General features: G+C 41.8%; 3 protein-coding genes and 1 long non-coding RNA gene across 9 annotated transcripts; 2 read left to right on the top strand and 2 right to left on the bottom strand.

Moving 5' to 3' along the window:
• The first annotated feature begins 252,837 nt into the window (after positions 1-252,837).
• LOC149525560 (uncharacterized) lies at positions 252,838-254,306 on the top strand. Its single transcript, XM_089778942.1, has 2 exons — positions 252,838-253,346; positions 253,715-254,306. Exons 1-2 carry the CDS (start codon positions 252,959-252,961, stop codon positions 254,260-254,262), a joined length of 936 nt encoding a protein of 311 aa, XP_089635068.1. The 5' UTR covers positions 252,838-252,958; the 3' UTR covers positions 254,263-254,306.
• A 250,472-nt stretch (positions 254,307-504,778) lies between these two features.
• Positions 504,779-1,012,483, bottom strand: GRM8 (glutamate metabotropic receptor 8). Of its 3 annotated transcripts, none has more exons than XM_014573390.4 (12): positions 1,011,370-1,012,483; positions 1,010,769-1,010,873; positions 1,002,554-1,003,397; positions 924,618-924,834; positions 783,176-783,311; positions 782,558-782,712; positions 781,915-782,052; positions 700,555-700,755; positions 610,878-611,014; positions 579,197-580,132; positions 521,187-521,488; positions 504,779-505,344 (listed from the first exon to the last, which is right to left on the bottom strand). In XM_014573390.4, the coding sequence occupies exons 3-11, from the start codon at positions 1,003,061-1,003,063 to the stop codon at positions 521,192-521,194; spliced, it is 2,727 nt and encodes a 908-aa protein (XP_014428876.1). In that variant the 5' UTR covers positions 1,003,064-1,003,397; positions 1,010,769-1,010,873; positions 1,011,370-1,012,483; the 3' UTR covers positions 504,779-505,344; positions 521,187-521,191. The 3 variants fall into 3 exon arrangements, with proteins under 3 accessions (XP_014428876.1, XP_075784474.1, XP_014428874.1); XM_075928359.2 differs by having other exon boundaries at positions 521,242-521,488; positions 1,011,370-1,012,482; XM_014573388.4 differs by lacking the exon at positions 1,010,769-1,010,873.
• On the top strand, positions 872,292-885,567 carry LOC142829262 (uncharacterized). Its single transcript, XR_012903700.2, has 3 exons — positions 872,292-872,428; positions 872,763-872,923; positions 885,056-885,567. It is a non-coding gene; the product is annotated as an uncharacterized LOC142829262 (long non-coding RNA).
• Positions 1,012,484-1,094,466: 81,983 nt separating the features above from the next.
• On the bottom strand, positions 1,094,467-1,135,219 carry ZNF800 (zinc finger protein 800). Of its 4 annotated transcripts, XM_075928341.2 has the most exons (6): positions 1,134,496-1,135,218; positions 1,132,924-1,133,034; positions 1,129,793-1,129,888; positions 1,115,058-1,115,201; positions 1,097,747-1,099,430; positions 1,094,477-1,096,529 (listed from the first exon to the last, which is right to left on the bottom strand). In XM_075928341.2, coding segments are annotated over exons 2-6 (1,986 nt in total). In that variant the 5' UTR covers positions 1,132,985-1,133,034; positions 1,134,496-1,135,218; the 3' UTR covers positions 1,094,477-1,096,528. The 4 variants fall into 4 exon arrangements, with proteins under 4 accessions (XP_075784463.1, XP_075784446.1, XP_075784450.1 ...); XM_075928331.2 differs by having other exon boundaries at positions 1,094,469-1,099,430; positions 1,134,496-1,135,219; XM_075928335.2 differs by having other exon boundaries at positions 1,094,469-1,099,430; positions 1,132,924-1,133,031; positions 1,134,496-1,135,219.
• Positions 1,135,220-1,153,433: the final 18,214 nt, after the last annotated feature.

Here is a 1,153,433-nt window from a genome sequence, read left to right as displayed (position 1 = left end):
AGCAATGGAGTGGGAGAAAGCAAATAGTGAAAAATGTTAGAAGTTTATAAAAATAACAACCTTAAGTGGAAATTGAGAAAAGTTGAAAAGATGCTATAATTTGTCGCATTGAATTCCACCAGAATGAAGACTGATCTTTTCCCCCACTGCATTTGAGCTGGAAAAAAAAGGATTTTTAAAAGATGAAATTTTTATGCTAGCTCTATAATAGATTTTCCTTGATCCTAGAATGGGACACGTATTTATTCTTGAGTTTACTTTATACTATATTAGCATACATTTCTTTTTCTACCAAACAGGCACACTACAGTTGAAATAATCCCATTATGAGACTGTGACCACCCCCACCCACAAAAAATAGGGTAGTATAATGAATTAACAGAGAGCATGCTTTTAGAGAAAGACTGTAATTCATTTATAATTTATACCTTGATTTTCCTTTGTGACTGGTTTTATTGTGGGATAATAGTCACTTCAGTAGGCATTATTCAACTGCTATTCATGCATGGAGAAACTAAATGATCTAAAACACTGAAGGTGTTTCAATTTTTTTCCTAATTTCATTTTTACGAGGGATTTTATTTTGCTTTTCCAAGCACAAAAAACAAGAGAAAGAAGCAATTTAAATCAGTAAAGTATTTTGAAATAGTTTCTTCAAATTTGATTTTATTTAATGGTTACAAAAACAGACAATTCTGTAAGTCCATTTGGCTGTTAGCAGTGTCTGCCAGGTACTTCTATCAACATCTTTTCATTCTCCCATTGTTTTTTCCCCTTGTCAATGATCACTCATTTCAGCCACATATCTAGATATCCCTTGCTGTGAATCTGCTTTGAGTTGTATTATTAGAGGATAATGAGGCTAACACTGAAACAGTACAAGCGTTTAAGAGGAAGAAGAAGAGGGGAGCTATAGAGTTGCTCCATCTCCGCCTTGCCACAGGTGGAGTGATTTTTTTTCTCTACCAAGGCTATGAAAGGAAATAGTTCCTACGTAGATAATTTTATTGCTCTCAGCTCTTTTGAGTAGAAAGAGAATTCTTCTTGCTCTGTCCAATCCCCATGCAAGGCTTTACAGCAGTATGTAGGAAAACACCTGACTGCTCCTTCTAAAAGATATGGTGTGTGTGCACTATTCTATAAATCCTGCATTTTAGAATTAAACCTTTCTGAATTAAGTAAATAAGATACATTGTGCTAACCAAATAAAACTGTGTACAATAAACAGGAAGATGACTAGGTTGTATGAATAATTAAACCTGGTAAACAGCCTGCTTAGGATCTATTTAGGTCAATACTGTATACGACGCAATGACGTTATTCTCCAAAGAAACAGCCGTCTCAGGGACAAACCTGTTATAGAAAGAGATTTCTTCACACCAAAATTTCCTCTTCTTTGGCACTTTGCATCTCTGCTTCTGCTTTTGTCTCTGTTGCTTGTTTATGTAGTGATTAGCAATGTACGTGCACAGCTAACTCCGATAGCATCCCTTGAGGTTGTTTGCTTAAATTAAACACCCATTTGTGCTTAATTTAGATAAAATCAATTGTTTTGTAAAAGCCAGTTGGCCAGTTCATCCTCAGTGTAACTGCTGAAAGCAACACAGGTACACAAGGGATGAGTTGTCTCACAAACCTAAACTTTACTTCTTTACAGCAGCTAATAAGGATGTCTCATACGCCAGTCTTCCTTTTGTCTGTTTTATGTAGAGCATTGTATGAAGATATAACTGATAGAAGCAATAAACAACTTATAAACTAGTCTGCATTTTGTCTTTCTATTGCAATATAAATTTTGGCTTTTTCCATGGCTAAGGTTTGGAAACAGATTTACATCCCGGAGGCACATTGAGATCTTTCACTTTATTCCAGTGGGGGAGGGGAACAGGGCTTCCTTTTTCATATTCACTTCTCTAGCTACAACTCTGAAAGCGTGCAAGGAATACAAACACATGAGCAATGCTATTGTTTTAGGGGGGTTAACTTCCTCTTGTTCGGCCCCTGAACAACATGACAATATCAGAAAAAAATCAAGGGGTGCGAATATGAACTGCTAAATACAGTAATAATGGTAATAGCACAAATAAAAGAAATTCTGATTATGGTATATGTGTGAACGATGCTGGTTAGGGGTGCCAGTGACATATTAGTACTACTATGAATCTAGACATTTCAGCTGAATAGCAGAGTACAGAAAACTTAACTGGAAAATCATTAAACTATTCACGTGGTTACTATATTTTTATTTGTTAGCTGTTTAGGATCAATAACAATATTGAGATGTTAATCTGTTGTATATATAATTCCCTTTTATGTCCTACAAGGCCAGTTCTTTGAAGTCCTAGACCATTTCATTAGCACAAGTGATTATTTTCCCATGCATGTTTCTGCGTTTCACCTGTAATTCTTGTAAAAGACAACAGCAAAAACGAAGTAAAATAGAACTAAAGCTTTTATTTTCAATATCCATTTTCTATTCTCTCTGTTCTGCTCCCTGTTATTTAGGTGACTGCACAAGAGGATGCTGACAAATTATTTACATTAAAGCCATGCCAGCACCAAACTCTGCCTCTTTGTGTTCTGGCTAAATATATGCTAAGCGGCTTGTACCCTTCCTGCCATCTTTGTATATTTTTTATGCCTCTTTGGCTGCTTGATTTATCTCCACACCCAGAGGTCTCCTTTATAAGAATTCCCATTGAATGAAGTGATACTTATTCATATGAGCAGAGCTGATAAACTGCAGGCCTCACCATTGCTGAACACAGTATTGTGCTGATTATTCCTCTACAGATGTCATTTTCTATTAGTACACAAAATAGGTTTAGAAACACATTTTCCCGTTAGGAAACCAGAGCAGAAAGGCTGAGATCCAACAATTGGCTCTTCAGATGATGGTAAATCACTCTGAACAGTACCTACAACACTTGACCTACCTCTATCTAGAAAGTCTCTCCATCTGTAATTGAGATTCTCAACCCTGCCAGGGAGACTCATGCATTACATTTTGGTCTGTGTCATGAGACATTCACTGCACATCCCACACTCTCCTCTTCCTGTGACCTGATGCTGGGGAGAATTTCATGGAAAAACCATATAAAAGTTGGACCTTGCTAGTCCAGCACCCTCAGGACCTGACTGGTCCCAGACAAGGGGATTTGCCAGACCAGGGGAGATCCCTCCCCCTGGGCCCATGCTCAAGTGCTGCCCCATCCACACACTCCTCCACTGCCTGCCCCACTGCTGCCTGGCCAGCTGTCACTCCCTGGACTAGAGCTCTCCAGCTCCCACTGGCCCAGCAGCTGCTGGAGATGAAGCTGTGCAGCTGTGGCTGGAGCTTCCTGGCTGCCACCAGGGTCAGAGCTGCATGGTCACTACCAGCCCCCTACTACTGCCTAGTTGCTGGGGCCAGATCTCCCCGCTGTGGTGCTCCCCACCCCTATGAGGCTCCTGGGTGGGTCCCCGCCCCGCTCCCCTTGCTACTGCTCTGCAGCCAGATCTCCCTATACCTGAACTTGGTGGTCCAGGAACATCTGTGGTCCTGCCAGATCATGGATATTGCTGGACCAGAGAGTCCCGCTTAAGGGAGTTATATTATACAATTTGTATGGCATCTCCCATAAAGGAAAACATCACAAACCACAGCTGATTAGAATCCTATAAAAAAGCAAAGAAGTTGTTTCAGCAATACCCCCAATCCTGCTCCTTCCCCATCTCTGAAAAGACATCTGTCCTTCAGGCTACCAAGCCAGTTTTTACATAGAATTTAAATCTGTGCTGGCTGGTTTGGGTCTTTAGTCCATAAAATGGAAGGTTCGTGTAAAATTGTGAACTCTGGAACACAGACTAATAATCTGCACACATTATCTCTTCTGCCTGAGAAGCTAAAATAAAACTAAATGTTTATCTGTGTCTAGTTCTTTCTTTAATTGAATAGGAGAAAATAATATCAATAGTGTATTTAAAAATTGTGTCAAGAATATGCTTAATGTTCAGTGGAGTCCTGGTCTATGACAAATGTAGCTAGACATTATAGTTATGATAATATCTTTGTACGATGTGCACAATACATCCATATTCTTCCTGAGATGTATGTATCAAAACTGGATTGACATCAGCGGTACTTCCATGGCCAAAAATGTCTTGGCTAAAATAAACAAAGGACATATTTTGCAGTTTTAAACTGGCTAGAGAAATCATGTTTTTAATATGGGTTCCAAAATGAGATGAGGTCTGAGAGAATTTGAAAGTATAATTCAGAGTCAGTTTCTGGGCCTTTACTGTGTCAGCCCCAAACCCCTAGCAAAATGGTTTGGACTACCTGGAAATTTTCCTTATCTAAGGGAAATAGTTGGGTATGTAAAGCTAATGTTGTGGGAGAAGAGTGTCTTGGGGGAAAAGGTATGCTGGTATAGCTTCATGGGCCTGCAAGCAGTGAGAAATAAGTTAAACTGCTGTAGGATTCCAGACTAGCGTCCAGTTAGCTTTAAAATGTGGGTCTATTTTACCTTTGCCTCCTCTTCTTATCATAGTTTGAATACAACTACTTAACAGGTAATAACAAATACTGCTTATTGCGAAACAAGAATTCTTAGATTGAAAAGCACATTCCAACTGTAGAATTAAAGTTACCAAACATAAACATTATTTTGAAAGATAGGATCAATATTACAATCCAATACATAAGAATTTTAAAGATGTGTCTATAAAATATAGCATAATATGTATGATCTTTTAATGATGTTTAAATATGATTATCAATTAAAACTGCAATTAATAATGATTATTTTAATCATGATTTCTTTAGTTAATTGTATGAGTTAATTGAAATTAATTATATTGTTCAATAATACAATACCTGTATAAATTTGATAAATGTTGCGGATATTTTTCTACATTTTTAAACGTATTGATTTCATAATCACAATACATAATACAAAGCCCACTGTATATTGTTTTATTACAAATATTTGTGTTGTAAAATGGTAAACAAAGAATTATTTTGGCAAGTCACCTCATACAAGTAATGTAGTGCAATCTCTTTATTGTGAAAGTACAATTTATACATTTAGATCTTTTCATTGCATAACTGCGCTCAAACAAAAACAAAGCTATATAAAAATTTAGAGACTACAAGTCCATTCAGTCCAATTTCTTGTTCAGCCAACAGCTTAGAGAAACAGTTTATTTGTAGCATTTATTTGTAGTAGATAATGTTGCCAGCTTCTTGTTCACAATGTCACTTGAAATAAAGAACAGGTGTTCACATGACACTGCTGTAATCAGCGTTGCAAGATGTTTATATGACAGATGCACTAAAGTCATATGTCCCTTCATGCTTCAATCACCATTTTATCTGATAACAGGTTTTGCTTGATAATGATTCAAAGCGGTATGGATAAATACATGTTGATTGTCATCATCTGAGTCAGATGTCATCAGAGGACAGTTGATTTTCTGCATTGGTGGTTCAGGTTGTGTAGTTTTCTCACAGGATCCATCCTTTTATTAAGATTTCTGAAAGCATGCTTCTAATCTCACCCCTTCTAGATTTTGGAAGGTATTTCATATTCTGAAAGCTTGGGTCAAGTGCTATAGCTATTTTCTCATATTGTTTTATCTTTGTGTTTTGTTATATCTGCAGTGAAAGTGTTCTTAAAACAAACAATATGCCTGGTCATCATTTGAGATTGCTATAACATGAAAAATGTCAGAATGTGCATAAAACAAAGCAGAAGACATACAATTCTCTTCCAAGGAGTTCAATCACAAATTTAATTAATGCATTATTATTTAGGAAGTGTCATCAGCATGGAAGCATGCCCTCTGGAATGATAGTTGAAGCATGGAATATTTAGCATATCTGGAACATGAATACCTTGCAATACCAGCTACAAAAGTGTCTCACTTTCAGATGACATTGTAAACAAACGGGCAACATTTGTTTACATTTGCAGGTGATAAGCCTATTTGTCTGAACAACTAGCTGAACAAGACAAAGAACTAAGTGGACTTGTAGGCTATAAAGTCTTACATTGTTTTATTTTGAATTATGTTACTTTATGTACATTTGTAAGTTCATTTTTCATGATAAAGGGATTGCACTACAGTACTTGTATTAGGTTTATTGAAAAATATTATTTCTTTTGTTTCCTTTTTTAAATGCAAATATTTTAAAATAAAATAATATGAAGTGAGCACTGTACATTTTGTCATTTGTGTTGTAATTCAAATCAATGTTTAAAATTCAGAAAATATCAAAAATATGTAAATAAATAGCATTCTGTTATTGAATAATGGTGCTATTAATCACAATTAATTTTAAGCACACAATTTTTTTAATAACTCAACAGCCCTGCTTATTAATTTACATTTTAAAAAGACTTTTCCTCTCTGGGATAATACACTATTTCTCTTTCATGTCTCATGTTTAGGACTATCATGATTGTCTATTTTCAGTATACTGCTTATTCTGAATCAGTGCTTCTCATAAACAATCAGCTTGGCTTAAGTTTTGTGTAATTTTAGATGAACACAGTATTGGATAAATAATCAGTGACCAAATTTACAAAAAAGGTAAAGCAGTGTGTTGACAGGGTAGACCATACAAAGTAGTTCGTTGTTGTTTACTAAGTGCCAATGTTATTAAGGCTGGGGTTGGCACCCTAGGTTCCCTCTAAGCTGCATGGCAGCATAGCCCTGCATCTGCTTAATCAGCTCCACCAGGCCAAGCAGCTCCATGCATGGAGACCTAAGCCTTTGGCTGCATAGGGTTAATTAAGCAGCTGCAAGGCTGTGCTGCCATGCATCTTAGGGGGAATGCTATTGGCAACCTTCAGCGTACAGCCCGTCAGGGTAATCGGACAGCGGGCCATGAGACATTTTGTTTATCTAGACCATCCATGGACCCAGCCCGTCGCAGCTCACATTGGCTGAAGTTCAGCATTCCCGGCCAATAGGAGCTGCAAGAAGCAGCAATCCACATGTCTGTGCAGCCCGTGCCACTTCTCACAGCTCCTGTTGGCCAGGAATGGCAAACTACAGTCACTGGAAGCTGTGGAGGGCCCTGCCTGTGGACTGTAAATGAAAACAAAATGTCTCATAGCCTGCCAGTGATGGGTCATATGCTGAAAGTTGCCAAACCATGAATTTAAGGAAAAGTAATTGTAAGGTAGGAAAAAACTTCCTGATAATAATCAAGGTTTCAGTATTTTCAGGGGTGCTGGAATTAGAGGTGCTGGGGTGAGGTAGCACTCTCCGGGATTGAAGTGGTTGCCATTATACACAGGGCTTATAGTTTTGTTCTATGGCTTTCAGAAATCCCGCTATACAAATCGTTTCAATACCACTGGATATCTTAAGGATTTTATTTCTGCCTCTAATTTACCTTTCAGTTATGTTCCCTTCAAATTCTTCCTCTGTAATCTCAGAGCAGTGGGTGGCTGATAGATCCCAACCTACTAATCAACTCTTAGAAATTCTCTGCATGTCAGAAAAAATATATATTTACTGGCATCATTATGAGAGTTCTGTGATTACAACAATTCTGGATAAGGTTTTAATGAAAATAACTTCATTTAGGCAACATTTCATTCCTATGGTAAACATATCCTTTGGCTACATTTTAATACTGACAGCGTTACCACTGGGGAAATGTAAAAACACAGTGTGAAGATAAGTGAATGCTGTACAAAAATTGCCACCACAAGCATCCTGTCAATCTTAACTTGACAAGCCAGACATATTGATCGGCTAGTACTCTGTAGAAGATTAAGCAGACTCAGGACACAGAGCAGGTGCTGGTGGCACACTTCTTCTCAGAAATTATTCACCAAACTAAAATGACTATTGCTCGAGAATGTGAGATTCACTCGCAGTGACTGTAAAATATAAATTGCCTCCAAGTCACCAGCAAAAGTACAATAAAGATGCATTCAGCCTAAACTATTCTAGGGTAAATTGCTGTAATTTGCAATTGTATTTACAGGCACTGTTGCTATTGCAGGTAAATTAATGTTTTGTGCTGTGTGGCTATTAGAACATGTACATTAAGCTTTATGACTATGGTCATGCCTTTTATGTGAAGTCATAATATTCAAGTCTGACTTCTCACCAAGCCTTTTTCTACATGAGAAAAAGCAATTCATAGGTTGTTCCTCAAGTTTTGTTTACATTTTATTCAATATTCTAGGAAATCCATTTTGATTTAAGAAGATTTAAACAATCTAGAAATGTAAGGCTGGGCTTTCTGTTCGTGTTGGAATGCTTTGATTTTATTGTTGCTGCTAATACCTTAGGGCTGCGTCTAGATTGGCATGATTTTCTGGAAATGCTTTTAACGGGAAAGTTTTCTGTTAAAAGCATTTTCGGAAAAGAGCATCTAGATTGGCATGGACGCTTTTCCACAAAAGCACTTTTTGCGGAAAAGCGTCCGTGCCAATCTAGATGCGCTTTTCGGCAAAAAAATCCCCGATTGCCATTTTCATGATCGGGGCTTTTTTGCGGAAAACAAATCTGAGCTGTCTACACTGGGCACTTTGTGCAAAAGGGACTTTTGCCGGAACGGGAGCAGCGTAGTATTTCCACAAGAAGCACTAATTTCTTACAGTAGAAAGTTAGTGCTTTTGCGGAAATTCAAGTGGCCAGTGTAGACAGCTGGCAAGTTTTTCCGGAAAAGTGGCTGATTTTCCAGAAAAAATGGCCAGTCTAGACACAGCCTAGATGTGGACCTTTGCCGATAAAAGGTTTGAATGGCATTTACTTTACATATGTGTTTCCGAAGGATGTAAAAAAAAAAAACCCTGTTGAACAGTTTGGCAAGAATTCAAGTGCTCTACTGGTAAAACTTCTCCTTATTTCAATTCACTGACGGGTATGTGTAGACTGCGTGATTGAACTTGCTGCTTGAATCCATTGGGAGAAAGGAAAGATGTTTTGGGGGATTTGCATATTAATCTCTAGTTAAGTAATCCTAAATTACTCTTGATACATGCTGATTAAAATCAAATCCAGTATCCATTAATATGTCCTCAGCCAGGGGTTTGAGTCTGATCTCATTCACGGAGATAGACATTCACAGTGGAAGAGCTGTAGCTTCTCCCCCTCCAAGAATAGCCATTATATTCAATGCTTTCCCTTGGGGTGTGTCTAGACTACATGCCTCCGTCGACGGAGGCATGTAGATTAGCCAGATCGGAAGAGGGAAATGAAGCCACAATTAAAATAATCGCGGCTTCATTTAAATTTAAATGGCTGCCCCGATCTGCCGATCAGCTGTTTGTCGGCAGATCGGGGCAGTCTGGACGCGATGCGCCGACAAAGAAGCCTTTCTTGATCGACACAGGTAAACCTGGTTTCACGAGGCATACCTGTGTCGATCAAGAAAGGCTTCTTTGTCAGCGCATCGCGTCCAGACTGCCCCGATCTGCCGACAAACAGCTGATCGGCAGATCGGGGCAGCCATTTAAATTTAAATGAAGCCGCGATTATTTTAATCGCGGCTTCATTTCCCTCTTCCGATCTGGCTAATCTACATGCCTCCGTCGAAGGAGGCATGTAGTCTAGACACACCCTTGGTGTTTTAGCTCTTAAAGAATTTCTTTTTTTTTTCGCCCATCAGTCATGCAACAACAGGGACTCAGCATGGTTAATAATCCCTCTTAAAAGAATTAGCCTGCTTTTTACACTATACACATGACATTCAGTAGGAGATTTGAAGATATTTTTGTCTTGATTTTTGTGTCTGCCAGTTTAGAATGAAGAAAAAAAGGGGAACTTACATGACCACACAAGCCGTTATCTTTTTTTCTCTATGAAATGAACAGTATGTTGCCTTCTTTCAGGTTAGTTTGACCCTGGTCTTAGGGCAACAGAAGCTTTAAATGAACAACTTGATAACCACTACAAATGCCATCTCTTTTCTTATACTCCATCATCCGTAACAGTGTTGAAGCATTTCTGCCACATAGCTCTGTAATTTTGATAGTACTGTTCACTTTTTAAAATACAATGTGTCCAAACAGCCCCTTAACGAAAGAAGAAAATATGACTGAGTTCCTGGGCACCTTTTGGATGACCTTTATAGAAACATTTAAAATTACACAAATTTGTTTCTCCTTCTCTAAAATTTGTAAATTTGGTCCAGAATGAAATTTTTATCAGTAAAAATAGTGAAGGGTCTAACACCTTCAGGAAAATCTGAATGAGACCACACCAGCTGCATTCAAATTTGCCAAATCCATCTACTATATACTTGAGAGATTTTATCCCATCCCCTCCCCCCCACCCCCATTTGTCTATTTGTTCAAGATCTCCTCATAAATGGTAAGAACTAGGACCACAAATTTGGTATGCAGCTTCCTCTTATCATAGCTTAAAGAAAGGTAAGAGTTTGGTTATGCCAGGAAAATGGGATGTGCCTGGAATGGGATTGATTCTCAGAAAAACATAGAAGAGACAGAATCACCAAGCAGGTGAAAGGGGCTGACTGAGAATGCCTCCCCACTCCATGCAGGACTATTGGCCCAGCCCCAAACTCTCACCCTCCAAGTCCACTTTAGGGTGGGGAGAGGGGGCTGAAGCTTAGGGAGTACAGGGCGAAGAGAAATCTGGACCTGCCCCAGCTGAGGACATGTAACCTTTCCCTAGCTGTGTCCACTACAGCTGCAGTGGCCATAGAGAGGTACTTCTCTCCTGGGTCCAAGCTGTGGTGAGAAAGTGCCGAGGTGCTCCACACTCCCTGGAGCATCCTGCCTACTGAACCCCTCATCTTCAGTCCCACCCCGAGCAAGGATTTAAATGAAGCATGTACATTTTCATGTTATTTTCTAAAAATAAAAAAATTAATTGAATTGAGGATCTGAGCAATAACAGGTAAATCTTTTAGTCCTTAGTAAAATTAAGTCTCTTTTGTTGACAGAGGGTAAAGCCAAGAGGTAAAGTATAATCACTTCATGATACTTGTGACATTTACATCAAGATATCATTTTTCAAATATCAAATAACTAGATAGGAAAAGTCACAGAGTCTGGAAGCCTCTCTCTAAGCAACACAAAGTAAAAATACTGGACTTTAGTTTTGGAGTGTCAAGTAGCCATGGATTAGTTTAGGGTGTAAAATTACTAAAGTCATGAATTGGTGCTATTGCTCCACAGCTACATGAAACAAATTATTGAGTTGGAGACTGATGGAGAACACAGACACATTATAAGCTTTGGTTAGTGTAGACAGGTATAACTGAAATAATAGAAAAACAAGAGAGTACTGAAAGTACAGCAAAATGACCCCCTAAATCATGCATATTTACAACTGCAGGCTGATATAAGATAAAGCAATCTCCCAGCGTTGACATACATACAATTTTATAGAGACTGTTACAAGCATAGATGGAAGAAATACTCATTGGAGCACACCACAAGAGGGCTTTTTCATATGCAGGCTTCTACCACTTAGTTATTGCTGGTGTCCCAATTGGGGGTTCGTCTAATCATCTCTCTATACTCCCTTTTCCTCACATCTCTCACAAATGTGGGACTACATTTGATTTAGGTGTGAGCCCCCTTCCCAGGTTTGTCATTCCAGGGCACCATAGCTACAATTTTGATGCTAGCATAAACTATTTGTGCATACTCTTCATAATGGTTTTGATACATAAATGTGTGTTTCCCGTAGTTCCATGTCCCCCAAATCCCCTAGAAATCCATTATGTAAAGGTTCTTTGTGGTATACTTTTTTATCACAAGATGCATATTAGAAAATATTATTACATCTTATAACCCTAGGTTAAGCCTAACTCCTCGACTAATTCAGCTAAGTATCAAAATGTCTAACAGGCCTACTGTACCTGAGCTTAAAAAACAAATAGTCTAGCAGCACCTTAGAGACTAACAAAACATGTAGATGGTATATCATGAGCTTTCATTGGCACAACTCACTTCTTCAAATACCCCTTTGAAGCTCTTATACCTGAACTGACTGCCAGTCCTACATTAATTGTTACACATATTCTTATGTTTCCTTATTTTCATTACAGCTCTAATACCTTTACTATCATAAAGTATTTTAATATGCAAAAACAAATAATACATTAACAGGAGCTTCAAATTCCACATTTGGATGCCACAAAAAGAGTTCAGGGAAATTAAGAGGGTTGTTTAGGTGTCTGGAAATACTGGTTTGAGGATCTTGTCAGAAGATTTTCTGCTAAGGCATTCAGTTTGAATATCCAACTCAGAGTGAAAAAAAAAACTTCCACAGGCAGTGGGATTTCAAGAGCTGTGCAGGACTTAAGTCCTGCAAAGTGGTACCATAACTGGTGTAGATGGCTCATGCACCTGGGTGAATGACAATGACAAAATTCTCATTTATTTCCTCTCTCCTGCTGTTTTCAATGGAGGCTACAGCAAATTAAAGTTTACTGACACACTTTTTTATTTAGTCCACTTAAGTCTTTCTAGAATGTTTCCAATGATTTCATCTTGTTGGTTGACATTTATGAAATTACAGCATATAATTACTTTGGGAAAAACACTCAGTACAATAATGAAACTATGAACACAGTTCTGTTTGCTGTGCCATAAGATTATAGCATTTACTTTCCTTTATCGGACTCAGCCTTTTTAAGAGTCATTTTGTCAATATGATACTTTGGCATTGTCAGTTTCTATTCCACACGATCATCTGCTCAATGTACAAATCAAAACATGTCTTTATAACTCTAAACTGCAGGTTCAATGTCCCTTATGAGCATCAAGCTGTTCCTTTCTTCTTTATATACATCACTGTCAAGAGGAACAAAAAGCTAACTAAAAAAATTTGATTCTATAATGATTATTCTTGGTGATTCAAGATAAAGTATGCAGCAGAGATTACAATCTAATTTCCATAAAGTGTCTATTGTGAAGGAGACTGACAGTGGCAAACTAATGATTTTGACTAGAATGTAGAGCCATCATGACATCAAAATTACAAAAAGAAAGTGATTTGCCATAGATATTGATGTGAAATAGCCAGATGTAAGAAATCAGCAACCAGGGGTTTATTTCCCCCAACTTGCCCTAAGGGTATAAATAAATGAATCTATTATGAAGCCAATATATAGTAAGAAGATACTTTTTTTAGAATCTTCTCTCTCCCTTGATGATCATACTTCTGATTAGCTTTCTCAATTTTCCTCTGGGACTAGGAATAGGTAAGCATCTTCCTCTGAGCATCACACCTCTCCAGTTTGGTGATCAACTAGCCCTAGATATGTTTGCTACCAATGGAGACGGGATTTGAGCCACAAACATACAGGTGAAAACTGGTCTATCCTATTACCAAATCCTCTAAGCAATTTAATTGTCCTATAGAAAAGCCTTTAATTTCATTCCTAATATAGTATTTTAATAAGTAATCCTAATCTTCTGTAAGTAATCACTTTAATTAAAACATTACAGTTGGCTTCTTTCAAACAGTTTTATTCCCCATCATCATTTTTTTCTGTCTTCATATCTCAGCAAAATACCCTCAAGAGAATGCAAATTATTTTATCTGTTGGCAGGAGAAGTGTACGTTCTACCTGAACTTGATGAAACATTTAAATAATAATTCATTATTATGGTTATAGTTAATGACCTAAATCGTGTATATATATATATATAAAATCTTTCCTCACTAGAGCAGAACAAATTATTTCAAGATTTCCATCATAAAACCTATTGTTAGAGTTTGTATCTTTGTTAAAAGTAATGGTTGGGCATTGAAGCTTGATTTTCCTCTATACAGTATTGCAGCAGTTGTTGCCCTATTGCCAAAGATTGAGATAAAATCATTTCTGTACTTCTACTCAAGTTTCCTCAGTGTATTCATCACAGGATCGCATTTACTTTTTAGGCAACAGCATTGTACTGAAAACTGATGGTAAGTTGATTTACTATGATCCCCATTTGAGTCCCTACTTCCTAAAACAGAGTTCCCCAAGTATGGCCTCAACACGTGAATTCTTTTCCAGATTTGGGGGAGGAGGGGGCGGGGAAGGGTTAATAGAAGTTCTTAGTATACAACATTCTGTTTTACATATATAGTTAAAGTATAATTCATATGTGAACAGTTAGTAAAGTTTTCTAGGTTAATGATTTAATAGCATATGAGAAAAAAATAAATGACATGAGATATTTAAACACGAAAAAAATCTGAACTTTTTTAAAGATTGACTCATTAGCAATTTATTCATTAATATTTGAATTTCCAATAGAGTAATTTATTACTAATCAAACAAATAACATGTGTTTTAAGTATTGTGCTAATAATTCAAACGTGAATTTAATCAATTGACTGCATTGGGCCATCCTAACCAACTTATTAAATGTGTAACTGTCATTCATTAACATAATTTTTAAAATGCATGTTATCTGTTGGAGTGGTGCATATTGTTCAATACTGGAATAAAAATGTTCATTCCCAATTAAATGCAATTCTGTCAGGGCTGAATCTGGCCTATAGCTTTATTTATCCTCAAATATCTTAAGAGTTTTTTAAGTGGGTGCACTTAAAGTTCATTCTGCTTTAGAGATTACAAATGTCAGAGTTATGTGTTAAATTTAAAATAAGAAATATTAGTAATCTATCTAGAATTGGAGTTAATTTTAAGTATACCCATTTCATTTTTATGCATTTTTAGTTAACAGTTAAATTATTTTCCTTACATTGCAGTAAAGGAAAAAAAATTTCATACATAAGCCATATACAATGGTGCTAGCAGGAAGGTATCATGATGGTGGTAGCTGTCCTAATGATATTCAGAAATGCATTCTGATACTTTGTTTTGAAGCTAGTCTTCTGGGGTGGTAAGTATCCTTAAGTCTAACTTAATTAAAAATAGAGGCACACAGAATAAGTGCTCAGACCTGAAAGTGTTTGCCTAATATGTATGTGCTGATAAGGATAATACTGTTGATGTAGACAAGTTCTCTTCTGTAAGGGTATGTCTATACTGCCACCCTAATTCGAACTAGGGTGGCTAATGTAGTCATTCAAGCTTGCAAATGAAGCCCGGGATTTAAATATCCCGGGCTTTATTTGCATGTTCCCGGGAGCCACCATTTTTAAATGCCCCACAGTTCCAGCTACCTGCCCTCAGCTACATGCGGCACGGACTAGGTAGTTCGAATTAAAGCTCCTAATTTGAACTACTGTTAAACCTCCTTGCAGGAGGAATAACGGAAGTTCGAATTAGGAGCTTTAATTCGAACTACCTAGTCTGTGTTGCGTGTAGCTGCAGGCAGGTAGTTCGAACTACGGGGAATTTAAAAATGGCGGCACCGGGAACATGCAAATAAAGCCCAGGATATTTAAATCCTGGGCTTCATTTGCAAGTTTGAATGCCTACATTAACCACCCTAGTTCGAACTAGGGTGGCCGTATAGACATACCCTATGGTATTTGACACAACAGTTTGACTAAAAATCTAGAATGATGTATATTATCATGGCAGACAGTAAATGGACTAAACACTGTACAACAGAAAGGTCTCAAAATGGAACTGTGAAGGGAGAAATCATCATGGAATGAGTATGTTTCTAATGGTGTGCCACAGGGATCAGTTCTTAGCTGCACACTAACAATTTAAACAGTGATTTGTAAGAAAACAAAAGCATCACTCAAAGTTTGTAGATAACTAAAATTAGAGGAGTGATAAATAAAGAAAATGACAGGTGACTGATTCAGACTGATCTGGATTGCTTGTTAACTTGTGAAAATAAAAATCATTTTCATATTCACATTTATCTATATTAACCTCTAGAACAAAGAATGTTGGCCATACTTACAGACTAGAGGAGTCTATTCTGGGAAATAGTTACTCAGAAAAAGATTTGGGGGTTGTAGCAGGATTGGACTCAATGCTTCAATGACTCCCACTGGTCATGCTTGGAATTAGCTCAATTGTCCCTGTAGTGCCACCCTGTGGTTGGTGCCTCATTCATTGTTCACTCTTTGCTCTGTTTTCTCCACCACCTTGATCCACAACGCTCTCTAGATCATGTCATCCACCAGTCCTTTCTCTCCTCCTTTTGAGGCTATTGGCAGTCATAGCCCTCTGGCTCACACATGCCTCATCAGCCAACCACAACCCCCAAAGTCTAGCCCCTCACCTCACGGGCAAGTCACAGTCTACTGGTCATACTCCTTTGTGTCAAGGTGCAGTGCAAAGAGGAAATGGGGGTGGGGGGAGACCCAGTCTTGCCCACTACTCTGGGTCCTGACCCGGGAACCCTTTAGCAGCAACCATATCCTGCCCTCCTTCACTCCCCTTGCCTGCCAGTGTTCCCTGGGCAACTTCCCCTTAGACACTGAACCTACTCAATCCTTTAGAGCAGGGCCCCACAGGTACCTGGCTAGAGATTCCCTCTTCCTGCACCCCTGAGCCTGCCTAGCACTGCTTCATCCAAGGGCTATGCTTCACTGGGAACCAGTACTTCATCCTCACTGGTTAAGGCCCAGATGCCTTCTGCTCTGTTGAGCAGTTCCTTATATGTGAGCTGCCCCAGCAAACTGCTTCCTGACTGGCTCCTAACAAGCTTCTCTCTCATTGGCTGAGTTCTGTTCCAGATCTTTCCAGCCTACTTTAACCCCGCTTCTTTCAAAGTCAGACAGTCACCCCCTTACAGAGGTCGTAGATACACTAGGAACTCATGTTATCCTGAGTGACACTGTGTCCAAAAGAGATAATGCCATCCTGGAATGCATAAACAGGGGACTCTAGAGTAGGAATAAAGAGGGTATTTCATCCACATCTAGGATATTGTGGCTAGTTCTGGTGCCCACAATTCAGGAAAGATGCTGATAAATTGGAAATGGCTTGGAGAAGAGCCACAAGAAAGATTAAAGGGTTAGAAAACTTACCACAAAGTGATAGAGCCAAGAAACTAAATCTATTTTCCTTAACAAAGGGAAGCTTAAGAGATACTTAAGGACTCTCAAAGTATCTACATTTGAAAATATTTCATAATGGGATCATCAGTCTAATTGAGGAATGACATGATCCAACAGCTGAAAACTGAAATTATACAAATTTAGAGTTGGAAATAAGGTATACATTTTTGAAAATTATGTTAATTAATCATTGAAACAATTTATCAAGAGTTGTGGTGGATTCTTCATCAATGACAATTTTTAAATCAATATTGGATTTTTTTCTAACAGACATTCTAGGAATTATTTCAGGGAGGTTCTATGACCAGTGCAATACACAAACTGGGGCTAGATTATCACAATAGTCCTTTCTGGCCTTGGAATTTATTCGTCTATAAGCAGACTTACCTGACATTGCCCAGGTCCTTCAAAGCAGGGGGCTGGTGATTTGGGGAGTCCAGGTGCCAGGACAGGATCTTGGGGCTGTGTGGGGAGGGAAGTGCAGGAAGGGGAGGTGTGTGTGAGATTGAGGACTAGACGTAAGGAGGGGCTCAGGGCAGGTGGTCTCATTTGGCATAGGCCTTCTCTCCCTCCAGCCACTCCCCTCCCTCGGGACATTTTTTCCCTCTTCTTTCCCTTCAGTGCTACAGCAAAGGGCCAGGAAAGGGTTTGGGGCAGGGGAGCATCTTACCCAGTGTGCTTGCGGGCAAGATGGCAGAGCCCCAGCCCTGCTGGCCACTCCCTTGGTGGTATGGCTGCCCCCAGTGGATACTCTGTAGGATAGTTCTTCCCACGTATGTCTACACTATTTCGAATTAACTTAATTAATTCAAATTAAGCTAATTCAAAATAACGCATTTATTCACAAAAACTATTTTGAAATAATATTTTGCTATTTCAAAATAGCACGTCCACACTGAGTGGACCCTGAATCGAAGTTAAGGCTGGCCGGAACCAGTGTCGGCAGGGGATCAGGTTAGGACTTAGTGTGTGGGGTTGCTGCCTGAGTCTAACTGAGCTCCGTGCTTAAAAGGACCCTACCCCCACCCTGGACAGACAGTTCTCAGGGTTCCTCGCTTGCTTGTCTACCTTGATCAGGGACAGCAAAGAAGTCCTGTCTTGGAGTGCCCGCACTCGGGACACCACAGCACTCGGCCACATGGAGCCAGAACTGCCTCTGGGCACGTCGGTGCATCTTGTGGGGTCGTTGCCATCAGCCCAACTGCACTTGCTGCAGGCTGCCATCCGGGGGGGAGGCCCTCAGGGGGCTGTCAGGATCCAGGAGGCCCAGAGGGAAAGTGTCCACCCCGAGGAGCCCTAAGTCTCCCCGGTTCTCCCCACCAAAGGCTCGTGCCCCATTCCTCCCTCATGTCCTTCCACTTACTCCTCCCTAGCCCCTCTTCCTGATGTTAAACAAAAGACACGTATGTTCAAAAATAGAAACTAGATTTATTGAACAAAACTGCGGGGGGGATGAACCTCTTGGGAGACTGGGAAAAGGAAGTGGGAGTGGAAAAAAGAGGGTGGGAGAGGGGAGGTGAAAACCTGGGAGGATGGAGCTGGAAGGAGGAAGCAAGGGGAAGAAGTGGGAGGGGAAGTTCAGGGCATAGGGTTGGGGGTCTTGCCGGACCAACTTGACTTTCATGTTAACCTGCTCCTGGGTTTGCATGTGGCCTTTGGTGGCCAGGCTGGCAGCTATCCTGCCATAGATGGCCACGTTCCTCCATCTAGTGTGGAGATCATGGACGTTGGGGACATCCCCCCCAAACCTGAATAAGGTCCATGTTCTCCACTGTGGAAGAAAACATTGTCCTCACTCTGAGTTTGTAAGCAACAAGTAGCCAGAGGCAGTTTTATTCCGAGCTGCAGCAAGGGAAAAACTGGTTCGGACAGGGGGGGAGTCCCCCCCCCCCCCACCGAGGCAGATCTTCGAATACAAGCAATTATGAAGCAGTTTATATACTGTCTATTAAATATAATAACAATAACAATTAGTCTCCTTCCCATTACAAACACCAATGGCTAACAGTTATTTAGTTCCACCCAGATGCTCCTTATCTCAAGGTCCCTACCAGAGTCAGCATTCTATCCTTATCTCCATATGGAGGCAAGAGGCGAAGGCAGCATCTAATTACAGATCTCGTGTTGTCAGGCCACAGACTTAGCCTGACTCTTGCTCTCTTGTTAACAAGACCAAGATGGCTGCACACAAATTCCCTTATTCCCTTTTCCTGCCTCCACTCTATCCTGGACCAGGAAGGCGCCCACCTTCTCCAGCCCCTGTCAGGCTCCTGGGAGCTGGCAGACTGCTCCTGGGGAGCGGTGAAGGGCTGGCTGCCAGTGGCTTGCTGGCTCATGTTTTGGGGCCACTGGGTCAGTGGCCCTGGTGGCCACTGCTGGTTCTGGGCTTGCAGGCTTGGAGCTGGCACAGGCACTGTGGCCAGAGTCTACCCCTTTAATGGCTCCGGTGCTGAGGGAGAGGAGAGTAAGTTTTCCAGAGTGGCCACCAGGGCTCACTGGGAAGAGCTGGAAGACCCCTATTTCAAAATAAGTGTCTACAAAGCACTTAATTCAAAATAGCTATTTTGAATTTGGCATTACTCCTCATAGAATGAGGTTTACCAAATTCAAATTAAGGGCTCCGCTATTTTGAATTAAATTCAAAATAGCGGCTTGCATGTTTAGATGCTATTAAAGTTAATTCGAAATAACGGCTGTTATTTCGAATTAACTTTGCAGTGTAGACATACCCCCCTACAGGCTCTCTGCCCCTGTGGACACTCTCATATCAGAGCCTCCGAAACAGCTGTCCCTCCCCTTGCTTTTATGGAAAATAGCCCTTTCCCCAGGGATTCTGGTTGCAGTGGCACAACCAAACCCTGAACCTGTTTTAAGTTAGGAGAAGAGGAAGGTACATAACAAAATTGGCTCTTACTATTTGAAGGAACAGATATGTACATATATATTTCTAATTATTTTACTGCATAACAATCTACTTTATAACATTTCTGTAACAATTAAAAAGCTCATAAAAATTACAAACAAACAGTATATATTATTCAAAATGTGTGTGAGGCCCAGGTTGTTTTTTGGTTTTTAGCAGTACGAGTCCCATTTAAATCATAGGGAAACAGATAACTAAAACAAAGTGTGGGCATTATAACAATAGCATAGGAAGTCGGTGTCAAAATTGAGGTGCCTTCATTTTGGTCAGACCTACATAAAACTGTTAATTTGACCTGAAGTTTTTCATGAGTAAGAGAAATAGGATTTGACCCCCTATCCTGGTCCATTGTCTCTTTATTTCAGTACATGTTGTCTTGTCAAGATAAAGAGAGGGTTAGTGGCAGTAGAATTAAACGATGATACTCTGAGACAAGCCAAAGATCCCTATTAAATTTAAGGTCAAAATAAACCCAAGATGAATTACAATGTATGTATCAGAATAAAAGGGAATTTAGCAAGTTTAAAATACCATTTCCTAAAACATGACCAAAATGTACTATATTTATGGATCAGGTAATAATGTAGCAACAAAAGGAAAAGAAAATACAGTTTCAATATATTATACATAAATTGATACAGGAGAATATTAATAATGTAGAAAAGGCTATTACATCTTTGTAGCAACAGTTTAGAACCCAGGTTTGTGAGAACCTGGAACAGTTAATTTAAAGTATTAGGTTTAGGTTTGAAACGATTAGATTTGTATTGGTAAATGTCAGTAAAAGTTGCGTTCACTGTATACCCATCAATAATAGAAATTTAGAGATAGGAAAAATGAGAAAAAGGTGTTCGAGAATTTATTAGTTTCACTTTTATTATTGACTTTGTATAGTTAGACTTCTGATGCTGATCATTTATGTTAAGCTTTATAAAGGTTTAACTTTTTGAACCTCAGAATCGACTATAATTAAATAATGATTTCTGATTCTAGGGGGAACCAACAGCTAGGCTGGGTTCCTGGGCAAGGTGTGGAGATTGGCTCTGTGTTCCTAGAAGGGGTAGGGCCTCAGGCAGGATGAGCAGAGCCAGGCATAGCTAGCCCTCAGTGCCAGAGTGTGCTACATTGCCCTCCAGCTCTTAGAGCCGCGTGGATTGTGCCACACTGTGCTCTGGTGGCGATTTCAAGGGCCCAGGGCTCCAGATGCCAATGCTGCTGTACCAGCAGCATTGGCAGACAGAAGCCCAGGCCATTTTGAATTGCAATTGCCCATCAAGGGGCCTGTCTGACACTGCCCATTGTGTGACTCCTTCCAAATAATTTCCTGCAACATTTAAATCAATAAAAATAGAAAAACAATCTTTAAAATAAACATTAACATTAGCTATCACAATTATTTAAAATTAAAAATGAATTCTGCCAACCCTAATTATATTTCAAATACTAACTTTAATTTTCTGCAGGAATCATTATTTGTACCATTCCTAATAGGAAACCGTATCTGAAGAGATTTTTTTTCTGCTTTTGTTTTTATGTTCCAAAATGTACTTTGAACTCCATATTTGTCAATACCTAGGATATTATATTTATTCATTCGGGTTTTTTTATGCAAGCATTTTTCTTTCACTTGGAGTCACTGAGAGTTAAGAGTCTTATCTTGAGAGAAAGTATTATTTCTGCAAATGCTTATTAAACTTTTCAGATTTGCTACCATTTGAATGAATATCCAGAAGATATCTTAATACTGAGGGTGGTCAATAAAAAGGACAAAGTTCATACAGAATATTTGTATTAAAAAAAATTGTAGAACATTTGTCTTTTCTTTGAAAAAAAAAATCAAAACCTGAATATTTTCATTAAAATGTTTACTTTTCAGCCACAAAGTTTTTTTCATATTTTTAATGAAAAGTTACAAATTTTCATGGAAAATTTCTAGACCATTTCAGTGAATTTTTTGTTCAAAACCCCAATACTCCATCAAAATATTTTGAATCAGTTCTACTGAATACTCACGAATAATAAATGGAATGCATACCCGTATCATAGTGAACAGAAGAACCAAATGCTTTTTTTCAGGAAAATAGTCTTGGAATCAGTTTTGGTTTTTATTTAACCAATTGTAGAATTACTAGGAGCAATGTAGCGTACTCACTACACACACAGGCTAATCTAAACTCTAGCCTCAAACAATTTTGAGAGAAATGTCAATTAACAGAATATTACTATGTAATGTAAAAATAGCTCTATTTCCCTGGTTTCTCTCCCCTAACACTGCATTATGAAATGTCAAATAATTTACTATATTGATTATTTTTCTGGAGGCTAAGCCTAAATTCAAGTTGAACCAGTACTTTATTCCAGTAGGTACACAGAAAGTAGCCTACTGCTTTGTATTTACATAGTGGGAAATATTTCTAATCACATTAAAAATTGGAACCTTGAGTCTTATCAAGTCTTTCAAGCTCAATTCTCTGTCTTTTCACCACTAGTACTTGCTCATAAAAATTCTCAGGTGACAAAAAGTAAACCTTCAAGCTGCTTAGTCAGGCAGTATTTGATTGCAAGACCATGTTGCATATTAAAACCTTTCAAGGGAGCATTTAAGAGAAAAGACAATGTGGGGATTTGGAATATCTAATTTTTTTGTTGAAACAATAAATGGAATAAAAAAATCCCTTAATACTGGGATGACACAGTTTTAATCCTCTTCATGATTTCACAGAAAACAGGATTTTGAGAGATAAGGAATCATAATTAAATGTGACTAGAAATCAGAGTTATCTGCATCTGCACACCCTGAAATTCTCAGATTTTAATTAGAAGATAATTAGACACCTCTCTCCTTCTCTAGCATAAGCATGTTCTCTAGACTCATTTGAGCAAACATAAAATCGTCGGTTTATTTTATAGTTGAACAGAGATATAGCTCTTGTACGTTGGCAGCTGAGGAATTTAGTATTCTCTACCCTCATCCAGTCTGTTCTGCATAAAAAGGCAATGTCTGACTTCATTTGTGTATGAAATAAAATGCTACCAATCCCTTGCCACTTTCGTTCGCTGGACAATTGATTCTTGAATCTCTACTTTGGTTACCTGATTTGGTTACTTTGGTGTTCTCTCATTAGTGACAAGCTGACAATTACAATAATAGTTACACGGTTTCAGTCTGAATCCATATTTTGCCCTCCTAAATGTAGAGAGTGTCCCTTGACTACTGTAGATTATTTGCAAGATTTTCATGCCAGTTTAAAACATGCTTTAGTGATTTTTCTTTTCTTCATATTGCAGGTTACCGACCATGGCTATGGAAGAGTATGTCTACACTGCAGAGGGTTTTTTGGAAAAATGGCCGTTTTCCCAAAAAACTTCAGTTACATCCACACTGCAATCATGTTCTTTCAGAAAAAAAAATCAAAAGAACAGAGGGGTTTTTCTGACAGCAGTAAACCTCTTTCTACGAGGAAGAATCCTTTTACAGAAAGAGTTCTTTCAGAAAAAAAGGCATGTGTGGACAGGGAAGAGGGAGTTTTTTCAAAAGAAAAGGAAAGAAGAAAAAGCACAGGTGCCCTGGTGGCCACTCCATCCATACTAATCACAGCTTAAATGCGAGATAGCATTCACACTGAATGGACACTATCTTTAAAATAAAGCAGATCGCTTTTTCAATGCGCTTTTGCAGTGTGAATGCTCTCCTTCAGAAGAAGTTTTTCTGGAAAAATCTCTTCCAGAAAACCTTCTTCCAAAAGAAGGCTGCAGTCTAGACATAGCCAAAAAGCATTACAGAAGGAACAACCAGACAACTTCATATATACACTATTGGGGGGGGATCGACTCACCACCCTGCCTCAGTGATCCACTATCAGTCTTCATCTAGCCCCCCATCTCAGGGTAAACTGCAGTTTGTAAGGGCCATTCATCACCAGCTTAGAGTGTGGACCTCCTACCCCCTACTTACCACGGCTGGCTCTCTACAGCCTTCCTACCCACAGGCCCCACTTCAGGCCCTATAGCCTGAGAGCTTGCTTGGCCTGAGCTCCCCAGGCCCTGCCTTGCTGCCCCAGAACTCCTTGAGCTCCTAGGAGACTCCTGCTTTCCAGCTGCCAGCTCCTTACCTCTTCCCACCTGAGTGGGGAACTGCTCTCCTTTATATAGCCCGGAGCTGGGACCTCATTAGTCAGAACTGCCCCAGCTGTGTCATTGCTTCCAGTCCTTGCTCTGGGCCTGGGTTTTGCACTTAAAGGGCCAGGGCAGGGCACACGTCCTGTCACAACTATGTATGCTACTTTCTTTAATGGTTTATCTGGCGTTTTCAGCGTTTTATCTGTATTAATGCATATTATGAAAATGAAAATCAGCATTAAACTCTCTTTAATGGCTACATTCATATTATGACTATGGGCCTGTGTCTAGACCACATCCCTTTTCCGTAATAGGGATGCAAATTAGACACAGCACAATTGCAAATGAAGCGGGGATTTAAATCTTCCCCGCTTCATTTGCATAAACATGGCTGCCGCTTTTTTCCGGCTAGGGGCTTTGCCGGCAAAAAGCGCCAGTCTAGACGGGGATCTTTCAGAAAATAAAGCCTTTTCCGAAAGATCTCTTATTCCTCTTAAAATCAGGAATAAGGGATCTTTTGGAAAAGGCTTTATTTTCCGAAAGATCCCCGTCTAGACTGGCGCTTTTTGCTGGCAAAGCCCCGAGCCGGAAAAAAGCGGCAGCCATGTTTATGCAAATGAAGCAGGGAAGCTTTAAATCCCTGCTTCATTTGCAATTGTGCTGTGTCTAATTTGCATCCCTTTTACGGAAAAGGGGTGCAATCTAGACACAGCCTGGATGTTTATATGCAGATTGTCTGACAGCAGTTGTGGGGATTTTTTAAAAAAATTATTCATGTAGTGACTGCACAGATAACTACTGTATAGAGACAATTTATTTTGATTACTGAATTTTAATGAAACATAAATGTCACAGGGAGGCACTTACTCCCATTTCATTGTATATTCAGCCTTTTATTTATTTTGTTTGTATATGTTATTTGTATTAATTTAGTGATTTAGAGCCCCATTCATAGGCAAGAACCCCATAGTTTACATACTGTACATACACAAGAAAAAGAGTTTATAATCTATAGTGTAGATGAGGTGAAAGAATCCACACAACTTTTAACTCTATAGAATGTCTTGTACTACTAGGTATTTCGCCTTCATTTTTTTACCTGGATTACATTTCTACAGAAATTTGGTATCACTTCATGTTGATCCAGAGCAAATTAAGCTTAATGGAAAGATTTTCCTATGGATTTCATTGGCTTAAAAATAGACTCTTAATGTCTTTCTGAATTATGCATCAGATACTATTAATCATGAAACAAATAGAAAATATTTGTACAAAGATAAATTAAGTTAACATAATAATTCAACTTAAGGTTTACTAGGACAGTGGTTAAAGGACTCAGTGTCTGGCACTAAAATACATTGTTTGCCACTGCTGCTCTAGCTCAGATCTCATGTAACTAAGGTAATTGTTTAAAGAGTGGAAGTTAAATACTTGTGAAGAAAATAGAAATGAACATAAATTAAGTGTAAAAATATAAGAAGAAAAGCCAAAACAGAGTTTGAAGAACAGCTAGCCAAAATCTCAAAAAGTAATAGCAAAAAGTGTTTTCAGTACATCAGAAGCAGGACAATAAGGTCATGGCGGAGAAACTAAATGAATTCTTTGCTTTGGTCTTCATAGTTTAGGATGTTAGGGAGATTCCCAGAGCTGAGCCATTCTTTTTAGGTGACAAATATGAGGAACTGTCCCAGACTGAAGTGTCATTAGAGGAGGTTTAGGAACAAATTGATAAACTTAACAGTAACAAGTCACCAGGACCAAATGGCATTCACCCAAGAGTTTTGAAAGAACTCAAATGGGAAATTGCGGAACTATTAACTGTGGTTTGTAACCTATCTTTTAAATCAAGATAGCTAACGTGATGCCAATATTTAAAAAGGACTCTCAAGGCAATCCTGGCAATTACAGACTGAAACAAACAACAAATGGTCTGGTAGCACTTTATAGACTAAAAGAACGTATAGATGGTATGAGCTTTCATGGGCACAGCCCACTTCTTCAGATGACCGGAGTTATGAGTTTAGGATGTGCAGACCCAAAATAAATAGGAGAGGGGAAGAGGAGGGGGAAGGGGTAAAAAGGAAGGGGGTAGAAGACAGGGAGCTAGAGGGAATCAGTAAGTATCTGACGACTGAGTATTAAAACGAAGCAGATAAGAATCAAAGCCAATTGATAGTCTCCTTCCTGACATGGGAATCTACATGAAGAGCTGTTTGTACCTTCATCAGCTGTTAAGTTGGTAGTGCCCCAATCAACCTGCATCACGATTGAGTCCATTAGCATGTGAATTGAATTTGCAGATGAACTCTAATTCCAATGTTTCTCTGTGTATCTGGCTAGTAGAACTGGTTTGTGACAAGACACCTACTTGAAGATCTTTTAAACAGTGATTAGGAAGATTAAAGTGTTTCCCAATAGGTTTCTGTATGTTTCCTTTATGTATATCTGATTTGTGTCTATTGATTCTTTCCCTCAGAAACAGTCCAGTTTGTCTAATATATATAGCAGTGGCGCATTGCTGGCATTTGATGGCAATGATCAAATTACTGGATGGGCAGTCAAATGACCTTTTGATTTGGTAGCTTATGTTTTTGGTTCCAGTGATGAATTCGCTAGCATAGATATGTGAGCAGAATTGGCATCGTTTTTGGTTGCAGGGCTGGGTTCCTGGATGCTTATGATGTGGTTGTAGGGCATGGTTATCGGAAAGAATTCGTTTCAGGTTGGGGTGGTCTCTATAAGTGAGAATAGGATTTTCTCCCAAGGCTTCTGAGAGTGAGGGATCATGTTCCAAGATGGGTAGTAGATTATGTATACTGTGCTGTAGGGGTCTGAATTGAGGACTACGGGTAATAACAAGTGGACTTTTGTTATTTTCTCTTTTGGGTCTGTCTTGAAGTAGTTCATGTCTGGGTACTTTTTTGGCTCTGTCAATCTGTTTTTTTACTTCTCCATGTGAATATTTCAGTTTAAGAAATGCTCTGTAAAGATCTTAATCATAGAATCATAGAATACTGGGACTGGAAGGGACCTCGAGAGGTCATCGAGTCCAGTCCCCTGCCCTCATGGCAGGACCAAATACTATCTAGACCATCCCTGATAGTCATTATCTAACCTACTCTTAAATATCTCCACAGATGGAGATTCCACAACTTCCCTGGGCAATTTATTCCAGTGTTTAACCACCCTGAACTTTTTCCTAATGTTCAACCTAAACCTCCCTTGCTGCAGTTTAAGCCCATTGCTTCTTGTTCTATCCCCAGAAGCCAAGATGAATACGTTTTTTCCCTCCTCTTTATAACACCCTTTTAGATATCTGAAAACTGCTATCATGTCCCCCCTCAATCTTCTCTTTTCTAAACTAAACAAACCTAATTCCTTCAGCCTTCTCTCATAGGTCATGTTCTCTAGACCTTTAATAATTCGTGTTACTCTTCTCTGGACCCTCTCCAATTTTTCCACATCTTTCTTTAAATGCGGTGCCCAGAACTGGACACAATACTCCAATTGAGGCCTAACCAGTGCAGAGTAGAGAGGAAGAATGACTTCTCGTGTCTTGCTCACAACACACCTGTTAATGCATCCCAGGATCATGTTTGCTTTCTTTGCAACAGCATCACACTGCTGACTCATATTCAACTTGTGGTCCACTATAAGCCCTAGATCCCTTTCTGCCCTACTTCTTCCCATACAGTCGCTTCCCATTCCGTATGTATGAAACTGATAGTTCCTTCCTAAGTGGAGCACTTTGCATTTGTCTTTATTAAACTTCATCCTATTTACCTCATCTTGTAGGTGATTGTCTCTGTCTGTGGGGTCAGAGCAAATCTGGTGATATCTTAGGGCTTGGCTGTATACAATAGACTGAGAAATGTGTCTGGGATGGAAGCTGGAGGCATGAAGGTAAGTGTAGCAGTCAGTATAGGGTGCTGGAAATTTGTCTATTATTTAACTATCTTGTAGTGTCCATGAAGTGGATTTCTCATGTGGACTGGTCCAGGCTGAGGTTGATGGTGGGGTGGAAGTTGTTGAAATCCTTGTGAAATTCTTCAAGAGTCTCTTTTCCGTGGGTCCATATGATGAAGATGTCATTGATGTAGCATAAGTAAAGTAGGAGTATTAGGGGGCAAGAGCTGAGGAAATGTTGTTCAAGGTCAGCGATAAAGATGTTGGCATAGAGTGGTGCCACCATGTGAGTGCCCATGGCTGTGCCGCTGACTTGGAGATAGAAATTGTCTCCGAATTGGAAGTAGTTGTGGGGGAGGACAAAGTCGCAGGGCTCTATAATCAGGTGTGCAATGTTGTTATCAGGGATGGTGTTCCTGATGGCCTATACCATCTCTGTGTGGAATGTTGGTGTAAGGAGTATCTACCTCCATGGTGGCCAGGATAGTATTTTCAGGAAGATAACTGATGTTTTGAAGTTTCCTCAGGAAGTTAGTGGTGTCGCGGAGGTAGCTGGGAGTGCTGGTAGTATAGGGTCTGAGGAGGGAGTTGATATAGATAGATAATCCTGTGGGCTACGTCTACACTGGCCCCTTTTCCGAAAGGGGCATGCTAATCTTACAGGTCGTAATAGGGAAATCCAAAGGAATTCTTTGAAGTAGGAATAAGAGATCCTCCGGAAAAGGGCTTTTTTCCGGAGGATCGAGGCCAGTGTAGACGCTCTTTTCCGGCTTTTCTAAAAGCCGGAAAAAAGCGGCGGACATTTTTATTTAAATGCCGCGGGGGATATTTAAATCCCCCGCGGATTTCCCTATTATGACCTGTAAGATTAGCATGCCCCTTTCGGAAAAGGGGCCAGTGTAGACGTAGCTGTGGTGAGTGTACCAATAAGTCTAACATCAGTACCGGGCAAATTAGTTGAAACTATAGTAAAGAATAAAATTGTTAGACACATAGATTAACATAATTTGTTGGGGGAAAGTAAACATGGTTTCTGTAAAGACAAATCATGCCTTACTAATATGCTAGAGTTACTTGAGGTGGGTCAACAAATATGTGGACAAGGGGGGGTCCAGAAGATATACATACTTAGATTTCCAGAAAGCCTTTGACAAGGTCCCTCACCAAAGGCACTTAAGTAAAGTTAGTTGTCATGGGATAAGAGAGAAGGTTCTCTCGTGGATTGATAACTGGTCAAAAGACAGGAAACAAAGGGTAAAAATAAATGGTAAGTTTTCCGAATGGAGAGAGGTAACTATCGGTGTCCCCAAAGGATCTGTCCTCGGACCAATCCTATTCAACCTATTTATAAATGATCTGGAGAAAGGGGTAAACTGTGAGGTGGCAAAATCTGTGGATGATACTAAACTGTTCAAGATGGTTAAGACCAGAACATACAGTGAAAAGCTTCCAAAAGATCTCACCAAACTAAGTGATTTGGCTACAAAATGGCAAATGAAATTTAATGTTGATAAATTTAAAGTAATGTACATTGGAAAAAAATAATCCCAACTATCGATACAATATGTGGGGACTAATTTAGCTATAACTACTCAAGAGAGAAATCTTGACGTCATTGTGGATAGTTCTCTGAAAATATCCACTGCCGTGGTAGACAAAAAATTAACAGAATGTTGGGAATCATTTAAAAATGGATAGAGAATAAGACAGAAAATGTTTTATTGCCTTTATATAACACCTTGGTATGCCCACATCTTGAATACTGGTCACAGATGTGGTCGCCTCATCTCAAAAACTTATATTGGCATTGGAAAAGGTTCAGAAAAGGGCAACAAAAATGTTTAGGGGTTTGGAATGGGTCTCATCTGAAGAGACATTAAAAAGACTGGGACTTTTCAGCTTACAAAAGAGGAGACTAAGGGGATATGACAGTGGTATGGAAAAAGTGAATAAAGAAAAATTATTTACTTGTTCTCATAATATAAGAACTAGGGGCCAGCAAATGAAATGAATAGGTAACAGGTTTAAAACAATCAAAAAGAATTTTTTCTTCACACACCACATGGTCAGCCTGTGGAGCTCCTTGCCAGAGGAGAATGTGAAGACCAGGAGTTTAACAGGGTTAAAGAAAGATATAGACAAATTCATGGAGGTTAGATCAGGAATGGTGTCCCTAACCTCTGTCAGAGCCTGGGAATGGGTTATGGGAGATGGATTGCTTGATGATTCTCTGTTCTAATCACTTTCTTTGGTACATCTGACATTAGTCACTGTTGGAAGACAGGATATTGGGCCAGATGGACATTTAGTCTGACCTAGTATGGCCGTTCCTATGTTATGTTCTCCTTGTAAATCTCACAGGGCCAGATCAAAAACTCCTCAGTAGTAGTCTTACTATATTGCCTTTAATGAACTTTAAACCAGGCCCACAGAGAAGACAAGTATAGAATGAACATCAAGCTACAACTACCACAGAACTACTCACTGATGGACGCATTTCCTCAGGCTAGGACTAGACTATGGGAATTTATCAGAAAACACTACGCAAATTGCACTCCACAATTTGTGTAGATTTTTCCGATCGCCTTTGCGGAAGAGGCTTTTCTGCCATTTGGCCCAGTCTAGATGGGGCCAAACGGTGGAAAAGACTCCTCTTTCAGTGGAGCCCTTATGCCTTGTGAAACGAGGTATATAGGGCTCCTCAAAAGAATGCGTTTGCTCTTCCGCCAAAAAAAACGGCTGGATGTGGCGGGCTTTTTTCAGGATACCTAGACATTGCCTCAAAGACATGGTGTCATAAGGAAACTTTTACTAATTCTACCCATACCATTGCTACTTGAAATCTACATGGTTGTAATTTTAAGACCTTACGTAAGCATTATTATTATTTTATAAATGGTAATACTGAAAAATCATTTAAGTGCTAGGATTCTCTCAGAATACATTATTAAGGCTCCTTTATTGACTTCATTTAAATAATATAGGAATTATGTCAATATACAAGCTGATTATTATCTGTTACTACATAACACCAAAAAAGAATGAGAACAAAATAGATCATATGTGATGCTATAACAATTTGTATCTTCACTGTCTAAATGAAATCCTAGCTTATTCATTTTTTTATCTGTACCATGTTCTCACTAGGAGGCACGAGCTGAGATTCCATAGTTAAAGCTGAGCACTGTTTTACACTTACAGCAGGGCTGGAATTTTTTTTTTTGTTATGTATCAATAATGCAGCCCATCCTCCCCACATGTACAGCCCTTATTCTTTGAGTAAAGAATACATCGTCAAGAATTTACAAGCAAATCTAGCAATAGGGTTATCAGTATGTTTATTTCCTATTTTAATATAGTACTGTTTCAAAAAGGAAAATTTTTGACAAAAACAAACACGTGTGTGGTAGTTCCTATTTGGATTAGACTTTTGAGAACTACCTGCACAAATCTTTTCATTTTAGCATCAGAGAAAGAACCCTGAAAATACCCAGGCTTTGGCTCTCTGAATAGAATTCAAAATGTTTAAATAATCTCCTGAAAACAGCATCCGTGTATAAGTTACAATGTGAAAATCAAATGGCAGTTGCTCATATTATTTCAATGTTTGAAGTCCATTTTTTTAAATGATTTGCCTGTCCTGCATATCATTAAAAAAACAAACTATTGCCTGAATATGCAACTGCCCTTACACAAGTTTTACAATTTTAAGCTTAGTCCTGCTAGTCATATTCATTATCAGGGATATTCTCACCTCTGTTATGCTGGGTAAAAAGAAAGGAATGGCAGAACTGGACTTTAAAATCCCCAGGTCTAGCAAGGGGAGAATTCCCCTCCAGCACAGGCACCAGGGAGGCAGTTATTTCCTTTCAAGGACCTCTTGAAAGCCCTCCTGTGCAAGAACTTGGTAAATATTCACATTGCTCGCCAGTGACTCCAACCTACTGTGTCTTCATTGCCATTTTTAGCCAGGTGTAGATAGATTAAAGTTAGTGTGGATTTGTCCTCCCAGTCAACATTTCCAGTTGCAGTTTAGAGATATCCTTTGAAGGTATTTTACTCTGCATGTAGTTCCACTGATGTTATATACAGTGTAAAGTACACATGGGCCCCAAGTGAAAGGCCAGCTGGGGAAGGCAAGCACCAGCCCTGTCCCCTTCTGCACATGGTCCCATCTCTTCCTCCTGAGGCCACACCCACTCCGAGCCTGATCCTTCTGGGCCATGTCTACAGCTGCGGCTGTCATGCTGTGGCCCCGACCCGGATCTCCTTGGCAGATGGGGAGCTGTTCTGCCACTCTGCGGTCCCATCCCTCTGTGGACTGCTTCACAGCAGCCCGATGTCTCCTGGGTGGTTGGGGAAAGCTGGGCTACTGCGCAGCAGCTTTGTCCCACCCTGGCCGCTGTGAGAAGCCAGACTGCCACACTACAGCTCATTGCTCCCAGCTGGCCGGGCTATTGAGCTGGGCTGCCTTCCCCAGTGGCCGGACGGAGCCAGGCTACTACACCGCAGTCCCAACCATCCCCAGTGGCGTCTCCAGCCTTAGGCAGTCGGTTGAGTAGGCAATTTTGGGAAGGCTTTGCCTACATTACCAACTGCCCATGAAAATACAGGTTGCACTTCCCCAAACGGCAATTCTCTGTTCTGGCAACATCTGTGGTCCTACTGGACCATGGATGTTTCTGGATCAGAGAACTCTGGTAGCTTAGTGGCAGGAGAGCAATCCAGGAGAGGCCAGGCTGAAGCAATGGGATGGGAGAAAGGCTGGGGGTGGTGGTAGCCCCCAACAACCTGCAGCAATGGGGTTGGAGCTGGCAACAGCCTCCAGCAGGCTGAGGCACTGGGAGCAGGTGGGGCAGCCCTCCAGCAGTGCAGGAACCAGTAACAGCCTGGCAGTGTGGGGCTGGAGCCAGAGCCCTGAGCAGTCTGTGGAAGCAGGGCCAGAGCCTACAGGTTGCTGCAGGACAGGAGCCCAAACCTTAGCTGCCAGCCGCAGCGGGACTGTGGTTCAGGGCTGGCAGAAGCCCCAGAAACCCACCACAGCATGGGGCCAAAGTCCTGAGCAGTCTACAAAAGCAGAGCCAGAGCCCATGGGCTGTTGCAGGGCTGGGACCAGACCTGAGTCCCTGGCAGCCCCTGGCAGCCCAACCAAGTCTGTGACAGGGAACCTTCTCTGATCGGGCAAATTCCCAGGCTTGGGAATGCTCAGATCCCAAGGGGTATTATTTGCATCTTCCAATCTGGGCGCTATTTTTAAATCCCCTTAGTCCGAACTAACTGCCTGCGGCTACACACGGCAGTCAAACATTAACTACGTCTTTAGTTTGAGTTAACTGTGACACCTCATTCCACAAAGTGTAACAGTTAACTCGAACTAAGGACTTAGTTCGACTTAACATTTGACTGCCGCATGTAGCCGCGGGCAGTTAGTTCGGACTTAGGGGATTTAAAAGTGGCGCCTGGACAGGAAGATACAAATAAAGCCCGGGATATTTAAATCCCGGGCTTCATTTGCAACTTCGAATGCCTATATTAGCATCCTAGTTCGAACTAGGGGGCTAGTGTAGACATACCCAAGGGTGCCAGACCAGGGAGTTCCAACTTGTACTACGTGATGCAACTAAGAGTAGCAGACTCTGATCTTTCAATATCCTCTCCTTAATAGTGAATTCATGAGCATTTAAAGTACAGCACAGTAACAGTAGAGTGGGCCTACAGGGTGAATTGTCTATTTAAGCATGCAATTGCATTTTCAGTGTTATTAGTCACCTAATTATGCATTCAAATTGAATGTATTTGCACATATAAGTGATGATGATTTATTGCAAAACAACATTGACTATGTTTTGTTCTGAATTGTATTCCAAGCAAATTGACCCATATGGTTGATTCCTACAGATTGTGACATTTCATTTGAAAAATGTATTGCTTTTTTTTTTTTTTTTTTAGGGAAATAGGGTGGGAGAGAAAATTCTCACAACATAATACATTCAGTGGTAACAAATTGCATACACAACAAATTAAAATAAAAGAAGGTACTAATCACTGTTTGGCCAAAGCCCCTATACCGACACTGAGGCCAGTACAAAGGTGAAATATAGTACACATTGTGCACTGTCATCCACTGGGGTCTTTACCCACAAACCATAATGATCCTAAGGGATCCAGGGACAAGCTCTCTCCCCTATCAATAGTGCCAAGGAAGCGCTAAGAATGAAAACCCATAGAATTTTCTCACTTCCAAGGGCCATAGGCAGTTTGTTTAAAATACAGTCATTTCTCATTGAGTAGTTTTCTGTGGACCAAATTCTGATACCTTTATTTATGCTCCTTACCCCAGAAGCATTCCAATTGAAGTGAATAGAGTTACTTGTGGAATGAGATAGTACAGAGTGGGAATACATGGTGATTCATACTGAGAAAGTAGGGCAATTGGCTAGTTATCTTAGGTGCCTGTAAATGAATAAAAGAAACCTGAGAAACAAACAGGAAGAATTGCAAATCCTGGCACAGTGTGATTAGAATTATAGAGTTGGTGGGGTAACTCACATGACTGGAGCACTGTCATGGATGGGTATATATTCTTCATGAAGGGCAGGTGGGGGAGAAAAGGTGGAGGAGTTGCACTGTACATGCATTATGATTGCTTTGAGCTTTACTATGAAACTGTAGGTAACCCTGCTGAGGGTCTTTGGGTTAAGATTAGAAGCAAGAGCAAACAAGGATGATGTCATGGTGAGTATCTGCTAGATCGGGGTGGGCAATAATTTTTCCCCGGGGGCCACTTCAAATATTTTTGAAGTAGCCCTAGGCCACCCTGGACGGGATGGGGCCTAAACAGGAAGGGTCATGGCCTAAATGGGAAGGAGTGGGGCTACCCCACCCCCAGACTATGATTGGTCTAGGGGAGGGGGAGTCCCTTTGCCCCCCCTTCCCACTAGGCACCCATGCCCTGGAAGACGCTTGGCATGCTCCCCCACCCCCAGGCAAATCACGGGGTGCGCAGGAAACCTCCTTCTGCCCTGCGAGGAGCATGTGGCATTTTGAAGTGCCGTAGGCTCCTCACAGGGCAGGAGCAGGGTGCCGCCAGGGGACTGACCTGTGGGCGGGGGAGCGTGTGAATCCTCCTCCACTCTCCTCACCCCCGCCTTGTGAGCAGTGCGCGGTGCTTCAAAGTGCCATGTGCTCCTGGCAGGGCTGGAGGTGGCTTCAGGCACTCCCCTACCTCCAGACCAATCAGGGCCTGGGGGGCAGGGGAGCTGTGTGAAGCTTCCTTTGCCCTGCCCTGGCCCTGTGAGTAGCCTGTAGCACTTCAAATATTTTGATTTACAGAAAAAAACTGAAATCTTTTCAGTTGGGGGCACTAAGGAAATGAATTAATTTTCCAGAGAAAGGAAACATTTTTGAGAAAATTTTTTAGGATTCAAAAATCCAATTTTCTCTCAAAAATAAGTTCTTTTATATATATTTCTAACATATTAAAACTTGTACTAAAGCTATGATCTTTTGACACAAAGTTATCAGTTGACCTAGTGAAGAAAAATGCATGTAAATCTCTCTTGCCATTACCGTGATGAGTTAACATTTCTGTAGGAGCTGTCTGGTTGCACTGGAAATTCAATAAATCACTTTGTCCATTGGTTCTTGTACAAATGTTGTTTGAGAATGATGATGGACAAGAGGCAAAAAAATATTTGTCAGAGCCTTCCCAATAGGGACATGTGGGAGCTCTAGCTGCTAGCATTGTTCAGGTTTCAAATATCTATTCATCAAAAACAAGGCACATATTTATATTCTAGTACATCAGAATCTTCCAACTACACCCAAACAGTTTTCAGAAGGGAAAACATCTGTGATGTCCCAGGAGATATACTTTAGATAAGGAAATTCAATATATTATTAATTATTTTAGTTAATCTTTCAGTAAATTGTGGTTTGAATTAAATGTGACTAAAAGAATAATGTTAAGATGACTATACATACGGTGCATGACGCTGCAAAGACTTATGCCTCTATTTAACTTTGTGCAAGGTGAGCATTCCTGATAAAGTCAATAGGACTACTTATCTAATATATTTGAGAGATTTTTGTCTGCTTGTGCATCTGTTGTCTTCTAAATGGTAAGAGCTAGGATCACCAAATTCAGTATGCGGCTGCCTTTTATAACTTAAAGCAAGGTAAGAGTTTGGTGTGCCAGGTCTATTGGATATGCCCAGAATGCAATTGTTTCTCATAACATGGAAAGGGAAGTCAGTTAGCAGGGCCCTTTATACTGTACAATAACCACAGAGGGTGGCAATGCGCCGGAGATGGGGACCGCTATAACCCCATTGAGGTAGCAGGGGGTAAGGGTGGAGAAAGGGACAGTTACCCACTATATCATTGAGAGGGTTTGTCTTTTTCTGAAGCTCTCTGCGTGTCTCTCTGTCCTCCCAGCAGGGAGACATGCACCCTTCCCTGGGCTGTGGTCGCTGCAGCTTCAATGGCCTTGGACAGGTACTTCTCACCTGTCCCCTAGCTACTGCAGCATAGAGGGATGGGATTGTCCTCTCTCTGTCTTGCACAGCTTGAACACTGAACTGCTCAGCCATAGCCCCATTCCAGAGTAATGATTTAATGAAGAAAAACAAAAATTATTTAAGTTAAGGACCTGAGTAATGCTGGGTAAATCTACTAATGCATAAAGTTAAACATATTCTTTGCACAACTAGGATATGGGGTTTAATATTTTGTGGAGTGTTGGAACCATATCCTTAGTTAGGAAGAGTATAAATAAATGAAAATTGTATGGAGAAGGAAAATTTTAACATTAATAAGTAGTTTCTGTGGAGGTTTCTTGACTCCATTCCTACTGTTTTCAAGATATCTTTCTCATTTTATTTTAGGCATGATTGTTTCCAGAAAGGTAATTCTTTCTGTTCCCTGACTGGATAAGAGCAAAAATACTTCCTGCGTGACCAGGATCATATAAACATTTAATTTTCCTAAATGTCAGATACAAGTTTGAAATTTGCCTTCAGTGAACATATTTTTTCCCGATAAATGTGTTCCTTCAATTAATCCTGGAGTGTGAATGTGAAAAGTGTACGGACATAGCCCTAGATTTCATTTAAAATTGAATTCATTCAAATTTGAATAAATATTCGGTTAAAGTGTATGTTTTAGTATTCTAGTGTTAGTCAGAACAAACCAGAACTCATTTTCATTCACTGCTTTGATTTTCCTTCCACCCTTCACAAAAGAGTCAACTTTGTCTTTAGAATATATTTTTTCTTCTTTTACAGTGGGTCTTTCACACTTGTTGAGCTTCTGCCCAAGCCAAGAGAACAAAAAGACAGCTTTGGTCTTCACACATAAAAATGTTGCAAGATTAAAATCCTTTGAAAAACTGAATATATGTAGTAAGTCCATAGTGAACTGTATCTTTAATAGTGAACTTTTCCATTTTAATTAAAGCTGTAATAGGGACTGTGGAAGTGTCTTCATAATTGCCTTATTATAAACATTTTTAATGATGCAGAGTTCACACGGTGAACATATTCCTCGTTCCATATCAATAGAGCAGAGTGAAATGAACCATTATGAACATTACATAGCCTGAGCATGACAAAATGTTTTTAATCTGCAACTCTCAATGTTTTTTTTCCATTTACTTAGTTTAATTCTGCTTGTACATTTGCAATCCTCTAAATTTTTAATTGGCGGGATCCATTCTGCATCCGTTTAACAGAGATTAAGCAGTTCTGCCACTTTGTGGAAATCAATGACGTGCTCTCCCCTTTTTTCACTGCACATTGCTTGCAAAGAATTAGCAAACTATCAATAAGGAAGAGAGTTTCTATAAACATACAGTGCTATAGTATATGTCTCCTAAATAGCTCAACCTGAAAAAGGTATCTAAAAGGCAAACATTAAGGCAGATTGCCATCAAAATAAAGATTAGTGAGAGAGATTTTGTGCATATAGTTACAATACTCATAGTATGTGGGATGTAAGAAGGTGTAGCCCTCACATACTTCCCATTTTTAAAAAACTTTGAATTACTATTCACAGAAATAAGACATTTTAAGTGACTTCTATTTTCCAAGCCTGTTTCAACACTGGATCAACCTATAGGGCTAAGAGTCTGGGCATAAGGCCAATATTCAGATTTCAAATTACACTTCTGCTATAGCCTGGTTCAGGAACATACAACTAATTGTTTTTTTAAAGTAGGAAAATAGCAATTACCGGTAACTAATTTATGACTTTGCACCAAAATCTGACCAAGGATCAACATGTAATTGTTCTGTCTAAAGGGAATACCAGAAACAAGATTGTGACTAAGGTCACAAGATTGTGACAAAAATATTTGTTTCCCAGTACAGTAGATGTAAAATTCTTGCAAGAATTTTTGAATTTTTGGAGTTAATGCCCCCCACACACCCTAATCCCACTTGTAAGAAACCAGTGGCTTCACAGTTATTGCTCTTTGCCATTTCACCTTTGCTTGCAATACCTCACATGCTTTTACTCCCAGTCATGGAAGTGCAAACAAGTTTCATAGTTTGGTCTTTACTTTTGGCTGGGGGGGAAAACATGGTCATTTTCAGCATTTCAGAAAGATATGTGTATGAGTGTGCAGAAACAGGAAATTATAAGGAAATTATTTTTGTAACTATAACTATAAATGATGTTAGATGTGCCTTCTATGGTTAAAAAGATAAAAATATTTACATAAGTGTAAAGTGGTAACCCAAACTAACAAATGCACTTGAAGATAAGTATATAAAATAGAAACAATGTAATGATGAGTAAAAGAATATCATCCTTATCCTTGAAGTAGACATTTCCTGCATGTTAGACTTGTTGACACCCCAATCATCCAAGAATTTATGCATAGAAGCAAAAAAAAAACCCTCTACAAATAATTTTAAAGCAAGATTTACTTAAATAGTTGTGAACCAATTTCACTTTACTTTATCTGTGATAAATTCTGCTAGTTCAGAAGCTTTCATTACCTACAGAATTATATTCTCATTTTGCCGTTGGGGGAATGGTGTTTCTTTGGAATGTTTCCCTCCACAGTTACTCGTCCTCCTCCCAGGGCAATTTAAGCAGTAATCACTCAGCCCTTTTCTACAGCAGGGAGTTATTTTGAAATAACTCCTCTTACTTTGAAATAACAAGCAGATCGTCCACACTACCAAGCCCATTATTTCAAAGTAAGGGCCTGGTTATTTTGAAATAAAAACTCTTGCTTTCCACGAGGAATAACTCTTATTTTGAAATAGTTATTTTGAAATAGCGGTAGTGTGGATGATCCACTGCTGCTATTTTGAAAAAACTTCTTCCTATGGTCCATCTATCCTGCACGGCTGTTTCGGGATACTGGAGGTCTCCCAAAATAGCTACCACGTGTCTACAAAAGCCACTCATTATTTTGAAATATTTTTTTCAAAATTTCACCATCCTTGTCAACCTCGTTGCATGAGGGACAAGGGATCACTCAAAATAGTGTCTTATTTTGAAATTTTGTGCTGTGTAAATGCACCAAATTTCAAAAGAAGTTATTCTGAAACAATTTTGAAATAAGATATGTAATTTTCGTAGTGCAAATTGCACATCTTATTTCGAGTTTAGGATGCTGTGTAGACGCATCCCTAGAGTCATTCAAACTAATTACTCCCCAGTGCTTCCTGGGGCTCTAAGTGAATCCACATGAAGGTAGCCTCCCTTAGATTAATTTTGAGGCTTCATTGTAATGTGGACACACAATTTCAAAATAGTTATTTTGGGAGTTATTATTCTGAAATAAGTTATTCCGAAATAATTTCCTAGTGTAGACATGACCCCAGGCCCTAATATTTCAATTTCCATTCTCCTTTGTGGGCTCGGCTCACAAGGCATCTTTCATCTCCCATGATATGCAATAGTGATGGGCTCTGATGGGATTGCTTCCTTCATCTAGAGCAGAGGCCATGGTGTATCATGGAAAATAAAGCCTGAACATGGAGCCTGATGGTTAGAGAACATGGAGCCTGATGGTTAGAGAACATGGAGCCTGATGGACTAGATGATTCACTCAAATGACAGTTCCCCTAGAGTACTAGGAGATCATTTCTCAATCAAACAATTTGGGATTTTGGTCAAAATAATTGCTGTTTATTTTTTTTCTGTGAAGTCGTATATTAAGGCCCTATATAGAACTGTAACAAAGTGTACCTGGCCCTTTGTGGCCCTCTGTGGGAGGGATTATGGTTCTACCTACATCCAGAGGCCTCTAATATATTCTGGATGTTTTTCCCCCCTCACATTTTAAGAAATATTTCCCATGTTTTCATATCTGTAGAAAACTAATTTATGTTCTCTCTCTCTCTCTCTCTGTCTCTCTCTCTGTATAAAAATTTTGCCATGGCCTTGGTGTTTTTCATGATTCTATAGTAATGTAAATGTGAATGCTCCTAATAGTAATGACACAAAATTTTGAAATGTATTATTTGATGTAGTTATAAATGATAATGAGCATTTACAGCAACTACCCTTTAGTCAAAGCTGGAAATTTAGAATGCTAATGGAAAAAATATACAAACTATAGACCTCAAATAAGTATATTAATATACATATGTGTTTAGAAATGAATGAGAAGAAAATGTTTTAAAGGAAGTCAGGGGAGCCTTATCTGTCTGAGTGGGTTGTGCAAGATTGGACATAAGGGATTTGGGACTATGAAATAAGGAATGTCATATGGACCTAAAATTACTCATGGGTATTAATAAGTAAATACTAGCACATGACTTTGGTGGGTGCATAAAGGCCCAGATGCACTAGAACCTATGTTGGTTTTTTCCATATCTGGAGAAAAAGCACATTTCAAGAGCCCATGAAGAGGTGTTCACCTCTTGTAGAATATGTAATGGCAGGGAGTCAGTGTGATGGAGCTACTGAGTTCTCTTCAATCCAGAACCAACAGCTGTTGGAACAGTATATTGAGACCACTTTAGTTGTGAGGCATAGTTATGTCTGAAGTGTGGACCTATCATTGTTCCAAAGCTTAGGGCAAGGGGTTTCTTCCACCATGGGAATCTCCCCAGTTTCCAGCTCCACTGATATTCAGGCTAGATACTGGGAACAGGATTTAGCCCTTAGGGAAGGACATAACCACATCTTGCTCATGGAGGGCCTCTTTTGCATTCAAGTATAGTAGTTCCACTGTTAAAAGGCGGTAAAAAGGTTGACTATTCAGTAGATAAGCATTATTGTACAGCTTGTAAACTCCTTTGCCATGGTGTGCAAGAGACAGAAATTGATTTAAACTTCTAAATCTGATGTTTGCACATTTTATTTAGATTACAACTATTTGGTCCAGTTTCGAAACAGATCAACTTTTGCAGCTTTTTCCTCCTCAAAGTTCACTAGATATTACTCAAGTGTTATTTGAAATTCAAAAGCTTTGTTCCAATGTAGATCAATTTTAGCTGAGAAAATATGAAATTTTGTATTTTGATATGAAAAGTACCATTTTGCAAAAGACATTTTTAATATACATATGTGTTTAGAAATGAATGAGAAGAAAATGTTTTAAAGGAAGTCAGGGGAGCCTTATCTGTCTGAGTGGGTTGTGCAAGATTGGACATAAGGGATTTGGGACTATGAAATAAGGAATGTCATATGGACCTAAAATTACTCATGGGTATTAATAAGTAAATACTAGCACATGACTTTGGTGGGTGCATAAAGGCCCAGATGCACTAGAACCTATGTTGGTTTTTTCCATATCTGGAGAAAAAGCACATTTCAAGAGCCCATGAAGAGGTGTTCACCTCTTGTAGAATATGTAATGGCAGGGAGTCAGTGTGATGGAGCTACTGAGTTCTCTTCAATCCAGAACCAACAGCTGTTGGAACAGTATATTGAGACCACTTTAGTTGTGAGGCATAGTTATGTCTGAAGTGTGGACCTATCATTGTTCCAAAGCTTAGGGCAAGGGGTTTCTTCCACCATGGGAATCTCCCCAGTTTCCAGCTCCACTGATATTCAGGCTAGATACTGGGAACAGGATTTAGCCCTTAGGGAAGGACATAACCACATCTTGCTCATGGAGGGCCTCTTTTGCATTCAAGTATAGTAGTTCCACTGTTAAAAGGCGGTAAAAAGGTTGACTATTCAGTAGATAAGCATTATTGTACAGCTTGTAAACTCCTTTGCCATGGTGTGCAAGAGACAGAAATTGATTTAAACTTCTAAATCTGATGTTTGCACATTTTATTTAGATTACAACTATTTGGTCCAGTTTCGAAACAGATCAACTTTTGCAGCTTTTTCCTCCTCAAAGTTCACTAGATATTACTCAAGTGTTATTTGAAATTCAAAAGCTTTGTTCCAATGTAGATCAATTTTAGCTGAGAAAATATGAAATTTTGTATTTTGATATGAAAAGTACCATTTTGCAAAAGACATTTGAAAAACAACAATGTGGAGCTGCAAAACAACCCAGAATAAAATAATGAATATTTTCTTCTAAAAAATGGAGGGAAATGGGGAGAAGGAGAGAGAGTTGTTGGAAAAATAATGTGCATATGCCCACTTAACTGAAAAGCAGGAAACCTGGGTTCAGTTCATGGTACTGAGTAAGTCAGTTAGACTCAGCTTCTGCAAACCTAATGTCGGGGCAAATCCCTCTATCAGCCTAGAGGTTTATTTTGGTAAACAGGATCTTCCTGTGTATATGAACTGCAGAATTTAATCTCACAGGGGTACTGTGAGGCTAGGTGAATGTTTGTACAGAGCTTACATATTATATTAATGAGAGCCTTAGAAAAGCGTATAAACAATATGTAAATGAAACGGAAAGATCTGTCATTTTCTATTAATAGCATTGACATCAGCAGAACATCAATGTAAAATGAAAGATTTGGGAGGGAAATCCAAATTGTAAATTATGCCCTAGAATTTCCTTGCTCTGTGGCTCCCCCTCCTCTGCATATGTTGACACATCAGTAGCTGTGCATAGGCTAGCCTACATGACTTAGTTTGGCTGCCAGCATGGGTAACAAAACCATGCAGCAGTGTCTTCACTGCTGTTTAGTGTAGATAGCACAAGAAACCCTGGGTGTGCTCAGCTAACTAGCCGACACTGACTGTGCTGTCATTACTGATACTGTTATCTTTTCTAGTTGGATTTAAGCCAGCAATTATAGCCCAGTTTGCCCTAATAAAGCAGCAATACTTAGCAGTATTGTAACCAAACTGCCTATAGACTGACATGCAGTTTGTGTTGTAATTTCTAACTGGACAGATCTCTCTTCAGGGTCACCTACAGTGTTGCACAAAGGAAGATTTATGTCCATTGCCAATCTCATGAATAATACTCATTCACAGTATGTTCAGACTTGAGCTAGGAGCTGCTACTTTAATGTTGCTGTCAATGATTTCAACACCTCTCAGCTTCTTTTACAACAAAGCACGGTAGGGGAAAAGCTTGTTTGCTAATCATGTTATCCCCAGACACATGATCTTATATTCCCATTCATGGAGTCACTTGTCTGTCCTTCCTCATGATTTGCCCATGCCATTCTGCATTTGATTCACACCCTCTATACAGTTAGAATCGCAAGTGATTTGTATCATAACTTGACTTTCTTTACTTTTCAAAAATTCTTTTTCCAGAATTAAAACAAACTAATTTGAATTGTTATGGTAGTTGTGACTACTCTGGATTATGACTCAGTTTAGTCCAGCTATTGTAAATTGAGGCAAAATATGCTGGATTCTGACCTGAAAAGCAGTTTATTAAATTATTATTATTAGGCAGGAGAATGAGTGCTTGAATGTCTTTGAATTAATGTTGACTATAGCTTTGCCAGGCTCTATCCATACAGAGCACACTCAATTATGTGATAACTCAGTTCAGCTATAACATGTTGAACAACCATTATTAAACTCATTTATTTAAGGTATATAGAGCAGACTTATGTTTTCAGTCTCCAAACAAACTGATCTAAAAAATAATGATCTCTATGTTATATTTTCTCACCCTGACTTTGTTCAAGTCAGAATAAATAAAATTCTTTCACCATGTTTTATTTTTTCAGGTTCACTGAAAATAGAATTCATTTTTGTGAATCTGCCAATTGACTTGTCATAAGAGTTTTTCCTTAAGGAAGCTTCTATCCAGTTCCCATTATCAGTGCTCCCAATATTCCCCTTACTGTCTAAATTTAACATATAGGTTTGTATAAATCCTTGCTTACAAGTAGATACTCTGTTTTTGTGCTTGTTCTGATTTAAAATGAACTTTTAAATGTTACAGTATCATGGAAGGTGTCTGTTTCCTTTCCTGCTTCCATCAAATGGGACAAGGCCCTTCTGAGACAAGGCACATCGGTACACCTGTTAATTTTTTATTTATGTCAATGAAATTTGAAAAATGATAAGAAAAATATTGACACAAATCTCAGGATTTTCTTCCCTCATTTTTTGATCAATTGAAACTGGTCAGATTTTTCAAAAATTCAAATGTTGAGGTTTTAAAGCTTTAAATATATTTAGCATGCATCATCTTAAAAAAAAAACGAGTTGAGCTCATCAGGTCCTGTTAGCCTGTGAACTGATTTCTTTATTGCTGGCTTGCTTAAGTAATTCAAACATTCTCAAAGTCCATATAGTATGCAAGTGGAAGTGTGACACTTTAATGTAAAGATTTTGGGCCCCTAGCTCTGTAGTTTGTCAAAAAGAGCACAGTTACTCTCAAGACATGTATAAGCAGTAAAGCAAATATTATTAATTTAAATAGTCTTTATTTACATATTCTGCATTACCTTTGTTTTTCATAAAGCTTATAGTTTTGAAGCCAGAGCACACTGTGTGGGGCAGTGCCTAGCTACATCATCCAGCGAAAAGCTATGGAGTCACTGTAGTCCTCAGGATTCCATAGCGATACCATGGCATGCCCATTTATGTAGTGCAAGTTATTTTCACCTTGCTTAGCCAGAAAACTGCTTGTCTATGCTTGAGACAAAGCAATGGCTCACCAGTCCATTTCCATTTACATGCCCTGAATGCTCACAGGTGTAAGGGCAGGAATTCAAGAAGATCTAATACAGCAAAAGAAACAGGGTAGGTCTTTTCTTATTCATCTGTGCTGCTGTATTAAACATGAGCACAAAATAACCATAAATTAATTACTACTACCAGCTCCTGGAGCACCCACATTTTCATCACTTTTTCCTTCTTCCTTGACAATTGTTCAGTTTGACTCCTTAAAAAATATTCATATTTTCACTTGACTATTTCTTATACATTTTTCAAGTTGTCTTAATCTGATTGAATTCTCACAATCCTATATATTTGGCATCATCTTCTTATCAAATAGGTTTTGTAATCTTAATTTATTTTTACATTAATTTCATCCACAATGAACTTTTCCTATCCTTGGCATGTTTATGGCTCCTTTCCATTCAGCACTTTTGGAAATAAAGTAATTGTTCCTTGAACTCTTTCACTCCCCACTAAACATACAATAGCGTTATTCAGTATTTTACAAGAAGATGATTATTTGAAATATTTCAATTAGTCACAACCTTAGAAAATTCAACATTATCATAACTCAAGAGCTTTTGAAATTTTTAATGTGAGGCATCAAGTGACAATACTTCCTTTCAATACCTGACGGTCCTAACAATTATTCACTCTTCAACCTTGTCCTTGATTTACAATTCTCATGAAACTCCTATCAAACAATTATTTCATCTGAACCTCATCACCAAAAAAAATCAATGGGATCTCCAAGTAGATGACAGCACTGAACTTTCAAACCCTCAGAAGGCACAAAAATCAATATTTTTCCCTTTTCCCCTCTCCCTTTTTTGTGTTGTCTCATTGAGTACTGAGAAGAGTCTTACTGTACTCACGACAAAATGTTTTGGGTTATCACATTCATACGTTTTACTCCATTTAATCATTTACACATGCTACTTATTAGCTCTTATACATCTCTGTCAGAGATTTTATCCCTTACGTATTATTAGCTGCATTACTGTTTATCACCCAGACCATGGCTTCAATGTTTAATCAGAACTACACTGTTGAAAACAATGGACAAATTCTGTTGAAAAATTGATGGTATGATATGGTCTTTACTTATTAGTGTAAAGCCTATGAATAGGAGTGACACAGGGGAAAGACTGTCTACTCTATTGGTGACAATGGAAAGAGTTGCGATCTGGAGCTTCATTTGCCTACATGTCCTACCCAGTCCTCTACGAAAATTTGGATAATCACCCTGACTGTACAGAAATTTGGATTTTTGGGGTCAATGGTCTCTCAGAGAAATTTAGAGAGAGGAAATGAGTGAAGTGCTCACTTCCAAGTAGAAAAGACTCTGCTAAAGAGTCTTACATGTTCTTATCATGAATAAAGCTCGGGCAGCCATGTTTATAAATTAGGGCTTACGTACAAGAGCTTAGGTCACAGTTCAGGAGTTAAAGCCAGGCAATAAGGCTGGAGGCAGAGTCCAAGAACTGAAGCCAGGGATTGGGATCATAGTCAGGATTCAAGGGAAGCTGTCAATCCAGCCTTCTGAAGTGGTATGTCCTGTGGTGTTTATCATCATTGGTCCTATTTGCTAATGCACATGGACCTATTATGGTTGCCAGATTTCAGTGTGAATGTATCAGCAAATCCAGGTTCTGGTCCCAGGAGAACCTCATATTCACTTCACTGCCTGAGATAATGCAGCCTGATGACTTTGCTTCAAGACCTGTTGCTGATTTATGGAAGAAATTTCGCAGTGGACTGGGTGATCTATGGGGATGCCAAGCTCACCCTGCATCTTTATAACAATGAAAGACTAAACTAGGTTAGGTGGTGGCAGAACTGGACAAGACGCACTCTTAGGTCTGCACATGATCTTTGCTCAAGCCTGGTTTCCTTTATCAGTATATGCATTTCCTTTACTAATGTATGCATTCCTCCCTCTCTTCCTCACCCTCCCCGCAGCATGAGAACCATGCTAACCCTAGCATATTCCTTGCTCCTTTATAATAGTGTTTTATAACCTGTTTCTAACAATTTTCAGAAACAAATTCCCTGTTCATGCTGCTTTGCATCAGCTAAAGAACTGACCCAAGTATGCTTAAACCATATAGCTAGAATGACCTTGGTGCCACAGTAAACAACGTTTACCTAAGGTTTTTTGGGGAAAGATCATATGAGTTTGGGGTATCTTCCATTTATTGCAAATTAAAAAAAACCATGAAATCATCCTTTAAAAATATAAAACAATGAAATTCAAACCTATTAAATATCCAGAAAAACAGTTTTTAATGTCGGGGCAGGGTATGTTCTGTAGTAAAATGAATGACACATCAAGTTTAGGAAAACTGGATCAAGGCTTTTTAGCTATTCTGCCTGTGGAAAGGAGTGAGTATAGACATGCCAGAAGAAAGTCACAATTTAAGTTTAATGTGATTTTTACATTAATTTGTTTAGACATTTTTCAGGGGGCTTAAGCCCTGAGGACATTTTCTGCCAGCACCCTGCTCTATTCATCTCAGTGCTAAACAAAGCTTGTCACAGTAAAGACCTCAGATCTCTAAAGAAGTTGTCTTATATAAAGATCAAAATTTGCTTTATGTTTCTTTTTAAGGTATAGATAATGTTTTTAGCCAGATGATATACCCTTGAAATCTGATTCTTGCTCATCCCCTCCCTTGTTTGTTAAACAGAAACTGCTGAATTGCCACATTGGATGGTAACAAGGGGAGCAGAAGTGATTTCAGAATGCAATTATTCAAGTTTTGCCCAAGCTTTTAATGCTCTTTGTAGAGCATTACAATATTAAGTATACTTGGAATGAAAGTAGAGCAGGTATAGTGTAATGTATTATACACAGAGAGATACAGCAATAATGATTTGAAAGAAGATGATTCTCTAAACCAGGGACAGACAGTAGAGCTGATTTGATATCTACAGACAGTATCACTGTGGTCCCGTGGTCAAAAAATAAGTACCAGTTACACCAAATAACTGGATCATTAATTATTTACTAAGAAGAGTGGCATTCCTTGGGTAGGCTATGAAACCACCAACCTCAGTTTTCATCTCTAAACTACACTGGAACCGTGTCTTTTAACCAATGTATTTTTCTGCCTTTCTACTACCATCTATGCTTCTTTCTGAATTCAAATGAAATAATGGTAATTAAATTAAAAAATCCATAAACTAATAATTAAAATCCTCATATTGTACATCAACCTGTGTCTGATCTGCAACATGCCATCAAAGGAGAAAACAAGGGATGTTAGGGAAAATACCTCTTCCTTCCCACCACCACATCTTCTTAAAAACAGAAAAGATTCTTACTGTAAAATCTTTCATAGAAAATATGACAGCATGGGATTTTCTCACATCATGAACCCTACAATCTTATTATTCAAATCAATCTGTACATATTATTTAATTATCACATTATAAGCTCAGTGACACAGATTTTATCCTGGAAGAGCTTCTATGGGCTTCCTTTTTTATCCCCCATCTCCCAACCCGTTGAACATAATAAGGCATTGGTTTTGTTGTTCTCTGGTTTAACACTCCTGTAAGCAGTTCATATTTCTTTATTGTAAATGCCAAATCATTACATGTTTAAACAAATGTCAAACAGAGATTATTATATTTAAATAGAATGAATTAAGTGGTAATTATTGAAATTTAACAGCATAAACTATAGGCTTCACTGACAACCCTTGTTAAACTAATATACCACTATGTTATTCCTTCATAAAGTTCCAAAATGCAATACGTAAAAGTCTGGCAGAGACTGCCTGGCAGAGGCTACGTGTGTTTGCGTGTTTGTGTGGTAGTGGTGGGATGGTTCTCTTTAGTTCCCCTCTTTCCATGGAAAATGTCATGTGCCACTGGGTAGAACAAATATTCCTATAGAGAACATTGAATATAGCTAGAAGACCTTTTTTTCTTCTGTTGGGTTCTGTATCTGCTCCCTCTACTGGCAGGAAATTTTTGAAGCTTCAGAAATGTCTTAGTCTTACTTTCAATCCTCCTGCTGGTTTCATTTGAGATGCCCCTCCTTTCTGAGGCTATGTCTAGACTACAGTCTTCTTGCACAAGAAGCCTTTTTCAGAAGAGATCTTCCAAAAAAAACTTCTTGTGAAAGAGAGCATCCACACTGCAAAAGTGCATCAAAAAAGCAATGAGCTTTTTTGAAAGATAGTGTCCAGACTGCCTGGACACTTGCATATAAGCAATGGTTGCTATGGACAGAATGGCCACTAAGGCACCGCACCTGTGGTTTTTCCTCTTTCCTCTTCTTCCAAAAAACCTCCCTCATCCCCATCCACACAGCTTTTTGTGAAAAAGCTCTTTCGCAAAAAGGCTTCTTCCTCGTAGAATGAGAATTATCAATTGCGCAAAAAGCCCTCTATTCTTTCAATTTACTGTCGAAAGAACACAACAGCAGTGTGGACATAACTCAAGTTTTGTCAGAAAAACAGCTGTTTTTCCAACAAAACTCTGTAGTCTAGATATAGCTTGAGTCTTCACTGTACCAGTGCAGAAGAAAAGGGAAATGAGCTCATGCAAGGAATGTGTGACTCACATGTGGGAGACTAACCTTTATTTCTAATAGCAAGCCATCTGATATGTATCTTGGAGAAAAATGTCTTTGGGTCAAAGATTGCCCTGTTCTGTCTTTGTAAGGTGCTTACCTTAATAGGATCCTCAGTCCATAACTAGAGACTCTAGCATGTAGAATAGTGATAGAGATGCAGCCGTGTTAGTCTGGTGTAGCTGAAACAAAAGATGTAGCTTTCAATATTGATCTGAGGAAGTGGGTCTGGCCCACGAAAGCTCATCACCTAATAAACCATCTTGTTAGTCTTTAAAGTGCTACATAGTTCTGTCTTTTGTTTTAGAGACTCTAGGTACTATGGTAATAATTATAATAATAATAATAATAATAAACAAATAAGTTCTCTTGCACTGTATAATTCAGGTAACTTCATATGCTCTACTTTTTGCCAATAATTTATTTTAATTCTGTGAGTATGTAAAGAAGGTGTGGCCCATAGGCATGGTGATGAAATATTGGTTTTTATGTTCTAGCTATAGTTGAATGGTATTGGCTCTAAATACAAAAGATTATACTTTTGTCATGTGGAAGGGAGTAGTATCCAACAAGTTCAACAGCTGGAGTTACACTACATGCCAGTCATAAGAGATGCAGGGGGTATTTGACCTCTGTGATTACCAAGGACAAACTTCTATTCTCTCCCACTGCTACTTTTACATTAATCCTTCCCTAACTGTGCTTCATCATACAGCAAGTAATTAACCAGCAATTAAATATTTTGTTGTAGTTCTCATAAAAAATATCTAATGGCAATAGAGAAAAAACACTTAAACACTACACCACTATTTTACTAAATGAATGTCAAACAAAAATGTTTACTTATTCCCACTAACTGCTTGTCTTTGAATCTTTCCATATTAGCAGAAAGGGCCAAAGTTTATCTCCCCTTAAAGAATTATCAAGGGCTGCATGATGAAAAGATCTTATAAAATCAGACCTGAAAACATTCAGAAATTGCACCAAATGGATTTAGATTCTGGAAAACATTGTACAAAAGCACACCGCTTCATCTTTGTTATTTCAAAATCTCAATCATGCCTCATTGAGAAGTGTAGTAAATATACATGGAATAACCACTATCCTGACCAATATTTAGGGAACCAGACCTAAAAGCACAAATCACTTTATTTTGAGCTAAACATCCAAGCTCTGTAACTGCAGCTATGAATGGACCCACATTTTGGAGGGGATCAAGCACAGAAGACACAATACACTCTGACCCCTAGATTAGGAAATCTGAATGCAATATTCCTATTCCTTTGTACCTATGTGTAATAAACTTACACAAGTGCAAACGGGATGAAAATCATTACTATACTAACTTACCAGTGTTTCACACTCGCCATGCACTGAGAACCTGCAGAGCAATGAAGAATCTAGAATTATTTCCAAGGTCATTCTCAATTTCTTAAGTTAATACATGCCCCCACCTTTCTAACTTGAGCTTCTAACTCATCGGTGCCAAACTGATTTCATCAAGCTTCTCATAACAACAACAACAACAATAGTCAGATCTCATATCTCATAAAAGAAAGCTCTGCCCCACAGGTATTTTTTGTTAACCTTCTAAGAAGGTAAATTTTGAGGCTGGAAATGCTTCCTTAGCTTTGCATAGTTCATGCTATGTATAAAGTAAAAAGCTATGAACCTGTGTGTTTGTTATCCAGGCTATGTCTGCACTACACTGTTCTTAGAGAAAAATCTGCGCAAATTGTGAACCGCAATTTGCATAGCTTTTTCTGCTTCTTTTTTCTGAAGAGGCTTTTTCGACATTTGGCCCACTACACTGGCCATCTATTCTCGCCCATCTACATTGACTCATCTACATTGGTTCATCTTCACCAATGTCGGAAAAAAAAACCTTTTTCAAAACATCCCTTCTTCCTCGTAAAATGAAATTTACAGAAGAGCAGAAGTGTTCCCTGTATGTGTCAGAATTTTTCTGGGATACCTCTGGAGTGTAGTGTAAACTCTGTAGTGCAAACATAGACTCAGAAAGGTTGTTTTCAAAGTTCATGTTTCCAATTACTGCATCATTAGATTGTGGTTTTTACTGAAAAGACAAAAAAGAAAATCTCTTATCCCAGAATGCGATAAGCTTGTTTGGTGGAGGTGGGTTTTTTTATTTGATTTTTTTTTACAGAGAAAGAAAAATATTTTTAATCACACAGTCAAATAAAAAAACTAGTGTGATTTCAATGTTTGATCTGAAGTTCAAGCCAACAAACAAGGGAACAAATTCCACATTGTCATGATCTGGTTATAACAACATTGAAGAAGTCTGTATATCTTTCTTAGGGTCACCTAATTAGACCCCTGCTTGTGGAATGGTCAAGTAGAGAGCAATACTGTGGAGAGCAATATCTCTAACCATTATGTGTGGTGTTTCCTTCTGGTAGAGGTGGGCATAACATTTGTAAACTTTGTTGGCTTATTCTAGGTGGTCTTTCAACTCCTCCTAGATGTTCAACTACGTTAAGGCTATGGATACATCAGAGACTTGTGCCTTGAATGGGTGAAACTGAAGATGTACTTTGGTTGGCATAAAAAGGACTCTGGTGGGTTGGTCTTCAGTTGCAGTTGTACTTGAATTTGACAAAAGGAAGGAGAGAAACAGTCATTCTGGAGATAACTCAGGGGTAAGTTAATACTGGCCCATAGGAGAGTTCAAGTTCCCCATGGTTAGCGCATTGCAGGCTGCCACTGCTATATTTACTTGTGTCTCCACAGGTATGAGTGACTGAAGCTCCCATTGGTCATGGATCACCATTGGCTGGGAGCAGCGATCCACAGCCAATGGGAGCTGCAATAGCCTATACCTGCAGAGGGGTAACCCTTGCAAATTGACACCATTTTGTTGCCCACACCTGTGACAACTGATAAAGCAACAGACGTGTTGCTTGTGGTTTTGATTCATTCATTCTATGTGTCCACTGTCTGTGGCTGATAAGCTGAGGGCACATGTAGATTCACATGCAGGAACTTGAACAACTCCTGCCAGAAATGTGAAATGAACTGGATTCCTCAATCAGATATAACGTTGGCCATGGAGTTTGAAGATATGGTTGAAAAACAGTTGAGCATGTTACCTCTCTAATGGTAGGGCACAAAATGGGACATTTTTGTAGGTAAGTTGACAATGACTAGTATGGTTGTGTAGTTTTGGAAACTGAGAAGGCCAGTGATAACATTCAGGAAGATTCATGATCAGGATTGAGATAGCATTGACAGAGAAATCAAAGAGCTCAGGGGTCTGGCATAGGAAATCTGTTCAAGTCCATGCCATTGGAGTAAGGCTCAATGAATGAATGCAGTTTTGGTCACCAGAATTTTCAAGACACCAACCTCAGTATTTTCCATTGGCTGAATTAGCCAACTAGAAGCTAATTATGACGTAGCTGGTGTTGTTGACCGTCTGGAACATAAATGCAATCTTTATACAAAAGGATTCCATTCGTGACAGAGAATTTTGAATCAGGACTTGGGTCTGTGTGAGTCAATATAAGTTTCTCTGAAAATGGATCTAGCCATGGAAGAGTCTTCACAAAAGACAGAATATTGTTGCCATAGCCACTCTGACAAGATGGCAGAGTTTCAAGATTGCTGTATGCTCTTGTATCCTATTGAGTTTATCATTGCTGATATCAGAGAATTCTATGAACTGCCATCTACATACCCAAAATAGATGACAAAGGTGATTTTGGATTTAAAAGGCTATAGCAAAATGTCACTCCTATAGGTTGCTGAGCATGAATTGAAGTCTGCAGGATAATATTGAAGGTGCGATTCGAACTCCATTGAATCACTGACAGAAAGCTTTCAGCAGCTGTTGAAATGCACAACTCTGAGAGACAGCCAGGCTCGATAAAGATAATGATAATGATAAACATAGGAAATGTTTAAGTAAGACCATCTACTTAAAATGTATTTAGATTTTGAGTTGCACAGGGAAAACTAAAATCAGACAAGTTTCTGTTTTGATAGGGTTTTTTTGGGGTAGAGGGGGGTAGACTGGGAGTGTTCAAGTTCTGAAAATCCTGCATGTAGTGGAAAGGTAGATTCATATGAAAGTTTGTTCCATATTTGGATCCCCTTTTGTTATTAATACTTTGTCCGTAGCTTTCACATGCTTCCTTCTGGACTTCTGGGCTTTGTGATCTGTATTGTCCCAGATGATCACAACCGTCTCAACACAGTTTCTCTATGGTATCATCTCCATGGTTTTCTTTAAGAGTATGTACATTTGTAAGATTTTCTTGCTATGGAGAAACTCAAAGCACTAACATACAAAAAGAAACTCTTTTACAGTGCCTTGCCAAACGGGGCACTGTTCATTATGTACATAGAACCCAACACATACGTTCCTTGTCCCTAGATCCCAGAGTATATTATCCTTTGGCCTTTATTGACAATGTTGTCTATTTTCTTTTACTTTATTTTATTGCCATCTCTCTACTAACAAGTGGAGTCAGCTTCAGCTTCTTTGTAAATTGCATTTTCCTCTCTAAAGCTATTGCCATACTTTGAAATAACTCTCCTAGGGTATGTCTACACTACCCCGCTAGTGCGAACTAGCGGGGTAACGTATGCATACCGAACGTGCAAATGAAGCCCGGGATTTGAATTTCCCGGGCTTTATTTGCATAAGCCGGCCGGCGCCATTTTTAAATGCCGGCTTGTTCGAACCCTGTGCCGCGCGGCTACACGTGGCACGGGCTAGATAGTTCGGACTAGCAAGCCATTCTGAACTATCTGTACACCTCGTTCCACGAGGCGTACAGATAGTTCGGAATGGCTTGCTATTCTGAACTATCTAGCCCGTGCCGCGTGTAGCCGCGCGGCACGGGGTTCGAACAAGCCGGCATTTAAAAATGGCGCCGGCCGGCTTATGCAAATAAAGCCTGGGAAATTCAAATCCCGGGCTTCATTTGCACGTTCGGTATGCATACATTACCCCGCTAGTTCGCACTAGCGGGGTAGTGTAGACATACCCCTATAGACTACATGTAGTACTCAGTGTTATAGTCACAGTTTGAAATTTATTATCTTTATTACATCTCCTGTATAAAAAGAATAGAAGAAATGCATTCTCCATGACCCTATAGGTTCCCATATCCAACAGAAATTATGTGGGTCTGCTGTTCAAAAGTAGATGATATTGGGAGCTTATACAAGGATTCTAAATCCTTGCTAAACTGCAGACTTTAGTTCCATTTGAGTTCCCTGAATGTTTCACACAGGATGGGATTGTGGGTGGGTCAAGAAGAGGTTGGGGAAGGAGTAAAGCTTGTGGCACTGCCTTGGTACAGATCTGCTACTCCAGAAGGAGTCAAAGAATTCTCTCTACTGGCATAATTGATTTCAAAGGAATTATGTCAGCAGAGTTGCATTCAGACATGGCTGGCACTAGTGCAGCCTCTGGGCTGGAAAGCAACTACGAAGCCTGCTGAAGAAAGTATTCCTCCCTAGATTCTTCAGAGCCACAACTACCAGGGAGGAGAGAGCTCCAAACCAAATATAAGAGATTGATTTCATTGTGCCAGAAAAACAGTGAAAATTTAATGAAAAGCAAAATAACATAATACAGTATAATTTAGTTAGCTGATAACATCAACATCCTGTTTAAAGTAGGGCTTTTAAATATTATACATTCAATAAATGCAAAACTGGCTGGCTTTATGTATTTGCTGTGAATATGCTTGTTGTTTTTCAATTTTTTTGTGTTCCTGACACATTTTACACTGAGGTGTCCTTGTTTTTTTGAATTTTACCTTCTTTTGCATAATGCCAGTAAGGGTATGTCTACAATACAGAGTTTTATCGGAAAAACTTCTGTGTTTCCGACAAAACCTGAGTTACGTCCACACTGCAGTCGCATTCTTCCAAAAATAAATCAAAAGAACAGAGGGGTTTTTCTGTTGTTGGTAATCCTCTTTCTACAAGGAAGAAGCCATTTTCCAAAAGAGCTTTCGGAAAAAGGCGTGTGTGGATTGGGAAGAGGGAGTTCTTTCGAAAGAAGAGGAAAGAGGAAAAAGTACAGGTGCGCTGGTGGCCACTCCGTCCATAGTAATCTCAGATTAAATGTGAGATAGCGTCCATTCAGTGTGGACGCTATCTTTCCAAAAAGCAGATTGCTTTTTTGATGCGCTTTTTTGTGTGGATGCTCTCTTTGGGAAGAAGTTTTTATGGAAGATCTCTTCCAAAAAATGGTTCTTCTGAAAGAAGCCTGCAGTCTAGACATAGCCAAACTGAGGCAAGAGGATTGCTGCAACCCTTAAAAAACTGTATTGGTTTGCTGGAAGAACAGGAAAAATATTGTTGGGCAAAAAGTTGTTCAAGTAATATAAGGGGAGACCAGATGAAAATATCAAAGTTAAGAGTGACTTTGGTATTATTATTTTTTCCATTGTAAAGGGAACAAAAAAGAACAACTTGCCGTTAGGACAGTCTTTACACAGCATTTTAAGGCTTTTGACAGTTAATGTTAGACTTTTAGGAGCATAGTGTCTCCTCATTGTACTTGTTGCTACCATAGGATTTTAAGGCATGGAATGAGGGGGGAATATTTCTTTCAATGCTATTTAAACAGAGTGGGCCATACTTTCAACTGGTGTAAATCTCCATGGATTTGCACCGTCTGTGTATCAGGCCCATTTTTTAATGTTTCTAATTCCCTTAATTTAAGAAATAGCATGAATCCTTCAAGGATAATTATAAAATACATGCTATTTCTGGGAAAAAATGGAAATATCTTTGAGTATTTCAGTATGTTGACTACACATAATTAGTTTTGTAAAATGCATAGTATTTACCCAAGAGACCAAAACACATCCCTGAATATGTATTTAGAATAGAGGTTTAAGCTGACTATATTCCACATTGGTAGCTCTACTTTGGAGATGGAAGAAGACTCAGGAAATTAAAAGAAACATTATGAAAATCAGTGTAAGGAGAATCTTTATGGAAGGCAAAGAATTGCATGATCTCTAACATTTTAAACATGCATTGAGGAGATTTCCACTATCTTGCAAAGAAGTCAATTGTATTTTCTACCAATTTCTTCCATTCAGATTGTCCTCAAATCATTGTAATGCATAGACAGCTTTCCAAGGGAGCAAAAGTGGAAAAAAGCAATGTCCCTCTGTAGTTGAAGCCACATACAGGAAACAAATACCATTAGCAATATGTGGATATTGCAAAACAATATTGGATTGCATCTAACCAGAGTTCCAGTAATGGCATTAGTGATGGTGTCTTTCCCTCAATGGTATTTTATAATTTTCTGGTAATGTATGTGGGGCCGGATCCTCAGCTGGGGTTAATCATTCCAGTTGCATAAAAAACAAGTGAAGACATGACTTGCTCCTTCTGTAGCTCATTTCCTAGTATATCAACCAAAGAGTGTGAGAAAACAGAATCAAGGTCCCATCCACCCATTTTGAATCGTCATGTGGAATTGGCCTTATGCATCTGTCTAAGGTCAGTTCCATTTGAACAAAGGGCTGTTGGGGAGGCCTTCCGACATCCTGAGATAGAATCCCTTTACTAAGCATCTGCTGTAAGAGGACTCTTTGCAAGATTTAATAGGCATGGTATAACCTTGGTTAGTGAAGAGCTTCAAATAAAGCAGCTGAGCAGTTCTTCACTTATGATTCAGCCAAATCCCATGTGAGGTTCAAACATTTCAATTAACTATTTAAAAAGTAATCTTTCTTTTGCATGAATATAGATGAAATTAGAAACAAAGGTATTGAAACAGTGTGAGAAATTAATGTCATGAGAATTTTTTTTGCCAGAGTCAAAGTAAAAATTATCCAATACTACAATTAGTCAAAAAATCATGAAATGTTTACTTGGAAAGATTTTTACCTGTATATCACTTAACACATTTTTGGCAAACACGTTCTTATTGTTGAGTTATCTAGAAAAAAAGATTAAATGTTTTCTGAAAATATCAGGTTCTTGTTGTTAGGTGTTGTGTGTCTTATTGAAAGAGTTTTATAACTGAATGCAAGTTTAGACATGAGTTTTCATGAGGAAACTCAGAAAAATAAGAAATTTTCATGAGGAAGTTTCATGAGGAAACTTCAGAAAAATAAGAAAGGGAAAGTCCGGTTAAGAAAGGGAAGGTCCAATATTGAAGTAAAAAGCAAGAATCAGCCAAACTTTCAACGGACCATAGATTGACAAGAGGTGGAACAACTTATTTTGTTATATTTGCAAGGAAAGGTGAATGCAACAGGTTATGTTCACTAGGATTATGGAATCCTCCTACTAGATAATTTTGCTGGAACTTTTGCTAGGAAATATTCATTAGGGACACTTACAGTAAACAATGCAGTAGTTTTAGGTTACTTATGGCAGACTTACAAATTCAACCAGTTTTCAAGCCTGGGAGAAAATGCTCTAGTCTAGTTTGAACCTTTTTGAGCTGCCATTTCATACCTAGTACTGGCTGAGTAGAAACAAATGATTGCAGAGAAATAGCATGTGTCCTGGGAGTCTTCAATTTTGGATTGACCTTTTAGTTTACAGATGCCCTGAGCTGGGACACAGTGTTTTGCTTTGTTTTTTTGTTTTTTGTTTTTGTTTTTTTGCATCTGTTGTTATGATGACTGTAATTCTTGTCTATTAAGTTTTTTAGTGTAATAAACATGAGTAGGCACAAAGATTGAAGACTGTCATATCAACTGCATTTACAAACCTACCTTAAATAATAAATGCATCCAAACATCCATACTGCAGTCAGGCTAAGTCAGACCTCTGTGTTACCATATTGTATGAAGACCTAGTACTATGTGGTATACATTTTGACAATTACAACAAAGGAAACATAGTTTCTTGTTAGCTGTCAAGTATGTCTAAATATCCATGTGTGGCATTGCTGCCAATCCTGGATACAACAGCATTACCAGCAAAAGGGTTTCATATTTCTTATTGAAATTCACTGAATTGACAGCAATTGTGCACACATCAGTGACTAAAGCACAGGAGAAAATATAGCAAGAGACTTTTCTTATTAATTCTGTCTGTCTTTGGTATGTAAATATTTTCAGCATTTGAAAATATTGCAGCATCTGAAAATCTCACAGTTTTTAATGTGTTTACCTACACTACAACACTATGATGGGAAGGTGCTATTATATCTATTTTACAGATGGAGAACTGAGTCACAGAAAAACTAAATGACTTACCATAGATCACACAGGAGACTTATGAAAGAGCAGGAAATAGAATTCAGGTTTTCCAAGTTCCAGGCTAATACCCTGATAACTAACCATGGGACATTCTTCCTCAGTAGTTTGTCATACATGGGGGATTCTATTTCCCACATTTAGTTTTCCGTGTATATTCCCACATTTAGTTTTCCATCTCAATATACAGAGGGATGTTTGTTTAAAAATTTTGTGCATGATGATACAAGAAATGTGTGAGCCTCAAGAAATTAAAAATACAGTGTTAGGTATGCACAGTGCATGTAAGTCATTTTGAAAATGTAGATAAAAAGATTTCCAACCTTCAGAACAATATTGCTAACATAATTTACTCCCTTTTGTACTATACATAGAAAAAAAGGACATGGTTATTCCTTCAGACAGTTCATTTAAATGTCACCCATACAGTGAAAAAGACAGATCTTTAAGTTATGCTGAATTGAAAATAAGGATTTGCCATTTATGTTTTCATATTACAAGATAAGTGCTACCTTAATGGCATTCTGAGTCGTTCAGAGGCACATAAAACAGGTCCTTGAACTATACTTTATTTTCCTTACATTTTAGCTACTAAATTATTCCCTCTTCATCTGAATAAGTTTCTGTTGAACTACTAACTACAGAAGTTCATGTTTAACTATGGCAAAGGTTTCTAGCATTGCACCACAATTATATAATGACCTTTAAACTTCATAGTACCTTTGTAAGGTTTAAAACACTAGTGAAAAGAGATCAGTAGCAAGGAAAGCTTCTATTGTTCTGACTCTGTACAGCCATGATTAAAATAATATTTGAGTGGAAAATGGTTGATTTCTAGTTTCTTGATTTCAACATGCTCTAATTCTGTTTCCTTTAAAGCTTCCTTGCAGGAAACAAGTTCTCAATAACACGGGCAATTTGAAATCTTTGTCATTAACAGTTTAGACTAAGAAAACTTGTTCATTTTGAATGTCTGCTTTACATAGTTTTCCCTTCTATTTTATCAAATAGAGGCTTTATGTGTCAGAAAAGAGAATTGCTCAATCTATTCATAGCAAACAATTTATCAAGTGGCTACGTCTAGACTGGCATGATTTTCCACAAATGCTTTTAACAGAAAAGTTTTTCCGTTAAAAGCATTTGTGGAAAAGAGCGTCTAGATTGGCACGGACGCTTTTCCACAAAAGCACTTTTTGTGGAAAAGCGCCCATGCCAATCTAGACGCGGTTTTGCATAAGAAAGCCCCGATCGCCATTTTCGCGATCGGGGCTTTTTTAGCGCAAAACAATACCGCTTTGTCTACACTGACCCTCTTGCGCAAAAGCATTTGCACAAGAGGGCTTTTACCCGAATGGGAGCAGCATAGTATTTCCGCAAGAACACTGACAATCTTCCATGAGATCGTTAGTGTTCTTGCGGAAATTCAAGCGGCCAGTGCAGACAGCTGGCAAGCTTTTGCGGAAAAACTTGCCAGTCTAGATGCAGCCAGTGTGTTTGGTCATTGAGTGTGTTTGTAAGTGTCCATGAAGTGATTGAACACATGCAATAATAAAAATGTTTGTAATTGTTTGTTTCTGTCAGCATGATTAAGCCTGTGGATTTTCATTAACTGTCTATAGAAAGCTCTTCTGCAAAGGTTCAGTGGCAGAGATCCTCATTCCACTGAAGCTAGTGGGAAGTTTTAGCACTGACTTCAAGAAGGCCAAATTTTCACCCAGTATTTGAAATCTGATATTTGATTTGTGTGACTGATCATCTAGGACACATGATGAGATTTCAATTCTGGTTGGATGTCCTAGCATTTTATAAATGATGACAATGTATGAAGACATTGATTTCTGGAGAGCAAGTCTGGGAAGTATTTTCCGGAGATAGTTGGATTAGAGCTGAATGGAACTAGATATTGTTTCATGGAGATCATTCCTGAGTTTTATTTTTTTCCACCATGAAACAAAATTTAGAGAAATTTCCCTCAAATCAAAATTATGAAGGACAAAATAGTCATTTTGGGTGGCTGAAGATGTTTCATTCCAATTTAGACTCTTCATTTAATTTTCATTTTTATATAAAATGAAAAAAAAGTCATTTTAAAATGGAAAAATAAAACATTCTGATTAGACCTTATCAAAATTCTATTTCAGTTATTTTTCTTAAATTAAATTTTGTTTATCAGCTTGTTTCTACTATGTTTTGCTTTTGAAGAACCAGTGTTTTTTGATGGAACTCTTTTCTATCAGAAAATTTCCAACCATTTGTTTGCTAGATTTTTCTGAACATCACCTGATATCTGCTGTTGCCTCACATCTATTGTGGCTTTTGTTGTGTCTTGCCCTCTGTCGTTGCTGTTGCTAAGGGTTGCTCATTCCCACTTTCTGCCTGATGATGGGTCCTCTTTCCTATCAACAACTCTTCAGTATTGCATCAATGGAAAATCATACATCAGCCAAACTACATAGTAGAATGCTTATGTGTACTAGATACCTACAGTGGTTCCACAGAGCAGTTATTGCATAGAACTGATTTTTACTTCCTTTCTTAATACCTGACCATAATGCAAACAACTTGCTCAACAAACAAAGTGCTTTGGAGGTTGACTATGTTCAGTGTCATCAGACAAGAGAACTTTCTGATCTTCTCTGATCATCATCACTATTCATGCTTAGTGATAACTTGTTTTTAAATGACTAGCTTTTATTTTTCTGTTCTCCTTCTGCCTCCTAACACCAAATACATACATAAATCAAATATGCAAAAGACTGCCGGAACAAATATTGCTGGTGTTAGTATAATTGTTCCTAAGCAACTGCATTCATTTTCACAAAAATACTTGAAATCATACAAATAGAAAGCTGCTTCCCAAACATTAGTGGGTTCTCCAAAGAGTAACAGAAAAGTTGTTCAATTGAATCATGGTGTAGATTCAGCGAACCAAATTACCAAAATATTTTTCCACTTATTCACCCAGTATAGTAGTTTCTCCTCCTATAAAATGGTGGTCTCACTGACAGAATTCACTGCCAGTATCATACTGATATATTGGTATATCTCCTGTATGAAAATGCTTACTTATGTCATTAGAGAAAATGAGGTTGTGATAAACTGAGGTGCCTGTGACATGGATCACTGTGCTAATGATCAGTACCTCTAGTCTTGTAGAATTTACTGCTCCTGCAAAAGAGATTTGTAAATGCCAATTACAGTCTCACAAGGTGTCAGTTCAAGCCAGTGTACTGCAAATTCTTTAATGTTAGCTGTTCTGAGATATAAATGAAAATAGTCAATAAGTTGATTTTTTTTCTTACCAAATGAGATTTTAATATAATCTGAGTGAAATAAGATACATACTGCATGATTTGTTAAATGATATCGGCATTCTCCTAATGGAGATTTCACACCGATTAATATGACTGCTATGTAAAATGAGTGCTGGACTGCATTTAGTTCGAAAATACACATACATGTCCATACCACCTTATATTCAGGGATAGCAAAGGGCAATATGAGATTTGAAAGGGAAGATTTTTCCCTTTTCAAAGGTCTAATTAGCATGCTTAGATTCTTTGGCAAAAGAAGGTCATGTTATGACACAAGCCTATTATCAGCCAAGCTACCAGAGACATCTGTGACAGCGAGTTTAGCATCTGTGGCAGCTATTTTAGAAAGTCTACTAATAAAAGACTTCATAAAACATTCTCAAAGAGAGGATCAGTGAACTTGGTTGCTTAATTAATTTTATAGATAAAAAATGTTTTTCTAAGGTCATGCTGTGACATTATTTTCCCTGTTACAATGCATGCAAAATAATGTCATGTCAATGCAGTTACACAGAATAGCTACATTACTAATAAAAGTAGGGATATTATTTCCGTAGTTTCATTTCAGTCCAGCAGCAGTGAGATAAGCATTTTACATAAACAACAGAAGGAAAATATTCCCCAGTTTGCCCAGTACAATGAGACTTGCTGTTTCAAAGGATGGAGATTTGAATTTAAAGATAAAGCTTTAACTATGCAAAACCAACAGAGCCTGGACAGAAGCAGGTTAAGGTTTCATTTTACTCATGCAGACATTGTTGGAAATTTGATTCTTTGTTATGACTATTACTGTTTTGATGTCTTCCTTCTCCATCTTCATTGCACTTGTGATGCCATTTTTGTAATATAGATGACATCTGTGTTACTAATTAAAGAATATTGCCAATGTTATAGTTGTCACAAAGCTCCCAAAGTGAGGAACTATTGTCTTGTTTTTCCACAAATATAAATTATAATCAGGGTATGTTTGAATATTTTCCTTCCAAAGCAAAATAACCACACTAATTGGTAAAAATCCACTACCACATAAAATCTAGTGGGATACATCTAATTTATCCCGTACACAAATCCATTAAGTGTCACAGAGGAATGAAAACAAATAGTCCTTTTCCATTATCATGTTGGCATTGCTCATGAGATTATAGTTTTTTTTAATCAGTGCTTCAGTATGAGCTCTCCTATGCACAATGTTATTGGCCTGTTTTTTTTCCCCCAATGCCTTGCTCCTTGCGTAATAATTGATGCTTATATCAAGTGGCCCAGGTTCCTTACCAACTAGAATTGTTCACATCACTTTAGGGCTAACCCCAATATTTTCAGGGAATTATCAGGTTACATAGAAACAGGGTAGCAACTCTGCTCTCTTGCTCCTGAGACAATACTGTTCTGAGGAACAAAGGGTACGTCTACACTACAGTGCTAATTCGAACTAACTTAGTTCGAATTAGTTAATTCGAACTAAGCTAATTAGAACTAACGCGTCTAGAACTAAAAACTAGTTCGAATTAGCATTTTGCTAATTCGAACTAGCATGTCCACATTAAGTGGACCCTGAACTGGGGTTAAGGATGGCCGGAAGCAGTGCCGGCAGGGCATCAGAGGATGACTTAGAGCGTGGAGATGCTGTCTCAGGCTAGCCGAGGGCTGCGCTTAAAGGGACCCGACCCCCACCCCGGACAGACAGTTCTCAGGGGTGCCTCGCTTGCAAACCAGTCCTGGCTTGGAGTGCCCGGAGTGCCCACACTGGGCACATCACAGCACTCGGCCATCAGACCGGCTGCACTTGCCGCAGGCTGGCATCTGGGGAGAGGGGGCAATTGGGGGGCTGCAGGAAAGCTTCCACCCCCAGAAGCCCGCAGAGTCAGCCCAGTCCTCCCCATCGGGGGCTCATACCCCATTCCTCCCTCAGCTCCTTCCACTTACCCTTCCCTAGCCCCTTTTCTTGATGTACAAAATAAAGGACAATTGTGTTCAAAAATGGAATCTGTCTTTATTGAACAAAACTGGGGGAGACTGGGAAAAGGAGGTGGGAGAGTGGAAGAGAGAGGCTGGGAGAGGGGAGGGCAACTACAATGATCAGGGGTCTGGAACAGGTCCCATATGAAGAGAGGCTAAAGAGACTGGGACTTTTCAGCTTAGAAAAGAGGAGATGGAGGGGGGATAGGATAGAGGTCTCTAAAAGTAGGAGTGGGGTGGAGAGGGTGCATACAGAAAAGTTCTTCATTAGTTCCCATAAAGAAGGACTAGAGGACACCAAAGGAAAGGAATGGGTAGCAGGCTTCAAACTAGTAACAGAAAGTTGTTCTTCACAAAGCAAAGAGTCAACCTGTGGAACTCCTTGCTGCAGGAGGCTGTGAAGGCTACAACTAGAATAGAGTTTAAAGGGACGTGAGATAAAGTCATGGAGGTTGGGTCCATGGAGTGCTATTAGCCAGGGGGTAGGAGTGGTGTCCCTGCTCAAGGTTTGTGGAAGGCTGGAGAGGGATGACACGAGACAAATGGCTTGGTCACTGTCTTCGGTCCATCCCCTCCAGGGTCCCTAGGGTTGGCCACTGTCGGCAGACAGGCTACTGGAGTAGATGGACCTTTGGTCTGACCCAGGACGGCCATTGTAAGCTCAGGGTCGGGGGTCTCAGTGGACCCGCTTGATTTTCATGCACACCTGCTCCCAGGTGGCCAGGCTGGCAGCTCTCCTGCCCTAGACGGCCACTTTCCTGTGCCTAGTGCGGAGATCATGGACGAGGTCCACGATGTCCGCACTAGACCAGGCGGGTGCCCGCCTCTTGCGGTCCCGGGCAAGCTCCCGGGAGCCGCCAGCCTGGTCCCGGGAAGAGGGGGAGGGCTGGAGGGCATCGGGTGGGTGGCTCGATCCGTGCCAGGTACAGGGTCTGCTGTCTGGGTGCTGGCAGGCTTGCACCTGGCACGGGCACTGTAGCCAGCCCGTGCCCCTTTAAGGGGTCCGGGGCCGGAAGGGGGGCAATAGAGTTTCCCTGGTGTTGGCCCGAGTGGCCACCAGGGAAACCTGGGGAGGGCTAGCCTCCCACTAGTTCGAATTAAGGGGCTACACACCCCTTAATTCGAACTACCTAGTTCGAACTAGGCTTAATCCTCGTAAAATGAGGTTTTCCTAGTTCGAACTAAGCGCTCGACACCTGGACACCGTCGTGGCCAGCTTCACTGCTCTTGGCTTCCCGAACTGTGGAGGAGCACTCAATGGGACACACATCCCAATCCATGCACCACCCCATCGAGCAGCCCCATTCATTAATAGGAAGGGCTACTTTTCAATGGTACATCAGGCCGTAGTCGACCACCGGGGACAGTTTACTGACATTTGTGTTGGGTGATCGGGGCGGGCACATGATGCCCGCATCTTCAGGAACTCGTACCTCTACCAGAGACTGCAGGCAGGAACATTTTTCCTGCATCGGGACCTTGCCTTTGGGGACGTGCACATGCTGGTGTGCATTGTGGCTGATGCCATCTACCGCCTGATGCCGTGGCTGATGAAGCCCTACACCGGCCACCTGGATGCGAGCAAGGAGCAGTTTAATGCTCATCTTAGCCGAGCTCACATGCAGGTGGAATGTGCATTCGGACTTTTAAAAGGGAGATTCCGTTGCTTGCTCACATGGCTAGAAATGGGGGAACGCAACATCTCTGAGGTGGTGGCCGCATGTTGCGTTCTCCATAACCCCATGCAGAGAAAAGGGGAGTCCTTCCTCCCAGGGTGGGGTACAGGTGATGATGGTGAGGGGAGGCTATTTGAACAGCCCTGGACAGCTGCCATCTACCAGGCTCACCAGTCTGGCGTTCGCATCCAGGAGGCCCTTAGGGAGTGATTCTCTGAAGAAGCCCACTGAGGGCTTGTCTAGACTACATGGCTCCATAGACGGAGCTATGTAGATTTGTTTACTCTGCAAAGGGAAATGAAGTGGCAATTTAAATAATCGCCACTTCATTTAAATTAAAATGGCTGCCACGCTGTGCCAATCAGCTGTTTGGCGGCACAGTGCTGTAGTCTGGATGGATGCTCCATGGTCGACATCAAAGGTATTTGTCGACCTCCCCAGTAAACCTCATCCCACGAGGCATAACCCCATCTCCCGAGGGTCTCCTCTATGGGGGGTTGGCCCTGGCCCAATACAACCTTCCCTCCATAACCTCACTCTGACCCTCTTTCTAGAAATAATAAACACCAAGTTTTGTTTGAAAAGAATAAATTCTGTTTTATTGTTATCAATATCATTAACTGAAAGCATCTAGAAATGTTGCTAAAGTATAAAATCTTTTGTTCATTGTACATAGTTTTCTCTCAAAGCATAATTTCTGATTCCAAAATAAACATTTTCTTAAATAACGAACATTCTCTGTAACTGGGGTGGTGGGGGTACTTAAAACCTGGAGAGGGAGGGGGCTTAGAACCTGGAGGAGGGAGGGAGTTCAGGTGGGATGGTGCTTCCCTGCTCGCAAACTCCTGCTGCCTCACATGCCGGGACCACCATGGCCTTGGTGTCGGGTGGGGTGACTGACAGAGTGCTGGACAGGAGAGGGGAGGGGCACTTGGGTCTGGGAGGGCTGGAGGAAAGGAGGGCCAGGGGGAGAGGAGAACTGGGGGAGAGGGAGGTGCAAGAGGAAGAGGGGGTGTGATGGGGAAGAGGGGTTTGGTGGGGCAGGGTCATGGCGTGGCAGAGGAGTGGTAACAGGGACAGGAGCAGGCAAAGCACAGAACTCACGGATTGTGGCACAAATGGAAGTGCACTGCTGTACTAGCTCTTACAGCAGGCGATCGTGCCACAGACCCTCTTCCTCCGTCCTCTCTTTCAGGGTCTTGCTGAGATCCTGCAGGGCTGCCACATGCATCTTCAGAACCTCTGTATAAGCACATCAGTGCCTGCAGCTCCCATGTCCCCGAGATGGAGGTAGGGCTGGGGTGCTGCAACCCTCTTGCACAGGTGGTCCGGCTGTGGAAGAAAAGAGGAAGAGACAATCAGTCATGTGTGCAACAGCTGTCCACGAGGGCATGCCCTCGCTGTAAGGGACTGTCCTTCAGACAGGGGACTCAGAGGTTCTGAAAGTAACACCATGTGTGAGCTGGGCATCAGCCTGAGCATCACAGGGGCCCATAAGTGCCAATGGGACCAAATGCCTCCCCCCCACCGCACTGCCAACCCACCCGTGTGTGTTCTGGAAATGGCTCCTGGCACCACGTGGCACACACCTACGTGTCACACTCTACCACTGCACGTGTTTGCACATGCACAGCCAGCTGCATGATGTCCAGGCTGAGCATGACACATTTCCCTTGTGCATCACCCACTGTGCACCCACTTCCCCAACCCTGAGTGTAGCACAACTTCACAGCACTTATCTGCTGGTTCTTCCCTGATGTTCAAAGACACCCGGCTCTAGGTGAGGGTCATGGTGTTGTCATCCTCCTCCTCCTTTAGCAACAGATCTTGCTCTCCAGATTCCCTGGACTGCTCGTGCTCCTGCTCTGGTTCATCTACCACAGGCTCCGATAACCCAGACTGCACAAGACGCAGTGGAGTCTGGGCTTCCCCCCTGCCAATAATGTGTGCCAGCTCCGCGTAGTACAGGCAGTAGTGTGGGGCTGCCCCAGAGCGGGAGCTCTAATCTCGGGCCTTCACATACCCCCGGTGCAACTCTTTAACTTTGGCCTGCACTTGCTCCAGGGTGCAGGGGGGGTGCCCTCTCCTGTCCAGTCTCTGGGCTATGTGGCTATAAATTTCTGCATTCCTGCAGTGCATGTGGAGGGCTTGTAAGGATTCCTCCTTGGACTACAGCTCGAGGAGACTCTTTATTTCTGGCCCAGACCGTGCCGGTGCCTGGCATTTGGAGCCCCTGGGTGGGTCCTCAGAAGGGTCCCTGAAAGGGCCAGAATGGTCTTGGGGCTGGGACATGCCTGGGATCCTGTGGGACAGGAATAGCCATGTGCTGTGGCTGGTTTCCTGCCACTAATGGCTGGCAGGGTGCCTATCCCTTTAAAAGATGGCTGCAGACAGGAACAATAGAGGTCTAGGCATGTCCACCAGGGCTTTTTCCTAGAGGCCTTTTTTTTTTCAACGGAACTGGCTCCCGGCATCCACACACCCCTTTTGTCAACAGATCTCTGTAGACAAAGGTGTTCTTTCTCGTAAAACCAGGTTTACCACTGTCGACAAAACTGCTGCGTTCTGTTGACTTACTGTCGAGAGAACGCAGTGATAGTGTAGACGCAGGTATAGTTTTTTTGACAAAAGCCAACTTTTGTCAAAAAAATCCTGTAGTCTAGACACACCCTAGATTGTGATAATATAATGATGCTTTAACACCAAATTTCTTCAGTATCTCTGGTCCTGCATGATGTGTAGCCTGAATGGACCAACACTCTAGCTGCATGTATGATTCCTAAACCTGTAGAATTTTATATCCACTCTGCATAGGTGTAACTGTCTTCTCAAGAAAAACCTATTTATCAGCTTGGTTTTATAATTTGTGGTCTGATATATTAAGGCTCTTTTGGCTTAGTATAGACTATCACAGTTTATCCAGTATTTTTAGCTACTTACGCCATGTAAGTCATATTTGCCACATCCAAATTCCTCAGTCAGATATCCTTTCATCTCCAAAGTCTGGATTTCAGGCTTCTTGGTGTTCTTTGTATCCTCCCTACTATCTGCTGCTATGTGAAAGCATTCAGACTTTCTCATGCTGTTTTTTCAGTCTAAGACTATGAGATTTCTTTTAAAATTACCCTAAGGCAGAACTGTATTTCTCAGCTAGTTTTATTGATTTTATTGTAAGGCACCTTATGATGCTTACATAATAAAGTGTCATATAAATGATTATTGTATTGTACTATCAAATTAGTGCCAGAGGCTACAGTCCACTTGGTTCTTTTTTCCCCTTTCTTCCTTTGTGTGGCATTAATTCCTAAAATTTTTATTTCTGGCTAAGTAGCAAATACCAGCTTCAGTGTGTGGGTATCTGATAAGTACAGCTGAACATGTGGGACTGCAAATCACAGCCTAGCTTACATCCAGTTGCCCTAGGGTGGGCTGGGAAAAGGAATCCATGAGAGATTGAGAGAATCTGCAGCACAGTGTTAAGAACTGTTTTTATGCTCATTGCTCTGCCAGTTATCGTCTCGCCTTCTGTTTGTGTATTTTTCTTCATTCATCTGTTGGCAGTTTTAGTGAACAGAATACTGATAAGACAATTCTGCTAGACAATACTCAATGAAACCCTCAGCCAGAAGACTTGTGAGCTGATACACAAACAACCTGGCTTACTCAATTACAATTATTCACCAAAATACAGAGGCTGAGGGCTGAAAATAATAATAAAAAATCTTCTACAGGATTTATTATTGCTGTGTATTATGTTGCTTTTTCCACATTGCATATGTCTTGCATCGACTGACACCAACATCAATCAATTCACAGTTTACTTGGGAATTTTAAAGAAATCATGTACCAAGTACTAACTTAGTCATCCACAAAGAGACGCATGCCCCCCTCTTCTAAACACTTTCTTCATGCATCCCCTGTTGTCTCTAATCACTGAAAGGAATAATTTACATTAATATAGTACTTTCCTCTAGAATAATTTCAAAGTGCTTTGCAAACTCCTTGCCATAAAAGGATATACTAAATTAGTGATTAGCAAATATAAACTGAGCCTATAGGGTCCGAAGAGCTCAGGGGAAAGCTTTGGGCATTATTAAAATACTCTCCTTCAGGATAGGCTTTCTCTGAGGAAAGATTTGTCTTGTATGTCTAGATCTGAGACTCTAGGGGCTTCTTTTTTCAGGTGTCATCTAGGAGATTCAGGGAAGTTTAGGACAATTTGTGTAGTGTAGAGAGGGAGGAGCAAATGATGATTGCAAACAAGCCCAACTTATGCTGAAACTGTAGAACTGGAAAAATTTAAATATTCAGTCAGGAAAATCCCTGTACTGAGGGGCTGCTATGAAATACATTTGGCCCAACATGGTCATGACTACACTACAAGAAAAGATATTAGAAATATAACATGGGTGAGGTAATATCTTTTATTGGATCAACTTCTATTGGTGTCAGAGACCAGATAGAGTAGCCCATTAGCACCTCTGCTGTGAGAGGACAAAAAGAACAAGTTAGTGGGTTAGAGGTTGTTTTAATAAGCCATAAATCCAGTGTCACTGTCCAGTCCGTTATTTTTGGTGTTCAGCAGAGTAATGAATGTAAACTCTCAGGCTCATCTTTTGAAGGTGTGCTGGTCTCCTTTGAGAATGAAGACTGATAGGTCAGAGAGCAATTGCTTTGTGAAAAATGTTCAGTCACAGGTGATAGGATATGCTTGTCTTTTATCAATTTCCTGTGCGAGTTCATACAAGAGTGTAATGATTGCCTCTCCAGTTTCACCCACATCGGTGTGACTGGAGCATTTAGTGCACTGGCTGAGGTATACCACATGTTGTGACAGGCCTATGTAGAATTCAGAGTCTTGAACAGTTTGTTGAGAGGGATGTTGATCACTGTAGTTGTCAGACACATAGTATCTTCAGGTTTTGCAAGATCCGGTGCTGCTTTGAATTTGTAATTTCTGATCTGTGGGGAGCTTGCTTCTGACAATGAACGTGGATTGATTGGGGGTTTGTTTGAAAGCTAGAAGTGAGCCCCAAGAAAATATTTCTTTCAGGATGGAGTCCATATCAAGTGTGGCTCAGTTGTTTGATACTCCCTATGGCTTCAAGTGTGGGATATTGCACTACCACTTGCAGTGTGTGTTCAAAAGAGGTTTTATTTCTATATTGAAATAAGTTCTCTTGCAGTAATTGTGTGGCCCATTCCATGATGTGATATGTCTCTGGTGGATTGTGTTTGTTTGGTGAAAACATGTATTAATATGTATATCCTGAACTTTCTCCTTGGATCATATTCTAGGCTGTGTGAGTGCCCAGCTGTAGATAATGGATTTCTTGGTATGTGTGAGGTGATTACTGAATCTAAAAAGGTTGGTGTGGTGATGTTTTATGCATATGTCTGTATACAGGGGTTCCATTGTTGAAGTTCATGTGTCCACGAAATAGCTGCTATTGTGGGAATGTTCCAAAGAGAATGTAATGGATGAGTGGTGGTTGTTAAATTTATTTAAATATATAAGTTGACTCTCCAGAGGATAAAAATATCATAGAATCATAGAATACTAGGACTGGAAGGGACCTTGAGAGGTCATCGAGTCCAGTCCCCTGCCCTCATGGCAGGACCAAATACTATCTAGACCATCCCTGATAAACATTTATCTAACCTACTACTAAATATCTCCACAGATGGAGATTCCATAACTCCCTGGGCAATTTATTTCAGTGTTTAACCACGCTGACAGTTAGGAACTTTTTCCTAACTTCCAACCTAAACCTCCCTTTTTGCAGTTTAAGCCCATTGCTTCTTGTTCTATCCTCAGAGGCCAAGATGAACATGTTTTCTCCCTCCTCCTTGTGACACCCTTTTAGATACCTGAAAACTGCTATCATGCCCCCTCTCAATCTTCTCTTTTCTAAACTAAACAAACCCAATTCTTTCAGCCTTCCTTCATAAGTTATGAGTCTAGACCTTTTATCATTCTTGTTGCTCTTCTCTGGACCCTCTCCAATTTCTCCACATCTTTCTTGAAATGCGGTGCCCAGAACTGGACACAATACTCCAACTGAGGCCTAACCAGTGCAGAGTAGAGCAGAAGAATGACTTCTCATGTCTTGCTCACAGCACATCTGTTAATGCATCCCAGAATCATGTTTGCTTTTTTTGCAACAGTGTCACGCTTTTGACTCATATTTAGCTTGTGGTCCACTATAACCGCTAAATCCCTTTCTACCGTACTCCTTCCTAGACAGTCGCTTCCCATTCTGTACGTGTGAAACTGATTGTTCCTTCCTAAGTGGAGCACTTTGGATTTGTCTTTATTAAACTTCATCCTATTTACCTCAGACCATTTCTCCAATTTGTCCAGATCATTTTGAATTATGACCCTATCCTCCAAAGCAGTTGCAACCCCTCCCAGCTTGGAATCATCTGCAAACTTAATAAGCGTACTTTCAATTCCAATATCTAAATTGTTGATGAAGATATTGAAGAGAGCCAGTCCCAAAACAGACCCATGCAGAACCCCACTTGTTATACCTTTCCAGCAGGACTGAGACCCATTAATAACTACTCTCTCAGGGTATGTCTACACTACAGCGCTAATTCGAACTAACTTAGTTCAAATTAGTTAATTCGAACTAAGCTAATTTGAACTAGCATGTCCACATTAAGTGGACCCTGAACTGGGGTTAAGGATGTCTGGAAACAGTGCCGGCAGGGCATCAGATGAGGACTTAGAGCGTGGAGCTTCTGTCTCAGGCTAGCCGAGGGCTGCGCTTAAAGGGACCCGACCACCACCCGAAACAGACAGTTCTCAGGGGTGCCCCGCTTGCAAAGCAGTCCTGGCTTGCAGTGCCCTGAGTGCCCACACTGGGCACATCAAAGCACTCAGCCATCAGACCGGCTGCACTTGCCACAGGCTGCCATCTGGGGAGAGGGGGCAATTGGGGGGCTGCAGGAGAGCTTCCACCCCCAGAAGCCCGCAGAGCCAGCCCAGTCCTCCCCATCGGGGGCGCGTACCCCATTCCTCCCTCACCTCCTTCCACTTACCCTTCCCTAGCTCCCCTTCCTGATATACAAAATAAAGAAAACATGTGGTCAAAAATAGAATCTCTCTTTATTGAACAAAACTCGGGGAGACTGGGAAAAGAAGGTGGGAGAGGGAAAGAGAGAGGGTAGGAGAGGGGAGGGAAACTAAAATGATCAGAGGTTTGGAACAGGTCCCATATGAAGAGAGGCTAAAGAGACTGGGACTTTTCAGTTTAGAAAAGAGGAGACTGAGGGGGGATAGGATAGAAGTCTATAAAAGCATGAGTGGGGTGGAGAGGTTGCATAAAGAAAAGTTCTTCATTAGTTCCCATAATAGAAAGACTAGAGGACACCAAAGGAGAGGAATGGGTACCAGGCTTCAAACTAGTAACAGAAAGTTGTTCTTCACAAAGCAAAGAGTCAACCTGTGGAACTCCTTGCTGCAGGAGGCTGTGAAGGCTAGAACTAGAACAGAGTTTAAAGAGAAGTGAGATCAAGTCATGGAGGTTGGGTCCATGGAGTGGTATTAGCCATGTGGTAGGAGTGGTGTCTCTGCCCAAAGTTTGTGGAAGGCTGGAGAGGGATGGCACGAGACAAATGGCTTGGTCACTGTCTTCGGTCCATCCCCTCCAGGGTTCCTAGGGTTGACCGCTGTCGGCAGACAGGCTACTGGGCTAGATGGACCTTTGGTCTGACCCAGGACGGCCATTGGAAGCTCAGGGCTCAGGGTCGGGCGTCTCAGTGGACCCCCTTGATTTTCATGCACACCTGCTCCTGGGTGGCCAGGCTGGCAGCTTTCCTGCCCTAGATGTCCACTTTCCTGTGCCTAGTGCGGAGATCGTGGACGAGGTCCACGATGTCCGCACTAGACCAGGCGGGTGCCCGCCTCTTGCAGTCCCAGGCAAGCTCCCAGGAGCCTCCAGCCTGGTCCCGGGAAGAGGGGGAGGGCTGGGGGACATCGGGTGGGTGGCTCTGTGCCATGCCAGGTGCAGGGTCTGCTGTCTGGGTGCTGGCAGGCTTGCACCTGGCACGGGTACCGTAGCCAGCCCGTGCCCCTTTAAGGGGTCCGGGGACGGGAGGGGGGGCAATAGAGTTTCCCTGGTGTTGGCCAGAGTGGCCACCAGGGAAAGCTGGGGAGGACTAGCCTCCCACTAGTTCGAATTAAGGGGCTACACACCCCTTAATTCGAACTAGTAAGTTCGAACTAGGCTTAGTCCTCGTAGAATGAGGTTTACCTAGTTTGAACTAAGCGCTCTGCTAGTTCGAATTAAATTCGAACTAGCGGAGAGCTAGTGTCGCGCCTATCAAAGATAATTTGAACTAACGTCCGTTAGTTCGACTTAACTTTGTAGTGGAGACATACCCTAAGTATAGTTATCCAGCCAGTTATGCACCCACCTAATAGTAGCCCCATCTAAGTAGTATTTGCCTACTTTATTGATAAGAATATCATGTGAGACCATATCAAATGCCTTACTAAAGTCTAGGTATACCACATCCACCGCTTCTCCCTTAGCCACAAGAGTCGTTATCCTATCAAAGAAAGCTATCGGATTGGTTTGACATGATTTGTTCTTCACAAATCCATGTTGGCTGTTCCCTATCACCTTACCACCTTCCAAGAGTTTGCAGATGATTTCCTTAATTACTTGCTTCATTACTTTCTTCCCTGGCACAGAAGTTAAACTAACTGATCTGTAGTATCCTGGGTTGTTCTTATTTCCCTTTTTATAGATGGGCACTATATTTGTCCTTTTCCAGTCTTCTGGAATCTCTCCTGTCTCCCATGATTTTCCAAAGATGATAGCAAGAGGCTCAGATGATAGCAAGGGGCACTCTATCAGCTCCTTGAGTATTCTAGGATGCATTTAGTCAGGCCCTGGTTAGTTGCAGGCATCTAACTTTCCTAAGTGATTTTTAACTTGTTCTTTTTTTATTTTATCTTTTAGACCTACTCCCTTCCCACTAACATTCACTATGTTAGACATTCCTTCATCAGACTTCTCAGTGAAGACCAAATCAAAGAAGTCATTCAGTATCTCTGTCATTTCCAAGTTTCCTGTTACTGTTTCTCCCTCCTCACTGACCAGTGGGCCTACCCTGTCCTTGGTCTTTCTCTTGCTTCTAATGTATTTATAAAAAGTCTTCTTGTTTCCCTTTATTCCTGTAGCTAGTTTGAGCTCATTTTGTGCCTTTGCCTTTCTAATCTTGCCCCTGCATTCCTGTGTTGCTTGCCTATATTCATCCTGTGTAATTTGTCCTACTCTCCATTTTTTATAGGACTCCTCTTTTATTTTTAGAACATGCAAGATCTCATGGTTAAGCCAGAGAGAGAGGACAGGAGAGAGGTCTTTTGTCATATTTTCTATCTTTCCTATGCAGCAAAATAGCTTGCTTTGGGGCCCTTAACAATGTCCCTTTGAAAAACTGCCAACTCTCCTCAGTTGTTTTTCCCCTCAGTCTCGATTCCCATGGGACCTTATCTAGCAGCTCTCTGAGCTTACCAAAATCCACCTTCCTGAAATCCATATTTTGCTGTTCTCCCTTTTATCCTTCCTTAGAATTGTGAACTCTGTGATTTCATGATCACTTTCACCCAAGCTGCCTTCCACTTTCAAATTCTCAACCAGTTCCTCCCTATTTGTTAAAATCTGATCTAGAACAGCTTCCCCCCTGGTAGCTTTTTCAAACTTCTGAAATAAAACGTTGTCTCCAGTGCAGTCCAAGAACTTATTGGATAGTCTGTGCCCCGTTGTGTTGTTTTCCCAACATATGTCTGGATAGTTGAAGTCTCCTATCACTACTAAATCTTGGGCTTTGGGTGATTTTGTTAGTTGTTTAAAAAAAGCCTCATCCACCTCTTCCATCTGGGTAGGTGGCCTGATATATCATCAATATACCTTGAGTATGTCATTGGTTCTACGGTGTATTTTTCTAGAAATTCTTCTTCAAGGTGGTCCATGAAAGGATTCATATATTGGGGAGCTGCCCTAATATTTCAGAAAAAATGTTTATTGATTAATGTAAAATTGTTATGAGTGATGATTAAAAGGATGTGCTTGGACATGTGTTTGCTGTGGCTATCTGGAGGAACTTTAGCATTTGAATAGGTAATGCTGTGTTAGGAAAGAATTGTCAGGGAAGCTGTGTAATGAGAAGCTACAAGAGTACTTAAGAGTATAAGGACACCTGTAGAAAGAACAATGAGTACAATAAATGTGCTTATAATTTGATTCTGATTTCAGAAGTACTACTGACTCCAGTGACACATTAGAATTAATAATACTGGTAAAAGTAGAATGAATTACTTATAGAAACCCATGGTAGATCATCCAATTGAATGCTTCTCTTAAGGGTCCTTATCTATATTTTTACAAACCCTAATTAAGGTTTAGTTCATGTCTTTGTAAAACCTTTGTTCTCTGATAGGAATAATAATGTTTCTATTTATATTTGAAACTTTGAGTTAGGATATAGTTATAAAGGGAGCACTAGCTAAATTGCTGTAAAAACTACCACTGTAATAATGAAATGGTCCAAACATATGCTTAAAGATGAGCTTCTTCCTGGGTGGAATTTCTGGACTCCACCTTGTTGAAACAGACAATAGAACTCTTAGCTAATATTGCCTTTCCATGGGAAGAGATCCGGTAACTTAAAATTTACTCTGGAGTGTTCTGGGATGGAATACAGAGGCTATTTTTCCTTCAATGGTGTCTGAGAACAGCTTCATAGACCTGCAGCCTGCCTCTGTCTTTTCAAAAATGTCCTTGGTCCTGTAAATTGCTTCTGATGAATGGCAATCTAATATAGGGGCTAGCTTGACTATTTCCGTTTCAGTTGGAGAGCATCTTGAAATAACTTAATAACAGCCTATCTCACCGTTTTGTGATAATTCCAGCTTGGTCTTGGCTAGAAACCAGAAAAAAAAGACGGGGGAGTACCTGAATATTTCATAATTTCAATGTCTGATTCTTATTCAGGTCTGTAAGTGGTTTTGGAGAGTTATTTTACTCTAAGGGGTTTAGTTAGGAATCATTTACCCATCTCCTTCTCTGAATACTCATGACAATTTGTTATATTATACAGAGTACCACTTAAACCATTTTGTTTTACTTGCATAAGAATAGCTCTTCTATGTGACTATTAATATTTTCAGTTATTCCATAACCATGCATGACATCCATAACACTATGTCCCTGCTCCTGACTTTATAATCTAAGGATTTATACATGCAAACAGGTTCATGTCAACATACTCTCACTCCAACATGAAGTCTCATTGCATTAAAATACAATGTAATGAGGTTTGATAGCATTCTGTGTATGCTGGGGGAAGCCTGAACTGCGATTGGGAGGACATAAACTAGAGTGATACTCAGATTGAGGCTCGTGAGTAGCAAATGGCTTTTTAGAAAATAAGAATGGCCATACTGGGTCAAACCAGAGGTCCATCTATAGCAGTATCCTGTCTTCTGATAGCAGTCAATGCCATGTGTCCCAGAGGGAGTGAATAGAACAGGTAATCATCAAGTGATCCATCATCTTCTATCACCTATTCCCAGCCCTGATGAACAGGAGCTAGGGACACCATACCTGCCCATCCAGAATAATAGCCATTGAAGCCATTTAATGTAGATTCATATATTAAAATTGTTTTATTTAATTATTAAAAGTCAACTAGGATGCTTTAACTATAAGCTTCCTTATGAAGAACAGTTGAATATATAATACTATAATAAATGAAACAATGAATTCACACTACTGTGGCTTTTAATATAATATAAATCACTAATTTGGTAATAGGTAATATAATATAATAGGTAATATAAATCACTAATTTGGCTCTTGAATCACTCACATCTAAGTATCCCTGGCCTAGAGCAATTGTATATGTCAGGATTCCTTCAGAGCTGGAGGATGATTATCTTCCGTAAAAAGATTGATGGTGACTCCATGGGTCACTAATGAGTAACATGTGGAATCCACAGGTCTTGTCACAACTGGGGCAATGGAAGGGATGGATCTGGATTGTTGAGTCAAAATATGGCAATGGCTTAGTTGAGAGAACATGACATTTTTCAGGTGTTGATTTTCTGTCATTCAAACATGGTCAGCCCCGCAGAATTGGTGATACATGATCATAGCTTCAATGGTGAAAGATTTGGGACAACACACTGATATTGGTTCATCAATCATCCCAATTGATTTGGAAGATCTTGCAGAGGTGATATTGTGGCATCACTCAAGAACAACAGTTGGGCTACGTCTACACTGGCATGATTTTCCAAAAATGCTTTTAACAGAAAAGTTTTCCGTTAAAAGCATTTTCGGAAAAGCACATCTAGATTGGCAGGATGCTTTTCCGCAAAAGCACTTTTTGCAGAAAAGCGTCTGTGGCTAATCTAGACGTGCTTTTCCGCAAAAAAGCCCCGATCGCCATTTTCGCGATCGGGGCTTTTTTTCGGAAAACAGTACTGTGCTGTCTACACTGGCCCTTTTGCGCAAAAGTCTTTCAGAAAAAGACTTTTGCCCGAACGGGAGCAGCATAGTATTTCCGGAAAAGCACTGACGATCTTACATGAGATCGTCAGTGCTTTTCCGGAAATTCAAGCGTCCAGTGTAGACAGCTGGCAAGTTTTTCCTCAAAAGCAGATGATTTTGCGGAAGAACTTGTCAGTCTAGACACAGCCTTGCTGTGTTTTCTGTTTTATCCTTTATCCATTTTGACTGCTGGTGTACATGGAGTGGCTGTTTGTAGAACTTTATGGACCTTTCTATTTTTATATTGTATATCCAAATTTAAAACCAACTCTTTCACTCTGTTGTTTTGCCACATTACTTTTATTTTTGTTTCTCTTTTCAAGTTGGAGTATATATTTGTTTTGAGCCATTATAATGGGTTTTTAAATAGATTTCATGCAATTTTTAGGCATTTCATTCATGATTGTTTCATTTACATTTGTTTGACTAGCAGCCTCATTTCCGCATTAATGGAGTTAGTGGAGCTAATAAAGCCCATACTGATCCCAAGTAGAAAGGAGAGGAGAGACTTCTTTGCTTATAGGTAAATATTGAAATTCTCCAGAGACCTCTTCCACTCACTTCTCCAAGAACTCAGTTCATCTCCAGTTTTGCCAGTCATGTTTCTCTATTTGGCATACAGCAAAGCTGCTCTTATTGATTTCATTCTATGGGTGTACACTACAGGGATTTTTTGAAAAAAGTGGCCTTTTTCAAAAAATCTTTACCTGTGTCTAGACTGCCACCATGTTCTGTTGACAGTAAATCGAAAGAATGCAGCCATTTTGTAGACTGAGGAAAACCTTGTTTTACAAGGAATAACTCCTTTTTTCGAAAGTGCTCTTTCGAAAAAAGGCACTATGTGATGCAAACTGTACTTTTTCAAAAGAGAGCATCCAGAGTACCTGGGTGCTCTCTTTTGAAATTGCGGCTTGCTTTTTCTAAAGTACTGATTGTAGTCTAGACGCTCTTTTTCGAAGCCTCTTTCGAAAAAGGCATGTAGTCTAGACATAGCCCAGGATAGCAGATGGTAGAGAACTTAACCACACATATAAAGCTACAGAACAAATCAATTCTTTTATATACATTTACTTGTAACAGGTTGGGGGATTGACTTGGTTACATACTAGGAACTACTTATACAAAATGCACTAACAATACACTCTCCATGTATGATTTACTTTTTTCCTCATCTTACATTGCAGGCTTATTTTATCCATTGTTCTCTTGTCTATTATAAATATTCTATTGTTTGTCCACCCTTATTTTAGCTAATCTTCAGACTTTCTGTTACCAGGCTACTGATCCATTTACCCCCCTCTTCCTGTCCTCCAAGAACTGAGTCCTCAACCCTATGCAATTACTCATGTCAAGCCTATATTTCACTTTTTTATTTACTATATTAGTATACACTTTATTTGCATTATATTTCTTCGATTTTTGTGCTTTCTTTTTTAAGTTTACTACCTAGTAACATACCCCACATCAATAGTAGTTATAATCATTTGAAAAACTTTTAATACTAGGCTTAAACTACAAATGAGTGGGTGCTAGCCTACTTTCTCCAGTACAGGACATCAAGGTGTAATTCTACATTATATATTCACTTTGCTTTTAATACATTTTCTATAAATTTAACTTTGCTTTTATTATGTTATAGAAAGCTGATACAAAAACGTAAAAATCTTTCTATTTATTACTACATGAAATCAAGGTGTGAAACCAAAAATAAGCCAATTAAAAAAATATTCTCTGGGTCCATACTAAATGTGGTCCTATTCAGCCACCACACAATACTTGTAATCATCAGCACAGGCAGTTTTTACTTTTCTTGTGTCCCAGTTGATTAGTGTTACTGTGTAATTTGAGGACTATTCACCCAAACCAGACCCACATGCCTACAATTGTCTGTAAGATATTAAACTTGCATATGTAAGTGCATTTAGAGTAGCTCCATCATTTCTTTTAACAAATTATTAATTATAAAACAAATTTAGGATGACACCTTTACTATAAGATATCAATTTAAGTTTTATATTATATAATAAAATGTATTCTGTTTTTGCAGATTTTTAGCTATTGCTTTAATGGCTTAGGTTGTCTAAACACTACTCTAGTCCTGGATGTCCTATAAATTCATATTTTTATTTACTAATTTGCAGTTACTTCATTGTTTAAAAAATAATCTTTGCAAAAGCATTGACATACCTGAAAGGTTAACCAAGAAAGTTAAGACTGTTAGGAGATGTGGAGTCTCCATCCCTAGAGGTGTTTAAGTCTGCTTGACAAAGCCCTGGCCGGGTTGATTTAGATGGGATTGGTCCTGCCTAGAGCGGAGGGCTGGACTTGACGACCTTCTGAGGTCTCTTCCAGTTATGATTCTATGATAAGGGGATGGTTGGATGAAATAACATGATCTTGGTAACTAATTGACCATTCATTATAGGGAACTTTCTGGGTGTCTGGCTGGTGAGTCTGCCCACATGCTCAGGGTTTAGCTGATCGCCATATTTGGGGTCAGGAAGGAATTTTCCTCAGGGTAGATTGGCAGAGGCCCTGGAGGTTTTTCGCCTTCCTCTGTAGCATTGGGCACAGATCACAGCTGAAGGACTCTCTGCATGTTGGGGCCTTCAAAGTATTTGAAGGCTTCAATATGAGACATAGGTGAGAGGATTATTCTAAGGGGGGTGGGTGAGATTCTGTGGCCTGCACTGTGCAGGGGGTCAGACTTGATGATCATAATGGTCCCTTCTGACCTTAAAGTCGATGAGTTGTGGTATGAAAGATAGGATGATTTTTTGGTGGAACACTTTAAAGGTTAATTTATCTTACTCATACTTTTTTAATGGGCATTTAAAAAATATATGTTCCCTTAATAAATTGCGAAGTGTTTGTTTATTATGAGAGACTAAAATATTTAAATTTGCTAGTGTTATCTTTGACAGCTAAGGATTTGAATATTGCCACTTTCAGGGCAATTCTTCTCTAGATTTTGGTTTAGCCAAGCGCTAAATGATTCACAGCAGACTAAGAAAGAAAAATGCCTCTGAAACATGGAGTATTTAAATCTGAGTGACTCCTAGTAGCTGAACAAGGTATTGTAATCTTTACCTCAGTCCCCATGTACTCTTTATGTTTTCAACTTTGCTAAGTAAGTCTTCAGTTGCTTAGCTGTCCAGTCAATTTACACAGTCAAAAATAGACCCCCTTCAACAAACTCTGTCTACCTCACTAAGTCCTCAGCCTCAGCTCTGAGCTCTTTAAATCCAGTTCTTCACTTCAGCTTCTAAAAGAGCATTGCCCCCTTTTCAAGGCTTAGGTCACTTTGGCAGTAGTCAGTAAGGGAAGCCACCCACTATGTCAAGTTTTAATAGAGGGACCCTATCAATAGCAGCCACATACTGCTTCACTGAATTAGTTGCTTCTACATTCTCTGGGCATCTTCCCACCTGTTTCCTTTACCTAGCCAATTACCTCGAGACTAAAGTTCTCAGGTCCTCCCACTCCCAGATTTACCAAACACAGCCCTGACAGCATTTTTGGTACCCTTCAACAGTAGTCTAGTCCCATCCAGGAGATAATCTTCTAAGGCCCTGAAGCTCATTTTCTCGGAGTCTGCTGGACTCTGACTGCTTCCATGTGTCCTCTCCAGGCAGACTTGGAGGACCCACCGCCACTCTTTCCTGGAGAGGAGTTTACTCGAAGTGTAGGGTCTCCATCATGGGCATCAAAGGTTCCAGATACACCCCATCACAGGCTTCTACAGGTTCACCAACCACTTCTTGCATTATCTTATTTTTTTATTTAAATGTGGAATTCTTCATGTTTCTGTAACTTCCAACATATTTTATTTTACTGCAGTTTTGATTAAGTGACTGTAATGCCTACATGAACTCACACAGATTGGATCTAAGGAACATGCAAATACAGTCATGTATTTATATATGAGCTACACTGTCACAGTCTATTGCAAACTTGCTTGGAGTGGTAATAAATACTCTTATATTATAGGAAGACTTCTAAAGGAATGGAACACCATAAACCAATTTCCCAGAAATTGTGGGAATGTGATAATAAAACCTTTAAGAGTCATAAGTAGACCTTGAAACACATATGGCAGAAGCTCCTTGGGGAGCTATGGTTTGCTCAGGTGCAGTATTGTTTGAAGGAGCTCTGCTGCCTTCTGAAGCAATAAATATGGCATATTTCTGACAGCTGGATATGTGCATCTCTGTCACACTATCAGAATAAAGCAGCACAGCTGTTAAGGTAGTTGCAAATACAGTATGTCCATATGCTGCTGTATGATGAAAGGATAAGATGCAAATATTTTAAGCTTCCCTATCAAAATGTCAATTATTGTGGGAGTCCTATGAATTAGAAATACAGCCTTGTCCTCTGAGGCAGTGAAACTACCATTCGCAGTCAGACAGGCAGGTAAAAAGGGAATTAAGAAGTATTCTCCACAAAGAAGATGCTTGCCTATTAAAAGAGTGGAGGTCTGTCCTTGCTTGTCAGCCACAATAAACAATATATATTTTAGTGGTTATCTACCCTATTCTGCCTACTATTTTTTTCCAGCTGGTGCTATCAAAAACTACTTCCTTTCACTAAAATTAAGGCCCAGATCCACAAAGGGAAGCTCTGTAATTCTGTGTGCTGCAATGCCTAAGTAATAGATGCCTAGAAAAACTCAGGAACACCGTGATTCACAAAAGCCTGAGTTATATGTCTAGGCTCACTGTACAATGAATGATGAGGAAAAGGTACAACAGAATGAGATCCACAGAAGCCAGAAAGCCTAAACTAGACAATGAGAGATGCCATTAAGAGATGTGTGCCCTAAGCCCTTTCACAGAGTTAGGCACATAGGTCTGGACTGAAGGGATGCACACCTATCTCTGTTAATGATCCACAACCAGCAGTCCCTCTCCAGCAGTCAGGTGTCTTAGGTACCTATGCTGTTTTTTGGGACGACAACCTAGGCACCTGACCTTGCTCTGCATAAGATGGTTGCTGGTGGAGCTCACCTTATAACATTCAGCCCTGTGCTAAATAGGAGTGCTGGCCAGCATTTGGTGATTAAGGGGTTGAACTCAGATGGCTAGCAAGCATTTGGCAGGGGGCCAGAAGAACCAATGGGGATACAGTGCTGAAATTTGAATTATATTTAGATACCTGGTCTTCTTTCTCCTTTGTGGGGATTTCTAAGAAAGTGGGCTAGAGAGAACAGATGCAGGGATCAGAATTACCATGCCTATACGAAATATTCGGCATGAGAGTGAACTGGACCTTGAAGTACAGATCAGGATGTACCATGAGAAGAGGGAAAAGTGGCCCAGGGACATGACCACAATTATAGATTTTGAAACTTGGCAGGTAACTGCTATGTATAGGGTCTCTGGGCCAGGACCCAGAGGAGTGGAAAGGCCCTCCAAGCCCACTGCAAACCACACCTGAGATAGGGGGGCAAAAGTAGAAGCCTGAATCCTGGGTATGGACTGGACATAGACTTGCCCAAAGACAGGCAAGGAAATATTGCCAGACCCCCTTCAGTCACCAACGGGTGCTCGCACAAAGGACTGAACTAGTTACAGGAGGAAAGGCATGGATTCACACAGAGAAGTTTAAACCAAAAAACCAAAATAAAGAAAAGTACCCTGATCATGATACACTTTTAGATACACTTTTCCCTCTACTCATGATCCATGCTGATCTGTACTTCAAGGTCCAGTTCACTCCCATGTCCAATGTTTCTTATAGGCTTAGTAATAATTCTGAACCCTACATTTGTTCTCTCCAGCCCTTTTCTTAGAAACTAGCCAATTAGCCCATCATAAGACAGGATTTTCAGGTCTCTTCTCTCCGTCGGTCTTCTCTTCTGAGCCTCCGGTCTCTCGTTCTGTCTCTCTCTCTCTCTATTCTCCTCCTACTTCCTCCCCCCCCCCCCTCAGCTCTCCTCTGCCTCCAGCCTCTCTCTCTTTCTCTCTCTTTCACTTCTACTCCCCCTCCTGCCTCTCACTCGGGGGACCGTGGAGCAGAAATGGCCGTTTGGGCTCCACACTCCCTGTGCTGCATGAGGGGCGCGGAGCCCTAACGGTCGCTTGCGCCGCTTGCTCCCACATGGCAGCCTGACTGAGCAGCGCAGAAGTCAGCCGAGCGCCATGGCAGGAGGCGAAGGGGGGTGGGGCAATGATGTTCACGGCCAGGGAGTGGGGCCTGAAGCTGCTGTCACGCCGCACATCACCACCCCGCCCCCCTTCGCCTCCCACCGTGGCACACTGCTGACTTCTGCATCGCTCCGACGGGCCGCCGCAGGGGAGCAAGTGGTGCAAGCAGCCGTTTGGGCCCCGCACTCCCCATGTAACATGGGCCTCCCAGAGGGAACAGCCAGCATTTCGGTGTTACAGACTCTCAGACACTGGGCTACTATATATATGATCCCCACAAACAAAGAGCAGACCACGTATCTATATCCCATTCAAATTTCAGCACTCTATCCTCCTGGGTTCTTTTGGCCCCATGCCTACACCCTTAATAACTGAGTTTAACCCCTTAGTCACCAGGTGCTGTCCAGCACTCCTCCTATCCATGATAAGCCCGCTCTTGGAATGTGGAAGATTCAGGTTCAGTTCTCTTGCCTGCCTGAGGGGTGAGAACTGATGTAACTATGGAGTGATAATGGGATATTCTGATATGGAGCTCTCTCAGTCTCTCCTTTTGAACCTGTTCCACTTTGAATAAATCATTGGTTATTGGAGCAGGGCAAGTGAACTCAACATTATATTATATATATATATTATCTTCCCTCTTTCTGCCCTAGGCTCACTATCTTTGTTGCTGGCCAATGATTTTTTAATTATTTATCCAATAATTTCACTAGCATACAAAAAGGGGCAAGAGGCCCTAGCACTGACATTTTGGGAAGTCTTTATGATGCTCCTGCTCAGCCAGTACATTCACTTTCATATTCTTAATCATCTCAATTAACTCATCCCTGTTAGGGGAATGTAAAGGTTTCCGCACAGGGCTATAGTAATTTGCTGTAATGTAATATTTTTGAAAAACTGATCCAAAGCACCTGTGGAGGGGTTTGTGTCTAATCTGTACAGATCGTTATAGTAATTAAAGAACTCTTTATTAATACCTTTAAATGATGTACATAATTTACCAAGTTTCATGGATGATTGACTCTACACACAGAGGCCTTTTGTCCTAGGCAATATGCCAGCAGATTGCCAGCTTTTTTACTAATTCCATGCGTGAGAGAAAATAGGCTGACGTCAGCCTGAATGTAACTTGTTGAATTCATAGCTACAACTGATAAGGGATGGCAACAATCCGTGCTCTGGAATGAGACAAATCAAGCTCTTTTGCCTTTTTCTCAAGAGCTATCTTATTTTTCTACATTCTATCTTTTTAGCAGGCGTAAAACTAATAATTCTGCCCCTCAGAGAGGCCCTCAGTGTCTCCTACAATAATATGCTAGATTCTGAGGGTTCATTTCTGATAGGATAACGAGCCTTGTGGATAAGGGAGAAGCGGTGGATGTCATATACCTAGACTTTAGTAAAGCATTTGATACAGTCTCGCATGATATTCTTATAGATAAACTAGGCAAATATAACTTAGATAGGGCCACGATAAGGTGGGTGCATAATTGGCTGGATAACCGTAGTCAGAGAGTTGTTGTTAACGGTGCTAAATCTGCTGGAAAGGGATAACAAGTGGAGTTCCGCAAGGGTCTGTTTTGGGACCCATACTGTTCAATATCTTCATCAATGATGTAGATATTGGGATAGAGAGTACGCTTATTAAGTTTGCAGATGATACCAAACTGGGTGGGGTTGCGACTTCTTTGGAGGATAGGGACATAATTCAAAATGACCTTAGCAAGTTAGAGAAATGGTCAGAGGTAAACAGGATGAAGTTTAATAAAGAGAAATGCAAAGTGCTCCACTTAGGAAGGAACAATCAGTTCCATACATACAAGATGGGAAGCGACTGTCTAGGAAGGAGCATGGCGGAAAGGGATCTAGGGGTCATAGTGGACCACAAGTTGAATATGAGTCAACAGTGTGATGCTGTTGCAAAAAAAAGCAAATATGATTCTAGGTTGTATCAACAGGTGTGTTGTAAGCAAAACTTGTGAAGTCATTCTGCCGCTCTACTCTGCACCAGTTAGGCCTCAGCGGGAGTACTGTGTCCAGTTCTGGGTGCCACATTTCAAGAAAGATGTGGAGAAATTGGAAAGGGTACAGAGAAGAGTGACAAGAATGATTAAAGGTCTAGAGAACATGACCTATGAAGCCAGGCTTCATGAACTGGGCTTGTTTAGTTTGGAAAAAAGAAGATTAAGGGGGGACATGATAGCGGTTTTCAAATATCTAAAAGGGTGTCACAAGGAGGAAGGAGAAAATTTGTTCCTCTTGGTTTCTGAAGACAAGACAAAGAGTAATGGGCTTAAAGTGCAGCAGGGGAGGTTTAGATTGGACATTAGGAAAAAATTCCTAACTGTGACGGTGGTCAAATATTGGAATAAATTGCCAAGGGAGGTGGTGGAATCTCCACCTCTGGAAATATTTAAGAACAGGTTAGATAGACATCTGTCAGGAATGGTGTAGATGGAGCTTGGTCCTGCCTTGAGGGCGGGGGGCTGGACTCGATGACCTCTCGAGGTCCCTTCCGGTCCTATGATTCTATGATTCTATGATTTATCCACAAGAACAAATCACTTTCTTTTAAAATAAAAACTTGTAATGTGATCTAATGAAAGTGAAGAATTAAATTTGCAACTACATGTCTGTTTCTTATTTGAAACTGTTATTATTCAAAGTGTTATAAGGGTACTCTGATGGGTTGGAATACGCTTCAATGCCCCCAACGGGATCTTGCTGCACCCCTTCCCAGCAAGAGCAGCAGAGAAGAGGTCCTCCAGGCACGATAGGGTAGATATCTCTGTGACAGCCAATCAGGACCCAGAAGATAGGTATAAAAGAAGCTGTGGGGCTAGGGCCTGGCAGTTCCTTTCAGGAGCTCCACCCAGCCAGGTCTATATCCTGGCTGGGAGATCAGCAGCACTATGGACAGCTCCCAGTGCAAGCTAAACTCTATCTGGGTAAGGCGCAAGTCCAGGGGCTGGTGACTAGCCATAAGCCTACTACAAAGAACCAATAGTACTGTGGACAGGGCTAGTCAGACCCTAGCCTCAGGTCCTTGAAGACAACGAGATGACCAGGCAAAGACCAGGGGCACTCACAAAGTGGGTGGAGCCGTTACAAGTATGATCAGAGAAAGCATTTTTATCAATGGAAGAGTCAACTATAAAATTAACCTACTTCCTGAAGATCAAAAAAGGATTTTTAAGGGATTAGCACCAATGTACTGGGGAAAAGTATGCATAGTCCTTACTTGAATGTATCAGCGACCAGATATCACATATTCCTAGGTCTTTTAATACGTTATTGCAAAGTCATTTTTGTTTTGCTTGGTTTTCTGACCCTGAAAATAAGATTGGTCTACAAAAGATCAACCACAGATTTTATATAAAGTTATCAGATGTCTGCAACTTCCAGATCTCTAGAGACTAGGACAGATGATAGGAAATTAATAGGGAAAGTCAGCATTAGCTGCAGCCCTTTGAAACCTGATGCAAATCACAGTCATGGAAGGTGTAATTTTCCTGAGTATGAAGGTCAGGAGGGGAGGAAGTGAGAAGAAAAGACAGGGGCAACAAATAGGAGGTATCTAGACTATAATAACCATATGCATCCATTTCCTCTCTAGCCAGTGGACACTCAAATTCCCCTCTAGTAAGAGGGTGCTTGACCTTTCTCTGCCCCAGACCTCAGCCTCATTCCACCCCTTCCCCAAACCCCACCTCTTCTCCACACCTACCTCACCCCATCCATTCTTTCCTAGAAGCCTTCACCCCACCCCATTTCTTCCCCAATCCTTCCACAAATGTGCCACATTCCTGCTCTTCCCCCTCTCTCCTGGAGCTTACTGAATGCCACAAATCAGCTGTGCAAGGCACTCTGGAAGTGCTGAGAGGGTAGTTGGTCAGAGGGGCTACTGGGAGAGGAAGATAGAAGGGGGGAGCATGGCTGCCAGATTAATTTTTTCCCCTGGTAGTTCCAGAACTACAGAAAACCCATGGAGACAGTGACTGATAATAACAACAACTAATAGCTACATTTGGATGTTAGTTGCATTTAGCAGTCAGGTAAACAAATATTCTTTTATACTTTGAGGGAAGAGGGGGAGTTGTTTTGGATGAGGAGTTCTCTGAGGAGGTTCATTTTCCAGAGTCAAACAAGTCACTTCTCCGGATATTACCTGAAACAACACAGGAAACCATTGTAATGGTTTTTAGCCCCTTTTGCTTTGCCAATGGCTTGGTCATGACAAAAGCTGCCCTCTGCTCTGCAACTTTCCTTGCAAAATCTTGAAAATACATTATTTTATATGGGAATTTGCCTCAGTGAAATTCTTCCCCCCCTCCTTGTTTTGCATAGAATGGGTTCTGTTGTTATAAACATGAAACATCTGATATTCAGGGCACTGTTTTTAGTCACACGGGCAAGCCTGAGGGCCAGAGACCTGTGGGTTCTTTCAATTTTGAATTTAAATTCTTTTTCTATTAAAATTCTGAGAATACATTCCTAATATTTTCCCTACTTTGTTCCCTGATGGTCTCCTGTGGTTCTAGCAGTTTTTGCCTTTCAGAATAGCAAATTTAGCTTTAATTAATTTTCTATCTCTGAGGTGTTTCTCAGTTTGGGAAGCCATTCCCTGCATTTGAACTTATACTGAAGAAATGCGACCTTTAGACTCTCACTCGATAGTAGCTGCAAGAAGGATTCACTAGCCAACGTTGTTTAAAGTCCAGTGATAGTGTCTGAAGCTACTTTTTTGAGCAGTCAACACATTGCACTCTTCTCAGGAATGGCTGTTTGACTGAGGGCAAGGAGAAAGGTCTCTCATCTTCTTCTGGATTTGAACATCAAAGAAGAGATTACCATTGCTGCTGAGTCCCCAGTCAGCATCAGCAAAATTTAGGTGCATGGGTTTGGGTTTGTGGTGGGAAAGAGTGGTACTAGGCAGTGCATGGTAATGCATACTGGTAGATTGTGCTAGAACACTTGGGACTTCATTCTGCTATGTTCTATGACCCTTCACAAGGCCTCAGTACATGCCTACTCTGAATAATAAATATAAATGGATCATTGAGAGCAGGTTTTAAGACGTACACTGCTTTGCAAAGGCTTTCGCTCCCTGAAAACTAATATATTCTTACCTGTTAGCTCCTGAAAAGAGGATTAATTGGCAAAAAGCCACCACTAATGGAGATGTAGAGAAGGTTCTACCTGACTGATCTCTGAGTCATAATAATTCTTGTGTTTGATATTATGGGGACTGGCCTATTAGAGGAAGGAAGGAAGGAAGGAAGGAAGGAAGGAAGGAAGGAAGGAAGGAAGGGTACTACAGGAATAATGGTGAAAGCAGTAACAGCAATAAATGGAATTTCAAATCAGTGAACAGAAGAGGTTAATAACCGAACAGTAAGAGAACACAAATAATCGGTGGCAGGAAGCATGAAGAGAATAGAACAATAGAGAGGGAGAACAGAGAACAATATGGATTAAACAGAATACAGGCTGAAGGAAGAAGACTAGAGGAAAGATTGAATGTGAACCATAGAAGGAAGAGGAGGCCAGATTCGTAAACATGCTGCAAAAATACAACAGTGTCTGTCTGAGATTGTCATAAAAAAATAACAGCATGCAGAGAGCAGAACACCACAGAACAATCTCTCAGAAATAGTGGAAAACTGATAATGACATTCCTAAGAGCATGAAACATACAGGCTGGAGTCTCCCAGAGGAGCTATGGCTTTCTGAGCTGCATAAAATGGAGGAGATTGTAGATTCTGTCATCTCTGAATCCTTGTCTATACTAGCCATGTAAACTCTGTTAGCACTTTTTTTAGAAAAACATGCTTAAACACATGTCTTGCTTCTGCGGTGCTATATGCCATTTTCCCCCCAGGTTGGTTGGATCATAATCTACAGCATGGTTTAGGAAACAGGTTTAAAGCAAGGTTTTGCCCTATTTAGGCTGACCAAGGAAATGATGGTAATCTAACATTTTGAAAACCAGTTTCAGTTTGCTTTCCTAACCAAATGTTGATAACACAGTTGCCCTAATCTGTGCACATAGAACATTGTACTGAAATGTGGCTCCAGCATCTTCATCTGAATAACCTTGTGCACAGAGCTCTCTGAATGAGTGAAAATAGAAAGGTGAGGTCAGTCAGCATGAGCACAAGGTGTGGGACCCTTAGTGAATGGGGGATGTAACCAACGGTATGTCTAGACTACATGCTTCTGCCGACTGAGGTATGTAAATTAGACATACTGACATAGTCAATGAAGCGGGGATTTAAACATACCCCACTTCATTAGAATGAAAATGGCCACCGCATTGTGCTGGCTGTTTGTTGGCACAAAAAGGCAGTCAAGATGGGGATCAGTCGGCAAGGAAAGCCTTTGCTGACTGATCCTTTATGCCTCATGCAACGAGATTCACAGGATCGGTCAGCAAAGGATTTCCTTGCCGACCGATTCCCTTCTTCACTGTCGCTTTGTGCTGACAAACAGCTGAGCCGGCACAATGCAATGGCCATTTTTATTCTAATGAAGTGGGGGATATTTAAATCCCTGCTTCATTGACTATGTCAGTATGTCTAATTTACATGCCCCGGTTGGCAGAGGCATGTAGTCTAGACATACGCCAAGTGACAGATGATGTGGAAAAATCTAAAGTATGCAGGATATACACAAATGCATCCAAGGGTTCTAAGAAAATTAGCTGATGTGATTGCAGAGTCATTGACCATTAGTTTTGAAAACTCATGGCAATCATGGGAGGTCCCAGAAGACTGGAAAAAGGCAAATATAGTGTCTACCTCTAAAAAAGAGAAGGAAAATCCAGGGAATTACAGACTAGCCAGCATCCTCAGAAAAATCATGGAGCGGATCCCCAAGGAATCAATTTTGAAGCACTTGGAAGAGAAGGAAGTGATCAAGAATAGTCAACATGGATTCACCAGGGGCAAGTCATGCATGACCAACCTGATTGCCTTCTATGATGAGGTAACTGGCTCTGTGGATATGGGGGAGGTAATGGACGTGATATATCTTTACTTTAGCATAGATTCTGATATAGTCTCGCACCATATTCTTGACAGCAAGTTAAAGAAGTATAAATTGGATAAATGAATAGTAAGATGGATAAAAAAACTGGCTAGATTGTTGGGTTCAATGGATAGCGATCAACAACTCAATGTTGGGTTGGTGGTGAGTAGTATCAAGCAGAGTGCTCCAAGGGTCAGTTCTGGGGCTGGTTTTGTTCAACATATTTATTAATAACCTGGATGAGGTGATGGATTGCACCCTCTGCAAGTTCACAGATAATACGATGCTAAGAGGATAGGTGGATACGCTGGAGGGTAGGGGTAGGTTTCAGAGTGAACTAGACAAATTGGAGGATTGGGCCAAAATAAAACTGAGGAGGTTCAACTAGGACACGTGCAGAATCCTGCACTTGGATGGAAGAATCCCAAGCACTGCTATAGGCTAGGGAACAACTGGCTAAGCAGTAGTTCTGCAGAAAAAAGAGCTGAGGATTACATCGGATGTGAAGTTGAATATGAGTCAATAGTATGCCCGTCTAGCCAGAAGGCTAATGGCATATTTGTGTACATTAGTAGTAATGCTGCCAGCAAATCTGTGGAAGAGATTATCCCCCTTTATTCAGCATTGGTGAGGCAACATTTGGAGTATGAGTCTAATTCCGGGTCACTCATTACAGAAAGGATGTGGATGCATTGGAAAAAGTCCACCAGAGGTCAACAAAAATGACTGGGGAGCGTTAGCACATGTATTCTGAGGAGAGGCTGCAGGATTTGGGTTTATGTTTTATACAGAAGAGAAGAGTGAGAAGGGATTTGATAGCAGCCTTCAACTACCTAAAGGGGGGGTTCCAAAGAAGATGAAGAGAGGCTGTGTTCAGTAGTGACAGATGACAGAATGAGGAGCAATGGTCTCAAGTTGCAGTAGGGGAGGTCTAGGTTGGATATTAGGAAAAACTATTTCACTAGGAGGGTAGTGAAGCACTAGAATTGGTTACCTATAAAGGTGGTATAATCTCCATCTCTAGAGGTTTTTAAGACTGACCTTGATGAAACCCTGGCTTCAGATGATTTATTTGGGATTGGTCCTGCTTTTAGCAGGGGGCTGAACATGATAATCTCCTCAGATCTCTTCCAAAGCTATGATTTTAAGATGGCCTGGAACTCAGAGAACTACTTTTTGCCCTCTGGCTTCACACTTTATCCGCATCCCTTGTCCCTCTTCCTCCCTATAAAGATACAAATGTAGCTTTAATATGCCAAATACATGTCTTCATATGCTTATTAAAGGCAACAGCTGGACACATTTAGGGTACGTCTACACTGCATCCGTAGTTCGGACTAGGGATGCAAATGGAGATGACTGAAGTAGTTAATGAAGCTGGGATTTAAATATCCCGCGCTTCATTAACATGATCTCGCCGGCGCGCTAGTTCGAATCACAGCTGATTCGAACCAGGAAGTGTGCGCCGGGACGCGTTAGTTCGGACTAAAGCCCTTAGTCCGAACTAACGCATCCCGGCACGCACTTCCTGGTTCGAATCAGCTGTGATTCCAACTAGCGCGCCGGTGAGATCATGTTAATGAAGCGCAGGATATTTAAATCCCTACTTCATTAACTACTTCAGTCATCTCCATTTGCATCCCTAGTCCGAACTACGGATGCAGTGTAGACGTATGCTCACAGAAAAGGAATATTCTAAAGGGAGCTTTCAGCAGTCTTTTGTGAACAACCTGAAATCCAATTAATTTGACATTTTTACACAGCTAATGTGTAGTTATCCAGACAAGAAAAGACAGCACATGCAGGACATCAGAGAGAAATTTAATATTCCAAACAGAGGTCTGCATGTTATTAGTTTCACAAAATAATCTGAAATGTTTGGCATTTCTACTGATTGTTGATGATAAGGAAATAAGGTTAAATGGAGTTTAAGAACTTCATTGTTTGGCTAAAAAGAGTTTGAACAAATACAGATTAATTCATCATTGGTCATGTATTTATAGTATTTCAGTTAATGACTTATTTCCCACTCCCTCCTCTGTATTTTATATTATGCCAAATTGGATCAAGCAATTTATGTCATTCAATATGGTAAAATTGCCATGTCGAATGAGTATTTACAATGAACTCAGGGCACTGAATTGTTTACTTTCAAGTGCAATGGTTATCATCACTTTGATAGCTTTCATAAAGCCCATTAGATAGCTTTGTCATTTTTTTCCTGTGGAACTTACCTCATTTTTATAAGACACAGGGAACAAGCAAGCAACAGACTACATTAATTAGATACTTTACCTCTGTAGACCAGGCAAAGACAAGTGATTTGTGGGGCAAGGCACTTCTTTGAGAAGAGTAGTGATGAGAAAAGAAATGATCCTTCTTGGTATACAGTTGGATTTTGTAGCATGGGGCTTTGTAGTAGTGAGATAAAAGATCTTAGGGTCTGACAAATAATATTCTACAAACAAACAAGGTTGCAATTGAGGAACTACAATACTCTGCAAGCCACATAAACTATGCTTTACTGACATCAAGGAGCATATGGGTTCATTGTTACCATACATTCTGGGTCAAAAGCTTGCAAGACTTTACATAGACCTTGATGGCGTATCTCTATTTGGTTGTTTGGTTGTAACATGGTAACTTTTGAATGTTGCCTCTAAGCAATTCCAACATCTCAGGGAATGTGCTAAGCACCAATAGGCAGAATCATCTTGATTTTCTAAAAACCCTGAAAACTATAAGTGGAAAAGAAATGACATATGGAGCCTCTGGCAACTGGTAAACAGTGCTAGCAGCTTCAAGCATCTGTGAAATTGTCTATAGATCAAAGAGCTAGTTGATAGCAGCCAATAACACATTCCTGCTGAACAATCTCTCTCAAGTTTAGCTTTATCCATCTTCCCAATTCAGTTTTAAAATGTTGACTTGCTGACAGAGAAAGAAAGGAAGATTTAGAAATGGGGGGAGGGATGGAGAGGCATGCTCAGTGATCCTTAGACTTGGAAGGGAGAAGAGGAGACTTGCATAGCAGTACATGGACTCTCACAGAACCCTTGATGGAAGGATGAATGAGGAACACAGGCATGGAGAGGAGAGAGAGAATGGGGAAAAGGAGGCCCTTGACATGTGTAGCATGATCAGCGAATGGGAGTCAGAGAGGCCATGCTCCTTGGAGGGATTGTAACTGATATAACACAAGGTGAACAGGGAATGGGTGGAGTAGAGCTAGCCTGGAATCAACTCAGCCACATAGGCCGAAGAATGAACAATGATTAATAGAATTCTTGTGGATCAACTTAACATTCAACTTTACAACCTATAGCATGAAACATGGAGGAGGTGGTTCAGCTGTAAGTTGTCTTAAGTGCAGCAACTGTATTGGAAGTTTGGCTATAATGCAAGATATTCATAGGACACATCCTATATGTGAACTAAAGCAAAGCTAGCATGCACATGCCTGGGACTTTCCACCCAGACAGCAAAGTCAATACTCATTTATTCAGGACTTTTCACCTAGATAAAATAACTTCCAATGGCATAGGGGCTTCCAAGAATACCCTCAAATTTAGAAGGTACATCATTACTTGGAAAAATGCAAAATAACCAGTTACAACCAGACTGAATAACCATGCAGGACAGAAATAACTAATGTGATAGACAACCACAAAAGGCCCATGGTAATGAATTGACCTATATGATAATATGTTGAGATCAATGATATTCTGAACTACAGGGGGGAAAAAACCCGAAGACTCTTCATCTTTAGTAAGTTGAGGAAATACAAATAAGGAGAAAAGGAAACATCTCCTACTGAATATGTATCAAACATAAAAACAGTGTACTGTACATAGTATAAAATGACATCCTACCTTAAGGGCAGTAGTGGAAGATGGGAGGTACCAGGATGATGGCCACTGGTAATGATGTGAAAGAAGAAGGTGACGAGGAAGATGATGACTAATACCTCAGGTTGTTCTAGAAAGAATGGCGTGAATATGTGGTATGGAAATATAGATGTACATTCCTTACCTATCTCACGAAATTGGGGTGTTTGTGACTGTGCTAAATTTTGCTAAATTAAATAATAAAGATTGTCTAAATTTAGATGTAAACCCTTTGGGGGCAGGAATCATTTATTTTAAATTTCTGATTATGTATACATGGTGGAACAAGACAAATATTTAATAATTATGTTAATATCCTATCTACTATTCTGAGTGATTAGTTGCCTTGGTTTCTATCATGGATTTAAATGGGCACATTGGAAGAAGTTGCATAACTATGACCTTGTTCTAGCCACTCACAGTGTATCTGTAACTTTAGCTTACAAATATATTAATCAGTTATTTACTAGCTATTTATAATCCATAGAATTTATGACAAAATTGGATGTTTTGAACTTGAAATTCTTTACCATAACTATACAGTAGTAATGAACACCAACTTTATTAGCTGTTAATTCATCTTCTTTTATGGTAGAAAATGCCTTAAATACAGATAACAGTGCAATTCCCCTGATGAGTAAATGAACATTTTAAAATTCAATTACAAATGGAGACATGCCCACTTGGCTTTTATAATGTTGTAGCTATAAAACCTACTTTCTCACATGAATTCCTCTGAATATGTTTTGGCAACAATTTTTTTCACTCATATTAATAGTAGCAGACCTCTTCTTTATTACATACTGTCCTACTAATTTTGCAGTTGGGATTAAAGTATTTTAGTAGTTATATAGCCTAATAACACTATGTCTTCTGAAAAAAAGAAAGAAACAGTCTGAGTATTTTACTCATCCCAGAAATTGAACATGAATCAGACTGCTTTGAAAGTGTGAAAATGTTTGGGTGAGGTATTATCTTTTACTGGACCAGCTTCTGTTGGTGAGAGATATAAGTTTCAAGCTTACATCTAGCTCTTGTCTCCATTGTAATTTCATAAATATTCATGATATTTAATCTTGGATTCTCCTTCTGAAGTGCATGCCCATTGCTATGTATTCGTTCCTCTGACAAATGAGACAACTTCAGTTCTCCTTGTGACATTTCTTTGTATATTTCTATAAAGAGCTACCACATATCCTATCAGTTGTTTTTTTGGCCAACTATGAATGTTAATAGACTTAAACTTTCTACTTCAAGTACTTCGTACTACAACTTTGTTTTTGTGCTACTATGTAGTAATTCACTAAATGCTGTGCCTTATTTAAGTTCTAGAATGCAGTGTAGAGTGGAAAAATTGTCTAGTATTTTAAATTTACTCTCATTATAACCAGCCAATTGGTATTTTCCTTTTCTTCAACAGTTAATTGTTGAATTGTATGAATTGTTGACTCATATTCAATTCATTATCCACTTTAACTGCCACATCTTACCACAGTTACCAGTTACTCCTTATATGAACTAATCTATATTTTTAAGGAATAGGAAAACATCATTAAATTTATAAATGTGGCATTATATCAATCCTCACTGAAAAAAATGAGATGGGAAAATGAATTATGGAACTTTGTTATGGTTTATCTCCCAAGGAACAGGAAGGAGGATCACCTCATAGTTCCATGGAAGATAATGGATTCCATCCCATTCTTATAACAATCATTCAAGAGGAATCCTTCATCCACTTCTATGAATGTTGAGGTATCTTCCCAAAGAGCCAATCAGTGTTATTCCCTAGGATATGCCTTGCCTTGGCAGCTTGGATCATTCAAGAATTGTTTTTCACTTGAATCCAACCTTTTGCCCTCTCGACCACTAAGGGTGTGTCTAGACTACAGGGTTTTGTCGACAAAATGGACTTTTGTCGACAAAACTATACCTGCGTCCACACTGCCTTTGAGTTATGTCGACATAACATCGACAAAACTCAGCAGTTTTGTTGACGTATGTAAACCTCATTCTACAAGGAATAACGCCTTTTGTTGACAGAGTTCTGTCGATAGAAGACATTATAGCATCTACACTGTCCTTTGTGTCCACACTGTTATGTCGACAAAGCGGCTTGCTTTGTTGACAGAACTGGATGTAGTCTAGACGCTCTTTGTCGACAGAAGCTTTGTCGACAGTATCTGTCAACAAAAACTTCTGTCGACAAAACCCTGTAGTCTAGACATACCCTAAGACTTGAGCAAGGCTTTATCTACACACTATGCGCTTTGCCACAAGAGGCAATGCAAATGAAGTGCTGATTAGCATTTTGTCACACTTCATTTGAATAATCTATGCCAAGACATTTTTGCACAATGGGTTTTTGCGCAAAACGGACATGTCCACACTTGTGCAAAAACTCCTTGCGCAAAAACAGCTCAGAATAGATTATGAAAATGAAGCGCAATCAGAGCATCATTTGCATTGCCTCTTCCAGCAAAGCGCAAAGTTTAGACATAGCCCAAGAGACCATGGAGTTGGAGTTAATGCTGCAGCAAACCATTCTGTCTCTAAAACATCATTTGCCACTTTTAAGAGTGATCACCTTCTCCTCTCCAGTTCCTGCTGTCTGGAACAGCTGTTCTATATCTCTGCTTCATTGACTATCTATTGAGTTCCACAGTTCAGCTAAGGCCATATCTTTGCTCCCTTGCCTATACTTCATAATTTCTTTTTCCATTGGCAATTCTTTATTATTTATGAATCCAATTCTGCTTTCAGAATTGGGCGCAATTTCAAATTACATGTGAGTCTGAGGGGAAAATTCACTCTAAATCTGTAAATATGTAACGTAACTTTGTGAGACATTTCGGGATATAGTCTGTATGAAATGCAATATATAAAATATTGTGGAATTGTACATCATTCATAGTTATCTTGTTAATTTATGCTTGATGGGTTTTGAATTAAACACTAAAAGGCATTTAACCTCTGCTATTTATCAAATGGTTCTGATTGCTGTAGTATGTCAGCACCCCACCAATATTAATGGCTTTATCCTCACAATATCGTTCCCAGGTAAGGAAATATTATTATCCTCTCATTTTGCAGATTGGTAACTGAAGCATGAGTCTCAGAGGGGTAGCTGTTTTAGTCTGTAAATTTAAAAACAACTTTTGAAAACAACGAGTAATCTTGTGGCACCTTAGAGACTAACAAAATATATATTGTATCATGAGCTTTCATGACACATAAGGAGATTAATTAGAGTCAGATTATGTTACCTCTCCTCATTTTGAAATATAAGATTGACCTGCCCTGTCACAACCAATAGGACTTCTTTCAGACTAAATTACCTATCATTGTCAGTAAGGGAAGATGGAGGAATCTGTGACATACTCAGGAACTGAACCCATGTCTTCGTGGGCTATTCTGGAACCCTAACTACACTATCCTTCCATTGTACATAAGGAATTTAAAACATGACTTGCTATCTTCCACTTAATGGTACACTGATTAGTAGCTTCATTTGCTGCCTCTTAAACTTCTTTTTCCATTGTTCTTTTAAAGAAATATGTGTGTGCATGCACTGTTATGTATATAGAGTAAAAATATTGTATATGTTTTTTTTGTTACAGTGTGTGGAATATTACTGAAATTATATATGAGCAATGTAAATGGAAAATGCTCCTACCATGAGGGTACATTTCCTGCCAAGAGCTAATTTGTTCCAGCTACACACAACCCAAATCAAAGACAGATTTAGAGTAACATAAGGAGGCTTTGAGAAACTCCTCAGAAGTACAGTTATTACTGAGGCTCTCCTAATATCCCACAGGAGAATAATTTTCTGCTACACCCATTATGGGCTTCTGCTTGCCTATCATCACCAAGTCAATAAGCAGTAGTGCTGACTGTTATGAGAGGACTAGTAGGTCTGCCTTCTCACTTCACACTACCCTACCTATTTTCAACTCACTTGCTCCTGAGGGTAGCATCTGGCATGCACCCTCTATTTTCCCCCAGCTACCAGGCATGGATATGTGCTAATGCAGCCACATAAGGTGAGAAAGAAATTCTGACTGTTTCCTGTTCACCTACATAGTTGCACCTGAGCTAGGCACAATCTAACCTTAACTTCTCCAGAAATTGCTTGAATCCTATTGGCATCAGCTTTTCAGCTAACTTCTCATGCATAAAGGTGAGACATATATCCCCATTAGTGTGTAATGCTACATAAAATGTAAATTGTTTGTGATGATTTAAAATAAGATTTGCAGGTGATGAGTCTTATGAGACAAGAGAAGACTCCTAGGATGTAGACAATATGATTATTTACTGACTGTAGGCTCTTAATCTTGCTTTAAAATGAAAGCCCACTATCTTCTGTTGAATGTAAGTTTGCAATCAAAGGGAAAGCAAACGGAAGGATCCTTAATTCAGGAATGCATATAATCACTAATTAGTTTTAATGTGCAAACACAGCACTTTAAATTCACCAAACTAATTAGATGCTTTATGATTCAATAATGTTCCATGTATTTATTAAGCCCATAAACAAGTCTTTTTATTAGAAATTGACGAGTATTGAAATAGCTGCTTTTTTCACAGTACCCCAAAGCTCTGGGTAGATGCCAACTAAGAATGTGATAAATTGGGCCACAAGCATAGTATCCATAAAGTATGCAAGCAAGTACTCTTCATAATTTTGTTTTACTCTCAGGATGCAATACTCACAAATAACTTTGCTTTTGAAATAAATGGAGTCATTTGTTTAAAGTGTGATAGCACAACGATAGCTCTGTATCCAGAAAACACTAATTCTAACATGAATGTGTGTATTAATTTTAGGAATGGCCTTGGAGAAATGTTGTGCAGGCAACAAGGAAGTGGCAGGAAACAAAACCAAGGCAGTTATATTCACTATCACCTGGACCGGGAAGTATTGTTAGAATGATGATGTCTGTCTCTCTTTCCCTCTCTTTCCCACTATGAGCACAAGCCTGGGAAAAGACATCAGACTGGTAGCAGAGTTTGACCCAACCTTTTAAGCAAAATAATAATACTCACAATTAATGGCACTTTATGGACCATAGAAAATCACTAAAGGATTCTCAAAGGAACATAGGCCTGTTGCCACTGGGCATTGCTACACTAACCAAGAAAATTACAATTATTGATAAAGCTTGAGTAAGGATCCTAGGCTCCCTATACAATGAATGAGAAAAGACAGGCACCTCAGAAAGGAATTAACAAAAGCTAGTACACCAGGCAGCTCCTTTCCTAATCTAGCCCTTGGACGATCCTGATGACAGCAGTGTATGCTAAATCCTGCGCCTCTCAGGGAGTGCCACCATCCTTTGCTTGAGATTCTCAGAGACACCCTGGACTATGATCCAAGGCACTGAATAGATGCCCTAGTGGTCAGCCAGTGCATGGGGCTCTCCACCCTTCATGTCTTCTGGCGCATATTTTAGGAGGTCAGTGCACCTTTACCATCCACCTCATGGGCTTTCCTCAAGCAGCTCCTGGAGAAGCGTGTTCTCTGCCCACCTCTTGCCTCTGGACCTCCCCATCGGGACTCTACTTCGTGAGGGCCCTTGGCTGCCCTTTCCTCACTACCCAGCTGGCTGCACAACCTGTAGCCACTCCGTTTCTGACCTGCATGAAGGAAACAACTGTACACTTGTGCTCCATACAATTCATTTCTTCACCCTCATGCCCCACCCCAACCCCAAGAAGAAGAGATATCTCCCACCATTTCTAGAGGGTGATGAACTCCCGGGGGGCCCCTCTGTACGACACCCTGCTCCCACAACCTACTGGGTATGATGGCTCTTTCCTGGAGCCATGAACATAATAGGAGTGTGCTTGGCACAGTTCACCTCCCCTTTTGCAGTGAGTGGGAGACCTATCCCGTGGCTGAGCACTAGAATGTCCAACCAGTCCCTTGTGTCAAGTTGCAGCCCCTTTTCTGGCTACTCCAGCACCTTCTCATCAGATTCTGGATGCACTTTTCCTTGAACATCCTGTTTTATTCACACTCTATCTGTAGCCCCACAAAGTTGTAAGACCTACTCGTCTATCTCCTCTTGGCACTGGCCAAGGTGGCTGTCCACTGAAGTGGGAGAAGGATGCTGGATGGGGAGGTATTCTGTGGCTGTGGGGACTATGTCTGCTTATCCTTGAAGTCATGATTCCAGGTATAGCTCCTCTGGGCCATGTCCACTGGCTCTCTGTATACCTTCAAGGAGCAGTGGGCACTGTCTGGGGTTCTCTACTCACTGGCTCCCTTTTTTTGGCACTCATTCCCAACCCTCTTTTCTCATTTGTTCCTATTTCATTTATTTGAGACCTGAGTCTAATGACTCCTCTCTTTAGTCTGTGAGAGTAGCATTTAGATGTAGGCGGCTTTGAGCCCACCCCTCTCCAGGAATTCAATAAGTGAAAGCAAATCTTCTCTTGGAATTAGGTGTCTACACCATTTTTTTCAAGAAACTGAGAGAGGAGGAGGAAAACCTTGTAATTGCTTAGGGAACTCACTTGGGGTAGGGGAGATCCACTAGTTCGAGTCCCGTCTCCTGAGGAGAAAAAGGGGTTTGAACAGGGTGCTATCACTGCTTTGATCAGTGCCTTAGTCACTGGCCTATACGATATTCCAGTCTGGGAGGTGCACACAGTCTCTCTTGTTGAAGCTGTTGCATTATGAATCAATACTTTAAAAAGACATTAGAGCAGGGTTGTTATGGATCTCTGATATGTATGGTGAGTACTTTAACCACCAGGATGCAAAGTCATTCTCACTGTGGCCCAAAAATCCTAGTTATTTAACACCGTGAAACAGCATCAAGAGGAGAGAGCGAGGGAGCTCTACATCAGAATATCACATAATCCAGTGGTTATGTCACTAACCTGAGAAACAGCAAATTCTGGGAGTATGGGTGGGGACTAGAACAGGGATCTTTCCCCATCCCATATAAAAACCTGGGCAATGGCTAAAAGTCATGACCCAAGCCATTTTTGGTAAACTCACCTATGGGCCCTGATGTGGAAGGCAAGCTGTGAGCCCAATCAGGCCCCACAACTTACCTTCCTTGGTTCATGGATCACTCTGGGGCTTATGTTATCTAGATACTTGGTGCAGTGCAACAGGCACATAGGGATCTTTTACAACAAACACTGAAAGAGTTTAAGCATTTATGGGATTGAGACACAGCTGATCAGGAACTCTGTGACTCTAATGGGGCCCAATTCTGAAAGTCTGTGATGTTCGGCACTTAAATCCATTTGTGAATCTATCCCCTTTGAAAGTGAATTAAAATAAATTGAATAATTTCTGAATGGTAGCGTCCACACAGGGGTTTAACTAATCCACTTCAAATTCACAACTTTAGTTAATTCAAATTACTTTTCCTACTTAAGCAAGCCCTGAGGCTACATCTAGACTGCAAGCCTCTTTCGAAAGAGGATTTTTTGAAAGTATCTTTCGAAAAAGCCTCTTTCAAGAAAGAGTGTCTAGACTACAACCAGTACTTTTGAAAAAGCAAGCTGCTTTTTCGAAAGAGAGCATCCAGGCAGTCTAGATGCTTTCTTTTGAAAAAGCACAGTTTGCATTACATAGCACCTTCTTTCAAAAGATCACTTTTTCTAAAAAAGGCATTATTCCTCATAAAACAAGGTTTTCTGCGATCAAAAAAACTGCCATGGTCTTTCGATTTACTTTCAGCAGCTGCCTAGATGCAGGTAAAGATTTTTCAAAAACAGGCCACTTTTTTCAAAAAATCCCTATAGTCTAGACATACTCTGAGAGTGTGCGCAATTCTTGGATGCCATAATGTCAGCTTAGGATCCCTTTCACCCCACCTTCATAGCAGATGTGCCAAATGGGCAGAGACACTCACACTACTGTGGATGATGTCATTTATCGCCAAGGTAAGATTTTATGAATGCCACGACATCCTGACCTTCTCATGCAACAATGGCCTTGGCATTTACATTTCATAGTTTTTGTCCCACAAATTAAGGGACAATTTGTGACTAGGCCTGAAGTGACCATGTAGAAGACTGGGTGGGATTTCCCCCCCATCCTTAAAGTGTCTGCATAAGGATCAGCTACAACAGCTACACTGAGGGGAAACAACTGACTTGCTGGGCCACTGGGCAAAGTGGTGGGAGGCAGCTTCATACTCCCAGTAGGGGCAGGGCCTCATGCAAAAGGGACAGGCTGGGAGCAGCCAGCCCTTAGCACTACCAAGAGAATGCTCTGCCACACTCCCACATTACCCAACAGTCCTCAGAGCCAGCTAGAGCATGGTGCTCCAGCAGCAATTTAAAGGGCTAGGACTCTGGCTACCGTCACTCCTGCAGTAGCGATGGCAGCAATCCATGTAGGTCTGCAGGAAAAGCATTAGGAGGAGTAGAGAGTCATCTGCCTCCATCCCATCGTACACACACACTCAAACACACACACGCACACACATTGGCAAATAAAGCGCTCATCCTTTCTAGTCAAGTAGTATATTACTTGCACCTTAGCTCTATTGGGTACAATCCTTCCAGGTGCATTTCTGAAGCAGTGCACCACAGTGTAGAGGGCATATATTCACACAGCATGAGCTACCTTTAAATTTTAAATAATAAATAACTAAACAAAATTACAGGATTTTTTTCAGTTCTTGCTAGAAATAATTTTTTAAAGAGAAGTCAGACATTTTACCCAGATCAATATAAACTTATGAGGATTTGGATAAAAGCCAAATCTAGGAGTCCTCACTTAACCCCCACACTGGGCAGATATCTTGCTACTACTGATGCTACCCATTTTCCAGCAGATGCAACTATAGGTTGGACCATCCTGGTCCCAGATGAGGGATTTTTCCAGACCAGGGTAGGCCATATCTGGGCCCCCTGCTACTGGCCCTCCTAGCCCTGAACATAAGAATGGCCATACTGAGTCAGACCAAAGGTCCATCTAGCCCAGTATCCTGTCTGCCAACAGTGGCCAATGCCAGGTGCCCCAGAGGAAGTGAACTGAACAGGTAATGATCAAGAGATCTCTCTCCTGACAAACAGAGGCTAAGGACACCATTCCTTGGACTGGCTACTGGCCTCCCCACCTGCCACTGCCAGTTCCCCCACCTTCCCTTGTAAACCAGGCAGCCCAGATTCCAGTGTGCTGGGCTCCCAGTCTGCCAGGAGGGCTATGGCCCCACAGGGCAACCCAACTAGGGCGCACTGGGCTCCCGATCATGCAGGGCAGCCCAGCTGATGCATGCTGGGTTCCTGGTCCTGCCAGGCAGCACCACTGCTGTGCACTGTTCTACAGCCCTGCTGGTCAGCCCAGCTGGATGGCACAGCTATGAAGAGCCAAGCCAGAGAGTCCTAGTTTACTTTGGTGAAGTATTCCACCTGTACATATATTTACTTGAAATCTAATAGCCGTGATATTCCATCTTTCCGGATATTTCAGTAAGTTAATGGATGTGTGTTAGAAGAGGCATGACTGGTTCAGTTCTGTAAAAAGCACGCTTATCCATTGCTAAATACAATGTATTGATTGCTATATAATTGATTTTTATATAACACTACTGCTACACATGATACTTTTTTCCCAGCAGAGATTCGTTATCTGCTAAAAGCATCCACTGTAATTAGAACTAGCCATTAAAAAATTCCTATACACTGCACACATCTATTTGTAATGTAAAAATTACTAGCTTTATGCCCAGGAGTCCTAGCTTATGAATTATTTGTGAATATGTGTCTGTTCCTCCTTCCACTTATTTAGTGGGTATAGAAATGCATTAATTTCTTATCAGCTGAAATCACAGTCATTTTATTTTCTTTCTTTTTTCTTTTATATTTAAACGTCAGTTTCTCCTGTTAGGTAAGATAATAAAATGGATAGATACTAATCATTCCAAGATATGTTATAAATAGTGAACACTGAGGCTACGTCTAGACTGCATCCCTCTGTCGACAGACGGATGCAAATGAAGCATATCGAAATTGCTAGTGAAGCAGAGATTTAAATATCCTGCACTTCATTAGCATAAACATAGATGCCACCTTTTTTTAAAATGTAGCTTTTTAAAAAAAAAATGGCAGTCTAGACATGGATCTATAATAAATAAACCCTTTTCTGACAGATCCTGTATTCCTCAAAAAACGAGCGTGGGTCTAGACTACACCTCTCTGTTGACAGAGAGATGTAGATTAGGCACATCGAAATTGCTAATGAAGCAGGGATTTAAATATCCTGTGCCTTATTAGCATAAACATGACTGCCGCTTTTTTTCGAAACAGAGCTTTTTTTTTTAAAAAAAAGGTAGTCTAGACATGAATCTGTCGGAAATAAACCCTTTTCCGACAGATCCTGTAAACCTCATTTTTTGAGGAATACAGGATCTGTTGAAAAAGGCTTTATTTTTGACAGATTTGCATCTAGACTGCCATTTTTTTTCAAAAAAGCTCAGTTTCAAAAAAAGCAGTGGCCATGTTTATGCTAATGAGGCACAGGATATTTAAATCCCTGCTTCATTAGCAATTTTGATGTGCTTGATTTGCATCTCTCTGTTGACAGGGATGCAGACTAGACGTAGCCCAAGTGTCATATTATGATGAATGGGATGGCCTTGCCATGGTTCCTTTAGGGCTTCACATTAGAGGGAATCCAGACAGAACTAAATGATATTTATTGCTTAGAGGATCTATCTCTCTCTCATGCTGTCTCTGCCTACTTCGCTTATGCATTGGTATTCTGACTGGCTGGGCTGCTTCAGTTTTATAACTATTGCACATTGTGTGTGTGTGGGGGGGGGTGTTCTTTAGTATTGAAACACAATACTGCATAAAAGCATCCCTCAACTTTGGTGAAGTACTCTCATGCCACAGTTCTTCCTCTTGTTTTTGCTAGCACATTCAGTGTTCAAATAAGCACCCTCCTACTTTCTACTGTGCTCCCTCTCATACTTGGGAGGAGCTGCTCATAAACAGCAAGATAGCTATTACATTCCTCACCTTTGAATCCCTCCTTTAAAATCTCCTTTGCTATGCTGTTTACAAAACATTGACAACCATTAGGCCACTGATGTGCAGACCACTACCCAGGCTGCTGACTTATATTATCTCATTGTTTCCTTGTACTCCCATCTGTATCCACCTCTGGTCTGTCTCGTAATTAGATTGTACATTCTCAGAGGTGGGAGCTGTCACTTTAGTTTGTGTTTGTATGGAACAAATGGGTAGAGGCCTGCAAATCAATGTCTATCCACTTTGTATCTGTGGATGCAAATATGGATTCAGATATCCACAGCTCATTTTTGTGGATATGGATGCAGCTGTGAATACAGATTTTGTATCTAGAATCCTGAAATGTTGCAGCTATCTGCACCTGTGGATGTGGTATCTGCAGATCATTTCTGCAGATAACCACACAGGGCTCTACAAATGGGATCCTGGTAATTTGCCAGGTCTGGAAAGAAAGGGTATTTCAAACATAAGTTCTAAAATAATAAGTTTCATTGACTCAATTCCAATTCAGCTTAAGGAGGCAAATCTCTCATTGAATTAAAGATGAACTAGATCCATCCCATTATGTAGGAAAAACAGCTTCACTTAGTTATTTGTATGATTTTTTCCTCACACCCCTCTTTTCATCAAGCAGGTGTGAGAGGAATACTTAGAATGTTAGTACTTTTCCCTCACTCCCTTAGCGTTTGGGGAACAGGAGGAAAAGCAAGGCGCATCCCAGAGCACACAGCTGCTGCCCTCCCTACCCTCCTGAAACTCTACCCTTGCCTCTTTACAGGCCATTCAATGGGTGGTTTTAATGTATTCGCTTTATATTTTTTTACCATCCTTTGGAGGTTTGTTGGAATAATAGTACAGGTTGAACCTCTCTAGTCCAGAGCCCTCAGGACTGACCTGTTCTGAATGAGAGAATTTCTGGCCCACAAGAGGCCAATATTATCTGGTAGCATTACCAACACACTTCCACTGTTTACTGAGCTGTTAAGGGGCATTTAGGGACAAATTAGAGCTAAATAACAGCACAGAACACTGAGAGCTAGGACTGGTGGCTGTAAATAGACTTTATGGGACTGCGGGAAACTTGGCCACACCCATGAAAAATGGACCTCTGGCTAACTAAAATCATTCTGGATGACGGATGTTTCTGGATGAGAGAGTTCTGTATTAGAGAGGTTCAGCCTGAAGCTGATATAATAAGTAATCCCAATAATGTCTGAAAAATTCTAAAATATTTCTAAAATAAAATTTTCTGTCCTACCAATACCTTATGGAGCGGTGTAAGGGTTTCATTGGCAATTTGTTTAGGACAATCTGTATAAGTTGCTTGAGAGTAATGCAGATATTCCTATCAAATCTCTCTCTAAGTACACCTAGGCTGTGTCTACATTGGTACCCTTTTCTGGAAAAGGGATGCTAATGAGACGAGTCGGAATTGCAAATGCTGCGGGGGATTTAAATATCCCCCGCGGCATTTGCATAAACATGGCTGCCGTTTTTTTCCGGCTCGGGGCTTTGCCGGAGAAAAGTGCCAGTTTAGACGGGATCTTTCAGAAAATAAGGCCTTTTCCGGAAGATCCCTTATTCCTCTTAAAATCAGGAATAAGGGATCTTCCGGAAAAGGCTTTATTTTCTGAAAGATCCAGTCTAGACTGGCACTTTTCTCCGGCAAAGCCCCGAGCAAATGCTGTGGGGGATATTTAAATCCCCCGCGGCATTTGCAATTCCGACTTGTCTCATTAGCATCCCTTTTCTGGAAAAGGGTGCCAATGTAGACACAGCCCTAGACTACAGAGATCCTGGAAAAGCTCTACCACGTCCAAGGAATGCGTCTGATTTTCTGAAAAAAAATTCAGAAAAGCAGATGTGTTTTTTCAGCATCCCCGTAAACCTCATTCTATGAGAAAGAAGGGATGTTCCAAAAGAACCTTTTTTCCCAACATTTGGCCCAGTGTAGATAGGCCAAATGTTGGAAGCCTCCTTTGGAAGAAAAGTGGAAAAAGATACCCAAATTGCGGTTTGTAATTTGCATATCTTTTTCTGACTTTTCTTTGTAGTCTAGGCACAGCCTCTGTAACTCTATGTTATCTAGCTCTTCTTTGCTATAAAATAAACTTGATATTCAGTAAGTATAAAATGCAACTGAGACAAAGAGAACAGTGCATTTAACAAAGTATGAAATGTATTCTCCAAGAAGTACGTAACACACATATATTTCAACCTTTTTTGCCCCTTTGAAATTTTACATGCCTTTCTTTGTTTATGGCCAAATGCAACCAGAAGCATGAGCATACAGGAAAGCAGCCTCTTCTGATACCAACACAATGATGTTCTGCATATGAACTGACAACAGACTCTTAACACAGCAAATGACAGTTTTATTTCCTCTGTGAAGCCTAAGAACAACAGCTCTGTGATTCCCCTGAGTACAACTAACATGGGGAGGAAAAAGATATAAACTCACTCTCAAACCTCCTTTAGGGTACATGAACCACCGGTCTGCCTTCCAGGCACCTAGATGTCTGAGTAACCTTTTCTACATTTTAAACTTTCAGTTGTGAAATCAAAGTAGCACAGCTCTATTTGCCTATTCCATGTCAGAAACTAATAATTCTTCTAGCTTATTCCAGTGAAATTGGTCCTGTGGCTGTTTTGTAGCAATACATTAAACAGGAGAAAAAGAAATTCTCATTCTGTGCCATCAAGTCAGCTCAGTACTATAGAGTGAAACCACATTGTTGCTGAAAGAATGATTGGCAGAAACACAGCCTTAATCTGGACTCCAGCCATTTCAATTTTTTTCACCAGAAACAGTAATAGATTGCCATGAAGGACACTTCTCCCTGACATGCTGGCTATGGATTGGGAACTTAAAATTTGATTTTCTGTTCTTAATTTTTCTTTTATAAATAGCTAAAGAATTCATAGCATTCAGTGAATCTGGTTCTCTATTCCCAGGGGTAAATTTCAGCAGAGATAACAGAATTATAGAAATATTAAGATTACATGATACAGAGCAGACAGATAGCCTCAGAGCTTGGCTATAAGTAATAAGAAACTCACAACCGAGAATCCCAAGAGCATGATAAATATCTTGAATGAAGCATTAGGTATAGGAAGTGAAAGGTATTAATGTCAAGAAAAGAATAAAAGTGATGTAAAAATTTTATATTAACAGTTAAATTATCCAGAGACTCTAACTTACAATGCAGCAGACCACACAAAGTTTTGGAATCTAGTCTGTCATTGTGTTAGACTCAATGACTTTAAGACCAGAAGGGACCATTACAATAATCTAGTCTGACCTCCTGCACATAGCAGGCCACCTGTCCTCACTCACCCACTTCAACTATCAGCATCTTAACCTCTAGCTTAGCTCCTGAAGTCCTCAAATCTTAATTTAAAGATTTTGGGTTACAGAGAATCCTTCATACACTCTAGTTCAAACAAGCAAGTGACCCATGTCCCAAAATATATAGAGAGGTGAACAAAACCCAAAATATTAGCTGATCTAACCTGGAGGAAAAATCCTGCTCAACCCCAAATATGGCAATCAGTTACACCTTGAGCATGAGAGTGAGACCCACCAGCCACACATCTGAGAGAGAATTCTCTTTAGCAATTCCTCCCCACAAAGGGGTTACGTCTAGACTGGCCCCTATTATGAAATAGCCATGCTAATTTCCAACTTTGAAATAGGGAAATCCATGGGGGATTTAAATAAACATGTCCGCTGCTTTTTTTCCGGCTTGGGGAAAAGCCGGAAAAAAGCGTCTAGACTGGCGCAATCCTCCGGAATAAAGCCCTTTTCCGGAGGATCTCTTATTCCTACTTTCAGGTAGTGGGAGACCTCACTGCTCCCTCAGCTGTACAAAGACTGTCCCCCCCAAGACACCTCTTTATATGTATGTACAAACGAGTTACACATCATGCCTGACATTGTCAGGTTACTACCCTCTGATGCTACTTAGGTACCCATCACCCTGTACCTTGTGGTTTGATTATAACATCTCTGTCCATCAGGCTATCATTTTAGACCCTTTCCTGAACCTGGGTGGGTATCTGTGGGGAGTGTGGGTACCAAGATCTTTTGTAATGAGCTAGTGTTACCAACCTTTTGTAATGTACTTTCAACCTATGCACAGTACCAACTACTGTTCTACACCTGGGCCTATTACCAATTAGTGTTTTGCACTCTCAGCCATGTTCGTGCCAGGGTCTGTAAGCAGGGGGCCTGCCTCTTGCTCACAGCTTAGCTTTGCTTTATATTAGCCAAGTTTTGTCTGTTGTTAGCTAAGCCTCAGGCCTCAAACCAGGCCTGTGCTGCATGGAATTTTGTTTTAGGCTCCCATCTTACTACACCCTGGTCTGGAAAATTCTCTCATTGTCCTGACATTGCCAGACCAGGAAGGTATAACCTATATTTCCTCTTTACTCTTCCAAAACTGTAGGAAAGGAAATTTAAAATTATGGCTTCACATTCACCCAATAATTCATGTGACTAGGTACTAGATTGATGGAGTTTAGAAATATTACTCCATGCCACAAGCTTTGTTGCAATACTTCAAGAAAATGGCAGGAGGTAAGATTGGCAACTGCTAATAGCAAATATCTCCAATGGTAGGAGATGGGACGTCATCATTATATGTCGTTTCAGATAGCAAAGCTGAGTGGGAGCCAGAATTTCCATTCCATAGGAAATTTGAACATTTTTTTTAAAAGAGTCTTTTTTATGTGGATCAAAAAACTGAAATATTGAAATTTCCTGTGAAATGAAACATCTGATTTGTTTTAAGGTTGTGACCAACAAACCATTTCATTTTAATATAATAATTTTATTTAATTTTGTTTCACCTTTTGTCATGTGAAAATATTATACAACTCAAAGGTATATAAAAAGGCTTTCTTGGAGTGGGGACATACTATTTCGATTTTGTAAAATAGGGAGTTACTAAGTCAAATATAGTTATTTTGAAATAGTTTCCCAGTGTAGACGTAGCCTAAATGTTTACACCTTGTTCACACATCCCTAAAGCTGTTTTATAATTAAATGTAAAATCTGCCCAGTCTCAAAGCTAAGACTGGGAATCCATTCAAAGGGAGTAGAAGGAAACAAAAAGGGAATACAATAAATCCTTAACATGGCAGATCAGCCTGAGCTAAAGTACAGGTTGAACCTCTGAAAACCAGTACTCTGGTCCAGCAACATCCATGGTCCAGCAGGACCACGAATGCTCCTGGACTAAAGAGTCTGAGAACCTAACGACACAAGGGCCAGCAGCCTGGCTAGGGGCAGCAGGGCCAGAGCCCCATAGAAGTGCTGAGGACAGGCCGGAGAACCCCAGCAGCCTACAGAAGCAAGGAGCTGGAGGAAGAAGAAGCCTGGCAATCTACAGCAGCATGGAGCTGGGGAAATCTATCTGCCTGTGGCAGCATGGGGACAGGGGACTGTGGCAACACAGGGCTGGGGGCTGGAGAACCTCAGATGCCCATGGCAGCCCTGGGCCAGTGGGCCAATGTCAGCAAGGTGGCAGGAGAGGAGGCCAGAGGCAGGGGTCCTGCTGGCTCAGGGCCGGTGGCAGGGGACACTTCCTCTGTATAGTAGGGTGATCAATGTAATTAGTTAGGATTTACTGTTGGGACATCCTGACTAGGGATGTAAGCAACTAATCGACTAGCCAGTAAGCTTCCCCTTCTTGCTACCTCTATCACAAAAAGGCAGCAAGGTGGAGAAAAAGGAGGGAATGCTGGGGGGAAATGGTTTGAAAGCCAGTTCACCCCGAGCTCCATGGGAAGGAAGGAAGGAAGGAAGGAAGGAAGGAAGGAAGGAAGGAAGAAAGAAAGAAAGAAAGAAAGAAAGAAAGAAAGAAAGAAAGAAAGAAAGAAAGAAAGAAAGAAAGAAAGAAAGAAAGAAAGAAAGAAAGAAAGAAAGAAAGAAAGAAAGAAAGAAAGAAAGAAAGAAAGAAAGAAAGAAAGAAAGAAAGAAAGAAAGAAAGAAAGAAAGAAAGAAAGAAATTTAAGGATTCCTTTGCTTCATTGTGGAATGAAAAGGTGCATTCTCCAAATATTACTAAATGCTAGCCAATTGCTGAAAACGGTGACTTCTTAGTGTTGTGCACAGATGGCCACACAGACTATAAAATGAATGTACTGTAAGGATATTGCAGCTGCTCACCTTGATATTTTAGAGGCATCAATGGTTGTTGTACAACAAGGATTATTTTATCTTTCCAGTAAGAGCCACTTGAATCTGAATGTTTGCTACAGAGTTCAAGGAAGAGGGATGGTACCTCATGCTTTCACATATATGTCTATGTCTAGACGGCAAAGAAGAGTCAGAAAAAGATACTGCAATTTGTGTATCTTTTCCCACTTTTCTTTTGGAGGAGGCTTTTCCGAAATTTGCCTGTCATCTTTTGACACATCCCTTCTTCCTCATGTAGTGAGGATTACAGGGATGGCAAAAGAACAAGTCCGCTTTTTTGGAAAATTTTCAGAAAAAGTATACGCATTCCTTGGACACATCATAGCTTTTCTGGGATACCAGAGGCATCCCAGAAAAGTTCTGAAGTGTAGACATAGCACCACTCTCTGCCACTTCACTACACCCTGGCAAGTATAGACAGGACCATGATGTCTGTCTTCTTGGAGTGTTATATTTCCACACAAAGAGTAGTCCCTGAAGGAAAAGGTGATGGTAATTGTAAAAAACCTCTAGTTCACCTTCAGCACATAGCCAGGCAGGTAGCCCACAAGTAGCTGTAATCTATTTTTACCCACATCATTAATTCAGCCCTGCTTGTGCAATTGAACCACAGCCTTTTAGCAGCGAGGGAAGAAATGGGCTAGATTTGTCTTTTTGAGTTTTTGGACTAGATGCATGGAGGCCAAACCCTCACGTTTATGTAGCTACTCATTATTCTCATATTATTTTAAATGAAAAAGGACTTTTCCGACATTTAGAGCTGTGTGCATAGGCCATCCAATCAACATGAGAAATGCAGGAGCCCAGCTGAAACATTATGAATACAGTTCCTCTTTCAAAATCATACTGTGATAAGTACTGAAATGCTCTTGAGACTTCAGGGCCAAGGGAAACCAAGAGGCTTTGCATTTGTTCAGGCCTCTAATGAACCTGCTGGAGCAAGGAAACATGGGGTACATTTATTCTCACAGAATAAGAAGAAAGTATTTCTTTGTATCATGCCACGATCAAAAATACATCACCCAGCTGAGCCTAATCAAACACAGAAGGCATTATGTTCAAGCATTTGTGTGCAGAATAGACACACACTATGAAACAGTGTGAAACAGAATGTCTACCACAGGATTTTCCTTTCCTCAATAGAGTATTAATGTTTAAAGCCCTTTCTTATGGCCTGTTTTATCACATGAGGGTTTTATTAAAGGTTGTTGAGTTGTGTTTCATCTGACTAAAGGTATCTAGTCATGTTTCAGTGATATCAAATGTGTGAGGACTGATTCCCCATCTAGTGAATAAAACACTACACTGGAACCCTAAACACATAAGATCTAGTCCCAAAGTTTGTTAATGACCAGCTATGTGACCTCAGACAAGTTATTTCATCTGTTTCCCCCCTCACATGCTTCTCCTACCTTGTCTATTTAAATTGTGAACTCTTTGACACAGACGATGCCTCCCTGTATTTTTCTGTACAGTTCCTAGTTCAAAGAGGCCCTGGTCTCAGCTGGAGCGTCTAGGCACTACTATAACACAAATACAAATAATAATAGTCACTCTCACAGCACAGCTCTGTTTTTCATTTGGTCCATAGTCAATCTGACTAATTGATGAGGAAACTTCATTGCATTCAGGGAGTATGTGGTTCCTCTGTGAGTCTAAGCAGAGTGAACATACTAAGTAGCTTTAACAGTGGTTGCTGAGCAGCAAGCAAGTGCCTGTGCAAATGCAAGAGAAACACACTGAAGATAATATGGGCATAATAAGGTTAGAAAAATAATGTGAAAATGAAGATAGCAAAAGTTAAAAAAAATAAAAATATGGGGTCTGTAGATGTAACATCAATTATTCAAATTACTGTTTGATCTTTTTTCAAACATCTTCAGTATTTCCCTTGATTCTCAGAGCTGATGGGAGGCTTTACTTATAACTGCACAGGCTCTGGAGTAGACATTTTAACATTTCCTCATTCACTCAGTCTTCCATTTCTAATTCCATGTCCTATTAGCAAGATTGGAGATGAGATGATTAGAAAGGAAACTATGTTCAGAAAAAAAAGTAATAAATCTGCCTACTTTTCTTTAGTTTTAGCCTGCAACTGGTCCTATCCTGAGCTTCTTTGTTGTTTCTGTTACTCAGCATGCAGCTCACAGGAAAACCACTTCACAAAGACTATACTGAGGCTTGGAACCTCTATGTTTCCTGCGAGAGATCCTCTTGTGACTGGGGGCAGTCACAGAAGACCCCTTGAGACTGCTTCTCGATGTGCTGATAAAGCCAATGGCAGTTGCTTCTTTGCTCTCTGGGGATTCTCACCACCCTGTCCTGCTGGGCCAGATCTTCTGGGTCTCCCCCAACCAAGGCACAGAGCTGAGATCAATGTGCTTCCCTCCCTCTCCCCCCGCTAAAGAGCATTGCAGACACTGAATCACTTCAAATTTGAGAAAAATGCAGTTTCAGGCACAACATCCAGGAAACCCCCCCCCCCCCCCAATGGGATCAGAACCACAAATAAATTATTCAGGCAAACCTTTTTTAACAGTGAAAGGGGGATGTACAAACTGGTTGCCTCCAAGGTAATAATTATTTGCACTGGGCTTCATAGTAAATAAAAGTAATTTTCTTAACTATAAACAGTAAGATTTAAGTGGTTGCAAGTGAAAACAGGAAGTATAAAGTAAATTACAAATTTAAAAGAATAGAAAATGGATAGCTAGTTCTAACACCCTAAAACGTCTTACACACTTACCCTAATACTGTTCTTATTTCAGTTAAACCTCCAGGCCATGGAAAAATCTTTTTCTCACTGGGGTCTCTGGCTCCTACTTGGATGTTGCATGCCAAAAGCTTTGCATCCTAAATAGAGTTCGTTTTCGGAAGGAATTTTTTTTTCTGCATTCCAGCCCTCCAGGAAAATTACCTGGTTAGACTCTACCAGTAAGGGTGGTCACACGTCTTCCTAAGACCAACTCCTGTTTAAACTTAAAGGACAAAGGCTGTTTACAGGTGATCACCCAGACATTGAGATGCCCAAGCATTAAATAACTTTGATGGTTTTCATTTGCACATTTAAATCCATAAACCATTCCCTATCCCGTATCTCTAACTTTACACAAGAGTGATGCATACCCCAAAATAAGATATACAGATCTAGTGGATTATGACATTAAGATTGAGAGGTTATATAAGGTATTTTGTCCAAAGCATCTTTGAGTTATGCATATTTATTTCCAAAAGACAATTTCATAAAGCACTGGGGGGAGGGATCTGTCACACCTCTGTAGCACATAGTTAAAGGTAGAATTTTGTCAAATTCAAAACCAGATCCTGAATTTTCCAATTTGGAGAGGTTTGGATTAAATTCAGTGGTGGTCTCTTCTCTTCTCGAAGGCTAATTTTTTATTTTAAAATGGAGGCACAGCTTTTTTTTCCAAAGGAAAAGTTGAAGTACTGTTCCATTGTAAGCTTGACTTTTTTCCTTCTTACCCTTCTGGAGAATTTGAGGAAACTCTAGTATTAGTGTTGTCAAGGAGAAGTAATTCCTCTTCCAAAATTGTAGTGTAATGTACCTTAACTAACATTTCTATCTATTCTGTTCTGCTATGTTTCTGTTCAGGGCCTTGTAAGCTTGGGTTCATGACAGACACCAAGAAGCTGGTATTTATTTTTAATGTCTGAATGTTTCAAATTTCAGTTCATGTTATCTTCTCGTTATGATTATCAGTTGTAAAGACTGTACATGTGGGGATGGGGAGAGTGAAATGAGTGGCTAAAATCCTGAATCTACTTTGCAGCTTATGTCTGCACTGGCCACCTCCTGTAAACCTCCTCAAGAGGAAAAACTGAGGCAAACCATTGCCTGTTCAAATACATTTCCCCCTTCAAGTAGGTTTTGCTGGGGGGAGGGGGAGTCAAAATGTTCTTCCTTAGGGACTGGATCCATTAATCATTAATTCCTATATCTACACAAGGTTTTTCTTCCTCCTCCCTGTCTGGAGAACTCTGTAATCCCTTCACAACCCTGAAACCTCTAAATAATTGTGCAAGTAACTCAGAATTTAGCACAAGAGCTAATGTATCTAATTCCTACATTTTGAAAAAGAGAGTTAAGTATTAGATCACTCAGCTATAATAGTAATATATTCTCATATTTTGTGTTCGGCTTAACGTTTTGATGTATACTTGGACATTATTTACTAATCCCTGAATACAACAATTGAAATAATTGTAGAAAAATCTAGTTTACTTTCCACTACTTTTTTGCAGTTCACCAAGCTTAGAAGAGATCATTTAACTTTTGGAAACAGTCTCCTGGGGCAAGTCCCCGTGAGTTTATACTGCACCTGCCTGGGGCTTTAAAATACGAGATTAAGTGGAAAATGATTTCGTGTTTTTATTTGCATTTTTCTTTTTGAGTCTTTGGGTCCAATGGTGATCTCAATTTTAAGCTTTCTCCCCAGCCAACAGACTAGAAAGTTCATTTTTCTTTAAGAATTAAGGCTGAAATCATCACATATCTACTCGACTTGCAGAGCTGGAGTTTAAGAAAAACAATAATTATCACAAGATACATGACAAAATCATGAGCACTAGCAACACTGCACTTCTATTTAAAGATTAAACAAAAAACAGGACTATGTAGCACTTTAAAGACTAACAAGATGGTTTATTAGGTGAGAAGTGGGTCTGGCCCATGAAAGCGCATCACCTAATAAACCATCTTGTTAGTCTTTAAAGTGTTACATAGACCTGTTTTTGGTTTCAGCTAGACTAGACTAACACGGCTACATCTCTATTTCTATTTAAAGACTAGTTATTTTCCAGAAGACTCTTAAAACACAACAGTACAGTGACTGAGTTGTACTTCCCACAGGAGAATATTTAAAACCAAACACCAACAAAATTCCAGATTTTAAAGTTGAGAAAAAAATTAGACTTTGGTAGTCTCTCAGGGCCACTGAAAAGAAAAAACGGAAAATCAACAGGTACAGGAGTTCTGGTCAGTTTTCCCTCTTGAAAGAAATTTGGAGGGTCAAATCTCTTAGACCTTAATCAAGTAAGTTTCTATTGCATCAGTGACTCCAAGTACAGTGATTATCAAGTGCTCAGTAACAATTCAGACTTAAATACCTGAAGCATCTAATCCTTTGGCTCAGAGACTGTGTTTTCTGGCATATTCCAAACAGTGTTGAGCTTGCAGATGGTGCCCAGTGAATAAAACAAACCAAGTTTATGGATACCGTGGTTGCCATTTTTGCTCTTTGTTCTGGAATTGGCCTGGATACAACTGAAACCTTAAGAATATGAGGAGTAAACATCCAATATCATACGATACTTTCATTCCTTCCTTTTCTCAATCTGTGAACAAAAAAGTGACAGAGAAAACGACAGAACAAAAACAGCATTTTCAGTTAAAATATAAAATTGCACAGCAGCCATTTCTCTACAACTCAGCATGGGGCACAATCTGCCACCAATTGGGGGTCATCTCCTCTCATCTGACTCTCATTCTCTTTCTTTATCCTTCCTGACTTTTGTGCTGCTTTTCATGCTGTCAAACATGGCATCCTTCCCAACAGTCTGGCACTGTTTGCTGGAGTATCTAATATTCTTAGGTTTGCTCCCGTCTATCAGAGTCTCTTTATTCTCTTCCAGCATGCAGCAGAGAGATGGCGAGTCTAATGGACAAAATGCTAGTCCTGAAAGAGCTGGGTTCTCCCCTCCTCTACATGGACTTCCTGCATGATCTTTGGTGGTGCTTTAGGCACATAATTTCAAAGATTTTAGTCAACCAAAGATGCAGCTTGGAATCGAGGGTTGTTTACAAAGCATCCAATCTTCAGCCTTTGGAAATCAGGTCTATGCCTCAGAGTCCCTTCTGCAGAATGGATAACAGTCCTGCTCTACTTCACTGAGGAAGATGTGAGGAAAAATAGGTTACACATTGTGAGGCACTCAAATATTATGGCAGTGAGGCCACATATGTACCATAGGTGGAGCAAAAACCTCCCTGTACCACTGCTATGCCTTTCCTGGGTTTAGACTTATTTTTCACCTATTCTTCATCACATCTCCCCCTTTTCTGAATATAACTGTTGGCTAAGAGAGATCAAGGCCAACGTTTTTCAAACTTGGGTAACAGAGCTGCCAGGGTAAGCTGCTGGCAGGCCTGCAAAACCTTGTGTGTAGCCACAGAGCCTCGCAGCTCCCATTGGCGGGTAACAGCAAACCCTGGCAGCCCAGAAACCCAGATTTCTTCTGAGTCCCGCACACTCTCTTTTCAACATGCCCCCCCCCCATTTCTATTTTTCCAGCCCTTTTTTTTCTTAATCATCATGCTTCTGTTTGTAAACAAAATACTGACTCTGTCCCAGGAGAGTCTCTCTTCTGTACAACTCACATTCCACATTAAAGCAGTACTAGAGTTAAGAGCTCTACCTGAGGACACAACTTCCACATGAAATTCATTAGGAGTCCAGCCCAGCATTCTCCTTCATTGTAACCACTTCCTGCCCTTTATAAGGAATGAGCTCATTCTACCCAGGTCACGGTTGGTTAGCCTCATCCCTAGTTCTTCATGCTTTAGATAGCAGACTCCCTGTTAGAGGGCACAATTCTGAGTACTATCATCCAATCCAGCAAATCATGTGCTTAAATTGAAATATGAGTAGTTCACTTGACATGAAGGCAGATATGTGCTTAAATAATCTACTGGAATAGGCCGTAGCTCAGTCAACACACTGTGACATCAAGTCTTTGGGAAGGATTATCAGTGCCATTTGATTACTCTCACCATCAGTTGTTAGGGGACTGAGTCTTCCAATCTCCAAACAAAAATCTTAACAGACTTACAAATTAAAAAAGCAAATACTTATAAACCAGATATTCACAGCTGAGTGTCTGCTACTTCAGGTTAGTGGGCAAAAATGCTCCAGATACTAGCTGAATTAGTTAGGGGCGTTGAGAGGAAGATCCAGCTGAGAACAATCCACAACATAATTAAGAAACATCAGGGTTTCCTCTGCTGTCCTATTTATTTCTTCATTTGAAAAAAAATCTCTATTGGCTTTAATTAAGCTCACCTTAGGCTCATAAATCTAGCAGCCATGGAGAACCATGCTAAACTGACTACATGATTTTTTTAGACCATTTTACCAGACAAAAAACAAAAGATACATTACAGTATATAGCAGAGAAAGTTGGAGACTAACGATAAGCTCTTTTGTCTTAATGGCTTTAATGGTTTTATTCAAATAACTATTTCTGTGCTAATGGCAGGCATTTTCATTTAGAAACAGATAACTGCAAGACTGGTGCACGTACGTTGTTATTCCTGTTGATATTCATATCAGACATTAAAACAACAAATAGTTAAAATAACTTTCTGTTCACTTTAGGGAATGGCTTCTGTATTCTTTCTCATCTTCTATTACTTAAATGTTTATTTAAAATTTTCGGTATATTTACTAATTATTTCCAGAAGCAATGTAATCTTAATAGGTCATATATGTTATCATGATTTATATGTACTCTGGATCTCATTACATTAGATGTAAAATGAGATTAATAAAAATTAGGTATGTCAGATGTGCTAGAGCTTTATTTGTACTTATGGTTTAAAAATTGGAATGTGTGTCATATGTCCATCTTATATGATCATATTCACTTAGTTTAAGATACATAATTTAGATATTAGATTGCAACCTCAAAAGAGCTGCTTTTTCTATACCCCCACATATAATAAATCAGCTTGTCTTTATTTAAACAGGGATTTGTAATTTTTTTTCTCCAGAAGGCTTTTGCAAAGCATCTCTATTCAACATCCCAACCAGAATTAGAAATACAAATCCATATTGAAGCAAGTGTTAGCTAGACTTTTTCTTGTTGCTGTAAATATATCAATTATACGGAGAAATGATATGAAAACAGTGCAGCATGAAAGAGTCCATACTATAAGTGTGTGAGATTATACAATACACTTTGAAATATTTAGCCATCTCAAAAATGAGGTTAGTTAAACAGAAATTAAAAGGTACAGTGACAGAAGTAAAATCCCTGCAAGCTTCATGGAAACTTTTCAAAGATACCTTAATAGATGCTCAACTTAAATGTATACCCCCAAATTAAAAAAACACAGCAAGAGAACCAAAAAAGTGCCACCATGGCTTAACAACAAAGTAAAAGAAGCAGGGAGAGATAAAAAGGCATTGTTTAAAGTAGAAGTTAAATCCTAGTGAGGATAATACAAAGCAACATAAATTCTGTCAAATTAAGTGTAAAAATATAATAAAAAAAGCCAAAAAAGAGTTTAAAGAACAGCTAGCCAAAAACTCAAGGGCTACGTCTAGATTGCATCCCTTTTTTGTAAAAGGGATGCAAATTAGACGTATCACAATTGTTAATGAAGCGGGGAAGTGTTCTTGCGCAAGAGGCCAGTGTAGACAGGCAGCCAAGACATTTTGCACAAAAGCAGTCTAAATGGAAAAAAGCCTTAGTGGCTGGTTGGACGCTTCGTACCTGCAGGCAGCTCCTGGACTTCCTGGTAACCCAAGCCCCCTTAAAGGCAGTCGCAACCTGCAGAGGCCACGAGATAGAAGCCCTTCTGCCATCTCTACCAGACAGCTCTGCCGCGCGTCTCTCCTCCCTCCCTGAACTGCCACAAGACCATCAGGATGGCCGTTCCAGGGGGGAACAACCCATACGCCCAGCATAGGAGGCCCCAAGGGGCACGAAGCGATGTGCCCCGTCCTGGTCCTCAGGAGAGATAGAGGCCCTTTTGGACCTGTGGGCCAACAAGGAGGCCCTCTATGATACCCGCTCTCGTCGGTACAACATGGACATTTTCCACCACATGGCCCAGGCACTCTCTGACCAGGGTCATCCAGCCCCCTTGAGCAGGTCCAGGCTAAGGTCAAAGGTCTACGCCTGGGCTATGTCCAGGCCAGAGAGGGCCAGGGGGAAGGAGCTAACACCTGCTCTCACTACCAGCGGCTCCACGGCATCCTGAGCAAAGCACTACCCCAGGGACCCTCGGTTCCTGTGGACACCAGCGGGTGCCCCCCCCCCCCATCACCAGGCCCAGCGAGGCTGGGGAGGAAGAACAGCTGCCGAGTGGGTTGGAGGATGAGGAGGACCAGGAGAGCAGCAGGACCCTCCAGGTGGAGGCCATCTCCAGCAGCCCCCACGTCTCCCATGCATCCTCAGAGATCGGGGAAGGATCCACTGGTGAATGTTGAACTTTGCACTCACAAGTGTGGAGGAAAGCCAGGCGCCCGGGGGGGGGGGCGGGGAAGGGGAAGGGAGCATCACTTAGGCATCATGAGCTGCATGCTGTGTATTAGCAGTATGCAGCATGTGCAACCTCGTGCAGCCTGGTGACTGAGTGGCATGTGGCTGCAGCAGGCAGCTCCAGGGCACGCCTGGGACCGTGCTGATCACTCACATCCGGACCAGGGGGGAAGGGTGGATGCCGGCTGGAACCAGCCAGGGCTCAGGGGCTCAGGCCAGAGCCCACACCTCCGCAAGGGTACAGGACACACTGTTCTATGCCTGGCTGCGAGGCACAACCAGCTGCTCCTGGGAAAACCGCAATGTCACAGCCCTGTGAGTGTGGCTCCCACTGAGCCCCTCGCCCACTCCCGGTGCCTTGGCTGGCCCCCCAAGGGAAGTCCCCACTGCGCCCACACATGTCCCTGGGCTATGTGTGTGAGGGCTAGCAGGAGGGGAGGGGGGAAGCGCTCGGGCCGGCCCTAGGGCCACCTGAGTTTTGCTGCAAGGATGGTACACTCCCTGGTCACTGTCCTGGTTCCGTCCAGGAGATATCCCATGTGATGGGGATCTGAGCGCCCAGACCACCTCTGCCAGATGTGCTCCCATGCACTGTGTGGGGAATCATCTCGCTCCCTGTCAAACACCATTGATTAGCCCAAAGCTTCACAGCCTTCACCAGCAGGGAGTTCCACAGGTTAACCCAACACCCGCGCCCTCCCACCCCCCAAGGGGCCAGGACACAGACCAGTGGTTACAATACATGGAGGAGGACCCTACTCCAGGGGCGGTCCTGTATGCAAATATACAACATGGGGAGAGGGGGGAACCAAGTGAGCCCAAGCCACACTACTTTGGTGTCACCTGGGCTTAGGGGTGGAGGGCATGGGGTGCGGGGACGGTGACTGGACTGCCTGACAGACCCATACTTTCCTCTGTTCCCTGCAGCGGGACCAAGCAGAAGTGGGGGACCCTCGAGCCCTGCGGCAGCGGCAGCACCCCCAACAGCCCAAGCACCAAGCCGGCGGGTCCAGCAACGGGACCAACTGCTTCGGCGGCACATGCAGGCCGTTGAACGTGTGGAGGTGGCCATCACCCGGTGGGTGGAGGCGGACCTGGAGTGGCGCCAGCAGGCCTGGGGCCCCTTCTGGCCCAGTGTGTCCGCATGGCAGATGCCATCTCCACCCTCACCGCGCACATTGGCCATGCTGTACATTACGGCATGGCATTGCCCCATCCCTCCCATAGCAATGCCCGTGCCCCCTCCTCCTCCTGCCCACCTCCCCATGCTGCCTTCCCCAACACGGCCTGACCCCCATGTCCGGGTCCACCCACAGAGACAGTCGCAGGGGCCACCCCTCCCAGCAGTAGCTCTCCCCTCCCAGTTCAGAGCCTCCCCCCTCCTACCGTACATCCCCCCCATCCATTGTAAATAAAAAGTTCGAAACGTTGTGTTCCAAAAAAACCTGTTGGTTGTTTATTGGGAGGTAAGGGGAGGGGAGGAGTGAAGGGTTGGGGATGGGAGGGAGATGTCTAGGGAGCAGAGGTAACCGTACTGTGGGGCCTGGGAGAACATCTCCGTTAGGGCCTCCCGGATGTGCACCCCATTACGGTGCGCCTGGCGGATGGCAGCTGTGCGGGGCTGTTGAAAGGCCTGGCCCTCGCCTGCCATCCATGCCGGGAGGAAGGCCTCTCCCTTCCACTCCACAATGTTGTGGAGCACACAGCACGCTGTCACTACCTCGGGGACATTCCGCTACCCCATCTCTAGACGGGTGAGCAAACAGTGAAACTGGGCTTTCAGACGGCCAAAGGTGCACTCGACCTGGTTGCAGGCCCAGTTGAGGCAGTCGTTGAACCCTGCCCAGTTGTGGTCTGTCCGCCCCGTGTAGGTCCGCATTAACCAGGGCAGCAGTGGGTAGGCTGCGTTCCCCACAACATATGTGGGCATGTGCAAGTCCCCGACAGTAAATTCCAGCTGCGGGAAGAAAGCGACCACTTCCAGTCTGCCAAACAGGCCGGGGTTGTGTAGAATGCGGGCGTCGTATGCCCTGCCAGACCAGCCCGTATAAATGTCCAGGAAGTGGCCATGGTGGTCCACGAGGGCCTGGAGTACGATGGAGAAATACCCCTTTCGGTTGATAAAATGGGTCGCTCGATGCTTCAGGGCATGGACAGGGATGTGGGTTGCATCCAGGGCTCCTCTGCAGTTGGGGAACCCCAGGGCAGCGAAGCCGGCCACTGTACCCTCCATGATGCCCTCCACTAATACACACCAGTCCCTCCCCCCCAGCAGGCCTGAGCAAGGGAGAAGGGAGGCACGGCCCAAACCCCTGGGTGACGGGACATTCCCCATCGCCCCAGCCTGGAGTCTTGTCTGCCTTGGTCATGGAGTGCAGCACCCTCCCCCCCCCCCCCGACTTACCTGCATGACGACGGCACCGACGGTCAATCTGCCCATCCTGAACTGGTGTACCACTGATCGGTAGCTGTCTGGGGTGGCTAGCTTCCATATTGCGATGGCAACCCTCTTGTCCACAGGGATGGGTGCCCGCAGCTGAGTGGTGGTTCTCTGGAGCGCAGGGGTGAGCCAGGCACATAGCTCCAGAAATGTTTGCTTTCATATCTGAAAGTTCCGGTGCCATTGTTGGTCATCCCATTGCCCCAGGACCAGCTGGTCCCACCAGTCAGTACTGGTGTCCAGTCTCCACAAGGGCCTTTCCACAGTGGGGTGGAGATGCCACAGGGACCCCACTGCCTCCCTGGTGAGGGGGTCCAGAGTGACCTGTGCCTCGAGGTCCTGGACGAGGAGTGTAGCAGCCTGGAGCAGCAGCTGCAGGTACTCTAAAAAGGCCAGAAGGGGCCAGAGCAGGCATAAGGCCACCCCGGGCTCCATGGCACAAAAAGAGAGCTGAGGTCCAAAAATCAGCTAATGGCACTAAGGCACAAGGCTGTGGTGTCCAACAAGGCAGAGGGCAACCACAAGTAGAACTGCTATGGCTGTCAGTCCCTGCAAGAGGTCCTATAGCATGCAGCAGGAGAGAAACGGCTGTCTGGGGAGATACTTTTAAGCACGTGTCTCAAAGGAGCTCCAGCCCCCGCCCCCGGAAAGGGCTGGTGCCCTTTTGCCCTCTTCAAAATGGTTCCGGGCTCCTGCTTTTGCGCAAGAGCATCCCGCCAAAGTAGACACTCTTTTGCACAAAAGTGCATCATTATTACGATGAGTCCTGGGCCAATATAGACACTTTCTTGCGCAAATACTCTAATGCAAAACTCTTGCGTTAAAGTTTTTTGTGCAAAATCATGCCAATGTAGACGTAGCCTGGAACTATTAACTGTGGTTTGTAACTAATCATTTAAATCAGCTCCTGTACCTAATGACTGGAAGATGGTGTTACATTAGCTATTATTTAATAAGGGCTCCAGAGGTGATCCTAGCAATTACAGACCAGTAAGTCTAACATCAATACTGGGCAAATTAGTTGAAACCATAGTAAAGAATAAGATTGTCGGACAAATAGATTAACATAATTTGTTGGGGGAAAACCAACATAGTTTCTGTAAAGGCCAATCATGCCTTACTAATCTACCAGAGTTCTTTGATGGGCATTATTAAACATGTGGACAGAAACTATAGTATACTTAGATTTCCAGAAAGCCTTTCATAAGTTCCTTGCCAAAGGCTCTTAAGTAAAGTAAGTTGTCATGGGATAAGAGGGAAGGTCGTCTCATGGCTTGATAAGTGGTTAAAAGACAGGAAACAAAGGTTAGGAATAAATGGTCATTTTTCAGATTGGAGAGAAGTAAGCAGCAGTGTCCTCTAAGGGTCTGTTGTGGGATCAGTCCTCGTCAACCTATTTATAAATGATCTGGAGAAAGGGGTAGACAATGAGGTGGAAAAATGTGTAGATGATACTAAACTGCTCCAGGTAATTAAGTCCAAATCAGACTGTGAAGAGCTTCAAAAAGATCTCACCAAACTAAGTTATTGGACAATAAAATGGCAAACAAAATTTAATGTTGAGAAATGTAAAGTAATACACATTGGAAAAAATAATACCAACTATAAATACAATATGATGGGGACTAATTTAACTATAACTATTCAAGAGAGAGATCTTGGAGTCATTGTGGATAGTTCTCTGAAAACATTCACTCAGGCTATGTCTACACTGGCCCCTTTTCCGGAAGGGGCATGTAAATTTCATGAGTCGTAGTAGGGAAATGCGCGGGGGATTTAAATATCCCCCGCGGCATTTAAATAAAAATGTCCGCCGCTTTTTTCCGGCTTTTAAAAAAGCCGGAAAAGAGCGTCTACACTGGCCCCGATCCTCCGGAAAAAGTGCCCTTTTCCGGAGGATCTTATTCCTACTTCAAAGGAATAAGTGAATTTCCTACTTCAAAGTAGGAATAAGATCCTCCGGAAAAGGGCACTTTTTCCGGAGGATCGGGGCCAGTGTAGACGCTCTTTTCCGGCTTTTTTAAAAGCCGGAAAAAAGCAGCGGACATTTTTATTTAAATGCCGCGGGGGATATTTAAATCCCCCGCGCATTTCCCTACTACGACTCATGAAATTTACATGCCCCTTCCGTAAAAGGGGCCAGTGTAGACGAGCCCTCAATGTGCAGTGTAAGTAAAAAAAAAACCCAGAATATTAGGAATCATTTAAAAAAAGGATAGAAAATAAGATAAATTGATTGGGAAAAAAGTGATATTGGCATTGGAAAGGGTTTAGAAAGGGGCAACAAAAATGATTAGGGATTTGGAATGGGTCCCATATGAAGAGAAATTAAAAAGACAGGGACTTTTCAGTTTAGAAAAGAGGAGACTAAGGGGGTATGATAGAGGTCTATAAAATCATGACTGATGTGGAAAAAGTGAATAATTATTCACCTGTTCCCATAATATAAGAACTAGGGGCACTGAATGAAATGAATAGGTAACAGGTTTAAAATAAACAAAAATAAATTTTTCTTCACACAGCACATTGTCAGCCTGTGGAGCTCCTTGCCAGAGGAGGTTGTGAAGCCTAGGAATTTAACAGGGTTCAAGAAAGTTCTAGATAAATTCATGGAGGTTAGGTCCATCAATGGCTATTAACCAGGATGGGTAAGAATGGTGTCCCTAGCCTCTGTCAGAGGCTGGAAATGGGTGATGGGAAAGGGATTGCTTGATGTTTCTCTGTTCTGTTCACTCCCTCTGGGGCATCTGGCTTTGGTCACTGTCAGCAAATATGGAAAAGTTATTTACTTGTTCCCATAACTTAAGAACTAGATATTTCCACATGAAATTAATAGGTAGCATGTTTAAAACAAAAAAAAGGAAGTTTTTCTTTACACAGCTCACAGTCAGCCTGTGGAACTCCTTGGCAGAGGAGGTTGTGAAGACCAGGACTTTAACAGGGATCAAGAAAGAACTAGATAAATTCACGGAGATTAGGACCATCAATGCCTCTTAGTCAGGGTGGGAAGGAGTGGTCTCCCTAGCCTCAGTCAGAGGCCAGGTGTGGGTGATGGGAGAGGGATTGATTGAAGAGTCCCTGTTCTGTTCACTCCCTCTGCGGCATCTGGCATCGGCCACTGTCAGCAGACAGGATACTGGGCTAGATGGACCTTTGGTCTGACCCCAGTGTGGCTGGTCTTATGTTTGTATGTGTGTATATTTATAGCACACACATCCATATGTATATTTCTATAAAAGAAAATAATTTTAGAGAAAAGAGTAGGAGAAATAATTGAAAGAAAAAAAAAAACACCCGGGAAAACAAAACAACAACAGCAAAAATAATCCTGCTGCTTGGTTTTCTTTTTTGTTGGAAAATCTGAACTTTCTGAATATTTTGGCATAATATTTTAAGAAAGAAAGAAATTTTCACAATGTTTTGTGAAACACATTTACCAGCCCTAATGCTGAATAACAGCACTCCACGTAAGGCTACAGTGAAGGCTGCACAGGCATACTACGTGATATTCTACGCTTTTGAGGCATAATGGCATCCTCAGCTCCTGAAGTAGTACAGTTCCTTACAGCCCCTATTAACTTGCTTTTTCTTTATATCAGTTTGGCTTATTTCATGGTACTAAACACTTCCTTTACCACTTTGCAGACTTCAGGAAAAATTCTGTTCTCAGTTACACCACTGTAAACATAAGATAATTTCATGTAAACCAGAAAAGCTACTTCAATAGATGAAAGCACATTTTGATCCAGTCACTTTAGAGAAACAGTGATGATAGAAGTAAGTCTCTTTAAAATTAGTTTTCTGTCTGTTGTGAATTTACTTAATCTATCATGTTAAATACAATCCACTATAAGACATTGCTTTACTGACTATCTTCCCTTGGTTTTTAAGATTGGCAGTGTGCGGTCTACCATTCCTTTTGAATACACTGTGGGTCTGTGGTCTTAAGTTCTAATCTAAATTGTGTGGACCCTTAAGGACTAGTACTGAATCTACTATTTTATCCACTGTATTTATTGCCTCCTGAGGCTGCTATTTAATCACACAGTTTACTTTATATATTTGTGCTATTTATTATGTGTTAATGATACAAATAATAGAAATGCAGTGCTCAGTGGCCTGAGCAGGAACTGTTTTGAATTGTATTGGACATTGAATAAGCATAAAATAAAAGATAGTCCTTTCCCTAAAGTGCTTCCAACTAAGCATTTTAATTATGATCTTTATTTTGAAAATTCAGGCATGCACCTTTGTCTGTATTTAATGAGTTTAGTTAATATAGCACCAGTGGCTGAGGAAGGTTATTTCTGGTTGCGTCAGAAATATTTTGTCTATATATAAGATGAAGACCAAAGGACAGATCCTCAGCTACTATAAAGAAGTATAGCTGCACTGATGTCACCAGTTAAGCATCTGGCCCTGAGCTATTGGTGCTGGGTTAAGACGATAGTCTGCATTCCCTTCTGTCTCTTACTTTCTTAAGGGCAATTATTCCCCATATGTTGAGTTCTTCAGGATAGGTACTTGAGAGTGTCCTTTCATGGTTTTGTTTAAATTCTATTAGCGCCTAAGTAGTCATGCTTTAACCACAGCCATCAGCCAAATTATTAGTCCCAACTCTTGTTACTTCACCACTGACTTGTTCTTATTGTCAACTTATACTGTATATGATACTTATAATTTAAGCCTTCAGTCCAGGTCACCAGTCATGTTCTTTTTTTATAAGTAGATTAAAGGTATGTTCCATGATCTACACTTACTGCCTTTTGGTTTCAGGATGGATTTTAAGATACAAGTTGAACCTCTCTCATCCAGAACTTTCTGGTCCAGAAACATCCATCATCCAGAATGATTTTAGTTAGCAATATAGTCACTTTTCATAAGTGTAGCCAAGTTTCCAGTGGTCCCATGAAGTTTGTTTACAGCCACTAGTCATAGCTCTCAGTGTTCTTTTCTGTTATTTAGCTCTAATTAAATAAGAGCTGGATGAGGCCTTTTTTAAACAATTAACAAAACTATCCAAAGCCCAAGATTTGGTGGTGATGGGGGACTTCAACTATCCAGACATATGTTGGGAAACTAACACAGTGGGGCACAGGCTATCCAATAAGTTTCTGGACTGCATTGGAGATAACTTTCTGTTTCAGAAGGTTGAAAAAGCTACCAGAGGAGAAGCTGTTCTGGATTTGATTTTAACAAATAGGGAGGAACTAGTTGAGAACTTGAAAGTGGAAGACAGTATAGGGGACAGTGATCATGAAATAATAGAGTTCATGATCTTAAGGAAAGGTAGAAGGGAGACCAGCACAATTGAGGTAATGGATTTCAGGAAGGCAGATTTTGATAAGTTCAGAGAACTTGTAGGTAAGGTCCCATGGGAAGCAAGACTGAAGGGAAAAACAACTGAGGAGAGTTGGAAGTATTTCAAAGGGACGTTGTTAAGGGCCCAAAAGCAAACAATTCCGCTGTGTAGGAAAGATAGAAAATATGGCAAAAGACCAGCTTGGCTTAACAAGGAGATCTTGCATGATCTCAAAATAAAAAAGGAGTCCTATAAAAAATGGAAACTAGGACAAATAACAAAGGATGAATATAGGCAAGCAACACGGGAATGCAGGGGCAAGATTAGAAAGGCAAAGGCACAAAATGAGATCAAACTAGCTACAGGCATAAAGGGAAACAAGAAGACCTTTTATAAATACATTAGAAGCAAGAGAAAGACCAAGGACAGGGTAGGCCCACTGCTTAGTGAGGAGGGAGAAGCAGTAACAGGAAACTTGGAAATGGCGGAGATGCTCAATGACTTCTTTGTTTCGGTCTTCGCCGAGAAGTCTGGAGGTGTGCCTAACGTAGTGAATACAAGCAGAGAGAGGGTAAGTTTAGAAGATGGGATACACAAAGAACAAGTTAAAAATCACTTAGGAAAGTTAGATGTCAGCAAGTCACCAGGTCATGATGAAATGCATCCCAGGATACTCAAGGAGCTGATAGAGGAGGTATCTGAGCCTTTAGCTATGATCTTTGAAAAATCATGGAAGACAGGGGAGATTCCAGAAGACTGGAAAAGGGCAAATGTTGTGCCCATCTATAAAAAGGGGAATAAGAACAACCCAGGAAACTACAGACCGGTCAGTTTAACGTCTGTCCCAGGGAAAATAATGGAGCAGGTAATTAAGGAAATCATATGCAAACACTTGGAAGGTAATAAAGTGATAGGGAATAGCCAGCATGGGTTTGTGAAGAACAAGTCATGCCAAACTAATCTGATAGCTTTCTTTGATAGGATAACGAGTCTTGTGGATAAGGGAGAAGCGGTGGATGTCATATACCTAGACTTTAGTAAGGCATTTGATACGGTCTCGCATGATATTCTTATTGATAAACTAGGCAAAATTAACTTAGATAGGGCCATGATAAGGTGGGTGCATAATTGGCTGGATAACCGTAGTCAGAGAGTTGTTGTTAACGGTGCTAAATCCTGCTGGAAAGGCATAACAAGTGGAGTTCCGCAAGGGTCTGTTTTGGGACTGGCTCTCTTCAATATCTTCATCAACAATTTAGATATTGGCATTGAAAGTACGCTTATTAAGTTTGCTGTAAGTGTAGACATAGCTATGGATATACAGAGTGTATGCATTTTTTTTTTGTTCAAATAAATAAAAATGCTTCCATTTTACTTAATTATATCTTAGTCTCACCCTTTGGTGGCTGTCAAGGAAAAAGAGCCTGCTATAACAGTTTATTGGTTGGTCTTCCTGTTTTGTCTATCTCTAACCTGTACTTTATACAGAACATGTTTAGGAATATGGCATCAAATTTGAATATATCATTATTTAGCCTGCTACCTTGATGCCTGTTAAATAGACCATAAAATGCAAACTTTTGCTGCTTGTTTTTAAATTGTTTTATAGAGAGCCTGTTTCTTATTAATCGTGGTCAGTGTACCCAGGTCCAAATGAGGAAGCAATCAGGGTCTCTCCTCTTGGAGTCTTAATATCTAGCATTCGAGGCTCCAAAGCCTTTGATTCCATTAGCTCTAAAGCATTGTTGACTTTCCTGTTGCCCTTAATAGGGGAGGTGGATTTTTGAGTGACTTTGCTCCTTTTTTTTTTGAAATCACCGCAGAAATAGTACTGAACACTTGCTCATCTTCTTGAGATATTTTGTCATATATGAATCTATAAAACTGAAATATCCATTCTGTAGTCCTCTTCTGTATGTATAAGAGGCCATGAAGAGAGTTGGTGAGAAGATATGAGCTATGATATCAAATAAGAACAAGATTTTGTTTAAGACCTTTTCATGTATGTTTGTTTTCTTCATAGAGTACCAGTCCATCCACCAGAGTACTTTCCATAGAAACGTAACCTTTCAGTTTTCACTCAGAAGGTTTATCAGGGCCAGGATAGAATTTCTGGTAAAATGAGAAGTAGCTCATGGATTTGAACCTAGGAGTCCAATCTTTGTGTGATAAGTACTGGGCTATTGGCAGGCGCTTTAACATTTTTTTTTATTGTGGAGTGCTGAGAGACATTGAACCAAACTGTAAACTCTGTATATAATGGAAATCACTTCAAGGCAGCTGCACTATCCCCAGCATATGTAGCCCTACCACCTGTGACTATGAAAGGTGGTGGTTGTTGTGTTGTGTGTGTGTGTGTGTGTGTGCTTATGCAGTTTTAAAGTCTTACTTTTATTCCACAGCAAAATGAAAATAAATGACTATACCTCAATTTTTTTATTTTTGGGGGGTCAGGCCTAATAACAAGGACCTTAGAAGTGCCATAAGAAACTACATGTCATGCAAACTAAAAAAAGAGAGAGAAATGAAATCCATTAAAGAGCATTTCACCTTAGGGGGTACTAAAATTCTCTGCCTGGGAGCTACAATTCTACTTTTTCAAAATCCCACTGGGAACTTCCTCTTGAGGATTTCCTGTCTGTGGATTGATACAGTAAATAACACTGAATTATTGAGTGAACAACACTATCTGCTAAACAAACGGAATTTTAAAGTTTCAGGTACATAGTGGGATAAGCCACGTTATTTCAGCAATAACCCAGACAGTAAACTGTCTACCCTGTTGTATCTCAGGTGTAAATGGGTTGAAATATTCAGCCATGTTGATCTGTATATCCCCAAATTTAGAGTGATTAATAAAATTGGAGTGTGCAAGGAAATTTCCGTATTTCATTGATATACCTTTCTTTCCCCCAGTTTTCTATGAAAATCTGAGCAATAATCCCCTTTTGGGAGCAGTTTTGGGATATTTGTAATGGACTCCAATAACATGGATGCTGGCACAGAACAAATACCTAGCTATAGAATAATGCTAAATTCCTGAGACAGCAGAAGACAAAACCCTGGCAAGTTCCACTCATCTTCCCATCTTTTAATTTTCAATTTCATACATTAAATGAAAAGAGAAAATGCCCATATTCATTTCTTTTCATTGTCCCTTTCTCATTGTGCTTTTGGAAGACGGACTCTCACTTCGAAACAGGTCCATACAGGAATATTTTTTTTCATTCAGTTTTGTCTTTAAAAACATAAAGTGAACACACAACATTTTCTCAAACTCAGAAGCAAAACCCTTCCTAGCAATTTACCTTCTGTCTTCCATGATATACCACTTAATCTGACTCTTCAAGCCACATACATCCTCAGCATCTTTATCTCAAAATTCCAGCAAAAGTCACAGACATAGATATAGGGTCTGACTTTTTTTGAAAGAGCTGAGTTTGACTATCACTTTTGCAAGAGCAACACTGAGCTTCCAAATCTAGTTCTTAGATATTTTGTGTGTCCGCAAAATGCAGACAACCTGTTAAAAATCAGGCCATAATGGACAGAATGAGATGTATTGTGACACTTAAATATACATATATATGTGTATGCCCTTGTTGTGAGACTGCCTGGTTGCTGGTCAGGAATTTAGAGAGAAATTGTAGCAGAGTCATATGAGGGAGTAATTACCTGAGGGATATCCTGCGGGCACAGAGGGAGAAATGACTTGTAAGTGATGTATAATATTACTAAAAAGTACAATACAGCCCCCAAAACCACATTTTGCTTTGGCTAAAGCAGCAAATCTTACATCTGTACTGAACTAAGATACCTTAAACTACAGAGCAGTGTGATCTTGAATTACAGTGGATACTGTAAATAAAACTGAATGTGTAGTAAAATAGGGTAGGTATTTCATTTTTTTAAAAGGAATGAGATAAAGGAAGAACAAGTCACCATTTAAAGTTGAGACATAGGTTATCTTTCTAGCTGCCACAGAAGGATGTGATTGCAGTAGAGTGAGTACTTCTCTACAATACTTTTCTATGAAGACAGTGAATTTCTGGTAGTATAGACTGGTGTGAGCTAGCACACAATGATCCAGTATGACACAGAGGGCAGGTATTCTTTACTGCATATGTGACATTAAATAGAGAGTAAGGATCTAATGTAAATAATTTTGGTAGACATTAAATAATTCTGTTGACAAACAGGTGGTGGCAGAGCAGCAGTCAGGATGTGGAATATTTCCTTTAAAAACAAGGAAATGGATTGACTAAGAGCTTAGAATGGCCATAAACAATGTCTATTCAATGGAGCTATGAAAATCTACAGCAAATGAGGATCTGTCCTTAGACTTCTCTGCTTTATTTCACTGCTCTGGGTAAAACCGCAAAGTGACACAAAAACACCAACATGCTGTCAGGGAGCTCAGGGTGATCTAGTCTTACATTTACAGTTCCAAGTGTGTATAACTAAAGACTGCCTCTGAGCAGTAAGGGCACATAGAAAGAGAAAGAGATCACAACCATAATGAATAAGCATGAGATGATAAAATAGCAGCCTAGCACACAGCAAGAGGTAAGTGATAGACATACATTACCCACATTGCCAGGCCTGGGAAGCAGGGTAACTTGAGCTAATTTGTGTTAGGGGAAAAAATTGAGACAAATACTTCATGGAGGAAAACACAACACAAAGGAATGTCTTGGGTTTTTGCGCAGGGGGAGGGGAAACAGGAGTTTGGGTCTCAATTTGACTTTGCAAATGTATCTCTGTGCTTACAAATGAGGGTTACTTAGACCAAGTAGTACTTGTACCCCCTTTGTATGACACAATAATTTGGATGCATCATTGCTGGTTAAATTGGGACTTGCATGCATTTAATAGCAGACTCCCGCTCTGAAAACATATTAAGAATATCAGAAATTCTTGTGTTAAACTAAAATCCGGGCTGAAATATTTATATCACTGAATGTGGTCTGTCCATTTAAAACCACTGAGCAATTTTCTAAGGATGGAAACATAATTTTCAGGATCACCATATCCAAATGCAATCATTCTGGGAGTTATTAAGAAAAAATATTCAAGAGAATGGTACTGATTTTCAGATATGTTCAGTATTAAGTGATGTGAATGAATTTCATTGGAATTTTGACACACAGCACTTCTAAATATTAAGTACAGGAACACCAACAATGCCATTGTAGTTAATTGGAAGTAAAATTTACCAAGTTTTCTGTCCATTGCCAGCAATAAAAATACCAAGCAAAACCAATAAAAACAACGAGTTCATGTTTGATTAATTTTGGCACTGTAAGAGCTGATTTGGGAAATAATATTTGGGCCTTTTCAAATTAAGGCATGCTGGAGGTTAGCATTCCTTTTATCAGCCAGGATGTAATTTTTGCACGAACAAAGGTTCAATCTGTTAACCAATTTCTTAGTTAATCCTCAAATTCTTCTAAGAGACCATAAAAGAAAATAATCTTCATTGCATGACAGCATTCAAATAAGATCCAGTTATGGATAAGCAGTCTAAATTAAATAAATTCATGTTAATAAAACAGATCCTACCCCTCCCTGAAATAGGAATTTTGACTCTCAAATGGAAAGGGAATGGTACTGAAATGAGATATTGTTAATACTGCTTCACAGCCATGGGGCAATAGGACAACCAGCGAAAGGAAATTTCAAATCCTTTTTAAAGGTAGCACTGTGTCTAAATGGTGCACTGTCTCAATCCTCCATTAAGGGAAGTTTAAATAGTTTTAACATTGCCTTTTTATAAACATGATAAAATGTATGGGTTTTATTTTTCTTGAGAAAATAGGAGGCTGTAGCATGTATGCATAGATTTCTCTCTGTTTTATCTTTGCTAGCTCTGGGAGTCACCAATCTCCATCTACCACTCCTGAAATTCTTACTATTAGGAAATATTAGAGATTATTTCATGCCAACCCTCTGCACTTATTTTTTTAGGGGCATTAGATGAAATGAAGCAACCCAACCAGTCAACTTTATCAAAGTCAAAAAGTCCCTTAATATGGAAAGCAAAGGCAAAGTCATTCATGGTTTAAAGGGCCCCCCCACTTGCATAGTTTCACTAGCTGAATTGCCTGATTAAGCATCACACAGGAAATTAAAATATAACTTGAGAGAAGTTAAGTTATTGGGGCAGATTTTAACTGGTATAAGTTGGTGCAGTCAAATTAAAGGTAATGCAGTTTTGCCAACTTATTCCAGCAGAGCATAGGGTCCATTTTTCAACTGTTCCTATTTGCAGCATGGAGAGTTGGTATGAATGAGAGTGAACAGATATCACATTGCCTTATTTTAGGTTTAGAGAGACCAGATTTTCAAGGTGAAAAAAACCCAGCTAACTTGTTCTGAGCTGGGTCATTAACCTCCTATGTATGATGGTGATATACTTGAGTTGCCTAAAGGCTCTCAATCACCACAGTGCCCAGTGTCTTGGACTCCAAAAACTCATGACAAAGGGCGGTGTTGGGGGTAAGAGAGATTATTACTGGGAGGCTTTATTGGATGTCAGGGTAGTAATTTTATAGTACAACAGAACTGGGACAGATTCCTTGGGTACATGCATGCTTGGCCAACCATCTGGCAATGTCACCAGCCCTGTTGCCTGGACAAACCACTGTTTAAAATTTACACTATGTGGGGTTTTCAATACAGGGACATTCCAAATGACATATGGTCATTTTGCCCATTTGGAACCACTGGTGCTGGAAGTTAGGAGGCATGTGTTCCCATCAGAAGTCAAGCTTGCCGTAGAGGTAGGGGGCTTTGGTTGGCTGCCCATCCCTCTCAAATGAAGGAGAATGTGAATCCCCCCACCCCCTTGCTCATAAGTGCTTCTGGGCAGGTAGATAAGGAGCAGTGAGAGGCGCGTGTAGAAGTTAGGAATAACACCACATTCTGTGCTCCAGCTCTCAGCAGGTGCAGCCCAGGAGAATGGGAAACAATCAGAGCTTCGCTTCACTTTTGCATTTCCTAATTTGGGGCCTACTCCAGGGCCTCACAAAATTGATAGAGTTTTTGTGTTCCCACACTCAAGATGCCCCATCTTTACTCACACAGGAGAACATTAAGCAAAATGCAGGACAATGTAGCACTTTGCTTCAGCTACCCCAGACTAACACGGCTACATTTCTATCACTGGGAGAACATTAACATCTTTAGGACATGTTTACGAATGTCTACATCATTCATATGTATCTCCTGCATGCTGTTGAAACCCCTTTGTGCCACAGCCTAAAGCATCTGCAGCTGGAACCAGAATCTGGCATAGACTACGTCTAAATACAGCACGCTGATCATTGTGGTATCTGCATGCCAGACTGGAGGTGTGGGTAACATAAGACTGGTGACCTTAGATGTGAGGAAGGGAGGATGAAAGCAAGATCTGTGGATCTGTGATTTTGATTTGCATTTTCTGTGTTGTAATATAACAATGTGCCATTGGCAGCATAGTGGATAGAACACCAGTGAACATCATAGTTCCAAAATGTCTTAAGTCTTCCAAAAGGCAAGGACTTGAATGTACAGTAGTATGTTGAAATGTTCTGATGGTTACCCAGAGACTGATCCATTTTTTCCCTGAATCCTGGTTCCTTTCTTTTACGCTCTTCCCCAACCCCCACCTCCCAAAATCGGCATGGTTGCACCTGTGCCTTTCATCCATGAGACATTGTATAATTCCCTTTTTTATTACCTCTAGTAATTGTACTGCCAAATACAAATTTTATGTTGTTCTACATTTCCACGATCTCATGTATTACATTTTCAAACTATATTCAAGCTCCTCCAGCTGAAACCATGTGCCTGACATCACAAAAACAGCTCTGGAGACCTCTCAGCAAAGAGGTACAGTCTTCACCCCGGGGTGTTGAGGTTTTTCATTATTTCTCCTTTCTTGCTATGGCACACAGTAATCACCCGTATGTTGGTTTCCAGCTGGTACCCTGGCACAATCTCCTATCATAAATTTGTTGCTGTAAAAAGCAACAGACTGGCTTAGGGCCGTTGCTAAATGCCAAGAATACAATCCTACCTATTGTAATGGTGTAGGAAAGAAGTTGCAAACAACCAGATTTGTCTGTGAGGAGAATAAATGGGAGCAATGAGGATAGTCATCTAGTACATATAAGCACGGTTGTTGATCAATCCCTTATCATAATAAGGACTTAATACCGGCCAAGTACAATTGGAATGATGGTTTAGGGAAACTCCCACCTTCTTTTTAAAAGAGTCTGTGCATCAGCAACTATGCCAGTCTGGGTTTCCATGAAACTGATTGAATAGAAATGTAATTCAACAGACCCTGAATTTATTTGATCAGATTTCTTTAATCCCTGGATAGAGGCCTAGTGTGGCCAGGTCAAGGTATGACAATCTTAACTTTTAGTTGTTCTATTGTTGTAAGTAGGTGACGTAGAAAACAGTATATTTTGTCTTTCAAACACATTTTTATCCCCAAAATGATATTTTTCAATATGACAAATTATTATTTATTTGCTGCTTATAAAAATATTTCATTTATCTTTACACATACCCTATGCCACTATAAATAAACAAATTCTGTTTGTTCAGGGCAGTCCTATGCATTTTTCTGACATTCAATTTGTTTCAGTGACATGGCATTCAGCTTTATAGAACAATGAATGGTTCATGCAGTTCTCTCCCTATCTGTCCCTCTCTCTTACTTTTTTCCTAACAATAGGTTTTGTACAGTGTGCCAGGCTTAGTAATAGATAATGCTTCATTTTTCAAAAAGTTACAAAAGCTATGAAAAGAGAACAAAAAAAACCTTGCTAAAATTTAAAAAAACCTTATCATCCAAAAAGATAGGACCTAAGTGTTTGCTACAGTATGAGGTGTTCATCTGGGATTGAAGTCATGAAAGCACTAAGCAGCAAAGTTAAAATGGTACAGGAATTACTGGAATCAATGCTGTGCAAAGAAAAGTCCCTTTGCTGGGCATGAATTTTAAACCAGTTTGATTATTTATCTGTTTTTCACCCCTTCCTTTCGAATTCCATTTTATATCCAGCTTTGGTTGGGTTTATTTCCACATTCTTATCTAAAATGTGGTACTTCATCCATGCAATGAAGTTGTGAATTTCAATGAAATGAGGCTGCTAAATGCTAATGAATAAGCGTTTGTATCGCTTCATGAATGTCAAACTTAATAAGTGTTTCATCAGAGTCAAACAAAGTGATCCTGTCTAGGGAACATGGCCTGTAACTTGATGAATTACACACAACCACAACATCAAATATTTTGAGCTTCAGAGAAAGAGAGGCAGGGAGGGGGGTGGAAAGGAAATAACATAAAGGAAAAGTATATATGCTAACAAATAACCCCTAGGTTTACCCTATGCCATTCCTGGGAGACTTTTAATTTATGTAGTCCGGTAAGTCTGTGTGGATGGAGTCAAATGCCCAAATTTGACCCTAATGGCAGAATTTTATTCTATTCTGTTGTTGCACTCATAATTGTTTGATGGGATGCTATTTAATTTTCAAGAAATTGGAAAGGACGTATGCATTTGTGGATATGGGCACCAGACTGAAATGAAAATATAGATCAGTTTCCAGATTCATAGCAATGAAACTTAGGAACCTTTAAGGATCTGCACCTCTGTGCATGAAGCCCCCATCTGTAAAATAGGATTATAGTCCTATTTCCCCCTTCATCTTTGAGATGCCTTGTGTATTCATAAGTCCTCCTGGACAGGACTATATCAGCAGGACCTGATCTAGGTTGGAGCATATGTTCTGTCGATCCGTTTTTGCCTAGGGGTTTTGTGCAAAAATAGGCAGTGTGGACATTTTCTTTTTGCACAAAAAACCCTTTTCCCACCAGATTCTTATGCCCCAAAAAAGGAGGTTCACTGATCTGGCAGGAAAACGGGTTTTTGTGTAAACAGAAAATGTACACACTGCCTGTGTTTGTGCAAAACCCCCTAAGCAAAAACGGACCAGCAGAAAATATGCAAATGAGATAATGCCAAGAAAACTTGTAGTGTAGACGTAGCCTCAGAGTATTCCTTCCATATTCTCACTCCCTCTCTTGAGGATCTGGTGGGAAGAGATGAAAGTCTTGCTCAGTCCCTGGCATGCCAAACAAGTCTGATGGTTTGGATCTGTTTTTACACAGTAGTCTGGCTTATTATAAGGACTTGAGATAGTCATGAATATTCATATGAATGCCCAACCTGTCATGTCCATCTCTAACTTTGTCATCCTAATGTTGTTGGGGAATCCTTTACTAATTTCAGCTATACTAAATTAGCATAGTTTTGTCTATCATACATGTCAGTACATTGCCAAGTTTATGGTTATGCATTTACCAATATTTCCAAATTTAGTATCATTTCTGTGCTCCTGTGGTTACTCAGTATTTGCTTTGTACAGACTCCCTGAGGGATGCCTGGAGAAGACCCCCACTTTGTTGCTTAGATCGTCTGAAAAGATTTGGGCTCACCTTAAGGCAAACCAGAGTTAGAGATCAAAGCAGCTGTGTGCCAGACAACATGCAGTGTGCTCTGAATTTGCTCCAGGCATGATATTTCCTCTTTTGCTGCTTTTCCTTCTTATTCCTGGTGTTGATAGTGTAATATTTCTTCTTTTATCTCGCTTGGCTAATTCCACAATCAAAACTCACACTGATTTATTGACAAGTCATATTTTATTTTGTGGGTTTTTTGTTTTGAATCTTGCAAGACGAGAGAGATTTTGCTGTTTAAAGTTAAGGCACAGATTAAGCCTCCTTTGTATGTTGAAAGATGTTGTGATATTAAAGATACCCAAAGCTGAATTACCATTAACAGTGGTGCCTCAATGACTCACACTTTCAGGTGGCATGGGAGCTCATTTTTAACTACCAATAGGCTGCAGCAGTTCCGAATTTCCCCAGATCTGTGGATAGACTAGTGGACTTTTTCTGAGTCCCATAACTCCTACTGAAGGCTATCATCCATCGCAGAGAGACTAGAAGTTTGCTTCTAGCTGCCACAGTGATAGGTGGGTCCTGACAGGTAAACACCCCTTGATCTGCTAGGAAGAACACTATCTGACAAGAGGGAAGCAATTACCACTCTACAGGTTGCTTCTGGTGAGATGTACCTTTTGTAGGAACAGATCCGGTTCAGTCTTTGGAAATATTCAAAGAGTAATTACTATTTACTTGGTTCATTGATATGGGGAAGGGGGTGGAGAACCATTCTGAGGGAGATACTTCCACACTGATAGCTAAATTTGCGCAAATTTAGAATTCAGCTAGCTAGGGAAATTTAATTGAGCACCTTTGAATTAGAAATTGGAGTTGAGTGGAATGGAGTCAGATGAGACTTTTGATGGGGTTTTGTTTTGGTTTGTGTTGTTTTTTTGAGGGGGGAAGGAGCGGGGAGTTAGCAAAGCTATTCCTGAAAATTTACACTCAGAAGTAACATTTTCACCTCTTATTCCTTTTGGACTATAGATGAACCTTGGGTCAGAGCTCACCTCTACAACATCTAGAATTTTACTTATGAACTGTTTTTCTGAGTTTGGTTCAACAATAGTAGGATATATGGTATATTTATAAATCCATATGGTAAATTTGGTCTCACTTAATATTGTAGTTATTGGTCTCCCCAGTCTCTCTCTCTATATCCATCCCTAAATTAACTCAGACCTCTCTGATTCCAAGTTCTGATGAATGGGGGAGAGAGGGTAACACTGTTTTGGGGATGTTCCAGCCATTTAGTTTGCTAAAATATTAGTAGCTGTTAAATCGTAGGCCTAACCCTAATTACGTTGCCTGTAAGGAAGAGCCAATGACAAGAGTGTGGGCTTTTGAACTGGAAGCAGCAACCCTTCATTTTCTTGTTAAGCCCAAGGAAGAGCTCCTAGAAGGACCTGTAAGAAGCCTCACATAGAAAATCCAGACACAGCCATGCTTAGGGAAGACTAAGTCTTGAAACTGTAGATATGTGAGAAGAACAGAGAATGTTTAATCAGGTTATTTCATGATTTCTGGGTTTGCTGGATTCTCAATGCTGAGTACATTTAAATACCTCCTTATACTGTAACTTACCAAGCTGAATCCCAGAGAAGCAATTCTCTAGGTTTTAAAACTTTGTTCCCCCAGTTCCTCTACAATACCTAGCAACCAAGCTGTGTTTTACCAAACATTTTTTTAAATAAAAATTACCCTTTTAAGAACAAAACTTAAAAAACAAATAATAGACTAGTAACACCTCAAAGACTAACAAAACATGTAGATGGCATCATGAGCTTTCATGGATGCAACCCACTTCTTCAGATGACTGTGCACCCACAAAAGTTCATGATACCATCAACATGTTTTTTTAGTCTTTAAGGTGCTACTAGTCAATTATTTTGTTTTTTAAGTTTTTCCTGTTACAGGAATAATGCAGCTAACATTCTGAAGCCTCATAAGAACATGATTTGATTCCTCTGTCCTAGAAGACAGGAGGATTTGTGTGGATGTGTCTAAGATTACATAGCCAGCTACTAAGAGAAAGTACAGATCCAGTTTCAGCTGATCCTAGCAGTTGGGGTTTCAAGCTCTTTCCAGAGGGAAGGATAAAAGAGCTTGAGGAAATTCGCAATTTCACCTTCCTGGGTTTTCAAGGGGGATTTACATTTGGGTGGTGGCAGTGATACCAATACAAGGTCAGGGGATCTTGTGGAGTTTTAATACAAGCCTTTAGTAGCAAAGTATTTTAAAGTGTTTTGCTGGCCTCTACCTTCTCACTTGAAGTGCCAGAGTGAGGAAACAGCCTTGCCGCAGGTCTCATCTTTTTTACTCAAATACAATATTTACTAGACTATTTCAGGGAGGTATAGCTCAGTGGTTTGAGCCTTGGCCTACTAAACCAGGGTTATGCGTTCAATCCCTGGGGGGCCATTCAAGGATCTGGTGCAAATATGTCAGGGCTGCTACTTGGTCCTGCCAGGGGGCTGCACTTGAGGACCTCTCAAGGTCCCTTCCAGGCCTATGAGATAGGTATATCTCCATATATTGTACTATTTAGTAGGGGCACATGCCAAATAGCTGGTTCTAAGACAACCCTTTGGTCATTAGCAGCAGCTTGTTGAATTTTCCCCAAGGATGAATTTTGTCTTAGATGCTTCTACAGTTGAATGTTCATGTATCATCACACTGCGTGGTCTTGGGCAGTCTGCTTTGCTGTTTTTCAGTATATGAGTTCTGATATTCTGATTTTGGCAGAGTCTTACCTTGAAGCAAATACAAATAAATCAAATTATAAATAAAAAATACCATTGTTCACTTCATGGTTGCTATTTGCCAGCTCCACCTTTGGAGTTCCCACAGAATGTTGTTCACAAGCAAATGTACACATCATTTCAATGCAATAACCACATTAGGTTAAGAGTGTACCTCCAAGATGTGGTAATTCTAGTTTATAATATGTTAAACTGGTCACTCTTTGCCAGTTTGCCAGTAAACTCAAGAGTGAAAATTATCCTTTACTTACAACAGAACATATTGCAGATGTTGAAGGGCATATTATTTACTTACGGACAGTTTTAAGTTCATATGTATGACCACTTTAGCTATCTGACATTCTCATTGAGTAGTCACTGAGTTGATGAACAAACTAGGTTTTGTCCATGACAGTCAGAAATTAAAATTTAAAATAATTCAAGACTCTTCACTACTAGCCATTACCACTCCCTATTCCCTGAGTTCACTAGAGTCTATGTGCTTCAATTTGTTTTTTTTTTTAAACAACCAATACATTTACTTTTAATACCTTATAGAAGCCCAGCAAATTGTATTTTTCATGTAGAAGATATTGTACTGTTTCACTTTAGAGGAAGATAATAGGTGCACTAAAAACCAAAACAAAATATGAATATATATATACATTTGTAATGCAACATTAATTTCTAAATTCCTAGATACTGGCAAATGTGAGCTATACAAAAGCTAAGAGAGAATAAAATAACATATATATATATATAAACACTATGCAGAGCAAGGAATAAAGTTATTGTAAATAGAATATGCAAAATGCTCAATATATTACCACCAAATTTAGTTTTTAGCATACAATTGTCTAAGATTTATTTTTTTAAAAAAGGTTGCCAGTTCAGTTAGCTTTGGATAAACCTTGTGTTTGTTAAAATTGAACTAGAAGCCAGAGATTTCTGGTACTTTCTACTGTGTAGAGGGAATAATATGTCTCATTTTACTTCAACATTTTTGCTTTCAGCTAGGGTCCAGGAAAAGTGAAAGTATGTGAAAATGAACAATAGTATGTATAAAATCTTATCCACATTTTTCTGAACTCCAAAGAAGTTTCAGAAGCAATTCTGAGTTGTAATATTTTGTATCTTGTTTTAATCATGCTGGAAGTACTCAGTTGTTAGATATGTGCTTTTAGTTCTGTATGACAGGCTAACTGCAAAACACATATTCATTATTGCAAAAGAGAAAAGAGTCGTTAGTCCATCTATCCCCTTCAAAAGACCACACAAGATAAAAACAATCCCTGTGTACTAGGGAAAAAACCCAAAGCTAACACCTAGAAAGCTATAAATAAATGTCAAGCATGCATTGATAACAATTTGTTTGCATAATCCCCAGAACCAGATGAATGAGAGCAAATTAGTTTTCAGGGAAACAACAAGACAGTGCTTTCAGGCTCACAGATGACAAATCATATGACAGGCCCATGGGCAATTCCAAGGATGCTACACAGTTTGCTGGGGAGTTGCCAAGGAACCAAATGCTAAAGCTGGAAAGGGTTTTCACAGCTTGACATATGGCCTCTGTGTTGGCCAGCGAGGGCTCCAGAGTGGCCTCAGGTGCTGCCCCTTCTGCAAAAATGGAAGAGGTAAAAAGCCAGAAGAGAGATCAGCCTTTTCATCATTACCTAAAGCTGTTCTTCAAAAATAACTCTCAAGGTGACCTTTGTCATATTAATAGAAATTATATTTTGAAAATTATTACTTTTAGAAAAATTAGCTACTCTACCTCAATATTTGCTCTGTCTATATATTCATTACATTAAAATATGACATTAAAACAAAAGAAATCAGAATTGGAAAAAAGCTAAGGGCAGCTAGTAGATTTTAGATAGTTTACTAATTATACACTAGTGCTTGTGTCAAATATCTATGGTTTAAGGTATTTATAACAAGGTCTGGAATACAAAGAAGTTCTTAGACTCTTTCATAGTTCTATATCTCCACCATTTTTTGTTTTTGTTTTGTTTTCAATTTTAGATCTCTCTCACCATTATAGTGCACTATTGTTCTTTTTTTCACTTACCTGGGAATGAAATATTTACTTTTGCCTTTGAAAATTGTCATCACTGTCACCACATTTGTGGAAATAGGAGTCCTTGGTTTTTTTAATGTAGCAGAGTTAAAGACTTTAGTACTCAGAATGGTTACATAAGCAATCCGGCCTCTCTTTATGTTTTTTGCTGCCTAGGGCAGAATATTTTTTAATGCCCTCTGGTCCTGAAAGGCCAACTTAAAACCAAAACCAACCAAAAACAAGTTGTCACACACACACAACAGATATTGATTTGATGCCTCCAGTCTCCACCCTGATTAACTGACCCCAGGGCCAGCCTTGATGTTTAGCTCTTAAACCAGCACAGCAAGGTGCAGGTAATTTTGCAAAGTCAATTAAGGCTTGATCAAGAGTCCAAGTAACTGCAAAATATAGAGAGAGGAAATTGTAATACTTTGGAGAATCTGTTTGTAAGATTTTTGTATTTTGTGCGAATTTTTGAACTGTCTATAGGTATTTTTACTAAGCTGCAAACTCCATTCTGAAAGGGCAGCCATTTGTCTTCTCTGTAGCTCTTTCACTTCCAGTTGGCACCAACATTCCAATGGGATAGTGGTAAAATGTATCATGATCAGTCCCCTCCAGAGACTGTGAATAATGGGACACCAGGGAAACAGGAAATGCCAGGCAGTTAGACTGAGGCAATACCTCCATATGGACAGAGCAGTCTTTACAGAGTTTATTAAAGTTCCAGTTTCTCAATTTAACCTGCATTCAGCTTCATTGTCAATGCAACAACAAAGAACTAACAATAAAGGGTTGTTAAATCTTGATTGCCCTCTATTCAAGAAGGAAGCCTCTTTCAAAAGGCTGGCTTCTAGAACTGGTTTAGAAGTGCAGAGGTCACCTAGCAGCAAAACTCACTTGTTGAGGCTCACTGTGGGTCTTTTATAAAAGAGCAGCAACTGATCTATTTGCATTTTCTTTGGGTCTTTTTTCTCTTTTGGCCATCTTACAATGATGGACACTGCTGTGGGAGCTTCATGAACCCTGCTTAGTTGAACCCAAATCCTGCCCCCATCCCCTCCACACACACTCCCAAGGGAAGGGTTATGTAAAGGCAGAGGGTTTATTATATTTGCACATAGGTATGTCTTTCTCATGTGATTAAATAAAGAACACATGTTTTAGACTCAGTGCAAACTCAGTATGGTAGATACTTCACAATTACATGTGCCCCCTAAAAGAGCTAAACTGTAATCTAGCCCATTAACACCTTTGGTGGGATTGCAGGAGAGGAAGAGGTTACATTACTGGAGATTTTAGAAATCAGTGCTGGACCTGGGGGCCTAAGATAGGTGGAATGAGAGGTTCCACTTCCATAAAGGGGCGGCAGACTGAGAGTCATGCCCAGAAAATGTGTAAGAGGGAGGAAAGAGTATTGTAGCCTAATGTGACCCAGGGATATTTAAAATACATCAAAACAATGTGGTTGAGCTTAATCAGAGGTCCTGCACATAAAAACCTGAGGAAAAAACCAGTACTGAGGAGAACACTCAAGCTAATGTCTATAACTGGAGAGCTAAACACATGGGTGCCATGTGAGCCCCTAAGCTGCTCTGCCACCACACCCAGACTCTCTCCAGCCTGCCTATGATTAATCACTCATGTGGGAAGGGAAAAGTTGCAGTGTCTCAGCAAATAGGAACTGGGGTGCCAAACACACAGGCACTCCATAAGCCCCTTTCCTGCCCTGCCACCATGCTGGACCTCTACTTACCCACTCGCATGTTCCTATGGCAAGGATACACTGCACTTTTTGGTAAAGTGGGAGTGGGGCAAACACATGGGTGCTGCACAAACCCCTGCCCTGCCACCATGACTGGACCCTCTTCCCATCCCATCCACAAACTCGTGCCCTAGCCTGTCTCACCATGCTTGCCACCAAATAGAGTTCAACTGCTCCCCTAAGAAATCTGAGGTGTACCTGCTGCAAAGTGACTGCCTAAAAGCATAACTGTGGCCCTGTACAGAACATATCCCTACTGTCTTTAGACAGACTTTCATGTTGTTCTATCAGATTAGGCTTTATACTCTATTCTACTGTAGGGCTACAACTAGATTGCATCCCTTTTTCGTAAAAGGGATGCAAATTAGACGTATCGCAATTCCTAATGAAGCGGTGATTTAAATCTCCCCCACTTCATTAGCATAAAAATGGCTGCCGCTTTTTTTTGGCTCGGAGCTTTACCGGAAAAAAGCGCCAGTCTAGACGTGGATCTTTTGGAAAAGGCTTTATTTTCCGAAAGATCTGCGTCTAGACTGGCGCTTTTTTCCGGCAAAGCTCCGAATCGAAAAAAAGAGGCAGCCATTTTTATGCTAATGAAGCAGGGGAGATTTAAATCCCCGCTTCATTAGCAATTGTGATACGTCTAATCTGCATCCCTTTTGTGAAAAAGGGATGCAATCTAGATGTAGCCTAGATGTTCCTATCCAAATTGATTCCCAACTAACCGGTAGTTGTCTGGCGTTGCAAGCTTCCACAGGGTTATTGCCATTTGTTTCTCCACTGTCAGACTGAGTCTCACACTGGTATTCTTGTGCTTCAGGACAGGGGAAAACAACTCACAAAATTCCATTAAAATGGCCTTATGCATACAATAGTTTTGCAGTCACTGCTGATAGTCCCCCGTCTGCATCACAATCCAGTCCCACCAATCTGTGCTAGGTATTTGCAATTCATTCCACTCAAGTGCTTTGCAGAACAGTATTTTCATGGTCTTCTGAGATTCTTCCTCATTCCAGAAGACTTTAGATATGCTCTGGACATACTCCCACATTAGGCACATGAAGATTAACATCAGCATTATAATATGTGATGATGAACAAGATTCACAATGGTGTCCATGTGCATGCCCTTATGCTATCTACACAGACAACCAGCAAGAGAAAAAAGGACACACATGGACACGCTCTTCCCACCCTCTTGGTTCACTTGACTTTGGGGTTTGAGCAAAGTATGAGTTAAAGGTGTAATTCACAACTTCTGAATTTTCTGTCTCATGGCATTGAAAACCTGTAAACACATAAAATTGGAATAATTTAAATGTACAACCATTTAAACAATACTTTTATGATCCTATCAGCTAATATAAGTTATAACTTTGCAACAATACCTGATATCCTGAAAATTTCCTGTAGCCTTGGACATGTTTTGACACGTTTTTTACCTTGTGCTCTGTGTAGGATCTTATTTTAATATATTATATTAAAACTCCATACATGAATATTGATACCAAAAGAAAAGCCAAATGACCTAACAAGAAGATAAGTTATGTGAGACATGTAGTAGCTGTCAAGTCAGAATATATTAAGTGCCTCTTATAAGTGACTACTCTTACTTCCCCTTAAAAATAATGAATATGGTATCAGGTGGTATTTTCACATCTACTTCTCTGAACAGCTAAAGCATGACATGAAAATATAGAGAACTTTTAAATTCTTTCAGATAAAAAAAAGTAACAGAGCTATTGTCAGTTTCTTTAACATCTGTGAAATAGATGACCTTAGAAAATATCTAATCACATTTTTTTCAGCATTGCAAGAAAGGGTTTTTACTCCTCAGTCAGGGCCTCAAACTTAACTACCATTTAATTTCCAGAACGGTTTTTGTTAATTTTTTTTTCATTGTAAAAGTTTGACAAATATTAAGACCTATAGAAGACAGAATGTGAGTTATTCAGCAGAATTCCTAGGAGCTGTAGGTTGGTGGGATGAGGAAGCAAGAACCAGGGCTAGCAAGAAAACAACAATTCCACTTCACAAAAAAAGGTGGTTCTGAATATATTTTGTTCTATGTCAGAATGAAACAGAGAACTTTCAGAACTTTGCACAACACCACATCCAAGGACAGACCCACCCTAGAACAACGAACATCCTGATGATTAGTATCCTTCACCTAGGATGTGAGATGCCTAGGTGTGAGTTCCTCAGGTAACTAATTCAACAGATGGTCTGATGATAGAAACTAGTCTTCATATAATATAGGAAATTGTAATGAATAATTTCATATTTTGCGTACTCAGGTTGGTTTGAATAATCTTTTATTACATATTTTCATCCTTTAAATGTGTTATATGTTATTTACCTACACAAGCACCTAGAATACTGACCAGATACTTTTAAACACATTTTGAAAAAATTAAAAATAAAATGGCATCATTTTGATTCTCCTGAATGTTATAATTAAACTGACAACAAAACTATTCTCCAAGCAGAAAAATTCAAATAATTTTCTCTCTCATGGGTGTTTCCTTTTAAAAATTAAAAAAAAATGTTATAAGGTATTCTCACAGGATGGGGGTGGGCAGTTTACCTTTAGTTTTACTGAGCATTTGGCTTGAATTATACACAAATGCAGATTTTTAAAATGCTACTCAGAATCCAACTGAGAATAATATTGTCTCTGTAAGTACAGGTATAAGTCATAAGTTATAAATTGGGTTACATATATATCTTGGAGATGTAAAATATTTTGTCAAACTTAATGTAATTATAATGTCAACGTTTACTTATATTTATCATACAATGGTTTTAGAGATTCTGCAATTACTCTCTCCTCTAAAAAGAAATACTGTAGAAATGAACCAACATTGAAGTTTCTTAACATCAGTAACTGTATATTCTATTTATGTTATAAAACAAAGCTAAAAATAAGTATTAAAATCAAGAAAGATGATCATTCATTCATACCATATCAACTATTCCCAGATTTTACAGTACTTTGGGAATTTATTTTTTCCAGCCTGTATCTGTGTTTTATTTTGCATTGGAGATAAAAGGTATCAGCAATTATCAATACATGTACATTGCAAAAGTGTTTCTAGTTAAGATGAATTTTGTTCTGATAATAAAGAAATAGCTAATAGTTTTCTTCTTTGCATGATTCTTTGTGAGAATTGGGATTTTAAACTGACCAGAGAAAAGTTGTAAAGGAAAATACAATTAAAGCAATTTTTCATTTGTTGAGATTTCCCACAAAAAATGTTGTAAAACAAGAGCAATGCCGCATATGTGCAAGTGAGCCTGCAGCATGTTGGCATAATCAGAAGATATTAAAGGAGGCAGTTGCAGCTTTGGTTGTTTTTAAAGGTAAGTGAACAGCTCTTGGGAGTAGAAATGTAACAGTATATGAATAAATAGGAGAAGTTGGTTAGCATGTATGTAGTATGTCTTTCTCTCTTTATACACCAATCTTCTGATGACAGTTCCGACTTTTATTTCACAGAATTCTGGGGAATAGTTCATTGCTGATGTAGTGTTTGTAGCTAAGTAACTGAAGAAAGAACTGAAATTTTCCAAAGCATTTTAGTCAGTAGGGGCACGTCTACACTATTTGGAAGATTGACGGTGCCATGATCGATCTTCCAGGATTCAATTTAGCGGGTGTAGCATAGACCTGCTAGATCAAACTTAAAGGTTGCCCCATTGGTGCCAGTACTCCTGTTCCTCACGAGGAGTTAGGGAAGCTTATGAGAGCATTTGCTTGTGTATGTGATATAACCAGAATCAGAAGGAGGGAAATGGGAGATACACCATCACTGAATTGCTCTATGCATGTTTCTACCTGTCAATGGAGTCAATCAACAAGCAGGCCCTATAGCTAGATGAGGCTGCTAAAGAAAGAAAACCAGTAGGGGGATGACATATACTGGGGATACCTGAGACATGGAGGATGGGCAGTGCAATGAAGGGGAGTCAGTAATTCACCAGACCCAGACCATTTTGACCAGATCATGGAGACAACAGAGGAGAGTCTGTATGAACCTAAATGGATTGGAGAGGGGCAGACAGAGCAGGATCAGACCAAAGAGGTGCCTAGAGATAACCCACCAACTTTGTGGTGCTTAACAAGACAGTGCAGACCATCTGTCTGGCTCAATTTGGAACAGAGGGCTGCCTGATGAACCAAGAGTAAAGACGGGGGGAGGGAGGATGTTGGCAAATGCTTTTGTTGGACAACATGCAGCAGGAAGCTCTTGGAAAAAGTGGGTGGCATGTACTATTCAACCAAGAGAGGGTTTTGACTAAAGAAAGGCACAAATTCACCCTTTTAATAAGTGGGGAAGGGTGCGGCCCAAGGTCCAGTGTGCTTCAGGAACTACAAGTTGTGGACTACAAACTGTGGCATGTTGGGAGAACTTCCTGGTTCCTGCCTGAATGTGTCCTTTGCCCCCATCAGGGTCTCAGCAGGGATTGAGCTGGGGGCACATAGGCTGCAAATTGATATAAGAGGTTGCTGAACTGCAATCCTGTTCTATGTTCTTTATAGATAAAAGGCTGTTCCTGGTGGTTTGAGTGGATCTGGTCTGATTGTGATCTGGTCTGAGGTGCACACACACAGACATACCACAAAGAGTGTGCATAGGAGCCTCAGACTTAGTCTCCCAGAGTTGTGTAAAAAGTCACAAGGCTTCCCCTATTTTGAATAATCTTGTATTGGGGTAGTGAATAGGAGGGGCTACCCTTTTAAAAAATAAAATTAGAGAAAGTTTAAATAAAAGTCATTTTGAGCTGGAAAACAATCATTTCATTTTGAAAATGTGAAAATACATTTGTTTTAATTCATACGGTATATAGGTTTTTTTTTATAACGAAACAACTGGGTGAAACTAATTTTTTTATTTATTTAAATATTTTTACCCTGCCTCCCTATTTGAAATATTCAAAGTGTCTTACAAAAATTTTAAATACAGTACAAATATATATAAAAATTTAAAATACAAGACCCCAAAGAGTTTTGTATTTTAAAACCTGGTAAAAACATATTGAGAAAAGGAACGTACACATACAGACTCAAACATTAATAAAAGCATGAGTAAAAAGGGTGGCTTTAGCCTGACACCAAAACAATGCTAGCGTTGGCGCCATGCGAATATCCTGAGGAAGAGAATTCCATAGTCTGGGAGCAAAAGCTGAGAAGGCCCTATTCCACGAAGATGTTAATCTTATCTCCACGAGTAGGGGAATATGACGCAAAGCTTCCGCAGCTGAATTCAATGCCCAGGCAGGTTCATATGGGAGAAAACAATACTTCAGATATCCCGGACCCAACCCATTTCAGGCTTTATAGGTTATAACTAAAACCTTAAATTGTGCCTGGAAACATACCGGAAGACAGTGCAGCTGCCGAAGCACTGGCATAATGTATTCCATATAATGAATATTAGTTAAGACTCGAGCAGCCGAATTCTGGACCATCTGAAGTTTCTGAAGGCACTTTAGAGGCAGCCCCACATAAAGTGCATTACAGTGATCCAGTCTAGATGTGACAAGAGCATGGATCACTGTGGCCACGTCATGCTTGTTCAGGAAGGGTTGCAGCTGGTGGATCAGACAAAGCTGCCCAAAAGCACCTGGCCACCGAAAAAATCTGGTTTTCAAATAATAAAAAAGGGTCCAGGAGGACTCCTAAGCCATGTACCTGTTCTTTCAGAGGGGGAGTAATCCCGTCTAGAACAGGTGCCATGCCACATTCCCGAACAGATGGCCTTCTGATCCACAGGACCTCAGTCTTATTTGGATTCAACTTCAGCTTGTTTGCCTTCATCCAAGCCATCACCGCCTCCAGACACCGGTTTAGATCAGTCACCTGGTTCTGATGTCACAGGGAAATAGAGTTGGGTGTCATCTGCATATTGATGGCACTGTCTTCCAAACTTCTTATGACCTCACCCAGCGGCTTCATGTAGATATTAAACAGCATAGAGGACAAGGTGAAACCTTGAAGGATCCCATAGCACAATTGCCATGGGGTTGAATAAAAGCACCCTAGCTCCACTTTCTGAAAACATCCTGACAGGTAGGACCGGAACCACTGCAAAACAGTGCCTCCAATACCCAACTCCACCAGGCATTCCAGAAGGATACCATGGTTGATGGTATCAAAAGCCACTGAGAGGTCTAAGAGAATCAACTGGGATGTACTCCCCCTGTCTATCTCCCAGCGTAAGTTGTCTACTAGGGTGACCAAGGCAGTTTCGGTTCCAAAATCATGCCTAAAGCCAAACTGAAATGAATCTAAGTAGTCTTTTTCTTCCAAAAAAACTTGGAGTTGCAATGCCACTGCCCGCTCAAGTACCTTGCCCAAGAAAGGAAAATTAGCAATTGGGCAATAGTTATTTAAATCATGCGGGTCCAGGGAAGTTTTCTTAAGTAACTGTTTTATCACTACCTCTTTCAAGGCAGAGGGAACCATACTGGATCTAAAAGACACATTAATAATCTCCTGGACCCAGCCAGTCATCCGTTCCCGGCTAGATTTGATAAGCCATGAAGGGCAGGGGTCAAGTGAGCATGTGGTTGGTCACACTCCTCCAAGCACCTTGTTCACATTCTCAGTCTACAATAGCTGAAACTGATTCAGAGAAAAATGACTGGACAGTATGCTCGACACATTCTGTGCACCACTTAAATAGGAGCCAGAGTCCAAATCACACCGAATGTGGGTGATCTTATCTGCAAAGTGCTTCACAAATAGATCACAGTGGTGGGCCAATACCTCCATTTCATCATGAGTGCCAGACTGTAACAGGCCCCGCACTACTTGAAACAGTTCCGCTGGACGGCATTGTGCGGATGCAATACGAGTGGAAAAATCACTTTTCTTCGCTGTCAGCATTGCCACAAAGTAAGCTTGCAATTCAGCTCTAACCCACAATTGATCGGACTCAGCTCTAGTTCTCCTCCAGTGGCATTCTAGCCATTGCACAGACAACTTTGCCACCATCAACTCCCCAGAAAACCAGGGAGCAAATTTGGCTCAACTAGCCCGAAGAGGACGCTTAGAAGCAATCACGTCAACTGCCAGGGCTACATAATGTTTCATGTATCAACTAGGACATCTACAGGACCATTTGCCATAATGGCTAAACAATCCCTCGGGGACCCCAAGAAGCCCTCCAGATCCATCAGCATCCAAGGGCGGATCATTTTAATTGGTCCCCTACCTCTGTGGAGGGGAAGGTCAGCAGATAGTCTAAACTTGACCAGGTAGCCACAGCCTTTATCCCACGAACTCTATCACCTTTAATCCAAAAGACCAAATCGAGTATATGACCTGCAACATGCATTGAGTCAGCTATTTCTTGCAATAATCCTAGGGTGCTCATGGTATCCATAAAATCTCGAGCCGGACCAGACAGGACAGCCTCGGTGTGGATATTAAAGTCCCCCAAGACCAGAAGCCTTGGGGTCCTCAATGCCATGTCCGAGACCACCTCGGCCAGATTGAGCAGAGTTTCTGCCATACTGCAAGGTGAACGGTACAGAAGCAGCAAACCCAACCTATCCCAGCTACCCAACATCAAGCACAAACTCTTGAATCCAACACTTTGTTGGACCGAGGCCCTAGCCAGTGAGATAGTATCTCAAAAGACAATCACCACTCTGCCTTCCCGACCATTAAGCCGCAGCTAATGCTGTACCGAGAACCCAGCCGGCCACTGAAAAAATCTGGTTTTCACATACCATTGGGAAAGGTCAATGCCTCCCTCCACACCCAGCCAAGTCTCAGTAATACAAGCCAGGGCAGCCCCTTCATCCAAGATTAAATCATGGGTCACAGCTATCTTCTGGGATACTGACCTGGCATTCAGCAGCAGCACCTTCAGGGCTGATGGCCAGGAATTAAAGTTCCCAGAGGGTATGTCTACACTACCCCACTAGTTCGAACTAGCGGGGTAATGTAGGCATACCGCACTTGCAAATGAAGCCCGGGATTTGAATTTCCTGGGCTTCATTTGCATAAGTGGGAGCCGCCATTTTTAAAACCCAGCTGGTTCGAACCGCGTGCAGAGCGGCTACACGGGGCACGAACTAGGTAGTTCGAACTAGGAAGCCTAGTTCGAACTACCGTTACTCCTCATTTCACGAGGAGTAACGGTAGTTCGAACTAGGAAGCCTAGTTCGAACTACCTAGTTCGTGCCCCGTGTAGCCGCGCTGCCCGGGGTTCGAACCAGCGGGGTTTTAAAAATAGCGGCTCCCGCTTATGCAAATGAAGCCCGGGAAATTCAAATCCCGGGCTTCATTTGCAAGTGCGGTATGCCTACATTACCCTCCTAGTTCGAACTAGGAGGGTAGTGTAAACATACCCAGAGTTATTAAGGCTGGGAACAGGACCGGAACAAGTAATAGCACATAACTATCTAAACCTCATTCCCCTTGGCTGGCCAGTCTGGATCTTGCTTCCATATCTTCCCCTACCTGTCACAACTTCTACGATGCCGTCTGAACCCTCTCCCTTAGGCACCCCATCTGTGCCAAAACACATAACAGGAAGAAAAAAAAGAAACAAACACAAACCTTCAATTTGGGCAGGTAAAGGGAACTTCCTCTCACCAAGAACCATCTCCTGCCCTCCCTGCTCTTACCAGGGACTGAATGGCCACCACACAATCAACAGTGTGCTGCTCTCACCAGCACACACAAACACATACTCAGTAATTATAATATCACACAAAACCACTATCACCACAACACACACCCTTGCCCTCAGTCTGCCCCCAAAGGGCCACCCTCTTTGGCTCACCACTTCGGGGTGGCCCGCTGGCAGCGGCCCACCACAAGGTAATGGCTGCAGGCAACACCTGCAGCTGAAAGGTCTGAGTCCTAACAGGGCGCGCCTCTTACTCAGGAGATAGGCATCAACAGCAGGGCTAGATCTTTCTTTCAGGAGAGTGGGGACTGGGAAAAATGTTAGTCCTTGTGCCCAGCCCTCACCCCTCCCTCCACCTTCTGAGGTCTTATGAATTCAGAAAACTTGTGATGTCACTGACTCTGGATTTTTTTTAACTGAAAAAGTTTTGTCACTGTTTTACACAACCATATATACCAAAGGGATACAACCAAAAAAATGAACACATATGAAAAGGACAAATCAAATTTCAGAACAGAAGGAGGATGGGGGTGGGGAAGGGGAGGTAAATGTCTGTGAGCTAATGATATTAGAGGTGATAATTGGGAAAGCTATCTTTGTAATGGGTAAGATAATTAATGTATTTGTTTAGACCGAGCTGTAAAGTGCTGAATTTAAGTATGAATGACAGTTCAGAGGATTCTCTTTCAAGTCTGGTGTGAAAAGGTCTTTGAAGCAGCTGAATTCATACTTAAATTCGACACTTTACACCTTAGTCTAAACAAAGACATTAATTATCTTACCAATTACAAAGATAGCTTCCCCAATTATCACCTCTAATATCATTAGCTCACATTTACCTCCTCCCCCATCCTCCTTCTGTTCTGAAATTTGATTTGTCCTTTTCATATGTGTTCATATTTTTGATTGTATCCTTTGGTATATATGGTTGTGCCAATTTTCTTCCACTATTTGATCGGAGGAAGTGGGCCTGGCCCACGAAAGCTCATCACCTAATAAACAATCTTGTTAGTCTTTAAAGTGCTACATAGTCCTGTTTTTTGTTTCAGCTACACCAGACTAACAGGGCTACATTTCTATCACTATATTTATTCTTGTTGCTTTCCTCAACATTAGCCTGTCAACAATGATCTAGAGCTATAAATTAATATGTAGTATAATAACGAATTGTATTTTTTTATTTCATTTTGCTTTCCCTCCACTGTAATGTATTAGCTTATCCTTCCTGACCTTTCAGTCCCCACAAGGGTTAATAGCTGCAGAGCCAGCTGATGATGTTCCTGTATGGCAGGTGAATGTGTCAGCACAGACAAAAAAGTCCTATTCTACATATCAGAGACTTGGGGGTATTTTGTACGGCTGCTAATATGACTGTTTGCTTGCTTTCCAAATCATAGTGATTATCTGAAAACATAAAATACATTGCTACATAATAAATATATGTTGCAAAACAAACTGTAGAAAAATCAACAAGAAAGGAAGGGAGAAAAATCAGTATGAAAGTTCAGCAGTAATACTAATGTTGCCTAATTGGGCATATTGCTCATTCAGAGTATGTGGTTAACATCATCATACGCTGCGATAGCTCCTGCTCCAGTTGTTGGCAGTTGGGAACTGATTACTGAGCAGAATTACTTTATTTTGTTTCTTATTTGTTAACTCTGTTCTTTCACATATAATACTGTGGTGGATAAGATGCCTTGAACTTCCCCACCCCTGCAGAGCTGTCCAAACACATATGCGGAATACGCAGTTGTGCAGGACACCCAAAAATGTGGGGTCTTAATGTCCACCCACAATGCTTGTTCTGGGGCTCTGCTTCTTCCAGAGAGGATCTAGTGAACTTAAAAGTGAAAAAGGCTACCAGACATATTAACAGCACATTGAACCTGTGAAAGAGCCATTCAAATGGGAATGAAGCCATTTAACAGGCATTTGCCAACCCCCGGTATATACTGTCATTTTCTGAATGTACTGTGTTAGTCTGCAGGGCCTTAATCTAATATATAAAGGAGAATGTTTGTCAGTTTGTGCGCTAATAACTTGGACACTACAAGAGCTACCACAACCAAACTTTGCATGGGATAACCTTTCATCCAGGAGTAGGTTTTAAGGTACTTTTGGACCCAATTGGGCCTGAGCTCAAGCAGTAAAAATTAAAAAGTAACCCGCCGCGCTGCGCTACAAGGGCTGCCCCACCCCCCCTTGGTCCCATGCCCACCATTTGCAGCCCCCAGAGCCATCCAGGACTTGCCCCCCTCCTATCCACAAGGTTACATAAGTGACTCTCTTCCCCCTTGCCCCCGCGCTGGCATGCAGTGCCCCAATCCCCACGCGCACAACAGCTGGGGCGCCCCTCCCGCATGTAACCTCCCCTCAACCTCGGGTTACACCCCTCCCCCCCGGGAATGACGTGGACCTATATTTTAATCCCTATATAAATCAGTGCCACTTTTTTACCATTCAAAAAAAACCAATGGACTACTGTTTTTCAACATTTTGTTCCTCTGGTTTCCCAAGCAACGCCAGGTAACTCCAGCTAGTTTAAAATATGTTTTAAAAATATGTCATTAGTGTGTTGCTAAAGATTATAAAATCACATTTCTAAAAAATATTGGCATCCTCTCTCCCCGGCTACTATTGGGCATAAGGTTACTGCATAGGGTCCCATAAATCCCAAGGATGGACATTCCCTCACTTCAAGGTTTTTCCCTGGATGGCCTTGAGAATGAGAGAGGATTATGAACTAATGTGGAAATGAAGGAAACGTTGATGGGGGAGATAAATGCATTGTTTGATTTGTTCTAGTTGTCTGATATAAAGCAGAGTGTACATTCAATTGGATTTAGAAAGCAAAGGCTAGGATCTCAGGGTTATACAGATACTTCCTGGAATAAATGGAGAGTTTTGCCTGTAGTTTCCCTTTGGGGAATGTTTCATTAGCCTATCCACAGTGGCAAGTGGCAAAGTATATTTAATATCTATATTTAAAAGATCATGGTGTGGTTTTGAGAACTCTTTTGTTCAGTGTCGGGTCTTACCAATGGCCAGGACTTAAGCCCTCTTTCTTTTCGAAAATCCTTTAAAAATAAAACGTTATTGCATGTGTCTATTTTTTTGTAAACATCAGGTCAAAATCTTGTGTGAGCCTGTGCATTGAAGGTGTGACTGCTGAGGTCCTTGCAGAGTTAACCAGGACAGAGAAGTTCTTTTATTCTGTAGTCTCACTTTCTGTCTGTGCTCAGGCAAATGAAACTGCAACACAGAGCATGGGCCACAAAACAGATGGCCGTTCAGTGCAATGGGGCTACACAACTGCCAGGAATCTCTTTGGGGTGCCAAGCACCACAGATGTTCATCCCATGAACATCATTGCTGCCTGCATCACAGATTTAGCAGAGTCACTATGTCAGCTGCTAGCCCAACACTATATTCATGCATTCTTTCTATTGGGGCATCTACACATGAGGAGTGAGATGTATCTATCTCATATTTGAGGGAGGGCAATGATCCTCCCTTACTGTGCAAGCTGCTTCAATTTCTCTCTACCACATTCATCACTAAAATGTCTGCACCCACCAGAAGTGAATTAGACTATTCTTTCTTTCTTTGCCAAATTTCCAAATTGTTTTCTTTTTCAGATCACTCTATTTATTTCACTTGTATCCAGACTTTCTCTCTGTAAATGAATGCTCATATACAAATACCGACCAATTCTCATCTGAAATAATGCAAAAAATAGTTATTTTAAAAAATCCATACTCAAATTTTATCTCTTTACTGACTTTGAGTAAAAACATTAATAAAATCTTATTGTTTTTTCTGAGCACCAGAACCTCAGCCCATGGGTGTTTCCTGGATGGCAGGTATGTCCATATGGTACTATCTTGCTACTGTCTGTGATGAAGGATCGTGCAGAAATGTTATTCTATGTAGTTCAGTACCCTGCTTGATCACATATGGAGAAGACAGACAGGGTGCAGGGGACGGTACAGTGTGTCCGTGTGCCCCATAAAGTAAAACACAACTGGTACAGCTAATGTTTGGCCTATCAGCCTTGATGATATCTATTGAAAGATGATATGTTTCATTTCACATCTATTGTATTAATCCCTCCCTTCCCATAAATTTGGTATTTATTGTCTGTCCTTGAAAGTAACTCGAGCACCTTTCTCGGTCACTCTTAAATTCAAAAGCATTATTGATCTCCTGTAAAAACTCTCTTGAGGATTTGAGGCACAATTATAATATATGAAGCAATGTTCTAGAGGTTGAGATAAATAATGTATCAGCTAGTACACCTTAAATGATTTGTTAGGTTCGTTTTACATATCCTATGGTGTGAGTAGAATTTTGTCTGACTGAACCAAAAAAAAAAAAAAACACCCCATTTAAAAATCATTTTGGATTGACATGAAATGATTTTTCGATCTGTTGTCTCCACAAAACCAAACCTGGCAGAGGAAATTGTTTCAGGTTGAACAAAACATTTTCTCTGAACTGAAACTAAATGTTAAGGGATTTTGATTAAGCAAAGGAAATTTGGAAATGCCACTCACAAACCCGAGGAGACAGTTGTAGTGCTATCCCTTTTATACCTTATACCTGTGTACTTAGTGTTCAATTAAATTGTGGGAGAACAAGGTTCAAGACCCCAATCTCCTGATTGAGAGCAGGCATTTGCACTTAGATCTCCCATGTTGAGACAAAATATGAATAACTATGTTTAATTATTTATACAACATGATTATTGGTTAGGGGACTTGCTAGCAAAATGGGACATCAATGCTCAAATGCCTGTTCTGAATCAAGCAGAGTGAGAGCTTGACCTTGCATTTCCCACATCCAAAATAAGAATTGTAAAGATGCGATATAAGGAGCAGAGAGATTCCTTCTTGGTTTTGTGAACAGCATCTTTTTGTGATCTCTGCCCCCTAAAACTAAATTGGGAGAAGGGTACAAAACTATTCAGAAAATTAGTGTCAAATTGCAAACAATTTTGGTTGATTCGCAACAGAATTTTGGAAAAATAAATTATTAATCTAAAAATTTTCCCCGGCTCTAGGTCTTAGTAGCTTTCAAACCAGATGCTCTAGTAAAGGTGTTATGGACAGCAATGTCACAAGAACAGATGTTCACAAGTCCTTGATTTTGGTTTGCAGGGTTCATGAAAACATTTTCTTTGTTTTCTATTCTTGCGTTATTTGTAGCCCATTGTTCCACTTAGTTCCACTTAGTGAATAGCTCAGTTAAACCATCAAAGCTGCATGTTCACTTGGTTTTTCTTTGCAACTAGGACAAACTACACATCTCCATTGTTCATGGGAGATCTAAGTGAAACCATAAATCAGTACAGGCAGGCTGCATAAAATTAGTCCAAAGCTTGTATTTGTAAATGTCATTTATATTAATGCCTTAGTATACCTTTCAATGAACTTGCAGTAAGGTTTTGACTTTGCAACAGAATGCATACAAGTTTGGGATTAAGATTTCATAATGAACAATTTTTCACAGTTTCTTCACTTGAAGTAATAAATCAAACTTCTCCATATAATTCGTCACTTCTATCTTGCATGGTCCAGTGAGAAATGTGCTGGGACTGTCATTAGGTTGACATATAAGAAAAGGATGGTGCTTCCAGACTGGAGATCAAGGAGGGAACAGCTAGACTCCTGTTCCTTTCAGAGACACTGGTCAGGCCTGACCTACCCTAGAAAATTTGGTCACCATAAGTACACTGCTCAATGGAGTGAAAAATCCACATCCGTGAACAACATAGTTAAGACAGCCCAAGTATCCGTATAGACAGGGCAAGGTTGACAGAACAATTCTTCTGTCAGACTATCTACTACCTCTTGGGGAGATGAATTACCTGTATCAAAGGGAGAATCTTGGTGTACCAATGCAGTGTTTTAAGTACAGACAAACCCTCTGTGGCTGCCGCATGCCTCATTTGCAGACAGTGGAGGAAGGCTCAGCAGCATTGAAACAAAGGATGACTTTCTTTGGCTGATGCATGTGTCACGTTACTGGATTTTAAGGGGAGCAGCCAAGATCACTGCTGCACCCATGGGGAGGTGTTCCCAGGCTGATGATGAGAGTGGGCAGTGTTTGTCTCAGATTCATAGGAAGAATGACTATGTAGCTAAGTATGCAGAGCAGAATGGCTGTGTGGTTACTCTCTCTAGAATGCAGGAGATGGCAGTTAAGCTCCCATCTCTGGACCCTTTGAACACTTGTAATCAGTCAGGAAATTTGATATCTGGTTCCATGTAGAAACAGAGGTTAGAGGTGGAAGAACGAGAGACTGGTGAGTCTACAGCTTATTGTTGTTACCCCGCTGATTGAGGGGAAGGAGAGAATGCCATGGCCATTGTGAGCAAGGGAGACACACCTAGCCAGCCCTTTGTCTCTTCTAAGCCAGGTTTTGAGTCCTCAGGAGAAGAGGGATCGGCAGAACTTGCTTTGGCAAAGGAGACTTGCAGTTTAAACCTGAAGAATCAAAACTACAATGGTGTGAAGGCAAAGATGTGGCATGATTGAAGTACTGTCACTATACCCTGGCTATGGCATTGTTCCTATTACTCATGTTAACTTTTTTAACCAATGTACTATGGTTGCTGAAAATTGTAAAGATATACAATGTGCATGATATTATGGAAATACCACGTAATCTGTTAAGAAATGTACCAAATGACAGACTGTATGTAAAAGGACCTTGTGATGTTGATATTTCATGGTTAATGCCTGTAACTGGTTTTGGAACTTCATACAGGACAAAGAAGATTTCAGCCAGAATGTGCTGTGTGAAAAGGGAAACTGAGGCATGCCACCATTTTATTTTTGTGGCTAAGTGAAAAGATGCCTACACTATGTGGGATGAGAATACATACATCAATGCACTGCTAAGTGGATTTCAGACTGTTGCTCGAGCTGGCCTGGATAAATTCACTATTTTCTTCAGCTCTGGGCAAGATCACCTGACACACATAGGGATCATGCTACAAAAGCAGATCCAATTAGCTATGGTTTTTACCAAGTAAGGACGTGGTTGTTTTTACAACAGACCCTGCAGTGATGAAGCCTATTTTGGGCAAATTTGGTTTTCATACAGTTGTCCAGCTCTGTACTGTTGTTTCTAAAATTGGATTAGAACCTGTAATGACTCAGAGCCAAAACATGGGGAGGCCTATGATGCTCTCAGTGATGTTACTAGCATCACTTCCTGCATCAATTTTGGGGGGGTATCACTTTACTAGATTTTAAGGAGAGCAGCCAAGATCACTGCTGCACCAATGGGGGGCATTTGCCCCAAAAGTGTATACAAGGGGGGCCATGTGAGGTGTCAAACAAAAGCTTACCTTTTACTGATCTGTATATGGATGCTGGAAGCTTCTCTGTCTGTGGTTGAACAATGGGTGAGGAATGCTCGGCCAATGGATATGCTAATGAGCGAGGCTCCAGGGACAATAGATATCTAAATGCCAAAGACACACCTGGGAAATCAAGCTACAGGCCTGGCCGCTGACCATGTGACACTCAAGCTGGGAAGAGACTAAGGAGGCATATAAGTGCCATGTGGCATCCCCTATTTTGGGGTCTTCAGCTTTGCTCCAAATCCTAGATGCAGCCTTGCAGGGAACAACAAGCTGGAAAGAACTGTGGACCCATCCTGACATAGGATGTACAGCAGAAACTTTTAAGATAGCAGTTTATAACATTTGTGCTAAGAGCCTGCATCGAGAATTGGGAGATTCAATTCATGTAGGCTGCGTCTAAATTGGCATGATTTTCCAGAAATGCTTTTAACGGAAAAGTTTTCCGTTAAAAGCATTTTCAGAACAGTGCATCTAGATTGGCACGGACACTTTTCCGCAAAAGCCCTTTTTGCGGAAAAGTGTCCATGCCAATCTAGACGTGCTTTTCTGCAAAAAAGCCCCGATCGCCATTTTTGTGATCGGGGCTTTTTTGCGGAAAACAAATCTGAGCTGTCTACACTGGCACTTTTGCGCAAAAGCTTTGTGCAAAAGGGACTTTTGCCTGAACGGGAGCAGAATAGTATTTCCGCAAGAAGCACTGTTTTCTTACAGTAGGAAGTCAATGCTTTTGCAGAAATTCAAGCGGCCAGTGTAGACAACTGGCAAGTTTTTCCGGAAAAGCGGCTGATTTTCTGGAAAAACTGGCCAGTCTAGACACAGCCATAATGTATTATTCTTTAACAACCTTACTCTCATGCTTTTCTTTCTTTTAATAATAAACCTTTAGATTTTAGATTCTAAAGGATTGGCTCAGCATGATCCTGTGGCTGAGATCCAGAGTGTAAATCGACCTGGGATCTGTGGCTGGTTTCTTGGGACTGGAGAACCCACTCTGGGTAGGTGAGATTGGGTCCTATAATGCCTCACCTGTGTGTTAGGCCCAGGGCTGATTGGGGTATGGATAGAGCTGGCGTATCAGAGGGGTTTTGCTTGTGAGGCATCTGTCTGGCCAGACAGGCAGCTGAGGCGCTCTGTGCGACTGGTTTGTGGCCTGTTTGGGAAGGGCCTCCAGTCTGGGGCTGTACAGAGCCCTGAATTTGAGCAATTTGCCCTGAGCGGACACCCTCAGCTGTGCCCAGATCCGGCCCAGTCTGTCACAGCATGCCCATGTGCAGAACAGGATCCAGGCCCAGCCAACGTTTAATCATGCTAAGCAGGATACACTTGTCACTGAGCTATACAATTGTTGTCTATGGATCTGCTGAGCATGTGTATGCAGTTCATCTCTGACTTATCTTTGCCTGCCTGTGCTGCTGAGGGGTTCCGGCACAAGCCTCTATAAGTATTTTAGTTTATTATTATTTTATCTTGCATTGATTTCCAGTGGCACAGATTCATCTTCTAAATGACTCAAAGATTATCAGCACTCTTTAGTTTTTGATAGCTAGGTATCCATTAAGAAATAAGGGTGTCAAAATTAGAGTTCGCAGACAAACGTTAAAGTGACAGCATAATGTCCGGCAGCTGTAACTTTATAAATGACGGTTTATTATAGAGTATTAAGCCTTCCATAACATCATGTAAATTACTTTAATGTAATAGAAGCTGGTGCTTTTTGCATATCTTGACCATTAAAACAGGAAAGTCTTCAGTTGCCTGGTAATGTATTTTTCCCTTCATTATCTGGCAGGTTTTGTAGCACAATGTATTTGCTGTTGCCTAAGATACCTTTTGCTTTGTAGCCCCATCATTTTTTGTTATTTTTACTTTAAATTCAAAAAATAATGGACGTAAAGATAGATACAGAGCGATGTAACAAGCAAGAGAGCAAATTACACATTAGAAAATCATTTCATTGTACTTAATGGTAATTTCCATCAGCAAAAACTACTGCTTTTGTTATTGCTTAATAGCTTTTTTTCTGGAATGTTCTTATGTACTGAACTCTCATGGCTTCAGTGGTTCATGCTAAGGGACCTTAACTATCAAATTAGGTGGACATAGGAAAAGAATGGACACACTTAATTTCCATTCCATTGAGAGTAGCGGGACTTAAGCATCTGTTTAAAGTGAATCACATGCTTAAATGGTTCAATGAACTGGGGTCTTAGATAGCACAGAAAACGCCTTGTCTGGATATGAATATGCTTTGGATTGGGATATGATTTTGGGTAGATTCAATTAGCTTCGGGCACATCTGCACTGCACGTTTATTTTTGAATAAGCTGTTTTGGAGGAAAAATTCCAAAAAAGCTTATTTCAAAATAGCGTGTCTACACAGCAAATGTCCATCAAAATAGCACTGAGCTATTTTGAAATAGAGTGGCCACACTCACTAGACACTGAATCACAATTAAGGCTACCCAGAAGCACTTCAGGAAGGGCATCAGGACAACAGTCACTTACCAGAGCTGCTGCCTGAGACTATCTGAGGCTCATACTTAAAGGGACACCCCTGTACAGCCATGTCTCAGGCTCTTCTCCTTTGCCTATCTCCTTGAGGGACAGCAAAGCCTTTTCTCTATTGGCTGTGGTTGCCCTTGCAGACACCACAGTACTCCTGACATGGAACCGGACCTGCCTCCAAGCAGTCGATGGCTCCTATTTCACATGCTGCACCTCCAGCTGTAGTTTCTGAGGGCTGCTTTCTTGGCCATACAGAAGGAGGACCCCCAGCTCATTATGAGGCACCTGCTCACCTTTCTCCAGGTGCTGCTCATGCAATTCAACCCCACTCACCCTCTTCTACATGTTGTGCAACGCCGCTGCTAGCAACTGGACACCAGTTCCGAAAAGTGGGACCAGATCATCCTGGAGTAGTGGGATGATTAGCAGAACTCCAGAATTTCCACAGCACAAGGACACCTTTATGGAGCTGTGTGAGTGGCTTTCCCCGGCCCTTAGGCAACAGGACACCCACATGAGACTCACCACCCTCCTCCAGAAGCAGGTTGCCATTGCTATCTGGAAGCTCACCTCGTCAGACAGCTCCAGCTCCATCGGGAACCAGTTTGGTGTGGTGAGATGGACTTTTGTGGCCATGGTCATGCAGGTATGGTGCTCTTGTGCCAAGAAGGTAGTGAACTGGGTTCTCTTAGGAAGTGGGTGTGGTGGTGGAAGTCACCTCCCCTGGAGGTTTTTCAGTCAGGCCTTCACAAAGCCCTGCTGGGGAATGGGGTAAGTGGGGGATTGCCCCTGGTCTGGGGCGGGGAAGGCTGGGCTAGGGTTCTGGCAACCCCATGATTCTCTATGTGTCTTCTTCTATAGGTGCTGAGAGCCATCAACACTATTTTGCTGCACAGGGTCATCAATCTGGGCCACGTGGACCCCATTGTCACTGGCTTCACCATCATGGGCTTCTCCAGCTTCGAGGGGGGGTGTCTATTGACGGCACCCATATCCATAGCTGGGCCCCCAGTCTCTGGCATCTGCATACATCAACTACAAGGGGTACTTTTTTATGTTCCCACAGACATTCGTCAACTACTGTGGCCAGTTCACAGGCATCTACATCAGGTGGTTGGGGAAGGTGCAAGATGCCTGTGTCTTCCAAAACTCCAGCCTCTTCCCAAACTGCACCATCAGGGTCAGGGCTGTGGACATGCCAATGTGACTTGTAGGGGATGCAGCCTACCCTCTGCTCACTTTGACCCCACCAAGGAATGCATTAAAGCCAGTCTAAGCAGGGCCTGCACTGTTGTGGAGGGCACCTTCGGGCACCTGAAGGGGGGGAGGGTTCTGTTGCCTCCTCATTTGGCTAGACCTCGACAAGCAGAACATCCCCCAAGTGGTGGCTGCGTGCTGTTTCCTCCACAACCTTTGTGAACGTAAGGGGGAGATGTTCCTGCCAGGATGGGGGCAGAGGCCAAGCAGCTTGGCAGGGCCTTTGAGCAGCCACACACAGCTGCCATCCAGCAGGTCCATCAGGGGGCTGGGCGCATCCGGAAGTCACCGAGGGACAGTTTCTGCTAGGGCCGGCTCTGAGACACTCCAGTGGACCTCCTCACAAGTGGCCTCTGCAGTGGTCCAGTGTGCCTTTCTTCCCACACCTTCCTTTCCCCTGCTCTCCCTTCCCACCTTTCTCTCCTCAATCCTCCTCCCCTGAAGACACAATAAACCATGCTTTTTGTTTTGAAAGAATAAACTGGTTTTCTTTAATTGGGGGAAAGAACCTTGGAGGGGCAGTCAAGTGGAAAGGGAAGGAGAAGGAGGAGGAGAGGCTCAGGGATGGGGCTGGGACAGGCATCTGACTCTTGTGTGGGGCTCTCAGGAACTATTGGGAGACTAGGGGAGAAGGCAAGGGGCTAGAGCAGGAGCAGGAGCAGGAGCAGGAGCAGGAGCAGGAGCAGGAACAGCCACCAGGCAGTCGAGAACAGCAGTGAAAGCTGTGCTGCGCTGCACACATGGTAAGGCTCTATTGCAGCAGCTCCTGGTAGGTGTTGTGGCACAGCTGCAGGTCCTCCTGCAGTCTTCAGTAATGCCAGTCCAGGGAGTACTGCAGAGCTCACACAGAAGAGATGTGCTCTCTCTGGTCCTCATGGGCTCGCCTGCATCTGTGGGTCACGCAGGGTCAGGAGGAATGCACAGGAGGTGAAGAGCGTGCCCCTCTCACAGCTGGTCCAGCTGTGTAGAAGAAAGAGAAAGTCAGTCATCCTAGGAGACACTCTGCATGAAGCCTAGCCCTCACCTCTGAGCTGAGGCCAAAAGGTCTTGGGTCAGACAAAGGCAATGTGCTTTGAGCAAGGCCATCTGTGGCCTAGACAGCGAGCCCTTTCCTGCAGGGGCACAGATGTCCCAGGGGGAATGTTATTACCCCCACGTCGGAGGGACAAGCAGGCATGTGAAGATGCTAGCCAGACGGTTCTCTCTGTGTGTGTGTGTGTGTGTGTCCATGTCCCCAGCCTCCTTCTAGTGGTGGCTTGTAGTGGGAGGGTGTACCAACTGCTGGTGCCAGGAGTAAGTCAGGACTCTCCAGCCACTCTATGCACAAGAGCACAAGGGTCCTCAGTTGCAGCTTCCTGGGGCTGTGTGCCCCGGACTGGCATTCCACTTGCACCCACGTGCACAGGCTGCTGCGTGGTCCCCAGGCTGTGTGAGGAGTGCACAGCTGCCCTTCACTGCCCACCACCTCCACAATGGCCATCTCCAGCCATGAGTCCATAATGAAGGGGGGAAAGGGACTGACCCACCCCCTAGGATATGGTGGAGCTGGGCACTGCTCTCCCTAGCCTTGGCATAGGCCTGCCTTAGTTCTTTAACTTTCATGCACATGTACTCCTGGGCACACATGTGGTCCTTATTCCCCAGTCTATCAGCCATCTGGCCATAGACATCTGCATTCCTGTGCCTGGTGCGGAGATTCTGGAGGTTTACCTCCCTCGCCCCTCCCCCCATACCTCAGTGAGGTCCAGGATCTCCTCACCAGACCAGGAAGGCGTACTCCTCTTGTTCCCAGACAGGGTCCTGGGAGCTGGCTGCTGGCTCCCTTGCAACTGTGGAGGGCTCAGTGGGAGCAATGGGATCACTCATGGTGGTTGCCAATGCTGTGTAGGCTGCTGCTCTGTGGCTCACGGCTGTCAGGGCCTGCCATGTGCCACAAGCCCTTTTCCCTGTGGCTGCACCTTTAAAGCCGGCAGGGAAAGGGGGTCTATAGCGTTCTGATGAGTATGGACAGAGTGGCCAGCAAGGCACCTTTGGAGGCCTCTTATTTTGAAATAACTCCAATTGCCCTGTCTACATAGGTGTTATTCCTCGTAAAATGAGGGTTACAGAATCTGGAATAAGCAAAACAATTATTTTGATATTATTTCAAAATAATGGGCTTGCTTTGTAGATGCTCAGATAGTTATTTTAGAACAACATTCATTATTCAAAAATAATGCTGCTGTGTAGATGTGCCCTAAGTGAAGTGCTCTTAAATTGCCCTGACTGTAAAGAGTTTATTTTTCAGTTTCATATATGTGTATATGATATATGGTTAAATGAATGTATATAGTTAAATGAAACCTGAGTAAATAATACAATAATTGCAGTGTTGTAACAGTGTTGGTCTCACTGTACAGAGAGTCTAGGTAGGTGATCTTTTATTGGATCAATTTCTATTGAAGGAAGGAACAAAAAGATACTACCTCACTTACCTTGTCTTTCTAAATAATTCATAGCTAATAATGTAATTGGCAAATTTCACCTTGTTTTGTTTTTAATTTGCCCTCAAGCAGATTGTGATATGTACCAAATACTTTCTGCTAATAATTCTTGAGCAGTTCATTGCAAGTTTCAAGTGTTCAAAATTTAGGTGTAGTAGTGTTGAATTGTCCTACAGGTCACATGGTATTATTTGTGTTTTGTTTGGTGAGACATACAACTTCTAGAAATCTCTAAGTTGCTAGTAATAAACTTCAACACTAATTGCTAATGGACCAGGTTCAATGGATTACTGGCCACTTTCCCTGATCTGATGATGGAGAACAGCTGAAAAACTGGTCAGTTATGAAGGATTCACAGCACATTTCTGACTCAAAGGAGATGAAGTACACCAATGTATCTGGCTGTATGGATGGAAACAAACGAATTATTTCATTCAGACTGGGGGAAGTAAGGTGTGATTTTCCAATTGCTTGAATTTACATTGCAATGACACTAATTTTCCCCTAGGCAGGGGAATGTAGTAAATTACCCTTAGTTAATAAATAGTCCCAAAGATTTAACTTTGATTTATTTTATAAATTAAGTTCAGATACTTAATAGAATTTCTTTCAATATATTATAGAGATATAAAAAAATTGAAGAAATCGACATTATGTATCCAATTCATATAACTTTAATATGAACATTAACAGATATTTTTAAAAGGCTCCATCTTCAAGTGACAGTGAAAACATTAGAAGTTTTATCTAATCAAAGGCTGGCCCTTGAGTTAATTTTCAAGAATGAACATTATTTCATTTTGAGTTCCTGATTTCTCTTCAGAATTTCAAATAACTTTATTATATAAAGTCAGTTCTGGGGTATGAAAATCAGATTCTGGTGCCTATCAGGTACTTTTGTATTGTGATTCAAGGTACTTCACGTAGTATGGAGTACTACCTTCCTATTCACCAGTTTCAATGAACTCTGTGCCATTTCTAAGCAAGACATACTGCAGTTTTATTCAGTTTAATTTGCTCTGGCCTGTAATGTTCCCAACATAGATGATACTGTTAGCTTTAATTAACTGATCAGCATATTTTTGTCTTTGTTTACAAAGCAACTGATAATTATACAAATCCAGAGTCTCTGAAAGCAGGAAACTTATTTTGCTGTCTAATATTCAATGTCTACACCAGCTACCTTGCCCAAATATAATCATGGATATTTATCTAAGCTCATGTCATTGCTATTACTACAACAACATGAGATCTACCTATTACAGAACCAATACTATAGGTTTAAAGTTTGTTAGGATATTTCTTATATTGGCAGCTGAAACAAAACAAAATCCTACTAAGAATAGTAATAGAAATGTAGCCGTGTGTAACCCTGTGCCCTGGTGGTCACCCCGAGTTCGGGTGACCCTCGTCCTTTCCTAGCTGATCGGACTCTTGGCCCTCTGGCCGATGGTAGCTCCCGGCCGACCGTGCGGGATGCCGGAGCCCGCACTGGCTCGCAGACGCCGGGAAGGGGGCTCGGGCCCTCCCTCACTCCGAGCCCCGACCCAGGGCCCTAAGACGGGGACGCTAGTCCCTAGTCAGTGGAGGGGGTTACGTTCCCCCCAAACCCTCCACTCGCGGGGACCACGGCCCCGCCCTGGGTCACTTCTTCCCGGCCGGTTGTTCGGCGCGTTCCCCCCCCAGCAAGGGGATAGACTCACCCGGAGTCCCTGTCGCGGGTGAGGCTTCAGCCGCCGCGAGTACCGTGTCTCCTCTCCAGGGTCTCCCAACAGACCCGGTTCCTCCGTCCTGCCTCCAGCACTCCCTTCCCCCGGTCCATGGTCCGGGGCCCTTTGAATGGCCCGCTCCCCTCCGGACGCCGGGGCCGGCGTGGTCCCGTGACTCCAGGCCCCGCCCCTCCCCGCGCTCTCCCCGTCGCCTCCGGTGACGTCATTGCCCGGCGCCGGGGAATGCGGCGGGCCGACGGCCGTCTCGGCCGGGACTCCTATTCCCGGACTCCCCTTCTCAGTGCGGGGCGGCGCGGACCCTGTGCCGGCCCCGTCACATCCCTCCCCCCTTAGGCTCCTGACTACCCCCGCCTCTCCCCCGGTCCCCCTTTCTGGCACCCGCGACAAACAGTCAGCATTCCCGTTTGCACTACCTGACCTATGTTTTACTTCAAAATTGTAGGGTTGCAGGCTCAGGTACCATCTCATTATACGGGGGTTCGTATCCTTCATCCCCTGGATCCATCGGAGTGGGGCGTGGTCCGTTACCAGCGTGAACTCGGAACCTAAAAGGAAATATCGTAAAGAGTCAACGGCCCATTTAAGGGCCAAGGCTTCCTTTTCAATAGTAGCGTAGGCTTTTTCCCGTGGGAACAATTTGCGACTCAGGTACAACACGGGGTGCTCGGCCCCTTGCTCTTCCTGGGCGAGTACTGCTCCCAGTCCAAGGTCCGACGCGTCCGTCTGTAAGATAAATGGCTTATTAAAATCGGGTTGAATTAACACTGGGGCATGCGTGAGCTCATATTTTAGTCTTTCGAATGCGTTGTTGCATTGCTCCGTCCATTTCACATTTTGGGGCTGTTCCTTCCGGGTGAGGTCCGTTAGGGGTGCGGCTACCGTCGCAAAGTTATCTACGAACCGTCGGTAATATCCGGCTAGCCCGAGGAACTGGCGGACCTGTTTCTTTGTGGTGGGGGCCGGGTAATCCCGAACTGCCTGGATTTTGCTCAGCAGGGGTTTAAGCCTGCCCCGCCCCACTGTATATCCTAGGTAAGAGACCTCTCGTTCCCCAAAATGACACTTTTTTGGGTTAGCCGTCAGGTTTGCCCGTCTGAGTGTCTCTAGAACGGCCGCGATGTGTTCGAGGTGTTGCTCCCAGGACCTGCTGAAAATGACAATATCGTCTATGTAGGCGGCGGCGTATTCGTGGTGGTCCCGCAACAGGTGGTCCATTAGTCTCTGGAAGGTAGCGGCCGCTCCCTGTAAGCCGAATGGCATGTTTACGAATTGGTATAGTCCGAAGGGCGTGGCGAACGCCGTCTTCTTCTGCGCTTCGGGGGACAGGGGTATCTGCCAATATCCCTTTGTTAAGTCTATTGTTGACAAGTACTGGGCCTTCCCCACCCGGTTAAGTAATTCGTCTACGCGCGGCATGGGATACGCGTCGAATCGTGATATGGCGTTTACCTTTCGAAAATCTATACAAAATCTAGTGGTCCCATCTGGTTTTGGGACCAACACTATGGGGCTCCGCCACTCACTGCGCGATTCCTGAATCACCCCCCATTCTAGCATCTTCTGCAGTTCTTTCTGCACTGTATCCCACATTTTCCGGGGTACGGGCCGCAAGTGGTCTCGGACTATCTTGCCTGGCTCCGTTGCTATCTCATGGTAGACCTCCTGTGTCTGCCCCGGTCGGCTGGTCAAGGTCTCTTGGAACTGCCGCAGGACCGTCCTCACTTGATCTTGTTGGGTGGGTGACAGACCCTCCCCAGTTTGGGCCTGGCCGACCACTACCTCCGGTTCCCCCCAGGGCCCGAATTCGATATCTAGGGGTTGCGGGTCTATTAGGAGCGCTTCCCGCGGGTTCCACCTTTTTAGTAAATTTATATGATAGACTTGTGTCTCCTTTCGGTTGCTGTTAATCAATACCTCGTAATCTACGGGTCCCACTTGTCGCACTACCTTAAAGGGTCCCTGCCATTTGGCCATTAGCTTGGAGTCTCCCTTAGGGAGCAGGAGGAGGACTAGGTCACCCGGTGTGAACGCCCTTACCTGGGCCCTTCGATTATAGTGGGCCTGCTGTTTCTCTTGGGCTTTCTTCAGGTTCTCCTGGGCCCATTCCGTCAACCGGCGGAGGTTTCCTTTTAACTTGCCCACGTACTGGGCTACTCCCAGGGCCGGTGTTCTCTGTTCTTCCCATCCCTCCTTTATCAGGTCTAGGATCCCTCGGGGTTGCCTCCCGTACAGCAATTCAAATGGCGAGAAGCCTAGCGACGCCTGGGGGACTTCACGTACCGCGAACATCAGAGCGGGTAGTAGTTGGTCCCAGTCCCGCGGATCCTCCTTGACAAATTTTCATAACATCTCTTTCAGGGTACGATTGAATCTTTCCACAAGGCCGTCTGTCTGAGGGTGGTATACCGACGTCCGTAGTTTTCGTACCTGTAAAAGCTTGCATAACTCTGTCATTATTCGGGACGTTAGATTCGTCCCCTGGTCTGTCAATAGCTCCTTTGGTAGGCCTACGCGCGAGAATAGCCTCATTAGCTCTTCAGCTATCGCCCCCGCGGTTGCTCGTCTCAAGGGGACGGCTTCGGGGAATCGCGTGGCGTAGTCTATAATGACGAGTATGTAGATATAGCCCCTGCTGGACTTTTCTAGTGGCCCCACCAGGTCTAGTGCGATACGCTCGAAAGGCGTCCCTACGATGGGTAAAGGTATAAGAGGCGCCGGAGGCACCCTTGTAGGTGACGTCTTTTGGCACTGGGGGCATGAGGCGCAATAATTCTTTATGTCCTGATATACCCCAGGCCAATAGAACCTCTGGAGCACCCGGTGCTGCGTTTTTTCTGTTCCTAGGTGTCCAGCCCAGGTGTGATCGTGGGCAAGCTCTAGCACCCCCTCCCGGTAGGGCTTTGGCACGAGCAACTGGTGCTTCTCCTCCGTCCCCCCTTCTTGTGGAGTGACCCGGAACAAGCGATCCTGATGCACCTCGAACCGGGGACCCTGTCCCCCTCTTCCGGTGTCTCTGGCTTCTCCTACCTGAGCCCACGCGTGTTGCAAGGTCGGGTCCTCTCTCTGGAGTGCGAGGAAATCGCCTTCGTCCAGGTCCAGGTGGGGCATTGGTGTCTCTGTCCCGTTCGTCCCCTCCTCTCCGACGTCTAGGTCGTCTACTTCCTCCCCGTGAGCTGCAAACCTGGGGTTTTTGTCCCTTTCCCCCTTCTGGCTCCGTTGGTCCAACCCCCAATTACTTAGTAGGTACCCCAGTCCGGGCCAGTCCCTGCCTAGCAACGCGGGGTATGCTAGATTGGGGCTCACTGCGACAATACATGAGTCCCTTATCCTCCCATCATCAATTTCCACCCTTGTCGTCGCATAGGGGTGGATATCCCCATGTACACATTTCATGTACACTCTCGGCCCCCGGGGCACTTGGGACCCCAGGATGTTGGCTCAGATTATCGTTTGCCCGCACCCGGAGTCTAGCACCGCCTTCACCCGGCGTCCATTAACCCTTATCTCATGCAACATTTGCCTCCGCCCCTGTTCGCCCTGGGTTACCTTTCGCGTAGGGCCTTGCCCGAAGGTGCAATCCATCATGGGGCAGTCTTTCTTAAAGTGCCCCTCCTGTCCGCACTGGTAGCAGGCTCCTCTGGTTCCTCCTTCGGGTTGTGGGTTCCTCTCCGTCACTCCGGTTGGCCCTCCGGCCTCTGGGGTTCGTCCCTCCGGGTGGTCCCACCGGGGCGCCAGTCCTCGTCCCATGGTTGGGCCTGCCGGTGTTCTGGGGCCGTATGTCTTTGCGCCACTTTTCGCCGGGGCAAGGCCTCCTGAATGTGGTTCTCGTGGCCCGGTGCGGGGGCGCGGTGCTTCTGTTCCTTCGGCGGCAAGGAAGCGTTCCATCAAGGTGATGGCTTCCTCGAGAGTCTCTGGGAGGTGTCGTCTCACCCAACGCTGCCCCTCGGCTGGGAGGATCTTCACATACTGTTCTAAGATCACCGCCTCGGCCACTTGCGTTCCGGACTTATTTTCGGGTTCCAGCCAGCGCATCCCCGCTTCCCGTACCCTCTGAGCCACGGCCCGCGGGCGTTCGCCTGGGCCGTACCGGGCCTCGCGGAACTTTTGCCGGTGGAATTCCGGGGAGATCCCTAGTTGATCTAAGATGGCCTCCTTTACCTTATAGTAGCATAACGCGTCTCTTGCGGACATTCCTCGGTACGCCAGTTGGGCCGCCCCTGACAAGTAGGGAGCTAGGAGCGTTGCCCATTGGTCCTGTGGCCATTTCGCCGCCAACGCCACCCGTTCGAAGGTTACCAGGAAGGCCTCAGGGTCGTCTTCAGGGCCCAACTTCGTCAGCCTGATGGGGAGTTGGCGGCCCCCTACGTCTTCGTCGTTTCCCGCCGGTGTCGCGCCCCCACCGGCCATGCTAGTTGCAGCTTGATGCTCCTGGAGCTTATCCAGGACCTGTTGCAGCGCCTGCGACTGCTGCTGCTGCCACTGCTTCTGGTTATCTATTAGCCAGTCCACTACTTTGTTCAGCTCCATTATCCCTGGGGAAATTAGCTTGTTATAACCAGAGGAAGGACCCTACCCCTGGGAGGACCGACCTGTTTCGCTCCCTTACCTCTAGGCCCCCTTTCCTCTCTTCTTCTCTCTTTTTTTTTTTTTTTTTTTTCGAGTGAGTATATATGTGCCCCCTTAACCGGGGCTCAGGTCAACACCCACATTCTCCACCACCTGTAACCCTGTGCCCTGGTGGTCACCCCGAGTTCGGGTGACCCTCGTCCTTTCCTAGCTGATCGGACTCTTGGCCCTCTGGCCGATGGTAGCTCCCGGCCGACCGTGCGGGATGCCGGAGCCCGCACTGGCTCGCAGACGCCGGGAAGGGGGCTCGGGCCCTCCCTCACTCCGAGCCCCGACCCAGGGCCCTAAGACGGGGACGCTAGTCCCTAGTCAGTGGAGGGGGTTACGTTCCCCCCAAACCCTCCACTCGCGGGGACCACGGCCCCGCCCTGGGTCACTTCTTCCCGGCTGGTTGTTCGGCGCGTTCCCCCCCCAGCAAGGGGATAGACTCACCCGGAGTCCCTGTCGCGGGTGAGGCTTCAGCCGCCGCGAGTACCGTGTCTCCTCTCCAGGGTCTCCCAACAGACCCGGTTCCTCCGTCCTGCCTCCAGCACTCCCTTCCCCCGGTCCATGGTCCGGGGCCCTTTGAATGGCCCGCTCCCCTCCGGACGCCGGGGCCGGCGTGGTCCCGTGACTCCAGGCCCCGCCCCTCCCCGCGCTCTCCCCGTCGCCTCCGGTGACGTCATTGCCCGGCGCCGGGGAACGCGGCGGGCCGACGGCCGTCTCGGCCGGGACTCCTATTCCCGGACTCCCCTTCTCAGTGCGGGGCGGCGCGGACCCTGTGCCGGCCCCGTCACACCGTGTTAGTCTGGTGTAGCTGAAACAAAATACAGGACTATGTAGTACTTTAAAGACTAACAAGATGGCTTATTAGATTATGAGCTTTCGTGGTCCAGACCCACTTCCTCAGATCAAATAGTGGAGGAAAATAATCACAACCATATATTCCAAAGGATACAATTTTTAAAAATGAACACATATGAAAAGGACAAATCACATTTCAGAACAGACGGGGGATGCGGGGGGGGGGGGGGGGAAGGAAGGTAAATGCCTGTGAGTTAATGGTATTAGAGGTGATAATTGGGGAAGCTATCTTTGTAATGGGTAAGGTAGTTGGGGTCTTTGTTCAGCCCCCTGTAGAGAGTGTCGAATTTTAGCATGAATGCCAGTTCAGAGGATTCCCTTTCAAGTGCAGATTTGAATGTATGCTATGTACATTGGACAAACGTCTCAGACACTTCACCAAAGAATCAATGCCCACAAAACAGACATTAGACAGGATCACAAAGAAAAAACAGTTTCTTGCCATTTCAACCAGAAAGAACACTGTCTCAATGACCTAATCACATGTATCCTACTTCAGAAGACATTCAAATCTGCATTTGAAAGGGAATCCTCTGATTTGGCATTCATGCTAAAATTTGACACTCTCCGCAGGGGGCTGAACAAAGACCCCAACTACCTTACCCATTACAAAGATAGCTTCCCCAATTATCACCTCTAATACCATTAACTCACAGACATCTCCCCTTCCCCACCTCTAATATCATTAACTCACAGCATTTACCTTCCTTCCCCCCCCCCCTCGTATCTCCCCTCTGTTCTGAAATGTGATTTGTCCTTTTCATATGTGTTCATTTTTTTTAATTGTATCCTTTGGTATATATGGTTGTGACTATTTTCTTCCACTATTTGATCTGAGGAAGTGGGTCTGGCCCACGAAAGCTCCTCGTCTAATAAACCATCTTGTTAGTCTTTAAAGTGCTACATAGTCCTGTATTTTGTTTCAAAATCCCACTAAGACTGTCATGTCAGCATTTCTTCTGAACAATCAAAAAGGATAGGGGAGAGCTGCATGTGGTCTTTTGTGGTCAACAGATAAAACTGAATTCTACTCTAAAATGTATTGGTGTGATAATAGACTGAAGTTACCACAGCACCAGGAAAATATCCCTGATGAACTATAGAAAATCCAGAACCTGGCTGGAATGACTTAGGAAACCATTATGAAAACTCTATAGACCTCTTCCTTGGTCCTCATCTATTCTACCGCAGAATACTGCTCACTCATCTGGATGCAGAGCTCCCAGTCACCACTTGTTTTTCTCAACTTAACATCATCATGTGGATCATTTTGTGGCATAGTAAAAACAATACTATAACAATGGTTTTCTGCACACGTATGTATCTACACTTACCACATTAATGGGACATTCGAATCCTTTGGGAGTTCCATCATATTTGAGGGAACAAGGATCTTCCAATACTTGGACAGCTAAATAATACGTTGAGATTCTGACTCAAATCTTGGATATATTTTGGCTTGCAGCTCAAAGTGCTAAGACTTAGAATTCTGGCCTAAGGACTGATGGCTACTAATGTTGGTTCAAGAAAGCTAATGTCCCAAATGTAGACCACATCAAAGATCCAACTAAAGACCACAGTAGCTTTTTGCTCCCATGGAAAATAGAATAAACTTCTAATCACATCTGCAGGGTATTGCAGAAATGTTCACTATTTGTGACTGTGGAAACAAACTTCAAACTAAAGAATACATTGACAATTGATGTCCTAAACAATCATATCCTTGTATTATTTCCATTCTGAATCACTTGGAGCTATCAACTGAATCACCAGCCTAGAAGTGGACATCTAACATTGCTGTTTTTAAGCCATGAAAAAGATGGAGAATATGGGCATAGGTAGCAAACTCTAGGCTCCCAAGTGTTAAAATGTTAACCTCAGTATAAGAAGTGAGCACACAAAACCAGCAGCAAAAGAACTTGCGTATCAAAATAAACTGAAATTAGAGCTAGATAAATTGTATATATTTTTCCAGTTTGATACTATCTTCCCCTTGGCGAGGGATAGAAAACTTGTGATATTTTGGGATATTTTGGAAGGCTCTGTGGATTTTTGGGGGCCCAATCATGTGTTACACAGACCACCACCAACTTATGATGAAGTCCTACTGACTTTACTGGGACTTGGAAGTGCTCAGCTTTGAGTCCTGCACTTCACCATGAACTCTGAGAAAAGAAAGGTGACCAGAATGATGTGGATTGAATTCTACTACTCAATACATATACAGAAGAACCCAGAAGATAATGGATGTTGGATTTTTCATAGAAATTTACCACCCTTACTTCATTCAGAATTAATTAAGACTGGGAGGGCTCGTCTACACTGGCCCCTTTTCTGAAAGGGGCATGTTAATTTCACAGGTCGTAATAGGGAAATCCACAGGGGATTTAAATATCCCCCGTGGCATTTAAATAAAAATGTCCGCCGCTTTTTTCCGGCTTTTAGAAAAGCCGGAAAAGAGCGTCTACACTGGCCCCGATCCGGCCCGATGCTCCGGAAAAAAGCCCTTTTCCGGAGGATCTCTTATTCTTACTTCAAAGTAGGAATAAGAGATCCTCCAGAAAAGGGCTTTTTTCCGGAGGATCGGGCCAGATCGGGGCCAGTGTAGACACTCTTTTCCGGCTTTTCTAAAAGCCGGAAAAAAGCGGCGGACATTTTTATTTAAATGCCGCGGGGGATATTTAAATCCCCCGTGGATTTCCCTATTACGACCTGTGAAATTAACATGCCCCTTTCGGAAAAGGGACCAGTGTAGACGTAGCCGGAGAGTTTAAGAGCAGACAAAAGAATTCAGACACATAACAGTTCAATGCATTTTTAGTCTCCTGAGGACTAAAATGCTTTACTTTAACTGAAATCATTGGGATCAACATAGGAGGATTTGAATCTAATACAGAATTTAGGTATTTGTCTGTGATATCCAGGAGGTCTGGCTAGACAATCTAATGCTTCTTTTATACCTTAAACTATAAAACTGTAGGTTGTTAAAATGAACAACATGTAGTTATTTATTAACAGTAAACAGAGCTATTTTTATCTAGAATTTAATTGAGAGCAATTTTAAATTGGTGTCTATTTTTCATATATTGTCTCCCTGACCAACAGAAGTTGGTCCAGTACAAGGTATTATGTCACTCACCTTGTCTTGCTAATTTTCTGGGACTAGCACAGCTTCAAATGCATCACATATATTTCAATGTGTGTTAATACATTAATACAAAATTTTGTATTTTTGATGGGATTGAAAAGCATTTCAGTATAACAGCTTAAGTCATTTTTATGTTTAATCTATCCACGTGTCAGGTGATTTGGGGCTCAGAACACTAATGCTTAAATTACTGGAGAATTAGAAGGAATGATTATTTCATGTGAGACCAGAAACACTTATTCAGGCTGGCTATGCATAATATTTAGTTGTTTAAATGAAAGAGGAGAAAAACAGTTAATGTTCAGCCAATTTCATGAAATGGCAGAGATAGACAGGAGGTGGGCAGTCTGCTGAAATAGCTCATGTTTGCCTAAGAGAGGTTTTGGACAGGTAAAATTGAGCATAATTCAAGATATCTGATGTACATTCTTCTGGTCATTGAAAAACTGACAGATAAATACAATGAATTTAAATGAATTACTCTTGTCAAATCAATCGAGTAGTGTTCTGCTTGTATATACCAGCTGCTATGTCTGTTCATAAAATCTGTAGCTCATGCAACACCAAATTTCCATAACCCAACTTTGAATTAGAAAAGAAAGAACTAGAGCAAAATATCTGATGTACATGGCAGATGTTTCCAAAATCTCCAAAATTCTATAGGTTATGGTATTCCAAACCAATAAAGGGCTCTATTTAGTAAAATAAATAGGCCTATTTAAACAACATCTTAAAGACACAAGCTTAACTTTAGAAAGACAAGGTAGGAGAAAAATATCTTTTAATGACCAACTTCTGTTGGTAAGAAAATCAAGCTTTGAAGCTTACACAGAGCTCCAGCTTGTCTCTATAATATTATGAGACAAACATAGTTACAATACTCCATGTTTAACTTTAAGCATGTTCATAAATACTATTTATTTTGTTGGAGACATAAGCACATTCTTAAATGCTCTGCCAAACTAAGTCCTGAAGATATCTGTTTGGGGGAAAGCATGTGGGAGGAATCCATGCTACGGCTAATGAAAATGCTGACATATCCTTCCTGCAGGAAATTCATTTCTTCGTTTATAAAGTGCATTAGGAAAATCCAAAATGGTATCACTCATTGAGTGGGAAATAGGAATATGAAAACCCCAACCTTTTTATTGGCAAATGAACATGGATGTATTCAGCTACTGTGCTTACAACATAGAGATCTTAGATGATAACAGCATTAAATAGAAATTGAGGATTCATTGATCATGTGAATAATTGTTTAGCTACTCTGCTTTCCCCCAAACAGATATCTTTAAAATAATTGCAATTTGTTTCAAATGTTTATGGATACAGCTGAGTGAAAATCAGAATTAACATCTGGAAAATTCTGATATTTCAGCATCTGTATTCCATTTGGAGCAATTTCACTTCTCCTGACTTTGTGGATGGACTAGTGGAAGATATAAAAAAAAATCCTCTCCTGTCTCCACCAGACCATGACATGGGATTTGTGATAAATCTCCTTTCTATAACACATCAGATGCTGGGAGTGTAACTGCCACCAGAGTCACCTGTTTAATCTGTCACAGCTCATCCATATGCTAAGGTGAAGCGTGAAGGCAGTATACAGAAAGAGGTCACTGATATGTAGAACTCAGTGAATAATTTGCAAATATATCAGACTAATGCATATTCTCCTTTCTCTGTTCACAGAATATCTTCAAGCCTATTGAGTCACCTTTGAATGTTTCCATTGTTTGAAAACTTGTTTGACAAATTTTCTAAATTGTTTGACAGTTTTTTATTTTTATAGAAAAAGTCTGAAGCAATTTTGAGAATTCATTGCTCCAGACTGTACTTTCAAGCTACACTGGTTAGTTGTGATATTGTCTGTCTCCTGGAAATAAGCACATTTGTCATGGCTACTTTTGTGTGTGAATTTTAATATTATATTTCCAAAACTGGTCACGTATGTGACTTTTATAATAGCCTTTCTGGAAACATTTGTGCTAGTAAACTTGAATAAATTCAGATATTCTCAGTAAAAAGTGAATAAAAAGGGAATGTGGATGTGGCAAAAGTTAATTCATTTTAAAATAGATTAATAGCCACAAATGTTTTAAAATATTCAAACTTTTCTATGCATGAGCCATTGAACTGGAAGAGAACAAAAGACAACTGTAGTCCTATATCATACTTACCCATTTACAGAGTGTAGTGAAGAGTATTATCCCTTCAAAATTTCAGGAACTCATTTGCATCTATTGCTGTCATTAGCCAGATCAATTAAATGTGTCTACTGCTCTGATGGAAGCAAATGCAAGCCCAGACTGTAAAGCACAGAAGGAAGGATATATATTCACTTCTGTTTACTACCCATTCTACGTATGTGCACAAAATGTTTCCACTGATTCTACTTCTTTTGTTTACCCTCCTTAATGGCCAAATGCACAACAGAAAAACTCATATGGTAATGTGACCTTTTTACTAGAGCTAGCTGAGAATTTTTCAACAAAGTATTTTTCATCCAAAAATCCCAATTCGTCAAAACTGAAACTTTTTTTAAACCAAATGGCATCAGTTTCAGTACAACTTTCATTGGAAATATTTCTCAGATTCAGAGAATTGTTTGGTCCAAGCTCCCTTTCCTCCGCCCCCCCCCCCCACTACCTATTAGCCCTAGACATTCACTTGGATATGGAAAATACAGGTTCTTGGCCCTCCTATGTAATGAGGCAGAACAGAGGTAAGCCCAAGCTATTGGTTATTCTGGCATGTGTGTAGTGATTAGGGGTGTTTCTAATCTGTGCTCATTTTTTTTCCTTTGTAATTTTCTTGCGGGGAGGGTGAGAAGTGTAGTGGTTTCCAGTTTGCCCCAATGCAGAAAGAGATAAGAAATAAAATAAAAAAATTTCATGAGAGGAGAAAAGAGTTTTCTATCCAGCTCTGCATCTACCATGCTTCTCACCCCATAGCCATAAAATGAACTTGTTCATGCAACTGTGGCTTGTACTTTCTGGTTGACTGACTTTCACAAAATCTGAAAGATAATTTTAAAGAGGGAATTCTTTTTCTGGAGTCAAAAACATGTCAATCTTAGGATTCTGCATGGAAATCAGAATTGTGCCTTTTTAATACTTGCAAAAGGTTTTCAACTGAAACACATATTATGAGATTCTGCCTCTGGTGTTTTTTGAGTTGGTGGTTGAAAAAGATAGTGGTTTGCCATTTGATTGCATGCTTTCTTTTAGTAATAGCAAGTTTGCCTTCTATCTGTGTGTACTTTTCACTATACAAAAAGTCCCTAAATATTACTGTTATTTCAAGCTGTGCAATACTGCGGTATTCTCCACCTTTTAATACTGTAGTTGTTACAATGCAGATGAACAGCAGTCACTGTGTAGAAATATCATTATTCATTCCGTGCAGTTCTTCAGTTGCTGAACAATATGTCCTACGTGCTTTATATGAAAGTTAACACTTTTTGAGTATGATGTATGCTTTGTTAATTTTATTTACAGTTATTTGCCAATGTATTTCAGGTTGCATTAGCAAATTCATTAGGAATGTTGAGATGGCTTTTCCTTTGGTTGATTTGAAAAACTGCCTCTGCTTTCTATGCTACAATTGTGGCTTTAAATATTAAACACTTAAGCCCCTCTCCACTGAAAAATGGATGAGCTCCATACACAAGCTTACTAATAATGTGTTATGTAACAACTGTAATACGACATGAAAGCTTCTTGATTTACTATAGGATGTATGGAAGTATGTACATTGATACCTATTAAAATAACTTTGGTTAAAAGGATGTTGACAATTCTCTCCCCAGCACTGTGTCCTAAATGAAGAGATTGATTGTGCATGGAGGAGGAAGAGATTTATGTTAACCCCTCAGTAAGAGCCTGCTGGCACTGATGCAGCAGTATATGGTTCTGTAATTGGTATCTGAGTCCTATTTCCAATCTACCTTTTCACACCCGAACAGTGTTTCCCTCTTTTTCATGTCAGACAGGATGTTGTGCCACAAATTCAAGATAAACATGGCCAAAACCAAACTTCTGTCTGATCATCTTCCCTATTATGTCTTTTTGACAGTGTACTTGTGATTGCAACTTTGAGTCTTGCATCTCTTTCCTCTTAAACATCCAAGCTGTTATCAGGTCTACCTTATTCTTTGATATTAAAAAAAATCTGTCCCTTTCTGTACCGATGATTAAAATAATTGTCCACATGCTGGTCATATCCTTTCTTGATTATAGATAGCATCCTTCTTTTTCTGGGTTCCGTAAGAGCAGACATACTGTGTTAGGCCAGTGGTCCATCTATCTCAGGCTACATCTAGACTGCATCCGTCTATCGACAGAGGGATGCAAATCAAGCACGTTGGAATTGCTAATGAAGCAGTGATTCAAACCTCAAAAATGAGGTTTACAGGATCTGTTGAAAAAGGGTTTATTTTCGACAGATCTGCGTCTAGACTGCCAGGTTTTTTTCCAAAAAGCTCCGTGTAAAAAAAAAGCAGTGACCATGTTTATGCTAATAAAGTGTACGGGATATTTAAATCCCTTCTTCATTAGCAATTTCGATGTGCCTAATCTACATCTCTCAGTCGACAGAGAGGTGTAGTCTGGACACACTCTCAGTATACCCTGTCTTCTAACAGTGGTCAACTCCAGATACTTCAAAGGAAATTAACAGAGCGATCTGTCTCCTGTTGTCCACTTCCACTTTAGTGCAGTTAGAGGCTAAGGACACCAAGAGCATGGATGTTGCATCCCCAATCACCTTGGTTAATAGTCATTGACATGCCTATCCTCCAGGAATGCATCAAATACTTTTTTAAACCCAGTTAAGCTTTGGCCTTCACAACATCCACCTACAACAAGTTCCACAGGTTCGCTGCATGTTGTGTGAAGAAATACTTCCTTATGTTTGTATTAAATCTGCTGCCTATTCATTTCATTGCGTAACTATGGGTTCTTGTGTTTTGTGAATTGGTAGCAATACTTCCTTATTCACTTTCTCCACACTAGTCACAATTTTATAGAACCCTGTCATATGCCCCATTTAGTCATCTCTTTTCCAGAATTAATTGTCCTAATCTTTTTAATCTCTCTTCATATGGAAACTGTTCCACACTCCTAATCATTTTTTGCCCTTTTCTGCACCTTTTTCAATATTTATATATCTTAATAGAGTAACCAGAACTGCAACCTGTATTCAAGGGTTAGGAATACCATGATTTTATATAGGGGCAGAATGATATTTTCTGTTTTATTTATCCCTTTCCTAATGGCTTCTATCATTCTTTTATTTTTGACTCACATTGCACACTGAACAGTTATTTTTGGAGGACTGTCCAGAATGACTCTAATATCTTTCTTACATTGTAACAGCTAATTTAGATCCATCATTTTGTCTGCATAGTTGGGATTATGGTTTCTAATGTGCATTAGTTTTCATTATTACTACTTAATGTCATCTAACATTTTGTTGCCCAGGCATCCCCTTTCATGAGGTCCCTCTTTAATTCTTCACAGTCTGCTTCGGACTTAACTATTTCAAGTAATTTTGTATTATCTTCAGATTTTGCTACCTCACTGCTTACTCCTTTTTAAGGATGATTTATGAATATATTAATCAGAATTGGTTATTATACAGATTCCCAAAAGATCCATCTCTTTTCCTATCTCTCCATTCTGAAATCTGACCATTTATTATTACCCTTTCTTTTCTGTCTTTTAATCAGTTACTAATGCATAAGTCAGGTGTGTGGATGCTTTTCTCTATCAATGGCCATTGCCCAACAGGAAAAATCAGGCAGGGGCCACACACAGCCCTGTGGTGGGGGTGCAGAGTTCAGGGGCTTTCTCTAGGCTCTGAGGTGGGGCCAGAAACAAAGTGTTCAAGATGCTGGACAGTGGTATTGGCTGAGATAGGTGGCTGAAGTGTGGGAGGAGGTGAGGGTTCAGCCTGGACTCTGGGGTGGGTACTTGGGATGCTTGAGGGGGGTCCAAGTTGTGTTCAAATGGTTTTGAGTGCAGCAGGGAGCTCAGTGCAGGCACAGGGTGTTGGGGTGTGAGAGGGGTTGTGAACTCTGGCTGGGGATGTGGGCTCTTGGGTGGGCTGGGTATGGGTTGGAGATTGGTAAGTGGAAAGAGTTTTGGGGTACAGGCTCCAGGAGGGAATTTGGATTTGGGCTGGGGCTCAGGGTTCGGTGCAGGGTGTGGGGTGCAATTTGGGTACAGGGAGGTTCTGACATGGAACAGGGAGTTGGAGTGCAGAAGGGAGTTCAGGAGGCTCTGGCTGGATGGAACTTACCTCAGATGACTCCCAATTGACAGCACAGTGTGGCTCAGTCAGGCTCTCTGACTATCCAGGCTGGAATCAGTTCTTGGAATCAGCCACCATGTCCAGCTCTTAAGCAGAGGGACACAGGACATGGCCCAGGCCTGCAGGAACCACTCCCACAGCTCACAATAGCCATAGTTCCTGGCCAATGGGAGCTGCAGAGTTTTCCTGATTACCACACCACCTAGAGACTGCACAGATATTCCGGCAAGTTGGAATTAATTGTTCCAGCCCCATCGGGAGATGGAGAGGCTCAGGGCTTCTAACCTGTGCACAGAGACTTTCCTTGGGCCAGATAAAAAGAAGCCCTGTACTGCATCTGACCTATGATCCACTGGTTCCCCACCTTTGCCACATGAACACCTTCCCTCTTTTCCCATGACTGCTTACTTTAAGATGCTTTGGTGAGGACCCTTGTCAAAGTCCAAGTATACTATATCCATTGGACATCTCTTTTCCACATGTTTATTCTCCCTCTCAAAGAAGTCTAATAGATTGGACAGGAAATCATGCAGTGTTGACTCTTTCCCCAACAAATCTTTCTCACCTATGTGTTCAATTGTTCTGTTCTTTATTATAGTTCCAACCAATTTGCCTAGCAGTGAAGTTAGGCTTCCTTCTCTGTAATTGCTAGGAATCATTATTTTAAAAATTAACATCACTTTAGCTGAACTTCAGTCATCTGGTACAAAAGCTGATTTAAATTACAGGTTACATTTCACAGGTAATAGTTCTGCAATTTCATATTTGAGTTCCATAAGAGCTCTGGAATGAAAACCATTTGGTTCTATGCCTTATTACTGTTTAATTTATCAATTTATTCCAAAATCGCTTCCATCAACTTCTCAATCTGGGACAGTGCCTCAAATTTGTCATTTAAAAAGAAGGATTTGTGTATGGGAATATCTCTCTTCTTCTGTGATGAAGACCAATGCAAAGAATTTATACAGATTCTCTTCATATTTATTCAGATTCAAATGACATTGACTTCCTTGAGTGCTCCATTAGCACCTTGACCATCCTGTGGCACTACAGATAATTTGGCAGACTTCCTGCTTTGGATGTTCTTTAAAAAAAATGTTGGTTTTTTTTGCATCTTTTGGAAGTTGATCTTCACCTTTTTTTTGGCTTGCCTAATTATAGGAGCAGACTGTGAAGAGTTACAGAAGGACCTCACGAAAGTGGATGCCTGGGCAACAAAATGTTAGATGACATTATGTGGTAATATCTAAATCAGTAGTTATGATTATGAACCTTGTCTGTTGGTTCTAACTATCCCTTTCCTATCTTCAGAGCACCCTCCCCCCCCCATTGGCTGCCATTTACTCTCAGTATCAAGTTTAAGCTTCTTGTTCATGCGTGCAAAGCTCTGCACAACTTGGTCTACATTGTCCCCAACAGTCCTGCTCATCTTATCTAGGATTCTCATCCTGAAGAATCTGTCCTATAGAGAACAACAGGTTTTTTTGCTACAATCAATTTAGCACTTATGTAGTAAGTAGTCATCCCTGCTTTCCCTTCATTAGTATATATATTTCCACTGACAGGCAACAGTGAGTCTTGCCCCAGGCTGAGATAATGAGAAAGAACATAAGAAATGCATATCATAATAGATATCACATCCATATCAACCTTACATGATATATCTACTTTCACAAAATTAGCAGGGCACACTGGTGTGTGTGTGTGTGTGTGTGTGTGTGTGTGTGTAGATTTTTAAAATATGTCTCTTGATGTTTTTTTTTTACTGCTGGTGATGTCAGTATATTTGTTTCTTAGTGATTTTGCCTCTGGAGAGGCTCTACATAAAAATAAAAATAGTTCTATATATGTTTATTATCTCATTGGATTGTTTTAGCCATTGAAAAATGTGAATTATTTTGTATTCCACAAAAGTCTTCCTAGGTTTACTGCTCTGTGCATGGAGTTGTACGGTGAAAGTCACCTCTGGAATAAGTATACAAAGTCCATGTCCTTTGCAGAGTCAGAGTCTAAAATTCCAGGTAATTGTATCTCATGTAACATAATTACACTATAAGGATTCCAGAATCTAGGTCTATGCAAGTTGCCCATTATCAAGTATGTACTTCAGTTTTATATTCTTATAATAAATATATATATATTATGTACAGCATATGATTGTAAACCTATATTATAGAATTGTACATGATATTCTTGTTCAGAGAATACAAACTGTGTTGAGAAAACATGGCTAATCCATTTTCTCAGAAAAGGAAAATCTGATATTTCAGAAATAATAGAATACGTATTAGAGGAATAAAATATGGAAAAATTATACACATCAGTTTATCTAATGCACTCTGATGAATCTGAAATGAGCCAGATCAAGAAAACAATAAAAGAGTCAGAGAATCATCCAAGAAAACTCTCCTTACCATACAGACTACTTCCTAGTTATCATGCAATCATGAAATAAAACCCTGAATTGTGTGACTGCTGTGTGTTGCTTCATGAATATACACATACAGCACTGATGATCTTTCCACAGAGGATGTGTCATTGAGATCATGCCAAACACTCTCAAAGAAACTTAGGAACCAGTGAATCAGCATCCTATACAACAAATAGAAAAAAAATCAATAAGGGGCTCTCAAAACTAGCAACTCTCATTAAAAAAAAGCTTCCACACAAACTTCCATGTGGCTGGACTTTATAAAAACTAGACAAACCACATACAATGTTCACTTCACTTCCCTAGAGTGAAGTAACAAATAAGGACAATAAACTATCTAAACTTCTACATGCCTCAAGGTACTACAACTCCAGTGCCCTTATCTCACCATTTTGGTTTAAATGCAACCCATCCTCCCTATAGTAATTGCTCCTTTTGCAAAATATTCCCCAGTTCCTAATATAGCTAAAACACTCCTTCCTATGCCATTATCTCATTCATGCACTGAAACCCTGCAGTTCTGCCTGACTATCTGAGAATGCTACCATGGGAGTCCTGAACCTCAGTCTGTTATCTAGCAGCCTAAGATAGCTTCAGAGATCCACAGTCTTTACACCTGCCAATTTATCATGTGGTTGGTTCTCCTGCTAGTTACAAACCCAGCTATTACTATTACCTGCCTCAGAATCCCAGCCAAACACTGGGATTGTAATTTTAACCCTGGAGGTAGGGTTTGTTTGTTTATTTCTTTATTGTCAGAAGCAATTTAATGATAAAAGAATAAGTCTTTAGGGCAGCAATTCTCAAACGGTGTGTCAAGACTCCTAGAGGTCATAACTCTCTTTTAATTTGGTCACCAGGTCTGGAATTGGATTTGATGTGAAACCTGAGTTCTCTCTCCACCTAGGACAATGGGACTTCAGCTGTGGTGACCTTCTCCATCCACCCAGGATGGTGGGGCTCAGGCTCCATTCCTGCCCCCAGTATCGTGGAATAACTGTTAGAGGGGGGGTCATGGTGTATTGATGTTAGAGATGCCCTGCTATAATGGCAACCAAACAGATTCTGAAAGGGTGACAACGAAAATATTTTTCATAGTCATACCTAACAGGACATCTCCATATTCTGAACCATTTAAATCTTGGCATTGATATGTGTGACTCCTGTGCACAATGTTCTCTGTGAAACACAGAACTGCCAGAAGAAAACAGCGGTTATACACCTGAAAAAATACAAATTGTATAGCTGGTGAAAATCAGAGGAATAGATAATTAGAATAACTTTGCATTTAAAAAGTCTAAAACCGTGCCAAGGTCCAGTGTGTCTTCCTAGAGGATAGGCAAGATCAGTTGGTTATGGAGACTTAATTATAAAGAATCAAAGTTTTAGCTGCACATAGTGTTACCAAGTGATTGTGCTGAATCAGCTGCCTCTACATCACTACACCAAGTGACCCAGACTCCTGATCAATACCTAGAAGCACTGGAACGTGTAATTTTAAAACAAGTATTTGTTCTGTGTATACTATTCTCCAACAAAATATGGGCTGTCAAGGTCCAGGCCATCATGGAGCTTCATGAATCAGAATGCCAATTGAGAGCTGAACTCATGGAAGGGAACTGAAAAATAAACAGTCCTGAAGCAAAAACTCACACTAAATTAACTTAACCTAGCAAAATATTAAACAGTTCAGGTGCACAACAGAGAAAAGGAGCTGTTCCTTAGCAGGGTCCCGTGAATAATTGATCCCCTCCTTGTTAGAGCACACACACCGAATGGGAAATATATGGGAAATGGTATGTTACCTTTACTGAAAACACATTTTGGTTGGTCTGATTTAACCACTGAAATACTCTTTAAGAAGAGAAAACAACTCTTTTTTAATTTTTAATAAGCTATATCAAATAACAGAGTTGTAACTCACCAGGCTGTATCTAAGAACTCTGCAGCACCTCAGTTATAAAATAGCCTTATTTACAAGGAAAACATCACCACTGAAAAAAGACACGCTATTCTAGCTACATAATGGGAAGATATTGTTTTATAAAGGAATGTGACTAACAGTTGATTAAAGTTTGCAAAGAAATCAGCCTCTGTTATTCAAAATCGTATTTTCTCTCTCTCTCTCTGTGTCTCTGTTTTGGTCTCTGTCTCTCTCTCACGCACACTCTTGGGGATGTAACACTTCAAGTTTACTACAGTGAAACAAATCAGTTATATGTGGCTTGTCTTCATGATCATTTTATTGCATTCTGCATGCAACATTCTAAATAAATCTCACATTCCCAAGTCTGGTTACATAAAAGTAGTACAACAATATGGTTTTGAATTTGTCAGCCTATCTTAAAGAAGTTGTGAGCTGAAGTATCTATGATGAGAAAATAATTCTTCCAAGTTCAATAAACTCTAAGCATTGAAGATACTAGCTTAATAAAGGAAAATATAATACATTGACAGAATCAAGTGCCTTTTGATGCAAACTTAGAGTATGGGGGAAATATTTGTTGTTGGTGTTTGTTTGTTTTTTTGTATGTGGTGACTAAAATATTCTTGAGGAAAATTAGTAGAGAATCCATAGAAGATATACTAAATAAGGATATTATTGAAGACTGGTTGATGGAAGAAGTCATCATGGGATACAAACCTCACACTAAACAACCCAGGGTTAATGAGCTCAGATGCCATATCTTCCCCTATCACGTCTGTGAAAAATGTTGGAATTGGAGGGAGGAGCTTAAAAGGGATTAACCTGACATACCTGAGGTAAACCAGGGAGGAAAATACACTTCAGTTGTAGATTCTGGAAACAGGACTGGCTTAAAGCAGGAGCTCCTCACATGATTGCTGCCCAATGGCCCTTCCCCATAGGAAGGGACAGTCTGAAGATGACTTACTTGAGAGGGGACCTTTCCTTTCTATTTATTTGTGAACTTGATGTAGGTTCACGTCTTGGGGTACGTCTAGACTACATGCCTCTGTCACCAGAGGCATGTAGATTAGGCTACCAGACATAGTAAAATGAAGTGGCGATTTAAATAATCACCGCTTCATTTAAATTTACATGGCATGTCGGCTCAGCGTGATAGTCTGGACGTGCAGGTGTCGACATCAAAGGTATTTGTCGACCACCCAGGTAAACCTCATCCCAGGAGGCATACCTGGGTGGTCGACAAATACCTTTGATGTCGACACCCGCGCGTCCAGACTATCGCGCTGAGCCGACATAATACCTTCACATTACCATTGTACTAGGTGTACAGCTAGTTCGGGTTAGGAAGCCTAATACGAACTAGCTAGTCCGTGCCGCATATAGCCGCGCGGCACGGGGTCCGACCTAGCCGGCATTTAAAAATGGCGCCGGCCGGCTTTATGGAAATGAAGCCCGGGAAATTCAAATCCTGGGCTTCATTTGCAACTCCGTATGACTACATTACTCCCCCTAGTTCGAACTAGGGGGGTAGTGTAGACATACCCAGGGTTTCTAGGGCCCGAGGAATCTGCACAAGAGGCAACCAATCACAGAAATCCTTATAGGAACAACCAATTAGGGTCAGGCAAGCTCATATAAGAAGAGCTGAAATGCAGAGCAGTTTCAGCCACTACCTGGAGCAGAAATCCTTATAGGAACAGCTCAGTTAGCTGGTTGTCCTCCTGAGTTCATCTCCTCCAGCCACACCTCTCCTTCCTTCTCTCAACGCTTGCCTGAGGGAGAGGTTTTTTATGGTGTGCACATCAGCCTTAATTCATAAAATCATAGAATCATAGGACTGGAAGGGACCTCGAGAGGTCATCGAGTCCAGCCCCCCTCCCTCAAGGCAGGACCAAGCTCCGTCTACACCATCCCTGACAGGTGTCTATCTAACCTGTTCTTAAATATCTCCAGAGAGGGAGATTCCACCACCTCCCTTGGCAATTTATTCCAATATTTGACCACCCTGACATTTAGGAATTTTTTTCCTAATGTCCAATCTAAACCTCCCCTAATTGGCAACAGGTGTCCTAATTAGCCTTCCCCTCAGACTAATGCAGATGGGCTTCAGGTGTCATAGTGGCTGGGCATCATTTTCTGGCAGCCTATTCAGGCAACATACAACCACATATGCAGCTCCCCATATATCTGCCTTCCACAAGGCTTTTGCACCCCCCTGCTCTCAGGCTGCCACACTTACACTAACCAAATAATCTTCACTTTCTATTCCAAATAATTTACAATACTATTGCATGTAGCATTAGAAATCTGTACTGGCAATCAAACAATTATTCTAGGGAAACAAATTATTAAATGAGTTTGGTCTAGTCGCTTGGAAGAAAGTTGCCTGCATTGTCCATTTTATCAAGCTTCATTTAGAAGGTAGTGGCAGTAAAGAGAAAAAAAAGTAACATTGGACCATCACCGTTTGAAGTCATTGAAGAGTAATCCTAGCATCAGAACTGTCAGATCTAATAGAATGTCTTGTTCAGTTGTTTTGGACACTCAAGGCTGTATTGCAGTCTAGCATATTGGCCCACTTGTGCATTTCCATAAAGTTTGCCAGAAAATAATTTTAGGGACATGTTGTACAGGTTTAACAAAACAGATCTCTTTGAACCACAAAACAAGTTCAGTGGTGTTACTCTTATAAATAAGGTTGAGGAATCAGGTCATGTGTTTGTAATAAATGGAATTTTCCAATGGCTAGGTCTGGTAGAATCACAATCATATAAGATTGAATTTAATGGATGTAATTTGCACAAATTCACATGGGTTCACAATGGGCTGTAAAGTGATCAGGATATGAAATTGGGCTGGTGACCATGTGATATGACTCAGCTCTTTCAATTTTTCTAATGAAGACAGGCCCCAATCTTGGAAATGTTTAATTTATGTATAACATTATAGATTTGCTGCCTTGCATAAAGTTACTCATACATGTTAGTTTCTGCAGGACTGATGCCTTGGTTTGTACTCAAAATGTATGTCTAAGATAAAAAAATATTCAGTTCCTTCAAGTAATTTCCTAAAATTTAATACTAGTACTACTCAATATCAAACTAGTCTGATGCAGAAGAAAGGTAACAAGAGCCACAGGCAACCAATCTGGCTGCAGAAGGAGCATTTTAACTAACTAAAAATCAAAAGGGATACAGAAAGTGGAAGGAGGGATACATCACCAAAGTATACATGGGAATAGCATGAGCAAGTAGGGAGAAAAATTAGGAAAGCCAAGACAAGGAATAAGTTACAACAGGCAAGAAATGTTAAAAAGAACAAAAAGGGATTCTACAAATATTTCAGAAAAAAGAAAATAAAAAGATCAGCAATGGTGTCAGTCCAGTGCTCAGTGAAGAAAATGAATTGATAATGGAGGATGACAGAGTGAAAGGCTCAATGGTTACATTGCTTTGATCGTCACACAAAAAGTAACGTGTTAGTGGACTACTATCAAAGTTACCATAGACAATAAAGGGGAAGGGATGCAGATTAGGATAAGTGAATACATTTAATTAATTCAAGTCAGCAGAACCTAATGTCATTGACCCCAATGTGCTGAAACAATTAGCTGAAAATGTCAAAGCAATACATAGACAATAATAGAAAACTCATGGATGACAGGAGAGGTCCTACTACACTCTGCACCTTCAAAGAACAGAAAAAAGGAGACAGGAAATTATAAACAATTTCTAAATTGTTATAAAGCCTGATGTATATACCTGAGATGTTACTAGAGCAATGTATAAAACATTCAGTTTGCAAACACCTGGGAGAAGAAGAGGTATTTACAAGCAGCCAGTCTGGATTTAATAAGAACAAATCATGCCAAACCAGCTTGATTTATTTCTTTGACAAGGTAATTGATTTGGTGGCTAGGGGGACATAATATACATGGACTTTAGTAAGGCTTTTGACACAGTTTTACATGACATTCTCATTAGTAAGCTGGAGAAATACAGGCTTAATAGAATGACCATTAAATGGAAGCATTACTGGCTAACAAACAAAACAAAACCATTAATGGAATTATGTCATATTGAAAGAAGGTTCCAAACAGGATTCCACAGGGATCTTTTCTGGGGCCAGTGATATTTAATGTATTAATTTCTTGAAAGTACAAATAGAGAGCATGCTGATCAAGTTGGCAAATGACACAAAGCTAGGGGGTTGAAAATATGTTGGAGGATAGAACTAAAATTAAAAAGAATCTTGATATATTGGGTAATGTGCCATAGACAACAAAATGAAATCCAACATAGACAGGTGCTACACTTAAGGAATAAAAAACAAATGAACAAATACATAATGGGGAATAGCTGCTGAGGGGGATCTGGGAATTGTGTCGGCTCACAACCTCAGTATGTTGTAAAACGAGCAAATCTGATTTTGTGTTGTATTAACAGAGGCAAATCAAGGCAGGGAATCATACCACTCTTCTCAGTATGGCTTAGGCCTCAACTGCTGTGTCCAGTTTTTGTCACCACTGCATAAAAAGGATGTAGAGACATTGTAAATGTAGAGAAACTAGAAATGATCCAGAGGTGAGCGACAAAGTTGATTAAGGGAATGAAATGCAAGCCCTATGAAGAAAGGCTGCAAGAATTGGATAGCTTTAGTTTGGAAAAAAGAAAATTAAGGAGGGGACATGACAGCAGCCTTCAAAACTTAAAAGGCTTCCATAAGGAAGATGGAAGAAATTTGTTCTCTCTTGCCACAGAGGGCAGGACAAAAGATAATGGGTTTAAACTACAGCATAACAGCTTTAGATTAAATCTCAGGAAAGAAAATCCCAACAGAGAGGACAGTATGATAATGGAACAACTACCTATGGAAATAATGAAATCTCTTTCACTGGAAGTTTTGAAAAGGAGGCTGGATTTGAAAAGGAGGCTGGATCTGTCCTGAATGGTTTAAACACAACAAATCCTGTATCTTGGCAAGGAGTTAGACAAAATGACCCCTGTGGTCCCTTGTGCCCTTATAGTTCTATGATTCCACGATTCAATGTATTATTATGACTTATTTGTACTCAGGCCCATTGCCTAAAAGATCTGATCAGGATAAGAGTGCCACTGTGCAGTATACACCTATGAAAATGCAGTCCGCTCCATAGAGCTTACGTATTAGTTAGATAAGAGACAACAGATGGATGAAATAGACAAAGGAGCAAAATGCAACAGCCAGACAATTGTTGTTTCTGCAGTAACAATGGTCTGCATTGCTATTGAGATCCAAAAAAAAAGGAACATTTGTTCACAAAAAGCTTTGAAAGACAATTTGTAGATTGAAAATGTTCTACAGCACTAAGTCTGGTTCAGGGAGGTAGAATGAACTGGACTCAAGCCTCAATTTGAATGTTCAGAGTAAACCTTCAGCATAACTCCACACATAATTCAGATTTTCACAATGGAGGACTGTGAACCAGAGCTGCTTTCACGAGAGAAACATCTTTCTAAAAAAGACAATTTAAGGATAAGTTCCAGGGATGCCACATTATAATTGTCTGAATCGTTGATTGAATGAATAATCAAATTTTTTCAAAGATGTGGCTCTGGATCAGAGCAGGCAGCCATTCAAATGGGAGATAACAAATCAGGGTCTCTATTGCAGCTGCAACCTTTTGGGTGTTCAGAGTGAACTCTGTTGACCTTAGTGACAGAAATAAATTACATATTTGAAGAATGTGTAGACATACAGTGCTTTATTGACATTTTGATATAGTACTTCATTATCTTGACAAAAATTCTCACAAGCACTGAAAATGGTACAACACACATTAGTCCATGCTTACCATGTATATGAACGAGGGAAAGTCAACAGCACACATTACCAGATCTCTATACAGCTATCAGGTTGCAGTTTCAAGGGATTTCTTCAGTGACCTAACCCCGGGCTATAAAAATGTTGTGTTAGCTCACAGACATGGAAAATCTTGTAAAATTGGCAAAAGATATTTTATTTATATTTTTTATTTGTACTGAGGCATTTCATGCGTTTTCCAATCATCAGTCAAATTGTGTCATGCTAGGCACTGTAGGAACACAGAACGAAAGAATGGTACCTGCCCCATATGGCTTACCTTTATGGTGGGTGGGTGCAGTAAAGCACATCATGAGTGTTAAATTGTAAATTGTAAATTGCTCTAGTGTGTTATATTCAAACCGTCCCATTTAGACTCTGCTGATGCAACCAAAAAGGTACTAAGTTTGCACTAAAGATTAGTTAGTGCCACTAGAGTCCATTCAGAACAGTTTTAGGGTGTTTCTATGCAGAGGGCTAAAGGTAAAATAAGCTACACAACTTGAGCTATGTCAATTGCGTTAAGTCTAAATAGTTTATTTCAGCTTTTGGCGCTGTCTACACAGCAGGAAGTCCATGAAAGAGAACTCTTTCTCTGACTTCCCTTACTCTTCGAAATATGAGGGTTACAGGAGTCAGAATAAGAAGTCCTCCAGCTCAAAATTATTTTGACATTATGTTGAAATAACTGCTTGTAGTGCAGATGCAGCTTATGTATTTTGGAATAATGTCACTTATTCTGAAATAACACTGCTCTGTAGATAAACCCTTAGGCTATGTCTAAACTACATTCCTCTTTCAAAAGAGGAATGTAAATGAGGCCAATCGAAAATTCAAATGAAGCACGGATTTACAAATCTCGTGCTTCATTTGCATAATCACGTGAGAGCGCTTTTTCATAAAAGGGTTTTTCGAAAAAGAAACTGCAGTCTAGACAGGGTTCTTTTGGGGAAAAAAAAACCTTTTTTGAAAGGACCCATACACCTCAATTTTTTCAGATTTGTAAATCCACACTTCATTTGAATTTTCAATCAGCTTCATTTGCATTTCTCCTTTGAAAGAGGAATGCAGTTTAGATGTGCCTTTAGGGTACGTCTAGACTACAAGCCTCTTTCGAAAGAGGCTTCTTCAAAAAGGCTCTTTCATAAAAGCCTTTTTCAAAAGAGATCACCTAGACAGCCACAAGACTTTTGAAAAATCAATCTGATTTTTGAAAAGAGAGAAGCCAGGCAATCCGGACACTCTCTTTTGAAAAAGCCCTGTTTGCGTTCAAGAGCTCCTTTTTTCGAAAGAACTCCTTGCTTTCAAAAAAAAGGTTTTCTTCCTCATAAAAGCAGGTTTACCTCTGTCGAAAAATCCACCACATTCTTTCAATTTAATTTTGAAAGAACGCAATGGCAGTCTAGATGCAGGTGAAGTTTTTTCAAAAAAAGGCCACTTTAAAAAAAAATAAAAACTGTAGTCTAGACATAACCTTAGAGTTCTGTACAAATCACACTGCTCTAATGCATTTGGCTGGCAATGAGTAGACAAGCCTAAAGTGTAGAACTCTTCATGGATAAAAAAATCTTATCTGCATCCACAAAAATAAGTCATGGATATCCACATTTACATCCATGGATCCAAATATCCATGGCTATAAAGTGAATATTCACAGATTCGCAGGGCTCTACCAAAGTGCTTAACCATTTCCCTTTCTTCCCATCACCTGCAAACTCATCCAACAGTTTCCTACTTCTTCTGCTTCAGCTTTATATTGGGCCTCTTCTAACCTGACTTCTGCCTTTCCTACCTCCTTAAAACTGCTCTCATAATGATATTTAATAAATTTCCTCTGGACTCCCATCGACATTCTCTGAGGGTATGTCTACACTACCCTGCTAGTTCGAACTAGCGGGGTAATGTAGGCATACCGCACTTGCAAATGAAGCCCGGGATTTGAATTTCCCGGGCTTCATTTGCATAAACTGGACGCCGCCATTTTTAAATCCCTGCTCGTTCGAACCCCGTGCCGTGCGGCTACACGCGGCACGGACTAGGTAGTTCGGACTAGGCTTCCTAGTCCGAGCTACCGTTACTCCTCACGGGGTTCGCACTAGCCGGCTTTTAAAAATGGCGGCGCCGGCTTTATGCTAATGAAGCCCGGGAAATTCAAATCCCGGGCTTCATTAGCAAGTTCGGTATGCATACATTACCCCCCTAGTTCGAACTAGGGGGGTAGTGTAGACATACCCTAACTGCCTCATTCCCGCACCAGTTTACTACTTGTCTATCATTCTTTTTCTGACAGCTGGTTTCTATGCTGACCCTCCATATAGATTACATTCCCTAAAATTGTACAGAACACTCCTATTCTCTTCTCCTTTAAATTCCTCCTGGAGCACCACTTCTTACATGAGGCCCACAAATAGTCAACCAGCTAAGAAGATTCTGATGAACAGTTGCACGAGCTGAAGAATATTAATGTATTTTAAATGTATATAGAAATTAAACATACTTTTTTGTATTCCTATCTCCCACCTTTATAAGTTGCCTGTCATCTTAGGCCTTGATTCTGAAAATACACACAAATAGCTATCTCAACATACAAGATCTTTAGGCATAAAAAGGGGGCCTCTACTAGCTGAAAGTCCCAGGAGTCACCAATAAGTGCTGATCACAAAACAATTCTATATATTTGAGTAGTCAGTAATTTTGTTAAGCCCTCTGCAGAATTCCTGCATTCTAGCTGCTCAAATGCAAAATGTTCTTCTTTTTGAAGTTCCTTAATTTCTTGCACTCCTAACATATTATTAAGCTGCTTGTTCATTCCCTTTTGGATCACCCCAAATGCTCCAAAAACCACTAAATCTTTGTTCTAACTGTGTGGCAGTTTTCATACTCCATAGTCTTCTCTTCTTGTTCCTCCTTCCATCTGTTGATATGGTGATATCAATTAATATGGTCTTATTTGTCTTGCTTTTTAGATTAACTACATCCAGGCTGTTTGCCTGCACTGTGACAATTGCCAAATCACAAAAAAATCGTAAGTCTGTTCTCTATAGCAGTTTCAATTCATTGATCTCAATACATATGTGGCTGGCCTATGTCTAGTGAGTCTTGCTCATGAGGCTTGGGCTGTGGGACTATAAAACTGCAGTGTAGATATTTGGACTTGGGCTGTAGCCTGGGCTCTGGGAGCTTGATACTCATAGGGTCTCAGAGCTTTTGTCCACACAAGCCCAAATATCTACTCTGCAGTTTTAAAGCTACACGGCCCAGGTCCACTCCACCTGAGTCAGATGAAATAGGCCAGCCACAGGTGCTTAATTGAAGTGTAGACATACCCATTGTCTCATTATTATTTATTATTATGTATTTTCCTATGCATATCTAGTACAATAACATATGAAATTTAGATAAGTAAAGTGAATTATAATCCATAGGAGTAAAAGCTACTCCAAACTGCAAGAATAAGTCTTTACAATTAACTCACTGATCCTTTCAAAGGTCAGAGGATAATTTGGTTTCCTTAACTTATTACATCCTTGGTGTTTCTGCTCAGACTGCAGTTGAGCTATGCTGATTTGCAGCAACTGGGGAGCTAGATCACAAGTCACGAACTGATGCTGATTTCTATGGATATATTAATTATGTGCAAGTATTTGCCAGTATTTATGGCATACAATTTTCAGCCTACGGATTGCTCACATGCTGTTCATCTCCACTCTTGGTTGTTGCATATTTGTGGTATGTAATTACTCACCTATATCATGTGGCATTGTTTCAACTCCCTCCTTAGATGACAGAAACTTTTTTAAAGACAGCAGTGATGAATAGTGATGAATACTTTACTTTTCTTCATGCCTGGATTCCCCTGTACACACATGAATACAATAGGAGCTATTCCCCAAACATCTCTGCCAGCAAAAAACAATTTACATGAATGTTCACAAATAGTAAATAATGAGGGGCAAAAGCATGATTGAACTGAACCACTGCTTTGAATTCAACACTGTCTTTGCAGAATTCCTCTTGGTCAGCTGCTGGGAAGGCATCTCCTTATCAGTCACTGAGCCCAGGGGTGGATGAGAGTGCCGCAGGGCCCAGGGCAGCGCTGTGGGGCCCTGGGCAGTGAAATTTCGCAGGGCCCCCCCTTTGACACAGTGCATGCGCGGGGCCTCGGGAAGCACGGGGCCCAGGGCAGCTGCCCCACTCGCCCTGCCCTAAATCTGTCGCTGACTGAGCCATCCTGAGAGCTCGAGACCCATCCTCAACTTTGCACTCTTTCACGTCTGAAATAATTTTTTTGAGCATAGTGCCTATATTTCAGAGCTGAGGTTGGGAGTATCACGTCACCATATCAGCTCTGTGGGTGGTTGAACAGAGGAGGAAAGCTGCGATCCTACTATCACTTTTTAAATCTCAGTTAGAAAACTGTTCAAGCATTCATGTCTGATATGTGAGCAAGACAGTGCTGATTTTAGAGGATTGGGAGACGGGGCTTGAGGTGAAAGTAATGAGAGGATCTTAGAGCAGAGAGAAGGGGCTGTGAAGGAAAGCTAATGCTGAAAGTGCTGCTGAAGGAGCCAGTCCCAGGAGAGCCAACCAGCCAAGAGCTGTAAGCCTGAGACTTTAGTTATTCATATCCACAAGAAGTAAAATATCCTTTTTCTTTTTTGTTGGAAGAAATGCCTCATTACATAATCAGTAATTTTCCAGGAGAAAACTGTTCCACTGTAAATTACCTTACTGCCCTGAACCCTTTAGGATTTTCCCTTCCCTGCAGCTGATTCTTCTGGTCTAAAATATTTTCAAATAGTGAATTTTATTCCTTTCTAATGGCAATTAAACACATATCCTCATCCTGTTATTACTGACTGCTGCTTTTATGTGCAAGCACAGACACACATTCCTGCTTTAGCAATTTCAGTCATTCACTACTACCATTGCAAAGATCTAAGGCTATGTCTACACTACCAGTTTATTTTGAAATAATGTTATTTCACAATAATAACTCCCAAAATAACTATTTCAAAATAAGCTTATTCCTCTTCAAAAGCAGGAGTTACTGTTTTGAAATAACAAGTCCATTGTTTCAAAATAAAAGTAGAAATAAGAGATCCTCTGTAAAAGGCTTTATTTTCCGGAGAATCACGTCTAGACTGGTGCTTTTCTCCGGCTTATCTCCAAGCCGGAAAAAAGCAGCAGCCATGTTAATGCAAATACCGTGGGGGATATTTAAATCCCCCGCGGATTTGCCTATTCCAAAGTGCTACATTAGCATCCCTTTTCCGGAAGGGATGCTAGTGTAGACACAGTCAGTATGTATATTGTGTCTAACTACAGTTGAACTTCTCTAGTCCAGCACTCTCTGGTCTAGCAACATCTGTGGTCTGGAATGACTTTAGTTAGCCAGATGTCCACTTTTATAGGTGTGACCAAGTTTCTCATGGTCCCATAAAATTTGTTTACACCACCAGTCCTAGCTCTCTGCTGTTATTTAGTGTTAGTAATGCTGCTAGACAATATTGACTGGAAAATTCTCTGGTTCGGAACTGGTTAGGTCCCCAGGGTGCTGGAGTAGAGAGGTTCAACCTGTACTTGTGATCAGGGCTCGACAAATAATGCAATCTACTCACCCGTTGCGAGTAGATTGCAACCCGGAAGAGCCGGGTTCGGGCGATCTGTGCATGCGCAGATCACTGGACAGCACGGCTGGCGGGGCTCACCGCGGTTTGGCGAGCCCTGCTTGTGATTGTTTTTCTAAAAAAATAACGCATAGCTTTTGACTTTAGATACAGTGTAGGGCAAAGAGCAGTAACTAAATTGTACCAACCCAGGAATAGCAACAGGGAGGTTTTGTGATATACAGATGCATATCTGAGTTACAATCCTTCTCTGGATAGGCTGGAAATAATTTATTGGTGCCCTCTAGAACAAATTAGAAAAAAGTTCTGAAAGCTACAAGGAAGATAAAATGGCTGGAATACCCTTAGGTTGCCAAGAAAGTCATTTTGCAGTTGGTTCAGGTATAAAGAATAAAGTCCCTTCCCCACATGAATATGAAGATGACCTTTTATGTGTAGTAAATGGGTTACAGAATTCCATACACAAGTAATCTGTCAGTAGAGGTGCCATTACTTTAATTTCCGTAGATACCTAAGAAAGGGAGAAAAACTTGCTGCATCCTAAAAGGAAATCAGAAATTGAAATCAAAACTAAGTCCTGCTGGTACTCCTAGACCCCATTAAAGTAAAAATGTCTCATGTGTGCACTATACACAAATATTATATTGATGAGGAATTTGTGCTTCTGTTTTTTGTTTTTAGTCAAACACTAGTCATTCATGCAAATAAAATGTTCCTATTCTAGAAAGAACAATCATCTTTTCCATTGACCCAGAAATTACTGAAAAAAGAAGATTATTGAAGAGAAAAATCAACTACATGGAAATTTGAAAAGTAACCTTCAGAGGAAGGCACATTGGACTGATGTGCTTCTTTGAGTATAGATGCTTATCTGTGCTTTGTTATATGTTGTTCAATGACTGAAAATGATTCCTGAGAAGAGGGGCACCTACTTCCCTATTGTACATAGCGCATCGATTTTTAATTACTTCTTGTTTTAGTTACGTGCTCTCCATTCATGTACTAATTTTCTAATCCTGATAGGAAGGCGACAGAACTGAAGTTCTGTTCAGTTAATTGGTAATGGGAGCTCTTGGGTATCTTTGCTTTTCTGAATGCTGAAATCTCCACAAAATGCATTTGGATTCCTATTGTCAATCTTAGACCTTGTCTCTATGATAAAGTTGTATCGATTGCAATCCTCTGGTGTAGACTTGCTTGCTTTGGTTTGAGAGTGAACGGAAGAATATAAGAACATAAGAATGGCCATACTGGGTCAGACCAAAGGTACATCTAGCCCAGTAGACTATCTGCTGACAGTGGCCAGCACCAGGTGCCCCAGAGAGAGTGGACAGAAGACAATGATCAGCAGTTTGTCTCCTGCCATTCTTCTCCAGCCTCTGACAAACAGAGGCCAGGGACACCACTTCTATCCCCTGGCTAATAGCCTTTTATGGACCTAACCTCCATGAAATTATCTAGCTTCTCTTTAAACTCTGTTATAGTCCTAGCCTTCACAGCCTCCTCTGACAAGGAGTTCCACAGTTTGACTACATGCTGTGTGAAGAAGAACTTTCTTTTATTAGTTCTAAACCTGCTACCCATTCTGAAATGTCCATTTGGTGTCCTCTAGTTCTTCTACTATGGGAACTAAAAAATAACTTTTCTTTATCTGCCCTTTCCATACCACTCATGATTTTATAGACCTCTATCATATCCCCCCCTCAGTCTCCTCTTTTCTAAACTAAAAAGTCCCAGTCGCTTTAACCATTGGTGGCCCCCATCAGTTTTGATTAAGATGTTTGATTACCAATGTCAGCTAAATCAATCTGAGAATCTCTTAAGCCAAAATACGAGTGTTCACATGATGGGGATCGAAGCTAGTTAAACCATAAGCTCAACTTCCTCTAGAAGCTAAAGCCAGGCAAACTCAAACTGGAAATAAAAGCACATTTTTTAAAGTGAGGGTGATTAACCATTGGAACAAACTGCCATGGGAAATGATATATTCTCCATTACTCAGTGCCTCCATATCAGTATTGGGTGTCTTCTGGAAGATATGATTTAATCAAACACAAGTTATTGAACTCCATATACAAAAACTAGATAAAATGTAAGGAGCGTGTGTTACAAAGGAGGTCAGATAAATGATCTACTAGTTCATCTTCTGGTTTTCAATTCTGTAAAACTATGGGCAGTGGCTGGAGCTTTTGACTGTATACAAGCCAGAGCACCCTAAATCCAAAGTCAGCCTATTCACTCTTTCCCCCTCTGTGCAGGAGCTACACAGGATGTGACTCAGAAGGTTGTCTCTGAATGACAGTCCCTTGCTACAGCTCTTATTGTAGTGTGCAGCTATACCCTACTCACTATACAGGGTTAAGAGTAAATTGTAATCTAGAAAGCCAAAAATAAAAATATGTCTATACATATGAATTTCAAAATTATAGCTGTGTAAATTCAAACCACGATTATATAGCAAAATAGGACACATTGGAAGAAATGAAGAAAGGATTTACAGTGTCTCTTTTGTTCCCATCTCCATCTCCTCCAACACAATTCCTCTCCCTAGTTAACAGTTATTGTCTGAAGGAGAAATACAGGCAGCTCAGAGATTTCCTAATTTGAAATATTCATGATGGGTCACAACACCTGATATAAAAGGAAACTTCTATGTAGATATTGATGAATGAGCTGTGTCCTTGTCTACCCAGTTCGTGGTCACATCTAGTAAATGAGTGTCTGGTATGGACAATCCAGAAATATCTGAGGCATTAACATATTTGCTCGAATTCATGCCAAGCTTTAAAGTGTTTGCTGACACAGTTCCTCATTATATCTTCAGATGCTCAATACTGTAAAATGAAATAGATATTGATGTTGCATTTTACCCCCACCGAATACCAACAAATAAAAATTCTATAAATTAAAGTAATCACTTACTAGGTAATAAAAAAAAGATAATTGGATAGTGATTTCTTTCATTTTTACAATATCACTAGAAAATGTACCTGTGTTGCTCAAAATAAGTTTTATTTTTCTTCATTTAAATCATTGCTCTGTGGTGGGGCTGGACATGAGGGCTTCAGGATTCAGGCTGCCCTGGGGAGAGAGGACAATCCCAGTCCTCTCTCACCACAACAGGCAGGGGCTAGATGAGAAATGCCTGTCCATGGCTGTTGCAGCAGGCACAGCTGGAGGAAGGATGCATGTCCCCAGCTGGGACACAGACAAGACAGACAGACACACAAAGGCTACATGTACACTGCAATGCTATTTTGGGATACTTGAGTATCCCAAAATAGCTGTCCCGCATCTTCACAGCAAACCCGTTATTTCAGTTTCGCTATTCTGACATTCTATGAGGAGTAAGGGACGTTTTGGAATAGCACTTTATGTTGAAATTTGGCATTGTAAGCAGTGCCAATGACAAAATAAGCTATATAGAAATAGCATTGAAATAAGATACGCTATTTGTGTAGCTCAAATTGCATATCTTATTTTGAGTTACAGTGCAGTGTAGACACACCCAAACAGACAAACTCTGAAATATATAGCTGATAGTTGACCCTTTCTGCCTGACCTCTACTGGCCCAATGGTGTTCCTACTGTCCTGGTCTCCATTTCTAGCCCCTTGCAGCCCCTTCATGTTCATTCTGCAGGATAAGTGTCCCTCCTGCCAGATCCCTCTCTTTTCATTGATAGACTCACATTTTAAAAATATATAGTAAGACAAAAATACTGCAAAACTTTACTTGTGTTTCATAGTCATGATTACTAGGTCCTCAATAAATAAAAATAGTCCTCAATAATTCACTGACACTGCTTCCAAAGTAAGGTACCCAACACTGTAAGTATGGGTATGTCTACACTACCACCCTAGTTCAAACTAGGGTGGTAATGTAGGCAACCGGAGTTGCAAATGAAGCCTGGGATTTGAATTTCCCGGGCTTCATTTGCATCTCACAGGGCGCCACCATCTTTAAATGTCCGCTAGTGAAGGAGTACTAGGAAGGAGTAATGGTAGTTCGGAATAGGAAGCCTAGTCCGAACTACCTAGTCCGTGCCGCGTGTAGCCGCGCAGCACAGAGTCCGCACTAGTGGACATTTAAAAATGGTGGCACCCAGCGAGATGCAAAGAAGCCCGGGAAATTCAAATCCCGGGCTTCATTTGCAACTCCGGTTGCCTACATAGGGTTGTAGACATACCCTAAAGGATTCAGGATCTAGAAGATAAGTAGAACTCAGCAATAAAGAATTTCAGTCACACAAAAAAAGCCAAAATGTTGAATTTTTCTTTTATTACAAATACTCTACTTTTTCTGTTAAATCAGTAGAATATCAAAATAATAACCTAACCTAACAGAACAGAACATTTTATGTTTGTCTGTTTGTCCCTCTCCTCCTAAACAGTGAGTGTTAAGAGTTTCAAATTTGGTAGACAGATTCTTCTTATCATTACTTCAACCTACATAATGTCTTGGTTGTGCCAAAAAAGCAGAATGTGCCTGGAATGGGATTGCTTCTTATAAAACCAAGCAGAAATGAGACAGAATCACCAAAGGAAATACAGTCCTCAAAACTGACATAACTGAACAAATGTTGAAACAAGATGAGCCAAAACATATGATGAATCTGGAATGGAATTGCTTCTCAATAAACTTTACAGAAAAGAGATAAAACAGAGAAAGTTGGAATAGTGCTCTGTTTTGGAATCAATGCTTAAGGTTTGAATATTAGAAGAAAATGTTATTGGAAAACAAATAGATTACAGCCCTTTTTTTTGTTAAATCATAGCAAATAATAAGAGTTTATAGAAGAAAAATACACTTGATGGAATTTCCATTTTAAAAAATTACTAAATATAATTCTATGGAAAATGTTTACCATCCCTTTTTAAAGAAATCTGAAATAAAAATTAACTTCATAAAAGGAACAGCATTTGAATAAAGCATGTACATTTTCCTTTTATTTAAAATTATTAATTGAATTATGGACTCAAGCAGCACCAGGTAAATCAACTAGTACACTATATCACACAACATTAGAAGTGAACTTTTTTTGCCTCACAAGAGAAAAATAGTTTGCTTTTGAAAATGTTGATGAAATTGATACTTTGCGCAAAATGCTTTAATTTTATCAAATCAGAATTTTCTGATGGAAAACTATTCCAGAGGAAGAACGTTCAATACTACCTCTGCTCATAACAAATAATATTCCAGATCCTCACTTAATATACATTGTCATAAATCCATTGATGCAAAAGAAGATACATTGGTATCAATTATTAACATTAATGGAGTTGCCCCAATTTAAATCCACAGAGAATGGCATATGCAGACACTGGGCCATTTAATTCTAAAGCTGAGTCATTGGTGTTCCTCATTCCTGAAAGGTGAAGAGTGCTTACAGAAGTGTCATGAATACCTCAGGTCCCAATCTCATGTTACTTGGCACATTTGCCTGTTGTGTAACTCCACTAAAGTAATGTGGATCTCTGAGTTCAGCAGATCACTTCACTTGAGGACCAATCACATTAGGTGCTGAGCATCCACAAAATTGTTTGGAGAGCTGAAGGCACTCAGAACATCCTGGAGCTAAGCCCTGAGTCAGATGAATACACAATACTAAAATCTTATGTTAAGCCCAGAGTTATAACAGAATTAGATTTATAAAATCTCTAGCTGAATTATTCTACCAAAATACTTTCCTGGGGAAGGCATAAAATCTAATGGACACAGATGCATATATAGGCTGTGCTTTGATCTCATTGTGTATGTCAAATAAAAAGTGCTGGATCTGTTCAGTACTAGGGATGGGAAATTCTACTTTAAATCCAGATGCTTTATGAAATAGTACTGGTGATTTCTTGGACAGTATTCTTTCCTTTGTGTAAATAGTGAAACATTCCAGACTGCTGTTCAGCTGAACATATCATTCTGCTGCATGACCATAAAACTGATACCTTGATCTCTTGTGTTTATTTTAAGTGATGATAACACTGTTCTGAAGAGCCTTCATCCCAATCTCCTGGGTAAAAGACAATCTATCACAATTACTTTATGCCTCAGTCCCTTATGTGTTTCGGATGGAAAATGTAGTATAGATTGCTGATTTCATGTTAGCTCTTGAATCTCTAACTGGGTGCCCTCAAGTTGCAGGATTGGGGTCTGAGGTGAGAAATGTGTCATATCTTGTGTGTTTGCACAGTATCCATCACACTCATGATTCGGGCCTTTGACTAGCATTGAAATATAAAAAATAGAGTGGCAGAACCAACTTATTTTACTCATTTTTTAATCCATATATAGTCCAGTTGTAGAAAATGTAAAAAATTATAGAGTAAAATACTACCCTACATGAATAAGGATGGTAGAATGTGTCGTGAATAAACTAGTAGGCAATCTTTTTTGCATTGTGAAAGCACTGATCTAAAATTATTTTTTATCTTCAAAAGTCAGAGTATCAGCTATCTAATCACATTGAAAGAAAATGTTTTCTGTATATGCTAAATATAGTAATTCTTTATGGGGAAACTTAATTGGTGTTTTTGTATTTGCCAACCATAATCTCAGTCATGCAAAAGGATGTTTTACATTGCTTACTGTTTATTGCTGTCTTTCCTCTGTTATCCATTCACATGCAATTATGTCTTTTTAGTCAACCTTGAAGTAAGTACCTTATATCTTGCACATCCTTATTATTTTATGGTATTTTTCTACAGATGCCTTAATTTCTTCTGTTATTGTTTGTTTATATTCCCACATTTAACTAGCAATTGTCAGATATAAAACTCGGTGGCTATGAATATTACCATGGAAAGTTGAATCTCTATCTTTCTACCTGTCTTTCAGACAAGAACCAAGCACTGTGGCTTTCTAAATGCAGCTATTGATTAAGCAGATCTTGTAAAAGAGGAATTCTATGTTGTTCCAAGGCTAAATAAATAAAATGAAATCCTAATGTTAAACTGGACTTAAAGTTGAAAGTATGCATCCATACCTGAAGGATAAAAACATTATAGAGATATTATAATTCTTCTAAACCCAAGCATTATAAAGCCTGAAAATTCAGAGTTAAGGCTACACTTAAAAGAAATCTATGCTTATTAATATAGGGAAACATGGCTGTAACATTCCCAAACAGCCTCAGCTGTGCACTATAGTGACCCTCTGAAGGGGAAGCCACTTAAGAACTGTAGATTTGTGGGGTTATGTTAGGAAGGAAACCATCAGTGCTCAGTAGAGCAAAGGCTGAATGGGCCAGTTCTCATTTGCATTTTAGTTATGTGACAGTTTGAGACATTTTTATTAAAAGACAGATACATTTTTGAGTTTGGGAACAATAAATCACTTACTGATTTTGCTGAGAAATACAACGACAGTGTCTGTGGTCAGCATCCCTGAGACTGTCAGGCACGATGATGGACAGAGCTTGGAGGGAGAGGAAAAAGATTTGCTGGGGCTGGTTCTCTGGTGATCAGGACTCTGTAAAAGGTCATAGAGATCACAGGTCTATGTCTAAAAATCTAAGCTGAAATTGCTGTAGAATAGTCGATTGTGCAAAGCTGAGGGTAGCTTTGAAGAAAGACACAATACAGAGCAGCAGCAGCAGCTTTGAAATGATGGAGTGGAGCAGCAGTGAATGGAATAGGGTTGAGCCATCTTGGAATGAAATTGCAGAGAGAGAGAGTGACAGCCTTCCCTCTGATATGGGTTTGCTAGAAACAAAACCCAGTTCCAGGTAATCTCACCCATGTGGTTTATCCATTAGACCATGATTACTCACTGGTGACTGATTATACCTCGCTACCCCTAGGGGAGTGACTTTGGAATCTCTCCCTTTCCTGGCCGCTTAAAGTCATAATGGACTCCATGTCAAAACTGCTTCTTGTTTGAGGAATCATCATATAAATTCAACTGCAAACTTCTGAAACAAAAAAAAACATGTGCAGGTTCTGTACTCTTTGGACAGCTGATGATTTATGAGCCTTGACAAGTTAATTTACAGTTCTGCTCTTTGTACATTCAGAATCTGTTCTGTGTCTAACAGGGGCTCCAATTAATTACCACGTGAAATAAAGTGATGGTTGATGTTATTCACAAAATATAGAAGATTGCAAAAAAACAGGTTTGAGAGTATATCACAGGTGAATATTACCAGAACCACTGTAGAGGAAATTTGATAATGATATGTCCCAGCTTGTGATTTATAAAACAAGTAGAAATCCTACTTCTCACATAAGCAAGTAAAAATCTAAAAATGGAGGAAAATTAATACAATAACTTACATTGTTTTACAAAATATATCTTGGAAGTTTGGAAGAGATTTAAAGCCTACCTTAAAGCAAATTATGGACCAGTGTTTTCCTGTGTTTTTGTTCCAATATTAATGTTACATAATAAAAGGTATTACTACACTAACATGTTTACAATTCAAGGGAAATTTATGCCTTTCTAATTATGCATCCCCATTAACATTTTGAAAAGCTTTGAAAAAAAAAGAAAAAATTCTTTCAGCCATTATAGTTCTTGCATATTCTCGCTAGGTTTTATGTGCACTCTTTGAATGGAGACTGGAACTGGTAGAATTTTTCATTGTGAGTATGTTATTCAAGGAATGTAGTCCCTTTTCTGTGTATGAATTGGCCATGAACGTATCACAATTATAACTAATTTGTTTGTTATTGTAAATTGTTTAAGGAATATGTTATGTGAACAAATTTCAGCTACACAATTGATGGGAATCGTTCATGGTAAGTTGATTCAATATACAGAATTCAGAATTCTAGATGTGGGACAGATCACAAGAAATTGGTGCCATTTCCTAAATGGATGTTCTAAGTTTTATAAAATACTTCTACTTCTACCTAAATTGTAATGTGTTTTGTTACTAAAAAAATATTGCACTTCATCACTAAAACAAAAAAAAATCTTCTCTGTTATGAAAATCTTGGCAAGCCCCAATATCTGCTTTTACCAAAATGTATCTGTACATCCTGCAATCAGATCCAAGGGATTCCCCATGGATGTTCTCAATAACTTCAAAAGCTGCTGTTGGATGTGAGGATTTTAGAGAGTCAGGCTGCTTATTTAGGTATAATAGTAATAGAAATGTAGCCGTGTTAGTCTGGTGTAGCAGAAGCAAAATACAGGACTATGTAGCACTTTAAAGACTAACAAGATGGTTTATTAGATGATGAGCTTTTGTGGGCCAGACCCACTTCCTCAGATCAAATAGTGGAAGAAAATAGTCACAACCATATATACCAAAGGACACAATTTTTTAAAAAAAGGAACACATATGAAAAGGACAAATCAAATTTCAGAACAGAAGGGGCTTGCGGGGGTGGGAGGAAGATGAATGTCTGTGGGCTAATGATATTAGAGGTGATAATTGGGGAAGCTATCTTTGTAATCGGTAAGATAACTATATCCTTTGTTTAGACTCAGATGTAAAGTGTCGAATTTTAGCATGAATGACAGTTCAGAGGATTCCCTTTCAAGTGCAGATTTAAAAGGTCTTTGTAATGGGATGCAGGTAGTTAAGTCGTTGAGACAGTGTTCTTTCTGGTTGAAATGGCAAGAAACTGTTTTTTCTTTGTGATCCTGTCTGATATCTGTTTTGTGGGCATTGATCCTTTGGCAAAGTGTCTGAGACGTTTGTCCAATGTACATAGCAGACGGACACTTTCGGCACATGATAGCATAAATTATATTTCTGGATGCGCAGGAATATGTGTTCCTGATCTTATAACTCACTTGGTTAGGTCCAATAACGGTATCAGCAGAGTGAATATGTGGACAAAGCTGGCAACCCATAGTCTCCTATAGACAACCACCTAACCTCACGATGATTCTTACCAACAACCACAGGACGTACCACACTAATACCAACCCTGGTACCTTCCCTTGCAACAAACCTCGTTGCCAGCTTTGTCCACCGTCTTTCGAGAGAGGGATGCAAATGAAGATATTTGAAATTGCACATGAAGCCAGGATTTAAATATCCATTGCTTCATTTGCATAATCGCGTTATGGTGCTATTTCAAAATAACAGACACTGTTAAGACACTGTTATTTTGAGAGAAAACCCTTCTATCAAAATAACTGGTAAACCTCATTGTATAAGGAATAAGGGTTATTTTGAGAGAAGGGTTTTCTCTCAAAATAACCGTGCCTTAATAGGGCCTGTTATTTTGAAATAGCACCATAATGTGATTATGCAAATGAAGCATGGGATATTTAAATCCCAGCTTCATTTGCAATTTCAAATGTCTTCGTTTGCATCCCTCTCTCGAAAGAGCGTCCAAGTGTAGACATAATCTTACTCTAGACTCCCCCAACCCTGAGTAGCTTTTCCAAAAAATGCAGGAAATACATTTTGTACTGTAATTTAAATGAATTTCTCAGTGTTTTGTACAATTATACCTAGCAAGGAATCTGTTTGTCAAAAGAAATTACCATATTCTTTTTTTTTGGTCTGTATTGCTATAGTCATATTTGCTAAAACATATTTTATATACATTACCAAAATCATTGAAACTAGCATGATTTACATTGTGTTATTTTAACAATTCAACACACAGAGTTTTGCAGAATTTAAAAAATATTATGCAAAGAATTTTTATTTTTTGATACAAAATTTTTATTTTTTTTGGTGCAGAACTCATAGAATCATAGAATCATAGAGCTGGATGAGACCTCAGGACGTCATCAGGTCAAGCCCCCTGCCCAAGGCAGGACCAACCCCAACTAAATCAATCCAGACAGGGTTTTGTCAAGCCAAAATGTAAAAACCTCTAGGGATGGAGATTCCACCACCACTCTAGGTAACCCATTCCGGTACTTCACCACAGTCCTACTGAAATAGTTTTTCCTAATATCCAACCTAGACCTCCCCCACTGTAACTTGAGACCATTGCTCCTTGTTCTGCCATTTGTCACTACCAAGCACAACCTCGCTCCATCTTCTCTGGAATCTCCCTTCAGGAAGCTGAAGATTGCTATCAAATCCCCCCTCAATCTTCTCTTCTGCAAACTAAATAAGCCCAAATCCATCAGCCTGTCCTTGTAGGTCATTTGCTACAAGATCCCTAATCATTTTGGTTGTCCTCTACTGAACCCTCTCCAATGCATCCACATCCTTTCTATCATGGGGGGCACAGACCTGGACACAATACTCCAGATGTGGCCTCACCAGATCCAAATAAAGGGGAATAATCACTTCCCTAGATCTGCTGGCAATGCTTCTCCTAATGCAACCTAATATGCCATTAGCCTTCTTGGCTACAAGGGCTCACTGTTGACTCATATCCAGCTTCTCATCCACTGTAATCCCCAGGGCCTTTTCTGCAGGAACTGCTACTTAGCAAGTTGGCCCCCAGCCTGTTACAATGCTTCGGATTCTTCTGTCTTAAGTGCAGGACTCTGCACTTGTCCTTGTTGAACCTCATCAGATTTCTTTTGACCAAATCCTCTGATCTGCCTAGATCACTCTGGACCCTATCTCTACCCTTCAGCGTATCTACCTCTCCCCCAGTTTAGTGTCATCTGTGAACTTGCTGAGGGTGCAATCCATCCCCTCATCCAGGTCATTAATAAAGATGTTTAACAAAACTGGTCCTATCACTGATCCTTGGGGCACTCCACTAGAAACCGACCACCAACCTGACAATGAGCCGTTGATCACTACCCGTTGGGCCCGACATACTAGCCAGCTTTCTATCCATCTTACAGTCCATTTTTCCAATCCATATTCCCTTAACTTGCTAGCAAGAATATTGTGGGAGACTGTATCAAAAGCTTTGTTAAAGTCAAGGTATATCACATCCACTGACTTTCCCATATCCACAGAGCCACTTACCTCATCATAGAAGCTAATCATATTTGTCAGGCATGACTTGCCCTTCATAAATCCAGGTTGACTATTCCTGATCACTTTCCATTCTTCCAAGTGCTTCCTTGAGGAACCCTTTCATGATTTTTCCAGGGACTAAGGTAAGGCTGACTGCTCTGTATTTCCCTGGATTGTCCTTCTTCCCTTTTTAAAAGATGGGCACAACATTTGCCTTTTCCAATCATCCGGGATCTTTCCTGATCTCCATGAGTTTTCAAAGATAATGGCTAAAGGCTCTGCAATTACATTTGCCAACTCCGTCAGTACCCCCCAGGAATAGCAAAGGATCTTAAATGTAGGAACTGTTGTTCTAAAATCTTGACCTCAATTTCTTATTTCCTAATTTCTTATCTCCTAATTATATCTGTGCAAGGAGGAGAGAAGGGTAATCTTCTCCTTATATCTGTTTTGAGTAATGGAAGTGGTGATGGGCATATGGGAAGGAAGGTTGCTGAGGCTAGTGAGTGTTATCTGCAGTGACAGTGGCTCCAGAAAGGATGTATCTGGGCAAGCTCTAACGATGTGTGTGTGAGGAAGATGGTGAGGGGGGTGTCAACATTTTGCAGGTGGGAAGGCAGCAATGTGTAAGCTATGAGTAACAAGAGGCACATTTGGGAGTACTTCTGGTCCAGACATGTTAGTTAGTGGCCCCTTCCATGGAATAGCTTTAGCATCACAAGAGATAAAACTGATTCCTAAATCTGTGGCCTGAAAAATTATGCATGAGTATTTTCACTATACTTAAACTATGGCATATTTCATTTCTGTTTATTCTAGTAGATGTCCCTCAGTTTCTATCTCTGCTAGATCTGCAATGTTTCCATGGGTCAATTTGACACAATGGAATCTTGTTTCATGTGCATTATAATAGTTTTCTTTCTCTAAATTAAACCCCCATAAGATACATTTAAAGCTAATACAGGAGGATTAAATCATTCAGCTGTGTTATACTAAACATTGCCAGATTCAGTTTTTTCTTATTAAAGAATTTTGCTCGTCTAGAGTTGCCAGTGTATGCATAGTATTTTCAATATTCCTTTCAAATATCTAAGTTTTAGTTTTGCCAGGTGCCTACCTATTTTGTGATGTATCAGGCTATTTGCACCCATGCAACATACAACAATTCTCAAGGTTTATGGAGATTCATTTCACATCAAGCTCTTTCTAGGAAGCCTAAAAATCGACATAGGGCACATTAACAATCATTCAGTGCTTTGAATATTTAAACCAGCAGCATTGAAACTTGAAGAGTTGACAGGTTTCAGATGCAACCATGTTAGTCTGTTTCAGTAAAAACAAAAAGCGGTCCAGTGGCACCTTAAAAGCTAACAATCTTATTATGGCATGGGCTTTCGAGAGCTACAACTCACTTAATCAGATACATCTCAATGTAAGCTTATGCCAAAATGCCATTGTTAGTTTTTAATGTGTACCTGGACTCCTTTTTTGTTTTTGAAACAATTGAAGAGAAGATGCAATCAATGAACAAAATCACACAGAGTTACAGAATAATTGTGGCATGTCATCCCAACATGACCCAATCTACATTGATCACAAGAGAGCTCCCCATGCTGCCTGACACAAGTGGCTGTATGTACACATATACGGTGAGTTTAGACTACAGGCTTTTGTCAACAGAGGCTTTGTTGTCAGATACTGTCGACAAAGCTTCTGTCGACAAAGAGCATCTAGACTACATCCAGTTCTGTCGACAAAGCAAGCTGCTTTGTTGACATGAGAGTGTAGACAAAAAGGACAGTGTAGATGCAATAATGCCTTCTGTTGACAGAACTCTGTCAAAAAAAGGTGTTATTTTTCATAGAATGAGGTTTACCACCGTTGACAAAACTGCTTAGTTCTGTCGACGTTATGTTGACAGAACTCAATGGTAGTGTAGACGTAGGTATAGGTTTGTTGATAAAATTCCACGTTTGTTGACAAAACCGTGTAGTCTAGACACACCGTATATGTGTACATACAGCCACATGTGTCAGGTAGCATGGGAAGCTCTCTTGTGATCAATGTTCTCCTCACTTTTTCTAGTAGCGTGCAGTGTGGGATGCATTTGAGTTACACTTTTGGATTCTACATGAGCCATGTACAGGGCATCAAGGAATGCATGTGGCACTTCAGGCAAAAACGAATCACGCTTACTTGCTTGCATTGTTTAATGTTTCCCTAAAACATAAAGGAAATACTTTCCCGCTGTAAGGAAGAAGATTTCCAGGGATTTGGAGTCTGGGAGTCCAGTCCTAATTAAAGCTGTACAGTGTATTAATTTGAGTAGAGCATATTGCTTTAAAGTTAACTGCCATTTTTACATTGTGACATTACTCTCCCATCGTTTTTAATCTGCATATTATTATAATATTTGATACTGGTATTTGATCCCACATTTATATTTTAACTCTCTCAACAGTCACTACTGGGTAATGCCAGCTGTTGAGCCAGCAGCATGAATGCATCTCAGACACAGAGTTTCCTTTTCTAATCTCCCTAGGGACAGCCACCTGCTTTGTCACTGCTGCATCCAGAGAGATACCTGTATCCTCAGAATAAGCCTTCTGTGATTCTGATGCTCAGCATGTGAATTCAAAAGGAAACTTCACAGAAGTATCCTACAGAGTTACTATAACAATGATATTTTTGAGGCCAATGTATGTTGAACACACAAAATAAAAGTCAGATGGAGATTGGAGAAATGAGAATACTTCTGAAGGAACTAGACTTTTCAGTGAGTTCTGATGCATTCTGTTATGTGGGTGAATAAAAATCTGAGATTGGGATCTGAGTGGCCATGCCTAGTGTTTAGAGCAAGACTCAGAAGCCAGGAAGAGAAGCCGAGGGTCAGAGCTGGAGTCAGAGGCATGATACTAGTGCCAAAGGCCAGAGCTGAAGTCAGAAGTCAGGAAAAGGAACTGAGGATAGTAGGCAGGCTAGCAGGAGTGAGGCTAGGGAGAGGCAGACTAAGACTATGTCTAGACACCTCCAGCATCTGGGAAAAAATCTGCTGCGTCCAAGGAATACGTCTGCTTTTTCAGAATAGTTTTTGAAAAAGTGGGCACATTCTTTCAGCATCCCTGTATTCCTCATTTTATGAGGAATACAGGATGTTCTGAAAGAGGAGGGTTTTCCGAAATTTGGCCCCATGAAGATGCAATTCGTGTATCTTTTCCTGAAAAAAACCCTTCAGTCTAAACATAGCCTGAGTCTGCGCCACGAGCAATGGTGGGTAAAAGGCGAGAACAACACAGGAGCAGGACTGGGACCAATGTGGAAGCCAGACGGTGAACAAGGAAGAAACAGAAATAGAAACTACTACAGCCTTGGGCAAATGCTTTGGGCAGTCACTGAACTGCTGCTGCTGCTGCTGCTGCTGCTGCTGCTGGCTGCTGCTGCTGCAGGGATTAAAAAGCTGATCTTCTGACTCTTATGAACAGCCAGATCCTCTAGACAATCAGGCAACCTCCTAGAGGCCAGCTGGTTTTATGAGGCTGTCAAAAGAGTACATCTGCTGTAGGCCCTGATTGCTCACATGAAGTGTTTCTCAAGAGGACTAAAGTGAATATGTCTTTTGGACTAGAATAATACTTCTCTGCTTAAATCTAGTAGGAAGATTTTGGTTCCAGTCTCACTCACTATATTTTGAAGCAAAATGCAGGACAATGTAGCACTTTAAAGACTAACAAGATGGTTTATTAGATGATGAGCTTTCGTGGGCCAGACCTACTTCCTCAGATCAAATAGTGGAAGAAAGTAGTCACAACCATATATACCAAAGGATACAATTAAAAAAATGAACAAATATGAAAAGGACAAATCACATTGCAGAACAGGAGGGGGATGCGGGGGGGGGGGGGAGGAAGGAAGGTAAGTGTCTGTGAATTGATGATATTAGAGGTAGGGAGAGTGGGATGTTTGTGAGTTAATGGTATTAGAGGTGATAATTGGGGAAACTGTCTTGGTAATGGGTGAGATAGTTCAAATGTTTGTTAAGTCCTTGTTGGCAAGTGTCGAATTTTAACATGAATGACAGTTCAGAGGATTCCCTTTCAAGTGCAGATGTAAAAGGTCTTTGTAGCAGAATGCAGGTGGTCAAGTCATTGAGAGAGTGTCCTTTCTGGTTAAAATGGCAAGAATGGTTACGTGTCAATTAGTGAGACTCTATTGTTTTAGAAAATAAGTTTCAAAAAAATTAGATCCATCAATATTGCTTCATCCTGATTGTTCAGTAATAGTCTTCTCTGTTATACCCCTCAATTCTCATTCCTGCCTTCTTCAGTTTCCCTAATTGACTTATAGATCACTTTCTCTCATGACCTCCTGCCTAAGAAACCTTAAGACTTAGCATTTCACGAATAAAGTCCCTGAAATACAGCAAACTCCCCATGAGTTCCTGATATCACAGGACTATTGGTAATTATACTACATTTACTTTAGTCTTACTAAGTTGTCGCTAAATTTTATCAGCCTAGACACAAATTTGTCTTGCTCACAATACCACGTTAGAGACAATAATGGGAGGGAAAATCCTTTCCAAACCATCAGAAATAATTACTTCCAGTAATTATGTAGCTACCCCGTAGACAAACTGCAATAAATTCTTGTAGACTAATTTGACACTAGATGCATCAAGGAGGACCTTGATCCTTAAGATGCTCTTTTACTCAGCTAACTGTCTGACTGCCTTGGAAATTCACCGAGGCTTTAACAAAATTCTTTGAGGTGCCAGTTTATTTCTCTGAAAAAGAAAAGTGGTTACTATACCCACACACTAGCTCCTGTGTCTGTATGAATTAAATGAAAAAAAGAAAACCCTTTGATATTAAAATTTACATTCTACTATTTAACAGATAAACCCATTGAATTAGATCTGTTTACACCAGCTTTGGGTATGGGCCTTAGATTTTACTTTCACAGATTAAACTGTGCAGTTCAAATAGCGAAACTCATTCCATCTAGGCATATTTAGGCACATGACCTCATCTGTATGTAAGATTAGGAGAATCAGTCTTGTGAGTGACCCACACTACCAAAGGAATTGATGGATTCTTGATATCAAAATTGGATGTAATTGTGGAAGAGATACTTCAGTCAACCACTAATTCTTGATCTTGGTACAATATTCAGTATTATAAAGGAGGTTATACTCAGGATCACAGATGGGGATGGGGGAAACTAGTTGCCTCTGATGTTTTGTGTCCTCTGATCATACAAATCGCACAGATTATTGGATACAAAATTCCAACAGATGCAGACAATGATGTATCTTTGATAATCTTTGATAATAAAAATGGTTTTATTAAGTATAAAATAACAGGATTTAAGTGATTGCAAGTGAACACAGACAGATCAAAGTAAGTTACTAAGCAAAAATTAAAAAATGTCAGCTAAGCCTAATACACAAAGAGAAGTTATTGCACATAATATTTTTCACTCTAGTTCTTATTAGGGATATTAGATAGTGGGTAATAGACATATTTATGAGGAAAAATTCCATCAACTGCTGTGAAAATGAGGTGGGAAATTTATGATATCTCTAGCACCCCTAGGTGATGGGATGATGATGACTTGTAATTTGTATTTTAGTAGCACCCATAAACCACAAATAAGATTGGAGCCCCTTTGCATTAGGCATTGTACAAACATAGAGTGCCAGACAGCCTGTACCATGATGAGCTTACATTGTAAATAGACAAGACAGACAAAGGAGTCAGGGCAAATGGAAGTATAGGACAATGAAATGACTTGTGTCATCCAACAGTTATTGTCAGAAGTAGAAATAGAATCCAGGTCTCCTGACTCTCAGTCCAGTGCCTCATTGGTATTTCCTCCAAAATCATAACCTCTGGGATCTCAAGAGCTCATCTGAACTACAAACTGCTCCCTCAGGTTTCTTTGTTTGGACAAGAACTACATGAAGCTGATTAGATTCACATCTAGGGAATAGGTAAAAGTATAATCAAAACCAACATTATTTATGAGCTAATATACACCTTCTATTACACTTCATATCACACACTCTATGATGGATTAATTAATTTTGGGAATCTGTCTCTACCCAGATTATGAGCTTTTCATTCATTCACTACACATATGCTGTCTGTTGGACACCCTCTACATCTCTACTATCTTTTTTCTATTAGCTACATATTTTATATATTTACAAGCTACAAGGCTACTGTGAATTCATGCTTTGTTTACTGGTTCATGTCCTTGGTCACTCTGGCTTCAGACCAGAGGAGCAAGCCAAGGGGAGTGTTATGGAATTGTACATTACAGGGGCATAGACAACAGATTTTTAATCTGGGGTTGTGGAATTTAAAAAGAATATAATAATAGCTGTTGAATACGATTTTTATGTTGTTGAGAGAGAGTCCTTTAATAATTCACAGTTTATTCTCTTCAGATTTGAAGGAGTGCAGAGTTTAGTGCCCATCTTCTCTTCTGTTCCTCAGGGAAATGAAACAACCATAATTAAAATGTTATTTTTTAGTCAAGAATCTGTGCAACTTGTATGATCAGAAGACATTAACATCAGAAGCAACTAGTTTTATTTCTTTTGTATGCTGCCTCTGGAGACAAACAAAATAAAAATCAAGCTGGATTTGACTAACATAAGGGATGTCACAGCTAAAGCCATTTTCTCCTCATCTACTTGACACTTCTATGATTATCTTGAAGTGAGATTAAAAAAATAAAACAATGGTAAGAAAAGTGATCAGAACTGAAATATAAAACAGGTCACATCTGTCTCTCCTAATTTTTACATGCTAAGGTACATCTGTAACTTTACAGAAGAAAACACCACAATGCCAACTTGAGAGTGATAATAAAACTTGCACACATAAGCATCTCTCCCTTTCTTAACTTTCCTGACGCTCTTTGGTCTCCTCGTTTCACTTAAAGAATTTCTTATTCTCTCTCTCTCTCTTTCTTCTTTTTGCTTTGTCTAATGAAGTACAGTGGACTTTGATGAATATTTTGTGTACTGGTTGAAATAATTGAAAACACTTCTAGGGAAAATAAAAGTTGCCATCTGAGAAGGATTCTTCAAGTGATGTGATGTGTTTTTTCTTGGGATATAGCTTATAAACAAGCCTTTACCCTGGATATTGAGTACAAAATACATCATTGTTTTTATGTTGTAATTACCAGAGACAAATCCCTGGATTAGTACATGGACCCAGAGAGTGCCTGTCTGCCAGTGGGGGCAACAGACTTAGTGGGTTCCAGGTCAAGTTGGGGGAGGCTCCAAACTCTCAGGAGGACCAGGGCCTTGAGTGGAAGGGATGGGGCTGGAGACAGCCAGTCCTCAGAATCACCCGGAATGTGCCGTGCCATGGCTCCCTCCCCACATTCTGGCAGCAGCTCCCAGAGCTGCTTGGAGCCCTTTGTATGGTTCTCTGGCAGTGATTTAAACGGCCGGGGCTCTAGCTGCCGCTGCTAGATGTGGGTATAGCCCTGATTGAATTAGCACTTATGTAACACTCCCATCACTGTATCTCTACCATCTGATTCTTTCATTTCAAGCATCTGATGAAGTGGGATACAGGTCCTGAAAGCTTATGCCCTAATAAAATTTTTAGTCTAAAGATGCCACCAGACTCCTTGTGGTTTTTGCCAAAACTAACTAACACGGCAACCTCTCTGAAACCTGTCATCATGCAGAGAAAGGGGAATTTGTTCACAGAATATGTAGATATTTTGACATTTGTCTTCATTCCCATTTTCAAATGGAAGTAAACATTTCAAAATTATTGTCAAAGGGGAATGGAGCAGCTCTTGGGCAATCAATCCTGGAAGAACTGGGTTCTTAATTCAGGGTGCCTGGCAGGCTGCCCTGCAGCCATGGAACATGGAAGTCTCGAAGCCAGAGATGTAAAGAATCCATGGGGCCTGGGAGCTTAAAATTCAGCACACTCAGGGCTTCTAGGCCTTTGAGATAAGTAGAGCCCTACAAATCTTCAGATATACCTTTTATATCCATGGATATCCACATCCACAGATGTGCATGAGAGCATCTACAGATCATTTTTGCAGATGAAGATGCAGATATAAATTTTGTATCCAAGCAGGAATGTAGCTAAGGCAGCACCAGAAACTTGGAAGCCCTAGCTGAGCTGTGAGTTTTGGCTCTTGAACCAAGGAGTTCTAAGATCCTGACTTCTTGGAACTCTGCCCAGCAGGAAGAAGGGGAGCTATGAACCTGCAAGCACTTGCAGATGTTGGAACATTAGAGACTGGGAGCTGCAGCTTATAGGTCTTCTAGGCTCCCTGTCAGGCCACCAGCTGAAGGGGAACTAGGAACCTGAAATCCCTGGCTAAGTGGGGAAACTTGAAGCTCAACTTCCAGGATTACAAGAGTTTCCAGGCTCTTTCATCATCTTGCCTGAAAGCCCAACAGATTATGGGAGAACAATGCGGGTAAGTTGGCAGGAAAAGAGGGAGCTTTCTGACAGACCACTGCCTGTACCCTATCACAACTCCATTGAAATCAAACTGTCTTCTGGAAACAATTCAGATTTGACAAATCAGCAATTCTCCAATGGCAGACTGTTTATCTATCAGAAAATTTCCAACCAGCTCTAGTTTTAACATCCAATCTGAAAAGGAAGGCCTTCAGTAGCATAAGCAGAAATAGAGTCTAGAATGTCTCTAGGAAAGCCAAATTATGTTGGAGAACCAACAGACCAAAATCTGCACAAAAAAATTGAAATATTTCTCTGGGCTTGGAAATTGAAATCTTTCTAATTGTTTAAAATGTTTGGTTTCTTGGATTTTTTTAGTGTTTTGTTCAGGAGTGTGGTTGTTGTATTGAATTCTTATTTCATTGGCAGACATTTTAGATTGGATTTTTTTATTTATTCTTAATAATAATTTTGAGTCAAATGATACAAATGAATTATGGTTCCACTCAGTAATCCAATTATTCACTTACATGCTTAAAATATCGGTACATCTGAACACACAATTCATAATGAAAAAAATCCGATTAAAGTTCTTTAATAAGTTCATCTCTCTGGCTATGTCTAGACTGCAGAGTGTTTCTGCTATGTACAGGGAATGTGTCTGCTTTTTCAGAACAATTTCCAAAAAAGTTAGCACATTCTTTTGGCATCCCTGTATTGCTCATTTTACACCCCTTAATTCGAACTAGCTAGTTCAAACTAGGCTTAATCTTGGTAAAATGAGGATTACCTAGTTCGAACTAAGCGCTCCGCTAATTCGAATTAAGTTCGAACTAGCGGAGCGCTAGTGTAGCGCCTATGAAAGTTAGTTCGAACTAACGTCTGTTAGTTCGAACTACCTCTGTAGTGTAGACATACCCTTAGTCTGTTTAATAATTTAAATTAACATTTCCTTTCTTACTGTTTAATTAAACCATTCTCACTAGCTGCAGCACTAGCAAAATGGTGTGGACATACTTATGTAATTAACAGCGAGTTTCCGTTAGCAACTTGTGGTCCATGGAAAGCTTTTCTTTAAGCCAGATAGACCATGGGCCAAAAAGTTTGAGAACCACCATGTTAGAGGGATGAAAGAGCACTGTGTTACGGGGGAGGTTGAGCTGGCAGACCTGGTGTCAGTGCAGCAGGGCCGGAGGATTGGCACCCCATACCTGTTAGGAGTGGTCCGGGCCCAGCTCCACTGGCTTAAAACCCCACCTGTATTCACCCAGTGCTGGTCTCACCAAGTAGGTAGAGCAAAAGCAGGCAGAGATGGCTGAAGGAGCAGGGACCTATGGCAGCCGTGCTACCCTCCATGATCCCAGAAGGTAATTTCTATAAAACCTTCTTTACTGTATATATTATAGCAAGATCATTTTATGAATCACTGTTTCCACTCAATTTTTTCTTTAACCTCTCTTATGCACAGTCATTGCATGACTAATTTGAACTCCTTTATATTTAAAAATTTGCAGTCCACTTTTCCATAAAGCAACCCCCACAGAAATTCCTGTGTATGGGCCTGTATAGATCTATTTACATCTAGATACAACTACTATACATTCAGCATTATATAATAACTAGTGTTCCTTCTTGAATGAAATAAAGACACTGTGAAGAAGTTCAAAGGACGAGGATTATTCACATTATTTACAGGCATATCAGGTTTAGTTTTGTTTGAATTACCAAAGAACTGTTTCAATATAATTTTAATCAGTTTGAAAGGAAAATATTACTGAAATAATATTAACATAAGACATGCATCTCAAGCTAAAAGGGAAAGAGTTTTCTTTTAGCAAGATGTGTGGATGGAGACAAAACAGTGTCCATTTCAAATAAATAGGTACAAAAGTCCATTTGGAAAATAACATGGATGGGACATTTGTTCTGTTTAATTTCAAACCTTCTTGAACCTCATTGGTTCAACCTCAAGTACTATTGTATTCATCTGAGATAAACTGAGAAAATAAAAGGAACAGAAAAAAATGGAAAAAAATAAATGAATGGAGATGAAATAGCATAGAATGAAAAACAGATATAGGGAGAAATTGTGAAAAAAGACTAGAGATGGGGAAAAACAAGCTAATTTAAAAAATAAATATAGGACACAATGCATCAAGGAGATCCAGTGTTTATTCTGAGGATTGGTATCACCCATATCACATAAGTTTCCCATTAGCTAGAAAAGTGTAAACTTGACTTGGGCTTTATTGACCTTCCCTAGTGAGGTTTTGTACTGATTTTAAAATTGCATTTTTGAGTGAGGAAAAACCTGTTCAATTGAACAAAGGGGCAAAGGATTAGTTTTGTAAATTGTGCAAACCCAGAACAATTTGAGAGTTTTGTGAACAGTCACATTTCACGAAGTTCAGCAACCCGTACACATAATGAGCAGTGCTATCCCTGGTGTAACCAATTTCACTTAACATCATTGAAATTATGTCAATGATTAATTTGATCCTGTTTATTGTTTTGCTGGAAGGCATAATACCTGCCACCAGATAAGTCTTTGATTTAAAGACAATCCAAAACAATGGTTGTGGCAGACTCTAAGGGTGTGTCTACATTGGCATCCCTTTCCAGAAAAGGGATGCTAATGATACACATCGCAATTGCAAATCCGCAGGGGATTTAAATATCCCTCGCGGCATCTGCATTTACATGGCTGCCGCTTTTTTCCGGCTTGGGGATAAGCCAGAGAAAAGCGCCAATCTAGACGTGATTCTCCGGAAAATAGGCCCTTTTCCGGAGGATCTCTTATTCCTACTTGAAAGGAATAATTTTCCGGAGAATTACGACTAGACTGGCGCTTTTCTCCGGTTTATCCCCAAGCCGGAAAAAAGAGGCAGCCATGTAAATGCAAATGCCGCGGGGGATATTTAAATCCCCCGCGGATTTGCAATTGCGATGTGTCTCATTAGCATCCCTTTTCCGGAAAGGGATGCCAATGTAGACACAGCCTAAGATTTCTGAGCAATGAACTTACCTTCTATTGTTTGTTTCCATTGTGTTCAAGGAAACAGGACTTTGTGTACATTTTCTGTAAATGAACAAGGTTACACCAAAGAATATACAGTCCTTGACTCATATAATCAATTACAGCAACATCCCAAAGAAAAACCCTGAGGCAAACCCTCAGGCCAAAGGGGCAGCTACAATAAAATCTAATGCAGTTCCTCTATTAAAGTGACAAGCTGCTTTCTCAGATTCAAGTGTTAGTAGAAAAAGATACAGATTCTGACTGACCCATTAGCCAGTGAGAAAATCAAGTAGAGGATCATGTTCTGCAATTACATGACCACTCACTTATCTCTTTGTACCTTTCTTTCTGCCTTCCTTACTGTTTCTTACTACAGTCAAATTTGCACACTGAGGCTGTGTCTAGACTACAAAGTTCTATCAGAAAAAGATATGCAAATTGCGATTCTCAATTCCACTTTTCGCATATCTTTTTCCACTTTTCTTCCAAAAGAGGCTTTTCTGACAATTGGCTTGTCTACACTGGGCCAAACGTTGGGGGAAAAGCCTCTTTCAGAACATCCCTTCTTCCTCATAGAATAAGGTTTGCATGGATGCTGAAAAAACGCATCTGCTTTTCCTAATGTTTTTTTCAGAAAAGCAGACATGTTCCTTGGACACGGCAAAGGTTTCTGGGATTCCGGAGGGATCCCGGAAACACTCTGCAGTCTCTATGTATCCTGAGCTGGGCTAACTGTTCTTGGATCATACAGGAGGTCATACTAGATGATCACAGTGGTTTCTTCTGGCCTTGTAATCTATTCCACCTCACTGACCCCTTAAGGTTAATGCAGGGGTCTCCAACCTTTTTAAGATGAGATCATTTTTTTTAATTTAAATGCAATCTAGATCTACCTGAAACCCAAACACTCTTGCCCCACTTCCTTCCTGCAACTTCCCCAAGGCTCTGCCCTGCTCACTCCATCCTCCCTCCCCCATCCTCACCCACTTTTATCAGGCTGAGGGCAGAGAGTTGGGGTGTGGGGGAGGGGGATGGAGATGCTGGTCTTGGGCTAAAGGATTTGGAGTATGAGAGGGGTTCTGAGGTGAGCCTGGGTCAGGGAGTTGGGGTGCAGGAGGGGTTCAGGATGCAAGTTCTGGGAGGGAGTTTGGGTGCAGGGGACTCAGGGCTAGGGCAAGGGTTTGGGGTGAAGGAGGGGTTCAGGACTGGGGCCGGGGTTCAAAATGCAGGCTCCAACTGAGCACCGTTTACCACTGGTGGCTTCTGGGTGGTGGTGCAGGGGGCTAAAGCAGGCTTACCCCTACCCTGTCCCTGCACCACTCCCAAAACCAGTCAGCAAACTCTTTCCATCCTTGCCCCCCTGCTCTGTGGAGATGGGGTACAGGATGGGAGGAAGAGCATCCTGACAGCAGCACCCTCCTTCCTTTTCTTCCTGAGCCTTTCACAGCAACCAGGAGATTCCTGAGTGTGAGGGGCACCTCCACGGCTGAGGGCAGGAATAGCACAGCAGTGTGGAAAGAGGCAGATGAAGTGCTACCACTTGATAGCCACCTGGCCAAATCTGTCAGGATCACCTGTCAAAAGTTCCAAGATTTGCCAGTAGATCCCAATCTACTGGTTGGTGATGACTGGATTAATGTTTTCTGGTAAACCATAGCTTCACTTAAGGCAGAAGAGAGGGAGTAAAGGTCTTTGGAAAGCTGGTTGTGAGTTACTGAATCTGAGGATTGACCCCAGTCCTGGTGTTACTCAAAATTGGTGAAGAGTTTTTAAAGAATCTTAAGACAGTGGAAGCTAGGCATAGTGGACATTGCAGTGCCTCCTACATCAACACTTGCCACATGTTGAGAGGCTGCTCCATAACCATAGAACCAACCCACAACACACTTTTACTTGGAGAGAGTTCACTCGTGGCAATACAATTCTTTGCTAGTTAACTGAAATCAAATTGCAACCCCATTTGTATTACTCAGGTGGTACAAAAAGTCAAAACTGTTCAGAGAATCTTTTCCTATATTTCCTTTTCCTCTTTCATGTCTCAGTGCCTTGTTCACTAACCCCACCACAACTGCAGCCCTTTCCTTTCTCTGCTGTACAAAGCAACCTCACTCTCCTGAACCTCCCCTTAATATATTTTTTTTCATTTTGCTTTCACTAGCCACTGACATCAATGGATTTCTTCATGGCCATGGTCATCAATCCATGTTTCTGGCTCTGGTCACCTTTACAAGATTCTCTTGCAAGATTGCAGTGTAAAGCCAGGGTTTAGCAGTCATAGAAACAGAAGTCCTGTGGCTTTCTCTAGTGGTAAAATGGAACAACTGATTTCCTATTTACTGCCTAGCTCTTTGGTTCCCCCTAAAGATAAGTGAGGAGAACTGAGGGTATGTCTACACTGCCTCCCTAGTTCGAACTAGGGTGGCTAATGTAGGCATTCAAAGTTGCAAATGAAGTTCCACGAGGAGTAACGGTAGTTCGAATTAGAGAGCCTAATTCGAACTACCTACTCCGTGCCATGTGTAGCCGCGGGCACGGAGTCTGCACTAACGGGAATTTAAAAATGGCGGCGCCCGACAAGATGAAAATGAAGCCCGGGATATTTAAATCCCGTGCTTCATTTGCAACTTCGAATGCCTACATTAGCCACCCTAGTTCGAACTAGCATGGCAGTGTAGACATACCCTGACGTATTTTGAACTTGCTCCGAGGTGCAGATACAGCAGGAGTTCCATAGAACAACTAAAGATGCATAATCTGAAGTCTCCACATTTCACATGTACAAACTGTTAGAAATTTGATCCGTTTTTGCAATTAAATGGAAAGGGGTATAAATGTGAGACTATATGAGAATTACCCTACAGGGGTAATGGTATTTCCTTATCTGGAACGCAGTAGACATACACTCAGTAGTCAACCAGCCTGAAGTTATAGAGAGGGTATATCTATATCTATATCTATATCTATATCTATATCTATATCTATATCTATATCTATATCACCTTGGAGTTTACTTTGGGGAAACAGATACTTTTTGGAGTCCCAGTTTCCAGAAAAAGGCTTGATTTTGTTTTGTGATTGTCTTCTTACACTAGCTGTAATGTGAGTAGCTCCAGTCAAGTATCCTGAACTATGCTTAGGAGCTGATGGCTAAGAGATTTTTAAAAAGATGCTGGGCTGGATTCAGGTAAGAAAGTGGTTGTCATTTGGAGACTAGAATAAGGAGCAGGAGAAGGGCTGCTCTGTTTTATTGTTTTGTGCTACTTTTAGTCACTTTTTAAGAGTTTAAGTCAAAGAATTTAGATGGCAACTGGGATGGAGAATGAACAGTTCTGTAACTATAACTTAAAATCCCTAGAAGATTATAGTCTTATTTATTTATCTATCCATTCACCAATGCTAGTTCTTATACTGAAACCACAGTATGACCTGAAGAAGAATTCTGTGTGGCACAAAAGCTTATCTTTCTCGCAAGCAGAAGTTGATCCGATAAAAGATATTACCTCACGCACCTGGTCTTTCTCAGACCCTGAGACCAAGATAGCTTCAGCTACATTTTGTACCAGAGTCTCTGATTATCTCTGGGTATGTTTACACTACAGAGTTAGTTCGAACTAACGGACGTTAGTTCGAACTAACTTTGATAGGCGCTACACTGGCGCTCCGCTAGTTCGAACTTAATTCGAACTAGTGGAGCACTTAGTTCGAACTAGGTAAACCTCATTTTACGAGGATTAAGCCTAGTTTGAACTAGCTAGTTCGAATTAAGGGCTGCGTAGCCCCTTAATACGAACTAGTGGGAGGCTAGCCCTCCCCAGGTTTCCCTGGTGGCCACTCTAGCCAACACCAGGGAAACTCTATGCCCTCCTCCCGACACCGGACTCCTTAAAGGGGCACAGGCTGGCTACGGTGCCCGTGCCAGGTGTGAGTCTGCCAGCACCCAGCCAGCAGACCCTGCACCTGGCACAGCTCGAGCGAGCCACCCGATGCCCCCCAGCCCTCCCCCTCTTCCCGGGACCAGGCTGGCGGCTCCCGGGAGCTTACCCGGGACCGCAAGAGGCGGGCACCCACCTGGGCTAGTGCGGACATCGTGGACCTTGTCCACGATCTCCGCACTATGCACAGGAAAGTGGCTGGCTTGGGCAGGAGAGCTTCCAGCCTGGCCACCCAGGAGCAGGTGTGCATGAAAATCAAGGTGGTCCACTGAGACCCCCGACCCTGAGCCCTGAGCTTACAATGGCCGTCCTGGGTCAGACCAAAGGTCCATCTAGCCCAGTAGCCTGTCTGCCGACAGCCACCAACTCTAGGGACCCTGGAGGGGATGGACCGAAGACAGTGACCAAGCCATTTGTCTTGTGCCATCCCTCTCCAGCCTTCCACAAACCTTGGGCAGGGACACCACTCCTACCCCCTGGCTAATGCCACTCCATGGACCCAGCCTCCATGACTTGATCTCACTTCCCTTTAAACTCTGTTCTAGTTGTAGCCTTCACAGCCTCCTGCAGCAAGGAGTTCCACAGGTTGACTATTTGCTTTGTGAAGAAGAACTTTCTGTTTTAGTTTGAAGCCTGCTACCCATTCCTTTCCTTTGGTGTCCTCTAGTCCTTCTTTATGGGAACTAATGAAGAACTTTTCTGTATGCACCCTCTCCACCCAACTCCTGCTTTTAGAGACCTCTATCCTGTCCCCCCTCCGTCTCCTCTTTTCTAAGCTGAGAAGTCCCAGTCTCTTTAGCCTCTCTTCATATGGGACCTGTTCCCAACCTCTGATCATTGTAGTTGCCCTCTCCTCTCCCAGCCTCTCTCTTTCCCTCTCCCACCTCCTTTTCCCAGACTCCCCCAGTTTTGTTCAATAAAGACAGATTCCATTTTTGACCACAATTGTCCTTTATTTTGTACATCAAGAAAAGGGGCTAGGGAAGGGTAAGTGAAAGGAGGTGAGGGAGGAATGGGGTACGAGCCCCTGATGGGGAGGACTGGGCTGGCTCTGCGGGCTTCTGGGGGTGGAAGCTCTCCTGCAGCCCCCCAATTGCCCCATCTTCCCAGATGGCAGCCTGCGGCAAGTGCAGCCGGGCTGATGGCCAAGTGGTGTGATGTGCCCAGTGTGGGCACTCCGGGCACTCCAAGCCAGGACTGGTTTTCAAGCGGGGCACCCCTGATAACTGTCTGTCCGGGGTGGGGTTCGGGTCCCTTTAAGCGCAGCCCTTGGCTAGCCTGAGACAGCATCTCCACACTCTAAGTCCTCCTCTGATGCCCTGCCGGCACTGCTTCCGGCCATCCTTAAGCCCTGTTCAGGGTCCACTTAATGTGGACATGCTAGTTCGAATTAGCAAAACACTAATTCGAACTAGTTTTTAGTTCTAGACGCGTTAGTTCGAATTAGCTTAGTTCGAATTAACTAATTCGAACTAAGTTAGTTCGAACTAACTCTGTAGTGTAGACGTACCCTCTGACTCCTGAGAAGTGTCTTCTCATCTTCCAAGGCCTTGTTCCTGACATAGCCAGGTATTTCTTGTCTTTTGAGAATAAACTTAACACCGTAGCCTTTCTTCATGTTAAAAATTCTTAAACTCACACACTCTCTGCCTGCTGTATGTTTTATTTGCTCTCAGAGCAAAAATATACTTTCTAGAGCTGATTTCAAGTTTGAAAATGTTTGCCTGACTATAATTCCTCTTTTTACAAAAGTGACAATACTGCAACTTACAGCAGAAAGAGAATCTACTGCAGAAGGTTATAAATCCTTAGTTCAGATTAACTGTTACACCTCATTCCACAAGGAGTAACAGTTAATCCGAACTAAGGACTTAATTTGCATTAACTTTAAACTGCCTCGTGTAGCCACGGGCAGTTCGTTCAAACTAACGGGGATTTAAAAATGGTGGCTGGACGGGATCATGCACATAAAGCCCATGATATTTAAATCCCAGGCTTAATTTGCAACTCCAGTTGCCTGATTTGCCTACCTAACTCGAATTAATGAGCTAGTGTAGACATACCCCTATAGATTAAAGATGGAATGGATCTCTTTTGAGGTTTGAAAAACGAAAACAGTAAATTATATTACCTTTATTTAATAATAGTAAGAACTATTTTAGGTGTGAAAGTTAACATCAGTATAATGTCATTTTATTATATATAAAATGCATACCTTTTACTGCAGAAAGAGATCTAGGAGTCATAGTGGACTACAAGCTAAATATGTGTCAACAGTGTAATATTGTTGAAAAAAAAGCAAACATGATTATAGGATGCGTTAACAGAAGTGTTGTGAGCAAGACACGAGAAATCATTTTTCCACTCTACTCTGAGCTAATTAGGCCTCAGTTGGAGTATTATGTCCAGTTCTGGGCACCACATTTCAAAAGAGATGTGGAGAAATTGGAGAAGGTCCAGAGAAGAGCAACAAGAATGATTAAAGGTCTAGAGAACATGATCTATTAAGGAAGACTGAAAGAATTGGGCTTGTTTAGTTTGGAAAGGAGAAGACTGAGAGGGGACATGATCGCGATTTTCAAGTATCTAAAAGGGTGTTACAATGAGGAGGAAGAAAAATTATTTTCCTTGGCCTCTGATTATAGGACAAGAAGCAATGGGCTTAAACTTCAGCAAAGGAGGTTTAGGTTGGACATTAGAAAGAAATCCTAACTGTCAGCGTTGTTAAACACTGGAATAAATTGCCTAGGGAGGTTGTGGAATCTCCATCGCTGGAGACATTTAAGAGCAGGTTGGATAGACATCTATCAGGGATGGTCTAGATGGTGCTTGGTCTTGCCGTAAGGGCAGGGGACTGGACTTGATGACCTCTCAAGATCCCCTCCAGTTCTAGTATTCTATGAATCAAATAGCAATGCTTTTTAAACAGACATGACATTTATGGTTTTTTGTATATAAAGTAAAAGTTTTAAAATTTTATGTCTGTAGCCTTGCCTCTTTCTTTCATCTGGTCAGATATTCCTATCACATTACAAAAAAAATCTTCTTTAAGGTACTTAAGAGGAGAAAGACAGTTGCAAAAATGTGTAATAAATATGCTTCTCACATTATATATAACAAAATAATAAATATCTTCTGTACAATTGTAGAACACAAATCGACTGATTGATTGTTTCTGATTCCCATGCTTATTTTTAACCACAGATCACCCTGTGACCGATATGAAAGTTTCCTGCAATATATCTGGGAGATCTTACTGTGTCAAGTTTATATCTCATTGAGAATCAGGGAGTGTAAGTAATTCCAAAGGAAAGGTGACCACATAGCCCTTCTGATCGGTAGGGCTAATTAGGCAAATTCACTTGGGGTACATCTACACTTGGTCCCTAGTTCAGGTTTGATTCAAACTAACGCATCCCGGAGTGCACTTCCTGGTTCAAATCAGCTGTTGAGAGGACTAACGAGCGGGAGACATTATGGTAATTACGAGCAGGATATTTAAATCCCGCTTCATTAGCAATTTCGGTCGGTTACATTTGCATCCCTAGCTCAAACTAGGGAGCAAGTGTAGACATACCCTTGGGTTCTAGCACCCACAGAGAGGTATCAGGATCTGGAGAGTCTATTATTAATTGGTTTAAATTGGATTCACTGCTGCATTTTGCTTCAAAATTACATTGTAATCAATTAGAGGCAGGAATTGCATCTTCCTGTGTTTTTGTACAGTACCTGACACAATGGAGCATTTATTCTCACTGAGCGTGTGGTACTGCTATACTAATACTAAAAGGGTGAATATCAGACTTCCCACTGACTCTTCTAAACATGTTAGCAAAAACATGGTTTTCCATCAGTCTTGGAACTATTAGCTACCAGATAGTACAATGATAACACTTAGGAAGCCTTTCTGACCTGAACTGCTGGAGTCCTATTTCCTAAATTTAAAATGGGTTTTAATAGTAGCAACAATATTTCTCAAAACAATAAAAGATGTTTCCAGGCATGCACTGTTCTTGTATTTCAGAATGTGTATTGCAATATCAGAAATGTTGATTTCCTGAAGGTACAATCTGCATAGTAGCAATCCCATCTAGATATTGTGCTTCTAGGTATGATGTCAGTCTGAAGCGAATACCCATGTGGGGTTGGGATTTAATTTTGATTTTTGCTAGAGGTTTCCAACCCATAGGCAGCCATAAGAAGACAGTTCTGTGTCATATCAATTACAGCAGAATAAATAAAAGAGACAATTCTTCTGTGAATTTTTCATTTTGTATTCTAGTTATAGTCTGGTGGATATGGAGTTTTGTATGTTGATAAGACATAATCATAGAATCATAGAATAATAGGACTGGAAGGGACCTCGAGAGGTCATCGAGTCCAGCCCCCCGCCCTCAAGGCAGGACCAAGCTCCGTCTACACCATCCCTGACAGATGTCTATCTAACCTGTTCTTAAATATCTCCAGAGAGGGAGATTCCACCACCTCCCTTGGCAATTTATTCCAATATTTGACCACCCAATGTAATGTAATCATTCTTAATGCTTGTCTTCTCTTCTAGCTCTATTTCTATTCTTTCTGCTGCCAGAGTATGCAGAATTCTGAAGTGCTTTGAGATTCTGGTCATTCCAATTCAATGTTAGTACATAGGGGGATTTCAGTCTCCAAACAAATTCCATGTATCATGGCCTGAAGTGTCATATTTCCAAACCTTGTCAAGATTTGTTGCTGAAATACCAATTTAAAGCTGTTCACACACATATCTCTAGTATCTTTTGCCAATTAGTTTTGTGTTAGTAACATTTTACTGTGTTGACCATGGCTTGTTGAAAATTTCTCAATTTTTTATTATGATTAGACAAAGTCAGGTTGTGTCACAGTTCAGGACAATTGCACCTGTTCTCCCAAAGATCCAACAACTTTATCCACTCTAAGCTTCAACCTCCCCTAGACATCATATCTGTTGAGTGGTCTCCCCCCACTTCTGACCAGGCTATTTCAGGCTGAACAGTTCCCTAATTATACTGTGATATCCCAACATGATACTCTACCTAAGCAGACTTGCTTTTGACTTTTTCTTCCAAGACTAATAACAGAATAGTTGACCACCATTATACGATAACATACAGCACTTCTTGTGTAAGTCTGTTTTATTCCTAAATTAAAATAATGACAGAGAAAACATATTAAAATAATTAAAGAACATACTGTACATGCATGCTACCAAGCTTGCAAGAGCCTGTTTAAATCCAGGCTACTTATCAAAAAATCCTTTCTTTGTTGGATAGCCCCTGCCAAACATAGCCTGAACTATCATATGTGAACCTTTCCAGAGGATTTTTTCACAGGGCTGATGACTGGAGGAATTATATTAGCATCCTGCCCTTGCTAGAGGAGCTACATTCAGTTTCACAATAACACATGCAATTTGAATACAATTGATCTCAAACATATTAAACCTAATTTGATAAGTCTTAACTTAATTCAATAATGTTTATCTTAATTCTATAAGCTTTCTCCAGGATATTGCAGGAGATTGTCAGTCTGTCACAGGCCATGACCTTGAATCTGTTCTTTTTCAAAGAGCTTCTGATGTAATATGGCTAATATAAAGTTAATGAATTGTGTGGTTATTGATTTAGGTAATTTTCTATGTGTAGCTCAAGAGGCAGTTGAGAACTTCAGAAAGTTGTGTATGGCTCTAGCTACTGTGAACTTAACTCAAGGGACAAGGATTTAATACTGACTGCTGTACCTAATTAGAATCTTTATTTCATTTATCAGATGTGGACAGAATGCCAATAATGTTGGGGTTTGTCTATACTACACACTTATTTCGAAATAAGCTATTTCAGACTAATAACTTCTGAAATAACTATTTTGAAATAGCACACCCACACTACAAATCCCCATTGAAATAACTCAGAATGATGTGGAAAATGCATGTCCACACTGATTGCAGTTTGAAGCCTTCCAGAAACACTCTGGCAGGGCATCAGGACAGCAGTCACTTCCTGTAGCTGCTGCCTGAGGCTATGTGAGGGTATGTATATACTAGCCCCCTAGTTCGATCTGCAATGAGGTTTACCAGCTAATTCAATTTAGGGCTTTAATTCGGAATCCTATTTCACTGCTGCTTGTAGACGCAGGCAGTTACTTCAGGCTAGTCAATTTCTAAAATGGCGACTATGGGAACATGGTAATGAAGTGCGGGATATTTAAATATCCCGCACTTCATTTGCAATTTTGGTCGCCCTCATTAGCCTCCCTAGATCGAACTAGGGGGCTAGTGTAGCCATACCCTATGGCTCATGCTTAAAGGGGCTACCCTCTACAGCTGTGTGTCAGTCTCCTATCCATTGCCTACCTCCTGGAGGGAGAGCAAACTCTTCTCACTGTGCTCTGGTTGCCCTTACAGACACCATAGCACTTCTTCCATGGAGCCCAGACCTGCTGCAAAGCACTCACCAGCTCTTAGACATCCTGCTGCATCTCTGGGTGTAGTTAATGCAGGCTGCCCATATGGCACTTCATGACCAGGACCAGCAGCTCATTCTGGGGCACCTCCTCACCCCACTACACATGCTTCTCATGCAGCGTAGCCTCTCCCACCTACTCCTGCACACCACCACTTCTGGCGCTAGGACACCAGTTCCAACTGGGGGGACTGGGTCATCATGGAGTGGTGGGACAACAAGGACACCCTCCAGAAACATGTTCCATCACTATTTGGAAGCTCACCATGCCTGACAGCTACCATTTTGTTGGGAGCCAGTTTGGCATGGGGAGATTGATTGTCAGGAGCGTGCAAGTATAACTCTCTTGCTATTGTCCCAGGAGGGTGGTGAAGCATTGGAATGAAATTCCCTAAGAAGGGGGGGGGGTGGACTCTCCCTCCCTGGTAGTTTTGCGGTCCCGCCTTCACGAAGCCCTGCTAGTGATGGGATTGTTGGGGTTTCTCCAGCTGTGGGAAGGGCCTTGGGCTTGGGGACCTCCTGAGAGCTCTGGCGACCCTGTGATTTCATGATTTTATCTTTCTACAGGTGGTGAGGGCCATCAAAGTCATCCTGCTGTGATGGGTTGGCATCATGGGTGACGTGGACCCCATTGTCGCCAGCTTTGCCACAATGGACTTCTCCAACTGCAGAAGAGAAGCCATTGATGGTACCTATATCCCCATCTTCACCAGACCTCCAATTACATCAACCAAAAGGGGTACTTTTCAATGGTGCTGCAGGCCTTCATGGATAATCAAGGCTGCTTCACTGACATTAATGTCAGAGAAGGTGAACGATACCCAAGTCTTTAGGAACTCCAGCCTCTTCCAGAAGAAGCATGCCAGCACTTTTTTCCCTAACCACATCATTATGGTTGGGACGTGGACATGCATCTGTGCATCATGGATGATGCAGCCTACCTCTTGCTCCCCTGGCTAAAGAATTCCTATACAGGACACCTGAACCCCACCAAGGAACGCATCAATGCTAGGAACAGCAAGGCCCACATCATGGTGGAGGGCACCTTCAGTCATTTGAAGGGGAGGTTTCACCTGCCTGGACCTCAGTGAATTGATCATCCCTCAGATCCTTCCGTGACGGCAGGGGACTGGACTCAATGACCTCTCAAGGTCATTCCATGACCATTCCAGTTCTAGTATTCTATGGCAGTTTGCTGTGTCCTGCATTACCTGTGTGAGAACATTAGGAGATGTTCCTGCCAGGCTGAGGGGGCAGAGGCTGAACAGCTCACCAGAGCCTTTGAGCAGCCACTCATGACTGCCATCTGGGAAGCCCATCAAGGGGGCTGTGCACATCTGGGAGTCCCTAAGTCCCCGAGGAGGAGTTACAGACAAGGCTAGCTGTGACACTTTGTCAGCCGATGGTCAGGGCAGTGCGTGTGTGTATGTGTGTTATACACCCAAGTCTTCAACTGCTAGGACATAAGGTCCTGTCACAGTGGGTGGCCTTAGGGGAGGCTGACGGGCACCCCGAGAGGTTTTACTTCCGTGTATTTAGCCTCTAGGACCGAGGTCCCTTTGCAGCGGGCAGCCAACAGGCTGACAGATGCCCCAAAGTTTGCAGGGAGATCTTATTACACCCGTGTCTTTAGCTGCTAGGACCGGAGTCCCTCTGCAGCTGGTAGCCTATGGAAGGTTGACGGATGCTCCTATGGATCTGCCCCCTGGAGGCGACACGATCCAAACGCCCAGCTCTCCCTGCGTCTGCCCCTATGACCGGCTGGAGTTCTTTTAAATTGTGCTTGGTTCTGTTACAGCAACTGAAGGAGTCAGGTTAAAGCTTAAACAGTTATGGGTTTATTAAAGAAGCTTATAAATCATATGGTTACAATGGCTATTGCTCTATTTCTTCACTGCTAGCAAATATAGATCTTAAAAAAATGGTTATAAAGAAAATAAAGATAGAAAATAGAAATAATGGTACCAAGTGACAGCTTAATCTTTAAAGAGCTCTAAGTCTATGTGTACACTTAAGACAAAGGACACATGCAGGTACAATTTTTACCCCCTTCTGTGCCTCTCCACTCCAGCGTATCTGGCAAAGGCCAGTCCTTCAATTCCTAGGAAAGACGAATATGAGGTGGGCGTCCCCGTGGAACCTCGGGAGACCAATCACCTAACCCGACCAGCAGATAGATGGTAGATTAATGCTCAGAGTAAGGGTGTGTCTAAACTACATGGCTCCATCGATGGAGCCATGTAGATTAGGCTGATCGGCAAAGGGAAATGAAGCCGCGATTTAAATAATTGCGGCTTCATTTAAATTTAAATGGCTGCTGCGCTGAGCCGACAAACAGCTAATCAGCTGTTTGTCGGCTCAGCGCGCTAGTCTGGATGCTCCCTCGCTGACCTGAAAGCCCTTTATTGACCTCCCCATTATGCTTCGTAGGATGAGGTTTACCGGGGAAGTCGATAAAGGGCTTTCATGTCGGAGCAGGAGCGTGCAGACTAGCACACTGAGCCGACAAACAGCTGATCAGCTGCTCAGCATGGCAGCCATTTAAATTTAAATGAAGCCGCGATTATTTAAATTGTGGCTTCATTTCCATTTGCCAAACAAACAACTCTACATGGCTCTGTCAATGGAGCCATGTAGTTTAGACATACCCTAAGTGTGCTGCTGGGCCCATCTTTTATACCCATAGGGGTCTGTATCCTCTTTCTTATCTAAGATGCCAAATTGTGTTGGTCCGTCTTTGTGATGCCACTTCTTACAAGGAAGTTTCAAGTAATTTACACTTGTAGGAAAGAAAACTAAATTGTGAGTACTGGACATTCTTTACTGGGCGAGAGATTCCTCCCCCCGGACGAGTGTGTGTGATCGTATCAATATGGCACTTTCAGTCAAGGGCACTCCTCTGCAGCCTCTTAGTCAGAGATTAGCTCGATCACCCTCATATCTCTGCTTATAGTTGTCCAGGGTCACTGTGAGCTAGCATATCCAGGCCTCCTGCCAAGGCTTCAAAGACTATGCTGATTTTACTGCTCTGGGTGTGCCCTGGATGCTCCAGGCATCTCAGAGAGGCAAGCAAGATAGAGGTTACGGGGGGAGGGGGGTTCCTGTCTGGCTACACACTCTGCCCAGGCATCCCCACAAGGGGCCGTTGTATTGCCCCACTGTGCTTTTCTTCCAACACCCCTCCCTTCCCCTGTCCTCCCTTCCCATTCCCCTACCCCCCACTGCAGACCAAATAAACAAGACTTTTTGTTTTAGAACAATCAACTTACTTATTTTAAAAAATTGGGGTAAATATAACTGGGGAGAGACCAGGGAAAGAACCTGGCAGGGGGAAAGAAGGGGGAGAAAGGACAAGGCGAGACTAAGAGATGGGGCTGGGTCTGATGCCTGCATTGGGTGCTCCCACCGTCTCATGTGCGGAGCCCTTAGTGACTATGAGAGAAGCTGGGGGGAGAAGGTTTCTACAGGCATGTTAGCAATGAGAGGGTGATCAGAGAGGGTGTGGTGCCCTTACTGAATGAGGGTATGTCTACACTACAAAGTTAATTCAAATTAACAGCCTTAGTTCAAATTAACTTTAATAGGTGCTACACATGCAAACCGCTAGTTCAAACTTAATTCGAGCTAGCGGAGCGCTTAATTCAAACTAGGTAAACCTCATTCTACGAGGACTAACGCCTTCGAATTAAGTAGTTCGAATTAAGGGCTGTGTAGCCACTTAATTCGAACTAGTGGGAGGCTAACCCTTCCTAGCTTGCCCTGGTGGCCACTCTGGGCACAACCAGGGAAATTCTTCTGCCCCCCTCTCGGTCCCGGAGCCCTTAAAGGGGCACGGTCTGGCTACGGTGCCCGTGCCAGGTGCAAGCCTGCCAGCACCCAGCTAGCAGACCCTGCACCTGGCACGGCACGAGCCAGTCCCTCGCTGCCACCCAGCCCTCCGCCTCTTCCCAGGACTAGGCTGGCAGCTCCCAGAAGCCTGCCCGGGGCCACAAGAGGCGGGCGCCCACCTGGTCTAGTGCAGACATCATGGACGTCATCCAGGTTTGGGGGGAGGCCTCCAACATCCACACGACCTCCGCACTAGGCACAGGAAAGTGGCCGTCTAGGGCAGGATAGCTGCCAGCCTGGCCACCAAAGGCCACATGCAAACCCAGGAGCAGGTTTCCATGAAAATCAAGGTGGTCCAGTGAGACCCCCGACCCTGAGCCCTGAGCTTAGAACATAAGAACATAAGAACGGCCATACTGGGTCAGACCAAAGGTCCATCTAGCCCAGTAGCCTGTCTGCCAACAGCGGCCAACCCTAGGTACCCTGGAGGGGATGGACCAAAGACAATAACCAAGCCATTTGTCTCGTGCCATCCATCTCCAGCCTTCCACAAAGAGAGGCCAGGGACACCATTTCTACCCCCTGGCTAATACCACTCCATGGACCCAACCTCCATGACTTTATCTAACTTCTCTTTAAACTCTAACTGAAGTGTAGGAGCATAAGCTTTCGTGGGCAAAGACCCACTTCGTCAGATGCATGTAGTGGAAATTTCCAGAGGCAGGAATAAATATGCAGGCCAGGATCAGGCTGGAGATGACCAGATGGATCCAATCAAGGAGGATGAGGCCCACTTCTAGCAGCTGATCTGGAGGTGTGAATTCCAAGAGAATAGAAGCTGCTTTTGTAGTTAGCAAGCCATTCACAGTCTTTGTTTAATCCAGAGTTGATTGTGTCAAACTTAAAGATGAACTGTAACTCAGCAGTTTCTCTTTGAAGTCTGGTCCTGAAGTTTTTTTGCTGCAGGATGGCTACATTTAGATCTGCAATTGTGTGTCCAGGAAGATTGAAGTATTCCCCTACAGGTTTTTGTATGTTGCCATTCCTAATATCAGATTTGTGTCCATTGATTCTTTTACGTAGGGACTGTCCTGTTTGGCCGATGTATATAGCAGTGGGGCATTGTTGGCACATTCAGACTAACACGACTACCCCTCTGATACTTTAAACTCTGTTATAGTTCTAGCCTTCACAGCCTCCTGTGGCAAGAAGTTCCACAGGTTGACTATTTGCTTTGTGAAGAAGAACTTTCTTTTATTAGTTTGAAGCCTGCTACCCATTCATTTCATATGCTGTCCTCTAGTCCTTCTATTATGGGAACTAATGAAGAACTTTTCTTTATGTACCACTCATGATTTTATAGACTTCTATCATATCCCCTCTCAGTCTCCTCTTTTCTAAGCTGAAAAGTCCCAGTCTCTTTAGCCTCTCTTCATATGCGACCTGTTCCAAACCCCTGATCATTTTAGTTGCCCTTTTCGGAACCCTTTCCAAGGCCAAAATATCTTTCTTGGGGTGAGGAGATCACATCTGTACACAGTACTGAAGATATGGTGTACCATAGTTTTATACTTCCCCATCTTCTTCTTCCCCTGGCTTCCCCCTTCCAGCTCCCTCCTCCCAGGTTTCCCCCTCCCCTCTCCCACCCTCTCTCTTCCCCTCTCCCACCTCCTTTTCCCAGTTTCCCCAGAGGTTAACCCCCCCACCCCCAGTTTTGTTAAATAAAGAGAGTTTCTATTTTTGAACACACGTATCCTTTATTTTTTACATCAGGAAGGGGGACTAGGGAGGGGTAAGTGGAAGGAGGTGAGGGAGGAATGGGTTACGAGCCCTCGATGGGGAGGACTGGGGTGGCTCTGTGTGCTCCTTGGGGTGGAAGCTTTCCTGCAGCCCTCCAATTGACCCCTCCAGATGGCAGCCTGCGGCAAGTGCAGCCGGGCTTATGGCCGAGTGCTGTCATGTGCCGAGTGTGGGCATTCAAGGCACTCCAAGTCAGGATTGCTTTGCTGTCCCTCATCGAGGTAGACAAGCAAGCGGGAAACCCTGAGAACTGTCTGTCTGGGGTGGGGGTCAGGTCCTTTTAAGCACAGCCCTCGGCTAGCCTGAGACAGCAGCTCCACCCTCTAAGTCCTAACCTGATGCTCTGCCGGCACTGCTTCCGGCCAGCCTTAACTTCTGCTCAGGGTCCACTCAATGTGGACATGCTAGTTCAAATTAGCAAAACACTAATTCAAACTAGTTTTTAAGTCTAGATGCACTAGTTCAAATTAGCTTAGTTCGAATTAACTAATTCGAATTAAGTTAGTTTGAATTAATGCTGTAGTGTAGACATACCCTGAGAGAGGTAACCTAGTGACAGATGATGTAGGAAAAGCTGAAGCACTCAATGCTTTCTTTGCTTCTGTCTTCACGGACAAGGTCAGATCCCAGACAAATGCACTAGATAATGCAGTATGGGAAGGTGGAGGACAGCCCTTGGTGGGGAAAGAACATTAGGAATTATTTAGAAAAGCTAAACATACCCAAATCCATGGGCCCGGATTTAATGCATCCGAGGGTACTGAGAGAGTTGGCAAACGTGTACAGAAAAGGGTACTTCTCCATGGTGTTGCAGGCCCTGGTTGACCACCATGAACTATTCATTGACATTTGTATGGGGTGGTTGGGCTGGGCACATGATGCTTGGATCTTCCAAAATTCCTACCGTTACCACAGGCTGCAGGCTGGAACATTCTTCCCGCAGCAAAACTTTGATTTTGGGGATGTGGATTTGCATTGTGGGTGATGTGACATACCCCTTCATGAACTGGCTCATGAAGACGTACACTGGGCATCTGAATGCAAGCAGGGAACAATTTAACGTGCGCCTTACACAAGCATGCTTGCAGGTAGAATGCGCCTTTGGCTGGCTGATGGGAAGGTTTAGGTGCCTGCTCACTCGCCTCGACATGGGGGAATGCAATATCCCTGAGGTAGTGGCTGTGTCTTGCGTGCGCCACAATCTGGTGAAGAGCAAAGCAGAGGTCTTCCTCCCAGGGTTGGAGACACAGGCTGATGTGGAGGGGAGGTGGTTCGAGCAGCCCCGGACAGCAGCCATCCACCAAGCCCATCAGGTAGGGGTCCACATCCGGGAGGCTGTGCGTGAGAGATTCTCAGCAGGACCCCAATGACTCTCCCCAGGGTCTTCCCAATGGGGCCTATTGGCCTGGGCCCCCTGCCCCAAAACCTTTTCTCCCACAACCCATCCCTGCACCAGTCTCCAGACAGTGAACACACACACACACACACACACACACCTGGTTTAATATAAAAAATGTTATGTGTATTAACAAACTATGTGCAAATAAATAACTTTTTGTAACAAAATAAAACTATGAAAAATGTTTTCAAAAATAAACTTTCTTGTGCAACTAGCAAAGTCTTTTTAAAACTGGGGAGGAGGGGGGATGTAAACCTGGAGTGAGGGAGGGAGGGAGGGAGGGACGGAGGATGGGCGGTTTAGGTCTCAGGGTGTTGCCTGGCCTGCAAAACTCTGCCACCTCCGGTCTGTGGCCCTTAACATCCTCAGGGTCGAGTGGGGCCTGGGACAGTGGTAGGGGGCTGCAGTTGGCTCTGCGCTAGCAGGGGGTGAAGGGTGGCAGGGGCTGAGGGGGAGGACGGGGGGACAGAAGGGGCTGGATCAGGCTGAGCAGGAGGAACTCCAATGGGGACAAGACCTGGGACAGACAGGGACTCTCAGATACTCCCACATATTGCCGTCCACTGCAGGAGGAAATCCTCCAGCAATCGGTTGTGCCACTGAGCCTCTTCCCGCGCCCTTTCAGCCGTGTCTCCTCCATCCTTTTGAGGGCCTCTACGTGCCTCTGCATGAGGTCATTGTAGACCTGCCAGTGCCTGTGGCTTCCGCGCCAGTGCCTGCAGGACCAGGTGGGTGGTGGCACAGGTGTTGCACGGCACTCTGATCCGGCAGGTCCAGCTGTGGAGGAGAAGAGGCTGAAGTGATCAGTTTTATGAATGCACACACTGTCCCTGCTTGTGATCAGTGAGTACGTCCTTAGAACAAGGGATGGGAATGTTCTTACTGCAAGCCCATGTCTGGCCTGGCCCCCAACATACCCTCTGCCCCCTCCTCCACCAGGGCTATACATCCTAGGGAAGTGTGCAGCCACAATGGGTAACACGACGTAGGACAGGGGCCTGGAGTAGCTTGGGTCTCCCAGGGTCCCCACCCATACACTCACCGCCTGCCCGTGGCAGCACTGTCTGCGGGAGCGATAGTTGTGTCGCTTGTGCATACATGCCCAAGTGCTAGGTATGACACTTGCGGTGGTCAGTGTGGTGTCATGCGTGCGCCCTTGTGAGCAGCCTGCTTCCTGCAGTTCCTGGAGAGGGGAGGACAGCCCTTCCTGGGGTCAGACATGTGTGGGGCCCTCCCCGAGCTATGAGCAGCTGCCCATGTGTGCCCTGGGAATGAACATGCTTGCACATGCCCAGAGAGGTGCAAGGTGTCCAGGAAGAGCATGACATGTGCAGAATGCCCTGCATCCCCTGTGCTCTCACCTCCTCCCTTCTGTGTGTGTGACCCTGACTGCACTCACCTGATGTTCCTTCACCAGCATAGGAGGATGCCTGCGAGGCCTCCTGGGTCTCGGGAACTGGCTCCAGGGTCAGGGTAACCACGCTGCGGTTGGGGTCGTCGTCCTCCTCCTTCTCCTCTTTATCCTAAGCTGCTCCTCTGGGTTGTCATCAGCCCCCTTCTGGCTGCACCAGTGTCTGCAATCCAGTCTGGACCAGAACCGGGGAAGAGAGGGATTCCCCACCACCCAGGATTCTGTCCAGATCCTGGAAGTATGCGCAATTGTGTGACACTTCCCCCGAGGTGGAGCTGTGCTCGCGGGCCCTGGCATAGCCCTGCCTGAGTTCTTTAACCTTGTCCTGCACCTGGTCCAAAGTTCTGGGCTGGTGTCCTTTTTTGGCCAGCCCCTTGGCCATGCGGCCGTAAATGTCTGCATTCCTGCGATGGGAATGCAGAGCCTGGAGTGATTCCTCCTCGCCCCATAGTTCTAAAAGGGTCAGGTCTTCTGGCCTGACCAAGTTGGAGCTCGCCTCTTGCTCCTGGAAGGCTCCTGGGATCCTTGGGGGTCTCGAGGGTCTCGGGCTTGTGCCATGATGAATTCTCAGAGATGCAGGGAGAGCTGTATGGTCAGAGGCTTCCTCTGGCTGCCTTCCTGCCACAATGGCTGCCCATGGTGCCTGTGCCTTTAAAACATGGCTATAGACAGGAACAATAGAGGTTTTTCCTGCAGATGGACTGTCCACCAGGACTTTTCCCTGGAGGTCTGTTTTTTCGAAAAAAAAATCTGCGTCCATATAAGCCTTTTTTTGACGGATCTCTGTTGAAAAAGGCCTTATTCCTCATAAAATGAGGTTTACCGCCCTTGACAAAACTGCTGCGTTCTTTTGATTTACTTTCAGAAGAACACGGCGGTACTGTAGACGCGGGTGAAGTTTTTCTGAAAAGAGGAAACTTTTTTTGAAAAAACTGTGGAGTCTAGACACACCCTTAGTGGTAGCTTCTGGTGCGAAGGTGTCGCACCATGGGATCTAGAGGAAGGCAGACTTCTCCAGAAACCCCGTGGGCAGGTGTGAAAGATTATTTTGTGGCAGTCTCATGCAGCTCTCTGCTCTGAACAAGAGCTCCATGTGCACCCACGTACACAGGTTGCTGTGCAATTCCCAGGTTGTGAAGGGTGAGCGAACAGTGTGCAGCCCCTCGCCACCTTCCCCTGCCTTTGTCTAGGGAAAGTAATGAAACTCACATGATGGGCCCTCCCTGGCTTCGTGTGAACCCTTGGCAACATCCTGGAAGAAGGGTACTGGCTTCAGGGACAGGACAACCTCCTGCTTGGCAAGCATCATAACCTTGCTGACCTCAACTTCCTCCTCTTCATTATCCAGATGCCTGACCTCTGAGAAGCTTGGAATGGGCTTCTTCATGCTGATGTCCACAACAAGGTGAGAGGAAGGGACCAACCCCCATTCACAGGATGCGGTGCAGCTGCTCATAAAAGTGACAGTTCTGGGATACTGCTCATGAGTGGAAACTGCATTCCCTGTAGGCCTACCTGAGTTCTTTTATTTTCTTGCACATGTGCTCCTGAGTGTGCATGTGGCCCTCCTGGCCCAGGCTTGTGACCATCCAGCTATAAAAGTCCATGTTCCTGTTCCTGTGCAGAGATCCCGGAGTTTATCCTCCTCTCCCCAGACCTCCATAAGATCCAGTATCTCCACACCAGACTAGGAGGGGGCCCTCTTCTTCTACCCCTGAGCAGGGGCTTGGGAGCTGGATGCTGGCTCACAAGCAGCCCTAAGGGGCTCGATTGGAGCACTGGGGTCAGCCATTGCTGCACAAACTTCTTCTGCAGTGTGGCAGAGGGCTGGCAGGGCCTGCGTTCTGCCACCAGAATTTTCCCTGTGGGAAGGGAAATTATACAGTTTTGAGGGGTGTAGACAGAATAGCCACCAGGACAGCTATGAGAAGCCATGGAGGCCAATTATTTTGAAATAACCACAGCTGCGCCACCCAGACTCACCCTGTCTAGAAATTTCAAAGTAGGTGTTATTCCTCAAATAATTTTGAAATAATGGGCTTGCTGTGTGGCCGCTCACCTTGTTATTCAAAATAGCATGAGCTATTTCAAAATTTCCCTGTAGTGTAGACATGCCCTTGGTCCAGAATGCCCTGGGCTCAGATTATATCTTGGGAAGGACACTTAGGGTGTGTCTAAACTACATGGCTACATCGATGGAGCCATGTAGATTAGGCTGATCGGCAAAGGGAAATGAAGCCGTGATTTAAATAATCACGGCTTCATTTAAATTTACATGGCTGCCGCGCTGAGCCGACAAACAGCTGATCAGCTATTTGTCGGCTCAGCTCGCTAGTCTGGACGCTCCCGTGCCGACCTGAAAGCCCTTTATCGACCTCCCCGTTATGCCTCGTAGGATGAGGTTTACCGGGGAGGTCGATAAAGGGCTTTCATGTCGACAGGGGAGCGTCCAGACTAGCGTGCTGAGCCGACAAACAGCTGATCAGCTGTTTGTCGGCTCAGCGCGGCAGCCATGTAAATTTAAATGAAGCCGCGATTATTTAAATCGTGGCTTCATTTCCCTTTGCCAAACAAACAAATCTACATGGCTCCGTCGACGGAGCCATGTAGTTTAGACGTACCCTTGGAGCAATCTCTTCTTCAGTTTTTCTAAAGTCCTGGTCAGATATCTGAGGATATCTCAGCAGGAAGTTCTTTTTTTTTTTCTTGTGTCAGGCTTCTGCTTGACTGTGTCTACATTGGCACCCCTTTCCGGAAAAAGGATGCTAATGAGACACTTCGGAATTGCAAATTCCACGGGGGATTTAAATATCCCCCATGGAATTTGCATGAACATGGCTGCCGCTTTTTTCCGGCTCGGGGTTTTGCCAGAGAAAAGCGCCAGTCTAGACGGGATCTTGTGGAAAATAAGCCCTTTTCTGGAAGATCCCTTATTCCTACTTGAAAGCAAAACCCCAAGCCAGAAAAAAGCGGTAGCCATGTTCATGCAAATGCTGCGGGGGCTATTTAAATCCCCCGCAGAATTTGCAATTCCGACTGGTCTCATTAGCATCCCTTTTCTGGAAAGGGGTGCCAATGTAGACACAGCCCTTTAGTTTAATGTTGAATTTTGTTTGAACTTTTACAGCTTTCTGAAGCACCTTGTAAATTAAACCTAAGCAAACCATACACTGAACTTTGAAACTTTGAATTATCTTGGAGGTAGGAAAACACAATAGATGCAAGTAAAAAGGACATGTTTAAGACTGAGAAATTTACATTTTTTCTCTCATTTACCTGCATTGTTCCAAGCCTTGTTCAGCTGTGTACAATGTGAATGTAGTCAAGAAATGTCTCTCTAAAAAAGATTTCTGTTTCTCAGGAATGAAGTTTGGTTCAAAATGAAGTCTTTTTAGTTACACTGGCACTGATTTAGCATTTAAACGGGAATTCTAATGCCTGAGACAGCCAGCTGTGGACTGTAGATAAAGTTCAATAGTGCAAAGAATGTCATTACACAGCATTGATGGGCATCCTCTCTGTACCTTTAAGTATTTGGGGATATTTCACATATCCATCATGCAATAGGCCCTGTTTTTTTACAGTATCTATGTCCAGTTTCATTCAGTGATTTCACAGGTCATATGATAAAGATGAAAAAAAAAAGGCTTGGGTATAAAAAAATTGAAGAGCTTCTATAACTTGGTTTTCATTAAAATAAAAAATGACAACCTTTACACTACTCCCATTAATGCAGTCTTTCGTATTTTCTTTTATTCATGTTTAATGAGTCACCCTGAGCTCATTTCAGTTGGATAAACCTCAAGTTTAACATGGAAGTTTTTATTCCATATCCTTCATGTTCACAAAATGCAAGATTTATAGAAGCATTTCTTTAAAAAATGGAAAGCATACTAATTATTTGTATAATTCAGGCCTATATCAGTTTAATGACTCTATCACAAACGTCCAATGCACCTGTACCAGTTATGGCAACTTCCCATGCTAGCCTTGAAAACCTTTATTGAATGAAGTTTACATATCTTTGGAGTCAATTGTACAAACTGCCAAAATATTTATAATTGTGAGCTGGGATTGTAGATAATCTCTCTAGGTGGGGAGATGTGATGTGAACCCTGGAAAGTGTTATAAACTTCAGAGTACCATTCTGAACAAAGTGCCAAACAAGAATGGAATTTAGGGACAGTGTCAAGTGGTTTACTTGGTGGATCTTTAGGAGAAGTTGAGTGAAAACCTTCCACCTCTGTACATTCAAAAACATTGACATTGGAGAAGACCATTGTCTGCTGATCACCTGTTCCTGGAGTCTTGAGATCAAAGGGCTAAGCTTTTTGAAGGGAAGGCAAAGGTCAGATGTAGGTGGACTAGGTTATAAAAAAGACTGCCAGAGGTATGCCAACTATCTTGAAGGAAGGATTATCTAGTGGTTAGACTATAGGCCTGGGACTCAGGGTATCTTGATGCTATTCATTGTTCCGCTGATAATTTGCTGTGGAGCCTAGGAAAGTTACTTCCTTTTTTTGTGTGATTCACTTTCTCCATAAGGAGAATTGGGACAATATTTCCCATATTTCCAGGTTTTCATATAAACATCATTTTATAAGTTAAGCAAGTATGGAATCCCGTAAGCATTTTTTTTAAGATTAGTATGTTACCCAGATTGGTTTACATGATTAACTGACTACTAGTCTCTCCCAAAAACTTTACCAAAGTGCTAATACCAATGGGGCACTGTTACCAAGCAGGAAGCCCCCTCCCAGAGGTCCGTTCTCCCCCCCACTATTGCTCAGCCCTCCCAGGTGACTTCACGTACGCCTCGTGTTAGCGGGGCCACAGAACCGCCGCCTGGACTGCGTCTGCCACTACGTCCCAGACGACTAAGGCCTTTGGGGCCGGTAAATAACCGGGGGGGGGGGGTAAATAGGGGGACTCAGCCTCACCCTCACTCCGACCCAGGGCCCTAAGGACAGGGAATGGGTTCCCAGGTCCGGTTGGTGGGGTTGAGACCCGTAATGCAAGAAACCATGGGCTGATCCAAAAGTCGTGCCCTGGGTCGCTTTCTACCTTCCTCCCCTCCTCACGGTCGCTCTTCCCTGCTCCAGCATGCAACCTCCTTTGGCTGCGGCAGTGCCTCTTTTAAACATCCCACTAGTCCTGTGTCTGATGTGGGGAGGGCCGGGCTGCTGCCTTTAGCCTCTCCCCCTTGCAGCTCTCTAGCGCGTGCACCCGCGCCTGCCTCCCTGCCAGCTGCGGGGCAAGCGCGACAAAGCCGGGGTCGAAGCACCACCCCCGCTCCTTCCCCGACCGCCGGAGCTAGCGCGGCTGGTGAGCAAGGTGCTGGTGTGTGCCCATGTCCTTCCCCAGCAGCCACAAAGCATGTGCAGCAGAGCCAGGGCTGGGGCAGCGCGGCCTCTTCTCCCCAGAATGCTGGGAATGGTGCGGCCATCATGCAAGGCACCCGGGCGTCCCCGTCACAGGCACCAATGGTGTAATCTTGTGCAAAAGTGGCTTAACACTTCACCTTGCTTTACCCTGAGCCTTTTGCATCTATTAAGTGTTAATTCCCTTGTGCTTGGTTACAGTAACCTGAGGACAGCAATACCACCAGCTGCAAATCATCCCAAGGAATCATAAATGCTGCAGGGGATTGAAATTGTAATGAGGCATCTCAGTCATGATCTTTTGCCCTAGCTACATCTTCTTGTCTCCTATGCTGAGCCATGCCTTGTGGGGTATGGGATGACCCTTGCTCTGTGATGATCCTTCACAGACTAGTTAGGTAATTCCAAGATGTGACACAAACTAGCTGTACTGCACCAGAGAATCCTGCAAATTATGTTATTTCCACCAGGCTATACTGATAATATGGAGAAATTCTGTATTTGATAGGTGGAAACCTCTGATGTTAAGGGTTCAGATAGAAAAAAGATTTATACAGAATGTCCTAGTGTGTGCATTAATTATCCCCTTGTTTGCTTCACGGGTCTCTGAATATTTCTTGAGCTTCATCAAACCTCAGTTCTGGCAAAGCCACCAGCTTTGGCATATGTTTTTAGAGATATTTAGGGCAGAACTCATGAGACACCAATCCTAATTACTTTTTTCCAAAAGAAGACTTTGGGGAGCCTTTTTTGGATGCCCCAGCAGCACCTTCTTCAGAGGAAACCTTAGTTTCACAGGGAGAAGAATAGCACAATAAGAAGGGGAGGATTATTGCCCTGGGAAATGTCACATGTTAAAAAACAAAGCCATATTCAAATAATAAAGAGAATTTGAAACAAACTGGTCTTTATTTTGACCTGCTTATTGATGTCGATTTATTCATTTGAAATTGTCCTTGACACCTTGAATAAATGTGTGCTAAATATTTTGGTCCTTCTATGCTATCATTAGAAGACAGCTCTGATTCTCTCTCTCTCTCTCTCTCTCTTCCCTACTCTCCATGGTTGGGCCATTTAACCAACTACAGGACAAGCTGGAAGAATAAAGGATCAGAGGAAAGACATAATTAGGGGTATATGTTTACAAGGAAAGTTTTACAATCTCCATCACTGGAGGCTTTTAAGAACATGTTAGAAAATATTTGTCAGAGATAGTCTATGTGTGCTTGGTTCTGCCTCAGTCCAGCAAGCTGGTGTTGATGACCTGGCAAGGTCCCTTCAAGTCTTACGTTTCTTTGGTCCTGTGATTCTTGTGGTGGTGAAGTGAAGGATATCTCAGTGCCTGTTCCCAGCACTCCTACCTTTATGACTTCCTTTACCCTTTAAGGGTATGTCTACACTAGGAAATTATTTTGAAATAACTTACTGTGAAATAATAACTCCTGAAATAACTATTTTGAAATAGCGTGTTCACACTACAGGAAAGCCTCAAAAGTAGTCTGACACAGGCTCCCTTAATGGGGACACGCTACCTTGACTTAGAGCCTCAGGAAGCAATGGGGAGTAATTCCTTTGAATGACTCTGGGGAGTAGTTATTTTGAAATAGCAGCAGTGAAACATCGAAATAACTAATTTGAAATAAGCTTTATTCCTCGAGGGAAGCAAGAGTTGTTATTTCGAAATAACCAGTCTGTGGAGTGTCTAAGGGGATTGTTTATGAGACTTCTGACTGCATAGGGTGGCAGCTGACGTGCTCTGCATGACTGGTTTGACACCTTATAGGGAAAAACTCTAGTCTTAGGCTATACGTAGCCCTGGTTATAATCAGTTGCCCTGATTTGACCCTTTCAGTGGTGTCCCAGACCACCTGTTATATTACAGGGCTGTGTCTACACTGGCACCCTTTTCTGTAAAAGGGATGCTAATGAGACACTTCGGAATTGCAAATTCCGCAGGGGATTTAAATATCCCCCGCAGCATTTGCATGAACATGGCTGCCACTTTTTTCCAGCTCGCGGTTTTGCCGGAGAAAAGCGCCAGTCTAGACGGGATCTTGTGGAAAATAAGCCCTTTTCCAGAAGATCCCTTATCCTTGAAAGTAGGAATAAGGGATCTTCCGGAAAAGGGCTTATTTTCCACAAGATCCCATCTAGACTGGCACTTTTCTCCGGCAAAACCCCGAGCCGGAAAAAAGCGGCAGCCATGTTCATGCAAATTCCGCGGGGGATATTTAAATCCCCCGTGGAATTTGCAATTCCAAAGTGTCTCATTAGCATCCCTTTTACGGAAAAGGGTGCCAGTGTAGACACAGCCCAGATGTTCTACTTGTGATTTTGAAATAAGGGAAGTAATTTAGAAATATCGCCCCAGTGTAGACCAGGGCTAAAGGGTAACTGAACTGTGGAAAGATGTACATAGATTTTCACCCAAATTTTACAAACTGAAGTCAGGTAAAATTGAATAAAGGCCATTAGATGGCCTTGGAAAAAGGTTAATTGAACATTTCAAAGATTCAAAAATGATTTTATTTGGATTCGAATTTTGGATGGAGATGAGCTCAACCTTCAAATTCCAAATCTGGGTTTGGATTACAAAGATCTAAAGTTCAGAGTGTTCAGATGTGATTTGTCTTGACCCCAACTCTAACTATGTTTATAGATTTGGGGTGTGCTTATTCGATAAGAACTGGCTTCCCTATTCCTAGTGAATATCTCATGTATCTATTTCTCTTTGGCCGTGTCCAGACTCAGGGGTTTTTTCGGGAAAAGTAGCCTTTTCCCGAAAAAACTTCCCCTGCGTCCAGACTCAAGCCGCGTTCTTTCGAAATTATTTCAAAAGAACGCGGCTTTTCTTTCGATGGCGGTAAACCTCGTTTCACGAGGAAGAACGCCTTCCTTCGAAAGTTCCTCTTTCGAAGGAAGGCGTTCTTCAATGTAAAGAGGCCGTCTTCGAAAGAGAGCATCCAGACTCGCAGGGTGCTCTCTTTCGAAAAAGCGGATTTTTCTTCCGAAAGATCCGCGTGCAGTCTAGACGCGATCTTTCGAAAGATGCTCTTTCGAAAGATGCTTTCGAAAGAGCATCTTTCGAAAGAAGCCTGCAGTCTAGACATAGCCTTTCTGAGCACTGTTGAAAAAAGAACAATTAGATGTAACCAAAACAATTTTATAGTATCTTTCAGAAATAGCTGCACTATGGAAAGATACATGCATTTAATAGGTGTGATTCATCATCAAAACAAATACACTTTTTATATTTGTCTGGAAGTAATGAAAAACAATAGCTAAAATGTAAGATTTCATCTTTGATGTGATCAAATCCAAATCATCCTGACAGTAATGAATTTCTTTCTACAGCGCCCACTGTGAAAGCTCACATTAATTATTTAAGCAGTCATTGCAATACCATCACAAGGGCATTGCAGACTTCTCTTTCTGGTATCTTTTTCTGGTACATGTTAGGGAAATGAGTTCATGTTACTGAAATAAGAACGTGCTGGAAGTTCCTTCATTTTTTTTAGGCCGTGTCCACACTCAGGGGTTCTTTCGAAAAAAGTACCCTTTTTTCGAAAGAACTTCCCCTGCGTCCAGACTCAAGCCGCGTTCTTTCGAAATTAAATCGAAAGAACGCGGCTTTTCTTTCGACGGCGGTAAACCTCGTTTCACGAGGAAGAACGCCTTTTTCGAGGGAGATCCATCGAAAGAACGTGAGTCTGGACGGGGGGAGCCCTTTCTTTCGAAAGAATTGGCCTCCAGGAACAAGCCCTGGTGGACAATCTGGGCCATGGGTTGCACGTCTGTGGTTCCTGGCTGCAGCCATTCCTTAAAGGGACAGGCGCACCCTCACAGCCACTTGTTGCAGACAAGGAGCCAGAGCACACGGCGACCTTGCTGCAGCATGTCACAGCCCCAAGAGCGTCCTGGCCCTTCCTCCGAGCCTTCTGGGGACCCAGACAAGGGCTCCAAGCGCCGGGCACCATCCTGGTCCGGCGCAGAGATCAAGAGCCTGCTGGAGCTGTGGGGAGAGGAGGAGGCCTTACAGGCCCTCAAAAGCCGGCGGCGAAATGCCGACATTTATGGCCGCATGGCTGAAGCCCTGGCCCAGAAGGGCCACTACCCCCGCACCCAGGACCAGGTGCGCTCCAAAGTGAAGGAGCTGCGGCAGGGCTACGCCAAAGCCAGGGAGGAGAGCTCCCGGTCTGGGGCAGCCCCCCACTACTGCCCCTACTACCCAGAGCTGGACCAGATCCTGGGTGGCAGTGCAGAAGCACGCACACCACGAAGGTTCGTGCAGTCCGGACTGGCAGACCCGGTGGTGGACGCTCCAGAGCGGGAGCTACAGCACTCTGGAGACGGGGACATGGGCCCAGAGGAGGAGGACACCGAGGAGACGGCAACCCTCACCCTGGAGCCAGTGACCCAGACCTCTGAGGCCTCCCAGGCGTCATCTGGCGCGGGAGAGGAAGCAGCAGGTGAGTACAGTGAGGTTGTGTCACACCCGGGGGGGGGGAGGTAGGTGGGTGGGTGCACAGTGGGTGATGCACAAGGGAAACCTGTCATGCTCAGGCTGATGCCCAGGTCACACACACACACACACACACACACACAGTGTGACCTTCAGAATGTGTGCTTCCCCTGTCTCAAGGGAGAGGGCATGCCCTTTTGGACAGCTGTTGCACACATGACTGATTGTGATAGAAATGTAGCCGTGTCACTCTGATCTGAAGAAGTGGGTCTGGCCCTGGAAAGCTCATCCCCTAATAAACCATCCTGTTAGTATTGTAAGTGCTACAGAGTCCAGTTTATAGGACTGATTGTGTCTTCTTCTTTTCCTCCACAGCCGGACCAGCCGTGGAAGAGGGCCGCAGCACCCCAGCCCCACCTCCATCTCCATCTCCACCTCAGAGACATGGGAGCCGCAGACACAGGCGTGTCTACGCCGACATCCTCCGGCAGCACGTCGAGGCTGTGCAGGAGCAGAATGCCATCCTGCTACGGAGGGCGGAGGCAGAGGAGCGGTGGCGTGATCGGCTCATGAATGAGCTGGTCCTGCAGCGCACGGTGCTGTACGCCACCCTGAGGGAGGTCAGCGGCTTGCCTGCTGCTGTGCCAGGTCCTGCTCCTCCAGCACCCCATGACCCCACCCCACCAAACCCCCCTTCCACAACAGCAGCCCTTTCCCCCCTTGGACCTCCCTCTCCCCCAGCCCCCCCAGCTCCCCAGCCCCTCTCTCCCCCTGGCCCTCCTCTCCCCCAGGCTTCCACGTCCCAAGAGCCCCCCAGCAGCCAGCCAACCGACAGGTACATCACCCGATCCCGTAGCCGGGGAGCACCCCAAACACGAGGCCCAGGCAGGAAAGGGAAATCTGCCAAGCCCCGTTCAACCTGATCCCCTTCCCCCCTCCAGGTTTCCAGTCCCCTTCCCCCCTCCAGGTTTCAATGACCCCCATCACCCCACTTATTAAGCACACACAAAGGGTTAAAGGAACTGTTTGTTTATTGTATATAGTTTGGCAACAACAAAAATGAAAAAAATTTTTGTTCTTTTGCCACATTGTTGGATAATATGTACAAAATTTTAAATAAGTAAAGAGAACATTTTATTTTGAAACACACCCTGGTGTAAGTGATGTGTCCAAACTGGGTCAGGAGATGGGTTGTGGAGGGAAGCTTCTATTGGGGGCCAGGGCCCAGTCCCCAGGCAGAAGCCCCTCAGTGCACTCAGTGGCCTCCACTGGAGAATTGCTCCCGGAGGGCCTCCCGGATGCCAACTGCAGACCGGTGAGCCTGGCGGATGGCAGCTGTCCGGGGCTGGGCAAAGAGCCTCTCCTGGCCATCAGCAGCTCTCCCCCACCCTGGTAGGAAGGCCTCCCCTTTCCTCTCCACGAGGTTATGGAGGACGCAACACGCGGCCACCACCTCGGGGATGTTGGTCTCCCCCATGTCGAGGCGTGTGAGCAAGCACCGGAATCTGCCCTTTAAACGTCCAAACGCACATTCCACCTGGTTGCGAGCCCGGTTAAGGCGAGCATTAAACTGCTCCTTGCTCACATCCAGGTGGCCGGTGTAGGGCTTCATCAGCCACGGCATCAGGGGATAGGCGGCATCGGCCACTATGCACACCGGCATGTGCACATCCCCAACCGCAAACTGGCGATGGGGGAAAAGTGTTCCTGCCTGAAGCCTCCGGTACAGGTACGAGTTTCTGAAGATGCGGGCATCGTGTGCCCGCCCTGACCACCCAACACAAATGTCTGAAAACTGTCCACGATGGTCGACCAGGGCCTGGAGGACCATAGAAAAGTAGCCCTTTCGATTGATGAATTGGGCTGCTCGATGGGGCGGTGCACGGATGGCAATGTGTGTCCCATCGAGCGCTCCTCCGCAATTGGGGAAGCCGAGGGCAGCAAAGCCGGCCATGACGCTGTCCAGATCCGGTAGACAGATGAGCCTGTTGAGCAGCTCCGAATTGATGGCCCTCACCACCTGCAGAACGAGACAGACAACAAAGTGTTAGAAGGGGTGCCTTATGTCTTAGGAGGAGAACCCACCGCCCACCTTCCCTCTCAAACAGCCCGGGAATCCCCTCCTCAGAACCCCCCCCCCCACAATTCAGGGTGAGTGGAGGAGCTCCCTCCCACTCCCACTCCCACTCCACTTGGCCCTTCCTGACAGTCTCCCTTCCCCCCACCCCAAACTGTGACTGTCCCCAGACATTGACTTACCTCCATCAAGACGGCCCCGACAGTAGATCTCCCCACGCCAAATTGGTGTCCCACGGAGCGGTAGCTGTCGGGGGTTGCCAGCTTCCAGAGGGCAATGGCGACCCTCTTTTCCAGGGGGATGGCGGGCCGCAGGTGGGTGTCTTGCCGTTGCAGAGCAGGGGCGAGCCAGGTACAGAGCTCCTGGAAAGTGGTCTTTCTCATGCGGAAGTTCCGTAGCCAGTCTTGGTCATCCCAGATCTCCATCACGAGCCGGTCCCACCATTCAGAGCTGGTGTCAAACCTCCAAACACGCCTGTCCACGAAAAAGTTCGGAGGCAAGGGCAGTGTGGCTGCTGGACGGGGGAACCCCTCGTCCCTCTGGTCTGGGTCCAGCTCGGGAAGGAGCCTCATGATTGTCTCACGAAGATGCAGCAACAGCTGCAGTATGGTGGTGTGGGGCCATCGCCTGCCCAGGGGCAGCTCTGGCTCCATGCCACAAATAAGGGTCTGCAAGCAGAAAAACCTCAAAAGAAAAAAGCTGCTGGGGTGTCCCAGGAAGCTGAGCACTCCAAACAAGCACTGCAATGCCTTGCAAAATTCCTCAAGGGACAGCAAAGGCAGCTGCAGGAGCAGAGCAACGGGTGTTCAGGAGTGTCCCTCTCACCACGCGTCTCTGCAAAGGGCAGGCAGGCAGCACCCGGAAGGAAATGCTGCCCCCATGCCCTGGCAGAAGCAGTTCCGGGTGGCTTTCAATTTCGAAAGAGCGTCCGGCAGTCTGGACGCTCTTTTTCGAAATAGCGGATCGATCTTTCGATCCGCGCATTGTAGTCTAGACGCGCTCTTTCGAAAGAGCCTCTTTCGAAAGATGCTTTCGAAAGAGGCTCTTTCGAAAGAAGCCTGCAGTCTAGACATAGCCTTAGTAAAATAATTTTGTTTTTTCCTTGTATAAGGAAATTGAAATAATAGAATCCCATAGGACAGCACACAACATGTTTATCACACGAAAGACACTCAAAATAGAGAGATCCAGGCTGATCCACGAGGATGTGAGTGCCAGTGCTATTTAGTCTATTCCAAGAGTAGTGAGGGTCTTCTGGATGAGACCTTTAAACACACAGGCTATTTGGATATTGAAGCTCTTATGTCACAGTTTGCATGAGTAGAAAATTACCCCTGTTCATTTGGACAATCTTTCCCATTCCCAGTTATGTTGTGTTCGGCATACTTGATGTCTCCTATCTGCTGTCTTTCACCAGAAAGGTGGTTTCATTTCACTCGTCAATAACTTATACAACTGTGACATATTTTGAAATGCTTTGTGATGAGGTAACACCATCTAATGGTAAAATGACTATGAAATGTACAAAATAGAGATTTTGCTACGCATCTCTTTGCCACCTCCCTTTCCAAGCTTCTCACCATTTCTACAGGTGTTGCTTATACCAGATTTATTAATTATTAGTATTGTTGTTAATAATAATACTTATAATTAATAACCACTTTTTATAAATATCCCTATACACAAAGGTACCAGCCTAACCATATGTCTCAACTAGATCATGGCTAGAGATTCAGTCCATAGATAGTTGTTATCATCAAATTTCTTTGTTCTGGAGACTAATCAGAGGCATTATAAATGTATTGCTCTCAAATGGATTCTCTGACCTTACTAAAGGTAGTTGTCAAGACTTTGGCCAAGGACACATTCTGAAATGATTCTAACTCTGCAGCTAATGAACTAATGGTGGGCTAGCAATCATTGTGTTATTTTGGTGGTAAAAGTTCTGAAATAGGAAAGATTTTCTGTCGTGAAGAGCTGGAAATGATTTACAGTCAACAAAAAATGTCCAAGGACATTGAATGTGATGTTTTTTCTCCGTTTCATCTGTTTCTTTTGGGCAATGCGAGGGGTCGGGATATTTAACTGACTTGCTACACAGAAAACTTAAAAATGAAAGGACCAGGAATAGCCATCAAATCATTTTCAGTGGGAGGAGGATGTGCAGGAGTAGTAAGTCATGTTTCTTTAATGCTTTGAAACCTACCCTGATTTTCAGCTGAAAGTAGTTCACTAAAGCTATGTTTATGGTCTCAGTTTAGGAAACTTTGAATGTCACATTTTCCTTACCCAGAATTTTAAGAAAATTACATCTTATAATTTAGAGCAAAACACTAAAAAATGGAACAAACAAATACAGATATTTGCTTCCTTCTTAGGAAAGATACATCATACCTAGTTTTAGCCCACCTTCAAATCCTACAACCTTAGTGCCTGATTCTGTCCTCACTTACACCACTGTAAATAAGTTGAAGGCCATAAATGAGGTTTATGCCAGCAAGAAATAGTATGACTGAATAAGATTAGACCCAAGCCCCTTCAGTTTGTATTGCTTTATTTTATATGCCTTGCCCTACCCACTGAGCACAGCATGCTGCTGTTTCCAGAGATACTGCAGCAGTAAGAAATTGTCAATGTGTTTATCAAATGACAGCTGTTATTGTCCATTGGTGACCATTACAAGTCATATTTAAAATAGGCAATTACTGAGGTATCACTGGGTATATCAAAGTTATTTCAAAATAACAGCCATTATTTCGAAATAACTTCCCTAGCATCTACACAGCCAAACCGCTATTTTGAAATTAAATTAAAATAGTGAAGCACTTATTTCGAATTTGGTAAACCTCATTCCATGAGGAATAATGCCAAATTTGAAATAGCTAAATCAAAATTAGCTCTGTGTAGATGCTTATTTCGAAATAGGGGTCTCCAGCCCTTCCCAGGGTGCCCTGGTGGCCACTCTGGGCACAAACAGGAAAACTCTTCTGCTCCCTTCCCCCCTCCCCAGCCCCGGAGCCCTTAAAGGGGTAGACTTTGGCTATAGTGCCTGTGCCAGCTGCAAGCCTGCCAGCACAGAAACAGCAGTCTGTGCACCTGGCCCACCATGAGCCAGTAACCCAGTGGCACCCAGCCCTCCACTGCTCGCCAAGAACAGGCAGGAAGCTCCCACAAGCCTGCCAGGGGCCACAAAAGGCGGGCACCTTTCTGGTCTAGTGCGGAGATTGTGGACCTCATTGAGGTTTGGAGGAAGGCCTCCAATGTCCATGATCTCCGCACTAGACACAGGAATGTGGCCGTCTACAGGCGGATGGCTGACAGCCTGGCCACCAAAGGCCACATGCGTACCCAGGAGCAGATGCGCATGAAAATGAAAACATGCCCCCCAGGTAGTCATCGACTCTGGGGCAGAGGGCCCTGTCCATGACACGGAGGAGGAGGAGGAGGATGGCCAGGATCCGCAGAAGCCTGGAGGGAGCGTGCCCCGTACCCAGGACTCCTGAGCTGTCCCAGCAAGCCTGTTGCTGTTGTCATCCGATGCCGGGGAGGCCTCGACATGTAAGTGCCATCACTGTCCCCTTATGTGGGGCGGTAGGGTGGGGGGGAGAGGGAGACCAGGGACCGCACGTGTGGGCCTTGCTGACCATGGAGCACGCAGCAACCTGTGCATGTGCCGTGCCACCTTGGGCATGTGGCCCTGCTGGCTGCCACACAGGGGCCCTGGCCTGTTACCCACATGCATGTATGTATGAAGGCACATGACGTGCTCCTGACCCCGGGGAGGGACACTGCACGATGCCCTCCCTTCACGAGCCCCCTCTACGCAGATATTTCAAAATAATGCTGTAGTGTAGACATACTCCCAGATTTCCCTGTGTCTGATAACTACTGCTAATTGCTAACTTTATAATAGTGACCACTAGACTTCTGGAATAAGTTTATAGCGTATGGTCTCAATATTTCCCTTGAAATTTGTACAGCTATATTGTTTTCTCTAACAGTTGTTTTTTGTTTTCTTGATGTAATACTCAGCTGTTCAGGGAGCCAGAATGGCTTTGCCCTTTAAAGACTGTAGAAGAATATTAATCCTAAGAAAGTCCAAAAGGCAGTAATAGTGCAAAGCCCCAGAGAGTACTCAGTCAGAAATATTTTAAAGGACTGTTTATTCAGATCCCTTTTATCGTGCCCAGTAAAAAAGGAAGGAACTCTGTTCCTTCAGAAACAACATAACACAAAATAAGGAGAGAGAGAGGACAGAGAATTATGACCTACTTCATGGAGGCATTATCCCATGCCAATGTGTATTCCTGGTAAGGCTTGAAAGAATCTCTTAAATGTTTCTGGAATAAGAAAATATCAAACTGGAAAGGCAGGAGGAATAGCCAATAGAACAGATTTTGTTTTTTCTGTTACATATAGACAGACCAAAGTTAAATCGCTCATGAGAGAATGTCCAATCTAATAAACCAACACACTTTTAGAGTGTCTGTGGCTTGCTATGTTTATTACAAATCCCAGAATGCACAGCATATAGACTGAGTACGTGAACTCTACACAGAGGAACTGCTGAATGTTATCTGGACAAATGGAAACACAGAATATGCAGCTGCTTAGGAATGATGATTACAGTTATTAAACATGAGGTTGTTGTACCAGCAACTCAAACATTGATTTCAGTGAAAAATAAGAAAATGAGAAAAATATCTTTAGAGAAGATGTTAATCTGCATGCATATGTATCTTCTTCAGATAGCCACTACTGTAATCCATGAGTATGAATTACCTCTTAGCCTACTACTCTACTTAAAAGTTATAAAATTTTAATCACTCAAGTGCTACTACAAAAAATATGAGTCTCAGTCTGTATGTCTGTCTATATAGTTGAAAGAATTATGTTAAAAGAATATTATTAAAGTTGCAAAATCAAGCACTCAAATGTTATGGAATGCTAGTTTGCTTAATTCTCATTTTTCAATGTGTGGCTCCAGGCCTTATTTACTGCACACTGTTCAAACCCAGTTCTGAACCCATAATTTCCCCATGGGCTTCTGTGATTGTCATCAGTATAATTTGTGTTTTACAAACATTAATTTATTTTTATAATTTATTTGATGCCTTGCAGGAGGCATAAGGGATCTGTTGAAAAAGGCTTTCTTTCTCGACAGATCCCCCTCTAGACTGCCACTTTTTGCTGACAAAGTGCTGAGTTGACAAAACATGGTGGCCATTTTTATGCAAATTAGGTGCGGGATATTTAAATCCCTTCCTCATTTGCAATGTCAACCTGCCGACAGAGGGATGCAGTCTAGACATACCCTGAGAGAGGACATGATAAGAGTTTTCAGGTATATAAAAGGCTGTTATAAGTAGAAGGGAGAACAATTGTTCTCTTTAATCTGTAAGGCTAGGACAAGAAGCAATGGGTTGCATTGCAGCAAGGGCAGTATTGATTGGACAACTTAAACTTCTTTACTATAAGGGTAGTTATGCACTGGTATATTTTTCCTAGGAAGATTGTGAAATCTTTGTAATTAGAGATGTTTAAGAGCAGACTACCCAAACACCTGTCAGGTATAGTCTAGATCAGTGTTTCTCAACGTTTTTTTAATAAAGTACCCCTTTTAAAAAAAATTATAAGTACCCCAGGTACCTACAGTTTTCACACACACACAACAAGTTTTCTATCATTGCAACACATTTGTTTAAACAACTTAATTGTAGCTAGGTGGGTGATTAAATTTTTGGGTGTAAAAAGTACAAAAATAGTAAAGTGCTGTAAAACTTAAAGCAAAAATTTAGTTTTCTCCAAAATTCAGTTGTGTTGATGTACCCTCCCAGACTTCTCGCGAGTACTTGTAAGGATACTCATGCCACTGGTTGAGAAAAACTGGTCTAGTTAGTAATTAGTCTTGCCTTGAGTGCAGAGGACACTACTAGAAGAACTCTCAAGATCTCTTCCAGTCCTACACTTCTATGATTCTTTGGGTGTGTCTACACTTCTATTAACTCGAAATAAGCTACGCAAATTGAGCTACGTCTATTATGTATTTTATTTCAAAATAGCTTATTTTGAAATAGGGAGCACTAATTTTGAAATAGAGCACTGTTCCTCCAACTTCCCTTATTCCTCAAACAATGAAGGTTACAGGAGTCAGAGTAAAAAGTCCTCCAGCTCGATAGTATTTTGACACTATTTCAAAATAACTGCCTCCTGTGTAGATGCGGACTAAGGTATTTCAGAATAGCACTAGTTATTTAGAAATAGTGTTGCAGTGTAGACATACCCTATGAGTGCTCAGCACTACTGAAAACCAGATTTCAGGAACTCACATTCTGTATGCAGAAAATGAGGAGCACACAATGAATCTCTGAAAAGTTTAATTAAATGACTTGTTTACCATCCAGTAATAATTTTGTGGCAGAGATAAGAATAGAATCTAATTCTACAGAGCACCATTAGATTGTTCTAATCACAACACTATCCTATATATTCCTGCAATCTCCTGCTTCATTCACTATATAAATACCACTTTCTGAAACAAATAAGACAACACTCTCCACCACTGCATAACCCTGATTCATCCTCAGAATTGAGGCTGTTATACACACTGAAGGAGGCAGGAGACTTTTGGAAAATACAATGTGATCGTGTAATTAAAGAATGCAACCTTTTAAACGTTCTTTTAATACCATTTTTGTGTGTAATTTTGTAGTTTTTTAGAAAAGCAAACTGTCTTCTCCCCAGAAATTCCAGCTTTTGGCCTCTAATTTACAGGCTCATGAGTCACCAAGGGTATGTCTACACTACCCCACTAGTTCGAACTAGCGGGGTAATGTAGGCATACCGCACTTGCAAATGAAGCCCGGGAAATTCAAATCCCGGGCTTCATTTGCAAGTGCGGTATGCCTACATTACCCTCCTAGTTCAAACTAGGAGGGTAGTGTAGACATACCCCAAGAGTGTTGGAACCTTTAGAGCTATCACAGAGACCTCTGCCACTCATGCTAATGGAGTAAATGCTAATGAAGTAAATGATAGCTGATATCAACAGGAAATGATTCTATAACAAAAGGTTTGCTTTTATGTTGAAAAAAGATTATTAAAATAAATCAATTAATCATTCTATTGCCTGTATTAAATATATTTAAACACACAGTCTTCAGTAAATGCCCTAAAATTAATTAAGCAACACTAAACTAGCACACAATCATATTACATTTTATATAGGATAAAGAGTCGGTAAAGTACATACATAAACATAAGAACATAAAAACATAAGACCAGCCATACTGGGTCAGACCAAAGGACCATCAAGTCCAGTATCCTGTCTTCCAACTTTGGCCAATGCCACATGCCCCAGAGGGAGTAAACAGAACAGGTAATCATCAAGTGATCCCTCTCTTGTCGTCCATTTCCAGCCTCTGACAAATATCAGTTAGGGACACCATTCCTGCCCATCCTGGCTAATAGCCATTGATGGATCTAACTTCCATGAATTTATCTAGTTCTTTTTCGAATCCTGATAAAGTTCTGGTCTTCACAACCTCCTCTGGCAAAGAGTTCCACAAGCCAACTGTGCGCTGTATGAAAAAAAATTCCTTTTGTTTATTTTAAACCTGCAACCTATGAACAGTACACTACTTACAGTCTCTGCTGGCTAGGGCAGACAGCTTCACTACAGGGTTTGGTGATGTATGGCATGTGGTCAGTGGTAGGTACAGAAGGAAGGAGCCTCAATCTGCTTTCCCTCTAGTTTCCTTTGTGCACAGGCAAGGCCGGGCCAGCGTCTCTCTGTCGAGTCCCATCCTGAGACTTGCTGGCAATGGTAAGCATGGATGGGTGATAGGGCCTCCTCCTTTCCCATGTTTTCAGGTTCCTGAGCAGCCCTAGACCTGGTGATTTATCACCAGTCCTGAATGCTGAAGGCCAGAGAAGCCTTGCTCCGTGGCTCTGGAAAAATAAATGCCCTCACACCCTGACATGTTCCGCCTGCTTGGTGCTCCTACCAGGGAGCAGGGGCTGGGGCATTTATCTGTTCCAACCCTGCTCCCCATCATGAGTGCTAAGCGGGCAGAGCCAGTCCTCTCCCTGACAGGAGCACTGGGTATGCAGAGTTGGACAAATGCCCCAACTCCACTCCCTGACAGGAATGCTGGCACCCTAAACATGCTCCAGACTCTGTTTCCTGGTAGGAGCACTGCCTGGGCAGAGCAGATCAAACCTCTGTGTCCTGAAGGCAATTATTAATTGCACTATCTAGCAATACAAGGGTAGCCTGGCACTAACTGAGGATCTGACCCTTTAAGTTTCCTAACAAACATTTCTTGTGAATTTTTAAGAAAATTCTTCCAAATGAAACTCTTTCATAGCACATTTATAAAAGATTGTTTCCTTTTGGCATTATGAAGAACTTCTGTTTCTACCTCTCCAATGTCCCTGATTTCCACAGATTTTAGGCCCATATAGTCATTTTACTTCAAAGTTGCCTTCATTCACACAAAAATTGGTATTCTTGCTGTTGAACATTATTTACATTAGAAATAAAGACTCATGTAAGTGAAGTCTTTACTCCAAAAGAATGAATCCCTCAGCATTTGACTGTTTATATATATATATAGGTTGTGCCTCACATTTGGATCCTGGCAGGCTATTTATTATTTGGCCAATTTCAAAAAGTATTCAGCTTCAGTTTGTGGTGCTCAGTATCACTCAAACAGTTTAGACATGAGGTTGGTACATAACATTAAAATGGATAGACCTTGGAGATCTTATAAATATATATTAAATAGTACTAGTGGATTCTTAGAAAGGATAAAAAACTTTAATGTGACCTGAACAGGAACAATTGAAAAATAGATAGGTAATTGACTGTTACACAATTGTTATACATTTCTCAGGATATATAAAGTACTTAAACTTGTTTTATCAATTTTCATATTATTCCCAGCTCCCATCTTCTTTAAGTCTGTAAATCTAATTATGAAAATGTCAATGATATAATTTATTGCCAGAGATATCTATCTGGGAACAGATTCTGAACCATTGTAATTCCTATTTAATTATCTCCTAGACATTCTTCCCAAGGTAAGGCAAAAGGCTTGTACAACTGCAAAGACAGATCTCTTTATACCAGATATTGTATGCATATTATTATGTAAAGAAATACAAATATATCGCTTGGGCAATGCAAATGTGTCTTTATGAAGTTCTGGATTAATGCTTTATAGACTAATACAGTATTTCTCAAAGTGATCCCATGGGCCCACTTCGGGAAAGCCACTAGTGGGCCCATGCTGCTTTGTTTACCTAAAGGGTCCATAGCCACGGAGCCTCGTAGCTCCAATCGTCTCCAATTCGCCATTTCCAGCCAAGGTATCCATGGGAAGTGGTAGCCCAGGCCAAGCTGTTTCCCCTCAGCCGGCAACAGTGAATAGGAGCGAATGGGAGCTGTGAGGCTCGGTGGCTACGGACCCTTTAGGACGATAAACAAAGTGGCGTGGGCCCATTAGTGATTTTCCCAAAGTGGGCCCATGGAACATTTTGAAAAACACTGGGCTAATATACAACTATTAGATCACTCTACAAGTGAAGCTAATGGAGAAGAGTAGAAGGCCAATGAACATCAATGTTTTACATAAAAGTTGTTTAGCACAAGTGATTCTGTAACCATGATTCCATGGGTAAATTCAGTGTTAAATAACCCTGCAAGTAGCCAAGCCCTACTCACACCTATAGTACTTCTCCAGTGTTAGAAAAAGGGTAATTACTAAGGAGATACTGATCGGCTCATGAATCATTATTGGTTTTTTAAAAATAAATATCAGTTGTTTCTTGTGATAGTTCCTCTGAAATCAGTAGTATGTTATGTTTTCTAAGAATGAGGTGCATCATTTCCTTCTTTATTTTTCCATGTAGTGTGTACTTTAATAAATTAGTAAAAGATGAGTATTACTATGTCATTGATTTAAACACCAAAATATCCTGACATTTGTACTAAAACAACAACAAAGTGGAATTAACCAATGTGTAAGATATAAACTGTACAATTTTTCCACTTTCTTGAGTTTCTTACACATCTAGCTGAAAAGGAAGTAAAGCTGGTTTGACAAAATCTTAGGGGCACCAGATAAAAACATCAGTTGACCTGTCATAAGAACATTTCCTTTGCACAGGAATATGTTCTTTTGAACCTGCTATAAGAAGATTAAGGTGATGGATGATGACACATGGTTTAACTAGTATACAGTTGTTCACCAGACATATGTATAAGGCTGAAAATCACTTGGAACTTTTCAATTCCAATTCCTGTGACTCTGATTCATCTTTCTGAACCTTACCCAAATCATTTGTCAAAGGTAAAACATCAGTATCAGAGGAATATAATTGATTGGTTTAAAAATCTTTCATATCACATAAGAGTAGAGCTGATTGATGACTGCAAAAATTATCTGAGGGTATTCATTTGAATTTTTGAAGATGGTAGCACACATGAGCACACATTCAGTTAACAGGATCACCAAAATGTGTATATGTGACTGCTTGTTCTTATTACTGTCAGTTTATTCTCTTTCTACGTCTTTGTTCATGAACTTCATATAAAAGTAAGCTTCAGATCCTGGCCACTTATTCATTTCTTAATTGTACATACCTGAGTAGTCCTTTTCAAATCAATAGAAATGCTCACATGCTCACATTTATGCAGTTGTACCATTAAGTGTGTGTATAATTGGGATCTTAGATTTCATCCTTTTTTTGCTTGGGACTGTGGTATATATTCTTTCAGTTAAAATATTGTAAATCCAGAGTGTAGCCTATAGGAACAGCAACGTATCCCTTTTAATTGTTGGGACTCCCTTTAGTGGTACTGTTCTGTGTTCCAAAAAGGGACAGAATTCAGCCAGAGCAACAATATCAATGTAGCAAAGCCTTGTATGTTTGTCTATTGTTAGTAAATAATTAGTTGGGACCTATCCATGCTTCTGTGATTTCTTTGTGTTCTTCCTGTTGTGAAAAAAAAGCTAAAACACAACAGAGCATAGCAAGTAATTTTATTGAGTGACAAAAGTGAAAGTAGAATGTAGTCCTATTACTTTGCTTGTTTTGTGAGGTTTCTAGAACATTTCTGCATACTTGAAAAGTAATAAAAATGATTATGGAAAATAAGAAGTATTTTCACTCCTCTTTTGTGTTTGCATTCCAATAATATTTTAGCATATTAATTTACTTAAAAGAATGTGTGTAGTGACTGAATTTTATGAGCATAGTGAATAATATTTGCCAAATATAAATTTTAATTTTGTATATGTAAATGTTTACCTGGGAAATTTGATTGTAAGAGTTAAAGTCATCCAATCAGGTAAAGGAAACATTCTCTGTGACATAGATATCCAATCAAAATAGCTCAGATTTTAATACTCATAGTTGTGTGTGAAAAGCCTACAAATAAAAAATTATTCTCAGAAATTGTTCAGTAAATAATTTTGAAAGTATTAATACATATGATAAAACCATGATCTGTTCTGGCATAAGTCCTAAATAGAAAAAAGAGTGAAATTTGTCTAATAAGTCAGTATTTGTCCCTGCAGGTAATTGGAAAACTTCCCACAAATGTTCAGGTTTTTCTTTTCAATCAAAAACTGATTTTGTATGTAAAAATAATTTGAAATTTGGAAAATGTCATCAAGCCCTACTCTTCATTCAGGTCCATATTATGAAGCATTTTCCCATCTCTAGATGATGTTGCTGGGGCATTAGATGCATAATGCATACATTTTACTGTGGGCTTGCATGCTTTTAATTTAAGAAAGAAAGAAAGAAAGAAAGAAAGAAAGAAAGAAAGAAAGAAAGAAAGAAAGAAAGAAAGAAAGAAAGAAAGAAAGAAAGAAAGAAAGAAAGAAAGAAAGAAAGAAAGGAAAACAATTCTGAAATGATAGGTATGTGAGCTTTGTGTCTCTTCATGGTTGGTAGTATCTCTGCTGAAATGGGGATTTTACTATATATCGTTTATCTGCAGCTGCATTCCTTTGAGGCATGAAATTTGTTCTTTTTAACTTTAAACAGAGAAATATATTTTGGAAATCACATTACATTGTTTGCTTACAGCTTTGGAATATGCTGTCTGTTTTATCCTATGCTTATGGAGGGCAAAAATACACTGAATTTTTGTGCAGTTAAATATCACTACTGAAAGCTCCTTATTTAAAGAAGTAAGTTTTGATGTTTGCACTATAATTGCACCATAAATGAATTTTCTGGCCTGGTGCAAACATAAATTTGAATACTAGTGTCCCCTGCTGGAATATGATGCTACTTTTACTACCTGACCTAATAGATCTTTCGTTTGTTGTGTAAGGATACATTTGAAAATGAATGGTCTGAATATGAAACTTGTTGGTGCTGCAGAGATGTGAATACTACATGTCAAAGACCTCATTCTGTGAGGTGCTGAATAGTCTCAAATTCCACTGGAGTCAGCAGGAGTTGAAGGAGTTTGACATTTCTCAGGAGACACTCAGCAGGACTGAGCAGGATTTTTTCACCCAAAGAAAAGGAATCCTACCAAATACAATTAACACCATCTGGACAGAGCTCATACAAAGCAACCCTTCTGCATGACTTTACAAGCAGCGGAATGAAAACAGGTAGGATAATGCTATCGCTGAGCAGCTTGTACCCCTTGGGGAAGTGGTGGCATATAAATGCCCTGTGCAGATAGTGCTAATTGAGTTGGAGTATCATGCTGCAGAGGAAGAGAGAGAGAGAATATTAAGGCAAAAATAGAAGAGGAGCAAGTAGCATGTAGAAAAAAATAAAAAGCAGAGGAAGTCAACAACCCCCCAAATTGAATAAGCTATCCTGAAGAAACAGAAGAGTTTGACAAAATTGAATGTCTCCTCAGAGAGGAAAAATAAACAATTGATTTAAAAGGCACAGAATATTATAGAAAAATAGTTTGACAGAAAATACAGTTCTTGACACAGATGAAGGGAGAAATGGAAGCAAGAAGGAAAATGAAAGAAGTAAAGCAAAATTGTCATCCTTAAATTAGCAGCCCCACGGTGCAATAGAGACACTTTGACGTGGTTTATTAATATTCTTTTCTCTAAAATATTGTACTAAAATAACTGCAAAGCTGGAAAGAATGGAAAAGATTGCAAAGACTCTCTTTCTGTGTCATGCACACAAGAATTCTTGGTCTGCTACACTTGTAAATGTAAGACTGTAAAATCCACCTTGTTCTTTTTGTTGATACAGGTTGGACCTCCCTGGTCTGGCACTCTCAGAACCAAAGTGGTCCCGAACCAGGTTTGGGAGGAGGTCAATGCTCCCCTGCTGACCACTGACTATTGGCCTACTCCCGGCTGCCAGCGCTGGCTACTGGTGTCTAATGCTGGTCTGGTAAGGCTCCCTGCCACTGGCCCTCCCTGGTATGATGGCTGTGGCTTCCTAGCCCCAGCTGAGGCTCCCAGCTGCAGCTTCCTGGCCACTGTCAGCTCCCTTAACACCAGTCCATCCCAGGGCTTCCCAGCCTCTGTGACACCATCCTGGCCTGAGACTCCCAGCTAGACCCAGGTCCTGGCTGCCAATGCTCTTTCATCCAACAACATCTGTGGACCAAAGAGTCCTCGACTTGAGAGGTTCAACTTGCATTATCAGAAAGAATGCACTCTAGTTATTATCGGGTTATAATGAATCTCTGTTAGATTGGAGAGAAGAGACGATGAATAAAATTGTACTGAGCCACACATTTATTGGTACTGGTAGCCAGTTTGGGAAATTACATTCCAATTAGCTGACTTTTTTTGTGGGGCCTGAGCCTGATCTCCATTACTCAAGTTATACACCATTGATTTCACTAGAGTGAATACTGACTTATACCAAAGTAAGTAAAATCATGAGGATCGTCACAGTCAATGATGTATTTGTGTCTGGTAATGGTACCAACATATGGCTAATTCATATTTTATTAGATGACAAAGTCTTAGGAGTCAAGGTCTCAGATTCCATTTCATGTGGTGTGGAGAGGAGTCAATATGAGTGGCAAAAGGGAGGATGATTTAATAGTGGAGAAAAAAATGCTGCAATTGGAGCAGCTGTCTCATAAAACATCTAAATCTCAACTATGATGCAGAAGATCAGCCTTTCATACTTGGTATGGCATGGCAAAAGAGACTGACCATATGTACAGGGAACAATTGTTCCATGCAGCATATTCCTTCCTCTGGTCAGGAAGGAATATTATTCTAAAATTGTTTGTTGCCACGAGCACCTTATATCTCCTTTCCCAGATAGCAGGAGTCCAAACAATGTCATAGGTACAAGAAGAAAACTGTAGTTAGTGCTCAGAACCAGGGAGGAGGGACCTGAACATGTCAAGATTGCCTGGGAAGGACCTGGAGCTCTGCATTCTGATCTATTATCTGCCTTTTCCCCCAGAGTGAGTAATAAGGAAAAGATAGGTAATTTTGGAAGGTGGGTTCAGTGATCTCCTTCACATGGTTCAGTCCTTAAGCAGAACATATGGTCTAATCAAAGTGCATAGTTTGGATTTGAAGTTTGTCTTCAGCAGTAAAGCTCATCAGACTTCCACATACTGGGAGATGTCTCAGCTTTGTAGACACACAAAGTTTATTTTGATTTGACAGCCTAGTTTGCAAGATTTTGTTTTGCTCTCACCTAGATACACACATGAGGATGAGATGAAAATTACATTTTGGGAACTTCCTAGTTTTCTTTTTCCTCATAGCACATTTCTGATTTTCATCCAGACAAGCCTGGTTTCAGCTTGTGTTTCCAGGCCTGTTTTCAACTTGTCATTGGACAACCCCTGACATTCAACGTTGTTTTATTAATTATTATTTATTATTATTATTATTATTATTATTATTATTATTATTATTTACAGGGGAAGAGGCAGAGCAGAGTCAGGTCTTTGGAGAAAGAGGCAGAGCAGATGCCGTATCTCAAAGGTCTGGGTACCAGCCATAAGAAACATGCCAACCTTATCCAAAACTCCCATGTTTTCGTACAGTCAAGCTCTCCTGGAGTCAAAAAGGTTTAATAATGGAGCAGGGAATTTCACTATCAGGCATGGCTACTCATGGAATGAATCGGATGCAATTAGGCTGGTGAAGCCATGCCCAGCTTCTCTGTTATATTGCAAAATGAAGTGAAAGTCAGGGGAATATGAGGTGGGAGATAAGATCATGTTTTTTAGGGAAGTGGGAAAGTGCCTTCATTTCTTTTGAGATCATGGAAATATTCATGATGTTAGTGAAATAGAGTGACTCATAATATGACATTTGTATTGCAAAACAGTTCTGAACTGCATCTGGGTCATGTCCTGAGTGCCTTAACAATTTACTCAGTCTTTGCTTAGATAATAATGTCAATGTAAATTTGATTTAAAACTGAGAGGGTCCTCAAAGTTTGACCATAACCTTATGCAAAATATTACTCACACTTTTCAGTATTATTACACTACTACTTCTAAGTAAATCTGCCAGTCTCCTTACGACTCAAGTAAATCTGAAGACATTCATTATATGATCAAATTTGCAAATTATAAAGATATGTAAAGTTAATAACGAGCATGTCAGTCGCTCTCATACAATGGTATGTCTATGTGAGCAAACACTGGTTTGATTCCAAAAGGAAAAGCAAGAGAAGTTTAAACATTGAACAGATTTGAAAACCTACCAACTCCAAAAAAGAAAAAGTTGTCCTACCCTATGTTCTCGGGATACTTTAAATAGGAATGTTTAAAGTGAACAAAGTAGCCAAATAAAAAACTAGACATTTGAGAGCTGGAAAAGTGGAGACCAAGAGCTCTGTTGATTGTGACCATACATGATGGAAGGAAAATGTTAAATACAGGTAAAATGATATGGAAACTGCAAAAAAGCCACATGGGGACTAAATCAAATGGGTGTTGGCCATGTGTCCATTGGCAGATGGATTGATCATTGTGGTCCACTGACTTAATCAATCTTATGGAAGGGGTAGAACCAGTGGATTTTCAATGAGTGATCTTCCTCAAATGTGAAAATCACTTTCTACATTAGCTCAAATCTTGGCCCCCAACTTGAGTGCTGTACTGAGTGGAGTTTGGATGTATGTATGAGTTTGACCCAGAATGCTTGCCACAGAAAGACTAGTTGCACATGTTCTTTTGTTTCTTTTTTTTACGTCAGGTAGATTCTTTTGATTATTGGGCTAATTTTTTTTTAAAAATATAATCTTTATGAACACTATTGTTGTTACTTAGGATGTGCTTCATGGTTAATTATAAATCTCTTAAATAAGCCAACAGAAACTACACTTGATCTTAGACAAATTACATATTTCAAAAATGACAAATATCTTCTATAGTGGGGTATCTGGTCAATCTCCACTCCACTGCAGTATTGTTTCTGAAGTGGCTGCTTTCATCTGGATGTTTCACAGATTAAACAGTAATGGCCTGAAGCTAATTCCTTGTCTACAAAGCTTCTGGCTTATAATTTGTGTATTCATAGAGCAGTCTTAGTATTTCTTTGGGGATGATACTTCTCTGTGGAAGATACCTTGTGACAGTTTATGATTACCTTCACTCCCCTCTGATAAAATGTATGCCTCCAGAAAAGAGAACTCTCTCCTCTTTAAAAGCTTGAAATAGTCTTTGTTTCCAGTAAATATTTTGCAATAAGATTTTATTTTATTTTATTTTATTTTATTTTATTTTATTTTATTTGTGAAAGATAGGGTTTTTGCTTATTTGTTTTCTCCCTGCAAATTTGATAAGTAATATTGCACATTGTCGGCTTCTTTAAATGCTAAACACATTCTTCCTAATAGGCAGTTTTATCAGAAACCCTGTATAGTGTAAATAAAAAGATGTATAAGAAGACTCTTCATTATGGCTGTTCAATCTCTTTCTCTTACAAGCATTGTGTACAAAATGCTGAGATCTACTCTCAGAGGAAAGCAAATGGTAATTTATTTCATGCTGGAATATCTTATGTCATTGTAATTAAGATACACACCCATTTCATAGAAGTGGCAGAACCCTCTTTATCAACATATTATCTTAAGGATTTCAGAGGGTCTCTCAAGACAGATGAATGGTGTATTGACAGATGTGAAACTGTATTTCACTGAGATTATACATTCATATTCTGAAAAGGTAGCAAAATCAGGCACATGTATTTCTTAATTCTCTAATAATTTTTTAAAAGTTCATGGAGTTAGTTTCAGGTTTTATTATAATTCTTTCTTGAATTTTTTTCTCACACTCACACTCACACTCACACTCACACACACACACACACACACACCACATGATAGATAGATAGATAGATAGATAGATAGATAGATAGATAGATACTAGCTGGAGTTACCTGGTGTTGCTCGGGAAACCGGAGGAACAAAATGTAGAAAAATAGTAGTCTATTACCTTTTTTCGAATGGTAGAAAAGTTGCACTGATTTCTATAGGGATTAAAATATAGGTCTGCGTCATCGCCAGAGCAGGGATGTGTGACCCAGGGTGGAGGGGAGGTTACACATGGGGAGGGGGTGCCCCAGCTCTCACCCAGGGCTGCAGGTGCTGCAAGGGACAGGGCGGGTGCCTCAGCCATTGTGTGCATGAGGGTCTGGACCAGCGCGGGCAGAGGGAGGAAGAGGATTGCTCATGTAACCTTGCGGGCGGGAGGGAGGGATTCCTGGATGGTACTGGGAGCCGCAGGCGGTGGGCACGGGATCTAGGGTGGGCAGGGCAGTCCCTGCAGCGCAGCGCAGCGCAGCAGGTTACTTTTTTATTTTTACTGCATGAGCTCAGGCCCAATCAGGTCCAAAAGTACTTTAAAACCTTCTCCTGAATGAAAGGTTATCCCATGCAAAGTTTGGTTGCAGTAGCTCTTAGGGTACATCTACACTAGCCCCCTAGTTCGAACTAGGGAGGCTAATGTAGGCATTCGAAATTGCAAATGAAGCCTGGGATTTAACTATCCTTAGCTTTATTTGCATGTTCCCATCCGGTCGCCATTTTGAAATTCCACTAGCCCGAAGTAACTGCCCGCAGCTACATGCAACAGTGAAACGGTAATTCAAACTAAGTCCTTAGTTTGAATTAACTGTTACTCTTCCTGGAAAGACGTGTAACAGTTAATTCAAACTAAGGACTTAGTTCAAATTACCATTTCACTGCCGTGTGTAGCCGAGGGCAGTTACTTCGGGCTAGTGGAATTTCAAAATGGCGATCGGATGGGAACATGCAAATAAAGCCCAGGATATTTAAATCCTGGACTTCATTTGCTATTTTGAATGCCTAAATTAGGCTCCCTAGGTCGAACTAGGGGGTTAGTGTAGACATACCCTTATAGTGTCCAAGTTATTAGCATACAAACTTACAAACATTGATATATATATATATATATATATATATATATATATATATATATATATATGCAAAACAAACATATTTATTTTTGGAAATGTCTTTATGATTTTGAACTATCAATGTGTTAAAGATACATCAGAAGCTAGTTTTTGCTCATTAATAAACCAAAAGGAAAGGGTATTCTTTTGAGGAAGTGAATATGTGTTTAATGCTGAATATGAGTTTGTATCTTTCTGTTCTGATATACATCACTGTGCTCTGGGTCAGCCGTCGTCTTTGCCCACCTGTTTGAGATTGACTTAACTATACTCAGATACATACACTATTGGTGTCAATGTGAATCAGGCCCATTTCAGATCCTGCACTTCCATGGCAGCCAGAACAGACTCCGCCAGCCAGTAGAATAGAGAGGGTTTATTGCTTCTCCAGGGTACAACACAGCATAGACGTGATGTGGCTACAGGAGTCAGGGCCAAGATGCCTCAGACCACTTGGGATGGGGTGCTTAGGCCCCTAAACTCCCAACCCTCAGCTTAGACTGGTTTCCCCCAGCTGAAACTGACCCTTCCCCCAAACACTCACTTCCTTTGTTCAGTCCCTGCCCTCAACCGCTTGGGTCTTTGTCTACGTGGTACCCCCTCTCCCCCGCTGGGGAGTACTTACAGACACAAGTCAATAGGGGTCACCCACAGCCCAAACACAGCAGCCAGTGAATGCCTGTCTAAACAGAGTGTATTGCCTACCCATTACATCGCACCCCTATTCTAAATTTCAAGTCTGGAACAGGCACACAAACACCTATACCAAATAGTGATAGAGATGCAGCCGTGTTAGTCTGGTGTAGCTGAAACAAAAGACAGGACTATGCAGCACTATGAAGACTAACAAGATGGCTTATTAGGTGATAAGCTTTTGTGGGCCAGACCCACTTCCTCAGATCAATATGTGGAAGAAAATTGTCACAACCATATATATTGTATCACTTTGGTATATATGGGTATGTCTACACTACCCTCCTAGTTCGAACTAGGAGGGTAATGTAGGCATACTGCACTTGCAAATGAAGCCCGGGATTTGAATTTCCCGGGCTTCATTTGCATAAACGGGGAGCCGCCATTTTTAAAACCCCGCTGGTTCGAACCCCGTGCAGCGTGGCTACACGGGGCTCGAACTAGGTAGTTTGGACTAGGCTGTACTGGTAGTTTGGAATAGGAAGCCTAGTCCAAACTACCTAGTTCGTGCCCCGTGTAGCCGCGCGGCACAGGGTTCGAACCAGTGGGGTTTAAAAAATGGCGGCTCCCCGCTTATGCAAATGAAGCCTGGGAAATTCAAATCCCGGGCTTCATTTGCAAGTGCGGTATGCCTACATTACCCCGCTAGTTCGAACTAGCGGGGTAGTATAGACATACCCTATGGTTGTGAGCTGTAAGCTATGGGCGGAAAACACTATGTAACATTTAGATTATTGCCTTTATTTTGCCTCATGGTTAGCACCTATCCAGGGGGTCTGGGATCTCCCCTCCGCCCCATCACTTCATCTGCCCATCAGCATCTTATATAATCCATTGTAATCTATTGTCTGGCAGTGTTCACCAAGCCTAACAAGCGAAGTGACACTCCACCAGTGCTGTGTGTAATAAACCCTCCTGCTTGCTTCGTATACGGTGTCCAGATTCTGTTCCAACAGTTTGGAGGCTTTTCTGGGATCCAGACCTGTGAGCTGAATGGGGCCAGAGACTGACATCCAAGAGCAGTGAGTACGTTTACTTTACCACCTCATTAGGCTAGGGATGGATGTCTTTCCCTTCAGACACATCCTGGTTCTGTTCCAAATTTAAGTCAAAGAGAAACCTGGATGTGTGTGAGTCAAGCATAAGGGTCAGGCTTGAAGGGTACCCATAAAAGGGTTGTGTACTGTTTAAGCTAAGGGGTCTGTTATGGAGGGACTGGACAAACCACCAGGGAGCAATTGAGCCATACATTAAGCCCAGGATTGGGTGGGTACGAAAGGCACCAGGCAGTGCAAACCTGTGGTTCCACTTCCTCATTGCACATAACATTTCAAGTCCTGACGGAAGCCCCCTGAGAGGCATATGATGTATACACCTTCGAATAGTACAAGTCCTCTTTAAGGCTGGCATTGTGTGCACTGTAGAAGCTATATACAGAAGGGGGAGATGTACATCCCCAAAAGGCTGACAACTGATCCATGGGAGATGAAAACACAAGATACAAGGGGGAGACGCACATCCTCATTCAGCAGTCAGGGCAATTAGATGCCATGACATCCAAGGGGGAAGACAAAAGTCCACTCACAGAAATATTTTGATTACAAGTTCACAAATGCCAGCAGGCGGTGATTTTGAAGACACAGTACACCGCAGCCAGAGCAAAGGAAAAGTTGGTCAAATGGTAAAATAATCAGAAAGGCAATAAAACAGACAAAGCAGTAATAGTGATGCTGGACATACTCAAAATAAAGGATTAGGACAATACCACCTGAAAGCTGAAAAATGAGGCATTAAAAAATACTAATAAAAATTAAAAAAACAGAAAAGCAACGCAGACATATGGTTTGCTCGTACAAGTAAAGCAGGAAAATGAGAAATTGGAAAAGGTTGTTAAACACCTGGAAAATAATAAATCAATGTCTCCTGTTATTAAACAACAAACTGCAAGCATTTTTACAATGTCTAAAAAGTAGGGACAGAAATAGAAAAAGGTGGCCCTGGCAAATTTAAAAGATAAAATGGGGTCCATTGCATTGCAACCACAATTATATGAGAGGCAAGTCAAATGAGAACTAAAATTGGTGCCTCCGTTCTTCCCTCCCTTTAAGATCCTGTAAGGGTCTTAAAGGCATATAACATTGCTAGTAAAAATATAATAAAAATTGCTAGCAAAAACAAACTGGGCACATTGGTGCAAAGATCCAGAAAGAACCCCTCAAAGAGAAGAAGTGAAATATGTTTTGGAGCAAATATTGCAAAAGTTTAGGCATGGCCCATAGTCTGACAATACTTTAGCTTCTGTTTATATTAGGCAGATCTTGAAAGCAAATTGGCAAAAAAATTACAAACCCTTAATCTCAGTCAAAGATACTGCTACAGTCTGGCTGTTGTGGAAAACCCTGTATTGAGGAATTTAAAAGGATTATTAGCTGACTGCAAAAACGAACATTTGGATTTACCCAAGTAAAGGAATCAGAAGGTATAATGGCTAATTAAAGAGCCCCTCTTTCTTGCTAAATGTAATGGACAAAACCTGTGTCCCTGAAAAGGAGCCACTCAGCAGAAAAACAGGCTCAGGTATAGACAATAAAAAGGAAATAAGTATGTGAAAGGGGGAGGTAAGAGGTTTGGGGCTCTGTGTGTGCATAGTAGAAGAAGAATAAGGAAAACAGTAGTATAGGCATTGGAAAGTTAAATTACTGGAAATGAGGAAAGTTTTCATATGAAGAACAAAGCAAGTGATTAAGGGTATGAGAAGGTGAGATGTTGACTCTGGGGAGTTTGGAAGGAATTAAGCAATTGTTGTAATGTGTTAGAAGGAAACCTGCTATAAAATAGACTCCTTGTTTCTTTGTGACCTCTTTTCTAAGGAATGTGTAAATAATCCAGACAAAGAGACAATCTAATTTAATAGTTGACTATGGACATTTTTGTTAAATTTTCTAAATAGAAAATAAAGGGGTCTATTAAAACTTAAGGGTCAAATTCATAACAGGAACTGCACTGTCAATTTGTAAATCTGTTTGGCAGGTTTCAAATGAATTGGTTTTATTTTGTCTTGGATAATGTCCTCTTACCTAAAATTACAAATTTGCAAGGCGCTTTGCGCCAGACACAAATAGCTAGTGCTACTTGTCTTGGGGCATTTAACCCTTAAGTTGTTTCTAAGAAAACAAATTGTTATTTTACATAAAACACCTCACACACTCCAAAGAGAAGCCATAATGGGTTTGTATTCTCTCTCTGGCTGTGTCTACATTGGGCCACTTATTCCGGAAAATCAGCCGCTTTTCTGGAATAAGCTGTGAGCTGTCTACACTGGCCCTTGAATTTCCGGAAAAGCAAGGATGCTCTACTGTACAAAACCAGCCGCTATTCCGGAAAAACTTGGGCATAAGTCCTTATTCCGGAACACTGTTCCGGAAAAGGGCCAGTGTAGACAGCCCAGTAGTCTTTTCCGGAAAAGCGCGTCTACATTGGCCACAGATGCTTTTCCGGAAAAAGGGCTCTTCCGGAAAAGCAGCCTGCCAATGTAGATGCTCCTTTTCTGGAAAAATTGAAAACGGAATAGTATTCCGTTTTAAGCAGTTCCGGAAATTCATGCCAGTGTAGACACAGCCTCTGTGTTTTAAAAACAGAACTCTGGAATTTCACTGTGTCTCATTTCAAGGCTAAGTCTTTGGATTGTTGATAACTTTGAATCTGAAAGCAAGTCAAATGGTGTGTATGTGAATGCCTAGCTGTTAACGAACAGTTTTAATCTTCTGTAAATAATAGTAAAAGGATAAAAAGGGCCTGTTATTCAAAATTTTCAAGAGGATATAACCCTCACTATAAGTAAATTGTCCAAATAAAAGATATGTCGAAAATGGCGATCGGGGCTTTTTTGCAGAAAAGCGTGTCTAGATTGGCCACTGACGCTTTTCCGCAAAAAGTGCTTTTGCGGAAAAGCATCCTGCCAATCTAGATGCGCTTTTCCATAAATGCTTTTAATGGAAAACTTTTCTATTAAAAGCATTTCCGGAAAATCATGCCAGTGTAGACGTAGCCTTGATGTCTGCTTTAAGTACTTGTTTAACTAGATATAAGGTATTCTGTATGGACGGAAAACACTATGTAACATTTAGATTATTGCCTTCATTTTTGCCTCATGGTTAGCACCTATCCAGGGGGTCTGGGATCTCCCTTCCCCGCCCCCCATCACTTCATCTGCCCATCAGCATCTTATATAATCCATTGTGATCTATTGTCTGGCAGTGTTCACCAAGCCTAACAAGCGAAGTGACACTCCACCAGTGCTGTGTGTAACAAACCCTTCTGCTTGCTACATACATGGTGTCCAGATTCTGTTCCAACAACAGCTGTCCAATAAGAGAAGAGAAACAATAACCTATATCTAGTCACATAATAAAAAATAAATAACAAATAGTTAATACGTGACAATTAATCAAACATCTGTGCTTTGAAAACTTTATCTGTTATTCAATAAATATGAAGAAATTGGAAATATTCTTCAATGATAAATAAATTGGAAAAAAAACACTATTAATTTAGTCTTGACAAATACTATTTAACCACTTCTACCATCAACTTGGCTCACAGTCCAATGTGAAAATGATGATTTTGAGGTATTTAACAAATGCGTTCTGTGGCAAAATACTATTATTTTAATGTTGAATAAAAAATCCTACATTATTTGGCTTTTGCTAGTGTAGAGGAAAATACTTCTCCTCTCCACACACACCATTTCTATTGTAATAATAAAAATTTTCACTCAGATCCCCTATGCGGTTTACTCTGCCATCCTCCCACAACACTATGTCCCCTCCTAATACAAATCTGTCATATTCTTTGTGAAGTGATGTTGAGTAAAAATGTAAATGTTTGATTTTGGATTTTGAGAAGAAAGGATGAAATCATCTACGATTACCATCATCTACTGATCTATCCATGACTCCCAAAATGCCTATGTACACACAAAGGCCTGGATTGACACAAAGGGTACATCTAGACCACAGGCTTTTGTCGACAGATACTGTTGACAAAGCCTCTGTTGACAAAGAGCGTCTAGTTCTGTCGACAAAGCAAGCTGCTTTGTTGACATGAGAGTGTAGACGCAAAGGATAGTATAGATGCAATAAAGCCTTCTGTCGACAGAACTCTGTCGACAAAAGTCATTATTCCTTGTAGAATGAGGTTTACTGCCGTCAACAAAACTGCCGAGTTCTGTCGACGTTATGTCAACAGGACTCAGAGGTAGTGTCGACACAGGTATAGTTTTGTCAACAAAAGCCCACTTTTGTTGACAAAACCCTGTAGTCTAGACACACCCAAAGGTAAGACATTGGTCTATAATTTGAGCTGTACAGAGGCTGGAATATGGTAGTTCTTAAAGTAGAAAGGTTGCTATTGGAACTCAACAGCCATTGTGAATCATGCAAAGTAGCATATTTTCAAAATTTGCGTTTGTTTTCCAATCTTTACTTGTTTCAAGGATTCAACTCTGCATGAGTACAGATTGTGTGATTTGGATCTTAATTTCTCTCTCTGTTTTCTCATCTATAAAATGGGATAACAACATTGCTGATCTCATACCACTGGATAGAAAGCTGGCTAAATTGTCGGGTTCAACAGATAGCGATCAATGGCTCAATGTCTGGTTGGTGGTTGGTATCAAGAGGAGTGTCCCAAGGGAAGATTCTGGAGCTGGTTTTGTACAACATCTTTATTAATGACCTAGATGAGGGGATGGATTTCACTCTCATGAAGTTCACATATGACAGTAAGCTAGGGGGAGAGGTACATAGGTTGGAGGGTAGGGATAGAGTCCAGAATGACCTAGACAAATTGAAGGATTGGGCCAAAAGAAATCTGATGAGGTTCAACAAGGACAAGTGCAGAGACCTGCACTTGGGATGGAAGAATCCAAAGAACAGTTATAGGATGGGGGCCAACTAGCTAGCCAGCAATTTGGCAGAAAAAGACTAAGGGTTACAGTGGATTGGAAACAGGAGATAAGTTAATAGTATGCCCTTGTAGCCAAGAAGGCTAACGGCATATTACAGTACATTAGGAGGAGCACTGCTAGCAGATCTAGAGAAGTGATTATTCCCCTTTATTTTGCACTAATGAGGCCACTCTGGGAGTATTGCATCCAGTTCTGGGGCCCCCATTAGGAAAGGGTACGGACACATTGGAGAAAGTCCAGTGGAGGGTAACAAAAATGATTACTTACGAGGAGCGGCTGAGGGAGAAGAGAAGAGTGAGAGGGGATTTGATAGCAGCCTTTAACTACCTGAAGGAAATTTCCAAATAGGATGGAGAGAGGCTTTTCTCAGCGATGACAGAAGACAGAACAAGGAACAATAGTCCCAGTCTATAGTGGGGGAGGTCTAGGTTGGATATAGCAAGCTATTCGATGTGTCGGAAAGATAGAAAATATGGCAAAAGACCACCTTGGCTTAACCACAAGATCTTGAATGATCTAAAAATAAAAAAGGAGTCATATAAAAAATGGAAAGAAGGACAAATTACAAAGAATGAATATAGGCAAACAGCACAGGAATGCAGGGGCAAGATTAGAAAGGCAAAGGCACAGAATGAGCTCAAACTAGCTACGGGAATAACGGGAAACAAGAAGATGTTTTATAAATACATTAGAAGCAAGAGGAAGACCAAGGACAGGGTAGGCTCACTGGTCAGTGAAGAGGGAGAAACAGTAACAGGAAACTTGGAAATGGCAGAGATGCTCAATGACTTCTTTGTTTCGGTCTTTACCGAGAAGTCTGTAGGAATGCCTAACATAGTGAATGCTAGTGGAAAGGGGCTAATTTTAGAAGGTAAAATAAAAAAAGAACAAGTTAAAAATCACCTAGAAAAGTTAGATGCCTGCAAGTCATCAGGGCCTGATGAAATGCATCCTAGAATACTCAAGGAGCTGATAGAGGAGGTATCTGAGCCTCTAGCTATTATCTTTGGAAAATCATGGGAGACAGGAGAGATTCCAGAGGACTGGAAAAGGGCAAATATAGTGCCCATCTATAAAAAGGGAAATAAGAACAATCCAGGAAACTACAGACCAGTTAATTAAACTTCTGTGCCAGGGAAGATAATAGAGCAAGTAATTAAGGAAATCATCTGTAATCACTTAGAAAGTGGCACAGTGATCGGGAACAGCCAGCATGGATTTGTAAAGAACAAATCATGTCAAACCAATCTGATAGCTTTCTTTAATAGGATAATGAGTCTTGTGGATAAGGGACAAGCAGTGGATGTGGTATACCTAGACTTTGATAAGGTGTTTGATACGGTCTCGCATGATATTCTTATCAATAAACTAGGTAAATACAACTTAGATGGGGCTACTATAAGGTGGGTGCGTAACTGGCTGGATAACCATACTCAGAGAGTAATTATTAATGTTTCACAATCCTGCTGGAAAGGCATAACAAGTGGGGTTCCGCTGGGGTCTGTTTTGGGACCGGCTCTGTTCAATATCTTCATCAACGATTTAGATATTGGTGTAGAAAGTACACTTATTAAATTTGCAGATGACACCAAGCTGGGAGGGATTGCGACTAATCTATAGTATAGGGTCATAATTCAAAATGACCTGGACAAATTGGAGAAATGGTCTGAGATAAATAGGATGAAGTTTCATAAAGACAAATGCAAAGTGCTCCGCTTAGGAAGGAACAATCAGTTTCACACATACAGAATGAGAAGCGACGGTCTGGGAAGGAGTATGGCAGAAAGGGATCTAGGGGTTATAGTGGACCACAAGTTAAATATGTCAGCAGTGTGATACTGTTGCAAAGAAAGCAAACATGATTCTGAGATGTATTAACAGGTGTGTTGGGAGCAAGACACGAGAAGTCATTTTTCCGCTCTACTCTGCCCTGGTTAGGCCTCAATTGGAGTATTGTGTCCAGTTCTGGGCACCGCATTTCAAGAAAGATGTGGAAAAAAGGGTCCATAGAAGAGCAATAAGAATGATTAAAGGTCTGGAGAACATGACCTATGAGGTAAGGCTGAAGGAATTGGGTTTGTTTAGTTTAGAAAAGAGAAGATTGAGGGGGGACATGATAGCCGTTTTCAGATATCTAAAAGGGTGTCATAAGGAAGAGGGAGAAAACTTGTTCATCTTGGCCTCTGAGGATAGAACAAGAATCAATGGGCTTAAACTGCAGCAAGGGAGGTTTAGGTTGGACATCAGGAAAAAGTTCCTAACTGTCAGAGTGGTCAAACACTGGAATAAATTGCCCAGGGAGTTTGTGGAATCCCCATCTGTGGAGATATTTAAGAGTAGGTTCGATAAATGTCTAACAGTGATGGTCTAGACAGTATTTGGTCCTGCCATGGGGGCAGGGGACTGGACTCAATGACCTCTCGAGGTCCCTTCCAGTCCTAGTATTCTATGATTCTATGATATTAGGAAAAAGCTATTTTACTAGGAGGGCGGTGAAGCACTGGAATGGATGTAGTGGAATCTCTATCCCTAGAGGTTTTCAACTTCCAGCTTGACAAAGCCCTGGCTGAGATTATTTAGTTGGGGTTGGTCTTGCTTTGGTAGAGTGTTGGACTCGATGACCTCCTGAGATTTCTTCCAACCCTATGATTTTATGATTCTATGATTTTAGATAGTTAATATTTGTAAAGCACTGACCAATAATATTTAGTGATTGTTCATTCAAACAAAAGCTCACAATAGGTGAAATTTGTGGCAGTTTTCATTGTAGCATATCAAAATGCTGAGCACAGGTATTACAAATAAAAGAATCCAAATCAAAACAAACACAATGCCTCGTCTGTGAAGGGGCCTCATTTTTCAAAAGCTGCTTCAAGTTTTTACTTTATTCTCACGTGTTCTGGGTAGTGAGATATTTATAAGTGAAAATGCAGGACACTTTTAAATAAAACATCATTGCTACCAGTGTTCATCTTTGGATATGAAAAGTAAGGCATTTCTGCTTTAAAAAAGGCAAAATACTGACAGCTGAACCACACAGGAGACATACAGCATGATGTGAAACGGGAAGTCCCTAATGAAAAAAGGATTGATATCCTTTGTGACTTCAGTGCACTGAACTCTTCAGGTATTATTGGGATGTGTCTTATGCTAACTTACTTCAGTCACATTTTGACTGACCTATACACTGTCTGCGCGAGTGAGAGAAATACATGATGGCAGGCTCCACTGTAGCCTAACAGCAGCCAGCAATGCAGTGGAATCTCAATTAGTCAGGTGACAATCAGATGCAACCCCAGAGGAATGAGTTGCTTGATCTGCCATGTGGAGCTTTTTATGCTGGTTTGAAGAGCTTAATAGTGACATTGGTTACATTGATGGACATTGTTTCCTGTGTTTATAGTGACTACTTGGGGTTACTTTTTCTGTCACTAAGTTTTTGTTTCAGAGATGAGATCCACTGAACTAGGAATCTTTAAGTATGGTTTAGTTACAAAGAACTAGAGAAGATGAGCTGGAACTTAGCAACAACAACAAAGAACAGAGACAACAGGCTAATGCTTTAGTAACCTTAAATCTAGAGTTGCAGAGATTTTCGCTTTTTATGTAATAGCAGCTTTTTTACCACTAATGATCTTTGGGATTTTGTGGTAATCCACTCAGTGTTTTCATTTTATATTCTTTTCTCCAGGGCTTTATAACTTAGCCAGAGGTTGTGTCAACACTACAAAGAAAAGTCGGAAAAAGATACGCAAATTGCAAACCGCAATTTGTGTATCTTTTTCAGCTTTTCTTCCAAAAGAGGCTTTTCCAACATTTGGCCCGTCTATACGGGGACAAATATCAGAATAAAACCCTCTTTAATAACATCCCTTCTTCCTCATAGAATACATTTACAGGGATGCCAAAAAACGCATCTGCTTTTCCAAAAATTTTTTTGGAAAAGCAGACGCTTTCTCTGGATGCAGCAGAGCTTTTCCGAGATACCAGAGGTATCCCGGAAAAGTTCTGTAGTCTAGATGTATCCATACAGCTCAATCCTGAACAGAATTCTGGAAATCTTGCCTTGAGTAATCATTAAAATATTTTTACCAACTTTGATTTGAATTAATTTGGTTATATTATATCTGTAAAAAAAAAATCTATGATACCTATGAGTATTGCACTGAGAAAAGGGCTAAAACTATATGTAAATATACGACTTAGAGATTTCAGAGATAGATATTCAAATCCCTAAGCTTCGCAAGAGTCAGATCCATAATAGAAGAGGTATGTTTTCCAGTTCTGGTTAAAATGCAGACAAATTTTTGGATCATAATGTTGGAAATCATGAGAGATTTCACAACATTTTTACCAACATTTTACTAAATTCACATAAAATCATGCGATGAGAACTAATACTGGTCTACAATTTTTTAGAAGTCGTCTGCTTCAGAGATAAAATGTGCTATTTATTATGTATTTTGATGAGCTGAATTCAAATATGACAATTAAAACAACTGATTGGCTACTGATTCCAAGATATTTAATTTTTTTACATTTTATGTCTATGTATATTGTGTAGATAGTAGAGTTTTAATCATAAATTGTAAATCTAGGTCTTTTCATGTGTTTGTTTGCTTTACATGATAATATTTCACCTGTCCTGTTTATGTAACACTTTAAAAATCAGCAAAAGGGTTATATAAATAAAATTTATTATGAAACAAAAGGCAAAAAACTATTATGTACATAGTTTAGTCCTATTCAGTGTCTACTCGGCGCTTCTTGGCTTGTCTCTTGTATTCATTAAATGGAGCCTCTCTTGTCACTGTCCACCAATGGTCTGCAAGCATTGATGGGCTCTATTTGCCCTGATAGCGTTTCTCCATTGTTGCAATGTCCTGGTGAAATCACTCGCCGTACTTGTCGCTCACTGCTCTGCAGTTCAGTGGAAAAAAATCTAGATGAGAGTGCAAAAAATGTATCTTTAGTGACATGTTGCAACCAAGGCTTTTGTATGCCTTGAGGAGGTTTTCCACCAACAACCTGTAACTGTCTGCCTTGTTGTTTCCGAGAAAATTTATTGCCACTAACTGGAAAGCTTTCCATGCCGTCTTTTCCTTGCCACGCAGTGCATGGTCAAATGTATCATCTCGAAGAAGTTCACAAATCTGAGGACCACCAAAGACACTTTCCTTTATCTTAGCTTCACTTAACCTTGGAAATTTTCCACGGAGATACTTGAAAGCTGCTTGTGTTTTGTCCATGGCCTTGACAAAGTTCTTCATCAGACCCAGCTTGATGTGTAAGGGTGGTAACAAAATCTTCCTTGATTCAACAAGTGGTGGATGCTGAACACTTTTCCTCCCAGGCTTCAAAGACTATCGGAGTGGCCAATCTATCTTGATGTAGTGGGAATCTCTTGCACGATTGTCCCATTCGCAGAGAAAACAACAGTACTTTGTGTATCCAGTCTGCAGACCAAGCAAGAGAGCAACAAACTTCAAATCGCCACAGAGCTGCCACTGATGTTGATCATAGTTTATGCACCTCAAAAGTTGTTTCATGTTGTCATGGGCTTCCTTCATATGGACTGCATGACCAACTGGAATTGATAGCAAAACATTGCCATTATGCAGCAAAACATCCATGACTTCTAGGAATAACACGATGCAATTCATATAATGTATGACGCAATACCAGCTTCAGATTGCATCATTCATTGTCTTGCCTAAAAAGCAAGTACTGTCCAAACTCAGTCATAGATTTATTCATAGATCCAGTCAAAGATGTATTTTAGTCATTTCTGGTTTAAATTGAGATCCCTTCCCTTTATAACTCAGGGTATGTCTACATTACAAAGTTAGTTCGAACTAACGGACGTTAGTTCGAACTAACTTTCCTAGGCGCTACACTAGCGCTCCGTTAGTTCGAACTTAATTCGAACTAACGGAGCGCTTAGTTTGAACTAGGTAAACCTCATTTTACGAGGACTAATGCCTAGTTCGAACTAGCTAGTTCGAACTAAGGGCTGTGTAGCCCTTTAGTTCGAACTAGTGGGAGGCTAGCCCTCCCCAGCTTTCCCTGGTGGCCACTCTGGCCAACACCAGGGAAACTCTATGCCTCCCTCCCGGCCCCGGACCCCTTAAAGGGGCACGGGCTGGCTACGGTGCCCGTGCCAGGTGCAAGCCTGCCAGCACCCAGCCAGCAGACACTGCACCTGGCACGGCACAGAGCCACCCACCCGATGCCCCCCAGCCCACCCCCTCTTGCCGGGACCAGGCTGGCGGCTCCCGGGAGCTTGCCCTGGACCGCAAGAGGCGGGCACCTTCCTGGGCTAGTGCGGACATCGTGGACCTCATCCACGATCTCCGCACTAGGCACAGGAAAGTGGCCATCTAGGGCAGGAGAGCTGCCAGCCTGGCCACCCGGGAGCAGGTGTGCATGAAAATCAAGGGGGTCCACTGAGACCCCCGACCCTGAGCCCTGAGCTTACAATGGCCGTCCTGGGTCAGACCAAAGGTCCATCTAGCCCAGTAGCCTGTCTGCCGACAGCGGCCAACACTAGGAACCCTGGAGGGGATGGACCGGAGACAGTGACCAAGCCATTTGTCTCGTGCCATCCCTCTCCAGCCTTCCACAAACTTTGGGCAGGGACACCACTCCTACCCCCTGGCTAAGACCACTCCATGGACCCAACCTCCATGACTTGATCTCACTTCCCTTTAAACTCTGTTCTAGTTCCAGCCTTCACAGCCTCCTGCAGCAAGGAGTTCCGCAGGTTAACTATTTGCTTTGTGAAGAACAACAACTTTCTCTTACTAGTTTCAAGCCTGCTACCCATTCCTTTCCTTTGGTGTCCTCTAGTCCTTCTTTATGGGAACTCAGGAAGAACTTTTCTGAATGCACCCTCTCCACCCAACCCCTGCTTTTAGAGACCTCTATCCTGTCCCCCCTCCGTCTCCTCTTTTCTAAGTTGAACAGTCCCAGTCTCTGTAGCCTTTCTTCATCTGGGACCTGTTCCCAACCCCTGATCATGTTAGTTGCCCTCCCTTCTCCCAGCCTTTCTCTTCCCCTCTCCCACCTCCTTTTCCCAGTCTCCCCCAGTTTTTTTCAATAAAGACAGAGTCAATGTTGGAGGAAACGTTATCTTTATTTTGTACATCAATAAGAAGGGGGCTAGGGAAGGGTAAGTGGAAGGAGGTGAGGGAGGAATGGGGTACGAGCCCCCGATGGGGACGACTGGGCTGGCTCTGCGGGCTTCTGGGGGTGGAAGCTCTCCTGCAGCCCCCCAATTGCCCCCTCTCCCCAGATGGCAGCCTGCGGCAAGTGCAGCCGGGCTGATGGCCGAGTGGTGTGATGTGCCCAGTGTGGGTACTCCGGGCACTCCAAGCCAGAACTTCTTTGCAAGCGGGGCATGCCTTAGAACTGTGTGTCCGGGGTGAGGGTCGGGACCCTTTAAGTGCAGCCCTCTGCTAGCCTGAGACAGCATCTCCATGCTCTAAGTCCTCCTTTTATGCCCTGCCGGCACTGCTTCCAGCCATCCTTAAGCCCTGTTCAGAGTCCACTCAATGTGGACTTGCTAGTTCGAATTGGCAAAACGCTAATTCGAACTAGTTTTTAGTTCTAGACGCATTAGTTTGAATTAGCTTAGTTCGAATTAACTAATTCGAACTAAGTTAGTTCGAACTAGCGCTGTAGTGTAGACGTACCCTCACTTATCTTCCACCATTCACAAGTCAACGGTAGTATATACTGACCCAATAGCATATCTTGAAAACTAGAGCCAATCAACAATGGTAAGCATCATTTTCGTTCTCAGTGACACAGAATTAGTAAAGTTTGATTACATTTATTTCAGAAGCATTTTGGCTGTAATACTGTCCTAAACTAATCCTGTCCTCTTGGAAACTTTAATAGCATGAAACCAATAAAATGTTATTGTGAGTAATGTAAAAGTTCAATGAAATTAGTAACTAAAGACATTTTTTCCAAAGATGTATTTAATTCCACAGGCTAATTTTGTAAAGAATTATATAATCCATTATTCTGATTGCTTAAAACATTATATAAAGCTTATCTTTATTAAATTCTGTAGAACTTTTTGATAAAAAGTAATGCAATATTTGACCCAGATTTCAACTTGAACCCAGCATTAACATAATCAAAATCTAGTTTTAAATGTTTCATCATTGACTCATCAATAATAGTAGTAGTAGTGTTAGTAGTGTTAGTAGTCATAATAATACTCTATTTATAAAGCACTGAACACATTCCCTTTCCCAAGATTCTTGGACATTAGGCCCATCAAATAAAGATTGACATGAATAAGTGGAACTGAACAGATGTTCAGAATTTGAAAGAATGCTCATGAGCAATATTTTACTTCTTTTTGTTTATCTATCCATCTACCAAGCACTAATCCTTGGGGCTATACTCTCTAGCACTGTTTTAAAACTAGTAGACCCTGACAACAACTTCTAAAGGACAGTCTGAACTCACACTAGCATCACTGCAAGATGGACTGGGAGTGCAGGTGCGCTTGAATGTGAAAGGTCACTGAACTCCCCAAAGGGTAATAAATAATAAACTCTCAGCATCACACTATGGTTTAATGAGGGAAGAAAGGAGCTCTGCATTCTGCATATTTGTTGATAATATCAGTCCCCAGAAGAGGAGGTGAATGGGGAAAGACACGTTACACTGTCATTATATTTAGACATTGCATTATAAAAGACATATTACAAATCTGACCGAGAAAGGATAAGAACCAAGTATTATCATCATTGCAAATATACCTGCATATTTGGATCTTGGACTATGCAACAAGCATTAAGTAAACTGATTTTTTTATCTTTGAAAGTGAGGGCCAAGACTCCTTCCCTAGGTATATACAAAAGGATCATATCAATTCTACAGGCAATATTGGCAGAACTATATAATATCTCAGCTTCAAACCATCCAACTTTTTGGTATTAAAATATTATATCCAGAATTATTATTCTACTTAATGATTACAGTATCTTACACTCCCTATAATTATAGATTAATTAAGTGACACACCATTTCACACACTAGTATGTAGTACTGTATTAACAACAAGCTTAGTGAATGTAACTTCTTGGTGCCAAATTAAGATAACAGTGTCTATATTTCATGCCAATCCACTCAAGTGCTAGAAAATATAGCGATGGGTTACTTTTTGTTCCACTAGAGACTTTACCATGTTCAAGGAGGACAACAAGATTACAAATAATAAATTTAACCTTAAAATTACAATGGGAGTCAGTTACATTTGTAATATTTCCCATTTTCATTACACTAATTATCATGACAATAAGCTCATTTTCTGTTTCATAGTCTCATGACAATTTGTCAGAGGACTGCAGTATTAGAATGTCAGTTATACTAAACTTCACTGCTGTGACTGTTTTGAGTATTGAGTGACTTCATTCACTGAGCATTTTCTGTCTTCCTGTTTATTGCAGCGTCTATGGAAGGAGTAAAACTGGCTAGCATTCCGACAAGAGAATACTGAAAAATGTGAAGTACTTGTTCATAAGTCTATTAAATATTATTATTTGTTAATTATATTACAGGACATTACAATTCAGATGTATTATTCTTTTGACAATGATTGTAACAGAGGTGGGAAATCATTTTTTTTGCTAAATCTGATTGAATCTGCTAATATTTTATCTGCCAAAAGCTGACATTTTTTTGTTTCCTGTGAGTTATTTGACAATTATTCATTTTCAATAATCATCCTGCCATAAAGTGCTTGAAATTGTTTTGATGAATATTGTTTTAAAAAACTCTTCAATATCTTCAAATATATTTGAAACTTTTTTTACTTCTGTTACTCCAATTTCTCTTTTTGACCCACTTAATACTATTTTCCTGGCATAATATTGGTGGATTCGTTGAACACTGCTACTACATATGTCCATAGCCGGAGTTATGATTCTGGTCATATAGCTCTTCTAGGCCCCATTTCAGCAAATCACTTAAGTTTGAGCTTAACTCAGCACTTAAGTCTTAATTTCGTTGTTCCGGCGTCAGGCTAAACCCACCCTTTTTTCTCGTGCTTTTATTAATGTTTGAGTATGTATGTGTGTGTTCCTCCTCTCTATATGTTTTTAGCTGATTATGTCCCTCTGAGGTCCCATATTTTAAATTCTCATATTTTAAATTTTTATATATATTTGTATTTTTGTTTGTTTGTTCTTATAACCCACCTTGAATATTTTAAATAGAAAGGCAGGGTAAAAATATTTAAATTAAAAAATTAAAAAATTAAATTAATTTCAGTGGGAATTAACCATTAGAGTTAAATTTGTACTTTACTAAATAATGATGGGATTATTTCTATGCTTACAGTTGAACACATACTTAAAAGATTTAGTAACTCAGGGCCTTCATGCCTCATGAGAGTTACTTACTGGAAAAATTAACAAAGAACTAAGAACTATATTTTTATCATTTTACATCATGCAATCATAGAATTATGGAATTTGGAGGAACAATGAGAGGTCATCACTTGCACTCCTGGTAGAACCAATCACCATCTAGACCATCCCCGTGAGATGTTTGTCTAATTTGCTCTTAAAAATCTCCAGTGATGGAGATTCTACAACCTTCCTGTGCAATTTATTCCAGTGCTTAACCACCCTGATAGTTAGGAAGTTTTTCCTAATATCCAACATAAATTTCCCATGCTGCAATTTGAGCCCATTGCATTTTGTCCTGTCATCAGAAGTCTTGGAAAATCACAATCATAGTTCAGAAGGATAGCTATATTAGTCTGTATCTGAAAAAAAAATGAGGAATCCTGTGATACTTTAAAGACTAGATTTACTTGGTAATAAGCGTATGTAGTTAAAAATCAATTCATCAGATGCATTGGCTCAGGCTGAGAGAGCACACTGAGCCTGTACAGCAAGCCACTAGCCAGCCTCTTTCACCCACCTGCCTCTCCTGCCTGCATGCACAGTGTTGCCAACACCAGCCTGCAGGAAGAGCCCCAGAACCCCAGTTGGAAGCGCACACTGCAGACTGCGCTACATTTGCCTACAGTAGTATGCCATAGCCAGCTGTCACCGGAGCAACTCTGCTGTTTCCTGTTACTTAGAAATTTTCTAATCCATTATTTTACTTTGCCTCTCACACCAAGACTGTTTATTTTTTTCCCGTAGTCTTATAAGAAGGACGTATAAGTACAGGTAAAGTAGCTAACAGTTTTGCAGACTGGCAGATGTGCATTAAATCTGAAATAGTTTTACATTCTAAAAATTGTCCAGCTCCACTGCAGTAGCTCATAAGAATAGCCATACTGAGCCTTTACAACATCCTCAGGCAAGGAGTTCCACAGGTGGACTGTGCATTGTGTGAAGAAATACTTTCTTCTGTTTGTTTTAAACTAGTTGCCTATTAATTTCATTGGATAAATCCTAGATCTTCAGTTATGAAAGGAGTAAATAACACTTTCTTATTTACCTATTACATACCAATCATAATTGTATAGACAGCAAGCATACCTCTGTTTAGTCATCTCTTTTCTAAACTAAAAAGTGCAGTTTTATTAATCACCCTTCACATGTCAGCCATTCAATGCCCATAATCATTTTGGTTGCCCTTTTTTGAAGTTTTTCCAGTTCCAATTTATTTTTTGAGATGGGGTGATCACATCTGCATGAGGAATTCAAGATGTGAGTGTATTATGGATTTCTACAAAGGCAATAGGATATTTCTGACTTATTATCTTTCCATTTCTTAGTGATTCCCAATATTCCGTTTACTTTTTGACTGCTTCTGCATGTGGAATTGATGTTTTTTAGAGAACTACCCACAAGGACTCCAAAATCCAAAACCAGCTTGAACTTTACCAGAGTCCCCTGGATAAATTGTTCACACATTCCAAAAGTTTCTGATCTTTGTACATCAGTGCATATACAGGTTGAACCTCACTAGTCTGACACCTTTGGTACCTGACTGATTCCATACCAGAGAATTTGCCAAACTATAGGAGGTCAATATTGTCTAGCAACATTACTAACACTTCCTCTGCTTACTGGTATCTTAGAAGACATTTAGGGGTAAATTAGAGCTAAATAACAGCACAGAACACTGAGCGCCAGGGCTGGTGGTTGTAAATAAACATTATGGGACTTCAAATAACTTGGCTGCACCCATGATATATGGACATCTGGCTAACTAAAATCATGTAGGCCCATAGATGTTGCTGGATCAGAGAGTGTCAGATTAGAGAGGTTCAACTTGTAGTAGTTTAGTGATAAAATTTGTACCAAAATTAAAAATTTCAATATATGCCATTATTTTTTTTTATTTTATTTTATTTTATTTTATTTTATTTTATTTTATTTTATTTTCAATGTCTATCTTTTTTTTAAATGAGCTCATTGAATGGCTGACTTTATTTATACTTTTCCTCCAAAAGTTCGGTGATACCGGTATATTGATATGATAACTTTTGTGTATGTCCTAGAGCTTACACAAGTTAAAAAGAAACAGCAAAACCTGAGTCAGGAAACATTCATCATTTATTGCTAAGATTCATTTCTGAAAATATCAATCACTTTGTTCTAAAATCCATAGTTTTTAAAACTCATTCCGGAATTGAAAGCCTACATTTTTTATAGTCTGAAAATTTGTATAAAATTGTCTCAGCCAATTTAAAAATATATTTTTCTTTGCAGGTGCCAATCCTTTGCAGACTTTGGAAGAAATATGTCACACAAAGAGCATCAAGTCTAGATTATATATGCAGCAGCTAGAGTGCTAACAATACTCTAACTCGAAAGTTTTATGATTCTTTTAGATGACAGCAGAGAATTAACCTTTATCATGAGCAGTAAAATGAATCTAGACAGGAGATGAACATAATGTGTTCCAAATTATATGGGGGAACTGTGAACACAACACTGCTTGAAATCTCTTAACTGCAGCAAATATTTTACTTTCCTTCCTGTTATGTCACATCACCAGTGCTCCTTGGGTCATCGTGATTTGCCAAATCACTGCCTTCCAGAGCCACTGGATAGCATCCAGAAATTTTACAGCATAGAGGTATTTTAGGAATATAGCATAGAGTGAGTATAATATTGGGTGCCAACTGCACTACCACAATTGTCTGTCTTTCCAAAATAATGACAATTTGTGAGGTGCTACTGATGAAATAATGCTACGCTATTAAAGAGATGTTCAGAAAAATTGGTTTTGGAGTCAAAAAGAGAATTGGTGAGTGATTATTAGTCATGAGAATGGCATTAGAACAGAGGGGGTAATAATTTTGGAAGGGAGGCCACTTCACAAATTTTGGAAGTGACCTCAGGCTGATCTGGAAGGGGCAGGGCATTGGCCGGAAGGGGCATGGCTGAGAACTATCCTGCTGGGAGCTTTGCTTGGCCTGGGATCTCTGTCCTCTGACTTCTGGCCAATGGAAGGGACCAGGAGCAGATGGGAGGGTGCTGAGGGCTAACCTCCTCCCACAGTTGTTTGGGGTGGGGACTTAGGGTTCACATAACATGGCTGGCAGCTCCTGGCCCCACTGCTAACCTGTTGACTGGAAGCTGCCCAGCAGGCACAAGCCCTTTGAATAGAAGCAGTTGAAAGGGCTCATGCAACGCGCTAGGGCAGGGGTCAGAAACTTTTCAGAGGCAGAGTGCCGAGATTTGATTTATTCGCCTCTATGTATGGGTCCAAGTGCCAATCATACTTTTTAAAGTCAATAATAGTCCTACTGACAGCAGCTTCCTCTTTAAATAAATTAAGATACCGCTCTTATCCTTTAGAGCAGGGGTCAGCACCTTTCAGAAGTGGCATATTGAGATTTAACTTATTGACAGATTTGTGTGCTGGGGGAAGGAGTGGGGAGGCAAGGGCAGGCTGGGTACCGGGACCCTATTTTCTGAACCAGCTACAGCTAAGTGAGAACCATCTAATTTAAATTATGAAACAGATTACACATTTTAACTTTCTCATGTTAGTTTATCAAACTTCATTTTAAATGTTATGTCCAACACAAAAGGTTTCAATTTTTTCTTTATTTATGGCAGGGTTGGGGAGCCCTTTCTGGGTCAGGGGTCACTAACCAATAGAAAAATCAGTTGGGGACCACACAAGTGATAAGCAAAAAGACTCGTCCAAAAACCCCCAACACTCACTGATGTGGCCTCAACTGAGATACCTCACTCCTCTGGTGCTCTAGCCTCATGGGGTGAGGGGAAGGGAAGGGAGGGGGGTGAGGCTCAGGGCTTCCCATAGACCAGATTTATTTTTCTGGGGTTCTGGAGTAAGTGGATTTTATGGACCTCCTTAGACTCTGGGATAGGGACAAAAATGAGGGGCACAGTGCACAAGTCAGGGCTGCCAGCAAATAAAAAAGGGATGGGGTACAGGATCTGGGATAGAGGTAGGGTACAGACGGAAGCTGGGAGTAGAGTGTCTGGCCAGCTGGAGGGAGGAGGAACAAGGGAGGGTGCAGTATGTTGCCAGGAGAGAGGGTGCAGGAGCAATGTGGGTGAAGGAGCAGGTGGGGAGTCTGGCCAGGAGAGAGGGTGCAGGAACAAGGGAGGGTGTCAGAGCAAGCAAGGGTTGCTGGGTCCTGTGGGGGGAGGGAAGTGAGGGGATTGGACAGGGGGTCTGGTCATGAGGAAGAATCATACCTGACTTGGTATCCCCTTGAAGCAATGTCTGCAGCCATGCTGTCCCGGCTGCCCCAGAGGGAGGTCCTGCTGCCACGATGACCATGTGATCTGGGGCTGGCCCTGGAGGTGCCTCTGCCATGGCCATACAGTCTGGGGCCAGCTCAAGAGGCTGGAGGTGCCGTTGCCACAGCCATGTGGTCCTGGGCAGGCCCCGGAGGTCCAGCTGCCATGGCCATGCTGTCCAGGGCCGGCCCCAAAGGTCAGAGGTGCCACTGAGGATCCTCATCCCAGTGTTGCTTCCTTCCACCGTAGCCTAACCTGCTGTAGGAAGGAGGGAACGCTCTCCAGAGACTGCGTAAGGGAGGATGGGTGGGGCTGAGCTCCCTGCCCCGTGCTGCTGAAAATCTGCATGCATGCTGTAGGTTGCCAACCCTTGCATTAGGGGCCGGGGCCTGCATCTTCCTCGTGGGCTAGATCAAAGACCTAGGCAGGCTGGATATGGCCCACTGAGAGGCTTTTGCCCACCTCTTCATTAGAAGCAGAAAAAATGAAAGTGCTACTTATTCATCACTCAATTTACTAAAATATAAATGAATAAAATGTTGATCATATTTATTTGAACTACATGCACTGAAAGCTGTAAACTAAATAAAAAAAGTAAATGTGGCAGAATGATTAGACTGTAGTTAAAATAATGAATAATCAAATATGCTAATATTTTTAAGTAAAGAAATAAAGCTATTTGAAGAATACTGTTTAACTATGGGATGATCTATACGGAAAAAAAGATAAGACACAAATGATATAATACAACTCTGAATTTCTTTTTCAGGTACCTACATTCTTTCTTCTAATTCATCTTCAGAATATGATACATAATAGTCAAAAGAAAATGGTAGAAATTCCTTTTAATAGTGGTGCTATTTTTCTGTGTCTTGCTAAAAGAGAGAAATTTTGAATTCTAGATTACCAAAGACAGGTTTGGACAAAGATCGATTAAACAAAAGCATTTTTCTCTTCTTGCAACTGAAGCATTTCTCTACTTCCCACATATCACACAGAAAAGATTCATTTTCATAATGAAACATCTTTTGTAAAATTGACACAATTATTGTGTGCTTATGTAATTTTAGAGTTTTATAATATTATATTAAGATAATTAAAATGTTCCTACAACTCTGCTCTATATTTTCATTTTATTTTACCTAATCCAATAGATTAACTGGCTTGAGGCCAGTTGTCTCAACAGTACTGAGAAAAATCCTATTGTTACTTTAACCAGTAAGGTGTTTTTTTCTCCTCTGAAGTGAGAGAACAATTAATTGCACCACTAATAGCACATTCTAATTTCTGTTCCAGCTGAGCTGCTCTGAAATAACTCATTCCGATCAGGTGTTATGTGCTCATCCTTCTTGAATTGTCAACTAGCATATGGTAGGATATGCATCATAGAAATACCTGAATGTTCTCTGGAAGAGTGCTTTTTATCAGGTAGCAACACAAATGCTTTTAAAGAATCTAAGGAATGTAACTTTCTTGGACCTTGCTTTTCTGGTAATATATTTTTTCACTAGAATTTTAATTCAGGGACTTTCTGTACACAGCTAGCTGTGGCATAAAGATACTGTATCTTAATGTATTGCATTATACTGATTCCAATTGTGACTTACTGTCATTACCAGTGCACACATTTGACTATTAGAGGACTGACCAAAATGACAGATATTACAGGCTGAGACACGAAATATATTGGTAGGCATTGAATGAGGTGTGAGTAGAAACTCAATGTGCAATTATGTTTCTACTTCACTTCTGCATTTATACAAAATTTTGAGACACTTTTTTGTCTTTCTTTGTATATGTTTTATAGGTCAATTTTGCATCAGAGTAATAATAAATACACAAGAATAATGGCTGTTTCTGTCATATTCATGTCTTCTAGGCATCATTAAATGACTTATTTTTATCTCCTGCATATTTAAAAGAAAGATATCAAACCTGTTAATGACTGACACCATGAGTAACTTCTGTTTGGAAAACCAAACCAATTTCTGTCTTCAAATGGAATAAAATGGTTCATCGCGGAATAGCTCCTTATTTTTTAAAGTAAAAATTTAAAAAAACACACCTCACATGAATAATAATCATCCTAATTTATTTATTTGTATTGCAGCAATACCAGTTCATAGATCAGAACTTTATTACATTAGCTGAGCACTAAACAAACTGATAGCAATGAAATAATACATGCTCTCAAACCCTGCCTCATGGGTTTACCGGAGCGGTCGACAAAGGCTTCCTTTGTCGACTGCACTGCGTCTAGACTGCCACGCTGTGCCAGATCAGCTGATCGTCAGCACCGTGCGGCAGCCATTTTTATTTTAATGAACTGGGGATTATTTAACTCCCCACTTCTTTGACTATACTATTTTACATGGCTCCGTCAACAGAGACATGTATTCTAGATGTGGCCTAGGAGATAAGTCCAAATTAAGATAGACACGTTCAGCTACATTAATTGTGTAAATGAAGTTGAAGTATATTAAGTCAAATGTTGGTGTCACCCACCCTGAGGGAAGTCAAAAGGAGCACACTCTCCCTTCAACTTTTCTTACACCTCATAGAAGCAGGACTAACTGCATTGACAGAAGTGCCCTCTCATTTCGAGTTAGTGTGTCTTCACTAGACTCACTAATTCGAACCTGGAAGATTGACTGTGGCTGCTTTGACCTTATAGACAACGTAGACATGGACAAAGAGTGTACTGAAAGGAGAAATTCTAACAGGGCTTGGGATGAACTGGAACACCTAATGCATGTTTTGAAATTCTTCCCTGTATGTTTCTGAGAGTCAGAGACTAATTTCTGGCAGTTGTCCTTTAAGGCATTTCCATAAACAGAAGGGCTTTTGTTCCTGTACAAATTTCTAATCTGATTAAGCCATACTTATCCTCTGTTTTGACCCACTGTTTGAACATATTTTTGCAGGCAAAAGTAAATTTCACTTAGGCTGTGTCCAGACTCAGGGGTTTTTTCGGGAAAAGTAGCCTTTTTTCGAAAAAACTTCCCCTGCATCCAGACTCAAGCCGCGTTCTTTCGAAATTAAATCGAAAGAACGCGGCTTTTCTTTCGATGGCGGTAAACCTCAATTTACGAGGAAGAACGCCTTCTTTCGAAAGTTCCTCTTCCGAAAGAAGGCGTTCTTCAATGTAAATAGGGCTTCTTCGAAAGAGAGCATCCAGACTCACTGGATGCTTTCTTTCGAAAAAGCAAGCCGCTTTTTCGAAAGTTCAACGTGCAGTCTAGACGCTCTCTTTCGAAAGAGGCTCTTTCGAAAGTATCTTTCGAAAGAGCCTCTTTCGAAAGAGGCTTGCAGTCTAGACATAGCCTTAGTTCTGAGGCCTTCCTGAAATTCTTTTAATCAAGAAATTACCTTTGTCTTGCTCTGAAACAATAAAATGTTGCATTACTTACACTCATATTCTTCTCCGGCTGATTCATTGATACATTCAGCCTAATCAATCCCTGCTGTCTCTGCTAACTTCAGTGGAATTATAAAAGGGACAGATTTGGTTTAAGATGTTTTACACTATTATTGTTATGTAAGCAATCATTTGCTCAGGACCACAAATTTGTTATATTCTCCTCAGAAGGGGGAGAAGAAACAGTCCTTACTGCAGGGAGCTTAGAATCTATAGCCATAACACAAAGACAATATGTAGAAAAAGGGAAAGGTGAGAGTAAGCAAAACACACGAGATGATATTAGTTATACTTCTTAGTTCAATGATCTTTTATTTATAGAATATAAATTCTCTCTTAGACCCCTCCTAACCTTCTCATTCTCCTTAAGTAATTACACATGGCTTTCCAACCCACTTCACCTCCCACATGAACATGTCCTATGCCCTTTTGTACTCTCTTAAGGGAGTCTCTCATAGGTCACAAGGTTGTATGCTTCCTGTCTGGCCACCTCCTTTCTCCCTTACTGTCCTTAGAAAGTAAGCAATTTCCCTCCGTGCCATGTGCAGAAGGAAAATTGGAATGTTCCATCTAGAAATAAGAGGTTTTGCAATTTTCTTCTATCAGTCGCCTTAGCGGAGGTGGGACTAAGATCCAGTATTTTCACACTGAGTTTTAACTTGAACTGAGATTTAATGACATCGTAGGTTCAGAGCTGAGGATGGAGCCCTGGGGCAGCATGGGGCCAGAGTCCCCCAGGCCCTGGAGTTGGAGCCCCGCAGCTTCCCCTGGCTGTGCAGGGCCGGGTCTGAGACTGCAATGGGCTGAGGCCGGAACCCTGTGGCTTCCCATGGCTGCAAGGGGCCAGAACTGGAGCCCAGCTTGCAGCTGCTCCCAGCTGCATGTGACCAGGGTGGGGCTGCATGGGGCTGGGGCTGGGGCTGGGGTTAGGGCTGGGGCTGGTGCCAGGGCTGGGGCTGGAGCTGGGGCTGGGGCTGAGGCTGCATGGGACCAGAGCCCCAGCCCTGAGGCTGGTCCCTGCTGCAGGGACTGGAGCCCCAGGGCAGCAGCTAGATCCTGTGCTGCCCAAGAAACTAGCAGTAGCTGGGCAAGCAGTCCAGCCAGGTTGTGGGGGGAGAGCAAGGCAGGGTTGCTTGATGGGGCAGCCTGACAGCAATGGGTGATGTATTTGGGGACCGGCGGCAGGAGACCTCCGCTGGTCTGGCAAATTCTCTAGTTTGGGACTGGTCAGGTCCCAACAATGAAGACCAGGGAGGTCCATCCTGTAGGAATAACTGATTAAAAGCCAAAACATACCAGTGCAACAGCGATGTATCAATCAGTACCCCCACTATAAAAAAGATGTGTCTGCTTGGAGAGGGTCCAGTGGAGGGCACCCAAAATGATTAGGGGAGTTGGGGCACATGACCTATGAGGAGAGGCTGAGGGATTTGGGTTTATTTAGTCTGCAGAAGCAAAGAGTGAGGGGGGATTTGATAGCAGCCTTCAACTTCCTGAAGGGAGGTTCCCAAGAGGATGGAGAGAGGCTGTTCTCAGTAGTGACAGATGGTAGAACAAGGAGCAATGGTCTCAAGTTACCGTGGGGGGGAGGGGGAAATCTAGGTTGGATATTAGGAAAAACTATTTCACTAGGAGGGTGGTGAAGCACTGGAATGGGTTACCTAGGGCGGTGGTAGACTCTCCATCCCTAAAGGTTTTTAAATCTCGGCTTGACAAAGCCCTGTCTGGGATGATTTAGTTAGGGCTGGTTCTGCTTTGGGCAAGGGGTTGGACTTAATGACCTTCTTAGATCTCTTCCAGCCCTGGGATTCTATGACTCTATGATTCTATTATTCAAATTCCCATATCATATAGTAAAAGTCAGATCTTAGTATTGTTTTCACATAGAGAAAATACGGATTCCTGAATGACAATTTGACAAATTGTGCTTCTTCTGTATATATTTTGTAAATCACAAACTATCAGCCCAAAGGAAAAAGGGTCTTTTTATTGAACTTCATTATCCTTAATATATTCAAATTACAATTAATTGTCTTTCTACAACCATCTGTTCTTTTTCTTTTGGATGGATTTTTCCAGGTATCACCCTTCCATTTGATCCATATAATCTGTTGTAGCCTCCAGGGTTTGGACTAAAATTGACAACTGATTACTAATCCAACTTTACTGAATTATTATCCTGATTTAAAGATCTGGTTGTCTTATTGCTACCAAGTGATTACATGATGCCAGGAAAAATTCGAAAAATGTCTGAAGTTAGGTAATTTGAAAGGACATGGAATAGTAGCTATCATTATCTGCATTACGTATGTTACATTTGAGCATTCTCTCTACATTCTCTGTAGCATAATTATTTCTAATGAACATTATGAATGATAAATGAATAATAAAATAAAACAGGTAAGAATATCTTTTCTTTGCACACTGCAGATTAGGTAAAAAGGCTGAGCAAGACGGCTTTCCTGAATATTTCAGTCTAAGAAAGAGAAGCTGTTGTCAGCTCAGAGGGTAGGTCCTGTTAAAGACCTTGGATTGAACATAAAACCCCTTCAGGGACTCCGAGTCCCCTCAAATACTAAAGTGAAGGTTCTCAATTCCCTTGGGAAAAAAACAGCTATCTAACAAATTAGTTTTTTTAAGTTTTTCCTATTACAGAATAACTCGGCTATCCCTCTGAAGCTTCTCCACTCACTGTCTCTTTTTTAATTCCTCCCCTCTTTTTTTTCCTTCTTCCTCTCTCCTGTCCCGCCCCTTCCTCTTTCCCCTATTTATTCTTGGATCTGGACTTCCAACACTCTGGTCATTGGAAGAAATGGGTTGTGCCCACAAAAGTTCATGATACTGTCCACATGTTTTGTTAGTCTTTAAGGTGCTACTAGACTATTGGTTAGTTTTAAAAGTTTTTCCCATTACAGAATAACTTGGCTACCCCTCTGAAGTTTATAAATTAGTTGGTTCTGGAAAAGTGACCTCATCCTTCAAATAGTTGGCCTGGGACCCAGAGGAAGAGCTTACAGTACTACAACTCAGACCCCGTCTTGCTTTGAGTACATAGCTTTGAGCTCCATGTTCCCCTCTACAGAGATAGCTCATCTGGGGAGTGGATATAGACACATTTGCCCTGGACAAATTCAAGCAAATCCAGAACTTGATATCCAAATTCACAAGGAATATTAGACCATCCCTAGCTCAGTATGTCCGCCTCCTAGGCCTTCTCATCTCATACATAGGAATTCTGCCATGGAGAAGATTGCACACCAGATGGTCTTTCAGATGCTGAACTGTTCCAGGGAACAACTGTGTAGTCCAAAAAGCCTAACAGAGAAAATTGTTTTAAGTGATAATTACTTTAGGTAGTAATATTTGTATTAATTTTGTTAATGTGATGTGTTTTGAGTTAGGAAGAAGAAATAGTGTTTGGTTGATTTTATGTATAGTAATAGTAAAATTATTTTATTAACAATTTATTAGCTTTGTTTACCTTTGTAAGAAACCTTTGCTTTGTAAAAAGACTTGTTTTTTTTTAATACTTTCCATTCTTTGATCAACATCAGTAAGGGTTTATTTAGAACAATATTCTTTATGGGATGTACAGAGAATGCTCATTATTGAACAGTGATTGCCAGTCTGTTGCTAGACATGTGCACTTACTGAGGTTCTCAACACAGGCCCGGATCTTGTGTGCCAAGTCCTTGCTCAGTTTTTATTCAAGTATTACTCAGTTTTCACACAGGCAAGCTGGCACTGACTTCAATGAAAGTTGGACTAAAATGGAGTAAATATACAGTAAGAGCCTCAGAATTTGTCCCAGAGAAAATAAACAGCTTTTAAATACAAAGTTTTCCAGAGTTTTTGTGAGACACAACTTTGTAGTGAGGATGGTAGAGAAGTAGAATGTTACAGAGGAAGCACAAGGGCCCATTTTCTAGAAGCCATCCCAGTGCTCCTGACCTGCAAAATCAGGGCATTCTTCCGTGCTCCCTTTCATGATAAACAGAATACTCCACTCCCCATGGATGATCAGCAACTTTGGTCATCATGGGTGGAAGCATGGCCTCACATTCTCCTCACCCTCCCTCACCTACTTTCAGATATCTCACACACCCTGGAAGCAGGCAGGATGCACTCTACATATTTTCCTCAGCCCAAGAGTACAAGTATGACAAGCCATTTTGCAAAGTATGCAAGGCAGGGGAAAGGTTATTTTTACCTGCTCCTTTGTTTACCTACATAAGGGACCAGATGCATTCTGGTCCAAGTTGCATACATGTTTAAGGCTTAATCTAAAATGTGTTATGGTCAATAAGAGTCTTTCTATTAATTTCAGTAGGCATTAGCCCAACCAGCTTATTTTCTAGATAAAGACAGATCTCACCAACTATAAAGCCTTGAAACATGAAGAAGGGTAGGAATATTACCCATTTGTTACTTTCTGCTCTCCTGGAGGCACATTCTTTAGTAACTGCCTGACCAGATGCTCCTAGACTATAACATAACCTTACTTCCATCAAAATACGACACCATTTGGATTAAAACAATTCGTTTTTCTTAATTTTCTTTCTTGTTAACAGACATTTAATTTAATCATTTAGTTCAGACCATCCTTGCCATTTTGGAGAAACTTCTAATTAATTACAGAACAAATACTGAATTTAGATAATGGAATATGCAAAGTGGCTAGACATTAATTATATACAAGTGAAAGATCAAATAATGTGTTTTACAATAATATTGTACTCCTTTGATTTCCAGATGGGAAGAAGCATATTTAATTTGTATTCTTTGAGAGCTGTCATGGGTTACCACCACTTGGTCTCTTAGACATTATCATTTGTTATTATTGCTATTAGATACTAATAAAATGTTGTAATCATATATAACCTTCCATCTCAAAGGGATTTTACTAACATTAACTCCGATGTCACCATGGGTACGGCTAGACTACAAGTTTTTGTTGGAAAATGGTACACAAAATGCGCTCCGCATTTTGCCTTCCTTTTTCCTATTTTTTTGTCGGAAGAGGCTTTTCCAACATTTAGCCCATCTAGACTGGGCCAAGTGTCAGAAAAAAAATCCTTCTTCTGGAAGCCCTTCTTCCTCGTAGAACGAGGAATACAGGGGCTTCTGAAAGAGCGCATTTGCTCTTCTGCAAAAAAAAGTGGAAAAGCAAACACATTCCCTTGATGCAGCAGAGATTTTTTGAATACCTCCAGTATCCTGAACTCCCCCTCCCCCCGCAGTCTATCCATACCCCCTGTGATATAGATACTGTTATACCCATTTTATGGGTGCACACACTAAGGTACAGAAATGGTAAATGATGTCCTCAGTTGAAGTCAGAGCCAGAAATAGAATGTTGGAGAATTCTAGATTCCAGTATTCTAAACCATAGATACCTTTTCTCCTAATACATGACTTTCTCTTTCATTTCCTCTTATTAATTAACCCATTTTCTGCCAATTTGTATAGGCTGTTTATTTCAGCATGAGCTATTCTAGTTTCTAAAATACAATAATCAAAATTAAGGAGTCCCAAAACCAGATACAAATATATCCTGCAAAAAGGAATTATTATAGGATGACACATATTGATATTACATTTAAACTTACACTGGAATATTTATATTTGTTAACTACCAAGTCATGAAAGACATACCCAGCATTGCAGAAAGGCATGCATGACTTTTCAAATGCAAATATTTGCATGGACAAAAACCATTGATTTAAATATGTATATTGCATTTCCCTACACCAAATCCAAAAGCATAGTTTGAGTAAATAAATGTGGATTGTGTGCAACAGTTTCGGACAGGAAATAAAGGTTTGGTTGTAATAGCTGCTGGAGTAAAATATTACATTCACAAGTTTAGAGGATGCTTGTAAAATTTAGCCAAGTAAGTTTTTAGATTTTTTTTCTTTGGTAGCAAAAAGTGTATCAGCAATGGAGATCAGTAATAAAGTGATGCTGCTAGTCACATATTCATGAATATCCCGCATTTGGCAAGAGGATTGTTCTTTATTAATAGGTTCAGTTCATTCTAATTAGGTGACAATATTATAATATGTTATATTAAAAAAACTTATTGATTTCCAAATATAACTTTATTATTTTTGTCATCTATCAATGAATCATGCTAAAATTTCTCATTTCAGCTAATACCACACTTTGTAAAGATTTAAGAAACCTGGGAATTGAACTGAAAAAGGAGGAAAAAGAAATTCTGACACCCAGGCATCACACTTCACTTAAGGAGCAAATACAACAAGCTAGCTGATAGGAAATAAAATGGAAGGGAAATGCTGGGTGAGATGACACAGATGAATCATATGATGCCACCTATACATATTGAGAATTTCCTGTGTATGGCCATATATCAGAATGGATTAGCTGAGTTTGTAGAGCTCATGTTGTATATAAGGCACTGACATATGAGCCAATACACAGAAAAATGAACCTTGCAATCAAAGTTTGAAGCTCCCCTTGGTGCCATGAGATGGTATGCACTTAGCTTTTCTGTATTATTTCCGAAGTGTTTTGGCACAAAATCATTTTTTGGAAGATCACCTGTATCTTCAAATCTGGATTGCGAAGGATAACATTTATTCTTTCAAACTATACTGATCCCCTTGTGCTTCTGTCTATTTCATTTTTTGCTTGAACATGCAGGTCACTAAAGTACATTTTCCTAATCAACCTTGCTTTTATATTGGTAGCTAGGAACCACACACATATTTTATTGTTTGCTCAATTGACTAAACCAGGAGTTATAGCATCAACAACATTTGCTGCTGACTTGAGAGATCCTTGTGAAAGATAGAGTAAGGATGCATTAATCAAATAGGAAATTTGCTGTAATAGTTTCTTCCCCTTGTAGACAACGAGAACATTAATCTCCAGCAAAAACTTAGATTGATTTTCAAGTATGCAAAAAAGGACAATTATAGCTGATAGCTATAGGAGATGCCTAGGTTTAACTGAGGGCAAAACCTCACCCAACAAATTCACACAACATGATTGTTGTATGTAACATCAAGTGCTTGATTAAAGCATAAGCTAACTAAGCTACAGCTTAGGGCCTTGCAGTATGAGAAGCCTCTAAAATAGAAAAAAAACCTGACTCTATTTCAAATTTTATCAAAATTGGTTGATAAATAAAGGAAATATGGAGAAAGGAAGATTCTAGCTGAATATAGACGTTTTTGTTCGAATATGACAAAAATATTCATATAGGGCCACACAAATACCCTTACCCTACACTAACCATTCACTAATGCTCATTATTGACAGTCAGTTAGCCAGGGCTGAGAAAAATACTATAACTGCACTTGTAAAATTAGTGTTTCTATGAGTAAGTCTGCTAGCAGTGACCTAAGCAGCATTTTGTTGGCCAGCTACTGCTGGTAAAATTCTGACCATGCCTTCATAGCTTATTTAAAGAAATGAATAAATGTACTGCCAATAAAATTAGGAAAATGTGAGGTCAGAGATAGCAGTGTCATGGAGCTAGCCTGCCAACCTCATACTTTGATAGCAGAGATGTTATGTATAGCATCCTCCTTGGCTGGTAGTAACTGGAAGGCCACCATCTTTTGTTTATGGTCCAGCACCCTGAGTCATATAGCGCCTTTGCTCGTGTTTTTCTTCATTTTCTAAAGCCTTAAGGCTACGTCTAGACTACAAGCCTCTTTCAAAAGATATTGTCTAGACCAGTGGTTCTCAACCGTTGACCATATGGCTCCCCAGGGGCCATGCCCAACCACTAGGGGGCCACAAGGCAAAATCGGAACATTAGGTAAATTATGTACCTTTTTTTCCAACTGACAGCGGCTATGAGGGGGGCCACAGAGGTAAACGAGGCTCAGAAGGGGGCCATGAGCAAAAAAAGGTTGAAAAACACTGGTTTAGATTACAAGCAGATTTTTCAAAAAAGCAAGCTGCTTTTTTGAAAGTCTAGACGCTCTCTTTCGAAAAAGCACAGTTTGCATTCAATAGCGCCTTTTTTTGAAAGAGGACTTTCGAAAAAAGGCATTATTCCTCATAAAATGAGGTTTACCACGGCAGAAAACACTGCTGCATTCTTTCAATTTACTTTTGAAAGAATGCAGCTGTAGTCTAGATGCAGGTGAAGTTTTTTCGAAGAAAGCCTACTTTTTTCAAAAAAAACCTGTAGTCTAGATACAACCTTCGTGTGTTCTTTCTTCTTTTGATCTGTACAAACTTACAGTTGTGCCTTTTAATGTTCACACTGCATTCTGCTTCATGCTCTATCCATGCTTCACATGATTGATGTTGCAGGTAGGTGATTGTCTTATGGACTTGGGTTCAGTGGATCCTGAGAAGGATAAATTTGTGTTGGCTCCGCTCTGCCAGTTTTAGGAACCTTCACTTTATATTTATAGTTTGACAAAAGAAAAATCCCAACAATTAATTGTTTCTTAGAGAAAATTAAATCATAATAAACTTTTGTAAGTTTATTTTATATACAGTCTGGATAAACTTTTTATTTCCCTAACAAAATTAATCAAACATTTTTTCATTCATTCATACGAAAAGTGATAACTTTCCACATCCAAGCTGTATAGACTCTGTTGTTTTTCAGTGGGACTATAAAGTTTTCATGTTTATATATCCAATGACCTTTCTGTGAAAATAATACATTTTTTTTTAATTATATGGATCCTTTTACACTTGACATAGCTTATGGCTCAGAATGTCATAATCCTGCTCAGGTAAAATACTCTTGGTCAGAGCCCCCTTGGTATGCATTTGTCATCAATGCCATGATAAGGATAAAACAGTGAAGTATGGAGTGGGTGGATGAGAAGTTAGTATAAGAGAGACAGAGGGGAATTGGAGGATCGATCCAGGATGAATGTAAAAAATGCTAATTTCTGAGAACAAATGCAGACAATTTCAATGAAAAGTATGAATTAATGGCTCAAACAATGAAAATATACATTCCAGAATAAACATCATTATTATTAAATATTCAGGCTTTGCTGGTCTACAGGAAACTAGCTATGATTGCTGAAAGTTATATAACTTTATACTGGAAGTGATTTTTTTTCCATCTTCTATTCATCATTTGCTATTCATTATTATCCAGTTTAAAAAGTTCATCTATGTAGCTAGGGAGCAAGAACTTTAGTACAAAAACAAGAACAATATAACAAGGAATGCAGAGTGGCCTATTTGCAAACAGGTCATGAAACAATCCATAGTCTGAAAATTATTCAACCAAACAGTTGACCTGCTACTTACCACTAATGAATGCATTAACACTGAACAGGACTGAACAGGACTGACTCACAAACCACTTATGAGGAAAGAATCAATATTTCTAGATTTGTAATTTCAAAAAATGCATTTTGACCACCTCTAAATTTTTAAAAGTCAGGTGTAACCAGGCTATTAAGATTTTGGCATCAAAATGAATCCAAGATGTGTCACATTGACTTAAGAAGCATTATAGACCCTAGGCAAAGCCCACTTAAGGTCAAAGGGAAGAGTCCTACTGAAATCAAAGAGGCTTTCAGTAAGGCTTTATAGAACTAACACTTAGGCTTGGAAGAATTCAGCTTTTTTTATAATTTTGATAGATAATATCCATTTTCAGATTTGTAAATTTCAACTATTAGTGATGGGAAGATTTTGTCAGTTTTTATGTGTACTCTGAAATCGATGTTTATTGGCATGTGCACAGAAATTTAACCATTTTAAGAGCAATATTAATATTTATAAGCAATAGATAACTGGATATTTGGGAGTTTATGTAATTTTTCAAGATTCATACAACTTTTTTTACTTTATTTTTAGCACTCATTTTTAAGGGTTGACTCATTTAAAAATGTGTTTCCAAGTAAAGTGTTGCCTCTCTGCATATAATGAAGGTTCTCCACTGACATTCATTCACGTAAGACTATCCATTGAATAAATATATAAAATGCTCATATTTTTGCAAAGCTAAATGACATTCAAAATTCAGAACAGTAGATATTTCCAGTAAAAATATTCAGATATTGGCCTGGATCCAGATTTTGAACACTTCAACGTCTGAAGGTATTTGGGTTCAGAGTTTTAGATCAGGCCTATCACTACTATAATATTTTGAGTTCTGTTGTAAATTCTGAGCCTAACAATTTCAAGAACAACGAGAAGTCCTGTGGCGCCGTATAGACTAACAGATTTATTGGAGCATAAGCTTTTGTAGGCAAAGACCCACTTTGTCAGATGCATGTAGTGGAAATTCCAGAGGTACCTGCCTCTGGAATTTCCACTACATGCATCTGACAAAGTGGGTCTTTGCCCATGAAAGCTTATGCTCCAGTAAATCTGTTAGGGTATGTCTACACTACCCTCCTAGTTTGAACTAGGAGGGTAATGTAGGCATACCGCACTTGCAAATGAAGCCCGGGATTTGAATTTCCCGGGCTTCATTTGCATAAGCGGGGAGCCACCATTTTTAAAACCCCGCTGGTTCGAACCCCGTGCAGCGCGGCTACACGGGGCACGAACTAGGTAGTTCGAACTAGGCTTCCTAGTTCGAACTACCGTTACTCCTCATTTCACGAGGAGTAATGGTAGTTCGAACTAGAAAGCCTAGTTCAAACTACCTAGTTCATGCCCCATGTAGCCGTGCTGCACGGGGTTCGAACCAGCGGGGTTTTAAAAATGGCGGCTCCCCGCTTATGCAAATGAAGCCCGGGAAATTCAAATCCCAGGCTTCATTTGCAAGTGCGGTATGCCTACATTACCCTGCTAGTTCGAACTAGCGGGGTAGTGTAGACATACCCTTAGTCTATAAGGTGACACAGGATTTCTCATTGTTCTTGCAGATTCAGACTAACACGGCTACCCCTCTGATACTTAACATTTTCAAGTATGGTGTGAGAGGTGATCCCTTGACATGGCCTTGGACGTGGCTGGGCCAAGCTCCCAGGGTTCCCTCTCTTGGTTTATTCTAGCCATATTGTTGTGGTACCCCCGGCATCGGGCAACCAATGGCCCTGTCGGGGCCCCCTTACCGAATGGGCACAGTGACAACCCTCCACCCTTGCCCCAGCAAGGCTAACACCCAAGGTCCTCAGTCTGGTCCCTCGTATGGCTATTCATCTCACTCTTTCTCTCCAGAGTACCGCTTCCCGTAGCCCGGGTCCCACACCAGCCGGTGTGGGACGGGGTCTCGCATATCATTCCTCTGCAGGGTAAGGGGACCCGGGCCCACCCTCACTCATGGGTCCCAGCCCAGGGTCCTAAGGACAGGGTCAGTGTGGTCCCTGCCTGGCTGGCGGGGGATCCTTCCCTCAACTCGCCAGCCCATGGGCTTTAGCACAGCCTTGCCCTGGGCGTGTCCCACCCCTACTGCTACCCTCTTCCAGCCATATTGGGGTTATGAGTCTGTCCTCGGTGCTCCCCAGACCTGCCCTCCCCCTCCCCCGTCTCCTGTCTTCTCTTCTCTCTGGAGTTCTGGGCCTGCTTTTCATCCCCCCCTCCTCCAAACCCCGCCCCTTGCATAGTGCGGGGCACCATCAGCATGGGCGACCTTGCCTTCTACGTCAGATGGGCCGCCATGCCCTCATTCAACCCCACATCCTCCCAGCTGTGCCGCAACCACTGAGCAGGCAGCACAATGGGTCTGGTGCATATCCTGCTGGGCATACAGGGTTGCGGCGGGTTCTGAGGCCCCCCAGAACACTAGCACCCCGTCACATATGGCTAAACCCATTTTCCCTTCTTTAAATATGACACTAATTTCTTATGTCCCTAAATATTTAAGTCAGGAGATCACACTTCACAATCAGTTTAATTAGACATACATATTTTTAAAAATCTTGAACAAATGTTTGCATTTTATGGTCAGGGCAATAAAAATCCATATTTCCATTTATATTTTACTTTTCACCTCTCCTTAGAAACAATAGTTGTTGTGGGGTGTTTTGCTTTGTTCAGGGGGTTTTTTGAGAGAAAGAGACAGAGAGAGAGAGAGAGAGAGAGAGAGAGAGAGAGAGAGAGAGAGAGAGAGAGAAGGTGGACGATGTAATATATATTATTGGCTCAATTTTGATTGGTTATGGAGAAAAAAATTTGGGCTTACAAGAATTTTTTTAAAACTCATAATAAACAACAAGAAGTCCTGTGGCACCTTACGACTAACGGATTTATTGGAGCATAAACTTTTGTGGGCAAAGACCCATGCATCTGACAAAGTGGGTCTTTGCCCATGAAAGTTTATGCTCTAATAAATCTTAATCTACAGTATAAGGTGCCACAGGACTTCTTGTTGTTTATGCAGATTCAACACGGCTACCCCTCTGATACTTTAAAATTTTTGTGTCCCTAGTATCAAACATTCATAAATGTGATCACAGTATATCATATTATATTTTGATATTTCAGGTTAAAAGATCTTAGGCACAAGCAAGATCTTATTCTCTTTTTGTGAATAAAACCTGATTTTTCTCATTGTGGCATGTGAAGATCCAAAAGGTGCCTTTTGAAAGAATCCCTAAATGCAGACTCTGAGGTTAACAGTAAAAGATATCAGCACAGCAAGATTTAGGAAATCAATTTAAAGGAGTTAAAGGTAACTTCCAATCAGCTGAAACTTCTGTCACAGAAAGCTTGCTTCTTACTTTGCTAATTGTCATGTTAAGTAGATTCAATTAAATCACTCTACTTAGGTAATTCATCTTTATGGAAACTTAAAGTTGTTAGATAAAGTGATGCATAGCTGAGAACAATATGGTTTCATCATTACTGTGTAGACATGGTACTTACCCCATTGCATGGAAAATGTGTGCAAACAGGAAGTTATGTACAATTATTTCAGTTATTTTATGAGGTGATCATGGTACACAGAAAAGTTCACGTCAAAGGGCTGATTCTTTAGCTTCAGCTTAGATATACTTCAGGATAGCACAGATTATCAGCTATGTTTTCATTACTCCTATTCTGGACCTCTTCTAGGGAAAGGTCTGTCCATGAGGTACCTTTATCAGCCTAATAGCAATAGAGATGTAGCCATGTTAGTCTGGTCTTGCTAAAACAAAAGACAGGACCATGCAGCACTTTAAAGACTAACAAGATGGTTTATTAGGTGATGAGCTTTCGTGGGCCAGACCCACTTCCTCAGATCAAATTGTGGAAGAAAATTGGCATCATGCTTAAATTTGACACTTTACAAATGGGCCTTAACAAAGATGCTAACTACCCTATCCATTACAAAGATAGCTTCCCCAATTATCACCCCTAATATCATTATCTCATAGACACTAACCTCCCCCCCAACACCTGCCCTCTGTTCTAAAATCTGATTTGTCAATTTTATGTGTGTTCACTTTTTTTTATTGTATCCCTTTGGTATATATGGTGATGCCTATTTTCTTCCACAATTTGATCTGAGACAGTGGTCTGGCCCACGAAAGCTCATCACCTAATAAACCATCTTATTAGTCTTTAAAATACTGCATAGTCCTGTCTTTTAATCAGCCTAAGAAATTCAAGTTATGGTCATCAGCCCACAGTCTCAAGGGGTTGATCTGGTAGTCAAAGGTCAATAAGGATTGATGCCCAAGTCATTGTGCCCATCTATAAAAAGGGGAATAAGAACAACCCAGGAAACTACAGACTGGTCAGTTTAACGTCTGTGCCAGGGAAGATAATGGAGCAGGTAATTAAGGAAATCATATGCAAACACTTGGAAGGTAATAAAGTGATAGGGAATAGCCAGCATGGGTTTGTGAAGAACAAGTCATGCCAAACTAATCTGATAGCTTTCTTTGATAGGATAACGAGCCTTGTGGATAAGGGAGAAGTGGTGGATGTCATATACCTAGTCTTTAGTAAGGCATTTGATATGGTCTCGCATGATATTCTTATTGATAAACTAGGCAAATATAACTTAGATAGGGCCACGATAAGGTGGGTGCATAATTGGCTGGATAACCGTAGTCAGAGAGTTGTTGTTAATGGTGCTAAATCCTCCTGGAAAGGGATAACAAGTGGAGTTCCGCAAGGGTCTGTTTTGGGACCCATACTGTTCAATATCTTCATCAATGATGTAGATATTGGGATAGAGAGTACGCTTATTAAGTTTGCAGATGATACCAAACTGGGTGGGGTTGCAACTTCTTTGGAGGATGGGGACATAATTCAAAATGACCTTAGCAAGTTAGAGAAATGGTCAGAGGTAAACAGGATGAGGTTTAAGAAAGAGAAATGCAAAGTGCTCCACTTAGGAAGGAACAATCAGTTCCATACATACAAGATGGGAAGTGACTGTCTAGGAGGGAGCATGGTGGAAAGGGATCTAGGGGTCATAGTGGACCACAAGTTGAATATTAGTCAACAGTGTGATGCTGCTGCAAAAAAAGCAAATATGATTCTAGGTTGTATCAACAGGTGTGTTGTAAGCAAAACTCGTGAAGTCATTCTGCCGCTCTACTCTGCACTAGTTAGACCTCAGCTGGAGTACTGTGTCCAGTTCTGGGCGCCACATTTCAAGAAAGATGTGGAGAAATTGGAAAGGGTACAGAGAAGAGCGACAAGAATGATTAAAGGTCTAGAGAACATGACCTATGAAGCCAGGCTTCATGAACTGGGCTTGTTTAGTTTGGAAAAAAGAAGATTAAGGGGGGACATGATAGCGGTTTTCAAATATCTAAAAGGGTGTCACAAGGAGGAAGGAGAAAATGTGTTCCTCTTGGTTTCTGAGGACAGGACAAGGAGTAATGGGCTTAAAGTGCAGCAGGGGAGGTTTAGATTGGACATTAGGAAAAAATTCCTAACTGTCAGGGTGGTCAAATATTGGAATAAATTGCCAAGGGAGGTGGTGGAATCTCCCTCTCTGGAGATATTTAAGAACAGGTTAGATAGACATCTGTCAGGGATGGTGTAGACGGAGCTTGGTCCTGCCTTGAGGGCGGGGGGCTGGACTCGATGATCTCTCGAGGTCCCTTCCAGTCCTATGATTCTATGATTCTATGATTTTCCCCTGGAATGAGCCCTGTGCCAGGGACCACTGAAGGGCCTGAACAGAGGCATTTCTATACCCCTTGGAGATTACCTTTACACAATGGTTAACTGGCATGAAGCATCTAGAATTGGTCTGAAAAATGGGCCCAAAGTGACATACGTTTGTGGTAATGTTCAACTATGTTTTTTGCTTGCTGTAGTGATTGTGATCCTAGAATTCCTTCTGAAATCTCTGACCTAGAATTCTATCATTCATTTGAATAGCAGTCTGCTAGAGAATCACCATTTTAACTGGAACTAGCAGTATGGGTGTGTGTTCTCAAACTGCATTAAAATGTTAGATATGATTACAGTTCTGTTTCACATCATATTCCATCTAGAGCTCTCTGAAATTGGTATTTCTTTTAACTGATACCGCAACTACAACAATAACAACAACAGTAACCGACACCAAAGGGTTTAATTCCAGTCCTGGGGAATGACTAAGTTGTAGCCAAACAACAGTTGAATTTGAGGGTCTCATAGTTCTTAAAATATTTATTTTTTCAGATATGGGGTGAAAATAAAAGGGTAAGAAATATGTGTTTTGAAAATTTCAGCAATTGAAGTATTTTCTGATCCAATGAAAGATATAACCTAGTAAAAAATTGAACAAATAAATCAAAAGAGCCTCTTACATAGAACAAATCTTACAAGCAATTAGAAATACTGCAACAAAATCTCTATCATGTAAAATAATGTTGACTCTAGTTAGCACTGCTGACATGATCTCTGCTTCTACCAGATGTTTCTACAGACAATTCTTGTTTATTTAATTTTAACAGACAATTAATTCCTCATGACTTCTCTCAACAGTTACATACTTTCATGTTTCACCCTAACACATATTTATTTCAGAAATAAAACAGTGCAAGAAAATTAAAAGTAAACCACTTGTTAAACATAGTATTTTAAATAACATAACATGATATTTTAGATTCCTATTAAAATTGCAGTAGCTGTATTTTCATTTGGAATTCTCAAGTAATAAGGTATTTCTTAATGTGGGAATGGATATCACAATGTAACCTATTATGAGAGCATCGAATGTCCTCTTTCAAACTTTTTGCTATTACTTTCCTCTTAAAAGAGCTTTTATATGCCCAATTCTAATCTTGAGAGGCTCAGTCAGCTTCCAAGCATGAAACACACTACAACAGCATTCCACTAGGAATACACTATAATGTAATCAATACTATTGTGAATTATTTTTTAATTATCTTAAATTTTGTACTAGTCCTTATGTAACCCAGAGGCACTGAGACCAAAGACAAGTGAGAGTGAACTCTGCTCTATAGCATTAGCTGAGATCCTGTTTGCTTTTATTTAGCTCATAGCCAAATGGAGCTGTGGAAATGAAAGCAATCTGGTTTCACTTCTTTGTGATCTAGAAGCCAGAGAGTGTAACCATAGCTCTACTGGATTAACTGGATTCTTATCAGTGATGGGAATGGAACTATGATTTCACCCACAGATCTTCCATAGGTGAAAATCCTAGTTCCATTCCCATCACTGATAATAACACTTTCCTTGGCAGATCCATTTCCCAGGACATCTCACGTGTGTCTGATGTAATGTAAGAACTTGGAAAAAGGAGAAAGAGAAAATTGCTTGGCAAGAACCCATCTCTGCATACAAAAATAATAACAGATTGTTCTATATTTGATGAATAACCTGTCACAATTGTTATCAATTCCATTTGTGTTGAATGGATCTCCCATGTGAGAATTTAGAGAACATTAGCTGCAAGCTGGACACATACTTATTGTTAATTATTTATGACTGTTAATTATTTAATATTATTAATTTTTAAATTCTAATTTGATTTTTCAAATTGCTGGAACTGGATGAAAGAAGCGCACTAGTCCATTCCCCTTTGGGAAGTCTGGGTGTCTCTCTTTTCAAACCAAGTTGATGTCATTGCTGATTAGCTTCTTTTATAACCTCACCTTTCAAATCATTCACTCCCATGCACTTTCTATGTAGAAATACCTGACTGATGATATGAGACTACCCAGTGTACCCTTTTAAGTGCTGTTGTTCACCTCCTTGTCTTAAGTCTTTTTTAAGTTCTGCAGCTGCCTCCTCTTTCCTCACTTATTGTGCTGTTCACGACTCCTTTTATGAGCCCTGTAGAGGTACCATTCATTCATTCATTCATTCATTCATTCATTCATAAATTTTGTATTTTCATATATTCTTATCACAATAATTAGATAACAAGATTGATGTCTGGACTGAATGCTATGCCTCACCCTCATAGTCACTATGGTTATTTAAATATGATATTTTATTACTTATGTTCTTTCCCAGTTTGGTTCTGCAGTTCATATTTCCTATTGCTCTGCTGTTTTACATCCATCCTACCTCTGTGTCCTTTTTGTTGGACCACTGCACCATATCTATCTTAGGCTCTGGTCTTTCAAGTTGTGTCATTCAGACAGACTTCCACTGATTTCAATAAGGCTCTGGGCGAGTATGTGTGTCTGCCTTGTGGAACAAATTGCAGGATTTTTAAGTGTGGATAAATTTGCAGACTTCGCTTGAAAGCACTTCAGAGCAAGATGCTCTCTATGTGTCCACAAAAACAATACAGAAAAATACTATTCACAGTGAGTTGCAATTCATATTAGATTGTAGCTGGATCCATCAGGGGAAGACATTTTCTTATTTTTTTTATATCAAGTCATACTAAAATACTTAATATGTGATTTTTAAAGTAGTTGTGGAAAGTGATAACCAGGAGGGTGGAAAAGACATTCAGGCTATATCTACACTCCAGTTATTTTTTGGAAATAGGTACGCAAATTGAGAACCATAATTTGCATACCTTTTTCCAATAATTGTTTTGGAAGAGCCTTTTCCAACATTTGGCCCGTCTACATGAGGCCAAATATGGGGAAAACCTCCTCTTTCAGAAGAGCCCTTATTCTTCATAAAATGAGGAATATAGGGCTTCTGAAAGAGTGAATTCTGTAGTGTAGATATATCCTCAGATATCCTCAGATTCCTCTGGCTCATAATTAGTTGGTGTTTAAATCAGACTAAAAAATAGAACAGATACAGTATCTGTCTGCTATTCTAAGGTAAACTGGATACAGCAACTAACAAGTAAAGAGCAACAAAACAAGAGAAAAGAAAAATGAAAACAAAAATTTATCTGTCTCCCCTAAAATAAGAGCTAGCTACTTTTCTAGTGGCAAATAATTTATTACTTGTATTTTTTCCCCCTGTGCACTAATTACTCAGGAACTTTTCACAAGTTTTATAATCTTGTTTTTGTTGACAATTCTCTTAACGAATGTCTATGAGGCATGGTCATAAACTGCACCAATAAAGGAATCTATGAAAAAGTCTATATGCACAATTTGATCTTCCATCTGTATGCTAAGTTACCAAATTCACACGGTATGGTTTCTTCTTAGAACTTTGTTATGTGAAATAAAATCAGAGTTAAGGATGCCTCAGAAATGTAAGGGTATTTTAAATATTTTCCTGTCCTCTTTGTCTCAACAAAGAGTATATATTTAGCTACATGCCATAGTGGACCACATCCCAGATTTTAAAAGGCCTGCATTTCATGTTGACTGATTGAGACAGAAAAATAGAGGCTATCTTGGCTGACTAGCAGACATTTACTGTTCTACTGTCAAGTAATGCATATATATATCAGAATCAGTTGACAGTACATAACTCAAACATGTGCATTTATTCATGAATGCACAAATTCACACACAAATATCTCTTTAGGCGTAAACAAAATTCCCCAAGCAGTTGTGTGAACAAATATATATATAGATACATACACACACACACTAATGTTTTAGAAAAAAAGTGACTAAAACAGAATGAACATAATCAGATCCAACAATGGCCCAGATTTCACAAATATGGGTGTGAACAATGTATCCAATTATTTGGCAAGCTCAGTTTTTAACCAAAACTGAGATTCAGAGAAGAGAAAGCCAAAGGTAACATTGAGACATTGAGAAGTAGATCTAAACATAAAAAAGAACGAACGAACGAACGAAAGAAAGAAAGAAAGAAAGAAAGAAAGAAAGAAAGAAATGAATGAATAAAAATGAAAAGACTGTCAACATAATTACATTAAATTCTACTCAGCAACATATAAAAGATGAAACTCACAAATGAAAGAAAAGCCAATTAGACACAGCTGTCAAAGTTAATATCATCTCATGAAAATACAAACATTATTCAAAATCCAGGAGAATAGTTTCCAAATTTATCAGCAGACAAATCACGTCTTCATTTTTATACATATTTTTATTAACATCTTCATTTTTCTCAGATTGTGCCAGAAAAATGTAGTACTGTCTTAGCCATAAAACATATTTTCTCCCTTTACAACCATAAATAAAACCATAGCATTTGTTCAGAGGGCAAACACTGCTCTTTTATCTCCTCTTGTGCGCCTATGTTGTCTGTACAGGAAAAGCCAGCACTGACTCTAGTGGAGAAAGGATGCCGGGACTGTGTGGACTGGAGAGGGCAAACTACTTATTCTATTAAGCAACTCAGTCAACAGGATTAAAGCTATTGCTCAAGGAATATTGAAAGACTATGGTGAACATAAAAACATAAGAACGGCCATACTGGGTCAGACCAAAGGTCCATCTAGCCCATTATCCTGTCTACCGACAATGGCCAGCACCAGGTGCCCGAGAGAGGGTGGACCGAAGACAATGATCAAGCGATTTGTCTCCTGCCATCCCTCTCCAGCCTCTGACAAACAGAGGCCAAGGACACCATTTTATCCCCTGGCTAATAGCCTTTTATGGACCTAACCTCCATGAAATTATCTAGCTTCTCTTTAAACTCTATTATAGTCCTAGACTTCACAGCCTTAGGTGCAACCCTAAGGCAATAAAGCTGAGGGTATGTCTACACTACAGTGTTAATTTGAGTTAACTTAATTCGAAATAGTGAATTCGAATTAAGCTAATTCAAAATAACGCATCTGTACACAAAAACTATTTCAAAATAGCATTTTGCTATTTCAAAATAGTGAGTCCACACTGAGTAGACCCTGAACCAAAGTTAAGGCTGGCCAGAACCAGTGCCGGCAGGGGATCAGGTTAGGACTGTGTGGGGCTGCTGCCTGAAGCTAACTGAGCTCCGTACTTAAATGGACCCTACCAGAAGCCTGGAAAGACAGTTCTCAGGGTTCCCTGCTTGCTTGTCTACCTCAAAGCGGTGTTGTCTTGGAGTGCCCCGAGTGCCCGAACTCGGGACACCACAGCACTCGGCCACATGGAGCCAGAGCTGCCCCTGGGCATGCTGGTGTGACTTGTGGGGTTGTTGCCATCAGCCCAGCTGCACTTGCTGCAGGCTGCCATCCAGGAGATCCTGAGGGAAAGCAGCCACCCCGAGGAGCCCGAGGAGCCCTCAGAGCCACCCAAGTCCTCCCCACCGGGAGCTAGTGCCCCATTCCTCCCTCACATCCTTCCACATACTCCTTCCTTGCCCCCCTACCTGATGTCAAATAAAAGACATGTTTTTTCATAAACATGAACTGTCTTTATTTAACAAAACTGGAAAGGGGAATGAAACTCTGGGGAGACTGGGGAAAGGAGGTGGGAGTAGGGAGGAGAGAGGTGGGAGAAGGGAGGGGGAAAACTGGGAGGAGGGAGCTGGAAGGGGGAAGCAAGGGAGAAAAGGGGAGGGGAAGCTCAGAGCTCAAGAGTGAGGGGGGTCTTGTCGGACCACATGTCTCCCAGCACGGCGGGTGCTGGGGCCTCGGCGTCCCTGGGGAGATGGGGAGGAGGATGTGGAGGATGAGGTGGGGGGGGTGTGGAGATTGAGGAGAAAGAGGAGGCGATTAAGGAGGGAGAAGTGGGGGGGCAGGAGTGGGAAGAGGAACAGTAGCTGAGGGCGCAGCAGGCGCTGGGGCAGCACGGAGCAGCACACTCTGCGGCAGGGCCTGCAGGTGTGAGCACATGGCACGGTCCTGGGCAAGCTGCTCCCGGCAGAGCTGCAGGTCCTCCTGCACCCAGCCCTAGATGGTGCAGTGCAGGGCTTGCAGGGCCCCCAGGTCCTGTTCCCGGTACCCGAGCCACGTGCTGTTGTTCCGGAGGAGCCCTCGGGTGTGGGAGCATATCCCAGGTGGGGTGGTGAACCCTGCACGTGCAGCTGGTACGGCTGTGGAGAAAGAAGGGGAGTGGTCAGTTCTCCCTGGGGAGGCAGTGGATGATGCCCAGTGCCCCCGAGAGGTGAGGATGACTATGCCCTGCACCGTCAGAGCTGACGTGCTTGCACAGAGACCATGGTCGAGATGTCTGGCTCTCCATGGGAGTGGGAGCTGCCCCAAGACCACACCCATGCCCCTGTGCTGTGTATAGTGCGGCCAAGGCGGGGGGCAGGGGAAGGAGATGTCTCCTTCCTCTGTGTAGCGGGGGTATGTGAAGGGAGGGCATCCTACTGGGTCCCACCCCGGGATTGGGAGCACATCAGGTCTCTTCACACATGCATATGGCTGTCGGGCCACGGTCCCTGTGTGGCATGCAGCTGAAGCCACTTGCCCAAGGGTGTCATGGCATGTGTCCACACATGCACAGGTGGCTGCATGACTCGAGGGAGGAATGGCCCACGTAAGTGGTCCCTGGTCTCCTTCCCCCACTCTCCTCGGATAGGGAACAGTGATGGCACTTACCTGGTGTGGCTTCCTCTGATGACCCTGCTGACTCCGGTGCTGGGACAGCTTGGGGGTCCCTCTGCCATGGCACCCTCCATGCTGGCCCCTTTGCTGCGCATGGGGTAGGGCCCTTTGGTCCCTGCTTGCTGGCCCCCAGGGTGGCGCGGACTGTCCCACCTCCCAGGATGCAGTTGAGGGCGGGGAAGTAGGGGTAGCTGTCAGGCCCTGCTGCGGCACCACCCCTGGTGGCCCTGGCAAACCCCTGCTGCAATTCTTTAATTTTCAGGTGCACTTGCTCCTGGGTGCACCTGTGGCCTTTCTGGGCCATGGTGGCCTCTATGCGGCCATAGACGGCCGTGTTCCTCCTCCTGGTGCGGAGATCATGGACATTGGGGGCCTGCTGCCAAACCTCTATGAGTTCTATGATCTCCGCACCAGTCCAGGCAGGTGCATGCCATCTATGGCCTCTGGCTGGCTCCTGGGTGCTGGGGGACTGGGCAGGGAACAGCTGGCTGGCACTGGCTGCCTGGCTTATCCTGGGGCCACTGGGTCAAGGGCAGCGACTGCTGGCAGGCCTGGCTCTGGCACGTGCAGTCTGGACAGAGTCTACCCCTTTAAGGGCTCTGAGGCTGGGGGAGAAGAGAGGAGTTTTCCTAGTTTTTCCCAGAGTAGTATAGCCAGACATGAACCCCATCTTGTTTCCACCCCACCCCCCAGAGAGCAAGAGAAAGGCAGTCAGCCTTTGATGCCCTGGGAATGCAGGTGTGGTGCCTGTTCCTGACTCTACCATAAACAGAAACCAGACAGTAAATGGGCTAGCTGACGACTGGGAGGCCTCCCGTTGCCCTGATGGCTAGTATCAGTAATTGACACGCCTGCACTGTCCCAGGAGAGGAATCTTCGCCCATCACATACCAGAGGTGCCCATTGTCTGCATTTTCCAGCTATGAATTATGCTTTGCACCCTTCGTGGGAAACTTGGTGTTCAAAGCCATTTTTCCTAATTGGCCACTTGAGACCAGGAAGAAGCCTACGTGACCCAAGGGGTATAAAGAGGGGTTTAGTAGCCCACCCCCTTTGAGCTCCAATCACCTACACCTGCTGGCAGGTATTGATTGTCTCCCGAGGTCCGTGGGATGCCCAACTTTGCCCTACTTCTTCCCGAGGGATTGAGAGAAAGACACTGGCCACGCCAAGTCTGGAACGCAGGGGTGAGAATTGTACCTGCAACGTGTTTCTTTACGTGTACACTTTAATTGTCACTCTGTTATAAGTTTAGTTACTTTATTATAGTTTCTTAAGGCAAACTGCTTCATTTCTATTGTAAACTGCCTTTGGTAAGGTGATTTAGCTATAAACTTTGGGAATAAGTGGGGTGCCCTCATTCACTTATAAATATATATATACACTAAACCAAGTTTCTTTATTTTATTTCTCTTTCTTTCTCCTATAAATAAGCCAGTGAGTGTCAAGCTTCTGACTTGAACCCGTGCTGCTGTACCCGAACCGAACACACAACAAAAGAACTTCAGCCGGTCAAAAGGGACAGGTATAGGGAGAGCTTGGGTGTTTTGGATTGTATCACTCCCAGGTGGCAGATCCATTGGGGCACCTCTCAGCCTCCCCAGGCTGCCCGCTGTGAAGGGATTTCTGTATCCTAGCAGCTAAAATCTGAGGTGTAATAAGCTCTTTCTATAAACTCGGGGTGTCTGAGAGCCTGTTGGCTGCCCTCTGCGATGGGACCCCGGTCCTAGCAGTAAAGTCACAGATGTTAAACTATTTTTCGGGGCGCCCTTCAGCCTCATAGGCTGCCCACTGAAATGAGACTTTGCGTCTCAGCAGTTGAAGACTTGGGTGTAACACACACGCACACATGGCCATGACCATTTCGGCTGACAAGTGGCCACCAGAGGAAACTGGGAAGGGGTGGAGGCCAGCTAATTCAAATTAAATGTCTACACAGCACTTATTTTGAATTAGCTATTTCGAATTTGGCCTTATTCAAATATGCTCACAATCTCATTTGTTTATCTGACAGAGAGTATGATTCATCCAACCCAGATACTGTCAACCAAGAGTTAAGGATAATTTGCATAAACCTTTTTCAGCTCAATATTTCTTCATAATTGTGCAGATTCTCATCTGAGTAAAAACTGAAAAATTCCACCATTTAAAATAGGTAGGAAATCACATGAAAAATAAATAGTTTTGCAATGAAAGAATTTTGCAGAGTAAAAGTGGAAAGTTGTGCTTACTTTTAAATATGATATTTATAATGATGGGCCTGACTCTATGGCCTTAGACTGGAGAATCAAGTACTTTGTACACACTGATTACCACCAGGAGGATACAGACATTAGAGGTTAGCAGTATTGCTATGAGGTAGATCCCAAAATATTGAGAGTTGCTTAAAAATCACAAGAATTTGAAAAAAACTTATTTGTGTGTGAGATTTATTTCAGTTTTGAACATCTAGGTTTTGCTCAACCCAAACCTTCAAGCTGTTTGCTGCATCCAGAAGGAATAGTAACCTACTTATCTTTTTTTTTTTTTTAATGAAATGGGAGACATACATATGTCACTCCAGGAGGTGGAGCTTTAAGAAAATAATTCAAAATACAGATAAAATGGGAAGAGTTGGCAATGCAGGATTTGTGTAACATATACAAAAGAATAATTTGCTGTATAATCATTTCTACTATAAAAATAATTGAGAGAAGAATTTTCTTAACTACTCAAAAATCAGAATCGGAGCCTCCCAAATAAAACATACGTTGTGAACACTGCAGTGCATTTCTACTGTGACCATCTGGAGTAATCAATTCACTTCATTTAATATGCCTGCAGTCCAATGAAGAGCAGATATTTCACTTCATTTAATCTAAAAAAGATTATTCTTCTTATATTGTAGATTTTGTCATCTTTCTTACATTCCTTGATTTTATTAATTATTATTATAATAATCTTTCTCAACCTGCAAGGCCTAAATGTGGGAAAACACAGCATGATAAAGAACCAAAAAAAAAAAAAGACATCAAAATGCCATTCATATAGGAATCAGAAAGTGTTGTGGGATTCACTCCTTTAGTTTGAATGTCTCTTCCTATAACAACAGCAGAATTTGATCCAATAAAAAGTATTACCTCACCCACCTTGTCTCTTTCTATAATCACAGTTTAATGATTTTTCATTTCTTATGCAAATAATTTTCAGCAATAAGACTTGGGGCATGAGTAGGATCACAAATATGTGTGGGATGTAGTTACCTTGGATCTAAACTGATTAATGTCCCTTGAAAGAAGATACATTTGGGAGGTATGACAATATGCATCTATTAATGTTGCCAAAAGTATGATTAGAGAAAATGTTTTCCAGATCTGAATGTCAAGGGCTAGAAGTTTCATGAACTTGCTTTATTCTTGGTGAACAGAAGAATAAAAACTAATGATTAAATAACATGTAAATGTTGGATCAAAATCATATAATCATATTTATAATTTTAAAAAGCAGCAAGTATATGATTTATGGACACCCTTGTTACACACCTGGGACGGGAAGGCAATATTAAGTCACTTTAGAGTCCTGGCAACACCTGATGGTCATGTCATACCAACATACTTCATTTAGAAAACAAATAAGGTACAGTGATCATCTACAATAGCACTGATTGAGTCATTTCCAAGCAACTAATATTTATATATTGGAGCCATTAGTATGCATATTTATCTACCAAAATGTTGCTTTGGACACTGCATTCCTAAACAGATAGTAGAAATGCAGTAGAAGGATAATGAAGTGAGTTTTTGTTCACTTTAAACCATTTTAATTATTGATCTAAAAACTGAGGAACACAAAACCTACATGGAGTTAGTTAGGATCAGGCCCACTCACAGCAGGGGCAAAAGGGACAGTTGCCCCTTGAGGCAAAGTTTCCTGCTGGGGCCAGGGTCCCTGGTCGTCGTTGCCACTACCACAGGAGAGGTGACGGCCCAATCCTGGGCCCTTTACATTGTCGCCAGGGCGCTGCACCTCAGGGTTGGCTGGGGAGTCTGCAGTGCAGTGTGCTCTAGCTGGTGCTGAGGGCTGGCTTCCCTGTCCCTTCCAGAAGCACAGAGCCAGCCCCTTTCCTCCCAACCTTTCCCAGGGATCTGGCAAATCTGTCGGCTCATCTGTTTGGGGCTATAATTTAAATGTTGATTTCAGAATTTTCTTCTAACTTTCTAAATGTTTCAGTGTTTTACTCACTAAAATACAGATCAGCATACTGACTGTAATTTCTTGTCACTGGAGAGGAATAGAAGAGATGCTGCTGCCACAATCATACATCTTATCATGGTAATGTTGGCTAGAATGCATTCCTCGGACTTATTTTATTATGCATCAAGAGGCCATATGTTATCAGGATGAAAATACTGCAGACTCAGAGGAATTACCAGATTTAACACACAATAGCTCTAACAATTATTCTTGTGACAAGAGCAGCATGAACGTTGAAAGTGCCAAATCCTGTTTGTTTGCCTTAGTTGCATGAGTAGTTTCAATGAAGTTGACAGGAATATTTGTGATATAAGGCAAATGGTATTTGGATCTTTGTACCTGCATCGGATCTTATGTTCAGCTCTTTCCCAGCAACTTTTATGCATAGATATCAAAGTGTTTTATGTGGGAGACCAGTGAGGCACGGAGCATCACTGTGTCTGGCCCAGGATCACACAGCAGGCTAATGACAGATTCAAAAATAGAACTTGCATCCTACTCCAATGCTCTATACACACTATCCTCCATGGATACATGCTCTTAGTCACCGATTACTTTATAAATAATTGCACAGATTGATATTTTAACCATTGTTCAAAGGTTCAAAGTGCTGCTGCTGAAAATTTTGAGAATTTAGAAAATATGCATATGCATTTTATTTGAAAATTCATACTGTGGCAAAAATGAATTGTTTTTTTATTTTTAATTCTATGTACAAGTTCTAAATCCACAATGTTTTATGTCATATTTTCTCAGTTTGATTGGGTAGTGATACTAGGCATAATTGTAATGGATAGAAAGCTGTAAAATAAGGGTGGGTTTTTGGTTTCATGTCGGGAGGATTTTTGTGTGTGTTGTTGAGGTTCTTGGCATATGTTTCATGTCTTGAGAATGAATGTGATCTGTCAATGTTAAATGCAAATCCAAATCACCATGAAACAGAAGAAGCTGTTGAGAATAAAGCAAACAGATAACTGACCAGTAGTTAATGGATGTAAAAGAAAAGGACCACAGAAAAAGAAATAACATTAAGAAAGCCTGCTTGAGCAACTTCATTTGGCAACTTTCTTTCCTTTCACACTAATACTGCAAACAAAGGGGAAATATATTTCATTTTTACGTTATCCCATATGTAAAACTGATTTATTTTCTAGAGTCTTCAGTTAAATTTCTCCCTTTCATCACATTAAAAACTTATTTCCTTCCTGTGTCTATCAACAAATATAGGCTGCTGTGGATTTGCTCTAAAATGTACAGAGAAAGAGCTATTAAGTTTTTTAAATAGTAATTCAAATTGAGAATCTCTTTAGTAAATTTCCATTTATCTATTCCAATCCTTTTTTTTAATTGTTCGAGCTTGTGACCTCATGTGCCTTTCCAAACTTGTTATGAATCTGTTTACAAGGAATTACTTGAAGAAGTACATTATTTAGAAGTGTGTTATAGTTATTCAGAAACAGCCAGTTTTGTTTTAAGTATAGCTATTTGAAAGTAAAATTCCCAGCAGTAGCAGTCATTAAAACTGAAATCCATTTGGTTCTAAAGCTTGCTTTTTCATATGACCTTATAGTTTTTTCACCATAGTAAAGGGAAAAAACAGGTTTTCTTTCTCTCACCATACTGAGCATATAATGTCACCTTATTTATCAAGTCTTCAGTACTTGTGGACATCAAGTTCTGAGGAGAACTGTGTAGCTTGGGTTGCCCTTTGGCTTATTATTTTATGGCTGCTGGAGACTCACAGGAAAGAGAAATAATAAAATCATTCAGTCTAATAATCTGCTAGTATTATAGAACTAGTCTGTTATTGCTGTTCTTTCATGCACAATCTTTTCCATTTCAAATAGCAGTGTGTGTCCTACTCAGAAATGTGTCATGCTCATAATTAAGGGGAGAATATAGATGTATTATCAACTAATTGTAAGGAGTACCTTTCTAAAACTTCTCTTAAAATGTTAGAGACACAAGGTATGAAGTAGTATCTTTTATTGGACTAATGTTTGTTGGGGAAAAAACACAAGGTTTCAATCTTGTCTTCAGATCTGGAAAGATACTCATAGTGTCACTGCTAAATATAAGGTAGACCAGATTGTTTAGCATAAGTGACTCTGACTGACGTCAGTGGAAATTTCCCAATGACTTCAGTGAGAGTTTGTGCACATAATATAGACTTTTCCACTGAGTTCATTCAGGGCCGACCTGAGCTATTCGTGCACCCCAGGTGCACGGCGCCCCCGGACCCCAGGAGCCTGTCACACACGCAGCCCCAACCCCACCCGGTCCAGCAGCTCCATGCGGCACCCCCTACAATGGAGCACCCTGGGTGGTAGCCTGGTCAGCCCATAGCTTGGGCTGGCTCTGGTTCATTAGATAAAGCCCCAGTATTGGCATGGAGATGGCAGATAAAGAAATAGGACACCACACAAATAGTTGTGTGAGACACCGCCAGAAGAGGGTGCTCCAGTGCTGAAACAAACTAATCCCAGGAATGATCTGCAGGAGGTGCAACTCTGATGAATCCTAACCTTTCACACAAGCTTGTTTCATTTTTACGGTAACAGTAATTCCGAGATGGCATTATAAACAATAAAAGAACCTACCCACATACTAATAAGCTTCCCAGAATTTTCCCCAACCCTAACATAGTTTCCAAAACTGTCCTTCAAAACTTTTTTGGGATTTGTTTGTAAACCCAGAGTCATCACAGCATCAGCTCACAACAAGCACAGAGGGCCTCAGTAGGTCCAATCCTTCCTACCTTTCAACAGAGGATTGGAGCTCCTGTTGTCCTGTCCGTTTGCTGGATAAGGAAGAAGGACATGAGCCTGTTTAAAACCAGGATATTTAAAATTTCCTTTCTTTGTCCCTTGATCCTTGAAGAATCCACTTTGACCTAGTATATTTGAACTTTTCCATGGGATGTGAATAAAGGAAGTACATCAGCAAACAGAGAAGGCACATGCAATATCACCATAATAAGTATACAATTGCATTAAGGCAGGGGTGGGAAAAAGCCTCTCAGCGAGCTGGATCCAGCCTGCCTAGGGCTTTGATCCAGCCAGTGAGGCAGTTTCAGGCCTTGTCCCTAGCGCAGGGTTCGGCAATCTACGGCACATGTATCATGTGTGCCAATTTTCAGCAGCATGGGGGAGGGAGTTCATCCCCACCCCTTCTCTCCCACACAGCCACTGGAGAGCACTCCCCCCTCCCTGCAGCAGGCTCATCAGAGGCGCCTCTGACCTCCAGGGCCAGCCCCAGACTGTGTGGCCATGGCAGCAGCGCCTCCAGCCTCTGGGGCCAGCCCCAGATTGCAGGCCATTGTAACGGCGCCTCTGGCCTCCAGGACTAGCCCCAGACCATGGCAGAGGTGCCTCTGGGGCCAGCCCTGAACCTCGTGACTGCCGTTGCAGCTGGGACAGCATGGCTGCAGTCATTGCCACAAGGGGCCACAAATCCAGGTAAGGTCCCCCCTCATGCTCAGACCCCCACACCCCAATTCTCTCACTTCCTTCCCCGCCAAGACCTGGCACCCTTACCTTGTCCGACGGCCTCCCTTGTTCCTGCATTCTCTCTCATGGCCACACGCTGTACTCCCAGCCTGCTTCTGCACCCCATCTCCCTCCCAAATCTTCCACCTCATCCCCAGCGTATTTGCTGGCAGCCCTGTATCATGCACCGAGAATAATTTAAATCTCAGTACTGCACTTCTAAAAGGTGCTGACCCCTGCACTAAAAGGTAAGAGATGCATTTTAATTTATTTATTAATGAAGCTGCTGTCAGTAGGACTATTATTGACTTTAAAAAGTGTCATCAGCACTCAGACCCATATGTACAGGCAAATAAGTCAAATCTCGGCACTCCGCCTCTGAAAGGTTGCTGACCTCTGACCTAGCATGTTGCCTGGGAGCCGGACACACACGAGCCCTTTCAACTGCTTCTATTTAAAGGGCTTGTGCTTGCTTAGCATCTGCATTGCCTGGCAGCCACCTGGTAGGCATAAGCCTTTTCAACAGAAACAATTGAAAGGGCCCGCAGTTCTCGGTCCCACTGGCCCATTGCCTGGGAGCTGCCCGGGAGGCTCGAGCCCTTTCAACTGCTTCTGTTCAAAGGGCTTGTGCCTGCCAGGCAGCTGACAGGCAACAGGTTAGCAGCGGAGGCGAGGAGCTGCCAGCCATGTCATGTAAACTCTAAGCCTCCACTCCAGACAACTGTGGGAGGAGGTTTGCCCCCAGCACCCTCCCCTCTGCTCCAGGTCCTTTCCATTGGCCAGAAGTCAGGGGGCAAGGACCCCAGGCCAAGCAAAGTTCTTGGCGGGGTAGTTATCAGCACCGACCCTTATGGGTCAGACTGCAGTCACTTCCAAAATTTGTGAAGTGGCCCCCCTTTCCAAAATTATTGCCTACCCCCGCATTAAGGTCTAATTTAATCAAGTGAAGTTTACTGTGAGTCTCTAAGGGTACGTCTGCACAGCAGAGTTATTTCAGTATAATGTCAGTTGTTTGTTTTTTGTTATTCCGAAATAACAAAGAGTGTAACTACACTGAAAGCCATTATTTCGAAATAATGCCATGCTGGAGGACTTCTTACTCTGACTTCCGTAACCCTCATTTTATGAGGAGCAAAAAGAGGCAAAAGAAGAGTGTTCTTCCTTCTACTTCCTGCTGTGTAGACAGCGCCAAAAATTGAATGAAGCTATTTTAACTTCTGCTATGCAATTGACGTAGCTAAAGTTGCATAACTTAATTTCAGTTTTGCCCTGCTGTGTAGACATACCCTAAGGTTTATTCAGAGTATTACAATATATTGTTAATCTGTCACAATTGCTTGTTCCTAAAACTTTCCATGCCAGACTTTGCTACAGATTCTAGCATTCTAGCATTCATTCATTCTAAATGTAGTGCTCAAGATTGTAATAAATTACAAGCATCTGTTAATTCATCTCAGTCAATGAAATCTTAGTATTATTTCTAGGCAAGCCTAACTAATTCTTCAAAGAAACTAAAACAAATACACAAAACTAGAGCGGGTCAGAAGTTCTCCAGCTGAACATGTTTCCTTTGAAAAATGCTATTCTTCAGGACAGAAACAAGGCAGCATTAAGATGGAAACCTGCTAGGTTTTCTGTCAGGTTGGCTACTTCTTTAGCTGCTCAGCAGGTGAGCAGCTGAGGAACTTGGGAATGAAGGTTTCCAGGCTTCCCACAGTACTGCTGAGTGGACAGTTGGGGAGCTGGGGATCCTGGGGAATATATTTTCTTTTGGACAACCAAAGCATTCCTAATGGCTTGAACAAGCTATTACAGATTTCAACTTTTGCCAAAAATCAAGTTTTTTGTCTATTTGACCCATTTCAGTATGAAACAAAAACCAAACCAATGTTTCTCATTGAATTTGAATTCCTTTTTCTGGCTAGCTCAAAAAACATCCAGCTACCTATATCATTGGGGATAAATTTCCTCCTGATCCTCTGGGGTGACTCCTTTTCCTTCTATATTTTAGTATATGGGTATGTCTAGACTGCACCCCTCTGCCGGCAGAGGGATGCAGATTAGGCTGGACAAAATTGCTAATGAAGCAGGGATTTAAATATCCTACACTTCATTAGCATAAAAAATGGCTGCTGCTTTTTTCTGGCACAGAGCTTTGTTGGAGAAAAGCGTCAGTCTAGAGGCTGATCTATCGCTAAAGAAAGCCTTTTCTGATAGATCCTGTATACCACATTTTACGAGGCATAAGGGATCTATTGGAAAAGGCTTTCTTTAGCGATAGATCAGCCTCTAAACCCGCTTTTCTCCAACAAAGCTCCATGCCGGAAAAAAGCAGCAGCCATTTTTATGCTAATGAAGCACGAGATATTTAAATCCCTGCTTCATTAGCAAATTTCGCCCAGCCTAATCTGCATTCTTCTGCCGGCAGAGTGGTGCAGACTAGACATACCTTATCTGAAGAAGAAAGAGGGGTCACTCCTGAGGATCAGAAAGAAATGTATCCACATTACATACATACACACACACGGGGGGGGGGCAGAATGGTTCTTCTGTCCCCATTTAACAATTATGCTCATCATCAACAGCCAGAGTAAGGAAGGGAAAGCCTCAGTATTAGAATTGACTGACCTTTGAAACATCTAATTTCCATAGCAGGTTACCACACTCCGAATCTTCTGTCAAGACAAGGATGGGATCAGGGCTTCAAGCAAATCATCTTCTCCATGGCTGGTCCTGCTAAAGTCTCATCCTGGAAAATCTGAGTGTTAGTCTTATTAACAGAGATATATATTACAGTAGCATTAAAATACCCTCTTTTATACTGTCTGTTGGAAAACATATTTTCAATAAGTTTTATGTGCATTTATACCATACTTTTAAAGCTATTCACTAGGCTGCACTTAAATTGGCAACCACTTGAGCATAGCTTTTATTTTAGTAACACCCACTAAGAAACTTCAGGATGAATTTTCCTTTAGTGTTTTTGTCATCCATTTAGCTAACATTGATTTCTTCCCCCCCTGTGTTTCTAATGAAGCAGAAAGTAATACAGTTCCCTTCGGTTTACACTTTTGCCTACACATTAGCAATATCAAAAATACACAAAAAATGTGCAGACCTTTGGGAAGAATGTCAGAGAATGTTAGTGAAGGCCATGCCCAATTATAGATTTTGGTGGCTCATAAAAACATTACATAGTTTTTTTAAAAAGCTATTTCTTAATTACATAAGGAGATCTATCTACCTATCTATCTATCTGAGGGTATGTCTACACTACCCTCCTATTTTGAAGTAGGAGTGTAATGTAGGCATACCTCACTTGCAAATGAAGCCCGGGATTTGAATGGAATGAGGAGTACAGCTAGTTCGGATTAGGAAGCCTAATCCGAACTAGCTACTCCATGCCGCGTGTAGCTGCGCGGCACGGGATTCGAACTAGCCAGGATTTAAAAATGGCGGCTCCTGGTTTATGCAAATGAAGCCCGGGAAATTAAAATCCCGGGCTTCATTTGCAACTGCGGATGACTACATTACCCCCGCTAGTTCGAAATAGGAGGGTAGTGTAGACATACCCTTAGAGAGTCTGTGCATCTGTCTCTCTGTCTGTGAGTCTGTCCATCCATCTTTGAGTCTGTTTCTTCAAGAACTCCTCCTAAATAGTAGGAGTTAGGCCCTCCAAATTTCATATGCAGCTTCCTTTTATCCTAATTAAAACAAGGGCAGGGTTTGGTTATGCTAGGAAAATGGAATATGCTCAGGATTTGACTGATTTCTCATGGAAAGGGAGGGATCTAATAGGAGGGACAGTTATACTCCTCAGTGATGACAGGGGGCAGTAAGTGTAGGGGATAGTAACACTGAAGAGTGACCACAGGGGGAGGGGGCAAGGGCAGCCATACCAGAAAGAGTGTGACCAACTGGATTATTATTTATCTTTAACAGAAATTGAATTGGATTGGTATGCCATCCTTGTAGATGTTGTTTTAAGTTTTATTAAAATTTATTAACATTAACTGCTAGCAGACCAAAATCGTATTATCCTTTTAGATATTGTAACAAAGTTAGCAAACTTTATTGGCACATATTAGGAGCACCTGTGAACTACAAGTCTTAGTGGGATAGGTATTAGTTTCTAATACACACACACACTACATGTTCACACAGTTCCACAGTTACCTATCGGAGGCCTAGACCAAACCAGAAACAAATTAGGCTGTACACAAATGGGTGTGTGAGAGGAAGCTGAGTTCTGTCAGTTGTGATCCAATGCTCTGAGGTTCCTTGGCAGGACGATCCTAAATTCCATAGCAAACCAACCCATTTTTATAATAGTTTGTCCCCATTTACATCTATGGGTTTTGCATAGTCATGTTCTAATCAATTACTTCTTAACAAGCCTTTACCTCTAAATTGTTTTTCTCATCATTCAATCGCCCTTCATCTGCATTTTAGATGATATTTTCAGGGAGTTGCCTCTGTTGGTTTCACAAAGATCAGCTTATCTTGTCCCCAAGGGGGTGCTTGCCTCTTCTCCAGGTGGTCAATCTGCTCTTATCACAGTAGGTGTATGGTCATTACAATCGGTATATTCAAGTAACCTTCTAGCATCTCTTTGCCCCTCGCTCCTCCCTAGTACATCTGGGCCTAGTGATGGCCTTTATGCTTATTTAGCTAGCACATATATTCTTCACTCACTCACCAAAATATTATTACAACAGAACGCAAAGCTTTTTTGTAATATAGAAAAAGGTACGGAAATTACAGCACGTAAAAGCATATAATCATTACATTCTCTTAAAGCATCTAACATGTATTTCACAATATTTATCCTTATCCTAAAACAAAAAGGCAATCATAATCAGTCATGAGGACTATTCTAGTATATTCCTGCCTTTACAACCGTGGTAAGCACCAAAGGTACGTCTAGACTACATGGCTCCATCGGTCAATGGTCATAGTCAATGAAGCGGGGATTTAAAACCTCGTGAATGAGGTTTACAGGAGCAGTCTACAAAGGCTTCCCTTGTCGACCGATCCACGTCTAGACTGCTGCCATATGCCGGATCAGCTGATTGTCGGCACAGGTCGGCGTCCATTTTTATTTTAATGAAGCTGGGATTATTTAAATCCCCGCTTCATTGACTATGTCGGGTAAACTAGTTTACATCGCTCCGTCAACGGAGCCATGTAGTGTAGGTGCACTCCAAGAGCCTGTCCAATGTGTCCTTACTAATGACACTGGGCCATTCCCTTCTGCTAATCAGAATTAGTGGCTGGCAGAGTATAACAAACATAAAATACATTAATACAGTTACTGTTCCTTCTAATCCTAATTATTACATATTCACTACCACTCTGCAGTACGTAAATGATGCTCTTCCCCTCTGCACTCCCTCCTGCACCACACACACACACACTGACACCCTGCCCTGAGTCCCTCCACACACATCTCTCTACACTGAATCCTGCACAGCCCCTACCAAGACCCCACCCACATCCCCATCATTCTGCCCTGACTCCTGAACTCATCCTCACATCTCTCAACCTTGACCTCTGTACTCCCCACACCTGCAGTTCCCTGCTCTGAGCCCCCCGTCTCCCACACACACAAATCCCCAAACCTCTGCCCTGACTCCTGCACCACCCCATATCTCCACCTTCTTCCCTAAGCTTCCATGCCCAGAACCTTCTGCCCAAGCCGCTGCACTCCACCCCCACTCTCAAATTTCTTACAGGTACTGTCATAGAATCATAGAATCACAGAACCATAGAACTGGAAGAGACCTCAGAAGGTCATCAAGTCCAGCCCCCTGCTCTAGGCAGGACCAATTCCAACTAAATCAACCCAGCCAGGGCTTTGTCAAGCCAAGACTTAAACACTTCTAGGGATGGAGACTCCACTACTTCCCTAGGTAACCCATTCCAGTGCTTCACCACCCTCCTAGTGAAATAGTTTTTCCTAATATCCAACCTGGACCTCTTCCACCGCAACTTGAGACCATTGCTCCTTGTTCTGCCATCTGTCACTACTGAGAACAGTCTATCTCCATCCTCTTTGGAACCTCGCTTCAGGAAGTTGAAGGCTGCTATCAAATCCCCCCTCACTCTTCGCTTCTGCAGACTAAACAGACCCAAGTCCCTCAGCCTCTCCTCATAAGTCATATGCTCCAGCCCCCTAATCATTTTGGTTGCCCTCCACTGGACCCTCTCCAATGCGTCCACATCCTTTTTGTAGTGGGGGACCCAGAACTGGACACAATACTCCAGATGTGGCCTCACCAAAGCCGAATAAAGGGCAATAATGACATCTCTGGATCTGCTGGCAATGCTCCGCTTAATGCAACCTAATATGCCATTAGTCTTCTTGGCTACAAGGGCACACTGTTGACTCATATCCAGCTTCTCATCCACTGTAACCCCCAGGTCCCTTTCTGCAGAACTACTACTTAACTGGTTGTTCCCCAGCTTGTAACTATGCTTGGGATTCTTCCATCCCAAGTACAGGACTCTACACTTGTCCTTGCTGAACCTCATCAGATTTCTTGTGGCCCAATCCTCCAATTTGTCTAAGTCATTCTGGACCCTATTTCTGCCCTTAAGCGTATCTACCTCTCCCCCCAGCTTAGTGTCTTCCGCAAACTTGCTGAGGGTGAAATCCATCCCCTCATCCAGGTCATTAATAAGGATATTGAACAAAACCAGTCCTAGAAACGAACCTTGGGGCACTCTACTAGAAACCGACCGCCATCCTGACATCGAGCCGTTGATCACTACCCGCTGGGCCCAGCCTTCTAGCCATCTTTCTATCCATCTTACCGTCCATTTATCCAATCCACATTCCCTTAACTTGCTGGCAAGAATATTGTGGGAGACCGTATCAAAAGCCTTGCTAAAGTCAAGGTATATAACATCCACTGACTTTCCCATGTCCACCGAGCCAGTTACCTTATCATAGAAGCTAATCAGATTGGTCAGGCACAACTTGCCCTTTGTGAATCCATGCTGACTATTCCTGATCACTTTCCTCTCATCCAAGTGCCTCAAAATGGATTCCTTAAGGATCCCTTCCATGATTTTTCCAGGAACCGAGGTAATACTGACTGGACTATAGTTCCCTGGATCATCCTTCTTCCCTTTTTTGAAGATGGGCGCTACATTTGCCTTTTTCCAATCATCCAGGATTTTTCCCGATCTTCACGACTTTTCAAAGATAATAGCCAAAAGCTCCTCAATGACATTTGCCAACTCCCTCAGTACCCTTGGCTGCACTATCATATTAAACACCTCCCCCAACTCCTGTCAGAGCCCCTCCCCCGAGAAGGTTGCAATATTATACTACCCATAAGAAATGTAAGTTACTTTCACCCCTACATCTAGTTTATTTAAATATTATTTAACTTGTCCTTCCCCTATTTTTGCATATGTTCCTCTTCTTTCCTATTAATATTACTTGTGTTAAGTATCTGGTCACAATTAACATTTTTAGTTAAGACTGAAGCAAAGTAGGCATTAAACAACCCCACTTTCTTAATGTCATCTGTTATCAATTCCCCTTCCCTGCCAAGTAGTAAACATACATTTGTCTTTCCCTCCCTCTCCTTTTGCATTTATAGAATTGTTTCTAATTGCCTTTTATGTCCCTTGTTAGGTCTAACCTTTCTGTGCCTTAGCCTTTCTGATTCTATCCCTGTGTGTTTAAGGCACCCATGCCTATATTATACTGTCTTGTATTCTGGAGAGCAGTCACTCCTTTTGTGCTCCCACTCACTACACAGCAAGGTGACAAGGCCATATAGGACCAGATGCACCCTCGGCGAATGGAACTATCTCTCCCATCTCCCTGAATTCTCCCTTTCCCTGAACTATGTGCTACAATTTACATTAGCACAATGTGTGTGTAAAGCTCCACTGACTTAGGATGCAGTGGTTTTAGCCACTTGCCACTTAGTGTAAATAATTATACAAGTTACAAGTCAATAAAAAAAATCTATCCCCTGGGTTGTTTGCGAGGAAGACTATGAGTTATGCTCCATTTACACATGCAAAGTCATTGTAACATGGGATCCAGGCATTTACCTGTTCCCCCTCTAAAAAATTGTTCAATTTTTTAAAACACTAGAATTAGATAGATACTGTCAGCTCATAGCACAAATTTAAAACAGAAGTTGTTTTACTACATGAGATAGTAGATTCAATTAAAATGCTGATAAACAGTACATAGATTTTTTTCTTTTATAATTACACAATAAACAAGTTTCCTGCCCGGGTCTCTTCTAAACACTGTGCATTTTCATGTAACTAACATATTTCTGCTGGGAAAACATATACCATTCCTACAATCTATTAATATCCTCTGGTAAATATTAATCCTTATAGTCCTTTACTTTCTGTATATTTGATTCATTTATATGATGTTGAATTATAAGGCCCAGGACAGTAGTCCTTAATCAATAATTCCTATTCAGAAATTCTATGTATTAGACCAGAGGTGGGGAACTTACAGCCTGGTGGGGGCTGGATCTGGCCCCTGATGCTTGGGCTCCCCTCCCCAGCACTGGGGGACTACAGGATTGGAGCACCAGTGTGAGCTCCCTGCTTTGGGGGACGGGGGTGCAAGAGCTCTGAGCCTCGGGGGCTGGAGTCAGGCAAGCCGGGACCAGATCCAACCCACAGGCTCTATATGATGGGGAAGGAAGGGGCTCCACATGCTGCCACTCCCCCTTCCCTTCCCTTCCTTTCCCTTCCCTTCAGCTGGGGAAACGGCAGTGAAGCATGGAGGCTTTTCCCCTGCTGCTCTAATTGGCTGTAATCACTCCCACTTTGCTCCAGCACCCTCTCTCTTGCCCAGACACCCTACCCTCAGCCTGCTTCTGTACCCCTTTTGTTCCTGCACCTCTGTTCCCATCCAGATCCCAGTCTCAGCCTGCTCCTGCAGTACACTCCCATTCATATCTTGCACCCCCTCTCTGCTTCTGTACCCTACCTCCTGCTTAGCCCTCCTACCCCAACCTTCTCTTGTACCCTACCTCCCTTCTGGACCCAACAACCCCAATCCACTCCTGCACCCTCCCGCTCAGACCCCAAACCCGAAGCCTGCTTCCCAGCAGCTCCCTCCCACATACCGAATCCCTCATTTTTGTTCCCACCCCCGAACCTTGGGGGACCCCACAAAATCTACCCTCTAAGATTTGGTGTGTGAGGGAACTGAGGAGAGTGTCTTCCTGCTTCTTAATCGGGGCCCATGTCACTGAAGGTTTTTTTTTACTTTTTTGCTTCTCGCTTTTATGTGATTTTTCTGTGGGTCAGTGACCTCTGACCCAAAAAAGGTTCCCCACCCCTGTATCAGACTGTAAATAATTATCCTGGGTGCTTCTATGTCCATAGAACTCCAGATAGACTGGAAACAATTTCCTTCACATATACAATGCCCAGATAAAGATATAAAAGCCCGAAAACTGATAAGGAATAATTGTCACAACAGCTAGAGAAGAATAATTAGGAGGAAGAAAGATTCATTCAAATATATCATCCTGTTAGTCCTTTCAGCTGTAAATAGTCATACCTTCATACATACATCAGGCAAACAGAGACTGGATAGAAATAACATTAGAACATGTTTCTTTTGGGAAAGAGGTTTCCTTTGTTTGAAATCCCTATGTAATGACACTGGTGTGAGAAATTAATGGAATGAATCTGCCACATCCCTCCAGATGGAGTCAAGGAGAGACACAGAGTCAACTCATTGTCTGGCAATAGAGAGTGCTCCACTGTTGCTATTTTGAAATAGCTCCTCCCAAGAGCCATTTCAAGTAATTACTCCCCTGTGCCTCCCAGAGCTCTAAATTGAGGTAGCACGTCCACATTAAGGAAGCCTGCCTCAGACTAATTTTGAGGCTTTCCTGTAATGTAGACATGTTATTTCAAACTAAGCTATTTCGGAAAAAAAAATCTAAAATTGCTTATTTTGAAATAAGTGTGCTGTGTAGACATACTGATGATGATCTTTGATTAAATAATTCCATTTGAGCCTGTTATTTGACAGTCTTGAGTCATCATTAACTCAGACATGCAACAAACCTTTAGTCAGGCAAAACCCCACTTCTTTCTTATGATAATGTTTCTCTGTCTTATTATTATTGTTTTTACATTTCACTATGTTTCACAGTAGCAATTGCTACATATGCAACTGACATGTCATATTATGATGTAATATAATAATTGAAATATTCTGCTACTTTTATTTATTTTTTATTAGTAAAATCAGTTGTTACTTGATACTAATTGGAACATCTTGTAATATTTTAATGGTCAAGTTATTTCCTGTTTGTATTGAAATGAAACAGTTTGACATTTTTGCCCAAATTCCAAAATCCAAAACAAAATACTCAAGTATGAAATCTCTATTAACATTTTTCAGCACCAAAATTTTGCAAAATGATTTTGGTTTCACAATACTTTTGTGCGCAAAATTCCCTATGCGAGTTTTTATTTTTTTTATTTCAGTAAAATCAACATTTTCTGTCATAAAAATCAACTAAATTTTGTGACCAGTTGTAGGCAGACTATTAAAATAGTTTCCTTGAACAAATTTCACTTTCTTTTCAACTTTGGCAGTATTTTTCTTCTTTTCAAATAAGAATATTTCTATGGGCCAGAAAAGAAAAATGGTAATGTCTTCATGAAAATTGGAAATAGTTCTAAATGAATTGGATCCCAAATTAGCAATTCATTTAAGTATTTAAATATATTTTCAACATTCCTGCAAAATTATTTTAGTATTTTGTAACCTATTTCAGTAAGATACAAAATATTGTGAGGAAATCTACTACTATAACACAACTCTCTGGTGCACCAAGCAAAATCTTTATTTTATCAGAATGAATTAGAAATATTGTTATTTCAAAAAAAAGTATCAAGTACTTTATTACACAAGAAGTACAAAAATGAATTCTATTCACCTTGGAGTAAACCAAAAATAACGTAATTCAAGTCAAAGGAAGTTAAAATGGTATACTATCAAGTAGATTAGAAGCATACCCCTAAATTACATTTTCAATCCTTCTTGTCCTTCAGCTCCATACTCTAGAGGACATGAATCAAGGACGGGAACTGGGGTCACTAAGCATCTAATAAATTATAAGGAAAAAGAGAGATCAGTGCTAGGAATATAAGTAACTACTCATTTTTATAATCAATTGGTCTGTTCTTTGTCCAGTTAGAAATTGTTCTGTTGGGGCACATAATGAGCAGTTTTAGAATATGGATTCTGTTCTATTTTTTAATTTCCATGAAGTCTACTACATTTGAAGAATGAAATGTTTAGGACTGATTTCAGTGGGATTTTTGCCCAAATAAAAGGCAGGATCTGAGATTTTTCTTTTGATACTTGCGGCTCAAAATAAAATAACATTATCTTATAGTATTCACATGAGTTACAAAATGTTGTTTCTCTTATACCAGCTACCAATGTGAACTTTTTTGACATTGCCTTCCCTTCATTTATATTCTACATACAAGTGTTACCTTGATAGTAAAAAATCCTATATCACTTCTTTGCAAAAGTCAAACATTCAATCACAGAGTACCAGGTCGTATTGAAAAACATTTCTATACAAATTTGAGAGAGAAGAAATAAAAAAAGAAATCTTTCTTTTATCAGAGTTCAAATCAGAAAAGCTCTATTAAGCTTACAAAACGAAGCATCTGACAATATGGACATTCTGATCCAGGATATGAATGAAAATTAAATTAATGCTTGTAATATCTGAAACCAGTTACTGAGAATCATCTTGTAACTTTTAGCTAATGTAAAGAATCAAGATTGTGAGATCTGATATCACCATTTATGCACTGGATGTGGAAAATCTACACTTTAATATTCATGCTTGTTGCATTTCCTTTTGAAAGGGTATAAATGCCTGTGATACTTGTATACTTCCTTGGTTACAATACTGTGAAAGTTGTACTGCGTGTATGTAACCTTTCTGCCAGGTAGTGCCAGCAGCAGCCAGGACTGGGTTCAATATCTAGGGGTCTCTTTTCATCCATCTCACACAGAACCTGCTTGAGCCCCCATCCAGTAGCCTGGGAAATTCACACACCCCTGGGCGCTTCTGAGAGGCAATGCTCCCCCACTTGCAAGCACAGAGTCTAACTGTAGTAAAGAAACTTTTAATGAAAGAGGGAGAGAGGTCACATGGCATTAGCTTAGGAAAATACCATGAACAGAGTTCATAACCCCCCACGAGTAACTGTCTCAGCTCAAATGGATTGAGAATGTCCTTTGTCTCTCAGGCTTACTAGTCCAAAAATGTAAGGATTCTATTCACTTACCCAAACATTCTCTATACCCTACTTCAAACACCCAACTTACAGCTCTGTCACCCTGATGATTCCACTCTTTGAGCCTGAAGCCCTGCCCCCTTTGTGCTGCTCCTGTGGCCCGCTTGCTCCGCCAACCACTTGCTGTACTGGTTGCCTGCCACTGCTCCTACTGGCTGCCCGCTGGTCATTCATGCCAGCCACTGCTCCTACCAGCCACCCACCAGTCGCAATGGGTCTGGCTCCTGGCCAAACCAGTGACTTCAGCTCTCAGGGTATGTCTACACTACCGAGTTAGTTCGAACTAACGGACGTTAGTTCGAACTAACTTTCATAGGCGCTACACTAGTGCTCCGTTAGTTCGAACTTAATTCGAACTAGCGGAGCACTTAGTTCGAACTAGGAAAACCGCTCACACCTGGCAGGCATGAAGCAGGCTGGCTCAAGCCCTTTCCTCCTAACTCAGTTCACTCAACTCTGGAAGGGGAAGGCTTGTTTATCTGAGACCCCTTACAATGATGGTGTCTGTCCTGCAAGCACTGGTGTCATATTTTACAGTGCCTACATTTGGGGATAACATGGTTTGTGACCCCACAACTGCCAAATTAGTTACAATACACCACATTCCATTCTAACAACTGATCCTCCATCAGCCCTGGCTGAATTGGATTTACATAACTACACCCCAGATTCCTTCCCCATTCTGGCATGAGCTGTATTTACATATCAACAGTTAATTATCTTGCAGGTCTAAACAACTTCAGCTAGCTGCATTGCAGCAGTCCTTCGGTCCCTGCTTACACGTATATCAAAAGTCACAGGGCTACAGACAAAACATCTGGTAAATATCTAACCATTAAAGAATTTCCATCTATTAGTGTACAATGGTATCTGAGGTTGTAAGAGGTAATGGTTGGCATTTTTTACCTTTCCATATTTTGCACTGTGTCTTTTTATAATGCTTTTTTCATCTAGTGCTATCTATTTGATGGGAGATTAAAATATATATTCACTTCCTCTCCCATGATGTGAGAAAAGCATATATAATTTCCTTGCTTTCTCTTCCCCCGTTATCTCCTTCACTACAATGTCAGGGAGCTCTCCTAATTTAAGATGGGACAAATGACTAAATCACTTCCCTTATTTGGCATTCTAGATTAATCTCTGACATTGGTTGCATTGAAACACAATTCAAAAGAGGGATAAATTTGTCCCAAGAACTCCTGTAACACTGAATCTCCCTTTAAATTATTAATTTGGTCTCTATCAGGAGATGTGATTCCACATGGGAAGCTCAAATCAGCTTGAATCTGCTATTTCTAACTTGCAAAATGAAGCAATGGCAAGGAGGCTGCTTTGTGGCAACTCATAATCATTATGGGTATGTCTACACTACCCCGCTAGTTCGAACTAGTGGGGGTAATGTAGTCATCCGCAGTTGCAAATGAAGCCCGGGATTTGAATTTCCCGGGCTTCATTTGCATGAAGCCGGCCGGCGCCATTTTTAAATGCCGGCTAGTTCGAACCCCGTGCCGCGCGGCTACACGTGGCATGCAGTAGCTAGTTCGGATTAGGCTTCTAATCCAAACTAACTGTACTCCTCGTTCCACGAGGAGCCTAATCCGAACTAGCTATTCCATGCCGCGTGTAGCTGCGCGGCACGGGGTTCGAACTAGCCGTCATTTAAAATTGGCGCCAGCTGGCTTCATGAAAATGAAGCCCGGGAAATTCAAATCCCGGGCTTCATTTGCAACTGCGGATGACTACATTACCCCCGCTAGTTCGAACTAGCGGGGTAGTGTAGACATACCCTTTGTCACTGGAACCTTGATTTCAAAACTTTGGGAATATACAATGAGATACTGTTTAATAGTGTAGCATATTAGTATCTTACACTAAAACTTATACCTGGAAGAAGAGATGGAAATCATACTGGTATTTAACTATGCCAATAGAACCATCCTATGTTTTGTGGAGTCTCTCTGCCTACCTGTCATGCAAAGGCAAGGATAATGACAAGAATCTCTGTGACCACAAGAACACCAACAAGTCAACCAGAGAAACTTATTTCAATAAGTGGAAGAGCTGGAGATCTCACAAAAGAAGGCACATTAACATTGTGTCTACCACAGCCCAGAAAAGAAGTCAGCAAACAAGAGTCACCATTGTAACAGAGTGTGAAGCACCAGAGCAATTATATTAATACTAGCCAATTAGCCCATCATAAAATGGGATTTTCAGGTCTTTCCTTCATGTCGGTCTTCTCTCCTGAGCCTATGATCTCTCACTCCGTCTCTCTCTTTCCTGCTCCTACTGCCTCCCCCCCCTCAGCTCTCCTCAGCCTCCTGCCTCTCTCTCTGTCTCTCTCTTTCACTTCTCCTCCTCCTCTTGCCTCTCACTCATAGAACCGCGGAGCCCAAACAGCCATTTGGGCTCCACACTCCCCATGCTGCATGGGGAGCACAGAGCCCAAACAGTTGCTTGCACCACTTGCTCCCACGCGGCAGCCTGGCTGAGTGGTGCAGAAGTCAGCCGAGTGCCACAAGGGGAGGCGAAGAGGGGCAGGGTGGTGACGTTCACAGCCAGGGGGCGGGGCCTGGAGCTGCTCTCACGCCACACATCACCACCCCACCCCCCTTCCCTTCCCGCCGTGGTGCTCAGCTGACTTCTGCACTGCTCAGCTGGGCCTCTGTGGGGGAGCAGGAGGAGCAAGCAGAGCAAGCCGTTTGGGCCCTGTACTGCCCGTGCAGCATGGGCTGCTCAGAGGGAACAGCCAGCATTTCAGCAACAGCGCTGCCCAGAGGGAACAGACAGCATTTCAGCATTACAGACTCTCAGACACTAGTCTACTATATAAATATGATACCCAGTACAAAAACTCTCTCTGTATAACAAGGCGGCTTGACATTTGCAGCACTTCTCAGAATGGCTTATACTTCAGGACAATTTTCACAAACTTTCTCCATATTGGTCTAATAAATATAAATGAGGTAAATAAGAGGTGCAGTGTCTAAAATTTTAAAAGCCATATAGAATGAAAATTTGCTAATTTAGCAATAGGAAAAGCTGATATAGCATTGAGAACTGTAATTAAGGATAGATACGGGTATTAGAATGTCTATAGATCAGTATAAAATGCACAGATATTTTGCTTGTGCTTAACATTAATGGTTTCATAGAGAATGGTATTTCACAGATTGGCAGATCTGGGTTAAGTAGATAATGCTGGAATAAATGCATCAGATCTGCTGATGGAACCAATATGTATGAATGTGTGTTTGATTCAGACGTGGGATTAGTAAAAGTCACAACAGCAAATCTACTGGTAACTAAAAATGCCGTATTTCAATTTCTGAAATCTCATTTGCTCCTTATTTCTTTCTAAGAACCGTCAAAAAGGTAGAGCGGTGAGTTGGGATGATTTTCAACGGCTGGGACCTGTTCTATTTTTTTTAATTGAAAATACCCAAACACATTGTTTGGTTTCCCTCTGAAAGCTCTGCAGAAGGATCACCATTCTCCTGATTTGAATAACATTGTGGAGAATGTACAGTCTACATCCTTTCAGCTGCAGAGGATTGGACTGAATTCCCTACACAGTCTATAAGCAAAGCTCCTTGATTAACCTATGTGACATTCCTAATTCTGGCAATCAGATCAAAAAAGCAAGAGAGGAGAATTAAATCCAGGTCTCCCAGACAGCACTGCAGGATATTACCTCTAGGCCACTATACTGACCTTTCCATATTTTCAATCGTTATTTTACCAAGGGAAGTTTTTGGTTCTTTTTGAAGAGTTCTAGGTTTTTCTCCCCCTCTTTTAATTAAGTGCTTACAGCCATAATTAAGACATGTGTTAACACTGATGCCAGTTATTCTACTTGATGTGAGAACTTGATTGCTATCTTGGAAAAACAACCTCAATAGGTGAGTTTTATATTCAGAAAGCTTAGTTAAAATGGGAGAGGCAAAAAGTAAAGTAAAGTAAAACAGCCATTGCAGGAAAAAATATTAATGAAAGAAAAGACTGATTAATTATAATTATAATTACACAAAAAAGAGAATGGTTTCATTTTAGTAATAATCAATGGTTTATTATATTCTGTTTAAAAAGGGAGTTATTTTGTTATTATGGAGAGTTCTTCATCTTTCTGCAAAAGAGTTTGGTTTCCAATAGTTTGGAAAAAGGAATTATTTAAAGGCAGAGAGATAATCATGAGTGCCAAGCAGAAATCTAAGGTGTTGGAGTGAGATTATTTTCTGATGTGACTGATCCAGACAAGACTATCACAAATTCAAGTGGGATAGAGCAGTGACACGTGATATTTTTAAAAAGGAGCCCCGTATGAAACCAATTCATAACCAGTTAAGTCTACCAATGAAAAGAAAAACTTAAAAAACAGACTAACTCGGTTACCCCTCTGAACTTAATGAAAAGAAAGGATGAGCATCAGCCCAAATATGTGGAAAAGGGAGAATTGATTTCAAATTGTCAGATATGTTTAATATGTTAGGACCCAGAACTTTGGTTTTGTCTCATCTTTTATAAAAGAGAAATACACTGTTATTTGTGGTGATTCAGTTTACTTGGATAAAAGAAACTCAAAGTGTCAGGAGCTAGAGAGATGAAGCCTTGTGAAATTAGATTTTGTGAAGCTGATGATTAAACAAATGGAGTGATAATGGAGTAAAGGAAGTGGGAGCTTAGGTTACCAAAAGTGTGATGGGCAACCAGTTTAGTGTCAGAGACTCATAGACTTTAAAGGCAGAAGGGGCCATCACAATCATCTAGTCTGACCTCCTCCCAGAAGGGCAGACAGACTTGCTGGGCCCCTGGGCAAGGCGTAGGAAGGAGCTCTGTACTCCCAGAAGGAGCAGGGTTTAAGGTGGGAGGGGCAAGGCTGGGGCAGGCAGCCCTCAGCGTTGCCTGGAGCGCACCATGCCACACACTCCCCAGGCAGCTCTCAAAACCACCAGGAGTGAGCCCATGGTGCTCCAGCAATGATTTTAAAGGGTCCTGGGCTCCACTTGCAACCATTGCCGCAGTAGCAGCAATGGCAGCTGAGAACCCCAGGACCTTGTGAATCAATGAGCCCTGGGGCAATTGCCCCTTTTGCCCTCCACCCTGTCATCAGGCCTGCCTCCTGCACATCAGTACCATACACACACACTCATGCAATAGACTCCTTAACTTTGGCTGAATTATTGAAGTCCTATGACTTAAAGGCTCCAAGTAATTAGTCAGGTAGTTTAAAGACAAAAACATAAAATCTCTCTGAAAAGCTCATACAGGCACCAAAGCAAACTCCATATAAAGCTATTATCTTAGCTGAAAAACATTTGACTTCACAGTACCATACAATGCATTTAGAATAGTATATAGTCTCTTCAGTCAAATAAACATCAATACAGTCATTAACACTATACTTTATATGAGTTAATTCAAGTCCCAATTGCATTCAGCTCTACAAATTTGAAGTAGATCTGGTTCAATCACACTGGAGTTAATGGAAGTTTTCCCATTGACTTTCAAGGGGCTTTGGATGAGGCCGAAAGAATTTCAGGTCAATGGAAATGCTCACATGGGAGAGAGAAATTTGGAGTAATGTATCCAGGAAGAGAGTCAAGGGATTCCAGGGGAATTTGCTTCTGTGAAAGCAAGAAAATGTGACTTACAAGTATTACTAGAGTAATGAATTCTTCTAGCTGAAGTGGCCTAAATATAAGTATATCATTAACACTGGTGTTGGATTTAGCAATTCAGGGTTCAAAATAGCAAGTCATTGGTGCTCCGTGATACACATAATTAAGACACTTACACAAATAATCTCTTCTTATAAATCTTTCCATGAATTTATATCCCATGTAAAGTTCTGTTTCAGTGGATAAATAACTGCTTTGAAATATTCTGAAGTGAAAAGTGAGTAAAAGACAGTATCCCTTTCTGTTGATTTTTATAAGGGATCGCCATAATCATCTAAACTAACCTCCAGGATAACAAAGGCCATGGCACTTCCCCAAAATAAATCTTAATGCATAGATTTTAGAAAAACACTCAAACATGAATCCACCATGATCCTTGGCAAATTGTTTCCACAGATAATTACTCTCTCTCAAAAATTTTACTCATTTCTATCTACATTTTTCTCAACTTCAACTTCTAGCCACTGGATTCTGTTACACCTTTCTCTGCTAGATGGAAGAGTCCATTGTTTTCTAATCATTCTCATGGCTCTTCTCTGAACCCCCTCTAATTTTTCATCCTCCTTTTACTGTAGGCACCAGAACTGGATACAGTATTCCAGCTGTAATCACACCAGTGCCAAACACAAAGTCATCTAACTTACTCCTACTTGATACTCCTCTTTTTATAAGTCCAAAGATTGCATTAGCTCATGGAGCCACAGCATTGCACTGGGAACATATATGAAGCTGATTATCCACCATGACCTCAAATCTTTTCTAGGACACTGCTTCCCAGCATATAGTCCCCCATCCTGTAAGTATGCCCCTTATTCCTAGATAAATAAATATATATTTACTTTTAGCCATTTTAAAACATATATTGTTGCTTGAAACTCTTGTTTATCAAGTGATTCAGATCACTCTATATCAGTAACTTGTTCTCTTTGTTATTTACCACTATCAGGTTTAAGGACCTGCAGCCAGTCAGCTTACCTACTTGCTTAGCCCCAGAAGGTCTTATATAAGGGTCCCATTTGAGACATCTGATAGGCCAAGCCACTCTATTGGCTGAAGGGATTAGCAGATCTTCTCTGAAGATCAGAAGCAGGATTCTGGTTGCTCAAAGCAGTTTTTCCTGACAGCAATAGCTCCTTGTTTCCAGCTTTGCTTCTGCTTTTGTTCCTGACCTGCTTTCACTTTGCCTCACTCCAGATAACCTAGGTTTGAAACTCAGCACCGATTACTGCTTTCTGATTTGGCACTTACTCCCAGTCATGATGCCTGACTCTAGTTCTTACCCTGGGTTATGACTTCTGGTTCCAGATTCTGTTTGTGACCTTTGGCTCTGAAACCTGACTCCCAACTTCTCCTCCAATCACTAGACATTTCTCCATATCTAACCACTTGGTACAACCATCCATGTCTTGGTCACTAACAACCATTCCCACAATGTTTGTGTCATCTACAATTTTCATTTCTGATTATTTTGTTTTCTTCCAGGTTATTAACACAAATGTTAAATAGACTAGGGCCAAGACCTAATCCCAGTAAGACCTTTCTAGACATGTGCCTATTTGATGATGATTCCCAATTTACAATTACATTTTGAGACCTATCAGTAAAATGGATTTTAATCCATGTAATGCGTATCATCTTGATGTTATGTTCTAGTTTTTTTAATAATCATGTGGTACTAAATAAAATGGCTTTACAGAGCTCTAAGTATATTATATCAATAGTATTACCTTTATCAGTCAAACCTGTAGTCTCATAAACTAAAAACACAGAAAGTTAGTTTGTCAGGATCTATTTTCAATAGACCACTGTTGATTGGTATCAATTCTATTAACTTTCTTTAATTCTTTGTTAATTGGCCATTGCGTTATCTTGCTTGGGATCAATGTCAAACTCACAGGCCTATAATTACCTAGGTTATCCCATATACCTTATCTAAGCAGTGGATCTTTTCTTGAAACTGTGACTTACTTTCTCACCATTCCAGTTCTCCGTGATCTTCAGGACTCAGAAAAAAAATAAAAAGAAACATAGAAAGAAGCAAATATTTAAAAGTTCTCAACTGATGCTGTTTTCATACAAATTTCCATCTTATTGTATTAAACAAAGAATAACAACAGAAAAAGAGAGGTTGTGGTGTTTATATAAGCTTTTTGAGAAGAAACTATTGCCTTAAAAATATTGTTGTCAGCCAAACAACAGAGGAGGTATAAAGACAAATCATATAATTTCAGACAACATGATTTATTGATTTCTGAATAAATGTTAAAAGTGTGAAGCAGAAGAAGAAAGCAAAACAAAAGAAAAAGAGCCCAAGAAATATTCTTTTTCTCTGCATCCATTTAAAAGAATACTTTTTTTATATTCTTATGAAGAACTATTATCTATACGGTTAAATAAATATACTAAATGTACCAGTTGTTAAATCTAACAATGTATTGTTAATTCAGCCTTTTAAAAGAGAAATAAACAATTCTTTCTGGTTAATTGCTTTTTCAGTAATTTTAGCCTCTTCCTTTCTTTTCACAGATACCCAGGAGCAGAACGTAACTTCCTTGCATTTATTCTGTGAATATATTACATATTTTAAATGTTTGCGGGTTGATTATAAAGCTTTGTGGCTTAGCTTAAGTTATAGAACTAAAATGCCTTATCCTAACTGGATAAAAGAGTGTGAAAGCATTTCTGGGGTAGATATTTGCATGTTAACATTTGACAATCAGTTTCCACAAATGTTCATGGTTTTTTTAATCTTGTTTTTGAAAATTAAACATTTTAAGCAGAGCACATCACTTTAATGTGTATTGGATGAAACACAGGGGCTGTGTCTAGACTGTACAGTTTTTCTAGAAAATCAGCCACTTTTCCAGAAAAACTTGCCAGCTGTCTATACTGGCCGCTTGAATTTCCGCAAAAGCACTGACTTCCTACTGTAAGAAATCAGTGCTTTTTGCAGTAATACTATGCTGCTCCCGTTCGGGCAAAAGTCCCTTTTGCGCAAAACTTTTGCTCAAAAGGGCCAGTGTAGACAGCTGAGATTTGTTTTGCGCAAAAAAGCCCCGATCGCGAAAATGGCGATCGGGGCTTTTTTGCAGAAAAGCACATCTAGATTGGCCACGGACGCTTTTCCACAAAAAGTGCTTTTGCGGAAAAGCATCTGTGCCGATCTAGACGCTCTTTTCTGAAAATGCTTTTAACAGAAAACTTTTCCGTTAAAAGCATTTCCAGAAAATCATGCCAGTCTAGACGTAGCCAAAGAGAATGCATGGCAGAACAGGATGTATTAAAAATATCAAATGAATATTTGCAAAAAATACTGTTTTGATGTTCCCCTGTTTATTATTTTAGTACTTATTGTGTTGATAATTCCACACACTGAATGACAATGTTTTTGTCTTGTTATTCAAAGTTACCTGATATGCATCAGGCTATTCTTATTCTACCAAAGCCATTTAAATCAGTTACATGAACCTGATAGTGATATTCTGTGTCTCTTTCACCAGTCCAATACAAAATGAGATTATAGATATTGGTGGGTTTCTAAACACTTTAATCATACATACCTGCCTATTTATATACCTGGCCTTACAGAGGATAAAAGAGTAAGTAGTTTAAAACAGTACCGTATACCTTTAAGTCATCAAATTAAGAAATGCTATTCAATTCAGTGTGTTGAGAGTATATTGAGTGTTTTGGTTTACTTGTGAATAATATGTATAGGTTTTGTTTTGTTTTGATATTATGGCATATCAGTTTCCACTTTTATGTTAAGAAAAGTCAAGCCACGGTAAACAATGTGGAAAAACATGTCCTTCTTAGAAAACATCCCAGTATACTGTAAACCACTGCAAAACATAGTTGTTTAAATTTTCTTGGATGATTTGATTAAAAATACAATTTTTAAAATTTAAATGTGATTTAATAGATGACAGTGTAGACAAAAATCCTATGCAAGGATAAATTATTGAGCTTCATTTTCTATTTAACAACACAGACAGAAATAAAAAAATATGAGGGTGGTAATATGAGATCCCATAAGATATACAAATCTTTAGAGCATTATACCTGCTGAAAAGCATATTTTTTTTTCCTTTTGGAATCTTGTTCTCTTCCATGTATCTCCAATTAAACTTTGTTAAGTTAACCACCTTTAGCAATAACCAAGACCTGTCTTAGTGGCAGAAAAGGCAACACAATTCCTGTAGCCACAGAAGCTTTAGTTAGATAATTGTTGTTAACAGAAAAGGTTAACTACAAGGTTATTATCTAACATTGTGTTTGCCATTATATACTCTTAATATTAAAAAAGATTTCTGCCCAAGGCAATACTTACTGATGATTTAGAATGGCATACAAGAGATTTAAAGATGTTTTTAGAAAGACAGTCAGCACTACTGACTGTGATGGAACATGCTCGCTTCCCACTGATAGGTAACAAACATCCTTCACTCAACCGGTGCCAATTAGATGCCCTTGAAGAACATATACTACCTAGAGAAGGGGACCTTTACATAGTGAAACACAGTACAGAGAGTGGGAGTTTACTCAGGAGGAGAGTCTTCTATGGACTGCCAATGAGTTCCTATAACAAGGGGAACCAAGCTTGAGGAAGTAATTTGGTTTTCCTTTCCCCCACTTGTTTGGGAGCAAACCAACACCACAAGCCTGATGCAGCTGAGGAACACTGCAGCGTTGCTCCCAACCAGCAACCTATGGTGGGACTTGGACAGTGTCACCAGGGACTATAAGGATATGTCTACACTGCAAGCTTCTTTCAGAATAAGCTTTTCTAGAAGATAATTTCCGGAAAAGTTTATTTAGAAATAGAACGTCCACGCACACCCTTTTCTGAAAAAGCTTTTTCAGAAAAAGATTTATTCCTTGTGAAACTAGGTTTCCCACCATCAGAAAAAGCTGGCTGTTATTTTGACTTTCTGTCAAAATAACAGAATGGCAGTGTGGACATTAGTATTGTTTCTCTGGAATAATGATCTTTATTCCAGAAAAATGGTGTGGTGTAGGTGCACCCTAAGTAATTGGACTCAGAAAGGACCCCAAGATTGAGTTGAACTCCACTGAAAATAGAAAGATTTCCTAAGAGAGCCCATAGGGAACCCAGAGGATCAAAGTGACTATGGCCAAGCCAAAGGCTAATTACAGTGATATATATGTAACCACCACCAGGTGGATTTGATCCTAGGACCTCTGGAGCTGAGTAGAGGAGCCTCTATCCTCTGAGCTAAAAGCCAGTTGGCTCCCAGCCCATGCTGTAGAGATCCCTTGATCTTAGCTGTTGCTGTGGTGTAGGTGCCACTGCATTGGTCAGTGAACCACATTTGGGCTATGTCTACACAAATGAGGCTAAGCGTGGAATATTGCCAAGCCTCATTTGCATATCTAATGAGCCGCTATTTTTGTGGAAGAGGCACTTGTGCAAGAAGGAGCTGTCTACACTGCCCCTGCTTGCGCAAGAAAAACCCTCTTGTGCAATGCCGTTATGCCTCAAAATAATCAGCATAACAGCATTGCACAAGAGGGTTTTCCTTGTGCAAGAAGGGGCAGTGTAGACAGCTCCTTCTTGTGCAAGAGCCTCTTCTGCAAAAATAGCAGCTTATTAGATATGCAAATGAGGCTTGGCGATATTCCACGCTTAGCCTCATTTGCTAGCTCTGGCACAAGATTGCACCAGTGTAGACATAGCCTAGGTGTGTGGGTTACATATACACCAGAGCAATAGTTTTCTGTTGTTGTTTCAGTGAGCATTTGAAATATCACTGAAAGACACAGCCCACAGGCTAACATGTGACATAGAAATAGATATGTGCTCTAAATTAAAACAGTGAAAGGGAAAGAGGAATCATTTTATATATTTTATAACCGCACTGTCCTACAGCTCTTTAATAACTAGAAAAGTAATCATTTGTCTCTTTGCCTTGTTAAAACACACTATATAAAGTTAAACAATGCTGAGGTTATTTTAAGAGCCCTTATAAAAATCAATTTTTGAAATCAATCTTCAGTTTAATCCTCATCTGCATGTTAAAGATTGAGATACATCATCTTGTTATGTGACTGGAGGTTGCATATTGTTACCTACTTCTTGCACAGAACTGTGCCTCTCCATCTCTGGCAGCAATAAAATTGAGTAAACAACCATTACTGGTATTTTTATAGGGTCAAATGCAACTACAACCTTGGAAGTAATGTGTTAAGTTATATCTCAGGGATGTTATGTTGCACTCAACTATTTATTATAGCATCAACATTAGGTCCTCATAGAAATGACTGAACACTCCTCAAAATGGTTTTGCTTGCAGTGCTCTCATTTATACCATAGTGGGTATCTGATAAATCATTACATTAATGTTTTAGACTTCAGAGATTCTCACTCTAATTTATGGTTTATGAAGGTAGCACTATAGACTAAAGAAACAATTTTTCACTTGCAGTAGTTCCTTTGATTAAAATACTGTACTGGAAAACACAAGGTGAAAAAAAAGTCCTATCAAACTGCATCCACTCACATACTACATGTATAGTGGGGTTTGTTTGTTTGTTTGTTTGTTTGTTTGTTTGTTTGTTTGTTTGTTTGTTTGGGGGGGGGGCGTTGTAACTGAGAGAAGGCAGGACTTGATAGTGTCAAGAATGTGGTGAATGCCATGATTATGATATTAAATTGTAAGCTATTTCAGGGAAAGGAATATAAGAACAAACAAATAGCCTTACAGGCTCAGATCAATGATCCATCTAGCCGAGTATCCTGTCTTCCGACAGTGATCAAATGCCAGGTGCTTCAGAAAGAACGAACAGAATAGATTCAGTGATTCATCAGCTGTCATCCATCCCAGCTTCTGGCAGTTGGAGGCTAGAGATACTCAGAACATAGGGTTGCATTACTGACCAAGTTGGCTAATACCATTGAATGAGCTGTCCATGAATTCTCTAATTCCTTTTAAACCGTGTTATAGTTATAGGCTTTACGATATCCCCAACAACAATTCCCAAAGCTGAACTATGCAATATCTGAAAAAGTACTTCCTTTTATTTATTTAAACCTGCTGTCTATTAATTTCACTGGCTCTTGTGTTATGTGAAGGAGTAAATAACATTTGCCTATTCACTTTCCCCACACCAGCTATGATTTTATCAACTTCTATCATTTATCTCTTTGGAACTTCTCAACTTGCAAAGGAAGCAACTGCCTTTTTATTCTCTCCTCATATGGAAACTGTTCCATACCCCTTTTTTTCCTTATCTGTACGTTTTCCAATTCTAATATATCTTTTTTGAGATGGAATGACAGAATGGACTAGGAATGACTTTCTGCTCTCTATTTTGTACAACAGCTAACACTATGGGGTCTTAATTCATAATCCTAAAGCTCCTAGATGCTATGGTAATACAAATAAAATGGTCTCTCATTCGTCATCAAACAGAGCATGTTTATAAACATGAGACGCTGTACTGTTAACACAAAATTTGACATTCCTGCGTGTACATGAGCCTTACCTGACAGTACTGCAATCTGCCATTTTGTATATTCAGACACTGTCAGCTGACATAACTACCTAGCTAGGAAAATCCAGGATCTCTAGGAAAATCTTAGCCCTTTGTGAGCTACAGCTACATACTTGTAATTTGATAATCAGCAGGGAAGATGGGATAGAAAGTTATGGAAAAGAGTGAATGAATAGCAACCTGAGTTTTACATTCGCCTGACCAATATTCGCTCTAATCCCATGGTGTCCAACATGCTAGCTACTAGACACATGTGGCTATTTGGTTGGTTGAGTGTGGCTAGTTCTCTGGACACCACAGCTCTAATCTTTTCCATCCATATTTACATTTTTCCATTCATGTGTGGAATATTTTAGGTGCATTAGGGCATGTGTGAATGTTCATCCCCAGTAGAAACAAAACAACTAGCTGTGGGTGCTCTGCTAATAGAGCTGGGTAGCATTTGAATCAATCCTGACCGGCTGCTCAAGCACACAACTTACAGGCAACACTGCCCCTGACATATTGTTATGATAGGAATATTAGAAATGTTTTAAAATAATGAGTAGTTTGCTGAAGTTAGGAGAATCCATGTACTACTTACTATTCACTTTGATTGAAGTTGACTATAAAAAACAAGGTGAAAGTATATGCTTTGGAGCAGTCTGAGGGAGCTCATGTTTGGGCACAGAGCTGACATCTAAATTCTCCATCAGCTGTGTGGAAAGCTTCCACTGGTGATCACTCTAAACCATCTCAGATTGTGGGTAACTACCAGTTGTGCATGTTTGTATGTGTGTGCTTAAAATTTAATAAATAGGAATTTTAGATAAGAGCGTGAGTGTTTGTATCAATCATTTATCAGATGGATGAGTTGTGCCCCCAACTGATCTAATCTTGACAAAGCCTGAAGAGGAACAATTAAGTTACCACTATTTGTGTTCTGAGAAATCTCAGGTAATAATACAACATCATCATCATTCATACTTGTTCATGGTTTGTTTTTACATTAAGCCCACCCTGCTGATATCCCTGCATAGGGTGTCTTGCCATCTAGTCAGTGATTCGCCTTTTGGTCAGACTGACCATCGTTATGTTTCCATTATTTTCTTTGGCATCCTACCATTTATTTTTCTTCAGCAGTGTTTCCACCATTGTAATCACTTGGACTGTAGCTTATCCCAAACTCTGATTTAATAGCTTACTATCCTTCATTTGTCTTAAAAGTATTCCACTTTATATCTGCCATTTTTTGAAGAGCTCTCATTTCTATTGCTTCCAGTCTTCTGATGACACTTTCATTTAATGCAGCTGCTTCCAGAAAATATTGTTAGTACATGGATCTGATAGTTTTTATGTAAGAGCATAAGAACGGCCATACTGAGGAAGACCAAAGGTCCATCTAGCTCAGTATCTGTCTGCTGACTGTAGCCAATGCCAGATGCACCAGAGGGAGGGATCACAACATGGAATCACCACATGAACCCTCTTTTGTCATCCATTTCCAGACAAACAGAGGCTAGGGACACCATTCCTACCCATCCTGGCTAGTAGCCATTCATGGACCTAACCTCCATGAACCTATCTAGCTTTTTTTGAAACCTATTAAAATCCTAGTCTTCACCATGTGCTCTGGCAAGGAGTTCCACAGGTTGACTGTACGCTAAGTGTGCTTTGTTTGTTTTACACCTGCTGCCTATTAATTTCATTTGGTGATCCCTAGTTCTTATATTGTGGGAATAAGTAAATAACTTTAACTTATTCACTTTTTCTACACGAGTCATGATTTTATAGACTTCTATCACATCCCCCTTTGGTCTTTTCTTTTCTAAGTTGAAAAGTCTAAGTCTTTTTAATCTCCCTTCATATGGGACCCATTCCAAATCCCTAATAATTTTTGTTGCCCTTTTCTGAACCTTTTCCAATGCCAATATATCTTTTTTTAGATGAAGCGACCACATCTGTACACAGTATTCAAGATGTGGGCATGCCATGTTTTTTTTTTCACTTTTCTATCAAACATAATGTTTTATCAATCCATAATTTCATCAGCTTCTTTAAAGAATTAGTAGCGAAGGAATATCTACTTTTAACTTTATCCTTGATGGAGCCATGGGCTCTGAACAAGCTCTATGTGGTCATAAAAAATGCTACTTGTTCTATCACTTCACCACTGCTGTATTTCAACTCTATCTATTGACCATTTTCCAAGAAGCAACAACTTCATATTCTTGGCATTTACCGTAAATCTAAGTCAACCATACACATTTTCCATAATAATGAAGACTATCATAATTAATTCAAATGTGTCCACCAATTAGACAATGGCATATGCATTAAGAAGTGTATCTCTTGATCGTCCAGTGCTATAATCTTCAATAGTCTACATTTCTTAACATCCAGATTAAAACATGATGAGAAATTATGGTGATTCCATGACTCCTTGTCTTAGACCAAACTTTGACTTGAATCAAATAACTCTTTGAAGTCACAGAAAACTGCAATAATCTTTAAATACTACTTTCCATTTTTTCTCATCATTTGTCAGAGCTTCAATATCTGACCAGTGCAGCTTTGGCCTGGTATAAAGCCGCAGTGGTCTTCATCTCCTACTTGCTCAAAAATTGGCCTTAATCTGTTAACAGTTGCCTTCATGGTTATTTTTTAAAGTACTGACAATGAGTGTTTACCTCTAACATTATTTGGATCAGCAGGCTCCCCTTTCTTCAGGATTAGTACAACTATAGCCTTTAATTTGTAATCTGCTCCCATACCTTCTTATATATTTTTCTAATCAATGCTTTGAGAGCACAAATTCTGCTGGTTATATTGCCTATTTCTGCTACTATTTGAAAGACTGTACACAGAAACTAGTTTATAAATGGCTCACTGTGAGGTAACCTGGGATTTAACAACATGATGCAATTGTGAAAAAGGCTAGTATCATTCATGGTTAGCATAGCAGAAGTGTGATATGTAAGACACAGGAGGTAATTCTGTATTCATCAGTCCAGTTCCAAGTGTTATACTTTAGGAAAATTGTGGATATACTGGAAAGAATCCAGAGGGCAGTAACAAAAATGATAATAGGTTTAGAAAACCTGATCTACGAGGCAAGATTAAAAAAACAAGGCATGTTTAGTTTTATGAAAAGAAGACAGAGTGGGGACCTGATACCAATCTCCAAATATAATAGAGGTCATTATAAAGAGGATGAAGATGATCAGTTATTCTCCATGTGCACTTAAGGTAGGACAAGAAGGAATTGACAGAATCTGCAGCAAGGGAGATTTAGATTAGATATTAAGCCATACTGTCCAGCTAAAAGGGCAGTCACTCTCTGGAACAGGTATTCAGGGAGGTTATTGAATCTCCACCATCGTACTTACATTTCAGTGTAAACATATACAGCAGTATAAACAAGTCATAATCTGTAAGAAATTTTAGTTTATACTGCAATCTTTAGTACTTTTTATATAGCTTGTTGTAAAACTAGGAAAGTATCTTAAATATGCCGGGCTTCATTTGCATGTTCCCGGGCGGGCACCATTTTTAAATCCCCTTAGTTCAAACTGATTGCCTGCTGCTGCACGCAGCAGTCAGAAGTTAATTCAAACTAAATTCTTAGTTCGGATTAACTTTTACTCCTCCTGCAATGAGGTGTAACAGTTAATCCAAACTAAGGAGTTAGTTCGGATTCACTTCTGACTTCTGCATGTAGCTGTGGGCAGTCAGTTCGAACTAAGGGGATTTAAAAATGGCGCCTGCCCGGGAACAAGCAAATGAAGCCCAGGATATTTAAATCCTGGGCTTTATTTGCAAGTTCGAATGCTACATTAGCCATGCTAGCTCAAACTAGGGGGCTAGTGTAGACATACCCTGAATGAGTTGATGTACCCCTTGGAAGACCTCTGAGTACCGCCAAGAGTACATGTATCCCTGGTTGAGAACCAATGCTTTACATCACTATAGTCCTTATATTATTACACAATATTTGATTCAACCCTTCTTGTTTTTCCAAGACAAGTTATCCTCATCCATTGCACTTCTACAAAGTAGTATCAGTATAAGGAAAATATCATGTAATTATTATTTTAATAATAAAACATGCAGAGAATTACTCCATGCAGCCATTAATTGTGAGTATAAGGTGAAAATATTACTGAAGGGGAGAAAGTAAACAATATTTATTATGGACTCCAACAAATTTCTTCCAGGTCTGAACTTTAGCTTCACTCATTTGAAGTAATTTAAGGTATGATAAGTCTTTTCATAGACTTTAATTGGAACTCAATCAGTTCTTTTAAAATGGAAGATTAGTATCCACCAGTGAAAATAATGTCCCTATTCCTTGGTTAATAATATGGCCCTATTCTTTGATTAATAAACAAAAAAAGATGATGGCTATCGCTAATTGAAAATTTTAAAAAATAATTTCCAAGATGACTGTCAAAGCAAATGATACTTTTTGTTTCCTATCAATTACTTGTGGATTTTTCACAAATATAACATTTTTGTTATTTTATTTTGGTATTGAAAAAACAAGAGAAACTTTGATTTTTTCTTAGGTTCCCATTTTTTTGCCAGTAGGAAAAACTAATTCTCCTCTCCATCTTTCATCTGACCCTAACTCCAACTGAGAGAAGCAGAGAAAGTAAGAAAGTGAAGAGGGTCCCAAAACCTGAAATATAAAAACTAAAATAAAAATGTGGGAGTTGCAACTAAACATTTTTTCGCCTTGCTGAGTATGCATAGTAAGTGTCACTGCCATTTCTTCTTTGTCTCTGTGAGAAATAAAATGTAAACAGATGGGGTTTATCGTTTATTCCCGAAATAATGAAATCCCTGGTCATTCTAGTGTATTCCAGGAAGGAATGTCTGGCAGTGACTATGTTAACCACGGAAATAAAAAGAAAGACATTAAGTGATCTAATGAAACAGAATCCTTCCCTGAGGAGCACAGAAGTGCAAAGAACAAAAAACCTTATAGAAGCTGATGACTGCCTTTTCTTCTCATTGCAGACTCCATCCCGCAAGATAACCAACTGGAAGAGGGAACTTAGCACCTATCAAAAGGTGCTCATTGTCTTGCCTGATCAAGCAAAAGGACAACAATTCATTCAGCACATATACTGCCTGCAGCAGCTAGCATCAGCCAGGAGTTATAAATAGAGAATGTTGCTCTAAGATCAGAGCAATAAGCACAGATTATCTTGAGTCTGGGTCCTGGGGCTTTATAGATGTTTTATTGACAGGACTAAAGACATATCAGGATCAATTTTCTTTTTATGTCAGTTTTAATGACTGCTGTGGAGATGTTCCCTTAGTTACACTAGAGAGAAGAGAATCAGGCCCATTATTTTTTCCATTACAATACAGTTTCTATTATCTTTATATTGTAGAGGATATTACAGAAGCTTGGATAGCTGGTGATTTAGTTGGAAAACAGGAGGGACATGATGATGTCTCTGTTTTGGATTACAAAGAATTCTGGATAACTGAGATTTGGCTAACTGGAATAATTTCTTAGATTATTTTAAAAAATTGTTGAGTCCCATTTCAGCAAGATAATTAAAAATTTGTAAAATTCACCAATTTGACAAAATAAATGTGTAAATTTTTGTGGGACTCAGATTCACGCAACTGCATCACTTCTTGTCACTGGCTCACATAATACGTGTACGGGGAGGTCATTCATGATAAAATTCTCTTCTTTTGCACTCTGCTGGATTTCTTTTTACTGTACTACATTTGAGAAGGTCAAGGATTGAGTTGTGTATGTGATGACTGAGGTAGGTTTGTTATGGAACAAGATAAATTAAGTCATCAAGTTCTTATCCATCTAAGTTACTTTTATATGGTCCAGTCACTAAAGTATCCGAGCACCTTACAATTTTTGGTATGTTTATCCTCACAGCATCCCTCCGAGGCAGAGAAGTGCAATTATCCCTATTTGACAGATGAGGGGCCTAAGGACAGAGGGTTAGATTGACAAAGGAATTTAGGCACAATGATGAGTGTCACCATGCCTACCTTTTAGATACCTAGAAAATCATTGAGATTCACAAAACTCGAGCTGGATCCTGGGATTACAAGGGAGATAGCTACCTCAGATTGGGATTGCTGGGCAGTCCTCATCTAAGCTAGTCAGTGGATGATGCTGAGGAAAGGGATGTATGCTAAGCTTCACTCCTCTCCCCTCCCTCACAGAATTTGACACATATGGTCAGGCTAAAGGGAAGTCCCTCTCTCTACTTGGGATTCTCAGCAGCAAACCTTCTCTTTGTATAAAGCAGCAGCAGCAGCAGCAGCAGCAGCAAGAGGAGGAAATCCCTCATAAGTTTTAGCCCAGTTTTAGTTCACCTGGGATGCGGGAGATCTCCAGTGTTAGGTACCTCTTGTATATGGCTACTACTAACAGGTCAGATTTCTGTGCCAAATATGGACTGGATACAGATCTTGCTTCCCAGAGAGACACATCGATTGTGTTAATGAGAGATCCATTAATGCACTGCTAGGAATGGCTGTTGTGAGCTTAAATGAGAAATATTAAACACTACAGCAACTAGTGGCGGAATGGTACAATTTAGTGTAGTGTGCTATGGCATCTCTCCCTTTAAGGCAGAAATAGTATTGCCTAGGACATTTTTGTTGCAAAACTGAGGCACTGACAGGGCTTGGTGGCATCTGAGCAATGGTTCTCTTAATCCCAGTGAGTCCTGATTCTGGGATTTAGGCACCTAATTTTTTGTTTATGATTCTAGCTCAGAGAGGCTAAGCATTTTGCCCAAGGTCGCACAGGCTGTAAAGAGAAGCAAATAACTAAACCCCAGACTCCAAAATCTAGGCTAGTGCCCCTATCCCATTCCTTTTCTTGGGTTTATATTTATTTTTGTAGTAATCCCAATATGCTTGTTGCATTCCAAATATATAATCAGATAAAGTCCTTGCCTCAAATCACTCCTATTATAAGCTGACAAGATCTATATGAGGGGTGAAGGAAAATGAAGAAACATTAATTGAATAAAAGGTGAAAAAGTAGCATTAAAATCACCCATTGGCTCTCTACCATTTGCAGTCTGCAATTTCTTCTAGGCACCAGGATAGAAACAGGCTTTGAAAAGGGATTTAAAGGAGAGGGCAGTGTCGTTAAATGCTAGTCCAGGGGAAGTATGAAAGCAAGTGCAGAGAGATGGAGTGATACGCAAAGGGGAGAGACAAATGACCATGATTAGTAAGTCAATTATGCGACAACAAGGTAGTGAAATGATTATATGCCAAGATGGCCAGGGCAACTGGAAATGACATTAAAATGGCTACAAAGAACAGATGCCTGGACTAGGAAGCAATCAGTAAAATGGCAGGGAGTCACAGATGGCTTCATTAATTAGAAGAAATTACCTAAACGTCCAGGAACTTGCATTCAGGTAGATAAATTAGAAACAGTCACTTGAACAGCTAGGAAGTCATGGACATTTGGTTAAAATAAAAGCAGCTAATAGAAAGGTTAAGAAATCACAGATGGGAGGATTAATTAATAAAGGAAAAGAAAACAAAATATGTGAATCAGACACGCACAATAATCTGGGCAGGTAATCAGTAGTAAGTGTTAATGCAGACAAGGATCTGGTGACTTTAGGATGAAGGCTGGGTAGCTGAAGTCCAGGGAGAATGGCCCTATTCAGCTACAACAATAATCAATGGGGGTGAGAGCAAATCTCCTGACCCATCTAGATCCCTAATTTGGCTAATGCCACATCAGGAAAGTGTATTAGTTCTTCTACCACTTGTTCAAGGAAATCAGCATAGCAGGTGTGGGCCAATGATGCTCTAATAATATTTGCAGGAAGAAGGAGCAAGACTCGGTGCAGCTAGGTATTAGGAAATCAGGTAAAAAGGCAAAACTCTATTAGCATGCATGAACCTTTTCATCCCAGAACCTACTCTGATCTTCTCTACCTAAAGGTCTAAATGCATATACAGCAGAGAAAAATAGCACTGCTTCATTCTCCAACATATGAATGGCCCAGCACATATTATACCAACTCAGCAGGAGGTGTCATGCCCAGCAGTAGCAGGATCCTTTATTGCCAGATGCATGACTGATTACACTGCTTTGCAGACATTTTCCATAATGGGAGACTTTATACACACAGCCAAATACTCTGCTGGTGTAAATTGGCATAACTCCACTGACATCAGTTGACCAGCTGAATATCTGGCCCTACAAGTGAGAATGATAAACAAAAGGAGAAAGGAAGGAGGTGTGTAAAGGATTACAGGAATGTGGGCCCAGACCCACAAAGGTATTGGTGCTGATAACTTCAACAGTGTAAGTTATGAGCTTCAGTATATTTGTGGATCTGGGCCCTCATTATTCAATAACTCATATGCAAATCTTTGTTGTTTACACAGAATTATTATTTTCAAAACCGTTTTGTTACCATTATTTGTATTGTGATAGCACCTAGGAACCCCATTTATAGGTCAGGACACCATTTCGCTAAGTGCTGTAAAATCACAGATGTGTCCTTCTCCAAAAAGCTTAAAATCTAAGTACAATTAAAGTAATTGTTAGCTTCCTTCACTCCAGCAATATGGAAAAACGGGTTTTCTGGATGGATCTGAATGAGGGGAGGAAGATGGCTTAGCGTACAAATTTTGCTTTGGAGATTCAACCAAGAGTAGGAGTCAACATAGCAGAACGACTGTCAACCTTTCCAGGCTACTGTACCCCTTTCAGGACTCTGCTTTTGTAAGCAGGTACAGATTGAGCTTCTAAAATCTAGGACTCTCTGGTCTGACAACATCCATAGTCTGGCAGGGCCACAGATATTGCTGGACCAGAGAGCCTCGGCTGTCCAGGTTCAGAAGCACAGCGTGGGTTAGCCTGCAAGTGGGGAGTGCGTCCCCACAAAGGCTGGCGTGGTGGGAAACATAGCCCTGGCCAGGGCTGATGGCAAGGCGTGCAGCCCCAGCTGGGGCTGGAAGCAGCGAGACCAGTGGCCAGGAGTGCAGCTCCACTGAGGTTGGCAAAATACGAAGTGCAGCCCCGCCTAGGGCTGGCACAGTGGGAAACACAGCCTTGGTCAGGACTAGTGTGGTGGGGTGCAGTCCCAGCCAGGCCTGGCAGTGTGGAGCACAACCCCAGCTGTGGCTAGAGGCAGCAGGGCTGGCAGCTAGGAGAACAGTCCTGGCTGGGCTTGGAGGCAGAGAGTTCAGCCCAGGCTGGCACTGTAGGGAGTGCAGCCCCGGCTAGGCCTGGAGGCATTGGCGCCAGCCCATGTCTGGGGCTAGCACAGTGAGGGGATACAACCCTGGCCAGGGCTTGCACAGTGAGGGTCTGGAGGCACTGGCAGGCGGCAGGAAATGTGGCCCCAGCTGGGAGCAGAACCTGGGTAGGGAGCCTTGACCTCCCCTTTTCCGGCAAACTCTGTGGTTTAGGACCGCTCAGGTCTCAAGGGCACCGGACAAAGGAGGCTTGACCTGTATTTTTTAACTGAGGTAAAACCTGTGGTACACATTTTACAGTATAATTATAAAATAAATCAATTAGGATATAAATATTGCACTTACAATTCACTGTATAAACAAGTATATACAAGTCATTGTATGAAATTTTAGTTTGTGCTGACTTCACTAGGGTATGTCTACACTACAACGTTAGTTCGAACTAACTTAGTTCGAATTAGTTAATTCGAACTAAGCTAATTCGAACTAACGGATCCAGACTAAAAAACTAGTTCAAATTAGCGTTTTGCTAATTTGAACTAGCATGTCCACCTTAAGTGGACCCTGAACCGGGCTTAAGGATGACCGGAAGCAGTGCCAGCAGGGCATCAGAGAAGAACTTAGAGCGTGGAGATGCTTTCTCATGCTAGCCGAAGGCTGCGCTTAAAGGGTCCCGACCCCCACACCAGACAGACAGTTCTCAGGGGTGCCCCGCTTGCAAAGCAGTCCTGGCTTGGATTGCCCGGACTACCCACACTGGGCACATCACAGCACTCGGCCATCAGACCGGCTGCACTTGCCGCAGGCTGCCATCTGGGGAGAGGGGGTAGTTGGGGGTCTGCAGGAGAGCTTCCACCCCCAGAAGCCCGCAGAGCCAGCCCAGTCCTCCCCATCGGGGGCTCGTGCCCCATTCCTCCTTCACCTACTTCCACTTACCCTTCCCTAGCCCCTCTTCTTGCTGTACAAAATAAAGATAACGTGTCTTCCAAAATGGAATCTGTCTTTACTGAACAAAACTGGGGGAGACTGGGAAAAGGAGGTGGGAGAGGGGAAGAGAGAGGCTGGGAGAGGGGAGGGCAACTAAAATGATCAGAGGTTGGGAACAGGTCCCATATGAAGAGAGGCTAAAGAGACTGGGACTTTTCAGCTTAGAAAAGAAGAGACGGAGGGGGGACAGGATAGAGGTCTCTAAAAGCATGAGTGGGGTGGAGAGGGTGCAATCAGAAAAGTTCTTCATTAGTTCCCATAAAGAAGGACTAGAGGACACCAAAGGAAAGGAATGGGTAGCAGGCTTCAAACTAGTAACAGAAAGTTGTTCTTCACAAAGCAGAGTCAACCTGTGGAACTCCTTGCTGCAGGAGGCTGTGAAGGCTAGAACTAGAACAGAGTTTAAAGGGAAGTGAGATCAAGTCATGGAGGCTGGGTCCATGGAGTGGTATTAGCCAGGGGGTAGGAGTGGTGTCCCTGTCCAAGGTTTGTGGAAGGCTGGAGAAGGATGGAACACGACAAATGGCTTGGTCACTGTCTTCGGTCCATCCCCTCCAGGATCCCTAGGGTTGGCCGCTGTCGGCAGACAGGCTACTGGGCTAGATGGACCTTTGGTCTGACCCAGGACGGCGATTGTAAGCTCAGGGCTCAGGGTCGGGGGTCTCACTGGATCCCCTTGATTCTCTTGCACACCTGCTCCTGGGTGGCCAGGCTGGCAGCTCTCCTGCCCTAGACGGCCACTTTCCTGTGCCTAGTGCAGAGATCATGGACGAGGTCCATGATGTCTGCACTAGCCCAGGCGGGTGCCTGCCTCTTGCAGTCCCGGGCAAGAGGGGGAGGGCTGGGGTGCATCGGGTGGCTGGCTCGATCCGTGCCAGGTGCAGGGTCTGCTGGCTGGATGCTGGCAGGCTTGCACCTGGCACGGGCACCGTAGCCAGTCCGTGCCCCTTTAAGGGGTCCGGGGCCGGGAGGGGGGCAGAAGAGTTTCCCTGGTGTTGGCCAGAGTGGCCACCAGGGAAAGCTGGGGAGGGCTCCCACTAGTTTGAATTAAGGGGCTACACACCCCTTAATTCGAACTAGCTAGTTCGAACTAGGCTTAATCCTCATGGAATGAGGATTACCTAGTTCGAACTAAGCACTCCGTTAGTTCGAATTAAATTCGAACCAACGGAGCGCTAGTGTAGCGCCTATGAAAGTTAGTTCGAACTAATGTCCGTTAGTTCAAACTAACTTTGTAGTGTAGACATACCCCTAGTGAGTTACATGTAGCCTATCGTAAAACTAGGCAAATATCTATATGAGTTGATGTACCCCCCCGGAAGACCATTGCTTATCTTCAGGGGTACAGGTACCCCTGTTTGAGAACATCTGAAATAAAGGAAGGCAAAGAAAAGGAAGTTGAGCAAGAAAATGAAAGGGGTGATGAGGACAGGGTTCCTGGCCAGCCAGCAGTGAAGAACATAAAAGGAGGCAAAGACAGAGAGAAGGTATGCTACAAAATGCAGAAAGTGTGTATTTGTAGAAGGGGAGGGGAAGCAAAGCATGGTGAAGGAAAATGAGTTGTTAATTTCTATAGCAATGCCCCTTTTATGCTACAAAGAAAATTGCAGAATACCAGCAGCCTGAGTCATGCATACCAGATGCAGTATTGTAATCCAAACGCAAAGAACAGTCATTGGGTAAATATTTCTGTTAGGTAACGGAAGTAAAAGTAAATGTCTGAATGGTTCCCAGCAGATGCTAAATTATGTCTGGCCCACTTGAGAAGAACCCAAAATAGCAATGGTATGATGACTGCTAGATTGCAGTGATTGCTAATGTGAATGACTTGCATATTTGCCTCTCCAGTGTTTAATTCTGTACCATCGCACCTTTGATAGAGCAAATAACACTATAGTATAATGATCAATTTAGCAGTTAGGTAACTATAAAGAAGATTAATTATGAGCAATAACTTGCTGCAGCTTGGAAAGTCATAAATACCAATGATGTAAAATATTAGAACTACATATTTAGCTGTGTAATATCTTTAAGAGTGGGCAAGGGCAATGGACTACGGAAATTCATTTTTCATACATAAATTAAATCCATATTTTATGCCTTGTAAAACAGAGGAGGAGACAGAAATTAGTATTCTGTCGTTGCTATGTAAATTGACAATTACAAATTAAATCTTGAGACCATTTTAAAAAAAGATCGAATTCATTTCTATAATTTTCAAATTTTACAATATTATTTAGGGCTGAAGAAGGAATAGAGAAATAAATAATCACAAAGAACACGTTTGGGATTCCTGCCACTTTATAATCAAAATAATTAATAGAACATTTACAATACATTCATCTGATGATATATAAAGGTTTTCTATCTTTACTGGCTTCACTCATTAATTCTCTAAGTAATTATCCTTATTATAATCAAATCTATTTATAACATTCAAATGTTTAGCTCTTAAGGGCACCTGTAGAGTGAAGATGGAGTATTATTAACTTCCATCACAAAGCAAAGATTTGACTATAGAACTTATAAATCCCTTGTAGTAAAGAGCATTAAATGTGAGACAAAGAACCACAAAATCAAAGAAAGTCACTAAGGCTTTTGTATTCATAAAGCATCCATCACAGTAGGTTCCTCATCCCTAATTAGGCACTACAGTAATACTGCTACTAATAATCAGGCTGTTACGATACAGTAGGTAACTTTAATACAGATTGAACCTCCCACATCTGGGATTCTCTGGTCCGGAAACATCCGAGAGCCAGCCAGGAGAATGCAGGGCCTGAGGAGCCCTGGCTGGGCCAACTGTGACTGGGTGGAGGGGGGGTGGCTGCGGGAACCTCAGCCTGGCCTCAGCAGGGCCAGACGGTGAATGGGGAGTCCCCATCCTGTCCAGAGAACCCCTGGTGTCAGCAGGCCAGAAAGCATACTGGCAGACCCTGCCTTGGCTGAGGAGCCCCCTGCAGCCCTGAGGCCAGGCAATGGTCAGAGGAGGCCCCAGGCCAGGAAACCCCAGGGAACGCTGAGCAGGAGCAGGACTGCTGGGTGGCCACAGCTGAGAAACTCCAGGAAACTCCGAGCAGCAGCAGACTGGGCAGATGGGAGGCACTGGAAAGGGGCCAGAAAAGGTCAGGGAACCCCCAGTGTCAATGGGTGCCAGGTACCTGGGGAGCCCTAACCAGGGAAACCAGAAAATCCCTAGTGATAGTGGGGCTGAGGTGTCCGAGTAACCCCAGCCAGAGAACATGTGGCAGCAGCGGGGCCAGGCAGCAGCAGGGAAGCCTTGGTCAGGGAGTCCTGGGAAATCCCCAGCAGCAGTAGGGCTGCCGGAGTCCAAGTGGGGCAGGTGGCAGCTGGGTGGCCCTGACAAGGAACCACCCACAGTGGCATCACAAGCAAGAGGGTGGGAGCCCCAGCCTTGGGAGCCCAGGGTGGGGCAGCCGGCAGGGGAGCATTGGCCTCCCCTGGTCCAGCAAACTCCCTGGTTCAGGATAGCTCAGGTCCTGAGGGTGCCAGACTAGGGAGGTCCAAAGTGCAATAGTAATAGTGGTAGTATGTATTTTTATTATTACTGTATGTAGAAGTCCCAGTCATGACCCGAGATCCCACCATGGTAGGCACTGTACAAATAAAGAACAAGATAGTTCCTGTCTTTAATGGCTCACAATCTAAGGGCTTGTCTTCACTATATGTAAGATGTACTATATGTAAGATGGATGATGCCATGGCCGATCTTCCAGAGTTTGATTTAGTGGATCTAGTAAAGATGGCAGCAGTGGGGAGCCTGGATCCCATCTGGGTACCCCAGGGATCCCTGGCCAGTAACCCATTCCAGCCTCTGGGTAGCCTCAACCAGACCAGCAGCAGCTGGGCCAGTGGCAGAGTAGGGAGCCCCAGCCAAGGGAGCTCCACAGCCAAAGAGGAGCCTGGGAGTGGGCTGGCAGCCATCAGGGGAGAATTGACCTCTCCTGGACTGGTAAACTCCCTGGTTTGGGACCACTCAGGTCCTCGGGGTGCCAGACCAGGAAGGTGCAACATACAGCTGAATTTGTGTTTGTGGCCAAATTACTCAGAGACAAGGTTCAGAGGGAGACAAAAAGGAGACTAAAGACAGAATCTGTGGAGCCCCTAGAGATAACCGGAGAGGGAATGAGGAGGATCCTCTGAAGGGCATGCTGAAGGAACAATAAGGCAAGCAGGAGGAGGTTCAGAAGATAACAGGGTCACAGAAACAGAGGCAGCACCAGATATCAAGAAGAATTGCATGGACAATGCTATGTCTACACTACATTTTTTTTTTTTCAGAAAAAGGTACACAAATTTTTCCAATTGTTTTTTTGGAAGAGGCTTTTCCAAAATTTGGCCTGTCTACACTGAGCCAAATTTCAGAAAAACCTCATCTTTTGGAAGAGCCCTTCTTCCTCGTGAGATGAAGTTTACAGGGCTTCCAAAAGAGCACGTCTGCTCTTCTGCAAAAAATGTCGGAAGACCAGATGCGTTCCCTGGACACGGTGGAGTTTTTCCAGGATACATAGCCCAAAAGTGCTGAACACAACTGAAAGGTGAAGAATGATGAAGCTGCAGTACTGGTTCTAAGATCTTGACAAGATGAGATTATCAGCACCTTCGGTGAAAGTGCCTTCAGTTGCATGAAAGATTCAGAGGAAGATTTGAGAGACTGCAGGATGGAACTGGAAAACAGAATTCCAGAGATTGATAGTAAACACTTTATTTGAGTTTAGAGACTAAAGGGAGAGGGGAGATAGGCCATTATTGAGAGAGACAAGTGAAAGCCAAATGAGAATGAGAAGTTAAAATAATTAAGAGAAAGGATGAAAGTGGACATGACGTAACTCAGGAGATGGGATGGGATTATTGGGACAATTGGAGGGGATAGAGGTCAAATGAAAAAGCTTTGTATCTGACACATATAGGTGTCTATCACAGGCTCCAATTCTGGGGACATTTTCTTTCATGCTAAATGTAAAGCATGCAAGTAGTTCTTACATAGCTTATACTGTAAAACTATTTCATGCGGACTATTTTTCACCTACAGATTTTTAAGTATAACTTCAATTTCTCTGTTAGATGAGAAGCCATCCAAGTGACAGTCAATGTTACGCCATTTGATAATGTTTTCAGGGATAGACTATGCTTTTCTTTTAGGGTATGTCTACACTACAGAGTGCTTTTTAAAAAAAGGCTGTTTTTCCTTTAAAAAATATGTCCACACTGCAATCACATTCTTTCGGAAAAAAATCAAAAGAACAAACGTTTTTTTCCATCATTGGTAATCCTCTTTCTAAGAGGAAGAAGCCTTTTTCCAAAAGATCTCTTTCAGAAAAAGGCGTGTGTGGACAGGGAAGAGGGAGTTCTTTCAAAAGAAGAGGAAAGAGGAAAAAGCACAGGCAGCCACTCCTTCCATAGTAATCACAGTGTAAATGTGAGATAACATCCATTCAGTGTGTACACTATCTTTTGAAAAAGAAAATCACTTTTTCAATGTGCTTTGGCAGTGTGGACACACTCTTTCGGAAAAAGTTTTTTTCTGAAGATCTTTTCTGGAAATGCTTCTTCTGAAAGAAACCTGCCATCTAGACGTAGCCTTAGTTGGCCATGCAGAAGAATGAAACCTCTGCCCCATTAATAAGGGTCTGTGGCTGAGCATGTCCCCTGCCCTCCAGATATTTCTCCTTGTGAGCAAGTACATGGGAAATGGTCACAGAGGAGAAGGCAAAATCTTGGATCTGTTTCCTTTCTCATACCCACTTTCAAAGTGAGAAGAATGCCTCTCATTTTTTACAATATCAGTCATTTATTTTTCAAATGAAGCAGCAGAGGAGCAGAGGAAGAATTTTACCCAGAACAGTGCAATGGCCAGGGTGCCTTCCAAGACTGTTTCTACTATGATTAGTTTTCATACCAGCCTTTGCTCCAGTCTGCCATCTGTTTTATGTTACTACTATAGTTATTCTTTAAAGGATAACATAAGAAGTGAACACAAAATAGTTGTTTGTACTGACAGGATGAAATCCTGGTCTTCCTGAAGTCAATTTCGCTCATAGGATAAAATTATGGAACCTTAAAATTCCACTTGTGCTGCAGTGGATTTCCTGCTTCTGAAGCAAATTCTTTTAAACAATGCTGAGATCGAAAAACAATACAAAACAAAAAAGGGCACTTTTTTTCTGCAAGAAAAGATCAAGGATTGTAAGTGTATATAAAACCCTTTACAAATAAAGCAAATTATAGTCAAGGAGAAACCATTCTGTGACATAAAATATATAACTTTCTTTTTTATCTTTTCTCTTATTTACCTCCTAAAAATAATTTAGATTTTTCTAACTGAATTTTCTGTTTATCTATCTATTGCTTACTTTGGTGCAGATAAAATCATTTATACTGTGGATTTTAATTTCTCTCTTTTTTCATGGATGCTGACTTCTTCTCAAACTCTTTTAGAATGTGGGAGGGTTTTTTGTTTTGTGGGGCTTTTATTGTTGTTTTTTTTTGTCCTGGGTCACACTTTGGAGCTTTTAATCCCATGTTGATTAAAACTCTTACATTTACATATTATGGACATTGCCATCTCAGATCATGATTTATTACTAGTATTAATGTATCTTTGCCTTTCATTTAACTTGAGGATAGGTCTACACATAAAAAACGAACCCACAGCTTGCTCATGTCAGCCAATTCAGGCTTCAGGGCTTGGGCTGGGTGGCTGTTTCACTACTATCTAGACTTCCAGGCCCAGGTTGGTTCCCAAGCTCTAGGACCTTGTGAAGTGGGAAGATTTCTGATTTTGGGCTCTAGCCTAATTTCAGGTATCTACTTTGCAGTGAAACAGCCCCACAGCCAATAGCCCATGAGTCCAAGGTGAATGAAACTGGCCAGCCACAGGTTTATCTTTGCTGTGTAAACCAGAGGCTCTCAACTTTTCTAGACTACCGTACCCCTTTCAGGAGTCTGATTTGTCTTGCTTACCCCTGAGCTCCACCTTCCTTAAAAACAATTAACTTACAAAATCAGACATAAAAATATAAATGTGTCACAACACACTGTTACTGAATAATTGCTTTACTTTCTCACTTTTACCATGTAATTATAAAATGAATAATCTGAAATTTAAATATTATATTTACATTTCAGTTTCTAGTACAGATTGGACGCCCCTGGTCCATCACCTTCAGAACTTGACTGGTCTTGGATGAGGGACTTTGTTGGACTAGGGGAGGCCATTTCTGGACTCCCTGCAGTAGCCCCCCTCTGCTCAGCATGTTAGCCTCCAAGCCAGCTCCTCACCTCCTGCTGGCCCCACTGCCCTGCCAACCCCACTAAACTAATCCACATGGACATGTAGTTTAGATGTACCCTTAGTAAACAGGGAGAAGAGCAGCCCAAAACTCCAGATGGGGAAATGCTCCATACAAGCAGGAGCTCTCTGTTGGCATCTATTGAAGAACAAGGAGAAATGACTGAATGGGCCAGACTTTATTTACATTTCAATTATGTGACAGGGCATATTGGTTACAATACAGTTATGTTTGGAATATGAGGACAATAAAATGCTATTAGCCTCAGTGAGTACTAAAAGGGAAGAGCAAAGGCGAACTGCACCAAATGTTTCTGAGGGGAGAGGTACCCCGGCTATGACTGTGAGAGGTACCCTGGCATTAACCAGGAAAGGGAGCAAGATAGGAGGAGGGAGAGAAGGGGAATCTATCTTCCAGTGCTAAGAACTTTGTTAAAGGTCCTATTACTTCTGGAGTCCTATGTGATTCCTCTTCTAAGATTCAGCACAAAGAAACTTCAACCCAACATATGGCTTTGACACAATTAAGAATGATGAACTGAGATGACTTCTGGGTAGTAGATAGACTTGAGGTTGTGCTGAGACTGGAGATGGCTCTCAGATGGTTTGGTTGGCTTGGGCTGTAGCTATAGAGACCAGTAGCTCTGACGCAGTCCTTCATATCCAACAATGAAAAGCTGTAATCACTTCAGCTGGATAGAGCTGTTGTAACCATGTGTACCCTGCTGGTGGTCACGAGTGAAAGTTTATAAAATGTCACAACCTGTAATAATGTTGAGAAAAGATGAAAAAAGAGCCAGACTGAATTAGTTTAAACAACAAGGCCAAATGAAATAACTCTGGTAAGATTAAGTTAGGTAAAAAATGGAAATATTGGTCTAGAAATCAATGAACCAAAACTAATTTGCCATAAATTAGACCCAGTTCATGAGGGGGAGGGGAATGTTATTTCTTCCAGTGCTCCTTTTCAACAAGAAACTTTGGGGAGGGGAATACCTGGATGTTGCAACATTTGCTTCCTAAAAGAGAGGAAGGAGTGAGCTTCATCCTCTCAATTCCTGGTACTCCAGGCTACAATGTGACAATATTTTGCCTTTGTTGTCTTGACCCTAAGAGAGATGTCTTCCCCTGACCAAAAAGAGGAATAAAAATGACTTCAGTACTGCTACCGGCTCTGCCTAAATCCCAACCACAACCTAGGGTGTGAGACTTTTACACACACACACAGTCTGTATGTTCTTTTCCCCTCCATCTTATTTTTTCTTTGTTATTTTTCTCTCTTCCTCTTCTTTTGCCATCTGCTTAATAAGAGTCTGGCTTAACCATCCTTGACTATATATTTTGTAAAATTGCTTTGAGTCACTGACTAGAAAGAAACATCTCAAAATAAGGCCTTAAATAGCTTGATGCTAGCACCAGTTTGCAGGTCTTGAAGAGACGGGTAAAAAATGTGCTCTGCCTTTGTTTTTCCAGCCATGAGGTTGAAAGAGAAAGTTAACACCAGAGACAGAACTGCTTTTTCTCTTTGCTGTTCTTTTCTCTCTCCTTTGTGTGTATTTACCTTCTTTTGCTTTTAGGAATTAGTATTGGTATTTAATAACAACAGCTCCATACCACAACATCCAGCTTCTCTTTTTTCCAATATGGACAGTTATCATAATCTTTTATACTATATAAAAAACTTTCAAATAGAGAGAAATGGTTGTTGTTTTTTTCTGAAAAACTGTCTCCAGCTTAAGGAAAAGTAAACAAGGGATGTTGTAAAAATGAAAGCTATAATAACATTTTACGTTTCAAATTCCATAACTCTTTTTTCTCTTATTCTGTGTCTTTAATTACAGTTTTCAGAGATTTTTATTATGTGTTTGCCATTTTACTAGGAAGCTTGAGTGTTCTGTACACCAAACCTTGTTTAACGCTGGACAATAATTGGGTCATGTTAACACCTTTGACCCTTCGGGCCTGTGATAGGGCATACGAGGTCCTCCTGGAGGTCTTGCTGACCTATCACATCACATCCCAAGGAAAAGGACAGTGAAGTCAAGTCCTCCAGACCTGCCTGTAAAGGCTACAGGGAAGTAGCCAATTAGAGTTCAGCAGTCTCAGTTAAAAGGAGTTACAGGGCCTCAGTAAATCAGTTCCTGACTAGGACTGGAAGGTTGAAAAAAGAACTGGAATGCTGCGAGACACTCCAGGTAAGTGACCCTATTCACGCAAGGCTCTGAAGCGATCTCTCCCTACTCATCAGAGACAGAACTCTGACTTAAAGGTGAAAGAGATTGTTCCGAGCTCCCCATGGGAACCAGCTCAAACAAAGAACAAACAGAGAACCCAAGAGGGTGATGGGATTGAATGGGAAGCAACCAGAGAATCCAGCAGCAACTACTAAGGGGAAGCAGAACATGGATGCTATTTATAGGGTTCCTGGGTTGGAATCTGGAATTGTATGTGGGTCTGGACTCTCTACCAGCTGCTGAGGAAGTGGCCTAATCATCAAGAAGAGGATACAACTTAGTACTAATAAATCTGTTAAAGTCTAGATTTTAAATGGACCCAGAGTCAGGGTAAAGATCCTAGTAAGGGCAGATCATGTGACAAACTCTTTTTACCCTTGAAGAGCTTCCTTTATGTGTTTTAACTATGTGTGACTTAGCAGGAGACCAAAATGGCACGGGCAACAGTGACAAGAGGCACTGCAGGATTTCACCCAGAAGATATTTCTAAGAGGTCCATGCACTCAATCACAGAGCAATATGTTCTATCTACATTAATACAGAATCTCCAGCACAGCCCAGACAGTATTCCCCTTAGTAGCTGGAGACTGACCTACAAGAATTCTTGGACTTCTTCAGCCCAGGAAAACAAACTGTGAATGGGGAGTTTGGACATAGGAAAGTTGCCAGTACCCATTAGCCAATCAAAGCTGAAGGAGGACTGAGGTTTGGACTGTTGTTAAAGGAGGAGGAGGAAGATTCCTACCTCAAAAATACTGTAAATCAATTATTTGATGAGTTGAACTCCTCTTCTTCCTGTTAAAACAATTTCCTTTGTTTTACACCTCTAGATTCATTGGGGAAATATTGCCTACCAAGGGCACCCAGATTATATTATCTGATTCCCAGGATTCTGAATGTGGGCTTGAGTCAACATTATTTACACTTGCTGAAGTAATGCCTAGAAAATTGAAACCAGCATCTGATGATATTGACGACACCTTGCAGAACTGTTACATATATGCATCCCTCCCTCAGTTGTTTAACCTAAAGGAGAGGTAGTGCAGCTAACTCCCCTCTCAACAATCAACTAGCTCTACAGTCTGATGACATTACCTTTCCCTACCACTTTTCAACTGTATTGTGCCCCCATGAATACATATCCATCAGTTTAGGTTCCATATTGGTGCCCACAGCTGTACAACCAAGAATCAGAAAGTAGCCCCTCTCTTCCAACAAGTGTAAAGTTTGCACTTGACCTTAACCCTGGTATATGGCATTGGGGGCAGGAGAAGGAAATGAGGTGGCATGCAAGCATGCTTGAGTTCTGCTCCTTATTATGCACTAAAAATATAATCTGGCTGCTAATCCAGTTATGTAGCATCTTCAGAAACCTAGGCCTAATTTCTATGCTTTTGATCTTTGCCCTCAAAGGCTCCCCAGCAATTTGTCAGTGAACTAATTCCATATTCATAGCACAAAATGCAATGTTAAGTAATCTTTTAATTTTTATTGAGTTCCAGTTTTTACTGGAATGGGAAAGTACAGGCCTAGGTGCACAGCATGTACCCATGCTCCACTTGTATGGACACTTGGAACAGGCACAGGGGACCACAGGAAGCTCACAGGCATGGATGTTGCCAAAGTATGAATGGATTTTGAGACTAATGAAATTTCGTGGAGTGGGATTTCAGTCATGTGATGACAAAATAAACTACTTAGATAGACTTCACTTCTGTAACGTCAATCCCTTTGATCTCAGTGCAGCTCATTTTGCAACTCCACATCATTCATTTTTAAGTGTTTAAAATCACAGCTGAAACAATGATGAAAAGGGATTCTTAAGAGCTCTTCGGAAGGAACTGCATATAACTTGTAAAGATACTTTATTTAGTATCTTTAGACTTAGTTGCTTGTTTAATTTTAAACAGATTAATTCTCCATTATCTGCCTCACTTTGGGAAATGAGGAGCTGCATCCTGTTTTATGAAGCACCTCCCTGCTGTTCGCTATGGTTTATGAAAAGCACTTACCTTTCTTGCCTTTATTTTAAATATGATATAGAACATTAAAAATAGTATTTTTTAAAATGTTCTCAAAATAAAGAGTGAAAAGCAACAGCAGGGTTTATGGGCTCAATTTTGCTCTTACCTGGACAAAATTTGCATTGAGACTACTGCCCAGGTAAGGAGAATAGGATCAGGGCCTGTATTTGGATGGTACCATGCAATATACACTATTTGTAAGCGCACAATACAGAAAACTGGACTAGAAAATAACTGCGTACAATAGGCTACTGGTAGTAAAGCATAACATTTATAATGTGATATGTAATGTAATTAATGTGCTTTACTCTACACAGTCAAGAAGGGCTATACATTTTGGTGAAGATAATTTGGCATTGTTTGAGCTCTACAAAAAGCCATGCATATCTGCTTTATATCTATGTGTATCTGCATCCACAGATGTTAATGAAGATATCTGCAGCTCATTTTTGCAGATATGGATGTGGATGCAAATACTAATTTTGTATCAATAACCCTGCAAATTTATAAATACTCACTTTATATCCATGGGTATCCACATCTGCAAGTGTCAACATGGATATCCATGGCTCATTTTTGTGGCTATAGATGTGAATGAGGATACAAATTTTGTATCACTCAGGGCTCTAGGCATTATTCTCCTTGGATATAGAATAATTCCTCTTCTAGTTTTCTGATCTGCAGAGAGAAAGTGAGATCTGATTCCTCTGATATGCCTGTCTTGGCCAGCGGCCAATGGTTTTTTACTCTCTCCTACTTCCAAGTCACCTTTGGATACATGATTAACCTTACAGCAAACAAGCTCAGGAGAAGACTTACTCCAGGGCTATGTCTACGCTGCAGGCTTCTTGTGCAAGAACTTTTTGCGGAAGAGATCTTCTGCAAAAAATTCTTGTGCAACAGCACGTCCACACTGCATGTGCTTTTGCACAAGCGATGTGCTTTTGCGCAACACAGCATCCACACTGCCATGAATGCTCTCATGCAAGAAAGCTCTGATGGCCATTAACAGAATGGCCATCAGAACACATGTGCTTTTTCCGACAGGAGTTTCTTGCGCAAGAAACCCCTGTTGTCTGTCCATACATGCCTTTTTCCGCAAGAGCTCTTGGACTAAAAGTCTTATTCCTCGTAGAAAGAGGAATAACTCATGTGCAAAAAGCCCTGTCTTCTGATGAGCTACTGTACTTTTTCTTTCGCAAAAATGCACTTGTAGCATGGATGCTCCGCTAGTTGTTGCACAAAGACTGCAGTGTAGATGTAGCCCAGGTTTCAAATACACAGATTAATTAAACTCTATTTAAATTCATATGGTAATACCTATGGGTGTGCATATAACTACAGAGGGTTTATGAAGAATGAAGCAGTGACATTTCTGAGGGTTATAGACAGAGATATCTGCCATATCCAGCACAGTTATTATTAGGGGTTTGGTGTCATTGAGAATTCTTTTATTTAAAGAAAACTCGACTCACGTCTTTTATACAGATATGTACATCTATACCTCTGTCTCCTAACTGCCTCTCTTCTAAAGCAGTCTGTGCTGTAGTCTGAAAAAAATATTTTTTTTCCCACAGTTTTTATTTGAGGTTCAAGAGTATAATATTTCAGTGTCACGGTCAGTGAGGTAAACGAGAGGGGCTGTGGGAGGATTGGCAGCAATTTGCGGACTGTGGATGACATAACTTTCAGATCAACTTGAGGAATGGAAGAAGATATTCTGCACATCATACAGTGAGAACTGAAGAAACACTTTTATATCCTTGATTTGGAAACATACAAGAAATGACCTTATGAGGACCCTACCTGGACTCCAACTGGGAGGAAAGTGCTTCTTGTATACTTCAAAAGTATCTAGAGAGAATGGGAGTTAATGTATATTTCAAAGGTCTTGCCTTGGTGAAGTTCATGCCACTCTTACTCACTGGAATAATTCCCTTCTGTGAAATCATAACAGGGCAACATCTTCCCTATGTTATTACAGACATGGTTTCTGTCAGCATCAGGAGGAGCAGTTCTGGGATGATAAAAAGTAAGTGAGCTGCTTTGTAGGATTATCTCCCTTGGCATTAACCCGAGAAGAGAGTTGGCCTACGTATTCCCTTCTTACATTATCCTCCCCTCCCAGTTTGCATAGCATCCCATAAGCTACAATATTCGGTATTATGCTCCAATGGATTCACCACAATGTCAAAGCAAGGCAAATATACTTGAAAGACACCTTTAGTCTCAGTAGAAAATATGGGTTTTGAGTCATTTTAGGATTAACTTTTATATACAGAAACTACTTTGTAGCAGATCCTTCCTGATGTTATTAGGATTACTGATTTCCATAGCAGTAAGTTTTTGTTTGTTTGTTGCTTGCCCAGACAAGTTCCAACATATTACTTCAAGAATATTTGCCATTCTGTTGTTTCACTGATTCTAATACTATTATTTTACTTTGCTTTCCTGACTTATAGAACCTTATTAAAGGGAGGGATAATCTAATTAGCCTGAGTGGGACAAGGAGAGGACCAGAGTTGGCTTTGTGGTCAGTTCCTTAGGGAAGTGATGCATTAGTGAGCAGAGGTTTACACCTCAATTCCTTGCTCACTAGCTTGGAATTATACCCTGCTGCTGCCGAGGACATGTGAGCAGCTGTGCTCTGCGCTGAAAGTTAGGTCTGAACCTGGCATCTTCAGTGCACAAACCTGGGCTGCTTGAGCTAGAAAACTAAGCCTATTAGGTTGGCTCTCTAGCAGACTTGTTAACCATTTCTAAGGAAAACAAAGGCTCAGACTCTTTTATAGGGAATAACAGGCACACTTGGGCTATGTATACACTGCAGGTTTTTTTGCAGACGAGGATATGCATATAGCATGCTTATTTGCGTATCTTCTTCTGATTATATTTGTGGAAGAGGATTTGCCACTAAAAAGCCCCATGTAGATGGGGCAATTTGTCGGGGAAAAAAACTCTTTTTCACAAGATCCTGTAAACCTTGATTTTTAAGGAATAAGGGATCTTGTGAAAAAGGTTTCTTCCCCCTCTGCTCTCCCCCCCTCCCCCCCCAACAAATGGCCCTGTTTACACAGGGCTTTTTAGCAGCAAAAACTTTTCCACAAAAAGACTCAGAAGAAGATATGCAAATGAGTGCTCCATTTGCATATCCTCTTCTACAAAAAAAAAAAAAATGCAGTGGTGTACAGAAGGGAGAAGAAGCCCTGGGCAGCTTTAAGTCTCACATTTGTAATCAGAGTTTTAGTTATTCAACTCTCTATGGACTATCATAAAAGTATATGGATAAACACATTTGGAAGTATGTAACTCCATTCTTCTCTGAGTGACAATCACCTTTGCTGTTTTTATTTTGGAATATACTATAAATAATACCTCTCTGCAACCTTTTTATATTAATATTACTATCAGGCAGAAAAAGGAATGGGATGCCAAAGCTACCTTAATGTAAAAGAAATAACAGGAAAATACACTACTAGAAGAATAAGGAAATCCACACAAAATACGTCAGATTTTCATCAGAAAAAAAGAGAAAATTTCTGCAAACACATTTTAAATTTTTTTTTCAATAAATTTACCATTTGTACAAATCTGTATTATATATTAAAAGAATAGAGGAGCTTTGATGGCTACTACTGATTATATTTATTTCTGGGTAAATCAGAAAATCTAGAGACTGTCCAGATTGATACTATTGTAATAGAAATCAACATCTACTCCGATAAAGGGAAATGCAGAGGTATTTAATTGCAGTAAAAAGTATTGCACAGGCTCCATCAATGTGCAATACTGTTTGAAGGAAGCAAGCATGAATTTAGGGCCCAAAACTGATAGGCCCACTGGTGGTATGTCTACATTATGGGATAAGGTTGAATTAAGACACACAACTTCAGCTATATTAATTGAATAGTTGATGTTGAAGTACCTTAACTTGACTTTTGGTGGTGTCCACACTGCAGGACGTCAAAGGGAGAACACTTTCCTTTTGACTTCTTTTACTCCTCTTGGAAGCAGGACTACAGTCATTGATCAGAGTGCCCCTCTCAGTTCAAATTTGCATGTCTTCACTAGACCTGCTAATCTGAATTTTGGAAGATCGACAGTGGCAGCTTCGATCTTCTCTGCAGCATAGACATACCCTGGCTGTGAAACTCATTATTCCCAGTGGGAGTTACTCATGCTGCAAACATGTACTGTCAGCCCCTCTGTCAGAGTTATCTTCCCAGATGTCTAGGATTCCTTAATATTTAGAACAATTTCCGTAAATACGGTATTCACTAAATATTTTTTAATCCCATATCTACTTTATGACTAATTTTAAACTTTGTTGACAACCAGAGCAACTGGTTGAAAATTAAAGTCACAAGATGAAGTAACTTAGCACCAGGAAAAAATTCTAGCAGCTGCGTTTTGCATTGCTTGCTGCTTCTTAATCAACTGTGTTGGAATGCCAATAAATCAAGGAAATCAAGTATTATAATAATTGATTCTGGAGAACTTGAGAAACATAGATCAAAGTTTCTACATTTGGAAAGGGAGGGGGAAGGGGGAACTCAAGAAATATTTCACCATTGCAGTTAAATGGTAAAGCCTGATTCAATCAGAACATCAACATACTTGACTAAGGGTGATGAATGTATATTATTGCTATCAAAGTAGAAAAAGCATGCCGGTTTAAACTGGTGTCGGGGAAAGCAATTTTAATATTTATTGGGCAACCTTCTATGTCCTCATGAAAACTTCATGAAATGGTAAATAGAGGAGCACTCATGAAAAACCTTCAAATAAACAGACATGTTTGTGTCAAATGGTATAAAAAAATAAAAAATGTTATCAATTCACTCAGGGAAAGAATGCAAACATTTTATAGTAACAAATGTAGGCCTTGCTGGAGCCCTAAGTATAACTAACAATGGGGACCAAAGACTGTGAATCGGAGAAGGGATATTGTTGGCAAAATAACACTAGGTATTAGTAACACCCAATAAGCACATTCCTGATGGAAGAGGATGATACAAACACAGATCTCTCATGTAACTACATAAACACATTCTTAAGAGACAGTACATGAAGATTTTAACCCCTTTTTAAGAATATGTATGTGGGGATAACAGGATAATGGATAAAGATGTTTTCTTCATATTAGCAGCTACAATCAAAAGGATACTAACTAGCAACTTCTGGAACATAAATACACAACCTGTTTGTATCAGTTTATAAAAGGAGATGCCCTAGGGGCATCTTTGGCCAGTGGAGGGGACAGGATCCTGATGTCCTGAGTCAAACTGCCATGGGTTTACATGTTCCTTTGGAGTGTTAATACCATGCTTTGTCAACAATCATTCTAATCTAGTTCCTTCACTATTGAATCAAGCCTTTCATCTTTCTTATGAGCAATACCGAGATCTGCTAAATTAAGCCACTGCATTGTCTGCTGATGCAGCTGACATCAGTGCTGCAAGAAAAAGGATGCAAGAGCAACAGTCATCCACAGCTCTTAACAGCAGACCTAACAAAGTTTATGGAGGACATGAGCAAAAAAAACTGGGAGGGGGATAGAAAAGAAACCAGCAAAGTGACACAGATTACATATGATCAGATAAATATAACAAAAAATAAAGTAGTTCTGCTTCTGTCAAGCCATGGTCAGATTCCAAAGGATTCAGCATGACTGACATGTTCAGTAATGTCATGAACAGGAACAACATCCTCAGTCCATGAACTGATTAAAATAAATGATGGAGAAATAAATAATTCACAATATTAATCACAGCTGCCTCTCTCTGTCAAAAGAAATTCCTGCAATGTGTTCATGCCTAGTTTGAGAAGAAGTTTCTTCCCGGCCAGGTGATGCAAAAAGCCAGTCCATTCATTTAGGAAAAAAGGTACCATACTCAATACTACAATGGGTGAGCATCTTCCTTTATGATAGAGTTTCCCATACTCTGTTAATTATGCATTGTATTTGATTGATTGCATCCTTGCCACCAGAAATATTGTGAGGGGATAAAGCAGAGTGACACCAGCTATGAACACAGCTGACCATTTGAGGGGAGGCATAACCTGTAAGGTGAGATGATTGGTGCAAACCATTTTATGAAACTGAGCAAGATATGGCAAGTGAGTAACTAGAAAATACGTAACATGCTGGATTTATTTAGTGCTTTAGAAAAGGGGTTACACTTACAGTAGCTGTATTTAATAACTGCCATTTCAGTAGCAGCATCCCAGAGTCATCTAGTTGTCACTGGAGACACCTTGGGAACAGACTTGCTGTGTGTTCCTGGTATATGCTGCCCTCACACAATTGGATACAGCAGTCCCTTCTCATCTCTTCCTCCTTCCAAATGGTGTTGGAGACATGGAGTGCATGAAATGAGGTGATTCAGCTTCTGCTGATACTCTGTGGACAAATGGCCACACTGTGCAGCACTGGATATTGGACAGAATGAGCCCATGATTGACCATTAAAAGCCTAGAAAACATGACCTATGAGGGAAGACAGAGGGTATGTCTACACTACAGCGCTAATTCAAACTAACTTAGTTCGAATTAGTTAATTCGAACTAAGCTAATTCGAACTAACGCATCCAGACTAAAAACTAGTTTGAATTAGCGTTTTGCTAATTCGAACTAGCATGTCCACACAGAGTGGACCCTGAACCGGGGTTAAGGATGGCCGGAAGCAGTGCCGGCAGCGCATAAGATGAGGACTTAGAGCATGGAGCTGCTGTCTCAGGCTAGCCGAGGGCTGTGCTTAAAGGGACCCGACCCACACCCCGGACAGACAGTTCTCAGGGGTGCCACGCTTGCAAAGCAGTCCTGGCTTGGATTGCCCGGAGTACCCACACTGGGCACATCACAACACTCGGCCATCAGACCGGCTGCACTTGCCGCAGGCTGCCATTTGGGAAGAGGGGGCAATTGGGGGAGCTGCAGGAGAGGTTCCACCCCCAGAAGCCCACAGAGCCAGCCCAGTCCTCCCCATCGGGGGCTCGTACCCCATTCCTCCCTCACCTCCTTCCACTTACCCCTTCCTGATGTACAAAATAAAGGACAATTGTGTTCAAAAATAGAATCTCTCTTTATTGAACAAAACTGGGGGAGACTGGGAAAAGGATGTGGGAGAGGGGAAGAGAGAGGCTGGGAGAGGGGAGGGCAACTACAATGATCAGGGGTTGGGAACAGGTCCCATATGAAGAGAGGCTAAAGAGACTGGGACTTTTCAGCTTAGAAAAGAGGAGATGGAGTGGGGATATGATAGAGGTCTATAAAAGCATGAGTGGGGTGGAGAGGGTGCATACAAAAAGTTCTTCATTAGTTCCCATAATAGAAGGACTAGAGGACACCAAAGGAAAGGAATGGGTAGCAGGCTTCAAACTAATAACAGAAAGTTCTTCTTCACAAAGCAAATAGTCAACCTGTGGAACTCCTTGCTGCAGGAGGCTGTGAAGGCTAGAACTAGAACAGAGTTTAAAGAGAAGTTAGATAAATTCATGGAGGTTGGGTCCATGGATTGGTATTAGCCAGGGGGTAGGAGTGGTGTCCCTGCCCGAAGTTTGTGGAAGGCTGGAGAGGGATAGCAGGAGACAAATGGCTTGTTCACTGTCTTTGGTCCATCCCCTCCAGGGTCCCTAGGGTTGGCCGCTGTCAGCAGACAGGCTACTGGGCTAGACGGACCTTTGGTCTGACCCAGTACGGCCATTGCAAGCTCAGGGCTCAGGGTCGAGGGTCTCAGTGGACCACCTTGATTTTCATGCAAACCTGCTCCTGGGTGGCCAGGCTGGCAGCTCTCCTGCCCTAGACGGCCGCTTTCCTGTGCCTAGTGCGGAGGTCATGGACGAGGTCCATGATGTCTGCACTGGACCAGACGGCTGCCTGCCTCTTGCAGTCCTGGGCAAGCTCCCGGGAGCCATCAGCCTGGTCCCGGGAAGAGGGGGAGGCCTGGGGGGCATCGGGTGGCTGGCTCGAGCCGTGCCAGGTGCAGGGTCTGCTGACTGGGTGCTGATAGGCTTGCACCTGGCACGGGCATCATAGCCAGCCCATGCCCTTTTAAGGGGTCCGGGGCCGGGAGGGGGGCAATAGTGTTTCCCTGGTGTTGGCCAGAGTGGCCACCAGGGAAAGCTGGGGAGGGCTAGCCTCCCACTAGTTCAAATTAAGGGGCTACACAGCCCTTAATTCGAACTAGTAAGTTCGAACTAGGCTTAGTCCTGGTGGAATGATGTTTACCTAGTTCGAACTAAGCGCTCTGCTAGTTCGAATTAAGTTCGAACTAGCGGAGCACTAGTGTAGCGCCTATCAAAGTTAATTCGAACTAACATCCGTTAGTTCAAATTAACTTTGTAGTGTAGACATACCCTGAAAGAATTAGGTTCGTTTAATTTGGAAAAGAGAAGGGCTAAGTGGGAACATGATAGCTGCATTCAAGTACCTAAAAGGGCGTTACAAGGTGGAAAGAGAAAAAGTATTCTTCTTGGCTACGTCTACACTGGCCCCTTTTCCGAAAGGGGCATGCTAATTTCACAGGTCGTAATAGGGAAATCCGCGGGGGATTTAAATATCCCCCTCGGCATTTAAATAAAAATGTCCGCCGCTTTTTTCCGGCTTTTAAAAAAGCCGGAAAAGAACGTCTACACTGGCCCCGATCCTCCAGAAAAAAGCCCTTTTCCAGAGGATCTCTTATTCCTACTCTGCTGGTGCAGAGATCATGGACCTCATAGAGGTTTGGGGGGAGGCCCCCAATGTCCATGATCTCCACACCAGGTGGAGGAACGCAGCCATCTATGGCAGCATAGTGGCAACCATGGCCCAGAAAGGCCACAGGTGCACCCAAGAGCAGGTGCACCTGAAAATTAAAGAGCTGCGGTAGGGGTTCGCCAGGGCCACCAGGGGTGGTGCCGCAGCAGGGGCTGACACCTGCCCCTGCTTCCCCGCTTTCGACCACATTCTGGGGGGTGGGACAGTCCACACCACCCTGGGGGGCAGCGAGCTGGGACCAGAGGGCCCTGACCCAGGCACGGCAGAGGGGCCAGCATGGAGGGTGCCATGGCAGCGGGACCCCCGAGCTGTCCCGGCACCAAAGTCAGCAAGGTCATCAAGGAAGGCCATATCAGGTAAGTACCATCACTGTCCCCTACCAGGGGGAAGAGGTGTTGGGAGGGAGACCAGGGACCACGCGCGTGGACCATGCCTACCACGGAGCACACAGCCACCTGCGCACATGCAGGCACGTGCCGTTCCACCCTTGGGCAGGTGGCTCCAGCTGCGTGCCACACAGGGGCCATGGCCCGATAGCCACATGCATGTGTGAAGAGACCTGACATGCTCCTGACCCCAGTGCGGGACCCCGCAGGACACCCTCCCTTCACATGCCCCCTCTACACAGAGGCAGGGGACATCTTCCCACCTCCCCCCACCTCGGCTGCACTATACATGGCACAGGGACATGGGTGAGGTCTTGGGGCAGCTCCCACTCTCGGGGAGAGCCAGATGTCCTGACCATGGCCTCTGTGCAGGCACATCGGCTCTGACGGTGCAGGGCATGGTCCTCCTCACCCAACAGGAGGCGCTGGGCATCATCCGCTGCATCCCCAGGGAGAACTGACCACTCCCCTACTTTCTCCACAGCCTCACCAGCTGCATGTGCAGGGTGCACCACCCCACCTGGGACATGCTCCCACACCTGAGGGCTCCACAGGACCACTGCAACATAGCAGGGGTACCGAGAGTAGCACCTGGGGGCCCTGTGAGCCCTGCATTGCACCATCCAGGCCTGGGTGCAGGAGGACCTGAAGCTCCGCCAGGAGCAGCTTGCCCAGGACCATGCCATGTGCTCACACCGAGGCCCCCACACCCGCCGTGCTGGAAGACATGTGGCCCAATGAGATCCCCACTCCTGAGTGTGGAACTTCCCCTCCCCCTTCCTCCCCTTGCTTCCCCCTTCCAGTTTCTTCCTCCCTGTTTTCCCCTCCCCTCTCCCACCCTCTCTCTTCTCCTCTCCTGCCTCCTTTCCCTAGTCTCCCCAGAGTTTCATTCCCCCTCCCCAGTTTTGTTAAATAAAGACAGTTCGTGTTTATGAAAAAACTTGTCTTTTATTTGACATCAGGAAGGGGGGCTAGAAAGGGGTAAGTGGGAGGACGAGAGGGAGGAATTGGGCACAAGCCCCTGGTGGGAGGACTGGGGAGGCTCTGAGGGCTCCTCAGGGTGGACACTCTCCTGCAGGGCCTCCTGGATCCTGACAGCCCCTCAATCGACCCCCCCAGATGGCAGCCTACAGCGAGTGCAGCCAGGCTGATGGCAACAACCCCACGAGATGCTCCAGCGTGCCCAGGGGCAGCTCTGGCTCCATGTGGCCAAGTGCTGTGGTGTCCCGAGTGAGGGCACTCAGGGCACTCCAAGACATGACTGCTTTCCTGTCCCTCATCGAGGTAGACAAGCAAGCGGGGAACCCTGAGAACTGTCTGTCCAGGGTGGGGATAGGTTCTCTTTAAGCACACAGCTCAGTTAGCCTCAGGCAGCAGCCCCACACACTAAGTTCTAACCTGATGCCCTGCCGGCACTGGTTCCAGCCAGCCTTAACTTTGGTTCAGGGTCCCTCAGTGTGGACACGCTATTTCGAAATAGCAAAATTCAAAATAGGTTTTGTGTCTAGATGCGTTAATTCAAATTAGCTTAATTCGAATTAACTATTTCAAATTAAGTTAACATGAATTATCTCTACAGTGTAGACACACCCTAATTGTCTGAGTGGCTAGGCACTGGAATAACTTGTCTAGGGAGGTTGTGGAATCTCCATCCCTGGAAATATTTAAGAGCAGTTTGGACAGATATTTATCAGGGATGATCTAGATGGTGCTTGGTCCTGCTGTAAGGGCATGGGACTGGACTTGATGACTTCTCAAGGTCCCTTCTAGGTGGTTTCAGTTCTAGTATTCTATGATTCTATAAACATTTGAGATGATGAACATGGTTAACCCAGGGAGCAAATGAAAAGCCTCTGTAATCTCAAGAAACAGACGTATTGAATTCTGGGTGTTCAGCAGTTTGCCCATTTGTGAAACTCTTCTGGTTTTGACAACCACAGTGTGTTGGGATCACATCGTCTTGGAAACCTGGGATGACAATTAATGAAGTCCTATGGCAGGTAGAAGCAGATCTTCATGGAGTGGTTGCCATAATATGAAGAGTGGTTGCCATAACTGAAGTCCTTGAAATTATTGCTGGACTTCAAAGGATGAAGTTTCTCAACTTCAAGAGGATAGTAAAATACAGAAACAGAAAAGTTACTATTCACCAGTTATCCGAGGCTTAGTGGATCATAGGGATCAGCAGTGCTTTTTTGTGATTGTACTTCCAAGTACACAGTACTGGCACCTCCAATCAGAGCTTACCAGGAAAGAACAGAGAGTACAGCTTACCAGGAAAGAACAGAGAGTACCAGCACCTCTGTAATGAAAATGGCCGTCAGTGGCTGGGTCTTATAGAGTACTGGCACCTTTTTTCTTTTAACAAAGAAAGCACTGATCAGTAAATGAATGTTAGACACACAGGTAAGGTCCATGACACCAGGATGCTCAGGTGGACCAAACTGTACCAGACAGGAAGAAAATATTTAATTCTCCAGAAATTACATGATTCATTATAGTATTTCAGTGCAACATTTATTTTGAAGGACTCTGCATACCCACTCCTACTGTGATGTTTGAAGTTATACCTACTTTTTTGACCTAAGCAAAAGGGAATTCAAATACAGACTGAATTGCTATAGGAGAATGATGGAGTAAGTCTTAACTATATCTTAACTATTTAGTTTTAGGTTCCTTCATTGAGAGCAATGAAACATTATTAAAGTAATTTAAAAAAAAAAGCTTTGTAAAGTTTTGGGGGGCACTTCATGCATTTATTTCCTCACAATGTTTTCTGACATTCTTCTCAGAGTATTTATGAAATGGTATGCATGAGTACTCCCATGATGACTGTATGGGGAAGAGGTGGTATAAAAACAGTATTCAGCTATCTTCAATATTAATTTAGTTTTGTTTTCCTTGTCTGTAGTATCACTTAAATCATTACCAAAGCCATAAAAGTGTTCCGTTAACTTGTATTCTTGTCTCCTGTTTTTTCATGCTGTAATTATTTCACAGCATATCACATTGTCATGAACACTATAAAAATAGCAAATTCATGGGTAGCAGGTAGCAGGATTTTGGAAGGCAAGAAATTGTTTGTATTTTCATGGAGGCTTTAACATTCAGGGAACCCTTGAACTAGATGGAGAATTAGAACGTCACAATTGATGCCCCTCTTCCCATCTCCACTTCACCTTACATAACTAGGGGAGCATGGAATCTGACAGTTCTTTAACAAAATAGTTCAGATGACGGCAGAGATTTTTATACTTTCTACTTAAGAATTATGGCACATAACTGTCTGTGCTAAATAGATTAAATCAGGAATAATATATTAATGATCTAACAATTTCTAATTACAGTTATGTAACCAGCATGCTGTACATTAAACAAAACTCTGGAAAAAAGTATTTTATAGCCCTTTCCTCTTTTAATTATTGTTTAAAATCTTAACCCATTCTCATTTTTACATCTGGATTAAAGTGCTTTGCTTCCATCACATTTCATTGGAAGGCAGCAGATCTATTACAATTTGTATTGAAGGAAGAGTTTAATTGCTCTGCAGGACACTATATGTTGACTCAAGTGACATGATAACTTGCTATAACCTCTTGCAATTCAAAACACACCTAACACCTAACATTGCTTTAACAAACTAGAGGGAATAATTAACAGAAAATAGCAGGCACAGCATTTTGTCACTTGCTAGTACAGTTATATGTGACTATTATACTAACACATTTTTAGTAATAGATTGTCATCAGAAAACACTCAATAAAGAGCCAGATTAAGCTCTAAAGCAAATAGATACAATTTCATTGGCTTCAAGGGAGTTACATAAGGGCTAAATTTGGCCTAATATATGTCAATATGTGTATCTTTGTAATAAATTTGAATTATTTCTCAGTCCTTTTGTTTATCTCATAAAGCTGGCTTCCTGTGATCACCATTTTCACATTCAAAAGCTTTGTCTCATTGTTACCTGGTGTAGGGGTGGATTTAGAATGAAACACACTTTGCCCTAGCACAAGGCCCCCACAACAACATGAGGCCCCCAGGACCAGGCAGAGAGGGCTGTGTGGAGTGCAGGAGAGCAGGGAGAACCACCTGCAGGCTGCAGCCTTAGGAGAGTCAACAGGAGAGGACCAGCTGCACAAACATGGCTGGAATGCTTCAGAGGAGCATGGACAAGATCTTAAACAGTCCATGGACAGCCACACAGCCAGCCAGAGAAAAGCAGCTCTATGAAGTGGGAAACCAATGATTCTCTCTCGGTGCAGGCTGTGCAGCTACCCAGTGCTCCTTTGAAGCTGTCTAGACCATGTTCATGCTTCTGGCTGCCACCTTGTGAGTGGCAGGTGCCCACAGAGTAGGGAGGGCAGCCAGCTGTGGCTGCCTGCGGGGGCGGGAGGGGGGGCACAGAGGGATTGAGAGCCCACAAACTGCATAGCCGGCAGGAAAAAGCCACACTTTGAAAGGGGAAAAACACTGCTTCACTTTTCTATAGTAGTTGATTGTGTAGTTGTGCTGCCTCCTCCTCCTGAGTCCTCCAGCTCCTGTAATATCTTCTTCTCCAGCCCCACCATGGTGGCTTTCTCTACTCCTGCACTGGTCCCCCAGCTATGCCTCTTCCATCTGAGGCCACACCTTCTGGAGGGGGCAGCCCTGCCCCCTCCCCATCCCACACACATACCTTGCCCATGGGTCTGCCTATTCTGTCAGCAGCCCTGTCTGAAACCTTAGTTCCTGTGCCTGTGGCCTGTACCCACATCTGGACCTGCACCTAGGAGAGACAGGGTCTGGTTTTCAACACCCCTTTATTATAAATGTTCCAGTGCTACTGGTGTTAAACCTAACTGGCGAATAGGTGTTCCAGACCATGGCCCACCCAGGCCCACCCATTGTTATACCCCTGCTCTTTCAGATATTTTTAATCTTCCTAAAAATCAAGGTCAGTTTTTAGTAATAATGAAACGATACTGAGAGTCTGGCAGTCAAAAGTGCAAAAAAAAAAAAAAAAAAAGGCTGGCAGAAAGACGAAGCTAAGCAAAAAGACAGTTTGTCATCTTATTTTAAAAATCTTGAAGTATTGAAAAGAGGATATTCATAAAAAAGTATTGGCAAGGCAACATCTCGTTTATCTGATCACTTGCTGAGTTGTGGGGATACCATGAGAGCTGCAAAAATTGAACAAAGTGGACTCTGAAGTAGCAATGGAACAACAACATATTGGTAATTTTGTCAAAAGTAAGGGAAGAAACCTACCCTGAAGACATTGCATTATGGTCAAAATCTATTTAATTGGATATGATAGAACATTTCTTAGTAAATAAACCAGAAAAACACAGATAATATGGAAAATTTGAGAAAAGAGCATGAGGTTGGAGGATAAAGCTAATTTAGAGATCTTAATGAGGATGAAGAAAAATGGGATCACAGAAATGAGAAACTGGTTGATTTATTTCATAAACCACCAAGGCAGTCTATTGTTATGTTTGTAAATTATTACCTGAACATAGTAAAAGAAAACAAACATTTGTCTATGGATACATATTAATACTATGTGTAAGTTTGTTCAAAGATGTAAATTGTCCAGAAGAATTTATTCTGCATTATCAGCTCAGTTTGAGAAGGAGTATTCTTATTGGAAGAAAGTTCTTAGATGTGTTGTGGCCCCGGCAGAACTGCTGTCTTCTTTGGGACTACTTCTAAGTGGACATGACAAGTCATCAATGTTAAATTGAAAAGGTAAGTTTTTAATCTGCTTTGAATATCTTAGTGAATTTGACAATTTCTCACTGAACATTTGAAAAATTATCAGTATTGTGACTCAGAGAAGACCCAACTTCTTAATAGACCAAACCTACAATAAATTCAGTACTATAATGTTGAAGTAAAGGATGCCAAGTACTATTTCATAATAGTCAATTCAACATCAGATGTGTCATGTAGACCAGTTAACATTAATTTTAAGATAGGTGACCGGCAATGGTGAAGTTGGAGAGCGATTTCTTCATTTTGTCCCACTAAAATTCCACTCTTCTGAATGTCTAGAGACAACAGTTTGGAAATCATTGCAAATTTAGATTTTGACATAAAAAATTGTTATAGGCGGAGCTCTGATAATGCCACTGATACGGCAGGAAATATTCAAGTTTATAGGAAAGACTGAACAATGCAGATCTTTCTGTTTTATTCATACCATGTTCAAGCTATTCCTTAAATTTAACCTGCAATATTACAGCCACATCTTGTGAGGGTGCTACACATTTTTTTTTATTTCGTTCAAAACTTACATGCTTTGTTTGGTTTCCACACATCGGTGGAGTATGCTACAATCATGCTTGGAACATGCAAACGGAAAGCATTTGACAGTCAAAAGAATTTGTGATACCAGGTAGTCTACTTGAGCAGATGCTGTTTTGGCTTTGAAAATATATTATGATGTTATAAAGTGAACCTTATTAGATATAGCCACATCAAATTCTGAAAAACCACATGTGAAAACTGAAGCAAAATCCTTAGCAGAAAAGTTTGAAACGTATGATATTGCTGTTTTTACTATTTTGGAACCATTTACTTCAAAGAATGAGTGCTGCCAGTCAGGGCCAGCCTTAGGCCGATTCGCCTGATTCCCCCGAATCGGGCCTCGCGCCTAAAGAGTCCCCACGCTCTGAAGCCGGAAGTGTGTCGTGTGCACTGCGGAGGGGGCGTTGGGCTCGGAGGAGGAGTGCAGCAGCTGCCTGCGCTACAGGAGGTGAGAGTTGAGCGCAGGGTTTCCCTGCTGTCAGTAAATCACGGCCCTGCTGCCAGTAAATCACTGCTAAAAGTTGATACGAATTTATTACATGCTGTACAATTGTTAGCCTCAGTTACAAATTTTGTCATGGAAGATCGAAATGATTATAGATCTGTAAAAGCAGAGGCACTAACGTTAACAGGAAATATAGGTTCCTCTGATATATTTGATAAGAAGTGTAAAAAAAACCCAAGAAGTTATTTTTCAATGAAACTAGAGAAAATTAAATCAATTTAAAAGGGAAAGAGAAGATCATCGATGAGACCATCAATGTTCTTTGTGGCACAGTAATAGTGCAATTGCAGAGTAGAGGCGAATCTCTAAAGAAAACTGTTGATTAATTTTGCATGTTTTTTGACAGAAGTATGGATGAAGATGCTAAAAGTCAATACAGTAAGAAATTAAGTGAATGCTACTGAGAGGACAGAGACCCAAATCTTTTTGAAGATGAAGTGAAACATTTCATTCATTTTATTGAAAATGATGACATCTGTGCTTCAAGATCACTAGTGGATTTGTATAGACTTGTACATGACAGTTTGCAGGCAATCTTTTTCAAATGTAGAAACCATTCTGAAAATATTTTTAACAATACCTGTCACAAATACTCTGGGTAAAGTTCATTTTTAGTATTGAAATGAGTTAAAATTATTTGTGAAATATGATGTCAAGAACATTTGACTAGTTCAGCAATAATGATTATTGAAAGTGCTTCTATACAAAATATTACTTACAATGACTTAACTGATGTAGAGAAAAAATGTAGAAAGAAAGCTATCTGATTTTTTTTCAAATTGAATACGTTTCTTCAGAAGTTAACTTTTATTTTTACATTAATGTGTCATCTATACATTTTATTTTTACACATTTTTCATGTTAGTTTAATGTAAATACAAGCTTTCATCCAGATCAGAATTTCTCAAACTGTGCTCCGAGAACTCCATTCAGGTGGAAAGAGGAAAGGTTATTATGTTGGTTTTTGTATAAAGTGCTCTCATCCAAAGGAATAGTTAGCTTTACAACAGTTTTACAATAACTTTACAATAGTTTGATAATGGTACAAACTATATTGGGAAGATCTTTAAATGGTCCACCGAGACCTTCAGCAATTTTCAAGTCGTCTGTGGGAAAAAAAAGACTACAAAAACAAACAAGGTACCTCACTTTAATTGTATTTACTTCTTATTACTTATAATATAGGAAGAGGAGGAAGAAAAAAGAATTAAAAATGGGAGGGGCAGGTAGAGTAGTTTTTTTTTTCTTGTCTGGGTCCATGAGGGGGAGCGGGGAAATAAAGCTGAGCACAGGGCCCCACTAATTCTAAATCTGCTACTGACCTGGCTATCCCCCTGTCTGTCGGTTGTACCCATCTGTTGTTCTCTTGTCCCAAACTTAGATTGCAACTTCCTTGGATCAAAGACTTGTCTTTTTAAAGTGGTTGTACAGTGACTAGCATAATGAGCTTCGGGTTTATGGTTTGTATCCCTATAATTATTGCAACATACATACATATATAAAATAATAAACAACATAATAAGTGTTATCACCATTATAATTATAGCATTATCAGTTACTTATAAAATAGCATGTATGTATGTATCTATCTGTCTATCATAGTGAAGATTATAAAAGTATGGTTCTTTCTGCAGTTTTGTTCTCATGTGCATTTCATGTAACAGGAAGAATTAGGGATAATTCTAGTATTTTTAGTCAAGTTGGACAGTAATTTACTTCTCATTGGTTTCAAAGAGTACTGGAATCTTAACTTCAGCTCAGAGCCTCAAAGTATTTAAATGCCTTGATTGATTTCAATGGGAATTAGATGCCTACATACATTTGGGGATTTAGTGAATAGCTCTTAAGACTAAAGAAGTCATAGATATATCTGGTGATTGTAGCATAAAGCATAAAGATGATTAGTGGCCATCTAACACTGGATATTTACATAAATGGAAGAAATGGCTGGAAAGAAAGATCAGTGAAGATCAATGAAGCCCACTTTCTAAAACTAACAGAAGATCTATCCCTGCAACAGAAATATTCACCAGGGAACCTTAGATACCTTTCACAAGTCACCTGTTAGATAATGGAAATTATGAACATTAGTTGGATTAGTATCACTGAGTGTGTGCAGTGGAGATTTACTGGCACAGAGTGGAAGCTGTGCATGGAGAATGTGTAAAGAATGCTTTGTAAGGAACCCCGTTATATCAGTACGAATGTTTAGGGCATTGAAGTTAAATATAAAATTATTATTGAAATAAAAAGATACTAGGAGTGAAACCCAAGTCTCCTAGAGTATGTCTACACTGCATTCCTCTTTTGAGGGAAGAATGCAAATGCAGGAGAATTTGAATTTCCCATGCTTCATTTGCATAATCGTGTCTGGCCACTTTTTCAAAACACCCTATTTCGAAAAAAAGAAACGTTGTATAGATGCGGTTATTTCAAAAGAAAACCCTTCTTTTGAAATAACACTTACTCCTTATGGGTACATCTAAACTACAAGCCTCTTTTGAAAAAGAGTGTCTAGACTACAGCCAGTACTTTTGAAAAAGTGAGCCGCTCTGGAACTTTACACCAGTGACTTGAGACAACAATGACTGCTGTAAAGCCTTTGTTTATTTAAAGATTTATCAAATCAAGTCAGTGCAAATGTCAGATACAGTGTATTTATTTAAATAAACCATTTTAATCATGAAACTATTTGTCATCCACATTGTTTAAAAAAACAGGAATAACTAGATGCTGGATGTCTGCCACCTTTTGCCTTCTTTTCCTCTTTTTGATGTGTGTTTCTTAAGATCCTTGTTAGAAACACAACAAATGCAGAGATTACTGCCACTGTTAAATTGGGGCAGAAAATTGCACAAAGTCAAAATTTTCTTTCGAAAGAGAGTGTCTAGACTACAGTCAGTACTTTTAAAAAAGTGAGTCACTTTTTTGAAACAGAGCACCCAGGCAGTCTGGATGCTCTCTTTCAAAAAAGCAGTTTGCATTACATAGTGCCTTTTTTCAAAAGAGCACTTTCGAAAAAAGGCTCTATTCCATCTAAAATAAGATTTTCCATGGTCGAAAAAACTGCAGCATTCTTTTCATTTACTTTCAAAAGAATGTGGCAGCAGTCTAAATGCAGGGGAAATTTTTTTGAAAAAAAGGCACTTTTTTTGAAAAAAACCCTGTAGTCTACATATACCCTATAAAATGAGGTTTAAGGGTTATTTCAAAAGAAGGGTTTTCTTTCAAAATAACCGCATATAGATAGCGTTTCTTTTTTCAAAATAGGGTATTTCAAAAAAGCAGCCAGACATGATTATGCAAACGAAGTATGGGAAATTCAAATCCGTGCTTCATTTGCAATTTCGTTTGCCTGCATTTGCATTCTTCTCTCAAAAGAGAAATGCAGTGTAGACATATCCCAAGACTCTACTCTGTGTTTTTTAACATCTACACATATTTTGCTGTAGAAGGATAGTCGCAAACATAGTCTTTCAAGATCTTCTGACGAAGTGGGTATTGCCAATGAAAGATCATGATACTCTATATATTTTTGTTAGTCTCTAAAGGGCCACAGGACAATTCATTGTTTTTAAAGTTACAGACTTTAAAGTTACATGACTACACCTCTGAGACTTTTAGTCACAAACATTTGACTAATGGAGCTTTCAGTCACTACATACCTAGCTCATATAGAATCACAGAATCATAGAGTTGGAAGAGACTCAGGAAGTCACCGAGTCCTGCTAAAAGCAGGACAAATCCCTACTAAATCATTTCAGCCAGGGCTTTGTCAAGAGATGCCACCACCTCTCTAGATAATCCATTCCAATGCTTCACCACCCTCCTAATGAAATATGTTTTCCTAATATCCAACCTAGACCTCTTCCACTGCAGCTTGAGACCATTGATCCTAGTTCTGTCATCTGTCACTACTGAGAACAGCCTCTCTTCATCCTCTTTGGAATTTCCCTTCAGGTAGTTAAAGGCTGCTATCAAATCCCCCCTCACTTTTCTCTTTTGTAGACTAAATAAGCCCAAATCTCTGAGGGTATGTCATAAGAACATAAGAACATAAGAACGGCCGTACTGGGTCAGACCAAAGGTCCATCTAGCCCAGTATCCTATCTACCGACAGTGGCCAGCATCAGGTGTCCCAGAGAGGGTAGGCCGAAGACAATGATCAAGCGATTTGTCTCCTGCCATCCCTCTCCATCCTCTGACAGACAGAGGCCAAGGACACCACTTTATCCCCTGGCTAATAGCCTTTTATGGACCTAACCTCCATGAAATTATCTAGCTTCTCTTTAAATTCTATTATAGTCTATTATAGTCCTAGCCTTCACAGCCTCCTCTGGCAAGGAGTTCCACAGGTTGACTACACGCTGTGTGAAGAAGAACTTTCTTTTATTAGTTTTAAACCTGCTACCCATTAATTTCATTTGGTGTCCTCTAGTTCTTCTATTTAGGGAACTAATAAATAACTTTTCTTTCTAAACTGAAAAGTCCCAGTTGCTTTAACCTATCCTCATATGGGACCCGTTCCAAACCCCTAATCATTTTAGTTGCCCTTTTCTGAACCCTTTCCAAGGCCAAAATATCTTTTTTGAGGTGAGGAGACCACATCTGTACACAGTATTCAAGATGTGGGTGTACCATAGTTTTATACAGGGGCAGTAAGATATTCTGGGTCTTATTTTCTATTCCTTTCCTAATAATTCCTAGCATCCTATTTGCCTTTTTGACCACCGCTGCACACTGCGTGGAAGGTTTCAGAGAACTGTCCATGATAACTCCAAGATCTCTTTCCTGAATTGTCGTAGCCAAATTAGCCCCCATCATACTGTACGTATAGTTGGGGTTATTTTTCCCGATGTGCATGACTTTACACTTATCCACATTAAATTTCATTTGCCATTTTGTTGCCCAATCACTTAGTTTGGTGAGATCTTCTTGGAGTCCCTCACAGTCTGCTTCTGTCTTGACTATCCTAAACAGTTTGGTATCATCTGCAAACTTTACTACCTCACTGCTTACCCCTTTCTCCAGATCATTTATGAATAAGTTGAAAAGGATTGGTCCCAGTATTGACCCTTGGGGGACACCACTAGTTACCCCTCTCCAATCCAAGTATACTATATCTACTGGATCCCCCTTGTCCACATGTTTGTTAACCCCTTCAAAGAACTCTAACAGATTAGTAAGACAGGACTTCCCTTTATAGAAACCATGTTGACTTTTGTCCAACAAATTATGTTCTTCTTCATGCTTCACAATTTTATTCTTTACTATTGTTTCGACTAATTTGCCCGGTACTGAAGTTCGACTTACCGGTCTGTAATTGCCAGGATCACCTCTACAGCCCTTTTTAAATATTGGTGTAATGTTGGCTACCTTCCAGTCATTAGGTACGGAAGCCAATTTAAAGGATAGGTTACAAACCACGGATAATAGCTCAGCAATTTCCCATTTGAGTTCTTTTAGAACCCTTGGATGAATGCCATCCGGTCCCGGAGATTTGTTAACATTAAGTTTTTCTATTTGTTCCAAAACCTCCTCTAATGACACTTCAATCCGGGACAGTTCCTCAGATTCATCATCCACAAAGGACGGTGCAGATTCAGGAATCTCCCCAACGTCCTTAGCCGTGAAAACTGAAGCAAAGAAATCATTTACTTTCTTTGTAATGGCTTTATCGTCCTTGATTGTGCCTTTTATAGCTCGATCATCTAGGGGACCCACAGGTTTTTTAGCAGGCTTCCTGCTTCTAATGTACTTAAAAAACATTTTGTTATTTCTTTTTGAGTTTTTGGCTAGCTGTTCCTCAAAATCTTTTTTTGCTTTTCTTATTATATTTTTACACTTGATTTGACAGTGTTTATGTTCTTTTCTATTTATCTCACTAGGATTGGACTTCCACTTCTTAAAATATACCTTTTTGTCCCTCAGTGCTTCTTTTACATGGTGGTTAAGCCACGGTGATTCTTTTTTAGGTCTCTTGCTATACTTTTTAATTTGGGGTATACATTTAAGTTGGGCCTCTATTATGGTGTCTTTAAAAAGTTTCCATGCAGCTTTCAGGGATTTGGCTCTAGTCACTGTGCCCTTTAATTTCTGTTTAACTAACCTCCTCATTTTTGTGTAATTCCCCTTTTTGAAATTAAATGCCAGGGTGCTGGACTGCTGAGGTGTTCTTCCCACCACAGGAATGTTGAATGTTATTATATTATGGTCACTATTCCCAAGCAGTCCTCTAATGGTTATATCCTGGACCTGATCCTGCACTCCACTCAGGACTAAATCGAGAATTACCTCTCCCTTTGTGGGTTCCTGCACCAGCTGCTCCAAGAAGCAGTCATTTAAGCCATTGAGAAATTTTATCTCTGCTTCTCTTCCTGAGGTGACATGTATCCAGTCAATATGGGGGTAATTAAAATCCCCATTATTACAGAGTTCTTTATTTTGGTAGCCTCTCTAATCTCCCTTAGCATTTCAATGTCAGTATCGCTGTCCTGGTCAGGTGGTCGGTAATATATCCCTACTGCTAATTTCTTATTATTGGAGCATGGAATTACTATCCATAGCGATTCTATTGAACATGTTGATTCACATAATATTTTTATTTCATTTGCTTCTACATTATCTTTCACATACAGTGCCACTCCACCACCCAGCCGGCCTAGGGAGGCTAATGAGGGTGACCGAAATTGCAAATGAAGTGCAGGATTTAAATATCCTGTGCTTCATTAGCATGTTTCCGGGCGGTCACCATTTTGGAAATTGACTAGCCCAGAATAACTGCCCACCTCGACATGCGGCAGAGAAGGGCGATTCTGAAATAAACCCCTTACTTGGAATTATCAGTTAAACCATGAGGTAAGGGGTTTATTTCAAAGTAAGGAGTTTATTTCGGAATTGCCCTTCTCTGCCGCGTATAGACGTGAGCAGATATTCCGGGCTAGTCAATTTCCAAAATGGCGACCGCCCGGGGACATGCTAATGAAGCATGGGATATTTAAGTCCCATACTTCATTTGCAATTTCGGTCGCCCTCATTAGCCTCCCTACTTTGAATTAGGGGGCTAGTGTAGACATATCTTTAGTCTCTCCTCATAAGTCATGTGCTTCAGTCCCCTAAACATTTTTGTTGCCTTCCACTGGACTTGCTCCAATGTGTCCACATCCGTTTTTGTAACGGGGAGCCCAGAATTGGTTACAGTACTCCAGATGAGGCTTCACCAGTGTCAAATAAAGGGGCACTTACATATAAATAGAGTATCTATCTGTCTGTCTCTATAGGTAATCTGGAAGCCAAGAGATAAAGCTCCCTATGTGCTTATACCTGTCCCCAGAGCTTTTCAGAACTACCAGCACAATTTATTTTGAATAGTTGGTTACAATTTTTATTAGGACAAACTTAAACACAGCTCATAGGCTAGTAGCATCTTAAAGACTAACAAAACATGTAAATGGTATCAGGTGCTACTAGACTATTCATTGTTTTTTAAGTTTTTACTGTTTCAAACTAACTCGGCTACCCCTCTGAAATTGTTATTAGGTATGACTCCTTTATGCCCTTGTAGAACATTGAAAGTCTTTGTAATGTCTCCCCTACAGAGTCACATCCTACTTCAGAAGAGTGTCAGTTCCCATCAGTTGTATTTTTTAACATCAGGAGAACATCAGACTACAAGAAAAGCTACAGTAAATAAGGTTGATTTTATAGTACTCAGTACCATGCCGAGTTAGCTGCAATGACAGCTATGTCACTGCGCCACTGTTGATATGGCTCATGATCTTTCATTCATAGTGCTATTGTCTGTTGGGGAGAATTATTCTGTAGTAAGTAAGAAAGGCACTCCACTTAGAGTAGCATATCCAGTTTGAACTCAGATGCTTAAAAACTAAGCAGAAGAGTGACTTCTAGGAGCCTCTAGTGGAAATAGTGATTGCATAATTTTACAGCTTCCTTCCCCATCTCCCAAGCCATCAACAAATGGCACTTCCTTACATCTAATTTTTGTGAGATATTATTCTGCACCTTCTTTCTTTTAATTGAATAACTTTATGGGTGTTGATTCATTGCTAGACTTTTTACAAAATACTAAAAGTCAAAAGCTGTTGGACAGCCCTTGGACTCCAGAATGGCTGATCAGAGACTGACTTCCCCTCTGAAATGATATTCAATTATAGACTCACTAAAACCAATGTAAATTAGTAAGAGATTTCAGATCTAAAAAATATAATGAAGATTTCAGTTCCATGCTGAATCTGTTCAATTCCTCATCTAAAAAGAATTCAGATTTTCTAATCCTATTCGAGAATAATTATTATTGCTGGTTATGTGGTTATGTCACATTAAGAGAAATAGAACTAGCAGAATCTTGTTTGGGGGATAAGGCAATATGCAGCATTTACTGTGACTGCAGAATTCCTTTTACTGTCCCTAGATACTAAAACTATTCATCACACACAAACACACACACGTATATGCACAATTCTGTGGATGGGATATGACTACCAGACACAGTTGCTCATGCTAGTCCATTGGCCAGGAGATCTAGACATGAGGAAGGGAGCCTCTAGTGGGGTCATGTTAGTGCCCACCAATGCTGAGGAAGATCATAAAATCAAAAGACCCAGTCCTATAATTTTAACACATCTTTTTATGTTTTAGTCCATAGAGCCTGTTCTGTCCCACTGCCCCCAGGGAACTTGATGTTAATAATAGATGGGACTTAGTTCTTCTTTTCTTGATGGGGCTTTGGTTATCTCTTTCTTGGGTAGGTTCTTTTGCAGTGTTCACTCACATTGTTCTTTGACCACGAGGATGGTGCTGGGAGCTGGTCACTGAGACAGGCTAGTGTCAGAGACTGATCCCATTTCAAACACACTCACATTCACACTTTTAAATGAGATTACAGACACAAACCTAACTGTAAAGAGCTTTAAAACAGTATAAAGTTTAAAATGGGGTTTCAGTTGCAATATGGAGTCACCTTAGTTACGATGTATGAACAGTTTAAAAATGTTACAAAAAAAGTTACAACAGATTCTTCAAAGGCTATTCTTAACAGGTTAGTAGCAAATTCATCCAGAACTGCTTAACACTGTTTCATTTATAAAATTCCATTGATTTAAAAAAAATGGTCCATAATTCATGAGGTTATATTGGTAGATATAATTCACTGTAAGGATGATTTTATCCTTCTACCCTGCAACTATGATTCACCAAATTACTGATAATGTGTTAATATGAACTTACCAGTTGCGAATATTAGTCCAGTGCTTTTCTTTCGTTTGTATTTTTGTAACGTGTCAAAATAAATGTTATGTTGATATATGCTGCTGACATAATTATTGCACAATGGCATTCACAATATAATTGAGTGTAGACAAGGATCTAATGACAAAGTTTAGGCAGCACTGTTTCTGAGTGAATCCATAGCTTCAATGATCCAGTCATCTTAGAATAAGGTTATTTAAGCAATTTGTATACCTTTTTAAATTTATCCAATATAGGCTTGTTTTGGGGTACGTCTAAACTACATGCCTCCATCGACAGAGGCATGTAAATTTGTGTATTCGAAAAAGGGAAATGAAGCCGCGATTAAAATAATCACGGCTTCATTTAAATTTACATGGCTGCCGCGCTGAGCCAATAAACAGCTGATCAGCTGTTTGTTGGCTCAGCGCGCTAGTCTGGACGCTCCCCTGCCGACATCAAAGCCCTTTGTCGGCAGCCCCGGTAAACCTCATCCCACGAGGTATAACCGGGCTGCCGGCAAAGGGCTTTGATGTCAGCAGGGGAGCGTCCAGACTAGCGCGCTGAGCCGACAAACAGCTGATTAGCTGTTTGTCGGCTCAGCGCGGCAGCCATGTAAATTTAAATGAAGCCGTGATTATTTAAATCACTGCTTCATTTCCCTTTGCCTATCTGTCTAATCTACATGCCTCCGTCGATGGAGGAATGTAGTCTAGACACAGCCTTGATGTTAAGATGCAGGCCTTCTTCCCCCTTTTGTTGTTGTGACTGTGAACAGGATAGAAACCATGCCCTCCCTTGATATTAGACTATTTCTTATTTTAAAAGTTAGAGGAAATCCAGTTATGCCCCAAATGGCAGGTGAAAGAATAAGTGATGAGATCACGTCCTTGTAATCCTCTGTGACTTAGATCCTATTTCTGTTTGGATAAGGGTTATGTATCTTTAAAGTGATCCTTGGTCAGTTTTGACTACCTCATTTCCATTTCTCGGGGTTGTTGTTTTTTTACTGTTATCCATATTTTACCTATCTTTTACCTTTCCTTATCTCTTCTATATACCCCCAAAACAGTAAGGGGGTACTCAGGCTATGTCTATATTGCCAGATTATTTTGAAATAAGTTATTTTGCAATAATAACAACTGAAATAACTAATTTGAAATAAGCTTATTCCTCTTCACAAGCAGAAGTTATTATTACAAAATAACAATCCCATTATTTTGAAATAACAAGCTTGATGTGTGAACGCTCCACTTTGTTATTTTGAAATAACTCCCCAGTGTAGACATGCCCTTAGAGATATCACTCCTAGACCAGAAACTAACAGCGGTCCAAGCAATGACACTATTTGGGTACCTAATAAAGATATATTTGACTCAAATGCTCTTTCTGGCTAATATCATACATTGGGTTTCCCATAAAACCAAAGTGTGTACATCACTAGATAAAAACAAAAAGAATTATCACCCATCTAAACCCACTGAATGCAGATATTGTTTTCCTACAGGGAACCCACTTTAATTACATGGAGACAGAGGAAAGTTAAGAATGGGAGGATGGAGAAAGGGTTGTTTAAGAATTTCTCTTCTATAGTCAAAATGTCACAACATTGTTTCACAAAAGACTCAATTTGCAAATTCTAGATGTCACTTAAGATGAAGAAGGTAGTTTTTTTCCTCTTGAAGGCTAAGATCTCTCACTCATTGTATACCTTGATTAATATATATGGGCCGAAGAAAGGCAATCCGATTTTTTAAACAAGCTTTTTTCCCAAATTATTTAATATCCCACTAGAATCAATAACTGTAGCAGGAGCTTAGATATTGGACCCTTTTTAATTAAGTCTGGCTGGCTCAAGCAAACACAATCACATGCTAGAAACATATAAAAGATTATATGGAAGAATTAGGCATCAAAGAAGTATGCCAGTACCCTACAATGAAGGATGTTACTTTTTTCCTCTGCTAATTTCCACATATACGCAAATACGTTTCTTCCTGACTTGGTGCTTAATAGTAATGATCAAGTGCATCATAATCTCTGATCAGGCAGCAATAATATTACAATTTTACCCCCCTGAGACTATATGGATGGAGACTAACGTCTTCAAAACAAATTAACACAACAGAGATATCCCAATCCACTCTATGGATGCACTACAGTTTTATTAGAAACACCATCATTTCCTACCCAGCAGATAGAAAGAGGGCTTGCCAAGCTCAGCTCTTGGAATAAACCAAACAACTTAAACCTTTGCATTTAGAATGTATCAACTGCTATTCTCAAGGAAATCTTTAAAAAAAATCAGCATCCATATGAAGTAAATAGATTGACGTCTGCAAATAGATTGACAATTTGCTATTTCTAGACTCAAACAAATATACTGGGAGTCAGGGAAAAAGTAGGGAAAATCCTGACACACAGAATAAAAGTGAGAACTCTAGAGTCTCAAATAGCATCACTCAGAATGAGGGCAGTTATTATGAAACAAAAAGAGATTAATAATCCATTCTTGAAATTCTATCATGCTCTTTATAATAATTCACCACTTAACCTAAAAGAACAGAATAATTTTGTTAACACTCTTAACCTCCCACAAATCTCAGCAGAGCAGTATATCAGGTTAGCCTCACCCTTGCAATCACAGGAAACAAGAATACGAGAGAACTGAGTCTGAAAAATCCCCCTGGTCCTGATGGATTGCCAGTAGAATTTTAATCGAAGTCTCAAATTCTGGCTTCTAAGCTGTTATAATGTATAAAAGTGCCTTACAGAAAGGCATTTACTATGAAGAAAGCTGTAATTACTATACTAATTAAAATGTGTACGGATGTAACAAAGTGTAATAAATATAGAACCATATCCTTAATCAATATGGATATAAAAATACTCTAAAAAATACTGGCTAAGAGACTTAAAAGAGCAAGGAGAGATATGATTTACCCCCACTTAAGAGGGAAAAAATATATGGTTCAGATAGCACACATCAGCAAGTTTGAAAAAAACATAGATTCTTTAAGAAAGAAATGGGAGGCCCTAAGTCAATTATTCTCTACTAACTAAAACAAATTTTAGACAGTGTTCTGAAGACTCCATTGGACCTTGATTCAAGACTAATCCAGCAGAATATGCTATGGAATATGCTATGCTATTGGATCCCTCTCCAACTGTTAAAAGTTGGCGTTGCTAAATTGGACAACTGTTGTCATTGTGGTTCAGCAGATACTAACTCAACCACTATGCTCTGGGAATGCTCCTTCACTGGTATGTTTTGGGTAGAACTTGACTGAAAAAATATTTTTCCTATCACATAAAATTGAGTTACAAACTAAGCTTAGAATTTTATACCTAATGGATGTTATCTGGAAGCTAAAAAAATCTGAAAAACTTTGGCTAACTAAGCAGAACACTAACAACTGCTAAAAGATTAGCAATACAAAAAAACTAAAATCCAGAAAGTGACCAACAACTGGCAACTGGAGCATAGATGGCATAAGCATGAGCATCATGGAAAAACTCTATACTATTACTGAAATACCCAAGAAAAATTCTCTGTTTTACTGGAATCATCTGAATTATCCTGTCAAATGTAAGGGGCTTCCTTTCACTGCCCCCTCTTCTCTGCCCACTTTTTTCCTTCCACAACTCTTTCCCCCCTCCTCTGAACTTTGCATCTTTTCTTTTATGTAAACTTTTTCCTTAACTTGTTGGATTGTATGAACAATTTTTTTGAGTAATAGATAATAGTTTTGTGTGTGTATTTGTGTGTGTTCACATCTGCCTTTATGTGTACGAGACAGTTTGTTCAAGAACTCCTCCTAAACGATAGGATCTAGGAAGCTAGGACCACCAAATGTGGAATTCAGCTTTCTCATATCCTAATTTAAAGCCAGGTCAGGGTTTGATTTTGCCAGGAATATTAGATGTGCCTAGAATGGGATTATTTTCCATGACATGGAAAGGTTGGGGCTGATCAGAGGGGCAGGTATGCTCCTCAATGACCATAAGGGGCAATGACCACAGGGGGTTAATAGTTTGAACTGAACTCTGTGATTGTTTGAGACTGTCAGCTCCATATTCTTGTTTTAAATGCATGGGGGCGGCCTCACCAGAGAGTGGCCAGCGGGAGCTAAAGCTTTCCATATTGCTGCCCACCAGTCCTGGTAGGTGGTCCTCTTGTCCACAGATCCCTCCCTCCCAGCCCTGGCTTTCTCCCTGCATGGAGCCACCTGCCCACCACTGAGGAATCCAGGCAACCCAGACCTGTACCCCTCCATGAGGAGCCATTGAAGGGGGGAGGCAACCCAGCCCCAGCCTCCTGTAGCAAAGAGCTTTGGAGGGGAGGGGGCAGAAAGCCCAGCCCCATCGTCCCCCTCCTCTGAGGAGCTTCTGGGAAGGGACCAGCTGGCCACCCACCTAGGAGGAGCTGCCAGGGCAGCACAATCTAGGCCCCTGGGAGGAACCTTCATTGTAGCAGCACCACCCTCACTGCCACTTGGAAAGGGAGGCTAAAGAGAACTGTGACATGATATTCACAGTGCCACTGATGGCAGCAAGCACAGGGGAAAGTTATACTGCAGAGTGAGCACTGGAGGAAGCCACACCACCAAGAGTGTGGCCAGCGTGGGCTGGGGCTCATCATCTTGACTGCCACCAGAGAGGGTAAGTAGCCCCAAACCCTTTCCCTCTCCTGGCCCTTGGCTGCAGCACTGAAGGTGTGGTGGGAGAAAGCCCTGCCAGACAGGGGGAAAAGGTCCCTGCCAACTCAAGGAGCTGGGGACAGAGAAAAGTTCCCTGCTGGCTTAGGGAGATGGGAGTAGAGAAAAGGCTCCTGCCAGGCAAGGAGGCTATGGGGGAGAAAGAAAGTCCTACGGCACGGAAGCCCCGATCCTGAGCAATTCTTCACCCCCAACCTTCATTCTTGCACCCACCCACATCCCCAGCCTCCTGCCCTGCCCCCGCCCACACATCCCCAGGCCTTGCTCTGACTCCTGCAACCCCTCTCTCCCACATATACAGTGCCAGCCCCCTTCCCAGAAGTACTCAAGCAACACTAGTATATATTAAAAAAATCAATGTTTCAAATATAGCTAAGGTTAGTTAGCAAATGGTTAATATAGTATGAGAAGTTTATGTAGAGTTTGTTATGTCTGTCTGTCTGTCTCTCTCAAATATAATAAAATTATTAGAAAAAAATTGGCAGAGGTAACAAAAAACAAAGGAACAATAAATCCTGAACATAAAAGCCACCAATATTCCTGTATAAAAGTACAGCAAAACCTGTAAAAGTTCAGCAGGATCAGAAAAAATATTATGTAGTTCTCATTCAGTGGCCTACAAATGTATAAGCAGACATGATCTCTGCCCCAAAGAGATCGCAATTAAGTTGAGTCTTGTCTTGTATCATTCTCTCTGCCAACAATAAAGGCACTGATCATAGCAGTAAGTTGCTAAGTCTGACATTCAGATGTTTCCAAATGAAAGCATATGCCCTACTTTTTTGTCCAGATTTAATTTTCAGTTTTATTTTATGCTCTGATTGTCACCCAACAAAAATGAGGTGCTATTTACTAATGAACTTCTCTTTACTATTCCACACACATTTTGTAAAATGTTCCTGGTTTCAGTTAATAAACTTTACACATTTATAAATGGTAATTGCAAATAATAAATAAAGAATAGGATTCATGAAAGAACATCATGTATACAACATGTATTGTATACAACAGATGGCATAAAATGTGTGGGAAAGATGTAAATCTTGTGGAAATAAAAGTATATTGTAAAAATACTTGTGACAGACTGACAGTAGCCTACAATATCCTAGAAAAACCTTATGGAATTAAGATAAACATTATAGAATTATGTTAAATTATACTGTATTTTATATACTACCTTTGGGGCCATTATATTGAATATGCAGTTGTGTATATGTTATTGAAGGATTGTATATAACTTTCACGGGAGTTGGCCAATATTCCTTCTAATTTGTTCCATTCGTGTGTGGAATACATTTTGTTATGTTCACCAAAAAGTGTAGATATGCACATATGCACCAGCACTAGAAATGCATTCTGCTAGCTGTGGGAGGCTGTAGGAGCTTTGCTAACCAGTTGGGTAGAATTTGAATCTCCAATGGACAGCCATCCAAGTGCTCATCTTACAAAGAACATTGGACGTGACTAATATAAAGTGTTAGTAAAATCAGTCGATTTTGGGGGACAATGCATCTAAAATAATTTCCCCAGGAAGTACTAGTGGAGTGGTGAAGAATCCAAATAACCCACTTCATATTCATCATTTGGAAGTTAAGGTTCTGTGGAGAGAAAGCAATTTTCTGCTATTTACCTCCTTTTTTTGAAACACCATATCAAAGACCCTTGCACTGTGTGACTAAACATGTCATAAGTGTGCTTGCTCTGAGCTGAAACTGTGATGAACTTGAAAGCAGAAGGAAATCTCTTGGGTGGGGCTTTACAGGAGTACTCCTGCCAAAACTCAGATTAACTCTACTAAGTTTATTAACATTTATGTAAGGCTCTTTTGTTGTTTTGCTAAGTTTCCTTTGCAATGCTTTTATCTTAAGAATAAAGTAGGCTTGCACAGAAAGTGCTATGTGGTAACTTGTAATGGTGGATGGGTAATTACTCTATTATTAGTCCCAGAGGGTACGCCTACACATCAGGGCTAAAGTCGGAATAAGCAATACAACTTCATCTACGTTCATTATGTAGCTTAAGTTGAAATAGCTTATTGCAGCTTTTGGCGTTGTCTACACCACAGGAAGTTGAAGGAAGAACACTCTTCCTTTGACTTCCCTTACTCCTCATGGAATGAGGGTTACAGGAGTTGGAGTAAGAAGTCATCCAGCTCAACATTATTTCGAAATAAAGGCTCGTAGTGTAAACGTGCTCTTTGTTATTTCGGACTAACGTCAATTATTCCAAAATAACACTGCTGTGTAGACATAGCCTCTGGGACTAACAGCATCTACACAGCAATGTGCATGTCTACACTACAAACCTTTATTTTGAAATAATGCCAAACTTGAGGACTTCTTAAAGCCTGAAAGTGGAATTTGACATACTGTATAAAATACATGTCAAAATGAACAGCACCTATGTGGTTAGGAGCCACAACCACACCCTTGGAGATGGTGCAGAGGCCTACCACCCTATGGGATCTTCAAAAGGAAATGTACCTTATCCACCACAATTCTTTACTAAGATCCAAGGCAGACAGCTACTATGCTAACCGAGGGTGCAGTTTCTAAGCCTGTCTGCTAAGGGCAAGCTTTATTGGATAAGAATGGAGTCATGGTTCTCTGAATGCAAGAATTCCTGTTCGTTTTAATCCTATTCAAGGAGTGAAACTCCTTTGACCCTCTCCTGATCTTATAAATTCAGGCGGGCTTGTCTACAAACTGACTCCAAGGGTATGTCTACACACAATTTTTATTTCAGGAGAAGGATGCAACTAGCGCTGCACATTTGCATACTTCCTCCAGGGTTTCTTTTTGGAAGATGCTCTTTCCGGTATTTACTCTCTGTAAACCTCATTGTAGGAGGAATAAAGGGTCTTTCCAAATATGGGTTTATTTTGAAATTCGGCTGCATGTAGATGCAAGTAAATACCAGGAGAGTGTCTTCGCCCCCCCAAAAAAACCACAGAGGAAGTATGCAAATGCTCATCACTATTTGCATCCTTCTCCCGAAATAAAAATTGTGTGTAGACATAAAAGAGTTCCCAGGCAAGGATCAGTTCACAGCCAAAATCCTCTTCCATGTGGATTGATGGAAATAAAGTTTGCATTGTAAATATGCAAGTAGACTGGATACTTAGTGTAGTGACTATGCTGAAAAATTGATTGGACCATATGTCCTTAATCAGGTTGGGTATTGAGTTTTTAAGTAGCTGCATACTTTTGCAAATGAGCAATGTGTGTATTTTTGTTTCATTTAAAAATCAATGTTATTCACACTTCTATACATTGACCCACATTGAAAACATGATTATCAAAACCAATGTTTGCTTTGGGAAAATTCTATACTTAGAAACCAATATCTTACAAACACAAATTTAATTAGTACTACAGGCAGTCCTCGGGTTACGTACAAGATAGGGACTGTAGGTTTGTTCTTAAGTTGAATCTGTATGTAAGTCGGAACTGGCGTCAGGTGCTGCTGAAACTGATCAGTTTCAACCACGGCTGAATCTGGATGCCAGTTCTGACTTACATACAGATTCAACTTAAGAAACCCAGGAGTCCCCAAGTCAGCTGCTGCTGAAACTGATCAGCGGCTGATTCCAGGAAGCCTGGGGAAGAGCAACTCTGCCTGGGGCTTCCTGTAGTCAGCCGCTGGTCAGTTTCAGTAGCGGCTGACTTGGGGACGCCTGGGGCAGAGCAGCTGGGGTGCTGCCGGGTTGGTCCGGAGCGGCGCTGCAGGACCAACCCGGCAGCCCCCAGCTGCTCTACCCCAGGGGTAGGCAAGAAAAGCCTGGTCTGCTGGGGGGGGGGCACTAGCTGCACCCCCCGCCCCCAGCAGACCAGGGAGATGGGGGTGGCGGGACCGCCCAAGTCCTCCACGGCTTTGCTCCGTCTCCCTGGTCTGCTGACCTGGGAGACGCGAAGCAAAGCCGCAGAGCACGTGAGCAGCGGGACAGTCCAGGCGCACTTGGGCTGTCCCCCTGCGGGCATGCTCCGCGGCTTTGCTCCTGTCCCCCTGGTCTTCTGGGGGGGGGGTCCAGCAAAGCTGCTGGACCCCCCCAGCAGACCAGGAACACCAGAGCAAAGCCACCGCCCGGCAGCTTTGCTGGACCCCCCCAGCAGACCGGGGGACAGGAGCAAAGCTGCCCAGGTGGGGGGGGTCCCGCTGCCTGGGCGGCTTTGCTCCCGGGCAAACGAGCAAAGCCGCCCAGGCGGCGGCTTTGCTTGGGTGTCCCTGGTCTGCTGGGGAGGTCCAGCGGCTTTGCTGGACCCCCCCAGCAGACCAGGGAGACCGGGAGAAGCTTTTCTCGCCCCGGAGGACACAGGTGGCGACCCGCCGCCCGTGAGCTCCGGGGCGAGAAAAGCCCCATTCGTAAGTGTGGATCCGACATAAGTCGGATCCGCATAAGTTGGGGACTGCCTGTATACCTAATTACTGAGATGTACTGCAACCTTAAGTATTATAAAACAATCCCTTTAATACCTACAAAATATATGGAATGTGCGGGCAGACATAGTTGCCTAGATGTTAGAATAAAGGACAGGGAGTTAAGAAATGTTCTCTTCCTCACTTTGCCACAGTGGACAAACAGACAGACAAATAGACAGTTTTTAAAGTGCTACAGGATTACTCATTTTTTTAAAGTTACAGATGAATATTGTTAGATATATGTAACGTAAACATGCAAGTTACATGAAGATCATATCTGACTCTAGACTTCATAGTCAGGTACAATGAATTTGGAGTTGGACCAGCAGCCAGGCAGCAAGTGGTCTTAGTGTTCACTATGTGAACCTGTACAACATCTCAAAGTCTCAGTTCTCCATTTTCAGAATGGGAACACCATTTCTGTACAGTAAGGATTCATTAGTTACCTCTGGCACAGAACTTTGAAGATGAAAAGCTCTAGAAGTTAACATTTAATGTATCATTTTTTAGTGTAAATGAATTTATTTTATGCTAAAAAAGTTTTTATTGAATGCTGTAGATGCACCATTATATCAGGCTCCTGGTTCTCATTATGATTTCCTGTGGCAGGAAGTTCTACAGTTGGTTGCTCCTTACTGATAATATTTTGGTTCCAAGCTCTAAAAAGCTGCCTTCTGAATATTGAGCACTGTTGATCATAATATTCTAGGAAAATTCATGGGGAGAAGTGTCCTTCATATAATTAGGACACCAAAGCCCAGTAAGGCTATGTTTACACAGCAGCATTATTTCAGAATAACTGACATTGTTCTGAAATAACATAGTCCACAAATACACAAGAGCAGTTATTCTGACATAATGTCGAAATAATTCAAGCTGGAGGACTGCTTATTCCAATTCCTGTAACCCTCATTGTACGAGGAGTAAGAGAAGTCAGAAAGAAGAGTGCTCTCTCTTGAAATAACTGCTGTGTAGACAGCACCAAAAATCGAAATAAGCTATTTTGACTTAAGCTATGCAATTAGCGTAGCTCAAGTTGTGTATCTTATTTCAAGTTTAGTCCTGCTGTGTAGACTGACGTTATTCTGAAGTAACATAGTCCGTGTCTATACTACAAGCAGTTATTTCAACATAATGTTGAAGTAATGTTGGGCTGGAGCACTTCCTACTCCAACTCCTGCTATCCTCATTTTACAAGGAGTAAGGGACATCAGAGGAAGAGTGCTCTTTCTCAGCCTTTCTGCTGCGCAGACAGCACCAAAAGCCAAATTAAGCTATTTCGACTTAAACTATGCAATTGACGTAGCTCAGGTTGCTTAGCTTATTTCAGCTTTAGCCCTGGGCTGTGTCTACACTGGCAAGTTATTCCGGAAAATCAGCCGCTTTTCTGGAAAAACTTGCCAGCTGTCTACACTGGCCGCTTGAATTTCCGGAAAAGCACTGACGATCTAATGTAAAATCATCAGTGCTTTTCCGGAAAAACTATGCTGCTCCTGTTCGGGTAAAAGTCTTTTTCCGGGAAACTGTTCCGGAAAAGGGCCAGTGTAGACAGCACAGTAGTGTTTTACGCAAAAAAGCCCCGATTACGAAAATGGAGATCGGGGCTTTTTTGCGGAAAAGCGCGTCTAGATTGGCCACAGATGCTTTTCCGGAAAAAGTGCTTTTCCGGAAAAGCGTCCTGCCAATCTAGACGCGCTTTTCCAAAAATGCTTTTAACGGAAAACTTTTCCGTTAAAAGCATTTCCGGAAAATCCTGCCAGTGTAGACGTAGCCCTGCTGTATAGGCACGGCCAAAGGGATTTGAAGAATTAACTGTATCCATGTCTTTGTGAGTAATAGGTTCAATATTCTTGCCAAATGGAAGTGGACGAAGCCTTTTTCTCTCTATCCTGCCATAGGCCCTACCACCAAAACACTATTTCACAACACAGCTGGGCATTCTCACCTACCCTGTTGTAACCTCCATCTCTTCATGCTTTAGTGTCCACTCTTCAGTATATCTAATATTTTAAAAGGTAAAATAACATTCAACAGTGACTGGTAAGTCATCCCTTAAAACTCTCACATTTGGAATGTCCACATTAATAATAGAATAGATGATGGCAACATCAGCATAATATTTCTATAACACAGCCAAATCACACAGGATTCCTGCATCAGAGTCAAGCCGCATTAGGGAGACTAACTACTAATAAATGTTTTGGAGGGTTATCATTAGTCGATTAATTATTAATTATTAATTATTATTATTATTACATTACTTCACATGGATGACTAAATGCTTATAAAATATCAGGATCTGTACCTTCTCTCCTTTATGCCCTTTATGTCAACATTTCTATGCCATTGATTTCAGTAGGCCACTTTACAGTGCTGCAACTTTCTTGCTCAGGGGTGTGAAAAAATAGCTACCTTGAATACAGCACGTTACAGGCTGTAAAGCACCAGTTAAAAATGTTCCCAGGATCCCTATACTGTCAGCTACTCCCCTCATTTTGGTGATTAAAATTTGTTGCTATGGCCAGACTTTTACTTTAAAGCATTGCCAGGGCAGCTATTTAATGTTCTAAATCTATATTTAGCCTTATATCCATATAAGTAGGAGGAGAATCAGACCTCTGTTTAATGTTAAGTAATCATACTAGCTTGAGCTAGAACTGGGCAAAACTGTCCTGGAAAACCTGGATAATTTGAATGTTCTTCCCCTCCACTCCCTCTGAAGATGGAATATGCGGTTTGTAATACTTTTAGATCTGTTTATAAAATGATAAAATATGCTCTAGTCAGAAATTTTCAAAGTGTTTTATGAAATATGGGAGACACTTAATGATATTGGTGATACCAATATTATAAAACTACAAAGAATTTGACTGGATATGCCATGTAAGGTATCTGTGAAAATGTTTTGATCTGCCAAGTATAATAATCTTGATCATATGTTTATAGCAACTTCGTAATGTGAGTTAGCTCTGTGTATGTGTGCATGTATTTCAGAATTTCGATGTGTTTCTAAGTGACTTACTCAGATAGAATGGCATCCACATTAAGCCTGTTGTTGGACCATTGAACGTTATAAACTATGTAATTAACACATTGAAAGGAGAAATGGGATACACCTTATGAATCAGCTAGACTTGTACAGGCATGCTTAAGGATAGGTCACTACACGTTTTTTTCCATACCCTGTTCTGTGAAGCTTATGTTTTGGACTCAGGAAATACAAGCCATGTGTCAAAAGAAATATAAAGGACAGTCACATCTCCATTTTGTCTTCAATACTGCTAAGAGTCTGATATATGGACTTTGAAGTCTCTATATATGTCTGAGTGGTTTATAATTTAACAACTCTTTTCTTGTTCTTTTTCCTTTATTGAAAAGCTTTTGTTTTACACTGGCCACTTATTCCAGAAAATCAGCCGCTTTTCCAGAATAACTTGCCAGCTGTCTACACTAGCCCCTTTAATTTCCGGAAAAGCACTGATGATCTACTGTAAGAAATCAGCCGCTTTTCCGGAAATACTATGCTGCTCCTGTTCGGGCAAAAGTCCTTTTTCCGGAAAACTGTTCCGGAAAAGGGCCAGTGAAGACAGCACAGTAGTGTTTTCTGCAAAAAAGCCCCGATCGTGAAAATGACGATCGGGGCTTTTTTGCGGAAAAGCGCACCTACATTGACATGGATGCTTTTCCGGAAAAAGTGCTTTTCTGGAAAAGCATCCTGCCAATGTAGACACACTTTTTCCGGAAATACTTATAATGGAAAACTGTTCCATTTTAAGCATTTCCGGAAAATCATGCCCGTGTAGACGTAGCCCAAGTAATTGATTGGCAGCCTGGTATTTTAGGTAAGATCCAAATTAATATTGGACTGGTAACATGGCTGACACTTTGGGATCAGAAAAACATTTTGTAGAGTGAGGAGAGTTTTGAAATAACTTCCCACTGTACAATAGTGATAGAAATGTAGCCGTGTTAGTCTGGGGTAGCTGAAGCAAAATGCAGAACAATGTAGCACTTTAAAGACTAACAAGATGGTTTATTAGATGATGAGCTATCGTGGGCCAGACCCACTTCCTCAGATCAAAAAATCTGATCTGAGGAAGTGGTCTGGCCCATGATAGCTCATCATCTAATAAACCATCTTGTTAGTCTTTAAAGTGCTACATTGTCCTGCATTTTGTTCCCACTGTACTGGACTTATGTGTTGACTGGGAGCCAGAGAACTGGAATGAAATAAAGGGGGCCATGTGATTCTTTTTTTGGGGGGGGAAGGGGACGGGGTTCTTGATAGCCAGTGTGGTTCAGTGTTAACCACCAGTTTTACTTTATACATTTGTGAAATGCAGTATGTGGGTAAATCAATTATTATCTCAAAGCATGCGAAAATGTCTAGAAAATAGGCATGAGTATAATTTGGGGAATTTATAAATGCCTACTGAGATTATTGCAAATTACAAATTATAATTCCATTGAATTGCTGGTCTGCTTTCTCTCCTACATTTTTACTTAAATTTTGGACTGAAATTTTCCAAGGAACAGTGATATAGGGTTAACAATAGAGAACTGTTATACCTTGATAGTCATCCCTTAAATCTCAACCTTAAAAATTTTTCAATGTTAGGCAGAAATGAGTTTGTATTTTAGACAGTACTTAAATATATTTGTTCCAAATTTCTTGAGATAAGAAGCCTTAATTAAAGTTTGTAACATAGAATATCCTCTTAATTGCCATGAATTAAAGCAAATTGTCTAAATTTTTCAAATAATCAGCAAATAGCTGAGCTCCCACAATTGACCTCGGATTATGGTACATTGAGCTTTCTTTTATTCTTATAATTACTATTCTAATTGTCAGAAATAATAGACCACGTTGTGGAAAGTAACTATACCCTCACTACAGTTTAGATAAAAGGACTTTTTTCCCCCAAAGGGTATGTCATCGTGTGATTAGGAGAATGCCTGAAGTGATACTGGAGATTTTTTCAGCCTCACCCTACTGAGTCACCTAACAATTGCCGGCACTGCAAATCAAGTATTAATTTGTCATATTCAGTTTTTGGTTTTGTTTTTTGTTTTGCTTTCTCCCTTATTTGTCATAATTCAAGATGTCTCTGACACAGCAAGCACTGTTTTCAGTAACATAGTACAGCATCTAAAAACACTAGCATACTCCATGTATATTCATTGCATCATAAATAATTTTTTTTAAATCACTATCTAGAGGAAATTGTATTTGTCTGGAGGAAACAGATCTAACAACTGAAGAACAAAAATGGAAATAGTTATATCAAACAGTGAACAAAATGCACAGCTCAGTTCCATCTTTGTCCTCTGTCTGTGAAGTATCATTTCCGAGTGAAATACTTTTGTGTGCAACAGTTATTGTTAACTTATCTAAAATGAAATGAAGATGTATGGCAATGAGTGGTTTTGGATACTTAGTTTGTGGCATGTGCTGTTACGGTATATTATTTTATAACTTTTTATTTGTCTAAATAGAATTGTGATGATTGTGCTCATCATCATAATTTAATACTATTTATCCTGTTTCTTCTTCATAGATCTGAAATTAATCCTTGTTCAATCACTAGAAAAGTGTGATTTTTTTTTACTGAAATGAGACCCTAAATGAAAGTAAGAAAAACAAAACAGATCCACAATGCCTTATTTCTGAGTGCTACTCTGCCAGTATATCCATTATTTTGCTGTTGGATTGTCTTTTCTGGATAAAAATGTGATTGACACTTTATAAATCTACCTTTACCTTCATTGTCCACAGTTACCAATTTTTCTATATGCTATATATTTTAGAGAGTTTGTCTGTTTTTCTGTCTGATTCATCAAGAACTCCTCCTAAACAGTAAGATCGAAGACCACCAAATTAATTATATAACTTCCTCTTAGCAGCATTTAAAGCAACAGAAGGGTTTGATTGTGCTAGGAAAATAGGATGTGCCTGGAATTGAACTGCTTCACATAAAACCAAATGGAAAAGAGACACAATCACCAAAGCAAGTACAATCATCACAACTGACATAACTGAGCAAATGTTGAAAGAGATTGAACCAGTATGAGCCAGAAAAATAGGATTGCTTCTCAACAAACCTTACAGAAAAGAAATAAAACAGAGAAGTTTGGAATAGTGCTCTGTTTTGGCACTACTAGGCAGTACCGGGTAAATCTGCTAGTTCCATATACAGCGGGAAATGAGATGTCTCATTATGTGATTACTACTGGCTATTGCTTACCTTTAAATAGTGGTTTCAATGTGTGAAAGGATAGTGTAGGCTGGTCTTTTGGAATCTCAAATAAACCATCACACTTATTTCTATAACTATATGAACCTTATGGTGAAGGACAATAGCCACATCAAATCTGCCTTTCAGATGATTTAATTTCTTAGCATATCAGTTGTTTGTTATTGGCCATACCACTATCAACCAGAGAATTATAAATTTGAATTTTTTCCTTTACCCCTCAATAATATAATATGTTCAGGATTTAAAATAGCATATGAAATAATCAGGCTCCTTGTTACTTATAAAGCAAGCAGTAGTAAAACTTGCTTTGTGACATGATATTACACATATCCATCACTACCTGTTATATTCTCTGTGTGTGTCTGTTTACTTCAGAAACAAATTCTTCATTTCAAACCAAAAGAATAAAAGATTGTGTTTACAATAGATTCATGAGTTTTTCCCCATCCATTCCTGTCATTGACTCCAACTTTTTTGTTCTATATTTTCAGTAGTTTTAAACATTAGCTGTTATCCTGCTCAATATGCCAAATATCAATCTTGTCACATTTCTTACCACCCAAGAAAATGAATCCAATTATTTTCTCTCTATAATATAGTTTATAATTGGCTTCCCACTACAAAGCAGTTGGAATAGATTCCCCAACACTGAAATAAACTACATTTGCCATGTAGATCATATACTCCTAATCCATATTGTCTCGTTGATGACAAATTGGACAAACAGATAGAAAGTTTCCTGGGTAGCTGATCTTGATCAAAATATAGTGATCTTTAGGTGTGGTATTCACAGTAAACAAAGGTCATTTTAAATATCTGGAGTTATCTGTGTGCTCCCCACAGGTTTTAATATTCCAACTCATATACCTCCTGTGACATTTTCCCTAGAAAAACTCTCATGGAAACATTGGCAATGTTAGTTATTTTGTTTCCTGTAGTGGAATAGCCTGTAAATTTGACAAATCAGGGGCTTAGATCACAGAACACCTGTTCTGCATATCCAAAGGACAACTGTGCTCACATGGGCATTAAAGATTTTCCCCATCTTCCTGGGAGGGATTTATTCATCTACATTTCCATGAATACCCTAAAGTGTTCTTAAAGTGAGATGATATACCCTTAGCAGATGCCCATAAAATGGGACCCAAACAGATCAACTATGTGTGATATTAAACTCACACAAAGGATGATGCCACTTCCTCTTACCATCACAGGATGGGGTTATTTTGCAAACAGTCAATAACTAACACTATTATCAGTATTAACTAATACACATAAAATGCATTCATTTTTTGATATGCAGAATTTGCCTCATAACCTGGAAAGGTTCAAGGTATAAAGTAACTCCCAACACAAAACCTTACAATCATTATTGCTGTGAAAGCACTTATGTTGTTTACCATTTCACAAATATTTTTGACTGATTAAGAAAAATGGTTTGAGGCTGGAGATGGAGGCTTACAATGTTTTTATGGTCATTGTGCTTACTGCAATAACTGTAACACTGACACAGTCTAAGCAAGTCTGTTGCTAGTAATACTACATTGTTTGCTGAGCCCCAGATTACATGAAAATCAGGCACATGGTTTACAGTTAAACTGATTGCATCTTAAACTGAAGAGTGAAAAGACACAAATCAGACTGATCCATCTAGAAAGACCCAGGCTGTAGGCTTTATCATCACAGGAAACTGAACTCAGACTTACACGAAGCTACTCACTGACTCACTAATCTGGACTTTGATATTTTAGTGTTATTACCTATAGGCTAGATGAGGTAACAAGTTCCAGAAGTCCTGCTCCATTCCTGCTATCACTTGTGCACATGTTTAATTTTGAATAGGACTTTGCTGGCAAAGATATAAAGGGAGACCTAAACGTGTGAAGGATGAAGGCCTAAACGTATTAAAGTATTGGCGTTAGTAACAGATGTCCCTCTAACTATGGTTCTAAAGATATCACAAATGAGTGGATATTCATGTGAACTACTCTTCCTGTTTGCTCTTAGTAAAATTAATTCAAGGCTCTCTGTCTGCCTGTTTCGTGATGCAGCTGCTCCCCCAAGAAATCTTAAAGATGACACAAAAACACATTGCAATGATTTGGGAGAAACTGCATGATGGGACCTTGCAGAGTTTTCCACCTTATGCCTGTCCTTCGGGTTTACCTGCTATCAGTGACAGAGTCAGTCCCCTGTGAGCACAAAGCAGCACAGCAAAAGAGTAACCATAGAAAAGAGATCAGCCAGAACCTTCTCAACCTGAACAGCTGGCCCAATACACACATGAAAAAAGCCACAGTGGTTAAATAGATGGGCTATGTCTAGACTGCAAGCCTTTTTCGAAAAAGAGCATCTAAACTACAACCAGTACTTTAAAAAGAGCAAAATGCTTTTTTGAAGAGAGCACCCAGGCAGTCTGGAGGCTCTCTTTCGAAAAAGCACAGTTAGCATTACATAGCGCCTTCTTTTGAAAAAAAGGCATTATTCCTCATAAAATAAGGTTTACTGCGATTGAAAAAACTGCTGCGTTATTTCGATTTACTTTCAAAAGAATGCAGCTGCTATCTAGATGCAGGGCAAGTTTTTTCGAAAAAAGGCTACTTTTTTTGAAAAAACCCTGTAGTCTAGACACACCCATGGTGAAATGCATGCACTGTCTGTGGGCTCATTGCTGGCATGATCTGGCCCAAAATATTTTTTCTGCTGTCCTCTGCTGAAAGTAAGCAACATGTCTTTTTATTCCAGGCACATATTTAGTTATAAGAGAACTGCAGAAGCAGTAGGTGACTGATTATGTGTAGATGAAGAAAGACTAGTTCCATAATATTATTAAAATATATATCTGGGAATAAAAAGGGCAATTTCTTTTCAGCTGAAGTACTCTGAACTGGTTGTTATTTACCACCTAGATTCCAGTACCTAGTCTTTGTTTATGTGAGTACTTAGGAGGTCTGTAATCACAAATACAGCATCTTGGAAAGGGTAATTGGGTTGCTGTTTTGAAGCTTGCAATTATCTTCTGTCAAAAAGAGCCTGGTGTTGATCCATGTTATATTTACTGGTTCACAAATAAAATAATATTTTAAAGTATCAAACAGAACATTTCTTTTGGGGTTAAAGTGAGCACACTCTGGTCTTTTATTATAATCTATGAAATGCATTTGATTTCTGGAGGAGAAAATAACATGTAACTGAATGTTTCAGGAGAAATCAATCAGGAAATAGCACTGATTTTGCATGCTAAGACTTACCAAGACCTGTAGACTTTCCACATGCAGCATTTTCATTGATTTCCAGGACAATATGTGAAATGACTGCAGGATCAGACACTGAAGCTAGAGCCACTGTAGTATTTTACTTCACATTTCTCCTCCGTTCTTGTGGTAGGGAGAACTCCAGTGTTCATCTGTCGCCAATGCTTCTTTCTATGGGTACATTTATACCACAAGCTGAGGTATTTTTGGTTAAAAACAGTACTGTAGCTGCAGAGGCATAGTCTTCAGCATGGGCTGTACCAGCACACCAGGGAAACTGGATGCATACTTGTATTGCTAGCCTGCACTGAAGTCCATGTCACAATGACTATACTGCTATTTTAAGTTGTGATTGCACAAGTAAAACTAGCATGGGTATGCCCCTCTGTACTGCATTCACACTTCAGATTGCAGTGTACACATACCCTAAGTGTGCCCCTCATTAACATTCTGTACTGTCACTGGCACCTGTGAGGCTACACACTCACGAGATGTGGGGTATGCTTTGCCTCCTCAGGTCATTCTGAACTCATGGCCCTTCTCAGGGATGATCTGGATGATTATTCTATCAGCTACTTTTAAAATAGGTGCCTCCTGGGAAACGATGGATAATGAACCCTAACAGTGAAAACTGTAATAGACATGTACATGATTCTCAAATTGCCAAACAACTCCAACGGACTTTATATAAACAATAGAAATTATAAACCTAGAAAATGCAAAGAACAAGTCATACTAAATAAATGTATATGACTAGATTTAAAAAACACTTTTGCACAGCTGTCCATAGAGGATCCATAAACCTATTTATTTTTCTTTGGGGAACAATTAACACAATGGCTGTGTCTAGACTGGCCAGTTTTTTCCAGAAAATCAGCCACTTTTCCAGAAAAACTTGCCAGCTGTCTACACTGGCCGCTTGAATTTCCACAAAAGCACTGACGATCTCATGTAAGATTGTCAGTGTTCTTGCGGAAATACTATGCTGCTTCCGTTTGGGCAAAAGTCCTTTTGCGCAAAACTTTTGCATAAAAGGGCCAGTGTAGACAGCCCAGTGAAAATGGCGATCGGGGCTTTTTTGCGGAAAAGCGTGTCTAGATTGGCACAGACGCTTTTCCGCAAAAAGTGCTTTTGCGGAAAAGTGTCCGTGCCAATCTAGATGCTCTGTTCCGAAAATGCTTTTAACGGAAAACTTTTCCGTTAAAAGCATTTGTGGAAAATCATGCCAGTCTAGACGTAGCCAACCACTCAAAGTCTCCTTGACTCCAACAAGTCAACCCTATAACAAGCTTGTCCCACATCCAGGACCCAGACAGTGGTGCAATTGTAGATGTTGCAGGCACTTTTTTTGGTGTATCTTGCTTGAGGAGTCTGATGATCTATAGAACAGCCTGTGTCTCAGAAGTAGCTTTTTAGCTCTAGGGGATAGTCTGACTCCTCTTCACACTGTGGTAACAAGTTTAGCTATAAGGTTTCTGCTTTTCATTCTGGCTGAGGTAACTGTCTATGATCAGGCTGCAGGCTGAGGCAGCTGAGGCAGCCAGATGAATTGTCCAGAAGGCAGTCACTTGCATTATAGTGGTGTGGTGGATACTGCAGGAACCTACTCAACAGTCCCAACTGAGGACTGGGAAAGTTTACAAAAACAATCACTCTGTGGCTACGTATAGACTACAAACCTCTTTCAAAAGAGAGCATCTAGACTGCAACCATTTTTCGAAAAAGCGAGCCACTTTTTCTAAAGAGAGCACCCTGGCAGTCTGGATGCTCTCTTTTGAAAAAGCCCTGTTTGCATTCAGGAACGTCTTTTTTAGAAAGAGCACTTTCAAAAAAAGGTGTTCTTCCTCTTAAAATGAGGTTTACCGTGGTCGAAAAAACTGCCATGTTCTTTCAATTTAATTTTGAAAGAACTCGGTGGCAGTCTAAACGCAGGGGAAGTTTTTTTCCAAAAAAGACCACTGTTTTTGAAAAAGCCCTGTAGTCTAGACACACCCTGTGCGGGGAACTGGATACTCCCCTGTCTCTCACAAGCTCCTCTCTCCCAGGCTTCTGGTTTGCGGTGTATTAAACCATTTAATTCTTTCAGGCCATCTGGGACTGCTGCCTTAGCTCCCTCCCTTCAGCCTCCTCTCTGGAACGAGGTGTACAGATAGTGCGGAATGGCTTGCTAGTTCGAACTATCTAGCCCGTGCCGCGTGTAGCCGCGCGGCACGGGGTTCAAACAAGCCGGCATTTAAAAATGGCGCCGGCCGGCTTATGCAAATGAAGCCTGGGAAATTCAAATCCCGGGCTTCATTTGCAAGTGCGGTATGCCTACATTACCACCCTAGTTCAAACTAGGGTGGTAGTGTAGACATACCCTCTCTTACTCCCCTTCTAGCTATACAAAATAGACCATAACCTGTCCTAAAGTCAGATACCTAAATGATACCTTATTAACATAGGGAGTTTTTTTTTATTTTTTATAATTAAAAATAAATAAGTTCTTTAAGAGCCCCTTATTAATTACAAATAAAATTCAGTACAATCAAATCAGGAAGTCTTTCATCAGATCTATTGATTTCTATATTTTCAATCCAACACAGTTTTGGTATCACCAATTAGTTGCAATCTCCCTTTGGCTGTTGATGCAGTTATTGAACCAAGCAAACCCAGCACTTGAACATGTTATAGCACATACCTCATAAAACATACGTTGAGCGCACATATCAGGTCTAGATCTCCTTCACCATTAACAGGCTGAGAACTGGTACAATGCACTTAGAATACAACCGACTGTCCTTAATATCTTTAGAGTGTGACTACACTTAAAAATTTACTGAAATGGCTTTTCCAGAATAATCATTTTGGTTTAAATCCCTCTTCCAGAATAGGAATATTCATACAATGGCTTATATCAAGTAACTATAGGAACAGCTATTTCAGTAAATTTTTAGTATAGGCAAGTGCTTAGAGTTACATTATACTAATAATTCCTTATGCTGTTTTCTTTCACTGTAAATGAATCACAAATATAGTGTTCAATAAAATTAGCATATTAGAAGCCTAAAGAAATCCACAAACCTGTTATGAGCATGAATAACTATGTTGTTTTGAGCTCAGGAGGAACTTATGAACATATGAATGCAAATAATTCAATTAACAAACCTTTTAACAAAGTCAGTGAAACAGAAGACTACCATTAATAAAAGACCTGTGCCTGAGACTTTTTTCCAGTCTGAGAGAAAGCTCTGACAGAAATGATTAAGCAGACTTGTTTGTTTACAATAATTATATGGTGAGATATAGTTATGATTTGCAGTGATCAGTCTAAACAATTCTGCACAGCTCAAAACAGAATTAAGGAGGGCGTGAGGGTGGAGGAAAAGTGACTGTTAAAATGGATACGGGTTTTCATGCAGAAATAATATCAAATAAGAATGCATCTTAGCTAATTGAATAGCAAAACAGCTATAACCTGAGATGGAAAAAAATATTAAATTTCAAAGAGTGGAGATTTTACTAGCTGGTAAAAGTGAGTTGCAAGTGCAAACTCCCCTTCCAGTCATTATCTGAATTTCTTAGTTACATAGAGATAGATTAGTAATAGAAATGTAGCCGTGTTAGTCTGGTGAAGCTGAAGCAAAATACAGGACTATGTAGCACTTTAAAGACTAACAAGATGGTTTATTAGATGATGAGCTTTCGTGGGCCAGACCCACTTCCTCAGATGGAAGAAAATAGTCACAACCATATACACCAAAGGATACAATTAAAAAAAATGAACACATATGAAAAGGACAAATCACATTTCAGAAAAGGAGGGGGATGCAGGAGGGGGGGAAGGAAGGAAGGTAAATGTCTGTGAATTAATTATATTAGAGATGGGGAGAGTTAGATGTCTGTGAGGTAATGGTATTAGAGGTGATAATTGGGGAAGCTATCTTGGTAATCGGTAAGATAGTTAGAGTCTTTGTTCATTCCTTCTCGGAGAGTGTCGAATTTTAACATGAATGACAGTTCAGAGGATTCCCTTTCAAGTGCAGATGTAAAAGGTCTTTGTAGCAGAATGCAGGTGGTTAAGTCATTGAGAGAGTGTCCTTTCTGGTTCAAATGGAAAGAAACTGTTTTTTCTTTGTGATCTTGTCTGATATCTGTTTTGTGGGCATTAATCCTTTGGCGAAGTGTCTGAGATGTTTGTCCAATGTACATAGCAGACGGACACTTTCGGCACATGATAGCATAAATTATATTTCTGGATGCGCAGGAATATGTGTTCTTGATCTTATAACTCACTTGGTTAGGTCCAATAATGGTATCAACAGAATGAATATGTGGACATAGCTGGCAACGGGGTTTGTTGCAAGGGAAGGTACCAGGGTTGGTATTAGTGTGGTATGTCCTGTGGTTGTTGGTAAGAATCATCTTGAGGTTAGGTGGTTGTCTATAGGAGACTATGGGTCTGTCTCCAAGAGCCTCTTGGAGTTTTGTATCCTGTTCTAGTATAGGCTGTAGTTTATTGATAATGTGTTGGACAGGTTTAAGTTGGGGGTTGTAGGTGATGACAAGTGGTGTTCTATTGTTGGTTTTCTTCGGTCTGTCTTGAAGTAGATGGTTTCTAGGTATTCGTCTGGCTCTTTCAATTTGCTTTTTTATTTCTCCGGCTTGGTAGAGATCCTGAAGCTTCTGGTCTCTGTCAGTGGGATTAGAGCAGATGCGGTTGTATCGAAGGGCTTGGCTATAGACGATGTGAGTTAGCTAATGATCCATGGTGACATTAACAGGAAAGCAGGCCTTGTGCTGGGGAGAACACAGGGGTTATTATCATGGTAGGGAAAGGGGAAAGACTGCTTGAGCCCTCCCACTTGTTTTCCATTCTAGTGTCAGGTCCAAACTGATCTAAAATTTCTACTGCTGGAGATACATTATATTTTGGTGGCTGACAGAGCACTCTCTAGAAAACACAGTACAGTGTTAAAGATCTCAAAACTTCTAAGAGATTAAGATTATTCTGTTCTACATACATGCTCCGCTTCTTCCTCTTTCACATTACATAGCCAGAGGAAGCATTAAAGGGATGTGTCAAAGGTTTGTTCCTAAAAGTTGCATTGTTATCTCTGATCATATTTTAACAGGTCCATTCCATTTTAAATTCATCTTCAAAGATCTAAATGTAATTTCTTCTCTGTCTCTTGATACTCTTTTTTTTTAACTGTTTACAAAACCTGCTCCATCTTTGGCACTGTCTGGTTGTGTGTCTCCCTCTGGCCTAAGAGGGATCTTTCCTTCTTGTTGGAGAGCTAACTAAACTCAAAAAGCCAACTATGGCATGTTGTGCACAGGACTGTGTGCATTATAGCTTTCCATTACAATGAATATATCCTATCCCTGATTAAAAGGCACTGTCCTTTGATTTTGTAAGCATTTATTTCAAGTAAAGAAGAGAAGTGTTTCTTCTGTCTTCTTCCCCAAATCAAAACAAAATAGATTTACCTGCCAGTAAAGGTTAGCAGTAAACATGCATGTTGAATACATATTCATCGGCGTGCAGTTTAGCAAGAAAACAGTATCTGGCAGAAATTATTTAAAGCCACATCTTTTAGAGGTGATGAGGGTTCACTAAGGTCAATCCATATCTGGGATTGTGACCATAGTGATTAATTTTATCATGCATTGACTAAGCCTACACCTGCCAACACTGTCTTCATATAAGAGACGATGCATTATTCTTTAAAAAGCTATTTGTCAAAATGTTGCATAGCTATAGCAACCATATTAGCAGCCCCAGAAACTGAGTAAGACATGTGGGTGAAATGTCCAACAGATAAGAAAGAGGAATCCTTGCCCTAGCTCTTCACACTCCTAACAAAGCACTCCCTTCAGAAACAAAGCCATAGTCTTTTCCCATTACTCTCAACATAATCCCATATGGATCTGACTTTAGCACAGCAAAACTGATCTATTTTGCTGTCTTCTGATTTTGTGCTGCTCAGTGTCATTTTACACTAAGCTACAATGCTCATCACTGTGTACCTTTACAGTTATCTGGCCATCATCTTTTCCCTGGCAATATATCAGCAATATATTCCACACTATGGTCCTGCATAACTGTCTCTATTTACTATACCTAGTTGCAAATATTTGTTTTGCAAACAGAACCCATACTAGGTTTTATACGACCTTTTATAAAGTAGAACACAGACGCCCCAGCCCCAACAAGCTCCCTTCCCTCAAATAGCTTTTTTTTTTTAACCTTACATACATTTATAATCACTGTGGCAGCCAGATATAAGTTCCTGGTCTTATATCCTTTCCTTTCCTTTTTGTGAGGCAAGAGACACAATGCAGCTTTATAAGGGTATGTCTACACTACAATGTTAATTCGAACTAAGCTAATTCGAACTAACGGATCCAGACTAAAAAACTAGTTCGAATTAGCGTTTTGCTAATTCGAACTAGCATGTCCACACAGAATGGACCCCGAACCAGGCTTAAGGATGGCCGGAAGCAGTGCCGGCAGGGCATCAGAGGAGGACTTAGAGCGTGGAGATGCTGTCTCAGGCTAGCCGAGGGCTGTGCTTAAAGGGTCCCGACCCCCACCCCGGACAGACAGTTGTCAGGGGTGCCCCGCTTGCAAAGCAGTCCTGGCTTGGATTGCCCGGACTACCCACACTGGGCACATCACAGCACTCGGCCATCAGCCCGGCTGCACTTGCCGCAGGCTGCCATCTGGGGAGAGGAGGCAATTGCGGGGCTGCAGGAGAGCTTCCACCCCCAGAAGCCAGCAGAGCCAGCCCAGTCCTCCCCATCGGGGGCTCGTGCCCCATTCCTCCCTCACCTCCTTCCACTTACCCTTCCCTAGCCCCTCTTCTTGATGTACAAAATAAAGATAACGTGTCTTCCAAAATGGAATCTGTCTTTATTGAACAAAACTGGGGGAGACTGGGAAAAGGAGGTGGGAGAGGGGAAGAGAGAGGCTGGGAGAGGGGAGAGCAAATGATAGAGTAGCTAATATGTGGATCAGGTTAATGCCACCATGTTATGGGAGTCATAAAGTTTGCATGCCTTGAGAAATGTATTGCTTGAGGCACAATTGTGCAAGTCCTTTAGTAATCCGAGGTAGAAATATTTAGAAGTATTATTTAAGAACCCCATCCAAATGTTCTATTCATTTGGGAAGGCTCTCCTGAAGTAATTGTGATTTTTAGAGATCTATTATTTGATAGTTTGAAGGGACTGTCCTCTAAAAAATTAGTTAAAAGGGAAGTATGCCTTTGCCAAGGTGATGAAGTCTTATGACCTATATCCTGAAAACCTGGTCACTTTAATGCAACCCATACCAGGGCCAGGGCTGCTGTATTATTGACAAGAACAACTAACATCTGTTATTTAGGGATCTATATGTCTATCTAAGGCATTTGTAAAGCAATCAAACACCTGAGTGATTATAATGAATACAAGATTTTATTTGTTGCTTCACGTTGATTTTAGGCCTTCTAATTCCCTTTCTAGAACAGCAATTAAGACCCAAGAAAACTGAAAGAATTCATTCAAACAGTTGGTCTCCTCTTTCATTTTTATACCCTAAAAAGGTATTTTGCTTGGCTCTTTTTTGCTTCCGCCAGCACTATGAAAAAATGCCAGAGAGATTCCTCTTATCTTTGGCAGTACTGTATGTATAACTTTTCATTCAGTTCTCCCTCTTTATTCCAATTGATGGCTGTTGGTTTAGAAAGTTGAATCATATACAGCTTGTTACTGCCAGTTGATTTTTATGTTGACTTGACATATTCTGTCTCATATACTTTGAAATTCTGCATATTTCTGTTGAACTGTTTGTTGGGGATGAATTTTACTTCTCCAGTGTCCCATTTTTCCTTTGCTCAGGAAAAGAAAAAAAAATGTAATTTCTTTATTTCCTTTTCACCTCACTGAATCCAACTTGTGTAGATCATGATGTTTGGTAACTCTAGGTCTTATTCTTCTAACTCAGTAAATCTTGGCAAGTATTTTTCATCATATGCTGTTATTTTATTTTATTTTATTTTATTTTATTTTATTGAGCAGGCTTCTATAAAGAGTTAGAGTTCAAATATAAAATATATTTGCTATGTGTGTCTGGTCATTTGTTCAGAGAGTGACTTATAGATTCATGGATTTTAAGCATCAAAAATGCTGTGATGTTTATTGAATCTAAGCTACTAAATACTGTAATACAGGCCATTGTATTTTCCACATGGAGCCCAGTCGTGTATGGTTGAACACAGACATATAATTTGGAAAGACATTAAAGCAGTGTCATTAAACGGTGGCATTTAATAAACTGGATTTCTTATTTGTATCAGTTAATGCTCTGAGGTAGGACATATGGTAGTAGAAGTCACAGACAAGTGATTTCAAACATTCATCAATACCATTGCAAGTTACAGGCAGATACGCAGAGTAAATGGCTTAGGAACTAGGGAAGCAGAGTACATCTGACTCTATATACAATTATGTAAATAGGGGCCCAAAATACACATAAAGATGTATTATTACATTATATAAATAGGAAGTTACACTAACATTAGCAGAATTACATATATCAGAAGTATTAACTGTTCAGTTGTTACATTGTGTGTAAGAAGAGCATTCAGTACATTTCCATTGGAAGTAGCACCGTACTATGTACACAGCAGTACATAGATTTGGAGTTGCTGTGCAAATGGTGGACTAGATAACAACCAGAATAGTTTATGTGCATGATGCCATATATAATCTAAAATAATTGGCTAATTAACCTCATGTATGCTTACCCATAAACATTAGAAAGGTCAAATATCAAAGTATAGACATTTTGATGCTTGGTTGGCATTCACTAGCTATTTCTTTTCTATAAACACGTGTATTCAAAAACATACACTCTTTAGAGTACCAGCAGGCTTTAAGAAAGAAAAGAGTGCATATCACAAGTCAAATATCAGACACACTATACTAAAACACAGTAAGAGGAAAAAGACATCTCTTCCTTCTCTACTCTAACCCTGCACCCAAGAGAGAAAAGTGATACCAGCCAGGAGCACACCTAGCCATTTATGACAGAGAAATGGAAGAAGCTGCCTCACAGAGAAGAGATGAGAGTTACATTTCAAAGTTATCATTTGAGAAAGATCCTATAGAGAGGATATTGCAGTCTCCCCTTCAGCCCTCTTAAAGGACCTTGCCTTCGGTTCTATTGATCATATATAATCATACTTATTCTCCTTTAGCTTCTTACCTGATTTCTTTTTCTTCTCCTTTTTTTTTCCCATTAGTGCTTGTTTTTTATAATTTGCCCTATTTCTCTCCTATGAGATTTGTATTCTGTCCTCCATCACAAATGGCTTCACTTGCTCTTCCTTTAGGCAAAGGCCTAAGTATCAGACATCTAACTTTTATATTTTATTTTCAGCATGCATTCAAGGCAGTACATTTGATACATTTCTAAGCTATCAGATGTGTACGCAGCTCAGCTGCATTATCACACTGAGGAAATAACCTCCCTGTCCTCTTCTGATGACCTCTTTTTGTTTCTTGCTACTCCTGCTGATCAAAAATATAATGAAATACACCATGCTGCCATAGCAATAATAGAAAATGCATCTCAAAACTTCAAAATCATCTTGTGTGGCTTACATAAACCTTATGAATCCTCTAGCTAGACAGATTTTCAGAAAGAATGAGACCTGGCATGTGCACTATAATGCAAAGGAGGATCATTTTACAGAATTATGGATCAATATGGGGGTATTTGGGAGCCTAAAGGTACAATTAGGTCAGATTTTTCAAAAACGCCTAGAAGCCTAACTCTCAAAATGATGTAGGCATCTAGGCACATTTTTAATGCCTCTAAGTGCCTATTTGCATCCATGGGCACATAAATATCCTTACATTCTGGCCTTATACCTCTACCGAATTGATGAAGAAAGGAAATGGGAAATGAAGGAAATAATACACACTAGGAAATCTAGGTCTTTCCAATCATAGTATCATGGGATTGGACGGGATCTCAAGAGATCATCCAGTTTAGTCCCCTGCATAAATGAAAGTGTTTATGTATAAAATTATTCAGAACAGGCATATTCATTTATGTTGAGGATTTACATTTATTGGTCACCTTTAAATATTATCAAGGAGAGTGAGACTTAATAGAACAATGGAAATCATTTCTAGGATTCAAATTACTAGCATGGTAATTCCTATTATACATAACTCAATCAGTATATAGCACTAATGTTATATTAATTTTTCTGCAAGAATACTTGTTTTATTATAGAATTGGGGAACTAATTTCATTTTAAAATGTGTAAGGTCCTTATTCAACTATATTATGTTTTATATGGTGGGTGTATATGAAATTTATCAACCAAAAATAGCAGAACTGATCATAAAGGCGCATTTCAAATAAGCACAGAATACAACTTCCTCTTTTTTGTTGTTAATATAAGTTATCATTGAAGCTCATCATTTGCTTCTTCCAGCAAATAGAAAAAGTTAACAACATTTTGATTAAAAAACACAGTTGCCCAGTTTTGACTCTAGATAATCTAGCAGAGGTTTCTTGACCAGAGCAGAGTCACATAGCAATCAATGAGAGATTATCCCGAGTAAGGAACCTAAAATCAACTTAATAGTGACTATTTTTTTATCTTCTGTACCTGGAATACTCCAGTATTCAGGCAAAACTGATCTGCTGATTTCTAATCTGAAGCAGCTGCTATTTGGCTTGGAAGAACTTTCAATGAGAAATATAACTGCAAATTATGCCCACTCAAACATAATAACAAAGCTCTTTTGCTAATGATGATTGTTCCTTCAGTAATTGTATGTATCGTTCCTGTAATTAGAACGGTATTTATTATGTTAATTTCCTACAGTATTTCCATTAATTCTTAATAAATGTGATCAGAGTACTTAATATTTCCAGTACTTGATATAGCTGGAGATGCTGTGATCCATGTTTTAATTAAACTGTTATATGCCACATTTTTTTGGAATACGGTTGTATTTTAATGAAGTGAGCTGTTGCTTGATGTTCAGAAATATTTTAATCCTCAGAACAGTGGCATTTCCAAGATTAAAAAGAAAAATGAAATTTAGACCTTGTATTTAGCAAATCCAATGCAAACATCTGAGTGCCTTTCTGAATCAGGCCTTAAATCTAATATCTTGCACTTGTGTTTGATCTTTGAGTAGCTGAACAGGGGTAGGAGGTTGGAAAATGGCTCTCATTTCTTTCCGGACAAGCCAGAATAAAAAAACATGACCCACCCCTAATTGTATAGTATTTCCTACCGCCTCCTAGTGCTCCATGCTCTGATGCAGATGCTTAGCTGATTCATGGGACTTAGATTTTTGCACAGAATATAACTGCTAGTTAATTATTTTATATCAAGGTCCAAATTTCTTGCTCAAGGTATAGTCAAGGTCCAGACTGCATAGAAAATTAACATAAGAACATAAGAATGGCTGTACTGAGACAGACCAAAGGTCCATTTAGCCCAGTAGCCTGTCTGCTGACAGTGGCCAGCACCAGGTGCCCCAGAGAGGGTGGACCGAAGACAATGATCAAGCGATTTGTCTCCTGCCATCCCTCTCCAGCCTCTGACAAACAGAGGCCAAGGACACCATTTTATCTCCTGGCTAATAGCCTTTTATGGACCTAATCTCCATGAAATTATCTAGCTACTCTTTAAACTCTGTTAGGGTATGTTTACACTAGCTCATTAGTTCAAGCTAGGTAGGATAATTAGGGCAAGCAGAGTTGCAAATGAAGCCCGGGCGCCGCCATTTTAAAATCCCCCTTAGTCTGAACTCCGTGCCCGCGGCTACACGCGGCACAGAGTAGGTAGTTTGAATTAAAGATCCTAATTCGAACTATTGTTACTCCTCTCCACACCACTCATGATTTTATATATCTCTATAATATCCCCCCTTAGTCTCCTCTTTTCTAAACTGAAAAGTCCCAGTCGCTTTAGCCTCTCTTCATATGGGACCCGTTCCAAAGCCCTAATCATTTTAGTTGTCCTTTTCAGAACCCTTTCCAAGGCCAAAATATCTTTTTTGAGGTGAGACCACATCTGTACACAGTATTCAAGATATGGGCGTACCATAGTTTTATACAGGGGCAGTAAGATATTCTGGGTCTTATTTTCTATCCCTTTCTTAATAATTCCTAACATCCTATTTGCCTTTTTGACCACCGCTGCACACTGGGTGGAAGTTTTCAGTGAACTATCCACAATAACTCCAAGATCTCTTTCCTGATTTGTTGTAGCCAAATTAGCCCCCGTCATACTGTACGTATAGTTGGAGTGATTTTTTCCAATGTGCATTACTTTATATTTGTCCACATTAAATTTCATTTGCCATTTTGTTGCCCAATCACTCAGGGTATGTCTACACTACCACCCTAGTTCGAACTAGGTGTGGAACGAGGTGTACCGGTAGTTCGGAATAGGAAGCCTAATCCGAACTACCTAGTTCGTGCCGCGTGTAGCCGCGGACACGGAGTCCGAACTAGCGGACATTTTAAAATGACGGTGCCCGGCAATATGCAAATGAAGCCTGGGAAATTCAAATCTCGGGCTTCATTTGCAACTCCGGTTGCCTACATTAACCACCCTAGTTCAAACTAGGGTGGTAGTGTAGACATACCCTCAGTTTGGTGACATCTTTTTGAAGTTCTTTACAGTCTGCTTCTGTCTTGACTATCTTAAACAGTTTAGCATCATCTGCATAATTAAATTAAACATAACAATAACAACAACAGTAATATAAAGATATTAGAATCTGTTCAAAAGCTATTGGTGCTCCGGATATGGTCCATGGTTCACCTCTTGATTACCTCTGTGCTACAGCATTTTTATAGACTGGAAAATATCTATATTCTAAGGATCAACATACTCCTGTATCCATGGATGGAATTACTCCAGATTTACACCCATGTTTCTGAGAGCAGGATTTATCCCAATGGCTTTGGAAAAGTACTTCCAAATTCTAATCCATTGTAATCACCAGAATTAAAAGTTATATCGGCCTAATTAAGACCTTAATTATACCTATTCATTATCTTCACATGGAGCCCTAAATGATACCTGCGCAACCTGATTAACTTAAATGAAATTGCATGCAACACTGAGTAGTTCAATAATGAAAATATACGAAGTGATTCTGATGTTGATTTCATAAGGAACAGAATCCAGTCCACAGTGCCTAAACAAAGAGAAGCTATGACTAAAGCAAACACACAAAATGTAGACCTTAAGAGTAGAAAAGTGACATTTTTACACAACATCAAACTTAATTACTATGCTTTTGTCTGTGGCTCACCTACAGGGAAATAAAATTTCCCATGTCCAAAATCTATACATTTGTGTTTGTGGGTTTCTTGCTGTGTGCTGAGCTTGTGTTTATCTGTCTGACATTTGCGGGGGGGGGGGGGTCCCTCTTCTCCACACACCCCCAGGGAGCATGTGCTGTGGCTGGCAGATGGAAGCTGTGAGCTTCTAATCAAGGTTGGAAATCTTGAAGCCTCTGCTCATTGGTTGAGCCTTAATCAGGGGAATGAGCTATCAGGTAGTCCAGAGCTTTATAAAAGAGTGAGTCAGCAATCAGGGAGCTTGTGAACAGGGGCTGCTAACAGGGAGTTTGGAGAGGGAGTTAGGAAAGGGAGTGGGAAAGGGGTGAGATACACTCACCATTCTTAAAAATCTTTTCACTACACTCCTCCTCTTCAAGGAGGCATTTAGTAACATCTGAGGAATCTCTCAGAAGGAAGGCAGGTATGGATGGTGATAGTGCATATGAAATCCCTTCTTTCTTCTGGGAGGAAAACAAACATGACCTAAGTGCAAGCTGGTTGCCATTTTAGAAGAAAAAATTAGAGGACCATGCATCAACCCTATGTTTCATCAGAGAGGATGAAGACTTCCTCAATAGAAGGCAGCATTTAATCCTGAAGGCACAGAAGGCTGAAGAGCCTGTGAGGGCAGTGCAGGACAAAGAAGAGAACTGGCAGCATGTAACCTCTAGAAGAAGAAGGCGGCCATCTCAGGTATCCCCCATTCCTGTAGAGATAAGTAATCACTTTCAGGCTCTCTCCCCAGGCACTGCAGTGGAGAATGCTTTGGTAGGGACCTCTCAGGGAAGAAATCAGAAGGAAACACCGTCTACCGGAAGGCATGGGATGCGTAGTCCTAGGAATGGGGGTTTCACAACCATCACCTCCAAATGAAGAAGATGGGTGGTGGTGGTTGGGGACTCCCTCCTAAGAGGGACTGAGTCATCCATCTGCTGTCCAGATTTGCAGTCTCAGGAAGCATGCTGCTTACTAGGAGATCACATTCAGGATGTGACTGAGAGTCTTCCAAAAGCGATTAAACCTTTGGATTGCTACCTCTTCCTGCTACTCCATGTAGGAACTAACGATACAGCCAAGAATGACCTTGAGTGGGTCAGAGCAGATTATGTAGCACTGGGAAGAAGAATCCAGGAATTTGAAGCGCAAGTGGTGTTCTCGTCCATCCTCCCTGTTGAAGGAAAAGGTCCAGTTAGGGATCGTCAAATTGAGGAAGTAAATGTGTGGTTGCACAGGTGGTGTGGGAAACAGGGCTTTGGTTTCTTTGAACATGGGATTCTGTTCTGGGCATGGGGATTGTTAGGAAGACATGGGATCCACCTAACGAAGAGAGGAAAGAACATCTTCACGTTCAGGCTTGCAAACCTAGTGAGGAGAGCTTTAAACTAAGTTTGTTGGGGGATGGTGACCAAAGCCCTGAGGTAAGTGAGGAAGTCAAATACCAGGAAGAAACTCAAGGAGGAATGAGCAACAAGGGAGGACCCCTGATTCGGATGGAGAAGGTAGGGCGATCAACTGGTTACCTACGGTGTTTGTTCACCAATGCGAGAAGCCTGGGAAAAAAACAGGAAGAATTAGAAGCCCTGGCCCAGTGAAAGAACTATGATTTGATTGGAATAACGGAGACTTGGTGGGATGACTTGCATGACTGGAGCACTGTCATGGAAGGGTATAAACTGTTCAGGAAGAACAAGCAGAGGAGAAAAGGAGGAGGAGTTGCATTATATGTTTGAGAGCAGTATGACTGCTCAGAGCTCCAGTATTTAGAGGGAGAAAAGACTGTTGAGAGTCTATGGGTTGAGTTTAGAGGTAGAAGCAACAGGAGTGATGTTGTGGTTGGTGTCTGCTATAGACCGCTGGTTCAGGTGGATGAGGTAGACAAGGCTTTCTTCAGACAACGGAGAGAAGCTTCCAAAGCACAGGCCCTGGTTCTCATGGGGGACTTCAATCACCCTGAAATCTGTTGGGAGATCAATACAGCAGTACACAGATAATCCAGGAAGTTTTTGGAGAATGTTGGAGATAACTTCTTGGTACAAGTGCTGAAGGAACCAAACAGGGGCCACCCGCAGCTTGACCTGCTACTCACAAACAGGGAGGAACTAGTAGGGGAAGTAGAGGTGGGTGACAACCTGGGTAGCTGTGATCATGAGATGATAGATTTCAGGATCCTGACCAACGGAAGAAAGGAGAGTAGAAAAATTCACACACTGGACTTCAGAGGAGCGGACTTTGACTTTCTCAGAGAACTGATGGGCAAGATTCCCTAGTATGCTTACATGAAGGGGAAAGGAGTCCAGGAGAGCTGGCAGTATTTTCAAGAAGCCTTATTAAAGGCACAGGAAGAAACCATTCTGATGCATAGCAAGAAAAGCAAATAAGGTAGGTGACCAGACTGGCTTACCGAGGACATCCTTGGTAAGTTTAAACACAAAAAGGAAGCTTACAAGAAGTGGAAACTTGGACAGATGACTACGGAGGAGTATAAATATATTGCTCAAGAATGCAGGGGACTTATCAGGAAGGCGAAAGCACAATTGGAATTGTAGCTAGCAAGGGATGTAAAAGATAACAATAAGGGTTTCTACAGGCATGTTAGCAATAAGAGGGTGATCAGAGACAGTGTGGAGCCCTTACTGGATGAAGGAGGTAACCTAGTGACAGATGTGGGAAAAGCTGAAGTGCTCAATGCTTTCTTTGCTTCTGTCTTCACAGACAAGGTCAGCTCCCAGACAAATGCAGTAGGCAACACAATATGGGAAGGAGGTGAACAGCCCTTGGTGGGGAAAGAACAAGTTAAGAACTATTTAGAAAAGCTAAACATACACAAATCCATGGGCCCGAATTTAATGCAACTGAGTATACTGAGGGAGTTGGCAAATGTCACTGCAGAGCCTTTGGCCATTATCTTTGAGTTGTGGAGATCGGGAGAGATCCTGGATGATTGGAAAAAGGCAAATGTAGGTCCCATCTTTAAAAAAGGATAGAAGGTTAATCCAGGGAACAACAGACCAATCAGCCTTACCTCAGTCCCCAGAAAAATCATGGAGGGGATTCTCAAAGAATCCATTTTGAAGTACTTGTAAGAGGGGAAAGTGATCAGGAATAGTCAATATAGATTCACCAAGGGGCAAGTCATGCCTGACCAATCTGATTAGCTTCTATGATGAGGTAACTGGCTCTGTGGATATGGGAAAGTCAGTGGATGTGATATACCTTGACTTTAGCAAAGCTTTTGATACGGTCTCCCACAATACTCTTGCCAGTAAGTTGAAGGAATAAGGATTGAATAAATGGATTGTAAGATGGATAGAAAGCTGTCTAGACTGTCAGGCCCAATGGGTTGTGATCAACGGCTCGATGTCAGGTTGGCGACCGGTTTCTAGTGGAGTGCTCAAAGGATCTGTTCTAGGACTAATTTTGTTCAACGTCCTTATTAATGATTAATGGATGAGAGGATGAATTTCACCCTCAGCAAGTTCACAGATGACACTAAGCTAGGGGAAGAGGTAGATACACTGGAGGGCAGGGATAGGGTCCAGAGTGACCTGGACAGATTAGAGGATTGGGCCAAAAGAAATCTGATGAAGTTCAACAAGGACAGGTGTAGAGTCCTGCACTTAGGATGGAAGAATCCCAAGCATTGTTATAGGCTGGGAACAGAATGGCTAAGTAGCAGTTTTGCAGAAAAGGACCTGGACATTACAGTGGATGAGAAGCTGGATATGAGTCAACAGTGTGTCCTTGTTGCCAAGAGGGCTAATGGAATATTAGGTTGCATTAGGAGGAGCATTGCCAGCAGATCCAGAGAAGTGATTATTCCCCTTTATTCCGCTCTGGTGAAGCCACATCTGTAGTATTGCGTCCAGTTCTGGGCCCTCCACAATAACAAGGATGTGGATGCATTGGAGAGAATCCAGCAGAGGGAGACCAAAATGATAAGGGGGCTGAAGCGCATGACCTTTGAGGAGAGGCTGAGGGAACTGGGTTTGTTTAGGCTGCAGAAGAGAAGAGTGAGGGGGGAGTTGATAGTAGCCTTCAATTTCCTGAAAGGAGGTTCCAAAATGGATGGAGAAAGGCTGTTCATAGTAATAATAGATGGCAGAACAAGGAGCAATGGTCTCAAGTTATAGTGGGAGAGGGCTAGGTTAGGGTATGTCTACACTACCACCCTAGTTCGAACTAGGGTGGTAATGTAGGCATACTGCACTTGCAAATGAAGCCCGGGATTTGAATTTCCCGGGCTTCATTTGCATAAGCCAGGCACCGCCATTTTTAAATGTCCACTAGTGCGGACTCGGTGCCGCGCAACTACACGCGGCACGGACTAGGTAGTTCGGACTAGGCTTCCTAGTCCGAAGTACCGTTACTCCTCATTCCACGATGAATGAGGAGTAATGGTAGTTCAGACTAGGAAACCTAGTCCGAACTACCTAGTCCGTGCCGCGTGTAGTCGCGCGGCACGGAGTCTGCACTAGCGGACATTTAAAAATGGCGGCGCCCGGCTTATGCAAATGAAGCCCGGGAAATTCAAATCCCGGGCTTCATTTGCAAGTGCGGTATGCCTACATTACCCCGCTAGTTCGAACTAGGAGGGTAGTGTAGACATACCCTTAGATATTAGCAAAAATGATTCACTAGAAGGTAGGTGAAGCGCTGGAATGGGCCACCTAGGGAAGTGGTGGAATATCCATCATTAGAGGTTTTTAAGTCTCGGCTTGACAAAACCCTGGCTGGGTTGATTTAGTTGGGATTGGTCCTGCCTCAGCAGGGGGCTGGACTTGATGACCTCCTGAGGTTTCTTCCAGCTCTATGATTCTATTCAACAGTGCTTTAGAAATATTTACTTTCATTTTATGTAACTGCAGATAAATTGTACAGTGAAGCCAATGGGAAATGGCCCAATAATTCTACAGTATGTAAGTTCTAGCTCTGAAAGTCAGATGACTGTATTAGCCTCGTGGGAGTTAAGCTAGGGTCTCTATTAAATATCCCAATCTGAGGGTGAGCTTTTGCATCTTGACTGGTTGTCAATTAAAGCTGTATAAAGAAGCTCATGCCTAAAAGTTCTGCACTCTTCCATGGCTGAGGCAGGCTTTTTTCTGGAAAATAGCCAGGGAATGAATAAGATATTTTAAAAAGGGAGGGGGGAGGATAATGGAGGCGGAATAAAAAAAGAAAAGTATCCAGGAGAAATGAAGAAAGTAATGACCCTCCACCCTCTCATCCCTATACCATACTGTCTTTATTTCTTTGCTGCCCACTACTCTCTGGCTGCCTAGTTCTTAAGGCAACGCTACTATCAGCAGCAGTGCAGGAGTAAATGTGTCAATACTGCAGCCTCCCTACAATAGCCTTCTACCCACCCCCAACTTTTGGGGGTCACTATCCCCATGATTATAACACCATAACATTCCAGAATGTGAATTTGGTAAGGTCATAACAATGGAATCATGATTTGTTTCTTTTGACTGTTTAGCGAAGAACTTGTAGAGCTTCCCCTAGCCAGGAGATACAAAATGCACAATCAGGCCAGACCAAGATGAAAAATATCTACTGTGGCAATCAGATATTGCATTAGCCAGTTGATTTAGTATAAGATTATTAGCTGTGGCATGTTGTACATGACATTATCCATAACTCTGCTATGGTGTAATCAATAAACAAAACTACAAAAAATTGTATCATACATATTCTTCAGCAATGGGGGATCCTGTGCTCACTGTATAGTATTAAGTATTTAGTACTTCTACTGAAATCATCACAAGCTTTTTCGTAGGCGTCTGGAAGTGTTGACAAAGCCCATCCATTGTATGCTATTTGTTGCTTGTGTGTAGTTGGCTTTTAAGCACTTCATTTTTCATTTTCAAAACAAAACTACCTGTAAGACCATCATTCAAATTCTGAACTATGAAAAAGCTTAAGAATGTGTTGTGTTCTGTACCTTCTGGCATCAGCACATCCTTCACGTTGTCAACATTTTGTTGCCCTATGAAAAAGACATAACAAGCTTATACTCAAAATTTAAAAAATGCATAAGCAGATATTGATCATAGCTTATAAGACCTGCAGGGACCATTCTGATCATCCAGTCTGATGATTTGTCTTGAAGTAAACTTTATTGACACAAATATTGATTAGATTAGTCTGAAAAAAATAAATGAAAAGCTTTTAATTCTTCTGCCTGCTGACTTGCCTAGCCAACACATGGCTATTTATGGTTGCATTCCTCTCCACATTGTTCAGTGATATGCTGCGGCCAGGCCGCCTCCCTGCAGAGTAGCTAAGCCAGTGAGCTGCACCAGGCAAGGAAAGAAAGAGAAGCAGGAGGGGCCGCTGATTTAATTCTTCTACAAGAGGCAGAGGAACAGCTGGGAGCTGCAGGAAGAGACTACTGCTTTCCAGAGAGGTGGGGAGGGGCTGCTGAGAGGGAGGCATGACTCAAGCTCCTGCAGGTACAGGTCATCTTTGTGACACATGAATAGAGAAGGTCTCAGTTAATATCACCTTTACTTATAATTTCTAATACAGTGCCCCAGTCAGAGTTGTATTAGATGATGTACAAACAGAGTAACAAATGGTTGCTGCCAATTTCCAGTCTAAAAAAGAAGTGCTGGACTAGTTACTAAAAGTCTGAATATAGGGAAGATATTACATATTATAAATATACACAGTTTCAATTAGAGAACAGGAACAACAAAGTGAACCATTGGAGCTCTCAAGAGGCTGGTATTTTGGTAGTTGTAACAAACTGTTGTAGTTTTTACAGTGATCAGCACCATTTATTTCATTGTTGGATTGTTTGGATCAGGCTTACGAGTGTTGGGGAAATGAGATGTTTCCTGCAGAGGCTACCCTAGCTTGTCAAAGACTGCAGGGGCCTGGAGGCCTTTGAGTAAATGGCAACAAGTGAAGCTGACATAAAAGGAGGATTGATGTCTTATTGCATAACATGCTCAGAGGGAACTTGCTGTAACAGGGAAGCTGAGCCAGACTAGATCTGACATTTTTCTAGGAAGGTGCAAACCAGACATGCTGGAGAGAAGGATTTTAGCTAGATTTGCCTAGAGGAAGAAGTCACGTCAGATCTACCTTGATAACAGGAGTCAGATTAGCCCAAGCCAGCTTCTTAGCTGATCTTTTGGAAGAAACTGAAAGGCCTGCCACAGGTCAGCTTTAAGTTATCCAAGCAGATAAATCCCATCTGTGGAGACAGTGGATTATATAGTGCACATTCTATTTGATCTGTCCTTTCTTCCAGGTGTGCCAGGTCCATCCATTGCCAAGCTTGTGTCAGGTAGGAGGAGAGGAGGGCTTGAGCCCTTGATCTCTGGCTCCAGGTACTTTATCCACTGCAGGAGCCACCCCCATTGCTACAATCTGGGCCCCTCCTTATCCTTCCTTAGTTTCAAGGATGCCAAGTCCATGTTGCTTGAGGGCAGGGCTTGAACCCTCAGCTTCTGGTTCCAAAGGCAGCCAATGTGTCCAATGTTTATAATATCTCTGATGAGGTTTACCTAGTGCCAGGAAGTGATTCACAATGTAAGCATACTTTGCTTTTGAAATGTATTTGTGATAGGGTCAGGTCACAGAAGACCCCTTGAGAGGGCTTCCTGGAGTGCTGACAAGGCCACTACCATGCACCTTCCTGCTTTCTGGGGTTTCTCACCATCCAGTCCTGCTGGGCCAGCTCTGCTGGTCTCCTCCAGCCAAGGCCCCAAGCTGAGATCAGCGCCCTCCCAAGAAGCACTACAGTTGCTGAATCTCTTCAAATCCAAGAAGAATGCAGTGTAGGGCCCAGCTTACTGGGATACCGCTCCCCAAATGGGAGCAGAACCCCACAGAAATGATTTAGGTAAGCCCCCTTTATCAATGAAAAGGAGAATGTACACACGGATTACTCCCCCAGGTAATAATTATTTACAATGGGTTTGATAGAAAATAAAAGTGATTTTATTAAGTGCAAGCAATAGGATTTAAGTGGTAATAGGTGAGAAAAGGCAGAGCAAAGTAGGTTACAAACTCAAAATAACAGAAAACACTTAGCTAAATCTAAACTAAAACTTCAGAACAAACTTATTACAGATTTACTACAAACTCACCCTAAAACTGTTTCTTTCCCGGCTAAGCGTTCCAAACCTGAGCAGTCTCCTTTTCCCGGGGGTCTCCGATTCCCTCTCTTGGATGTGCCACACCAGCGAGTCAGAAGAACCCAGACACCTATTTTCAAATTTTGTTTTTAAAGATTCCCTTACAGCATGGGGAGTCACATGGCCAGTCCCTACCAACCACTGCTAGGACTTTAGGACAAAAGGCTATTTGCATATGATTGCCCAGAAAGGGAGGCCTCCAGGGCCGCATTATGACTTTCGTGGGCCCTAGGCACTTTTGCCTTTGTGGGCCCTTCCCACCATAATAATATCAATATTAAAAATTATTTTTGATATAACTTTAAATACTTCAACATTTTATTTTTTTTCTGTTTTATGCAAAAATTAATAGATTTTCGTGGGCCCTAAAAGTTTCATTTTTTTTCTGAAGTGAGAAAAAATTTAAACATTTTCTTCGACCCTAAAAGTTCATTTTTTTTCTTCTGATTTTAAAAGACATTCAAACATTTCCGTGGGCCCCAGGCACTGTGCCTACTGTGCCTAATGGATAAGTTAGCCCTGGAGACCTCCCAGCAATGGAACCACCCTTGATGACTTTCATTTACACATTTAAAACCCATAAAGTATTCCCTACTCCATATGTCTAATTTTACACACAAGAATCATACATTCACCAAAATAAGATAAACAGATCCACCAGATTAAGACATGAAGATTGATAGGTTACATGAAATAATTTGCTCAAAGCACCTTTGAATTATGTACATTTATGTCCATAAGTCCATTTCATAATGCCTGGGCGTAGGGGAGGCAGACCAAACTGCACAGCATTATTTCTACATTGAAATCCATGCAGAAAATATCTTTGTACTCCTTGAAGGGCATCAGGGCAAAGGTCCCTGGAAGATGGTGATTTAGTGATAATTACAGAGTTTTGTCCTCACATTTACCTCATAGGTTTTTGCGAGTACTCTAGCTGCAAAAACTTCAAGCCCAACTGTAACTATTGAGTCACTTTTACTGACCCAACATTTCCCTAATTTGGGATAGTCTAGGATTGAAATCAGTTCTTTTGCTTTGTCCTCTAACTATGAGGGTTCTAAAATGGAGGCTTCCTCAGGAGGATCTTCCTAGCACAATGCCAAAGTGACTGTTAGAATTCACATGCAGCAGAAATCCTCCACAAGGAAAGAACCTGAAATGTTAAGCACCTGTCTCCAGGCTATCAGGTAAATCATAGCCTGATCTATGCACTCTCCTGCCATGTTGTATCATTAGGATCCAATTAGGGTTAATTACCAGGCTCAGCTCTGTCACATGCCAGAGGGGTTGGTCATTTAAGTGGCTAATTTTCTACAAAGATATTACCAAACTAAAATGCTTGGAAATAAAATGTCTTTTTCTCAAGGATTACATTTACTTTAGTACATAAAATGGAAAAAGACTGAAGAAGAGGGGATATTTATGGAGATCATACCAGAAATACTGGCAGACAGCGAGGGTGAAAATATGCATTTCATTCTCTCAAATGAATATGTGCAGTAATTTCTCTTGAATGGAAAGGTACAGCATATTAAACACAAAATAAATATAACAGGTAGATCTATTCAGAGACAGAGACAATTGCATTTCACCCCAAAAACTTTTTAGTTTTGCTATTCCTAATCTGTTCTTGTTCTGTGTTTGTACAGTACTGATGGACTGGTCCTGGCCTATGTCTAGGGTTTTGAGGCACTATAGTAGTAATAGTACAGGAAACAAGGCACTCAGATAGTTTAGTGATGGGCAGTATTGTGTCCAGTGAGTCCAGGGTTTAGCACAGCATCTTCATGAGCCACCATATGTATAGCAAATCTGCACAGAAAAGAGAAATGCGGGAATTAAAGGATGGATGGAAATATTCAGTCGCTGCCTCAGAAGTACTGGAGCTGTCTGTCTTCTAACATAGAAAAGGGGAGAAGAAAGTTATTTGTCTGATAACAGAGCTCTTCTATTCAAAGACCCGGAAAACCAAAAGGCCACCATTTAAGTACTTAAATCAAGTGCTAATGAGGTGTACAGAGCACACCTAAACCAGATACGGAAGCAAAAAGAAAAACTGATGCTAATATAAACAAATCTTTAATACATCTCAAGTAAAGGTTAATAGTAAATGCTTACATAAGAACATAAGAATGGCCGTACTGGGTCAGACCAAAGGACCATCTAGCCCAGTATCCTGTCCGCCGACAGTGGCCAGCACCAGGTGCCCCAGAGAGGGTGGATCGAAGACAATGATCAAGAGATTTGTCTCCTGCCATCCCTCTCCAGCCTCTGACAAACAGAGGCCAAAGACACCATTTTATCCCCTGGCTAATAGCCTTTTATGGACCTAATCTCCATGAAATTATCTAGCTTCTCTTTAAACTCTATTATAGTCCTAGCCTTCACAGCCTCCTCTGGCAAGGAGTTCATAGGTTGACTACATGCTGTGTGAAGAAGAACTTTCTTTTATTAGTTTTAAACCTGCTACCCATTAATTTCATTTGGTGTCCTCTAGTTCTTCTATTTAGGGAACTAATAAATAACTTTTCTTTATCGGCCCTCTCCACACCACTCATGATTTTATATACCTCTATCATATCCCCCCTCAGTCTCCTCTTTTCTAAACTGAAAAGTCCCAGTCGCTTTAACCTCTCCTCGTATGGGACCCGTTCCAAACCCCTAATCATTTTAGTTGCCCTTTTCTGAAACCTTTCCAAGGCCAAAATATCTTTTTTGAGGTGAGGAGACCACATCTATACACAGTATTCAAGGGCGTACCATAGTTTTATACAGGGGCAGTAAGATATTCTGGGTCTTATTTTCTATCCCTTTCCTAATAATTCCTAGCATCCTATTTGCCTTTTTGACCGCCGCTGCACACTACATGGAAGGTTTCAGAGAACTGTCCATGATAACTCCAAGAACTCTTTCCTGAATTGTCGTAGGCAAATTAGCCCCCATCATACTGTACGTATAGTTGGGGTTATTTTTCCCGATGTGCATTACTTTACACTTATCCACATTAAATTTCATTTGCCATTTTGTTGCCAAATCACTGAGTTTGGTGAGATCTTCTTGGAGTCCCTCACAGTCTGCTTCTGTCTTGACTATCCTAAACAGTTTGGTATCATCTGCAAACTTTACTACCTCACTGCTTACCCCTTTCTCCAGATCATTTATGAATAAGTTGAAAAGGATTGGTCCCAGGACTGACCCTTGGGGTACACCACTCTCCAATCTGAAAATTTACCATTTACTCCTACCCTTTGTTTCCTGTCTTTTAACCAGTTCTCAATCCAAGAAAGGACCTTCCCTTTTATCCCATGGCCATGTAACTTACACAAGAGCCTTTGGTGAGGGACCTTGTCAAAGGCTTTCTGAAAATCCAAGTATACTATATCTACTGGATCCCCCTTGTCCGCATGTTTGTTAACCCCTTCAAAGAACTCTAAGGGTATGTCTACACTACAGCGCTAATTCGAACTAACTTAGATTGAATTAGTTAATTCGAACTAAGCTAATTCGAACTAACGCATCTAGAACTAAAAACTAGTTCGAATTAGCGTTTTGCTAATTCGAACTAGCAAGTCCACATTGAGTGGACCCTGAACAGGGCTTAAGGATGGCCGGAAGCAGTGCCAGCAGGGCATCAGAGGAGGACTTAGAGCGTGGAGATGCTGTCTCAGGCTAGCTGAGGGCTGTGCTTAAAGGGTCCCGACCCCCACCCCGGACAGACAGTTGTCAGGGGTGCCCCGCTTGCAAAGCAGTCCTGGCTTGGAGTGCCCTGAGTGCCCACACTGGGCACATCACAGCACTCGGCCATCAGCACGGCTGCACTTGCCGTAGGCTGCCATCTGGGGAGAGGAGGCAACTGGGGGGCTGCAGGAGAGCTTCCACCCCCAGAAGCCCGCAGAGCCAGCCCAGTCCTCCCCATCGGGGGCTCGTGCCCCATTCCTTCCTCACCTCCTTCCACTTACCCTTCCCTAGCCCCTCTTCTTGATGTACAAAATAAAGATAACGTGTCTTCCAAAATGGAATCTGTCTTTATTGAACAAAACTCGGGGAGACTGGGAAAAGGAGATGGGAGAGGGGAAGAGAGAGAGTGGGAGAGGGGAGTGCAACTAAAATGATCAGGGGTTGGGAACAGGTCCCATATGAAGAGAGGCTAAAGAAACTGGGACTTTTCAGCTTAGAAAAGAGGAGACGGAGGGGGGACAGGATAGAGGTCTCTAAAAGCAGGAGTTGGGTGGAGACGGTGCATACAGAAAAGTTCTTCATTAGTTCCCATAAAGAAGGACTAGAGGACACCAAAGGAAAGGAATGGGTAGCAGGCTTCAAACTAGTAACAGAAAGTTGTTCTTCACAAAGTAAAGAGTCAACCTGTGGAACTCCTTGCTGCAGGAGGCTGTGAAGGCTAGAACTGGAACAGAGTTTAAAGGGAAGTGAGATCAAGTCAAGGAGGTTGGGTCCATGGAGTGGTATTAGCCAGGGGGTAGGAGTGGTGTCCCTGCCCAAGGTTTGTGGAAGGCTGGAGAGGGATGGCACGAGACAAATGGTTTGGTCACTGTCTTCGGTCCATCCCCTCCAGGGTCCCTAGGGTTGGCTGCTGTTGGCAGACAGGCTACTGGGCTAGATGGACCTTTGGTCTGACCCAGGACAGCCATTGTAAGCTCAGGGCTCATGGTCGGTGGTCTCAGTGGACCCCCTTGATTCTCTTGCACACCTGCTCCTGGGTGGCTGGCAGCTCTCCTGCCCTAGCCAGCCACTTTCCACGACGTCCGCACTAGCCTAGGTGGGTGCCTGCCTCTTGCGGTCCCGGGCAAGCTCCGGTGAGCCGCCAGCCTGGTCCCGGCAGGAGGGGGAGGGCTGGAGGGCATCGGGTGGGTGGGTCGAGCAGTGCTAGGTGCAGGGTCTGCTGGCTGGGTGCTGGCAGGCTTGCACCTGGCACGGGCACCATAGCCAGCCCGTGCCCCTTTAAGGAGTCCGGGGCCGGGATGGGGGCAGTAGAGTTTCCCTGGTGTTGGCCAGAGTTGCCATCAGGGAAACCTGGGGAGGGCTAGCCTCCCACTAGTTCGAATTAAGGGGCTACACACCCCTTAATTTGAACTAGCTAGTTCGAACTAGGCTTAATCCTCATGGAATGAGGATTACCTAGTTCGAACTAAGCGCTCCGTTAGTTCGAATTAAATTCGAACTAATGGAGCGCTAGTGTAGCGCCTATGAAAGTTAGTTCGAACTAACGTCCGTTAGTTCGAACTAACTTTGTAGTGTAGACATACCCTAATAGATTAGTAAGACAGGATTTCCCTTTACAGAAACCATGTTGACTTTTGTCCAACAAATTATGTTCTACATGCCTCACAATTTTATTCTTCACTATTGTTTTGACTAATTTGCCCGGTACTGAAGTTTGACTTACCGGTCTGTAATTGCCAGGATCGCCTCTAGAGCCCTTTTTAAATATTGGTGTCACGTTGGCTACCTTCCAGTCATTAGGTACGGAAGCTGATTTAAAGGATAGGTTACAAACCACAGATAATAGCTCAGCATTTTCCCATTTGAGTTCTTTTAGAACCCTTGGATGAATGCCATCCGGTCCCGGAGATTTGTTAACATTAAGTTTTTCTATTTGTTCCAAAACCTCCTCTAATGACAGTTCAATCCGGTACAGTTCCTCAGATTCATCACCCACAGAGGACGGTGCGCATTCGGGAATCTCCCCAACATCCTGAGCCGTGAAGACTGAAGCAAAGAAATCATTTAGTTTCTCTGCAATGGCTTTATCGTCCTTGATTGCTCCTTTTATAGCTCGATCATCTACTTTGAACTTTGAGATGGCAAAGTTGCACTGTTATCACAGCAGAGAAAAAACATAGTTATAGCTCTGTAGTTTAACACAATATACTATTTGGAAATACCAGTGTCCCCTCTCCTCTAGGTAAAATTTTTCTGACAGCTTATTGTATGAGAGATCAGCAACATCACCATTCCACTGCTTAACTATAGCATGGCCCAGATAAATTGTAGATGAAGAGAGCGCTTCCATAGACAAGCTAGAGAATGCACACAAATGTGCCACACAGAAACTATGTCTAACTTAGTTTAATAGTAATTGAACTTGCACAGGGTCACTGCTTGGTCCTCTGCTGCTTTCAAACAATATAAATGGCCTGTAGACTGGAACCAAAGGGAGACAAATCAAATTTGCTAATAATGCAAAAGTGAGGGGAACTGAGAGAGCATGGAAATTGCAGAGTCCAATTCAGAAGGGTTTGTAAACAGACTGATGCAGCAAATCATACTAAATGCTGACAAATACCATAATAATGAATACTGGGCTTAAAAATAAAAAGGCAGGTGTAGCAAACAAACCATAATGTGTCCTAAAAAGAAACTCTTGAACATGAGCAGGCATTGGATTGAGCAAAGGAGAGAATGAACAGAAGCAGCCAGAAAAACCTATCTAACAAGGGCAACAAATCATATGCTGTTGATTTTTTCCTATATTATTGTAGACCCTAGTAGTTTCAGTCATGGATTAACAGCCTGCTGAACAAACCCATAATAAAAAAAAGTCCCTGTTCCAAAGAGTTTACAATATAAAAGAAAAGACAACAGATGGATACCGACAAACAGGAGAATATAAGGGAACAAAGGCACAATGTCGTCTAAACAGACAAGGCAGACTCAGAGAGGAAGACAAGCTAGCACACATCATCAGAATGAGCAACGTGAGGGCAGCAGATAGCATGTTAGTTGTGTGATGTTGTTGTGGGATTTGGGGGAGGGGAAGTCTAGGAAGGAATCCACTAAACAGATAGGAAAAGGAAAGGGAAGGAAGGATATGAAGGGGACAGGGCATGGAAGGGGATGATGGGAAATGAATCTGAGGTGAAGAGATTGTAAGGGAGAATGTGGGCTGGCACAAACATTCAATTAGAGATGCTTCCAATTAGAGGGAAGACAAAGTCAGAACATTCTGCAGATTTGACTGGAATGTCCCGAGGTCCAAAGGTCTCCACTTTAACTATTCCTGTTCCTAGTAGCAGGAATTTCTGAGTGGCTGCTCCCTGCTTTTGTTCCCCAAGATTATGGAGTAGAGGGGCAATGGAGGCACTACCTGAGTCCCAGTAGCCACACAATATGGGGGGTTTTCTCTGTATTATCTTGAGTCCAAAGGGTGAGAGATAGGCTACATCTAGACTGCAGGCTTCTTTCGGAAGTAGATTTTTCAGAAAAGCTCTTCCGGAAAAACTTCTTTCAAAAGAGAGTGTCCACACAGCAAAAGCGCAACGAAAAAGCAATCTGCTTTTTCAAAGGATAGCGTCCACATTGACTGGATGCTATCTTACATTTAAGTTGGGATTACTATGGATGGAGTGGCCACTAAAGCACCTGTGCTTTTTCCTGGAGGCCTCCTCTTTCAGAAGAGGGAAGATTCTTCATGAAATTAACAATGGGGATGGTAGCCCTCCGGTTCATTGCCATGGGGAGCAGATAGCCTCTTTGATGTAGATGCTAGTTGGAATTATGTGAGTTGAAGACAAGTTGATTGAAGCATTTTGCCATTATAAAATAGGAAACTGGTATTCAATCTTCCATGGTTAGCTTGTTTGTATATTATGTATGGGGAGGTGGATGGAGGAAGGCAAAAAGACTGATAAAAGCCTTTCATTTGCATTTGAAAATGCATTTTCTTCCACTCATTTCTCTGAACTCTTGTCATTTTAAATTTTCTGAGTGTTGAGTCACTCTGGGATGTGTCACATCAGGTTGCATCAGTCACACCACCTTCCCAAGTACAAAGTGAAGAGTTCAACTGGAGCAGAAAGTTTTGGAAGGTTTAAAAAGCAGCCTTAGGGAGGCAATGGATTTGTCCTTTAAAAATAAGCAGAGGTGTCCCCTGGAAGAGTAGATACTTCCTCTTCAATTTCCCATCGTCCAGGCCAGTTTTCACTTAGTAATTTAGTTGCCTGTATCTCCTATTAGGAAGCCCAAGGATCTACAAAGACCCATAGGTCTTTAACTATTCCTCTTCCTACAATCAGGAGTCACCCATCCAGTCACACTATCAGCCAGGAAATGAAAAAGAAAGGAAAAGCACATGCTAGATTTGGGCTCTCTGTGTAGTAACCAAAGAATGCTATAAGAAGGGACAAATGAGCCTTTTGGGGATGAAAAATATTTTATAAATGAAAGAGCATCTACTGTGCTCAGGTATTATATATAATATAGTGCTCTGCTGAACGAAGTGGAAGCTGCTGTAAAATCTCTCACTGTGAGATATTATTCCCCAGCGAGCACATTCCTACCACATATGCAGCACTCTGGCTTTCCAGATGTCCCTCTCTGTGTTGCAAGTCAACGCTTTCTTGATCTCAGAGAGAAACTGAACCAGCTAAAATGTACATTACAATAGATCTACAAACATGCAGCTATTTTACTCCATTCAAAAGTGCTTTTTCTTGTACATATATAAATGCACACACTCGAAACTATAAGCAGAAAACTCCATCCCACGAATGAGGTGCCTATTTCAGAATATTTCAGAAGACAATATATTGAAATGTGCAAAAATGATAAATATCGAGTCAAGGTCTCAGACAGAGGGGGAGCAGGGATTATCATAGTGCAGATGTGCTAATCCCAGCTCCTCAATGTAATGTAGAGCAGTGGCTTTCAAAGCTGGATCATAGGTAAACTAGTGGGATAAGTCACTAGTGGGCAGTGAGATGTTTTGTTTAGCTAAGCATCCATGGATATGAAGCCTTGCAGCTCCTTTTGGCTACAGTTCACCAAATCCAGCCAAGGAGAGTTGTGGGAAGCTGCAGTCTTGACCACACCACTTCCAGCAGCTCCCTTTGGCTGGAAATAGCAAATTGCAGCTAATGAGAGCTGTGAGGCTCTGTGCCTATGCACACTTAGGGTATGTCTAGACTACATGCCTCTGGCGACAGAGGCATGTAAATTAGACTAACCAACATAGTCAATGAAGCTGGGGATTTAAATATCCCTGGCTTCATTAAAATAAAAATGGCCGCCACGCTGTGCCAGCTCAGCTGATTGTTGGCACAGCGCGCAAATCAAGATGCAGATCGGTTGACAAGGGAAGCCTTTGTCGACCACTCCCTTATGCCTCATGAAACTTCATTGGCTTCATACCCTTAGATAAACAGAGCATCTCACAGCCTGCCAGCAGCTTACTCAGGCAGGCCTACAACCCAACTTTGAAGACCATCTGGTCTATGGTCTCTGTGGCTACGTCTATACTGCAGCGCTATTTTGAAATATCAGAGGTATCCTGAATAGCTATCCTGCATCTTAACAGCGTGTCCGTTATTTTGAAATATAATGGGCTTGCTATTCCACAAGGAGTAAGGGACGTTTCGGAATAGCAGGTTGTTTTGAAATTTGGTACTGTATAGACAAAATAAGCTATTTTGAAATTGACTTGAAATAAGCTACACAATTTGCATAGCTCAAATTGCGTAGCTTATTTCAAGCTACAGGTGCAGTGTAGACACTCCCTTAGGCCAGATGAGAAAGAGTAGAGAATGAATGTACTGCACTCTTGCTTCTCTTACCCACTCTTGCTCTCTACATGACAGTGTAGGGAGAAGTTGCTATAGAAGCTGGCTGTTCTGTTTTATGCTTGCTGGGAACTTCCCCACACTAGCTAGCCAGTGAGTGTCATTGTCTGCTTTTTGCACTGCCTGAATGACAAAAGCAGATGGAACCTAGGAAAAGAATTTGGCTCCATGTCTCAGAAGAAATCCTCTGTGCTTCCTTTTTTTTGCCTGTCCTTTCTAATTAAGACAAGATAAAGTTCACATTTTCTGATGTAGTGAAAGCCAAAATTTTTATCAGTTGACCTATAGCTGGTTCTGCACTTTCCATAACTATTCCTAAAAGCAAATACTGAAGAAGTTATCAACATATCACTTGCATATCAATGGAAATGACTGATTCAGTCTGGTCAATTTCTTTACTGAATTGGTAAACATCATTCTAAATCTTATTGCTATATATAATTTTTAAATCTAACCATTAATTCCCATTTTACTGATATGATGCAATAGGCATTCACAGCCAAAACATTTAAAGTGTTACCCACAGGCCCAATAATTTACCTAACTACTTAAGAGACTGAAAACACTTTGGCTGCTGAATGACAATCCAAGTAGATATAGACCTCAGGTAATAAATATAACTGGTTAAATTCTCTGTCATTATGGTGACTTTAATGGAGTGACTCTGGATTTATATCAGTGTAAATCTGAGCCAATGACTTCTGCTAATTTTGTATATCTTGTACCTTTTGAGTAGGGAAGATCCAGTGCATTAAATCTGTATAAAGTAGCTGGCTTTGAGGCCAAAAACCACACTTGCTGGGTTAATTGGTGGACAGGATTATCAAAGATTTAGGAGACTGTTCTCCTGCTTTTATTTTACTTTGACATAAAGGAAAATCAAACCCTAGTTTTTGGTCATATCTCACTGAGGAGACCTGGATACATTTTTCATGTAGGGTTTTTTTTTTTCCCATAAGGAAAATATTCAATAGAGGATTATAATCTTTTCTATGCACATTTTAAAAAATTCTGTAGGGTTGTATTTATAGGATGGGGAACTCTATCCGGAGAAGCAGTGCTTCTGAAAAATACTTGGGTGTCATGGTGAACAATCATGGTGAAACAACTGAATAAGCTGGCAGTGCAACACTGTAGCCCAATAGAATAATGCAGACTGTGAATGTATAAAAGGGGGAGGGAGATTTTGTTATTTCTGTATTTAACTCTGGTTCAACCTCTACTGGAATCCTGCAATTCAAGGAACTGGTGTCAACAATTCAAGAAGAATGTTGATAAATTGAAGAGGATTTAGAGGAGAGATACAAAAATAGTTAAAAGATTAGAAAATATGCCTTTTAGTGAAAGAATCAAGGAGCTCAATCTGGTTAATCTAAAGAAAAGGTTGAAATGGTGACTTTATCACAATCTGTAAATACCTACATGGGGAACAGAAATTTGATAACAGAAGTCTTTTCAGTCTAGCAGACAATGCAATGAAATCCAATAGCTGGATGTTGAAGGTAAACAAATTCATATTAGAAATAAAGGGCAATTTTTCAACATGAATGGTAATAAATTACCGACATAATTTACCAAGGTTTGTAAAGGATTCTCCATCAGTAGCCATTTTAAAATGAAGATTGGATACTTTTTCAAAAAGAAATGCTCTAGTTAGAAAAGGAATATATTCAGGGTAGTCCTATGGCCTATGTTTTATTTAATGGACATCTTGACTAGATTCCCTTTGTGAAGACATTTTGTAATGCATTTCATTGACATGCAAGACAGTCAGTATTACAGATTATAGTTTTTCTTTCTTTTGAAGTGTACTTGTTGATGGATGATTGTTGGTTTATTGTCATGTTGCTTTTACTTCTAATAATCTGTTAGTTGATTCAAATTGACCTTATCTAACATTTGTCCAGTGAGAGACATTTATGCATTTCTTTTCAAGGGAGAAGTGATTACATTTTTAGAGTTTCATAGAAGCATAGAATCCTATGGCTGGAAGAGACCTCAGGAGTCATCAAGTTCAACCTCCTTCCTGAAGCAAGACCAACCCTAATTAAATCATCTTAGCCAGAACTTTGTCAAGCCAGGACTTATAAACCTCTAGGGATGGAGATTCTACCCTAGGTAACTCATTCCAGTGCTTCACCATCCTCCAAGTGAAATAGTTTCTCCTAATATCCAAGCTAAACCTCCCCACTGTAACTTAAGACCATTGCTACTTGTTCTGCCATCCATCACTACTGAGCACATCCTCACTCCATCTTCTCTAGAATCTCCCTTCAGGAAGTTGAAGACTGCTATCAAATCCCCCCTCACTCTTCTCTTCTGCATACTAAATAAGCCCAAATCCATCAGCCTGTCCTTGTAAGTAATTTGCTCCCAGCTCCCTAATCATTTTGGTTTTCCTGCAGTGGACCCTCTCCAGTATGTCCACATCCTTTCTATCATGGGGGGCACAGAACTGGACGCACTACTCTAGATGTAGCCTCACGAATGCAGAATAGAGGGGAATAATAACTTCTCTAAATCTGCTGAAAGTGCTCCTCCTAATGAACCCCAATATGCTGTTAGCCTTCTTGGCTAGAAGGACACACTGTTGACTCATATCCAGCTTCTCATTCACTGTAATCCCCAGGTCCTTTTCTGCTGAACTGCTACTTAGCCAGTCAGTCCCCAGCCTGTAACAATGCTTGGGATTCTTCCGTCCCAAATGCAGAACCCTGCACTTGTCCTTGTTGAACCTCATCAGATTTCTTTTGGCCCAGTCCTCCAATTGGTCTAGGTCACTATGGCTCCTATCCCTGCCCTCCAATGTATCTACCTCTCCCCAAGCTTAGTGTCATCTGCAAACTTGCTGAGGATGCAATCCATCCCCTCATCCAGGTCATTAATAAAAATGTTGAATGAAACTAGCCCTAGAACCAATCCCTGGGGCACTCCGCTGGAAACTGATTGCCAGCCTCACATGGAGCCTTTGATCACTACCCGCTGGGCCCAACCTTCTAGCCAGCTTTCTATCCATCTTACAGTCCATTTATCCAATCCATATTCCCTTAAGTTGCAGGCAAGAATATTGTGGGATACCATATCAAATGCTTTGCCAATGTCAAGGTATATCACATCCGCCAACTTCTCCATGTTCCCAGAGCCAGTTACCTCACCATAGAAGCTCATCGGATTGGTTAGGCATGACATGCCCTTGGTGAATCCATGTTGACTATTCCTGATCACATTCCTCTCTTCCAAGTGCTTCAAAATGGATTCCTTGAGGATCCCCTCCATGATTTTTCTTAGGACTGAGGTGAGGCTGACCAGTCCATAGTTCCCTTGATTGTCCTTCCTTTTTTTAAATTTGCCCTTTTCCAATTAACTGGGACCTCTCCTGATCTCCACGAGTTATCAGAGATAATGGCCAAAGGCTCTGCAATAACATCTGCCAACTCCCTCAGAACCCTCAGATGAATTAAATCCAGATCCATCGTTTTTGTGTATGTCTAGCTTTTCTAAATAGTTCTTAATCTGTTCTTTCTCCACCAAGTGTGGCCCACATCCTTCCCATACTGGGTTGCCTAGTGCAGTATTCTGGGAACTGACCTTATCTGTGAAGACAGAGGCAAAAAAAGCATTGAGTACTTCAGCCTTTCCCACATCATCTGTCACTAGGTTTCCTCCCTCATCCTGTAAGGGTCCCACACCCTCCCTGATCACCCTCTTATTGCTAACATGCTTGTAGAAACCTTTCTTGTTACCCTTCACATCCCTTGCTAACTGCAATTCCAATTTCACCTCTGCATTCTTGAGCAAGATATTTATACCCCTCCCTTGAATCTGTTCAAGTTTCCACTTCTTGTAAGCTTCCCTTTTGTGTTTAAGATCCTAAGGATTTCACTGCTAAGTCAAGCTAGTCATGTACCACATTTTCTTTTCTTGCTGCTCATCAGGATGGTTTGCTCCTGTGCCTTCAATAAAGCTTCTTTAAAATACAGCCAGCTCTCTTGGACTCCTTTCCCCCTCATTTTAGCATCCCCTCATCCACCTGATCTGGAGATCTATAGCAGACACCAACCAGAATATCATCTCTGTTGTTCCCTCCTCTAAGCTTAATCCAAAGACTCTCAACAGACTTTTCTCCCTGTATATACTGGAGCTCTAAGCAATCATACTGCTCTGTTAGGGTATGTCTACACTAGTCCCCTAGTTTGAACTAGGGAGGCTAATGAGAGTGACCAAAATTGCAAATGAAGCGTGGGATTTAAATATCCCGCGCTTTATTAGCATGTTCCTGGATGGTCACTATTTTGGAAATTGACTAGTCTGGAAGAACTGCCCGCGTCTATATGCGGCAGAGAAGGGCGATTCTGAAATAAACCCCTTACTTCGAATTAACAGTTAAACCTCATGGAATGGAATGAGGTTTAGCTGTTAATTCGAAGTAAGGGGTTTATTTCGGAATTGCCCTTCTCTGCCGCGTGTAGACGTGGACAGTTCTCCCAGGCTAGTCAATTTCCAAAATGATGACCGCCCGTGAGCATGCTAATGAAGCGCGGGATATTTAAATTCCACACTTCATTTGCAATTTCGGTCGCCCTCATTAGCCTCCCTTGTTCGAACTAGGGGGCTAGTGTAGACATGCCCTTACATACAGTTTCCATTCCTTGAATGAGACTTTACATTAAAATTATGCTTGGAATGCCAAAATTTAAGATGTCATGGCATTTTTTGCTAAAGAATACATTGTCTGTTGCCTCCAATAATATGTCCATTCTCAATAACATAAACTTCAAATGTTCAAGGCTTTGCTAGCTACTCTATTAAGCATTAAATGGCCACATCTTCAATTAAAGTCTCTTTGTAACCTATAAGTTCCTAACTTGGGGGCAAATTCTGCAATCCTTACTTACATTGATTAGTCCCATAATCTTTGAATATTCCTGTTTATTTTGCTGTTAGAATCTGGTCTTATATTCCACTTAACTTTAATTTTTATACCCTTTTATATAAAAAGCATCCTAAATTATATTATATTAGACTTCTCAATGCAGTCAATGCTAATGCAGTTGAATGAATACAGATCTGATGCACAACTATTACTTTCTCTCTCTTTTTTTCTTTCCTTTGGTATTTATGACAGTGATCAAAATTATCAATCCTTATACACAGTTTTTTATCCATGGAATTAGATTTACCATAAATTTCTAGTCTATTTTTGCTTATATGGTGTCTGGACTACTATTCTTTATAGTCTTATTATATTCTAAATGACTAACTCTTAAATTTACAATGTAAAATTGGCCTGAATTCCCAGGTGTTCAATTCACCTCTCAGAATGACTTCATTGTCAAGTATTGAATGACAAAGTGTCTGCATGGTAAGAATATAGTACAATCCAACTATGAAGTGTTAGAAAAGGACTGCAAGTATGGGCCCAGACCCCAAAAGCTATTTAGATGTCTAACTTCCATTGGCATGGGAATTTGGTGTCTAGCAAAGTAATCAGGGTCTTCTATCATTTAGTTAGGTGTTTTGAAGTTACAAATTTAAGAGACCAGTCATATCCCTGGGCACACTTATTATTTTTTCTCATTTAGATTCCCAATAGCTTTAATACTTTTAAGTGCCACCTGCTCAAAATATTAGTGTGTGTAAATGCAATTTCTGCTCAGTTAGGGAAGCAATTAACTTTTTGAATAATCACATAACTTTTCATGAATTAAAACATTTGAGGTGCAGGATAGAACTTCCCAATTAAATTTCAGTTGCACAAAGATACAGTGTTATCAATGGCATATGCAAGAAATGTTGAAATAAAACAACTCTTTTACCCACTACTATGGAGGATCCACAGATACATGTTCTCCCACAGACAAAAGAAGTGTGGGAGATCTATATCATAAAAAGAAATACAAATTAGTATTATTAATCAAAGCAACACAATAAAGAGTATACAGTGGACTGTATTAATTTTAGTAAATTTGTTTCAAATACAGACTGAATGCTCAACCAGCTCTCTGATAATGCTATAGAAGAGAGAGAAGAATGAAATAGTAAGAGTGAGGAGAATAGTAATATTGAATAGAGTAACTCAGTACCTGCATAGACTTATCTTATCATTCAAATTGCGTATCTTATCTTGAATCTATTTCAAAATAGCTTATTTTGAAATTTGGAGTATCTACACAATGCCAAATTTTGAAATAAAGCACTATTTCAAGCCATCCCGTATCTCTTGTGCAACAATGTTTACTGGGATGGCAAAATTGCAAGCCCATTATTTAAAAAAATATTTCAAAATAATGGCCAACTTGTGTAGACGTGGGACCTCCTGTATCCTGAAATAGCCATGCAGTGTAGACATACCCATAGACATATAATTCCCATTGATCTGGACATTGGTCCCTGACTGATGGGCAAGAGGGAGGTGCCTCCCTCTGCTCAGACTTCTCAGCTATGATCCCTCTCCTAGAATTAGGTGCCTAAGCCAGGTTATCCCTTTCTCAAGAAAAATCACAGCAAAGACCCTCTCCAATTATTACAATTCATCCTGAGAGGAGGGCACTCATTTGGAAAACTGGAGACCTGCCTGATTTGGAGCAGGAGTTACATGTTTTAGTTTAGCTCTCTAAGCACAGTGAAATTGATTATTCTAATGTGGAGTTTTCCATAGTTGCTCTACTGTGTATGAATAATTAAATATTCATTAAGCCACAGCATATATTAGCGTGGTTGACTGTATAGCACTGTTTCTCAAAGTGGTCCACAAAACCACTTTGAGAAACATGCTAACTGCCCATGCCAATTTGTTTACTTACTGATGCTGCAGCCACGGCTCCTCTTGGCTACAAACAGTGACCTGGAGCCAATGGGAGCCACAAGGCTTTGTGGCTACGGTGCCAGTAAGTAAACAAACTGGAATAGCCAGTTAGCATGTTTCTCAAAGTGGCTTTGCAGACCACTTTGAGAAACACTGATATATAGCTTTGCAGTTGGCTCACTGAGTTTGGATCTGGGAGACTCAGATGGAGGGTCGGAAATGGGAGAGAATGTGGGCTATATTAGCAGAGAAAAAGGAGGGACAAGGCAGAACTGGGAGGCAAGATCAAATCAGTATTTTAGATGCCTATATACAAATGCAAGAAGTATGGGTAATAAGCAGGAAGAACTGGAAGTGCTAATAAATAAATACAACTATGACGTTGGTATCACAGAGACATGGTGGGATAATATACATGGTTGGAATATTAGTATAAAAGGGTACATCTTACTTAGGTAGAATAGGCGGGGAAAAAAGGGAGAAGATGTTGCCTTATATATTAAAAATGTATACACTTCGACTGAGGTGGAGATGGATGTAGGAGACAGATGTGTTGAGAGTCTCTGGGTTAGGCTAAAAGGGGTAAAATATAAGGGTGATGTCATGCTAGGGGTTTACTACAGGCCACCTACCCAGGTGGAAGAAGTGGCTGAGACTTTTTTAAAACAACTAACAAAATCATCCAAATTGCAGGATTTGGTGGTGATGGGGGACTTCAACCCTAAACAGACACAGAATCATAGAATCATAGAATACTAGGACTGGAAGGGACCTCGAGAGGTCATTGAGTCCAGTCCCCTGCCCTCATGGCAGGACCAAATACTGTCCAGACCATCCCTGATAGACATTTATCTAACCTACTCTTAAATATCTCCAGAGGTAGAGAATCCACAACCTCCCTGGGCAATTTATTCCAGTGTTTGACTACCCTGACAGTTAAGGTAACAGAGGGTATGTCTACACTACCCCGCTAGTTCGAACTAGTGGGGTAATGTATGCATACCGCACTTGCTAATGAAGCCCAGGATTTGAATTTCCTGGGCTTCATTAGCATAAGCGGGGAGCCGCCATTTTTAAATCCCCGCTGCTTCGAACCCCGTGCAGCGCGGCTACACGGGGCTCGAACTAGTTAGTTCGGACTAGGTGCCTATTCCGAACTACCGTTACTCCTCGTGAAACGAGGTGTACCGGTAGTTCGGAATAGGCACCCTAGTCCAAACTACCTAGTTCGAGCCCCGTGTAGCTGTGCTGCATGGGGTTCGAAGCAGCGGGGATTTAAAAATGGCGGCTCCCCGCTTATGCTAATGAAGCCCGGGAAATTCAAATCCCGGGCTTCATTAGCAAGTGCGGTATGCATACATTACCCTCCTAGTTCAAACTAGGAGGGTAGTGTAGACATACCCTAACATATGTTGGGAAACAAACACAGTGGGGTACAGACTCTCCAATAAGTTCTTGGACTGCATTGAAGACAACTTTTTATTTCAGAAGGTTGAAAAAGCTACAAGAAAAAGCTGTTCTAAATTTAATTTTAACAAATAGGGAGGAACTCGTTCAGAATTTGAAAGTGGAAGGCAACTTGGGTGAAAGTTATCATGAAATCATGGAGTTCGTGAGTCTAAGGAATGGTAGAAGGGAGAACAGCAAAATAGAGACAATGGCTTTCAGGAAGGCAGATTTTGGTAAGCTCAGAGAGCTGGTAGGTAAGGTCCCATGGGAAGCAAGACTAAGGGGAAAAATAACTGAAGAGAGTTGGCAGTTTTTCAAAGGGACATTATTAAGGGCCCAAAAGCAAGCAGGGAAAGTAAAGTAGGAAAGATAGAAAGTATGGCAAAAGATCGCCTTGGCTTAACAAGGAGATCTTGCATCATCTAAAAATAAAAAAGGAGTCATATAAAAAGTGGAAACTAGGACAAATTACAAACGATGAATATAAGCAAACAATACAGGTATGTAGGGGCAAGATTAGAAAGGCAAAGGCACAAAACGAGCTCAAGCCAGCAAGAGACATAAAGGGAAACAAGAAGACGTTCTATAAACATATTAGAAGCAAGAGGAAGAACAAGGACGGGGTAGGCCCATTGCTCAGAGAAGAGGGAGAAACAGTAACAGGAAACGTGGAAATGGCAGAGATGCTTAATGACTTCTTTGTTTCGGTCTTCACCAAAAAGTCTGATGATGAAGGAATGCCTAACATAGTGAATGCTAGTGGGAAGGGGGAAGGTTTAGAAGATAAAATAAAAAAAAGAATGAGTTAAAAATCACTTAGAAAAGTTAACATCTGCAAGTCACCGGGGCCTGATGAAATGCATCCTAGAACACTCAGGGATCTGATAGAGGAGGTATCTGAGCCTTTAGCTATCATCTTTGAAACATAATGGAAGACAGGAGAGATTCCAGAAAACTGGAAAAGGGCAAATATTGTGCCCATCAATAAAAAGGAAAATAAGAACAACCCAGGAAACTACAGACCAGTCAGTTTAACTTCTGTGCCAGGAAAGATAATGGAGCAAGTAATTAAGAAATCCGTCTGCAAACATCTTGAAGAATATGAGGTGATAAGTAATAACCAGCATGGATTTGTAAAGAACAAATCATGTCAAATCAATCTGATTGCTTTCTTTGATAGGATACTGGGTCTTATGGATAAGGGAGAAGCAGTGGAAGTGGTATACCTAAACTTTAGTAAGGCATTTGGTACGGTCTTGCATGATATTCTTATCAACAAACTAGGCAAATGATACTTAGATGGGGCTACTATAAGGTGGGTGCATAACTGGCTGAATAACCATTCTCAGAGAGTAGTTATTGAAAGTTCTCAATCCTGCTTGAAAGGCATAACAAGTGGAGTTCCGCAGGGGTCTGTTCTGGGACTGGTTCTGTTCAATATCTTCATCAAAGATTTAAATATTAGCATAGAGTGTACGCTTATAGGCTAGGTCTAGATTGCATCCCTTTTTCGTAAAAGGGATGCAAATTAGACGTATCGTAATTGCTAATGAAGTGGGGATTTAAATCTCCCCCGCTTCATTAGCATAAAAATGGCTGCCACTTTTTTCGGCACTGAGCTTTGCCAGAAAAAAGCGCCAGTCTAGATGCGGATCTTTCGGAAAATAAAGCCTTTTCCGAAAGATCCCTTATTTTAAGAGGGATAAGGGATCTTTTGGAAAAGGCTTTATTTTCCAAAGGATCCGCGTCTAAACTGGCGCTTTTTTCCAGCAAAGCTCCGACCCGAAAAAAAGCAGCAGCCATTTTTATGCTAATAAAGCAGGGAAGATTTAAATCCCCGCTTCATTAGGAATTGCGATACGTCTAATTTGCATCCCTTTTCCGAAAAAGGGATGCAATCTAAACGTAGCCATTAAGTTTGCAGATGATACAAAGCTGGAAGGGCTTGCAAGTGCTTTGGAGGATAGGGTCATAATTCAAAATGATCTGGTCAAACTGGAGAAATGGTCTGAGGTAAATAGGATGAAGTTTAATAAGGGCAAATGCAAAGTACTCGACTAGGAAGGAACCATCAGTCATACAGAATGGGAAGCGACTATGTAGAAAGGAAAATGACAGAAAGGGATATAGGGTCATAGTGAACCACAAGCTAAATATGAGTCAACAATGTTATGCTGTTGCAAACAACAACAACAACAAAAAGAAAAAGAAAAACCCCATGATTCTGCGATGCATTCATGAGAAGTCATTCTTCCACTCTATTCTGTGCTGATTAGGCCTCAGTTGGAGTATTGTGTCCAGTTCTGATCACCACATTTTAAGAAACATGTGGAGAAATTGGAGAAGGTCCAGAGAAGAGCAACAAGAATGATTAGACGTCTAGAGAACGTGACCTATGAAGGAAGACTGAAAGAATTGGGATTGTTTAGTTTGGAAAGGAAAAGACCGAGAGGGGACAAGATAGTGGTTTTCAGGTATCTAAAAGGGTATCACAAGGAGGAGGGAGAAAAATTGTTCTCCTTAACCTCTGAGGATAGGACAAGAAGCACTGGGCTTAAACTGCAGCAAGGAAGGTTTAGGTTGGACATTAGGAAAAACTTCCTAACTGTCAGGGTGGTTAAACACTGGAATAAGTTGCCTAGGGAGGTTGTGGAATCTCCATCTCTGGAGAAATTTAAGAGCAGGTTAGACAGACATCTATCAGTGATGGTTTAGACCGTACTGGATCCTGCCATGAGGGCAGGGGACTGATCTCAATGACCTCTTGAGGTCCCTTACAGTTCTAATGTTTCATGATTCTATGAAGTCCTGATCCAATATGCATTTAATTATGTATAAGAAATGGAACATCTTCAACAGGAAAGATGGAAGGAATCCTGTGCCATCAGTTTATGGATATAGTTAGGTTGAAGTCCCTCCTTAAAGTCAGATGGAGTAAGGACTGGAAAATACTTTTCCACATTCCAGCTGAGTGCCTTGACCACTAGGCTACGGGATAGACTGGGATACACAGCAACCAAGCAATTCTTAATCCTCTGCTCCCTTGCTGTGATGTTACCTATTGAATTAGGTCCTGCAGTTGTGATGGGTGGGGGAATAGTGAGAATCCTGTCACAGCTCAGGTATGAGAAAAAGGTTCCAAGCAGCTAATTTGTTGCTGGGTTGCATGAGGAGTTAGGGGCTTTTGTTCAGTGCCTAGTGGTAGAAACTTAGTTATCTACAGGGTTAAACAGCTTAGCAGAGCAATGGTTTTGAGAAGGTCAGTGGCATATAAATGTTGGTTGTAAGCATCCAAATCCTTTTGTGAAACATACCCAAATTACTTGTCCACCTTTAAGAGCTGAGCAATTGTTTCGGATTGAACTGAACTGATTTCAGTTTTGAAACTGTATTTATTGTTATACACATTTTAGTTTGTTATCCAAAGTCTATAAACAGTGTTCTCTTCACCAGCTTGATTGCCCAGCTACATCAGTGATTAAATAAAATAATTGGAAGTAAGGAGCCTCAAATGTAGTTCAAAATCCCAAAGGTCTGATGAAGAGTTATTTGAAGTCAAGGAGTGAAATTAACCTCTTACATACAGATGATGGTCTTAGAGGTTGTCAAAATATGCTTCAGTCACTTAAAAAAATCCATCTGATGTGTATGGGGATATCTAAAGCAAATTACACCAGTTCATCCAATCTCTTATAACACCCAAGGATTCTAGGGACATTACATTCTGAATTTCTAGATGCCAAACTGAACCTTTTGACATTTTCCAATTACAGTACTAATATTTGGTCAATCTTATCATGTCCTTCTATGTTTACCCACAGCCTGAAATATTCCTGTTTTTTTCCCCTGTGGAATAGGGATTAAGTAAATTTGTTACCTAAAAGCAAGATCTTTTAAGAATGTACAAGATTCATCCATCATCGTCTTTGAAGAAACATTTCTAAGAAAACTCTCTGTTCTGTCCCCCATAATTTTTAATGATGGAAGTCTTTTAATAAACACTGTGTTTTGTAACCTAACCCCATTAAAGTCAAAGGCTTCCGTAGGGCCAGGATTTTATGCTATATACTTATGCCTATTCTAGAAAAATGAAAAAACCTTGAAGTTTAGATTGCAATTTGAAAATGAGTTATAATTTCAAAATCATGCATGAAAGATTGATAAGTATTCCTCTATGAATGAACAAAAACTTTCATTCGAATTTCAAAAAATTACAAGTATTCATCCAAGCAGTCCTTTTTGCAGGCATCTGCTCATTTTGTCTTCCAAATGGTTATTTGGGTATGTGAATGTACGTTTGTACTAAATTTGAAAGGGCCATTTAAAAGACTCTTCTGCTGTGTTGGCTATAAAGATCTAGAAAATAAAGTATGTTACTTTTCCCTTTCATATGAGAGTAATGAAAACAAAACAATAAATAACGTTAAAACTATGCTCACCTGAAATGTAAGTGGGTAGTGGCAGCCCAGCCTATGCCGCTTCCTGCAGTTCCCTTTGGCTGCAAACAGTGAACCAGAGCCAATGGGAGCCACAAGACTGTGTGACGGAGCTGGTAAAAAAACACACTGGAGTTGCCAGTTAGCAGGTTTTTCAAAGTAGTTTCATGGATCTTTCATGTATTTTTCCCTTCCCTTTATTACCAGATTTATTTCTAATAGTTCATTATTTTAAGCCATTCCATTACAATACGTTTATTATTGTTGTTATTGTTATTATTATTCTTAGATGAATCACCATTTGCAACCAAATTTGTATTTGTTTTTTTCAAGTCAGACTATTTACACTGTAAGCATAATATCTTCTTCCTCAACAGATCTTTTCTCTGGAGTATTCCAGCTCATATCCATTTACTTTATTTCACTGAAGGAAGTTTTAGTTCTGTTAGCACTAAAGGAGACAATACAACACTGGTAGAGTGAACTGGCTTTTATTTTGATTTCACCTCATCATTAGAATTGACAGCTTTGGGTCAGAGCATCTGTAATCAGGAGAAAACCTATGAAGGGTAGAGGAAACTGTGCAATTTCCTGACTCAGTGAAGAAAGAAGAATCTTTTCCTCTAGGAATGGCCCAAGATGCTGGACCTAACATCCTATACACCCATGTGTCTACATTCACGTCTTAAGAGTCAGCCCATCTACCTGGATGCCAAATACTTCGAAGCTCAATCTATCCCCTACAGCTGTGTTTCTCAATGTTTTTTATAAGTACCCCTTTACAAAAATGATAAGTACCCCCGGTACCTACAGTTTTCAGACACACAATTTTTTTTCTACCATTGCAACACATTTGTTTAAACAATTTAATTGTAGCCAGGCAGGTGATGAAATTTTTGGGTGTAAAAAGTACAAAAATAATGAAGTGCTGTAAAACTTAAAACAAAAATTCAGTTTTCTCCAAATTTCAGTTGTGTTGACATACCCCCCAGACTTCTCTTGAGTACCCCAAGATTACTCATACCACTGGTGAGAAACACTTCCCTACAGTTCCTTTTCAGTACAATTCATTGAATGTCATACTGTAAGAACCTCCCCAGGCAGCCGTTGGCTATTTAAGCACATCATAGAGGAGAAGCCAAAGCAATGATGTCTTAGTCAATATTTATTTAGTCAATGAATCTCCATAGTGTGTGTGCAGGGCTATGGAGGGATTTGATGGAGGAAAGGGCGAAAGACCAGTTCTGGAGAGTACTTGTACTCCAGTCAAACATCTTCTCCCCCTAGTTCTACTCCAAACTTTCATTTTTAACTACCCTGTCATTACCTGTTTTCTCCGTATTTTAGAGGCAAGGTAGTAGTGTGGAGGGCACATATAGTGCTCATTCATCATCCTAAATCTATCCTTCACTGTGGCAGCCTCCACTGTCACACCCACCTGCCCCTTTTATATCTCTTCTGCTGCTTCATACCCAGTCCTCTCCATAATTCCAAAATAGTTATCCCCAGTCATCTAAGGAATGCCTAAAGCAGATCTAGAGAACCGCCATTTCTCGCTTTTCCTGGGTGTGAGTGCACACAGGACTGGCCCGAGCCATTTTGGTGTGCCGCCCCCGGGCGCACGGCGCATGTGCGGGCCTGACCCCAGGGCACGTGGCACATGCTTGAGCCTGCCTCCGGGGCCCACGGCGCATGCGCGGCCTGGCCACGACCACTGGCACGCAGCATGGGGCCCACCCCCGGGGCGCATGGTGCGTGCGCTGCCCAACCCAGCCTGGCCACCTCTGCTGGCTCACAGCCCGGGGCGGGCCACGCCTGGCCATGCAGGGCCCCAGAGCCATGGGCGAAAGGGCACTGCTGGCCGGCGCCGCAGGGATGGGGGGGCCGGTGCTGCAGGAGCTGGCGCGTGGCACATGATGGCAGCTATAAGGGGCGCCGCATGCCCCTTTCAGCTGCCATCAGGCGCCCCCATCAGTTGGTGCCCCGGGCAGCTGCCCAATGTGCCCACCCCTTAGTCCAGCCCGGAGTGCACAAGAACTCTAGGCTACATCTACACTGCAGGCTTCTTGAGTAAGAACTGTTTTGTTCATGGAAGTGTGGATGCTTTCTTGCACAAGAAAGCTCTGATGGCCATTGTGCAAGAAACCCCTATGGTTAAAATGGCCATCAGAGCTTTCTTGTGCAAGAAACCCCTGTTCCCGTCCACACTGCCTTCTTGCACAAGATCTCTTGTGCAAGAGGGCTTATTTCTCATGGGGAGAGGAACAGCTGTTCTTGCGCAAAAATTCTGCAGTGTAGACGTAGCCCTAGTGTATGCTCTTCTCACTCTTGTCTTCATAACATGACTATCACCAGAATGTGGTCACATAGTATCTGAACAAGAATCTCACCAACTCACTGAGGCCTGGGAAGATGGGATGCAGCAACAGATCTGATTTTCCATCTTTCTCCAGTGTGATGAATTATCACCCTGTAGTGCCACATGGAACTGGTGTACATTTGAAATGTAGATACTTAGGCAACACTCATAACTTCAGATATAAAAATGATATATGTACACAAATAAGATAATCATATTTAGCATACTTTCCCATCAACACCTGACAAGACATATTTTGTACAAAATGCATCATAATTATGTCATAATTATACCATAATCATACAGCTGTGAAGAATATAGGGTTCAATGTCAGACCCAAGCTCAGGATTTGTTACAATAAACTCTACTTCACCAGCATCCCTATTCTTTGTTCCATCTTCTTCTCAACACCCTTTTCTGCCTCCCTATTTTGATGCACTGAGTAGGGAAGTAACAAGCAGAAGAAGCATTGAAACTGGAGAAAGGGCGTTTTTAGGGGAAGGAGGATTAGTCTTGACTCCTACTTTGCACCAGTTATGTAGTGATTGGTTCTTCAAGGAGCAATAATGCAACCTGAAAACTGCTCCAACTTGCTCCTGCTGACATTATCCTCAAATTAGTAATAATGCCTGGGGACAGATAATCCCTGCCAATCTCCTTTTCCCCAAGTATGCTCCCAATGCCAAAGATGAGAAGGTGATAATATAGTAACTGATATAATGTCTCTGTGTGCTTTCCACACCTGACAGTTCTACATTGCAGAATTTTGTGCTAGCAGTGTGAAGTATCACAGTGACACCACAGTGTGGAATTTAGGCCACTAAAATCCCATGATTTATTCAAGGGTTTACATTTCCAATACACTGTATGATAAAACTAGCAAATATTGCAACATTACCTAATACACAAAAAATAAAAAATATGTTACCTAATATGCAGTGAAATTGAAATACAGTTCCACATAAAAGTCTAAAGAACTGTATATTCAATATACATCACACAACAAAACAGATCAATCATTCCCATTTATTCTAAAAATACTTGTGAAGTCTAACAAATCATCCCAGTGCAAGACAACAGTGTATTCACAGAGATCTGACATAATGTGTCTTGGAGCTAGGCTCTTTGTGAAATCTTTTAGACTTTTTAATAAAGTGTATAAAATCAACAGCAGATTGAAAAGTAAAACATGGAACCACGTTATGGCAGGGTTGGTTGGATAACAGGAAGTGGTGATGCTGACTGATGATGGATTATAAAACAGCGAGGAACTAGCAGAAGTCAGAGGGCCATTCTCAGATTTTCTAATACTTTAGTTGCTTCTTAAAAGAATATCTTTCTGTAATATACCCTTTGGGATGGTAGATGTGATGAAAGACACTGTAAGCTATAGCTCCTGTCTATTAAGTTTTTTGCTTGAGAAATTTCTAATTTTTGTAATAAGCACCAAAGGTTTAATTCAGCTTGGCATGTAAATTCACATCTATTTTCAGCCCCATGAACACTTTCCCATTTTACTCTAGGGCTTCGTCTACATTGGCAAGATTTTACACAAATACTTTTAATGCAAGAGTTTTTGCATTAAAGTATTTGCACAAGAGAGCGTCTATACTGGCATGTGCCTTTGCACGAGAGATGTGCTTTTGCGCAAAAGCATCCATGCCAGTGTAAATGCTGTCTTGCGCAAGAAAGCTCTGATGGGCATTTTAGCCATCGGGTTTTCTTGCACAAGAAATTAACGTTGCCTGTCTACACTGGCCTCTTGCGCAAGAGGGCTTATCCCTGAGCAGGATGTTATACATTAGAATATCAGTGTTCTTGTGCACTGCAAAAAGCACTGACTTTATATATTAGAATGTCAGTGTTCTTGCGCAAGTACTCGCGGCCAGTGTAGACAGGTGGCAAGATTTTGCGCAAAATCTTGCCAATGTAGACACAGCCTAGATCTTTGTGAGAGGTGTATCGAACCCACCCTGGCCCAATTAGCATTAACCACACCCTGTGGGCTGAAGAGCTCATGCCCCTTGGTAAGCATGCTCCAACAAGAAACAGAGTATAAAAGAGAACGTCTGAGTCTGGACTGACTGAAGAAGAGAGCAGATGTATCAGGAAGTGGATGGAGACTTGGACTGCAGAGGATATCTCCCAGTCAATTCCCAAGTCAGCAGAGAAGAGACCACTGATTCCAGAACACTACTGATGCTGGAAGTAAGGGTAAAAGTCACTGCTGTGAAGATGAGGCCAGCCTCATTGACTCTGGACCCTGCCTTGTGGACTAAGGCAACCACATTGATTCTGGCTACGAGGCCACACCACTATGAGGGCAAGGGATGTGGCATTGATCTAGACATGAGTTCACACATCTGTGAAGGAAAGGGTGGTGGCATTGTCTCTGGCCATGAAGCCACACTTCTTTGAAAAGAAGTCATGACACCTTGGATCCATTAGCTCTGAAGATTGCAGCCTTGGTAAGAAAAATCTAATTTACCAATTAGGCAAGGTGTATAGCTAGGATATTTCATTTTATACATGCAACCATTCTGTTTCCATTTATTATCTGCGCTCTCTAGCTTTTAAACTTAGCCTTTGAAAAAAAACTTATGCTTGATTCACTAGAGATATATTTCAATGCGGTGGTGTTGTAAAGATCCTGAGTTGTACCAATCAAACTGTCCTGGTAATCACTGGCTGTGTCTACACTGGCATCCTTTTCCATAAAAGGGATGCTAATGAGACACTTCCGAATTGCAAATGCCGCAGGGGATTTAAATATCCCCTGCGGCATTTGCATGAACATGGCTGCCGCTTTTTTCCAGCTCGGGGTTTTGCCGGAGAAAAGTGCCAGTCTAGACAGGATCTTGCGGAAAATAAGCCCTTTTCCTTGAAAGTAGGAATAAGGGATCTTCCGGAAAAGGGCTTATTTTCCGCAAGATCCTGTCTAGACTGGCGCTTTTCTCCGGCAAAACCCCGACCCGGGAAAAAGTGGCAGCCATGTTCATGCAAATGCCGCGGGAGATATTTAAATCCCCCATGGAATTTGCAATTCCAAAGTGTCTCATTAGCATCCCTTTTACAGAAAAGGGTGCCAGTGTAGACACAGCCACTATGTTTAATGAGAGGCTTCAGAGGAGATTAGGAACTAGGGTGCACTACGTGTTCACCTGAAAGGCAAAGTGAGGACTGGCATGCTCCTGTGTAGATTGCTTGAGTGGGTGGTTCATAAAGCCTCCACCAGAGCTATTACTTGATTTACACACACATTTTCTGGTGATGCATTAAACTGTAAGGTCCTGCCAACACATGACTCTGAGAATGACAAAACCTGCTGCTGACTGCATTGCTGTGAACATGTTGAAGGGGGGCAGTTGTCTAAGTCTCAGTCAGATGCTGTGCTCTGGAAGGTATCTTTGTAGCTATTGAGCTTTGAAGTGTTGTACTTGTTTCTTTGTGTAAGGGGACTGTTACCCCTTACTAAAACTTTGTGGGAGTTTGTTGGTTTACCAGCTTCAGAAGGGGAAGGGTTCATGAGACTGACAGACCCCAGAGACAATGGAAAGCAGTCAACACTCCAGCTCAGCCTGACTGACAGGTTGTAAGTGGGGATTGTTCTGGCTCTCTCTCTGAGCAAACAGGGAGCTGAAAGAGCAGAGCGAGCTGTGTGCAGGAGAGGTCCTGCAAAGACAGAGATCTGAAAGAGGAGTACAAGAAGAAGTCCTGCAGCGACAGAACCAGACACAGACAGGCCAAGCAGTGCAGACCCTGTGTTGAGCAGCAGACTGGCAGTGCTCAGAAAGCCAAAAGGAACAGAGAAGCAACACAAAGAGCTGGAACTGGCCAAGCAGCACAGCCTGCAGCTGGATGTGGTGAGCTACTGGGACCTGCAAAGTGTGGGGAAAGGCTCTGGACTGGGAGAGGGGTCTGGCCACTTAGAGACTGAGGCTGTGTGGTCACTGCCAGTGCAAGCGTGTCCAGCCTACAGCCCCTTGCAGCACATCCAGGGCTTCTAAGGAAGAGACTGTGAACTGTCCTTACACTCTGCAGACTGCTGTGTTGATGTCCCTGTGCTACAGAGCAGGGCTGTGTGTTCCCATTTAACCATTCTCATTGTTTCTTATTCTATTCTCTTTAATCAGTTGATGTTTAATAAATTGTATTTGCTTTGAACCTTATGAAGTGGTCACTGGGCCAAGAAGGCCTGCAGTGTAAAGAGAGCACCTCGGAGTGGGGACACCCTAACTCCTGCCCCTAGTGACTACAAGGTCAGGGATTAAGCCCCAGGAAACCTGGGCCCAGCCTTGTTGGGGTTTCAAGGGCTCTGCTACTCAGGAGAGTGGAGGGGGAGCCCTCAGGATCAGGGAGCCGTGGGGTAAAGGAAGTGGGAGCGAGGACCCAGATCCTTTCGCTGGTTCATTTCACCGGGGTGTATAGAAGCCAGGAAAGTTCCCCACAAGAGCGGGACCATTCCCCCGCTTACATAATTGGCGTCACGAACAGGATCCCATTCAAAGGGTCCACCCCATTGGTTTATTTGTTGAGTTCTGGTAGCACCAGCCAGGCCTGGTCGAGAGCACTACCATGGCTGGAATTGAAGAACTACAGACCCAGGTTGCTGAACTTCAGCGCAGATTATCAGACCAAAGTGAGGCATTACAGCAAGCTAGAGCTGAGCATAAAGAAGCCTTATCACTGGCCAGGGCAGTTATAGACCAACAGGCAGCAGAAGCTAAGAAACCCCCTACTATTTATGTCCCACGGGAGCGGAAGGTTGCAGAGTTTGGTGGCTTCCCAACTAGGCCAGGAGACATTACGGTAGAGGAGTGGGTGAAGTCTGTGAAGGCAGCTCTGCATGTGCTAAGAATACCTGAAGAAGATCATGTGGATTTCATAGAGGAGCACCTCAAGGGCCAGGCCAAGGCCACAGTAAAGTTTATGGCAATGGCAGACAAGAAAGATGTGAAAAAGGTATTTGAACTCCTCCTAGAAGTGTATGGAGACAAGGTACCTATTGGAACCCGGCTAAAGGAGTTCTTTGAGCGAAAGCAGGAGCCTGGTGAAACTATCCGGGCATATGCCTATGAACTCCAGGAGAGAATGAGCAAAGTGGAGCGGCGAGACCCTCAACGAGTTTCAGATGCAGATATGGCGCTGAAAGAACAGATGGTGTTTGGGCTCCGGGATGACTCCCTCCGCCGTGAAATGAAGAGAAGGTTGAAGGAAGAGCCTGGGAAGAAGTTCCCTGAACTCATGCAGGCTGCCATTATGTGGTCAGAAGAAGAGGAGGCTCCTTTGGAAGAGACCGCCAAGCCTAACTCCCGAACACGGAGTGGGGGCCTAGTCAGTGCAACTACTGGGGAAAAGGCCCTGCCCCAAACACAGTTAACGTTGGAAAGTTTAAGTGAAGCTATCCAAAAACTGGCAGTCCAGCAGGGGGAGATGCTGAAAGTAATGACTGAGGTGGTGAAAGAAAAATCCACCTCCTCCACTACTTGGCCAAAATACCCCAGGACCCCAGGGTCCCGAAGACCCCCACTAAAGGATGAGCTGGGAAGGTACATTTGTTACACTTGTGAAAGACCAGGGCATACTAGTCGAGATTGTCCACTGAAGAGGGGACTGGAATCCCGAGCGTCTGGAATCCAAGAGACACCAAGATCGAGTAGCACATCAGGGGAAGGCCAAGCGGGGACAGAAGGGTTCCTACGGCTGTCCCTCGGAAAAGGGCAGCATGCCAGCAGTAAGGAAAAGGACCCCGATGATGCTAGTGCATTTGATGACTTCTGTGGTCGAGCTTTTGGGGACTGCTTGACAGTGATGGTAAAAGAGGTATCACAAAACCTGGTAGAAGGTGAGGATGCAATAATCTCAGGGTATTCGTGGGAAGAGATTCGCACCCTGCAAAAAGAAGGGGACCTTGGGCCAGTCTTAGAGGCAGTCATGAAGCGGATGAGGCCAGACCGGAGCTTTGGGGACAAATACCCTCAGGCTAAGAAGCTGACCAGACAGTGGGAGCGACTTAGGTTGCACCGTGGAGTGCTGTTCCGTGTAATCTGTCATCCTCGTGATGGCGAAGAAGTGTGGCAGTTAGTGGTGCCAGTGTCACTTCGCCGACAAGTTTATGAAGCCAGGCATGACCATGGAGGGCATTTTGGAGACAGAAGCACTCTTGAGGCGATGAGGAAGAACTATTACTGGCCTACAATGGCTAGTGATGTAACAGCATGGATCCGTCAGTGCAAGCGGTGTGCCCTAGCCAAGGATGTGTTTCCGCCCACTCGGGCCCCTTTGACCTGCACTAACGTGACTGCCCCAATGGAGGTCTTAGCAATGGACTACACTCGGCTAGAGAAATCTTCAGAGGGGTTTGAGAACGTACTGGTTCTCACAGATATGTTTACCCGATTCACTGTTGCAGTTCCAACTAGAAACCAGACAGCGCGGACAACGGCTGAAGCCCTCCTAAAACACTGGTTTATGTATTATGGTTGTCCAGCACGGTTACACTCAGACCAGGGGAGGAATTTCGAGTCAGGGGTGATATCAGCATTGTGTAAACTGTATGGCATAGCCAAAAGCCGAACAACACCCTATCACCCACAAGGAAATGCTCAGTGTGAGAGGTTTAACCGGACAATGCATGACATGCTCAGAACACTCCCACCGGAAAAGAAACGAGCCTGGCAGGAGCATCTCCCTGAGCTGGTGATGGCCTATAATAGTCACATTCATTCGTCGACAGGGTATTCTCCTTTTTATCTCTTGTTTGCTAGAGATCCCAGGTTGCCATTGGATATTCTGGACAGAGAGGGCCCTGAGGAAGATGATGTGACCAATCTGGATGACTGGGTCAAAAGTCACCATGACAGGCTGAAGAGAGCCTGTGAAGTTGCTCTCAGTACGTCTAAACAGGCAGCCCAAAGCAGGAAGAGGACTTATGATCGCAAGTCCAGGGGGGCTCTCATCAGGCCTGGTGATCGTGTACTAGTTCGTAATCATAGACACCGGGGGCGTAATAAAATACAGGACAAATGGGAGTCGAGTCCTCACATTGTAGTTGCTCATAACAATCCTGACCTACCAGTTTACACCATTCGACCTGAACGCGGAGGTCAGGAGAGAACAGTTCATAGAGACCAGCTAAAACATTGCACCTTTAGTTCAGTCAGGAATCCTAGGAGGCGTAGATCAGGACGGCCTGAAGAGACTGAAAGGAGTTGGGGAATGGTTCTAGTCCCACAAACTGAATACCAAAGGGAGCAGAGGGTAGCAACCCCTGACCACAACGAGGATGACCAGATCCCTCAGGCTGAACCAGTATTACCCGAAGACAGAGAAATAGAAAATATGGGTAATGAACCACCTGTTGTAAGAAGGTCCCAGAGAACTAATAAGGGTGTACTGCCTGTTAAACTTAGAGATGATTATGTTATTGGTCCTATGTAATGGCTTAATGAGTGTCCGCATGTCCAGTAGAAATAAGATGTTAAGTATGTGAAATGTTTTTGTTAATTGTTAATGTTTTTATATGGTGTGAATTTTGTGGCTGTGGTAGAATTCTAGCAAGGGGGAATGTAAGGGGACTGTTACCCCTTACTAAAACTTTGTGGGAGTTTGTTGGTTTACCAGCTTCAGAAGGGGAAGGGTTCATGAGACTGACAGACCCCAGAGACAATGGAAAGCAGTCAACACTCCAGCTCAGCCTGACTGACAGGTTGTAAGTGGGGATTGTTCTGGCTCTCTCTCTGAGCAAACAGGGAGCTGAAAGAGCAGAGCGAGCTGTGTGCAGGAGAGGTCCTGCAAAGACAGAGATCTGAAAGAGGAGTACAAGAAGAAGTCCTGCAGCGACAGAACCAGACACAGACAGGCCAAGCAGTGCAGACCCTGTGTTGAGCAGCAGACTGGCAGTGCTCAGAAAGCCAAAAGGAACAGAGAAGCAACACAAAGAGCTGGAACTGGCCAAGCAGCACAGCCTGCAGCTGGATGTGGTGAGCTACTGGGACCTGCAAAGTGTGGGGAAAGGCTCTGGACTGGGAGAGGGGTCTGGCCACTTAGAGACTGAGGCTGTGTGGTCACTGCCAGTGCAAGCGTGTCCAGCCTACAGCCCCTTGCAGCACATCCAGGGCTTCTAAGGAAGAGACTGTGAACTGTCCTTACACTCTGCAGACTGCTGTGTTGATGTCCCTGTGCTACAGAGCAGGGCTGTGTGTTCCCATTTAACCATTCTCATTGTTTCTTATTCTATTCTCTTTAATCAGTTGATGTTTAATAAATTGTATTTGCTTTGAACCTTATGAAGTGGTCACTGGGCCAAGAAGGCCTGCAGTGTAAAGAGAGCACCTCGGAGTGGGGACACCCTAACTCCTGCCCCTAGTGACTACAAGGTCAGGGATTAAGCCCCAGGAAACCTGGGCCCAGCCTTGTTGGGGTTTCAAGGGCTCTGCTACTCAGGAGAGTGGAGGGGGAGCCCTCAGGATCAGGGAGCCGTGGGGTAAAGGAAGTGGGAGCGAGGACCCAGATCCTTTCGCTGGTTCATTTCACCGGGGTGTATAGAAGCCAGGAAAGTTCCCCACAAGAGCGGGACCATTCCCCCGCTTACATTTGTAACTTTCAGCTACCTTGCCTTTTAAATTCTGAACCTTGTAAGATTGTTGAGCTTTGCAACTTTGTAACTCTCATCCACTTTGGTTGTAACTTGCTCTAAGCTGCATTCCACACTGTGATAAGAGTGTGTGAATGGAGCCTGTTTGGGGTAAGGGAAACAGCAAGGCTTAGGGCAGCCAGGAGGTGAATAATTAAAGAGACATGGCTGCCCTAAGCAAACAAAGGATCTGGACTGAGGGAAGTCTGGGCATGCTCCTCAGTGACCAACATGGAGGAAGGACCCCTGCATGAGTGATAGGAGCCACCCAGTTCCAATAAAAAGAGAGATCATGTGGTAGAAGCCCTCTTTTCTGACCAACTCAGGGGCAGGGATCCATGGCTAGAGGCAAACCTCAGGGGTCAATAAGCCTTGGCTTGCTCTGCAACCTTTTGCCTGTGTAAGTGTGTGAGTGCCTGAGGGCATGAATGAATGTGTGTGAATGGTCTAATCTAATTTCTATCACTGGTCTAATTAATGTGTTTGTGTTGGTGAGAGATAGCTCAGTCCCCTTGAGTTTAACCTTGTAGTGGATTGTTAATTCCTCATTTAATAAATCCATGTGAGTGTAACCTGGGGTTCTCTCCAGTGAAATTGGGGATAACATGGGTAACAGGTTGGGGAAGTCAGAAAGCTGCCACCCAGTTTGGCACCAATATGTCTCTTACTCTGAGGATGGAGAATAACATGGTCCTGGACACTCTCAAAGTGTCACAGTCTATCTTTAAAGTTTATTATTATGAGCAGCCTTAGCCAGGGACCACTGTGATAGGTGTTATACAAACACAGAATAAACAATGAACAACTCACTGCCATGGCACCTCCTTCTGGTCTCTTCAGGAATTAGCTCTTCAGCTCTGGAGCGCCTTCTGTGGGCAGGTGTCTCTCCTTCAGTTACCTGTCTTCTGATCTAGTTCAGGCCCTGTGCCCCTGTCTGTCCATGGTGCCCTTTCCTCACGGTACTGCCTGACATCAGTGCTCCCACACTCTAGGGTCCTCCCTTCTTGGGGAACCCCAGCTTCTCTATACCCACCTTGTCTCAGTGACCAGTCATCATCTAGCCCCTGCCCTAAGGGCAAACTGCAGTCTGAAATGGCTCCTCATCATTAGTAAGTGTGAGGACTTGCTGCTTTTTTCTCTCCTGGCAGCCTCCCTGGAATCCTGGTACCCTCAGGCCTTGAAAGCAAGGCCTCAGCCTAGGAATTTGCCTGGCCAGAGCTCCCCAGCTCTGCCTGCCTTTGCCCAATACCAAGTACTCCCTATAGCATCTCTGGTAGCCAGGTCCCTCCTACTCCACAGCTGGAGAAAGAAATCGTCTGTTATTTTCCTCAGTTGCAGGCTCCACAATCTCAGCCCTCTCCCAGGGCTGGGTTGAACCCTTGGTAGGGTCAGTGCAGGGCAGATGCCCTATCACACCCAGACTAAGAAAATTCCAAGGAACATGTCTCTTTTTCAGGCAATCATAGCAGGGTATACTTGAAAACGAGTCCATTCTGTAACATGCTGGGTACTTCCATGAGCTGCTAGGTGCATTCTACTCCCAATGAAGATTTTAGGATGTCTATCACCTTAGCAGATTGCTAGCAGGTTACTGAAGTGAACTCATGAGCAAGAAGCTAGTTTCATCCCTAACTATGGTGCAGTTGCTGCTGGTTCAAAATTTAAGGACATAGTGAAAACTGCTTTGTGGTCTAGTCAGGGCTACTCTGTGAAATAGCCAAACATAATAAAAAACACACATTATAGATATTAGCAAACCATGCCACGCTGGTTCCTGAATTAAAAAAATGAGTATAGCCTAACAGACACTACGCCAGAATATACTGTAACGTTGGACAAAATGGTTAAGATGGCTTTAAATGAAGCACATGGAATTTGTAATGGCATCTATTGCATCAAAGGTTTGGCTATTTAGCCTCCCAGAAATATTAGAGCATGGACATTGTTGAAAACTAAAGGAAAAGTAACCCCAAGCAGATTTCAGGGAGCACTTTTTCATAGAAAAAGATCAGAAATGTGGGCAACAGCCTACCAGGCAATGTTGTTAAAGTAAAACCACTGGAGCTATTCAAAAAAACAATTACATTTCATGGCCTCCTGAGGGGACTAGAACTCTAAAGGAGAAATATGTTCTGAGAAGTTGAAGAGGCTACAAGTCCTAAGCTTCATTCCAATAAAACTTGGACAGTGTTAAGTTGGTGAGAAGATCTGAGATGCATACCAAGTTAATACAAAGGGCATTTTTGACAACAGAGTCATAAGCAACGATAACAGGGTCTATCAATAAATGTCAATGCTAGATGAATTAACCTGGCATGGAAAAATGTGGGTTCCTCTTAACAAACATAAAGGCCTGGTGAGCTTGGTATAGTACTATCTATCCTATTAAGGATCTTAATAAAAATGTGCTAATTCCCTCCCCTCCCCCACTTCCTTAGCCACTTCAATACTGCTTCTGATTGGTGATTGATGGAAGAGACAGTTATTTCTGGAGTGCATGAGGCAAAAACAGTAATTCATCAGTGACAGGATTTTTATTTATGAATAAGGAAAAGCATAATAAAATATACAAAACTACAGCCCTTAAGACCAGTATTTGCCTTCTTGTTTGTTGCATTTTTTTGTTTTTTTAGGCAATGTAGAATGTAAATTTCTCCTTTTATTCACCTGTAAATTGCCAGGTATGCTCGATACCCTGTAAATAAGTAGTGAAGAGTATGGCAGTTTTATAGAGGCAGAAACCACATAAGACACAACATTTTAGTATCATACTTTCCTACAAGGGTCTCTTGAAGAGAAGTTCAATTTCTTGAGATACATTTACATCTCCATCATGAAAGGAACTAACTCTGATTAAGGAACTCCCCTCTAAAATTATCCTATCTTTGGACAGTTGCCAAAATTCTTCAGAATACAGTCACTCCCTTGAAATAACAGCTGTCTTGCACTCCATTAAATTAAACTACCTGAATATAAATTAAATATGGATTCTATGGGGAGCAGGAGGACGGTTTTGTTTGTTTTATAACCCCCCTAATTAAGAGGCACAAAACTGTAAAGTGCATGGAAAGTATTTATAGATACTGAAGTTCTGTCATAATCAGAAATCAAGATTCTTATTAAGCTTTTTCCCAAGCAAGCTTGGATTAGTTTTAGTTACTCCCTGGAATGTGAAATGTAAGAAAATGTGTGTTCTGGGTAGATAAATATGATAAAGGGTAGTATTTTTAAATCACTTAAGGATTTTCATACACATGTATACACATGTGATACTGCTTTAACTATATCAATATAGTTGAAGCAGGGGAAAAAAAGAAAAATATAGCGTGGACGTAGATATATTGGTACCAAGGAGCTTAAACTGTTATAGCTCCTTTATTTTTCCCATAAAGAAAGGGAAACAAGCTATGCAAGTATGAGGTGCCTTTATAGTGGAAACAGTATGGTCTAGTTAATACAACCCTGGTCTGGAACTATTATTAATTATTGTTATTGTGGTTAAAAATCGCATTCCTCCCTAACATAAGTAAAATACAAGTTCAAAATATGTGTGTAGACTGGTCTAGAATGTCAGTTTCACTCAGCAGCTGCCAGGGCCTGCAGCTCTATGCAAACTGCCCCAGGGCTAGAAACCTCAGGGCCTCTTGATGCAGAGCAGAATTTTTTTATCTCAGACCACTGTGAATAGAGCAAAGGAAGAACTTGCATCTGAGTTGTCTATATCTTTGGCTTGTGCCCTATCAGCCCATAGAGTGAGTTAGCTTTTTTCTTCTCATCTGATGTGACTAGAGAGCCCTGGGCCTGGAAAAAAAACTTATTCAAAACCAATACATCTCTGCAAAATGCTTGACCAAAATACCAAATGTTCCAACCAACTCTATATACTGCAAACCTATCACTAGGAAGCATAGCAGCTGTACTTTGGGAGGCACTGGGCCTAACTGCCTCTGATAGCTCATGCTGAGGCAGTGCCACTAATGCACAATTTTATCCAAGGGCCGCATGGAAATACAGGTTTATATACTTTTATAAGCTCCTAAATGCTGAGGATCAAAATATATAGGCTCTGCTTCAGTACTCCTCCGCAAATAGCATGGTCAGAAAGATCAATGATACTATCAAAAGGCATAAACACTGTGGTTTATAATAAAGGCTGCCACATTGATGCAATAGCTGAACGGACAATTTTGTAAATGGCATTATTCCCATAAAACTATATTGCTTCCAATCTAAATACTGACTTTAAATTATGAAATCAAAAGATTTGTAACAACAAAGCCAATAGAAGCCATTTGGGCTTCTAGCGCATATATTTCGTACATACCAACATAATGGGATTTTGTGAAATAAAAACATTGTACGTAATTCAAAAACACTGTAAAATTTCTAATTACTTGGGTAAGTGAACTTGCATTAATATTGACTAAGTAAGGCCTAGACTATGACATGCCTGTACAAGAGAATACAAAATCCCTTTCTGTGAGTGCTACCTGGATCTGGAGTCTGGGCATTCCACTGCAATGTTCAGGGCAATAGCCCGAGATGGTTATTTACCTACACGCTCCTGCTATTGCTCTAAGCTGCAGCTTGCCTGCTGTGTGACTGCCACACATTGCAGGAACTAAGGGTGTGTCTAGACTACATGCCTCCGTTGACGGAGGCATGTAGATTTGCCAGATCGGCAGAGGGAAATGAAGCCGCGATTAAAATAATCGCGGCTTCATTTAAATTTAAATGGCTGACCCGCTCTGCCGATCAGCTGTTTGTCGGCAGATCGGGGCAGTCTGGACGCGACGCGCCGACAAAGAAGCCTTTCTTGATCGGCACAGGTAAACCTGGTTTCACGAGGCATACCTGTGCCGATCAAGAAAGGCTTCTTTGTCGGCGCGTCGCGTTCAGACTGCCCCGATCTGCCGACAAACAGCTGATCGGCAGAGCGGGGCAGCCATTTAAATTTAAATGAAGCAGCGATTATTTTAATCGCGGCTTCATTTCCCTCTGCCGATCTGGCAAATCTACATGCCTCCGTCAACGGAGGCATGTAGTCTAGACACACCCTCAGTGTGGGGAGGTCACTGAATACAGGGGTTAGAGATATGGGAAGGGGAGTTAGAGGAATTACTGAAAATGGGCCATGTGGCTGAGATGGGGCATCTAGGCAATTTCTAGGTATCTGGTGCCCAGTGCTCCCCCTTCAAAGATTGATGTCCTGTGCATTGATTCCCCTACTCCCTGCCCACTCAGCACAGTACCTTGTTCTATTCCCCATACCACCCCACCCCAGTGGTCGGTGCATGTGCGCTTGCCTCTTCCCCAAGCCAGGTCTCCCTGCCTGAGCCAGTGATAACTAAACAGTTGTGAGAGGAAAGCTCTTCCTACCTGCTCTCTGTTGGCTAGACTGATTTCATGTGCCATGGAAGCCATTCCAGTCCCTTCTTGAGACCCTACTCTCACTTCCACTTTTCCTACCCAAGCCCTACTGTGCATGCACTTGGGAATGAAACATAGTCTGGTCCTGCTCTTGCATGCATGAGATATCAGCAGAGAGAAGGGCAGAAAATACTGAAGAAACATATATGCCCTTCCTCTGACATATTTACATTTTGATGTCAATAGCTCCTCCTACCTAATCTCCAATTCCACAACCTCTGGTTCACATGGTTCGTTTTACACTGTTCTGCAGAAAGATAAATAAGCCACATGCTTTAAATAGGCAACAGTTTAATTAAGTAACACATCTGGAAACTATATGGCAGTCAGTCATCCAATACAGCCATCCTTCCTATGTAATCCACATCACCTGGTGTAGAGGCTGCCATCAGCCTCCCACCTGCCCCTAGCACCATTACTGGGACCTCACAACTCTGCCCTTATATGAAAGTCAAGGAGATGGGGAAGAGGAGATTGATCCCTGGATATACCATTAGGTGTCTCATTTCTATTACACAATTTATTTAGATGTCTTCTGCTAATCCAACCTAACATACACAATAGATCCCTGAGATACTAAGAAGAAGGTGAATAAAATCTACAAAGTCCAGTATCATCTGTCAGAGACAGAGTATTTCCTTACAGCTCCAAAAAGTCAACTAACATGATGCTCACAGCAAGCTCACAAAACGTAGCCCTACAGGTTGTATCTCCCTTAACCGGGACTCCCTGGTCTGGCAACATCCATGGTCCAGCAAGGAGCACAGATGTTTCTGGACCACAGAGCCCAGGAACAAGGAGGTCTGGCGGAGGAGCAGACATGCTATAGGGAGCACCTGCAACTCAGCCAGGAGCCCAGTGTTGGGATGGGGGGGGAACAGATAGCACAGGGGGAGTTCTGGTCCCATAGGTGGCCAGAGAGCTCTGGTCCCAGCTGCAGAGCTTCGGCCCCAGCCCCATTCTGGCTCCAGAAGCCAGGAAGCTCCAGCTCCCAGCGCAGTGACACCCAGGGAGCTCTGGTCCCAGCCTCATAGCCAGACAGCTGTAGAGCTCCGTCCCAGCTGCGGAGCTCAGGCTGTGGCACTCTGGTATTGGCAACAGTGGGGCCAGCGGCATCTAGAGAAATCTATCAAATCCCCTCATTCTGAACCAATCAGGTCCCGTGGTGCCGGACCAGCGAGATCCAACCTGTAGTATAAGACTAATGACATGGAGGTGGGAGCTTTTCTCTCAGCACAGAATAGCAGCCCCAAGCATGAGGGGTATAAAATTTAGAAACTTTCCCTTTGGCATGCAATAGCACCCTTTTGTCTAGTCAATCAGCCACAGAGTCCATCCGTTAGCCCACAGGAGACCATGTCCACAAGGATAAAAGGGGGGAATGTGATTATTAAAGGTTCTATTTCCTTTGCTGACCTAGGCAAAACTGTTCAGCCTCTAAGGCTGTTGTAAGGCTTTCCCCCCAACCATGAGTTCTAATTTCTTGTTCCATGTTTCCAGGCATTTTCATAACATTCTTGAAAGAAATCTATTTTGAATGACACAGCTAGTATGATGAAGTTTAATCCATAATGTCTACAGCAGCTCTCACTCTTCAAATCACAAGATGAGAGGACTTAACATTAGTTCCTTCATGTTGATCAGTAACATCACCTGTCTATCCTGCACTGAAAAAGTTAATAAGTTATGGCTAGAACTTGAATTAATAAACTTGTCATTCTTCTTGATTATTTATGAGGTTCAGCAATTTTTTTCTGCAAAATACACAAATCATCAAACACAAAATGTCAATGGCTACATGCAGGCAATTCTTTGTGGGAAATGCTAATTATTTATTTTGAGAGAATGCAGGATATTTTGTTTTATCTTAATATAAGAGACTTTTGGCTTTCTTGTAGTGCAGAAATAGTGCCTTTTTTAGGCTCATCTAATTGTTCAGTAAGTATCTGGCTGACTGTCAGAGTGCTTTGATCTCTTTATATATGTCAGCAAATAGTTATTTACATAGTACATCTAAACAGAAAACAGCAATAGCATAGCAGGCAGGCCTTTCTAAATAGGGTAACTCAGACTTTTATTACAGAAAAAGTTATGTAAAATTTGCAAGTGCAGTGAAGAGCTGAACTGCAGTTTCCCATTTCACGTACGGCAGGTATATTACTTATGTCAAAATCAGCCTTCACAATTGTAGTTTTAAAATTAATTTGGGGTGTAAAACTCACATGTCAATAATAAGAGGTTCATTCTGTGGTGGCTTCTTATGGATAAATTAAGATGATTGGTTGGACACTTATACAGGTTTTATGTTTTATTAATACCAGGATCTATCATAAACTAAGTCACAGACCTCCCCATAGAAGACTCCTATAGACAACCACCTAACCTCAAGATGATTCTTACCAACAACCATAGGACATACCACACTAATACCAACCCTGGTACCTTCCCTTGCAACAAACCCAGTTGCCAGCTTTGTCCACATATTCACTCTGCTGATACCATTATTGGACCCAACCAAGTGAGTTATAAGATCAAGAACACATATTCCTGCGCATCCAGAAATATAATTTATGCTATCATGTGCCTAAAGTGTCCGTCCACTATGTACATTGGACAAACGTCTCAGACACTTTGCCAAAGGATCAATGCCCACAAAACAGATATCAGACAGGATCACAAAGAAAAAACAGTTTCTTGCCATTTCAACCAGAAAGGACATTGAAGCAGGATGCAGGTGATGAAGTCATTGAGACAAAGACCTTTTAAGACTTCACTTCAAAGAGAATCCTCTGAACTGTCATTCATGCTTAAATTCGACACTTTACACGCAAATTTGAATAAAGACGCTAATTATCTTACCCATTACAAAGATAGCTTCCCCAATTATCACCTCTAATATCATTAGCTCACAGACATTTACCTCCCTTCCTTCGCCCCCCCCCCCACCATCTCCCTTCTGTTCTGAAATTTGATTTGTCCTTTTCATATGTGTTCATTTTTTTAATTGTATCCTTTGGTATATATGGTTGTGACAATTTTCTTCCACTATTTGATCTGAGGAAGTGGGTCTGGCCCACGAAAGCTCATCACCTATTAAACCATCTTGTTAGTCTTTAAAGTGTTACACAGTCCTGTTTTTTGTTTTATCATAGTTTTAGTTTTGATTGCAATAATTTAGAAAGAATCTTAATATTTTCTAAGCTATGTATGATTATTTACCCGGTCACCTGAGCTAATGTCATGGGGGAAAGGATAACACCATGAAAAACAGATTTAGGTAAAGAAACTTTAGAAGGTTGAAAATGACTTGGCTTCAGCCTTCTCATTCTCTAACCTTGGAGAATCTTGGTTGGTAACACTAAGGCTACGTCTAGACTGGCAAGATTTAGCGGAAATACTCTAAACACAAGAGTTTTTGCGTTAGACTATTTGAGTAAGAGAGTGTCTATACTGGCATGTGCCTTTGCGCAAAAGATTTGCTTTTGTGCAAAAGCATCCATGCCAGTATAGACGCTCTCTTGCGCAAGAAAGCTCTGATGGCCATTTTAGCCATCGGGCTTTCTTGCGCAAGAAATTGATATTACCTGTCTACACTGGCCTCTCGTGCAAGAACACTTGCGCAAGAGGACTTATCCCTGAGCGGGAGCATCAGAGTATTTGCGCAAGAAGCACTGATTTCATACATTAGAACGTCAGTGTTCTTGCGCAAATACTCGCAGCCAGTGTAGACAGGTGGCAAGATTTTGCGCAAAAGCAGCCGCTTTTGCACTAAGTCTTGCCAATGTAGACGTAGTCTATAAGTCAGTGTAAAGTTAGGTTAGTAAAAGTTAGGTTAGTAAATTCAAGTGCTGGAAAGACTTTGGCACAGCAAAAATTCACAATTGTTCTAACAAACAAACAAATAGCACCAACTGGTCACCAAACAATGTTCAAGACCAATTGTTTAATATGCAGGCTTCTAGGCCTCACTGTTGAGCAGGTGTTGTAGATTCTTTCTCCAATAAATTGAAAAGAGGTTGTGTGGCGGGATAGCCAAAAGGATGGCTGTTACACATATATTACCAGCAAAGGCAATAACTAGAGCTTGACACCATATGTGAAAGCAATAACCCCAGATGGAAATAGTTCCAAAAATAATGTTGCCAAACCATTATGTTAGCTTTTCAGGATAATATCAGACAGTAGCTCAGGAGCATTGGCAGGCATCTTGATATTAAGAGGAAAACCTCCAGGCAATTTAGAGGCCCTAGTAACAAAATATTTCTTAGCATTGCTTTCCTTAAGTGTGGAAATGAGATTAATCCTAAAGAGATGTTTCTGCATATATATTCCCATTTCCTGTTCTTGAATATGGTATTTTAATTAGACTTATTATTAGTGGAGATTTTAGCATGACCTTTAAATGAAATTCAAATACAGTAGCCATACATCAGGAGTAAGAATATAACAGCACTTAGAATGAGAAACAATGCATGATATACATTTTGCATGCAGAACATTCAGAAAACATTCGTTTGTTGTTGTTTTAAATGTGTTATTTGCATCATCTCAGTTATATTTTCTTGGCAAAGCAATAAACATAAGTAATAAATGAATCAAATTAATCTTACTTGCTGAATAAACAAATAGTTTCATTGTTTTCCCCATAATATTTGTGCTGTCATTGCTGAGGCTGTGTTTTTTTTCTCTTTCTGCTTTTACATTCTGCCTGTTTCAAGGAATCACAGTTAATTTTCCTAATTGAAGATATAGGTTTTGAAACACCGTCTTTCTAAACTATCTATAAAACACACTTTCAAGACAGCTGTCCAAAATATTCAGTGCTTTAGGCAATAACTTATAAATTATCATCAGTCTGGCATTTGAAATAATCACATTTTTTGTTAGTTTAGCTTGCAAATGGTACATTTCATAGCTGTCATTCAGAGAAAAATACCCCAAATTCCAGATAAAACTAATCATTCTGTCATTCCATGTTCAGTGTCACAGTGTAGATGATGGTGACAGATGAAAAGTCTCACAAGGATTGATAACCTCTGTATAGGAAAATGATAGCAACTTATTTTGCATTGTCAGATAAGAGCACCAATTGTAGAAATGAAGAAATCAACATAGATGCATCACAAGAAATATCCATCACTTGATTTTTCACTAGTGATGAGTAAACAGGAATGTGGGAGAAATGTACAGAGGCTGTGTCTAGACTGCAGGCTTCTTTTAGAAGAAGCTTTTTTGGAAGAGATCTTCCAAAAGAGAGTGTCTACATAGCAAAAGCGCATAGAAAAAGTGATCTGCTTTTTCAAAAGATAGCATCCACACTGAATGGATGCTATCTCGCATTTAAACTGTCATTATTATGGATGGAGTGGTCACAAGGGCACCTGTGCTTTTTCCTCTTTCCTCTTCTTTTATCCACACATGCCTTCCGAAAGAGCTCTTCCTCATAGAAGGAAGAACATTCTTCCTCATAAAAGAAAGACTGCAGTTACAGTGTGGACATAAGTGAAGTTTTTTTGGAAAAACGGCCATTTTTCTGAAAAAGCTTTGCAGTGTAGATATACCCATACATTTATGTGTTTGTATGTATATAATATGTACTTTATACATACTATATGATTGTATATATTATATACATATAGGCTGTGTCTAGACTGGAAAATCAGCCGCTTTTCCGGAAAAACTTGCCAGCTGTCTATACTGGCTGCTTGAATTTCTGCAAAAGCACTGACTTCCTACTGTAAGAAATCAGTGCTTTTTGCGGAAATACTATGCTGCTCCCATTCAGGCAAAAGTCCATTTTGTGCAAAACTTCTGTGCAAAAGGGCCAGTGTATACAGCTGAGATTTGTTTTCCGCAAAAAAGCCCCGATCGCGAAAATGGCTTTTGCGGGAAAGCATCCATGCCAATCTAGACGCTGTGTTCCGAAAATGCTTTTAACGCAAAACTTTTCAGTTAAAAGCATTTCTGGAAAATAATGCCAGTCTAGACGTAGCCATACAGAAAAAGGTGTAAACAATATGAATCTGAATTCTAACTTCATACTTACCCTTTGGATGAATACATCCTACTGTTTCTTGATATATGGATATCTGAGAGACATATGCCGATGCTGTTAAAGCTGGAAACAAGCTTTTACATTGTACTGTATGGTATACATATCTTAGTGCCCTACACATTGGTGGCATATAGAACTCATTAGGGATGAGAAGAGGCTAAAAATAAATGCGGTAAATATGATGTGCTTAAAGCATGCTAAAGAACAATACCTTAACTGCAAGTGTCCTTGCTTTTAAGAATTTGTGTAAGTATTTCCCTTAAGCCATATCAACTGGTTGTGAATGATAGTTGAGTTCTGTGGCAATATATATATATATATTTCATTGTTGCGGCACCCAAAGTTTGAAAATGCAATTTAGCTCATTATAAGCAGCCCCAGAACTTAATTTCTCTCTCCCTTTTTCCCTCTCTCCTCTTTGCCTGATGGCATGTTTCCTTTAAAAATAAATATATAAAATCTGGGCTAAGGTTCAAAGGCTAACTCAGCAAGTGTTAATACTCATTGAGAATAGCAGAAGGTGCTGAAGCAGACCCAGCTGTCATACAGATTTATTGTATCAGCATTTGGTGAATTCTATTCTTGTTTATTGTTTGATAACAATGTTTGTCTTTCATGTTAACTCCAATCTCTCACAATAAGGCAATTTCTCAATTCTGTGTCCAGGGTTGTTGTGTGATTTTTTTTTTAAGTTCCAGGGCCTAGTCCACTTCCTGGTCCTATTTGGCTAGCAGTTCCAAAAATGTGTTCTCTTCTATACTGCTGATTTCCCACTGGGATCAGAATAGTCTGTATTTCAAAGAGAGATGTTGAGAAGAAACACATAGATGCTAAAAAGATGATGCTGTGATTAAGTAGGTGAGCAATTGATATATTGCCACCAATATTTTGGAACACAAAGTGACCCAATATGCTATCGTATGTATACTTGGGTTTATTTTTCCAATGTGCATTATTTTGAATTTATCAACATTAAATTTCATTTGCCATTTTGTTGCCCAATCACCTAGTTTTGTGATATCTTTTAGAATCTCTTCACAGTCTGCTTTGGTCTTAACTATCTTGAGCAATTTAGTGTCATCTGCAAATTTTGCCAGCTCGCTGTTTACCCCTTTCCCAGATCATTTATAAATATGCTGAATAGGATCGTTCCCAGTACAGATCCTTAGAGGACACCACTAATTACCATAGTAGCATACACACACATGAATCTGTAGTTCCATAGACTACTAGATTCAGGGGTCCCTTGTTCAATTATTATTACAGATTACAGGCAGTCCCCGGTTTACGTACAAGATAGGGACTGTAGGTTTGTTCTTAAGTTGAATTTGTATGTAAGTCGGAACTGGTACATGTTGTAGGGGAAAATCTAGCCAAACATTTCTCCAGAACTCAGTTTTATTCTCCCATACCTCACTTCCCTCAGTCCTTTATTCTCAAGCTGAGGTGTCTGCTGAGAAAAGCCGCTCCGCGTCTCCCTGGTCTGCTGCGGAGGAAGGGGGGGGGGGGCGCTAGCTTCGCGTCTCCCTGGTCTGCTGGGGGGAAGCAGCTAGTGCGGGGTTGCCTCACTCCGTTTGTAAGTAGGGATCCGATGTAAGTTGGATACATGTAACCCGGGGACTGCCTGTAATATGGTAATCTGCCAAAAGTGAAGACCAAGTCTGAAGTCTTCTAGTTGGAGCACACTTTAGACTCCTTGGTAATCTTGGTAGTCAGTCACTTAGGATACATCTACACTAGCCCCCTAATTCGAACTAGGGACGCTAATGTAGGCATTCAAAGTTGCAAATGAAGCCTGGGATTTAAATATCCTGGGCTTTATTTGCATGTTCCTGTCTGGTCGCCATTTTGAAATTCCACTAGCCCGAAGTAACTGCCCGTGGCTACATGCGGCATTGAAACGGCAATTCGAACTCAGTCCTTAGTTCGAATTAACTATTACACCTCCTGGAATGAGGTGTAACAGTTAATTCGAACTAAGGACTTAGTTTGAATTGCCGTTTAACTGCCCCATGTAGCCGTGTGCAGTTACTCCAGGCTAGTGGAATTTCAAAATGGCAACCAGACGGGAGCATGCAAATAAAGCCCAGGCTATTTAAATCCCGAGCTTCATTGCAACTTCGAATGCCTACATTAGCCTCCCTAGTTCGAAGTAGGGGGCGAGTATAGACATACCCTTAAATACTTGGTTGGATGCTCTTGAGCTTGTGTCCAACAGAACTGCTTCACAGAAAGACAGATGCACAAATCTATTAATTATAATTATATTATATTATATTATATTATATTATATTATATTATATTATATTATATTATATTATATTATATTATATTATATTATATCTGTCTGTCTGTTATGAGTGCATTTGTTCAAGAACTCCTCCTAAACAGTAAGAACTAGGACCACCAAATGTGGTATGCAGCTCCCTCTTCTCATAACTTAAAGCAAGTTAAGGGTTTTGTTGTGCCAAGACAATGAGATGAGCCTGGAATTTGATTGTTTCTAATAAAATGGATTCGGTGGGGTCTGGTAGGAGGGACAGTTTTACTGCAGAATGGCCACAAGAGGGGGTAGGGTGCCAGGGGTCAGAGATGGGGACTGGGACAGCTATAAAGCCATTGGCAGGGGTGAGAAAAGGCCAGCCATCTACTAGATATTTTAGAGAGTTTGACTCTGTTTACTTAAAATCATGGCATTTGGTACACATGAACTGTGGCTATAGCACCAGAGTTGAGAATGTTACTGTCTCTCTCCTTTCCTCCCAAATTATGTAATGCCACTAAACATGGGTGAAATCCTGGCCCCTCTGAAGTCATGGAAGACTTGACATTGACTTCAATGGGGACAAGATTTCACTCATTCCAGAACTCTCTGTCTTTAGCTAATATAAATTGGTATTGTTCCACTGAGTCAGTGGAGCTACCCTAATTTAAAACACCTGATGCGAGGTCCTGAGCTCCCAAGACCACATTTCCTAATGTTTTTGCTGCCAATAATTTCACAATGTTCCATACAGTCAGAGTTAGAGCATATTTTGTCACTTTCCCAAAAGTCGCAGTCCCTTTTCTTCTTTGTCTTTGGGGAGGCTGCAAGCATCTTCTCAAAGATCCAGACAACAGCAGTCCTTTAACCTTTTCCAGGGTATTGTGTATGGAAGCTGTAGCTTTAGATTGCAGCACACCTCCAGGAGGTGTTCTTAGATGTGTAACATTGGTGTGTTCCCATAGTAACAGGGCCTAGAAGGAGTATTGCTTCACCTGGTGGTTGTGGCCCAAAGCCCTGATATCTGGTATGTAGGACCGTATCAATTAATAGATTTATGTTGCCTGGGCACAGAGATTTTAGGATGCTGTTTTTATGATGCAGCAAAAACTTTGTAAAGAAAGACACAAAGAGCCTGAAACAATTTCCAAGTGGAATAAATAAAGCCCTGCAGCAGTGTAGGCCCAATCTAAAACTAAAACTGAAGCCGCCACATGCCAGGTCATACATGGATGGGAAAGTGGCAGACTGACTTGGGAAATGAACTGCAGAGATGACATTGGAAAAGAAAGGGTTGCAATCTTAGCATCGGGTTGCAACTTTTGATCTAAGGGTTAAGTGTTGAGGTGAAAGGGTTACAATATGTGACTAAGCTCTGGACAACACTGTAGAATCTGTTCATGCTGCTTGGATACTCCCAGTAACTTTTCTCATTTACTCTCTCAGGGATAATAAGAATGCACCTTCATCCTACTACCCCATCAACCATTAGCATTAATAATCTCCCTCTAATGGTTCTCTTCTCGTCTCCTTTAAATTGTGATAAATTCCAGGTAGTGTATATGGATGAACACTCATGTTCCAGGAAGGTTTGTCTGTCCTTGCTGGAAGTCATTCTGGACCTTTTAAGTTTAACAGGATGCTTAAATCAGGTGGTTTCCAACATTTTGTTCTTTTTTCATTTGGACTTGGTTTGCCACAGCACTGTCACTAGTTCTTTTCTTCTTCTCTTCATGCACCTCTGAGTATGTAACGTTGTTCTACTTCCTCAGAGGTACTTGTCATTTGTGTAACATAAACAAAAGCATACTTTGCCTTCCAGGATGTTGTGGATCCTACCATACATCTCAACCTTGTTTGATTTAGCTTTGGGGGAAATGCCGCTTGCCTTTTTCTTCCTGCTGCCTCACTGTTGAAAACTAAAGTTCCTGGAGCTTACCTCCTGCTGTCACACTGTAATGCCAAGCAAGAAAATTATTCATTGCAGTATGATGGGTGAGGGTATCAACATTCATGGAATGTGTGAGAAATTTTACACTGCAACTTTGTAGGTGACCCTTCTGCACATTTCATCAGACTATTTCTGAAGCCAGCGTAACACACATCTATTGCAGAATTCTTCTTACCATTCTATCTAGCACAAAATTGTGTCTGATTAGATACAGTTTTCTGCTTCCTTTATATTATTAAACAGAAATATTGCCCAGTGACTGTGGTTTTTCACATCAAACACATGCCCTTTGCTTTCACAGCATAAGTAAAGTAATTTAATTCTACTAAAAATATACTTTCCAAAGACCATGATGTAACTCAGACATTTGGGCCAATGAAAAACGTGAAATGGGCCAAAACTGTTCACAACTGCAGCTAATTCACAGTGCATTCCACTTCCTATTCTGAGGAATCATGAAAGTATATAGTGAAGTCATGCGTGAGTCTTGTGGAAGTTCCTTGAGTTTGGCTCCTATGTGAGTATATAAAAAAAGACCCAATTGTAATGGAAAACAGGAAACAATCCTCTCCTTCTTCCCTACCCCAAAAGAGCACTCTCACCATGTAATCTTTGCTTTCCCAGTGAAATAAGTAAATTAGCATTAAGATGAAGCTGGCATTGGAGCAGATGTGGCTGAAGCCAGCAAGGTTATCTCTATACTCCCATTAGACATAAGAGCTAGCTTGTATCAGCTGGTTTGGGCTAAGGGGGTCGGGCGAAGGAACTGTTTAATTGTGGGGTCCCAGAGCGCAGGCTGCAGCCCCAGCTCTGGGACACTTCACTTTACAAGGTCCTAGATCCCAGGCTCCAGCCTGGGCCCAAATACCCACACCACAATTAAACAGAGCTTTAGCCTGAACCCCACAGTCTGGAGTTAGCTGCCACAAGCCAGCCACAAGTGTTTTATTGCAGCCTAGACACCCACTCAAGAGTAGTGATCATGTCCACAATCACTGAATTTTTGGATCTAATTCTGATAGCCTCATCTCAGTGTTAGAGAGTTATAGCTTAGACTGAATTATGTTAAATACTTGTGTAAAAGAGCACAGTGTAAAACAGGTACAAGAGAAATCAAAGTCAAGCCAGCCGAGACTGCTATTCCATCCCAACCTGAAGCACTGCCCAATACTATTTTTAACACCCACTAGGCTGCAGAGACCTATTCGTTTATTTTAAGCTCATAGTATGGTGAGTAGCCTATTTGCAAATGTTTTACCATATTAAGCCATCTTTCTAACTTAATGACTGACGTGATGTTGCAATATGAAGCATCATACAGGTGTATTTTAAAATTAGAGCACAGTAAATGAACACTATAAAACAGACACTTTCTCTTTTATGCATTGTATTATGTCTGCCACTTAGCTATTCTGCTTGCAAGAATGAGGTACATAAACAAGGTAATTGTATTTTAATGCAACATATTTACAAATCTGAGATGTTAGAAATATCATCTATCATTTCTTCCTTTGGTTAGTGCTAAAAATTATCTAGGGTACATTTAGACTGTAGTGATATTTCAGGATACGTCTGGTATCCTGAAATAGTGTTTTCCATGTCTTTACAGCATACCCATTATTTCAAAATGCAATCAAAATAACGGGCATGCTATTCTGACATCCTGGTAAGCCTCGTTCCATGCGGATTAAGGGACTTGTCAGCATAGCAGTGTATTTTGAAATAAGCTCGAAATAAGTTATACAATGTGTGTAGTTCAAATTGTGTAGCTTATTTCAAGCTACAGCGCAGCAGTGTAAATGCACCCCTAGTCTTTGGAAGACAACTGGCGCTATTTATTAAAAACCCCACTCTGCGTACCGGAACTTAGGCATCACTTGAAAAGCAAATTTTTGACACAGTCTAGCTTCTACAGAATATTTAAAGTCTCCCCCTTCTAAAGCCTGCTTCATTTCTGGTTCATTGGCCTGACACATAGCACCATTAGAGTCCATTGTATCTATCCTGCAGTCACAAAACCCCATTCAGGCCCTGTATCTGATTCTCAGTGTCTAATAGTAAAAGTAATGTGTCATGATGAATTAGCTTCTCTGTGCACACATGCATGCACAGTAATTCAGTTTTTAAGCTATGGTCTCTCTCTTTTTCTATGATCAGAATTGAGACTCAAGTCTGTGTGATAAAGAACCCTTATGGATTTTTTTTTTTTTTTGGCTGAAAAAGTTACCGTACCTATTCAGCAATTTATCTTTTACCCATTAAGAACTCAGATGAGGCGGATAAAGTTTTAAACTCGATTGGAATCACTCAAGACTGAAGTGCTTCGATTAAAAAAAGCCCAAGCAAAGCATGGGCAGCCACAGACTGCGAAGAACGTCAAAAAGGTCTCACCAAACTAAGTGACTGGGCAATAAAATGGCAAATGAAATTTAATGTGGATAAATGTAAAGTAATGCACATTGGAAAAAATAACCCCAACTATACATATAATATGATGAGGGCTAATTTAGCCACAACTAATCAGCAAAGAGATCTTGGAGTCATCGTGGATAGTTCTCTGAAGACGTCCATGCAGTGTGCAGCAGCAGTCAAAAATACAAACAGGATGTTAGGCATCATTAAAAAAGGGATAGGGTATGTCTACACTACAGCACTAATTCGAACTAACTTAATTCGAATTAGTTAATTCGAACTAAGCTAATTCAATTAGTGCATCTAGACCTAAAAACTAGTTCAAATTAGCATTTTGCTAATTCGAATTAGCATGTCCACATTGAGTGGACCCTGACCCGAGGTTAAGGATGGCTGGAAGCAGTGCCGGCAGGGCATCAGATTAGGACTTAGAGCATGGAGCTGCTGTCTCAGGCTAGCCGAGGGCTGTGCTTAAAGGGTCCCGACCCCCACCCCGGACAGACAGTTCTCAGGGGTTCCCCGCATGCAAAGCAGTCCTGGCTTGGAGTGCCCTGAGTGCCCATACTCAGCACATCACAGCACTCAGCCATCAGCCCGGCTGCACTTGCCGCAGGCTGCCATCCGGGGGGGGGGGGGTGGTCAATCGGGGGGCTGCAGGAAAGCTTCCACCCCTAGGAGCCTGCAGAGCCACCCCAGTTCTCCCCATCGGAGACTCTATACCCCATTCCTCCCTCACCTCCTTCCACTTACCCCTCCCTAGCCCCCCTTCCTGATGTACAAAATAAAGGACACGTGTGTTCAAAAATAGAAACTCTCTTTATTTAACAAAACTCGGGGAGACTGGGAAAAGGAGGTGGGAGAGGGGAAGAGAGAGGCTGGGAGAGGGGAGGGCAACTACAATGATCAGGGGTTTGGAACAGGTCCCATATGAAGAGAGGCTAAAGAGCCTGGGACTTTTCAGCTTAGAAAAGAGGAGACGGAGGGGGGATATGATAGAGGTCTATAAAAGCATGAGTGGTGTGGAGAGGGTGCATAAATAAAAGTTCTTCATTAGTTCCCATAACAGAAGGACTAGAGGACACCAAATGAAATTAATGGGTAGCAGGCTTCAAACTAATAACAGAAAGTTCTTCTTCACAAAGCAAATAATCAACCTGTGGAACTCCTTGCTTCAGGAGGCTGTGAAGGATAGAACTATAACAGAGTTTAAAGAGAAGTTAGATAAAGTCATGGAGGTTGGGTCCATGGAGTGGTATTAGCCAGGGAGTAGAAATGGTGTCCTTGGCCTCTGTTTGTGGAAGGCTGGAGATGGATGGCACGAGACAAATGGCTTGGTCATTGTTTCGGTCCATCCCCTCCAGGGTCCCTACTGTTGGCCGCTGTCGGCAGACAGGCTACTGGGCTAGATGGACCTTTGGTCTGACTCAGTACGGCCATTCTAAGCTCAGGGCTCAGGGTCGGGGGTCTCACTGGACCACCCTGATTTTCATGCAAACCTGCTCCTGGGTGGCCAGGCTGGCAGCTCTCCTGCCCTAGATGGCCACTTTCCTGTGCCTAGTGTGGACGTCGTGGATAAGGTCCACAATGTCTGCACTAGACCAGGCGGGCGCCCCGCCTCTTGTGGACCCGGGCAGGCTCCCGAGAGCCGCCAGCCTGGTCCCGGGAAGAGGCGGAGGGTTGGGTGGCAGCAGGTGGCTGGTTCGTGCCGTGCCAGGTGCAGGGTCTGCTGGCTGGGTGCTGGCAGGCTTGCACCTGGCACGGGGACCGTAGCCAGCCCGTGCCCCTTTAAGGGCTCCTGGGCCGGGAGGGGGGCAGACGAGTTTCCCTGGTGGTGCCCAGAGCGGCCACCAGGGAAAGCTGGGGAGGGCTAGCCTCCCACTAGTTCGAATTAAGTGGCCACACAACCCTTAATTCGAACTGCTTAATTCGAACTAGTGATAGAAATGTAGCCGTGTTAATCTGGGGTAGTTGAAGCAAAATGCAGGACAATATAGCACTTTAAAGACTAACAAGATGGTTTATTAGATGATGAGCTTTCGTGGGCCAGACCCACTTCTTTGAACTTTCTCACCCATTACCAAGACAGTTTCCCCAATTATCACCTGTAATACCATTAACTCACAAACATCCCACTCTCCCTACCTTTAATATCAGCAATTCACAGACACTTACCTTCCTTCCTCCCCCTTCCCACCCCCCCGCATTCCCCTTCTGTTCTGCAATGTGATTTGTCCTTTTCATATTTGTTCATTTTTTTAAATTCTATCCTTTGGTATATATGGTTGTGACTACTTTCTTCCACTATTTGATCTGAGGAAGTGGGTCTGGCCCACGAAAGCTCATCATCTAATAAACCATCTTGTTAGTCTTTAAAGTGCTATATTGTCCTGCATTTTAATTCGAACTAGGCATTAGTCCTCGTAGAATGAGGTTTACCTAGTTCGAATTAAGCGCTCCGCTAGTTTGAATTAAGTTCCAACTAGCAGTTTGCTAGTGTAGTGCCTATCAAAGTTAGTTAGTTCGAATTAACTTTGTAGTGTAGACATACCCATAGAGCGTAAGACGGAGAATATCTTATTGCCCTTATATAAATCCATGGTACGCCCACGTCTGGAACACTGCATACAGATGTGGTCTCCTCATCTCAAAAAAGATATACTGGCATTAGAAAAGGTTCAGAGAAGGGCAACTAAACTGATTAGGGGTTTGGAATGGGCCCCATATGAGGAGAGATTAAAGAGACTGGGACTTTTCAGCTTGGAAAAGAGGAGACTAAGGGGTGATATGATAGAGGTCTATAAAATCATGAGTGGTGTAGAGAAAGTGAATAAGGAAAAGTTATTTACTTGTTCCCATAATATAAGAACTAGGGGCCACCAAATGAAACTAATGAGCAGCAGGTTTAAAACAAATAAAAGGAAGTTCTTCTTCACACAGCCCATAGTCAATCTGTGGAACTCCTTGCCTGAGGAGGTTGTGAATGCTAGGACTATAACAGGGTTTAAAAGAGAACTAGATAAAATCATGGAGGTTAAGTCCATAAATAGCTATTAGCCAGTATGGGCAAGGAATGGTGTCCCTAGACTCTGTTTGTCAGAGGGTAGAGATGGATGGCAGGAGAGAGATCGCTTGATCATTACCTGTTCGATTCACTCCCTCTGGGACACTTGGCATTGGCCACTGTCGGCAGACAGGGTACTGGGCTGGATGGACCTTTGGTCTGAGCCAGTATGGCCATTCTTATGTTCTTATGTTCACAGACTGCACAGTGCCTTGCTAATGTGCCTGAGCCCAGAGCTGTGGAGCTATCTCTAGTGTAAGAGATGAGTGCAGGGTCTATGCCTACCGCCTTTGGCCTCTCTGCACAGTCAGCCTTCAGTGGGACCAATTAATAACATCTGTGATGGTTTCAAAGGTTAAAATTAAGAATGGAATGTAGATTGACATATAGGCACATGTGAGTCATAAAGCCTGGGCTGGGAGTGAGGTGTTTGCAAGAGTGGGGCCCTCGTTCATCATGGGCACTCCTTACTCATATTTTGGCTGATGTGGCAGGCTTTCTGACCCAGCTCCTCAAAAGCATTTAGGAACCTATCTGCTGCTTTAGGTATCTAAATTCACAAGTTAAGCACTACTGACATTTTCAGAACTGATGCCCAGCTGCTATCTGGCCATGCAGGTGCCTCTGTCCCGTATGTGGCTATGTTTCCATAAGTCAGCATTTACAACACTGTGTAAGTCCTGGGGTGTGTCTAGACTACATGCCTCCTTCGACGGAGGCATGTAGATTAGCCAGATCGGAAGAGAGAAATGAAGCCGCGATTAAAATAATCGCGGCTTCATTTAAATTTAAATGGCTGCCCCGATCTGCCGATCAGCTGTTTGTCGGCAGATCGGGGGAGTCTGGACGCGATGCCCCGACAAAGAAGCCTTTCTTCATCGACACAGGTAAACCTGGTTTCACGAGGCTTACCTGTGTCGATGAAGAAAGGCTTCTTTGTCGGGGCATCGCGTCCAGACTCCCCCGATCTGCCGACAAACAGCTGATCGGCAGATCGGGGCAGCCATTTAAATTTAAATGAAGCCGCGATTATTTTAATCGCGGCTTCATTTCCCTCTTCCGATCTGGCTAATCTACATGCCTCCGTCGAAGGAGGCATGTAGTCTAGACACACCCCTGGTGCTGCCCCATAGCTACCGAACACCTCAGAACCCCAGTACAAATACTGGCGAGCTCAATCAGTGGTGAGGTGGGGAACTGATGGTTCTTCATTAGTGATGTCTCCCTAGTCAATGGCAGCATTCCTCCTTGCACCACCAAGAGAGCACCAATAGTACCCTCGCCCTAGCACTGCAACCATTCACTTGGGCTGGTGCAGAGAAGAGGCCCCAGAGTGTGAAGAAAATCAGTTTGAAAAGCAAGATGGTTCTCAACTCAACAGACAGTGGTGGCTCTTGTCTCATGAGTATTGTAACTTGAGGCACAGGTTTTGCAGCACTACTCGGGTTTGGCCTGGCCACCCTGCCTCATGAGAGGGGTGCAACCAGGCCACAACTAAGCAAGTGGCATTGTGACATGGTATAGGTAATTACAATACCATGTGACCCTGTGCATCATGGCACAGTGCCCGAGCAGGGAACTAGGCCCAGCCCTGGGTGAAGAGATTGACTTGTATACAGTATATGGATGTGTGGCTTTGCTGGGTCAACACAGGGCAGGCTCACTCTCCAACCCCATGTGAAAAGGCACCACACATACTGCACACCAGCCTGCCTCACATTTTCTCCACTACTGTCTCAAACTAGGCAGAGAATATCTAGCTCAGCAATGGAGCTCAACTCTGTCAATATGCACTGAGCGCAACTAAAACCTGATACCTATCACACTCTGCAGCACGACAGCTGGATGCAGGGGGTGAGAGGAGGGGTCCATACAGCATCCACACTGATAGTCAAGGGCACAGTGAAATATAGGGTGTGTGTGAAAGAGGTATCGAATGTAAGCAAGAGAGAGAGAGAGAGTTTCAACATTTAGAACAGGGTTACCTAAGCAGAGTGCCTAACACCAGGAGAAGACTCAAGGATGAGGATTTTGAATGGAAGCAGGTGTCTATTTCTAGCCCATCAGTCTAGCACAGTGGGTCAGCCACTTGGGTGCCTATGTCTCTTGTCCCTCTCCTTTCCCTTCTTGCATTTTTATCACTTTGATCCTGGCTAGTTAGCAGCTTCCTGCTTTGCTTGCTGGCATCCTTTTCTTGGGTGCCCACCACTCCCCATATATTGTATGTATGGTGTCCAAGCTGGGCACCAAGCTTGGAGCTGAAAAATCCACTCAGCAGCAGCTGACTCTGGCTTAGGTATTGAAGTGTTGCAATGGAGCAAGGCTTAAGTACTTTTGAGGACTGGACCTTTGTCTCTGCTCCCCCAAATTGGGTCAGCTAAAAAAGTCCCCCAAGAGGATTTTCAGAGACATTAGCACTTGAAGAACCTAGTGAAAGGATACCGTGCCTCTGAAAATCAGGCCAATCTAAAGTATTAATTTAGCACTCATTAAACACTAATTCACAAGTGTAGGCTTCCTTTTACAATAGGTGCCTCTGACTTTTATTGAGAGGATCCTTTCTGATGAAGCCCAGTCCTAGAGACTATGAACCCTGTACTAGAGACTATGAACTCCCATGAACCCTGGGAAAAAAGTAGGGAATAGTGGTTCTTCCAGGCAGAGAGAGAAATGGTGGGCTGCATTTTGGAGAGAGCAGCCATATTGCTGGTGTGGAGCCTCTTCCAGGCCAGGAGTTGTTGGTTAAAGCTAGAGACTGTTACTGAGAGCTGTTGGGGCTTGGTCCTAGCAGGCTGCTTCAGAGGCTGTTGGTGATTGTCCCTGGAAGGGAAAGACCCTGGCTGTGCCTGTGTCTGGGAATGGTCTATACCACCCTGCATAGAAGGTAACTGCATGTAACTGTGGCTCTTTGGGAAAGTGCTGTCTGGGACAGAGCACAGAAGACAAACTGACTCTGGGTCCAAAGAGAGCCAGAGTGATCTGCCCAGTGAACCAGAGCTGCTGGCATTTGGTGGGGCCTGATCCAGTGGCAGAGGGATTTTGTAGATAACTGCTTAGCCTGGATTGATGAACTATGTTGTCTACACTCCAGTTGCAAACCTTCAAGCACTCCCACGCAAGCAGGTGAATCCAGAGGAGTGCACACTCTGGGGTGAGATAAATGATGGCAGTGTAAATGCCAATTAGATAAGTTTCCTTTATTTCTGTGTACTTTGCTAATTGATTTTATTCACTTTTAGTCTGTTAAACACTGTTCTTCAAGTTGTTAAGTAAAGGTCTGTTAATTCTAATTTAATCAATTAGATGTATATAGTTTATAATTGTTTCAGTATTGGATCCAGATTATTACTGTAATAATTTTATTTCTGGAGGCTCCCAAGGCACACCATTAAGTGTGTACGGGGCCAGCCAGAAGTAGGCATCACCATTGTATAGTCCTTTAGGAGCAAGGGACTGTAGCAAAGGGGTGGATAGAAAATCTCTAACTATACAACGTCACCACTGGGGTTCTCAGGATCTTCTTTTATGTTAAAAACATCAGGCACCCATACCCACATGTGAGTGAGACCTGCTCCTGAGTAACCAAGGGTATGTCTACACTACCCCGCTAGTTCGAACTAGAGGGGTAATGTAGGCATACCGCAATTGCAAATGAAGCCCGGGATTTGAATTTCCCGGGCTTCATTTGCATAAGCGGGGCGCCGCCACTTTTAAATCCCCACTCGTTCGAACCCCGTGCCGCGTGGCTACACGCGCCACAAACTAGGTAGTTCGAACTAGGCTTCCTAGTTCGAACTACCGTTACTCCTCGTGGAATGAGGAGTAACAGTAGTTCGAACTAGGAAGCCTAGTTCGAACTACCTAGTTTATGCCGCGTGTAGCCACGCGGCACAGGGTTCGAACGAGCGGGGATTTTAAAATGGCGGCGCCCCACTTATGCAAATGAAGCCCGGGAAATTCAAGTCCCAGGCTTCATTTGCAATTGCGGGATGCCTACATTACCCCACTAGTTCGAACTAGCGGGGTAGTGTAGACATACCCCAAGAGGGGAAAAAGAGGGTTACATAAGCAAAGGTCTTGTAAACACATATCAGTAATTTATGACCCTTTATTACTCATGTGCTTGAGTAATGGTGGGATCAGCTCTTAAGAATGTGTTTTAGTTTACACAATGTATGGTCATACCAATATTTAATATAGCTCTCTACGTAGACTTCCTAAACACTGGTTTACACAGTATTATTAGGTGAGAAAGCAATGGAGCCTGTTCCAAAGCTATAGAAATCAATGGGGAAGTTTTTATGGACCTGTACACACACACACGCACACAAAATGATAAGCCGAAGAGGAATGGGCAAATGTATCCTAGTATGTATCTTTACATACAGTGTAAAGTTAATTCTTCAAACCATATTATAAGGTATTGGAACATATTTTATGCTAGAATCATTGGCCAACATTCAAATTTTAAATTATTATCACCGTTCATCAAAATGTACTTGGGGAACATGTTCAATGCTTTTCGTTTTTAATCTACATAAAACTTAAATGGAAAAAACAATTATGATGCTTATAAATACAAAGTTTTTCACACCCATTCTTACACTGTACATACCAAGTTTCATCCTGCAGTGTCTTTGTAGGGCTGGTAAATAATACAGTTTATAATAAAAGTTCTGACACAGGTTAAACTACAGCCTTATGAATGGCAAGACTATACAACAAAGAGTAGAATGAGATAGACCAAGAGAAGACGGTTGTTAAAAAGGCAATGTATTTGCTGTGTAAAAAGAACCAGTGATGGTTAATGCCTAGAGAGAGAGACTATAAAAGACAGAAGTGAAATGAAGAAGCTGCATGAGTATTCAAAGACACAATAACCACAGACACTAGGTGGTATTCCCTTATTGTTGTTCATCTTCCCCCAATATCCTGATAAAATGGGACCTGGTAATGTGAAGTGAAAAGTACAGCAAAATCATTTTTCTATAGCTTGTTCCATTCTATTCCTATGTTCCAAAATTGTAGCAATTTTTTCTCCAACCTTGTCATGACATTTCTCTCTTTTTATTTAAACTCTATTTAAGAATAGTGTTTTTACAGTGGTTAAATGGGAAGAAAGAAAGAAATAAGGTGAGAACAAAATAGTTGTTAACCTAACAACTATTGCTATGACAAAAAAACCCACCCTAATTTATTTTGTCTTAAGTCAGTTCACTAGTAATGCTGCTATAGCTATGAGAAAGTTAGGGTACTCTTCTATGGACACTATGTTTCCCTACAAAAATTTCAGTGACTTCATTGTATGTTCTGTATTCTGACACAAGCAGGATCTGGACCTATATCTTTTAGTAATGTATGGTACACTGTGTTTTCGACAGCCATAGTGCTATGAGCCAATGGAGAAGTTCCTTCTTTACTATTGTGGCCTCCAATTCAACAAGGTAAATAAGCACATGCATAACTTCAACTTGACTGAAGTCAATAGGACTACCCACATTCTTAAAGTTAGGCATGTGCCTAAGTAGCCTGTTAGTTTTAGATTTCACTAAGTCCTGCCTCTCCAAGGGCTGGAAGAAGGTGCCTAGTGTTGTTTGGGATTTGTACCCATGAATCCATTCCTGGAATCAGGCATCTAAGCCATTTTTTGCAAGAATGATGCTGATGTTTCTGGTTAATGCAGACGAGCCATTTGAATTTGAGTCTTCTCATTTCAGGAGTGTGCCTGAGCCACTGAGCAAAACATTATAAAAGCCTAACTTCACTTCTCTCATCCAGCCTCCAGAACACATCCCAGCAATTGTCAGTGCATTTAGGCATGTTCTGAGCATGTCTATGACAGCAAGCTGCAAAGCCAGAATAGGCAGGGAGTGGCCAGTTTGTGACTTCTCTGGGGCTGAGGTCCAAGCTGCTGGATAACGTTGTTTTAAGATGGCTGTACATATACTCAGCTGCTAAAATTTAGACTCCTTATGGACTTTCACATTAGAAATTTCAGTGCCTAGGGAATGGAGGTGCCTCCATAGTTAGGCATAAGCTGAGCAGAGGGCTTGTGAAAGTCAGGGGCAAATAAGTGTGGAACTCAGATGCGCAGAGTGGCTGTTAGGAGACCGGGTCCCTTTGAAATTTAGCCTTTCCTATACTTCGGTATTTATTCACTTAGGGTAAGTCTACACAGCACACTTATTTAAAAATAAGCTATTTTTTCTGAAATAGCTTATTTCATGATAAACGTGCTGTGTAGACATACTCTTAGTTCAGTATATTGGGTCATTAACCATTAGAACAATTTACTAAGGGTTCTGGTGGATTTTCTATCAGTGGCAATTTTTAACTCAAGACTGGCTGTTTTTCTAACAGCTATGCTGTAGTTCAAACAGGAATTATTTTCGGGAATTTCTGTGTTATATAGGATGTCCAATTACACAATCACAGAGGTCCCCTTCTAGCCTTGGAATTGAGGAGTATGTCATTTAAATTGTGGGCCAAATTCTGGTCTGAGTTAAAATGTTTAACCCCACTGAAATCAATGGGGTTTACAAAAGTGTAAAGCAACACTTATGTTTCTAAACTGAGAGACACATACAATGCAGAGAATATTTTGCACCTTCACCCTTTGTTTTTAATGCTCTCCTCCACACAAAACATAAGAACGGCCATACTGGGTCAGACCAAAGCTCCATCTAGCCCAGTATCCTGTCTTCAAGCAGTGGCTAAAGCCAAATGCCAGGGGAAGCCAGAGGAAGTGAACAGAACAGGGAATCTTCAGGCAATTCTTCTCCTGTCTCCCATTCCCAGCCCCTGACAAAAGCTAGGGATACTATTCTTACCAATGTTGGCTAATAGCCATTAATGGACCTAACCTCCATGAATCTATCTACTCTTTTTTTGAATCCTGTTAAAATCCTAGTCTTCACCACATGCTCTGGGAAGGAGTTCCACAGGTTGACTGTGCACTGAGCAAAGAAATACTTCTTTTTGTTTGTTTTAAACCTGCTGCCTATTAATTTCATTTGATGACCCCTAGTTCTTATATTGTGAGAATAAGTAAATAACTTTAATTTATTCACTTTTCCACACTAGTCATGATTTTATAGACCTCTATCACATTCCCCCCACCCCCTTAGTCTCCTCTTTTCTAAGCTGAAAAGTCCCAGTCTTTTTAATCTCCCTTCATATGGGACCATGTTTGTTGCCCTTTTCCGAACCTTTTCCAATGACAATATATCTTTCTTTGAGATGAGGCAACCACATCTGTATGCAGTATACATATGCTGGCATACCATGGTTTTATTTAGAGGGAATAAGATGTTTGTTTTATTCTCTTTCCTTTTTTTAATGATTCCTAACATTCTGTTTCCTTTTTTGACTGCCGCTAAACATTGACTAAATGTTTTCAGAGAACTATCCACGATGATTCCAAGATCTCTCTCTCATTTAATAAACTTTTTGCAGAAAAATATTTTTTGTGGACAGCCATAAGATTGGGTTTTTCACATCTCTAATATTAACATGTTTGGGCCCGATTCTGCAAACCCCTCTTCACGAGAGTAATTTGATTGTGAGCAATGGATTGTAGGTTTAGTCATCATAACAACACCTCTTAGTGTTCTCCTTCACAACTGATTAATGGTCTCCTTTTTCAGTTAATTTGAAAATTCACAACTTCAATCAACATTGAATGCACTGAACAACTTCAGGATCGGGGAGGAGGGGGAAGGGTTAGTGACAGACTTCACTGAGACCTGGTCTCCAAGGCACCCAGAAAGGGTGCACCTCCCACAGATAGCCATGGGGCTCTGATGGTGATTTTTAAATGGCCCAGAGACCCAGACTTTTAAATTGCAAAGGTCCAAGGCAACTGTTCCCTTTGCCCCGCACTGTCGGTGGGTCTGAGGATCAGGCCAATTGCTAAGTAAGGGTTGGACCCAGCAAACAGCTGTGCAGATATTTTGAGCAGGTTGAAAGACAGTTCCATTTCATGATGACTTTCAGAGGTTTTTTTTTAAATTCTGCATTTTGCAAACTGGGATTGTGTTGAATGGCTGTGTTCAGCTAGAAAAGGCCAGATTTCTTTCTCGCATCTCCCTGAACTTCATAAACTGTCCCATTGAAACCTTAGTCAAAATTGATATATTTTGGGTTGACACAATAGTATTCTTTCATCAAGAAGTTTCCAAACAGCTCTACTGAATTTCAGAATGTCCATTGGTGCCAATGTCACTACTGATATGCATAATATTAAGTGCATATATGCTTTCAGGGAAGGGATCATCATATCCTTATGGCTCTCAAAGCACAGTCAATAGAAAATTTAATTTATCCCTGGTTTTTTATTTTTTCACTCATAATTATTTTGTAATTCCATGAGTGGTCACTCATAACCATTCCAATTGCACTTTATTGAATTGTACAGCATCAATAACTCTGGTGTCCAAATATTGGGAGAGATCCTTCCTAATAGTTTTTATCAAAGTGCTTTAAAACACAGAATTTCACTGAGGGGATAGTGGACTGAAAGTAATTTGCTGGCTACTCAGGAGATTAAAATGTGGCACTGTAACATTTAGGAGATTCACTTTAAAATACCTTGACCTTCCCTTATTCAGTAATGCAATCCAGGGTTCACTGCAGCCTCCCTGGCAAAGACATGTTACAAAGAGATAGCGCCTATCGGAAAGAAGAACAATGAGCCACCCAAGCTAAATCAGCAGAAAGAACATTTAATAACAAACTGATTGTGAAGACCCATTTAGTTGATGAATGGTAGATATTGTATAGAGTGGAAAAAGTCTTAAAGCACATCATAGACATTGGTGACAGAGCTGAAAGCCTCGAGCAGTCTGCTTTTGAATTGTCTAGAGTGGCTTATTAACATGATAGATCACTACACTGGTTCCAATCTCTCTCTCTCTCTCTCTTCTCTCTGTCTTTGGTATAACAATTTCTAATGGTATGGTATCTACTGAAGAGTTTAATTCTGAAAATTAGAAGACATCAAAATTGTATCCAAGAGGTCATTTCCTTTGATTTTGAAAGGTTTGATAAGTTAGTTCACATATCCTCTTTACTGCTTTCCAAATATTCAACTGCTGCCTTTCTATGTTATTTCTAAGGCAGCCATCAATAAGATGTGTTTGCCAGAAATGACACGCCACCACAGTTGGTGGTAGCATATCAGCAACTTAATAGCATTGCGCAGGATAATTAAAAGATTAAACTTTTATTTCAATTTGCTGGCTCTGATTAGGATAAGAAAGCGGAGTTTTTAGTTATACCATCTTTGCTAAATTGTTTGAGAACCTTGAATGATATTTAAAAGAAAACAGTCGCTGAATCATAAATGGTGAGCACAACATCAGGAGTCGTTCATTTCACAAAATCTTATAAAATGTATTTACTTTGGGAAAAAATCCCATCAGCAATTTTAAAAGAGTCACAATTTTTTAAACAAATAAAATCACCCATCTCGGCGAGTACATCCACACACACACACATACAGGCACCCCCATCAACATGCTTATACATTACACAGCATTCCTCTGACACCATTATTATTTTTTTTATTTATACCCCCCTTACTTCACATTCTAAACAAACAATAGACAATACTGTCAGGACTTAAAATATTATTTTTTCTTCCTTAAAACTACAACGAAACAAGTCTGAACATTTGCAAAACATTCCTTTATTATTAGAAATAAATTATTTTGTATAAAAATTTGCATGCGGCAATCATTGCATTTCTTTTAGCACAACCCAGGACTTCAATTCAGTCAGTCATCACAAGAAACAAACTCATCTTCTTATACAAGTTGAACAATGTGGGACAGGAATGGAATTCTCACAATCACAAAAAAGTACTTACAAGTATAACATCAGACATGGTTTATTTCAACAGCATTTTTTTCACAAGCTAACATTTGTTTTCCTTTTGTGATTTGCTTCCTTTTGTGAGTAAACAGTTCTGAAGTTTGTCCGTCAGTATGAATGGTATAAAACTGAACTTTTCCCTTCCCCACCCCTCCTGGTTTTGGCTTGTGGTTAATCTTTGTCCAGTAAAAGACTGATTATAGATTTGATTGTAGTCTACTGCTCTTTCCAAGACCGAGGTTTTGGTGGTAGTAAATTCATTGTTTATTTTCACAATACTTCAGGTCTTCAGGTGCATTTAATTTCCCTGCTCAGTTTGCATGATTGCTGTAGCTGACATATGTTGTCTTGGTAGAGGAAGCTGCAAAGCAACCACAACAAAAAATTCAAATTTTGGAATCAACATAAAGCACTTTGTGAACCAATGAAATTCATTTATTGTTTACTCAGCTTTCAGCTGTATAATCAACTTCACCAAGGTCCCAACTGAAGAAACAAATTTTTAACTTTAAGCATACTCTTAAGTGTTTTTCTGAGTAGCTTGCTGGAAACAGAACCCAAATAATGTGCTTTGATTCATTTTATCACTGTGTGGTTTACAGGGTAACATGATGGCCAGTGGGTAAGAAAAAGGCACCCACCTCTTTATTCCCTATTTGATAAATTCCATATCTCTTGCTGGCTCGTTGCGTGCATTTTTTCTAAATCTAATATGTGGAAGCTTGGTATTAATGTTTTATTTGGCTAATTTAGAAAACAAAAGAGCAAAATGCTGTAAATTCCTTTTCAAATGTGGGGCTTGAGTCACTCTCCAGTTGCCACTGACTAAGGCCAACTAGGCATCGACTAGGAGGAAGTTACAGGAATACAAGACATCCACAACTCCTGTTACATGAGGGGAAATGGGACAAAGATGGCTGATGCAGCCCTGAAATTGGGCAATGCTGGATGGGGATGGTATGTGACCAGCATGCTCGAGACCCTCCAACATAGAACATCTGTCCTCCAGGAAGTGTCCATATTCTTACTAGAAAGCCCAAGCTGTATGTGAAAGTTCTCCTTCAGTTGTGGTATTTTCTAGGCAGATTAGCAGCATCGACATCACCCCTCTTTCTTAAAAGTGAATTTCCTCTTGAGGCATAAATTCTCCTGCTTGTTTGGAAAGGTGCAATATGTGAAATGAGTCAGCTCCTGGTTTATTGTTAAAGTATAATGGTGACAGTCACTCAACCTAAATACAGGAGTGGGTATTTTTATATAACAGACATGGTTCCTTAGTATTGTTGGAGAGTTTGGGCCCAGTTCTCCATTACGTTGTTCAGACAGAGTGAGCAAGCTGGCTTCAAAAAGCCACAAGCAGCTCCCCGACCCCACCTGCATGGACCCAGCAGAATTTAGAGCAGTAGGGTCTCAATTCTATCTTCTACCACTGTTAGAAGATCTGTGGGCATCAGATTCAGAGTAGGTCAGCTCCACTATACCCATTTCTGTTCCTAGCCTGCCTCTCATATACTCCATTTACACTAGTGGTGGAGATAGCTGGCAACACAAAAATAACTTAGTGCCCTGCAAATTTCTATACACACACCAATTTAAATCATGAGTAATGGCACTGATGTCATGACTCCATAAGACTGCAATTCTGCAAAGACTAAGTAGTCCCCATGAGTAGTCCCACTTTCTTCAGCTGGATGTCTCTCATGCTTAATGTTAAGTCATTCAGGATCAAATCTAAATCTATAACCAGCGTAAAGCTGGTGTGAGATCAGAATCAAGGCTAAAGAAGCATCAGTCAAGCTTTTTCTGTTTTTTTTTAGTACAATCCTTTGCTAGATAGGACAGGATGAGACTCCTCTGATGTTTTTAATGTAGTTGAATTAGGAAAATAATTAGGGCTGTCAAATGACCCATGTTAATGCCTGTGATTAACTCAGGACAGGATTAATGAGTTAAAAAAATTAATGCAGGCATTAATGCTGTGCAGCCTTTTTGAAGTACTGCTCCCCCACTTCAAAGGGGCAGCGCAAGTGGAGCTGGGGATCTGTTGGAGTCCCCAGCTGATCCCCAGCTCCGCATTGCAAAGCCCCTTTGAAGTGCTGCTCTGGCACTTCAAAGAGGCTTTACAACAGGGAAGCCGGGGATCAGTCCCCAGCTGATCCCCGGCTCCTAGTGTGCTACCCCTTTGAAGTGCTGTTTTGGTGCTTTAAAGGTGCACCACATTAGGAGCTGGGATCAGCTGGAGTTCCCAGCTGATCCCTGGCTCCGCTGTTGCAAAGCCCCTTTGACGTGTCAGAGCGGCACTTCAAAGGGGCTTTTCAATGCAGAGCTGGAGATCAGCTGGGGACTCCAACTGATCCCCAGCTCCACTTGCGCTGCTCCTTTAAAGTGTCGCTCTGGCGCCTTACAGGGGCAGTGCTGCATGGAGCCTGGGGCCAGCTGACCCTGGGCTCCATGCAGCACTGCCCTGTTGAAATGCCACCGTGGCATTTCAAAGGGGAGTTGAATGCGATTAATTACACAGTTAATCACTATTAAATTTTTTAATCACTTGACAGCTCTAAAAATAATTCTTGACATGGTCTAAACCTGACCTACGAATCTGACGGTGATGCGGGAGGAACAGAAATACAGAAACACAGAAACACAATCTTTTCTTGCCTATCCCATAGTCCCACTACATCATGCATAGAACTGCATTATTGTGAGATCAGTAGGTAGATATAAATAATGAAATGTGCTATGTAAAGTTCATGTTTGTGTTTAGCTTTCTAGGGAATGTGACTTTAATCCTGCAGATGCAGCTTTGGAAGACACCAGGGAACCAGCCCACTGAAATTCAAATCTGATTTCACTTTCTTTCCATTAGGATCTGGGGATGCATAATCATGAGAACACACACATCAAAGAAACTGTCAAACAGCTCGTTGTTTATCATCACACATACAGGTGCCCCCAGTTTTGGAGTTTGAGAAGTGTGACGTCCGGGAAGGTTTGGATCTGAGAAAATGAATGTGAATTCTCAGTTCAGTGAAAACTGGTAAATTGTGTTGCTTACAAAAATAAGAGACTGGTGTCAGTCCCACTTCACAAGAAAGCTATTCTGAACAGGTGCTGGGCTTGGCTCTCTTAGAACACTGCATGCCCACCGACAAGGATGGAGGTACAGGGGGCAATTGTTCTGGGGCCCAAAGATTCAAAGGGGCCTGGAGCTTCCATCTAATGCTACTGTGGCAGCAGTGGAGGTCAGAGGCCTGGGCCCCTGTGAATTGCTGCTGGAGCTCTGCAGCACAGTTCCCCACTGCTCTGAGGGCTTGGGGGGAGGGCGTACCATAGTTAGAGCGGTGCTAAGGGCTTACTACCCCTTCCAGGGACATGGAACTGCCCTTCCATGCCTTGCCCCAGGGCCTACAATGGCTGTTGGTCCCAGTGGGACTATGCCTAAGATGCAGAGTACTTATTCCCACCAGGGAATAGCCCTGCTCCTGGAGTACCCAGGACTCTTTAAGCAAGTTTAGCTAAATTCATGTTTTTCAGAACTCATGGGATGTGAGACTCCTTTGTGAGTTCTCTCTCACGCTCCCATGGTGCGACTGTTGAGGCAGACTGCTGCCACTCTGCTGTGCATTCTCCCAACTGGGAATACAACAGGGTTGCTGAAACTGGACCAGTTGCTTTAGAACATAAAGGGATTTTTCTCCCAGTAAAAGTATGAGTAAATAAAGCACACATATGCAAATAAGGCAGATTCCTTTTTGTTTGTGTGTGGGAAACTAACTAATGCTGAATTATCTGCCATGCTGAATAAATTGCTTTGATTAATCTAAATGCAGGACAATGTAGCACTTTAAAGACTAACAAGATGGTTTATTAGATGATGAGCTTTCGTGGGCCAGACCCACTTCCTCAGATCAAATAGTGGAAGAAAGTAGTCACAACCATATATACCAAAGGATACAATTAAAAAAAATGAACAAATATGAAAAGGACAAATCACATTGCAGAACAGAAGGGGGATGCGGGGGGGGGGGGCGGGGGGTGGGAAGGGGGAGGAAGGAAGGTAAGTGTCTGTGAATTGCTGATATTAAAGGTAGGGAGAGTGGGATGTTTGTGAGTTAATGGTATTACAGGTGATAATTGGAGAAACTGTCTTGGTCATGGGTGAGAAAGTTCAAATTCTTGTTAAGTCCTTGTTGGCAAGTGTCGAATTTTAACATGAATGACAGTCATTCATGTTAAAATTCGACACTTGCCAACAAGAACTTAACAAGAATTTGAACTTTCTCACCCATTACCAAGACAGTTTCCCCAATTATCACCTGTAATACCATTAACTCACAAACATCCCACTCTCCCTACCTTTAATATCAGCAATTCACAGACACTTACCTTCCTTCCTCCCCCTTCCCCCCCCCCCCCCCGCATCCCCCTTCTGTTCTGCAATGTGATTTGTCCTTTTCATATTTGTTCATTTTTTTAATTGTATCCTTTGGTATATATGGTTGTGACTACTTTCTTCCACTATTTGATCTGAGGAAGTGGGTCTGGCCCACGAAAGCTCATCATCTAATAAACCATCTTGTTAGTCTTTAAAGTGCTACATTGTCCTGCATTTTGCTTCAACTACCCAAGACTAACACGGCTACATTTCTATCACTTGATTAATCTAGTTTGTGATGAGTCAAGGAGTAGAAAGTAAAAATCAATAAGCAGGTGTTTTCCTTACAGTAAGACTTCAAAAATAAAATCAGATTTATTCCAAAGTATTTCCATGAAAGGTTTATGTAGTAGCTCACAGTTTGATAACTTTAATCCCTCAGATAGACTGGAAAAATCAAACCAGCAACATAGTCAGCTTTTCTCCTTTTATTTGATAAATACCGTATATATCTATATAGTTTATGATAATGATCCTGCAGCTCTTGTTTGGGAATTAAGAGTCTCAATAGCTAATTTCTTGGTCTTTAAGACTTTGAATATTTCAGAGTTGTAACATGTACCACACTCAGCAAGCTTATCTGGCAGGGAGGACAGCAAACTTGACTCAGCATGCTCCTGGAATTTGCCTTTTCAAGGTCCATTTACTACTCTGCTCTTGGAATGAGACAATAGAAGTAAACCAAAACAAAAGGATTTAGAGTTGTAGAGAAACATTGTCATGGAATATCCTGTACATATTTAAAGTATGTGACATAGTTGGTTCTTCGATAGGCCTACTTGCACGTTTTTTTCTCTTCACTTCATGAGCTAGACAGCTGTATAATTTGTTTGACAATGTTAAATGAGGCCATCCTCAACCAGAGGGTACGTCTAGACTACCGCATTTTGTCGACAAAGAGCGTCCAGAACTCCGTAGTCTGGACGCAGTGTTACAGGCAATAACACTTTCTGTTGACAGAACTCTGTCGACAGAAGGTGTTTTGCCTCGTAAAATGAGGTATACCAGCGTCGACAAAACCGCGGAGTTCTGTCGACGTTATGTCGATAGAACTCCGTGGTAGTGTAGACGCTGGTATTGTTTTGTCGACAAAAGTCCACTTTTGTCGACAAAACTAGGTAGTCTAGACATACCCTAAGAGAGACTTGTGTTTCAGTGGAGTTGAAATGAAGCTGGGAAGTGGGAATGGAGAGTCTAGGAGGCCTTAGGTGGGAGATTAAAGGACTTCTAGATTCCTAACTTCTACTTCCTGATTTACTGAGGTATGTTTGGAGGAAATCTCCCAATGACACGTATGAATCCCATTGTTCCTTCCATATGAGCCACAGGACCTGCCTAAACACAAAAGCAGAGGAATTATAAATTGTGGGGTGGTATTTGGACCTCATGAGCCAATCTGGTCCTTAGGAGTCGTAGTAAATCAGAGCGCAGAGTCCAATGGTATGTCTTCAATTTGAGCTGGGGGTGTGATTTCCATCCGGAGGAGACATACTAGCTGTGGTGGAGCTAGCATGCTAAAAATATGGTGTAGGAATGGTGACACAAGTGGCAAAGGGGCTAACCATGCCAGGTTTGTACCTGTCTGAGACCCTAGACACATACATGGGCAACTAGCTTGTGATGCTGTGGCTACACTGTAGCGTTAGAGTGCCAGCTCCATCAGTGCTAGTATATGTCTCTTCAGACTGGGAATTTCATCCTCAGCTCAGTGTGGAGACATATCCTTAGAAGCTAGGTGAATAGTTAGTCAGGGTGGCTCGCCTCTCCCACTGCTCCAGTTAAAGTGCAGACATACCCTACACTGAATAGCCATTGTGCTACTTTGGCCTTTCTTTATGGTCATACATTGTAAATATGAAATAATTTTACGGCTTCCACATTATCTTCATTCCAGGCTAATACCACACTGAAGGCAATCATTCCCCACTCTTCATTAAGGGCATAAACCTGCAACGTGCTGGGGTGCATAATACATTTGAGGCAGTGCTCAGGACCTAGCAGAATTTGACCCTCTGATTCCATGTGGCAACCAACTCTCTAAGGGTATGTCTACACTACCCCGCTAGTTCGAACTAGCGGGGTAATGTATGCATACCGCACTTGCTAATGAAGCCTGGGATTTGAATTTCCCGGGCTTCATTAGCATAAGCAGGGAGCCACCATTTTTAAATCCCCGCTGCTTCGAACCCCGTGCAGCGCGGCTACACGGGGCTCGAACTAGGTAGTTCGGACTACGGTGCCTATTCCGAACTACCGGTACACCTCGTTTCACGAGGAGTAACGGTAGTTCGGAATAGGAACCTAGTCCGAACTACCTAGTTCGAGCCCCGTGTAGCCGCGCTGCACGGGGTTCGAAGCAGCGGGGATTTAAAAATGGCGGCTCCCCGCTTATGCTAATGAAGCCCGGGAAATTCAAATACCGGGCTTCATTAGCAAGTGCGGCATGCATACATTACCCTCCTAGTTCGAACTGGGAGGGTAGTGTAGACATACCCTAAGTGCCATTCAAAGTGGAGCTAGTATATCTCAGTGCAGAAACTCTGTATGGCCAGCTCGTGAAATTAGAGCACTGAAAACAGCAAAGCACAGGGTGATGACTAGGGCTCTGGGCTTGTCACAGAGGCTGCAGATTTTGCAACCCCCCTGCGATTTCCGTGACTTCTGCAGCCAGCCACTCGGGTGGCCACTCATCCAGGGCAGTTACTGCCCCACCCGGAGGCCTTTCCCCCATGGATGCTGGAGCATCTCTGGCCCTCAAGTAGGGTTGTTAACCCTCCAGGATTTTCCTGGACCCTCCAGAAACTAAAGATGGCTCTTTAATTAAAGACTGTATCATGTGATGAAACCTTCAGGAATATATCCAACCTAATTTGGCAACCTTGGGTTCTCCAGCAGTTGTCCCCCAGATCTCTCCTCTGTAGATGGTGTCACAAGCCTTCCAGAGCTACTCCCAGCAGCTGGTGCCATGGGTTCCCCCCCTGCAGTACATGGGCTCCCCTTAAGATCCAATCAGGAATATTTATGCTATAAGTCATACATATGTCATGGGCCATGTTTTTCGTTTCTTGCCTGTGATCTATCCATGACTTTCACTAAAAATATCCATGATTAATTTGTAGCCTCAGTGCTTCAGGGCCTTGATCCTGCATGCTTGCCCATGTGTGTCAGTCCCTTGTCTCCTTTGGAATTCCCTGGGTGCAGAGATGTGCCCACATGAAATACCTTGGAGTCACCAACCCATCGATCGTGAACCACTGTAAATCTTGAAGCTCCTGCCAGTCAATCCCAATCCTAGGTAAACTGCCTTTGCGTGGGCCCACAATGGAACCAGGCAGCGGTACTCTCCGCAGCCTGTTCAGGGAAGAGGGGTGAGACAGCTCTGGGCTGCCTGGTAAGCACTGCAGCAATGGCGACTCCCTCCTTCTTGCCCCTCTCCTCCTGGGGCCACACACAGGGGGTGCTTGAGCTCAACCAGCCAGCATTTTCAGGAGCAGCATGGGGCCAGGAAGATGCAGGTTTTCTGAACCCTACAGCACTGGAATGCTAGGTACTTTATATTAATGCTGGAGTGCTGCACAGCTCACTCCAGGCAGGACTGAGGACTGGAGAAGGTGCACACCATGGTATGGACAGTATTGAGGGCAGGCCCCCAGCCCTGCCCCTTCCTCCTGAGGCCTTGCCTCTTCCAGGGTGCAGAGCAGGCCTCTCTGCCCTGCCTTGCCCAGGGTGAGGTTGTCAGCCACACTAGGAGGAATGAGGGATGCTAGCTCTGGAAGAGAGTTTGGGTGCAGGAGAGAGCTGCAGGCTGAGGCAAACTCCCCCCCAGAGCTTGTACTCCTTACTCCTGCTATCCAAAACCCTTCCCCAGCCTGAAGCTCTCACCTGAACCCAAATTCCCTCCTAGAACCTGCACCTCTCACTCTTTTCCTGTACCCAAACCCCTGGACCAGCAAGACAAAAGTGATGGGCAGGGCTTTGGGGAAGAGTTATGGTAGATTCTGGATTGCCCTTAAAAGTGATCTTGGGTGCAAAAAGGTTGGAGACCATTAATGTAAAGTCATCTGTGTGTGAAACAAATTGTAAAACCAACATCTAGGGGTGCACATTTTCCATCCTCTGCGTGGAAATAAGGAACAACAGTATGCTAATACTAGCATGAGTTCAGAGATATGGAAGTGCTTTGTATCAGAAATGTATGACATCTACATTTTTGTTATTCCTCCTGCAATGAGGTTTAACAGGTAGTTCGAACTAGGGCTTTATTTCGAACGCCTGTTTCACTACTGCGTGTAGATGCGGGCAGGTACTTCAGGCTTGTAAATTACAAAAAATGGCACTTGGCCGGGAAGATGCAAATCAAATGCGGGATATTTAAATCCTGGGCTTGATGTGAAATTCCGAATGCCTACATTTGCAGCCCTAGTTCAAATTAGGCTGCAAGTGCAGACATACCCTTAGATTCTGAATGTTTTTAACTCTTTTGAAAGGTAAAATGTAGTCAGACCATTGATATGTGTCCAAATCTTAATGACAACTATAAAGTTGTCTGTGCGGATATATATTTGCTTACAAGATTCGTAGTATAGAGGAATTAATTTACACGTGTGGTTAGCAATGAGAACCACTGTATTATTTGGAAATAAATGTAAAACCTATCTTTTAATTAAAACCATGACAAAGAGGATCAGCAGTGATGGCAACTGAGAGTTACTACTACCAACTGTGGGAGAAGATTCTTATATGAGCCGTGTAGAGGGTTTGGATTGGCACAGTATGTTTAATGCCAGCCCAAAAGAAGCTGAACTAGAAGACTGCTTGTCCTGCCCTGGGTGAGAGTGACATGGAAGCTGCAACAGAAATAGTTTAAACTTCTAGGTCAGGGGTGGGCAATAAAAAAACAGCAGCCAACAAGGTTAGTCCCTGGCAGGCTGCCACCGTTATGTTTACCTGCACCTCCACAGGTATCAGAGGATCACAGCTCTGGTAGCTGCAAATCACTGTTTGTGGCCAATGTGAGTGGTGGGAAGTGTTGCGGACAGGGATGCCACTTCCTGCCACTCACATTGGCCATGAATGGTGGCAATTCATAGTCAACCAGAGATGAGATCCTTTGATACCTGTATCAGAGGGGTAGCCGTGTTAGTCTGAATTTGCAAAAGCGACGAGGAGTCCTGTGGCACCTTATAGACTAACTGAAGTGTAGGAGCATAAGCTTTCGTGGGCAAAGACCCACTTCGTCAGATGCATGTAGTGGAAATTTCCAGAGGCAGGAATAAATATGCAGGCCAGGATCAGGCTGGAGATGACCAGGTGGATCCAATCAAGGAGGATGAGGCCCACTTCTAGCAGCTGATCTGGAGGTGTGAATTCCAAGAGAGCAGAAGCTGTTTTTGTAGTTAGCGAGCCATTCACAGTCTTTGTTTAATCCAGAGTTGATTGTGTCAAACTTAAAGATGAACTGTAGCTCAGCAGTTTCTCTTTGAAGTCTGGTCCTGAAGTTTTTTTGCTGCAGGATGGCTACTTTTAGATCTGCAATTGTGTGTCCAGGAAGATTGAAGTGTTCCCCTACAGGTTTTTGTATGTTGCCATTCCTAATATCAGATCTGTGTCCATTGATTCTTTTACGTAGGGACTGTCCTGTTTGGCCGATGTATATAGCAGTGGGGCATTGTTGGCACATGATGGCATATATTACGTTGGTGGATGTGCAGGAGAATGTACCAGTGACAGTATGGCTGATCTGGTTAGGTCCTGTGATGGTGTTGCTGGTGTATATATGTGGGCAGAGTTGGCACCGAGGTTTGTTGCAAGGATTGGTTCCTGAGTTCGAGTTATTATGGTGCGGTGTGTAGTTGCTGGTGAGAATATGCTTCAGGTTGGCGGGTTGTCTGTGGGCAAGGACCGGCCTACCTCCCAAGGCCTGTGAAAGCGAGGGATCATTGTCCAGGATGGGCTGAAGATCACTAATGATGCGTTGGAGAGGTTTTAGCTGGGGACTGTAGGTGATGGCCAGTGGTGTTCTGTTGGTTTCTTTCTTGGGCTTGTCCCGTAGCAGGAGGCTTCTGGGTACACGTCTGGCTCTGTCAATCTGTCTCCTCACTTCCTCGTGTGGGTATCGCAGTTTACAGAATGCTTGTTGAAGGTCTTGTAGGTGTAGGTCTCTGTCTGAGGGGTTGGAGCATATGCGGTTGTACCTCAGTGCTTGGCTGTAAACAATGGATCGTGTGGTGTGTCCGGGATGGAAACTGGAGGCATGCAGGTAAGTATAGCGGTCGGTAGGTTTTCGGTATAGGGTGGTATTGATATGACCGTCACTTATTTGTATCGTGGTGTCCAGGAAATGGACCTCTCATGTAGATTGGTCCATGCTGAGGTTGATGGTGGGGTGGAAGCTGTTGAAATCATAGTGAAATTCTTCCAGAGTCTCCTTCCCATGGGTCCAGATGATGAAGATGTCATCGATGTAGCGTAGGTAGAGAAAGGGTGTAAGTGGACGAGAGCTGAGGAAGCGTTGTTCCAGGTCAGCCATAAAAAAGTTGGCGTATTGTGGGGCCATGCGGGTGCCCATAGCAGTGCCACTGGTCTGGAGGTATATGTTGTCACCAAATCTGAAATAGTTGTGTGTGAGGATAAATTCACAGAGTTCAGCCACCAGTTGTGCTGTGGCATCAGGAATACTGTTCCTGACAGCTTGTACTCCATCTGCATGTGGGATGTTTGTGTAGAGAGCCTCTACATCCATGGTGGCTAGGATGGTGTTTTCTGGAAGATCACCTATGCATTGTAGTTTTCTCAGGAAATCCGTAGTGTCACGAAGGTAACTGGGAGTGCTGGTGGCGTAGGGTCTGAGCAGAGAGTACACATAGCCAGACAGTCCTTCAGTAAGAGTGCCAATGCCCGAGATGATGGGGCGTCTGGGATTTCCAGGTTTGTGGATCTTGGGTAATAGATAGAACAACCCTGGTCGGGGCTCTAAAGGTGTGTCGATTTGTTCCTGTGTTTGTTTAGGGAGTGTCCTGAGCAGATGGTGCAGTTTCTTAGTATATTCCTTAGTGGGATCTGAGGAAAGTGGCCTGTAGAATTTGGTATTGGAGAGTTGTCTGGCAGCCTCCTTTAGGTAGTCAGGCCAGTTCATGATGACAACAGCACCTCCTTTGTCAGCCTCTTTGATTATAATGTCAGAATTGTTCCGGAGGCTGTGGATGGCATTGCGTTCTGCACGACTGAGGTTACCAGGCAAGCGATGCTGTTTTTCCACAATTTCTGCCTGTGCACGTCGGCGGAAGCATTCTATGTAGAGGTCCAGACTGCCATTTCGGCCCTCAGGAGGAGTCCATGTGGAGTTCTTCTTCTTCTGCTGTTGGTGGGAAGGTATCTGTGTGTCAGTGCACTGTTCAGTGTCGTGTTGGAAGTATTCCTGCACGTGCATTCTCCTGTACATCCACCAACATAATATATGCCATCATGTGCCAACAATGCCCCACTGCTATATACATCGGCCAAACAGTACAGTCCCTACGTAAAAGAATCAATGGACACAAATCTGATATTAGGAATGGCAACATACAAAAGCCTGTAGGGGAACACTTCAATCTTCCTGGACACACAATTGCAGATCTAAAAGTAGCCATCCTGCAGCAAAAAAACTTCAGGACCAGACTTCAAAGAGAAACTGCTGAGCTACAGTTCATCTTTAAGTTTGACACAATCAACTCTGGATTAAACAAAGACTGTGAATGGCTTGCTAACTACAAAAGCAGCTTCTGTTCTCTTGGAATTCACACCTCCAGATCAGCTGCTAGAAGTGGGCCTCATCCTCCTTGATTGGATCCACCTGGTCATCTCCAGCCTGATCCTGGCCTGCATATTTATTCCTGCCTCTGGAAATTTCCACTACATGCATCTGACGAAGTGGGTCTTTGCCCACGAAAGCTTATGCTCCTACACTTCAGTTAGTCTATAAGGTGCCACAGGACTCCTCGTCGCTTTTGCAGATTCAGACTAACACGGCTACCCCTCTGATATATATTTTTGGTCAGTCTCTGAAGTGCTACAGGACCAATGTTGTTTTTTAAGTTTTTTTTTTTTAGTTAGGGTACGTCTACACAGCAGCGTTATTTCAAAATAATTAGAGTTATTTTGAAATAACTTAGTCCACATCTCCACAGCAGGCAGTTATTTCAAAATAATGTGGAAATACTGTCAGGCTGGAGGACTTTTTACTCTGACTCCTGTAACCCACATTGTACCTGGAGTAAGCGAAGTCAGAAGTTGCGTGCTTTATTTTGAAATAAGTACTAGGGTAGATGTTCTCAGTTTCAAAATAATCTATTTCAAAATAAGCTACACAATTGACATAGCTCAATTTGTGTAGCTTATTTTGAGTTAAGCCCTTCTGAGTAGGTGCACCCTTACAGACTAACACGGCTACCCTTCTCAGACTTTCTGACCACACACTGACATTCACTCTGGTCTGCCTGCTCACTCACTATAGGTGACTGATCAGGCACACTTGGTCCCTGCTTTGGACCAGATCTTACAGACCCTGTGAAAAAAACACTTTTCCTTCGACTTCCCTTACTCTTCGTGGAAGCAGGACTCCCAGCATTGACTGGAGCACCCCTTTCACTTTGAATAAGACGTCTTACCTATACCCACTAATTTGAACCCTGGAAGATCAACAGCGGCAGCTTCAATCTTCCTCTATAGTGTAGACATACACTTCCTGTCTTCATTTTTGCAATGTGAGTGACACTCTGCTTTTCTCTAGTTAAGACTTACATGCTGGAATTATCTAATAGCAATTTGAGACTCGGTAACAGGTGTCAGTTCAAAGAGACACTTTTCTGTATTTTGGGGGGTATTACGGCTGATCAAGGGGAAAGGATTTATTTTCATGTGTCTTTCACTATAGCCTCAACAACTTTTTGACAACAATTATTTTGGCAGAAAAAAGGAAAGCTAATACAATCTAACATGTATTGTACATTTTTTGAAAACCTAATAGCCCCATCTTTTAGCCAATCCAGATCAATTACATGAGACTAACTCTCTAGAATTTTGAGATTTTTTTTAAATACTTGCCTATTGAGCATAAAGGCACATAGATCAAAGTCTCAAAGAGATGTACTACTCAGGCACTTGGAAACTATATGTGTATGCTAGTGTTAAATCAGGTTTAGAATACAGTAAACAGATACTTCCCTGTGTGTGTCACACTGCTGGAGAAAGCAGACTTGCTTCCAGTAGCAGCTATTTTCATGAATTATGCATAGTCATAGTTAAAAGAATACCAGACCCAGCATCCCTTAATTAAGTACAGTTGATAAATCTCAGATACACAGGACTTTCTTACCATCTCTCTCTGCACCCCACTGTGGAACTATACTTGACCTTGTTCTCTGATGTTGATCATTTTGCCAACTCAGCAAGGAAATTCTCTTTCTCCCCGCTCCCTTTCTATTTTCTTTTGGAGACTTCTGAGGAAGTGTAAAAGATGTAGGGTTTTTCATATTTACACTCTGACATCTGATCTGCTGGGAATTTCATCATTAATTCTTTGTTCTCTGTTATATGTAGTTGTATGAATCCAAAGGGCAGTGACTACATTTCTCTACTGGATAGTTACGGACTTTTGAATGGCCATAAACTTTACAGGTAAATCACTGATAATTTGTACTCGGTATCCTCCAACAAATGAGTTATTGAATAAATCTAAGATCCTTATATAGCCTTTACACTGTAGCTCACACTGCCAAACTTTGATTATTATTAGGGGAAGTTGCATGTGGAAGGAGTACAAACCTCAGGATTCACAATCCCACCGACACTGGTTTGTTTGAATGCAGCTAAGCAAAATATTATTATTATTCCATTTTCCTTCAACTTCAGGAGTAATAACAATTCATAAAATTCTAGAGAACTCATTTTCAGCATAAATAGGAGACATTTGCCTATAACCATAATAGGAACTACCATTTCACTGAGGGTATGTCTAGACTGCATCCCTCTGTTGGCAGAGGGATGCAGATTAGGTAGGTCGACATTGCAAATGAGGCAGGGATTTAAAAATTCCATGCCTACTTTGCATAATAATGGCCACTGCGTTTTGACGACTCAGCACTTTGTTAGCAAAAAGCGGCAGTGTAGAGGGGGATCTGTCGAGAAAGAAAGCTTTTTTTGACAGATCCTGTAAACCTTCTTGCAGGAGGCATAAGGGATCTGTTGAAAAAGGCTTTCTTTCTTGACAGATCCCCCTCTAGACTGCCGCTTTTTGCTGACAAAGTGCTGAGTCAGCAAAACGGGGTGGCCATTTTTGTGCAAATTAGGCATGGGATATTTAAAACCCTGCCTCGTTTGCAATGTCGACCTACATAATCTGCATCCCTCAGCCGGCCGACAGAGGGATGCAGTCTAGACATACCCTGAGAATCTAACTGCAACATAGAAACTTATGTTCTATTACCATTGTATTTGGAAGAGGGGAATCTTTGGCCTCATTCAAATAAATAAATAAATGTATATTGTTTTTTCAAGGACAATTTTTTAGGTTTTATTACTAGAGTGAAGAAAAAAAGATTTTTCAATTTGCTAGTAATTCCAAAAAATTAAATAAAACAATATTTCAGTTGAACCAACAAATAAAATTTTGGTGAATGAAAAAGTAAAATATTTTGGGGGGGGCTGAATGAAACATTTTGTTTTGATAAAATTTAAATGTTTCACTTCAGTGTTGACCATTTTACATGTTTTTAATTATTTTACAAAACAATTAAAGGAAATGCTCAAATGAAAAGTCATTTCATACTAAAAAACTCCAAAATGTTTTATTTAAAAATGTTAAAATTAAATAGTCTGATTTTTTGGGTATTTTTTGAACTTCCAAAACAATATTGGTAAATCCAATATGAATTTACTAAATGTTTTGGTGTCACTGAATCTGTGATTATCGCTGAAAAAGGCCTACTATAGAAAATAGTCACTCAGCTCTATTTATGTTACACTACTGTCCAGAAGTTATAAACATTTGTCAATTCCAGTGAGATGTGCCAGGATTCAAAGACCTTCCAGATATGGAAAATATTCTCTTCCTACTTCTAGCCTTTTGTAATTCTAAAAATATAGGGTCAAATCTATATGTGCATGAGCACCTAGAATATATATACTTACGTTACATTTTTGCAAACTTAAAAATGGATCCACTACTGTTTGTACAAAATGAGGAACTACAGCAAAAGTTTGGGCAATGGCACCATGTGGTACTTTTATTCCCAAAAGTCTTCATGAGGTAGAGGTAGCCCTTTTAGAGCTATTAAAAAATCATAAGACATGCACAAGATATACAAAAATTTCTAATAGAGAGTAGAAGATTAAGGAAGGAATATTTTCCCTGTAATATAGCTGTATTTAAAAAATAATGTGGAATGCAAAGCCATAATTTTCAAAAGTCTTTTAAACTCTGGCTTTCAGTTAAAATGGTTTTCCTAAATATTGCCCAATAATTGTCAATACATAATGAGATAGCAGAGTAAAACAAAGCAGCAAATTAATGCTAGCTAGACCAGATCATTTTACAAGATATTGGTTTTCCAAAAAGTGTTTATATTTTTAATCACCACTTCTGACCCACAAAAAAGATTTGCATGTAGGCAAACTGTTGTTATTCATGTGCTAAAGGTACTTGAATTCTGACACAACTCTATATCTATTCAGTACAAGCAAAGAAAATAATAATATTTACAATGAAGAATGCATTTTTGCAAACGTACATCTATTAGGAAGTGCTCCCACTCTTGACCATGGGAAAGTCTACAGATGACTTACTGTTGGTGTCAAGACTTTCACACAATTCAGTTTTGACCTCGCCATTTGGTCTGTCATTTCCTTTTTGGATCAGTTTGCTTTGCATTGTGGCAGCTGTCACAACAGCCTTGAAACTCCTCTTCCGCTTTTGAACATTCTGCTCTGGATGAAAAATGATTATATAAACCTTGGGCATGTAGAGCATGCCCAAAGATACTGAAGCACTTAAACTCATGGAAACAGTGAGTGTTGTTGTCTGGATGTACATCTGGGGGAGAAAAAAACAACATAAAATCAATGTTTGTAGACTAATAGAAAATAGGCAAATGCAGTAATTACATACTAACTGAACATGGAAATGGTACCATGTGATCACTTGACTGTTTACATTAGGATGCATGATTCAGATTGTCTTTAATTATAGTCAGGTGTTCTTTTTCTTCCACTAAAGAGTTAGGGATGGAAGTAGCCAATGCTTATTAAGGTCCATTCCCTTAAAAATATACCTCTGTGCCACCTACATTTTCCGATTACAAACATATGTGTTTGTGTAGGGATCATATACAACAAGGCTGACAACAAGGTTAGCTTTGTATCGTCTACTCTAATAAACAGAAGTTTCTAGAATAACATGCCATTCACTGATGCACCAGTGCATGCAATACTGTTCTACTGGCAACATGCTTAACACAAAATCTAATGAGAAACATTTGATTTACTGTTTGACTCCGGTGCCTGGAAGAAAATGAGTTTCTCCACAGTGAAACTTGGCTATCACTTCTTTTAACATTTGTATGTTAGCATTGAATTTTAATCACGCTATTATGTGGCACATGAAAATACTCTGATAAGCTCTAGACTTTGCAAATAGGAAATCGGAATGTAATGTCTCCTAGGAAGCAATGTGAAATAGACTTCTATCCCCTATAGACAAACAGGGAGAATTGTTGTCTCAAAGGGAGTGTTCTATCACTTATTACTGAAAACCAAGCGCTTTTGATCTTTCCCTGCCCACACAGAAGAAAAGGTGATTTGGCTCCATGGCAATAAGCACAAAATGCAAATATTATATTTAAAATAACTCATTAGCAATACTGATTATGGTTTTGTTCAACATTTACTTCTCACGGGAGGATTTTATATTATGATACACGAATTTTGCAGACAGTTCTCCGTGGCTTCCTCCAATTTCTCCTGGCATGGCAATACTTATCATTTTACTGGAAGGGACATTGAGCCCACTCCACAGAACAGAATAAAACCTACTCCCCCCTCCTGACAGAGCTTCACCAACAGTTAACCTCAGTGTGTTTACAGCATAGTGAATATCAGCATGAGATACTGTACTCAGAATCTGTCAATAATGTCAACCCCCAGATCAACCATTTTCATTATAGCCAGTGTCCTCAGTAAATCAGCCCTTAGCAGAAAACTAAAGATATAATAAACTGGCCTAGAATAGCCCAAACAGTAGCACATTTTGAATTTTTTTCGGTTCATGAACAAAGTTTTGCTATTAGCTTCTTTACCCTTGGAGACCACAGAGAGTGCTGTCACTTAAAGAAAGCACCATTAGATGAAAAGTGTAACAGATGCGCTTAAGTGGTGTGAAGTCACACCATGGGGACACTCCAGAAATCATCCATAATTCTATATATAATGTGCCAAATCTCACCCAAAAGCCAACAGTGCCCTGAACAATTTACCACTTGGGCAGAGATCTAGCACTTTTTTAAACCTGACAACACTAAATGCAAAGGTGTCACTCTTCATGGCATTGTCTGCATGAAATTGTCAGCATATTCCATCCAGAGGACTTTACATTTTCTTACTGGAAGTGGTCTGAAGCACTTACTTCATTTAAATAATACATCGCTAGAATAGCCCCAAAAGTAGAAAAATCCAAACCGTGTGCTCACACCAGTACTATGCTGATTTTGATCCATTTATTCTGGACTTACATTGATGTAAAAAAAGTCGAGTTTGGCTCACAGACATCCTTAAGATTTGTCCTGGAAACTACATATGATTAAAGCAATAAAGGTTTCTCCAGTCTTGTATGAAAATCTGTTTGCATGAAATGCACTTTTTACATGCAAATGGTGTCAATGCCTGTTAGCTGCTTTAAATAATGAATATAATGTGAAGAAAAGCATATTGCAGACAACTTTTTTGCCAATAGAACCATTCAGCAGCTAATATTTGTTAGTCCCTTAAGATTCTATTTATTTGGTGCAACTAGCGTGCCCAGTGTTTTACCTACTCAGAGGGAGGCAAGAGATTGAATTCATTGTTGGATAAGTTTCATTCCACTGAGGGCACAATTTAAGTCCAAATCATTATAATTTACATTTTGATTATATAACTACCTTATACTACTTAGACACAACCACGAAATGTAAAAGAGGAAGCTCAGGATGAAATGTCTGTCAGGTAGCCATTTTCTTTCCCGAGTTCCCAAATATATAGTGTAGGTGCTCAGGCTTCACCTTCAAAAAGCTATGCCTGTCATCCTCCCATTCCTCCACAACTTTCAGAGGGAAATGTTTACCTCAGGGCCCCGATTTTCTTTTCTTGAATGCTGGTGAAGGGCCAGATTAAATCTACCCATGTATTATTACTTAAAACTGCAGCTTTAGAAAGCACAGTAAAATATAAAATATGTTAAACTTAATTTTACATTCTGAGATAGTTTGTTGTTGATTCATCCAAAGCTTAACTGAAGTAACTATTATTAAGATTAATTCAAAACTGAGCTTCGTCTATGGATTGAAATCATGCAGTTTGTGGTTCCATGTCATTTGTATGTGTAATTAAATGAAACTTGGCTCCTTTCACTGAGTTTTACTGTAAAGCTCTACATTTATTCCAGCCTAAAACACAAAGGCTGTGTCTAGACTGCATCCCTTTTCCGTAAAAGGGATGCAAATTAGACACATCGCAATTGCAAATGAAGCAGAGATTTAAATCCCCCCCGCTTCATTTGCATAAAAATATCTGCCGCTTTTTCGCGCCTCGGACCTTTGCCGGAAAAAAGCGCCAGTCTAGATGCAGATCTTTCGGAAAATAAAGCCTTTTCTGAAAGATCCCTTATTCCTTATTTTAAGAGGTGCTCTGAACTGCTGGAGTGAGGTCCCCTAGAGAAGGGGTGATGGTGGTGGGGATGGTAGAAGACCCCACCCCGCGAGGTTTTTCAGTTCTGCCTTCACAAAGTCCTGATGGGGGATGGGTCAAGTTGGACTTGCTCTTGGTGTGTGATGGGGAAGGAGGGCGTTGGGCTCGGGGGCTCCCAAGGACCCTGGCAGCCTGTGAATCTTTGCTTGTCTCCTTCTGCAGGTGGTGTGGGCCATCAACACCATTCTGCTGTGCAAAGTCATCCACTTGGGCAAAGTGAACCCCAACATTGACGGATTTGCCGACTTGGGCTTCCCCAACTGATGTGGGGGGCTATTGACAGCACCCATATCCTCATCTGGGCTCCTGACCACAAGGCATCTGAATACATTAACCAGAAGAGATACTTTTTGATGGTCCTGCAGGCCCTCATCAGCGACCTTGGACAGTTCATGGAAATCTACGTCAGGTGGTTAGGGAAGGCATATGATGTACATCTCTCAGAATTCAACCAGAAGCTGCACGCCGGCACCTTTTCCCCAGACCATATCATCAGGGTCAGGGACGTGGATATGCCAAGCTATATGGTAGGCAACGCAACCTACCCTCTGCTTCCCTGGCCCATGAAGCCCTACAGTGGACACTTTGACCCCGCCAAGGAACATTTTGATGCCAGACTCAGCAGGGCCTGGATTGTTGAGGCCACCTTCTCCAGTCCTGCCAATCTATGGAGCACTGCATGGCTTTCAGGGCAGTGATAGCTCCCTCTGCAGGGCCTCATGGGCCCTCCAGCACTGATGGGTCATGCAAGGTTGGGAGGACAGCACGGGAGGTATTGATCACTTCCCTCTCACAGCTGATCCAGCTGTGCAGAACAAAGACAAGGGCAGTCATCACAGGAGATACAGTGTATAAAACCTAGCCCTCATCTCTGAGCTGAAACTGAAAGGTCACGAGTCAGACGAAGGTGATATGCTTCAAGAAAGGCCATCTGTGAAAATCTTTTTCCTGCAGGGACACAGATGTTCTGGGGGGAATCTCACAACCCCCACGTCCCAGGGACAAGCAGGCATGGGAAGGTGCCATACAGACCAGGAGCTTGCAGGTGGGAGGGGAGCCATGGGGTGGCTGGGCTTCCCTCCATGCCGCACACACCAGGTCTAGAAGTAGTGATGACCCACAGGTAAAGGGGGGAGAGTGTTGTGGGGAGGTTGACCTTGCTGCGCTGTCCCAGGAGTGAATGCTACCCTGAGAGTGCGGGCATGTCCATGTGCCGTGTGCGGCACTGCTCTATGTGTGTGTGTTTCTATGTACCCAGCATCCTTCTTGTGGTGAGAGGGTGTCCCACCCTGGTGTTGGTAGAAAGGCAGGCCTCTTCAGACTCCCTGTGAGCCAGAGCACAAGGGTCCTCTTTTGCTTCCTCCTGGTGCTATGTGCCCGTGACTGGTGCTCCATGTGCACCCACGTGCACAGGCTGCGTGATCCCAGTCTGTGAAGGCTGAGTAAGGAGCACACAGCAGCCCCTCACTGCCCGCACATGTATGTCTAGGGAAAGTAATGGCACTCACCTGAGGGGCCTTTCCTGGCTTCGGATGATGCCTAGAAGACATTCTGGGATGGGGGGGTACCAGCTCTAGGGTGCACATGACTTCCTGGCTGGCAGGCATTGAGCTGGTCCTGGCCTTGTCTGGCTCCTCCTCATCCTCAGCAGCTCTGCCCCCTGGGAAGGTGATAATGGACGTCTCCAGCCCTGAGTCCAAATGGTGGGCAGAGGGACTGACCCATCTCCAAGGACACGGTAGAGTGTAATATGTGTGTAATATGGGCAGGCCTGTGATGCATCCCCGGAGCAGGAGTTATGCTCCCTGGCCTTCGCATAGGCCTGCGTAAGTTCTTTAACTTTCATGCGTACCTGCTCCTGGATGCGAATGTGTCCCTTGGCAGCCAGGCTATCGGCCATCCAGCCATAGACAACTACATTCCTGCATCTGCTGTGGAGATCCTGGAGGTTTGCCTCCTCTCCCCAGATCTCAATGAGGTCCAGAATCTCCTCACCAGACCAGGAAGGTGCATGCCTCTTCCATCCCTGGTCAGGTGCACGCCTCTTCCATCTTCCTTGCAGCTGTGGAGGGCTCAGTGGGAGCAATGGGGTCACTCATGGTGGCAGAAAGTCCTGGTTTGGCAGCTGCTGTGTGGCTTAGGGCAGTCAGGGTCTGTCGTGAGCCACACACTATTTGTCCTGAGGCTGCAGCTTTAAGGGCTTCAGGTGAAGGGAAGCTATAGAGTTCTGATGAATGTAGACAGAGTGGCCAGCAGGGCACCTGTGGGATTTCCTGGCGGCCTCTTATTTCAAAATAACTCCATCTGCCCTGTCTCTACATGCTCTATTCCAAAATAGCTATTGGTGTTACTCCTCCTACAATGAGGTCAACATTATTTTGAAATAACGGGCTTGCTGTGTAAGCGCTCACAAAGTTATTTTGGAATAACATCCATTATTCCGAAATAACGCTGCTGTGTAGACGTGCCCTTAGAGAAGGGCCCAAACCAAAATAAAAACACTCCCCAGATTGGGAGAGATGTGGATGCAAACTTCATTAACTGGGCCCATCTTTGCTCATATCAAACATCTCTACAGTACTTCATAACCCAATCAGCCCAATTCTACAAACAGCAAAGAACACATAGACATGAGAAAAGAAGGAAATACAAAAATATGTCTCTGGTACTGCAACCAAAGACCATCAGAAAGCTATTTTATAGCTTCAAAGAAAATGAATAGTGTTTGAACCAGTTCTCATTCCTATTACTATCCTTGGCACAAAAAGAACATTTCCATTGTGCTACTTTCTGTTTGTCTGATAAAGAATGGTGTTGCTGGGGACTGCTGTTGCTGATTTGATTGTACTTGCTTTCTACTGTCACTGCTATCCTTCTCCATTCCCCCCCCCCCCAAAAAAAAAAATCCAAATCCCAAATTTTGGGTCTAATACAGACCCCATTCCATTCAAAGGGCTTTGGATCAGGTCCCTTTGTAAGACTTACCTGCTGCTAAAATTATGTCATTTTACTAATCTAAGCTTCAATCGGGGGGGGGGGGGGAGTATTTTTCTGTCAGTTTGCAAAGATAAGTTTTAATAATGAAGAGTTTATGATGACAATTGTATTTTTGAACCAGACATCAGACATATAAAAACATGAGCACAAAAATTGGTGTGACCATAGGCTATAGAGTATTGTTCTTAATGAAGTACAATCTCTGAAACTTAATTATGGCTACTTAAATGCTGAGATTGTCAAGCAACTTACTGCTAATTATTTTACTAGGGAACATTGAGATGCTGTGATTAATACAACTCTGCTTGACATACCTATCAAATTCTCATGTTCCATTAATAACAAGGCTTCATGTTTTGATTATGGAAATAGCAAATGGGTCTTTAATGACATCATTTGATTATTTGGCTAATGTTAGGAGAAAGATGGTTCTTATACTATCTAAAACTTACTCCATTAACAGAGAAAACTGCCTGGAGCTCTGAGAAGAGGAATCCGTTGAGAACAAGTATGTTGTGCCCAAGATTTGAGCATTGTGATAGCTTACAATTAGTGTCTAGTTGATTTTAAAAAAAGACTTTATGGAGGTGTCCTCTTCTTTGCAGGTCTAACCCTGACAGGCGATGAGCACCAGCTTCCGCTGAAGCCAATGAAAGCTGAGGACGCCAGACAACTTGCTTGATTTGTAAAAGGCATCTCATGATCATTTTACTGCACACCCCCTTGCAGCAATAAGCTCAGCTAGTACCTGCCTGTGGGCTTAAACACTCCGAGCCAGATTCTCTGTTCTTCTGCACCTTGTACCATCATTTACATTAGTGCAAAGCACATGCAAATGACTACACAAGATGAAGGGCAATGGGAAAAAAGACTCGCCATGGAGAGTTCCAGAACTTTCTCTTATGATGGCTTTTCAGCCTTTAGAATTCATTCCGTTGGCACCCTGACAGAGCCCTGGTTTAGTGAGTCACAGAGCATCATACATTTGGTTTAACTTTTGTCTGACTCTTATCTCCTGTTTGATTTTATTCCTGACAAAAGCACATTGGCTTTTTAATCGCTATGCATTGTGGGTAGATTTATCCTTCTTGTGTAAATAAATGGCTGGCTGCTCCAGCAAGAGCTGCTCTAAAAATCAATAAAATAAATGAACAGCATCAAAGACAGTTCAGTTTAATAAGCTGGTAAATACTAAATGATCTCTCCTGTGTATCACACAGATAGCTAACCTTAAGATATGAGTCTGGGGGTTAGGCTGCCACCTCTGGGGTAAATTTAAAAGAACTACACACACACTTATGCCAGGTCTACTCTACCACTTACTGTGGTTTACCTTACATCACTCAGGGGTATAAATAAGCCACCCTCCTGAGAGATGTACCATAAATTAGCATATATATAACCCAGACTTGTGTATAACCCACCCCCATGCATAACCCATGGTTTTTCCTGAATGTGTAAAAAACGTTTTTGATAACCCGCGGATGTGTATAACCCACGGGTTGTATACGCTACTTTAAGGTAATTGCACATACCAGGATAAACTGCGTGATAAACTCACGCCCAGGCTCCATGCAGCCGCAGCCAGGCACAACCAACCCTCCTCCAGGTGGGGGGAACAGAGAGCACAGCACAAGCATGTAAAAATAAACTTGTATACCCCACGGACATGTATACCCTGCTAGCTATCTAAGTGTAATCTCTCTGGCATTTTAGGAACCCATAGGGTAATCTGTATCATAGTATATGGGCAACGGTTGTATCCCAACAGTATTGGACTGTTTGATGTAGATGGCATGAAGGTGACAGATTTTTCCTGTCACCTCCTAATTGCTATTAGGAGAGGATATGCCTGGGAAGAGGACAGACGTTTGGCCTGTTATAACTGTCCATGTTCTATGCCACTAACTCCTAAATGCCATCTACAACTGCCACAGCATCTTCTGCTGGTGCTCCTTTAGGGTACGTCTACACAGCAGCATTATTTCAGAATGACTGAAGTTATTCCAAAATAACAGTGCGCATCTACACTACAATTTTTTATTTTGAAATAATGTCGAGCTGGAGGACTTCTTATTCTAAGTCCTGTAACCCTTATTTCACAAGGCAGAAGGGAAGTTGAAGGAAGAGTGTTCTTCCTTCGACTTCCTGCTGTGTAGTCAGCACCAAAAGCCAAATTAAGCTATTTTGACTTAAGCTACACTATTGACATAGCTGAAGTTTCATAGGTTAATTCAACTTTAGCCCTGCTGTATAGATGTTCTCTTAGTGCCTGAGACTTTTTTCTCCCTTTCTCCTCATTTATCATAGACTGGCTTTATGCCTTAATCCACATCCCTGACTGCTGGGAGTCTCTATGGTTACATCTACACATCAACGCTAACGTTGAATTAAGCTACACAACTTCAGCTACATCAATTGCGTAGCATAAGTCGAAATAGCTTAACTTGGCTTTAGGTACTGTCTACATAGCAGAAAGTCGAAGGAAGAACTCTCTCGTGAAATGAGGGTTACAGAAGTCGGAGCAAGAAGCCTATTATTTTGAAATGTAGACACACACTTTGTTATTTCAAAATAACATGAATTATTTCAAAATAACATGAATTATTTCAAAATAAGCGTGCAGTGTAGACATGAGATATCTGACCACCTCACAGCTGGAAGAATACTCTGCATTCTCTCTCCTACTGCAAACTAGACTTTGATGCAAAAAGAAGGCACACATGTAGCTCGCGGGCACAAAATATAAATCTTTTCATATAGTGAAATCAAGAGCTTCCAACCCCTCATGCAACAACAGAAAATAGACAAGGAAGGGAGAAAAGAACCAAACCAATCTCCACCTCCTCCTCCTTCTAGACTAAGATGAGTACTTCATTCAGCTGAATATGACCTTTTCTTTGAGGCTGTCCTTCATGTTGTGTAGTGCTGCCTACTGCTTGCTCAATTGGATCATAACCTCTAGGAAGACACATTCTGACTGGTAATTCAGAAAGCAATACCATAGCATCAATTTAATAAAAAAGCAGAGATGCAGAAGAAACTGGTCAAGGTTTTATGACCCAAGGTAAAGGTTTTATGACCCAAGAGGCCAGAGATTAAAACCAAGTAGAGAGCAGTTCTCACAAGAGTCAAGTTAATAAAAATATTCCATCTTCTCTGTAGAAATCTCTAAATCTTGGATCTGTAGATTTTTGTTATTTCTATTCATGGCAATGTAAAAGCAAGATCCAGCTTTGCTTAAAAGAAAGCATTACAAAGATATCATGATTTTCATTATTTTGCCCAAAGGTACATGAAAATGGATTTTCAGTACACAAAACCAGAGTCTGTGGATTAGATTTTGCTTTAAATTTCTTTGTGAAATAGAAAATATGGGGAACTATCAATATTTTTATCCATATTAAATATTCTTTGTCAAACCTATCAATTAAAATCAGCCTGTGAGAGAAAACTGAAATCTATCCCACCATGTTATTTTGTTTATTAGCTTGCAATAGTAAACATATATTTGATTCTGTGTATTGCACAGGAGATTGGGGAAAAAAACAATTCTGGACTTTTTATCTATGCATTTCAGTAGCTTTCAGATTTTAAGGGAATGAAAGATCTGAGGATATATTTGAAATTAAATGTGTGTGAATAGTTATAAAGCTCAGGTGATGGTGTCACAAGAGCTGTGGAAGCTGTCGCTTAAAGGGCACCCATATGTACCTGCATTCCCCAAAATAAATGATGCTAATGGTTTCATGGTTCAGATATTTTCCAGTTAAATGTTCTATCTATAAGCATCCCCTTTCTGTGTGAATATTCTTCTTTTCATATTTTATTTATTATTTTAAATAATGAATAACATAAAGGGCTCGAATTTGCAACCCACTACAGTATTGGAAGGCTGTATGTCCAATAATTGTAGATCATAGAAATTATATAGATCATTGATATAGAAAACAACCATTTTTAACAGCTAGCATTTTCCCTCCAAGTGCCTGGAGTTTCTCTACTATGGGGCTCTCAAGGTAGCTAAAACAGGTTCAAAAAGGTTCTTTCCACTTCAGCTTGCCACAAACTCTGGGTATATTTACGCTGTCTTTGGGATGTGTCATTCCCAGTTTGGATAGCTGCAACCCTGTTCAAACTTGCAGACTAAAAACAGCAGTGTGGCCACAGTGGCATGGGCAGCAGCTTGGGTTAGCCCCCTGAGTTCACATCTAGAATCACATTCAGACAGCTAGCCCAAGCCACTCCCTGCACAACTGCAGCCACATTGCTATTTTGGCATTCTCACTAGCTGAAGCAGGGTCTACAAGGTTAGCATTACACCTCCCAGCATCTGTATAGTTGCATCCATGGTGGTCTCCAGAGATAGTTTTGAATGAAGAGGAACCAGAATTTCAGATTAGGAAAACTGTGGTACCAACACACATACGACTCTTAGAACCCAATCAATGAGGGTGTGTCTAAACTACACCCCTCTGCCAACAGAGGGATGTAGATTAGGCACATCACTATTGCAAATTAAGCAGGGATTTAAATATCCCGCATTTCATTTGAATAGAAATGGCCGCCACTTTTTGCCGAAATGGCACTTCGCCGGCAAAAGGTGGCAGTCTAGACGGGGATTGGTCGCCAAGGAAAGCCTTTTACATGTTTACAGGATAGGTCGGAAAAGGCTTTCCTTGTTGGCCAATCCCCATCTAGACTGCTGCTTTTTGCTGGCAAAGTGCCGCGTCAGCAAAAAGCGGCGGCCATTTCTATGCAAATGAAGAAATTTAAATCCCCGCTTCATTTGCAATAGTGATGTGCCTAATCTACATCCCTCTGTCAGCAGAGGACTGTAGTTTAGACACACTATGAGGGACAAGTAAATTCCAGTTCTCTCAGCCCCAAATTTCCAGCCAGGACCACCAGTAGCACTCCTTTTACTGTTCCTCTCTGCCCACTCACAGTCATAGAATCATAGAATACTAGGACTGGAAGGGACCTCAAGAGGTCATCGAGTCCAGTCCCCTACCCTCATGGCAGGACCAAATACTGTCTAGATCATCCCTGATAGACATTTATCTAACCTACTCTTAAATATCTCCAGAGATGGAGATTCCACAACCTCCCTGGGCAATTTATTCCAGTGTTTGACTACCCTGATAGTTAGGATCTTTTTCCTAATGTCAAACATAAACCTCCCTTGCTGCAGCCCATTGCTTCTTGTTCTATCCTCAGAGGCCAAGATGAACAAGTTTTCTCCCTCCTCCTTATGACACCCTTTTAGATACCTGAAAAATTGCCATCTAATTGCCTCTACAAATTCCCTCATTTCATACACTACCACCCATACCTTGCTTCCGCTAGTCAATTTCTGATAACCTGGCCTTCTGGACACCTTTTGAATGCATTAAAGAAAAGGAGGGATGGCAGGCCAGTAGGCTTTCTCTAACCCTGAAAGCAAATAAGGTAGGCCGTGTCTAGACTCAGGGTTTTTTTCGGGAAAAGTAGCCTTTTCCCGAAAAAACTTCCCCTGCGTCCAGACTCAAGCCGCGTTCTTTCGAAATTATTTCGAAAGAACGCGGCTTTTCTTTCGATGGCGGTAAACCTCGTTTCACGAGGAAGAACGCCTTCCTTCGAAAGTTCCTCTTTCGAAGGAAGGCATTCTTCAATGTAAAGAGGCCGTCTTCGAAAGAGAGCATCCAGACTCGCTGGGTGCTCTCTTTCGAAAAAGCGGATTTTTCTTTCGAAAGATCCGCCTGCAGTCTAGACGCGATCTTTCGAAAGATGCTCTTTCGAAAGATGCTTTCCAAAGAGCATCTTTCGAAAGAAGCCTGCAGTCTAGACATAGCCGTAGAGGGAAGTCTGGGCTTCTAAGGGCATGTCTAGACTTCTGTGCTATTTCAGAATACCAGAAATATCCCGAAATAGCAACACCATGTCTTTAAACGCTCCCACTATTTCCCAAAATAGCAGGCATGCTATTCCAGCATCCCTGTAACCCTCATTCCATGAGGGTTAAGGGATTTGTCAGAATAGTGCCTTATTTTGAAATCTGGTGCTGTCTACACAGCTTCAAATTTCAAAATAAGCTCTTTCTACTTAGACTCGAAATAAGCTACACAATTTGCGTAGCACAAATTGCATAGAAGGGTGCTGTCTAGATGCACCATAAGAGGAAGGCTGTGCAGGGAGACAGAGTGGCCAATGTTATGACAATTGGTCCCAACTCAGTAGAAACTCAGCCCAGTTTTCATGAGTTCCTTTCATAATGAAACCCCAGAAAATACATTTCCCCTTTTTTGTTGTTGAAGGAACTCTCACAGACCTCTGGTGATGCAGTCTGCATTTTGACAGGTAACCTATGGTAAAAGAAGCTGAGGAAAAATTAGTGAGATACAAATAGTGTGGTATCATATGTTGTGATGACTGGAAATCTCCAGAAAGAAAGCTAGTTTGCAACAAATATGGTTCACATTTATTTTATTTATAATGGCTTTAATGTTTTAATTAGAAAACAACAAATGTTTGAAGTTAAGCTCTTTAAAGTTTAAATCCCTTGTACAACTATCTTACATTTCCTCTTGGTCCATTCTCCTTAACATTTAAATGCAAACTCACCTCACATTCTCAGAGGAAACTATACACATTGGCTTGTAAAACTCCAGACTCACTTATTACTAAGTGGGAGGTTTGACTTTTCTCCCTTCTCAAGACATAGAATGGATATGACAACATCTCACAGACTACACTCCATGCACCACAACCACTTAAGGTTGTCATTTTTCTAATGGTACAAAAATGAATACTTTTGTTCCACCTCCTTCCCCACCCCTTCCCTAAAGCCCTGCCCTTGCTTCACCCTTTCCTCAAGGCTCTGTCCCCTCACTCCATCCCTCCTGCCCCTTCTTCACTTTCACCATGCTAGGGCAAAGGACAAGGGTTCAGATGGTACTTACATACCTAAAGGTAGCTCCCAGGAAATGGCTCGCAAGTCCCTGTGGCTCTTAGATGGGGAGCAGTGGGACCAGGGAGGCTCCACTCTGCCCATGCCTGCAGACACTGTCCCACAACTCCCATTAGTTTGGTTCCCAGCCAATGGGAACTGTGGAACCAGTGCTGGAGATGGGGACAGGACATAAAGTCTCTCTGCCTCCCATACACCTATGAGCCACAGGAACCTGCACAGAGTTGGGGCAGGTGGGGAGCCTGCCTTAGCCACTCTGTGCTGCCAAGTGCACTTTTAACTGCCTGGTGGGCAGTGCTGACCAGAGCCACCCAGATCCCTTTTTGAAAAGTCATTCCAGTCAAAAACTGGATACTGGCAACCCTATACCACTTCCATCCATTATACCATCATGAGTTTTCTACTCTCCTGTAATTCATTCACCCACAATCCATATTGTGAAGAAGTGGCACTGTACACCCTGGCTCAAGAGCAATATATAAAACGCCCATTCTATACAAAGATCCTGATATTCATAAGCGATATACACTCAAAATATAAATGACACTCAGTGAGAGGTTATGGTTGACCCCCTTCAAACATACTCTTAAATACTTACCACCTCTGAAAACTCAAGCCACTCTGAAACACTAATCATACCATTGCATTATGGATTGAGATCTGCAGGCCCTCAAGGACAGAAGGGTTGGTGGAGGGTTTTTTATACAAAGGAAGAACATATGTGCTAAAAGGAAAGAATGCCTGCCACTGAATAAGGGATATACCATGGCAAGAGAGTGGAGTTCTTTGATAATGAACATTTAAGTTTTATTTTAACATAATTGGATTTTACTTGAATAATCTAGAAAAGAAATATATTTCCAACCTTAATTATTTCAAACAGACGCCTTTTTGTCTGGGAAAAATGTAAAGATGATAGTGCCCCTGCTGCCTTAGCAATGGATAGTGATATGAATTTTTAAACTAACAAACTCTCTTCCATGCACTGGAGGGTTATTCTCTATCTTAAGACTCTGTGAATGTTAGATATTCACAGTGGGTGAACCTGAGGAGAAGACAGCATAAGGCATAGACTGGGAAGTAAGCAGTATATTAAGCTTTGTGCTGGCATCCACACTGGTGTGAATTTAACCTTTCGTATTTCCAATTGTATATATGTGTGTATGTGTAGTGCTTTTATAATCAATACTAGGGACTTTCCAGTACAGGTATATTTAAGTTCACAACTCGTTTTTAGTCTGTTGCCAAATATTTAGAAATGTAGACGCTGTCTTCTGTGCTGTCTCCATCAGATTTATTCTGTCCACCTTGATAGATTCAGCTAAACAGAACATTACATGATTAAAAATCATTTTATATTTGTTCTTTTGGAATTTAACAGCAAAACATCTTTCAGTGAAGATGCTGATCTGTAGTTAATTCAGTTTGCAGGTATCTTCTCTGAATGCAAAATGTAATAGCTGTCCAAAAGCTAAATCAACTTGCAAATGTGGCAGATGGGCAACTATTCAAAATAAATCCATGTACATTGGCACATCTTCAATTATAATCCACTTGAAAATATGGGAGCTGACATTTTGGGACATTCAAAAGAAGCCAGTTGGCGACACCAAAATTGTCACTTTCTTATGCGTCATTGTCTAGTAATGAGAAAAGGAAAAAATGTTTATTTAAAGAGAGATGAAATAAGTGAACAAGTCTATACTGAATTTGATTTAGAATTTTAAAAACAAGCAGTTTACTACCACATAAACTGACCTTTTCATTGACTGGCAAAACCTATGAACTGTGGTATTCTAGTTGAACAGCAAAGAATATGATTTCTTGTCCAATTATGAAACACAAAAAATATTTCTGCCCTGCATGTATTTGCTAACTGACCTAACCAATGCTATTGGAGTTTCATTTCTATGTGTGAAAAATGCAGAAAAGAATTTTTAATCCTGACTGCCGATACATAATGCTGTTAACTATTTTTCACTTCCTAATTTCTGATAACTAACCTGCAATATAACTTGACTGAAGACGTAATGGTGAGTACTACAAACACTATTAAACAACCTCGGAGTCTATAATAATTAGCATGTTAGTAAGCTTGGTTTTAAAATGCTTAATTTATTGTAATGCATGTGGCTCAAGTGACAAAAGTATTAAGTGAAGTACATTTGTTCAGAAGATAATTTTATTTAGCATCTTCAAGCAGGGCATAATTAAGTTACTCTGTCATATAAAATGATTGAAACTTGCATAAGTAACAGCTGGCTACCCCAATGGCTGTACAACTGCAGGGCAGCCTTCGGCAAGAAAATCTGTGCAAACACAAACAATGTACTATGCTAATAGGCACAATGTAATGAGCAAGGAAACAGCTAAAATGGAAAGACAAAAGGAAAAACAAACAAGCAAACAAGTCCCTTTAGACCTCAGTCTGCATTTCAATTGTAATTAGTACATGAAAATCTTACAGAGTACTACCCTTATTTGGAGATGTTAGTAGACTCTATTTCTTATGTCACCTGAAGTTTAGTGACACCTCCTCAGCTGCTGCAAATTGGGGTGGGTTATTGACTTCAATGCAATTAGAAATATGCACCAATTAAGCCTAATAACTATAGGGTAATTAGGATATTTTTTCACAACTCTCGTCTCTGACCTTTTAGAAGAAAAATAAACAAACTATATTTTAAATGGTCATAATTAGACAAAACTATGGCATGATAGATTTATGCCTGAAAATCAAAAATGAATCTTGCAAAAAGTGGAAATGTGGACAATTACTAAGGATATATACAGTAGAATAGCACAAGCAAGTATACACAAAATCAAAAAAGTTAAGATGCAAAATGAGCTACACCTATTAAGGAACAAAAAAGGTAATATGAAGAAATTCTTTAAATACATTAGAAAAAACAAACAAAGAAGAAGTAAAACACAGATCCTCTTCTTAGCAGGGCAGAGGAGCTAATAACTGATGACCTCAAGGGTGAGATATTTAATGCCTAATTTACTTTAGACTTCACTAAATAAGATGACAGTGACCAGATTCTCAACACAATTAATACTGACAAGAAGGATGGAATGCAAACCAAAAGAGGGAAAGTACAGTTAGAGAATATTTAGGTCAGTTAAATATATTCAGGTTGGCAAGGCCTGATGGAAGTATTTAGAATATGTTGTATGTTCATTCTATCTATCTAGCTAGCTAGCTCGTTAGCTATTGGTAAAACTCCCAGCTATTCCCAGTGATTCTCGTGCTACTGGCAGATAGTGTTAGACTCAGAGGCTTGCTGAGGGGTAAAATCCTCTCTGGAGTCCTGATCACCCTTTTCAAAGGCGAGATTGAGATGTTTTGGGGAGGCTTGTGGGGGACCTGGGCCATCCCACTATTCTGGGTTCCAGCTCAGGGACCCTAAGGCATCCATTGTTGGATGGAATCTAATTTATTTACTTGTGGTTTCACCAGCCTCTCCCCACTATATATAAAATCTATTGGCCTCTGTGAACCGCATGGCATACTTGGCAGGATTTGCCATAAGGCCAGCTCGTCTAAAAGTATACAGGACCACCTCTACCTTGCCGCCGAAAGTCATTGCAGAATCTTGTGATGCCATCAGTTTTGGCCACCAGCACTATAGGGCTGGACCATTGACTGTGGGACTCCTCAATGATCCGTACCTTTAGCATCTTTTCCACTTCTGCTTTTATTTCTTCCCTTTTGGCAGCTGTTACTTGGTCAGTAATTATGTGGTGGAATAACTCTACCATTCAACATAAATTTGCCAAGAACACATCCTGGTTCTGGTGGATAATCTCAGTGATCTCCTTCTTCTGGCCTATCTTCTGGAGCTATCTTTACTTGTACTGAGGGTTCATTCACTGGGGCTGAGTCTCCCCCGGACAGAGGTACAAGCCTTCCTCTCTTGCCAGGGTGTTAAAAGGTTGACATGGTATGTCTGTTCTTGTTTTCAGTGTGCAGGCTGCTATACTTTATAATTTACTTCCCCTACAGGGTCAGTTACCACTGGGTCAACTGCTTACTTTGTGATGTGGGCACCAGCACCTTTACTCAATCCAATGCTGGAATTGCCAAACCTTGGCCTGTTGATTGTAGTACACTCGCTGGGCCTATTGGGCCTCCTCCACATGTTTTCTTATGATGGGGTAACTTGGGCTATCTGGGTCTTCATTTCCAATACATGTTCCACTATATTCCTCCCTTCATTTGATTCTTCTTCCCAAATCTCTTTTGCTATGTCTAAGATGTACCAAGGGTTGCATCGATACAGTAATTCAAAGGAAAAAAATCCAGTGAAAGCTTGAGGGACCTCACGAATGGCGAACATAAGGTAGGGTATTAGCACATCCCAATTCTTTCCATCTTTTTCTGCCACCTTTCTGATCATGGCCTTAAAGGTCTTGTTGAACTTTTGACCCGACCATCAGTCTGTGGGTGGTTAATAGAGGTCCATAAGGTCCTTCCTTAACTTGGACATAAATTAACTGTCCTCTGATCAGTGAGGATTTCTTTAGGTAGCCCTACTTAGGCAAAGATTGCTACCACTTCTTCGACAATAGTCTTAGATGCTGTATTTCATGGAGGGATGGCTTTGGGATACCTGGTGACATAGTCCAGCACTACATGTATGTATTGGTGTCCTTGGGCTGTTTTCTCTAATGGCCCCATCAAATCCTTGGCTTTCCATTTGAATGGGAAATCAATGATTGGCAGGTGAACAAATGGGGTTTGGAGATGAGGCTGAGGACTGTGTAATTAACATTTGGAACAGGAGGCACAATACCTCTGGAAATCTTAATGTCCCCCCATCCAGAAAAATTGGCGAAGGATTCTTCTCCACTCATAGAGATGTCCTCCAAACAAGTGAATGTGGGTAAGGTTTAGAATTGCCCTTTGGTATTTTCAGGGTACTAAAACTGGGTGTATCTCCTACTCCTGTAAGTGAATGACCCTGTATATCAGGTCCTTTTTCATTATAAAGTATGGACCACAGCCCTGGATTTTTCCTGCCACAGGTACTCCACCTATCTTGGCCACCTGTTTCCTGACATTCTCATCTCTAGGGTCTTCCACCTGGTCCCATGTAAAAGTTGCTCTCAGGACTTATCAGCCCAAACTCCAAGGGCTCTGCCTGTTCTTTCAGTTGTACCTGAGGTTTGGGTTTGGAGCTTTCTTTGAGACGCTCCAACATCTCAGGGTTTTTTCCATCTGGTAACTCTGGGTTTTCTCCTTCCTGCATCTCAGGGTCCTCTCCTACCAGACCATGTTCATCTGCCTATGTAGGTGGTCCTTTGGGCCTGCATCAGAATTCGGGTACCTAAGGTTTTGGCCACCCTTCTTTGCTTTTTAGTCTTCCTACCTTTCCCAGGGATGGGAAACAGTTCCTGCAATATCTTCACAAATTTAAGGGAAGAACACTTTCTAGGGTGAATCTGTCCTTGTTCAGGGTGCCCCTCTGGTTCTTGCCCTCCTCCTTGTACCCCAGTGTTTTTTCCCTGCACTTCTATTTTTATAGCTATGCTGGGGTAGTAGCCAACAGTCCCGTGGACATGGGCAACCCCCATGCATTTGGCTTGCTTTAACTGGCGGGGCTTCACTAATTTCCCTGAAACCAGGGTGATAGCACTCCCGGAATCTATAAGCACTGTCATTTCACTGGCCTGGTATACTTTAGTGGAGTAACTGTAATCCCCCCACACTAGATTGAGCAGGGTGCATGAGTCACCTGTCTCCAAAATTACATTGCATAGGCTCCTTGAAGTTGGGGCACTGAGCTTCTATGTTGCCTAATTCCCCACACACATAGCACCTGTAGCTGCCCTTCTGGATCCACGGAGCAAGGGATTTCTCCTTGGAGCTAGCTTCTCTAAAATTATTCACATCCCCGTTGTTCTCCACTGGCCTTTGGCTACCCTTTTCCCTATCTAGGGTTTCCTGGGCACTTGGTTGCCTGAACACCCAGGGTCATCATTGGAGGCCTGTCTCGACGGATGCCTTCTCTAGGTAGGCAAGTCAACTTCCTGGCTGTCACTCATTTCTCCACCAATATGATGGTTTCATCACAGGTGGGTGGGTCATGCTGGCCTATTCAAGCGCAAAGGTCTGGCAGCAACTTCCACATGAATTGGTTGATGATCAGTATCTCTAGAACCTTCTCTGAGAAGTTTGCTTTAGGTCGCAGCCATTTTTGTGCAAGAGAATCAGATCAAACAGCTGGGACCTCAGTGGTTTATCCTTTTGGTATTTCTATTCATGAAGCCTCTGGGCCCATACGGCTATTGTCACCCTGGACTGGGCCAGGATCTCTTCTTTTAGCAAGGGAAAATTAGCTGTGTTTTCAGCCGGCAAATCATAGTAGGACTTCTGGGCCTCACCACAGAGAAATGGGATGATTATGCTGGCCTGTTGTTCTTGGGGCCAGGCCTTCCACTGAGCAATTCTCCTGAATATGAAGAGATACGCCTCTACATCATCCTCTGATATCATCTTTAGTAGACAGCCGGTAGCTGGTTGGTCTTCTGCTGTAAGCATGCTGCCTCTTGCAGTGCCAACCCCGGTATCCATGTGGTCTCTTGGGACATGTCTACTTTGAAGGGCTAAAGACGAAATAAGCTATGCAACTTGAGCTATGTCAACTGTGTAGCTTAAGTTGAAATAGCTTATTTTGACTTTTGGCACTGGCTATATAGCAGGAAGTCCAAGAAAGAGCACTCTTAATCTGATTCCCCTTACTCCTTGTAAAATGAGGATTACAGGAGTCGGCGTAAGAAGTCCTCCAGCTTTACATTATTTTGACATAATGTCAAAATAACTGCTTGTTGTGTAGACGCAGACTATGTTATTTCAGAATAATGTCAGTTATTCCAGAATAACGCTGCTGTGAAGATGTATCCTTGTTGGGCTGCTATGGCCTGCACCAGTGCTTCCACTAAATCTTCCATTGTGGTGACAGCCTCTAACCCAATTAAGCTAGAGAATAAAAACCAACACCCTTGTGCACTTCTTGTGTGTGTATGTGTGTGTTTTTGTTTGGGATTTTTTGTTGGTTTTGTTGTTGTTGCTGTTTTGAGGTTTTCTTCCTTCACACTCTTTCTTCTGCTACGCAGTGAAGATTCCACTCTGACACCAGTTGTGTCAAAGCTCCAGCTATTCCCTGTGGGTCTTGTGCTACTAGCGGTTAGTGTTAGCCTCAGAGGCTTATTGTGGACCTCCACATGGCCTCTTCCTTTTGATTAGAGGCATGAGCCACAGCCTACTGAGCCATACTCATCACAGGCTATTTCACAAGTTTGGGATAAAATCCTCTCTGGATCCTGATCTCCCTTCTCAAGGCAGAAGTTGAGCTATTGTGAGGAGGTTGGAGGGGAACCCCAGCCTGCCCATTACTCCAGGTTCCATCCCAGGGACCCTAAGGCAGCGGCAACAGGCAGGGTTACTTCCACTCTCAATCTGACAGTTTTTGCCTAGGCCCGTGGTCCCCAACACGGTGCCTGCCCCCTCCCGCCGAGTGCCATGGCGCCCGCGGGGGCATTTCAATGCACCCGCCAGGTGCTCGGGGCTGGCCTGGCCCCGGGCACATGGCGCACGGGCGCTTGCGGGGGGAGCGCGCTTGCCGGGGGGAGCGCTGGGCATGCGGCACTCGGCGGGAGGGGGCGGGAGGGAGCGCCGGCCCCGGGCACGCGGCGGGGGGGAGTGCCGGCCCCGGGCGCGCGGCACTCGGCGGGGGGGGGGGGAGAGCCAGCCCCAGCCCCGGGCGCGCGGCACTCGGCGGGAGGGGGGAGCGCCGGCCCCGGGCGCGCGGCACTCGGCGGGAGGGGGGGAGCGCCGGCCCTGGGCGCGCAGCACTCGGCGGGGGGGGGAGCGCCGGCCCCGGGCGCACGGCCCTTGGAGGGGGCCCTGCCCCCGGGCACGCAGCTATGGGGTGGCCCTGCCCCCGGGCGTGCGGCTAGGTGGGGCCCCGCCCCCGGGAGCATGGCTCGGGGGGGCCGCCCCCGAGCGTGCAAGTGTCCCCGCCTCCTTGCGCCCGGCAGGCAAACGGCCACGCCCCCTGGCGCCCGACAACCTCAAAAGGTTGGGGACCACTGGCCTAGGCTACTTCCCCAAGCAATTCCTCCTAGTACCTTTTCTTTGATACCTGCTTGTCAGTCTACCACGCCCACACAGCTCCTGGACACAGTACTTCCTGCTTCCTGTGCTTAGCTCTTCTCCTTCCTCCTTCTTTGCCTAAGGGGAGCCCTTTAAACAGTGGACTTAGGCTTTGGCCTTTTTTTACTCAGAGAAGAGAAAGCTGTTTTTACCCAAACTCCAGCATATATTCCCCCCATCAGTGAACAGCAGACGGTTGGTCTGGGTCTGTCACTCTATGTAGAGAGAAATATATCTGCTGTATATTTGAAAGAGTTTGTCTGTCTGTCCATCTGTCTTTTTATTCAAGACCTTCACCTAAATAATAAGATCTAGGACCACAAAATTCAGGATGCAGCTTCCTTTTAACTATACCAAGGTAAGGGTATAGGTGTGCCAGGAAAATGGGGTGTGTCCAGAATGGGGTTGCTTCTCATAAAACCATACAGAAAACAGATGGAATCACTAGGCAGGTGAAAGGGGATGACTGGGCATGCACCCCTCCCCTCCAGGCCTGCCATAGCCCCAAACCTCTTATTGCTCAGACAACCTTTAGGGTACGTCTAGACTACCGCGTTTTGTCGACAGAAGTTTTGTCGACAGATACTGTCGACAAAACTTCCGTCGACAAAGAGGGTCCAGACACATTGAGTTCTGTCGACAAAGCAAGCTGCTTTGTTGACAGAACTCAGTAGTCTGGACGCAATGTTACAGGCAATAACACCTTCTGTCGACAGAGTTCTGTCGACAGAAGGTGTTATGCCTCGTAAAATGAGGTATACCAGCGTCGACAAAACTGCTGAGTTCTGTCGACGTTATGTCGACAGAACTCAGTGGTTGTGTAGACGCTGGTATAGTTTTGTCGACAAAAGTCCACTTTTGTCGACAAAACTAGGTAGTCTAGACACACCCTTAGAGAAGAGGAGAGGGCTGAGACTTCCCCTCACAAACCCATTCACAGAGGAACACAGTTGGCAGCACTCCTCACTCTGGCTGAAAAGAACAGACAAGTAGTCCTCTCTCCCTGGTGAAGACTGCATATTGGACATTTCATCCCTAGCCCCATCATTTTATTTTCAAAAAAAACAAAAATTAATTGAGTTAAGGACCAGAGCAACATTGAATAAATCTTCTAGTATATGTATATATATTTCTCTAAAACAATAATAATGATAGGTATGGGTATGTCTACACTACAGCACTAATTCAAACTAACTTAGTTCGAATTAGTTAATTCGAACTAAGCTAATTTGAATTAGCGCATCTAGACTTAAAAACTAGTTCGAATTAGCGTTTTGCTAATTCGAACTAGCATGTCCACACTGAGTGGACCCCGAACTGAGGTTAAGGCTGGCCGGAAGCAGTGCCGGCAGGGCATCAGATGAGGACTTAGATTGTGGAGCTGCTGTCTCAGGCTAGCCGAGGGCTGTGCTTAAAGGGATCCGACCCCCACCCCGGACAGACAGTTCTCAGGGGTTCCCCGCTTGCAAAGCAGTCCTGGCTTGGAGTGCCCTGAGTGCCCTCACTCGGCACATCACAGCACTCGACCATCAGCCCGGCTGCACTTGCCGCACGCTGCCATCCGTCAATTGGGGGGCTGCAGGAGAGCTTCCACCCCGAGGAGCCCGCAGAGCCACCCCAGTCCTCCCCATCAGGGGCTCGTACCCCATTCCTCCATCACCTCCTTCCACTTACCTCTCCCTAGCTCCCCTTCCTGATGTACAAAATAAAGGACACGTGTTCAAAAATAGAAACTCTCTTTATTCCACAAAACTCGGGGAGACTGGGAAAAGGAGGTGGAAGAGGGGAAGAGAGAGGATGGGAGAGGGGAGGGGGAAAACTGGGAGGAGGGAGCTGGAAAGGGGACGCAAGGGGAAGGAGGGGGTGGGGAAACTCAGGGATCAGGGGTGGGGGTCTCGCCGGGCCAACCGCCTCCCAGCATGGCGAGGGAGGGGGCCTCCCTGGGACTGGGAGCTGCCCCAAGACCGCACCCATGTCCCTGTGCCATGTATAGTGTGGCCGGGGCAGTGGGGGGGAGGGGGAGATATCCCCTGCCTCCGTGTAGCGGGGACATGTGAAGGGAAAGCACCCTGCTGGGTCCCGCCCCGGGGTCGGGAGCATGTCAGGTCTCTTCGCACAAGCATGTGCCTATTGGGCCATGGCCCCTGGGTGTCACGCAGCTGGAGCCACCTGCCCAAGGGTGGCATGGCATGTGCTCGCACGTGCACAGGTGTCTGCATGATCCATGGAAGGCATGGCCCATGTGCGTGATCTCTGGTCTCCCTCCCACTTCCCCCCCCCCCGAACTACTTAATTCAAACTACTTACCCGGTACTGTCTCCCTGGACGACCCTGCCGACTCTGGTGCTGGGACATCCTGCGGTGGCCCCTCCGGTGTGCCCGGGTCAGGGCCCTCCGGTCCCTGCTCACTGTCTCCCGGGCTGGCACGGACCGCCCCGCCCCCCAAGAGTCGGTTAAGGGCAGGGAAGTAGGGGCAGGTGGCAGCCCCTGCTGCGGCGCCGCCCCTGGTGGCCCTGGAGTACGCCTGACACAGCTGCTTGACTTTCAGGCGCACCTGCTCCTGGTGCGCCTGTGTCCCTTTCGGGACATGGTGGCTGCTATGCGGCCGTAGACAGCCGCGTTCCTCCTCCTAGTGCAGAGATCATGGAGATTGGGGGCCTGCCCCCAAACCTCAATGAGGTCCATGACCTCTGCACTAGTCCAGGAGGCCGTGCGCTGTCTACGGCCCCTGGCTGGCTCCTGGGTGCTGGGGGACTGGGCGGGGGACACATCACTGCCACTGGCTGCCTGGCTCATCCTGCGGCCACTGGGTCAGGGGCAGATACTGCTGGCAGGGCTGTTTCTGCAAAGTGCCGTCTGGCCAGAGTCTACCCCTTTAAGGGCCCAGGGCTGGGGGAGAGGAGAGGAGTTTAGTTCGAATTAACTTTGTAGTGTAGACATACCCTATGATGGTAAAGTGAGCAGGTTTTATATGAAGGTCCACCTTTTTTGCTCTGCTACATTGCCTTATAATTTATTGTACCAACATTTCTGTGGCCTCAACTATTAAGAAAAAATTATGTAAAACTCATCTAATTTCACATTAAGCCCCTGCCATACATTTTGCTCTATCAATGACATTAATTTTAACACTAGCAGTTAGAATTTTCCCATTCCAATGGAAATACTGAGATTTAATTATTTTCTCAGCCCAATGGCATGAACAACTAAAATCTCAACTTTTTTGGAAAACCAAAAATCCACTCAAAATGTGAACTAACACATTTCATTTTGATAGTTTCTAAATGTTTCATTTCCATTTAAACTTTTGGATTTATTTGACTATTTTTTATAATATACATTAATTCCCTCGTGGGATGAGGCATAACGGGGCGGTCGACAAAAGGGTTTTCTGGAGACAGGGGAACGTCCAGACTGCCCCGATCTGCCGACAAACAGCTGATCGGCAGAGCGGGGCAGCCATTTAAATTTAAATGAAGCCGCGATTATTTCCCTCTGCCTATCTGGCTAATCTACATGCCTCCGTCGACGGAGGCATGTAGTCTGGACGTACCCTTACTTTCACTGGGGTGGAGCAAGAGGCTGGGGTGTGGAAGGTGATGAGGTTTCTAGGGGTGTGTCTAAACTACGGAGTTTTTTTCGAGAAAAGTGGCCTTTTTTTGAAAAAACTTCACCTGCATCTAGACTATTGTTGCGTTCTTTCCAAATTAAATTGAAAGAACGTGGGTTTTTTCAAAATCGGTAAACCTACTTTTATGAGGAAGAATGCCTTTTTTTTGAGAGAGTTTTTTTTGAAAAAAGGCATTCTTGACCACAAACATGTTTTTTTTGAAAGAGAATGTCCAGATTGCCTAAGTGCTCTCTTTCATAAAAGTGGATCGCTTTATCAAGAGTCTTGTGGTTGTCTAGATGATCTCTTTCAAAAGACGCTTGTAGCCTAGACGTACCCTAGCTGGAGATGTATGCTCCTAAGTGGGACCAAAAATGAGGGATTTGGGGTCCAGGAGGGGGCTCCAGGCTGTGGCAGAGAATTGAGGTGCAGGAAGAGATGAGGGCTTTGGCTAGGAGTACAGGATCTGGGGTGGAGCTAAGGAAGAGAGGTTTGTGGTGTAAGAGGGGGCTCACGGCTGGGCAGCAGGTTGGGATACAGGAAGGAGCATGGGATGCAGGCTCCTGAAGGGGTTCAGGGCAGGGGTGTGGGTGTGAGCTCTATGAGGAACTTAGGTGCAGGAGGGAGCTCAAGCCTGGGGAAGAAGTGTGGGACTCAGGAAGGGTATCAGGGCCCAGGCTTCATCCAGGTGGTGCTTTCCTCAGGCAGATCCCAATCTGTAGCGCAGCAGAGCTAAGGCAGCTGTACTGGATCTGCAGCTCCCAGAATCATCCAGCATATGCAGCTCCTAGGTGAAGGGGCCAAGGGTCCTGCCAGTGCCCATGCCTGCAGGCGCTGCCTCCACATCTCCCATCGTCCCAGGTTCCCAGCCAATGGGAGCTGCATGGAGCTTCCCTAGGCTACATCTAGACTACATGGATCCGTCAATGGAGCCATGTAAAATAGTTTATTCAGCCTAATCAAAGAAGCAGGGATTTAAATAATACCCTCTTCATTAAAATAAAAATGGCCACCACGCTGTGCCAACGATCAGCTGATCCAGAACAGTGCGGCAGTCTACACGTGGCACGGTCGACAAAGAAAGCCTTTGTCGACCACTTCGTTATACCTTGTGAAACGAGGTTTACTGGAGCGGTTGACAAAGGAAACCTTTGTCGACCACACTGTGTCTAGACTGCTGCACTGTGCCAGATCAGTTGATCGTCAGCACAGCATGGTGGCCATTTTTATTTTAATGAAGTGCGGATTATTTAAATCCCCACTTCTTTGACTATGCCGAATAAACTATTTTACATGGCTCCATCGACGGAGCCATGTAGTCTAGACGTAGTCCTAGTTGCCCCTCTACCTAGGGACTATAGACCCAAGCAAACCCCTTGACAGACAAACCTTTTGATTATGATTTTTCAGACTATTCAGAGTGCCTCTATAAATCTGTTGTAATAATTAAATAAGAAGACCCATCACCTCTCAAGGAAACACTGGTTCAGATGTGCTAGCAGGGTAGTGGGTAAATTTCTCCCCCACGCACTAATTTTAAGAAATAATTGACATTTTTCTCCCTATTTATCTGTTTTAAAATTTTAATTAGCACCCTAATTATATTACTGAATATGTAGGGAAATGTTGTGTGCTAACAGTTATATGACGATAACTGTTTACTAAATTATTTTCTATCATTATAGACTATTAACAGTCATCTTTAGAATTATTAGTTATATTTCAAAAGCAGCTAAGTAAAGAATACAAGGGCAATCTTTTCCTTCAATTGCTGAGAAAATCTAACTGCTTTCCTCATTAGTGAATTGCAATCAAGGAGCTGGAATGTAACATGGCCAGACAATGGAGGCAATCTAACCAGTGAGTCAGTTCCTCCAACCAGTCACAAGACTCACCCAAAGACATTTTTCTTAGCTGACAGGCCACAATTCCTAAGTGCAATATTGAGAATGTATAAGAACAATGTCATGACAGAAATGGAATCCCATGTGATGGATTTGCCTATTACTGTAGCCCAGACTTAAACGTGGACTTTCAGGGTTCATGGGTCAGGGCTTGTCTATATGAAGAATAAAGGAACCTCTCCCTGAGTAGAGACCACCATAAGCTTGTTTCAGATTGAAAAGTCTGTGCATATATCAAGGAGGAAGGATAGTGCAGTGATTAGGCTCCTAGCCTAATTCTTTGATTCAATTCTTTGCTCTATTGTGTGACCTTTAAGTAAGTCTCCTAACATCCAGTTTAAATTAGGTGCCTAGTGGGATTTTCAAAAGCACTTAGATGCTTAACTGCATCTTGTGGTGCCTAAATACCTTTACGAATCTGTCCCTGAGTCTGTGGCTTAGTTTACCACCTGTAAAATGGGAATAGTAATAAGCAGCAGAACAGCTCTTGCACAAGAGGGGGGTTTTGTGCAAGAAGGAGCAGTGTAGATGGCTCCTTAGAGACAGAGAAAATAATGAGTCTGTTCTAGCAGCCTTCACTACCAGCCCTCTGGCTTTTAGCTCATGCAGTAAAGGTTCATCTACTAAGCTACAGAAATCCCAAATTCAATTATGCTCAAAGATGACCAGGGTCTGCCTGCATTACGCTTAGTTGATTTCCATTGTGGGTGGGCAGATTGACAGGAATCAAGTGGAGAGGGAGGAGCTTATAAATAGGACAGGGAGTCAGACTGGAATACTCAAAGTGGAGCAGTGGAAGGGGAATCAGAAGGACTTGATGTCAGGATTGTGTTCCAGGGACTTAGACGACAGATTCCCTCTCCCCATGATAGAAGAAAAGCACTAGAATTGCTTCAGGCTGTGGTTGCAGAGATTCAGGGTGAGTTTGTAGGAGTTAGTGGGACCATCATTTGTTTTCCAGATTTTAAGGCTCTTGTGCTATGCAGGGGTTTTGGACACCATTGCACAGAAGCTGAGAATAGTAAATCCTCCCAGAGAAGAGCCCTGGGAAGGCATGTACATGCTCTATTATATTTTGCATTGGAATTTGCAATAATAACGGGTACTGCAAGTTGGAAGGAACTCCCCAAAGTGTTGTCTTTAAAATAATTGTTACTGACAATATTCCCAGTTGTTTCAAATTTATAGCTAAACTCTTTTGTCTCCAGAGGGTGAGACACAGAGAGTGAGTGATTTAGTAAACAGTTTTCTTTAGAGAATTTGGGTAACTCTCCTTCTAACAGAAATTCATTTCTGTCTACTGTAGACAGATAGATATCAAAGTCTTGAACAGACTAAACTTCTATCATTACTTCAGTAGAAAGTAAGCTGAGGTACAAGAAGGGGGAAAAGTATTACATCTGATGATAGTATATTACCCTCTCCCCTCCCCCAACCTATTACACAATGACTGCAGTTATAGTTGTATAGCAGATGCAGTATGGAAAAAATGCTCCTTATACATCCCATTTTTCTCCTTTGTGCACCTGTGCAGAAACTGGCTACAGTCCAGTCTTTATAAAATATGGGTGGAACTGAACATCCATCGTTTAAACCAACAAATTTAAATGCTATTCCTCAAATTCTAGAAAACTCCAGTCATCTGAAGAAGTGGGCTGTGTCCTCAAAAGCTCATGATACCATCTATATGTTTTGTTAGTCTATAATTATAGAATCATAGAAAACTAGGACTGGAAGGGACCTTGAGAGGTCATCGAGTCTAGTCCCCTGCCCTCATGGCAGGATCAAATACTGTCTAGACCATCTCTGATAGACATTTATCTAACCTACTCATAAATATCTCCAGAGATGGAGATTCCACAACCTCCCTGGGCTATTATTCCAGTGTTTGACTACCCTGACAGTTAGGAACTTTTTCCGAATGTCCAACCTTTATTAAACTTCATCCTATTTACCTCAGACCATTTCTCCAATTTGTCCAGGTCATTTTGAATTATGACCCTGTCCTCCAGATTTGTCGCAACCCCTCCCAGTATGGTATCATCTGGAAACTTAATAAGCATACTTTCTATACCAATATCTAAATCGTTGATGAAGATATTGAACAGAGCCAGTCCCAAAACAGACCCCTGCGGAACCCCACTTGTTATGCCTTTCCAGCAGGATTGTGAACCATTAATAACTACTCTCTGAGTACAGTTATCCATCCAGTTATGCACCCACCTTATAGTAGCCCCATCTAAGTTGTATTTACCTAGTTTATTGATAAGAATATCATGAAATACTGTATCAAACTCCTTACTAAAGTCTAGGTTTACCACATCCACTGCTTCTCCCTTATCCACAAGACTCGTTTTCCTATTAAAGAAAGCTATCAGATTGGTTTGACAAGATTTGTTCTTTACAAATCCATGCTGTCTATTACCTATCACCGTGCCACTTTCCAAGTGTTTGCAGACGATTTCCTTAATTACTTGCTGCATTATCTTCCCTGGCACAGAAGTTAAACTAACTGATCTGTAGTTTCCTGGGTTGTTCTTATTTCCCTTTTTATAGATGGGCACTAGATTTGCCCTCTTCCAGTCCTCTGGAATCTCTCCTGTCTCCCATGATTTTCCAAAGATGATAGCTAGAGTCTCAGATACTTCCTCTATCAGATCCTTGAGTATTCTAGGATGCATTTCATCAGGCCCTGGTGACTTGCAGGCATCTAACTTTTCTAGGTGATTTTTAACTTGTTCTTTTTTTATTTTACCTTCTAAAACTACTCCCTTCCCACTAACATTTACTATGTTAGGCATTCCTTCAGACTTCTCAGTGAAGACTGAAACAAAGAAGTCATTGAGCATCTCTGCCATTTCCAAGTTTCCTGTTACTGTTTCTCCCTCCTCACTGACCAGTGGGCCTACCCTCTCCTTGGTCTTCCTCTTGCTTCTAATGTATTTATAAAAAGTCTTCTTGTTTCCCTTTATTCCCATAGCTAGTTTGAGCTCATTCTGTGCCTTTGCCTTTCTAATTTTGCCCCTGCATTCCTCTGCTGTTTGTCTATATTCATCCTTTGTAATTTGTCCTACTTTCATTTTTTTATATGATTCCTTTTTTATTTTTAGATCATGCAAGATCTCCTGGTTAAGCCAAGGCGGTCTTTTGCCATATTTTCTATCTTTTCAACCTATCAGAATAGCTTGCTTTTGGGCTCTTAACTATGTACCTTTGAAAAACTGCCAAGTCTCCTCAGTTGTTTTTTCCCTCAGTCTCAATTCCCATGGGACCTTACCTATCAGCTCTCTGAGCTTACCAAAATCCGCCTTCCTGAAATCCATTGTCTCTATTTTGCTGTTCTCCCTTCTACCCTTCCTTAGAATTGTGAACTCTATGATTTCATGATCACTTTCACCTAAGCTGCCTTCCACTTTCAAATTCTCAGCTAGTTCCTCTCTATTTGTTAGGATCAAATTTAGAACATCTTTCCCCGGTAGCTTTTTCAACCTTCTGAAATAAAAAGTTGTCTCCAATATAGTCCAAGAACTTATTAGATAGTCTGTGCCCCGCTGTGTTATTTTCCCAACATATATCTGGATAGTTGAAGTTCTCCATCACCACCAAATCTTGGGCTTTGGATGATTTTGTTAGTTGTTTAAAAAAAGCCTCATCCACTTCTTCCACCTGGGTAGGTGGCCTGTAGTAGACTCCTAGTATGACACCACCTTTGTTTTTAATCCCTTTTAGCCTAACCCAATAATGTGTTACCAGACCAGTTTTTGTTCTTTAAGTTTATTCTGTACAGACTAACTCGGCTACCCCCCGAATCTTCTAAAATTCCAGTTCTCTCCTACACTGTAGTGACTGTGGGTAAGGTTTTCAATGTTAACCTGGGTAGCCTGTCAGCAACAAACATGTAATTTGGAGCTTGGGCTCCCGCTAATTCACTTTTGTGTTTTTATCGCACTACAGTGTTTACAGTGAAAGGAAAACCCCAGCAAATCACTACAATCAATACTTATGTAACAAAGATAGATTTTAAAATTGTGAACTGTGTTCTCTGGTCATGCTGGGCAGAGACAAAGAAATACATATGTTGAGGAAAACCACTTGCTGTTGGGAGACCTCTTCAATTCCTAAGCAGAGGGAGGAGCGATTTAGCATTAACTTCCCCTCTTGGTTCAGTGTTAATCAAATACTGGAGACAGAGGGAGTGTAGATTTAGAGAGAAGATGGAATTTCCAATTTTATGTGACAAAATGTTATTTGCTAAAAGGCTTAAAGATCAGTGAACAGTAGAAAAATGTATTTCCGACTGTATTCACTTAATCTGACTTTTGATTCAATCCAAAAACCTTTAAACTCTTTTTAATCCACTTTTTTCCCAAACATTTGAGTTTTATTTAAGTATGTTTGTGGCAAAGCATTTAGTCATGTAAATATTAAATATGGGTGCAACTCAGAATCCTATATCACCTTTTTTGGGATGAGGGCTATTTTAAATTGCTGGTATTCTTACAAAAATCAATGCATCATCAACAAGAGTGCTAATAAATAGAAGAGGGAAAAATGCAGACAAAAGAATGAAAATATGAGCAGCAGAAAGGTTCCTTGCCTAGAGACACTTTGTAGAGGGTCCATTTTCAGGACAGTTTGGTCAGAAATGGATCATCACCTGGGGACACTTGTGTCTACCATGACACAGGAGAAGTATATCAACGTACAGTCAGATAGTCACGACAATGTCAAAGAGGAGAATCGTCAGTCTCACTTCTGTTGCTAGTGAGAAATGGGAAGCTGGCAAACAGTAGCACCAATTAAGTTAAGGAGGAAAACTGGATAATGGCATGGCAACGGTAATTAATTGGTGAGAAAGTGACAGGAGAAAATGGAATATAAAGTCTGCTAGACATTTAATCAGGTTTAGATGTTGCTCTTTCTCAGAGAGGAAAGATCTCAGTTATTTTTAAATCTAAAGTTCTAATATATAATCAAATATGCTCTTTCTTGTGCAAAACAGGACAGGAAACAATTGTAGATGTTCTAAATTTTCTTATCCTCTCTTGCTTCTCTCACTCAAAAATGTTCTTTACACTGTTTCTAAGACTCATTTCACTAATGATTTCTTCATTCAATGCTCCTGTTTATATAAATTAAGCCATCCAATCAGGGAAATACAATATCATTCCATATGACTTAGGGTGCATCTACACTGCACTGTTATTCTGGAATAACGGCCGTTATTCCAGAAAAACAATACTAGCATCCACACAGCAATTGCATTATTTCAAAAGAAAATAGAAATAACAGCAGGCTTTTTCGGACATTGGTAAACCTCATTCCATGAGGAATAACGCCTATTCTGAAAAAGCTCTTTCGGAAGAGGGGATGTGTGGATGTTCCACTACTGATATGTCAAAATAGCTCCTCACCAGGGCTATTCTAAATTATTCCTCCCCACTGCCTCCTAGGGCTCTAAATTGAGATAGCGCATTCACATTAGCGCATTCACATAAGCCTGCCTCGGACTAATTTTGAGGCTTCCCTGTAGTGTGGATGTTCTATTTTGAAATAGGCTACTTCAGTGATATCTTCCGGAATAGCTTTTTCCAAAATATGCTTGCAATGTAGATGTACCCTAAGTGCCACTAGACAGGATACCACACAACACCCAGAAGAAGTGTGGGTTACATATGTAGCTTCAAACAGCTCTATCCTCTATCCAGTTTCTTCATAATTCCAGCTCATGCAGTAGAGTCACCCCTCCTGGCTCTAGCAAGTCTGCAGGCAGAACCCAAAACTATGCCTCCTCCCTGCAATGTCCTGTATCTTTTAAGTTTTGAAGAATGCTCCCCATCCCCAGTGCAAAGCTTCATGTTTATGTTAATTTCAGTTCTGCTGCTTGAACAATATAGCTAGCATTACAGCAGAGAGCTGTGTTTCTATCAGCTCCTTCTCCACTGGGTCCAACTATAACACACTTAACTGTTCTGTCCCTTGTTTATACACTGACTACTGCAATGCAAACATGTGGGTTGCATTTGTAGTCACAAAAGATCAAGAGGGTATGTGCCATTGCTGCCATTACCAAAAGGAGTGGCAGGGGGAGACACTAAAGCCATGGAATACCTCACTATCTCCACTGTGTCCAGCACAGATTACCAGTCTTTGCACCCATTTAAGAAGATTCACTTCCTTTGTACATAGAGGTCCTATGAGAGACCTTTATCTAAAATGCTACCCATAGTTCTTACTATGCTATTGCAACTTCATTCTTCCTTCAACATGGTTTAAAAGCATTGCAAAGAAGAAAGAAGCCCTTAAATCTAGATTATTATACTGGCAACCATTTTACATCATTGAAGTACCTGGAAATTCCTCAGTTTCTAATCTTACAACTTGTCTGTTAGATTTAGGCCCTGGCTGAATTCCTATCATGTGCTTCATATTATGAGCCAATCATATGAACGGAAGGGTTCCACTTAAGACACTGTAAATGACCATGACAATTACAGCCCTTAGCCTCGTATTACAAGTCCACTCATAGTTTCTCAATGATAAGAGGGCCTCATCAAAATCATGGTTCTGTCTAAATCCACTGCCATTCAAAAAATAAAATAATACAAAAAACTACCCATCACAAATAAAAGTGCAGCAATCTCCCTTACAATAAACCCCAACCCTTAAACAAAACAAAACTAAAAAAAACCCCAAAACCTCCAAATCCCTTATTATTTCTAAAATCACTTATGAACTTTCTGAAATTGCTGAGTCACAGTTTTCCAAAGTAAGAGATATCATCACTGTCATTGATTACCTGGTGGTAGAAAAATAAAAGTAAACTAGGTTTTGATTAACACTATTTAGCCAAATGATTAAATCAATTTAAAATGAGCAAGAATGGGGAGCATTTATTTTAGCTATGTGCCTTCAAATCTTAAAGTAACCATGGAAGGTTTTATTTATGTTTTAGAAGAACTCTTTAAAGTCTAATCATAGATGACAAAATATTTTAATTTTACACTTCTCGCCTTGCTTCTCAGCCAAAACTTAGGTTACAATACATCTGAAGATTTTTTCCCCCCTAAGAAAAGCGTTCTGTGAATCCTTGCTACATATTCTTTCCTTTGTAGTAAACTAATTTAAATTAATGCAAAGAACAGTAACAAACTGATTTGGGAAAAAAACCCTATTGTGCCAAAATAACACAGCAGACCAGAGTCCTACAAGGAATTTATTATGTCAGTAGATCAAGAAAATGAAAATATAGTGTTTAACAGGAAGTGTGTCCTAATTCTTTTGAGAAAAATTAGAGTTATTCATACTAACATGTCCTTCACATGTAAAATCTACAAAAACCCCAAATCTATGACTAACATAAATGAACAGAATTGGTTTGACATTAGATGTGTTCAAAGAAAGATTGTGTGGTACTGTAATTCTGAGGCCTGGTCCAGTCTAGAAAATTAAAGTCTCAGAGGGGTAGCTGTGTTAGTCTGTAACTTTTAAAACAATGAGCAGTCCTGTGGCACCTTAGGGTATGTCTACACTGCTCCTTAGGGTGCATCTAAACTGCACCGTTATTTCGAGATAACTAATGTTATTTTGAAATAACAATGCAAGCATCTACACAGCCATTCTGTTATTTCAAAATAATGGACATTTTATTCCAAAATCTGTGAATCTCATTCTATGAGGAATAACGCCTATTCCAAACTAGCTATTTTGAAATAAGGCATGTGTAGACACTCCACTGCTGCTAGTTCAAAATAGCCACTCACCAAGGGCCATTCTAAGTTATTCCTCCCCAGTGTCTCCTGGGGCTCTAAATTGAGATAGCACATCTACATTAGGGAAGCCTACCTCAGATTAATTTTGAGGTTTCCCTGCAGTGTGGAATAACTTATTTTGAAATAAGCGTGCAGTGCAGACATACCCTAACAAATATATATATAGTATCATGAGTTTTCATGGTTAAAACTCACTTCATCAGATAATGAGAAAATTAAATCAATTTAACTATGTTGCTCAGGGATATGAGAAATCAACACCTTTGAGCAGATTAGTAAAAGTGACTTAACTACCAGTGCAAACAACAGTAAGTTATCAGAAGAATTCTTCCATCAACCTAGAAACCACTTCTCAAGGAAGTAGATTATCTATGCTCATAGGAAAACCCCTCCCATTGGCAAAGGAAGTACTACAGCAGTGAGATTTCACTTGCTGAAGTGTTCACTTTTTAAACATCACTGAAATGCTTTATATGTGCAGTTACAGCACATTTTTTTTCTATATTTTTTCCTTCCACAACAAAGAACTGTCATGTATTTACTCGTGCATCACAGAGAACTCTCCAGCTGCTGTGCTGACAAAAGCTAATAATTGTGGTTGAAAGTTTCCATATGCTGCAAATACGCAGACAAGAGTCAATGCAAAATCCATATACATGAAACTAGTAAATGTGAAAATATTCTAGGACTGGTCAAAAATGGTATTTTACGAATAACATGTAGATTTTGAGTCCTGTTTTGTGCTTTGAGGAGGTAGTTTCTGGCCAGAGAAGTGGTGTCATTTTTGTGACCCTGTGTCCACATCAAGGGTGAAGACTCACTTTACTATGTGTTGGGCTGTATGGCTGGGAACAGAAAACACATGGAAAAATCTCATTGAAGTTTGGATGGAAATGGGGGAGGATCTGGTGTATTGAGGTTCATTGTCAATGTGGTTATTAAAATCAACCAGAGATGAGTTTTTGGTACTCTCTCACAGTTGAAGATAATTTACTTGCTGGCTTTTCTAGAACACATTTTCTTTGGTAGCCTGTAGACCATGTCTCCAATGTTGGCCTTTTCAATTACTCCTACATTATATATCCTAACTTGCAGGACACTGTCTGATAAGACCTGGGTTGGAGTTGGTATAAGTCCAAAAATCAATAATAATGCAGAAAAGATATTCAGTAAATATATCTAAGCTATATCTGGGGGGAAAGTCTCATAATATGCTGATGGTAATATTCTTTCCATTCCAGTAGTATTGCTGGAGGTTGTTAAACAGAAGCTACTAAAGATAGATATTTTTAAATCAGCAGATCCTGATAACTTGCATTCAAGTGTTTTAAAAGTGCTGGCTGAAGAGCTTGCTGGACCATTAATGTTGCCTTTCAATAAGTCTTGGAGCAACAAAAGGATGAAAGAAAGCTAATATTGTGCCAACTTTTAAAAAAGGCAAATGGGAAGACCAGGGTATTCCTAGGCCTGTCAGCCTAACATCAATGTCAGGAAGAAAATGCAGCAGCTGATACAGGACTCTATTAACAAAGAATTAAGCAGAAAGTAATGTAATTAATGCAAATATCAACCTGGGGTTATGGGAAATAGATCACTTCAGAATCTATTTACATGAAATTACAAGTTTGGTGTGAATATGCTTCACGAAATAATCACTCCATATCTGACTTCTCAAGCTTCACTTTCAAAGGAAACTTGAAGAAAACCTTCAAAAGATGATTGTGGGATCTTAAATTGATAACTTTGTTTGACTTTACTTATGGACTTAACAGAGGTACTGGTTTTATATCTCCTTGCAATGATCTGTAACCCACTAACCCTTCTTTGTCCTATGACCAAAGAAGTGTTAATAGACTACTTCAATTTGTATGGTCCCTTACAATGTATAAACTCCTGTGCATATGTAACCCATACACTTAATGGGTGCGGGACACTGTCCCATGCAGTGGCACTTAGACCACTTATAGAGAGAAAGAATGAGGTACATCTACACTGGGATGATTTAGCCATGAAAGTGCTGTTGACAAGCAAAAAGTTGCCAAAAGTGAAAATCGGTCAAACCGGTTTCTCTGCCTCCCATTTGTCGACATTTCATAGCCACATTGCTAGTACCCTGTTGACAGAGTAAAGCAATGTGGGTAACCATCCCACAGTGCAGTGTTGTGGAAGGGCAGAGCTGATTCCCATGATTCTTGGGGTTCCCTCATAGATCGGTGAGATCTCTGACCTAAGGAATGTCAAAGCAGCACAGCAGCCTCTCCGGCTTTCCCTCTGCAGCAGCAGTCTGCCTTCTGCTGTGCTCCTGAAGGACATAACAGGAACATTCCAATAATTTGTTCTTTGTTTGTTCCCCAAATGGATCAGCTTACTTGGCTGCCAGATACTTCCAGGAGCTTTGAAAGGGGAGAGACGCATGCCTGCAGGACAGCAGAGATCAGTAATCACTGAGCAGAGGTGTCAGGGCAGGCATTGTGGGATACCAGCAGAACCCAGTTCTCTCAACAACACAAATAGCAGAGTCCACACTGTTGACAATAAAAGGAGGGGAAAAGAAAAAAAAAATCTCTGCCAAGACCAGAAGGAGTGATGGGTGAAAGCTCTTGGAGAGAGCTATAGGAAGAGTCTGGAGGTTGGCATGTGGCCTCCCAACAGGTGGCACTTACCACATGCAGATAAGCTGGCAGCTCAGCAGGGCTGAGGCTGGTTCCCTGTCTACTCTGGCCCTGTGCCCTGGGAATGAGAGGCAAGCGGTACATAGCTCCACGCCTGCCCCTCTCTGTTGCACACCCCCCTCAGCAACCATTGGCCACAGTTTTTGATTCAGCTAATAGGAGCTGTGGTTGACAGTGCTTGCAAGAGGGAGCAGAATGCTGAGACTTCTGCACCCTCATCCCCCACTGTCTCTGCCAAACACACATGGGGTTGTGGAGGCCACACTGGCTGCTTCTGGGAATGGGTCAGCATCATGGGGCTAGGGCAGACAGGGAGCTTGCCAATAGCAATCAACTGGGTGATTCTAAGTCCCCAGGACTGACCAATCAATTGTGATCAACTAGTTGGTGACCATCCCTGACAGGTACTTGTCTAACTTACTCATAAATATTTCCAGAGATGGAGATTCTACAACCTCCCTAGGAAATATATTCCAGTGCTTAACCACCCTGACAGGAAGTTTTTCCTAATGTCCAACTTAAACTTCCCTTGCAGCAATTTAAGATCATTGCTTTTTGTCCTATTATCACAGATTAAGGAGATTATTTTCTCTCTCTCCTTCTTGTAATAATCTTGTAAGTACTTGAAAACTGCCTCTAAGTCTTCTCTTTTCCAGACAAAACAAACCAAGTTCTTTCAATCTTCCCTTATAGGTCATGTTTTTTAGACTTTTAATCATTGTTATTGCACTTTGGACTTTTTCCAATTTATCCTCATCTTTCCTGAAATGTGGCACCCAGAAATGGACATAATTCTCCAACTGAGGCCTAGTCAGCATGGAGTAGTGTGGAAGAAGATATTCTCATTTGTTACTTGCAATACTCCTTCTAATATGGTTTCTTCCACTGACAGAAGTTTAGCATTTTCTCATAAAATAACTTGACACATAATAAATGGATTAAAAAACTGGCAAATTGACAGGTCTCACAATATAATTGTAAACTGGAATGTTGAGTGGGGGTGTTTCCAGCTAAACTCCAACATGGATTGGTTCTTGTCCCTATACTATTTAACATTTTTATCAATAAAAAAAACAAAGTAATCACTGGGTAAGTTTACAGACAATACAAACATAGGGGGAATGGTAAATAATGAACAAGATTGGCCACTGATCAATCTGGATTGCTTGATAAGCTGGATGCACTTTTAATACGGCTAAATGTAAATGTATACATCTTGTTACAAAGTTTGTTGGACATACTTTATAGGATGGGGGACTCCATTCTGGGAAGCAGTGACCGAAAAGCATTTGGGGGGGGGGGGGGTCATAATGGATAATCCGAAGAACATGAGCTCTCGGTGTGATGCTGTGGCTAAAAGAGTTAATGCAATCATGGGATGCATAAACAAGAGAATGTTGAGTATGATTAAAAAGTTTAATTTACCTCTATCATTAGCATTGGTCTGACTGCTGCAGGAATATTGTCTCCAGTTCTGGGATCCACAATTTCTGCAGTTCCCATTGGACAAAAACAGTGATCCATGGCCACTGGGAACTGCAAGCAGCCATACCTGCAGATGCACAGGTAAATAAAGCACCGGTGACCAACAAGGAGCTAACTCTGGCAAACTGTATCCCACCCATGGGCTGCTTATTACTCAACACTGGTGTATGTGGAAAATAATTTACAAGTGTTTTGTTGTTTTCTGATGAAACCTCCACCACTTTATTCTGTTTTCTGGGGGACATTCCCAATTTATTAAAAACAAAATTGAAACAGGCTTCATGAACTCAAGTTAAAGGCACTTCAATTTTAAAAGAAAAAAATCACAATGCAAACTGCAGTCCACTTTAGTGGAGGTATAGATATAATCTACCCACACTCAGTTACCTACCATAAATTTTAGGGAGTTTGTGCACTTGTCTGTCTGTCTGTCCATCTGTCACTGAGGGTACGTCTACACTAGCCCCCTAGTTCGAACCAGGGAGGCTAATGAGGATGACCAAAATTGCTAATGAAGCACGGGATTTAAATATTCTGCGCTTGATTAGCATGTTCCCAGCCGGTCGCCATTTTGGAAATTGACTAGCCCGAAGTAGCTGCCCGCGTCTATACGCGGCAGAGATGCTCAATTCCGAGATAAACCCCTTAGTTAGAATTAACAGTTAAACCTCATGGAACAGTAACCATTTACTTTGGGCTAGTCAATTTCCAAAATGGCGACCGGTCGGGAACATGCTAATCAAGCGCGGGATATTTAAATCCTATGCTTCATTAGCAATTTCAGTCACCTTCATTAGCCTCCCTAGTTCAAATTAGGGAGCTAGTGTAGATGTACCCTGAGTCCTTGTGGTCATGAACTCTCCCTAAACAGTAAGAGTTGGAAATTGGTATGCAGTTTCCTCTTATCCGAGCTTAAAGCATGGCAAGGTTTTGGTTGTGCCAGGACAATGGGATGTACATGGAATTTGATTGTTTCTCATAAAATGAAAAGGAGATCTGGTGGGGGGACAGTTATACTGTGGTATGATCACAGGGAAGCAGCAAGGGGCTAGAGATGGGGACCAAGACAACTATAACCCCATTGGTCCAGCAGGGGGCAGGGTGGAGAAAGGGACAGCTATCTACTGTATATTTTGTTTGTTTCTGTATCTGTTTGTCTGTGTGTCTATCTGTCCTCCACCTGCAGCAGCCATGGACAGGTGCTTCTCACCTGGCCCCATTCTGCTGTGCTTAGAGAGGGAGGGGCTTGTCCTCTCTCCCTGGGACAGCCTGAATATTGGATACCTCATCCCAAGAATCACCACAGAACAATAATTTAAATGAAGAAAAACAAAACATATTTAAGTTAAGGATACAAGAAATAGCAGGTAAATCTTCTAGCAATGCTCATAAATTACATTTCAAAGCAAGTCCCAGATTGCTCTGTGAGTTATGTTACAGAACTCAGCGTAATTGTTAGTACCGTATCATTATGTTTCCACTAATGGTCTGAATATATATTCAGTCCAACCAGGTGCTGAGGGCCATGACATTTCATAGAAGTGCTCAGCAGTCAACACCTTGCAGTACAAATTCCTGTATCTGTTCAGTCGAAAGAGAAGAGTGAGAACTATCTTTTTCTTTCTGATGTCTTTACTTCAAAACTAGCAACTAGACAGTTAATTAGTAAACACAGCAGTGCTTTCTGCTCATTTAAAAGGAAAGGAAAGGAAAAAGAGAAAAGAATAGCTCAGAACAGAACTGTACACAGATAGCCTGATCTAAGTGAAGAGGTATTCTGTAAACAGCTGATGCCATTAACAATTATGTCAAATTAGGGAATGTCACTAACAGTGTGAAAGTTAAAAACCTCTATTAGGATGAAAAGTCAGACATTCTGCATTTAGAAGGAATTAAACATTGTGACTTGCATTATTAGATGAAAATAACTTGGTAATTAGAAGAAAGCAAGACACAAACCTGCAGTATTTCTCTTTAAGAAGTACACTGTTGATATGCAAGTAGAATATCACAGCAGGATTATAGATGCAGATTTACTTAGCTCCATGAATACAAATGTATTTAAAACCTTCAGGGACAACCACTATACATGGAGAAACACCTTTCTTGTTATAACCAGTGACACTTAACGAGGGATTTTTGCAGCACCTTATCTTTCACACAGAATAAATGACCAGATCTCTCACATACAGAATAAGTGGAAAAAAACAGATGGAGCACAAGTTTACAAGGTTGCACATCAAAAGGCAGGCACAGAAGCTAAAGAATTGTAAGAAAACTGCCTTGGAGGTAGATCATAGAAGTACCATATTATTATGAAAAGGAAGAGGCCAGAGACATACGAGAAAAAATATTGCAGTATCTGGACCAATTTATTTTTAACAGCTGCTGTTTCTGTTTAGAAGTTATATTAAATATTTTGTTCTTAAAATGTTTAGGAATGTATCGGCATAGGAACTATCAAATTGGATCAGACACATGGTCCATCTAGTCCAGCGTGCTAGCTCTGATTCTTCAGGGAAAGAGGCAAGAAAATTCATCATTCACTAATGGGGTAATTTTCATCTTAATCTGACAATATTTTTTAGAAAAGTGCATCTGTCTGTCTGCCTGTCCATCCATCTGTGAGTCTGTTTATTCCACTCCTCCTAAACAGTAAGAATCGGACCACCAGATTTGGTTTACAGATTCCTCTTACCATAACTTAAAGCAAGGTAAGGGTTTGGTTGTGGGATTTGCCTGGGATGTGATTGTTTCTCATAAAATGGAAAGGGAAGGGGTATGATGGAAGGAGTTATACTGCAGAGTGACCACAGATGGGCAGCAGGGAATCATAAATGGGGACCAGAACAGGTATAACCTTCATTGGACCAGCAGGGAGTAGGGATGGAGAAAGGCACAGATCTCTACTACATATTTCAGACATTTTTGTCTGTGCACCTGTTTGTCTATGTATCTGTTTGTCCCACTGCCAGGGGACATGCACCCCTCTCCTAGCTGTGCCCACTGCAGATGAAGTGGCCATGGACAATCATGCCTCTCCTAGTCCCAAGCTGCTGTGGTGGAAGGTTGCCTTCTCTTCTTGGGGTAGCCTGCACAGTGAACTCCTTAGCCTCCCCGCCACCTCCCCCCCCCCCCAAACAACGATTTAAATGAAGAAAAGGAAAACTTATTTGGTTTAATGGCCCAAGCAACATTGGGTAAATTTTCTACAGGTTGACCCTCTCTAGTCCAGCACTCTCTGCTTTGGCAACATCCGTGTCCATCATGATTTTAGGTAGAAGGATGTCCTCATATTATGGGTGTGGCCAAGTATCCTGTGGTCCCATAAAGTTTGTTTAAAGCCACAGTCCTGGCTCTCTCGCTGTGTCTACATTGGCATCCCTTTGCAGAAAAGGGATGCTAACGAGACATTTCGGATTTGCAAATCCACAGGGGATTTAAATATCCCCCGCGGCATTTGCGTTTACATGGCTGCCGCTTTTTTCCGGTTCGGGGTTTTTGCCGGAGAAAAGCGCCAGTGTAGACGCGATTCTCCAGAAAATAAGCCCTTTTCCGGAGGATCCCTTATTCCTACTTTAGTACTTTCATCAGTTATTCCGAAATAATGCTGCTGTGTAGACATACCTTGGCTGATAAAGCCTTGACTACTTGGCAATAGAGGCATACAATCTGTGTTGCCACAAGGGTGAGGGTAGCCCCAAAATAGATGTTGTTGGATGTCAAGGAATGCAATTAATCTATGCATCGCCTCAGCAGCCTCTGCTATGGTAAGTCTTTTAGGGAGTGAGCAGTGAATTTTGGAGCTGCCTCCATTTAACAGAAACTCTAAAGAAGGTTTAGATCATTCCAAGATGCAAAGTGGAGTAATTTCAGAGAAAATATTCACTCTTCAGCATGTTTCATTTGTCTTAACTCACAAAAAGCTTGTCCTATAATCCCATATATTTTCATACAATCGCCTCTACTACAGAAGTACACCTTGTAATTTTTAGACAGCCTCAGTCAGTTTTGGTCAAGAAAGAGGAGCAGGAGGTGAATGCCCAGCGCGTAACAGAAAGCTGATTTCGTTTTTAACAATAGAGGAACGCTCTCTCTTTGTAATACAAATAATTGTGTCGCGAATGATCCTGCAGCATGGCCACAAGCCTGTTGCAAAGATGATTAGTGAAACATGGTGTGAAATGAATGAGACAAACAGTAGTATCATAATACTTGCTAATGTGTCTCCAGGATGCAAAGGTAGGGATAATTGCAGTGTTGACAGCCCTTCTCTCCCAGGGTGGACCTGTGCTGATCTTATATGTTTGCTACATTTTAGTCATTGGTCACCACTCACTGCTGACTATAGCCAGAGGCTGGTGTCTCTCTTTTAATTCATCTGCAGAATAATATGCATGCAACTGCCCTGGAGAAGAATTATAAGAGAAGAAAAAAGAGTGGCCCTGAATAAAATCCTAGTTAAAATACACACCCATTTGACTGCTGCATTTCCCCCCTTCCACAGAATTGAATGAAATAAAACCTGCTCAAACTGGAAATCAAACACGATCAAATTTACATTATATGGTGATTTGTTTTAAATTACAGCCATGTTTTACAAAGCCAACTGCTTGCTGGTAGCTGAATCTGTAGCATGTGGGGTTGCGGCAAAGTTGTAACCTCTGGCAGTAAATGGTAGGGTTGGGCAAACCTCTTTTGGGGGAAAAGGAACCATAGAAAATCTCAGCCAGATTCTGGGATGTTTCTCATCATCAGTGCCTCTAGAGTTTGCATGCTCATAAGGAGAGTGTGCCCCTTATTCTGTGTCTTCAGGGTATGCTGCATTCATTTAACTCCAACAGAGGCACACTTGAAACTGCAGTACCTCAATGGTGATTAAAGCCCAGTAGAGCTGGCCAATGATTCTTCCTCCCAATCACTCTCTGTGTCATTTTGGGGTTGTTTGTGGCCAAAGAGGCATAAACTGGGGAATCATAAAGACTGGCTTCTTGTGCACTTTCCTTCTTTTGTGCCCTCCTTGCAATATGGGCAATAGTACATGGGCACATTATTAGAGACTATATAGTAATGCATGCATACACTGGGACAGAGTCATGATTGCACACTCAAACCACATCCTTTACAAAGTTGCATTTACCTAAGCTTTTCTTGCACAGACTTTATTCTGTCAAAATGGAAGTTTCCACTGCTACTTATTTTTTGCTATAGAGTGAAATGCAAGCAGGTGCAGAGATTCCCACACGAGGCAACACAGAAGGCCTCTGATGGGGTGTCATGGCAGTAATTACAGCAAACATGCCAGGGGCAAAGTTACAATGATGCAAGGGATGAAACTGCACCTGGGATCATAAGGTTATGGAGGCCTAACCACTATAGGCTGCTCTACCTTAGGCACCAATGGGAGCTGTGGGGGCAGTGCATGCAAATGAGGATAACATTTAGAGCTTCCCGGATCTCCACAGATTGGCATTCGCAGCTCCAGCTCCACAGGGGGTTCCAGTCCACAGCGTGGAGTCTTGCTGCAGGCTAGATTAAATTAAGCGAGGAACTTGAAGTTCCCCATCCCTCTTCAATATGTGCATTTATTGCTAATACTTGAAGTCTCATATTTTCATATGTGCAGATTTTCAATTAGCTAGCATATACTTGGAAAATGTTTGTAGTTCCATCGTGAATATGGGTGCATTACCTTATGACGACATCACACATATCTATGTCATGCATGACAGAACGACCAACTTGAGATCAGGTCTGCAGGGTTCCAAGCACTATTGTGCTAAATTTTAGATATGCTTCAACAATGTATGGATAGAGCCTGCATATCATGTCTTTGCAGGTATGCATTCAATGGATATTCTGATTTTCCAAGAGAGTAAATGGAAATAAAAGTTTAGATTTTGGCATCAGGAAGGGAGCCTCAACTTATTCTTGCATTATTTTCCTGAAACCAATTATATGAGGAAGGTGAATGAGACCTGCACAGCCTGTATCGTGCAGATGGAAATCTCTTGTCCTAATATATCTATAATAGAGAAGAAAGACAGAATTCTAGATACAGTTAAAAGCACTCATTAGAAATTACTGTAAAATTTTACACAACATAATAGGGAATGAGATCATTTCCACAGGTGTTATAGTCTGTCCTATCCAAGTCAACAGCAGCATTGGTGTCCTATATTGAATTCTAAAGGCTACTCCAAATCACCCAGAAAAAGTATCTGTTTTAGTTATCCATTGTATAGTTTTCCATAAGGATGTGCTAAATCTGCAGAAGCCCCGTGGCAAGAAAAATGAGTTCATTGAATTTCACTTGCATCACAGTTTTTAAGTGAAAAATTAGCATTGTAAATGTCTATACTTCTGGCCTTAACAAAGCTGAAACCACTAGCTCCTTCCCATGCCTTCTGTTCCTGTTCTCGTCCCACAAAACCATCTCCCACCCAGGACCTGCCCCATATACACCTTTGACCGCTCATATGGCCAAGCCTGTCATCACTCTTTCTTTTTGCTATCTGAAGGAACTGCACTCCTAGTAACCATCTGCATATTCACCTGAAAATAATCAGCCACTAATAGATAGCTGCAGAAAACTGCATTATTTTATAGAGTAAATTTATGAGTGCTTTGCCCGAGGAAAAAAAAAAAGTGAGAATGGCAAAATTGGGCTTAGAAACACCCTTGCACTATTGAGGTCCTTTAATATTCTATGACAAGTATAAGTATTTTATAGTCTTTTCAGAAGTGACATTATCTTTTTTTAGACTTAGTTTGGCCACCACTTACATTTTTTTTCTTCAAGAACTACTGAGTACAGAATGAATACTCCTGTTCACATGAATAGAAAAACAGGTTGTCTGTTAAAATCTGAAGAAAAAAATGCACTGATTCTCCAAAATTAATTGAAGACTGAAAAGCAAAAGAATTGTGTATAAACTGAAAAATGGGTGAAAAGTAATTTCAACATGAAGGCAACAAAGCATTGACCATAAGACCTCCGTGAAAATATTCTTCACCCAAGTGGATGGCTTTGTTGGAGGAAAAGAACATTGCTTAGCAGGGCCAACAAGCAGGCGGCAGGAGAACCTCGTGGAGAAAGGAGAATACTGGTTGCACTGAAACACATAGCTGCTAACCTGACAGGTTAGATCTAACTTACTTGCATACACACTGTCATTTTGAACAGCATGCTAATGCTAACTGCTGTAAAAATAGGTCTTGGCATTGACTTTCAGGCATTACATGTGTTGGAGAGGCGCCCAGTGTTTCATTCTGCAGCCATAGGGATCTATTCTCTGGTCAATGTGAGTATGCAGCTCCCCTTAACATCCACAGAAAATGTGTGTGAGTGCATCCATGGGTGAAGAGCCCCCAAAGAGCTCACATTAGTATTCAGGTAGCATAATTAATAAGGCAGAAATTATAATTTCCAGTGCATAGATAAATGTCTAATACAATTTTATAAAAAGCTTGTATTCAGTGATGCACAGTAGACAGAAATTATTAATTAGGCTCATAGTTAAACAGTAAGATTAGCATTTTCCATATAGCATTAGTGTATTCTATGTGATGAAATCTACATAAAACTTTGCATTTATTAGCGTTTGTCTTATGTACCGCAGTAGCTGATCTACCCTGGATCTTTGAACATAGCTAATCTCTAGTTACTGCAGCTCTCTTGGAGCATTAAGAATAATATCCCTCCATGCTCTTCATTATTGGTGTTTCCCTCAGACTGGAAGGGAAAAACAACCTGAATTTCCTCCTCTATCTTCCATCATACAGAAGAGGCTCCCAAACCTGCAGATCCTTTTGAACCATGGTGCTCTTGTGAGATGTACCAGTGACACGGGCAACTCACACTGGCATTAGATCCTGTATCATAACATGGAGTCCCTGGCTTCCAACAGCAGCTAGATAGTCAGCTCCATTGGGAGCCATACCAACAGTGGCTTTCCTGACTATGGTGATCTTTTTACTCAGAAGAAAAAGTGTTCAGATTTCAGAGAGGACACCCATACAAGCACTACAAGACGTTTCTTGGCAGCATGTGTGTAAAGGGAAAGCATAGCCCAAAAGAACAGTCATTTCCCAAGACTTGCCTCTTTACACCTCATCCCATCCTGCTGATATGATTTCTCCCAGACCTCTTATGAAAGGGTTGCCATAGGATCTCAGGGAAGGAACAAGAATGATACCATGAAGCTGACTTTTCTACTTTTGTATGTCTCCCCTCTAAACCAGAGGTTTCTGTTGTCCTACATGTGTGAAGTGGGGAGACACAGGGAACCCACTATTTTAAGGATAGGACACATTTAATTTACTAACAGGGATGTTTAGGAGACCAAATCTGCCTGAAGAGTAATTTCTGTTTTATTTCTTCCTTTCTCAGTTATAGCCAGGAGAATGTCGTATACTAGCTGTGAGCAGAATAACCTCAGGATGTTGCAGTATACTTACTGAAAAAACACAAAAGTATAGCAGAATATTCAGCTAATGCTAAAATTCGGTTATATTAGTCTCAAACTCTTGTATTTTTACTTTTATGCTAGATAAACAATGAAAAATACAACAACAAATTCAACCTTTTCATTATTATTTGTACTAGCATAGTGTCATTGGAGTGCAAAATACTCCCACATAATTCAGACAGATCCTTGCAAACAATGAAAGGATGCAAGGGAGTGGTAGAAACACAGAGGGCAATGACCTATGTCAGTGGTAAAATTGTCATTGGCTTCACTGGGATTTCACTCATACTCTATGAACTGTGGAAGACTAAACAAAAGAAGTAGGTCTTGTATAGCTTTGACCATGGAGATGAAGGATGTTAAGTGATCAGTTTCGTGTCAAAAGCTGCAGAGATTCAACAAGATTGTCAATGATGGACATAAATTGAATATGCAATTAGACCACCTTAAGCAACACATCCCACAGTGATCCAGGTGGCAACTGATTTGCAAGTAGGCCTCATCCCTATGGGATTTGCAATGATAGGATGATAGTAATGATAGATGGAAGGAATGGAAATTGCTTTAACTACAGCATAAGACTAGGGATGAAATTATGAGTTGGCGTTGGTTATAAAAGGAGCATTAAGGAGAGAACATTGAGCATAGGCTTCATGAGGGAGAGTAGGGAGGAAGAAGAGCTGGAAGGTAGGCAATGCTTACACTGTGTAAAGTTTTAAAGGTGAGGATTAGGTGTTTGAACAGGATGGGGAAAAATGAGGAAGCCATTAGCTGATATGGTTAGGACAAGAGCAGAGGTAGATTATTTAACAGTGGTATTTTGGATAAACTCTTCAGAAGGTGGACTAGAAACATGAAGGAAGGATATTAGAATAGCTGTGGTGAGAGCAAGCATCAGGGCTATGACACTGTAGAGGAAGAGAGATGAAAAGTTTCCCTAACTGCAAGGACAGTGCAGAGAAAATAGCAATTTAATCTGTAATTAGAAAATCTGGAAACTTTTATGAAGCTGGATGATTTTTGCAGCTAAGTGAACAAGTATCATAACAAGGCACAAAGGTATTTTAGAACATGTAAGTACATTCTATTGAGTTTTATCTGTCCATATTGTACCTTGCATTGCATGTGGAAGATTTCTATTTCTACATCATCTTTTCAGAGTTTCAACTTTAAAGGAAAACATGTGATACAAGCAAGTCCTTCACAGAGACTGTCTAAAAAGTAATTTCAGACTCTGAGATTGATTTTTGTAGCCTATTCATTCGCATGTCTCTCTCTAATAACTTGGTTAGGAGATGCATACCCTTCTTGGTATGAACTCTTCTTTTGCTATGCCTCACACAATTACAGATTGTAGAGAAAGACATTTGCAAAGTGACTTATGTTTCACATGAAGGGACATCTCCTTACATCTTGTTGTTGAACAGCTACTCCTGAGTAGTTCCTCACTTCTAATGCAACCTCAAACTTTATCAGTTCATACTTTTGCAGCTCATTTTATTTCCTGACACAAATTGCCTGTCATAGGGTTGTCTTCAGATGGAGTAACTGTGGTAAGTAGTTCTTGTTATATATTATCTACCACCCTCAAGTAACCTTAATAGAAATTAAGAACATGGAAAAGTACTTGCTGTAAGGCAGATTATCTGGCACACCTGTAAATGCTGTGGGCCATTACTGTATAGTTACACCAAATTTCATTGTTCATAGTTTCATTGTTCAGCTATTTTTAATTTTATTATGGAACATCTTTCAGCTTCAGTTTGTATACTGAAGGAGCTTTCTGCAAACACTGTATTATGTAGCTGGTATATAACTGATTGCATCACTATGTCTGATGGCAACACTTCACCCCATCTATATACTTCAAATATAGTAAGTGAACATTGACTTTGATTACCAGAAAACCAATCATCATTCTATTCTTGTGAATGGGTATTGCAGGTAAACAATTGACCATGTATATAAGCCATTTATGAATCAGAAGCTCATGATCCTAGAATAACATTCCAAATGACTGCCCATACTGAATGTTCAAGTCTAGGGTTTAAAAGATTTCCATGATTAATCCATCTTTTAGCTAGATAACTTTAAATTTCATATTCTTAATTAAGTGAAATTCTGACCTTCTTAGATTAGGTGCTGTGGACATCTCCACCCTCATTTTATCTCTTCATAAAGGGCTCCAAGGAAACTGATAAAATAAGCTTCATTTATCCCAATTACACTTTTTTTGTTTCCTGGGGGGGTTGCCAAATGTGAACTGGAACTACAGCCACTTTCTTAGCTATTTTACAGGCATAGACTCTTTTCTTCTCTAGTAACAGAGAATTGACTATAATAGTGTAATGTGCAGTAGGAAATAGAAAAAAATATATTCAGTGGTAGCAATTTAATAGTAACTATATTCCTGTGAAGAATTTTGTATTTTAAAAGTAAATCTGAACCCCACAGTGTGAGTGTAAATCATTTTTTTTCATTATTTGACTCTCAATATTACCATTTTTGTAATGAGTCTGAGATGTAATTTTAATGCCTAATATCCTCCATAGCAAACTGTAAGCTTTGACTAGACTTGTAAAATCTGGGCTAAAATAGAGCAACACTGATATTCAATGAAACTCCAAGGATATCACTTGTATTTTAATTGGCTTCCTGTTTTAGCTCTTACAGCTTCTTGAACATATAAACGGGGATGAATGGAAATTCTCAATTAATCAAATTGCACAATATTGACAGAATCTAAGTAGGCTAGTTCAGTATTACAAATCCTACATACAATTAGCATTTTTACTAGGAGTGGATAAAAATAGGAAATAAACTGAATCTCCATGCACAATTAAAACAAAAGCTCTCCTTAATGTTTGCACTCTTATCTGTTTTGCATTGTTTTATGTGTGCTTTTCTAGTTGTGACTAAAGTAAAAATACCAAGATGCCACAAGAAAGGCTATTTTTTGTTCTATTTCCAACTCAGCAGGAACTAAGAATTACCAGAAATATCACAAGAAAGGCTGTTGCAGCAAGATTTTCATCCTGATTTCTATGCAATAATTTCTTTTAAGTTTACCAATTACTATTGCTAAAGTCATATTTCCAGGAGAAAAATCTGTTAACAGGATTAAAAGTAGCACAAAAGAAACCTATTCTTAGCAAGACAAAGAATATGAAGGAATACAGGATATATAGGCCAACTCTTAAACCTACCCCTAAAGATGATTGAGTGGAATAGAATCCTTCTTCAAGATAATGAAGTAGTTTTGCATTACACGCTACACAGGTTTCATCAGACAGTGGATGAAGTGCAGCAGCGTGCTTTGGTCCCAACACACTTTCTGTAAGGCACAGCTGGAGGATTTTACAGGAACGCACTGCCCAACAGGGAGCTCTGCTGAAATGAGCTCTGCACTATGTTGCTGAATAAAAACTCATATCTCCACGCATATCCAGGGCTTGCTTTGCACAACAGAACAGCACTGCTTCTACTACCAAGAAGTAGGGCCTGGATTTGCCCATTAATCCATTTTCTTGATATAGACTCTAAGGTGCACCCTTTATCAGGATCATCTTGAGTCATTCTCACTGCACACATTGAGGCCAGGCTTGCAAATGAGCCTGGGTAACCTGCATTTACTGAACAGTGAAAATCAGACACCATCCTCAGATGCAGAGGCAAGGGCCTGTTTGTCATTCCATGACCACTGGAGCACAAAGCGATTGCAAATGTAAAGTGAGGTGTACTGCCTGGGCTATATTACATTTTATGCAAAACAATCAGCGGCTTTATTGGCCATTCTGCTCAGAAGAAAGATAAGGTAAAGAAACACCTGTCTCTGCTAATATGGTTGTGAAGCTAGACACAATGTTATTACAACAGTTAAAGCTTTTACAAACCACTCAAAACTAAGCAGTGACCTAGTTGTCACAATAAAAAAATCCATTCATGTATTTTGCCACAAAATGTTCATCAAGACTTTCAACAGCTTTTGAATCTGTTTCGCACTTTAGCAAAGCAGCCCCCTTATGGTCCTGCTTCTCAGAAACTATCTGGAGGGAGCTGAGAAGCTGATGCCTATGAGAAGATGATGTCATTTGGGGTGAATGCCATACTTTTGATCAACAAAACCCTGAAGAAAGCCACCCCACTCATTCAAAGAGCATAGTGAAAGGAACAATATATACTACAATATATGGGTACATCTAGACTGCACGCCTTTTTCGACAGAGGCTTTGTCAACAGATACTGTCGACAAAGCCTCTGTTGAAAAAGAGCATCTAGACTACAACCAGTACTGTCAACAAAGCAAGCCGCTTTTTCAAAAGAGAGTCTAGCTGCTCTCTTTCAAAAAAGCACAGTTTGCATGCAATAGAGCCTTTTTTCAACACAGTACTATCGAAAAAAGGCATTATTCCTCATAGAATGAGGTTTACCGCCATCGACCAAATTTCCGCATTCTGTCGACTTACTGTCAACAGAACGTGAAGGTAGTGTAGACACAGGTATAGTTCTGTCAACATAATGTTGACAGAACTCAGCAGTTTTGTCGACGCTGGTAAACCTCATTTTACGAGGCATAACACCGTCTTTCGACAGAGTTCTGTCGACAGAAGGTGTTATTGCATGTAGGGTTCCGTCTAGACTACAGGGTTTTGTTGACAAAGCACCTTGCTTTGTCAACAAAACTGAATGTGTCTAGACGCTCTATGTCGACAGAAGTTTTGTCGACAATATCTGTCGACAAAACTTCCGTCGACAAAACCCTGTAGTCTAGACGTACCCTATATGTCTACGTTGCTGCAGAGTTCAGATGAAAAGGATGTGAATAGCAGTGCACACCAAAATTCTGTGCTTTAATTCCCAATGTCAACAATGCAGGTGCAAACTTAAAAGTTCAAGTTCATATTGAGCATTCCTTTTATCTTATTGATGTCTCTTGTGAGTTTAATAGAATCCTTTGCTCTAATGTAACAAGCTGCATAAGAATTCACCTAGCAGGGAATTCGCCTACACTTTTTGGGTAGACTGATCAGTATACAGAGCTTGGGAGCTTCATAACAACATACCATCCCTTGCTCAGTCTTTTGAAGATATCAAATGTCATTATTGATTTGAGTTTATTAGAAAAAGTTTAAAACTGAAGAACTAATTTAACTAGCATATTTTTGGAACAACCAAAAGCTTAAGGACTAATTCTCTTCTCACTTATACTGATGCAAATCAAGAGTAATGCCACTGAAATCAGTTGAGTTCAACTTGAGCAAAAAAAAAGTGACAGTGACAGGAATATCAGTCCCATACTCTGCTAAATCTGCATACCCCAGCACTGTACACAGATGGGTCTACCAAAAAGTATTCATCATCACTAGGTGAATTCTTATATAATTTGTTATGCTGGAGTGAAGAGTTCTATTAAATTCAATACATACATTATCAACAAGATGAACACAATGGTAATATGATGAGTTCTCTTCCTTGTGGTCTGCTTGCTCTCGTTGATGCTATAATATATATACGATTGACAACTTGTGGAGGCACACCTCTGAGTATCATCAGAATGGAAGATGATGATACTCCGAGATGAAAAAAACTCTCAATTCAAAATGGTTCATTAGCGAAGTCTGAGGCATTTCCAGACATTTTGTTTTCTGAATATTGCCTTGAAATCATTTTGAATTCATCATAAGTGAAATAAAAATTAGAAGAAAAAGATTTCATAAACATCTCCAGAAATGTAGAGTGGGCAGATGGAATTTTTCTTGCACCAGAATTCTCAAGCTTTTTCATCATTTGAACCACATTTTAAGAGTCTGCTGGGGTCATCTCTCTGACTGGAAATTGAATGATATCTTTATTACAAGTACAGCAACAGTTTGCATGGACAATTAGCATTATGAAATAATCAGATGTATTTTTATCTTCTTTTAATGTGACTCAGCAGCTGGTAACAAGTAGGAGAGCCATGTCATGTGACCAGCAAGCTCTCTGCACACCACAAGCTATTGTGTCATCAGTCACCTTGACTCTGCGAACAGCAACTTAGGAACTGCAGATTAGCAAGGAAGTAAGAATAATGATATCGAGGAACACTCACATTACATACATATGCCACATTTTTAATTTGATTTTATGCTTTACTTGTTAGAGAAAAGAACAAAGTTGTTGGCACAGTTTGGAAATATGTGGAAATGTTACTGTCTCTTTAAATTACCCCTTTTCAGTTATTTTATTGCTTCTGAAGGGGTGAAGTGGGAGGAAGGGAGAATGACAAGTGTTTTGAGTGGGTCCTTTTTCCTTATCAAAAAGTTCAGCCTCCTTTGTTTTTACAAAATGGAAAACAAGTATTCGTATATTCACTCAAAACAGCACAGTGCTAGGCTAATAAAATAAATTATATCTTTATTATCTGAATGAACATGATTCATCCACCTGTCAAAACTTGTAAAACAAGTAATGAAAGGAAATTAAAGTAGATCTTTTCATCAAATAGAGATGTATTTTAGACAGTCATTTATCCTCTGCTGATTCTTGTGCAGTCTGCCATTGCAACCTAATTTTACCCAGTGGTTCATAAAACATCTGTTTTAACCATACAGCCAATTTCACTTTTTGTTCTGCAGCATTCCAACCATCACAACATTTTAAGAGGTGAGAATATTCCAGAAGATCGCAACATGTCAACACCCTGCCGTACAAATATGAGGTCTAAGGATATGCAGACTTGAATGCTATGTTGTGCAGTTTTGAGCTAGATTCCACTTCAAGCACCCCAGTGACATTTACTCATGTAGTAAGGATATAATATTTTATGTCTTGAGATCAACATTTTCTTATTGTTCCAATATATCTTTGAAATACCTTTCAGTGCTCTTAGTAAATACATCTTTTTTATAAACAGTGACAGAAAACAGCATAATCATGAAGTGAGAACATCATGAAAGATAAAAAAGCCCAACAATACTAAGCAGAGTCGTTGCCCTTTTTTGCTCCTACACTTAGGCCGATGATGTAAACTGCTGATGAATAAAACCTATATATAGTACTCATCTAAATCCTTGAATCCCACTATTAGCAACAGCCTCCAACCGAAATGCTGCAGAAATAATAAGCAGAAGAATGGCTTCCTTAGGCATGTATGTGGGTTTAATGTTCTTCTGATTGAGATTCAAAATAACTAAAGTGTCTGGAAATTTATAAAAACCATCAGTTCATGGGAGGTTCAGAAGAGTTTTTGTGCCTTTGCTTATTTGCTAAATTATGGCATGCATTCTTTAAATATACTTTTTTCGAGTGTGTTTCTAAATCCTCCCAACAATACTTGACAACTACATACTTACAGATAACCAAAAGGTGAGTAGAAAAACATTTAGAATAATGGGGCTATTAAAAACAAACACACCTCAGGCTGGAAGCTGAGCTGGGGTACCTCAGACTAGCCCTATTGACTTCAATGAAGTTAAACTAATTTCCACTAACTGTAGATCTGACCTACTACGTATAATCTTCAGTACCCACATAAGCCTTTTCTTTTCTCAATCTTCAGTATCTCTTACATAAGTTTGAGTCCTGTTAACATCAATGTTTAACTGTTGATTTAATGGATCAGTGTCCAAATTCTTTGTACATTTAAACTCAGCTTCATCCTGACCAAAAATTCACAGAACTCTTACATCATCTAGGATTTCTTCAGGTACCAATATGGTTGAACCAGTCTGACCTGACCAGTCCCAAACAAGAGAATTTGCCAGACCAAGGGAGGACTGCCACTAACCCCCAACATCATGCTGCCAGCAGGCTGCCCCAGCAGGTACCCTGCCTCGCCCTTCCCTACAAACTGGCTGGGCTACTTGCCCAGCTGCTGCCAGCTCCCTGAGAGGCACAGGCTCTGGCTCCTGCCATGGTACTCCAGGGGGCTACTTTGGGGGCTCTGGCCCCATGTTTCTGGAGGCTGCCAGGGGACTCCAGCTCTAGGACTGCCAGATACTTTCACAAAAAATCCTGAACATGCAGGGGGAAAACGTGGTTGAGCAAAACAAAACAAAACAAAACAAAAACAGGAGACAAAACTTGAGTAAAAAAACCCGGGGAACCAGAGTTTTTGAGTAAAAAAAAAAAAAAAAGTCACTACCTTTAAATTCCCATGCTCCTTGCTCCAGCACCAGCACAGTGAGTGCTCAAAGCATACCCCATGGTCTCAATAGCCCTACTCTAGACCCATTTCAGCCTTGGACCCAGACTTGTCTCCATCTTTCATCACTCCAGGTTAAGTAGGATCCTGATTACTCTCTCACCCCAGTCCTAACAGTGCCCCAGAACACTTTCAGAGATATGATGATGATGATTATACAGATGCTGTACAATATCAGCTGCGAATAGGTTTGGGATATAAATACTGCCTTATTCAGTATTTCAAGAATGCAACCTTTGCTCTTATTCAGTTGTTAAAGTTTCCCAATTTATAAATAGATTCCCTTTGAACAAACTGAATCCATATAGCCAAATAATATAAGGGCTCTGAAATCAACTGCAGATACAAGTCCAGGGTGATGAGCATCTCAGAAACTTCATTTAATGTATCACATCTATTCCTTATCAGACACAAATAGGTGTATAAAAACAATTCTAATTACCATAATTCCAATTACCATATTTTATAGTGTATTCGCTTTCTTTAGAATATACATCTTTAGAAGTTCTATATTAATTGAGAAAACTACAAGTAACTTTGCCTGAGTATATTTGGGCACTTATTATATACATGAGCACTAGTCATTATATTTTTGTGCCATTTAGATAAACAATTTAATTGCATGCATTCTTGAGCTATTGTAATGATGTCCATAAGGCTCAGTGTAGAAACATGTTTTTATTTACAACGAAAAGCAGAAGGACTGAAAAAGAATTATTTGAATTGCAAAACTCCTGTATTAGCATTTTAATTTGCTTTTCCCTTCTGAAAGTCATTATATGAAGTACAAGAATAACCTATCAATTTTTTTAAATGTAACAACTAACCAACAAAGTTTAGTGCCAGAACCCAGAAGATATTATTAGGTATGTTCAAATGTCCACTTTGGTAGTTCCCATAAGAAAAAAACAGAGTGGTTATTATTCTCTTCTTTAGAAGTGGAGAGTGTGTCATCTCTTGTGTCAAATAAATGTGAATCTACTGTGTAAATTAAAAGTCATTGAAGAACCACCAGCCAAGTAGTATTTCTTGATAATAGAAAATGCATTTGTTTAGCCACAAGTGCCATTCCTCACTAAACTCAGGATGCCCTGATGGTAAAACATTCTTTTTCAAATAATAAGCATTGCATCTCTAGCCACACGAGTATATAACATCAACATTTAAACTCTTCATACATATGTTTATGAGATAAACATGTTTCCTTGTTCCAATTATAAGTGTCAGAATTCTTCAACTTTACATACTGAACCTACACTGTGTCACTGCCTGAGTGCTTAATTCTCCATAAAATAATAATGGCCTTTCATTCTGAACAAGGCCATGCAAGTCATGGAAGGTCCAAGATTTTGACTTTGAGATAGTCTGACTTATTCAGCTGCAAGCTTGCTTAATGCTTTGTTTGTTTGTTTGTTTGTTTGTTAAGAAAGCTGGTTGAAAGCCACATTGATCTATGAAGTGAAAACGATCATACTAATAAGCTCTGGTCACCCTGAAAATTTTCATGCCTGAATCAGCAGGTGTTTTATTTAGTCACCCAATACCACTTTTTTAATTTTGTAGCCAAGGGGAGTATGCCAGCCAAAAGCATGTAGCTATTTTGCATATATATTGATGGAGATAGACTCTGTAGTCCATTTCCTGAAAAATATTTGGGGTGTTTAAAAATTTTTTTAAAAAAAACCCACTCATTTGGAATGGAAACAGAGGGAAGGTCTGGTGCAGGAATTCATATCCTACATTTCTGCTTTTCAAGATTTCCCAAACTGTCTTGGTGATTGATCTATATTTTATTGATCATTCCTACTGGATTTACCATCTTTCCAAAGGTCTTCTGGAGATAAATCCACATAGTTGACATGTGTCTCTCTCTTCCCATTTGAAGCAAAAGAGACAGAATTAAATGTATGAGAGATTATATATGGTTCTCCCTGACTGATATTACAAAAGGACCTTGTCAACTGGACAAGGAAGAGCTGATCTCTGAACATGTTAGACTGAACCCTTCATCAGAAGAGTGATTTCCTCAAGGAGCCATTAATTAATTAACTGAGCCCTTCTGTAAGGTTTATATAAGATAGATAGTCAATTTACTTGGCATTTTCTCCCCATATTAGATTCGTTCATTCATATGTGTGGCAAGCAGGTAAAGGTAATGATTTTCATTCAACCAAATGTTATTCATTATTTTTGACAAGTGTAAGCAGATCTTCATGGAGTTTTTTAAATATATCCATTTGCAACAGATCAGTGTTAGGCAGCAAACGTTTATAGCAGTTCATATAGCAGATTGGAGCATTATGAAAGGATAATAATACACATTGGGTGAAGCAGTCATTTAAGGAAAAGCTGTGTCCAGAAAATGACCAAATTATTATGTCAGTCATGTCATAATCACCTCCCAGATCTTGTTACACAATCTAGAAAACATACCATTCCCAAGACACATGCCATTACCTTCCAATCCTTAATATTCTAGGAATTTGTGTTCACATTCACAATGAGTAATTTATAAAGCCGGATTAATGTAATATTACAAATATTGTAATTGAAAAAGACAGGTTAATATTTGATTCTTAATTTTATTGTCACTTACCTTCTCTGCAGACTGTGCAGTACCAAAAAAGATTGGAATAAAAGCTAACCAAATTATGCAGGTGGTGTACATAGTAAATCCAATGGGCTTTGCTTCATTGAAGGTCTCTGGAACCCCTCTTGTTTTAATAGCATAGACAGTGCATGTGACCATCAAGAGAATACTGTATCCAAGAGAACAAATGAGAGAAAGATCAGAAATGTCACATTTGAGAACTCCCCTGGCATTTTCTGGATCAAGTGTCCGCTGCTCTCCATAGTCTACTACGATATGTGGTGGATCGACAGCAAACCAGACAAAGACTCCAAGAAGCTGCATGGATATGAGGCTGAAAGTGATCACCAACTGGGAAGCCGGACTAATGAACTTTGGAGCAGTGACAGATTTTTTACCTTGCTCAAATATTCTGTGGATTCTATTTGTTTTTGTGAGCAAGGCAGCGTAACTGAAGCACATGCCAAGTCCTAAAAAGAGCCGTCGAAATGAGCAGACCACTATGTCTGGAGCTGCGATCATTAGAAAAGTGATAGAATAACAGAGAAAAATCCCAGTCAAGAGCACATAGCTGAGTTCACGCCCAGACGCCCTGACGATGGGTGTGTCATTGTAGCGGACAAATGTCACGATGACAAAGGTGGTTGCAATAATTCCAAGAATAGCTATGAACACAGGCACGATGGCCCAGGGAGAATGCCACTCCAGTTTGATTATTGGGATAAGCTGGCAATCTGTGCGGTTGGCATTTGGTCGCTTATTAAATGGGCACAGTTCACAGGTGAGCTCATCCACTTGGTAATGGTACCCTTCACAGCGTTCACAGTGCCAACAGCAAGGCACTCCTTTTACTGTTTTCTTTCTTTCCCCAGGCTTACAGGGCAGGCTGCAAACAGATGCTGGATGAGTATGTTCTCTGTTAGCCCACTGCATGTCTTCTACCTATGGGTATAAAAAATTAATGAGCCTTCCATTTTCCTTCATTTATAATATCCTGATCCTGGCCACAGGTTTGTCATAAATCACAGTGTGCTGACAGTAGAAATACAGTTTACCATAATAAGAAACCTGTTTCTTTCCTATATATTGACTTTATGAAAGTGTTAAATGATTGTGCCCAATAAATCATTCATGCCATGGTCTTGATGAGTGTCATTAGTTTCTATTTACCTCTTTACCGCTGACCAAATTGACATCTGTAAAGAGATTTATTGACTCTGGGCTAGTTTAAAAGCAAAAAGTCGTACATAAATAAGTGTATAAACTAATCACATGCAAGTATAAATATCAGTAGTTTTCAAACATTTAATTAGGAAATGTTGAATATGTGGTTTTGGAATTAATTTCTGGTACAGGAAAAGGACAGATTGAAATCTCCATGCTTCAACTCTGACAGAGTAAAAAGGACAAGGGAAGGCTCCACTTCCGTTTGACATAATGCCATTTCTTCCAAGAAGAACCTATTATTGGTTTATATTTTCATCCTTTTCTGAAAATACATCAGAATATCTTTTTTATTTCATTTCTAATGCATAAAAGGTGAACACACTACAATATGATTATATAATTTAATGAGATGTCACAGCTGCACCTCAGTCCACCAGGTTTTATAGTTTAAAGTACATATACACAGCACAACCTTGTTTCAAAAGGCCCATCAATCCTGAATCTCTACACAATGACATCTAACAAAATAGGAAGTCTCCCCCACAAAAAATATAATAAAGTCTGCCAAGAAAACTCATGGATGTAAGAAGACCCTGGCTTAACTTGTACACCTTGGCCCAGAGTCTACCACCTTTACTAGGTTGAGTAGCACTTTGCTTCACAAGGGGTCCCACTGATTGAAACAGAGCTACTTACAGAGAAATGTTTTACTATAAGGATGGGAGAATCTTGCCCTTTCCTTTGTGCTGCATCCATGCCCCATCCATCTTATATAATTAGACTGTAAGCTCTTAAGTGCAGGGACTGCGTCCTCATACTTGAATGTAAAGTGCCTAGCACAGTTTTGGATTTATAAATCATAAATAAAACAACAATAAAAAACTTTCATGTGACATGAGTGTTTTCACCTTCTACTGGCACAGGACAGAGTAAAGACAGCATGGTGAAAGTGATCATTTTGGTCTCAGCGGTTTTTCCACAAAATTCAGAGAGCAGCATCCCATTAGACTGCCGCTTGACAGCTGAGCACCCAGCTGAGCACCCAGCTTTCCGGTTATACAGCCATGTTGATGTGACAGCAGAACCTCATTTTCCCTCTTCTGTACCATGTAAAACCTTCTGGTTCACTTTATTCTTCACAGCATAAGTGCCCAACTATAGTGATGCATCAAACAAACTCACTCATAACTAAACCACTGGGGCCTAGATCTTGAAAGAGATTTGGGCACTTAATTCCCATTACAATAGATGGGAGTTTAGGTGCCTAAATATCTTTGATGATTGAATCTTTGATGATCTGGGCTTAAGAGCCTGAGACAAAGCTTACTCAAGTCAACAGGAGTATGTCTACACTGCAATAAAATATTTGTGGCTGGCCTGTGTCAGCTAACTCAGGATCATGAGGCTTAGCCTGAAGGACTTTAAAATTGCAGTGTAGACTTTTGGGCTCAGATTACAGCCCAGGTTCTGAGCCCCCATGATTGTGGAGGGTCCCAGAGCCTGGCCTCCAGGCAAAGCATGAACATTTACACCAGTGAAATCCAACCTAGGCTAGTGAGTGGGCTGCATGACTGGCCCTCCTTCATCTCAGTGGGCTGCAAGATTGTCGCAACCAAGATGGTCTCCCAGGATAGGGTAATTCTATTAACTGAGGTTGGGTACCTAGAATTTGTGGGGAGTGCTGTTTGAATCATGGTGGCATCTTGATGGGAAGCAGAGGAAGTGCACGGCTCTCACAGTCAATGTTGTGTGCTACCAGCACACACCTCACTTCACGTGCCTTTTCTTTAAGTATGTGTCACTTTAGTAATATTGGTAGGAGAAAACCTCTGCGGATAAAAAGCAGCATAATTTGGCAACCCTGTGCATGGGCAATGGTAAACACAGTGTCTCCTGAGCCACACATAGAGCCTCATGAGCCTATATCAGCTGACACAAGCCAGCCAATGCAGGCCAGCCACCCTGCAGACATATCACAGTGAGACATATCTTAGGCTGTTATACAGTCCTCCTGATTGTCAAGACCAACAATCATACTATTTAGCTTCGTCTAATGGGAATGAATGAAAAGTGTAGCTATGAATTCTGAGTGCTAACTAAAAGTATGGTATTATTCCTTGTTCAGCTGAGCAAAATAGGTATGGTTTCTTTTAATCTACAACTATGCAGTATTTTACAACATTTCATCCACCTCCTGTCACTATTCTTGAGTGTCCCTCAAAACTTTTACAGTTGGTAAATACTTTAGAATGTCTCACAAGTTACATGATCCAGTGAAAAAAATGGTAATAAATGCCCATCTTGAGAATGTCACTAGTATTGATTCATATTATAGTTTCCATTCCAGCAGATTTGGCACACAAACTATGTTCCACATAATTCATATTATGCCAGTATAATGTTATGAATATTAGAAAAACTCACCATAAGAGCTTCTTTTTTTCTAAAAATATAATGCAATCATTCTAGGCTTTTACACCTAGAATTATCCAAGAGAGAGTGATATTTCAAGGCTCAAAAAATGTATGGAAATATAGGAAATAGTCAATATTTGAGGCGAGGATGGGTTTTATCAACAATCTCACTTTATTTCTCCCCAGATTAGCCATCCTAATCTATTGCACATGCTAAGTGAGTGCAGAACAGCCTAGCTCAGATTTTATTATTGGTAATACTTTAAACCTGACTATTATTTCAAATTTGGCATCTCCTCTGAATTATCAAACCAAAGTCCTTGATAGATTTATGTGCTACTAAGATGTGTCTAAACTTCCCTTAGCAAAAAAAAAAAAAGCATTAGATTTGTAATTTTCCACTCTATTAGGCCTGTTCTACACTAGACCAGGAAGGTCATTTTAAGATACAAAACTCCACCTTAAGCCAAGCCTTGGTGGCATCCACACTGAGGAAAGCCAATGGGAGCAAATGCTCTCGACAGTCTTCCCTTACTCCTTGTAAAAGGAAGAGTACCAGATGCTGGCAACAAATGTCCTCAGCATTCGTTTTAGGGGTTTATACTAGACCCGCTAAATCGAATGCCAGAAGATTGACCTGCAGAGCATCAATCTTCACGTAAGTATAGATATGCCCCTAATGACAATCCACATAATAACCAAAAGCAGCATGTATAATTATTTCCCTAAATTTCAATATTGTTAGTTTTAGAACTAATTTGTCAGGATACAGAGACTGTGGCTTCCTTGCTATTTAAATAGGAATAACCATCATAAAAACCAACTATTTAGGAGATGAGTGACTGATGGAAGTGTAATTTTTTTTTCAGATTTACAGGCCTAAAACTTACTATATCAGCTAAATAGTGTGAAAACACAGAGCAAATGCAATTTTGTAATAACACTAAGTAAATAGTGCCAACCGTTTTTGAATATTACAATTAAAATTGTTCTTTTACCTCTCATAGCAAAACTAAAAAGTAATGCTGTGAGAGCTGGGTTAATACAAGGCACAATACAGCATACAGCAGGCATATTCACATTCCTGTCACCTACATTCTTTTAGCTAGTTAGCAACTAATTTAATTAGTAGAGTTCTCAGAAATTAAAGGAGACAAACTAGTAATGTTATTAATAGGTTATGTAACAGATTTTTGAAGCAGACTTTCAATTATGAATGACAGCGGACCAAATTCTGCCCTTCTTCAGGTAACACAGTGACCCATGACAACATCAGAACCTGAACAGAGAAATAGAAAGAGAGCAAGATTGATCTTATTACCTGGGCTGCCCCACTGACTTTCTTGAGGACAGAAACTGAAGAATAAATTATGGTTTTATAGAGCTTTCATCAGGCCTCTTTTATGGCAAGGCCCAAAAACTGCTTCAAGATATTTAATATTATAATTAATATCTAGGAAAATACTTTGTATTTCAATTTTTAAAAAATATTAGTTCACAGTCTGATATTTACTCAATGATAATCCAATAACAAAAAGATATTTTTAAGGATAATGCTGTAATGATCTGAATAATACTAGCTATAGACAGAGGAAGTCATACATTGGCAGTTTCTCTCTAGGATATAAATGTTGCATTGTGATGGTATTGATTGAACAAACAGGATAATGTTTTCATTTAGACTGAGGTAGGCAACTTCTGGACTTTTGGAAGTTAACGTGAGTTAAAACATGTTCTAATCCTGACTTATTAATGTGACCAAGAATTAAAATGTTACCTACCACTCTTTCTAAGATTTTTGCTTAGTTTTGCAATTATTATTTTTCTGACTAAAGTTTCACCACTGAACCAAAACAACTATGTGATATAATGCAATTTAGTCTAATATTTAGCCTTTTGCATTCTATAAGGCATCTATATCTCCTAAAGTACAAATTAAACTCTGTTATATACCTTGTCCAACCAAGTAATCTTAATCATTACACTCAGAATTAAACTGAAACTGGATTAGCAAACGTGAATTTAATTCATTATGAGCCTAAATATGACAATCATTAGATTTGGCCTGCCAGCCAATTTTTATAGCTCCCAAGACAGGATGAATATATTTACACTCTAAAAATTACAAATATTTAACTATGGATGTGTACACAGGAAACAAGTCAAGGGCAACCAATCCATCAGAATGCAAACAGTTGGAGATAAAAACTGTCAGGAATCTGGATTGCCAATGGCAGTGTCACGTCAATTTCATTACTAACTTTCCCATGTTTGCTGTGAAATGTCAGTCCCTGACCACACTGCCTGATGCTTTCCTGCACATTGAATATTGGTTGTCATTTCTTGGATGCCCAGGTTTAGACTTCTGCCTAAAGCTTGACAAAAATATGAGTCTCTAGCTGCTCTTTACTGCATATCAGTTATAAAATAATTCAGTCCTAAAACAAACAGACTAGATGAAGATTCTGAATAACAAAATTAAATACAATTATCATTAAAAACCATCTTGGAATACTATGAGGGAAGTCATTATCTCCATTTTAAATCTAGAAAAACAGAGGCATGGAGAAGCTAAATAGTAGAATTAGAGAATTACAAAATAATAGAGTTGGAAAAGTCCTATCTCTGCTCAAATCAGGATCAACCCCAACTAAATAATTCAAGTCAGGATTTTGTCAAACCTCTCCTTTAAAACCTCTAAACATGAAGAGCCCACCACTTCCCTAGGTAAGACATTGCAGAGCTTCACCATCCTCTTAGTGAAATAGTTTTTCCTAATATCCAACCTAGCTGTCCCACACTGTAATTTGAGACCATTGTTTCTTGTTCTGTGTCTGCCACCACTGAGAACAGCCTAGCTCCATCCCCTTTGGAGCCCCCTTCAGGTAGTTGAGTCAAATCCCTCCTCACTATTCTCTTATGCAGACTAAATCAGCTCAGTTCCTTCAGCCTCTCCTCATAAGTCATGTGCCCCAAACCCCTAATTATTTTCATTGCCCTCCACTTGCCTCTCTTTGCAATTTGCCAACATTCTTCCTGTAATGAAGGGTGGGGGGGGCGTAGAAAAACTGGACACAATACTGTAGATGTGGCCTCACCAGTGCTGAATACAGGGAAATAAACACTTCCGACAGTCTATTGGCAATGCTCTAACTAATGCAGCCCAATATGCCATTAGCCTTCTCGGCTACAAGAGCACTCTGTTGACTCATATCCAGTTTCTCATCCACTGTATTCCCCAGGTCCTTTTCTGCAGAACTGCCATTTCGCCAGTCGGTGCCCAGCTTGTAGCCGTGTTTGGGATTCTTCCATCCTAAGTATAGGACTCTGCACCTGTCCTTGTTGAACTTCATCAGATTTATTTTGGCCCAATTCTCCAATTTGTGTAGGTCACTCTGGATCTTATCCCGACCCTACAGCATATCTACCTTTCTCAGCAGCTTACTGTTATCTGCAAACTTGCTAATGGTGCAATCCATCCTATCATCCAGATTATTAATGATGTTGAACAAAATGCAGCCCCAGGCCTGACCTCTTGGACACTCCATTTGATACTGGCTGCCAACTAGACATTGGACTATATTATTATAGTTAATACCTGTTGAGCCCAACAATCTAACCAGCTCTCCATCCATCTTATAGTCCATTCTTCCAAACCATACTTATTTAACTTGCTGGCAAGAATTATGTGGGAAACTGTATCAGAAGCTTTACTAAGGTACATCATGTCCACTGCTTTCTCCATATCCTCAGAGCCAATTACCCCATCATAAAAGGCAATTACTTGGTCAGAAATGACTTGCCCTTGATGAATCCATGTTGACTGTTCATGATCACCTTCTTCTCCTACAGTGGTTTCAAAATGGATTCCTTAAGGACCTGCTCCATAATTTTTCCAGGAACTGAAGTGAGGCTGATTGGTCTTAGTTTCCTGGATCTTCCTTCTTCCCCTTTTTAAAGATAATGGCACCACATTTGACTTTTCACATCAACCAGGATCTCCCTCCAGTTGCTATGAGTTTTCAAAGGCAATGGCCAATGACTCTTCAATCTCATCAGCCAATGCTCTCAGCACTCTCAGATCTGGCCCCATGGACTTGTACATCTTCAGCTTTTCTAAACAGATTGTAACCTGTTCTTTCACTACTCAGGGCTGCTCAACTCCTTCTCATTCTGTACTGCCCAGTGCAGCACTTTGGGAACTTGTCTGTGAAGACTAAAGACTAAGGCAAAAAAAAAAAAAAAAAAAAAAAAAAAAAGCATTGAGTACTTCAGCTTTTTCCACATCATCTACTTTTGGATCTACTATTGCCTTCTGTTACTCACACACCTTCTGAGTGTGGTATACAGTCCCATCTAGTGGCATTGAGACCACCTACAGAGCACTGGTCAAATTTATAAGCAGAGCGTCCTCACTACCAAACCCAATATCTCAAAATAATGGAGCACTAATTTCAAATCTGTACTCCTGCTTTACTCAGGAAATAATGCTAATATTGAAATAGTTATTTCAAAATAACATTAGTGTGGATGCTCTGGTGCCACTATTTCAAAATAACTACTCCCCAGAGTAATCTGAACTAATTACACCCCAGTGCTTCCGGGGGCTCCAAGTTGAAGTAGTACGCACACATTAACAGAGCATGCCTCAGACTCATTTTGAGGCTTCCCTGTAGTAGGCAGATGATATTTTAGTTTTGTAAAATCGGGAATTATTAAGTCAATGTAGTCATTCCAAAATAATTTCCTAGTGTACACACACCCAGAAGGAATAATGAGTCTGCCCTATAGCTTTAGCTTTTAGCTCATATGATAGAGGCTCCAGGGGTCACAGATTCAGACATCACAGATTCAGTTCCACCTGAAGATGACCAGGGTCTATCAGTGTTCTTCCCCACTCAGTAAGGGTCCCACTCTTTCTCTAATCGTCTTCTTGTTGCTAACATATCTATAGAAACCCTTCTGTTATTCTTCATATACCTTCTTCATATTCTTACTAGCTGCAACTCCAAGTGTACTTTAGCCTTAGACATTATATCCCTGCATGCTCAAGCACTGGTTTTTTATTCCTCCCTAGTCATCTGTCCAAATTTCCACTTCTTGTAAGCTTCCTTTTTGTGTTTAAGATCACTGAAGTTTTCTCTGTTAAGCTAAGCAGGTCACCCTGCTATATTTTCTATTCCTTCTGCACATTGGGATAGTTTATTCCTCACTCTCAATAAAGCTTATTTAAAATATAAACATGTCTCCTGGACTCCTTCCCCTCTTCCCAAACTAGCTTCCCAGTGCACCCTGCCAATCAGTTCCCTGAGGGACTAAGAGTCTGATTTTCTGAAGTTTGAGGGCCATATCTGCTGCTCTCCTTTTTTCCTTTTGTCAGGATCCTGAACTTAACCATCTCATGTTCACTGCTGCCTGGGTTGCCACCTACTTCTACAACTCCTACCAATTCTTTCCTATTTGTGAGTAGCAGGTCAACAGGAACATGGCCTCTAGTTGGTTCCTTCAGCACTTGAAACAGGAAGTTGTCCCCATTACTCTCCAAAAACTTCCTGGGTTTTCTGCATTGCTCTCCCAGAAGAATTCAAGGAGTTTGAAGTCCCCAATGAGCACCAGGGCCTGTGAAATCCTCCTCTACATATTCCTCCTGATCTAGTGGTCTGTAGCAAATGCCCACAATGACATTGCTCATGTTGCTCTCACCTTTAATCTCAACCCCAAAACTTTCAATGGGCTATTCTCCAATTTTACACCAGAGCTCTGAGCACTCATAGTTCTCTCTTACATACAGTGTGGCTCCTCCACTTTTTAACCCATGCCTATCCTTTATGAACAGTTTATACCCATCCATGGCAGTGCTCTGGTCATGTGAGTTACTCCACTACACTGACTTGCTATTAGAACCAGGATGAGAGACTCCTGTTTACCCACTAACCCACAATTCTTTCTAGGCAAACCACTGAACCACTCTATGGGTACATCTACACTTTGGGCTGACTCAGAAGGTCTGACTGAGATACCATTTTGAAAACAGAGGGTAGCCATGGCAGCACAAGCTGCAGGAGAGGAGAGCTCTCCCTAGTACACTCTCTTTGGGAATGTAAGGCATGTTCTCAGGCTGGCTTGCCCTTTTGTGGGACTGTATTTTTAGCACATTAGCTCAAACCACACTGGCATAGGTATGTCTCCTCAAGTTGGAATTTACACCTCCCGCTCAAAGTGTAGACAGACCCTAATATTTCTCAGTTTCACTAGCTATAAGATGGGGCAATAATATTTACTCTATGTGAAATCTTGACAATATATAGGATTTAAGATGTCCCCAAATACAAGTAAATAGTTCAGTAGGAACTATCTATGAAGACACACACAGGAAATGAACTAATAATTTGTGTTCTAATGGAATTTGCATAGGACTGAGAGTCAATTTGTCTTGTTTTATGATACTAGTTTTGACCCTGACTTCCTTGTGATCTTGAACAATAATGTTACCTCTTTGAACCTCAGTTTCTCAATATGTTCAATGGAAATCCCTACACCTCTAGCCTGGGAGCACTGATGTCAACGTTTGGGACTGGGGCAAGACAGGCGGTCTCAAGTGAGAACCGCTGAGGATGTTCCACATGCCTGCTTTCGTTCCTTACCTCCATTTGCCTTCAGTCTGTGGCGTTATCTTTCTCATCCTTCTCCCTTCTACTGTAGGGAATGGTTTTGGGGAAGAGAGGTCACATATGTCGTCTGGCTCCAGGTTCTGAGACCTGTCCTGCTTGCCACTGCTTTCTTTGGATGGTGGGGATGGGGATGGGTGATTGGCTCCCGTTTGGTGGTGGTGGAGAAGCTTGAAGGAATTGTTACAGTTTTCTGCCCACGTATGGTAACCATTTCATGCTCCCTATTTCAGTTCCACCCTGAATCAACTCAGTGGGTTGCCTGGGCTTAAGTCCTGGCACAGCATTGTATGAAGAGGGAGTGTACAACTATGTTTCACACAGCTTGTGGTTCCCCCCCTTATTTTATTTCTCCTACCTCTGATGTGCAGCAGGGGATAAGGTCAGGACTCTGAATTCCTATCAAGGTCGCTGGGAAGATCTCAGGGTTATGAAGGAGCACCAAACCTCAGGTTCATAATCTACCCAAGATATTGGTGCTCATTGACATCCACATTGAAAGAACCCTCCTGGGTACTTTGGCAAGGTAACCACAGCTAGATAAAGTTTTAAACAAAGTTGTGGCCTCTGAATTTAAATGTATTATGGTGTCTGTGTCTTATTGTGCCCACATCAATAATAACATTTACCAATTGGACTACAAAATATCTGTAAAGTTCTATATCAGAACAAAGTACTATTAAAGTCTGACAGTGACAGAGTAATTCTGGATTATGTGACTCACTCTCATTTACTTAATATATTAGTCCTCAATGCCTCTGGAAACCACCATCAATCTCCTGCTTTTTTCAAAATATTGTTTTTATTTTCAGAACCAAAATGCTTTTCAGTTTTCTCAAACATTCCAACAATAAAAATATTGTGCATGAAATTTTGAAATAAAAATTGATTATTTACAATTCTCCAATTTCACAAACATTTCTTAACTTATAAACAGGAAAATGTACAAATGACAACTAACAAGAATTTGTGACAAATATTTCTATCAATATTATCACAAAAGCAGTTGGGATAGATAAGGAAAGTTGTGGTATCATGCCAGGCTGCCTACAGGATATCAAATTAGAATGATAATTGAGTGTATTCATTTGACATATAGACTCATCAGCTATCTGGCATGTTACCAGAGGATATAAGGGGTAAACTGTATTTGGTTGGTGGCATATGTGTTTCAATTTTTTCAATAGATCTATCAGTTAGAAAAAATAATATTCTTTGCTTTGCCCTAAAATAATGAATGCTTCTGCCAATTGTTTTTTCCTTTGTTGCTGCTTGTTTGTTTTACAGTTACATTTGTGTGGGTGAGAAATTCTCTGTATTCATTCCTCCCACAGCAAATAACTGACTGGAAGTGTGCAATGAATATATTTTCAGTGCACTCCACTTGACACTGTATTTCCATAGTGTTTGAAACCCTTGCTTTGAAATCAGTAAAAAATATAAAAAAACAACTCATTTTGTTAAAAAATAGTCTGTGAAAGATAACTTTCTTCCTAGATATTTCAATGGACTAGGGAAAAAAATACTACATTATTCTTCATCAAAAACGAATGCTCCATTTAGCCCAGTATTCTGTGTTCTGGCCAACGCTGAATGTTTCAGAGTGGATGAACAGAACAGGACAGTTTTATTTGATCCATCCCATCATCTAGTCCCACATTCTGGCAGCTGGAAACTTAGGGAAACTCAGAGCATGTATCCCTAAACCTCTTGACAAATAGCCATTGAGGGACCTATCCTCTATGATCTTATTTAATTTTTTAAACCCAGGCATGCATTTGGCCTTCACAACTTCTACTAGCAGTGAGTTCCACAGGTTCTCTGTGTCAACAAAGTACTTCCTTTTGTTTATTTAAACCTGTTATCTGTTAATTTCATTGGGTGACCCCTTAGTTCTTGTGTTATGTGAAGAAGGTAAATCATATGTCCCTATTTACTCTCTTCATACCATTCACAATCGTTAAGATGTCATTTCCTTAAACTGAAAATGGAATGCTGTGAAAAAGAAGGTCAGTGCTCAGATGCTGGCACAAGCCAGGCCACACAGGGCTGACCTGAGCCATCTTGTGTTTCCATTTGCCTAAGCTGAGCCACCTGGCATTATACTTTACCCAATTTGGCATGGACGTTATACCTCCAATATGACCTATTAGACTAGTATCCACCCCACCCTTCCTCATGTTCATTCGCCTACCCCCAGCTATATCCTTTCTTACTTCATTTTCCTCCCTCTCAGTGTTAAAATCTGGCGTAGAGATTACCTGGGCATCTCTCAACCGTCTCCCCCAAATTCCTAGTTTAAAGCTCTCTTAATCAGTTGAGCCAGCCTCCATCCTAGAAGTCTATTTCCCTCCCTACTTAGGTGAAGTCCATCCCTAGAGAACAGTCCTCTGTCCATAAATGCCTCCCAGTGACCATACATCCCAAAGCCCTCCTTATAGCACCACTGCCTAAGCCATCTATTGATCATCATAATCCTGTCACATAATCCTGTCACTATCTGTGCCGCTGCCTGACTAGAAGGCTACCTTTATAGGACCCCTAATCAGTGAAGCCCCGCCCCCTAATCAGGGCTCAGCTTCTCTCCCAGCACACTGCCCCTACAAACAATACAAATACAAAACCAGTTACAAACTTCTCCTCCAACAGAACTCCCACTCAAACTCCCCTGTTTACAGCTCTGTTTGCTTGGCTCCTGTGCCGCTGCAGCTATCCCTAATAAATGTTGTTCTCCTTCTCTGTCTTTCTTTTCCAATTCTAATATAGCTTTTTTTGAGATGAGGTAACCAGAATCTTTTATGTGTTTATCTTTGCAGCATAATAGAGTGATCCTATTTCATCCATTATAAAAATGGGGAATTGAGGCTAAGTGACTGGCCCAAGGATGCCTGTGGTAGAGAAGGGACTTGAAATTGGGTCTCCTGTATCCTTTGATACTGCCCTAACCATTGCATGTTCTTCTTCTTGTGATCAACAAGGATGTGGATCGGTTTCAGTTTCCCCAAAGGTGTATCAAAGTGATGGGAGAAGGAGTGATAAAAAGGCAGGCAATGGCTTAGAGAAGAAAGCAAAGAAGGAAAGGGGAGTGACCGGAGGAAATCAAACCTGCTATCAAGAACATTGGTGTTGCCAGACATGGGAACAGCTCTAAAGAAGACAAAAAAAAAGTAACTAACTACTAAGGAGAGTGATCAAATAGAAAAGGGTAGCTGCCAGACAAATTAAGGATTAGGGATGTGGTGCCAAGATAGAGAATTTCCAAAAGAGGACCCCAGATGAATAAGGTTTACATTTATTTTATTGTATTGTATTGTATTTTGACCCCCTAAGAATTTGATGATTGCTCTGAAATTTGCTTTTTTCCTGCTTCTTGGTAATCAAAGTTTCCCCCACTGATCTGGCATAAACTGGTAGCAAAAGCCTGCAGAAAAGAAAGAAGGAAAGCACATTATCTAATCCTCTTTGGAACTTCTGGCCTATCTTGGCCAGTTTTGGAGTGAACATTTCCTGAGTTATGGCTTGGACATTTGTAGTCAACCTGATAACTTCACACATTTGAGGGAACTGAGCAGGAGAGAAGAGTGAGGGGGGATTTGATAGCAGCCTTCAACTTCCTGAAAGGAGGTTCCAAAGAGAAAGGAGATAGGCTGTTCTCAGTGATGGCAGATGCAGAACAAAGAGCAATGGTCTCAAGTTGCAGTCAAGGAGGTCTAGTTTGATTATTAGGAAAAACTATTTCATCAAGAGGGTGGTGAAGCACTGACACGGGTTACCTAGGGTGGTGGTGGAATCTCCATCCCCAGAGGTTTTTAACCCCAGGCTTGACAAAGCCCTGGCTGGAATGTTTTAGTTGGGGTTGGTCCTGCTTTGAGCAAGGGGTTAGACTAGATGACCTCCTGAGGTCTCTTTCAATCCTAATCTTCTACGATTCTTGGACTCTATGAGGCAAGCATTTGACAAGGGAGCTTCATAAAACAGACACTGAAACCCCAAATGTCAAGTATTTGCAGATTTAATAATGATGTATGTGGCAGGCTGGTGAGACCTAAGATTGAAGTGCTAAAAATTTCCAGGGCTTGCTGAGATCACATTGCTGGTGATATGCAGCTTTTATAACTCAAAGAAAACCATTATATAAACATTGATTTTAACCAATTTTTACTCTTAAAACATGAACAATTATTTCTCAAAAAATAAACACCAGGAACTAAAAAACACTGTTCTAATCAGAAAGACGTGTGTCCTCTCCGCTACCCTTGCTTTCAGTAACCTCTAGCATTAATCTACTCTATATTTGAGAGCATTTGTCTGTCTAGCCTCCTAAATGGTAAGAGCTAGCACCACCAAATTCAGTATCCAGCCTCCTCTTAACTTAAACCAAGGACAGGGTTTGGTTTTGCCCGGAAAATTGGATGTACCTAGAATGGGATTGCTTCTCATAAAATGGACAGAGAGGGCTCTGCCATATAATTACCACAAAGGGGCAGCAGGAGTTATGGGATGGAAAGTTATATTGTGTAATGACTACAGGGGGTAACAAGGGGCCAGAGATGGGGCACTGGGCAGTTATAACCCCATTGAGGTAGCAAGGGGCAGGGGATGAGAAAGGAATAACTATCTACTATATAGTGATAGAAATGTAGCCGTGTTAGTCTGGGGTCGCTGAAGCAAAATGCAGGACAATGTAGCACTTTAAAGACTAGCAAGATGATTTATTAGCTGATGAGCTTTCGTGGGCCAGACCCACTTCCTCAGATCAAATAGTGAAAGAAAATAGTCACAACCATATATACCAAAGGATACAATTAAAAAAATGGACACATATGAAAAGGACAAATCACATTTCAGAACAGGAGGGGGATGCGGGGGGGGGGGAGGAAGGAAGGTAAGTGTCTGTGAATTGATGATATTAGAGGTGGGGAGAATGGGATGTCTGTGAGCTAATGGTATTAGAGGTGATAATTGGGGAAGCTATCTTGGTAATGGGTAAGATAGTTTGAGCGTTTGTTCATTCCTTCCCGGAGAGTGTCGAATTTTAACATGAATGACAGTTCAGAGGATTCCCTTTCAAGTGCAGATGTGAAAGGTCTTTGTAGCAGAATGCAGGTGGCTAAGTCATTTAGAGAGTGTCCTTTCTGGTTAAAATGGCAAGAAACTGTTTTTTCTTTGTGATCTTGTCTGATATCTGTTTTGTGGGCATTAATCCTTTGGCGAAGTGTCTGAGATGTTTGTCCAATGTACATAGCAGACGGACACTTTCGGCACATGATAGCATAAATTATATTTCTGGATGTGCAGGAATATGTGTTCTTGATCTTACAACTCATTTGGTTAGGTCCAATAATGGTATCAGCAGAATGAATATGTGGACAAAGCTGGCAAATATAGTGGAGCTTCTCATAAACCAAACAGAAAAGAAACAGAATCTCTAAATCAAGTACAGTCCTCAAAATTGACATACCTGTGCAAATGTTGACAGATGGCTCAGGGTGGGGTCAGGGAGGGCAGGTGCTTAGGGTGGCGGCACACAGTGCCACCTCTGTCAGCCAACCCCAGAACATAGCTGCCACAGCAGCTCCATTCTGGACTGCTGGGGGGATGTGCCTACCCCCAAGCTGTAGCAGCTCTGTGCTGGGGCCAGAGGAGCAGGCAACTTCCCTCTACTCCCAGCTGCATCTGTTAAATGCTGGGGCCAGAGGAGAGGGCACCTTTCCCCAGCTATAGCACCCAAACTAGAACTGCCCCAGAGCTGCTGCTACCAGGGGCAGGTGGTCCTTCCATGGCCCCCATGTCGCCAAAGCTGGACCTGACCCAGATGGGGGACATGCACCTCTCCCTCAGGTGTGCTCATTAAAGGCATGGTGGCCATGGAAATGCGCTTCTCATCTGAAGCTACATTGGAGTGACCCTTATCTTATGTTCACAATAAGAAATTATTTTGATCAAAGAAGAAAGCTGGAGTTAAAATAATCTGCACTGGCTGCTTGTTAGCTTCCAGACAGAATTCAAATGGTTGGTTTTAAACTGAATGGCTTGGGACCTGATTATATAAGAGACTGCTTCTTTCCTCATGTGAGAAACAGCTAAGTGAGCAACAGAAAATTTGAATTTACACCCTCTTGGCTTAAAAGTGGGAGCTGGTTGCAGGCCTTTTTCTGGGACTGATCCTCATTTTTGAATTGCATTCCCTTCTTCCACCTGACAGAAGCCAGAGGCCAGATTCATAAACCATCAAGGCAGGCTGCAAGGATCTTTTCCCCCTCAGGATTATGGGGAAAGGGAAAGGTGCAGTGTAGACTGGTGGGATGTCAGAGAAGAAGTTACTGGTATTATTACAGATAATTATAAGTGTGAATTTTTATGGCATTCTAGGATGCATTTTGTGTATGTGTGCGCGTGCGCGTACGCGTGTGTGATTTATACTTTTGTAGTTATAAATTTTAATTGCTATAAAAGCACCTGGAGAATGGCTCTTCACTTTCAAGAGAAATACACAAAATTACTCTCTTCTACTTCAAGTTTTTATTACATGGAGATATCCTACTCAAGTTGCTCTCAAGACACTTTAACCTAGTACATAACATGTTTCCTGTGGAGTATTTTGGAAAAAAATACATTGCCACAAATGAATCATTAAGGCCAACTGCAAGAATAGCAACATCTTTTCTTTCAAGTTTCTGGGCAGGAATGCTGGAATTGTATATGGGGGTGCAAAGAGCTATTGAATCAAACTGTAAATCCTGTATATCATGGTAACCACTTCAAACCAGGGGATGTGAGAGCACCCCGACATCCTTACTTAATTCCAGCATCTATGCTTCTAGGACATTCTTGGAAATTCATATTCAATTGATTTCTTATAATTCATATTAACATTAATGGTAAATTTGTATTGGCATAACTCAGATAACTAATTTTAATTATTCTTTGCATTTCTACAGTACCTTTCATCTAAGGGACTTATGATACTTTTCAAATGTTAGCGAACTAAGTGTTCATCACATTCCCACCATCTATCAAAGTGCCAGATATGGTAGGAGAACTTAAACAAAACTAAGAAAAAGAAAAGAAGAGAAAAAGAAAAGAAAGAAGGAGGGGGAGGGATAGCTCAGTGGTTTGAGATCAGCCTGCTAAACATAGGGTTGTGAGTTCAATCATTTAGGAGGATCTGGGACAAATCCATCAGGGAGGGTGCTTGGTCCTGCTATGAGGGCAGGTGACTGGACTCAATGACCACTCAAGGTCATTGTCTCCCCCCCCCCCCAAAAAAAAAGAACAAAAAGGATGGTGTAGTAGTTGGTTAGTTCAATTGGTGAAGAAACTTAAGTATTAATATGATGTAGCCTTCTCCTTTAAACATCAGAAAATAATCTGGGTCTCTTTTTTATTTAAGTTCTCCTACCATGTCTGGTACTGTGATAGATTTTTTTTTAGAATTTTTTTTATGGAGATATAACTATCTATATCCAGATTATTTTTTGATGTTTAAAGGAGAAGGCTACAGCATATTAATACTTAAGTTTCTTCACCAATTGAACTAACCAGCACTACAACATCCTTTTTGTTCTTTTTTTGGGGGGGAGGGAGAGAGACAATCAAAGGAGGGAATTGGACTGTTTGTTTATATAGTACTTCAGCCTCCCTGCCCTCTCAAAAGGGAACCTGGGGGGTGGGAGGCTGAGGCAGTCCTGGATGAGGGGTTTGAGCCTCCAGCCAGACAGTTTTACCTGCCTAGTGATTCTCTGGTGTGGTTTTATGCATCCACGAATGAACTGGGAAAGGGGGAGCTTCAGCCACCACAACCATACCACCTTTCCTAAAGGGCAACAGCGGCAGTGGGACGATTGGGCTGGAGCAGTCCTGGATTGGGAGAGAGGGTGCCCCTAGCCAGCCCCTTTCAACTGCTTGATGGTTCTGTCTCTTGTCTGTATGGATTTAGGAGAATCAATCCCATTCTGGGCACATCCGATTTTCCTGGCATAACCAAATCCTGTTATGATAATAGAAAGCTGCATACTGAATTTGGTGGTCCTAGCTCTTACATTTAGGAGGAGTTCTTGCACAAACAGAGAGATGGATGGACAGACAAACTCTTTCACATATATAGTAGATGTTTCATCTTGAAGCATTTCACTAAGCTAAATCCAGAGATGTATATATTTATATTACTTTAAAGTGCTATCAACTGTCACTATAATGAAAGTCATATTTCTTTTGTTAACTACATGTCAGTTCCTCATAGTGAAAACTCAGTTCTTCCCACTCTAATTAGCTCTTGATGTGTCAGTTCTACATAGACAAAGAAAATCATCTTGGTCTTTAAACATGGGTCCACGGCTCGGTGAACAAACTGGATTCAAACATCTGAAAGTATGAACTGGCTCTGAACTGCCTGACAAATGTTTGTTGGTATTTAGAGACTTCTAGCAGCAGAGGAAAAGCTTGTTGCCAGGTCTGGGTTGCCACTTAGAATGAAGAGTCAATACATAAATTAAAAATTCTACACTGGGACTTGGTGAGCTGGCAGCACACAAAACAAGCAAGAGAAACAAATTTAAGTGAGAGAAATACTGTTGAGAATATTTACAGAAGAAAAATCTTTTTGCTATGGATAAAACACAAACATGAACAAAAAGCAGAGAAGACACAAAGCATAAAACATTTTGAGCTGCAATAAGAATTAAATAACACAGCTAGGCTAGAGAAACAGTAGTTAAAAGATTACATTCTGATGTCACATTGGAGACCCTCCAGTTAAAAGCTTTTAAGCGCTGACTGCTGGGACACTAGAGACCGTATATATCACAGAGGTTAAAAATGTTGTTTTCAAGGGAGAAAGTAAGAGGGGATTCCTGAAGATTTTCTAGCCACCAGGTTATAGAGTGTTGGAGATACCACAAATAGAGATGCTGGATTCATCATGGTTAGCCAGAGTGAAAGTGCTACTCTGGGTGAAAGAAAGGAAGAAATCAAAGTAAATGAGAAAGACCCCAGATTTCATGGATGGTTTTAGCTCTAATGAGGTGACCTGTAAAATTACATCCCACCAAAAATGAGGTAAAAGGCATCAACATGGATGAATGTCTTGGACAAATCTCAGTTTGGGAAACGGTAAAGTGGGTTTCATATACTGCCCCACATGAAGATGCAAAATCGAATCTGAAGGTAATAAAGGCATGGGACACCATACTCACTTCTAAGTTTGAATGCAGAGATCTTGTGCATCTAGCAAGGGACAGCTCTAAAATGCACATTTGACTATTGAAACCTTCTGAAGTTGTATAAGGTGTATTGCAAATTAGCGACTGTATTGGGAAAAGAACGGAAAAGAGCCTCCATATTGAAGGCATTAATCTTATCTACTGTAACAACCATGTCCAATGGATAGAATCATAGAATAACTAGAACTGGAAGGGATCTCAAGAGGTCATTGAGTCCAGTCCCTTGCCCCCATGGCAGGACCAAAGCACCTTCTAGAACATCCCAATATATGTCTGTCCAACCTGCTCTTAAATATCTCCATTGATGGAGATTCCTTATATCATCTTCCTTACATCCCAACTGAGCTTCAATTTTACTTTCTAATCCTAATCTAGAGAAATTTAGAGAATCGAAGGCCAGAAAAAAACATTGTGACATCTAGTCAGTCTTCCTGTAGGACTCAGGCCATAGAACTGCCTTAAAATAATTTCTAATGCTTTTTAGTAAAACATCCAATCTTGTGTTTAAAAAATTGTCTGTGATGGAGAATCCACCACAATCCTTAATACATTGTTAAATTGCTCTCAACATTAAACATCTCTATCCTAGTTCTAGTCCAAATGAGTCTAGCTTGAAATGCCAGCCACTGGATCATGTTATCCCTTTCTCTGCTAGATCAAGGTACCATTATTAAATATTTGTTCAAAATGAGGATACTTATTGACTGTAATCAGGCCATTCCTTAACCTTGTGCCTGTAAAGTTCAATAGATGGAACTTTTATCACTATAAGATATGTTTTCTAATCCTTTACTCATTCACCTGACTCTTCTCTGAACCACTTTCAGTTTATCAACATCCTTCTTGTATCGTGGACACTAAAACCAGACACTGTATTCCAACTTCTGTCACACTAGTGCCAAATATAGCATAATGTCATTAAAAAAAGATATCAAGTTAATTTGATTGGATATAGTATCCAGAAACTCATGTTGATTTGTATTTATTACATAACTCTTCTTTAGTTCCATATCAGCCATTTCATTATTCTTATCTGGGATCAATGTTAGGCTGATAGACCTATAACTACTCTGATTATCCTATTTACTTTTTTAAAAAATTGACACAAATATAACTTTATTCCAGTCTTTTAGAACTTCCCTAGTGCTCCATAATTTATTGAAAAGCAATGCTAACAGTATAGCCAGCTCTTCCCCATGCCCCTACAGTTAGCTCTTTTAAAACTCTTGGAAGCAAATTACCTGTATCAACTATACCTGCTCTGTGAGATAAACAACCTGTCCAGCGGTCCATCAATGGCTTACCCTGAGAAGCCACGTGTGGCCCATGGATTGTCCACCACCAATCTATAACCTATTAATTAACTACTCTGTTTTTCCCAGTGTTGGGTGTTTTCCAGAAATGTTAAAAGGGATTTCTTTACATATGCTTTAATAAAATTTGCTTTGAGATGTGGATGAACATTGTTATATAAATATATAAACATCAACAATATGTTGTGTCATAAATTAGCTAATTCTATTGTGATGGAATTTAAAAAACCAGGACAGAAAGTGTGACAAAGTAAACAGAAAACAAATACATGAATTAGCAAACAAGCTGCCAACTGATAGTTGTTCTTTTTTATAACGAAATCCCTTTCCAGAATGTTTTCTTCAACAGAATGATTTTTAAATTAGTAGAAATTTTGTAATAGAGTTCATTTAGTTAAAGCAAATGCACAGCCATTAAACTTATATCAATCAACTATTCTGGCTGTTAATAGTAAACATTATACCTCCAGATTTATAGTACAGTTTAAGAGTCAGCAAAAAAAAAAATTAAAAATGAATCCTGGTGACTTTAGTCTATTTTTTGCCCCATGTTCCACACTGCTTCATCAGAAACAATTTGCTACATACATACTGTTAGCAACAAATTCACTGAACTCCTTATTATATGTAAATAGATGTTTTTCTGTGTCAAATATAATAACATTGACAAGTTTCACAGAGCAACTAACTAAGCACCTGACGGCTCTTAGGGTATGTCTACACTAGCTCATTAGTTTGAGCTAGATAGGGTAATTCCCAGGTGCCACCATTTTTAAATCCCCCTTAGTCCAAACTTCATGCCCGCAGCTACACGCAGCACGGAGTAGGTAGTTCGAATTAAAGATCCTAATTCGAACTACCGTTACTCCTCTTGGCTTCATTTGCAACTCCTCTTGCTCTCATTACCCTACCTAGCTCGAACTAATGTGCTAGTGTAGATGTACCCTTAGTTGCTCTTTCTCAAGTGACCTTGAGTGTGAAAGAGGAAATGATTATTTTAAAACTGAACAGTATGATTTAATTTATCATATGTCATAGGGGGTTTTTATGTTTCTTGAAATTATCAGAAGTACATAAAATTAATCTGCTGTTTCTCATCCTATGGCTATTTAAAACATAGTTCTTTCAAAGCATAATAGTACCTATATGTAAGGATCACAAAAATGGCACAATACTTACTGCTGAAGCAAGAGGCTTGTGACAAATTCATAGTCAAGTTTTTCATCACACTTCTCAGTGTTGTACAACCCCATATTTCATTTGAGAAACCTGACTTTCACTGACTCTGACAAGGTGGGGAAAATCTCTATTTGTCTTAGTTCTTGAGCAGAGGCAGTTTTATTGGTAATATGGCAATTTTCTAATGATGAACAAATGGTTATCTAAGTTCAGAGCATTTCTTGTGCATCTCATTTCATTTCCTCATCTCCACAGCATTTCATGGAAGTCTCGACTTCAATTTCATTGAAAAAAAAGGACTATTAATTCTGTCATATAGTAAGCGTTAAAGAAGACATGATGTTATTTTTCTGTATCTTTCTACTCATTGAACCCTGAATCAAATGTCTGTTCAGATGTTCAATAATGTACTGTATGCTTTCTAATCTAGTAGAAGTATGTCTCCAAACCAACTGATGTACTTTCTATATCTGTATTCATTTAGCTCTTTTCTTCAAAGGCAAAATGTTTAAGAACATTGGGATAATCTCCCACGGCTACACATGTTCTACTTTTCCCCTTTCCCTAATTAAGCACTCACAAAAGTGCTGCTTTTTAAAATAACCTCTTTTTGGCCCAACCTGTCTATTTCACAGACTGGCCCACAGACTGCATTCATTGTCTGCTGTTATCGATTGGGCTGTGAAGTCTGGCATCTGTACTTCCTGCAAAGAGGCTCCCTGATGTATTCAGACTCTATTAGTGAGGGAGAACACGAGTCACACTCATCTGTCAATTCTATTGAACACCCAGCTCTATTTTAGTGGAGCCTAGCAACTCTCCTCTAAATCATCTAATGGTCTTTTCCTGCCTAGCTTTGAGTTACCATATATACTAAAGAGAAAGTCAGTGGAACTTTTTTCACAACAGCAGAGAAAATGCACTTGTTTGTTCATCCATTCAGTATTATTCATAAGATATTATTCATGATCAACTTGCCTTCTTGGAAAGCAAGGATGAACTGTCTTGCTATGAGATTATTTGCATGCAAAAGCACTCTTATCAATCACCCTGGTTACCCAAAATCTATTAGGATGATGAGTGCTCCAACTTTTTTAGTTTCTAGAAGGTGCTCCAACTAGGAGTTTTTGTTTTGTTTTGTTTTGTTTTGCCCACTGTTATTCTTTGAGTTTGGATTCTGCAGTTTTTTATACAATCAAATTTATATTAGCCATCGGATGAAAATGGATCATTTGGGTCCTTTAATGAAATGTAATGCACTAGGGTAAGCCCCAAGTCTTGTTTACTAAAGGTAGAGCAAAGATCCCAAGCTTTTTATATCATTTTTGCTTTTCTACTGTTCAATAGGCAGGAAGTCAGTATAGTTTTAATTCTGACTCATAAAAATTGAGGGATCTCAATGCTGATCCTTTCCTACAAGGTTAGGCTTATAATGTGTGAGGCCTCTAGACCCTGGGACAGAGACTCAGCGCTGACAAACCTCCTTTTCTTACACTCTTGCCAAAAGGTTAAGTTCAATGTGCTCTGTAGGATTTCCAGACTTCACTAGTTCCCCAAACCTTGTGCTGAAGGCCAGCATGGTTTTACAATTGTTACCATCTCTGTTAGATCTTCATGTCTAGAAAGGTCTAATTTAATCCTTTCTTAGCTGAAAAACAGTGCTAATGAAGATGTTGCTACAGAATAAAATCCATAAACAAGTCACTTACCATTCTTGTATACAGTCTCTGTTAATCTGAGTGACCAGGTTTCTCCTTAATGCTAAAACAATCATGTAAAACTGATGCTTTTTTATTTCCCCAACTTCTATTCAGTGGAGGAGGAAAGAAGTCTAATGTTAAAAAACAAGTGTTTCATAAATTTGGATCTGATCTTCCTGGCTCAGGACTTGCTCTAGTTACTGCAGCTGAGAGAAGCCGTCAGTAAGCATTTCTAGCTAGCACTCATGTTACAACACATAGTGCTAAGTGACCCAAGTTTTAAAAAGGGATTCATTATTAATCATAAAAGGAAGTACATTTGCCAAATCATAAATGCCAAAGACTGCAAGCTTGTTTTAACAGCTTTCCTCCTGTGGAGATTATATGGCTGAAGGCTCAAATTTGCAAAGTCCACACATTTGTTAGGAAGTATTACATGTGACCTGGTATGCAGAGTACTGTAGCTAAATGAATAAAATATGAGGTTTTCGGTGGAAACAAACTACAGTGCTTTATGTGTGTCTTATTTGTTATGAATATCAGCACTTTTTTGAGGCAAATATTATTTCTTTCAAATTTTGCTCTGAAATACCTTGTCTGCTACTTGCAATAAAGAAATGGAAATCACAAAAAGGCACATAACTTATTGTCTAGGATCATATTTTCTAATATCTCCTTTACACCAGTCCGGTAGTTTAAAGGGATTTTAAAGTGTGTGCAAATGTACACTGCCAGGGTGGTGAAATGTAGCCCTCTTGTGAATGAGAATCAGGCCCTTGGGGAATAGTGATAGAAATGTAGCCGTGTTAGTCTGGTATAGCTGAAACAAAATACAGGACTATGAAGCACTTTAAAGACTAACAAGATGGTTTATTAGCTGATGAGCTTTTGTGGGCCAGACCCACTTCCACAGATCAAATAGTGGAAGAAAATAGTCACAACCATATATACCAAAGGATACAATTAAAAAAAATGAACACATATGAAAAGGACACATCAAATTTCAGAACAGAAGGCTGATGCGGGGGGGGGGGGGGCGCGGAAGGAAGGAAGGTAAATGTCTGTGAGTTAATGATATTAGAGGTGATAATTGGGGAAGCTATCTTTGTAGTGGGTAAGATAGCTAGAGTCTTTGTTGAGACCCCCATGCAGAGTGTCGAATTTTAGCATGAATGACAATTCAGAGGATTCCCTTTCAAGTGCAGATTTAAAAGGCTTCTGAAGCAGGATATAGGTAATTAAGTCGTTGAGACAGTGTCCTTTCTGGTTGAAATGGCAAAAAACAGTTTCTTGCCATTTCAACCAGAAAGGGCACTGTCTCAAAGACTTAATTACCTGCATCCTGCTTCAGAAGCCTTTTAAATCTGCACTTGAAAGGGAATCCTCTGAACTGTCATTCATGCTAAAATTCGACACTGTGTGGGGGTCTCAACAAAGACTCTAGCTATCTTACCCATTACAAAATAGGTTCCCCAATTATCACCTCTAATACCATTAGCTCACAGACATTTACCTTCCCTCCCCGCGTCCTCCTTCTATTCTGAAATTTGATTTGTCCTTTTCATGTGTGTTCATTTTTTTTAATTATATCCTTTGGTATATATGATTGTGACAATTTTCTTCCACTATTTGATCTGAGGAAGTGGGTCTGGCCCACGAAAGCTCATCAGCTAATAAACCATCTTGTTAGTCTTTAAAGTGCTACATAGTCCTGTATTTTGTTTCAGGCCCTTGGGGTTTCTGAAATTCATCTGACAGCATTCAGAATCTGATATCTCTAAGCCAGACAAAATCTGCTCCTGTGTTAAAATGTATATATGGGGACTAAATGTGCTTTAAAATTTTGATTTCTATATTGTGTTTGCCAGCTGCTTTGCTTGAACATTAGCATTGTCAAGTTAAAGAGTTTATTCTTGTTGGTTCAGTGTTGAGCAGTAATAATAAATACCGATTCTGGAAGCCATAGCTGCCGCAGAGGGAAACTGAAAGGTCAGTCCGCCTGAAGGAAAGCACTAACTTTACTGAGATTTAAAGGAAGAAACCCATATCATAGTTAGAAGGAACTCTGAAGCCAGCCAAATCAATTGACAAACAAACCTTTAGGGATTCAGATACAGAGTCTTTATCTAACTAGTTTTAGTATTTTCTTCCCAAAAGAAAAGCCAATATCACACCAATAGAGGACATGTTGACCACAAGACCCCTGAGGAGCTAGTTAAAACTTTTAAAGAACCAAAGTCCCCAGTACACAAATCCTGAAGGTCCAGCTTAAAGTCAGGACCAGACCAGAGACCAGAGAGTGGTCAGACACACTGTAGCATGGGGACTAGCAGCCAAAATCTATAAGAAAAAATATCCTAGACAACCTAGTTCAATACTCCATAACAGAGGAAATATACTAATTGTTAAGTTAACTTAACAGTGGCCACTGATCATTCACAGAGAAAGCCCTTAGAGTATATGCAATACTTCTATGAAGTTTCTGTTAAAAATATATAGTTCAATGAAGTACAACATTTAGGGTATGTCTAGCCTACAGCGTTATTTTGAAATATCTTATTTCAAAATAGTTATTTTGAAATATCTTATTTTGAAATAATGTGTCTAGACACAAAACGCATTTCCAAATAACATTTTGCTATTTCAAAATAGTGCGTCCACACTGAGCGGATGCTGAATTGCATTTAAGGTTGGCCGGAACCGGTTCTGGCAGGTCATCAGGTCAGGAGTTACCTTGTGTGGCTGCTGCCTGAGGCTATCTGAGACCTGTGCTTAAAGAGACCCCCCGGACATCCCGTTCTAAGGTTTCCCTGCTTGCTTGCCTACATCTCTGAAGGACAGCAAAGCATTTTTTTCTCTGCATACTTTGGTTGCCTTCATTCAGAACACAACAGCACTCTGCGGCATGGAGCCGGAGCTACCCCTGGGCACTCTGGTGCTTCTCATGGACGTGTTGCTGCAAGCCTGGCAGCACGTTCTACAGGCAGTAACAGTCTCCCTGGTGTGCCCCACTGGGGGCTTGTGCCTCATTCCTCCCTCCCGTCCTTCCACTTACTGCTCCCTAACCCCCTTCCTGCTGTACACTCAAAGACACATGTGTTCATTACAACTAAGACTCTTTATTGAACAAAACTGGGGTGGGGGGAATGAAACTGAATTGAGACAGAGGAAAGAAGGTAAGAGAGAGGAGGAGGGAAGGTGGGAGAGGGGAGGGGGAAACCTGGGAGGAGGGAGCTAGCAAGGGGAGGAAGGGGGAGAAGAAACTCAGGGCTCAGGGTTGGGGATCTTGCCGGCCCAACTTTCTCCCATCAACATGGGTGCAGGAGTCTCAGAATCCCTGGAGGTGTGGGGAGGATGGGGAGGAAGAAGCAGGAGGCGGAGAAGAAGGGGGAGGAAAAGCGGGAGGTGGGGAGGCAGCAGGGGCTGGAGCAGCAGGAGGCAGCAAGCTCTGCCCCAGGATCGATGACCACTGGGGGGCATGGACCATCCTGCCCCCCAGGATGTGGTCCACAACATCAGAATAGGGGCAGGAGTCTCAGTCTGCCCCTGGTTGGGACCTTCCCCCTGTGGCCCTGGCATACGCCTGCCACAGCTCCTTTATTTTCATGCGAACCTGTTCCTGGGTTCGCATGTGGCCTTTGGTGGCCAGAGTGGCAGCCATCCACCTGTAGACGGCTGCATTCCTCCATTTAGTGTGGAGATCATGGACATTGGAGGCATCCCCCCAAACCTGAATTAGGTCTCTGATCTCCGCACTGGACCAGGAAGGCGCCCGCCTTTTCCAGCCCTTGGCAGGCTCCTGGGAGCGGGCAGAAAGGTCCTGGGGAGCAGTGGAGGACTGGCTGGCACTAGCTGCCTGGATCATGCTGGGGTCACTGGATCAGGTGCAGCCACTGCTGGCTCTGGGCTGGCAGGCTTGGAGCTGGCATAGGCACTGTGGCCAGAGTCTACCCGTTTAAGGGCTCTGGGAAGAGGGCAAGGGAGAGGAGTTTTCTTGGTTGTGCCCAGAGTGGCCACCAGGGCACCCTGGGAAGGGCTGGAGACCTCCTATTTCGAAATAAGCATCTACACAATGCTTATTTCGAAATAGCAATTTCAAAATTGGTGCTATTCCTCGTGGAATGAGGTTTACCAATTTTGAAATAAGCCCTCCGCTATTTCGAGTTAATTTTGAAATAGCGGTTTGGCTGTGTAGATGCTGGTAAAGTTATTTTGAAATAATGGCTGTTATTTCAAAATAACTTTTCTGGGTAGACATATGCTTACTGAATAAAACAGCTTTATGAGAAAATTTACAAAGCAGTTTGAAATGAAAATGTTGGCAGAATAGACCATATGAACTAAACAGGCCTGGTCCTAACCAATTGGCAGCCCCGAGTGACCTCCTGGCTCACACGTAGGGTTGCCTAATGGTTTCAAAAAAAATACTGGACAAACATTTGTCAAGCAAAAAAAAAAAAAGGTTGGGGAGTAACCAGGGAAATCTGGGGGGTGGATTCGTGAGGTTGGGCCAAAATGTGATCGTGGCCCGCCCCTAACAATGGCTCTGTTGGTGGCCCCTTGAAAATGGCGGCCACAGGCGACTGCCTGGCTTGCTCGCCTGCCCCTAATGCCGGTTCTGAACAGAAGTGTAGCATTGTGCATCAAACATTAGAATGACACAGTGGGGACTTGGGTTCCCATTCCTGCCCTGCTGGGTCTGCCTTTGTAAAATGAAGGGTAATAAGGGTATGTCTACACTGCCACCCTAGTTCAAACTAGGGTGGCTAATGTAGGCATTCGAAGTTGCAAATGAAGCCCGGGATTTAAATATCCCGGGCTTCATTTGCATCTTGCCAGGCGCCGCCATTTTTAAATCCCCCTTAGTGCAGACTCCGTGCCCGCGGCTACACGCGGCATGGAGTAGGTAGTTCGAATTAGGCTCTCTAATTCGAACTACCGGTACCCCTCATTCCACGAGGAGTAACGGTAGTTCGAATTAGAGAGCCTAATTCAAACTACCTACTCCGTGCCACGTATAGCCGCAGACACGGAGTCCGCACTAATGGGGATTTAAAATGGCGGCGCCCGGCAAGATGCAAATGAAGCCCGAGATATTTAAATCCCAGGCCTCATTTGCAACTTCGAATGCCTACATTAGCCACCCTAGTTCGAACTAGCGTGGCAATGTAGACATACCCTAATATAGTACTTACCTTCTTTGTACAGTATTTTGAAATCTACTGATGAAAAAAGTTAGGTATTATAGATTATATTTGGTTAATAGTTAACAACTGCAGTCACTTAACAACAGGGCTTCACTAGTGTAGCTTCACTAAAGGGAAAGTATCTGTTCTGGGAGGTAAGAAAGATATTGATATAAAAAGGCCTGTATTTTATGTCAGTGATTTAAAAAGTTGATCTGTTATCTTAGATTGGTATATTGTCTTTGATCTATACTTGATACCTCCTTTGCCATCAATGGAAATTCCACCTGGCATCAAAGACCATAATATGGTTTGCAGTGTGCTGATTACCAGTGCTGGTAATTATCAGTAAAGGTTACCCCGTGCCCAATAAATGTTTTTAGTAAAATAAATATGTTGCATTGTTACAATAGGTAATCAGTAGATAAAATAACACCCACACATGTACTAAGCTTGGTGAATACAGAAAAGGAATACAATTATCAGTCATCACCATCATTGTTAATTAATTTATTTCAATTGTATGAGTGGCTAAGAGCCCAAATAAGGATTAGGAGTCATTGCACCAGATACTGTGCAAACAGATTAAGCAGAAATAGTTCCTGCCCCAGAGAGTTTATAAACTAAAATTCATATAATATGTGGCAGGTGAATAACAAATAGGGGAGGGGAGTAGGAAAGAAAGAGATGGGAGCACAAGATTGTAGCAAAGACAGGTGCTTGTATAACTCAGTTGTAACGCTGTTTTCAGTAGCCTCCGATACTTACCAGCTTAGCCATATATGTCACACCCCTCATAACTATCACATGACAAACAAGGATTATATAAAAAAGAACAAACCATCTACAACAGGACTGAAATACTGAAAAATGAACAAGAGCTTTAGTCATCTTTTTTTTTAAGAAAACAAATGCAGTTACAACTAAATCAAACAGAATGAAGTGCAAATTATGAAAAGCTTAAATATTTAAATATAAATATTTCTCTTCATCAATAAGCTATTTCACATCCTATCAAAATTGTAGCATTTAAGGGAAAATGGAACTTATCCCCAAACTGTAATGAACACAACTTTAGTTTCAAGTTCTTATTCTCATGTTTTCAAGAACTGACTAGTAAATTTCTCCTTATGCTGTTGAGCATTTCTCCTTCACCTCTCCTATTTTTCTTACACTACTCAGCAGACTGATACAAAGAGACACTCTCCCTTTCATACAAGGCTATTGGAAGGAGATAACACAGGCACATAATCCTGTTATCAAAGGCTGCATATTTGTATGCTTCCATTTGAGCCCCCAAAATAAGGCAAAGGCATCTTGCTAAGTAGGAATGGTAGATAAGATGAAGTGATTTTTCAGAGCGGTGGTTGAAAAGGGGAAGCTATTACATGCATCACCATTGGTAGCACTCTGATAATTATTGCAAAGTAATCTCAGAAACAATAATTTGTAAATACTTATAGCTTTGTTTTGGTTATTATGTGCCTCATACTGAAAACAAGATATGTGTAAAGCCCGTCCTTTGAAGTTTGCATGACATCAGCAAACACTGATGGGTAGACCCAGTCATCAGGGTTCACACTTCCTGAAGCCTAGACGTCCTGGGAAGCAGGCCAACCAGCCACTTATTTCCTGAAGATCTGATGGAGCGGGGAAAGACTGTTGGCCTTTTGTTCAGAAGCAGACACCACCAAGTAGGGATGGGCATGAGACTGCCTGGATTAAGCAGGGTGAATGAAGGATATGAAGATATCTGGTATCGATTGGGAGAGTGGATATATTTAGGAGACTAGCATTCTGTGAAGGGGAAGGAGGATCCACAGCAGCTCAAGTCTTTTTTGATGTTCCCTAAAGCTTGGACAGTGGTTTGGATTCATACTAAAACCAGGAACTAATAAAATTGCTAGTGATCCCACAGCCCAAATGAACACTATGTATAACAGTAGTAGAAAAGTATATTTTTATATGGCACCTTAATGCATAAATCCAGGCTATTTATTGTTGTTGGGGTATAATCCAAACTAACAGTATAAAAATATAGCCAGAATGTCATTCCAGGCTCTCCCTTTCTTCTGTTCATAAATTAACAATTTTATCACTCTGGCAGCACTGTAGCCCTGCACTTTACTTTCATGTGGGTGATCTGAGGTCATGAGCGATTATTGGAAAAAATCTGCCTTTTGACTTCAAGAAAGTTGCACCTGTTTGCATAATCACTTGAAGACATGAGTGGTGCACATCCAATTATTTTGGGTAATAGCCTATTTATGAAGAAGAAACTTCCATTACCCCTACCTGGCTAGAGAGAAGATGCTAAAATACAGTATAAAGGAACAGAGGAACACAGGGAATATCTGTGCTAAAAAATGAGATTTCTTTAGTTTCCTTGCTTAGGAAAAAATTGCTGGGGTTATAAAATTATCAAAAATAAGATTTTTTAAACAAAAGCTCAAATGCGCTAACTCAGGGGTAGGCAAATAGTGGCTCATGGGGCAGATCTGGTCTGCCAAGGTTAGCTCCTAGCAGGCCCTCACTTCTGTATTTACCTACTAGTACCAGAGATCTCAGCTCCCCTTGACTGCGGATTGCCATTCCTGGCCAATGGTTGCTGCAGGAAACAGTGTCCTGGTCCAGGCTGCTTCCCACCATTCCCATTGGCTGGGAACAGCAATCCATGGCCAATGGGAGCTGCAATCAGTGGTACCTGTTGTTACCATGCAGGTAACTACAGTGGCAGCAATCCACCCTGGGCTAACCCTGGTGAACCGCCACCAAGTTATTGCCCACCCCTGCTCCAGCTTCTCATTAATGGCAACTATGAAATGAACCTGCTACTTACGTTTAAATGAAGTTGATTTGTCCAGTGACCAATTATTTTGTATTCTGTACTTTTGTTAGTCATTTGATACTGAAAAATATCATAGCGTCCAGGAGCATCACCATTTTCATTGAAAATAACAGGCGTTCCAGCACTCCCTACAAAAAAAGATGAACCACAATTCAAATAAAGTTCCTACAAAAACATTATCATAACTCTAACTTCTTTTTTTTCTTTAACATGTTCTCAAAAAAATGAGACAAGATGATATGATCACATCATGCAAGTTTTCGTGCAATGTTGTCTGCATTATAATAAACCTTAAAAACTTGTAAAGAAAAGGCTGTTGTGCGATGTTATTACTCGCATCACAAAATAAACTATCCATCAGTGCTAGCTAACCTACATAAAGCAAGTCAAACCAAATTACAAATATAAATATTCAGTTAGAGGCTTAACATTGATTAGTAATAGATGGCTACTATAAGAACCAGGAGTGAAATCCAGGCCCTGTTGAAATCAATGGCAAAACTCACACTAACTTCAAAAAGTGTCAAAACTTCACCACAGGACTTGAGTACAGCCTAAAAGTGCAGGAAAGATTCAGGCTTTGTGTCTGGTTAGCTGAGAATTCCCCAGATGTTGGAGAGTTCTCCGATAATGCTGGCATAGCCTGGTCTTGCATCACACACCCCAAGCATATGGGGCATCCTAACAGCAGCAAGGGTTTTGCTTGTGTGCTATTGGACTGTGGCTGCTCTCAGCTAGTGAACAGTCCCTTGGGACCATTGCCAAATGGCATAGGTTAAAGAACCTTAATTAAGTCAACATAGTTAAACCAGGATAAAATGGATATAACTCAACGATGAGTTAAGCCCAGAGTTTCTCAGAAATCACAATTGTCAGGAGTGTTGTACTGAAGGTGTGACAAATTCCAGTCTCCTCTGTTCTGAAAATTCACACATGAGAAGAGTCAAAGTGTTAGGAGGAGAAATCAATACAGGATGCCGCTTGCTATGTATAGTGGCATAGTGGTAAAAGACTTTGAGGCACTGTATCAAATCATGTCTTAGCTAGAATATCTTCAGCAGAGAATGAGGTTGGAGGTCCACATCTGGGAGCTGCCTGCTGATGGACATAGCTGTGTGAAATATCTTCAGTTACTTTTGTGAAAATTTTGCAATATTGCAAAGCTCACACCAGATATCTCTAGACAGTCTGTTCAAAGTATAAACAATTATTATAAGCACCAAATCATTCTGTGATCTTTTGTCAGCAATCACTTAACACTGTATTTTAAAAGTAAGTAAGCTGAGGCTTTCCAAGTTGTATTCACTTATAGTGTAATTAAACTGTAATGTATTATTTTAACCTATCATTTATTCAGATACTTATATACAACATGTCACCATTATAGTTACATAACAGACGATACTATGGTAGAATCCTAAGAATGTGAGAACTGATTTAAATAAACTTAGCAATTAACTGAACCTTCACCTGTCCTCAAACTAAACTTTTTCTGGGGCTCAAATACATGTATGTTTTCTTGCTGTTTATTTCTTATTCACTTTCAAAACCAAAAGTCTCAAAATATTTCAAGAAAGACTGTTCTTGCACTGTTTTCAGCATGCCTGGAAACGGGAAGTACCCAATCTCTATTTATTAAGGTCTCCAGACAATTTTTATATTTCCAAATGGAAAGTATACATAACTGCCGCCAGTCTCCTCCACATGCCAACCTAAAGAGAATGTGGTGACTATGCTGTACCCTCAAAGAAGTGCAACAGATTACAACTTCTTAGCGCAATCACAATGCTTCCCGATACTTCTGCTGGGAGTGTGGCACTGCACTATCCCTTCTGTAGCACTGTAGTTAAATGCCATGATATAGCCCTAAAGAATGATAAAGAAGGGCAAGCAGATGGGCTGAATATATGAATCAGATTGCTGAGCATTGCACATCATCAAGGTAATCCTTTTAAGGTATGTATTTGTCATCCCTTTAATGCATAGTATAAGAATTGTGTGGCCTCCTCACGACCTCATGCCAAGTCCCTCAAAGCTCTACAGGCAAAGTGAGGCTAGAACTCTGAACCCCCTCCCCTCCATTTGACCAAAAGGAGAATCATTCTTAACATGACACATGGCTGGGTAGCTCTGATTCTATTCATTTTGAAGGTAGTTCAATGGAAGGTAGTTCCATTCATTTTGAAGGTATCAGCCAGTTCAACAAAATATAAAGGGAAAGAATGCCATTTGTTAAGGCTAATGTTATATTTTCTTATAATATTATGAAGTAATAATCTAGTTTGAAAAATCCCTCCTACCCTGAATAACTGTCAGCATTATTATAGCAAATAGCTCTTTATGATAAATTAGCATATTAGGTAAACAGTATTAAAATAATGGCCTTCTGACCTCAATTATATGTGAACCCTCCAAAACTGAGATAATCTTAAACAAGCTATCACTGTGAATCAGAAAACAATGGAAGAAAATCCCATAAAATAAGTTATATATATGAGAGAGCGGGGGCAAAGGGAAGCTAATATAATAGAAGGGGCTTAACCCTTTGTGGCAGTTGTTTTACAAGAGATTCCTTTGACATGAAAATGAATGCTAGTGAAGATGTAAAATATCACAGATTAAAAGCATGATAAAGCTGGCTAAACATAATGTCTGACATTATATTCTATAACATGGTCTGTGTTAATATTACTGAATCTTAGAGGAATTAAAGAGTCCTTTAGAGAAATGAATGTTTGTGGCTCTATGTGGAGGAAGCTGAACAACTAGAAAAGCAGATGTTGAGATAGTGTTTGACTCTAATAGACAGGCATTGATTCACCGGTACAGGACCCTAAAATTAGATAGTGATAAACCTTTTAGAAATGAAATGGGCTTTTTGAGGAAGGGAAAATGCTAATGTGTATCAACAGTCCTAGGATTCCTCTTATAGAAATGTTTCATGCTCTGTGTACATGCTAAAATAAATGGCTGTAGTGACAGGCTGAATCAATGCCATGTACTAACAGTTCCAAACTCTCCCATAGCAGATTCAGCACAGTGATTTCCATATTTCATTAAATCAACACCTCCCCATTCTCCTTACACCAAAATATCAAACTATAGCTTTCTTAAAGTAAGTGTTAATACATTAAAGCCTCATTATTGAAATCATGATACTAGAAGTCAATCCACCTGGGTGGATCTTTCTTTCCATTGGAAGTCCCACTGAAAATGAAAATTCATTGTGGGGGTTTGCCCAGATAGATCAGCTTGCAAGACTGAGTCATTCTGATGCATTCAAATATAGACAATGGACAGTCTCCAGAGAAAATCTCAGAATGTAGTATAGCTAAAAATTGTATTAAATTAAGACATATTGGAAGAATGTGGCAGTTTATAAGATCATCAATCATTATAATTAATAATATAATCAGTTTTGAGTACTAAGGAATTTTATAGACTTTCTCTTTTTAATTAACTGTTAAAACAACAGAGAAAAATGTCTGATGTACATTAATTAAAATGTGATGGGAAAGTAGCAAAGGAAATGCTCGTATCTGAACTTACAGTACTTAGAAATCCCAAAAGAGAAGGAAATATCTTTAACATTTAAAAGGAACTATCTGTCACTGATATTCATTTTAAGAAGATAGATAGAAGGTTTAAATGAAATCAACTCAGAGAGAAGAGAGGAGCTGTTAAAACATTTTATACTTTGTACTTAATTAAGGGACAAAAACTCCAAAGAATTATCAGCAATTAAATAGAACTGAGGGAGTCTAATTTGCAAATGTTAGGCTGGCAGACAAAAGAGCAATATGCAGTGTATCCAGTTATGTAAGGTTCAGCGATAAATGCAGCTATTATCTATGCAAACTCCATACAGAAGATAATTTTCAAGCAATGAACAGTATGGTCTCTAAAATAGCAAACAATTATTGTCCTACAGCTATTTAAATCTGCATCTTCAAACAAAGATCTTTCATAACACCACTCTAGAATTACTGATTATGAGCCGAAGACACTGAAAGATTCATCCTTGTCATGAACTAAATTCTGGCTGCTTTTTTATGAGTGCAACAGAGCTGGAGTGGTATTGGGGAAGTGAAAGGGATATGATGTACTGATTCTATGTATTTGTGAGATTATATTGTTACTAAGTGGCTGACTCACAGAGAAGATAAGGGGTCAGGTTCTATAGTTCATACTGTAGAAGACTTTGAGGGGTTTTTTAAGAGGTACTACATGAGTCTAGTCCTGATTCCACACAGGTGAGTGTAATTTATCTGTTGTCTGCTGCCTTCAGCATAGGGATTCATTAGAAGCCTGCTGCCCATTACATTTCTGCACAAGAGACAGCCCAGAATCCCACTCATTCCTTGTACAAATGAGAAATATTAGTGCCATGAGTGGTACCTGACATCCAGAAGGGAGTTGACTAGAGCTACAGCTTTGCTGCCCCATGCATTATCATTTGTGTCAGCACTATGGTTACATCTACACAGCAGAGTTATTTCAGAATAACTAATGTTATTCCAAAATAACAAAGAGCATATCTACACTACAAGCCTTTATTCTAAAATAGTGTCGAGCTGGAAGACTTCTTACTCCAACTCATGGTAACCCTCAATTCACGAGGAGTAAGGGAAGTCGAGGGAAGAGTTTTCTTCCTTCAACTATCTGCTCTGTAGACACTGCCAAAAGCCAAGTTAAGCCATTTGGATTTAAGCTATGCAATTAACATAGCTGAGTTGTGTAGCTTATTCCAACTTTAGCCCTACTGCATAGATGTACCCTGCTGCATAGACATACCCTATTACTGGTAAAAGCCCTTTGCACTCCATGGGCACACAGTGGCTGATCCACATGTGTTTCCTTCTCCCAGCACAGCTTAAGGCATTCTGGCCATTCTCTCCATAACCTGTATGTGTCTAGTGAATGTCTTGTTCCTTTACATCCACTTTGTGAGTTTCACTTTGCTTAAAATAATATGGCTTCTCTTGAAGTGAGAAGCGTATCTAGCTTACAGCTGGACTACTCAGTCACAGATTAAAATGAAAACATACAGAAGAATTCATTAAGAAGTCAACAGTTTACCATCCACATAAATCCTATTCTATTTAAATAGAAAAACAGTGGCAATATCAGCTACCACGACTATTGGAAAATCACATGGGAGCAATAGAAAATATTTAGGTTTTGTGCAGCAATCATATACCTAGAATGCATCAAGCACAAAGTTGCATTTGTGTGAAGGAGTAGACTGGAGTCTATCAAAATGTCAATGGGCAGATAACAATCATTTTTAAACGTAAAAAAATACACAATGCACCTTCAATAATAATTTATATACTTTCCACAATCCTTCTCTGAACAGCGTATGGTCCTGATTTTCTGCTCAGGGAAAATGAGAGATCTTTTGTCTTAAATGTATGTTGGGAACTATGTGAGTGGAAATATGATAGGAAACATCTCTCACAAATATAACAACTTCTTTTGCAGCAGTGTCACCAAAGTAGTAGATGAAGTGCAAGAAAACAGTAACATTATCACTGACTCCATCCTCTCAAAAACCACATGTCCTCCCTTAGTTTTTACTCCTCTTCCATCCTGCCATACTCATTTTACCTGAGCCACATTCTTTTCCCCCCACCCACGTGACATTACCAAACTTCATCTCCATGGTTCTCTCGCATACAAATCCACCCCACTTAACTGGTAAGATATGCTTATTAAATGTACCATAATTACCTTTTTCACTGTTGGCCCTCTATTGTACATGCTATATTGTCATTCCATTAGGACATTGCTGTCATTATTGAGCAGTACAGCAGGTGAATTCCTCCTAGAACATTTGATACTAATCAGGAGATGAACATGCTACCCTGGGGACTTAATTGATAGCTAACCCATTCTAGATCAGGGGTGTCATTGCAAAATAAATAAATAAATGAAAATGAAAAAAAAAGGAGGGGGCATAAGCATGGAACCTTCTAAAGGGTTCTATATGAGATTAAATGAGCAACTCGTGGTTTTATCAAACTTCTTCATCTTCTACTAGTATCTGGAGTGTTTCCTCTTAACTGAGCCCTTGGGGTGGGTTGTCCACAATAAGCTTGCAACGTCATTTCCATTCTACAACTTATTTCTAACATGCACACAGACCTTTAACATTGTAAATAAGGGCTTATTGAGCTGAAAATCTATAGCATGCTTCTTTGGCCAAGGTAGAATTATTCCTACCAGTTTACAGAGATACGGAATATGGTGAGGAGAGGCCTAGATTTGGAAAATTCTTCTCTCTTTTTTCCTCATTCATAATTTCAACATTACAAATGGTGCAGACTTGACGCACACCTATCAGAGAATTCCCTTTGGTCACACACTAGTGCCAACTTCAGACCACTAGAATATGGAAGAAAGATCATTCAGATTATTTTGGGGAACTGGAAAGGTTAGCAAGCAGGAAATCATTGTACAATTACTGGCAAGATGAGATTTCTTCTCCTCATTCCAGAAAGCATGATCACGTGGAGCCAGGAAAATGGCAGTGTGTGTTGTGAGAAAGTACATGAAGGGCTCACTGGGGAGATGTGGAGCACAAGCAGGGAACTGGATCATTGTATCCAGTGGATCATAGCCCAGTACAAGGGGCCCAATAGGCAGTTGACTGGAATGGGAAAGTTGTAGATGAGATGAAATCCACATGGTGTTGCTCATAGATGGAATTCAGAGTCCTGTATAGTATTTCCAGACTCATCAGAGCAGAGTTGTTCTCTGGTGTATCTAACCTACGTGATGAGAAGTAAGCATCTTTGGCGTCTGGAAGATAGTTAAGGTAGCAATAATGGGGGGACATAAGGTATGTCTAGACTACATGCCTCTGCCGGCAGAGGCATGTAAATTAGACATATCGACATAGTCAGCGAAGCAGGGATTTAAATATCTCCCACTTCATTAAAATATGTCCACTTCATTAAAATAATAGCCGCCGGGTTGTGCCAGCTCAGCTGATCGTCAGCACAACATGGCAGTCAAGACGCGGATTGGTCGGCAAGGAAAGCCTTTGCCGACTGATCCTGTAAACCTCATTTCACAAGGCATAAGGGACTGGTCGGCAAAGCCTTTCCTTGCCAACCGATCCGCATCTTGACTGCCGTGTTGTGCCGACGATCAGCTGAGCCGGCACAATGAAGCGGCCATTTTTATTTTAATGTAGCAGGGGATATTTAAATCCTCGCTTCATTGACTATGTCAGTATGTCTAATTTACATGCCTCTGCCGCAGAGGCATGTAGTCTAGACATACCCTATATGTCCCCCTAACATGCCTCATTTCCACTATCTGAGCTTCTACCCAGTCTCTAGTGATATCAAGACTATAGTTCAAGGTCTTCAACCTCCTTGCCAAATGATCCAGTCTGATGAACCAGCTCTTCAGCAAATTTCTACTTTATCTGCCAGACTATGGACAGCTGTTGGTAACTGGGGACTTGACAAAACTTCAGCTGTCAGGTTCCTCCTCTCCCTCACCCCTGAAAACAAAACAAGGAGCATGAGGGAATGAGTCTGAATGGAGGAACTAATAACAAAATTTGTCAGAGCCATTAGATTCTCCTGAGCCATGACCACACCCTCTGAAGTTTGTATACAATATTATTTTATAATTTTGTTAGGACTTACATAGAAGGAAGCATGTATCTGATGGCATATTTACTTTCTCTGTCTTGTCACTCCTCTCAAAAATTGCACTGTCAAGATTAAAAAATAAATTCCTACCCTTCCCCTGCACCTCTCCCACCAAATTATGTTTCAATGATGGTAAGGTTATGGCCATTTTGCCCTTCCTCAATTTTTGTTTAAATCCTAGAAATGTCAGGAAAAAAACAGGAAATACTTAGTTGACTCCCCCTGCACCAATTCTGTGCAAAGTGTTAGAGATTTTTGTTTTTTGAAAATACAACAAATGTGAGAAAAACAGGAAACTGAGATTTTTATTTTTCTCAAACAACACTGACAGCCATAATTCCTCTCTTGCAGGAATGCTACTACAAAATCAGGACAGCACATCAATTAGTCCATTTAACAAACATGTCATTTTTCTGTATGTCCACCACAAGTCCAAATGAGGACTCCTGTTCACATAGTGCAAGCAGATTCCAAATGAGAACAATGTGATACAGTTAATCCATGGACCAACTGCTTCTGATTCAGCAAGTTCACATTTGACACACTGAGCTCTCACTCCTTGTTTCCTGCTGAGCAATCAGCTGTGCAATAATTAACAAACTAACAATACATTAGGGAATCTCCTAATATGATTTTCCAGTAGTTGTTATCGGTCACAAAAGGCTCCATGGTCTAACTATGCAGCAGTGAAGACAGGAGAGATCGGATGCTGTTTAATTTGCTCGGCAACTTCATTCCTAAGGGTCAGGGAGAGACCGGACAATGCGAGTATACCATTGGGGCAATTCCATAATCTTTTTCATATACCTGGAAGGGCTGCTCTCAGCCCTCTCTATACCCATTCTGGTCTCCAGCCAATGTGCTGCTAGGAGCTCATCATATCCTCTTAAATGAGGAGTAAGGGAGCTATAAAGGAAGGAGAACTTGACTCCCTGCCATATCAATCCAAACCCTTTATGTTTCTATTCCTTTAAAGAATACCTCATTCAAATCCTTTACCTACATTTTAGCTGTATCCATTGTACCTGCACAATCCACCACAAGGAGACACCAGTAATTAGCTTGGCTGCCTTACTCTTCCTGTCCTCCACACCTAGCTGTATTCCCAGAGATGTAATAAATCACCTCTTTTATATGGGCCAAAAAATGTGTCCACTCCCAAGTCTGACAAGTTGACCCTGTTCTCTCTGACTAATTCTGGTGCTCTGTACATGATGTCCAGATGAGAAATTACCACACAAATCCTTTGCCAAGGATGAATTTGGCCACCTACCTATTACATGCCTCCTAGCCTTACCGACTTTAGGTGGCTACAAAGCTCTTTGCCACACTCATCGTTGTAACAAGACCAATCAAATATTTTGTACTGCTAGGAAAAGTTCTAGGGTCTGCCCCAAGTCCCTTTGTGTGCTAATCATTAAGTCCACCTCACTAAAGATTCTCAAATCATTCTCCCTATGGTGAACCACAATCGTATCTGGTATAGGATCAGGGGCCACCTTAGTGTACAGAAGGAGAAAGAGCTGGTTTCATAACATGCTCATGTGTCAGAATCTGGAATGGAAGCACAAATGAAAATTAATGCTGATTCCCCAACTGCGGTCTCATGTGCATCCAGCATGCTTTAAAATGTCAATGCCCAATTGACTGAATTGCATTAGTCCCCCCAGAACCTCTTCTGAATGATTGAGAATCACATTCAGGTACTGGAAGCCCCAGCTTGATCAGTCCCCGTCTTAAAAATGTAACAATCTGGTATGTTGTGAGGGATCTCCCTTCATATGTTGTGAATCAAGGGAAGACTATCACACCCTGACCTTATTGACATATATGCCTTCATAGCTTTCAGAGGGCACATCTCTGGTTCATTACCCTCCTGTAGAATAATGAAGTTACTTCTGTCTTTGATCTCAGTGAGGTTAATATAACTGATTGTCTCTCCCAATATCTGGTGTAGGATATGTATCCTCAGTTCCAAAGTCCATCCAGAAGAGATCTGCAGCACCCAGATACTAGTTTGTTGATCCTAAAAGCTCCAGAAAACACTACAGAAATGCCACCCTGAAGTAGGTTATCTGTTGTTCACAACATATGGGCTCTAGAATCCATACCGTATCCCTAAGCATATTGCCTGTGATGGAATGGGTTTCTTCTCTAGAGCTGGTGCTTCTAGATCATCTCTCTGTTAGCAACCTCTGAACTAAAACCCACTAGCAGGATCTGAATAACCTTTCAGCCTCCTGTAAGGTCTGGTAGGCAAGTGGATATGCCTGTCAGGTTGTTAACTGGTTGCATTCCAGCACCCATTCCTCCTTAATGGGCCATGCCTCTGACTCTGAAATTGCACAAAATCATTAAAGCTTCTCTTACAGCTCCACAATGTTTATGGAGCCACCAATTTCTGCAGTACCCTGAGGGTGTGTCTAGACTACATGCCTCCGTCGATGGAGACATGTAGATTAGATAGATCGGCAGAGGGAAATGGAGCCGTGATTTAAATAATCGCGGCTTCATTTAAATTTAAATGGCTGCCCCGCTATGCCGATCAGCTGTTTGTCAGCAGATCAGGGCAGTCTGGAAGCGCCGCTGTCGACAAGGAAGCCTTTGTCGATCGGCGCAGGTATGCCTCGTGAAATCAGGTTTACCTGTGCTGATCGACAAAGGCTTCCATGTCGACAGTGGCGCGTCCACAAACAGCTGATCGGCAGAGCGGGGCAGCCATTTAAATTTAAATTAAGCCGCGATTATTTAAATCGCGGCTTCATTTCCCTCTGCGGATCTGTCTAATCTACGTGCCTCTGTCGACAGAGGCATGTAGTCTAGACACACCCTGAAAGTCATCATTCTCCAAGATTCCACAGTGTTGGTAGCATCTATTCAGGTTTCTTGCTGGCTTCTGTTTCTAGATCCCAATATCTGCAGATCTGAAAAAGAGATATTGCATCTGCTGTTCCTTTATCAAACCAAGGTGCATTTGGAAGAGAAAAGATCTCAAAGCTTAAAGATCTTTGGACAAATGCCCTCAGCAATCTCAGACCCTCAGCAATGCCCAAATCAATCTGCATGGTCTGGAGATCTGGCTATTGTTAACATGGATCACTGCCATGTTATCACATCACAAACACATTCTTTTTCTAATAACCTCTATTACCCAAAGGACCAAAATGGAGAAAAACATCCAGAAATGTTAAATCTTGCACTAACTCTTATTTGTATTCAGGTGAAAGGTCATTTCTGAGCACACTATTCTCTTGATAAAATATCCCCAAACCATTTCTGCTGAAGCCTCTGAGAATCATAGAATACTAGGACTGGAAGGGACCTCGAGAAATCATCGAGTCCAGTCCCCTGCCCTCATGGCAGGACCAAAAACTGTCTAGATCATCCCTGATAGACATTTATCTAACCCACTCTTAAATATCACCAGAGATGGAGATTCCACAACCTACCTGGGCAATTTATTCCAGTGTTTGACTATCCTGACAGTTAGGAACTTTTCCCTAATGTCCAACCTAAACCTCCCTTGCTGCTGTTTAAGCCCATTGCTTCTTGTTCTATCCCCAGAGGCCAAGATGAACAAGTTTTCTCCCTCCTCCTTATGACACCCTTTTAGATATCTGAAAACTTTTCTAAACTAAACAAACCCAATTCCTTCAGTCTTCCCTCATAGGTCATGTTCTCTAGACCTTTAATCATTCTCATTGCTCTTCTCTGGACCATCTCCAATTTCTCCACATCTTTCTTGAAATGTGGTGCCCAGAACTGAACACAATACTCCAATTGAGGCCTAAGCAGTGCAGAGTAGCGCGGAAGAATGACTTCTTGTGTCTTGCTCCCAACCCACCTGTTAATACATCCTAGAATCATGTTTGCTTTCTTTGCAACAACATCACACTGCTGACTCATATTCAACTTGTGGTCCACTATAACCACAAATCACTTTCTGCCATATTCCTTCCCAGACAGTCGCTTTCCATTCTGTATGTATGAAACTGATTGTTCCTTCTTAAGTGGAGCACTTTGCATTTGTCTTTATTAAACTTCAGCCTATTTACCTCAGACCATTTCTCCAATTTGTCCAGGTCATTTTGAATTCTGACCCTATCCTCCAGATTAGTCGCAATTCCTCCCAGCTTGGTATCATCTGCAAACTTAATAAGCGTATTTTCTATACCAATATCTAAATCATTGATGAAGATATTGAACAGAGCCGGTCCCAAAACAGACCCCCGCGGAAGCCCACTTATTATGCCTTTCCAGCAGGATTGTGAACTATTAATAACTACTCTCTGAGTACAGTTATCCAGCCAGTTATGCACCCACCTTGTAGTAGCCCCATCTAAGTTGTTTTTACCTAGTTTATTGATAAGAATAGCATGCGAGACCGTATCAAGCGCCTTACTACACTATAGGTATACCACATCCACTGCTTCTCCCTTATCCACCTCCTCTATCAGCTCCTTGAGTATTCTAGGATGCATTTCATCAGGCCCTGGTGACTTGCAGGAATCTAACTTTTCTAGGTGATTTTTGACATTCTTTTTTTGTTTTACCTTCTAAAACTACCCCCTTCCCACTAGCATTCACTATGTTAGGCATTCCTACAGATTTCTTGGTGAAGACCGAAACAAAGAAGTCATTGAGCATCTCTGCCATTTCCAAGTTTCCTGTTTCTCCCTCCTCACTGACCAGTGGGCCTACCCTCTCCTTGGTCTTCCTCTTGCTTCTAATGTATTTATAAAAAGTCTTCTTATTTCCTTTTATTCCCGTAGCTAGTTTGAGTTCATTCTGTGCCTTTGCCTTTCTAATCTTGCCCCTGCATTCCTGTGCTGTTTGCCTATATTCATCCATTGTTATTTGTCCTACTTTCCATTTTTTATATGACTCCTTTTTTATTTTTAGATCATGCAAGACCTCCTGGTTAAGCCAAGGCGGTCTTTTGCCGTATGTTCTCTCTTTCCGACACATCGGAATAGCTTGCTTTTGGGCCCTTAACAATGTCCCTTTGAAAAACTGCCAACTCTCCTCAGTTGTTTTTTCCGTCAGTCTCAATTCCCATGGGACCTTACCTATCAGCTCTCTGAGCTTACCAAAATCCGCTTTCCTGAAATCTATTGTCTCTGTTTTGCTGTTCTCCCTTCTACCTTTCCTTAGAATTGTGAACTCTATGATTTCATGATCACTTTCACCCAAGCTGCCTTCCACTTTCAAATTTTCAACCAGATCCTCCTTATTTGTTAGGATCAAATCTAGAACAGCTTCCCCCCGGTAGCTGTTTCAACCTTCCGAAATAAAAAGTTGTTTCTAAGGCAGTCCAAGAACTTATTGGATAGTCTGTGCTCTGCAGTGTTATTTTCCGTACATATATCTGGATAGTTGAAGTTCCCCATCACCTTCAAATCTTGGGCTTTGGATGATTTTGTTAGTTGTTTAAAAAAAGCCTCATCCACTTCTTCCACCTGGGTACGTGGCCTGTAGTAGACTCCTAGTATGACATCACCTTTGTTTTTAATCCCTTTTAGCCTAACCCAGAGACTCTGAACACTTCTGTCTCCTATGTCCATCTCCACCTCACTCCAAGTGTGTTCATTTTTAATGATAAGGCAACACCTCCTCCCTTTTTCCCTTTCTATTCTTCCAGAGCAAGCTGTATCCTTCCATACAAACATTCCAATCATGTGTATTATCCCACCACATTTCTGTGATGCCAACAATGTCATAATTGTACTTATTTATTAGCACTTCCAGTTCTTCCTGATCATTTCCCATACTTCTCGCTTTTGTATATAGGCATCTAAGATCCTGATTTGATCTTGCCTCCCAGTTTTGCCCTGACCCTCCTTTCTCTCTGCCATTGTAGCCCACGCTCCCTCCCATTTCCAACCTATCTCCCAGGTCTCCAAGATCTTTAAACCAGTTTCAAGAAGATCTTTAAACCAGTCTCAAGTATCCATTCCTCCCTCCACAATAGACATATCATCAAAATGGCTCAGAGACTGCTCCCATACCTCCAATTTTCCTTCATCCTTCTAGTAACACATCACAAGTTGTCTTGGGGCTACCATCCAATACGTAAAGCTAAGAAAAACAATAATGGATTGAGCTATCAGAGTGTAACTTTCCTGGAGCTCTTGAAAATTATCCTGATGGAGACATGAAATACCCATCAATTTGTCTAGCTTAGTCTCCAGTTTGGAAGGTCTGTTGTTAGGGGTACCAGCAGTTTTTTGTCCAGGCTCAGAAAAGAGTCCGTCAGGCTAGCACATTACTTATACAAATTCACTCTGCCCATAAACAAAAAGTCATCTAAGTAATGGGCTACTTCACAAAATGTAGTACTGTAAAAGTGAACTCCCATCAGGTCAGCCACCACAGCATACTCACACTCGAGCCTTACCAATGGAGCACCTTTTGTGCCCTGTTGCCCCCCCAGCTGTTTATGGGGCAGCAATTCTATCCCACAAATTCACATTCGTACCAGGTATGAATTGTAGGTGCTCGTAAGATACCCCCACACTCACATGAAGGGCTTCAACCTCCTGGTGAGGGATTTGTTCCACTTGACTGATTTCTGTTTCCTAAATCCAAACCCAGGCTGGATTTCCATTATTACCACTTTCAGACCCTACCACCAACACCCATGGAAATTCCAAGCTGCTGCAACAACTAACGGTTAGCTTGAAATAGCCATGTGTTGCCATTACCTTCTGTAAAAGGTGTGTGGACCCCAAACAACTCCAAGGATACCAGATTCCTACCCCCTTCCTCCCCACACCAATTTACCAGTTCTGCTACCATGTTGGTTCAATGACTCCTGCATTGCATGGGCAGAAGAGTAAGTGACCACTTCCCTGCCCCTCCAAGAGGAAAAGGGGGCAACTTCCCCAAACCTCACCAAGGTCACCACTTCACACAACCCTGTTTTTACTGGTCTCCTATGGTTCCAGACCAATGAGTTTAAAACTCCCACTTTTTGCCCCTTTTGCTACAGAATGCCTGCTTCTGCCACTGTGGGCTAGAAGGGTACATGTGGGGCTCTTCCTATGCCCCATCCTTTCTCATTTGTCTATTATGGCTCCAAGATGAATTTGAAATTCCCTTCCTGTCGCCAAATGCCTTGTTTCTACCACTGCCTACTGGAAGAATGGCAGAGAACTGCCAAAAGCTGGGTCTCAATGACAGGGAATAGATCACTCAATACATTGTCGTGTTCTGTTTATTCCCCTGTAGCATCTGACCCTGTCAAAAGACGGGATCCTAGGCTAGGTGCCTTGCTGGTATAATCTAGTGTGGTTATGTTTAGCAAGTCACTCTCTGGCTATTTAGCCTTTAAAGGGACCACATGATTTTCCTACAAGCTAGACAATAGCCTACACACTTAATGTGAGACTTACTCAGTTTACAATATCTGAATGTTTTATCGTCACTATATATCACATTGCTAATGCAATAAAGACAGATGTTCAAGAGTGATGCACGCTAATTTTGTAGTCTCTATATAAGAGTCACAGATCCTGAAGTTATGTGAATTTATTCCAAATTTCTTTTGACACAGTCATCCTGGATATTTTTGCATATATATATAAATACAATTCAGTCATATTTGGTCAAAATCCTAAAGAAAGTGTTCTCATAACAACTGAAGAAACAAGAATACAGGAATAGTATATATTATTATTATCTGAATGTAAGCATATTCACTGCAATGACATTGCACTCATGACCTGCTGGTCACCATAGGTACGTTTCTGCTGATATACATGTTGTTTTAGGTCTATTTGAACCTTCCACTGCATTGGATTATAGAGTAGTGTTGAATTGCCTGGGGAACAGATCAAATATGTTGAAATGGGTAAGGTCACACCTGACAGAATAGTCTGTCAGTCAGTCATACTGGATAGCATCAGGCTGTTTTGGTTCTGCTGCTTTTTCAGAAGATTATGTTATAAATACACAATCACAAGATACAGATAGATATGACACCCTACTTTTGGAGAATGTACTTCTATTAGGAAGTATGGTTTATGTTATTATTATCATGCAGATAGCATCCAGACAAATACTTTCAGGGTATGTCTACACTGCAGAGTTTTTTTCCAGAAAAATGTCTGGTTTTATGAAAAAACTGCCATTTTTCTGGAAAAACTACATTTTCATCCACATTGTTATTGCATTCTTTCAACAGGAAGTTGAAAGAACAGAGGGGTTTTCTTGACAGCGGTAAATATCTTTCTACGAGGAGGAAGCCTTTTACCGAAAAAGCTTTTTTGGAAAAGGCATGTGTGGACACGGAAGAAAGTGTTTCTTTTTTCAAAAGAAGAGGCCGCCAGGAAAAAGCACAGGTGCCCTGGTGGCCACAGTATGACAACTGAAATGCGAGATAGTGCCCAATCAATGTGGATGCTATCTTTCGAAAGAAAAAAGATTTTGCTATGTAGATGCTCTCTTTCGAAAAAAGTTAAAGCTTCTTTCAAAAGACGCTTGCAGTCTAGACGTAGCCTCAGAGTCTAAAAGTAATGGTAACTAAAAGTGTACATTGCTAAGATGGAATGTCTAAGATCTATTAAAATCAATCCTATCTAAACATAAAGTAAGTAGATTAATACAAGTATGAACAGAAGTGTAAACAGAGAAAGATTTTACTGGGTGTTACACTCTTGATCAGGTATTGTTTCAGAGGATCAGTTTGAAACATGGTGAGGATCATAATTTATTACTAATATTTCAGCATTGTATTTGTCCACAGTCAAAATAATTTAAAATGCCACTGTAATACAGGCAGTCCCCGGGTTACGTACAAGATAGGGACTGTAGGTTTGTTCTTAAGTTGAATTTGTATGTAAGTCGGAACTGGTACATATTGTAGGGGAAACTCTAGCCAAACATTTCTCCAGAGCTCAGTTTTATTCTCCCACACCTCACTTCCCTCAGTCCTTTATTCTCAAGCTGAGGTGTCTGCTGAGAAAAGCCGCTCCGCGTCTCCCTGGTCTGCTGGGGGGAAGCAGCTAGTGCGGGGTGCCTCCCCCACTATCGCCTTCAAACTCCAAGTATAAAGAGGTGTCAAATTGCCAGTAGTTTTCTTTTTCCTTTCTTTCCTGTTTTTTTTTAAAGGGATCCATCAAATGTAAAGAGATGATGCAAAGTAATTTATATAGGATCATATTAACTATGTACATGACTTTAATGCAAAAATGAAAGCCCATTTCTCTTGTGTGTTTTCATACAGAGATACTTATGGATGGATTCTGTGATTTTGACAGCATATTAGGTACTGAGGTAAAAGCACAGAGAAAACGCGGTTATTTTATTCATTTATATTTTTTCTAAGTATGTGCTCGCTCGTACAGGAATTACTTGAAGATATGGATGAACCAGCTTTCTGCTAAAAAGCAATTTTACTGGAGGAGGTTTCAGATTTGTTAGCCAACCTTTTGATTATTTGATTTTAATTGTATTTATTTATTTAGTAAGGTTAAACAACAGGGGCTCTCAAACATTTTGTTCCTATTCAGAACAAAACTCCACAATTTCAAAACTCTCCATAAAAAGCATTGAATCATGCCTCTGGGACATTCTGCATGGTGGGCTGCCCCCGAACCTTTATGCAGTCCACCTGACAAGCTGCTGGGAACTTGCCGCGGAGGACGCGGGCGGCGGGACCGCCGAGACACGCCGCGGTCCCACCGCCAGTGTCCTCCGTGGCGAGAAAAGCCTGGTCTGCTGGGGGGGAGGGCGCTAGCTCCGCATCTCCCTGGTCTGCTGGGGGGGGGGGGCGCAGCTAGTGCGCCCCCCCCCCCCCAGCAGACCAGGCTCTTCTTGCCGCAGAGGACGTGGGCGGCGGGACTGCGGCGCGTCTCGGCGGTCCCGCCGCCCGCATCCTCCGCGGCGAGAAAAGCCTGGTCTGCTGGGAGGGGGAGGCGTACTAGCTGTGCCCCCTCCCCAGCAGACCAGGGAGATGCGGAAAGGCTTTTCTCGCCATGGAGGACGCGGGCGGCAGGACCGCCGAGACACACCGCGGTCCCGCCGCCTGCATCCTCCGCAGCGAGAAAAGCTTGGTCTGCTGGGGGGGGGGGGCGTACTAGCTGCGCTCCCCCCCCCCAGCAGACCAGGAAGACGCGGAGCGGCTTTTCTCACCGCGGAGGACGCGGGCGGTGGGACCGCGGTGCATCTCGGTGGTCCCGCCGCCCGTGTCCTCCGCGGCGAGAAAAGCCACTCCGCGTCTCCCTGGTCTGCTGGGGGGGGGGGGGCGCTAGCTCTGCATCTCCCTGGTCTGCTGGGGGGAAGCGCCCCCCACGCCGCCGGAGGTGGCGACAGTGGGGGAGGCACCCCGCACTAGCTGCGTCTTCCCCCCCCCCCCGTTCGTAACTAGGGATCCGACCTAAGTCAGATTGACATAACCCGGGGACTGCCTGTACAGCTTCTCCTTTCCTGGTAAACATAATGCAATATCAAGATTTTGTTATTACAACCCAAGAAGCTGACCTGTAGCTATACAAGGATCCCCCAGTTTGATTACTCTCAGCAATGGGTAAAGGGGATTCTACATGTGCACAACTTTTCTACTGGCTGGCTATCAGTCCACAAACTGAGCATGCAGTTTTTGTTATAACTGTATAACTCTAATTAGAAAGGCTCCAATATACATTCTTCTGCTCTTTTGTTCTGTACCTTTAAGGAAGTAAGCCCCATGCATTGAAAGAACAGATATAGCTCAGATCTTTGCCTCTGCGGCACTCTCTCTTTAGAATAGACCAATTCCTATTATAAAAAGTAAAACCATGCTGGGCACTTACAGGTGCATTGAAAAAGATGCCATAAAATATAAAATATGATCATAAGGGCTGTGTCTACACTGGCATGAATTTCCGGAAATGCTTAAAACAGAATAGTTTTCGTTATAAGTATTTCCGGAAAAGGAGCGTCTACATTGGCAGGCTGCTTTTCCGGAAAAGCCCTTTTTCCGGAAAAGTGTCTGTGGCCAATGTAGACGCGCTTTTCTGGAAAAGAGCCCCAAGCGTCATTTTCGCGATCGGGGCTTTTTTCCAGAAAAGACTACTGGGCTGTCTACACTGGCCCTTTTCCGGAACAGTGTTCCGGAATAAGGACTTATGCCCAAGCAGGAGCAGAATAGTTTTTCCAGAATAGCAGCTGATTTTGTACAGTAGATCATCGTTGCTTTTCTGGAAATTCCAGGGCCAGTGTAGATAGCTCGCAGCTTATTCCGGAAAAGCGGCTGATTTTTCGGAATAAATGGCCCAGTGTAGACACAGTCTAAGTGTTTTTATAGACCAAACAGTACAAATACAACGAGACTGGTCTTTTCCAATATGCAGGGTTCAACACTATTCTCAGATATCTGCTGGCTTCAATCACAAATGCACTGGTTTTTCTAGGGATAGAATTAAGCCCAAATTGCTCAAGATTTATGATTTGTTGATCCCACTGTATATATATTTCATGCAACTTTAGTTAATGCTTTATCACATCAGTATCTGAGAAGACTAATATTGTTAAGGTGACTTTATAAAATGATATTCACAGGGAAACTATGATAAATTACAAAGGATGAATATAAGCAAACAATACAGGTATGTAGTAGCAAGATTAGAAAGGCAAAGGCACAAAACGAGCTCAGACTAGCTACAGATGTAAAGGGAAACAAGAAGACTTTCTATAAATATATTAGAAGCAAGAGGAAGACCAAGGACAGGGTAGGCCCATTTCACAGTGAGGAGGGAGAAACAGTAACAGGAAACTTGGAAATAGCAGAGGTGCTTAACGACTTCTTGGTTTCAGTCTTCACCAAGAAGTCTGATGAAGGAAAGTCTAACATTGCGAATACTAGTGGGAATTGGGTAGGTTTAGAAGATAAAATTAAAAAAGAACAAGTTAAAAATCACTTAGAAAAGTTAAATGAGCTCTGTCCTACAACTCCCTGCAGGATGGGGGCTGAATGCTGTCCCTGTGTTTCTGCTTCCCCTTACTTCCAGTCCCTGCTTTTGTGCTGCCTGACACTTCCCTGCATGATCCTAAACCCTCCTCGCTCATCTGTGCTCCCTTCTCCTCCCCTCCAGATGGTTTCCTGTGCAGATGCAAGTAAAATTTGGATTGCAGGTTGCAGATCAGATGATGAGTTGAACCTGGCAGATGCAGATCCATATTTTTGTATCTGTGCAGGACTCAACTGATTATGATACATGTGTGTAATTATTGTAATTGTCATCGGCATGTTATGAGATTGTGAATGAGAAGGATCCATGAGGCAATTTCTCTCTCTCTTAACATGTGGTCCACAGTATGAAAATGTTTCAGATTTCTCGCTAAAGTTGTAATCCTCAATAATCTTCATAGGGTTCATCTACACTGCAGGGCAAAAGTCGAATTAAACTATGCAACTTGAGCTACATCAATAGAGTAGCTTAATTTGGCTTTTGGCGCTGTCTATACAGCAGGAAGTGGAAGGAAGAATATTATTCCTTTGACTTCCCTTACTCCTTTTGAAATGCAGGGTTACTATAAGTTGGAGTAAGAAGTCCTCCAGCTCACCATTATTTCGAAATAATGGCTTGTAGAGTAGATATACTCTTTGTTATTTCGGAATAACAATAGTTATTCTGAAATGACGCTGCTGTGTAGATGTACCCATACTGGCAAATCCCTATTGACTTCAGTTGAGCTTCACAAGGGTGCAGGAGTCTACCTGAGCAAAGGTCATTGAAGGACTGGAGCCATAATGCAATAAGCAACACTTTGAAACAATGATCTAGTTGCTTTTAAATATCTCTATAGAGAGGTCCAACTTATTATATATGTCTGGAATGATTATTTCCTAATATAGTGACCTAAATCTAAATCAGTGCTTTCAGATGATATAAGAAATCAAAGTCCCGCTCACTCACAATCTCTCATAATTGTTCATAGTAGAGTTAGTAGAGTTGATCCTAATATCCTGTCCCAAATCAGGTTAATCATAATCTGTCCATCTAATCAATTCAGTTTTCATTGGATACTGTATTTTTCCAGGATGAAATGCTGTCCTTGTTGAAACCAATGGAAGTTTTTTCATTGACTTCAATAGGTCAGGATTTCAGCCAAAATCATTAAATGTTTTGTAATACTGCTATGCTAATCTTTGTGTTTCACATCAGAAGTGCCTGTATGAAGGAAATGGTTCTTTATAGAACAAAATCTATAGTTGCAAAGCTTTTTGGGGGTGAAGGTATTGTGTAAAAATTATTAACAGATTTTTTTATTCACCTTTCATGTTTCCTGTTATGATTCCACTGTGAATCTTTTCTGACAACATAAAAGTTACTATATTAAAAAAAACAATAAAATGAATCATAAATAGTTTTTCAAAAATCAATCCAATTTATAAAGCTGAAAGAAATGTTTTATTTTCTTGGAAAACAATGACTTTAATTAAAATGATTTTTTTCAGATTTTCTTCAGAAAATTTTCATCTTTTGAGTTTTCTACGAAAACCATAAAAAATTATTATATTTTGTAACAAAACTTTTATTAAAATACAGGCAAATAATGTATTTAAATGTATCATTAAAGCATCATGATTGAATGATGGTTTGGGAGACTGGTTAGGAAAAACAAAACAGAGCCCTCTCTACCCAGTGTATGTACCTTTCTAGCAACATACAGCAAATAAGCCCCTTTGAAATTTTAAATATGTTTGGATACTTCACTTTTACTTTGTGGCCATAAATAGAAGATACAATTTTAGGAACCTTTTTAAAAAGCCTTTTCGCTCAAGGTTTTCATACCAGTTTTTCAAAACACAGAGGTTTGCAGAAATTCTTGTGGAGCAGCTGCACCTTTAGAAGCTTATTTGAACTAAATATGATATCTAAACTTTTAGAGGTTTATGTATTACTAATTCTAACAGCATTAAGTTGCTTTAGGATATGGTTTTCCCAGCCCATTAATACACCTCAAATGGTTGAAGGCATGAAGCCATGTTTATCAGGTTCATAAATGCCTCCAGGATATGTATTAATGAATCATTATTGTATGCCTGTTATGACTCATTACATTTACTCGCTTTATATTAACAAGGATCTCATATGTACAGTACTTTTGTAAAAGTTCAGAAAAATCAATTTTTAGTATTATCCTAGCATTGTGGAGGTAGAAACAGTACAGGACATATGTGAAATATTTTCAGAAGTGGCTCAAACAAATCATTCTGTTTCACCATATGGCAATTATACATTTACAATTTGCAGTAGTAGCCATTGTAGGGAATTTTAATTGAGAAATACAATTTAAGGAAGGATCTTTAGTACCTTCATTACATGCAGTGGAAATTTAAATGTGAGATATATATTTCAAATGGTCAGCTAATTATAGACATCATTTATTAATATTCCCCCTGTGAATTATACATAGATGTAAACAGTCTCCTACACATATTCATTATTCTGATATCACTAAACTCATATTTAATATTAAATTGGATTGAGAGACCTATGAAAATCTATGCAAGATTTATGTAGATACAAAACAAATGAATCTTAGAAAGTCTGAAGGCGGACAGTACCTACTGCATTCAAAACTGTGGGATTGTTCAAAGGTTATCACACTGATATGATTTGCAAATGAATTCTTGCTGTCTTGATGATATGGAGATATTGCCTCAAGAAGGAGCACACATTGCAAAGATACCTTGGGAATTTATATTTGGATACAGAAAGGAGCATACTGGCATCTTCTGGATTATACTCTCTGTGGCATACAGTTCAATCCAGAGGATATTTATAGGAGTGCTAGCAGCTGGGAGAAGAACAAAGAAGCATGCCTTGGACTTTGTAAAAGAGACCCTTACACTGACAATAGGATGCTGTTCAGTCTGAGGCTTGGTCAAGACTAGACCAGGCAGGTCAACTTAAGGTGTGCAACTTCAGCTATGCAAAATGTGTAACTGGACTTGGTTTATCTTAATCTGAGCCACGGTGGCATCCACACAGCAGAAGGCTAACAGGAGGAGTTGCCGGATGCCGGTGGGGGCTGCCCTCAGCATTCGATTTATGGGTCTATACTAGACACACTAAAGCAAATGCTAGAAGACCGACCTTCGGAGTGTCAATCATCTGGTAAGTATAGACGTGCCCGAAATGAGAAGGGTACAACAAATCATTATGAATTTCCAGGAGAAAACTATTGGTTCTTAAACATAGTCTATATCATGCCTGACCAACACCGCTGCAAATGACACACAGCTCTTCAGAAAGATAAAACATTGAAAGATACAATAAAACTGAATATGCAGAAAATTGTACTGGCATGGCTGTACAAACTATACAAGCTTGAACAGGATGTAACATATACAAAATACATATATGTAGGCTTCAGGAAAAATACTACATCTTCAAAAAAACCCTCATTACAGATACACTAAATGCATAATATAACTATTACTATTAAGACCTATAGGTGATTGGAGTACATTGGTTATTGTGGCAACATCCTGATCTAAGAGTGAGAAAAGTTGTGAAATTTTACCCAAAGCCAGGTAGGGTCATAGAATCATAGAACCATAGAGCTGGAAGAGACCTCAAAAGGTCATCAAGTCCAGCCCCCTGCTCTAGGCAGGACCAATCCCAACTAAATCAACCCGGCCAGGGCTTTGTCAAGCCGAGACTTAAACACCTCTAGGGATGAAGACTCCACTACTTCCCTAGGTAACCCATTCCAGTGCTTCACTACCCTCCTAGTGAAATAGTTTTTCCTAATATACAACCTGGACCTCTCCCACCACAACTTGAGACCATGGCTCCTTGTTCTGCCATCTGTCACTACTGAGAACAGCTTCTCTCCATCCTCTTTGGATGCAGACTAAACAGACCCAAGTCCCTCAGCCTCTCCTCATAAGTCATATGCTCCAGCTCCCTAATCATTTTGGTTGCTCTCTGCTGGACCCTCTCCAATGTGTCCACATCCTTTTTGTAGTGGGGGGGGGGGTGTCAAGAACTGGACACAATACTCCAGCTGTGGCCTCACCAAAGCCAAATAAAGGGGAATAATGACATCTCTGGATCTGCTGGCAATGTTCCTCTTAATGCAACCTAATATGCCATTAGCCTTCTTGGCTACAAGGGCACACTGTTGACTCATATCCAGCTTCTCATCCACTGTAACCACCAGGCCCTTTTTGCAGAACTACTACTTAACTGGTTGGTCCCCAGCTTGTAACTATGGTTGGGATTCTTCCGTCCCAAGTGTAGGACTCTGCATTTGTCCTTGTTGAACCTCATCAGATTTCTTGTGGCCCAATCCTCCAATTTGTCTAAGTCTTTCCGGACCCTATCTCTGCCCTCAAGCGTATCTACCTCTCCCCCTAGCTTAGTGTCATTCGCAAACTTGCTGAGGGTACAATCCATCCCCTCATCCAGGTCATTAATAAAGATATTGAACAAAACCAGTCCTAGAACCAAACCTTGAGTCACTCCACTAGAAACCGACCGCCATCCTGACATCGAGCCGTTGATCACTACCCCCTGGGCCCAGCCTTCTAGCCATCTTTCTATCCATCTTACCGTCCATTTATCTGATCCACATTCCCTTACCTTGCTGGCAAGAATATTGTAGGAGACCATATCAAAAGCCTTGCTAAAGTCAAGCACCTTCTTCTTGTTAACATGCCTGTAGAAACCATCACATCCTGAGCAAGTTGCAATTCCATTTGTGCTTTCGCCTTCCTGATAACCCCCCGGCATTCTCAAACTATACATATAAAACCCTCCCTAGTCATTTGTCCAAGTTTCCACTTTTTGTAAGCTTCCTTTTTGTGCTTAAATTCACCAAGGATTTCCCGGTCTCCTACCATGTTTGCCTCTCTTGCTACGTGTCGGGATGGTTTCTTTCTGTGCCTTCAATAAGGCTTCCTTAAAATACTTCCAGCTGTCCTGGACTCCTTTCCCCTTCATGTTAGCATCCCAGGGGTTTCTGCCCATCAAATCTCTGAGGAAGTCAAAATCTGCTTTTTTGAAGTCCAAGGTGTGTATTTTACTACTCTCTTTTCTTCCTTTAATCAGGATCCTGAAATCTACCATCTCATGATCACTGCTTCCCAGGTTGTCACCCACCTTAGATCCCCTATTAGATCCTCCCTGTTTGTGAGCAGAAGGTCAAGCTGCGCATGGCCCCTGGTCAGATCCTTCAGCACTTGTGTCAAGAAGTTATCCCCAATATTCTCCAAAAACTTCCAGGATTGCCTGTGTACTGCTGTATTGGTTTCCCAACAGATGTCAGGGTGATTAAAGTCCCCCACGAGAACCAGGGCCTGCGATCTGGAAGCTTCTCTCAGTTGTCCAAAGAAGGCCTCGTCTATCTTATCCACCTGATTCGGTGACCTGTAACAGACACCAACCACAACATCACTGCTGTTGTTTGCTCCTTTAAACTTAACCCATAGACTTCCAAAAGGTTTTTCTCCCTCTTTATACTGGAGTTCAGAGCAATCGTAGTGCTCTCTTACATATAGTGCAACTCCTCCTCCTTTTCTCCCTCGCCTGTTCCTCCTGAACAGTCTATACCCTTCCATGACAGAGCTCCAGTCATGCGAGTCATCCCACCAAGTGTACAAACAACTCAGGTAACCAGCTGATTGCCCTATCTTCTCCATTCGAAACAGGGGTCCTCCTTTCTTGCTCGTTCCTTTCTGCATTTCTTCCCGGTATCCGACTTTCTCACTCTCCTTAGGGTTTTGGTCACCGTCCCCCAACGAACCAAGTTTAAAGCCTCTTCACTAGGTTTGCAAGTCTGCCCACGAAGATGCTCCTTCCTCTCTTTGTTAGGTGGATCCCATCTCTTCCTAACAATCCTTGTGCCCGGAACAGAGTCCCATGGTCGAAGAAATCAAAGCCCTTTCTGCAACACCACCTGTGCAACCATGCATTTACGTCCTCAATTCGACGATCCCTGCCCAATCCTTTCCCTTCAACAGGGAGGATGGACGAGAATACCATTTGCACTCTGAATTCTTGGATCTTCATTCCCAGCACTCGTTAGTTCCCACATGGAGAAGCAGGAAGGGATAGCGATCCGAAGGTTTGATCAGTTTTGTAAGCCTCTTAGTCACATCCTTAATGCAAGCTCCCAGTAAGCAGCACACCTCTCGAGATTCCAGGTCCGGATGGCAGAGGGATGGCTCAGTCCCTCCTAGGAGGGAGTCCCTGACCACCACCACCTGTTGTTTTCTTTTGGAGTTGTGGACATGGAACCCCCATCCCTAGGACTACGCATCCCATGCCGTCCAGTAGATGGTGTTCCCTTCCGGTTTCTTCCTTGTGAGGTACCTTCCAAAGCATTCAGCACTGCAAAGCCTGTGGAGAGAGCCTGAAAGCGATTACTTACCTCTATAGCATTGGGGGATTCCCATGCTGGTCTTTTTCCCCTTCTAGAAGTTACTTGCTGCCAGTTCTCTTCCTGGTCACGTACTGCCCTCTCTGGCTCTTCCACCAGCCGTGCTTGAAGGATTAAACGCTGCCTTCTATCGAGGAAGTCTTCATCCTCTCTGATCGAGTGTAGGGTTGACACTTGGGCCTCTAGTCCTGGCTACGTCTACACTGGCACCCTTTTCCAGAAATGCTTAAAACGGTACAGTTTTCCGTTATAAGTATTTCCAGAAAAAGCGCGTCTACATTGGCAGGATGCTTTTCCGGAAAAGCACTTTTCCTGGAAAAGCGTCCATGGCCAATGTAGACGCGCTTTTCCGGAAAAAAGCCCCGCATCGTCATTTTCGCAATTGGGGCATTTTTGCGGAAAAGACTACTGTTCTGTCTACACTGGCCCTTTTCCAGAACAGTTTTTCCGGAAAAGGACTTTTGCCCGAACGGGAGCAGCATAGTTTTTCCGGAAAAACACTGACAATTTTACAGTAGATCGTCATTGCTTTTCCGGAAAAGCAAGCGGCCAGTGTAGACAGCTCGCAGCTTATTCTGGAAAAGCGGCTGCTTTTCCGGAATAAGTGGCCCAGTGTAGACACAGCCACTGGGTCTTGTCATACCTTTGCCTATGAAATTTATGAGCCCTCCATTGCAGAAACATTCCCCTTACAGTCACTTACAGACAATGATTGTGTAACCTCTTAATTTTCTCTTGGATAGAGTACATAGACTGAGTTTCTTAATAAAAAATATATATGGAGATATACCTATCTCATAGAACTAGAAGAGTCCTTGAGAGTCATCGTGTCCAGTTCCCTACCTTCACGGCAGGACCAAGTACCATCCCTGACAGATTTGCCCCAGATTCCTAAATGGCCCCCTCAATGATTGAACTCACAAACCTGAGTTTAAGAAGCCAATGCTCAAACCACTGAGCTATCCTTAAGTCTCTCACAGTAAGGAAAATTTTCCAGACTTCAAATCATTCTTGTTCCTTTTTCCTCAACCCTTTTCAATATGTTAAAATTATTTTGAACAAAACCGGATCCTGTTAGCCTTACCTCAGTCCCTGGAAAAATCATGGAGAGGATCCTCAAGGAATCCATTTTGAAGCACTTGGAAGAAGGGAATGTGATCCGGAATAGTCAACATAGATTTACCAAGGTCAAGTCAGGCCTGACCAATATGATTGGCTTCTATGATAAGGTAACTGGCTCTGTGGACATGGAGAAGTCAGTGGATGTGATATACCTTGACTTTAGCAAAGCTTTTGATACAGTCTCCCACAATATTCCTGCCAGCAAGTTAAGGAAATATGGACTGGATAAATGTACTGTAAGGTTGATAGAAAGCTGGCTAGATTGTCGGGCCCAATGGGTAGTGATCAATGGCTTGATGTCTGGTTGGGAGTCGGTTTCAAGTGGAGTGCCCCAAGGATCGGGTCAACATGTTCATTAATGACCTGGATGAAGTGATGGATTGCACCCACAGCAAGTTTGCGAGTTACACTAAGCTAAGGGGAGAGGTAGAAACATTGGAAGGCAGGGATAGGGTCCAGATTGATCTAGACAGATTAGAGGATTGGTTCAAAGGAAATCTGATGAAGTTCAACAAGGACAAGTGTAGAGTCATGCACTTGGGATGGAAGAATCCCAAGCAGGCTGGGGACTGATTGGCTAGGAAGCAGTTTAGCAGAAAAGGACCTGGGGATTACAGTGAATGAGAAGCTCGATAGGAGTCAACACTGTGCCCTTGTACCAAGAAGGCTAATGGCATATTAGGGTGCATTAGAAGGAGCATTGCCAGCAGATCTAGAGAAGTGATTATTCCCCTTTATTTGGCACTAATGAGGCCACATCTGGAATATTGCATCCAATTCTGGCCCCCCACTACAGAAAGGATGTGGACACATTGGAGAGGGTCCAGTGGAGGGTGACCAAAATGATTAGGAGACTGAAGAACTTGACCTACGAGGAAAGGATGAGGGATTTGGGCTTATTTAGTCTACAGATGAAAAGAGAGGGGGGATTTGATAGCAGCCTTCAACTTTCTGAACGGAATTTCCAAAAAGGATGAAGAGAGACTGTTCGCAGTAGTGATGGATCGTAGAACAAGGAATAATGGTCTCAATTTACAATGGGGGAGGTCTAGGTTGGGTATTAGGAAAAACTATTTCACTAGGAGGGTGGTGAAGCACTGGAATGGGTTACCTAGGGCGGTGGTGAAATCTTCATCCCTAGAGTTTTTTAAGTCTCAGCTTGACAGAGCACTGGATGGTATGATTTAGTTGGGGTTGGTCCTGCTTTGGTGAGGGGCTGGACTCGATGACCACCTGTGGTCTCTTCCAACCCTATGATTCTATGATCCTGTATGCTAGTCATGGGCTCACTAATGCTGCACATAGCAATAGTAACACCTCTCCACTTTCATTCGATAACCCTTTATACTCTGGAAGATCACTTTTGTTCTCTCAGCTACGTCGCACTGGGACTAATGCTTAGTTATCTACCATGACCTCTAAGTCTTTTTTCTGAGTCACTTCTCTCAAGGATGCAATCCCACATCCTGTAATGTATTTTTCCCCAGAAGTGCAGGGGTGGTTAATTTTTTCATTTAGGTCCCCATCATACACAATGCATTTTAGATCAATTCCTTTCCCTTTAAAAATGTTTTCTAAAGCCTTTATATATCATAGTATGGAAAATATCTAATTAAGTTTCCTAATTTACCTGGGCAACTAGTTTCTCTGCATAATACACAATGAACATTTTATATAAAAAAAAGACCCAAGAAGCATCTTGCAAACAGATATTTTTGACAGTGATAATTTTGTTAGCTTTACTTTAAAAGACTAATTATTATTATTATTATTATTACTAGGGTCTACATTACACATATGTAAGTGTAATAGATTTAACTGATATTGATAGAACTAATGTAATATACTTGTTTTCTTCACTTTTACTATAACTTATAATCATCAAGAAACAGATTGGAATGAAATAAAATATTCAGTGCAATAAACAATTTAAATAACTGGATTATTCAACATTTTGTATCACTTAGCCTTCCAATATAGATTCATGTAATGTACTGTATACAGACTATGCATATTACTGGGCTATTTTTATACCAGAGCAAGTTGGGAAGTCAGCTCATTAAAAAGTTTCACAGGTTTCCAAGCCTAGGGCATGTTTAATTACAGCCAATGAAGAATTTTAAAGTGAGAAGAAAATTATAGTAGTAATAAATGGGGGAAAATGTCTACTAATGCATTTGAAAGTTGTCCAAGGGAAGTCAAAAGGATCAGATGTTAATGGTCATTAATTAAAAGGATGGACTATGTTAAAGGTAAGAAAAGGGAAATGGAAACTATTCTGGCTTTAGAATGTGTTATTGGTTTAGGGAACCAGCGGGAAAGAGTAAAAGTGTAAATTGTATTGGCTAAGAAAACTTGTGTATATAAATATCTAGTGCTTAACCCCACTGAAAGAAAGGCCAAAAGTACTACAAGATCTTGTGTGTTTCTTATGATTTACCATTGTGTCCCTTGGGTCTAATCATGATCACTTTTGTATGTAGAAAATAAAACTCGCGAATATGGTGGAAAAACCCAAAAACAAAACATAAGTTAAAACACACAGTTAATTTGAAGTTAGTTTATTCTGTCTATTACCTATTCAGTGTACTATGCTATAGTCTTCTCTGAAAGAGTAGAGTTCTTTAATTCTATTCTCATATTTTCAGAAGATTTAATCAAAAGTGTTTATTTTGAACTGAAATGAAACGCTCTCCTCCCTCATCAGTATGGGCACCTCTAAACTACATTCCCCTTCCAAAAGAGGAATGTAAACGAGCCTAATCGAAAATGCAAATGAAGCACGGATTTACAAATCTTGCACTTCATTTGCATAATTGCATGAGAGCACTTTTTCAAAAAGAAACCGCCACCTAGATGGGGTTCTTTTAAAAAAAAAAACCTTTTTCGAAAGAACCCGTACGCATTTTTCCCCAAAAAAGCGAGTTCATGCGATTATGCAAATGAAGCACGAGATTTGTAAATCCGCACTTCATTTGCATTTTCGATCAGGCTCATTTACATTCCTCTTTCGGAAGAGGAATATAGTTTAGACATAGCCTATGAGAATCTATTTCACCACCTGTGACAGTGTAAGTAGCCAGAGTTATGTGAAAATATTCTAATCCCATTATATCTTAAAATCCCATTATCATGGTTTCTCCAAATTGTTTTATACTTCAGTTTTGCAGTTTCTCCCCAGATATTTACACTGCATTGTACAAAATAAATGGAATTTTTCACAGGTGAAAAAAGAAGTGCACTTTGTTCACAAGGACAGATTATGAGAAGACAAACTTTATTCATGAGAAGACCAATATCAATCACATACATTTAATTCTGCTTCTTCTTCATGTGGCGATAATAGATTTGATAAGGACAAAGAGAAGCCTGTTCAAGTGATGTTAGTGGCACACTTCCATCCATACCCATGTATATTTTATTTTGCATGAGAAGTCCATTGAGTGACTGTCAAAGCAGGACAGCAGTGCTGGTAGGTTAGCAATCATCTATTGTTGCCCATACCAGTGGGCAAGTCGGGTATTTCAATCATCAGCGGTTTCTCTCAACTGTATTGCTTTTATCTTGACTCTTGGTTTGGTAGGTAGCAAGCTTTTTATGCTTTCTGATAATTTTGATTATTTTTGCTAAACTGCATGCATCTGAAGCCTAAACCCAGGCTCACCTTTGAAACAGCCATTGATAATTTATAATCCTTAATCCCTCTTAGTCCAACATTAATTAAAATGTCATGTTGTATTATGATCTTTTTTATGAATTTCATACTATTTTAAACCCTTGTTCCTGAATAAAAATTGCTGATAAATATAAATGCTAGACCTACTTCATGAAAGCCTGGTCTCTGTTTATTAGCATTCCCAGATGTGATTAAAATTTCCTCCCTGAGAAGGCATTAATTTCAACAGCTGTAATCACTTGTTATCAAGGCACAAGATCCTAATTCTTTTAGGATCCAGGCAAAGGTTAGATTTCATATTGCTTTAAAGTAGTCTTTCACCACCCAGTTCCAGCACAATATTGCATATTTGCTTATGTGCTTTAATGGCAAACAGAAACCTCATTCTTTTGAAGCTTCAGAGGGGTAGCCAAGCTGGTCTGTAGACTATAACAGGAAAAACTTAAAAAACAACAAATAGTCTGGTAGCACCTTAAAGACTAATAAAACATGTAGATGGAATCATGAGCTTTTGTGGGCACAACCCTGAAGAAGTGAGGGCATCATTTGAGCTCCCCGCTTCAGGTGCCAAAATGTTGTGGGTCGGCCCTGATAATCTGGTTATTTAAAACGTTTATTGCATTGAATGTTTTATTGCATTCCAATGTGTTTCATGTTGATTATAAGGTACAGGTGCACAAAGCAGTTATATTACATGAGATGTACATGATTAAAGTTTTCTGTTGGGTTTTTTGTATTTCACCCAATCCTGAAAAGTTATAAGAAGACAACAACACTGAGATGGGATAGGGATTTAGGCCATTAGCAAAGAAGCCTCCAAGAGAGGACTACCTTTGCCATAAATTGTTGGGGAGTAATCCAGGACAGTGTTAAGAAATAAAAATGCTACGATTTTTTTCCTTCCTTCCTTGGCTAATCCATTAGAAAGTGTATTCACTTTTATCTATTTTTTTTTCTCTCGTGAGACCATATGTTGAAATTTCTAAGGATGAATGCTACATACTCTTTCTCTTTTGCTTGCTGTGATTAGCACTTGTGATCCTGTATAAATTCCTTTACAAATATAAACCTGATGGGGAATTTCTGATGCAATCTTCAGGTTTGCTCACCTCTTTCTTTTATCCTGGAGGTCTCATTTTCTCCTGCTGTCAGTGAAGATATTTATTTATAATCACAAGGATTTATCTTTTTTTTTCCATTTTGTAGTCCATATGCCACATTAATTGTGATTGTGTTACTAGTACCCAGTAATAGTAACAAAAATAAATTAAGTTAAATAAATTTCAAAGAACAAAATATTAAAGTGTTTTGTAAAGCTGCACTTGTCTTTTCTTCTTTTTGACTTAGTTCAGACATATGAGAGGGCAAATGTACCTCCTAAAGTTTATCAAAATTTTTATTTTCGTGGTCAGCTCTTGCACTCCTCTTATGACCTATTTCATCTCTTTCAGCTCCTTATATGTTATTCTGACTATTGCTTTTATAGTTCACCATCTCTGTTGGTTCCTCTGCTTGGAGCAATATGAATTTCCTGCTGGCTCCAGAACACAATTTTCATTGTCTCTTTAGGCTCTGTCTTCATCACAAGTTTAACTAACATGCTTCTACATGCTTGAGAGGAAAAGCAAGTCTGCCATGCCAATGGCAGTAAGCCCATAAGGGCTTGATAACCAGAGACTGCTGCTTTTTTAGTTTTTATGTTATTCATTATAAGGAGCAATATAAATGTGAGGCCACAGAAGACTATCCAAGAGAAGTAATGGAAAATATGCTTATCCCATACACTTGATCTAATTCTGCCCAGAGACAGAAAGAAAGATGTTTTTCATGCAGCATATCATCTGCGTTGACTAGTGAGAGGAAGCAGACTCTACTGTGGGGGGAGGGAGAAAACCGGTATATAAGCAGTGTTATGACATCATGTGAACAACAATCTTAATACCAGAGCAGATAATATCCAGAGGTTTGCAATGGCAGTTTTGCTTGACACGTGGTGAACATGATTAGATAGATACAAGCAATGTAGAAAAAGAGTGTTGCGTGATTCATGCTTTTTAGACAGATGGGTAGAAGGGAGAACAGCAAAATAGAGACAATGGATTTTGGGAAGGTGGATTTTGGTAAGCTCAGAGAGCTGATAGGTAAGGTCCCATGGGAATCGAGACTGAGAGGAAAAACAACTGAGGAGAGTTGGAAGTTTTTCAAAGGGACATTGTTAAGGGCCCAAAAGAAAGCTATTCCAATGTGTTGGAAAGATAGAACATACGGCAAAAGACCGCCTTGGCTTAACCAGAAGATCTTGCATGATCTAAAAATAAAAAAGGAGACACATAAAAAATGGAAAGTAGGACAAATTGCAAAGGATGAATATAGGAAAACAGCACAGGAATGCAGGGGCAAGATTAGAAAGGCAAAGGCACAGGATGAGCTCAAACTAGCTACGGGAATAAAGGGAAACAAGAAGACGTTTTATAAATACATTAGAAGCAAGAGGAAGACAAGGAGAGGGTAGGCTCACTGGTCAGTGAGGAGGGAGAAACAGTAACAGGAAACTTGGAAATGGCAGAGATGCTCAATGACTTCTTTGTTTCGGTCTTTACTGAGAAGTCTGTAGGAATGCCTAACATAGTGAAGGCTAGTGAAAAGGGGGTAATTTTAGAAGGTAAAATACAAAAATAACAAGTTAAAAACCACCTAGAAAAGTTGGATGCCTGCAAGTCACCAGGGCCTGATGAAATGCATCCTAGAATACTCAAGGAGCTGACAGAGGAGGTATCTGAGCCTCTAGCTATCATCTTTGGAAAATCATGGGAGACAGGAGAGATTCCAGAAGACTGGAAAAGGGCAAATATAGTGCCCATCTATAAAAACGGAAATAAGAACAACCCAGAAAATTATAGACCAGTTAGTTTAACTTCTGTGCCAGGGAAAACATAACACTTTCTTTAATAGGATAATGAGTCTTGTGGATAAGGGAGAAGCAGTGGATGTGGTATACCTAGACTTTAGTAAGGCGTTTGATACGGTCTTGCATGATATTCTTATCAATTAGCTAGGTAAAAACAACTTAGATGGGGCTACTATAAGGTGTGTGCATAACTTGCTGGATAACCGTACTCAGAGAGTAGTTATTAATGGTTCACAAACCTCCTGGAAAGGCATAACAAGTGGGGTTCTGGAGGGGTCAGTTTTGGGACCGGCTCTGGTTCAATATCTTCATCAATGATTTAGATATTGGTATAGAAAGTACGCTTATTAAGCGTACAGATACCACCTAGATAGGAGGAGTTGCGACTAATCTGGAGGATAGGGTCATAATTCAAAATGACCTGGACAAATTGGAAAAATGGTCTGAGATAAATAGGATGAAGTTTAATAAAGACAAATGCAAAGTGCTCCACTTAGGAAGGAATAATCAGTTTCACACATACAGAATGGGAAGCGACGGTCTGGGAAGGTGTACGGCAGAAAGGAATCTAGGGGTATAGTTAAAATATGAGTCAGCAGTGTGATGCTGTTGCAAAGAAAGCAAACATGATTCTGGGATGTATTAACAAGTGTGTTGTGAGCAAGACTCGAGAAGTCATTCTTCCGCTCTACTCTGCGCTGGTTAGGCCTCAATTAGAGTATTGTGTTCAGTTCTGGGCACCGCATTTCAAGAAAGATGTGGAGAAATTGGAGAGGGTTCAGAGAAGAGCAACGAGAATGATTAAAGGCCTAGAGAATATGACCTATGGGGGAAGGCCGAAGGAATTGGGTTTGTTTAGTTTAGAAAAGAGAAGATGGAGGGGGGGACATGATAGCAGTTTTCAGATATCTAAAAGGTGTCATAAGGAGGATGGAGAAAACTTGTTCATCTTGGCCTCTGTGGATAGAACAAGAAGCAATGGGCTTAAACGGCAGCAAGGGAGGTTTAGGTTGGACATTAGAAAAACGTTCCTAACTGTCAGGGTGGTCAAACACTGAAATAAATTGTGGAATCCCCATCTCTGGAGATATTTAAGAATAGGTTAGATAAATGTCTATCAGGGATGGTCTAGACAGTATTTGGTCCTGCCATGAGGGCAGGGGACTGGACTCGATGACCTCTCCAAGTCCCTTCCAATCCTAGTATTCTATGATTCTATATTACACAGAAGTTCTTAGGATTACAGTCACAGTTGCCCATAGCAGGAGGCCATCCTCAAAGCTTGAAAGGGAAAGTGGGTAAAAGTGAATGACTCCAATGTGTGGAGCAAAGGGGGGAATTATATTCATAGGTAAGCAATGGGTGACTTGAACCTGCATGGACAGAGGAAGGGTCCTGCAGTTACAGATGGGCTGGTGGTTGTATGAGATAAGCATGTTCAGGGAAAAAAGAAATTGGATTCCCCAGGATGCACAGGGTGGGTGTGAAAGGAGAGTATTCTTGGGATGGGGATTGCATATGAAACCACAACATGTCATGTTTCAAAAGGGATGTTTAAATCCCTAACTAATTGGCTGCTGTCTACACATATGAATATAAGAACAGAAGAATGGCCATACTGGGTCAGACCAAAGGTCCAGCTAGCCCAGTATCCTGTCTGCCAACAGTGGCCAATGCCAAATGCCCCAGAGGGAGTGAACAGAATCACTGTCATCCATTTTCAGCCTCTGAAAACAGAGGCTATGGACACCATTCCTACCCATCTTGGTTGGAATCGATGGACCTAACTTCCATGAATTTATCTAGTTCTTTCTTGAACTCTGTTAAAGTCCTGGTCATCACAACCTCCTCTGGCAAGGAGTTCCACAGGCCGACTATGTGCTGTGTGAAGAAAAACTTCCTTTTGTTTGTTTTAAACCTGCTACCTATTCATTTCATTTGGTGACCCCTAGTTCTTATGTCATGGGAACAAGTAAATAACTTTTCCTTATCACTTTTTTCCATACCAGTAATGATTTTATAGACCTCTATCATATCTCCCCTTAGTCTCCTCTTTTCTAAGCTGAAAAGTCCCCGTCTTTTTAATCTCTCTCATATTAGGAAAGTTAAATTCTGATTAATCAACTAATTGAGTTGTCGATGGAATTTCTATCGACGACTCAATTAGTCGATCATGGAGGTCTTCGCTTTCCCACTGCTCCTCCCCCTTTGAAATGCATAAGAGTGCCCATGGCTCTTGTATATTTCAAAGTGAGTGAGGCAGTGAGTTCCCTCTGCCTCTCTCCCTCCGGAATGTACAGGAGCTGCCTGTTGCTCTTGTAGATTTCAAAGGGTGAGAGGCAGTGTGAACCCATGCCAGCGGGGAGCAAATCAGTCCCCATTGGCACAGGTTCCCCACTGTGCCTCTTCTTTGAAATGCACAGGAGTCGCAGGTAGCTCTTGTACATTCCAAAGGGAGAGGAGCAGCAATGGGACCAGAGCAAACAGGATTGTTTCAATCCTTGCTCGCACCATTTAAGCCGGCCCCCCAGCACTATCTCATTCTCCCCTCCCTGCTGCCTCTCTCTGATAGAAGCAACAAGGGGCGCGGGAGTGACTAGTTGAGTTCCTACTCAACTACCCGATAAGCATTTGTTTATCGGGTAGTCGACTAGTCGCTTACATCCCTAATTATATGGGACCTGTTGCAAACCCCTAATCATTTTTGTTGCCCTTTTCTGAGCCTTTTCCAATGCCAATGCAATGAATTAGTACACAATCATGATGATTCCTCAAACAAATATTCCGTGTGAATTTTTGCACAAAATCTTAAAACTGTGCCCATGTATTACATTTGCTCAATCCTGCTTTATTCAGCTTGTATTAATGGTTTAAAAGACATAACAATGTATTAAGAAACCAAATCACGATTACCAATGTAAATTTCCCATGTATTAATCTGAAAAACTTTAAGATTTATCAGGATGTCTGGCTTTTAAATCTGAGGCAAGTGGAATAGCCCAAAGTAGACATTAAATTTATCACTGAAAGAAAAAAAAATTAGATAAAAAGACTATTATTTAAAATAGTGGAAGAAAACATAACACTGATCCTAATTTTGATGCCATTTAAAGAATTATTTGTGGGAGGCAGCAGCTTGCAGGAAACAGCTGATGATTTTGGCCTCTTATCCCTTTTGTTTGAAACTCACCATGATACCAAGAAGAGTATATTAAACTTCATATTTGGAGAACATCATAATTTAAAGACAGCAAGAAGTAAATGTTACTCATAAATACTTTGCTGTTTTATTACTGGACCTACCAAATACTGTGAAAAGTGAATCATACGGGAGCTATTTTTTGTCTCGGGAGCAAGAGAATTTTAACTACTCTAAATTCCCCTACTCAGTAGCCAAAATATGATCTTGGGTCATTAAGAGGGCTATTCGTATTAATAAAACTGCATCTAGCTTAGAGTAGGCAATAACAAGGCAGCAATTCACCAGGCTTAGCCCCTGGTGGGTCACCACGACTATATTTACCTGCACGTCCACAGGTACTGGTGATCGTAGCTCCTGTTGGCTGCAGATCACCGTTTCTGGGCAGTGGATGTGGCGGGAAGTGACACGGGCTGCGACACCGTTTCCCAGATCTCCCATTGACTGAGAACAGTGATCCATGGCCAACAGGAACGGCAATTACTGATACCTTCAGCCATGTAGATAAATAAACCATTAGGGGCCCACCAAAAGCTAACCCTGGCAGACTGGATTTGGTCCACAGGCCGGTATTTGCTCTCTCCAGTCTAACTAATAATTTGAATATCCGGTGCAATAGCCAGGTTGCTGCTCTTGAATAAGACTGCTCTTTCCAAATCTAAACTACTGATTACCAGGAAAGCTAATGGCCCAGCTCTGCCTTTGTGTGCTACATATATCTTGTTAAGTTTACACTCATGAAGTGAATAAAGTGGTTTCATTTTTGTCACAGGAAAATACTTGAATTGGAAAGACCTTAGCAGTTTCTTGAATGGTAAAACACATGGTAAAATATAGGAAAGGAATGAACCAGAATGCTGCTTAATTAGGCCTGATTCTATAGCATGTGCACACTATTCCCATTAAAGTCAAATGCAAAAGTACTGCAGGCACAGGCCCCAAAATGCTACCCTAGGTTGAAACCTATACTTTAAAGTGGTGTCACTACATTGACTTCATCAGCATTACTCCTGATTTACAGTGGTCCAAAATCAGAAGCAGGCCCACCTATATTTTCTCTGTCACTTTAAACAAAGCTTACCAATGCTGCAGTCAGCACTGACAGCTGTGCTACAGCTCTGTCCTGGGCAGCTCAGTGCTGGAAGTATGCCTCAATCTTACTAGACCACCAGGCAGCAGGGAACTTGATAGCAGATAAGCAAATATCTATGGAGTGGATGCAGCTTTTCCAATGGCAGCTGCTAAGATAAAAGGCAATCTCATGCCCGAGAAAAAACTGAGGCAAAACATGTTTTTTTCTTTCAGTTTTACCAGAAATGTCTCCCCCTCATCTGGGTATGCTCCTAGGTACCTTAAACTTCAATACCCAGCTGGTGATTTATTTATAACATTTTCTTCATTGCTATCTCAACAATAATTTGTCATAATATCCCCAACTTCATTTCATATACATCATGTGCAATCAATAGCCATTACAAGATTCACATTATCTTTTTTAAATGCTTAGTAAGCACTGCAGTGACATCGCATTGTATATCAGAGAAGGAGAGACCTTACTTTCAATGCAATGAACTAATTAACCATAAGTGTTGACAACACACATGATTTTTGCTTAAGAGCATAATTTTTTCCAACAGGAAGATAGAGGGAAAGGGGAGTAACAGCAGTTGGAAAATCAGAAAAATGCATCTAATTTAATGTGTTTCTAGAGAAGACATAGTCAGAGGAAATACCATTGGCACTGTGGAGATCTAGACTGCATTCCTGGATTTAGTAGAGTTACTCCAGAGTTTAGTAGAGTTACTCCAGATTTATACCAAAGTGAGATTAGAATCAGGTTAGTTGAGACTCTAAAATCAATGTGAAATACATGTGAATTCAGTGTAAAATAGGTCTGAAGAATATATATTTTGATATGAAGCACACACAAGTCTGTTAACAAAATAAACTCAGAGTTAATCTTTCTCTCCTTTCACTCATGTGTCTCTTCCATCCATGACTGGTCTCATGTTTCACTTTGGAAATGCAACAAGACATCCTGTAACACCTTAAAGACTTACAAATGTACTTGGGCATTAGCTTGCATGGGCTGCAACCCACCTCATCACATGCATCTGACTAAGTGGGATTTTGCCCAAGAAAATTTATGCACAAATACATATGGGTATGTCTACACTACAATGTTAGTTTGAACTAACGGACATTAGTTCGAACTAACATTCATAGGCGCTACACTAGCGCTCCGCTAGTTCGAATTTAAATCGAACTAGCGGAGCGCTTAGTTCGAACTAGGAAAACCTCATTTTACGAGGATTAAGCCTAGTTCGAACTTACTAGTTCGAATTAAGGGGTGTGTAGCCCCTTAATTCGAACTAGTGGGAGGCTAGTACTCCCCAGGTTTCCCTGGTGGCCACTCTGGCCAACACCAGGGAAACTCTATGCCTCCCTCCCGGCCCCAGACCCCTTAAAGGGGCACGGGCTGGCTACGGTGCCCGTGCCAGGTGAAAGCCTGCCAGCACCCAGCCAGCAGACCCTGAACCTGGCATGGCACAGAGCCACCCACCCGATGTCCCCCAGCCCACCCCCTCTTCCCGGGACCAGGCTGGCGGCTCCCGGGAGCTTGCCCGGGACCGCAAGAGGCGGGCACCTTCCTGTGCTAGTGCAGACATCGTGGACCTCGTCCATGATCTCCGCACTAGGCACAGGAAAGTGGCTGTCTAGGGCAGGAGAGCTGCCAGCCTGGCCACCCAGGAGCAGGTGTGCATGAAAATCAAGGGGGTCCACTGAGACCCCCGACCCTGAGCCCTGAGCTTACAATGGCCGTCCTGGGTCAGACCAAAGGTCCATCTAGCCCAGTAGCCTGTCTGCCGACAGCGGCCAACCCTAGGGACCCTGGAAGGGATGGACCGAAGACAGTGACCAAGCCATTTGTCTCGTGCCATCCCTCTCCAGCCTTCCACAAACTTTGGGCAGGGACACCACTCCTACCCCCTGGCTAAGACTACTCCATGGACCCAACCTCCATGACTTGATCTCACTTCCCTTTAAACTCTGTTCTAGTTGTAGCCTTCACAGCCTCCTGCAGCAAGGAGTTCCACAGGTTAACTATTTGCTTTGTCAAGAACAACTTTCTCTTACTAGTTTCAAGCTTGCTACCCATTCCTTTCCTTTGGTGTCCTCTAGTCCTTCTTTATGGGAACTCATGAAGAACTTTTCTGTATGCAGCCTCTCCACCCAACCCCAGCTTTTAGAGACCTCTATCCTGTCCCCGCTCCATCTCCTCTTTTCTAAGCTGAACAGTCCCAGTCTCTGTAGCCTCTCTTCATATGGGACCTGTTCCAAACCCCTGATCATGTTAGTTGCCCTCCCCTCTTCCAGCCTTTCTCTTCCCCTCTCCCACCTCCTTTTCCCAGTCTCCCTGTCTCCCCCAGTTTTGTTCAATAAAGACAGAGTCAATGTTGGAAGAAACGTTATCTTTATTTTGTACATCAGGAAGGGGGGCTAGGGAAGGGTAAGTGGAAGGAGGTGAGGGAGGAATGGGGTACGAGCCCCCGATGGGGAGGACTGGGCTGGCTCTGCGGGCTTCTGGGGCTGGAAGCTCTCCTGCAGCCCCCCAATTGTCCCCTCTCCCCAGATGGCAACCTGCGGCAAGTGCAGCCGGTCTGATGGCCGAGTGCTGTGATGTGCCCAGTGTGGGCACTCCGGGCACTCCAAGCCAGGACTGGTTTTCAAGCGGGGCACCCCTGAGAACTGTCTGTCCGGGGTGGGGGTTGGGACCCTTTAAGTGCAGCCCTCAGCTAGCCTTAGACAGCATCTCCACACTCTAAGTCCTCCTCTGATGCCCTGCCGGCACTGCTTCCGGCCATCCTTAACCTCTGTTCAGAGTCCACTCAATGTGGACTTGCTAGTTCGAATTAGCAAAACGCTAATTCGAACTAGTTTTTAGTTCTAGACGCGTTAGTTCGAATTAGCTTAGTTCGAATTAACTAATTCGAACTAAGTTAGTTCGAACTAACTCTGTAGTGTAGACATACCCTATGTTAGTCTTTAAGGTGCAATAGGACTCCTTGTTTTTGCTGAAACAGACCAACATGACTAACCCTCTGAATTTGGAAATACAGCCACCATATACTTCTTAAATCATCCTCCAAAACAGCCTTTCAGTGTATGCACACTGATTTTGTGTAAGTAGATGTGTATGTAAATTTGATAAGAGTGTCACATTTCCCAATCAGCACACACAAACTCTTGTCAATCTAAATCCTCAAGTCTAGACTTTCCTCATGCAAGGAATGGTTGCATTTCTGAGGTTCTAAGAATTAGACGGTACCACTGGAAATATGACCCCATGTGGCTATGCAATTTAAATAAAAAGTTTTAAATGTGCCACCTATGCTGGGCTTTTAATTTTGATCTTCGTGCATCCACTGCAACCACAGAACTTGAATTTGTTCACCTTGTCAATAGTTTGCATGAGTGAATATAAATTGTAAGGGTGCATAGAATGAGGGTGCAAGCAAATTTGAAACACACAACTTCTATGGATATGACTGATATTTTGGATCTAAAAGTCCAAACAAGAAAATAGGAAGAAGAAAGAGTGTGATAAGGTAAAGATTCCAGTATTCAGGATAAAAACATCAGTGGGGCACTTGGACAAGTCTTCCCCCATATTAAAGTAGTGGGAAAGCTTATAAAATAGGAGTAAAAATATTAATTTATTTCCCTTTTTCAGATCACTTTAGACAAATCTTGTCTGGTCAGATTTCTTGCCTGAAAACAAATAATAAAGTTACATCACTCTTATTCTGTCAAATAAATGGCAGACAGGATACAGAAGCCCAGAAAATTGTACCAGAGATTTTATTAAAACCGTATCCCACCCATATTCCTGCACAAAGAAAATGTTCATTCTTTCCTTTAATTTGTTATGCAAGTAAGAGGGATCACATTAGTTTTTTACTACCCAAGTTCAATTAAGCTTGACATGTCTCTAGTAATTCTTATTTCATGAGAATCTGATTTATTGTGACACTCACAGCTAAACTACTCTATTTATTCAGATTGCTTTATTGATATTAGGTTTAAAATAATTTTTAAAGACCCTCTGTACAGCTGTACTATGGCTCAAACTGTTCAAGTAGAATGCTGAACCCACCCAAAATCAGAGAAATGTTTGGGCTCATAAAGTAATTTAAAGCGTGATCCCAATCCCACAAATATTTGGCAGACAAGAGTGAATGCTGTTCCCAGAGCCTATACTCCTTCCCTTCAGGAAATGGCCAGACTCTGGATAGGTGAGTTCCCCAACCTGCTAGCCCTTGCTGAGACTCTGAACACAGATGTTTATTGCCTTAACTGAGACCTGTAGTCTGACACCCTTCTTCAAGTTCCTGGTTTTCATGGGGTTTTGCATGGCTGATCTTCATACCTTGTATCTTCAGGATGACTACTTGGTAAGGGACACTACCTCACCCATGCAAAGCAGAGTTTTCTCAGTAGCAAGAAGAAGCATGGCCTTCATATTCTTAGGACAGCAGAAGAAATGCTGGATGCACCTGGATCTGTACTGAGTTAAACAGAAAGCTAGATATCCCATAGTAAGTACGTGTCACAAACTGGACTGATCCTTTAAAGCAGGGATGGGGAACCTAAAGCCCAGGAGCCAGATGCAGCCCCAGTTTGCCTGGTTTCTGCTGCTGAGGCTCAGGGTTCCCCCAGTATTGGGGAACCCATGCTGGTGAGGGCTTGGGGGTTTTTTTGCTTCTCACTTATCATAGAATCATAGAATCATAGAATAATAGGACTGGAAGGGACCTCGAGAGGTCATCGAGTCCAGCCCCCCGCCCTCAAGGCAGGACCAAGCTCCGTCTACACCATCCCTGACAGATGTCTATCTAACCTGTTCTTAAATATCTCCAGAGAGGGAGATTCCACCACCTCCCTTGGCAATTTATTCCAATATTTGACCACCCTGACAGTTAGGAATTTTTTCCTAATGTCCAATCTAAACCTCCCCTGCTGCACTTTAAGCCCATTACTCCTTGTCCTGTCCTCAGAAACCAAGAGGAACAAATTTTCGCCTTCCTCCTTGTGACACCCTTTTAGATATTTGAAAACCGCTATCATGTCCCCCCTTAATCTTCTTTTTTCCAAACTAAACAAGCCCAGTTCATGAAGCCTGGCTTCATAGGTCATGTTCTCTAAACCTTTAATCATTCTTGTCGCTCTTCTCTGTACCCTTTCCAATTTCTCCACATCTTTCTTGAAATGTGGCGCCCAGAACTGGACACAGTACTCCAGCTGAGGCCTAACTAGTGCAGAATAGAGCGGCAGAATGACTTCACGAGTTTTGCTTACAACACACCTGTTGATACAACCTAGAATCATATTTGCTTTTTTTGCAACAGCATCACACTGTTGACTCATATTCAACTTGTGGTCCACTATGACCCCTAGATCCCTTTCCGCCATGCTCCTTCCTAGACAGTCGCTTCCCATCTTGTATGTATGGAACTGATTGTTCCTTCCTAAGTGGAGCACTCTGCATTTCTCCTTATTAAACCTCATCCTGTTTACCTCTGACCATTTCTCTAACTTGCTAAGGTCATTTTGAATTATGTCCCTATCCTCCAAAGAAGTTGCAACCCCACCCAGTTTGGTATCATCTGCAAACTTAATAAGAGTACTCTCTATCCCAATATCTACATCATTGATGAAGATATTGAATAGTACGGGTCCCAAAACAGACCCTTGAGGAACTCCACTTGTTATCCCTTTCCAGCAGGATTTAGAACCGTTAACAACAACTCTCTGACTACGGTTATCCAGCCAATTATGCACCCACCTTATCGTGGCCCTATCTAAGTTATATTTGCCTAGTTTATCAATAAGAATATCATGCGAGACCGTATCAAATGCCTTACTAAAGTCTAGGTATATGACATCCACCGCTTCTCCCTTATCCACAAGGCTCGTTATCTTTTCAAAGAAAGCTATCAGATTAGTTTGGCATGACTTGTTCTTCACAAACCCATGCTGGCTATTCCCTATCACTTTATTACTTTCCAAGTGTTTGCATACGATTTCCTTAATTACCTGCTCCATTATCTTCCCTGGGACAGACGTTAAACTGACCGGTCTATAATTTCCTGGGTTGTTCTTATTCCCCTTTTTATAGATGGGCACAATATTTGCCCTTTTCCAGTCTTCTGGAATCTCCCCTGTCTGCCATGATTTTTCAAAGATCATAGCTAAAGGCTCAGATACCTCCTCTATCAGCTCCTTGAGTATCCTGGGATGCATTTCATCAGGACCTGGTGACTTGCTGACATCTAACTTTCCTAAGTGATTTTTAACTTGTTCTTTGTGTATCCTATCTTCTAAACTTACCCTCTCTCTGCTTGTATTCACTACGTTAGGCAAACCTCCAGACTTCTCGGTGAAGACCGAAACAAAGAAGTCATTGAGCATCTCCGCCATTTCCAAGTTCCCTGTTACTGCTTCTCCCTCCTCGCTAAGCAGTGGGCCTACCCTGTCCTTGGTCTTCCTCTTGCTTTTAATGTATTTATAAAAGGTCTTCTTGTTTCCCTTTATGCCTGTAGCTAGTTTGATCTCATTTTGTGCCTTTGCCTTTCTAATCTTGCCCCTGCATTCCCGTGTTGCTTGCCTATATTCCTCCTTTGTTAGTTGTCCTAGTTTCCATTTTTTATATGACTCCTTTTTTATTTTGAGATCATGCAAGATCTCCTTGTTAAGCCAAGCTGGTCTTTTGCCATATTTTCTATCTTTCCTACACAGCGGAATTGTTTGCTTTTGGGCCCTTAACAACGTCCCTTTGAAATACTTCCAACTCTCCTCAGTTGTTTTTCCCTTCAGTCTTGCTTCCCATGGGACCTTACCTACAAGTTCTCTGAGCTTATCAAAATCTGCCTTCCTGAAATCCATAACCTCAATTGTGGTGGTCTCCCTTCTACCTTTCCTTAAGATCATGAACTCTATTATTTTGTGATCACTGTCCCCTATACTGTCTTCCACTTTCAAGTTCTCAACTAGTTCCTCCCTATTTGTTAAAACCAAATCCAGAACAGCTTCTCCTCTGGTAGCTTTTTCAACCTTCTGAAACAGAAAGTTGTCTCCAATGCAGTCCAGAAACTTATTGGATAGCCTGTGCCTCGCTGTGTTAGTTTCCCAACATATGTCTGGATAGTTGATGCACAGCCCCTGACTGATTTGTCTGTGGGACAGTGGCCCCATCCCAAAAAAAGGTTCCCCACCCCTGCTTTAAGGGAGCTGGACTTGGCCCCCACCGCAGTGCCTTCAATAATGACTTTGAGGCTGGGGTCAGGTGATCTGGTCCTCTGCTAGAAGACAGGAAAAGTGGCCAAATTAAAGAGCGGAGGAAAGAAAGGCTCTTGCAGGAAACCCAATTACTGGTGGAAAGACCCGGGGAGAAGAATTCCCACATTATCTGGTTTTGGAAGCTCTGGCTGGAGCTCCTTTGTGTATGGGCAGGGGCAAAAGTCTAATCAGAAAGAGGGTATAGATGTGGCAGGGAACCTGACTTATACATCAGATTTGAGTGGGCTGTTCTCTTTTGGAAAATGAATACATTGCAGAAGACTGGGTCTTTGACACTACTGCTGTTGACTACCTCCTTATACTGTACAGGAAATGTAGTCAAAATCTACATCCCCTAAAAAAACCAGCACCATCCTTTGATTTTCCAAGTCATGCCAAGCCACCTTCCAGCCATTAAGAACTTCTGTGTCCTTCAGGAATCCAAGTGGCTTGACTTCCACCCCTCCCCCCAACTTCTTCTTTCCTAGAACCTAAGGCTATATCTACACCACAGCTTTTTGCACAAAACCAGCCATTTTTGCACAAAAATTGGCAGAGCGTCCACCCTACAAGCACCAAAAAAAAAAAAAAAAAAAAACCCAGTAAATTGACAGGACAGAGGGCTTTTGCGGGTGGAGTTATTCCTCTCCCTACAACTCTTGTGCAAAAAGGCATGTGTGGACGCTCTGCAGGGGTTTCTTGCACAAAAAGCATGGGTGCTCTGATGGCCATTCTGTTAATGGCCATCAGAGCTTTCTTGCACAATAGCGACCATGCAGTATGGACGCTGTCTTGCGCAAAAGCACATTACCTTTGTGATGCGCTTTTGAGGTGTGGACGCACTTTTGCACAAGAAGTTTTTGCGGAACATCTCTGAGCCACTAGCTATCATCTTTGGAAAATCATGGGAGACGGGAGAGATTATAGATGGGCAAATATAGTGCCCATCTATAAAAACGGAAATAAGAACAGCCCAGGAAACTACAGACCAGTTAGTTTAAATCTGTGCCAGGGAAGATAATGGAGCAAGTAATTAAGGAAATCATCTGTAAACACTTGGAAAGTGGCAAGATGATAGGGAACAGACAGCATGGATTTGTAAAGAACAAATCATGTCAAACCAATTTGAGTCTTGTGGATAAGGGAGAAGTGGTGGATGTGGTATACCTAGACTTTAGTAAGGCATTTGATATGGTCTCGCATGACATTCTTATCAATAAACTAGGCAAAAACAACTTAGATGGGGCTACTATGAGGTGGGTGCATAACTGGCTGGATAACTGTACTCAGAGAGTAGTTATTAATGATTCACAATCCTGCTGGAAAGGCATAATAAGTGGGGTTCTGCAGGGGTCTGTTCTGGGACCGGCTCTGTTCAATATCTTCATCAACGATTTAGATATTGGTATAGAAATTATGCTCATTAAGTTTGCAGATGATACCAAGCCGGGAGGAATAGCGACTAATCTGGAGGATAGGAATTCAAAATAACCTGGACAAATTGGAAAAATGGTCTGAGATAAATAGGATTAAGTTTAATAAAGACAAATGCAAAGTGTTCCACTTAGGAAGGAACAATCAGTTTCACACATACAGAATGGGAAGCGACTGTCTGGGAAGGAGTACAGCAGAAAGGGATCTAGGGGTTATAGTGGACCACAAGTTAAATATGAGCCAGCAGTGTGATGCTGTTGCAAAGGAAGCAAACATGAATCTGGGATGTATTAACAGGTGTGTTGTGAGCAAGACATGAGAAGTCATTCTTCCGCTCTACTCTGCGCTGGTTAGGCCTCAATTGGAGTATTGTGTTCAGTTCTGGGCACCGCATTTCAAGAAAGATGTGGAGAAATTGGAGAGAGTCCAAAGAAGAGCAACGAGAATGATTAAAGGTCTGGAGAACATTACCTATGAGGGAAGGCTGAAGGAAATGGGTTTGTTTAGTTTAGAAAAGAGAAGATTGAGGGGGGACATGATAGCAGTTTTCAGATATCTAAAAGGGTGTCATAAGGAGGAGGGAGAAAACTTGTTCATCTTGGCCTCTGTGGATAGAACAAGAAGCAATGGGCTTAACTGCAGCAAGGGAGGTTTAGGTTGGACATTAGGAAAAAATTCCTAACTGTCAGGGTGGTCAAACACTGGAATAAATTGCCCAGGGAGGTTGTGGAATCCCCATCTCTGGAGATATTTAAGAGAAGGTAAGATACATGTCTATCAGGGATGGTCTAGACAGTATTTGGTCCTGCCATGAGGGCAGGGGACTAGACTCGATGACCTCTCGAGGTCCCTTCCAGTCCTAGTATTCTATGATTCTATGATTTTTTATTTTCCTTGAAAAATAAAAATCTTCAAGGTCCTATCTACATGCACACTTGGTAAGCTAGGTTTTTGGGATAACAAATACAATAAATCTTGTAAAAACTATACAGCACAAAAAAGGAAAAGCAATAAAGGGGGTTATTAATGGTGATGGCAGCCTAACAGTAAACATGCATCTGTTGGAAAGCACTCCCTACAGAAATCCAATATGTTATTTAAGTAAGTCTGTCTCTACATCTGCAGAATAAAAGCAAAAGTCTCTTACACTGTCCACTAAGAACAATTTGATGCTTCTAGGATATCTGAAATAATTTCTTTGCAATTAAATAAGATCTTTTTGTTTGTTTCTTCTTTGTTTTTAATGCTACCTTCCTACAAAAAACATATTTAAAATGTAACACATGCTGTCAAGACTGAAGTGGTCTTTTAATGATACAGTAAAACACAATATATTAAAAACAATCTGTTGCACTGTATAGAAGGGAAATAGTGCATGATTATATTTTCCACTATATCAGCATTATCAGGATGAAGTCCAAAGCAATGTTTCATATGGATGATTTCACAGACAACTCATTCTTAATTGCTCTTGTAGCAAACTCTCCAAATATTCTGGCGCTATGTACTTAGAGGAAGTGCAGGTCAAGCATAATCTAGACAAATAGAAATGCTATTATGGACACAATCATTACCTCTGTCTAGTCTTTGTGAATTTTGTTAAACTGATGGATGAGTGTCGCTTCACATTTCTCTTTTTCTTCCCCTTCCTCAGACATGTGCATATTCAGAACTTTGTCAACTGCTTTAAAATTCGGCTGTCACAGAGACTGCCAATATTCAACTTGAAGTGTTTTTGACAGGAGGATTGACTTTAATGATTGCAGCCCTGATAGCTATGAACATGACTTGAAAGTTATTTCCTTTTTTTTTCCCATTTCAGCCTTCTTTTTCCACAGCAGCCCCATTACTCCACATAGACTAAATGATATATGAAAAGTATAAGTCATCACCACTAGAGGGCCTTTCACTAATGAACTGTGGACCATTAGGGAAATTTACAAGCCTGGAATAAATACATGCTAGCTTACTTGGTAACGTAATAATATTTTATGTCACTATCAAGCTGCAGTGTTTTTTACCTTACAATTAGATTCCAGAGTAAACAAAGGTGGAGTTAGGAAACATAAGTTTTCCATTTTTTTCTTGCTGGCAACTTCTAGCTGAAGAATTACAGTTAAGAACAGCTGATCTGTGCAGCTAAAATAGAGTGTGCTTCTGTGCATTTGGTTTCATATTTAAGTTAAATAGACTTTGAACATTGAGAGTATTTTAGGCTATTTGTCAATGTATTTTATGTTCTCCTTTGTGGTGGAATGATTTTAACCAACCTTGAGACATGGAGTTTTGATCTTGGTGAATTAACATAAAAGTGTTTTCTCTTGTCTCTACTAACAATTCAAACTGTAGAAAGCATTTTCCATATAAAATGTAATTACCTGTGCAAAAATACATTCCTAAATTAGGCAGCATCGTAAGTGTAAGTCCTTGAAAATAAGTGAGTCATGCTAAGGGTAATTTTTTTCTCTTTAGTCATAACTCTAAGATTCTTGGTGATCTATTTGCACAGGGAGATCATATTGACATCACAAAGGGAGCCTTTGCTCTAAACACCTATTTTCAGACATATTAACAACCACAACTCTGTCTGAAGTCAGAGAGAGCAACAAGAGTTCTGCATACCAGACAATCAGGCCCTTATTATGTTATCGTCATCTCTAAAGATGTCTACCATGCCATTCCCACCATTGCTACTTGTAAGAGCCTTTAAAGAAGTTCAAAAGACAATTTAAGCACAAATCTTAAGCATTTTTCAACTCATTCATCATGTGCATCAATTATTCTGAATTAGATTTAATGAATTAATTTATTACTTGCCACCTATATAATATTTATAAAAATAATCCAAACATTACCCAGAAGAATACGTAAATAAGGTAAATATACCTGAACTGAAGCACTTCGAAACACGCAATTGCAAATAATATATATTCTATGCAAAAACACCTGACATGAACCAATGGACAGATTTTTGAAACAATATTGATAATGCCGCACAATTAGTTTACTAAAACTACCTTGTTTTATTAAAATACATCACTCTATACTACCTATTGATTATATATTGCTAGGTGAACAACAGCTCTAGCAGATTACAGGGTACAGCGAACAAAGCAACCTATTTTTGAAACATTCTCTAAAAGCTACTCAGTCTTTTTACTATGCCCAGTTATCTGCTGATATTTGACAACAAGGTTATTTCCTGACAGTACAAACCATGAAAACTACAAAATGAGTATTTGAATTTTTAATATAAAAATAGACTCTAGTGTAACCATTTGAACCCAGGAGCATATTCAACAGATATTTCGTCTAAAGGATATAACTTATCAGTTAAAAAACTCATTCTCCCTTACAGTCAGGGTCATACATTACAGTTTAATGTTCCGTAATTCTGATCCAATGAAAAAAATCTTGACTATTTTCAGTTTTAAATATTTGGAGACTCACAATGTAATGTGCCTTAAATGGAGATTGATTTGCAATACATGTGCTATTAAAATGTTCCACTTTTCATATCATACCCAGCAGAAGTCTGTCTGACAAGTTTTAAAAATGATCCTGGCTTAGACTTCAATCATAATCACATTGAAAACCCAAATGCTTCAATGTGTGAGGTAAGCCCAGGGGAAATATATTACTCTGCACAAGTACTGGCTTTCCTTTGTGTGAGAATTTAAGGCTAAAATCTGTGCATTTATGGCCTTTCATCGTTATTAAATTAATTCATGTCCCTGCTTTATGCATCCAAATTTTGTAATGGGCTTCAAGTTGCTTTTCCATTAATAATAAATATATTAAAGTACTTGTATTAGAGAAGTACCCAAAGACCCAAGTTAACTTCAGTGGGAATCTGCAGGAGCACATCAGCCTGGTCATGTAATTCTCTTTGAAGGATTGGGACCTGCAAATTCAACACTATCAACATAATGTTGTGAAGGCCAGGACTTTAACAGGGTACCAAAAAAAAAAAAAAAAAAAGCAAGATAAATTCATGGAAGATAGGTCCAATAATGGCTATTAGCCAGGATGGGTAAGAATGGGGTCCCTAGCCTCTGTTTGTCACAAGCTGGGAATGGACAACAGGGATGGGATCACTTGATGATTACTTGCTCTGTTCATCCCGCTGGGAGAACCTAGCATTGGCCCTTATTGGAAGACAAGATGCTGGGCTAAATGGACCTTTGTTGTGACCCAGTATTATTTATATTCTTATGCCTGAATAAGGATCTCAACTTATCTGGTTAGTGCATTACAAAGGCAATTTCTCCCCTCTAAATATTTACATCTACAGACCAAATGATATGAATAACCCACTTCCACTCTGCCTTGATTAGCTTCATTAGCTGCTTCTTCCTTATACTCCTGCTTCTGTAACTTCCACTCCATTTCATCTAATGAAGTGGGTTTTACCTAGGAAACCTTATGCCCTATTAAATCTGTTAGTCTCCTACGTGCTACAGGACTCCTCATTGTTTATGGATCATTACACAGGTATATCTTTTACTGTATGATTCACACTAAAGTAATGCGTGTGAGACACCATGGCAAAACATAGTTTTGTTTGCTAGTCTGTCTATTTAAATATAAATAATTATTTATAATCATTTTAGTGTATTAATAACCTCCATTTATTCCCACTAGTCGGTGTGTGCCTGCATGCACACTTGCAAACTTTAGCTATCGCTGTTGATTCATACAACGTTTGTTATTTAAGTGTTTCACGTGAGTCTTGAGGTGACTGTTTCTAAAACCACCTAGGAAGCCTTAAATATTGCCTGAACTCCTCCACCATGTCCTGTGTCATCAACTTATTAAAATAATAGTAAAAGTCGATTTTTCAGGACTTGCTAACAAGCTCACTACTTGAATGCTAACTTACAGTAGCACTAAGGTCTGGATCCAAAAAATCACTTGAGCACGTGTGTAACATAAAGTAGGTTCGATGGGTCAATGGAATACACACATGATTATACTGTATGCAGGTGTTTAAGAGCTTTGCTGGATCAGGGTCCATGAACTTGGCTTCTCAATCTTCTTTAATATTACCTTTCAGTTCATTTTGCATTACCATTGAACATTAAAGCTATTTACAAATGCTTTCAGACAAATGATTTTACAGAGATAATGGTGCCAGACTCCAGGGTTGCCTAGGAAGTGCTGGGTAGGTAATAATATCAAGTGAGTGTTTTTTCTTTTCTTTTTAATTGAGATTTTAAAAAAATATTACACATGAAATCTTCCCTCCAGTCTCTCCACGGACAAACTATCATCTGGACCAATGAGGTTTTGTTTGGGTAAATCCAGGATTAGGCCTATAAAGTATTTTGCCAAAATATCCAATTTAATATCAACACTTTTTTTTTAACAAAACTCAGTTCCCTCACCATTTAGATTGAAATATAATTATTTTGCAAAGGGAAAAAAGGGGCAGGATTCGGCTATTTTTAACTGAGTAGCACTTTACTTGGCAATTAGTTCTGTTGAAATCACCAAACCCAGGATTATTAATGATGCAAAAGGTTGGACTACTCCGATGCCATGTGAATACAAAATCCACATAACAATTTCCTGTGACATACTGATGTGATTATATTTAAATTATTATTTCTGTACTTTCAATATTTTAAAAGTACTGTCAGCAACACAATAAACTATTCAAACAGCCCAAAATGGGCTGATAAGTATTCTCCTCACATGGATTCCCACCTCCCTTCAGAGTAAGGGGCATATTAGAAGTAGGAAGGGCTTAAGAGGAGGCAATTCAGGACAGGAAAGAGGCAGGGCAGAAGAATGATAAGCTTCAGTGATTCTAGGCTGCTAGAACAGTCCTGAGATGATCGTCCCATGTGATATAAGTAAGAGCAGCAATGTGGCTACTCAAATACATACCAGGGGCCAAGCCCCAGGAGAGGGTAGAAGAAGCCACCTTGCTAAAGCACTTGCTAAAGCTTAAATTAAAGGGTTCAGGATTTGGCCCATTACTTTTCCAGCTGAATCGCTCATGTAGTTTCTATGAGGATGTTATGTAATTACAAATGGCAATTCAATGTGATTTACACAATCACAAATGGGAGAGAAAGTGGCCTATGAAACCCACTCTCTGTGAATGAAGATATTGCCTGCACCATAGAAAAGTTTAAGAACCTTTCCGTTCTCTATTTGAAATCTTAATGCATATCAGTTATTCAAGGTGTAAGAAGTTCCACAGCTATTTAAGGACACTCTTGCATATTCATTCGTGATCTTTGCTCATGTTCTGGAATACTTACAAGTGATGTTTCTGCTTTCAAAACAAGCATAATTAGGATGGGGACTGGATAGCTCAGAGAACTAATACAAAGAAACAAGTCTATTCATCTGTCTAACAATTTCAAGTCTAGATCAGGCTCAAAAATCCTCACCATCTGATGGTAATGAACCAATCCATGTGACATTAGCAGGCAGACTCCGTTCCGGGACATCAGAAATATTTCTACCAAAACTGGAACTAATTGGCATGCCCAATAGCAATTTCAGCAGAAGTCAGTGAATGAATAAAAAGACCCAGCTAACATCTCACTTATGGGATTGAACCTTGAAAGTAAACTTTAGGTCATATAAGCAGAGAGTGAGAAATCTTCACTGCCTCTCCCAATACTGTATCTATTATAAAAATGAATAGAAAAATATATCTTCCTTACCTCTCCTTAATGCACTGCCCCCAAATACCACAAAATACTTTCAGGGATATTAGTACATCATCAGAAGCAATGGTAGAAAGTGGCATCTTTTCAGGAGGTGCTACCTTTCAGAGGCCATGCTTTGGGAATAACGGCACAGTTCAGTACAGTAGGCAGCAGTGCTGGAACTTGGGCTGCTGGGGGTGTATCAGCACCCTTTGTCTTGAAGTGGTGTCCATCATATATATGGGTTTACAGTTTTCTTGAATGGCTTTTAGCATCCACATTATAAAAATTGTTCCAACACCACTGACAGCAGGATAATATTTCAAGTTCAATTGTACCTCTTTGGGGAATATCAAGTGCTGTTGGCTATCCAGTATTACTGTAAGAGCACCTACTCTTGTTTGTACTAAACTGTGCTTTCAGAATTAATTTAGAAATTAATTACAGCCTCCACCAGATATTATTACCGCAACAAAAATCTAAATCTCAGATTACGTTTTGCCACTGCATAACAAGGAATCATTGGCAGCATTTTTTTGTCACAGTTCTAATGTTGGCTCTCATATTAATATGAAATTCATTAAGATGTCTCTAGATAATACCTGTTACAGGCAGTTTGCTAACAGTCAATGCCAGCTCTGCAATTAGGGCTTTTCACAAATCTTGGCAACTGCCCTATGTGACCAAAAGCACGTCATTATTCACACCCTACACACCATTGTAATGATTTCATACAAAATATGCCTTGTGAGGTATCATTTGAAAACTAACAGCTTGCTGGTGAATATTAGCATGGTGAAAGGTATATAAAATTATATGTAAACTTTTTAAATCTGCCTGACAATGTTACTAGCACATGTTCAAAACTACACAGCATTTCCTAGGCAGAAGTTGTTAAACAGGTCTATCCTAAACAGAGATTCTGAGTTTATGTCAATTTACATATAAGTAGTAAAGAGGATACTCAAGAAAGCAAGGGGGAGATTCAGGAGACTATTCAAATTTGCATTTAAGCAAATACAGGTAAGACAAAAGAACATAGAGTCTCTTTCACTACTAGATTACATCTCAACTTCTTTACTGCTTGAATAAGCTTCATTCTGAAGGATAACACGCAGAATCCACTTCAAAGGTTCACTAGAGGAGCAAAGAATCCCAAATTATCTCTCTTTTATCTGAAAAAAACAATGGCACTGGCACATTTGTGCCTCTGGAAAGACTCTAACCAAGGAAAGATCAGTCACCATCTTGCTGAGGGGTAAAAAAGGCCAAGCCTTGAATCAAAAGTTTAGACTTTTAGATGCATGTTTTCACTTTTATTTGCTTGTAACCATTTCCAGGGTTTTTTTTCTTAGACTTGAATTCATTTAAAATCCTGTTTTCTCTTGTTAATAAACTTGTTTCATTTTTTTAATCTAAACCACTTCAGTGCTGTTTTGAAACTGAACTATTTGGTAATTTCAAACACAGTAACTAACTTGTCAATACTGACTCTATACAGAAGCAACAAACCTTACTATCTGAGTGGTGCAGAAGAGGACCACACAATTTTGGAACATAAGTTTGGAGAAAATTTGGAACTGGGACTGTGTTGAGGTCACTTTGCAAATAGTAACCATGGCTGGTAGAAACCAGAATGTGACTGCTGTATTGCTAAGAGGTGCTGGGGTCAACACTGGTGGTCCAGGACAGCAAATATACAAAGACTCTAGGGCTATGTCTACACTGGGAAATTATTTCAAAATAAGTTATTTCAAAATAACTCCCAAAATAAGTATTTTGAAATAGTGCGTCTCCACTACAAAGGCCCCATCGAAATAGCACAGAATTCTATTAAAATAGAGCATCCACACTCATTGCAGCTTGATTCGCATGTAATGCCCCCCACAAACTCCCCAAGGAGGGCATCAGGAGAGCAGTCACTTCCTGTAGCTGCTTCCTAAGGCTAGCTGAGATTCATGCTTAAGGGGTCTCCACCGTACAGTCAAGTCTCATAGTCTGTGTGCTCTGGTTGCCCTTTCGGATGCCACAGTACTCTTATCATGGAGCCAGAGCTGCTGCAAAGCAGTTACCAGCTCTTGGGTCTCCTGCTGCGCCTCATTGTGCAGTTCATGCAGACTGCCCATGTAGCACTGCAGAAGGATGACAACCAGCCCAGAATGACAACCAGCAACCTGCGAGACTTTCCAATGGGTCTCCCCACAAGGGGCCTCTGCATTGCTCCTGTGTGCCTTTTCTCTCCACCCCTCCCTTCCCTGCTCACCTTTCCCCTCCCCTGATGACCAAATAATAAAGCCTTTTTAGTCTGAAAAAACAACTATGTTATTTTTATGTGGGGAATATACAATGGGGAGGGACTGGGGAAAGAATTTGGGGGGATAGAAAGAAGGAAAAAAAGAGGAGGTAAGGAGAGAGGGGCTCAGGAATGGGGCTGGGACTGGCACCTGCCTTCAGCTGCCAGGGAGGTCCAACCACCACCTGTTCATAGGCCCCTGTGACCACTCGTGGGGAATAGCAGGAGAAGCCAGGGGGTAGGTGCTGGGAGTTGTCAGGGCAGGAAGTTGGAGGGCAGGTTGTGAGGAGGTGGTTAGTGGATCACTCCATAACTGCGACCAAGTGCATCATGACTGACGTTAAGGAGGAACATGTAGCCTCATAGAATACTTGGACTGGAAGGGACCCCAGTACTGTCTAGATCATCCCTGATAGATATCTGTCTAACCTGCTCTTAAATATCTCCAGAGATGGAGATTCCACAACCTCCCTAGGCAATTTATTCCAGTGTTTAACCACCCTAACAGTTAGGAACTTTTTCCTAATGTCCAACCTAAATCTTCCTTGCTGCAGTTTAAGCCCATTGCTTCTTGTTCTATCCTCAGAGGCCAGGAAGAACAATTTTTCTCCCTCCTCATTGTGACACCCTTTTAGATACATGAAAACCGCTATCATGTTCCCTCTCAATCTACTCTTTTCCAAACTTAACAATCCCAATTCTTTCAGTCTTTTTTCATAGGTCATGTTCTCTAGACCTTTAATCATCCTTGTTGCTCTTCTCTGGACCTTTTCCAATTTCTCCACATCTTTCTTGAAATGCTGGTGTGACAGCTTGTCCCACATCGTCCTCCTCAGCTCATGGTCAGCCAGGGATTCCTGCCAGTCCTCATCAAAGTTCTGGTTGGAGGAATGGAGGCAGTAAAGGTGTTCCCACACCAGGTCTTCATGGGGTCACCTTCACCTGCAGCCCTTGCAGGGTCAGGAAGATGGCACAGGAAGTGGTGGATGTACCACGCTTGCAGCTGGCCCAGCTTTGAAGAAAAGTGACAAGGGCAGTCATCCCAGGAGACACTGTGCATGAAGCCTAGCCCTAATCTCAGAGCTAACACCAAAAGTCTCTGTTCAGTCAATGGTGATGTGCTTCAAGCACGATTATCTGTTGCCTAGACAGTGGGCACTTTCCTACATGGGCACAGATGTCACAGGGGAGCCTCACTATTCCCACATCCCAAGGACAAGCAGGTATGGAAAAGTGCCATCCAGATCAAGGAGCCTACAGGTGGAGGGTGGGGGAGAATGAGGCACTTGGCTTCCTTCCATATCCCATACACGCCAAATCTGGCAGTGGCAGCATCCCACAGAAAGAAAACTTCTATCTCTGCTCACTGGAGGAGAGAGGGGGAGGATGCTGGGGGCGGGATTTGTGAGCAACAGAGGTCGCTTTCTGGAGAGAGTGTGACTGGGGGTCCCCTCCTCTTCTTCCCCTCAGCAGGTTCCCATGCAGGGGGAATCAGTGTCCTCCACATCACCACGCTTGACTGGGAGCGTATGCTGCCCAACAGTGTGGGCACAAGCGCAGCACTGCTGTGTGTTTCCAAGTCCCCAGCCTCCTTAGTGGTGGCTTGTTGTGGTAAGATGTCCCACCACGGACTCTGGAATAAGGCAGATCTGTGCAGGAACCTTGAGCCACTGTGAGTGGTTCCTGTGTGAGAGCATCATGGAGTGGAGTGCCCTGGACTGCTGCTCCACATGCATAAGCTGCTGTGCAATCCCCAGGCTGAGAAGGTTGAGAGAGGAGCATGCAGCCCCTTGCCACCCGCTACTTTCATGTATATAGGGAAAGTGATAGAATTCACCTGAACTGCCTTCTCCTGGTTCATCCAAGCCCTTGGAGACATCCTGGGAGGAGGGTCCAGCTCCAGGCAGAGGACAACTTCTTTCATGTCAGGTATAGTGTCCAGGCTTGCCCGCTCCTCCTCCTCCTCCACAACCCCACTCTCGTGGAGGTTAATGACAGGCATGTACTGTCTGGAGTTGATGATGTGCAGGGGAAGTGATCAGCCCCTCTCCCAGGATGGCATCCTGTTGTTCATACTAGCAGCAGGTCTGTGGTGCCTCCCTGGCTTCAGTGTAAGCATGCCAGAGCTCCTTAGTTTTCATCCGCATTTAGTCCAAGGTGTGGCTGTGCCCCTTCTTGGCCAAGCTGGTGGCCATGCAGTCATACACTTCAGCATTTCACCTTCTGGTGCAGAGATCCTGGACGTCTCTCTCCTTGCCCCAGACCTTGATGAGATCCAGGATCTCTGCAGCAGTCCAGGCTAGCGCCTCTTTTCCCCCTAGCCAGCATTTCAAAGGTGGCTGTGGAAGTGCTGGCAGCTGTGGTGGATTCAGAAATGGCTCAAAGACAAGCTACTAAGTGGTGCAGGGCTCACATTGTGCCACAAATCCTTTTCCTTCTGCTTGCAGCTTTAAAGTCTACAGGAGAATGGGAGTGTTGGAGTTGTCAGGTGTATGGCCAGAGTGGCCACAAAGGCAGCTATGAGAGGCCGCTGAAGTCTAATTATTTTGCAATAACAGCAGCTGAGCATCCACACTCATGCTATTTCGAAATAACAATTTTGAAATAAGCATTATCCCTCATGACAAGCAGGAGTTATTTCAAATAACAAGCTTGTTATATCAAAATCATTTCAAAATCCCCTCAGAGTACGACATGCATGGTGGCAGGCTTTTTATGAGTGGTCCAGTTTGGGGAGCTATAACAGCAAATCATTTTAGGCACCCAAAGGATGCTTTACAAGGATGGCAATACCATAAGCCCTTACTATCTGGATTGCACCCCACAATGTGACACCCTCAGGAGCAGCCCTAGACTAGCGCCCTAGGCTAAATGCACTATCGGTGCGCAATCAGCACTCCCGCCTCCAAAACCCTCAACAATCGTTTATTTTGGTGCCCTAGGCGACCGCCTAGCTCGCCTGTATTGACGAGTTGCCACTGGACACCCTATTACCAAAAAAAAAAAAAAATCTACAATTTCTGACACACTGAGTTGGATTTAGCAAATGTTCCTTCAATCATTTTATTCTCCACAAAAGCTACCGTGAAGACTGTACATAAATTGCCCTGGCAATAAAGAACCCTCCATATTCTCAAGAATTTTAATATTTCATATTATCCCTCTCTTTACCATACTGTACTATTACTATCTTCCATCCCATCTTTCTTCGACATTCAAGGCATCCATAAAAATGTCCTATCACAATCTCTTTCATTCAAGCTTATTCATATCTTATGACTTATTTCCATAATTATGTCAAAGTCTTTCTCCTCTATATTTGACTCTTTATTTGATAATTACTCAGGACTTCTTTATATTACCATCATATCCAAATTTACTTTACAAACTCTCCTCCTTCTGCTAGAGTACATAGCCTTGGGAATATGTTGATCTAACTCTTCCTCAACTTCCTAACTAGGCCACTGAACTAAGTCATATCAGACGTTTCACGAAAGCAGTAAATTCGTCTCTCTTAAAACCATCTTCCGGTCTTACACACATTTTCAATATAAAGGGAGTTTTACATACTTTTCTCATAATATATTTTATTCTCCATTTAGACTGGATAGACAAGTGCAATTATGATAGAGTGTGACACCACTACAGAACTATGAATTATATAACTAATTTTTTCATCTCACTTCAATAGCCAAAGTTGTCAGGATTTCTCTCTTCCTCAGCAATATGTTGACAACTGTCAAGCTGCTGACAACTAAAAAATTAATGTCTCATGCCTTTGGCTTCTGAAGAGGCTTGAGAATTAAATGAAAAGCATTTCTACTTCCTTCTCATTCTGTTTCTCAGATAATATTCCTAGTATATGAAATTCCTGAATTGCAAATAATCTGACAAGTACTATCTCTAGATTCCATAACCTACCTCCCCTTTTCCTAGCCTTATTTCTCCAGTCTCATCAATATCTACAATTTATTGCTTGACTTATTCCTGTAGCTATTGTATCTTTTTTGCAAAGACCTATTGCACTTACGAGGTTCCCCTCCTCAGATGCTGCTGTACTCTTTGATCTTTTTCAGGTTCTTTTCAAGGGTATAATTTTTAAATTAACCTTTTAAGATTGGTCCTCTCTCACCTCCTCCTTGGTACTTTTCTTATCTCTAACCTTTACAATCTACATCTACCCTGTCAGAGGCTCTAAAAGGAATGTTCACACTACTACAATTTAAAATAACTTTTAACCAAACCTCTATATTTTCATCAGCTTTGATGTCATTGCAGAGTCAGCATCTTATCTCTTATGATATTATATTTCTCAAATATATTTTAGTTAAAATTAACATGTTGTAAGAACGTGTGTATTTTTAGGAAAGTGAGTGAGAAAGGAAACCAGTAGAAAGACACCCTCCTTTTCACTTAAGCTGCAATTTGTAGTCAAATATTTTTCCCATTAAATACTAAACTAACTCCATGTCTAATTAAGTTATACTAGTTATTTCTCTCAATAATTTGATTCTTATATTAACCTAGTCTCTATTCTTGTTGTGACTGTTTATACCATATCTTAAGTCCATGCCCTTTTGTCTTTTATGTAGCAGATAACTCAGGTGTCTTATAATATCAATATTCTGTATTCCCTTCAGTGTGATATGCACCTCAATGACATCCCTGCTTAATCTCCTCCACCCCCCTTCAAGAATAGTTTCTCTAACCTTTATGAATAACTAAGATCCTCATGTCCCCATATCATTCAGGTTGCCCTCTTTTGTGCCTTATTCTTTTTATAATATCCTTTTTATAACAAAATGAACAGTATTGCTCAGAGTACTCCAGATAAGATGTTTCACAATGCTAGAATAAACTAAGCCTTACAGCCTCTATCTTTGTTTATGTATCTGAATATTGTTTGCTCTTTCCTATTCTGTTAAGCATTATGATTAAAGCGTTAGAATTTCAACCAGGATTTACCCCAGATATATCTAGTGTTCAATACCTGCAATATGTCACTTGTTGAGGGCATAATCCCTTCCTCTGCTGTTTGTATCTATCCTTGTTACTTTACACTTCTCTAAGATGAATCATGTAAATCAAGTACCAGCCTCTGACCCTGCTCTATGCAAGTCATGCTCGTTTGCTCACATCCTTTGAGCTCTGCACACATTTTTGTATTATCAAGTTTCATTATCTTGCTATAACTCCTTCCAATTATTAAATATCAGTCTGGCAATTCAGACCAAGGTCTGTGCCCACTTTTATAAAAATACTCCATTGCAAGTCACTAGTAAGTCATGGCCAACTACACAAAATATTTTATATTTTCAAACATATTCTGTAATATTCTAGATGTTATGCATTGTGCCAAAATGATCTCCAAGGGGGCACAGGAAAATAAAGAAGTAATTGTGGCTGTATCTAAAAGCATACATAATTTTTATAGCTTTATGATACAAGAGGAGTAACAAATATATAAAGACAAACAGGAAGAAATTTAAGTGGAAAGTTATATAAATATAAGTGGAAAGTGTTTTTCTGAGCAGCCCTCAGTAATGGACAGTGAACTGCTGCATCACTCTAAGGGTAGCCCTAGAAGGCAATGCACCTCACAGTAACTGTTCCCTCACATGGCCACTACATTAGGCACAATCTACCTTCAAGAATGTTATGATCTCCATTATCACAGTATCTGAGTGCCTCACAGTCTTTAATGTATTGATCCCCACAGTACTCCTGGGACATGGGGCAGACAGTGCTATTATCTTTATTTTACAAATGGGGGACTGAGGCACAGAGAGGCCCAGATCAAATGGCAGAATAGGGACACAAATACAGGCCTCCCAAGTCCTAGTCAAGTGCCTTAACTACTGGACCATCTTTGCTCTTTCTCTGAATATGAATACCATATTCACTGTGAATAGTTTCCCAAACAAACCAGTGAGATTTCTGAATTTTAACCTATGCCAATTAGCAAATAAAAATTAAGCCTATTTTTTAAAAAGTGGCATATGTAGCTATTACACTGGCTATTGACTGATTATGAAGTTTACAGATTACAATTAGGTCTGTAAGAAGACTAGTTGAAAGCTGAATCATCAGTGTACCAACACATTACCATTATGCCAATATAAGTTCACTGGCAGGGAGCTTATGCTGCAGCAAAAAAAGGCAATAACTACACTTACAGATTTTTTTCAATAGGTAAAAAATGTGAGTGTCACAAGATCAGCCAATACAACTGATTACAATTTTTGTCATCGCAAACGATTATTGTGTGTGATAATTTATTTTCTAGCTGTATAATATTTACCATAAAAATGGAGAGTACAAGATATTTAGGGGCTTGTTTTTAAAACCTGAGATGCACAGGCCATGCAGGAAAGCACACATGTACCTGCATGCCTCATCTAAATGTGAAATTACATAATTACATGTGCAAATTGCCATTTAGTCATTTCACCAGCAATTTGCAAATTCAAATACAACTTGCATGCAAAAACAAGTCAGATTTATGTACATTTTCCAAATGGTCATAGTTGTCTCAAGCCTATTCATCAATACATTATAGAGATGCAATACTATTTAGACATTTGTAGTATTTGATTTTCATGAATGTAATTCATATTTATTGGTATATTAAGAAGAGATAAAATGGATATGGAGATTTCATTACAATGACTCTATATACTCTGACCAATATTTTTATTAGATTCGAAACACATAATAATTTCTGACATGGTAATAGAAGCATTTTTAATACTGAAAACTAATGGAATTCATAAGTGTGTTAGTAATGGAAAATCCCATAAACCACAGGCATGAAAGCTCAGGAAAGATAGCTTTTTAGATATTCTCTGCTACCAAACCTAACATCAACAAAATACATTAGAAGCATATATCTGATCATTGCATGCACTCATGGCTATCTCTTTACGTACATTTCTCTGACCCTTACCATGAGATATGAGTGTCAGAAATGAGCAGCTTACATCTCAATTCAAATGTCATTTCTTTTGCAGTCTTTTATTTATGCCCATCTGAAACCATTGTTTCTACTTCTCCTCTGGCACTGGATTTAAACTTTTAATATTTGTGAGCTAATTAGGGATCTATTTAAAAATTATTCAATTAAAGGGGTGCATTAATTTTTCAAAACTGCCAAATTAAACTGATGCAGATAAGTCTTTAGTCTAGCACCAATAAATCTACTTTGTGCTGCTCAAGAGTTGCAAAACAGATTAAAAGGCCATTTTCCTGGTATGGGATTATCCTCCAATACTGTAGAGGCCATCCAATACCACCTCTTGTTGTGCCCCCAAAATATTGGAATCTGGATTATTAACACTTCAAGTCAAGGATTTCCTTTTGCCTACATGTCTGTATAGCACCTTGCATCACCTCTGATTGGTGTCTTTACAGGAATAAACATAAAATCTAATAAGCATAAGCCCATTGACATTCATTGTAGCTGGCTATAGTTGAAATATTACGACTGACCCAAGGACGGGGGAAGACAAAAGGCATACAGTCATCTGTGCCTCAACCCCTCATGTACTGCACCAAGGTGAGCTTGGACAGACCTGAGATCTGAGTGCATGGTGCTTATGGGCACTTGTGATTAATTAATTGAACAGCCTTCGGCACCTAAGCCTGCCTTGAAAAGCTATGAGGTTGTCTTGAGGAGTGTCAAAATATAATTAAAATGAAGTAATGTGACAGTGTGTGACAGTAATCCAGTGACACAGAATCACCCAGAGACCAACTGAACCTCAAAGAAATAACAAGTATCAGAGAGGTAGCCATGTTAGTCTGAATCTGCTGAATCTGCAAAAGCAACGAGGAGTTCTGTGGTACCTTATAAACTAACAGATTTATTGATGCATCTGACGAAGTGGGTCTTTGCCCACGAAAGCTTATGTTCCAATAAATCTGTTAGTCTATAAGGTGCCACAGGACTCCTCATCGCTTTTAAAGAAATAACAGTGAATCTCAGAACTTTAGGGTTAGCTGTGAAGAAAACCAGATAATATAAGAAGCAACCTGGACCCCAATCCAACATCACTGGAACTACATATATTGCCTGAATATTTTGTTGTTGTTGTTGGGTTTTTTTTTCAGTTGCCTCTCTGTTCTCTGAGGGTATGTCTACACTACCCTCCTAGTTCAAACTAGGAGGGTAATGTAGGCATACCGCACTTGCAAATGAAGCCCGGGATTTGAATTTCCCGGGCTTTATTTGCATAAGCGGGGAGCCGCCATTTTTAAAACCCCGCTGGTTCAAACCCCGTGCAGCGCGGCTACACGGGGCACGAACTAGGTTGTTCGAACTAGGCTTCCTAGTTCGAACTACCGTTACTCCTCATTTCACGAGGAGTAACGGTAGTTCGAACTAGGAAGCCTAGTTCGAACTACCTAGTTCGTGCCCCGTGTGGCCGCGCTGCACGGGGTTTGAACCAGCGGGGTTTTAAAAATGGCGGCTCCCTGCTTATGCAAATGAAGCCCGGGAAATTCAAATCCCGGGCTTCATTTGCAAGTGTGGTATGCCTACATTACCCCGCTAGTTCGAACTAGCGGGGTAGTGTAGACATACCCTGATTTCCATCATGATTTGGAGGCTAATAGTCAAAATACCCCAGAAAGGCTCCCCTCACATTATTTTCCATCTAGTTAACAATAAATAAAACTTCCTATCAGTCTTTTCTCATGAGATTTCCTACCTAATTTAGTAGGCTATGGAAAGGAGGGGAAATCCATAAAGTTTGAGTAAGGTTTAGAGATATAGTCAAACTTCTGTTTATCCAAAGTGTCTAGAATCATAGAATAATAGGACTGGAAGGGACCTCAAGAGGTCATCGAGTCCAGCCCCCCGCCCTCAAGGCAGGACCAAGCTCCATCTAATTATTTCCCTCAAAAGTCCTAGTATTGCCATTTTATCAAACACAGAGAGAGAATTTCTACGTAAAGGGTATGGTCGATAATATATGGCAGACTTCCAGGAAAATAAACAGCCACAGGGTAGCAGGAAATGATGCGGGAAATGGCGTAGCATATTTCCCTCCATTGTATTTGTACAGAAACAATACCATACAAAGCCAAGCCAAGATCCTTACTAGACTATCTTTCACTATGATTTTAACAGGACCTAGCACAATGGGGCTCAAATACTGATTGTGGCAAATACATACTACCAGGTCACAAATAACAAATACAGTACCACTAATATGTGATAGAGCAAATCTCTGAACAGTCATATTCTGAAGCCCACAGATTGGTCATGTAATTATTATGCTTCTCTAATCATTTCCAAATCAGTGTACATTGTATTCTTATACTGATTTGTCTAAGCATTAATTCTAAAAGTGAAATTACAAGCAGAGCTAGAAGACTAAAGGCAGGTGAACTGCTAATTATGAGCAATATAAATTATACATTTTCCCCTTATTTGGTTAGCAAATGACCTTGATTGCCTTTAAATTAATTCATTAGCAATATTTGACCAAATAGCTGGAACAAATTACCTTCAGACTATGGTTTATTTACTTTGTCTGTAAATTATTCATAGTGGGTGATATTTTGAGCCAGAAAAGTTAACAAGAACCCTTCTACTGATTTTGCTGCAGGCAAGATTTCACCTGGAGTGTTATTGGTCAAGTAAATTAAATGGTATTATGTCTTTTCCCTGACAGGAGGAACCTTATTAATCAAACAACAAATAACACAGTTTGGATATGATTTTCAGACAAGTAAGCATTCTTGTTAAAACCTGTGACACTCGTAGGACTTGCAAACATTTTTACACACTCTCGGTGGTTGCCAGAATTTGATGCTTTTATTTAAAACAACATTTTTAGTTTAACAAGCTCTAATCGCAACAATGGAAAATATGGATTGACTTCTGTATTAATGTACAGAATTAATCTTTAAAAGCATAATCTCAGAGGAAGTTCTTTCAAAATGACAAAAACTTTCCAATTCCCATTGGTTAGGAATGGTTCTGGAATAATACCAGATTTGGCCAGCACCAGAGAACATCTGTCAAGTACCCTGTATGATATTTGCAGCTTATCTATAACTGTAAGTTTAAAAAGTGTAGACTGAAGATCACAAAATTATGGAATCACAGAATATTAGAACTGGCAGGGACTTCCCTGGAACTCTTGGCAGGACCAAGCACCACCTGAATCATCCCTAACTAACCTGTCTGTCTAATCTGCTCTTAAATATCTCCAATGATGGACATTCCACAACCTTTCTAGGTAATTTATTCCAATACTTAACTACCCTGACAGTTAGAAATTTTTTCCTAATATCCAACCTAATCCTTCCTTGCTACAATCCTTCCTTGCTATGTCCCTTAATAAAAACAAAATAAAGATCAGATTTCCTATTATGTTATTTGTATCTGATAGTACTGAGGAATGCAGGTGCAATTTTTAAAAAAGAAATTACAAATCCTCCAATATTCAAAATAAACTAAATTATTTGGAGAAAGTTACAATGAACAGGTAAAGAATATGAAGAGTGAGTTCCACTTGCAAAATAGAAGTAGTGCAACTGCTTTTTCATATACAGTGCAAAGCAAACATAGCTTCTAAAAATTCACTTTTCAAGTAAGCGTCACAAAATGGACTTACCTAATGACTTCTATTTCTGATTATATATTCACCAGAAAACTGTGAAAATTCTTTCAATCACAGTGCTATCTAATCAAGCTGCATTCCACGCACTGAGGGGTGTTATAATAACTTTGAAACATGATGATTTTTTGTTACTGTGGCATCTAACATTTTATTACTCATTAAAACAAAATAACAGAAGTTGAGGGAATAATCAGCCATCATTATTATAAAAGAACTCTCAAAATGCTCTGGTTTAATTTGTATTTATTTATTTAATGATAAGTTTTAATTTTCTCCTTTAGGTTCAACATCTGATCATCATTTTACCTTGACTGAATTAAATTTTCCTATGGGACAGTGAAAATAGATCCTCAAATCATTTAAATATAGCAATCACTCTTTCTCAAGCTGTAACATGTCCGAAAGTAATTCTACTGTTGTAAAATGTAAATTATATATTTTAAGTAGACTGTAAACCAAAAATATTCCAGGCTTCATTGGGTTTTTTGTTCTTTATTTTCACATATTGAAAATGAAGGGCACATCACTCATTGTTTATAGTGAATATGCATTAATATCCAACCTTAAAGCTAGTCAAATGCACAAATGGCAATTAGTTCACGCTTTTGTCTATGCAAGACAGGTGAAAGATCTTTTTTCACCAGATGTCTGTACATTTACAGTTTTTATGTTTATGTTAACTGAAGGTAGAAAGGAGGGAATGGAATCTTACTGATTCCCACCTCTGTTAGGATTCTACTTTCACAGAATTCTAAATGCCTTGTGTGGACAGTATTGTCTCCAAACATCTTCATAACATATAGTCCCATTTTTTGTGACTTCTCTTCCCTCCTCCCTCCCCCTAATAATGTTAATTAATTGTAATCTTGGATGATGTCACAAAAGTATAAAATCCACAAAGGGACCCATGTGTTGCAGTGCCAAATTTTTAGTTGCTTTGCCACCTCATAGAATCATCAGCTGTGAGTTATACTCTACCCACCCCACCCCAGTCTACCCCACCCAGGCTCCCTTACAATGCATGGGAACAGATGCCTAAAAAAGGGATTATCAGAAGCCAGAAAAATAAGATGAGCTATCCTAGGCTAGTTGGGAAATGCTGCCTATCTCCACTCAGGATTCAGAGGCATAAGCCATCCTCGCTTACAAACAACCCCCTAACCTCAAATAAATTCTTTCCAGTAGCCACACAGCACATCTCCATCATAATCATCCAGGAACCCACCCCTCCAATCAGCCCTGGTGCTAACTCTATCCACACATCTACACAGGCGATTTCATCACTGGACCCAATCACAGCCACCACGTCAGAAGCTCATTTAATGGCACATCCACTAATCTGATCTATGCCATCAAATGCTAGCAAAGCCCCTCCGCCATGTATAATGGTTACATTGGACAATCTCTACAGGAAAGAATTAATGGACACAAATCAGATGTCCGAAATGGCAACACACAAAAACCTGTTGGAGAACGCTTTAACCTGCCTGGGCACTTATTAATGCCGTGTTTCTCAAACTGTGGGTCCTGACTGCCTGGGGGGTCATGAGCAACTTGGAGGGGGATCGCAGTATCACAAAGTTTGAGAACCCCCGCATTAATGGATCTCAAAGTCACTGTATTGTTTCAGGCCAATTCCTCAAGCAAAATAGACAGAGAAGCATTGGAACGTAACTTCATTTACAAGTTTGGAACCCATCACAAAGGTATGATGCCAAGTTATTGGATTTTAAAATGAGCAGAGAGATCACTGTTGCACCCATGGATGGTGTTGGCCCCAAATTCTGTACAAAGTTGGCCATGTGAGCTGTCAAATGAAAGCTTATGCTCTACTGAGTCTATGTATGCTACACATGTACTTGTATGATTTTTGTATGTGAAGTTATGAATATGGGATCAGTTCTTGTATTGTAAATGTTCTCTGTCTGGGAGGGAGCAATGGGCCAGGACTGCCTATTTGAGGAAGGATTGTTCAGTGAATAGCTGTGCTAATTAGCACTGTTCCATGGACAATGGCTCTCAGAGTGGGCAATACACATCCAAGGAATGCATCTGGAAGCCTGCATACCAGCCAATGCATAATGGCTACTTTCATGTGAAACACAGACAGGTCACTTGATCATGTGACCAGCTCCTGTTTTGGAAACAACAGGAATATAAAAATCCCAGGAGGCCGTCTCCATCTTGTCTTCAATCTTGCTCTGATTCCAGATGCTTTCTAGGAACAGAGCGCCAGGAAGGACTGCTGACCCATCCACTACAGAATGTTCATCAGAGACTTTTAAGCTAGCAGTTTGTAACATCTTTGCTAAGAGCCTGCATCAAGAACTAGGTGATTGATGTATGTAATGTATTCTCTTTAACAATCTTACTCTTAACCTTTTATTTCTTTTATTAATAAACTTTTAGATTTTAGATTCTAAAGGACTGGCCCAGCGTGATCTTGTGGGTAAAATCTGAAGTGTAAATTGGCCTGGGACTGTGGCTGGTTCTTCGGGACCAGGAGGATCTATTCAGAATTGGTGAGATTGGGTTTTATAACCTCTAACCTGTGTGTAAGATCTGGGGCTGATTGTAGCACAGGGAAAGTTGGAGTGTGTGAGGGAGTTTTGCTTGTGAGGCTTCCTGCTGGCCAGATTGGCAGCTGCAGTGCTCTGTGTGACTGATTTGTGGCCTATTTGGGAAAGGTCTCCAGTCGAGGGCTGTAAGTAGCCCTGGTTTTGAGCAATATGCCCTGAGCTGACACCCTCAGCAGTCCAGACCGGCCCGGTCCATCATATATGAATAAAGACATTACCTGACTAGCACAATACCTTCAACACCCTAATGAATTAACCAACCAAACAATGGATACTTAAGAACAATTTGCACTTTCTCTATCTACTTCATGTAACAAGAACACTCTAATTCACTATTTTTTCCCTTTATTCTCCCCCGCATCTCCTATTTATTTTGGAACTAGACTTTTAATACTCCATTCATCTGAAGAAGTGGGTTGTACCCACGAAAGCTCATGATACCTTCTACATGTTTTCTTAGTCTTTAAGATGCTGCTAGACTATTCATTGATTTTCCAGTTATAAACTAACTCAGCTATCCCTCTGAAGTTTTTGCCCTGGAATTAGGTGCCAAAGCTAGGTCAGCCAGAGGAAAAGTTGGGCGTCCCATATGCCAAGGTGAGTTCACTGACCAACTGCACTATTGAATATTCTGGAGTGGGTCTCTCTTAATCTCTAGAGGTACGTCTAGACTACATGCCTCTGGCGACAGAGGCATGTAGATTAGGCTACCGGACATAGTAAAATGAAGCGGCGATTTAAATAATCGCCGCTTCATTTAAATTTACATGGCTGCCGCGCTGAGCCGACAAACAGCTGATTAGCTGTTTGTCGGCTCAGCGCGATAGTCTGGACGCTCCCCTGCCGACATCAAAGGTATTTGTCGACCACCCAAGTATGCCTCATCCCAGTCGCCAGAGGCATGTAGTCTAGACGTACCCTGAGATGTTCCACTTGGATAAAAATGACTTTGGAAACAGGTCTCCAACAGCCCAGGTAAGTGATTTTACCATCTTCCTAGTGGATATTCTGGTTCTCCACAGGAGTACACATACTGGAGGGATTATACAGAGCTCTTCTAGGGGATATATCAATTCATCTAGATATTTGCCTAGTTTTACAAGAGACTACATAAAAAGCACCAGTGAAGTCAGAACAAACAAAAATTTCATACAAAGACTTGATTATACTGCTCTATATACTGAACACTGAAATGTGAGTACAATATTTATATTCTAATTAATTTATTTTATAACTATATGGTAAAAATGAGGAAGATAGCAATTTTCCAGTAATAGTGTGCTGTGATACTTCTGTATTTTTATGTCTGATTTTGTATGCAATTAGTGGTTAAGTAAGGCAAAACTTGGGGGAATGTAAAACAAAGCTGATTCCTGAAAGGAGTACAGTAGTCTGGAAAAGTTAAGAGCTAAAAAGTTAAGTGCTTTGAAACACAGTAATGCAGCCAGCTGCCAAAACTCCTGAACTGCACAGCCTCTGGAAATGTAGATGTCTAGGGAACTTATGCATCTAGAGAGTTAGGCAAAAGCTGAGCAGGGGTTTTAAGGCTCTTAGTGGCTCTTAGTGGCACCCAAATATTGGACTGAAGTGCCTAAATGGCACTATTGAGGATATATTTCTAAGGGTTCAGGCCTGTAATCATTGTTCACACTAAGGCAAAAGTGAGCTTTCCCAAAGTCAAGAGTTCAAATCAGGGCCCTTAATTTATTCTTATTTGCATAAACATTTCTACTTTAGATTTGTGGACCAAAGGATGGATCAGTTATGCTCCATCTTAATGAGAATGAAATAGGATATCTTGTTCAAAATTAGATAGTTCAATGCAGCATGACCAGAGTTAGGATGAAACAAATGACCTTGAACTCCAGCATTCTGATGTGGAATACTGATTCCCTTAGGCCACTATGGCCTCCCCAACCTATGGAATGTATCCATATAATCATATTTCTTATCAAGAGCAAGAAACTGAACAGAATTGTGCCCCCACCAGCCAACACAGACTAGGACCTCTTGGAGAAGTAAAATTAGCGGGATGAGACTACACAGCCCATAACCACACTTGCAGCTTCTGAAACGGAGCCTCATGAACAGGGTCATGTATGTGTTTGTGCCCACATAATCCAAAAGGGCCAAGAATGACTGCCTAGATGTCCTGGCCTACACTTGAACTTGCCCTATTAGTCTGCTGATGTTTAGAAAGAGATTATCGATCAAGTTTCACTTGACTAAGCATATATCCAGCTGCACCTCAATGAACTCTGTGGTAGAGTCAGTTCCAGAATGGGATTGTCCAGGTTCACTTAAGGCCCAGTCTCCCAAAAAGGCCTACGAGCATGACCATTTCCTCCTTGGCTTTTGGCAAGCTCATCTAAGCCTCCATCTTGGGGTCAATGACTGTATCCTGCCAGCAACAAGTGCATTGTTACCAAATGCCTATTGGGGAATACCCACAGCAGAGTGGAGAGCACCACACTTAAGGCCAAGTGCTCAAAGAATAACCATTATTTCTGAAATGTCCATTTCTGAATGTGCAGGAGTAATTATGAGTTTTAGAGTTTTACCCATTAGTTTAAAGGCTCTCAAAATTTTGCAACCCAGATAAGTAGAATAGTATCTCTGAGGTTTAGAAAACAGAGTCCTACAAGTCAGCACTATACCACCCGTTTTATTCCTCTGACAATCTTATTTTTTCCAAAAAGTCCAACTATTAGCAAATCAAAGTACCCTTGGTATTGTAACCGTGAAATTGACAATATTGTCACTTAATAGCTGAGCTGTAACTAACAAGGAGAAGTGCCCTTTTAAAATTCACCCAGCTATGCAGGTTTCAATGGCAGAGTTTGAAAGACTTTGGGCTTGCAACTATAACTGCTAATGAAGAAGTCTCTGTATTTCCCACATTTCAAACTAATTTCTTAATTAAACTTTAACATAATTATAAAAGTTAATAACCTTAAGAAATTAGCATAGATCAAGTCACGCTAAAGTGAAACTCACTAGTGCATAATTATCATGAGCATGTGCTACCCGAGAAGGTTTTGGAATTATAACTAAATCCTTGCTTCAAGATGATTTCACTTTTAATCATGTAGTGTAACATAAGGCAGTAATAGAAGATCTTAGTCAGAAATCTTCTCACTGAAATGGAAAGCTTCAAGGACTTGCTTCAGTATATCATTTTTATTTCATATTTAAGATGATCAGGCTTTCCTACATCTATAGGGCTTAATCTTCAGGTCTTGTCAAGCTATGTTCAGTACAGTTCCCAAGCAGGAAACCAAGTTTATAAACCTCCAGTCATGGGGAATGACAAGGAATGCTTTCTCCCGTGAAGTACATTAGGGTATGTCTACACTACTCTCCTCATTTCACGAGTAACGGTAGTTCGAACTAGGAAGCCTAGTTCGAACTACCTAGTTCGTGCCGCGTGTAGCCACGCGGCACGGGGTTCAAACGAGCGGGGATTTAAAAATGGCGGCGCCCCGCTTATGCAAATGAAGCCCGGGAAATTCAAATCCCGGGCTTCATTTGCAATTGCGGTATGCCTACACTACCCCGCTAGTTCGAACTAGCGGGGTAGTGTAGACATACCCTTAGAGTAGATTCAAGGATGTTCTAATTCACCTTCAGTTACAACATCCCCATGTAGCTACTTCAACAAAGAGGACTCCCAGAGCAAAGCAGTACTCTGGCCACACCATTGGAAGTTGCTGTATAGAGGATGGTGGTAGCATCGGGTCAGCGATGCTGATTCTATGCCAGTTAGAACATCTTATACTAGGGGAGTTCTTACCCTAGAAGAATCCTCAAATGGCCCCAGAATCCAGGTTTCAGATACTTTTTTATAGCTAGAGCAGCAAAAATCAGACTTAATGTAAGCCTAGATCCAGCCAATAGACTCTTGGAGATTTTTTTTCAAAAGCCCTTAAGTCACTTAGGAGCTCTTGAAAATGTTATTGTTGCTTCCTGGGTGGTCCAGGATGTTCAGTTAGGGTGTCTTCATTAGGTGTCAGTTGAGATTATACCTGGTAACAAGGTTAGCTGAAATTGGGTGAATAACTGATTTTTCAGTTCACCAGCTGTTCCAAAAATGAAAATAATTCCATTCAATCTGAATTGATTCTAACATTTTTTTTTCAGAATTTTCACTTAATTAAAATAGTTTCAGGTTGAACAAAATGTCACTCTCTCCTGTTGAAGCTATTTCACGTTGAATACATAATTTAATATTCATTGGATCAGGGACTTGAACTTGGGTATCCCACATCAGTCACTTAATCAATAGGCTAAGTAGTCTCACTCCCTTTAAAACCCAATCACCATTTAGGCATTTAAAACAATGTGGAAGAGCCTCAGCAAGAGAGATTCAAGTAGCTCCACTCTAGCTTACCCTATGACCAATGGTTAGGATACTCACCAGGGAGAGGGTGGGTCCAAATCCTGCTTCACAGTGGGTATTCAGAATTGACTCTCCTGCTTCCTAGATAAGTGCCCCAAACATAGGATAAGGAGAGTAAACAACCTCTTCCTCTCCCTTCTCCTTGTCTTGAAAATAGTACCTAACAGTATGTCTATACAACAAAGAATAACACACAGCTGGACCAGGCTTGCTTTTGGGGGTTATTTCATTATTGTGTAGACCAGGGGTGGCCAACCCACGGGTCATGAGCCGCATGAAGCTCTTTGATTAAAAAATTGAGGCTCCTAATAGAACCACTCAGGCCGACCGCTTTGCACAAGGCTGCTCATGGCTGGGCTGCTCTGAGCTGTGTTTCAGTGCATACTCACAGCCCACCGCTCTGCTCACAACCCCTTCCTTTCCTCCGCACATGGCATCCCAGCCAGCACATGCTCATGGCCAGCCCTCTGCACTCAGTGTCTCAGCCAGCACATGCTCACAGCCCCACCCCATGCACATGGCATCCTAGCCAGTGCATTCTCAAGGCCCACCGCTCTGCTTACTCCCTGCCTCTGTGCACATGGCATCCCAGCCAACGTATGCTCAAGGCCGGACACTCAGTGCATGCATTCCAGCACCTGTAGGGAGACATGAGTGGCAGTAGCAAAGGTGGCTCCAGGCCTTAGTTTAGAGTGGGGGAGGGGGAAATTGGATTGGAGTGGGAGAGGCTGATTCTGGGAGAGGGGAGGGGGATTGGATTAGAGCGGGTTGAGTGCCTGGCTCTGGACAAAGGAAGGGGAGGGGAAGGAAGGGAGCATTGGGTTCAATGGGGAGTAGGAGTCAGCTCTAACTGCTCAGAAAGAGCGTGGCTGTCATGGGGAATGAGGAGTACAGTGTGCACTTCCTGAGCATTTGGAGCTGGCGTAGTCCTGGGACTTCCACTCCTCCTCCTCCCTCTCCCCACAGGCAGGCAGCAGGGGAAGGAAGTTGCTGGTGTGCCACAGACCTAGCTGTTCAGGAAATGCACCAGCTGTTTGGGGGAGGGGGAAGCAGTGCATGTGTCTCCCGAGACCCCAGGTACTGGGCACACAGCTTTCCCCTTCCCCTGACCAATCCCCCTCCCCCGCCATGAGTCCCTGCCCCAGCACCAGCACCCTGTCCCCAGCACCAACACCCACCAGCACCCTGTCTCCTGCCCTAGCACCCGGCCACCTACCAGCACCCTGCCCCACCACCCTGTTCCTTGCCCCCACTAGCAGAGTTGAGGTTTGGGGGTTTTGGAGGGGTTGTTTTTTTGCATCTCATTTGTGTGGCCCCGACTAACTTTTCTGTGGGTCTGTGACCCCTGACTGAAAAAAAAGGTTCACTGCCCCCTCATAAATAAAGACAACGCTGAAACCCTTTGTGTTTGACATAATATTTTATTTTAAAATGAAGCGGGATTAAGGATGGCCAGAAGCAGTGCCGGTAGAGCATCAGAGGAGGACTTAGAGCGTGGAGATGCTGCCTCAGGCTAGCCCAGGGCTGCGCTTAAAGGGACCCGACCCCCACCCCGGACACACAGTTCTCAGGGGTGCACCGCTTGCAAAGCAGTCCTGGCTTGGAGTGCCCGGACTACCCACACTGGGCACATCACACCACTCGGCCATCAGCCCGGCTGCACTTGCCGCAGGCTGCCATCTGGGGTGAAGGGTAATTGGGGGGCTGCAGGAGAGCTTCCACCCCCAGAAGCCCGCAGAGCCAGCCCAGTCCTCCCCATTGGGGGCTTGTGCCCCATTCCTCCCTCACCTCCTTCCACTTACCCTTCCCTAGCCCCTCTTCTTGATGTACAAAATAAAGATAACGTGTGGACAAAACTAGAAACTCTCTTTATTTAACAAAACTCAGGGAAACTGGGATAAGGAGGTGGGAGAGGGGAAGAGAGAGGGTGAGAGAGGGGAGGGGGAAAACTGGGAGGAGGGAGCTGAAAGGGGGAAGCAAGGGAAAGGAGGGGGTGGGGAAACTGAAGGCTCAGGGGTGGGGGTCTCACCGGGCCAACCGCCTCCCAGCACAGCGAGGGAGGGGGCCTCGGCGTCCCCGGGGGGATGGGGTGGAGGGTGCGGAGGTTGAGGTGGGGGGTGTGGACATTGAGGAAGAGGTTGTGGGGGTTGGGGAGGAAGAGGTGGGAGGGGGGGCAGTAGTGGGAGGAGGGACAGCAGTTGGGGGGGGCAGCAGGTGCAGGACCAGCACGGGGCACCATGCTCTGCAGCAGGAGCTGCAGGTTGGTGCTCAGCCCTCGGACCTCAGCCAGCAGCTCGTGGCGTACCTGCAGGTCTTCCCGCATCCAGGCCTGTAGTGTGCGGTGCACGGCTCGCAGGGCCCCCAAGTGCTGCTCCCAGTACTCCTGCTCCATGCTGGCGGTCCGGAGCAGGCTGCGGGTGCGGGAGCATGTCCCGGGTGGGGTGGTGCTCCCTGCACGAGCAGCTGGTGCAGCTGTAGAGAAAGAAGAGAAGTGGTCAGTTCTCCCTGGGGACACAAAGGATGATGCCCAGCCCCCTCCCCAACTCCGCAACGTGAGGGTGACCATGTCCTGCACCGTCATAGCCGCTGTGCTTGTACAGAGGCCATGGTCAGGATGTCTGGCTCTCCCCGGGACTGGGAGCTGCCCCAAGACCGCACCCATGTCCCTGTGCCTTGTATAGTGTGGCTGGGGCGGCGGGGGGGGTGGGAGGGGGAGATGTCCCCTGCCTCCGTGTAGAGGGGACATGTGAAGGGAAAGCATCCTGCTGGGTCCCACCCCGGGATCGGGAGCATGTCACGTCTCTTTGCACAAGCATGTGTCTATTGGGCAATGGCCCCTGGGTGTCATGCAACTGGAGCCACCTGCCCAAGGGTGGCATGGCACGTGCTCGCACGTGCACAGGTGTCTGCGTGATCCGTGGAAGGCATGGCCCACGCGCTCAGTCTCTGGTCTCCCTCCCACTCCCCCCCCCCCCCCGGACTACTTAATTCAAACTACTTACCCGGTATGGTCTCCCTGGACGACCCTGCTGGAACAGCTAGCGGTGGCCCCTCCAGTGCACCCAGGTCAGGGCCCTCTGGTCCCAGCTCGCTGTCCCCCGGGCTGGCACGGACCGCCCTGCCCCCCAAGAGTTGGTGGAGAGCAGCGAAGTAGGGGCAGGTGGCAGCCCCTGCAGCGGCGCCGCCCCTTGTGGCCCTGGCGTACCTCTGCTGCAGCTGCTTCAACTTAATTCGCACCTGCTCTTGCGTGCGCCTGTGTCCCCTGCTGGCCATGGTGGCTGCTATGTGGCCGTAGACGGCCACATTCCTCCTCCTAGTGTGGAGATCATGGACGTTGGGGGCCTGCCCCCAAACCTCAATGAGGTCCATGACCTCCGCACTAGACCAGGAGGCCGCGCGCCGTCTATGGCCCCTGGCTGGCCCCTGGGTGCTCGGGGACTGGGCAGGGGACGGCTCACTGCCACTGGCTACCTGGCTCATTGTGGGGCCACTGGCTCAGGGGCAGAGACTGCTGGCAGGGCTGTCTGACTCCAGTGCCGTCTGGCCAGAGTCTACCCCTTTAAGGGCCCGGGGCTGGAGGAGAGGAGAAGAGTTTTCCTAACATCCGTTAGTTCGAACTAACTTTGTAGTGTAGACATACCCTAACAGATTGGCCATCCCGGTGCAGACTACCAGTCTTTAGCTGGATCCCAAGTATAGGAACCCTTTCACCTTAGAGGATCCTCCTACAAGCCAGAAGTCTACACAGCAATGAAAAAGTCCTACAAACCTGAGTCAGCTAGCATGGGGCGGCCACAGATTCTTCTTCCCTTTTTAGATATACTCTTGTAAATCTAGCCCCACCCAAAAAAATAAAGAGGCAAAAACTATTTAACAAATGTGTGTCAAAGTCATGACTTGTTTTGGGTAAACCAAAATTACATGAATAAATATTTTTCTGAAATAGAAAAATACAGATCTAATACATTTCTATCTTGCTGTCAAGCTCAACATTGCTTTGATTACTAGCCTGAAACTTAGTTTACTTCTAATAAAAACTTAAATCTATTAGCGCAGTAAAACTTAAATAATATCCAATAATATAGGCAATGTCTATTAATTATATATTTATTCTAGTCCCCTCTGTAATTGTTGCTCAAGAGAATTAAGTCCACTGATTTCTCTGTCATTCACTTTAATATTGAGAAGCTGCAATTTTCCTCTTCGGAAGAAAACCTCCTTGAAGGATGGCTATCATTCTTATTGAAGTAGTCACCTCTGAGTTAATCAGTTGGGGTATGTCTACACTACCCCGCTAGTTCGAACTAGCGGGGTAATGTAGGCATACCGCACTTGCAAATGAAGCCCGGGATTTGAATTTCCCGGGCTTCATTTGCATAAGCCGGCCGGCGCCATTTTTAAATGCCGGCTCGTTCGAACCCCGTGCCGCGCGGCTATACACGGCACGGGCTAGATAGTTCGAACTAGCAAGCCATTCCACACTATCTGTACACCTTGTGGAATGAAGCGTACAGATAGCGCAGAATGACTTGCTAGTTCGAACTATCTAGCCCGTGCCGCGTGTAGCTGCGCGGCACGGGGTTCGAACGAGCCGGCATTTAAAAATGGCGCCAGCCGGCTTATGCAAATGAAGCCCGGGAAATTCAAATCCCGGGCTTCATTTGCAAGTGCGGTATGCCTACATTACCACCCTAGTTCGAACTAGGGTGGTAGTGTAGACATACCCTAAGGCTAAATCTACACTGCAGAGCTATTTCAGAAAACCAGAAGTATTCTGAAGTAGCTATTCCATGTCTTTAAACATGACAGTTATTTCATAATTGATTTCTAAATAACAGGAGTGCTATTCTGGCATTCCTGTAACCCTCTTCCCTCATTTGGAATAGCGCTGTGTAGACAGTGCCAAATTTCAAAATGACCTCCAAATAAGCTATGCAATTTGTATAGTGCAAATTGCGTAAATTATTTGGAGATAAGGGTGCAGTGTAGACACACCCTAACATTTTATATAAATGACCTATAAATGAAGGTTTATTTCTATTACTTTATGTTCTTAGCTAAAATCCTCATTCATTTTTATTGTGATTTCTCTTCTCTCTAACACGCATATCACTATTTTAATGCATAAGTGAGGGAGATTTTTAAGATAATGAAAAGGCACTTATTACTCTGTCACATAAGGAAATACAGATATTGAAAATGTACATTCCTCTTGTGACTGCCTTACTGTCTTGAGTAAGTGTTGTCTTCCCAAATGGGAATATAACAGACAGAAGATATGATAGAGTTCTTTAAATTCATGACTGGTGTGAAAAAAGTAAATAAGGTAATGTTATTTACTCCTTCTGATAACACTAGAAAAAAAGGGTCACCAAATGAAATTAATAGGCAGCAGATATAAAACAAAGGGAAGTATTTCTTCACACAACACACAATCAACCTCAGGAATTCTGCCAGAGGACATTGTGAAGGCCAAGATCACAGCAGGGTTCAAAAAAGCTAGTAAGTTCACTGATAATTGGTCCATCAATATCTATTTGCCTGAATGGGCAGCAATGCAAAACCATGCTCTAAAGTGTCCCCAGCCTCTGCCAGAAGATGGGAATGCATGACAGGGGATGGATCACTTTATGATTTTATGTTCAGGTCATTGCCTCTGAATCATCTGGCATTGGCTACTGTCAGGAGAGAGGATACTGGACTATATGGACTATTGGTCTAATTAAGTATGGTAATTCTTAAGTTAGTATTTAGATAATTATGGAAAAGGTAACATACTGCATCATCTCTGCTTGCTTGACTCATGGGATCAGAGCTGATTGTTTGAAAGGATTCTTCCAACTTAATCTATCACTCAGGTGCTTGGCTGACAATAAGTTCTGAAACATCTTGAGGACTCCATCACAGCATGAAGGATGTTCAACATCTGTAAAGTGCTTAGCACCTCAGAGAATTGTGCCCTACTGAATAAGATACTTTAAACATTTACCTAAGAAACAAGAGACAGAAAAAGATGTTTTTATGGATACATTTCTTTCATGCTCAAAAAATCTTCTCTCCAGATTTGATGCGATTAATGTTTGAATCACAATCTTCAAAATGGTGATAGTATAGGGGCAACATATTTTAACCTGTCTGCATCCCCAGTAATGACTGTGGGAGATATTTCAGGTTTTGCATGCTCAATCTCTCATTTCTCCTTTATGCATCAAAAATTAAGCAGCTGCTGAGAGAGGTGACACTGTTCCTCCATTGCATGAAATATCACATGGAATATTTAGTTAGATAGATAGACGGATAATTATTCTGCATATAATTAATGTTGCTTCTCATATTTATCTTTAAGAGTTAATTTAATGTTTTATTCTGTAGTCCTCTATCAGAACATATTGTTCTAGCCATCTTAATTCATTAGGTATCTAAGAATCACAAAATGTTTCCAATCTATGCCTGCTGTATGAACTTACAGCCATACATTGCATAAAATCAGCAAGAGGGATTCAGACCACTGAACAATATTAGCCTGTTGTATAATCAGCTGGATTAATTCCATTAAAATAATTAGCATGTCAGAACTGAGTTTATCTGGAATCACCTGCTGCCATATTCCCAATAAGGTTTTAAGAGATCTAATTATTCCTTTTCCAATTTAGCACAGAAGGACAAAAAAGCTGAACATCAGGCTTCTGTGTTATAAGCTAATAATTATAATAATACCACCATGTTCTTACACAGTGAAAAGGAAAGGCTGGAACAGAATTGTCTGTCCCAAGCACTCAAAAATAAAGTCAGACACACACAAACCCAAAAAACCCCAATGAGATTTAAAATATTAATAAATAGAGAGTCCTTTTTTTTTTGCCCTCTGTTTTTTGTGCTTTCAGTTTACATGCCACTCATACTTTCTGACATTTCTCTGCAACCATAATGGCTAAGAAACTTAAAAAACAAAATAAATAACCCTAAAGTTAAGATTCTTATGTAAGCAACAGACTCCAGAGCTGCGGCTTTAAAAGAACACTGATCACCACAAGAGTGGTGATAACATTACACGTGCTAGTACCATTGCTGACCAACTTTCTTCATCTCTGTTACTTCTGTGGACCTCAGGTTTCCCTTTGCTTATTCAATGTCCAGGGTACTGACTGATTAAGGTCATGTTTGGTACAAGCCAGCAAGTACATGATGTATGATCCTTTTCCCTGTTACCTCTTACTCTCCTAACTGCCTCTTGTGCCCACCTGTGTGTTCTCATTTCATACTTAGATTATAGGCTCTTTGGGGTCTAATTTAATAGGGCTGTGGGCACTACGAACCAATGAACTACAACTTAATACAAAAAATTATGAATAAAATCCCTTCAAAAACATAAACTCTCAGTATCCAGCGCTACTACAGCTAACCTTTATTTCTGTAATAGTAACTCTTACGGAGTTGGACTTTCAAATGCGTCTCAGTACGATGGGAGCATGCTGCTTTTCAGTGGAACTTTTACTCCTAAATTATGCACATGGGTTTGAAAATCCAATTACAGAACCTGACTGAATTAAATACTAAGTACTATATCTTCTGCTCCCACTAATTTCACTGGGAGCTGAGATTGTTCAGCAAAACCAGAAGGCACATGGCATCCTGCAACACCGAGACCCACGCATCAAGTGGGTTAATTCTTCCATTGTACTAGGTTTTCTTCTTTAAAAATCAGTGTATGAACTTTGTTGCTTTGAAGCCATGATTTGAAGCAATATTTCTTTTTTTTTAAGTGGTGTTCTTTTCACATTACAGCCTGATTTCAGACCCAGCCTTAATTTGTTCATGATAACTTGTGTGCATGTACATATCTATTCATGTACTTTCCCAGAACTAACATCTGTGTATGCAGGGAAAAAAACAATATTAATTGAGGAATCCACTGAATCTTCCTACACACAGGAATGTACAAAAATGTATTAATAATTTGAGTCATGAGAAAATGAACTTTGATTTGGATTTTCAAAATTTTTGAGTTTTAAGTCAAGAGTATATTTTAATATGCCCAATTAGAACACAAATATTGGAAAACAATTTGCAAATCAACCATTTATGTATTAAGTACAGTTGAGAGTACTGGAAGGGAAAGGTGCAAATATAGAGGTTCCAGATTTAACTGAGAAATGTTCTGATATGATATATGATCTGCATATTAACACTGAATGAATTTCAAGATCCAGGTCAATTTAGTAGTAAATGGAAGTAATTGGAGTGGCATATGAATTATACAAACAGATGAAGCTATGGTTATGGCTCACTTATTGACTCAAAATTCTTCATGAAATTCTGTTTTCATTCTTTAAAACTGATCTTCTGTATATTCTATAAATATTCTATAATTACATTATAAATTATTTACATTATATCAGACACAACTATATTTGGTTTTAAATATTCTTGATTTCTATATACAGTTGCTTTTTTTTCCCCATGCATCATTGTGAATCAATGATTGTTTGACGTGTTTAATGCGATTGTTTAATGCGTTTGACGAAGTGGGTCTTTGCCCACGAAAGCTTATGCTCCAATAAATCTGTTAGTCTATAAGGTGCCACAGGACTCCTCATCACTTTCTCTCATTCCCTTTTCCTTCCAACCTAATTCCACCCCATTCATGAAGGAGGCAATTCATAGTTCTTTGAAGACTGACCTCCATCCATGTTGTGATGCATGGGGCAAATAGTCTATGCAGGGGAGTAAGAAATGCCCTTGCAATCCTGAACTCCCATGCATGAGCATGCAGGTAAAGTCACGACCTTGCCATTAGTAATTGTGCAATTAAGACTTTTGTAAGGCTCAAGTAACCATGTGCTTGTAGCATTCCTGTAATATAGTTTTTTTGCACTGAATATATGAATTCTAATAGAAGGTGGAAAGTCTCAGAGGGGTAGTTGTATTAGTCTGTAATTTTAAAAACAATGAGTAGTCTTGTGGCATCTTGGAGACTAACAATATCTAGTAGCATGTGTGTTCATGAGTAAAGTCCACTTCATCAGATGCACTGGAGTGGAAATAATAGAATTCAAGGTATATAAAACAGCAAAATGAAGGTGGTTAGACAATAACATAATAACAGCATACTAATTATGAAGCTAAAGGAAGACTGTACAGTACTATGTTCTTCAATATGATAATTAAAGAAATTATGTGAAAACTGGGAATGCTGATCTCTCTCTCCAGGGTTATAGCTACATAATTCAAATTTTATTTTTTAAAGAGGAGCATCAATGAAAGGGGACACTTTGCTCTACGATATTGGTATATGTTTTAACACTGCCCAAAGGAAATATCTATTGCATCCACTTCCTGCTTCTCCTATATGAGTGGCAGGAGATTCATAGATTAATCACTGCATAAAATGTTTCAAAAGGTGCTCAAATATTTGTAAGATCCCCATAGTTATGATTACTTTATCATGGCTTCAATGGGAATTTAGCAACTTGCAAGACTGATGCCTTCAAATTCCTCTGCTTATTTTGTGTAATATAGTATTTCTGTAACCATAGCATTTGCAGGATAATAGAGAGACAAGGTGGATGAGAGAATATTTTTTATTGGATTAACTTCTGTCTCACCAACTGAAGATGGACCAATACAAGATTTACCTCACTCATCTTGTGTATTTTGTAAAATACCAGACAAGAAAGCTGTATTGAAATGTTGTTACTAACGAAATGTGATGTAAGGTCATTTAACGTCATATTGGAGTTATGTCATTGTTCATGTTATTATAGTGGAGTAGTGATCCAAATATGGGGTCCTCTGACCAACAGGTTCCTGAGCTTACAGCCTCCTGAAATACACAGCTTTTTTAAGGTCTGGTCTACACTAGGAAATTTGGGAGGCTGAACTACATTACACATGAACGGGCAGAAGGGGAGAGGAAAGGAAAGACTGGAGAATGTGAAGGTGACCAGAAGAAACTGGAGGTTTAAGAGTGAAGGGGCTTCTCAGCCATGAATCTCATCCAGGTACGTGTTGTGTTCTGGGGGAACACTATTCCTCCACAGGCGGTCTGAAGCCCTGTCCTGGCATGCTGTGTTCTAGGATTTGGGAGACGCTGCTCTTCTTCAGGTGTCTGAATTCCTCTACCTGTCCCTCTACATGAGCTGAAGATCTGGGGAGTTCTGACTCTCAGCAGGTCTCTGAGCCCTTCTCCTTGTCTGAAACTCTAGATTTTGGTGGTGGGCAGCTGAAGCCAACTGAAATTTAAACATGTGAAAATGAATGGTTAGGATACACTTTGAACATGTGTAGGATGAGCAGCTGGCCATAATGTAGAAAAGAGCCCAGTTAGGAGAAGAGGCAGATTAGCTCGACCTGGGATGTGGCTGGGAATCCTGGCTGAGGAAGGAGCAGGAGTCCAAGTTGTTGGTGGGTAGTAGGAGACAGGGAGACCATAAGGTCAGTCTCCAGAACCAAGAAAGCCTATGAGCCTCCAATAAGCTGCTCCTGGCATATAGGTATGTAGCACCAGAGAGCAGGAGATAACAAAGAGCAACTTCTTGCATGTGGCTGCTATAAGGCCAGCTAATGGATTATGGGACAGAAAGAGGAGGGAGAGCCAAAAATATTGATGGGAGATTTTGTTGTCGTGGGACGGTAGCCAAAGGAGGACACTGACACACCAGTATTTTCTTACATGCTTAAATCTACTGTAATCAAATAGTAATAACATTGTAAAGATTTTGGGACTAAAATCACAGATGAGATTTCGCTCAGCTGCCCTGTTATCATCTACACATTGGAAACACATGAAAGCATGACAATTAGCCTCATTGCATTATAACAAAATATACAAGAAGAGGAAAGGGCATTTAGGAATAATATTGCAACCGTGTGGCCTAATGAAAAAATGACAAGAATAGAACTATTCCTAGCTCTACCACTGACCTGCTGGGTGACTTTGGCCAAGTGACTTCACTTCTCTTTGCTTCAGTTTCCTATCCATAGAATGGGGATAATGATGTAACATTATCTACTAATGGAAAGCACTATACGAAAGCTAGGTCTGTTGATCATTACTAAGTCACAGTATGTGCACAGTAAGTTATGTATAAACTTAAAGAATAACTGCCTAGATGGCCACTAACTTCTACCAATAAACTTCTTGTTTAAAAAAAATAGGAAATTAAAATGGAAAAAGCCTCCATCAACACAGAGTTAAAGCTGTCTGGTGATATCCTGTGGCATTGCAGAGCTCTGAGTTATGCAAACCTCAAAATTCTGAACTCAGGAAATACATAGGGTAAACTCCCATGCAACTTAAATTCTGCCCTTCTTGGGCGTGTCTACACAGCAAAGTTATTCCAGAATAACTATGCAAGCGTCTACAAAGTAATTCCGTTATTTCAAAATAATTTCGAAATAATGGGCAGCTTATTCCAACTTCTGTAAATCTTATTCTATGAAGAATAACACCTATTCCAAAATACTTATCCTGGAGCTCTAAATCGAGATAGCATGTCGACATTAGGGAAGCCTGCCTCAGATTAATTTTGAGGCTTCCCTGTAGTGTAGACAAAGTAAGCTATTTTGGAATAACTATTCCAGAATAATTTATTCTGAAATATCTGTGCAGTGTAGACATAGTCCTGGAATGATTTCCCGAAACATCCACAGCATATATATAGTCACACTCTGCCTTTTCACAGTAATAGACAGGTGCTACCTGCACATGCTCTATGCCCAAATACTGAGCCTATACCCCTGATAAATTACCACTTTTGCAAAATTTAACAACCACTTATGGGCACAAGCTGCCACCAGGCAATCTTAATTCTGTTTTAACTAGGGTTGTTGGGTTTTATTTGTTTTGCCATTTGTCATTTACGTGCCTAATTAAGAGTAGAATGCATTCAAATAAAGGCCAAACCTTTAAAAAAATAAAGAAAAACCATTTCAAAATATATTATTTACTTTGGAGCAGAAACAGTGGCAAGAACAGTATTTGAAATTTTACTTTTCCATCAAAAACTGGACTGGGTTTTTTACTCTGGAGAGGAAAAATATATATAGGTGGGGACAAGTTAAGAGGCTCAGGTAGCCTTTAGGAGGTTCTCCTTACAGAGTTTTCTGTTAATTGTTTCTCTGTGGGGATTTGACATGAGGACCTGTAATAATCACAAACAATGAGAACTTCCAAGTTTGGCTCTTAAAGAAGTCATTGGAAAGGACCCATCAATTTATGAGGACAAAAGTCATAGGCACAGATAGTGTCTGCTTCCGCTTATCTTGTTTGGTTCCACCTTTTATTGCAGCATGTTTTTTGCAAGATAAATACTGCTAGTGAATGGGCTACAATAACCCTGGAGAGGACCCTGGGGATATATTGTATAAGTTGGAGCTGTATTAGTGCCTTCCCAAATGTATGCATAGACTCACACGTTCAGGGCTCAACCTAGTGTGCTAAAAATTGCTGTGTGGATGTTCCAGTTTGGGCTGGAATTTGGACTTTTCAGCCTAAAGGGTCAGTGGGATTGTGAGCCTTCATTTCTTCCTAAAAGGGCTGGAGCTTTTCGTGGCACCATGACGCAGGTTCCAGAACCCTCCAGAATTCACTAGTCAAAAAATTCACCAAAGTTGGGAACACTGCAATAGTTTTGGCCTGAAGATAAAACAAGGCTCTTAGGATTTCCCCAGCTTACACAAACTATGTTTGCAGATGACACTACAAAATTCTATACAAATACAGCTGTTCAAGGTTCCTCCATCAAACCAAATTAACTACTAAACTGCCATTATATATGAAAAACAATGAGGAGTCCTCTGGATCCTTAAAGACTAACACATTTATTTGGGCATAAACTTTTGTGGGCTAGATCCCAATTCAACAGATGTATCTGACTAAGTGAGCTCCAGGCCATGAAAGCTTATGCCCAAATAAATGTGTTAGTCTTTAAGGTGCCACAAGACACAGACTAACATGGATACTCCTCTGAAACATGTATATGAAAAAAATAATTAATTTTGTTTGCAATCTATCTTGTTTTGTTTTACTGGTAGGTGTCCCAGGAACAATAAAAATAACAATAAAAACCCACATTGCACTTCGGAAAATGTTGAACAAGTCACTGACGTGGATTCATATGCAGAAGCTGACCCATCCATCAAATTTCCTTGTCCCCGTTACAAGTGTAAAAATGTTAGCCCCAATATAATCACATTCTGCTATGTGATATTCTGGGTTTAAAATGATGTGATATTCTGGGTTTAAAATGTAGCTTGTGGAAGTTCAACTAAGCAGAAACTAATGTCATATCAATTACATCAATACTCTCTACTTTGGAGATTATGATGACCCTGCTGTCATGAAAGTGTCACAGAATATTACATGGATGAATCCTCAGGAGAAAAAATCTTCTTTGCAAATAAATATAAGTAAACCAAGAGGCATAAAAGCAAGCACTTTCAAGATCGATTACCTGCATTCAAAAGCGAAACAATTATCTCCAGCTAACATAAAGTTACATTCCTTACATCAAAGCTTTCTGGGTGCTGTGGAGGTGCTATTCATATCATTCATTATGTTTAATCAATTTTAACAAAGCCATATCTATAAGACTCAGTGTGATAATACACTAATAGCAGTTATACCCATGAACTCCCACTGAAATCAATATGGCTGCATGGAAGTAATAGAAGAAATTGACTCAACCTCTGTGTAAACAGTCTGGACAGAACAAAGCAGGGTTACTCTGAGGCTCAGCCAAAACAAATCAACTTAGCTGGTAAAATCTTCATTGTCCCTGGATATTGAATATTGCTACATTCTTGTAACTCAGGGTCTGATTCAGTCAGCCTTCCCAGTATGAAGGACCATCTGAAATCAGTGAGAGCTCTGCATGGGAGAGCTCGTAAGATCAGTCTCTTACTTTCTGCCTTGTTTTCCTAATGTTGCTTTCAGGCATTTATATATTACTTACCACAAGAATTGTGGCAATTTTTATGAACGTAACTAAAGCACCACCTTTTATGCTCGTGGATCATCATGGGAACACAACTCTGTGGCTTATTTCCTTCGCATTTATATGCTGTATTTTGTCTGAAGGGGAAGGTACATGTCTGCACTCCCATGACTGCCTCTCAGATAAAAGGCTAGAAAAATTTCCCTAGAAATATGTTCCATTCCTTTTCTTTACCATTTTTCAGCCATTTCCTTTTTAAAATATTTATCAACTTTCAAGTAGGAATAAGAAATCCTCCAGAAAAAGATTTATTTTCCAGAAAATCACGTCTAGACTGGCGCTTTTCTCCGGCTTATCCCCAAGCCGGAAAAAAGCGGCAGCCATGTAAATGCAAATGCCGCGGGGGATATTTAAATCCCCCGCGGATTTGCAATTGCGATGTGTCTCATTAGCATCCCTTTTCTGGAAAGGGATGCCAATGTAGACACAGCCCTTGTGTTTACAACAACAGTTACAGCAGACCAGAGAAATCACAAAAAGTATTATTAATCAAATACCACTTGGACCTTTCTGGTCCAGCACCCTCAAGACCTGACCAGTCCTGAAGGAGGGAATTTGCCGGACCAAGTTTGCTCCAGCTGCTCCCCTTCCCCCCACTGCTGGCCTGCCATGACCCACCTCTCTTGCAAGGCAACCCCAGCAGCCCAAGCTACCACATCCCTTGATCTGCTACTTGGGCTGCCATGTCCTGGCCCTGGCCCTGGCCCTGGCCCTGCTGCCAGGGCTGCTGTGGCTGCCACATCTCTGGCCTTGGATGTTCTACTGTGGCTCTGGCTCTGGTCCCAATCCCGGTCCTGGTCCCAGCCCTGCTACTGCCAGACCAACCAGGCTCCCACTCCAGCAGGGCTCCCAGCTGCCAGCCCTCCTGACACAGGGCTCCCAGTCAGAACTCCCTGGTCCAAAAACATCCTACCAGCAGACCATGGATGTTGCCAGAGCAGAGAGTCCCGGTTTTGTGAGGTCCAACCCGTATATTAATTTTAGGGTGAGAGTGAGGATAAGCTGAACAGTTTATCCTTTTATGCTTAACTTTTACACTAAGCAAATGAAAATGGATCACTTTCTTTATGGCTTAATAATTTAAAGAATATTTATGGGAAGCACAAGAAACATCACATCAAACCTTACAATATGCTGCATTCCTTGTCATCATAACATTCCCTGTTTGTCAGCTACCTATTTTGCTCAAGGTTTTCTTTACAATCATTAAAGAATCATTCAAACACATTTGAATGAGACAGGGATTCCCCCGCCAAGAGAATTTCATAGGATGAAAAAAGAAAAGCCTTTCAGGAAAGAATAGATACATTGCAAACTATGGACAATGTTCATATCAACCAAATGGCCTGGTTTATTACCTGAAGCAAAAACAGCTTCCACTCGGAAACTAAATTGAAAATGACCTTGTGCTGTTTTATAAAAGGCTGGCAGCTGAGGTCATTGGAGTATATTGTGATAGACAGTGCTACTCTGTGTATAGTTAGAAGGCATGTCTGGTATGTGGATTACAGCCAAATGGTATGGGCAGGGGAGGGGGAGATTCAGTAAAAAAACATTGTATCAGTTCATCTGAAAATAATGGCAGATGTTATCAACAGCAATTATAACTTTCATGAAAGAACATATATTTTCCGTAACTTTGTTTTGCCATGAAGTATGTTCTGCTCTTTTCAATTTAATATCTATGAATTAAGTATATTATTATCAACCTCTTCTAACAGTGGCATAATCAATTGCAACCATATTTCCCCCAGCAGGCAGACATTAGATTCACAGCATTTTTTTCCAGTGTTGGTTGGTATGGTAGTGGGTTTTTGTTTGTTTGTTTGTTTATTTGTTTTTAACATCGTGCATGGCTTAAACTTAACTAAATCATGGAGTCTAAAACAGTGAAATAGAACAGTACCCAGCATAGATTTCAATTATTTAATCAAATGTTAAATATGTAAATACAAAGCAGCCTCCAAATTATTCATTATTGTGGGAAAATCATTAAACTGATTTTAAAAGAAAATAATTTGCAAAAGGACGTGTTTTCTGCAATTCATTCCCTAGCGAATACATAAACAAGTACCATCATAGGAATTTAATTTGTCAGTAGGATTGCATGAGTCCTCTAGGTGTTTCTGTAATAGCAGTTTTCCAAAAGAATAGTCTGATTGACAGATTCTTATTTTTAAACTTCTGTCTCTTTTAGCGGCAGCTTAATGTTACGATGGGATTTCAAAGCAGGTGGAAAAACTCACACTTCTGATTAAAAAGAGAACTGCTTCTAATCCTGTGTTTTCCACTGTGCCTGAAAATGTTCTATATATAGAAGAAACCCTGTCACTTCTGAAGCATTTAGGAAGGAGAAAAAATGGTTATAACTTACCATTGAAGTTTACAGCCCGGATATAACTAAGTAGCTCTTTACCATCAATCGTGCTCATCCTTGGACACAGACCAATATATCCAGGACAGAGATCTTTATGCATGCTGTGTAGTGCATAGGCCATGGAATATACAGCATCGATTACAAATTGGACCTTTCCTTCTTGCTCATAGGCTGAATCTCTTGCAATTCTTTCTAAACCTATGGAAAAGAAAGGAGGGGGGAGGGGAAGAGTCAGATTATTTTGTGCTTGTGCACAAAAGCACATGCATATTCCTAGAATACATCATAAATAATTAGAATCAATTGACAGATCAAATTAGGGCCCAGATATCCATCAGTGGAACAAATTAAACAAGATAAAATATGGCCATCTGGTTTTACCTCTAATCATTATACACTAAGCCAGATTTATAAACTATAGATTGAGTTCTGGGATGGAAAGGAGGAGAAAAAATTAATTACAAGAGGAACAAAATATATATATAAATTTGCATTTCCATAATATCTCATCCTGGCTTACTGACTCCCATTGAACAGCTGGTTGCTGTTATTGATAGGGCACTTTTACAGTGGTCTGCCATTCTGGTTTAAATTAATTTTAGCAAATACCTTGATTTGTATCTATATCTATTGTTTGATAAACAATATTAAAACATGTAAAAAAGAAGGTGAATTTTTGCCAAGTTCTGCTGCCATCTGTGTCTGTGTTTAAAAATGGCTATTATTATGAGGTCTTTTCCCTATATTTAACACTGAGTTATTCCTCAAATTGAGAATCATGTATCTTATTTTAATTTATTTGCTTCTTTTTAGTCATGAATCCATCATTTTCCATAGGAAAAAAATACAGACCAAATAAGTGCTGTATATGAATCACATGAAGTAGCTTGAGACATGGGTGCTTAGGGTGAGCAAAGCACACCTAACCAAGCACAAACAAAATCATCCAAAACACATAACTTCGTTATGGGGGACTTCAGCTACTGAGACATCTCTTGGGAAAATAACATAGGAATGCACACATTATCTGATAAATTCTTTGAATGCACCAGAGACAATATTTATTACAGAAGGTTGTGTTAAAGGTAGTTGTAAAGGTATAGCATGTGAACAAAGATTAAAATAGACAAGGTTTATATCTTCATGTCTATATTCCAATGAATCACAAGGTCCTGCAATGCAATTTTCCCATGGTCCATGGGCTACTGAGAAAATTGTGGAAAAAATTATAATTTGACTATCATTGGTATTGAGGGCCTACTTGTCCTATAGACTTCAATGGGAATTGTAGGTACTCAGTAGTGCTGAAAATCAACTCACTATCTTCTTTCTCCACTAATGGAATATGAGGGTACGTCTAGACTACATGCCTCTGTCGCCAGAGGCATGTAGATTAGGCTACCCGGCACAGTAAAATGAAGCGGCGATTTAAATAATCGCCGCTTCATTTAAATTTACATGGCTGCCGCGCTGAGCCGACAAACAGCTGATCAGCTGTTTGTCGGCTCAGCGCGGCAGCCATGTAAATTTAAATGAAGCGGCGATTATTTAAATCGCCGCTTCATTTTACTGTGCCGGGTAGCCTAATCTACATGCCTCTGGCGACAGAGGCATGTAGTCTAGACGTACCCTTAGTAAGAACATTGCAGTTTCTTCAAATGTATAAAATTATTTGAAATAACATACATTTTGGGCATGTTTTGGATTAACTATAAGCAATCAGACACTTTTCAGGCTGTTACTTAATGACTGGAGGAATTAATCACATGGCTCTGCAGCTGTTTTCTGAATGGATAAGTTTATAAGTTCTTCCTTGTAAATTCTCAAGCCTGCACATGTAAAATTCATGTTCTAGAAATAAAAATTAGGGCATAAAACATTTAAATTTGAAAACATTCATGTAACTAAATCAATAGCACAAATTCATAAACAGCAAACTTTTTTTTATAAGCAATCTCAGAAAAATAGGTAGTCAAATTCCTCTCTTATGTTACAAATGTTCATTATTCAGAAAATTATTATTCTCACCAGTGCACATGATATTTATGTAAACAGTCTTTATTTGAAATAATTTTTCATTTTTATTCCTAATAACTATGTGGTCATAAATAATTTTACCACCGTAGATTTAGAAACAGTTTTATTGCTTTAGTAGAACTGTATGAGTTTTCTTAATTAACAGGTGGCAGAGTGACATAACAGGATTACTCTGTTTCAAAGATGCTAAAGACCTTTAGCAATCAGCTCTTAAACCAAATATTTTACATCAAGGTTTTCCATAATTAAGTGCAAAAAGAAAATTGGAAATCGGGTTTATGTGTGGGTCATTCTTCTTGAGATTTTCAGGAGTTCTCATTGTAGCACTTTCCAACATCTAAAACAGTAATTTACAAAGATGACAGTGACTCATCTACTTAATTGGCTGTAAAATTTGATTATGCTGCACTTCCCAAAGTAAATGTTAATGTATAGCTGCAAAATGGTGCATATCGTCAATGCCATGAATATGGAAACCACCCACAAAAAAGTCATACCTTTAAGAGTCATCATTATCAAGCATTATTTTTATTTTGTCATATATATATCAAGTTCTAACATTTTCAGTTATAGCTTGAACTTGTCTACAGCACATCTTTCTACATACAATAGAGCCTTAATGAAAGAATGCAACATTATACATCTTGCAATGGAATTTTTTTAAATTATTTCATTAACAAGCTTACAGTTTGTAATCTTGCATGGTATATTCAGGCCAAATTCCCATAGAACTCAGGAGGACTACTGAACTTCATATAGACAAGACAATAAATATATCCTGAACTAAATTACATAACATATGTAGGCTAGCATATTAAGTTTGTTCATATATTAAGGTGATGACAATTATGTGTGTGTTTTCTAACAACATATATTGTAACAGAATTAGTATTTTGGCCGCGTGAAAATTCACAACCAGCCTATAAAGTGCTAGCTCCTTCACACAAATAAGAAGCCAAATAAGATACAAAAAAACCTTTATAAACCAACAAAGGTGGGTTTGGGTTGTTTGGTTTTGTTGTTGTTGTTGTTGCTTTTGTTATTTGGCTACAGATGAATATGGCTACCCCTCTGAGACCTTTATATAAGAAATAGTTCTGAAACAATGTTAAGGGTTGAATTTGTTTTTTCTGACTCATTGAGAGGAAAATTGTGGAAGTAACAGCAGTAATGATGATGGTGATCAAGCGTTGCCGAGTATGATTATCTTCCATAAGAGCTGTGGACCCTCAGGTGGCTGACAAGGTTGATCCTTGAACCACGAGTTCTAATACAGTGAGGAAAGATGTTTCCAGGTACAGCTGTTGACCAGGACTAGAATCCAGTGTCCCCTTCCTCCTCCACCTTGCCTCCTCTTCACCTTGTTGATGGGCAAACATGCAGGGAGCCATTGCCTAGGACTTCTCTCCATTTTGAGTGATTCTGGGTGAGTGTCTCCCAAGTTACAACATTAGTGGTGCACTTCTTTAAGTTATCCTTTAGCAAGTCCTTATATTGCTTCCATTGTCCTCCCACATTACAGTATCCTTCTTTCAGCTGAGAAAACAGGACCTGTTTTGGGAGGCGATGGTCTGGCATGCAAACAACGTGAGCAATCCAGCAAATTTGTTGCTGGATAATCATTGTCTCGATGCTGGTGGTCTTTGCCTATTCTAGAACATTGATGTGTGCACACCTGTGTTTTCATTTGATCTTCAAGATCTTGCAGGCACAGCATTGATGATAACTCAAGGACTTTAAGTCATGTCTGTAGGTTGTTCAGGTTTCAGTCCCATACAATAGTGTTGGGAGACTGACAGCTTGATAGACAAGAAGTTTGGTGGATGTTCAAATGTCGTAGTCTTCAAAAATCCTGTGTCATAAACGAGCAAAGGCTGCACTGGCACAGCTTAGATGATGTTGGATTTCTACATCAATATCTTCCTGGGATGAAAGATAACGTCCAAGGTACAGAAAATTATCTACATTCTCCAATGAAATCAAGACATTTGTAAGCATCAGCCAACACATTCAAGATATTTGAAGAGTAAAATCAGGAGGATGTGAAAGGACTGAGTATTCTCCATCAATCAATCTCCATCAATCAAGATAGATGTAGTTCTTCGATGTAATGAACTTGTATCTGCTGAAACTTTTCTTTTCTTTCTTTTTTTTTTTTTTTAAGTATTGTACCTGTTTCTGCAACTTCACAGGAGAGCAGGGCAGAAAATGTTTTTCCTGTCCTGTGAATATTTTTTGAAATTTTCCCTATTCTGATCAAGACAAAAGATTCAAATCACAAACATTTGACCTAGACATTAAAATCTATTCAAGTCAAGTAAAATGTTTCCTTTGGATGCATTTGAAACTTCATTTCTATTCTGACTTTTTTATTTTTATTTTCATTCTAGAATTAGCTTAAATTGCAATGAAAAATAGAATTTCTCTTTAAAAAATTTCAAAATGAAATATTTTATCCATTTCAAAAATTATTTTCTAAACAAAATTCAAGTTGAAAAATTCATCAAAGCCAACTTTTCCTTTAAAAAGTTTTCATGCTGATAAATCATAATTTTACATTGAAAAAGTTTTGTTGAAAAATTCTTGACCAGTTCTACTTAGTGGTATATACAGAAGTTGAGTAAGATGGTGTACTTCTAGTGACATAGCTTTTATTGTTTTTAACACTGTATGTGGCATTACATTAAAAAGTTCACATTTGGTAATCACGTAGGAACCCATAGAAATTCAAGTCTAATCACCGAAGTAATTATTTTTTCCAGGTTCTCCTCACTCCCTGAAGACACATTCTATTCTCTAGTGTAGAATTCAGAAGATCTCCCCTTCTCTATTTATCTGAGTTCATTCTTATTTGCAGCCACTAAAACACTAAACTATTGATTAGATCTGTGATGTCCAATCAGTTCATAGCAAACAAGCCACACTCAACCTGTCAAATAGCTACATCATTCAAGCAAACTAGCCACACTCAACTGGTCAAATAGCTACACATGGCTAGTGGCTAGCGTGTTGGACACTATGGGATTGGACTGATCATAATAAACAAGGATATAATCGTTGGTGTGTTCATCAGAGTCTCTAACTTTCTATTAAAAATGCATCTATTTTACCGTATAAGCAGTTTAAATGCTGTGAAGAATAGTGATCTATAAATAGGAAACTCACTAGGATACATGTGCTATTTCTAATCATAATAAATGTATCCAAACAATAGTTTGACATCACAGTATCTGATTGATACAATGTTTTGAGTGTGAACAAGACACACTCAGTTGAACACATTATACATACATTGTCTGTTGTTTTAATTGCAATGGGTCACACTGGGCCACTCTTATTCCCATTGATTAGCTGTCAGTAGTCTATTTTCTTCAAGGGAGTTATTCATGGAATAAATTACTATTTACTCACTGAGAGTAAGCAGAATCTTTCCTTTTGCATAGTACTGTAAATAATGGAAATGTGCTTGTCATAAATAAATTGTAACTATTGAGTGAAGGCATAATGATAAAGGTATCTCCTGCAGATGCCTCACAAAAGGAATGTTCCTCTTGAGTTTATTAGTATAGTGTTCACTTCTTAGGTGGGAAATACTGAACATGAAACAGCATATTCACTCCAAAAATTTGTACAGAAGCCATAAAAAATGCTGCCGGAATGAGAATAAAATAGAGGAGAAGCTGGATTGCACAGAAGAGAGTCATAGTACTAAAATAAATCTGATATTTTAGAGGGCATTTATAGTTTCTATGCAGTTATTAAGTCAGAGAGCTAACTATCATCAAATTTGGTAAATTGTATTTTTAATTCAATCCATGCACTTTGCAGCTTTCATAACTATTTACATAATCACTTAAACATCACTGAATCCCATCTTGCTTCCTCCATTCCTGAGCTAGGAAAAAAGACACTCAAGTCAGAGATTTATATCTCCATTATGATTAAGGGCCTTACTCTGGCAGATTTTACAGACCAGGACATTTCAAAGAGTGTTAATGATTCATGGCCACTTTCATTTTCTCTTTATTCCAGGGCTTAATGCGCATTGAATTAATATGACTGATTTGGATCTATTTTATCATAGTGCTACAGTTCCTTAGCCCTCCAGTTACCACTGCTGCAACTTCTATGAACATAAAAGTTCAACCCAGGGTTATAAATTTCAATAAAAACTGAATCATGTTTCACAACTGTCATATTTAAGTATATTATGGAGCAGCTGCAATCATGCTATACTTAGGTGGCTGTAACTTGAGTTTCCATTATAAGCCTCAAGTTGAAACTCCTTTCTCTAATAGTTACCAAAAAACAAAAATATTGGCCTCAAACTTGTTAGGTTTGGCATCATACTAAGGTCCTTTTTTAATGAAATATGAAAAGAAATAACCAAGGAGTTTCTGAATTAAGATAATCTAAAAGTAGATTCTTTCTTTCTTTCTTTCTTTCTTTCTTTCTTTCTTTCTTTCTTTCTTTCTTAGAAATTAATAGTGCCCAGGATAAGTTGATTAAAGACAATTTTTAAAAGAAACCACAACAATGTAGAGGCAAGGATATTACCTCACCTACCTTGTCTCTTTAATATCTTTAGACCAACACAACAATAACACTTCATACAAGTAACAATGGCTCCACCAAGCTTAATAATTATGGAGTCTTTTAAAAATTCTCAAACACAAAATACACACCTCTTTATTAATAATGGAAGATGGAATTCCACAGAAACATTTGCTGAGTCTCATCATAATTAGTCTTATCTAAAATGTAACCAAACATTCCAGTACTGGGCCCTCCATTCATTCATTTTTAGAAGAAAATGGTGCTGCAGTACGACGAAACACCATTTTCTAAGGCTAGATCTACACTGAGGGGGGAAAGGTACTGAACTCCGGCTACCTAAATAACTGCTAAGCTAGATTCATAAAAGGACTTAGGTGCCTATATGTCATTGTAGGCACCTAAAATTCACAATCAGGCCCCCTTGGGATTCATAAGTCCTCCTCTCAGTTGAGCAGGGGCCTGAATGCTGCCTCCCAGCTCAGTGCTCTAACTGCTGCGTTCCCAAGTCATACAGTTCAAAGTTTCAGTCAGAAGTAGTGAAGAAGTCCCATCAGAATGTCCCATAGTTCCAATGGTTAGGGTAGCAAAGCCTTCTGCCCCCTCAGTTGGAGAGGGACTTGAACCATGAGACACCCACATCCCAATTGAGTGCTCAAACTACTGGAAGAGACTGGGTAATTCTCTTATTATCACAACTGATTAGGGTTTTTTTCTCCTTCATGGCATACAGCTGTGCTCATAATAGGACAAAGATTCAAATCTCATATGTGATATATAGTCAGGGTGGTTACACAGGCTAATTGTATGATTACCATGAGAAAATATAGGATATGTCTAGACTACATGGCTCCATTGATGGAGCCATATAAGATAGTTTACCCAGGATAAGCAAAGAATCAGGGATTTAAATAATCCCTGCTTCATTAAAATAAAAATGGCCACTGCACTGTGCTGACGATCAGCTGATCTGGCACAGCACGGCAGTCTAGACATGGATCTATTGGCTGGGGAAGCCTTTGCCGACTGATTCCTTATGCCTCGTGAAAAGAAGTTTACAGGATCAGTCGGCAAAGGCTTCCCCAGCTGACAGATCTGCGTCTAGCCTGCTGTGCCATGCTGGATCAGCTGATCGTTGGCACAGCGCAGCGGCCATGTTTATTTTAATGAAGCGGGGATTATTTAAATCCCCGCTTCTTTGTCTATGCCGGGTAAACTAGTTTACATGGCTCCATCAATGGAGCCATGTAGTCTAGACATACAAACACTATAGACACTGTTGGTATTAACTTTAAGGACTATACGCTATTGTTATGGAGACAATAGCTTGTTATTAAGGCAACTTATTACAAAGAATTGCAGCAAAAATTGCAATAAAGGAGCCCAAACAAAACAAAATAGAATCTCACTCAGTCCATGCAATTCCATTTGGTCACTGATCTGTCTGTCTTAAAATATATGCTTAGTCCATATAAAGCAGGGATAGGGAAACTTTTTTGAGTTGGGAGCCATGAACCCACATTAAAATCAGTTGGGCCGCACACAAATGCAAAACAAAAAAACCCACTCCCTCACATGGTCCCTGACTGAGAAAGACAAAGATAATCCCCACATTCCCCTCCCATACCAGAGCCTGGGAGGGCTCAGGCTAGTGGATTCTGTGGGTTTCTGTGGATGGATAAAAGGGGGCTGGAGTCTCAGGAATCAGATCCAGGCAAGTTGGGGGCCAAATCCAGACCCAGGGCCTTAGGTTTCCCACCTCTGATATAAAGGGAGAATGATCTCCAGGAGAATGACATCAGTCAAAAGGCTCCATTTAGCAACTTGGCAGGAAAGAAATGTTAGGGAGAGAGTTAAGATGCTTTTGTCAGGAGGAAGCAAAGGGAGGATGAAAAAAAAATGGTCATATGCAAACAGGACCACAAAGAGGTTTTGGAAGGACTGGGGCAGAATCTGAAATGGAAGTTCCCCATCATTCCAAAAATATTCACATAGCAATGAAAGACGCAGGAGTGGGATGGGAGTAAGGTTGGAAACTGAACTTGTCCCGTGTTTACTCCATAGCAGTGCCTCCTGCCCTACAAGCCTAGGCCTGAGTCTGTGGTCCAACCTTGCGGTCCAATGAATGGGTTTACAGTGCCATGCAGGTTTGGCCCAGACACCTTGCTATTGATAGAGGGATAAGCTGGGCCATGTTTAAGTGACTGGCATCGTGACCTGGCACTACGCCACTCAGGTCAACAGAGGGGCTGCTGGCCAAACCTGAGTGGTTCTATACCAGGTCGCAAAGCCATTAACTCAAATTCCATCTTCTTGGGAGCCTTCTCATATGGGGAGCTTGGGCAAACGGCCCCTTTTGCTCCCCCTTCTCCCCTCTAGGGTGTCTCTGGCTGAACATGGAAGTAGGAAGGATGAGTACATGTCAGGAGGCAAACAGGAGCATTGGTACTGGTAACTTCATTATAAAAATATTAGATGACAATTATTTACTCACAATGTGGTAGAAACACTGATAAACACAATTATAAGATAACAGCTTTTCTGTGTACCAGAATCCTCTCAGTCCTGACTCTAGGACCTTAGTATTTTATAAAAACTGGAGAATAGGGAAAAAAAGGGCATGTCTATACAACAGGGCAAAAGTCAAATTAAGCTACACATCTTCAGCTATGTTAACTGTGTAGCTGAAGTCGAAATCGCTTAATTCAAGTTTTGGTATTGTCCACACAGCAGGAAGTCAAAGAAAGAATGCTCTTCCTTCAACTTCCCTTACTCATTGTGAAATGAGGGTTACAGGAGTAGGAGTAAGAAGTCCTTCAGCTCGCCATTACTTCAAAATAGTAGCTTGCTGTGTAGACGGACTCTTTGTTATTTTATAATAATATCAGTTATTGCGAAATAACCCTGCTGAACAGATATAACAGTTTTGTGAAAATGTAAATATTCTGTCCTTTCACCTCATCTTTATTTTACCACTTTCCATACAAAAAAAGGCAATTTCTGAAGGCCAAAATAGGAAACTTTGTAATAAGAGCTGTGAAGGTTTCTAGGATATGCTTTCATCACTTATTGCAGCAAAAATAAATGCATCTCCTTTCCTGGAAATGCAAAATATGAATCACCTGCAATCCAAATTAATACATTTACACAAAAACTTCTGAAACGTGAATATTCACTAAGGGAAAATACATAATTTCCTTACAGCTCTAATGAAAGATTTTTCTTCATCTCTATTTAAAGTTATACTTCTGACTAAAATCTAATGTACTTGATTCAGTGCCACAGACTGCATGTCTCTGGTGGAGGAAATTTTCCTCAGATGGTACAAATTAGTGCAACCCACCCTTTGGTGCTCTGCCAAAGGGCCTGGAGCCAGCTAACACTGCTCAGAAAGTAATTAGGGCTGACTGGGAAAGGTTTAGGGTGAGGACAAGCAGGAGATGTGCTGATTCAGTGCACCTCCTGCACTTTACACTGGCAGAGATCTTATGGAGCAGTAGCTATAAATTTAATCTGTCTTTCCCTGTACTATTGCCTGCCCTTCTTGGTATAAGATATAGCAGGGACAGTCTTTTAGTTCTGGGTTTGCATAATGCCAAACAAAACAGGGATCTCTGACAAATAAATACATGAAAATAATAATTAGTGCAATATACAGAATACTGTTACATGAAGTATGATTATTCATTGGTGCAATGTACCCACATTTTGCATACTGATACCAACAATACCTGTAAAATGAATTATAGCCAGCTGCACCATTATAAACTGCTATACCAGTATACAGAGCATTACTGGATTGTAGCTATATTTTTATCCGTGACTTCTAGAGCTCGTATGAACTAAAAAGGCTAAGCTTTTCTGGCTTATATATATTACAATAAACTTGAGGTAAACATATAATCTTAGTTTATGGCCAGCTTCCATCTACTGGTTTCTTCTGATGCATGGAGAAATCAAATTAAAAAGGACATGTCATTTAAACTTTCTGATGCTTATGTCTAATGGAAAAACAGCTTGTTTTGTCAATCTATTATATATTTCAGAGAGACCATCTGTCTCTCCAAGAACTCCTCCCCTATTTAGTAAGAGCTAGAATCACCAAATTTGGAATGCAACTTACTCTCATCATAACTTAAAACAAGATAAGGGTTTGGTTGTACCTGGAATGGGGTTGCTTCTCATAAAACCATACAAGAAAGAAACAGAATCACAGATGAAAAGTGATCTGTAAGGGAAGATTGCTGGCTGTTCCCTTTCATCAGGGAGCGACGGGAAAGTGCATAGTTTGCTGCATTCCTCACTCTAGTTGGGTAGAACAAGGGGCAGATGAACCTAGACCTGTCCCAGCTAGAGTACATGCACCCCTCCCTAGGCTTCTCACCTGTCTCCAACCTGGGGGAGAGAGGGCTGAGGCACCCTGCATACATAACTTCTCATCCCCAGCGCACTCCAGAGTAGTGATTCAAATGAACCATGTATATTTTAACCATATTTAAAAAAAAACATAATTGAGCTAAGGACCTGAGCCACACTACACCAATCAAAGCTGGTTAAAAGTAAACTTGCAGCTCGTTCCTGATCTTATTTTGAAATATCTCTTGCCATGTTCATGTAATGCATTTTACTTTTACTAACAGTACTTTCTAGAACTCTTCAATACAACAGTGTAACCCTATACAGTTCATGTTCCAGTTTAGTAAGTGAAACTTTGTCTCATTTCAATCTTCTCTCTTTACCTGTCACTTTACTTCCTACCATTCTAGCCTTCCATCTTGTTTGCTCCTACTTCCTGAACTCCCACTGCAAAATCACCTATTCCAACAAGAGAAATCCTGAACTGGCTTGTTTTTGCTGGCTAGCTGCCACAGCTACGCTCCAGAATTCTTTGATCCTGTCTGTTGCATCAGGAGCATGCTGACTTTAAGCAACCCACTTGCTGTGCTGGAAAGAAGCAAAGTATTCACACACACAATAGCTAATCCAGCTTTGGAAAACATACACAGGCTCAGCAATACAGGTGGGAAAAGTTAGATAGATAAACGAAAATAAGAGAAAATGACAAGTAGGGGCAAATGTACACACCAGTTGTACATCAGGGCAGTAGCCCCAAAGAGCTGTGCCACTGTGGTGCATTTGATGAAGACGTACTGTGCCGATGGGAGAACACTCTCCTGTTAGTAAAAATTACTCCACCTCATTGAGAATAGGAAAATTAAAAAACAAGGATTTTTTGGAGGCTCTGATTCATGATTTTTGAACAATTGCATTTGTCAAGACAAAGGTCTTTAGCTAGAGTAAATCAGTACAGTTAGATAGAAATCAATAATCCTGGACTCATTTACTCCAGCTGTGGATCTATCCTCAGACCTCCCAGATTACACTACTGTGAGCATGTCTGAAATGTCATATTCAGAACTCTAATTTTCAGGGTAGATGCATTGCAAGACAGAGGAACAATTTCTTCATTTTCTTGATTGTTTCTTTTAAAATCAGAGGTCCAAAGAGACAGGAAGAAAGAGAAGGGATAGAAATTCAAATAAATTCAAGTACAATAACCCGTCCTCCCCCAAGATAAGATAACTCAGAGAAGTTTTGGTGATTCCTCACTTAACACCCTAAATTCTAATGTATATGTGCATTTAGATATTGATATATAATAACGAAAACATAATTCACAATACAATAATCATTGTAAACATGTCAACCAGATTATACTTATTTTGTAATTTCAGCTTTTTGAAAGCTACAGTAAAGCCCAAAATAGGTCTAGTAATGTTCAGAAAGAACAACAGAAAAGAATGAGAGTGGAACACAATATCAAAATAATTGCTATTCAGGGTAGAGAACAACTGAGACATTTTTCCTAGTTGTAATCATTTTATAATTACAATCCTGCAAACTAGACAACACAAAGAAATAGCTAGAAAGTACCAGCCATCTTCCATGCTATAAATTTATAGTCTCTTTAGGCTCTTTATCTTCAATGCCATGACAGACAACTGGAAATCTACAGTTTTGGGACTAGTGCTCTCTTCATTAGTAACAGCATCCAGATGTACAGGTTAATGTTCTGAAGAAACTAATTTATAAAAAACTCTATGGAGTATAACAACATACACTTTTTAAAACATATATATGTAGCAAAGCATGAAGAAAAAAAGAGATTTCCTATTTAATATGTGACATCTAACAAGCCAGAATAAAATGAAAAATGTTTTTCACAAGATTCTGCTATTAACAGCAACAATGAGCTATTGTAACTCATTCAGTACAGTTAAAATGGAAATGATATGCTGCCATTTTCTATCAATGATATTAACTCCTTCAGTGTCATGACTCTGAGGGTATGTCTACACTGCCACCCTAGTTCGCACTAGGGTGGCTAATGTAGGCATTCGAAGTTACAAATGAAGCCCGGGATATTTAAATATCCCGGGCTTCATTTGCATCTTGCCGGGCGCCGCCATTTTTAAATCCCCCTTAGTGCGGACTCCGTGCCCACGGCTACACGCGGCACGGAGTAGGTAGTTTGAATTAGGCTCTCTAATTCGAACTACCGTTACTCCTCGTGGAACGAGGTGCTGGCTGCTGGCATGTGAAACACAGATAGGTCAACGAGAAGTCCTGTGCCATCTTAGGGTATGTCTACACAGCAAAGTTATTTTGAAATAACATGCATCTGACGAAGTGGGTCTTTGCCCACAAAAGCTTATGCTCCAATATATCTGTTAGTCTATAAGGTACCACAGGACTCCTTGTTGCTGTCTACAGATGTTACATGACTAATCACTGACAGAATTAATCTCATTGAAACCTAATTGGCTTTCCTCCAAAATATCTTAATGGGAGAATTAACTAGTAGCAATTGCAAAATCAGACCATTTTAGTGGGGGAGGGGGAAGAAGTTGTTTTGTTTTGTTTTGTTTTTTACTGACCAACTCATTGCTGGCTACCATTGTTGAGTTAATATCACCATTGCTTACAAAAGTTAAAAAATGACAAATATATAGGACATGAAGTACATTGGAAGTGTACATGGATGATTACCGGTAGTTAAAAACAAAGTTTAGTTACACATTTATGCATTGCTATGAAAAGTAAATTATAAATTCTATTATTTGCATTGTAAAAATATGAAGTAGGATTCAAAGTTTAAATATGCCTAGTCTGTGTTCCACAACTGGCTAAAAAATACATGGTGAATAAAGTCTTTGAAGATTTTTTTTCTCTTTCAGTTTACAAACTGTCTGAGAACCAATAGAAAACCAATAGAAATCTTCTCAAAGTTCCAGATTTTACCACCCTTAATCTAGATCTAGATCTAGATCTTCAGCTAGTGAAATGAATGGAGCTATGTTTACACCAGTTGAGGATTTTGCCTTTTCAGTAAAATTTGGTAACAAATCATCCCTTTGAAATAAATGGGACCACGTGAGTAAGGAACTACTCTACTTGAGTAAGAATGCCAGAATCTGGCTTTTTTTTTATTTTGAGATTTTTTGCCAAATAATTATCAGGAAATAATTCTTGGTTTGTTCTTTATGCAGAAGCTGTTCATTATAAGAGCAAAGCATATTTAGCAGAACCATGAAGGAACCAGCCAAAGTCAAACTGTGCAGGAAGGCATGGGATTAGTTACACAGGCTGATCTGATCAAATGGACTGAAGAGGTGAGCTTCAGATGAGCACCATAGACAATAGAGTTTCCCATGTTAGAAACAAGAGCCAAAGCAACCTAAAACTTGCTAATGGTAGGATTTAAGGGCCTAGGGAAATGCCTGGACAGGAAATTCAGAAGTTTATATACCATTCTCAAAGTTAATAGAACCAACGCTCTAGCAAAGAGAGATCAGACTGTCCCTATTCATGTAATATAGAAGTCTACTACATTTGAAGGAAAATCTCTCTGGGAGGCTTATTTGAACAACTGATACATCTCAAATGAACGGATTGAGACATAAACAAAAAGAGTATTATATCTTCATTATGGGCAAAGCCTCTCAGCCAGCTCTGATGAAACAGGCTGTCATCAAGCTAAAAGAGCAACACTTCAGAGTTACCCCACAACTTTTGCTTAAAATGAGGTGGTGAAATAAGGATAATGGTAGAACAGTAGGAGGAGCCACTGTGGCAGCCAAAGCCAGGGTCCCTTTAAATCACTGCTGGAGTCCCAGGCAACATGCTTCAGGCAGCGCACCAGGCTGTGTGGAGGAAGGAGGAATGATGCAGACTGGGCGGTGCTGAGAGTTGGTTGCTCCAGCCCTGCCCCTTCCTTCTGAGGCCCCACCCCTTTCAGGAGTGCAGAGATGCTTCCCACCTTGCCCAAGGGCCTGGCAGTTGTGTCACTACCCCCTGCCTGTTCTGAAACATAGAATTTTCATATTGGGATGGGATCTAAACAGGAAGTACACAGGAGGATTGAAATGTGAATGCTAAATGTGCTTCTTAATTTGTCTAAGTTCCTAGTAGTTCCCTTAGTGCCTTCACTGACTGATTAAGATTGCTTCTGCCTTGTGACATAGAGTTTAGCTTATTTTTCACTATTATCCTAGTTTCTCTCAGACATTAGCTCAGCATTAGCAGTGCTAGCATGAAAGTGATGAAGCAATGGGCATCACCAAAATACTAGGGCTGTGTCTAGACTGGCAAGTTTTTCCGGAAAATCAGCCGCTTTTCCGGAAAAACTTGCCAGCTGTCTACACTGGCCACTTGAATTTCCGGAAAAGCACTGACGATCTCATGTAAGATTGTCAGTGCTTTTCCGGAAATACTATGTTGCTCCCGTTCGGGCAAAAGTCTTTTTCCGAAAGACTTTTGCGCAAAAGAGCTAGTGTAGACCGCACAGTACTGTTTTCCACAAAAAAGCCCCGATCATGAAAATGGCTATCGGGGCTTTTTTGCAGAAAACCGCATCTAGATTGGCCACAGATGCTTTTCTGCAAAAAGGACTTTTATGGAAAAGTATCCTGCCAATCTAGACGCTGCGTTCCGAAAATGCTTTTAACGGAAAACTTTTCCGTTAAAAGCATTTCTGGAAAGTCATGTCAGTGTAGACATAGCCTAGTAGAATTATAATTCACTGCTTCTCACAATCTTCTTCAGCAGCCTCGGATGAGTGTCCCTGTGGGTGCTCCACTCTAGTTGATTGAAGAGCAGTGCCCATCTAGTGTTGCAGAGGCTTTGGAGTTGGTAAAAAAAACAAACAGCTGATAGTACAATTTGACCAAACTGAATACCTGCTTTTGTTCCTTGCATGATGGCATAATGTTTAGCAAAGATTTATTCAGAGGCCCAGGTGGAAGCATTGTGAATGTCTATAAGAACATTGTGTAGGAATGCTACTAACCAATATGGATCAATTAGAGTGTGTATTGATCCCTGTTGAGGTAGAATGCCTTTTAATTGACAGCATAAGTGAATGCATCCAGTATCTATTTAGAGATCTGAGTGGATATGGAGTCACCGTTAGAACATTCTACGATATGAATAAAAAGCTTTGGTGAAATGCTAAATGGCTTGGTTCTGTTCAAGTAAAAAGACAATGCTCTCTTAACATTGGGGGTGTGCATCATAGCCTCAAAAGTTTGGTGTGTGGTTTAGCAAATAAAGTTGGTAGCTGTATCAATTGGTGGATGTAGGAAGAAGAATGTATTTTGGGAAGGAATTTGTGATTAATTTATCATTATAAAAGATGGTGGGTCTGCCAGGAAAGCTCTGATTTCTCTAATGTGTCTGGCTGATGTGATTGCTATTCAAAATGCCACCTCCATGGATGGATATTCAAAATGCCATCTTCATGGATATATGTAGTATTGAGCAGTTTGCTAGTAGTTCAAAGTATTTATGCGTGAGGGCTATTAGGACTAAGTTAGGTCCCATATTTGCATAGGTGGTCTCATGTCTAGATAAAGGATTTGAATGCTCTTAAGGAATCACTTTGGGATTGGGTGAGAAAAGAAAGTAGTATCACTGATTTTTTTGGTGAAAAGTAATGAGATCCACAAGATGTACCTTCAGCTGATGGAGAGAGTGAATTGTTTCAATTGAAAAAGTGAAGGTTTTCAACGAAATTCAACTAGATTGCTGAGCTCCATCTCAGGCTGGGAAAGCTAAGAAGGAATTCAGGAGTCTGGGTGGCGCATACACTATTGAGGTGCCAATGGCATACAAGGTAGACACTGTGCGTATGACACACACGGGCACTGTTGCAACACTCTCTGAGCAAAGGTGCAGGGACACACTTTCATGTGGAATGGATCACCCACAGGGACATCTCTTGAAGAAGAACACAGCAAACATGGGAGAAATCAAACAACGGATGACAGTGTCCTTTGACAGCAGTCTTTTTCAGCCTGCACTTTGTGCTCAATAGCTTTCTCTCATAGCCACATTATACTACTTCTGTTACTTTCTTTCTGCTTCTGTTTCACATTTATACCACAGTGGAAACTTCCTTCCCAGCTTAGATAGACAGGCCTGAACTAGCTCTTCTCAAGTTACTGCACTAAAAATATGAATGTAGCCAAGTGGTAGCTCAGGCTAGCCATGCAAGTACATATCCAGGGTGTCCCAGGTTTGTACTCAGATGAACCTGCAGCCCATGTTACTCTCAGCTGCATTGCTATTTTTAGAACACCAGCTAATGTAAAGCTAGTGCATCTGTTTACCACAGTGGGAAACATGCTCCCAGCTGCAATTTAGACATGCCCACAGACACAACTATTTCCACCAATCACGGGCATACCCTCTGCATTAGAAACCTTTTAGGACAAATAGTTCAGCTTCTTACTCAAGCTTTTCCAGGTCTGTGTCTAGACTACATACCTCTTTCACCAGAGGGATGTAAATTAGACATTTCGAAATTGCAAATGAAGCAGGTATTTAAATATCCCACGCTTCATTTGCAGAATTGCGTAATGGCGCTCTGTTGAAAAAGCACCATTTTGAAAGTAAAACCTTGGTCTAGATGTGGTTCTTTCGAAAATGGCAGGCTTTTTCGAAAGATCCTGTACTCCTGTACTGTATTTAAATCTCTGCTTCATCTGCAATTTTGAAGTGTCTAATTTACATCCCTCTGTCAAAAGAGGGACGTAGTCTAGACACAGTCCATGTGCCTGTGTTTTGGATGCATTGTTTCAGGTACTTCTTTACATTTATCTAAATAAAAGACAGTGGTTATACTTAATTCACAATGACAAGGTTTAGCTCAGACCACAATAGTAATAACTTGAAGGATCTGGTCCATCGGTTTGGGGAAGGGTTAATTTTAAAAGAAACATTAAACCTATTTGTGTCCATTTGTTCTACCTCAGCTTCTGCTCCTACTTCAGTGATTTTGGATCTGTGACAGAAGAACATGAGGACAACCTGCCAGATCAGATGGTGTCAGAAAACAAAGACATTTGACCAGACAGAAGGCGCTAATTGTTCCTGCACCACCGCTATTTTATTACATTAAAATGTACTGCATTTTTTTTATTTGAACTCCCATAATTCACAAGAGCAAGGAGTCTCAAAAGAGAAAGTCTGTTTAGTCTCTTTTGTCATCATAATGACACCAGATACATAAAATAGCCTGTGGTACCAGCTGACTTAATTATCTACATTTTTTCCCTAGGAAACTGATTTGAAGAACCAACACATTAACCTTGTAGACTGTTTTCTCTTAGACCTTCTGTCCAGTATGTGATTACTATTAGTCCCAACTGGTTAGTGTCAGTTTTCCTGATCTCCAGGGTAATTCTCCTCAGTGATAAAGATTAATTTCCCTCATAGGGACAGGCTAAGTTCAAGTTAACAAACACTATCATTTAACTGAAGACACTTATTCTGAAAGTAATACCAGATTCCTAATAAACAATGGAACAGTACCTGTTACTGTGATTATTTTAGTCATTAAAAATAATTGATTCCAAATTAATTTTTGTAAGTGTCAAACATTACTTTGGAACAAAAATATACACTCTGGCACTGGGATTTAATATATACAGATTCTGTACACTGCATTTCAGAGTTCTGATGGCAACTGACAATGACAGTTAGCAAAACACAATTCTGTGTCTGAATTGAAAAAAGTGAATAGTTGCAAAAGAAAAAGAATAATGTAACTGAAGCCCCAGGGCTGACCTTGCAACATGCTGTCTGACTTTGGTTTCCACTTCAGCCAAGAGGAATTTAAGGAATCCATCATCTCTCAGGATTGGGCCCTGTCAGGGGGTATGCCCCTGTCAAGGGGTTCAGCCCCCCTCCTACCGGGCCTATACAGTACCCCAAAGTCCCAACGTAAAAGTCCTGGCCCCTCTATCAGGGCATATACGGTACTAGAGGCCTCGCAGCTCTGAGAAGCCTCCCCTGGCCCAGGGTTTGCTTATCCCGGGAAAATGGGTGGTAGGGGGACCCGGGCCCTCCCTCTCCACCGGGTCCCAGCCCAGGGCCCTTTAGGCAGGGTCTATGGCTCCTGCTGGCTCGGCGGGGGATCCGGCCGATACGCGCCGAGCCAAACTTTATATCCTTTGCCCTGGGCTGCTTCCTACCGCGCCCTGGTTCCCCCCGGGCCCCTTCGCATCTGAGGCTGTACCTGTCGGGGTTGTGGGCGCGCTCCTGCCGCCCTGGGTCGGCGGCTGCTTTCTCCATGTCAGGGTCCGGCGCGGGCGGTGACTCTGGTCCCAGCGGCTGCAGGAACACTGGCCCGGCCTGGTCTCCTCCCTCACCCTGCGGCCTCCCTGACTAGGGCTCCTTCTGCCTTTATACCCGGCCGCTGCTGGGATCATGCCCAGCAGGGTCGGAGGGGCAGGGCTTCCTCCGCCAACTGGGCCTGGGCTATCCCCTGTTCGTCAGTGCGGGGCCTGTCCGCCCCGTCACAGGCCCTCACACAGTACCTTGAATAAACTTAATTCTGCACCAGTGCCTCACAATAACTGTATCATTTCACTCAGGTGACTTGGGCACCTCAGTTAGTACAAGCTGGAATTAAGCTGATTCACACAAATTAAAGATTTGGCCAATGTTTATGCTTTCCTCTCACTCCATCAACCAGACTAATCAAGATAAAATTTATTAGAAACATTTAAAAGAATATTTTCCCTATTTTAATATGATAATAAAGGTAGAAATACTTTTCAAACTAATTTCATTATTTTCATTTACTCTGTTTTATCTTCACACTTCCTTAAGCTTGTATTCTGAAAATGAATTAATTAATTTCACACTTCGGTTTTTGGTACAAACACAGCACTATTGATTGAAACCCTGTCCCATTGCAGTCATTGGGAAGTTTTGTTGGTGACTTGTATGAGGCCAGGATTTCATCCTTTCTGTTTTTTCTATCTTATAATGGTCAAATGTTTTAAGAACATCTGCACTGATTATTTAAAATTATCTTTCATATTTTTAAAAAAACTTTTTAAAATATAGAGAACTTAATTTTTATTTGAAATTGGTAGCATCCTTTTAAGCAGAAGCTCTTTACTTTAGATTAAGCTAAACTCCAGGGCTGCATCTAGCCTGGCATGATTTTCCACAAATGCTTTTAACAGAAACGTTTTTCCGTTAAAAGCATTTGCGGAAAAGAGCGTCTAGATTGGCAGGGTTGCTTTTGCATAAAAGCACCTTTTGCGGAAAAGCATCCATGCCAATCTAGGTGCAGTTTTGCGCAAGAAAGCCCCGATCGCCATTTTCACCATTGGGGCTTTTTTGCACAAAACAGTTTTTACCTGTCTATACTGGCCCTCTTGTGCAAAAGCATTTGCGCAAGAGGGCTTATCCTTGAGCGGGAGCATCATAGTATTTGCGCAAGAACGCTGACAATCTTACATTAGATCGTCAGTGTTCTTGCGCAAATTCAAGTGGCCAGTGTAGACAGCTGGCAAGTTTTTTCCACAAAAGCAGCCGCTTTTGCGGAAAAACTTGCCAGTCTACACGCAGCCCAGATGTCTCACTTTTCAGTAACCTATGAACACATCTCTTGGGGTATATCTTTACTTGCCCCTTAGTTCGAACTAGGAAGGCAAATGAAGCATACCAAAGTTGCTAATGAAGCTCAGGATTTAAATATCCCGTGCTTGATTAGCATATTCGCAGTCGGTCGCCATTTTAAAATGCTGGTAGCCCGAATTAATTCACCACGTTTAGATGTGATAGTCCGATCCAAAACCCTTCCCTCGAATTAACTGTTAGTCCTCATTGCATATGAGAAGTACTCCTCATTGCATGAGAGGGATATTTAAATCCCACGCTTCATTAGCAACTTCGGTATGCTTCATTTGCCTCCCTAGTTCGAACTAGGGGGCAAGTGTTGACATACCCAGGATATTTGAGTGGAAACTTATTGAAAACATGCCAATAATAGATTTGAAAGTCTCCTTAAAAAATCTGCAGAATATTGTCCCAAGCCAAACGTATCATCTTTATGAATATGTCATGGGAGGATTTATTCAAGACATCTCACTTTTTAAAAAGTGCTGAAATATGGAAAGATATGCATAACAGTCCTGACAGTGTCACAATGAATGAAAATGCCTTTGCAATCATCATAGGCTATCATTCCCTTTTCGCGCACCCACCACCCCCACCCCTCCATACACAGGCTCACATAATTTCTGGGGAATATAAGGAAATAGATACACTTTGCAAAAGAATTGAAATTTCACACCCTGACCAATGAAATAATTTGGGCATAAGAACATAAGAACACTCATATTGGATCAGACCAAAGGTCCATATAGCCCAGTATTCTGTTTTCCAAGAGAGGTCAATGCCTAATGCCCCCGAGGGAGTGAACAGAACAGGGAATCATCAAGCAACCTCTTCCCCACCATCCATGCCCAGCCTCTGACAGAGGCTAAGGACATCATTCCTTCCCCTAATAGCTATTGATGGACCTAACTTCCATGAATTTATCTAGTTCTTTCTTGAACCCTGTTAAAGTCCTGGTCTTCATAATCTCCTCTTGCAAGGAGTTCCACAGGCCAACTGTGTGAAGAAAAACATCCTTTTGTCTGTTTTACACCTGCTACCTATTAATTTTATTTGGTGATCCCCTAGTTCTTAAGTTATGGCAATAAGGAAATAACTTTTCTTTATTCACTTTTTTCATACCAGTTATGATTTTATAGACCTCTATCATATTCCCCCTTAGTCTCCTCTTTTCTAAAATGAATAGTCCCAGTTTTTTAAAACTCTCTTCATATGGGACATGTTCCAAACTCCAAATCATTTTTGTTGCCCTTTTCTGAATCTTTTCTGATGCCACTTTTCTGATATCTTTTTTTGAGTTGAGGTGACCACATCTGTAACCAGTATTAAAGATGTGGGTATACCATGGTTTTATATAGAGGCAATAAGTTGTTCTCTGTCTTACTCTCTATCCCTTTTTTAATGATTCCTAACATTCTGTTTGTTTTTTTGACTGGTGCTGAACATTGAGTGGAAGTTTTCAGAGAACTATCCACAATGACACCAAGATCTCTCTCTTGAGTAGTTATAGCTAAATTAGTCCCCATCAGATTGTATGTATAATTGGGATTATTTTTTCCAATGTGCATTACTTTACATTTATCAACATTAAATTTCATTTGCCATTTTGTTGCCCAATCATTTAGTTTGGTGAAATCTTTTTGAAGCTCTTCACAGTCTGCTCTGGTCTTAACTATCTTGAACAGTTTAGTATGATCTGCAAATTTTGTCACCTTACTGTTTATACCCTTTTCTCCAGATCATTTATAAATAGGTTGAATAGAATTGGTCCCAGGACATACCCTTGGGGGATACCACTAGTAACCTCTCTCCATTCTGAAAACTTACCATTTATTCCTACCCTTTGTTTCCTGTCTTTTAATTAGTTATCAGTTGATGAGAGGACTTTCCCTCTTATCCCATGACAATTTATTTTATCTAAGGGCCTTTTGGTGAGGGACTTTGTCAAAGGCTTTCTGGAAATCTAAGTACACTATATCTACTGGATCCCCCCTTGTCCACATATTTGTTGACCCCCTCAAAGAACTCTAACAGATTAGTAAGGCATGGTTTTCTTTTACAGAAACCATGTTGACTTTTCCCTAACAAATTATATTCATCTATTTGTCTGACAATTTTATTCTTTACTGTAGTTTCAACTAATTTGCCCCTTATTGACATTAGACGTACCAGTCTGTAATTGCCAGAATCACCTCTAGAGCCCTTTTTAAATATTGGCATAATATGAGCTATCTTCTAGTGATTAGGTACAGAAGCTGATTTATAGGAAAGGTTACACACCACAGTTAATAGTTCAGCAATTTGACATTTGAATTTTTTCAGAACTCTTGGGTGAATGTTATCTGGTCCCGGTGACTTGCTACTGTTAATTTTATCAATTCATTCCAAAACCTCCTCTAATGACACCTCAATCTGGGACAGTTCATCAGATTTCAACATGAACACCCACATATGGCTGATAGATGAAAAAGTGTATACCCAGCCTTTCAATTTTTGGAACAAGCACAATTTTAGCTTCTATGAAGTCCTGTTCTGCATATTGTTTTATTGCTGGTCTGTGTCACATCAAAGTGCTGCCTAGTCTCTGCTGTGCCACAATGTGGACACTAACAAAGTCATAGTCAAGCCAAAGTGTCATGGATTAGATAACAGAACAATTAAAATCATAGCAATATGAAAATAAAAGCCTGTACTGAGAAGCCACTTCTGTCCAGTAGGTGTGATGTGTAAGAGGTTTTATCCCTTCATGAACATCCCAATCCAATTATATACCTATTAGAATGTTCATCATTGTTATTCATGGTGAGCTTTCTGCTCACTTTTGTACTGACAGTCAAAATAATACTTCCAAGTTTTAAGAAAGCCAGTTCAATTAAGCTTTTTTTGTTTGTTTTCTTTTGCTTTGCTTTGTCCTGAAGGCAAAATCAAAAGGTTGGCCAAGCCAAAAACAACTAGATCTTGTATGAAGAACCTTTATAACTGTAATTCTTTGACAATCTACTCAGCTAATTTGGACAGATGAGTAGGTGGAGGTTAGAATGTTTATGAGTTGCAGGATCAAGTAATATATTATATATAATATATTAGTATTAGCAGTACTAAAGCAGGAGATATATTTAATCTTGAATTTTTGTTATGTAACAAAAATCATTCTGACTGATAATCTGAAAGATCTCAAAGTGGTTCTTTATGAAAAAGTAGATTTAATCAATATTTTACTTAAGTGTCCCAATGAATAACTGTGCTCCAAAATGTTCCTGTGAAGGAGAGAATTTAACAGCTAAAGACTGTTTTTTTCCTGTCTAAACAGCATATTATTAATATTTGTACTTTGGCTGTGTAGAATTCAGGGGTCAGATGCTGACTCAAGTTTCACAAACGTAAATCCAGAGAAATCATATTGAAATAAATGGATTTCTACTGGTGTAGCTGTAACCAGAAGCTGCCCTTTCTATCTATATCCTGGTAAATCAGAAGATATTGTGTATGAAGGTGGCATAACATTAATGCTCCTTTCTTGCTATATGTCCCATGTCTCCACCTCCTGAGAATTCAATTAAGAGAAACTGAACTTTTAAAGATGGGTATTCAGGGGTGTTTTTTACTATTCTCCTTTGCATTTCTTCTCATAATGCATGGTTTCATTTTACTTAGGTGACTGAACTGCCTTCTTGAAAGGATTTAGTGCAACTATTTTGGAATTATTCAGTTTACTTGGTTCATTTGTTGCACTTTCCTGGACATTCCTTTTGGCAGAGTTCCCTTCCATCTTCTACAGTACACTAAACATCAGATTCAGTCCTTTTCATGCCTTATAGCAAATAACCCTTTAGCTTCCAGCCCTCCAAATCTTCCGACAAAACCTTGTGGGAGTTCAATGTCTTTGTTCCAAAAAGAAAAAGAGGGTATGTCTACACTACAAAGTTAATTCGAACTAACAGATGTTAGTTCGAATTAACTTTGATAGGCGCTACACATACAAACTGCTAGTTCGAACTTAAATCAAACTAGCGGAGCGCTTAATTCGAACTAGGTACACCTCATTCTACGAGGACTAACGCCTAGTTCGAATTAAGCAGTTCGAATTAAGGGCTGTGTGGCCACTTAATTCGAACTAGTGGGAGGCTAGCCCTCCCCAGCTTTCCCTGGTGGCCACTCTGGGCACCACCAGGGAAACTCTTCTGCCCCCTTCCCGGCCCCGGAGCCCTTAAAGGGGCACGGTCTGGCTACGGTGCCCGTGACAGGTGCAAGCCTGCCAGCACCCAGCCAGCAGACCCTGCACCTGGCACGGCATGAACCAGCCACCCGTTGCCACCCAGCCCTCCACATCTTCCCGGGACCAGGCTGGCGGCTACCGGGAGCCTGCCCAGGTCCGCAAGAGGTGGGCACCCACCTGGTCTAGTGCGGAGATCGTGGACCTCATCCACGACCTCTGCACTAGGGACAGGAAAGTGGCCGTCTAGGGCAGGAGAGCTGCCAGCCTGGCCACCCAGGAGCAGGTTTGCATGAAAATCAAGGTGGTCCAGTGAGACCCCCGACTCTGAGCCCTGAGCTTAGAATGGCCGTACTGGGTCAGAACAAAGGTCCATCTAGCCCAGTAGCCTGTCTGCCGACAGCGGCCAACCCTAGGGACCCTGGAGGGGATGGACCAAAACAATGACCAAGCCATTTGTCTCGTGCCATCCATCTCCAGCATTCCACAAACAGAGGCCAGGGACACCATTTCTACCCCCTGGCTAATACCACTCCATGGACCCAACCTCCATGACTTTATCTAACTTCTCTTTAAACTCTCAGAGGGGTAGCCGTGTTAGTCTGAATCTGCAAAAGCGACGAGGAGTCCTGTGGCACCTTATAGACTAACTGAAGTGTAGGAGCATAAGCTTTCGTGGGCATCTGACGAAGTGGGTCTTTGCCCACGAAAGCTTATGCTCCTACACTTCAGTTAGTCTATAAGGTGCCACAGGACTCCTCGTCTTTAAACTCTGTTAGGGTATGTCTACACTACCCCGCTAGTTCGAACTAGCGGGGTAATGTATGCATACCGCACTTGCTAATGAAGCCCGGGATTTGAATTTCCTGGGCTGCATTAGCATAAGCGGGGAGCCGCCATTTTTAAATCCCCGCTGCTTCGAACCCCGTGCAGCGCGGCTACACGGGGCTCGAACTAGGTAGTTCAGACTAAGTGCCTATTCCGAACTACCGTTACTCCTCGTGAAATGAGGTGTACCGGTAGTTCGGAATAGGCACCCTAGTCCGAACTACCTAGTTCGAGCCCCGTGTAGCCGCGCTGCACGGGGTTCGAAGCAGCGGGGATTTAAAAATGGCGGCTCCCCGCTTATGCTAATGAAGCCCGGGAAATTCAAATCCCGGGCTTCATTAGCAAGTGCGGTATGCATACATTACCCCGCTAGTTCGAACTAGTGGGGTAGTGTAGACATACCCTTATAGTTCTAGCCTTCACAGCCTCCTGCAGCAAGGAGTTCCACAGGTTGACTATTTGCTTTGTGAAGAAGAACTTTCTGTTATTAGTTTGAAACCTGCTACCCATTCATTTCATTTGGTGTCCTCTAGTCCTATTATGTGAACTAATGAAGAACTTTTCTTTATGCACCCTCTCCACACCACTCATGCTTTTATAAACCTCTATCATATCCCCCCTCAGTCTCCTCTTTTCTAAGCTGAGAAGTCCCAGTCTCTAGCCTCTCTCCATATGGGACCTGTTCCAAACCCCTGATCATTTTAGTTGCCCTCCCCTCTCCTAACCTCTCTCTTCCCCTCTCAAACCTCCTTTTCCCAGTCTCCCCGAGTTTTGTTAAATAAAGAGAGTTTCTATTTTTGAACACACGTGTCCTTTATTTTGTACATCAGGAAGGGGGGCTAGGGAGAGGTAAGTGGAAGGAGGTGAGGGAGGAATGGGGTACGAGCCCCCAATGGGGAGGACTGGGGTGGCTCTGCGGGCTCCTCGGGGTGGAAGTTCTCCTGCAGCCCCCCGATTGACCCCCCCCCGGATGGCAGCCTGTGGCAAGTGCAGCCGAGCTGATGGCCGAGTGCTGTGATGTGCCGAGTGTGGGCACTCAGGGCACTCCAAGCCAGGACTGCTTTGCAGGCGGGGAACCCCTGAGAACTGTCTGTCCGGGGTGGGGGTCGGGACCCTTTAAGCACAGCCCTCGGCTAGCCTGAGGCAGCAGCTCCACGCTCTAAGTCCTAACCTGATGCCCTGCTAGTACTGCTTCCGGCCATCCTTAACCTCGGTTCAGGGTTCACTCAATGTGGACATGCTAGTTCGAATTAGCAAAATGCTAATTCGAACTAATTTTTAGGTCTAGATGCACTAGTTCGAATTAGCTTAGTTCGAATTAAGTTAGTTCGAATTAGTGCTGTAGTGTAGACATACCCAGAGAGAATTAGAAATAAAGCAGGAGCAAGACATTCCTCTAAGAAAACTGAGAAACTAATTATTAATTGCTTTGCATATAACATTAGTCAAAAGGTAGGATTAGCAGGAATTTCTCAACTTCCACTATCATCTTCCAAGGCTCTGCCCTAGGTAATGCTTTCCCTCCATTACATTCCAGGAAGCATAATTTCAGATCCTTAGAGCAATGTCAAGTCATTAAACCAATTACACCTAAATATAATTTGCTATATGGTATAGGCTTAGTGCTCGATTATCTTTGTACAGTTCATAACAATGGCTCTTCAAAGATTTACCAGGACCAAAGCACTACAAATGACATGGAAAGGACAACCTATGCTCTGTTATTTTCACTTAATGGCTTTTTATGCTATTTGTGTCAATGAAATATAATTATTTCCAATTTTTTAAATAAAACTAACCAGTGTGCTATTTTTTCTAGCATGACAAATGTAAAGATATTTTTGAGCATGGGGGTGAAAGAAAATCTACATGGTTGCCACTGATCTAGTTAGGCTCCCCGCATCCCACCAGTTTCCCCCCGGCAGTGGTAAGAGGATTAAGAAATTAAATCTCATGTGGTCTTCTCTGGATCTCAGCAGCACTGTTTCTTCCTGTGGCATCTCTGACACACTTTCTGCAAACCAGTTTGCAGCATATTCCCTCAGCCCACCTCCCTTAAGCACTCAGCACCAGAACTGACTTCCAAGATAGCCCTAGAGCTTAAATACAATCCCTCCCAGACCTCACCTGAACAAGGGAAGCTTCTGATTTACCTGGTTGGCCATGTGGTAAGAATAACGTACACCATAAAAAAAAAACTAAAACAACTCCTCTTGAAGCTCCCCAATACTGCTCAGGACCAAATTTACACAAACACAAAAATTCCCCAACCAGGAATTTTCTATCTTCTACCCATGATACACAAACCTGGAAATCCCAGATGACCATCATCTCAGGCATTGGCATACTTACAACAGGATTATCAGGCTATATTGACTCTCTCCTCAGACCCTATGCTGCCAGAACAGCTAGCTGTCTTCAAGACACCACCACCTTCCTGAGGAAACTACAGACCATCAATAATCTTCCTGAAAACACCATCCTGGCCACCTAGACGTAGAAACTCTTTACACCAACATTCCACATGAAGATGGATTACAGGCTATCAGAAACACCAACCCTGATGACACCACTGCATACCTGGTTACAGAGCTCTGAGACTTTGTCCTCATCTACAACTACTTACAATTCAGAGATAATTTGTGTCTTCAAGACAGCAGCACAGCCATAGGTACCCATATGGACCCACAATATGCCAACATCTTTATGACTGACCTAGAACTACATTTCCTCAGCTCTCACCTTGTAGCACCGTACTCTATTTATGCTACATTGATGATATTTTCATCATATGGACCTATCAACCATTTCACTTACATTCATGCCTCTACCTTCTATCCAAGACACATTTCTCAATCTATTGTTGACATCCAAGCCCTAAGATACAACTGGATTTGCTTCAGTTCCACATACAGAGACAAACACCTTCAGCATCTATATAGATCATTCTTAAAAGTGAAATACCCACCCGGAGAAGTGGAAAAACAGATTGACAAAGCAAGAACAGTACCCAGACATGAACTACTTCAAGACAGGCCAAGAAGAGAAAATGGCAGAATTCCACTTGTCATCACCTACAGCCCACAATTTAAACCCCTCCTATGTATTATCAACAATCTACCTATCCTGGAAAATGAGCCCTCACTCTCACAGGCTTGGGGGAAAGGCCAATCCTCACCTATAGACAACCCCCTAACATCAAACACATTCTTTCCAGTAACCACGCAGCACATCTCCATCATAATAACCCAGGAACACACACACTGAACACATTTCTGAGCAGCCTCTCCTTCTAAACTTCTGTTGGGCAGGAGCTGACCTTTTGTATAGAGTGATAACATTTCAGTGGTGAAGCATTTAAGTCAATTAACCTCTTTGGTTAGCCCTTTGCCACCCACCTTCAGAACTTCAGTTGAATGTAAAGGCAGAAGCACAGCTCAAGTAGACATACCTGAACTAGCTCTCTTTGAGCTAGTGTGCTAAAAATAGTTATATTAGCTGTGGCGTAGGCTAGCTTTACAGAATACATCCTTCACAGGTGCTAGAAGATTTGTACATGAGGGAACTAGCTGATGGTACTGCTCACTTCTGTAGGCTACACTATTACCTTTAGGGTGCTAGCTTGAAAATTGTGAGCCTGGGCATGTCTTCTTGAGCTAAGAATCACATCAACTCTCCCACAAGAGTTTCTAATCTGATAGGTGAATTATGCAGCTCAATATCTCAAGTCATCATAGTAGCTTTTTCACATAAAATACACTAAAGTAGTATACTCCTTCTGATAATGAAATGCACATTCTAGAAATTGTGACAGGCACACAGAATTGGCAGGATTTGGAAAATCATAGTATGTTTCCCAGACATGAAGAAGAGTTTTATATAAACTCAAAAGCTTGTGTCTCTCACCAAAAAAATTGGTCCAGTAAAAGATATTACCTCACCTTATCTCTCTGACTCTTGAAAGTTTATTTATGTGACCCTAACTTTAGTCATGTTTTGCATCAGTTGTAAAGTGTTGTGTTGATCTAACAGGCCCTTCAAAAACACGAATCAATTTTGCTTTGTGAATTTCTAACTCTTGCCAATGTCTAATATAGTCATTGATAGTCTAATATAGATTGACTGTAAGGCACAATCTCAGATTGGCATTTATCAAGGAGGATTCATTGCTTGCTAACTAGCTTTCCCTTATTTAAATTAAAGGCAGATTTATTTTCACCAACTTTCAAATTATTTAATTAGTATGCTGCAGGGAGGGTTAATTTTCTTCTGTATTTATCATTTATTATTAATTATGGTGGTTATTATTGTAAAATTCTGCAATATACTGTTAAGCTGATGCAAATCTTTAAAATTAATTGTACACGAAGGATCAGGCATTTTCATACAAAAAACTCCTATGAATTTCATTATCCAGTATTCACTGTTTTCCAGCTTCAAACTTTGTGTGTAACAATCCAGTCATTAGATCCTAATAAGGCATTTTCTTTCTCTCCTAACATGTTATAGACTCATTTTTCTTAATCTACTTGTAAAAGACCCTGTCCTGCTTCCACTGAAGTTTTGACTCTGATTTAGGCCAGGTCTACACTGGTGGAGAAAATCGATCCAAGATATGCAACTCTAGCTACATGAATTATGTAGCTGAAGATGTCATACCTTGCACCGATTTTCTGAGGCCACCTCAGATCTGTAGATCAATAGGAGAAATGCTCTGGTCGACTTTCCTTCCTCCGAGTACCAGCGCTGATGGGGACACCTTCAGCATTTGATTTAGCAGGTCTTTACTAGACCCACTAAATCGAACCCCAGAGGATTGATCACAAGAATATGGAAAGTGGAGACATGGTCTTAGATGGGAAGTGGCTTGAGACATAATTTTGGACAAAATTAGTTCTTTAGATTTGATCTAGGGCTCTTTCAGCTGCAGTGTAAACCATAATGTACATTCTACACTTGATCCTGAAAAAGAATTTCCCTGGAAAGTCTATTGTCTTGACAAGAGAATATGGAGAAGGGACAATTGCTCCAGCAACTAAAATGTGTCATTTTAAACAAAAGCATATAGTGATCACACTGAAACATCTCTTCCTCCTTAAGAATTATCTCCAGTTACAGTGATATTGCCGTTTGAACCATACAACATCTGTGATACCATTTTTTCAAAGTTCCAGGAATATTCAAAATAATACCTCTTGTACATAAAGGCTTTCTCCCTTTTCCCTCATCCCCCTCCACTCTGCCCATGCCAAGCACCTAACCACCCTTTTTATCTCTCCCACTCTCATTTCATTCCATCTTATCTTTGATCTCCTTTTCCTACCATGCTTGAAACTCCCTTTCAGAATAAAAAATGATTCATCCTAATATCACTCTTCTCTATAAAAGACCCATAAGCCCTAGTTCCTTCAGTTCTCCTCCAACGGTATCTTAGCACTCATACATGAAGAAATAACCTCCCAAGATGCATGCATTGGTAACCAACCAACACAATCATGTTACCTTGTCCTCCTTTTCCCCTTCTAAGTATTTCAAATCAGCTCTTTTTGTGTCATGTTTTCTTAAGTTAGGACTAGATTGTGCTCCATTGGAAAGCTAGTGAGAAAACTCAGATTGACTTTAATATGACTAAGATCAAGACCTTAGATGTAAGCTGTTTGTAGGGTGAACATTTTCTTACATTGTTTGTATATATCCAGACTCATATATTCCACTGTTAAAGTAATGCATTTGACTGCAATGTCACTATGCATTTCAACTAACAAAAGATGTAAGCTGAGATTTACAAAGCAATCTACTGAATATGGACACCCTGTTCCCATATATTTTAGTAGGGATTGGATATTCAAATCTCCAAAATAGCTTTTAAAATCTCATCCATAAATCACAGATAGTTATAGTGGTTGTTATTTCCACCAATGCACCATTACTGTAGCTTCGGAACAAACTAATGGAAATGAATGTTTAGCAGATTGCATTTCAACACAAGAACTAAATTAGGGGGTGTAATTTTTTTAATAATCATTATAAAAGCAAGAGAAATAAACACAGTGAATCTACCCTGCTTCTCAGAGCCTCACTCTCTGTCATTTCAGTGATACAGGCACTGATGCAATTCATAGTGTCATCTTTACATTACTATAGAAGATCATATAAGATCATAAGTTCAATCACCAAAGGAAAAGCAGGAATAAAGATAAAATAGAAAAATATGAGACCCAAAAAACAATGATAATTTGGAAATAAGATACGGCAAAAAGAAATAGCAATGGTGAAATCCTAAGTGCTACAGTATCTGAAGGTCAAACAAGAATTGCTGATCCCCTTGGCACCTGGTAATATCAGTACTAGCGCCCAAATACTGAACATTTAGGAATTCAAAGTGACAACATTTTAAAAAACCACAGGGCTAGCTCTGTCTCTTTGCATCACTGAGCATGATTGTTGTAACCTTCTCTGCTTTCACTGCATATGATGATTTAAGCAGTAGGTACAAAGGAAGCAGGATAACATTACAAAATCTTCTGCCAGAAAAAGAGAAATTAAATCAAAGATCATCATGTTAGAAACTATCTGACCAAGGGAGCAGTCTATTAATACCTTAGTCTGTCTCAGTTTAGCTGATACCTGACCATCCTGCCTTTATCCACATTGCAATCCACACAAATTTACTCACATAGGCTATCTCTACATTAGGGAGTTATTTCAAAATAACAAGGTGAGCGTCCACACAGCAAGCCCATTATTTCAAAATTAGCTTATTGAAGCTATCTTGGTTTACTTAACTGACTTAAATGTAGATTAAACTAAGAGACTCTCTCTCTCATCCTGTCTCTGTATATAAGCACAAGGTCCAGTGTGCTTCAACAGCAGCCCTGGGAACTACAAGTTGTGGACTACAAACTGCGGCATGTTGGGAGAACTTCCTGCCAGGATGTACCCTCTGCTCCCAGCAGGGTCTGAGCAAAGACTGAGGTAGAAGTAGCACGCAGGCTGTATGCAAAGAGGAGGGTCTGCTGAACTGTGATCCTGTTCTATGTTTTTTACAGAATAAAGACTGTTCCTGGTGGTTTGTCTGACTGGGTCTGGTGTGAGGTGCACACACATAATACACAACACAGAGCACACCAAGAAGCCTAGCCTCCCACAGTTGTGTAAGAAGTCACAAGGCTTCTTACCTCACACTGGTCTAGTGGGCAGGGCCTTGGAGATATAAGGGGTGGCGGGTTCAGGAGGCCAGGAGGTTAGGAGAAGAGGAAGCTGTATATCAAATTTGGTGGCCTTAGCTCTTACTGCTTAGGAGACATACAGATTCATACAAGCCCCATACAAGATCAAAACTTAAATTTCACAAGGGAGCTTATGTCCCATTTTCTAAAGGGACTTATTTAACGCCAGAGGTTTAAAAGTATTTTGATACCTAATGAGGCAAATAAGTGTACACTGAGATTTTCAATAATGTTTAGGTGCCTAACTCCTGGGGGGCTTAACTAAGGTTATGCAATGGTGTCAAAAAGCAAACGTAGATATCTCGAGTTCCAGACCGGAACTGTACTGATCTGACTAGTCCAATTAGTTCAAAGGAGTCAGGTGACTCAAGTTACACATGTGCATCACTGTACATAGAACAGAATCCTAGACATGAACAAATGTAGGTGGTCTTAGTACTGCTCATGCTGTATGTGTGTCCATTTTTAAACAAGAATCCAACATCACCTCTGAGAAGGCAAATGATATGATTTTCTTTTAGAACATATTTCAGGGGGGAAGACAGTTTCTTTGATTTATTGTTTATAATTTTACCAGCTAGGTATTGTAGCAGATAAAACAGTCAATTCAAATATTAAAAAAAAAGTGATGCAGGCCTATAAAAATCAGGTCACAGAATTAGGAAGCTTTAAAATGAAAAGGTTGTAGAACTGTGTAAACTTGCTAAACCCCTCTTTGTTATTGCACCACATCAAAAAACTGCTGATGGTGGAGCTTGTTTTTAAAGTCCCCAATATCTGAACTGAAGGAATAATCATTAAAACCAATTTACCCAAATAAAGTAACCACTAACAAGGGCTTTTCTGGGGCTCACAAACTCTTGGCATGGCACAATAAAATTATCAGCAGACTGGGAAACTTTACTTTGCTTTGTTTCCTGAACATTTTTTGTGTTGATGTATATTTTGCTACTCTTGTTGCTTCTAGGTTCAAGCCTGCAAGGTTCTGAGCATCTGGAAAGAGGAGCGGAGACTGTCGCTGCACATAAACTAGAGTTTTAAGATAAATGTAGTTATAGTTGTTAATACCATTAAGGCTATTGGGATGTCCAAAGGAGATCTTGCAGGATCTGGTCCTTTAAGAGGAAAACAAACACTGAAGACAAAAACATGAGTTAATTGAGTAGACTTGGCTTTTGGCAAGAGAAAGATAGATCTGTACCTAGCATCCCAGATGCTGGCATCCCATAATGAGATCAGAATCTCAGCTTTCATTAAAAAACTTCTTTTGAGTCTTCATAGATACAAAGAAAAGCTTGAAAACAGTGACACAGGTGACTGAGTCTGCAGATATCCTGGAATAATAGCTCCAGCCTGTGTGAACTGACTCATTCATTTTATTGTTGAAATCAGCTCCTGCCCCAAAGAGAAAGGAGGGTCATGCCCAAGAGGATCAGATCATGGAAAGGGGCAGAGCTTTGGGAGTCTACTGTAAAGGATTCTTAGAGCCTTGCGTTGCCTTAATTTGGTTCTGCCTACATAAGTCATTCTGAATTCAGTCCATTCCTCTCTCCCTCCTCACCATTTCTCTATCTCCACTGCTTTTATAACAGTAATTGCACTTGAAAGTGCTATTTTCCATGTTCTTATTCTCAAAGCACACTTCTTTCTTCTCTTTCTCATCTGCATAGCTTTTTATTTCTACATGTCATAGCTGAGCTGGAGACGGAGTAAGCTTTTAAAACACAATTCTTTCTGTTGTTTTGGGAGAGAAGGAAGTTATGGTACTGTAGAGGGTAGAAGGAAAAGTGAAGGTTGGGGGATGATAGCGGAAACAAAAAGAATCCCATGAAATGAACATGGGCAAAGAACTAACAAAGACAAAAACAAAAATAGGAGAAGAAAATAAAAGTGCCCCAAGCCCTCAAAGTGCCCCTGGTCAATAAGAATAAGCAGCAGGTGCAAATTTTAGCAGCAATAACTTCTGTCCTCATTCTGAATCACAGCATGGCAAAATGCACTGAACTGACCCATATAATGACATATATCTAGGTTTGCAAGAGCTAGTGTCAGTGCCACACATCCCGAGAGTGGCATTGACTGCCATTGCTTTATCTGACACTGTCATTTCACAATTTTCAATTGAATTTTACTCCAATTTCAAAAATTATGTCTAAACAAAACTTGTAAAAATTATTTTAATGAAAAAGCTCAGGGGATATTTTCACTTTTAGCAGTGCCTTGGATACTAAGTAGTAGCAGACAGTCAGAATTTTATGAGATTTCTAAGGTTTCATCCTTTCACAGACTGGTGATTGTGTTTAATTTTCCATACTATGCGTAGACCCATTGAAGTCAATGGAACTATTTACAGAGCAGGAAGTTAGGAAGTCATTGCAAGGCAGAGTCTAAATGGGCCCTATGTGGCTAAACCCTATGGAATTTTTGGAAATGAATGCACCAGAGACAGAGTAAAGCACTAATGAAAATGGTGCAGGGTGTAGAAGGAAATGTCTAAACACCATTGAGTCAACAGACCTGTCTCAACCAACACAACGAAGTGTGATATTTGAGCATGATGTACACCAATAATGAAGACATGACAGATTGTGCCTAGTGGTTTCAGTCAGGAGTCTAGGATCAAAACCAGGACCAAATGCCAGAGAGAAGGTTCAGAGATGAAGTCAGAAATCAGAGCCAAGGGTCACGACTGAGTATGCAAGGCAAAGAAAAGTCTGTAGCCATAACAAGAGTAGAGCTGGGAAGAAACTGACTCAGGTGCTATCACACCTATGGGCAAATGCTTTGAGTACCCACTGAACTGCTACAACTGCTGTGCTTAAGAGCTGATCAGCTGACTCCTACAACCACTCAAAGAGCGAAGCCAATGAGGCAACTACTACATGCCAGCTGCAGACCCTGCTTCCAGACTGCCTCTGAGATGACCCTAATTCCTGACAATGTATGACATTAAATAGGTACCACACAAAGGAACTGAGCAGAGCATGAAGGGGATTTCTGTTCTCCCTCTATACATCACAGAAAAAGGTTTGGTGGTAATCTCACATGAGCCAGGAGCAAAAGGCCATATAGAAAAAGACTGACCAAGTCTTGAGATCAATATTTATAAGCACCCAAAAGTTCCAACACCTCTGGTACCTTTGCGTACCCTTTGCGTGGGGACATTCTATCTTGCCAGGCCTTCTAACTATGAAGAGGCTGAATATAAGCAATCTTCGACTTTACAAGGTTCAATTTACAATGAATGGCACTTACAGCATTTCTGAATTGATCCTCTGACTTGATTTATGGCAACTGGTTTTGATTTTATAACAGAGTGTATTGCAGTTCCAAGTTACAATGTTTTGACTTACGATACAACACAGTTGGTTCCTAAAAATTGTAAGTCCTCAAACTGCCTGAACTTAGCATTTATGCAGGTGGACTGGATTTCATCCATGAAGATTTAACTTAACTGCCATTCTTTATTACTGCATGACTAACTGGGACAATTTAAAATCAATAATAAACAAATTCAAGTAAATGAAACCAATGAAACCTTAGGAATGGACAATATCCATTAAGTTTCCCTCTCCTCTTGCCTAAAGCCAGGCAATTGTTTACTTGTGAGCTCTTGGATATCCTGGATGTGAGAGTCCTTTTCATTATAAACTAATAGGAAAGCCTTCTGAAAAGGCTGGTTTTCTCAAGCAGCTATTTATTCAAGTAACGGAAAATTACTTCCAAAGGAAAGCAATATTAGCTTTGTGTTAGCATTCATTTTGAAGCAATGAGATGTACCAAATGAAGCTTACTGCCTGCTCAGGACAAGGGGAATTAACTCAATTTTTCATTTATCTGCTCACCTAAGTAGATATATTTATTGTTTTTGGAGGAAAAATAAGCTTAATTTGCCTGAATCATTAATTATTTTACAGCAGTAAAAAATGTTCTAGGAAACACAGATAAAAATACATGGTCCCTGTGTTAATAAATTGCAAACAGTCCTGACTCAATGAAAGAAGGAAAAAAAATAGTAGGGTAGGTTGGGAGGTAACACTACTTTTGATTTTAGAAATATATGTGGGATATAACCCACATCCCCTTTTGGTATACAGAGGAAGAGATCCATCTGTCAATGTCACACACACCCTCCCCCAGGAACATTAAACAAGTGGATTAATGGCTACATAGATAAAAATGTCCACATAATATGAACCTGGCATATCTGGCAAACACAAATTATAAATCATTTTCAATAAGAGATAGAGGGTGCAACTCTCAATCCACTGAGTTTAATGGAAATTTTATCATTGACTTCAGTACAGCCAGGATTTCATCAAAAATGATACAGAATCATAGAAATGTAGGGCGGTAAGGGACGTTGGGAGATTATCAAGACCACCCATTCTCCATGCTCATGCAAGAACTCATATACCTAGACAGCCTTGCCAGTTATTTGTCCAACCTGTTTTTAAAAACCACCAATGACAGTTTCCACAACCTCCTTTGAAAGCTTATCCCATTGCTTAATTGCCTTATAGTTTAGAAAGCCTTTTCTAATATCTAACCTAAATCCCCCTTGATGCAGACTTAAGAGAATTACTTATTCTCCTATAATCAATGAACATATAGAACATTGGAGCACCTCCGCCACTTGGAAACTGTTGTCAGGTTCCCCACTTGATCTTCTTTCATCAAGATTAAACACACCCACTTGGGGGTTTTTCATCCAGCCACACAGATCAGGTTTCTAGACCTCTTATTATTTTTGTTACTTTTTTTCTGACCACTATTTTTCAACTTTGATACCAGGGACTGACTTATTGCCTTCCTAAGCCATATCAGGGAGATCTAACAGATGAGTGTCAGTACATGGGTGGGTCATTGGGAAACTCCACATTAGACGTTCTCCAATTTCTTCACATTGATCTTTACATGTCGCACTCAAAACTGTACTCAAGCTGCACTCAAGCTGTGCTCAATTCTCACCACTGCTGGATAGAGCAGTTAGTAAACTGAAGAAAGATATTTGCCTTTTTTTTGAATGGTGTCACATTTTTATTTAGATTCAATTTGTGATCTATTCAAAGTAGAGTTTTCAGTTTTAATCACAAACACCAACGAAATACTCCTGATTAAATGAAATCAGTATTTATCTACAGTAAAACTCCAATAGTTCGGCATCCAATAGTCCAACATTCCTGATAGTCTGGCATCAGAATGGCAAGAGCCTAGTGAGTGAACTTCGGCAAAATATGAGTCACAAGCTAACAGCTGCAGCAGCTGAACTGAGCGAAACGGGTAAAAAATGGTTAAAAAAATTAAAACATTACAGTATACCGTATACAGTATGTACAATAAAAACAGTTAAGAACACTTTATATACAGTATATACATAACCATCTTATAGTACCTCCTGATACTCCGGCATATCTGAAAATCTGGCACCACCTACGTCCCATAGGTTCCGGATTATCGGAAGTCTACTATAATAAACACCACAAAAACACTGAAAATGGTTGCTTGTATCTAAGGGCTTCTCTACACAGATCTATTATATGCGTAGTGTTTAAAGAGTACTAATGTGCTATGCATGAACAGCCCTATAAGTCTCTGCTTGTGGGCACTAAAGATCACAGTGCATTTTAACACAGTGCTATATAAAATATGTTAAAGTGCACTGGGGACCATTATAAAGAGATTGCTCATTACAGAGGCTAGTACTGTAATGAACAATATATATAATATACTGTATATATAAAGAGAAAGATTCAAAAACCCAACTTTTGGACATTCACATAAAACTCAACTATTTATGGGTATGTCTACACTACAAAGTTAGTTCGAACTAATGGATGTTAGTTCGAACTAACTTTAATAGGCGCTACACTAGCGCTCCGCTAGTTCAAATTTGAATTGAACTAGCAGAGCGCTTAGTTCGAACTAGGTAAACCTCATTTTACGAGGATTAAGCCTAGTTCGAACTAGCTAGTTCGAATTAAGGGGTGTGTAGCCCCTTAATTCGAACTAGTGGGAGGCTAGCCCTCCCCAGGTTTCCCTGGTGGCCACTCTGGCCAACACCAGGGAAACTCTATGCCCCCTTCCCGGGCACGGGCTGGCTACGGTGCCCGTGCCAGGTGCAAGCCTGCCAGCACCCAGCCAGCAGACCCTGCACCTGGCACAGCTCGAGCCAGCCACCTGATGCCCCCCAGCCCACCCCCTCTTCCCGGGACCAGGCTGGCGGCTCCCGGGAGCTTGCCCTGGACCGCAAGAGGCAGGCACCTGCCTAGGCTAGTGCGGACATCGTGGACCTCGTCCACGATCTCCGCACTAGGCACAGGAAAGTGGCCGTTAAGGGCAGGAGAGCTGCCAGCCTGGCCACCCAGGAGCAGGTTTGCATGAAAATCAAGGGGGTCCACTGAGACCCCCGACCCTGAGCCCTGAGCTTACAATGGCCGTCCTGGGTCAGACCAAAGGTCCATCTAGCCCAGTAGCCTGTCTGCTGGCAGTGGCCAACCCTAGGGACCCTGGAGGGGATGGACCGAAGACAGTGACCAAGCCATTTGTCTCGTGCCATCCCCCTCCAGCCTTCCACAAACTTTGGGCAGGGACACCACTCCTACCCCCTGGCTAATACTACTCCATGGACCCAACCTCCATGACTTGATCTCACTTCCCTTTCAACTCTGTTCTAGTTGTAGCCTTCACAGCCTCCTGCAGCAAGGAGTTCCACAGGTTAACTCTTTGCTTTGTCAACAAGAACAACTTTCTCTTACTAGTTTCAAGCCTGCTACCCATTCCTTTCCTTTGGTGTCCTCTAGTCCTTCTTTATGGGAACTCAGGAAGAACTTTTCTGAATGCACCCTCTCCACCCAACCCCTGCTTTTAGAGACCTCTATCCTGTCCCCGCTCCGTCTCCTCTTTTCTAAGCTGAACAGTCCCCGTCTCTGTAGCCTCTCTTCATCTGGGACCTGTTCCCAACCCCTGATCATGTTAGTTGTCCTCCCCTCTCCCAGCCTTTCTCTTCCCCTCTCCCACCTCCTTTTCCCAGTCTCCCCCAGTTTTGTTCAATAAAGACAGAGTCAATGTTGGAAGAAACGTTATCTTTATTTTGTACATCAATAAGAAGGGGGGCTAGGGAAGGGTAAGTGGAAGGAGGTGAGGGAGGAATGGGGTACGAGCCCCCGATGGGGACGACTGGGCTGGCTCTGCGGGCTTCTGGGGATGGAAGCTCTCCTGCAGCCCCCCAATTGCCCCCTCTCCCCAGATGGCAGCCTGCGGCAAGTGCAGCTGGGCTGATGGCCGAGTGCTGTGATGTGCCCAGTGTGGGTACTCCGGGCACTCCAAGCCAGAACTTCTTTGCAAGCGGGGAACTCCTTAGAACTGTGTGTCCGGGGTGGGGGTCGGGACCCTTTAAGCGCAGCCCTCGGCTAGCCTGAGACAGCATCTCCATGCTCTAAGTCCTCCTCTTATGCCCTGCCGGCACTGCTTCCAGCCATCCTTAAGCCCTGTTCAGAGTCCACTCAATGTGGACTTGCTAGTTCGAATTAGCAAAACGCTAATTCGAACTAGTTTTTAGTTCTAGACGCGTTAGTTCGAATTAGCTTAGTTCGAATTAACTAATTCGAACTAAGTTAGTTCGAATTAGCGCTGTAGTGTAGTATAGTGTTACCCTATAACAGTAACCCCCCTAAAAAGGAAATTAATAACAATCTCCCCATTTTGAAGTAATACAGTTGATTTTTCTTTTCTTAGTGTAAGACTTTGGACTTGCCTTTATTTAATTTTATCTTGTTGATTTCAAGCCAGTTCTCCAATTTATCAATTTTTTCATTTATAATCCTATCCTCCAAAGTGCTTGCAATCCCCCCCCAGCAAATTGAATGTTTATCCACAAATTTAATAGGATATTCTCCATTCCAAGATCCTAGCCATTAATGAAAATATTGAGTAGCATCAAACCATTTCCTCCCTTTTCATTACATTAAAAAGTCATGGTCTAGAAATTATTATTATAGCTTGAGCAGGACTGGTAAAAGATCTTTAGTGCAAATGGAAGATTTGTGAACCTGAAGATATGAATGTTCAAACCAAACCATCATCAATATTTTATTACTAATGTTTTGCTATCATTGGTTGTAAGAGATAGGCAGACAGAACCTTTGCTGTGAGGACTGTAACTATTTTCTATTTGCTGGGCTGCCTTAAAAAATACTTTAATCTATCAGGCTAGTCTCTCTGCCAAACATTGTCCACAGGCAATTCAAACAGATGAATGCAACCATATTATACTAGATTAAACAAAAGGAAAGCTATAACTTTGAATATAGTCCAGAGGAGAAGTAATAATTGAACTGTCCCCCAATAACATATTATGATCACAAATGCATTATTCAGCTTTGTTGCAGCAAAGTCCCTTCTTAGTACTAACCATTCTAATCTTAACATTAAATGAAGTTGATAAGCTTTCTTCAGATATAATAACTGTAATCTAATATTTTATTTTACAAAGGTAGAATACTGGAACATCAATTGAGATCATAGTGCTTCTGGAGAAAACTGAAATAGCTTCCAAGCTCTTTGTGTATTTTCCTGTGAAAAGTTCAAGTTGTCCTTCAAATCTGAGTGGTTGAAGTGGTTGTTGTTTAAAATAAATCCAAAGTGAACAGTTTTATTTGTTGTACTACTCAATATTAAAATATATAGGTCTTTCCCTGCACTTAATAATGTTTTAGAAAGCAGATCAATTAAATAAAAGCAATTGTTCAGTACATGCACAGGTAAGCTAGTTGTTCTTCAATTGCATCCTCAGCTAATCTGAGAACCAAAGATTCGTTCTATAGAAAAGATTTTCTATGAAAAGATTTGATACACTCAATGAATGAAAAGGAAGTACATCAGATAATGATACTAGAAAAAGGATTTTCTGTATGTCTGGTTAGGTAATAGAAAACAGGACACTAGCTAATGTACTTAAAATTAAAATAGGTATTAAAACAATGAAATAGTGAGGATTTTTATTCAATAAATATCACTATTATTTTAGAATTTGGTATATTAAAAATATTTGTGGTATGCGCTATAGAACATGACAGGTTGCTTGTTAATGAAAAATGAATACTGTCCCATAGCCTCAGGAAATTAAACAATGAATCCTTAGGATACAAAAAAAAAAAAAAAAAAAAAAAAAAAGGGGGCATGAGGAACTAATTTGTTTCTCATCTAACTACACTGAGTTCATAGGTTTTGATCCTTTCAGTTGCTAAACATATTTTTTAAAAGAAGGTTTCACATAAGAAGTTTCCTTGTGCAGTGTGTTCTCAATTTCCTAAGAAGGTAACATTTTAAAAGCAGCAGGCATTGCAAATCAATATTTAAATTTATTCACAGTCTATAAAATAGTACTTTTCACAATAACAATATCCCCTTTTCACAATAACAATATCATCAAAAAGTCTGTTTGCTTGTTTGTTTTGTGGCAGTTTCATTTTTATCTGAAAATCTAAATGCACTGGCCAAAAATGTACATTTTGATGTGCTGCAGTGGGACTTGCTGGGAGCTGTAGTTTAACTGCCTCATGTTCCCCTTCTTCTCTCTGGAATGGGCTACCCATCTAGACATTATCTCCCATCATGGTCATTCAGATCCAAGACTACACTCCCTCTCCTTTCCAAGAGGGGAGACCGTGTTGTAGTTCCACCATAGAACTCATTGCACAGGGGAGAATGGGAGCATGAGGCATCCGAACTACAATACTCATGAGGTACCACTATGGAATGTCTCTGATCAATAAATTTCTGTTATTAACTGAAACATGTCTATTTCTATTGTTCTGTTTCACCAATAAATCAGATTTTTCAGGAGAAAACACAACATTTTATGATGTGTTCTAATGTCAGCACTACATTTTCTTCTGGGCTGAAAGAGTTCACCCTGGGTATGTCTACACTAGAAAGTTAGTTCGAACTAACGGACGTTAGTTCGAACTAACTTTCCTATGCGCTACACTAGCGCTTCGCTAGTTCGAATTTGAATCGAACTAGCGGAGCGCTTAGTTCGAACTAGGTAAACCTCATTTTACGAGGACTAACGCCTAGTTCGAACTAGCTAGTTCGAACTAAGGGCTGTGTAGCCCTTTAGTTCGAACTAGTGGGAGGCTAGCCCTCCCCAGGTTTCCCCTGGTGGCCACTCTGGCCAACACCAGGGAAACTCTATGCCCCCCTCCCGGCCCCGGACCCCTTAAAGGGGCACGGGCTGGCTACGGTGCCCGTGCCAGGTGCAAGCCTGCCAGCACCCAGCCAGCAGACCCTGCACCTGGCACGGCACAGAGCCACCCACCCGATGCCCCCCAGCCCACCCCCTCTTGCCGGGACCAGGCTGGCGGCTCCCGGGAGCTTGCCCTGGACCGCAAGAGGCGGGCACCTTCCTGGGCTAGTGCGGACATCGTGGACCTCGTCCACGATCTCCGCACTAGGCACAGGAAAGTGGCCGTCTAGGGCAGGAGAGCTGCCAGCCTGGCCACCCAGGACCAGGTGTGCATGAAAATCAAGGGGGTCCACTGAGACCCCCGACACTGAGCCCTGAGCTTACAATGGCCGTCCTGGGTCAGACCAAAGGTCCATCTAGCCCAGTAGCCTGTCTGCCGACAGCGGCCAACCCTAGGGACCCTGGAGGGGATGGACCGAAGACAATGACCAAGCCATTTGTCTCGTGCCATCCCTCTCCAGCCTTCCACAAACTTTGGGCAGGGACACCACTCCTACCCTCTGGCTAATAGGACTCCATGGACCCAACCTCCATGACTTGATCTCACTTCCCTTTCAACTCTGTTCTAGTTGTAGCCTTCACAGCCTCCTGCAGCAAGGAGTTCCACAGGTTAACTATTTGCTTTGTCAACAACAACAACTTTCTCTTACTAGTTTCAAGCCTGCTACCCAGTCCTTTCCTTTGGTGTCCTCTAGTCCTTCTTTATGGGAACTCAGGAAGAACTTTTCTGAATGCACCCTCTCCACCCAACCCCTGCTTTTAGAGACCTCTATCCTGTCCCCCCTCCGTCTCCTCTTTTCTAAGCTGAACAGTCCCAGTCTCTGTAGCCTCTCTTCATCTGGGACCTGTTCCCAACCCCTGATCATGTTAGTTGCCCTCCCCTCTCCCAGCCTTTCTCTTCCCCTCTCCCACCTCCTTTTCCCAGTCTCCCCCAGTTTTGTTCAATAAAGACAGAGTCAATGTTGGAAGAAACGTTATCTTTATTTTGTACATCAATAAGAAGGGGGGCTAGGGAAGGGCAAGTGGAAGGAGGTGAGGGAGGAATGGGGTACGAGCCCCCGATGGGGAGGACTGGGCTGGCTCTGCGGGCTTCTGGGGGTGGAAGCTCTCCTGCAGCCCCCCAATTACTCCCTCTCCCCAGATGGCAGCCTGCGGCAAGTGCAGCCGGGCTGATGGCCGAGTGGTGTGATGTGCCCAGTGTGGGCACTCAGGGCACTCCAAGCCAGAACTTCTTTGCAAGCGGGGCACCCCTTAGAACTGTGTGTCCGGGGTGGGGGTCGGGACCCTTTAAGCGCAGCCCTCGGCTAGCCTGAGACAGCATCTCCATGCTCTAAGTCCTCCTTTTATGCCCTGCCGGCACTGCTTCCGGCCATCATTAAGCCCTGTTCAGAGTCCACTCAATGTGGACTTACTAGTTCGAACTAGCAAAACGCTAGTTCGAACTAGTTTTTAGTTCTAGATGCGTTAGTTCGAACTAGCTTAGTTCGAATTAACTAATTCGAACTAAGTTAGTTCGAACTAGCGCTGTAGTGTAGACGTACCCCCTTTTAGTAGAGTTATCTGAGGAGAGAATTTTGAGTAGGTTCTGCTGACATATGCAAGTCATTTGTTACCAATGGGTCTCAGAAGCATGAGGGCATGTCTACACTACAGCACTAATTCGAACTAACAATTCAAATTAGTCAATTCGAACTAAGTTAATTCGAATTAGTGCATCTAGAGCTAAAAACTAATTCGAATTAGCATTTTGCTAATTTGAACTAGCATGTCCACATTGAGTGGACCCTAAACCGAAGCTAAGGCTGGCCAGAACCAGTGCCAGCAGGGCATCAGGTTAGGACTTAGAGTGTGGAGCTGCTGCCTCAGGCTAGCCGAGGGCTGTGCTTAAAGGGACCCGATCCCCACCCCAGACAGACAGTTCTCAGGGTTCCCCGTTTGCTTGTCTACCTCGATGAGGGTCAGCAAAGCAGTCCTGTCTTGGAGCGTCCTGAGTGCCCACTCTCGGCACATCACAGCACTCGGCCATCAGCCCGGCTGCACTTGCTGCAGGCTGCCATCCAGGAGGGTCAATTGGAGAGCTGTCAGGATCCAGGAGGCCTTGCAGGAGAGCTTCCACCCCGAGGAGCCTGCAGAGCCACCCCAGTCCTCCCCATCAGGGGCTTTTGCCCCATTCCTCCCTCATCTCCTTTCACTTACCACTTCCTAGTCCCCCTTCCTGATGCAAAAAATAAAATTTGATGTGTTCAAAAATAGAAACTCTTTATTTAACAAAACTGGGGGGGTGAGGGGATTAACCTCTTGGGAGACTGAGAAAAGGAGGTGGGAGAGGGGAAGAGAGAGGGTGGGAGGGGGAGGGGGAAACCTGGGAGGAGGGAGCTAGAAGGAAGAAGCCAGGGGGAGGAGGAAGAGGGGAAGTATAAAATTATGGTACGCCATATCTTCAGTACTGTGTACAGATGTGGTCTCCTCACCTCAAAAAAGATGTTTTGGCCTTGGAAAGGGTTCAGAAAAGGGCAACTAAAATTATTAGGGGTTTGGAACGGGTCCCATATGAAGAGAGGCTAAAGAGACTGGGACTTTTCAACTTGGAAAAGAGGAGACTGAGGGGGGATATGATAGAGGTCTATAAAATCATGAGTGGTGTGGAGAGGGTGAATAAAGAAAAGTGCTTCATTAGTTCCCATAATATAAGGACTAGAGGACACCAAACGAAATTAATGGGTAGTAGGCTTCAAACTAGTAAAAGAAAGTTCTTCACAAAGCAAATAGTCAACCTTGGCACTCCTTGTCAGAGGAGGCTGTGAAGGCTAGAACTATAACAGAGTTTAAAGAGAAGTTAGATAAAATCATGGAGGTTGGGTCCATGGAGTGCTATTAGCCAGGGGGTAGGAATGGTGTCCCTGGCCTCTGTTTGTGGAAGGCTGGAGTTGGATGGCACGAGACAAATGGCTTGGTCATTGTCTTCGGTCCATCCCCTCTGGGGTAGCTGGTGTTGGCCACTGATGGCAGACAGGCTACTGGGCTAGATGGACCTTTGGTCTGACCCAGTACGGCCGTTCTTATGTTCTAAGCTCAGGGCTCAGAGTCGGGGGTCTCACTGGATCAACTTGATTTTCATGCAGACTTGCTCCTGGGTTCGCATGTGGCCTTTGGTGGCCAGGCTGGCAGCTATCCTGCCCTAGACGGACACTTTCCTGTGCCTACTGTGGAGATTGTGTACGTTGGAGGCCTCCCCCTAAACCTGGATGAGGTCTACAATCTCCGCACTAGACCAGACGGGCGCCCACCTCTTGCAGCCCCAGGCAGGCTCTTGGGAGCCATCAGCCTGGTCCTGGGAAGAGGCGGAGGGCTGGGTGGCAGCGGGTGGCTGGCTCATGCCGTGCCAGGTGCAGGGTCTGCTGGCTGGGTGCTGGCAGGCTTGCATATGGCATGGGCACTGTAGCCAGACCGTGGCCTTTTAAGGGCTCCGTGGCCGGTAGGGGAGCAGAAGAGTTTCCCTGGCTTGGTCCAGAGGGGCCACCAGGGCAAGCTGGGAAAGGCTAGCCTCCAACTCGTTCGAATTAAGTGGCTACACAGCCCTTAATTCGAACTACTTAATTCGAACTAGATGTTAGTCCTCGTAGAATGAGGTTTACCTAGTTCGAATTAAGTTCTCCGTTAGTTCGAATTAAGTTCGAACTAGCGGTTTGTATGTGTAGCGCCTATGAAAGTTAATTCAAACTAACGACTGTTAGCTTGAATTAACTTTGTAGTGTAAACATACCCTGAGATAGATACAGGGGTTCACAGCAGCCGTTGACTATACAGGATTAGGTGTGAAGTGAATAGTCCCAGGAGCAGACAAGACTGGATAAAAGGTTTATGCAGAATTTTATCATATTGTTAATTCTAATTTTAGTAAACAAATTCCCTAGAAATAAGATGAGTTGGACTCTACGTAGTGTATGAAGTGTCAGAAAGCTGTAAAAAGCACTTGTTCACATGCCAGTTTGAGGTTGCAGCCCTCCAACAATAATTGAGTTATGCTGCAATGTAAGCCCAGCATTAGAACTCAGGCTCAAGCCTAACTCCTCCTTCCTTCAACATAGAAATCATGCTAAGCCAGAGCTTAGACCCAGGGTTTCAAGAACCCACAGGAGTGGAGGGTCTAAGCATGAGTGTAACTGGGACCCAGGATTGATATGCAGTATTGATGCATCCCCACTGTACTCATGCTATAGGAATCTATCCTATAAACCTACTTTCTTTGTGCTCTGGACTCTCAAGTTTGGAGGACACTCAAGTTTACCCCCACTGCATTACCAACAAAGGGCTAGAGCCACCACATTTTGAGTGTTAGAAAATTTGGAACATAAGTGGCTGGACTCAGGCCTGTATAAAGCAGTGTATATGCTGCATCTTCAGGTTAGGTTGCAAGGTTCTTAAACTGGGGTTACACATGAGTGTAGACTCTCAGGCCCTTTGTTAACAAACCTAAGGTCTACTGACTCAAGTTCTACTATCAATCTGCTTATGTTGTGATGGAGAAATAGCCATTGGATACATCTATGCAGAAATAAAAACAGCTGCAGCACTGAATGTCAGAGACCAGGTCAACTAATTTGGGTTTGTGGAGCTCAGACTGTGGGGTTAAAAAGTGCAATGTGTAAGTCGTTCAGGCTCAGGCTGAAGCTCAAGCTCTGAGAGTCAATCCCCCTCAAAATGTCTCAGAGCAAGGTTCCTGCCCTGCCCAAATGTTTCCACCGCAATTTTACAGCCCTAAATCTGAGACCCACAAGTCCACGTTAGCTGACCCACACCATCCATGGCCATGCTGTGGGTCTTTTACTACAGTGTACACATACCCAAAATGTTCTGACTAGTGTCAGGTGTTGCTTTTGAAAGACAAGCAGTCTCATTCTGCCAAGGGAAAATTATTGCAAACTTATTCCTGAATGGTTTCCTGTAAAACCTAGGTGATGAACTATTGAACATTCAGTTCATTAGCTGTCAACCAGCCTGACATCTCCATCTTTCAAGCAGTATTACAGAAAATGAAGGACCCATGGGTTCACACTTAAAAATCTGCAAAGGGAGCCATCTCTTAAAGAAAACGAACTGTGAAGGGTACGGGTGCTGGAACAATATCTATAATGGGGTACTGTGAGCCAGTGAACCCAACTGCAAATCCTATATAATGGAAATCACTTCAAACAGGGCATGCAGCAGCACCCCCTGCACTTCTAGTTCTAGCCTATGGTGAAAGCTAATGAACTGTAAAAGATAACAGTTACAGGTAGAAATCATGACAGAATACTGACTGCAAAACTACATGTGCCCATGTGACTCCAGAAAGTAACCAACACAAGTAAATACAAACAGTGAATTGTTTCAAAGATCTTTTTCTTATTCCAGTGTTGTGCTATGGAACTGTTTAATTATGGAGGTATAATACTTTATATCCATGGATACCATAGATACCATGACAATTTGTAGATAGCTTCTTGCAACAGGCAACTCTAAAAGATTATTCTTCATCAACCTACAAATCCTGCATGGAATGATTCTCAGAGTCTATTATGACATATAAACAGAGGAAATGATTAACTGTTCACTCTTTCTGGTGGGCTGCCTACACAACATCAAAGCTCTTCAACTCTTATTTGTATATTATGGAGGCTTTTTCCTCCTCTTGATGTGCAGGCAAGCCTCTAGTTAAAATTAATGAAAAATTCTGCATGCATGTTTAAAATGATCTGTCCCTTCTAGAATCAGGCAAAAGATGCTTTTGATAAGGTTTAATAGCTCGCTTTCCTCAGCACCTCCAGCTTTCAGATCTGATCACCTTATTCACAGCGAGTAGAATCAAACTCCAATATTAATTCCATGGACTCCAAGGGGACAGTTGGTAGAGTATTTAAGATGAGCAGAGGCATCAGAATCTGGCCCTAAAATAGTGGGCAAAAACATATCTTATCTTTCATGCAACTATAAGGTCTAAAACATGTACAATGTCTCCTCTTATTCCTGTATATCATATTGTTGGTTCCTGTACTTGAAGGCTAGCAGGCCCTGCAAAGCCATGGCACCCCAACCTTGCACAGGGGAAGCAGAAGGAGGCCATGAGGGGTTGGAAGTTATGGAAGTGTAACTCATACCTGCTTGGCATGGCACTTGGTTCCCCTCTAGTGGCACCTAGACTCTAGAAATCAATGAGCATGCTCCAGCCTCAGTTAACAGACATACTTCTTTTAGCTCATGTAGTAAGGGCTCATGCATTTAGCTCCAGCAGTATTAGATTTAATCCCAGCTGACAACAACCGGGATCTGTCATAAGCACATCAGCGGTCCTATGCTGTGCCAAGTATACATGTGTTGCAGTTTACACCTTCCCCAAAGCAAATGGAAACAGGCAATGAGATTGTTGACTTTCCATGTCATAGAAAAAAGAACAACAAGGCTGTGTCTAAACTACATCCCTTTTTCGATAAAGAGATGTAGATTAGGCACGTCAATATTGCAATTGAAGCTGGGATTTAAATATTTGGTGCTTTATTTGCATAATAGTGGCTGATGCTTTTTTTCAAAATGGGGCTTTTTTGAAAAAAAATGGCAGTTTAGATGGGTCATTTTTTATAGAAATGCCCCATTTTTAAAGATCCTGTACTCCTGAGGCCACTGCACAAGTCCCCCAAACTCCCTACATTCTGTGCCCCCCTTATCTTTCCTTTGCCCCCAGGGTGCCAGGTGCATCCATCACCAAGCTGACAGTGTCTGTCCCTGGGGGGGGGTGGGGGGTTGTAAGTCTTGAGTCCTCCACCTGTGCCTCCAGAGGCAGGTACCTTAGCCATTGCACCTCTGAAGGAGCCCCACAGCCTCCCTACATTCTGCCTGCCCCTTATCCTTCTTTTGTCTGAAGGGTGCCAGGGTTGGCTGTCCCCAGAGGGTGGGGGTGGGGTCTCGAACCCTCGACCTCAGGCTCTTTGAAAATGGAGCATTTCTGTCAAAAATGCCCTGTCTAAACTACTGGTTTTTTTTTTAAACCCATTTCAAAAAAAGTGGCAGCTGCCATTATGCAAATGAATCCCGGGATATTTAAATCCCGGCTTCATTTGCAATATTGACGTGCCTAATCTACATCCCTTTATTGAAAAAGGGATGTAGTTTAGACACAGCCTAATACACTTCCCCCTCCTAGGGGCTAGATCATATAGGGTATGTCTACACTACCACCCTAGTTCGAACTAGGGTGGTTATTGTAGTCATTTGACGTTGCAAATGAAGCCCAGGATTTAAATATCCCGGGCTTCATTTGCATCTTGCCGGACGCCGCCATTTTTAAATCCCCCTTAGTGCGGACACCGTGCCCGCGGCTACACGCGGCACGGAGTAGGTAGTTCGAATTAGGCTCTCTAATATTTAAATCCCGGGCTTCATTTGCAACTTCGAATGACTACATTAACCACCCTAGTTCGAACTAGGGTTGTAGTGTAGACATACCCATACTAATGAATTAACTCAGTATAAGCAAGGCAACTATTCCAACATATTAAACAAAGACAAACGAGTGACTTTTCCCCTTATTAACTCAATTTCTATTTTATGCCAAAAGCTGTTTTCTTAAATATCATTTTAAGTATTTTTAAAAATTATTCCATATTTAAATAATTGCTTTCTTGTTAATAGTTATTTTTATATGAAAACTATATTTATTTGCTTTTGTTTAGTCTATCTTGATAATTCATTGTTTAAACTAGTTGGTGCCTTGTGCTTCTCTCTGATTATAAAGTTGAGTACTTTATTATTTTTGGAAATTCAATATAGTTTTTTATTACTTAAGCTTAGTGTCTTAATCTTTTTTGTATTGGGGCTGGGTGTATCCACTCTTCAATGTGTATTTTCTTCGTCTGTACAATATGTTCTCTACTTGTATATCTGGTACACATTAATTTTTAAATGCCTTTTTTTGTTTTATTTTCAATTAATTGCTGAAAAAATTGTTTCCTCCAGAAAACAATTATAAAATTCCTCACTATAGACTTTCTCACATAAGCAAATTGTCCTTAAAAACCCTTTCTATTTTCATATAATAAATAAAATGGAATACAATTCTAATAGGTGTTTTACAATTTTTCCTTTAATTTTTATAATGTAAGAAAGCTCACTAATTTTATATTTTAAAGGGAATTACAAGACTTATTTATGTATTACCCACAAGATTAACCAAGCAATTTCAGGGGGAAGAGCTTAGAAATTTAATGTAGAGGGTATACATAATTTTTAGTGAATATTCATGTGTGAGATTATTAAGAAGACTGCAGTGCATGAAAATGAACATTTTTGTTTCTAGTAATTGTCTATATAGTCATACTGGGTGATATTTATAGAGATGTGATATCCCATTCAAAGTTCTCTATATCACTTGTCTGTCTGTCTACTTACTGACTTCTCGATTTTGTAAGGGACCTACCAGTACAATATTCAAGTGAAACTGAATCTCCAAGGTGTGGATCTGTGGGCCTGCTACACATGAGGTAAAGCCCTCTGAATCCCTGATATCCATGCCAGTCCATGCCAATGTAGAAAATGGATTGAAAGGCAGGTGAGAAGAACGAGGCAACTGCATCTGGAACTACAGTCTGAACCTCTCTAAACCAGGACTCTCTTGTCGGGCAACACCCGTGGTTTCTGGAATGGGGACCCCCAGTGACTGGGAGGCCAGTAGTGGCAGGAAGGCCATGATGACCTCCTCTGGTCCAGCAAACTCCCTCATTCGGGGCTGGTCAGGTCCCAAGGGTGCCGGACCAAGGAGGTCCAGCCTGTATATATTTCCAATTACCCTAGCTCTCTGGGTCAGTTAATGGGGTGCCTTCTTACCTAGCTACAGGATGCCTAGACTGCTGCCTTACTCCTTAGTCCACTGAAGGACCCACCCCAGCACCCTTGCTGTCAATGGCTACCTTATCTTTCTTACATTTAGCTGGTGTCAGCTTCAGCCCTGGGAAAGCTGGTGCCTGCTTACTTCGATGAAGGAATGTGATGAAAAAGCAGCTGCTGCTCAATGCACTGGCCCTGGTGCCGTTTATCCCATAAAGTCTGATTATCCAAGTTTTAGGGGATGCATAGTGTATTTAATCCACCTTGTATGCTACAGCCTCTTAGCCTGTACTCTAGACATCACACTGTACAGTGAAAATTGACTCATCTTGTACATCAGCTCAGTGCTGGACCTTTCCTTACTTGAGACTCTCAAATTAATTGTGTGGTCAGCAGCAAATAGTATTCCCCATTACATGTACGGCCCTCCTTTAAAAATAGAGTTAATATTGGAAGATAACTACATTTGGTAACTCAGCCTGAACTCTAGGCTCTGTAGGTCATGCAGTTGTCTATATGCTATTCTAGCTAAGGCTGAACCCAGACTAGATCCTTTTTTCCAAACCCAGCAAATTTGAGTGTATAATGGTATATAGTATGACTTAGTAACCAGTTTTGACTTTGATTCCACAAGATAAACTTCATTAAACTAAAACCACAATTCATTCACAAGTTTAATTTGCATGCCAATGGTTTGAATTGAGATACTAGATGGCTGGGACATTATCAAACAAACAAACAATGATGGTGCCAATGGTTCTTTGTCTGTGTAGATTCTGGTGTTAGTACTCTTCCTCTCTAAGTGCTAACTAATGGTCCTTATCTGCTCCTTTTAACTATCCAGTTTTTAGGTGCTTATAGACTATCAGTTTTGCCTATTACATATCTGCTCGGTTTTCCCATTGATATTTATATTCCCACAGCCTCTTTTTGTCGTCCCCCCCTTCTCCCCTATTTATTTTGGTTCTGGACATACATCTGAATTAGTCATCTGAAGAAGTGGGCTGTGCCCACGAAAGCTCATGATACCATCTACATGTTTTGTTAGTCTTTAAAGTACTACCATACTATTTGTTGTTTTTTAAGTTTATCTGTACAGACTAACTCAGCTACCCCTCTGAAATTCCCAGTTATGTCCATCATATCTAAAAGATATGTTCACACTGTAAACGTATCTTCCATTTTTTGTCTGGTTAATGCTACTTCTTAAGGCCTCAACCTTCTCTCTGATCTCGTCTGCTTTTCATGTGCTAGATGTAATAGAGAGGGGAGACAGAATATGAAGAGGTACTTCTGTAGGGACTATGAGCAGTAGTGTAACAAAGCAAAAGAATCATCAACTATTTCCAAATGAACTTTGCCTCTTAAGGGCAGAAAATTTCTAGGTGGGAACTTCCTTTGTTCATGTACAACCTTCCTGTCTACAAGATCTTGGACACTGAACATTATTCATTTTTCATGGCCTGAACTAAAGAAAATATAGGTATTAAAACTATAAAATCCTGATGGGAAGCAACAGAGTTTCATGTTAGATATGAATTATTTTTAATCTCTTGCTAAATCATGAAGCCAACTCCTTTAGGTCATGCCAGCAATTTTTCAGGAAAACAACAAAAAAGAGGTAGAGATCAACTCCCACCCTTTAAAACTGTTTGTTGGATTTTATAGCAAACATGTCAGCCATAGTAAACATTGTCTGAGTAAGATATGTGAATGCGAGATCAAGAATTGTAATTATTTACTAATACCAGAAATACCCAGCATCGTCCAGGGAAAATATAGTAAAAGATGTGATGAATGAACTACGTCAATTACATTAACATAGCATATTTTATTGGAAATGCTTTTCTCATATATATTACTTTAAGAAATTAACATAGCTAGTACTTTTTCTGTTAACATAGTGAAAGGATCTAGTGGTTGCAGTTTATGTGACATGCTTAACAGAAGAGTCCAGAAAATGCCTTTGATCAGGCGCTACTAAAACCTAATTAGTGACCCAATTGGGGGAACCAATTTTGAGATATAACCAATCCAGTTATTTAACTTAGGAAATCAGTAGTATCCGTGCAAAATTTTGTGTTTCTAGCTCTTACCTTTTAGGAGATCTTTCAGGACAAACAAACAAACTTTCAGAAATATTTATAAAATAAATTTACTGTCCTTTTTAAATAGATGAGATTTGGTAACACTGAAAGTATCTACACACACACACACCTTATACACAGTACAGTTCATGGGAGGTGGTAAGCTTGTAATTTCCTTTTAGTTCAAGTGCCAGGTGATAGGTTCCACACTCAAAGAGCCTCATCAGCTCACAGGGCCATGGACAAACAGAATTATGGATTCACTTCAACACAGAGTCGATTAGGAATAGTAGCTTTTAATAATTTCTCTGCGTCATACTGCCAAATGGTTACATAGCTACTGCAAAGTGACACATCAATAAGTGCAGGCAGAGCAATGCATAAAAGAGTAACAGGCACTTAGAAATGTTTACATCCCTCCAGTCTGCGGGGAGTCCCATCCCTGTCACCTCACACCAGGGCTGCAGTGTATGTGACCCCAGCTGAGGGAAATTCTGGCACCCTCGAGGTTCGGGTCCCGGGTGAAACTCACCAGAGGTGGGACTCCCACTGATCTTATACTTTTGCTATTTACCGAGTGTGTGCACACTAGCCCAATGCCATATTCAACATTCCCATGGAACTGAGAACTGAGGTCAAGTTATTTATTCTATAGTCAGTTAGGAATCATAGGACTGTGGCTGACGAAGGCCGTCTGACAAAGAACACCTGGTGGTGTTTCCAGCAGGGTTCATGACTGGCCTAGAGGAATAGAACTTTAACCCCTGCAGGCCTACATATGGCTTACACTACAGGACTAAATTCCATTTTCAGATGTGACTTAAAGCCAGATTTTTCAAAGGTATTTAGGCACATAAAGATGAAAGTAGCATCTAGTAGTATTTTCAAAAGTACTTAAACCAGTTACATGCCTACTGAAGTCAAGGAAGACAGAATCTTGTTATTCAATGTATTAGTTGCCTTCAAAACTCAGGGAAAACATAGTCCCTACTTAGAGTGACCAGACAGCAAGTTTGAAAAATTGGGACACTTTTTGATGGAAGGGGAATATAACTGTATGTATTAGACAAAGCCCCTAATATCAGGATGATCCCAAATGATACCAGAATGCTTGGTCATCTTACCCCTACTCCAAAAACCACATGATTGAATGATTTTTGCTCTAGCAGGACTCAAACACAGAATGTTTAAAACTGTAAGCTAGAAGCTTTAGTATTGATATTGATCTGAAGTAAGCAATTTTATTTCTGGTGGATGACGTTCAAACAATTATCTACTAATTTTTTGATCCTATACATTCAAACAGTAAAAAAAAAAAAACAACCAAATACAACAAAAACTACAAAAAGCTTTATTTTGTCTGTTTTTAAACAGAAAACCTATGTTTGTGTTTGCTTCAGGCACGAATAATGCCACCTGCTACTCTTAGAACCCTGACATTTGTTTCTTGTTAAATGGACTCCTATTATCAACATCTCAGTAATAAGGTATTGTACCCAAGCACTGTTACCATGGATTCTAATGCACCCAGCATTCCACAGGGAATTTAGCACAGCAGAACAATTGAGCCTATTCCTATGTAAGCTCTTGCCAAGTCCATGGAACTATTACCCTACACCCTGAGTGTTTGTGACAGCTGGGCATAAATACTATTATTATTGCTAAAATATTTATTAATAAATTTTAATATTGAGTTGCTGAATAAGAGAATCAAATCTGCAGTTCTAAACATACGGCAGAGTTAATAGGAAGCAGTCACACAGTCAATCTGCAAAAGCGGGTCCAACTAATCAAACATACCCCATATATTAGCTGGACACCTGTAAGGGTGCAATAGGCCAAAATATGCAGCATTCTAGAGCTATCTGGGAGGTTGTTTCCTCAGATAATGGATACAATAAAACTGGTGCAATGTATTCATTTCAACCATGTATTATTGTACTTAGAAGTATACTATATTCATGGTATACAGTTTGTCTGGTATGTGCTAGAGCAGATCTAACCCTAGGGACAAAGTATCTGCAGAGGGGCACTAAAAAGCCACATATAAGTCAGCTCTAAAGAAAAAGGGAGTGATGGAGAAAAGAAAGTAATGGGGAGAAATGCCAAAGAGGAAGAAATATGAGAAATGGCAACAATGGTTGTCAAAAATATTTTCCCATGCTTGCTAACTTTAATAAAATATAAAGAAAGCAATAGAAAAGTTCATACCAATTGTGCTTTCTTCCATGGCTATTATTTCTTTCTGTCTCTCTTCTTTCCCATTATCCATGGTTATTATTTCTTTCTTTGTCTCTTCTTTTCAATAAAGGTTATGTGATGGTCCACCTCTGTCCTATCCATATCAGAGCCAACCATTCCATGGCACACAGTTCTTCCATACCACAATGAGACTGGGTTCACTCTTTCCTACTCCTCAACTTTGACCCCAAGTTATGTCCTGATTCTTCCCACAACCTGTTTTCACAAGATCCTTTTCCCTTATCTGCTTCCAGGCGACTAACCTTCCATTGCATCCAGTTACTCGCTGGAGTATGACCACCACAAGAAAAGCTTCCCTAATAATATTTAGTTATTCCAATTCTAACGCTGCTCAGTTGTATGAACTTCAGAGATGTGAGAACAAGAAAAGCCTTTTCAGACTTAACTGATATCTCAAAAGGGATATATTCACATGGATAACTTCAGGTTCTCAGTTAAATGCTGGCTTTAAATTATCTAAATGGCTTTGCCATTGTAGAACTCAATTTTTAATGTCAATTCCTTCATCCTAGCATAATGACAATTCACTGTGGCTAGGCATATAGTTTTTCTCAGTCAAGGGAAGACCCAGTCCTAAGGTTGAAGGGGCTTGTGATTTCAATCAGCAACAAGCAGCATCACAAAATTGACTGGGTTTCTGGTGGTAAGTCCATGGGTGCTCCCTCAGGCCATGTCATGTCTTAATAAGAAATATTTAGTGTTTATATGATGCTTTGCACTTTCAAATCACTTCACAAAAAATAATTAATCTAACTAACATGTCCTAAGGGAAGAGACAGGGAAAGGACTTTATATGAGTGACTCAGCATGAGAACTGACTCACTGTCTGGAAGCATAAGAGATAGGGACTGAATCTGGGCATTTGTAAAACCAACATCGTCGGTCACCATCAGGATTGAACCTGGGGCATCTGAAGCTTGTGCAGGAGCTTCTACTACATAAGCTAGAAGCCAGAGCCTTAGCCAGCACTGTAGCAGACTCATCAATCTCTTCGTGCCACGAGAAGAGGACAGAGCACCACACCCAGCAGGCATGGATTGCATACAGTTTTAATCGACCCTTGCACTCAGAGGGGAACTGATAAGAGAGGGAACAAGATATACTTTACTTTGAAAGTCAAATATCCTTTTTCTGACATGCAAAAAAATAATTAATGAGCAGCACTCTATAATGCATGGTGTGATGTAGCTATCGAACTCTGCTGGTACAAGTAATTATGTTAATAAATATAATGTCCTAATGTATTTCCATTCTGGGCATATCTTTTAGTAGCTCTTTATAAATCTGTTGTCACTTTGTAATCTTGAGGGGACGCCTACATCTTAATAATCAAATGACTGAAGTTACAGTGGAACAAATGTATGACCATAGTGCATACATTTTATATATGTTTATTTCCAAGCTGTCCTTTCTTAAGGTAGCTGTCGTGGCATATGCACACCCAGTTTCTTGAGGTGTGGGTGCCTAGGGGTGTGAACACCACCTGGTTGGCTACTGGATCATCAGCAACGTCTATCAGCCTGCACCAACATCTCTAGTCCAGGGCAGTACAGTCTATGGCTAGATTAGATAGTAACAAGAGTCAGTAAGGTAGCCCTTGGTTCAGGGCAACACAGCCTAATGGCTGGAGTCAATAATTTGGGGTAATTTCCCAGTAGGGGGGTCTGTGCCCACCCTGCACCACCAGGCCCCAACCCTGGACCATGTTAGTGGCAGAGTGCTCTACTACTCACTCAGCATGGAATCCAACTGCAATACGCCGAGCTCACTCAGGTGGGAGATATCATGCCAGCACCTTCCAGGATCACTTCCAATCACAGCTGGCACTGTTCCAAATAGTCTCTGGGTCATCCAGTTCCCCAATGACAGTATCTCCCTGGGACTCCTCTGGTGCTGGCAATACGAGGTCATCTTTTCGGGTCTCTGGATCCCGACACTGGCAGGAGCATCTCTGGAGCTCCTGCAGGAGGCCCTTCTCCTCCAGTGACCAGCCCAGACTGAGCTGAGCTACTCCCTTTTTATACTGCTCTAGCATTTGAAGCATGCCCAGTCTGGGGTGGGACTTCCTCTGCCCACAGGATTTTAACCCCTCCTGTCTCGGTGCAGGTTATGCTCACCCCATCACAGTAGCAAAAATCCATACAGATTTGATAATCATCTTCCCCCTATTTGGAGCTTTGAGAGCAGAACTCAGCCCTGTCAATCACTGGATTCTCCACTTCCACTGGAAAGCCGGCCAACTGAAATAATATCACAGATGTCATGAAAACTGTGCCCATTGAACTGAATAAATTCTTACTTTGGGTAACATATGAATCGTATGAACTTGTCTGTTGAATAGCATGGCAACTTGATTGTTCACTTAACTACTGAAGAGCAATATCTTATTTTCCCCAGTATGTGTTGGAACTTTGGATCTTACTAGTAGGGGAAAGAAGATTTCTAGTGGCCATTGTATGACATTCTAATGGCTTGGGGTAATCTGTCACAACAAGGCTCTCCATCAGAATGAAGAGATAGGTTTTGCTCACTGCCAAAATAAAGCAATTGTGTGTGTGTACAAAATGAAAAGAAAAAGATTGAGGGATTTCCTGAACAATAATACTTTAGGCTATGCCTACATTGCAGAGGAAGATTGAAGCTGCTGCTGTTGATCTTCCAGGGTTCAAATTAGCGGTCTAGTTAAGAGGGGCACTCTGGTCTATGCCAGTAACCCTGCTTTCACAAGGAGTAGGGGAAGTCGAAGGAAGAGTGTTCTTCCTTCAGCTTCCTGCAGTGTAGACTGCGCCAAAAGCCGAGTTACCCTACTTCAACTTCAGCTACACAATTAACATAACTGAGGTTGCATAGCTTAATTCAACTTTGTCCTACAGTGTAGGAGTACTCCTAGGTTGCATTAAGAATTAAAAGTATATCATAAAAAGCACGTTTCTCTGATACATATCTTCGTAAAAGCCACAGTAGAATTAGAAATACCCTTTTCATGTAAAGGGCCATGCTGAAGTGACATCTCTCTTTGATGATGGAATGGTAACTCATCTTTGTGATTCAGCTACAACGATTTATCATAGTTTTCCTGTGCTATTTTTTCCTGGGGTTAATAGAACTGAGATAAGAAGAAAGGCACTGATGCAGCAATTTTTGGTAATAAATAAAAATGTGCCCAAAGTACCCTAGCTTCCCTTTGTTATAGACATAACTGGATTTAAGGAAATATACATGTATTATCTTGTGTGCATTGCTACCCTTTCCCTGACATGATTCTTCTCAGTACCCTCACTTTTTTACTTCCAAGAACTCAAACTAAATTAATTAGGTATTTTCTTATGAAAAAAAAATGGATAATGATTCTTTGAAATGTAGTTATATAGACTTGAAACTTTCAGCATTCCTTGGTATATCAATTTTTGGCATGTGATTAATCATAATAATCTGTAAATTTATTATATATATATATGTATATATACATATATAATTATAGTATTATTTAATCTATGCCTCTCTAAATATTAGTATATAAACACCCGTACTTTAGGAATATCTGATGCAATGATCATGTAAACAATGATTTTTTGTGAGCTTCAATGCCCTTCTTCCATTCTTGTTATTGTACTTTCTTCCTTAGCACTGTCTAATTCAGAAAAGGTCTTTCTCCTGAAGTGTCATACCATTTAGCACCCTTTCACATTATCCCTTTAAGCAAAATGCTTTTAATTGGACTTTCAGCGATTTCTCATAATGATTTTTGTACCAACTCATGTTAGTATCCTGATTTAGTTAGGCATATTTTCAGTGGGGGTTAATTATCACAAGTTAATTGATGTAATAGAGACACACCAATTTACACCAGCTAAGGATCTGGCCATCAATACATATAAAATAAATTATAAATTCCCTGAGCTAGAGTTCTAAGCATACTGTCAGAATTCATAAAATAAATTACAGTAATAAAGATTTAATTTAGGGATTGATTAACGAGTTCAGATGAAATAAAAACCTGAACCATCACCCAAAATTCAAACAGGAACTTTTTGCTAGAAAACCAAACTGTGGCATGTGATCATTGGCCCAACTAAAGAGTTGTGCAGACCCACATTGCCTCATGAACAGCTTAACAAGGGTGTGATGGGGTGTTCACTTCAAATCCAAATGTAAGACTTAAGGTAGGTCCAAGAGTCCTATCATATCCTTAATCCGGAAAGGAGCAGTGTAGACGAATCCTTCAAGTGGCATAAGTAGGCTGCATAGAGAACAACCAATCAGTGAAGGGTTGCAAAAATTACCCAGGCCCAAGTTAGCAGACCCATATAAGAAGAGATGCAGTGCAGAACAGAGGTTGTTTCTTCTGGGAGCTCAAGGAGTAAGTGCTGTGCTCAGAGACCTGCTGAAACTTGGACAGAGCAACTGATGGTAGGAACTGGGGAAACAAGAGGCAGCTCCTGGCTGATTGCTGGGTCTCAGTAATTGCATTCTGTGAGGCAAGGGTGAAAAAGGTGCTGGCACCATGGGGAAGTGACCCAGGGAGATATAGCAGTACTGGGGGAAGTTATAGTTGCAGTAAGAGAGTGTTATTTATAGAGTCCGTGGTTGTGACCCACAGTAGTGGGCAGGCCTGAGATATACAAGCACCACTACTTGCCACTGAGGAAGTGGCTGGGCTATTGGATAGTGATACACATACCACCCCCAACAGAGGGGGAAAACACAGAATGACCTAGATGGATGACTGAGGTGTGAAGAGGAAGCACTGATTCCTGAGACTGAGGGCATGACGACACTACAGCGTTATTTCGAAATAAGCTATTTTGAAATAGTGAATTCAAAATAGCTTATTTCGAAATAACACATCTACACACAAAATGCATTTCAAAATAGCATTTTTCTATTTCGAGATAGCACGTACACACTCAGTGGATGTTGAATCGCATTTAAGGCTGCTTGGAACCAGTTCCGGCTGGGCATCAGGTCAGAAGCTGTCTTGTGACTACGGCGGCCAGCAGGGAATCCTGGGAAGGCCTGGAGGCCCCTATTTCGAAATAAGGGTCTACACAGCGCTTATTTCGAAATAGCAATTTTGAAATTGGCACTATTCCTCGTGGAATGAGGTTTACCAATTTTGAAATAAACCCGTCACTATTTCGAATTAATTTCAAAATAACAGAATGGCTGTGTAGATGCTAGGAAAGTTATTTTGAAATAACTGCTTTTATTTTGAAATAACTTTGCGGTGTAGACATACCCTGAGAGAGGGGCTACAGAAAGCCAGAGCGGCAGTGTGCAAACTGCAGATGGGGAGCATCAGTCTCAAGCTAATCCCCAGAGTGACCAGAAGGAGGTCTCATCCTGTAAGTGAGAGATTTCCCCATGACAGAGGGTCTAACCATGGGAACAATGAGAGTGACCCAGTATGCAGAGAAACTGTATTCCTCATCTGTTATGATACTACCACATGTTTCCTGGAATGTAGCTGAGAAACTTCCTGCCACACACACCTCAAGGTTCCTTTTTTCCCCTACAGGGAACTGTATATCAACATTGTCTACAAATGGTATAGCCCTTGCATTTCCTAATACTCTTCTTATTGCAGAAACTGCAAATAAAAATGGTCATCGCATAAGACTCAGAGCACATTCACCTCCAGCCCTAGGAACCCATGTAAAGGCCTGTCCCTGATGAGTCCAATAAATGTTGCCTGTTTTCAGTTTAAGACATCAGTGCAATTTCTTGGTTTAATTCAGAAATGCCAGCAGAGGCGACAAAATATTGTGACACACATCACTCTTGTGGTACTCCTCATCAGATCTCAAATCTTCCAAGAAAATCAACTTGACAAACGCCCAGGCTTGCTGTTAGTTGCAAGAGATTCAGATTTTGTATGTTTCAGGTTCTAGAAAACTCATGACAAAATCTAAAAAAACTTTTGTGGTCCATCTATCAGTGAACAATTCATAGTGAATAATGTATTTAATGAATTTAGTCCTTTTCTGTTCCCAAATTGCCTGAGATGTTAATTATTACTCGTATTTATTACTGATTCAGATTTTTCACCAAAACAGTATAAGCCACTTGTGATCTGCACATTGTTTTTTTCTCATCAATATTTCTCTGACACTCAAGCTAATCTGTCTAGTTAGAATCAGTTTTCAGTTCTAAAAACGGGTTACTGCAAACATTTTGGGGAGATGCCAACTTTTTCATGTCCAAAGTGAAACTTGTGAAAAATCAAACACTGCTTTCTGCGTTGAAAATTCCACAAAAGCCCGCACAAACCTTTGTTTTTCATATATTCAGGTTTTGTAAATACTGTACATTGCAAAGCTTATTTGATACTCTCTAGGGCAGTGTTTCTCAACCTTTTTTTATAAAGTACCCCTTTTTCAAACCAGACACACACAATTTTCAGACACACAAATTTTTTTTCTACCATTGCAACACATTTGTTTAAATAACTTAATCACTGCCGGACAGGTAATGAAATTTTGGGGTGTAAAAAGTACAAAAATAAAAAAGTGCTGTAAAATGTAAAACAAAAATTCAGTTTTCTCCAAATTTCAGTTCTGATGACTCTCCTCCCCACCCCTCCCCCCCCCCCACCCCGACTTCTCTCAAGTATCCCTAAGGGTACTCGTTACACTGGTTGAGAAACACTGCTCTAGGGCAATGCTTATATTATGAAATTCCTAAATACTATTGCTTTTACACTCTTCAGTATTCTTTGATAACTTAACAGGCTACTGAACTAGAAACAAATTCATAAGAGACAACCAATAGCCATAGAAGAAGACAAAACAAACAAATTATTTAATAATGCCACGTTGAGTCACTGCTGCAGCCGCTGATAGAAAGTATACCTCTTGTACTTTGTCTAGATGAGTTTCCTTAAAGAAATTCTCTGTTGAAGATATGTCACAGGATGTTCTTTTATTAAGAGCTAAAATTGAACAGTGAGAGTGAAATGCGCTACTCTCTGTTGGAAATAGTCAGCATAGGTCCTATGGATCACTTAAGTCTCATTTGACCCATAAATGGATTTTAAAAGCACTTGACTAGAGGGACAACATATTATCGCCATTCATTTGGACTGTGGTAGAACCTAGGTCATAGACCAAGACCAAGGCTCCCCCTAAGCTGTGTGGTAGGGGCTCCACACACACACTGCTGCCTGGGAGAGGGGCACTTCTCTCTCAGTAACAGCAGCAGCTCCTTGCTGAGAACAAAGCAGCAAGTGTCTCCTAGCTGGTAGGGAAGAGATGTGTCCCTACCAGCTGGGAGAAACTTGCTGCTCTGTCCTCAGCAGGGAGCTGCTGCTGAGGGAGAAACACCTCTCTCCCAGCCAGACAGCTCTGTGAGAGGAACCCTGAGGCCCTGGCTAAGTGGGGCTCATTAAGCAGCTGGGGGGCCATGCTACCGCACAACTTAGAAGGAACCTTGACCCCATTGTACTAGGTGCTATACACACACAGAAGAGACATGTAGTTCCTGGCCCAATGGGCTTACAGCTTAAGCCTCAGACAAGGCATAACAGATAGATACAGACAACAAATGCAGATACAAAGAGGAAAATTAGGCAATATTGGTCAGTATTACAAGGAATGGTCTCAGAATACTACCTGCCTAATCACTGTTGAGTTTTTTGTAGACCAGTAACCTATGGACTATTTATATCTATTTTAAAACCTATTTTGAAGGCTCAAGGATGGTGCAGGTGGCCAAGATTCCAACCTGTATTCTAAAGTTGACCAAGTTGGGCATACTTTTTTATTAGATTCAAGTGCACATGCAGAAACATGCTGTTCCTGTAGGATTAGAGCATTTCAAAACTTTTATAGTTAACCAAAGTTAAGAAATGGTTCTGAGGGTTCAGCATCAAGGTTTTCTGCGGGGGGCGTCCTCTCTTCCATCCAACTGCTGGGGAACTTAGTTATCAAATCCTTGCCTAAAGACAACTTTCTCAGCCAGCTCCAAAGCATATTCTTTCACCTAATCTTTCATAGCTCTCTTAAAGCAATGCACACAGCCTGTAGCTGGGTTACAATTGGTTCACCAGTTCTCCAGTAATTTTAGCGAAACTACTCATCTCTAATCATCACAACATTTAGAGTCATAACAACAACGTGTTAGGGCACTTAAAATCAAGGTGATAATTCACTTATTCTCTTTCATACTTGCTGTCCCATCCTCCCATTCTGATTAAGTAACTAAAAGTATGCAGCTGTCCAGGTCTGTTGATGGCAGAAGGATGGGGAAAGCAAGGGGAAGGGAGAAAATGCTCCAGGGCCAAATGATTTAAAAGGGCCAGGGGCTCCCAGCCTCCACTGTGGCAGAAGTGGCAGTTGAAGCCCTGTGGCCTTTAAATCACTGCCAGAGCACCACATGACATGCTCTAAAGCCCTAGGTGCTGCTGAGGGAGGGAGGCTAGCCCCAGCCCTGCCCCTTCCATCCAAGGCCTCCACCCTTTCTGGGAGCATGGAGATGGGCTCCCTCCCCCAACCTAGCCCAGAGGCCTGGAAATTCTGTCAGAGTATGTCTATACTGCACAGCTATTTAGGAATATTGGCGATATCCCGAAATAGCTAACCCACGTCTACACAAGCCGTCTGTTATTTTGAAATATTTTTTTTAAACAACAGGCATGTTATTTCACCATCCTGGTAAACCTCCTCGCATGAGGGTTATGGGATGGCTCAAAATAGTGTGTTATTTTGACATTTGGCACTGCGTAGATGTACCAAATTTCAAAATAAGCTATTTCAAAAGAGATTTGAGATAAGATATGCAATTTGCATAGCACAGATTGCGTATCTTATTTCAATTTTAGAGTGCTGTGTAGATGCACCCTCAGACACCATCCCCCGTCCCCCCTCCTCCCTCATGCAGCTGTCTGACCTTAACTCACAAAGTCCTAAGATTTTCCCAGCTATGTGATGTTTAGTTTTTCAGCAGGAAGTAGCTGAACGTACAAATGACCAATTGCAGTACTTTTAAATTCTGGGGAACTGTCAAGGGGTACGCCCCCGTCCAGGGGCTCGGCCCCCTCCGACCGGGCCTATACCGTACTCCAGAGTCCCTAGGCCAAGGCCCCGGCCCTTCTATTAGGGTATGTACGGTAGCAGAGTCTCAACACGAAAGTCTCGGCTCCTCTATCAGGGCATATACGGTAACAAAGTCTCAACACAAAAGTCCCGGCCCTTCTATCAGGGCATATGCGGTAACAAAGTCTCAACACAAAAGTCCCGGCCCTTCTATCAGGGCATATACGGTAGCAAAGGCCTAGTTGCTCTGCGAAGCCTCCCCTGGCCCGGGGTTTGTTTGTCCAGGGAAGGGGAAAATGGGTGGTAGGGGGACCCGGGCCCTCCCTCTCCACCGGGTCCCAGCCCAGGGCCCTTTAGGCAGGGCCTATGGCTCCTGCCGGCTCGGCGGGGGATCCGGCCGATACGCGCCGAGCCAAACTTTATATCCTTTGCCCTGGGCTGCTTCCTACCACGCCCTGGTTCCCCCGGGCCCCTTCGCCTCTCAGGCAGTACCTGTCGGGGTTGTGGGCGCGCTCCTGCCACTCTGGGCCGGCGGCTGCTTTCTCCGTGTCCCGGTTCAGCGCGGGCGACGACTCTGGACCCAGCGACTGCACGAACTCCAGTCCGGCCTGGTCTCCTCCTTCTCCCTGGGGCCTCCCCGCCTGCTGGGCTCCTCCTGCCTTTATACCCGGCCGCTGTTGGGAGCATGCCCAGCAGGGTCGGAGGGGCGGGGCCTTCTCTGCCAGCTGGGCCTGGGCTATCTCCTGCTCGTTAGTGCGGGGCCTGTCCGCCCCATCACAGGAACATGCAGGCATGTCAATAACAGTATGTCTACTCCACCTAAACACACCTGTTGCTGGCCCATGTCAGCTTATTCTGCATCACAAAGGCTCAAGTTGTAGGGAGATAAAATTACAATGTAGATATCCAGGTTCAGACTGGAACCCGAGTCCCAAAGTATAGAGTGCAATTTTATAGCCCAACCGCCCAAGCTCCATGAACCTGAGTCATTTGACATAGCTCAGTCACAGCTGTTTTATTATAATATAAATATTCCCTGTGTGGACTATCTGAACCTCGGGTCCAGGCATACAGGAGTAAATTGCAGTTATTCCAGAGAGGTAAGTAGAAAGTACATGAGGATGAATTGGGAATGGGTTGGGCCAGGGGCTACTTCCCTTCTATTAGCATCTGGCCAGAGCACCTGACAGCATACTGGAAGAGAGGAAGCAATTTATTACTTGCCCCCAGGAGCAAGGGAGCCATTGTGAAATTTGTCTGAACAACAATGATTCTCAGGACTATGCCTGAAATGGCAGACTTACCATGCTGGCTCAGTACTGTGCTTCAAGGAACAATTGACCCACCTTTTATCAGTCTTGCGGACTAACTCTAGAGAGTACAGCTGGAATCAAGCATTCCAGTCTTTGTGAAGTACTATATAAAGACATGTTCTAAGTATTCAAGCCACAATTTGTCAGTAAGAATATCAGTTTAAATTGGTAAGACCAGTTGTTTTCCAAATGTTGGTGTAATGGGGCATGACTCAGAACGGGGCTGCGGGGTGGGGGAGGATTCCAAATCTAAAAATGACACATTTACTGACAAACTGAGCCTCAAATTCTTGATCCTTAATACAAATTGCACAGAAACAAACAGCAACACTTCATTTCATGTTATCATATTAGAAAAGCGACTTTTTTTAAATGTTACCATACGTAACTGAACCGGAGGCTTGAATACTATTACAATTAATATATATAGGACTGAGACTAATCAACCTTTTCCCAAGTAGCCCCATGCAAGAGAGTTCCAGAAAAAGAGGCCAGTAAATGGTGGGCTGATGATCACTGTAGAGGCTAGGTCACTGGAAGCTGTGAATGTTCAACATTTTTCAGGGCAGCACGTAATATTTTACTCACAATACCTGTCCCTGGTATTAAATACTACTCAACATGTGTAACATTTGCACAGTCATGCTCTGGGGTTGTCACTCAGGGTATGTCTACACTACAGCGCTATTTCGAATTAACTAATTTGAAATAATGCATCTAGACACAAAAACTAAATCGAAATAGCATTTTTCTAATTCGAAATAGCGCATCCACATTAGTGGACCCTGAATCGAAGGTAAGGCTGGCCAGAACCAGTGCCAAAAGGGCAGCAGGGTCGGACTTGGTGTGTGGGGCTGCTGCCGCAGGCTATCTGAGGTCTGTGTTTAAAGGGACCCGACCCCCCCCATCCCAGACAGACAGTTCTCAGGTTTCTCTGCTTGCTGGTCTACCTCGCTGAGGGACAGCAAAGCATTTGTGTTCGGAGTGCTCTGCTTGCCCTCACTCGGGGCACCATGGCACTCTGCAACATGGAACCAGACCTGCCCCCAGGGACTGTGCTGCATCTCGTGGAGATGTTGCCAGCAACCTGGCTACACTGTCTGCAGGCTGCCATCTGGGAGGACCATCGAGGGGCTGTCAGGATCCAGGGGGCCCTGCGGGAGAGCTTCCACCCTAAGGAGCGCTAACAGTCTCCCTGGTCTGCCCCACTAGGGGCTTGTGCCGCATTCCTCCCTCTCGTCCTTCCACTTACCCTTCCCTAGCCCCCACTTCCTGATGTCAAATAAAAGATGCGTATTTTCAAAAATAGAAACTGTCTTTATTTAACACAACTGGGGAGGGGGAATGAAACTCCGGGGAGACTGGGGAAAGGAGGCGGGAGAGGGGAGGAGAGAGGGTGGGAGAGGGGGAAACTTGGGAGGAGGGAGCTGGAAGGAGGAAGCAAGGGGAAGAAGGGGGAGGGGAATCTCAGGGCTCTGAGGAGGGGGTTTCATCAGGACACATGTCTCCCAGCACAGCAGGTGCGGGGGGCCTCAGCATCCCCAAGGGGATGGGGAGGAGGATGCGGAGATTGAGGTTGGGGATGTGGAGATTGAGGAGGAGGGTGTGGAGGCTGAGGACGAAGAGGTGGGAGGGGGGCAGGAGTGGGAGGAGGAACAGTAGCTGGGGAGGCAGCAGGCACAGTACTGGCATGAGGCAGCATGCTCTGCAGCAGGGCTTACAGGTGCAAGCACATGGCACGGTCCTGAGCAAGCTGCTCCTGGCGGAGCTGCAGGTCCTCCTGCATCCAGGCCTAGATGGTGTGGAGCAGGGCTTGCAGGGCCCCCAGGTGCTGGTCCCGGTACCCCTGCCGCATAGTGGTGGTCCTGCTCAGGCCGCGGGTGCAGGAGCTTGTCCCAGGTGGGGTGGTGTGCCCTGCATGAGCAGCTGGTACAGCTGTAGAGAAAGAAGAGAAGTGGTCAGTTCTCCCTGGGGACACAATGGATGATGCCCAATGCCACCTGCGACGTGAGGTTGACCGTGCCCTGCACCATCAAAGCCGATGTGCTTGCACAGAGGCCATGGTCAGCATGTCTGGCTCTCCCCAGGACTAGGAGCTGCCCCAAGACTGCACCCGTGCCGTGTATAGTGCGGTCGGGGCTGGGGGGAGGGGAGATGTCCCCTGCCTCTGTGTAGAGGAGGCGTGTGAAGGGAGGACACCCTGCTGGGTCCTGCCCCGGGTTTGGGAGCATATCAGGTCTCTTCACACATGCGTGTGCCTATTGGGCCACAGCCCCTAGGTGTCATGCAGCTGGAGCCACCTGCCCAAGGGTGGCATGGCATGTGCTCACACGTGCACAGGTGGCTGTGTGATCCATGGGAGGCATGGCCCACGCGCTTGGTCCCTGGTCTCCCTCCCCATATCCCTCCCGGGTAGGAGACAGTGCTGGCACTTACCTGGTATAGCCTCCCCAGACAACCCTGCCGACTCTGGTGCCGGGACAGCTGGTGGTGGCCACTCTGCTGCACCTGGGTCAGGGCCTTCAGCTCCCAGCTCGCTGCCCCCCGGGACTGCGTGGACCACCCCGCCCCCGAGGATTCAGTTGAGGGCGGGGAAGTAGGGGCAGGTGTCAGCCCCTGCTGCAGCGCTGCCCCCGGTGGCCCTGGCATAAGCCTGCCACAGCTCCTTCACCTGGCCATGGTGGCCGATATGCGTCCATAGACGGCTGCGTTCCTCTGCCTAGTGCGGAGATCATGGACGTAGGGGGCCTCCCCCCAAACCTCAATGAGGTCCATGATCTCTGCACTAGTCCATGAGGGCATGCACTGTCTACGGCCCCTTACTGGCCCCTGGGTGCTGGGGGACTCGGCAGGGGGCATCTGGCTGCCACTGGCTGCCATTGTCTGGCCACTGGCTGAGGGTTTGTGGCTGCTGGCAGGCCTGGCTCTTGCACATGGCCAGACTCTACCCCTTTAAGGGCCCCGGGGCTGGGGGAGAGAAGACAAGTTTCCCCAGGTTTGTCCCAGAGTGTCCACCAGGGGAAAACGGGAAGGACTGGAGGCCCCCTAATTCGAAATAAGTGTCTACACAGCACTTATTTAGAATTAGCTATTTCGAATTTGATGTTATTCCTCATAGAATGAGGTTTACCAAATTCGAAATAAGGGCTCCACTATTTCGAATGCATTTCAAAATAGCGAGTTGTATGTGTAGATGCTATTAAAGTTAATTCGAAATAACGGCTGTTATTTCAAATTAACTTCGTAGCATAGACATACTTTCAGAGAAGAGGAGCTGATGGTGTATTTTTTACGACTGGTGTCAAATATGTCTTTACTGTGGAATAAGTATGTTCTCATTTAATGTGATATATTTCAACATATTCTGTTCTACTCAGGCTTTTACAGAAGATAGATGGTAAAAACCTATGCATCTGAATTCCACTGTTTAATTCTCCACTCTCATGAAAGAATATGAACTAAATAAATATTCTGGTCTGAAGGGGGTTATGGGGGAGCCCACATTTCAATCCTTTTTTAATTTGGACAGAATGCTATTGTCTTAAATATCAGCCTCCACAGTTGGACAGCAACCTTTCATCTGGAGTTTACTGCCCAGACTTTTGAAATTGGAAGCCAGGAAACATCTGCCAAGATGGTGAATTTATGACCCAAAATATAATGCAGTAAACAGATTAGACTCTAATTAGACTATCAGAAAGGTTGGCAGGGCCACCAGAGACATGATCTGTTGTTGAAAAAGCAAAGTTAAATGCTTTCCAGATCTATACATTACATGACACATTTCACATTAGTCGTTTGATTTAGTGTTACATTAGGCAGCAAGGGACCTCTGCACTTTAAGAGCCTCTGTCTAACACTTATTTTTTAAAAAGTCTGAGATAATATCAAAACAAGAGTATCAGGCAGTTCAGATGAATCCAACAAATACCCCAAATACCCATCCTGCTTATTGTGATACAGTTATATGACAAATATTATTAAGTATTATTTCACAGCACACAAAAGGGTAATAGTCATTTGCAGAGAAATAAAGAAAGGGAAGTCCTACAAAGAACTTCCCATTTGAATGTCAGACATGATTCCCGAGAGATGACAATGAATAGGTGAGGAGGAGGAGGAGTAAGAGCAGATACAAAAACTGATCAGAATAGCTAGGCACAGCAGGCTAAGTCAGGCAAAGCAGGAAAGCCTTCCCCACAATGCCTCTTGAGCAAGACCACTCCACAAGTTACACACAATTTAATCCTTATTGAGTGACTATATGGTGCTTTTCACTTTATGGGTGATCTTCATTCCATTGAAAAGTGCATTTAAGAAAGGTACATTAAATAGGACTGGGACTATTACCCAAGTTAAATAGACAGCAACTGTTTAGTAAGAAGGTTTGTATTCTCTTAGTGAACTTTCTAATTTGTCCTATACATTTTTCAGATCATGGCTCAGGACTATGATACCAATGAGTAAATCTGTTTCTTTTCCATTAATATTTTCAGCTTGAAATTGCATTAAAAAAGAACTTATTTTAAAGCAAGTAGGATTTAACTAATGCATGTCTAAAGTTGACAACTCTACAATAAATAGATTTAAAATCTATACAACTGCATTGAATTTTCAGTGAAACCCCAGTTTGACACAGCAAACTCAAATTTGCCTAATTTGCACAGGTCTCTGTAATCTTTTCTCCCATCTCTATTTTTAGCTGTGCAGTCAGTCATTATAGACATTTAAAGGCTGATTAGGTTTGTGGAGTAGTTAAACAAAATGCTAACCATAGAGAAACAGAAAGATACTTCTTCTCTAACAGTAAAAGTTATGCATGAAAGAATCCTTTTAATTAACATTGCTGTTGAGATTTGTATTAGTGAACCAAATTTCCCTGTTCAGAAAGACTTAAGTAAATGCAGGCCTGCAAAAGACAAATTCAGATCTAATCTCAATAGTCTTGCAACCTCTTATGTCATGTATTAATCTGGCTTTATAATTCTGTGTATTGAAACATTATACACTGCCTTTTACATTAGACTACATTGAATTTCTGGATATATGCACTAATGGTTTCAGTTAAAGCCATAACCTTGCCAAACTTGTATCGCTCTCTACAACTGAATCAAGCCTTAATACCAATTCCAGTTAAACCAAATCCCTTACCTCAGCTGTTGTAGTTCATCTCTTGCCCATTAGTGATGCTTAGCAAGTGGAAATCATGAGGCAGGTTTCCCCAAAATCATGAGATTGGATTAAAAATGGTAAGATTAAAAATAAAATTCAGAGTGTTTTATTGCCTTCTGGATCTGGATCTTTTAAATTCATGTTTTCAAGTTTCAGCAGCCATCATGCCATTAGAAAGTTCAGATTTTCAAGTAATAACGTGACTCCAGAAGCTGGGATTTTAATCAGTATATCAGATTTCATGACACCATGATGTTGGGAACATCGGACACCTCACAGTCCGTGTTGCTTCAAGTTGTTCTAAGTCTTGAGTTACCTGGGACTTCTCTGTAAAACCGTAGCCTTCCAGGTATTTCAGTTGGAAAAGATCCAGATTATAGTATTCAAAAGTGGGGCCTTCGGTCTATTACCTCTGCCACTTTCCACTATTGTTGTGGAGAGGCACAAAGCTTTCTTTTGAAAGATGTGGGTGAGAGGAGGATACAAAACCTCTCTACCCTAAAAAAGATAACCTGTTTACAGTTACATTCTGAAATCAGGAAAAACTTAAAAAACAACAAATAGTCTAGAAGCACCTTAAAGACTAACAAAACATGTAGATGGTATCATGAGCTTTTGTGAGCAAATCCCACTTCTTTGCCCGTGAAAGCTCATGATACCATCTACATGTTTTGTTAGTCTTTAAGGTACTACTAGACTATTAGTCTGTAACAGGAAATGCTTAAAAAACAACAAACTCAGCTACCCCTCTGAAGATTTTGAAATCAGTCAGTTTTTAATCCATTTAGTGGTTTTTCATGTTAAATTTATTAATACCCATTTATCATTCTATTTAGCATAACAAAGAAAAAGTTAAGGGGAAACTTTATTGCAGTCTAAAAGTACCTACACTGGTAAGTTATGATTTGTGCTATACCAGAGTTGAGACTAGATGATCACAATGGTCTCTTCTGGACATAGAATTGAAAAACTCATTGAGTCTCTCTCTAGCAGACATGTTCTCTAATTCTTTAATCATTCCCATGGCTCTCTTCTGAACCCTCTCCATTTTATCTACATCCTTCTTGAACTGCTTGAAAATTTGAAAGTGAAGTCATCGGTGAAAGTGAACATGAAATCACTGAGTTCATGATTCTAAGGAATGGAAGAAGGAAGAACAGCAAAATAGAGACAATGGATTTCAAGAAGGCAGACTTTAATATACTTAGGGAGCTGTTCAGTAAGGTCTCACGGGGAGCAAGATAGAGAAAAAATACTTGAAGACAGTTGGCAGTTTTTCAAAGGGACATTATTAAGGTGCAAGAGCACACCATTCTACTGTGCAGAAAAGATATGAAGTAGAGCAAGAGATGGCTGTGGCTTAACCAGGAAGATCCTGAATAATCTAAAAATCAAAAAGGAATCCTATAAAAATGGAAACTAGGTCAAAGTACAAAGGATGAATATAAACAAAACACAAGAATGTAGAGACAAAATTAGAAAAGCGAAGGCACAAAACAAGCTCAATTTAGTTAGAGACATAATGGGTACAAAGAAGAGTACTATAAATATATTAGAAGCAATAGGAAGACCAAGGATAGAGTAGACCCATTGCTCAAAGAGGGAAAAACAATAACAGAAAATGTGGAAATGGCAGAGATGCTTACCAGCTTCTTTGTTTTCACCACGAAGGTTGGTAGTGATTGGATGCCTAACACAGTGAATGACAGTGAAAATTAGGTAGGTTCAGAAGTTAAAATAGGAAAAGAACAAGTTAAAAATTACTTGGAAAAGTTAGTTGTCTGCAAGCCACCAGGGTCTGATGAAATGCATCCTAGATTATTCAAGGAGCTGATTGAGGAGGCATCTGAACCATTAGCTATCATCTCTGAAAAGTCATGGAAGACTGGAGTGATTCCAGAATACTGGAAAAGGGCTAATATTGTGCCCATCTATAAAAAGAGAAATAAAGACATCCCAGGAAATTGCAGACACATCAGCTTAACTTCTGTGCCAGGGAAGATAATAGAGAAAATAATTAAGGAATCCATCTGCAAACATCTGGAAGGTAATAAGGTGATAGGTAACAGCATGGATTTGAAAAGAACAAATCAAAATCATGTCAACCAATTTGATAACTTTCTTTGATAGGATAACAAGTCTTGTGGATAAGGGGAAGTGGTGGACATAACATAACTGGACTTTAGTAAAGCATTTGATATAGTCTTGCATGACATTCTTATCAATAAACTAGGGAAATACAACATAGATGGGGCTACTATAAGGTGGGTGCAGAACTAGTTGAATAACCATTCTCTACTTCACAGTCATGGTGGAAGGGTATAATAAGTGGGGTTCTGCTACGATCAATATTGGGACCTGTTCTGTTCAATATCTTCATCAACAATTCAGATAATGGCATATAATTTATGTTTATAAAGTTTGCAGATGATACCAAGTTGGGAGGGGTTGCAAGTGCTTTGGAGGATAGGGTCCTAATTCAAAATGATCTGTACAAACTGGAGAAATGGTTTGAGGTAAACTGAATGAAGTTCAATAAGGACAAATGCAAAGTACTCCACTTAGAAACAATCATTTTCACACATGCAAAATGGGAAGTGGCTGTCTAGGCAAAAGTATTGCAGAGAGGGAAATAGAGGTTATAGTGGACCACAAACTAAATATGAGTCAACAGTGTGATGCTGTTGGAAAAAAAAGGAAACATGCTTCTTGGATGCATTAACAACCATATTGTGAGCAAGACATGAGAAGTTATTCTTCCACTATATACTGTGCAAATTTGGCTTCAGGTGGAGTATTTTGTCCTGTTCTGGGCATCACATTTCAGGAAAGTTACGGAGAAACTGAAAAGGCCCAAAGAAGAGTAACAAAAAATATCACAGTTCTAAAAAAACATGACCTATGAGGGAAGACTGAAAGAACTGGGTTTGTTTAGTCTGGAAAAGAGAAGACTGAAAGAGGAATGATGACAGCTTTCAAGTACCTAAAACTTTGTTACAAGGAGGAGGAAAAAATATTCTCTTTAACCTCTGATGTTAAGAAAAGATGGAATGGGCTTGAACTGTAGTAGGGAAATTTAGGTTGGACGTTAGTTGGATATTAGGAAAAATATTCCTAATTTTCTGGGTGGTTAAGCACTAGAATAAATTGCCTAGGGAGATTGTGGAATCTCCATCATTGGAAATTTTTAAGAGTGGGTTAGACAAACACCTGTCAGAGCTGGTCTAGATCAGAGGTGGGCAAAATGGCCTCCGTGGTCCAGATTCAGCCCACCAAGAAAGCTGATCCAGTCCATGGAGGCCTGGGGCTGAGGGAAAGTGCATGAAGTTTTCTTTGTCCTGCCAGAAGCGTGCGGCTCCTGGCAGGGTGAGAGGAAACTTTGCACGATCCCCCACCCCAAGCCCTGATTGGCCTGGGAGTAGGGGTAGCGCACAAAGTTTCCTCTGCCCTGCCCCCACACTGCAAGGAGCGCGAAGTGCTTTGAAGCACCACATGCTCCTGGCAGGGAGGGAGGAGGCTTGGCACTATCAGGAGCAAAGGGGGAGAACTCGAAGTCTCCTTCCATCAGCAAGGGCATGGATGCCTAAGGGAAACTTCTGCGGGGAACACAGGAGCTTCCCCACCCCCAGACCAATCATGGTCTGTGGGAGGAGAATCAGGGAAGTATCCTGGCCCTGCCCCTTCCAATTGAGGCCCCGCCCCTTCTGGTGCATCCCGGGGCCACTTCAATCATTTCTGAAGTTGCCCCCAGCAAAAAAATATTCCCCATTCCTGGTCTAGATGGTGCTTGGTCCTGCCATGAGTGCAGGGGACTAGAACACTTCCAGTTCTAGTGTTCTATGATTCTATGAATTGTGGAGTCCAGAAATGGACACAGAATTCCAACAGCAGTCATACCAATGCCAAAGAAACCTCTGTACTCACTGACACCCACTTGTTTATGCATCCTATGATTGCTTTAGTCCTTTTGGTCACAGTATTGCACTGGAAGCCGATGTTCAGCATATATATAAAATATCTTTTATATATAATAAAACACAACATTGAGAGTGATTGCTTCCCAGACTGCATTAAGTAAGTACAGACTGCATTATTTGTTGTTAAATGTATACGTTTACATTTAGACATATTGAGATGCACATTGCTTGCTTGTACCCTGTTTACAAGAAATTCAGATCACTGAGAATGAGTGACCCATCTTCATTATTATTTACCACTACCCCAATTATTGTGTCATTTACAAACTTTCTCAGTGGTGACTTTAGTTTGCTACCAGGTCATAAATAAAAATGTACCATGAAGGGCAAAGAATTGTTCCACATGGGAACTTTCTAGATGAGGATTTCGTGTTTACAATTTCATTTCGGGACCAATCAGTAAGCAAGTTATTAATCTATTTAATTTGTCTTTTGTTAACTTTATAACTTTCCAGATTTTGAATCCAAATGTCTTGCAGCACCAGGTTAATTGCCTTATAGAAATTTAACATTATTACCTTAATCAACCAAACTAGTAATCTCAACAAAAAAAGATACCAAGTTAATTTGACAGCCTCTATTTTCCATACATCTATGTTGATTGGCATTAATTATATTATCTTCCATTAAAGCTTTATTAGTTGACTCCCACATCATCAGCTTCTCCATTATCTTGCTCAAGATCAGTTTCAGACAGAGGGGCAATATAGTTTCCCAGGTCATCCCATTTACACTTTTTAAATCCTGGCACAACCTCAGATTTTCCTCCTGTCTTCTGGAACAACATGGGCATTCCAAGATTTATAGCAGCAAGAAGCAGCACAGGCCACAGAGACTCTCTGGCCATTGCTTTCTTCAGCTTGCATTGGCTGGGAATGGAGAACTGCAGCCAATGGGAACTGCAGGCAGTTATGCCTGTGAACACAAAGGTAAACAACCAGTCTGGAAGCTTACCTGGGCCAAGGTTGCCCATCACTGGTCCAGACAGTTCTACAACCCTTTGACAACTCTTGGGTGCAAGTTATCCAGCCAGGCTTATTTAAAAGTGATAATTTTAGTAGTGTCTGTTTAACATCATCTTGAGATACTAGTGGAATGGAAATAATATTATCATATAATGTGACTATATCATCTGTTTTGTCCAAATACAGAACAGAAATATTGATTGATCACTTTTGTCTTTTCTGCAGTACTATGGATAATAGTAGTGGAGCTTACCCTTACACCATAATTGCAACCAATAACTCCTATGTGCAAGAGAAAGGGCTGCCAAGCTTCCCTGACAGCATCTTCCCTTCCAAAATATTGTCTTGTTGGGAAGGAAAAACTCTGCTACCTTCATGAATATGCAAAATGGTCTCCATATAGCCTCCACGTGTAGATACAAAATGTACATCACTTCACCACATTAAATCACACCATCAGAAAGAACCATCTTTCTAAATGATTTTCCTTCTTTCATTGAAAGGATTTAAGTATAATTTGGGAATTGTTTCATCATACAAAGATAACAGTCTGACTTTATAACATTTTTTATTCCAGAAAGGTTTTTACAAGAACAATCTCATATCCTTCAATATACCATTCTAGCCAATATCTCTTTATTCCTACATACAAGCACTTAGAGTCCTGTTGCTAAAGTTAATAGCAAGAAAATACAACTATTTTTGCAGCATTTAGGTGAATGATTGCTGAATGTGAGTTAGCCAAAAAGGACAATGTATTATCAGGAAAACTTGAAAGGGAAACTCCAGTAATTTCACTCAGCTCAGAAGCCTAAAATATTAAAAAGTAAGAAAGTAAGACAAAAAAAATGTATAAATAGTGAAGTGCATTTGAAAATGAAGGTTATTTTTTAAACTTCACTTGTCATTAAACAGAATGTGATCTAGTAAACCATAACAATAATTAATATAAATAATTAATATTGTTAGAGGCAGGAAGCATTCTGAGTGATATATGGTCTTTTGAAATCCTCTCTCTACATCTGAGTGGACATGTGATTTTTCAGTTTGCTTCCAGTTCTGAAAAAAGTCTACAATAATTTGTTTCCAGTCAAACTGAATACAATTTTGGGAAATATTCAGCAACTTGTAAAAGTTAAAAAAAAATTAATTTGAGATGAAAACAAAACATTTTGATCCAACATTTTTTTTTCCCAGACATAATGAGGTGCTTGGTCCCGCCGTGAGGGCTGGGGACTGCCCTTGATGACCTCTCAAAGTTCCTTCCAGTTCTAGTATTCTATGATTCTATAAAGGTCTTCATTCACAAAATAGAACAAGTGGTGGAGGAGGTGCTACCTTCATCTTCTTTTACACTGTAGCACTATAGGGCTACGTCTACAGAGCGAAGCCATTTCAGGATTCCTCCAGTAGCCCGAAATAGCTATTCTGCATCTTTAAACGTGCCTGTTCTTTTGAAATATATTTTGAAGTAACAGGTGCACTATTCCAGCATCCCTGTAACCCTCATTCCACAGGGTTAAGGGATTTATCAAAATAATACTTTATTTCGAAATAACCTCAAAATAAGCTATGCAATTTGCATAGCGCAAATTGTGTAGCTAATTTTGATATAAGGGTGCTGTGTTGATGCACCCTGGGTGATTGGTACCAGAAGGAGGAGATGGTGCAGGGAAGGCCACTCAGAGGAATGGGGAAGGGGCATGTGGGGGAACCCCATTTAGCAATTAAAAATATGGTGGGAGCACAGGAGAGCAGTGCACCTCCCAACTTCTACCACAAGTCACCTAAGTTTTAGTACAACATTTAGGATGCTCACCTTGGAAATAAGACACTGAGTTTCAAATCCCCACTCCACATCAGGGATCTGAACCCAGGTGTGTCTCTTTTCAGGGAGAGAATGGAAGTGCCTGAACCATCAGGCTATTAGCTATTCTAGCACAGGTTTCTCAATCTTCCCTGTGCAGTTGTTCCATTTTGTACTAATAGTTATACAGTCATTGGAGCATTACACATTGACATGGCTCAGAAATTGGACTGCTCCCTTTGATGGACAGTAGACAGCGATCACATACATACAGCCTACATTTGCAACGTGGCAAACTGTACCTTCATGTGCTTGTCTCCAATTTTAAGGGACAGCTAACTGAAAAACACACAGGAAAAAGTTTCTGTGGAAATCCTAAGGTTTCCAAAATTAGAATTTGTTCTTTTTGCAAAAGATGTGTTCATACATTTTCCTTTACATTTTGATTCTGTAATAAAACTTTACTTCTTTAACTTTTACCACCATTGTATCAGTGCACACTTGACCTTTAAGTATTGTTAACACATCTCTAGACCTAAAAATGGATGGATGAAGTCATGCTTCAGGCACTCTATTATTCTTCAATCTCAGAGAGGACCTAGCTATAGTAATGTGAGATGATTTGTCTGCCTCGAGGACTCTCTTACAGGAGGGAACAAAAGATTCTTTTCTGCCTTGCTTCTTTTGCACTGTTCATGGCAGGCCATGATAGAATGAAATAGTGTTGGCTGCAGTGCCATCAGGAAGCTGTTCTATCATTCATCAGATCCAGATGGACTGATCATTCAGCATTCCCAGCAATGTTCCTGGACACACACAAAAAGTTCTTCCCCCACCCACCTCCTCTGGAGAGACATGCAGCAGCACTCATGCGGCAGGCAGCTTCTCCAATGGGCAGGGATGGTTGAGACAGCATAGTGAGGGAGCCACTGAAGCAAGGGAGCCAGGACCTGCCACTTGGCGGGGGAGAGGCCTGCTTCAGTGGCCAGGGCTGCCACGTGGCAGTGGGAGCTGTGGCATATTCTGGCAGCTGGGCCAGGAACATGACCTGCCGCATGGCTGAGGGAGGGGTGGGGGACATCTGATCCATCTGATTAACGTGTGTGTGTTAATAAATTAGGTGGCACACATCCAAACCAGCACACACTACCTCAATATTGGTGCACAAGCCAAAACTCACTCTGCTCATGGTTGGAAAATCTTGGAGGGAACACTGATTTCCCGTGGGAGGTTCCAGAGCAATAATTTCCACGTGCAGCATATTACAGCTGTGCTGTCAAGACTGGACGGTCACGCAGTTTGTTTCCATTTGCAATTTAAAACATGGATTGGGATTTAACAAGACATGTATACTTGTATCCTATGCATCTCAGAGACCAACCTATGGTGCTTCAAATTCATAGATGTGATGAAGTGAGATGCCTTAGCTGAGTCCCTGGTTAAAATTAGAACCGTGCGCAAGATGTATCAAGCTTTTGTTCAGTGTTCAGAAGAGCATATCAGAGAATGAGCATTTCCTTCCAGCATAGAGCTCTTTATTTAGTTGTTACTCAGTCTCTAAATAGAGCATATAAACTGAGTAAGGACTTCAGAATCGGACCAAGAGTGAAGAAGACAAGTATGCTCACTTGTAGCTTACATGTGTCAAGAGTGAAAAAAACATCAGTTTTGTCATCACTTTCATTAAGCGCATATATAGAAAGCATACAGGTTGGACCTCCCTGGTCTGGCTCCTTCAGGACCTTACCGATCCCGAATGAGAGAATTTGCCAGACCAGGGGAGGTCCCTTGCCACTGCCACTCAGCATTCCTTGTCCTGCCGGTTTGCTATCACCCCAGCAGTCACCCTGCCTTTGTCACCACAACCCCCACGTTGCTACCCTGGCTAGGCTCCTCACCTAACTACTGCTGGCTCCCCAGACAGCCAGGCTGCCAAGGAATTCTGGCCACAGTCCTGCTTGCCATGGGCTGCCATGGGGATCCAGCCCCAGCACCTTGCTCCTGGGGGGGGGGGGGGGGCTGCTGCAGGACTCCAGCTTTGGCCCTGGGTTACCTCAGGCTGCCGGGGGCTGCTGCAGCATTTTGGCCTCAACCCTGCACTGCCTCCCTGACAGGCTGCCAACCCTGCTGCCCTGGGTCCCAGTTAGCCCTCCTGCCATTAGGTTTCTATGATCTCTGGTCCAGAAGCATCTGTGGTCCTGCCAGACCATGGATGTTGCTGGACCAAAGTGCCAGTTTTTGGAGATTCAACCTTATTTTCACTGAACTTCTGTTCCACATAATATACTGTGTGGAACAGAAGTTCAGTGAAAATAAAAAGCACCCTGAACTACAATCCAAATATTTATCCAATATTATCTTTAAATGTGGATAAATTAAACACCCCTTTTGCTCCTAACAGGCTTCCTTTTTTATTATTATTATTTTTTCACCTTTGCTTAAACTCATCACATTTTCTCTGAAAGTATAGCAATCTCTGCAGGCTCAGTCTTCAAATCTTGTAAGTGCCACAGAGTTGAAAGATACAGTGCTCTTCTAAAGTGAGACTCTCTATAATTCTGGCTAGCAAACATGTGACTAAGGTGACCTCCTGATAAGTGTTTGCATGCTCCAATAGAGACAAGAAGGTATTAGTGTTAAAATCTTAAAAAATATATTTCAAGGTAGAATGAGAGTGGTATATGAATATAATTAAATGTGTCTCAAGCAACCACTCAAGGGACCAAGCAAATTCCTTACCAGTCCATCTTTTAAGAATTACAAAGTATTTCAAGAAAATATTTTATTCTAGGATGATACCTGTGCATTTCTTGATATTGCTGTTTCTTTTTCCATGTGATCCTAACTTGCATCCAAAATTCTCTTCCCAAAATTCTGCAAACCACACATTTCTTCGATTATTAGCAAGGGTACGGCTCCGAAAATATCTATCAAATCCTAAACAAAGAAAAAAAACATAAAAACATGACAAGGGATCCAGAAGAAGACATTTAGAAATTTTTGGTGGATCTATTTGGATTGCATAACAAGAATGCAATGCATATCTCAATGGGGTAGAGATATAAACTAGCTGAATACAGACTTTTTTAAAGAATAAAGTGATATTTGGAAAATGAAAATAATCACATTTGCTATTAATATCTATTAATAATTGTTATAGGAAAAATGTTCTTGAAACAGCTATGCAATTATTTGACGAAATCAAATCTATAATGCTTCTGTGAAAACTATAACTGAAGAAAATGCAATGGAGGAAGGTCAATAAACTCTCCAATCCAAAATCAATATACTGTAAAGGTCCAATCTTGCAAGTTGTCACGTATCCTCAATTCCCATGGAGGTCTGCGTTGCGTTCAATACCCACTGAAATAAATGTGAGACTCTCATCAACTAAATTCAAATCTTACAATGCATCTTTTGTGTCGTTATTATATGTTCTTACCATCAATAGAAGCTCTTTTGGGCAGAATGGTGACTGCTCCTTCTGCAATCTCTTCCTGTTGGTAAACAGGTGAAATTTTTGACCCCCAACTATCTGAGCCAATCCAAAGAAAATGTCCAGTTTGATTAGTTTTTTTGGCTGCTTCCAATATCCGCCTGTAAATAAACAAATGACTAATTAGATACAATGCGTTTACCAAGAAATGCTACTGACGAGAGATCCCTTGCAGCATTGGTTCTGGCTATACATAAATAGGCTGTCTTTAACCAATTAGTCAATTGTTCTGACAGTTTAAAGCATATTTCTCAAAAGAGACAGAGTTCAGGATTCAGGCTACTGTACTGTAAATATTAATTTACCTCATCCTTAAACATCATATTCTATCATTCTTATTTGTTTAATCTCTTTCAGTGCTCAAGTTTCAATGCACAGCGTCTTCATTATTAAGAAGTAGGAAGTCCCTGGCACAATGGCATTGTGAACTATGTAATGGCTACCTGGTTCCCAAGAATATTTACATTGGATTGAAATCTGTTAGGAAATCAGATATAGGCCACTAAAAAGGGACTTCTTGCAAAGAGGGCAATTCTTCAACATAAAACTTAAGAGAACAAGCACCTAATATCATCCTCGTTTGCAAACATGATCACTGCTCGTGCATTAGGAGTTTCCAACAAGCGCTTGATGATCTTGTCATATTCTCCCAGTCTTGGTTCACGGGGGATTTTTAGCGACTGAGCGATGCAAACGCCACCTGCATGAACACACACACACACACACATGAAAAAAAAGCAAATAAAATTAATTGAGGGAAATGCTGAACTGTTTATTAATACTTAAGTTAATAATCCCATGGCAAAATAGACAAGGAAAACAAAGACACTAGTTTGATTGGAGGAGACAGCTGAGCCAAAAAGCTATCTTGTCCACAGGGAGCATCTAACTCTTCTAACCTCTTGCAAAATCAGCAACTAACAGCTTAAACATTATGACACCTGATGCAAGTTAGTGTTTGCCATTCACTATCTATAAAACTTAAAAGAACAAATCATTCCAGATCCTCAAATGCGGCAAATCAGCATAGCAGTGATTTGTATCTGGCTCATCACTTTGTCACAGAATTGCATTTAACCTAGGAAAATACCTGTGGGTTCAAAGTTATCTTGTGTTCAGAACTTCTTTTCCAAGGGTGGGTGCTGTAACATATCTCTGCTTATTAAGCAGGACAATGATTAACAGTAAATATTGTGGTTAGAGGAACGAGATAGCAAACTTGTAATCCTGGGATCCAGACACTGAATTTTTCCAATTGCTATTACAGCATTTTTAATTAAGTTGTCTTAATCATTTAACCATCTGTGTTGTCAATGAAAAGTCTAAATTACTAATCACTGAATGAACACACACTCAGAGGCAATATTTATGTTATTTTCCCAACAGATGCAGGAATTTGAGCTAATTAAAACCTTAACATTTTAACTCTTCTGCAGGAAAGGATACTTAAACTCAGTGTTATCCAATGGAATGAATCCTGCTGTTTTGGAAACTCTTTGCAGCAAAGGTGGAATTTTAAGACACCTTACATACATTTTGTGAATACTCGACATGAAATGTATTGAGAGCCTGTCTCATAACAACCCTTATTTCGAAATAACTTTCCTAGCGTCTATACAGCCAAACCACTATTTCAAATTAATTTGAAATAGCGGAGCACTTATTTCAAATTTGACAAACCTCATTCTACAAGGAATAAAGCCAAATTCAAAATAGCTAATTAGACATAAGTGCTGTGTAGACACTTATTTCAAAATAGGGGGCCTCCAGCCATCCCAGAGTACCCTGGTGGCCACTCCAGTCTCAACCAAGAACACTCCTCTCCCTCCCCTCCTTCCTGGAGCCCTTAAAGGGGTAGACTCTGGCCACAGTGCCTGTGCCAGTTCCAAGCCTGCCAGCCCAGAGCCAGCAGTCACTGCCCCTGACTCAGTGACCCCCAAACATGAGCCAGCAAGTCACTGCAGCCAGCTCTCCACCACTCCCCAGGAGCAGTCTGCCAGCTCCCAGGAGCCTGACAGGGCCCGGAGAAGGTGGGCACCTTCCTGGTCCAGAGTGGAGTTCATGGACCTTATTCAGGTTTGGGAGAGATGCCCCCAATGCCTATGATCCACGCACTAGATGGAGGAATATGGGCGTCAATGGCAGGATAGCTGCCAGCCTGGCCACTAAAGGCCACATGCAAACCCAGGAGCAGGTGAGACCCCCCCCCAACCCTGAGCTTCCCCTCCCCCTTCTTTTCCTTGCTTCCCCCTTCCAGCTCCCTCCTCCCAGGTTTCCCCCTCCTCTCTCCCATCCTCTCTTCTCCGCTCTCCTGCCTCCTTTCCCCAGTCTCACCAGAGTTTCATTCCCCCCTGCCCAGTTTTGTTAAATAAAGAGAGTTTGTATTTGACATCAGGAAGTGGGGTTAGGGAGGGGTAAGTGGAAGGACGTGAGGGAGGAATGAGGCACAAGCTCCCAGTGGGGCAGACTAGAGAGGCTCTTAGTGCTCCTCTGGGTGGAAGCTCTCCCGCAGAGCCTCCTGGATACTGACCTCCCAGATGGCAGCCTGCAGAAAGTGCAGCAAGACTCACAGCAACCTGTCCACAAGAAACACCAGAGTGCCCAGGGGCGGCTCTGGCTCCATGCTGCAGAGCGCTGTGGTTTCCCAAGTAAGGGCAATCAGAGCACGCAGAGACAAAATGCTTTGCTGTCCCTCATCGAGGTAGACAAGCAAGCGGGGAACCCTGAGAACTGTCTGTCTGGTGTGGGGATTGGGTCCCTTTAAGCACAGCCCTCGGCTAGCCTCAGGCAGCAGCCACACAAAGTAACTCCTGACCTGATGCCCTGCTGGACCTGGTTCCAGCTGGCCTTAAATTCGATTCAGCGTCCACTCAGTGTAGATGCGCTATTTTGAAATAGAAGAACATCTAGACACATTATTTCAAAATAACTTATTTCAAATTAACTATTTTGAAATAATGTTGTAATGTAGACATACCCTCCTAGATCTTCTCAAGCACATTGCTGTGAAAGAAATACAGTCCAAGAACAATAGACTACAAAGATGTGCAGATTCCAACAGTGACAGTGAAGCTTTTCCCATGTTAGTGATTTTTAAAGAATAATTTTAAACCTTAAAAATGATTTATGAACTGGTGTCTTTTGCTCAAACATAGGCTCTAGATTTGTATTTTGACCATATGCCCATTACATTAGGGACAATCCTATTGACCTCAATTGTTCTCCACTCAAGTAGATCACTGTGTTGGGTCAGGATTAAAGCAAGTCACTAGCAGCTAACAGTGTGAAACAGCATGAAATTCAGTTATCATAAATAAATACCTGTATCAAAGTTCTCATGAAAATCAATGGATTTGGTAAAGGACAAAAAGTCACATTTTTCACAGACTCCTTTATGACAACAATCACACTTTCAACAGTTTGGTGAAAGCAAAACATTATATTTTACCTTCAACTTTTCTCTCTTTCACATGAAGATAATACCATATTTTTGCAAATAAAAACATACTGCCATTTTACTGCAAAAATAATGTGATAATGTGAAGATGTGATAATTTACAATTATTCTATTTGTTTCCAGTGAGGAATTCCCATTTTTGCTGGCAACAAATTATTTTGTCCCACAGCCATATTAAGAACCACATTCTCCACAAAAGATTGTTATTTTGCCAGTAACAACAAGGGAGAGCAAACATTAGATAATCCTAATATCTTCTAGGTATTTATGATGATCCAATGGTGATATAAGTGACAAGCTGCTATGAAAATATTTGGCCAATATTTCTAAAAATAAACTCATGTAAAATAAGCCCTCATTCTAAGCTATTTCTAAGGGCATGCCTACAAAGCAGAGTTATTTTAGAATAACGTCCGTTATTCCGAAATAACTTTATGTGCTGTCTACAAAAGAAGCCCGTTATTTTAAAATAAATTCAAAATAACGGGCTTCTTATTTTGACTTCCTGTAAACCTTGTTGTATGAGGATTAAGGAATTCAGAAGAATTGAGATTTATTTTGAAATAAGTGCTGTGTAGACAGTGCCAAATTTGGAAAATAGCTACACAATTTGCATAGCTCAAATTGCGTAGCTTATTTTGAGGTACACGCTACTGTGTAGACGTACCCTAAGCGAATAGTATTGCACCCCTGACAATGAATGCTAAAAGAAATATTTAACAGATGTATTGTAAATTTTTGTCGTTTATATAAGAACTTTCTGGTTTTAAAAAAAGAAAAGGCTTGAAAAAGTCATCCAGGCATGGGAATGACAAATGACATACAATAATAATAATTTGTTACCTCATAAATTTCTTGAGTATAATTTTGAACCACTTTTACTCATGCAGTGGCTCTTAGGAAAATAATATCTCTACATGAAATGCAACTTCAAATATTACTAATGCATACATATTATGCACTGTATATTGCCATCTACATGGAATGGGTATCAAGAAATGAAAAACTACAGCAACTAAGAAGTTATTTTCCTAGAGTCCATATGGTGAAGCAGAAAACCCTTTTCCATCATTATAGCATTACATTCAATCATGGCTGCACTGTGCAACTTAACATCTCTACACTGATGATCTATTAAGTACAAAACAAAATGCACTTCAGACTTATTATTACATTTATAATGATTTCAGCAAGCTATCTTCTGACATGTAAAACATTTTGTGTATATCCTTATCCATTTATTACTTATACCCTTGTGACAAACAATAACAGCATATCAATTTACAGTTAATGATCAAATTTCCAATTCCTAAAGAATAACAGAACAGCATTACGGTGACACCCAGTTGTGTATAAAATGCAAATATTCACACTTCATTGATTTAACTCCAAAACAACATTGGATCAATTTAGTATTTTGATATATTTCTTATATTTTATTATGTTTTAATATCTTTTAGTTATGAAAATATCAGACTCATAATGGTTGAATGGCCAGAATCTTGGGGTGATTTGTGCACTGAGTTCCCAACAGTCTCATTGATGTCAAATGGAAATCTAATGTCCTCAGTTTTAGATAAGCATATGCTCAGAATGCAAAAAGAATGCCTACTGAGGTCTGCATGTACCCTGGAAAAGAATTCAAACTACAGTTATTAAAGTGCACAAGTCTCTTAATTTCTCCTAACCAACTGTCGCCAGGCAGAAACTATACTGTGAAATTGAGTTACAGGTCTTCACTCCCGTCATGATCAGGTCCCAAATAGGTTAGGGCTATTCTGAGGAAAAAGCTGAAGGAGTAAATTATCTAGCTAAGGCTATGTCTAGACTGTAAGCAGATCTTCCAAAAAAAACTTCTTCGGAAAAAAAGCATCCACACTGCCAAAGAGCATTGAAAAAGCGATCTGCATTTTTGAAAGATAGAATCCACACTTAATGGATGCTATCTCGCATGTAAGCTGTGATTACTATGGACGGAGTGGCCACCAGGGCACCTGTGCTTTTTCCTTTTTCCTCTTCTAGTGAAAAAACTCCCTCTCCCCCATCCACACATGCCTTTTTCCGAAAGAGCTCTTTCAGAAAAAGGCTTCTTCCTCATAGAAAGAGGTTTACCTATGTCAGAAAACCCCTTCTGCTCTTTCTTTTTTTTTTAAGAACATGATTGCAGTGTGGACGTAACTGGAGTTTTTTCGGAAAAACGGCCTTTTTTCCAAAAAAAAACCTTCTGCAGTGTAGACATACCCTAACACAAGCAGTAATTTCAGACATATGTTTAACCCTAAATCATACAATAAGGGGGATCCAAGCAGCACTCCAATGAAGTCAATAAAAACACCCTAGTGGTTTCTAGTGCAGAACTGATTATTTAATAAATGCCAAACCACAATCTGAGAGAATTATCAGTACGGTCAGCAAATTGCAGCTATTATGAACTCAAAAGAAACTTGGGTATTTACCAGCCCAGACCCATAAAGGATTTAAAGGTGCCTCATGTCTAATGATTTCAATGGAACTCTAAATACATTTTGTGTATCTAGGACTTCCTCTCCCATTTGCTAACTATTGTGAGGTACGTAGTTGCTAGCTCTAATGTCTAAACCAGTGTTTCTCAATCTTTTTTTATGAAATATCCCTTTTTCTAAAAAATTATAAGTATCCCCTTTTTATATATAAAAAAAGAAATATCCCCGGTACCTACAGTTTGCAGACACAATTTTTTTTCTACCATTGCAACGCATTTGCTTAAACAACTTAATTGTAGTAAAATTTTGGGGTGTAAAAAGTAAAAAAAATAATAAATCGCTGCAAAACTTAAAACAAAAATTCAGTTTTCTCCAAATTTCAGTTGTGTTGATGTGCCCCCCAGACTTCTTTCAAGTACCCCTGAGGGTACTTGTACCACTGGTTGAGAAACACTGGTATAAACCAGTGAATTATCTTCCCATTTTATATTTATTAAAAGCATTTGTGAAGAAAATGTGAATAGTTACAATTACTACTTGCCACACTCAGGAAAAGGCCATTTATTCAATAATGTTTCTTTTGTGACATAGGCTGATTACTTATATATTGGTATGTTAAAGTCACTCTCTTTCTCCAAGAATTCCTCCCACACAGAAATCCTCTCCTCTCTAGGGAGAGATGGAGTTATATTTTAATTAAATTTACAACATAATATGACAAACGTGATTTACAATATGGCCTTGAGAATGCTTTTCTTAGAACAAAACCGTGATGCCTCTTGATATACTGTAGTTGGCTGTAAATAAAGCTGGGTGCATAACAGATTTGGGCCTGCTCGCAATTCTGAAAAAAAAAGTTTAATGTCAACTCAAAAACAATTTAAAAAAAAAATTTCTGTGACTCAAAATGTTAAAAAAGTATTTGGGGTCTTTTTAATTGGATTTTGAGCATGTTTAATACACACACACACACACACACACACACACACACACTGTAGAAAATTTAGAAAAGTCTTTCTGAACTGAAAAATAGAAAGGTTTTGTTTCAAATTTGTCAATTGGCTCTGGTTTCTTCATGCAGGGACAGGCAAAACCAGTAGGCAGTTAGCTCTGGTCTCTTGATTCAGAGACAAAGCAAACTCCACTAGAACTGGTCACTGGAGGCTGCCACCTCAGGGTTGGTCGGCAGTGGTTACTGCAACATGCTGACCACACATCAGGTACAGCTGTAGTTAGACTAAGGTTGGCTGCCCCTGAGCCACTTCTTCCCCTTATCTCAGGGTTTACTCGTGTCAGTGGAGCGTCCTCCAACTTTTCTTGGTAGTGGCCCATGGCAGTCCTGGCAGGTCTGTGGCAAAAAAAAAAAAAAGTTCTCCATGTGGCAGAGTGTCGTTGGGCTGAGCCTCAATGTCGGCAGCCTAGAGTGAGCAAGATCTACTGCCTTCCTTAGTGTCCCAGCTCCAACTGAGCGTGACGTGCCACCCTTTATAATTCCTGTCCTGGTTACATACTTCCAGTGGGCCTGGCTTCATCCCTTTGGGCAAATGCAGAAGGAGGTTCCTTCTCCTCTGGCTCAGAGGAAGGTCACTACAGTTCATCCAAGGGATTGTTAAGCCCAAATTCTTCATGAAACCTTTTGGGCTCAATGAATTGGCATTTTCTGTAGAAACTCTTTTTTAGAGAATTTCTGTGAATAGTATAGCTGGTTAATGTTTGAACAGCTCTGTACAAATGATAATTAGTCTCATTTTGTCTTTCACTTAACAGCTAATAATCTGAGTGCTTTTAAACATAGGATACAGTTAGACCTGGGTTTCCAGACTATGCATTGTTTAGTTGTTTTGTTTGCTGTGATTAAATATCATGTCCTAAACAAATTGTTCAGTGCAGACTTAGCCAGCTTACTGGAACTATGTATAACAGCTTTAGGAAACAAGATATCAAAACAAGCATGTATGTTTATGAGATACTTTGAGTATTGGAGATTTCAGAAGATAACACCAGTACTTGGGATCAATAGTTTTTGACTTTGTGATTCTATAATACTGACCAAAAAAAAGCAAAACACTAATAAAATGGCAGCACAGCATTTTGGAGGTTAATCTTATGGTGGGTTAGAATGGCAAATGTTCATTTTTCCTCTCACGGATAATTTCAAGTTGGAATTTTCACTGTAAACAAATATTCAAGAAGGTTGAAGTAGATATTTGTGGAATTGACACTGAATGGGTATTTAGAAAATAATAGTAGACATGGTTATAAACTTTTAATAGTAAGTGACCCCCAAAAATGAACAGGACACAGGGAACAAATTGAATGGCTAAGGAGCACATTCTACTACTCTGAGTTGTACCTAAGTGCTGCATATTTCAGACAAATAGCGTTGAGACCAATGGGAGTAAGCTATTGCTCCAGGTAAGCGTAGCAGAATATAGTCCTGAAGTTCAAGCTTATTTCATTTTGGGATCACAGCCATACAGAACAGAACTACTTAGCATTTAAAACTATTTTATTTTCCCATTTATACAGTCAGCAGTAACACTATACAATGAAAAAGAATAGATCAAGATCTGTACTTGCTTTGGCATAACTTTTCTCAGAAAAGAGAGACATTTTCTCATCAGTTTTCACAATAGCTTTGCAGTAATCCATATTGTTTCTTACAGACTCACTTGAAAATAATAGAAACATGATTAAGGGCAATGCTAACCTTGTATGGTCATCCTTATTACCTTCAATTACTCCTTTTGTTACTAAAAAAAATTTATAGATCATAGAATCTGTTTAGCAATAGGCAAAAGAAGCCAATACTTTTTTAGAATGTATTTATGGATAGATTCCAGGGCATTCTTCATAAATATATAAAGTCAAATTCCAAAGTCTTTTTTTCCAATTTGTGGAACTGGCAGCAGGAACTTGGAATAGGCCTCAGCCAGACACCCTTTTATGAAACAATTGGTCCCCTATACTTGGAAGCTTATTACTAGACATCATTGAATGGGAATATTTTGGGGCAAAATGAAGTCAATAGGATTGCATGTAGGCACAGAGTATACAGGTAGCAGGATGATGATTTACAGTGACCAAAAAAAGTGGGAGAAAAAAAGGATTTGTGACACAGAGACGGTATGACACTCCCACAATCAGAAAAGTCCTCAGCAGAGCCAGGAACTGAACCCAGATCTTCTGAGCTCTGCATAGTACAACCTGGACTGAGAATTGATTTGCCAGTGAGGTATGGAAAAGAAGATCGGTGATCAACAGCAGCTGTGATACTTATCTTCATAGTAGATGCCTCAATTGCTCTTGAGATTTATATTACTGAGCAGAGTGTTGCCTTAATTTCTGTTTTTAAAATCCATAATTTTAATATATACAATTAATTTTCATTTTTCTATGGGTTCTATGTACAGACTTTCATATTCTTGAAAATGGACTAAATCCACTTCCCTACAAAATTACCCATGTACCTATGTTTTAGGTCACACAGGGTCAGAACTGCAGGAATAATCAACTGTTGTAGCAAGGCTCAGGGTTACCCTAAGCAATGATCTTGAATTGTATGGCTTTTTTAAGGTCTTCAGTTTAACCAGGTTTATCAGACCTTGAATTGTTAGGATGCTTAGAATGTGAATACTGGAAGGAGGGCAGGCAAGTGACAGTTCAGGATAACAGCTATTATCCCACTTTCACTGCTGCCAGGCAGGGTACCTTTAGGAATTCTCTTATGGACATTTAAGTTGCAACCCCTTGGCTAAAAATCAACTGCTTGTATCTATCTTTGCTAACCACAACCATTTATCATTGCAATTTAAACTCGCAGTTGTTGAAGTCTAGATGGGTGAATTTACAAAGTAAGGATTTAAATTTACAGGCTTGTTTTTCAAAATAAGTGTTTTGCTTCTCATAAAGCCAAAAATCTTGGGTCTTATCATTCCCACAAAAACCTACACAATACCTCAGCAGACGGCTATGACATTAGCTGATTCTGCAGTCGATCATGGCAATGTTCTTTGATGTAGGTAAGAGAAAGAAAAACGTTTAATAATTTATAATACTTTGCTTTGAAAGCTCCAAACAGCACTCAGTGTCCAATATACTAAAACATATTGTGTTTTGATGGATGATGTAAGATTTCAGTGTGATCTATTTAAAGGCAAAAAGGGGGAGCATGTTTTGACCCACATCATTTTGCTAAGATTTAGTGAAAATGCATGTATTCTATTGCAAAAATCTTTAATTGCTGAATGCTGAAGTGTTCAATGTGTACATTTAGTCATTAGTTCTCCTACTCATAGCAAACAACAGAGAGGTCAAAGCTTGTGTCAGTTACTCCCTCTCATTGTTTCAATAGATTGTCTTTTAAGGATGGCTTATTGGCTTTTCCATCCTATTTTATGACTTGTGGTATTGGAAAATGTTTTAAAATGTATTTGCTTAAATTGCATTTGGTCATCAAAGAGCATCCACATTTCTGATAGCAGGGAATAAGAACACAGAAACTGAGATATCCATAGCTGTATCTATCCATCTATATCTATCTACATAGATATAAAATAATAGGAAAAATCAGTTTTAAACTCACGATTTAAAGAAAGGAGGGGGGGAAATAGAGGCTCAACCTTGCTCCCATAGAATACAATTTACTATTGACTTCAGTGAGCAGAATCAAGCTCTAAGAGAACATGAGGAAAAGGAAAGTCTTTTGCTTTGCATTTTTATTTTGAATAGCAAAAGTTTCTGCAGCAGCAGTATTAAAAAGTGTGACCCGCACCATCATCAGCCCCCTCAATAGAAGAGAAATAACTTTAAGGGATTTTATCACCATAAGTGAAATTAATGAAAAATCTCATTTCGCAGGTTTGCCACCAAAAAAAAAAAAAAGGCAACACATTTTTTATTCTTGCTTTGACTCTTCAGTGCTATTTGTGAAAATGAAAGCCAGCTTTTACAGTCCTGGAAGTGAGAAGCTCAGAAAAGAGCTCATCTGTAGTAAGAATACTTATGAATGGGTGAATATTACATAACCTTAAATGGGTTTTTCAAAGGGTTGCAAGATTGTAGGCATGGAATTTTCCCTACAACTGTGAATCAGGGTCTGGAACATCTAAATAGCTGGACTATCGTAGACACAGGATGCTATGACAAACTCAGAGACTGTGGTCAATAGATTCTGATTGCTACTCATTTTCAGTTATAATTAATATTAATTGGTTCCTTTTGTTTATGAGTCATATTATTTTAGTAGACATCATAGCTGATATGAATGCTGATATTAGCGTAGTTAAAATTGCATAGCTTATTTCGAAATAAGGGTGCAGTGCACACTTGGGGTCAGTATCCTACCAACTCCATTGGCTACTGGACACTCCTCAACATATATATTAACTAATTGGTGGGGCTTGACACAGCTCTGACTAATAGAACATGCAAATGTGGTATCATAGGCCTGAAAGTGGGGGCTTCTAGAATTCCTAGATCTGTTGACATGTGGAGTAGGATGGAAAGAGGCTTGAGAAGTGGCTAGATTTTGCCCAGTCTTTATAAAAATATACACCTTCCCTCCTCTAAACTAATCTATTCCCTGCAGAAATCTTTGATTTAACATTTTTGAAAATTTCATTCCCATTGTGAGCTGGCATTCATATGCTTTATGAAAATATGCTTATGATATGATGTCATAATCAAGGTTTGTTTTATGTGAGATGGTTCCTGTGAGATAACATTGGAAAGGTTATAGATTACTGAATATGATTATCCCATGTGTATGCACGCATCACTTGTCTTTCTGGAGTTAGGAATATGGATTGTTGATTTATATTACCAATGTGTTCTTGTTTAGTGAAGCTAGCTATACCAAGTACAACAATGAAAAAGCAGGTAGTGCTGATTGCCTATTAGGAAGAGACAATGGACTGTAAAGAAGCTTAGTCTTCCTGAAAACAGATGGGTCGGCCTGTGAAGAATGGCTACAGAGACACCTGACCATGCTACCTGATACCAAAACCCAACTTGAATTCTGTACTTTTCCATGGAGGGGTGAGGAATCAAATAAAGATCCCCTGCCTTATGGTAATTTATATAAGGCAGAGGAAGGAAATTATGATGGCCTTTGGCCTGCATTAGCTTTCCTTCCCCAACCCAAAAAGATATTTGAAAACATCTGAAAACAGAAGAATGACAGAGGGAGTCAACAGTTGCTGATCTGGGAAAGGAAAGATTTGTCTGGCCTGTAAAAGAATCCTCCTGCAATAATAGTTAGGGTGAGAAATGTTCCTTGTAGCTAATTTCTGTAGTGTGCTAAGGATAGCAAGCAAGCTCTGTTTGTTTACTGAACTCATCTTTGTTCTGTTTGTTACCACTTATAACCACTTAAAATCTATTTTCTTATTTTAGTTAATAAACTTTTCTTATTTGTACCCCGGTTTATGAAATTTCTAAGGGTATGTCTACACTACCCTCCTAGTTCGAACTAGCGGGGTAATGTAGGCATACCGCACTTGCAAATGAAGCCCGGGATTTGAATTTCCCGGGCTTCATTTGCATAAGCGGGGAGCCGCCATTTTTAAAACCCCGCTGGTTCGAACCCCGTGCAGCGCGGCTACATGGGGCACAAACTAGGTAGTTCGAACTATGAAATGAGGAGTAACGGTAGTTCGAACTAGGAAGCCTAGTTCGAACTACCTAGTTCGTGCCCCGTGTAGCCGCGCTGCACGGGGTTCGAACCAGCGGGGTTTTAAAAATGGCGGCTCCCCGCTTATGCAAATGAAGCCTGGGAAATTCAAATCCCGGGCTTCATTTGCAAGTGCGGTATGCCTACATTACCCTCCTAGTTCGAACTAGGAGGGTAGTGTAGACATACCCCAAGTGGGGTGAGCAGTAAGAAACTATGCATACCTCCCTTCACATTGAGGAAGGAGGCAAACTTCATATAACTTTGGGCTTGTACCCCAAGGGGAGGTGGAGTCATCTGGGTGCTGAAGTAAATCCCTGAAACTGATCCTCCCAGAGCTGATCTCAGTGTCAGTATCTGCAGCTAAATGTGGCCTTCCCTGTGGGTTTTTCTAGAGGAGGCTGGAAAGCCTGGCTCAGCAAGACCAGGGAAAAGGGGGCCAGGCTGGCAGAGAAGGGGAGGGTTCAATGGTATCTAAGCACCTCAGTTGACATACCAAGGGTCCCAGCCCATTGCACCCACCCCACACGTTTTGTTGTACATTTAATATTTAATCATTTGTAGCTGAAGAATGTGTTGATTTCTTAAAGTCTCTGGACTGTGTATTGTCAATGGGTCCCTGAGGACCCATTTTTCCCTGCATGCTTCCTCTTGTTGAGATGGTCAAAGACTGGCCTCACATTGCCTGTTGTATTTTGTATTTTTTCAGTCATCCAGACCCACTTTTTTGATGCTTTTAGCAAAAATGACTTTCATGTTATTTTTTGGTCTGTTTGGTTTGTTTTGCTCTGCCTATTATTTCCTTCTGGAAACAACCACAATGCTCTTCAAAACGAAGATCTCTGTCTCCATGGTCTTACTCCTGTCCTTACCAAAATAGCAGGATTCTATCAGGTGCATTACTTATAGTGGGTTTAAAGTATTGCAAAAAATGTTCCTTTCTCTCACTATGTCCAGTTCCCAATTAGTCATTTCAGGCATGCAAAAATACAAGATCAGACCCACTGTGTTTATTTGGTTTCAGAATGTGCATGGGTGAAGCCACTAGTGGTGAACTATTAAAAAAAATCATTGTTTTATAGGAGTTTTTAAAATCAATTCTGCCCATTACCACCGTCCAGATGACTTACTGGTAAGGATTGTCTTCATCTAAGCAATTCAATCTTGGCAAGTCATTTAAAAAATGGTCCAAGCAAGAATTGATCTCGGTTAAAATGCTTCTTGTGTCAGTATTTGAAATGGGTTGAAATAGATGGTTTTGTTTTGTGCTCAAACATTTCCTTCCTTTCATTTCAGTAAGTATAGGTTTGTATTTGCACTGTTGAGTTACATCTGGAGTTCAAATTACATTCCAAAACTCAAAGTAAAACTTGGTGAAAACCACTGAGTTTCATCTGGTTTCCTGTCAAAGTCATACAAAAACAAAACTGCATGATTTTGCCTCCAAATCATCTGACTTCATCATCAGGAAGTCAAAGAGTGATCGAAAAATCTTTTCACAACCATGGATTTGATTTGAATTTGAATTTGGAACAAAATCTGTTACCAGTGAGGCAAATTTCTCATAGTTGCAAAGTTTGCTGTGAAATATTTCACATGGGGCTGAATGCTGCCTGTATATGGTTTCTCCAAGTAGCATTGTTAGTATGCTCACTTACACGCCTGTACCCAAAGGGTCCCATATGCTTCAATTGATGTTATAGTCAGACAGGATCAAGCCCTAATTGCTCTTCCATGTCATATTTATCTCCAGAAATGCTGACATTTAAGCCATAACTGTACTTCTCTGTACACTTATTGGAATAAAAAAATCACATATTTTAAGACCAGACAGGAGTATTGTGATAATACAACTTGACCTCCTACATAACTAGAGCTGGCTGAAGAATTTTTGACAGAAATGTTTCCTGATAAATGCAGTTTCATTGATATTGAAATGTTTCATGAAACCGTTTTGATTTTTTTTTTAAAAAAATGCAACAGAAAATAGCAAAAATATCATTTTGAGTTTCTTGTCTTTTTCAAAATGTATTATATTTCAAAATTATCAAACCTAAACATTTCATATTGCCTTCCTACAAATCCATGTTATGCACACTTCTTGAATACTGCATGCAGTTTGCCCTGTTTAAAATGAAAGACATTGGAATTTAAAAGGGTTCAGAAAAGGGCAACAAAAATGTTTAGGGGTATGGAACGGCTTTCGTAGGAGGACAAGTTAATAAGATTGGGACATTTCAGTTTGGATAAAGAATGATTAAGTGAATATAAGAAAATGAGAAAGGAAACGGATAAAAAGGTGCTATTTATTTCTTCTCATAACACAAGAAGTAGGGGGCACCAAATAAAATTTGTTGTGTAAAGCCTCCCCAATGTAGTAAAATGTAAATGCAATTCGCAGTATAATGTGAATGTAAGTTTTGTAAACTTTTGAGCTCTGTAATATTCCATTATGTGAGAGAGATCAGAAGGATTCTTGTGATTCAGCATGATCTCACTCTTGCTCTTAGAAATAATTAGAATATAGATTGTGTTATAAAGAAAATATGATGAATGATTCTTGTATTGAAATAGATTGGTACTTTTTGTATGGATAACTATAACCCTTTTTCCATGTGTAAAATGATTATGTGGTTCCTGGGGAGGGGGAGTGAATGAGTTTGGAATGTTTTTGGAGAAGAGGCATAAAGGGGTACCATAAACTGAGGTCCAAAACAAAGCACATTGATGCAGAATATTATGGACAGCCTTGTAGTGCTAAAATCAAGCACCCTTTTACAAACAAGACCACCTTGAAATAACACTGGGAAGGAGGCACAAACATACAGAAGTCAGTCAGTAAAGAAGAATGACTTGCAGACAAACAGATGTTAAAATGGTGATTGATTAAGAACTGACACAGCTAAATGTATAGACTTGAATGGGAGAAAAGTCTTATAAAAGATAGGGCATCATGCATGAATCTCCGGGTACCGTCTTGTCCAGAATGGAGAGTTGGTCCAAACTGAGAGAAGCCCCCCCTCCACCTCCTCGCATTTAACTCACCTGACCAGTGAGTTAATGTGAGCTCCAGACTGGTAACTTTAAGTAAAAGCAAGATGGGGTTGGGTTGGTTTGTTTGTTTGTTTGTTTATATATGAGTGTATGGCTGTATGTTTGTGATCAGGTTCAATCCCTTTTCCATTTCATTCAAGAGCAGCATTCAATAGAAGCAATATATGTGTAACCCTGGGTTGGTCTTTAGTGAAAATAAGATAACATTAATAGACAGCAGGTTTTAAACAAAAAGAGGTCTTTCTTCACAAAATGCTCAGTCAGCCTGTGGAACTTTTTGCCAGAGAATGTTGTGAACTCCAAGACTATAACAGGCTTCAAAAAACAACTAGATACATTAATGGAAGATAGGTCCATCAATGGCTGTTAACCAGGATGGTGTCCCTAACCCAAGGATGGGCAATAATTTTTTATGTGGAGCCACTCCAAGAATTTGGAAAGTAGTTGAGGGCTGCACTCTTCCATCATATTAATGGTGGAGCTGAGGGATTTGGGATGGAGGTTGGGTGCAGAAGGGAGCTTGGAGTAAGGGAGGGAGTTTGGGTGAAGGAGGCAGTTGTGACCTGGGGCACTGGCCTGGGGTGCTGGAGGTTGGATTGTGACTTAGGCAGAGAACTGGAATACAGGAGAGGGTGCAGGGATTTGGGTTGTGAGCTAGGGCAGGAGGGGATTGTGGTCTGGAGCAAGGGATTGGGGTACCGGATCTGGGAGAGGGTATAGGGGGCAGAGGATTTGGTATGTGAATAGAGGGGCAGGAGTAGGGAGCAGAAGGTTGGGGAAGGAAGGCGCTGGGGTGCCAGAGGCTGCCTCTGGCCAGGAGACTTACCAGCCAGCAGCAGTTCCTGAATCAGCCTCCCTGCCTGCCCTGCCCCCGTTCAGGCTGCAGCCATGTGTTCTGTGAATAACTACAAGCCCCTTGTGTTTCCTGGCTGCCTGTTATTGAAACAGGCAGCTCCCATTCAGGGCCGGACAGAGGAATGGGTGAGCCGGGCAGCTGCCCAGGACGCCAACTGATGAGGGGCGCCTGATGGCAACTGTAAGGGGGGGAGCAGCGTCCCTTACAGCTGCTATCAGGAGCTGCGCACCTGGCTCCCGCAGTGCCGACCCGCCCACATCCCTGTGGTGCCGGCTAGCAGCGTCCTTCCCCCCATGGCTGCGGGGCCCTGCACGGCCCGGCACGTGCGCCAGCAACGTTGGCTGGGCCAAGCTGGGCAGCGCATGCGCCGTGCGCCCTGGGGGGTGGGCCCACGCTCCCTGGGCGAGTGGGCCCACGCTCCATGGACGGGCCCACACATGCGCCGCATGCCCAAGCCCAGGGCGCCAAAAGGACTCGAGCCGGCCCTGTTCCCATTGGCCAATAGGTTAGTGGTGGGGGCTCCTAAAGCTTTCCCCACTCTCCTCTGGGCTCAGTTTTAAAAGTAAAACCACCCTGCAACTGCATTTCTAAGTGGCGTGTAGATGAGGCGAGGCAATCAAGGAGTCTGCCTTCAGCTCCCCACTGTGTCCACAGGCCAGATCCGGTAGTTTGGTGGGATGGATCCGGCCTGTGGGCGTATTATGCCCTGGCAGCCCTAGCCTCTTCTCGTCAGAAGCTGGGAATGAGCAAGAGGAAACGGATCTCTTTATGATTACCTGTTCTATTCATTCCTTCTTGGGCACCCAGCACTGGCTACTGTCAGAAGACAGGATACTGGGCTAGACGGACGTTTGTTCTGACCCAGTATGGCTGTTCTTATGTTCTTATTTTCACATTACCAAAATGAAATTATTTGACATCATATAAACAAAATAGTTCTAATGTCTCATGATGAAATTTGATGAAATTTGCAGGCATTTACATTTTACAGAAAAATATAAAATGTCAGCTTTTTATTTTGATTTGGAACAACTATTTTCTATAAGTTCTGAATGTTCTGTATAATGGAACCAGCCTTTTAAAACAGTACAGAGCAAAAAAATGGCATACAGTAATTTCTCTGTCAAACCCATAACTTTTCTTTGATCTATAATCATATATTTTAGAAAGATACCTAGTTGTAATAAAAACTTCAAGGGACAAAAAGTCCACCACATTACTACATAAATGTTACAATGGTTAACAACCCTTACTTCTGAAAAATTGTCCTTTATTTCCAATCTGATTTTTTCCATCTTCAGATTCCAACCACTGGATCTCATTATTTCTTTCTTTGCTAGATTAAAGAGCAATCTATTCTCAGAAATCTGTCCCCAGATAGTTACTTGTATACTATAACCAAATCATTTCTTTACTTTTTCCTGGACAGACTCAATAGATTAAGTTTCTTTAGATGCTCACTGTAAATCAGACTTTCCAGTCTTCAAATCATTTTTAAGTTTTTTTATAAATTCTTTCCAATTTTTTGAAGTTTGAGCACCAGACTATACTTTACTTCAGTTTATAATACTTTGGGAGCTGAAAATTTGGGTAAGAATAACCCCTTGAATCTAAATGGGTCAATGTATTTTCATCTCCCCCCTTTTCCCATTGTCAGTTATAACATATGAACAGAATAAAACTAAATCTTGTATATTGTTTCATTCCTTCATATTTCTAGGCACCATCTGAGAATGTAATAATATTAAGAAACAGCAATACTTCTTCCATAACACAACAAGGAAAGAGAGGAATGAATTACTGACTGGGTAAAGGAGGCATTCAGAATCCTTTCACCTACATAATTCTATTGAAGCCTAACATATTTTCTAAACACATAACCAAATTGGAGCAGGCATCATCATCATCACTGCAGTTTTAAGAGAAGCCTGCACGGCTTTGTTATGAGTTTTGGTTCAGAGAGTAAAGTTTATAAGCAGGTTTTGGTTTTGATAAAGCTATATTTACACTGCCTTGCCATTCAGATTATGGGGATGTGAATAGCAGTGCACACCAGGTGCAGCACTTTAACTCTCCTCTCTGGAAACTGCAGGCACAAACTACAGACTGAAACCGCGTTAAACTGGGATTCTCTGGTCTGATTAGGAGTCTGGGAGAAGGAGGGCAAGAGCCTGGGAGCCCTGCCATGCTAGTGGCAGCAGTGGGAAGCCTGCAGATGGGAGCCCTGCTGGGGCTGAGAGCTCAGCTGGGCTGGTAGCAGCAGGGCTAGCGGCCAGAAAGGGAACTTGGGAGTGGGGGCTGGAGGCCAGCAGCAGAGGAGCCTCCCCTGGCCCAGCAAACTGCCTGTTTCAGGACCGATCCCAGTGGTGCCAGACCAGGAAGGTTCTACCTGTTAAAAGTTCCTACTTTGCACTAATATAATCCTGTTTGAAGAGTAGTACCTTAACATGAACTTGGAACCTTTTGATTTGATTCCCTCAGGGAAGCTACAGTGAAGACACTGTTAGGCACTGCTATTCAAACCTCATAGTCCGAATTGCAGGGGAGAGTAGACAAGCTCTGAGTATTTAATAGGAGGTAGTGAAATATCTCTGGAAAAGAGGTTTAGAAGCGAGTAGATCCACTAATGAGACTTCATTATGTCTTGTTCGGTTGAATGATTAGCTTAATTAATAAAGCCCTGAGGTTTGAAGGCACTAGTTGAATGTGGGAATGTGTTTTGCAAGACTATTGTGATTTAGAGGCAAATGCATTAGCATAGACGTTTCAGGAACTCTGAGCAAGGTCTCTTTAAGAGAGCTTGTAGGCTAGAACATGTGGTAGTGTGCTGTAAGCTGTAAAGTGACATTTTAGAGAAACAAGGGTTTAGATCTGGTGAAGTGTTTTTAATCATCCTTATCCCTAGATGAAAAGCACTAAGACCCAGACCATAAATCAATGGAAGTTAGTAGCATAGACACTTTTGTGAATCTGGGCCAAACTGCAGGAGTGAGAATGGGGCAAATATAGAACTGTTTATTCAGATAAGTAAACAGTTTGTTTAGTTTGGAAAAGAGAAGATTGAGGGGGACATGATAGCAGTTTTCAGGTATCTAAAAGGGTGTCACAAGGAGGAGGGAGAAAAATTGTTCTTCCTGGCCTCTGAGGATAGAATAAGAAGTAATGGGCTTAAACTGCAGCAAGGGAGGTTTAGGTTTGACATTAGGAAAAAGTTCCTAACTGTCAGGGTGGTCAAACACTGGAATAAATTGCCTTGGGGGGGTTGTGAAATCTCCATCTCTGGAGATATAAGTTAGCTAAATGTCTATCAGGGATGGTCTAGACAGTACTGGGTCCTACCATGAGGGCAGGGGACTGGACTCGATGACCTCTCGAGGTCCCTTCCAGTCCTAGTATTCTATGATACTCCTACATGGAGCAGTGTAAGTCTAGAGTAACTCCAAGCAAAATACATTTAGGAGGTGACAACTTAGCCCCACAAGATTACAGGAGTGGACTCAGCCTGCCTTCCTAAGAAGATAGTAAAGGTAGAAAGGGATGGCAGAGAAAGACAGTGAGAGGGAAGGAGGAAAGAAGAGTTTCTATCCAGCTGGCCAAACTGCTGTTCATGAAACTATACTGACAGTGGTTGATTTAGCAGGAATGCCCTGGCCTCAAGGGAATCCTGCCAAACCCTTTCAATGACCTCAAGTGAAGGTGAACAACTGAATGCAGGATTTGACTAAGTAATATTACAGGTTGCACCTCTGAAAACCAGCACTCTCTGGTGAGGCAATGGATGCTCTTGGCAGGAGAGCTGGCTGGGGCCAGGGGCAGCAGGACCGGCAGCCCAGCTGGGGCTGGAGCCCAAGGCTGGAAGCTCATGGCAGTCCCTAGCAGCCTGTGGCAACACAGGGGCAGTGGCCAGAGCCTTGCAGCAGCCCCCAGCATCTGGGGTTGGGGCTGGGGTTGGGGCCAGAGCCAGAGCCAGAGCCCCTGGAAGCCCACAGCAATGGGCCCAGGACTGGAGCCAGAGCCTCGGGCAGAGTAAGGGCAGAGACCTGCAGCAGCAGACCCCAGCAGCACAAGTCCAGGGTTGGAGGCCCACAGCAACAGCCTGTATCAGTTCGGGGCTGGAGCTGGAGTCTGCAGCAGCCTGGCCAGATTAAGGAGCCAGCAGCAGTCTAGGCAAGCAGTCCAGCTGGACTAGAGATAGGGGTGCCAGAGGCAGGATGCTGGCTAGGGCAGTGTGACGGCGCGTTGGGGTCCCCCGTCTCCTGCACCCCGAAATGGCACAAACAGACTGCACCAGCCGGTGGGCTAGAGGAAGTTTATTGCCTCTCCAGGATACAGCACAGCACAGATGTAGTCTGGTCACAGAGCTGGGCTAGGATGCCTCAGGCCCCCTTGAGATGGGGGAGACTGGGCCCCTAAACTCCAGCCTCTTTCCCTAGGCTCTCCTCCATCTCCCAGACAGTAACTAACTAAATTCCCTTCCAGCCCTGCCCCCCAGTCAGGGCAACATTCCACCTTCCTTTGTTCCTCTCCATGGGGGGTGTCTGGCCACTGGTTCAACAAGTTTGGCATTACCTTTGCATAGTGAGGTTTTCCCTGCTGGGTCTTGCTCCAGACAGCAGGGGTCACCACAGCCCAGCAAGTACCCCCACTACGTCACAGTTCTCCCCCCTCCGAGAGCGAACTGAGCAGGGTCACTCCGCTCGTGACCTAGGGAAGTTCGGGTCCTCTGCGTGGGAACCCGCCCCGGGGACATGGGTGCTCCCCTTGACTCAGGCCGGCCGTGGCGAGGCCCCACATGAGCTGGCTTCCCTCTGTCCACTCGCCGCCCCGCTCCAGGGCGACTGGCGCAGGCCTGTCCTCGGGGGTCACACCCACCCTTCCGCTGGCCTTGATCTCTGGCCAGGGTCTCTCGGGCCGGGGCCATGAGCCCAGTGAGCCTGCTCTGGACAGCCAGGGCGGCTTCCACCCCCGAAGCTCCATCCAGGGAGGTCTTCCCCTCCCATAACTCTCTCAGCAAGCCCAGAGGGTCTATCTGGGGTAGAGACCCCCAAGCCGCTTTCCTCCTGTCTTGGGCCTTCCCGCCCCTCTGGCAGGAGTCACAGGACCGGCAGTACCGCTGCACGGCTGTAAAGATTCCCGGCCAATAGAAGTGCTGGAGCAGCTTCAGCCGGGTGCTCCGGATCCCCCGGTGGCCCCCAACGGGGACATCGTGGGCCAAATACAGCAGCTTGAGGCGATACTTTCGGGGGACAACCAGCTGCTGCTGGACCCCCCATGCCCTCGCCTTCCTGGGGGGAAGCCATTCACGGAACAGGAGTCCACGCCCCCGCAGGAATCTCTCCTGGCCACCTCTCCCCCGGGGCCGAGCTGCACGGAGGCCAGCCTGGTCCCTCAGCCTCTGCAAGGAGGGGTCTGCCTGCACCTCAGCCTGGAATTCAGCTGCTGAGGCAGGGATCGGGACCTGTTCCCCACCTTTGCCTAGGTCCGGAGTCCCAGCCTGGCTGGACCCCGTGTCCACTGGGATGGGACCCTGAGGACGCTGCCCGGAGTCCTTCCCTGGACCCAGGTTGTCAGCCCCCCGCTGGCTCTGGCTCCGGGTAGTGACTAGAGCCCGCTGGGATTCATGGGGCCACTCCTCTAGGTCATTCCCCATCAGCACCTCGGTGGGCAAGTGCGGGTGCACCCCCACTTCCTTGAGGCCTTCCTTCGCCCCCCATTTCAGATGCACCCTGGCTACAGGCACCTTAAACGGGGACCCATCTATGCCCTTCAGGGTCAGCTGCGTGTGGGGTAGTATCCGCTCTGGGGCCACTATATCGGATCGGGCCAGCGTCACCTCTGCCCCCGTGTCCCAGAAGCCCGTCACCTTCCTACCATCCACCTCCAGGGGTATGAGGCACTCGCTCCGCAGGGGCCGTCCTGCCCCCACCCGGTACACGGAGAAATCCGCCTCCTGAGAATCAGACCTCCCAGGGGGGGTGCACTGAGCATCCTTCCCCTCTCTCTGAGCTGAGGTTTGCCTGCCAGCCCCTGCCTCTGGGGCAGCCTGCCCTTCCTCCCGCCCCAGCCAGTTAACCCTGGAAAGTCCCCGGTCCTGGGACCTGGTGCACTGAGCCCTCTTGTGGCCTTTTTGCCCACAGCGCTGGCAAGTTAGGCTTTGGGCTGTCTCTGTCCAGGCCCTGGCTGGTTCTCTGGGGCGCAGACGACCTGTTCCTTGGTCTCGCCCTGTAGTTGACTCCCTCCGTCGCTCAGCCGAGATCCGGTCTCTGCGCGGTTCCCTTTCTCTCCGGGACTCCCGTTCACACCCGGACCGGCTCTCCGTGAACTCATCCGCCAGTCTCCCGGCCTCTTGGGGGTTCTCTGGTCTCCGGTCCTTGAGCCACAGCCTCAGTTTGGGTGGGCACACTTCATAGAACTGCTCCATCATGACCAGCTTGAGCAGCTCCTCTGCGGTCTGGGCTCCGACTCCAGACACCCACTTGCGGCCGTATTGCGCCAGGCGGGAGGCCAGGTCCACATAGGTCTCCCGTGGCCCTTTCTGTACCCCCCGGAACTTCTTCCTGTACATCTCGGGGGTCAGCCCGAACTTGTGCAGCAGGGCCTCCTTGACTCGGTTGTAATCCCCTGGCTGTAGGTCCTCCAGCTGACTGAGCACTCCGGCCGCCTCCTGGTTCAGTGCGGGGATGAGCTCCTGCAGCCAGTCAGCTGGGGGAACCCGTTGCAGTCCACAGGCCCTCTCAAAGGAGCTGAGGAACCCGTCTATGTCGCCCATGTCCTTCAATTGGGCCACCACGAGCCTCTCCAAGCATCTGGCAGTCCTGGGACCCTGTGGCCCATCCACTCTTGGCACAGCCGGTGCCCCGCCGGTTCTCCGCTCTGCCATGGCCAGCTCATGCTGCCGCTGCCTCTCTCGATCTTGGCGATCCCTTTCTCGGTCCTGGCGGTCCCTCTCTCGGTCCTCTACTTCCAATTCCTTGATCCGCAGCTGGATCTCCAGCCGCCGCAGCTCTGCTAGGCTGGCCTCTGCCCTAGATGGGCCGCAGCTTGCAGGCCTCCTGGGGGAAGCTGTCTCATCTCTCCGGTGCGTTCCAGCACTCCTCCCCCTCTCTGAGCCTGACACACTCTCAGGGGGGGTCTGGCTGCTTCCCCTGGGGACAAGATCCTGGCCCTGTGGCTGGTCGTTCTCTTCTAGCTGGGCAATCAGCTGGGCCTTGGTTGCTTTCTGCACAGGGAAGCCCCTCTCTCTGCACAGCCCCACCAGCTCTGCCTTCAAGAGTCGGGCGTAGGCCATCTGCCCGCTGGGCCTCTCGGTGCAGACTCACCAGTCTAGTGCTGCAGCGCCCCCCGATTCCCAGGAACCGCTTCGCTCTGTCTCCAGCACGCCTGGCTCCAGGGCTCTTGCTTCTACTGTGCCTTGTCGCTCGCCGCTGGAAGCTCCATCCACGGGGTGCAGTGCATCCCACTTCTGACACCAGTGTGACGCCGCGTTGGGGTCCCCCGTCTCCTGCACCCCGAAATGGCACAAACAGACTGCACCAGCCGGTGGGCTAGAGGAAGTTTATTGCCTCTCCAGGATACAGCACAGCACAGATGTAGTCTGGTCACAGAGCTGGGCTAGGATGCCTCAGGCCCCCTTGAGATGGGGGAGACTGGGCCCCTAAACTCCAGCCTCTTTCCCTAGGCTCTCCTCCATCTCCCAGACAGTAACTAACTAAATTCCCTTCCAACCCTGCCCCCCAGTCAGGGCAGCATTCCACCTTCCTTTGTTCCTCTCCATGGGGGGTGTCTGGCCACTGGTTCAACAAGTTTGGCATTACCTTTGCATAGTGAGGTTTTCCCTGCTGGGTCTTGCTCCAGACAGCAGGGGTCACCACAGCCCAGCAAGTACCCCCACTACGTCACAGGCAGTAACAAGCCAGCTGCACTGATCAGACAGTAGGCTTGGGGGCCAGTGGCAAGGGACCTCCCCATGTGTGGCAAATTCTCTCATTTGGGACCAGTCAGGTCCCAAGGGCGCCATAACCAGGGAGGTCCAACCTGTACTTTTATTGTGAAAATACTACAGGTAAGTCTTTTAAATGCACAAGAACAATTGGCTAAAACAGTAGAGGTGTAATTCTGAAACTGCCGCTCCCCCCTCTATTTTTGCATTTTAATGTGTTAGACTTACAGAGACAGGCAGGAGAGTGGCAGGTGCCCTGCTTTCTCCATGATAACGGTGGTCCTACTAGAAAGCACATCTCTCAGTCGGAAGAGAGCAAGACCACAGTTTGTGTAGCTATGCTGTGGTAGGCTACAGGCTAGAGAAGCAGCAGGGATATAACAGCAAAGAATCCTGGTGTGACCAGTGATTGGTCAAAGATTCCTGTAGCTCTGCTGCATTTATTAAACTGCTAACCGGAGCCATAATACTCTGTGGACAAGGAACTCAGAGAAGAACTAAGGACCTGAGAAGCCTGCAATCACTAGCTATACAATTACTTTCAGAATAGAATGAAAACACTGTGAATTAGTGAACACAATTTTTCTTGTAATTCAGGCTGAAATAAAAGCCTATTTTCCTGTGACCCTAATCTCCCAGTTGATCTTTTTACCAACCACTCACCTTTTTTATACTCATAATCAGATGGATAGACAATTCTCCATCCACGTTGCCAGGCTACTCAGCTATGTACAATAATTTGACATTTCTTCTTTTCTATTATACATAACACTTGCCAAGCAATCTTATTTTAAAAGAAAAATCTATCAAAAAGTATACCACACAGAGGCATATTGTATACATGGAGCACTCACATCCTGTTTAAAACCCCATCCATTTTTTCAAGGCAAAAAAATGCGGAACTGCATTTTTTTTCCATGCATAAGTGCTGGAACTATGGGTGCTTGAAGTGCTGCTACATCTCCTGGCTTCAAATAATTTCTACCATCTATTGCAGGGGTTCCCATCCTTTTTCAGTCCCCGTACCCTCTTGGCTTTTAGTAAACTTTCCCGTACCCCCTATTCAATATGAAAGGAAATAAATTCTAGACTCTAGAATCCACAACTTTTTTCACTACTACATATGGAATATTTCAATTAAGATAATCTAGTTATTTACCAAATATTCCCCGTACCTCCTTGACAAGCTTCTTGTACCCCCCCGGGAGTACGCATACCCCAGGTTGGGAACCCCTGATCTTCCGGGTTTACAGTTTGGCTCGGTAGCTCTCAGCACCCCCACTATCCAAATAATTCCAACACCCCTAAAGATATGTACATGTTTACAGCATTATTAATTCTACAAAGGTATTATCCATTCAACCTTGGCATAGAGGTAATGGAAGAAAAAAATCAAATACTTCAATTTGCCATGTATAAAGAAATATGACTAGAGCGATGGACTCATAAGAAAGAAGTTGTATGTTGCAAACAGTAATAAAAGTCTATCCAACCTTATGAGATGAAGTTAGGCGGTGGATATGAAAAATGAGGATAACAAAAGAAATAAAAACAACCAGAACTTTCAATGTTCTGAATAATGTACAAATAAAGCACTGATCCTAAAATAAAGTCTTCACCAAATGCTTAGCATTCCAAACTAAAATATCACCATTTGAAAGATTATGCATTTGTTTGTAATGCATTAACCTTAATCACTGTCAGATTTTGAAGTGGAAAAATATTAATTGGACTGAGTCACCTTGTTCTTGAAAAAATTCTACATAACTTTATCCCTTTGCTTATTCCAGTAGTTCCATACCATAATGGCAACAAATTTGTTCAATACAAAATACAGAAAAATGAGCACTGCCAAAGTGTATTCACCAGTACACTGGCAGCTAAAATTTGACTCATCGCTTTGTTGACATTTGCGGCTTTTTTGATTGTTTGTTTTGTTCTCAGGTTGAGTCAGCGCAAATGTTCAGAATATAGAAAATTTTACCTAAAAATCCATCCATTTTTCAAATCAGATCAACATGCAAGGGCACTCATCAATAGTGAAACATTTACAAATGCTCCTGTGAAATAATATTCTAGAATATTTTCTTCTGAAGTGCTCGTCGTCACTATTTTGAGAGCTTGTGGGTTAGAAGATGGAAGGGCAAGAGAGGAATGAGGCTGTCAGAGGACTAGGAGACAGCATTTGATGAACAAAAGCAGAGAGGAGAGCAGATTATTCTCACCCATCTTTTTCTTTTAAGATCATACATGCAGACGGATCTAAATACTGTGCAATCAAACACAAAGATATGGTTTCTAGGAGAAAGTCAACCTAGGTTGTCTTTGGGTGATTTCACCTCTGTGCAGAGAACCAACATCAGGCTGACACACTACATTAGTCCCACGTGATTCCTCTTTCTGAATGCATAAACAAATCACAGCCTTGTGAGGGCTCTCAGTAGAGGGGTAATGTAACCCAATGTTAATAAAACAATCACTGGCAGGTTTTCAAAACAAGCAAATTTTGGTTTACGAAGTTATCAGTCCAACTATGTTCACTTCCTCCCCTCTTCTGCATTATTATGGTCTTCTCTGTCACTGCTAATCATATGATTTGGCATTCAGTTACTACATGGAGTCAGATGTTCATTCATTCTAATGAAGCCCAACCACTCCACATTATACTTGTTGAAACAATAATATCTGAGACTGAGGCTTCTGAATGGCCCTTTAATGCGTCTCCTGTGGCTCTTTGCAGCACATGATATTCAAGCACTCCGTGATATAATTATTAACCAAAGTTATTAACCAATCAGGATGCTTTTCCTATATTATAAACCAATTGTAGTTAATAAAATAATAAAACTAAGTCAGTTATTTTGCTGTGAGAAATATGACAGAGTGATGTCATCACGTCACTCTGAGTCCACAGGCACTCCCCCCACCAACTAATCTTGTCCCTGATGTGGCGGGGAAAGTTTGAAGGAGTTTGGGGAAGTAGAGACAGGAAGCTTCAGCAGGGAGGGAAGCCCACAAACAGGGAGGGGAGCCGTGGGCTGCCTCTGCAGCCCGTGGGAGTGGGGGAGGGGATTGTTTTCCCGAGAGAGGTAGTGGCCGTGGAGGGAGTCCCTGCGTGCAGCATGAGGCTGGAAAGACCAGGGAGCGCAGAGACACTGCCCTGGAATGCCACGAATGCAGAACAGTCTCTGCTCCTGAAGGGCCTGGAGACATTGGGGACTTGACATGTGCAAAGTAAAAGCAAAACAACAACAACAAAAGCCTGGAATGAAGCCTGACCCAGGGAGAAAGAGGAGGGGCAGGCTCTTGTCAATGCTGCCTGCTGCCTCCTGCTGCCAAAGTTGGGGTAGCAGGACTGTGCATTTCCCCTCAGAACACTCCCTGCCTGCAGTCCTGCCACTCTCCCTTGCTTGTGCGACCACCTCATGAGTCTGTGTAGACAGGCCTGAGGTATGGGGACAGGGAGCAAGGGGCAGCTGGGAGGCTGAAGAGGCAGGACAGAACCCAAATGGCAGGCCCCAGTGGCAGCTTCCTGCAGGGGGAAGGGAGAAAGCCCGAGGCCCCCCCGTGTGCTGCCACTTCCCTTCCCCCTCCCTCAGCTGAGGGAACGGCATGAAGAGATGCACTCCAAGGAGGCTTTTCCCACTGCTTGGCAGGGCTCTGAGTGTGGGGTATGGAGGTGCAGAGTTTTGGCTTGTGGGGGAGGCTGCAGCACCAGCGTGGCCCCAGACCACTCACTCAGTGCCTCGCCAAGACCCCACACCCCTCACCTCCTAAGTCACCACCCTGCCAATATCCCACAACCCCAGCCCCCTCACTCACCACCCTGCCAATATCCCACAACCCCAGCCCCCTCACTCACCTCCCTGCCAATATCCCACACCCCCAGCCCCCTTACACACCTCCTCCACCCAGACCCTGCACCCCAGCCCCCTCACTCATCACCCTGCCAAGACCCTGCTACACCAGCCCCGTCACACATCTCCTCCACCGAGACCCTGCACCCCTAGCTCCATCATTCACTGCCCTGCTAACCCCACATCCTTAGCCACCTCACACCCCCCTTGCCAAGACCCCACATATTCAGCCCCCTCACTCACCACCCTGCCAAAACCCTGCACCACCAGCCCCCTCACATTCCTCCTCCACTGAGACCCTGCACCATCAGCCCCCTCACACACCTATTCCACCAAGACCCTGTGCCCGCAGACCAGTCCTACACCTCCCCCCTGGCCAGACACCTACCCCCATCCTGCTCCTGCCCACTCTCCCCTGCTATACACCTTCTCCCAGCCTGCTCCCGCACCCTCTCCCTGGCCAGACACTCTATCCCCAGACTGCTCCTGAACCCTCTTCCCTTTGGGGCAGACACCTACCCCTAAAGAGAGGGGGTTTGGTGAGTGTAGCTCTCATACTATCTGGCCATGAAAGCCACCAGCGGGGAGGGCAAGCATAGGGAGCAGGGAGGCATAGTCCCCTAGAGTGAGTGAGTGAGTATAAAGCAAAGTATTTCCCCAATAATATACAATAGTATAGTAAATGAAATGATGACTCTTTTGGGTAATGCTGATTGCTAGTTTGATTTCTGAACCACTGTGAGTACAAAGCAATGTGGAATAGAACCAGTTACTGATATTTTTTGAGATGCTAGTACAGCAAAGGATTTGTATACAAAAATAAAACAGTAGTATCCAGATAACCATCCGCTAGCTGGACAGCTCCTAGCTTCAGCTCGGTCCTCTAGGAGATGGAAGGCAGCACTATCAAGGCAAAGCACTAGAGACTTTTCCCAGGGCCTTCCCCACTCAACCCCTGTGATGCTGAGTTGCATGTCTTTTCTTGGAATTGGGAGGTGGGTTCTGGCAAATGGGCAGTAATAGCATGATTTAAATCTAAATCAATGGATTTAATCCATATCTGAAATACATGAAGGCTACGTCTACACTGGCACCCTTTTCCGGAAATGCTTAAAACGGAACAGTTTTTCCGTTATAAGTATTTCTGGAAAAGCGCGTCTACATTGGCAGGATGCTTTTCCGGAAAAGCATTTTTTCCGGAAAAGCACTTTTTCCGGAAAAGTGTCCGTGCCAATGTAGACGCGCTTTTCCGCAAAAAAGCCCCAATCATCATTTTCACGATCTGGGCTTTTTTGTGGAAAAGACTACTGAGCTGTCTACACTGGCCCTTTTCCAGAACAGTTTTTCTGGAAAAGGACTTTTGCCCGAATGGGAGCAGCATAGTTTTTCCCGGAAAAACAATGACAATTTTACATTAGATCATCATTGCTTTTCTGGAAAAGCAAGCGGCCAGTGTAGACAGCTCGCAGCTTATTCCGGAAAAGCGGCTGCTTTTCCATAATAAGTGGCCCAGTGTAGACACAGCCGAATTGTTTGCTGTATATAAGGGAGAATGCACATTGCCCTAGACCAGAAGTTATTAAACGAAAAAGAGAAGGATCTAGTAGTTGAAATCAGGATCATATGTAAAATCTGATGGATATCCAATAACATTAGCTGAGAGACAGTTTTTGAGAAACACCCAGGCTGGAAGTTATTTTTACCAAAGATTGATTGACCAGTTATGAATACCAAACAAATGTATAAACATAAAAACCTGCACACAGAAATAAGGATAAATTCACTAAATAAATTGTTTGTGGTAAATTGCCCTCCTCTAGTACAGAACCACAGCTTCCAAAACATTTTTAATAAAAGCCTGAATATTAAAAAAATGTCCCTTCAGTTTAAGGTGCATGACTAAGACCACAGAGGACAGAAGATTTGTTCCCTCACTAGTGATTCTCTTCACACAAGGCAGTTTTCAAGAGCTGACAGCTTTTCTGTGTAATCCTTGTTTGTTTCCTTTTTGAGTCTCATCATAGGGATTTGGCAACATGTTTCCACTCAGATTGGTTGTTGTAACACATTTGAGTCCAACAGTTCCATGACTGATGTCAGTTTGGTTCAATCTTCCTGACAAAACCCCACTCCATTCTGACAGGGATGCTCCAGACTTGAATGTTTCAAAACACTCCAGTTTTCATTCCACATCACAAAAATTCTGAATCAGGCAAGGCTTTAAGGATATATTTTCTACTGGCTTATTATAATTTTCTGCTCCACAGCTGCCAGTCACTATTTAACCCTGATCAGTCAGTGATCAGATCTGTCAGTTTTGGCAGATAGTTTTCAGCTCTCTCTTTAAAAAAGGTGGTATCCCATGCATCCTGTACGTATGTATTACATACATTTCCTTTAGAGAACACATATGCAAAGTGTACATATTTTGAAGCATTTCTGTGGATTGCCTCATCAAAATATCTGAGTAGGTCTAAAAACAGGAGCATAATTTTCTGCACCCCTTTCTGAGACCATCAGATGAGTGACAGATGATGGAAAAGATCTAATAAATTACTTTTTGGATTTAAGGCTACTCAATCACTTTGATCCAAAACTGGACTTTGCACAGTGTCTGTGTCAATGATCAAGGCTGATGGTAAAACATGTTTGACCAAGAATTCTGGCAAAGATGAAAAGAATACTATGAGTCCACCTTTAGCCAACTTGAAATGACTCCATGTCCAGATCTGGATGCTTTAGAAGTAGAGGAACCAAAATGTGTATATATGCACTAATAATGGAAGACTTTCACTATACCATATAGAAATGTGAAGTGAGGTACAGCCATGTCCAACAGCATAAAATCCAAATTTCTTAACTGTTCCACCACAGACTCCATAAGTGTAGCATTGCCCATACCTTTTTCTGTAGGCTTAGATTACTGGGAAGGTGCCAATGGACTGGAAGGAAAGAATCGTTCACTGTGTGCGGTGGCTATAGGCCAATAATACTGCTTTCTGTTGCCGGAAAAGTCTTCAGTCACAACCTACTTGCTATCTCTGCCTTTTATGTGAGATCCATTGTGAATTTAACCAGCCTTTGATAGCAACATAAGTAGATTTCCAGGTAGCCTTTGAGTCTGTTGAAAGAGCTGCCTTATGGAATTCTCTATGAAGTATCAGTGTTCCCAACATCTTCCTAGGATGAATTCAAGATCTCCGTAATGACTCAGGGTCGCAGGTACTTTGGAGGATCCTTATAGCCAACAGGCTTTATACTAGACCTGGGAGTACCTGTGGCAGCTTAGAGACCAAGGGTATATCTACACTACAGCGCTATTTCGAATTATCTTATTTCAAAATAGTTAATTTGAAATAAGCTAATTCAAAATAACGCATCTATACACAAAAACTATTTCAAAATAGCATTTTGCTATTTCGAAATAGTGCATCCACACTGAGTGGACCCTGAACCGAAGTTAAGGCTGGCCGGAACCAGTGCCGGCGGGGCATCAGGTTAGGACTTAGTGTGTCGTGTTGCTGCCTGAGGCTAACTGAGCTCGCTGCTTAAAGGGACCCTACCCCAACCCCAGACAGACAGTTCTCAGGGTTCCCTGCTACCTTGTCTACCTTGGTGAGGAATAGCAAAGCACTCGACCACATGGAGCCAGAGCTGCCCCTAGGCACGCCGGTGCATCCCATGGGGTCATTGCCATTAGCCTGACTGCACTCGCTGCAGGCTGCCATCCAGGGGGTCCAGTGGGAGCTTTCAGGATCCAGGAGGCCCTGCGGGAGAGTGTCTACCCCGAGAAGCACTAAGAGCCTCCCCGGTCCTCCCCACCAGGGGCTCGTGCCCCATTCCTCCCTCTCGTCCTCCCACTGACCCCTCCCTAGCCCCCCCTTCCTGATGTCAAATAAAAGACACATATGTTCAATAATATGAACTGGGTTTATTGTACAAAACTGGGGGGGGGGGGATGAACCTCTGGGGAGACCGGGGAAGGGTGGCAGGAGAGGGGAGGGGAAGCTCATTGCTCAGGGGTGAGGGTCTTGCCAGGCCAACTGCCTCTCAGCACTGTGGGGGAGGGGGCCTCAGCATCACTGGAGGGATGGGGAGAAGGGTGGGGAATGTGGAGATTGAGGAGAAGGATGAGGAGGGTGAGGAGAGAGAGGTGGGAGGGGAGGGCAGGAGTGGGAGGAGGAACAGTAGCTGGGGGGGCAGCAGGCACTGGGGCAGCATGGGGCAGCACACTCTGCACCAGGGCCTGCAGGTGTGAGCACATGGCACTACCCAGTATAACCCAGTTTTAAATTGTTAAGTTTTACATTGTCATAATACATGAAGGAAATCCAATACAGTAGCTCTGCTTCTAAAAGGCCGTTGGTAAAGTCATATTTTAGAATATTTGATTTATACAAACGGTGTTTAATAACTCAAATTCCTAGTGCACTGAAGTCTTCTTTAGTAAGTGCTTGCTCAGAACACTTATATTTTTTAATAGCTATCATTAGAAAAAATCATGCCATCTACAGTAACCCACTGTGCTCAGCCCTACAGTAAATGTCCTCATTTGAACCACATGTATCATCTCTGTCCCTTCATGGATTTGGCAGGCAAGGAAAGGCATCGTAGATTTTAAACTAATTTACATGAAGACTGTCCAAAACACACAATACAGGCATTCACAACATTTTCAGCTGACTTCTTTGCCATTAGCTGCTCAGATTCCCATTTACCTCTACTGTCCATAATATGTTGGCGTTATCCTAGATTCTGAATTAATCTCCTCTTCCCAACTCTCCCTATCTATTAATATGGAATGTAACTTTAATCATGTGAATAGTCCCATTAGCTTCATTGGGACCACTGGTGTGCTTAAGGTTATCTACATACTCAAGTTTCTTGCTGAATATGCCTAAATCTGCAACCTATCTGTGATTGAATGACAGTGCCTCAATCTGATTTGTGTTGAAAGCCTGTTCTATGCCTTCATCTCCTCTGATCATCATTACTGCAACTCCTTTTGCAACGGCTTCAGCAAGTCCCAGCTTTACAAACTCCAACATATACAAAGTGCTGTTTCCTACCTTCTCTTCCTTATGAAAAGGAAGAGCAACCACAAGCAAAATCTGTCTTCTAGCAACATTTCTAGTTCTTCATTCATTTGACAGGCCGGGACATTGGATCCATTTGAGGGAGGATGGACGTTTTGTGTTCTATCAGGCTTGGCAGTTAGGTGATTTGGGTTATATTTTTACTCCTGCCATACATGTCCCAAGTGATACTGGACAATCACAATAACTTTAGTGTTTGCTTCTGTAAAAAGGTTGTAATATGTATTTATGACTTCACAGAGGTATTAGAAAGTAATACCTTAAAGTTTGTAACAATTTCTGATGCTATAGCTATGAAGATTTGCCAGAGAATAATGAATATAAAAATTCAGTTCAAAAACTGGCTACTGTGTTTTAAAACCCTTCACACGTTTTCTCCAGTCTGTTCTGCAGATTTTTGCCCAGACCCACTGCTATGCTCCAGCTGCTTTAAGTCACGAGATAAATTGATTAGATGATCCAGATTGATGGCTGTTTTCATCACCTGAACAACGCAAAGCATAGCAGTGAATCTGGTCCCTTGGTTTCTGCCTGCATATACCAAGAGGAAATTTGGATAAAGTATTCATTATTCCTTGACAACTCCATTGCCCATCTAGCACAGGCGTTCTCTCTGCCCCTTCACACAGACTTAGCACTTTGAGGAATAAGTGCTCTCTCATATTTCTGCCATGTTTAAAAGATATCTTAGCCCATAACCTAATTTCTTCTCAAATTTCAATTCTCCATGACTCACTCCCTCGTGCATGCACTTTATTTCTTTAAATTTTTTAGCTGTAGCACATAGTGCTCGTATAAACTGCATTGCAAAATGCACTGTAAAGATGCTATACAATACACAGCCCCGATGTGCCAAATCAATACCGATGGACCTCTATAATCCATACTTCCCTTGTCTGGCAACATCCATGGTTTGGGACTGAAGCACTCCTGGGAAAAAGTCAGAGGCCCAGCAATCAGCAATGCCTCCCTCACCCTCCCATTGTATCTGAAGCACCACAAATTACTCATATGCAGTGTTCAAGCACAAGACAGGAGAGGGAGTGGGAACGGGAACAGAGGGAGTGCTCAGGGGAAAAATCAGGGTGGCTGCAGAGCCACAGCTGGCAGCAGCAGAAGGGCCAGCATTGATCATGCTGGTCTGGCAATTTCCCTGGTTTGGGACTGAACAGGTCCTGAGGGCACTGGAACAGGGAGGGTCAACATGTACAAGCTTTAACAATGATTTCAAAGTGAGCAGGATCTTCTCTTAATGTTCACATTAGCATTTATTATAGGAATATAGATGGCCCCTTTTTTAAAGGAATGGACATGACTCCCTTACCCAGCTTTATGATCTTGTGATGAACTGAGAATTCTGTCTGCACCACTTCTGAATAGTGGATAATTTAATTGATCTATATCATGAAATTACTGTATTGTGGAAAGTCTATATGACTGTCACTTCACATGGTTGTGCCATGTCTCTTCCAGGTCAGAAACAACAGTGAGTGATCAGAGCTCAGTGATTGTCTATCCCTGGGATTATAGGTTTGCTTTAGCTAGAAGACATTCCCTTCTCTTGCCTGAAGGAGGGGGGGGGGGGAGGAATTTGAGGAATAATGGAAAGCTCCCAAGCCAAGAACAAGAGAGACATGGTGATTAGGAGGAACTTAAAATAAAGAAACACATAGGAACAGAGACAGGACATGTGAGGCAGGATACATCAAGATCATAAAGCTAGGTGAGGGAGTCCATGAGGGAAAGAGGCCAACTATCATGCAACAGCCTGCATGAAAAGTGGGATACCTTGTCTGCCCGATTTTCTAGATCCAGATGGTGTGCTAAAGACTCCCAAGAGAAGAATGAGCTAGTGGGGGGGATGTTTCTTTGAAGACAGTTTACTGAAGTGATGGGCAGCCTAGGTTAGTAACTGGGCTTCATTAGTGACCCTCCTAGGGTGAGCCATAAGATTGTCAAAACCAAGATGTTCTCCCAGGATAGGGTAGTTTTGCTAACTGTGCTTTCATACCTAGAATGTGTCGACTGTACTGTAGCAATGATTGGATGCAGAGGGAGCACACGGCTCACATAGTTAATGTTGTGTGCAATCAGCGCACACTTCACATGCCCTTCTTTTATGTGCATGTTAAAACGAGTAGGGAAAAAACCTACACAGCCAGAAACCAGTGGAATCTGGCAACCCTGCACATGGGCAACAGTAAACAAAATGTTTTGTGGGACACACACTGAACCTTAATGGGCCACATGTAGCCCACCACTACTTTACTGTTATATATGACCTGTACTCTGCTGTGCTTAATCTGTTAAAAATCATAAAAGTGGTTAGATTTTTGAGAGAGAGAGAGAGTCTGACTAGCTTCACAACTGCTCTGTATCCATGATAGAGAAAGCTGTACACCAGATGCTTCACCCTTTTGGGTAGAATTCCAGAATGGTGAATCCAAAAGCTCAGTGCTTTGACCAGACAAGCTAGACAGCTGAACCACCAGTTCTAACGCACTCAGTGGTGGGTCAGATGAATGGCCTGCACTCTGGGGCCTGGTGTACACTACATGGGAAGATCAAAGTAAGATACAAAACTCAAGCTATGACAGTTATGTAGCTGGAGTCTCCATATCTCATATCGCATTTCCGAGCCATCCACACAGCAGGAGGCTGATGGGAGTAAATGCTCCCATCAGCTTCCCTTACTACTCATGAGGAGCAGGAGTACCTGCACCAACGGGGGTGGCCTTTGAGTTTGATCTAGCAGGTCTATACTACACCTGCTAAATCAGTAGTCACCAACCAGTAGATCTATCAATAAATCTTGGTGCCTCTCACAGGTGATCCTGACTAGTGTGGCTGGGAAGCTATCAAGTGCTGACACTTCAGTTGTCTTGTTACCCACCAGCTCTGTGATTCTGGGGAAACCAGAACATGGTCACCTGTCAGCCTTGTGCTCTTGGGGAGCCAGGGAGTGACATTCATGGAAAACCATTCCCCTCCCTCAGGCCTCTGCTAGAATCAAAGACAAAGCAAAGAAAAGGCCGGGGAAGACACACCTAAACTGCTTCAGACAAGGGTGATATAATTAAGGAAACACCCCAGCCTCATTTGCATTAAAGATGGAACAGAGGGACATCTCATTAGCATACAGAATGGAGAGCAGCTCTTCCAAGGCAGAACCACAGTGAACTATGGGACACCGAAAGCAGAGAAGCACTGCCTGATGGGAAATCCCTGCTCCAGATGCTAATGAACCTAGGCCTGCTCACACCCAAATTAGTCATTATCAGACCAATTCTAGTAACGATCCTATTGACATCTAAAATACTGAAACTGCCTAGTTGCATTGTGAGCTCGTTCAAGGAACATCACCCATAACCAGGTGTGATCAGTCTCTATTCTCTCTCCTCTTTCTCTTTGAACTATCCCTATAAAAACTCCTATCCTTGCCCCAAGAAAACTGTTCTGATACCTGGACTTAAACTGCATCAGTTCCATTGAGACTTCATCTCCTGTCTGATCGTGCTGGGGGCTCTGTCCTGCTTTTCTTCTGCCCTCTGGACCCCCGGCTACCATCATCATCTGGGAACCCCGATCAGTGCAAGCTCCGTGGAGTGGTGAGGTCTCTCTCTCTTTCTCTCTCTCATCAACTATCTCTCTAAGCATAGCCTCCTGACCCTGCCCTGTGTAAATTGTTATATGGTTACCTAACATTTTTAATCAGTTTCAATTTAGATTTAATATTGTAATTGTTAGATTTAATATTGTAACTTTGATATCTATTCACTACTCAGAAATAAATCACTTTCATTGTTAAGCTGGTTGCTTCTCTCTCTTTCTTTCTCTTTTGCTCACTCTTCCTTAAGGGGTGTTGTTTTGGCTTCCCCATTCGCTCTGCAACAACGCTTCTTGTACCCAAGCAAAAGATCCTTGTAGTGCCCAAAATCCTGTGGGGTTTGCTCATCGTGTGGTTTACCAGTGAATGACTGTGGTGTGAAAGTGGGGATAGGGGGTGCTGAACCTGGGGGCTTATGAGGATGGCAGCTTAAAGTGCTGTTTAATCCAGTCCACGGAGTCCAAAGGCACATGAGGGTGCAATGTGGCATTGCTGTGAAACCCAGCCAGCTGAGTCCAGGGACATATGAGGGGGTCAGCTTGTGAGTGCTGAGTACCCAGTCCTCTCAGACGTGCTCTGTTAGTGGGTGTGAGTGTCTATGTGTGTTGCTAAGGTGGGAAGAACCTAGTTCCTGCAGGAGAGCTCCAGTGGGAGGGGGAATTGGCAGCAGGGAGAATTCAGCTCCATATGAGAGCACAAGTAAGCACCAACAGCACACTGATAGAATTGTTAACCTTCCCCCAGTCCCATAAGGGAAACCCTGATAAATGAGCATACCCCAGAGTATTGGGCAAATCTGGTAACAGTCTCTCCAACCACTGTCATGCTCTCCTGCTCTCTGCCTTGGAGTTGCCCCACACCCTGCAGGAGGCTCCCAGGAGAAGGGAGAAGAGCGGGGAGGACGCTGCTTTCAGGAGTGGTGCAGAGCCAGAGCAGGAGTAAGCCTGCCTTAACCCCATTGCTCCACCACCCAGAAACTGTCTCAGTGAAATAGTGCCCAGAGAGATTGTACACTCTGAACTCTTGTCCCAGCCTTGAACCTTCTCCTGTAGTCAACCTCCTGCCCCAGAAGTGAATCTCCCTGCACCCAAGCTCTTTTCCAGAATTTGCACCTTGAAACGCCTCTGAGACCCCAAGCCATATCCTAGGCTAAGCCTGGAGCCCCTCCAACACACTGAACCCCTTAGCCCAAGACCAGAGCCTGCATCTCAACCCCTTACTCCAGCCTGGTGCAAGTGAGTGAGGATGGGGGAGGAAGAGGGATGGAGTGAGCAGGGTGAGGCCTCAGAGAAGGGGTAGAGCAGGGGTGGGACCTTAAAGAAGGGGTGGGGCAAGGGTATTTGGGTTTGAGGTAGATCTTATATTGCACTTACTAAAAAAAGTGATCTTGTGGTTAAAAAGTTTAAACACCACTGTGCTAAATCAAACCCTAGAAGATCGCTGGCAGCAGCATCAATCTTCCATGCATTGTAGATGTCTCCTGGGAGTCTGACTAAGGTCGTGAAACTGGGCAATGTCTAGACTTCATTTGGATTTCAGAAGCTTGAAACTCCAGTGATCCCAGTACAAAGGCTCCCCTCAGAGCAGTTCTAGTGGGTCTAGGAAAGGACATTCGGTAGGATCCATGACACATGTAAAAAGCATTCACAAACCTGTGGGTTTCACAGGAAATGTGTCTTAGCGTAGTCTGCAGATTCTAATGCTCCCGATGCAACCATTTCTAATTCCGACTAACAGTTGCATTAAATGCTGTGCTGTCAAAACTCTTGGGAAATAGGATCTTCCCACCATAAAGATAATCTACCTTTTTTCCACTAATGGTAGAACATTCTTCCTTGACAACACCAACAATCACTAGAGTATTAAAGAGAGATAATCCTCCAAAAAAGACAGAAATTATGTTAGATTCTGTTCTCCGTTATTACACCTCTTTGATTTCCTTCCCTCTCAAAACATCCACCAGGGCAATAGTGTTTTGCTTACATTATCATTAATAACTGTGTTAAAAAGAGGTGGGAAAGACATGTCTGATCAGTGTTAAATAGAAGTATTGGCTTCCTGATTAACTGGAGATTTATTCAGAACCAGTCAAGCAATATAAAATGGCCTTTGAGGATCAAAGTGATATGGTTTAGGGGGCTAACTATTGCTCACCCTATGCAGGAAAAATGCCCACTTTTGTGACATGATTTGGACTGTGGTCACCAGCTCACTTGGTGGTGGTTATACACCTGTGAAAACAATCTCTAAAATAAACAATTTTCACATCAGATTTTTCTCAGCATATCAGATTTTTATGGCCCAGATTCCTCTCCCTCCACCTCCCCCCATTGCCTTTTCTTCATCTCCTTTTGATTATATTTTATTCCCACCTACCCCGCCTCAATCATTCCCTTCTCCTTTTGCACAGTATGCAAGTTACTTGAAATGCACACAAAATCCTAGGAGAGTGAATACTAGCACTGCATAATTTAAGATAGGCAGTCATTACACTGCCTCTTCATAACAACTGCTTCGGTTTCTTATGCACCGCAAGGCATATGTGGGATCCAAATCAAGACTTAACAGTACTGCTTACATTATATTGCTCTCTTTTGAAAGAAATATCTTGATACCAACATCCAGAGAGTTAAACTAATAAATAATAATCAGGAAAACATAGTTCTCAAGGAAAATACCTTGTAAATTATTCCAGCTTTACAGTTTTGTATCACATATTTACAATAAATTTTCTCTACAGTATAGCTATATACCTGTGTCTATGAAGAATCATCTTTATTTTCCAGAAATACTTATTAAACGTAAAATAACCACTGTCAGCAGCAAGCAGTGCAAGGTATAAGACCTCAGTGCCATTTCTTATGTTCACTGCCAAAAGCAGATTAGAGATATATGTGTTCTGTGTGTTGTACTCTCTTTTCCCTACCTCATTTGCTTTTTGATAGTCAAACATTTAGGGGTAGAATAAATACATTTTAGTTATTAATGGGTGGCTAAAAGAGACCAAAAGCTTTGACACTGCTATCAGAGCGAAAAAAAAGATGGCTGCAAAATATTCAGTGTCTCCTATTAACCTTTTGATACCAGTGCTTTCTGCAGGTCATCTGCACAGAAAGCATCCTGTGTTGGAATTATCTCACTCCAATCATAAAAAAGGATTTAAACATCAAGCCAATGCCCCTTGATGAGACTTTTTAGGAATTGGGAGGCCAGAACCTCAGCTGATATAAATTAGCATAATAATCAGCATAAGTTAACACAGCTACATTAGTTCACACTAGATGAAGACCTGCCCGAAGATTTTTTTTTTTTTTAACTATGGCAGGCATGTCCAAAGTCCGGCCCGCGGGCCAATTGCGGCCCGTGTTCCGGTTTAATACGGCCCCCCCCAGGTAATTTGGCAATATCTATCTTTTATGGCCCCCAACGAATCCATATGTATTGAGATGAATACATTGTAAAATCTCAGTTAATGTCAGTTGGTCTAAATCAGTTATAAATATATTTGACACAACATGTATACTTGGTGTTATGTTCCTGTTCATATTTTTTGAACTTAAAAGTTGACAGACAACCTTTATTACCAATAATATGTAATGTACTTTACAATGTTCCTGACATATATTTCAGCTTCCTGGATTTTTTTTTTCATCTGGTCTTCAGATATGAAAGGCAGAGTGATTTAACACCTGTTTAGATTTGTCATCCATGTGACGAAATGAAAAGTATGCCGCTTGCAATAAACTTTGCATAAAATAGTTAATTTGCATTTAATTTTAATGGTTCAAAGAATGTCAGGCAAAATGGTCGGCCCTCACGCTTGTTCACTTCATCAAATTTGGCCCTCTTTGAAAAAAGTTTGGACACTCCTAAACTATGGAATGGATTGTATCAGTCATGGCTTTCAGAAGTAACTAGTGATTAGGAGTAACAAAGGATTTGAAAACTGAGGCACCAAAAATCACCAGTTACTTCTTACAATCTTAGCCTCCTTAGCCTGTGTGATTGTTACACCTGAAAAAAATAGGCAGGATGCATAGGGGTCAAATTTGAAGGGACTCTTTCTTGAACTTCTGGACTCTGATGAGGGGAGAGCTAAGTGCTGCAGTAGGTATCATAGGGATGTCATGATGATTAATGAATGCTTGCAATGTGTTTTGAAGAGAAAATATCTCCAAAAATGCTCAGGCTCAAATTCTCACTAAGTTAAATCAATTTAGGTCACCAAAATTACTTGGAGTGCCAGTATTTGTCCATAAGTAACATGACTAGGAGGTTGTTTGATGCTGCAAGTGGAGGTAGGAATGGATGCTTGGCCCAGTGCTTAAAAGGTGCTAGCTTGAGACTTGAGAAACTTGGGTCAGTTGCATGATCTACCTCATGATTCTTGTGGGAGGTTGTGAGAATAAATGTATTGAAGATTGTGAGGTATTCAGATTGTGGCAATAGAGGCCTGTCCTGGGGCAGACTCACCAGCATAGTGCCTCCAGACAGCAGTCCTGATAATTAGCTTGTTTGGCTGGCTGGATGTGCCCTCTAGCTGATATGTCCCCTTGTTTCTCTTTGGCCATGGCACCCTCTTCAGGACACTGCCCTCCAGCAGTGGCCAGTCCAGTGTCTGAGCCCCCTTTCCAGGGGTTGATGTTTATCCTGCTTGCACTAGAGGGTCCTCCCTTCCCCAGGGCACCCTGTTCTCCTCTCAGGGAACACCCAGTTCCCCTGTACCCACCTTGCCTGAGTGACCCACTGCCAGTCTTCACCTCGCCCCTGCCTCAGGGGCAAACTGCAATCTGTAATGGACACTCATTACTGGCAAAGGGGTGTGGACCTGCTGTCCCTGCCGACCATGGCGGTCTCTTTACAGCCCTAGTAGCAGGCTACTGCAGCCTGGGAGCATGCTTGGCCAGAGCTTCACCAGCTCTGCCCTCTTTCCCCAGAACTGCTCTACCAACAGGAAGCCTCCTACTTCCCTGGCAATCAGGTCCCTACTGCTCTCTGTCCAGACCAGCAGTCAGTTCTCTCTCCCCCTCCAGGAATCCTTTATATAGCCCCCAGCTGGGTCCTCATTAGCCAGAACTGCCTCAGCTGGGGCTTTTCTCCCAGACCTCACTCAGGGCTGGGGTTTTTGCCCTTAAAGGGCCAGTGCAGGGCAAACGCCCTGTCACAGGGCCAAATAAAAACCTTAGCTACAAGTCCCATATTGCATCAGAAATGTAGATTTAAAACTAAAGTCCTGTCCATATGAAGTCATTAAAGATCCTATGGTACTTTTCTAATTGCTAGCTGTCCTGACCAAATTCCTGTTTTAATAGTTATTACTCTACCCATGTAAATGCCTCTTGTAACTTTACTGCTGTATTTTTCTTCACTTGTTTCCCAAACATTAGCTAGTTTTACTGTATATTGTTAAATGCCACCTGTGTTTTACCTAGTGGTATGTAGCTTGGGATGAATGGCACTGTGTTGGGGTGACTGCCCCACACTGGCCTGAAGGGGTTAAAGCAGCAAGGAGGGAGCCTGTGCAGAGAGAAGTTTTTATAGGGCCAATCAGTGTGTGGCCATAGCTAGTGAATTGGAGAACTGCTGATACCCTCCTGGGAGGAGGGTGTGTTTCATACTGACTGTGGTGTGCCCCCGGGACAGAGGGGCTAGGCTTGGAGGCCACAGTTGGCCACACTGGCAGTAGAGACTAAGGACTGCCAATAAAAACCCCAGAAGGGGGACAAAAGACCACTGGAGTGGGCACTGCCAAAGGGCAGTGTCCTGAAGAGGATGCGACCATCTGGAAGCAAGAGTGTAGAGCACAGATGACTGAGACAACAGCATGCAGGATTTGCCTTGTTGATGGACTAATTTGCTGGAGCAACCAGTAGGAAGTGCCACAGTAGTGAGCCTGCCCCGTGTCAGGCACCATAACTAAAACAATAATAAAATGTAAATTGTGATCAATAAAAAGCATATTGAAGAAAATCGATATTCAGTACTGTCAGTGGGTTTTATTTTACTTCTAGGGTAGAAAATGAATATTGACTAACATGTAAAGTTTAAATAGTAGTCTTGTTACTACATTTAGTAGTCCTTGTCCCTCTTTTTTTCCCCTTTAGGCTGCAAGTCTTCTTGTATTTTATTCATTGAGTTTTCTTTTTATACTTCGTTGAGAATAGTGTATCTACAGCTTGTTAGCTTAACATTTATAGAATGGCTCCAATGGTAACTTCCTCTTTTAACAGCAGGCTCAGGTTCTGGCTTATTGTAGAAGCAGCACTGGGATATTTCAAAGGATAGTTCTAAATTTTAGTACAATATTAAAGGACAACTTATTTTTAAGGAAGCTTATACATGGGTGGCGACTGGCAAACAAGGGAAGGCATTGGGAAATGCAAGAAAATATACTGGATTCAATAGTCTCCAGAACAGAATGGAACAGTGCATTTACATAGTGCTATATACAACAGATAATTATTCAGACTAGAAATAGTCCAGACCCGTACCTGGGTCAAAGAAATTGAGGTCAGTTGAAAATTCTTAGATCCAAATTCCTAGGTTCCCTCCTCTTCAAAAAAATTCAAGGATCTTGTGGTTTTGGTTTAAGCTCACCTCTAATTAACATCAGAGTTTAGAAGTGTGCATTGTGGTAAATGCAGGGAGCAAATCCTTTCAACAATCAGTTGCAAAATGGTTATCTTGGAAAAATGTCCCCTGTTGTACTTTGCTAGAGTAATTCTCACAACAGGATGGTTTTCCTTATTGGAATCAAAAGTCATTTACCCTGGGCTCTGTTCTGTTAAGTGCTGCTGGCGTCCTCAGAGGTGCTTGTCCTGAACATGCAAAACCCTCCTCACTAACAAGTGGAATCCAAGTATCCAGTATCTTGAAGAATTTGTCCCTTTTTTCCCCTTAATCACCTGAACTCTATTGACTTTTTTAAATTCGGCTTAAATAAGCAATTTCTTTGTGCGACAAAATTCTGACTAACTAATCAGCTTTTGTTCAGAAGCTGTTTATTGCCATCTGCATTAAAATGTAGGATTTAAATGATCTCTCAACACAGCATAATGCAGCTAGTGATCTTGTCAGTTTGTCCTGTCCTCTCAGGGATACAGATACTATATTCTGTACTTCTGAAGAAAGAAATTAATAGGATTAGAAAAACACTAAGGTCAAGAGGTTGTCAAACAAAAGAAAGCATACTGCAGTTCTAAAGCATTCTCATCCAGTACTGGGAATTGTAATCCATTTGTGCTAAAGACTTTGCCTCTGCTCATTATACAAAAAACATGAAAGCCTGCTGTATTTTGATACTGAAGTTTGGCCTACTGGGAACCATAATTAATACATATTTGAACAACTGAAATTTTAGTCATTATTAAGCAACCAAAAGTATAGTCAACCTAGCTAATATGGCATTAGTTGAGTATTCCAACACGTGAGACAGCAATCAGATAACCTTCATAGGGTCTATATTTATACAGCATAGCAACTATCGCTAATATATAATGCCCAGGTGGCTTACAAAAGCACTTCCATGCATCGATGAAAGAAATGTAAAAATGTAGTCAAGAGCATCTAATTTTTAAGTGCACTTACAGCTATTGTGTAGAATTCAGTTCATTATGCAGATAAATAGCCTCCATTATTTTGCATAAAATTTCAGGCAAGTGTTTTATATCTATATATCTAAAGTCTTCTTTTGTAACTTTAATGGACAATTGTTTAAAAAAACCTATTTAAGCAGCAGAATAAGCACATAGTACATCAGATATTCATTATAACGCTTCACAGAAGCTTCTTACTCTCTGAATTTCTTTATTCTTTAGAGATATGTATCAACAGTTTTGTTTTGACATCTTTTTTACCTTACTCCAATTTCACATACCAGACTAAATAAGCATTTACTTGAATCTCCTTTTGTTCTATTGAAACCGAATGAAAATGAGAACAGAAGTCCATGGCATACAAAAGTCTAAGCAAGAAAGATGAAAAATGTGTTTAACCTTGTAAAAGACTCTATTTTTAATTTAAACCACTCAAACAAGCTCAAAGTTGGGGAGAAATTGAGCACAAACAATTACTTACTCTATTGAAGTTTTGCCCTTCTCTCTGATACATTTTTAACCACCAAGCTCTGCATGACTGAGCTGCATTTAAGTACAAGTAAAAGAATCATTTAAAAAATAAAGCCACCCACATTAAGATTCTGAAATGTTTAGTTAAGCATTTGTGTTATTTTTCCTCCCAGTTCTGATTCCCTGGCAAGGTCAGAACCAGAGAAATGAAATACTACAAGAAAGATTTTACCATTGTAATTCTGCCCATGACTGGAGCAGGCATGCTGAAAGTCTCATGAGACAGTCTCTCCTTGTGGGATGTTCAGCCCAATCATAGAATCTCTAAAAGGTTAGTAACTTAGATGATCATCCACTATTTCTGAGGTTACCTAAACTGAGCCCAACACTAAACCTCTTGATATCACCACTATCTTTAACCAGGCCAACATACATATTTTAGAGGTAATATTTATTATTCTGAGAATGTATTTTGCCTTGTGGGCATTGGCCTATGATACAGTGATGCCGATATGACTGAGGTGAACTTCCTTAGTGCATATTCAAAGTGGGCTTATTAAGTTGTGTGTGAGACATTGGCAGACCAGCTCAAGCCAAAGACATAGGACAATTCACTTGCATGTGAATATAAAAAAAATGTTACATGTATTAGTGTGCATTCAGACTAATTCATTTGTATGCTAATAGAAATCAAAGCTGAGTCAAAAGGTATTATAGTGTAATCAGGTCAATTCACATGTGTTTGTTTAGTTCAAAGGAAATGTTAATGGTATTGCCTTTACTCATCTATAACCTGTTGATTCACTTAAAAACAATGACTAGTCTAGCAGCACCTTAAAAACTAATAAAAGATGTAAATGGTACCATGAGCCTTCCTGGGTACAACCCACTGACTTCTTCAGATGACCAGAGTATTAAAATCCAGAACAAAGAATCAATAAGGAAAGGGAGAGGAACGAAGGGAAAAAGAAAAAAAAAAAGAAAAAAATAATGGATTAGATCATTCAAGTTACAAGAGGCTGAAAAGAACAATTTGCACCTCTAAGTACCCATTGTTTGGTTGGTTTAAGTCATTAAGACGTGGAAGCTATTGTGGGAGCCAGCCAATAATATGTAGAAGGTAATGTGTGAGTCAGTCAGTTAATGCTTGGAGCTCTGATAATAGAGTCCTAATTATGAAGATGTGAGGTTTTGCAGAGCAGCATCACCGTGGCCTCTGTTTTTACTGTTTTATGTATTGCATAGTCATGTCTGTGCAAAATGAGTGCAAATCAGAATGGTAGCATTTTGCAATTTAGACTTTGCACAGATGTGGAAAACTGCTCAAGAGCCAAGGCACTGGAGAATCAGGCCACCCAGATTTAGAGTCAATCTTCCCCAAAATATAAGTATTGGTGTTCAGAATGTTGGTCCAGTCTATTATAGACACAGGAGACAATGGGGATGTTCCAGGTCTGCATAAGAACTTTCTCTGAGTTCAGGAGCATGTATGTCTACAGTTCCAATCCAACCTCAAATTCTCAGAACCAGATCCTCAGTCCTGCTAAAGTTGCTTTGCATGACTCCACTGATAAAAAGAAGTCTTAAGTCAAAGTCTCTGATGATTCTGCTGGTGAGAATGCTGGACAAAGCATGGCTAGAGGAAAGAGAATGTGACTAGTGCTCTCTGGTGACCAAAAAGTCCTTTCAGGCTTTGAATTATGCTTGAGAAGTAATGTCTAGAGACCTGAGTATCAGGCAGAGCAAAGGTTTTGCATTTGCCCTATCCTGAGCTGCTCTAAGTACAGAAGAAGACTAGACCAGAAGATCTGACCTACTGTATCAGCAACATCCTTCCAAAACTCTCAGCAAGTTTCTTGTTTATATCTTCTAATTGGTAGGATCTACATCATCATTTAACTCAATTTCAAAGCACCTATTTTGTACACCAAGGTCATTTGAAACCTTAACTACATCTTATGACCTCAACAGTTCAGTGAAAACTAAATGGGCATATCCCTGCACCCAGGGCCAGCTCGAGCCATTCCTGTGCCCTGGGCAGTGGGCACATGACGCATGCATGGCTCCGCCCCCAGGCGAATGGAGCATGACTGCAGCTCTAAGGGGCACTGCGCGGTCCCCAGCCCCGGGTGTGTGGTGCCTGATGGCAGCTCTAAGGGGCGCTGTGCAGCCGGGCGCGTGGCCCCCCCTTACAGCTGCCATCAGGCGCTCCCCATAGGTTGGCGTCCCGGGCAGCTGTCCGGCTAGCACCCCCCTTAATCCAGCCCTGCCTGCACCTGCATAAACCCCCTTTGCCAAAGATCTGTCTGAGCAACTGTGACTGAAGGACAAAAACCTAAATTACTGGCCTTTCCTTACTCATGCTACTGGAAGCCTGAAAGAAAGCTCCTACAGTCTCTCTTCCATGGGACACTGAAAGAAGCCAAGCAAAAGCCAGACAACTGCTTGACTACAAGTTCCTAATAACACTTATTAATGGGTTAATCTTTTCTGACATAGTGATTTCAGTTCCAGTGTAGCTATACTGCAACTATCGTGCAATTACTTTACAGTTTTGAAACAAAAAACAGGACTATGTAGCACTTTAAAGACTAACAAGATGGTTTATTAGGTGATGAGCTTTCGTGGGCCAGACCCACTTCCTCAGATCAAATAGTGGAAGAAAATTGGCATGACCATATATACTAATGGATACAATCCAAAAAATGAACACATATGAAAAGGACAATTCAAATTTCAGAACAGAAGGGGGATGAGGGAGGGAGGTAAATGTCTGTGAGCTAATGATATTAGAGGTGATAAATGGGGAAGCTATCTTTGTAATGGGTAAGGAATTAGTGTCTTTGTTAAGACCTAGGCGTAAAGTGTCAAATTTAAGCATGAATGACAGTTCAGAGGATTCTCTTTCAAGTCTGGTGTGAAAAGGTCTTTGAAGCAGGATGCAGGTAATCAAGTCATTGAGACAATGCCCTTTCTGGTTGAAATGGCAAGAAACTGTTTTTTCTTTGTGATCCAGTCTATTATCTGTTTTGTGGGCATTGATTATTTGGTGAAGTGTCTGAGATGTTTGTCCAATGTACATAGCAGACGGACACTTTCGGCACATGATAGCATAAATTATATTTCTGGATGAGCAGGAATATGTGTTCTTGATCTTATAACTCAATTGGTTAGGTCCAATAATGGTATCAGCAGAGTGAATATGTGGACAAAGCTGGCAATGAGGTTTGTTGCAAGGGAAAGTTCCAGGGTTGGTATTAGTGTGGTATATATGATCTATCACTATATTACAGTTTTGCTTTTTGATCCACAGGATTAGCTCTGCACTACTCACACTTACAATACATCTGACCATTTGGAATTCTATTGGAATTCCTCATGATTGGCCTGATTTTTCAGAGGTACTGAGCACTTAGAGCAGTGGTCACCGGGATCTAACAGTAGACCTTGGAGCCTCTGACAGGTGATCCTGACTGGTTTGGCCAGGAAGCCATCAAGTGCTGGCACTTCAGTTGTCCCTCTACCTACTGTCATGCGACTCTTGCCCTCTGCCTTGGAGCTGCTCCCCTGGGAGCCTCCTACTTGCTGTGCAAGGTGTGGGAGGGAGAAGTGAGGGAGATGCTGATGTCAGGGTGTCCCTCCTCCCCCAACTCCTGTACCCTGTTTCCACACAGAGAGAAGGGGATGGAGGGAGCTTGGCAATGCAAATCTCTGTTACTCTCACAAACACACACTATCCTTCACTCATCTCATGACCCAGCATGTATGTGAGGGGTTGTTGTTATTGCATGCAAAGGGTGGCATTTTTGGTTTTTCACTGGTCTGTGCATTTAATAATTTTCATTTCTCTCTTATGCTTAAATTTAATTCTTTGGGTAGTGAGTTCTAAATTGCTAACCTGGCATGGCTGAAGTAATTATCATTGTGGTAATTGCTGCTCCCAGACATGGCTGCAGCCCCTGAGAAAGACAGAGAGGGGGTTCTCCACATGCTGTCCTTACCTGCAGACACCACTCCTGCAGCCCCCATTGATCAGTAATGGGGAACTGTCGCCAATAGAAGCTGTGGGCTCAGGGCCTGTAGATGAGGGGCAGCACATGGTGCCATAGAGCCATTGGTGTACAGGACCAGGGCAGGAGTAAGCCTGCCTTAGCCCCACTGCTTCACCACCCAAAAGACATCTTAATTAAATGGTGCACAGCCAGAGCCTGCTCCCTGAACCCCTGTTCCTGCCTTGAACCTCCTCCTGCACCCAACCTTTTGCCCCAGATGTGAGTCCCCCTTCACCCAAACTCCTTCCCAGAGCTTGCATCCTGAAACTCCTCCTGCACCCCAATCCCCAAACCTGGGCTAAGCCCAGAGCCCCTCCCACACTCTGAACTCTTTGGCTCAATACCAGAGCCTGCACCCCAACCTCTACCACAGCCTAGTGAAAGTGAGTGAGGATGGGGGAGGAAGCAGGATGTAGTAAGCAAGCTGAGGCCTCGGAGAAGGGGTGGAGTAAAAGCAGAGCCTCGAAGAAGAGGCAGGAAGGAAGTGGGGCAAGAATATTTGAGTTTGAAGTAGATTTTACATTGCACTTACATTGAAAAAGTGATCCTGTGGTTTAAAAAAGGTTGGAGATCACTGACTTAGAGCTTCTGCTGACTTACACTGGATTTTATAGGTGCTCAGCAAGCCTCAAAAATAAGTCTCTAGGACTGCGTCTAGACTGGCAAGTTTTTCCGCAAAAGCGCTTGCTTTTGCAGAAAAACTTGCCAGCTGTCTACACTGGCCGCTTGAATTTGTGCAACAACACTGACGATCTGATGTAAGATTGTCAGTGTTCTTCTGCAAATACTATGATGCTCCCGTTCGGGAAAAAGCCTTCTTGCGCAAATGTATTTGCAAGAGGGCCAGTGTAGCTCAGGACTGTTTTGCACAAAAAAGCCCCGATGGCAAAAATGGCGATCGGGGCTTTCTTGTCCAAAACCGCATCTAGATTGGCACGGACGCTTTTCCGCAAAAAGTGCTTTTGAGCAAAAGCGTTCGTGCCAATCTAGATGCTCTTTTCCGCAAATGCTTTTAACGGAAAAACTTTTCCGTTAAAAGCATTTGCAGAAAATCATGCCAGTCTAGCCCAGATGTACATGAAATATGTCTTCAAATAAAAATAATATTGTGTTGTCCAGTTTAAAAAAAGAGAGACCGTGGAAGCTTTGAGAGATGCCTGATCCAAAATATATGAAAGATCCCAGCCACTTCTGGCTAGTGAAAGTCAGGTAATAATAATCAGGCTTAGTACTCCCCCAAATAACATTGGCCCCTCTTTCACGGTAGAGAATGTACATAGTATTCTGAAACATGCAATAGTCCACCTGAAACGCAAACCTGTTGCCAACAATCTCATCATCTACCATTTAGTCATCACTGTCTCTTTCCTAGGGAGAATCACAGAGTGCCAGTGTCCAAAATCCAAAACCATCTGATCTGTCAGTGTCTGTATCAATGTGTTCACAAGCCACAACAAAGTCTGAAAAAAATGAGACTGATCTGAAGATACATGTGGGGACTCATGGACTTGAACCTTCATACGCAACATTCCATTTAGGTGGAGCATCCAGGGTATGTCTAGACTGCATCCCTCTGTCGGCAGAGGGATGCAGATTAGGCAAGTCGACATTACAGATGAGGCAGGGATTTAAATATCCCGTGCACAATTTGCATAAAAATGGCCACTACGTTTTGCCATCTCAACATTTTGTCAGTAAAAAGCAACAGTCTACAGGACGATCTGTGGAGAAAGAAAGCCTTTTTCGAGAGATCCTGTAAACCTCCTAGCCAAGCCTCTTCCAGGGCATGGGTGCCTAGTGGGAAGGAGGGCAAAGGGGCTCCCCCACCGCTTCCTATTTAGGCCCCACCCCTTCCTGTTTAGGCCCCTTCCTGTTTAGCCCCCCCCCCTTCTGGGTGGCCTGGGGCTACTTCAAAAAAATTTTAAACGGCCCCCGGGCAAAAATTATTGCCCACCTCTGATTTAAATCATTGTGTGTGGACGCGCTTTTGCGCAAGAAATTTTTGCACAAGAACTCTTCCGCAAAAAATTTCTTCCCCAAAAATCTTTCAGTGTAGACGTAGCCTGAGGGTTACAGGAGTCTGAGTAAGAAGTCCTCCAGCTTGACAGTTTTTTAACATTATTTTGAAATAACTTCCTGCCGTGTAGATGCAGACTATGTTATTTCAAAATAATACCAGTTATTGCAAAATAATGTTGCTGTGTAGATGCTAACTGACCCAGTTTTCCATCCCATTTCTCCTGCTACCCTCATGAGGTCATTGTATAGCAGAGCCCTCCCCTTCCATTTTATGAGAAACAATCCCATTTCAGGCACATCCATTTTCAGGGCACAACCAAACCCTAACCTCGCTTTTAGCTATGATAAGAGGAAGCTGCATGCCAAATTTGGTGGTCCTAGCTCTTACTGTTTATAGGAAGAGTTTTTAAATAAAGAAACAGACAGACTGGCAGGAAAACTCTCTCAAATATATAGATGCAAGTGAAATATTTCTTTCTGGTGACCAGGTACCATAGTGGTGGATGCAGTAGAAACACAGCAGATAAAACAAAGTGGGGAAAACAATAGAGGAAAATTTAAGAAAAGCAAATAAAACTCTAAGGTGGGATTCTCAAAAGTGCCCAGCCTTGGTCAAATTCTGCTCCCACTGGAGTCAAAGGTAAAACTTCCATTGGCTTCACTGGAAGTAGTTAGGCTAACTCTGAAGATATGTCTATACTGTAATGAGGAGGTGTGACTGTGGCATGGATAGGTGTACCCAAGCTAGCTTTGATTAAACCAACTCACTAAATATAGCCACAGTTTAGCCATAACAGCATAAGTTAGTCATCCAAGTACATACATACCCTGATGGGATTGTGTCCAGGAGGCTATCCCATGCCACCTCCGGTGCCACTGAGACTACACTGCTATTTTCAATCAGCTTACTGAAGCTAGTCTAAGTGAGACTAGATACACAGTGTACACATACCCCAAGGACTCTGAAAAATCACTCCCAACAATAAGGTGCTTTGTTTTTAAAGAAAGTTACAATATTTTGAGATGGGAAGGAGATAATAAAATAAGAAATCATACAGAAATACAAGACACCAAATCTTTCTCACCCACGCACATGCCAATAGGTCTGTAAACTAACATGCTAAAAATCAAATTAGCACGGAATCAACCCACTGTCAAGCAAATGCAGCATATAGTGTAAAGTTGCACAGTGGTGCTACATCTTTTCAGCAAAATAAGATAAATTTTGTATAAAACCAGGATTGTTATTTTGGGCTTTCTGTAGCATCATCATTAAGTGTCAGGACGCTATGTAGGTTTTCTGCAAAACCCCTACTGTGGGTGTCAGGGAAAAAGTTCCTCTTCTTCATTATTCTATATCATTGCAAAAGATCATTAATAGCCTGTACAGGTCTGTTGTTCAGCATTACTCAAGACAGAACTGGCGGAATTTCATCCGTCAATAGGTTGGCACCTATTGTATCCTGTCTTTGAGCTGCTGCACAGGCAGATCATTTGCATCTGTAGTTACTGGAAATGGATAGGATAACAATGTAAATGGGGGATGTGTCTATACTAATTTTAGCTCCTGCAGTTGAAAATACACTTTTTAGATCTTTTTCTAATAAATTTCCTAGTCTCTCCAGTTTCTCTTCAACCTTGTCTCTCCCACATGAATATAAACAAAAGTCTTTTTCTGCTCAATTACTCTGCTCACAGACAAAAGCAGAAAACTCACAAGTTCAGTTGTAGCTTAACTAATCGTGTGTGTTTCTTCTGATTCGCACCCCCTGAGGCCACTCTAGTTCCCACGTAAATCACGATCTCTCTGCTGAAACAGCAAGTGTTGGTGATTATTTCCTTTCACATTTAAATATTTTATAATCCTTCTGCCAAGGGAGTCACTAGCAACAAGGGCCGGGTTTAATATTTAGGCGCTCCTTTTAATAATACAAAACAGAACTGACTTGAGCTATCACCCAGTAATATCTGAAAATTTAGCACCACCTTTGGGCATCTATAAAAGGCAATATTTCCTCACCAGCAAGCACTGGTCTGTGTATAACAAAAAACCATTTTAATTAACGAGAGAGAGAGAGAGATCTAAGCAGTAACGTGGGAAAACACCATAAACACATTGAAAAGCATGTGATCGTAAGTGAAACCATTCCCACAGTGCATTGGCCAGTGTGCTTTGCCTCAGTGACCCACCTTGTGATTGGAAAGTCTGATGAACAAATGTTCCTTTAGCAAATCACTTTCTTCTTCCTCCCCTGCAGACCACTCACAGCTGTCTGTCCTTGGTTAGCAAAGATCTGAAGTTCAACAGTGAATTTGCAGAGTTTACCTCCCCCTTCTTGGGGCAGGAAGCCTCTGCAACTGATTCACAGCTGCCACTGCCTCTCTGCCACTGCTAGCTGCTACCACTGGCCACAGCTATTTGCTGCCCTCCCCCTCAAATATCATGTTCTGAGGTGCAACCACTTAACCCAGCTCTTTATGATTTTAGTGTGCAGGGAAGAATCTCCCAGCCATAGTAGTCTCTTTGTCATCTTGCACTGTGCCCCATGTGCTCAAATGCTTAGCTCTTAGACCTGCTCAGCAGTGATATCCGGACCAGAAATCACCAGCCAGAGACAAGGAATCTCAATTGAGTCTAATCAGCTCTATATAAAAACATGAATATGACCATATTGGATCAGACCAAACATCCATCTAGCTCAAGAGTTTTCAAAGAGGGGATCATGAGGTTATCAGGCAGACAATCATGAACTTTCAGCCTCCACCTCCACCCCACTTCACCCCCAGCATTTATAATAGTGTTAAATATAAAAATGTGTCACACTCAGAGGCCTGCTATGTCAAAAGAGTCACCAACACAAACGTTTGAGAATACACTGTCCTCTGACAGAAGCCCATGCCAACAGATAATTATCAAGTGATCCATCCCCTGTCACCCTCTCCCAGCTTCTGGCAAACAGAGACTAGGGACATCATCCCCAATGGTCACTGATGGGCCTATTCTCCATGAATGTAGCTAGTTCTTTTTTGAGCTCTGTTTTAGTTTTGGCTTTTCACAACATCCTCTGGCAAAGTGTTCCACTAGTTAACTATGTGTTTGTCATTAAACACCGGAGATAGGCAGGTCAAATAACATCTAGGATTCTTTAGGCAAAGTCCATACCAACCAGTAGGAACACCTGTTCCTACACACTTTCATCTTCACTGGGCTTTGGCATTCCTACACGCTGCTTAGAAAAGGATGTTCAATTTAAGGCAGTGGTCCCCAAACTGTGGAGCATGCCCTTCTAAAAGGACATGGAGAAACATTCAAGGAGGCCCTGTCATGCCTGGGTAAGCTCCCACCAGGACAGGGAACGAGCATCACCCAACCCCACTCTGCTCTGAGCTCTAGTCTGGCCCCAGTTGTGAGCCCGGCCATAGCTCTGCTGGTTTAGAGTGGCACCCACCCCCCAATCAGAGCATGCTAAACACAGTTCTGCTGCTCTTTACTCAGACAACAAGGATAACAACAGTCCGTTACTCCAGCACTCAAATCCTGGAGTGATTTGTAACCCCAAAGCAGGCAAAATTGATTACTTTGGCAAAGCAGCTCCCTCTGCTGCATATTTTAGTAAAATAGGCATGTCTGAAGTCTGTCCACCAGTTCTTCACTAGATGTCAGGGGGAGTTCATTCAGACCCTGCTTACATTTTTCTCACAACCACTAGTTCTCTCCAAAGGATCGAAGGACAACTATTATGGCTGCCTCAAGCCTGCGAGCTAAGTGTATTTGTTTTTGTTTTTTCACTAACCATCCCCCATGCATCATAAGTTAACCTAACTACTAGCCTTATAACCATGTCATGCCTATTCAGTGGTCATTGCAAGGGATGGAGGAACTTCTTTACCCAGAGATGATGAGAGTTCCCTTCAGCTACAGCATCTCCTGTTGTAGTATGGAATGATTCAGGGTACCAGGACACCTTCTCTTCAACAACCAAGTATGTCCCATCTCTTCAACAACCAAGATGTGTTATAGACCTGTCTTTTTTCAAGGTCTGCAAATGCTGGTGGGCCAGACTCATCATTCCAGGATGGTGTAAATACTTATCCAGATAAAATAGAAATGCTCACTATATGACTGCACCAAAGAAATCACAGAGAACTTTCATCACCTGTCTTGGATTTAGCAGCTACTAACAGAGCAGGTTTGTGAAAAATTATTCTACCATTGTAAAGCCTCCCGATGGGGACAACAATCCAGCAAGAGCAAATCTAAGACCAAGGGTATGGGGAGGTCCCAAAACCTTCCTGAGCAGAAATATATCAGCCTTAGCTTACGTTAAAAAAAAAACCCACACACATTTTTTGCTGGCAAACAGGATCTAAAGCAGGAAATAATTGTTTATTGCCTTGAACATCTGCTTAACAGCCAGGTCATACTGTGAGCGCTGCTAAGGATGAACAGCTCTGGAAGAAACAGTGAGCTGTTGCTACCTCTTCCGGTGCTCTCAGAGAGTTCTAAACTAAGACAAAAAATTAAATGACAGATATCCAGCATGCTACTTCAGCTTTCATCACAAAACTAATTTTGGTCATGGGCCTAAAATTCATGTTTGGTGAAAAATTATACAACAACTACATTCTCATGAATGTCTCTGAAAAGCAACACAAATGGTGAGGAGTGTTCTCTGAAATGCTTGTGAAATGGTTTTCCTACTCTGGTAATTTTTCCAGTTCAACACAACTCCCACTGATTACACATATAACTGTACAGTAACTAGCCCATTCAGTGGGAGAGTTGATAAGACCAAGATGTTCAAGCCCAGTTTCTGTAATATACATGCCATATAACAGAGTTATCAATTAGAGCATTACAGGGGAATGGAACTAGATGACTTCTTGAAGTTCCTTCCAGACCTAGCTTTCTATGATTCTCTTATACTAAGAAATGGCATCATCTTATTTTTAGCAGCTTGCACTCTTTTGAACTTGTACATCATAAGACTAGAGTGTATCCCTTGAGCTACAGAAATTTGAGGTATCCTTTCAGTGCTGATGGATAATCTTAATTATCACTGTTATCAACATGTCAATACATTTTTCATGTTTTTATTAATCTGTTCTTTTATACCAATTGATCTCTACATTAATAAAAGCCTGGTCAATAGAGGCAACACCCTTGTGATTCTTTCAGAGCAGCCACATTTCTCTCCCTAATACACTAACAAAACATATTGATTCTTAAAGTACTTAGAGCACAGCGCTTCGTGTTGAGGATAGAGACACACACACACATTTGGATGCCTCAAGTCCTGTCAATGTCTGGTTTCAGACGGATGGGTGTGCAGAATTCAGATTTACCCTTCGCATTTTGGATGGGAAGCAATTTTGCCAAATGCCCAAGTCATTACAGTAACTCAATGCATCTGGAAATATTGGATTTGGATGTGAATGATTCTGTGCTGAGGCTGTGAGGCTTCCTACCTTGGATCCTGCTGAATCAGCACTATCTCAAATGACAGTACTTGTCAGAGGCAGAAATGTTTCTACACATGCTGATTCACCATGACAGGGAACTGAAAGCCCAGGGGCACACATAGGAGATCTTTAAATAGTATTCAGTGACTAGTTTTATTAATTAAAATGGCAAACATATTTAGGAGGATTTAGCTCATAGGCAAGGGGAGAGATTCACTGAGGAAAGGAGTATCTCACTGTACTATATCCTTATTTTGCTCCAATGCCAGTATAAAAATCTGAATGATACATAATTAACAAATTCTACTTAAAATAATGATTTTTTTCTCTCTCTCAAGGCTTATGACTTGCATATTTTCCTTTCGATGGAGAATCACTAAATAAAGGACAGTATGGACGTATGTAGAACACATTTGCCAGCACTGTACTAGAACAGGGCAGCCTGGCAGAAAGATTCCTATGCTGTTCATAGGTGCTGAAATTGTTCTTCATAGGTGCCGGAATTGCAAATCAAGCCCGGGATTTAAATATTCCATGGTTGATTTGCATGTTCCCGGACGGTCGCCATTTTAGAAATTGACTAGCCCGAAGTAACTGCCCTACTTCAAAGTAGGAATAAGAGATCCTCCGGAAAAGGGCTTTATTCCGGAGGATCGCGCCAGTCTAGACGCTTTTTTTCCGGCTTTTCCCCAAGCCGGAAAAAAAGCAGCGGACATGTTTATTTAAATCCGCGGGGGATATTTAAATCCCCCGCGGATTTCCCTATCCTGACTTACCTGATTTGCATGGCTTTTCCGGAAATTGTGGCCAGTGTAGTCGTAGCCTAACAGATTTATTAGGGCATAAGCTTTTGCAGGTAAAACTCACTTCATCCGATGAATTGGAGTGGAAGAAATAGTGACGGGTTATCTATATGAAAGTACAGCAAAAGAAAGAAGTTACTTATCAAGTGTTGATAAGGCTAATCAATTCAGAGTGGATGTGGCTCATTCACTGCAACTGATGCGATGTGAATATCAAGAAAGGGAAAGATGCCTTTGTATTGTGTTAACCAATTGGAATCTTTATTCGGGGCTAATTTGGATTGTATTGAATTTTCAGATGAATTGTAATTCAACTATTTCCCTTTGTCATTTAATTTTGAAGTTCTTTTTTAGAAGAATGGCTGCTTTTAAATATATTACTGAATGACCAAGGAGGTTAAAGTGTTTCTCTACAGGTTTATGTGTGTTACCTTTCTTGGTATCTGTTCTGAGTCCATTTATACTTTGTGCAGAGTCAGCCCAGTCTGGCCAATATACATGGCACAGGGGCATTGCTGGCACTTGATGGCATATTTCACATTAGTGGAAGTACAGGTGGATGAGCCCCTAATGGTGGTTAGCTTCTGTGATGGTGTCACTTGTATATCTATGTGGACTGAGTTGGCAACCAGGTTTGTTTCAGGGATACGTTTCTGGGTAAGTGTTTCTGTGGTGTGCTGTGTGGTTCCTGGTGCTTCAGGTTTGAGGGGCTTTTGCAGGCAAGGACTGGCCTGCCACCCAAGGCCTGTGAGAGTGAGAGATCATTTTCCAGGATAGGCTGTAGATTGTCAATGATGCACTGGAAGAATATTAGTTGGGGGCTGTTATTTTCCTCGTTGGGCCTGTCTTGAAGTAGGTGACTTGTGGGTACTGTTCCAGCTCTGTCAATCTGTTTCTATACTTCCCCAGATTTTATAACGTGAGGCTTTTGCAATTTGTTTGAGGATTCCCCCTCCAAAACCAAAATGCATACCAAAACCCAGTTAATGAAAGCTACTTCGGTTCTTCGTATAATATTTTCATGAATTAATTATTTCATTTCAAACTAGGGAAATCTGACTCTCCCTTGGCTGAAGTGCTGCCAGCACAGCTGCATAAAGCATTTCAGATTAAATGTGAGCCACAGCTAACGGAGTGAATTATCCCAGCAGAGATTTTCCATCCAACACCAACAGCAAGTAAACAATTGCAAACTTCCACATTTTTTCTGCAATGTGAAGTCTATGCCCATGACATTATGATGTTATTTATGTAGCAATGGACGTCAAACGCAATATGTCACGTCAGCAAAAAATGCAGAAATAGTGCAAAAAAAACCTTTCACAGACTATTTTCAGCTTTCACAGGAAAATTGCTGTGAAAGCGTATGGGAGAGTTCACAAATACAGCAGCTTGCAACCTACCAATCCTAAGGCCATAATGAAACAGTGCTATTTAATGAACAGCCTTTCAATCTTTAGTTGCACAATAGTTCAACAGAACAGAAGAAGGCCTGAGAATTTCTATTATCCCTCAACCAATGGGTATGACTAATGAGATTACTCCATCGCTGTTTTTTTTCTGTACTTTTTTCTCTATGCAGCTCATGTTATTTCCTTAGATCTTGTCTTGCATCCAGAGCAAAAATGACAAACTTTTCTTTCTCCAACTTGCTCCTCTTGATCTAGGTTCATCAGTTTCATTCCTTACTGATAGCAGAAGCAACAGTCTATTTGCCAACTATTGTGAGCAGGGAGTAAGGAAATGACAGATTTAGGTAAAGCTTTTCTAAATGACAGTAGCCAATGTTGTCATCAAGAAATAGACAACAAGAAAATAACTCAGAAGAATAGTAATGGACTATTTCAGCTTTCAAAGACTGTCTCCAAACTAACCCTGATCTGTCATGCCTGAAAGTAATTACCATTTGATGACTGTATCAAATGAATTGGTAGTTCCAATTTAGTGCTTCTTGAACACACCACACAACATCTCCACCATCACTATTATTAGTCATGATTTTATGGCTGTGCCTACGGGGCAACCAAGAACAGATTTCATTGTGCTAGGCATCAGACAAATCCAGGATAGGTGGCAGCTCCTGCCCCCAAAGAACTTACAGTCCAGTAAACAATACTGATATTGGGTGGAGTAGAACACACAAGCAGAGTGACTAGCAGGATAATGGCAAATGTCTTGAAAAGTTCGATAATTATATGTTTGGTTGGGGTGGCTTTAGTTAGAAAGGGTTTGACTAACTGAGAAGGGAAGCATCATTGCTGGATGTTTCATTGGATGGAATAAGTGCCAAATGGATGAGAAACTTGTCTACATAGCCATGCAGTTCTGCCTACAGAGGCATGAACTGCAGCGTGCACCAAAGGGCTATGCTGTAACTGCCTCTTGTAGACACTGCTGGTTAGAACTAGAAAGTGCCTAGTTCACATGGACAGGACTACATTAATGTGAGCTGGGTACCTTTCAGTTCACACCAACAGTGTCCAAATAGTGAATACTGCAATTCATTCCCCTGTATAAGCCCTGCATGCACAGTGTTGACATAGCCTGAAATCCTACTTTCTTCTCTAGAAAGGCCCACGGTGTGCTACTCGTGTGGATATGACCGAATTGTAGTTTATTTTAGAAATATTATCTGAGAATCATTCACAATATTTAGGTTTACCAGCTGTCCTGTTTTTAAAAGGACAGTCCCATACCTAAGTCTTCCTGCAGATGTCCCTACTTTTTCTTACTAATGGGTATTGCTGCTGGCTGAACCCTTGTTTGCCAGTTGCCCATCCACCAGCAGTGAGTGAGGTGGTCCAGTGTCTGATGATGAGGTAGGTATGTAAGTAAGGTTGGTGGTCAGACAAAGCTGCAATGTGTGGGGACAGCTGCTCCCCATTCTGGTCCATCAGTGCAGTCCCTGTTCAGGACCTCCTCTTGGTCAGCAGAGCTCCTTGTCTCCCTGTCCTGTTGGCAGCCAGCACTGGCTACTTGCTCTGGTGGTTGGTGAGAGCTGGCAGGTGGTAGCTGGTTACATATTACCTCTTCTGCCCACCAATGAGTCCTTTCTATTCTCTCCCTCACTATCCTCCCCCTGCTGTTTCTCCATATCCTCCCTAGAAGGGTACATCCTGCTCATTGTGTGGAGAACCAGCCACTGCTCATAGAGCTCAGCTCAGCTCACCAACAGCCGACTTCTCCCCTCCCCCCCCCTTTTGGCTCGGCTGGCACTCAGGAAAAGCTCAAGACCCTCTGGCCCAGGATGCTGGCAAGGAGACACCAAGCCCTGCATGTGTCAAAGCCCCACACAGCATGAGAACTTAGCTTCTCTGCCCTTCAGCTAAGCTCTGGAGTGGTAGGGAAGAAGCTGTTTCCAATCTGTTTGTGCTCCAACCCTGCAGGGTCCATAGCAGCCCCCTAGGCAGAGACGTAGCATTCTCTGCACATACTGCCACCTGCTTAGGTCCTGCCTCCAGGCAGTGTAGGGCTGCCCTGTCCTCTTGGCACCCTCCCCTGCTGAGCCTCTTTTCTAGCTGGGCTCATTGAAGCCACTGCAGCTTGGGCCCCGGTGCACAAGGTATCCTTAGGGGTTAACCCCTTCCTACCCGTGCTGTAGTTCGGAGGACATGGGGTGGCTGGGTTATGATAGAGGAAGGGACAAGCTACCTCTATCCACAGAGGTATAAAGAAGGAGGATGGAAGAGATGATCCCTTGAAAGACATGGGAGAAGTCATCTCTACCACTTCTGCTCCCATCCCCTATGGCTGGAAGCAGCTCCTGTCCCTTCCCTTCTACACAGTGCGGAAAGACGGCTGCTGGCCATGTTCTGGTGTGAAATCTGGGGCCAAGACGATAGCAACCCAACAGAGGAAGCCTGGCCATGCCGCCTCAGCCTGGGTGGTGACAGTGGCAGCAGCATGATTGGGGCTGCCTCCCGCCCAGCAGCAGAGCCGAGGCTGCGGCCAAAGCAGCCCAGGTGGGGAAGTCGGCCGGGGCCATGGCAACCCAGCAGAATCAGCGCAGCAACAGACAGATCAGACAGCGATACTGGGACTGGCCAGCAGGCAGCCCAGCCAGGCTGAATGAGCCAGCAGCGGGGAGGGGCAGCAGGCTGAGGGGCTGGTGTCAGAGGACTCCCATTGTCCAGAAAATTCCCTTATCCGGGACTGGTCAGGTTCTGTGTGTGCCAGACAAGAGAGGTCCAACCTGTACTGCATACATTTGATTGATTGCCATTGAACTGACTTTAATATGAGTAATTTTACCAGGTGTCCTGTATTCACCATAAGGAAATATGGTCACCCTCACAATATTACATGCCACATTTAAAACAAACAAATAAAATAAGGACTGGTAGGAAAAATTATTTTAGTTAAGGTGATTTTCTATTGAATTATTATAAAAATAAAGACAATCTGTGATGTCTGCTGAAAAGTGAAGAAAATCAATGCTATCACAAAGATCTTACACACATAGGGACATTTACATAGAGGTGAGTGTCATGTTCAACCTGTGGGCTATAAAATGGCTTATTCTGTTATCTGATTTATTATTTTAAATCCATCTCTAGCATGTGCATAGCAGGCATTCAGAAAATTAAACTAACAGAAAACATGCACCAATGGGACTGATGCACCAAAAGAAGGGGAGGGAAGATAAATTGTGTACTACAACTGATATTAAATTCATCTTTTACTTCTTCCTTCCACCTCAAATTTGATCTCCTCTGGTGATCTCCATATAATTAGCTAAGACTTTTTTTTTTTTTAAACTGAAAGGAAACAAAGCAAGTTGAAACTTCCTAAACACCTCAAACCCCTAGATATGAGGAAGTTACTGTACGGAGATAACTCACTACTATAGGAATATTTTAGCTCACACTGTTTCTACTAACATGGAAAGCCTGCCTTGATTTTATTCCCTGTAGAGGAAACACTTCTATGAAATATCCCTTAGCATAATACTTTTGACTGTTTAATACTTTGCTCTTGCATCTTTTTCCTCTCTATGTATAATACAAATTTCAATCCCCACTGAAATGAGTCTTTATTTTTCCATCCTGCCATCCTTCTCTTCTTTTTTGATTACTATTCTTTAATTCCTCCATTTACTCTTAATTTCTGCCCTCTTAAAATTTCTGCTTTTGTTACTGGTGAATTTTCATTCTCTTTTCAGACCACAGCATAACCTGGAAAATTACAGTTTACAAATATAAGGGCCACTAATTTCTTTCTGAAAGTAATGTTCAGGGCCACATGATCTGCTTTACAACTACAAAGAAATTAGCAAAAGTGTTTCTGATGTCAATTACAAAAGAAGCAAGAGATACTGTTCTTCAAAACTGCACAGACAGAATTGTTGAACACTCTCATATATGGTACCTTCATGTTAACTTCCCTAATTAAATGTTGGCTTTTCAATCATCAAAATTATCAGATTAAAAATGGGGTGATCAAATTTAATTTGGTTACTACAGAATACGAGAGGCATGTGGTTAAGAATACAAGTACATAACATTCAGGGCAGCTTAAGAAATTCCACACCACATTTCAAGCCACAGTCTGTTCTACTGACATTACCACTCTTATTTAGAGAACAATTCTGCCCTTTTGAAAAAAAATGCATATGAGAAAAATTTCTGCTGATCTCTGCAGCCTATGAGAGCACTAAAAGTTATATAGTATCTTCTCCTTTGAATTTTTGCCAGTCTAATTGCAAGCTATAATCTCATAGCCATGTGTTGGACCCATATGGTTTTACCTAGACTTATAACAATGCATTTACTTAATCTTTTGGGGTGAAATATATCCCTTCACAGGGGATCAGTCCAAAGTCTAGGCACAATTAAGCCCCACTTAAAGTCAACAAAAGAAGACTTAAATGGAAGACTGGGCTTGTGCTGGATCTCTGCACAGTGGAGACTTTCACCCTTGTATGTCAACCAACTCATTGTTCAATGTATAAAATATCCTCATTAATGTATGCAGAGGATTTTTAAAGGGATACTCAGAATACTTCAGCATTCCTGTCTCGATTTAGCTAAGTATCTATACAATAGTACAATGTGCAGAGTACATTATAAAGGATGCTCTTCACTTGAAAACATTCAATGGTGAGAGAATTTTAGACCCCAAAAAGACCTAAATATGTATAACAACTAATTAGTGGGAACCGGATTTGGCTCTAAGTAAACAAATGATCAATTTAGTCCATCCATTTTTTTTCCAAATACCACATGGACTTAGCTTGACTGTGTAATTGGTATACTTCACAAAAATAATTTTTCCATTATCTTTATATTGAAGATTTGATCAAAAGCTAATAATTTTCTTGCTCGTGTTCTCAACCCAATGAAGTACATGTCAGAAATCATTTCACACCTATTTTAGATTCCCTCACTTTTCCTTTTCTTTTTTTGAAATGATACTACAAGGATCTATTCATTTCATTCACTAAGGACCTGAACTTAAAATTCTATTGAAGCTCAATGGAATTGTGTGAAAAAAAAGACTACTGAATATAAGTAAGAGTTGCAGAATATACCTTTCGGAGTTTAACTAGTGATGAACTAAAGCAGGAAAACCCGATCTTAATAGTATCAAAGTTTGGAAGAGTTCAGAAACAAATCCTTGGATCTGAATCCACCTTTCCACTGAATTCTGGACCTGATCCAAAAAAGAAAAAGAACACAAACCTGAATGCTAGATCTGATATGGCATCAAACTCAATCCCAAAAACCTGATCTTGACTTAGTCTCCATTTGTATAAATGCAAATATTTCCCCTGTCATAGAATCATAGAATTCTAGAACTGGAAGGGACCTCGAGAGATCATCAGGTCCAGTCCCCTGCCCGTTGGTAGATGTCTATCCAACCTGCTCTTAAATATCTCAAGTGATGGAGATTCCACAACCTCCCTAGGCAAATTATTCCAGTGTTCTAGAACCTCCCTAGGCAAATTATTCCAGTGTTCCATGACCGCCCTAGGCAAATTATTCTAGAGCTGAAGAATGATTTCTTGTGTCTTGCTCACAACACTCCTGTTAATGCATCCCAGAATCATGTTTGCTTTTGTTGACTCATATTTAGCTTGTGGTCCACTATGACCACTAGATCCCTTTCAGCAGTACTCCTTCTTAGATAATCACTTTCCATTCTGTATGTGTGAAACTGATTGTTCCTTCCTAAGTGGAGTACTTTGCATTTATCCTTATTAAACTTCATCCTATTTACTGCAGGCCATTTCTCTAGTTTGTCCAGATCATACAAGTAGTCATACAAGTAGTAAGAATATTGAAAGTGCACGAACAGGAGTTGTGCAGGCAAAATTCCACAAGAAGTGATGGAGGCCATTTTTTTTTAATTGCCAACTCTAATTTATCATATATTGTTTCTTAAAGGGTAAATGTGTATATATGTGTGCATACAAATTCCAAAAAGACTGTTTTCATTAAATAACTTGTTCAGGAGTAGTCAAAAACGGTCTGCTGGCCAAGGTTAATGTGGCTTTTTCATTCTACAAAATGGCATAACTTGAGTTCTCAAGAGGCCAGAATTTCTAGCCTTTGCTCTATGGTTCTTTCAAGGGAAAATATTGAAGTAACAGTAGAAAACCATAAATCCTCTCAGAAAATGAGAATTGCGAGTCTTGGGAGGTAAAAACAGCTATGTGGCAGATGTTCAAATGGTAAAAATTAAGAGCTTTATTATGTGGCAGCAGCTTGTTTTATACTGAAATCATATATCATATAGTACATTTTCTTTCCCTCTTTACCGTCCCATCTGTCTCTTAAATTCATCATTGGTTACTGGGCATTCTTGCTTTAGAAATTTTCTGTGTCATTATAAATTTTGTACAACACTCAGAAACCTATGAAGTTGAGCCCATTAAAAAATAAACATTTATTTGCATTCTTACTATTATAGTACCTAATCCTGAGAGGTTGAGCATGCTCATAGAAGCTTGAAAAACTGTGAGATTGTCGGGCTGAGTGGGGTGGTGGAACATCTAAGATCTCGTGCTGTGCATTCTTCGTTCATTGGAATGTGATGGAGATCTGTGCAGCTCGTTGTAGAGTAGGAAAGACTGTGGATATTTTGAGATTGTGAAAAGGGGTATGGCCAGGGGTTCATTCATGCCAACAAAATATACATAGGGAAAATGCAGCCAGTCATGCTCGCCAGTCTTCCCCATGCCTTGTCATAGGTAGCTGTGTGGGTGTGATGTACAAGTTAGGAGGTGAGGATTCTATCCCTTTCAGCACCCTCAATTACCATAAGAAAGAAATTATAAATTTGGCTTAGTACAGCGGTTCAGACTAGATACACTGTCGTATTATTTTATTGTTTCCTTCCTCGCTCTCTCTCTCCCTCCCTCCCTCTCTCCTTCCCCCCCCCCCCCAAACCATTCCTCTTCACTGCTAAACCAGACTCATTTCACCCGCTTTTACCAAAATCCACACAGAAAAACCCTGGACTCAAGTTGCAAGGGGCTTAAAGCCCAGGCTACGTCATTACAAAAAAAAGTAGAACAATAAAATTGTAACTGCTGCCCTCTCTTGCAGTCCCATCTCATCTTCCCCATATTACTTTGTTCTCCTTTTCTTCTCGTCCAGAATTATCCCAAGGATCAGATCCATAGGCAGAAGACAGCCAAAAGGTGTTGAAAATCACTACTATAAACAAACAGTTGTAATATACAGTAGACTTCTGATAATCTGGAACCTATGGGACCTAGGTGGTGCCGGATTATCAGATATGCTGGACTATCAGGAGGTACTATAAACTGGTTATATATATACACTGTATACATTATATACTATATATAAAGTGTTCTTAACCCTTTTTATTGTACATACTGTATACTGTAATGTTTTAGGTTTTTTAAGCCTTTTTACCCTTTTTTGCTCAGTTCAGCTGCTGCCACTGTTACCTTGTGACTCATTTTTTGCCGAAGCTCACTCACTAGGCTCTTATCATTTTGATGCCGGACTATCAGGAGTGCCGGACTATTGGAGTTTTACTGTATACTGAATATTGCAAAATATAACAATTATCGTTCCCATCATTTTGAGATTATTGCTCATGAATCTTCCTCTGATGAGATTTTATTGTTGTACTCTTTGCTATAATCTAAATAATTGACAATTGTCTTATTTGGCATGTTTAACATACGTATGCTGTAGCAATATATAGTACCCATGGGAAGCACAGGTTGGGGGGCTGTGGCACCCCTCAGGTTTGCACCCTGCTTTCCCATGCCTGGGAGCTGGCCCCACTGCCAACCTACTACTGGCTTCACCAGCCCTGGATCCTGACCTTCATGCTCTGGTGTGCCTCATGGTCCCATCACCTTCTGGCACTGCCCTGCATGATCTGTGGCCCACTGACTCCAGTGTCCAGCCCATTGACCACTGAGGCTCTAATGTCACCTAGGGTTTTTAAAACATGGCAGCTGTGGCTCCTCTGTGGGCGGTGAGAGGATTGAGTTGCCAACTCTCCTGGACCATATAGACTGGGTGCATTGCCATGCATGGTGCCCGGTTAGTTCAGGCTGGGAGAGTTGGCAACCAGAGGGGCATGAAACGGGGGGGAGGGAGAGGGCAACAAATAAATCAGCACTCTCACCCTAAAAACCGTTCCAGAACCACTGAAAGCAAAAAGTAAGAGCATTTCACTCTTTGGGTAACCATGGCAGCAGCAGCACACTAACTTGTATTTTAGCAATTCACTTGACTAGAATCTGATAATCAGAACAGGTGGCCTGTGGGTCAACTTTCCATCTTCAATCAGGAGTCCTCAAGGATTGGATTAAATGGAATTCTTGGGTGGATTAAAACATCATGGCTCCCACTTAAAATGTCAAAATTTTAAATCTGGAATTAAAAAACCCCACAAGTCTGAGAACCATGGCTGGCTGTGTCTACACTGGGCCACTTATTCCGGAAAATCAGCTGCTTTTCCGAAATAAGCTGCGAGCTGTCTACACTGGCCCTTGAATTTCCGGAAAAGCAACGATGCTCTACTGTACAAAATCAGCTGCTATTCCGGAAAAACTATTCTGCTCCCGCTCGGGCATAAGTCCTTATTCCGGAACACTGTTCCGGAAAAGGGCCAGTGTAGACAGCTCAGTAGTCTTTTCCGGAAAAGAGCCCCGATCGCAAAAATGGCGATCGGGGCTCTTTTCCGGAAAAGCGCGTCTACATTGGCCACAGATGCTTTTCCGGGAAAAGGGCTTTTCCGGAAAAGCAGCCTGCCAATGTAGACGCTCCTTTTCCAGAAAAACTGAAAACAGAATAGTATTCCGTTTTAAGCATTTCCGGAAATTCATGCCAGTGTAGACACATCCCATTAGTATAGTGACCTAGCTGCCAGGGGAAATGCAACTAGATGGATAGAATGTGTCTGTCAACCTAGATAGTGTCATTTGAGGATATGGTGTTCCTACAGTGACTGAAAACCCCATTCCATCAGTGTAGATTTTTTTTCCGTGAGGTTATGCCATCATAGCTATTGTGCCATAACTATGCCATTACATGTCTGTACAGTAGAAATATCTTATGAATACCAAATTTAAAGATTTTAACTCAATGGGAATATAGAAATATACTGCAATTAAGTCAGTGACCTGTTATAAACATCCCTCTACTCTTAGATACACTTTTTAATCAAGATTCACATAATTAGGAAGTCTGCTTAACTCAGGGTATCTCTCAGCAAACACATTTAAGCTCAATGATACTTATTGATAATGACTGCTTCTTAATGGGGACAATAACCCTGCTTAATTGGGAAGCATTTGGATGATTTAGTATTACTGAAATCTGTGTAAGCATATCAATCTTGCATTAGTTTCATGTGCTGGGATACATACAGAAAGCATATGAAATGTTTCAGCATTATTTCCTCCCTGCCACTAACGTGTGTGATGAGAACAAAAGTGGAGCAGGGGTTAATACAGCTGACCATACACTAGAGAAACACCAAACAAAGATAGACTTGCAGTAGTCATGCAGGGTGAGCAAGAGGATTCCTGATTTGGACGGGGATAGGGGACTGAAAACATTAAGTTAGTTTTGGACTGACAGGAAGCATCACAACTTGAAGACTGATAAGTGAAAGGTAAACTATGCAAGCATCCTGGAAGTGTGCATAGAGATCGTTTTCTGAGAAATACTAGGTTATATTTTCCCTTTTTTTATTGTAATTAATTAATGATTTGGAAGGGACCATTATATATAGCTTCTACTACTTCAAATATGTTATTGCAGAGGTTCTCAATCTATGGTTTGGTATTCCAAAGTGGGTCGCAGCCTGCCAGAGCTTGTATTAGACTTGCTGGAGTGTGGAGTTAACACCTGAACCCCACCACACTGAAGTCTGAGCCATACCTCCTACAGCCAAAATCAAAGCGCCAAAGAGTTCAGGCCTGGCTGGTGGGGCCCACTTCCAGGCTCTTTGCCTGGGTCTGAAGCCTGTTGGCTTTGGGTCCCCCTCATCCAGCACATTGGGTCTCAAGCTTTGGCCACAAGCTTTGGCATCCTGGGGAACAGGATTTGGTGGGGGGGAGGCTCATGCTTTGGTCTCTCTGGGGTTGTACAGTAATTTGTGTTGTCAGAAGATGTTCCAGTGCAATGAAGTTTCAAACTCACCGACCTATTGAGAACTACCATTCTTCTTATGTAAGTCTCTGCGGCCGATAGTTGATTCATTGGTTATGTTTATTATAGTAAAAAAAAAAATCAAGATCCTCTTTCTTTGTGTCTTATTTCTCTCCATTTTAATAATTTAGACTTCAATATTGTCTTGGGATCAGACTGGAAAAAAATAAGTGGTGGTATTTTCCCACACCCCACCCATTCACTGCACCAAAATGAAATGCCACAGTGAGTAAATTGTGAAGTTCTTCATCCCAGATCTTTTCTGAATGTTTGATCAGCAGTGAAATAGGAAGAATGCTGACATTAAAATCATCATCATCACGATTCAGAGTTCACATCTAAAAAGATTAATAGGACCAGTTCACACCTTTTTCTGCACTATAGTTTCAGTCAATGTGTAGAGCCAGGCAGGCATAAAGCAGCAGTAATCACTTCATGCTTACAAGTTGTTTTGGTGAGATGGATGGCTTCCTTGTTTTGGTTTGTTCTTTGTGAGGCAGAGCCTGAACCACAACCCATCTACCTCAGCCCCCTCTTGAAGCCACCTGCACCCAAACTCCTCCCAGAACTTGCATCCGACACCCCTTTCTGCACCCTGACTCCCTACCCCATGGTCACCTGGGAGTCCCCTCCCACACTCTGAATCTGATGGCCCTAGACCACAGCCCTCATTTCCTCCTTCAGCCCAGCCACTTGCCCCACACAATGGAAGTGAGTGAGAGCAAGTAGCAGAAGGAAGGGGGAATTGAGAAAGCAGGACGGAGCTTCAGGCAAGAGTCGGGGCAGGGGTAGGGCAAAGCTGTTTGCTTTGTGTAATTAGACAGTTGGCAACCCTACTGCTAAGTGACTAGCACCTGGGCGATAGTGTTTCAATGGTAGAAACCTGAGAAGAATTTGCACAAACTAATCAAGGTTTCATAGTAATGACAAAAAGAGCTTCAATTTCAGCTGCTCAGGACTCTCTCCTGTGTGTGGTGCTGAGCATTCTTATTTACAAAGGCAACTGAGGGTGTAGAAGGTTCCAGAAGTATTGAACATCTCACAGGAGTAGGGCCTACTTGGCAAAAATACTTTACCAAGTGGATTGTGCCCACGAAAGCTCATGATACCATCTACATTTTTGTTAGGCTCTAAGGTGCTGCAAGACTAGTTGTTTGGTTTTTTAAAGTTTTTTCAGTTACAGACTAACATGGCTACCCCTCTGAAACTTCCTTTACAATACTAATCCTACCCTATAAATATTGACTCCTTCAAATTGTATTTCCCAAAGTTCTTCCAATTTAGGGGAACCTTTTAGTAAAACAGCAAGATAATTTGAATAGGATTCCTACAGTTGCTTACAAAGGTTTACAGTAGATCAGTGGTCACCAACCCATCAATCACAATTGAGCAGTCAATCGCAGCAACACCAAGAGTCAATCTTCAGTTCCCTCTGAACCGCACGCTTGCACACAATAAATTTTAGGTCTCCCCTCCTCATTTGCAAAGCATAAGGTAAGTGGTGGTAGTGATTTGGTGGGTTCTGCTTGGGCAGTCTCACCAGGTTGAACGCCGTGGCCAGCTGGCCAGGCCACATGGCTGCCCCTCTTTGCTCCAGCCCAGCTAGAGTGCAGCACAGTGTCAGTGGGCTGAACATCCTAGCCAGCTGGCCAAGTGGCTGCCCCTCTTTGCTCCAGCTGGAGTCAGGGTGCAGTGAAGCTGTCCTTGCTGGGTTCTAGCTATAGGGGACTATATACTGACTAGCATGGAGAGATGTATATTTGCCTGTTTCATCCCTTGCTTTCATTATTTATTTGTGCTTGCTAATGAACCCATGGACTTATTCCATAATTACGGGACTATGGCTAAAATTTTAAATCAAAACAGCTGTAAAAGCTGTCTTCAGTCTGACCTTTACAATATCACCACCACACTGAACCAAAACACAAATATCACACATTTGGTAGTTAGTGCTCTCTTGCTTTTTATTTTAGCTATACATCTCTGGCTAACGATAACGATGAGTGACGAGTCTGAGCCATCTAAGAAACTGAAAATATATAACTTCCATGTGGATTGGGGAAATGAATTTCTGTTCACGAATATAAAAGATAAGAATTCATACAACATTATCTTAGGGGTAGATCTTGGGTTGCACATAAATTCAAAAAGTGATCTGGGGCTGAAAAAGGTTGGTGACTACTGCTGTAGATATTCATTGGCTTGTTTACACCAGATTTGATTTCTTATATATTATTTATAAACGTCATAAAAGCTTACTTATTCCTGAGTTAGTTATATGATTGTAACCCTTCTGTCAGACCGAGTTAATAGCAGCAAGGGCCGGGTTCAGTATCTAGGGGGTCTCCTCCCAACAAGGTAATACAACACTGGCTCAAGCCCCCACCCAGTGACCTGGGAGATCTTACATATACCTCTGGGTGCCTCAAAGAGGCAATTCTTCCCCTCTCGCAAGCACAGAGCTTCAGTATAGCAGCAAACCTTTAATAACATGAGATAACCGACATCAGCATTAACTTGGGAAAACACCACAACTCGGATTCATAGGCCAAACATGAGCAAAGACCCTCCCCCCAGCCACGAATCCCCCAAAGTCTCAAAAGTCCAACACCCCAAGAGTCTTTTAAGTCCAGCAACCCCAAAAAAATCACCCAAAGTCCAACACCCCAAAACTCTCTGCCCCGGGTCAGTGCCGCCCCAGGGTTCAAAAGTTCACCCAGCAGTATTTTACCATCCCAACCTGGCGGGGCGGGGATTGATACACCTTACGTGGTCTGCCAGTGGCTCCACCTCTCCATAGGGTTCTGCCACTGCCGTCAACGCGAGTCACTCCACTACACTCCACAAAGCCTGTCAAAGTGTGCATGCTAAATAAGGCTAATATAGTGGGCCATAAGTGTCTGATACTTAGCTTTTGTTGTCATTTGGGTGTTGAATATAATGGCTCATCCAAGAAATATCTTTATTCAGTTCCTGGCTAATGGTGTCAAATTTCCATTTGAAAGTCAATTCCACATTTCTCTCTAGTTGGTTCCTGAAATGATTTTGCAATAGAATAGCCACCTTTAGATCTATTAGTGAGTGACCAGACAAGTTAAAATGTTCCCCAACAGATTTCTCCGTGTTACCATTTTGAATGTCTAATTTGTGTCCATTAACCCTTTGTTGTAGAGACTGTCCAGTTAGGCCAATATGCATGACAGAGGGGCATTGCTGGAACTTGATGGCATATATTGCGTTAGTGGATGTGCAGTTGTATGAGCCTCTGATATGGTGGCTTATGCGGTTAGGTCCTGTGATGATGTCGCTAGTGTAAATGTGTGGACAGAGTTGGCACTGGAGTTTATTGCAGGGGTGGGTTCCTGGGTGAGTATGTTTGAGGTGTGAAGCATGGTTGCTGGAAAGAATTTGTTTCAGGTTTGGGATAAGGATGTTAAGGACTAGTTGGTTCTCCCCCCCCCCCCCCTTTGCTGCCTTTATCAGCAAGGGGGGGGGGAGAAGAGTGGATTCCCAGCTGATCACAGGTTCTGGGGAAATGCCTTGGGCTCCACGTGGCATTTCAAAGCAGCAGCACCTCATGGAGCCCGGGTCAGTGGGGGGGGACTCAGTCTCCCACTGGTCCCAGGCTCCATGAAGGTGCTTTCACTTTGAAATGTGGAAGAGCCCTCGCTGGGGTCTCTTGTACATTTCGAAGAAGGAATGCGGAAGTGCCTGTTGACTAGTAAATTACTCACCATTTAACATCCTTAATTAGGGGGTTTTCTGTAGGTGAGGGTTGGTCTGTGTCTCGAGGCCTGTGAGAGTGAGGGGTCTTTTTCCAGGACAGATTGTGGATAGCAAATGATGTGCTGGAGGGGTTTAATTTGGGGGCTGTAGTTGATGACTAATGGTGTTCTGTTACACTGTTTGTTGAGACATTTACAGCCTACTCTATTACCCTCATTTAGCCTGGTTACTTTAAATGACAGGGGGTTTTCTCTCCCTCCCTTCCTCTTTTGCTACTTTATATTTGTCCCTTTTATTCTATATGTTACCTGAAGAAGTGGGTTGTGCCCACAAAAGCTCATGATACTAGCTGTATTTTCTGTTAGTTTGCAACTTCAAAAAAGAAGTTTAAAAAACTAGAGGTTGTATAGCACCTTAGAGACTAACACGGCTACCCCTCTGAGACTTCTAAGTAGTCCTAGAGTAAGTGCTGGATCTAAGTTGAGTCCATACATGACATTTATGAAATTACAACACCACATTGCATATATGAATACATAATCATTTAATAAAATATTTGTATATTTGACACATAGGAACATATGGCCCATCTACTAAACATGCTGCCTCAGCAGAGCCCTGTATTTGATTTTAGAGAAAACAAAATTCCATGACTGACTTGAGCAACTGATTTTATCTAAGAGATTCTTTCCCATCTCCTTCAGATAATCACCTTAAGCCCTAAAGCAGATTGGTTGTGCTCTAGTATCATACTGAACTAACCGAGGGTCTTTGTTTAACTGCTTACACTATAGTAATTCACACATCCATCCAGTTCTTATTAAACTGTTTGATTCTATTTCCACATGGAAATGAATTCCACCCATTAATTAAATTGTGTAAAGTATCTTTTCTAAATTGGCCTGTGCTAAATTTGCTACAGATCAATGTCAAAGAATGTCCACTAGTAGAATGGAACTGAAAGAAGAATAAGTAATCTGTCTTAACTAAACCTTTCATCATTTCAAATTATTGCTATTATATCACCTTTTAAACTCTAAATTTCCAATTGTCTTTAATCTGTTCTCCTGTATAATCCTGGCCTAGCCTTTCACCATCATACTTGCCCTTCTCTGGACTTCCTGAACTTCAGCCATGTCCTTTTTTGAAGTGAAAGGGCCAGGCCTGCCAAAAGGGTGGGATAGGTGTGGCAGCAAACAGGCCCATTTGAATCACCAAGTCCCAGCTCCTGGCTGCTGCTGCTGCTGCCACAGGGATGATGGTGGTGGCCAGACCCGTGGGAGCTTTAAATTGTCACCCGAGCACTATGCTGCGTGCTCTGGGCAGCGCTAAGGTCGGGTGAGGGTGCCACATGCTGGGTGATGCTCAAGGCTGACTGCCCTGGCTCCACCCCTTCTGCCTGTGGCTCCTCCCCTTCCAGGAGTGGGAGCCAGGCTCTCCCACACACACCTTGCCCATGGCCCCGGAAAGGCTGTTGGTGCCCCTGGAGAGGGCCTTATTTTCATTCTCAATAAGGCTCATAAAGTAGTGTTTAAAGTCAATATAAATGTAAACAATACCCACTTTAGAGCTGTTTAGGCTATGTCTTCACTGCACAGCTAATTGGGATAATCAGAACACAGGTCTGAGCACTGGGATTAGCCTAGCCTTGTGCGAGCATCCATCAGTAAAGTCCTATCCTCTTTACTCTGTCTTCACTGTTTCTGCACTCCACTATGTGTGCCTGAGTGCATATTCCATGTTTCTGGGTGCTGAAACACTCTAGGACTATGTCTACACTGGTGGCTCCTTGCACAAGAACTTCTTGTGCAAGGGTTCTTGTGCAAGGAGTCCTGCGCAAGAACATGTCCACACTGCCATGTGTTAGATGTGCTTTTGTGCAAGAGCACCCATGGCAATGTGGATACGTGGCAGGGGTTCTTGCACAATAATATTCTATAGCTAAAATAGCTGTCTTGTGCAAGAGCTACGCTCTTTTCTTACAAGTGGAAGCTGTCTTGGCAAGAGATCTTGTGCAAGAGAGCTTACACTTGTAAGAAAAGAGCATAGCTCTTGCGCAATAAGCCGTCTCTTACCACACCGTACTGTAAATCTTCTTGCGCAGGAGCGGGTGGGCAGTGTGGATGCAATGCGGATTATTGCGCAAGAACAGCTGTTCTTGCACATGAAGCCACAAGTGTAGACATAGCCTAGGGTTGGAGTAATTATGACACTGACGGAAGAATTTGTGAATCCTTCATAGGGACTTATGAGAAAGCCATTGGAGGACTGTCAGCACTCAAGTGCGTTAGCCTACATCTTCACAACAAAAACAGGCATGTTGTAGCCCAGGCATGTCCAAAGTCCGGCCCGTGGGCCAATTGCAGCCCGTGTTCTGGCTTAATACAGCCCCACAGGTAATTTGGCAATATCTATCTTTTATGGCCCCCAACGAATCCATATGTATTGAGATGAATACATTGTAAAATCTCAGTTAATGTCAGTTGGTCTAAATCAGTTATAAATATATTTGGACAGAACATGTATACTTGGTGTTATGTTCCTGTTCATAATTTTTTAACTTAAAAGTTGACAGACAACCTTTATTACCAATAATATGTAATGTACTTTACAATGTTCCTGACATATATTTCAGCTTCCTGGATTTTTTTTCATCTGGCCTTCAGATAAGAAAGGCAGAGTGATTTAACACCTGTTTAGATTTGTCATCCATGTGACAAAATGAAAAGTATGCCGTTTGCAATAAACTTTGCATAAAATAGTTAATTTGCATTTAATTTTAATGGTTCAAAGAATGTCAGGCAAAATGGTCGGCCCTCACGCATGTTCACTTCATCAAATCTGGCCCTCTTTGAAAAAAGTTTGGACACCCCTGTTGTAGCCCAAATTAAACAGAAGTATGGGCTCTAATCTATACCCCCAGCCAGGAAAGTTAAACTGGTCTTAAAGCTCCTACTAAATCGAGTCAGTTGTTTGTGTGTGTGGACGGGCGGAGGGGGGGGGGGGAGGAGGAGGGAAGGGAGAGTGGTGAGTTTTGACCAAAACCTGGGTCAGAGCCTAGTTCAATCATGCATTGAAGACATAGCCTGCCCACTGCCAAAGCTTCAATCTAAATGAAAATCACCCACGTTGTCTCACTTCTTTAAGCAGCTTGAGACAGGTGCCAAGAAGCCTTGCTGTGTCTCAGACAATGATTCTACATTTAACTATTCTGAGGGTCAACACACCAAGCTCTGCTTGGTCCACATCCCGAGGATACTGGGGAAGTTCCAGATCCACCAGGTAAAGCCAGTGGCAACAGGCAGCAACATCTGCTCTATTCTGCACACTGCAATGTGTCCAACTGTGGGGCATATCCGGGCACTTCACTGCTATGCATGTGACAACTGCTTGCTCCCCTATGTGGGCACCTAGGGTAAATTACAATCTCATACATAATTTGTTCTGTTAATTAGAGACCTAACCATCACTGGTCTTTCAGTCCTTTTGAAATTCCTGTCACCCAATTTTGTGGCCACCGTAAGATCACAGGAACAATTACCATAATTACCATCAGATCCTAGAGGAGACTTGCAACTTGAATACCAGGCTTTCCAAATTAGGTCAGTGTGCAGAGCTGTGTGTGAAGAAAATTACATAGCATGTTCCTCAGCACAGCAGAGAAGGAAGCAAACAGCTGTGTTACATGCATCAGTAAAAATGCCTGTATTATTCATAGCAGCCTCTGACTTTCTGAAACACTAGAAACAGGCAATTTTTGAAAAAGGAAACAAGATCTTCAATCCTTGTGCACATGTCTGCAAAGGCCATCTCTGTGAGCACTACATCTAGGGTATGACTACATTAGAGCTTTTTTTGAAAAAACTGATTTTTCCGAAAAAAACTTCACTTACATCCACACTGCAATTGTGTTCTTTTGGAAAAAAAAAAAAAAAAAAAACCACCTAAAGAACTGAGGGGTTTTTCCGACATTGGTAAACCTCTTTCTACAAGGAAAAAGCCTTTTTTCTGAAAGAGCTCTTTCGGAAAAGGGCGCATGTGGATGGAGAAGAGGGAGTTCTTTCAACTCCCTCTTAAAAACAAAGGGGATTAAAAACAAAGGCGATGTCATGCTAGGAGTCTACTAAGCCACCTACCCAGGTGGAAGAAGTGGATGAGGCTTTTTTTAAACTAACAAAATCATCCAAAGCCCAAGATTTGGTGGTGATGGGGGACTTCAATTATCCAGATATATGTAGGGAAAATAACACAGCGGGGCACAGACTATCCAATAAGTTCTTGGACTGCCTTGGAAACAACTTTTTATTTCGGAAGATTGAAACAGCTACTGGGGAGAAGCTGTTCTAGATTTGATCCTAACAAATAGGGAGGATCTGGTTGAGAATTTGAAAGTGGAAGGCAGCTTGGGTGAAAGTGATCATGAAATCATAGAGTTCACAATTCTAAGGAAAGGTAGAAGGGAGAACAGCAAAATAGAGACAATGGATTTCAGGAAAGTGGATTTTGGTAAGCTCAGAGAGCAGATAGGTAAGGTCCCATGGGAATTGAGACTGAGGGTAAAAACAACTGAGGAGAGTTGGCAGTTTTTCAAAGGGACATTGTTAAGGGCCCAAAAGCAAGCTATTCCGATGTGTTGGAAAGATAGAACATACGGCAAAAGACCGCCTTGGCTTAACCAGGAGATCTTGCATGATCTAAAAATAAAAAAGGAGTCATAAAAAATGGAAAGTAGGACAAATTACAAAGGATGAATATAGGCAAACAGCACAGGAATGCAGGGGCAAGATTAGAAAGGCAAAGGCACAGAATGAGCTCAAACTAGCTACGGGAATAAAGGGAAACAAGAAGACTTTTTATAAATACATTAGAAGCAAAAGGAAGACCAAGGACAGGGTAGGCCCACTGGTCAGTGATGAGGGAGAAACAGTAACAGGAAACTTGGAAATGGCAGAGATGCTCAATGATTTTTGTTTTGGTCTTCACCGAGAAGTCTGTAGGAATGCCTAACATAGTGAATGCTAGTGGGAAGGGAGTAGTTTTAGAAGATAAAATAAAAAAAGAACAAGTTAAAAATCACCTAGAAAAGTTAGATGCCTGCAAGTTACCAGGGCCTGACGAAATGCATCCTACAATACTCAAGGAGCTGATAGAGGAGATATCTGAGCTTCTAGCTATCATGTTTGAAAAATCATGGGAGACAGGAAAGATTCCAGAGGACTGGAAAAGGACAAATATTGTGCCCATCTATAAAAAGGGAAATAAGAACAACCCAGGAAACTACAGACCAGTTAGTTTAACTTCTGTGCCAGGGAAGATAATTACTTGTTGCATTAAGGAAATCATCTGTAAACACTTGGAAAGTGGCAAGGTGATAGGGAACAGCCAGCATGGATTTGTAAAGAACAAATCATGTCAAACCAATCTGATAGTTTTCTTTAATAGGGTAATGAGTCTTGTAGATAAGGGAGAAGCGGTGGACGTGGTATACCTAGACTTTAGTAAGGCATTTGATACAGTTTCTCATGATATTCTTATCAATAAACTAGGTAAATACAACTTAGATGGGGCTACTATAAGGTGGGTGCATAACTGGCTGGATAACCATACTCAGGGAGTAGTTATTAATGGTTCACAATCCTGCTGGAAAGGCATAACAAGTGGGGTTCCGCAGGGGTCTGTTTTGGGACCAGCTCTGTTCAATATCTTCATCAACGATTTAGATATTGGTATAGAAAGTACGCTTATTAAGTGTACAGATACCACCAAGTTAGGAGGAGTTGCGACTAATCTGGAGGATAGGGTCATAATTCAAAATGACCTGGACAAATTGGAGAAATGGTCTGAGGTAAATAGGATGAAGTTTAATAAAGACAAATGCAACCTCCACTTAGGAAGGAACAATCAGTTTCATACATACAGAATGGGAAGCGACTATCTGGGAAGGAGTATGGCAGAAAGGGATCTAGGGGTTATAGTGGACCACAAGTTGAATGAGTCAGCAGTGTGATGCCATTACAAAGAAAGCAAACATGATCCTGGGATGCATTAAAAGGTGTGTTGTGAGCAAGACACGAGAAGTCATTCTTCCACTCTCCTCTGCACTGGTTAGGCCTCAATTGGAGTATTGTGTTCAGTTCTGGGCACCGCATTTCAAGAAAGATGCGGAGAAATTGGAGAGGGTCCAGAGAAGAGCAACAAGAATGATTAAAGGTCTGGAGAACATGACCTATGAGGGGAGGCTGAAGGAATTGGGTTTGTTTAGTTTAGAAAAGAGAAGATTGAGGGGGACATGATAGCAGTTTTCAGATATCTAAAAGGGTGTCATAAGGAGGAGGGAGAAAACTTGTTTATCTTGGCCTCTGGGGATAGAACAAGAAGCAATGGGCTTAAACTGCAGCAAGGGAGGTTTAGGTTGGATATTAGGAAAAAGTTCCTAACTGTCAGGGTAGTCAAACTCTGAAATAAGTTGCCCAGGGAGGTTGTGGAATCTCCATCTGTGGAGATATTTAAGAGTATGTTAAACAAATGTCTATCAGGGATCGTCTAGACTGTATTTGGTCCTGCCATGAGGGCAAGGGACTGGACTTGATGGCCTCTCGAGGTCCCTTCCAGTCCTAGTATTCTATGATTCACAAGAAGAAGAAAGAGAAAAAAGCACAGGTGCCCTGGTGGCCATTCCACCCACAGTAATCACAGCTTATATTCAAGATAGCATCCACACTGAATGGACACTGTTGAAAAAGCAGATCGTTCACACTGTGAAAGTGCATCGAAAAAGCAGTCTCTTTCAGAAGATCTCTTCCAAAAAAAAGTTATTTTCCCAAAAGAAGCCTGTAGTCTAGACATAGCCCTAGAGATATAATGGCCCATAGAAATACATGGCCCATTGACAATCTAAGATATCCAAGTGCTTATTGATCCTTAATCCTTTTCCTCAGCTAAGTAAAAAAGAGCGAAAGATAAAAGAGTTGTTATTCAGATTAAAGAACACTAAAAAACATAGCGTTAGACATGGAAACACTGAGCATATGATTATCTGTGCTGTGAATCAAGTTACAGATATTCTCTAGGCAACATTTAGGCACGATTTTCCCCATGCTGCCAGTGCTGCCTAAATAGGTCTGCTGACAAGATAGCAAAGTTAAATCAATTATGCACTGAGATCCCATGAGTGTCATTGCTGATCCCCAATTCTGATGTTGGGCTACAGATTCATCAGGGAATACAGAGGCCTGGATTCTCCTTTCACTTAAGTCCTTGCAGAGTGTAATGCCAGTAAAGGCAATTGAGTTGCACCTGTGAAATTCAGATGTAAGTAGAACTGGGTGAATAACTGATTTTTCTGGTTCACTGGTAGTTCTGAATAACCAGAAGAATCAGTTTGTGTTGAACTGAAAATTCCAAAATCTATCAGTGAATCAGAAAGCCTATTTCAGACCAAACAAAATACAGTATGTCATTCCACCCAAAACATTGTGTTTTTGGCATTTTTAGGTCTGGATTAAGAAAATATTTGGAGGATGAGACACATGGGCTGAAGGAAGCCACGGTTCAGTCCTCTCTTCTGTCTGATATGGACAAGGGATATGGGCTGTTATCTCTTCCATAGCAGAAATGGACCCAAACTGGGCTACAAGATAGTCCAGGACATATCTCTTCTATGAAAGCTTCACTTTGTGAAGGTAATAAACTATTCGTCAGAGCAGCAGGGACTGGACCTGGGTCTGCCACCAAAGTGCCCTCCCCACCAAGCTCTCCCTCCCTGAGTCTCAGGCTATGTCCACACTGCACTCTAAACTCAAAATAATCTTATTTTGAGTTTTATTTTGAAATAAAGTGCTATTTTGAGACATCCCTTAACCCTCAAAATATTTTGAAATAACAGGTGGCTTGTGAAGACACGGGGTAACTGATGTGTAGACATACCGAGTGACTATTCAAGTATTACACACAAAGTGAGACATCTTCAACAAAAGAGACTGAGCTAGGACATGCACCTAGGCTACGTCTACATTGGCAAGATTTTGTGCAAATACTTTTAATGCAAAAGCTTTTGCATTAAAGTATTTGCACAAGAGAGCATCTACACTGGCATATGCTTTTGTGCAAGAGATGTGCTTTTGCGCAAAAGCATCCATGCCAGTGTAGATGCTCTTGTGCAAGAAAGCTCCGATGGCCATTTTAGCCATTGGGCTTTCTTGTGCAAGAAATTCATGTTGCCTGTCTACACTGGCCTCTTGCACAAGAACAGTTGCGCAAGAGGGCTTATTCCTGAGTGGGAGAATCATAGTTCTTGCACAAGAATCACTGATTTCACACATTAGAATGGCAGTGTTCTTGCACAAGAACTCCCCGCCAATGTAGACAAGCAGCATGTTTTTGTGCAAAATCGCCTGCTTTTGCACAAAATCATGCCAATGTGTAGACAGCCCTACAGTGTAGGGAATCCAAGCTCAAAGCCTCTCTCCCCTAAATAGGCAAAGCAGCTTCCTCCATAACTATCCCATTTATCTGGCAAATTCATGACTAGTTTTGGGTTGACCAAAGTGCATTTTTTAGAAAATAAACTATTCATGCAAAATATTTCTCCCAGCTCCAGGCATAAGTGAAAATAGCATCAGGACCAATAGCATCTGCAGCATGTATTTATTCATCTCATTGTTCTTCTGTTCCATTTGTCTCCTTTTCTAGTGTCTGTTTTTTCCCCTTCACTTTACCGTAGTGGGAATGAATGCTGATGACACAATATATGATCAAATTCTGTGCACTGATGTTTGAGCAATTAATACTTGGCAGCATATGAAAGCAGCACTTAATGGTTCTGATATTCCTGACTAGGAAATAAATGACTAAACCCCAACTATAATATTTAATTTACTGTCAAACTGTATTGGGTTTTTGCAGAGAGATTTGCTGCAGAAGGGCCTAATCCTGCTAAGCACTTCCTAGAAATGTACCAACAGTTCTCATTAGTCTCCATGGAAGTTGAAGATGCTCAGTATACTCCAAGAGGTGTTCATTCCTCAAGAGAGATATTGGAGTCATTGTAGATAATTCTCCAAAAACATTGACTTCATGTGCAGTGGCAGTCAAAAAAAGGGAACAGAATGTTTGGAATCATTAAGTGATAGAGAATAAAATTGAGTATCTTATTGCCTGTATATAAATGCTTTATTTAAATGATTATTTTTGAAAAATAGTGTTATTTTTATGAAGTTAAATTTTATTTCAGATATATTTAAAAAGGGAGTGTTACATTTTTTCCATTTAATTTTTTTAGTAAATTTTTTAAATGGGAATTCAATCAAGTGTATTTTTTTCCTTCATCCCTATAAACTCTCGAAATTTGCTATATTTTAACAAAAGCAAGATATAGCCAATTTGGTTTCCAATAACATTTTCTTCTAATTTTCAAACCTTAAGCATTAATTTAGCTGTGCCAAAACAGAGCACTATTTCAAATTTCTCCATTTTATATCTTTTCTGTAGGGTTAATTGAAAAACAGTCCTATTCCAGGTTCATCCTATTTTTCTCTCATACCTTGCTTCAGTTTCTTTCAACAGTCACTCAGGGTACGTCAACACAGCAACATTATTTCAAAATAATTAGCGTTATTTTGAAATAACTTAGTATGCATCTACACAGCAGGCAGTTATTTCAAAATAGTGTCAAAACACTGTCAAGCTGGAAGACTTCTTACTTTGACTCCTGTAATCCTCATTGTAGGAGGAGTAAGGGAAGTTAGAGGAAGAGTGCTCTATTTCAAAATCAGTGCTGTGTAGACGCTCCCCATTTCGAAATAAGCTATGCAATTGACATAGCTCAATTTGTGTTGCTTATTTCAAGTTAAGCCATGCTGTGTAGACACAGTTATGTCAAGTTTGAGGACTGTACTTGCTTTGGTGATTGTGTCTCTTTTCTGTTTGCTTCTCATAAAACCGATCTCCAGGCACATGCTATTTTCCTGGCACTGCCAAGCCCTTATATTGCTTTAAGTTATGATCAGAGGAAGCTGTATACTGAATTTGGTAGTTTTAGCTCTTACCATTTAGGAGTTCTTGATCAAGCAGACAAACTCATTATATATATCAGATTCTACACAGAAAAGAAAAACCTGCAGCTGGCCCATGCCAACTGCTTAAGGGACATATTGTTGCTGTACAGGGTTTCAGGCTCAGGACAGCCACAGATTTTAGAGCTCAGAGTCCAACCCAAGCCTGGAAGTCTACACTGTGGTGAAGCAGGCCTGCAGCCCAAGCTCCACAAGCCCAAGTCACCTGGCATGGGCCAGCAATGGATTTTTCTTTGCTGTGCAGACATACCCAAAGATTTTTCAGTTTTGCCATTTCGTTTTATAAGGTGAAATGTGGAGAGTCAGATTTTTCACCAAGCATCATTTCTTCATAGGGTGATTCACATATGCAAACATGTATATGTATGTTGTACTTACGTACACTAACATTTGTAGGCAACTATTATAGTTCCCTTTCTTTTGGGCAGAGGGCAACATTTCTATACCCATTCAGGACCTGAGTGAGTTTACAGGTACAATTGCAAACACTTTCTTTTGCACTGGTGTAACATAAGTTAGGAGGGCAAGCATAGAGCTAGACATTTTAGCAAGCACAAGCTTATGCATGCATATGGTGAACAGTGTGGGGAGAAAGTGTTGGTAGAAAATGTCTCCATCCTCACAAAAATTTAGTATTAACAATGTTATTTTTGAGCATTTAATTAACAATGTTCTTTGAGTGTTCAACTTTGAGCATGCAAAAGAGAAGAGCCAGTGTCTTCCCAAATTACATAAATATTTAAGCATAACCCAGGTCATCTTAATGAAAGAGAAAACAAGTTACAGGTAGGAGGTAAGATGAAGAGACTAGACCAATTACAAAAAACAACATACGTAGCAATTGCAGACAGTGCTTGTAAAAGTTGTTGGTGGAGACAAGCAAAAGTCCACCTGTGAAAAGGGACTTTTGAAAGTGTAGCAAGATGATAGAGTCTCCCACCTATGTTTCATATATAAAATGGTTCCGCACAGTCCCAATTCGTGAGAGTATGGAGCAGATCTTCAGCTGATATTAGCAGCCATAGCTCCATTTCTTTCAGTGGAGCTATGACAATTGATAGCAGCTGAGGATTGGTCCTAATATTTTGGGAATTTCTGTTTTGAACAACCAGATTAGATCATTTAGACTCATAGGCTACGTCTACATTGGCCCCTTCTCCGGAAGAGGCATGTTAATTTCCAACTTCAGAATAGGGAAATCTGCGGGGGATTTAAATATCCCCCGCGGGATTTAAATAAACATGGCCGCCGCTTTTTTTCCGGCTTGGGGAAAAGCCAGAAAAAAGCATCTAGACTGGCGCGATCCTCCGGAATAGAGCCCTTTTCCAGAAGATCTCTTGAAATAGGAATAAGAGATCCTCCGGAAAAGGGCTTTATTCCGGAGGATCGCACCAGTCTAGACGCTTTTTTCCGGCTTTTCCCCAAGCCGGGAAAAAAAAGCGGCAGCCATGTTTATTTATTCTGAAGTTGGAAATGAACATGCCTCTTCCAAAGAAGGGGCCAATGTAGACATAGCCATAGACTAAGGTCAGAAGGGACCATTATGATCATCTAGTCTGACCCCCTGCACAGTGCAGGCCACAGAATCTCACCCACCCCTCCTAGAATAATCCTCTCACCTATATCTCAGATATTGAAGCCTTCAAATACTTTGAAGACCCCAAGATGCAGAGAATCCTCTAGCTGTGATCTGTACCCCATGCTACAGAGGAAGGCGAAAAACCTCCAGGGCCTCTGCCAATCTACCCTGGAGGAAAATTCCTTCCTGACCCCAAATAGTCCATGTCTATCAAGTCAAGCCCCAGCCCATGCCACTTGCCACAGCTCCCAGTGGCTGGGAACAGTGACCCATGGCCAACATGAGCTGCAAGCAGCCATACATGCAGACATGCAGGTAAATAGAACATCTGGCAGCCCACCAAAGGCTAATCCTGGCGAACCACATCCAGCCCACAGGCTGCTTAAAGTTATTTTTCATCAGTGCCTTAAAAATCATTCTCTTCTCTGAGTTTCAATTTTTCAACATATGTTATAATACTATGGACGCAAAAGCCGAACACAATATTTGTGTCATGGTCTCATCAATGCAGTATCAGGAGTAATACCACCTTGCTGCTTCTACTGAGAGTTACGCTGTTTATACATACAAGGATCACATTTGCCCCTTTGACCCCAGAATCTCATTCATGGCTCATGTTCAGTTGGTTATTTACCATGACCCCAAAGTCCTTTTCAGAACTACTGGTTTATTTGATACAGTCCTTTTCCCCCAAACTGTGATTTGCATTTTAATTTAGCCAAATGTAAGGTCACACATGTATAGGGTGATAATATTTCCCTATTCTGAATATGGGACATCTGATAAAAGTACTTGTATTCAAGCATATTGAATAGCAATCAATCATACAAATGTTTGAAGTAACATCAAGCTGACTGAGTGCCTGTTAAAAAATTGTATTGTATACTTTTACTTGAAGGCTTTATGGTTCACACAGAGGGGTGACACACACATACCTCTACCCCCAAACACACACATGGGGAGAGGTGATATCCCTACACCTCTCTCACACACGGACAGGGACTAGTGACCCAACCTTCCCATCCAGAGCTCTCCATCCTCCATGACTGACTGTGCTCCTGGGATGGACCTACCTCTCCTGGTACTTGGCACTGCACCTTCCTGAGGCAGCACATGGGCAGAGGGAATGCAGGGTCACATACCTCCCCTCCTCAGATTTCTGCCAGGGTTCACAACAGAACGTGTCCAGCAGCAGCTTTTCAGCTCTGTATGGGAGTGAAGGGATGGGACACAAAAACTGACCACAATATGTCCGTCATGGTCTCATCAGTGCTATATGCAGAAGTAATACCATCTTGCTGTTCCTACATAGAGCTCTCCCTTACAGCTGCAGGGGAGGGATAACTTGGCCCATGTCTTTCTAGGGCTCTTCTCCCCCCCCCCCCCACACACACACATATATAACAGAAAGCATCTTCTCCCTTCTTGCCAGCAGCATGCCAAAAAGCAGGTAAAACCTGTAGACTGCTGCTGCGCACCAACATAAGTCGGCCATCTCCTGTCCCTCTCCTACAGTGCAGGCAGAAAGTGGCTAAACCCTAAGGATGCATTGTGCACCAGGGAACCTGACTGGAAGGCTTTCAGCAAACCCAGCCAAAGAAGTGGTTCAGCATGGGAGGGTACCTAGGAATGGAGCAACCTCTCAATCTCGGGGGGCAATACCCAGGATAGGGGTAGCGGAAGGCGCATTTGATGCTAAATCCCTGTACTAGGGGTTGCTGTGGAGCCTTCAAGTTGGAGATGTGAACAGGATGGAAATTGCTCCCTCTTCCCACTCCAGAGCTTAGCTAAGGGTTGGAGATGCCTCCACATGCCCATGCTGTCTGAGGCTCTTCCTGGCCAGCATTGCAGCCCAAAGGTTCTTAGACTTTCCCAGGGTGTTGGCCCAACCAGAGGCAGTGGGGGAAGGAAGGAAGGAGCCTGAAGACCAGCTGTTGGTAAGGTGAGCACTCCAACCAGGGGCTGATTTTCTATACAGGACTAGGAGTAAGACATGTCCCACTACAGGGAATATGGTGAAACAGTGGGGCTAAAGACAACTGAAGGGGCAAAACATGGAGAAGAAAGCGTGGGGGTAGTGGGTGAGCATCAGAGGCAAAACATAACCAGTTGCCATCTGGTACCTGGCCACATTCACCAATCACCACAGTGCACAGCCAGTGCCACATGAAAATAGGACAGGTATGAGGCCCTGCTGGCTGAGAGAGGCATGCAGTAAGCACTGTGCTGACAGACCAGCATGGGAGACAGTCAGCCTCACATGCTGCATTTTCACTGCAACCCTAGCCTTGCACACCCACTTCTATCATCAGCCACTGGACCCCTCACTTACAACTAGTGGCAAGCAGGGATCCAGCCAGCAGAAGGACTTGCCTGTTCTAATGGAGTGAGACAGAAAATATGAGACAACTTTCTCATTTTTAAGAAGTCTAGATGCTTGCTGGAGGGCTTAAATATGGAACTGTCTCTTTAAAAATGGGATGTCTGGTCACCCTACAGGTTCAGGAACAAAGAATGTATGTTATTTGATTGTGCCCATCTGAATCATGTGATCCAGATTATCTTGTAGACTTGAGCTGCCTTAATCAATATTGACCACTGTGCTCATCTTTATGTCATCCTCCAATTTTCTCAGCCTTCCAACTTAAAAGTTTTAAATTATACCATTTTTCCATCTGCATTTGGCAAGTATCTTTTCTGTTTCCAGTGCGACTGAAATTAAAGTAGCTCTTTAAAGAAACAACAACTTCTTGACTTTATTAGGACTATTAATCTGAATGCTTTGGATTTGGTCCTTCAATTTATATATAGTTTTCCTTACTCTGACAAAGCATCTCTGTAAATTAGTATCATCAGGTGATGCCAGCATGGCTTTCCTGCCACTGAATAGCTAGCCATGAACGCACTACAGGACTAGACATCAACAGGCCCTTACTCAGGTGAACATGCCTCTTTTTGTAGGGCTTTCACAAAGGTCTGTCAAAGTCGCAGTTCCCGTCCTAAGAGAAATGCAGGCACTGCACTAGTTTCTGAAGAACTATGCCTCTCCTGCACTGCCCAAGACAACACTGGTAGGTGGCTAAGACCCACACAAGCCCCTTAAAGTTTTTGTAAAACTGGACATATTTTTGCACCCGTTCCTGAGCCAAAACATTTTTTGAATTCAGTGCATGTGTCATATGAATGACCAAGTGCAAGTTCAGGTTTCAGCTGCTATTAAAAAAAAAAAAAAAGCCTTGCACTGGACTGATAGATTTAAAAAGACAATATCAATGCCTCTATCTATTCAGTACCAGGAGATTTTCACCATCAGATACACCAGGAGTGGGCAAGAAACCTCCCACCAAGCCACCAGATCCAACATGTGGACCTCCCTGCCAGGACCCTCAGGCACAACTGCCACTGTTTTAAGCACAGGGCTGCTTCCTGTGACTCTACTTCTTGAGGGAAAGGGAAGCTTTGGGTTATCTCCCTGCCCCATGTCCAATCTTCAGCTCCTATTGACCAGAAACAACCAGCCAATAGGAGCTGAGAGACTTGCTTGGGGGATGTGGGCAGCACAAGCCTCTCCCCCTCTCGGAGCTGAGAGCCACATGGAGGGAGCAACCTGCAACTATAAGCAGTCTAGGGCTGCAGCAGGCAGGGATCTGCCTTCAGTAAGCACCTCCCAACCAGAGCCTGTCTAGTGCTCCTGCCCCTTCCACATGTTTATGTAGTTTTCTGAAATAAAGGCACTTCTGAAGACACCTGTGATTTTAATAAACCTGCCTACTTTCCTCATCAGAGCAATTCAGGTTGTGGAAAGCAATTGCCGTATGAAAGCTCAATCCTGCAAGGGGGCTAACTACCTCCTGTGAGCAGATAAACATCCTCAACTCTCACTGAAGTCAATAGGAGTTAACGACGCTCAGCACTTCGCCAGAAACACTCAGTATTGTGTAGGATTGGGCCCCGTCTCCCCTGCAGCCTCTAGTGTGGATATACAGAGCTAACGAACCAAATATAAACAACTGTAAATAGAAATATAGAAGGAAAGACTAATCAGAAAAGTTAGAAATAATATCTGGAGGATAGTATTTGCCACAGGATTCACTGTGGCCCTCCACACAGCATCTTCTTTTCTAAAGGCAAGGGCCTACTGAGCCATACTCATCAGAGGATAGTCCAAGTTTTTTAGGGGGGAAAGCTCCTCTATAGTTCTGGTCTCCCCTCTCAGGGGAAGACTCTGTAATGTCATGGGGAAGGATGGGGGGAATCTGGGCCTGCCCACTACTCCAGGTTCTGGGCCAACAACCCTAAGACTGCAGCAACTTTCAATCTGACAGCTTCTTCCCTGACCACTTCCCCAAACAATCCCTCCCAGTACTTTTCTTCTGGTACCTGAGTAAGTCACTCCTGCTCCTCCATGACACTCTGCCTTACTCACAGCTCTCACTCTCAGATCTTGGGCTACTCTGCCCTCTCTCCAGGGAGTCCTTATAAACAAGCCCCAGCAGGCTTTAATGGGCTATGGGTGCCCTCATTAGCCTGTTGCTTGCAGCAAGCTCTTAATTGACTCCAAGTGCCTGTCTGATTATACTGCACTAGACTCAGCCCTGTTAACTCAGGGAGAGGAAACTGCTTACTCGGAGCCCAGCATACCTTCCCTCCATTAGGGCGTGGCAGTCAGCTAGTCTGGGTCTGTCAGAATATATATAAACACTAATGCAAAACAAAAATTCTAGGTTTTTATTCACTTATACATGCTTCTAAATAATCACTTTTTAAAAACCAGTAGCACATTCTAAGAGTAATATATCTCCTGACATGTTTCATCCCTTACCTTGCTGCTTGCTTAATCAATTTAAACTTTTGCCCTATGCTACTGGCATTTCCAAAAGCAACATATGTAAAGACATATGTCCATTTCCATTTTATTATCTTAACCACACTAGAAACTGGCCACAGGTTGTGATGAATAAACACCTCCACTCCAACACCTCAGGTAAGTACTAGGCTAGTTCCAACTTAATCCACAGTGGCTAGAAGATGTTGTGAGGGAGGTAAAAAAAAAAAAAAAAACTTGGTCCTTTGCCAATGAACAAGTGAGAGAAAAAATTCTTTCCCTGACCCTCTAATCAATTAGGCCCACATCTTTTGTCAGATTGGGTTCCCATTCCTAATTCAGGTGGTCTGCTAGAATGGAGCCAAAAGAGGCTCCACATAGCCCTCATATTGGGAATGCTAACCAATCAGTAATCTTCTCCCCCCAAAAAAACTGGCAAATGGGTGCCAGAGACTCCCAGGGGAGGGAGTTACCTTCTGTCCTTATCACGTGTCTCCCTGCCTTGCTTCTGGGACTGTCACACTTTTATCATTGGCTCCATCAGGTTCCCGAACAATTAATGCAGGTGGGTGGCACTTGGTCTATAGATAACATATCACATAAAACACTCTTGCAATCTTGCTATTTTAGTACTTTAAAGACAATTAAATCCTATGCTCTGTTAATGTTCATTTAGTACCTTAATTTTGAGTACTTAAAAAATCAATAACAATCTTAATTCTAACTACAGATAAGTAGTCTGGGTCTTTAGGTATGTCTGAACCTAAGAAATTTAAGAAAATATATAAAACAATTTGGGTCACTACATCTTACTCCATTTTTAGTATATGTTTCCCCTTGAGGCAGTCCCGTTTTTTTCAAAGAAGCTAGTGTTTTTAATTAACAACTTTGCATTGTAGGCAATTCTACACATTTCTGAGCTGCAATTCAGAGTGGTGAGAGAAAGTACTCAATTGTTATGCTGAAAAATAATAACTTCAAACAACTGTCTCAACTTATCTGGATACATTATATAATCTTGGTGCATTAAGATGCCTGGAGTTCCATAATACCTTGAAAAGTAAGTTGCAATCTTCCAGCATTGTTATGATATTACAAATATGTTAACTCCAGGAAGTATGTGTTCTCACTTTCATTTATCCAGAAATATTAGCTTTTACACTGCGAATCAGTCAGCAGTATTACTGATTCATCAAAAAGTGACATGAAAGATTCCTTAAGATAACTCAATTGAACACTTAACTTTGGTGTCTTGTTTATATGCATTATGATAAAGATTCACAGTTTGATCTATGGCGCTTAATTTTTCAAGGTTTGGATTCTACTAAACATTGAATATTTCTGGAAACTTTCTATTTTACAGTTTTTGAGTATGAAAAGAGTTAGATGGCTTCTTGTAGAAAAGGTATAGAAATTGCTCTCATTTTAAAGTCCTTTTTATTATTATAGAATCATAGTGTTAGATGGAACTACAATTATCATCTAGTCTCATGCCTTGTCAAAATGCAGGATTTGTTGTGTCTAACCATCCAAGACAGATGGGCATCCAGTCTTCTTTGGAAGACCTCCAATGAAGGAACTTCCCCAACCTCCCAAGGCTGTCTGTACCATTGATCTAGTATTCTTTCAGACAGAAAGTTTTTCCTCAGAGTTAAACTAAATTTGCTATGCTGTAATTTGAAAGCTTTGCCCCTTGTTTTGAGTTTATGGCAAGATAACTTTTCTCCATCTTTTTATGCCAGCCTTTCAGGCTATCGCAACTTTGTCTAATATAAGAGGCTTCATTGTATGAAATGTTTTCCTTTGTTGTGTCACCTAAGTGCTTTTTAACTTACCCTTTTCAGGCATTTTATTCAATTCCTCACCCTCTTGGTTTTAAACACTTAAGATTTCAACCTCTCAGATAGAAATGTGATGGAAATATGTTTATTTTGTAAAAAATCTTTGACCAGCTGTCATGTTATTGGATTTTAAGGGGAGCAGACAGATCATTGTTGCACCCATGGGTTGTGTTTGCCCCAAATTCTGTACAAAGTGGGCCATCTCAGGTGTCAAATGAAAGCTTATGCTCTACTGATTCTATGTATGCTATACATGTACTTGTATGATGTTTGTATGTGAAGTTATGAATATGGGCTCTGTTCTTGTACTATAAATGTTCTCTGTCTGGGAGGGAGCAATGGGGCTGGACTGCCTATTGTGAGAAAGGAGAGTTCAGTAAATGGATATATTGCTTCATGGACAATGGCTCTCAGAGTGGCCAATACACACCTGAGGAATGTGTCTGGGAGCCTGCAGACTAGCCAGTGCCTCATGGCTGTTGGCATGTGAAACACAGATAGGTCAATGAGAAGTCCTGTGCCATCTTAGGGTATGTCTACACAGCAAAGTTATTTCGAAATAACATGCATCTGACGAAGTGGGTCTTTGCCCATGAAAGCTTATGCTCCAATAAATCTGTTAGTCTATAAGGTGCCACAGGACTTCTTGTTGTTCTTGCAGATTGACTAACATGGATACCCCTCTGATACTTGTCACAGATAGGTCACTTGATCATGTGACCAGCTCCAGCTTGGGAGACACCAGGAATATAAAAATGCCATGAGGGTGTCTCCATCTTGTCTTCAATCTTGCTACTGATTCCAGATGCATCCTTGCTAGGGACAGAGAGCCAGGAAGGATTGCTAACCCATCTTAATATAGGATGTACACCAGAAACTTCTAAGCTAGCAGTTTGTAACAGCTTTGCTAAGAAACTGCATCAAAAACTTGGTAATTGATGTATGTAATGTATTCTCCTTAACAATCTTGCTCTCAACCTTTTCTTTCTTATATTAATAAACCTTTAGATTTAGATTCTAAAGGATTGGTTCAGTGTGCTCTTGTGGGTAAGATCTAAAGTGTACATTGACCATGGATTGTGGCTGGTTCTTCGGGACCAGGAGGATCTGTTCGGAGGTGGTGAGATTGGGTTTTATAACCTCTCACCTGTGTGTAAGGCCTGGGGCTAATTGCGGCACAGGGAGAGCTGAGGTGTCTGAGGGATTTTGCTCTTGAGGTTTCCTGCTGGCCAGACTGGCAGCCGAAGCGCTCTGCGTGACTGGTTTGTGGCCTATTTGGGAAAGGTCTCCAGTCAAGGGCTGTAAGTAGCCCTGGTTTTGAGCAATTTGCCATGAGCTAATGCCCTCAGCGGTGCCCAGACCCAGCCCGTTCCATCACACCAGCTCTAGCAATAGATGAGTTTGATTATTTTATATTTTATTCCTAAGCCAGTCCCTTAAGTACCTGAGGGTATGTCTACACTACAGCGCTAATTCGAACTAACTTAGTTCGAATTAGTTAATTCGAACTAAGCTAATTCGAATTAGCGCAGCTAGACTTAAAAACTAGTTCGAATTAGCAAAACGCTAATTCGAACTAGCATGTCCACACAGAGTGGACCCTGAAGCGGGGTTAAGGATGACCGGAAGCAGTGCCGGCATGGCATCAGATGAGGACTTAAGAGTGTGGAGCTGCTGCCTCAGGATAGCCGAGGGCTGTGCTTAAAGGGACCCGACCCCCACCCCGGACAGACAGTTCTCAGGGGTTCCCCGCTTGCAAAGCAGTCCTGGCTTGGAATGCCCTGAGTGCCCACACGCGGAACATCACACCACTCGGCCATCACCCCGGCTGCACTTGCCACAGGCTGCCATCCAGAGGACAAGGGCAATCGGGGGGCTGCAGGAGAACTTCCACCCCGAGAAGCCCGCAGAGCCAGCCCAGTCCTCCCCATCGGGGGCTCGTACCCCATTCCTCCCTCACCTCCTTCCACTTACCCTTCCCTAGCCCCCCTTCCTGATGTACAAAATAAAGAAAACGTGTGGTCAAAAATAGAATCTCTCTTTATTGAACAAAACTGGGGGAGACTGGGAAAAAGAGGTGGGAGAGGGGAAGAGAGGCTGGGAGAGGGGAGGGCAACTAAAATGATCAGGGGTTTGGAACAGGTCCCATATGAAGAGAGGCTAAAGAGACTGGGACTTTTCAGTTTAGAAAAGAGAAGACAGAGGGGGGATATGATAGAGGTCTATAAAAGCATGAGTGGGGTGGAGAGGGTGCATACAGAAAAGTTCTTCATTAGTTCCCATAATAGAAGGACTAGAGGACACCAAAGGAAAGGAATGGGTAGCAGGCTTCAAACTAGTAACAGAAAGTTGTTCTTCACAAAGCAAAGAGTCAACCTGTGGAACTCCTTGCTGCAGGAGGCTGTGAAGGCTAGAACTAGAACAGAGTATAAAGAGAAGTGAGATCAAGTCATGGAGGTTGGGTCCATAGAGTGGTATTAGCCAGGGGGTAGGAGTGGTGTCCCTGCCCAAAGTTTGTGGAAGGCTGGAGAGGGATGGCACAAGACAAATGGCTTGGTCACTGTCTTCGGTCCATGCCCTCCAGGGTCCCTAGGGTTGGCCGCTAGATGGACCCTGGACTAGATGGACCTTTGGTCTGACCCAGTACGGCCATTGTAAGCTCAGGGCTCAGGGTCGGGGGTCTCAGTGGACCACCTTGATTTTCATGCACACCTGCTCCTGGGTGGACAGGCTGGCAGCTCTCCTGCCCTAGCCGGCCACTTTCCTGTGCCTAGTGCGGAGGTCGTGGACGAGGTCCACGATGTCCGCACTAGCCCAGGCGGGTGCCCACCTCTTGTGGTCCCGGGCAAGCTCCCGGGAGCCACCAGCCTGGTCCCAGGAAGAGGGGGAGAGCTGGGGGGCATCGGGTGGCTGGCTTGAGCCGTGCCAGGTGCAGGGTCTGCTGGCTGGGTGCTGGCAGGCTTGCACCTGGCACGGGCATCGTAGCCAGACTGTGCCCCTTTAAGGGGTCCGGGGCCGGGAGGGGGGCATACGAGTTTCCCTGGTGTTGGCCAGAGTGGCCACCAGGGAAAGCTGGTGAGGGCTAGCCTCCCACTAGTTCGAATTAAGGCACTACACACCCCTTAATTCGAACTAGTAAGTTCGAACTAGGCTTAGTCCTCGTAGAATGAGGTTTACCTAGTTCGAACTAAGCGCTCCGCTAGTTCGAATTAAGTTCAAACTAGCGGAGCGCTTGTGTAGCGCCTATCAAAGTTAATTCGAACTAACGTCCATTAGTTCGAATTAACTTTGTAGTGTAGACATACCCATAGATCCCTTTGGCCGTGGATCACTATTCCTGGGCAATGGGAATCTGCAATCACCTGTACCTGTGAAGGTGCAGGTAAATATAGTGGCAGCGGCCCACCAAGGCTTAACCCTGGTGAACTGTCACTGTGTTATTGCCCACCCCTTTTAAGAGTATGGGTGTAAATGAGGGGTGTGTGTCAGCTCTCCCCATGGGCACCCTAAAGCAGGGTTTCCAAAGGTGGGAGATCTGCCAGCCCTTTCAAGCATTGGAACTGAAGCCGTGATCTCCAGCTCCTGCTGTGAGGCTTGAAAGCTTGATTCCCCCCCCCACACACACACACACACACACAATGAATTCCCAGCACCCCCAGGTTGAAGCCATGATCCTTAGAATGCCTCTCTCCTCCTTGATAGCAGCCCTGATCCCCCCACCCCCGCCACCACTCACCCAAGGGCTGAAGCCACAAGCCCTGGCAACCCCTGTGGGGCTGAAAGCAGGAGCTGAGGGGCTGAAATCCCAGTCCCCACTTGAGCAAAGCTGAAGCTGGGAGCAGCGGGACTGAATCCTGGATCCCTGGCACTCCCCATGCAGCAGAAGCCCCCAAGTCCATGGGCAAAGCTGGGCAGCACTGGGAATGTTGCCCACCTCCCCCACAAACTTCAGTGGAAGTGCAGTGCAGTCCTGGGGACAGACCCACCCCTCCTCTCTCCCTGCCCTCTGGCCAGTCTGGAGGTGGGAAGCCAGAGACGGATAGAGCAGGCCAGCTGCTTCCCTGGCTGGCGCCATGGCACAGATAGCTGTGCTGTTCCCTCCTTTCCTGCCACTGCTGCTGGTGCAGGGGATTGAAGCTGCCCCTCAGCTCCCAGCCCCCATTACTCACACAGCCAGTAAGAGCCACAGGGGTGGAGGACCCATCTCCATGGATGGCAGAGCCATCTGGGAACAGGGGGACCACAAAGCCTCTCTTGATACCTCAGGGTTCAGAGAATGGGTATCCCCCCTGTCTACACACAGCCACTTGCTACTCCCTCCCTGCCCCCTCAGCTACCCTTTGAGCACATGATCCCTGACTGCTCCCTCTGATGGGGTAAACACAAACATTATTGAGTTTTCTTCTCTACCATGTGAAACTTCTGATACGCAGTGCGGATTCCTATATCGATTGAGAAGCCTTCTCTTAGGGTATGTCTACACTACCCCGCTAGTTCGAACTAGCGGGGTAATGTATGCATACCGCACTTGCTAATGAAGCCCGGGATTTGAATTTCCCGGGCTTCATTAGCATAAGCGGGGAGCCGCCATTTTTAAATCCCCGCTGCTTCGAACCCCGTGCAGCGCGGCTACACGGGGCTCGAACTAGGTAGTTCGGACTAGGTTCCTATTCCGAACTACCGTTACTCCTCGTGAAATGAGGTGTACCGGTAATTCGGAATAGGCACCCTAGTCCGAACTACCTAGTTTGAGCCCCATGTAGCCACGCTGCACGGGGTTCGAAGCAGCAAGGATTTAAAAATGGCAGCTCCCCGCTTATGCTAATGAAGCCCGGGAAATTCAAATCCCAGGCTTCATTAGCAAGTGCGGTATGCATACATTACCCCACTAGTTCGAACTAGCGGGGTAGTGTAGACATACCCTTAGTAAAAAGCATGTTGGGCTTTGTGCAGACAATACCAATACAAATTCTGATGGTGCTAAATGTGCTGGGGAAACAACGTATGGTGAAAACTGCAAGTCAAACTAGAGGAAAGATGTTTGGTCTTGGTTGCAGTATCGTTCATAACTGCTGCAACCAGCAGCTGGCTGTCTTCCAGTTGTTTTGGAATCCTGTGCTGGGAAAGTTTAGGGCAGGGGGTAGGGAGGTGCAGGACTCAGGGCAGGGTGTGGAGGTGCAGGCCAAGGGACTCAGAGCAGGGGGTGGGAGGTTTGGGGGGCTGAGGGCCAAAGGTGGAGGTGCAAGAGTCAATGCTAGGGGTCGGAGACTCAGGGCAGGGGGCTGGGAGGTGAGGAAGTTACTGGGGGGCTGGCCATGGTGGCAAGGAAGTCACTGTTCCAGCTGCAGCTTCTCCAGGAGGGCAAAGGGGAGCAGCTCATTGCAGGAGTTTGGGGATGTACTGTCCAGCACCCCACTGGCTGGTGGCTCCTGGTGGGGGGGGGGGCGGTCTATCTGGCTTTGCCAGCCAACCAGTGTGCCCACCCCCCTGGTGGCTCCTGGGTCCATTGCAGTGAGGCTAGTGGCCATCATGGCTCCTCCCTGCCCCTGCACTGTCTGGTGCTGCAGCAAAGTGCAGGGGGGAGGGTTTTAGAGCAGGGGAGCTACTTACTGGGTCTAATGACTCATAACATGGTGAGCCCCAACCCTAGCTGGCTACTGTCTTGATCGAGGTGGGCAATAAAACGACAGCAGTTGACAAGGGTTAGCCCCTGGACTGCTGCCACTATATTTACCTGCGCTTCCCAAGTACAGGCAATCGCAGCTCCCATTGGCAAGGATCTGTGGCCAATGTGAGTTGCGATCCCCTGTACCTGCGGAGGTGCAGGTAGACATGGTGGTATCGGTGCCTACTAGGGGCTAACCCTGGCAGACAGGATCCAGCCCATTAGCTGTTGTTTGCAGATGCACATTATAAAATATATAGTCAGATACTAATGCAATGTGTCTTTTAATGGGGGCTGATTCAACTTAATACTATTTTGAACATTTGTACTGCTGAACTCACTTAAATCAGAGCAATTTTACCAGGTTTTCTGTATTTGGCATATGGAAATATGGTCATCCTATATATTTGGGATTTTTTTTGCCCTGATATAGCCAATATTATTTTATTTCCTGCCCATATTTCATAGCCTCCCTAAGATTAAATAAAATCATGTGAAGCGCTGTATCAATTGTTCTGCACAACCATTCCACATTTTTTTTACCCAAGTCACCGCTGTTTAAAATGATTATTATTGAGCTCTTTGCATGAAAAATAAAGATGATTGGCTGTTGCAAGAGCAGCAGCTGTGAAAAGTGACTGATTTGGGGCCATATTTTGCCATCCTTACTCAAAGTAAGTGATTCTTATTCTTCAAGTGGTTTCATTGAGATCACGGGAATTATTGCAGGTGTATCACAGAATGACAGAACCGAAAGGCAGAAGGGACAATCGGATAATCTGTTGTGACCTCATGAATACAATAGTCCACTATACCCAACCCCATTACCTCTCCAAACTAGGGTCATGCTCCATGTTTGTCAAAATTTCTCTGGGGACCTGATATTATATGACAATGATAAATCAGAGTTCCATTTTTTTGTTTCGGAAGATTCATTGAATGTTATTTTGTGGCTGTGCTACATACACAACACATCTTGTAGCAATGTGTTTTTACCTGTAGAGTCCAAGAAATGACCATTCTGGGGTTTATTTAATCTGTTGCTTGATGTGGTAATGGCACTTTATCAGGGTGTTATTGTGGTCAATACTGTGGGGCATCAATCTTATTGTATTTGAAAGATTTCTATTCTTACATCCCCTCGATGTGTGACCTGAACAAAAAGGTTAATTCTTTCTCCTTTGTTTCCATTTTTCATTTTCCTTTGTAACTTGGAGGTCTAGAAATTATTTTTCAATAATAAGGTTTCAGAATTTTCCATAGGAAATCATATTTCTAATGACCAAAGTTTTGATTTACAAAGCAGTATGAAAATTTAGTGCAAGTAATTTTCATTCAGATTTCTATTGTGAGGATTCTGTTATTATTCAAATCATTTTAAGGAATGTAATAATAATATTAGGCCAGATTGCGACTCCCTTATGTCAAATATGGTACTTCTCAACATAAAGGGTCTGTTCCATATTGAAGATTGGTATTAAATTATCATTAATAATATTGCATTAAATACTGAGAAATTCAGTCTCTGAAGACTGCTTTCAAGAGGCTTCCATTCAAAAAGAATATATAGAGGAAGTTTTTTACTCTATTATCTTCTATGCCTCCCTGCACATGGGACCCCATCCCTGATTTTTTTTAAAGGTGTGTCTTCCCTCTGTTCCCTCAAGTTCCTCCCTGAAACTCATTTTCATATTACATATTAAGGAATCAGCGAGCGATGTGCTGGTTGGGCAGCTCTTGGGGACTAGACTATTTTATTTTGCCATTTTAAAAAAATCCATTATTTGGAACAATCAAATTGTGAACATAATTATAGTTCCATGATATCAGCTACATAGCCTGCATATCATTATCCTCATCCTCCTTCCCTTGTCATTCCAATTTCCCTATTTGTTACACTTACCTCTTTTCTGTTGTTTCATGAGAAACTGAAAGCTCTCTGCGCAAGAGTTGTGTCTGTGAATGGGTATAGTGTCTAGTATGAGAAGAGGCCAATCTTGATTGTGCCCCTTGAGCACTGTTAACAATAAGACTGTAGCTCCTTTGCAGAACTGAAATGCAACAATGTGCAATTATACTATTATAAAGCAGCGTAAGAAAAAGACTGAATTGAGTGGCATGCTAAGGTTCTAAGACGAGCTGATATGGAACAACAGGCACAGAACTCCTTTCTTCCTTGTGGCCAGTCCAGAGGATTGCTCGGAATAGGTTGGAAGCAGAAGGGAGAGTATGAAGAGCTTCCATTCACTTCTGGTCTCTTACTGCTGCATTAATCTCTTCCTCTCCAGATTCCTTCCATTTTGATTACCTTAAAATGTTGATTTCTGATCCTTCTTCCAAACCAAAGAGTCAGGGCTATCATAGGAAGGTATTCTTTTAATAAGTCCCAAAACAAAACAATTAAAGTACCAATATTTGCGAGTCACCATCCTAGGGTCCTACTGTCTACTGAAAGTATTTTTAAAACTTCTTCAACCTCAGAGTCTGATTTCCACTCTGTTCCCTGATTGACCATGATGGCAAAACCAATGGAATTTCAGCAGTGTAGAATTGCTGAAACACAACAGAGAAGAGGCCCCTTTGGTATCTAATCTGAGAGATCTGATAGGATGACATACCACTTTAATGGTAAAAATATAATTCTTTGGATATCTTTGTGAAGGTTTCTGAAGTCTATCATCTCTGCATCAGAAACTTTGAATGGATGTGACAGCACAGATGGGAGCTTTGTGTGATCGGAAGTAACATTCTGACAAGTCTACCAGATGTCTTCAATTGCCTAGGATAACCTAGGAATAATAGCCACTATTCTGGGAATATGCAGGGTAGGCCACATCAGTGTCTTGGCGTTTTAAATAACTCTTGCTGCAACAGAGACACTTCTGTGCCTAACAACAAGCCCTGTCACAGTAGCTGTTCAAAGAAGAAACCCTGTAGGTGGCCATACAAAAAACGATTGACAATTATGGTACACACAGGACCTGAAATGCAGATGGGTTGGGCACCTGCAACTCCCACTGACCTAACTCAAGTGACAAAATGTTATAGGCCTAGAATATTATCCCTGTAAGATGAAGGTGCACTCCCTTTGCAAAGCGTAGAGCTGGATCCAGGTCTAGCAACATCTTTCACAAATACATATTTTAAACTGCAGAGGTATATGTAGCCTCTCAACCAATCTTTTCCATCCCCCAGGCAACATCACCCATAAAAATGATTAAACGATTACTTTTAAAACTTTACAACAGGGACTCCTAGGCAAAATCTATTTTGCCTGTAATTCATTTTTCTAAGTATATTTTAAAAGGTCTTTTTTAAAAAAAAATGTGCTTACAATTTTGCTTTCTAGGCTCCATTTCAGGAAGAATTACGCTTTTCATTACATGGTAACAGAGGTCTATTGCCTGGAGGATGCATCATTCAAATCAGCTTTACCTGGATGATGAGCCTGAGCCTGTGCCCATGTCACACCAACTCAGCAGTGAGAGCCCAAAGCTACCTCTACACACTATGCAGCTATCACACACTTTCTCATGCTAGTCTATTTAGTAATGTAGCCTCTGGAAATATGAGCAGTGACAGCACAGCTTTGCCACGCCGAGTGTTTATCCACAGGATTGAGGTGGGTTTGCATTCAGCCCAGCTAAGCCATGCAGCCTGATGCTGAGCGCCCACTACCGTGGTGTCATAGGGTACAACTTCAACAGATGATCCTGTATGGATCACAAAGAGTTCAGTCTCATGCTGAAAATAGTTTTGAGTGAAATGAGCCCACTTTGAAGGTGGAAACCAAACTCTGAGGGACCAATTTTCAAGCTGAACACTAAAAGTAGGCCTGCAAATTTTGCATATGCTCCCAAATGTTTGAGTAAATGAGGTAAATGCATGTCTAATGCCTCTATTTTTATATGTAACAGATGTGGATTCACTTGTGCCATTGCTCACGGTTAAGAGTCCCCTGATGTCAGGGGTGGGGGACCTCAGGCCCGGGGGCCAAATGCAGTCCTCAGCATGACTGGATCAGCCCCCCCCAAGACTTAGAGCCCCCATTACCATTAGGGAGCCTGCCCTGGTGCTTCAGCCCCACCACTGCCCCACTGTGGGGCTGGAGCACACAAGAACTCCTAAGTTGGACTCCCCTAGGCTCTGGTGTGGAAGGAGAATGTGGGGAGTGTCTTCTCACTTGAGGATCACGTCAGTAAGGAATATTTTTTTCTTCTTCTCACGTGTGTGCAGCTCCTGATTGATTTTTCTGTGGGTCAGTGGCCTAAAAAAGGTTCCCCAGCCCAGCCTTAAGTAGACAGGTGGGAAGGGAGTGGTAGTTGTATATGGTATGGAAGGGTATTATTATTATTCATTTGTGTCACTGTAGCACCTAGGAGCCCCAGGCATGGAAGGGTGGTATATTACATTGCTTTTTTGACCCTGTTCAGTGGCATTTAGAATAACCTGCATATCTAAAATATCAGCATAGGAAAAGCCTTCTGGGCCATCATCATACACTCAAGTTGTGCAGCAGTTTTCTAAAGTCAGTAAGTGCTCAAGAAATTATTCTCACGTGGGCAGTACCCCGGCGTGCTGTCACTGTATCATGAGACATATGCAAACATCTATTTTAACATGATCTCTGCTCCACTGACCTTATCTAATACAAGGCAAAAAACAAACCACAACAGGCAAAGGGTGACATGAGAGGGTAGAATATGCATGTGAAGTAATTGGTGTGTGGATAGCCCTTGTGTTTGTTTTATATAATTAACATGCTTTATTCCTTATTCAGACCCAAGTGTAAAGTGTCGAATTTAAGCATGAATAACAGTTCAGAGGATTCTCTGTTTTATGTGCATTGATCCTTTGGTGAAGTGTCTGAGACCCTTGTCCTATGTACATAGCAGCCGGACACTTTCGGCACATGATAGCATAAATTATATTTCTGGATGAGCAGGAATATGTGTTCTTGATCTTATAACTCAGTTGGTTGGGTCCAATAATGGTATCAGCAGAGTGAATATGTGGACAAAGCTGGCAACGGGGTTTGTTGCAAGGGACGGTACCAGGGTTGGTATTAGTGTGGTATGTCAAGATCAAGAACACATATTCCTGTGCATCCAGAAATATAATTTATGCTATCATGCACCGAAAGGATCAATGCCCACAAAACAGATATCAGACAGGATCACAAAGAAAAAACAGTTTCTTGACATTTCAACTAGAAAGGACATTGTCTCAACGACTTAATTACCTGCATCCTGCTTCAAAAGCCTTTTAAGACTGCACTTGAAAGAGAATCCTCTGAACTGTTATTCATGCTTAAATTCGACACTTTACACTTGGGTCTGAATAAGGAATCTAATTACCTTACCCATTACAAAGATAGCTTCCCCAGTTATCACCTCTAATATCATTAGCTCTCAGACATTTACCTTCCCCCCCGCCCCCATCTCCCTTCTGTTCTGAAATTTGATTTGTCCTTTTCATATGTGTTCATTTTTTTTAAATTGTATCCTTTGGTATATATGGTTGTGACAATTTTCTTCCACTATTTGATCTGAGGAAGTGGGTCTGGCCCACGAAAGCTCATCACCTAATAAACCATCTTGTTAGTCTTTAAAGTGCTACATAGACCTGTATTTTATTTCCTCAGGGGATGGGGAGGCTCAGCTGGATCTCTCCTTGCTTCTCACAGGGGCTGGTTCGAGGAGAAATGAAAACAATGGCAGCGAAGCTTTCAGTGCTCCACTGCAGAGAAACAGAAGCCAGCCATGCTAGAGCACTAAGAAGAACATTTAAAAACATATTGGATGTTCTGTGCCTTAAGTGCTGTGTCTGTGCTCTCCGTGAGAGCGGAAATGGAGCAGTGGTGTCCAAGAAGCTTAAATTCCTGCCACCCATGGTAACAATTTCTCACTTCGATTTCACATTTTCCTTTGCCTCCTTTGCAATGAAGGATTTTACTGTACGATTACTGCAGTGAGATGAAAATAAAATCTCTGGCCATGGACAAAGCTCACAGATGGCAAAGAACTTTCATACAATGCAAAAATGTATATTTCTTCTTTCTTTTCTTTGTTACTAACTTCATGATATGTGGCTGTGCTGTCAATGCTGTGAAATTAAAATGAAATTAATAGCAGCTACCAGTGCACCAAGTTGTCCAGTGTGCACCTGTATACTGCAGACCTTTAAAAAAACAATCACCCAATAAAAATAATCTATTCCCCTTTACTTTGTATTAAAGTATAACTAGACTTCAAGCAGCCACTGAAACACCACAATGAGAAATACTTGTCTGGAGAAGAGGCTACTGGTGGTACAGAAACTATGCTGTGTAAATGCACGATTAAGTGGTGTGAGCTGAGTTGCTGATGTGGCCAAGTCTGGCACAAAATTTAATCTGGTTAATTTTTTTTCACTTCCTTCTGAATATTTGATTTGATTTTTAATTTCCCCCGAAGTGAACAATACACTAAATTCAACATAAATTCATGGAATGTTTGTCACAATCTCCATTTTTATGAAAAAAAAGTGTCTCCAAAATTTCCCCCCATCTTTACTTCTGAGCTTTTAAAAACATCTTTTGTGCAAAGTTCTCCTACTGCCAATTAATGCATATAATCCATACCAACAGATGTAATAGCAGCGTAGGATACACTCACACTAGTAAAATATCCTTTTGATCTAGACCAGGGATGGGAAACCTATGGCCTGCAGGCCCATGGCATGCCTTAAGATAGCCCACAAGGATTTAATCCTAGCCCCAGGAAAGTTAGTTTGGTCCCGGGGTAAGCCCTGTGCCTCCGCACTCCTCCCACTCCACCCCAGGGCTGGAGTTCAAGGGAAATAAGAAAAGTGTCTCTCTCTTTTTTGTTCTACTTCTCACCTGGGGGCCAGATGTGTGTGTGGTTTTTTGCTTCTCACTTTTATGAGACAATTTTTCTGTGGGTCAGTTGCCCCTAACCCAAAAAAAGGTTCCTACTCCTGATCTAGAGAGACAAGATTATGTTTAGATTTGCCCAAATATTTCAATATGTCAAATCCATTTTTAATTGAAACTATGTCTCGTTTCACCATCCAAACCTGTAAAACTCTGCTTCTCACTTTTTAAACACGTGTCTTTAATATAACATTTCTTAGGCTATGTCTAGACTACACCTATCTATCGGGAAAAGGTACGCAAATTGCAGAGCACAATTTGTGTACCTTTTCCCGATAGTTTTTAGGATGAAGCTTTTCTGAAATTTGGCCCATCTACACTGGGCCAAATTTTAGAAAAGTCTCCTCTTTTGGAAGACCCCTTCTTCCTCGTGGAAGGAGGAAGTCAGGGCTTCCGAAAGAGTGTCTGCTATTGCGCAAGAAAAAGCAGAAGAGCAGACATGGTCCCTTGACATGACGGAGTTTTTCTGGGATACCGGAGGTATCCTAGAAAAACCCTGTAGGATAGACAAAGCCTTACATGCTAAAACAAGAAATCCCATAGTTACCCTGGGTTTTCTTTGCATGTCTGATTCATTCTTTGTAGCCCTTATTCATTGTCCAGCTGTCTACTTTAATAGCTCTCTTGAGTACAATAGTCTTGGTATTACAACTAATACTACATCATGAGAATGGGAATTACACTATTTGTATTCTCAAATATATTTAAGAAAAAGATCATAAATAAATCTAGTGAAGATTGACAAACAGCAAAAATTATGTTAGGTTTAAAAAAAACCTGGTTGTGTAAGCTAGATTTTGTTTAGGGAAGACAGTCTCAGTTAATTAACAATTTCACTAAGTTTCAGAGAACTCCAAATCACGGTTTCAGATAATTTATTTTTGTATAGTTCCATTTTAGTTCCACTGTAGATATAACTTGTTCTGGTTCTTGTCATACGACAGCTTCTCTAGACAGTAGCCTTACAGATGCTTCAGAACTGCTTGACATTGGGTAGAAACACAGCCCCCAGATTTGAACTTGGGTGGTTGAAATCAGGACTTGAGGCTAAGTCTAGACTACACGGTTTTTCCGGGATACCTCCAATATCCCGGAAAAACTGTTCCGCGTCCAGGGAACGAGTTTTCTCTTTTGCTTTTTTTGCGGAAGAGCAAATGCGCTCTTTCAGAAGTCCTTGTATTCTTTGTTCCATGAGGAATAAGGGGGCTTCTGAAAGAGGGGTTTTTCTCAACATTTGGCCCCATCTAGATGGGCCAAATGTTGGAAAAGCCTCTTCCAAAAAAAGAATCAGAAAAAGCTACACAAAATGCAGAGGGCATTTTGCGTAGCTTTTTCAAAAAAAAAAAAAAAGTGGCAGTGTAGACCCAGTCTGAATCTTAACTCTCCCAAATTTCTGTGTGTTCAGATTTGGTGTGAAGGTTTGACTCAATGTATGAGGTCCCGAGGGAAGCAAACTTGGATCTCAACTGAGGTCAAATCAGGCCAACCTCTAAAATAAATTTAAAGTGATCTCCTTAGGTCTAAAAACTTGTGTTTTGAATTGACCAACTTCCACAAAAATCAACAGTTCAAGGTCAACATAAGACTTGGATCAGAGAAAGATTCAACTGAATCTTTAATACCTTTTTTAAGGTCACCAGGACATACAGTTCTTGATCATACCATCACCTACAAAGAGCTGTTTTTACAGCTCAGTTATAAGTAAGTCCCCAGTTCAAAGTTTCTATTCATCACCTCCGTTTTGTTCTTTGCATCTAAACTACATTGTTTTAACTAAGCAGCAGCATTATAGGGACTGTTTATTTCGCATAATGAGGTCCTGATCAGTGTTCCCTATAAGTTGCGTGCTCAAGTGGCCCCTCAGAGATTCAAATACCACCCAGTTGATTAGCAGAGCGATCACAGCTGGCAGCATGTGTTTCTGCTGATGGTGCACATCCCCAAATACCTCAGTGCACAAAATGTATTCCATACGCCTGCACCCTCCCTCCTAGCCACACACTGTGCACCCTTTCTTGCTCCTGCTCCATTCCCCTAGCTAGACATTCTATTCCCAGCCTGCTTCTGCCCTCTACCTCCCACCCAGACCTCATAACCTCTCCCACTTTTGCATCCCACCTCCCTCCCAGATCTTGCATCGTATCCCTATCCCATTCACTGGAAGCCCTGTCACACACACTGAACCCCTCATTTTTGTCCCAACTCCAGAAACTAAGGGAGTCCATAAAATCCACTAACTCCAGAACCCCAGAAAAGTAAATCTGGCCTAAGGGAAGCCCTGAATCTCAGTTCTTCCTGTACCTTCCCCACATGCTGTGGGGCTAGAGTGCTGGAGGAGTGAGGTATCTCAGTTGGGGGCCCCCTCAGTGAGGATGGGGGGGTTGGAGGAGTTTTTTGCTTCCCACTTGTGTGGTCCCCAACTGATCTTTCTGTGGGCCAGTGACCCCCAACCCAAATCCCTGCCATAAATAAAAAATATTGAAACCTTTTGTGTTGGACATAAATTAATATTTTACCTTGTTTAAAATGAAGTTTGATAAACTAACATGAAAAAGTTAAAATTCTTAGGGTGTGTCTAGACTACAGGGATTTTTCAAAAAAGTGGCGTTTTTTCAAAAAAATCTTTACCTGCATCTAGACTGCAGTCGTGTTCTTTCAAAAGTAAATCAAAATTGAAAAAAACACAATTTTTTTCTGGTGGTACCAGCTGAGGGAAGAGGAAAACTTGAGGGGTGTGCCCCTGCCTCAAAGCTGTATTGGCCCCTGGGCACTTGCGTCCCTGGAAGGAAGATGAGGGTTCCATGGAACAGACCCCCACAGGACTTCACCCCCAGCCGGGCTGGACACCCTGTGGTCACCCACCTTCCCACCCACACCTCACCCATTTCCCTGAACACCCCTGAGCTACCCTGACCCCAACCTGTGCTGGTGATCCAGCATCACACCCCCAGCAAGACTGGAGCCAGCTCTGGCTTGCTGCGGGAAGGAAGCCCCAAAGCTCCACACTACATCTGGCTTGCGGGGAAGTGCACACTCTGCTCCTCCCTGTATGGAGGGTACGGCCCAGGGAAGGAGGATTCAAGCTTGGCATGCCACTCTGGAAAGGTTATCAAATCCTACTCTATAGCTTGAGCTATAAAGCCAGCTGGCTCTCAGCTAAGGCTGTAGCGCTCACTCATTCTTATCTCCTGCTGTAAGTGAACCACATCCCTGTAGGTGTATGGGATACACATGCAACAAAAATCATTTCAGTCTTAATGTAGGCATGGTTGTGCCTGCATTATCATCACCAGATATTGAGAGCTGTGCTGATTGTTTGGCTGCCAAGAAGCAACAATTGATCACTTTTTATTTTTCTAGATTCTGTTTCAGTTCCACATTTAAATTTAGTCCTAGCTCATGCTTTGTAGTCAAAAGAGAATTTGTTCTCAGTGACTCCATGTGACAGCTGCTGCACATGAAGGCAAAGTGTATTCTGACTGCTGTAATTGCCCACAAGAAGAATAAATGCTAAGAAATGACACAAATTTGCAATTTATATAATTGGCCATTTGTATGAAAGACAGAAGCATTAAATGCAATGAAATGGCTGGAATTTGCATTTTATTTAGTTCTACAGCTCTGTTGCTCTCAGTTCTACAGCAGTTTTGCCCCACAAAACCCATAGTTTAACTAAATTGGGGAGGCCCCACAGCATCAGCTATATAAATGGTACTGAAACTGTAACAGTCACAGTATGTGTCATTGAATTAATCCTCAGGAAGCCACAAAATAATCAAATCACAGTGTTCTGACAGCATGTTGTGATAACTGCATCCTAACATTATGTCCATCAGTAGAGCTGGACAAATAACTCTTGAATATCTCAATTCCTGAGGACAGGTTTTCTTCTGCCACGCCAACAAGAAGCTAGCTTATACCATGATATATTCACCAGTGCATTTGTTTACCCTATAGATGAACTGCCCAAAACTATGAAGGAGGGAAGGGGTGGGGGTGAAAGAACAGTGGAAGTGCCCAATGCTTGGCATTGATGTAAGGAAACAAATGAAAAGGGTCAGGATTGAGTGAGGAGAATTGAATGAATTCAACTTGTAAAAGTTACTTAACAACAAGTACATAGCAAATAAGGAATATGCCTGCCACCCTGGCTGTGTCCAGACTCCATGCCTCCGTCGACGGAGGCATGTAGATTAGCCAGCTCGGAAGAGGGAAATGAAGCCGCGATTAAAATAATCGCGGCTTCATTTAAATTTAAATGGCTGCCCCGATCTGCCGATCAGCTGTTTGTCAGCAGATCGGGAGAGTCTGGACGCGATGCCCCGACAAAGAAGCCTTTCTTCATCGACACAGGTAAACCTGGTTTCACGAGGCTTACCTGTGTCGATGAAGAAAGGCTTCTTTGTCGGGGCATCGCGTCCAGACTTTCCCGATCTGCCGACAAACAGCTGATCGGCAGATCGGGGCAGCCATTTAAATTTAAATGAAGCCGCGATTATTTTAATCGCGGCTTCATTTCCCTCTTCCGAGCTGGCTAATCTACATGCCTCCGTCGACGGAGGCATGGAGTCTGGACACAGCCCCTGATTGCATTGCCTGTGTGTTATGGCCCTTCCTCTTTTTTGTTTTGTTTGGTTTTTTACACTGGATGCTCGGTAGGACAGGGACTGTATCTTCTTCAGTGCTTAGAAAGCACCTAGCACATTTTGAGTGCTATCGCAATCTAAATAATTACGAGGTATCATTTATTCACTGAATTTTGCTTCTTTTTATGTTTGAATACTAATATCACCGCATTTCCCTGACTAATTGTTCAAAATGAGGCACCCACTTGTGTTCTGTGAATAATTCTCAATGGGCAACTTGTTCATGAGCAGTGCCCTGCAAGTATCAGAATATCAGGAGTTCAAGAGGAAGACAGAATGGACAGGCTATTCAACGCTCTTTGAGATAAAATGTTTCCAAGATGGTCTGTTTAAAATATGTGATAACCCCTGCAATGAACAGTCCTTCATGTCATTCTTACTGTCATCAAGATGCCATATTCAAAAGTAAAGCAATAGAGGTATCTGCATTTTGATATGCATATCAATGGGAAGGAAAATTAACATCATATACCCCTTTTTTGGCTGATTGCAAGTTAAGTGATGGTATTCCTAGATTCTTTACCATTACATCTGAGAAGCAGCTATGGGACATGTCTCATCTCAAAGATATGCAAGGCACTAGTCATGAAATACTCCAAAACCTCTCAGTTTTTATTCACATTAATGGGTTCATCTCATGAACACAGTGGAATTCTTCATTTTGGAGAAGATATCAAGATACCACATTGGCATAGCTGAATCCCAGTCATGAAAGGCCTAGCCTCATACATACGACAACTACAAATGTTTTTGGTAGCTGCTAAAGCATAGAACACAATAAATGACTTAGCTAGAAGCACAAACTATTTCATGTGTTAGCACCATATTCCTGCACACTACAAAGTAAGAGGATAATTCAGCCTTGTGAGTCTAAACCACAGAAGTTAAGAGAAGGAGCAGCATTGCTTATTCTAATACCTATGTCTACAAGCATAATGCCGTTAGATGTCCTGGACAGAGAAACATTTACGAGCAACACTTCTGCCTAGAAAAAGATGACAAAACTGCAAAAGGATGTTTTTACTGACATCACAAAGCTAATTATTAACCACTTGGCTTGTTGAGGCACAGAGTTCTTATTCAGAAGACAATCCTCACCCCTCTAAAATCTCAGGGTACGTCTACACTAGCCCCCTAGTTCGAACTAGGGAGGCTAATGAAGGCAACCGAGGTTGCTAATGAAGTGCGGGATTTAAATATCCAGCACTTGATTAGCATAATCCCGACCGGTCGCCATTTTGGAAACTGACTAGCCCGAAGTAACTTCCCGCGTCTATACGTGGCAGAGAAGTGGGATTCCGAGATAAACCCCTTAGTTCAAATTAACTGTTAAACCTCATTCCACAAGGAGTAACAGTTAATTTGAACTAAGGGGTTTATCTCGGAATCCTGCTTCTCTGCCACATATAGACGCGGGCAGTTACTTCGGGCTAGTCAGTTTCCAAAATGGCAACCGGCCAGGATTATGCTACTCAAGTGTGGGATATTTAAATCCCGCACTTCATTAGCGACTTCGGTCACCCTCATTAGCCTCCCTAGTTCGAACTAGGGGCTAGTGTAGACATACCCTCACTAAAGAATCCAAAACAGACTCAGTGGTGGTAAAGTGGGCATTAGTGAGCTGGTCCCTTTGCCTGGCTGTTCCAAGACAGAGAAGCCCACACCTGCAGATCCTACTTAAATCCATGGCTACATGGTCCAGCTCCACCAGCTCAATTGCTGCCCAGTCTAGTTTGGTCCCATGAAGGTACTTCGGTCACCATTGGTTTGGTCTTGCTAAATCAACTGGTCCTTCTCAGACAGCTGTACAAAGAATTCAGTATCTAGATAGGAAACCAAGAGCAGGACAAAACCATGAAGAGAAGCTCAAGCTTTTGCTGTTAAATATGAAGTCTGTATCCAACCTGAGTCCACTCCCTATCAGATAAACATGACCTCATACTTGCAACATATCATATATTTCCAAACCAGATAAATTCACTCCTGCCAATTAGAACTGGCTGGCACATTTCTGACAAAATGGGGGTTTAGGTAGAAAATACTGATCCACTGAAACTAGTATGTTTTGTGGTAATCTTTTGGTTTTGAGGGATTGCCTTTGAAACACTAACATAGTTCTATGCCGGCTCACTTGACAGGATACTAAGGAATCCAGGCTTCAAAGCTCAGTAGCTCTGGGGCAGTCATGACATGCAGATTGCCCTTGGGCTTGGGACCCAGGGCTTTTCGGACCAGAACCAATTTCTCAGGAGATTGAAAGCCCTGGGCCTCCAGACAGACCTGGGGTTCTGAGGATTTTTATGCTCCCTGTCCTGCAGTGGAGGGCTCTCTGACTATTGGAGACTTGCTGGGAGTGGGGACAGCCTCCTGTTCTTTTTTTGTTTTGAAAATATATATTGAAAATCCAGAATTTCCTTCCTGCGGGCTATTTCAAATTTTCCTTCCAAATCAGAATGAAGAACCTTCAGAATTTCCTGAAAATAATCAAATCAAAGCAACCAGCTCCGTTATCTATACAATAAGACACAGTTCAAAAATGCATTAGCGTACAATTGTAATTCATATAAATGAAGCTTAGCCACTATTTTTCTTCCTACATGAAGAGTAAAGTTCCTCTTCCTTCAAAGCTTCTAGCTCATTTAATTTGCCACAGACACATACACACCCTCTTCCACTGAGAACAGAGTCTGGCCATTTTTTGATGTAACTGAAAAAGGAAACCCGCATCTTCTGCATTACCCTGCATCTTCTGCATTACACGTTACACAAATTATTAGTCTATCAGACTAGGCAGAGTTGTTTATTTTCATTCATTTTTTAAATCTCAGCATTTATTCCCTGATGTGGTTAGATAACATGAAATACAATTAAGTGGTGTGCAAAACTAGTAATAACATAATTTAAAACAGGAATAAAAACCTCTTTAAAATGCTTACTTGAGAAAACTGATTGAGGTAATCGATATTTCTTTGACTCACCTGAAACAAACAGATTTCTCTTGAGAAATTCTAATGAAGCTGGTATATCTGACCAAATCTCTCATGCTTGCCAGAAAAATTGCTGCTATTTCACTAAGACCAGTACTGTATCATCATGGCATATGGAAAACAATATTACAGTACTCAGTTGTGTTTATTGGTTTGTGCTACACCGTATATTGTGAAAGTATAAGGTTCAGGTTGCAAAAATAACAGAAGTTCATTACAATATCTCATGTAGTGAAACAAGGAAATAAAACCACTTGGTTACATATTGCCTTTGGGATTAACACTCAACAAGCAGGTGGGAGGCAGAGAGGAGAGGCCAGACTGTGCATTGTGTCCTCCTGAACCCAGGGACAGAAAAGAAAAATGAAGGGGATATGAAGTGCAATTTTGGAAATGGACTTACTAGTGCTGCAAAAGTACAGTTTTGTTCTGTGATGCTAGAGGGTTAAAGGCAGGTGGGAAAGCGATCCTACAAAAATGATCTAGATGGAAGGCAAATCTGATTCTTCAACAATGACGAGCTGGAACAGATGGGAGGTAAACACTAATACAAAAAAAGTGAATTCCAGCTTATCTTACATAGGTCTCAGCGAGGAAGCACACTGAGCTTGTGCTTAAGATATTGCTGAAATTGTTCCAGAACGGTGTTACTCTATGAAAAATGTGTCCCATTTCTCAGAGACGTTTGAAACTTCTAGCTTCTGTGTAAACAGTGCCGCTTAAGATAGAACTGGTAATGGAGGAATTTGTCAAACCTGTCCTGGTCCAAATTCTGCTCTTTTATATTCTTTGAAAAATGCATTTATAAAAACATTATATTTGTATCCTGAAGACTTTGAGCATAATCAAAGAGAAAATCATAATATTTCACATTACGACTGCAGCAGTGAAAATCTATTCAATTGTGCTGTTGTTATTACCACAGAAAACCATTTCTCCTCTTCTTTGTCCTTGTTCTGTATCCCACATTCCTTGTTGCATATCCCAACACTACCTACTAACTACTTCATTCATTGAGCAGCATCAGGTAAGCTATGTTGATGAATCCCTTCATCCTGTAACTTCCTGGGAAGATGCTAATTACATACTTGTTTCAAAGAAGCTATAAAAACCCATGATATTATTGGTGCAATTAAAACTTGACATTTACCACACTTCATAGGTAAAGTTACTGTGGTACAGAATTTACATTATGCCACATTCTGACTTTAGAGAACACCACAAATACCATGAGAAAAGTAAACATCTCAGTTCTCCAAATTTGATTGTAATGAAACTCAGGATATAAATGGTGCATAATTTATGATTGTCAATTCCTAAATTAGGTTCCTCTATCCTTCCTTTATCTGTTAACTTTGGGTAAAGAATTTAGACTCTTTTTCTTCCCCCAACCATCCTTGACTTCTAAGCAAAAAAAAAAAGAGCAATGAACATTTTGAATCAATCTTTCGTTTTCTACTGAATAGTTTGGACTTGGGGTGGGAGAAAACGGATTAAAAAACGGTTGTTCCTATAACACTGCAAATTGGATTTTGACACTGTCTTTTGCACACATTGATTACATTAATTGGTATTTCTTTAATGTTCAAAAATAGAAATCAGCAGTTTAGCAGACCCTCAAACCATTTAACTGCACTGTCTCAAGAGCTAGTGAAAACACCTGATGATTGTTCTAACCAAAATGGTTTTTCACTTAACACATCCCTTTCAAACATATTATATAATCTTACATAACAATAACTTAGGTATATAGCACCACTTTTAAAACCATATCATTTCTGATATTTCAGATTCATATTTATGATGTTTAAATAATCAATTTTCAGTGGATTCAGCTACAAGTCCTAAAGGAAGGACTAACACGAAGATTTCTTATTCTAGCATGGAGTTCATAAGATTTCTTATCCTAAATCATCTATTTTTTCTCTTTTGTCCTTATTCCTCTCTCCTTGCTGTGACCATCACCCCATTCTCATTTTCTCTGCAATAATTCAATAAGCAGCTCTCTCAGCAACAAAAGCTTTAATTTCCCACAAGAACCTAATGATAGGCATTTACACCATCAGTGGCACTGCAGTTTCACCAGGTGTTTTTTCATCATTCATGGGATTACCACATCTACATGCATCTAGTCTCAACAGGTGCCATCCTCCCCACCCACCCTTATTTTAATGATTTCTGCAATAGTGACACTGCATCTAAATCATTAATTAAAAGTATCTTACTCTATAAGAAATCAAGAGTTACATAGTGCTTAGAATACTTAGCAGAAGATGCTGTAATAAAACACTTCACTAGTTCTGAATGCTGGAAAAAGCTCATTCAACAATTAGCTTGATTTATGAAAATGCTGCAATTTTAAAAAAATATTTTTCGTTTTCCTTTCAGAAGACTGCCTCAATGCATGAGTACAATACTTCAGCTTTATGCTTTACCTTTCAGAAGTACATTTAATGTAATGCTTCCCCTTTGTTTTAAAGACATTAACCTATATTTCAAAAAAACCCTTCCTAACTATCAAGGTAGTTAAACCCTGGAACAAATTGCCTAGGAGGCTGTGGAATTTCCATCACTGGAGGTTTTTAAAAATAGGTGGACAAACTCCTGACTTGAATGGTCTGCTTATAATTTGGTCCTACCTAGAGTGCAGGGGGCAGGGACTAGAAGACTTATTGAGGTGCTTTCCAGTCCTAAGCCTCTATGATTAGATGCCAGCAACTGAAAATGCAGCTAGACAAAGCTGGCATTTTATAATGAACCTAAATTCAATCAAAATTAGAAAAGAATCGAATGTATTTTAGCATTTCTAGCCCATCACCTTACCCTCTAGGGACCTGAATACAGGAGCAGGGCTCATCTGTATTAGGGTTCTAAGTATTTATCTTGTGCAAAAATTATACCATCATCTACTACTTGAGGCTGGCTATACCATGGACTGATTGCTTTCTCTTCATTTTGATCATTGGTGAAAATCAACTTGCTAGATCAACTTTTTAACTCAACAGTAATGATTAGCAGAGAAGGCTGGGGATTCTAATCTGCTGTAGCTTAGATCCATCAGTATCTTTTCTATTCTTTCTATTCCATTCCTGTACATGATAAATATATTTATACAGAGATGTGAGAAGGAGTGGATTAGGAATCTGCATCACTTTGTTGCTTATGGAAATGGGGAATTAATCATTTTGGGTATACTGAAAGGATCGGCAGCATATAAACTTTCCCATAACACCTTCAATGATTCCATGCTGAATTGTGCTGTGATTTTATTATAAGAGCAACTATCCAATCCATCAGTAAGGCTTGGAGAATACCAAAAACTGTTGCTTTATCACCCATAGGGGATTTGAACCCATACTCAAGCTATGTCTAGACTGTAGGCTCCTTTTGGAAGAAGCTTTTCCAGAAGAGATCTTCCAAAAAAACTTCTTCCGAAAGAGAGCATCCGCACTGCCAAAGCATGCCGAAAAAGCAATCTTCTTTTTCGACAGATAGCATCCATTCAGTGCACATGTGCTTTTTCCTCTTTCCTCTTCTTTCAAAAGAGCTCCCTCTTCCCTGTCTATACATGCCTTTTTCCAAAAGAGCTCTTTTGGAAAGAGGTTTATAAATGTTGGGAAAAAAACCCTCTATTCTTCTGATTTTTTGTCGAAAGAATGCGATTGCAGTGTGAACTTAAGTGAAGTTTTTTTGGAAACAGCCACTTTCCCGAAAAAACTCTGTAGTGTAGACATAGCCACAGAGATAAAAAAAAGCAGTGTACTAAGTAACTATCTATGACAGTGGTTCTCAAAGTGTGGTACTGTCTTGCAGGTGGCCCCCGGGCTCAGGGCTCACCCCTCCTCCTCACTCCCCACTGCTGCAAGGAACTCACAAGGTTGGAGCACTAGTGCCGGTTTCCTGCAGTGGGTGGGGAAGAGGGGCGAGCCTTGTGGACCAGATCCTACTTGCGAGGGAAGGAAGTACTTCCATGTGCTGCCTTTCCATTGCCCTGCAGCTGGGGGAATGGCAGCACAGGAAATTACTCACCAGGAGGCTTCCCCCGCTGTTCCCATTGGTCAAAATCATGGCCACTGGGAGCAGTAAGGGGCAGTGCCTGGGAGTGGTGGGAGGCACAGAGCCAGGTAAGTACCACCCATCCTGTTCCTACCCAGACCCCCAGCCCATTCCTACACCCTAACTTCTAACCAGACACTGTATCCTCACCACTCCTGCACCCATTTTGACATCATGGATGGTTGCCTGGTGATCTTTGGAAAAGTCTGCGTTGAGCGGGATGGGCTATCGGCCAAAAAGTTTGAGAACCACTGGTCTATAACACCAATTAATTCCTTTTTTGGTTTAAGCCTTAACCTCCTATCTGTCCACTTCTTCCTCAGGCACTTCCACCATTTCTCCCAAACAGCCCCCAAAACATGGGGAAAACTACTTATCAAAATTCATATCACTACCTTATCTTTCCTCCTCAAACTTTCTATTAGGATGCCTACAATTCACTCCCATCTGGCAATAGCTGGGCAAGTAATGAGTTCTCATTTCCTGCCAAACTATCAGTTTTATCAGTTTAGCCATCTCCTCCTCCCCTCAACTCATTCCGACCCCAATTTGTGTGCTTCATCCACCTCTGGAATCCTGTCCCTGGGGCAGGGACTGTCTTTACTAGCTGTCTGTACAGCACCTTATACAAATGGATTCTGATTCTTGATTAGAGTTCCTATTATACTACAGCTCATGACTACTGCTACTCAGCTAGCTGGTTTCATCCTCTCTACTGTGAAAGAGATGTTATGCAAAATGAATTATCCTTAGGAAATCAACAAGATAAAACTGATGAAAATAAAATATTTAAAAGTTATCAAATTTACCACCACCATTCCCTTAGATAAGCACTAAAATGAATTAATGCAACAAATATCTCAAAACCACAATGGAAGTAAAATTGTAGGGTTTGGCAACTCCTGCCAATTGAGCACTATGAATATCTGCACCTCACTGTGTGCATTAACTTGTCCGGTAAAAGCACTTAATGACATACCACCCAATATAGTAGACTTACCAAATGCTGCAACATATCTGATTAGAGATCTATGTTAAGAAAAACTTATTAAAACAACCCTGCTAAAGTCTGCCTATTAGAGAGACTTGCCTTTAATGGCTAGAATCAGAGCTGTGCAACTGCTAGGCTCTTGTGGTTTTGAATCAAAGAGATATGTGTTCTATCCCTGGGAAGTCCCAAATAGCCATTCCTTGCAACAGCAACAACTACGAAGACCTAGAAGTGGAGATTTGTTACATTATTTAGCATTCCATTTTGCAATGTAAGGTGTGTTTGGTTCACAGTATCCATGTGGCATTTGAGCTCTAAGTTTAATAAAAACTAAGGCTTTTCATTACTTTGGACCACAAAATATCCTCTTCTTGTCCTCCAAGAAGATTACCATAGTACATTTCTCTTCATCTCAGAGAGTTTGAATTTAGTTCTCCCAAACATCACAGATATGATGTTTGACTCTATTTCAGAGGCTAGTGAGTTCACATGTTGCTTAGGGGAGAGAGAGAGAGAGAGAGAGACTTACAAAATCAGTGACAATTTTGAGAGACAATTAGAAAGAAAACAGTGAAGAGAGCTGGCAGAGTAAAAGAGAAATATTAAGATGGAAAGAAAGGGAGAGAAGGTGATAGAAGTAAAAACATAGAAAAATATAGTACCAAGTAGCTAGAATTACTTAGCAGTTAAAATAGATAGTGGATAAATAGGCTGTCTTGTACCCTATTGTTTTGATGATAGTGGTTATCATAGAATCATAGAGCTGGAAGAGACCTCAGAAGGCCATCAAGTTCCATCCCCTGCCCAAGGCAGAACCAATCCCAACTAAATCAACCCAGCCAGGGCTTTGTCAATCCAAGACTTAAAAATCTTTAGGGATGGAGAGTCTACCACCTCCCTAGGTAACCCCTTCCAATACTTCACCACTCTCCTAGTGAAATAGTTTTTCCTAATATCCAATGTAGATCTCTCCCACTGTAACTTGAGACCATTGCTCCTTGTTCTACCATCCGTCACTACTGTGAACAGCCATTCTCCATCCTCTTTGGAACCCTCCCTTCAGGAAGTAGAAGGCTGCTATCAAATCCCACCTCGCTCTTCTCTTCCACAGACTAAACAAATCCAAATGCCTCAGTCTTTCCTCAGAGGTCATGCACTCCAGCCCCCTAATCATTTTGATCATCCTCCGATGGACCCTCTCCAACCGGTCCACATCCTTTCTATAGTGGTGGGCCCATAATTGGACACAATACTCCACAATATTAGGCCTCACCAAAGCCTAATAAAGGGGAATAATCACTTCTCTGGATCTGCTGGCAATGCTCCTCCTAATGCACCCTGTTTCATTGGAAGAAACCAATATGCCATTAGCCTTCTTGGCTACAACGGCACACTGTTGACTCATATCCAGTTTCTCATCCACTGTAATCCCCAGGTCCTTTTCTGCAGAACTGCTACGTAGCCATTCAGTCCCCAGCCTGTAACAATGCTTGGGATTCTTCCATCCCAAGTGCATGACTCTACACTTGTCCTTGTTGAACCTCATCAGATTTCTTTTGGCCCAATCCTCTAGTTTGTCCAGGTGACTCTGGACTCTATCCCTGCCCTCCAGCATATCTATCTCTCACCCTAGCTTAGTGTCATTTGTGAACTTGCTGAGGGTGCCATCCATCCTTTCATTCAGGTCATTAATAAAGATGTTGAACAAAACCTGTCCTAGAACCGAACCTTGAGGCACTCCACTGGAAACCAACCGCAAACCTGACATTAAGCCATAGATCACTACCCATTGGGTCCGACAGTTTAGCCAGCTTTCTATCCATCTTACAGTCCATTTATCCAATCCATATTCCCTTAACTAGCTGGCAAGAATATTGTGGAAGACCGTATCAAAAGTTTGCTAAAGTCAAGGTATATCACATTCACCAACTTTCCCATATCCACAAATCCAGTTACCTCATCATAGAAGCTAATCATATTGGTCAGGCACGACTTGCCCTTTCTGGATCCATGTTGACTATTCCTGATCACTTTCCCCTCTTCCAAGTGCTTCAGAATGGATTCCTTGAGGATCCCCTCCATAATTTTTCCAGAGACTGAGGTAAGGCTGACTGGTCTGTAGTTCCCTGGATTGTCCTTCTTCCCTTTTTTAAAGATGGGCACTACATTTGCCTTTTTCCAATCATCCAGGATGTCTCCCAATCTCCACGAATTTTCAAAGATAACGGCCAAAGGCTCCACAATGACATTTGCCAACTCCCTCAGAAGCATTAAATCCAGGCCCATGGATTTGTGTATGTTACCTTTTCTAAATAGTTCCTAACTTGTTCCTTCCCCACCAAGGGCTGTCCACCTCCTTCCCATACTACATTGCCTAGTTCATTTGTCTGGGAGCTGACCTTGTCTGTGAAGACAGAGACAAAGAAAGCATTGAGTACTTCAGCTTTTCCCACATCATCTGTCACTAGGTTACCTCCTTCATCCAGCAGGGGCCCTACACCCTCTCGGATCACCCTCTTATTGCTAACATGCCTGTAGAAACCTTTTTTGTTATCCTTCACATCTCTTGCTAGCTGCAGTTCCAATTGCGCTTTCGCCTTCCTGATAACTCCCCTGCATTCTCGACCAATACACTTAAACTCCTCCCTAGTCATCTGTCCAAGTTTCTACTTCTTGTAAGCTTCCGTTTTGTGTTTAAGCTCACCCGGTAAGTCAATCTGGTCACCTACCATATTTGCTTTTCTTGCTGCGCATCGAGATGGTTTCTTCCAGTATCTTTTAATAAGTCCTCTTTAAAATACTGCCAGCTTTCCTGGACTCCTTTCCCCTTCATGTAAGCATCCCAGGAAATCCTGCCCATCAGTTTTCTGAGGGAGTCAAAGTCTGCTCTTCTGAAGTCCAGGGTGTGTATTTTGCTATTCTCCTTTCTTCCTTTGGTCAGCATCCTATAATCTACCATCTCATGATCACTGCTTCCCAGGTTGTCACCCACCTCTACTTCCCCTACTAGTTCCTCTCTGTTTGTGAGCAGCAGGTCAAGCTGAGCATGGCCCCTGGTTGGTTCCTTCAGCACTTATACCAAGAAGTTATCCCCAACATTCTCCAAAAAATTCCTGGATTGTCTGTGTACTGCTGTATTGGTCTCCCAACAGATGTCAGGGTGATTAAAGTCCCCCGTGAGAACCAGGGCCTGCTGTCTGGAAGCTTCTCTCAGTTGTCCAAAGAAAGCCTCTTCTACCTCATCCACCTGATCCGGTGGTCTATAGCAGACACCAACTACAACATCACCCACGTTGCTTTCACCTATAAGCTTAACCTGTAGACTCTCAATAGACTTTTCTCCCTTTAAATACTGGATCTCCGAGCAATCATACTGCTCTCTTAGGCTACGTCTAGACTACAAGCCTCTTCCAAAAGACTGCAACCACTTCTTTTGAAAAAGCAAGCTGCTTTTTTGAAAGAGAGCACCCAGGCAGTCTGGATGCTCTCTTTCGAAAAAGCCCTCTTTGCATTCAAGAATGCCATTTTTCAAAAGAGCACTTTCGAAAAAGGAGTTCTTCCTCATACAATGAGGTTTACTGCGGTCGATAAAACCGCCGCGTTCTTTCGATTTAATTTTGAAAGAACATGGTGGCAGTCTAGATGTAAGGGAAGTTTTTTTTTAAAAAAGGCCACTTTTTTCGAAAAACCCCTATAATCTAGACACACCCTTACATACAATGCAACTCCTCCTTCTTTTCTTCCCTGCCTGTTCTTCCTGAATAGTTTATACCCTTCCATGACAGTGCTCCAGTCATGCAAGTCAACCCACCAAGTCTCCATTACTCCAATCAAATCATAATTCTTCGACTGGACCAGGGCTTGTAATTCTTCCTGTTTGTTTCTGAGGCTTCACACATTTGTGTTGTAAGGGGCTGTTCTTCTAACCCCAATTATAGCAAGTAACTAGCTCATTTTGTTTACTTTCTTAAGCAAGTTGGGTCTGACCTTACTTTGGACTTAATCCTATAAACATATGTATCAATGAGACAGCTCACATGTGAAAGCAAACACAAGTGGAATAAGGCCATAGTCTCCATTTCTGGAAGGGACTATGGCATCTATTTTTTCCATTTGTTGTCATTACATATAATCTGGCTCTGCATTCAGAATTCAGTGAACTATCTCACTTTAGAAATGAGCAATTTCCTCGTTGCCATCATTTCTGTACTTAAAATTTGCTCAGCCTCATGGGGCACATCTTATTTTTGTAAAGTAGTAATGGCAATGCAGTAATACCAATTTACTTAAGCATACTATATTTGTTACAGACAATTTAATATATATTAGGATGTTGTCAACATACGCGTGCTCCAGTAATGCATGGGGACTATTCTGGATGACAACCAGATATTATTTTGTAATTCTGCTTCTTGATTAATTAATTCTATAGTCCAAATGCACTGCTTGGGTTACTGAATGTAAAAGACACAGGCCAATATTTTTAGGAGAATTTCTACAGTTGAAACAATTAGTTCCAGCTGAATTTCTTCTAAACAGAAATCAGAAGTCACTAATCATTCCATAATAATGAGACACTAAAGAGAGAATAAACAGAATAGCCATAGTAGGAACACTAAAAGAGAGAGGATTTTTTGACTAAAGAAATCATTTGTGTCCTAGAAAGGGATAAAAGCACTCTCCGTCTTTTTTTTTTTTAAGTTCTACAAAATATGCATACTGCTGCCATCCCGATTTATAGTGATGGTATCAAAGCTTGTAATTTGCATTTAAATCAGGCATCTTTAAAAAAAATAGGTATAGCAGTCTTTCCGAATATTACTGAAGCACACACAACTGTCCATTTTTCTTCAATGAGTAATGATAAGTGATGCAATTATTTTAGAATTAACCATAATTCTCTGAAGTTCCATGTATAGTTCAGTAGGTAATGGAAATTTGAGGGACATCTTGTAGTTAAATGCCAATTCTCTCTCTCTCTCTCTTTGTCTCTCTCATGTACACATACTCAGAGAGAGAGAGAGAGAGAGAGAGAGAGAGAGAGAGGACAAGAAGTGGTGTTTACAAGCACCACAGTAAGGCCTAGACAGAGAAGTACTGGACCCAGAAAATTCCACCCTTCAAGCACCGATGACCCTGCTGCTAGGGAAAGAAGTAGTATAAGGGCAGTTCCAGCAGCCCAAACTGGGCAAGGAAAGAAGACATTTCCAGAAGACCTAGCTGTGATTCGCTCTCCTACTCCTTTAGACATCACCCTAATCATGGGAAGAAACATATCCATGGCACTAGAGCATCACGTGCATCAGCCCCAAAACTCGGCATTTGGAGCAAAGGGCTATAATTGAAAAGCAGGCACTTCCAAATGGTGGCATCAATTGGGTAGGAAGTGATGTAGGGGAACATGAGCAGGAGACAGGCTATTCTATGCTGTCACTCTTTCAGGATCTAGTGGAGCTCGAGGGCCCAGATCTCCATACCCATCCCAGATTGCCCTACAGCAAGCCTTGAGACACACACAGAACTAAAAGACTGTGGCAGCAGGTCCTGACCACTAGGACTGCTAATTGAACAATCCTGCCACAGCACCACACACATAATTGAATTCTTCTATTAATTGAAGTGGGTAACTCCATAGACCTCAATAGCAGTCTTTTGTGCCTAGTCTGACTCAGGCTAGAAATTGGCCTCATGCCCTTCTTCATAAGAAAATAAACAAAATGAAATGGAAAACAATGTTGTTTTGACATTTTCAGTCAAACACTCTAATCTTGTTATTTTACAAGAGTATTGTCATCGCTGCAGCATTCAACTCATTCGGCTGTTTGTATCAAGCCGATGAGCAAAACTGAAGTGTCTTGTATTAGCATACAATATTTAAAAAAAACACGCAGTGACAAATTTCTGCTAATCCCTACAGGCCATAGATTCTTATCTATTGTGTGTGTGTGTGTGTGTGTGTGTGTGTGTGTGTGTGTGTGTGTGAGAGAGAGAGAGAGAGAGAGAGAGAGAGCGCCAGAACCAGAACGGGTTCAGAGAGCCACAAAGAAACAAGATAAGTTCTGTACAACCAGGAGTGCAGATCCCAGTGACAAGGCTGGACACTGTGAGTTCATTAAGGAAGAGCAGTGATAGCTATGTCCTTTGGGTAGGTCATGGGTATTTTTGTTTTGTTTTTATTTATACTATCGGTCCTTATCTGTCAGATTAAAGAACACTAATGAAGTAATCAGGATGGGCTTGTGCCAACAGATTCGGTCAATCTTGAGGCAGCTGCCAAGCAACTCAGTCACTGCTGGCTGCAGCAGTTTGGCTATGGTACAGCCTGTTAAAGAAGACATAGCCATATGTCACTACACAACACATGCCATGTGGAGATATTATGCAACTAACCCTCAGGGGTACATTTCCTTTTTTGTTCTAGTTACCCCATAAAGGTAAATAGTTATCTGAATTAACAGCTTCCTGGCTCTTAAGACTAATAGTTTTGTACTGAAGAGGGAATGACATACTAGAGCCACACACCAAATTTATTCATCATTCTACAACCATAGTTTTGCCCATGATAAAGAGAGGAAGACTGGTCCAGTGGTTAGGGCTGGGCAGAAATTTAGGATAACAGCATTTTCTGCCTGTGACAGCAAATGCACTTAAGACTGTAAAGTGCTCATATACTGTGGTAATGGTGCCATATAATCACTCAAGGTACATGTATAATGCAAGTTCTTTTGAATTAGAATAGGAATGAATTAAATTCAAATGTAAATTATGTAATCAGTGTTTACACAGAGCGTACAAGTAAGTCAAGTTGTCTTTAAGAAATAGAATTTCCCCTCCTTTGTCTCATAGGGTATGTCTATACTAGTCCCCTAGTTCGAACTAGGGAGGCTAATGTAGGCATTCGAACTTACAAATGAAGCCCGGGATTTAAATATCCCGGGCTTTGTTTGCATGTTCCCGTCCGGTCGCCATTTTTAAATGCCACTAGTCCGGACTAACTGCCCGCGGCTATACGCGACAGTTAAACGGTAATTCGAACTAAGTTCTTAGTTAGAATTACCTTTTACACCTCATTCCAGGAGGAGTAACAAGTAATTCAAACTAAGGACTTAGTTAGAATTACCGTTTAACTGCCGCGTGTAGCCGTGGGAAGTTAGTCCGGACTAGTGGCATTTAAAAATGGCGACCGGACGGGAACATGCAAACAAAGCCCGGGATATTTAAATCCCGGGCTTCATTTGCAAGTTCAAATGCCTACATTAGCCTCCCTAGTTCGAACTAGGGGGCTAGTGTAGACATACCCATAGACTCGTAGATTTTAAGGTCAGAAGGGACCATTATGATCATCTAGACTGACTCCCGGCACAACGCAGGCCACAGAATCTCACCCACCCACTCCTGGAATAATCCTCTTACCTATATTCCATATATTGAAGCCTTCAAATAGTTTAAAGACCCCAAGATGCAGAGAATCCTCCATCTGCGATCTGTGCCCCATGCTACACAGGAAGGCGAAAAACCTCCAGGACCTCTGCCAGTCTACCCTGGAGGAAAATTCCTTCCCGAACACAAATACGGCAATCTCCTTACACACACACAGTCACGCGCACACACACAATGTAGAACTTAGAAATAAAGCTTATGAAGAAACGGTGCATTTTTAATATGGGAGAAGGTTAATAATGCCCCAAAGATCCATACTATGATCAGTGCTGTTTAATACACTGATGATCAAGAACTGTGCAGATTTTGCTGCCTCACTGCAAAGTGCACAAGATTATCTGGGATTTATGATAGAGAAAAGTGAGAAATTCTAAAGGGCATTCACAAAGCAGGTAAATGAGCACATGATAGCAGATAAAATTCACCATTGACAAATACTATGTGGTACACATCAGAAGGAAAACAGAACTTTTCATATGCACAACTTAGTTATAAATAGGCATTCAGCAAATATATGAGTGTCATTGCAAACAGCTCAGTGAAATCCTTTGCTCAGTGCTCAGCAGCCAGCAGAAAGCTAACAAAGTGCTAGATATACAAAGAATGAAAAAGAAAATTAAAATGAGATTATAATAGCATTATATACCTCGATAGTATGGCCTCATTTTGAGTGCTACTTTCATTCCTGGTCACTTCATCTCAAATTATATAAATGAAAAGCAGAAGGGGTCCAAGAGATAGATAATAAATTATTCAAGGTATGGGGGAAAGTGCTGTCTGTAGAGAGAATGAAAAGGTTGGAAGAATGTTTATTTGGAATGGAGGCATATAGGAAGGAATGTTATGGAGAAGGTAAATGGGCATTCCTAATTAACTCTGTCTTGTAACACCAGAATAAGGGAATAACCAATTAAACAGAAAGATAACACCTGAAACTGATTAAAGGAAACACTTTTGTGAATAAATGTATAACTGACTTATAGAATCATTGCTGAAAGATTCAAGAGTACTAGACACATATGTGATTTAAATGAACTTCCACACTTTTTATTAGTGAGATAAAAATATGTCAGGGGTATAACCTCTTATGCTTCAGGGGAAATACTAATCAAGCACTATGGGCAGATTATTCTTTAACTGTCATTACTGAGATTGCATCTTCCTCTTGTATTTAGTCGTGGCCACTGCTACAGAAAATATATTAATCTAGATGGTCTATGTCAGTCTGTTAATGCCCATATCCCATTGTACAGTTGTAGATATTGATAACTAAAATGTAATTAGCAACAACAAATTATTCAAATTAATAATTTAACCAAGAAATCTTGTCCCATTTATAACATATGAAAGCAGGTATTTTCCTGATTTGACCATGGCATTGTCTGGAGCAAAATTCCAAAACTACTAAGCACAACACTGGGCCTTTTCTTTCTTTCTCCCTGCACAGGCTCAAAAGGCGTGACATCTAATAAGTTTATCGACAGATGAGACTTCTTTGGTACCTACCTACAGGCTCCAGGCTAGTGAAATCTAGCTGGGACGGTAATAGTTGGAACCCTCTGAGGAGTTAATAAAAGATACAATGTAAGTGCAGACCAGACCAGTGTCTTATGGTCCTTCCTGCTGTCTGTGCTCTGGCAGAGCACTTAACCACAGGTGCACCTGACAAAAACTTACAAGGCATGAAAGCTAACATATTAGAGGCTATATTGCAAAGGTTCACTCACACTGAGTCTGAATAAGGCTGTAGTGGCTTGTGTATTGATCTATAACTTTAGATGTACTGCTTCAGCAATTATTCATATTTGTACAATACAAAAGATTGAAACTTGCTGGGAATAAAAAAACCAAAGGAGCTGTTTGCAAGCCCTTGAGGAAGGGAAACAAATCCCACTTAAGAAGTAGTACAGGTATGGGAAGCTGCTGGGACTAGTTATTCCTGGAATCTCTGAACAACCCCACAACCACAGTGAAGACTGAGCTGTCAGCACATATGGCAAAGTCCTGCATCCCCTACACCATCAGCTATTTGGAATGATAGAAACAAGGCATAATATTGCAACTATTATATTGTCAACCCTTGATGCTTTACACTGCAGTGTTATCTCTGGAAGTCTCTGGACGTATGATAGGAATATCTACTCAGATTAACATGGCATGACTTCAATATATTACATCTTGTAATCTCAATTCTTTGTCTACACTACATTAAAGAGCCCTTCATTTTCAAAATCATTTTAGAAAAACATTTCAGTATTAAATACCCACATAAGGTATTTAAACTAAACCACACTGTTAATCTAATTGCACTGTTTGCTTAAAATTATCATTAATACATGGTTAATTTAATGCCATTAAGATAAAGAATTTTGAACTAGTTAAAAAAGATAAATTACCAACAAGATATTGCATTTAAAGTACTGCTAAAATAAATATTTGCTTTTTTTCTGCTTGACCTATCTGTTAAATTTTCATTCCTAATTATCATTGTGTTATCTGATGTTGAAGTGACTTAAAAAGAAAAACTATTGCTTTGATTCTGCAAACACGTACATGCCTAACTTACTTACGTGAATGCCTATAGCTCCAGTTCCATTCACATTAGTCAAGTTCAACACATGCATACATTTTTGCTGGAGTAGACACTTCTATATCAACATCATCATCTAATATTTATATTGTGAAAGATCCAAAAAGGCATAATTAAGTTGGACTTCATTGTGCAACGGGCTATACAAACATATATTGTAATATTTCACAATATAAATATTAGATGATGATGTTGATATAGAAGTGTCTACTCCAGCAAAAATGTATGCATGTGTCCTTACTCCAAAGAGCTTATATTTGTCATATCAGAAAATCCTGATTTGACAAGATCAAAATTGTTTACAGGAGTATACAGAAGGATAGCTCTGAGCAATGGAAAAAATGTATATAACAGTTTCTAAATTTGTCATAATAGTATGTTTTCCTTAGGTAAAGAACCCATGAGAAAATCCTGTAATCAATAAACTTGTAAGCTTGTCTTTGGAGTTTTAAACTTGTCTTTGGAGTTTTATTATTGGTAAGGCATCTATTTTCTCCTGTAATTTTCAGAAAACATTGCTGCATAACTAGAATATATATAAAGTTGGTTGAAAAGAAGTAAGCATGTTCAATTGAACATAATTCTTTAAATCTTGTCAGTATGTCCTAGAACATTCATTTTGTGTTTTTTGTTCGTTTGCATTAGGCCAGGGAAATGGGATGTACAGGATTGGTTATGTTGCCTTTATCAGTAAAGTACAGTACACAATTTTCTGTTTTGGGGAGGTATAAGAACAGTCTAGCAAACTCCAAGTGTAGTTAATGAGCGTACTACATAAAATGCATAGCATTTTCTTATGTTTATTTATCAAACCAAAATTCATCAGACATACAAAAAATAAAATTTGAGTTTATTGTATGCATAATTTTCTCTGGAATTGAAACATAAGAAAAACACATTCAGCTTAGGAACTAATGATTCCCACAAATAATGTTATTTGGTTTTTTAAACCCCTTAAGCAACTTCTAAAATCTTAGGCTATGTCTAGACTGCAGGCTTCTTTCGAAAGAGGCTCTTTCGAAAGCATCTTTCGAAAGAGCCTCTTTCGAAAGATCGCGTCTAGACTGCAGGCGGATCTTTCGATAGAGCAATCCGCTTTTTTGAAAGAGAGCACCCAGCGAGTCTGGATGCTCTCTTTCGAGGAAGCCCTATTTACATTGAAGAACGCCTTCTTTCGAAAGAGGAACTTTCGAAAGAAGGCGTTCTTCCTCGTGAAACGAGGTTTACCGCCATTGAAAGAAAAGCCGCGTTCTTTCGAAATTATTTCGAAAGAACGCGGCTTGAGTCTGGACGCAGGGGAAGTTTTTTCAGGAAAAGGCTACTTTTCCCGAAAAAACCCCTGAGTCTGGACACAGCCTTAGTTACAACATAACATTAATAGAATGTATCATAGAATCATAGAGCTGGAAGAGACCTCAGGAGGTCATCAAGTCCAGCCCCCTGGCTGGACCAAGCCCAACTAAATCAACCCAGCCAGGGCTTTGTCAAGCCGAGACAAAAAAAGCCTTAGGGATGGAGATTCCACTACCTCCCTAGGTAACCCGTTTCTGTACTTTACCTAGTGAAATAGTTTTTCCTAATATCCCAACCTACACCTCTCCCACTGTAACTTCAGACCATTGCTCCCTGTTCTGCTATCCGTCACTACTGTGAACAGCCTTTCTCCATCCTCTTTAGAACCTCCCTTCAGGAAGTTGAAGGCTGCTATCAATCCCCCCTCACTCTTCTCTTCTGAAGACTAAACAAACCCAGGTCCCTCAGTCTTTCCTCATAGGTCATGTGCTCCAGTCCCCTAATCACTTTGGTCACCCTCCGCTGGACCCTCTCCAACAGGTCCATATCCTTTCTACAGTGGGGGACCCAGAACTGGACACAATACTCCAGGTATGGCCTCACTGGAGCTGAATAAAGGGAATAATCACTTGTCTTGATCTGCTGGCACCCTCCTAACGCACCCTAATATGCCATTAGCCTTCTTGCCTACAAGAGCACACTGTTGACTCATATGCAACATCTCATCCACTGTAATCCTCATGTCCTTTTCTACAGAACTGCTACTTAACAATTCACTCCCCATCCTGTAACGATGTTTGGGATTCTTCCATCCCAAGTGCAGGACTCTATACTTGTCCTTGTTGAACCTCATCAGATTTCTTTTGGCCCAATCCTCTAATTTGTCCAGGTGATTCTGGACCCTATCCCTGCTCTCCAGCATATCTACCTCTCACCCTAGCTTAGTATCATCTGCGAACTAGCTGAGGGTGCAGTCCTTCTCCTCATCCACATCATTAATGAAGATGTTAAACAAAACCCATCCTAGAACCGATTCTTGGGACATTCCACTAGAAACTGACCGCCAATCTGACATCAAGCCGTTGATCATTACCCGTTGGGCCTGGCAGGCTAGCCAGCTTTCTATCCATCTTACAGTCCATTTATCCAATCCATATTCCCTTAACTAGCTGGCAAGAATATTGTGGAAGATCGTATCAAAAGCTTTGCTAAAGTCAAGGTATGTCACATCCACCGACTTTACCATATCCCCAAAGCCAGTTTGGTCAGGCATGACTTGCCCTTTGTGAATCCATGTTGACTAGTCCTGATCACTTTCCCCTCTTCCAAGTGCTTCAGAATGGATTCCTTGAGGATCCCCTCCATGATTTTTCTAGGGACTGAGGTGAGGCTGACTGGTCTGTTGTTCCCTGGATTGTCCTTCTTCCCTTTTTTAAAGATAGGCACTACATTTGCCTTTTTCCGATCATCCGGGATCTCTCCGAATCTCCACAAGTTTTCAAAGATAATGGCCAAAGGCTCCGCAATGACATTTGCAAACTCCCTCAATATCCTTGCATGCATTAAATCCAGGTCCATGGATTTCTGTATGTTTAGCTTTTCTAAATAGTTCCTAACCTGTTCTTTTGCCACCAAGGGCTGTCCACTTCCTTCCCATACTACCTAGTTGCCTAGTGCATTTGTCTGGGAGCTGACCTTGTCCATGAAGACAGAGTCAAAGAAAGCATTGAGTACTTCAGCTTTTCCCACATCATCTGTCACTAGATTATCTCCCTCATCCAGTAAGGGCCCCACACCCTCTCAGTTCACCCTCTTATTGCTAACATGCATGTAGAAACCTCTACTTCCCCTTCTAGCTCCTCCCTGTTTGTGAGCAGCAGGTCAAGCTGAGCATGGCCCCTGGTCTCTTCCTTCAGCACTTTTACCGAGAAGTTATCCCCAACATTCTCCAAAAAATTCCTGGATTGTCTGTATACTGCTATATTCGTCTCCCAACAGATGTCAGAGTGATTAAAGTCGTCCATGAGAACCAGGGCCTGCGATCTGGAAGCTTCTCGCAGTTGTCCAAAGAAAGCTTCGTCCACCTCATCCACCTCATCCGGTGGTCTTTAGCAGACACCAACCACAACATCACCCCTGTTGCTTCCACCTCTAAACATAACCCATAGACTCTCAGCAGTCTTTTCTCCCTCTAAATACTGGAGCTCCGAGCAATCATACTGCTCTCTTATATACAATGCAACTCCTCCTCCTTTCCTGTTCTTCCTGAACAGTTAATACCCTTCGATGACAGTGCTCCAGTCATGCTAGTCATCCCATCAAGTATCCTTTATTCCAATCAAATCATAGTTCTTTGACGGGGCCAAGCCTTCTAATTCTTCCTGTTTGTTTCCCAGGCTTCTCGCATTAGTGTAAAAACACCTTAGATAACCAGTTGATCACCCTACCTTCTCCATCCGAATCTGGGGTCCTCCTTTGTTGCTCAGTCCTCCTTGTGATTCTTCCCAGTGTCCAACTTCCTCACTTACCTCAGGACTTTGGTCACCGTCCCCCAAAAAACCTAGTTTAATGCCCTCCTCACTAGATTTGCAAGCCTGCCCACAAAGATGCTCTTTCCACTCTTGGTTAGGTGGATCCCATCTCTTCCTCTCTTCTCAATCCTTGTGCCCAGAACAGAGTCCCATTGTCAAAGAAACCAAAGCCCTCTCTCCAACACCACCTGCGCAACCACGCATTTACTTCCTCAATTCAACGATCCCTACCCAGACCTTTTCTTTCAACTGGAAGGATGGATGAGAACACCACTTGCATTTCAAAGTCTTTGATCCTTCTTCCCAGCACTACATAATCTGCTGTTACCCGCTCAAGGTCATTCTTGGCCGTATTGTTAGTTCCTACATGGAGAAGAAAGAAGGGGTAGCAATCTGAAGGTTTAATCACTTTCGCTGATTAAGACTCTCAGTCACATCCTGAATGCAAGCTCCTGGTAAGCAGCACACTTCCCGAGATTGCAGGTCTGGACGGCAGATGGATGACTCAGTCCATCCTAGGAGGGAGTTCCTGACCACCACCACCCGTCTTCTTCTCGTGGGGGTGGTGGTCATGGAATCCCCATCCCTAGAACTACACATCCCATGCCTTCTGATTTCTTCCCTGAGAGGTATAAATATAATTGGGTATGTCTACACTACAGTGTTATTTCAAAATATCTTATTGAGAAATAGTTATTTTGAAGTAGTTATTTTGAAGTAATGCATCTAGATATAAAATGTATTTCAAAATAGCACGTCCACATTGATAGGACGCTGAATCACATTTAAGGCCGTCCAGAACCAGTTCTGGCAGGGCATCAGGTCAGGAGTTAGCTTCAGGCAGCAGCCACACAGAGGTATCTGAGACCTGTGCTTAAAGGGACCCCGCACCGCCCTACCCCTCCCTCCAGACAGCCGGTTCTAAGGTTTCCCTACTTGCTTGCGTACCTCTCCGAGGGACAGCAAAGCATTCTTTTCTCTGTATGCTCTGGTTGCCCTCACTCAGGACACCACAGCACTCTGCGACATGGAGCCAGAGCCACCCCGGGCACTCTGGTGCTTCTCCTGGATGTGTTGCTGTGAACCTGGTAGCACATTCTGCAGGCAGTAACAGTCTCCCTGGTGTGCCCCACTGGGGGCTTGTGCCTCATTCCTCCCTAACATCCTTCCACTAACCCCTCGCTAAACCCCTTCCTGCTGTACACTAAAAGACACGTGTTAATTACAACAAAGCCTCCTTATTGAACAAAATTGGGGTGAGAAGAGAATGAAACTGAGGTGAGACTGGGGAAAGAAGGTGTGACGGGGAGGAGGGAGGGTAGGAGAGGGGAGGGGGACACTGGCAGTGAAAGGCAAAGGGAGGAAGGGGGAGGAGACGCTCAGGGTTGGGGGTCTCGCTGTCCCAACTGTCTCTCAGCACCGAAGGATTGGAGGCCTCAGCGTCTCTGGGGGTGTAGGCAGGGTGGGGAGGAAGAAGTGGGAGGGAGGAGGAGGAGTGGGAGAAGGAGTGGTAGCTGGGGAGGCAGCAGGGGCTGGAGCAGCAGGAAGCAGCAAGCTCTGCCCCAGGGTCGATGACCACCTGGGGAGCACGGACCAACCTGCCCCCCAGGATGCGGTCCATGGCATCAAAATATGGGCAAGGGTCTGGGTCTGCCCCTGGTTGGGAGCTGCCCCTTGTGGCCCTGGCATTTGCCTGCCACAGCTCCCTTATTTTCATGCAAACCTGCTCCTGGGTTCGCATGTGGCCTTTGGTGGCCAGGCTGGCAGCCATCTGCCTGTAGACGATTGTGTTCCTCCATTTAGTGCAGGGATCGTGGATGTTGGAGGCATCCCCCAAAACCTGAATTAGGTCCCTGATCTCCGCACTGGACCAGGCAGGCACCCATCTTTTCACGCCCCGGCAGGCTCCTGGGAGCTGGCAGACTGGTCCTGGGGAGCGGTGAAGGGCTGGCTGGCACTGGCTGGGGTCAAGTTGGGGCCATTGGGTCAGGTGCAGCGACTGCTGGCTCTGGGCTGGCAGGCTTGGAGCTGGCCCAGGCACTGTGGCCAGAGTCTGTCCCTTTAAGGGATTTGGGAAGGAGGGAGAGGAGAGGAGTTTTCCTGGTTGGGGCCAGAGTGGCCAGCAGGGCACCCTGGGAAGGGCTGGAGGCTCCCTATTTCAAAATAAGCGTCTACAGAGAACTTATTTCAAAATAGCAATTTCAAAATTGGCGCTATTCTTCGTGGAATGAGGTTTACCAATTTCAAAATAATCCCTCCACTATTTGATTTAATTTTGAAATAGCTGTTTGGCTGTGTAGACACTGGTAAAGTTATTTCGAAATAACAGCTGTTATTTCAAAACAACTTTGCTGTGTAGACATACCCATTAAGTTGGCCACAAAAATGTCTTGTATATTGTTTTAATAGAGAGGTTATATGCCCAGCTCCATACAATTAAGAGAAAAAATACTTTATATTGATTAGTACCAGTGAAAGTAAGGAATTAAAATGGGACATGCATCATAAGACTTTAAAAATTACGTTGTACTTTATCAGGTTCTTTAAAAAATGTGTGAAAGTATTAAACATTTCCTAGAATCTTTTTAAAGAGTCTACAATATTAATGTACTTACAGTCATATTTTGCAATCTTCCAAACATTGCAAGTTTTTGGTGACAATAACATGGTGTTAGTATTACAGTTTGGAAATTGAAATGCAGTATTATCAGTACAAGTCAGCTGCATAAATATAAATATAACATTTACAATTGAATTAAAATATTTTCCTTTTGTGATAGCATGGCAGAATATTGCTAGTTTTATAAAAATAATTTAAGCTTCTATCCATTTCTAAAATAGGAAAATTCTCTGAGATGAAATAACACAATGTTAAATGTAACCTTTATGTCTTTGCACTGTCCTTTTAATATAAAGTCAGCCAGTTACTTACCAAGACAAAAAAAAAACCCTTTATATTAAAAGATGATAGCAGAAAAAGTAAATGCATGCATTCTTGTTTATTTCTAAGGTACTTGTTGCCATGGTCTCTAAGGGCAGTAAAGTGAAGAGGTGTGAGCGATGGATGGGGGAGTAGCCATTGAAAGACGTATGAGAGGGGGCAAGGAGGCATTGTGGGAGGGGGCTGAGCAGCACAGAGGTTGAAACATGTGCAGAACTTCAGCAGGGAAAGATTGAGTGGGAAAGACCTCAGGATGGGGCATGCCCAGCCTCCCCAAATAGAAGAATCACACACTGGCCATGTTTGATCCTACTTTTCTCTGTCTCTCTCCCCCTTCTCTATACTCTCTCCTTCTCTACCCTCTCCTCCTGGCTATATATATATATGATATTTTGCAGTCTGCAGAGCAAAGGGGGGAAATTATAAAAGTTTTCATCTTTCCTTAATAAGCTACAGTTTTCTGCTTTTATCATTGTTATCATCTCCTTTAATAGTCTCTCATAAGAGACAGCCACTTCCTATCAAGAGGCATAATGACGCTTCATTGGCCACTAGTGGGAATAATATTCTCCAGCATTCCACATCCCATTAAGGCATCTGCAGAGGTTTAGCAATTTGAACGTGGCAATAGCTAAACCAAGCAAGAAGCCTGACCCTAAAAGAGATTTTCTATAATCAATCCCCACAGTGTACTGCCATACTCTGGAAAATGTCCCCCGCAATGTCTGTTCAGTTGCCTCCCTGGTGGTGGATTTGTGATCTGACTAAGAGAGCACTATGCCTGAGTTAATCCAGCAGAAAAAGAAAACTTAAAAGAGAGAAGAAAGCCTTGATTTACCAACAAACATTTTGACAAGCAGCACTGATGTAAAAAGAAATACAAAAAAGAAGTACTGTACATGACAGCTGAATGGGAACTTGGTAAAATATATTTGCTTTTGTAAACTTGCCGTAAGCATGTCATTGATTTCTTATATTTGTATATCCGTTTATTCTTGGGGCAAATATACTAACATAAACTGAACTCAACAGCTAAATGATAATAATATCACTGGGAAATGTAATAAAAGAACCAAATAATAAAAATCTAATATAGTGTCTTTAGATGATAAAGTACAGTAAAGGAGATTTAGAATTACTACCATTTCCCATTCCAATCATTGTCATGTAACATATTTAATTTTCAGCTATGTTTTGAACCAGCTATTATATTTGTCATTAAAATGAGAGAGGATTTTGATGCTTACTATATTCTGTGGTATGAGTGTGGTAGCTCTTTAACATTTTTAGTCTTTTTCATTTCGATTAAGAGGCCATTAACCCCTCTGCTCAAGATAGTGAATATGGAGCAGAAACTGGATGGACAGTCAATCAAATTAGAAAATAAAAAAATTAAACTAGGTGTAGGAGGGGAAGATTTTAGGTAGCCCAGAGCCCAGTAACATGTTTACGCCACTACTAGCAGCTGGAATATCAGTTTTGTTATGATTATTGCTAAAACAGCTGGATAGGCCATTTCTGAGATTTTAGCATGACTAACCAGGCTGGTAGGGAAAAATGAGTGACCATGAGCATTAAATATAACCCTGTGTCCTCCTAACTTGAGCTTTGCCCTCAAGCATGCAGTTGTGCAGGACAGGAAGTCTGGCATTAGCTAACTATTACTATATGAAATGCATCTCACTAACTGATGAAAAATCCTGCCTGACAAGCTGGAAAACTCAGCACCTAACCTGTGCTCAGTACTTGGGATTTTGTTTTGTTTTGTTATTAAGGAATACACTATGTAATACAAACAAATTGGATTTAAAAGGGATGAAGAATCTGAGGGTATGTCTACACTAGCCCCCTACTTTGAACTAGGGAGGCTAATGTAGGCATTCAAAGTTGCAAATCAAGCCCAGGATTTAAATATCCCGTTCTTGATTTGCATCTTCCCGGCTGGTCGCCATTTTTGAAATTTACATGTCCGGACTAACTGCCCACGTCTACACGTGGCAGGGGCCCGATAGTTCGAATTAAAGTCCTAGTTTGAACTACCTGTTAAACCTCATTCCAGGAGGAATAACAGGGAGTCCGAACTAGGGCTTTAATTCGAACTACAGGGTCCCTGCCGCGTGTAGATGCGGGCAGTTAGTCCAGACTTGTAAATTTCAAAATGGCGACTGGCCAGGAAGATGCAAATCAAGAACGGGATATTTAAATCCCGGGCTTGATTTGCAACTTCGAATGCCTACATTAGCCTCCCCAGTTCGAACTAGGGGGCTAGTGTAGACATACCCTGAGCTATTGAACACTTGGGACACTGGAGATTTCTTGGATACCTCTCAAATTTCCTTGCAAATGGAAGGCTGGCCACTGGAAGTCTACAAATATCTATTCAAGATCTCCTCAGGACTATAGATAAATATGGAGTTAATTTGTAGTGCTCTCCTAACCTATTGCTGATGTATGTAAGTGCTGTGGACTAAATACAGTTATAGATTTGAGTGAAAGCATTTTTGTTTGCATGCTTGGCTAGATGTGCCATGTCCCCATTGATTTATTTCCTGTCAACATCACACAAAATGATTAGTTACCAAGTGCTCTGGTTTCAGCAAAACCCCAGGTAATATAGTGACAAACAAAACACTGTTATATTAAATAGATATGCAAAGCACTGAAAATATTTTCTACTTTAAAGAGGATAAAAAACCAACCCCATCCCAGCACTAACTCCATTCTCATTATGGTGATGCCTACCCAACTGAAGAAAATTTTTGTAAAACAAATTGGAATTTATTCCAGTGTAAAGTTTGATGGCTACAATCTTACACAACCCCTCTGATGCGGAACTTCTAATAATAATGAAGACAACAATTTGTCTCACATTCTTTCCACAAGTAAATAATTTTTCACTACTGCCTAGTAGTCTTATTACTATTAGTCTTGGTGTCCTTACACCCACTTTGCCTCCTGCTGCCAGTAACACTTGCCCATTTTAAGTTAGAATATGTTATTCCGGGTAGGAACTGTGCCTTTCTGAATTCATCCAGCATCCAGCACAAAGGGCCTGTACAAGAGTCACTATCCCAGAGTGCCCTCTTGCAGCACAGTGTGGCATTGCAGCTGTTCTGTGTCAACTTCCCTACCACACTTTTCAGTCAACTCCAGCCCTAAAGATGACTTGACTCTCCACCAAGCCACCTTAGAGACTTCCATTCCTTCTGGGGCAATGGAGTCCTTAAATGAAACCCAACAAAAGCCCAAAACCAAACGATTTTTTTGCCCAAGCAGGATCAGTGTTCAGCCCCCTTTTTATTGTCCTAACACCACCAGCAGGTATCTGAGCTCTAATCAACCAATTCAGTCAAGGCTTACCATCCTAAAAAGGGGGTTCTGGATAGCCACAGTTCTCAGACAGCTCAACCTGGCTTCTTGCCCCCAAAGCATGAGCAACGTGTCCATTCTCCTTCCCAGATAGCTGACAGCTTCTTTCTTTACTATTTCTTGAATATAATGGTGTAGCACTCAGATTCTATGGGCTTCAGGTGCTGGATTTTATGATACATTGTTACAATCTCTCTTTTTTTTCATGGTATATATTTTTAAAAATCGTGATACTGCTTTTTTAATGGTGCCCCATATTCCTAATGCTTCTACCAAGTATTCTTGTGTGGACTTTGTCATTTTTTAGGTGTTTGAGTTTCTCATGCAAAATCCTCCTATCCCTATTGAACTCATTACAACCCCAAAAGCTTGTATGCCTATTTATTTGGCTTTTTATGTCTCACATACCCCATTATTGCATCTGTTAATTAAGTCTATGTTTAAGTTATGTTTAAATTGGTATTTAGTAACTATTCAGAGTAAAGCTGGCTCATCCTTGCTAGGGAATACTTCGTGGCATCTTTTTGCCTTGTTTCTTTTCTCCACATTTTCTGTCATTCCTCTCTTAGTTCATTTTAATTAGATTTTTGTTGCACATTTACTTAGAGAAATTTCTGTCAATTTTTGCATTTTACAGCATTTTTGCTACCTTTTCAGCCATGTTCTTTCCTGATATTCCAACACATGATAAGATCCATGTTTTTTAAATGTTTATTCTTATCAGTGCAAGTTTTATTAGTAGAAATGATATTGCTATCTGAATCCCATTTTTCATAGCCAGTAGTCCTGAGAGTGAATCTGACAAGATGACAGCTGAGGTAGGTGGCACATCTAGTATCCGGTAAAATGCCAACATTATTCTTGCCACTTTGGCCACTCTAGTGATTACATGCTTGATAGTTCTATGAATTCCTTTATTTCAAGCTCTGAGACAGAGAATGCTGACCCCACTTCTGTTTTAACCCTCTTTTGACCCATCTGTACATTTTTAGCAATGTTTACCCCATTTAGAGGGGGAGGAGAGAGATTCACTAAATGTACACATTTATCTCCCTTTTTAATTTGATTATATATTTTCTCATTTAGCTAAGGTGTATGATTGTACACCCAGAGAGCCATGAAAAAAGTATTATACAGTAATTTATATTAGGACTTTCTTTTCTCTTAGTTCCTTTGTCTCTGTTTTAATCCTGTTCAAATGAGATATATTGGGGTGTTTCCACTGTGTTGTCCACTGAATTTCCAGCATTCTTCATATATTTGTTTAGTGTTGCCATCTTCCCTTTTTCCCATAACCTTTTGAGCAAAAGATTAAGTCCAGTAACTTTATTATTTATGCAGACATTTCACCAACTCCTATTTGCATTACACAAAAAACATGTTGTGATCAGAGAATTCTTGGGTTTGGTTTAAGTCTACCGTCTCAGGTTCATTTTTGATGCTGAACTACATGTGTGCCATCCATATACACTGTTTTTCTTACTACGTTTTACAAAGCATTACCCGTTGTTTTCTTATCAGTGCCCCGGGTGATTCCAGAATCACTATTAAGTAGATTGAGTTTACTTTTACATTTATCTTCAATATTTTCAGTATGATTCTTCCATGTTGCTATCAAATGTCACACTCAGCTTTTAACTAAACCAAATTGCTGTCCATAGAGACAAAGTTTTCAGTCTTTTTTAATTTCCCTTTTACTGAATCTCATTTCTTTTATTTTGTGTACTGAAAATGTAAATGCCCTCTTGTTTCCCCATTCCACACTTTCCCTAAGTACTTCATTAATTTATTTTTCAGTGATTTCCTTGTTCCTGTTTTAGTCCCTATAGCACAGTCATCTGCAAACAAGAAAAACTTTTCTGCATTCATCTTTTTTGGAAAATTATTTATGACTACATTGAATAAGTTAGGGCTGATGGCACTCTGCAGGGGAGTGCCAGTTGTGAATGTTTATATGCTAGAGTAAGATTTCCCTACTCTGACTTGCATAGCTCTTTGCCTTAAGAAAGCCTTTATCAACGCCTATATAGCCCTCAGCGGAAGGGCTTTTTTTTCTTTTAAATCCCACATCCTGCACAAGTGTAGTGATGAAGAGCTAACTTAACAGAGCTGACTGGTCTAATATCGCCTCTTCTGAAAGCTGCAGGCCACCCTGTTGCAGGCTTTCTATTCTGATCAGGGCCTCTGAATGTCACCATATCAGGATTATTATTACAGTTTTATTGTCCCTCACCCTTATATGGAGATTCTCATATTTAATAGTTTTCTTACAGCTCCAGGTCCTGGAGCCCAGTAATTCTGTGAGCAGCTGTGCTTTCCTTTAAAAAGAAAAGATGTTATGGTTATGGAGAAAAGCCATCATCAGTAGCAGAAGTAGAGGTGTCCAAGGGAAAGGGTATTTCTATCCTGTGGGAATTCCATATTTAATTTTTTTTAAATCATGTGATTAATCATAACAAATTGATAGATTTCCCTGACCTTATCTAAACATTTCATAATGATAAAGACAAAATAAAATGTGTCAAGTTTAAAAAAAACATTTTCATGGTTTCCCATTGAAAACATTGACAAAAATTAATATGTTTCTATGAAATGTTTAGCTTTCGTCTAATCAGCATTTTCTGACAAAAAATGTTCTATTGGAATTTTTTTTTACTAGCTCTAGGTAGTATTTCTATTTCAAGCTGAATAGATTTTGATCAAGAATTTTTTAACTCTTGTGCTGTGGCTCTATTGAAAGCCAAAATGGTTTCTTCTCCCTAATAGCATCCATTAAATCTTGAACAACAGATTTAGTAGGTAGTAAACAGCCTGATGAATCTGAATTATCTTCCCTTCATTACAGAGACAAATGTTTATCAGCAAGAGATTTCTGTATATTGTGCAAACAAGATATCCTGGACGTGGAATAGTTTGTTAGCTTCTGTGGTAATAGAGCTATACTTGGGTTGGACAAATGTAAAGTCATGTAAAAGGAAGACTGAGGAAGATATTCTGAGGCAGCTCTGTCAATACTGAAAGTCAACAGAATTTCCTTTCAATCTATAGAATCACAGACCTCAAGAGGTCATCGAGTCCAGCCCCCCGCCCTCAAGGCAGGACCAAGCTCCGTCTACACCATCCCTGACAGATGTCTATCTAACCTGTTCTTAAATATCTCCAGAGAGGGAGATTCCACCACCTCCCTTGGCAATTTATTCCAATATTTGATCACCCTGACAGTTAGGAATTTTTTCCTCATGTCCAATCTAAACCTCCGCTGCTGCACTTTAAGCCCATTACTCATTGTCCTGTCCTCAGTAACCAAGAGGAACAAATTTTCTCCTATCATGTCCCCCCTTAATCTTCTTTTTTCCAAACTAAGCAAGCCCAGTTCATGAAGCCTGGCTTCATAGGTCATGTTCTCTAAACCTTTAATCATTCTTGTTGCTCTTCTCTGTACCCTTTCCAATTTCTCCACATCTTTCTTGAAATGTGGCGCCCAGAACTGGACACAGTACTCCAGCTGAGGCCTAACTAGTGCAGAGTAGAGCAGCAGAATGACTTCACGAGTTTTGCTTACAACACACCTGTTGATACAACCTAGAATCATATTTGCTTTTTTTGCAACAGCATCACACTGTTGACTCATATTCAACTCATATTCAACTTGTGGTCCACTATGACCCCTAGATCCCTTTCTGCCATGCTCCTTCCTAGACAGCCGCTTCCCATCTTGTATGTATGGAACTGATTGTTCCTTCCTAAGTGGAGCACTTTGCATTTCTCTTTATTAAACCTCATCCTGTTTACCTCTGACCATTTCTCTAACTTGCTAAGGTCATTTTGAATTATGTCCCTATCCTCCAAAGAAGTTGCAACCCCACCCAGTTTGGTATCATCTAGTTTTATACTAGTACAAGGCAGGGAGACTGCACTTCTATCTAATACACACACATGGAATATAGGACAAACACCCAAACTGTTTCACCAGAAGCCTTTGATACCACTGACAGAGATAGGTGCTATTAATATGCCTGTGGCCAATGGCAGATACACAATAATGTTTCAGTAACTTTGTACTAATCTTTCTAATAGGAAGTATTAAATGATTATGAGCTTCAAGGGCTCTCTCATGTGGCAACCCTGCTGCATTTTTAAGTGATAGAAGTCCACATTGCATCACTGGAAAAAAATGTTCAGCCATTGGTACTCGGTGTGCAAATTGCAGTATTGTCTTTTAAAAGCAGATCTTACAAAAATCAACCATGCCTTGATCCTTTCTTGGTCAAATAATTAAAAGGTACTTTACTTGAGCTGACATATGAAGACCACTTGGTATACTGAATGAAAGTGGTGTAATTACTTACTCAGAGTTCTCACACAAATCATTATATACTGCATAGAATGCAAGGGATCCATTTCAGGTTGTTGATTTATAAGGCCCTCTATGGTTTGAGCCTTAGGTTGGAAATGCCACTCTCTTTGTGTCTTATCTAGACAACTAGGGAAGTCAAGCTGATAGTCTCTAGATCTATATGAGGAAGTTGGAGACAGATCTGAGCATCTGACTCTACAATTTTCTTTTCCCCTCCAACAACTTGTCCTGACAAAGTAAGAGTTTGTTGACCTTCAAGGCATGCTGCAAGTCCATAAATTAATCCATGGTGTATAAGGAGGAATACCAAAGCTGTTTGAGGTTTTTGTAAAGTAGGGAGCTATTTGTGTTAATTAACACTGGTTTAGTTGGCGAAATATCAGTACCTGATATCTACTCCTCCCGCCTTCAAACTGCCTATTACTCCCCTCATTGGATCTAAAATTCATTGTTCCTGAAAAACAGCCAATTTTTCATGCCAGAAATAACTACTGCACTGAGAAAAGATGAAACAGACCTTAAAAATACTCCTCATAATATGCCAATGTTTATATAACACATTTCATGCTGAAATAAAAACAACCAGGGTATGTCTTTGTACTTTATAGAATTTTTAGAGCAGCAAGATTAAAAACTCCATGAACTACAGTGAGAAAGATTTGTCAAGACTTTGTCATCACAAGATTAGAATTTTCTTAAAACAACTTGATCATAACCACTCTGGCCACAGTCCAACTGCCATTTTTTAAAAAAAGATGACAATTCACTAGTATAAGTTTCAATCTAAAATGACTATATTACATGCCATTTATCAAACCCTTAGAATCTCTAATTTGTCAAAGAGTGTCTCCTTTCCAAGATGGGTAAGATCTTTTTGAATTTCTTGATTTTGTCAGGCACTCTTCTTTCTGAATAAGCACCAAAGTGTCACCTTGACAGATTCATGAACAGCAAAATAATTCATAATATACTCCACTTCTCTCCAGAATACAGTCTAGGTCATGCATCTGTAGGAGTTCTAATTATCCCTCACAGACTAGACAGTATTTAGTGATGCTTAGACTTTAGTAACTTGTCAGCTATAAATACAAAATCTGACAAATGTACACTTACCAATTTCCCTCGAGATCTGAGTAAATGCTTCTACACCGCTCTCCCCATAGTTTCCCTCGGAAGCCAGCGTTGACACATAGTTCCATCCAAGTGCTGTCACAATATCGACCATGGCTTGGGCTTGGTATGAGTCAGGTGGAACCACTCGAGAGAAAAAGTCATACCTAGTATTATCACTTAACTCTGGAGCTGTAGATGCATAGCTGATTTGAGGTATCTGCAAACAAAATGATAAGTAATTCAAGCCAATCTAAAATAATTTTCAGTTTAAAATAGATTATACACAGGAGCAGCATAGTACTGAATATCTTGTTATAATTAAAGCAACTAATCAGAAACCATTTCAGATATTGTAAAATGTCAATTAAGTTTCATTGCATAAATTCCCCCCTCCCCACCAGTGAATAATGAATTATGTTTTTCCCCAGATATTATGAGTCATGACTCCTGACATACCAGAACAACATATTTCCTCATTCCAGCCAAACTAAGAATTGATGCAAAAGTGAAGATAGAAAGAAGGACTTGTACAAATCACAAATCAAGAAAAAAGGTCATATCTTTCAGGAACTTAATATTTCACTGTTACTTTTATACAGTACTGGGAAGAAAATTAAGATTTCTCTCTTTCACATTTTGTTTTGATTTTTCATGGTTTTAACTGGGTATCCTGCATAGCAACACACAGTAATACAAAACTAAGCAATTGGATTATGCCAGAAGATTTTTTAGAACTATATTAGCTATATACATATATAGGAAAAATTAATGCCTTAGTGATAAGCTATATAAAGTCAGTTACTTTGCATGCAGACGACAGAAGTGATTTTAAATAAATACAAAGCAATATGGTTATACTATTTCTGAAGACTAATTAAAATATTTAAAGAAATATCTACATTGCATTTATGCATCTAGAAAGACCACAAAATAAGGAACCTGATAGGGCTCAGTCATAACTTTGCTTTCTGGAATAAGTAAAATTTGGAAGGGTTAAAAGGTTCTTGCCTAGAGGTAACATTTATTGTCAATTTTGTGCATATTGTCAATTTTGTATTTCTTCAGTGAAACAAATTATAAAATGTTTATAATAGTTTGTAAAGAGTATGATTTCAAACAATCGTGAAGGGAAACACTTGAAATATTTATCAACTAGTCATGAAGATTACCACAAAATACTTTGATGGGGAATGTAGAATGCCAACTAATTATCCCAACATTACTGTCCAATGGCCAAAGAAATATTGTGTCAGCATAAAGAAGGAAAGATGATTTTGTAATTAAGGCAAAAGAAATGGGGTTTAGGAACGCTGGTGTCTTATCCCAGCTCCGGAGCCATCCTTACCCTTATGCAGAATAGGTGACTGCACAGGGCACCCAAAAATGTGGGGCACCACTGAGTTTTAATGTCCACCCACATGCCACTTCCTATTCCTGTTCTGTTGTTCTGCTTTCTCTGGAGAGGATCTAGTAAACTTAAAAGTGAAAAAGATTAGCAGACATTGAAACTGTGAAAGAGTCATTCAGGTGGTAATGAAGCCTTTTAATAGGCATTTGCCAACACCGGGTATATCCTGTCAATTTCTTAATTTAATGTGTTAGTCTATAGGACCTTCGTTTAAAACGTGCTTTTAAAATATTTCATTAGAGGGTTGCTGAAGATTATAAAATCACATTTCTAAAAAAATTGTCATCCCATACCCATGTCTGCCATTAGGCATAGGAGCACCAGTTTAATAGTATGGCTTAGGGCTCCGTAAATCCTAAGGACATCCCTACCCAGCTCTGTCAGAGACTTTCTGTGAATTTGAGCAAGTTATTAAATCTCATATATCCTTAATCATTAGTTTTGTCATGTTGGCTCACAGAATGCCACTTTGCAAATCTTAAGGGGAAGTTTCTTCACTGAACAGTTACTCAGTGGTGCTCACCATAGCATCAGTCATTTTATCCCAGCAATGGCTTTATTGTTACAGATTCTGGAAGCAGGACCCATGCCACTTTATAGCCATTAATTTCCCCAGTTCTGGTTTTCCTTCTGATATAAGGCCAGTGGCAAATCTTAACAACATGTTTATTTGAGAGCTAATAGTCTCATGCAGTAACAAGCCGCTTCAACCTAGACAAAGTAGGTATGCTTTGTGCACCCCTGGTTGAGGCACTGGAAAAGCCAGAACAACATTTTTTCAATGCCAAACAGAATTTATTTTAGGAAAGGGACAAGACTAAGCAAACAATGAGACTGTCCAGAAAACATACATGAAAAATGAACTGAAATTAATATACTTTGTCCATGAAAAATCTGATTCAACTTTTATTGACGTCAACAGGACTCTTTCCATGGAATTGGGCCTCGTGTCCATTGTCTAACTGACACAGAAGGGTACGCTGCAGTGTTGCACCAAAAAACACTCATACTGAGCTTGATTCTCCACTGCCTTTCATCATGTGCACCCATTTAGTTTGATGCAAAATGGGTGTAAAATGCCACCACTTTGATTTGGCATTATTTTAGTGACTATGAGAGCTCAAAGACATGGGATAACTAGGCCATGCTAGTCATTTAACCATGCAGACAAAAAACAGCCTTAGAGTCAAGAACACTTAAATAAGACATTCTTAAAAAGCCTTTTCCTTAATCTTTGGGTGTTTCCATTGTTTCTTTTTCTATTCTATTTTGCTATTCATTATGTCTGTCCAGAAATACATTATAGATTTTCCTTTATAAAAGTCTATGTTGAAGATACCAGGAAAAAGAATTAAATGCTTAGCTTCACACTCTTATTTTCCAAAGGAAACAAATTAATTATTTCTTGTAACCTGAACTATTGTAAGCAGAAAGTCCATGAATGTGGGCTAGTCAGGCTGGGTGCTTTCAAATGCAGAATTAAGAGGTCCGGGGTTTGTGGGATGTTAAAAGAGAAAAAAATATATAGCTAAAGAGATACAGTAGCTCTTTTTCAACAATATTCAAAAGAATATTCAGCAGACAAGTTGTTTGAACGCACTGGATCAATAAACCATGAACTAAGAAATTATTCTTTAACTGTAACAACTCTGATTATGGACTGTAAACTTAATAAACCATATTTTACATATCCCTAAATACATTTTTACATGACAGAACACAATGTTTCCTATGCAAAGGAGCTTTTATGGTCTATCAGTTCAGTAACATGTGTTTTCAAAATGCCCTAAATATGGCCTATATTGACACCAGGGGTTCTCAAATTTCATTGCACCATGACCTCCTTCTCACTACAAAAGTTACTGCACAACCTCTGGAGGGTGGACTGAAACTTGAGCCCACCCAACATCTACTATGCCAGGTGAGGGACCAAAACCAAAGCTTGAGCTCCATCTACCTGGGCAGGGCCCCAAAGCTTTCATCCCCAGATAGGGGGCCTGTTATCTGAGTCCTGTTACCCAGGATTGAAGCAAAAGCCTGAGTCCTGGAGAGTGGAGCTCAGGCTTTGTCCCTGGGCAGTTAGATTTGGGGTTTGGTCTCAGGCTCCAGCGAATCTAACGCCAGTCTTGGTGATCCCATTGGTCCAGATATAGGGATGCTGACCTATCTGGAAATACCAACCACCTTCACATCAGCATGGGCAGGATTACAGTAATGCCTACAGGACAGGAAGCTGTTTAATGGGGGATAATTCAAATATGTATGGACCTGATGAAAAAGAGCTGCAGATATCTACCTTCAGCTGCTGCAAGATTGACCATCATTGTTGCTAAGTAAAGGTGGGTGACATTTGTCTTCAAGCTAGATTCATGCCAACAAACAAGAAGTCAAGTGGGATTTCATCTTTTGATGTGTAGTGTGGGGGGAGGGGACTTTTTGCACACATCAACAGTTTTGCTTACTTAAAATGATGCAGCCTTCTGGTAATCCCCCATAGAGAAGCCAGGAAGATTTAAAAGCTGCTTCTGGAGATCTCCCCTTTCTGACAGCTGGTTCTTGGGTAGTGATGGAGCAATGACTAATTTCAGAATCAATTTTCTGCAAGATACAATTGACTGTCCCAGCACTTGGAACCACATCTGCTTCAGGCAGCTAACAGAGATACCAATGAAAGGTCTTATCCTATTACACAAAGAAAGCACATAAAAAAGAAGCCTCTTCTCAGTGACAGAAGGGCTAGTGACTTGTTTATTTTCAGGCAAGTGATAATCCACGACTATTGGCCTCCACAGAAGATTCACCACTTTATGATCCAGGGAGCATCCTATCCCCTAGGCCTGGGTTTTCTCTGGCATTCCAAGAAATTCAGTCTAAGGGAGACCCAGGATATAGAAGAATAGTAGGGGAAAATGCATGATCTTTAATTCTTCAGTGCAAGTGTCCAATAGGCACATGGCTCCTAAAAGTCCTTCAATTCAAGTCTTGGACAAATACTCAAAGGGTTCTTTCCCACTAGAGCTGTCAATTTTAAATATGAGCCACATGTTTCATATGAAATCTCTCTATATCCTTCCAGGCAAAGACAGATTACTTGGGAGCAGTTTACCAGAAATAGGGAAGTGAATTGAGTAGAATAATCATAAAAGCAGGCATCCAAGATTCTTGAAAATTGTCAATGAGGAGTTAAACTAAAAGCTATAATATTCACTGATGCAGCTAACTTCCAACCTGCCCCAGTATATCAGCAATGACATTTAAAAAATACTTATTATAGCTGATGTTGTTGGCAACAGTTCAATTTCAAATGGCATTTTGCCATCTAATAATAAACTAAACAATTTTGCTAAGGAGTATAAATGCTTAGAAAGAAGTTTGCATAGTCAAACTATTTCATGTCAGTGATTTCTCATGTTTTATGTCTATCCTTAATCCTTAAAAGCCTTGTGTTTTATCACCACCTCTTCTGTAGAAAAGAGCTCTTTGTGAGCAAAAAAGCGTCACCTATATGAAATAGGTCCTTAGAGTCTGGATATAGAACACTTCTGAATGAGAACCGAGGTCGCTGTCTTCAAGCTATTACTCACATCTACAAATTGTCATATCTTCGTCTTAGCCTGCCTTCACTGAATAAAAATTTGTGCCCATGGTAGTGTTAAATTCACTTGGTATAGATATTCAAGACTCAAGTGTTTGATTGGCCTTAATACCATCTCATGCTGTGATCAAACAAAGTAAACAGAGTTGTGTGTTGTTTTACTACCTGGATCATAAATCTCAAATCAACATTTTGGAGATGCAGTAAGTTTACTAGTGATTCAATAGTGGACATTCTTCTCACTCAGTACTAAACCAGTTTCCCTGGGCAGCTGCAACAGTGTCCTCTCACTCACAGCTATACCTTGATAGCAGGGAAAGAAGACAATTCTGACATCTGTAAAAGGTTCAGCTCACCACTTCTGAGGAATCAGCTTGTAAACTGAACTCTTGAGATGTCAGACATGTATAGTATAGACTCTTTGGCTGTGTCTAAACTACATCCCTTTTTCAATAAAGGGATGTAGGTTAGGCACGTCGATATAGCAAATGAAGCTGGGATTTAAATATCCTATGCTTCATTTGAAAAATGGTGGCTACCACTTTTTTTTGAAAAGGGGCTTTTTTTAAAAAATGGCAGTTTAGACAGGGCATTTTCGACAGAAATGTCCCATTTCGAAAGATTCTGTACTCCTCATTTTTTGAGAAGTACAGGACCTTTTGAAATGGGGCATTTCTGTCAAAAATGCCACATCTAAACTGCTTCTTTTTTTTTCAAAAAAGCCCCATTTTGAAAAAAAAGCAGCAGCCACTATTATGCAAATGAAGTGTGGGATATTTAAATCCCAGCTTCATTTGCAATATCAACATGCCTGATCTACATCCTTTATCGAAAAAGGGATGTAGTTTAGACACAGCCTTTAATTAAGAGGTTTTTCAACACCTGAAAGGGCCTTTTTGCAGGCCATGACCAATGCCCTCACCTTGGGGCTCCTGTATTAATTAGGTCTGTGAGATGGGCTGCTCTTCTTGAAAACTCAGGCACAAATCAGAAGTAGTAACCTGTGAGTCCCAAAAACCTTCAGACTAGGGTTATTTTTTGTTTTTAGGGGTTTTTTTTCATGATTGAGTGTTGGTATGGTTTGAGAGACTGGACTTTGTCCACAAGGATATTCCACAAATTCCATCCCAGGTAGGTGCTCTCTTTCCCAATCTTGCACTTGGTTGGATTTGCAATTAGCCCAGTCCCCTCTAGGGATCAAAGCACTGTGGTGAGTTATGCTAGATGTCCCTCCCAAGCTCTCAGCTGTATATGACCATATAATCTAAATAGGCTACCATATGAGCCAAGAACTTGATCCATGAACCGTTGGAACATGGCTTAGGTCCTGTGGAGGCCAAAGGGCATAGGTCTAAATTGGGAAATGCCAGATGACAAACCAACCATAGTTTTCTCCTGGGAATGGGATCTTCCAGTATCTCTTCTTTAGATCTAACATGGTGTGCCAGGCTGTACCAACCCCACACTGGGGCTGCAGGAGTTAATCATCCAAATCCTTACTCATCCATAGATCATCACACCCATAGATTTACTTGAATCATAGAATACTAGAACGGACCTTGACAGATCATCAAATCCTGTCCCCTGCCCTCTAGGCAGGAACAAGCACCAGCTTTTAGATCATCCCTGATAGATGTATATCCAACCTTCTCTTAAATATCTCCAGAGATGGAGATTCCACAACCTCCCTAGGCAATTTATTCCAGTGTTTAACCACTCTGACAGTTAGGAAGATTTTCCTAATGTCAAACCTAAACTTCCCTTGCTGCAATTAAAGCCCAGTGCTTCTTGTCCTATCATCAGAGGCCAAGGAGAACAATTTTTCTCTCTCTTTCTTGTAACACCCTTTTAGGTACTTGAAAACCGCTATCGTGTCCCCTCTCAGTTTCTAAACTAAACAAGCCCAATTCTTTTAATCTTCCCTCATAGGTCATGTTTTCTAGAACTTTAATCATTTTTGTTACTCTTCTCTGGATCTTCTCCAGTTTCTCCTCTTCTTTCTTGAAATGTGGTGCCCAGAACTGGACACAATACTCCAATTGAGGTCTAATCAGCATAGAGTAGAGCAGAAGAATGACTTTTCATGTCTTGCTCACAACACTCCTGTTAATGCATCCCAGAATCATGTTTGCTTTTTTTGCAATGGCGTCATACTGTTGATTCATATTTAGCTTGTGGTCCACAATGACCCCTAAATCCCTTTCAGCAGTTTTCCTTCCTAGACAATCATTCTGTATGTTTGAAACTGATTGTTCCTTCCTAAGTGGAGCACTTTGCATTTGTCCTTATTAAATTTCATCCTGTTTACCTCAGACCACTTCTCTAATTTGTCCAGATCATTTTGAATTTTGACCCTATCCTCCAAAGCACTTGCAACCCCTCCCAGCTTGATATCATCTGCAAACTTAATAACCATACTCTCTGTGCCATCATCTAAATCAGTAAGGGTCTGCAGGATCAGGCTTTCCAAAAAATGAACATAAACTTATTGGCTATGTCTACACTGGCCCCAAATTCCGGAAAAGTCATGAATTTAATATTGGTAATTGTTTTGCAAGCTGTGGGTCGCAGAAATATCTAAGTTACCTAGCACCATCTGAGTTTTAGCCAGGAAGTACTTTTTAGCAAATTCTCATAAGTAATTTCATGGCTCAGTATGTTAGTTTTCATCATCTGCTGTTCCAAAATGGTATAATAGGATATAACCATGTAGCTTGTCTTGTGCAATATGAAGTGTTAACATTTTAGAAAATATATTTTTTCCTAGTTGGCTGAAGTAGGTCAGGGACTCATTTGAAGTCATTATATATAATTACACACAAGAGATACAACAAAGAAGTATAATTTGATACCAGAATCTTGAATCTGTAAGATGTAGCATCTACAAAACAAATAAACCTGCTCTGAAACATAGATGTCTCTATTCACTGTGATGTACTTCAGGGGGAAATATTAAAAAGATTCTTTTGCATTATGCACATTTTTATATCTGAAGCAAATCTTATCACACCGTGCACTGCTATGGAACTCCAGGAGGATGAAAATCTTAGGACAGCTTGAACTGTCAGTGGTATATGCAGCAAAATCTATTGATAAATGTTTAATAGTGGCATTTCCCCAGTAAGGGATCTCCACTCTGATGTATTCACGTCACTTTATATCATGTCTTTTGCCTCTCTGAAAACCAGCTCCATTAAGTTATCCCATCATCTGTAAGCAACTTTCTAAATATTTTAAACCCAACTGCAGTTTAAACCCAGCCTCTCTATGATGAGATGAAGAAACTCTAGATCAAATGGACAATATTCATGCTGAAATCGGAGCACATGGGGAGGAGATTTGAGCTTGGGAATGACTTAGTTCTTCTTTTGCCATTTCACACATTCTCCAATCAGTAGATCAAACAGGAAACTAAGAATGGCTAGATAGCTTTAGGGACTTCTTAACCCATTACAATTCCTTTTCTACTTATTGGGGGGGCAGACTTAATTATGTGTATCAGTTTGTTCATCTTGCTTAGAACTCTGAGCTCAGTGTGAGCTCTGATATTTCAAAGCCTTCTTAGCTGTATTTACTTCATTAGGGTCTGTCAAGTTACCCATTTTTTCAAGAAGTGTAATTGCTTGTGATGAATTATGAGAATATATAAAGAGAGATCAGTCTCACAATGAGCTAGCACAGCTGCTTTTTTAATTCGGTGACAATAAAGTTTTGTGATAGCTAGAAAATTGGATTCAGCTCCAGTCGTTTCTCCCTTTTTAAATTCATTTGCTAGCTGGTACTACAGAGTATATTGCTAGTAATTTAAGGGATTTAGGATCTCAGACCGTCACTAGGCAGCTTATTGACATCATGAAGAAGGGGAAATCCCTTGCTTTATCAGAAATTCTGTTCCGTTTAGTTCATAGGAGAATTAACTGCCTCAGCGGCTCTACTCACCACGGGGCAAACTCAGCTCTGAAGTAACAAGGTAGATTCTCCACTGAAGTCAGTAGAAGTTGCACCCACTTATGAATTGTTGCATGGACCTTCTTCCTGCTACAAGAGCCTTATCAGAGACTGGAAAATTTCTGGTGTTAATCATTAAGATGACAGTCCTTTCTCTTCCCCCGCCCTCACCTTTTCTCCCACCTGATAGAAGTGAAAACAGATTTTGTGTCATGTTTTACATACTTTTGATAATGAATTATTGGCTAAGTGGCAGTTGTGGAGGTACAGTAATGATAGAATAAAACTGAACTGGGGAAGTTGGGAGAGAATTATAAGTGAGGGTGAAAAATAATGTGTTCATACTGAACCAAGTCAGATCTCCCACTTTAAAAAAAAGTATTTGAATTTTAATGGACAATATATTCTATTAATGTATTGCACTGTAGTTGCCTCCTAGCTTCACAGCTAACACATATACACAGATATAGCAACCATCATCTTGGCTGTTGCCATGGATCAAAGAGCTAAAGTATGAACTTCTACTGTTTGAGCTACAGAACTAATAATGGACAGCTGTTCAGGTACCGAAAGATTTCAGATATCAACCTTGATAAATCCCACTAGGCATTAAGCAGGTTAGGTGCCTAACTCCCATTGACTTCAATAAGAGTTAAGTGCTTAACCCATTTAGGTGAGTAGGGGGATTTTCAGACATGCCTGTCTTCAGGTCCCTAAATATCTATGTAAATCTGACTCCCAGTCCTCTGACTGGGAGCAGTAGCACACTGTAGTACAGCTAATAAAATTAATATAATCCAGACCAAAATTGAAAATGTTAGTTTATTTTGTGTAATTCAAAACTTTTCTTCCCCTTCAAAATATCCTTACTCCAGTGACGAGTAAGCATTGAGTGAAAAGAAAACTACCACCAAATAGGAAAGGCAGCACTTCGCACACAATTCAAACTCATTTCCCTGAGAAAATTATTACACTATTGTGAGGGTAGAGCTGTACCGGAAGGAAAGAGTTAATACTTACCAATCCAGTCAGGATAGCAGAATCTTGCTATATATATTCTGAATTATCTGAATATAAAATGTGGTTGTTAGAGATTCTATATGTCACTCAAAGCTAAATCCACCCATCAGTTTTGTCTAGTGTTTTTCTATATCAGCTTGTTCTTTCTTAACTCTGGTTTGCATGCCACATTCTAGGCACCAAGGGTCTATGAAGCTATTGCCCGCTTGTACCAGAATGTAGAAAGAATATATCTTGTCTCTGGCAGGTTTAGTATTGGCCACTGCCAACATCTGGATTAAACTTTACAAAAGGTTGTGGGACATATACCTGAGCTTGGGTGAGCAGGTGTAAACAGCAGAGTGAGGGAAGTATAATACAGTTCAGTGAACACAACTACCCTATATTCATATATGGCGTAATACTGGGCTACTAAACATACAGCCCGTTTGTTTGCAGCCCACGGTGTGGTTTGGCTCAGCAAGGCTCAACATGCGACCCATGGGTGGGATCCTTTGAATGCGGCCTCTGCTGGGAATACACTTCACAATGACAAGGCATCTCCCAGGTAGGGTGATCATTGAAAGACGCAAGTGGACAGGCTGGCTGGAACAGATGTGTACAGGGTTTTGGTATTTCTAGCCCCCAGGGAGGAGGTGCTGGGAGCACCAGGGCATCGTGGGAAGTGCTGGCTGCTTAGCCCTGTGGGCAGAGCCTGAGAGGTGCTGACTGGCTCAAACCAGCCATGTTTGGGTCCGGCACTGTGGCTAGGCAGCCCTGCCTCCGTCCTGCACAGAGAAACGGACTCCTGCATGGGGATGCAAGCTCTGCTGGGAATGCAGGACAGGGCTCCTGGGCACTTGTCCTTTTTTGTCTCTTGTGCCCAGCCTGACTCACCCAGCTCACTGCTCACTGCAGGGTGGAGCACTCTGTCTTGGAAACTTTTTCGGAATAAAATCACTCCAAGAAATGCAAAATCTGAAGCTTCATGCTAAATACCCAAAACATTGGCATACAAAGAGGCTTTTTTTTCTACATTTGGCCCATCTACATAGGGTGAAATGTCGGGGAAAAACCCACTTTCGGAACATCTCTTCTTCCTCATGAAATGAGGTTTACAGGGAGGCTGACAATATGCATCCACTTTGCCAATATATTTTTCAGAGAAGCTTTCCTTGGATACCGGAAAAGCTCTGTAGTCTAGACATACCCTCAGATTAGAGAGAACCTCATTATTTGAGATTGGGTTCAGAATAGCCACAAGCAGTGACAGTGAACTGCATGGAATTCCTTTTCTCTGCTTTTGTTGAACTAGGGGTTGTTCTGGCCCGGTCATGATTTAAACCTGCTGAAGTCTACAATATGCTTTAACAACCTGCTAAAGATTTTGATGGATGAAGAATATCCAGATTTCTAAGCACTTATCATCACTCTCACACAGGGTTGTTTATGTCTGGCTTTGCTAGTAGACACACTGTGCCAACAATCTGCATCTCCCTAAAGAAGTATTTCTGTAGTCCAGTGCACATTTGATTTGTATTGGGGTACATCTAAACAGTAACATTATTTCAAAATAACTTAGTCCATGTCTACACAGCAGGCAGTTATTTCAAAATAATGTCAAAATACTGTCAAGCTGGAGGACTTCTTACTCTGACTCCTGTAACCCTCATTGTATGAAGAGTAAGGAAAGTCAGAGGAAGAGTGCTTTTTTTCAAAATAAGCGCTATGTGATGCTCCCAATTTAGAAATAAGCTATTTTAAAATAAGCTACACAATTGACCTAGCTCAATTTGCGTAACTTATATCAAGTTAAACCCTGCTGTGTAGATGCACTCTTAGGGTATGTGTACACTGCACACTTATTTCAGAGTAAATATGTTCCAAAATAGCTTATTTTTAAATAGAGTATCCACACTAGAGGGAAGCCTCAAAATTAGTCTAAGCCAGGCTCCCCTAATGTGGACACACAATATTGATTTAGAGACCCAGGAAACACTGGAGAGAAATTAGTCTGAGTGGACCTGGTGAGGAGGTATTTCAAAATAGCAGCAGTGGAGTATCCACACTGCAGCTATTTCAAAATAGCAATTTCAGAAGAGGAGTTATTCCTCATGGAATGAAGTTTACAGAAGTCAGAATAAGTCACCCGTTATTTCGATATTATTTCAAAATAATAGAATTGCTGTGTAGATACTCGCATTGTTATTTTGGAATAATGCTAATTATTCCAAAATAACGGTGCAGTGTAAATGCACCCTTAGTGATTCTATACCATATCGTTTCTGAATCCACAGCAGATTTTAATCAACAAACTTCTTTTATTTTAAAATGCTCTTCTTTCAGTCTGTGACTGCATATACTAAAATAACTAATGATAAACAAGATTACACCAAATCAAGTTTTAAAATGCCAAGAAAATGGAATAAATATTGGAATAATCAAAAACCCAAGTGGTGGCTTCTGAGATACAATTTTGGTTAGCAATGCCAAAACAACCTGTGTCAATGCATATACAATTTGATTTTCACTTGTTAATATAAATTAACCCAAAAGCATTTTCACGTATCTGCTTCACTTTTCCATCTTTCCGTAGTAACCATATAAAGCTGATTGGAAACTGCCTGAAGAAAGTTTTCCATCAGAAGATCTTGATTTGATAAGATCAAAACTGTTTACAGGAGTATACTGATTTAATAACAAAAAAAATGATTTGCTTAAATTTGAATTCTTCGTTTGATTTTTGCATAAACAATCATGAAAAAGCCTCAATGATGCATTTCAACCTTATGAAAACTAAAAGGTTCAATAAGGTTACTTCAATAAATTTGAAATGAAACATTTCTGAATTTTCATTTGGCAGGAAATTTCAATACTTTGATTTTTTGTTTCAACTCAGGACAAAATTTTTAAAATGTCAGAAATTTCTGCAGAAATTTTCTGTAGAACTTTTCCAGCTCTAGTCAGTCAATTCTAGTCAACAACATACACCACAAGCCTCGCCATTCACAAATCAAGTTGTTTTCCATAGTCTTTTACGTCATTCAGGCTTTATAAATGAATGTTACTACTGATGCAAGTCTTTTCACACTCCATAATACATATTCTTCAAATGGACTTAATTTAGCTACATTATACGGAAACAACTATTAACAATAAAATTACTAAGGAAAGATGAAAATGTTGGCTTTATAGAAGCAGATGTCACAACAGTCGGATACTAACAAAAAGACTGGCTGGTTTCAAACATACTCCTAGCATTCAGTTTCAAAGATGAATACATTGTGCCAGACATGAGAATAAAACTAAGGCTGTGTAACAATAATCTCATTCCATTCATTCAATTGCTTGCTACATAAATGGCCTCCAAAAGATGAATAAATTAATCTGTGATGTAGATATTTTAAATACATTTCCTTACACCTAATTGTCGCACATAGCCATTGTGATTCCAATTTTCCCCAGCTCTTGGTAAACCTTTTAACTAAATTTCCGTCACAAAGTTTTTTTCTGTAGAGGAAATTTAAGAGTTTTTTACTTTTACATCTACTGGTATTCATAAGTATTTTATAAGAATACAAAAATATATACTTTTCCCCAAAAAAACTAGTATTCAATTCCATCTGAAAAGAGCTTTGACAAAAGAATGTAAAGTTTGCATATTAATGCACTGAAAGTGACAGAAATGTACAATGGGCAATCTTGATTCTGCCCAGATCTCTTATGAGAGTTATGGATAGGTGAACTGAATAAGAGTATAAGTATTATGTAATAGTTTTTAATTACATGATCACATTTGTCATATACTACAGTAGAACTTCATATAATTCTTTTTTTAGTTTGATTCATATGTTTAATATCTTTTTCATTCTTTTGTATTTATTTTTATTGCTATACTGGTACAAAGTATCTTTACTGTCCTAGGCCAAATTTTCAAACATATGTATAAATGGCCTCATATTCAGAAATAGAAGAGCACCCATGAATCTCACATGAATCCTTAAGAGCTACAAGAAGTAAGAAACTTTGAAAAGTAAATCACTTATATTTAGGCACATTATTGTGGATTTAAGATACTAAATTTATAGCTTTCACATTTTGAATGTGTTGGCATTATGGTTATTATGATACACTCTCTCTGCACTAAGGTATATATTTTACCATAGTTCTCAACTTTGCCTTGTACTGACCCATTTTGACAGAAAAGTCAACAGCCTAGCTAGAGATCTGATTTTATACATATAGAATAGCTACACAGACATCATATGATATATATTATATAAACATATAATAAATAAATACTAATCATATTATCTGTATCATTTGAGACATATAAATAAATATATCATATTATATACATCAGTATCAGCACAACCACAGTGCTCTCCTGAGACCTGTCGCAGTGAAAGGAGCAGAACATGGAGCCGCCACTCCCTGCAGCCAGAGCCCCACAGCAGTAGCTCCTCTAGAGTGGCTGTACCTCCCCAACCCTGCCCCTCCTTTCTACCTCTCCCGTCTGGGGGCAGGCATCCTGCTTGAACCCAAGAGCACGACCAGGGTCAGCTACTGGTGAGCCTGGTGCCTGCCCCAAAGGGCTGTGCAGAAGAAGCTGTGCTGAAGAAGCCGCCGTCCATTGTGTTCTTCAGCCACTGCAGTTCCCAGGATAGCCCTGCAGAACTACAGTTACCAACTTCTATCTGTGGATCTCTGCAGCCGCAGATATAAATTTATATTTGTGCAGGGCTCTATTCACTAAACTTTTTCCTGTGCATCTAAGGTAGCCACACTGCACACCCGGGTCTTTCTGAAATACTTGAAGTCCCTTCCGCCTTCCCCATCAAGGCGTTTTCCAACTATCTATAGCAATTTCAGCACTAGAACTGTTAAAAAAAAAAGGTTTTAATAACATGAGACTATTCCCCCGCCACACTCACCTTCATACTCCTTGAATAAATTCTGCTCAAACTTTGAAACAATAATCTTCCTTAAAGCAGATAATAAAGGTGAGTAATCCTTTCCACTCTGAAACCAACAAAAGCTTTGCAATTATTTGGGGGGGGGAGTGGGAGGGTAGGATTTAACCACAAGGCTGGAAAATCGTAAGATGAATATTTGGGGGAAGTTACAACAGATGGATAAAGTGAAAACTCTTCACTAATATTCTGGTTACATGCCATTATCACAGGAAGAATCTGAAGTCCTGGTGCAGTCGAGGAACTATGATGTGATTGGAATGACAGAGATTGGAATGACAGAGACAATAACACACATGACTGAAGCACTGAAAGAGATGGGTATACACTGTTCAGAAAGGACAGTTGGGGAGAAAAGATGAAGGAATTGCATTGTGGGTAAGAGAGCATATGATTGCTCAGAGCTCCAGCATAAACTGAATAAAAGCCTGATGAGTCTTTGGGTTAAGATTAGAGGTGAGAGCAACAAGGATAATATTATGGTGGGTGTCTGCTATAGATCACGAGACCAGGAAGATGAGGTAGATTAGACAATCCTGGACATTTTGGAGAGTGATGGAGACAATTTTGTGGTGCAAGTGCTAAAGGAACCAACTAGTGGTCATGCTCCTCTTGACCTGCTGCTCACAAACCGGGACGAATTGATAGCAGAAATAGAAATGGCTACGTCTACATTATGGAGTTTTTCCAGGGAACGTGTCTGCTCTTCTGAAATGTTTTTGGAAGAGTAGATGCGCTCTTTCAGAAGCCCTATAAACCTTGTTTCACAAGGAAGAAGGGCTCTTCCAAAAGAGGAGATTTTTCTCAAATTTCGGAAAAGCCTCTTCTGAAAAAAGAATCGGAAAAAAGTATGCAAATTGCAGAGTGCAATTTGATTACCTTTTTCAGAAAAAAGAAGTGTGGTATAGACATAGCCAGTGAGTGGACAACTTTGGTAGTAGTGATCATGAGATGTTGAGTTCAGGATCCTGACAAAAGAAAGAAAGTAGAATAGCAGAATACGGACTCTGAGCTTCAAAAAAAAAAAGCAGACTTTAACTCCCTCTGCAAATTGATGGGCCTGAAACCCTGAGAGGCTGATATAAAGGGGAAAGGAGTCCAGAGAACTGATTGTATTTTAAAGGAGCCTTAATGACAATGCAGAAACAAAGCACCCCAATGTGAAGAAAATATAACAAATATGGCAGACTATCAGCTTCATTTAACAGGGAAATCTTTGGTGAGCTTAAAAACAAAAAGGAAGCTTACAAGAAGTAGAAACTTTGACAGATGACTAGGGAGGAGTACAAAAAATATTGCTAGAGCATGCAGCAGTGTAATCAGGAGGGCCGAAGCGCAAATGGGGTTGCAGATAGCAAGGGATTTGAAGGATAACAAGAAGGATTTCTACATATATGTTAGCAACAAGGTCAGGGAAAGTGTTGAACTGTTAAATTATATCTAGACTACAGGCTTCTTTCGGAAGAAGCTTTTTTTGGAAGAGATCTTCCAAAAAACTTCTTCCGAAAGAGAGTGTCCACACTGCAAAAGTGCATCAAAAAAGCGATCTGTTTTTTCAAAAGAGAGCCTCTAGACTGTATGGACGCTCTCTCACATGTAAGCTGTGATTGCTATGGACAGAATGGCCACCAGGGCACCTGTGCTTTTCTTCTTTCCTCTTCTTCCGAAAGAACTCCCTTTTCCCCGTCCACACTCGCCTTTTTGCGAAAGAGCTCTTTCAGAAAAAGGCTTCTTCCTTGTAGAATGAGGATTACCAATGCTGGAAAAAACCTCACTGTTCTTTTGATTTTCTTGCGGAAGAACACAATTGCAGTGTAGACATTCCTCAGGTTTTTTCAGAAAAACAATTGTTTTTCCAACAAAACTCTGTAGTAGACAAACCCTAAGATGGGGGAAGAGGTAGATATTCTAGGGTGTCTACACAGCAAAGTTATTTTGAAAAAACTTTACCAGTGTCTACACAGCCAAACTGCTATTTCGAAAGTAAATCAAAATAGCGGAGGGCTTATTTTGAAATTGGTAAACCTCATTCCATGAGAAATAGCACCAATTTTGAAATTGCTATTTTGAACTAAGCGCTGTGGAGATATTTATTTCAAAATAGGAGGCCTCCAGCCCTTCCCAGTGTGCCCTGCTGGCTACTCTGGGCACAACCAAGAAAACTCCTCTCTCCCCAGAGCCCTTAAAGGGGTAGACTCTGGCCACAGTGCCTGTGCCAGCTCCAAGCCTGCCAGCCCAGAGCCAGCAGTCATGGCACCTGACCCAGTGGCCCTACCATGAGCCAGGCAGCCAGTGCCAGCCAGCCCTCCACCACTCCCCAGGACCAGTCTGCCAGCTCCCAGGAGCCTGCCAGGGGCCAGAAAAGGTGGGCGCCTGCCTGGTCCAGTGCAGAGATCAGGGACCTAATTCAGGTTTGGGGGATGCCTCCAATGTCCATGATCTCCACACTAAATGGAGGAATGCAACTGTCTACAAGCAGATGGCTGCCAGCCTGGCCACCAAAGGCCACATGCGAACCCAGGAGAAGGTTTGCATGAAAATAAGGGAGCTGTGGCAGGCGAATGCCAGGGCCACAAGGGGCAGCTCCCAACCAGGGGCAGACCCAGACCTCTGCCCCTATTTTGATGCTGTGAACCACATCCTGGGGGGCAGGACAATCCGTGGTCATCGATCCTGGGGCAGAGCTTGCTGCTTCCTGCTGCTCCAGCCCCTGCTACCTCCCCAGCTACCGCTCCTCCTTCCACTCCTCCTCCCCTGCCCACTTCTTCCTCCCCACACTCCCAAGGGATGCTGAGACCCCCACACCCGCGGTGCTGGGAGACAGTTGGGACATTGAGACCCCCAACCCTGAGCCCTGAGCTTCTCTTCCCTCTTCCTCTCCTTGCCTCCTCCTGCCAGCTCCCTCCTCCCAGGTTTCCCCTCCTCTCTCCCACCCTCCCTCCTCCCATATCCCACCTTCTTTCCCCAGTCTCACCTCAGTTTCATTCTCCCCTCACCCCGATTCTGTTCAATAAAGAGACTTTGTTGTAATGAACACGTGTCTTTTAGTGTACAGCAGGAAGGGGTGTTAGGGAGGGGTAAGTGGAAGGATGTGAGGGAGGAATGAGGCACAAGCCCCCAGTGGGGCACACCAGGGAGACTGTTACTGCCTGCAGAACGTGCTTTGCTGTCCCTCAGCGAGGTAGGCAAGCAAGCAGGGAAACCTTAGAACCAGCTGTCCGGGGGGTGAGGTCCCTTTAAACACAGGTCTCAGATAGCCTCAGGCAGCAGCCACACAAAGTAAATCCTGACCTGATGCCCTGCAAGAACAAGTTCCGGCGGCCTTAAATGTGATTCAGTGTCCTATCAGTGTGGATGCGCTATTTCAAAATAGCAAAACACCATTTCGAAATGATTTTGTGTCTAGAATAAGCTATTTCAAAATAATGCTGTAGTGTAGACATACCCCTAGGCTACGTCTACACTGGCCTCCCTTTCGGAAAAGGGATGCTAATGTAGCACGTTGGAATAGGCAAATCTGGGGGGGGATTTAAATATCCCCCGCGGCATTTGCATTAACATGGCTGCCGCTTTTTTCCGGCTTGGAGATAAGGTAGGAAAGTAGGAATAAGAGATTCTCCGGAAAAGGGTTTATTTTCCGGAGAATCACGTCTAGACTGGTGCTTTTCTCTGGCTTATCTCCAAGCCGGAAAAAAGCGGCAGCCATGTTAATGCAAATGCCGCGAGGAATATTTAAATCCCCCCCGGATTTGCCTATTCCAACGTGCTACATTAGCATCCCTTTTCCGAAAGGGAGGCCAGTGTAGACGTAGCCCTAGGGTGTAGGGATAGGGTTCAGAGTGACCTACACAAATTGGAAGATTGAGCCAAAAGAAATCTGTTGAGATTCACCAAGGACAAGCGCAGCATCCTACACTTAGGATGGAAGAATCCCATGCTACAGGCTGGGATTGACTGGCTAAATGGGAATTCTGCCGAAAAGGACCTGGGGATTACAGTGCATGAGAAGCTGTATATGAGTCAACAGTGTGCCCTTGTAGCCAAGATGGCTAACTCCATTAATTTTAATTTTTCTTCATTTAAATTATTTAAATTATTACTCTGGGGTGGGGCGGACTGAGGGGTTCAGTATGCAGGCTTCCCTGGGAAGAGAAAACTACCCCAGCCTTCTCTCATCACAGTAGTTTGGAGTCAGATGAGAAGCCCCTCTCCATAGCCACTACAATTACAGTGAACACAGCTGGGGGAAGGGATGCGTGTCCCCTGGCCCTGGCTCTATTTCCCAGCCAGAGTGAGGAATGCAGCAAAATGTGCACTTTCCCCTCACTCCCTGATGAAGGGGAACAGCCAGCAATGTTCCTCTTATGAATTGCGGGAGAAGCTTCACCCATACCCAACCTCCCTAAAAGGTATCTTCAACATAGCAGACTTGGGGCTGTGGCAGTCTCAGATGAGGGGCATACCCCCACCCAGCCCCTTTCATATGTGTGATGATTCTGTCTCTCTTCTTTATGGTTTTGTGTGTCCCCATGCAACTGGGGGGAGCTGCAGCCTCCTTCCCCCTCCCCCTGCACAAAGGGCATGATCCCAGCCATTCTCTTTCACCTGCCTGGTGGTTCTGTCTCTTTTCGGTATGGTTTTAAGAGAAGAAATCCCATTCTGGGCATATTCTATTTTCCTGGCACAACCAAAACCTTACCTTTATTTAAGTTATTATGAAGCTGCATACTGAATTTGGTGTCCTAGCTCTTGTATCAAAACATAAAGTTGCATCAATTCTCCCATTTCATCTCACCTCTTGTTCACACCTATACCTCAAAACCTACCAGGATATCATCAGATCTAGAAGGAGTTATTGAACAGACAAACTTTCTCCAATATATAGTGCGTTTTTACTTCTAAATACACTCCCTCAATTTCTCAGGAAAAAAAAGCCATTTGACATTCTTCATAAAATACATCAAAACACAAATTTTCATCAGTTCTCCCATGTCATCTTAGTATTTGTTCACACCTATAGCTGGAATGAAATTTAAGAAGCCAAAAAAAATGTCAAAACCTACCAGAATATCATCAGTTTTGCTTATATATCATGAATGTATTAATTCTATTCTCTAAATAGAATATTTGGAGCTTATGCTCCAAACACTTCTGTTAGTCTATAAGGTGCCACAGTACTCCTCGCCACTTTTGCAGATTCAGACTAACACGGCTACCCCTCTGATACAATTCTATTCTCATTACTCTAGACTTAGAAAGCATCAGGTGAAATAATATTAAATATCTTATTCCTTCAATTGACTATCCAAGAAACTGTTACAAGGTACACTACTCCAGCTTTGATAAGTCTATGTATAACCGCCACCAGGCAGATTTGAACCTGGGACCTATGTGTGTGGGTTCCATACTTCTCCTGGGTGAGGAAAGGCATCCCAAGCTTCAGAAACCCAGTTGAGATCCCGAATGAGCCCCCACTTGTAACCACCACCAGACAGATTTCAACCTGGGACCTTAGTATAGGAACCTCTACTCTCTGAACTAAAAGCCAGCTATCTGTCAGCCCATGCTGTAGAGGTCTCTTGTTCTTATCTGTTGCTGTGGTCTAGGTGCCACTGCATGGGACAGTGAACTACATTATCGGTATGTCTAGACTGCATCCCTCTGTTGGCAGAGGGATGCAGATTAGTCAGGTGGACATTGCAAATGAGGCAGGGATTTAAATATCCCGTGCCTAATTTGCATAAAATGGCCGTCACATTTTGCCGACTCAGCACTTTGTCGGCAAAAAAGCAGCAGTCTAGAGGGGGATCTGTTGAAAGTGAATTCAATAGACGGTTAAGAGGTGACTTGATTGCTGTTTATGCACACCTAGAGGGGAACACGATTTTTGACAGTAGAGGGTTCTTTAATATTGTAAGCAAAGTCATGACTTGATCCAGTGTCTAGAAAATGAATCTAGAAAAATTCAGAATAGAAGATGCAATTTTTAACAGGGCGGATAATGAACCATTGGAACAATCTTTTCAGTTATCAGTCACTTAAAATTTTGAATTCAATCTGGATGTCTTTCTAAAAGGCATGTTTTAGCTCAAACAGAAGTTATGTGCCCTGATGGATTTACTGAAATTCTAAAGTTTGTGTTATTCACACAGTCAGATTAGATAGTAACAATGGTCCCACCTTATAATCTATGAATCTTAATCAACAGTAAGTCTTTTATTCCTATGAAGAGTCCTAGAAAAATGCCATCCTATTAAAGAAACCTGCTTATTAATAGTAGGTCTTTTGTGGGGTTATATTTATATTTTGTACTTGTATTAATAAAGACCAGGTAGACACATTTCCTACATAGAACCTTTCAAATATTGAGTCACCTACCATCAGCCACCCAATATCTGGCTGGAGTCACCAGATTTAATTTTGGGCTTTTTTTAAGGCCATGTCTCTACATGCAGGAAGATCGATGCTGTAGCAGTCGATCTTCTGGCTTTCAATTTAGCAGGTCTAGTAAAGACCCACTAAATCAAATGCTGAGGACACCCCCGTCAATACCAGTGCTTCTACTCCTCTTGAACAATAAGGGAAATTGACGGAGCATTTCTCCCATCCACCTCTTGCTGAAGCTATGTTTTTCACATAACTGGAATTACGTACCTTAAAGCCAACCTTCCCTTTTAGTGTGGATCTGGCCTAAATCTTTATTAATACATATTAGTCAGTGTAAACATACTAGATTCAGTGGATCAGCAGGATCTGTGTCAACAGAGGAAGCTGTATTTGTGATGTCCCTCATTCTTGCATTTATAAGGGCATTTCCTCTACATCTGTCCATACATAGAATAGTACTTAAATTTTAATTTAGCAAGACATGAAAATTCTAGAGGAGAGAGTCACAAAATGTTGCCAAGTTGCTTTATAGCTTGTTACACCTAAAAATAATTAACTGTGAAACAAGGCCATGTGCTCCATGAAAAAAAAATAGGAACGGCTCAGCAACATGTGTAAGAAACTCATCCTGAATAAGCACAGCAGGTCATGTACTGAAAGACAGTAGGTGCATGTATACACAGAAACAAGCCAGGGAGAAAGGAAACAGGGAGAACTGGTCTCAAGTGATCCATTCTGTTAAATCCCTTTTTCAATGCTCTGTTGGTACAAGTCTCATTGAAGAGGACAAAAATACACAGTCTTAATCTGATACCTAGGGAATATTCCCTGTGTAAGTGCTCTCCTTTGCCAATGTACTGCAGCAGACCGTTACCAGCCCTGCTCCTCCTCAGCACAAGGAACATATTGGGACAGACCAGGGACATATTGCACTTTGCATCTTTAGGGCCACTGGGGACTGCACCAGGAATGCAGGGAACACAACCCATCTTTCCTAATCCCTCTGTGCGCAGCACAGATATGGATATACTGAGAATCAGGGCTCTCTCCTACAAGAGAATTCAAGACATTTTGACAACATCTATTCCTTACATATCTGTAACAGAGTATCTAAAGTGCACATCCGTTCCATTAAACAGCTAGAAAGGTCAGTGTCACTTCAGCAGAGAATGATGAAAAACCCTATCTGCATTTCTGCCCTTTCCTCCAGCTTTTTGAAGACAGTGCCTTTTCACAAAGTCCATCTCCTCTAATCAATTTCTTTTGCTGAACACAGCTACATTAAACAACTTTCAGAGAACTTTTTGCATGTAATTAACTTTCATTAGCATTCTGTTTTTAATGAAGACTAAATATTTATTCTTCAGTTTTATTCTGCTTCCTAACAGCAGCCTCTGTTGCTCCTATTCTGGAACAAGTATTGGTCCAGTTCTGTCCACTGAGGCATTCAAACCACGTATCACAGCCATTGATAGATACTGTAGATGTACATCTATAGCTTTCTGAATAACTCTATAGACAGAAAGGTGTTCATGCTAATTGACATTAAAGGGAGTAATTATAGCTGGTTTTGCCCAGGTGCATTGGAGTGGAACCCATAATTTGGATGCACGTGCTGAGTAGTGCAAAGGGAGATGGGTTAGCTCTGCCATCAGCACTTACTAGCTCAATAGGGGTATGACTTGTTGGCAGGCCCGCCAACATGAGGGAGGTGAAAAGGCAGCAGTTGCCCTGGGGTCTGGTGATTCAAATGGACCTGGGGTTCTGGCCATCATGGCTGTGACAGAGCGCTGGGCCACATGCCCTGGATATCACTAAGGGCTGTGGTGGAGGGAGGGTGGCACACTCTAGACAGGGTAGAAGGCTGGCTGTCCTCAGCCCTGCCCCTACCACCTTTGGCCCCACACCTTCCAGGAGCATGGAGTCAAGCGCGCACACACACATGCACTGCCCAAGGGTTTGCAGAGGCTGTTGGCTCTGTGGCTTGTTGGAACACAGACACGGATGTGACCCCATCCACCTTGAAAATTAGGAGGCACTGGCAATTCTGAACTGTCTGGCACAAGCTACATTTTCATAAAGGTGCACAAGAACTAATATTCATGATTCTACCTACCAGCAGCTTTTATTATGAAGACTTAATACCTTCTCTCCCCTTCCCCCCTTGCAAATCTCTTAGGAATGATAGATGTGCCCTGGCAGCACCCATATTGGCCCATAGTAAGGATATTGTGTAAGAGATGTTTAAAGAACTTCTAAAACTTTACAAATTTCTTGTATTTTTTCCATAAATCAACTTATTAAGTATGCTACGAATAAAGCTAATAAATTACCATTTGTAATTAGGCATAACAAACAATAATTAAACTGATGACATTTAAAATTAATTTTCTCTCCTGGAAAAAACACTGTTGATTTCAATGCTAGCCATCGAGATATTACTTCAAAAACAATGACATTCAAAACAAACACAATATTTCCAGACAGTTTTTTTCCAATTTTGTAGCACTTGAGTTACATTTTAGGCCAGGTTTCAGCAATTACCAAACTTTCTATGAACTGCTTCTCAGTTTTGTAGTTTCTGTTTGTCTCCATTGTAAGTAATTGCTGAACAGCTGCACGGTCATACTAACCAGTGCTAACAAGACAATACAAACATCTTAGCAATGATATTCAAATCACATAGTATTTGAGGCCTCAGAAAATCAGTAGTACTTCAAGGCCAAGTTCTGAAAATAGGACAAGAGAATCCTAAGACAGACTATAGTAAATGCGGTAGCAGTAATGAAGCATGCAGCTGTCTGAAACACAACACTCGTTGAATATATTGTTAAATTCCTTGATTTTGATTTTACTATATCCCTTAAAAGCATTACCTCCAAGTGACTGTTCCAGTAAAAGGAAAAAATACTGCTCTTTAAGGCCCCAATTCAGTAACATGCTTAACTCTGAGCACATAAGTAGTCCCGTTGACTTCATATGCTTAAATACCTTCATGAATAAGAGCTTAAAAGACAGTCTAGGCAGCCAGCAGAAGTGTGTGGGTGCACTCATTTTCTAGTTCTAAAGACCTTAGCTTGATGCACCATTCATACTGGTTTATATCACAAAGGGCTCTACTGAAGTTAGGGGCGATAAGCCCAGTATGGGAGGAAAATCAACGGGATTGCACTCACATGTTTTCCTTAGTAAGAATTATCAACAAACAGTGCAATTTTTCTGGACAGTACTGAATGCTAGAAGCAAAGCAGTAAAGTTTCATACTCACTAAAAAATTACTAACAAATTTAGAAACATTGTAAAATGTAATTGAGCTTTCCACTAGCTAGCAACGAAGAAATATGATGCCAAAAAGCGGGAACATTCATCTAATTTGTGTTCCCCTGGTTGAAAGAACCAAATATAGGGTGCTATACTCCTCCCTTGATTATATGCACAACTCCCTTTAGCGATAATGGGAATAATGCATATCTGCTGGGGGAGGGGAGAATAATTAAATAGTGCACTCAAAGTATATGCTGTTTGGAAGGGTTATTTTCTGTTTTTGTTGAAGTAATTGATGAACTGATGCCACCACTTTTGTTGCTGGTACACACTAAAAAATGCTAAGTAGAGGAGACAAGGTGGATGAGATAATATCTTTTATTGGACCAACTTCTGTTGGTCATAGAGACAAACTTTCAGGCTTACATTGCACACCTACTACTCTACGCTGGAGCCCATAGAGTGTGTCAAACAACAACCCATAATGGATGAGAACCTCATCCAGAAATATATCTTCCCTGAGCCCCCTTTTCTGGCCTTCCAACAATCCCCTAACTTCTCCAAGCACATCACCAGAATCAAGCTGCTCGCTGACCAGGACATGGCAACTCAAAGCAGCACCAGACCCTTCCAGAACAACAGATGCAGACACCGCTGCTACAATGATCAACACACCCCACTACACACCTTTCAAGATCCACGGGTCCTACACATGCTTATTATCACAACACATGAAATACTTCCTTCAGTGCACTAAATGCCACCAACAACACCTATGTGGGTGAAATGAGATATTCACTACACTCACACAAGAAAGAAAATGACAAAAGACTCTGAAGAGGGGATCTTGTAAGCTAGACATTTGTCTCTCTCTCTCTCTCTCTCTCCAACAGAAGTTGGTCCAATAAAAGCTACTAGAGAGACAGGGTAGGTGAGGTAATATTCTGAAACCAACATAGCTACACCACCACTTCACACAACTAAATAGAGAAGGACACCAGTGTGGCATGGGGTAAATAGACACTTTCAGGCTATAACTATTCTGTGCTGCAACATTTTTCTGGCAGAAAAAGCATGACATAAATCATACAAAAACAGAATATGCTTTGAAAACATCAAAAATATTATGCCATAAATAAGTCCCCTGCCAGGGAAGAAAGCCTCAGGAGAATACTGAAAAACCCCTGAAAGAGAAAATGCTTCCAGGGAATGCCTCCCTAGACAAATCTCTTGCTAAGTAAAATGCCTCTGGCAAAACGCTCTTGGTAAAATGCTTCTGAGGGTTGCCTTTTTTGACAAAATCTGTGCTAGCTCACTGTGACCTCTCAGAGTAAGCGTTTCATCACTGTAAGCAGATCCCCAACAGTCCATCACTGAACAAAGCCTTCCTAATACACTATCTCAATGGGGCCCACAAATCAAAAATAGACCCAGATGCTTTCTCAGTCTGACTGCTATAATCATTGGTGACTAGTATGCCACTATGATTACAGCAGCCAATCAAGCAAGTGATTTCCATAGTCATACAATGGTTATTCAGCATAACCCTAAAGTCATTATGCAAATGACAGAGCTCTGATCGGCTAAAGAAAGCAAAAAATCCAGAATTAACAGGATTTACATACAATAGAGTTATTGGGAAATAATTGTGCAATTATGCAAATCAGATGCTTTCAGCCAATCTGGCTGCAGGAATTTGCATAAATGACAAAAGATATACAACTATACATCAGTAAGTGTATAGTAACCTTGGGCTCTGACTGGTTGAGACACTATTACTATAGCGTAAAGCTGAATTGACTGGACAACTCAATAACCCTAGTTATTCTTGTACTGAAATGCACTTTTTCCTTTCATCTCTGCTTTTAGTAGCTATCATAAATATGCCTGTTAATATGTATACTGACCTAAGAATTACATATGCCCCACAACAAACATGGCTACCTCAGTTCAATCTTCACTGGTCAGTCTTCTCTCACCTCTTCTCTTCTCCCTCTTGGAAAAATGAAATAAAAAACAAACAAAAAAGGCTAAGAGTCTAAGAGGATTCCTTTTCTAAATTCAAATTATACACAAGTAAGAACACAGAGTGGAGAGACAGTCAGAAGTTGGAGAGAGCCATGTTTATCATGGGCATGTAAGCAAGGAGTTGTGAGTACAGGGGCATATGCACTCTATAGCTGTTTAGAAAAATGTTATTTAGTCTTTACTTAGTAAAATCATACCTCATTAGCTAGTTAGATTTCAGGGCATTGAAGAAATTTGAAATAAGCAGCACAATAACAATTAAGTACCCTGGTATTACATTTACCTAAGGAGATTCAATTTCCATTTAATAATATAGGCTATACTTAAACATTATACTTAATAAAAGCTTCTATATTCAAATTAGAGCTGGTAGTAAAATTGAAATCTCTTCCCACAGAAACTTTCAGACCAGACTTAAAAGACCATTTTGTCTAATGGAATGGTGAAAATTGCCTGCCTGAAAGGCCATCAGTATGTGTGTGTTTCATGTATGACAAATGGGATCTGATTTTCATGAATACTGAGCCCCTACCACTTCAGTAGGAGTTGTGTACATTCAGCACCTCTGAATAATCAGGCCAGAGTGTACAATGAGATAGGATAAAGCCATTGGTTAGATATGTTTTATTAGTCTGTTTTTCTTTTATCTGGGTTTCATCTAAAATACTTGAAAATCTCTGAAAAGGTTAAAAATCTGCTGACCATAGTTACCCACTGCTATTTCTATGAGCTCATTTTTGAGATACTTTTCTGTGGCAGATTGTCTCTTAAATCTTGATGCTAGCATGTGATTTGTTTACAAGACAGATTGTATCTTTGTTTTGTTTCATGTTCTTGTATAACTCTTATTGCATTCCAGATAGAATTTCAACTCAGACATAATAATGCCTCAAATTCAAGTTTGAAAAATAAGGTAATGGCTCATCTGGGACATTACACTGATCATTCCAACCACTGGAAATGAGTACTCATTCATTCAGACATCACACGTGAGAATCATTTTAATGGGTGCTCTAGTAATAAATAAATTAACAAGTCCTTGTAAAACCTTCCTTTTAACTTCATCCCAGATGAGTTCACTATCCACTGGGTTATAGGGTATTCCTCAGCTATGTCAGCATTTTGTGAATAGTGCCTAAGTCTCCTTGTATACTCTAGGGAACATCTGTTCTAGTCTTTAAGTGTTTTTAATTAAAGGTTGTATTTTCCCTTCCTGCTGAATGTTTTCATGTGAACTTGACTGCTGCTGAAATAGCCAACAAGGGTGCCAGCTGTGGGCCTGTATTGTGCTGTGGACTGTCCACTGAAAATTGGACTGAGGTCACCATACTCATTTCATATCTGCCACCAAACAGCCAACAGTTAACTTTCACTCCCTACTGTAATAAATTGAACGTGAACTTAGAGGTAACAGTGTCTATGTCCCATTATAAAGCCCTAAACAGGGGTGGAGAACCTCCAGCATGCTAGTCGCATTAGCCACTGGCAGGTCACCAGATTTCCTGAGCATCCACTAGCACAGACGCCCACAGTCCCAATAGCCAGAGTTCACCATCCTTGGCCCAGCAGAGCTGTGGGGCTTCATGAGTGTGGACACTTACATAAACAAACCATCTGATGGCCTCCCAGTGGCTAACCTTGATAAACCTCATGCGCCCATGGACTGCCCTAAAACAACCTTTTCCTTGTAATTCTTTGTCAATCTCTACTGCATTCCTAGAACAATATGTTCACACTCCAGTGGCAAAACAACACCTTTAAATTCTTGGAGGATTTTAACTGTAATCAATGAGTCTGTCACTGAGGTTTTAAACCCTTTTTGAGGGCACTTAAACATTTTTAAAGGAGGTGCAGATGCCTTTGGAAATAGGATACCCAGGAGTTCACAGATTACTGATAGAAAACCACTTGTCTAGCAGTTACAGGATCAAATACTGTTACATAAGTATAAATGTAGCATAATAATAAGGACATCTGAGTTGTTATTCTGAATTAACACCTGGTATAAATAATAGACAAATCTCTTATATTTCAAAAGTATTCTGCCCTCCATTGCATGTGTGCCGCTCTCACTTAGTACAATATAGGGATGGCACCCATGTGACTGAGGCAGATTTAGGACTCTACAATACTAATCCATCTAGAATATTAATGTTACACAACCTTTGCCCCTCCATACACACACACAACAGAAAAACACTCACAACCTATGTCATCCCAATGACAAGTGCAAAGCATATTTTTAGTACTTAATTATCTCTATAATCAAAAATACTCCATTTAAAAGAAATCATTGTTGATTTTCATGCTTGGAATGTTGATATTTTCCATGTAAAATCAAATGATTGATCAGGAACATGCATATTTTAGGAACGGCCATATTGTGAATGGTTCTTCCACAGAGGATGGCCACACAAATAGTGTCCTCACCTCCTTCATATGTTATGGACAAGGGCCAATCACATTAGCTGTCTCTGTGATGCAACACACTGCTCAGTCTTTCTTGCCTCTAGAAAACAAATTGCATGAAATGGGACCAGAAGGAGGGGATACTTTTTCCCAGATGAATGCATTGTTCACAATCCACTGCCATATCAGCATTTTGTGAATGGTGCCTGTCTACTTATGACTCTACCCTGGAAAATCCAAGGGTTTGTCTAGACTACAGAGTTTTGTCGACAGAAGTTTTGTCGACAGATACTGTCGACAAAGCTTCTGTCGACAAAGAGCGTCTAGACTACATCCAGGTCTGTCGACAAAGCAAGCCACTTTGTCGACATAACAGTGTGGACACAAAGGACAGTGTAGATGCAATAATGTCTTCTATCGACAGAACTCTGTCGACAAAAGGCGTTATTCCTCGTAGAATGAGGTTTACATACATCGACAAAACTGCTGAGTTTTGTCGACATTATGTCGACATAACTCAAAGGCAGTGTGGATGCAGGTATAGTTTTGTCAACAAAAGTCCACTTTTGTCGACAAAACCCTGTAGTCTAGACATACCCCAAGTGTTTAATTTGATCTGAAACATCACGTTTTTTGGTTCACTGCCAGTTCCAAATCAATAACAATACTTACTCACACAGCTATACTGAGCAGCTCCAGAAAAGACTGTGTCTCATGAGATAACTAGTGTCCTCATGCTGGTGTCCTGGTGTTCTCATGCTGCCCTATGGGTGGTGTGGTTTTGCATTGTTCTGTGCCCAGGCCTTTGCGAAAACTGCACACTCTAGTCGTTTATGTCTACAGTACAATGTTCTCTAGAAAACAGGCATTAGTCTTTGTTTGGGGGCTCCCCACTCCACCTCCCACCCAACACACCGAATAGTGAAGCTTGCCCTTTATCAAGGGAGAGGCAAGGAAGCAGATACAGTACTCATGGAAATGGCAGCCACTGTTCACCATGAGTTTTCTAGAGCTCATAAAGGCAAACCTGGGGTCTGACCAAAAGCTAGCTGAGCTTTTGGAAGTCTCTCCATTGTGTTTTGGATCAAATCCATTGCTTCTAGTTCAGATACAGACCCTACAGAAGCTGCTGTGTCAATGGCTCTCTGTCCCTCCACATTACAGGGTTGTGCTTGAGGCATCAACTAAACCCTAATGCTATAAAGTCTACAGTTTTATTAATGGACCTAAATGGGCTTTCCCTGGCAGCTCATTTTAACCATCCGACTTTGACAATTTTGCTGCTCTCATTTCATTGCACTCTCGCTTACTTCTTCTGCATCACTGCAGTTACAGATCCTTGCCATTATTTTAAGTAAATAATAGAAATGATAGATTAAAATATTTTGTAAGTTAAAAAAAATAAAAATCAAAGAAACAGCAATTCAGACATGGAAAAATGGGCACATCTACAAAAGCATATATGTTAGCCATTTCAAAGGTTAAATTAAACAAGAGACAACTAGAGCTAAGGAGGTCTTTTCTCATCTGTTCTAAGCTACCAACAGTGACAGTTAAAAATAGATTGAAATAGGATCACCTTCTTCCAAGGAAAACTAAATGTCTATCCTCCAACCTTAGTGCTTATTCTCAAAAGTTGCATAATGACTCAGTGGGAAGATTTGCAGCAATGGTTTATATCTGAATCCCTATTATTATATTTTCTCTCCATATAAACACCTAACCTTTTTTAACATGGCTTTTCTTGTCATTATATGGATGAACTGTTTTGGGGTCCAAGGTCCTAAGTTGGTATAAATCAGCGCCTACTATATCAATTTATACCAGATGGAGATCTGGCCCATGGATTTTCATTCATGAAAAACATTTTAAATCAGTGTTGTGTATGTCTGGATGCAATTACTTTATAAAAGAGCCATGAATAGCCTAGGAATAAAACAGAATTACAAAGTGAGAGTACGTAAATTTTGTGAACTTTCAGTGTTTATAACAAATGAATAATTTTGCATTCAGCTGAGCATTGGATAAAATATTACAATTGTCATCTTTCAGTGCCATTCATTACAATGAGGAAGATAACTTTATTTCACTTTGAAATTCAGTTTTATTAATATCTTTTCACTGTATTACTTAGATTATTTTCTTTTGTCATTCCAGCATAAAAGCGTGTACTGCTTCTATGTCTGCAAAGCACTGAATACTATACAGTATAGCAGATTTAAAGCATGAGCTGTGACAAAAAGAATAAACATTCATGTATGTAACTCATTAAATTCTGCCATACTGCAGCTACTGCTCTATTAATCAGAGCAGAAGCCATGAACTACTACAAATGGGATATATAGAGTGATAAGCTAAATAAATACTAAATGTAATAAAACATACAAATCATTTTTGTAGCTAAAAACTGGTTCCCATAATACAGTGCAATACTAGATACTTCAAATGGTCCTCTTTTTATTCTGACACATGAAAGATGGTTCCATGGCCAGGGCATAGCCCATTAAGAAACTTGGATATTTTATAATACTTTCTTGGAATCAACCCAAAGGCAACAGACATTTTCCATTGACTTCAGTGGAAGCAGGATTACACCCACTGAAACACTGAATACTTTGAGAACTTTGAGTCTGCTGAATTCAGCAGCATTTTCTGCTCTTTGTAGTAGTGAGGTCTTGAATCTTATGGAAATTTGTTATCCTAGTCTCTTTATGCAAAATCAGAAGACTTTGTATTTATTATTTACAAGAAATTTTGTTTCACTTAATGCTAATAAATCCTCATCCATTCTTTGGAAGTGTTCTCTATTTTTTATATTTCCCAGTAGGAATAGAAGTCAAATCCTGAAGTCCTTACTTAGGGCCAGATTCAGATATGCTAGTTACATTACATAGCTTATTTCACAAGCAATTCCACCGACATCAATGAGAGTACACATTATGTAATGTACTACTTATTTGGAGTAATGGTATCAAAATGAGGCCCTTAGCATTTGTTCAGTCCCTATTCAGGCAAAACTCCAACTGGTTAAAAAAATTAGGATTTGGCCCAATGAATACGGTTTTTTAAATGTCTGTATAAATGTTAATCACTCTCAAAATGGCCAAACAAGTGTCTTTACTAAGGTCTGATACAGATTTTAAATCAATATTCTCCCCTGACCCCCAATGAATTGTTTTCCCTCAAACTTTGGAAAAAGATGGAGTGGCAGATATAGATTCAAAGACCACTTCAAGCTTTATTCTTCTTGACAGAGTGGAGATGACAATTTCATTAAATACAGTAGGCATACCAAGAGGTCACTTTTGGGAGACTGTCTTTCTGAAAAATACATGGGCATAGTCACCTTCAAATACTTGCTATATCCCTTTGAATACCAGTGAAAGCCTTCCTCATTTCTGTCCTGATACAAAATGTGTTCAAATCTTTGCAAATGACTCAAATTGACTTCACTGTGCTTTGTACCAGACCTGGGATGAGTAGGTTCTAGTAGCAATAAATATATTATGGTAGCCCCATGCTAGGCTCCAATCACAGTCAGAGCCCCATTGTGTTTGGTACTGTAAAAACACACAAAAGAGCCAATTTCTGCCCTGAAAAGCTTACAGCCTCCGGTGGAATCTATTGAAGTTTTGGTCTGGGAATTTCCTTTGAAATTATTGCTGGAATTATCTAGTCTAACCTGCTGTGAATACCAGTGCATCCTTCTTTAAAAGTGCTACAATGATAATGGCATTATCATTAGTGGGCAGACTAAGCCTCCAAAATCCTGTACTCCTTCCTCAGGCAAACCTTCCACTGAAAAAAAAAAATCACCTGAATAGCAAGGGTCTAGTGCATTTTTGTAGCTGAGTCTCCAGCTGAGATCTGTGTGGACCACATCAGGTGGCACTTGCAGATGACACAATTTTAGCCCTCTAGTTAAGGCCATGACTACACACTAGACAATTATTTTGAATTTACTCAGTTCAACTTCTGGGCACCGATTTCACAAATTCTAAGTTTCATGCACTGACTACAGAGAAGAACTGAATGCAGTTCGAGGTAGCGCATCCATATTCGGAGCCGGCTTTGGTTCAGAGCCCCAGGAAACATTCTGGAGAGCTGTGGGAGGCCCTCTGGAGGCCAATTAGTTCAAATTCATGGCACCGGACCATCTACACTAACATTATTTTGGACTTACAAGTTCAGGAATAGCATTACTCCTTGTGAAAAAGCAGGACTACAGAGTTGAATTTGACAGCCCCTTATTCCGAAATAACGAGCTTGGTACTGTGTAGGGTTGCCACGTGTCCAGTTTTCACCCAAACAGCCTGGAAATTGTGTCTTCTGTCCAGTAAAAAAACGAAAATACCGGACGGAGGAAACGGCGGGAGCAGGGAGGTGCAGTGTTCCTTTTTTTTTTCCCCCTCTCAACAAGTTTGGCCTCTGGGTTTTTTTCTTCTTTTTGCTTAACAAGTTTGGTTGGTCCTGGTTTTCTTCTCAACAAGTTTGGTGTCCCTCCCCCTCCCCTTTTTTTTTTCTCAACTAATTTTCCCCCCGCCGTGTTCGGAATTTTTTGTAAAGGTATCTGGCAAGCCTAGTGCTATGGACACTTTGCTTAGAAAATCAACTTTAGAGGGCCAATTTCAAACTAAGGTCCTAGTGTAGACCAGGCCTAAGTCATTAAGAATTATGCTAAACTGGTGGTTGTTCTTTGCATATTATTCAACAGTTGTGTGGTTTAGCAGATACATAATGGTTGTGTTAGATACCCTTTATTGCAAACAGATAGTTAGGTTACTCCTGAATGTAATCTGTTCCTTTTAAAGAATGATTATTCAGAATGTCACACGAGTTCCCTGTAAGACTGTTTCTTAGACAAGAAACTAAGTTTAGCCAACCCAAGCAATCCAGAACCTTTTATCTTCTCATAGTTGCAAGTGTATCTGCAGCAGCAATTCTGAGTTTTAAAATGCATTTCCTCTGGATGCATTGGCTACATCTAATGTCATTGAAGGAATCCAGTTCTTAGAAGTACATTCTCAGGACATGCAGATAAATGAAAGTCAGGTACTGGAATAGATTTTAAGCAGCAGGTCACAACTTTGCTAACTTAATGTGGGGCAAACAGTATATGCACTATCTCACCTAATAGGCATTTCACTGGTTCCAGCGCAGGTTTACAGGGCATACTTTAAAACCAATATCTCAGAGTAGATCTTCCTCAGTTTACTACTCCAGAACTTAGCTCACTTCCGAGTCCTCTAGCCCTGCCCCTCACACCAGATGAACAGAGAGTATTGAGGGAGGCCCCTGGTTCACAAAGACTTCAGGGCTCCCCTTAGGTGCACAAGGTTCACCAATGAAAATCCCAGGTCTCATTTATCTCTTTTAGCCTTTACCTGTACTCAACACTAAATATTCCCATATGTTCCCATTAGGTTTCTAAATCCTATTCTTCTTTATCTCAACTGTGCCTCCACTGTGCAGTGAGCAAGGCACAAAAACGCAGCAGATTTCAGCCAATTTGACCCAATACAAATAATTTCCCTTTGATCTTGCAATACTGCTCATCTATCAGGCCCATAGAACCCTGGAAATATAGCTCACTATGTCACATTTCACTGTGGGATGGCAGGGTAGCAAAAAAAGGGTGGGATGGCAGGGTAGCAAGTGCTATCTACTTCCCCATTAACTCCTTCCTGGTAGTAGCACATCCCCTTTCTTGGTCCAGCCCAACCCAACACAATCTCCTGACATGATGTGGCAGAGGGAAAGCATTTTTCAAGTGTAGGTTCTCCTTCCTCATATACGTTTAATTTCCAGAGATAATATATTCTCCCTGCAGTCTGACCAAATGCCTCCACTCATGAGTTAGAGAAAAGAGTACTGTTATATCATTTAACATAAAAAGGCCAAATGAGGTGCATTTTTAGACCACCCACAGATGATATTTCTACTCTCTAAGCTGAAAGTTTTCTTCAATTATAGCCACTGAGCAATGTAATGCTTTACAGCTGATCTAAGCAACTTGAGCAGGAAGATCATTCAACTTTTGCCTCTGTTTTCAGCTCTAGACAAAAAGCAAAGCCACACCCTGCTTTTAGTATATATGACTACAGTGTCATCTCTCTTAATTCTCTGAGAAGATACTCCTACTTATAGGACAGCGGTCAGGAAGTTGTAGAGTAAGATTGCTTCAATAACAGAGTTGGAATTCCTTCCTTCTCCTTTTGAAATCTGTTGTGATCGATAGAAATGCTTTTATTCACATCTTCTCTTTTTCATTAGTTTTTTTATGGTGTATAGAGCTTCAAGCCACTCAGATTAGGAAACTTAAAAGGCTTAGGTATTAACTTCTTAAGAATTAACTTCTTAAGGTTTAAATTCTTAAGTCCATATAAATTTAGAGCCTCTCCGCTTTAGCACTACCCTAACAACTCAAGTAAATGCTGTATCTGAGTTGAAAATAATCAGCACAATTAATAATGTGCATTATCCAGCAATCAGTTACTCCAGTTATGCCTTCTAGTCTCTTCCTTTAAATTTACATACATGATGCTATATAATTCATCTCTGATAAAAATCTCTGATTCATTAGCAAGATGAACGAACTTACAGCAAAGCTGATCAACAATCGGAGTCTTCCAGATTTTGTTTTATCCACAGCTTTGTATACTGGTTCATTAAACAGAAATGCAGGTCAACCATCTCTTTCCCTTTCTTATGATTCACAAATTCTTCTCTAATCTACTACTCACATGTACTACCTTCTGTAAGAAACTACTGTTGGCATGCTGGGAGATTGTAACATGAACAAGACCCCAAAACAAATTTGAAGGCTCTGAAATTACAAGTAAATTAGCCCTTGTGCTGTTTTCAGATGCAGAGGCAACCGGTGAAAAGCATTTTAAAAAGAAGTGGTTTATTTTCACATAAAATCCAAATGTTTAACTCATTTTCATTTCCTGTTAGAGATATTTTCCTTGCTGGCAGCAGATTCACACAATTTCCTCTTTTGAATCTAACTCTTAAGTCTTGAAGTTGTTTATATACAAGATGAGAAGGATGTGCTCGAGCATGATTGAGTGTAAACAACGTGAATACTGAGGCACCATGCCTGAACTGAATGAGGGAAGCAAACTAGACTCATAGGAGCTGATTCCATCCTTAGATATGCAGGTACAATTACTTCTGACTTATCAGAAATATCATGTTTAATTGTAGAATCAGGGACATAGAAATTAAATATGAAAAGATCCATCAAGTTCTCTTTCATAAGCAGATCAAGCATTATTATTATTAATAAAATAAGTAGTATTATAACTATCCAATCCACACCCACCCACCTCCAGAAATATAGGTTTATTCCCCACAATACAACTTCTAATGCTTGGTCCAGTGTAGTTGTAGATGTCTTAAAAGAAATTGGATTTCCATACTGTTTGGGAAACTTGTTTCCCCTTAATTACATTGTGAACTTTAATATCAATGTTCCCTTTCGAAATGTCATCTCATTATTCGGTATAAACTCCCTACCGCATTAAATAATAGTTGGTTATATCCAACTATATAATGAGTGGAATCCTGTTTCCACTGAAGTCAGTGCAGAAATTCCCATTCTCCTCAGGGAGATCAATATCTCATTTTGTAATTATCTTGGGAAAAAAACTTCTCTCCTTCCTGCCCTCCTTTGCATTTACACCTTTCAAATATTAGACAATCATCCTCCCTAACGCTTCCCAAAGTCATCATCTTGGCAAATTACAGATGAGCAACGTTCAGCACTGGCATACTACGCTTTCCTTCTGTGCAGTTGTATGGCTGATACCAGGAGTGAACTGGAGGCAATAAGTTTTCATTTTTTTAATAATTTTTATAAATGTTTCTTCTCATCTTCTCTGAATTGTTCCTTATCTATAAATACCTTTTGGGATCTGAGGAACCCTGAGCTGAGGATAATGCTGCATTTGCAATAACAACACAATAGAGAAATGGAATTATTATTCCCCTGCTCTCTGAACTGGTGCCTCTGCAAATTAAGTCTCCAATTGCACTGGTCTTTTTTGTTCCCTCGCCACATTGCAAGTTCATTTCACATTTGCTCCTCTCTGTCACCCTGGGATTTTTTCCTCCTTAAAAATGTGTAGGTTTCTCTCCTCCTCTGGAACATTTGTGCATTTGAACATATTCCCTGAAATGAGCTAATTTTCTTTTTTTAATCAAATGACTTTCAATACATTTTCAGCAATTAAATTTAGACTTCCTAGGTCTATTTGCATTATTTCTCTATCACCAGTGATTTCGTAAAAGGGCTTGTCAATAAGTTCCCATCAAAACTTGTTAGTAATTTTTGACAGAAAATGGCTCTTCTGAATAAATAGAAACATTCATGAAAAATATCTGTTTTCCTTGTGAAAAAGTCAGGGTTTTGTCTTCATTTTTGTTGAGGAAAAAAGGGATTTTTCAGCCATCTCTAATTGTCTAGCTACTGGTATGTATTACAATGAAACTTATTGTGATATCTGAATGCTTCCTAAATCCAGAAATGTCCTGTGGCATTATTCCCCTATTTCGTTCCACACAGCAATTGGACAAATATTTCTATTTGACTTCTTGTTTGTTTTATTTTTCTTCAAGTTCTTATTTCCATCTCTCTGGCATGACCCACAGGACTCAAACATGGGTTTGCAGACACACTCTCCCTCCAACCCTGGAACCTTCCCTTGCAACAAACCCTGTTGCCAGCTTTGTCCACATATTCACTCTGCTGATACCATTGTTGGACCTAACCAATTGAGTTATAAGATCAAGAACACATATTCCTGCTCATCCAGAAAGATAATTTATGCTACCATGTGTCGAAAGTGTCCATCTGCTATGTACATTGGACAAATGTCTCGGACACTTCGCCAAAGAATCAATGCCCACAAAACAGATATTAGACAGGATCACAAAGAAAAAACAGTTTCTTGCCATTTCTACCAGAAAGGGCATTGTCTCAACAACTTGATTACCAACATCCTGCTTCAAAGGCCTTTTCACACCAGACTTGAAAGAGAATCCTCTGAACTGTCATTCATGCTTAAATTCGACACTTTACACCTCGGTCTAAACAAAGACATTAATTATCTTACCCATTACAAAGATAGCTTCCCCAATTATCACCTATAATATCATTAGCTCACAGACATTTACCTCCCCCCCCCCTTCCATCCCCCTTCTGTTCTGAAATTTGATTTGTCCTTTTCATATGTGTTCATTTTTTTGATTGTATCCTTTGGTATATATGGTTGTGCCAATTTTCTTCCACTATTTGATCTGAGGAAGTGGGTCTGGCCCACGAAAGCTCATCACCTAATAAACCATCTTGTTAGTCTTTAAAGTGCTACATAGTCCTGTATTTTGTTTCAGCTACACCAGACTAACACGGCTACATTTCTATCACTCATCTGAAAATGTTATTAGTTTGCTGTTTGTCCCCTCTTCTAGACATTGATGGAGATAGTACAAAAGAGAGTGTTTAATATCATTCCCCGTGGCATTTTGGTAGACAACTCCTCAATTCGTTACATTGCCAATTATTATTGTCTTTTGTTTATAGTATAGCAGACGAGTCCACATACCATTTCTCATGACTTCGGACCAACTTGAATTTGCTTTGAAAGTAAGATTTCATTGTACAAAACGCTTTACTAGCATCCAAACACATCAGGTGCCACATTCCATGTATCCCTTCTGCAGTTCTATCAGAAACAGCAATCAGCTTTGTGTGCCAATTCTTGGGGATTGGAGGGGGGACAGTTGTTAACCTGAGCAGCAAATTGCTCATAAGATAATAATCTAGGTGTTTAGGGCTAAACTTTAGATTTCACTGCTCAGCAAGAGTAACCAGGCTCTGCAATGGACATCTTCCATGTGTGTTGGGTGGAAGGAATCAGCCTCCATATTGTGCATATGGCTGCCGCCACTGCCTCAAGGAAGATGGGAACTGAATGAATGGTGGACCTGTTTAGGTGCAGATACAGCTGCCCCGTCCATAGGACATAGATACCCCCGCCATGGAATAGGGACTGTATATGCTGCAAGACATGGGGGCTACGTCTAGACTGGCCACAAATTCCGGAAAAGGGATGCAAATCAGGTAAGTCAGCATAGGGAAATCCGCGGGGGATTTAAATAAACATGTCCGCCGCTTTTTTCCCGGCTTGGGGAATAAGAGATCCTCCGGGAAAGGGCTTTATTCCGGAGGATTGCGCCAGTCTAGACGCTTTTTTTCCGGCTTTTCCCCAAGCCGGAAAAAAAGCGGCGGACATGTTTATTTAAATCCGCGGGGGATGTTTAAATCCCCCGCGAATTTCCCTATGCTGACTTACCTGATTTGCATCCCTTTTCCAGAATTTGTGACCAGTCTAGACGTAGCCGGGGTGTACAAACCCTGCCTACAGTTTGGATTAGTATCATACTAGTTCTAATGATTCTATTAGTCTAGGACCCACTTAAGCTCCAAAACTGGAAATAGGATTTAGTTGGTGGTTTGGAGATGTTAGCTGCCTTTCTACACTGTGCGGGCAGGAAGAGACAAGCTGCTTCTAGCCACAGGAAGTGGGTGAAGAGGAAAAAGGTGACATCTGGAAAAATGTGGGCCAGGTCATCCCAACCTCCACTCTCAACCCCTTCGGCAGGAAGCAGCCTTCATCCCACCCCTCCTGCACAGAAATTGGGCAGGAGGGGCATTCTGAATCTACATTCCCCCTACATGTTACCAGGTAGTAGGAGTGGCAGGTCCATCCCTGGAGCTCAGCCAGGTATAGAAGGTAGAGAGCACTGGGAAGGGAGGGTAGGGTCAGGTCAATCAATCACCTCTATCCCCATGTGAGAGAGGTGTACAGGAATGTGTGTCACCTCTCTCCATGCAAACCTTGAAGATAAAGTAAATAAGAGGACTCCAGCTGCACAGTATTTCTTTTTAACAGGGACTCAGTCAACTTGATGTTAATGTGAACGTTTGTACTGCATACATCTGATTGATTGCCATTGAACTTGCTTGAATACCAGTAATTTTACCAGGTGTCCTGTATTCAGTATAGGGAAATATGGTTCCCCAATTTAAACATAGTATACATATTTAGTTCTTTTAATCTTTCCTCAGAAGCCTGTCCCTCTAGACCTCTGATCATTCTTGTTCTTTAATTTCCCTCCAATTTTTCAATATTTTTCTGATATGCTAAACAAAATATATATCAACAATTATAGAAAAGTATAGACACAGTAATGTTTGTCATCTTAATGTATAGTGTAAATGCTTTGCATGCAGACCAAAAATGACACGAGCCTTTTTCTGTAGTTTTATCACAGTGAAGCTGTCCTTATTGGGTAGTTTTTGCCATTATCACTCTGCCTTCTTTGTCTTTGGGGAGGGAGATGGGGAGGGGTATTTTTTTTCAATCTCTAATACCTCCCCATTTCGGCGGGGGGGGGGGGAGTCAGGTGTACAGCGAGTTTGTTTGCTAATTCCATAACACGCTACAGTTATGTAAACAGGAATGTCTGATTTGCAACTGTTTAAATTTCCAGTTTTCCAAGTATTTGTTTCCCAGCCTTTTAACAAAAGCTATTTTATATAGTCTTCATTATTTACTATCTAAACCTCTTTTCTTTATCTTTCTTAAAAGCAAAATAAGAAAAATAATGAAATATCTTGGTTATTTTTGAGTCGTCATTAATTGCATCCTCATTTGTTAATGGCTTGACTTTCTCACCAAGCCTTCTTTTCTGCCCACCGGATATTTCCTACCACATTTAGCTAATACTATGCTTTCTAACCTCCTTTCCTCTGAATGCCTCATGTGACTCTGTGTCCATTCTGATGACTGACTCTTGCACTGCAGTCTCTACCTTTGAGACTCTCAAAATCTCTTTCCAGTCTTCTCTCTCTCATTCACCTTTTTCTCTGACATGAACCAAAGACGTCAGTACTATCCAGAAAGCGTTTTCTTCCTCCCTGCCCCCTTCACTTCTCATGTCTTCAGTCCTACTTTCTATCCTCCAGCCTGATCACTGATTCAAAGGTTTCTCTTATGCTGTCCACCTCTTCTAAGTCATCAACATCTGCCAGTGTTTTCTTCTTGCCGTGTCTCATCTCCATTCTCCTAGCCTGTCTTCACTCCAAGCCCTGAACTTGGTAGAATTACCTTAATACAATCCTGGTTTGGACCAGTGCTATAAGAATACACTAAACTATGTATTTTCAATGGCTTGCCTGTCATTCCCTAACCCCCATATTTCCAAGTCTCATATTACAGAACCTCATCCCCTGTTAAATACCTCCATGTGTTCTCAGAAGTAATGTTGTCACCAGTGACAAGGAAATCAGCAGCACATGTTGGCTACCTGTGCTAAGGGATCTTCTGAGCTAGATGAGAATTGTTTGTTTGAAAATTCCATCAACAATGCTATAGCAGGAGTGCTTTTTACATTGGTTTGGCTGGGCTTACTTAACAGGATCCAGATCCTTTGCCCCTGGATCCCATCTCAACTAGATCTCCTCATAGACATATAATCTGCACCTACCCCACCACAACCCCGTAGAGCATGCTTTTCTCCCACCAAATGAGGAAGGTGAACACTGGGTCAGCTGAGGGGATGAGCAGCACACATTCTCTCCCCTGTTGTCAAGAGACCTGGTCAGAACAGGAACTCAGCGTAGGAGTTGAAATCCAAAGGCCAGAGCCCAAGGTCAAGGTAGAGCAGGGTGGGGGCTCAGAGTCAATCATCAGAACTGAAATCAGAGTCCAAATCCCCTCATAGCCAGGAATCAAAGCTAAGGGTCAGAAACAAATGACCTAGAGCTAGGGTCTAGACTTGATGTGGGGCTAGTTTCAGGAGTAAAGCAAGCATAGAAAGATGCCGAATCCACAAGTATGCACTGAATAGCCACTGGCCCTCTGCTCATGCTGGGTTTAAGAGCCAGCCACCTGACTGTCTTAGGTGTTCAAGGGGTTCTGCTATGGCACCGCTATGTTTGTTGGCTGCCTGATGACTGAGCAGGTGTAGCTTCAGGCCCTTGTTCCTGACAGGCACCCTTTGAATCTTAGGTGAGAAAGTTAACAATCTGAGGTCTCTTAGGCTACATCTACACAGCAGATGCCTCCGATATCCTAAAATTGCAATTCTGTGTCTTAAGAGCAAGCCTGTTATATTGAAATATAACACGAGGGATAAAGGATGAGGGATAAGGGACATTTTGGAATAGCACCTTAATTCGAAATTTGGTGCTATGTAGACAGCACCAAATTTTGAAATAAACTATCTCAAAATAACATTGAAATAAGCTATTCAATTTGAATAGTGCAAATTGCGTAGCTTATTTCATGGTAAGGGTCCTGTGTAGATGCACCCTTAGTAATTTCTGCAAGTGAAGAAGCCACAGATCTGCCTTGGCTAGATAAGGGTTCAGCGAAAGTGGGGCAAAATAAAAGTATCATGAGCAAGGTGATGATTGATTAAAGTCTTGTTAGAATATTCTTTTTCTCCCCTGTTTTAGTCATGATACAAAAGTGCAACTGTTGTGGGGGAAAACATATCTTTTATCTGATCGAATGCATGTTGGTAGATGTTTATTGGAGATACATCAGAAGCAATAAATAAAATACTTCCCTTAAATACATAGCAGGTAATCACCCTATTTGTACAGTATACAGGAGGCCCCCGACTTGCAACTGTCTGAGTTCCGACCCCTCACACTTACAACCATTTTTGTAAGTGCTGACGGGGAAAAAAAACCCTGATTTACATCCCTGGCCTCCATTTACAATGGTGCATGGTGCCTGTTGTAAATACGGGTTCAAGTTATGACACTCCTGACTTGCGACACTTCCCCTGGAACCAGTTGTGTCACAAGTTGGGGGCCTCCTGTATTGGCCTGATCCAAATTCTCCTGAAGTCTTTCCATTATCTTCAATCAGCTTTGGACCAGATACTATACACATAGGGTATGTCTAGACTACAGGCTTTTGTCGACAGAAGTTCTGTCGACAGATACTATCGACAAAGCTTCTGTCGACAAAGAGCATCTAGACTACATCCAGTTCTTTCAACAAAGCAAGCTGCTTTGTTGACATGACAGTGTAGACGAAAAGGACAGTGTAGATTCAATAATGCCTTCTGTCAACAGAACTCTGTCGACAAAAGGCATTATTCCTCGCAGAATGAGGTTTACAGCCGTCGACAAAGCTGCTGTGTTCTCAGACAGAACTCAGCGGCAGTGTAGATGCAGGTATAGTTTTGTCGACAAAAGTCTACTATTGTCGACAAAACCCTGTAGTCTAGACACATAAACGTATGGTAAATATACCTGTTAAAAAAATTGAAGAGACATAACAAATGAAGGAAGTACATCAAATCTGAAGATTCAAGATAGATCAGGTTGGGAAGATATGGAGCAACATGGCCCAAAACCCAGGCATCTAAGTAATATGTAGTTTTGGGGGCTGTCATGGGAGCTTTTATGGGCCAGGATGTATTAGAAAAGTTCAGGAAGACTTTTTTTAAATGACTAGGGAGATAAATATAATTGGTTTATTTTAGATAGACAGAAACCAGGGAATGAACCAGCCATTATGTAAAGTAGAAACTGTGGAGTAACACAGTGCTGCTAGTTCAGAGAGAAATTCTTTTGACAAAAGAGGCCCAGACAGTTCAGTGAATAACATTTCACGATGAAATGATACATGTTATTATTATAACACAGTCTCTCCTGAATGCTTTGGTACATTTCATCTGCTTTCTGCTTAGCAAAGACAAATCTATTTTCAGAAAGATACTTTTTAAAGGAAAAATATACTCATGTCACAGCAGTCAGTAATTTTAATTTCAGATCTGTGCTCCATCACTACCTGAAGGATCAAAGCAACTCTCCTACCATTGATGTCAGAATTCTAATATTATCATTTTTATTATTAATAATAATTATTATCATGAGAAAGAAGTAAACCAAAACCCCCTTATTTTCCTTAACTTTTTGCAGACTGTAATCTCTCTCTCTTTTTACTGCAGTACCTTGTCTAATCATTTCCCATCGTCTCTCTCTCTTTCCCGCTATTTCAATCTACTTTGCCAAGAAAATACCCATCAAAACCCTTAAGGCTGGTCTTGTGACATTCACCTTTTCCTGCCAGTTGCTGCTCAGCAAGTAATCTGTAACAGCTAGAATTTCAGTGCTCTACTCATCCAACAGCTAAAAGCCCTAAGTATTCCCATGTCTCTAAAGAGGAAAGCTGTCTTTGACTTGTACCTTTTCCTAAATCATCATATGAACACTAAGATTGAAAGCGGCTGAAAGCAAGCATTTTGTAACTCCTTCTACATGAGCTGAATCACCAAATTTCTATCTCATTTCCAAAATTGCCAGTACCAGTGGCATAAGATTTGGAAATGACATGGCACACTTCCAGGAATGCTAGCTGTCTTTATGGCATCATCCTTGAAAGTAATACTTTCCTGCAACATCCCAGAACAGTGGCTTCAGAAGTAGCATTTTCAAGATACATACAGATATCAGTAAAGAGTGGCTATTTTCTGGCTGATTCAGCTCTACAGGTTGGTTTCTTTATTAACTGCAAGGAACTCCAAAACCTTGCTACTGGTGATGTGTTCCATAAACAACTGTAATTCTCAGTGCCAGATCTGTGTACATGAAGATTTCTCTCAGAGCACCAAAATTACTTTATTTAGAATTAGCCTGGAGAAAGGGGGTGTCATTTTTTCAAGTCAATAGGAAAGGTCTATGACATTCTGTCTCATCTCCTTTTTCTGGCATGTCTGATTCTGTTGCTTCATTCTGCAGTGATTTGTGTTCACAAGTAGTGTGTCAAATGCCCTAAAATGGATACTTTTCTAATTATCCTAATATGTTCTTTTAACTCCTGCTGACAGCCCTGCACTCACAGTTGCTGTCAGATAGTAAACCACTTTGGACAGATAACACTGGAGTGAATTTTTTGCAGGTACTTAGCAGGTCAAGTAACCTTTCAAAGTTGGTAATATCTTCTAACAAGTGGCCAATTCAGAAGCTATTTTTACTTCAGCACATCTGCCAGGTCGAGAGTAGCACATTAAAATCAACTTCGGGGCTTGCTAAAGGGGAAAATATTTTTGCAACTTGTTTTAATGAATGCTTAATATAATGCAGGCTACAAATCATCTTTCTTAACAGATAAAAGAATATTTGAAGTGATATCAGGTTTTTTTATTTGACTGGAGTAAAGAGGAATTAAAAGCCTATGTTTTAACTATTTTCTGTGAAGACACTACATAGTCTTTGGGATGAAGGATTGTAAATTTGAGATGGAACTAGTCTGGCCTGAAGCCTTGAATATATAGGCTTGGAAACTCCAGTTCAGTCCCAAACCTCAGCCACCAGGCAAAAAAATCATGCAGTTAGATTTACATAGGAGGAAAATTCAGTTTAAGGTAATAGGAAAAAGAAATCTCTTCTGACCAAACAAAACTACACATGAGACTTCCATGTGTGATTTCATCTTATTTGATTACTTTAAACACTGATTCCACTGCGGGAAGAATAAATATGAGAACAAATGGAGAATTTCAATTTCCCATCCTCAGTCTTCTTGACACTATGTCTTCACATAAAACATAAACATATATAATAAAAAGGATCAAACTGTAGCTAATTACACAATTAACTGAAAAATCGCCTTTATTCCTATTTATATTTAAACCAATAACTTACTGTCAATATCATAACCCTGGAAACTTAATCTCACAATGGACATTTACTTGTTTCAATACAATTACCACAACCAGTAAGTTAATATATGTAGTCTCATAATGCAGATGCCATCATTACACAGATTTATGAGCAGAGCACTAAACTCAAAATTGAGGTAATTGCTTGTGTGCTTCCCGGCTATTTTGCCAGTTAATATAAATAATATAATTCTCAGCATGAGCCACTGAAAGGACATCATCCTTAAAACTAATTCCTCCCTTGCGTTTTCCAGGTATTCTCACTATAAACTTGACAAAGAATGTGTTGCTAAGTGATACTGACAACCATATATTATCAGAGAGAGGTTATTTTCTCAAGAACCCCAAACAATCTGTTGTTTTGGTTTGTTATCACATAAAATTGATTTAAGGCTGCAATTTTCCATTCCTCTATGGTGCACAAGATGCTAATTTATTAGTGTCACATATACTAAAATTTCTACTTTTTCATCCATGCAAAAATTTCCAACAACAAACTGATCAAATATGTATTTTGTTTTGCTTATTTTAAGACACACTTAACCAAAGATTATGTAACCACTGCTCCTGGTATTACTGTACGTGCTAAGCAATGTAGAAAACTATAGAGCTGATCCAGATTGGGAGATGCTATCTGGGCACACAATATGTATGTGAAGTGTCTTTTTCTGCACCCCCTCCCCCCCATGAAGATTTACAGAGCACCAATACATAAAAAAAGAGGAAAATGTGTCTTTTTTGGATAACTATGCGACATTATTTTGAATGGTTGACAAAATGCATTTAGAGAACTGGCATTCCATATAAATCTGGCTCCTAACTTTTCTACCTTGCAAGGTTGACATAACAAGTTAGTTGTGTTGGAGTGTTTTGTTTCTTTCTTCTTTTATTCCAGAGCTGATGCTAACTGTAGCAAAACTGGACCCTGAGAGCTCATGAGCTTTCATCTGTGACCTCTCTGCTTTTTACCTGGCAGGTTCACTATTTATCATGAGTCTCAATGAGTCCATTAGGGCTCACAATGAAGTGAAACATAAAACACTGTAAAAAAATTGTTGCCAGAGTGTCAGGGGAAATTTCAGACTTTATCAAGAACAAGGGCCAGTGGAGCTGCTGAAATGGAAGATCACTTTCTGAACGGGATCACTGTGGCATGTTTTAATATGTTTAGATAAGCCTAGAGCTTGCTCCATGCCTGTGCTAAAATAATAAATAATCATAACAAATATTGAAAATATATTTTATCTGTCTTCCAGAGGGATCCCAAAGTGCTTTAGAAAATAATTAATGTGCCGCCTGGCTGCTTCATCCGCCTGTGATGTGCAGCTGCCTCTGGAGTTGTCCATGGTGCTTTACCACACAACAGCTTTTAGGAGAATAAATACCTTTCATTAAAAAACTGTGGATATAAATTTGTAGGGGTCCTTTGACTCCACTGGGTGCTAGATTGGGCTCTATGTAATTACTCAGTCCGAAAATGGGTAGGACAGTGCTATTGATAATACCCCAATCCTTGTAAATTATCCCATGGGGGCTTTATTGACCAGATGTTATTTAATCCCCAATTTTACTTGGTAATGTACGTCCTCAAAATCTCCCAAGTAAAATGTATAGTAATAAAAATAACACCTCAGAAGGATACCATTGATTCTTTCAGTAAATATGCCTCAATTCAAGGTAACTAATTTTCAGTGAAGTAATACATCTGCCCAAAAATGTAACATTGACAGTGTTTACTGGAAACATTAAGTGCATATGTTTATATCTACCATGTAGTTTTTCATAATATTGCTTCTCAATAAATAAGCACAGCTTCAATGCAATTTTGGAAATACAGTTTTCCCAGCCTGAGAAACCTTTTCAGAAACATTTCAAGTGCCAAGAAACATAGGTTTTATCTGTTCAAGAGTCAAGAAAGTAGAGGTAGGATTTCAGGTAACAAATGCATTATGGTCACATAATCCTCTAATAGGAGCTACGGATTGGAAACTGCATGACACAATTATTGTGATACTGAGGTACCATAAGGTCATGTTATATATCCTGACTGAAAAAGTTTTGAACTATAATTGCAGCTCCTGTTCAAATAGTGCTAATAGCCACTTTAACCATGCCAACCCTCTTTCTCTGCTCCCTTCTTCCCTGCCAGTCTTCTACCATAGAAAATATTCTTATAAAACAAAGTTCCAGATCTATCTCCTGATTATTCCTCCCCAATCCTGTCTCTCCTATTGACCTTTAGGGTCAAAGCATTAACTAAGCAGCGGATAATCTCCTAATCTCTTGATAAACAATCACGTTTTCTGGATGAGCTCTCTTGAGGACAATTTGAGCACTATCTTTCCCGTCAAGCCAGTTTTTGCTTGATCAGTTTTTTTGAAATGCAAGTAAGATAGTTAGGTCATTATACCACATTCAGCTGCATGCACTGATATAGCATAAATACTCCCAGCTCTTAAATCCCATTTCCTCAGGCATATAGGGTGTTTCTCTCTTTAAACAATTCAGAAAACTCAGCGCTCTGGACTCAAACCTAGGAGACAATAAATTCAAAGATGCTAGGGAATAGCTTCCTGTGTCGATACAAAGTATCAGTCACAGTCATATGAAAAATAAGTAGAGTGCATTTTTCCATTAACAATAAGTTGAATAGAGGATGAGGCAGTTCAGACAGTATGTCTATAGCTTAACCACATGGTCCAACCTCAAGCAACTGCAGGATGTCAGCACAAGTACTTGAGGATTCTGCCCAGGAGATAGCTGTTCCTGATGTAAGAAAATATTGTTTCTGGGTTTTATAACCAACCCAAGGGAAAGACTCAAAATGGAAAATACAATGAAAAGAAGGGGATAAAATAATACCTGACTTGATAATTTTGACTTCAAGGACCAAGGGAAAATATTTTATATATTTAATATGAAGTTAGATCCATTTTAAAAACACATAATGGCAATATGTTAAAAATAATGTTCCATCCATTGCAAATTTGTCATGTGTGTAATTTCTTCATTAAAATTTGGGCAGACAATGACACTGATAGATGATGCCCTTAGCTAATGTGCACTTTTCAGAGTTGGTTGCATAGATTACATGAGATAGAAAATGAGCACTTTTTAATGAATTGTTATGCTTATATTTGAAATGAAATGAAATGAAATGAAATGCATGAGACTGGAGCATATGTAGGTTAGCTACATGTTCAGCAAGTTATAATATTGCAGATCACCAAAAAGATACCACAAATGTATTCCTCCTGTTCACAGTACGGGAATTGTAATATTTTACTCATTCATTTTTTATGTTTCTAAAAATTATTTTTTTATTCCTCGCTATGTTCAGTAAAACTGGATTGGTTTTGTTAGAGTCACTGTCCTATTTTTCTGGGGTTTAGAGCTTGGGAGACGAAGAAAACTGTAACCTGTAGTAAGGGTTTTTTCTCCCCACATATTTATTGTCTCTCTTATTTTCTCCATTCTTCCCTAGTGTGTGTGTTTCTCTCTCTCTCTCTCTAACATGTGGGATTTTCAAGCGACGTTTCAGTCTCCTTCAGCACTCATCCCCATGCCTGTTTGTCCTCTCTCTTGCAGTCTCCAGAGACACATTCTGGGAGAGTTTAGCGGGAAGTCTAGCTAATGCAGATCATCTACTCCAGCCCCACATCCCTGAAAAAGGCTTCTGGTGACACACAGCTATAGGCAGACCCCACTGCCTGCCTCTACACTGAAATTTTTTTTATATAATCTCCCTGGCTGATGTAGCAAAGTGTTAAGTAACTGTGAAATATCTACACTAGATAAATTAGATAGATACCAAGAACCCTGGAACTCTCAAACCCCAAAACACCATCTGGCATGAATATTGGAGAATGGCATCCAGAAGGCCCAAGAATGAATAATGTGATGCTCTTAGATCAGGGGCAGGCATCCTCATTAAAGTTCAGGCAGATACTGACATAGACACAATGATAGCAGAAATACAGGGCAGGGCAGTTTCCAGTGTGACCCCCTAAGCAGAAACTTAGTCAGCTAACCCTAAAGCCATCATTGATGCCATTGCTAAGAACTGAATAAAATACCGGTCATTAGGGGTTTTCAGCTGGGTGCTGAGAGCCCTTAAGGCAGCAAGGGCTAGGATTAGTTCAGCACTTCACAAAAATGCCATGTGGAACTAACAATGCCCTAGAGAAGCCTAAGTATTTCATGTCAACACCTTTATGGCCAGAAATATAATCTCCTCAAAAAACATTAATTTCATTTAACAAGAATTACATTCCATACATCCAAGCTGACCAGCATTCATTAAATGCCCATGCTTTAATTCTCTATTGAGAGCTCTTCCATCATCTGTTCCATTATTTTGTCCAGAACTGATGTTGAGCTAACCAGCTTATCTATATCTTAAGTCATTCCTTTTACAATGTCTATATACTTGATTTCTTCCAGTCGTCTGACTTCAGCTGAACCATTTCTGAAGTAAGCTAATACTCAGCCAAAGTAAAAGAGTAAGAATCATTTCCTAGGTGGGTAAGAGTAGGAAAAAAATTCCATAAACTATACAAAATTACTGAGTAGTTTGCCCCTTTCCACCATGCCAGCATCAAAAAAGGAGTAACAGCTCCTGAAACTCCCAGCTGGAGATTCTCTCTCAAATGAGCTTAGAGCCAGCGCAGCCTGCTCCTATGCCCCACATGTAGGTGAAGTGGTGCAACCTAAACATGCCACAACTCCAGAAGTCTCCAATGGGCACACTGTCACTTGGGGACTACAGCCAGTTCAGTTAGAGCTGTTTGGCTAGTGCAGATCAACCCAAAAGCTCAGGAAACTACAACTCTCCTCTGTTCCTGCACCGACTGGATCTGAGCACTAAAAAGTGGGTCAAAACATTGTGGGATGACAGATCACTAGTTTTCTGCAATATAAGTCAGAGTACAGTTTTCTCAACTAAATTACATTGAACATTGAAACGTATAGGGCATAAATGCCAAGAGAAAAGGAGCCTTATTATTTGTATTACTCAGCCTCTCGGGTAATAAGCCCCTGCCTCATTACATTTGCAAAAAGTAATTGAAATGAAAGTGTGCAAATTGTGTTTATATATCTAGTTCTTTGCTTTGCAAATGTATAATAATTGATATATATCTACATATGCCTCTGGTAGCACTGATTTATATGGTTACATAAGTATGTTCTCACTGTCTTAGTGAAAGAAAGGTTCTAATGGAATAAGTGTCAAGAAGATTGCTTGAATGTCTGCTCACACCAGGATCTGATCTCTTACTTATGTTGTTTAATATTCATAAATTATGGCATATGTTTCAGGAGCAAGTAATTACCCTCATCATTCTGGGTGCTAAACTTGCAAGTACTCTGCAGTGAACTCTGTGATAGATGGCCAGTTCAATGATCGTTTAGTGTAATGCCTTCAGATAAGGGACAAACACATGTAGCTCTGTAAAGTGGTCAGAGATGTATGGAGCTATTGCTGCTGTCTGCTTCCCAACTCTTTACTAGCAAGAGAATTTTATCCCCAAGGGGGCTAACAGAATTGCCAGGCTCCTAGGCAAGCTGCACGGGTGGCTCTGCACTCCTAGAAGGGGCAGGGCCTTGGGGGAGAGAGACGGGGCTGAGAGCTAGCATCCCTGGCCAGCCCTTCAGCACTGCCCCAGTGTGTGGTGCCTCCCCTCAGTGCCACCTAAGGGTGCTGCCCAGGGTCTGGTAGCAATTTAAAGGGCCCAGGCTTCCACTGCTGCTGCCACCACAGTAGCAGCAGCAAGCCCCGGGTCTTTTTGAAGCACTGGGCCCCAGGGCAGCTGACCCCTTTGCCCCCATCAGAGGGCCTCTGTATGGCAGTGTAACGTTAAACTACTGATAATAGCTATTCAATACTCCCCTACTTAACAAAACACATTATTCCTGAGCCTTACTAGACCAAGTTTGTATAGCTGCATATTTTCCAAAATATGGTGATGTTTTTGTAGGACTGCTGTCAGTTGTATTATTTGTTCACTTGCTTTTACATGGATTTTTCAAGTTTCAGAGAATGAAAATCTGCCCTGCTTAAATCCTAAATTGGATTAAGATGTGTATAGGTCTTGTACTCTCATGGCTGTCCCTAGAGAAGTGCAGGGCCAGGGCCATAGAACCACAAATCTTCTGGAGGAGTATTCCCTCCAGTTCTGATCTCTAACTCTACTCTACCCCCACCCCTACCCCCAAGGTCCCACCCCTGCTCCACTCTTTCCTACCACTCTGTCCCACCCCACCTCTTCCCCACTTCTTTCTACCCCTGCTCTGCTTCTTCACTCACTCACTTCCACCCCTACCCCAAGTGTGCTGCCCCCTCACTCCTCTTCCTTCCCCAATAGACACTGGAAGGGAGGGGGAGGTACTGATTGGTGGACTAGAGGCACTGGGGTGAGGGGGAGGGTCTCGTGGGGGTCTGTCGGTGGATGCTCCAGTAGATGTTTTATGTGTTGTACTAATCCAGAGCATGAATTTCATCCAGACTTTACTGTATTTCTTGAGGCACTAGATCAGATGCAAAAAGTTACTTCTTAATTTACATCATTCTGAAACACTTTTGTAAACTACTTCTGACACTAAGTAAATGAAGAAGCAATTTGCACACATGGACGGCCGTATGTTTTAATGGACCCCACTCTGCCCTCAGAGCTACTTCAGAAGTTCTCGCTGATTTCCATGAGAGTTGTCTAAATGCCTTTGTAACCCACACAACTCCTGGGTGTGGTACTCGGTCCCCCTCTAGTGGCACTGCAACCACTTAGAGATTAATGAGTCTGCTACAGCCTGAGATAAGCAGCATATGGCTTTCAGCTTATGCAGTAGAAGCTCATGCATTTAGCTCCAGAAGTCCCAGGTTTGATCCTCCTGATGACAACCAGGGTCTGTCAGCATTACACTTTCAAAAGCAGAACTAGGCTCAAAATACTAAGAGCTAAATCTTGTCTTGAACAAATCTAGTAGTATAGTGCTGAAGATTTATCTGACACACAAGACAGCCTGCCATTGTAGGCTCAAAATATCAAAGAACATATAGTGCTACTTCTTTGAATAGTAGCAGTGTCCGTATTTGATATTCAGCCAGACAGTATTTGCCACTAATTGTAGCACATGCACAGGCTGGTTTACTGCCTAGTATCTTTCTGTTTCTCCTATGACCACTATGCCTCAGTCCATGGGGCTCTCCATCGTGCCAGCTAGATCTCTTAGTGCTCTCTTAAGGGATTCTGGGTGGCAGCAGAGACTATGTACAGCTCTGCTTGCGCGCTGGTTTGCAACTACCACTATGATGCTCCCTCTTTCCCAATATGTGCTCCAGCGCAAGCAAAGAATAACAACTTGGAATAAATATGTACACTTTATACAGCATCATTTAGTAATTTTTTCCTTAATCTTTTCAATATGAGTTTTTAGTAAAATCAGTGAGATTCATTAGTATTGACATGTAACACTGTAACTCATGCTTGTAGTCACTAGGCCAGAAAAAAGATCCCAATTAAAGTCACAACTACTATATTCTTTCATTAGGGCTTCCAAGATGATGTTAGTTACTGGGAATATCTTTGCCTCCCCATGTTGCTGTGTCATGCTGCCTTCTGAGTTAAGAAATGCCACAGACTTGTGCTGTTTAGACAGGCAAAAGCCTCCTTTATGTGAAAAAGCATTTGGCACAGCCCAATTATTTTATTTATTTGACATTATTTTGACGGTTCACTTGCTTTGTGTTTTAGTATTTTAATGATTTTAACTATGTTACTTGGAAGTACCTGGAGTGCTGCAGCAGATATGCTACGTTTTATAGCATGGTGCCTTATTTATTATCATTATTACATTATTCAACCTAAGTGACTTCAGTAGCAACAGAAAGAAAAAAGAAGCTATTTATTGCTCATCCATGGAAGATCATATAATACTGCATACTGATAATAGAGATATCTGTATGGTCCTTATAGAAAGCTATATTTAAAAAACAAAAACAAAAAATTGTAAAGTCTTATCCAAGAGCATGCAACATCTACATTTATAGATGAGGCAGTTATGTAACGATGATTTGACAATGCAAGGTGCTAAGCACTCTGGCCGTGCTCCAGCAAAGCATATCAGCAAATACATTGCTATACTGAAACCATGGAATGACAGTCTTATGGTTAAGCAAGTGCTTTAATGCTTTCCTTGATTGGTACCAAAATGCTTGGAATTCAGACTGAACCCCTTACACAAAATGTGGTCTTCAGAAATGTTTTTCAATATTTTCAGCTGAATACCATTAAGACTAATGAGTAACTTCTGGTGAGCTTTTAGTATTCATATAGAAACATATTCTTTTTATATATTTTCTCTATAAAGCTTTTACCTCAGAAATAAATATAATAGTTCTGGTCACTAAAATACCTGAACACCTCTCATGTACTCATGAATTTATCTTAACACACACACCATAAACTTGTAACTAGTGGCATATACAGTTTATAGCCCTCGAAAGGAAAAGCAGTGCACTGGCATTATCCTTTTGTAAGACTGGCTTGCTAAGGATATCACGTGTAAGGCCACAGGTGATGCATAGCAGGGGTATGTGGGTCTCGTGCCCACCTAGATTTTAATTACTGAAGGCAGGTGCCTTCACTCTGCCCTCCCATTCCCACAGCCACCAATTGTCTCTGCATGGAGCTATGCAGATTTATTAACCCTGGTCTGGAGACAGACAGACACACACATCTCCCGCCAAGAAAAGTGATAACTTGGAGCCAGGAGTCCTAAGTGGGTGCTCTTAAGGGAGCACAAAGGGTGGATGTAGGTTCAGTTATGCTGAAACTGTGACAGATGGTTGTGATCCTCTGAACAGATTCTGCTTGGTTACTTAAGATTGAACAAGTCTTCCTCCTCCTTAGGTTCAAACACAGAGACAAATGATAGTGAACATGGGAAATGCAGTTACTGTACACAGGTAATACTGCCAATGTTTCTAGCCTCCTCAAATGAGTCAGGGTATGGTAGGTCATATCGAACTCTCTCTCCAGTATATGCAGAATGATTCTGCTGCAACACTCTCATCCTAAAGCCCTGAGGAGGAAATCTGGCTAATTGAAGTCTATGGAATTGAACATGCTTACGCCAAATCTCAATTCATCCCAATAGTCCTACTTAAAACATCTGTGACAGCCAATCACCAGGAATTTTTAAAAGGTAAGATGGTTCCTAGTTACTAGATTTTGCAATTAAAGTTTAATTAGCATAGGATAGATCCATTAAGATTTTTATAAATGGTGAAAACAAGAAAAAATAGAATTGTCAGCCTTTTATTTTTCTAAAGACAGGCATTCATAATGTTCTACAGCATGGATAGACTATAACATTCACATCTGAAAGCACACCGACAATTAGCAGCCAACATTGTAAAAGGCCCCCTCACCTGCCAGTGGCAACATATACAGCAGCTTTAAAGTTGTGCACCTGCTCTTTTGAAAGCTATTTCCTAGTTTTCTCTCTCTGAATAGTATATGATTAAGGGCCTGATCTTGCAACGGCTCTGAGCACAGAACTCCCATCTGCTTCAATGAACATTCCATGCACAGTAGATTTGTATGATGAGATCCTAATTGGACAAAAAGAACTAAGATGCTGGAATTTTGTTAGGAAGTTTAAATCCTTACTACACTCACCTGGTTTCAGATTTCCTTTAAAAAAAACTTAATCTAAGAAGCACATTTTCTGCTGGTATAAATGGGCACAGAACCATTGGACATTGTAATTGGTGGCATACAGATGGCTCAGAACCATCAATGGACTTTTCATTGAGGATTTGTTTGTTATATTTGAAAGAATATCACAGGCTCTTTTTAGAGGGATAAGACAAAATGCTGCATTTATTGACAATGTAACATTCTGTTAGATGCATATTCATGCATCTCTACACACACATAGCCTCCTTCACCATCTTGTTGTTGCTTAAAGTTAGTCCATTGTTCACATTAACTCACTGGCCAGGCAAGTTAAATGAGAGAGAGAGAGGAGCAGGGACTTCTCTCGAACCGGACCAATGCTCCAAACTTGGAAGATAAGACCCAAATATTCATGCAAGACAGCTCATCTTTTATAGGACTTTTCTCCCATTCAGATCTATACATTTTGCTGTCAGCTTTTAATCAATCACCATCAATTCTGTTTAACAGCTGTTTAACTGGAAGTTGTTTTCCTTTGTCATCTGACATCAGTATGTTATTGCCTCCTTCCCAGTGTTATTTCAAAGCTGTCTTATCTGCAAAGGGATGCTTGCTCTTAACTCCGAGGCTGTCTATTTGTCCTGCACCAGTCTGTCTTACATTGGCCCCAATTGATAGTACCTTGATACCCCTGAGTCTTTCAGCTCCTTTGACCATCTGTGCTCTGAAATTGCTGCATCTACAAGTTGTTATCTCTCTCTAAACACATTCCAAACTCTCTCACTCCCCTTCCCCAGGAACTAAATAATTGATTCACATGGGGAAAAGAGATACAATTGCTTTAGTATGATATCAATCTACTTTTAATACAAAGCTTTTATTAGTACAAACATTTAATCATTCATCGTATTTTGTTTATAACACAACCTGAATTTTAATTACTCCTAAGAGCCACAGTGTGATCATGCTGAATCACAGGGATCCTTCTGATTTCTTTCTGCTTTAACATCATATTCAGCACATGCAGTCTGCCTGATGCATCTTTACCAACAGCCTAAAAGACTGATAACCACAAAAGGGTGACCAGCAGAGTTATAGTTGCTTAACATTTATTCTCACACTACCAATTAAGCACATTAGATAAGACATTATAAAACTCTGTTGCATACATGGTCTTGAATATTTATTATGTTCCTCCAATATTTTGAATAAAATTGGGCCAACTAACATTTACTACATGAAACTGAAGGAAATCGCTCTTTTAACAGTTTCATTTTGAGTTTCTGGTTACATTTAAACCTCAAACTCTAAATAAAATTCAAGAGGTGCAAATTACATCAATTGAAATTGAAAGGAAGGTTTAAACTAGCTCGTCTGAACTGCAGCAGCACTGCTTTTTAAATAGCTCTACTCTGACATCCCACCCCCCCCCCAAACCTGAATAAGGTCCACGATCTTCATCCTAGACCAGGAAGGCACCCGCCTTCTCAAGCCCCTGTCAGGCTCCTGGGAACTGGCAGACTGCTCATAGGGAGCGGTGGAGGGCTGGTTGCCAGTGGCTTGCTGGTTCATGTTTTGGGGCCACTGGATCAGGGGCCCCAGTGGCCAATTATGGCTCTGGGCTGGCAGGCTTGGAGCTGGCACAGGCACTGTGGCCAGGGTCTACCCCTTTAATGGCTCCGGGGCTGGAGGAGAGGAGAGTAAGTTTTCCTGGTTGTGCCCAGAGTGGCCACCAGGGCTCCCTGGGAAGGGCTGGACACCCCCTGTTTCGAATTAAGTGTCTACACAGCACTTAATTCAAAATAGCTATTTCAAATTTGGTGTTACTCCTCGTAGAATGAGGTTTACCAAATTCAAATTAAGCGCTCCACTATTTCGAATTAATTTTGAAATAGCGGTTTGCATATATAGACGCTATTAAAGTTAATTCTGAATAATGGCTGTTATTTCAAATTAACTTTGCAGTGTAGACATACCCAAGCAGTTGTACCTATTGCTCTTAAGTGAAGATGCTGCCTATGCTAACAAGAGAGATTCTCCCATTGGCATACATACTCCGCTTTCCCAACAGACTGTAGCTAGGTTGCTGGGAGAATTGCTCTGTTGACCTAGCATTGTCTACACTGGAAATTAGGTAGTTTAACTGTATCTCTGAATTAGGTGGACTTTTTCCACTCTGAGCGATGTAGTTATATTGACCTAATTTCCTCATGTAGACCAATCCTTAGTTACTGATGCATTCCAGTCTGAATAGATCAGTCAGTCATTTGACTTCCAGGGGCTATGCCCAACAAGAATTCATTTCCCAAATACAGAAAAGCAAACAAACTTTTAGTGAAAACAAAAAACTCTTTTTTTAAAAATGCTTCCTAAGGCACAAGAATATACTTGAATAATTGTCGTGCAAGTCTTTTTCAAATCCGATTTGGCTGTCATCTTTTTCAAGCATTTAAGAAAATAATAATCCACTTGGCTAGGTAGAATTAATGTAAATGCCAGTATACCTATCTTCTTTTATCACATAGTATTTAATATCATGCTTTGTTGTAGTAATGACAGCCATTTGTTCTTCTAGTAACTATAATATAAATTTCAGCACTGAGTTTTAACAGTTTTAACTTTACAGGGGCAGTAATCTGAATATTTTTTCCTGTCAGTTGAGATCTTTCTTTGACTGTCATGCTTTTCTCATGGGGATATACAATCTGTAATTGCAGTCCAGACAGGATTTCAAAATTTGTGCATAGAAACTGATAATTTGCACATTAAACCCCTATAGTGGGTCAGATCTTCCCTTCCCACAAGAAACCCTATGGCAGTGGGCTATGGAGGAGGAATCTCAGTTAGGAGTCTCTTATCAAGATCTATCTATTTAAGGTACTGATATGGCACTTGTCACCATAGTTATCTGAGCACCCAACATTCTTTCATGTATTAATGTTCACAACACTACTCTCAGATTGGGAAATTTTACCTCTGTTTTGCAGATGGGAAACTGAAGCAGAGAGAGAGAACAGGTGTCTATGGGTATGGCTAGACTGCAGGGGGGTTTCGGGATACCTCTGGTATTCCGAAAAAACTCTGCCACATCCAGGCTTTTTTTGTGAAAAAGCAAACGCACTCTTTTGGAAGCCCCTCTATTCCTTGTTCTACAAGGAAAAAGGGGGCTTTCGAAAGAGGGTTTTTTTCCGACATTTGGCCCAGTCTAGACAGGCCAAATGTCAGGAAAGCCTCTTCCGACAAAAGCATCATAAAAAGCTATGCAAAATGCAGAGCTTTTTGTGACAAACAGACATAGTCTAGACGTACCCCAGGTGGTGAAGAAAGGAATTGAACCTGAGTCTTGAGTCCCAGACTAGCACCTTAACCAGCCATACCATCCTTCCTTTCTATATACCAAACAGGAGGTGGTTTTCACATTCATAGTAAAGGCTGGAATGCCTAGCATCAAAGCAAGTGGATCCTTTAGGACCCATGAGCTATCAACAGGACAGTCTTGTGTTTCCTTGTGGCCTTCCCCCTCCCTTGTCAATCATTCCTCCCTTATCAGATATACAGGTTTGCAACTATAAATTGATGTTGAAATAAAATAAGTAAAGCTTGAACAGTGGTTTTCAGATGCTTATCACTGAAGTGTCCTTTATTGACAGTAAATGTTATATGTCCACACACAGAAAATAATGCCTTGATTTCAGGACATTTTTATGCCACTTTCCAGATAGGCAGCAGGTCTTTTGTGGTTCTTCCCCTCCCCACGTTCTATGATTAACCATCCCCTCTGTACTCTGACAGTTCTAGTTATGTCTGGACATTTTCCAAGAGCAGCCCCTGGTGTAACGTACAGCACAAAGCATTGAAAAATCTTCCTGTTATCCACACATTCTGTACTATATTTTCCCCTCTCAGGTTACTATTCAATTTGTCTTCAGTCTCCTACATATCTGTTTTTCATACAGTACTGTTGTTCAGTTGGTGTTAGAGACAGTGCCTCCTCACCAAAATGGTGATTTTTTTTGTTTTTCAGAAATTTCTAGATATAGTTAACCAAATTGTTCCTAGTAGGATAATCCAACACCATAAACTTCAGTGAGGTTGCAGAGGTTTAATTGAAAGAATACAGCCCTTTCTTGTAACAAGGAGAAAAATAAAGACATACTGTTAATGAGATCAGTGTATAGACTTAAATGTTCAAAGGGCAATATCATATTCTATCCAGCAAAGAACTTACAGTACTGATTTTTTCTTTCTTTTTTATAAGCATTTAAATTTTGCCTCAACAAAGCATAAACAGAATCAGTACCTTAATCTTCCAGGCAATATGTATTGCCTTCTGACTTTGGGGAGTAAATTTTGCAGCTGATAATTTTTAAGTACTGAGTTTTGTTATGCAAAGAATCTCATTCAGAACCCAAGTATGAATGGAACAGACCAGTAACACACCTAGTCTGTTTTCCTGCCAATGCAAGAACATTCCCTACTTGGATTTTGTACTTCTGCTTAGTCTAATTTTAAAGATTCTAAGCAAACAGATTCCTGCCAAATCTCTTGGGATGCTTTCCCACAACCTATTGCAAATGAACAAAGCACTAGACATTACAATATGGAACATCCTGGCATGTTTTTCCTGATATTCAGCCCAAAATTCTCCTTTGTTAACTCATGCACAGCTTATTCCTAGTCACTGCTGTATTCTGCACTAATTCTTCTTCTTTTTTAGGATTATACCTTTCAAATATTCATAAGACCCAGTGCAAAATACAAGAGATAGAGACACCACACACACACTATTAGATTGATGTGAGCTTAATTTTGCTGTGAATCACAGATGGAGCTCCCTATGAAATAAATAAGGTCAGAACATAGGCCACACATCTTCTAACTAGCCAGCAGCGCAAAAGCCATTTCTGAGGTGATATGTCCTTGAAGCATACACTAGTCATACTACTATTTCAGGACCACCAGCTGACCTTCAGAAATAAATCATCATCTGATTCCAATGGAAGCATTTGTATCCCTTTCAGCGTAAAATAAAAGGAGAATTATTAGATTATTAGCTTGATGAAATAATGAAGGGCCTGCTTCTGCTATTACTAACTTATTCCCAGAGTAGAGCCTGACTATGCCAGTTGTCCCCCGCATTGAAAACAGTAGAAGTTGAGTGATATTTTTCAGTTATACAGCTTGATTCAGTTACCCTGATTTCTGTCTCAAATCCAGTTTTACATCAGTATAATTCCATTGGCTTCCTTGGGGTTACTCCTGATTAACAAGAGACTCAGACTCCATATTTGATTTGACAACCCAGAGTTTAAGAAATTACTGTTCTATCCAGTCAAGGAGGAACTGAGGTTTAAGTGCTGGCTGCTGCTGCTGTAAGCCAGGTACTCTGCTGAGGTGCCCTTCTTGCGGTGAAAGGCTGGACTGGAAGCTCAGCAGAGAAGCTCTGACAGCAACAGGCAAGGAGAAGAAGACTGATTGCCCCTATCCGTCTGGAAATCTGCTCCTCCTGTGGAGTGGAGTGAAGTCAATTCTGCTCCAATTCCACCATTCTGGGTTAGGAGGTAAGAGACAGTGTATGAGACAATGGAAGTAACTGTTATTTCCCTAACACTCACCCGAGCTGTTATGCTGTTCCTCAGAAGCCCCTAATAAAAGTAATTCTCTTTTAGTGAGTGTCAGAGTAAAGTACACTCCTTAAGTTGTAAATTAGAGATGTCAGATTTCTCCCTTCTTCTTTTCTCCCAATTAGCAGTATAATTTTGATCCAACTCTCCAAGGCAAGCCTAAGTGAAAAACGTTTACCTCTCTGTCCTGTGAGCACTCAATCTCAACAAGTATTAGCATTTTCCCTCACTCCCCACAAGATTGCCTTCCCAGTACACTCTACTGCCAGCCTGACTGCAGCACATATGTGGTCCACCTCATTACCCAAACTCCAGTTTCTCCTTCCGAGATTCAGCACATGACTGTCTCCACAAGCTGAGACCCGGTAGAACCTCATCCGTTTATCAAAGTGGGGCTAAGGAAAATTTGTCAAAATGTGACTGGAGAATGCTGACTGGAGTATTCTCTCGTAAACATGCTGGGAATGGTGGTGATAAAATACAATGGAAGAAGGACCAACAGGAATCTTCTGATACAGGAAATGGAGGATGGAATAAGAAACAGGCTCCCATGCCCCATGCTCAGTGCATAACCTTCCAGATTGGAATACAACCTTCTGTGTCTTTTAGGGTGGGAACAATCCAAAGAAATATCCATTTTCCTTTCACTCACATAGCAAGCATTTCTGGTCAGGGTTCATATGCAGAACATAGCCTAAAAAAGCATTTTGATATTCATTGTTTATTTAATGAAACCAAGTAGAAATTGTGCCTTTCTAGGTGACTTCTGTATGGCTGACTACTGTTCATTGACAAATGCTACCAAAAGAAGAAACATTTAGCTAGTTGCAAGTCAATTTATTCCTAAAAGCATGATGTACTTGTGGGGAAAAATCCTCAGTTATTTTACTAGTTGGCTGTAGTACACAGTAGGCTTGTTTTCCAATGATTGCCAGAAACCGGGAGGTCAGTAATAATATTGTATAACTGTCACTCTATTACAGCAGACATTCTTCAGAAAAATAAGACTTCATCTATATCTATCATTTGGGCTAATAAAAATAAAATCATTGCACTAAAACACTGTCACAGGATCAATGTCTCCTTTGAAAATAAATGTCTTGGCTTCACCTCACTTTTATATAGCAGCAGGAGACTTCTATCTTGAGAAAATGTGTATTCTATTGACAATGTCTCTTAAAAAGCTTCCACCAGGGGATTTCTGTTCCAGTTTAGAAGTTGGCCCTTAGTGGACTCTTAGCCTTTGGGCCTTGTTTTTAAAACTCTTTGTGCAACTAGCATTTATTTGCACTGTTAAAACAAATATAAGTACCTAGGGAAATAATTCAATGAATTGTCCTGTATCTATGTATTTATGTTATCATGGACAGGCTCTCAGGGGGAAAAAGTCAGCTTTGAAGGGGTAAATGATGGTGTGACACTCACCTCTCATGAGCACCCCCGGTCAACTGTGTGCATGCCTGCACTTTTCTCGGCTCACTATGCCCCTTGTTGGACACTGCACTTGTCAGCTGCTCTTTGGTGACTCCAGACAAGGCACCCACAGTCCAAATGCAAGAAAATTAAAACAAACCCATCCTGTAGTATACTGTCCAGCATGTCAGTATCCTTTTCTGGGCTCAATCCTTTAACAGTCAAACTGAGCCCATCATGGTACCCCTCTGTTGGCAATGTCTCTTTAGTACTCCTCAAGCGCTGATCCGCAATCTGACCACATGGTCTGTGGGCCATGGTTCCTGCTCTGGAGCTGAGCAGCATCCCACACAGGGCTGCCTCCTCGGAGAGTCTTTGCCTGCCCTCTTGTTCCTTGACTCCCTCTTTGTGAGTCTCAGTTCAGTCCACTTCCAGGAGGATAACAGATCCACGTATAGGCCTGTCCAAATGTCCTTCTCTCAGGCACAGCCACTTTCCCGATGGCTGTTAGTGATGAGGGGATCCAGGCCCACCCACTATTCTGGGTCTCAGCCATGGAACCGTCTAAGTAAAAGGGACATAGCATGTGGCTGCAACTAGCTACTTTTCTCTGGGCCATCTTAACTGAGTCCTGACAGCTACCCCCTAGCTTCCCTGGTCCCTGCCAGCAACTACCTGACTTAGCCCATGCAGAAAGCCAGGGGCACAGATGCAAAGGTCATGAAATGATTTAAAAACCGAACAGTTTAAAGTTCATCTGCAATAACAACAAAACCATGTTACAAAAATTAATGAAGCATCCCAGACCTTTCTATACTATTATCTGTAATAGAAATTAAGAAAGAAAGAAGTTTAGTAATTTGCCCCAAGAATCAGTGGCAGTCCTTGGAATAGAGCCTAACAGTCAGGAACTTTGGGTTATGTCTACACTCGCGGCTTCTTGTGCGTAATATGCAAATGAGGCTAAGCTTGGAATATAGCTGAGCCTCATTTGCATACCTAATGAGCCATTTTTTTCAGAAGAGGCTCTTTCACAAGAAGGAGCATCTACACTGCCCCTTCTTGCGCAAGAAAAACCCTCTTGCACAATGCCGTTACACCTATTACTTTTCAGGAAGAACGGCATTGCGCAAGAGGGATTTTCTTGTGCAAGAAGGGGCAGTGTAGACGCTCCTTCATGTGCAAGAGCCTCTTCTGAAAAAAATGGTGGCTCATTAGGTATGACAATGAGGCTTAGCGATATTCCACGCTTAGCCTCATTTGCATACTACTCGCGCAAGAAGCCGCGAGTGTAGACATAGCTAGGCTTTGTGTCTCAGCACTACTCATTACTACCTTCAGCTATTGTGATGGATAAGAGGAGTGCTGGCCAGCACTCGGTGACGAAGGGGTTAAACTCAGGTAGCAAAGGGGTGTCAGGAGAACCAATGGGATACAGTGCTGAAATTTGAATTGAGGTAATATGCCTGCCTGCTCTCTTTGTGGGAGTTCTAAGTTCAGAGATGGAGAAAGCAAAATGAAGTAATCAAACAGAATTACCATGCCTACAAGAAATATTGGATCAGGGAAAAGACTGGGCCTTCAAGTACAGATCAGTAGGATGGTGAGTAGATAACGAAATGTATGTTTAGTCACAATCAGGGTATTTTTCTTTATTTTGCTGTTGGGTTTCACACAGAGAAGTTTAACCAATGTGCTTCCCTCCCCCATTCACCATATCTAAACTGCAGCCCAAAGAGACTGTGTTTCTTTGTGTTTTGATCTGTTCTTTTCTTAGTTGCTCTGTAACACCTAGCAACCAAGTATGTTTTATCAAGCATATCTTTTTGTCTTATTAATAAAAATCATCTTTTTAAAGCAAAGATTTGGTTCTTGTGTCCTGGAAGGTAACAGGAGACATGTGCCTGCCCAGCCTGAGAGGTCAGCTATCAGATACACAGTTTGGCTGTGTCTAGACTACATCCCTTTTCTCAAAAAAGGGATGTAAATTAGACACTTCGAAATTGCAAATGAAGCCAGGATTTAAATTTCATGTACAGGATCTTTTGAAAAAGGGTTTTATTGTCGAAAGATCCCAGTCTAGCTGCCGTTTTTCTATTGAAAAGCCCCGTTTTGAATAAAAACGTGGCCGCCATTATGCAAATGAAGTGCAGGAAATTTAAATCCTGGCTTCACTTGCAATTTCGAAGTGTCTAATTTACATCCCTTTTTTGAGAAAAGAGATGTAGTCTAGACACAGCCTTTGTTTTCTGTGTTTATTTCTTTTTTCAAGTTCTCTTATGGCAAAAGAGCTTATGGTACCCCTTGGGAAGAAGTTAAAGTGTTTCTTCCTGGTTTTCAGAGTTTTTTTTAATTCACTTGATGGGAATCTGTAACCTTGGGGAGCTTTTTTAAGCAGAAGCCTACAACGGCAAGGTATTTAAGCTCTCTTGTGGGCCCCTACCTTCTGCACTCAGAGTGCCAGAGTGGGGAACAGCCCTGACAGCTATGGATAAAAAAACATTTGAACATAGGGAGCATATTTAAATTACTAATATAATGTAAAATATTCAGTGTATCAGCTTGATTGCTCACTCCCTTGCCTGAAGCATCTTAGCACAAATTAAAATTGATGCTAGTCACTGGAATCTGGAAATCCATTATTTCCTCTAGCTGCAGTTAAAATATTTCCAAACTGTTTCATTATTATTAGTAGTTGTAAAATATTTGCTTTACACTTCAGTTATCCATACTGCAGACCTGGCCTTTGCCATGGCACTTAAACTTGTCACTGACAGCATAGGCACCATCTCAGTGGGTGCCCTAGAAAAATTAGCAAGTGTTTAGTATCCACAAGCAGGCAAGCTCTCTTCCCTCCCCGCATCCCTCAACTACCACCTGCTGGCAGCCCCCACCAGTCAACTCTTCCCACTCCCTCACAATACCTTGAGCACTGCAGAACAGCTGTTCCATAAGATACAGGAGGCGTTGGGAGATGGAGAGGAGCAGGGATAGGGCATGTTTTGGAGAGCAGAGAAAATAGGTAGGGACGAGGCACGAAAAGAGTGGAGCAGGGTCAGGGAGAGATGGGTGCTTAGAAGAAGGAGTGGAGTGGTGGAGAGTCCTAGGGCTGAAGTGGCGGTGGAGTAGCCCAGAGAGAATTAGAAGCCAGCACCTGTGACTGACAGCATAATTATAGTTGAATCATAGTGTTTTAAGGTAATCCAGGTATCTATTATCATGCAAACATAAAGAGATAGAAAAGTTGTTTTATCTAATAGCAGCAGAACTGTCAAAAACAAGTGGGAAACAATCACATGGTTTTCAATGGCATGTTCTAACCAATAATAGGCAGGATGTTCAGGCACTAAATAAATATGACCTTGTAAAAAGGTAGTGAAAATACAGTAAAAATAAATGAGAAGTGCTGGTAATAGTTTCCCTTTATAATTAAATATTTTCAGAAACTGAAAATACATTGAACCTCATTTTTTGAGGAGTAACATTAGTTTGAACCAAGGGGTTTGATTTGAACTAACGCAGCCCGGAGCGCACTTCCTGGTTCGAATCAGCTGGCGATCAGAATAGCGCGTGGGCAAGATTATGCTAATGAAGTGCAGGATATTTAAATCTCCGCTTCATTAGCAATTTCGGTCACCTACATTTGCATCCCTAGTTCGAACTAGGGGGCAAGTGTAGACATACTCGTGGATTCAGGATGAGGACTCACATAATACAAATTGCCATCCAAGTGAATCTGTTTTATTCAAACCAACTTTTCATGGAGAACATACACACAGAACATCAAGATATAGACACCATATTGACATGGGGGCAATATTGAGCAGGGCTTTACACAGGTGCAGTTCCAGTGCTCCATTTAGTTCAGTGACAACCACTTCCAATTGTTCATTGGGATGCTGGCCAAGAGATCTGTGAGGGATTGAGAAACTGCCCTGATTATTGTTCCCATTGCAGCTATGTGCCCAGTGCAGACAAATGGTAAAAAGTCACACATGAGTCCTTTAAATACACACACACTCACATATCATGCATGTCTTTATCAATGTCACAGTATGAGCAGCATACTGACAGCTGAGGGTATTCATGCGAAACAACACAAGGCAAAAAAATTGTCGGAACATGCTTGAAGAACTACAATTTCAAGCTTCCTGTTTATTTACAAAATAAATCCCCAGAATTTTCTGGACAATTAGATGTAAAACCAAAACAGAAGCTTTGGAGGATCACCTACATTTTATAGATATAGATGTGTGTGTATATTATATTATACATAAGGTAAACAAGCATAAAGTAAGTATAAATTCTCCTGTTTCAAGAAGCAGCAGCCAAAGTCAATGAGGTTGGACTAGGCTAACAAGGAAAATTTGACCAGAGTAAGTAAGGATTCCATTGTTTAAATAAAAATACTTTAAAGTTATATCTTGGCAAAAAAAAAAACCACAACAGAAAGCCTAACACTTCAGTTCTCCAAGTATACTGTTCACCCTTCTTGATTCACATGCAAACCATTGCCCCTGGGCTGCTTCCACAGTGACACTGACTAGGACATGTCTGAAAGTGACAGAGTACCATGGGGGAGATTGGGAATAGCTTGGCTGCATATATGGTAGTCAGGCTGGGCTGTCCTCACATGATGCTTCCAAAGAGGCCAGGATTCAGCCCAGTCTGACTACTGTACATGCAGCCAAGCTCTTAGAGAGGCAAAGTCAGGAGAGGCATTGAGCAAGAGCTGTTTCCTCCAGATGGTCCAACAAAAGCAGAGTCCCCCTGGTTAGCTGGCAGTCCGCCCAGGAGAGAGGCAGACACTAAGTGATCTTTACAGACTGCACAAAAACCTCCATGGCAGACAGCTGAGAAATGGAGAGTTTGTCCTGGAACAAACAATGGACTCAAAGGTATCACCTCCCATTAACCAGGGGAACCTCTGACCCATCAGAACAATGGAGAGACCCTGGGCTCATCTCATGTCCTGTTTTCAGTCACTACCTATGGGAAGCTGCAAAATAGTTATTCTAAGGCTGCAGGAGCTTTAGTGGTAGCTTCACTGGGGAATACCTGCACTGGGATCCATGTAGGAAAAACTAGTTGAGTGGCTTATTTTTGCTATTTTCCAGAGCAATTGTCTCCTTTCCCCATTGCGTCCATCCCCAGCATGAGTTTATCCTGTCATGTTGAGCTATCAAACTCCTTACTATGATGGAAACCAGGCGTAGGATTTGACCCATTGCGTGCAAGTAACACATGCAAACAGCCACACAGATATTCTTTGAGACTGGTGATGTTCTAAATATTCCCCACAGCTTGCACAGAGATGGAGTGACAGAGCACCTCTCGGCCAAACAGAGGCTCTAGAAAGGGGGTATTGAACATTCTCTGTCTTTACAACAGCCAGAAAAGTCTGGTAGTGGGAAAAGGAACCAAAAGTTCTTTCTTGTTTACAGCAGTAAGAATGAGATGGCGTTTCAAGCGTTTCCAATACCGACCAGCAGAGATTGATAAGGGAGATGGAGCTATTCTGCAGGATTCTAGACAGCAGTCAGATGGAAAGTCCAACATCTTTCCCTACTCAGCAGCTATAGGTGGCAGGAGGGATTCCGTCCTTGGTACATGCTCTACCCTCACCTTTTCCATCTCCCTACTTCTGTCTGATTAAATCTGCCTCCATATAAAACTATGGTATGCCCACATCTTGAATACTGGGTACAGATGTGATCACCTCATCTCAAAAAAGATATATTGGCATTTGAAAAGGTTCAGAGAAGGATAACAAAAATGATTAGGGGTTTGAAACAGATCTCATATGAAAACTTGGACTTTTCAGCTTAAAAAAGAGGAGGCTAAGGGGGGATATGATAGTGGTCTATACAATCATGACTGGTATGGAAAAAGTGAAAAAGGAAAAGTTATTTACTTATTCCCATAATATGAGAACTAGGTGGTCACCAAATGAAATTAATAGTTAGCAGGTTTAAAGCAAACAAAAGGAAGTTTTTCTTCACTCAGCGTATAGTCAACCTGTGGAACTCCTTGCCAAAGGATGTTGTGAAGACTAGGACTTCAACAGGGTTCAAAAAAGAGCTAGATAAATTCATGGAGGTTAGGTACATCAATGGCTATTACCCAGGATGGGTAGGAATGGTATCTTTAGCCTCTGTTTGTCTGGAAATGGATGACAGGCAAGGGATCACATGATTACCTGTTGTGTTCACTCCCTCTGGGGCATGTGGCATTGGCCACTGTTGGCAGACAGGATATTGGGGTAGACAGATCTCTGGTCTGACCCAGTATGGCCAGTCTTATGTTCTAATGTGTGCAAATTTATTTTCTTCCAATATAAATTTGAGTTGACACCTAGACACTGCACATCAGAATTCTGCAGCTACTCAACCAAGATGCAGAACCCACACTTTTATCTGTTGGAATATAGGGGATGTTGTTAGAAGTGCCTTCCTTATACCTCTAGACAGTAAAAAGATCTTCCCTTTCAACAAGAAACCCTAAACCTTAGAATAAAAAATAAATGCATGCTGTACCCTAGCCTTCACTCAGGAGTCAGGCCATCATATTGTTATAATCTACCCTTCCACTCCCTACCAAACCTAAAAATTCTCTTTAATGTTGGCTATCTTCCTTTGTCACATCATGTCCAAAATTAGATGGCAAGGTCTTTGGAACAGGAGCCAGGGGTAAGATCTTCACCAGTCCAGAGATTTTATATTCAGTAAAAGAGCCAGAGCAGACTACGGTCCAGAGAGCGTAAAGGGGGATTAAAGCCATTTTAGAGCAACCTCCCCCTGGGATGAGATTTCTGTGTTGTACCTCTCAGAGGTACAGTTTAGACTCTCACCTAATGTCTTATTTGTACTGTGAAATTCCCAGCCACTTTCAGGAATTGCAAAGGAATAAATAGATAATTAACCCTAGGCTAAGAAACCAGATGATATATTGGATGGAGTTCCGAGAAGAGCTAAGAGAATGACAAAAGGATTAGAAAACGTGCCTTACAGGGATAGACCCAAGAAGCACAATCTATTTAGCATAACAAAGAGAAGGTAATGGGATGACTTGATCATATTCTATAAGTACCTACATGTGGAAAAATATTTGATAATAGGCTTTAATCTAGCAGGTGAACATATAATAAAACCAAAAGGTTATGTTAATAAATATTAACCTTTTATGATTTCTGTATGTTCAACCCTTAGAATTCTTTTATAGTCTAACATTCTTTTTATGTTGTCTGTCTATAAATTTATTCCCCTGAATTTCTGAAGCTGAAAAGTTTAGTCTTTAAACTGAATTTATGATGTGAAAATGCTCAGGAATGCATGAAATTAAGTAATGGGTTTTACTTAAATATTTCCTATATCTTTAAATTTGTGAGAATCTAGACAAGGGAAGGAACCCCACAAAACTAATGAAGGGATCCTACAAAAATATATTACAGTATACAAGACAAGGTCATTATTAAGAGGGTATTTGTAATTGATAAGGGATATTTGTTACTACAGATGTTTTATGCAATTTATGAAATAATGATCCATTGAAAAATGTGAGGCTATAATATCACAACAGGTGTTTTGAATAAAAATATAATTGGAAATCCCTTTAGCCTATCAATCACAAGCTAAGCTATAATAAAAGAAAATCCATTGGCAATTGGGTACACAATAATTGAAAACAGTACATACTAAGGAAAAGTGATTTTTCCCTCCAAAAAGAATTTGTCTCACACTCTATCAAAGAAAAGAGGTTTGGAAAGTTAGCTTGAGACTGAACACTGAGAAAATTCCACCAGCAACAAAGGGAAAGAGCAGAATATCATCCTTTCACCATTCAAAGAAGGTGGGAAAGTATTCCTGTGACCTGCATAGTGCTATATCAATCTTTGATCAATAAATCCATCTAAGCCTGTTATTTTTGACATCTCATATTGTTATTAAAGTCAGGCATGCAACAGTTGGAAGTTGAAGCTAGACAGATCCAATCTGGTAATAAATGGCAAAAGATTGTAACAGTGCAGATAGTTAACTGCTGGAACAGTTTGCCAGGCCCATGATGGATTCTCCATTACTACTGGGGGAGTTCTTTGTTCCATGATGTATACAAGGTCATTCTCAATTAGTGCTCCTTTCTGGCCTTGGATTCTATGGGTAAACCTACACTTTGAGCTGGAGGTATAAAACTCAGCTGGAGTAGACATACCCTATCTAGCTGTCATCACAAGAATGTCTCCTTGGGTTCAAAAACATGCCTCGAAATGTAAGATGTGCTTCACATATTAACAGAGTTTGCACCAAGCACATTGATTAGTATAGAGTGTACCAACAAGCAACCTCATTGCAACAGATAGGGTTTAAAACCTAGTCTTTAGAATGAACAGCTGGTGGGGAGAGGGGAGAGAAATACCCCCATATGGTGTTGGTGGAAACATAAAAATCAGAACTGTAACTTCGTCAATTTGTTAGGAGAATGGCAAGGATCAAGGTCTCTCTCTTTGGCCTCCAATTTTCATGCTTCTTGAAATTCAGACATAAGGATCCTCTGAATATCAATCAGTTTATGTTACCAACCAAATTATCAATTAGGGTTGTCAATCCATGTGTTTTATGTTCATGAATATTTTGGTAAATTAAGCAACAATAGCATAAAAACCCAGCTACTGTTTAGAAACTTTTTAAACTATTATATATATGGTAGATGACATTTATCTATACACACACACACTTGGATTATCTAATATACGGCCCATAATTTCATCACAGATTCCCATTTCTAAGATCCACATGTAGATCGAGCAAAGTCTGCAATTCTTGCATTTAGTAACTCCATTAAAGTAATACTGGACTACAGACTGCTGGTTCAAGGTGTTAAATAGAATGGTTAAGGTTGGATGACACTAAGCTGGGGGGAGAGGTAAATACACTTGAGGGCAGAGATAGGATCCAGAGTGACAGACAAATTGGAGGATTGGGCCACAAGAAATCTGATGAGGTTCAACAAGGACAAGTGCAGAGTCCTGCACTTGGGATGGAAGAATCCCAAGTATTGTTACAGGCTGGGGACCAACCAGCTAAGTAGTAGTTCTGCAGGAAAGGACCTGGGGGGTTATATTTTTATTTTATTTATTTAAATATTTTACCCCAACTTTCTATTTAAAATAGTCAAGGCGGCTTACAAGAATAGTTGATCAGAAGCTGGATATGAGTCAACAGTGTGCCCTTGTAGCCAAGAAGGCTAATGGCATATTAGGTTGCATTAAGAGGAGCATTGCCAGCAGAACCAGAGATGTCATTATTCCCCTTTATTCGGCTCTGGTGACACCACATCTGGAGTATTGTGTCCAGTTCTGGGCCCCCCACTACAAAAAGGATGTGGACGCATTGGAGAGGGTCCAGCGGAGGGCAACCAAAATGATTAGGGGTCTGGAGCATATGACCTATGAGGAGAGGCTGAGGGAGTTGGGTCTGTTTAGTCTGCAGAACAAAGAGCAATGGTCTCAAGTGGTGGTGAGAGAGGTCCAGGTTGGATATTAGGAAAAACTATTTCACTAGGAGAGTGGTGAAGCACTAGAATGGATTACCTAGGGAAGTAGTGGAGTTTCCATCCATAGCAATGTTTAAGTCTCGGCTTGACAAAGACTTGGCTGGGTTGATTTAGTTGGGATTGGTCCTACCTAAAGCAGGGGGCTGGACTTGATGACCTTCTGAGGTCTTTTCCAGCTCTATGGTTCTATGGAATGAGTGAATAACATGTATCTTGAAAATAGCATTCACGCAGATTTGCATGGTGGTTATCACTGACTTTAATCAAGCTATAGAAACTTCATCAGCTAAGCACCTAGCCTCATATGCACCAACGTCTAGTGAGAACTAATTTCTTATCTAGAACACAAACTTCTTGGGACAAGGACTATGGGCTTTAACCGCAATTCTGGAGCTAAACTGAGTTTTAGCAGCTGAGGATCTAGCCCCTATGGAGTTGTAGAAATGTTAAATACTAATCATTTTTCTGTTCTGCCTGCTTGCATAAAATCACTAGGAATATTTCCTGAAATAGCTGTGAAGTAGGGTCTGGTCCTGAAGCTTTTCATCAAGCAAGTTGACATTCATTTCAATAGAGCTACTCATGTAAAGTTTGCAGAATTAGACCTTTTGAGTCCTGTCCAACATGCAAACATTAAAAAGCATTCTATGTAATTTGTATATTAAGGGCACTTGTGCAGGATCTGTAATTAAACGAAAGAGAGATGTCTCATCCTTTCACCAGCAACTGTGTTACATCAATTAAATGGGTAAATAAGAGCTTTCCCCAGAGGGGTACCATGTGATGCTATATTGATTAAGACTGCAGCGGAACGGTATTTGCAATCTTATTGCATAATGGAAATCAGGAGTTAGCTGTCATGGCTTCAGAAGACAAATTACTGGCATCTGAGTCAATTCATAGGCTTCTTTCCTTCTTGCTGTTCTCAATTCCCAGCTAATGCATGTCTTACAAGCCTTAAGTCTGCTATACTGTCTTATAGTAAAGAGTGAAAGTGGGAATCTAGGTGACTATGTTAAGAAAGGCATTGAAGTGACCATTATTTCAGAGTTATGCATTATTTAATAGGTTAACAACTTCCAAAAGGGCATCAATTAAAAAGAGATCCATTCAGCAACTAGTGATTATGACCAGTAAAGACAGGGATTCAGCTAGGCATAACTCATAAGAACAGAAGACTGCTATCACTGTACATTTAAAATCGCATGCATGTTTTGCATACCTTGACTTTCACAGCTAGCAGATAAGTTCACTGGTACAAGTCTCATGCTTTCATAGAACCTGGCCTAAGATCAACCTTTGACTAACATTCCAGACACCCATGCCTGTGCTGAGGGCAAAACAAGGCACAGCCTACTCAAAGCTGACCTGAGCTGTGCTGGCCTGGCCTCGCCCTGCCCCTCCTCTTTCTGCCTCCAATTATCATATGCGGGTGCTGTGGAATGCTGTTAGTATTGTTCAGGCAAGTGCCAGGGTGGCTGGGAAGGCCGAGAAGCAGGGAGCCTCCTCAGCAGCCTGCCCTTGACTCTGCATGGGACAGACACAAGGCTCAAATTATAGTCACATGGGTTCTCCCTGCTACTGCTGCAACACATATGTGCATGTTTGCTTTTTTTTTAATCCCTTTGGTATATATGGTCATGCCAATTTTCTTCAGCAATTTGATCTGAGGAAGTGGGTCTAGCCCACGAAAGCTCATCACCTAATAAACCATCCTGTTAGTCTTTAAAGTGCTGCAGTGTCCTGTCTTTTGTTTCAGCAAAACCAGATTAACACAGTTACATCTCTATTACTATGACACTTTGTTTGATTGTGTAAAGAAAGGACACAGACTTCTCAATTAGCTTCAACTGGTGCTTTCCAGTCTGTGTTCCCCAGGATCAATAAAAGGAGTTTAGGGGCATTTGCAAGCTGCCTGCACATCAGCTATGAGGGTATCTAATAAACCTGTGACTAATATTTCCTATTCCCAAATTTAGTTCTATTAATTAGGTACCTTCTGCATATCTGGCATGTGGTACAGAACATGCTTCATTTTGTTGAGAAAAATTGCAGAAAAGTGGAGAGTTTTTTCCAAAAATAATTTGCTTGGATTCAGGGATTTGGCTGGAAAGGGACAAGCATGCAGTGAGCAGGGACACAGGATGTGCAGGGAAGAAAGGCGGGAGATAGTGAGAAGGGGGCAGGGGCTGGGGTAGAAGCTACTGCCTTCCCGAGTGGAGGCTTCACTAACTGCCCATGAGCACAGACTTAAGTCTCCAGTGCATTGGCCGCTGAAGTATAAATCCAGAAGAAAGGACAGAAAGAAATCCCCCTTAAAATGATTTAAAACATACTTCTATGCCAGCTTGAGAGTACCCCAGGACAACAATCAATCAAGTTCTACTAGGGTGACCATCCCTATTGATGTGGGGGGAGGGACAACTGTCCTGCGGCCCAGTGATTCAAATGAGCCCAGGGTTCCCAACTGCCACTATTGTGCCAGAGGTGTTGCCTGGAGCCTCAGGCCCTTTAAAATTGTCACTGGAGCCCTGAGCAGCATGCTCCAAATGATGCATGGGAAAGACTGCCCCAGCCACATTCCTGCTGCCGGAGGCCCCCCACACACACCTTACCCAGGGGCCTAGCAAGTCTGTGGCTCACCTGAGTGTGACCAGATGTCCCAAACTTAGAGACAGTCCCACTATGTGGGGCTTTGTATTATATAGGCACATACAGCCATCCACCCCCATACTGATTTCTCACTTGCTAGCTAGTCACTACGTTTTCCTCAAATTCCTTCCATTCTTTTTACGGTTTTTTTCAAGCAGTCAGACATGCACCAAAAATATATAACTAGGCAGAGGATAGTTTCAAAACTGTTACAATCAAGTTGTTGTCCCCCTGTTGGTCCACAGATATTAGAGAGACAAGGTGGATGAGGTAAAAATATTTTATTGGACCAACTTCTGTTGGTAAGAGACATAAGCTTTCAAGCTCTTTAGGGCTCTTAGTCAGGTCTGGGTAAGATACTTAATATGGAGTGGGCTCCAGCCAGAGCCTGAATGTCTATGCTGCAATTGTATAGTCCACTGCCTGTGACACTGTGGTATGTCTGTGCTGTGATAAAGACTTGCAGCACAGCCACACAGTCCCAGGTCCACTGGCTCCAGGGCTCTATTGCTTCAATATAGACATTTGAGGGCAATAGTCTTGATAATAGGCAAGTGCCTGTTCCTTCCCCAGTGAACTCAATGGATTTATCATGGGTTTCAATGGATAACAAGTCTTAAGGAAATGACATGAGACCTTTTAATAGAAAGAATCAGAATGAATATTAACAGGCAAGGAGACAGTAACAGTGTCTGACAAACTACAGCCAGTACTGAGAGCATCTAGTGCACAATTTACCATTACCTATTTACAATCAAGCAGCATTTAAAATTAAATGTTAGCTGCCCAATAAGCTCCAACTGAATTTATTGATTAGAAGTCATCCATCCAAATTGACAATGTAGATGTGGTAGGCTCACCTTTCAACTGTTTCTACTCTAGAACTTAATAAAACACAGTGAAGACAGAGCTGGTTTGTCAACACAACTCTTGGACTGAAGAAAGATGCCAAAACTGTAACTAGTCTGAATGGAAAGAACATCACCTTGTGAAATCAATGGAAGAGGATAAGAGTTCACAGGAGTAGGTGCTACATTTGATTTGACTAGACCTAGTCACTAGTTTATTACAAATATGTTTTCCCGTTTGGAGAAATTACTTGGTCCTCCTACAAATGGATTTATATTTAAATCTTTCATTTGACTGTCTTGGAACTATGAAAGTGGGTCAGACCTAGTAGTGAAGAATGTAAAGTTAAATACAGAAAAAGACCAATTTAGCAATGACCAAAAATAAAAATTAATATGTATGACCAATATGCCATTCTCGCCTCAATCCAACAGTCTTTATTTTTCGATCATCATCAGTTTGACAAAGTACTACCTGTAATATTTTGGGTGCACTTGTCACCTTAACACATCATAGGCCTTACGGTCCATTGTCTTGCAACTTTGTGTAATCATTTATACATATGCAGTGTCAGTGCAAATTGGTACCACATCAGCATGGCAGCATTTTACAACCACTTTGCACATACATACATAACACAAGTGAATCTGGCCCAAGTATAACTTTAAAGTTATTTTTATGTTTAACCTCCTTTTTCACTAAGACCAAATTGAAAATATTTCTACAAAGGCCATCATATCCCATTAGGTGAAGATATGTTCTTTGTTTGCATGTTGGGCCTGACCCAAATGCTTTGAAAGCCACAGAAGCAGGCTCATTTTTCATGAATAATGTATAGCCCGTTATATTTTCAGACATTCTGGGTCAAATTCATCCATGGTACAGTATAATTCTATTTAAATCAAGGGAGTTAAAGGAGGGATCTGGACAGCATAGTGTTTGCAACCAGTTAAACAAAAATTAGACCCATTATATCCATCCATGACTGAAATTTCACAAGTTGATGAAACAGACTTCATGTGAGAAGGCACCACATTAGCACTGGCATGTAGTCTCTCTCATTGAAGCTAAAAGGCACAGTCCTCAATTCCCCAAGGCACTCCAGTACATGCTTAATCATGTAAGTGACTGGATAGCTATTAACTTTAAGCATATGCTTAAGTCCCATTAAGGACTGAAATTTGATTGACATTAATCACTTCCAGTGCTATTATGAGTCAGACTATAGTGAATACCTCATTTTTATATCAACATGTACATGTCAAGAGAATTTTTATCACTGTGGAGTTTAATAAACTGTACAATATCACTTTAAATAGCATGACATGAGGATGTGGACATAGTTGTGAAACAAACTATGTTAAACTAAAGTACTCAAGTGTACGTGCCAAGTATATCTTTTACATTCTTGACTGCAGCTGCTTGTGTTTTAATGAAGACCTTTATTTTAAACCAATATATGTCAGCAGATTTGGATATGCAACATTTAAACTAACTACACCACAGCTCAAGGTGAGAAGTGCTTCTTGCACAGTGTTCCAAACTGCCTTGGCAATATGCTACACTTGTCCCCTTTTTGATCAACACCCTTCCTAGATGAGGATCCATTTGTCCCACATTGGAGCAGGTACATATGTAATACAAAACAGACTATAAGAGTATCCCAGGGATTTCCTGTTATACCTTTCAGCTCTCTTATCCCATGATAAAAATAGAACTGATAGCCAATTTATAAAACTTTTTAAAAAGCATTATTTGGGTATGAAAATATCTAGCATGATTATCCTGATTTAGAGTCTAGTTACTTGCCAGAACAGAAGAGATTGTTTCTTTTTTAAAGGTCATATTTAATAATGTTCCTAGCTCCTAACATCATATATGGGTGTAACGCATTGTTTTCTTAGAAGGGAAAATTCTGCAGTTTCCCTGAGATGAAATTTCAGGATAAAGTTCTAAACACTTGAAAATGCCAAGTTACAAAGGAAATATTGACAACCTGGAGCCAAATCCCAGGCAACCTACACATGAATATTCTCTTTCACTCTAGAAATCAGTTGTACTAAACATGTAATCTGTCTCCTGGACTATACAGTAGGCCAGCCAGGATGTTAACAAGTACAAAGTTCGGGTGAAGTCTCACAGGACTGATGTGATTCCTGCAAGATGCTGAGACCTCACAATGCCTAGCATAGCTAAGAGAGAACTGAGGATGCTCAACACTTCACAAAAGACATCCAGCACCTCAAAGAATAGCACCTTCCATCACTGCTCAATGTTTTTGTTTGAGAGAGCTAAGCAAGAACTTCTGGTTTTGGCCTTTTACTAGGACTGTGGTATTTCTATTTTCATAAATGCTTATTTTCATGATAGTTGGTATTTAAATGAAAAGTAGAAAACTTTACCTACCTTAAAAAGTCTTAATATATTAGCAACCATGATGGATACAGAACTTGCAGCAGCACCTATTACACCTGATATCTTGTCTGGCTTAGTGAAAATAGGTGGGTCTCCATTAGCACATTTCACGTCTGAGCCATCTTTCTCTATCAAAGCTTGAACAAACGTTAAGGACTGCTCCAATGCATAAGTGTCCCTGGAACAAGTATCTAGGATCCGGACACCTAACGTGATATTGGCAAGAAGATCAGGATCCTTATTGATCTGATCTATTGCATATAGCATTGCCTCTAATCTGTGAATCCCCTTCTCTTTCTTCAGCTCCCCACAAGGCACGCCTCTATCCCCTTTTGCATGGACAGGGAAGAGTCCTCCCAAGATGATGTCCCCATCCAGTCGAATAGAGTGGGCATATTCCTGGCCATGAGTTCTTTGCATCATAGTGAGAATCCAGTAGAATTTGGCTGTTAATAGGAAGAAACAATGGCAGGAGGCAAGTCGCTTTCTTCCGTATACCATTTTTCCTGAAGATGTCGTTGTTATCCAAGACCCAAAGTTCCTTCTTTCTAAAAGAGGATGTGGAACATTTGAAGCAGCACCTTCTGAAAGCTACCATCAGTGCCCAGTAAGTAACAATATAGAATTGTGCCACAAGTAGAAAATAGATATCAACAAAAGTTCTTAAAATATATTTTACAAAAAATGTCCATCAGTACCACGGGTTAATTTGTTTCGCTGTGTGGTGTTTTCAGCTATTGTAGATTGATGTTCATTAATTAATATCTGTAGTTCTGATGCTGGGAGGAAGTCGATGATTCATGTCCTTGTATTGTGCCCTGTGACTAAGGTACTCCTGAAAAAAAATCAGTGAAAAATACCATTTAGTTCAGCAGTTTTGCACTTGTCAACAATACATTTAGTTTGGAATACAAGTTACATTGCCCTAGGTTTTACTTTCCACATTCTGTTGGAGACTAATTTTTGGCCCTCTGTGAATTTGAACACCTGGCTGCACTGTACTGAAAGCGGAGAGATTGATGATACCAGCAAAGCGGAAGCAACACTGAGGTAGCAAAATCTAGTTTGGTGCTCAGAGTTTGATCAGTAATTTTTATTTACGATTGCACTGCAAGAAACATTTATGCATACAAAATGGTACATACCATTTTGGGTTTTGTTCTGCAATCTATTAAATCTCATAATCTATTGTACAGGACCCATTCATCCTATTGCAGTCCAAGACTTTTGCCCTCAAAGATTTACACTTAGTGTCTTGACTTCAGTGGGACTTCTAATGTGCATAAAGTTAAACACACATTTGAGTTTTTGAAGTACTTGATAGTAACTGTGTTACTTCTCCAGCACAACTCACATTCTCTTCTGTTCCGTGTATATCTATAGTGCTCCATAAACAATAATTTCAAACTCTATATTCATTTAATGGGAAAAATAGTTTGAGCAAAAGTTTCACAATGTATTTTACCTGATAAGGTATACATTTTCAGTTATATTTTATCTGAGGCCCAATTTTAACAAGGCGTCTGTTTTGAGGTTGTGGTTCTACAGTGCAAAATCAGAGTGAAATCTTTATTTCAAGATCATCAATGGAAAAATTCCCATTGATTTGAATGAGGCTACCATTTCACCCTGTATCTAAAAATTTGAGTGAAATTATCTTAAATAATTTGAGTGAAATTATCTTAAATATTTCAAAGGCACCTATCATCTTGGTATCTAAGCACCAATAACTAACTTTGTTAAATTAACAATCAAGGTTTTAGACATTTTATGTTACCTAACTTGCACCCATATTTTAAAAAGTACATTCTGTTACAAGTACCAAAGATATCATATTGGGGGAGGGGAAGAATTAACCCCCCCTTTGTCTTAATATGACCTACTATAATATTATAATTCAACATGTGATTCCATATTTTTAACTGATCGTCTTTCATGAAATATGTTTTTATTCCCCAATTTTCTCAAAACAAATTTTACTCAAATCACAGAAGCCACATAAGAATTATAAATTAATGGGTGTTTGAAGACATGTGAAAAAGATTTGTTATGGAGTGTCATCTATGCAGAAGTATCTCACTGTGATCAGGTAACAAAACAAAGACTTGAAATTGAACCATACAGAGCTGTGAAGAAAAGCACTGCTGTTGGGAATACTGAAGTGCCAGAGTGTATAAAGCACAAGACTTTCACTGCTTCTGAATATTTCGTTTGAACTTCGGTGGGGATTGAATCTAAATAGAAAAAATCTGTGCTGACTGACGCAATCTCATAGTCCTCTGTGTAAATATACACAATATAAATGTGTAGTTTTAGCCCATTTTACTTCTAACTTTAAAAACAGTGGACAGAGTATGCTCTCAATTACCCAAGTACAAATCTACATTAACCCCACTGTCTTCTGCTGAGCTGATCCTGATTTATGTCAGCATAACTGAGCAGAATCTGACCCAAAATATATTGATGAGAACAAAAGCACCATTAACCAATCAAAACTGAACATCTTTACCCGGGGCAGATGAGAGTTTTGCGGGGCCTATTGAAGCATGGGGCCCAGGGCAGCCGCTCTGCTAGCCCTGCCCTATATCCGCCACTGTCTTTACCATCCAGTGACAAAAGCTTATCTACATTTAAAGTAATCCAGAGATACTTCTTTAGGGCACATCTACATAGCAAGCCAAAAGTCAAACTAAGATAGCAACTTCAGCTACATCAATTGCATAGCTGAAGTCAAAGTAGCTTAATTCAACTTTAGGCACTGTCTACACAGCAAGAAGTCAAAGGAAAAACACTCTTTCTTTGACTTCCCTTACTCCTCGTAAAATGAGGGTTACAGGTGTCGGAGTAAGGAGTCCTCCATTCCAACATTATTTCCGAATAATGGCTTGTAGTGTAGACATGCTCTTTATTTTGAAATAACGTCAGTTATTCTGAAAGAACGCTGCGATGTAGACATAGTCCTACTGATCTCGTGTTCATTATGAGCAGCTAAGTCTATAGACAACACATACTAGCACCACTTTAGAAGGAATTGAAGCTTGGAAAATAGGCATCTATCATAATGAACATGTACAGTAGTAACTCAAACACAGTGGGTTGACCTCTACAAGTGAACCTGAAGCTTGTCTAGGATAAGTTTAGAATGATTGGAAGTTTAAAGAAATCTCATAAGTATTTTGTAAGATTAGTAAATACTTGATTATTGGTCATCATGCATTTTTCAAAAAGCATTTGTTTCATCAAGTTAATGGTCATAACATACTATGAAACAGAAGGGAAATTGTTTATAAAGCATTCATTTTAATTTTTAATAAATTTAGTCATATTTTTGTCTTCTAAGAAATCAAAACTTTTATTATACTGCCTAAATGTTTGATAACATCACATTGGCTATATTGATTCATTGTGCAAATATGTTGTTGTAAGTCTGTGTAGCTAAGTAGAAAGTTCAATCTAATTTCATTTTTATCAATGAATTCTTGGTCTATTTTTCATTTAACCACTGTGCTATCTTTCAGGACAACTGTTTCAAGTTGAGTTTCCATTAAAAAAAAAATCTGACTGACCATAAACCTGGATTAATCCAAATGTGTTCCCAAATTTACCAGGTTTCTATAGTGGTAGTCAGTGCTCCATGAGAAATAACTTCAGAAAAATGTACACACCCCCTCAGCTTGGACCATGCAGAGTCAAGAAGAAGTGCATCCCCGAGCTTTACTTCAAGTCAACATAAAAGATCACACAGGCTGCTTACTGTTAATTCCTTTAAAATTGCATCTGGCAGTAACAATTTAAATCCTTTATAAAGCAAAGTTTACAGTACACATTTCCATTGATTATCATTTACATTCATGAATGGGTGGGTTTAGGTCAGAGGGGGATGCAGAAGCTTTTATAATGAAACAAGGATAATGTTTAGCTTCTGAAAGTACTTTAATCAACAATCACCCACATCTTTAAGATTATTACTATTGTTTGGCAAAGCATAGTTAGAGAAGATTTACAGGCTCGGTACATGTTGGAGTTCAATGTTGTACTAAGATCTCATGAATACTGCAATGACAGTGTGCATGTGTATGCACCTATGTAATAGGAACTATTCATTATTCTGATCACAAACTCATTGTTACTACAGGAGTCAGTCTTCATACTGGAGTTCTTTGTATTAAAGAATTCTAAATAAGATTAAATTATAATTAAATGGGGTAGGCAATGGGTTTATTTTGATAACAAAACTACTGAGTGACCCTTAATTTACAGTGGTGTCAGATGCTATCAATATCTTGAAGAGATCCTCCCACAAATGTTCTTTAAAAATCACATATGCACACACATGCTGTGATTTTAAGTGGTGCTCTTTGCTTAAACTGGGAAATATGTTTCCTCCAGTTTCAACAACCTCTCTCTCAATGGCCTGTTTGGCAGTTTAACAAACAGGACTCTTTACTGGATTGTTGTGAAGAGAGCACAATTTTTTCTATTAAAAATATTGGCAATTATGTTTGAGGCCATTGAACATTTCCCCGATTTCATTTTTTCATGATATTTTGAAAAATTGCTGGGGTTTTCATTAGATCATATGGAATTGTGCATAGCTTAACAGAAAGCTTGATCACAGAATAAAATTTAAATATCACACTTTTTTTAAAAAAGAATGTTTTTGAAAAAAGGTACTATTTTTGCTCAAACTTTTCTTTTTTTTTTTTTTTTAAATGGTAACCCAATAAATTGTTCAGCTTATTGAAAAATTGATTTGGTTTCATGAAGTGAAAATGTAAAACCTTCCATTTCAAAATTTTGCAAAGAAGATGTTGTGGATATTTTGGACTTTCCGCTTTAGATAAGGAAAATAAGATATTTTTAGTTAAGATTATCATCTTGCTAGATTTCATGCTAACATTTGTATTTTCCTGGGAAATATTTTCCTCTGTTCTGTACTATATTCAGTGATGAGAAAATATGTGAAGAGGATTATATATATCATGTAAAGTATTGCCAGTTGAACACAAAAATTTGAATGTCATATAGAAGCAGATGGATTCCTTTTAACAATGTAAACAGACTGTGGAAGTCTTAGACCCCAACTCTGAAAACCCTAACTTGAAAGAATACTGGTGTTGGAACATGGGTGCTGCTGCAGCCCCTGGCTTGAAGTGGTTTCCATCATATACAGAGTTGATAGTTTGGTTCAATGGCTCTCAGCCCCAGCCCCTACAAATTGTTCCAGCATCCCTAAGGAGTACCCCTTATTTATAGACGTAGTCCCATTTACTTCGATTTTGAGAGTAAGGATTCTATCACTTTTTCCTACTTAGAGAACCCTTTACAAAATAAAAACAAGGCAAGTCACCATCAGCATCCAGTCCACATGAACCATTTCTTCATTGTACAGCCTGGGAAGAAAATCTCAGATCAGTCTATTCAGACTCTTGTCAAGGTAACGTCAAGGATTGCCAGAGCTTCTGCCTTCACATCCTACCCTGTGAATTTCCATCTCTTATACCAGCTATCCTTGAAAGACAAAAAAATCCTCTCCAAGTGTAGGCCTAATAAAAGCCCAAAGCTAGTAGATAAACCTTTCAAAGGCAAATCATATGAACCATTTCGGTCTATCCTTGACTTGTCTTGCAACTAAAACTCTAGCCATATTCACATCTTTCAGACTTGATTGTTCACCCCTGGTCTAATAGCTGAAGAAAAGCAGAAAGATTTTCCAGGTCAATCTAGACAGATTTCCAATCCAGAGTTCCAATCTAGACTGTAGTTATAGTCTAAAGCAAGATTCCATGCTTCATCCAGGACCTGGTACCACCCTAACAAGGATAGTGGGAAACACAAATGTATGTGCAGAATAGCATTGGCTTTGAAATGGCTAATCATCATTAGCAGCAGTGCTATTTTACTACTAACCAATCTTCCTTAATCTAAATAGTCCTGTGCAAGGTAGGTATGCAAATGACAATATTAGAACTCTGTGCTCCTATTGTTCAGTACAGTTAATTATTTACCTTTAGATCTTTTCAAAAATTAGGTGGCACAGGAAAGTTAATATTAAAAGGAAAAAGCTGTGCGTACTACACTGTCATAACTACTCAAAAATGTCATCCTAATCGAAAGATTACCAGCCTAATACTTCCAAGGTCATTGTCATTTTGGGTTACTGGCTGTATAAGTACCAATGCACTGTCAAAGCTGCCTATCAGCAGCTTTAACTTTCACATACAGGATCTCAGGAGAAACAGTCATCTTACTCATTTGCTTCCTTTGTGGCAGATTTTCCCTTTCTCTAGTCTTTCCTGGCTGGCTTTATATTAATAAAGATGCTCTGTACTTCTGTAGCCTCTCTCATCTCAGTGCATCAAAATGCTTAACATTAAGTAGATCTTTTAGACTTGTTCTACCTGGAAAGGTCCTCTCCTGCATGGTGAAAAGGTCCAGTAATAATTTTATCAGTGAAACAGGAAAACCTGCTTTTCACTAATTTTTCCTGCTAAACTACACACACAAGCAACCATTATCTAAGGTATGCACCTTCATACCAGGGAGCCCTCTATTGTTCTCTACTTTTATTTAACTAAGCCATTTTTAGCCCTGCATCCTCACACCTCGCATGCCAATGTGCTTGTTATTGGGGAATTCTATTAAAACCACCACGTTAAGCTAGCCCCGCTACTCCAGACATCTTTCACATTACCATTAGCAGCTGTGCTCTTTGAATTATTTTACTACCCACCAATGTTCCTTAACCTAAATAGTACTGCGCAACGTAGTTATGCTGACGCTCACATTAGAACCCAATGCTCCTTTTGTTCATGACCGTTAATTTTAAAAAAATCTAAAGCGAAATAAACTTTCTGCCATTTGGTTATGTATGATCATTAGCTTCTATGCGCCGCTCCAGGCGATTTCCTTTTCTCCTTAAATTAAGTGGTCACTTTTAATGAGAGAGGTTTTTATTGAGGAAAAACAAATATGCTTTTAATGAATCCCCAGTCCCAAAGGTCAGAAGCTTTCCAGCGGCAAGTGGCAATGCCGTGCTGGGTCTGCATGCAATTCGGATCCGTAATCGACTTTGATCTGTGTGCGCGTGTGAGGGGGGTTAATGTGTTATCCACGCGACCCTTGCAAACACTTCCGACTCACAGGAAACACATGCCCAACGCTGTGAAAAGACTCATCATCCAGTGGGAGAATTAGCACTTCCCGAGCAGAGGTGAGATTACTTTGGAGAGGTGCAGATTCCTCTCTATTAACACCCTTATTTTTGGGTTGCGTATTGTGAGAAACCATCAAGGAAGCAGAGGGATTCCCTCCCCCCGCCCCCCCAACTCCCAACCGAGTACTGCCCTCTTCCCACCAAACCCTTGGAACCGAGTTGAAATAATTTGTGCTGGCTCGCAGAGGGATCTTGCGCAGCGTGGTGGCTGGTAAACCCCGCTCCGTTTCATTGACACAAGCCGGCACGTGTCAGCCAAGCAGCATCTTGTGGGATTCTAGTCTAGATTTTCACTAGCTTCCAACAAGCTGCGAGGGAGCTTCAAGCTGTTTCGCTGAGCAGATGGATCTGGGCTCCGTGTTGCTAAGAGGGCTCTCGGTGTTCTCACAATCAGAGCGCCTGGCTCCTTTCTGGTGTTCCAATTACCTAGCACTTGGGAACGGGGAAGAATCCGCCTGCTTAAAAATACAGGGAAGGAAGGAAGGGACGCTTTGGTGCCCTGATCGACAAGTCCCAGCCCTGGCTATCCCCACCCTGCTATCATCAAAGTTTGTGGCAATAGCTCCCTGCACTCCCCCAAGGCTTATTACTACGCATCTCATAAATAGGTTAAATACTTAATGCGATTTTATTCGCCTAGTGCGCGGAGACTGAAGCAAAGAAGGTGGAAGGTGCTTATCAAGGAAAATAGCTCCTCTGTCTGATTTATAATAGGAAGCATTTAAATGAGGAAAGGAGGGGGTCTTGGAATTCCGGGTTGCAAACGCTCTTGCTATGATGGTACTTTGCTCATTGTCTTTTAACGCGCTGTTTAATTGGAGCTGCTTTTAGGAGGAAATTGACAACAAAAGCCCAGGGTATTTCGAGCCCCACAAACGTGGCAGATACTATCCCTAGAAGAAAATATTAACTAGGGCAAAACTTACACCGATGCTTATTTGTTGACCGTCCTCCCTTCATCAGTCCTTCCGCCCCCCACGATAAAAATACCTTAAGCCTCCAATCGATCACAAATAGTTGCACATCCGTATTGCTGAGACAGAGTCCCGGGGATGAGTGGATGGAGTCCCGGGGATGAGTCAAAGCCGCCCTAACCTACCGTCCAGAAAGAGCGTTAGGTAATTTCGCTACACTCCGCGTCTCAGATCTCTTCCCCAGTCGCGTCAGCTGAAGGGGCAGGAGCTCAGGCCCGGCCAGGTAGCCAGGAGAGCGATTCCAACGCTGCTGCAGGATACCGCTGAGCAGCCAAGCAAAGCCAGCCCGACTGTCTCCTCCCCACCAAAAAAAAAAAAAAAATCCTCGGGAAAAAAAAACTTTTGGGGACCGCTTAGAGCTCAAGCCTTAGAGCCCAACTGCTCTGCCTTTCTCCCGCCAGGGCAGAGCTCTGGGCTGCTCCCTCTTGGCATTTTAAATAACCCTCAGTAAAGGAACATCCCTTCCCCCCTCCCAAATCGCCACCCTGGATGCACCAATGCATCCCCTCCCCCTCGCAGTAAATCCAATCACCAAACACCGAGAACGGGCCAACTTGATGCATCCAACACTGGGACAAATCGCTGCAGCCCCCGCGGTCACCCGCCCCCATTCTTACCCTGGCTCCGGAAGGCGCTGCTGGGAAGGAGCTGGCTCCGTGGCTCTCCGCCCCATCTCAGCGCATGGTGCCGCGCGAGGCTGGCGGGGAGCTGCACTTGTAGCTGCTCTTGGTGCTGAAAGAGGCAGCGATCCCAGAGCCCGCCGCGAAGCCTCTTCCATGTGAATAACAAATACACCCACTGGCAGCAGCTATTGGTCTGTCTAACTCTCCTCCTAATCCACCTCTTATCAGGCACTCGCTGGCCGGGGGCAAAGGGAGCTTTCCCTGCTCAGGAGCTCGCTGGCTAATCCCCCGCAGTTGAGCGCCAAGCAAATCACAGCGGGGATGCGGAACAAACCAAGCCCGCTGGTGGGAAGCCCCCTGGCTGTGGCAATGAAGGCTCAGACTCGGGGACCCCGCCTCCCATGTCTTACAAGCTTACGCCTCCTTTTGCACACACTGCAGTTAATCCGCACACACCCTCTCCCAGGGCGGCGGCCCGAGACCGCCACGTTCAGGTAAACAAGTGTTTCCATCGGGTTTGATTCGCAGTCAAAGCCAATTACGGTGGAGGGGGGGAGGGTGATGAGGCGGGGGGAACATATGGGCTCCCGAGGAGCGTGGCTGCTCGCGCCAGCCCCGGGAAGAGCTGTGAAGCCAGGGAACCCTCGGGGCGGGGCTGTGATCAATAAATAATAATCAGCGGGCCAGCCAGGAGCACGTGGCCCGCGCGAGGCAACCGAACAAGTAATCGGCCGCCGGGGGCGGTCGGAACAGCGCTGCTCTCCGGCTAGTTCCTCAGCAAAGTTTGCAGATAGAGGCCTTAAGTGGCTGCTCCCTTGTCTGGACCCGGAGGCTCAGGGGGTTCCCGCAGCACCAGCGTTAGCGAGGAGGGGTTGGCTCTAATGGGGCAGAGAGACACGGGAGTCCTCTCCTTGCAGCGCGCCCTCTCCCGCTCCCCTGGTGCTTATGCGCTCTGGAGGTGGCGGGCACTAGGGGGAAGCTCCAGCTGCGCTTTCCTCTCGGGATCGGATTGCACAGCTCCCTGGGGAGCTGGGCTACTCGGGAGGCGTCCGCTGGAAGCCCCATCCAGCTGGTCCCCGCGCGGCGCGCGGCCGGGTCTGGGCCGGGCCTGCCTTGATGAACAGGCTCCATCTGGAGGCAGCTGCTGGTAACTGCACGCGCCGGAATTGCCGGGCGGAATGTGACGCAGGGAAGATCCACAGAGCCCGAGGATGCTGCCCAAGGCAGGGGTGCAGAGGCAGAGGATTGGAAAGGCGGCAGCACGGGAACTAAAGGGCGGAGCTGGGCCGGGGCAGAGCAGGGGGATATGGCAACAGGACAGGAGAGCGCAGAGCAGGGGAGGAGCACGACTCCTTTATTAAATGCCGGTGCTCACACGCCTGCTGGGAACGAGGTGCAGGGCTCAATCCCGTGGGCAGGATCTTCCAGATTGGTGCTGGGCGGGAGAGGGGAGTTTATCGAGCTGTGTATGAGGCCAGCTGATGCTGCCATCATGGGCTTTGTTGTTTGCTGCTGTTTGGCTTTGTGCAGTAGTGACCTGCCCCAGGCATGCTGGAGGGCACTGCTAGCCTTTGCTGGGACTTCTGAGCTGGTGATTGCTATCATACAGTGGTTCACAGATGTCTCCGCTGGAAACCTCATGCGCTGTTATGCTGACTCTGTTGTGCCAGGCTGTCATTGAGGGTTTGGGTATTGGCAAGTGTGTTAATCCTCTGGGGTACGTCTACACTACCACCCTAGTTCAAACTAGAGTGGTAATGTAGGCAACCGGAGTTGCAAATGAAGCCCAGGATTTGAATTTCCCGGGCTTCATTTGCATCTCGCCGGACGCCACCATTTTTAAATGTCCGCTAGTGCGGACTCTGTGCTGCGCGGCTACACGCGGCACGGACTAGGTAGTTCGGACTAGGAAATAAGGAGTAACGGTAGTTCGGACTAGGAAGCCTAGTCCGAGCTACCTAGTCCGCACTAGCAGACATTTAAAAATGGCGGCGCCCAGCGAGATGCAAATGAAGCCCGGGAAATTCAAATCCCAGGCTTCATTTTCAACTCCGGTTGCCTACATTACCACCCTAGTTCGAACGAGGGTGGTAGCGTAGACATACCCTTGCTAACTAACCAGAACCGAACGTGGGACCTCAGTGCATGAGCCTTTAGTCTACACTTCAAGCTATAAAACCAGCTGCCTTTCAGCTAAGGCTGTATAGCTCTCTTGCACTCTCTCTCCTCCTCCCCCCCATGCAGTGGCACTTACAGGGAGTCACCCACATCCACTAACAATGAGAAAATCAGGGTGATTGCCTTGCTTCTTTAAGTGATGTAATGTTAGAAATCTGGCAGGCTAAACTAGCATTTCTCAGACTGGGGGTCCTGACCTCAAAGAGGATAATAAATGCTATTGTAGGGGGCTTGAAGTATTGCCACCCTTACTTCTGTGCATCTATTGGTGGCAATGCTGCACTCCAAACTAGGGCAACTGGAAAGCAATGGCTGCTGAGCGAGAGTCCCACTCTGATGGCACCAGAAGCAATCACACCAAAGCAAGGGGTGGCATGGTATGGGGGGTGTCATCCCTTTGGGGGTTGTCACAGCCTGGAATATTTTCGAAGGGGGGGGGGGGCTCAACAAAAAAAATTGAGAACATCCTGGCCTAAACCCACCAATCTTGTCATTACATGTTCAAAATTTCCATTGCAATCAATGTCCATTTTGCCTGACAATAAGCTGTAATCTGTGTGTGAGTTATCTGTGTCTAATACAGGTCAAGCCAATTTCTGACCTCATTGATATTCTGGCCCAAATCCACAAAGACATAGGTGTTGGAACTACGGATGTTAGAGTGTAACAGACTAATGGTTTAACTGATAAGCATCATCTTATCAGTTAATGATGTCAATTACACTCAGCCAGCTTCTTAAGAGACAGCTTCACTGTGGCAGGGCAGTGAAATCTTGGGTTCCTTCTAAACTGCAGGGCAGCACAGCTTCACAGGTGATTAACCAGCCCCGCCCACTTAGTCAGCTCTGTGCATGGATCCTGGTGACCCTGCTTCCAGGGAGGCTTCAGTGTGGGCTCTTCAGTATAAAGCTTATTTAAGTTTTATACTGCAGAGCCCACAGTGTGAGATTTTCAGCAGTTACACACAGGGGCGGATATAGGGCAGGGCGAGCGGGGTGGCCGCCCTGGGCCCCGCGCTTCAAGAAGCCCCACGCATGCGCCGTGGCAAAGAGGGGCCCTGTGAAATTGTGCTGTCCCGGGCCCCGCAAAATGGTCGTCTGTCCCTGGTTACACAGTTACCTATTTAATGAACTTTTAACATCCCTAGTTGGAACAGATGTCGCCCCTATACCTAGGTGCTAGGACTGGGGATGCTGCCACAGTCCCTGGCTTGAAGTTGTTTCCATCATATCCAGGGTTTACAATTTGGTTCAATGGCTCTCAGCACTCACACTATAAAAATTGTTCCAGCCCCCTTGCCCTTATAATGTTTAGGCCAGTTGAACTCATCCAGGCTGTGAGAAGTCCCAGTTCAACTCCCCCACTGCCAGGTAAGGACAGACAGGGAAAAGAGGGGTACCTTTCATAACTGGTGTTCTTCGAGATGTTGCTCAAGTCCATTCCAAATTAGATCTGTGCATGCAAAGTTTCCAGGAAGATTTTTTGAGTGATTGTTCATGTGCATTCCAAATTAGGTGATTCCCAAGCAGCTGTCTAGTAGAGGGGTCGGAGATCACCAGTCTGCAATACTGTCCTTCCAAATATGGCATCCTCCCTAGCATCCTGCCACAGTCCCTGGCTTGAAGTTGTTTCCATCATATCCAGGGATGTTGAGTGGTGTAGTGAGATGCAAACTGGAGTACTGAAGACTATGTGGCCAGTCAGCAAATATCTTAGAGAGGGACATGTGCCTGGTACAGGAGTCCTCACCAGATCAGAGCCGAGATGAATGGTTCCATCTCAGTGAATAGTTCAGAGGTGAAAGGGACCTTCTTAACATTAGAGCAGTGGTCCCCAACCTTTCAGGGTGGCCAGGCATCCGAGGGTGGAGCCGCTCACGCGCCAGGCATCTGGGGGCAGGGCCGCCCATGCGCCGCATGCCCGGGGCCGGGGCTGCCCATGCTCCACACACCCGGGGATGGCACCGTGCATGTGCCACGTGCCTGGAGCAGGGGCCACCCATGTGCCACACCCCCGGGGCCAGCACCGTGCGTGTGCCGTGCACCCAGGGCCAGCACCTCATATGTGCCACATGCCCGGGGAAGGGGCCGTCCCGGATCATTTTGCAGGCGCACATAAATACCCCAGCAGGTGCCATGGCACCCACGGGCACTGCGTTGGGGACCACTGCATTAGAGGCTTGTCCCTTGACTGTACTGGGCCTGGTACCAGCGATAGTGACAGTGGAACCCCTGGAGACTCATGGGGGGCACTGACTGTCCAGATATCAGCTCCATCAGGTCATGCGGGCAGCTTCATACATTTCAGGAGTGGATGGCATGTCCAGATCTCCCATGTGGCTCTCCCAGGATGGGGAATCTGCTTGCACCAGACTTGATGGGACTGGCAGAGGTGCCGGAGTCAATGGCACCATATGGCCAGGTTGCTTCGAAGGGTGCTGCAGCTTAGGACATGACTCTTTATGCTTTTTAGCTTTTGAAATAGAGGACCAGCCCCTTTCCTGCCTCTGTTTCTTTTTCTGCATAAGAGAATGGGATCAGTGCCGAGAGCTGACCTTCAGTGAATGGCGATATCAGGGTGCCTTGTCTGATTTCTTCTGCAGATCCAGCACATTCCGCAATGACCAAGGTGCACTGCGCACTGAGGCCACCAATTCCAGTCCCATAGCCTGTGGCACAGGATGGGGATCCAAAGATGCTTCCATTAACAGATTCTGGAGGCATAGCTCTCTGTCTCCTCTAGTTCTTGAGGTAATGGCCCTATAGATCTTACACTTGTCTGCTAAGTGGGGCATTCCCAACACTTTAGTCCGGAGTCATACGTATCACCCACGGGCATAAACTTCATATATTGTCTACTGTTTGAAGCCAGGGAGCTGAGACTACCCCACTTGGGATCTGGGGCATACCAGAAACAGAGTCTTCACTGCGGACTTAACAACCACTTAACACTTTAGAAAATTAATTATGAAGCAACTAGGGAAAGCATGCTTGCCTGAGGCAAGAGATGCTAGCTCCAACAACTGTCACTGACGATAAGAAGGAACTGAGGGAGGGGGCGGTCAGCAGGGTGCTATATACCTAGCCATACCGATGCCACTCTAAGGGTCTCCCCTGCCAACAGACAGTATCCAGCTAATGAAAATCTTCCCAGCAACAGTGCAAGCAGCGTGTGCATACCTAATTTGGAATGCACACGAGCAATCACTGGAAGAAGAAACAAAAAACAGGACTATGTAGCAATTTAAAGACTAACAAGATGGTTTATTAAGTGATGAGTTTTCATGGGCCAGACCCACTTCCTCAGATCAAACTGTGGAAGAAAATTGGCACGACCATATATATCAAAGGATACAATCAAATAAATGAACACATATGAAAAGGACAAATCAAATTTCAGAACAGATGGGCGATGAGGGAGGGAGGTAAATGTTTGTGAGCTAATGATATTAGAGGTGATAATTGGGGAAGCTATCTTTGTAATGGGTAAGGTAATTAGCATCCTTGTTAAGACCTAGGTGTAAAGTGTCAAATTTAAGCACGAATGACAGTTCAGAGGATTCTCTTTCAAGTCTGGTGCTAAAATATCTTTGAAGCAAGATGCAGGTAGTTAAGTCCTTGAGACAATACCCTTTCTGGTTGAAATGGCAAGAAACTGTTTTTTCTTTGTGATCCTGTCTAATATCTGTTTTGTGTGCATTGATTCTTTGACGAAGTGTCAGACTTTTGTCCAATGTCCATAGCAGACAGACACGGTCAGCACATGATAGCATAAATTATATTTCTGGATGAGCAGGAATATGTATTCTTGATCTTTTAACTCAATTGGTTAGGTCCAATAATGGTATCAGCAGAGTGAATATGTGGACAATGCTGGCAACGGGGTTTGTTGCAAGGGAAAGTTCTAGGGTTGATATTAGACTGGTATATCCAGTGGTTGTTGGCATTTAGCGCGATTGGCGCCCCCGCCTGCATGGCCGTCAATGGAGTGACGTCATCATCGGGCGCTCCATTGAAGGCAGTGCCCTAGGCAACAGCCGAGTCGGCCTATAGTCACAGGCCGCCCCTGAGAACAGGTTACCATCAAATAATCCATTCTCTGTCACTCTTGCCCAATTTCTGGCAAATAGACGGGGAACATGACCCTTGTCCATCCTGGCTAATAGTTATTGATGGCTCTATCCTCCATGAATCTATCTAGTTCTTTTTTGAACCCTTTTATAGTGAGCTTCACAACATCTCCTGGCAAGGAGTTTGACAGGTTGACTGTGCATTGTGTGAAGAAATTACTTTTTGTTTGTTTTAAACCTGCTGCCTATTAATTTCATTTGGAGACCCCTAGTTCTTGCATTATGTGAATCAGTAAATAATACCTATTTTCTTTCTTCACACCCGTCTTGATTTTTAAATCTCTACCATTATCTCTTTTCCAAACTAAAAAGTCCAAGTCTTATTAATCTCTCCTCATATAGAAGCTGTTCTATGCTTAGAATGCGCTAAGCATTTTCCCCTTTTCTGTGCATTTTCTAATTCCAGTACATGTGGTTTTTTAGATGGAGCAACCCGCTCTGCACACAATATTCAAGATGTGGGCGTACCATGGATTTATATAGAGGAAATATAATACTTTCTGCCTCATTAGCTCTTCTTTTGCTACTATTCCCAAAATTCTGTTAGCATTTTTGACTGCTACTGCACATTAAACAGATGTTTTCAGATATCTGTCTGCAATTATTCCAAAGTCTGTCTTGAGTGTTAACAGCTAATTTAGACTCCATCGTTTTATATGTATAGATGGAATTATATTTTCTAATGTGCATAACTATGCATTTATCAGCATTAAATATCATTTGCCATTTTGTTGTCCACTTGTGAGATCCCTTTGTAACTCTTTGTAGTCTGTTTTGGAACTCATTATTTTGAGTAGTTTTACATCCCCTGCTAATTTTGCCATCACACTGTTTATCCCTTTTTTTCAATTAATGATCATAGTACAGACTAGTGAGGGGACACCACTGTTTACTCCTCTTCATTCTGAAAACTAGTCTTTTATTCCTACCTTTTATTTGCAGTCTTTTAATCAGTTACTGATCCATGAGAAGACCTTCCCTCTTATCCCATAACAGCTTACTTTGCTTAAGAGCCTTTGGTGAGGGACTTTGTCAAAGGCTTTCTTAAAAATCTAAGTGTACTATATCCATTGGATCCCTTTGTACACATGCTTGTTGAGCCGTTCAAATAACTCTAGTAGCTGGGAAAATTGCAACAGGAGCAACCAAGGCCTGGTCTATATCTAAAATATAGGTCAACTTAATTACTTTGCTCAGGAGTGTGAAAAATTCGCACTCTGTGAGACATAGTTAAACTGAACTAATCCCTGGGGGGTACATCTACACAGCAGAGTTAGAGTCAAATTAAGCTACATCAATTGCATATTTTAAGTTGAAATAGCTTAACTTGGCTTTTGGCGTTGTCTATACAGCAGGAAGTCGAAGGAAGAACACTCTTTCTTCGACTTCCCTTACTCATAAACTGATGGTTACTAAGAGTAAGAGGTCCTCCAGCTCACCATTATTTGGAAATAATGGCTTGTAGTGTAGACACGCTCTTTGTGATTTTGGAATAATATCAGTTAATCTGAAATAATGCTGCTGTATAGACAGACTGGTATAGACACTGCTAGGTGGACAGAAGAATTTTACCATCTACCTAGCTACCCCCTCTCAAGATGGTGGATTTCCCACATTGATGGAAAGCCCCTTCTTTTGCACTAGAAAGTGTCTACACTATAGCATTGTCATTGAAGCACATATAGTGTAGGTATACTATATACAGCAACCATCTTAGACTAGCTTATAAGACAAGCCTGGAATATAGGATACACATTTGAGACAGAGGAGATCTGAATTTCTATCCAAACTGCACAACAGGGATTCAAACCTGGGTCTCGCACATCCCAGGCAAGTGCCCTAATCACAGGATTCAAATGCTGATGTATACTGGAATATATCCATGCCAGAATCCCTGGGTTTTGCTTTTTGTTTTAAATGTGCATCACTAGAGTCAGACTTTCTGTCTTGAGAACTGTGACAGAACTTGATGCATTTTCTTGCTACAGAAGTGAGGATTTTAAACATATGCCTCTCCATATGGTTGAAATCTGAAGGAATGACCCCTCCAGAGGTAGAATACAGTGGGATCGTATGAATTCGAGTGAAAGACTCAACGTTTATTGATCAAATCTGTTCTTTCCAGAAAAAAGTGTGTGTTTATGGATCAAACCTGTTCTTCACAGAAAATGGGAGTGTCAAACCAGCCAACTCTTCCCAACATAAGCCAGAACACTGCACTGTAATTTCATTAGTAATTATCGATGTTAAAATAAGAATAAATAAGAGCCAGATTTTGATGCTCTTGTTTCTTTTAAATACCGCCTTCCTCTGCAGAAGTCCTATTGAAATAAAGTTGTATTGCAGAGGTTCTCAACCTCGAGTCTATGGCCCTCTGGGGGACCATGAGCAAGTTTCAGGGGGGCTACTAAAATAATCTAGAGACTAGGCCAATGTTAGATTCCCTACAGCCCAGAGCAGGAAAGCCAAAGCCTGAGCACTGCCTCCTGGACTTGAAGCCAAAGCCTGAACAACTTTGATCTGTGGCCCTCACCCTTTGGTTTAGGGCCCTGCGCAGTTGTTCAGCTTGCTACCCCCAATGCCAGCCGTGCCTTTTAATCTACTGCATATGCAGGAAAACAGTTGTTATGACACAGATAGACCATGGAATTTTTATAGCACAATGCAGGGGACCCAGAAAGTAAAAGGTTGAGAACTCCTCTAGCATAGGGTGCTGTTCAGTAAAAGAATCCAGCCCTTGTTAAGTACATATTATACCTATTTCACAGTTCAGTCCAACTTCCTCTAGGAGGGTGCCAATGTAGTTTTAGTATGCCAGTTTAATAACTTCTCTGTGTCTAAAACAACTTCCGTAGCTCTGCAAAAGTTTCCCACTTTGTTTTTATGGTAGTGAAAAAAACAAATCATGTTGACATATTGATTGCTCACCCCTGAGCCCATCACAAAATGGTATAAAACTAGAGAGAGTGTTTCACTCCCCATTAAAATGCAGCCATCTTTGAGGCTAGGCACAACCATTTATAAATCAGAGCATAATGGCATGTGACTTTTTTCTTACATGTAGAGTCTAATCTTCTCTTTTAAATGGCATCACATGGGCAGTATTCCAGTCCCTGCCCAAAAGAAAGTCACTGACACTGTACATTGCTGCCCTTACTGGTTTCCTCAGCTAACATGCACTCAGCTAACATGCACTGGACACTTGACCCTCCCAGCAAATGCTACCCCGAGTCACTGTTCCTCAGTGGTTCCAGCTGCCACTTAGAATATGGCCTGAGTGTGGCTTACTTCCCACTGAGATTAGGGGTATGATTTGGCCTGTAAGGGCATGAAGCTACCTAATATTCAAGCCTTGCATTCCTGTAAGTCATGTATATAGTAGAATTTATCAGAAGATTGTTTGCTACACTAAGTGCACAAAATGCCATGTTCTTTCAAAATGGAAAGTGTACTTATCTCAGTGTGAAATAAACTAGGTTCTACTTTTATTACTGCCTATTCAATGGCAAGAAATCTAACATAAATCTGTCAAGTACAGTTCGATGCACTACACTGCAAAACCAAACATCACTTTTCATGGCTTAGGTGGGCGAGGTAATATCTTTTATTGGAGCAACTTACTGTAAGCTCAAAAGCTTGTCTCGCTCACCAACCAAAGCTGGTCCAATAAGAGATATTACCTCACTCACCTTGTCTCTCTAATATCCTTGGACTAACACAGATACAAAACCACTGTGTCTTTGTGGATTTTCACACAAGCAGTAGAATTGTAACTTCAGGTATCATTCACACTCAGGAATTCAGATTCCACTTAATGCAATAAAATACTGAATGTGATTTTTAGTTAAACAGTACACATCTCAGTCACTTTAGATCACAACTGTATTCAGGTGTGAATCTCTCAGATCTGGTCTACAATAGGAAATTAGGTCTGTACATCTACATTGCTGAGGAGTGTGAAAAATCCACATCCCTGAGTGACACAGTTAAATCAAACTAATCCAAGTCTAGACACAGCACTAGGTCAATGGGAGAATTTTCCTGTCAACCTAACTACCACCTAACAGGGAGGAAGAATACCTATTCAGACAGAAGAGTCCCTCTCATTGGCATAGCTAGCGTGTTCAATAAATCACTTTAGTTGTGTGATCGGAATGTTTTAAGTGTACACAATCTCTTCGGCTACGTCTAGACTGCAGGCTTTTTGCGCAAGAAACTTTTTTCAGAAGAGATCTTCCAAAAATACTTCTTGCACAAGAACATGCATCGAAAAAGTGATGTGCTTTTGTGAAAGAGAATGTCCAGACTCATTGGATGCTTTCTCTCATAAAAGGCCACCCAGAACCACTTCAGCCAGAGCTTTAGGTCACCAGTTGCTTCCGAGTGCTGCTGCCGGAGACTTGCAGAGACATATGCTTAAAGGGACGCCCTGGGACAGCCGTTTCTCTGCTTCTGCTGCATGCCTGCTACCTCTTCGAGGGACAGCAAAGCTCTTGCAGTGCATGCTGTGGTTGCCTGGCTTTTTTGGATGCCACAGCTTTTCTCTTGGTGCCATGGAGCCGGAGCTGCCCCTGGGCATGCAATGGCCCCACACGGCCATGCTGAAGTTTTTGCAGTACTTTGTGTTGGCTGCCTTCCTGGTCCTGCAGGATTTGGACCCCAACATCATTCTGGAGACACTCTCCCTGGCTGTGGCTGCTCCATTCTAGCAACCACACCCCACAATGGAGATGTGTTTTTGGAGGCTTGACACCAGTTTGGACTGGTGGGACCTGCTGGTCATGGAGCAGTGGGACGACCAGCAGTGGCTCCAAAACTTCTGCATGTGAAAGGCCACTTTTTGGAGCTATGTGCCTGGCTTGCCTCTGCCCTCCGAAGACGTGACACCCACCTGTGGCCCACCATCCCCCTGGAAAAGCGGGTCACAATTGCCATATGGAAGCTCGCCGCCCTGGTCAGCTACTGGTCGGTGGGCAACCAGTTCAGCGTGGGAAGTCCACTGTCACGAAAGGCACTCTGGGGCTGCAGTCCCTAGGGGGGGGGGGGGGGTTGCATAAGGCAGAACCTCGGGAAAGAGAAGTTGGGGGCTGTAGGGAGTGGAGTGGGGGAGAAGCCCCATCCCTGGGGGCTTGTGCCATCTTGCCCTCACACAGCCCTGCTGCTGGGGGGGCACCTCATAGCGGGTGCTCTTGGGGTGTTTTGGGTGGGGAAAGTAGGGGAGCAGGCTCAGGCACCCCCTTTCTCATTCTCTGTGTTGTGTGTTTCTTTGTCTCCTTGTGCAGGTGGTGAGGGCCATCACCTCCCCCCTGCTGTGGTGGGTCGTCCGTCTCAGAGACTTGGATGTGACCCTGGCCAGATTTGCTGCCTTGGGGTTCCCCAGCTGCAGGGGAGCCTTTGATGGGACACACATCCCCATCCGAGCACCGGACCATCAAGCGGCCCAATATATAAACCAAAAGGGCTACTTTTCCGTTGTCCTGCAGGCCCTTGTTGACCATCAGGGACAATTTACGGACATTTTTGTAGGGTAGTTGGTCAGGGCATATGATGCCTGAGTATTCTGAAACTCAAGCCTGTACTGCAAGCTGGATGAAAGCACATTTTTCCCCTGCTGGGACTTTGCTGTCAGGGATGTGTACATGTCTCTGTGCATAGTGGGGGATGCGGCATACCCCCTCCTGCCATGGCTCATGAAGCCATACACCAGCCACCTGGATCCCAGTAGGACCTTTTTAATGCCCACCTGAACCGAGCCAGGATCCAGGTGGAATGTGCCTTTGGCTACCTCAAAGCATGTTTCCGCTGCCTCCTTACCCTCCTGGACATAGAGGAGCACAACATCTCTGAGGTGGTGGCAGCATGTTGCATCTTCCACAGTGTTGTGGAGTGGAAGCGGGAGGCCTTCCTCCCGGGATGGGGGGGTAGATGCCAGCTGCGAAGGCCATGCATTTGAGCAGCCCCGGACAGCTTGTCATCTGCCAGGCCCATCAGGCTGGGGTGCGCATCCCGGAGGCCATGAGGGAGAGGTTCTCTCAAGGACCCCAGTAACTCTGCCCAGGGCCTCCACAACAGGGACCTCTGCCTTCCTGCTCTATCCCTTCCCCAACACAACCCCTACCTTCTCCCTTTCCCTGACCTCCGAATAAACACACCTGTTTGGTTTTACAAAACATGAACTCTGTTTTAATTAAACAATACGGGGGAGGGGGGGAAGTCTCTCCTAGGGGTTGAAGTCTTTTGTCACGAAAACTGAGCATTCATTTTTTCTGACAAAAATCCCATTGTAGTGTATATTCTCTGACAGTGTTGTTGCCAAAAGGCAGGTTTTGATGTAGTGTAGACAAAACCTTAGCCTTTAAGCTGCCACAGGACTCCTAATTTTTTTTAATTAGTGCTGAGGCATCTGTATGTCTGGAAACTAGAGGGGTTTTTCCGACAGTGGTAAACCCGCTCAGTTTCTACGAGAAAGAAGCCTTTTTCCAAAAAGCTTTTTTGGAACAAAGCATGCTTGGACATGGAAGAGAGTATTTTTTCGAAAGAAGAGGCTTCCAAGAAAAGGCATAGGTGCCCTGGTAGCCACTCTGTCCACAGTAATCACAACTGAAATGTAAAATAGCATCCAATCAATGTGGATGCTATTTTTCGAAAAAGCATATCACTTTTTTGTTGCGCTTTTTCAGTGTAGATGCTCCTTTTTGAAAAAAGGTTTTCTGGAAGATCTCATTCGAAAAAGCTTTTTCCGAAAGAAGCTTGCAGTCTAGACGTAGCCTGAGTGTCATCATGAGACCACTAGAAGACATCTACCAGGGAGCAGAGGTCACCACATTGGCATAAGCCAACTGGCATTGTCCTTTTCTCTAGGCTATATCTAGACTGCAAGCTTCTTTTGGAAGAAGCTTTTCTGGAAGAGATCTTCCAAAAAAGCTTATTTCAAAAGAGTGTCCACACAGCAAAAATGCAATGAAAAAGTGATGTGTTTTTTTGAAAGATAGTGTCCACACTGATTGGATGCTATCTTGGATTTAAATTGTGATGAGCACCTATGTTACTTCCTGGAGGCCTCTTCTTTCCAAGGAACTCCCTCTTCTGCATCCACACACGCCTTTTTTCTAAAAAGGTTTTTTGGAAAAAGGCTTCTTCCTCGTAGAAAGAGGTTTACCACCGTTGGAAAAACCCCTCCATTCTTTCGACTTTCTGTTGAAAGAACACAATAGCAGTGTGGATGCAAGTATAGTTTTTCTGGAAAAATGTCAGTTTTTCCAGAAAATAGTACAATGTAAACATACCCTCTTTTTATATGATCTCTTGTTTCTTTTACATTCACCCAAATACAACTTTATAATATTTGTGTCTAAAGCCAATATTTAATCATTTCATCTAAGAGCATTAGGATTAGCTATTGAAAGAGAAAAAATCTTTGATTTTTTTTTATAAGTGTACAGACTGACCCCAGTTGTAACTGACTAGTCCAGACTGACCAGAAGCTACAGCAAAAAACTAGTCTTCCTATGGCCCCAAATTACTTGCAAAACAAAAGTATTTGCTAGATACCTCAAATCATGAACTGAATAGAGACACTAGATTTATGGTTTATCACAACACTTTGTGACCACTAATACCCCCCCAACTCCCCCCCCCCCCACACACACACACACCATTCACTTTCCCCCAATTTTTTCCCTTCCTTATTTCACTCTATGACTGTAGAGGTGTTAACAGGCCACTGAAATAGTCCCCTTGAAATATGAAGAGCTCTGTGTAAGCTTGAAAACTTCTCTCACCAGCAGAAACTGCTCCAATCAAAGAACAAATTGAAAAGTTTGTAAAGCCAATGTTAAAAATATTTGCATAGTATACAGGTTAAAGAAAAGGGGATTCTGTACATTTGGGAGTCATGTTTGGATTATCTACAGACCAAAGTTTTGCTTAAAAAGTCATGATACATATAGTACACAATCAGCATCCCAAATTTAGGAACATAAATTTAACAATACAGTTTATATATTTTAATAAAATGTTTAGATACATCACTCATAAGAAGTTTTATGGAGAGTTGGTTGTGGGAAGCACATAAATTGATGAGTGGAGATTGTCCCTCAGTCAGTCAGAATTTAGGGCAGGTTACCTCATCCACTTGTCTCTCTTGTAAAACAAATGGCTCTTTCTTGCCTTCAGGTGAACAAGTCTCACTTATTCCTTAAAACTATAGAGCCAGTGACCTTCACAGCCTTACTTGTAAAGCTCAAAATCCCCTTTCTTAAGAGAATAATCATCTCCAAACCTCACTTAGGCCCATTCCCAGCCTCCACAGTCTCTACAAAGAAGGCAAATAATTTTTAGACTAACTTTTTTCTCCCTTGGGGGTCTCCTGCTCAGGGATAACATTTTAAAATCTATTTCTAGCCAGATAGAAGGGTCTAGATAAAGTATCCTCCCCCTTAATTCTTGTCTGATCTTCAAGAGAAAGGGAGAGCCATGTATCAAATTAAACTTATTTTCTTCAAACAAATTATATTGTTTCTCCTGTGTAATTTCTACACACAAAGAAGGTATCTAGCCCAGTAGGGCACAGGACTGGTACGCAAGACTTGCTCTCCATTCCCGGCTCTGTTACTGACTAGCTGCTGGGTGACCTTGGGCAAATCATTTTCTCTCTCTGTGCTTCAATTCCTCATCTGAAAAATGGAGATGCCTTATCTCCTCTGCAGATCTCTTTGAGATCTATGGATGAAGAATGCTATAAGAGAGCTATGTACTATTACTACTGAAGGGCTAGCATGAATACAATCCTATCTTAATCCTTCTTTATTCCAGTCATGGGACACACACTTCACGTATTCATTGTCATTCTTGACATTTACTGTTAATTTAAAAATGTGTCTACACAAGCGTGGCCCCCTTCCCTCAGTGGTCTGATCTTTCACTACCTTGTTTTACCTTGGACTTGGTGAGAGCAGGAGCAGGCCCATAATGAGGCAAGACTCAGCTCAGGGCCACAAAATTGTTCCCTGTTCGAGTATGCTCTGTAGCCACAAAACACTTTGATTACTCTCATTTGTAACAATCTCGCAAATTCATTAAGCTGATTGTTTTGTACTTAAACTTTGCTTTAAATACAAAACAATCAATGGCCAATTGTAATAAATTGCTGCAATACGGGTATTTTTTCGTCTGACAAATTCACCAAGGACATTTAAAAGCCACTCAGTCTTGTGGTTGGTATTAGGGCTAATGATTCTTGCCTTATTGTGTTTTGTTGCTTAACTGTTGTCTAAAAATGGTAATCACCAATAGTGTAATTAAAGACAGACTCTACAGCAGGAACTCTTCAGTGGTGGAAACATTAACAATTCTTAACTATTACTTCATCTGTCATCTTAACATTTTATGGCTGAAGGTTGATATGTTGCTGTTTGATATGAACTCTGTCTACTACTGCAGTATATTAGATTTATATTTTTTCAATGCACTTTAGCATTCAAAATTATATTTAGCTAGGAAACAAAGAAAGCCCCTTGGGCAAAGTCTTCATTAACATGCTAACAGAAATAGCTCCAAGTCAGTCATCCACTCAAACCCAAAAAGGGAGACCAAGGATCCTTAAAAAAAAACCTGGCAATTTTGTACCCATTTGAAAGGTTTCCTCCCTTAAATGGGTTGAGAGAGTTCTTTTGAAATGTCTGAAAGATCTTTTAATACATAGAAATATGCAAACTTCTAATCCATATAGGCTACATCTACACTGCAGGCTTCTTGCGCAAGAATGGCTGTTCCTGTGCAAAAACTTGCAGAGCATCTACACTGCGTGCATGTTCTTGTGCAAATAAATTTACAGTAAAGCGTCGGAACAGAGGGCTTCTTGCATAAGAGTTATTCCTCTCCCCATGAGGAATAAGCCCTCTTGCACAAGAGACGCTATCATGTGCCGAAAGTGTCCGTCTGCTATGTACATTGGACAAACATCTCAGACACTTCGCCAAAGGATTAATGCCCACAAAACAGATATTAGACAAGATCACAAAGAGAAAACAGTTTCTTGCCACTTTAACCAGAAAGGACACTCTCTAAATGACTTAGCCACCTGCATTCTGCTACAAAGACCTTTTACATCTGCACTTGAAAGGGAATCCTCTGAACTGTCATTCATGTTAAAATTCGACACTTACCGACAAGGACTTAACAAGTCTTTGAACTTTCTCACCCATTATCAAGACAGTTTCCCCAATTATCACCTGTAATACCATTAACTCACAAACATCCCACTCTCCCTACCTTTAATATCAGCAATTCACAGACACTTACCTTCCTTCCTCCCCCTTCCCACCCCCCCGCATCCTCCTTCTGTTCTGCAATGTGATTTGTCCTTTTCATATTTGTTCATTTTTTTAAATTGTATCCTTTGGTATATATGGTTGTGACTACTTTCTTCCACTATTTGATCTGAGGAAGTGGGTCTGGCCCACGAAAGCTCATCATCTAATAAACCATCTTGTTAGTCTTTAAAGTGCTACATTGTCCTGCATTTTGCTTGCTCAAGAAGGCAGTGTAGACAGGTAACAGGCTAAAATGGCCATCAGAGCTTTCTTATGCAAGAGAGCATCCACACTGCCATGGATGCTCTTCCACAAAAGCACATCTCTTGTGCAAAAGCACATGGCAATGTGGACATGCTCCTGCGCAAGACTTTTTGTGCAAGAATTCTTGCGCAAAACAGTACTTGCACAAGAATCCTGCAGTGTAGACATAGCCCTTGTGTATCTGAAGCAAAAGTATAGTCAGCCTAATCAAATGCGTCATAAGCTTAACCTACAATTTTACTTGCACAGTGTTATCTGGACTAAATGATTAGAGGTGAGTCACATTTTGAACAAGTATTTTATGAAAAGCATTCTATTTTCCAGCATCGACATTTTTAATGAAAATTTAATTAATATATTTCATTTATTTTTTACTCTTTTATGAAATGAGAAGAGATCCAAGTACCATGCAGTGGATTAGATCTGGTTACAAATAATATATCTAACCATGAGGGGAAATCAGCAATCACTCAGTTGATTAAATAATTGATGTGTGTGTCCTTTATTCTCGCCCTTCAGAAAAAATATTCATCACAATATCATCTCACCATAAGGAGTAATTGTAGCAGGGTCTCCTTCAAAACCCCCATTTGTATCTATCACCTCACACTCCAAATCAGGGGTGAAAGGTCTCACTGCATCAATCTCTATGTGACACACATTTTGCAGATTATCAGTGCTACACAAAGGACTAGAGAGTAGAGTAAGAAACATGTTTGAAATGCAAGTTTAAACTCTAGAGCACAAATGGGTAGCCTCTTCTTACAGTCCCCCTCCATCCTCCCTGAAAAACAATTAACAGAAGTGCCATAAGCCAGCCTAGTGTGAGTCTTGCTGAGGGGGAAGAAGATACTGAAACACAATCATTGGGGATGCCTCTGGTGCTTTGTCCTGAAACCCTGTACTAGTTTATGGGTTCTCAAACTGGAGGAAAGCAAGGAACTTCTAGAAGCAGTGCTGAATAATGGGCCAGCATAAGCATGTAATAATGACACTTCCTAAGTTTCCTACTTCCTGCCCAGTACAGTTGGCTGAAAACCAATCTGAGGGATGACTGAGAAGGGAAGAATTCTGCATTTTTCCCCTTTTTTGGTCAACGCTTCGTAATTAAAGGTTTGACCACTACCTACACTCCAACCACTTAACCAATAGACTCCTGGACTGAGGGGCATAGACTATAGCATGAAGATATGTTTTCCCTTTCCCTCCCATGACAAGGTTCATTATTGCAAATAGGGAACCCAATCCTTCCCCTTACTCCAGGCTTCATACACAGGAGCAGTCATCTGCTCTGGCTTCCCTCTACTACTTCTCACTTTATTTCAGTAATCCCTCCTACCCCAATTCTGTCACAGACCTCTTTCTTCAGCTCAGTCGCATGCCTACCTCTGGTCCTCCTCAAACCCTGACCCCTCTCATGCTCTGACATCTTCCAACAGTCTGCTAGTCCCCTCCACATCCCCTCCACACACGCACTGAGAGCACAGGCAACTTCCCCAGCAGGTGTGTGCTCATGTCCAGGCGCTTGCTCTTGCTCATTCAGGTGCCATCTCTTCTAACTGAAAGTGCTCTCAGATGTTGGTTTTAAGGGGGCTGATGTGCTGTCAGGGTAGGACTTAAAGGGACTGTCCCTAAAAGGAGGTAATGAAATAATGCAGCTTGCCAATTACACAGTAGAGTATAAATGTGGGAAAGAAGGATTACTAGCCCTGAGCCAGTAAGAAGCTTTGTGTACGCAGCCCTATGCAAATGCATGTTGCTCACTGCAGCTCAGTAGTATGGCTGAACATCTAAATTGCCATGTCACTTAGACTAATGCAGAAATGAACACATGCCCTGCAATTAAAACAAAACTGGTTCCATTTTTATACCCCACTTGGCACATTATTTAACCTGCTTATTTCCTGTACGAATGACAGCATACATTATAGTGATACGGAAAGAGTGATTCACGCGGATATTATCAGATTTCTTGTCAGAAATACATTTATTAGTAAGACTTATAAAAATAACTTCTTTGAATTAGCAAGTGGATTGACGCCTCCAAGAATGGTCAGAAATGTCCAAAGCAGTTTCAGGCTGACATTGTGGTAGGAGTGCTAGCAAGACACTGGAAAGACAGGCTTCAATCCCCTGTTCCTCTACCTCATGTGACCTCAGGCAAGTCATACAGAAAATGGGGGAGTTACCTAGCTGCTGGGAGTTACCTAGCTCACAGAGCTGCTGAGAGACACTATACTATGGAAATGAGACCCATAGAAATATTGAAGAAAGGTGTCTGATAAAATGGATAGTCATGTTCTAGTAATGTTTATACAATCAGTCAATTATCATAGTCCACTTGGCCAGAAGACATGGTCAGTATCTATAGACAGAGCACTACCAAAGCAGAAAAAAGAAAAATATTCACTCTCATTGACATTTAGATTGTATCTACAGATCCCCTTCGAAGTAAACAAATACTTACATTAAACTGCAACCTCGAATCCTGTGCCTTCATACATATACACTTGTGGGTAACAAGCCAAGGCCCTTGTTTGGCAGCCAGCTGGAGCCACATGCCCAGGGTGGCATGGCACATGCACAGGTTGCTGTGTGCTCCATGGTCAGCAAGGCCCATATGAATGGTCCCTGGTATCCCTCTCCCTCCAACCCTCACCGCCCCACATAAGGGGACAGTGATGTCGAGGCCTCCCCAGCCTCGGATGACACTGGCGACAGGTTTGCTGGGATGGCTCGGAGGTCCTGGGTGCAGGTCATGCTCCCTCCAGGCTCCTGCAGTTCCTGGCCGTCCTCCTCTTCTTCCTCCTCCGTGTCATGGGCAGGGCCCTTGCCCCAGGGTCAATGACCACCTGGGGGGCACACACCATCTGACCCCCCCCCCCCCAGGATGCGGTCCAGGGCATCATAATAGGGGCAGGGGTCTGGGTCAGCCCCTGGTTAGGAGCTGCCTCCTGAGGCCCTGGCATAGGCCTGCTGCAGCTCTTTTATTTTCATGTTCACCTGCTCCTGGGTGCGCAGGTTGCCTTTGGTGGCCAGGCTGTCAGCCATCCGCCTGTAGATGGCCACATTCCTGTGTCTAGTGTGGAGATCGTGGACATTGGAGGCCTCACCCCAAACCTCAATGAGGTCCACAATCTCCTCATTAGACCAGGAAGGCGCCCGCCTTTTGCGGCCCCTTTCAGGCTCCTGGGAGCTTCATGCCTGCTCCTGGGGAGTGGTAGAGGGCTGGGTGCCCCGGGTTGCTGGCTTATGCTGGGCCAGGTGCACGGATTGCTGGCTCTGTGCTGGTAGGCTTGCAGCTGGCACAGGCACTGTAGCCAAAGTCTACCCCTTTAAGGGCTCCGGGGCTGGGGGGAGGGGAGCAGACTTTTTCCTGGTTGTGCCCAGAAAGGCCACCAGGGCACCCTGAGAAAGGCTGGAGGCCCCCTATTTCGAAATAAGCATCTACACAGCACTTAATTCAAAATAGCTATTTCGAATTTGGCGTTATTCCTCGTGGAATGAGGTTTACCAAATTTGAAATAAGTGCTCTGCTATTTCGATTTAATTTCGAAATAGCGGTTTGGCTGTGTAGATGCTAGGGAAGTTATTTCGAAAATAACTGTGTAGACATACCCTGAGTCTTTGCCAGACAAAAAGCTATCAACCTCATTTTCTTTAAATCTTCTAGGCTCTTCCCTTTATCTTAGCAGTGGGCAATCATTTTTGACGAAGGGCCACTCCAAGCTTTTGATAAGTGGTTAAGAGCCACTCTTTCCTATGGAGTGGGTGGAGAGTCTGGGATGGAGGTTGGGTGCAGAAGGGGCTTGGGGTAAGGGACTGGGATGCAGGAGAGGATGTGAGGTCTGAGAGGAAGTTTGGGTAAAGGAGGGGATTGTAACATGGAGCAGGGGATTGGGGTGCAGGGTCTGAGAGGGAGCATGGGTGCAGGAGAGCAATCTGGCCTCGGGGAGGGATGTAAGTAGGGGTGCAGGGTATGAAAGGGAGCTGCAATCTGGATGTTATTCTAGCCAATGGGAGCTGATGATTGTATTGGGGGCAGGGGTAACACGTGAAGTCTCCTTCTCCCACAAGAGGCACGCAGCACCTAGAGGCACATGACCCCAGCTGCTGGTCACTTTGAGCAGCTGGGGACTACAGCAGGCAGGGAGCCTGCCTGAGGGTCCCAGCGGGATATAGGCCTGAACCAAAGGTTTGGTGGGTCAGATCCAGCCTATGGGCCATATTTTGCCCATCCCTGCTTTATCTGGAGGTGATAAATTGGATTACCTTCTAGCAGCCCAATGCTACCTTATTTCAGTGTGACTGGTTTGGGATGTGTGAGGATGTCAACATGCATTTCCCAGCTTATGGCTGCCCCTGATACTTAGCGAAAGGCTTTAGCTTAAGAACAGGGCCTCAGATTATCATATATAGATAGACTTGTGATTTTGTTTCTTTGTTTTTATATCTATAACTGGCTGAATTCTTAACATATTGGCTTTTATAGGCAGGCCTGAGTCTCTATATGCTCACACTGTTCATATCCATAGGTTCTAGGATTTAAAACTATAATCACGGTCACCATAATATTATACCTTCTTCATTCAATAGACACACAGGTGTCTTGGGGAATGCGGCAACATAACTACTTCAGCTAGTAGAACAAATACATTGTTAATTTAAAAAAATGAATTAAGTAGAACACCCAAATTATGCAGGAGATATGGCAAATTCCAAAGCATTTGTTAGAGCTTGATCACTGGGAGGCCTCAAGTTCCATCTCAACACAAAACCTCCACCTAAATTTGACTCACTAACCCCAATTTGACTTGGCAGCTAGGACTCTTATTGATGGAACATGAGGCCCTGGACATTGTCTACTGAGAACTGCTCTGGTCAGCCAAAGTCAGTTCTGATAGGTCTGCCTCCACCCAAAGAACTCTTCTCTGGTCCACCACTGCCAGCTTACTTCAGTCTGTCACTGTCCAATAAAAGATGCCACCTTACCCATCTATTGTCCAGTCAAACAGCTGTCCAAGAGGACTCTGACTCTTCTTGAAGGTTTGGAAAGATGTCAGCCTTCTGGGGCCCTGTGATTGGACTTAACCACCATCACCTGCAAGTCAAGGGAAATAATTCAATTTGTCATGCCCCACACCTGGGAGGGTATGTCTACACTACCCCGCTAGTTCGAACTAGCGGGGTAATGTAGGCATACTGCACTTGCAAATGAAGCCCGGGATTTGAATTTCCCGGGCTTCATTTGCATAAGCGGGGAGCCGCCATTTTTAAATCCCCGCTGGTTCGAACCCCGTGCAGCACAGCTACACGGGGCTCGAACTAGGTAGTTCGGACTAGGTTCCTATTCCGAACTACCGTTACTCCTCGTGAAACGAGGTGTACCGGTAGTTCGGAATAGGAATCCTAGTCCGAACTACCTAGTTCGAGCCCCGTGTAGCCGCGCTGCACGGGGTTCGAACCAGCGGGGATTTAAAAATGGCGGCTCCCCGCTTATGCAAATGAAGCCCGGGAAATTCAAATCCCGGGCTTCATTTGCAAGTGCAGTATGCCTACATTACCCTCCTAGTTCGAACTAGGAGGGTAGTGTAGATATACCCGGAGTGATTAATTGCTTTCTGGACAGAAAAGGCACCTTATAAGTAGACTGTGGAAGGTGAGCTGTGGAAAGAAGAGGAAATCCCCCTTGGGATAGGCAGAGATTGAGGCTCTGGCTGCTATCTCTGCCATAATGGAGGTGGCCAAGAGCCACCACCTTTTTAAATGGCCGGGCCCTGGGACTTTTGCCTCTCTCTCCCATCCATGGCCCTGGTTGCTGACATCTATACTTCTTCAATCTCTGGACATCATATGGATCTTGACCGCCTAGGAAAGAGTATTGTGGAAAGAGATCTGGAGGTGATCGTGGGTCACAAGCATATGAGTCAAAATACTGTTGCAAAAAAAGTGAACATCATTCTGGGATGTATTAGCAGGAATGTTATAAGCAAGACATGAGAAGTAATTCTTCCTTTCTACTATGGACTGATTCAGCCTCAACTGGAGTATTGTGTCCAATTCTGGGCAGCACATTTTAGTAAAGACGTGGACAAATTGAAAAAAGTTTAACGAAAAGCAACAAAAATAATTAAAGATCTAGAAAATATGACCTATGAGGAAAGATTAAACAAGCCCATTTTTTTCAATCTGGAAAAGGAGAAGATAGAGGAGAAATAACCATTTTCAAGTACATAAAAGTTTGTTACAAGGAGAAGGGAGAAAAAAAATGTTCTTTACCTCTGAGGATAGACAAGAAGCAATGGATTTAAGTTTAAATCAAGGGAGATTTAGGTTGAACATTAGGAAAAGCTACCTAACTGTTAGAGAGGTTAAGCACTACAATAAATTGCCTAGAGAAGTTGTGGAATCTCTATCTCTATCACTGGAGATGTTTAAGAGCAGGATAAACAAAGACGGTCAGCGATAGTGTAGTTTAATACTTAGTCCTGCCATGAGTTCAGGGAACTACACTAGATGATCTTCCAAGGCCCCTTCCTGCCCTACGATTCTGATTTTATATACGTACCAGTTATTTATGTCCTCCCCTTAGCTCAAACTTATCAATTCAGGGTTTTCCCACTTAACTAGTCCAAAAACACTGTCTCAGCACACAGCCTGTCACACTGTTCACACTGTTTACCATTCAACCTTGCACTCAAATCAAGCTGCCTGTCAGACCCTTGTTTACAGTTTAATTTTGTGCTCACATCAAACTATATGCAAGTTTACTCGTGCCAAGTTCTGTGCCTACATGGTGGGACCTGGACAGGGGAGGCGATCCAAGGAGAGACTGCAGAGGCGGCAGGATTTCCCCATACACACACACACACTCCCCACGAAGAGAGTAGGCTTCTATGGGAAGAGGCCATGAGTTAGTTGAAGTAGAAGCAGAAGACTTCAGTGTAACCCTTCTGCCAGCTGAAGCCAAAATCAGCCAGGGCCGGGTTCAACATCTAGGGGTTCCTCTCCATTCATCCAACACAGAACAGTCTGGAGCCCCCACCCAATAACCTGAGAAATTGACACTCCACCCCTGACAGGCAATGCTTCCTCACTGGCAAGCATAGAGTCTGAGTGTAGAAAAGAAACGTTTTTATTAAAAGGGAAGAGAAGTAACTTGGCAATAATTTGGGAAAACACCACATGGTTCATAAACAAAAACCACGAGTAAAAGTCCTACCCCAAGTGGGTTGGGCAGTGTCCTTTTCCTCTCAGGTGCTTAACTCCAGCAATCTAAATGTCCCTTTCATGTGTTCAAACCCTTCTCTGTACCCCATTCACAGTTGCTGCCCTTGGTCAGAGCAGACCCAGAGTTCAAAGGTGCATCTGCAGAGTTCACCTCCCATCCTGAATGGGGGAGGGGGGGAGAGAAAGAAGCATCTTACTCACTTTGCTGATCACTTGCCATCCAACTGCACTCTGCTGTCTGGCGCCACCTTGCTGGCTACTCATTGCACCTCTCTGGGCCACCACGCCAGCTGCACTAGCTGCTGCAGAGATCAGGGACGGCCAAGAAAAATCACAGAATCTGTGACGTCTGTGACCTCCAACATAAACTCGTAGCCTTATTCCTGATACCTCAAAGGAGATTTGAAACTTACATAACTTGGCTGGAAAGCTGAGCCACAGAAGACCCAGAACCAGCTGCAGATAGGTTTGCACAAGGTGCCAGAGCTGAACATACCACTGATGCATAGATGCAAAGGGAGTGCTCCAAGGGCTGTTCTCTTTTACAGTCCCCATAAGGCTGAGTGGTAATCTCTGTTGAGCTTTAACATTCACATAGGGAAGTTTATTGTTTCTGTATGTTTTCTCTATAATGTATTTTACTTGGAATATAAGTGTGCTTGCTTAGCATGTGTTATGTTGTAACTGGTAATTGCTGGCAATACACTAGTCATAGCCCTTAGAGCAAAAGCAAACACAGGTGCTGGTCTTTTAGGTCAACTGGCTAGGTGGGTGTGATGGGGCGCCTCAGTCCCACACCTTAAATTCCCTGGCACCTGCCATGTACAGGGCGCGGCGGGACGCAGGGAGAGTAGGCACGGTGCGACTGCAAGCCACGCCGGGCGGAAAGCCGCCGCGCCGCATTTTAAAACCCCCCCGCCTCAGCCAAGTGGGGGCGGAGCAGGGACAGAGCATTCACCAGCTGGACCGAACCCAAATAGGTCCACGTCCTTAGGGCCCTGGGCTGGGGTCCATGAGTGAGGGTGGGCCCGGACCCCCCTCTCCTTGCTGTCAGAGGTGGTGCAAGAAACCTTGGGCACATTTGGGTCAGGCTGGCCCCCGGAGCAGAGCACAATAAAAAAGACTAAGACAAGGAGTCTTGGTATGGGTCAGACTCTTGTACCCGCTTGGGGGGTGGGTGGGGAGAAGTAAATAAAGACACAAGTGGGCTAACCAAGGTCTGCACTTGTACAGTGGCCTACAGCCTTAAAACTACCAATCATGATAGGGTGAGACACAGGTCTCTTCCCAGGAGAGGAGACAACTGGGGACCAGAAACCTTTAAGTAGCTGCCCTTGAATGACACCATCAGGGAACTACAGGTATTGTTACCTTGAAACTGGGATAGCCTGCATTGGTGGAATGTTTGAATTTTATACCCAGTGGAGTGCATGATTCTGGGTTGGCCCTTTCTTGCTGGACTAAGAGTCCACAGCAAAGCAAGATTTTTGGTGAGAGTCTCCATTCTCTCTTTTATTATTACACTTGGGTTCAACTATCCAATCTGGGTCCTTGTGTTATAAGAGCTGGGTGGGTGTACACATTCTCCTTATGTATTGAAGCAAGCAATAATTTTACAAATTAAACCTCCAGATATCTAGATGCCTCTCCCATGTCCCTTTACTCCTTCCTTTACTCCTCCAGGGGACTAAAAAAGCTTCCATTATCTCTAAGCTTCCTACCCTAAAGTGTTTGAACCTTATGTTACTTGGTCAGAAGGCTGAGCCACAGAAGATGCACACCCAGATGAGGATGGTAGGGCAGGGGGGTGGGGAGAAGGGGAAGTGGGAGCAAAAAAATATTGTTTCAAGACTGAGCTTGATAGGTTTATGGAGGTGTAGTATGATGAGGTTGCCTATGGTGGCATATGATCCATCCATGACTATTAATAAATATCTCCAGTTGCCAAAGATGGAACACTAGGAGTAAGTCTACACTACGAGACAAAGTCAAATTGAGACACGCAACTTCAGCTACGTTAATTGCATAGCTGAAGTTGAAGCACCTTAATTCAGCTCTTGGTGCTGTCTACACTGAAGGAAGTCAAAGGGAGAACATTCTCCCTTTGAATTCCCTTACTCCTCATGAAAGCAGGATTACCGGCATCAATCGGAGCTCCCCACTCCATTCAAATTAGCTGTTTTAAGTAAACCTGCTAATTTGAACCCTGGAAGATCAACTGCAGCAGCTTCGATCTTCCTCTGTAGTGTAGACATACCCTAAATAGGTACATATGCACTGAATTTGGTAGATGCAGAGATAATTTTTTATTCCATAAAGTTTTGCTTTGCTTTCTATATGCAGTATCTAGGGGAAAGTCAGCCCAATCCATACATCACAAGGGAAAAGACAGCTCCAAAATGGAGAATTGTGGACCTGCTCAGAGGTTGTGTGACTGACCTTGGCTTCTTCCATGCATTGCAACTCCCAAGCCTGCATCCCTTCCCAGAGATTCCCTTCATAACTCATTAGGGGCTGAGCTTGACCCCTCACTCAGGAACCTACCAGGCTCCCATATAGCACAAATTTGTGGATCCCAAAGTATATGCAGGATGCCACAGTCCTCCATGTGGAGGCTCCATATAACTATCTCAGGCTTCCCACTCCCCTTGGCCTCCATTGGAGCCATAATTCCATGGCTACTCCTGACTACACTTTCCTCCAAGATCTGGCTGGTCATCTCTTCCTCATGTTGAGGTCCTAGATTTGCATTAGAGGTTCCTGCTGGATTTTGAGAACAGTGTTGGTAGGGCGATATAAAGGTCTCTCTCCACACACATGCACCTGCAAAATACCTGTATATGTTTATGTGAGTGATTTGAACCAGAAATGATGAGGCTATACCAGATATGGTCAAGGAGCTGGCCATATTCCATTATTTTACTCAGGTGCTATTCTGACCCTATTTATGAGATAAAACAGGCTTGCACTGCTGCTTAAATATGGGCTTTCTATGAAGAAAAAAATAAGATGTTTGACTAAATGGTAAGTCATCAAAAGAGACAGCACCAATATAATCATTTTTAAAACATTTAAATGCACAAATTGTTTATGGAAGGAGTTTGAATCTCCTGTAGCTTTTGGCTACATTAAGGATAATTTTTGATCCTTTAAAACATTTCAAAGAGCCTAGTCATTTTAATTGTAGTGGGATTTTTCAAGGGATTGCTCTTTGTATTTTGATTATATAAAGAAACTAATCTCTTACCAAGTATTCATATTACTGTTTTGACATAAAATATATTATCCCCATAAAAGGCCCATAATATTGTAAGGCACTTTGCATCAATTAAGGGAATCAGAAAGGAGACTTAAGATTTGCAAACAGTGTAACTCTTTAAAAAAAGATATCCAGTGTTACAACTCCATGGCTGAGGGAAGAGAAGCAGAATGGAGAAACTGGGAGGTTGAAATAGGCTAAGGGATATATTTGTACTCACTTATTCCCTGCTGTCAGCCGACGGTCAGGGCAGTGTGTGTGGGTATGTCTCCTAAGTCTTCAACTGCTAAGACACGAAGTCTCGTCGCAGCGGGCAGCCCAGAAGGCTGAAAGGAGCCCCGAGTGTTTAACGTCCGTGACTTTACTGCTAGGACCGAGGTCCCGTCGCAGAGGGTAGCCAAACAGGCTAACAGACGCCCCAGTGTGTAGGAAGAGCTTATTACACCTTAGATTTTAACTGCTAGAACACAAAGTTCCTTCGCAGCGGGCAGCCTGGGAAAGGCTGGAAAGGTGCCCCAACGGATCTTGTCACCTGGGAGTCACACAGATCCAAATGCCCAAGCTCTCCCTATGTCTGTCCCTTTATGACCGGCTGAAGTTCTTTTAAATTGTGCTTGGTTCTATTACAGCAACTGAAGGAGTCAGGTTTAAAACTTAAACAGTTACAGATTTATTAAAGGAACTTATAAATCATATGGTTACAATGGCTATTGCTCTATTTCTTAATTATTAGCAAAATATAGATCTTAAAATGGTTACAGGAAAAAGGTAAAGATAGAAAATAGAAATAATGGTACCAAATGACAGCTTAATCTTTAAAGAGCTCTAACACTATGTATATATACTTAAACAAAGGACCACATCCAGGTACAATTTTTACCCCCTTCTGTGCCTCTCGACTCCAGCGTGTCAGGCCAGGGCTGGTCTCTCAATTCCTCGGAAAGACGAATACGAGGTGGGCGTCCCCTCTGGAATCTCGGGAGGTCAAACACCAAACCCGACCAGCAGATAGATGGTAGATTGACACACAAAGCAAGTGTGCTGCTGGACTCATCTTTATACCCCTGGGGGCCCGTATTCTCTTTCTCATCTTAAGAGGCCAAATTTTACTGGTCCATTTTGTGGTGCCAGTTCTTACAAGCAGGTTACAAGTTAATTTACACTTGTAAGAGAGGAAGATAACTAAATTAGGACTGCCGGATGTTCTTGTTGGGCGGGAGATTCCTTCTCCCGTGGACGGGTATGTGTTCGTATCAATATGGGTTAAGTCAAGGGCACGATGTACAGCCTCTTGGTCAACAATTAGTTTGACCACCCTCCTATCTCTGCTTACAGTTGGTCACGGTCACTGAGCCAGCATATCTAAACCTCCTGCTCCAAGGTTTTCAAAGAATATGCTGTTTTCCTGCTCTTATGTGCCCTGCATGGTTTCAAGCAGACAAAGATGGATGTTAAAATGGGGGGGGGGGGGGGTCACTTCTGGCTACACCTGCTCGGATCCATTAATGATAACAGAATTGCAGGCAGTGCAAGTTGCTGAGAAGAATTTGGCTTTGATTTGGTTCACTGCTGAATGTGGAACTAGCTAAGCTAGACAGTTGCAGATACCAAGGAGAGTGGTGTGGCCCCCTGACCCCTCAAAAGAACTTGGACACCCAAGTCCAGGTTGAAGGCAGGCACCTATCTCCAAATGGTTTTCATAGCCATGAATCCTCCCTTTCAGAGTTAGGATTAGGTGCCTAAGCCCTTTCTCACCAAAACAGGGTGGTGGTGCCTCCAGACCCTTTATAACCTTTAGCCCCAATGGCTAGAACAGGCTGTGGGAATCCCAAGCTCATGTTTCCATTCCAGTAACTATTTCATTATTCATACAAAGTGCAACAGCTTCAATGGGAGAGACTGAGGCACACCTCAAAGTATTTCATAGCCCAGTGGTCAGGAAAGGAGGGGTTCAAATCTGTGCTCCAAATCAGGCCAAGGACAGATTTGTAGCTGGGTCTCCTACATCCCAGCTCTCTCCCAATGCTCCTGGCCACCAGGGAAGACTGAGGCTGTGCCAGCTCCGGCTCTCTCCCCTCCCAGAAAGATGTAGCTATGCTCATCTAAGTTTTCAATGTAGAACAACCTTTAATCTAGAAAAATCCAGTGAGGATACAAAAATTCTTACAGAGCTGTTCCTCTTCCCTGCCATGGCAGAAAAAGAACATCCAACTTTGCATTGGAAACAGACTGCTAACCTTATTTCACACAGAAATCATACTCTTTGTTCCAAAGGTTTGATTATGAAAACCTCACTACTTGTATTTAACTACTTCTCTGTTTCTCCCCTTCCTTTTTATATTTTACACACCAATCCTTTGAAAATGTCCCTATACACAAACCTAATAACAACACTGAAATTTAAGTAAGCTGATATAAGTGGCTCATGTTTTTAAATCTCTAGGTGCTTGACAGTGTGGCTATGTCTACACTGCGGGTATTTTGCAGAAGAGGAAATGCAAATGGAGTGCTCATTTGCATATTTTCTTCCAATCCTTTTTGTGGAAGAGGTTTTTGTGATAAAAAGCCCTGTGTAGAATGGGCCATTTGTCAGGGAAAAAACCTTTTGCGCAAGAGCCTGTCAATCAAATATTCCCATGATAACCCATAATAAAACCTAAATACAAGGTAATTGGGCTAATTTGAATATTTTTTGAAAATCTTTACTTGGTGGAGCCCATTTTAATGTTTTGATTCAATGTATGGCTAATATAGCCATTCAGATCTTTTTCCCCTCATACAGCTGATGATCACTGAGGGTATGTCTACACTACCCTCCTAGTTCGAACTAGCGGGGTAGTGTAGGCATACCCTTAAAGACTACATAAGAATTCCATATGTCTAGAATTAATATTTAAACTATTTGTGACTCATTAAAAACATAAATGAGCTCTAGTTTATATTCATGTTTATTAATTCCTTCTTTCAGAGATTACTTTGCTAGAATAGTGTGTTTTCATCTAATGACGATACTTGCTGTGATAATAGCTACAAAGTATTTACAATCAGCAACTATTATCAAAATGCCAGCAACTAATACTATTCCTATAGCTCCACATTATCTTTTATATCAAAGCACTTAGTATCCATAATATGGAGTAGGAATGTCAACATGTAGTAAAGTACATAGTTAACCAATAAGCCTAGGCTTACCAGTTAATTTTATTGACTACACACATTTCCCCCACCTTGCTGCCTCTGTATCCAAGACAGCACAGGGGTGGGAGGGAGTGGAAGCCAATGCCATGAGGAGCTCTTTTTTAAGCCGGCTCCCCGTGTGCACCAGATTTGCAGGATCCCAGCTCAGCCTCTGTCCATGGGGAGTTCAGGCCCCCGGCGGACAGAGATTGCTTCCATCCCACACTGCTGACTCTGATACAGAGGCAGCAGTGGAGGATAGCCAGGGGCTCCTTGGGAGTGTGGTCGGGAGTGCACTGTCTGCTGGCCCTGCCACAAGGGACTATCAAATAGTCATGTAATCGAAAATATTTTGTGCTATTACATGGCAATTCAGTTAATCGCTATCTAACATCCTTAATGTGGAGATTTATTAGGTGTAAGGAGGCATTGAACCATCATGGTGTACAAGAATGCGGGGAAAGTGAAAACTTGTTCTGAGGACATTCGTTGTTCTGAAAATTATCAGAATGTTCCCACAGAGAAGAACGAATCTTGCCTTTTAGTAACATTTTCATTAAAAACACCCACATAAAACTCAAGTTAGCTGAAATATCTCAGAAGGCTGAAGAGTGGAGCTGATTCAGGCATGATTTATTTTCTACATCCAGTACTCAGTAAAATGGTCAGTTTCTGAATAGCCAACCACAGTTAATGAAAAATCATGAAGGACATCAGAATTATGAGAGTTTTTTTTTTAAATGGGAGTTCATTTTGTTTGTTGTTCGGTTTCTGGGCCTTTTAGATTTACTCAGGACACATTTTCAAGCTTTTCTCTGAAACTATGAAGGCTAGAAACTTATTTTTTTTTAAAATGAAACCTGTGATTCTCACAAATACTAAGGATTGCTAATACTACAATGTACTCACTTCTCTGCTCAATTTTACATAGTGTCCAATTACAAATTAGATAATTTAATCATTAGAAACTTTAAATGAATGAGCTGTTATTTTATAATTCATGAATCTGGACCACGTCTCCATTTACCGGAGGATTGACACTCTGACAATTGATCTTCCAGGGTTCAATTTAGCGGGTCTAGTAATGACCCACTAAATCAAAAACTGAGGGCACCCCTGTTGGCACTGGCACTCATGGTTGTTGTAAAGGAAGTCAACAGGAGCATTTCTCCCATCAACCTCCCACTGTGGAGATAGTGCCAAGCTTGGCTTAAGGTACATCAACTCCAGCTATGTTATTTACATAGCTGGAGTTGCATACTTTCCCCTGTAGTGTAGATCTGGCCTTAATCAATGGTGCACTGAGAAGCAGAAAGAAGGAAATTTTTTCAAGTTACAGCATATAGAGGGCACTTAAACAGGGTCCAGAGCCAATTGAAAATAATCCTGATCTTCCAAGCTATACAAGATGAGGAAAGCTGCCAATGCCAACTAACAGTGAAAACAATTCTAGCTCTGCAGCTGCATATTATAGGCCTGGTGTTAGGTTGATTTGATAATGAATTTAACGTCTACACTGCCAATCCCCTTCTGATGACTTTAAGGGCTTTTAGAATTGATTGCTGTACTCCATTTTGACAAAAGGAGTAGTGCTAAAGTCAACCTTCCGGGGTCAAATTTGGGGTAGTACAGATGCATCACTGTTCAATTTGACATTCTTGGACTCTGGAAAGTGTTCTGCAGTGCCCCAATGTGACCGCTCTGGCCAGCACTTTCAACTCTGCTGCACTCCCAGGAACACAGGAAAGCCCCAACAACATTTGAATTTCATTTCCTGTTTGGTCAGAGTGGCAAGCTCACCAGCACACCTGACCCTGAATGCCCAGGATTGCAAAGGAGCACCAGCATAGATCCTGGATCTGATTACTGTGTGGAGAGAAGAATCTGTGGAGGCAGAACGCCAAACCAGCAGAAGAAATGCTGATATCTATGCCAAAAATCACAAAGGCATGATGGAACCAGGACACAGCAGGAACACCCAGCAGTAATGCGTGAAATTTAAGGAACTCAGGCAAGACGACAAAAGAAGCAAATGGTCAGTGTCTCAGACATGCTGCTTCTATGAGCAGCTGCATGGTATTCTGGGGGCAGGGTCTTGACCCATATCCGAAAACTGTCCATGTATAACTCCCAATCAACTCTTCAGGCTGCCCCGGACAACAAGGAGGGTATTGTGTATGACCGTGGTCACCAACCAGTAGATCGCAAGCTACTGGTAGATCTCAGGGGCTCTAAGAGTAGCTCTTGAGGCCTCTCTGAACTGCATACCTGCTACATTAGATTTCCTCATTTGAGGAGCAACTACTCACGGAGCAACAACACAGGTGAGTAGCTGCGAGGAATGGTGGGAGCTGGGAGGTCGGGAGAGCTGAAACACCCCAGCCAGCTGACTGTGGCTTTCACAGCTGGAGCTAGGCACAGCCTCCCTGGGCTGAGCGCAGGGCAGCCGGGCTGCAGGGAAGAGAAGCAGCTGCCCGGCCAACTGGCCATGGTGCTCAGCCAGGGTGCACCACGCTCCACGTGGGCTGGCGCAGAGGAGAAGCTGCCTGGCCTGCTGGCTGTGGCGTTCAGCCCAGAGGAGGCTGAACCGCGCTCCAGCTAATTGGGCAGCTTCCCCTCTGCGCCTGCCCATGTTTTTCAGGATTCTGGAGTTATCCCAGAAAAACTTTTCTGCATCCAGGGTTGCGTTTGTTCTTCTGCTTTTTTAGTGGAAGAGCAAACAGGCTCTTTTGGTCACCCCTATATTCCTCTTTCCACAAGGAATAAGGTGGCTTCCAAAAGAAGGGTTTTTTTTTCTGACATTTGGTCCAGTGTAGACAGGCCAAATGTTGGAAAAACCTCTTCCTACAGAAGAATAAAAAAATATATATAAGCAGCAATATAAGAATTGGGGATAGCAAGTGACGGAGAGGAGTAGAATAGAGAGGGCGGGGTTTCAAGGAAGGGGCAGGGCTTCAAGGAAGGGGCAGGGTGGTAGATCTTGGCTTGGTCTGTCATTTAAAAAGTGATCTTGGGTGAAAAAAGGTTGGAGACCACTGGTATATGAGGATGTGGAGAACACTCAGCAGGCAAGAGAAGGATCTATTCTCACAGACAGCCAGAATCTTTTCCTAACTGTCCTCCCAGGATGTATTATTGCTGGACCCTGATGGGGGAGAAGGCACCTCTGGTTAATGTACATTTGTAATTATGCTACTGTGGTTAAATGTAATTGGATTTAATCTTGGATCTCCCCTGAACAACTGGGATACAGTAGCAGCCAGTCCACCTACATAGCAGGTGCTACGTGGAAGAGTTTGTAATGTGCCTGGAGATGGGCAGGAATCTTTCCTGCACATCTCTTCTAAGCTCTTATGGAGGTACTCTGCAATCCTTCTCAGTCTCTGGAGAAGGCTGCCTTATTTCAGCCCTGTTTGTGATACATTTGAAGTGATCGTCCCAGAGAATAGCCATGCTGTGTGGGAGAGACCACCTCCATGCTGACTGTGCACATCTGTGTCCCTCCACCCCAAACCCGCAGCCCCCTCCTCTTCCAGACTGATGTGGCAAATGAGGGCTGCAGGTGGAAGCATGCTGTGCAGGTGGAGGACCCAGTGAACAAATGTACTCTCAGCTGTCCCCCCACCTTGCAAATACAAATACATGAACAACACTGGGGGCAGTAATTTGAAAGGGTCCTTTCCCAAGTTTTCCAATTGGAAGTTAAAGGCCTCTCCTAACACATTGCTTATGATGCCTGCCTGAAATCTGAGTTCTGCTGCCCAACATTCTGCCTTATTGATAGGTGCTCAATTTAAAATGAAAAATTCAGCTTTGTACAAAACACATGCACTTTGTGCTATAAAGTGTTTTATTCACTGTAAAAGAGATAACCTTCTGGTTTTTACAATGTAGCTTCTGTAAAGTCTACCCAGGTTGGGTTTTTTTCCAGTGCAGCTGTCAGCTTATCTGTGGTACCTGCCCCCACCACAGCTGTTAGGCTTTTGCAGCTTAGAAGGTGAAAAAAAAAAAAACATACGCACGACAAGTTCATGCAAACTGCCCACACTGAAAAGGCACAGCTCAGTGCTCTAATGTGCAGTGCATCTCAACATGCTCTCTTTATTGACCAGGTGTCTGCCAGCTCATTAGTGGCTGCCACGTGATCTGCCTCAGCCTTCCACCTTGCCAGAAACTTTTCACTCTAACTTTCACATATATTATGGAGCACACAGCAAGCAGCCACACCAATGAGAATATCGCTTTTGCTGAGATCTAACAGAGTCAAACTCAGAAAGCATCCCACCCTAGAAGAATTGCCAAGGTTTACCGAAGATCTCCCTCTTTCCATTAGGAAATTCCTCAGAACAGACTAGATCTGTTAATTCCCAGGAGAACATGTATACAGCCTTCTGCTTAAAGGATTGCCCCTCAGGCAGTACTTTTCCAAAATAAGGTCATTTTCTTTATTTAGTATAACCAACCTTTCCTAATGCAATTAATTTAACCCTAAATTAAAACAAATATCAATCCCTTATTACAGGTATATAAGTTAATGTATCCAAGATGTTATCATGCAGTTGGAATAGCTTAAATGATTAAGTAGTGATCAGTCATATGCAGGCCACTGACAGCAACCTTAATAACCCCAGGCCTGAGGGGAGGGGATGAACAAAGGAAGCAACTGTCTTGGAGCACTTCGTGGCATGCTGGGGTGAGGGAGTGGCATGCTCTGAGCAGGACTGAGAGCTGGCTGCTGTCAGCCCTGCTCCTTCTACCAAAAGCCCCGCCCCTTCCAGGAGCTAGGATGGCTGTCAGCTCTCCTGAATAATTCCAAATCTTTTATATAGTAATACACACAGACCACAGACAGATTCATCTTTCTTAGCCAAGCATACACATTCATGAACTCTATTCTAGTCTACATCCTACACTATTGCTGGCATACTTACTCTGTCATCTTCTCGTCCTCTGTTTTGTCAGAGTCCTCACTGCTTCTTCTGATTGCTTTTCTCTTTTACATTTTGTCTGATCTGTTTTTTTGGTTCTCCTCCTGCTCCTAACTTCACTGACTTTTCTGTGTTTGCTCTCTGCCTTAAATACAGTTCTTAGCCTGTTCCGATTGGGTTATTTTTCATCATTAGCATGCCTATTCCCCATTCATCTTCAGTATTATGCTGATTGGTCCATACTTACAGATCAGTTACAACTACTAAGTCTGTCAATTAAAGCTGTTACACAACAAGTTTTATTATTATGGGGCGTTTTCTATTATGGGATATTGACCTTAGCTGGTTGTGGACTGAGTATGCCTTACTGACCCTGCCCTGCAACTTTTGGGGTGACCTTTTCCTATCCTCTAACTGCTTAAAACTGCCATCTTACTGTCTTTAGCTAAGTGCCAACATTGTATGCATGCTTAAGTTACCAAACTTTTAAACTCTAAGCCATCATCTTATTTCTTTAGTATATACTTAATTGTTAACTTATGCACCTGACTGTTATGCTCTACTGCTGCCACCCCGTTTCCAACCAATTTAATTAACTTTGCTTCATTTTCCCCTTTGGTCAATTAATGTGGCAGAGCAATATTTTCCAGTGCTGTGCATGAGAGATAAAATAGAGCAGCTCAAAATCCTTTGTATCATCCCCACTCCCCTGCCCCTCAAGACTCAGCATTCTTTGACAGCTTCTCAAAGCAGACACAAATTACATATAGTTACCATTTATACTTTTCTAGTCAATTGGGGGCTGAATGAACTTTTTTTTTCATTTCAGATTAGGGATAACCAATGTGGAAAGGTTGAGAACACTCCTGTAAGGACAAAGGCATGTCTTCAATATACTATTCTGCTACAAAACCCTCTGAAGATCTGCATCTTTCATAAGAGAGAAGCATTATCCTTTGTTGTTCAGGAAGGGAAACAGAAAGCTTAAGGGACTTGCACAAGGTCATACTCCCAACCAGTGAAGGAACTGGAATTTGAACACAGGTGTCCTGGCTTTGGTCCATGTTTTAAGAACTCAACAATGCTGCCTCCCTTATGTTACCTTTTTTCTCTTATCTCTGCCAACTGCTCAAGCACCATGAACATGAAAGGATTGTGGGCAGTCTTGCAAAGATCACTTCAGGAAGTTCAAGGTGTTAGAGTTTAATCCATTTTTTCCAAATTACAGTCAACTAAGTTTAAAGTTCTTGTGTCCTTAGGAAAGTTTTTCGTGAACCACATTTCTGTACTTTGTATGGCAGAGTGAACTGTGGCTATCTGATAACACCTGTGAGAACAATTCATAAGATCTTGGACTTCCTCCTGGATTTGGAAGCATCATTTCGGGGTCTACACAGCACCCTAAACTCGAAATAAGATATGCAATTTGCACTATGCAAATAAGATATGCTATTTCAATTCTATTTTGAAATAGCTTATTTTGAAATTTGGCACATCTATGCAGCACCAAATATCAAAACAACACACTATTTCTAGACATCTCTTAACCCTTGTGGAACGAGGGTTACAGGGATGCAAAACAGCACGTCCATTATTTCAAAAATATTTCAAAATAACAGGCAGCTTGTTAAGATACCTCTGCTATCCCAAAATAGCCACACGATGCAGACATACCTTCAGAGAGCAGACATTTTTAGGGCAGAACTTATGCTGATTTTTAATAAAGCTTGGTATAGCAGGGAAGGAAGGCAGACAGGGGAAAGTTAAGTTTGCTAACTTGGTTCCAAGGGTGCCCTCAATCAACGGGGACCTGGCACACTTGGAACCAAGAAGGAGAAGTGGATGGAAAAATTCCAAGGGAACATTGGTCCTAGCTATACCCTGTCCAGGAGATGGAGTGTAAATAGGCCAAGGGTAGGGAAAAGAAAAATGGAAAGAGCTTCCTACCCCATGGTCCCCATGGAACCTTTCCAACCAAGGTGGGAAGTCAGCAGTCAAGAGAGCAAACAGAATGTTGGGAATGATTAAAAAAGGGATAGAGCTTGACCTTGCTCTCTTAGACAAAATGATGAAAAGACTGAAATGGATGCAAACCATAAAATATCACTTTTTATTAGATTAAAAATTTGGATGGTAAAGGTATCTGACAATATAATTACTTAGGATTGTTGTAAAATACTTAATTTAATAAGGCATGACTTTATAGTTAACATTATGCAAAAAAAATCACTGTAGCACACGTGAAATGGATTAAAAAATGACAGATCTCAGAAAATGATTGTAAATGGGGAATCACCATCCATTTAAGTGGTTTTAATGTGGTCCCACAGCAATCTGTTCTTGACACAGAGATATTCAATATCCGTATTAATGATCCGGCTATAAAAATCACTATCATTACAAGTATGCAGATGCCAAAAAATGATGGCATGGTATATAATAAGGACAAGTCAAGAGGACGGCTATCCTGATTACTTGGTAAGATGGACTCATTAGAACGTGTTTTAACTCAGCCAAATGGCAAATCAAATCTAGAAACAGAATGTAGACCACACATTCAGCTGAAAAAACTTGAGTTCACAGTGGACAGCCAACTGTGTAATGCTGAGTAATACAATGCAATGCTGTAGCTATGAGGACTATTGTGAACCTTGGATATGTAAAAGGTGAATATTGTTTAGAAGCAGAGAATGTTCTGTATTCAGAATTAATGGATGGAGCTGACTGGGCAGTTTCATGAGAAAATAATGATTTGTTGAAATCAAAACTGTACGTGGAAATGGGATGGTTTTTAAAAATCTCCCAATTTTAAAATAATTGAATAAAAGTGTAATTTGTCAAAACATCCCATTGTGATATTTTCTAAAGTTTCACTTTCTGCTTTGAAACAGCTTTTCACTTCACTAATTTAATTAATTTATATGAACAAGATAATAAAGGTGGAAATCTTAATAAAAATATCAAAATTATGTGTAAGAAACATTTTCCTTTACCCAAACAAGAAATGTTTCCTAAGATCATTTAATGAACATTTGAAATAGATGGGGGAAAACTGAAAATATTATTCTTGCGAGGAGGAAAACTGTTTCCCACCCAGTTATTAATGAGAACGGGAATATTGGAAGGGTGAGTCCACATTTCAGGTAGGATGTTGAAAATCTGGAGTTTAGAACAGACCTGAGATCTGACTTATCCTGGAGAAGAGTTAAGAGGTGACATGATCTTTGCCTGTAATTCTGCATGGCTGATTTCTAATAGAAGATGGCTCCAATCTAGCAAAATCAAATCCAACACTGGGAAGTTGAACCCAGAAAAAGTCAGACTAGAAATAAGGTTAACAGTGAAAGGAATTGGCCATTAGAATAACTGATCCAGGAATAGTCTGGATTCTCCATCACTTGAAGTATTTTAGAGTGGATTTTAAAAAAAAAAAAGTGATGCTGCAAGTTCTGCAACTCAGCTAGAACTCTGGGCTTGATGGAGGATTTTACTGGATGAAATTCTGTGGCTTGTTCTAGGTAGGAGATCAAACCAGATCATCATAATAGTTCTTTACAGCCTTAGGATCAATGAATGTAAGATTTAGGAAACAGATTCATCCTGCCTTTAAGATAATCCCTCTGGCTCCTGAGTGCACATCTTTAAAAATAACCTGCTGCCACCCAGACTTCCAATGGCTCAGAGGTGGTAGAATAGGGACTGCACTACTCCAGAAGCCCAGAATAGATGGGGCCAGAAGGAACAAATCAACAATCCCCAACTTTCCCCCATTTCAAATGAAAGGGATAAGCTAGGCAGGCTTTTGGCTCTGCAATCCAGGGGGCAGCTGGGAGAGAGCTGCTGTGCAGGAGGAGATATTCTGAAACAGGGGCAGCATTAGTTCTGCAGGAAGACAGTATAGATAAAATTGGGGGGCTGTATCTTCAGCCCATGCAAAATCAATGACAAAAGGCTAGCCATATGCTTTTAAATGTTTATACATCAAATATTAAGAGCTACCCTCTGAAAAGAATCACAGCATCTCAGCAGTATGCTGAGGAAGGGAATGGCAGAAGGAACAAAGAACTGTATTTTTTAATAAAAAAAGAACCCAACAAAAACACAGCAAGCAGTAGGCATGCAACAAAAGAGTACAGCCCCTTGAGATCAGCATTTTCTCTCCCAGGTCCCACTTTGTATAATCACCTGTTCTATCTAGGTCAGAATTATTATTTATTTATTTAAGTATAACAGTAAGCTTGAAATTCCTGGCTTTGTAATCTTTTTGAACAGCCCTGCAGTGTTAATCTTAACTCCATTTTAATGTGTGTCATGGTAAAGTTTTCCTAGATTTTAAATACATTCAAACTAGAGGATTTACCAGGTGTTGCTCAGATATTTAACTGAAATAATTTTTGTTTTTCTTTATTAAAACCATTGCTCTGGGGTGGGAATGGAGCTGAGGGGTTCAATATACAGGCTGCCCTAGCGAGAAAGGACTACCCCAGACCTCTGTCATGGCAGCAACTTGGGGCCAATGAGAAGCACCTCTCCATGGCTACTGCAGCAGACACAGCCAAGGGAGGGATGCATGTTCCCCAATTGAGGGATAGAGACACCGAAACAGACAAATTATTTCAACTCTATAGTAGACAGCTGTCCTTTTCTATGCCTCTTTTCTCCACTTCTGCTCCCTGCTGGCTCAATGAAGTTATAGATGTCCCCATCTCTGACCCCTTGCTGCATTCCATATGGTCATTATACAATATAATCATGCCCGCTAGCAGCCCCTTCCCTTTCCATTTTATGAAAAACAATTGGATTCCAGACACATCTCATTGTCCTGTTACAACCAAACCCAGGCCTTGCTTTAAGTTATGATAAGAAGCAGCTGCATACCACATTTGGTGGTTCTAGCTCTTACCATTTAGGAGAAATATTTGAACAAATGGACTCTCAGACAGACAGACTCACATTTCTAATATTTATAGATTACTCCCACTATAATGTACATTCTGGCTCTGAAATAGAGAATAGATTCATCACTATCTTTGTTGTGTAACTTAAATTATCAGCAAATTCTAATTTAAGGCAAAAGCTATTCTGGAGCAGATTAGACTCAAACAGACTTTAACATTTCAAATACCAGGTAAACAAACTTTCTTTTGGATCTAGCTGAAATTCAACAAATATCTCTAATCTCTGTTTACTTGTCCTGTCTGGCCAGAGTCTGTGTGCTCCTCACCAGGGAGTGTTCCTACCTGAATGTCTCAAAAATGTTCAGCACATTGTAGTCACTGCCATAAATAAATAATTTCATAGTCCTCAGGAACAATTTAAGGGAGACTATAACTTTCCTTAAGTATTACATTTCTCTTTCCTAACCCCAGGAACACAACACAGCTCAGTATCTTAGTTTGCATTCCATTTGGTTTTTTGGAGGGCCATACTGCAAGACACTAGTGCCGGATGGGCAGACTATGACCTCTATCCCCCATCTGGCCCATCTAGCTAGCCCTCAAACTCCTTCTGGGGAGCGGAGTCTGGAGCTTACCCTGCCTCACACATGTGGCTCCTGAAAGCAGCTGCATGTCCCCACCTGTGCCTCCAAAGTGTGGAGCATCCAGAGGAAAGGGTGAGGATCTGGTGCATTGTCCATCCCCGAGCACTGCCCCTGCAGCTCCCACTGGCTGTGGTTCTGCAGAGGTAGCACCTATGGACCAAGAAGGAGCAGCTCACAGAGATAGCTCACTGTGCCTCCACATAAGAGCTGACCAAAAGGCCACTGCTTCTGGGAGCTACCTGAAGAAATAATTGCAGCCCACAATGTACATCCCTGAGTCTCTCCCCCTGCACGCCAACCTCCTGCACCAGCCCTGATCCCCCTCCCTCTTTCTCAACCTCTTAGTCCCAGCCTGGAACACCCTCTATACCCCAAACTCCTCATCCCCAGCCCCACCACCAGAGTCTGCATCTCTAGCCAGAGACCTTACACACACTCTAACCCCCTGCCCCAGCCTAGAGCCACTTCCTGAATCCTGAACTCATCTCTGGCCTGACCCCAGAGCCCATACCACCATCTAAGACCTCCCCCCCCCCCAGTCTCCAGCCCTAATTTTGTGAGCATTCATTGCCCTCCATACAATTTTCAGACTCTGATGTGGCCTTCAGGCCAAAAGTTTGCTCACCCCAGCACTAGTGCTACAAAGAAACTGGTGTGGTGAGTAGTGTTCTACCACGATGGCTTGCTGTTTTAAGGGTGACAAATCAGACATTTTCCTGGTATTGCTCAAGAGAGAAGATATAAACTTCAACAGAACCATTCTGCATAAAATAATCAGCTGCTAACCTTGGTAAGGAGAACATGAACTAGCATCAACTTTTTAAGATCTAAAAATAGTTTACTAGACATGTCACCAATAATCATTTATAGCAGTGGTCACCAACCAGTAGATCAGGATCTACCAGTAGATTCTAGAGCCTCTGATGGGTGATCCTGACTGGTTTGACTAGAAGGCTATCAAGTGTCAGCATTTCAGCTGTACCGCCTCCTCTTCTCCCCCATGATGCTCCTGCCTTCAGCTTTGGAGCTGTCTTCCCCTCCCCCTTCCCCGGAGCTTCCTGTTTGCTGTGCAGCGTAGGGAAGGCAAAGGAGGAGAGTACTGATGTCAGGGTGTCCTTCTCCCCCCAACCCTATAGCTCATTGCCACAGAGTGAGCAGGGTGGGGTCCCAGAGAAAGGACAGGAAAGAAGGCAAGGAAAGGGAATTTGGGTTTGAGAGAGATCCTGGATTGATTTAAATTTTAAAAAGTGATCCTGTGTTTGAAGAGCTTGAAGACCACTGATTTACAGATTTTTTTTTTTATTTTTTGGGGGGGTAACCATCTTTGGTCCATTTACTATCCATACAGCATGAAACCTCATTCTTCCTCTTATGTGGTCTATTACTTACAGACCTTTAAAATACTTAGAAGCAGCATATATAGTTCTAAATACCATATAAATAACTTAAGCAGATTACAGACTCTAATACTTTCACTTTTATTTATTTTAAATTTTCAGTGGGTAGGGACAATAGATACTATTAGAGAAGCAGGAAACTGCACCAGAATCAAAAGACAAGTCCTTTGCAATGCAGGCTCAGCATACTAGGCCACCAGCCCTCATTTTTCAGCTTCTAATGGATGCATCCTGTCTGGCATGGAAAATAATTTTAGTGTGATTATGGTTTATAACAGCTTCCTGTGTGCTTGACATACATTGTATCTTAAATGCAGTATTCTCAATGTTCCAATGTAGAGAATAATGGATGTTTTCTCTCTAAACATATACACTGAGCTTAATTAACACACAATCCTTTTTCCACACTAAAAAAAGAAATTTCCAGACCTTATAAAAGGACAGCAAAGTAATTAAAGATTAAAGGAACTCCAAAGAATAGAAGGTAATAGAAAGTGACAGGAGGGGCAAAAGAGAGATAAAAAAGAATACAACAGAGCTGGAAAATGAGAACAATGGAAATACAGGCAGTCCCCGGGTTACGTACAAGATAGGGACTGTAGGTTTGTTCTTAAGTTGAATTTGTATGTAAGTTGGAACTGGTACATATTTTGGGGGGGAGGGGGAGGAGAGCTGGAGTTAGGTGGAAGAGACACTGATTCTCATACAACTTCCTTATTCTAAGAAAAACACATTCTGTTTTGATATGAAGGTTTTTTTGGTTGATATTTTAATTAAAAATTGATCATAAGTTTCAGTGTTTCATGCTATATCCAAATCTTCCTTTTGGGGTACCTGAAAGATCCCAGTTATTCATTTAATAGTCAGAATCTTTGTTTTTTTATAACTAAAAAAAGTTTATTCAATGCATATTACTGTTCCAAATAGAATTTGCTACAGATGGTTCAGTGAAATGGGTATTAAGTGTAATCAATAGTCATTGGAGAGCACAGTGAAATATTGATACAATCAAAGCTGTTGTATTCTGCTGAGCAGAAAATGGAAATCCCTTCCTGTGAAGTGTGTGTGTGAATTTATCCACAGGATTAATTTTAAAGAAAAATTCTGTGTTGAACAGGAGTTTAGCCACAGGTGGGTCCTCATTGTCCACTCACCCACTTTGCAACCAGACCCATCCCCTCGGGGCTTACCCTGCTCCGCTCCAGCCAGGGTGTGGGGTTGGGGCTTATCCCCTCTTCCTTTCTGTCCTGCTCCTCCCCATTCTTGCCCACCCACACCACTGGGTAATTTTTCAGCTTCACCTCTGCCAGGCTGGAAGGGCCTTGTTAATTTCACGTGACGCTAACAAGATACTTGCAGCTCTAGTGCTGAAGAGGGAAAGAGCTGTTGCTCCCAAGGTGGGGACTGTAACACAATGGGTCTCACTGCCTGCTGCTCCTGCTGTTCCCTAGGAAATTAATTTTTCCACTCTGGAGTGCCCCCTTTTGGCTGGTGTCTTGTTCCCCCCCAGCAGACCTGCATCCTCCGCGGTGAGAAAAGCCGCTCCACGTCTCCCTGGTCTGCTGGGAGGGGGCGCTAGCTCCGTGTCTCCCTAGTCTGCTGGGGGGGGGGGGGGAAGAGCCCCCCGCGCCGCCGGAGGCGGCAACAGTGGGGGAGGCACTCCGCACTAGCTGCGCTCCCCTCCTCCCCCGTTTGTAACTAGGGATCCGACGTAAGTCGGATTGATAAAACCCGGGGACTGTCTGTATTAGTCTTTAAAGCCAGGTTAGATGTCTGTCTCAACCAAAAACAATGGATCTGAAGAAGAAATCACTTGGTGAAATTCTTTGCCTGTGCTATTCAGGACTAGGATTATTAGGATAATCATAATGGCCCTTTCTGGCCTTGAAATCTTCAGGATGGGAATACCAGCGTGAACACAGAAGTGACGATTAAAATAAGGCATAAACCAAGAGACAATCATGAGGAGTTAATGAATTGTTACCATGATAAAACTAGGGGGTAGCACAGATAAGCTCTTTGCACATGGGTTCTCCCTTTTCACCCCACTAGCTCTCTGAGAGCCAAACTCTCATCCCGCTTTACTTCCGGGATCCTGCAGAACTCTTCCATTCCTAAGGCTCTCCCCAGCCTCTCAATTGCCTTCTCTGCCATATACCAGGAGCTTCATGTATCTTCCTCCATCCTCTCCTCCCGCTTTACACAAGCCACTATATGTCTCCCTTTTATATCATCTTACCCCCAGGCCAGGAGCTGTATCCCCCATTCCAGCCTTTACTCAGACTGGGGTCCCCATTGTCCCCCTTCCAAGGTCCATCCATGTCCCCACTTCCTTCCCTATCCCTGCCAAGGGTGCTATTTCTTCCCTGCTCCCCCTCTATCCCAGTTCCCAGATTCCAGGGTTCTGTGTGTTCCCTTCTCCTTCCTTTATTTCTTCACTTTTTTATCTGGGAGATTATCATTCAGGAAATCGACATGTTAAATGTTGGTGGAGTGATGGGCAAGGCTTGGATGGGGATACTGTTATGGTGGTAGGTGTTAATGTGTGGTGCCTTGAACATTGCCTCAATTTTAGCAGTGATTGGGTGCAGCATTCAAAAGTTGTCACATTACAACCAAACAGCACTCAGAACTGGCTTTGCTTGGCCAATAAAACAGAGGTAATAACTGGTAGTAAAAAACAGAGGTAGTAATTGGAAACAGGATAGGCTGTTATTAGGTGCAGGAAGGAATTAAAATATCAGTACACAATATAAGGAGAGAAACTCAGGCTGGTCCACACTAGAAAATTAGGTCATTTTAACTGTGTCACTTAGAGGTGCACAAACTCCAAATAGACAGCACTAAAAATTCTTCTGCCACTTGAGGAGGTGGATTAGCTACACTTATGGTAGAGTCTACAGTAAAGCACTACAGTAGCTGCATCACGGCAGCATGTAAAGTGTAGACAAGCCCAGAGGGTTTGAAAGCATGAAGTGAGTGTACAGTAAGGAAATGAAGGTATGAGTACGTTGTGGGTCTCAGGCTTTGACCCTGGAAGGTGAGGATTGATTATCAACCCAGGACAACGGAGCTTGGGCTCTGGCCCCCGCCTGTGTAATACTGGCCTTGGTAGCCCTATTAAAAGGGGCTCATGACCCACTTTGGGGTCTTAACCCACAATTTGAGAACTGCTGATTAGAGGACAAGAGTTAATCACACAGCTAGCTGCAAACATGGATTTCCTACCCCACAGTTAAAGTGGTCACCATAAAAAAAGCAAAACATTTGCCAATAGCCTAGATACCACCTCCTTAGAACACATAACTATTGGAAGTCCCCAGTATTTCTTGGTAAGTGTCAGTTTCTTAATGACTACCATAGTAAATACATCCCCACTTAACCCACACGAGTACATAAGAACATAAGAACAGCCGTACTGGGTCAGACCAAAGGTCCATCTAGCCCAGTATCCTGTCTGCCGACAGTGGCCAGCACCAGGTGCCCCAGAGAGGGTGGACCAAAGACAATGATCAAGCAATTTGTCTCCTGCCATCCCTCTCCAGCCTCTGACAAACAGGGGCCAAGGACACCATTTTATCCCCCGGCTAATAGCCTTTTATGGACCTAATCTCCACGAAATTATCTAGCTTCTCTTTAAACTCTATTATAGTCCTAGCCTTCACAGCCTCCACTGGCAAGGAGTTCCACAGGTTGACTCAACGCTGTGTGAAGAAGAACTTTCTTTTATTAGTTTTAAACCTGCTCCCCATTAATTTCATTTGGTGTCCTCTAGTTCTTCTATTTAGGGAACTAATAAATAACTTTTCTTTATCGGCCCTCTCCACACCACTCATGATTTTATATACCTCTATCATATCCCCCCTCAGTCTCCTCTTTTCTAAACTGAAAAGTCCCAGTCGCTTTAACCTCTCCTCATATGGGACCCATTCCAAACCCCTAATCATTTTAGTTGCCCTTTTCTGAACCCTTTCCAAGGCCAAAATATCTTTTTTGAGGTGAGGAGACCACATATGTACAGTGTTCAAGATGTGGGCGTACCATAGTTTTATACAAGGTCAGTAAGATATTCTGGGTCTTATTTTCTATCCCTTTCCTAATAATTCCTAGCATCCTATTTGCCTTTTTGACCGCTGCTGCACACTGCATGGAAGGTTTCAGAGAACTGTCCACGATAACTCCAAGATCTTTCCTGATTTGTCGTAGCCAAATTAGCCCCCATCATACTGTACGTATAGTTGGGGTTATTTTTCCTGATGTGCATTACTTTACACTTATCCACATTAAATTTCATTTGCCATTTTGTTGCCCAATCACTCAGTTTGGTGAGATCTTCTTGGAGTTCCTCACAGTCTGCTTCTGTCTTGACTATCCTAAACAGTTTTGTATCATCTGCAGACTTTACTACCTCACTGTTTACCCTTTTCTCCAGATCATTTATGAATAAGTTGAAAAGGATTGGTCCCAGGACTGACCCTTGGGGTACTACTAGTTATCCCTCTCCAATCTGAAAATTTACCATTTATTCCTATCCTTTGATTCCTGTATTTTAACCAGTTCTCAATCGAAGAAAGGACTTTCCCTCTTATCCCATGGCCATGTAATTTACACAAGACCCTTTGGTGAGCTGCTGTTTGTCGGCTCAGCGCGGCAGCCATGTAAATTTAAATGAAACCGCGATTATTTAAATCGCGGCTTCATTTCCCTTTGCCAAACAAACAAATCTACATGGCTCCATCAACGGAGCCATGTAGTTTAGACATACCCTCTTTGTCGACAGAAGCTGTGTCAACAGTATCTGTCAACAAAACTTCTGTGACAAAAGCCTGTAGTCTAGACGTACCCTTAATTATCACAGGGAGAGGGAGTGAAAGGAAGCACTAGGTATAGCAGGGAATAGATACACATGTGTAGACTAGGTTAAGCTGGCTTTTAAGATAGCAAAGCAGAAGTTTCTAGTTGAGGTTTTTTGGGGTTTTTTAACTTCCCAAAAATAAAAATGTCTGCCTTTTGAAAGGGAGATGTAATTTTGCTGTCACTAAGTATTTTGTTATTTTAAAATGCAGAGAAAAAAGCTAAATGAAGTTTGGAGGTGGTAACAGACATTGACAGAGCACAATTCATATCTGGATATTCACTAAAGAATTATGCAGCCCTATTACTCTTAAGCTGAAACACAAAGGTTCGATGTGTCTATTTCAAATGGGCATCCAAGCAGATAATATCTAACAATGTAACACTGCATTACTCCCAAGCATCTCACAGCACTGATGACAGAATGAAAGTTGTTAATGCCTGCCAAACATCCCATACCAAAAATCTTGATTCGTGGAGAGATGTCATAAATTTCAAATGCCAAAAATCCAGAAAATGTTTTCCATAAACACATTAATGGCCCCTTGTTTGTCAGACTAATGCACCACTGACCTTTCTACAGTAAATTCTCTTCCCTGCTAGGCTGCTATTCTTATAACACCAACTATATTAAAAACATATACAGTGGAAAAAACCTGTAGGAATTACATATGTCTGATAAACATGAGGAGTGCTGCCACCTTTTGGATGAATAAAAGTGTGATGTATTAATAGATGTTTTATGTGAACTAGTCGTATAGCAATCTACTATAGGAATTTACAGGCTAGCAACCTTCAGGGATTCTCAGATGTCACTTGTCTCATTGTCATTCAAGGCCAGGATATTGGCTTCATCTTTGACTCAGCCCTCTTTCAATAATGCATCCAAGCCATTTCTAAATCTTTCCACTTTTCCTGCAAAACAGCTTCACAGCCTGATGTTTTCTCTCTATTCACACAGTCTTTGTCTACACTGCAGGGTTTTTGCACAAGAAGCTTTATGTGGAAGAGATCTTCGGCAAAAACTTCTTGAGTAAAAGCGCATCCACCCTCAAAAGCACATCACAAAAGTGATGTGCTTTTGCACAAGAGTGCGTCCTCAGTGCATGGACACTTGCACAAAAAAGCTCTGCTTGCCATTAACAGAATGGCCATCAGAACACCTGTGCTTTTTCTGATAGGCTTTTTTTGCACAAGAAACCCCTGCAGAGCGTCCACAAATGCCTTTTTGCACAAGAGCTGTAGCACAAAATGGAGTTATTCCTCGTGGGGAGAGGAATAACTCTATTGGAAAAAGTCCTCTGTCTTGTTAATTTACTGTATTTCTTTTTTTGCGCAAAAACGCACTTGAGGTGTGGATGCTTCACTGGTTTTTGTGTAAAAATGGCCGGTTTGTGCAAAAAACTTGTAGTGTACATAGCCACAGTGAAATTTCTTGTCCAATCCCTAATTATCTCACACTTCAAGATTCTTCTATATCAGTACCACGTGCTGGACTACAATACCCTGAATATTAATTGTTCTTATACTAAAGTTCAGAGATTAAGCATTGTTGGGATGGTGCCAAATTATTATGAATTGTTGTGATTGATATGAATTAATGTGGTAAATATGTGTTTGGTATGACATGGTAAGTCTGAATTTGTTAGAGGATTCTGGGAACAGGATCCTCTTTGCATTAGATAAATGATGTGAAAAATTACTGGAAGTGCTGAAACTTCACTTACCTGGTTAATAAAGGCTCGATCTGCATGTATGTTTTAACATCAAGCTTTGGAACTTACCAGCCAGGGGAACCAGCTCACCACAGTAAAGCTCACCATGCAGTCAGTGGGCTTAGTACAGGCTGACCTGGGTGGACATGACCTTTCTTGAATAGCATCATGCTAAAGGCTTATGTGGATGATTGGTGAGAAAATACGCACTGAGTTTTGGTCTGTGTCCATTCTGCAGCCCCCACCCCTTGTATGAGTGAAAAACAGCAATGAACACCCACAGGGATTACTTCTGGGACTTGTGACTCCTTTAAGAACAAAAGTTATAATACTTAGTAAAATAAATTAGTTGGTTTTCCAATTAACATCTGAAGAAGTCCATGAGGCTATGAAACAGACGGTCTCGGGGTAATCCTGCTAAAAGGGATGTTTGTAGAACATTTGACAAACCAAGTACCTCAGAGGGAAAAAGAACTGGTAGCTATGCCTGTTTTGTTTGCTAATCAGGATACTGTATAAGGCCAACATAGTTCCTGAGGGCTCATGCTTGAGGAACTGAGGCTTATTAAGAAGTGAGTTATGTGACTTTACTGCTAGTGTGATTCTCTCTCAAATAAGTTGCTGTGCATTAAACATACTGTACCTGAGTTTTTCCACTGATACCAGTAATTATCCACCCATCTGCGAGCCATTAAAAATTCCTTTCAATGGACACCAGACGTTTTTCTTTAAAGAATCATGTAGAGTAATCAGACAAAATATAATACTTTTTATTTCAGGAGTAAAAACAAAGATTTTTTTAAAAAAAGTCTATACACATCTGTCTACCTTCCCCACCCATCTTTTAATGATGATCTAGCTAGTACTAACTTCTCCAGAAATACCAGTGGAGTTCAGGGAGCAATTATTCCTTCTCTCTCTTTAAGGACCCTTTTAAGCCCATGGGAGTTATTTCATTCTATATTTCCAAGTCTTTTCCTGTTCCGGTCTAAACGAATTTGTAGTTTGACTTGACAGGAAGGGAAATCAAAGCTAGTAGTTGTGGCATTATCCCTTAACAACTTAAGTGTTTGAGTGAAGATATGTCACCTCTCAGTGCTCTCTTCCTTTCTTCCTGTTTTTCCAGTTTCAGTTTTGGTGAGTTATCTTAATACAATCATACAGAAAACACCCCAATGATCAGGCCAGAATTCAGTATTCATAAATTATAGGATCTCAGAGGGGAAGCCATGTTAGTCTGTAACTTTAAAAAACAATGAGTAGTCCTGTGGCAATTTAAGCTATGTCTACACTACAGAGTTTTTTCAGAAAAACGGCTATATTTCTGAAAAAACTCAAATTACATCCACACTGCAATCGTGTTCTTTCGAAAGAAAATCGAAAGAACAGAGGGGGGTTTTCTGACAGTGGTAATCCTCTTTCTACAAAGAAGAAGCCTTTTTACGAAAAAGCATCCAAAAAGCTGAGCAACCACAGCACGCACTGCAAGAGCTTTTCTGTCCCTCAAAGAAGCAGGCAAGCATGCAGCAGAAGCAGAGAAATGGCTGTCCAGGGGGTTCCCCTTAAGCACTTGTCTCTGCTAGGCTCCCGCATCAGCACTCAGGAGTGACTGGTGACCTAAAGCCCTGCCTGAAGTGGTTCTGGTTGGCCTTATATGCGAGAGAGCATCCAATCAGTGTGGACGCTATCTTTCCAAAAAAGCAGATAGATGCATGTGGCCAGTGTGTACATTCTCCTTTGGAAGAAGTGTTTGCAGAAGATCACTTTTTTCAGAAGATCCCTTTGCAAACAGGGGCAGGTAACGGAGTTTTGAGAGGGAGTTCTCCAGGTGAAGGAGGAGCGAATATGGGACCCTTGAGGTAAGTGGCTGTCTATAGTGTGTGTTTGTGTTTGGGGTTGCTTGCTAGTTGCCTGAAAGACACTGTGTGCTGAGCTTGTGTTTGTCTGTCTGTTTGGTTGGAGATTCAAGTGCTGAGTTGTTTGTTTGAAGGATCATGAGCTGTGGCTGGAGGTTGAAGGCTGTGAACTTCTAAACAAGGATTTGAAATCTAGAACCCTCTGTTAATTGGTTGAGCCTTAGTCAGGGGGTGGGGCTATCAGGAAAGGCAAGGCATTATAAAGCCTGTGAGTAAGCAACCAGGGAGCTTTGTGAACAGGGGCAGCTAACAGGAAGTTGAGAGAGGGAGTTTTGAAGGGGAGTTCAAAGGAGTGAGGTACACTTGCTAGTCTTTAAAACTAAACTAAAAACAAAACTTCCTAATTTAAATAAAAACCCTATCAATAAGCTAAGTAGCTGTAGGAGAGACTGCAGGCAGAAGCCCAGCAGCAGAGTGGGGGCTATCCTGTTTATTGCACTCGAAGTAGCATGTAGGATTACCTGCCCTGTGGGTGGGTAGCACATGTGCAAGGAGCTCCTGGCCCTCAGAGTGCGTATGGGCTTTGGAGGCCAGGGTGGTTGAATCGGAGCAGCTAAGGGAGGTTGAGTGGCACGTAGATGAGGCTTTCCGGGACACTGTAGAACTGTCCCACCTCTGGTCAGACAGCCCCTCTGCTATTAAGGTGGATGAAAGGCTCAGGGAAGGAGAACATTCAACTGGAGCAGAGGGAAATGATCCCATAGTTGGTACCCTCCTTCCAGAGAATGTTATGGAATCCTCTCACACTGAGGATACATCTCCAGGGGATAGAACTCCAGTTGTCAGGAAAAGGCAGGTGTTATTAATGGGGGATTCAATCATTAGAAACATAGATAACTGGGTTTGTGATGTCTGGGAGAACCGTATGGTGATTTCCCTGCCTGGTGCAAAGGTTGCGGATCTCTCAAGATCTCTAGTTAGTCTTATGTGTAGTGCTATGGAGGAGCCGGTGGTCGTGGTACATGTAGGTACCAACAACATAGGGAAGGGTAGGAGAGAGATTTTGGAAGCCAAATTTAGGCTGCTAGGAAAGAGGTTGAAATCCAGGACTTCTATGGTAGCATACTCTGAAATGCTTCCAGTTTCACGCGCAGGGCCAGGTAGGCAGGCAGAGCTTCAGAGTCTCAACGTGTGGATGAGATGATGGTATAGAGAGGAGGGGTTTAGATTTATTAGGAACTGGGGACACTTTTGGGAGAGGGGGAGCCTATACAGGAAGGATGTGCTCCACCTAAACCAAAACGGAACCAGACTGCTGGCACTTAACATTAAAAAGGTTGTAGAGCAGTTTTTAAACTAAAGAGCTGGGGGAAAGCTGACAGGTGCAGAGGAGCACATAGATTGGACAGAGACATCTATTAGGAGAGGTTCTATTAATAGAGATGCTCTGTGTTCTAGTCGGGAGGAGAGGATGGAAGTATGGGTCAGATTAGATGAGACAAAAATCAAATGAAAAAGAGTCTAAGACATCAAAAAATGGTAGACAGAAAAAACAGTGACACATTATTAAAGTGCTTATACACAAATTCCAGAAGCCTAAATAGTAAAATGAGAGAATTAGAGTGTCTAATTTTAAAAGAGGATGTTGATAAAATAGGCATCATGGAAATTTGGTGGAATGAGGGACACAGTCATACCAGGATACAAAATATATCGGAAGGACAGAACTGGTTGTGCTTGTGGGAGAGTGGCACTATATGTGAAAGAAAATGTAGAATCAAATGAAGTAAAAATCTTTAAATGAGCCAAAATGTTCCATGGAATCTCTATGGATAGTAAATCTCTGCTCCAATAATAAGAATATAACAGTAGGGATATATTATCGACCACCTAATCAGGACAGTGATAGTCACTATGAAATGCTAAGGGAAATTAGAGATGCTATCATATTAAAAAAACTCAATAGTGGGGGATTTCAACTATCCCCATATTGACTGGGTATGTGTCGCCTCAGGACAGGATGCAGAGATAAAATTTCTTGATACCTTAAAATGACTGCTTCTTGGAGCAGCTGGTTCTGAAACCCACAAGGGAAGAGGCTATTCTTGATTTAGTTCTAAGTGGAATGCAGGGTCTGGTTTAAGAGGTAAATGTAACTGGACCGCTTGGAAATAGTGATCATAATATAAGAAAATTTAACATCCCTGTGGTGAGAATAACACTGCAGCAGCCCAATACTGTGGCATTTAATTTCAGAAAGGAGAACTACACAAAAATGAGGAAGTTAGTTCAACAGAAATTAAAAGGTATGGTGACAAAAGTAAAATCTCTGCAAGCTGCATGGAAACTTTTCAAAAACACCATAATAGAGGCCCAACTTAAATGCATACTCCAAATTAAAAAACACAGTAAGAGAACCAAAAAAGTGACACCATGGTTTAACAACCAGGTAAAAGAAGCAGACACAGATAAAAAGACATCTTTTAAAAAGCGAGGAAAATAGAAAGGACCATAAACTTTGTCAAATTAAGTGTAAAAATATAATAAGTCAAAAAGGAGTTTGAAGAACAGCTAACCAGAAACTCAAAAAGTATCAGCAGAAGTATGTCTACACAACAGTTATTTCGAAATAACAGCCCTTATTTTGAAATAACTTTCCTAGCATCTACACAGCCAAATTGCTATTTCTAAATACATACAAAATAGCAGAGCACATATTTTGAATTTGGTAAACCTCATTCTATGAGAAATAACGCAAAATTTGAAATAGCTATTTTGAAATAAGTGCTGTGTAGACACTTATTTTGAAATAAGAGGCATCCAGCCTTCCCAGGGTGCCCTGGTGGCCACTCCAGCCTCAACCAAGAACATTCCTCTACCTCCCCGGAGCCCTTGAAGGGGTAGACTCTGGCCACAGTGCCTGTGCCAGCTGCAAGCCTGTCAGCCCAGAGCCAGCAGTCACTGTCCCTACCCTGTGGCTCCAAAACATGAACCAGCAAGCCACTGGCAGCCAGCCCTACACCACTCCCCACGAGCAGTCTGCTAGCTCCCAGGAGCCTGCCAGGTCCAGGGTGGAGATCATGGACCTTATTCAGGTTTGGAGGGGATGTCTCCAACATCCATGATCTATGCATTAGATGGAGGAACCTGGGCATCTATGGCAGGACAGCTGCCAGCCTGGCCACCAAAGGCCACATGTGAGCCCAGGAGCAGGTTTGCATGAAAATCAAGTTGGTCCGGCGAGACCTCCAACCCTGAGCCCTGAGCCTCCCCTCTCCCTTCCTTCCCTTCCAGTGCCCTCCTCCCACATTTCCCCCTCCCCTCTCCCACCCTCTCTTCTCCCCTCTCCTGCCTCCTTTCCCCAGTCTCCCCAGAGTTTCATTCCCCTCGCCCCAGTTTTGTTAAATAAAGAAAGTTTGTGTTCATGAAAATACGTGTATTTTATCTGACATCAGGAAGGGGGGTTAGGGAGGGGTAAGCGGAAGGATGTGAAGGAGGAATGAGGCACAAGCCCCCAGTGGGACAGACCAGCGAGGCTCTTAGTGCTCCTCAGGGTGGAAGCTCTCTTTCAGGGCCTTCTGGATACTGACAGCCCACTGATGGACCTCCCGGATGGCAGCCTGCAGAAAGTGCAGCCAGGCTTGCAGCAACGCATCCAAGAGAAGCACCGGAATGCCCAGGGGCAGCTCTGGCTCCATGTTGCAAAGTGCTGTGGTGTCCCAAGTGAGGGCAACCAGAGCACGCAGAGACAAAATGCATTGTTGTCCCTCATCGAGGTAGACAAGCAAGCAGGGAAACCTGAGAACTGGCTGTCCGGAGGGGTGGTTCCTTTAAGCACAGATCTCAGATAGCCTCAGGCAGCAGCCCCACACAGTGGGCTCGTCTACACTGGCCCCTTTTCCGAAAGGGGCATGGTAATTTCAGACATCATAATAGGGAAATCCGCGGGGGATTTAAATATCCCCCGCGGCATTTAAATAAAAATGTCTGCCGCTTTTTTCCGGCTTTTCTAAAAGCCGGAAAAGAGCGTCTACACTGGCCCCGATCCTCCGGAAAAAGCGCCCTTTTCTGGAGGATCTTATTCCTACTTTGAAGTAGGAGGCGGAAGAGAGCTGAGAGAGGGGGGGATAGGCAGTAGGGGAGAAAGAGAGAATGAGAGAGAGAGAGAGCGCGCGCGCGCGCTCAGGAGAGAAGACCTGAAAATCCCGTCTTATGATGGGCTAATTGGCTAGTTTTGAACTGACACTAGTGTAGACATACCCCGCATGTTTTTTAAGTACATCAGAAGCAGGAAGCCAACTAAACCAGTGGGGCCCTTGGATGCTAAAGGTGCATTCAAAGATGTAAAGTCATAGTGGAGAAGCTAAATGAATTCTTTGCTTCAGTCTTCACGGCTGGTGATATTGGGGAGATTCCCACACCTTAGCCATTCTTTTTAGGTGACAAATCTGAGGAATTGTCCCACATTGAGATGTCACTAGAGGAGGTTTTGGAACAAATTGATAAACTTAACAGTAATAAGTCCCCAGGACCAGATGGCATTCACCCAAGAATTCTGAAAGAACTCAAATGGGAAAGTGCAGAACTATTAACTGCGGTTTGTAACCTATCCTTTAAATTGGCTTCCGTACCCAATGACTGGAAGATAGCTAATGTGATGCCAATATTTAAAAAGGGCCCTAGAGGTGATACTGGCAATTACAGACCAGTAAGTCTAACGTCAGTACCAGGCAAATTAGTTGAAACTACAGTAAAGAATAAAATTGTCAGATACATGGATTAATATAATTTGTTGGGGGAAAGTCAACTTGGTTTCTGTAAAGGGAAATCATGCTTTACTAATCTGCTATCGTTCTTTGAGGGAGTCAACAACATGTGGACAAGGGGGATCCAGTATACTTCGATTTCCAGAAAGCCTTTGACAAGGTCCCTCACCAAAGGCTCTAAAGTAAAGTAAATTGTTATGGGATAAGAGAGAAGGTCCTTTTGTGGATTGATAGCTGGTTAAAAGACAGGAAACAAAGGATAGGAATATATAGTAAGTTTTCCGAGTGGAGAGCGGTAACTAGTGGGGTCCCCCAAAGGTCTGTCCTGGGACTCATCTTCTTCAGCTTATGATAGAGGTCCATAAAATCATGACTGGTATGGAAAAAGTAAATAAAGAAAAGTTATTTACTTATTCCCACAATATAAGACCTAGGAGTCACCAAATGAAATTAATAAGCAGCAGGATTAAAACAAGCAAAAGGAAGTTTTTCTTCACTCAGCGCATAGTCAACCTGTGGAACTCCTTGTCAGAGGATGCAGTAAAGGCTAGAACTTTAACAGGGTTCCAAAAAGAGCTAGATAGTTTCAGGGAGGTTAGGTCCATCAGTGGCTATTAGCCAGGGTGAGTAAGAATGGTATCCGCAGCCTCTGTTTCTCTGGGGGTAGGTGACAGGAGAGGGAACACGTGAGGATTACCTCTTGTGATCTCTCCCTCTGGGACATCTAGTATTGGCCACTGTTGGCAGACAGGATAGTGGGCTAGAAAGATGGACCTTTGGTCTGACCCATGTAGGCAGTTATGTTCTCTTCCAGAAAGGCTTCTTCCGAAAGAAGCCTGCAGTCTAGACATAGCTTTAGAGACCAACAAAAATATATATAGTATCATGAGCCATCTGAACAAATTAGAGAGTAAGTCCAAATCTGTCACAGTGACACTGATAGGGTATGTCTACACTACAAAGTTAATTCGAACTAACAGCCATTAGTTTGAATTAACTTTCATAGGGGCTACACATGCAAACTGCTATTTCGAATTTAATTCGAACTAGCGGAGCGCTTAATTTGAACTAGGTAAACCTCATTCTACGAGGACTAATGCCTAGTTCGAATTAAGTAGTTTGAATTAAGGGCTGTGTTGCCACTTAATTCAAACTAGTGGGAGGCTAGCCCTTCCCAGCTTGCCCTGGTGGCCACTCTGGGCACAACCAGGGAAACTCTTCTGCTCCCCTCCCAGCCCCAGAGCCCTTAAAGGGCCACAGTCTGGCTATAGTGCTTGTGCCAATTGCAAGCCTGCCAGCACCCAGCCAGCACACCCTGCACCTGGCACACCATGAGCCAGCCACTGCTGCCACCCAGCCCTCGGCCTCTTCCCAGGACCAGGCTGGCGGCTCCCAGGAGCCTGCCCAGGGCCGCAAAAGGCGGGTGCCTGCCTGGTCTAGTGCAGAGATCATGGACCTCATTGAGGTTTGGGGGAGGCCTCCAATGTCCACGATCTCTGCACTAGGCACAGGAACGCGGCTGACTACAGCCGCATGGCTGCTCGCCTGGCCACCAGAGGCCACATGAGGACCCAGGAGCAAGTCTGCTGCAAAATCAAGGACCTGCAGCAGGCCTACTCCAGGGTCTCCCAGCCAGGGGCCGACCCAGAGGCATGCACCCATTACGAGGCCCTGGACCGCATCCTGGGGGCTCACACAGTCCATGCCCCCTGGGTGGTGATCGATCCTGGGGCAGAGGGACCCGTCCCTGACACAGAGGAGGAGGCTGCCGAGAGCCAGGAGCCTGCCCAGGACCCAGGACCCCCCAGGCACCCCACAGAGCACATCGGCTGTGTCGTCTAAGGCCGGGGAGGGCTCCACCTGTGAGTGCCATCATGCTCCCCGTATGTGTATGGTGGGGGTGGGGGGAGAGGGAGCTGCATGTACTGGCCAGCCATGAGGTCAGCCTCAGCCATCCAGGCTGGCAGGAAAGCCTCCCACTTCTGTTCACATAAATTGGGCTATGTCTAGACTGCAGGCTTCTTTCGAAAGAGGCTCTTTCGAAAGATCGCGTCTAGACTGCAGGCGGATCTTTCGATAGAGGAAATCCGCTTTTTCGAAAGAGAGCACCCAGCGAGTCTGGATGCTCTCTTTCGAAGACGGCCTCTTTACATTGAAGAACGCCTTCTTTCGAAAGAGGAACTTTCGAAAGAAGGCGTTCTTCCTCGTGAAACGAGGTTTACCGCCATCGAAAGAAAAGCCGCGTTCTTTCGAAATAATTTCGAAAGAACGCGGCTTGAGTCTGGACGCAGGGGAAGTTTTTTCGGGAAAAGGCTACTTTTCCCAAAAAAAACCCTGAGTCTGGACACGGCCTTGTGCAGCACACAACATGCTGCCACTATGGGAGGAATATTGTGCTCGGCGAAGTCGAGGCGGGTGAGGAGGCATCTAAATCGGGCTTTCAGGAGTCTGAAGGCCCCCTCGACCACAATGCGGGCCCTGGTGAGCCTGGCATTGAAGGTCTGCCGGGAGAGGTTGAGGTGCCCCGTGTACAGTATCATCAGCCAAGGCTGTAGGGGGTAGGCCGCGTCCCCCACCAGGTAGACAGGCATGTCCACATCCCTGACCTTGATGTGGTGGTCAGGGAAGAAGGTCCCGGCGTGCAGCCTCTGGCACATGGAGGAGTTGCGGAACACCCTGGTGTCATGTGCCTTGCAGGATGACGGAGAAGTACCCCTTGCGGTTGATGTACTGGGAGGCCTGGTGTTCCAGGGCACGGATGGGGATGTGCGTCCCATCGATAGCCCCCCCTAAGTTGGGGAAGCGGAGGGCGCCAAACCCCTGGATAACTGTGTCCAAGTTGGGGAGGCGGACCACCCTGAGTAGCAGCAACCAGTTGATGGCCTTGACCACCTGCAGAGAGACCCAGCAAACCACGAATCACTGGGGCACCCCGCTGGCAGGGAGTGTTCGTTCCCTGGCACTGCCCCGCACCCCACTCCCAGAAGCAACCCCCGCTGCGATTCTGCCCACTGCGGGTGGCATGTAGTATGGCCGGGTCAGACCGAACCTTCCCGTGCGGGGCACGTTCGCCTCCTCCCCCCGTTTTCCCTGGGGTGGCCCATTCCCTCCTTGCAGCCACCCTCCCCCCCGGCCCAGTGGCTGGTGAGTGTCGTACCTGCATGAGCACTGCTCCGACGGTGGATTTCACCATGCCGAACTGGTTCCCGACGGATCGGTAGCTGTCCGGCATGGAGAGCTGCCACAGGGCGATGGCCACACACTTCTGGAGGGGGATGGCGGGCCTCATGCGAGTGTTTTGTCGCCGCAGAGCAGGGGCAAGCCACTCGCAGAGCTCCAGGAAGGTGTCCTTCCTCATCCTGAAGTTCTGGGTTCACTTTTGGTCTCCCCAGCACTCCAGGACTATGCGGACCCACCAGTCACTGCTGGTGTCCAGACGCCAGATGCGGCGGGGCACGCTGGCATCCGGGCATTGCTGCAGCTCCTCCACGACCCCCAGAGAGGCCAGGGGGAGAGACAGGGGGCTGACGTGTACCAGATGGTACCAGGCAGCCTCCTGCCATTGCTGGCAGGCTTGCAGCAGCAAATCCAAAAACTGGAGCAGCATGCCCAGGGCAAGCTCTAGCTCCATGGTGGAACTGCAGCAGTGTCCCCAATGGGAACCACCGACACAGACGGCGGAGAGGAAAATGCTTTGCTGTCCTTCAGCGAGGTAGGCAAGCAAGTAGAAAAGCTGAGAACCAGCTATCCAGGGGGGTACCTTTAAGCACGAGCCTCAGACAACAGCCACACAAAGCAACTACTGATCTGATGCCCTCCCGGAACTGGTTTCAGCTGCCCTTAAATATAACCCAGTGTCCAATCAGTGTGGATGCGTTATTTCGAATTAGCTTATTTTGAATTAACTAATTCGAAATAAGTTAGTTAGAATTAATGCTGTAGTGTAGACATACCCATAGAGACTTCAACTCTTGGGAACTTTGAACAAAAGCATAGTACGTTTGCTCAGTAATACTTTTAACAGCAATTATACCTGAGAAAATTTTGTAATTTTTAAAAGAACAAATCTTATTCATCAGCTAAAACATGAGTGTTTAATCGTACAGCAACACAAGATTCTTTATATTTTAGAGCTTTTTTGTATCATTTTGCTATTAGGTACTAATGTCTCAAATTTCAATTCATAACATTTAAAATAGAAAACCATAAAAACTTTGCCAACTAAGAAGTTTTAAAAATTCATATATAGAACTTTTTTAAACATTTTCTACTGAAGTGAGAAAGAGGTAAGTGTGGTTTAATATAGCTACACTACAGTGAAGGACAGTCAGCATTAGGGATGTAAGTGACTCGTTGACTATCCGATAAGCAAATGTTCAAGTAGTTGCTCCTCCCCCTTCCTCTGGCTGCCTCTATCAGAGAAAGGCAGCAAGCGGGGGAGCAGGATCCAGGGCTGGAGTAACCAGCTTAAAAGCCAATTCTCCCCAGCACCATCTCCATGGGGAGAAGGGCCAGGGCTGCAGTGGGGAACTAGCAGCACTTCCGCCTTTGAAATGTAGCAAGAGCAGGGGTCTTGGTACATTTCAAAAGCAGAAGCGCTGCGGGGAGCCTGGGGCGACCTGGGAACTCAAGCAGTCCTTCACTGACCCCGTGCTCTCTACTTTTGAAATGTAGAAGAGCCCCAGTAGTGCTGAATAGTGCCTGCACTTAGAACATACGACTCGCCATGCTAGGGATGTAAAATCCCATTTCATCAGTTAACCAATAAAACATTATGTTTAACTGGTTAACCTCTTAAATGGGGCTGGGCTGAGGGCTCGCCTCCCCCACCACAGGCAGGGCCTGCTGCGGGCAAGGGCTGCTCTAGCCATGCTGGAGCATCCCCTGCCCATGGCAGGCTGCTCCAGCCAGGCCTGCCATAGGCCCCAGCTGGATTGGAGCAGCCCCCTGCCTCCAGTTAATCATAACTGGTAAGCATCACCTGCCAAGGTGACCATTCACATCCCTATACCATACTGGGGGTCATACCAAAGGTCCATCTAGCCCAGTGGTCACCTACCAGTCGATTGGGATCTACTGGTAGATCTTGGAGCCTCTGATAGGTGATCCTGACTGATTTGGCCAAGCGGCTATTAACATGTGCAGTACTTCAGCTGCCCCTCTCCCCACTGCCACGCACCTCCTCCCCTTTGCCTTGGATCTGCCCCCCGGGAGCCTCCTGCTTGCTGTGCAGAGCAAGGGAGGAAGAGCAGGGGGTGCTGAAGTCAGGGTGCCCCCTCTCCCACCCTGTATTCTATCTCCACAGAACAGAGGGAGGAGGGCGCAACAGGGCTTGGGATGGAGGGAGTTTGCTGGCTGCTTTAGGGAGTGGTGCAATGGGCTAAGAATGGGCCTGTCTTAGCTCATTGCACCACCACCCAGGAGCCACCCAAGGTAAGCAGTGTCCAGCAGGAGTCAGCTCTGAACCCCTGCCCCAGTCATGAACCCCTTCCTGCACCCCAAGGCCTTGCGCTAGCCCTGAGCCCCCTGGACACAAACTCCCTTACAGAGTCTGTACCCTGAACCCCCTCCTACATGCCAACCCCCTTTCCTAGGCTCAGCTCTGAGCCTCCCCACAGTCCAAAACCCTTAGCCCAAGACCAGAGCCTGTTCCCCAACCCTCTGCCCCTGCCTGGTGAAAAGGAGGAAGAAAGGGAGGATCGAATGAGCAGGGGCAGCTCCTTGGAGAAGGGGTACAAAGGAGGCCCAGCAAGGGTATTTGGGTCTGAGGTAGATCTTACATTGCACTTAAATTCAAAAAGTGATCTTGTGCTTAAAAAGGCTGGAGACCACTGATCTAGCCCAATATCCTGTCTTCCAACAGTGGCCGACGCCAGGTGTTCCCAAGAGAACGAACAGGTAATTATCAAGTGATCCATTCTCGTCACTCATTCCCAACTTCTGACAAACAGAGCCTAGAGACACCATCCCTGCCCATCCTGACTAATAGTCATTGATGGACTTATCCTCCATGAATTTATCTAGTTCTTTTATTATAGTTTTGGCCTTCACAAAATCCTCTGGCAAAGATCCCCACAGGTTGACTGTGTGTTATATGAAGAAATACTCTTTTATTTGTTCTAACCTGCTAACTATTAATTCCATGTGTTGCCCATAATTCCTGTGTTATGAGAAGTAAATAGCACTTCCTTATCTACTTTCTCTATACCAGGAATGATTTTACGAACCTTCATCATATGCCTCCTTAGTTCTCTCTTTTTCAAGCTGAGAAGTTCCCAGTTTTAGTAATCTCTCCTCATACAGAAGCCATTCTATACCCCTAATCATTTTTGTTGCCCTTTTCTGAGCCGGCCTAGCCTTCAACATCATATTTCAGTTACCAACAAACAGATTATAAAACTGGCTCCAGGATATAAAAACAAACTTGTTTCTCTGAGTTTTAAGCCATTTTAATGTCAATGATGCTAACGGTACTTTTGTTCACTGGCCAGTTTCTGCAATGTTTAAATCCATAGCTTTCATGTGTACACTCAGAATAGTGTACACAAAGAAATAACTCCGTATTTTCCATCTCCTTTAATTTTTTAAAGGTGACGCCATGTTGTTGCAACCAGGCAACTTTCTCTGAAATTAGAAGCACAACAGAGGACAAGGGAATCAAGTATGAGAAATTACACTTTTTTCAATATAATTGCACCTGGCAAGCAACTGACAACCAAGAAAATACTTTTTTCAAAAGCTAAAGTTTTAACAAAAATTGTCAAATGTATATCCATTTGACTCCAATACAATCTCAAGTAGCAAGGCAGCATAGACAAAGCAACTCTTATAAAATTAGGACTCTGAAACAGTAATACTAATTAAACTGAGTATCTTGGAGCACTGACAGAGTAAAATTAAGTGCAATTTATGAGGTGTTTGCAATCTGACAACATGCAACAACGGTGCCTAGCACAATGGAGCCCTAATCCTTGATTGGCACTGCTAGGCATTATCACAATAAAACAAAACAAAACAATCCATTAAATCTTTAACGTGTGAAAGAATGCACTGCTTGTGAAGACTGGAAGAGTTAGTAATTTTCCCCATTTACTGTAATTTGTTACAATTTCCAAGCATATATTTTACCTGCTCTCCACAGCAATTATGCAAATATTCTCACTTAAGGATCCACGATGGCAAACAATTTGTTTGGCTTGGGGTTTTAGAACAGTAACGGTGTTTAGAAATCCTTCCCCATTATGAAAAGCATACCCTGAGCTCCATCCCAAAAAAATCAAACATCTTTTGCAGGGTGCCTGAATGGTCACCAGATATGGGTTCTTTTAGACTGGAGAAGCAGGTTTCAGTGCACACCTATACTGTGTACTTCTAGTGGTGTGAAGAGTAAATATGCTGAGTGCTACACCCCCTTCCTCCAGCACAGGCATAAGTAGCAGTGTACATAAAACACTGCATGATCAAGTACAGACATGCCTGAACCCAGTGAGGACTCTGTATATGCCCAAGCAGCATCTCCCCCATCTAAACTGATTTCAGTAGAGTCCTCGTGTCAGAGCCTTTCACCGTGTCATGTAGCTACGGAGTGTGCAATGTAGACTTAGCTTAGCGTTCTTAAAACATGCTGTCAGTCACATCCTCTCTTTTGTAACCAAGAGAATCCTATTCAGACACTCTTGCCGAATGTAGTTGTGGTACTACATCATGCAGATGGCGGCCCATCCTGTAGGCCAGTCACAGGCATTAAGGCTGCATAGGGCTTAACATCTTAAACCTCACCAAAAAATAACAAGCAGCTAGTGCAGATCTCAGAGCACTGGTATCACATGCGCCTAGCAAAATTCCCTGCTCAGTAAACCAGCTGTTGCTTTCTGCACCAGCTTCAGTTTCTGAATGGTGTAATCCAAATAGAGCCTACTGCAATAGTCCTGTCCTTAGGTAACAAAAACATGAACACTGACAAGGACCACATCAGAAAGGAAAAGTCTCAACCTTTTAAAAAGGTGACTGAGTTACATTTTAATGCTTCTATCAAAAGCAATATGTGTCATTGGTTCTCTCAAGCAAGGGTCCCAGTAATTCACCAGCCAGGAAGAGCATTGCTCCAAAACACACACTGCAGGACAAAGTTCTTTCAACTTCTCTAGGGCCTCAAGGAGCATCATCAGTAGAAAGTCTTGCAGGCAAAACAAAACTATTGTTCCTTCAAGATTTTCTTCTTCCACCACACATGCAGTCAGACTATCCATAATCTTTTCTGCAAAATGACTAACAATCTGCTCACAATGGGGGCAATCAAATTAGTTACTGAGCTGAGACTCTGGATTCATCAGATTACTGACTGTGAGGGGGTCACTCACCACCTTAGCGGGGGTCCGTCGTCTGTCCCCGGAATCAGTCCATTCCGCCCGCACAGGACTCCGCTCACGTGGCGTTTCCCCTCTGGAACCCTCCGATCACGTCATTCTCTTCGCCACACTGCCCTCCGGCAGTGCTCAAGTCACTCGCTCTGAGCCCCCCTTCCGGGGGTCGGTGTCTCTCCAGCAGGCCTTGCCGCAGGCCTGCAGGCTGGCCGGTTGGCTGTCCGAGGGCCCTGGCCCAGCCTGACTCTCTAGCCCTGCCCTAGCTCCAGGGAGCCTCCTACTCCCTCGGCAGCCAGGCTCACACTCCCTTTGCTGAAGCAGCCCTTCCCTTTTATAGCTCCCAGCTGGGCCTTAATTGGCCAACGCTGCCCAGCTGGGCTGAACTCCCCGGGCCTGCTCCAGGCTGGGGTTTGGCCCTTAGAGGGCCAATACAGGGCAGCTGCCCTGTTACACACCCTCCCCCTTAAATATCTCCTGGGGGGGGGAGGGTTCCCCTGCTGCCTGCCCTGTTCCACAAGTCCCAACCCCCATCTCGCTACGAGGCGGGGCCACAGTTCCAGGCGTGTCCATATCAAGTCCTCCTCCCGGAGTGGACCCGGGACGGGCCGGCCGGGGGGGGGGGCGCGCAGGCCCACCCGTCTCACTGCGCCCCGGCCCAGGGACCCTGAGTGCAGCCGCGTCGCTGCGATTGGCTCAGTCCGGGCCTTGCTGGCTGTGGCGGCTCTCCCGCCTGCGCAATCCCTGGGCCCCTTCTTCCCCCCCCCCCTTCCTGGGTACCTGTAACCTCTGAGGGCTCGTCGGGCTGTCGCGCTGTCCCAGTCATCCTAGTAGGGTCCAGGTGGCCCACTCCAGGGGTCCAGGGTTGGGTCCTGCGAGGTCCCGCCGGTGGTTCGGCCGCGGCGTTCCAGCACCCATCGGGGATCTAGCTGGTCCAGCCCGTCGGGGTCGTCCTCGGGATCCAGAGGTGCTCCGGCCGCTGGTCTGGGCCAGGTCTCTGTGTCCCAGTCTGGGGGCGTTTCGGCCGGCCTCCAGGAACTCAGCTGGGGACAGCCCAGCCCGGGCCTCGGCCTCCCCAGGCAGGAGTTCGGGGTCTGCTTCCAGCTCCTCCAGCGGCTGGGCTCTGACTGCCCTCTCCCGCCGTCTTCTTAACCTCCCAGTCCCGCCCTCTGGTTTCCCGTCAGGTGACGGGGTGGGGTCCGCCTCCGCCCACCCGGATGTCCTGAGGGGTTCCTCCTCCTCTGGGTCAGTGGGAGGCCAGTCCGCCCTGCTACCTGCCCTCCCCCATAAGTCCAGGTCCCCCACCTCGGGATTGGATCCTGGCTCCTCAGCCAGGCGGGACAATGCGTCCGCATTGGCGTTGGCCTTGCCCGCCCTGTGGTGTATGGAGAATACATAGGGTTGAAGGGTTAAATACCACCTCATAAGGCGGCTATTGGTGTCCCGCATCATTTGTAGCCACTTTAGCGGGGCATGGTCTGTCAATAGAGTAAACTCACCCCCGAGCAGGTAGTACCTTAGGGCTTCAACCGCCCATTTGATAGCCAGGGCCTCTCTTTCTATTACCGAGTACTGGCGTTCTTGGGGGAATAGCTTACGGCTGATAAAGACCACCGGGTGCTCTTCTCCATCGACCTCCTGGGAGAGTACGGCACCCAGCCCAGTGGCGGAGGTGTCTGTCTGAAGACAAAAAGGTTTATCGAAGTCTGGGCTAAGCAGAACGGGCTCGCTACACAGGGCTTCTTTAAGTTGTTGAAAGGCCGAGTCACACTCTGTGTTCCACCTCACTCTCTGAGGTTTGTCCTTCGTGAGCAGAGAGGTGAGCGGCACCGCTATGCTAGCAAACTGGGGGACAAATCGGCGGTAGTACCCCGCCAGTCCCAGAAATTGTCGGACCTTCCTTTTCGTGGTCGGTGTGGGGTAATTTCGTATGGCCTCTACCTTCCCCACCAGGGGCCGGACTCTTGCGCGCCGATTTTACACTTTTTGGGGTTAGCCGTGAGACCCGCATCGCGGAGCGTCTGTAACACGGCCGCCACTTGGTTTATGTGGTCCTCCCAGTCGCGACCATAGATGACCACGTCATCCAGGTAAGCTGCGGCATATTCCAGATGAGGGGCGAGCAGGCGATCCATCATCCGCTGAAAGGTGGCGGGCGCCCCATGGAGGCCGAATGGCATGCGCACGAAGTGGAAGAGCCCAGACGGGGTGGTGAAAGCTGTCTTCTCCTGGGACTCCCAATCCAGCGGGATCTGCCAATAGCTCTTGGTCAGGTCGAGGGTTGTTATGAACTTGGCTTTTCCCAGGCGCTCCCGCAGTTCATCCGTCCAGGGCATCGGATAGGCGTCAAACTTCGATATCGCGTTCACCTTTCGAAAGTCGATGCAAAACCTAATGCTTCCATCTGGCTTAGGGACCAACACGACTGGGCTCCTCCCCTCACTTCTGGATCGCTCGATCACTCCCAGCTCCAACATGGTGCGAACCTCTTGTTCCACGACGTCGCGCATCCGTCGGGGAAGAGGTCGGTTGCCCTCGCGAACGACCTGTCTGGGCGGGGTTCGGATGGTGTGCATTATCACCGAGGTTCGGCCCGGACACGAAGTAAAGGTCCCGGTGAATGTTTCGATGAGCACCTGGGCTACACGCCGTTGGTCCTTAGACAGGGTGTCCGCGAGCTGGGGCATCTCCTCCGCCTTGGCATCAGGGACCCTTGGACCTAACACGGGCTCCGACGGGTAGGGCGCGACCAACATGCCTTCTCGCCCTCGCCAAGGTTTGAGGAGGTTCACATGGTATATTTGTTTTTTCCTTCGCCGGTCCGGCTGATGAATTTCATAGGTGACCGGGCCCACTCGTCGGGAGACCTCATACGGCCCCTGCCAGCGGGCCAGCAATTTTGACTCCTCTGAGGGGAGTAACAGCAAAACCCGATCCCCGGGTTCAAACACTATTTCCTGGGCCCCCCGGTTATACCCTCGCTCCTGCGCTCCCTGGGCCGCCTGTATGTTTTCTTGAGCCAAGGCCCCCACCTGCGTGAGTCTCTCCTGAAGCCGGAGTACGTACTGCAGAAGCCCGACCAAGGAGGAGGGGGTCCGTTCCCAGGTCTCTCTGACCAGATCGAGGACGCCACGAGGTCGTCTGCCGTACAGGAGCTCGAAGGGGGAAAATCGAGTGGAGGCCTGTGGCACCTCCCACACCGCCATCAAGAGCAGAGGGATGAGCTGGTCCCAGTGCTTCATGTCCAGTGGAGGAAATCTTCTCAGCATCCCCTTCAGGGTGCAGTTGAACCGCTCTACCAGCCCGTCGGTTTGGGGGTGGTAGACGGAGGTCTGCAGCTTGTGAATACCCAGAAGGTCGCAGACCTGACGCAGTAACCGGGATGTAAAGTTCGTTCCTTGGTCTGTCAGTAGTTCCTGAGGTAGCCCCACCCAGGCAAAAATCCGCACCAACTCGTTCGCGATCGTGCGGGCATGGGTGTTTCGAAGGGGGATGGCCTCGGGGAACCAGGTTGCATAGTCCATGATCGTTAGGATATATCGAAATCCAGCCGCGCTCCGCGGAAAGGGGCCCACTATGTCCAAGGCAATCCTTTCGAAGGGGGTCCCCACCACGGGCAAAGGGACGAGGGGAGCCTTCGGCACCCCGGGGGCTGCAGCGAGCTGGCAGGCTGGACATGACTGGCAGTAGTCTTTGACCTCTTTGTACACCCCGGACCAGAAGAAGCGGGCCAGGACTCGGGCCAAGGTCTTCTCATGCCCAAGCTGCCCGGCGGCGGGAATGTCGTGCTCCAACCTCAGCACGGCTCGTCGATGGGCCCGGGGTACCAACAACTGGGCCTCTTCTTCCTGCGTCTGCGGGTTCCGCCCGACCCGGTAGAGCCGGTCGGCTTGTAGCTCAAACCGGGGCCAGTGTGCCACCCTCTGCGGATCCACCACTGTCCCGTCGACACAAGTGAGCTGGACATAGGCCTCCCGCAGGATGGGATCATCCCGCTGGTCGCGGGGAAAATCCACCGAGTCCAGCGCAATCAGCACGTCCTCCGGGTTTGAGGGCACCAGGTCGGTTGGTTCCGGTGCATCGCGCTCAGTGGGCCCCTCCCTGTTGAGCGACCCCTGCGGCCGGACCGACTGGGGTTCCTCCCCCAGGAGTTCCGTGTGGGCCTCGGTCGGCACAGGTGGGTCTTTAATGAGAGCTGTAAGTCCCGGCCAGTCGCGACCCAGCACCATAGGGTATGGCAGGTGTGCCACCACGCCCACTCGCATCATTCAGGTGACTCTGCGCACCATCAAGGGGAGCCGGACCTGAGGATAGGTCTTCACATCCCCATGGACGCACTGCAGCTGCAGCTCCCCCTCGGGCGCCGCGGTGTCAGGGAGTACATCAGGGTGGATAAGCGTCTGGCTGCACCCCGAGTTGAGAAGAGCAAACACCGCGGGGTCCCCCGCGGGTCCCAGCGTGGTCAGGGATGCTGAGCTAGCCGGCGGAGTCGGGGCGGCCCCCATACCGGCCTGGTCCTGCTCCGCCATCTCTTTTAGTACCTGGCGGTACTGGGCGTCCATCTGCTGGACCAGCCTCTGCTGTTGTTGGAGCTGCGCCGCCAACCGTTGAGCTCGAAGCTTCAGTGGCGGCTGTTGCCCCTTGGTCAGTCCCTTCAAGTATTGCCTCTCCCTCCATGGCCCTCACGCCCGAGCTCGCCGGGAGGGGAGGAGGGAACCCCGCAAACTTCTCTGTCTTTGTGGGGTTGTTGTTTTTTTTTTTTGTTTTTTTTTTTTGTTAGGGTCCACTGAGGCACACGCGGGGCCCTTACGTCAGGGCCGGGATCGCGTAACTTCAGGTGCCCACATTCTCCACCATCCGTGAGGGGGTCACTCACCACCTTAGCGGGGGTCCGTCGTCTGTCCCCGGAATCAGTCCATTCCGCCCGCACAGGACTCCGCTCACGTGGCGTTTCCCCTCTGGAACCCTCCGATCACGTCGTTCTCTTCGCCACACTGCCCTCCGGCAGTGCTCAAGTCACTCGCTCTGAGCCCCCCTTCCGGGGGTCGGTGTCTCTCCAGCAGGCCTTGCCGCAGGCCTAGCAGGCTGGCCGGTTGGCTGTCCGAGCGCCCTGGCCCAGCCTGACTCTCTAGCCCTGCCCTAGCCTCCTGCTCCCTTGGCAGCCAGGCTCACACTCCCTTTGCTGAAGCAGCCCTTCCCTTTTATAGCTCCCAGCTGGGCCTTAATTGGCCAACGCCGCCCAGCTGGGCTGAACTCCCCGGGCCTGCTCCAGGCTGGGGTTTGGCCCTTAAAGGGCCAATACAGGGCAGCTGCCCTGTTACACTGACCATCCGAGACAAATTTACAGTGTGAGATTTTGTGGGTATTGTGGGGAAGAAAATAAATGTATTTGCCAGGACAGTCACACAAGAGTTTTTAAAAATTCTTTTATGCTGAAACTGATAAGCCTTACCATGAGACTTCCAACATCAGTACCTTAGCCATCTTCTCTCTCAGGCTATGTCTACCCGGCAATGTTATTTTGGAACAACTGCCATTATTTAGAAATAACAAAGTCTGTGTCCACACTACAAGCAATTATTTTGACACTGTCAAAACAATGTTGAGCTGGAGGACTTTACTCCGACTCCTGTAACCCTCAGGGTATGTCTACATTGCATGCCTCTTCCAAGAAAGGAACGCAAATGCAGATGAGCGAAATTGCAAATGAAGCACGGATTTAACTTTCCTGCACTTCATTTGCATAATTGTGTCCGGCCACTATTTCGAAATACCCTATTTCAAAATAAAAAACGTTGTGTAGATGCGATTATTTTGAAAGAAAGCCCTTCTTTCAAAATAACGATTAAACCTCATTTTTTGAGGAGCAAGGGTTATTTCGAAAGAAGGGGTTTCTTTCAAAATAACCGTGTCTACGCAGCATTTTTATTGCGAAATAGGGTATTTCGAAATAGCGGCCGGACGCGATTATGCAAATGAAGCGCAGGAAATTCAAATCCACACTTCATCTGCAATTTTGCTTGTCTGCATTTGCATTCCTCTCTTGGAAGAGGAATGCAGTGTAGACATACCCTGAGGGTTACAGGAGTCGGAGTAAGAAGTCTTCCAGCTCAACATTGTTTTGACAGTGGAATGCAATGTAGACATACCCCGATTGTATGAGAAGTAAAGGAAAGCTGGAGAAGAGTGCTCCAAAAGCCAAAATAAGCTATTTCAACTTAAGCTATGCAATTGATGTAGCTCAAGTTGCTTATCTCATCTTGGCTTTAGCCCTGCTGTGTATACGTGCCCTCAGTGATCAGTCACCTTTATTACTGAATGGTCACAAACAAGGGTGACCTATGAAAATAAAGTAATCAAAGAGAACACCTAGAGGTTACCTCATTAATGGTAGAAGACAAAAAGTATATTGTTCCACCAGACCACAGGAAGGATCTTTCAGTGAAATAAGATACTACCTCAAATCAATCTCCATCTTTTCTTGTTCTATTAATCTGAGGGCAAACAATCAAAACAGGTCCTTCCCCTTGACAGGAAATGAGCTTCCACTTCATCACAGGAGTTCATTTTTGATCCTTGACATAAGGATAACATTCAATCTCAATCAAAAAAGCAGATCCAGAGTGTTCCAGTGATATGAATTGAGTATGTGGGACGAAGTCAAAGTAACCAGAAAAAAACTACAGCAGAAGAGCCATCATCTACATGCAGGTTGAAATCAGAGAACTATTACATTTTGCCATTATAGGAATCAGTTTAGTCAGTGCATAATGGCATAGCAGAGCAACAGGTCAAGCGATAAATTGACACCAGTCCCATCTTAATCCCATGTTGGGACTTTCTATGAACTGCACACTATTAGATCCAGTTTTGGAGAAAACCGCCTCGTTAGACTGGATGCAATCCGTATAGCCATATTGCCTCCCTGCTGATCCCCACCAGGTATATTGATACACAAGGTTTTGAGGTGTTTTTAACTGCTCTAGTCCTACATAATTACTGGCAACACTCAAGGCAGAGGTATATAACTGCATCTGCCTGAAAGGAAAAAAAATATCAGAAAACATTTAAATTACTGCATAATGCTGCATATAACTAGTTAATTTTCAAATTAAGACTTTAAAATAGTAATAATTAATGAAAGTTTGAAGCTAAAAATCCAAAACAGTGGACACCAATTTTCTATTTAAAAATATCAAAAATAGAGGACAAGACTAAACTAACCCATCACAAGAAACAAAGGTTGAACAAGGAAGTGGGTACTCAACTCTCTTCAAAACGCCTACAGGAAGGGGTCGGGAAATGATGTCAGGGGATGGCTTTTTGACCAAACAGTTGCCACTCACGCAGGGGAGCTTTTAGCTAGAAAAGGCAACCGATCAGAGGAGGCTATAAACTGAATACAAGTCTGCCAGATGTAGGCTTGGTGTGGGTGAGAGAGTGGAGCAGAGCAGAGAAGAGAAGCAGCAGCAGCAAACAACATACTCGACAAATCAGTAGGACCCTAGATGATTCAGAGGGATGGTTGAAAGAGTATAAGTCTGAAGTTTATGATAATTCTTGGAAAATTACTGAGTGTGCCTGTAAATAAAACAAAATGTTAGGTTCTGAGTGTGATCAATCCTACCCTACTTCCTGACTAGCTGAGCACCACTTATGAAATGGTAATCTTAATGTGAGAAAATCTTTAATGTTATATTGTAATGCTATTTTATACACATGTGCTACGTCTAGACTGGCATGATTTTCCACAAATGCTTTTAACGGAAAAGATTTTCCGTTAATAGCATTTACAGAAAAGAGCGTCTAGATTGGCATGGACACTTTTCCGCAAAAGCACTTTTTGTGGAAAAGTGTCCATGCCAATCTAGACGCGGTTTTGCGCAAGAAAGCCCCGATCACCATTTTCGCGATTGGGGCTTTTTTGCACAAAACAATACGGCATTGTCTAAACTGGCTTTTGCCCAAATGGGAGGGCTGCATCGAGACTGGCAAGTTTTTCTGCAGCTGCTTTTGCGGAAAAACTTCCAGCTGTCTACACTAGCTGCTTGAATTTCCGCAAGTACAATGACGATCTCAAGTAAGATTGTCAGTGTTCTTGCGGAAATGCTATGCTGCTCCCGGCCGGGCAAAAGCCCTCTTGCGCAAATGCTTTTGCACAAGAAGGCCAGTGTAGACAACGCAGTATTGTTTTGCGCAAAAAAGACCCGATAACGAAAATGGCGATCGGGGCTTTCTTGCACAAAACCGCGTCTAAATTGGCACAGACGCTTTTCCGCAAGGTGCTTTTGCGGAAAAGCATCCCTGCCAATCTAGACACTCTTTTCCGCAAATGCTTTTAACAGAAAAACTTTTCCGTTAAAAGCATTTGCGGAAAATCATGCCAGTCTAGACGTAGCCGAGCAGCATAGTATTTCCGCAAGAACACTGACAATCGTATATGAGATCTTCAGCGTTCTTGAGGAAATTCAAGCGGCCAGTGTAGACAGCTGGCAAGTTTTTCCGCAATAGCAGCTGCTTTTGCGGAAAAACTTGCCAGTCTAGACGCAGCCATGCAGTATTTGATTGTTACTTTGCAATAAGCCTAATGCTATTGTAATAGAGGCTCTATGCATATGTATGAGAAGGTCAATGTGTACCATGATCACAACATTTTAGGTCTTACAGTCTGTATTGTGTCTTGTACTATTTAAATCTATCATTCTTAGCAATAGTTCAGTTGTGTCGTACTACCTGTTATACAATGTAATTTTCTTCCCCTTTCTTGCTTTACTGAATATACTGTAGTTACCTCATTTTTTCCTCAGTAAATAAGACTTTGTTTTTGAAGAACTACTGCTTGGATGACAATCCTTTGAGTGGAGGGCTGTATCTGTGTCCTTCCAAGGATTACTCTGGGAAGTCCCCTGAGGGTCAGAGACAAGCCCTCTGATACAACCCTAGCAATTCCTTTAGAGCAGATCACCATCTTTCTTCCCATTTGGACAAAATAAATGATCAATTTATAATTATAATAAGGCCAGCATTGGAGTGTCTTGTGTCTAGAATAGCAACATAATGTATCAAATACCCAAGTGGTGGTACCCTTCTGGGAGCAGGGTAGGACTGGGGCAGGCAGGGAACCTGCCTCAGCTCAGCTTCACTGCGCCACCGCCCAGGAGACACCTTGTAAGTGACACATGGCAAGAGGCTGTTTCCCAAGCAGCCCTCTCTCTCAGAGCCAGCACTCTGCAATCCCTCCTGCACCCCCATCCCAGTCTTACTTCCCTCACAGAACCACCTCTTAAAACCCCTGCCCTGACACTGACCTCCTTCCCAGAGCCAGTATCCCATACCCTCTCCAGCATGCCAAGTAACAGCCCTGAGCTCCCTGCCAGAGCCAGCATTCCTACCCCCTCCTAAACTCTGAATTCTCTCCTGCACCTCAATTCCCAACCCCAACCCTGCCCCCTTCTAAGAGCCAGCACCTCTTCTGCTCCCCAATATCCTCTACTGCTCCCCAATCCCCCTCCTCAGTCTGGTAAAAGTGAGTGAGGGTGGGGAAAAGTGAGCAGGGCGGTACATTGGGGAAGGGGCAGGACAGATCTTTGGTTGCCTTTAAATTCAGAAAATGATCTTGGGCATAAAAATAGTGGAAATCCCAGCTCTAAAGGAATTCAGTTGCTGCAACTAGATATCTCAAACAGCAAGCCCCAGGGCTAGCTGTAAAAGACATCTTAAACAACTCTTCCTAACACATCATTATTTTGCCCACAGCTCACTGCTTCACACTGAAGCTACGTCTACATTGGTATGATCTTGTGCAAATACTCTTTAATGCAAGAGTTCTTGTGTTAAAGTATTTGCACAAGAGAGTATCTACACTGGCTTGTGCTTTTGTGCAAGAGCATCCATGCCAGTGAAGATGCTCTCTTGCACAAGAAAGCTCTGATGGCCATTTTAGCCATCGGGCTTTCTTGCACAAGAAATTCATGTTGCCTATCTACACTGGTCTCTTGCGCAAGAACAGTTGCTCAAAAGGGCTTATTCCTGAGCGGGTGCATCATAGTTCTTTCGCAAGAAGCACTGATTTCACACATTAGAACGTTAGTGTTCTTGCACAAGAACTCCCTGCCAGTGTAGACAGGCAGCATGTTTTTGCGCAAAAGCGACCACTTTGGCGCAAGATCACGCTAATGTAGACACAGCCTGATAAGTCTCTTACATCCCAGGGCCCCATTTTATGCCTCCCTCTCAAAACATAAATCCCCCTCAGCACTACTTCATATTGTCTCCCTCCACCATAGACACACTCTTTGCTGATCAGCCAGAAGCCAGAAAGTAAGGACAGTGCCATTTGTTGACTGCCCTGCAATGAAACCTGGTTGTTCTTGATGATTGTGTTTGTTAAGGAGCAAATGTGTGGAACCAAGCAATCCACGAACAAAAGAACTTTCCAAGGACTGATAAGAAGATTGGCTTATAATTGCTACACTTGATGCAATCAAGATACTTTGGTTTGCACAGGGAGATTATAATACGATCTTTCCAGTTTCTTGGTACTTCGTGCTCGAGTAGTCTAGTTCATCGGTTCCCAAACTGGGGGGCGCAGCCCCCTAGGGGGCATGAAGAAATTTCAGGGGGACACGAGGAAACCCAGCCCCCCTGCCCAAGAAAGAGTCCAGTCTGTCCAGTAAAAAAAAAAATTCAGAAAATACCATGTGACATGTCCAGTATTTTCTTCTTTTCCTGGCTAGGGCATCCACCGGAACACGCTCCAGTCGGGCTGGCTGGGGAGGGGTAGCAACAAGTCTTGCTGCTATTTTTGAGGGGGGGGGGGAGAAGAGGGTTTCTCAAAAATCAAAAAAGGGACGGGATATTGAAAAGTTTGGGAACCACTGCTCTAATTTCTAGGTTAAAACATTGTCTGTGCCATTGGGTAATTTATATTTCAAGGTCCTTTTGTTAAGGTCCAGCTATTTTTCTAACAAAACAGAACTTAATATAGACTCTCCTGTATTAAGGTGTATGTTAAAAAAGTAACACCAAATCCTTAAAATCTTCCTGAAGACTTCAATTTCTTCCCAAGGCATACATGAAGTACATGGCACATGAAGTAAAGCGCACCAGAAATGTACAACTGTAATGTAACAATCAAAATTAAGGTTCTCAAACTGGGAGGAAACACTTTAGATAGGTTTTGCAATGGTAAAAAAATATAGATTTTGATTTTTTATAAACACTAGTTTAAAATATCAACCATTTATAAAAAGAGTATCTAGTGTTCTATGATTTGAAGTTAGAAAGATGTGATGCCACTCCACAGTTTGTTAAGCTGAAGCGTCATTAAGTCTGGTCCTGCCACTTTTGAAGATTTCTATTTGTACTTCGTGATGGTTTTATTACAACTTCAGAATAAATTCTAATCCCCTTTCACTAAGTTTTAGATGGGCACAAAGCCTAACTACAATGCATTGGCTCTAACATCTGGGGAATTTTCATGCAGAATGATCAGGTGATACTAGCGCTTTACTACTGGACCTACAAAATCCAAGCAGAACCAACACAGTCAGATTTAGATTTATGTTCATGGGCTATTTCAATCAAGACAAGGAAAAATCCAAAATGAGGTATACTATACCTAGGACTAGATGTGTACAAGGCAACAGCCTCATCCATCTCTCACATCCTGAGACAGTAATGAGTATCTCAGGACACCACAGACAGTGATAAATACCCACAACGGCTATCAATCATATTCGAGACAGCATTGCTAAAAGCACTGGACTGCTATTTCAACATTAAGTAGTAAAAAATACCTCAGCAAAATATGACACTTGTGACCTTCTGTCCCAAAATTTTGAGTGGCAATATAAAAAACCATGATTCAGTAAGTGCAAAAGACAATTAGCTGTTTCTGTAACTTGTGTTCTTGAAGATATGCTGCTCATGTCCATTCAACATAGGTGTGTAGGTTTGCCACATGCACCAGTGCCAAAGATTTTCAATTAGCAGTACCCGTAGGGGACCAGGTCCAGTGCTCCCTGTAGAGGCATGCACATGCTGTGCTATATAGGGCACCTCCCAGGGCCCTTCCCTTCTTAGTTCTTTCTTGCCAGAAACTCCAGCAGAGGGAAAGTAGGGTGGAGAGTTGAATGGACATAAGCAGCACATTTTGAAGAATACCAGTTATGGAAACAAGTAACATCTTTTGTTAGAATGCTTGCTCATGTCCATTCAACATAGTTGCCTCTAGGATGGAGCAGACTCTGGCATTAGGAAGGCAGGATAAGATATGCCCTGAAGTTAGGGATGTAGGGTGGGTTCTGGAGCGGCCTAGGGCATTATCCTGGAGAGCAGAGGGTGGTGGGTTTGCATCCTGCTCTGCCCACCAAGGCAGCTACTGGACAGCCATCACTAGCTGCAAGCACTATTTGCAGAGATAGGTAGCAGTTTCAAGAGCATGCAGACTGCTCTACTAAATGCATGTCATCCTAGCATGTTACATGATAGCATAATGGAACACGAAGGTGTGCACTGAAGACTACATTGCTGCACAGAAAATGACCTGAATCAGGAGATTGGATGAAGAGGCTTGGACCATGGTTGAATGAGCTTTGACCAACTTGAATGTTGCAAAGCCTGATTGCTTTGTGTAACATATGTGAATGCAGGCGGCGATCCACCTGTAGATCCTCTGAAACAGCACTGGAATACCTATCATCCCATCAGCATAAGCCATGAAGAGTTGTATGGATTTACCAAAGGGCTTAGTGAACTATGGTGATTCTTTGATGTACTCACTATTGAGAGCCCAGGATAAGAGGGTGATCAGGATAAGCAGACAGGGGACTACAGACAGGGGAGTTGAAGAGGGAGAGCAAAGCAACCCCACCGCCGAAGAGGCTACCCGGTGAGAGTACTAGCTGTGGTGTGAGTGTGTGTGTGCCTGACTGTTTGAATTTTACAGTTTGAAGTGTGAATTGAGAGTCTGATTCCAGGTGAGTGCTAGCAGTTTCAGTTTCAGCTTCTGTGGCAGTTGGGACTGAGAGCCTGCCATTGTTCCCTTGATTGCCTCTGATTAGCCTCAGGCTCAGCCTTCCCCTGTGTGACTCAGAAGGGGGCAGGCCTGACCTAGGCAAGCAGGCTTTAAAAAGCCAGAGCAGTGCGACCAGGGGACTGCAGACAGGGGAGTTGAAAAGGGAGTTGAGCAGAGGGAGTGACTGATGGTGATGAAGACCCGAAGCGCTTGTGCCAGTACTTCTCCTGTCTCCTCCACCTGTGCCTGAATCCAGACAGAGAACCTGAGCATGGATGCCTCTACCCAGGTCCTGGTGTGGTGTTGCAGTATTTGTGGCTTGCAATTCCCACTGACTGATATCCAGGCTGGGGGAGACAACCATTGTGAAAGGTGCCTGCTGGTGGAATCTCTCAGGCAGCAGGTGGGAGAGCTACAGGAGGAGGTGGCCAGGCTGAGGAGCATTGGAGGCCATAAGGAATTTCTGGACAGTATTCCTGTGGAGTCCACTGAGGTCACTGTCCTAGGATGTGGGACTGCTGACCTACCACTTATGGAGGAGGAGGTGGTGCAGGGTGAGCACTGGCAGCTGGTTACTTCTGGCAGCAGGCAGTGTTCCACTCCTGCTCCTAACCCTCCCACTGTGTTGTTACATAACCATTACACTATACTTTCTGCAGGAGACAAGGAGTCACCCCCCACAGTGGAGGAGACCAGGCCTTGCATCACCAAAGTTGAGCAGTCTCCTGCCACCACTGCGAGGAAGAAACGTAGGGTAGTGGTGGTTGGAAACTCTCTTCTGAGGGGAACGGAGGCGCCTATCTGTCACCCTGACAGTTCATCTCAAGAGGTATGCTGTCTGCCAGGGGCCCATATCCGAGATGTTACGGAAGCATTGTCGAGGATTATCCAGCCCTCTGACTACTACCCCATGCTACTCATCCGTGTGGGCACAAATGATACTGCTAGGTGTGACACTGAGCGGATCAAGCATAACTACAGGGCTTTGGGAGTACAGGTGAGGGAGTTTGGGGCGCAGGTGGTATTCTCTTCGATCCTTCCTGTCAAAGGTAGGGGCCCGGGCCGAGAGAGGTGCATCCTGGAGATGAATGCCTGGCTGCGAGGATGGTGTCGCCAGGAGGGCTTCGGCTTCCTTGACCACGGTGTGCTCTTTCAGGAAGGACTGCTTGGCAGAGATGGAGTTCACCTTCCCAGGAGCGGGAAGGCCTTGTTTGGACACAGACTGGCTACCTTGTGAGGAGGGCTTTAAACTAGGTTCGACGGGGACAGGTGAGCAAAGCCCACAGGTAAGTGCTGAATGTGCGGGACTGGGAGATGGGTTGGAAATGGGGTGGGGACTACAGCCTATAATGGCAAGGAGAAAGGAGGGTCAGGGCACAACAGGGAAGCAAGATCAAATCAGTATCTTAGATGCCTATATACAAATGCAAGAAGTATGGGTAATAAGCAGGAAGAACTGGAATTGCTAACAAATACAACTATGATATCATTGGTATTACAGAAACCTGGTGGGATGGGACGCACGATTGGAATGTTGGTATGGAAGGGTACGGCTTGCTCAGGAAGGACAGACAGGGAAAAAAGGGAGGAGGGGTTGCCTTGTATATTAAAAATGTACACACGTGGACTGAAGTGGAGATGAACGTAGGAGATAGCTGTGTAGAGAGTCTCTGGGTTAAGCTAAAAGGGATAAAAAAAATGAGGGTGATGTCATGCTAGGAGTCTACTACAGGCCACCTAGCCAGGTGGAAGAGGTAGATGAGGCCTTTTTTAAACAATTAACAAAACTATCCAAAGCCCAGGATTTTGTGGTGATGGGGGACTTGAACTATCCAGACATATGTTGGGAAACTAACACAGCGGGGCACAGGCTATCCAGTAAGTTTCTGGACTGCATTGGAGACAACTTTCTGTTTCAGAAGGTTGAAAAAGCTACCAGAGGAGAAGCTGTTCTGGATTTGATTTTAACAAATAGGGAGGAACTAGTTGAGAACTTGAAAGTGGAAGACAGTATGGGGGACAGTGATCATGAAATAATAGAGTTCATGATCTTAAGGAAAGGTAGAAGGGAGACCAGCACAATTGAGGTAATGGATTTCAGCAAGGCAGATTTTGATAAGCTCAGAGAACTTGTAGGTAAGGTCCCATGGGAAGCAAGACTGAAGGGAAAAACAACTGAGGAGAGTTGGAAGTATTTCAAAGGGACGTTGTTAAGGGCCCAAAAGCAAACAATTCCGCTGTGTAGGAAAGATAGAAAATATGGCAAAAGACCAGCTTGGCTTAACAAGGAGATCTTGCATGATCTCAAAATAAAAAAGGAGCCCTATAAAAAGTGGAAACTAGGACAAATAAAGGATGAATATAGGCAAGCAACACGGGAATGAAGGGGCAAGATTAGAAAGGCAAAGGCACAAAATGAGATCAAACTAGCTACAGGCATAAAGGGAAACAAGACGACCTTTTATAAATACATTAGAAGCAAGAGGAACACCAAGGACAGGGTAGGCCCACTGGTTAGTGAGGAGGGAGAAGCAGTAACAGGAAATTTGGAAATGGTGGAGATGCTCAATGACTTCGTTTCGGTCTTCACCAAGAAGTCTGGAGGCGTGCCTAACATAGTGAATACAAGCAGAGAGAGGGTAAGTTTAGAAGATAGGATACACAAAGAACAAGTTAAAAATCACTTAGGAAAGTTAGATGTCAGCAAGTCACCAGGTCCTGATGAAATGCATCCCAGGATACTCAAGGAGCTGATAGAGGTGGTATCTGAGCCTTTAGCTATGATTTTTGAAAAATCATGGCAGACAGGGGAGATTCCAGAAGACTGGAAAAGGGCAAATATTGTGCCCATCTATAAAAAGGGGAATAAGAACAACCCAGGAAATTATAGACCGGTCAGTTTAACGTCTGTCCCAGGGAAGATAATGGAGCAGGTAATTAAGGAAATCATATGCAAACACTTGGAAGGTAAAAGTGATAGGGAATAGCCAGCATGGGTTTGTGAAGAACAAGTCATGCCAAACTAATCTGATAGCTTTCTTTGATAGGATAACGAGCCTTGTGGATAAGGGAGAAGCGGTGGAGGTCATATACCTAGACTTTAGTAAGGCATTTGATACAGTCTCGCATGATATTCTTATTGATAAACTAGGCAAATATAACTTAGATAGGGCCACGATAAGGTGGGTGCATAATTGGCTGGATAACCGTAGTCAGAGAGTTGTTGTTAACGGTGCTAAATCCTGCTGAAAAGGGATAACAAGTGGAGTTCCTCAAGGGTCTATTTTGGGACCCGTACTGTTCAATATCTTCATCAATGATGCAGATATTGGGATAGAGAGTACGCTTATTAAGTTTGCAGATGATACCAAACTGGGTGGGGTTGCAACTTCTTTGGAGGATAGGGACATAATTCAAAATGACCTTAGCAAGTTAGAGAAATGGTCAGAGGTAAACAGGATGAAGTTTAATAAAGAGAAATGCAAAGTGCTCCACTTAGGAAGGAACAATCAATTCCATACATACAAGATGGGAAGCGACTGTCTAGGAAGGAGCATGGCGGAAAGGGATCTAGGGGTCATAGTGGACCACAAGTTGAATATGAGTCAACAGTGTGATGCTGCAAAAAAAAAAAAAAAAAGCAAATATGATTCTAGGTTGTATCAACAGGTGTGTTGTAAGCAAAACTCATGAAGTCATTCTGCCGCTCTATTCTGCACTAGTTAGGCCTCAGCTGGAGTACTGTGTCCAGTTCTGGGCGCCACATTTCAAGAAAGATGTGGAGAAATTGGAAAGGGTACAGAGAAGAGCGACAAGAATGATTAAAGGTTTAGAGAACATGACCTATGAAGCCAGGCTTCATGAACTGGGCTTGTTTAGTTTGGAAAAAAGAAGATTAAGGGGGGACATGATAGCGGTTTTCAAATATCTAAAAGGGTGTCACAAGGAGGAAGGAGAAAATTTGTTCCTCTTGGTTTCTGAGGACAGGACAAGGAGTAATGGGCTTAAAGTGCAGCAGGGGAGTTTTAGATTGGACATTAGGAAAAAATTCCTGTCAGGGTGGTCAAATATTGGAATAAATTGCCAAGGGAGGTGGTGGAATCTCCTTCTCTGGAGATATTTAAGAACAGGTTAGATAGACATGTCAGGGATGGTGTAGATGGAGCTTGGTCCTGTCTTGAGGGCGGGGGCTGGACTCGATGACCTCTCGAGGTTCCTTCCAGTCCTATGATTCTATGATCATTGGTGCCATGATTGGGGTATATAGGACATGCCACCATGCCTTCAGGTGCTTGATGCCTGTGAGTAACAGTGATGAGGAAATCAGTGACAAGGAAGCTGGAATTACCCCTGGTGTGGCAGGATTCATATGAGAAGCAACTCTCTCTACAATGCCACTGCAGCCAGGGGACATGTGCCTCAACAATCTATGCCGTGACCCCTGCGATGCTGGAGACTCAACATCTACTCTGAATGGGGCTATGAGGGGCTCTCCTGTCCAAATGTGCCAGATAATGGAAGAATTGGGCACTTGGTGACCAGGAGGCAAACAGTGGATTCCCGCTGTACCAGAGCCCAACAGATGCCAAAGGAAACCGTACCAGCATCATCAACATGTGCTGTCTGCAAAGCCTCCAGCATAGAAGGGGCTTGCACATCCATGATGGGAAGAAGGGAACCAGCAGGACTTCTGCGTTCAGCCTGCACCAGGATCTTCTCCTGTGGATGGTCTGCCATGCAGTCAGCCTTCTTGGCCTTCTCCTTGCAAGAAGCTAGGCACTCACTCTTGCCGGTCTTCTTCGCTCTCCTAAGTCAAGCGAGTGCCGCACCGACAGAGTGCTCTGCACTGAAGCACTGGTGCTTGGTGCCAAGTCTGAGTGCTGGTCCTGGAGAGCCAGGGCAGACTCCATCAGCAGGACTTTTAAACATATATCCCTATATTTTATTATCCTGGGTCGAAGAGACTTGCAGATTTGGCACTTGTCTGAGATATGTTTCTCCCAGACAATGGAAGCAGTCAACATGCACATCACGGACTGGCATAGGCCTACAGCACACAGAACAGGCTTTAAAACCAAGAGAGTGGGGCATGTCTACAGGAGACTAACAAACTGCTAATTATTATCTAGTTATACTTCTCTAACTAGAGGGAAACTATTTACAACTGAATAGACACATGAACTAATACTACAGCTAAGGCTGGAGCACACTGTTCCAAGCACTGTCACTGGCAGCAAGAAGGAATTGAGGGGGGCCTGGAGGGTGCCCAATATAGCATGGTGTGTGCGTTCCAAGAGACATAGACCTAGTCCCCTACAGGTACTGCTGGAGGGAAAATCTTCGACACCAGTGCATGTGGCGAGCACACACACCTATGTTGAATGGATATGCACAAGCACTCAAAAAAGCACAATTCTTTTATAAACCTAGGCATACTTATTTTGTTTGAAATGAAGGCAAAAAAACCTCTGTGGAATCAGAAGGAAAAGGAGAGTTAAGTTTCTGAAAGAGTCAAACAATAGATCTGACCCCATCACAAGATAAAAAAATAATCAATTGTTGACACAGTAGAGAGCAATTTAGTAAATCACCTATGAGGGTAGGCCAACTTTGACCTATTATATATATATATATATAAATGGACACAAAAGTGGAGATCAACAGAGTCTTAACTTTAGCAAAGACGTAATTCCACTTTAAGTATCTCAGCAGCAGACTTCCAAGTTACTTAAGATAGAGTCAGCAGAAATATCTAAAATTAACTGTGTAGCCTCCAGTCGTTCTGCCGCCACCCCTGAATTTTATTTTCCTTATCTTAACAGAGACATTCAGGAATAGATATTACGGAGCTGAACATGTAAGGATATCTATTTTTAATATTGGAAAGTCATAAGCAAACTAGGGGTCCTCTGTGCATATTCGAACTACATGAAACCATAGTTACAAAAGCATTCTAAATATAAGGATCCTACTTTTCTTTAAAAACATCAATATTCAGTCTTCCTGAGCATCAGTGTTTAAATCACAATTCTATTAACAAGAACTATGTTAAGCTTTACTTAACTAAAACAAAGACAAAATTTGTTTGTTTTTTTGATAATGATGTCTTAATTACATAATGAAGGTCATAAGTATGGAAGAAAGGGGTTCACTCCAACTGTTGACTCTCTCATAAGGCAAAAAGTATTTTTAATTGTAGTGGAATAATACAACAAATCAGACCCAACGATAGAGAAATAAAGTTTATAGAAATGTAAATATTAAAGTATAGCTGCTGATAGTAACTGAGCTGGTTTATGACTGAGGAAAGGCATTCTAGTTTTACTACAATTCACTTTTTTGTCTAAGCACACTTGTTATAGTAACTTCCAGTCTGATTTATTTCCATCAAATACAGTACATTAATCCAAACAAGAGCATGTACATTCAATACAGAACATTTTTAGCAACAGTTACAGTCCAGTTCCCATTCACAGTGTATTTTATTTTTAGTGCAAAGCACTAAAAAGGCCAAACATTTTTCTATTCATAAAAGCATATTTTTTAAACTCATGACCTTGTGATCAACATTTTTAGATTTTTTTTATACAAAATGTATATATGACACAAGGCACCTCCCTAAATAAGAGAGTGAACCTGTATAAAAACATGGTATTTCTTCTGATGTACAGTACCTTTCAAATTGTGGCAATTTGACACAAATCACTCAACAAATATTTTCTAAAAAGTAAAAATAAAAAAAGACACACATTGATGCACAGAAGCCTGCCAAGATTTCCATAATGGTAGGTGTGCTACTGTTTTGCTAAAATCTTGATTATAAAATAGACAAAAGGATCAGTAAGCATTTTGCAAATCCTACAATAACGGCAAGTGCTACCTAAAGTGGTCATTTAAAATCTTGTGAGAAAAAATACTGAGTTTCTTTCACACTATCCTCCCTTTAAATGACATTAAAAGAAATAAAACTAGCATTTTAAGAAGTGGTTGTGCATGGATTGTCTGTCTATAAAACATCAGAAAATATTCACTACCTTCATATTAACATTAGTGTGTTGTTCTTTTAAAACGGTAACTGAAAAATTAACTGCAACTATTATTAAAGTGCTTGTGTATAATATTTAAACACAAAATTAAGGAATAAGGGAATGTGTGGTTTTGTAAACTTCCTAGATGTTTACAAATGAAAGGTTGTCCTATGAACCATGCTTGAAAAAAAAAGTATTGGCAATATCACTGCAGCAATTTCAGAACAGTGAAATTCACTACATCCAAAAGTTGGAAAATTAATCCAACTGAATGAAGTTATGGCAAATACTAAAAAAATAGAATATTTCAGCTAATATACACTAATATGCTGTTTGCTCTTATACATTCATTTGTAATAAATTTAAAACGGTTCATAAAGCAAAAGTTTGCAAGCCAAGCAGAATACCACAAAGGGTATGTCTATGGAGAAGATTTGACCCTCCGGAGGTCGATCTTCTAGCATTCAATGTAGCAGGTCTAGTGTAGACCCCCCAAATGGAACACTGAGGGAAGCTTCTGCAGGCATCCTGTACTCCTCATTATGCAAGGAGTAAGGGAAGCTGATGGGAGTGTGTGCTCCCGTCTGCCTCCCGCAGTGTAGACGCTGCCTCAGTTTAATATCAGCTGAATCCAGCTATGCATTTTGCATAGCTGGATGTCATACCTTAAGCTGACCTGCCTGGTCTAGTGTAGACCAGGCCAAAGAGTCACAGAATTGGTTCACCAGCATTAGCAGTACTAAGGCCAGTATCTATGGTGACCTCTCAAGCTGATTTCCTAAATGAAAAAAAAGCGTTTTTATTAAGAAAATTTATTGTAAAGGGTTTTGTTTTTAAAATCACAGAAAGTTCATTTTCTATTATAACTTTGCTGAACTGCATAGAGACAAGAGTAGTTAACCGCTACAGATGCATGTTGTGCATTGCAAGTCAACAGTTACTTGACAGTGTTGGGATGAGACATTATCATATAACAAGCAATCAGAATTCTTATTAATTTAGCAAGAAAACAAGAGTTTGTAAAAGTATTTCCTCATTTTTCTTATGGTACCATTTTCAAGATATTAGTGGTTCTAACACCAAGTTAAAGTCTTTTCACTCAAATGAACTCCAAACTGTCCGTACATCACTTGATGTTATCTGAGGAGAAATGGGAATAAATTAATATTTTTAGTTTACCAGTACAACTTCTCTTACTAGTATTGCAACAGTGAAATCACTTTTAAATGCAAGGTAGTACTTAACAGTTACCAAAAAAAATTTTAACTCCTCTTTTCCTCTCAGGCAAGATTACTGTAATTTTAAGAGCTAACCCCACACATTTTTAAATTGTTTTCTTTAGCAGAGAGTGGTTACCAGATCACTACAAATCCACCCCTCTATACATGAGTGGTAATCAGCTGGTGAAGGTGAACCAAGACCTAGTTGCCTTCAGGAAGAGAGCATTTCTGAGTTGAAGTCAATAGCAGGTGCAGGACAAGGCATATGTATTTAGCCTTATTTTCACTTAAAATATATTTATTATCAGGAGAGAGTTCTGAAGTAATAATTTAAATACTCCCCTCCACACATACAGCCCCCCCCTTTTTTTTATTACAAATCTCTGCAATATCCAGAAATCAGTCAGGTAAAAACTGTAATGATTCTGCAACTTAGGATGGCCATTTATAGGTTATTCTTATTTAACCAAGAAATAATATTTCATAATTAGAAGACTACCTGTGCCATATTTTGTATGAAACAATAAAAACAATGAATCATAATGATAAAGAAAAAACACCAAATTTAAGGCCCTATCCTAGAAACTCTTACTCATGAAAAGAGATTTTTTTAGGATTATACTATTATGTTGACACAGTGAGGGAAACAATGAAATAAGTTAAAAGAAAAAAAATAAAAGTTTAAAGCTGTCTGGTTATTCCAAGTTAGATGTAGAGATTTATTTACTCTGCTGTAATTCATTTTTACATCAACTATAGACATATGGTCATAATATATTTTTGTAACTATCCTACAAGTGTGTGCATTGGCAGGATAAACCATGTGAACAAGTACCAAATAAGTGCAAAACTAAATTTAAAACATCTACTGTAAACATAAGCCAATGTAAATTGTTTAGAAGACCTGTACAGCCGAAATATATTAGGTTGCAACTTCCTGCAGAAGGAAAAAAGTTTAGAAATTGACTTCCAAGCCATTGAAAACATATTTTACTGAAGAAGCAAATGTAATATCTACATTACTTTTGCATTTCCTACACCATCAAGTCTATTGGAAAGCATTTGTTCAGCAACAAAATAGATTTAGAGGAGGCGTGGTTTGTTTGTTTTTAAATAGAGGCGAAACTAGTTTCTCACCAGACAAGAGCTTTTGATCTTGTACTTCTGCCTTTGGTTTTGGTTTCTTCTGGTGAATGAGACGCATTTGCCTTGTGAGTTTTCTTATGGTGTTCTAAAAAAGTCTTTTTTGCAAATGCCTTTCCACATTTATTGCATCTGTGAAGAGAAAAGTTTTTTGTGACTTTTACTTCTATGCCAACATCAGCTCCTTCAAACTTTTTACTGGGTGAGTTAGAGGCAACATCCTGTTTTGAACCAATCTGTCTTGCTTCATCCCTCTGAGGGCCTCTTTTTGCCACCTTATTTAGAACAAAATCAATAGGCTTTTTTATTGCTCTGATTTCTAAACTTGCAGTTATTTTACCAAGGTAACGTGATGACTTTTTATGAACTACAGTTATATGCCTTATTACATCACGTTTGCGACGTGTTTCATAAGCGCAGAGAGGGCACCTGTAGAATTTAACATAAATGTTATTTCCATCTGTGTGCAACTCTATGTGTTTTGTCAAGTTCTGTTTAGAAGTAAATTGGCGTTTACACAGTTTACAGTAAAGCTGCTTGAAGTCAAAGCCAGCTGAAAGTTTTGGCTTTCTTGTTTTTTGTTGACCACCTGCAGGTGGATTGGTTGATTTAGGGGTTTCAAGGTCTCGTTTAACTTTATTTTTCTGTGCTGCTGGTGTATTCTTTTTCTCATTTGAATGACTTGTTCCCTTTAATTCATTCTGTGGAGAAAGTGTGATGGAAGGGGTTGAAGAGTCTACAGAATCTGCTGGTTCAACTTTTACTTTTATTTCTGTGCCATTGGCAGTATTATTGGGTCCTTTCTCTCTTTTAGAGTTCTTTCCAGAAAGTGTTATCTTGTGAACAATTTGCATGTGTCGTTTAAGCATTATTTGGGAACTATATTTTCTCTTGCAAAGAAGGCATTTGCATGCAGTTAAATTGTATTCAGCCTTTGAAGAAGACTTTTGTTTTCGAGTCTTAAAAGATTTTTTAGCAGAAACTGTATCCAAGAACAAAGGCTGCCCAGGCTTTGTAGCTATATCAGGAGTAATGGAATCCCTCCTTAACCCCCTATGAACTTCATCAAAATGCCTCCTTACATTGGCTTTTGTAGCAAATGATTTATAACATACAGGACAACTTCTACCTAATGTTATAAGCACATTCTTATTTCGTCCTTTTGTGGAGCGCTGATTTGGTTTCTTCTTTGTTTCTATGTACTTCTTTAGCTCTTCCATCTTTTTTTTGTGTACTTTTCTAATGTGCCGACGTACACTACGTCTGGAATGAAATTCTTTTCTACACAGACAACAAATCAACTGGTGGCCAAAATCAGAATTATCAGAAGAGTCCAGTTCAGGATTTAATGCTGGAGGTTGTTCATCAGGAGTAGGCATTACATTTATTACAGCATTAGCAGGTGGTGACTCTAAAGTTTCTGTATCTGGAGTTGGAACAGTTTTGGGCTGCTCAGTAGTAGGTTCTTCTATTTGTGATGGAGCTTCATCAGGAGTACTGCTGATCTCAATGTTCTCTTCTGGGTTGTCAGTTCTTGAAACATATTGAAACACAGCATTCTGATTTGTTTCTATAGGTTCTAGCTTAATTACATATTCTTGTTTGTCCATTCTTGGATAAATCGCTTCCAGGAGATTATTTACAGCTTGGCTTTGTTTATCATTTACATCTGGGAGGTCTGTAAAAATAAAAAACATATAGTTTAATCTAGAAATCTCAAATTATTTCAGTTTTCATACGTTCATGTGAACTTTGAGTATTGGCCTAAACATTGAATTATGTGCCCACAAATTTTCTTTTTAATTCAAAATTCATGTTTGTACTACCTTCCAACACTTGCTATAATTAGAGCTAACCTAACAAGGAGGAATCTTGCTTAATTTGCAAATTGAGCCACCAGTTCCTATTTCCAGTAGTGGATTTTCTCTGGATAATCAACATAAATATTTTATTACGTTAGGATCAATGTCCATAAAATTATTAAGGATTTTGGTTTACCTCAGAGATTAACTATCGCCTTCTGGTACATTTGAACTGGCAGCCCCCAGTTTAACATGTGCTTTGTGAAAGAAAAGGAATTCCTTTCCAGGAAAATAAATCAACTACTGACCAAGGTCAAAATTATCCAGATGTAAAACATGACCTTGTTCTTTAGGAGTGTTACCTAATGTACAATATCATGAGGGGGAGATTTTTCTGGGGCTACAGTTAGCGTGTCTCAGTGAAGGACCTGCAACTCTGGCTGTTACTTCTCCCTGCCTCCCTCCACCTCCCAGCTTTGTCTATCAGATCCCAGATTTGCTAATTTTTAGGAGACACTACAAGGCCTATATATAAAACTGCAAGCTTTCCAGCAGGGAACATAAAAAGGGTTCAAGGATAAAAGAAGAATTTCATTTGTGGTGGGCTGGGAGTTTCACTGGCAGAAAAATGTTTTTATAAAATGGGAGGTGCCTAAAATGCAAGATGGGTGCTTGGCAAATTGAAATAGAAATACATAAAAAATATTCAATCATTATTTTTCAAAATAACCTTAATACTGTGGTCCTCAAAGTGCGGTCCACGGACCACTACAGGTGGTCCACAGCTTGAGCTCAGTCCCCCCCCATGCAGCGGGGAGCCCGCACTGCTGCTCCAGCCTTGTGGTCACCATGTAGCTGTGAGGCTAGAGTACCAGCTCTGGCTTCTCGCTTTGGGGGGTTGGGGGAAGAGTGATAAAAGCCCTGACCTTCCCCACCAGACCCAGCTCACAGAGAGAGGCAGTACGGGCTTCCCGCTGCGTGGGGGAGGGCCGGGCTGTGCTTCCCTCCCCCCCACCCTGCCCTGTTGGGGGAATGGCAATGCAATGATTTGCTGTCACATGCTGTCTGGTGGCTTTCCCCACTGCTACCATTAGCAAACCAATGGGAGCAGCAGGAGGCAGTGCTTGGGAGCAACAAGGGTGCAAAGCCAGGTAAGTGCCCCACCTCATACCCTGGCCCCCATACCTCAATCTCCCTCTCTCATCCCGCTCCCCTTGCCAAGACTCTGAGTAACCACCACCAGGTAGATTTGAACCTGGGACCTCTGGAGCTTAGTATAGGAGCCTCTATCTTCTGAGCTAAAAGCCAGATTTCTCTCAGCACATACAGTAGAGGTCTCTTGTTCTTCTTATCTGTTGCTGTGGTCTAGGTGCCACTGCATGGGACAGTGCATTAAAGCCCATTGCTTCTTGTACAGGCAGTCCCCGGGTTACATAGAATCATAGAATAATAGGACTGGAAGGGACCTCAAGAGGTCATCGAGTCCAGCCCCCCGCTCTCAAGGCAGGATCAAGCTCTGTCTACACCATCCCTGACAGATGTCTATCTAACCTGTTCTTAAATATCTCCAGAGAGGGAGATTCCACCACCTCCCTTGGCAATTTATTCCAATATTTGACCACCCTGACAGTTAGGAATTTTTTCCTAATGCCCAATCTAAACCTCCCCTGCTGCACTTTAAGCCCATTACTCCTTGTCCTGTCCTCAGAAACCAAGAGGAACAAATTTTCTCCTTCCTCCTTGTGACACCCTTTTAGATATTTGAAAACCGCTATCATGTCCCCCCTTAATCTTCTTTTTTCCAAACTAAACAAGCCCAGTTCATGAAGCCTGGCTTCATAGGTCATGTTCTCTAGACCTTTAATCATTCTTGTCGCTCTTCTCTGTACCCTTTCCAATCTCTCCACATCTTTCTTGAAATGTGGCGCCCAGAACTGGACACAGTACTCCAGCTGAGGCCTAACTAGTGCAGAGTAGAGCGGCAGAATGACTTCACGAGTTTTGCTTACAACACACCTGTTGATACAACCTAGAATCATATTTGCTTTTTTTGCAACAGCATCACATTGTTGACTCATATTCAACTTGTGGTCCACTATGACCCCTAGATCCCTTTCCGCCATGCTCCTTCCTAGACAGTCGCTTCCCATCTTGTATGTATGGAACTGATTGTTCCTTCCTAAGTGGAGCACTTTGCATTTCTCTTTATTAAACCTCATCCTGTTTACCTCTGACCATTTCTCTAACTTGCTAAGGTCATTTTGAATTATGTCCCTATCCTCGAAAGAAGTTGCAACCCCACCCAGTTTGGTATCATCTGCAAACTTAATAAGCGTACTCTCTATCCCAATATCTACATCATTGATGAAGATATTGAACAGTACGGGTCCCAAAACAGACCCTTGAGGAACTCCACTTGTTATCCCTTTCCAGCAGGATTTAGCACCGTTAACAACAACTCTCTGACTACGGTTATCCAGCCAATTATGCACCCACCTTATCGTGGCCCTATCTAAGTTATATTTCCCTAGTTTATCAATAAGAATATTGATCCCTTCCATCGGATCCCTACTTACAAACGGGGTGAGGCAACCCCGCACTAGCTGCTTCCCCCCAGCAGACCAGGGAGACGCGAAGCTAGCCCCCCCCCCCCCCAGCAGACCAGGGAGACGCGGAGCAGCTTTTCTCAGCAGATACCTCAGCTTGAGAATAAAGGACTGAGGGAAGTGAGGTGTGGGAGAATAAAACTGAGCTCTGGAGAAATGTTTGGGTAGAGTTTCCCCTACAATATATACCAGTCCCGACTTACATACAAATTCAACTTAAGAACAAACCTACAGTCCCTATCTTGTATGTAACCCGGGGACTGCCTGTACTTGAAAACTGCTATCATGTCCCCTCTCAGTCTTCTCCTTTCTATACTAAACAAGCCCAGTTCTTTCAGTCTTCCCTCATAGGTCATGTTTTCTAGACCTTTAATTATTTTTATTGCTCTTCTCTGGACCGTCTCTAGTTTTTCCACATCTTTCTTGAAATGTGTTGTCCAGAACTAGACACAATACGCCAACTGGGCTTAATCAGAACAGAGTGGAATGGAAGAATTATTTATTGCGTCTTGCTCACAACACTCTTGTTAATGCATCCCAGAACCATGTTTGCTTTTTTTGCTAGTGTGTCATACAGTTGACTCATATTTAGCCTATGGTCCCCTATGAACCTAGATCCCTTATTGTAGTACTCCTTCCTAGACAGTCGCTTTCCATTCTGTATATGTGAAACTGATTGTTCCTTCCTAAGTGGAATACTTTGCATTTGTCCTTATTAAACTTCATTCTATTTACCTCAAACCAGTTTGTCCAGATCATTTTGAAGTATGACCCTATCTTTCAAAGCACCTGCAATCCCTTCCAGCTTGATATTATTTGCAAACTTAATAAGCATACTCTTTATGCCACTAAATTATTCAAGATATTGAACAGAACTGGTCCCAAACCAGATCCCTGCAGATTCTCACTAGTTATGCCCTTCCAGCATGACTCTGAACCATTAGTAACTAGTCTCTGAGAATGGTTATACAGACAGTTATGCACCCACCTTACAGTAGCACCATCTAGGTTGTATTTCCCTAGTTTATTGATAAGGTCATGAGAGATTGTATCACATGCCTTACTAAAGTCTAGGTATACCACATCCACTACTGCTTCCTTATCCACAAGACTTATCTCATCTAAGAAAGTGATCTGATTGGTCTGACAATTTATTCTTTACAAATCCATGCTGGCTGTGACCTATCAACTTATTATCTTCCAGATATTTGCAGATTAATTCCTTAATTACTTGCTCCATTGTCTTTCCTGGCACAGAAGTTAAACTGACTATTCTGTAGTTTCCTGGGTTCTTATTTCCCTTTTTATAGATGGGCACTATATTTGCTCTTTTCCAATCTTCTGGAATCTCTCCCGTCTTCTATGATTTTTCAAAGACGGTAGCTAAAGGCTCAGATATCTCCTCTATCAGCTACTTGAGTATTCTAGGATGCATTTCATCAGGCCCTGATGACTTGAAGACACCCAACTTTTCTAAGTAGTTTTTAACTTGCATCCACTGTTGCTCCTGCACCCTCCCTCCAGGTCACACACTGCACCCTCCCTTGTTCTTGCTTCCTCTCCCCTGGCTAGACACCCTACTCCCAGGCTACTTCTGCATCCCACCTCCCACCCAGACCTTGCACCCCCATCCCATTCCACCCGCTGGCAGTCCTGTCCTGCACACTGAACCCATTTCTGTCCCCATCCTAGAGCCTAAGGAGGTCCACAAAATCCACTAACCCCAGAAAAGTAAATCTGGCCTATGGGAAGCTCTGCACTTCAGTCTCCCTGTTCCTTCCTCTCACCTGTGAGGTTGGAGTGCCACTGGAGTGAGATATTTCAGTTGGGGACCACATCAGTGGGGATTCTGGAGGAGTTTATTGCTTCTCATTTGTGTGGTCCCCAACTGATTTTTCTGTAGGTCAGTGGCCCTCTACCCAAAAAAGGTTCCCCACCCCTGCCATAAATAAAGATGACATTGAAACCTTTTTGTGTTGGGCATAAATTAATATTTTACTTTATTTAAAATGAAGTTTGATAAACTAACATGAGAAAGTTAATATCTGTTTAACAGTTTAATTTAAACCATTCACCCTAGCTACAGCACTATCAAAATGTCTCAGGTATAATCACATAATTAATGGTGAGTTTCCATTAGCAAATGGTGGTCCATGGAGAGGTCTGCATTGAGCCAGGTAGTCCACGGGCCAAAAAAGTTTGAGAACCACTGCATTAATAGGACTAGAATTCAGAATATCTAAATCTGTGTAAATAAATCAAGATTTATTTTAAAGCTACTTATATTTCAATTTTCAACAGTGATATTGATATTAAAATATTTGCAACAGAAAGGTCAAGGCAGAATAAGGTGTTTTAAACTCAGATGAGATTGTTTGTTGATGTTTATGACAGACTAAAAAGGATACTTATTGATCATTTCCTCCAAGTGAAATGAGTTCCATTTATAATGAGCCCTCAAACAAAACACTCCTAATGTGTCACTCAGGATGAACTATCCTGAGAATCTTAATCACCAAAACAAAATTAATGGGACACATTTTCCCTGTAATTCCAATATTTCCAAGATATATTATAAACTGTCTCTAAAGATAACCTTAAAAGGAGTGGTCAATAACTTTGCAGTTAGCTAGAGATAAAGAAAGCCCTGTTAGATCATCCAGACAAGATGCAAGTATACTGTGCTTGATTTGGAATGTGAACATTAAACCAATGTTATGGTTTTTGGTCTCTCTCAACTAAACTGAGTACCTAACATTTTTCCTAAAAACAATCAAGTTTACTAAAATAGTTGGCTGTGACAAGAGACCACAACAAAATGGCTGTCTGAAGCCCATGAAGTGAGGTAATAGCAAAGCAACTTGTCTTCCCCAATTTCCAAAACCTACTAAAAACTCCTTAAGAAAACTAAGCACAAAGTGGCAGAGGATGGATTCTCCAGGAAAATATGAAAATTAAAAAAAAACCTTACTCAGGAGAGTGTTTCTGACTAGCAGTGTGAAGGGATTTCTAAGAATTCAAATGAACACACGGCAGGCAAATCAGACAAATGCCAGGGCTGAAGAAAATCAAATGGCTATCAAAGCAAGCATACTGTAGTAGGGGATCTCTGCCAATAATTCCATGAGATATATGAGGACCAAGCTTCTTTTAGTCAAGAAGGAAGTTGCTGACTTGGAATAACGTGTCATATGCTAAAGACTGGCCTAAGAGAAGCAAGTAAGAGTATATATGTACATTGCAGTTGGATACTCAGGCATGGCTGGCCTGTGCCAGCTGACACAGACTAAGGGGCTGTTTAATTGCAGGATAGATTTCCAGACTCAGGCTGTAGCCTGGGTTCTTGGATCCAGAAAAGGTGGGAGTTTCCCAGGCTATATGTACACTATGCTGTTTTGTGCAAGAAATATGCAAATGAGGCAAAGCATGGAATATCACCACGCCTCATTTGCATAATTAATGAGCAGCTGCTTTTTGTGCAAGAGGCTTTTGTGCAAAAAGGAGCCGTCTACATGGCTCCTTTGAGCAAAAACCCCCTCTTGCACAAGAGCCGTTCTTCCTGAAAAAAAGCGGAAGAATGGCTCTTGTGCAAAAGCCTGTTGTGCAAAAAGCAGCGCTCATTAATTATTCAAATGAAGCACAGTGATATTCCACGCTTGCCTAATTTGCATATTTCTTACGCAAAACAGCACAGGGTAGACATAGCCCCAGAGTTTGGTGAGTAGCTCAAGGCCAAAAGTCTTCAATGAAATTAACTGGTGCCTTAGCAAAGCCCTGCAAACCCAAGTCAGCTGGTTTGAGCCAGCAACTAATGTTTAAATGCAGTGTAAAAATACTCTCAGAACCAGATGGAGTATAGTTTGATTCTGCTTATACTGGATTACATAGAAAACAGAGTGAAAAGGAACAACAGAATGAAGGAACGACTAAAAATGCTGAAGGAGGAAACCTAAACTGGTATGTCAAAAGTTTAATTGTGAAGTCATTACAGCTGAGCTGTCTGTAAAGCACACAAAACATAACTCCCATGAGACTATATAAACCCCAGAGACCTAATGTTGAAATGTCACAGTTATCAGCAGAAAAAAATAATTATGAAAAAATCAGAGTAGCCAGAGCTCAAACTCAAAGACAATAACCTCTCGGCTCTAACTTTAAAAAAGCACAAAGCGCTGGGGAAATTATAGCAGCACTCAGGTGGGCAGATATCAGCTGAAAAAGATTATTCCCATTTAGCTTTTAAAATCAGTGTTGCACAGAAAAAAACTTTAAAGAAGGAAAAAGTACACTCAAGATGCTTGGGATAGAAATCAAAATCTCAGATGTTCAAGATGATTCTCCAGAGGTAGTAGCTACAGATACACCACTGAAAATCCCTTGGCAAATGGTAAAACCCAGGAAAAGGGAATTAGGAAAAGAACAATCTAATAATCTAGGGGGCAATACTGGCAATGGCAGAAGTGAAACTGGAAAAAAAAAAAAAAAAAAAAGAACTGTGATACTAGAGGTGTAACCTAAAGACTAACCAAGAGATTTCTTGGGAGTTTCCAGGAAAGACCAACTGAAAAGTAATCATGTTAATGTTACCAAAAAAAAAGTATGAAAAGTATGCTTTAACTGGGATGATCAGTCATAGCTCTATTCTACAGTTTAAAACAGACCGAGGTGGACAAATCACCACTCGTGAGCCATATATGGCTTTTTCCACAGTTAAATTGCAACTTGTGGAGCCCCACCCCCCATTCTCCACCTAATCAACTGGGTGGAACAAGGGGCTTCTCCCAGGGTATGTCTAGACTACATGGCTCCGTCGAAGGATTACCCAACATAGTCAATGAAGCAGGGATTTAAATAATTCCCGCTTCATTAAAATAAAAGTGGCCACCGCACTATGCCAACAATCAGCTGATCTGACACTGTGTGGCAGTCTAGACACAGTTCGGTCAAGAAGGGAAGCCTTTGTCGACCACTCCCTTATGCCTTGTGAAACAAGGTTTACAGGAGCGGTCGACAAAGGCTTCCCTTCTTGACCAATCCATGTCTAGACTGCCACGCTGTGTCGGATCAGCTGGTTGTTCGCATAGTGCAGTGGCCACTTTTATTTTAATGAAGCAGGAATTATTTAAATCCTGGCTTCATTGACTATGTCGGGTAAACTAGTTTACAGGGCTCCGTCGACGGAGCCATGTAGACTAGACATACCCCCAGAGATGAACCATGCCCCACACAACTTCTTGAATCAGGCCCCCTTCCAGGTGCACATACCCTTTTCCTTTAAAGCCCCTCCCTATAGCTCCCAAGTATTAGCTCCACTTGGCAAGGCAGCAGCAAACAGGTTAAAGCTGTTGCTTTAGCTCCTTGTGAAGAAGCAGCAGCAAAAGCACTGGCTTTTCCTGCATCTCTCAGCTGTAGCCTCTACCCTTGGCAGAGGCTCCCAGCTTGCTGGTTCCAGTAGCTGCTGTGCAGAGAGGCAGCCCTATGACACCATGTGACCAAGTGGGGACAGAAAACCCATGTCTCACCCTCTCACCCCTTCTGCCCAAGGCTCTGCCCCTTCCAGGAGTGCAGAGCTAGTCCCCCCTCCCCCACCACACACACACTTACACACACGCATTGCCCTGGGGCCTGGCAATCCTGTTGGCTCCCCTGGCTTTTCCAAATAATCTACGGTACTATCAAGCCAGCAAGCTTAATACAGTAGCGGATTGGGGACACTCTAATCCAACCAATTTGTCTTTATTGAACAAGCCAACACTAGGTTACCCTGAAAAAAGCCACTGCCTCCACAAATGTATATACACCCTTTAGCAAAGGCTACTCAACGAATAGAATTAGGTGGTAAGAAATTCTTTTCCTTGCCAATTATGCTCACTGTAAATAATCCCGATTTTATCCCATATCACAAAACAGGGAACTTCATAAATTGGAGAAGCCATGGAATCCCCATGGGTGGCCAGCTATGCAATAAAGGAACTATTCTAACGTACTTGGAAATAAAAACTAATTTTAACTAGTCTGCTCTCTCCGGGTAGCAATTCTTTCAAATCAAGCACAAACACTTTCTAGAAAACCTATTTTACAGAAAGAGCTGACTTTAATAGAAGTGATGACAGCTGGTCAATTAGAAAACAAAACACATAAGTAATTAATATCAATCTCTATAGACTTTACCAACAACAAAAACAACAAAGAGTCCATATATGACACACTGGGAAAAGGATGTGGCTAGACAAAATTACCACAGAAAAATGGTGTTTGAACTGGAAAAGAGAAGAAGACAACCTCAGTCTGTAACACAAGAGAAAGAAAAATTCTTTCAGGTAGTGTTTCAATGATATTTCACACCAGTTAGGGTAAAAAATGAATACTGACTGGTAATTAATGTTGGATAAAATGTGATGAAAAAGGAGATTTTTATATGTATGGTTGACATGTCCAGTCATTAAAAAGTATTAGGATGAACCCATAACTATGGTCTACTTAAAGCACAGAGCGATGACAATTTCCATGTGTTCGTCACAGCATAAGTAAAACACACCTGTAAAATTTGCTATTTATGCCTGACTAACCTATGAAAAATGTGTGATTTCTCTGCAGCATTTCTCAGTCTAGGAACACTATTAAAGCATCATAATATTGCCATTCTTACTTCTCCCGCTGCTGTTGGCAGGTGACAATGCCTTCAGGACTGGATGGCCAGAAATGAGATTTTATGGAGGAGACCAGTCTGTGACAAATTTCACATCTGTGAATTTGATAGACCCTATCCATAACTAAATATCATGAAGTGCTGAATATTTATTACCAAATAATCCTTCTGTAATCCTCCTGGGGCTTTCCTAATGAAAATGGTCACAAAGAAAATAAAGAATCAATTTCTCATTGTTTAGTACCGTGGTCACCAACCAGTAGATCACAATCTACCAGTAGACCTCAGGGGCTCTAAGAGTGGCTCTTGAGCCCTCTCTGAACTGCGCCCCTGCGCAGTACATTTACATTAGATTTCCTCATTTGAGGAGCAGCTACTCACCGAGCAACACCACAGGTGAGTAGCTGCAAGGAATGGTGGGAGCTGGGAGGGCTGAAACACCCCAGCCAGCTGACTGTGGCTTTCAGCTGAAAGTCTGCCCTACGCTCCAGCTGATCTGCGGCTTTTCCTCTGCGCCTGCCCACATGGAGCTTGGTGCACCCTGGCTGAGCGCCACGGCCAGCTGGCCGGGCAGCTGCTTCTCTTCCCTCCAGCCCGGCTGCCCTGCGCTCAGCCCAGGGAGGGTGCGTCAGGCTCCAGCTGTGCTGGAGCAAGCTTCCCGGGCTGAGCGCAGGGCAGTCGGGCGGGAGTGAAGAGAAGCGGCTTCCCAGCCAGCTGGCCATGGCGCTCAGCCAGGATGCACCAAGCTCCACGTGGGCAGGAGCAGAGGGGAAGCCGCCCTATCAGCTGGAGTGCGGTTCAGCCTCCTCCAGGCTGAAGGCCACAGCCAGCTGTCCAGGCAGCTTCTCCTCTGCGCCAGCCCATGTAGAGTGTGGTGCACCCTTGCTGAGCTTCAAGGAAGGGGCTTCAAGGAAGAGGCGGGGCGGTAGATCTTGGGTTGGTCTGTCATTTAAAAAGTGATCTTGGGTGTAAAAAGGTTGGAGACCACTGGTTTAGTAAGTGCTTGACTATTAGTAGCCTCTTACTGAAAAAAAAGAAAATTAGCTCAACTGTACAGGAATGGTTTACAAAAAAATAAGGGAGGTTATGTTTATGGAAAAGTTAAACACACAAATAACATACCCAGCAAAAGAGAGAGGGGACAGATGGGTATTTAGGTATCTGGTTACTTTTACCTCACATTCAAAATACATTCACCTACCAAAATAAAAAAAAATAATAAAAAGAAATAGAACTCCTGACCAATTTTGGGTTGTTTTTTTTTACTATTAACATTTGTTAGACAAACCTGGTCTATTATGTGTGCACAGAAATTTCACTCAGTTTGATCAAACCACCAGAATCAACACATAGGTGCTGCAATGATGCTCACTCTGTAGCACACTTGTAAATAGAAAGATCAGATGATCTTTAATCAAAAGCTAACTGTTGTAATGGTTGTTTTGTTTCTGGTGTTTGCATAGCAATGATTTGTAAACTTGTTAAAACTTTGTACATGAATACAGGTTGCACCTTTGAAAACTGGCACTCTGGTCTGGCAACTGGACCACGGATGATCCTGGACCAGAGAGCCCAGGAGCCTAAAAGAGCTGGAGGGCCAGCCGGGACTGGGGACTGCTTCTGACTCCGCTTCTTCCCCAATTGCACAGCGAGGCTCGGAGCTTTCCCTCTATGCCTCCCCTCACAAAGCCAGTGCTGTCGCTTCAATACTGTGGGGGGATGGCAGGAGTGCCAGCACAGGCTCCCCATTGGGAGATATGCTCGAACTGCAAGCCATATTTGGCTCCGTACTGAGACATATTTGGCTTAGGAACCGCAGATTGCCAACCCCTGCCATGGATCATGGAGCCAGAGCCCTGGGTCAGCCCCATGGAGCATGGGCCAGAGCTGGAGCCCCACAGCAGTCCATAGCAAGCAAAGCCGGGGCCCCACCTCATGAGCCGGAGCAGCTGGGTGAGCAGTCCAGACGGGGGGGGGGGGGGGCAAGGTGCTTTCTGGGGCAGCCTGCAAGCAACAGGCAATGTGTTTGGTGGCCAGTGACAAGGGAACCTTGCCTAGTCCAGCAAATTCTCTCATATTGGACAGGTCAGGTCCCAGTGGTGCTGGACTAAAGAGCTCCACCCCGTAGATTTTAAAAACAGCTGATTGAAGGTTCACGGATGCTTTGTATTTTTATTATACCTTCATACTCTCTCGTAACAGTAGCTTTTGAAGTCTGTTTAAAAACTGAGTCCCTGTTTCATTTTATAGGTATACATATGAACAGCCTCAATCTATTTAACAGATCCAATTACCCAAAAAAGCTTGCTTTTCCTTGGACTGTAAGTGCTGAAGTCTTGCCTGGGCTGCTGCTTTTATTTCAATGGAATAACAAACAGTTGTACATAAAATGGAAGAGATAACATTTAAGTTAGTTGGACTAATTTATACTTTTCTAACACTAAATTCAACACAGCACATGCAAGATGTTTGTTAATGACTTCCTCAGTATGGACAGATCAAGAGAAAATTCCAAATGTGGATCTTGCTTATGTATATTTTTCTTCCCATACTTTCTCACATGATTTTTTTACTTGCATGCAAGGACTAATTAAAAAAAATTGTTAGTTGATTAAATTCTGTTCATCAGAACTTTAGCACTGTAGATACTGTCCAAATATTGTGAAATTAGTTTCTGCATTATGACAGATTATTAGTTTTAGCTCACACATGATAAAGGTCTTTCATATGCCTTTATTCATAGAACATAAGTGATGTCAAGGCTAATCCCCTCTGGATTCACAAATAGAGGACAAAACGCTAAGGGTTAAACTATAACTTTATAGCCTGCCCTGAATAAAGGGTGATGAATAGCTGCATCTCCAAGCAGACCAGAAAACTAATGATGACTCAGTCACAATTTCTCTCCAGCTCAGAGGAGGAAGTAAATTACTTCATCCTTTTTCATGGAAAAGTTTATTCACTTCCTATGACTGACCAACTACTTTGATCAATAATTTAAGAAAAGGAGCCAAGAGTGCTCTGAGCCCTCTCCCCCACAAGAAAGGGGTGAAGTGTATCAGAAACAGCCACTACTGACTCCCTAACTTCCTCAGGCATAATTTGATGGAGGACTAGTAAGGGAGGCCTTAATCCTCTCACCTCCTTATACAGTCAAAAAATATGGGCTGTGGTGGATGTCCATACTAACCTCCTTCCATCTGAGGTGCAAATCCTCACTTAAGCAAGAGTCACCATTCAGGAGGGGCAGTCTCTGCGGGGAGAAGCTGGGGGAATGCTCCACCCAACTCTGGGCTTCTCACCTCCCTGTGCAGGTAGCCGGGCTCACTCAGCCCAGATGGGAGTAAGGGACAGCTGGGCTCTAGCTGCCCCGCTTTCGCATCAATTTCATGACTCCAGCATGCTCAAATTTGAGTACATCTAACATTATACTCTTCTAAAATTTAATATTTACAAAATATGTGCCCATTTCATCTAATTCAGCAAGAAGGAGATGTGCAACAAACATTTTTAACCCAGGTACACTGAACTGCATTTATTCAATATGTTTTCAATTTGAATTCAAACTCTTGATAACATGATTTAAAAACATGGTTGGTAAAATATTTTTAAAAACTGAAACTGTCAATGTGTTCATTGCTGTAAAACAGGGGTGAGGAACCGTTTCTGGGTCAGGGGCCACTGACCAACAGAAAAAACAGTTGGGGGCTGCATACAAATGAGAATCAATCCCTTTCCCCCACCACAAAATCAAACCCTTGACTAAGACAGACACTCCCCTCATTCCTCTCACACGCCAGATCCCGGGGGAGGGGGAGCGGGGAGAAAACAGGTTAGTAGATTTTGTGTGCTCTAGCACTGTGGTGTGGCAGTAGGGGTCTAGAGTACGAGAGCAAGCTCTTCAACTTTGGGGGAAGACGTCAGCTTCGGGGGCCCAATCCAGGGGCTACATCTGGCCCCCAAGCCTAAGGTTCCCCACCCCTGCTGAAAAGAGTAAAGATATGGCCCTTTTCCAAAAGGTTTTAATAAACTGTTAGACACGTGAGCTACAAAATTTGAATAGGTCACTTCCATATAATCCTATGGATAAAAAAATAACACAGAATACAGATATTAGATGGCAGAGTCCAAAAACGTGTTCCTTCCTATACTTTTCACCTTTCTCCCTTTATTTGTGCCTATTTTTTTCCAGTTCAGACCAGCCAGCAAGTGTAAGAGAAAGTTAGGGCCATATTCTTATATGGTAAGAACAGAACTGCTTTATCCACATCTTCAGTTGCTAAATGAAATTTATTAGAATCCTTGTTGCTTTAATGGAACAAGTAAAACTTCTGTGCAGGAACATAGCTTTAAAGTGAGATGGAAATGAGGGAGTAGACCATTAGCTGGTCAAAAAGACACTGTAAATCAATAGCTAGGTCATAAGACAAAAGCTTAGGCCTGGTCTACACTAGAAATTTACTTGGGAACAGCTGTGTCTGTCAGAAGTGTAAAAAATCCACATATTTGAGAGATGGAACTATGCTAACCTAATTCTCAATGTAGACCAGTATTAGCTCAATGGAAGAGTTCTTCCATCAACCTAGCTACTGCCTCTCAGGCAAGCAGATTACCTATGGCAAGGGAAGAAGCCCTCATTGGCAGAGGTATTAGCATTTACACAGAAGCACTACAATAGCTCCACAGCAGCATTTTAAGTGTTTATCTCCGGTTAAGAAACCTGGATTCAATTACCAGCTATCATTAACATGTAGTGTAATGCCAGGCAAAGCAATTTTCTTCTCTATGCCTTCATTGCCCCTTCCAATCTTTGTCTCTCTGTGCTATTTAGGTTAGCACCTCTTGGCTTCAGGAGTTTTGTAGTACAGGCAGTCCCCGGGTTACGTACAAGATAGGGACTGTAGGTTTGTTCTTAAGTTGAATTTGTACGTAAGTCGGAACTGGTACATATTGTAGGGGAAACTCTAGCCAAACATTTCTCCAGAGCTCAGTTTTATTCTCCCACACCTCACTTCCCTCAGTCCTTTATTCTCAAGCTGAGGTGTCTGCTGAGAAAAGCCGCTCTGCGTCTCCCTGGTCTGCTGGGGGGGAGGGGGCGCTAGCTTCACGTCTCCCTGGTCTGCTGGGGGGAAGCAGCTAGTGCGGGGTTGCCTCACCCCGTTTGTAAGTAGGGATCTGATGTAAGTCGGATCCATGTAACCCGGGGACTGCCTGTACCTAGAACAATAATCTGATCTCAACTGGCCTCAGATGCTACTGTAATACACATTATTACTATTTCTATTGAAAGGGTTTTGTAATTATCTCTTTCCTTCCTCTACAGGTCACTAAATAACTTTGTGTAAAGCTTGCCTTTACTCAGAAGTATTGTGTCCAGGTGTTAGAGTTGGAACTTCATTTGGTATAGGCTATGAAATTAGCAAGTTTGTCTCCCCCTCACTTCCATAAGAATAAAATCAAACTCAGGTCGCCATCGTGGTAAGCACTATTTTCAATTACTTTGTACTCTGTCATAATATACTAATAATTTTTAACAGCACATAATGTGTCATGTCCATCCATAATCCTGTGTTTTTCCCACTTCATAAAGGATTGGTTAAAGGAAAAATAACAATCTCAAGAGTTAAGCAAGAAAATGTTAACAAGAGGCATGTGTAAAGATACAAGTGGTCAACTTTTAGATCGTGAAAGTGTCCTCTTCAAATAATTAATAAAATACCACTTAATGTTCAAGGACAACTTCAAAATTACCTAATGCTGTATAGCACATCACAATGCCATGGCCCTATATCCGTAAGGGAGAAATCTTCAAAGTCATCTTAGATCTAACCTCGTTTATATGCTCTCACTCTTTTTCCTATGGAAATAGAAAAGTTTTCGACTACACTAAATTTTATGACTTGGATCCTAATTCTGCAAAAATTTGTACACTCACGTGAGTAAACTTACATCCTTTGCAGAACCAAAGTCTTAAGTGGTCCAAATTAAAGTCTTTGGAGTATCATTTGCCCTCATTCTCTACATAAAAAATTCCTATTTGACACAAAGGGAGTTTCAGACAGATTGAAAGAATGAGTCCAAGTGATAAACCAATATAAATGAGGTATTTCATTGTTTTACTGATCCTCTAATTTACCTGTTATATTAGTTTAATCTGGTTTCTGATGGTGTTTTTACATACGATACAGAAAGGTAAACTCCCTCAATTCTAGATTCTTTGCTTAAATATTTCAGTGAATAAAACTTACTGTCATCCATCTGGAGACTTGGAGGACAATAGAACTTTTTATGAGTAATTAAATTTGGTAATCCTCTGAAGAGACTGCGGCATATTTTACATTCAAAAATGGTGTCCACGTCTTTTAACAAGATATGTTTAAGTTGTTTAGTTCCTGGAACAAAAGAAATGTTGCACTTAAAATAAGACACTTTTTTTTTAAACTCACACTATTAAAACAAAAACACTTTCAAATCAAACAAATTTCCCTGCTAAAATAGGAAATAATGTAAAACAAAACACCATTATCTATTTCATTTTAAGTCAGCTTCAAACATTCTGGATTACTGGATAAAGACTAAAGAAAACAACAAGATTACATAGTATAAAAAGCAAAAGTATTATGAGCTTAAATATTAAAACTAATAGCTAAATTCCAAAAGAGGGTTTTGGTTAATGAGTTATAATTGCTTACCAGGTGGAAAGCACAACAGCCACCTAATCATTTAAATCATTATTTGGTACCTTTTCAAGCTCCTCAGAAAGCATTAAGCATGTACAACAAAACACTTTCACTTTAAAAGACTATCAAACGGGAGGGAAATGTAAAGAATACAATAAAAATAAAAGAGAATAGGAGATAAATTCTAGAACGTTGCATGAGGGTACCAAAGATATATGTAGTTGCGCTTATATTAGAAAACAGAATTTGGACCCATATCTTTCGTCTGCCTATGGTCTTCCTTGATAAAGAAAAATATAAATTTTAAAATTAGTTTTGAATTATGTTTTGAAAAAAATCTATAAATGACTGAACATTTGAGCCATCTAGTCTACTATAAGTATACTGTCCCTTTTAAAAATATTTTTAAATGTTGGATTGTGTGTTAATATTTTAATTCAGGAGGAGGGAATCCTTCTGTTAAAAAAATGGAAGTGTAGTTAAAACTATATACCTGTTCTGAAAATATATCTTAGCATTAATTTATACAGAAGATACAGAGATCAGATGCAGACCAACTAATATCTACGGCAGCTATGAGAAATTGAATTAAAATAGCTGCCATAAACACAAAAAGTGAAACCTATAAGAGTCACTGAAAGACTTACTTTGAGACACACATTTAAAATCAAACAAAGGATAAATTTAACCCTTGCTTTCTTCAGTGGAAGTTAAGAGCTCAACAGTATTTCCTCCATATTTAGGATAACCAAATTATTTCTGATAGTCTATAAAATTAAACAGCTAATAATAATAATAATAATATACATTTTTGTGCAATTTACACATCATCTTACGTAACTATGAAACTAGAAAAGAAACTTGCCATAATCCCAATTTAGCAGAAATACACACGTTTTCATTAACTGACAAGAAATATCCAAAAGTATTTTTGACTGAAAAATTCTTCTGCATGTTTGTAATCCAGAATATCCAACTTTTTTTTTGAGTTTTAATAACAAACCAAAATGTTGAAGTATGATATTTAAAGCTATGTTGATTTTTAAATTTTACCATGTTTAATCAAAATAGCAAGTTTATTTTAAAAAAAAATATATGAACTAAACAGTGTATCAACAGTATTTTGAGCATAAGATTGAGATATTCTTAACAGATTTCAAAAATAGATGGCACTAACTGCCCTATAACATCTAAGTGCTTTGAGCATTCAAAGACTACATGATTCTAACTCAAAACTCAAAGTTCAAAGCAAAAGGAAAGGGCCCCATTTACCCTAAGAGCCTGTGGGCCTGGCATTACATACACAAATCATTAACTTTATACTAGGATATTGAGTTAGTTAGAATTCACATAAAATTTCTGTTTTCTACCTTATCTATCTAAACATATCAAAACTGTCATTTTATCTGGAGATCACCACTGCCTACATACTGAAGGTCATATGAAAAGCACAAGTATCACTCATTGTTGACATCCCCAGTTCATACTATACATACATATTACAATTTCATCTAGGTAGACAATTGAGTCACAGAGGTTCATCTACATGTCTTAAAAGGCAAGAGAAGGGCCTCTACAACCCCCTGCCCCCTGTCCCCATTGCCCCATTCCCACTGCCCAGGTCCCTCTTCCCAGCCACATAACTCTGTCCCCACTCCCATCCCCAGCTACAGAACTCTGTCCCCATTCCCATCCCCACTCTCTGAACTCTGTCCTCATTCCCCTGTCCCGAACCACAGAACTCTGTCCCCACTGGCACCCTGTCCCCTGCCAAAGCACCCACTAGCACCCTTCCCCAGTACTATGTCCCCTGTTCCCACCAACACAGTTGGGGCGACATTAGTGAAGCTTGAGGGGGGGGGGGAAGGAGGAGGGGCTTTTTTGCATCTCACTTGTGTGGCCCCAACTGACTTTTCTTGGGTCAGTGAGCCCTGACTCAAGACAGGTTCCCTGCCCTTCTCAGAAATAAAGACAATGCAGAAACTTTTTGTTTGACACAATATTTTATTTAAAAATGAAGCCTGGTCAAAAAACCACAAATTGGGGCCAAGCCCCAATCTGGCCACAGTATCGTAACACTCCTGCGCTCCCCTTTCCCCCAGACCCTACATCTGAGCCTATCATACACTGGAACCTCCTGCCCTGAGACCCTCACATACCCCAACCCAAATTCCTGAACCCTCACATCCAGAAGTCTGTGGCTTGCTTAGTACCCTAACCCTACATCTGCCCGGCCTGGCACCCTCTTCCCGAGCCAGTATCCCCTTATCCACCTTCTCCTGCATCCAGATTTCCTCCCAGAGCTTGCACCTCTCACCCCTTCCCACACCAAATCCCTCATTCACACCCCAGAGCCAACACATCCTGTCTCAACCCAGCAAGGTTACGGCTAGACTGTAGGAGTTTCAGGATTCCAGAGATATCCCAGAAAAACTCTTCTGCATCCAGGGATGCATTTGTTCTTCCACTTTTAGTGGAAGAGCAAACATGATCTTTCAGTCACCTCTATATTCCTCTTTCCACAAGGAATAAGGGGGCTTCCAAAAGAAGGGGTTTTTCTGACATTTGGTCCAGTCTAGACAGGCCAAATGTTGGAAAAACCTCTTCCTACAGAAGAATTGGGGGGGGAAAGCAGCAGTATAAGGGTTGGGGATAGCAAGTGATGGAGAGGAGGAGAATAGAGAGGGCGGATCTTCAAGGAAGGGGCGGGGCAGTAGGTCTTGGCTTGTTCTGTCATTTAAAAAGTGATCTTGGGTGTGAAAAGGTTGGGGACCACTGGTGTAACAGATCAAAAACAGGATGCTAGGCTGTTGGATTTGTCATTATAGGCATTAGCTACATTTGAAGCTTGAAAATAGGAATAAAGCAGAACTAATTCAAAATAATTAGGACAGGGACCAGTTCAGACAATCAAAAATTTGGAGAACAGAGAAAAAACACAGCTAAGCCACTGCCTGCTATTTTTTCCAGGGTACTTCAATAATCAAGCCCACAGGCTTTACCCATTTTCAGTGATTTAACTTTCCCTTCATCTATGGTGAAATGCTAGAAGTCTTTCTGTAAAAATGATGAACAAAAGAAATAATATTTTTCAATTCCCCTTATAGGAGTACTGTAGTATGATTTCTATTGTGAAAGTGCAACTTACAAATATAGACTATAAGTTATCTGCACTCCAAAATAAAACAATATAAAACTTTGGACTTGTAGGCTCTATTCGGTCCTACTTTTTGTTCAGCCAATCGTTAGCAGAAACAAGTTTGTTTACATTTATAGGAGATAATGCTGCCCGCTTCATATTTACAATGTCACCTGAAAGTGAGAACAGACATTCACATGGCACTACTGCAGCAGACACTGTAAGGTATGTGTGCCAAATATGTTAAATATTCATATGCCCCTTCGTGCTTCTGCCGCCATTTCAGAAAATATGCTTCCATGCTAATGATTCTTGTTTAAAAAATGCATTATATTTGTGACTCATCTCCTTGGGAAAGAATTGTACATCTCCTACTCTATTTTACCTGCGTTCTACAGAATATCGTAAGAGTGGCCATACTGGGTCAGACCAAAGGTCTATCTAGCCCAGTAACCTGTGTTCCAGCAGTGGCTAATACCACATGCCCCAGACGGAATAAACAGAAAAGAATCATCAAATGATCTCTCCCCTGTTATCCATTCACAGTCTCTGACAAACAGAGGCTAAGGACACCATTTCTACCCATCCTGGCTAATAAACACTCATGGACCTATCCTCCATGAATTTATCTAGTTCTTTTTTTGAATCCCATTGAAGTCCTGGTCTTCATAACATCCTCTGGCAAGGAATTCCACAGGTTGACTGTGGAAGAAATACTTGATTGTGTTTGTTTTAAATCTGCTACCTATTAATTTCATTTGGTGACCCCCCAACCATATATTTTGTCTTATTGCTGTTGTGGATGATAACGGAACACACCTCGTTGCTCATTTTAAGAGCACTTTTGCAGCAAATGACCGAAGGCAAAGAAGGTATTGATATAAGATTTCTAAAGATAGCTACAGTACTTGACCCAAGATTTAAGAATCTGAAGTGCCTGACAAAAATCTAAGGGACAAGGTATGGAACATACTTACAGAAGTCTTAAGAGCAACACACTGATACAGAAACTACAGAATCTGAATCACCTAAAAAGAAAAAAAAATCTGCTGATGATCATTTTCTTAATCTGAATTAGATGCTATCAGCTAACAGAACTCATCAGCAGCCTGGCCACATTGGTTATGGAATAGTGACTGAAGCATGAAGGGATATACGAATCTTTAGCACATCTGGCACAAGTATTTTGTGATGCATGGCACTGTTGTAGCCTGCAAGTACCTGTTTTCACTTTCAGGTGACACTGTAAACAGGAACCTGGCAGTATTACTTCCCACAAATGTAAACAAATTTGAGTGAATAAGTAGCAAGACTGAGCAGACATGTAGGCTCTAAAATTTTACATTGTTTTATTTTTGAACGCAGTTTTTGGTACATAATTCAAGTTTAACTAAGTTTAACTTTCATGATAAAGAGACTGCATTACAGTACTTGTTTTGAGTGAACTGAAAATTTTCCAGTGCAAATATTGTATTAAAAATAAATATAAAGTAAGACCTGTGCTCTTTGCATTCTGTATTGTAATTGAAATCAAGATATTTGAAAATGTGGAAAACATCCAAAACACTTTTTTAATGGCAATCTATTGTTTAAAAAGAGTGATTAATCTGGCAATTAACCACAATTTTTAATCACTGGACAGCAGTAATTAGTATATTAATACTTAGAGACTACCTAGAGACCTTTTTTGGAGTGGGGGGGAGGGGTCAGACTTTGGTATTGAGGAAGACTGACCCACTGGTTAGAGCCCTAGGCTAGTATGGAACACCTGAGTTCAATTCTCTGCATCATCGGAATGTGTGTGATGTTGAGCAAGTCATTTTATTTCTCTGTACCACAGTATTACATAAGCCATAATGAGTCAGTGAAAAGGTCCATCTAACCCAGTGTCCCTTCTTCCAACAGTGGCCAATGTCAAGTGCCTCAGAGGGAATGAACAGAAAAAGTAATCATTGAGTGATCCATCCCCTGTTGTCCACTCCCAAGCTCAGAGGTGTTAGGAGGATGAACACATTAAAAAATGTTAAATGCTCAGAGACTATGATAACAGGAGCCATATAAAATTTCTGTACTTTAATCCAAAAGTAAACGGTTGACATTAAATATCCAGTGGGGAGGAGGACCATGAGTTTACTTAAACTGTTGGCTTAATAAAGCAGTATTGTAGGGTCAATCATCATATTAAGCAATAGGTTAGCAAAATACATCCCAAGTCCAAAATACTCAATGTGGTCAGATAGGTGTTCTATGTCAATGTGGAGAATATAATGCCAAAAAAAACCCCCCCCCACAATCGGGGTCCACCATAATACTGCACAGTATTCCCTTTACATAAAAATTCTAAATTAGGAGTCCCCTTGAATCAAACTTCTTCAAATATTTAAATATTTTGGTATCACCTTTGTTCTGGCTTGCCCTCATCCATCTCTCCACAAACCCAAGACAAATCCACACCATTCCATTTTGTTGAGGTAACTCTCTTTCCATTTCTGGAGAAAAAAGTTTTGGCATTGGATTGGCCCAGCACATTTTCCATCTGCCCAACAGTTGTTTGAGATCTCTGGGGATCCAGTCAATATTATGGGTTGTCCACATATTATCTTGCATGCAGTTTACATGACCAGTCATCTCTGCTTTGTGTCATATCGCAAAGCACTACATTGGTCACCTATTTATGCCTTCTAATCCCATCATTCTGTATGCCATCATGAAGCTCTCTCTTACACATTCACCTTTCCATTTCTCTTTGGGTGGCAGCGAATTTTTCTTCTTCCACTTTCATTGTTGACTTGCTTTCTGCTCCATGTGTCATTGATGGCAAAATAGCGGAGTTAAAAAGTTCTTTGCTTTTCTTCACACAGTTCATTACCCATTAGGATATGCCATTATTTGGAAGAAATTTACCTAATCCACCTCTCTCCTCCTACTGCATTCCCCTTTATATTTGACAACTTCCTTAATTAGTTTTCCATTTACAGTAATGACTGCTGTTCCACAATGCTCCTTCCATGTGTACTTCATCTTCAACATATTCAGTTTCCACCTGATATCCTGCGAAGGTGTGTGCTCCAGTTCTATTGTGTTCTTTACCAGTATTACACAGCAAAGAGAAAAAGTTAAATGTTGTCCATCACTTCTAATTCCTTCGTCCTAGTTCAATTTCTTTAACAGAGACACCAGTACTGCTGCAAACAATTTAAGTGAAATTGTGTCATCTTGTCTGACTCCTCTATGTATAACATCATTCAACGTCCCATTCACTGATGTTATCTTTATCGAACAATTGTGGTTGATTTCTTCCAACAGGTACCTCAGGTTGATTCTGATTTAGTTGAGCCTGTTGAGTGCAGCGTTAATCTCCACCAAGTCAAATGCTTTTTTGTAGTCAACAAATGCAGGACACAATGGTTCTTCAGAGTCCTTGCATTTTCCAACGAGCTGCCAAGCTGAGTTGATTTGATCAACTTGAATACCTTGAGCTGAAACCCAGCTTGTTCTCTATTTTTGTGCATTTCAAGGTGCTTCTTAAATCCAAATGTGTACGACATGGTTAAGACCTTATGAACTTGTGAGAGGAATGTATATTTTTATATACCTATATTTGTAATGGCAGAAAAAAAATCACTGCTATCATGTAAACATTTTGGGGATGGATGTGGAACATAGAGAGTGTGGTTTAAAAACAATAGGAACTCAAACACAAGAGTTGATAGCAACTTCAAATTGAAAAAAATGTGCAAAGAATCCCTTCTGAGGGCAAACTGTATACCTGGATCTCATCCAGAAACACTTGGGCTGTGTCTAGCCTGGCCAGTTTTTCCAGAAAATCAGCCACTTTTCCAGAAAATCTTGCCAGCTGTCTACACTGGCCGCTTGAATTTCCGCAAAAGCACTGACGATCTCATGTAAGATTGTCAGTGTTTTTGCGGAAATACTATGCTGCTCCTATTGGGGCAAAAGTCCTTTTGCGCAAAACTTTTGCACAAAAGGGCCAGTGTAGACAGCCCAGATGTGTTTTCCTCAAAAAAGTCCCGATCGCGAAAATAGCCATCGGGGCTTTTTTGCGGAAAAGCGCGTCTAGATTGGCACGGACGCTTTTCCGCAAAAAGTGCTTTTGCGGAAAAGTGTCCTTGCCAATCTAGACACTGTTCTGAAAATGCTTTTAACAGAAAACTTTTCCATTAAAAGCATTTCCGGAAAATCATGCCAGTCTAGATGTAGCCTTGAATTTTTGCACAAAGAAGAACCATTAAGGAAAACATACCTAAACATATTTGAAAATTCCCTTTATACAGACAAATTCCACTGTGTGCACTAATTAGTTTTAGAAGGAGGTCCCCAATTTGCTAATGGCATTTGACAAAAGATTTTCTGGTTAATACAGGTAGCAAGCCTCTACCACTTTAGCAGCAAATGAAATTTATAAGGAAATACTCAATTTCACTTATACTACTGCCCACATAAGAGTGAAAATAACTAGATTCTTATGAGTTTAACTGTAAAGTTTTGGGAAACTGTCAGCAGAAGAGAGGCAATCTCCCTTGCCGCTGAGTCACACTACAGGGGAAGCGAGGACAAAAGATCTCATCCATCATTATCAGAAATAGGGATGGACACAATGAAAACTAGTCTTCTCACGAGGATGCTCTCTCAATTCCACTGAAGCCTCTCCATCTTTTATATTTATTTCTGGCTAATAAGCTATTGACAGCTTCTTAAATCCCAGCAATATTTTGAAACTATGAAACTAGCTTATTATGAAGACTATAGAAAATTGGTGCAAGACTTAAGCTAGAGCAGATACCCCACTGACAAGAAGCACTGCAGAATGTTTGTGTACCATACGTGTAATTTTGTCTTTCGACACTCCAGCAATTTTTTCTCCTGGTATAGGAGCATTCAGCATGCATACCCCCTTAACAATGAGGATAAAACCATGTATATTTTTATGAATAATATTACTGGTATGGGAAAAACCTTTATTGGAACTTCTTAATGAAGATAAAAATATTCTGCTCACTTGCCTTATTTCTTTTTAAAGCTTACTGAAAGAATCAAAGGTTTCTTCCACAATCAAATTTTATTTGTTCGAATGTGGCAAACAGTAAAATCCTAGTCAAAAGTTGTTTTTCTTTCTGACCAATTCTTTTGATGCAAACAAGAAAAGAGGGAAGTAAACCATGAATTTATGACGTGCTAAGTAAAGATATTCTGGAATGGCCTGGGGACAAAGCACTTGAAATTAGGTCACTCTGCTACCCAAGGAGATTCCAACTAATCTGCTTCAGGTGGGAGAAGAGCATACACACAAATTTGAGGCCTTAGGCATTTCCATCCAAATGTTCCATCTTCTTAGAAAAGGTCACAGATGAGAAATTTCACATACCATTTTCCCTCTGGTGACTGTACTATATGTTTCTCAAATGCAAATGAAGAGAGAATACAGAAGTCTCGGCAAAGACCTTTTCCCCCCACCAGACATCATCCTCGTAATGAGGATAGCCAATGATGGTCATTTAGATCTGCAGGAGTTAGCACAGCCATATTTCTTGGTAATTATATAGTAAGAGAGCCAATTCACAAATTTTTCAGCTCACGTAGCTGTGTTGCCACAGATCTAAAAAGAAAATCTCTAAATAAATTTAGATTTTAACATTAAAGAAATTTCCTAACACTAACACTGGTATTGAATCTCTGTTTTTATATTGTGAACTGTGGAAATAAAAATATACTTGAGTTCATTTCAGATGGATCTGCCCTCGTCATGAGTTAAAATCTTCTAACAATTCCTATCTTGAGCATGCTCAACCAAAACTCATTTTTATTGTCAGATACAACTATTGGTTGTCATGTACTGGCCAGGGCTGGCCTTACCATGAGGCGAACTGAGGTGGCCGCCTCAGGTGCCAGACTGTGGGGGGGCGCCACTAGGACCCAGAGTGTAGAAAATTGTGTCTGCTGCTGGTGCATATGTATTCTCTCTGGTCTAGATGCACAGAGATGATGAAGTGCTGTGCTGGAGAAAGGAGAGCACCAGATACATAACAGGCAGGCAGGAGAAAAGGTGTTATGGGGGCATCATTTAAGCTCCCCACCTCAGATGCCAAAATGGTGTGGGCCAGCCCTGGTACTGGCACTTGAGACAGGTGTACCAAGCCCCTAAGGGTGAAACAAGAGTTAAATAATTACTTTTGGCCCAAGAGACCACACCCTCTGCTGGGCATGATCACAGTGGAGGGAGCATTTAAACAGAAGTAATACAGCTCAGTCTAGGTCGACTGAGGAGGAGAGCAGTCAGGTGCAGTAACCTCTTGCTGGAAAGCCACTGGGACTTTACACTTCCGCAACAGAGTCTCAGAGCCAAACTGCTGGAAGTCTAAGTGCAGGAGCCCAGGATGGTGACTCAGTTGGCCACCAGAAGAGACTCTGGAGACAGATCAGAAAACAGACAGGACGCCAACTCCAACTTGTGATAATATCAGCGGGACTGAAATAAGGCTAGGAATTGACTCAGAAAGTGTACTTAGAGGCATCAGGCCCTGCCTGTTTTGAAGTCAGAACCTAGTGGAGTAGAGTTGGCCCAGGTTCCCCTATCCAGTCTCTATCAGTTAGCAACAAATTACCCTGAAGAATAGCTATCAGACCAGTGGCTCTCAACCTAGTTACCACAGAGAGGTGATTGTGGGGCCCACAAGCTATTAAGTGGGACACATTCACGCAACATATACACCACTGTCTGCTGTGGCTGCCCAGTTGTGTATATGTCCCTCAAGGGTAGCAAGACAGAGGCAAGAGTGACTCCATCCACCAAGCCATGGGGGACACTAGCTGAAAAGCCCACCTATAGGATAGGTCCCCCCCAAACAGAGATGGGACTTACAGGTCAGCCTCCTGCTCTATGAGCTCCAGGTCTGTACATGGTCAGCAGAGGACAGGCAGGTGGGCACTATTTGCTGCAGGCAAACCATGTTGCACTGCAGCCTACATGTCCCTACAGAAGCGATGCACAGCTGTGACTAGTGGAGCAGATGTGCCCCCTCCATTTCTCTGGATGCTTCTGCCACAGACACCAAGAAGCAAGGAAGCAGCGCTCCCCTCCAGTGGCAGCACTCACAGGCTTTCCTTTCTCTTCCCCGTGCCCCACAGCACTATACCCTTTCCTCCCCACTGCAGTTCCCTGCTCCATTCCACTCTCCCATTTCCTATCCCAGAGGTGGCCAACCCATTTAACAAAGATAGTCAAAACAGCAGTGGAAAAAATGTGAATTGTCAAGCAAAAAAAAAGCCCCCCAGAACAGAATTGTTGAGCGAAAACAAAAAAAAAATTAATTTTTTTTTAAAGGAGGCTGCCCCTTTAAAACAACCGCCATCTTGGGCACCATTTTTAAAATCCTGCAGCTCCAACCCAGTAAGCACAGGGAAGCCAGGGATTTGGGGGGAGAGGGGGATGAAGAGGAGGGGAGCCGGCGCGGGCCGTTGGGGAGGGGGGTGCGCAGGAGCGGCCTCACGAGCTGCACTTTTGGGGGGCAAGAGCCGTGGGTTGGCCACGGCTGGCCTATCCTGTTCTTTTCCCCCACACCACCTCTCTCTCTCCATCCCATCCCCTTTCCTCTCCACACTGTCCTCTGCCCCTCTCCATCCTGCCCCATTTCCCCATCCCCGTCTCCACTGCCTCATCCTACCCCCATACTGGCACTCACCATTGCCCAGAAACAGGACCGAGCACATACAGAAGAGGATGAAGATGAGAACTATGACCCAAGAGGCAGTATCTCAGAATTGTTCTCTCAGTTGTGGAGAGTTGTGAAGCAAGATGGCACAGCATGGGAAGGACAGAAACTTCCTCCCATTCCTTAAAGGCTGAGTAGAGCAAACCCTTCACAGCAATTGTAGAAATCCAGGGGGAAGGGGAGGGGCATGCCCCAAACTGGTTCCACAGATGGCATGGGCTGATGGGCCAGCACCTCCTTCTACCCTAGCAACCCTACAGTGTGTCCCTAGAGCTGTGGTCCCCAACATGGTGCCCACGGGCGCCATGGCGTCTGCGGGGGCATTTATGTGCGCCCGCGCCGGCGTTTTTAAAACTACTCACATTTACCCCTGCTTAGAGCAGGCTCGGCAGCCTGGGGCCCACTAGGGAGCCCGACGCAGCGTTTTGGAGGCTTGAGCCCCGCCCTGAGGCACAATCCAAACCCCTGGCCTAATCTCCCTCCTCCCCTCAGTAAAATGTCTGGTATTTTCAGTTTCTCAGATGGAAACCACTTGGGACAGTCTTCCTCTGCCATGTGGAAGGGAGTGTGAAATTTAAAGGTGCCATGATTTTTTGGGGGGTGGGGTGGGGGAGGGGTGCTTTTTTTGCTCCACATTTGGACATCCCCCACTTTTTATTAATGCAGAATTTTGTTTAAAAATGAATTACAATTAAAATAAAAATTATCCAATTAAATTAAGTTTCTATCAAATTTACCCAATTCACATTTAATATGAAGATAGCCTTCAATTTCACATTTGACTCCTTTTTTCCATTTTTTCTCCAATTGGGAGGGGGCTCACAAAATTGACATTCTTCCCCCTGCCATGGTGGGGATGGGGAGTGTGAGATTTAAAGGTGCCATGGGGTTTTGGGGGGAGGGAGAGGGTGCTTTTTTTGCTCAACATTTGGACATCCCCCTTTTTATTAATGTAGAATTTTTTTAAAAAATAATTACAATATAATTAAAATAAAAATTATCCAATTAAATTAAGTTTCTATCAAATTTATCCAATTCACATTTAATATGAAAATAGCCTTCAATTTCACATTTGACACCTTTTTTTGCTGGCGCCTGCCACACACTTCTGAAAACATGAATGTGCTATTGACCACAAAAAGGTTGGGGACCACTGCCCTACAGCATGGGAGCTCCTCCACTACCAGAGGGTTACTTTCTCTTCCCAGCTGGCAGGGAGCACTCCCACAGAGCTCTGTGAAGCCATCTCTTCCTCAGCCTCTACCTCTGCAGAACACAAGAGCAGCAAACCTCAAATTGTTTTAGCACACAGCTGGGCCATATCTGTGTGCCATCTTCATCATAAGCTGTCATTGGGCTGCAGGGTAAGAACCGCTGCATTAAATAAAGCAGCCTTTGAACTCTTGCCACTGGAAGACATTACTGTCAACAACAACTTCCAGAGAAATCAACCCTTGGAATCTCAGTGCAATCTAAAGCAGCGTTGGTGCAGTCCACTGGAATTCTATGTGCGGTCCATGAGACATTTTGTTCACAACAGCCCACGCACAGGGTTGCCAAATTCTGCTGGTTTTCATCCATCATTTTTCCCTATCAATATTACAAAAGTAACATGCACTTAAAGCAAGTGCACATGGAGTGAGGTGCTTGCAGATTGTACGCAACATCGTGAGAGCCACGTGCTCTCTCTGCATCCAAAGTGCTGCTCCAGTTCAATCAGCACACCCCATAAATTCTAGGTACGCAAGCACATTTAGAAAAACTACCCTTTCTAGGAGACGGTTTTGGTAACAACGATCTTGCAGCACACTGAGATGAAGGAGGACCATCCATGCAGCCCACTCACTAATCTAGGTTGCCCCTCACTGCTCAGGAGTATTACCATTAGGAAAAGTTGCCAGCCCGGAGCACACAACCAAGCCCTGACACCACTGGAGAAGACAACATGCTATCTATGCAACAGCACAATACAAATACTAACATTTTTTCTTCTTTCAAAATTTGAGGAAAAGCGTCAAGAAAATATGATACATAGACACGAACCCTTAGCAGAAATTACAACTGGCAGAATGACAACTATGCCACAAAAGCAAAATTCCTTGAAAATTTTTGAACTTAGCAACTTAAAAAATACAATGGTTTTAAGAAGATAGCATAAAATCAGACAGTCCCCGGGTTACGTACAAGATAGGGACTGTAGGTTTGTTCTTAAGTTGAATCTGTATGTAAGTCGGAACTGGCATCCAGATTCAGCCCCTGCTGAAACTGATCAGTTTCAACAGTGGCTGAATCTGGACACCAGTTCTGACTTACATACAGATTCAACTTAAGAACCCCAGACGTCCCCAAGTCAGCTGCTGCTGAAACTGATCAGCAGCTGATTCCAGGAAGCCCGGCGCAGAGCAACTCTGCCTTGGACTTCCTGTAGTCAGCCGCTGGTCAGTTTCAGCAGCCGCTAACTTGGGGACGCCTGGGGCAGAGCAGCTTGGGTGCTGCTGGGTTGGTCCAGTAGCGTGGCCGCTCCTCGGCGCTACTGGACCAACCCAGCAGCACCCCAGCTGCTCTGCCCCAGGCGTCCTGATTCAGCCGCTGCTGAAACTGATCAGCAGCGGCTGAATCAGGACGCCTGGGGCAGAGCAGCTGGGGTGCTGCTGGGTTGGTCCAGTAGCGCCGAGGAACGGTGCTGCGGGACCAACCGGCAGCGCCCCACCTGCTCTAGCACAGGCCCCGGGCTTTGCTCCATGTCTCCTTGGTCTGCTGGGGGGGGGCACTAGCTGCGTCCCCCACCAGAAGACCAGGGAGATGCGGAGCAAAGCGGCGGAGGACCCGGGCCGGACCCGCGGCCGCTTCCAGATCAGCTGGAAGCGCCGTGGGTCCGGCCGGGTCCTCTGCGGCTTTGCTCAGCGTCTCCCTGGTCTGCAGACCAGGGAGACGCTGAGTAAAGCCGCGGAGGACCCGGCCGGACCCGCGGCGCTTCCAGCTGATCTGGAAGCAGCCGCAGGTCCGGCCGCGGGTCCAGCCCCGGGTCCTCCGCCGCTTTGCTCCCCATCTCCCTGGTCTGCTGGCTCCCCCAGCAGACCAGGGAGACGGGGAGCAGCTTTTCTTGCCCCGGAGGAGGCGGGCAGCAGGACCAGGCGTCCCGCCGCTCCAGTCCTCCGGGGTGAGAAAAATCCCCGTTCGTAACTGCGGATCCGACGTAAGTTGGATCCGCGTAACTCGGGGACTGCCTGTATAGTTGGGACTGCATCTTCATCACATTGTATGAAAATGCTTCCATTAGAACCTCATGATCTCACAAGAACAAAGCCTAAACCTCAGCCAAACATTTGCAATTATGTGTATTAAATTAATTCTATGGAATCAGTAACTTTACTGACACACTCGTAGCTTCATATCTTTAGAAGCAAGAAACAACTACACACAAATAATCATACCTGATCGAAAACACTCAATAATTTGTTGAATACCAGATTTTGACATCTGCAGAGGTTGCTGTAACAAAGGAGGATCACCAGGTTCCAACAAATACACTGAAAGACATCAAGGATGACAGTTAGAAATGACACACACCAATAACTGAGGCTGGTTGAAAAACAGGACAAAGTCATCAGGAAATATTCTGTTCCTTTTTTAATGGAAGCTGAGAGCTAAAAGGTGACTAGCTGTATTCTTTGTAATTTGGAATTTTGCACTCTTCCCTCCTTGCTGTTGAAATTAGTTTGAACAGGGGCAGATTCTATAGCAAAGATGCTTATTTCAGGCAATATACTGATATTATTTTTTTCTGAATATTCATATAGTCCTGTGTATGTTTTGTAAATATAGATATGAATATGTATATACACTAAAATAGAATTGTAGATAACTCAGTGTCTCTGTCAACACAGGACTGTCTATTAGATTGACATTACTCAGGACACTTTGTGCCTTCATAAAATCCTCGGCTCATTTTTCAGTGCATGCAAAAACATAATAGGTATGAGAAAACAATGAAAATACTAAATTCCACATCTGCATGCATATAGGGAGATCCCAGTAACTAATCAAAGGTGCAGATTTATATGCAACCCTTAAGAGAACTATTATTTAGAACAACTGTACTAAAAAGTAGGAACATATCTAGTTAATATTTACTGCAAACTGTATACTCCAATTATTATTATTATTATTATTGTCATCAAGATGGGTTTTTTTTTAAAATCAGGCCAACTTCAGAAATGATATCCTATTAAAAAAGATACTTTCTAAATTTCATTTAGATTCACCTCCCATTCTTTGTGAAGACTATAAAACAAATTTATAAACTAAAAAGCTCAGACATACCCAGTGATCAAGATACACACCAATATATCATACTCAAAATATTACTAGTATATAGCCACAAAGATATGGACACCATAACCCTGATCCTGGAAACACACAGATGAATCATTTTAAACACACGAACAGCCCCATTTAACTCAATGAAGTTACTTGAATGAATACTGCTAATTATATAAGTTTTTGCAAACACAGGGCTCAAATCTCCTTAGGTACTCCCAATTGTCACAGTGGTTAAGCACTGAAATAAACTGCCTAGAGAGGTTGTGGAATCTCCATCATTGTCTAGCCTGCTCTTAAAAATCTCCATAAACCTGTCAGGAATGATCTGGATGGTGCTTGGTCCTGCCATAGGTTCAGGAGACTGGACATGATGACCTCTTGAGCTTCCTTCCAGTTCTATGATTCTAGATCTATACAGCAATTCAACACTTGCAGCTGATCTGTGCCAGATGACTCAGGCTCACAGGGCTCAGACTGCTTAACTGAAATGCAGACGTCTGGGCTCAGGTTGACACCTGGGCTGTAGGGCCCTGTGAAGTGGGAGGGTCCCAGAATGCAATTAAACCACATGTATTTGTATTAAATGGGTCAATACATAGACTAATGCTATTTTGAACATTTTTAAAACATTTGGAAAAGTTTCAAAGATAAAAAGAAATACTGCTCTAGAATATGAGCACTTATAAACAAATTCAAACTGCAAAGATTACTTAAAGAAAAATAGCCAAAGTATGCTTGACTTTGTATTCTATTCAACTATTCTCATACCATAAACACTGTTGAACACATACACATGTAACAACCATCGCAAATCAACTAATTGTTTGGTGATATCTAGCATAGTGTATCCTACTAACTTACTTGCAATTCTTAAATAAAAAAACCCAACACTGTAGGCTAGGGATTTTAAAATGTATTTAATTAAGTAATCATGTCACCACTGAAAATTTCAGCAGTTACACACAGGAGGCAGGCAACTCCCCAGAGCTGGCGCACGCAGGGAGCCGATTTTTAAGCCAGTTCCCCATGTGCAACAGCTCCCACTTGCCCCTCTCTACCCACACTGAGATGGAGCCTCTGTATCAGAGGCAGCAGCACAGGGCGGTGGGCAGCTCCCCCAAGCCAGTGCAAGCGTAGAGCCATGTTCTAGGCTGGCTCCCACGTGTATACCACCTGTGTATAACCATGCATGTTAATCGATGAGCCCAGGCTTATCAGTTAATCATGTACACAGTTACATTTTCACATCCCTACTGTAGGCAATATATTGCCTCTGATGTCCATTTGACATCAAGGGGAGTTTCATGTGTGAAGTGGACAAAATGCATGGCTCTAAGGCAAGAATTGCCTATTAAATCCATTTTTTTAAAACATTACAGTAGTTATTTAGATAGAAAGGTTTATTGTTAAAACTCTTCAATTTATTTCTCAAAATATCTTTAGTTAATGATACAGTTTCAGAGTTGGTAGACAATACTTTCCCTCATAAGTCCCAAAAATTCATACCATTCATACTTATAAAAAGGGGTATGGAGAAGAGGAGATAGACGAAACCTCATAACAATAGATAAAAAGAAGAAATTGGTGAGGAAACATTTCGAATTGAGATTTCTCAATACAACTATTAAACAAAACAATAACAAAAAAGTCTCAATGAAAAGATGCTTGGATCCACAGTGCACACTTACACTTTATATATATAAAATATGACATATTATAACATATAATAATATTTTCAATGTTATTATTCAATTCTAATTTCAAAACACCACTACTGGTAGTGTGGGGGGTAGAGGTTCCCTCAAAAACAAAAGCCATGACTTTGTGAATATTTAACAAATAAGGTGTAAAGAAAATACATCTTATATCGGAGCACAACAAAATACAAGAGAACTTAACAGATTAGTAAAAAAAACCAAAACACTACAATTTTTTTAAAATGCAGATACAATGTGACTGTTTCTAGTATCTTGCCTTCCCCTCAGCTCAGTGCTCACAATGCCCAAATGAGCTTGGAGATTATTATGCGCCCTGTAAGAACTGAGAAACTGATCTTCCTGAAGTAATTTATTGTGACAGTTTTAGGATATTTAAAAAAAAATAAAAACTGAAATCAGGAAATTTCTTATTTGCTAATGTAATGGCTTAATTATTATTCACATTTCTGATGTCACAGCCAGTTTATGAAAGTTTCTCAGAGAATAGAATAAATTAAAAAACAAAGCATTACATTGCACCATACCTGGTTCACAGCATCCATGGTGATGATGGTCAGTCTGACAACACTTATCCCTTAGAGGCATTTTCTGTGAGCACGACCTATTTTCCTTCTACATCCAGCAGCTTGTTTCTGCTAAAATAAGCAAATTCTCTGTCACCTCCTACACCATAAAACTTAAACAACAACAACATCATCCCCGCATTTCCTAAAGAGTAAAATAGCACCAAAGCCACTCAGAAGTCAACTGTGCCTTTTTAAGGTGGAAAGTCTATAGTGTTTAATAACCATTTTCAAATCTAAAAAAAATCTGTTTACTTCAGCACATTTCAGTGAAGGTTTAAGCTTCAAGAGCTATAGAATCGAGGAAATCCTTCTTCTTCCCAAATTCCAGACATACCGCTAGATGAAAAGATTTCTCTCTCTGACTCTTACAAGAATCAATGTTAGCCACATATAAAACATAAGGCAGCATACAAAACAACATCTGTGGCAGCCCTTACACTTGTCAACACCAGCTTCCCCAGCCGTAGGGATTTAACCCATCTTTCAATTACTATTGTTTGTACTGTCACAGCACCTACTACTGTTGTTAAAACCCACCTACACTATTACTAATTGAGATTCTTCTGACTCCTCCTAATAATATCTAGCACCCACACAGTCATGAAAATTAAACTGAAACTCATACAAAGAATCCTAACCTACATAGCTGCCAAATTTTCACCTCCATAGCTGCTCAGTTCTAGGTGACACAGGCCCCATATACTGTATAAACAAGCAGTAGTCTTGTAGCACCTTATAGGCTAACAAAAAATACTAAGCTTCAGAGGGTAGCCAAGTTAGTCTGTATGGGTCACACTTAAAAAACAACCAATGGTCTGGTAGCATTTTATAGACTAACAAAACATGTAGATGGTATCATGGGCTTTCGTGCGCACAGCCCACTTCTTCAGATGACAGTGCCACCACATGTTTTGTTAAGCTATAAAGTGCTACCAGACCATTTGCTAGTTTTGAAGTTTAAAAAATACTAATTAATCCGAAGAAGTGGGTTGTGCCCATGAAAGCTCATAATACCAGTTTTGTTAGTCTTTAAGGTGCTGCAAGACTATTTGTTTTTTACATTTTTAAAAAATACTATCTATATAGTATCATGAGCTATTTGCAAAACCCACTTTGTCCACGGAAGCTCATGATACTATTTCTTTTTTGTTAGTCTTTAAGGTGCCACAGGACTACTCTGTTGTTATAAAGTTACATACTCTCCAAGCTACCCCTCAGAACCCCATACACTGCATGCAGTTTAAGGAATGGCCCCACCATAGCCTCTTAACACTTTCCCACTAGAGACAGGGAACCCTTGCCCTGAGTCAACCCCTAAGAAGCTGCCCCACCCCGCCCAACAACAGGAACCCCGCCTTGCCCCTCACCAGGAACCCGGCCCGACCTCCCGCTCCCCGCCAGGAGCCAGCGCAGTGCCCAGCCCGCGGGAGAGCGGGCCAGCCGGGCGCATGAGCTGGCAAAGCCCGCGCGGCACACGGGGCAGCTGGCGCTCTCCAGCGCACTGGGCAGCGGGGGCCGGGCGGCACTTACGGAAGCTCCGGGGAACTGGGTGCGCAGCAGCCGCCAGCTGCCTTCCCGGGCGGCGCGGCGCGGCTCACGCAGGGGGCGCGGGCAGCGGCCGGGGCTGAGCCGAGCGGATCCCGCGCGGAGCCGGCAGGTGACAGCGGGCGCCAAAGTGGCGCGGCGGCAGGAGACAGGGAGCTGGGCGGGACGCAGAACCCGCGCACGCAGCCGCCCCACCAGCCTCCGCCGGCCGGACTCTTTCTTCCCCCCGCCCCTCTCTCTCTCCGAACTAAACTTCACTGTCCCGTGTCCCGCCGGCACAGCGGGAGCGGCGGCCACTGACCCCGGAGCCGGATGGGCGCACGGGCAGGAAGTGACTGCGGCCGCAGCGGCTCGGGGCGGCGTACTGCGCAGGCGCCGCACCCGGCTTCCCCTTGCCCCGCCCACTTGCACAGGTGCTTGCAGGGCGCGCGGGCGGGCAGCGCTGTGGCTGGAAGAGGAAGCCGGGCTCGCGGCTGGGTAGCCCCCCACGTGTGGGGAAGAGCGAGCTGCCGCCCTCACGCGCCGCTGGCCACCGCTGCACCATTGCAGCCTCTTGCGCCGTTGCCGAGCCCGAGAACAGCCAGCGGGCTACGCATTTGGACGCACCGCTGCAAGGGGCTTGCTAGCCTCAGAAAGTGCCCAGCCGCGACAGGCACGCTGCCCAGAGCACTTTGTGCAGGCAGCGTATAATGTGCACGCTCGTGGCACCCCGCTCGCCTACAGCACCGCCTCCTGCACTGTTGCAAGATAATGTACAATTGCTCTCTGGCACAAAGCCTCGTGGCACGTGCACAGTAACAACTGGACTAAGAAGAGGAGTTAGGAATGTTTCCTTGTCCAAAAAAAAAAGGGAAAAAAAGTAGCAGCCGCCCCAACTCCTCTCCCCCCATTGCCACCTGCCTCACTGTGGGCTGTATTCCTTAAAGACAGAGGCAAGGTGCGTGACGTAGTATCCTGTAATGGACCAACTTCTGGTGATAAGAAAGTCCAGAGCTCTCTTCAGCCTTATCCCAAATCTCTCTCCAGTTTTGAGCCTTGCCTTATCTACAATTTGCTGAAATTCTCTCATTCTTATGCAAATACCGCAGTCAGTTCCACCTCTGCAAGAAATGTGGGAAGCCTGGGTGTAGCCTGACAGCTGGTATTTCTAACCTTGGGTCATGTGGGGCTTCTCACAGCAAGGAAATGGCAGTGGTAAATGCACCATTGTCAGGATACTACTACTCTCAATATTAGTGGCACCACTGAGAAATTTGTAGACTGCCCTTATGGGCTGGATGATTCTGGCAGTTATATTAAAAATATTGGGAGGACCAGTCTGATGGATTGCAATGAAGAATTGTGCCAGTTTGTGAATCAGCCAGTCAGATCTCTACAGACTGCTGTTGAAGCTGCTGGAATATGGGTTTCTGTAAGTGTAGCATTCTCGACCACCTTAGTGCAATTTACAGGTTATTATTTTCAGATCACAGTAAATGAGAAAATCAGATGCCCTCTGTTTCTGCCAAAAGGAAATGAAATGAGTAAATCAGCAGAAATATCCCTATGTGCACAGTTCTTGCTGCCATTTCTGGCTGTGATGAGGAAATGTGTACTATAAACAACCTGCTCTCCATGCCATTAGGAAAGAGAGAAATACTGCTTAAAGAGGGGGGCAATATTGAAAATGGAAACCATCTCTCAGACAGTTGACTTGATTAGTGGCTCAGTCGCTTCCTGGGTAGAAGGTCATGATAGGACTCAAGGACATAAATCAAGTTTCTGAGTTATATTCAATATAGTAGTGCCATTCTTCAAATCAAATGGGTTGGTAAACAGCTCTTGTATCCATCTCTGGCCAATATATTTTATACAGCTACATTTTATTTTTAAAAATATAGATATTAGTTTTTCACCAAATTATTATTTCAAGAAATTGTATTAGCATTTATGAAAGTGACCAGGTGCCTTGGCTGGCATATGTTCTATGTGTTTCCAACCTAGGGATTCTCTCTTCTGTTCACATCTCCAGGCTCCATTCCCCACAGCTGTAAGCCCTCACACTTCACTTACACTACACTGAAGCTACCGCTCTCTGGCTCCCTGCCCAGCTTCAGGTCCTCCACCAAGTGCTCAGTCCCCAACAGTTTTCTCTCCATAAGACCTTAGGCCCCTGCACCTAAGATTACTTCCTTGCTTCCATTTTCCTTGGCCCATTCAGTTTCTTGGCCTGCACCTTCCAAGATTCCCACTATTAATGCTCCCAGTCTAACTTGTGCATTCAGATCTTACATTTTCTTGAGGTTTTCCATTTTGCGAAAATACAAATAGGGCCTTTCCTATACCATTTATTATATATCTGTCAGCTCCCCCATTGTTTGTCTCCTCTCTAAACAACTTAGTACTAATTTTAAACCTGATTTCCAAATAAATTTTGCAACTCAAGTAAACCTATGGTAATTAGTATGCTTTTCTAATGCTAGATTAGCTAGATTAATGAGTATGTTCCTTCATCATAGTGTCAAACATTTTTCTAAACTGCTTCTAAAGGCAATAGTGTCTCGAAAATGGTTGAAGTTCTTTATTTTCTATAAAAAAAATCTTGTGTTTTAATCAAGTTTCAAAATACGGAAAATATTTTAAGGAATATTGTATGAAGGTGTAGCCACTAGAGAATCTTGATTGACTTATTGTGCCTGCGATTTCTTAGAGAATCAGTATAACAGAAACTCATTTTTATGTTTTTCATAAATCCAGTGATTTCATATAATCTATCATCCACATTGAGTACAAATTTTCGGTTTTAATTGTGTAAGCAGCCATTTCAGAGGAACATGAGACAGTAACCAGTGCAAATGGTGCCCCAATTTGGTAAAATCTACAATTGACTGCCAATTTATTGCTAAGCTCCCCTCTGTTACAAAACAGTTTTTCTCTAAGGGCAGGAGTTTTCTGTGAAACATTGTAGAATTGATGTAAGACGTTCTACTCTTTATTCTCTTGCTCTGCTACTCTTTCTTCAAGACCCTGTTCAGGGGCATCTAGCTGAAGGATGTACTCATCATGAAGTCTGGTCTACACAACACTGTTCAATGCAGAGGCGCTGTTTGAATTCCCCAAAATAATTTGCACAACTGGAGCCAATGTCGTGTTCCTCTTTTCAACCGAAATGGCTAGTCAGAGTTTGAGCCCCTGGATATTTCAGTTGGGGGTTAAAAAAAAGATGGTGTGTTATTTTTTTATTTACATTCCTGTTTATTTACTAGAAATATATAATATACAAGTCCTTCTCTGACACAGGAGGAACTCTTAAAGAAAAAGTTTAGCATATGGCCCCAAGCCTTATTAGACAATATCAGACTCTCTAGCTTTTTAGCAGGGTCATATGCTGAGTTTGCAGGTTGATGCTTGGCTAGGCTTTCTTGCTTTTTACTTGTCTCTGTCAGTTTCTGTTCTCTAATCCCTCATGCACAAATACTTTACCCAAAACAATATTCAGCAAAGCTCCTTCACCCACCCAGTCTAAAATCTCCTGGACAGGTTCACATAGCCCTTTTGTCTTATGTGGGTGTTCATGATTTTTAGCTTTACAGTTTTTCTACTCAAAGGATATGTTCACATACATCAACCTCACTGAGGTTTTTTTAACTCATCCCAAAACAAGATTTTATTCAGTACCTTTTGGGGTAACTTATGGTGCAAGAGATCAGTTAAGGGAGTAGCTATCATGGAAAACTGAGGCATGGAGCAACAACCATACGTCACTAACCTCAGAAAGGATATGACCTACCATTTCATAGTGGAGTCTAAAGATTCTAGAAGGATTGTAAACTTCCTGGCCAAAGATTTGATCTGCCCATTCTCCAAGATGTAGCTCTAATATTTGGTCTTTGCATTGCCAATCAAATATTTGGTTGGGCTGGCTGTTAATCTTGTTGCCCTAAGTGAATGTAATAGTGCTGCACCCTCTCAAGATGATCCAACCAAATGGTTAAATAGATCATCACAGAGAGGCTACATCATAAGATTGATGAGATAAAATCACCTGATACATCAGCCACTGAAATGTAGCTTGGGCACCATAGAACTTGAATGGAAGGGTCTCACATTTAGTGTAATACAAATGATGTTATCTCCCTGGACTCAAGGCAGTGGTATCTGCCAGAACCTCTAGGTATAGCCCAGGATTGTTATATTTGTAGTAGCCTTTCCTTGTCTGTCCAACAAGTTGTCCATGGAATAGGTGTCAAACCTCAACCCTTTCCTGAATTAAATGCTGAACCAGACACAATTATTTGGCTTGGGTCCAGCACGTTCAGGGGCTTCACTTTGGTGCTTCTTACTGCTACACCAGTACTGACTCCCTTATAAGACATCAAACAGTAAGAAACTCAGAGAAGCATGTGAGACCTCTGTGAGTGTGAACAATAAAGTATGGTATTGTTTTACTCCAATTTTAAGGTTCAGTAATAACAACATTTTACAACATTCCTTTTATTTTAAAGATGTATTGCTCCGTTAGCCCATCTGTCTATGGGTAGCAAGCAGGTTCTTGACAATCATACATTGAGTGGACATATCTCATAGATTAGCCAGCACACGAACACTAAGTTCTGATATGACTAAGATCCCTAAGGGGGAAAATACTTTAAATGCTTAATTATTTATATCCTGTGCTGGTAACAAGCACAGGAGTGCATAACCTCTGGCTTTCCAGAAGCATAGTCCACAGTTCCTAGGGTAAATCAGCAACCATTCAGATTTGGCTCTAGGGGTCCCTAGGTTTTCCTCAGTCTGATTAAACAGCTCTTAGCAAAGAGAAATGAGACTTGTGGGCATGTCTGGATGCCACCAGCTGGTACTTCGGTCAAGAAGCTCAATAGTTTTTAATGTCTTGGTAGATTTCCAGACAAATGAATCAAACTGCCACCCTCCCTTGGATCATTTCTTCCCCTAAATGGCCTGACCATAGTGTATGACAGGCTAAGTTGAATACCTTTTTCTGGTCTTAAGGTATTAAGAGAAAAGGAGGTGGATTCAGCTATTTCTGACTGGCCTATCCAGACTATTCCCTTGAATTCACAGGAAGAGCACCAGGAGTCCCAGGCAGCATTGACAGATACACCATTCACATTAACCAGTCTTCCAGACAGTCAACAGAACACTGCATCATCCCTTTGGCTTTGACTGACTGGACTGATCATCTACCCCAAAAGAGGGGTTGGAGGGGTCCTGTCCTTACAAACGCAGAATGTAGGATCCAAAATTATATTACCCTATTCTGCCTCTCCCAAAGGCTAATGGCCTCAAAAAAGCCTCCCTCTTTGTATGATGACATTGCCATAGAGTCTTGGCCAGGGAAGCAAAGGATCCAAGATCAGAGAACAGAAAGAACCCCCTGATGGCCAGTTCTCAAGGTGTTGATGATGGTTCTGGATTTATCGCAACTGATTCCATTCAGAGACTGGCTATAGGGCAACTGTCTTGGGCCAACTCCACTAGGTAAGCTACCTCTTCGGCTACAATATTCCAATATCCCATGAGCATCCAAACCTTGGCAATGGGATAGAGTTGGATATTCACATGGGTAAAACCTATGAGTCAATGAAATTATCAACCAGTGCTACACAAATGTCTCCCAGAAACCTGAATCCACCAGGACTAATCTCTCTGTTCCATTCTCTGTGAGAGAAACTATGAAGGTCTTGGAAATAATCACTCTATGTGGCAATGAAGGGCAACCTAGGCTAGTGAGTGGGCCACATGTGTGACCCTTCTTCATCTCAGTGGGCTGTGAGATTGTCATAATCAAAGTGGTCCCCTGGAATAAGGTAGTTTTGATAACTACACTTGTGTAACTAAAACTTGTGGGATGTGCCAACTGAACCAGAGTAGCACTTTGACTGGATGCAGAGGAAGTGCATAGCTCTTACAATGTGTGCAAATAGCACCTATCTCACTTCATGTGCCCTTGCTTTCAGTGCATGTCACTTTTGTAATACCAGTAGGAAAAAAAAAAAACTATGTGGATGAAAGCCAGCAGAATCTAGCAACCTTGTGCGTGGACAATGGGAAACAAAATGTCTCAATGGGGCACATTCAGCCGTCAGGATTGTTTTGATACTGTATGGGCAGAAAGTAAATTAGGGGACTCCCGAACCCCAGCTTGGAACCTCTCCTTCCCTTTAGTCAGGGATCCCTTACCAACTCCAGACCCAAAACTGGGGTCTAATCCTGTGTAACACTCTCATGTTCACTATTTGCATATGGTTATGATATATTTTGTACAAAGTATGCCATATGAGATTTAATTTGAAAAATCATAATCTGCTGCACATCATTGTCCAGTTAAAATGTATATACCTTGTACATGCAGTTATAAGATTTTTGTATATGTTTATTACTGAAATTTGTGCAGTTGTGAGGAAGACCCACAGACTATTTCTTACATTTATTATTTATTTAAATATTTTTACCCCGCCTTTCTATTTAAAATATTCAAGGTGGCTTACAAGAACAAAAAATATATATATATATATAAATTTAAAATGAGACCTGAGAGAGACATAACCAGCTAAAAACATAGGCTACGTCTAGACTGGCATGATTTTCCGCAAATGCTTTTAACAGAAAACTTTTCCGTTAAAGGCTTTTGTGGAAAAGAGCGTCTAGATTGGCACGGACGCTTTTCCGCAAAAAAGCCCCAATTGCCATTTTCGCGATCGGGGCTTTTTGCGCAAAACAAATCCGAGCTGTCTACTGTGGCCTTTTGCCCAAACGGGAGCAGCATAGTATTTCCGCAAGAAGCATTGATTTCAGGCAGTAGGAAGTCAGTGTTCTTGCGGAAATTCAAGCGGCCAGTGTAGACAGCTGGCAAGTTTTTCCGCAAAAGCAGCTGCAGAGAGGAGGAACACACACACACACACACACACACACACACACACACACACACACACACTCAAACATTAATAAAAGCACAGGTAAAAAGGGTCGCTTTAGCCTGACGCCAAAACAACGCTAGCATTGGCGCCATGCGAATATCCCGAGGAAGAGAATTCCACAGCCTGGGAACAAAAGCTGAGAATGCCCTGTTCTGCGTAGATGTTAATCTTATCTCCACAAGTGGTGGAACACAAAGCAAAGCCTCCCTAGCTGACTTCAATCCCCGGGCAGGTTCATATGGGAGAAGACGGTCCTTCAGATACCACGGACCTAACTCATTTAAGGCTTTGTAGGTCATAACTAAAACCTTAAATTGTGCCCAGAAACATACCGGAAGCCAGTGCAGCTGCTGAAGCACTGGCATAGTGTGCTCTGTATAACTAGTGTTAGTTAAAACTCGAGCAGCCACATTCTGGACAAGTTAAAGTTTCCGAAGGCTCTTTAGAGGCAGCCCCACATAAAGCGCATTACAGTAATCCAGTCAGGATGTAACAAGAGCATGGATCTCTGTGGTCAAGTCGTATTTGTTCAGTAAGGGTTGCAGCTGGCAGATCAAACAAAGTTGCCCAAACACACTCCTAGCCACCAAAGAAATCTGATTTTCAAATGTTAAAAAAGGATCCAGGAGGACTCCCAAGCTACGTACCTGTTCTTTCATGGGGAGAATAACCCTATCTAGAACAGGTGCCATGCCACATTCACAAACAGATGGCCTCCTGATCCACAGGACCTCAGTCTTCTCTGGGTTCAACTTCAGCTTATTTGACTTCATCCAAACCATCACTGCCTCCAGACACCAATTTAGATCAGTCACTGCCACACCTGGTTCTAATGTCACAGGGAAACAGAGTTGGGTGTCATCTGCATATTGATGGCACCATCCTCATGACCTCTCCCAGTGGCTTCATGTAGATATTAAAGATCATAGGGGACAAGATGGAACCTTGCAGGACCCCATTGCATAATCACCATGGGGTCAAATAGCAGCCCCGTAGCTCCACCTTCTGAAAGCATCCTGACAGGTAGGACCGGAACCATTGCAAAACAGTGCCTCCAATAACCAACTCCACCAGGCGTCCCAGAAGGATATCATGGTCAATGGTATCAAAAGCCGCTGAGAGGTTTAGGAGAATCAATAGAGATGCACTCCCCTTGTCTATCTCCCAGCATAAATTGTCTACCAGGGCGACCAAGGCTGTTTCAGTTCCAAAACCAGGCCTACAGCCAGTCTGAAATGGATCTAAGTAGTCTTTTTCTTCCAAGAAAGCTTGGAGTTGCAGCACCACTGCCCGCTCGAGTACCTTGCCGAAGAAGGGAATATTAGTAATTGGGCGATAGTTATTTAAGTCATGTGGGTCCAGGGAGGTCTTCTTGAGTAACAGTTTTATCACTGCCTCTTTCAAGGCAGCAGGAACCATACCAGATCTAAAAGAGGCATTAATAATCCCCTGGGCCCAGCCAGTTATCCCTTCCCGGCTAGATTTAATAAGCTATGAAGGGCAGGGGTTAAGTGAGCACGTGGTCGGTCACACTCCTCCAAGCACCTTATCCCCATCCTCAGTCTGCAATAGCTGAAACTGATCCAGAGAAAAAAGACTGGGTGGTGCACGCAACACATTCTGTGCCCCATTTACATAGCAACCAGAGTCTAAATCCAACTGAATGCGGGTGATCTTATTTGCAAAATGCTTTGCAAACAGATTGCAGCGGGGGGCCAAAGGCTCCTCTGTTTTGTCATGAGTGCCAGACTGCAACAGGCCCCGCTCTACTCAAAACAATTCCGCTGGACAGCATTGTGCAGACACGATATGGGTAGAGAAGTAGCTTTTCTTCGCTGTCAGCACCGCCACAGAGTAAGCTTGCAGTTCACTTCTAACCTGCAGTCGATCAGACTCAGCTCTAGTTCTCCTCCAGCGGCGTTCTAGCCATCGCACAGATTGGTTTGCTGCCATCAGCTCCCCAGAAAACCAGGGAGCAAACTTGGCTTGACTGGTCCGAAGAGGGCGCTTAGGAGCAATCATATCAACTGCCCGGGCTACCCGGTGTTCCAGGTATTAACTAGGGTATCTACAGGACCATTTGCCATAATGGCTGAACAATCCCTCAGGGACCTCAGAAAACCCTCTGGATCCATCAGCCTCCGAGGGCGGATCATCTTAATTGGTCCTCCGCCTCTGTGGAGGGGAAGTGATCAGGTAGTGATCAGTCCATGACAAAGGGAGTGTAGCCACATCCCTTATCCCAAGAACTCTATCACCCTTAGTCCAAAAAACCAAATCGAGTGTATGACCTGCAACATGTGTTGGGTCAGTTATTTCTTAGGATAATCCTAGGGTGGTTATGGTATCCATAAAATCTTGGGCTGGACCAGACAGAACAGCCTTGGCGTGGATATTAAAGTCCCCCAAGACCAAAAGCCTTGGCGTCCTCAATGCCATGTCTGAGACCATGTCGGCCAGCTCGATCAGAGCATCTGCCATAGAGCGAGGTGGGCGGTACACAAGCAGCATACCCAACCTATCCCGGCCACCCAACATCAAGTACAGACATTCGAATTTGACACTTTGTTGGACCACAACCCTAGCCAGTGAGATAGTATCTCGACAGACAATTGCCACCCCACCTCCCCGACCATTAAGCCGCAGCTGATGCTGTACTGAGAACCCAGCCGGGCACAATTGGGAAAGGTCAACGCCTCCCTCCACTCTCAGCCAGGTCTCAGTGATACAAGCCGGGTCAGCCCCTTCATTCAGAATTAAATCGTGGATGACAGCTGTCTTCTGAGATACTGACCTGGCATTCAGCAACAGCACCCTCAGGGCTGATGGCCAGGTATTAAAGTTCCCAAAATTTTTAAGGCTGGGAATAGGACCAGAAAAAGGAATAGCACATAACTGTCTAAACCTCATTCCACTTGGCTGGCCAGTCCGGATCTTACTTCCATATCTTCCCCAACTGTCACAACTGCTACGATGCCATCTGAGCCCTCCTCCTTAGGCATCCCATCTGTGCCAAACCACATACTGATGATGGGGGAGGGAGGGGAGCAGAACAAACACACACCTTCAGTTTCGGTAGCTAAAGGGAACTTCCTTTCACCAAGAACCCTCGCCTGCCCTCCCTGCTCTCACCAGGGACTGAACAGGCCACCACACAACCAAGCGTGCTGCTTTCACCAGCACACACAAACACACACTCAATTATAATCTACCATCACAGCACACACCCTTACCCTTGGTCTGTCCCTTAAGGGTTCCCCCAAAAGGGTAGTCCCTTTTGGATCACCCCTTCAGGGTGGCCCACCACCAGTGGGCGGCCTCCTAGCTTTAAGGCCACCCCGGTAATGGCTTCAGGCAATACCTGCAGCTGAAAGGTCTGAGTCCTAACGGGCAGGCCTCTCACTCAGGATGGTACATGTCAACAAAGGATTGACCACACGTGTTAGAAAACTATTAGCTACTGAAGCACCCGTTTGCCATTGTGGTGACTATAAATGAAGGATTTCTATGTCATTCCTTATCTATGCAGAAGGTGTGCATAAGAAAATTAAAATTCAGTTGGAAGTTTTAAATTTCATATATACCACAGATGGATCATCAGCACTGCAGTGGGAGGGGAATAAGTAATCCTTAAAGAGAAGAAAAGGTACAAAATAAGAAACAATGGCTTATCCCGTACTTCTCCTACCCCACCTCTATTCATGGCAGCAAGAGTGTTTGAAACATTGAACTCTTTTGGGGGATGGCAGTCAGGAGGATGGTTAGTATGTTCTGCTGAAAGTTTTAGTGAGTGCTACCATTTTGCTCTCTAATCTTATATAGCATGGTAAAGTTTAGGAATTAGATTGCAGTTTTGTCTTATTTCTTTGGTAACCAATTCTGACTTTTGCTTATATCTCTTAAATCACTTAAATTCTGTCTTTCTATTTATAATCACTTAAAATCTATCCTTCTCTAGTTAATAAACCTGTTCAATCTTGTAGATAAATGAATGTGTTATGGATAAAGTGTTTGGGGGCTCTCTGTTCCGATTTACAAAGTCAGTTACATGTTCGTTACCCTTTGATGGAATGGCAAATTCTTAATGGGCTTACTCTGTTTTGGGTGAGGGTCCTTCAGAGTGTAAGATGCATATTTCTGGGGTGCAAGGCTGAGGCTGGGAAATTTGTGGGTGTTGTCCTTTGTGTAGTTCATGAATGCCTCTGTGAGCATTCATGTAATTCATCTGGGGGTGACTTTGCATGCTTGGTAGCTCATAGACTCATAGACTTTAAGGTCAGAAGGGACCATTATGATCATCTAGTCTGACCTCCTGCACAGTGCAGGCCACAGAATCCCACCCACCCCCTCCTAGAATAATCCTCTCACCTATAGCTGTGAGTGAACAGAGCCTGAAAGGATTTGCTTTTCACTGGGAAAGCATTGGAAAAGAAATGCTGGCCTGGAGAATTAAAGAGACACAGCAGTTAATTCAACAAACCACATTGCACTCAGGGGACTGTAACACCCTGGTCTTTATCTTGCTGGGGATAGGCCCCAGGACCCACTGGGATTATCTCAGTGGAAGCCTATGTATTTCCTGCTCACAGGCTCAGTATCAGCTACTGCTGGCTTCACTCTCAAAAGGGGGGCTTATTTCAAAGGTCTTTCAGTCATCCCACAGTTCAGTTCTGCCACCAGGAAGTTCTGTTTGAGTCATGGTGTTTCCTTCAGGTGTGTTATTTGGTGGTGGTAGATCCACTTTGGGAACCTTCCTGCTAAACTATCTTACAAAAAAGTCCATTGCCACCACTTCCACAATGTCCTCAAAGCATCATACCTCTTTTACCACGAAGAGCATAAATCTCACAGTAACTGTCCCACCAGTTGAGGCTGAAAATTTAGGAAAAACTATTCCCTTCCCTGATGAGCCTAACATAGCCACAGTTGTCTGCTTTCAGCACATATAGCCCTTGTCAGACATCCCAAAGCACATATAGCCCTTGTCAGACATCCCAAAGCACACTAGGCAGCCTGGGACTTCTCTGTCAAGCATGGAGCTTATCTTGATCATCTATATTTCTTGGGGCAATTGATGACAAGCTGCCACCTGTCCCAAGGTCTCTAGAAAGGCCTCCAGACCTATATTAGTGAGAAATCCTCCTTCATCCAGAGGTAAATAAGAATATGTCTACACTGCTATATTAACCCAGGATCAAACAATTCACACTAACCCAGGGCTTAGATCCAGGATCTCAGGGAACTACAGGGATGGAAGGTCTGAGCCTGAGTCAAGTCAAGACCCAGGATTTGAACCCTACCGCTTTGCAATATAGAAAGAACCCCACTTGACTAGTTTCCTGGGAGTCCAGCAGAAGTATCTCACAATCGTACGAACTAACTTCCTTAGTCCTCTCTATCCCAACAATCTCTAATCAACTCAATTGAAAATGGAAGCCACCTCCTTTGGTGTATAGGATCAGCTCAGTGAGTCAGCATTAACCGTTCCATTATCTTGTGATCACTGAGCTTCAAACATACCATCGGACAATGTTCTGTGTTTGCAATGGAGACTGAACAGGACAAGCCTTTTGCAAAGAGCACTGCTTCATGGTCACAGGAGCACAGACAGATTTTGGTAGATTTCTGACTGAAGTCCGTAAAACTATGAACTTTTGCAAAAAAATACCAGCAATGACCGAGCATGCCCAACAGATAGCTAAAAAGCTGCCAGCTTTGCAAAATTTCCAGACCAGTGACCAGTGCATGAAGCAGCTCAAGAATGAGTACCAGAAGACCAGGGACCAGAACTGCACCCCAGGCAATACACCAACGTCATGCCTTTTCTACCAAGGAGTTTGACAGGTGCTGGACACTACACTCGGCACAAAGCCAGCCATGGTACATGATGACTTGATTAATCGAGAAGGTGCCAGGCTGACCCCCAGAATCCAGCATGGACACTGATGAAGTCAAGCAGCAGGCTCCAATTGAGGAGCAGGAAGTGACTCTATTGCTGAAACCAGTCCCAGAACAGGCTGTGGGACAGGATCAACAGTAAATTCAACGTTCCATACCCAGGAGAGCTCTTTGATTTTTCCCTGGCACATCCCAGCTGCCCACCCTGCAGAAAACCAAGGGGAGACAGAAGTGGCCTGGTAGTTTTCTGAGTCCAATATAAAGTTTATTACTACAGTAATGGAAGGATTTCCCATTCTAAAAAACAATGCCAACGTGATGAGAAACCCATGGCTATGACTGCACTGCAGGCTTCTTGCACAGGAACTGTTTTGCACAAGAATTCTTGCACAAAAGGGATTATTGCTCGTGGGGAGAGGAATAACTCTTGCGCAAGAAGCCCTCTGTTCCGAAGCCTTATTGTAAATTCACTTGCGCAAGAACACGTGTGCAATATAGATGCTCCATTCTTGAACACGCGTGCCGTGTACACGCTTAAGAATGGAGCGTCTACACTGCACGCATGTTCTTGCGCAAGTAAATTTACAGGAAGGCATTGGAACAGAGGGCTTCTTGCGCAAGAGTTATTCCTCTCCCCACGAGGAATAATCTCTCTTGCGCAAGAGCTCTTGTGCAAGAAGGCAGTGTAGACGGGCAACAGGGGTTTCTTGCGCAAGAAATCTCTATGGCTAAAATGGCCATCAGAGCTTTCTTGCGCAACAGAGTATCCACACTGCCATGGATGCTCTTGCGCAAGAGATGTGCTTTTGTGCAAAAACACATGGCAGTGTGGATGCGCTCTTGAGCAAGACCTTTTGCACAAGAATTCTTGCACAAAACAGTTCCTGTGCAAGAAGCCTGCAGTCTAGACGTAGCCCATGTGTGTCCGCTATTGGTAGATTGTATCCTAGCGCCGCCTCCTCTCCTACACATGCTCCCTCCTCTCCTACACATGGAATTGAAAATGGTGATCAGGAAATACAAATGGTAAAGATCAGCTTTAAACAGTATTTTTACTTAAAGGGCCACATATTCACCAGGGCCATTAACTGTTTCTTAATAGCCTTACATTGCCATGCCTGTAAGGACTGTAACTGTTCAACAGTCTATGGAGCCAACTAGAAACAGTGAAGTGTGTGTGTGTGTGAGAGAGAGAGAGAGAGCAGTCCATTGGTAACAAAATTGTTTCCCCCAAGTACAACTAGAGTGTTTGATTTTTTGCTCTGAAATGTGCCATGAGCAGCGAGGAGGAAGGCTCTGGAGTCCTGCAGGTTGCATGCAGCTATAACAAGCAAAGCCACTTGGAAGCATCCTGTTCATTCCCTCACATATTCTCATCCAATCCTGGTTGCTGATTGCTGTAATCTTTTCCTGAAGCAAGAACTCCAAATAGGTAGTCACATTTTGGAGAAGAGTGTATTTCCTAGGGCCACCAGGGTAGCAGACCAGCCCACTCTATTCAAAGACGCGCTGTTCAGTCACTACATATTTGAATACTATTTCCCACCAGCAGCTTGGAATATCATCTCCCTTTGTCGGTCAGGCATCACAAGAACATTAATGTCTTGCAAAATGGGAAAGGCCTGAAATGATAGAAAAAGACTTTTTTTTTTTTGCAAGGCCATTTGCCACCCCCACAACAACTCAAGTACTTATGCAATTTTATAAAACAGAAAAATCTTATAATTTTAAACTTACCAGTGTCTCTGCACTTTTGTATCTGCAATTAACTAAGCTATCTCCAGAAAGAATCTGTGGACTGAAGCATACCTTTCATAATGTATTTTGCTTCAGTTTTGAAATGTAAAATTTAGGTCCTTGAGATTCCACAAGAATTAATTCCGTGCTCTTCCACTGAGCTGTTTGAGACAATAACTTTCAGTTTCTTGTCCTATTTCAAGACCCTGGACTTCCACCAGCTGCTGTACTTCCAGAACTCGAGCCCTGGCCCAATGTAACTTCATACACTTTTCCAAGTAAAAGGGTTTCCATGATGAGGTTATAGCTGAAGTCCTTGAGAAGGTTGACATACAGGTCAAGTACCAAAAGCAGTAAGACTTAACACTGAAGCAATGGCATGCTGAGAAGCAGGAGTATAGGGTGAGGCTTGTTTTCCAGCTGGAAGATGAGGTTTCAGCAAGGAAGCAGGCACTTACAACACAGTTCCTGGAGCAGGAGCAGTGGTTAAGGGAGGTGGACAGAGCACAACAGGGAGAACTGTGAGTGACTCATCTTCATTATGGCTGGTAAAGCACCAACCCCTGCTAGCTCTCCCATATGATGGCCTGATTTCCCTGCAACATACTCTCACTCCAGAAGTAACTTGAAAAATTACATGTTATCATTCATGGTAGCATTCAAGCCCCATGATTGTCTGAGCAGGGCAATTAACACTCAAGCAGCCTTTCTTCTTAAACTCATCTCCTGTGGGTACCTCTATCCCTCCTCCCCTGGCACTGAAAATGGAGAATGAAGGGATGGGAAGGGAAGGGAAGGGAAGGGAGAATGTGGGGATAGGTGACATGCAATGGTAGGGAAGTTCTGTTGTGTTTACACCAGTTCCTGCACTTTTCTTTTCTTTTTTTGTTTTGTTTTGGAAATGTTCTTTTGTTACTTATTCTGGAGTATTGTAATGGCAGCTGGCCTGCATAGCAATGGGTGACTGTTGTATTGCTTGAACATAGGTTTACAAATAAATCCTTTTATGTTATCAAGAAAGTTTATTGCTATCAGAACACTAAATCATAAAACTAAAACATGTTTAAGAACAATTATACATTACTAAGCAAACATTATTTCTCTATGCCAGCGGTTCTCAAACTTTTTGGCCCATGGCCCACCTGGCTCAATGCAAACCTTTCCGCAGGCCACCAGCTGCTAATGGAAACTCATCATTAATTATATAATTATGTCTGAGCCATTTTGCTAGTGTTGCAGCTAGGGAGAATGGTTTAATTTAACCAATAAGAAAGGAAGTATTAATCAAAATTTTTACACAGACTAAGGGCTTTAACTTTCTCATGTTAGCTTACCAAATTCCATTTTAAATAAAGTAAAATATTAATTTATGTCCAACAGAAAAGGTTTCAACATTGTCCTTATTTATGGCAGGGGTGGGGAACCTTTTTTGGGTCGAGGCCACTGACACACGGAAAAGTCATTCGGGGACCACACAAGTGAGAACCAAAAAACAAACCCTCCACTCAAGCCCCGTGGAAGAAGGGAAGCAACAGGAGAGGTCTGAGGCTCCAGGCTTTCCATAGGCTAGATTAACTCTTCTGGAGTTAGTGGATTTTGTGGGCCGCTTAAGCTCTGGGATGGGGTAAAAAATTAGGGGTTCAATGCGTGGGGTAGGAATGACAGTTAGTTGAATAGGGATGAGGGTGCAGGATCTGGGTGGAAGGTGGCATGCAGGAGTAGGCTGGGAGTAGGGCATCTAGGCCGGAGGAGGGAACAGGAGCAAGGGACTGTTCCTTCTGTTGGACTGGGCTATGCAAATCCATAATTTGAAAACAGAAAACATCTCTGACTTCTGTGCAGCATGTTCAGACCACTTCAGCTGAGGTAGGTGCCCTTTCAGGCTGAGGCTATTCAGCATCCCTTCAGAGGGAAATGGCTCACTTCTGGTTTCACAAAGATTGCAAAGAGCACAGCTAGTCACAATAATGCAAACAGCATTGATGTTACTGCCATCCAACAGGATTTCAATCTGTCAGAAGCACATTCAACAACCATTCTGCATCTGCTAAGAGTATAATTAGACCTTCTTTTTCTAGGGTCTCTGAAATCAGGATACAGTTTAATAAGCCTAAGCAAAAGGGAGTACATGGAGTCCCCAAAATAATGAGGGAAGGGGGACAAAAAATCTATTTGACAATGTCATATGATGGGATTAATGTCCCAGCCTGTCTATGAATGTAGATTCCTGATTTGTGAAAAATGATTGCATCACACTTCCTAAATCAAATGTAAATCTTTTGGAGATAAGCTAGAACTTAAAACTTTTGGTTTCTTCCTTGCCCTAAATTGATAATTCAGACAAAATGAAACCTATGTAAGAACCACCCCAATGTTTTTATTTAAGTAAACTTGAAACCTGACTAGGGATGTGACTAGTCAAGTACTTGGCTACTCACTCCTCCTTCCTGCCTCCTGCTGCCTCCATTTCAGAAGCAGCAAGGGGGGAAACAGGAGCTGGTGCTGCTGGAAGCTGGCTTAAAAGCTGCCGTGGTGCCGCAGTGGGGGGAGGCTTCTAAGAAGCAGCCTCAGCCCGCAGTGGGCCAAGGCTAGCTGCAGGCAGAGGCTGCTCCAGCAGCAGCCCCTGTGAATGTCCAGCTCCGGCCGCTGCAAACAAGGGCTGCTCCAGTAGCAGCCCCTCTCTCCGGCGGCCCAAGCTAGCTGCAGGCAGAGACTGCTCCGGCGGCAGCCCCTGTCCGCAGCCAGAAGCCAGGGCTGTGGACAGGGGCTGCTAGATCTGGCGTGAACCAAGCTTGCACTGGTCCAGGCCCGCTACGCATTTGCCTTTTAAATGTAGTAAGAGCCACAGAGCTCTTGCTATATTTAAAAGACATAGGTGCAGCAGTCTGGGACTCAGCACGAGACAGGACTGCTGGGTCCCAGTGCAAAAGTTGGATCCTGGACCTACCTCTGCTGCTGCTTGTGATTTAAATGTAGTAGCAGCTGGCCGGCCCACCTACCATTAACAAGTAACAGCTGGCAAGACACTGGCCAGAAGGGGGTGCTCCAGCACTGAAGAGCTAATTCCCAAGTGACCAGCAGGAGACCCTGTGGCATGAGTCCTGCCGTGTTACAACATGATAGAGACTAGATAAAACTAAAGTTTTCTATCTGAATCCACATTTTCTCCTAACTTCAGCCACTCCCAACAATGACTTAAAAAGTGATAGCTTGGATAACGGAACCTGGCTCCAAAGTACCCTTGGTTTTGAGTTTGGTTTTTAAAACCATAACACAGAAGAAGAAGTTTCATAATATTAAAAGAAAAATACCAGCTTCCTACATCAACCTGAAAAATTGGTATGTGCTAATCGTAAAAGTGTATTCCCTTGGTTATACAGCGTTGAAATAAACAGTGTTGTCTTTTGTTTTCTGTTTAGGGGACAGGGCAAAACCATACAAAATAATAAATGGTATAGAGATGGCACTTTTTAGCTTTTCTCTCAATATGAAAACATAATGACATTCAAATAAATTGAAAGGCAACACATTTTAAAGTGATACAAAAAAATAAGTTTTCACACAATGCACAATTAACCTGTGGAGCTGATTGGTTTTGCTGATCTCTTTTGGCAACCATTTATCAGCCAGAAGGACAGGACGTTTATGTATCGTGGATTACAAGACTTACAATAGGGAAAAAAAGTCTCTAAGTCCTTCAGCTGAAGAGCTTTTGGGGTTTCTTGGAGGGGGGAGCAGCTCTTACTAGCTCACAAGCAATAGGAGCGAACCTCGCAAAATCAGTCATTTTAGTGTTCTTTGTGATCGCTGACTTAACATGTAATGCAAAAATATGTTGCTGCTTACATGCAGGAATTAGCAATACTACTTTCAACTTGGTAAACTGAGCAATAATGCAATGCTGTACTTGTTAGTAGAATAAGTGAGAGAGTTCAAGGCCAGAAGGGACAACCAGATCATATAGTCTGCCCTTTTGTATATCACAGGCTACTAACTTCACCCAGCACCTGCATATCAAACCCAAAAACCCAAATTAGACCAAAGTATTACAGCCCACTGCAGACTAAACTATTATGTGCCACAGAGTGCACCGTGGCCCCTCCACTCTGCCAGCCCTGAATGTCACCAGAGCACTGTGCAGCACTCCTGTGGCAATTTAAATGGCCTGAGGCTCCAGCTGCAGCCACTCCTGAGGTACCAGCCGCCAGGAGCCCCAGGCCCTTTCAACTCACCGGGTCAAGTCAACTGTTCTCTTTGCGCCTCCACCCCTAACTCCCGCATTGGCAGACCTACATCTGCGTAGAGACAGAAGAAAATGTGTCAGCTCTTTAACTAAGATCAGGATGAAGGAGGATGGCTTCTGTTATT

The sequence above is a fragment of the Pelodiscus sinensis genome, chromosome 1 (genome assembly GCF_052426305.1).
Source record: "Pelodiscus sinensis isolate ZL-2025 chromosome 1, ASM5242630v1, whole genome shotgun sequence".
NCBI classification, from domain to species: domain Eukaryota; kingdom Metazoa; phylum Chordata; order Testudines; family Trionychidae; genus Pelodiscus; species Pelodiscus sinensis.
Note: the sequence above shows the minus strand (reverse complement) of the source record. Positions and strands in the feature narration are given on the sequence as shown.

Bases quoted from the DNA above. Each gene is read 5' to 3' on its own strand.
- LOC149525560 (XM_089778942.1), top strand. From the start codon at position 252,959: ATGGCTGAAGCCCTGGCCCAGAAGGGCCACTACCCCCGCACCCAGGAC. The intron at 253,347-253,714 runs GTGAGTACAGTG...TTTCCTCCACAG, and splicing joins CGCGGGAGAGGAAGCAGCAG to CCGGACCAGCCGTGGAAGAG.
- GRM8 (XM_014573390.4), bottom strand. From the start codon at position 1,003,063: ATGGTATACGGAAGAAAGCGACTTGCCTCCTGCCATTGTTTCTTCCTA. The intron at 924,835-1,002,553 runs GTAGGTAAAGTT...TTTTGTTTGCAG, and splicing joins ATATATTAAGACTTTTTAAG to ATACCTCAAATCAGCTATGC. The intron at 782,053-782,557 runs GTAAGAACATAT...TTCTTTGTTTAG, and splicing joins CAAAAGAGCTTCTATTGATG to GATTTGATAGATATTTTCGG.
- ZNF800 (XM_075928331.2), bottom strand. From the start codon at position 1,132,984: ATGCCTCTAAGGGATAAGTGTTGTCAGACTGACCATCATCACCATGGA. The intron at 1,129,889-1,132,923 runs GTATGGTGCAAT...GATGTCTTTCAG, and splicing joins CCATGGATGCTGTGAACCAG to TGTATTTGTTGGAACCTGGT. The intron at 1,115,202-1,129,792 runs GTATGATTATTT...CTTTTGTTCCAG, and splicing joins TATTGAGTGTTTTCGATCAG to GAACTAAACAACTTAAACAT.